Consider the following 1,153,433-nt stretch of genomic DNA (forward strand, 5'->3'; position numbering starts at 1 on the left):
AAACACCTTCATGTGGAAAAACTAGAAAATGAAAGTCAAGGAAGAAAATGCAAAATCCACCGTAATCCTGTAACCAGAGGTAATTATGTCTGACGTTCTGGGCATATTTCCTTGCTGTCCTTTTCCCCAGAATGTGCCTGTGTGGTGGAGTGTGTGTGTGTGTGTGTGTGTGTGTGTGTGTGTGTGTGAGAGAGAGAGAGAGTCCTGACTGCCTCCCTTGAACAATTAGAACATGTCAAAAAAGCCCAACGAGCAGTTTCCACGGCACCTCGTCAGCTCCATGGAAACTCAGTCGCTGGCATTTGGGTTGTCGGCAGGTCTTGGGTTTTAGGAATAATGCTGCATGAGAAACGTCCTTGCCTAAAGAGGGCATTCTCTCTGTCACCCCTTGTTAAGAGTGCTGAGGAATAGCCGGGCGTTGTGGCGGGCGCCTGTAGTCCCAGCTACTCGGGAGGCTGAGGCAAGAGAATCGCTTAAGCCCAGGAGTTGGAGGTTGCTGTAGCTGTGTGAGGCCACGGCACTCTACTGAGGGCCATAAAGTGACACTCTGTCTCTACAAAAAAAAAAAAAAAAAAAAAAAGAGTGTTGAGGAGTATACTCTTAGCCGTTCCATGAACTCTCCCCCATGGTGAGCTCCTCTTCTTCCCTGTGGGCTGAGAGGCAGGACACCAGAGGGGCTCAACCCAGAGCACCAGCCAAGGTGCAGCAGAGACAGTGGTGTGTGCCTTGGTGCTGGTGCTCACCAGTGGGAGCTCCCTCCATGCTACCATCTATAAAATGGGGCTGATAGTACTCACTCATTAGATAATAGGATAAGCGTGAGGTTTAAACAGGAAAACAATTATGTGTGTGTAAGTTCGCACACTTCCTAGCTAATAGGTAACATTTCTTGAGCATTTTCCCGATTATCTTTGCTTTAGAGCAAGTGCTGACATATCGTTAACGTTCAATAAATATTCAAATTAAAGGAAAAAATGCTCTTGCTATGCTGGAAACATGAAAATGATGTTTAGAGGAAGTGAGGATATTTCCCAACACTTCCAACACTTCCTAAGTACTCTGCTAGCCAGAGTACAGTTTTAGTCAGTGGTAACTTTATTTATTCATTTATTTATTTATTTTGGAGACAGAGTCTCACTTTATCGCCCTTGGTAGAGTGCGGTAGCGTCACAGCTCACAGCAACCTTCAACTCCCGGGCTTAGGGGATTCTCTTGCCTCAGCCTCCTGAGTAGCTGGGAATACAGGCGCCTGCCACAATGCCGCCTATTTTTTGGTTGCAGTTTGGCTGGGGCCAGGTTTAAACCCCCCACCCTTGGTATATGGGGCCAGCGCCCTACTCACTGAGCCACAGCGCTGCCCAGTGGTAACTTTTTTAAAAGTCATAGTCTCTGAAATAAGTGAACTGAGTCCAGTTACACTAAAATTGTAAAAAGTGCCTTTTAAACTCGACCTGCCTCAGAAAGACCGGTGGTGCGGATGTCTGGTTTGGGCACAGGTCCCTCTGGACATGTGGGGATCATGTGGACTCCTTGGTATTCCCCCAAGAGACCTTGGGGGATCTTTGTCCCTGTGTGGTTAAGGCAAGCTGATGTTTGCCATTTCCAAATTAAAACTTTAAAACAAAATGCTCCGAATCTTTTGGGCTAGTATCATATACACATTGGGGGCCAAAACCCCAAAGGGCTCAGCACCCATGATCAGTGGTTAGGGCACCAGCCACATGAACTGAGGCTGGTGGGTTTGAACCCAGCCGGGGCCTGCTAAACATAACAAAAAAATAACCAGGTGTTGCGGCCCGAGACTATGGTCCCAGTTACCGGGAAACTGAGGCAAGAGAATCACTTAAGCCCAAGAGTTTGAGGTTGCTGTGAGCTGTGATGCCATAGCACTCTACCCAAGGTGATATAGTAAGACTCTGTCTCAAAATAAATAAATAAACCCACTCCAAGGAATAGAGTGAATAAGTTAGGATGATTGTTCTTGTACATGACAGAAAACCAAACCAGAGACCTCAAAAAGAATGGTGGGGGAGTGATAAAGTCCACTCATTCCCAGACTCCACTGCAGCTCTGTGTGGCCGGATCTTCAACGGGACATGCACAGGAGTGTCACATGGCAGCTGCTGGGAACTTTCCTTGGGAGAAGGCGTCCCTGTGTCCCTTTTTCTTTGTTCTTTTCTCTGAGTTGTTGCTTCAAATCCAGCTGTAATGGGGGGGCAGGCATCTTAGTCATGACAAAGGCCATGTGCTTGCATATAGCAAATGTTGTATGAAATTCAGCTGTTACTTTTGTTTTTATTACTACACCCTAATCCTAATGACATCTTTTGGGCTTTCAGAAACATTTGCCTGGAGTTTAGTTTAATTGTGTCATCCTTGCTAGCTACAGTAATGTATCTTAATAAGTGTTGGTAATATTTGTAGACAGGCTAACGCTTCCTGTAATTCATTCATCAACACCTGCTAAGCACCTGTGTCCCAGGCACAGTGCTCAGTGCTGGGGGCAGCAGAGAACAAGTCGTTCCATGATGGATTTGTTTAATCATGCCACATGCCGGTAAAAGTGGGGAAGCCAGCACTGATTCACTGTCAGTATGGGTATGACTGTCCCATATGCAAAATTTTATTATATTTTATTTTTTTGTTTTTTGTTTTATAACTTTGATGTGACTGACACTCACTCGTTAGTTCCCATACACGTTGACCATAGATTTTTGAAAGTGGTAACAGGTACATGGGTAACCAAAATATAGAGCTTGTTTGGTGAATCTTCATTTTCATTATGTTTTCTGGACATCCGGTATGAGACATTCCTTATGCCTTTGGCCCAGGCAGATTTGTTGAGCTTGGTATCAATGCGCACATCTCTTTCATGGCAAATTTCCTGCTGTCTCTGGGCACCTGCCCCAGGGACACTCTTCTTGAAGTCCACTCCATGGATGCGCTTGTGAATGTCGATAGTGTATTTTCGAGTCACAACCTCATTCTGCCCTCATAAAGAGGGCACCCTTCTTTCAGGAGCCATTCTGCCAGGCCCAAGTTGGAAAGAAACCATGTGTAAAATTTTAGATGCATTTCATCTAAACATTTTTTTTTTCTGTTTTAAAACACCATCTATTTATTTATTTATGTTTAATTATTAAATCATAGCTGTGTACATTAATGCGATCATGGGGCACTATACACTGGTTTTATAGACCATTTGACATATTTTCATCACACTGCTTAACATAGCCTTCCTGGCATTTCCTTCGTTATTGTGTTAAGACATTTATATTCTACATTTACTAAGTTTCACATGTACCCTTGTAAGACGCACCGTAGGTGTAATCCCACCAATCACCCTCCCTCGGCCCATCATCACCCTCTCCCTCCCCCTTCCTCCTATTCTTAGGTTGCAACTGGGTTATAGCTTTCATGTGAAAGCCATAAATTAGATTCATAGTAGGGCTGAGTACATTGGATACGTTTTTCTTCCATTCTTGAGATACTTTACTAAGAAGAATATGTTCCAGCTCCATCCATGTAAACATGAAAGAGGTAAAGTCTCCATCTTTCTTTAAGGCTGCATAATATTCCATGGTGTACATATACCAAAATTTATTAATCCATTTGTGGATCTATGGGTACTTGGGCTTTTTCCATGACTTAGCAATTATGAATTGGGCTGCAATAAACATTCTGGTACAAATATCTTTGTTATAATGTGATTTTTTGGTCTTCTGGGTATATACCTAGTAGAGGAATTATAGGATTGAATGGCATATCTATTTTTACATCTCTAAGTGTTCCCCAAACATCTTTAGAAAAAGAATATATTAATTTGCATTCCCAACAGCAGTGTAGAAGTGTTCCCTTTTCTCCACATCCATGCCAACATCTCTGGTCTTGGGGTTTTGTGATATGGGATAATCTTACTGGAGTTAGATGATATCTCAAATTAGTTTTCATTTGCATTTCTCTGATGATTAAAGATGATGAGTATTTTTTTCATATGTCTGTAGGCCATGCGCCTGTCTTCTTCAGAGAAGTTTCTTTTCAAGTCCCTTGCCCAGCCTGCGATGGGATCACTTGTTCTTTTCTTGCTTATACGTTTGAGTTCTCTGTAGATTCTGGTTATTAAACCTTTATTGGAGACATAACCTGCAAATATCGTCTCCCATTCTGAGGGCTGTCTGCTTGCTTTACTTACTGTGTTCGTGGCTGTGCAGAAGCTTTTTAGTTTGATCAGGTCCCAGGAGTGTATTTTTGAAGCTGCTTCAATTGCCCAGGAAGTCCTCCTCATAAAATATTCGCCCAGACCAATTCCTTCAAGAGTTTTCCCTGCACTCTCTTCTAGTATTTTTATAGTTTCATGTCTTAAGTTTAAATCTTTAATCCAGTGAGAGTCTATCTTAGTCAATGGTGAAAGGTGTGGGTCCAGTTTCAGTCTTCTACTGGTTGCCAAACAGTTCACCCAGCACCATTTGTTCAATAGGGAATCTTTTCCCCACTCAATGTTTTTAATTGGCTTGTCACAGATCAAATAACGGTAAGTAGCTGGGTTCATCTCTTAGTTCTCTATTCTGTTCCAGACATCCACCTCTCCACTTTTGTGTCATGCTGTTTTGATCACTATCGACTTATACTATAGTCTGAGGTCCAGTAGCATGATTCCTCCTGCTTTGTTTTTATTTCTGAGTAATGTCTTGGCTATTCGAGGTTTTTTCTGATTCCATATAAAACTAAGTATTATTTTTTCTGAGATCTTTAAAGTATGACAGTGGAGCTTTAATAGAGATTGCATTAAAATTGTATATTGCTTTGGGTAGTATGGACATTTTAACAATTTGATTCTCCCCAGACATGAGCATGGTATGTTTTTCCATTTGTTAACATTTTCAGCTATTTCTTTTCTTAGAGTTTCATAGTTCTCTTTATAGAGATCTTTCACGTCCTTTGTTAGATAAACTCCCAAATATTTCATCTTTCTGGCACTACTGTGAACAGAATAGAGTCCTTGACTGTTTTTTCAGCTTGACTATTGTTGGTATATATAAAGGCTACTGATTTAGGAATGTTGATTTTGTAATCTGAGATGCTGCTGTATTCCTTGATCACTTCTAAGAGTTTTGAATCCCTGGTGTTTTCCAGATATACAATCATATCATTTGTGAAGAGCGAAAGTTTGATCTCTTCTGACCCTATGTGGATACCCTTGATCGCCTTTTCTTCCCTAATTGCAGTGGCTAAAACTTCCATTACAATGTTAAAGAGCAGTGGAACAATGGGCAACCTTGTCTGATTCCTGATCTGAGTGGAAATGATTTCAATTTAACTCCATTCAATATGATATTGGCTGTGGGTTTGCTGTAGATGGCCTCTATCAGTTTAAGAAATGTCCCTTCTATACCAATTTTCTTCAGTGTTCTGATCATGAAGGGATGGTTGATATTATCAAAGGCTTTTTCTGCATCAATTGAGAGAATCATATGGTCTTTGTTTTTTAATTTGTTTATGTGCTGAATTACATTTATAGATTTACATATATTGAACCAGCCTTGAGACCCTGGGATAAAACTGACTTGGTCATGATGTATAATTTGTTTGATGTGTTGCTGGATTCTGTTTGTTAGGATCTTGTTGAATATTTTTGCTTCTATATTCATTAGTGATATTGGTCTATAATTTTCTTATCTTGTTGGGTCTTTTCCTGGTTTGGGGATCAGGGTGATGTTTGCTTCACAGAACGTGTTGGGTAGTATTCCTTCTTTTTGTATACTTTGGAACAGGTTGAGTAATATAAGTACTAGTTCCTCTTTAAAGGAATTCTGACGTGAAGCCATCTGGTCCCAGGCTTTTCTTTTTAGGGAGATTTTGTATGGTTGATGCTATTTCAGAACTTGATATAGGCCTGTTCAACATGTCCACTTGATTCTGGCTAAGTCTTGGAAGGTGACGTGCTTCCAAGTATTGGTCAATTTCCTTCAGATTTTCATATTTCTGAGAATAAAGTTTCTTGTAATATTCATTAAGCACTTTTTGAATTTCTGAGGAGTCTGTTGTTATTTCGTCTTTGTCATTTCTGATTGATGAGATTAGAGATTTTACTCTTTTTTTCCTGGTTAGGTTGGCCAAAGGTTTATCTATTTTATTGACCTTTTCAAAAAACCAACTTTTTGATTTATTGATCTGTTGCATAATTCTTTTGTTTTCAATTTCATTTAATTCTGCTCTAATTTTGGTTATTTCTTTTCTTCGTCATTTAAAAAAGAATAGATAAAGCAAGTGTGGAAAAATATTAATAATTGATAATTTGGCAAATGGTATATAGAGCCTCCTTATATTATTCTCCTACTTTTGTTTATATTTTCATATTAAATTTTCATAGCAAAGTCATTTATTTTTAAACCCATCCTTCTCAAAAGTTGAAAATTATTTCAACTTTGTGCACATCTCAGACCAATCACACAAACATACATTTTAAAAACTACATTGTGGCTCAGTGCCATGGCACAGTGGTTACAGTGCCAGCCACATATACCAAGGCTGGCGGGTTCAAACCTGGCCCAGGCCAGCCAAACAAGGACAACTGCAGTACAAAACAGCCATAGTATGTAGTCATACTATGCATTGAATGGATATGACACAATTTAATGGAGGGATGTTCAGTTTATTTCTGAGTTTTTGCAATCATAAACAATCTTTCAATGACAAATTCCTGTGTTAAATATTGCTGCTCAGCCATAACGTCCCTAAGATAAAGGTCTAGAAAGAGAATTTCTGTAGCTGGGCATTGTGGCAGGCACCTGTAGTCCCAGCTACTCGGGAGGCTGAGGCAAGAGAATCGCTTAAGCCCAGGAGTTGGAGGTTGCTGTGAGCTGTGTGAGGCCACGGCACTTTACCCAGGGCTATAAAGTGAGACTCTGTCTCTACAAAAAAAAAAAAAAAGACAAAAATGTTTAAGCACCAGGGGGAGCTGATCACCTACAGGATTTCCGTGTATAGTGTTGTAGGATTTTAATGCAAACCCTCATCCTCTAACTTAGCAGTTTGGGCTTTGTAAGGTGAAAGTGCAGGACTTCTAGGGCACGCAACTTCTAGACAATGCCTGGCACCAAGGAGCCCCTAGTCTTTGGAACTCCACCTGCTCTTCTGCATTCTTTTTTTTTTTTTTTGTGGTTTTTGGCCGGGGCTGGGTTTGAACCCGCCACCTCCAGCACATGGGACCGGCGCCCCACTCCTTGAGCCACAGGCACCACCCAAACGAGGCTGGGGTTCCTTTTTTTTTTTTTGGATTTTGGCCAGGGCTAGGTTTGAACCCGCCACCTCTGGCATATGGGACCGGCACCCTATTCCTTGAGCCACAGGCGCCGCCCTCTTCTGCATTCTTTAATGTGGACAATCGATGTTTCTCAGAAGCATTTATTGTTACTTTCTATATGCACATGCTCCCTGCCACTGCCCGACCCTGTCATCCAGATGAGATTGGCCCCACTTCAGGCTGACAGTGGGCAAGTAACCCAGGCCTGGCCAACTGTGCACTGTGTGCATCTTGACCCCAGTGACTGGCTCAAGGATGGCATGTAAGCCACACCAGATCATCAGTGTCCCATCCAGGACTTTTGTTTGAAATGTGGAAAAGAGTTGCTGCTTTTTTCATGGTTGGTTAACTTAGTGTTGGAGAATGTGGGCTTTGGAGTTTAGACTTGAATTGGAATCCCTTGTTTGTTACTTACTAACCATGGGGACTTTTAGAAATTCCTTAATATCCCAGAGATTTGACTTCCTTGTCTGTACAGTAGGACAAAGATACTTCCTGCCTTATGTTGCTGGTGTGGGCTTAGCATGCCAGTGAGTGCTGAGATGGGCCGCTGTGACACAGCTCACACCCAGGCCTACACAGCTCACACCTGTGGCATAGCTCACACCCAGGCCTACACAGCTCACACCTGTGCCACAGTTTATACCCAGGCCTATTCGTTCTAGCACTGCTGCTCTCACCAAGTGTGCCCACCTGTCCTGTGTCAGTGCTTATATGTATATAAGTGAGACATCACCAGTTGGTGACCATCCATCCTGGATGAAAGAGTGAGTCCCTGTCTTTAAGGAAAAAAAAGTGGGCATGGTGGCTCACATCTGTAATTCTAGCTATTTGGGAGACTGAGGCAGGAGGATTACTTGAGGTAAGGAGTTTGAGACTAGCCTGGGTAAAAAACAGGATCCTGGGTAAAAAACCACATCCCTGTTGTTGAAAAAAAGTTTGTTATAAAACTAAAAAAAAAAAAAAAAAAGAAAGAAAAGAAAAAGAAAAAAAAGGGCTGATGGCAGAGCTGAGCTGGCCAGTGCAGCAGAGAGCCTGTGGCCTTGGGCCACATGCGGCCTTCTGGATCCATGAGTGTGGCCTTTTGACTGAATCCAATTTTTTTTCAGTCAAGGGGTATCACTTGGGGATCTGGAAGGTCATGTGTGGCCCAGAGGCCGTAGGCTCCCATCTCTTTGACAGAAGGATACTAAGCATTCAAAGCAGAAATTCCTGCAGTGGAGCTGTCACAAACGTCTCTAGACTGGCAGGAGACTGGGACATCCAGCACCGTCTCTCTCTTGTTGCTGGGATGATGACTCTGGGTGTCCAGAGAGGACCTAAGGAGTGTCAGGGGTAACACGTATCTGAACCAGTGGGGGAAAACCATGACTGGGTGTAGCCCTGGTGTCCTGTCATGCCCCTACTACCGTATTAACAGGCCTGTTTGGAGAGCCTGAGAACTGGGTGGTTGGGGACTACAGACCAGCTGTGTCTGCAGAGGGAATAGCTCAGCCCACCTCCACAAGCTCCGTAGAATCAACCTGTAGATGCCTGGGTGAGGCAGAAAGCTAGAGACTCAAGTCTAGCTGCAATCAGTACCCCACAGGGAAACCCAGTTCCCAGTACGGCAGGATTAGTACATAAGGCTGAGTACTGGGCTTCTTTAGGTGGATGTTTCACTGAAAAAAGGCCTGTATTTCCAGGAGGTGGTCTACCTAGGAAATTCTCCTTGATTGAATTTTGTGTCCTCTAGAGTCAAGTAGATACCTTTAAATACAGATCCCCTGGTTCAGTGCCTGTAGCTCAGTGGTTAGGGTGCTGGCCACATACACCCAGGGCTGGTGGGTTTGAACCCAGCCCAGGCCAGCTAAACAACAATGACAACAACAACAAAGAAATAGCCAGGAGGCTCGGCACCTGTGGCTCAAGTGGCTAAGGCTCCAGCCACATACACCTGAGCTGGTGGGTTCAAATCCAGCCCGGGCCTGCCAAACAACAATGACGCCTGCAACCAAAAAATAGCCGGGTGTTGCGGTGGGCCCCTGTAGTCCCAGCTACTTGGGAGGCTGAGGCAAGAGAATCACTTAAGCCCAAGTGTTTGAGGTTGCTATGAGCTGTGATGCTACAGCACTCTACTGAGGGCGACATAGTGAGACTCTGTCTCAAAAAAAAAAAAAAAAATATATATATATATATCACCATTTTAGAGGTTTAGTTCTACTGTGTGAATTACATCACAGCTTTCAAGACTTAAAATTGTGCCTTAATAAAGCAAAACTGTAAGTTCATTACTTGGTTGCTAGCAAACTATTTTAGCACAAGGTCCTTGGTGGTAAGAAATCACTCATGTACAATGCTATAGGACTATATTAATTTTACTTTTTATTATTAATAAATTTATTTCCAGATACAGGGCTTCATCATAACTCACTGTAACCTTGAACTCCTGAACTCAAAGGATCCTCCTGCCTCAGCTTCCTAAGTAGGTAGGACTGTAAGTTCATGCCACTGGAACTGGCTGCTTTTTAAAAATACTTTTTTTGTTTAAAAATAGGGTCTTCCTATGTTGCCTAAGCTGATTTTGAATTCCTGGGCTCAAGTAATCTTCCCACCTCAGACTCCCATGCTGGGATTACAGGCGTGAACCACTGGGCCCACCCAATATTCCTTTTAAACACATGACGGTTCTGTCCCCTCATCCTGATACGCTAAGATGGATATATTGTTTTTCTAGAGCTCCTTTTCAGAGATTTAGGTCATTATTTAAGATCCTTGAGCTCTTAGATTTGGTTGAAAAAATCCAGAGCTATTTCCTTCATTCATTAAATATTTATTTAGACACTACTCTGTGCCAGTGCTCTGTGCATTAGAACCTCCCTTTGTAACTGGATTTTGTGCATTGTGTATAAATGCACAAAAGTCATACACATGAAGATGTTATCAACACTGCTGTTTGTAATAAGAAATAAATGGATGGTATACACCTATAGTCCCAGCTACTCAGGAGGCTGAGGCAGAAGGACACTTGAGCCCAGGATTTTTTTTTTCCTTTTGAGCCCAGGATTTTGAGGTCACTGTGAGCTATGACACTATGTCACTCTACCCAGTATGACAGAGTAAGACTCTGTCTCAAAAAACAAAATGAAGGGCGGCGCCTGTGGCTCAGTGAGTAGGGCGCCGGCCCCATATGCCGAGGGTGGCGGGTTCAAACCCAGCCCCGGCCAAACTGCAACAAAAAAATAGCCGGGCATTGTGGCGGGCGCCTGTAGTCCCAGCTGCTCGGGAGGCTGAGGCAAGAGAATCGCGTAAGCCCAGGAGTTAGAGGTTGCTGTGAGCCGTGTGACGCCACGGCACTCTACCCGAGGGCGGTACAGTGAGACTCTGTCTCTACAAAAAAAAAAAAAAAAAAAAATGAAATAAAACCATAATGAGGTTTCTTCTAACCCCAGTGAAAATGGCTTTTATCAAATATCCCAAAACAACAGATGGTGGCTTGGATGACAAGAGAAAGGAACATTTGTACATTGTTGGTGGGACTCCAAACTAGTACACATACAACCTCTGTGGAGAGTTGTTTGCAGATAGCTCAAAGGTCTAAAAGACCTACCATTTGATCCAGTAATTCCATTATTGGTGTTTACCCTAAGGGAAAAAAAGTAATTTTATCAAAAAAATATGTGTCCTCGGCTATTTATTGCAGCATGATTTACAGTTGCAAAGATGTGGAACAAACCCACTGTCTCTCAGTGCATGCGTGGATTAACATAATGTGGTGTATGTCTACCATGGAGTACTACTCAGTCATAAAAATATGGTTAAATGTTTTCTGTTTATGTAAAAAGAGAAAGAAAAGAAAGGAAGGAAGGAAGAGAGGGAGGAAGGAAAGAAAAAAGAAAAATGGTGAACTAACACCTTTTGTAACACCCTGGATGGAAGTGAACACCATTCTTAAAAAGGAAGTTTTGCAAGAATAGAAAAAAAAAAAACCCACATATACTCACTATTAAATCGGAACTAGTTGATCAACACCCATCTGCACAATTGTAGTAAAACTCAACAGAAAGCAAGCAGGTGGGAAAGGGCAGGAGGGGAGGGGTAAATTCACACCTAGTGAGTACAACGAGACACTGTCAGGTGAAGGTCACACTTACGACTTTGACCCAAACTGTACAAAAGCAATTCATGTAAACAAAACATTTATACATCAATATTCTGAAATAAAAAAATAACAAATAATACTAGGTTCAGGTTATATTACAAGTCCATAGTGATCAAAAATAGCATGGTATTTGCGTAAAAATAGAGACATAGATCTATGGAAAAGAATAGAGAACCTAGAGGCTCAGTGCCTATAGCTCAGCGGCTAGGGCATCAGCCACATACACCAGAGCTGGTGAGTTCAAACCCAACACAGGCCTGCCAAACAACAACAACAATTACAACCAAAAACATAGCCAGGCATTGTGGTCCCAGCTACTTGGGAGGCTGAGGCGAGAGAATCACTTAAGCCCAGGAGTTGGAGGTTGCTATGAACTGTGATGCCACAGCACACCCAGGGCTTAAGGCTCTGTCTCAAAAAAAATTAGGAACATTTCTACACACCAATATCAATCTATCTAATAAAAAAATTTAAAATGTAATCCAATTTACAATATCTACAAAAAAAAAATTACCCAGGAATAAATTTAACCAAAGTGATGAAAGAGCTCTACAAGAAAAACTACGAAATACTTATGGGGTGAAATTTAGAGACGACACAAACAAGTGAAAAGACATCCCATGCTCATGGTCTATGAGAATTAATATCATTAAAATGAAGACACTGCTTAAAACAGTCTACAGGTTCAATCAGTCCCTATCAAAATACCAACATCATTTTTCACAGACTTAGAAAAAATAATTCTAAAGTTCATATGGAACCAAAAAGAGCCAAAATAGCCAAAGCAATCTGGAGGAAAAAGAACAAAGCTGGAGGCATCACGTTACTCAGCTTCAAATTATATTACAAGGGTATAATAAACAAAACTGTGTGGTACTAGTAAAAAAAAAGACTTATAGATCAATGGAACACAATAGAGATTATATAAATAAGGCCACATAATTATAGCAACTAATCTTTGACAAAATTGTCAAGTATATACCCTGGGGAAATTGGATTGCCATATTCAGAAGAATGAAACTGGACCCCCATCTCTTATAATATACAAAAATTGCCTCAAGATGGATTAAAGACTTGAATGTAAGACCCAAAATGAAAAATATTGAAAGAAAATTAAAAAAAACTCTTCTGGACATTGGTCTAGGCAAAGAATTCATGACTAAGACCTCAAAACTACAAGCAACAAAAATAAAAATAAATAGGACTTTAAATTAAGCTACAAAGCTTCCATACAGACCATCAACAGACAACCTGTGGAACTGGCAGAAACATTGGCCAGCCATAGAGGGCTTCCTAGACAGCCCTCAGATATCCAACAGAGAACTAATATCCAGAATATGTAAGGAACTCAAACAACAATAAAACAACCTACAAATAACCCCATTCACAAGTGGGCTAAGGACATAAATGCACATTTTTCACAAGATGACAACCAACAACCACATGAAAAAATGTCCAACATCACTAATTAGCCGAGAAATGCAAATTAAAACCTCAACGAGCTATCATCTTGTACCAGTCAGAATGGAATGGCTATTATTAAAAAGACAGAAATAATGGATGTTGGTGAGGTTGCAGAGAATAGAGAACTCATACACTGTTGATGGTAATGTGAATCAGTGCAGCCTCTGTGGAAAACTGTATAGAAATAGAACTGTGAAAAAAAAAAAAAAAAGAAATAGAACTGTGATTATTTTTTTTTAACATATATGAAAAAGGGGTAATGAGGAGGAGGGTTCAATTTCCTTGTTTTTTTCTTGAGACAAAGTCTCACTCTTTCACCTGGGTAGAGGGCAGTGGTGTCATTGTGGCTTACAGCAACTTCCAACTCCTGGGTTCAAGCGATGCTCCTGCCTCAACCACCCAACTACTTGGGACTACAGGCATGTGCCACAATACCCAGCTAATTTTTCTATTTTTTGTAGACATGATGTCTTGCTCTTGCTCAAGCACATCTTGAACTTCTGCGCTCAAGCAATCCTCCTGCCTCAGCCTCCCAGAGTGCTAGGATTTCAGGCATGAGCCACTGCTCCCAGCTCAGAACTGTAACTTGATTTAGCAATTGCGTTACTGGGTATCTACCCAGAGGAAAAGAAATCAATCTATCAAAAAAGATACCTGCACTCATATGCTTAGGGCAGCACTATTGAAAATAGCAAAGATGTGAAATCAACTTAGGTGTCCATCAATGGCTGAGTGCATAGAGAAAATGTGCTATATAGACACAATGGAATATAATTCAGTCACAAAAAAAGAATGAAATCATATCTTTTGCAGCAACATGGATGGCTGTGCAGGGTTTTTTTTTTTTTTTGAGACAGAGTCTCACTCTGTCACCCTAGCTTCATAGCTCACAGTAACCTCAAACTTCTGGGCCCAAGTGATCTTCTTGCCTCAGCCTCCCGAGTAGCTGGGACTGTAGGCACCCACCACAACACTCAGCTATTTTTTTTAGAGATGGGGTCCCTTGGGCTGTGCCTGTGGCTCAGTGGGAAGGGCGCCAGCCCCATATACCGACAGTAGTGGGTTCAAACCCGGCCCCGGCCAAACTGCAACAAAAAAATAGCTGGGCATCGTGGCAGGTGCCTGTAGTCCCAGCTACTCGGGAGGCTGAGGCAAGAAAATCACTTAAGCCCAAAAGTTTGAGGTTGCTGTGAGCTGACACCACAGCCCTCTACTGAGGGTGAAAAAGTGAGACTCTATTAAAAAAAAAAATAGAGATGGGGGTCTCATTCTTGCTCAGGCTGGTCTTGAACTCATGAGCTCAGGCAATCCACCTGCCTAGGCTTCCCAGAGGGCTAGGACTACAGGCGTGAGCCATTTCACCCTGCCTGGTAGAAGAAGTTTTATCTTAAGTGCAACAAGCCAGACACAGGAAGTCAACTGTGGCTCACGTGGATGTGGACAGAAACCAGAAACGCAGAAGGCAAGGCGGAGAGTGAGGGAGCAGCGATGAGACTCCCTCCATAATGGGTACAATGTATATTATTCAGGTAACGATACTTCAGAAACAGTGGCATGAGCACCATTGCATTTTACCCCATTTTTAAAATTTAAAAATGCTTAAAAACTTAACAAACAAAACTATTTGTCTTGATAGTTTCATGAGCATGTGCTTTGAGTGGAGGGGGATTCATTTTTCCAAGACACATAGTTCTGTAATGTTTATTTTTATTTATTTTTATTTTTTTTGTAGAGACAGAGTCTCACTGTACCGCCCTCGGGTAGAGTGCCATGGCATCACACAGCTCACAGCAACCTCTAACTCTTGAGCTTACGTGATTTTCTTGCCTCAGCCTCCCGAGCAGCTGGGACTACAGGTGCCCGCCACAACGCCCGGCTATTTTTTTGTTGCAGTTTGGCCGGGGCTGGGTTTGAACCTGCCACCCTCGGCATGTGGGGTCGGCACCCTACTCACTGAGCCACAGGCGCCGCCCATGTTTTTTTTTTTTTTTATTGTTAACTCATAGCTGTGTACATTAGTGCAATCAAGGGATACAATGTGCTGGTTTCATATACAATCTGAAATATTCTCATCAAACTGTTCAATGTAGCCTTCATGGCATTTTCTTAGTTATTGTATGTAGACATATGTATTCTGCCCTTAGTAAGTTTCGCCTGTACCCATTCTAAGATGCACCTTAGGTGTGGCTCCACCCTTTACCCTCCCTCCACCCTAACCTCCCCCCTCCCTTCCACTTCCTTGGCCCTTTCCCCATAGTCTTGTGCTATAGTTGGGTTATAGCCTTCATGTGAAAGCTATAATTTAGCTTCATAGTAGGGCTGAGTACATTGGATACTTTTTCTTCCATTTCTGAGATACTTTACTAAGAAGAATATGTTCCAGCTCCATCCATGTAAACATGAAGAGGTAAAGTCTCCACCTTTCTTTAAGGCTGCGTAATATTCCATGGTATACATGTACCACAATTTGCTAGTCCATTCGTGGGTCGATGGGCACTTGGGCTTCTTCCATGACTTAGCAATTATGAATTGGGCTGCAATAAACATTCTGGTACAGATGTCTTTATATATTGTGATTTTTGGTCTTCTGGGTATAAACCTAGTAAAGGAATTATAGGATTGAAGGCAGGTCTATTTTTAGGTCTCTAAGTATTCTCCAAACATCCTTCCAAAAGGGGTGTATTAGTGTGCATTCCCACCAGCAGTGTAGAAGTGTGCCCTTTTCTCCACATCCATGCCAACATCTCTGGTTTTGGGATTTTGTTATGTGGGCTACTCTTACTGGGGTTAGGTGATATTTCAAAGTAGTTTTGATTTGCATTTCTCTGATGATTAAGGATGATGAGCTTTTTTTCATGTGTTTGTAGATTGCGCATCTGTCTTCTTTAGAGAAGTTTCTCTTCAAGTCCCTTGCCCACCCTGAGATGGGATCACGTGTTCTTTTCTTGCTAATACATTTGAATTTTCTGTGGATTCTGGTTATTAGACCTTTATCGGAGGTATAACATGCAAATATTTTCTCCCATTCTGAGGGCTGTCTGCTTGCTTTACTTACTATGTTCTTGGCTGTGCAGAAGCTTTTTAGGTTGATTAGGTCCCAGTAGTGTATTTTTGATACTGCTTCAATTGCCTGGGGAGTCGTTCTCATAAAATATTCACCCAGGCCGATTCCTTCAAGAGTTTTCCCTGCACTTTCTTCAAGTATTTTTATGGTTTCATGTCTTAAGTTTAAATCTTTAATCCAGTGAGAGTCTATCTTAGTTAATGGTGAAAGGTGTGGGTCCAGTTTCAATCTTCTACAGGTTGCCAAGCCAGTTCACCCAGCACCATTTGTTAAATAGGGAATCTTTTCCCCACTGGATGTTTTTAATCGGCTTGTCAAAGATCAAATAACGGTAAGTAGCTGGATTCATCTCTTGGTTCTCTATTCTGTTCCAGACATCTACTTCTCTGTTTTTCTGCCAATACCATGCTGTTTTGATCACTATCGATTTATAGTATAGTCTCAGATCTGGTAGCATGATTCCTCCTACTGTGTTTTTATTAATGTTTTGGCTATTCGAGGTTTTTTCTGATTCCATATAAAACGAAGTATTATTTTTTCAAGATCTTTAAAATATGACAATAGAGCTGTAATCAGAATTGCATTAAAATTATATATTGCTTTGGGTAGTATAGACATTTTAACAATTGATTCTTCCCAGCCATGAGCATGGTATGTTTTTCCATTCGTTAACATCTTAGGCTATTTCTTTTCTTAAAGTTTCATAGTTCTCTTTGTAGAGATCTTTCACATCCTTTGTTAGGTATATTCCCAAATATTTCATCTTCTTTGGCACTACTGTGAAAGGAATAGAGTCCTCGACTGTTTTTTCGGCTTGGTTATTGTTGGTATATATAAAGGCTACAGATGTATGGGTGTTGATTTTGTAGCCTGAGACATTGCTGTATTCCTTGATCACTTCTAAAAGTTTTGTAGTAGAATCCCTAGTGTTTTCCAGATATACTATCATATCATCTGCGAAGAGTGAAAGTTTGATCTGTTCTGACCCTATGTGGATACCCTTGATCGCCTTTTCTTCCCTGATTGCAATGGCTAAAACCTCCATTACAATGTTAAAGAGCAGTGGAGACCATGGCAACCTTGCCTGATTCCTGATCTAAGTGGAAATGATTTCAATTTAACTCCATTCAGTATGATATTGGCTGTGGGTTTGCTGTAGATGGCCTCTATTAGTTTAAGAAATGTCCCTTCTATACCAATTTTCTTAAGTGTTCTGATCATGAAGGGATGCTGGATATTATCAAAAGCTTTTTCTGCATCAATTGATTTCTGAATCAATCATATGGTCCTTATTTTTTAGTTTGTTTATGTGCTGAATTACATTTATAGATTTACGTATATTGAACCAGCCTTGAGACCCTGGGATTAATCCCACTTGGTATGGTGTATAATTTTTTTGATGTGTTGTTGGGTTCTGTTTGTTAGGATCTTATTGAGTATTTTAGCATGAATATTCATTAGTGATACTGGTCTATAATTTTCTTTTCTTGTTGGGTCTTTCCCTGGTGTGGGGATCAAGGTGATATTTGCTTCGTAGAATGTGTTGGGTAATAGTCCTTCTTTTTCTATATTTTGGAAGAGGTTTAGTAATATAGGTACTAGTTCTTCTTTAAAGGTTTGGTAGAATTCTGACGTAAAGCCATCTGGTCCTGGGCTTTTCTTTTTAGGGAGATTTTGTATAGTTGATGCTATTTCAGAACTTGATATAGGCCTGTTCAACATTTCCACTTCGTTCTGGCTAAGTCTTGGTAGGTGTCGTACTTCCAGGTATTGGTCAATTTCTTTCAGATTTTCATATTTCTGAGAGTAGAGTTTCTTGTAGTATTCGTTAAGGGTTTTTTGAATTTCTGAAGGGTCTGTTGTTATTTCATCATTACCATTTCTGATTGATGAAATTAGAGATTTTACTCTTTTTTTCCTGGTTAGATTGGCCAAAGGTTTATCTATTTTATTGAACTTTTCAAAAAACCAACTTTTGGATTTATTGATCTGTTGTATAATTCTTTTGTTTTCAATTTCATTTAATTCTGCTCTGATTTTGTTTATTTCTTTTCTTCTGCTGGGTTTGGGGTTGGAGTGTTCTTCCTTCTCCAGTTGCTTGAGATGTCCCATTAAGTTTTTAACTTCCTCTCTTTCCGTTCTCTTGAGGAAGGCTTGCAGTGCTATAAAATTCCCTCTTAGGACTGCCTTTGCAGTATCCCAGAGGTTCTGGTAATTCGTGTCTTGATTGTTGTTTTGTTCCAAAAATTTGGTTGTTTTGTTCCAAAAATCTTAATCTCGTCTATAACCCATCTATCCTTCAGCATAAGGTTGTTTAGCTTCCGTATTTTTGTATGGGTATGCAGGTTCCTGTTGTTGTTGAATTCAACTTTTATTCCATGATGGTCTGAGAAGATGAAATGAATAATTTCTATTTTTTTAAAATTTGCTGAGGTTATATTTATGGCCTAGGATGTGGTCGATTTTGGAGTATGTTCCGTGGGCTGATGAGAAGAATGTGTATCAGTTTTTTTGGGATGAAATGTTCTGTAGATGTCCTTTAAGTCCAGATGTTGAATGGTTAAGTTTAAATCTAAAATTTCTTTGCTTAGCTTCTTTTTGGAGGATCTATCCAGCACTGGGAAAGGGTGTTAAAATCTCCAACTACTATGAAACTGGAGGAAATCAAGTTGCTCATGTCTGTTAGAGTTTCTCTTATAAAATAAGGTGCGTTCTGGTTGGGTGCATAAATATTAATAATTGAAATGTCATCATATCGAGTATTACCTTTAACAAATATGAAGTGTCCATTCTTATCTTTCCTTATTTCGGTTGGTTTAAAGCCTATTGTGTCTGCTAATAGGATTGCAACGCCTGCTTTTTTCTGCTTTCCATTTGCCTGGAGTATAGATGATCTTCCCTTCACCTTGAGTCTATATTTGTCTTTTAATGTAAGATGCGATTCTTGTATGCATGTAATGTTTTTTATTTTATCTTATTTTTTGAGACAGAGTCTCACTCTGTTGCCTTGGCTAGAGTGCCCTGGTGTCAGCCTAGCTCACAGCAACCTCAAACTCCTGGGCTCAAGCGTTCCTCCCACCTCAGCCTCCCAGAGTGTCCTGGCCAGTAAGGTTTGAGTTCCTAATGATCATGTGTTGCCTTCCTAACAGAAAAAATAATTTGTACACTATTCGTAGATCGCAAGAAGGGATTAGTTATTCACATACAGAATGGTAAAATATAGCATTGGTTTAAGGTTATTCACCAGTTTGGTCTTCTGGAGTCTTCAACCTGACTCATGGAGGTACTGGCATCGGTCCACCTTGACCAGAGCTCCAGCCAGACTTTCTGAAATTAAAACAAAACAAAACACTCACAACATTATCTGGAAGTTTGTGCCAGATGAGTTAGGCTTCAGATATTTATCAAATCTCTTGCAACTGAAGATGACTTAATTCCAAGGCTTTTAGAGTAAATATTAGATTTAGAGTAAATCTCTTCTGTGATTAAACTCCAAGGTACCAAGCCAAAAAAAGAAGTCTAAGTTTATGGACCTAATTTTGTGGCATATTAAGTAGTTGGCAGAGAGAGGCAAGAAAATAATGGGGGCATCATTAGGTCTTGGGGCAAAAAACCACAAGACCTAATTGATAAAATTATTGTATAGTAACATCTCATCAGTTTCCCCAGTAATTATCAGTTGCCAGAGAGGATCTGCAGTGCCCTACCTCCTCCTCAGAGCCAGATTTCAGTTGTATATAAATAAGGAGTTATGGCTCGGAATAGTGGTTACAGCGCCGGGCCACAGGCCCTGAGGCTGGTGGGTTTGAACCTGGCCCAGGGCCAGCTAAAACAACAATGACAACTGCAACAAAGAAATAGCCGGGCACTGTGGTGGGCGCCTGTAGTCTCAGCTTCTTGGGAGGCTGAGGCAGGAGAATCACTTAAGCCCAATAGTTAGAGGTTTCTGTGAGCTGTGATTGCACAGCACTCTACCCAGGGTGACAGAGTGAGACTTTGTCTCAGAAAACAAATAAAAAACTCATTTAGGAAGTGGGGAAAGGGGAGAATCCCAGGGTGGGATACAGAATGCAACAATGCAATTGTATTATAAATATGAAACAATCTCATGGAAAGGACTGGGGGGAATGGTGCTGAGTTAAGTAACTGTGGAAATAGAGTCTTCAAAATTAAAGAGAAAAGAAACTGTACATAGCTCTGTACTCCAGTTGATAAAGTTGCTTCTCATGCTGCTTCTCACAGGCTTAGGATTCTAGTAGTGCTATACGTCTATACTGGAGTGAACCATTAAGAAAGTGGTGGGGGCCAGGTTCCTCAAAGTCTCAGGGAAACAGCACCATACATTTGCTCAAGTGGCACTGCTACAAAGTTTTATACATGTGCCTTTACAAAGTTGTTTATCGCAACATGCAGGAGTGTGTCACTGAAATAGCACTATACTGATTGCATTTATAAAATTAGCATTGCTAGAAGTAACTTTACTCATGAATTTATTAATTAGAAAACACCACCTAAATTTTGAACAGGACATTCTACGAAACACCATTATTCCTCAAAATTGTTTGGGTCCTCAAAAATCAAGTCTGAGAACTGTCACAGAGTGAGAGGAGTGTATGCAGATATGTGATTAAATATATGGTATTCCAGAGCAAAAAACCCCAAAACTAAAAAACAACATCAGGTTAAAACAAACAAAAACTGCAAATAAGATAAACAGGCTGGGTGTGCTGACTCATGCTTGTAATCCCAGCACTTTGGAAGGCTGAGGCAGGACAGTCACTTGAAGCTAGGAGTTTGGAACCAGCTTGGGTGACGTGGCAAGACTCCATCTCTACAAAATAGAAAAGTTAGCCAGGTATGGTGGTACCTGCCCGTAGTCCCAGCTACTCAGGAGCAGTGGACTATAATGACACTCTAGCTGGGGCAACAGAGGGAGACCCTGTCTCAAAAAAATTAATTAATTAATTAAAAATAAATAAAAGGGGGCGGCGCCTGTGGCTCAGTGAGTAGGGCGCCGGCCCCATATGCCGAGGGTGGCGGGTTCAAACCTCAGCCCCGGCCAAACTGCAACCAAAAAATAGCCGGGCGTTGTGGCGGGCGCCTGTAGTCCCAGCTACTCCGGAGGCTGAGGCAAGAGAATCGCGTAAGCCCGGGAGTTGGAGGTTGCTGTGAGCCGTGTGACACCACGGTACTCTACCCGAGGGCGGTACAGTGAGACTCTATCTCTACAAAAAAAAAAAAAATAAATAAATAAATAAAAGGTTAAGTAGTGGCAAGGCTGTAGAAAATTGGAACACTCATTCATTGCTGGTAGGATTATAAAAAGATTCAGCCACTTTGGAAAAGGTTGGTAGTTCCTCCAAAGGGTAAATGTTGTTACCATATGACCCAATTCTATTTCTAGATATATATACAAACGAACTGAAAACATTATGTCCTGCTGGGGGCGGTGGCTCACACCTATAATCCTAGCACTTTGGGAGGCTGAGGCGGGTGGATTGCCTGAGCTCAGGAGTTCGAGACCAGCCTGAGCAAGAGTAAGACTCCATCTCTAAAAAAAATAGTTGGGCATTGTGGCGGGCACCCATAGTCCCAGCCACCAGGGAGGCTGAGGCAAGAGGTTCACTTAAGACCAAGAATTTGAGGTTGCTGTGAGCTATGAGGCCATAGCACTCAACCAAGGGCAGCAGAGTAAGACTGTCTCAAAAAAAACAAAACATTATGTCCATACAAAATCTTGTACATCAATGTTCACAGCAACATTACTAACAGCGCTCCAATAAAAAAATAGCACCTAAATTAAAAAAGTGTTTACTGACTGGTAAATGGGTAAAGAAAATGAAGATTTTAACAAGGTAGCTGATGACAACATTCTTGTCAACAGTTTGCACAGATGACTGCATGTGGGACTGTGGCCCTGTGTTCTGAGAGAGCTAAAACATTACTGCTGCCCAGGCGCGTCTCCATGATTTTTGTGTAGGACTAGATCAATGTGTGTCTTAGTTTTTGGCCAAAAAAACTTAAAACGTTAAAATTGTTTTTGAATAGAAAAAGCTTATGAAATAAGGGTATAAAGAAAGTATTTCGGGGCTGGCCTAGTGGCTCACACCTGTGATCCTAGCACTTTAGGAAGTCAAGGCAACTGTTTGGGCTGGGAAGCTCAAGAATAGCCTGGGCAACACAGTGAGACCCCATTTCCAAAAAAAATTTTAAAAATTACCCTGGCCTTCACATTCATTCACCATTCAATGACTGACCTAGAAGAGGACTTCCAATCCTGCAAACTCCACTCAGAGCAGCATCCTGTCTAGGTAGATACGAGTGTGTTACAGTTGCCTACATTACTCAGCATGGGGACCTGCACAGGCCACACCATGCCTACCTGCGGAAAGCCATCTTGGTTTGCGTAAGTTCACTGTTGATGTTTGCATGACAAAAATGCCTAATGATGCATTTCTCAGAATATATCCTTGATAACCAAGGCTGACACATGCTGTGGACAAGAATAAACCTTGAAAAAAAAAAAAGAATAAACCTTGAAAACGTGTTACACAAATGCATTGCAAAAGGCCGTATTACTCCACTTATATAAAACGTCCAAAAATAGATATGATCAATTAAAAACAGAAGTAGCCATTATTGATTGCAACAGGGGTTGGATAAAGAATGTGATGGGGGGCGGCACCTGTGGCTCAAAGGGGTAGGGCGCAGGCCCCATATGCCGGAGGTGGCAGGTTCAAACCCAGCCCCGGCCAAAAACTGCAAAAATAAATAAATTAAAATAAAATAAAATAAAATCTTAAAAAAAAAAAAAAAAAGAATGTGATGGGGAGTGACTGCTAATGGCTTCAAGGTTTTATCTTCGATGAATGTTTTGGAATTAGTGGTGATGTTTACATAAACGTGAATACACTGAAAACCACTAAATTGTACATCTTTTAAAAGGGTAAATTTTATGGCATATTAATCAATTTCAATAAAACTTACAAAAAATTGTGTCAGTGATAATATATGCTTATTCTCTAGACAGGAGCCAGCAGACCATGGAAAATAACAAATCTTAACAGGCTTTCCCCCCATTTCCAGATAGATTTCCTTGCTAGAGTCAAAACACCTAGACAGAAGAATTGAAAGAAAGACTACACTGCACAACTGTTTTATAAACCTTTATTAGAAAGGCCACAAATTTATATTGCCACTGCATTTCTTATGCTTAAAGCGGTTGTGTGGAAGTAACCTTGGATACGAAACTACTACACTGTGGAATCTTGCCCAGGCTTGTTGTAAGGTATTTTTTGTACAATGGAGGTAGATAGGGCAATAATTTAAACCTCACAGGCCTTGATTAATGTTAGGACACTTTTTTTCATTCAGGTTGTAACAGACCTTAGAAATAAGCTACAAGTGCTATGTTCAGGCTCAGGGACGGCATCACACCATTTTAGTTTTCTTCTTTGTTCCTTTACAGCTGTAAAAGTGCATCTGATGTCTCTTTTTCTCTCAAATAAGTGGGCTCTAAAAATATTCTGGTTGTGAAAAGGTAAAAATCAAAAGATGGGAAAAAACACAACATCCTTTTCATAGTTTCGCCTGATTTTTCTCATACCAGCCTGAATCTTACTCTCCTATAAAATATAGAAAATCAAAGTGGTGACCCTTCCCCAATCTCAGACATTCAACTTGATGGAGACAGAGCATCTTTAACTTAACATTGTATGAAAACAGCACTTTAATAGGTTCTATGCAGACATGGTTTTCTATTGACTTGTTGTTACCTTATTTTAAGAAAGGTAGAATGGGAGGGAAATACAAAGGCCTGGGATAGCCCCAACATTCAGGGTCAAAACTTTATATAACGTAGCTCTCCTTGACTCTAGGGAGGATCTACTGTAGCCATTAAAGTCTTGTTTCTACCAACCTTTTGTCTTTTAAAACTACAAAGTGGGCATGTGCCTGAGACATAAGCTTCAGGACAATGGGTTTTTAAGGGCCATTTAAGAACCTGAACAAAGGACACATTCTCCAGTGTAAGGATACATTTTACAATTCAAAATATGTTCTTCTAAAAATGTGACACCAAGAATAATTTACACCAACTTCTTTTTATTATCGAGCTTCAAAACCTTTCACAAGATGGTAAAAAAAAAAAAAAAAACCCAAAAAGTTTACAACCACAGCTAATGTAATTTTTCCCATTGTTCCCGGCCAGCTCCAAACCCACTGTGTGCCAAGCCCATGTGCCCCATGCATCTCAGTGGCAGACATAGGCCATGAAACTCTTTATTCTATTTGTAGCAGCTTATGCAGGTGCAGCCAGACACAAAGCTTCAGGACAAATTGTACAAACTTTACAATGTGGGATTTGAATTTAAAATAGGAAACATAAAATCTACACAGAACTGATAAAAATCAAGCACAGATATCAGGACTGAAACTTAAAACCCATGTGTGAAAGGGAGTCTTGTTTCCTTTCAAGTGCTTTATTCTGCTATGGGACAGTTGAAATGAAGATGTAAAGCTTTGTGGTTAGTTTAAATTATACACTCTGTAGATACTATACCAATTTTAAAAGTTACATATAGACCAAAAGATGTCCGTCAGTTCATCTGGATTGATCAGACACTCTAGTTGGATTGCTGAGAACAAGTCAGGCATCTGTGGAAGGACCCGCCTGTGCAGTCTGTCTGCAGAGTCTACTGATGGGCACACTGCACTCCAGGTCCGTGATGGCTGCTGTTCTCTTCATCAGAACTATCGTTATAGGCTTCACGCCTCTGGCCACCTCCTGAGCCTCGAGTGCTATCAAAATCTTGAAGCTCTACCTCCTCTGTTTCTCCAATTACATTAGGAACTTCTGGTCTAGATGGCAGAAGATCTTCTAGTTCCTTCATTAAAACAAACAAGTATCAGGTTAGTTCTAATATTTTCATTCACTTCTCTTTTTATACAACCTAGCTTCTCTGAGAGTTAAAATAGGGAAGCAGACTGGTCTCTGGACTATTAAGCCAGAGATTGCAAACTGATGACCCTCATGTCAAATCTACAGACATCTTTTGTGAAACTCATCTATTGCTTAAAAACAAACAACAAAAAAAGGGAATAACGTGCCAACATTAACACACTTAAAATTTTCTTGCCAGACGCACCTTCCCATAGGCTGCACCAACACCAGCCAAGTACAGAAGGCAGAAGGAGTGGGGGGGCCACTCCTTTGGGTAAGGGTCTGATCTGGACCCTTAGTCCTCTGCCTGCCTCCTCACACCCAGTCTGCTTCCCGCCTCTATGTTCCCTGATTGGCCCCACAAACACACTAGCAATCTTCGATGCCCTAATATCCAGGGAAACCTACCCATCATACAAATATCTAAAAGGTAAAATTTTAAGATGTATAATCTAATCTTAGCACCAAAATGGCAGGCAACAAAGTATTAAGAAATTTGGGGTCAGGCTCAGGGGCTCATGCCTGTAGTACGTTGGGAGGCCAGCCTGCACAAAAGCAAGAGCAAGACCCACTCCTCTCACCACATGAACACAAAATAGAAAAATTAGCTGGGTGTGGGGGCAGGTACCTGTACTCCTCAGGAGGCTGAGGTGGGTGGATCGCTTGAGTCTAATAATTCGAAGCTGCAGTGAGCTATGATGGCATCACTACATTCTAGCCTGGGCAATAGAGCAAGACTCTTAACTCTCAGAAACGTTAAAAAAACTAAACAAAACAAAAAAAACCAAAAAAAACCTTGAAATCATCTGTTGCTTAAATTTAAAAAAACAGGATTTAAAAATCCTAGCACTTTGGGAGGCTGAGGTGGGTGGATTGTTTCAGTACAGGAGTTGGAGATAGGACTAAGCAAGAGTAAAACTCCATCTCTAAAAACTAGCCAGGCATTGTGGCAGTTGCCTATAGTCCCAGCTACTTGGGAGGCTAAGCCAAGAGGATTGCCTGAACCCAAGAGTTTGAGATTGCTGTGAGCTATGAAGCCATGGCACTCTACTGAAGGCAACAAAGTGAGACTCTGGGGAAAAAAAATCAAAACAAACAAACAAAAAAACCAAAACACTTACAGAAAGCTTATCTGGGTTGATCCAGTTGTTTTCAGGAAACTGCACATCGAACTTTATGTAAAGATCACCTTTCTCAAAGGGATTACGATACTGCGGCATTCCTTCACCTCGAACTACACGAACACATCCTATTATGTAAGTAAAAAAAGAGATGATTATTTAAGAATTTTACCCAAGAAAAGTGTTCAATAATATTCTAAGAATTCTTTTCACTATAAAATTACAAACTGAAAGAACAAATGGAAACTTGGATTAGTTAAAATCCAGATTTACCTGGTTCAATTACTTTGCCAGGGGGGTATTTCACCACAATCTGACGTCCATCAAGGTGCTTAAATGTGAACTGAAATCCACAGAGAGCTTCAACAAGTCCTATTTTATATGTCATGTGCAAGTCATTCCCATCTCTCTGAAATATCTATAAATAAAGAAAAAAACCCACATTATTTCCCAAGAATTATGGAGCCATACCCTGTTGTATTATGTTCCCTGAGTCAATTTCAAAACCTTAATTCTACCATTCACTGTAAAAACCAAAGTGCCCCTGTACCTAATTCCCTCAATTTATACTAGGAAAGTTAGCTATTCCTAAGCAGTATGCTAGAAATTTCTAAAAGGAAGGTATACTGGAACTGGGTACAGTGGCAAATAAGAGAAACAGCTGAGGATCCAAAAACAGCACCAGGTATATTCTGCGTTTATGGCCCAGTTTCTGATCTGCCTCTGGGCAAAAAGACACAGAAAGCCCAGAGGGCTCCTATAGAACAGGTTCATCCTGGAGTGCTCCCCAGGTATGATCGGAACGGGGAAGGGCCCAAGTTCAACATAAAAAAGTTCAACCACTAATGCTAGGCCAGTAAAGAAAGGGAGTTCACTCCCATGCTTCATGCACATACAAACTAGTTTTACCTTGCCAAAATTTAAAACTTTTTTGTAGAGAAAGGGTTGTGCTATGTTGCTCAGACTGGTCTTGAACTCCTGGGCTCAAGTAATCCTCCCCACAGAAGAATATAATTTACCAGCAAATGCTAATTTGGCTCATTTAGTATTACGCTGTAAGCCTAGGTAATGCTAATGGTAGTGAATAAGCACAAAGAATATTTCTGAGTTTTCAATGTGTAGGAAAAATACATCCAATTTCATACACGTCCAACCTATATTTATTGCTTACAAATATCTATACTTAAATTTTTTGAAAACTGTTCAGTGTGGTGGCTCACGCCTATAATTCTGGCACTCCCGGAGGCCAAGGCAGGTAGATTGCTTGAGCTCATGAGTTCAAGACCAACCTAAGCAAGAGCAAGATCCTGTCTCTAAAAATAGCTGGGCATTGTGGCGGGTACCTGTAGTCCCAGCTACTTGGGAGGGTGAGATAAGAGAATCACTTGAGCCTAAGAATTTGAGGCTGCTGTGAGCTATGACACCATGGCACTCGACCCAAAGTGACACAGTGAGACTATCTCAAAAAAAAAAAAAAAAAAAAAAAAAAAAAAAAAAAATTTTTTTTTGGTATTTAAGATAAAACAAAATTAACTATAGTGAAAGGCCATGTCAATTTCTTTCAGTATAACAGTCTCTCTTCTATCTTGGTTGATTTAGTTAGAGGAAATTTAAAAGGTAGGCACTTTTCCTCTGTCTCTCAAGTTTACCCATTAAACAAAGTTAAACAATTATCTTATACCAACGACTCTAAGCGGGGTTTGGACCAGCAGCCTCAGCACACCAGGAAACTTACTAGGAGCATACAAGCTCAGCCCCCCATCCCCATCTGCTGCTGGAGACTGGAGGTGGAGCACAGCCACGTGTGATTTCCAGCAACCCCTCCAGGCAGGCCTAAGGCGTGGTGACATTTGAGAACAAATCAATGTACATTATCTACCTAAATGTGCAGATACTTTGGTGTTCCTCATGATGGATCAATAAGGTTTCTTTAATGCAGGACTTCTCAATCCTTTTAAAATGCTAATTACACTGTAAAATGCCAGTGTTTCTGAATGCCATTGACCAAGAACTATCCTGTACCAAGTATCCTCCAGTTAAATGAGACCTCCATGTCTACAAAAATTTAAAAATTAGCTGGGCATGGTAGTTTACTCCCGAAGTTCCAGCTACTCTAGAAGCTGAAGTAGAAAGATCACTTGAGCCCAGGAGTCAAGACCGCAGTGAGCTACAATGATGCCATAGCACTCTAGCCCAGGCATTAGACCAGGTGTCAGCTGGGCAAACAGCTGGGCATTACAGCTCTCATGCCTACAATCCTAGTACTCTGGGAAGCTAGGCGGGAGGATTACTCGTGCTCAGGAGTTGGAGCCCAGCTTGGCAAGAAAGAGAGACTCTGTCTCTATACCAAAAAAAGAAAAACTAGCCAGGTGTTGTGGCAGGTGCCTGTAGTCCCAGCTACTCAGGAGACCGAGGCAGGAGGATCACTTGAACCCAGAAGTTTGAGGTTGCTATGAGCTAGGATGATGTCACAGCACACTAGCCCAGGCAACACAGACTCTCTCTCTAAAAAAAAAAGTGACATCAATTAAAAAAAATTGCTTGTTAGGTGGAAGAACTAGACAATTTGATGCTACAAGTTTAAACAGAGAAATAAAAAAGCAAGAATGCCAAAAAGGTTTTGAAAAGTAAGCTTAATAAGGAAGGACTACATAGCACCAGGTAGTGATTTCTGAGAATTTCTGAGAAGCCAAGGTGCAGACTACAGGAGTGACCAATACCCCCAGACACCACGTGGGGGCTGCACAGAAGAACTGAAAACCACAAACGTAATTAGCTGAGCAAATTTTAAACTAATTACATAATTTTTTCTTCTTGAGACCTGTATTATATAGTGAATCATATTAATAAACGGTCTGTTACTGAAAAAATTAATTTACAGAAAAGTAAAAAAGACCAAAACCACAAACAGGCATACTGAACAGGCAAGAAGATGAACACTGAATGTTTTGGATCACAGTTGCCCTCTTCCAGCAACAGCACCACCTTCAATTCCTTCAGCATGGGTGTTGGCAGGGGGGAAATAAGCCAAACAAGTGAAGGACGGCCATGTTTGCATGAACAAAGAGCATGTTCTAGTTCACCCTAGTCTAGCTTTCTTAGTGACATTGAGAACGTTTTTAGTTGTAAAAATTAAACAAAATGCCTAAATCTTATCTTTGACTCAAATTAATTTGTCAGAATAAAACCACAAAAAAACTAGAACTTCCATTCTAACTTTTACCATCTTCCTTTTTCTACCACAGCAGGCCTGTTTTCCATTGGAAAATGCAATTCCACCACTGCCAACAATTCTAAGAGATGAATTACATCCAAACACCTCCCCACAGTCCCAAGAAAGCCACTTATTCATCATCTCATTTGATTCTGTACCTTTCCTGAGGAAGGATTGTTTTTGGTTAAGCCAAGCAAAGCCTAGGGAAGCAGGATGGGAAAGATGGGAGTCAGACTTTAAATCCCTTGCCTCCAAATCCCGTCATCCACTTTTTTTTTTTTGAGACAGAGTCTCACTATGTTGCCCTTCAGTAGAGTGCTGTGGCATCACAGCTTACAGCAATCTCAAACTCTTGGTCTTAAGCAATTCTCTTACCTCAGCCTCCCAAGTAGCTGGGACTCCAGTGTCTGCCACAATGCCCAGCTATTTTTGTTGGGAGTTGTCATTGCTGTTTAGCAGGCCTCGGCTGGTTTCGAACGCACCAGCCCAGGTGTATGTGGCTGGTGCCCTAGCTGCTGAGCTATAAGCGCTGAGCCCACTGCAGTGATTTTTATCAACGAAATTATCTAGGCATTATGGGTATCATTTAAACTATAGTTTAGGTGCCAGTTGTATAGTGGCTCATCCCTGTACCCCTAGCACTCTGGAAGGCCGAGATGGAAGGACTGCTTGGGGTCAAGACTTCAAGACCAGCCTGAGCAAGAGTAAGACCTGTCTCTATAAAAAAAGAAAACTGAAAAACCAGCTGGCCACAGTGGCAGAAACCTATATAGTCCTAGCTACCCAGCAGGATCATTTAAGCCTGAGGTTGCAATGAGCAGTGATGATGCCCCTGCACTCTAGCCTGAGTGACAGAGTAAGACCTTATCTCAAAAACAAAATAATAAAATAAATAAAAAATAAAATACAGCTTAACCTAAACAGAGACTTCTCAATTATTTACCTTTATGCCTCTTACTCCTTCTTATAATAGAATGAATGTGGCACAGTAGGCCAGATTGAACAAATGATGTAGATAAAACATTAAGATATAAACAATTTAATAAGAGTCACAAATATTTTAGCATATTAGGCCTTAATAAAGAATTCTAGAAATGATTTGGCCAGGGAAGGTAGCTCATGCCTATAATCCTAGCACTCTGGGAGGCCAAGACAGGAGGATTGGTTGAGCTTGGGAGTTTGAGATCAGCCTGAGGAACAGTGAGACCCTGCCTCTATTAAAAATAGAAAAATTAGCCAGTTATGGTGGCTTATGCCTACAGTCCCAGCTACCTATGAGGCTGTGACAGTTAGATTGCCTGAACCCCAGAGTTTGAAGCTGCTGTGAGCCATAGAACTCTAGCCTGGGCAACAGAATAATACCCTGTCCTAACAAAAAAAAAAAAAGAATTCTGAAATTACGTTTTTCCTAGCAATCTAGGACACCCTTGCCATTTGTAGCTTTGACAATACCCATGAACTATGACTGCTACGCTCCGACAGGGAGTCCAGGGAGCAAGTCACCACCTTGTGCTGAGATACAAGACTCCTGGTGTCTGCATCTCAATCTGGCTTTGTTGTTTTTTACTGGGTCTTGAAGTGATTTAAAAAATTCACTCGAATTGTAGAAATGACCATCAAATGGAAGATAATTTTAGTGTTAATTTACTAAAAAGTTAGTTAACCTGTGATGTAAACACCTTCAGAAGGCTGAATACAAGTGATTGAGTACATGCTAAAATCCTGTGATTACAGCAGGGGTGTTCCATGAACAGCTCCAGATATATTTTCTATGAATAAAAGCCTACAGCAAACAATATGGACATTAAAAAACCAAGTGCAATATTATAATAAGAATAATATATACTAGACCATATTTTTCAGAAACTATATATATATTTAAAATGCCAGAATATTTTTTTTCAAGGAAACCTCACCTGGTGTCCCAAAAAGTAAAATCCATCAATAGAGCAGCACTGAAGACTGAGGCTCTGTCCACTAACCACCCACCAAAGAGTTTCACAGTGAAAAAACAAACTGCTTTGGGTGGTGCTTGTGGCTCAGCGGGTAGGGCGCCAGCCCCACATACTGAGGGTGGCGGGTTTAAACCCAGGCCCGGCCAAAGTGCAACAAAATGAATAAAATAAAAAATAAAAACAAAACAAAAACACAAACTGCTTTACACCATCTGGTTTAATGCCCTTATTTTCATAAACAAGGAAATTGAGGTACACAGAGAACAGGATTACTTAGGTTACACTGCTAACTGATAGCAAAGCCAGGACTAAAACCAACTCCTATAGCACTTACCCCCCTTTTTTCTTTTTGGAGACTGAGTCTTACTTTGTCACCCTCAGTAGAGTGCTGTAACATCATAGCTCAGAGCAACCTCAAAGTCTTAGGCTTAAGCGATTCTCTTGCCTCAGCCTCACAAGTAGCTGAGACTACAGGTGCCCGTCACAACTCCCGGCTATTTTGAGAGAAGGGGTCTCAATCTGGCTCGGGTTGGTCTTAAACTTGTGAGCCCAAGCAATCTACCTGCCTCAGCCTCCCAGATTGTTAGGATTGCAGGCTCAAGTCACCACACCCAGCCTACCTATAGCACTTTGATTCTACCTGCCCTGTTAAGTTTTACAAAAGTCAGTCTTATGCTCTCTTAACAACTTTTGATTATTGTTGTTCCAGAGAACCCAAAAACATCTGACCTATTTCTCACAAGCATGACCCACTTCTGAATAAAACAAAGTAGAAAAACAAAACAAACTAAATAAAAGGGAAATTACCTCATGTTCCTTTTCTTGTAGCAAAAGAACAATGTCTCCTGGTTCCACTCCTGGGGCCTGGTCTGCTTCCCCAGTGAATGTAATTCTCTGCCCATGCTTCATGCCTTTGTCTACATGGACTTCAAGAATCTTGACTTCTTTAATCACCTTCTTCCCTTCGCATTTTTTACAGCGGTCCTTTTCATTAATTACCTCTCCTGGAAAGGGAGATGATTAAAACTTCCAGCAAGAGTACTACACATACTTTTAAGTAAGACAGGTCTTGATAATGCCCTGATTTGTTAAATATATTTTCTGAATTTCTTTTAATACCTAAATTTTTATTTAAAGTACGATACTGAATAAGAAAAACTCACATTTTACTGCAAGTTACATGAAGGAGCCAGCTACTGCTACTCCAGAACGTAACTTATCTCAACATTCTCTGACTCTACCCCTGATGCTAAAACAAAGCCTGAGAATAGAGGAAACAAACATGTGTGGCCAGATGCTGGGGCTCCCACAACTGTTTCTATAGGAAAAGGTTCCATTTTCAGATCTAATGGAAGTTTAACAAATGGACAGAGACAACCCAAATAAAAATTTAAATATCCCTTATAGCTCGTTATTGGGTTTTTTGTTGTCCCCCTGGGTAGACTGGTGTGGTGTTGCAGCTCACGGCAACCTCTAACTCTTGGGCTTAAGCGATTTTCTTGCCTCAGCCTCCCAAGTAGCTGGGACTACAGGTGCCTGCCACAACTCCCGGCTATTTTTTTTTTTTGTTGCAGTTGTCATTGTTGTTTAGCAGGCCACCCTCGGTGCATGCGGCTGGTGTAACCACTGTGTTAGGGGGGTGAGCCCTCATTATAAAATTGTACAGTTGATAACAATTTACTTATTTTGTGGACTACATGTTGTTCAACCTTCCTTCATTTAGGTATACTATTATTGAGAACTCCCCAAACCAATTAGAGATGGCTGAATTTTAGGGGGCATAAGTATGTTTATACCATGTTTAGGACAACATAGCTTTTCTCTTCTATGCATTTGTTTGAAATATTTTAATATGTTTAAAAAAAATAAAACTGAAGTTGTACTGGGTATGGAAAAAATACCATCTCTTTCTAATGGGTGGTTATCAGCACATTTCAGTGCTTAGAAGAGTGTTAGGACTGCAGGCTCGAGTCACCGATATTAGAAGATGTATATAATTGATGACAACGTATGTTCTGTACAACACCAGTTCTTCAAAACGGTAATGATACATGGGAAGACATTTCAGTTAATGTTGGTTTCCTGATGGCAGGAATTGTCAACAGCTTTAAAAAGGTAAAATATACAGAGATGTTTAACTTGAGAGGGTGTCCAGCCTGCTGCCCACGGACTGCATGGTGACTTTGTGAGGACTTTTTTTTGCTATTGGTGGTGTCAGTATGAATGGACCCTTTTTTGGCTAATGAGCTTTTGTTAGTGTTTATGTATTTAATGTGCGGCCCAAGACAACACTGATTTTTCCAATGTATAGTAGAGGAAGGAAAAAAAAAGTTTGGACATCTTTGGCTAAAGGAAGGGAATATACAGATTTTCAGAATTATCTCATCACTTCTAAGAGCAACTTGGAAAGTATACACTAGAACTGTACTGTCCACGATAGCCACTAGCCACCTGCAGCTATTTTTTAAGTTTAAAATTTAGAATTTGGTAACATTAGCCATAGTTTAAGTACTTAATAGCTACAAGTGGCAAGTGGCTACGATACTGGACACTGGTGATACAGAAGAACATTTCCATCACTGAAGAAAAAATTATTCCATAGATAGCACCACTGTAGAATAGGGGTTTCACACAGGTCAAACTGGGAAAGCTACTTTTGTATATAGGTTATTAGAGCACAGTCACATTTGTTTATAAATAGTGGCCATAAAAGCACTAAAAGGTAACTGTGACACAAACTATTTGGCCAACAAAGCCAGATCCCGTAGTGCAACTCTGCCGGCAAAAAATAAAATACTTGTGTGAAAAGAGCTTCAACCCCAATACCCAACTCCAAAAGTTAACTAAAGCAACTCGGCACCCATAGCTCAGTGAGTAGGGCGTCCATGCGGGTTGGAGCCCAGCCTGGGCCTGCTAAACAACAATGACAACTACAACCACAAAATAGCTGGGCGTTGTGGCAGGTGTCTGTAGTCCCAGTTCCTTGGGAGGCAGAGGCAAGAGAATTGCTTAAACTCAAGAGTTTGAGGTTGCTGTGAGCTGTGATGCCACAGCACTCTACTGAGGACAACATAGTAAGACTCTGTCTCAAAAAAAAAAAGTTAACTAAAGCATACAGTTAAATCCTCCACTTAATCAGAATAACTCAATAATTTGCTATCTCCTTTATTAAATATAACCTTTAAAACACAAAGGGGCAAATAATCACCTTGTTCATCTTTGTGGAATTAAAAAGACTAATCTTTCACTGAACGTACACAAATTTACTGTTTCTCTGTGCTCACTGGACCTACACACAATGGAATAATTATTTGCACACTTTTCTTTTAGAATTTTCTTTTATAAGATGAACAACAAACACCCATTTGAAAAAGAAAAATTATACACTGCTCCAATTTCTGAATTCCCAACCCACCCCAGCATAAAAACAGAGTACTAGCAAGGGTACCTTCTCCATTACAATCAGAGCACACAGACTGCATCTGCTGTACCATTCCTGGAGCCAGCTGTCTGATCATGATGCGGACACCTCGACCTCGACAAGCACTGCACTTCTGAACAGCTCCAGACTTTCCACCTTGCCTAAAGCAAGCAAAGTATAAATTAGGTTTTAGCCCATAGACCATTCCAGTAAGCCTGACAAACAAAAATTGTGTTTTTACCTTTGTCATGCCTTTCAGAAGCATTACAAAGTGTTCTATTGGGTACTAAGTTTTAAATTATGAAAAGTTTGTACCAGGTACAGACTTCCCGTGTGTCACTGAAAGAACACACTTACCCACTGCACGCGCTGCAGAGCACGTTCTTGCTGAGCTGTAGTTTGGTTGTCTTGCCATTGTACAGATCTTCTAAAGATACTCTGGAGAGAAAAGAATCAGGTTCCATCAAGTTTTGTCAAGCTTTCTTAAATACAAGCTATAAATGAAAACTGATACAGCAAATACTACTATATCATTCTAAAACAATTCAAAAACATCTCACATTAAATCAACTAAGTGAGGTTTTATTTTGTGGCTCAAGATTTTATTACCATAGACAGTATATCTACAGATAGTGCTCAAAGACAAAACTTACAGCAATAGACCAACAAGTTGCTGTGTTTATTTCTGATAAAGCTGATAACTACCCTCCACCTAAGTAACTCCTAATCACTACCCTCTGAAAGAGCTACAATTATTGTCCACATTTTACGTAATAAAACTGAGGCCGAAAGAGGTAACTTGCCCAAGATCATGTAAGTGGCTGCAGAGTTCATGCTCCACAAGGCTCTGCTCCATCCACAGACAATTTAGGAAGACTACAACTTAAGGGAAGTACCCAAATGGCATATGTCTCAAAAAAAAAAAAAAGAAAAAGAAAGAAAAAAAAAAAAAAGAAGGAAAAAAAGGAGAGGCCTTTATATATGGCCTCACAGAGAGCACGTGAGCTTTAGAGGTTCTCAAGAATCCAGCAAATCCTAAGCACGTATGTTTATGAACTTTTAAACAAATTTTCAAAGGCCTCCATAGTAGCTGGGATACAGGCATGCCCCAAGATGCTGGGCTAGTAAAGAGGAAAGCAAATTATTAAATGCATTGCTGCTAAACCCTGAATGAATAGTATTTGTGAGACTTTTGATATACACAGATTCTTTTTAACTTAGTTTAGAAATTAGTTCTGTAATTCCAATATGCTATGTATGAATAAAAGGAAATAGGGTTTATTAGCTGTGTATTTTTAATAAGCTTTTATTAGCTGTGTATTTTTAATAAGCTTTTCCCCGCTATGCTATATTGAGGTATGATTCACACACAAAAAACTGTACATATTTAATGTATACAATTTGATGAGTTTGGCTTTTTACTCCACCTTTTGGAGTGGAGTAAAAATAAAACTGATTTTCTCCTTGTGTGTGTGTGTGTTTTTGACAGAGTCTTACTCTGTCACCCTGAATAGAATGCCGTGGCATCACAGCTCATAGCAACCTAAAGAGATCAATCCCCAAGGAGCTGAGACTATAGGTACCCGCCACATGCCTGGCTAATTTTTCTGTTTTTAGCAAAGACCAGGTCTCACTCTTGCTTAGGCTGGTCTCGAACTCCTAAGCTCAAGCAATCCACCTGCCTTGGCCTCCCAGAGTGCTAGGATTACAGGTATGAGCCACCACCCCAGTCCTCTGCATTGTGTTTTAAATTTCTTTTAGCAGTACAGATTTTATATCACTTATCCAAAATGCTTGGGACTGGAGCTATTTCATAATTTTTCAAATTTTGAAACATCTGCATGTACATAATGAGGTATCTTTGGGATGGGATCCAAGTTTAACATTCATTTATGTTTCATATACACCTTATAAACATAGCCAGAAGGTTAATTCTATACTAAATTTTCAATGATTTTGTGCATGTAACAAAATTTGTGTTAGGTACTTATTTTTCTTTAGTGCCAGTTTTCAGAATCACGTGTTAAGTAGTTAAAAAAATTTTTTTTTTGTAGAGATAGGGGTCTTGCTATGTTGTTCAGGCTGAACTCCTGACCTCAAAGAAACCTCCCACCTTTGTCTCTCAAAGTGCTAGGATTATGCCTATAATCCCAGGACTTTGAACCATCGAGTCCAGACTCAAGTTTTAAGTATTTATGTGTGGAATTTTCCACTGGTGGCATCATGTCTGTGTTCAATCTGTAATGACTTATTTTAAAATCCTGAGAGTTGGAGAAACAAAAAAATAGCTAAGACTATTTTACAAAGTACCTGTAGTACTTTGTGGTATTCAAACTTTCTCAAAATTATTTTAAGCTAAAACATTTTTAGATTTTAGGCAGTGTAAGAATAACATGCTTATGGCAAAACATTACTAACAACACTTCCAAATGTTGTTCCATATCTACAGCTTGGTTTTAGACAAAAGCACTTATTCAATCTGTCCTTCAGACTCTTCAAGAACCTTTAACCAAATCATTTAAAAAAATAAAAGGTCCTGGGGCAGCATCTGTGGCTCAGTGAGTAGGGCGCCGGCCCCATATGCTGAGGGTGGTGGGTTCAAACCCAGCCCCGGCCAAACTGCAACAACAAAAAAAATAGCCGGGCGTTGTGGCGGGCGCCTGTAGTCCCAGCTGCTTGGGAGGCTGAGGCAAGAGAATCACATAAGCCCAAGAGCTGGAGGTTGCTATGAGCCGTGTGACGCCATGGCACTCTACCGAGGGCAGTAAAGTGAGACTCTGTCTCTACAAAAAAAATAAATAAATAAAAGGTCCTTCCTATTCAATAAGTAGAGGGATGGAAACAAACAAACAAAAAATTATAATTAACTATCTTAGAAGCCAGCAGGCAAGTCCACATTTCAACAGACACAGCCAAAGAAGGAAAAATGCAGGTATTAGTTCAGCAAAGCTGGCACTTGCAACCTATGGGATGTAAGCTGGCAGTCTCTAAAATTTAGTTGTATTTATTAGCCTTGAAACACTGATGCCTATCTGGGAATCTCTGCCACAGAGAGACAAAGCTGATGAAAGATACTCATAGCAACATTATTCATGATAGAAAAAAAACTGGCAACACCCTATTAATGTATAACAATGCTTTGACAGCAATGTAGTTAACAATTTGTTTCCCCCCTTCTTGTGTTTGAAAATCTCTTTTAGTAGCACAGGTTGCCTATCTCTTATCCAATATGCTTAGAACCAGAAGGATTTTGGATCTTTTCTAAATGATGAATGGTGGAATGATTAATTAAATAACAGAATACAGTATTAGAAAGCTACCCAAAATGAAGTATTTGTAATGACAGGAAAATCTTAATACCACAGAGTACTACTCAGCCATGAAAAGGCATGACAAGTCTTTTGCAACCACTTAGACAGGACTGGAGACCATTATCCTAAGTAAAGTATCTCAAAAACAGAAAAACAAATAACATATATACTCTAATAACTGGGAAATAATCTGTGGGCACATATGAGCATGAAGAGATATAAATAAAGGTCACTAGAAATCAAGAAGGCAGGAAAAAAGTTATCTACTGGGTATGACGAACATTATTTGGGTGATGGGAACAATAAAAGCCCTGACTTAAGCATTATAACTGGTATCTGCGTAACAAAAAAAAAATTGGTATCCCCTTAATATTTTGAAATTAAAAATAACTAAAACCTCCCCATCTCCTTATTCAGGAAACAAACAAACAAAAACCCCCTAACACCTTTTAAAATCTCTGGCAAAACACAAACATCCAGATTAAGGCAAATGAAAGATTTTTTTTTCTGATAAAGGATAGAACTTTTTTTTTTTTTTTTTTAAGAGACAGTCTGATTGTGTCGCCCTTGGTAGAGTGCTGTGGCATCACAGCTCACAGCAACCTCCAACTCCTGGGCTTAGGCGATTCTCTTGCCTCAACCTCCCGAGTAGCTGGGACTATAGGCGCCCACCACAATGCCCGGCTATTTTTTGTTGTTGCAGTTTGGCTGGGGCTGGGTTTGAACCTGCCACCCTCAATACATGGGGCCGGAGCCCCACCCACTGAGCCATAGGTGCCACCCAGGGTAGAACATTCTATGATATTTTTTCTCTCCTACTGAATATAACCACTTGAAAAAAAGTAATTAGTATGTTTCAAAAGAAAAAAGATACTCACTTTAGTGGATGCATCATGTCTTCTCCTCTTCTCCTGCCATTTCGACTTCTATTCTGATTGCCCATGAAGCCGAATAATCCCCCACCAAAAATGTGAGAGAATATATCATCCATGCCACCACCTCCACCACTACCTTCCCGAAGACCTTGTTCTCCATATCTGTCATATAACTCCCGCTTCTCAGGATTTGATAGTACTTCATATGCAAAACTTATTTCTTTAAACTATAAAGAAAAAGTAAAAATGAAAACAATTAGATTTTCAAATAGAAGAGTGGAAAAAGGCTACAAGATCTCAGAATCTACTTAATTCTAATAAAAGCTGTAAGTTAGTTTTGGCTTATTCTAGTCTTATTGCTCAGAATGTTAGTATTCTTATTACAAAGCTAAAATACTTTAAATAGGCTGGGCATGGTGGCTCACACTTGCAATGCTAGCACTCTGGGAGGCTGAGGAGGTGGACTGCTAGAGCTCAGGAGTTGGAGAGCAGCCTGAGCTAGAGTGAGACCTCATCTCTAAAAAACTACCCAGGTGGTGTGGGGCTTGCACCTGTAGTCCCAGCTACTTGGGAGGCTGAGGCACGAGAATCGCTTGAGCCCAACAGTTTGAGGTTGCTGTGAGCTGTGATGCCACAGCACTCTACCAACAGTGACAAAGTGAGACTGTCTCAAAATAAATAAATGAGATACTCTTAAATATGTGTGAAAATATGCCTTTATCAGGAAAGTTGGATTTTTCCTACAAAATTCCTTTTTTTAAGGAGGATAATTAAAGTTCAAAACTAAACCTCCAGAACAAAAAAGTTCCCAATAACTTAACTTACTTTGTCTCCAGCATTTGGGTTCTTATCAGGATGGTATTCCTTGGCTAACTTTCTGTATGCCTTTCAAAATGGATAAAAAAAAAAAAAAGTTACATATATACAAATACCAGTTTAAAGATATGTGATAATATCATTTTTCTAAGAAGTGATGTTTTAAAGTTGTAAGTTCCAATAAATACCTCCATCTGGATTGTTTGGCATTGTCCATCTCAATATCAATTTACTCACTAATGTAATACAACAATTTAGACAGTTAAGTATACTTGAAAATGGGTTATACTGAAATAAAAACCAGATACAAATGCTAATACAAGGCAGAACAAAATATTGAAATATTTTTCCACATCTTTGCTACTGCTCAGGTAAGAACCACAGTTTATGGTGGTGCCTGCCTTCTCTCCAACTGTAACATCTGGAAAAAACTAAGAAAGTCTAACTTGCAGCCCGCGGGCTACATGGAGGACTACGTGAGGACTTTTTTTGCTTATCTGTGGTATCAGATTATCATGAAAAGTATGCATGGACTTTCATTTTTGCTCGTGTATTTACTGTGTGGCCCAAGACCACACTTACTCTTTTTCAGTGTGCAGCACAGGGTGAAAAAAGGTTGGACACTCCCGTCCTGGCCAACGTCCTTGGGTGTTTTATTTGTACGCGGTGGTAGTGAAGCTGCACACATCCTCGACTAGGTGGTCGGGGCACACAGCATTCCAGCCCTCACCACACGGACCGTGGATTATATAACACACAGCGCGTTTCCGGTAAGGTACAGGAAGTCCCTCTTACTACCAACTGTCCTTGTCCTGCTGGCCTAAGGAGCATCCTCATTTCTCTCAGTTTACAATGCAGGACACCCTTAGCCCTGGGAGGATGTCGTAGGGTTTCACTAAATGCCTCAAGTGCTTTGAAATCGTGAAAGATTTCGCAGCACTGCAAAGAGCGACAACATGGCCTGCTGTTATTCCCGGCGCGCGCTCAAGTGTCTGGCCGAGACCACAGCTTATCCCCGAAGTGGGTGCAGGACGTCTGACCACCTGCCGGCAGAACAATGCGGCCGGCCGGCGAGGGAGGAAGCGAGGGCGGAGCTCCCGCAGCCGGCTCTCCAGGGCAACACCCCCAACTGCCCGAAGGCACCTGGCGGGGGCGGCCTGGGCCCTCCCAGCGCGGCCCTCCTACGGCGCAGCCCGCGGCGCGGACAGCTTCTCTCCCGAGGCCTGGATGCGCCGGGCACCTCGGTCCAACCCGTTTTTCCGGGGCGGTGACCTCAGCAAGAGGAGGGCCGGACGGGCTGTCGCCGGCCGGAGGGAGACAGGCAGGAAGGGCTTCCGTCGTGTTTGCGCAGGAGTGAGTTTTATTCGCTGCATCTGCGGGCGGGCGGGGCCGGCGGCCCAAGGTCAGCCGAGGCCGGGGAGCATGGCCCCGGGTAAAGCCAGTCTCACCCCTGCCGCCCCCCGGCCGGGCCCACCGAGGCTGGCGCCGGCTCGCGGACCGTCCCGTAGCGCGGCCTGGCCGCTCCCGAGTGCAGGCCCCGTGCCCCGGACTCCCTGCCTGGCCGGCCCGCTCCCCAATACCTTCTTCAGCTCGTTCTCGCTGGCGCCGGGCGGGACGCCCAGGATGTCGTACAGCTTCGTGTCGGCCACGTTTGCCATGGCGGCAGCCGGGCAGCACTCGAGGAGGGAGGCAGCGGAGCCGGGCCCACAAGCGGCGTCGGGAGCGGCGCAGGCCGAGGGAGACAGCGAGGGGAAAGCGGGGGCGGGGCCGAACTTTGACCCGACGCACAGCGCGCCGTGACGTCGCTGCGCGGAGCCTGCTTTCGACCGCTCTGGTTGGGACCCGGCTGTGAGGAACTGGCCTCGTGCTGTTTTTCTGTCCGGGCGGCCGTATGCCCTGCGCTGTCTAGGAACGCGGCTTTCCCGGGAAGATGGTCGCGGCGGGGGCCGCGCAGAGGCGGTGAGACGCCGAGGCCACCCGGTCTGTTAGCTTCGAGCCCAGCGGAGGCCCGGCCGGTGCGCAGAGCTCGTCCGCAGACGCCGAGGGCGCCGGGGGCCTGCGTCTGGGTCCCTCGGTGTGACAGCGGAAAACTGTACCGCGGGTGGGTGGGGTGTTCTCATATTATGGGAAATGGCAAACATTTAGCAAAATAGTGTATTACACCCCGAGTACGTCAGCTGCATTTTAGCCAGTTTTGTTTCATCAGTTTCCCGCCGCTCATGCTTCCTGACCCCAAGTATTTTTTTAATGGAAAACATTTCATTCATAAATATCCTTAAGTGTATATATGTAGCTGAAGACTTGACTAAGGTGTAATCACATCATCACGTTTAATGAAATTAACAATCCCACATTTAATGAAATCAACAATCTAGTTCGCTGTCCACTTTACATTTTCCCGTTTGTCGCAGTCCTCTTGGAATTGTTTGTGGCATCCAAATCCAAACCAGGGTCCACAAGCTGCAGCTGAATCGTGTTCATGTGGTTAAGTCTCTTGATTGCTTTGAAATTAGCCAGCGCCAGAGGTCTAGATGGTGCGAGGAAGCTCTGCAGAGTGCACAGTCATCTGGTGGTTGACGACAGTTGATTTACATTCGCTTTAGTTTAGCTCAGGAAATATTTGCTGTGTACCTGCCTCATGCCTGGGCTAGGGGAGAAGAGGGTTAGAAAAGTAAGTGCCTTCAGTCCAATTACTGCCTATCAAGTCAGAATTTTCTTATCTTTTGTAAGCTGAACTGGTAGTAAAGATTTGAGCATAAGTGTCTTGCTCAGGATACTCTTCCTTCCTTGGCCTCCCTGCCATCTAGTTGTGGAAGACCTTGAGTGCCAGGCCTCTGCCTTGGAAATGTAGCCTGAAAACCCTGATGAGAAGTCAGATAGTCCTTAAACCAAACTCTCCCCTGCCCTCAAACCCTCTCTGAAATACTGTTACCTCTAGGAAGTCTTCCTTGATTCTACAAGCTGATTGAACACAGCTGTCTGGTTTATGTTCCCCCTACCCTTGCTTTGTGTCCTTTGTGGACAGGTAGGATGTTGGCATGAATGGTATTTTGGTATGTGAGTTTGAACTTCATTCGCTCTTGTTTGTGTTCCCCTGAGTTTGGGTTTAAAGGCAGTCAAGCCCTCAGGAATTCAAATGTGTGAATGCCACTACCATTTGAATGCTGGCCACCATCTTTCCTCCTCCATTGCTGCAAAATACTATTTTTGTACTTCCTGAGATGTTCGTATGAGGCAGTGTGAAATAGTGTGAAGTCAGATCATGTGTGTTAGCCTTGCTCTGCCATCCATTCCCAGTGTGACCTTCAGCAAGTTGCCTAACTTTTTCTGAGGCTGTTTCCTCATGTGTAAAATGGAGGGTTCTTTTTTTTTGAGACAGTGTGTCACTATGTTACCCTCTGTAGAGTGCTATGGTGTCTTTTTTTTTGAGACAGAGTGTCACTATGTTACCCTCTGTAGAGTGTTGTGGTGTCACAGCTCACAGCAACCTCAAACTCTTGGGCGTAAGTGATTCTCTTGCCTTAGCCTCCCAAGTAGCTGGGACTACAGGTGCCTGCCACAATGCCCAGCTGTTTTTTTGGTTGCAGTTGTCATTGTTTAGCAGGCCTGGGCCAGGCTCAAACCTGCCAGCCTCAGTGTATTTGTCCACCGCCCTACTCACTGAGCTATGGGAGCCGAGCCTTAAATGGAGGTTTGATAATAGTCTTTATATCATTGGTATAGTAAGGGCTAATACATGTAGAGTACTTAGAACAGACACTAAAACCAATTAAATATTGGCTATTGTTTTGGCTTATTTACTTATAGTGGTCTCTACATCTATTTATTGTCTTCATTCATTTAAATTCTTGGCTTTTCCAGTGCGATTCCCAGAAGGCCCCCTTTTCTCTTTTCATTATCTTATTTCCCCTAATGTCCTTGCTTGCTAATTTCCATTTTCTCTTCTCTCATTTGTCTATCATTTTCTGGTACACAGAAGAATATGAACTGAAGGCTGGAGAACAGACACAGGGGCTCACACTATAATCCCAGCACTCTGAGATCCTTTGAGCTCTGGAGTTTGAGACCAGCCTGAGCAACAGTGAAACCTTGTCTCTACTAAAAATAGAAAAAATTAGCCAGACATTGTGGCATGTGCCTGTAGTCCCAGCTACTTAGGAGGCTTTGCCAGGAGGATCACCTGAGTCCAGGAGCTTGAGGTTGCTGTGAGTTACGATGCCACAGCACTAAACCCAGGGTGACAGATAGAGACTATCTCAGAAAAAAAAAATAATAGGGGCCAAAAACTTACCTTTATTGCAACCTTCATGTACAGGTATTTGTTTGATTTTTATCTTAATGTCTTTCTACCCATGAAGATTTTCTAAGAGCTAGACTTCCTATTTCTTTCAGTTTTGTTCAGTTTTTTGCAAGGGGAAAAAATATCCTCACTTGATTCCATTTTAGCTTCTGATATTCTAGTGAAGAGTAGCTGGGTAAACTCCCTTCCTGGCTCTAAGTTATGTTTTTACCTGACTGTCAGCCATTAATCACAGTTCCTGTTTTTTAAATTTGTTTTCATTTATTTATAACATTTCTCCATTTCTGAGTATTTTTGTAGTCAGCACTGTTACTTGCTGATTTATAGGGCAGCAGATTATTTCAGAACAGCTCCATGTGCTTCAACTCAGACATACTCTCCCTGCCATCATGACCCAGTTAGACCTGTGTCCCTGTGAGTGCGGTAACATTTCAGGCACTGACTTTGCATTTTTGAGGGAGTTCATTTATTTTGGCACCATGTTTAGCTAGTGCTATGGAGGGAAAAGATCTTTATCTCTTTTCATGGCTCAAATACCATAAATGCTGAATCATAGTGCATCTGAGGGCTTCTCTCACTAGGTAAATGATTAAAAGTTTGAGGCTGGCGTGATTTCAGATTTCTGACAGACTTAAATTCCTTGGTTTTGATTTGGTATGCTCCTATAACTGTGGGGTTGGTGTAGGGAGAAGGTAGGGAAGGGGCAGGGAGGGGGCATATGAAGTATTTTTGCCAGCTATTCTGTGAATGCTTCACTGAATTCTTCCTGTTCACAGGTATCTGAGTACAGAATAGTGTGATCCATTACTTAGACAACCCTATGTGTGTGCAACATAATATGTATACAACATAATATGTGTACATATTATATGTGTATATATATGTATAATATATATATGTGCATGATATAGGCAGTTCAAAAAGTACTTTTGCTCAGCCAGGAGTGGTGGTGCCAGCCCATAGTCCCAGCTACTTGGGAGGCTGAGGCAGGAGGATCCCCTGAGCCCAAGGGTTTGAGGTTCCAGTGAGCTATTGTGCCACTACACTCCAGCCTGGGTGATAGAATAAGACCCTATCTCTTAAAAAAAAAATTAGTTTAGTAATGCCTTCTGCCTTTAGTTTTCAATGTACAGAGTACATTCAAGTTAAAATAATCTTCAGGTTTATGGTTCTTGCTATCAAGGTGTCAGGACCATAAAACTGATGATTGTTAGTACTCTGGGAAGAAAAAATTGTGGGGTTTGGTTCGCTCGATAATCTCTAAATTTCTTGCAGTGCCAAAGTAGATAATTCAGTGATGGGACAATAGATTTGTGTGTGGTGTTGTAGCCCCACCAGTAGCCTTTCAAATCCTGTCATGCCAAACTATGCCATGAATCTATTTAATTATCAATTGTAGAGGTTCAGTTTGTATATATCTTTGAGTTTAGCTATCTCACCATTTGTGGGGGAAAAAATAGTGGTGAAGATATGTCAATTTTGACAGTATGTATATATATGTTTTTATCCACATTCCCTGGCTCATAAATCCCGTAGCTCTTGTTATTTCTTCCTGGGATAGGCCATAGAAACTAAAAATATCTTCACCTTTCTATCTTGGCACTTGCTGCAAAGAAATTCTCTGACCTATCTTGTCTGATTGTAGGTCATGAGACCCCGACACCCCCTCACCCATTGCGGAAGGGGGCCTGCCCCATGATGTGGAGGAAGGAATGCTACATAAGGAGGCGTGAAGAATCTAGACAGACAGATCTGGCAGTTTCCCCACTCAGTCGTTAGTATTAGATCATACCCTTTTTGTGATACACGTATACATGTGAGATGATTATATAAAGCTAATTTAACATATCCATCTCCTTGCATACATTTTTTGTAGTGAGAACATTTTAAATATGTTCTTTTAGACTGTGGTCCCTGTATTTCAATAGATCTTGAAATCTCACCTTTCTGTCTCACTGAAACTTCCTTTCAGTCATAGCTCCTGATTCTCCTCCTATCCCCAGCCTCTGATAACCACCATTCTACTCTATTTCAACTTTTGTTAGATTCCCGTAGATAAGTGAGATCATGTGGTATTTGTCTTTCTTTGCCTGGTTTATTTCACTTAGTGTAACGTCCTCCAGGTTCATCTGTTTTGTCACAAATGACAGAATTTCCTTCTTTTTAATGGCTGAATAGTATTCCATTGTGTGATATATATCTCATGTTTTCTTTCACCATCGTCCACTAATGGACACTTAGGTTAAATGCTTCGCTGAACACTGAGTGAAGAGTGTACACATCTCTTTGACATACTGATTTCAGTTTTTTGGTTTGTTTTTGTTCTTTAGAAATGAGACCTAAATCTGTTGCCCATTTAAGACTGGAGTGGTGCAATGGTGTGATCATAGCTCATTGCAACCTTAAACTGCCAGTCTCCCACCATGACCTCCCAAAGTCCTGGGATTACAGGCATTTGAGTCATGGTACCCAGCTTGATTTCAATTCTTTTGGATATATACCCAGAGCTGGGATTGCTGGGTCCTGTGATAATTCTGTTTTTAGTTTTTTGAGGAATATCCACACTTTTCCCTATAATGGGCTACACTAATTTACATTTCTACCAACAGTATGCAAGTGTTCCCTTTTCTCAACATTCTTGTTAATGCTTGTTATCTTTTGTCTTTTTGGTAATAGGTATTCAAACAGGTATGATGTGATATCTCATTGTGATTTTATTTTATTTTTTAATTAATTATTTATTTATTTTTTGTTTGAGACAGTCTCACTCCGTTGCCCTGAGTAGAGTGTTGTGACCTCACAGTTCACAGTGACCTCAAACTCCTGGGTTTGTGCAATGCTCTTGCCTTAGCCTCCCAAGTAGCTGGAACTACAGGTGCCTGCCACAAAACCAGGATAATTTTTCTATTTTTTTCATAGAGACACGGTGTCTATCTTGTTAGGCTGGTCTCAACTCCTTGAGTTCAGGCAAGGTACCCACTTTGTCTTGGCCTCCCAGAGTGCTGGGATTATAGGCGTGAGCCGGCACCCTGGCTTCTCATTGTGATTTTAATTTGCATTTCTCAAAGAGAAATATTGACTAAGGAGTTGGTTTTATAAGCATAGAGTTGGAAGGAACAGGAGTCCAGACTAAATTTGGGACCCTTTCAACATAATGGTGTACAAAGAGACAAGACCTAGGATAGTTCACTCTTGACTGCACATCAGAATCTCTAAAGAAACTCTTTACAAATATCAGTGCCTGGTTCTGTCCTTCCAGAGGTCCTGATTGAACTGATCTAAGGTAGGGTTAGGGTATTGTATTTCTTAAGACAGTCTAAAGTGATTGTATTATTGAACATTCAGCTTGTTTAAACTTTTTAACATTGTTTTTTTTTTTTTTTTGTAGAGACAGAGTCTCACTTTATGGCTCCCGGTAGAGTGCCGTGGCCTCACACAGCTCACAGCAACCTCCAACTCCTGGGCTTAAGCCATTCTCTTGCCTCAGCCTTCCGAGTAGCTGGGACTACAGGTGCCCGCCACAACGCCCGGCTATTTTTTGGTTGCAGTTTGGCCAGGGCCAGGTTTGAACCCGCCACCCTCGGTATATGGGGCCGGCGCCTTACCGCCTGAGCCACAGGCGCCGCCCCTAAACTTTTTAACATTGTAAACAGGGCTTCTACAAAGAGCCTTACAGTCTTTTTGTGTACATTTTTAGTTGCTTTCAGAGGATATATTTCTAGAATATTGCTAATATTTTTATTATGTGTCAGTTTCACACAAAAAGAACACATGAGTGCTCCAGTGGCACAATTGGTTAGCGCACGTGGTACTGACAAAGAACACATGATTTTGTTCTGGCATATAGTCCTTAAAGTATTTGTTTTTTTCTTCTTTTTTTGAGATAGTCTCACTGTGTTGCCCTCGGTAGAGTGTCGTGGCATCACGGCTCACAGCAACCTCAAACTCTTGGGCTTAAGCAATTCTCTTACCTCAGACTCCCAAGTAGCTGGGACTATAGGCACCTGCCACAACGCCCAGCTATTTTTTTTTTTTTTTTGTAGTTGTTGTTTGGCAGGCCTGGGCTGGATTCGAACCCACCAGTTTCAGTGTATATGGCTGGTGCCCTACCCACTGAGCTATAGGCGCCGAGCCCTTAAAGCAGTGGTTCTCAACCTTCCTAATGCTGCGAAGTATTTTTACTTTCTTTTTTTTTGTGTGTGTGTGGTTTTTCTATTTTTGGCCGGGGCTGGGTTTGAACCCGCCACCTCCGACATATGGGACTGGCGCCCTAGTCCTTGAGCCACAGGTGCCGCCCGTATTTTCATACTTTCAAAGGGGTTGTGAACCATAGGTTGAGAACCGCTGTCTTAAAGTGTTTGTTTTAAAGTCAGACTGAATTTGCTTAATAACGTTACCATGCCTTAAGCATTAGATCAATCATCCAGAATCTGCAGTGCCATCTTACATGCCAAGTCTTTCTCCCAGATGTAACACTAAGCAGTTTCAATATTGTTTATTCAAGGAAATAAAAAGAAGAAATGATAGCTGAGAAAGAGAAAAGACCAGACTACAGAAAGCTCGTTCAATTCTGATTTAGTCATCAAGGTGGTCACATTCTGGGGCAGTTTAATTTTATTAGGCACTTTCTTTCTCCTTAATTTCATCAGCTTAAAACAAATCACAATAGCAAAGACACATATAATAAAATGTTGGCAGATCCATAATCATGGAGACCAATTAGGAAGTTCAATTGCAGGGGGCCAGGAGAGACAGATAAAAATAGCGTGAGCTAGGATGGCAACAGTAAAAATGGTGAGAAGTGGATGGATTTGGACTATATTTTCCAAGTAAAATCTAGAGATGAGATTAACCTGATCCTTATTGCTGTTTCCACACCTTTCCCGCCCATATTCTTAAAAGCATAAAGCTTTTACTTTCAAGTCATCAGACTGTATCACCTACTACCCCTCATTGCACTATTTATTTTTCTCACTCAGTAAAGATTTATTTACTCTCTCTGTTGGATACTGTTAGAACACTTGGGAGATATTACTGAATAAAAGACCACCATCTAAGGAGCTTGTATTCCTGCAGTAGATATAGACAATAAACATAAGTAAATTAAACAGTTAGAAATTGACAATTCCCAGTGACTAACAAAAAAAGTAGAGAATATAAACCCTATTTGCTCATTCTTTATTAATTTAAGGAATATTTATTTAGTCTCTGCTATATGTTAGACACTGACACTAAACATTACAGATGCAAGGAAAAGGAAAGAATTTGCAATTTCTTGGGGAAGACAAATACAGAGTGTTAATTTTGATACAATGTAAATGTGATATAACAGAAGTCAGTTAGATGATAGGGTTCTGATAGCAAAGTCATATTTGTACATGACCTTTCAAAGTCCCTGTGAACCTTTAATCATTCAGGTAAATGTAACACATAGTAGTTTCTTAATAAGTGTTTAATGGAATTAAGTTGAATGTGTGGTTCAGGATGTTTCTGAAGTGCAGATGTTATTCTTTAGTTGTATAAAGGATATTTTCTCAGCATGCCAATTCTCAATACTCTCTTTTTTTTAAATGAGAGGCAAGGTCTTGCTCTGTTATCCCAGGCTGCTAGAGTGCTATGGTGCCATCACAACACTCTGTAACCCAAACTCCTGGGCTCAAGTGATCCTCCTGCCTGAGGTTCCCAAGTGCACACTACCATACCCTGCTAATTTTTTTTTTTTTTTTTTGTAGAGATGGGATCTTGCTATTGCACAGGCTGTTCTCTTAACTCCTGGCCTTAAGCAGTCCTCCCACAGTGGCCTACCAAAAGTGCTAGGATGACAGGTGTGAGCCACTGCACCCAGGCAGAGCACTTTGTACATGATTACTAAATATTTGTGTATCTTCTGTAAAAATTTTCTTAGTTTTTTTAATAGGAGAGATAACTTTTTAAATGATATGAAAGATACCTTATATATTACTAACATAACAATATTTTATCTCAATAACTTGTCTTTCAGCCTTAATTATTGTATAGCCATTTTATATTTTTACCAAACTGTCTTTTAATAGAAAATGATTTCCTAGTCTGGCAACCGAGTGCTGTCATTGCTTCATTTTGTGTTTTTTGATATACAGAGGCATTAAGAATTTCAGCAAATCAACAAGAAAAGGTTAATTAACCCCATTGAAAAATTGGGCAAGAGACATGAATAGAAACTTTTCTCATGAGGACAGAAGAATGGCCAAAAAATGCATGAAAAAATGCTCATCTCCCATAATCATCAGAGAAATAAAAATCAAAACCACTCTGAGATATCACCTAATCCTAATGAGAGTGGCCCACATCACAAGGTCCCAAAGCAACAGATACTGGCGTGGGTACAGAGAGAAGGGAACACTCCTGCACTCCTGGGACTGTAAACTAGTCCAGCCTCTGAGGAAAAAGGTATGGAGATTCCTCAAAGAGATAAAGGTAGACCTGCCTTTGACCCTGCAATCCCATTACTAGGTATCTGTGCAAAAGAAAAAAAATCATTTTAAGATAAGGACGTTTGCACTCAAATGTTTATAGCAGCTCAATTCACAATTGCAGGATGTGGAAACAACTCGGGTATTCTTAAACACATGAATGGATTAATAAACTGTGGCATATGTATATCCTAGAAATGATAGGCCATAGAAAGATGGAGATTTCATATCTTTTGTAACACAACCTGGGTAGAGTATCACAAGAATGGAGAAATAACCATCACATGCCCTCAGTACTTAATTAGAATCAGTAGATTAACGCAGGCTCATGTGAGAGAAAAACTCAAAAATTCAAGGAAGGGGAAGGAGGCAAAGGGGTTGGGTAAATTCTCACCCAGTGGGTATGTTGCATGGGTATAGTGCACATTTCCCGGGTGAAAGGCATCAGCACAACCCAGACTAACCTTACAAAAGCAAACTATGTAACTTAATCATATACATCCCCACATTAGTCTAAAAATACATTTTAAAAGATGATGTCTAGATTTTTGACTTGTACTGAGCTAGTGGTGGAGTCATTGACAGACGAAAAAGACTTGAGGGAAAGGGATTTGGAGGACTATATGAATTGAGAATTCTGTTTTGGCAGAGTTAATTTTAAAATGCCAATGTCTAAGTAGAGATGTAGATTAAATAATTGGACCTAACTGCTTGAAACTTGGGGAGAAGGTCGAATGGGAGTGGGTTTTGCAGCACAGACTCTGGTGGCTTTCAAAGTCTGGGGATTGGTGGAGCCCCCTCCTTTGGAGGGAAAAGGGCCACAATTTGAGAAGGCTGGCTGTTGGTTTCCATTAGAACAAGATGGCAAAAGGAACGTTCCGAGAGGTTTGAGGGTATGAGATTTTGAAGGAGAATGAATTCTAGAGAGTACGGAAGATGAATTTCAGGCTTATGATTTGGGAACTGGTCCACAGGAATTTTGAATTTCTGCAAGTACCAGCTAATATTGTTTTGAAACTGTCAAATCTGTTGTCTAGCTACACAAACCCTAAACATGATTTATTATAGAACTTTAATTATGCTAAAATATATCAGATATTTTTCCAATTGTAGCTTAATCAAGAGACCAAATGCTCTCTAAATTTCTGGATCTGAAGAATTTAGCAGTTTCTCTCTCTCTCCCCCTCCCTCCCTTCCTTCTTTCCCTCCCTTCTTTCCCTCCCTCCTTTCCTTTCTTTCCTTTTTAATTTGAGACAAAGTCTTACTCTCTTGCTAATCTAGCTCACAGCAACCTCAGACTCCTGGGCTCAGGTGATTCTTCTGTCTCAGTCTCTCAAGTAGCTGGGTCTACAGGCATCTGCTACAATGCCTGGCTAATTTTTCTATTTTTAGTAGAGACAGAGTCTCACTCTTCCTCAGGCTGGTCTCCAATTCCTGAGCTCAAGGGATCCTTCCATCTTAGCCTTCCAGAGTGCTAGGATTACAGGTGTGAATCACCGTGCCTGGCTTGATTTAGCAGTATTTTTTAAATTTAAATTTTATTATGTATTTTTTTTGAATTATTTTTTAAATTTCAGATCAATATGAGGATACAAAACATTAGATTATATAATTTACACTTTTCAAAGGTGGAAAGTCCAAGTTGTAGCTGTGTCCTACACCCATTGAGTGTGCCATATATCCATGCATTGTACCCACTGGGTGGGAGGCTACTGAGCTCCTTCCGCCTCCCCCTTCTCTTCTTCTCCTTTTTTTTTTTTTTTTTGAGACGGTCTCAAGCTGTCACCCTGGATAGGGTGCCATGGCGTCATAGTTCACAATAACCTCCAACTCTTGGGCTCAAGTTGCCGCGGACCACTCTGTCGGTGGGCTCTGTCGCTGCGCACACTGGGGGTGCTGGGGGCTTCGCTCCGGGGAGCACAGACCTCCTTTCCGTCGTTTTACAACGCGGACAGCGCCACCTCGCTGCGGCTTGGTGCCGAGGGTGCGGCATCAAGTGATCCTCTTGCTTCAGTTTTTCTATTTTTAGTAGAGACAAGGTCTTGCTCTAGCTTAGTTTGGTCTCGAACTCATGAGCTCAAGCAATCCACCTGTTTTGGCCTCCCAGAATGCTAGGATTACAGGTGTGAGCCACTGCACCTGGCTCCCCTTCCCCTTCTTGAATTAAATTCAGTTGAGATTTTTCTCTTGTGCAGGTCTGTGTTAATCTCCTAGTTTCAAATCAGTATTTAGTGTACGTGATGCTCATTTTTCTAGTCTTGTGGTATTTTACTTAGGAGAATATTCTCCAGATGCATCCAGGTTATTACAAAGGATGCTAAATCTCCATCTTTTTTATGGCTGAATAATATTCCATGGAATACATAGACCACAGTTTATTAATCCATTTGTGTGTTGACGGGCACTTGGGTTCTTTCCACATCTCTGCAATTGTGAACTAAGCTGCTATGAACATTCTAGGGCAAATGTCCTTGTGGTAAAATGTCTTTTTTTTTTTGACAGAGCCTCAAGCTGTTGCTCTGGGTAGAGTGCCATGGTGTCACAGCTCACAGCAACCTCAAACTCTTGGGTTTAAGCAATTGTCTTGCCTCAGTCTCCCAATTAGCTGGAACTACAGCTGCCTGCCATAATGCCTGGCTATTTTTTTGTTGCAGTTGTCATTGTTTTAGCTGGCCCAGGCCAGGATCAAATCTGCCAGCCCCAGTGTAATGGCTGGTGCCCAACCCACTGAGGTGCCACCTGTAATATGTCTTTTTTTCATTTGGGTAAATGGAAAAAATGGGTAAATGGAAGGTCTACTTTTCGCTTTTTGAGAAATCTCCATACTTCTTTCATAGAGGCTGAACTAGTTTGCAGTCATACCAACAGTGCATCAGTGTACCCTCTGTACTCACATATATGTTGCTTTGGGACCTTGTTGGCCGATGGGTTAGGTGATAGCCGGAGTGGTTTTGATTTTCTTTTCTCTACATTTAGGGATGATGAGCATTTTTTCAAGCTCTTTTCTTGTTGATACAGTTGAGATTCTGGTGATTAGCTTTTTGTTGGATTCTTGTAGATATCTTCTCCCATTCTGAAAGCTGTCTTTTTGCTTTTTGGAAGCAGTTTCTTAAATAAAAAAGGGAAACATGGAAACAATAGACCTTGATTTAATCTGCCTTACAAAAATGTTGCTAAATAACTTTCAGAGTCAACTTATTATTCATAGTTTTATCACAACTCGAATATTTCTTAGACCTATTAATGTATTAATCTAGTCCTCTTGCCTATAAGAAAATTAAGATTTTAAAAGTTATTTTTATTGGCTCAGCGTCTGTAGCCCAGTAGTTACGGCACCAGCCACATACACCGAGGGTGACAGGTTCAAGCCCAGCCCAGGCCAGCTAAACAACTGCCACAAAAAATAGCTGGGCAAAAAAAAAAAAAAAAAAAAAAAGCTGGGCATTGTAGCGGGTGCCTGTACTCCCAGCTACTTGGAAGGCTGAGGCAAGAGAATCACTTAAGCCCAAGAGTTGGAGGTTGCTGTGAGCTATCACACCACGTTACTCTACTGAGGGCGACATAGTGAAATACTGTCTCAAAAAAAAAGTTATTTTTATTGATACATTTATGTGATTCAAAAGTCTATATGCAATATAAAAATTATGCAAAACTTTGTTCCTAGCCCTATCTTCACCAATTTACCTCACCCTAATCCCTGTATTTCTTATTTATCTTTCTATTGTTCTTTTCCACAATTTCAAGCAAATAAAACATATTTATATGAAAAGCAGCATCTTATATATGCTGCTCTGTGCTGGCTTTGTTCACTTAATGAATCTTGAAAATCTTTCACAATATATAGAGATTTTTCTCATTCTTTATTTTGTTAATTTTTTACAGCAATAAACAATGTAAAGATGTACCATGATTTATTTAATTGGGTTTTTTATTGATAGACACTTAGCTTGTTATCTGATAATTAAGGTATATATGTCAGAGAGGAAAATGCTTTAGAAGTTGTTCTTTATCTTCCAACTTTTAGAAAATAGGGTCTAATTCTTCAGGGCATTCTACAGAGCCTGAATCAAGTTTTGAATTTATTTTTGATAGTTTTATTTTTAAAGGAAGTTGCTTTCATTAAAAAAAATTCAAATTTTTTAGAACAGAAGGAATTAATTTCAAAAAGTCCTAGATTTAAAGAGCTCCCAGGGACTGTCTGAAGCTAGGCGCTGTCAGCATCAGTATTTGCCATCTGAGCAAGAAGTCACTAGCTTTCTTCTATGATTCAGGGAAAGACGCCTGGAAAGTGTGAGAACAGTAGCTTTGCATTACAGTTTCTAGGTCAAATAATGGCGACATCACTGCAGTTGTGGTTTAGCTGTGAACTCTCCTGGCAGATTACCCTATCAAAGAAACAAGCTGCTCAGGTCCAACTGGAAAAATACGTACAAGAATCCACAAGACTAATTGGCTTTGGCAAGGAAGCTCTCTTTTCCTCTAAAAGAAAGAACAGTAAAATACTCTTTAGAGAAATTGTCACACACTGAAATGATGATAGTTGTAGTTTAAATCTGTCTGTCTTTGGAAAGAAGATCCTATTCTGAAATATTCTTTCAGCAAACTAAAAGTAAGCCATTTTAATACTCTTTTCTTGCCAGATTAGTGTGCTGACTAAAAAGGGTTAGGAATGAATATCTAGAAAGCTTTATCTAGAAAACTGTCATTTAATGGTGGTCTTAAGTGAAGTGCCATGCTTTAAACTTCTGCAAGAATTTTTTTTATTATTATTGTTTGGGATTCATTGAGGGTACAAAGAATTAGGTTGCACTGATTGCATTTTTTAGGTAAAGTCCCTCTTATAACTGCCCTGCCCCCGAGAGGTGTGCCACACACTGTGACCCCCCCATTCTCCTCTCTCCTCCCCTCTCCTGCCTCCTTCATTCCCCTGCCCTGCCCCTTGTATTAGCTCATCTACGGCCTTCATATTAGAATTGGAGTACATTGGATTCTTGCTTCTCCATTTTTGTGATGCTTTACTAAGAATAATGTGTTTCACCTCTATCTAGGTTAATCCAAAAGATGTAAAGTCTCCATCTTTTTTAATGGCTGAATAGTATTCCATGGTATATACCACAGCTTGTTAATCCATTCCTGGGTTGGTGGGCATTTAGGCTGTTTCCACATTTTGGCAATTGTAAATTGAGCTGTGATAAACAGTCTAGTGCAAAAGTCCTTATGATAAAAGGATTTTTTTTTTTCTTCTGGGTTGATTCCCAGCAATGGGACTGCATGATCAAATGGGAGGTCTAATGTGAGTTCTTTGAGGATTCTCCATACTTCCTTCCAAAATGGTTGTACTAGTTTGCAACCCTACCAGCAGTGTAAAAGTGTTCCCTTCTCTCCACATCCACGCCAGCATCTACAGCTTTGAGACTTTGTGATGTGGGCCATTCTCACTGGGGTTAGGTGATAGCTCAGGGTAGTTTTGATTTGCTTTTCTCTGATTAGGGATGATGATCATTTTTTCATATGTTTGTTGCCATTTGTCTTTAGAGAAGGTTCTATTCGTGTCTCTTGCCCAGTGATAAATGGGATTGTTGGGTCTTTTTTTGTTAATTAAGTTGAGTTCTCTATAGACCCGACTTATCAAGCTTTTGTATGATTCATAATATACACATATCTTTGGTTGTCAATTCCTTAGCTGTACAGAAGCTTTTCAGTTTAATTAACTCCTATTTGTTTATTCTTATTGTTGCAATTGCAATTTATGAAGTCTTATTTGTAAAATCTTTCCCAAAAGCGATATCTTCAAGTGTTTTCCCCACATTTTCTTTCTTTTCTTTTTTTCTTTTTTGTAGAGAGAGAGTCTTACTTTACCGCCTTCAGTAGAGTGTCATGATGTCACAGGACTCACAGCAACCTCTATCTCTTGGGCTTCAGTGATTCTCCTGCCTCAGCCTCCCAAGTAGCTAGGACTACAGGCGCCCGCCACAACACCCGGCTATTTTTTGGTTGCAGTTCGGCCGGGGCTGGGTTTGAACCTACGACCCTCGGTATATGGGGCCAGCGCCCCACTCACTGAGCCACAGGCACCACCCTTTCCTCACATTTTCTTTGAGGATTTTTATTGTTTCATGCCTTAGATTTAATCTTTTATCCATCTTGAATCAATTTTTGTAAGTGGTGAAAGGTGCGAGTCTAGTTTCAATCTTTTACATGTTGTTATACAGTTCTCCTAACACCATTTATTGAATAGGGATTCTTTTCCTCAGTGTATGTTCTTGTTTGGTTTATCAAAGATCAGGTGACTATAAGACGTTAGTTTCATCTCATGGTTTTCTATTTCATTCCAAATGTCAATGTCTCTATTTTTGTGCCAATACCATGCTGTTTTGATTTCTATGGCCTTGTAGTATAGCCAAAAGTCTGGTAGGGTGATACCCCTGCCTGGCTTTGTTTTTATTACTAAGAATTGCTGGATGGTGCCTGTGGCTCAGTGAGTAGGGCGCCGGCCCCATATACTGAGGGTGGCGGATTTGAACCTGGCCCCCGGCCAAAATGCAACAAAAAAATAGGTGGGCAATGTGGCTGGTGCCTGTAGCCCAGCTACTTGGGAGGCTGAGGCAAGAGAATCATCTCTGCCCAAGAGCTGGAGGTTGCTGTAGCTGTGATGTCACGGCACTCTACTGAGGGCGATAGAGTGAGACTCTGTCTCTAAAACAAACAAACAAAAAAAAAGAATTGCTTTGGCTGTATGGAATTTCTTCTGGTTCCAAAAAAATGAAGAATTATTGTTTCCAAATCTTGAAAGTATGATAGTGGTATTTTAATGGAGATGGCATTGAATCTGTAGATTGCTTTGGGAAGTAGGGACATTTTCACAATGTTGTTTCTTTCCAGCCATAAACATGGTATGTTCTAACATTTGTTAATATCTTTTGCTATTTCTTTTCTTAGGGTTTCATAATTTTCTTTGTAGAGGTCCTTCACCTCTTTTGTTATGTATATTCCTAGATATTTCTTTTTCTTTTTTTTTTTTCTTTGAGACAGAGTCTCATTATGTTGCCCTGGGTAGAGTGCTGTGGTGTCACAACTCACAGCAACCTCAAACTCTTGGGCTTAAGCAATTCTCTTGCCTTAGTCTCCCAAGTATCTAGGACTATAGGTGGTCTCCACAATGCCTGGCTATTTTTTTTGTTGCAGTTGCCATTGTTGTTTAGTTGACCCGGGCTGGGTTCGAACTTGCCAGCCTCAGTGTATGTGGCTGATGGCATAACCACTGTGCTACGGGTGCTGAGCCTATTCCTAGATATTTCATTTATTTTGAAGCTACTGTCAAGGGAATTGTGTCCTTCATTAGCTTCTCATCTTGGCTGTTATTGGCATATACAAGCCTACTGATTTGTGGACATTGATTTTATATCCTGAGATATTGCTGTTTTTTTTTTGTTTTTGTTTTTTTTTTTTTAATCACTTCCAGGAGTCTTGGGGTTGAGTCTTTGGGTTTCTCAATGTATAAGATGATATTGTAGGCAAAGAGCAAGAGTTTGATGTCCTCTGCTCCCATTTGGATGCCCTTTATTTCCTTCTCTTGCCTGATGAATAGTAGTGGCAATAGAGGACAACCTTGTCTGGTTCTAGTTCTAAGTGGAAAAGCTTTCAGTTTTACTCCATTCAGTATAATATTAGCTGTGGGTTTGTTATAGATGGCTTTAATCAGATTAAGAAATGTGCCACCTATATCTATATTCTTAAGTATTCTAATTAGAAAAGGATGCTGAGTGGAGAGCAAGATGGCAGCCGAGTAACAGCTTCCTTGCATCTGGGCACTGTGAGTCTGGGGAGATAAGACTCCAGGCATCTCTTGCTAGTGGAATTTGCCTATAATCATCCCTTTGAGGATACAGGGAGTCAGCGAGAGACTTCTGGACCCCAAGAGGAGGACAAAAACAGTGGAAAACTGGCAAGTAATTGCGTGTGTTCGATTGGTCTAATCCCCCTGACAGCTGTTAGTGCAGTAGCAGCGAAACTGCAAACCGGAAAGGCCTTACCTATGAATTGTTTTGGTGTTTTTGGACTTGGCACTCAGTTGAACTGCCTTGGGGAGAGCTTGAGCAGGAGTGCGGAGAACTTTGGGCGTTGTCTAGGACCCCAGACTGAGCCACTGAGCCCGAGGGACGGAGCTAATAGTGTTTGGCTGTGGGCCGCAGGGAGCCATTGTGAGAGAACTGCCCCAACAAGGTCCTCCCTAGGGGTTGCAGAGCAAGGATCGGGTGGGACCTAGTAACCTAGTGACTGAGCAGCCTAAAGGTGGGGTCTGAGCCGCCTTACAGCCCTAACCCTCCGGGACAGAGTGAGACCGGTTTTGGCACACTGGGTCAGTGGATAGCCACTTCACCAGTGATTCCAGCGACAAGCACTTTCCTGGGAAAGCTTCTGCTTAGCAAGTTTAGAAGCTTAAAGTGCCTTTTAAGAGGGCTGAAGAGAGACTTAGGGTGTCTACCCTGTGGAGTTTGAGAAATCAGCAGAGGCTGCCAGTTGTATCAGCATTGTAATTAACATCTTATATACCAGAAGACCACCTGTTGTCCAGACAATATTCAACAAGATATATATACTGCTTTGTTTTTGGTTGTTTTTTTTTGTTTGTTTGTTTTTTGTTAATTTTGATGTTGTTGTTTTGTTTTTTAATTTCAACCATTTCTGTACTGATTTTTTCTTTTCTTTCTCCAGTTTTCTAGTATAAATACAATTTCCCATTGCTGCCTTTTCCAATAACTAGAACTTCATTTTTGCTAGTGTTTCTACCCCTATTATTTGGTTTTTCACACAATTTTATCCCATAAAGTTTTCTGTTTGCTTGTTTTGGTTTGATTTATAGCATTTTTGTCTTTCCTCTCTACTTGGTGCAGGTTGGTACTGTGTCTGATCAGGTTAGCAAAGAGTCGCTGACCTCAAGGGAACCCCCAAATGGGCACCCCCGGAGGTTGGGGTTTTTTAAGGTTGTGTCAAAGTACCCTACTGTACCCCTATATTGCTCTGTCTCCCTTTTCTGTGCCTCTCTTCTTTTTGTCAATATTCCTTTTACCCACCCCCTCTCCTTTCTCTATTTTCTTTTCCTTCTTTCCTTCCTACTTTCATCCCTTCTTTTCAACCTTCTCATCCTTCTGGTCCTATACCAAAAGGACTCATTGAAACCTTAGTCCACAGGCACGGGAACTTAAAGAGCAAGAGGAAGTGAAAGGAAAATTAGAGCAAGGAAACAGATAAAAGAAATCACTCATGAGAAAGAACCAGCAGAGAACTCCAGGTAACATGAAGACCAGTCCAGAACAACCCCTCCAAGGGACCATGAGGTAGCTACTACAGAGGATTCCACCAATGAAGAAATGTTAGGAATGGCAGAAAGGGAATTTAGAATACGCATGATGAAAACAGTGAAGGAAACTGCTAATAAAGTAGAAAATAACCAAAAGGAAATCCAAAAACAGAATCAAATAAGAGATGAACAATATCAAAAATATAGAAAGGATATAGCAGAGCTGAAGGAACTGAAACAGTCAATTAGGGAACTTAAAGATGCAATGGAAAGTATCAGCAACAGGTTAGAGCACGCAGAAGAAAGAATTTCAGAAGTAGAAGACAAAGTTCTTGAGATAACTCAGATAGTAAAAGAGGCAGAAAAGAAGAGAGAGAAAGCAGAATGTTCACTGTCAGAATTATGGGACCTTATGGAGCATTCCAACATACGAGTTATAGGAATCCCAGAAGGGGAAGAAGAATGCCCAGAGGAATGGAAGCCATACTAGAGAATATTATAAAAGAAAATTTCCCAAATATCACCAAGGATTCTGACACACTGCTTTCAGAGGGATATCAGAACCCAGGTTGCCTCATAACTGAGCTTCTCCAAGACACATTGTGATGAACCTGTCCAAAGTCAAGAGAAAAGAAAAGATTCTTCAGGCTGCCAGAAGTAAGTGCCAGTTGACCTACAGGGGCAAATCCATCAGATTGACTCCAGACTTCTCTAATGAAACTTTCCAAGCAAGAAGACAATGGTCATCTACCTTTAATCTACTTAAACAGAACAATTTCCAGCCCAGAATTTTGTACCCTGCTAAGCTAAGCTTTAAAATTGACAGAGAAATCAAATCATTTACGGATATACAAACATTGAGGAAATTCGCGATAATAAGACCAGCTCTACAGGAAATACTTCAACCTGTTCTACACACTGACCATCACAATGGATCAGCAGCAAAGTAAAAACTCAGAAATTAAAGGACAGAACCTAACCTCCACACTGATGCAAAAGATAAAACTAAGCAATGGACTCTCACAAAATAAGACGAATAGAACACTACCACATTTATCAATTATCTCAATAAATGTTAATGGCTTGAATTCCCCACTAAAGAGACATAGATTGGCTGACTGGATTAAAAAACACATCCATTTGCTGTCGGCAAGAAACACACCTGGCTTCAAAAGACAAATTAAAGTTCCGAGTCAAGGGCTGGAAGAAAATTTTTCAGGCAAATGGAATTCAGAAGAAAAGAGGAGTTGCGATCTTATTTTCAGATACATGGGGACTTAAAACAACTAAAGTCAAAAAAGATGAAGATGGTCACTTTATATTGGTCAAGGGAAAAATACAATAAGAAGACGTTTCAATTCTAAATATTTATGCACCCAATTTAAATGCTCCCGGATTCTTGAAACAGACCTTACTCAGTCTGAGCAATATGATATCTGATAATACCATAATAACCGGGGACTTTAACACTCCTCTTAAAGAGCTGCACAGATCCTCTAAACAGAAATTAAACAAGGATATAAGAGATTTAAATGAGACCCTAGAACAACTATGCTTGATAGACGCATATAGAACACTCCATCCCAAAGATAAAGAATACACATTCTTCTCATCACCCCATGGAACATTCTCCAGAATTGATCATATCCTGGGACACAAAACAAATATCAACAGAATCAAAAGAATTGAAATTTTACCTTGTATCTTCTCAGATCATAAGGCACTAAGGGTGGAATTCAACTCTAACAAAAACATTCGACCCCACACAAAGACATGGAAACTAAACAATCTTCTGTTGAATAACAGATGGGTGCAGGAAGAAATAAAACAGGAAATTATTAACTTCCTTGAGCATAACAACAATGAAGACACAAGCTACCAAAGCCTGTGGGATACTGCAAAAGCAGTTTTGAGAGGAAAATTTATCACTTTAGATGTCTACATTTGAAAAACAGAAAGAGAACGCATCAACAAACTCACAAGCCATCTTATGGAGTTGGAAAAAGAAGAACAATCTAAGCCTAATGTCAATAGAAGAAAATAAATCTCCAAAATCAAATCAGAGATCAATGAAATTGAAAACAAAAGAATCATTCAGAAAATTAATGAAACAAGGAGTTGGTTTTTTGAAAAAAATAAATAAAATAGATAAACCATTGGCCAGACTAACGAGAAATAGAAAAGTAAAATCTCTAGTAACCTCAATCAGAAATGATAAAGGGGAAATAACAACTGATCCCACAGAGATACAAGAGATCATCTCTGAATACTACCAGAAACTCTATGCCCAGAAATTTGACAATGTGAAGGAAATGGATCAATATTTGGAATCACACCATCTCCCTAGACTTAGCCACGAGGAAATAGAGCTGCTGAACAGACCAATTTCATGCACTGAGATTAAAGAAACAATAAAAAATCTTTCAACCAAAAAATGCCCTGGTCCAGATAGCTTCAATCCAGAATTCTATCAAACCTTCAAGGAAGAGCTTATTCCTGTACTGCAGAAATTATTCCAAAAAATTGAGGAAGAAGGAATCTTCCCCAACACATTCTATGAAGCAAACATCACCCTGATACCAAAACCAGGAAAAGACCCAACCAAAAAGGAGAATTTCAGACCAATCTCACTCATGAATATAGAAGCAAAAATTCTCAACAAAATCCTAGCCAATAGATTACAGCTTATCATCAAAAAAGTCGTACATCATGATCAAGGAGGTTTCTTCCCAGGGATGCAAGGCTGGTTTAACATACGGAAGTCCATAAACGTTATCCACCATATTAACAGAGGCAAAAATAAAGATCATATGATCTTCTCAATAGATGCAGAAAAAGCATTTGATAAAATCCAGTATCCTTTTCTAATTAGAACACTGAAGAGTATAGGCATAGGTGGCACATTTCTAAAACTGATTGAAGCTATCTATGACAAACCCACAGCTAATATTTTACTGAATGGAGTAAAAGTGAAAGTTTTTCCTCTTAAAACTGGAACCAGACAAGATTGTCCTCTGTCACCTTTACTATTCAACATAGTGCTGGAAGTTCTAGCCAATACAATTAGGCAAGACAAGGAAATAAAGGGAATCCAAATGGGAGCAGAGGAGGTCAAACTCTCCCTCTTTGCTAATGACATGATCTTATACTTAGATAATCCCAAAGACTCAACCACAAGACTCCTAGAAGTCATCAAAAAACACAGTAATGTTTCAGGATATAAAATCAATGTCCACAAGTCAGTAGCCTTTGTGTACGCCAATAACAGTCAAGATGAGAAGCTAATTAAGGACACAACTCCCTTCACCGTAGTTTCAAATAAAATGAAATACCTAGGAATATACCTAACGAAGGAGGTGAAGGACCTCTATAAAGAAAATTATGAAATCCTCAGAAAGGAAATAGCAGAGGATTTTAACAAATGGAAGAACACACCTATTCAATGCCATTCCTATCAAAATACCAACATCATACTTTCAAGATTTGGAAAAAATGATTCTGTGTTTTGTATGGAACCAGAAAAAACCCTGTATAGCTAAGGCACTTCTTAGTAATAAAAATAAAGCTGGGGGCATCAGCATACCAGATTTTAGTCTGTACTACAAAGCCATAGTGGTCAAGACAGCATGGTACTGACACAAAAATAGAGACATAGACACTTGGAATCGAATAGAAAACCAAGAAATGAAACTAACATCTTACAACCACCTAATCTTCGATAAACCAAACAAGAACATACCTTGTGGGAAAGACTCCCTATTCAGTAAATGGTGTTGGGAGAACTGGATATCCGCATGTAAGATACTGAAACTGGACCCACATCTTTGCCCACTCACAAAAATTGATTCAAGATGAATAAAGGACTTAAATTTAAGGCATGAAACAATAAAAATCCTCCAAGAAAGCATAGGAAAAGCACTGGAAGATATTGGCCTCGGGAATGACTTCATGAAGAAGACTGCCGTGGCAATTGCAACAACAACAAAAATAAACAAATGGAACTTCATTAAACTGAAAAGCTTCTGTACAGCTAAGGAGACAATAACCAAAGCAAAGAGACAACCTACACAATGGGAAAGGATATTTGCATATTTTCAATCAGATAAAAGCTTGATAACTAGGATCTATAGAGAACTCAATCCACATGAAAAAGCCAACAATTCCATATATCAGTCAGCAAGAGACATGAATAGAACCTTCTCCAAAGAAGACAGATGAATGGCTAACAAACATGAAAAAATGTTCATCATCGTTATGTATTAGAGAACTGTAAATCAAAACCACCCTGAGATACCATCTAACCCCAGTGAGAATGGCCCATATCACAAAATCTCAAAAGTGCAGATGCTGGCGTGGATGTGGAGAGAAGGGAACACTTTTACACTGCTCGTGGGACTGCAAACTAGTACAACCTTTCCGGAAGGAAGTATGGAGAAACCTCAAAGCACTCAAGCTAGACCTCCCATTTGATCCTGCAATCCCATTATGGGGCATCTACCCAGAAGGAAAAAAAAATCCTTTTATCATAAGGACACTTGTACTAGACTGTTTATTGCAGCTCAATTTACAATCGCCAAAATGTGGAAACAGCCTAAATGCCCACCAACCCAGGAATGGATTAACAAGCTGTGGTATATGTACACCATGGAATTCTGTTCAGCTATTAAAAAAAAATGGAGACTTTACGTCCTTCGTATTAACCTGGATGGAAGTGGTAGACATTATTCTTAGTGAAGCATCACAAGACTGGAGAAGCATGAATCCTATGTACTCAATTTTGATATGAGGACAATTAATGACATTTAAGGTCATGGGGGGGAGGAAAAGCAGAGAGAGAGAGGGAAGGAGAGAGAGGGGTGGGGCCTTTGGTGTGTGCCACACCTTCTGCGGGTAAGACATGATTACAAGAGGGACTTTACCTAACAAATGCAATCAGTGTAACCTGGCTTGTTGTATCCTCAATGAATCCCCAACAATAAGAAAAAGAAAAGGATGCTGAATTTTATCGAATGCTTTTTCTGTATCTACTGAGAGGATCATATGGTCTTTGGTTTTTCTTCTGTTGATATGGTGAATTACATTTATGGGCTTGCATATGTTAAACCAGCCTTACATCCCTAGGATGAAACCTACTTGATCAGGATGAATGACTTTTTAAACTTGTAGCTATATTCTATTGGCTAGGATTTTTTGAGAATTTTTGCATCTGTGTTCATTAGTGAGATTGGCATGAAATTTTCCTTTCTAGTTGGGTCTTTTCCTGGTTTTGGTATCAGGGTGATGTTTGCTTTATAGAACGTGTTGGGGAAGATTCCTTCCTTCTCAAATTTTGGGAATAATTTCTGCAGTATGAGTATAAGCTCTTTTTTGAAGATTTGATAGAATTCTGGTGTCAAGCCATCTGGACCAGCGAATTTTTTTTTTTTTTTTTGAGACAGAGCCTTACTATGTCACCCTTGGTAGAGATCTGTGATGTCAAACCTCACAGTAACCTCATTGGGCTTTCCCCATTCTCTTGCTTCAGCCTCCCAAGTAGCTGGGAGTGTAGGCACCCATCACAAAGCCAGGCTATTTTTGTTGTTGTTGTTGCAGTTGTCATTGTTCTTTAGTTGGCCCAGGCCAGGTTTGAACCCACCAGCCTTGGTGCATGTGGCCAGCGGCATAACCACTGTGCTATGGGCACCAAGCCTAGTGCATTTCTTTGTTGGGAGACTTTTTATTGTTTCTTTAATCTCAGTTGCTGAAATAAGTCTGTTCAAGAGATACATTTCTTCTTGGTTAAGTGTAGGGAGAGGGTTTCATTTCATGCATTGATCCATTTCATTCACATTGTCAAATTTCTGGGCGTAGAGTTTCTTGTACTATTCAGAGATGATCTCTTCTATCTCTATGTCATGTATTGTTATTTCCCCTTTATTGTTTCTGATTGAGTTTATTAGAGATTTTACTTTTCTGTTTCTAGTTAATCTGGACAAAAGTTTATCAATTTTCCTAGCTACTCGGGAGGCTGAGGCAAGAGAATCGCTTAAGCCCAGGAGTTGGAGGTTGCTGTGAGCTGTGTGAGGCCACGGCACTCTACCGAGGGCCATAAAGTGAGACTCTGTCTCTACAAAAAAAAAAAAAAGTTTATCAATTTTTTTTTCAAAACCCCAACTTTTTGTTTCCTTTTTTTTTTAATGATTCTTTAGATTTCAATTTCATTAATCTCTGGTTTAATTTTGGTTATTTCATTTCTTCTGCTGTGTTTGGGATTACATTGTTCTTCTTTTTCCAATTTCATAAGATGGTTTGTGAGTTTGATGTGCTCTTTTTCTGTTTTTCAAATGTGGGCATCTAATGCAATAAATTTCCCTCTGAAGAATGCTTTTGCTGTATCCCACAAGTTTTGGTAACTTGTGTCTTCAATGTTGTTATGTTTGAGGAATTAACAATTTCCTCTTTTGTCTCTTCCTGAATCCAACTATCATGTAGCATAAGATTGTTTAATTTCCAAGTCTTTGTGTGGGGATGAATGTTTTTGTTCGCATTGAGATCCACCTTTATTGCCTTGTGCTCTGAGATGATACAAGGTATAATTTCTATTCTTTTGATTTTGCTGAGGTTTGATATGTATCCTAGGATGTGGTCTATTTTGGAGTACATACCATGCGCTGATGGGAAAATTGTATATTCTTTAGTCTTGGGGTGGTGTGTTCTGTATATGTCTATTAATCCTATTTGGTCTGGGGTCACATTTAAGTCCTTCATATCTTTGTTTAGTTTCTGTTTAGAGGATCTGTGCAATTCTGTCAGAGTTAAAGTACCGAGCTATTATAGTGTTGTGGGATATATTGCTCAGACCCATCAGAGTCTTTTTCATAAATATGGGATCATTTAGATTGGGTGCATAAGTATTTAAAATCAAAATGTCTTCCTACTCTATTTTTCCTTTGACCGGTATAAAGTATTCATCTTTGTCTTTCTTAACTTTAGTTGTTTTAAATCCACTTGTATATGAGAATAAGATTGCAACCCTTGGTTTCTTCTAATTTCCATTTGCTTGAAATACTGTTTTCCATTCCTTAACCCTGAGTCTTGAGTTGTCCTTCAAGGCTAGGTGTGTCTCCTGGTGACAGCATATAGATGGCTTGTGCTTTTTTATCCAATCAGCCAGCCTGTACCTCTTTAGTGAGGAATTTAATCCATTGACATTTATTGAGAGTATTGATGTGTGGTGGAATTTTATTCATCTTGTTATGAGAAAGTCCATGTGTAGTTTTATCCTTTGTGCCATTGTGGAAGCTAAGTTTTGACCTTTAGCTCCTGAATGTTTACTTTGCTGGTGGTCCATTGCAGTGGCCGCTGTTGAAAATAGGTCTAAGTATTTCCTGTAGAGCTGATCTTGTTGTGATGAATTTCTTCAGTATTTGTATATCCACAAAAGTTTTGATTTCTCCATCTATTTTGAAGCTTAGTTTAGAAGGATAGAGAATTCTGGGCTGAAAATTATTTTGTTTAAGAATGTTGAAGGAGGTGCTGTGGCTCATGTCTGTAATCCTAACACTATAGGAGGCCAAGGCAGGTGGATTGCCTGAACTCATGGGTTTGAGAGCAGCCTGAGCAAGAGCAAGACCCCATTTCTAAAAATAGTTGGGTATTGTTATGGGCAACTGTAGTCCCAGCCACTTGGGAGGCTGACGCAAGAGGATCACTTGAGCCCAAGAGTTTGAGGTTGCTGTTAGCAATAATGCCATGGCACTTTACCAAGGGTGACAAAGTGAGACTGTCTAAGAAAAAAAAAAAGAATGTTGAAGGTGGATTACCATGCTCTTCTGGCTTGGAAAGTTTCAGTTGCATAGTCTGCTGTCATCCTAATGGCTCTACCTCTGTAGGTCAGTTGGTGCTTACTCTTGGCTGCTTGAAGAAATTTTTCTTTCATGTTGACTTTAGATTCATTCATTATAATATATCTTGGAGAGGCTCTGTTTGAGTTGAGATGACCAGGGGTTCGATAGCCATCTGAAAGGAGTGTGTCAGAATCTTCAGTAAAACTTGCTAAGTTTTCATTTATGATGGTCTCCAGTAGGGCTTCCATTCCTTTGGGACAATCTTCTTCCCCTTCAGGAATCTCTATTATTCCTGTGTTTGAATGCTTCATGGAATCTCGTAGTTCTCTAAGCAACTGTTCTGCTTTCTTTCTCTTCTTTTCTGCCTCTTTACCTACCTGGGTTAACTAAAAAACTTTATCATCTAGCTCTGAGGTTCTTTCTTCTCCATAGTCTAACCTATTTTTGACACTTTGTACTGCATCTTTATATTCCCTGATTGTCTCCTTCATTTCCTTAAGCTCTACCATATCCTTTCTATATTCTACATATCTGTCATCTGACTTTTGGTTCTGTCTTTCCATTTTCTCATACATTCCTTTTATTGTCTTTATCATCTGTATTTTAAATTGCCTTTCTGTCAAGTCCATTCATTCTTTATAGGTGGAGTCTTCTGTCACAGGATTGGTAGCTGTGAGGCAGCTAGCTTCCAGCTAGCTTCTAGCTAGGACCAGTAGCTTCCTCATAGTCCCTTGGTGGAGTTGCTCTGTTTTGGTTTCTCATATTGCCTGAATTTTTCTGTTGGTTCCTCCTCATGTGTTCTTTCTTCATGTTCACTGCCTTGTCCTCCTTTTTCCTTCTCACTGTCTCCTTTGTTTCAAACACAAGTCCTTGCTCTTGATGACAGTATGTTGCAACACGTCACCAGGACATCAGGTGGTGCTGTGGATTCTTTATGAGACAGAGAGCACTGCTAGCACCTCTATGGTCCTTATTCCAAACTTAGTTGCCCTTGTTGATTGCCTGATTGTTTCTTCAGCATTTAGAGCTCCCTGGGTTGGCATCTTAAATTTCATAAGAATCCTTCAGGAGCAGGTCTCACAGTGCCCCTGACTCCAGTTCCTGTGGCATGGGGAAGTCTCTCAGCCTGCCCCAAGAGTGGAGTTCTGATCCTGGCAGGTGGAAGTAAGACAGCCGTGGTTTAGGCCCCTGTTGAGACCTTCCCACAATAGCTGCCCCCTGGCCACTGAGACCTTCTCAGTATGGCTGCCTCACAGCTACAGAAAATAACCTGTGGCAAATACTCTCCAACTGGCATTCAAATCTGGTTGCTATATACTGTTCGAGTCCACCCAGTCTTCCAAGCTTTCCACTCAACACACAGCTTCCCTAACAACTGACAACTCCAGAAAGGCTTCCTCTCATCTTGGACCTCTGTTGTATGGGGGGGCAGACCATCCCAGCCAGCATGATCACTTGTCTTATTTATTAGATTTCCACCTCTCTAGATCATAGGCTGTATCCAGCTCACCGCCTCCTTTCTGTGCTCTCTGAGCTATGACTCTAGGTAAGGTATGGCTTGGTTCTCTCTTTTTTCCCCAGTCATTCTAGGAGAGCTCAGCTGAATGATCCTACTGGTCCACGAGCTTGCTCAGCCCCCCTACCTTCTGTAAGAATTTTTTTTAATCGTTCTTTTATCTCTCTTCTTAGCAGCATTAATGAAGTTTTTGTTGTTGTTGGTTGTTTGTTTTGCAACAGAGCCTCTATTGCCCAGGCTGGAGTGCCCTGGCATCAGCCTAGTTCACAGCAACCTCAAACTCCTGGGTTCAGGTGATCCTCTTGCGTCAGCCTCCCAAGTAGCTGGGACAACAAGCGTTCCCTTCACGATGCCTAGCTCATTTTTTTTTTTTTTAAGTAGGGACAAGGTCTTGCTCTTGCTGGTCTGGAACTCCTCAGTTCAAGCAATTTTTCTGCCTCGGTCTCCCAGAGTGCTAGGATTACAAGTGTGAGCCAGTGCACTTGGCCAATTAATGAAGTTTTAAATGTTAGTTGTGACCACTCTGAAAGTTGCTCTGGGAGCAGCTATAGATTGCGGCTGTTCCTCTTAGGTGGTCAACAACTCACAGGCACAAAGAGGTCAACAATCCCTCTTTGCCAGGCACTGTGGAATGATCATGGCCTCTTTCCTCAAAGACTCATGTGCCATGAAGACAGCTTTAAAACTGTCTGTTTTCAGCAACTGGATTCCAGAACTGGATAGAGAAGTGAGTGTGGTTTACCACTGACACGAAAGATTTTGCTGGTCTTTGGAGATGGCAGATGAACAGTAGTATAATTGTTAAGTTCCAGCATGCTTTATGAGGGTAACCGACATGATATCTGTAGATTTTGACAGAATTAGTTTCTTATGTCCTGTTGTGCAATAAGTTTTCTGAGTGTGAAAATTGTTTAAAGTTTCTTTTTGTAAGTTTCCTGGAATCAGGAACTCTCTCTCTTGTTTTATTTCCTTCCTTTAAAAAGTCCTTTGTACAGGTGGCGCCTGTGGCTCAAAGGAGTAGGGCGCCGGCCCCATATGCCATTTTCATAACGCCCTGAAGAACATGAGGGAGGGAGCTATGAGATATTGGGGAAACAGTGTTCCTGTCCAAGCAGGAGGAATAGCAGGTATACAGACCTTGAAGCAGGAGTAGGCTACTTTGAGTAGAACAGCAGGTGGCATCAGAAAGATAACATTAAATAAGACAGGTTATGTAATAAAGCTTTATGTTCCTTGTACAGACTGACTTCTACCCAGGGGTGGATGAGAAGACTTGGAGGATTCTGAGCTGGGAAGCAGGGTGATGGATGGACGTTCTCAAAAAGGATACTCCTGGCTAGGCATGGTGGCTCATGCCTATAATCCTAGCACTCTGGGAGGCGAAGATGGTTAGATAGCTTGAGCTCACAGGTTCGAGACCAGCCTGACCCAGAGTGAGACCTTATCTTTAAAAATAGCTGAGTTTTGTGTTGGGCGCCTGTACAAGTCCCAGCTACTTGGGAGGCTGAGGCATGAGAATCACTGGAGCCTAAGAGTTAGAGGCTGCTGTGAGCTGTGACACCACAGCACACTACGGAGGGTAACAAAAAAAAAAATAAAAAAAGATACTCCTACTGCTTTGTCAGAATGGACAGAAGTGCAGTGAGTGTGGAAGCTCAGAAGCTATGGCAGCAATTCAGGCAAGAGGAATCCAGGGTGGTTGTGACAGTAGGGGTTCAGCAGTGGCTGGTTCTGGGTCTACTTTTCAAGGCAGCATAGAAAGTAACAGCTAATGGATCTCATGTGACATGTGAAAGAGGAGTTGGAGGATGAGAACCAATGTGGGCAAATGCGTGTATAGCTGATGTTGAGCTGTATCTGCAGACATATTCAGTACGTTACCTTAAAACATCGTTCCCATGTGTGAAGCAAAAAGGCTGTAGCAAACTCCCTGAAAAAAAGGTAATGGAAAGTAGCATGCCCCAACCAATTTCTTGATTTTTGTTTTTGCACCACTATGCCTATGTGCAACTTGAATGTCTAACCCAGAAAAGTTTAGGCTCCTTATGGGTAGAGTTTGTAGTTTTTGTCTCTGTTTCTCTATTTGCTAGAAATGTACCTGGTTACTGAATGTATGTTTGTTAAATACATGAATTTTTCTGAATATGTTATGTTCCCAAGCATTTTCCATGTCAGTTTATTTCAAATTCCTTTTTTTTTTTTTTTTAAATACAAAGGCTTTTTATGTTAAAAAACCACACACGTTGCAGATAATACTAGGGTTCTGCTCAGAAACATCTGCCCTTGTGCTTTTTCTGTCCATGTTATAATTCAGTAATGATTTCCTTAGGAGCTTCGAACTTATATTGTGAATTTTTTGCCTATCCATTATAAGTTGTGCATTTGAGGATTTATTCTATAATAAGTTCGATAGCTCAAACTTTCATATTCACTGAACACTCCTAGGTCTCCACTGCTCAATTGCCCTTCCATCTTCACATGGTAATGCCTGGCATCATAGTGCCATCACAAGCAGTTTCTCTTTTATTTCACCCTTAACTCCACTTTTCATTTCTATCCATTCATGTCATTTAGTACCTTTTTTTTGTGTGTGTGTGACTGAGTCTTACTCTGTTCCCCAGGCTAGAGTGCCATGGAATCAGAGCTCACAGCAACCTTAAACTCTTGGGTTCAAGTAATCCTCCTGCCTCAACCTCCCAAGTACTTGGGGCTATAGGCACCTACCACAACACCTGGCTAATTTTTCTATAGTAAGGCTGGTCTCAAGCTCAAGTGATCCTCCCACCTCAGCCTCCCAGAGTGCTAGGATTACAGGTGTAAGCCACTGCACCTGGCCTATTTTATTTTTTAAAAATGTGGTATTTTGGTCAGTTCTGGAGGTTCATTCTTTTAATGTCCATACTTTGGGAGGCTGAGGCAGGAAGCTTGCTTGAGACCAGCCTGGGCAATATGATAAGACTACATCTCTACAAAAAGTAAATTAAAAAACTATAGCCTCTGAGGTGGTATGCTCTTATAGTCCCAGCTACTCAGGAGGCTGAGGTAGGAGGATTGCTTGAAGGGGAATTTGAAGTTTCTGGGAGCTATGATTGGATTATCGAACCCCAGCCTAGGCAAAAGAGTGAGATGCTATCTCTAAAAAAAAAAAAAAAAAGTGGTTTTTTATTTGAAAGTTTTCAAGCAGACATATGAAAAGAGAATGCAAATTTGATTATTTAAGCCATCATAACAAGGTTATAATGGATCTTATTATGTTCAGATTAGATTGTTGTTCACTTTTGTGGCAATGCTGAAAGCTTTCAGTTCAGGTTTAATAATTGTGCTCATTTGTTTTTTTCCTAGACATGGGTCTGTCACTCAGGCTGGAGTACAATGGCATGATCACAGCTCACAGCAACCGCAAGCCCCTGGTGTAAGTGATCCTCCTGCCTCAGCCTTGGGAGTAGCTAAGACTATAGGTGTATTTCTATGCCTGGCTAATTTTTTTTTTTTTTTATTTCAGAGATGGGGATCTCAGGATGTTACCTATCCTGGTCTCAAACTCCTGGCCTCAAGCAGACCTACAACCTCAGCCCCCCAAAGTGCTAGGATTACAGGGATGAGCCACCATGCCCAGCCTAATTGTCACATTCTAATGCCTGTGTTATAAAGAGGTTCTTCTGATCTATGATTATAGAAAGTCACAATTTTTTTTACCTTATCAGAAAGCAATGTAGATTTGTTTGATCTACCCCATCCCTTTCCCAAGGCTCTTGATATTAGATCTCTTCCCATTTTAAAAGGGAAATGTCTGGTAGAGGACTTGCATTCAAATATGTAACAAATTCTTAAAACAAATAAGAACACAAATAATCGAGATTAAAATGGGTAAGAGGTTTGTATAGACCCTTAGCCAAAGAGAATATATAGATGTCCAATAAGTATATGAAAATATTCTTAATGTCATTAGTCATTAGAAAAATGCAAATTAGGCTGGGCATGAAAGTAGAAATGTTTTTATTTACTGAAAGAAGTTAGTCTCAAAGGTTTAAATTATGTATTGTGAACTAAACTAAAATCTTAAGCCCCCCAGCTGACTGAATGGACCCCCTGTTGGCCAAGGGGACCCCAGAAAAACCAGCTGAGCTGCTGGCCATGAGAAGGGAGTTAATTCTTATGCCCTTTCCCTTTTAGAGTTATTCTGTATAACAATAAGATACTAAATCAGTAACGGGCCTAAGCCCATACATTACAAACTTAAACTACAACTGCAGGCCATCAATTTATTTAACAGATCACTTAAGTTTTGGTTAATGTCTGCTGGTTTGTCTTTAATTAACAGACTTCCTTATCTTAAAACATACCAAGCCTTACCAGCAGTTCTGAACCTGTGGGTCATGACCCATAGGAACTGTATTAAAGGGTTGAGGCATTAGGAAGGTTGAGAACCACTGCCTTAGACAAAGCTTCATTTCTTTAATCAATTCCAAATCAAAGAATCTTAAACTCACCTATAACCTGTAACCATCCCCCCCTCATGTTTCAGGCCAAACCAATATTCATCTTCCATGTATTGACTTTTAATTTTACCTGTAATTCCTGTCTCTCTAAAATTTATAAAGCTGTGGGAGTGAGAGGAAACTTCTCCTTTCTCCCAAAAGTTCACTGAATGATTAACTCACAATTAAGGCAGATTAATACCAGAAAAAGGAAAGAGGTTTATCTGGCATGCTCAGGGGAAGAATCAGAGTGGTTAGCCAATATCCTGATGGGGGTTAGAAGTATGTATGTGTGTATAAACATACATACACTTTCTTTCTTTCTTTTTTTTTTTTATTGTTGGGAATTCATTGAATATACATACACTTTCTTTTTAAAGGGGAGAGGGAGTTGAAGAATATTGGTAATTCTGTTTAGGGGCAATAAATAGTTACTAGGGAAGAAGAAAGATGAATGGATGGGGGGAAAAATCAGCTTTGCAAATTAAATTAATCTGAGAGGCAGGTATTATACTATTTAAAATGATTTGAGATAGGTCAGGTTGCATCCTTCATCTTCTTTCCTGTAATATGTTTGAGATAACAGAGAAGGGAAGGGAAGTCTAGTGTTACTGTGGTGGGCCTGTCTGGTTTTATGCAGATAGAAAAACCTTTCCAATGCCTGTTGATCTCTAAGGGCCTCTAATTCAAAATACTCTTTAGACCAGCGGTTCTTAACCTGTGGGTGGCGTCCCCTTTTTAACAATGAAAATACATTGCGGCATTAGGAAGGTTGAGAAACACTGCTTTCGACCAAGGAGTCATATTTTGGGGTGAAATTTCCTAAGCTCCTTCACAACCAAACTGTAACGCAATCATAGTGGGATCGCTTGTGAAAGGCTTCAACTCAGAATAAACCTCTTTAAATTAGTTCCCAGAGTTTGACATTTGTCATCCTGTATATCACATCTTGTATCTTTTGTAATTGTAGGAGTCAAACGTGACTTTAGCATGACAGTGTTAATGGAGTTTTTTCCTTTCTTAAAATCTCTATACATTGTTTTGATACTCTGTATTTCAGTTGTTGTGGTGCTGGATGCGAATCTATGCCTGTGTCAGAATGCGTAGAACTGTACACTAAAAGAAAGTCAGTTGTACTATAGGTAATTTTTTTTTTTTTTTTTTTTGACATAGAGTCTCACTCTATTGCCCTGGACAGAGTGCTGTGGCTTCAGCCTAGCTTACAGCAGCCACAAACTCCTGGGTTCAAACAATCCTTTTGCCTCAACCTCCTGAGGATCTGGGACTACAGATGCCACCACAATACCCAGCTAACCTTTCTATTTTTAGTACAGATGGGGTCTTGAGCTTGCTGAAGCTGGTCTCTAACTCCTGAGCTCAAGGGATCCTCCTGCTTCAGCCTCCCAGAGTGGTAGGATTACAGTGTGAGCCATTCCACCTGGGAAATAGGTAATTTTTTTAAAAAACCTGCAATTCATGTGTGACATAATAAGAAGTACACATTTTGTCTCTGTCCTGTTTTGTAGTTGCTCCTAAAACCCTTGGAATCTCTAAAGTGATAAGTGTCTGTGCACAGTAATGAATGGCTGGTGGCTAGAAGTTTCTAGTGAACCTCAAAAATGGAGCTGGTTACCAGGGAATCAGCCCTGTTATGACAGGGTTGGAACTAGAGGGGCTGAAGGTTGGACTGATCACCCATGTCCAGTGATTTAATGAGTCAGCCTGTGCACTAGAGCTTCCTAACCCTCCAGAGGACAGGATTCAGAGAGCTTCCTGGGGGTGACACTCCTCCCTTCTGAGAGGGTGAGACAGCTCAGGTCCACAGGAACAGAAGCTCCTGACCTCACCCTGTGTACCTCTTCATCTGGCTGTTCACCTGTATCTTTTATCATATCCTTTTAACAAACCAATAAACATTAAGTAGGTATTTCCTTGAGTTCTATGAGTCGTCATAGCAAGTGATAAAACCTGAGGAGGGGTTTGGGCAATCCTTGAGTTGTAGCCAAATCAGAGAGACATGTGGATAACTGGAGACCCCCTCCCAGTGATTGGCTTCTGAGGCAGGAGGCAGTCTTGTGGAACTGGCCCCTTAACTGCTGGTGTGATCGAGTTGAAGGGTACCCAGTTGGTGCCCGGAGAGTTGGGGAATTGATTTGTATAGGGAAAACTTCCCTACATCTGGTGTTGTACAACAGTTCTGGACGTATTAAAAACCATAGTAGAACAAAGAGGAAATGAGGTGGTTTTTTCCTTTAGATTATTGGGAAATTGGCCTGAACATACATTGTGGCAGTCCAAAAAGGCAAAATGGATCCCTACCCAAAATTTGGCTTGGATATCATTACTGGTAAAATCTCTCTTTCTCTCCTTCTCTTACTTACACACACACACACACACACACACAGAGGTGTGAAAATTTTAGTGCATAATGTAATGAGTCTCTGGAGCAGACGTCCTCAAACTTTTTAAACAGGGGACCAGGTCACTGTCCCTCAGACTGTTGGAGGGCTGGACTATAGTTTAAAAAAAAAAAAAAACTATGAACAAATTCCTATGCACACTGCACATATCTTATTATTATTTTTTTTTATTAAATCATAGCTGTGTACATTGATATGATCATGGGGCATCATTCACTAGCTTCACAGACCGTTTACCAAGTTTCACATATACCCTTGTAAGATGCACTGCTGGTGTAATCCCACCAATCCCCTTCTCTCTACCCACCTCCCCCCTCCCTCTCCTCCCTTTTCCCCTTCCCCCTATTCTTAGGTTGTTACTGGGTTATAGCTTTCATGTGAAAACCCTAAATTAGTCTCATAGTAGGGCTGAGTACTTGGGTACTTTCCCTTCCGTTCTTGAGATACTTTACTAAGAAGAATATGTTCCAGCTGCATCCATGTAAACATGAAAGAGGTAAAGTCTCCATCTTTCTTTAAGGCTGCATAATATTCCATGGTGTACATATACCACAATTTATTAATCCATTCGTGGATCGATGGGCACTTGGGCTTCTTCCATGACTTAGCAATTATGAATTGGGCTGCAATAAACATTCTGGTACAAATATCTTTGTTATGACGGGATTTTTGGTCTTCTGGGTATATGCCCAGTAGAGGAATTACAGCATTGAATGGCAGATCTATTTTTAGATCTCTAAGTGTTCTCCATATCTCTTTCCAAAAGGAATGTATTAATTTGCATTCCCACCAGCAGTGCAAAAGTGTTCCCTTTTCTCCACATCCGCGCCAACATCTCTGGTCTTGGGATTTTGTGATATAGGCTAGTCTCACTGGAGTTAGATGGTATCTCAAAGTAGTTTTGATTTGCATTTCTCTGATGATTAAAGATGATGAGCATTTTTTCATATGTCTGAAGGCCGCGTGCGTGTCTTCTTCAGAGAAGGTTCTCTTCAAATCCCTTGCCCAGCCTGTGATAGCATCCCTTGTTCTATTCTTGCTAATACGTTTGAGTTCTCTGTGGATTCTGGTTATTAAACCTTTGTCGGAGACATAACCTGCAAATATCTTCTCCCATTCTGAGGGCTGTTTGCTTGCTTTACTTACTGTGTTCTTGGCTGTGCAGAAGCTTTTTAGTTTGATCAAGTCCCAGTAGTGTATTTTTGAAGCTGCTTCAATTGCCCGGGGGGTCCTCCTCATAAAATACTTGCCCAGACCGATTTCTTCAAGGGTTTTCCCTGCACTCTCCTCTAGTATTTTTATAGTTTCATGTCTTAAGTTTAAATCTTTGATCCAGTGAAAGTCTATCTTAGTTAATGGTGAAAGGTGTGGGTCCACTTTCAGTCTTTTATAGGTTGCCAGCCAGTTCACCCAGCACCATTTGTTAAATAGGGAATCTTTTCCCCACTGAATGTTTTTAATTGGCTTATCAAAGATTAAATAACGGTAAGTAGCTGGATTCATCTCTTGATTCTCTATTCTATTCCAGACATCTACCTCTCTGTTTTTGTGCCAGTACCATGCTGTTTTGATCACTACTGATTTGTAGTATAGTCTGAGTTCTGGTAGCATAATTCCTCCTGCTTTGTTTTTATTTCTGAGTAATGTCTTGGCTATTCGAGGTTTTTTCTGATTCCATATAAAACGAAGTATTGTTTTTTCCAGATCTTTAAAGTATGACAGTGGAGCTTTAATAGGGATTGCATTGAAATTATATATCGCTTTGGGTAGTATAGACAGTTTAACTATGTTGATTCTTCCCAGCCATGAGCATGGTATGTTTTTCCATTTGTTAATATTTTCAGCTATTTCTTTTCTTAGAGTTTCATAGTTCTCTTTATAGAGATCTTTCACGTCCTTTGTTAGGTAAATTCCCAAATATTTCATCTTCTTTGGCACTACTGTGAATGTGATAGAGTCCTTAACTGTTTTTTCAACTTGACTGTTGTTGGTATATATAAAGGCTACCGATTTATGAATGTTGATTTTGTAACCTGAGATGCTGCTGTATTCCTTGATCACTTCTAAGAGTTTTGTAGTAGAGTCCCTAGTGTTTTCCAGATATACTATCATATCATCCGCGAAGAGTGAAAGTTTGATCTCTTCTGACCCTATATGGATACCCTTGATCGCCTTTTCTTCCCTAATTGCAGTGGCTAAAACTTCCATTACAATGTTAAAAAGCAATGGAGACATTGGGCAGCCTTGTCTGGTTCCTGATCTGAGTGGAAATGATTCCAATTTAACTCCATTCAATATGATATTGGCTGTGGGTTTGCTGTAGATGGTCTCTATCAGTTTAAGAAATGTCCCTTCTATACCGATTTTCTTAAGTGTTCTGATCATGAAGGGATGCTGGATATTATCAAAAGCTTTTTCTGCATCGATTGAGAGAATCATATGGTCTTTGTTTTTTAATTTGTTTATGTGCTGGATTACATTTATAGATTTACGTATATTGAACCAGCCTTGAGACCCTGGGATAAAACCGACTTGGTCATGATGTATAATTTGTTTGATGTGTTGCTGGATTCTGTTAGGATCTTGTTGAATATTTTTGCATCTATATTCATTAGTGATATCGGTCTATAATTTTCTTTTCCAGTTGGGTCTTTCCCTGGTTTGGGGATCAGGGTGATGTTTGCTTCATAGAACGTGTTGGGTAGTCTTCCTTCTTTTTCTACCTTTTGGAACAGGTTAAGTAATATAGGTACTAATTCCTCTTTAAAGGTTTGGTAGAATTCAGACGTGAAACCATCTGGTCCTGGGCTTTTCTTTTTAGGGAAGTTTTGTATGGTTGATTCTATTTCCAAACTTGATATGGGCCTGTTCAACATTTCCACTTGATTCTGGCTAAGTCTTGGAAGGTGACGTGCTTCCAAGAATTGGTCAATTTCCTTCAGATTTTCATATTTCTGAGAATAAAGTTTCTTGTAATATTCATTAAGGATTTTTTTGATTTCTGAGGAGTCTGTTGTTATTTCGTCTTTGTTGTTTCTGATTGATGAGATTAGAGATTTTACTCTTTTTTTCCTGATTAGGTTGGCCAAAGGTTTATCTATTTTATTGACCTTTTCGAAAAACCAGCTTTTTGATTTATTGATCTGTTGTATTATTCTTTTGTTTTCAATTTCATTTAATTCTGCTCTAATTTTGGTTATTTCTTTTCTTCTACTGGGTTTGGGGTTGGAATATTCTTCCTTTTCCTGTTGCTTGAGATGTCCCATTAAGTTGTTAACTTCCTCTCTTTCCGTTCTCCTGAGGAAGGCTTGCAGTGCTATAAATTTCCCTCTTAGAACTGCCTTTGAGGTGTCCCAGAGGTTCTGATAGTTTGTGTCTTCATTGTTGTTTTGTTCCAAAAACTTGGCGATTTCTTTCTTAATCTCATCTCTGACCCAGCTATCATTCAGCATAAGGTTATTTAACTTCCATGTTTTTGTATGAGTATGCAGATTCCTGTTGTTACTCAGCTCAAGTTTTATTCCATGGTGGTCCGAGAAGATGCATGGAATAATTTCTATTCCTTTAAATTTACTGAGGTAAGACTTGTGACCTAAGATGTGATCGATTTTGGAGTAAGTTCCATGGGCTGATGAGAAGTATGTGTATTCAGTTTTGTTGGGATGAAATGTTCTGTAGATGTCTGCTAAATCCAAGTGTTGGATGGTTAGGTTTAAATCTAAGATTTCTTTGCTCAGCTTCTTGTTGGAGGATCCATCCAACACTGCCAAAGGAGTGTTGAAATCTCCGACGATTATGGAGCTGGAGGAAATCAAGTTGCTCATGTCTGTTAGAGTTTCTCTTATAAATTGAGGTGCATTCTGGTTGGGTGCATAGATATTAATAATTGAGATCTCATCATAGTGAGTATTACCCTTAACAAATATGAAGTGACCGTTCTTGTCCTTCCTTACTTTTGTTGGTTTAAAGCCTATTGTATCTGCAAATAAAATTGCAACACCTGCTTTTTTCTGATTGCCATTTGCCTGAAATATGGACGACCATCCTTTCACCCTGAGTCTGTATTTGTCTTTTAGGTTAAGATGTGACTCTTGTATGCAACAGATATCTGGCCTGAGTTTTTGTATCCAGTCAGCTAACCTATGCCTCTTTAGAGGACAGTTGAAGCCGTTCACTTTAATGGAGAATATTGATAAGTCTGGTGAAGTTTTGGGTATCGAGTTTTTCAAAAGTCCAGTGGCCATTTTTAATCCTTTCGCCAGTGTGGAAATTGGAGTTTGATCTGAAGTTTCTGAGTGAGTTTACGTTTATGGTACAGGATTGGGTTGGTCATTATGGAGGATAGGTCTGAGAATATCCTGAAGAGCTGGTTTGGTTATGGCAAATTTCTTCAACATATGAATGTCATTAAAGTATTTAATTTCTCCATCATAAATGAAGCTCAGTTTAGCTGGATACAAGATCCAGGGTTGAATGTTATTTTGCTTTAGGAGATTAAAAGTCGGTGACCACCCTTTTCTGGCTTGAAAAGTTTCAGCAGAGAGATCTGCAGTCATTCTAATATTCTTGCCTTTGAAGGTAATGGTTTTCTTTCTCCTGGCAGCTTTGAGGATTTTCTTCTTCATATTAACTTTAGTGAAGTTAATTATGATATGCCTTGGGGATGTCTTATTGGGGTTGAGTCATGCTGGGGTTCTGAAGCTGTCCGCTATCTGAATTTCGGAATCTCTAGGCATGTCTGGAAAATTCTCTTTCATAATTTCATGCAGAAGGGCCTCTGTGCCCAGCGAGGCCACTTCATCTGTTTCTGGAACTCCTATGATTCGGATATTTGCCTTCTTCGAATTATCCCAGAGCTCTCTGAGTGAGTGATCCGTTTTTGCTCTCCATTTCTCTTCCTCTTTGAGAGTTTGGGAGCGTTCAAAGGCTTTATCTTCGATGTCAGAAATCCTTTCTTCTGCTTGCTCCATTCTGTTACTGAGGGATTCTACTGTATTTTTCATATCTTCGAGGGCTGCAAATTCTTGCTTCAATGTGTCTAAGTCTTTGGTGGTTTTGTCTTTAAATTCGTTAAATTCTTGAGACAGCTTTTGAATTTCTCCTCGAATTCCTAATTCCACTTTGTTAATCTTGTCTGCAATCCAAATTCTGAATTCGTTTTCTGACATCTCAGCCAGTTGTTTATGAATGGGATCTTCAATTGCATCTGCCATATCTTTCCTTGGGGGGTTGATCTATTCTGGTTATTCATGTTACCAGAGTTTTTCCGCTGATTCCGCCCCATGGTTGTTTTACTCCCTCTGATTTTTTTTCCCCTGGGGCTTTGTCGAGGGCCCGTACAGTGTTGTGGACTGAGAAACTGGGGCCCTGTCTGGTGTGGTGGGGCTAAATGGTTCTGCCTTGTTTTCAGCTGGTTTCTGTTCCACCCTAGTGAAACATATACTTTGGATTGAAGTCTCAGCTGTGGAGAAATATCAGCAATTAAGTCACCCCACCCCCCACCGGCAAACAATTGGAAAAGAAAAATCAAAGCTTCCTACCACCGTGCACCTAGGGCACCACCTGATTTGTCCTCAGGTGATTGGTTCAGTTCAAAAAGGTCCAAATCAATTGTCTCAGTCTGCACCTGTCTCGGGTGAGAGAGTTTAAGAGGTCTCTGGGAACTGGATCACAGGGGTCTGGTAACTACTCTGGTGTGGCTTGCTCCAGTGCTGCATGGAGTCAGGAGAAGCCACCCAGCCAATAAATCAGTCTGGGAAGGTTGCTGCCTCCTTCCCCACCTTGCACCACTTCACACCCAGTCACTGATAGCCCTGCAGTTGGCTGACCCAGTTGCCTGTAGTGAATCGGTACTCTAGGAGTTTGTACCTGCCTGAATCACAAGGAAGTCTGCCAGGCCGCTGCGCTCTGCCTCTCTCCAGCAGGAGGAGGTGAGGCCTGACAACCTCGGGCGCTAGATGAAGGTTGAGGGGTTTTCACTCAGGTCCAGTCTCACCCCTGATTAATGTTACTGACAGAACAGAACAGAACAACTCTGCGTTTTCCCTGCAGAAGAGAAGCTGAATTGAGTTCCAAATCAGCTTGTCTTTGCTCTTATATTGTCTATAGGCTGACGATCCCCTGAGGGCCAAGTGCGTCTTGGGTTTAGTAAAGCGGACCTCTGGGTCAGCCCCGCCCTGGGAGTTTCCCTGGTTTGCAAGTTTATGTTGCCTCAGGCAAACTCAGAGTCTCTGGTTGCCCAGGGAGACAGGGGGTGTGGCTTCAGAATATTCTGTAGTGAGCCTATTGCTAGCAAAAGAGGGCTGCTGCCTTATGGCTCAGGCAACCGTTGCTCCGGTGTAGCTCCCCTCCGGCCAATCATCCTCTCTCCACTCCGTACCCCAGAGTCTGCACCGATAGTCTGCAGCCCAGCACTGTCTACACCCCTCGAGCAATCGCCCAAGAGTCTGGACCCCTGGGGGACAGGCCTCCAGACCTTGGAGCTAGAGCAGAGGGGAGTGCGGGGAGCGCTGGAAGCCTGGGGTTGCAGGCAGAGAACACACACAGCTTTACACAGTTTTATGCCTGGCCGTATTATCACCAAAAGACAGCTATCGCACTGTGCCTCAGGAAACTGCCACTCTGGTGCAGTCCCCTCTCCGCCGACCGACCGGGACTGGCCTCCAGACCCCAGTGTGAGCGAAGGAGAGCGCTGGGAGCTCAGAATTCCAGGTAGAGACCATATACAGTTTATACAGTTTTATGCCTGGCAGGAGGACGCCGTGGCACCCTAGTAGGGGAGGTAGGTCCAGTTTTTAGAGGATCTCTCCCGTGGAGTGTAGTGGGAGGACCTTTGAACTCTGCCCGGTTGTTTTTGGGGCACTCTGAGCCGTTCTCATGGGGGAAGGGGACTCCCGTCCGCTTGGTGATGGATTTTGTACCTTTTGTTTGTATCCTTGTAGTTGCAGCTCGCCTCAGCGGGGTTGAGGTGCGTTCTACAACCTTCTCTCTTAGTGCAGCTGAAATCCACCAGGTTACTTGCTGAATTTTTGTCCTTTAACTCTCCTTCTGAACGGGAGCCTCTGTGGAAAGCTGGCTTCAGTCAGCCATCTTGTCTCCTCCCCTCCACATATCTTATTTTGAAGTAAAAAAACAAAATGGGAACAAATACAATCACACTGCCCCATGTGGCCCACGGGCTGCAGTTTGAGGACCCCTGCAGAAAGCAGAGCAAGCTTCTCAAGCTGGTCTGAAGATGACGAAAGATCAGAGAAAGGAGATTGGTCTAGATTAGGGTTTAATGGTTGGGTGTGGGACCAGGGCAAAGGTTTCCCTGTCGTTTGAACCAAAAGAGTTAGCACCTCTTTTCTTACCAGCTTTTTCAGATGTGAAGCAGAAGGGGAAAAGCTTAAAAGATGTCAGCAGGCATGGTGCCTCACACCTGTAATCCCAGCACTCTGGGAGGCTGAAGTGGGAGGATCCCTTAAGCCCAGGAATTTAAGACCAGCCTGAGCAACGCGGCAAGACTCTGCCTCTATATATAAAAAAAAAAAAATTGAAAGGTACACAGTGCGGCCTCACTCTCTCCCTCCAGGTCCCCACTCTGCCCACTTCCATACACCATGTTCCCTCTGAGTTTCCCTTTTTTTTTTTAAGCATGAAGCAAAGTTCATTGAGGAAGAGAAAGATAGGTTTATAGAGCAAGAGCAAGGAATTGGTTTACAAAGCAAGAGACATTTGCCACTAACATTAAACATGTCCCCGTTGTCACGAAAAAGGCCTTCTGAGTTTCTTTATGGATATACAAGAAAATATAAACTTACATATTTTGATATTTCCTTTTGTTTCTGTGAAAGGCAAATGCCTTATGTCTTATTCTGCACTTTACTTTTTGTTTTCTTTAGAGACAGGGTCTCACTCTGTCTCCCGGGCTGGAGTGCATGGGCACATCAGAGCTCACTGCAGCATTGAACCCCTGGGCTCAAAGGATCCTCACATCTCCGCCTACTGAGTAGCTAGGACTACAGGTTATGGCCACACTTGGCTAATTTTTAAATAGAAAAGAGGTCTTTCAGTATTGCCCAGGTTGGTCTTAAACTCCCCTGAGTCGTCCTCCCACTTGGGCTTCCCAAAGTGCTGGAATTATAGGTTTGCATCACCATGCCTGGGCTGCACTTTGCTTTTTGAACTTAATATAATTTGGAGGACAGCATTTCCTCATTTATTTTTAGGTTGGATTATATTTCATTGTATGGATAACCTACCACTTATTTAACAAATCCCTGTTACATTTGGGTCTATTTTTGCCAGTATAACTATTACTACTATATACATCATTTTATGTAAGTATTTGTGTGTGTGTGTATCTATATGTAATTATTTCTTTAGGATAGATTTGTAGTAATGACACTAATAGTTGGAATACGTTCTAACTTTAAAAAGAATAGTATTGGCTAGGTGTGGTGGCTCAGCCTGTAATCCTAGCATTTTGGGAGGCCTAGGCAGGAGGATTGCTTGAGGCCAGGAGTTCGAAGCAGCCTGAGCAATAATGGCAACACACTGTTTCTTTAAAAAACAGAAGACTTTGCCAGGCATTGTGGCATGTGCCTGTAGTCCCAGCTACTAGAGAGCCTGAGGCAGGAGGATCACTTTAGCACTGGAGTTGGAGGTTCCAATGAGCAATTCCAGGTTGGGTGACAGAGCAAGAGCAAGATCCCATCTCATAAAACAAAACAAAACAAAACAAAAAAGAACCAATACCACTAGCAGCACAGAAAAGTGTAGTTTTCCACAAACTCAGGGACACGTGATAATATACATATTTTTAAAGTTTTTATTAATTTGGTGAAAGAGGCATTTCACTGTTTTAATATAACTTTAAAAAGGATTAGCTTTTTAAATTCCTTATCCATGTCTTTTGGCTATATTTTTATTTGGTTATTTATCTTTTCTTATAGATAAGTCTTTATGTATAATTAAAGACCTTACCCCTTTGTGTCATATATTCAGTTCTTTTCTGAGTTTATTACTAGACATTTTATTTTGTCTCTTTCATTTTTTTCATCTTCAGAAATTTTACGTTGTGAAATCGGTTTATCTTTTCCTTGATGGCTTTTGGCTTTGGCATCTCGCTGACACTATAGTGAATTTCAGGGACACCGGTAGAGTAAACTTGAGATCCCATTGTGTGTTACAAGCCTGTGAATCTGGATTTGATTGGCCAAACTAGAGAAGTCATCAAGACTTGAGTTTTGCTTTTATTTTGTCTGCTGTGGTCTAAGTTTTAATTTGGAGATAACTCAGCAGACTGTCTGAAAACAAAGTGATAAGTTGTCATTTAGCAGTGCTTTCCACAAAGGAGTTTTCCTGAGGCTTTTAAAAAGTTTCTGATTCAGTTTCAGTTCCTTATAGTTATTTGATAAATATCTAATGTGTAGTTAATGGATAAATACAGAGGAAGACAGGGAGGGGCCGGCCGGGGACAGAGGGTTCTAAGTCACCCAGTGATAACAGGTACAGAGAAAGACCAAGTTGTGTGCAGAGGCAGTGAATTCAACGGGATTTTCTAGACTTACAAGGGGTGCCTTACCTTGAAATTAGTCAATGACAACTATTATCAGAAAGATGTGTGTGGATTTCCTTAAGTTCAGCTGGCCTGTGGAGTCCTTTTCAAGGCTCCCCTGAATAGATCAGGCCTACCAGGATAATGTCAGGCACCAGTGAGCTCACAAAACCACCCATGTTATTTCATAACTGTTGGCACTTCAAGTAGGAACTCCGAATGTCCACACCTCTGTGCTCCCTCTTTGTCTTTCCTGCTTCCTCCACTTCCCAGTTGTTCCTGCCCTCTAAGACCTTCAGCTTTCTATGCCCATCCCCTAGGGATTTTCTGTTCAAGAGTATGCATTTCCAAAAGTATCCTTTATTTAAAAAAAAAAAAAATTAGATTGTATGTCTAGCTCTCTGGGTGGCTAAGGTGGGTGGATCGCCTGAGCTCAGGAGTTTGAGACCAGCCTGAGCAAGAGGGAGACCCTACTGTTAGTCTTTACTAAAAATAGAAAAACTAGCAAGGTTTTAGTTTTACTAGCAAGGTGGTAGTAGGCACCTGTAGTCCCAGTTTACCAGGGAGGCTGAGGCAAGAGGATTATTTGAGCCCGAGAGTTTGAGGTTGCTATAAGCTATGAAGCCACAGCACTCTACCCAGGGTGACAAGAGTGAGACTCTGTCTCAATAAATAAATAAATAAACAAACAAACAAACAAACAAGCTGGGCATGGTGGCTCACGCCTGTAATCCCAGCACATTGGGAGACTGAAGAAGATGGATCACCTGAGCTCTGGAGTTTGAGACCAACCTGAGCAAGAGACCACCCCATCTCTACTAAAAATAGAAAAACTAGCCAGGAATGTTGGCATGTGCCTATAGTCCCAGATACTAGGGAGGCTGAGGCAAGAGAATCACTTGAGCCTGAGAGTTTGAGGTTGCTGTGAGCTGTGATAACATGGCATTCTACCGAGAGGGACAAAATGAGACTGTCTCAAAAAAACAAACAAACAAAAAACAAAAAATAACCAACAAATAAATACAAAATAATCTTTAAAAATTTAAACCTAAAATTTCTACACGTCATCTTTTTTGTGAACTTAACATACGTGTTCATTTTCTGTTGCTCCATATCACAATTGTAGTGGTTTATTCTAGAGGTCAGAATTTTGAGTGCAGCGTGGCTGGGTTTTCTGCTCAGGATCTCAGGAAGCTGAAATCAGCCAGGCATGAGGACTCATGCTTGTAATCCTAGCACTTGGGAGGCTGAGGTGAGAGGATCAGTTGAGCCCAGAAGTTGGAGGCTGCTGTCAGTTGTGGTGCACACTATACAGCCTGGGAGCCAAAGCAAGACTCCATCTCTAAAAAAGAAGGCGGAAGGGGTATTTGCGAAACTTGGTAAATGTAGAATGTAAATGTTTTGGCACAGTAACTGAGATAACGCCGGAAAGGCTATGTTAACCACTGTGATAAAAATGTGTCAAATGGTTTATGAAGTGAGTGTATGATGCCCCATAATCATACCATTGTATACAGTTATGATTTAATAAAAAAAATTAAAAAAAAAAAAAAAAGAAGGCAGAAATCCAGGTCTCAGCCAGCTGCTTTCATCTGGAGCCTTGAATTGGGACAGTCATTCCCAAGTTCCCTCTGACTGTTGGCAGAACTCATATCCTTGCAAACTCTTGGACTGAGGTCCCCAACATCTTGCTAGCTATTGATTTGGGACCATTTGCTGCTCCTAGAGGTCACTGATGGTACTTGCAGTATGGCCCTCCCCTCACACTTTAAACCTCTGACTTTAGAAAGGATCCAGTCCTTTTAAGGGCTCATGTGATTAGGTCAGAACTGCCTAAGATAACTTTTCTTTTTTTTTGAGACAGAGCCTGAAGCTGTCACCCTGGGTAGAGTGCTGTGGCATCACAGCTCACAGCAACCTCCAACTCCTGGGCTCAGCGATTCTCCTGCCTCCACCTCCTAAGTTGCTGGGACTACAGGTGCCCCCTCCCCCCCACCCCACCCCCCCACAGCACCCAGCTATCTTTTGGTTGCAGCCGTCATTGTGGTTTGGCGGGCCCAGGCTGGATTCGAACTGGCCAGCTCAGGTGTATGTGGCTAGTGCCTTAGCTGCTTGAGCCACAGGTGCTGAGCCAGGTAACTTTTCTTTTGATGAACTCAAAGCCAACTGATTAGAGATTTATGAAACTTAATTATATTTGTGAAACTCTTCATGCTATATGGAGAAACAGAATCATGGCAATGCAGAGGCAGCAGACAAGAGTGGTGAGGCGTTCTGGGCTTGGCTGCCTGAGTTCACAGCACAGCACGGTTTGCTAGCCATTACCTAACCTCTCCATGGCTGGTTCCCCCACTTGTGAGTGTATAAATAAGACAGATCCTATCACTCAGGGTAAGTAGGTGCTGGCATTTCCCTTGGAACAATTTCTGATGCTTAACAAGTGTTGAGTATTATTTAAACAGTTTACAAAACACTTGTAAAAGTTATACATTCTGAATTGTTATTACTTCCTCAAAGATTTAAAGGTTTGAAGAAGCATAAAAATAGTAGAATGATATGTAATAACTCTGAGAAACCATGGAAGCAATGCTAATTAGAGGAGATATAAAATAGTCCGTAAGACTCCAGTGAAATACTGCAATGACAAAGAGAACCTCAAAGAGGGAGAAGAATGACTAGAAAAGGAAAAAGCGAAATGCAGATAATCCACCCACTATTGCTGACTTGGAAACAAGATACATACACCCCCAAATTTCTGTATAAATATATCCTTTTTTTTATATGAAAAGGCATTTTATTATTACTATTTTACTATATAACATATTAATGAATATACCACATTGCATTGTCTCAAATGCCATGAGGCACATTTCTCTCCGATTTCCTGGAAAACCTCAGTATCCTCTGTCCTTTGGAGGATTCAGTTTCTTACGACAAGTGTGATACTGTTCACGAGGATACCAACGGTGCTTAGTAGTAAAGAACATTTTGCTAAGTTGTTCTATCATGGGTCCTTGTTCAAGGCATTCACTTTTTTCTGCTAATCTGGTTTTCAGCACTTGATCATGTGTTTCTTCGTTATTACACACAGGATCTGGTAGAGGAATAGGTTTTGTGTGTTCATATGGAATGTCCACGGAAGGATGGTAGCATACTGTTGTCCTGCCATCAGATGTCAAAGCAAGCTCTACTTTGTTTGGATTGGAAATAAACATTTCAAGATACTTCTCTTTGATATCACCCATTTTACTGCTCCTCCAGCCATGGTGCATCAAGATACTTATGAAAAAAGATGTTTTGAAGAAACACTGCTTTTAAAATCTGCTTTAGGAAAAATCAATTTTCATCCCTTGACGGTGCCTCACTGTAAGCCCACCATCTTGTTTCCAACATATCCTTTTTTTTTTTTTGTAGAGACAGAGTCTCACTTTATGGCCCTCGGTAGAGTGCCATGGCATCACACAGCTCACAGCAACCTCCAACCCCTGGGCTTAAGCGATTCTCTTGCCTCAGCCTCCCAAGTAGCTGGGACTACAGGCGCCTGCCACAATGCCCAGCTATTTTTTGGTTGCAGTTCAGCCGGGGCTGGGTTTGAACCCGCCACCCTCGGTATATGGGGCCGGCGCCTTACCAACTGAGCCACAGGTGCCGCCCCCAATATATCCTTCTTAAAAAAAAAAATCTTTTGGTCAGGCATGGTGGCTCACACCTGTAATCCCAGCACTCTCAGAGGTCAAGGCAGGTGGATCTTTTGAGCTCAGGAGTTCAAGACCAGCCTGAGTAAGAGCAAGACCCCGTCTCTAAGAATAGCCGGGTGTTGTGGCAGGTGCCTGTAGTCCCAGTTACTTGGGAGGCTGAGGAGAATCACTCAAGCCCAAGTGTTGGAGGTTGCTGTGAACTATGATGCCACGGCACTCTACCCAGGACAACAGAGTAAGACTTTGTCTCAATAAAAAGAAAACACCCCAGCCCTGGTGAGAGCTGTCTTACTGGTAGTACTCTGCAGAGTCCCGGGGGGCACAGGGAATCACGTGGCAAGGGGGGGCGTCCCCATTAATCTATCAAACTATGAATGTATTACACTATTTATGCAGGTAGATCCCTCATGACCCAATGACCTGTTAAAGGCCCCTACCTCTTAACACACCACACTGGGGATTAAATTGCAATATGAATTTTGGAGGGGACAAGTATTCAAACCATAGCAATGACCTTCCAAAAATGTCCTGGATGTAGTTTTAAGAAAATGTGTTTACTTGGGAGGCTGAGGTAAGAGAATCACTTAAGCCCAAGAGTTTGAGGTTGCTGTGAGCTGTGATTCCACAACACTCTACAGAGGGTGACATAGTGATACTCTGTCTCAAAAAAGAAAAAAGAAAATTTGTTTTAATCTTTCAAACTCTACAATTTAGCCACTGACAATATACGTTGTTCTCTTGGGAATTAGATTCTTGCTCTCATTGTGGGAAATTTTTATTGTATTTACAATAAAATATATCAGATATCAACTAACTATAGTCTGTGGGCCAAATGCAGACTGCTGCCTATTTTCGTAAATAAAGTTTTATTGGAACATGGCCATGACTATTCATTTACACACTGGCTATGGTTGCTTACATGCTGCAACGGCAAAGCTGCGTAGTTACAACAGAGACCAAAGCCTAAACTATTTACTATTTTGGCCCTTTACAGAAAACATTTGCTGGCCCCTGAAACATTAATAGATAACATGTACCATTATATTAATGACTGTAAAGATGTGCTAGCACAGAGCGTCTGTTACAGCTGTGACCAAGAGAGGGCAGACTAGAGGCATCTTTGTTGTCCAGCCGTATAGGGTGAAAAACAAAGTAAGAAATGTGGGTCAAATTCCTTCCATTGCTCATGAGAGAAATTGATGAGCTAGAAGAGCCTGATCTAGCTATCTTGTTCTCAAATCAGTTTTCTTTCCCAAAAGATCAGTAATTTCAGTTAGGGTTCTTTGGGTGCCAAGGAATAAAGATCCCTCTTGGCTTAGGTACAAAAGGCTTTGTGGTAAGATTTACAGGGTTTAATCCCTTGGATCCAAAGTCTAGAAACCACCAAGTATGGCTTTAATGTTTGTGTACTCCCCAAATTCATATGTTGAAATTCCTACCCCCAAGGTGAGAATGTTAGGAGACGGGGCCTTCTGAAAGATAATAATTAGTGCCCTTATAAAACAGACCCATCTGGGCATGGTGGCTCACACCTGCAATCCCAGCACTGTGAGAAGCTGAGGTGAGAGGATCATTGGAGCACAGAATTCGAGACTGCAGTAGCTATGATTCCTCCAGTGTACTCCAGCTAGAACAGAGTGAGACTCCATCTCATAATAAATAAATAAATAAATGAATAAATAATAAAACAAAATAGGCCCAGCAGAGCTCATTCACCCCTTCCCCCATTTGAAGACACAGCAAGAAGGTACAATCCATGAAGCAGAAACAAGCCCTCACCAGACACTGAATCTGCCGACATCTTGGTCTTGGACTTCCAGCCTCCAGAACTGTGAGAAATGAATGTGGGTTGCTTATAAGCCACCCAGCTTATGGTAGTCTATTGCAGACACACCAGCAGACTAAGGCACACCATCAGGAGCCTGTCCCCAGGATGGTGGGTGCTGGATGTCGCACCCTCGCTTGTTCTTTCTGCTCATTAGCTTCCTCTATGTACTCTGATAGCTTGGCCTTACAAATGGCGTCAGCTTTTTTTTTTTTTTCTGAGACAGAGTCTTGCTTTGTTGTCCTGAGTAGAGTGCCATGGCTTCAGCCTAACTCACAGCAACCTCAAACTCCTGAGCTTGAGCAATCCTCCTGCCTCAAACTCCTGAGTAGCTGGGGCTACAGGCACCCACCACCATAGCCGGCTAAGTTTTCCATCTTTAGTAGAGACAGGGTCTCACTCTTGCTCAGGCTTGTCTTGAACTCCTGAGCTCACTTGGCCTCCCTGAGTGCTGGGAATACAGGTGTGAGCCACTATGCCTGGCCCAAGCTTTGGTTTTTAGCTTTGGCTAATTGCTGGTGGTGTTTTAAAATTAAAGCAATACATACATAAGTCAGAATTCTTTTCTCTCCTACTCCAGATACTCAGTTCCCTTCACTGGGAAAAAATTTCTGTTCATGATCTGTTACTAATAATAATCAGCTCAGATATTTTCTGTGTATAGATGAGCATGAGCATATGTATTCCCATGTTGTACAGAAATAAGGTACAGCATTCCATTTTCACCAAGTTTTAATAAAAATTGTATGCAGAAACAGACTGGCTTATTAACTTACCTTCTTTGGCAGAGTTATATGTTTGAAAAAATTATGTAACACTTTCTACTTTTTCTGTAGTCTCATTCATTCTTTAGTTTTCTAAATCAGATGACCCCCTTGGGTGACATATTAAAGGGTTTTAAATTTAGATAATATAAAAAAGAAAAAGAAAAAAATTAGATCTTAAAGTAAATCATTTTATTCCCAGTAAGTAGTACTGCACCATACACACTTCATTTCTAACACACTGACCAATGCTGTGTGTGTGCAGAGAATGGTTTAAGACTTAAGATTCAGTGCTGCTGTTCTTAGTCAAAACCAGATGAATGGGCGCACAACTGAGAGAAATAGAAGAAGAAATAGAACATTTCTGACCAGACGAGGTGGCTCACACCTGTAATCCAGCACTCTGGGAAGCTGAGGCACGTGGATCGCTTGAGCTCAGGAGTTTGAGACCAGCCTGAGCAAGAGTGAGACTCCATCTCTGCTAAAAATAGAAAAACTGGGTGGATGTGATGGTAGGCACCTGTAGTTCTAGTTAGTCAGGAGCCTGAGGCAGGAGGATCACTGGAGCCCAAGAGTTTGAGGTTGCTGAGAGAGAGAGAGAGACTGGGTCTTGTATATGGCCCAGGCTTGTCTCAAACTCCTGGCTTCAAGTGATTTTCCTCCTCAGCTTCTGGAGTAGCTGGAACTGCAGGCTGAGCCTCCATGCCTGGCTGGGAAGTAGAACATTTCCTGTTGTTCTGTAGCTCAGCTTCTGCCTATGACCCCACTGGAGACTGTGGAAATGTTGAGTTCATTCTTTCCCGAGGTTTTGTTGAGCTCCAGGGGCCTTCTGTGACACCAGTACATTGGGGTTCATTGTCTGTGCTGTGTCCCTTCTCTGCCTGGCCGGTCTGGTGATCCGTCTACACCATCAAGAATGGGGCCAGGCCAGCCTGCTGCTGTTCCCATTGCCACTCAGGCTTGGGAAGTTGCCCTCACTCTCTGTGGTCACATCGGTCTGACTCCCATTTGATCATTTCTTCTCTGGGGCTTTGCAGCTTTCCTGCACAGTAGGACACAGCCTTCTATGCTCTCAGACCCTTAATTTTAGCAAGTCTCCTTTCCACACTGTCCACAGGATGGCACTGGCTTTCTTTATCCACATTCACCGTTTCCCTTCCTCCTCCCATTTCTCCCCGTACCCAGTCTGCCAGCCCTCAATCAAGGCACCTTTTGGTTGAGTCTGGGACAACTGGAGGCAGGGGACAGTGAAGGGCAAAGGGGGACACTATTCTACAGTGTCATCATTATCTTGGCATTTCTTTTAACTTTCTGTTCTGGGAACTACCTGGCTGGTCCTCCTTTCTAGCTGTCTCTGGCGCTATCTGGCTCCAGCAAATCAGCCCCTTCCTCTACATTATGCAAAGAAAAATCCAATAGGAACACTCTACCTAGTCTGCATTTATTTTTCCTGAGGGCTCTATTACTAAAGTTTGATCTTGTTTCTATTCCACTTCACAGTGTGAGGGGACAGGATATTTGGCAACCCTGAGCAGAGGGCAGGAGATTCTTTTTTTTGTCTGCTCCTGAGGAGAGATGCCCAGAGGAGAACCGGACATGGACACTGAGCCTCCAGGTCTGGAAAGTGACCTGGATCAGGTCTTTGTCCTCAAAGATGAAATAGATTAAGGTTGGGAGCAGGGGATGTGGTCGCCTGTGTCTCCCCAGCTCATACTGGTCCTCTCTGCTTTCCGGACAACTGGTCTTTGTAGCTTCCTGTCTTCAACCGTGCTTTCCAGATATATCCATAACAACTCCTGCTGACTTTAGATGGATACAAAAGATCGTGAGTCTAAGCCATGTGTGTGGCTCTTGATTTAGGGCTCTACGATGTGGCAGATAATTTAGAAATACATGAGACAAAATGAATTTTATTAAAATAAAGCAGAAAAAGCAAGGTATTCAGTCTATTAGGCTGACAACATCAATCAGGTTCTTTTTTGCTGTTTAGTATGACTACAGATTAAGCTTTTAGGAAAAAAAATGAAAATCTGTACAATTTTGTTCACGGGACATTGACATTAAACGTCAACATCCAGCACAGTCTGAGCAGTTGGGGACGTGGACAACCATCAGAACTCTGAGCTGTCGGTGACAGGAATTCAGCCGAGCACACCTCGCTGTGTCCACTGCTCTGCCAAGTGTCACACCTCGCTGTGCTGTCACTGTGGTGAGGGAGCAGTGGGGCACTGGGCTGTCTCCCTCTCTGAACACCACTGATCAGGCTTCACTGTCTAAGGACTTGTGCTTTTTAGTCACCATTTCACTTCCTATTTAGAAAAGCACTCAGCATGGTATTTAAAGTCCGTAGGACGACAGGGACTGCCCAGCAACTGGGCGGGTGAGTACGCTGGAAAGTGACTTTGTTTCTTGCTGTGAGTAGTAGAACCTCAAATTGAGGCTGGCAGCTTTGAGCGTATTGATCCAATAGTAGTGCACTTCTAATAAAGTTAATTTATTATAGTTTATTCTCAAGATGTGTAAATTTGAGATGGTTTTATATGAGGTTTGTGCAAGGTTCATTTTGCTTCATCTCTGTATGATTATTTTCTCTTTCTCTTTATGATACTTTAAAGAAAATCATCTAGACCAAGAAAGTATTCGATATTCCAGGTCAGGACTTAGAAATTCTGTGATGCAGAGAGGTATGAAAGGAACAATCTGGGTGTCATACAGTTTGGAGTGAAGAGGACCCAGGTGTCAACTCAGTGAGGAAGCCCCTTTTCAGATAGAGCTAATTGTGGCCATATGAAAATGTGGCTCAAGGAGTAGGGTGCCAGCCCCATATACCAGGGATAGTGGGTTCAAGCCCGGCCCTGGCCAAAACTGCCAAAAAAAAAAAAAAAACCTGAATTTCTGTATTCTCTTAAAACAGCATTCTGGCCAGAATATACCAGGGATAGTGGGTTCAAGCCCGGCCCTGGCCAAAACTGCCAAAAAAAAAAAAAGAAAACCTGAATTTCTGTATTCTCTTAAAACAGCATTCTGGCCAGAATGCTGTTTTAAGAGAATACAGAAATTCAGGTTTTTATATAAAAAAATTTTTTTGAGACAGAGTCTCACTTGGTTGCCCAAGCTAGAGTGCTGTGGTATCAGCCTAGCTCACAGCAACATCAAACTCCTGGCAGTCCTCTTACCTCAGCCTCCCTGGTAGCTGGGACCATAGGCACATCCCTCCAGAACGCCCAGCTAGTTTTTTTATTTTTGATAGAGACAGAGTCTCACTCTTTCTCAAGCTGGTTTTGAACTCCTAAGCTCAGGCAATCTTCCTGCCTTGGTCTCCCAGAGTGCTAGGATTACAGGTGTGAGCCAAATAGACTACCCCATACAACATTAAGTTTTTAAAAAAATTATATGGGGGCTAACCACCTGTAGCTTAGTGGTTAGGGCACTGGCCACATACACCGAGGCAGGTGGGTTAGAACCCAGCCTGCGTGTGCTAAACAACAATGACAACTACAACAATAAAATAGCTGGGTGTTGTGGCAGGCACCTTTAGTCCCAGCTACCTGGGAAGCTGAGGCAAGAGAATTGCTTAAGCCCAAGACTTTGAGGTTGCTGTGAGCTGTGACACCATGGCATTCTATTGAGGGCAACATAGTGAGACTGTCTCAAAAAAAAAAAATAATAATTATATGGGGTCTTTCAAAATAAATTTGTGTGCCAGATTTGGGTAATGAGTTGCCAGGTTGTAACTTCTAGACTTTCTGGTTTATATTTCTTTTCTTATAAAAATGAAACTGTAAGGCAAATTTTGGCATCTTATGTCAAATAGATACAGTCTTTCCTAGATTAAAAATAATTATTTTTAATTTTTAATCTAGGAAAGAAAAGGAGAAATTAACATGCCTTCCAAATGGTGGCACTATTGGCACCTTTCTTCAGCAAATAAGGATAGAGCAGAAATTTATGCTAAAAGAATTTGCATATGGAGAAAATGCCTTTTATAAAAGGGTATGACAAAAGCTGGTAAAAGCATTCCAGTCACTGAGTGTAGAGGAAATCCCTCCATGGGTGTTAATGGGTTTTTAAAATTATTTTCTTTATAATTTCCATTTAATTAAAAAAATTCAGTCCAAATCTTGGCAAATTAGCCAATGACATATTGATTTATTATTAGTCTTTCTATCATAATTTAAACTTGCAGTTGCTTCACAATCATTTCTATTATTCTCTAAGAATTGATAAATAAGGGATTCCAGATTCTCCTTTTTGATTTCTAAAAATAAAATAATAAATTAAGTGCCAAAGGCTACAAGACAATGGGATTGTGAGTAACAAACATTGGTATGATGTGGCATTTAATCAGTTGAGAAGAATAGTAAAGTTATTCTCATTAAAATTAGAAAATTAATTTATAAGGGAGATAAAATAGTTTACTGTACTGAAACACTTGACAGATACCTCAAAAATTATTTAAAATTATTTTAATATAACATGGATAAAAATGCTTAGAGGAATTGAGAAATGGCTGAAAGGGTACAAATGGAAAAACAGTGATAAATGGTGAGAAACCAGGGAAGCTCAGGACTGATCCAGCAGACTGGACCCTTTCAGATCTACTGGTCTTACGAGCTCCTGCTGTGATCTTTGTTGGAGACCTAAACAGTCACATAAGGAGCAGGCTGTGTTGGATCTTTAATTGAACTAAGACCCAGAAGGAAACACATATCTGGCTGTCCTTTTGGGGGAGGAGGATGGGGTTAACAAACTTTGTGTTAGGCTTGGAGAGCTGTTACGAAGACAGCACAGAGAGTTGCCGTATAGCCCTCACCCGGTCACCCCTGATCTTACAGGCAAGAGACCAAGCTGGGGGCTCACTATTTACTGAACTCCAGACTTCATTCTTTTTTTTTTTTTTTGAGACAGTCTCACTTTGTCATCCTGGGTAGAGTGCTGTGGCGTCACAAGTCACAGCAACCTTAGACTCTTGGGCTCAAACAATGCTCTTGCCTCAGCCTCCCGAGTAGCTGGGACCACAGGTTACCACCACAATGCCCGGCTATTTAGAGACGGGGTCTGGCTGTTGATCAGGCTGGTCTGGAACCTGTGAACTCAGGCGATCCACCTGCCTCGGCCTCCCAAGTGCTGGGATTACAGGTGTGAGCCACCTTGCCTGCCCCTCCAGACTTCATTCTGACTTCACTTGTTTTCTCTGCGAATGTCCTTTTTCTGTTCCAGGGTAACATTGGGGTGCCATCTGTTACATTCAGTTGTCACGCCTCCTTCCTCTCCTCTGGTCTGTGACAGTTTCTCAGCCTCTCCTTGTTTCCCTGATGCTGATGCGGGTGATGTTTTGTATTCGGATGTTCGCTGGGTTCGTCTGATGCTGTCCTTGGCTGTGGAGGTACGGGTTTCCAGGACGATTGTTGCGCAGGTGAAACATCCATTCCATCACAGCCTGTCAAGATGCCTGCTGTCCCCTTATCACTGGTGTTCACCGTGGTCACCTGGCGCAGGTGGTGCCCGCAGGGTGTTTGCATTGAACAGTTACAGCCCCCTGGCTCATGCTCTAGTGTGGAGGAAAGTCATGGGCGCAGTCCCTCCAGGGGTGGGGCTCGAGCACCTCTCCTAGTGGAGTATCAACAGAAGTCCTTCCGCAAGGAAGACTCGTCTCTCCTGTCTAGTGGTATATTTTCAGTCATGAGTATGCACGCAAGTGTATTTATTTTATATTTTAGGATATAATCAGGCACTATCAGTGTGTTCAGGGTGTCCTCGCCTTGGCTACTGGAGCCCCTTCAGGCTGGCCCCTTGTGCCCTTGGCCTTTGATATTTTCCTTGTCATTTGAACACTTCCTTACTTTCTAGCATTATGCAAGGCTCCAGGCTTATATTTTATTTTCCCTGATGTAGCCCTAGAGTCAGCCTTGTCTCCGAGGAGACTTGGTTCTTCTCACTGAGAATGGTGTTCAGAAAACAAGGCCTGGGTGTTGCACGGCTTCATCACGACTGAAGCCTGCTCAGTGGGCAGAGCTGGGAGAACTGCATGCACACCAGCCAATGTGCGCACACAAGTCTGAGTCTATTCCTGCATCTATGTCTGTGTGGCCACTGAGCTGAACATGACTTCCGACTGGTGTTAACTGTCCAAGGGAGGCTGTGTCCTGCTTAATCAACTCTCCCAGATAAGTGAGTTACCAGATATGACTTTTGTGTATGATTAATCTGCCAAGAATTAAACCGTAACGTTACAGTGATCTCTATGAATAATGGCAAACCTTCATATGATGTACAGTATATACTTGGAACTCTACATTTATTAAATCACTTAAACATAATAGCCCTTCAGATTGATACTATTATTAACCCAGTTTTACAGATGAGGGAGCTGAGGAGCAAAGAGGCTGCCTAGTGTTATCCAGGGAGTGGCAGAGTAGCCTACTCGAGTCCACTTCACTCGACTTCCTGAGCAAGCTTTTGTCTTTCTGTGGGGTTTCACGTGACACTTTAGAGCCAGGAAGCTGTGCAGATGTGTGGTGTACCACTAACCAAGGTCACGATCCACTGGACTTGCAGTAACCACCATTTTACTTTCTTTTTGATTACCTGAAGTTGCCATATTTTCTATTTTCTACAGTGAGTATCTATTAATTTTATATTAAGAAAAAACCGTAAAGATTATACGCATGTTTAGAGTAACAGGTGTGGGGTATTTCTCCTCATCTAGAGATCCTCCCTCCATTTCTTTTTTTTTTTTTTTTTTTGTTGAGACAGGGTCCCACCCTATGCCCCTGAGCAGAGTGCAGTGAGCGTGGTAGCTCACCACAACCTCAGACTCGGGCTGCGGGCACCCTGCTGCCTCAGCCTCTGGAAGCCACTGGGATTACAGGCACTCGCCACGGCTCCTGGCTGGGTTTTTCCATTTTTTTCATGAGTCTGGGTCTCACTGTCGCTCAGGCGAGTCTCGAACTCCTGAGCTCAAGCGATTCTCCCTCCTCAGCCTCCCACAGTGCTGGGATTACAGGCGTGAGCCACCGCGCCCGGCCCTCCCTCCATTTCTAATATTGGAAGATCACGGTTTAAAAAATGAAATTTTTCTGATACCTAACAATATTTTCTTCTTTTTTGAGAAAAAGAAATTTGTATATCTCCCATCTCCTTGGCTGTTAGAAAGCTGCATATAACAATTAATTGCACGTTTTTATAGCCTATTTTATTTTATTTTTGGTCTTAATTTATTATACTTAAAAAAGTTATTAACTCTAGTTTGGGTTTCAAATATGACACAGTGAACTAGTGTCTAGAGTCACCACTGTGTCCAGGGAGCTGAAAACATCACCCTTCTGTCCAAGCATGGGGGTGACAGGGGAAGGCTTCCTTGAGAATCCAAACTCCAAACCTGTAGGAGTTGGCACAAGGACATGGCATCCATATTTATTCTTCCTGCTTGTTGTGGTAATGCAGAGCCAATAACTTAACACAAGAACCAACTGTAGGCTCGGCGCCTGTGGCTCAAGCAGCTAAGGTGCCAGCCACATACACCTGAGCTGGTGGGTTTAAATCCAGCCCAGGCCCGCCAAACAACAATGACAACTACAACCAAAAAATAGCTGGGTGTTGTGGTGGGCGCCTGTAGTCCCAGCTACTTGGGAGGTGGAGGCAGGAGAATTGCAGGAGTTGGAAGTTGCTGTGAGCTTGATGCCATGGCACTCTACCCAGGTGACAGCTTGAGGCTCTGTCTCAAAAAAAAGAAAAAAGAAATAAGAAATAACCGTAGTCAGGTGACATATTGGGGTTCTCAGCAGAAGCAAACTCAAAGCTGTTCTGTGGGGCTATTGCTACATGTCAGAGCTCCCAGGACATACCCTGGGTATACACGTGTGCACACACCTGCACACATGCCTGAGAAAGATGAACTCAGAAATGGACAGGATGTTAGAGGATATTAGCAGACGCCACATCAAAGAATAAGTGCTCCTAAGAATTTGAGAAAATTGAACACTGTGAATAATGACTATGGAGGAAGAATAGTCAGGTTTAATGAGACACGTGAATCTCCGGCATTCACCCTCAATACTGAGCAGGAGTAAAACTTGATGCCCCTTGCAGTATTTGCTTCATCAGATCAGATTTTCAGAAATTGAATGTTCCTCAACTGGGGCCCACCATACACAAAGAGTGCTATTTGGGGACAGGCATGATCACTTAGACCTGTCAAAGTAACACTTTGGAAGGCTGAGGTGGGAAGATCACTTGAGTCCAGGAGTTCAAGAGCATCCTGGGCAACATAGTAAGACCTGTCTCCACTCCACAGTGGCTTACACCTGAAATCTCAACTTTTTGGGAGGCGAAGGCAGAGTGATCCTTTGAGCCCAGGGATGAAGCTATACTGCACTCTAGTCTGTGTGCAAGAGTGAGACCTTGCATCTTTAAAAAAAAAAAAGGTGCTATTTGGAAGGCTTTGGGCAGCCTTGACAGAAGAGGGCACCACCTTCCAATCATGTGGACAAGGACTCAGGTCCCTGAAACTCCTTTATCAGAAATAGTTGCCCACAGCCTCTTTGTCCAGGACTTGGTGAGTCATCAAGCATTTTCTCTTCCGGTCTATGCAGGGTGCTGGATTGCAGGTTTGGTGGCTGACACAGGAGGAAAGATTAAAGGAGCTGAGTGACATATCCAAGCTGATAGGACAGCTTCTCACGAGGTTCTGCGGCTGACAGGGATGGATCAGCATGAGGAGGATGGAGGAGAGGGCTCCCTGTCACCACAGCTACCAACAGTCTGCCAGGTAGCAAAGGGGCCTGAGAAATGGACTGAGAAATGGAAAGCTGCAATGTGTGCCAGGGGACATGTCCTTCCAGAAACACTTTCCTCAAGAGGAGATGGCATGTGCAAGGCGAAGGGACCAGACCCCACACTGGCTGGGCAGCACCCAGGGAAGTGCTGTGTGGCACCTGGCTGGCTGATCCAGTCCCTGGAGACAATATTGACCTGCCACTTGTCTTATTCATCCTTCACCTTCAGGACGTGACTGTGAAGTCTGCTCTTGTGAAACCTCTCTGGCTTCCCCACCCCAGATTCAGGTGTGCCCCTTCCTCAGGGGGAATTTGATGCATATCTGTGTAGGATCTCTGTGGAGGAAAAGGCCACAGTGGTTAAATCCTCACACAGTGACCAGTATGTCTTTGGCCCCTGGGCCTGGCAGAGGGTGGCTCAAGAATGAGGTGTGGGGATGAGCAAGCCAAGCACAGCCCGCTGGTTATTCAGCCAGTGCTGCCATGTCTGCAAAGATTCAGTCAATCACACTAAGGGAAGGTTTTTGTTTTCTGAGACAGGGTCTCACTCTGCTGCCCTGGCTGGAGTGCGGTGGTGCAATCATAGGTCACTGCAGCCTAGAACTCCTGGGCTCAAGTGATCCTTGTACTTGAGAAGCTAGGACTACAGGTGCAAATCACCATGCCCAGATAATTATTATTTTTTTTAGAGATGGGATCTTGCATGTTGCGTTGTCTCAGTCTTCCGTGCTCAATTGATCCACACACCTCGGGCTCCCAAAGTGCTAAAATTACAGGCATGAGACACCTGGCCCAGCCAAGTTGATATACATACAGCACTGATGCCAATTGGGCAAATAAAATCAATTTATTAAGAAAAGCCACAATTCGGTAGGAAAAGATCAAACAAGTTTCTTGATGTAGTATAGACAAGAGTTAATTGACTGAAAGTTCTCTTCATTCAAATGTCTTGGCGCCATTTAGGCTGTTATTTTAATCTGCCTTTTCCAAGATTAAAAAAAACTTTCGTGAGACATTTTTTATATCTTTTTCAGCCAACTCTGAAGGAGAGAGACTGGCCTGGAGGCTCTGTGCAGTGTCATGTGTCACATGTTGGGGAAGCTGATCCTGCCTTTGGGCACCTAGAGCTGAGCTCTGCAAGCATACTTGGTGAAAGGGGTCAGGGGTCATCGGTGGCTGATTGAGGGCTCTTCCTGCAGCCTGGTACTTGCAGCTCACCTTGCCTAGGGAAAATGGCTTTCCCGGCTTCCTTTTGCAGATCCTGTGGTTGGAAGTGTCCCAGTGCCACAGCTGTAGTCAGTCCTGTGTGGACCTGGGCAGGACACCAGCAGCATCGGCTAGAGGGGCTGAGGGCAGGGAATTGTCTTAGAGCATCACAAGGTGACTTCCAGGTTCCTGGTTTCCACATGGGAAGATCCTTCCTTGAGACATGGAGCACTGGAAGGGGAGGTAGCAAGGGCAGGTGGGGACACAGCCGGGTTGGATGAGTGTGTTGGGTTTGACTCATCTACTCCTCCACATGGAGATGTCAAGAAGGAACTTAGGGTCTCAGGCTCAAAGGAAACATCTGCTATAGTGTACATGAAAGTGCCCATGGAGGGAGCCCAGAGCCTGGTATCCATGTGGGGTCCTCAGGGTGGGGCCATGCCACTGGCCAGCACTGAGGGCACTAAGTTAACCAAAGCAGAAAGACCTGGGTCCTCAGGTGGACACCCTGACCCTTAAGGTTCCCCTGTCCCATTACTCAGGAGGCTAGGGTCATCTCCTTCCCTGGGCTCTTCCCATAAATGGCCTCTGGGCCAATGCTGACCCCAATTCTTCCTTGGCCTTGGTAAGAGGAGAGGGCAGAGATTCTAAAGCCATCAGTGTCCTCCCCCAGGTAGGGGGGAAGCAGAAGCAGAGGGAGAGGGAGGCTGTGAGAATGTTGGAATGGTTTTTCCATTCTTACCTCTGGTTTCTGTTTCATGGGTTTTCTCTGTGCGAATAAAACTTGAAGTTTACCAGTGGATATTAAAACAATGCATTTTCCCCCAAAATAGAGACAAGTGAAATAGCTGGCGTTTTGCAGAGTCTAATTACCAGGAATGGCTAAAATAGCCAAAACTTAGGAAGTGAACAGCTAGATGACATGGGTGTCCTTGCATATTTCAGCATCTGTTTAAAGAAAGGGTGTCCAGGCTCCATTCATGTCTAGAGATGCTCCTGGGAGCCACTGTATTTCCCATCATTAAAGTCAATCCAGGTTTCCAAAGAGGAAGCTAAACAAATTGAATCGGACCTGCCAGGCCCAGGCAGCCCAGGGCTCTGGTCCAGTCATTGCTCCCAGTATAGTTCTTTCTCATTATAATTGAAGGTCAAAGAATCCCAGGGCAAGTCAATTTTAGGGAGTAATCTTCCCGGGGTCCCTGGAGAGGCTCCAGCTGCAGGTTAGCCTTGCACTTTCACAGCGTTACTTCAGTTCTTATTGGGCAGACTCTTTCTTTCCAATCTTTCTTGTGCTTGTAAAGAACAGACATATATCAAACTCTCTCCTTAGTTTTGTTGTGGGCAAATTGGAGCAATTTGGAAAAGAGCCAGAATGCATATCTATGTTACTCTAAAACATGTAGGTGGGAATGCAGGTAAATATATTCTGTTTGTCATTGTTGAAAATCAAACATCTGGGTTGTTAATTATTTCTTTTATGCTCTAATCCAGCCATTTTGGCAAGGCAGAGGCACAGATGGAGAGATTCTTATTTATTATTATTTCATGGTTGTTTACTCATGGGTGATATTCAATATTGAACATGAATATCGTGCATGAATACCAGCCCAAATCAGCCAACACGGTACACGTGTCATTGGCGTGTGCTGGGGAGCAGCTCATGGCGTTGGCGTGTGCCTGGGTGGCAGCCCCAGCTGTCTTATTCCCTGTGCAGAAGGGAGAAGAAGGGACACTGAGGCCGGACTTTCAAATGGCGTTTCTTGGGTGCAAGTGTCTTGCTGGTGAAAGAGCCCAGGGTGGCCTGTGCCCAGCGTCTCCTGGGAGTTCAATCACTGGGGGCTGGTAGCTACCTGGCTGCCCAGACGTAGGGTGGGCCTGCTGCTGGCTGGCTGTCCTCCTGAGACTGGAGCAGGAGAACACACACACCAAGGACTTGGAATCTGAAGATGGATAATCCATGATATCAAAAATGACATTCCAAATTGGTTCCGAATACAAGGATGTTTCATAACGGTGCTGGTGCTGACTGCCTCATATAGCTTCATGCTTCAAATGTTTTTCAGCCAAATTAAGAGGCCTAATAGCCATCACACTCTTGTCCAGTGCAATTACCATAAATCATTATAAATGAGCTCTAATATTGCCAGGAACAGAGAAGCACAGCCGTGGTCACGGGGAATGTGCCCAAGAGACCGGTTTGCTGCGGGAACGTGATGTCACGTGGCCTTCCCAGCCTGCACCTTTGCTGAGGATGTAAGAAAAATCTTCCCCAAATGTTAATGGTTGTTACAGTTTCCACTAAATCTGAGAAAGGACTGGAATGCAATATTGTCAGGAGAAAAACCAGTGGTGATACCTGTCACAGTTAGCACTGCTGAAGGCCGGAGCTAGAGTTTACAGAGCTCTCACCGGCACCTCACATCTGCTTACTACCTGCAAGGTGGGCTTGGTTATTACTTCATTTTACTGATGAGGAATCTGAGGCACAGAGACAGTTTGTCCAGATTTACACAGCAGGCAGTGGTACAAGCAGGTTCTATTATGAGGCTACAGTTTTTCCTCCTTAAATCCACTAATTTCACGCCAATTGTTGATACAATTTGCGTGTTTTGGGGAAGGAGACCCAACTTCTGCCCTTCTTGGCTGGGCTAGGTGATCAGCTTGGAGGGAGACTGTTCTGCTGTCTTGTGCTGCCCCCGTGGGCTCCAGGCTGCTGGAGAGAAGGCCAGCCAACGCCGGGAAAGGGGTGTGGGAGCCTGTCCTTGAAGGTCAGGTAATGCTCTCATTTTCATCCCCTCCCCCTAGACAAGGGGAGTGTAAATTCCAGGTAAACATGAGGTTCTCTTACCTCTACCGCGCCCAGGCTCCAAGCTGACCTGTACCGTACCCCTCTCCCCACCTGGCCCTGGGCTCCTTATGGCCACAATCTGCACCCAGGGTGGGCAGATTCAGCAAGCAAGACAGAGACTGTCAGTTAAATTCCAATTCCGGGTAGACAATGAAAAACATTTGGGACATACACTCAAAAACTTATTTGCTGTCTTTCTGAAATTCAAAATAAGTGGGTCACCCTCGCTCTATCTGGGAACCTTCCTCGGCACCCCCAGGCGTTCCCCGCCCCTCCCTTGGGCAGTTGGGAGAGTCTTCCTTCACCCTGCGAAGGCTCCCTGGTGGTGGACTCGGGATGAGACCCCGGAGGGACTTGCCCTGGAAGTCACCGGTGCCGTGGGACACAAGCGACCGGCCGGCGCCCAGGAGGTGTGCGGCACTGGGCGAGAAGCCCCCAGGGACGCCCCGGAAAGGGGTCCGCGGACGACCCGGCTCTGGCCTCCCCGGCAGGGCGGGTCGGACTGAGCCCGAGGAAACCGCGGGGCCTCCACAGCCCGAGTCTCCATGGAGATCCGCCCTCCCCAGAGCGAGGACGCGTCCTTTGGGACAGAGTCGCGTCGCCAGATCCAGCGCAAGGCCAGGCACTCAGGAAGGTGACACTCAACATGCAGAGGACACTTGGTAGGACAGCGGTCGGAAGAGAAGGAAGGGGCTGGGCGGCCCTCTCCTTCCAGGGAAGGCGGCGGAGGTTGGAGGGGGCTCAGCCGGGGAGAGACAGGGGCGCCGGGGGAACGCGCAGCGCAGCGCGGCGTGGGTCAGAAGCTGTGCGCTCTGCAGAATTGCAGGACTCCGTCCGAGCCCCAGTTTTTGCCTCTGTAAAAGGGGGGTGCGCATTCCTTCAGTGGTGGAATGAGACAACAGATGTGATCATGGGGCGGTACTGAAGTGTCCAAAACGAGGAGCCACTGTCAGTGTCGCCGTCGCTCTGCGTCCTCCCTCTCCCAGTGTCGCTGTTGCTCTCTGTCCTCCCTCTCTGTGCCTAGATCTCCCAGGAGTCTACTCAGGGATGAGGGCCGGGAAGTGGTCCCTGCCTTCCCACAGTGAGGACCCTCCAGCTCTGCTTTCTCCCTGACCAGCCCCAGTCACCTGACTCTGCAGACAGGGCTGGGAAGGGGGCTCCGCTGCGGCTGTGCCCGGGAAGCTCAGGCCCTGAGCGGCCCGCAGTGGTCCGGATTCTTCCTGTTGCCTTTCTCGGGGGGAAGAGAGTTCCCTCCAGAGGCCTTCCCTTCTCTGGAAGGGGGAGCTCAGGCTTTGTGGAATCTCGTTTTGGTGGTAAGCCTGTTGACATATGTGAATAAATTAGAGGAAACTAGGGGAATCTCTAGACCAAGACATTCACCATGGATATCTCTGGGTGGGGAACTGAGGGCAAGCGTCACTGTCTTCTTTTCTCACATTTGTTATTTGTGTTTGTTTAATTTTTTTTAAGGTGGCCTTAAGCCCCAGAGATAAAATCATCAAGAGAGGAAGAAAGAGAAGAACAATAAGTGAGCTACACAAAGAAGGAAAGAAGCAGCAGTGAGGAGAGACTAGAATAAAATGAGAAGGAGAAAGTGCCTGTAGAGGAGAGACAGGGAACACAGAGGAGGGGTGGGGGGAAGAAATACATGATGGGGGGAGAGGCAGGGAATGCAGGAGGAGGAGGGGGAGAGGCAGGGAAGACAGGAGGAGGAGGGAGGAGAGGCAGGGAAGACAGGAGGAGGAGGGGGGAGATGCAGGGAAGACAGGAGGAGGAGGGGGAAGATGCAGGGAAGACAGGAGGAGGGGGAGATGCAGGGAATGCAGGAGGAGGAGGGGGAGAGGCAGGGAAGACAGGAGGAGGAGGGGGGAGATGCAGGGAAGACAGGAGGAGGAGGGGGAAGATGCAGGGAAGACAGGAGGAGGGGGAGATGCAGGGAATGCAGGAGGAGGAGGGGGAGAGGCAGGGAAGACAGGAGGAGGAGGGAGGAGAGGCAGGGAAGACAGGAGGAGGAGGGGGGAGATGCAGGGAAGACAGGAGGAGGAGGGGGAAGATGCAGGGAAGACAGGAGGAGGGGGAGAGGCAGGGAAGACAGGAGGAGGAGGGAGGAGAGGCAGGGAAGACAAGAGGAGGAGGGGGGAGAGGCAGGGAAGACAGGAGGAGGAGGGGGAGATGCAGGGAAGACAGGAGGAGGAGGGAGGAGAGGCAGGAAAGACAGGAGGAGGAGGGGGAGATGCAGGGAAGACAGGAGGAGGGGGAGAGGCAGGGAAGACAGGAGGAGGAGGGAGGAGAGGCAGGGAAGACAAGAGGAGGAGGGGGAGAGGCAGGGAAGACAGGAGGAGGAGGGGGAAGATGCAGGGAAGACAGGAGGAGGGGGAGATGCAGGGAATGCAGGAGGAGGAGGGGGAGAGGCAGGGAAGACAGGAGGAGGAGGGAGGAGAGGCAGGGAAGACAAGAGGAGGAGGGGGGAGAGGCAGGGAAGACAGGAGGAGGGGGAGATGCAGGGAAGACAGGAGGAGGAGGGGGGAGAGGCAGGGAAGACAGGAGGAGGAGGGGGAGATGCAGGGAAGACAGGAGGAGGAGGGAGGAGAGGCAGGAAAGACAGGAGGAGGAGGGGGAGATGCAGGGAAGACAGGAGGAGGGGGAGATGCAGGGAATGCAGGAGGAGGAGGGGGAGAGGCAGGGAAGACAGGAGGAGGAGGGGGGAGAGGCAGGGAATGCAGGAGGAGGAGGGAGGAGAGGCAGGGAAGACAGGAGGAGGAGGGGGGAGAGGCAGGGAAGACAGGAGGAGGAGGGGGAGATGCAGGGAAGACAGGAGGAGGAGGGAGAGGCAGGGAAGACAGGAGGAGGAGGTTGAGAGGCAGGGAAGACAGGAGGAGGAGGGAGAGGAAGGGAAGACAGGAGGAGGAGGGGGGAGAGGCAGGGAAGACAGGAGGAGGAGGGAGGAAAGGCAGGGAAGACAGGAGGAGGAGGGGGGAGAGGCAGGGAAGACAGGAGGAGGAGGGAGAGGCAGGGAAGACAGGAGGAGGAGGGAGGAGAGGCAGGGAAGACAGGAGGAGGAGGGAGGAAAGGCAGGGAAGACAGGAGGAGGAGGGGGGAGAGGCAGGGAAGACAGGAGGAGGAGGGAGAGGCAGGGAAGACAGGAGGAGGAGGGAGGAGAGGCAGGGAAGACAGGAGGAGGAGGGTGGAGAGGCAGGGAAGACAGGAGGAGGAGGGAGGAGAGGCAGGGAAGACAGGAGGAGGAGGGGGAGAGGCAGGGAAGACAGGAGGAGGAGGGAGAGGCAGGGAAGACAGGAGGAGGAGGGAGAGGCAGGGAAGACAGGAGGAGGAGGGAGAGGCAGGGAAGACAGGAGAAGGAGGTTGAGAGGCAGGGAAGACAGGAGGAGGAGGGAGGAGAGGCAGGGAAGACAGGAGGAGGAGGGGGAGATGCAGGGAAGACAGGAGGGGGAGGGGAGAGGCAGGGAAGACAGGAGGATGGGGGAGAAGCAGGGAAGACAGGAGGAGGAGAGGGGAGAGGCAGTGAAGACAGGAGGAGGAGAGGGGAGAGGCAGGGAAGACAGGAGGAGGAGGGGGAGAGGCAGGGAAGACAGGAGGAGGAGGGAGAGGCAGGGAAGACAGGAGGAGGAGGGAGAGGCAGGGAAGACAGGAGGAGGAGGGAGAGGCAGGGAAGACAGGAGAAGGAGGTTGAGAGGCAGGGAAGACAGGAGGAGGAGGGGGAGAGGCAGGGAAGACAGGAGGAGGAGGGGGAGATGCAGGGAAGACAGTAGGGTGAGGGGAGAGGCAGGGAAGACAGGAGGATGGGGGAGAGGCAGGGAAGACAGGAGGAGGAGAGGGGAGAGGCAGTGAAGACAGGAGGAGGAGAGGGGAGAGGCAGGGAAGACAGGAGGAGGAGGGGGAGATGCAGGGAAGACAGGAGGAGGAGGGGAGAGGTATGGAAGACAGGAGGGGGAGGGGAGAGGCAGGGAAGACAGTAGGGGGAGGGGAGAGGCAGGGAAGACAGGAGGAGGAGGGGGAGAGGCAGGGAAGACAGGAGGAGGAGAGGGGAGAGGCAGGGACTGCAGGAGGAGGAGAGGGGAGAGGCAGGGAAGACAGGAGGAGGAGGGGAGAGGTATGGAAGACAGGAGGGGGAGTGGAGAGGCAGGGAAGACAGGAGGGGGAGGGGAGAGGCAGGGAAGACAGGAGGAGGAGCGGGAGAGGCAGGGAAGACAGGAGGGGGAGGGGAGAGGCAGGGAAGACAGGAGGTTGGGGGAGAGGCAGGGAAGACAGGAGGAGGAGAGGGGAGAGGCAGGGAAGACAGGAGGAGGAGGGGGAGAGGCAGGGAAGACAGGAGGAGGAGAGGGGAGAGGCAGGGACTGCAGGAGGAGGAGAGGGGAGAGGCAGGGAAGACAGGAGGAGGAGGGGAGAGGTATGGAAGACAGGAGGGGGAGTGGAGAGGCAGGGAAGACAGGAGGGGGAGGGGAGAGGCAGGGAAGACAGGAGGAGGAGGGGGAGAGGCAGGGATACAGGAGGGGGAGGGGAGAGGCAGGGAAGACAGGAGGTTGGGGGAGAGGCAGGGAAGACAGGAGGAGGAGAGGGGAGAGGCAGGGACGGCAGGAGGCTGAGGGCAGGGTGAGGGGAGAGGAGAGGTAAGGAATGTAGGAGGAGGAGCCCGAGGGTGGGGTCCTGTGGCCTCCAGAGTGGCAGCATCTGGTGTCCCTCGATCCCACAGTCTTGTCTGAGACCGGATGGCCTGGCAGATTGGCCTCACAGCCACCCCGGTCTGCCTCCAGACTGTGTGGCCATCTCCCTTCCCGGCCATCCTCCAGGCTCTCTGGCTCTGCTGGCAGCCCCAGCAGCTCTGCTGGTGATGGGCAGCAGATGTTGGACATGGCTGGAGCCCAGAGTCACTGTTAGAAGTCAGTCCTCCATGGGTCTCTGGCACATCTGCACTTCTCATGAGACTCTGATATCTTAGTTCCAGACAATCTTTTCTAAGATGTTTATATAGCAAACCAGAGATAGTGTTTCTTCCTGGAGCAAACATCAGACATGCCTCCTCTGCGGTGTAAAACACTGTGCCCAGTCAGGTCAGAGTTCCTTTCATGGAAGTTTCCACTGCACACTTTACGTGGCGCATTAGACCCCATTCTCAGAAACAGGAGGCAGTGTAGCCCTGTGGGTAAGAGCTCTGATTCTGCCAGGCTGCCTGTGCAGCTCCAATTCAAGCCCTACCCCTGATGAGCACAGGACCTGAACAGGCCACTAGTGTCACTTCCCTATGTGATCTGAGAGTGACATGCAGAAGAACAGTGGGAAGAAAATGGTTTGGCCTGTTCAACACGAACACCCCATGCACCAGCACCTTACTCCTGAGAAGAACTCGTCAGATACGTGTGCTGAAGGCATGTGGCAGAACATTCTGCAGTGACAGCCCAGGCAGGAACCCACGCCAGTGTTGGTAGGTAGTAGATGGGAACACGCTGGCATTCACAGGACACAGTACAGGGCAGCGAGAATGATATCCTACAACTGCAGTCATGTGGGTGAAGCCCACGGGCACAACCCAGGGCAAAAGAAGCCGGGCACAGAAAGTCCAGGATGGCACCCTTCTCACGAAGGCCGGAGGCAGGCCAAGAGGCCCGTTACCACGGTGCCCTTGTGAGAGGTCAGTCAACCAAGGGGTCAGTGACTGGAAGGGAAGCGTCTCAGAGCTGGTCATGAGTCATGAGCTTGGTGTAAAAGTTAATGAGATCCCTTTCTATATGGAATAATTTCCTGATAGAATATTTAAAAAGTAGACAGAGGTGGTTGGGAGGGATTTGTTTAATTCCCAATAATGAGACTGAGTCCTGAGTTCCTGAGCCTGAAAAGAATTGTGTCAGAAAAATCTGTAAGATCTTACAGTTTTCACAAGGTAAGTGATGCTTCGAGAGATGGACGTTGAAACACAAGCAAAGAGAAAAAAACACAAACCATGTTTGATCACCCTTTGCAACACTCCTCACAACATAGTTTTGAAAGCACTTTTGCACTTGCCTTCATGCCTTGAGTATGGAATAATTATTATTTTCATGCTGGCACTTCCAAAGAAGGACATCAAGATTAGGACACTCATAATGCCAGTTTGGAGGTGGAAAGTAATATTCATGCTTTGGATGGTGACAGTGAAGCAAAGAAATCATCTAATTTCTCAACATAAGGAATGAAAGAAGAGGTTGGGCACAATGGCTCTGTAATCCCAGCGGTTTGGGAGGCCAAGGCAGGAGGATTACTTGAGGCCAGAAGTTCAAGACCAGCCAGGGTGATGTAGTGGGCCCCATCTCTAAAAAAAATAATTAAAAAAAATGAGCTAGGTATAGTGGTGCAGGTCTATAGTCCCACCTACTGGAGGGGTTAAGACAGGAGATCACTTGAGCCCAGGAGTTTGAGGTTACCATGAGCTACGATGGCACCACTGTACTCCAGCCTGTGCAACAGTGAAAACTTGTCTCAAAAACAAAACAAAACAAAAGAAAAAACGAGAGAAAAGAAGAGGAAAACAAAGAAATGCAAGAAGATTTTAGGCGGAGGTGGGGCGGATCAGAGAAGAAAGGCTGGTGGGCAGGGTCCGGCTGGATGGCAGTCTGGAGCAGCCCTGCACAGGACTCGTTCTGTGGTCGGCAGTGTCTTACGCTCTCCCACCAGTGCAGCACACACCCCAAACGAAATTATAGAAGTCATGTTGAGTGCTGTTCCAGGTCCCATGCCCAATGTAAATGTGTTGTAGGACTGTTTATGCAGGAAAGTCAGGGAGGGAGGTGGGCTGCACATTTGGTCAGCCTGAGCAAAGACACCAGAACAGCCATAGAAGTGAGATGAGAATGAGCTGGGGACACCTGCAGGTGCCTCTAAGTGCACCCGCCTTCAAGGATTCAAGGAAAACTTGAGGGGGAATATTGGATTTCTATTGACAAGGGATCTGGAGGTCCCTGCCAATTTCATTTAAATTTCAAAGACCCCATGCCTGTAATCCCAGCACTTTGGGAGACCAAGGCAGGTGAATCACCTGAGCTCACCAGTTTGAGTTTGAGACCAGCCTGAGCCAGAGCAAGACCCTGTCTCTAAAAATAGCCGGGTGTCCTGGCAGGTGCCTATAGTCCCAGCTACTTGGGAGGCTGAGGCAAGAGGATCTCTCGAGCCCAAGAGTTTGAGGTTGCTGTGAGCTCTGATGCCACAGCATTCTACTGAGGGTGACAAAATGAGACCATGTCTCAAAAAGATTAATTAATTTCAAAAAATAAAATAAAATTTCAAAGACCAGCATGACTGCAATTGGCATCTGGGTTCTACTCACAGTAGGGTGTAGGGAGATGGGGGGAGGATTCGGATCCCTATTCCACAGAACGAATCTTCCCCAGAGAGATTGCACAGCAAGTGTGGTACTGAAGAATTTGAATCACTTGGCATAAAAACACCTGGGGAGGATTTGTTCCCTCCCAGCAGAGTTCTTGTCACCTGGTTCTTTGGGCTGCCCTGGTTCCTGCCCTCCTCGGAGCTGGGAAAGTTCATTCAGCCCTTTCTTTTCATCTCTGAGCTGCCTGGATCTTCCTGGTAAACCACCTTCTTTGGCATCTGTAAGCTAGAAGTGGTTTCTCAGCTGGTCATTGAAATGTGCCACCTAACAGACATGGGGACACCAGCCCTGTGCCCGGCCTTGGCCTGGCCCTGGACATGCAGAACTGTCTCTGCTCCTGGAGGGGAAGAAGGAAGCTGATGAGAGGTGTGGGGATGGACACGGCCGCCTGGTGTCTACCGTAGGATACTGAGCTCTCCAGACCACCATCCTCAAGGCACTGGCTCAGGGGCAGAGGAGGAGGGCGGAGGAGGAAAACATCCCTCACTTGCAGTGATGGGGAATCTCATCTATAAATAGCCGTCAGAAATAGAGCAGAGAGAGAGAGAAATAGAAGTCATTTGTAGGCTCAGTCAATTCAGTACTGGCCTTTTCTTTCCTTCTGAGACAGAGTCTATTTAAACAAACAAAAACCACTGAAAAGTACCTTGAATTGACCATCCAGCCGTCCTGCCGCCTCTTGGGCTGGTGATCACAGCTGGGTCAGGCAGCCTAGCCCTGGGGCGTGTGCAGGCAGGTGGGTTCTGGTGTGGAGGGACAGCGTACACCCAGGCCTCGCTCCACTTCCACCCAAGTGCCTGGAGAGCTGATGGTGGGAGAAGCTCCTCAGCGGATCTAGCTCTGTGAAATACAGTGGTTGGCGTCAGCAGGTCCAGTCTGTTTGGCATCTGCCATAGTGATGGCCAGTAGAGGTGAGAAAACACAGGCTGGCTAATAATGACAATAAACTGTTAATAAGACATCACAGTTTTGCCTTCTCATGTCTTTTTGTTGCTCCTCACCGCTGCAGATGAGGCGAGCAAGTGTAGTTTGTGCCCCATTCTGAGGGACAATGAAACTGAGGCTGGGGAGGTTCGCGTGCTGGAAAGAGGCCTCCCGGGAAGCTGCCTCCTGAGTGACATCCCTGCCGGTCTGGGCCCACCTGTGTGCGCACCCACCTCAGGATCTTGGCTCACTCAGGAGGTTGGTGAGTGACCTTGGGGAAGTAAGGACTCAGGCGGCACCAACCACCAAGGTCATGCTCTGCCCACAGCTTCTCCGTGGGAACCTTGATTTTCACTTGGTTCTGACCCTGTGCCAGACAAAACACTTTAATTATTTAAAATACCCTAAAATAGACATAATTATCAGGAGAGTTCATATTTATTTTTTTCTCTTTAAAACTATAGGATAATTACAGTTTTAATCCACTAACTTCTTTCCTGCCCAAAATAAGATCTGGGGAGTATGGGGGTGGCAGAAAAGTGGGATTGGGAAAGGTTAACAACAGCAATAACAACAAAAGCTCCTATTTGCCAAGTGGCTGCAGCCACCAGGCGCTCCTTACACATGCACTATCTTGTTGATAACTCATAGCCACCAGGTCGCCTCAGTTCCCAGTGAGGAAATGAAGGGCTCCTCAGGGGTGGATCAGGACATGGGAGCCCCAGTGCCTGTGCTTTTGTCACAGGGCTTTGTCCCCATGCCAGAGCTGGTTGGGCCTGGGCTACGGACCCCAGTTTGGCTAAACAAAGCCCAGCTTATATCTTAGCCTAGAACTAAGGCAAGGGAGGCAGTCCCCTCTGGTGATACCTGGTGCCACAACAGCCTTTTTTGGCCCATGTGTAAGAAGCCAGGGTGCAGCAGGAAGGCAGATATGGGGGAGGGCAGGAAGGAGTGGGCAGTATCCTGCAGTGTTGGGTCCTTTACTCTGGTGGTCCCTGAGGCATGTGGGTGGTGAGATGCCCCCAGCATCCTCCCAATGTGCCCGGTTTTCTTGAGTTGGTTGGGTTCAGGTTTCTGTTTCTTGGAACCATGCATAAATCTTAAGCTGAGACTTCAGCTTGGGTCTCCCAGGAAGTATGGTGTGACAGGGACTGGAGGCTTCCTCTCTTCACCAAGGCTTCCAGGCCTCTTGGGCCCTTCCTTCTCTCGACATATCTCAGAAGGGGGGCGGGGGTGGCCAAGGCAGGCCTCTAGGTCCTGAAGAGTAGCCCCAAGGAAGGGCTAGTGTGCTGAGACTGAGTCCTCATGTGAACCCCAAATCTCTGTACTAGTACACAGGGCTCATTTACTGCACTCCTGCATCCTGGGTGGGACTGGCAGAGCTGGTCAAAGTCCGGGGCTTTGAGTTTTTGAGGGAGAGAAGGCCATGGCCCCCTCAGGGTTGGAAAGATGGGGGAGGCAAGGTGTCCACAAAGCTGCCCCTGTCTGTGGTGGGTTCTGAACACCCCTGGGGCTCTCGGGTCATGAAAGGCACGGAGAGGTCCTCTGCCTTTTCCTTATTTCCGGGGCCTCCCTGAATGGTCAGGAATCCAGAAAGTGCTTTTCTGGATCCCCGTCTCTCTTCTATCCCTTGTAGAAAGGTCGCAGGCTCCCACTGTGCCAAAGTGTCTCCCAATCCAGCTTCTCGTGCGGGCATCTGGGTCTGGACCAGCGCTAATGTGCCGGGGCTGTGGTCAGACCACTGAGGCCCAGACCTTGGCTCTGCCCATTGCTGGCCTGGGACCTTTGGGTTGCTTTTTAACCTTTGCATGCCCCAGGCTTCTAACTACCATGATTGTTAGGATGCAGAGACTGGACAGAGTGCAGAGCTCAGTAAATGCTGCTCAGTGAGGATGAGGAAGCAGGGAAAGGAGAGGGAAGGTCGCAGAGCAGGGTGAGGGCCCAGAGGGTGGCATCCCAGAGCAGGGCCAGGGCCAGGGCCCAGAGGGGGTCCCAGGGCAGAGCCAGGGCCCAGAGGGGGTCCCAGAGGAGGGCTAGGGCCCAGAGGGGGTCACAGGGCAGGGCCAGGGCCGAGAGGAGGGGGTTCCAGAGCAGGACCAGGGCCCAGGGGGAGGGATCACAGAGCAGGTCCAGGGCCCAGAGGAGGTCACAGGGCAGGGCCAGGGCCTGGGATGGGGTGGAGGGGTCACATGGCAGGGCCAGGGCCCAGAGGGGGGGTCCCAGAGCAGGGCCAGGGCCCAGAAGGGGAGCCAGTGTAGGGCTGGGCATGCGAGGATGTGGGATGTGCCACCTAGGGAGAGCCTGGGAGTGGACTGTCCCCTAGGTACTACCCTGTGTCACCAGCCTGCAGCACACCTGCAAGGTGGGCCTCACACACACCTCCATAACTCCCGTTTACCACTGAAAAAACCAAGGGTTGTGGGCTTTCCCATACCCATGCAGGTGAGTGACGGCAGGGCCTCAAGTGATCCACCAGCCCGTGTGGCACCTCGGAATGGACTCAGTCCAGCAGATGCACAGCTGGAGCTGAGCCCTGGCTGCACAAGGCACACAGCTGTACTCAAGAGCCCTGGTGTGCCCATGAGCCAGGGCTTTGAACTGCCAAGGGCTTCCTCCTGACCCAGGACAGCCCCAGGGCAGTGGAGGCAAGGTGAGGAGGGTCAGGAACCTTGAAATGGGAAGGCCCCTGGTAGGTGTGAAGGTGAGCATGGTTTGAACAAACAACGGAAAGTCTTCTGAAACATTCCCATCTCCTGGTGTCACTCAGCCACAGACAGCACCAGAAGAGGGTGACGGGTGGCCTGTAGCCTGAGCCTCTGTCCTGGGAACTCGCCCCTTGCCCTCTTTCCTGCTCACTGATACTGAAAAGGGGTGAGGTGGGGTCCCCCCTGTCCTCGGCTCAGACAGGGGCTCCTTCCCTACAGCTGGAAGCTCTTGGGACCTGTCCCTGGTGCTGGGCTCTGGTTCAAATAGTGGATAAGCACTAGGGGTTGGCAGGCCAGCAGGCAGAGGGCAATGACAGAGGTCGGGAGATGAGGTTTGGTCTTGGAGTAAAATTTTTTTTCTTTTCTGTAAGCTAAAAAAAAAAAACACAGCATGTGATTAACTTTTGATCCAGCACTGGTAAACATTTCCTCCGTATTAACATTTTCCCTAAAGCATGGTTAAATTACAACATCATGTGACCAGAACTAGAAAACGCTTCTGTCCTCACCTCTCAGCGCTTGGGCAGGGAGGTGAGCACAGATATAGATGCTCTTGCTGAGTCAATGATAGACAATGATAACTCAGAAGGCAATCAAATCACATGTGCCCCAGGGTTAAATTACACGTGTTTTCACCCTGCTCACTTAGACCTAAAATTCTTGTATCAAATGCAGATTTGATGGATCATCTCTCCTGCCCACCAAAAATAAATATTAGGAACAAATTAAGGCTAAGAGCTGGGTTGTCAACTGGACTCCATTTATCAATATAACGTTCTCCTTATTTAGCTGATGCAGAAAATTCTCCGTGGAGTGGAACTGCTCCTGTAGCTGAGCACGGTGGTGTGTCCACAGGGGGAATCATCAGGGCCATTCAGTCTGGAGTTCTGTGTTATAGCACTTCTGAGTGGTGTGTATGTGTGTGGCATACACCACAGGGGTAGGAAAGACCATCTTTAATCAATTATCTTAATTGTAGAGAATTTCTGAACATAGAACTGACAGAGTGCTAAATCATGCCTTTGATGAGTCTCCACAGACCACAGACCTGTGGGCTCCATATGTGAAGAATTAATGCCCTGGAGAGCTCTAGCCTTCACAGGGCACCTGGCGACAAGATCCACCAGGGCTCAGAGCAATTGCAAAGAAAGCCTCCACCAGCCTCATGGTCAAACTTGGTGCCACTCAGTTCTGTGGGCAAACAGGGCAGTGCATGCGGGTCCCCCCACAAGGGCTGGTGGCCTTGTGGGAAGGACATGTACTTTCTCCCCTCACCACAACACAACCTGGTTTGTTTCAGCTTGACATCCAAGATGGACATCTGGACCTGCAGACAGTGCCTGAGCCCTGCACGCGGCTGCTCCATGTGGTCACCACATCACCTCCCAGAGAGAACATTTTGTTCCCCACCCCTGTCCCCGTCCTGACTCGGAGTACTCGGAGTGACAGATGACAGCCTGGGGCATAGGAACCCTCAGTGTCTTCCACACTCACCAGGATGTTCCAGCCAGGTGACGGGAGGCTGTGGCACCTTTGGGGGCCCTGCAGTGATGCTTCTGTTCATCTGTCTATCTGTCTCCTCATCCATCCAACACCTCCAAACCCTGTGGTTCAGGGATTTTTATGGAGAATTCATCATATAGACATGAATTATTTATTTATTTTTATTAAGGTTATTTATTTTTTATTGTCTGTGATTCATTGAGGGTACAAAGAATTACGTTACACTGACTGCATTTGTTAGATAAAGTCCCTCTTATAATTGTGTCCCACCCCCAAGAGGTGTGCCATACACCGTGACCCCCCTCCCCCCTTCACTCTCCTCCCTTCTTCATTCCCCTCACCACCCCCCCATATTAGAATTAAGTACATTGGATTCTTGCTTCTCCATTCTTGAGATGCTTTACTAAGAAGAATGTGTTCCACCTCCATGCAAGCTAATACAAAGATGTAAAGTCTTCATCTTTTTTAATAGTATTCCATGGCATACATATACCACAGCTTGTTAATCCTTTCTTGGATTGGTGGGCATTTAGGCTGTTTCCACATTTTGGCAATTGTAAATTGAGCTGTGATAAACAGCCTAGTGCAAATGTCCTTATGATAAAAGGATTTTTTTTTTCTTCTGAGTAGATGCCTAGTAATGGGATTGCAGGATCAAATAGGAGGTCTAATTTGAGTTCTTTGAGGATTCTCCATACTTCCTTCCAAAAATGTTGTATTAATTTGCAGGCTATTTATTTATTTTTGAGACAGAGTCTTACTCTGTCACCCTGGGTAGAGTGCCCATGGCATCAGCCTAGCTCAGAGCAACCTCAAACTCCTGGGCTCAAGTGGTCCTCCTGCCTCAGCCTCCTGAGTAGCTGTGACTACAAGTACCTGCCAGAATGCCTGGCTAATTTTTCTATTTTTTTTTTTTGTAGAGACAGAGTTTCACTTTATTGCCCTCGGTAGAGTGCTGTGGCGTCACACAGCTCACAGCAACCTCCAACTCCTGGGCTTAGGCGATTCTCCTGCCTCAGCCTCCCAAGTAGCTGGGACTACAGGCACCCGCCACAACGCCCGGCTATTTTTTTGTTGCAGTTTGGCCGGGGCTGGGTTTGAACCCGCCACCCTCGGCATATGGGGCTGGCGCCCTGCTCACTGAGCCACAGGCGCCGCCCTAATTTTTCTATTTTTAATAGAGGCAGAGTCTCACTCTTGCTCAGCTGGTCTCAAAATCTTGAGCTCAAGCAATCCACCTGCCTCAGACTCCCAGAGTGCTAGGAATATAGATGTGAGCCACTTGCCCAGCCCTCAAATATACTTTAAATCATCTGTAGATTTTTTGTAATATCTAATGGAATGTAAATGTATGTAAATAGCTGTTATACTATATTTTTTAGGGAATGATGACAAGAAAAAAAAAGACCTGTACAGTGTTCATTACAGATGCAACCATTCATTTTTTTCCAAATATTTTTCGATCTGAGATTGATTGACTCCACAGAGATGGAACCCACAGGTATGAAAAGCTGACTGTATACTCCTACCATTCCACTCAGGATAGTGCAAAGGTTTTAGGAACTGTGATCAGGACCTGGGGACAAAACCCAAAATATGTTACTCTTGTTTTATCACAACGAGCACACTCTGAGAAACGGTACATCTGATGAACTCTGTGTTTTTATGTATGTATGTAATTATTGAAACAAAATAGTTCATGTTGCATTTCACCGAAAATCATCCCATGTCTCACTAGTGGGAGCTGCCACCCTTTGAAAAATCTTATTAATAGCTTGAACTTTGGGAGAGGGAAGAGGGGCAAGAGGGTGCATGTGGGTACACACCAGCTCCTCTCACTGCCAGGCAGGGAGCTGGGCAGGGGCAGAGGCTGGCCTGGCACACGTTAGGTGTTCAGCGTGACGCTGTGTGGGCAGAGGAAGGAACACAGTTGCACATTCAGATCTGGATGCTTTACCATCTGTGCAATTTGAGGGACGCTAACTAATCCTGGTTTTCCAATCTGTACAATGGGGATACCCTCTACCTTACAGCTGTGTCAGGGAGGCTCGTTGGGTTGGTCTGTCCAGTACTTTACCCAGAGCAAATACTTAATAGTGCCAATTTACTTCCTTTCTCTCTCCTGATATTTAATTAACCAATTTGCACTGAACTGTTGGTGAGGTAATATGTCTTATCCTGTCCTAAAGAAATTTGTGTTTGATCTCAGTAGAGCTGAAAGGCTCAGGCTTAGTAGGCCTCCCTTGCTGGCAACCAGAGTCACACAGGGGCTGGACTCCTGTTGGCCTGAGACACGTGATCTGGCCCCCGAGGAAACTGAGCCAGGACTGACTGAGTTGAGATAGTTGAGACTGAGGGAGTGGCGGTGGGTGGCAGACCGGGGAGCGCTTGCCACCTGACATCTAACCCCACATGAAAGCAACAGCCATCCCTTAGGCTGGTCAGATGAGGTGTTAGGCAAGAGTGACATTCACAGTGTTTGAGCACCAGCAGGCCTCTGGGGGTAGAGACTTCAGTATGTCCCCAATTCAACCCTCTCCACCACCTCAAATATTTTCCCTGGACCCACCACCAAAGCTGCTACTTGCTGTCACACCTGGTCCCTACACATCTGCTTGCCCCATGGCACTCTGTCTGGGCTACTTTCGGGGCCACCTTCCCAGGCAGGGAGGTGGGGGCTTCTAGGCTGTATGGGACGCTTGGCACCTGAGTTGCTCCCTAGCACTGTCCAGCACAAGATGGCCTGGTCTGCCCGCAAATCCAGGCCACTCTGCCACTGCAGTTTCCAACCTGTTCCTGGCAATCCTTCTTGGGGGTGCTGAGGCCTTTCCATTTCTGCTCCTTGGGCTCACACCAGGGACTATAGGAGTCAAGTCCAGCAGGTGTGGCAGAAGCAGGCTGGCCGTGGGACCTTCTCTGAGACTCAGCTTCCTACTGAGATGCCGACCCTAACCCTAACCCAGCCTCCGGTGACAACTCCGTGTGACCAGCACAGTGCACGGTCTCAGCCTCCGGTGACATCTCCGTGTGACCAGCACAGTGCACGGTCTCAGCCTCCGGTGACATCTCCGTGTGACCAGCACAGTGCACGGTCTCAGCCTCCGGTGACATCTCCATGTGACCAGCACAGTGCATGGTCTCAGCCTCCAGTGACAACTCCGTGTGATGAGCACAGATGAGACTTGTGGGGGGGTGGGGGGAGAGAGATGGGGAAGGGGAGGGAGAGAAGGAGAAAAGGAGAGAAGGGGAGAGAGAGAGAGAGAGAGAAAAGGGGTGAAAGGGAAGGGGAGAGGGGGAGGGAGGGAGGAATTGGAGGGGCAAGTCACCTGGACACAGGGAGTGGCAGGAAAGACCAGCAAGCGACAGTGCGCTCAGGAAGGAGCAGACAGCGGCCCTGCGGCCCTTGGGTCTTCCCTGTCTTGCCTTGTTGCTCCCTAGGCCAGTGAGGGTGTTACCTCCTTAAGACTCCCAGAGCCCATTCTGGAGGGAGTGACTCACAGTGATGACCATAGCGGGGCCCACCCTCCCTGTGCTCTGGTGCCTCCCAGGGGCTTTCCCCGCAGCAAGGGGCCACAGCTTTGGTTCTGACCAGCTTTTGACCTAACACAAGTGCCCCTAACACGGCTGCCCCACCTGGCGCCTCCGCTGTGAGCCCCTACCTGGCTCCTGCCTTCGTGAGCACTCAGGTAAGGTTGGCAAGTGCTCAACCAGCACTGAGTTCTACCCACACTTGGGCAGTCTCTCTGCTGCGCGCCGCCTGTCCCAACTCTTTCTCTCAGCGACTTAGCTCAGCTCTGTCTGTTCTCCTCTGGTAACAGCGTCCTCACCCTTTCTTCCTGTGTGTTTATCCTTTCTCTTGTTTTTGTTGGTCAGGCCCAGGCAAGGTTCAAACTTAACCATCCCTGCTGTGTAGGGCCGGAGCACTGACCACTGAGTTTCTGTGGCCAGCGACTCTTTCTTTCTTTGGAATGACTGCTCCTGCTCTGGGTGACTTGAGTGGGGCTACCAATCACAGTATCTGGCCCTGTCTCTAACAAGCTGTCGGCGGGCAAGTGATCCAGGTCTAGCCAACCCATGTACCCCAATCCTATTGGCCTAAGAAAAGTGGTTTCAAAATGCACAAGTAGCCGGGTGGGGTGGCATGTGCCTGTAGTCCTATCTACTCCGGAGGCTGAGATAGGAGGATCACTTGAGTCCAGGAGTTCTGGGCTATAGTGCTTTATGCTGGTGTCCGCATTAAGTTCGGCATCAATATGGTGACCTCCTGGGAGTGGGGACCACCAGGTTGCCTAAGGAGGGGTAAACCGGCCCAGGTCAAAGCTTCCGAGCTGATCAGTAGTGAGATGGCGCCTGTGAATAGCCACTGCACTCCAGCCTGGGCAACTTAGTGAGACCCCATCTCTTAAAAAAAAAAAAAATACACAAGTAACCTCAGCCAGCTTAGCCCGTCAGATTTTTTTTGAGACAGAGTCTCATCACTCTTGTCACCCAGGCTAGAGTGCTGTGCTATCATCACAGCTCCAAGTAACCTCAAACTCCTGGGCTCAAGAGATCCTCCTGCCTGGCGAGGTGGCTCACACCTGTAATCCCAGCATTTGGGAGGCAGAATTGCCTGAGTCCATAGGTTGAGACCAGCCTGAACCAGAGTGAGACCCTGTCTCTAAAAAATAGATAGGCGTTGTGGAGGGTGCCTGTAGTCCTAGCTACCTAGGAGACTGAGGTAAAAGGATCAGTTGAACCCTAGAGTTTGAGGTTGCTGTGAGCTAAGATGCCATGGTACTCCAAGGGTGACCAGTGTGACTCTGTCTCAATAAAAAAAAAAAAGATCCGGGGCGGGGCCTGTGGCTCAGTGAGTAGGGCGCTGGCCCCATATGCCGAGGGTGGCGGGTTCAAACCCAGCCCCGGCCAAACTGCAACAAAAAAATAGCCGGGCGTTGTGGCGGGCGCCTGTAGTCCCAGCTGCTCGGGAGGCTGAGGCAAGAGAATTGCGTAAGCCCAAGAGTTAGAGGTTGCTGTGAGCCGTGTGACGCCACGGCACTCTACCCGAGGACGGTACAGTGAGACTCTGTCTCTACAAAAAAAAAAAAAAAAAGATCCTCCTGTCTCAGCCTCCCAGGTAGCTGGGACTACAGGTGCCCACCACACCTGGCTTAGTTTTCTACTTTTTTGTGTTAGATAGATAGTGAAAATCTCTAGCCCCGTCTGGGGACAAAGGCAGGAACCCTGAGCAACTGCCACCTGCAGGGGAGGAGGGGACACCCTACAGTCAGAACTCAGCTCCAACTGCAGAGGAACGCAGGTGACGCCCCAGCCCACCGCCAAGCAGCACAGGTACAATGGGGGCTGAAAGGTGACCTAGAATAACCTTACCTTGTCATTGGCTTAAACCTGCATTGCCGTCCACCCCTCTCCAACCACCGGCTTTCAGAGAGGCTCGTAGGAAACAGGACTCAGGTCATAGAACTACGTGGTCACATCTGAACCACGAGGAGGGCCCAATGCAGATAATATAAAACCAGAGCCCCGGCCCATATGTGGCATGGGCGAAGGCATGTTGCTCTTGTTCTGTAAACCCATCTTATCCTTCCTTGATAAACTTCACTTGTGCTTGCCTTACTTTGGTGTGTCTGGTCATTCTTTGGCCAAAAGCACACCAAGAACTGAGAACAAGACTGTCCAACTCAACATTTGTAGAGACAGGGTCTCCCTCTTGCTCAGGCTGGTCTCCAACTCCTGAGCTCAGGCAAGCCACCCGCCTCAGCCTCCTGGAGTGCTCTGGGAGGCTGAGATTACAGGCGTGAGCCACCAAGCCCAGCCCATCAGGTTTTTCCATGGGTCTTTTCTTTGGAGTGAAGGTGCTGAAGTGATGCACACAGGTTCTTGCTGTGTGCAGGAGCCTGTGCGGGGACAGGGAGAGCTCAGCCAGCCCCATCTCTACCCCAGCACAGCTCTGGCAGAGTTAACGCATTCCGTGTCTTCCCAGCCATCTTCCCATTCTGTCAGCCACGGACATTTCCACTTTTTGCTGAAAGTGAGTTGTGTTAGGCTGTGATTTTCAAGTCAAAGAGCCTTGACTAACACAGATGCTTTGTTTGAAAGGAGAGAAGGTGGTTGTGATTTTGTCAGTTTGCCTCTGATGAGAAGGCGCAGCACCCGCAGTGTGCAGCACTTCCAGCACCCTGACCAGGATGGAGTGGACCCCAGAGTCAGGAGGCCAGGGCTTGTGGCGTCTTCCCCCGGGGTCTCTGGAGCTGCTCTGTGCTGGCTGCTGATGTGATCCAGACCACTCATTCCATGAAGCAGAATTGGAATCTCTCAAGCCTTTGGAGTTATTTGACGAAAACTTGGCCTTTCGTCTCTTCCTGTTTCCTAGGAGTTTGTCCTTTTCCCATTCACGTGCACCTCAGGACAAAATGGCTCGGGGCGTCAGATCCTGGAGTCTGGCTGTGTGTGACAGAACGTACCATATTCTGAGCAATCTCGATCACGCAGCACCTTGTCCACAGGGAGTAGGACATCCCCGGGGAGATTCACACTGTCTGGGAGTCTGTTTAGTCAGAGGCCCCAATGCTCCTGACTCACAGCCCACGTGGGACACACGCCCTGGTCTGCCGGCTTGCTGGGGGCTCGGTCCCCCTCCCATCACCTGGGACTCGAGGAGGCTTCCCTGCTGAGCCCTCTCAGGGGCCTCTCAGTCCACCATTTGTGCCCTTTCATTTCTGTGAGTCGTCAATGAAGCATCTGTAACTTGAGGGCAAAAGCAGTTCTCTTTCTAATTTGTTTAGGTGTGAAGTCAGTCTTTGATGCATTGGTTAAGACTGTGTTGCTTAATTTCCACATATTCATATATTTTCCAGTTTTCCTCCTGCTTTTGATGTTTAGTTTCATTTCACTGTGGCTGGAAAAGATACTTTGTATGATTTCAATCCTCTTCAATTTGTGAAGACTTGTTTTGTGGTTTAGCAGTGGTGGGTCGTCTAGCCTAAAGGATATTCCAGGTGCACTCTGAGAAGAATGTGTATTTCACTGTTGTTAATGACAAAGACTGTCTCCTGGCTGAGTGTGGTGGCTAATGCCTGTAATCCCAGTACTTTTGGAGGCTGAGGTAGGAGTATAAGAGTTCAAGACCAGCCTGGAAGTATAGCAAGACCCTGTCTCTGTAAAAAAAATAAGAATAATTAGCCAAGTGTGGTGCAGGCACCCGTAGTCCCCACTATTCGGGAGTGTGAGGCAAAGGGTCGCCTGAGCCCAGGAGTCTGATGCTGCTGTGAGCTATGATCACACCACTCCACACCAGCCTGGGTGACAGAGTGAGCCCCCGTCCCTGAAAACAAACAAACAAACAGAAAAAGGACTCCCTCCTTGACTGAACTTTGGTCAGGCTCCACTAAGTCTTCTAGGCCTCAGCCTTGGGGTCTGTCCTCCTCTGGCCTACACTGCCCAGAGCAGCAAAAACCTGGCTAAGCCAGTGCAGAGAACACACCCCCCTTCACCCTCAGTACTGGATCACTCTGGTGGCTGATCACATTCCTCCTCCCTGACCACCTCCAGGTGCTATGGAATCACTCTGGCCTGCCTTCAGCAAGAATCCTGTGAAGTCTGCTCCTTCAAATCACAATTTGGTAACAGTTGAGAAAAAAAAAAAGAATGGCTCCTTACCCTATATTATGTTTCCTCTTTGTAATTTCCTATTCCCCGAGCCCACCCTGCTCCCTTGGGTATTAATCCTTGCTCATCTTGCTATATTTGGACGTAAGCCTAGTTCCATGTCAAGGTCCCTTCCCCCCTAATGCAGTCGTGTTTGAATAAAATCTGTTTTTATTGCTTGACTATCAGACTCTGGTTTTCTTTAAAATTGGGAAGAGTAAGTTTTTTGGTGTTCACATAGACACACACACACACACACACGTGCAAGTCCCCACACAGATTCCTCATAGTTCATGTGCTGGCATCTGCAAATATAACTGCACAATGAACTAGTCAGTCTCATATCTGAACCAAGATGTCCAGCGAAGGCTCTCCAGGCCTTTCTAGAGCTCCCGGAGGTCATCAGGGGGTGGCCCCACCAGGAGGCAGATCAAACAGGATCTTGACTACTCACTTGTATTTGTCGGTATATGTATCCTGAAATGACTTCCTGGGAAACCAAGAGACTCCTTGATTGATTCCTGATTTGATAAAAAATAAGCCAGAGAGATTTCAGGACAAATAATCTGAATAGACATTTCTCAAAAGAATACATTTCAAATGGCCAATAGATATAATCATCAGAGAAATGCAAATTAAAATTACAATGAAACATCATTTCACATATGTTAGAAAGACTATTATAAAAAAGACATGTCTCAGAGAAGATGTGGAGGAAAGGCAGCCCCACACACCGCTAGTAGGATGTAACAACACAGCCACTGTGGAGAACAGCCTAGAAGCTCCTCAAAAAAATAAAAATAGAACCACTCTGTGATTTAGTGACAGGGGATGAAGCCCATGTTGAAGAGATACCTGCATGCCTGTGACTACAGCTTACTTCACAGCAGCCAAGATACAGAATCAAACTAAGTGTCTAAGAATGGATGAGTGGAAAGAAAATGTCACATGCACACACACCCACACACATGTGCACACTAATGCACACTCACATGCGTGCATGCAAACATGCATGCACACACAGAATTCAGCCTCAAAACAGAAGAAAATCTTATCATATGACAACATGGATGAATCTGGAGGACATTATGTTAAATAAAATAAGCCAGGGACAGAAAGATAAATAATGCATGATCTTGAGAAGGGACACAAAGGAAGGAGCTTCAAAGACGGTGGGGAAACCTGGCTGCAGCCCCAGGAAGTCTGGAGGGCCCATAAGAATGTGGGTGTGAGGTGACATAGGTACCAAGTGACCAATAGAAAGAGACCATCGGTGACCAATAGACAAGGGCAATACCGCCTGGAGGTGCAGAGAGGCCAATGAGAGACTTGCAGCCAATTTCTTTTTTTTTGTAGAGACAGAGTCTCACTGTACCGCCCTCGGGTAGAGTGCCGTGGCGTCACACGGCTCACAGCAACCTCTAACTCTTGGGCTTACACGATTCTCTTGCCTCAGCCTCCCGAGCAGCTGGGACTACAGGCGCCCGCCACAACGCCCGGCTATTTTTCTGTTGCAGTTTGGCCGGGGCTGGGTTTGAACCCGCCACCCTCGGCATATGGGGCCGGAGCCCTACTCACTGAGCCATAGGCGCCGCCAATTTCAAACGGAGAGAAGAGGCTGTTTATTCTCCTGCAGGCCTCTGTCTCCAGCTCTCTCAACTTTTCTCCTCCAGGAAACGACCTGCTTCCAACTCTCTTTGGAAGTGCTCTAAACTTTCCCTTTGTTCTTTCCAAATAAAATCTCTTGGTTATCCTGAAACTTGGGTAGGTTATGTTTGTTCTCTATCCACATTGCCTGTGCCACTGGTTTTATTTTCAATTTATACTCACTTTTGCTTTTGATTACTGCTTGGCCCTAAAAGGTTGAACTTTTTAGCTCAATCTATCAATTGAACCAGGTCCACTGGGTTCTGGGAACAGGACCCCGACCCCTGACCCCCAACAGATTTCATATGTGGAATCTGAAAGAGCTGAACTCATCCCAGTGGCGATCCAATGGTGGCTACTGGGGACTGTTGTCAGGGCTGGGTAGGCAGGGGGTGAGGTGGGGAGATGCTGGTCAAAGGATACAAAATTTCAGTTAGGAGAAACAGGTTCATCTCTAAACGAAGTATTGTAATGTTGAAAGTTGCTAAAAGTAGATTTTAAGTGGATGCTGGATGAAGGACTCATGGACTTCTGTGAACAATTTTTGAAATTTCTTGTGAGTTTATAATTATTTCAAAATAAAATGGATTAAAGGAATTAAAGATCTCGCCAAACATGAAAAAGAAAAAAAAGGTAGGTTAAAAGTAAAAAGATGCATCCAGGTGTGGAGGCTCACACCCGTAATCCCAGCACTCTGGGAAGCCGAGGTGGGTGGATTGATTGAGGGCCCAGTTCGAGACCAGCCTAAGCAAGAGAAAGACCCCATTTCTAAAAATAGCCAGGCATTGTGGTGGGCACCTGTGGTCCTAGCTACTTGGGAGACTGAGGCAAGAGAATTGCTTGAACCCAAGAGTTTGAGGTTGCTATGAACTGTGTGCCACAACACTCTACCAAGGGTGACAAAGTGAAAAAAAAAAAGTAAAGATGAAAAGATATACCATGAAAACAAAACTTTAAGAAAGCTAGAGTGGCTATATTAATATCAAAGTAGATTCCAGAGCAAAGAACATGATCAGGAATAAGGGCAGTTAATCCATTATGTCATATCAAAGAACTTGTTAAAAAAGGGTTAATTCAATAAGATGAATTAGCAATCAGAATTATTAGCAATAATTCTTATTGCTTATTGAATTAGCAATTAGATGAATTAACAACTCAGCAATCTTAAGTGTATCTGCACGTAAGAGAGCTTCAAAACACACAAAGAAAAATGAACAAATAAAAGGAGAAACAAGGTGAGTCTAAAATCATAGTTTGAGGTCTTAAAACACCTCTCAAGAATTGACTGCATGGGTGGTGCCTGTGGCTCAGTGGGTAGGGCACCGGTCCCATATACTAGGGGTGGCGGGTTCAAACCTGGCCCCGGCCAAATTGCAACAAAAAAAATAGCTGGGCGTTGTGGCAGGGGCCTGTGGTCCCAGCTACTCAGGAGGCTGAGGCAAGAGAATCACCTAAGCCCAAGAGCTGGAGGTTGCTGTGAGTTGTGATACCACGATGATAAAGTGAGATGCTGTCTCTAAAAAAAAAAGAATTGACTGCAAAGCAGGGGAATTGTGAGAAGATGGCTGACTAGAAGCAGCTTTCTCCAGAGGCTCCTGCCCAAAGAGAGAGATATGGACTGAAGTGGATGGAAGCTGAACCAGAGGAGCTCTGCACTGAGAGGACTGCGTGAGGAACACATCAGCCGGTTGAACCAGGTGGCAGAAACAAGAAAGTAGAAGAAAAGCAGCAGGTATGAGACCAGCTCCCAGAGGAAGGGAGACCCTGCCCCCCAAATGGGAGCTCCATGGTGGACGACCAGTCAGCCAGTAAACTGGGTTCAAAAGTCTCCTGACCATATCTCACAGGAGAGCAGTTGCCAAGTCCCAGTCCTCCTGCATTATTGAGGTCCCACCACTGTGACTGAGCCCCATTCTGTCTGGCACAAAAGACCAAATATTTTTCCTGCAATCCTGGGCTTCCAGATCACCCTTCCCCCACCCTAGCTTTTGGAAGGACTGCCCCCTGTAGAGTCCGGAGTGTTTGATGAGCTCACTGGGAAGCTGGGGGAGTCTGCTGCCCACCGAGCTGCAGCATGAGAACAGTAGCACAGCAGTCCAAGCTTTCGTGGGGAGAGAGTGAACTGCCCATTTCCAGCTCCTCAGGAATTCTCAGGCAGCTCTGTTTTCTGCCCTTTAGGACAACCTCTGAGCTCCACTGGGTGGGCAGGGCCAGTGCTTAAATGACTTTGACTTTTAAAGAAGGAAGGAAGGAAGGAAGGAAGGATTGATTGGATGGGCAGGTGTGTGTCTAAATGACTCTGGGCTCATCTTTGGACCTCTGGCCTTCACCAGGGAAGGCTCCCTGAGCTCAATTGGATGGGCAGGGCTGAGGTTTAAGCATTTTTTTTTTTTTGTTTCCTTCCTTCCTTCCTTCCTTCCTTCCTTCCTTCCTTCCTTCCTTCCTTCCTTCCTCCCTCCCTCCCTCCCTCCCTCCCTCCCTCCCTCCCTCCCTCCCTCCCTCCCTCCCTTCCTTCCTTCCTTCCTTCCTTCCTTCCTTCCTTCCTTCCTTGTCATTTAAGCACTGGCCCTGCCCACCCAGTGGAGCTCAGAGGTTGTCCTAAAGGGCAGAAAACAGAGCTGCCTGAGAATTCCTGAGGAGCTGGAAATGGGCAGGATCTGGATGCCCAGGATTGCAGGAAAAATATTTGGTCTTTTGTGCCAGACAGAATGGGGAAGGAAGGAAGGAAGGAAGGAAGGAAGGAAGGAAGGAAGGAAGGAAGGAAGGAAGGAAGGAAGGAAGGAAGGAAGGAAGGATTGATTGGATGGGCAGGTGTGTGTCTAAATGACTCTGGGCTCATCTTTGGACCTCTGGCCTTCACCAGGGAAGGCTCCCTGAGCTCAATTGGATGGGCAGGGCTGAGGTTTAAGCTTTTTTTTTTTTTTGTTTCCTTCCTTCCTTCCTTCCTTCCTTCCTTCCTTCCTTCCTTCCTTCCTTCCTTCCTTCCTTCCTTCCTTCCTTCCTTCCTTCCTTCCTTCCTTCCTTCCCTCCTTCCCTCCCTCCCTCCCTCCCTCCCTCCCTCCCTCCCTCCCTCCCTCCCTCCCTCCCTCCCTCCCTCCTTCCCTCCTTCCCTCCCTCCCTCCCTTTTTTATTAAACCATAGCTGTGTACATTAGTATGATCGTGGGGCACCATACACTTGGTTCATAGATCGTTCGACACATTTTCATCACATTAGTTAACATAGCTTTTGTAGCATTTTCTTAGTTATTTTGCTAAGACCTTTACATTCCACATTTACTAGGATTCACATATACCCTTGTAAGATGCACTGCAGGGGTTTAAGCATCTTTGAACTGAACTTTGGATCTCTGGCCTCCACCAGGAGGGGCTCTCTGAACTCAATTGGGTGGGTGGGACTGGGGTTTAAGTGACTTTGGACTAAACTATGGGCATCAGGCCTCCACCAGGTGGGGCTCTCTGAGCTCAAGTGTGTGGGCTGTGCCTGGTGCCTGAATAACTTTTCTGAACTTTAGACCTGCACTCCCCCATCCCCACAGGGCGGCACCCCACTTAGCTTGACTAGGCAGGCAGTGCCCAGTATCTGAGTGACTTTGTCTGAGCTCTGAGGCCTACGCTGTCCACAGAGCTGCAGCCCTCAGCACTCAATTGGCTGGATGGTGCCCAGTGCATAAGCATCTCTCCTGAACGCTGGGCAGCCTTGTGAGCTTGATTTATTGGGCAGAGCCAGTGTTGGCAACTTTGACTGGAACTCTGGGCCAGTACTGCCTACTCATTCTTGTCCCCCTGAAGACACTGCCTGGGGCTATGGATTCACCACTTTTCTGCCTTTATTAGTACAGTGGTGGTGCTGCAATGATGAGGAGCGGACTCATCAGGGACCACCCATAAATCCAACTAAAAAAAGTATAATTAACATATTAAAAAAGAGGAAGAAGCTGAAAATATTCATGAGGAGGAATCAGCTGTATACAAGATTGCTAGAAAGAAATCAACACCTCCTAGGGACATCAAAGAAACAACAGAGAATCTCATCCATGGAGAAATTGATCAAATGTCAGAAATAGAATTTAGAATAGGGTTGGCAAATAAGAGAATAGCTCTGGAGGAAAAGAAGGAAACAGTGAACTGAAAAGCAGTTCAGAAGTTGTCTCAAGAAATTAATGAATTCAAAGACAAAGTCACCAAGGATATGGACATAATGAGGAGAGACACAGCACAGCTTAAGGAATGGAAAAGGTATTTGAGGAGCTTCAAAATATAGTAAAGTCCCTCAGAAGTAGAGTTGAGCAGTGTGAAGAAAGAATGTCAGATAAAGAAGACAAGACTTTTGAACTTGTCAAAAGGATTCAAAGAGGTAGAAAAATGTAGAAAAAGAACAAAACATTCCATGAAAGAGTATGGGATCATCCAAGAAATCAAACATCCAAATTAGGGATTATAGAGGATGGTCCCAAAGGCACAAATTCTCTATTCCAAGACATTGTAGTGGAGAATTTCTGAAGTGTTGCAAGAGACACAGAAATTCAGACAGTAGAGAGTTTCAGAACCTCAACATGACTCAATCCAAATGAAGTATCTCCTAGACACATTGTAATTAATGTTGTAAATGTTTTAATATGAAGGAGAAACTTCTGTAAGCAGCCAGGCCCAAGAAAAGTATTACAGAGGGAAACATATAAAGAGGCTGCAGATCTTTGAGCCAAAACTTTCTAAGCTAGAAAAGGATGGTCCTCGACCTTCGACATTCTTTAACAAAACAATTTCCAGCCCAGGATCCTATACCCTGTTAAACTAAGCTTCCTTTGTGGTGGAGAAATCAAATACTTCACTGACATCCACATGCTGAGGAAATTTGCCATGACTGCACCATCTCTACAGAAAATATTCAGACCCATTCTTCATAATAAGCAACAGGAGGGTACACCACCAAAGTAAATCTGCCCAGAAATTAAAGAACAAAGCCTAGCTTCCACAATGGTGAAATTTTCAGCTCCCGACTTATGAAAAATACGATGACCAAAACTCTGCCACATCTATCAGTTCTCTCAATCTATGTGAATGGTTTGAACTCTCCTTTAAAGAGGCATAGGCTGGCCAACTGTATATAAAACCTCAGGCCAGATATCTGTTGCCTACAAGAAACTCACCTTACCTTAAAAGATAAAACAAAATTCAGGGTGAAGGGATGGGCAGTGTTATTCCAGGCAAATGGAAAGCAAAAAAAAAAAAAAAAAAGTGGGGTTGCAATCTTGTATGCAGATACAATAGGATTCAAACCAACAAAAATAATGAAAGACAAAGATGGACATTTCATGGACAACATGAAGAGATCTCAATGCACCCTCACTGAATGCTCTTTGATATATAAAACAAACCCTAACTGATTTGAATGACATATATTCCCACACTATATTAGTTGGAGATTTTAATACCCCATTGGCAGTACTGGGCGGATCCTTCAAGCAGAAACTAAACAAAGAAATAATAGATTTAAACAAGACCCAGAACAAATGGACCTAACAGACATTTATAGAACACTTTATCCTAACAAAACCGAATACACATTTTTCTCATCATCTTCCAAAATTGATCCTATCTTAGGTCACAAGGCTAACCTCAACAAATTCAAAAGAATAGAAATCCCCTGTATCTTCTCAGACCATCATGGAATAAAAGTTGAGTTCAACAGCAACAGAAACCTTCATACTGAAATAAAATCATGGAAAGTAAATAACTTTATGCTGAATGATAGCTGGGTCCCAGATGAAATCAAGAAGGAGATCATTAGATTTCTGGAACAAAATGATAATGAAGACACAAACTATCAAAACTTATGGGATACTGCAAAGGCAGTCCTTTGAAGGAAATTAATAGCATTAGATGCCTTCATCAAGAAAACAGAAAGAGAGCCAGTCAGCAACCTAAGGGGCCATCTCAAGCAACTGGAAAAGGAAGAACAATCTAATCCCAAACCCAGCAGGGGAAAAGAAATAACCAAATTACAGCAGAACTAAATGAAATTGAAACCAAAAGAATTATTCAGAAAATCAGCAAAACAAAATGTTTGTTCTTTGAAAGATTAATACAATTGATAAACCCTGGGCTAGGTGAACTAGAAACAAAAATACAAGATCTATAATAACTACAGTCAGAAATGATAAAGGAGAAATAACAACAGATACCACAGAAATACAAAAGATTCTCAACAAGTACTACCAAAAACTCTATTCCTGGGTTGGAGGCAAGATGGCTGACTGGAGCCAGCTTTCCACAGAGGCTTCTGTCCAGAATGAGAGTTAAAGGACAGAAGTTTAGCAAGTAAGCCCATGGTTTGGAGCTGAGCCAAGAGAGAAGGTTGAAGAACGCACATCAACCCTGATGAGGTGAGCTGTGACCCAAGGATACAAACAAAAGGTATAAAATCCATCACCAAGTGGATGGGAGTCCTCACTCCCATGAGAACGGCTTGCAGTATACTTTCTACAAACAAGTGAGCAGAGTTCAAACATCCTCCCATTTTATCCCACAGGAGAGACCCTCTAAAAAATGAACCTCCTTCCCCTATTAGGGTGCCATGGCACTCTCCTGCCAGGCACAAAACTGTATATATTCTCTACCTGCAATTCTGAACTCCCAGCACTCCCCTCCACTCTCAACCCGAGGTCTGGAAGCCTGTCCCTGATGGAGTCCAGATTCTTCGGCATTTTCTCAAGAGGTATGGACAGGGCATGGGCTGTTGCTGGTCTTTGCTGATTCTGCAGCACGGGAGTAAGGACAAGATGGTCAACTGACAGGGAACCATACACAAAAGGCAGTGCCCTGAGGCATAGAGCAGCAGCCGCAGCAGTGGGAACAATAGGGCTCATACCCCTAGGGATATTCCAGAGAGACACTCTCTGTCTCTCTGGGAAACCAGAGGAAGCCGGATATCTTCTCTGGTGGCAGCCACTGGTGAAAAAGATCTGGCATGGGAATGCAGGCCCCGTGAGTAAAGGGGTATGCCTGAGGCAGTACCGGACTGGGTGGAGTGTGGGGACTAAAATACACACATGCAAAGACGGCATACCCCCAGGGTGGGGTTGATTGCTTTACTGAGCCTAAGATGCACCCAACCCTCAGGGGATCATAGCTGAGACAAAGGCGGGCAGGCAGAGACTGGAACTGACAGCAGACCATGAGCTCTAACTGCACCCACCTCAACAGATTGCAGCTGAGACTTGGCAGCAGCACAGACCTGGGCTGAGTTGCAGTTTTTGTGAACTCAAACAGTGTCTGATCCACAGGGCAAAATAGCTGGGACAGAAACAAATTCTGCGAAGTTGTTCTGTTCTGTCTGCAACATCAATCAGGGGCGGGCTGGAACTGAGTGAACAGCCCCAGCCTCCATTAAGCACCTGAGGTTGTTAGGCCTCACCTCCCCCTGCCGGATAGTGGCAGAGAGCAGCAGCCTGGCTGAGGAGACATAGATCTCCTTATGACTCAGGCAGGTGCAAACCCTTGGAGCATCTGCTCATTGGAGGCAACTGGGTCACAGCCCTGCAGGGTTACTAGTGACTGGGTGTGACAGAGGTGCAAGGTGGGGAAGGAGGCATCAACCTTCCCAGACTAATTTATTTGCTGGGTGGGTCTTTCTGACCTCATGGAGCACCGGAGTGAGTCATACTTGAGCTGCCAGCAGACCGCTGCTATCTACTTGCGGGAAACCTTTTGAACTCTCCCACCTGAGACAGGTGCTGTTTGGGACAATTGATTTTGACCTCTTGAACTGGACCAATCACCCAAGGACTATCCAAAGTAGTACCCTAGGTGTGTGGTTGTGGGGAAGTTTGATTTTCCTTTTTCAATTGTCTTTGGGGGTGGCAGGGGGACTTAATTGCTGGTATTTCTCCACAGCTGAGACTTCAACCCAGAGTAACTGATTAACTAGGTATGATAGAGACCAGCTGAAAACAAGACAGAGCCATTTAGCACTACCACACGAAGCATGTCCCAGTTTCTCAGGCCTATGCATAGCACTGTACAGGTCCTTGGCAAAGCTCTAGGGGAAAAGTTACAGACACCAGTCCCAGCTTTTGGGCAAAGAGCTGTTTAATAACTACTCCTGGAGCCCCCAACAGAACTTCTCTTTATCTGCTCATCTAGGCAAATGGTGTAAAATAATCATGGGGTGGAATCAGCGGAAAATATCCAGTAACATGAATAACCAGATTAGAGCACCCCTTGCACACCCCCAAGGAACCATATGGTGGACACAACTGAAGATCCCATTCATAAACAGATGGCTGAGATGTCAGAAATCGAATTCAGAATTTGGATTGCAAATAAGATTAATAGAATAGAGGTAAAGTTGTAATTAGAAATTCAAGGAGCATTTCAAAAGTTGTCTGAAGCATTCAACGACAAAATCACCAAAGATTTTGACACATTGAGACAAGAATTTGTAGCTCTCAAAGATCTGAGAAATACTGTAGAATCACTCAGTAATAGAATAGAGCAAGCAGAAGAAAGGATTTCTGACATTGAAGACAAAGATTTTGAACACTCCCAAACTTTCAAAGAGGAAGAGAAATGGAGAGCAAAAATGGATCATTCTCTCAGAGAGCTCTGAATAATTTGAAAAAAGTAATATTCACCTTATAGGAATCCCTGAAGGTGATGAAGTTGCTTTGCAAGGCAAAGAGGCTCTTCTTCATGAGATTATGAAAGCAAACTTTCCAGACATGCCAAGAGATTCTGAAATTCAGATAGCAGACAGTTTCAGAACCCCAGAATGACTCAACCTGAATAAGACATCCCCTAGGCACATCATAATTAACTTCACTAAAGTTAATATGAAGAAGAAAATTCTGAAGCAGCCAGATGTAAGAAAGCCACAATGTATAAAGGGAAGAACATTAGAGTGACTGCAGATCTCTCTGCTGAAACCTTTCAATCCAGAAGAGAGTGGTCATTGACTTTTAATCTCCTAAAACAAAATAACTCTCAACTCACGATCCTGTATCCAGCTAAACTGAGTATCATTTATGATGGAGAAACTAAATAATTCAATGACATACACATGTTGAAGAAATTTGCCATAACTAAACCAGCTCTCCAGGAATATTCTGAGACCTATCCTCCATAATGACCAGTGCAATCCTTCCTCACAAAAGTAAACTCACTTAGAAACTTTTGATCACATTCCAACTTCCACACTGGCAAAAGGATTAAAAATGTCCACTGGACTTTCAAAAACTCAATACCCCAAATTACACCAGGCTTATCAATATTCTCAGTTAATGTGAATGGCTTAAATTGTCCTCTACAAAGGCACAGGTTGGCTGACTGGATACAAAAACTCAGGCCAGATATCTGCTGCATACAAGAATCTCATCTTACATTAAAAGATAAATATAGACTCAGGGTGAAGAGATGGTCATATATATATTCCAGGCAAATGGTAATCAGAAAAAAGCAGGTGTTGCAATTTTATTCGCTGATACAATAGGCTTTTTTTTTTTTTTTTGTAGAGAGAGTCTCACTTTACTGCCCTCCATAGAGTGCTGTGGCATCACACAGCTCACAGCAACTTCCAGCTCTTGGGCTTACGTGATTCTCTTGCCTCAGCCTCCCGAGCAGCTGGGACTACAGGCACCCGCCACAACGCCCGGCTATTTTTTTGTTGTTGCAGTTTGGCCGGGGCTGGGTTTGAACCCACCACCCTCAGCATATGGGGCCGGCGCCCTACTCACTGAGCCACAGGCGCCACCCGATACAATAGGCTTTAAACCAACAAAAGTAAGGAAGGATAAGGATGGGCACTTCATATTTGTTAAGGGTAATACTCAATATGATGAGATTTCAATTATTAATATTTATGCACCCAACCAGAATGCGCCTCAATTTATAAGAGAAACTCTGACAGACATGAGCAACTTGATTTTCTCCAGCACCATAATAGTTGGAGATTTTAACACTCCTTTGGCAGTGTTGGATAGGTCTTCCAATAAGAAGCTAAGCAAAGAAATTTTAGATTTAAACTTAGCCATTCAATATTTGGATTTAATAGACATCTACAGAACATTTCATCCTAACAAAACTGAATACACATTCTTCTCATCAGCCCATGTAACATACTCCAAAACTTATCACATCTTAGGTCACAAGTCTAACCTCAGCAAATTGAAAAGAATAGAAATTATTCCCTGCAACTTCTCAGACCATATGGAATAAAATTTGAACTCAGTAACAACAGGAATCTGCACACTCATACAAAAACATGGAAGCTAAATAACCTTATGCAGAATGATAATGGGTCATAGATGAGATTAAGAAGAAAATTACCAAATTTTTGGAACAAAATGGCAATGAAGACATGAATTATCAAAACTTCTGGGATACTGCAAAGGCAGCCCTAAGAGGGAAATTTATAGCACTGCAAGCCTTCCTCAAGAGAACGGAAAAAGAGGAAGTTAACAACTTAATGGGACATGTCAAGCAGCTGGAAAAGGAAGAGTATTCCAATCCCAAACCCTGCAGAAGAAAAGAAATAACCAAAATTAGAGCAGAATTAAATGATATTGAAAACAAAAGGATTATATAACAGATAAATAAATCAAAACATTGGTTTTTTGAAAAGGTCAATGAAATAGATAAACCTTTGGCTTACCTAACCAGGAAAAAAGGGGTAAAATCTCTAATCTCATAAATCCAGAATGGTAAAGATGAAATAACAACAGATTCCTCAGAAATTCAAAATATCCTTAATGAATATTACAAGAAACTTTATTCTCAGAAATATGAAAATCTGAAGGAAATTGACCAATAGTTGGAAGCATGCCACCTTCCAAGACCTAGCCAGCATTAAGTGGAAATGTTGAACAGGCCTATATCAAGTTCTGAAATAGCATAAACTATACAAAATCACCCTAAAAAGAAAAGCCTGGGACCAGATGGCTTCATGTCAGAATGCTACCAAACCTTTAAAGAGGAACTAGTACCTATAGTACTCAAACTTTTCCAAAATATAGAAAAAGAAGGAATATTACCCAACACATTCTATGAAGCAAACATCACCTTGATCCCCAAACCAGGAAAAGACCCAACAAGAAAAGAAAATTATAGACCAATATCACTAACAAATATTGATGCAAAAATATTCAACAAACAGAATCCAGCAACACATCAAACAAATTATACACAATGACCAACTGGGTTTTATCCCAGGGTCTCAAGATTGGTTCAATATGTGTAAATCTATAAATATAATTCAGTACATAAACAAATTAAAAAACAAAGGCCATATGATTCTCTCATGATGCAGAAAACGTTTCTGATAATATCCAGCATCCCTTCATGATCAGAACATTTAAGAAAATTGGTATAGAAGGGACAATTTTTAAACAGATAGAGGCCATCTACAGCAAACCCACAGCCAATATTGTATTGAATGAAGTTAAATTGAAATAATTTCCACTCAGATCAGGAACCAGGCAAAGTTGCCCATTGTCTCCTCTGCTTTTTAACATTCTAATGAAAGTTTTAGCCATTGGAATTAGGGAAGAAAAGACGATCAAGGGTATCCATTATAGGGTCAGAAGAGATCAAACTTTCGCTCTTTGCAGACGATATGATTGTATATCTGGAAAAACCCAGGGATTCTACTACAAAACTGTTAGACGTGATCAAGGAATACAGCAGCATCTCAGGTTACAAAATCAACACTCAGAAATCTGTAGCCTTTATATATACCAACAATAGTCAAGCTGAAAAAATAGTCAAGAACTCTATTCCATTCACAGTGTGCCAAAGAAGATGAAATATTTGGGAGTTTACCTAACAAAGGATGTGAAAGATCTCTATAAAGAGAACTATGAAACTCTTAAGAAAAGAAATAGCTGAAAATGTTAACGAATGGAAAAACATACCATGATCATGGCTGGGAAGAATCAACATTGTTAAAATGTCCATACTACCCAAAGCAATATACAATTTTAATGTAATCCCTATTAAAGCTCCACTGTCATACTTTAAATATCTCAAAAAATAATACTTCATTTTATATGGAATCAGAACAAACCTTGAATAGCCAAGACATTATTCAGAAATAAAAACAAAGCAGGAGGAATCACCCTACCAGACCTTAGACTATACTATAAATCAATAGTTATCAAAACAGCCTGGTACTGGCACAAAAACAGAGAGGCAGATGTATGGAACAGAATAGAGAACCAAGAGATGAACCCATCTACTTATCATTATTTGATCTTTGACAAGCCAATTAAAAACATTAAGTGGGGGAATAGATTCCTTATTTAACAAGTGGTGCTGGGTGAACAAGCTGGCAATCTGTAGAAGACTGAAACTGGATCCATACCATTCATCATTAACTAAGATAGACTCTCATTGGATTAAAGATTTAAACTTACGGGTGGTGCCTGTGGCTCAAAGGAGTAGGGTGCTGGCCCCCTATACTGGATGTTCAAACCCAGCCTTTGCCAAAAAACTGCAAACAAACAAACAAACAAAAAAAGGATTTAAACTTAAGACATGAAACTATAAAAATACTATAAGAGAGTGCAGGGGAAACTCTTGAAGAAATCGGTCTGGGCAAATATTTTATGAGGAGGACCCCCCAGGCAATTGAAGCAGCATCAAAAATACACTACTGGGACCTGTTCAACTAAAAATCTGCACAGCCAAGAACACACTAAGTAAAGCAAGAAGACAGCCCTCAGAATGGGAGAAGGTATTTGCAGGTCATGTCTCCGACAAAGGTTTAATAACCAGAATCCACAGAGAACTCAGACGTAAGAACTCAAAGAAAAGAACAAGTAATCCCATCGCAGGGTGGGCAAGGGACTTGAAGAGAAACTTCTCTGAAGAAGACAGGTGCATGGCCTACAGACATATGAAAAAATGCTCATCATCCTTAATCATCAGAGAAATGCAAATGAAAACTACTTTGAGATATCATCTAACTCCAGTAAGATAGACCACATCACAAAATCCCCAAACCAGAGATGTTGGCGTGGATGGAGAAAAGGGAACACTTCTACACTGCTGGTGGGAATGCAAACTAATAAATTCCTTTTGGAAAGAATTTGGAGAACACTCAGAGATCTACAAATAGACCTGCCATTCGATCCTACAATTCATCTACTAGGTATATATCCAGAAGACTAAAAATCACATTATAACAAAGATATTTGTACCAGAATGTTTATTGTAGCCCAATTCATAATTGCTAAGTCATGGAAGAAGCCCAAGTGCCCATTGAACCCCGAATGGATTAATAAATTGTGGTATATGTACACCATGGAATATTATGTAGCCTTAAAGAAAGATGGAGACTTTACCTCTTTCATATGCATGGATGGAGCTGGAACATATTCTTCTTAGTAAAGTATCTCAAGAATGGAAGAAAAATTTTTTAATATACTCAGCCCTACTATGAAACTAATTTATAGCTTTCATATGAAAGCTATAACCCAATTACAGCCCAAGAATATGGGGAAAGGAGAAAGGGAGGGGACGTGGGAGGAAGGGTGGAGGGAGGGTAATTGGTGGGACCACATCTACGGTGCATCATACAAGGGTATATGTGAAACTTACTAAATGTAGAATATAAATGTCTTAACATAATAACTATAAAAATGCCATGAAGGCTACTTGATGAAAATATTTCAAATTGTATATAAAACCAGCACATTGTATCCCATTATTGCATTAATGTACACAGGTATGATTTAATAAAAAAAATGCAGATAACAGATAAGAAGGAAATAAAAAAGATATAGTAGAAGAAAATGTCCTAAGGTTAGAGAAAGATGGCAAATAGAAAAGGACCCTCTGAGAGCTGAACAAGAATACAAAGCAAGCTTCTAAAACTCATATTTTCAGAAGGGAAATAAATCTGATAGAAAAATGGACAAAAACACAGGCAAGTCACATTAGAGAATATGGATATAACTAACATATTGGTGAAAAAGAATTCAATCTCACACATCATTAAGGAAATGAAAATTGTCATGAATGAACTATACCTTAATATAGAGCAGTGGTTCCCAACCTTTCTAATGTCACAGCCCTTTAATACAGTTCCTGTGGGTCGCAACCCACAGGTTGAAAACCGCTGATACAGTGTTGATGGTGATATAATGAATCAGCAATTTAAAAAACATTATATGTGAGGTTATCTTGACAGCAGCTGTGAATAAAAAATTTAATTCAGCATTACTGTTTCTAGGAATCCAGTCTTCAGGAATACTTATCCATCTCCACAAAGATGTATGTACAATGATGTTTACTGAACAATTGCTTGTAATAGTGATTATTGGAAATTACATAAAGTGTTCAACAGAAAAATAATTACTTAAATTATGGAGTGTGTGTGTGTGTGTGTATGGGTACATGCACACATTATGAAATTCTATGGAAACATCAAAAATGATGAGGTGGATAAAGATCAAGTGACACTGAAGTGTTTAAAAAACAACCACCCCCAACTCTATTCCCAGAAATGTGAAAATGTAGAAGAGATGGACCAATAACTGGAAGCACAATATCTTCCAAAACTCCGCCAGAAAAATTTAGAAATCTTGAATAAACCAATATCAAGTACTGATATAGCATCAATTATACAAAATCTCCCACAAAAGAAAAACCCTGGACCAGATGGTTTCAGAGCACAATTCTATCAAACCTTCAAAGAGGAGCTAGTTTCAATACTGCATAAACTTTTCCAAAATATACAGAATGAAGGAATCTTCCTCACTGCATAAACTTTTCCAAAATATACAGAATGAAGAAATCTTCCTCAACACATTCTATGAAGGAAATATCACCCTGATCCCCAAACCAGGAAAGGACCCAACAAAAAAAGGAAACTATAGACAAATATCATTAATGGATATCAATGCAAAAATATTCAACAAGATATTAGCAAACAGAATACAGCAACATATTTAAAAGGTTATATACCATGATCAGTGGGTTTTATGCCAGAGACATAGGATTGGTTCAACATACACAAATCTATAAATATAATACACCACATAAATAGAATAAAAAACAAAGATTATATGATTCTTTCAATTGATGCAGAAAAGGCTTTTGACAATACCTAGCATCCTTTCATGATAAAAACACTCAAGAAAATAGGCTTAGAAGGAACATTCCGTAAGCTGATAGAGGCTATCTATAGCAAATCCATACCCAATATCATATTGAATGGAGTAAAACTGAAAGAATTCCCACTCAAATCTGGACTGTCTCTACTGCTATTTAACACAGTGTTGGAAGTCCTAGCCATTGCAATCAGGCAAGAAAAGCAGATCAAAGGAATCTAAATGTGGGCAGAGGAGATCAAAAACTCTCTCTTCGCAGATGACATGATCTTATAGCTGGAAAACCCCAGGAACTCAACTACAAAGCTCTTAGAAGTGATTGAGGAATACAGAGAGTCTCAGGTTACAAAATCAATACCCATAAATCAGTATCCTTTGTATATGCCAATAATTGTCAACTCGAGAACAAAATCAAAGACTATTCCTTTTACAATAGCGCCAAAGAAGATGAAATACTTGGGAATATATCTAACAAAAGAAGTGAAAGATCTCTATAAAGAGAACTATGAAACTTAGAGAAAGGAAATAGCCTTTCTCTAAGAAGATGTCAACAAATGGAAGAACATACCATGCTCATGGCTGGGAAGAATAAACATCATTGTTAAAATGTTCATGCTGCCCAGGGCAATCTATAGATTTAATGCAATCCCAACCAAGGCACCGATGTCATACTTTAAAGATCTTTAAAAAATGATACATTGATTCATATGGAATCAGAAAAAACTCAAGTAGAAAATACAGTTCTTAGAAATAAAACATTTCATATCATGTTGCCAGACTTCAGGTTATATTACAAGGCTATAGTGATCAAAACAGCATGGTACTGGCATAAAAATAGAGACACAGATCTATGGAATAGGACAGAGAATCTAGAGATGAACCCAGTCACATATCATCATTTAATCTTTGATAAGCCTAAGAAAAACATGCAATGGGGAAAAGAATCCTTATTTAACAAATGGTGCTGGGAGAACTGGTTATCCACATGCAGAAGACTGAAATTGGACCCATACCTCTCACCAGTGACAAAAATTGATTCTTGTTGGAGAAAAGATTTAAATTTAAGACGCAAAACAATAAAAATTCTAGAAGAGAGTGTGGGGAAAGATACTTGAAGATATTGGCCTGGAAAAAACTTTATGAGGAAGACCCCCACTAGCAATTGCAGCAACACCAAAAATGAATACCTGAGACTTGATCAAGCTAAAAAGCTTTTGCACAGCTAAAAGTACCACAAAGCAAACAGCCCTCAGAATGGGAGAATATTTTTGCATGCTATTAATCATACAAAGGCCCAGTAACTAGAAATCTAGAGAAATCTCAAATTAAACAATAAGAAAAGTGCAAACAACCCTCTCTATAAGTGGGCAAGTGATTTGAATAGAAACTTCTCTGAGTATGACAGACAAATGGCCAACAAACACATGAAAAAATGCTCATCATCTTTAATCATCAGAGAAATGCAAATGAAAACCACTCTAAGATATCACCTAACCCCAGCAAGATTAGCCCACATCACAGTCCCAAATCACCAGATGCTGGTGTGGATGTGGAGAGAAGGGAACACTTCTACACTGCTGGTGGGATTGCAAACTAATACAGCCCTTTGAAGAGAAGTATGGAGAATCCTCAAAGATCTAAATGTAGACCTTTCTGCCTTGGCACCTGTAGCTCAGAAGGTAGGGCTCCACATACACCAGAGCTGGTGGGTTCAAACCCAGCCTGGGCCTGCCAAATAACAACAACTCCAACCCCCAAATAGCTGGGTATTATGGTGGGCACCTGTAGTCCCACTTACTTGTGAGGCTGAGGCAAGAGAATCACTTAAGCCCAAGAGCTTGAGGTTGCTGTGAGCTGTGATGCCATGGCACTCTACCCAGGATGACAGAGTGAGAGTCTGTCTCAAAAAAAAAAAAATGTAGACCTTCATTTGACCCTGTAATCCCATTAATCCCCAAAGAACATAAATCATTTTACCACAAAGACATTTGCACTAGAATGTTTATTATAGCTCAATTCATAATTGCCAAGTTGTGAAAGCAACCTAAGTGCCCATCAACCCATGAATGGATCAACAAACTGTGGTATATGTACACCATGGAATATTAGGCAGCCATTAAAAAAGATGGAGACTTTATGTCTTTTACATTTACCTGGATGGAACTGAAATACATTCTTCTTAGTAAGGTATTGCAAGAATGGAAATATGAATATACAATGTACTCCATACTAATATAAAATCAATATGTAAACAATTCCATGTTCCTAAGAACAATAAAACACTATTATACTACAGTTCAGGGGTAGAGGGAAGCAGGAGGCAGGTAGGGAGAGGACGTATGGCAGAAGGGGGAAGGGCATGAGGCGGGGTCTCACCCAGTGTGTATATTGTGGGGGTGAGGGGCTCTTCTACAAATGGAACTTTACCCTGGAAGTGAGGACAATGGAACCTAAATATTGTACCCTCATATTAATTTGAATAAAATTAAAAAAAAAGAACTGACTGAAAAGCAATGGGTGTGCAGAAGACTGAATACTTGACCAACCAGCTGAACTACCTGCAGACACAGAGCACTATACCTAAAATCTGCAGGATACACATTTGTTTTTTTGCAGTTTTTGGCCGGGGCTGGGTTTGAACCCACCACCTTCGGCATATGGAGCTGGTGCCCTACTCCTTTGAACCACAGACACCGCCCAGGATACACATTCTTTTAAATTGCAGATGAGATGTTTACCAAGAAAGACCATGTGCTAGGCCATAAACAAAGTTTTACAAATTAAAAGGATGGAAATCATACAGAGTATGTTTTTTAACCACAAAACAATTAAATTAGAAATCTGTAACAGAAATATTGTTAATAATAAGCCAGGCGAGGTGACTCACACCTATAATCCTAACATGAGGGGAGGCCTAGGCAGGTAGATTGCTTGAGCTCAAGAGTTCGAGATCAGACTGAGTAAGAGTGAGATCTCATCTCTACTAAAAATATAAAAACTAGATAGGTGTGGTGGCAGGCATCTGTAGTCCCAGTTACTCTGGAGGCTGAGGCAAGAGGATCACTTGAGCCCAAGAGTTTGAGGTTGCTGTGAGCTATGTTGCCAGGGCACTCTACCACAGTAACAGAGTGAGACTCTGTCTTCCCCATTGTTAATAATAGAAAAGCCTAAAGCCAATAACCTAAGCTTCCATTTAAGAAGCTCAAAGAAGAACAAATTACATCAAATCAAAAGAGGAAAAGAACTATAGAAGTATAAAATGGACAAAAAAACAGAGGTATCAGTTAGGTTGAAGGTTAATCCTTGGGAAAAATCAATGAAGTTGCAAACTGCTAGCTGGACTGATACAAAAAAAGAAGAAAAGATAAAAATTGCTAATGTCAGGAATTAAAGAGGAGACACTATTACAGACTTTACAGATGGGAATAATATGATAAGTTTTATGCCAATAAAATCAACAGCTTTGATTAAGCTTGTGCATCAAGGAAATGCACAAATTCCTTGAAAGACATACATTATCAGACTGACTCAAGAAAAACCAGAAAATTAAATAGACTATATCAATTTTAAAAAGTGATGTTTCCATTAAAAACTTTTTTTTTTCTTTTGAGACACAGTCTTATTATGTTGCCCTTGGTTGAGTGCTGTGGTGTCACATCTCACAACAACCTCAAACTCTTGGGCTTAAGCGATTCTCTTGCCTTAGCCTTCCAAGTAGCTGGGACTACAGACGCCTGCCACAGCATCCAGCTATTTTTTTGTTGTAGTTGCCATTGTTATTCAGCAAGCCCTGGTCTGGGGTTGAATCTGCCAGCCCTGGTGCATGTGGCTGGCTCCCTAGCCACTGAGCTATAGGTACCAAGCCAAACTTTTCTTCTTTTTAGACACGGTTTCACTGTGTTGCTTGAGGTAGAGTGCAGTGGTGTGATCACTGGAACCACAAATGTCTGGGCTCAAGTGATCCTCATGACTCAGCCTCCTGAGTAGTCTCATTATACCCAGCTAAGTTTTCATAGAGATGGGGTTTGGCTATGTTGCTCAGGGTGGTCTTGAACTCCTGGCCTCAAGTAATCCTCCTACCTTTGCCTCCCAAGTGCTAGAGTTACAGTTGTGAGCCACCATGACCAACCTTCCATTACAAACCTTTACACAAACAAAACTGAAGGCTTAGATGGCTTTACTGGTGAATTCTATCAAACATTTAAGTATGCAGTAATACTAATCCTATATAAAATAAAAATATAGAGGAGGTAAAATATCTCCAAACTTGTTTCATGAGGTTAGCATTGCCTTCATACCAGGATCAAAGGAATCACAAAAAACTTCCAAACCACTAGGCATGGTGGCTCACATCTGAAATCCCAGCACTCTGGGAGGCCAAGGCCAGAGGATTACTTGAATCTGGGAGTTCAAGACCAGCCAGAGCAAGAGAATGACCCCATCTCTACAAAAAATAGAAAAAATTAGCCAGGTGCTGTGCTGGGCTCCTGTAGTCCCAGCTACTCAGCAGGCTGAGGCAGGAGGATCACTTTAGCCCAAGAGTTTGAGGTTGCCGTGAGCTATGACACCACTGCACTCTAGCCAGAGTGACAGAGTGAGACTCTGTCTTCAGAAAACCAAAAAGACAAAACAAAAAAACTTACCAATCAACATTCCTCACAAACATAGTTGCAAAAAAAAATCTTAACTAAGTATTAGTTAAGGAATTTAATCTTCCAGTATGGAGAAAGTAAAATATACCATGACCAAGTGTGTTTACCCCAAGAATGGTTTAATATTGCTTTAACATTTAAAAAATTAATCAACATAATTTATCATATAAAAGAAAAAAAACTGTAAGGTCACTTCAATAGGTGCCCAGAAACACTTGATAAAATCCAACACCTTTACATGACAAAATCTTTTGGCAAACTAGGACTAAATGGGAACTTCTTTGACCTGAAAAAAGTAATCTATGAAAAGTGCATAGATAACGTGATACTAAATGGCAAAAGACTAAATGTTTTCCTCTGAGATCAAGGACAATTAAAGGATATCCCACTTTCTTCAGTCCTATTCAACATTGTACTGATGGTCCTAGCCAATGCAATAAGGCAAGAAAAAAATAAAATGTATATGTAATGTAAAATCACCTTTATTTTCAGATGTCATGATCATATACATAGAAAATCCACAGAAATCTATAAAATACTACTAGAATAAGTGAGTTTAGGAAGCTTACAGATAAAGTCAGTCTATAAAAATCAACTGCATTTCTTTTTTTTTTTTTTTTTTGTAGAGACAGAGTGTCACTTTATGGCCCTGGGTAGAGTGCCGTGGCCTCACACAGCTCACAGCAACCTCCGACTCCTGGGCTTAAGCGATTCTCTTGCCTCAGCCTCCCGAGTAGCTGGGACTACAGGCGCCCGCCACAACGCCTGGCTATTTTTTTGTTACGGTTCGGCTGGGGCCGGGTTTGAACCCGCCACCCTCGGTATATGGGGCCGGCGCCTTACCGACTGAGCCACAGACGCCGCCCAATCAACTGCATTTCTATTTATCAGTAGCAAACAACTGGAAAGTAATTTTTTTTAAAGAAGTACTTAAAATAATGTTTAAAAAGCTTAAAAAATATTTACACAGGAATAAGTGTAATGAAAGTGCAAGAACTGTAGAGTAAACACTGTAACACATGACAGGGAGATAAGTAGATAAAGAGATATGCCATGCTGTGGTTTGAGTAGGTGTCCCTCCAAAATTCATGTTAGAACTTAAAGCCTAAGGTGAGGTGGGGTCATTGGGCGGTAGGCCACAAGGGTTCTGCCCTCATGAATGGTGTCTGTGTCTTCATAAAGGGGACTTCAGAATCTGCCCTACCCTTCCATCTCTTCATAGGAGGATGCAGGAGAAAGGCTCCACGTGAGGCAGAGAGTAGCCCTCGCCAGACTATGAATTTACCTGTGTCTTAATCCTGGACTTCCAAGTGTCCAGAATTGTAAGAAACAAAATTCTGTTGTTTGTAAGTTACCCAGTATGAGGCATTTTGTTATAGCAGCAGGAGCAGAATTACACATGATGGATCAGAAGACAATGTATCATCAAGATAGCAGTTCTTCCCACATTGATCCATAGATGCAAATCCAAACAAAATTCCCATAGCCTTTTTGGTAGATATTGACAAACTTTTTCTAAAGCTTATATGGCCATGCAAAGGACCTCAAATAGCCAAAACAATTTTGAAAAAAAGAAAACAAGTTTGGAAGAAATCACAATCTGATTTTGGGACTTATGGTAGCAGGGTCCAAAATACACCCACACATGTGATATTGACAGAGCTGCCAAAATAATTCAATGGGGAGAGTCTTCAACAAATGTGCTGGAACAAATGGATGTCCACATGGAGACTATAAATATTGACCTTTAATTCTTACTATACACAAAAAATGCTTTGAAATGGATCAATGACCTAAATGTAAAGGCTAAAACCACAAAATTTCTAGTGGAAACTTGGGAGAAAATCTTCTCATTCTTAGAATGAGCAAATATTTCATTCCCCAAAGGTGGTAACCATGAGAGGAAAAAGGAGTTGATAAATTTGACTTCATCTACTATATAAAAGACATAATTAAAAATAATGAAAAGGCAAGCTATATCGAATAAAACAAGCTACTATGTATAAGAGTCAACAGAAATAATAAGTAACATAATTATACCCTCAATAAATTTAAGTAATGGAATTATTTAATATATGAAATATGTTTAAAATAATTAATGCAAGAAAAGAGAGTAAAATACTTAAAATACTTAATATAAGAAAAGAGAGTAGAAACCAGGAAAAGCTCACAATAATCATATCTGATGTAGGACTCTTACTCAGAACATACAAGTCTTATTACTCAATAATACTTTAAAAATTTTTGTCAAAAATTTGTACATAAACTTGACCAAAGAAGATTTATAAAAACATATAAAGAGGTACTATATCAATAGTAATCAGGGGAATGCAAATTAAAACAATATGATATTACACTTATTAGCATGATTAAAATTAAAGAGATAAAATCAGACCAAGTGTTTGTATGCAGGCAGAGCAAATGGACCTCTCACACATGGCTGGAGGGACTGAAAAAGGTACAGCTTTGAGAAACAATGTGGCAGTTTCCTAAAATGTACACTATGCATCTAATAGCTCTGGTTTTCTGTATTTTCGTGAGCCATATAACATATCCACGCAGAGACTCATATGTTGATGTACACAAACACAGCAGTTTTCTTCTTAATTGTCAAAAACTGAAAATAATTCACATGTTCATTACTAGAAGAAAAGATAAACAGGAGTATACTGAACTATGGACTATGTGGGTCATTATGAAGTTTTGAGATACACAAAAATCAAACAACATAAAATGAAGCCCTCCCAGAAACACAAATAAACCTGGATGCAAGTTGAAACCTGGATGGGGTGAATCTGAAAGGACACTGTTGAGCGTGTTTCTTGGAAGTGAAATAAAGGACCATAATACAGTCTGTCTCAAAAGATTATTCAGTGATAAAAAACTATTAAATATTGATACACACAATATGGGTTAATGGAAATAATTCTGAGTCAAAGAAGCCAGACACAAAAGAGTAGGTGACATATAATTCCATCTGTAGAATTCTAGAAAACACAAACCCATTGTATGGTGACAGAGGCAACAGTGGTTCCTAGGCATTAGGGAAGGGCTCCGTGGGATCTTGTTGGGGTGCTGGAAAGGTTCTATATCTCAATTGTAATGGTGGCTACATATGTGCATAAATTTATCAAAACTTATCCAACTTGACACTTAATTTGTATGCATTTCATTATTTGTAAATTATATGTCAGTAAGGTTAATAAAGAATTTTTTATCTGTGGTTTCTGGAAAATTCAAGCATGAGAAATGGTTGAAGGTGCTCTGAGAGCATCTCACAGAAGCATATGCAAATCTTTTCTGAAAAGAATATGCTCACACCAGGCTTCCATAGATTCCCACAGATATAAAGCCTTTTCATAGATATTTTCACAATAAAAAGAAAATTAGTAACCACCAAAGAAAACCAGGCATTGTGAACATAGGTCAACAGAGACTACAAATTAAGTTTTCCAAAAAGTTAGGTAGTAGAATTATGGGTTAGAGAATATAAAATGTGTTTAAAATGGTTACAGAGAAAAAAGAGAATTAAAAACATAAGAAAAGAAACCATCAAAAAAGATCAGGCAGATTTGAAAAAGAACTAAGTAGAATTTCTGGATATAAGCAAAATAATGCCTAAGTTAGGCACTTGTTGATCAGTTAAATAGAAAACTAGACATGGCTAAGAGAATATGTATCACAATGAAAATAGGAGGAGATAGAAATACTTTAAACATTAAGATATGGCAGATAAAATTTTCCAGATTGCTAAAAGATATATATCTTTAGATTCAAGAAGCATGTGGAATCATAAGAATAATGTAAAAAGAAATCTACATGTAAACATATTGTACCAAAATGGCAAAACAATATTGTAAAATAAGTTAAGCGGGAAAAATAAATTATGAATACAAAGAACTTAAAAAGAAGCCAGATGATCATGAAATAAGCACGAAGGAAAAAGAACTATCAATGCAGGTTTTCATACCCAGGTAAACTATCACACCATAATGAGGAAATAGAGTTGTTCAGAAAAACGAAAGTTGAAGAGATCACCAGGCAGAGCATCAGTAAATAATTCCTAAAGGAAGTCAGAAGGGAATGATCTCACATGGAAGGGCTGGAATGCAAAAAGGTACGAAGAGCAAAATAACTGATAAGCATAGAGAAAAAGCTAAGCATTTATCATGACACAAAAATAGGGACCATTTGTAGGACATATAAAAAACAAGAAAACTGAGCAAAATTAACATACAAGGTGGAAGAGGGGTGAGTAGGGCTGAGGCATTATATATAATTCTTGTTTTGTTCAGAAAAGGGTAGAAATATTAATTTTAGACTTTACGTATATGTGAAAACTCTAAAGACATCCACAAAATTAAGAGAAATAGTATAGACCTTCTAATATACATATATATATATATATATGAATGATAAACACCAAAATCAGGATCTCTGGGGAGAAAGAGAAGGGAAGGCAGAAAATGAAAGAGGGAGGGGAGCACAGCAGATTTTCATTTACAGAATAAATTAATTCTTAAGGAGGGTTCTCGGTATGTGGGTGCTCATTGTGCTTAAGCCTTTTCATGAGTCTGAAATATTTCCTTTAAATAGAATTGAACAATGTTTAGTTTTGGTGGGTACGTGGAGGGACAGGGTGTCACTGTCACCAAGGCTAGAGTGTAGTGGCACTATCACAGCTTACCGCAGCCTCCAACTCCATCTGGGACTACAGGCATGAACCACCGCGCCCAGCTATTTATTTTTCTTTTTTGTAAAAGTGGGGTTCATGTTGACCAGGGTGTGCTCAAATTCTTGGCTTCCAACAATCCTTAGCTTCCCACAGTGCTGGGATTACAGGTGTGAACCACTGTCCCTGACCAGTTTAGTATTTTGAAGTGTTAAAAATCAAATTTGGGTTGATTGTTCAAGTGGCATGAACACAGCCACGGAGTACTGTCAGGTTGATTTTGACTGAAATTTCCTTACGGATGAGGCTTCCATGAAACAGTTAACTACTTTCAGTTCCTACATCTTCAATAAAGTGACAACAAGGTAGCTGAGAAGGAGGCTGTTTGTTTTCTTGCTAGTGGAACATTAGTATTCAACACTGGTTCTGTACCAAACTCTGAGGCTGCTGCTGGAATGTCATTGAATCCCAGCTTTACACCTCTGGTGGGCTGCCGAAATGCAGTGTAGTGTGACAGTGTCGACTGCAGTCCAACAAGTCAATGCTCTCCCAATGTGGGTTTATGTAAACCTGCAATTAAAAGCAGCATGCGATCACTTTCTTCGCCTACCTGATGAGGGAAAGAGAAGCAAGCTGTTTTCTCCAATGAAGAGGTGAGAAAGTCAGCTCAAAATAGACGTGCTTCTGGCACATCCTTTCAGGCATGGGTTTTGAGAAAGGTGGTTTCTCTGTCCATGTCTCAGCCTACCAATGATCTGTTCTCAGGGAAGTTCTTTCATTTTCATGGACAAACTTGGGAGTTTCTTCAGAGTACTTGGTTAGGTATGGTAGTATTTCCTTAAAAAATTCTGTGAGCATAGGATTAGTGTCCCTGTAAGAAAACACTCAAGAGAGGAGGCGGAGCAAGATTGCAGCCAAGTAACAGCTTCCTTGCATCTGGGCACCATGAGTCTGGGGATATAGGACTCCAGGCATCTCTGGCTGGTGGGATCTGCCTATCATCACCCCTGAGAGGATACAGGGAGTCAGCGAGAGACTTCTGGACCCCAAGAGGAGAACTAAAACAGTGGAAAACCAGCAAGTGGTTGCATGTGTTCAATCCGTCTAAACCCGCCCACAACTGTAAGTTCAGTAGCAGCCAGACTGCAAACCAGAAAGGCCTTACCTGTGAACTGTTTTGGTGTCTTTGGACTTGGCACTCAGCTGAACTTCCTTGGGGAGAGCCTGAGCGGGAGTGCGGAGAACTTTGGCCTTTGTCTAGGGCCCCAGTCTGAGCCGCTGAGCCAGACGGAGCTAATAGTGTTTGGCTCTGGGTCACAGGCAGACATTGTGAGCGATCTGCCCCGACAAGCTCCGCCCTCAGGGTCGCAGAGCTGGAATTGGGTGGGAGCTGGTAACCCAGCGAACAAGTAGCCTAAGAGCGGGGTTTGAGCCACCTTGCAGCCCTAACCCTCAGGGGCAGAGGGAGACCAGTTTTGACACACAGGGTAAGTGGATAGCCACTTAGCAGTGATTCCAGCGACAAGCACTTCCCTGAGAAAGCTTCTGCTCAGTAAGTGAACAAGTTCAAAGTGCCTTTTAAGTGGGCTGAAGAGAGATTTAGGGTGTCTACCTGCTGGGGTTTGAGAAACTAGCAGCCTCCAGTCGTATCAGAACTGTGATTAACATCTCATACCCCAGAAGACCACGTGTTGCCCAGACAATATTCAATAACATATACATACTGCTTTGTTTTTGGTTGTGTTTTTTTTTTTTTTTTTTTTGGTTTGGTTGTTTTGTTTATTTTGATGTTGTGGATTGTTGTTTTGTTTTTCAAGTTCAACCTTTTCCATACAGATCCTTTTTCTTTCTCAATTTCTCTAGTTTAAGTATAATTTCCCATTGCTGCCTATTTCAATAATTAGAACTTCATTTTTTAGTGTTTCTACTGCTATTATTTGGTTTTTCCGGCCAATTTTATCCCGTAAAGTTTTCTGTTTGCTTGTTTTGGTTTGATTTACAGCATTTTTGTCTTTCCTCTCTACTTGGTGGAGGTGGGGTACTGTGTCTGATCAGGTTAGCAAAGAGCTGCTGACCTCAAGGGAACCACTCCACTGGGCACCCCCAGAAGGTGGTTTTTTTTTTAAGGTTGTATCAAAGTACCCTACTGTACACCTATATTGCTCTGTCTCCCTCTTTCTGTGCCTCTCTTCTTTTTGTCAATATTCCTTTTACCCACCCCCTCTCCTTTCTCTATTTTTCTTTTTTTTTTTCTTATCACTCGGTACTCCTTTCTTTCAACCCTTTTTTGCTCTTCAACCTTCTCACCCTTCTGGTCCTGTAACCCTTAGTCCACAGGCACGAGAACTTAAAGAGCAAGAGGAAGTGAAAGGAAAATTAGGGCAAGGAAACAGATAAATCACTCATGAGCTCATGAGGAAGAATCAGCAGAAAACTCCAGACAACATGAAGAACCAGTCCAGAACAACCCCGCCAAGGGACCATGAGGTAGCTACTGCAGAGGATTCCACCTATAAAGAAATGTTAGGAATGACAGAAAGGGAATTTAGAATACACATGTTGAAAACAATGAAAGAAATGATGGAAACAATGAAGGAAACTGCTAATAAAGTGGAAAATAACCAAAAGGAAATCCAAAAACAGAATCAAATAAGAGATGAACGATATGAAGAATATAAAAAGGATATAGCAGAGCTGAAGGAACTGAAACAGTCAATCAGGGAACTTAAAGATGCAATGGAAAGTATCAGCAACAGGTTAGACCATGCAGAAGAAAGAATTTCAGAGGTAGAAGACAAAGTTTTTGAGATAACTCAGATAGTAAAAGAGGCAGAAAAGAAGAGAGAGAAAGCAGGACGTTCACTGTCAGAATTATGGGACTTTATGAAGCGTTTCAACATACAAGTTATAGGAAGTCCAGAGGGGAAGAAGAATGCCCCAGAGGAATGGAAGCCATACTAGAGAATATTATAAAAGAAAATTTCCCAAATACCACCAAAGATTCTGACATACTGCTTTCAGAGGGCTATCGGACCCCAGGTCGCCTCAACTCTAACCGAGCTTCTCCAAGACACATTGTGATGAACCTGTCCAAAGTCAAGACAAAAGAAAAGATTCTGCAAGCTGCCAGGAGTAAGCGCCAGTTGACCTACAGGGGCAAATCCATCAGATTGACCGCAGACTTCTCTAATGAAACTTTCCAAGCAAGAAGACAATGGTCATCTACCTTTAATCTACTTAAACAGAACAATTTCCAGCCCAGAATTCTGTACCCTGCTAAGCTAAGCTTAAAAATTGACGGAGAAATCAAATCATTTACGGATATACAAACATTGAGGAAATTCGCCACAACAAGACCAGCTCTACAGGAAATACTTCAACTTGTTCTGCACACTGACCACCACAATGGATCAGCAGCAAAGTAAAAACTCAGAAATTAAAGGACAGAACCAAACCTCCACACTGATGCAAAAGATAAAACTAAGCAATGGACTCTCACAAAATAAGACGAATAGAATACTACCACACTTATCAATTATCTCAATAAATGTTAATGGCTTGAATTCCCCACTGAAGAGACATAGATTGGTTGACTGGATTAAAAAACACAAGCCATCCATTTGCTGTCTGCAAGAAACACACCTGGCTTCAAAAGACAAACCAAAGCTCCGAGTCAAGGGTTGGAAGACAATTTTTCAGGCAAATGGAATTCAGAAGAAAAGAGGAGTTGCCATCTTATTTTCAGATACATGTGGATTTAAAGCAACTAAAGTCAAAAAAGACAAAGATGGTCACTTTATATTGGTCAAGGGAAAAATACAACAAGAAGACATTTCAATTCTAAATATCTATGCACCCAATTTAAATGCTCCCAGATTCTTGAAACAGACCTTACTCAGTCTGAACAATATGATATCTGATAATACCATAATAACAGGGGACTTTAACACTCCTCTTACAGAGTTGGACAGATCCTCTAAACAGAAATTAAACAAGGATATAAGAGATTTAAATGGGACCCTAGAACAACTGTGCTTGATAGACGCATATAGAACACTCCATCACAAAGATAAAGAATATACATTCTTCTCATCACCCCATGGAACATTCTCCAAAATTGATCATATCCTGGGACACAAAACAAATATCAACAGAATCAAAAGAATTGAAATTTTACCTTGTATCTTCTCAGACCATAAGGCACTAAAGGTGGAACTCAACTCTAACAAAAATGCTCAACCCCACCCAAAGGCATGGAAACTAAACAATCTTCTGTTGAATAACAGATGGGTGAAGGAAGAAATAAAACAGGAAATCATTAACTTCCTTGAGCATAACAACAATGAAGACACAAGCTACCAAAACCTGTGGGATACTGCAAAAGCAGTTTTGAGAGGAAAATTCATCGCTTTAGATGCCCACATTCGAAAAACAGAAAGAGAGCACATCAGCAATCTCACAAGAGATCTTATGGAATTGGAAAAAGAAGAACAATCTAAGCCTAAACTCAGTAGAAGAAAAGAAATATCCAAAATCAAATCAGAGATCAATGAAATTGAAAACAAAAGAATCATTCAGAAAATTAATGAATCTAGGAGTTGGTTTTTTGAAAAAATAAATAAAATAGATAAACCATTGGCCAGACTAACTAGAAATAGAAAAGTAAAATCTCTAGTAACCTCAATCAGAAATGATAAAGGGGAAATAACAACTGATCCCACAGAGAGACAAGAGATCATCTCTGAATACTACCAGAAACTGTATGCCCAGAAATTTGACAATGTGAAAGAAATGGATCAATATTTGGAATCACACCCTCTCCCTAGACTCAGCCAGGAAGAAATAGAGCTCCTGAACAGACCAATTTCAAGCACTGAGATCAAAGAAACAATAAAAAATCTTCCAACCAAAAAATGCCCTGGTCCAGATGGCTTCACTCCAGAATTCTATCAAACCTTCAAGGAAGAGCTTATTCCTGTACTGCAGAAATTATTCCAAAAAATTGAGGAAGAAGGAATCTTCACCAACACATTCTATGAAGCAAACATCACCCTGATACCAAAACCAGGAAAAGACCCAACCAAAAAGGAGAATTTCAGACCAATGTCACTCATGAACATAGACGCAAAAATTCTCAACAAAATCCTAGCCAATAGATTACAGCTTATCATCAAAAAAGTCTCTCATCATGATCAAGTAGGCTTCATCCCAGGGATGCAAGGCTGGTTTAACATACGCAAGTCCATAAACGTTATCCACCATATTAACAGAGACAAAAATAAAGATCACATGATCCTCTCAATAGATGCAGAAAAAGCATTTGATAAAATCCAGCATCCTTTTCTAATTAGAACACTGAAGAGTATAGGCATAGGTGGCACATTTCTAAAACTGATTGAAGCTATCTATGACAAACCCACAGCCAATATTTTACTGAATGGAGTAAAACTGAAAGCTTTTCCTCTTAGAACTGGAACCAGACAAGGTTGTCCTCTGTCACCTTTAGTATTCAACATAGTGCTGGAAGTTCTAGCCAATACAATTAGGCAAGACAAGGAAATAAAGGGAATCCAAATGGGAGCAGAGGAGGTCAAACTCTCCCTCTTTGCTGACGACATGATCTTATACTTAGAGAACCCCAAAGACTCAAGCACAAGACTCCTAGAAGTCATCAAAAAATACAGTAATGTTTCGGGATATAAAATCAATGTCCACAAGTCAGTAGCCTTTGTGTACACCAATAACAGTCAAGATGAGAAGCTAATTAAGGACACAACTCCCTTCACCATAGTCTCAAAGAAAATGAAATACCTAGGAATATACCTAACGAAGGAGGTGAAGGACCTCTATAAAGAAAACTATGAAATCCTCAGAAAGGAAATAGCAGAGGATATTAACAAATAGAAGAACGTACCATGCTCATGGATGGGAAGAATCAACATTGTTAAAATGTCTATACTTTCCAAAGCTATCTACCTATTCAATGCCATTCCTATCAAAATACCAACATCGTACTTTCAAGATTTGGAAAAAATGATTCTGCGTTTTGTATGGAACCGGAAAAAACCCCGTATAGCTAAGGCAGTTCTCTGTAACAAAAATAAAGCTGGGGGCATCAGCATACCAGATTTTAGTCTGTACTACAAAGCCATAGTGCTCAAGACAGCATGGTACTGGCACAAAAACAGACACATAGACACTTGGAATCGAATTGAAAACCAAGAAATGAAACTAACATTTTACAACCACCTAATCTTCGATAAACCAAACAAGAACATACCTTGGGGGAAAGACTCCCTATTCAATAAATGGTGTTGGGAGAACTGGATGTCTACATGTAAAAGACTGAAACTGGACCCACACCTTTCCCCACTCACAAAAATTGATTCAAGATGGATAAAGGACTTAAGGCATGAAACAATAAAAATCCTCAAAGAAAGCATAGGAAAAACACTGGAAGATATTGGCCTGGGGAAAGACTTCATGAAGAAGACTGCCATGGCAATTGCGACAACAACAAAAATAAACAAATGGGACTTCATTAAACTGAAAAGCTTCTGTACAGCTAAGGAGACAATAACCAAAGCAAAGAGACAACCTACACAATGGGAAAGGATATTTGCATATTTTCAATCAGACAAAAGCTTGATAACTAGGATCTATAGAGAACTCAAATTAATCCACATGAAAAAAGCCAACAATCCCATATATCAATGGGCAAGAGACATGAATAGAACTTTCTCTAAAGACGACAGATGAATGGCTAACAAACACATGAAGAAATGTTCATCATCTTTATATATTAGAGAAATGCAAATCAAAACAACCCTGAGATATCATCTAACCCCAGTGAGAATGGCCCACATCACAAAATCTCAAAACTGCAGATGCTGGCGTGGATGTGGAGAGAAGGGAACACTTTTACACTGCTGGTGGGACTGCAAACTAGTACAACCTTTCTGGAAGGAAGTATGGAGAAACCTTAAAGCACTCAAGCTAGACCTCCCATTTGATCCTGCAATCCCATTACTGGGCATCTACCCAGAAGGAAAGAAATCCTTTTATCATAAGGACACTTGTACTAGACTGTTTATTGCAGCTCAATTTACAATCGCCAAAATGTGGAAACAGCCTAAATGCCCACCAACCCAGGAATGGATTAACAAGCTGTGGTATATGTATACCATGGAATACTATTCAGCCATTAAAAAAAATGGAGACTTTACATTCCCGTGTTAACGTGGATGGACGTGGAAGACCTTATTCTTAGTAAAGCATCACAAGAATGGAGAAGCATGAATCCTATGTACTCAATTTTGATATGAGGACAATTAATGACAATTATGGTTATGGGGGGGAAACAGAAAGAGGGAAGGAGGGAGGTGGGTGGGGCCTTGGTGTGTGTCACACTTTATGGGGGCAAGACATGATTGCAAGAGGGACTTTACCTAACAATTGCAATCAGTGTAACCTGGCTTATTGTACCCTCAATGAATCCCCAACAATAAAAAAAAAAAAAAATTCTGTGAGTACTTGTGCGTAACAGGGGAGAAGCCAAAGTGGATGGACCAGAGAGGAGACTGAGACAGCAGGATGGGGGGCTGAGCCCAGGGCTACGCGGGCAGGCAGGCACCTGCCTCCCACAGGGCACTGGTGCTTGGCACAGGCCCTGAACAAGCATAGGCGCTGATTGCCACCCAGCAATTAAAAATGGCAGGGTGGGAGCGAGCCGTAGGCCGTCAGGTGCCTCTCCTGTGGAGATGGGAGTGTGGAGCGGAGCTTCCAGAGTGACAAGGCACAGTGCTAGTGGCAGTGGTGGAGATGGGAGGGATTCACATTAGAAAAGCATTCAGGGCACAGTGAAACGTGCAGGTGAAACAAGATCAGAGGCAGCAGCTTCAGGTTCAAAGGAAAACTCACACAGACACAATTAACGATGTGATTTTATCTTTTATAGCAGATAGCTATGGCTGTTCAGCCAGCTACTGAAAAGAAATTCAGTCAGAAAACTTTGATTTGGTCTGTGATCATTTGATCAAAACAAAGAAAAAAGCGTTCTTCCAGGAAATCTACCTATTTCTTCATCACAACAGAAAAATCTCCAGCATGTTTTCGGTCAGGACACGAGAGGCTTGTGTCTCTCACCCCCACATCCTGCTTCTCGTCCCATTGTTTCCTAAATCAGTTGTCCCAAGATTCTGTCCCGTAATGACAATGGTAACCCAGCCCTGCAGTCTAAGAAACCTCATTAATGTAGGTGGCAATAAGAAAGATGCTGACTAAATTATGGGGTAACACTATGGAATCAGAATTGTATCTTTTATCCATTCTTAGATAATTTCATCTTACTCAAAAGAGATTTGATGAGTGACTTAAAAGGGACCCTATTTAAGAGTTAGGATTTAATTGAAACCTCATTTATATTTCAAGTGCAGAATAATCAAATTTCAATGTATTTTGCTGTCCTTGAGAGCAAATGAATTTGGTTAAATGTTTTTATTTGCAGCTGGGGAGACTAAGATAGCTGCCAGGCGCTCATGCAGGAGGAAGGCCAATTCTTCCAATTCTTACTCCAGCTTTTCAGATGCTGCCAGATCCATCAACATGAGTCTTGCTTTGAATAGTATTTCTGCAAACATTAAACATCATGTTCGATCTTCCTCAACTGCTTTACCCCAGGAATACAGCTGGAATAGGCCTTTGTCTGCCTTTTCTAGCTTTGCATTAGTTATCTATGACTGAATAAAAAATTACCCCCAGTTAAGTGTTGGAATAACAAACAACTCAAACCTGGTTTCTTTGAGTCAGTCTCTACAGATAGTTACAGCAATTTTACTTCGTGTAACTTAGAGTCAAGGAACAGGTTTTATTTAACAGTGCTCTCACCTTCCAAGCTTGTACAGAGGGGCTGCCACAGCCAAGCTCTCACCTTCCACCTCTCCAAGCTGCAGAAACAGCCACTGGGCGTGGCTCAGTCTCTGACAGGCTACAGTCATCTTGAAGTCCCACTGAGAAGGACGGGCGTCCTTCCCACCTCACCTTGTTGGCATGTTTACTTCTTTACAGGCTGTTAAAGCACCGCCTCTGCTCCGTGTCAGCTGTTGGCTGGAAGTTTCCATTTCTTGTCACATGGGGCTTTCCACAGACCATCTCACTAAAAGAGCAGGCAAGCAAGAATGGGCAAGGCAAACAGAAGCCAGTGTCTGTCATCGATCTCAGGAGTGACACTCACCAGTGTTTGGGTGACTCTTTTTCACCATGATACTCACTAGGAGTGAGGGAGGATACCCGGAAAAGTCAAGTCTAAAAAACAAATGCTTCTTAGAGAAGCCAAGGACATTCCTGCAAGGTCCTCCCCAGGGTAACCCAGCCCGTAAGAATTGGTAGCACTCAGCTCCCTGGGCCCTTGAATGCTTTCTGCTTGCTTCCACGACTGTAAATCCTGCACATGATTTGACATCTCCAATGAGAGGTGTCAACTTGTGAGTCCTATAAAAGGACAGGGACAGAGCTGATGGGGAGCTTGGCCATTTCAGATTCTAATCCTAAGTGGCTCTCCGGCTAAAACAAACCCCCTCCGTCTTCTATCACCAGTGTTTGGGTGACTCTTTTTCTCCGCTGGGCCTAGATTACTGCAACAGAAGCAGGTCACTGGGTCCCACCTGCACTCCAGGACAGGAACATGCGTATCAGCAGACAGGAGTCACTGGGAACCATCTTAGAAGCTGCACACCACTCACTTTGTTTGAACATTAAAAGCTAATGACTAAGGAAGTGAAACCGCCTTAACACTTTGTATTTGAGACAGTTGCAGTAAATTCACTATTTGTTCCTAGTGCTCATTTTCAAAGTTAAATTGTCTTATGAGAGACGACAGATAACAGAGTGTAAAGTAACTCCAGGAAACAGAAGGGACTCCCCGACTACTCACATGACTATCAATTTCTCAGTTCAGCGTCTGTGAGTATGTCTCTAAAACACTATTTAATACAATAGGCCAATGCTACAATAGAACAATAAAAGTAGATTTGAAAAGCCCAGTTGAACACCTACATTTCTGATGAAAATTTCTTTTGGTAATCAGCAGCTATTCAAAATGTTTCAATGAATTACGTACTAGCTCAGAGGCCTAATGGCTTCAGATGTTGTGGAGCATGACAAAGCTTGGAAGGTGAGAGCACTGTTAAATAAAACCTGTTCCTTGACTCTAAGTTACATGAAGTAAAATTGCTCTGTAACTATCTGCAGAGACAGAGCAATGGGAACTATCATTTTCTTTCTTCCTCTTTTGCTTTCCCCTCAGTGGACACATTTCTAGAGGTCTACTCATCCATCTTTACTAAGCCATCCCTGTGACGGACGCTGTCTGCTTCTCAAGAGGAAATTGGCCGTGACAGCCCCTCTCCCTCTGTGTAAGTCTCTACTGCTCTTCAGGGACGGAGATAGTATAGTGGGTCCTGCAGGCAACCTAAGACAAAATGCCTTTTTTTTTTTAGGTTCATCTTCACTTGAAGATTAATCTGAAATCATAAAATGGTTCTAAGTGTAAAAACTCACTTTAATTTTTTATCATAACTGTGCTATGAATAACCCAACTATAGCACAAGACTATGGGGAAAAGGCCAAGGAAGGGGAAGGGAGGGGGGAGGTTTTGGTGGAGGGAGAGTAACGGGTAGGGCCACATCTATGGTGCATCTTAGAATGGGTACAGGCGATTGCACTAATGTACACAGCTATGATTTAACAATAAAAAAAAAAAAAAAGAAAATGTCTACTTTGTCCTGGAAAGAAATACAGATTCTACTGCCACAAGTGGTCTAAATTCTATGCAACTTCTAGGAACTTTAGAAATTAAGGCAAGCAAACAAATCAAAACACAAGTTTTTAATTCCAGTTCAAGGATCAAAATTCTTTCCCATAAAGTGTCCAATCCCATACTAAGCATGTGAGAGTTCTTGTCTGGCTTTTAAAGGACTTACTCGGACAGCAGATGTCAAACACAGACCCTGCTCACTAGCGTCCCAGGCTTTGTGGTCACTAAGTAAACTGCAGAAATACATGAAAAAAGTTAAAACAAATTCAGAACTTTAAGTTGTTATGAGTAGATGACTATAAAACATAGATAACTGATTTTGCAGGAGACTAAAAGGACAATCTGAGGTCAACTTGTCACTGATAGTGGCTCAGAACTCAAATCATTCTCTGAAACTCAAGAGATATAGCACACAAATGTTTAATTTCTAGAGTACACATTGTTCCTTTTAAATTTAGAAAGAATCACAAAAGCTAAAACACGAAGCTCTATTTGGCTTCCTATACATTGTTAACAAACACTGTTTATTAAGAATTCATAGCAATTGTCTTGCAGTTTTCAGATACTAAGGAATTATGGCAACAAAATTGTAAAATTAACACAGTATTATATAAAGAAAAAAGGTAAAAATAATGCTTTGAAAATAACTATTATAGAATAAATTAAATTTTAAATCAAAATGATTGACAAGCTTACACGAAACATCTGGGGTGCTGATTAGACGGCTTAAAACTCTCAGCTGGCCACAGCAAGAAGCCAGCACAAAGAGCATGTGAGTCCTCGGTGGGGTCTGAGGCCAGTGCTCACTTCACTTCTTTGGGTTCCAGTCTTCTCCCTCATGAAGCTGGACCAGATCACCTTTCTTGGATCTTTATAAACACCAAAAACTCAAGGCTTCTCTTTGGTCTAATCAGTGTGATTCAAGTCATTATTTTTATTACTTGCAATAAAGTAACATAAACAATACAGCAGACTCTACTTGCAATGACAGCATAATCTCCTTTGAGAGAATTATCCTGGAACCACAACCAGGCTTTTCCCATCCTGTCTTACCCATTAACACACTCCTGAAACAAGGAAACCTCCTCATCAGGCAACAGCAGCTCTATAAAAACGATCTGAGGCAGACATCCAGGAGGTTCTTTTAATACCTAATAATTATGAAACATGAAAAAGACATTGACATAGGTACTGTCAGAGGAGCCTTTTAAATCTCTTTTGTGACATGAAATGTGAAAATCTTTCACTTTTGGTTAAACCTTTAGATTGGATATTCCTCCTCCCGACTAAAGATGAGGACCACCACACTTTGCCCCTATACATTTCTGTTTGGGGCTTGCTGGATTCCCTGCAATTCAGTTGTGGGCACTTGGGGGTGTCATCTGGGATGAAGGATAATGACAACAGTGTCACAGGGCACTGTGTGCTGTCTCTGACCTGGAGACCTTCATCCCTCTAGATTTGCATTTTGTTAGATGTGTTTGATAACACTGGGGCATTGTGTGTTAATAATTTTCATAAGATGGCTAAATTTCATGTTTTCCATTATTAAAATTTGACTTTTTTTTTTTTTGAGAATCTCATTATGTCGCTCTCAGTAGAGTGCTGTGCTGTTATAGCTCACGGCAACCTCAAACTCTTAGGTTTAAGTGATTCTCTTGCCTCAGCCTCCCAGTAGCTGGGACTACAGGTGCCCACCACAATGCCTGCCTATTTTTTGTTATTGTTGTCATTGTTGTTTAGCAGCTCAGGCTGGGTTTGAACCTACCAGCCCCAGTGCATGTGGCTGGCACCCTAAGCAGAGCTATTGGGCACCGAGCCAAAAATTTAACTTTCACTTCAGCAATTTGTAATGTTTTCCCACTGATCTCCAACATTAAAGACTATATATATATAAATTAGCATTTTTCTGGTAAGAATGCCTAAAATTTATTAGTCCTAGTCTCCTTTCTTCACAAATATAGGCAAAATGTTTGGCTACAAAATAAATGAGATCTAATACCCATCTAAAGTTCAATGAAGGCATTTAACATCTGGCAGTCTAAGGCAGCTTAGCTATTTGATCATCTGGTTTAATTCCATCTCTGAAAACTGTCAGAGCCCAGCGTGCTGAGGATGCAGTAAGTCAGACTTCACTGAGCTCAGACGGACCTTTATGACCTTTCTCCGCTGCATTTGGCAACTTTTTAAATTCTGAGGAAATGTTGTCCTATATAAAAACCCTCATGCTTTTAGGGCAAGAGATAACTAGCTTCTGCAGGTAAGTCTGCTTTCTACCATGAAAAGCAAAAACTGTTTTTGTTTTAGAAGCCAGAAAATATAGAACCAAATTTATCGTCCAAGCTTTACTTGTTGAGTCGCATGACACTGTTTACTTCTGTGCTGTTTTACTGTTAAGTCTTACTCTTTAAAGGCTCTGTATTTTGAGTCTTTAACACCCTCTAAAAGAAAAGGAAACAAACTTCAAAAACAAAAATATAGTTACAAGTGGCTACAGAAAATGTAGTTAAGCATACTGTACTATTTTCTACTATAATCTCAATGTTAAAGAGGATTTAACAGCTTCTTTCATAATAAACATAACTTTACATTAAAAATATTTCCTTTTCATCATCATGAAGACTGAGATAAAAGTTGCTATATTATTTATTATACTGTGCACATGTTGGCTGGCATAAGTTTACCTACAAAAATGCCTACTCACAGCTATTAAAAAAACTTAGCTGCCTGTGGTATTACTTCACTGAATACTATATTCATAAAGAATTTTTACCTGTCCAAGTTGTATTTATATAACAGGAAACTATGCTAACTTTAAAAATTTAAATCATGAATATATTACGAAGTTTTCCTATTTCCCAATTACCTTTGTTAAAAATTAAAAAAAAATTGATACAAGAGCCATGTTGAGGCAGTGTTCTGTGTGTGCCGTGTTGAAGGCCACAGTCTCTGCTGATCTATGAGAACACAGCTACGCAGACAGTGAATGGCATCCAGTGCAACTTCAGTATCTCATCCCACTGGGAATTTACTACAGAAAATAGACTAAGTGAGAATTTATCTCTTTTAAATTGCATGTCTGTATTAGCAACAACTGAGTAAGTGAATTCCTTTCTATACATATTGTAAGAGTCAAATCTCAGTGCCATAAACAACATGATTGAGAATCATGTGCAACATGCATTTTAATACAGAATTTATGTCATGACTTAGAGCAATAAATATCACACAGAGAAAGATGTGTCACAAACTAAACACAGTAACAAAAGGAAAGTAAAAGCTTCTGTACACATTATCAGGGTCTTTACAATAAGTTATAGCGTATAGTTCCATCACTGCATATTGTATACAAAGCTGCTAACGTGAACACTGGAAGAAGTCTGTCATGTAGGTCTTAAATTTTGATTTAATAAAGTTTGTACAGTATAAAATAATATCAAAAGTCTAAAAAAACATGAGTTTTTATATTATGCTTATAAATTATTGTTTTATATACGATAAAAAATAAGGTCAAAAGTACAGTTTAAAAAAAAGTGGATGTTGTTATTCTTGATAAGCACTAGAAAAATGTACTATCCCAAGTAAGAAGCAATCTAAAGGCTGTAGTTTCTTAGAAATTTCCCTTTCCTCATATAACCTTGGTTGCCATGTGCTGTAAGATAAACCAATACGTGTACAAAGGGAGCTAAGTAATCGCTTTATAAAAATAATAGAAAACATAATCATGTGATGAGAAACATTGGAAATAAACATAATTACAGGCTTTGTCAAAAGCAAATTAGACAGCCCTGTTTACTGGAATGAATGGGCTGTCAATGAAGGTGACAAAACTTGGGAAATTTCAAAGGCCTGCCAGAAGTTTAAATCTTTCTCAAATTTTTAGTCATAAATGGCAAAGTTGCATACATATCAGGATTATGACATTTTCTAATATAACTAAGACAAAATATGATTTAAAGGTGATAAATCATATCATCTACTACTTCTCATAGAGAATGAAGACCAAGAATCCAGCAATTAAAATGCAGAAGTATGGAAAACAGTCCAGAGGAAACTGGTGGGCAAGCAGCAGTGAGTCTTGATTGGCACAGTAACTAGCTGTACTTTGACAAATTCAAGAACAAATGCCTACATTGAAGGATCTGGTACATTAACCACTTCGATTTATGTAAGAAACTGAAATAGTAAAACTACAGGCTTCTAAAACAGATTAAATTTAGAGAAAAGAAAGATAAAGGAAAACCTCATTTTTAAGTTTACTAGTAGGATCAAAATATTGACAGAGCTGGAGCAGGCAAGAGTGGTTTTCCTGATGCCTGGACCTTGAGCGTTCAGCACGGCCACTCCCTTCTCAGACACTTCTCACCGGTGGTGCTTTCTTTGCATGACGCCAGGCAACAGAGGATTCTTATGTTTTCTACTGAAGATGGTAAGTTCCTCGGCTGACTGAACACATAGAGACAACGGCCTGAGAGAACGAAAACATCACCATCTCAGCAAGTTAGAAGCAGACAAAAGTTTGACAGGAAAGGGCTGGCAGCTGGAGCTAGAGTGGGCGCTCTGCAGGCGGCACACATACACTCAACAAGAAGGTCACTGTTAGAAGTCAGAAGTCGATAGATATGGATGCTTGTGCAGAATCTTCTCGCCCTCTGACATAAATCTCACAGGGAATCTCCTCCATTACTCTGTCTTCTAGGGCCTGGTCAGGGCACTCATGTGCCTGTTTGAAGGTGTAGCTACTTTTCTTGAAAGTGCTATTAAACGTTTTCATTGGCTGTGGCTGTGCAAAGTCGTTCCGGAAGGGAAGCTCCATGGCACTGAGGTTGGTCCTGCTCTGTCTGACGCTGGACGCCTGTGACCCACAGTGGTGGTCGTGAACGCACCGGGAGGCTGAGGAGGGGCGCCGCACCTTCTGGTAGCCGTCCAGCTCCTCAGCCAGGTCTGCCAGGTCTGCAGACATCTCTTTGTTCCTTAGTGAAAACAGTTCGTAATGAGGAGGATCAAACACTTCTTGGAATCCAGTCTTACTAAAGGCAGTTTTGCAAGCCATGACCTTTTTTCGAGGTTGTTTCACTTGTACTAAAATAGAAATAATGAGAAGGACCAAGACAATCCCTGATGTAATGCCAATAATTGTTCCATGAGTTTTAGTGATTTGTTCAAACAGTCCTGATCTTTTCTTTTCTGTGGAAGAGAAATATTGAAGTTTTCAAAATTCATTATTAAGAATACTGGCACATATTGAAAGGTTTTTGTAGGTAAAGCAGAACACTTGGGTCAAATATACACAGTGAAATTTACAATTGGGGTTTGAAACAATTAAAGCAATTATTATGGCTTTATTATGACTTCTGGTTAAAGTACCCAATTATAACACAGAACCAGACAGATTACAGGGAAGACAAAGTTCCTGGTTTCTTCATTTAGAAGATACGTGACAGCATACAATTTGCAAGTCAAATTAAATACATAAATACAGAATGCCAAAATAAACACTGTTGTTCTATCAGGTCCAGATTGCTGCTCCACAGCGGGTTTGAGCAGCTGCCGGGTAAGTGCACGCAGGACATTCTACTGTGGACACGAGAGAGGACCAACATGGCAGACTGACCAGCCCAGGCCCAGCGTCACAGTCTATTGTTTTTGAATGATTACCCAAAATACTTCACATCAAGTTTTTAAGACAAACATATCAGGTTAGATCATCTTTTCTTACGAAGATATTTACTGAACTCTTAAGAGAATAAAAGGCAGACGAACTTTAGTTCTGAGACAGTGATTTGATGACATTCAACTATTGCCACGAGCTATACTTATCTTTCAGACAGTATATACTGGGAATACAGCACAGGTAACTTTTTAATGAAAATTTTTAATGAAAAAATTTTAAAGAGCAGTTCCTAGAATAAGTCTACTTTTATTTGGCAAGACTGTATCTGTCAGTTGATTTTTATTAGTTTCCATATAATTTAAAAGAGAGCAACACTCCAGGCTAACCTCTCAATTATTTTGAACTAAATAAGGTATCTAAAGATACAAATGACAAGCTTTAATAACAGGAAGAAAATAAGGGCAGGAAATACTATGATACATTTTTGAACAACTTAAGGTAAAAAAATTTGTAAGCAAAAAACGGTTTCACTTAGAACAAATATTTTTCCCTTGCTTTTACTGGATCCTAAGGGTTTTTGGTCCATTTAGAAGAACTATATATATGTTTCCATTTTTGCCAAAGCAGCTATGCTAAGCACAGTTACAAAAATTAACATTTTAAGTCTTTCTTAATGAAAGGCAACGGCCCCTCTATGGTCAAAAAGTTGCCCTGCACATTGGACTCACCTTTACAGTGATTCTCATCCCAAGGGTAGGCGCAGTTCTGAACACCGTTACAGACTAAGGAGCTGTTGATGCACATGTTGCTGTGGCAAAAGAAAGTGCTGCCAGTGCAGGGAGCTGCAGGAGAGAGAACCGTGGTGCTGAGCACAGAGGTGCAGACCATCAACCCGTCTTGATTTATTTTACACTTATGAACGTGACTTTACAAATACCACGCTGTGCTACAAACAAGGAGACAAGCACCCATGTGCTCTGATGTCAGCTCACGCAAACCTTTTCTTACACTAATCACTAAAAGGTCATTGTCAATGTAATGACGATATGAATTATTTCCATAGTTTTTATGGAACAGTATATAATTTGGTGAATGTTTTCAAAACTTTAAAAGACAGTCTTGGCAAGAAAGTGAAGACATGAACCCTCGTTCGTTGTTACTGGAAACGTAAAATGGTGTAGCTGTTGTGGAAACTGAAGACTTCTTAAAAAGTCAACAGCTAAAAGGTAGAAACAACCAAAATGCCCACGAATGAAGGAATGAATGAATGAATGAATAAACAAAATTTGGCATCTATAAGGCAAGGGGAAAGAAATGAAATTCTGCAAAACACAACACAGATGAAGTTTGAAAACATAATGCTAAATAAAATAAGACAAATATTTCACTTAGCATAATTGTTATGATTATGGATTGTTATGAGAAATATTACAAGAGACAGAAAGTAGAATACAGGTTACCAGAGTTGGAAGGAGCGGAGAGAGAAGAGTTGGTATTTAATAGATACTCAGTTTCAGTCTGGGATGATGAGAAATTCTGGATGGTGGTGATGGTTGCACAAAAGTATAATGCACTTAGGCTCGGCGCCTGTAGCTGAGCAGCTAGGGCACCAGCCATACACACCGGAACTGGTGGGTTCAAACCTGGCCCGGGCCTGCCAAACAACAATAACTACAACAACAACAACAACAACAACAACAACAACAACAAAATAGCCGGGTGCCTATAGTCCCAGCTACTTGGGAGGCTGAGGCAAGAGAATTGCTTAAGCCCAAGAGTTTGAGGTTGTTGTGAGCTGTGACGCCACAGCACTCTACCCAGGGAGACATAGTGAGACTATGTCTCAAAAAAACAAAACAAAACAAAAAAAATGTAATGTACTTAATGCCACTGAACTGTATACTTAAAATGGTGACCATTTATTTTACTATGATAAAAAAAAGAAAAAATGCACTTTTGCAAAAAAATAAGTTTGAAAGACAGTAAAGGTATATGGAGTATATACCACGTTTCATATTTTGTATGAACATATTTGTACCCTTTCAGCCTGGAGTGTCTCCTCCTTTCCTTTGCTGGTGGCCACCTAGTAGGCATCTTAGATGTAACATTTCAGTGCAAAGAAACAAACAAAAAAATCTGAAAGTCAAGTTAGGAAGCTTAATTTTTCCTCCCAGTAAATAAGATTGTGTAGGTATACTGGAAGCCCCAAACCTCTAAAATTATATCTGGGTAAAACGTATTTCCTGCCTAAAAGATACCATATTTTGTACTTACAGAAAATATGTGCTTCATCAAGGAAGGAGAAATGAGTATTGCTCTGTATTATACTGACATACCTCCATTATTTTTTGTATATTCTTTTAAAAACTTCTTTTCAAGTCACAATTAGTATCTAAAATATTAATGAACAGAGCCAGGAACAGTGGCTTGCAAGAGGCCAAGGAGGGAGGAGCATGTGAGCCTAGGAGCTCCAGGAAGCAGTGAGCTATCATCATGCCACAGTGCTCTAGCTGGTGATAGCAGAACTCTGTTTCTTAAAAAAAAATAAAAATAATATTTAAAAAAATTGGGAAATAATGCTGTGGTAGGTAAGCAAGAATAAAAAATACAATTGTGAACAAACAAGTGGGATTTTTAAAATATACTATCTTTCTCTTAATACACAGTGAGCCTCATTAAGAAAATAGCCATACACACTTACTTCCTGGGGGATGGATACAACTACAACTTGGGCTTTACTTTTACAAATGCAAACAATGTAACTGTGTGTGCATTCGTATTAATCTGAAATAAAGAAATAAAAAAATTAAAAAAGAAAATAGCCCCAAGTTTCATAATTTTTCCTGTTCAAAGAGAAGAAGTTCTGAAATAACTTGATCACCCAAGGGACTACACCAAATGGGCCAAGACGAGGGGCCCCACTGAGTCCACGTGGTGCACGTCTGGGCTGCAAGAATCAGGGCAGCGTAGGCATCAGCCACAGAGGTCCTCCTGTACGTGGCAACATTTGCCAACTGCAGAGCATTATTAGTAATAAAGCTGGTATTTTTCCATCTACCTGCCTTAGCCACTTTGTCTATTTCTCAACTGGCTCTAAACATGGGCAGGAAAAACAGGTCCCCAGAAAACCCTAAAATATAATCTAATAAATGTAGGTCAATAGAGCACATCCAAAATTGCTTTGCTATGAGAGTGAAAAAATAACCTCTCTTTAATACCCTGTGAGGTGTTATTTACCCAAGTTCCAGGGCAGCAGGTTAATAATCTAAAGTCATTATCAAGTAGGGTTTGTTCAGCCCTTTGTCCTCCTCAGCTATAATATCATGTAACATATAATATGTAATAATTACAATAGTAACATTATTTATAAGTTACAAACAACTGAACTTTTCAGCTGGTTTAACTGCTGAGTACTCAGCTACTATATAACTCCTCTGTGGCTTTCGTGACTGAAGAGTCTAAAACAGTGAGGAACTTGGGAAACAGTGCTATGCAGCAGAAAGAGAAGACACCCTGGACTAGTGATCAACACAAACTTTCTGCCACCATTCTTCTGTGTTAGTTATTTAACCTCTCTGGGCCCCAGCTTCCTATCTTAAAATGAATAGGATACAGTACAGTGTATCTCAGGTACTAAAGTTTGATGAAACTGTGAAATTAGTGGTCTCAATCATGTTGATACTCCTGTTCTTAATCTAAGTGCAAAATGATGTACATAACTATTATTTATTTTTATTATACTTTTTAAATTGAGAGAGTCTTGCTCTGTTGTCAGGGCTAGAGTACAGAAATGTCATCATAGCTCACTTAAACTTCAAACTCTTGGGCTCAACAAACCTCCTGCCTCAGCCTCCTGAGAAGCTGGGAGTATAAGGTACATATGCCATGCCTAGCTTATTTTTAAAAAATTTTTTTTGTAAAGGTGAGGTCTCACTGTTGCTCGGGCCTCAAACTCCTGATCTCAAGCAATCCTCCTACTTTAGTCTCCCAAACTGCTACTGTTTCAGGCGTGAGCCACCACACCCCAACGCTACTAAAGTAATTTATTCAGAGACTGTTAAACTATTCAAATAATTTACTTCACAATTTTTAAGAAACACTGATGGTTTCAAAGCTCATCATAGGGACAGTATGTATCAGTTTATGAACAAGCCATCATTCTGAAGGGAGGGAAGTCAATGGGGTGTGGTGGTTTCACTTACTTACAAAATTAACCAGTGAACCTACATCAGCTGTGTCACACGTGTCACGCAATGATGCAATACCGATAGAGGCACTTTAAAACATAAAAAACCAGGGTGGTGCCTGTGGCTCAGAGGGCAGGGTGCTGGCCCCATATACTGAGGGGCGGGGTTCGGCCCTGGCCAAACCGCAAGAACAACAAAAAGACCTAGAGAAGCACACAGCATTTCTGAGTTCCCCATTTCTATAAACTGCAGTTTTCTGTTTTTATTTATACACCATACCACAATTTTATTACATACAATATCATACTATATATTGTGTTCTAATTCTACTTCCTATTTTATCTAGTTTATACATGAGAATGTAGGAAATAATGAGTCATTTTGAAGACAAGTTGAATACGTTTATGATGCTCGGGATTCTGATTTTCTCAGTAGTTTTTAAAGCTCACTCACAGAACGTGATGTGACTGCATGCTGACAGCTTTGTGGCTTCAAAGTGACTAAGGCAGGTTTTCAGCTTTGAGTCACTGGTTGAAAGACCCCAGTTTTATTACAGATTCCTTATAACTGCTCTCCATGTTATTTAGGGCAGGTAGAAAGCAGCAAGGATATTTGGCTCCCAGGAATGTGAGATACATTCATAATTATGTGTGCAACTCTATCAAGACTAGAGCCTTTGCCTGGATAAGCATGGCTGTTTAACGAGAATCAAGGAGTCAGTTATTGACGGGGCATGTTAATGACACACTTCAATTCAGACTGTAACAAAATGACTCGAGTCTGAATCTTTATAAACAACAGACAAATAGCGGAAGTAGTGCCAGTTATGACCTGCTCTCCACTTACAGCCTGAGGTCTCCCTGCTTTCCGCCTTTACTCTCTCCAGGGTCACAGTGTGGATGGCAGGGCCGGGATTTAGCTTCTTCCTCTTTTGATGAGAAGTGGCAATGAATTTGGAAAATGGTTCTGCTTTCAAATAAGCCTACAGGGGCCCGCAGGCAGGATGCCACCGAGAATCACTTTATGGATACATCCTACCAAAAATACCTTCAGCTTTCACAGTTCTAGTCCTAGAAATTATTTTCCTAAAACCACACCCTTTCTTAAAGAGTGAGGTACATATATATCTTAGTATTTGGTGCCTGGGAAGAAGTTAAATGGTCTGATTGCCATTCTGTATAGTCCATTCTAGCAAAATTATACTATTTTAGCTACATCTGCAATATGGAATGGGTAAGCAGGGAATGAAGCTCTCATCCTATGAGCAGAATTAGCTCATTTATATAAACCTTTCTGAAATAGTAATTATTTTCATGGGTGGAATCATAACAGTTACAAATCATTAACAGCTTAGAGAAGAACCAAAGAAGTAGTTTAATAATTTGAATTAATAATAAGCACGTATAAATTTCCTGTTTTGAACTCTGAAACGGGCTTAGCAAATAGAGATTTTCAAACTGGGACTTTTTTTTAATAAATTCTTTGAAATCCTTTATTCTGATGACATACATTCTTTTCAGGAAGATTTTCCACCTGTTTATTAGACATACAATCTTAACTAGAACACATTAGAGAAGAATTTCTCATCCCAAATTTAGATCAGTGTTGCTTAAAATAAATAACGTGAGTCAAAAATGTGAGCAAGTAACTACATTAAAAAGTAAAAGGAGGCAAGTGGAACTAATTTTATTTATATAGTAGATTCAACCTCACTTATCTGTGTGGCAAAGAGTTAACATTATAGCAGGCCGGAGACAGCTACCTGTATAAGATTCTGCATGTCAGGCTGGCGTCTATGAACTCAGCTTTTCTCCATTCCTTAAGGTGGTTCATGGTACCTAGAGTTTGTGTAAACAATGCCATTATGCCAGATGCTTGCTTTCCTTTTGGGAGCCTGGAATTTTGATGCATGCAGGGAGGGGTGCCTATGTGACCAGTCCCCAGTAAAAACTTTGGATACTGTGTGTCTAACAGACTTCCTTGAGCAGAAACACTGCAGATAAACTACTGGATTTCTGGGTGAAGAAACGGATGGTGCTCGGCGTAAGGAAGCCTGCGCAGGGGTTTCTGCAGATTCTTACCGTCCTTCCCCTTGCTGGTCCCACCATGCTTCCTTTCACTGTGATCAACCTAAGCATGAGTTCAGTGCAGGGAAGTGCTGGACCCTGTGAGCCCCTCCAAGTCACCTAACATGTGGGTGGTACTGGGTAGCTTGGAAACAATATCCAAAATATTCTCATTTAAATAGACAATATAAAATACTATTAACATGCTATTTTACACTCTTTATTTCATACAAGCCTTTTAAGGCTGCATTACAAGTACTCTGTTGCCACATGGGCTGGTGGGCAGTGTGCTGAGTGGTGCAAGGACAGAGGCGGGGTGTAGACAAGCTGCAGAGGAAGCTGGAGGGTTTCCTGCTTATGTCTTTGCATAAAGCACTGATGTGCAGTTATTTGAAACACTAAAACAGTCTCTGTGCAGTTTTTTATTTGTTTGGTTTAAAAAGTTCTCAAATTAAACAAAAATTCAGAACAAAGTTCATCTAGTATAATGGTTTTGCTTACACAGACTCCAGGCCCAGCGTGCCCCTTCTGTTAGGGAACAGAGGAAAGCTGTGACAGCAGCCAGCACCTGCAGTCTGCTCAGGCAACGCCACTGGCTGCTCTTGACATTTCTAGCTGCCGAGAAGCTCTTGCCCCATCTAATCTGTTTGATTTCCATGTTCCAAGTCAGCCAGACTCAAACTTGTAGATACCTTTTAACTCAATTTCTCTTACCTTTCATTTTCCATTAGTCGCCAAACTGTCTCGATTGTATCTCCACAATTCTCTTCTATTCTCACTGTCACTGTTTCGGTTCATATCTTCCTATTTTCTCACCTTGACTTTAGAAGATACCTTAACCAGCCTCCATGTCCATTTAAGCACAGTTCTGACCGTGACTTTGTGGCATCAACCTCCCTGATGCCGACAGTCTAACTTTAGCCTTCCCTGACTCTACAACTTGCTCCATCCCTACTTTCTGTGGCTCACATTCACTCTAGATCAATGCGTTTGTTCATTCTGTTTCTTCTGTTTGGAATAACAACAAGAAACATTTGTACTTTTACCTGCTTGAAGTAACTTGGATATTTAACAGAAATGTATTTCTCAAATGGTCTTTGTCACAGTTAATCCTATGCTGTGTCTGTGGACCCTTTTGGGCAGGCACAGTTCCATGTGTTTCTGTATCTTGACAGCATCACACACAGTACCTCGTACACTAAATGTTAAATGAATGAATGGAAAGCAGGGAGGAGGGCTGATGGGTCGGACTGGCTTCATGACCTAATTGACCATCTGATAACTCGAAGTCTTTTAAAACTACAGATAAAAGAATTCCACTATAGGTTGGCACCTATGGTTCAGTGAGACTGTCTCTAAAAATAAATAAATAAATTCAACTATAACAAAGCCTGTATATGGTTATAGTCATGATTTTAATATAGAAGACACGAAATTATAATATATCTTAAAATTATAAGAAAAAACTTAATTTTCAAATGTGTCAAGAAAAGTATATAATATTTTACTGTTATACCATTATATTTATAAACTTTGGATTTGCACAAATCCTACAATTTACCTTTTTTTTTTTTATAGACAGAGTCTCACTTTGTTGCCCTTGGTAGAGTGCTGTGGGATCACAGCTCACAGCAACCCCCAACCCCTGGGCTTAGGCGATTCTCTTCCCTCAGCCTCCCAAGTAGTTGGGACTACAGGTGCCCACTACAACGTCTGGCTATTTTTTGGTTGCAGTTCTGCTGAGGCTGGGTTCAAACCTGCTACCCTTGATATATGGGGCCAGCGCCCTACACAATGAGCCACAGGCGCCGCCCAACAACTTACCATTTTAACATGTTCATCAGACACGATATAAAAGCCAAAATACTTATGTCTCATGAGGACATGAGATTAAGACGTGCCACTTATTTTTAGAATATACATGATGGGAACATATCTAGGAAGTTCAAATATGTCTGAAAGTGGTACTTTCTTTTCATATATGAGATGAATCTGAGGAAAGGGACTAGTTGAAGAAGCTAATCATCCTTTCCAAATACCAATTAAAGTTAAGAGCCATTCAAAATCAAGTAAAACAATGATGGTATTTTTGAAAGCAGATTTTGTCAAAGGCAATGTAATATGAACTCCACTTATGACAAGCAAAATAAATAAACACTGGAAGTACTGACATGTCACTTGGATTTTTAGGAGATAGAAAAGTAAAGAAATATGGCAGAGCTGATTTTTCGTTGTGGGAATTTATTCATTTGAATTTTCAAGAATCTTAGGGGAGAATCCTAGAACCTGCCCTTAAAGTTTCTCTTTTGTTTTCAGACAAAGTCTCACTCTGTGCCCAGGCCAGAGTGCCGTGGTGTCCTAGTACTTCACAGCAACCTCAGACTCCTGGGCTCAAGTGGTCCTCCTACCTCAGTCTCATGAATAGCTGGGACTCCAGCTGTGTACCATGACACCTGGCTAATTTTTCTATTTTTTTTGTAGAGATGGGGGCTTGTTCTTGCTCAGACTGGTCTCAAACTCCTGGCCTCAAGCAATCCTCCCTCCTTGGCCTCCCAAAGTACTAGATCACAGGCATGAGCCATGCCCAAGTTTTCTCCAGGTTTAAGCTGGGTCAACTGTATATGAGCTATAACATCTTTCAATATGAAAAAAATTCCTACATACTCACAAAATAGTAAAGATAACTTTTAAAGACTTAAGGAATTAATAAAAAGACACAATTTCCATGGTAAGTATAAAGAACATATCTATAAAGTCTATGTAAAAGGGGCTCAGTGCCCATAGCTCAGTGGTTAGGGTGCTGGCCACATGCACAGAGGCTGGTGGGTTTGAGCCTGGCCCAGGCCGGCTAAACAACAATTACAACAACAACAACAACAAAATAGCCAGGTGTTGGGGTGAGTGCCTGTAGTCCCAGCTACTTGGAAGGCTGAGGCAAGAGAATTGCTTAAGCCCAAGAGTTTGAGGTGCTGTGAGCTGTGATGCTACAGCACTCTACAGAGGATGACAGAGTGAGACTCTGTCTCTAAAAAAGAAAAGAAAAAGAAAAAAAGTATATATAAAAGGAAATGAGAAGGGAATCACAACTTGTCACTCCAAGAATTGACTCAACACAAAAGGCAGCAATAATGGAGGGAATGACGAACAGGAAAATTAGAAGAGAACCAGCAAAATGGCAGAAGTCCTCCTCATCTGTGACGACCTCATGTAAATAAACTCCACAATCAAAAGGGAGAGACTGGCAGATTTAAAAAAAGATCCAACTAACTTTGTCGGTGGTGTCTAAACATACAAAAGGTTCAAAGTGGAAAGGTGGGAAAACATATTTCATGCAAACATTTACTGAAAGAGAGCTGGGGTGGTGATGCTAATCTCAGACAAAAATGGACATGATATACTGATAAAGGGTCAATTCTTCAAAAAGAAAAAACTTAAGTAGAGCTCCAAAATACAAAAGCCCAAACTGACAGAATTGAGGGAGAAACAGACAGTTCTATAACAATAGAGACTTCAGCACACTACTTTCAAAAATGGATAGAATAACCAGACAGAAGATCAGTAAGGAAATTAAGGATGTAAACTTTAAAGTTTATATAAGCTTAACAGAAGTTTAACACTATAAACAAACTAGACCTAAAATATACATAGAAAACTCCACCTAACAACAGAATAACCATTTTTTTAAAGTGCACACTGAATAGTCACCAGATCATGTGTTCAGCCACAAAACTGGTGTTAATACATTTTATTTGATAAAGACTGAAATCATACAATATTTCTTTTATAATCACAATGGGACTAGAAATTAATAACTGAAGGAAGACAAAAACATTAAAAAATTTGTAGAACAAAGTTGTGATTTCAAAGAAAGAAATCACAAGGGAAATTAGAAAAGACCTTCAGACAAATAAAATGAAAAACATGACCTGCCAAAACTCATGGGAGATTCACCACTGTAGAAGCCTACACAAAAAAAGAAGAACCTGGACTGATCACTTTGCACCTTACAGAACTAGAAAAAGAAGAGCAAATCAAACCTGAAGGCAGCAGAAATAACTGAACAATAAAGACCAGAGTAGAGACGGAAGAAACAGAGAACAGAAAAACAGAGAAAATAAAAAACCCGAACATCGGTTCTTCAAAAAGAATAACAGAACTGACAAACCTTTAGCTAGAATGAGAATAAAAACTGAAATTATTAAAATCAGAAATGTAAGTAGAGACATTACTCTAGATCTTACATATATATAAAAGATTATAAGAAAATACTAAACCAAGTATATGGCAACAAATTGATAACCGAGGTGAAATTCCAAATTCCTAGAAACATACAATCTATCAAAACTTCATCACAAGGAAACAGAATCTGAATAGACCTATAATAGAACTGTATTAGCAAGGAGATTAAAGAAGCCATCAAAACCCTTTCCACAAAGGACAGCTTTCCTGGTGAATTCTACTAACACTTCATGCTCATTCTGCGAGGCCAGCATTATGACCCTGACACCAAAGTTAGAAAGAGATGTAAGAAGAGAAAACTGCAGACTAAAATCTTCTATGAATGTTGATAAAAAAAATCCCCAAGAAAATACCACTACAGAATTCAGTAACATATAAAGCAGTGGTTCTCAACCTTCCTAATACTGTGAACCTTTAATACAGGTCCTCATGTTGTGGTAACCTCCAACCATAAAATTATTTTCGTTGCTACTACTTCCTAACTGTAATTTTGCTACTGTTATGAATCATAATGTAAATATCTGATATGCAGGATGTATTTTCATTGCTACAAAGGGGTCGCGACCCACAGGTTGAGAACCGCTGATATAAAGGGATTGTACACCACAACCAAGTGGGATTTATTTCCAGAATGCTCAACATATGAAAATCAGTTTAACATATCACACATTAACAGAAAGAAAACAAATATGATCATCTCAACTGAATAAACAATTTGACAAAATTGAATACCATTTCTTGATAAAAACACTCCAAAAACTCGAAATAGAAGAAATTCCATAACATGATAAAGGCCATTTATGAAAAGTCCATGGCTAATATCAGTCAATGGTGGAGTGACAGCTTTTGCATTAAGAGGATGCCCCATCTCACTTCCATTCAACACAGTACTGGGAAGATCTAGTTAGAGCTATGAGGTATCCAAATTGGAAAGAAAATAAAAAACTTTCTCTGTTCACCAATGACATAATCTCACATGTAGGAAACTCTAAACCAGGAGGGCCCAAACTTTTTTTTTTTTGCCACACAATGGAAAAGTAAGAGTTGTCTTGGACCATATATTAAATATATAAACACTAACAAAAGCTGATGAGTAAAAAAAAAGGTCTGTACATGCTTTTTGTGATCTCCAACACCACAAATAAACAAAGAAGTCCTCCCCAGATGAGCACGTAGCCATGGGCCACAGTCGGGCATCCCTCTCCTAAAGACCACATACAGATACCCGGGAGGATTAATAAACTAATTCAGCAGAGCTGCAGGATGCAAAACCAAGACCTAAAAGTCATCTGCTTCCTATATAGTAATAACGAACAATCAGGAAAGGAAACTAAGAAAACAATTCCATTTACAACAGCATCAAAAGAAGAAAATACTAAGATACTCATAGTAAAATACTAAATTTAACCAAGAAGGCAAAAGATTGTATACTGAAAACCACAAAATATTGCTGAATGAAATTACAGATGAGAAATAAACAGGAACACATCCTGTGTCTATGGTTTCAGTGCAGTTAGGATGACAGTATTGCTGGAAGTGAACCACAGAGCTACAGTGACCCTGTCAAAATCCCAACAGTGTGATTCTGCAGAAACAGGAAAGCCTGTCCTAAAATTCATGGACGCTCAAGGGACACTGATGAATGGGAAAACCAACCTCGAGAAAGAAGAAAAAGTTGGGGGAGTCACATTTTGATTTCAAAACCTACTGCATATCTACAGTAATCAAAACAAGTATATGGCCTAAGAACAGACACACTGAACAATGGAAGAGTGCCCAGAAGTAAACCTTCACGGAAATGGCCAACTGACATTTTTTAGTTTGTTTTTAGAGATGGGGGTCTCTCCATGTTGTCAGGCTACACTACCCATTGAAGGGGCCACCAGAACACATTACAGCCTTGAAGTGGTTCCAGCGTTCCATAGAGCTGGGACTGCAGGCTGTGCACCATGTCCAGGCCCTCTGACTTGTGACAGGCCTGCCAAGACTCAGTGGGGAAAGGACAGTTTTTTCAACAAATGATCTGGGGAAAAACTGAATATCCAAATCAAAAAGAATGAAGTTGTGCCTCACACTTATACAAAACTTAACTCCAAATGGATGAAAGGCCTGAATGTTAAGTAAGAGCTAAAACTATAAAGTTCTCAGAAGAAAATGTGTGAGAAAAGCTTCACAAAACTGGTGTGGCAAGGATTTCTTAGTTATTATATCAGAAGTAAAGGTGATGAAAGAAAAAATAGATTGGGTTTCATAAAAATTAAAAAGTTTTGTATGTCAAACAACACTAGCAAGGGACTGAAAAGTCAACATAGAATAAGAAGAAGTCCGCTAATTGTTCATCTGATAGGGGATTACTACCTAGAGTATGTAAAGAACTTCCATGAGTTAAAAAAAAAACCTAATTCAAAAATGAGCAAAGGACTTGAATAGACAGGTCTCTATAACAGACCCAAAGGGCTAAGAAGCCCATGAAAAGATGCTCAGCATCACTCATTACCAGGCAACCAAAACCACAAAGAGGCACCACTTTATACAATTTGGATGGTTATTATTTCAAAAAATACAAAAAATAATAAGTGTTGGCAAGGGGGTGGAGAAACTGTATACTGCTGGTGGGAATGTGAAGGCTGCAGCTCGCTCTGGCGAGCAGCACAGCCTCAATTGAATCTAAACAGCTTGTTAGTTTCTCTAAAGCTTAAACAGCTTTGCTGCATGAGCCAGGAATTCTACTTTCAGGTGTATACTGGAAAGAACTGAGAAGGAAATCGAACAGATACTCATACACCAATGTTAATGGTGACATTATTCCCAACAGCCAAAAGGTGGAAACTATCAAAATGCCACCAGTGAAGGGACAGATGGAATGTGGCACACAAATGCGATTCAGCCTAAGAGTGAGTGAGATTCTGACACACAGCACAACATGGTCGGACCCTGACAGTACTGTCTGAGTGGAGGGAGTCAGACACAGAAGGACAGATGTCCTGTGACTCCACTTAGATGAGCAGTGCAGAGGGGAGGGGACGGGGAGTTACTGTCCAATGAGCTCAGAGTTTCACTCTGGGAGAGGGTGGCAGTGATGGCTGCATAACCGTGCAAATGCACTTCACGCTGCTGAGTCACACAGTGAGAACTGCTGAGGGCAAATTTTGTTAAGTCTATATTACCACGATTAAAAAAAATTGTAACTCCCCTGGGAAGATACTTGGCAATCGTAGCCCAACTCTTTATGATCCACCTTTTGACCTGACAATCCGTCACCTAGGAATCTACCCTGAGGATACGACTGCAACAATATGAAGATACAGAATATTAGTCAGGGTGGCCTTGTTTCTAACTGTAAAATATTTGAAATAATTGATAAGCCCTTGAATATTATAGAGGACCAAATAAAATTGGTATGTATAATACCACATATATAATAACGTACCTGTAAAAAAATAAGGATGCTCTCTATGAATTGATATGGTCTGACTTCCTGGATATACTTTTAAGTAAAAAATGCAAAGGGCCAAAGAATATAATGTTGCTCTTTATGTAAGAAAAAAAGGGACATAAGAAAAGATGTGAGTACTTGCTCATCTGAGCAAAGAGAAATCGGGGTATAGAAATGTAATGAAGAGAAATGGGCACAGGGCACTGAGTGTGGGTTTCCTTGTAAAGCTCTCAGAACAAAAGTCATGTTCCAAGTACCCCAAGATGAGAACAGTTTAAAAGTAACCATGATGTGGGGCAGCAGGGGAGGGGGGACAGTACAGCCGCAGTGAATCTAAGTGCAGGACCAATGAACGATGTAATCAACAAAGAAAGGGGAGAGGAGAACAGCAACTAACCCAGGTAACTGGGAACAGCATTGACAGTAAAGCTGAGGTCAGAACTGTTCAGAAAGTGCTGTGTCAAGAACCTCCTCATGGAGACTGCAGTTAAAAATCACAAAATTACTTTTGTGTGCATTAGGATTGAACAAATGTATTTTTGGTAACTGGAGTCAGGGTTCTTACTCTAAGATAAAGAAAGTGCTCCTTTGAAATATGGTTGGTTCTAAAGCTAGGGCTGGGGAAATATAAATTGAGCCTGGTTCATCGAGTGGTACCAGAAAGTAAGTGATTCAAAAAATTATAGTTGGGCACATCAAAAGGATACAAGAGGCAAACTGAAGGAGCTCCAATGGGAGCTTGGACTCTGGGCAAGAAAATATTGCTAGTATTAAAGAATAGTAACAGTACTTTGGTGTAATAGTTGAAAAGTAAATATTCATGAGCCCATACCAATATAAACAAACAACTGAATAAAGTCAGAAAATAAAGAATAGTTCTTCCTCATAGCAGAATTCTAATTTATATACATAGGAGGAACGATGGTAACTGAAAATCACCATTAGGTAAACACTATGGTAATGACTGTGATAGGCAGAAGCCACCAAAATTAGTGAGTGAATGGGTATTTGTATAGTCTCAAGGAGACTTCCTAAACAGAAAGGAAAAATACTTCTCAGTGGCCGGGAGCACCTGGATGACCTGCGCAGAGCTGACAGCAGCAGCAGGAGCCGAGCTGGCAGCACCAGCCCTCACTTCACTGATACACTTTTCTGAGAAAAGTACAATGTGATTTCAGTCTTAATAGAAACACACAGCCTCAACCGAATCCGTAAGAAAACATTATACATCTTTTCACCGAAGATCCACGAGTAGTTCCCAATGAGTCCAGCTCTCTCAAGGTCAAACGGTAAAAAGTGTGGGAATAGTGCAGACGGCCGCCTACAGTCGGAGACCCCACACCGCGGTCAGCGCAGGGTGCTGGGCTCTGGTCCTTGCACTGACCCTCAGCACAGCACTGCAATTATGCCTTCTAACTTGAATGGCACAGGCATAAGGCTCAATGGTTCTGTAGCAAAGCTTCTTGGAGGCCTGGCCCATTCTGAGTGAGCTGCAGACCTCTGCTTCTCCACAATTCTGACCGCTGGTCTTATCTCTGTGACTCCAGCCTGGACCGTTTACAGCAACAGTTTTGGGTTTGCTGATCTGGAATTTCTGGTTCCTGCTAATGAAGGAGATGCTTTTTTGATAAGCATGATTCAGCTTTCAACAGAAACCGAACTTTTGAATTTATCCTAAAAGGCAAATGAAGACACTGAAGTACGATAAAGGGAGACAAGTCAAATAACAAAAGAAGCAAGTCACCCTGAGTTTAAGCTTCAAGGAAATAACATTCTGCCAACAATCACTTAAGCTTGGAGAAGAACTCCAAGCCTTGGGTGAGGCTCAGCCCTGATGGACAGCTCAATGGCAGTCTGTGAGACCCTGATCTGAGATGTTCCTGGACTTCTGAAACCTGGAAAGTATAAGACACCAGGTGGTGGTGTAAGCTACTCCATTCATGGTGCCTTGTTATAAAAAATTAATATAGGAGGCGGAGCAAGATGGCGGCCGAGTAACAGCTTCTCTGCATCTGGGCACAGTGAGTCTCGGGAGAGAGGACTCCAGGCATCTCTGGCTGGTGGGATCTGCCTATCATCACCCCTGTGAGGGTACAGGGAGTCAGCGAGAGACTTCTGGACCCCAGGAGGAGGACTAAAACAGTGGAAAACCGGCAAGTGGTCGCGTGTGTTCAATCCGTCTAAACCCGCCCACAACTGTAAGTTCAGTAGCAGCGAGACTGCAAACCAGAAAGGCCTTACCTGTGAACTGTTTTGGTGTCTTTGGACTTGGCACTCAGTTGAACTGCCTTGGGGAGAGCCTGAGTGGGAGTGTGGAGAACTTTGGCCATTGTCTAGGGCCCCAGTCTGAGCCGCTGAGCCAGACGGAACTAATAGTGTTTGGCTGTGGGTCACAGGGAGCCATTGTGAGCGATCTGCCCCGCAAGCTCTGCCCTCAGGGTTGCAGAGCTAGAATCGGGTGGGAGCTGGTAATCCAGCAACCAAGTAGCCTAAGGGTGGGGTCTGAGCCGCCTTGCAGCCCTAACCCTCAGGGGCAGAGTGAGACCGGTTTTGGCACACTGGGTAAGTGGATAGCCACTTCAGCAGTGATTCCAGCGAGAAAGCTAGGAAAGCTTCTGCTCAGCAAGTTTACAAGTTCAAAGTGCCTTTTAAGTGGGCTGAAGAGAGATTTAGGGTGTCTACCTGCTGGGGTTTGAGAAATCAGCAGGCTCCAGTTGTATGTATCAGAACTGTGATTAACATCTCATACCCCAGAAGACCATGTGTTGCCCAGACAATATTCAGTAACATATACAAACGGCTTTGTTTTTGGTTCTGTATTTTTTTCTTTTTTTTTGTTTGGTTGTTTTTTTTGTTTATTTTGACATTGTTGATGTTCTTTTGTTTTTAATTTCAATCTTTTCCATACAGATCCTTTTTCTTTCTCAATTTTTCTAGTTTAATTATAATTTCCCATTGCTGCCTTTTTCAATAACTAGAACTTCATTTTTGCTAGTGTTTCTACCGCTATTATTTGGTTTTTCACCCAATTTTATCCCATAAAGTTTTCTGTTTGCTTGTTTTGGTTTGATTTATAGCATTTTTGTCTTTCCTCACTACTTGGTGGAGGTGGGGTACTGTGTCTGATCAGGTTAGCAAAGAGCTGCTGACCTCAAGGGAACCACCCCACTGGGCACCCCCAGAAGGTGGTTTTTTTTTTAAGGTTGTATCAAAGTACCCTACTGTACACCTATATTGCTCTGTCTCCCTCTTTCTGTGCCTCTCTTCTTTTTGTCAATATTCCTTTTAGCCACCCCCTCTCCTTTCTCTATTTTTCTTTTCTTTTTTCTTATCACTCGGTCCTCCTTTCTTTCAACCCTTTTTTGCTCTTCAATCTTCTCACCCTTCTGGTCCTGTAACCCTTAGTCCACAGGCACGAGAACTTAAAGAGCAAGAGGAAGTGAAAGGAAAATTAGGGCAAGGAAACAGATAAAAGAAATCACTCATGAGGAAGAATAAGAAGAAAACTCCAGGCAACATGAAGAACCAGTTCAGAACAACCCCGCCAAGGGACCATGAGGTAGCTACTGCAGAGGATTCCACCTATAAAGAAATGTTAGGAATGACAGAAAGGGAATACACATGTTGAAAACAATGAAAGAAATGATGGAAACAATGAAGGAAACTGCTAATAAAGTGGAAAATAACCAAAAGGAAATCCAAAAACAGAATCAAGAGATGAACGATATGAAGAATATAGCAGAGCTGAAGGAAATGAAACAGTCAATTAGGGAACTTAAAGATGCAATGGAAAGTATCAGCAACAGGTTAGACCATGCAGAAGATAGAATTTCAGAGGTAGAAGACAAAGTTCTTGAGATAACTCAGATAGTAAAAGAGGCAGAAAAGAAGAGAGAGAAAGCAGGACGTTCACTGTCAGAATTATGGGACTTTATGAAGCGTTCCAACATACGAGTTATAGAAATTCCAGAGGGGAAGAAGAATGCCCCAGAGGAATGGAAGCCATACTAGAGAGTATTATAAAAGAAAATTTCCCAAATATCACCAAAGATTCTGACATACTGCTTTCAGAGGGCTATCGGACCCCAGGTCGCCTCAACTCTAACCGAGCTTCTCCAAGACACATTGTGATGAACCTGTCCAAAGTCAAGACAAAAGAAAAGATTATTTAAGCTGCCAGGAGTAAGTGCCAGTTGACCTACAGGGGCAAATCCATCAGAGTGACCGCACAATTCTCTAATGAAACTTTCCAAGCAAGAAGACAATGGTCGTCTACCTTTAATCTACTTAAACAGAACAATTTCCAGCCCAGAATTCTGTACCCTGCTAAGCTAAGCTTCAAAATTGACAGAGAAATCAAATCATTTACGGATATACAAACATTGAGGAAATTCGCCACAACAAGACCAGCTCTACAGGAAATACTTCAACCTGTTCTGCACACTGACCACCACAATGGATCAGCAGCAAAGTAAGAACTCAGAAATCAAAGGACAGAACCTAACCTCCACACTGATGCAAAAGATAAAACTAAGCAATGGACTCTCACCAAATAAGACGAATAGAATACTACCACACTTATCAATTATCTCAATAAATGTTAATGGCTTGAATTCCCCACTGAAGAGACATACATTGGCTGACTGGATTAAAAAACACAAGCCATCCATTTGCTGTCTGCAAGAAACACACCTGGCTTCAAAAGACAAATTAAAACTCTGAGTCAAGGGTTGGAAGACAATTTTTCAGGCAAATGGAATTCAGAAGAAAAGAGGAGTTGCAGTCTTATTTTCAGATACATGTGGATTTAAAGCAACTAAAGTCAAAAAAGACAAAGATGGTCACTTTATATTGGTCAAGGGAAAAATACAACAAGATGTTTCAATTCTAAATATTTATGCACCCAATTTAAATGCTCCCAGATTCTTGAAACAGACCTTACTCAGTCTGAGCAATATGATATCTGATAATACCATCATAACAGGGGACTTTAACACTCCTCTTACAGAGTTGGACAGATCCTCTAAACAGAAATTAAATGAAGATATAAGAGATTTAAATGAGACCGTAGAACAACTGTGCTTGATAGACGCATATAGAACACTCCACCCCAAAGATAAAGAATATACATTCTTCTCATCACCCCATGGAACATTCTCCAAAATTGATCATATCCTGGGACACAAAACAAATATCAACAGAATCAAAAGAATTGAAATTTTACCTTGTATCTTCTCAGACCATAAGGCACTAAAGGTGGAACTCAACTCTAACAAAAATGCTCGACTCCACCCAAAGGCATGGAAATTAAACAATCTTCTGTTGAATAACAGATGGGTGCAGGAAGAAATAAAACAGGAAATCATTAACCTCCTTGAGCATAACAACAATGAAGACACAAGCTACCAAAACCTGTGGGATACTGCAAAAGCAGTTTTGAGAGGAAAATTCATCGCTTTAGATGCCTACATTCGAAAAACAGAAAGAGAGCGCATCAACAATCTCACAAGAGATCTTATGGAATTGGAAAAAGAAGAACAATCTAAGCCTTTTCAGTAGAAGAAAAGAAATATCCAAAATCAAATCAGAGATCAATGAAATTGAAAACAAAAGAATCATTCAGAAAATTAATGAAACAAGGAGTTGGTTTTTTGAAAAAATAAATAAAAGAGATAAACCATTGGCCAGACTAACGAGAAATAGAAAAGTAAGAAAAGTAAAATGTCTAGTAACCTCAATCAGAAATGATAAAGGGGAAATAACAACTGATCCCACAGAGATACAAGAAATCATCTCTGAATACTACCAGAAACTCTATGCCCAGAAATTTGACAATGTGAAGGAAATGGATCAATATTTGGAATCACACCCTCTCCCTAGACTCAGCCAGGAAGAAATAGACCTCCTGAACAGACCAATTTCAAGCACTGAGATCAAAGAAACAATAAAAAATCTTCCAACCAAAAAATTCCCTGGTCCAGATGGCTTTACTCCAGAATTCTATTAAACCGTCAAGGAAGAGCTTATTCCTGTACTGCAGAAATTATTCCAAAAAATTGAGGAAGAAGGAATCTTCCCCAAAACATTCTATGAAGCAAACATCACCCTGACACCAAAACCAGGAAAAGACCCAAACAAAAAGGAGAATTTCAGACCAATCTCACTCATGAATATAGATGCAAAAATTCTCAACAAAATCCTAGCCAATAGATTACAGCTTATCATCAAAAAAGTCATTCATCATGATCAAGTAGGCTTCATCCCAGGGATGCAAGGCTGGTTTAACATACGCAAGTCCATAAACGTTATCCACCATATTAACAGAGGCAAAAATAAAGATCACATGATCCTCTCAATAGATGCAGAAAAAGCATTTGATAAAATCCAGCATCCTTTTCTTTGGAACACTGAGGAGTATAGGCATAGGTGGCACATTTCTAAAACTGATTGAAGCTGTCTATGACAAACCCACAGCCAATATTTTACTGAATGGAGTAAAACTGAAAGCTTTTCCTCTTAGAACTGGAACCAGACAAGGTTGTCCTCTGTCACCTTTACTATTCAACATAGTGCTGGAAGTTCTAGCCAATACAATTAGGCAAGACAAGGAAATAAAGGGAATCCAAATGGGAGCAGAGGAGGTCAAACTCTCCCTCTTTGCTGACGACATGATCTTATACTTAGAGAACCTCAAAGACTCAACCACAAGACTCCTAGAAGTCATCAAAAAATACAGTAATGTTTCAGGATATAAAATCAATGTGTACAAGTCAGTAGCCTTTGTATACACCAATAACAGTCAAGATGAGAAGCTAATTAAGGACACAACTCCCTTCACCATAGTCTCAAAGAAAATGAAATACCTAGGAATATACCTAACGAAGGAGGTGAAGGACCTCTATAAAGAAAACTATGAAATCCTCAGAAAGGAAATAGCAGAGGATATTAACAAATGGAAGAACATACCATGCTCATGGATGGGAAGAATCAACATTGTTAAAATGTCTATACTTCCCAAAGCAATCTACCTATTCAATGCCATTCCTATCAAAATACCAACATCGTACTTTCAAGATTTGGAAAAAATGATTCTGCATTTTGTATGGAACCGGAAAAAACCCCGTATAGCTAAGGCAGTTCTTAGTCATAAAAATAAAGCTGGGGGCATCAGCATACCAGATTTTAGTCTGTACTACAAAGCCATAGTGGTCAAGAGAGCATGGTACTAGCACAAAAATAGAGACATAGACACTTGGAATTGAATAGAAAACCAAGAAATGAAACTAACATCTTACAACCACCTAATCTTCGATAAACCAAACAAGAACATACCTTGGGGGAAAGACTCCCTATTCAATAAATGGTGTGGGGAGAACTGGATGTCTACATGTAAAAGACTGAAACTGGACCCACACCTTTCCCCACTCACAAAAATTGATTCAAGATGCATAAAGGACTTAAACTTAAGGCATGAAACAATAAAAATCCTCAAAGAAAGCATAGGAAAAACACTGGAAGATATTGGCCTGGGGAAAGACTTCATGAAGAAGACTGCCATGGCAAGTTGCAACAACAACAAAAATAAACAAATGGGACTTCATTAAACTGAAAAGCTTCTGTACAGCTAAGGAGACAATAACCAAAGCAAAGAGACAACCTACACAATGGGAAAGGATATTTGCATATTTTCAATCAGACAAAAGCTTGATAACTAGGATCTATAGAGAACTCAAATTAATCCACATGAAAAAAGCCAACAATCCCTTATATCAATGGGCAAGAGACATGAATGGAACCTTCTCTAAAGATGACAGACGAATGGCTAACAAACACATGAAAAAATGTTCATCATCTCTATATATTAGAGAAATGCAAATCAAAACAACCCTGAGATATCATCTAACCCCAGTGAGAATGGCCCACATCACAAAATCTCAAAACTGCAGATGCTGGCGTGGATGTGGAGAGAAGGGAACACTTTTACACTGCTGGTGGGACTGCAAACTAGTACAACCTTTCCGGAAGGAAGTATGGAGAAACCTCAAAGCACTCAAGCTAGACCTCCCATTTGATCACGCAATCCGATTACTGGGCATCTACCCAGAAGGAAAAAAATCCTTTTATCATAAGGACACTTGTACTAGACTGTTTATTGCAGCTCAATTTACAATCGCCAAAATGTGGAAACAGCCTAAATGCCCACCAACCCAGGAATGGATTAACAAGCTGTGGTGTATACCATGGAATACTATTCAGCCATTAAAAAAAATGGAGACTTTACATCCTTCGTATTAACGTGGATGGAAGTGGAAGACATTATTCTTAGTAAAGCATCACAAGAATGGAGAAGCATGAATCCTATGTACTCAATTTTGATATGAGGACAATTAATGACAATTAAGGTTATGGGGGGAGAAGCAGAAAGAGGGACGAGGGAGGGGGTTGGGGCCTTGGTGTGTGTCACACTTTATGGGGGCAAGACATGATTGCAAGAGGGACTTTACCTAACAATTGCAATCAGTGTAACCTGGCTTATTGTACCCTCAATGAATCCACAACAATAAAAAAAAAAAAAAAGAAAACATTATACAAACCCAAACTGATGGATGTTCTACTAAACTGGCCAGCATTCTTTAAAACGTGTCCAGGGAAGATGAAGGCAGACTGTCACAGATGGAGAAGACTTAGGACAGGTGACAATAGCAATGCAGGAAACTGGATAAGACATTAGCAGCAAAACTACAGATATCTGAATAAGAGCTATGGATTTAATTAATAATATTATGTCAGTGTTAATTTTCAGTATGGCTTCGTAACATGTTAACATTAGGAAAATCTGAGTGAAGGGCATATGAAAACTCTACTATTTTTATAACTTCCTTTAAATGTAAATTTATTTAAAAAAAAAAGTTAAAAAAAGAAAACATCAAAATCTCAATCTTTGCTGACCATGCTTTGGTAGAATCATCATTGTTCACCAAGCTGAATGTGGCTCATAAGAAAACCTTGGGAGTATCAGCTTCCACACTCTGCAGTCCCAACCACTTGTTCACACCTCTATAATGAGGCAATGATATAGTTTTTTTCTTAACATGAATTTTTTGTTTCTTTTCTTTGTTTTTTTTTTTTCAGTTTCTGGCTGGGGCTGGGTTTGAACCCACCACCTCTGGCATATGGGGCCGGCGCCCTACTCCTTTGAGCCACAGGCGCCGCCCTTACCATGAATTTTTAAAACCCATAATAGTCAATTCTTTAAGAGCAGGGACCAAGATTTAGTTGTTTCTACATCCTCTGTGACGTGCAGCGCTTGTCAAAAGTAAATGCTGCCCAGTGTGGTGTCCTGCACCTGTAGTCTCAGCTACTCTGGAGGTTGAGGTGGGAGGACTGTTTGAGTACAGTTCAAGGCCAGCCTGGGCAACATGGCAAAACCCTGCCTCTAAAAATAAGTAAAATTTAAAAATGTTTTTAAAATTAAAAACCAATTTCTAAAAATTAAATGCTCAGTAAGTATGAATGAGTGAAGATTATGTAAACGTTCTCCTTGCTATAGGAATTATTTACTTACGCTCCACAAAGGAAGTAAAGAGCATTCTGAACCTGCTAAGCCGACTACCTTCATCTGCCCACATCCGTATCACTCCAATTCCTGTCTTCAGCATCACATCATTGGCCACAGTGCTGCAGAACTTGGCCTTCAGGTTTTCAATAGAACTGCTTCCATCATAGACTGCGACGAAGTTTCTCTTGCATTCATTTGAGTGCTCCATTTGATAATCTAGGAACCTCAAATAAATCTGTAACATCAACACAAAGAAAAACACACTGCTTTTATTTTTAATTTTTTTAGACTTTGGGTTAGGAAAGAATTTCTTTTTAAAAAAATTTTTCTCTATACATATACATGTGTTTATTTGTTTTCCACTTTTTGCCTTCACAAAATTAAAAAGGCTTAAAATTTAATAACAATAACAATGTTTAAGATAAGGACTAGAAACAAAAACTTTGTAAAGAATGAACGAAGATAAACACATTCAGAAATCAGATTGCTGCAATGAAATATTGAGCAATAATAATAATAATGCAAAAAAGTAACATTCACATTGTCATATAAGAGTATGTCCATTATAGAATGCTTTGACTCTGAGGTTCAGTATGGAGTCATCAGTTAACTTCTTTTTTTCCCCCAAAGTCTCAAAAAATAGACAATTAATATTTATAAATAAGAATAGAAGATAATTTCAAAAAACAGGTCACGCCAAATCTTATAGAGAATAGAAAAAGAAGAAATACTTCAAAATCATTCTACTTCATCTGGATATACCTGATATTAAATACACTGCTTTTAAAAAGACACATCTCAATTTTTCTATTATCCATAGCCAATAAAGTAGAATTACAATAGCTGACAAAAAGATAGAGCAGGTAGGCTCGGCGCTTTGTAGCTCAGCAGCTCGGGTGCCAGCCACATACACCGGAGCTGGCAGGTTCGAATCCAGCCTGGGCCTACCAAACAGCAATGATAACTACAACCCTAAGATAGCCAGGTGTAGTGGCAGGTGCCTGTAATCCCAGCTACTTGGGAGGCTGAGGCAAGAGAATTGCTTAAGCCCAAGAGTTGGAGGTTGTTGCAACACCACGGCACTCTACCCAGGGTGACAGCTTGAGATTCTGTCGCAAAAAATAAATAAATAAATAAGTAAGATAAAGCAGGTAAAAGGCTGATGCCTAAGTGGTTAAAAAAATCCAAAACTAACAGCATGTTCCTCTGGTTGTCTTAACAATAGAACCAAGCATTAAGGAGCCCATTTGTGTTTTGCCCATAAAGAGAAGAAACTTTTGGCTTCAGGAGGCATAACTGTCCTACATATTTTCATCAGTATAAAACAAAACAAACAGCACTGACATGGAAAGTGAAAATCATAATTCTATTCCTCTGACAATGAATATAATCCATTGGTTAGTTGTTCCGTTTTTCTGCATTTTTTTTTTTTTTTTTTTGAGACAGAGTCTCACTATGTTTCCCTTGGTAGAGTGCCGAGGCATCAAAGCTCACAGCAACCTCAAACTCTTGGGCTCAAGTGATTCTCTTGCCTCAGCCTCCTGAGTACCTGAGACTACAGGTGCCCACTAGAATGCTCAGCTATTTTTTGGTTGCAGTTGTCATTGTTCAAACTGGCCAGCCTTGGTGCATGTGGCCAGTGCCCTAACCCTGAGCATGGGCATTGAGCCTTTTCTGCACATTTTAAAACTAAAGTTTAACTGTAAGATACACATACCCTGCTTTTGCTCTCCACACCAAAAATATTTTTCTTTTACCTACACTCTTCGTAACCGTAACATTCCCATGCTGTGCTATTATTATTTATTTACCTCTTATCTCTCTTGTAAATGTAAGTTTTCACCCCTTTAACCATTTCTACATTTTTCAGATAGAAGCCATTGTATCTGTACCATCAGAGGAGCACTTCAGCATTTTCTTATTCAAATTTCATTGGCAGTTTCCTAACTGGCACCAAGTTATTTCTTAAAATACACATGGTCCATTATTATAAAGATTTCCTTTACATTGTAGGCTTAGACAAACTTTAAGCATTCATCTCCAAAAGAACTTAATGAAGCAGGTGTCACTTTATGGGTAGAGAGGTTCAGGAATGCGTTATGTGGGGCAAGGTGCATCTCTGAAGTCTGTGTTTTCCCCGCTCTGCAGGGTGCCCCCTACACACGGAGTTCCCTACTTTGGCTCTAGTTGCCCATATGACTCTACAATTAAAATTTTAGTGAGTGAAAAATAATGATTTCCTTTGACTGTCAGTGAAGACATCTCGTGAGCATTCTCTTTCACTGAGGTGCCCAGATGCCACCCAACTGCCTTCTGCTTTTCTGAGACAAGGTCTCACTGTGTTTCCCAGGCTAAAGCACTGTGGTATCATCATAGTCCACAGTAACCTCAGACTTCTGGGCTCAAGCGACCATCCTGCCTCAGCCTCCCAAAATGCTGGGATTATAGGCATGAGGTACCGTGCCCACCCCCTACTCTTTAATTTAAAGGGTTTAATAAAACAAAAAAAGTCATGTCATATGTTTCCCCTTTAAAGTACCTTAAGGGCATAAAACTAAGAGCAAACAATTAAAAAAGGAGCTCAAAGAGTTACATTTTGACCGAGTAATGATTTATCTGAAATGAAGAACCTGATGCTTCCATGAGAATCCTGGAATTAGCAATAAAATAGGATTTGTATTAAAAAACTTTAGAAAATCTGCATGCATGTATTTTAACATAGAAAAAACATTTTCTTAAATATGTCAGCAGTTGCCATTAATTTTCCCATCATTTCTATAACCCCAACATGGTTTGTGGTCGTGATTACCACTCATTCTGTAATTATCTGACTTCTCCATCAGACCGGGAGGACTTCCCGTGTGAAGTCTTATTGAGTCTGTTTTGCTCATGGTAGGTACCAAGTAAGTGACCAGGTCTGTAAAACTATGAATCGGTAAAGTAAGTATCACTACACGATGTCTAAAGTATTTACTCTCCTTTTTTCTTTTAATCCAAAGAAACATGGTATTATATGAGGCTATAGTAAATGTCTTTACAGAGATAAAGCAAGAGTTAAAGATAAATCATATGAAAAGATTATGACACTCTTTCCTATTGTTAACTGGAGCTTAATAGGTTAATTCTAATTCACAATATGAATCTGACAAAATGAGATGGAAGGGGAAGGGCATCAGTTACTCCTCTCTCACTCCAGACTGCATGAGAAGGTATCTTTTTCTAAACAAGAGGCCTCTTCTCAGACCCTATGTCCTGCTCAGGAACACATACTGAGTGACCTCAACGGAGGGAGCTTGGTCTTTTCCTTCCCTCTTGGCCCGGGTTAGTTTGCTCTGCAGAGGCAAACTTTCATCAGAGGAGGTTCTGCTCTGGACAGAGGTGGGAGGTGGAACTGGGGGGGAGGGAGTTAGCGAGATTGAGTGGACTGTCTCCCTCAGCTGTGTACCACGTCCTGGCCTTTATTGTAATAAAGAGGCTCCACACTGCACCGACACTTTGATTCCTCGATTGGTTCAGAGCTCCACTGAACAACAGGGGCTCTATTTACCCTCAAGACTCAACACAAATGAAGTGAAATCCCCAGAAAAGTCCACTGATAAAAATGGACCAAGACACTATTTGTATACTATTAAACACTGATGTCTTCTTTGTATATTTATAAGTGTATACCTTTCTTGAACATCATCCATTAACTAGTTCATCTCATTTTGAGCATGCAAGGATTATGGTGACCTTTAGCACTTTAAAATTTTAAATTTTTCTTTTTTTTTTTTTAGACAGAGTCTTACTATGTCACCTTTGGTAGAGTGCCGGTGCATGTGGCCAGTGCCCTAACTGCTGAGCTATGGGCACTGAACCTAAACTTTAAATTTCTTAAATAAAACTAAATATTTACTCATTTAGTTTAATATTCAAATTTTAAAATTCGATCCAATTCTTAGGTCAATTGTATATAACATTTTAAAAAACATTTTCAAAGTTGATTTACTTTTATTAAAAGTACCACATCCTCTCAAATCACAACCTGGTAACAGAAAAAACAAAAGCAGGAAAGTAACATACATTCTCCAGTAATCAATATTCTACATAATACTCCTAAAAAACTTGTGAATATGTAATTTTTCATGGAATATTTCAAAGAGTACTGTTTAATGTGCATCTCAACATTTTCATATTTATATATAAAAATACACAATATTGTTCCACATATTTTAAAACCCTATACCAGTTATAGAAATAAATCAATATTTATTCATTCTCCAGTTGGGGATTTAGCTGGCTTCTACTTTTATTATTTTTTTTTTTTTGTGGTTTTTGGCCGGGGCTGGGTTTGAACCTGCTACCTCCGGCATATGTGACCGGTGCCCTACTCCTTGAGCCACAGGCGCCACCCTGGCTTCTACTTTTATAATTATTAACTAATACTGCTATAAACATTTTTATTTGCATTTTGCACCTGGGGATAATTTCATTTGGGTATACATTTAGAAATGTACTTGCTATGTTGTAGAATGTGACCATTTTAGCTTTATCAAAGCACGCTTTTCACATTGCTGTAGCAATTTACAAGGTCTGACAATGAAGTTCATGAACTCATCCTAGAGAAAGTGCTGCCCACCTCACTGCTAAATTATCGCCACGGTCACCTGTGAGGTTTTCCCCTTGGAAGCTATGTGCCAAAACCAATTTCTAGTCTACCCTTCAAAGCAATTCTAGAACACCTTTTCTGGAATGACTATTAGGACTGTTATCACATGGTACAAAAAAACAAGCAACATCAATAATGAACACCGCTCAGCAAGACGTCGACATGAACACAGCTGTGAGTCACTGATATGCCAGGGCTGTGAAACTTTACTGAGCTGTCCACACAGTGCTGGCAATGCTAGTGCACGGCGGAAGGTCATGAACTGAACTGTCAGATCTTGTGTGACAACTGTGATGGTAGGTCCAGAAAGAGAGCTCCAAAACTGCTTTCAAGGGCAGGTAGTCTAGGTGCTGGCGCTGGTGCACAGCCTCCCCGGGGGGAGGACTTTGCAGGTGACCGTAGCGATACCCAGAGGGAGGTGTACAGACCTTTCAGGATGAAGTTGCAAACTTAATTATCAGACCTCGTATACTTTTTAAGCAAATTAAGAGGGTTTCCATAACTCAATCCTTGCTGACACTTCAAGAACTGTCATTACATTACAACTCTCCACCCTCTACCTCACGCTGCTACTTTGTAGTCAAAAACCATGTCCTATCTTAATCCCTCGTAAGCAACAATCTATTCTCTGATCAGTGGTTTCCCTGGAATTCACTTTGCCCAGAATTCCCTGTAAAGGACATGATGCAGCATCCGGCCTCTGGAGTCTGGGTTCTCTCACTCAAAACGATGCATCTGAAGTTATTGCATTTATCTAGGGTATGTCCTTTTTTTTTTTTTGCAGTTTTTGGCAGGGACTGGGTTTGAACCCGCCACCTCTGGCATATGTGGCCGGTGCCCTACTCCTTTGAGCCACAGACGCTGCCCGGGTATGTCCCTTTCTATTGCAGAATAGATTTTCCTATATGGATGTACCACAGTTTGTTATTTTAGTAGCTGAAGAATATTCAGGTCAGTTTTTGATTATTATGGATAAAGCTGCTATGAACATTCACAGTGCGATTGTCCAATCTTCTTTTTTTTATTGTTAAATCATAGCTGTGTACATTAGTGCAATCGAGGGGTACAATGTGCTGGTTTCATATACAATCTGAAATATTCTCAGCAAACTGTTCAACGTAGCCTTCATGGCATTTTCTTAGTTTCTGTATGTACATTTGTATTCTGCATTTAGTACGTTTTGCCTGTCCCCATTCTAAGATGCACCGTAGGTGTGGCTCCACCCTAACCTCCCCCCTCTCTTCCCCTTCCTTAGCCCATCCCCCATAGCCTTGTGCTATAGTTGGGTTATAGCCTTCATGTGAAAGCTATAAATTAGCTTCATAGAAGGGCTGAGTACATTGGATACTTTTTCTTCCATTCCTGAGATACTTTGCTAAGAAGAATATGTTCCAGCTCCATCCATGTAAACATGAAAGAGTTAAAGCCTCCATCTTTTTTTAAGGCTGCATAATATTCCATGGTATACATGTACCACAATTTGCTAGTCCATTCGTGGGTTGATGGGCACTTGGGCTTCGTCCATGACTTAGCAATTATGAATTGGGCTGCAATAAACATTCTGGTACAGATGTCTTTGTTATGTTGTGATTTTTGGTCTTCTGGGTATAAACCTAGTAAAGGAATTATAGGATCGAATGGCAGGTCTATTTTTAGGTCTCTAAGTATTCTCCAAACATCCTTCCAGAAGGAAAGTATTAGTGTGCATTCCCACCAGCAGTGTAGAAGTGTGCCCTTTTCTCCACATTCATGCCAAGATCTCTGGTTTTGGGATTTTGTTATGTGGGCTACTCTTACCGGGGCTAGGTGATATCTCAAAGTGCTTTTAAGCAAATTAAGAGGGTTTGATATATCAAAGCATTTCTCTGATGATTAAGGATGATGAGCTTTTTTTCATGTGTTTGTATATCGGGCGACTGTCTTCTTTAGAGAAGTTTCTCTTCAAGTCCCTTGCCCACCCTGCGATGAGATCACTTGTTCTTTTCTTGCTAATATGTTTGAGTTCTCTGTGGATTCTGGTTATTAGATCTTTATCAGAGGTATAACCTGCAACTATTTTCTCCCATTCTGTGGGCTGTCTGCTTGCTTTACTTACTGTGTTCTTGGCTGTGCAGAAGCTTTTTAGTTTGATTAGGTCCCAGTAGTGTATTTTTGATACTGCTTCAATTGCCTGGGGAGTCCTCCTCATAAAATATTCACCCAGGCCGATTCCTTCAAGAGTTTTCCCTGCACTTTCTTCAAGTATTTTTATAGGTTCATGTCTTAAGTTTAAATCTTTTATCCAGTGAGAGTCTTAGTTAATGGTGAAAGGTGTGGGTCCAGTTTCAATCTTCTACAGGTTGCCAGCCAGTTGACCCAGCACCATTTGTTAAATAGGGAGTCTTTTCCCCACTGAATGTTTTTAATTGGCTTGGCAAAGATCAAATAACGGTAAGTAGCTGGATTCATCTCTTGGTTCTCTATTCTGTTCCAGACATCTACTTCTCTGTTTTTGTGCCAGTACCATGCTGTTTTGATCACTATTGATTTATAGTACAGTCTCGGGTCTGGTAGCATGATTCCTCCTGCTTTGTTTTTATTGCTGAGTAATGTTTTGGCTATTCAAGGTTTTTTCTGATTCCATATAAAACGGAGTATTATTTTTTCAACATCTTTAAAGTATGACAATGGAGCCTTAATAGGAATTGTGTTAAAATTATATATTGCTTTGGGTAGTATAGACATTTTAACAATGTTGATTCTTCACAGCCATGAGCATGGTACGTTTTTCCATTTGTTAACATCTTCAGCTATTTCTTTTCTTAAAGTTTCATAGTTCTCTTTGTAGAGATCTTTCACGTCCTTTGTTAGGTATACTCCCAAATATTTCATCTTCTTTGGCACTACTATGAAAGTAATAGAGTCCTTGACTGTTTTTTCAGTTTGGTTATTGTTGGTATATATAAAGACTACAGATTTGTGGGTGTTGATTTTGTAGCCTGAGACATTGTATATTCCTTTATCACTTCTAAAAGTTTTGTAGTAGAATCTCTAGTGTTTTCCAGATATATAATCATATCATCTGCGAAGAGTGAAAGTTCAGTCTCTTCTGACCCTATGTGGATACCCTTGATCACCTTTTCTTCCCTAATTGCAATGGCTAAAACTTCCATTACAATGTTAAAGAGCAATGGAGACAATGGGCAACCTTGCCTAGTTCCGAGCTAAGTGGAAATGATTTCAATTTAACTCCATTCAATACGATATTGGCTGTGGGTTTGCTGTAGATGGCCTCTATTAGTTTAAGAAATGTCCCTTATATACCAATTTTCTTAAGTGTTCTGATCATGAAGGGATGCTGGATATTATCAAAAGCTTTTTCTGTATCAACTGAAAGAATCATATGGTCCTTTTTAGTTTATGTGCTGAATTACATTTATAGATTTACATATATTGAACCAGTCTTGAGACCCTGGGATAAATCCCACTTGGTCATGGTGTGTAATTTTTTTGATGTGCTGTTGGATTCTGTTTGTTAGGATCTTATTGAGTATTTTAGCATCAATATTCATTAGTGATATTGGTCTATAATTTTCTTTTCTTATTGGGTCTTTCCCTGGTTTGGGGATCAAGGTGATGTTTGCTTCGTAGAATGTGCTGGGTTACATTCCTTCTTCTTCTATATTTTGGAAGACGTTTAGTAATATTTAGTAATACTAGTTCTTCTTTAAAGGTTTGGTAGAATTCTGACGTAAAGCCATCTGGTCCTGGGCTTTTCTTTTTAGGGAGATTTTGTATAGTTGATGCTATTTCAGAACTTGATATAGGCCTGTTCAACATTTCCACTTCGTTCTGGCTAAGTCTTGGTGGGTGGCATAATTCCAGGTATTGGTCAATTTCTTTCAGATTTTCATATTTCTGAGAGTAGAGTTTCTTGTAGTATTCGTTAAGGATTTTTTGAATTTCTGAAGGGTCTGTTATTTCATCGTTACCATTTCTGATTGATGAAATTAGAGATTTTACTCTTTTTTTCCTGGTTAGGTTGGCCAAAGGTTTATCTATTTTATTGATCTTTTCAAAAAACCAACTTTTGGATTTATTGATCTGTTGTATAATTCTTTTGTTTTCAATTTTGTTTAATTCTGCTCTGATTTTAGTTATTTCTTTTCTTCTGCTGGGTTTGGGGTTGGAGTGTTCTTCCTTCTTCAGTTGTTTGAGATGTCCCATTAAGTTATTAACTTCCTCTCTTTCTGTTTTCTTGAGGAAGGCTTGCAGTGCTATTAATTTCCCTCTTAGGACTGCCTTTGCAGTATCCTAGAGGTTCTGATAATTCGTGTCTTGATTGTTGTTTTGTTCCAAAAATTTGGTGCTTTCTTTCTTAATCTCGTCTATGACCCATCTATCCTTCAGCATAAGGTTGTTTAGCTTCCGTGTTTTTATATGGGTATGCAGGTTCCTGTTGTTGTTGAGTTCAACTTTTATTCCATGATGGTCTGAGAAGATGCAAGGAATAATTTCTATTATTTTAAATTTGCTGAGGTTAGATTTGTGGCCTAGGATGTGATCGATTTTGGAGTATATTCCGTGGGCTGATGAGAAGAATGTGTATTCAGTTTTGTTGGGATGAAATGTTCTGTAGATGTCTGTTAAGTCCAGATGTTGAATGATTAAGTTTAAATCTAAAATTTCTTTGCTTAGCTTCTTTTTGGAGGATCTATCCAGCACTGCTAAAGGGGTGTTAAAATCTCCAACTACTATGTAACTGGAGGAAATCACGTTGGTCATGTCTGTTGGAGTTTCTCTTATAAATTGAGGTGTGTTCTAGTTGGGTGCATAAATATTAATAATTGAGATCTCATCATATTGAGTATTACCTTTAACAAATATGAAGTGTCCATCCTTATCCTTCTTTATTTTGTTTGGTTTAAAGCCTATTGTGTCTGCGAATAGGATTGCAATGCCTGCTTTTTTCTGCTTTCCATTTGCCTGGAGTATAGATGACCATCCCTTCACCTTGAGTCTATATTTGTCTTTTAATGTAAGATGCGATTCTTGCAGCAGATATCTGGCTTGAGTTTTTGTATCCAGTCAGCCAACCTGTGCCTCTTTAGAGGACAATTTAAACCATTCACATTAATTGAGAATATTGATAAGCCTTTCAAGAGACCGGTGGACATTTTTAATCCTTTTGCGACTGTGGAAGTTGGAATTTGATCAAAATTTCTGGGTGGGTTTACTTTTGTGGTGGAGGATTACACTGGTCTTTATAGAGGATAGGTCTGAGAATGTCCTGGAGAACTGGTTTAGTTATGGCAAATTTCTTCAACATGTGAATGTCATTGAAGTATTTAATTTCTCCGTCATAAATGAAACTCAGTTTAATCTCCTAAAACAAAATAACTTTCAACCCGGATCCTACAGGATCAATTCCTACAGGATCCTGGGTTGAAAGTTATTTTAGGAGATTAAAAGTCAATGACCATCTCTTCTAGCTTGAAAGGTTTCAGCAGAGAGATCTGCAGTTATTCTAATATTCTTGCCCTTGTAGGTAATGGTTTTCTTTTGTCTGGCTGCTTTTAGAATTTTCTCCTTCAGACTGTCCAATCTTTTGGCTTCTCTGGACCACAATGGAAGAAGAGTCATCTGGGGCTACACATTAAATACACAAAACACTAACTTATGATCAAAAAAATGGTCTGTGCATAATTTTCAAGATATCCACCACCACAAATAAGCAAAAAAGTTCTACATAATCATCCTAATTATGCAGTGGCCGGTTCAGAGTCTTTTAAAATTGCTGAGCGGACCCCAAATTTGCAATCACTAATATAGATAACATACATATCTAACTAATAAAATGTCATTGGGTTTTGGTTTTTTTTTGTTATAAAAGAAAAATGGGCAATATAAAACTAGTGGCACGTTTGATATTGTGTTTGAGAAACTAATGCATCAACATCTCCTTTGACAGAAGCAGCTGGATTTCTCAGTGAGTCCTCAGGGTGCTCCCCAGAGAGTTTGGTTCTAATTTTACTCTTCATGTGCTTCATTCTTAAAAATAACCGATTGCAAATGTGGGTGCTGCCAAAAAGCACTGACGCAAGTAAGGTGTTGACTGTAAAGTGAGGGAAATTCTTCTCTGGGAAGACCTGTAACAGTCCACTACAGAGACATGATCAAATTTCTCCTGGAGTTGGGGTGGTGCCTGTGGCTCAGTGAGGCGCCAGCCCCATATACCGAGGGTGGGGGGTTCAAACCCAGCTCCGGCTGAACTGCAGCCAAAATAATAGCTGGGCGTTGTGGCAGGCGCCTGTAATCCCAGCTGCTTGGGAGGCTGAGGCAGGAGAATCGCGGAAGCCCAAGAGCTAGAGGTTGCTGTGAGTCCTGTGTACATCATGGCACTCTACTGAAGGCGGTAAGGTGAGACTGTCTGTGCAAAAAAAAAAAAAAATTTCTCCTGGAGTTGAATGTCAGACTGCAGCTCTGTACGTTCCATTTGAACACTGGCAGGTAACATAATCATGTCAACTGGAAACAGAGTCATAAATGCCCCAAAATATTATTTTCCTGGAAATCTTGAAATCTGTTTTCAAATTCTTGTATTGTAAGTTAAAGAGCAAGGCTGCATATTTTGCACTGTTCTCTGCATGTTTTTAGTCAATGTGCTGAAATGCATAAAATGGTTTGCCTTGTGATTGCCATAATTTATTTTGTTTGGAATGGTGTTATGGTTTGAAACATTGCATTATAAGATAGTTTTTATCTTGTTTTCTTTTATTTATTTATTTATTTTTTTTTTTTGTAGAGACAAGAGTCTCACTTTATGGCCCTCGGTAGAGTGCCGTGGCCTCACACAGCTCACAGCAACCTCCAACTCATGGGCTTAAGCGATTCTCTTGCCTCAGCCTCCCGAGCAGCTGGGACTACAGGCGCCCGCCACAACGCCTGGCTATTTTTTTGTTGCAATTTGGCCGGGGCCGGGTTTGAACCCTCCGCCCTCGGCATATGGGGCCGGGGCCCTACTCACTGAGCCACAGGCGCTGCCCAAGATAGTTTTTATCTTGAAGATGCATGCTTTAATTCTTTTAAATGAGGGGTAAAATCCACTAAAAGTGCTAATCTCTACACCAGATTTTATAGTAAAGTTCTGGCACAAATTTGGTTTTTGATAACATGTCAACTTTTGCAATTTTAAAACATATTGCAAATCATAAAATCTTTTCAACACTTGGCTTCAACTTAGCCATCATTCTTCTGAAAAGTAAATGGTGTCACCAAAATTGGTATCAATACTTCCAATGAATTCATAAAATTGGAGATAATTCAATCCCTTGGTCCTTATGAAGTGTTGAGGATGATTTACATGTTACCCAATTGTAAAGCTTTTGCACAGAATTTTCCTGCTGTACTATGCAATGATACTTCATCAAATCAGAGTTGTGGGTGGCAACCGCATTGTTTTCTATTAATTTTCTGAGTCTCTCTCTTTTACCTACCATCGCCGGGGCACTATCAGTAACTATACCAGGTATGTTGACAGTGGACAAAGAAAATTGCTTTTTAACATATTTTTTACTGCTTCATATAAATCTCTTGGTTTAGCAGTGTTTTTTAATGGCACTGAAGAAGTCATGTCTTCCATGCCATTATATCCGTCATCAATGATATAATAAAAATGGCAGGTTGAACCACATTTGCAGCATCAGTGCTGTCATCCATCCTCAGAGCAGTTTAGAATTTGTGGCTGTGCTAACCAAACTTCAGATAGATTTCCAGTTTCTTCAATTTGCCTGGCTGCAGTCTGGTGAAACAAACTGATTTTAGAACAATTCCCCCTTTTCTTCAGGAGAAAATATACCCACCAGGCTTTCCACACACTGCTTAGTAAACTCACCATCACTGAACAGTTTTGATTTTTTGCTATTTAACAATATACTACCCGACAACTAGCTTTTACAATGGATTCCATCTGAGTTGTAACTTCTGAAAACATTTTTTTTGTTCAGAGGATAGACGTTTTTCAATTCCACTGTTTTGTCCTTACGACACAATCCTGCATAGGCATCAAATTTGGCAGCATGATTCTGCATATAATGCCTTTTCAAATCATAGTCTTTGAAAACTTGCACAAATTTCCTACAAATTAAGTAGGGTGCCTTATTATTTGCCTCTCCAAAAAAATGCAGTCATCTGTCTACTTTACACTGAACAATACTCCATCCATAGTTTTTCTTCTTTTGGATTCCATTTTCTTTTGAGACACAGGAGCCATGCTGTGATTAAAAAATAATAGATAAGCAACTATATTTACTTATTAAAAATTGACAGGAAAATAGCAAGGTTTGGGCCCTTCCACGTCTCAGCTGCCGAGGCAGAGCCAGGCAGAGGGCCAAGTGTGAGGTGTGGCGGGCACAGTTTTGGGCACCACTGAAGTGTGCTGGGGCCTCAGTAATCAAGTAAGAACCATGACTTGACTTCCAGATAACATTAAATGGTTAACACTGCAATTTTTCAATAATTGAAAAATTATTATAATCACTGCCTCGCCAAGCCATGACAAACACATAGAATGTCTGATGGTGTCGACTCCATGGTCTGTGTCTAGACATCACACACTAGAAGCCCCACACTGTGCAGAGCTGAAGCCACATGTGCACAAACAGTGAAGAGTGTACATGTGATTCCGTGACATTGTGACACGATGTTGTCATCTATAAAGTTCATGCTTGAGAACTGCCCAATGGAATTCTACCAAAAAAAAAATCATATAAAAAAATTCACAATGTTTTAAGTAGCTTACAATTTTGTGTTGGGCCATGTTCATAGCCATCCTGGGCTGGACACTTTTGATTTTCGTTAGTTTTTTCTATAACTTAAGTTTGAATTTCTCCTGGGTAGCTATCCAGAAGGCTGCTTTTTGGAGTGCCTATAGCATTTTGCATTCCTATAGGAATGCATCACTTTTACCTACTCAGCATCCAGCACTTAGCAATTGGTTTTAAAAAAATTATTATTGTTCTCTCTATCAAGGGTGACAGAGTCTCTCTCTCAAAAAAAAAAAAAAAAAATTATTGTTGTCTGGCCAGGCACGGAGACTCATGCCTATAATCCTAGCAGTCTGGGAGGCTGAGGCGGGTAGATTGCTTGAGCTCAGGAGTTCGAGACCAGCCTGAGCAAGAGCAAAATCCTGTCTCTACTAAAAATAGAAAAACTAGCCAGGCACTGTGGCAGGTGCCTGTAGTCCCAGCTGAGACTGGGAGGCTGTGGCAAGAGGGTCAGTCAACCCCAAGAGTTTAAGGTTGCTGCGAGTAAAAAAAAAAAACCCTAAACAATTACCGTTCTATTGGAGATAATAGTTGTTGCCTCACGGTAGTTTTTTTTTGAGACAGAATCTCACTATGTGTCCCTTGGTAGGGTGCTGTGGCATCACAGCTCATGGCAAACTCCAACTCTTGGGCTTAAGTGATTCTCTTGCCTCAGCCTCCCAGGTAGGTGGGACTATAGGCACCCACCACAATGCCCAGCTATTTTTCTGTCGCAATTGTCATTGTTGGTTAACTGGCCTGGGCTGGGTTCAAACCGGCCACCCCCAGTGTATGTAGTTGGCACTGTAACCACTGTGCTATGGGCGCTGAACCACCTCACTGTGGTTTTAATTTGTATTTTGGTAATGACTCAATCTCTGGCAAAGTTATCAGTTAAAATTTGGCCATTGTACAATTGGCTCATGTTCTTATTTTTAAGTTCTGGATAAAAGAAACCTGCAAGTGCCTTCTCCCAGTACCTGTTTTTCCTTTCCCTCAACAGTGTCTTTCTCACAAGTTTTTAAGAGTCCAATTTATAAATTTTTCTTTTATAAATATTCCTCTGGTATTGTATGTAAGAACTCTTTGTCTAACCCAGAGTCATTAAGATTTTCTCCTATATTTTCTTGTAGGTATAAGTGAAAGTTCATTTTATTTCTTGGAATATGAATATCCAGTTGTTCTAATACCATTTGTTGAAGAGTATCCTTTCTTTACTGAATTGCCTTTGTACGTCTTTCAAAAATTAACCATATTTGCATAACTATAATTGAATATCTAGGTTCTTTACTGACACTGTCTTAATCACTGAAGCTTTACTGCAAGTCTTTTTTTTTTTTTATTGTTGGGGATTCATTGAGGGTACAATAAGCCAGGTTACACTGATTGCAATTGTTAGGTAAAGTCCCTCTTGCTTTACTGCAAGTCTTAAAATCAGACCATGAGTCTTCCATCTTAGGTGTTCTTCAAAATAATTTTGGCTTTTGTAATTCTTTGCGTTTCCGTTAAGTCCTAGAATCAAGTCTGTAAGGCAGTCCCTGCTTATAAACATCCAAATTACTTACAACTTGCACTTAAGAATGGAGGCTGTTACAGGTAATGTACCTGTTTCAACTTATGTGCAAATCCAATTTAAGAGGAAACCTGAAGAACCTACCTCGTTTGTAACCCGGGCACTGCCTGTAAATATTTTAAAAACATACAGCTGAGTCTCTGATTAGAATTGTGTTCATCTATACACATCAGATTCAGAAGAACTGACATTTTAGCACTGGAGTCCGCCAACACATTTATGCAGTACATTTCTCCATTTATTTAGGTTTTCCAAAATCCTTTGAGTTTTTTCATTACTGTTCTATAAATTTTCAGTTTATAAATGCTACATGTAATTGTTTAGTGAGGTGGTGTCTTAAATGTTACTGTTTTCTTAATTTTGAACTCCAACTGTTCATTTCTAGCATATAAAAATACAACTGATTTTTTCATATTGGCCTTCTATTCTGCAATCCGATTTGTTTCCAGGAGCTTTTTTCTAGATTTTACTGAAATTTTAAAATAGATATCATGTTGTCTACAAAAAGACACTTTTCTTTCTTTTCAATCTGCATGGCTTTTTGGGTTGGCTACAACTTCTCGCACAGTACTGGATAGGCGTTAGCTTACTGATTGACTTTAAAGGGAAAAGAATTTAAGTTATCACCATTAAGTACAGTATCAGTTGTACCTCTCTATAGATGCCTTTTACCATGTTAGGGAAGTCCAGTATCTTTCTACTTTTCTGAGATTTTACCATGATACGTGTTAAACGAGGTGATCATGGTCCAATCTTTAGTCTATTGAGATGGTGAATTATACTAATTTTTCAAATGTTGAATAAGCCTTGCATTCCTAGGGTAAATCACACTTGGTTGTGACGTATACTTTTTTTATACTGCTGGATTAGATTTGCTAATGTTTTATTGAAAATTTCATATCCAGGGGAACTTCTTTCAAGAATGAGAGCAGACAGAGACATGCTCTAGTAAAAACAAAATAAGGGAATTTATCTGTTAAAGATCTGAAAAGAACCCACAATGGAAATTCTTTAGATAAAAAGAGAAATTCTAGAATCATGGAGCTTCACAAATGAAGGGAAACAAATGGTAAATATCTGGGTAAATATAAACCATGTACCAGTATCTCAAGCAAAAGAGACGTTGTTAGTACAGACCCAACCATTGTCAAAAAGAATAAGAAAATACAGTGAACAACCTTTTCATCATGGAGCATGGTTAGATTACTACTTTAAAGTTTTTGATAATTTCAAAATGTCTGTGTTTTGTTAGGGTTGGAATCTGTTGTTTTCATTCAGAACAAATTTTCCTGTTTTTTATAGGTAAATTTCTATTGTATCTTGGACATTTTCAATAATCATGTTGTGAGAGTCCGGATGTTGTTGAAAGTTCCTGGAGGATGTTGATTTTTGTTATTTCTTTTGTTTCAGTAGGAATCAACCAAGTTGTGTCTTGTTTTGTGTGGTTCAGTTTCAAAGCCTGTGCTGTGCAGGCTTGCCCAGGTGGGCCCCACCCCGGACCTGGATGGTGGTTTACGTTGTGCTGTGGTTCCCAACACAGCGGCCACATTTCCTCAGGGTTGTCCATGAGTCCATAGCTTGGCAGGAAAGCCAGAAGCAGTTCTCCTGTCCTCTGGTTCTCCCCTCTCCAAGACTTCCTTCATACTCTCCAGATGATAACTTGGTCTCCTTTACCCAGTTCTTCTGCCCAGAAAGACGACAAGTTTCTTTAGGGTTTTAGCCTCCTAACCTGTTGTGAGTTCTGAGAATATGAGGGAAGAAGAGAAAAAAACCCATCGGAATCCCCTCCATCTTCTCCAAACACCATTATACTGTGTACCAATTCATTAAAAAATAATTATTCACAATGTTTTTATGATAATCTATATCACTTTTATTTATTTTTATTACTTTTGCCCCCCCTAGGGTCTTGGTCTCTTGTCCAGGCTGGAGTGCAGTGATGCAATCACAGCTTACAGTAGCCCTGACTCCTCTGCCATTCGGCCTCCTCAGGTGCTAAGATAACTGCCACCATGCCAGGCTAACCATCAAATTCTTTTTTTTTGTAGAGATGGAGTCTCTGTTGCTCAAGCTGATCTTGAACACTTGGCCTTAAACAATCTTCTCACCTCAGCCTGCCAAAGGGCTGAAATTACAGGCATTAGCTTCCCCACCGGCCTCATTTCAAATGTGTAAAACTGTATCATACACCCATGTGCTCACCCCAAACTCAATACTTACCAATTTAGTCACCAATTTTATCTCTCTCTCTCTCTCATTTCTGCCCCTTACACATAGAGACAAATTCCAGATAGTTAATATTTTTATCTGTAAATAGTCCCATGTTATCACTAAACTTGCTTAAAAAATAACCTGTGTACTCTTATCAAACCAAAAAATAAGTAACTTCTTACTATCAAATGCCAGTGTTCAAACTTGTAACTGTCTGTTAACGTCCTTCATGGCCCCCATCTAATCCCTAAGTTCATCTCATTTTACCCCCTTTAAACTACAGGCTCTCCTCTTTTTCTTTTACCCTTAGTTATTTATTAAAGAAACACAGATTTTTGTTGGTTTCTCTCTTAATAGTTTTAATTTCTGCTATAGTTGATTTATAACCTTTCTCACCTCTAACATTGTGTCATTTTTTGCTGGTTTTCTAAGAAAATATTTTATCCTTTATTCTAGTTAAACCTTGGCAGAGGGTTACCTATTGTTACAAAGAGCCAGCTTTATGTCTGATTTGTTCTTTCTGTGTCTTTTATCCTTTACTTTCTTTGCATTTGTCATTCTTTTAACTTTTTGAATCGAATCTTAGCATATTCAATTTCAATCTATTTTCTTCTAAAGTAAGCATTTTTAGTTGTAAATTCTCACAAAGTAATGTTTTAGCTGCATTCTAGTTTCTTGATATATACTATTTCCATTATTACTGAGTTTTCTATGAATTCAAATTTTACCATAGTAGTATAGTAGTAAACTTCCAAACATAAGCAGCTTTAAAGTTATCTTCTGGTTGCTGGTCCCACTTTAATGATGCTTCAGTCAGAGGATGGTCCGCACGACACGAACACTGTCTCCAGGCAGACAGAGGATGGTCCGCACGTGAACACTGTCTCCATGCAGACAGAGGATGGTCCGCACGTGAACACTGTCTCCATGCAGACAGAGGATGGTCCGCACGTGAACACTGTCTCCAGGCAGACAGAGGATGGTCCACACGTGAACACTGTCTTCATGCAGACAGAGGATGGTCCGCACATGAACACTGTCTCCGTGCAGACAGAGGATGGTCCACACATGAATACTGTCTCTGTGCAGACTGAGGATGGTCCGCACATGAACACTGTCTCTGTGCAGACAGAGGATGGTCCACACATGAACACTGTCTCCAGGCAGACAGAGAATGGTCTGCAAGACACAAACACTGTCTCCAGGCAGAGGATGGTCCGCACACGGACACTGTCTCCAGGCAGACAGAGGATGGTCCACACATGAACACTGTCTCCGTGCAGACAGAGGATGGTCCGCACATGAACACTGTCTCCGTGCAGACAGAGGACGGTCCGCACATGAACACTGTCTCCGTGCAGACAGAGGACGGTCCGCACATGAACACTGTCTCCGTGCAGACAGAGGACGGTCCGCACACGAACACTGTCTCCGTGCAGAGGACGGTCCGCATGACATGAACACTGTCCCCGTGCAGACAGGATGGTCCGCACGACATGAACACCATCCCCGTGCAGACAGAGGACAGCCCGCACGACATGAACACTGTCCCTGTGCAGTCAGAGGATGGTCTGCACGACATGAACACGGTCTCCGTGCAGTCAGAGGATGGACACTGTCTCCATGCAAAGGACGGTCCGCACGACATGAACACTGTCTCTGTGCAGTCAGAGGACGGTCCGCACGACATGAACACTGTCCCCGTGCAGACAGAGGACAGACCGCACGACATGAACACTGTCTCCGTGCAGACAGAGGACGGTCCGCACGACATGAACACTGTCTCCGTGCAGACTCCCTGCTTTGCCTGGTGCAGTGTATCAGTTTGATAATCTTTCATGCATGCTTGTAGAGAATGCATATTCTCTGCATTTTGTGAGCAAGATACCATACCCAGTAGGCATATATTATGTATTTAAGTCTTTTGAGTCATACTATTTTGTATGCTTGGCCTATTAATTACTGAAAGAAAGGTGAAAAAATTACTGCAATTATGGATTTATCAATGTTCCCTGGCGGTCATCAACTTATGTCGGTACATTCTGCAGCTATACTATTAATGCCTAATATTTTAAATTATTACGTCTTCCTGTGAATTAGCAACTTTTTAATTTGAGACAGTCTCACTCTGTTGCCCTTGGTCGAGTGCCATGGCATCATAGCTCGCAACCTCAAACTTTTGGGCTCAAAGTGATTCTCTTGCCTCATCCTCCCTGGTAACTGTGACTATAAGCACCTGGCTATTTTTTAGAGATGAGGTCTCACTGTTGCTCAGGCTGGTCTTGAACTCCTGAGCTCAGACAATCCATCTGCCTCAGCCTCCCAGAGTGCTGGGATTATAGGTGTGAGCCACTGCAACGGCCTGGTTACATTCCTGGGATTACAGGAGTGAGCCATCACTCGGCCTGGTGACATTCTTGATTTCTATTTGTATAGTTATCTCAGCTTCCTTTTTGTAGGAATATTGCCTGGTAATATTTTCCTTTTTCTTTTTTTTTGAGACAGAGCCTCAAGTTGTCGCCCTGGGTAGAGTGTCACAGCTCATAGCAACCTCCAGCTCCTGGGCTCAAGCGATTCTCTTGCCTCCACCTCCCAACTGGCTGGGATTACAGGCACCCGCCGCCAACGCCCGGCTATTGTTTTTGGTTGCAGCTGTCATTGTTATTTGGCAGGCCTGGGATGGATTCGAACCCGCCAGCTCAGGTGTATGTGGCTGGTGCCTTAGCTGCTTGAGCCATAGGCGCTGAACCAATTTTTTCCCTTTTTTGTATTTTCTAATTTTCCTATAATATCTAATACTCCTATAAACAGGATATATTTGAATTTTAACTGTAGTATTTGGTTCATTTATTATTTTTGCCTAGAAATACCTGAGTTTTGCCCTCATTCTTGAATTACATTTAGTTGGATATGGAAATGTTGGTTACCAGTTATTAACTGTCTCCTGACAGTCTGAAGACATTACTTCATTGTTTTGTGGTTTCTTCTTTGCTATTAATAATTCTGGTGTCAATCTTACCAGTATCCCTCTATAGGCAATTTCTCTTCTCTGCAAAAGCTTAAAGGCTTTTCTTCTTGTCTGTCAGATACAAGTAGTTGACAAGTAGTTGTCACTTTAAAGTTTTTTTTCCCTATTTGGGAGTCACTGTGTCAGGACTTTCATCAAATTTGAAAAATTTCTTAAACAAACTGCTACTCCCCTAGCACTATATTCTGGGTAATTTCCTTATCTATCTTTTAATAACCATACATTTTACTTACAGCATTTGTATTTGGTTACTTTAAAAACATGCCTGGTCATTTTTCTTTCTCATCATTTTGCTTCCTTCTTGTAGGCCACTTAAGATGCTGATGCTCTTGGGGAGCCAGGAAACGTGAGCACAGGTGCTTCTGATTTGGGGCTGTGCCTTTATCTTCAACAGTGGGTTATTAATGGAAACCCAATAGCCTCCTTGGTAATTTTTTTTTTTTTTTGCAGTTTTTGGACAGGGCTGGGTTTGAACCTGTGGTATATGGGGCCAGCGCCCTACTCCTTTGAGCCACAGGTGCCGCCCTCCTCCTTGGTAGTTTTAGATTTATTTTTGCAAGCTGCCTTAAAGATTTTATACGCCAAGACTATTTTGTTATTATTTTTTTTTTTTTTTTGGAGATGAGAATCTTACTCTGTCACAAAGACTAGAGTACAGTGGTGTTGGCATAGCTCATGGCAATCTCAAATTCCTGGGCTCAAATGATTTTCCAACCTCAGCTTCCCAAGTAGCTGGGACTACAGGGCCCAACTAATTTTTCTATTTTTAGTAGAGACGGGGGTCTTACTCTTGCTCAGTCTGGTCTTTAACTCTTGGGCCTCAAGTGATCCTTCTGCTTCAGGATCCCTGAGTATGAGGATTAGAGGTGAGAACCATTGCTCCCAGCCATTTTGTTAATTTTTGAACTTAGTGATTCCTGGATTGAGCAGAGAATGTAAATTCATATAAAAAACCCTAATAAAGGCAGATTTCTAAATATAAAGTTCAGTGGTGACCCCAATCTCACCCCCAGCCCCACCTCGAGACCAAGCCCGGTTTCTCTGTCATCAACAAATACCATTAGAAACACCTTTCTAGTTCACCCTTTCACACCAATCAACTCCCTTTGAAGTTTCCAGCTTTAGGTGAAGGAATCCCACAAAGGTCACATGAACCCTAGGACTTTTTTCTTATCAGAGTAGGAATTACAACCAAGCTCCTGGCATATCAGCCTGTCAGTAGTAAGAGCTTACTGAGATCATCCAAGGACACTGTAATCTTAATTTCAATTTATTGCTTTAATGTACACTTATGTCTATTTTTTGTCCATAGAATTACCATCTTTTTTTGGAGCTTACATATGCTTTTAAAAGAATATTTGTTATGACCTACTCAATGTTTCCAGGTGTTTCTTACTAAGTGAGTTTTCAGGTTACCTGGTCCACAGCATGAGCATTTGTAACTGTCAATCTAATATTTTACAGAGACAGTGTCTTGCTCTGTCCTGTCTCCCAGGCCGGAGTGCAATGATGTCATCACCTCTCACTGCAGCCTCCAATTCCTCAGTGCAAGTGATCTTCCCCCTTGGCCTCCTGAGTTGCTGGGATCACAGGCACCTGTAGAATTTGGGAGCCACTACATCTGGCTAATTTTAGCAATTTTTCTAGAGACAAATTGGGGTCTTGCTATGTCGTCTAGGCTGGTTTTGAACTCTTGGCCTCAAGTGATCTTCATGCCCTGAACTCCCAAAGCACTGGGATTACAGGTATAAGCCACTGAGCTTAGCTGTGATTTTCACGATTTTTTAAAGGTATATTCTCTCCCCCATCATTCTCTCCTTTTCTCTCTTTTTAACATATGCATTAAATATAATTTTAACTCTGTTGATATTCCTAGAAGTATAAATTAAAAGCAAAAGCAGTTAGCAACCAATCTCAATCTGTCAAGAGTTATTTAAAAACATTCTTTCCCCACAGAACTTTCCAATAAAAGCTCTATATGATTAGCTGAGGACAGAAAACACAAAACTAAGATCTAACACATTTGCGGTTTGGGTTTTTAGGCTGCTATGACCCACTCTGTAACTCCTGAGAACACAATTCAATCTCTTGCAGTCTATTTTTCCTCCATAAAAATATTTATGATCATATTTACAACATAATGACTAATTAGAAACCTACAGTTTAAGCATCTTGATCTTTTCAAACTAAGGCTCCTAACGTATATGTAATATTCCTGAAATTTATGTTTCACTTCATTAGCTGTAACAATTCTGGGATCTTAATTGGTACCCAGTAAGGTGAATAAAACAAATTTTTTAAAAGTTGTAGTATCAGTGTAGATAGTCACTAGCTATTTGTACACAGAACACATCACGCACATCGGGCCCCACCACGCTCTGAAGGGACGGAGCACACAGCAGTACCTTAGCTCTGGGTGTGGCTTTGATTGTCCATATGCAATCAACTGCTTGGCCAGGTTTCGTTTTCTCCTCTTGTTCTACCTGACTAGAACGTACTATTCCATCAGCTCCTGAGAGCTCAAACTGGCAATCTAGAAAGAATAAATGAATGATGTTCAAAGGAAAATAAGATCGGTCAAAAATGCCATGAGGAAAAAGTGGTAATATACTAAACCTGGAATGGGATTTAAAATACCTCCTAGGTAAGTAAAGTCTGGATCTGTAACAGAAAAAAGAAGAAAATAATTGGTACTGAGATAGTTACTTTTTTAAGTTACATCTAATGCTACATTTAATAGGTATGAGAAACTGTCATTGGTGTAGGCTACACACCACTGGTCATTTATGAACTCACAGGATCAACACTTATTTAATAATGTTTATGCTTTTGATTATATCATGAATTAATGATTTTTTTTTTTTTGAGATGTAGTTTTACTTGTCACTCTTAGTAGAGTGCTATGGCATCATAGCTCGCAGCAACTTCAAACTCTTGGGCTCAAGCGATTCTCTTGCCTCAGCCTCCCAAGTAGCTGAGACTACAGGTGCCCACCACAACGCCAAGCTATTTTTAGAGACAAGGTGTCGCTCTGGCTCAGACTGGTCTCGAACCTGTGAGCTCAGGCAATTCACCCGCCTCAGCCTCCCAACTACTGGGATTACAGGCATGAGCCAAGGTGCTGGCTCAATTAGTGATTTATTTATGCTGCTTGAAAACGCATACCAACAGTCAAAAGTAGTAGGCAGTCCACTCACAGATGAATGAATCAACAAAATGTGGTGCATATGGTGTAATATATTCAATACTAAAAAGGAACGAAATTCCTCTTCGCTGAATCATACTAAAATTTATCTTCTAAATTTTTGCTTAAATGGATAGTGATGATGGTACATCGTGAATGTACTTACACTGAATTACACATTTAAAAATGGTTAAAGGGTAAATTCTATAGACAGACATTTTATGCCAAAATTAAAAACAATCACAAACATAGGTGTCTCAAAAAAGTTATAGGAAAGTTTGAATAGGAACTGTATATACCAAACTGCCTGATAGTCTGAAATGTCTCAGCTTCTTTACCCTGGAAAACCAATTTCAATACAGTTTATTGTTATGTAACTCGATGCGAAATTCTTCTTAAAACCATTGTCTTCATTTATTAATTTTATTTTTAAAGATGGGGTCTTGGCTCAGCACCTGTAGCACAGTGGTTATGGTGCCAGCCACATACACCAAGGGTGGCAGGTTCAAACCTGGCCTGGACCAGCTAAACAACAATGACAACTGCCAACAAAAAATAGCCAGGTGTAGTCCCAGCTACTTGGGAGGTCAAGGCAAGAGAATCACTTAAGCCCAAGAGTTTGAGGTTGCTGTGAACTGTAACTTCATGGCACTCTAATAGGGCAACATGGTGAGACTCTGTCTTAAAAAAAAAAAAAAATAAAATAAATAAAAAGATGGGGTCTTGCTCTTGTTCAGGCTGGTCTTGAACTCCTGAGCTCAAGAAATCCACCTGCCTCAGCCTCCCAGAGTGTTAAAACCAGTGCCTTCAAATTCAGACACTTCAGGAAGTTACCAAATTATATATTTTAAAAAGCAGAAAAAAATTATTAGTTTAACTTTGAGAACACCCCAGAGAGTTTTTTTTTTTTTTTTTTAATTTCAAGTGAATGTGAGGGTATAAAACAACCAGGTTATAATGTTTGTGTCTGTTAGGTGGGGCCCCTCTCGGGGTCATGTCCCGCAGTCGAGAGACGTGTCACATACCTCACATTGTTAAAAGGGGACAACTATTAGACATTTCAAGTCTTAGCAACAAGAAATGTACACCTCAACATCCCTGGGAGAAGAAAATTATAGGAACTATCTGGTAAATTAATCAGAACTTTTTCATATGTAGACAAGATTTCTAGGACATTGTCAGTACTGCATCAAAATTTCCGTGTCACCAGCAGTATAGAGAATGTGATTCTCTAATGTTTTACCACAGTTAACAGGTCTCTTCCAGATTTACCACCTCCTAGACAAAATTTATTTTACAAACAGAACTTGAAAGAATAGCAGATATGGCCATATTTAGCTAATTATATGCTGTTTATCTTGACATGTGCTGGCTTTTTTCCTTTTTGTGACAAAATCGTGCAATCCTCATCCACATTATAAAGGCAGCGTTGACAGAGCAGGAGGCGCTGCTGAATGATCTAAGTCACTTAATCTGACTCAGTTTCTTCATCTATAAAATACTCACAATCTTCCTGGCACTGTCATTAGCATAACATTATATGTAATGTATGCAGAAACTCTGAAGCACTATAAAATGCAGATGTGCCTATATTCTAAGTATAAGCCATATAAAGTTGCTCTCATGACATACAATAGAGGAAAAAGAGCTATTAGTCTCCAAAAAAGGATCTTTTCTTATAAAATTGTCTAAATTTGTTTTTTAATACTTAAAAACATTCAAGTAAGAGCACCATTTGACATCTTTTTTCTTTCGAGAAGCCTAAACTTATTTGCAAATATCTGACTCACTTGCATAAGATTTTGTGACCGTGTCTTTATTGATTTAGTTAATAAAAATCAAATACCTGACCCATTTAATCAAATGAGCTATTTTGACATAAATACTGGTTATCAAACTTCTATGAACTGCTTCGTAAGGCACAACATCCTATATGTCATATCCAGCCATCTGTCTTCTATTACGAAAAAACAATTCAGTAGCCATACATAAAATTTAATTGTAAACTATACATAAAATTTACTGTGTTAACTGTTTGCTTATTTATTTATTTGCAGTTTTTGGCCAGGGCTGGGTTTGAACACGCCACCTCTGGCATACGGGGCCAGTGCCCTACTCCTTTGAGCCACAGGCGCCGCTCACTGTTTATTTTTTTTTTGAGACAGAGTCTCACTATGTCACCCTTGGTAGAGTGCTGCGGCATCACAGCTTACAGCAACCTCAAATTACGTTAGCCTCCCACAACCATTTTAACTGTTTCTAAATGTACGACTGAGTCACATTAAGTACACTCACAATGTTGTACAACCATCACCACTATTTTCAGAACATTTTTATCATTCCCAGGCTGAAAATTTAAACCCATCAAACATGAACTATCCCTTCTCCCTTCCCCTAGCCCCTGAAATCCATCGCTGTATTTTCTGTTTCTATATATTCTATTCTATGAATAGATACCGTCTATAAGTCAAATGGTACAGTATTTGCCATTTTGTGTCAGTTTATTTCACTTGGCATAACGTTTCAAGGTTCATCCGTGTTGTTACATGTACACATATTAGAATTTAGCCTAGTTAACTCATGTCCACAAAAAAATCTGTACACAAATATTTATAGTAGCTTTATTCATAATCATTAAAATGTGGAAGCAACCAAGATGTTCTTCAGTAGAATGAATAAATTATGATATATCTAGACAATGAAATATTATTTAACACTAAAAATGAACAGACATGCAGGAAACTTGTGTGCATACTGCTATGTAAAAGATGCCAACTGAAGAGGCCACACAGTGTCCCAGTTTATGATTCCAGCTACGTGACATTCTGGCAAGAGCAAAATTATGGTGAAAGGAAGGAGATGAGTGGCTACCAGAGGATTTGGGGAGGGAGGGAGGGATATGGGGGCACAAGGGATGTTTAGGGCAGGGAAGCTGTTCTGCATGATACTGTAATGGTGAACCCTTAGAACACACAATATCCAGAGTGAACCCTAGTGTAGACTGTGCACTTCAGGTGACGACTCATCACCGTTGGGTCATCGCCTGCGACACATGTATCACTCTAGTAAAAGATGCTGGTGGGGGGAGGGTGTTCTGGGTCGGCATCTTACGCTCAGCAGTAAGTACACAGGTGTCCTCCACGCCTGCCATGATGCATGCTTTTTAGCACTGAATGACAACTCTACTTCTGTTCAATTTTGCTGTGAACCTGAAACTTTTCTAAAAAAGCAAAGTCTATTGAACAAATTTTACTTTTTGAAATGTTATCTTTTGGCATTGAGCAGATAAATACTGAAGCAAAAATTAAAAATTTCCACAAGGTTTACTGCATAAGAGAAGAAAGCTATTTAGGTTTTTCAGGCAAAAAGAGCAGGAAACAACACGATATATATAGCACAATCCTGGTTTTTTTCTTTTTTTTTGTACAGGGGAAAGCGTGAACACAGTCCCTCATTACCACAAATTATGCAGTGGAGTTTCCCACATTTGGGGAACTCACAGGGATCAGCACATGGAGAGCAATGGATGAGCCTCACCCTGGGAAAACCACCTTCGTGATCTTGGGGAACTTGCAGGGGTCAGCACATGGAGTGCAGGGGTCAGCACATGGAGTGCAATGGACGAGCCTTGCCCTGGAAAACCACCTTTGTGATCTGCGAACTCGCAGGAGTCAGCACGTGGAGTGCAGTGGATGAGCCTTACCCTGGGAAAAGCACCCTTGTGATCTTGGGGACCTCGCAGGGGTCAGCATGTGGAGTGCAGTGGATGAGCCTTGCCCTGGAAAACCACCTTCGTGATTGTGGGGAACTCACAGGGGTCAGCATGTGGAGTGCAATGGATGAGCCTCGCCCTGGGAAAACCACCTTCGTGACCTTTGGGAACTCACAGGGGTCAGCATGTGGAGTGCAATGGATGAGCCTCGCCCTGGGAAAACCACCTTCGTGATCTCGTGATCGTATCTCCCCTGCCACAATCCTGGTTTGTTTTTTTTTTTTAAAGCAAAAAAAAAAAAAATATAGGAAAACATCTTAAGGAACATACACCAAATTGTTAACACTGACTTTATATATAAGATTACAGGATTATGAATATTTTCTTTTCATTTGTATATTTAAAATTTTTTTCAATTAAATTTCTTGGAAGAAATAAAAGCAAAAAGGTCACATAGTTGTTTTACTAAGTTATTATTTCATCTTGTTTGTAAGCTCTTTGAAGACAGGGATAGCAACGTGCACAGTTCTGTGTCTCTGCACAGCGGTCTGTACACCTTTGCACTAAACAGGGCTTTACGGCTCTCACAGTGTTCTCACCTCCCGTGGGGCAGGGGAGACTATAGTAGGCCGAATAGTAGCTTTCTCCTCTAATACCTCCACATCTGAATTCTCATAGACTGTATATATTATCTCATATGATTTTCAAATAAGAGAAAATATTACGTGGCAAAAACTGGCATTAAGTAAAGGGTCCCGAGACGAATAGAAAGCGATATGGAGATGGGGGCAGAGGTTGGAGAGATGTGGCCCTGGACTGTGGGAGCCGCCACCGAGCCAGGACAGCCATGTCTTGGATTCTCCACTGGAGTCAGCAGGATGTGAGACTCGGCTGAATTGTGGACTTTTGCCCTGCCATGACTCTGAGCAGATACATTTCTACTGTTTTAAATGGCCAAGTCTGTGGTGATGAGTTTATGGCAGCTTCAGGAAACTACCACAGTAGGCATTACACCTTACTAATGACCAATCTCAGCCTCACTCTGTGCATAACATCTTTACCGCCATTATGTGGTAGAGAAATAACTCAAACTCAGGTCTCTTATACCTCAGTGCAGACAGTCTTTCCACTGCTCAATATTTTCTAAAATTTTATTCACATCAGCTGAACAGAGGAAAAACCTGTCAAAAAAATCTTGTGGGGATCATGAAGAAAAGACTGTTGAATTGTTTATAAAAACAGTATTTATTTTGATGTTATTGGTCTTGAGTACATGCTATAAAACAGAAATCTAAGAAAAAAAGGTGAAACCATCTATAATATACTTCAAATTCTACTTTTTATGAAGTTTTTATTTGTTCATGGACTATTTCCTTTTGACCTTGCTAATTTCTTTGAAGTCTTGACCAAATTAATCTCTTTCTCAACCATAATAAAAGATATTCAATACTAAAAAGATAAGTGATTCTTTACCTGGAATAAATGAGTATTTTGCTCGAAATCCCAGTCCTTCAAGCTCTTCATCAGAACTAAACTTAATCCACATGAATCTCCCTGTTGACCTAATTAACGGAGGGCTTTTCATGCCACAGTAACGATCGATCAGAGGAGAGAAACCAAACGGCCCATCTCGGACCTCCACGTGGTCAAAGCGGCACTCAAACGACGGCTCTATGTAGTAATGCTCATCAAAGGCCAGCTCTATTCTCTGACGCGGAGCAGCTAGGAAGTGAGAATAAGCAAATCAGGGCAACATAAACAACAACAGATATAAATGTACTGACACAGATGAGAGAAGCAAACATCACTCTTACTGCTTTGCAGAGGACCATAAAGAGAATTGTTATACCATGGATGGGAGAGTCACCATAAACGTCACACTATTTCATGCTAACAATGTTGCTCTGCAGAACTATAGTTAATCTTTCCCTTTGACATACACAATTTATTAATTAGTTGAATCTTCCTGATTAAAACGAAAGTCAGGAAACAAGTGCTTAGTTCATGAGATACATACAACATACCACAGTACAGAGCAAACAAACAGATCTGAAAGGAACTCAACGCTGTGGAGATCACTCTGCGTCAGGCCTAATAGAGAAGGCCAGTATGTTTAAGCTTCTCATCAAAGGGGTTTTTCATATATACTCATGTACCTAGTTGAATTATACCTAGGAGATCCAAAATTCCCATAAAACTTAAACAATTGTCCTGTTAATATATTCAATATTCAGAAATATCTATCCTTAATAGAGTTTAATACGTTTAAATTTTGTTCAAACTGGTTTAAACAGGAAATTTTACCAATGTATTTAATTTTATAATAAAGTAAAAATTCATCCAATGAAACACAGAAATTGGTTAAATACCTTCCAAAATGTAGATGCACTCTTTGTTTGGTGGGTAGGAGTCAGGATAATTGGGTGAAGCAAACTGACCTCCATTGCTGGTTCGAACCCAAATGCCACACTGGGTAGCAGGAATATGCTTGATTCCAATATTTTGTCCATCTTTGGGAAAAATAGCATTTAAAACATTAACTACACCAAGAGAGAGTATCACTCTTTTCCTTCTTCCACAGCTTTCCAAGCAATTGCCCACTCCATACTACATATGTAATGTCTGTAAGAACCACTGCCAAATTCAGAACCATAAACTGAGCACAGCACAAGTGAAGGTAAGACTGGGCGTGCTGCTGGGAAACGTGCAGCTGGAGCAGTTTGCCACATAAGAGAGTAAGAAAATTGCATATGTTAGAACCTGATGAATCAATAAAGTTCCATAAAATTCAGTTCAGACATAAAAACAAAAGGATGCCAGGAGTTAATGTCTGATCTGATGTCCTTATATTTAGTTTAACACAACAGTCAAACAAGATTCAAAGATTACAGAGGAGTTTTAGTTGAAGACTGTAGATTGAATAATGCACAAGCTCTGTTCCCGCCTTGAAACTCCACTTCATCATAGTAAAAGGAACTGTTCCAAGGGCATAAACCCCAAAGTATAAAGGGGCAGAGACGGCAGTAACAACTGCACTGCTAGGAAGTGGGGTGGGAAAGGGTGTGAAACTGGGCTTTCTAGAAACACAAGGTTGGTTAAAAGTCTGTTTAGACTCAGTCTGATTTCCAATACCACCTTTCCTATTCCACAAATCTGCTCTGTTAGTGTGTCAGTAAAATGAAGGTTATTTTTTTTGGAAAAGGCTAAATAACAGGGTTACTGTCCCAGGGGACACGAGGCACATCTGAAAATCAAGAAAGCAGCCTGAAAAGGGGCATGAGCGTCAGCACAGTGGACGGTGCTCTCCCCAAAGGCCCCCGTCAGAGAGAGAACTTAGAAGCAGGAAATGGAAAGATTCTTCTTTGGGGAATCTAAACAGCCCTAAGAAAGACTGAAGGATGCAGATCAGAGACTCTCAATGTCAGGCCAGTCCATACTGAGGGCCACAGTGTGCCATCCTTCCTACACCTGCGGACACTCAGGAGCAGAGTGTGAGCGCCCCTCTTAGAATATGAGCAGACATTCAAGATCACCAGACATTCAAGGAGGTCTCCAATATGAAAAATAGATCAAAACAAGAGCAAAGGCTATGTAAAATAAATATTATAAAACCAATAACACAAAACTATCATTTATTATCCTCAGAGAGATAGAAAAGCAAATTTATAAAACAAAAACAAAGATATTCTAAAAAATATATCCACAAAACAAACAAAAAGCTTCCAAAAACAGAAGAAATAAAAAACTTAGTACAATTTTAGAGCAGAAGTCAGCAAACTGTGGCCTTGGACCAAATCTGACCTGCTGCCTGTAGATGAGATAAAGTTTTGCCAAGATTTACTGACACTGATTATCTGCATACTGTCCACGGCTGCTTTCACACAACAGAAGAGCAGTTGCTCTAGAGACATGCCCTACAAAACTTTCCTAACTTACTGTTTGATCCCTTACAGAAAAAAAAATTCTAATTCCCGGTTTAGAGGATAAAGAATGTTGAACAGAAAGAGAGATAAAAACAGATTTCCAAAGGATCATAACCACATAATAGGAATTCCCAAAAACAGAACAGAGAAATGGAGGGAAAGAATTTTAAAAATTAAAAGAAAAAAATATTCTTCAACCTAAAGACAGAATTCATATTCAAAAAGTTTAATGAGTGATGATGTGAATACTGATTTTACCACAGGTATAACCATGGTGAGAGGGACAGTACAACTGGAGAGAGTTTGTGTCGACGGGGTGGATGGAAGGCTGGGGAGGAGCTAAACTCCATCTTGAATGGTGAAAAATAGGATTTAATGTCTAAAACTGAAATATGAACAGGACCAAAACACTTTGAATAAGATACTGTTGGAAATGTCTCATTTGTTTACATTGCAAAAAGGGATTTTTAAAAATTTTGGTTAGTAATAAAGTATAAATCTCATTTAATTTTTGGACATTTAATTCACAGTGTGCTAGGAGCTACTGGTGATGCCAATTTAAAAAATTTACCAGGGCAAGACTTTATGTTAAGGATTAACTCTAGTTATAGGCTGCAGAACCCAGCTACGTTGAAACTGACAGGTTGACAGAAAGCCTTAGGTCAATGGGACACCCCCAAGGGGTCATGGTGACAGTACTCAAAAGTAAAACCTCTAATACGAGCCAGCCCGCTCTTCTGAATATGCATTATGTAATCATTATATGTACTTTACCTTGGGTTTTTTGGGCTACAGCAATTCCTTCCACTACCAGTATTGTTATTAACAACACTAGAGAAATAACAGAAAAAGAAAAGTTACAAAATTGAATCTATAGTACATTTTACTAAGTCTATTAAGAAAAATTAGATGACAAAAAAGATTAAGTAAAATCACCATTTCTTTGTAACATTCACTCTTAATATTTTTGACCCTTAAGATAAGTCGAGAAAACACAATTTATTTTGTACTTACTTGTACAAGCACTTGTATGGCATTTAAAGCATTTTTCAACTTGATGGGTTTTTTTGGAAAACACTTTTTTTTTTGGCCACAGACTTTGTTTATCCTAATCATTCTCCCATCTTAGGAGTTTACATGCATCATAGGTGGCTTATGCCAGTGGAAGTTTCATGAGATCACCTGACTTGTGAGCACTTTAATAAAGCAGTGTGGGTGCAGCAGTCTCCAAGAAATCGGTTCAGACTGTTCAGAGCTGTGCAGTGCTGCTGTGCTCTGTTACAACAGAGGCTGAAGTCCTCCCCAGGCGGACCCTGCTAAGACTCACCAATAGCATCCTGCAGTGGTCACTCATTCAGGGAGGGAGCAGCGTACTGCACTGAGTCAGTGTGCCCTGTGAACTGCAGCGGTCACTCATTCAGGGAGGGAGCAGCGTACTGGACTGAGTCAGTGTGCCCTGTGAACTGCAGTCCTCACTCATTCAGGGAGGGAGCACCCGCTGCACAGCAGACGGTGAGGACACACTGGTGTGGCGCGGACAGCAAAATGATTGAGAGTATGGACTTGGAAGTGGAATGGAACTGGTCAGGGTTCAAGTTCTGCTTTGTGTCAGGCTGTGAGGCCTTTTCTGCATTTCACTTACAAAATAAGGAAGATATACTCATAGAACCAACCTCATCAGCTGTAGTGAATATTAAATGAGACATGCACAGTATTTTTTTGGGGGGAGGGACAGGGTCTCACTGTGCTGCCAGCACTTTAGAGTGCATTAGTGTCTCAGCTCACCACGACCTCTAACTCCTTGGGCTTCCCAAGCAGGTGGATCACAGGCCACACTACCACGCCTGGCTAATTCTTTTACTCTTAGTAGAGATGGGCTATCACTGTTGCTCAGGCTTGTCTTGAGCTTCTGGCCTCAAGGAATCAATCCTCCTCTCTTGGCTTCTCAAAGTTCTAAAATTATAGGCATGAGCCACCAAGGCCAGGCTGTAGAGTACTTTTTATGTGCCAAGTATTGTGCTAAATAAATGATAGCAATTATGACAAATCAGCACTGCAAGGAGTCAATCTATCCTCAGTGACGACCTACAACACAGGAGGTACACGGACAGCACAAGGTGAGCAGTCAAGTGAACTGCTCATCCTGCTGGGGCTCCAAGTGAGGAAAATCAGAAAAAGGGGTGTTCTGGCTGGAACTTAGAGGACTTCAGCCCAGGGGAGGGAGAAAGAAATACCTTATACAAAAACATGGATGCATGAGTGCTAACACATGGCGTCTTTTAGGGAGCTGAGCAGCGGGACTGCTGTTGGTGGAGGTGAACAGCAGGAGTGTCACACAGTAGGTTAGAAAGAGGAGGGCATGCTCTGACTGTAAGGTCTTCAATATCAGGCTACAGTCTGGACTTTTGGCTGCGATGGGAAACTCGTAGGTTTTTGGACTAGAGCAGTGGTTCTCAACCTTCCTAATGCTGCAACTTTTTAATACAGTTCCTGTGGGTTGAGGCCCCTAGGTTGAGAACCGCTGGACTGGAGAGTGACATCATCACATCTGTGTTTCAGACCAATAAAGCCGATGGTTGTGTGGGGTCTAAACTTTTAGTGAGAAGAGAGAAAATCACAAGGAAGTAAAGATAAGTATTTCTTTGTAGAAGGTAAAACAGAGCAGTGGTAGCGGAAAGAAAAAGGACCACAGATTAATGACAGGCCTCAGACACAGCCAAGTACCACTGGTGCCTGACAGGATGTTCAGGTGAGGGAGACGGGGGCACTGCAGAGCTGTTGGTGTGAGTGACTGGGGTGATGGCCTGCGCTCAGCACCTGCTACCAAAGTCACAGGTACAACAGAAGTAGAGCTCCTGCCACTTAGCTCACGTCTTGGAATCCGATTGCGTGGCCTCTTCATCTCCACTCTGCCTAGGTCTCCTCTCAGTAACTTCAACTTCCCTTTCTGTGGTTACTGAGAGTGGTGAAAATCTCACGTTATGGAGTAATATTCCTGCCTTCAAACTCTTCATATTTTTAAACTTTCTCTGAGTTATAGAAATGGAGTACTGAAACAAATTTTTTAAGCAGAAGAAAATCCAAGGTAATATTAGATATTTGATAATGTATCAGTTTATCTCATTAGAGGACCCACCTGCTAAGGCATATCCTTCAGATGACACATCACTGGTCAGAACTTAGTGTTCCATCTACCTTCCCACTCAAATCACAGGCAAAGCTACTTACTAATTTTCTTATTTACAATTCACAGGTTATTGAAACCAGGAAAGCAACAGTACAACTACAACAAAAAGATGAACCACGCCAGAAAAATTATAATATAAAATGACCAATAAAATTTGCCCATGTAAAATAACTGAGTAGCAAAATTTGCACAGAATCTACAAGGCACACCAATCATGAAAGTAAAGTTGCAGGGCTCAGTAAGCCTATTATACTAATTTCAACTTTATTTAGAGGGCCACTATTTTTTCCCCCAAGTAATTAACAGCTATTCACAACTCAAATCAAACAAATGAGCTGTGCTATGGAATAGCAAATGACATAATAAGTATGGGGCGAATCTCCTAACAATTGGAGTTAGAAGGATTTACTGATACACTTTTTGGTGATATAGTTATGACTCTTAATCGTTCTAAATTCTGTATCACTATAAACACCGTTTCCCAAGTTGTATAACAGGATCTTTGTACATTTCTTCAGCTGTATAATCAGGCTGATATATTAAAACAAATCGCATCAATGCTCAAGGCTGGGTCACTCGCACCCAAAGCACGTCTGTGGCCCTTTGCTGTCTGCAGTTCCCCTCCCTGCTCGCGGTCCCTCTTCCTCTTACCAAAAGGACTGGGAATTTCTCAATCCAGAAATACTTTACACTTAGAATTCAAAGAAGGCACTCAGGAAGGCACTAATTCTTCAAGGTAGAAACCCACACTAAAAATAAAAATGCTAAACTCCAAAGCCATACAATTTGATTGTGTAGAGTACTGCTTGTGATGATGACAGAAAAAGGTAGTTTTACACTCTTATTTCTGGTTCTGGGGTGAGAGTTAGGCCTTGTGATAACCTTATGTGCAGATATGACTTAAAACGAAGTCACTGAAATGACAGAGACAGGTGCAGTTCAGGTGTCTGACACAAACCCTCCCCTCTGCCTCTTCTCATCCTAAACCACTGCCCTTAATCACAGCCCTGAGAGGGTCAGCTTCCATCCAGGTGTTCAGTGTGAAGGCCCCACTGTAAAAAAATCAAGGTCACACTTAACAGCAGCAACTCTGGCCAATGAAATCAATAATGGAAAGAACATAAAATTATCATTTATAGATAGTGTATTAAAAACCTATAAACCCCAAGAGAATTATCTGAAAATCATTATACTCTTTAAAGGAAGAAAGTAAGACTAAAATAAAAATAAGTAAATAAATGAAATCAATAAAACAGAGAAGTAACATGTTTCTGGATAGCAAAACAATGTTATTAAAGGTTAACACTTCTTTCCAATTAAGAGACACATTTAATAATGCCTAATCAAAATATTAAGGATTTTTTTAGGACTAAAATATTTCTTATGCTTACCTAGAAGACTTTTCCACTCAGGGAAAATTCAGAAATAACATAAAACACATAAAGATAATAAATACGTGGTTTGACAAGTCTGTGAACGTGCCGCTGGCAGCACTGTCTAAACTGTGCAGTAAGGTCCATAACCTTGGATATGGGAATGCCTCTTAGCTGTGCTCAGTGGGCATGTGGCAGTCAGTGTCCTAAGGAGTGCTGTTATATACTGCTGTTGTGAGAATGCCAAAACTTGAATTAGAGCAATAAACAAACTTTCATGAATTTCTTGTTAAACTTGGCAAGAGTGAAAGTGAAATCAGGGACATGTTAGTCCACGTTTGCGGGGATAATGCCATGAAGTATACAAATGGATTGAGCATTTTTTTCTGAGGGGAGAGAAACTGTCCCTGAGGTAGAGGTCAGGGTGGTCAGTAATGAGCAGAACTGATGAAAATATTGCAAAAATTTATCACATTGTATGTCAAAATCATTAGCTGACCAAGTAAACATTGACAGAGAAAGTTAGGAAAATCTTAACTGAAAATCTTAGCCAACAACTCATGGCTCTTGCATCACAATACTGTACCAGCTTGCACAGCACCATCTGGTGAGGAAGTTTTTAGCTAGTGAACAAATAACAGTATTGAAGCACCCTGTCTAGTCCCCTGATCTGGCCCTCAGTGATTTTTTTTTCTTAACCCAAAGATAAAGGAAACATTGAAAGGAAGACATTTTGATGGTGTTCAGGACATCAAAGGCAATGCAATGACAGCTCTGATGGCCATTCCAGACAGTCCCAAACTGCTTCTCAGGGGGGACTCCGTGCTGGCGTCAGCTCCCAAGGGGAGCAATTTAAAGGGGATCCTAGTGGTATTCAGCAGTGAGGGTTACCCTGGCATATTCAGCAGTGAGGTCTGTAGCATTTTTGCTAGGATGAGTTCATGAACATAACTGTCACACTAATACTTACTGTAAAGCTACAGTAATATAAAATGTAGCAATGGTATAGGAAGAAACAGATCATCTGCTAGTCACATGCAGACCCCCAGTGTCATGAGTCAGTTCTGGGGGTCAAATAGACATGGGCCTATTCTCCAGGGAAGAAAATGCTCAGAAACATATATATGCAAGAATTTATTATAACATGCATGGTATTTGGAACCCTTGGTGAAAGGATAGATTTAATAAATGATTCTGTGATAATGTGTTAATTATATGGGAAAAAATTATATCCCTACTTGAAGCCAAACACAAAAACAAACATTAAATTGGGTAAAAAGGTGAATTATGTATTTACTTTTGGGGCAAGATCTTCATTTACTGAAGTTAGAAATGGGGAGAGGACACCAACGTGTCAAAATTCTCTCTCACCCACACACAAATTCAGCCTTACTGACGTAAAAAAAGAGATTTTAGCGTTGGTAAGGCTGTAGGAAACTGCCGTGCTCACATACTGCATTGGATTATTAACTGGCATAATGTTTTGGAGGTTAATCTAGTAATATGTAGTAAGGCATATACTGACTTACTGCAAATGTGCAGACTTCTCCCAGTAATTCTACTTCCAAGGGTGGGAGCCACGCTGAACAGTGGCACTCAAATTTCTGTGCGCATTCTAATCAGCTTGAGGGCTGAGTTGCAGACTCTGCTGCACGTCTGAGATTCTGATCTGTAGGGCTGAGGTGGGTCTTGAGCACCTGCATTTTAACAAGTTCTCTGGTGAGGCAGAAGCTGCTGGACTGGGAACACACTGCAGCAGAATGGTAGTTTGCCAAAAGAAACAAGCTGCCTCTTCCTTTTGTTGGTAGTAGGGACAAATCTGGACCAATATGGGTAGGGCAGGGTAGGGGACAAGAAAAAGAAGTTGAGTTGGTTTTGGAAATGTTGAACTTTGAGCTGAATGCTCTACTGTCTATTCTTATGATGCCTCTCCAAAGCTGCACTGGCCATGGCCTAGATCTCTCTGCTTCTGCGATGTTACACTGTCTAAAATGCACTTTCTCTAGGAACCCTTTCCAGATTAATTTTACTTGACAGCATCCAGTCTTTTCACTTCTGGGACTATTTAACAGCTTTTTATCTGCCTGGCTTTGTTGCTTACTCTGGATTTGCACTCTCCTATAAATGTTAACATTAGGTTTGACAGGAATAATAGAAAACCTAAACTAACAGTTTAAACAAGATGCCATTCTAACAAACTGGAGATAAGCAGTCAAGGGTCAGAGTGAAGGCCGTATCATTTACAGGGACCTAAGCTCCTTCTATTTCATACTCAGAGTTGTGTAACCTTCATTTTCAAGGTCACCTTATGGTCTAACATAAACGCTGGAGTGCCAGCTATTCTATCTTTTTCACAGCTATCACATCTGCAATCAAGGCAGCAGGAAGACATGCTGTAGGTATGCCCCTCCTGAAAATACTTGCCCAGAGTCTACAATTATCCCCAAATAAAACGTTCCAACAGCACACACAACGCTGCCCCTAAGCTGCACACATCATTTGCTGCTTACATCTGTTGGCTAGATGTAAAGTCACATGCTCACATCTACAGGAAGCCTGTAAATAGAGTCTCTACTTGGGGGGTACTGTGTGCTCAGTTACAATTCAAAGAATCATGGAAGAAGGGTAACTGCAAGTTTCCACCACAGTCCCCTACATAGCAGCCAGTGAAAATTTCAAAATATAAATGAGGTATCACTAAAGTCTTCCATAAAATCTTCCTGTTACATTTAGAATACACCCATACCGCTTACTCTGACTTCAGAGGCGTTTTGTGTCTGGCCCTGTTCCTCCCTGGCCTTCCGACCACTCTCGGTGGCTATTCAGCTCTTACTCATGTTAGTTCAACAAAGCAAGCTAATTCTTGACTTAGCTATGCCCTCTACCTAAACAGTGGTTTTCAACAGCATGCCATGAGAGGATCTTAGGTGTGTCATGAAAAAATTTTAAAGATCATTAATTAAACTATTTTTGAAAGAACTTCAAAGACATTAAGTATATTCTTTTCTTACTCTTGTTTTTGATCGTTATTTAAGTGTGCCCCAGAAGTTTAACTATAGGTGTTAGAATCTCTCTGGATGCCTGATTCCTTCCTGTCACTCATGTCTTGTGAGGTTCCCCGATTTCTAAATCGGCGCTACATTTTCTCCCTTTTCTTGCTTTATTTGCATTATGAATTTTGTTACCTGGTATTTTTTTACATTACTATCTACCTCTTCTTAATAGAAAGAGGGCCTTGTCTCTGATTCACTGATGCATCTCCAGTGCCTAGAGGACTGCCTGGACTACAGCAGACAAGATGGATACACACAATGACTAAGCAGGACCCCGAGAACATCTTCTTCATAACCACAACATGTAGTAGACAGCCCTGCACTCACTGACTAACAAACACACATCTTGGTTTAACAGTAGCCACACACGATTATGACTCAGCTTCTTTTTTATTTTTTTGAGACAGAGTCTCACTTTGTTGCCCAGGATAGAGTGCCATGATATCATCATTGCTCACTGCAGCCTCCATCTCCTGAGGTCAAGCAATCTTCCTGCCTCAGTCTCTTGAGTAGCTGGGACTACAGGTGCCTGGTACCATGTTTAAGTATTTAAAAAATTTCTTTTTGCAGAGATATGGTCTCACTATGTTGCCCAGGCTGGTCTCAAACTTCTGACCTCAAGCGATACTCCTGTCTTGGCCTCCCAAAGTGCTGGGATTACAGGCCAGAGCCACCTCACCAGCCCTCCAGCTTCTTTTTACTTATGTATGAACCAGGGTATGGAAAAAGAATTAAGTTTTTTTTTCCTTCTTCTGATACCCTTCCACTGCTCTTATTTTCTTTAAGCTGGCTGAGTTTGCCTTTGTGATAGGCTTTTAAAACAAGATGCCAGAATGCAGCAACCACCCAACTGGTCTTCCTGCTTATTTTCTATAACGGAAGCAGAATGAACTTCTGCTTCCATGTACGGTCCATGTACTACTTGACACAGCAGTAACTTGTTTTTGATAAACTCTGCTCCCGAGAACAAAAAAAAAAAATAGTATCCAAATTTAATCTAACTCAATCTTACTTTATTAGTTAAGAAAGAAGATGCTGAACCTCACTCCTGCCTACGTATGCCAATCTCACTGACAATCACTTTTATAAAAAAGAGCAACTCTCTTTCTTGCAGAATATGACAAACTCCTTCTGAGTCAAAGTTGATCTGAGATGACAGTTTTGTACCCTTGACTTTAATTACACAAGTCCTCCTTTGACATCCACAGCAACTGCCAGGTCATATCTGAAAGAATACTTAGCATCTTCTGGTGCAGTAATTTTCTAGGCATATTTAAACCAACACATTCTAATGTCATTTTGATTAGGAAGAATGGAACTTTCATATTAGAATACTCTGTAATTTTGTAAGCAATACAACAAAAATGCAAAATGTGTCCTGTCTGGGGGCGGGTCTGCCTCCCCCCATGTCAGAGCAGCCTTGCTCTGTTCTGTTGTTCTTGTTTTGTTTTAAAGTTATTTTCTCATAAGGACTCCTCTGAAGTTCTACTCTTAAGGAAAATTTGGAAACCACTGGATTAGATCACCTCTTAGGAGCCTCTTTCCCAGCTTTAAGACCGTAACAATTGGAATCTCAAGTGTCTTACCATTTTTTAATATTGATAATTACTTTGTAGGAGCATAAATAGAGAAATGATAGGAGACTGTGAATGGGCAGTAACTCACAAGCAGAATGTGGATTGTTTTTTCAAAATTTCAGGTATGAACTTTATTTTCTTTCATTTTCCTTTTTTTTTTTTTTTCCAAAAGGAAAAGTGGCTTTCATTTGAACTTTCTTTGTAATGCATGTGTTTTGCCAAATAGTGAGTATGGTTTCAAAATGTAGATAAAGTGAACTGTAGTTGAAGGTTTATTATAGCAAACCATTATTTAATAAGACTTTTTAATTAATAGTGGCAAAATAGTTTTTCCCCCTAAGCCCTAGGAGGAAAAGCCAAAGAGTTAGTTTTCTATAGGCTGTGATAAAAACCTCACTACTGAAGAAGCTTTTCAGTATCACATTACTGAAATTATTACTATAAAATTAGTTTGTTCTTTGATGACACTTAAGAATAATGAACAGAATACTTGCACTATCATATTTTTAAAATATATTACCAAGAGATACCTGTGCTGTTACATCACATTTAACACTTTACACAGCTTTAAACATCACAGTGTCAAACAGGATTCTCCTGAAACAAATGTGCAGAGTAGGTAAGAACAGAAATGATGTGGTATTTTCATTTTACTCTAATGTTTAGTTAACCTTGACAAAGGTTAACTCAAATTTTGTAAGACATAGTGTAATAATCATAATCAGGTAAAAGTGAACTATTCAGTTTCAACAACATACCAAAGGTTTAAAAAGCCTAATGAGGTAATAATTTGTCCTCATTGCTGCCTTAAAGTAAAACATAAAGAATCAATACTATATCAAAGAATTAACATTACTTCCTACTTAAAATCTCACTCACTAAGGGCTCATTTATTTTAGTACAAAGTGACCATAACATTCCAAAGAAGGGTTTGGTAGACAATATCTGTAATTACGTAAATGTTAAATAGCTGCTTCAGATAAGAATCTCTTCGATATTGAAGCAATTCATTTTATAGGCTACTTAATATTTTTTTCATATCTGGGACACGTAATTAATTGTAGCACTGGGAAAGGCCAATTTTTTAAAAAGATGACTTTTGAAAATTAAAAATATTAATTTTAATATTTGGTTTAAAAAAATCCAGTGATACAAATGTGTGTGCAGTAAAACAAAAATCACTTTTGTTTTTGTCTCCCAGATTCACTTATTAGAATCAACTTCTAAAAATTTCTTGAATCTGCAGATCAATTCACACCATTAACAAGCACATACCACAGGAGACTTAAAAATGGCTTGCTTTCTCTCTGTAAGCCTACAATTATTTAGCTTGAGCTTTAAAAATACTACAGCATGGAAAAGTAGTGTAGGCTGGGTAACGTTTAAACACAACACAACACAAAGCCGTACATAACTTTGCTCATGGCAGCCCTTGCAGCCCGAATCCTCAACTGGGCACTGGACGCTTCCGCGCGGCGGCCACAGAGGGCGGTGTGCGCCGCAGCAGAGCCGCGGACTCCCGCACGGCGGCAGGGCAGTGGACCGAGACTGCCCCGTCCAGCCCAGTTCTGTCCCGTTCTGCAGGTAGAGCGCGGAACAGACCGGCGAGATTTCCTTGCGGTAGCGGAGCAGCGGGGAGAGCTGCTCTCAGGGGCCGCTGCTGACCCCACCGCGAGCGCACAGTCAGAAACATGGATCCTACTGTGCACGCGATTCATGACAAAAGAGCAAAACAAAAAGCTTAACTTCCAAGGAAGTTTATATAAATTAGGATTTACATATATGAAAACTATGGGATTAATGAGTTGTTTTAGTTGTAATTTAAGGAAAGAATCACTATAAATTTTGCTGATTGACTGAAATATGCCAGTTAGAAAATCCTAGGTTACCTTAGTACCAGCTGTACGTAAGTAGAGTAGTTAAATGCTAGAAATTAAACTGCTGAAATATCAGTTATGAATTTAGGAATATTTAGAATAATTTGTTCCACTAAAGTTAAAAGCAAAATTACACTGAACTTTCTAATAAATCTGAAAAAAAGTGTTAAAATGGAGTCAGAAAAACACCAAAACCTGTCACTGTCCAAGTTACTAACGTACAGTAATTAGCTTCACACGACTCAACGCAATGTCTTAACTGCCCCCAAAATATAAAAAATCTTATGCTGCAGCAAATATACAGATAATCCAACTGTCAATTTAAATCAGCAGGAGAAAAAGGTATAAGTCTTTTATTGAGTGGTGGTGCTGTTTTCCCCCTGAGAATTGAAGACAGGATTTATTCCAGTCTGGCTTCAAACGCAACTTTGTATCTCAATCTCAATTACCCATGCATAAAAATTTTTATCGAAAATTAACACTTCCTGGGAAATGGAAAGCGGCTAGAGCGCGTTTTAATTCCTAGTACCACAAATTACACTCAGCCCCAGCGGCAGGGTATTCCGAGACCTACGGAGGTAGCGGAAGCGCGGTTCTGGGAAGCGTCCGGGGCACAGCCCGCGGCGGCCGCTCTCGCTCTCCGGGCCGGGGCCGCTCGCGCCGCCCCCGGAGCCCGCAGTGGTGCCGCAGCCTCGGCGACCGCAGCAGGTGGGACCCGGCCGGCCCGGCAGGCCCCGTTCCGCTGCCGGCCACCGCGAGGTGTGGGCTCCGCGACGTCTCGGCTAGAGCGTTTACGGTCTGCGTAGAATTACTTTCTGCCATTACGCTCCGGGCAAGCTCGGCCTTCGCTCCGCCGACAGGAAGCTCACAACTTTGCAGAGCGAGGTGTGGAATTGCAAGAGGCGCCAGGGCGCAGCGGGGCCTCCCCGCCGCCGCCTCCCGGCTCGACTCCCCTCCCCGACAGTCCCCCGCGAGAGCCGGCCGAACGTACAGAGCCGGAGGAGCAGCGTGGGGGAGCAAGTGGATTAGGGCCGGGCGCGGGCGCCAGAGCCCCGCGGTCCGCTCGGAGCTGCCGCGAGCCGGGCTAGACAAAGGCGCGTCGGCACCGGCGCGGAGAAGGGACGCGGAGGCGCGGAGGACGGCGAGCCGGCCTCGGTCCGCAGGGGGCGCCGTCCGCGGACCCGAGCGCTTACCTTTGAGGGCCGAGCACAGCCGTTCCAGGGCCATGTTCCCGAGCGGCCCAGCGCTTCGCGAGGGCTTGGGTAGCAGCGGCGGAGGCGCGTCGCTCACGGCCGGGCGCGGCAGCGGCCCCGCTCCGTACCCATCGCCCGCCACCAGGCTGCCTTCCCGCAGGGAAGGGCTCAGGTCCTGCGGTCCGCCATGCCCGAGCCCCCCGGCGGGCTGCCGCTTGGCCTGAGCCCCCCGACGGGCGCCGCCTCCTGCCCCGCGGCGCGCAGTCCCATCTACCGCCTGGGAGCCGAGGAGCGTTGGCGTGCCGCCGCGGACAGGTTGACAGCTCAGCTCGCGGCCGCGACGCGGGATCCGCTGAAGTGGCGGGCGCGGGGCGCCCAGGCTTATTTAAGCAGGGAGCGCGAGCGCCGCGTGCCGGTCGCGCCGTTTGCGCATGTGCGCGCCCTCGCCCCGCCCCGCCCCGCCCGCGTGCCCCTCGCGCCCCTCCCCGCCAGTGGCCTCGCTCCCGGGACCGCGGCCGTTGGGGCAGGGTCGCGCCGTGGGCTCGCGCTCGGGGAGGCGGGCCTGGGGTGGGGGGGACTGTGGCCAGTCCCCGCTGCCGCAGGGCGCCCGCCGTGAGCCGGGTGAGCCCTCGAACCTCCCGCCTGACAGCCGCCCAGTCCCAGCTGGGGCAGTCCTCGTCGCCTTCACAGACCGAGAGGGACACCGAGCCTTCGGTTCCCTGGGGCCTCAGTTCAAGGTCAAAAGTTTGCCCATCTCAGCCTCGCTCGACCTCTGGGCAGAGGGGGCGCGGACCTGGGTGGAGAGCCCGGGGCTTCCGCTGCCCTCTGGCCGGCGAGTGAGCCTGAGCGGGGCCGCCGGGCACAGCAGGCCCCGCACGCCCCGACTCCCAAAGCTCAGATTCACCCTCGGGAGGTAGGTAGTGGGCGTTTTAAGAGGAAGGGTAAATGGAGACCAGAGAGGTTAATTCATTCGCCTAGACCCACACAGGGGGAGCCAGGGTTGACGGGGAATCTGCTCCCGAGACTGCCTCGTACCCACTAAGCTGATGGGTAGCTTAATTCCACTGATAAAAATCGCCAAATTCATTAACAAGTGAGTAGTTTATGGTATTAATGATCTTGTTTTATTTTCTCAATAGCAGTTACTACGTTCTGAAATTACTTTGCTCATTTATGTAGTCATGCGCCCCATTAAACATTCACCCCATTAAAATATAAGTTACTGGGGGGGATAACACTACATTGATATTTTTCACTCAACATGTAAATGTTTGTCTTGCCAATTATGGCTAAGGATAATGTTAGGCAATGTTTTTCCCTGTATCCTTCCAAGAAAGGCAAAAATGAGTAAGTAATTGACAAGATCAACAAATGAAAAATGTATTTGTCATCAATTAACATCAAGGTGTTCAGCCCTTTGTTACCAGCTATGGAGTGGGTATAAAAAAAGAAATGTAAGTTTGAGTTCCTAAAAACAATCACAGTTAAATTAAGATTGTGCACAAGAACCAACCAGTAAATAAAACAATAAAGAACTACTGACTAGGACAGTACGAGGACTATTAAGTCTAAATCACAGACAAGGCTGGACAAAAAGAATTGAGAGGAAGGGGTCCTGTCAGCTTTTGGAACATAAATATGTTCTTAATGCATAATTGTTGACTGAAGGAAAAATCAGTGTGTATGATGTCATCAGAGAATGAAGGAGCTGGCGCAGAGTGTAAAGGTTTACCTGGCAGGCGGAGAATGCATCAGGCAAAGGGGAGCTTCTGATCAAATGTGGAGCAAAAGTTGGTTTTGGTATTAAAAATAAGGTTAAACATGATGGGCTTTGATTATGCAGATACTTGCCCGAATGCTAGGCCCAGGAATCTGCTCTTGATTCAGGAGGCTGGAGAAGTAGTTTTTAATGGTGGAGTAGTGAAGTTCTGGGAGAATAATTGTGGCAGATGAGTTGAGGCTATAATAAAAGGGGAGAGAGGGCGGCGCCTGTGGCTTAGTCGGTGGGGCGCCGGCCCCATGTACCAAGGGTGGCGGGTTCAGGCCTGGCCCCGGCCAAGCTGCAGCCAAAGGATGGCCGGGCGTTGTGGTGGGCGCCTGTGGTCCCAGCGCTTGAGATGTTGAGGCAGGAGAATCGCTTGGGCCCAGGAGTTGGAGGTTGCTGTGGGCTGTGTGAGGCCACGGCACTCTGTCAAGGGCCCTAAAGTGAGACTCTGTCTCTACAAATAAATAAATAAATAAATAAAAATAAAAGGGGAGAGATTAGCACAACCATGGTAATCCAAAAAGTACTTCTTCATTTAGCTTAGTAGCTCTCACTGATAGCATCATTTTTGTTAAAAAAAGGTGTTTTCTCCTCTAATATTTTGGCCTGGGAATAGATACCAATTGGGAATGTTCATTTTGTGGCTTCTGTTTAAGACACCTGTCTTTTAGATGTGCTGATGTAATTGTCTATAGTAGATTTTTCTAGGAATGTAGGAAAGCACAGATCATAGCTGAGACTACTGTGTGGCCTATGTTAGCTAAGTCAAAAGGAAAGCAGTTTGCATCTCTTTTATCTGGAGAGTTATGTATTTTTTAAATTAAAAATCATAGCTGTGTACATTAATGCGATCATGGGGCACAATACACTGGTTTTATAGACTGTTTGACACATTTTCATCACACTGGTTAACATAGCCTTCCTGGCATTTTCTTAGTTATGTGTTAAGACATTTACATTCTACATTTACTAAGTTTCACATATACCCTTGTAAGATGCACCGCAGGTGTAATCCCACCAATCACCATCCCTCCGCCCACCTCCCCTTCCTTTCCCCCTTCCCCCATTCTTAGGTTATAACTGGGTTATAGCTTTAATGTGAAAGCCATAAATTAGTTTCATAGTAGGGCTGAGTACATTGGATACTTTTTCCTCCATTTCTGATGCTTTACTAAGAAGAATATGTTCCAGCTCCATCCACGTAAACATGAAAGAGGTAAAGTCTCCATCTTTAAGGCTGCATAATATTCCATGGTGTACATATACCACAATTTATTAATCCGTTCGTGGATCAATGGGCACTTGGGCTTCTTCCATGACTTAGCAATTATGAATTGGGCTGCAATAAACATTCTGGTACAAATATCTTTGTTATGATGTGATTTTTGGTCTTCTGGGTATATGCCTAGTAGAGGAGTTATAGGATTGAATGGCAGATCTATTTTTAGATCTCTAGGTGTTCTCTAAACATCTTTCCAAAAGGGACGTATTAGTGTGCATTCCCACCAGCAGTGTAGAAGTGTTCCCTTTTCTCCACATCCATGCCAACATCTCTGGTCTTGGGATGTTGTGATATGGGCTAATCTTACTGGAGTTAGATGATATCTCAAAGTAGTTTTGATTTGCATTTCTCTGATGATTAAAGATGATAAGCATTTTTTCATATGTCTGTAGGCTGTGTGCCTGTCTTCTTCAGAGAAGTTTCTCTTCAAGTCCCTTGCCCAGCCTATGATGGGATCACTTGTTCTTTTCTTGCTTATATGTTTGAGTTCTCTGTGAATTATGGTTATTAAACCTTTGTTGGATAAATAACCTGCAAATATCTTCTCCCATTCTGATGGCTGTTTGCTTGCTTTACTTACTGTGTTCTTGGCTGTGCAGAAGCTTTTTAGTTTGATCAAGTCCCAGTAGTGTATTTTTGAAGCTGCTTCAATTGCCTGGGTGGTCCTCCTCATAAAATACCCGCCCAGACCGATTTCTTCAAGGGTTCTCCCTGCACTCTCTTCTAGTATTTTTATAGTTTCATGTCTTAAGTTTAAATCTTTTATCCAGTGAGAGTCTATCTTAGTTAATGGTGAAAGGTGTGGGTCCAGTTTCAGTCTTCTACAGGTTGCCAGCCAGTTCACCCAGCACCATTTGTTAAATAGGGAGTCTTCCCTAATGAATGTTTTTAATTGGCTTGTCAAAGATCAAATAACGGTAAGTAGCTGGATTCATCTCTTGTTTCTCTATTCTGTTCCGGACATCTACTTCTCTGTTTTTGTGCCAGTACCATGCTGTTGTTATCACTATCGATTTATAGTATAGTCTGACATCTGGTAGCGTGATTCCTCCTGCTTTGTTTTTATTTCTGAGTAATGTCTTGGCTATTTGAGGTTTTTTCTGGTTCCATATAAAATGAAGTCTTATTTTTTCAAGATCTTTAAAGTATGACAGTGAAGCTTTAATAGGGATTGCGTTGAAATTATATATTGCTTTGGGTAGTATGGACATTTTAACCATGTCGATTCTTCCCAGCCATGAGCATGGTATGTTTTCCATTTGTTAACATTTTCAACTATTTCTTTTCTTAGAGTTTCATAGTTCTCTTTATAGAGATCTTTCACGTCCTTTGTTAGGTAAGCTCCCAAATATTTCATCTTCTTTGGCACTACTGTGAATGGCATAGAGTCCTTAACTGTTTTTTCAGCTTGACTATGGTTGGTATATATATTAAGGCTACTGACTTAAGAGTGTTGATTTGTAACCTGAGATGCTGCTGTATTCCTTGATCACTTCTAAGAGTTTTGTAGTAGAATCCCTGGTGTTTTCCAGATATACAATCATATCATCTGCGAAGAGCGAAAGTTTGATCTCTTCTGAGCTTATGTGAATACTCTTGATCGCCTTTTCTTCCCCAATTGCAATGGCTAAAACTTCCATTACAATGTTAAAGAGCAGTGGAGACAATGGGCAGCCTTGTCTGGTTCCTGATCTGAGTGGAAATGATTTCAATTTAACTCCATTCAATATGATATTGGCTGTGGGTTTGCTATAGATGACATCTATCAGTTTAAGAAATGTCCCTTCTATACCAATTTTCTTAAGTGTTCTGATCATGAAGGGATGCTGGATATTATCAAAAGCTTTTTATGCATCAATTGAGAAAATAATATGGTCTTTGTTTTTTAATTTGTTTATGTGCTGAATTATACTTACAGATTTACGTATATTGAACCAGCCTTGAGACCCTGGGATAAAACCAACTTGGTCATGATGTATAATTTGTTTGATGTGTTGCTGGATTCTGTTTGTTAGGATCTTGTTGAATATTTTTGCATCTGTATTCATTAGTGATATTGGTCTATAATTTTCTTGTTTGGTCTTTTCCTGGTTTGGGGATCAGGGTGATGTTTGCTTCATAGAATGTGTTGGTAGTCTTCCTTCTTTTTCTGCATTTTGAAACAGGCTGAGTAATATAGGTACTAATTCCTCTTCAAAGGTTTGGTAGAATTCTGACGTGAGGCCATCTGGTCCAGGGCTTTTCTTTTTAGGGAGGTTTTGTATGGTTGATGCTATTTCAGAACTTGATATAGGCCTGTTCAACATTTCCACTTGATTCTGGCTAAGTCTTGGAAGGTGATGTGCTTCCAAGTATTGGTCAGTTTCCTTCAGATTTTCATATTTCTGAGAAGAAAGTTTCTTGTAATATTCATTAAAGATTTTTTGAATTTCCGAGGAGTCTGTTGTTATTTCGTCTTTGTCGTTTCTGATTGATGAGGTTAGAGATTTTACTCTTTTTTTCCTGGTTAGGTTAGCCAAAGGTTTATCTATTTTATTGACCTTTTCAAAAAACCAACTTTTTGATTTATTGATCTGTTGTATAATTCTTTTGTTTTCAATTTCATTTAATTCTGCTCTGATTTTGGTTATTTCTTTTCTTCTACTGGGTTTTGGGTTGGAATAGTCTTCCTTTTCCAGTTGCTTGAGATGTCCCATTAAGTTATTAACTTCCTCTCTTTCTGTTGTCTTGAGGAAGGCTTGCAGTGCTATAAATTTCCCTCTTAGGATTGCCTTTGTGGTATCCCAGAGGTTCTCGTAATTCATGTCTTCATTGTCGTTTCGTTCCAAAGATTTGCCAATTTCCTTCTTAATCTCATCTCTGACCCAGCTATCATTCAGCATAAGGTTATTTAACTTCCATGTTTTTGTGTGAGTATGTGGATTCCTGTTGTTATTGAGCTCAACTTTTATTCCATGGTGGTCCGAGAAGATGCAAGGAATAATTTATATTACTTGAAATTTACTGAGGTTAGACTTGTGACCTAAGATGTGATCGATTTTGGAGTATGTTCCGTGGGCTGATGAGAAGTATGTGTATTCAGTTTTGTTGGGATGAAATGTTCTGTAGATGTCTGCTAAATCCAAATGTTGAACGGTTAGGTTTAAATCTAAAATTTCTTTCCTCAGCTTCTTATTGGAGGATCTATCCAACACTGCCAAAGGAGTGTTGAAATCTCTAACAATTATGGAGCTGGAGGAAATCAAGTTTCTCATGTCTGTTAGAGTTTCTCTTATAAATTGAGGTGAATTCTGGTTGGGTGCATAGATATTAATAATTGAAATATCATCAGATTGAGTATTAGCCTTAACAGATATGAAGTGACCCCCTTATCCTTCCTTACTTTTGTTGGTTTAAAGCCTATTGTATCTGCAAATAAAATTGTAACACTTGCTTTTTTCTGATTACCATTTGCCTGAAATATGGATGACCATCCTTTCACCCTGAGTCTATATTTGTTTTTTAAGGTAAGATGTGACTCTTGTATGCAACAAATATCTGGCCTGAGTTTTTGTATCCAGTCTGCTAACCTATGCCTCTTTAGAGGACAGTTTAAGCCATTCACATTAATGGAGAATATTGATAAGTCTGGTAAAATTTTGTGTATTGAGTTTTTCAAAAGTCCAGTGGACATTTTTAATCCTTTCGCCAGTGTGGAAGTTGGAGTTTCATCAAAAGTTTCTGAGTGAGTTTACTTTTGTGGTAGAGGGTTGGATTGGTTGTTATGGAAGATAGGTCTGAGAATATCCTGAAGAGCTGGTTTGGTTATGGCAAATTTCTTCAACATATGAATGTCATTAAAGTATTTAATTTCTCCATCATAAATGAAACTCAGTTTAGCTGGATACAGGATCCAGGGTTGAAAGTTATTTAGTTTTAGGAGATTAAAAGTCGATGACCACTCTCTTCTGGCTTGAAAAGTTTCAGCAGAGAGATCTTAAGTCATTCTAATATTCTTCCCTTTGTAGGTAATGGCTTTCTTTTGGCTGGCTGCTTTGAGAATTTTCTCCTTCATATTAACTTTAGTGAAGTTAATTATGATATGCCTGGGTGATGGCTTATTGGGATTGAGTCATGCTGGGGTTCTGAAACTGTCTGCTATCTGAATTTCAGAATCTCTAGGCATGTCTGGAAAATTCTCTTTCATAATTTCATGGAGAAGTGCCTCTGTGCCTAGCGAGGCCACTTCATCACTTTCAGGGATTCCAGTGAGGTGGATATTAGCCTTCTTTCAATTATCCCCAAAGCTCTCTGAGAGAATGATCCTTTTTTGCTCTCCGTTTCTCTTCCTCTTTGAGAGTTTGGGAGCATTCAAAGGCTTTGTCTTCAAAGTCAGAAATCCTTTCTTCTGCTTGCTCCACTCTGTTACTGAGGGATTCTAGTGTATTTTTCAGATCTTTGAGGGCTTTAAATTCTTGCTTTAGTGTGTCAAAATCTTTGGTGGTTTTGTCTTTAAATTCGTTAAATTCTTGAGACAACTTTTGAATTTCTCCTTGAATTTCTAAATCCGACATTTGAATTGCTGCTCGAATTTCTAATTCCAGATTTTCCTCATTTTTATTAATCTTGTTTGCAATTCAAAATCTGAATTCAATTTCTGACATCTTGGCCAGCTGTTTATGAATGGGATCTTCAGTTACATCTGCCATATCTTTCCTTGGGGGTGAGGGAGTTGATCTATTCTGGTTATTCATATTACCAGTGTTTTTCCACTGATTCAGCCACATGATTGTTTTACACCATTTGATTTTTCCCCTGGAGCTTTGTCTAGGACCCGTACAGTGCTATGGCCTGAGAAACTGGCAACCTGTTTGGTGTGGTGGGGCTAAGTGGTTCTGTCTTGTTTGTAGCTGGTTTATGTTCAACGGTATTGAAACAGTTACTCTGGGTTGAAGTCTCATCTGTGTAGAAATACCAGCAATTAAGTCACCCCGCCCCCCACAGGCAACAATTGGAAAAGGAAAATCAAACCTTCCTACAACTACACAACCAAGGCACCACCTGAATAGTCCTCAGGCGATTGGCTCAGTTCAAAAGGTCCAAATCAGTTGTCTCAGTCAGTACTTGTCTCAGGTGGGAGAGTTTAAAAGGTCTCTGGCAACTGGATCACAGGGGTCTGGTCACTACTCTGATATGGCTCGCTCCATTGCTGCGCGGAGTCAGGAGGAGCCACCCAGCAAATAGGTCAGTCTGGGAATGTTCATGCCTCCTTCCCCACTTTGCACCTCTGTCACACCCAGTCACTGATAGCCCCACAGTTGGCTGACCCAGTTTCCTGTAGTGAACGGATATTCCAAGGGTTTGCACCTGCCTGAATCACAAGGAAATCTATTTCTGCTCAGCCAGGCCACTGTGCTCTGCCTCTATCTAGCAGGGGGAGGTGAGGCCTGACAACCTCGGGCACTTGATGGAGGCTGGGGCGTGTTCACTCAGTTCTAGCCCCGCCCCTGCTAGATGTTACTGACAGAATAGAACAGAACAACTTTGCAGGAATTTGTTTCTGTCCCTGTTAAATTCCTCTGCAGAAGAGAAGCTGTTTTGAGTTCCCAGAGCCTGCACCTCAGGCCCTGTCTTTGCTTCTGCAGGTTTGTATTCGGTTACCTGTCAGTTCTAGCCTCCTGTCTTCCTTTGTCTATAGGCTGATGATCCCCTGAGGGCCGGGTGCATCTTAGGTTCAGTAAAGTGGTCCTCTGGGTCAGCCCCACCCTGGGAACTTGCCGGCTCTGTGCATGTGTTTCCAGTCCCTACGCTCTAGCCTGGCTGGTACCACCTCAGCAAACCCTTTACTCACGGGGCCTGTGTTTCCGTCCCAGATCTGTTCCATGGTGTTTGCCACCTGAGTAGATGCCCGGCCTCCTCTGGTGTGGAGGAGACGGGGTGTGGCTTCAGAATATCCGGGAGTGAGCCCTATTGTTGCCAAAAATGGCTGCTGCTCTGCGCCTTGGGGCACCACCGCTCCGGTGTGGTTCCCTCTCAGCCGACCATCCTCTCTTCACTCCTGTGCCCAAGAGTCAGCACTGACCAGCTGCAGTTTAAGCCCTGTCCACACCCCTCGAGAAATCACCCAAGAATCTGGACTCCTTGGGGACAGGCCTCCAGACCTCAGTGGAGGGGAGTGCTGGGAGCTCAGAGTTGTAGGTAGAGAATATATACAGTTTTATGCCTGGCAGGAGAACACCGTGGCACCCTAGTAGGGGAGGTATGTCCAGTTTTTAGAGGGTCTCTCCCGTGGAGTGTAGTGGGAGGACCTTTGAACTCTGCTCATTTGTTTGTGGGGCACTCCGAGCCATTCTCATGGGAGAGGGGACTCCTGTCCGCTTGGTGATGGATTTTGTACCTTTTGTTTGTATCCTTGGGGGTCACAGGTCACCTCAGCAGGGTTGATGTGCATTCTTCAACCTTTTCTCTTGGTGCAGCTGAAATCCACCAGGTTACTTGCTAAATTTCTGTCCTTAACTCTCCTTCTGGATGGGAGCCTCTGTGGAAAGCTGGCTTCAGTCAGCCATCTTGTCTCTCCCTGAGAGTTATGTATTTGAATTATTATTTTCTTGGAAGACTGGTAGCACCCAGTCTCTTTCCAGATCAGGTGGCAGTTCCTGTGTGATTGAGGATTCTGCTGCCATTGCACTTTGCCCAGTCTTCCAGCCATAGTCTCTTGAAGTCCTCATGGAATTACTCCTATATTTGATTTTTCTCTGACCAAGTCTCATATAGCACTTGAATTGTGTTGCATGGTATCAATTTATTAGAATAAATCATTTTTAAAAATGAATTATTTTATCAATGTTTATATACTTAACAGATTTTTGTTATCTCTCTGTTTTGCTATAGTTTGGGAGTGCTAACATTTTATTAAACGATTATAGCCTAGGAAGAGTTTATGTTTAAAGATTGTTATTTGCTCAATGTTTGTGTGCCCTTAAAGTTCATATGTTGAAGCCCTAACCTGCTGTGTGGCTGTATTTGGAGAGGAGATCTTCTAAGGAAGTCATTAAGGTCACGTGAGGTCATAAGGATGGGGCCCTGATAGAATTAATGTCCTTGTAAGAGTAGAGCCTGAGGAGCTTGCTCTCTTTCTTTGTAAATAGGCACCAAGGAAAGGCCATTACAGGCAGGTTGCTGTCTACAAGCTAGGAAAAGAGCCCTCATCAGAAACTTAATTGGCCGGTCTTACAGTCTCCAGAGCTATGAGTAAAGACATCTGTCGTTTAAGCCACCAAGCCTGGTATTTTGTTGTGGCAGCCCAAGCCAGCTAATACAGAGATATAAGTATAGAAGAATTTAGAAATAACCAAACTTTTATGTAAAGAAAATCTATTTGTAATAAAATACAGGTCTCAAACAGCTTTACTTACATAGGCAGATATGGCTACAATAATGGTTAAACTTAGTGAAAAACAAAATTAGATTCTCAATTTGTATTATAAACAATAAAGACTTCCTTGTTTATTACACAACTGTGGAATGTTTTTAGGGAAGGAAGAGGAAAATTATAATTTTTTAATGCACTGTATTAGTTTGCTTAGGATGCTGAGACAGAATACTATTGACTGGGTGGCTTAAACAGAAATTTAGTTTCTCACATTTAAGAGGTTGGCTGGTTTTTGATGAGGCTTCTTTCCTGGCTTGCAGACTACCACTTTCTCACTGCCTTTTGGTGCGGACTCTTGGTGTCTCTTCCATTTCTTATATAAGGACACCAATTCTATTGGGTTAGGACCCCACTCTTATGACCTCATGTAACGTCACTTTAATCTCATTAAAGGCCCTGTCTACAAATACAGTCCCATGGGGAGCTGGGATTTCAACACATGAATCTGTGGAGGAAACAATTCAGACCATAAAATGCATGCACCAAAATTGTTCCTGTGCGAATGATACTGAAAACAAGGGGCCTCCAGGGAGTCAAAATAGTTCTTTTAGTAACACTATCTCCTAAACTTCTGAACTTCTGATTAGGGTAGGATTTTAAGAAATACTGCCTTAGCTGGGCATGGTGGCTCATGCCTGTAACCCTAGTAGGCTAGGAGGCAGAGGTGGGAGGATTGCTTGTGGTCAGGAGACTGAGGTTGCAGGGAACTGTGATGATGCCACTGTACTCTACCCAGGGTGACAAAGCAAGACTCTGCCTCTGCCTCAAAAAAAAAAAAAAAAAAAGAAAGTATTGGTCCTCTATTGATACCTTTGGGAATAATAGAAGCAAAAGTGAAAAAATAAACTTAAAACAATTGCCTCCTTGGTGGCACCTGTGGTTCAGTGAGTAGGGTACCAGCCCCATATACCAAGGGTGGCAGGTTCCAACCCAGCCCCAGCCAAACTGCAACAAAAGAAATAGCTGGGCATTGTGGTGGTTACCTGTAGTCACAGCTACTCGGGAGGCTGAGGCAAGAGAATCGCCTAAGCCCAAGAGCTAGAGGTTTCTATGAGCTGTGATGCCATGGCACTCTACTGAGGGCAACAAAGTGAGACTCTGTCTCAAAAAAAAAAAAAATTGCCTCCTTTCAGCTTTACCAGGAAAATTTCAAATTGTCAAAAAAATTTCTGGTCATCAGTTACTTTCATTTGATAGTGAAAAACTAAGAAAGGCCATAATTAGTCATCTGCTGCATAACGACGTTTTGGTCAGAGATGGATGGGGGAGGGTCCCATGAGACCATGGAGTCCCATGAGAGTCCAACACCACATATTTGCCATATCTTTTCTGTGCTTAGTTTTAGATGCACAAATATGTACCGTGTGCTGGGGCTGCTTGCAGTTTTCTGCACCGTAGCATGCTGTCCAGGTTGGCAGCCCAGGAGCAAAGGCCAACAGAGCATATCCTTGTTATTAAGGGATGCATGTTGTATATTTCTTAAAGTTGCTAACAAATAGGGGATCTTTTTCTTAAAAGCCAAATCTCATTTGAAAGGAGATTGTTTACTTCATGCTTAAACCTATTTACTACAAATGCTAGTTTATTGGTGCAATATGAAACCATAGTTTTAAAGTGCAAAATTCTTACTATAGTTAATTGGAAATGTTTGCTAGATATAAAAATTTCTTACAAGTTCATCTTATGGGCTAATGAACTGTGAATATCTATGCTGGTTGATATATGTGTGATTAGAATGCATATATATAACTATATACCAGTACTATTCAATTCTCATATTTGTAAGAAAGGTAAATCGAAATTATCGCAGTATTAATAACAAATCTCAAACTATTTTTGTGCGCGAACTATGTCATCTAAGATTTGTAATGAAACTCCTATTTATAGACATAATCTATAAAAAGATCTTTGGAGAAGTTTACAGGATTTTTAAATTGTGAAATATAATACATAATCAGAAAAGTACTTAAAAGTACAGAAAGTACTTAAAATATGTGTAGGAAGTTTAATTATAAATACTACCCCCATTAAAAAGTAAAACATCGCCTGTACTCGAAGCTGAGTGCCTCTGCCTGATCATAACCTCTCAGTTCCCTGGAGTGCAGAACTATTCTGGCTTCTATCATATCCTATCATTTCTTTATAGTTTTCTTCCTATAGCTGCATCCTTAGACAATATAGTTTAATTTTTCCTATTTCTGAACTTTGTATTTGTGAATAGAATGATGCTGAATTTATGCTTCTGTGTTTTGCTTTTTGACTTTATGAATTTGTGTTTTTGTGTGCAACTGCAAATGTCATGGCTTTTATAAGTATTTATAATTATATGTTTTGGTATGTTATTTAATTATGTAATAACCCATTAGATGGAGGTTTAGGAAGTTGATAGCTTTGGGCCATTGAGGACATAGTTGCTGTGAACATTTTTGTACCTATATCCTGGTGTACATGTGTGAGAATGTACGTGTGTAGAATTGGTGTGTGCATTTATAATATGCACATCTTCAGTCTAATAAGCAAAACTAAAAGCAACCATTGCCTATACTTTTTTTTAAAATTGGTTTCTTGAAAGTATGTAAGACTTCTGTCTGCTGCACATCCATACAAATGTGTGGTTATTGCCAGCCAGTAATACTGTCGGTCTTTTTGCCCAATTTTTTTATTGGGCTTTCTTTTTAAATCATTTTGTAGAATTCCTATATTTTGGATACAATCATTTATACTGTTCCTCATTCTTGGCAGCATTTTGAATTGTCATTACTGTTTTATCCATGAAAGCCTGATTTGTGTCTAAGAGGCGAGTGGCTCTCTTCCTGGCTTCAACGCCCCTGGGGGCTAATGTCAAGCCTCTTTCATGCGCTTAGTCACCAGCCCTGTAATCTCTTTGGTTAAGTGTCTGTTCAAGCTCTTGCCCACTCACATTGCCTCCTACACATTTGGCATGTTGTGTTTTTTATTTTCATTTGGTTCAAAATATTTCAAAATTTCCTTTGGGACATCCTCTTTGACTCTGTGTTAATTTCCAAATATTTGAGTATTTTCCAGGTATTTTTCTAGTTTTACTCTATTATAGTCTGAGACTCTGCTTTGTATTTCTATCCTTTTAGAATTGGCAGGGTTCATTTTATGGACCAGAATATGGTCTGTCTTGGTGAGCGTTGCATGAGCACTTGAAGACTGCATTTTGCTGCTGTTGGTCAGAGTGTTATGTAAACATCCACAGGTTGGGTTGGTTGATAGTGCTTTTCAGTGTATTTCTAAGCTTTCTGATTTTCTGCCTAGTTTTTCTTTCAGTTAGAGCAGCGGTTCTCAATCTGTGGGTCGTGACGCCTTTTAACTGTATTAAAGGTTGATGGCAGTAGGAAGGTTGAGAACCAGTGAGTTAGAGGAATGTTGATGTTTCCAGCTTCCATTGTGGATTTGTCTATTTTCTTTTAGATCTGTCAGTTTTTATATATTTAGTTTATGAACATTTAGGATTTTTATGTCAGGAAGGGGGGTGATCTTGGGTGAGTCTGCTGTCGTCAGATGAGGTGGATAAATGGATATTGATGGCACTCTCAGGAGTTAGATGGGGGTCTTGAGGCCACATCACAATGTCCACCAGAAGTACTCGGGCTTTCTGATGTTTTTTTTTTTTAGTATGCTTTGGTAATATTTCCTGGTCTATTTTGTATACACTTTCAAATTCATTGGTATATAATTATTCTTAAAGTCTTCCTATTTTAATGTATACATTACCTGTAGTTACATATTTATTTCTTCTATTGGTTGTTTGTGCTTGTTTTCTTTTTCTTGAAGCCTGAACCCAGTGGTTCATGAGTGTGGGGAATGGGCCTAGCTTTTTATGCCACCCTGGCACAGGTGTCCCTGGCACAGGTGTGGATTGTATTTATCTGACCTCATCATCTTGTTCTCTTCCACTACAGTATTCAAAATTAATGTTACGTAAAAGTTGTTACTGATTTTCAATGCTATGACACATTTTTTATTGCTGATCCTTAAAAAAGGTTATATTTGGAAATACAGAAATATTAATGTCACTATTTATATTTTTAATTATCAGTAACACTTTGTCTTTTAACATTATTCCTTATAGACCCTGACTGCATGTGAGTGTTAAGACTCATGCTCTATCAATCTATAGATACTAAGCCTGGTTGTCTTTGGGAAAACGTGGAACAGTAGATAACTGGTTAGAGAATTTAACTGAATATTACAGTCAGAGGAGTCCCGTCTTGCCCCTGACCTATAAAGAGACAATTGGCAAATCACCTGTCTCAGTCTCAGTTGAGATAAATGATTTATATCTTATAACCTCTAAGGCTTTTTTATGCTCCAAAATAATTATTTAAAAATGCAACCAAGGGCAGCGCCTGTGGCTCAGTGAGTAGGATGCCAGCCCCATATGCCGAGGGTGGCAGGTTCAAACCCAGCCCCAGCCAAACTGCAACAACAAAAAAATAGCCGGGTGTTGTGGCGGGCGCCTGTAGTCCCAGCTGCTTGGGAGGCTGAGGCAAGAGAATCGCGTAAGCCCAAGAGTTAGAGGTTGCTGTGAGCCATGTGACGTCATGGCACCCTATCCGAGGATGGTACAGTGAGACTCTTGTCTCTACAAAAAAAAAAAAAAAAAAGCAACCAAAATACTTTGTTTCAATAAGGGATATTTATTAAGAAGACATATTAACATGCTTAGATACAAAGTAAAAACACATGCCACTCTCAGTGAACTGTACAGAAAAAAATAACATGAAGAACAAAACTGTTTTCAGAGAAATTTTTGTGTTTTCTAGCCATCAACACCCATTTGCATATTAGAAAATTATTAGCATTGATATATAAATTTCCCCCCAGTCTCAGATTTAAGCCTTTCTCAAGCAAGTTTTGCAACATGAAGTTCACAATATAAAATTTGCATTGAGTTCTGAATGTAAATTATAGACTTCTTCAAGCCTTTGAGAATAGAAATGTGATTAAAGATTTGCATTTCCAGATGCTGTCTACAGCAGTTTCCTTTCAAGAAATCAAATGGTCTTCTTTATCACATGATAAGGATCAGTTTTCAAATGAAAAATTTTAGGACACATTAATTCTTGAAGAGTACTATTATATAATACAATTTTTAGTTAATATGAGCAAGTAATCTTTATATAAGATGTCAATCACCAGGAATTTGATTTCATGCCTGAAAATGAAATTCTGTTGAGTCTATATATTCTGATAATTAGTTGCAAAAGTCTAATAAAATCATCTGAAAATATTAATGAATGCTACCACTCACTGAGCACTTACTCTGTGCTAGGTTCCAAGCTGAGCACTTTACATGAGTCCTCCCATTTAATGTTTACAATAACTCAAGTGTATCAGCCCTGTTGTATAAATAAGAGAAATGAGGCTTGCAGAGATTAAGCAATAGTCGAGTTCAAATACTAACTTTGTATGTGGTGGAACCAGGAGTTTAAGGCAAGTCTGCCTTACTGAGATGCCATAGTATCTAATCACTATATTGTGTGTTGTTAGTGAGAGATCCTGACCTGCTGTGATGAAGGTGAACATTTTAATAACTCTGAGATACATTTGCTAAAGTATAATTTGCATTGTTAGAATAAGAAGACCAATTCGAGTGGAACACAAAATTGCTGCTTACTTAAATATTTTTATTTACACGTCTTTTTCCATCATCATTACTCTAATAAGATTATAAATACATAAACTTCGGAGTACATGCAATACATTCCACAAAGGAACAAAAATGTACATTACTGGATAGAGAACAAAATTTTTGTATACAAAGCGCTTACAAAAAAAAGACCTTGTGACACATTCCGACCATATTTATTTGAATACTTTCCAATAATCACCAAGGGATGCATCATTTATAAATAATACTCAAACTTCCCTATTTTCTTCTATAAGCCAGAATTTAGCTTTCCATTAATCAAGTGACCAGCCATTCCATCATGTGATAATGAAGGCAGGTCACATAGCATCAAAATGAAACCGGTGGGCTTCCTGTCGTTTTTCTCTGTCATCTGCTTTCTGAAAAAGAAATCGAGACTAGTTTATAAATGACAGGAAAATGCTTAAAGATTCATTTCAAGTATTTAAAAATACCCCTTAGCAATTATAGATAAGAGGTGTGAATGCAATAATCATATGAAATATTTTTGTAGTTTACAGTAGCTATTTTATCATTAATGATCTAATTGGATTTAAAAACCAATAAGAAATGATTCCTGAATATTTGTCCTGTTATTTAGATTCTGTAAGGATAGAATAAACTATTGCATTTTTCTCCTGTTCTTAACACTGATGTTAATAAATGAATGTAGACTAATTAGAGTACATTAATTATTCTTCGGTAAACCTACTATTTAGCAGGTATTTACTGACCCGCTGCTCCCAGGCAAGGTGCTGTGTTTGGTATTTTAAAGGTTAAACACTCCCTCACTTTTGAACCTTTCTCCTCTAGGCACTTTGAGCCCAGAAAGAAAAAAGCAAAAACAAACTGTATGAATTTACTTGAAGATGAAAAGTGAAAAGTGTTACCAGCAGTCTGAGAGAGGTGAGGAAAAGGAAAGCTTTGAAAAGACAGCATTTATAAAAGTGAGGGGAGGGCAGGCATGGGCAGTGCGGAAGGGGCTTGGATACGGAATGGGGCTGGGAAGGTGTCCTGCAGAGTCCCATGACGTCAGGTGGTGGCCGAGGAAGGAGCCTCCACATGGGACTGTGGGTTCTGAGCGAGGGGTGACCTTCCTAAGGGGAACTTGATGACGAGTGATGAGTGGAGGGCGAGGGAGAGGACGGGGTCACAGAGACCAAGTGGGATATAAAGGAAGGGCGGAACTGAACGCAGCCTTGTCCAACCTCTGGCCCGGGAGCCGCGCGTTAATTTGTGAGGACTGTTTTTGCTGTGGTGTCGGATATCACAAAACACGCACAGACCTTTTTTTTTAAAATTTTTTAAATTTCTGATTAGCTTTCATGAGTGTTTGTGTATTTAATATGTGGCCCGAAACAATTTTTATTCTTCCCATGTGTGGCTGAGGGAAGAAAAAGTGTTGGACGCCCCTGCTAGAGAGTGTTGAGAGTTGGGGATATTAGAGATAACAGAGGAAGCTATGATTTTAGATGAAATTGGCAGGGAAAATGTGGAAAGAGGCCTAGGGCTGAGGCTGTGGAAAGCCCGCCTTGGAGAAATGGCGGGAAGGCGGGAAGGCGCAGGCGGCCAGACCTGAGCGAGAGGCTCCGCCCTCGGCGGCCACGCGCGCGGCAAACGCACTCGCGTTACGTAACCAGGTGGTGTGAGAACTAAATGAGATTAATTTCCTCTCCTTAATAGGTCGAGACCTGAGTCATATTCTGGGCTATGTTCTGACAATTCTTGACAGAAGTATGATCTTACTCATAAGTTGCAATCTTAAAGCTAATCGAATGTGTAACTTTAGAAAGAGTGATTTCTTTTGAGAAAAACCTGTGAACTTTCTTTTTCTTTCCTTTTTTTTGTCTTAGGCAAGCATGAAACGAAGTTCACTGAGGAAGGTAAGATAGGCTTACAGAGTGAGAAAAAACAGAGCCGGGTATGTTTGCACAGGCAACGAATGGGCCTCCATTGCCTGGGCAAGTAGGCAAAGAGGCTTTTTTTTCCTCAAGAGATAGTTCTTGTCCTGTTTCCTTGGTAGAGTGCAGTGACACAGTCATAGCTCACTGCAGCGGCAAACTCCTGGGCTCCACTGATCTTCCTGCTTTAGCCTCCTAAATAGTGAGGGGTGTAGGCATGCACTACCATGCTCAGCTAATTGAAAATGTTTTGGGGGTTTTGCTATGTTGCCCAGGCTGGTCTTAGAACTCCTGGTGTCAAGCAATCCTCCCAACTGGGCTCCCCACAGTGCTACGATAACAGGCATGAACCACTGTGCACGACCAACTCATAAACATTTATGAAACAATTAACATGTTCTCCTTTTCATGAGTTAGGAAAGCAGCTAGGATAAAATAGGTAGTAATTTTATTACAGTTACCAAAAAATGACTATGGTGGGCATGACAATCCAAAGACAGTAGGTGAAAAAAAAAAAGAGAAACATCTTTACTTTATGGCACAGAAAATCCTTCTAAAGAGCATTACTGGAGCCTGCAAGTCATGTGTTTAATAGATATTCATAAACAAATAGAAATTAGCTTTTTCAGTTTATATCTAAACTGCTAATAAATTTATGATGATATCATCTTTTTTTTCACAGCTGTAATGCATGAAACTATTGGGAGTTGTGTTTTCAATTATTATTTAGAGTGTTAGACTAAGAAAAAGAAATCAGTTTAGTTTAATGTAAAGAATACTTGATGTTAGTAGATGTAAAAGATGTTTACTGCGTTAGTTGTTCTTTCCACCTATATCCTGAGAAAATCATTTAACTCTAATTCTTTAAAAGAGATAGCTGTGGGCGGTTCCGGTAGCTCAGTCGGTAGGGTGCCGGCCCCATATACCGAGGGTGGCGGGTTCAAACCCGGCCCCAGCCAAACTGCAACCAAAAAATGGCCGGGCGTTGTGGCGGGCGCCTGTAGTCCCAGCTACTTGGGAGGCTGAGGCAAGAGAATCGCGTAAGCCCAAGAGTTAGAGGTTGCTGTGAGCCGTGTGACGCCACGGCACTCTACCCGAGGGCCATAAAGTGAGACTCTGTCTCTACAAAAAAAAAAAAGCTGTTAATCCTGGCAAAAGAAGGGAACGTGGACTCATTTAAAAAAACAATTATTTTTCAGGCCATTATGAAATTATTTCCAGTGGAGTTTTTCTATATGCCTGATAATTTTGGGGTAGTCAAAAATCATTGGTTCTAAATTAAATTTAAATTTGATTTTAAATTAACTGAAGTTAATGTTTCATTTAAATGAACAAACCTTTTCCTGCCAATGTAAAATGCCGATTATCGCCAAGATGAAAACACAGACGCCGATGAGAGCTATAGCTGTGAGCAGAACAATGTTACTTGGTGTAAGGTACAGTTTGGCGCTCCAGCTACAGATAAAGACAGAAGAATTAAAATGATGAGACCAAGAAGCAAAATAGCTTATTAATTAATGAGTCAATTCATTCATTAATCATTCACTCATTTATCCATTCATTTAAATAAAACAAAAGCAATTAAATTTAGATAGTGCTAAGAATATTGATGATCTTACAGAGTTTATATGTATATTTTTTTGTAGAGACAGAGTCTCACTTTATTGCCCTTGGTAGAGTGCTGTGCCATCACAGCTCACAGCAACCTCCAGCTCCTGGGCTTAGGCTATTCTCTTGTCTCAGCCTCCCCAGTAGCTGGGACCACAGGCGCCCGCCAGAACAGCCCGACTTTTTTGTTGCAGTTTGGCCGGGGCCGGGTTTGAACCCATCACCCTTGGTATATGGGGTCGGCGCCCTACTCACTGAGCCACAGGTGCCGCCCTACAGAGTTTATATTTTACTCAGAGAACTGAAATAGAATTTTTTATGAGATATTTCAGTATGTCCCTATTTCTAAGTTTGATGTTATGAGAATTATTATTAATTAAATGTATCAATCTTAGACATCTTTTTTATATCTTGATTTACCTCCTGAATTGGAAACCTTGGACTCTAAGGCTGGCCACATGAACCCATAAGCCTTCTATAACTTCTAATTTTTGATCCCCGTCCACATATGTAGTATGACCAACTAAAACATAATTTTTTTTCATATAGATGACTTGTGTAAAACTCCTACCATTTCTTACTATAATGATATTTATTAATATGTTGAGATTCCTCAGAAAATCACCTTTAATACCTTACTGTTAAAGGCAATGTACAGACTAATGGTCTTTAGCCCAAACAGAATTAGCTTTTCCTTTTACAACAGTTCATACAATACAGCACTTGCAACCCCCAAGGAGCTTAATAACAAAGTCTGTATCCCTAACACTGCAGGTTATTACACAAATACAACTTTTCTTTCTTAGCTATATCTTTAGATAATAGATATATTACACAAATACCACTTTTCTTTCTTATCTATATCTTTAGATAACAGACATATTTTCACCTTAAAAGTTTAATAAAGGTGAGGTTGCTCTGGTATATAGCAAGTAGCTATGGATTTGTGCTGGGATAATTAAAATTTATTGATCTGTAAGTTAGCCTCTAGTCAATCTCAAAATATACTTCAAACTAAAATCAATTGGGTTTTTATGTACATAAATTTGGAGAGAATTTTTCTTTGGAAAGAGCAAAAGAAACATGTAAAATGTTAAGATTATGGAAGAAAGATATTGCAGAACATTCCAGAAATTCAGAAAAGTAAGTAAACCTCTAAGAAAACAATGTTAGTAAGTTGATGTTAGCTATTCTCAGTATCTTACTCAGACTTACAAAACCCCCTAGTTCTTTCATGAGATGTTTTTGGTAGTTTTACTTTTAAAACAGACTTAAAACAAATCAGGAACTCATAGGAATTTTGGTTAAAAAAAAAAAAGTAGGACAAAAAGCAAATCCCCAGTGGCCTACTCAAAGCCAGCCCCACGGACTGGCTTCCTGCAGATCCTTTCAGAGATACTGTGTATATGGAACATGGGGCCTGGGGCTCTGTGACCCTGATCCAGTGGGCACTCTGCAAAGGCTTCTCTGCGCTTGGCTGCTTTTTCTTCTTTATTTGCCTGCCACTCCATTTTAGGAGATTGTTCTACATCCGCAGCAATAAAAAAAACAAAGTCATGCACTCTATGTGATCATGGTCCACATTTTCTAGTTTTGGTACATACTTCATGTATAGAAAACTAACAAACACACAATACAGGCTTATTTTTAAAAATCTGAGCTAGGACTATAACTGTTTGTGGTGATGTTTTCTTATTCCAAGCATAATGCTGTGATGAAGTTTATTGTCCTGGGCAGTTTGGTTCTAAGGCCCATAAATATACCATAAAATATACCAGGGGTGTGTTGATAAAGTGGCTCACGGGGGGTGGGGTGGGGGCATCAGGGATGCCTGATTTAACGTACTTGCCAATTTTCATGGAGTAAATACTCCCACCATAACTAACTTTAATGTGACTTCACTAAAGATGGAAAGAGATGTACAGAGTTGGAGTGTGATGTGGCACCATAAACTGGTTCTAACACACTGAAGGCCTCACATCTAAAACCTTAATAAGAATAATAAAGCCTGTTTGAGAAGCAATTTAACAGGCAGAGGACCCTACTCACAGATACACTGCATCCTTTCTCTTTGGTTGTTTTCCCTCACTGAAACTTAAATGTTAGCGAATACCTTTATAACCACTTTAAAAAGAATAGAATCAATCTTGTAATTCAAAGGAAAATGAACAAAGATAAATTAAGGATTTAGAGTTAAATACTCTATTATGAAAAGAACCTGTTCTGTGGATAACAATACCTAGTCCACTCACTGCATGCTGGGCACTGTGTTAAGTGTTTCCATCCTCATCTTATTAGGTCTCCCATTCTAAAGACGGAGAGGTGAGCTCAGAGAGGACAAAAGACTAGCTCCAAATCTTGCAGTTAGTCAGTTTTTCTATCCTAGGTCTATTTGGGATATAACTATTTCTCAAAGAATTTATTGAAAAGATCAGTGCTTTATTAAAAAATTTAGTATCCTGAAATTTTGGAACATATAACCAGTAAACTGGGAAACAAGTTTATTTAAGCAGAATATGTATAAAGCCCTAGTTAGTTAGCCTGCTGTTTTTCTAATAGGATTGAATTTGTTCTTCATGAAAATTGTCAGGGACCTCTTGTATAAGTATGTTTAGTCATTTACAGTTTGATATAAGCAAATTAAGTGATAGGCACTCATGGGAATAAGCAGGAAGAAGTGAGTTTTTGAGAGATATAGCTGTATCTATTATTCAGAGTTCATAGTATCTTTATCAAATTCAGTTCGAACAAGGACATTACCTTCGAGGGACATTGTGAGGGTACGGAATGACAATGAGCTGGGAATTTGGAATGATTGCAGTCCACTCTTGTTTTCGTATAGACTGGAAAAAGAATTTAAGAACATTTAATATTTATTACATTTAAAAAACACAATTATTCCAAATAAATAAGGACAAATCTCAAGTACTTTGAGAAATTGAAATCCTAGGTATAGATTAAGCTATGTTTACATATAGTAAGCCAAAAAAGGCCTCCTGAATTGTCTGTTGGAAAAATGTTCTGATCTTTTCAGGGAAGGATTATATTTGTGTTTTAAGAATTCATCCAGTCAACAGATATTTGTTGGCATTGATGTAGCAAGTGCTGTATGCAAATGCTGCTCTGAACTGAAATTCAAGTTAAGCAGAGACTGACAATAAATAAAATACACTGTTGTTAAACATATATTTTATATTTGTGTAACAAGTAAAGTACCATTTTTCTTGCACATGTTAGTTGGCAAAAAATGTTAAGGAGAAAAAGCAAGAAAGAGGAATAGTAAGGTTTATGTAAAAGGAGATGGAAAAAAATTATCTGATTATCTTCAAAACCTGATGGGCGGCATGTAATATAAGCTGAGACAGACCACTACCAATCAGTTTTTCTTTATTCTTCAAAGGGAATAAAATATATTTGAATTATCTGAATTCAAATTCAGTTGGATCCAAAGTATTGACTTTAAATATTCAAATAGAGAGTAATGAGACACAGATCAATTGTAAAATAACTGAATTTTTACTCACCTTCTCTCCAGATGGGCGTGGAATACCAACGTAAAGGTGGTCAAGGAAGTTTGCACTTCGACCTAAGCCAAGTACACTATATGGTAGCTGGAGAGCCAAATGTGCAGACTGGCTGAGCTGGCCGGCTAGAATTATTAAAAACAAAGACAAGTAACTTTGGAATATTGTTCCAAATATCTTTGGAACACCCTGCATATTAAAATGATAAAATATTAAAAATTTAGGTTTAATATTAAATATTAAAATGTTAAAAATTTAGGTACTGAAATTATTCTTTAAGTATAAAAATGTGGAATGAAATGTCCAGTCATAGATATTAATGATTCACTTTTTAAAGAAAACAGCTTTATTGAGATATAATTCACATCCCATAAACATTGCCTAGTTAAGTAGTTTTGAATATATTCAAAGGATTGTTCTACTGTTCTGCAATCTAATCTTAGAACATTTTCACCACTTGAGCAGGTGCTCTTTCTCCAGTCCCTGAGCTTCCAGCCCCGCATGATCACTGATCTGCACTCTGGTTCTGAACAGTGTCCCGTTCTGAAGATTTCATGTGAGTGTAGCCCTGCAGTGTGTGGGTGTAGGGGTTGGCTCCTTTTGCCTGGCGTGTTTTCCTACGGTGTATCTCAAGACTTTGTTACTGAACTTGCCAAATAATATCCCACTGTGCATGTCTGACATACACTAGATGGCATTAGTGAAGAACACGGTGCTGCCATGACATCCACACACAAGGCCTGTGTGTGCACTCAGGTTTCCCGTCTCTGGGTTATATATCTTCTGTGCATGTTTAACATCTTTAGGATCTGTCCAACTGCTTCCAAAGTCCCTACACCATTTTTTTTTTTCTTTTTTTTTGTAGAGACAGAGTTTCACTTTATCGCCCTCAGTAGAGTGCCATGGCCTCACACAGCTCACAGCAACCTCCAACTCCTGGGTTTAAGCGATTCTCTTGCCTCAGCCTCCCAAGTAGCTGGGACTACAGGCGCCTGCCACAATGCCCGGCTATTTTTTGGTTGCAGTTTGGCCGGGGCTGGGTTTGAACCCGCCACCATCGGCATATGGGGCCGGGGCCTTACCGACTAAGCCACAGGCGCCGCCCCCTACACCATTTTTTAAGGTTAGTCATGGTCTCCTTTTTCATTCTGAATTTTAGTAATTTGAGTCTTTTTCTTGGTTAACCTAACTAAATATTTGTCAGTTTTGGTAATATTTAAAAATCCATCTTTTGCTTTGATTGGTTTTCTGTATGCTTCTCTGTTCCCTATTCCTCTCATTGTTTCCTATTTTCTGCTTGTTTGGGTTTAGTTTTGTTTTTCTAGTTTCTTAAAGTGGAAGATTAGGCTGATTTCAGGTTGTTCTCAAATTTTAATGCAGGCATTTCTGGCAATAAATTCTCCTAAGAAATGCTTTAGATGCATTCCATACATTTTGGTGTGTTATTTATTTTTTTTTTTTTTGTAGAGACAGAGTCTTACTTTATGGCCCTCAGTAGAGTGCCGTGGCATCACACAGCTCACAGCAACCTCCAACTCCTGGGCTTAAGCGATTCTCTTGCCTCAGCCTCCCGAGTAGCTGGGACTACAGGCGCCCGCCACAACGCCCAGCTATTTTTTTTTTTTTTTTTGTAGAGACAGAGTCTCACCTTATCGCCCTCGGTAGAGTGCCGTGGCATCACACAGCTCACAGCAACCTCTAAATCCTTGGGCTTAGGCAATTCTCTTGCCTCAGCCTCCCGAGTAGCCGACTACAGGCACCCGCCCAGCTATTTTTTGGTTGCAGTTCAGTTCAGCCGAGGCCGGGTTTGAACCCGCCACCCTCGGTATATGGGGCCGGTGCCTTACCGACTGAGCCACAGGTGCCGCCCCTATGTTTTTGTTTATATTCACCTCAAAGTGTTTTATAATTTTCCTTGTGATTTCTATTTTGAACCATTGTTTAGTTTGGAGTTTATTGTTTAATTTCATGTTTGAATTCCTAAATTTTGTTTGTGGCATTAATTTTTTTTTTTTTTTTGCAGTGTTTGACCGGGGCCGGGTTTGAACCTGCCACCTCTGGTATATGAGGCCGGGGCCTTACTCCTTTGAGCCACAGGCACCGCCTGCATTGAATTTTTTTTTTTTTTTAAAGGGCCTCATCCCACTGTGGCCTTAGCTTCCTTGGAAGGACTGAGCATTTTGGCAGCAGCTGAGGAAACGCTCTGCCAGTGAAACATACTGGGTATGATTTCAGTCCTTCACGGTTCACTGAGGTCTGTCAGACGGGTTTGTTCACAGTGCTGCTCAGATCTCCTCTTTCCTCACCAATCTTCTGCCTAGTTGTTTTATACACTTTGAAAAGTGGGGCATTGAAGTCTCTGATTGTTTATTGTTGAATTATCTATTTTTTTCTTCAATTATTCATGTATTTTGGGGCTCTGCTGTGAGGTGCATATACTTAGTTATGTTTTCTTATGGATTGAAATTTTTATTATCTTTATGAAATGTCCTTCTTTATCTCTACTAATTCTTTTTTTTTTTTTTTTGAGACAGGGGTTCACTCTGTTGCCTGGGCTAGTGGCATTATAGCTAGCTCACAGCATCCTAAAACTCCTGGGCTCAAGTGATCTTCATGCCTCAGTCTCCTGAGTCACTGGGACTGCAGGTGTGCACCACTGTGCTGGGATTAGTCATGAGCTACCATTTGGCACTACTCATATTTTTTATCTTAGGGTTTAGAAGGCAGCACCTAGTTGGATCATATTTTTCTTTATCCATTCTGCCAGTGTCTGTCTTTTGATAGGAGTATTTTATTCCATCTACATGTAATGTAATTACTGAAAAAGTAGTATTTATGTTATTTTTCATATGTCTTTTAAATTATACCATTTTAATTTCCTTGTTTCTTTTACTATAATTTCTTTGAGTTATTGTCTTAGTGGTTATCCTCAGGATTGCAGTTATCATCTTAACTTCAAAGAATCTAGTTGAGAAGTAGATACTCATATTTTGAACATATTTTCTAATACAGAACTCTAGGATTCACCAGAGAAGTAAAGGAAAGCACAAAAAGTATGTCAGGAGAAGGTTCAAGACAGATTGCCAGACTGGGGACTGGATAAAATCCTGGAAAAGCGGGGAAACAGTAAGAAGTCTCTAGGGCTCTGGACTCTGCAGTGGGCCTTTATGATCTTGGCTACATAAGAACCCCTCAACTCATGTGAGGCTTGGGCCTAATATAGGGAGTTCCCTAGACCCCCCATAGAGCGAGATGTTGTTGTAGACATGGAATCCCACAGGATCCACGGCTCGGACAGCTTCCTCTGGGTGCCAGGGAGCTGCAGATACAGCTGCTGCCACTGTACTGCTCCATGGAGGGCGGGGGACGGGCTGCTCCCATGCAGCCCTGGGCAGGCACCCCCACACTGCTGCTGTGGAGACTGAGATGGGGCTGGTGACCTGGGAGGGGCCCTGTCCTGTGTGGTGCAGGTCCCGGATTCCACTGTGAGAGTTCAAGGATGGGGTCTAGCCCAGCCTCAGACTGAGTTCAGACTGATTCTGCCGCTTTCACATAGCCAAGGAGGGACAGGGGAGTCCACACTGTCCTACACACACCTAGGATAGTGCCCACCACCCTGCTACAGGCTGCCATGAGACCTAGACTCCAGTGGCCCACACTACCATAGCTTCTTGCTATGCTGCTTGCCTGAGAGGGGCCATACCAGTCTGAATGCAGGTGCATAGCTGGAGCCCTTCTGAAAGTTTAATGCTGGGTTGTACCCCACCCTCAGGCTGAGTTCACAGCATCATGGCTGCAGATGCCACTACTCGGGAAGTAAAAGGGGAGCTCAGGTCTTCATAAGCACACTTAGGAGAATACCCACTACCCTTCTATGGGGTGAAGATATGGTGCCCAAACTCCTCACTGCTTTGTGCCCATGCTGCTTGTCTGAGAGGAGCCCCTGTTATCTTTGGTAATGGGCTGAAAGGTGCCCCCATCTTAGAGTTTCATATTAGCCTGTGTGCTGCTTTCAGGCTGACGCTACTGCAGCTGCAGCCCCCATGAGATGGGAAGAGGAGACTGAGCATGCCTTTGCAATCCTGGGACAATTTCCACCACCCTGCTGCGGGCTCCAGTGACACCAAGACTTGGTTACCACATTCGTTGAGGCTTCTTGCCCATTGCCAAGAGGGGCTGCCCTCTTTGGTTGTAGGCCCACAGCTGGCAACAATTTCCAGAGTTTAGTTATGGACTTTCCCTGCCCTTGGACCAGGTGTGGGCTGATGTGGCTCTAACTGCCTCCAGGTCCTGGAGAGAGAAGGGGGGGGACCAGACGTTCCCACCCACCCCTAAGACAATTCACTGTGTCCTCTTATAGATAGCTGTGGGACAAGGGACCAGCCTACCCAACCCATCACAGCTACCAGCAATATCAGCACAGACTGTTTGGGTCCCAATCAGTTGGTTGACCACCACGATTATCACCCATATCACATCAGCTTTCCACGGGCCTGAGAACCCACCCACATACTTGGCCCACTGTTCCTACTATAAGGCTCAGAACAAGCCACCTGGAGACCCAAGAATCCGCCCTCCAGGAGTCATTAACACTGGTGTAAACATAAGCTACCCTGGGCCCACAAACAGGCACGCTCAGCTCACTGTTGCCACTACAAGGATCCCAAAACTGGCTCAGCTGGCATTCAAGTTCCTGGCAAACCACCACAGCTTCAACTAATAACCATACCCTAATCCACCAAGGAAATTTCAGTTACTACTGATAATTGTGTACTGCTTAAGAAATCACACAAAGATCACACTACCACAGGTGTACCAACCCAAACCCAAAATTTCCTACTCCATCAACAAAATACACTGTATCTTCAGGAAAAATTCTTCCCTATGAAAGCAATTCAAAAACTGAAAAAGGTGACTGGTATATCAGATATACAGATATCAATAGAAGGTCACAGGAAGCATGAAAAAAACAAGGAAATAGGAGCTCACTGCAAGACCACAGTAATTGTGCCACAGTGGATCTCAAGCAAAAAAGATTCCTGATAAAGAAATTACAAATATTGATTATATAGAAGGTCAATGAGCTGCAAGAGAAACCTTAAATACATACAAAGAAATATAAAATATCAATTCAGGATATGAATGAGGAACCAAAGTGATACATAAAAAAAACCCCACAAAAAACAGATTCTGGAGTTGAAAAATTCATTGAAGAAAATACAAAATACTTTCAAAAGCTTCAATAACATATGAGACTAACATTTGAGAAGAATCTCAAAACATGAAGACAGGTCTTTTGAAATAATCCAGTCAGACAAAAATAAGGAAAAAAGATAAGGAATAAACAAAGGGGCTTTGAGACATCTGTGACTACATAAAGCACCCCAACTTATGAAATATCAGTATTCCCAAAGGAAAAATTTAAAGTATTTCCTATAAGAAATGGAGTAAGACAAGGATGCTTACTTCTACCACTCCGTTCAACATAGTCCTGCAAGTCCTAGCCTGAGCAGCCATGCAACAAAGAAAAAAAGGCATGCAGACTGGAAAAAAGGAAGTCAAATTATCCTAGTTCACTGACGACATGCCCTTTTATCTAGAAAGGCCTGAGATCATTAGAAACTTTGATTTATAAATGAATTTAGTAAAGTTTTAGGATATCATCAGAAAACTTTGATTTATAAATGAATTTAGTAAAGTTTTAGGGTACATAATCAACATATAGAAATCAGTAGCATTTCTAAATACCAGTAACAGTTTTGCTGAGGATGAAATCAAGAAGGCAATCCCGTGTACAGTACTTACAAAAAAATACCAGTAGGAATAAATTTAACCAAGGAGTTAAAATATCTCCATAAGGAAAACTATAAAATATTGATGAAGGAAACCGTAGATGATACAAATAGAAAAACATACTCTGATAATTAATTAGAAGAATTAATATTGTTAAAACAAGCATATTACCAAAAGCAACTGATGGGGGGTCACTGCAATTCTTATCGAAGGCCAATGTCATTTTTCATAGAATCATAAAAAATAATTTAATATTTCCTATGAAACCAATAGAAAAAAAGCCTCAATAGTCAAAGCAATTTTGAGCCAAAAGAACAAAGCTGGAGGCATCACATTGTGTGACCTCAGGTTATAGTACAAGGCCATAGTAAGGAAAGCAACCTGTTTGTTATTCAGAGACTCATAGATCAACAGATAGGAAACCTAGAAATAAGACCACATACTTATGGCCAGTTGATGCTTGACAATGTCAACAAGACACACATGGGAGAAAGGTCACCATTTTCAGTAAGTGGTTCTGGGAAAACAGGATTGCCACATGCAGAAGAATGAAACTGGATCCCTATCTCTCACTGTATGCAAAAAAATCCACGCAAGACCTGAATCCTTAAAAATACTGGAAGAATCGGGCGGCACCTGTGGCTCAGTGAGTAGGGTGCAGGCCCCATATGGCGAGGATGGCGGGTTCAAACCCAGCTCCGGCCAAACTGCAACAAAAAAATAGCCGGGCGTTGTGGCGGGTGCCTGTAGTCCCAGCTGCTCTGGAGGCTGAGGAAAGAGAATCGCGTAAGCCCATGAGTTAGAGGTTGCTGTGAGCCGTGTGACGCCATGGCACTCTACCCGAGGGTGGTACAGTGAGACTCTGTCTCTACAAAAAAAAAAAAAAAAAAAAAAAAATACTGGAAGAAAATCTAGGGAAAACTCTTCTGGACATGAGTGTAGGCAAAAATTTTGTGACTAATACCTCGAAACCATAGGCAGAAACACCCAAATATAAACAAATAGAACTTAAACTAAAAAGCTACTGCACAGCAAAAGAAACAATCAACAGGGCAAACAGAACAGATAACTTGTGAAATGGGAGAAGATTATTTGCAAACTAACAGGGGATAATATCCAGAATTTACCAGAACTCAGAATAACTCAGCAACAACAACAACCCTCTATCCTCAGTAATCCCATTAAAAAGTGGGCTGTGCTCCAGGCATGGTGGTTCACTCCTCTAATCTACTGTGGGAGGCTGAGACAGGATCACTTGTGGCCTGGAGTTTGAAATCACCTGGGCAAGAGTGTGACCTCATCTCTACCAAAAATAGAAAAATTTAACTGGGCTTGGTGGCTTGCACCTTGTAGTCCCAGCTACTCAGGAGGCTGAGGCAGGAGGATTGCTGGAACACAGGAGTTTAAGGTTGCTATAAGCTATGATGACACCACTGTACTCTAGCTTGGGCAACAGTGAGACTCTATGTCAGGAAAAAAAAAAGTAAAATAAAATATAAAGTGGGCTAAGGAAGCAGAAATTTTTCAAAAGACAAATAGCCAACAAACATGGGAAAAATATTCAATATCACTAATCAGCAGAGAAATGCAAATTAAAACCACAGTGAGCTGTTATCTTACTCCAATCATAATGGCTATTATTCAAAAGACAAAAAATAACAGATGTTGGTGTGGATGCAGAGAAAAGGGAACTCCCATGCACTATTGGTGGGAATGCATCATAGTTCAACCTCTATGAAAAACAGGTATAAATAAGAGGGAGCATGAAAGAAATCAATATATGAAAACCATATCTGCATTTGTATGTTGCAGTACAATTCACATCAGTAAAGATATGGAATAATACTCTCAGTAGAAATCTGGATAAGTAAAATGTGGTATATGTACACAATGGAATACTATTCAGCCACAAAAAGGAATGAAATCATGCCTTTTACAGCAAAATGAAGGTCACTATTGTAATTGATAGAACCCGGAAAGAGAAAAACTGCATTTTCCCACTTATAAATGGGAGCTAAATAATGGTACATGTGGCAACAGAGTGTAGAATGATGGCCAGTGGAGAGTTGGGTGGGTGTGTTGTGTGCTCTCACTGCTCTAGGGCTGGTGCACCGAGGGTACCTGCTTCACTATGGTGTAACACAGCAGGCTGTCACAAGTTCCCTGGTACCTTATGAATATATGCAAATAAATTTAAAAATCTAGTTCAGATTAATACCAACTTAATTCAAACTAAATATAAAAGCTTTGCTCTAATATAGCTCAGTTCCCTTTTCTCTCCTTTGTGCCATAATGGTTATACAGATCACATTTTTATACATTTTCCCTCCCTCAGTTCAGACCAAAGGGCTTCCTTTTGGTTTAGGGGCAGGTCTGCTAGCTTGGATTCTGTGTGTTTTTTTTTTTTTTTTTTTAATCTGGGAATGTCGAAGAGTGTGCAGTTTTGAAGGAGTCTACAATCTTTGTCTTTTGCCAGCTTAATGTGTCCGAGTATGGATTTGTTTGAATTTAGCCTAGAATTCCTTGAGCTTCAAAATATACATATTACTATTTAAATTTTTCACAGTTTTTAAAAACAGGGTCCTGCTCTGTTGTGCAGGCTGGAGAGCAGTGGTGCGTTCACAGCTAACTGTAACCTTGAATTCCTGGCTTCAAGCAATCCTGCCTCAGCCTCTTGAGTAGCTGGGACCACAGGTACATACCACTGCAGCTGACTAATTTTTTTCTTTTTTGTGGAGATGGGGTTTTACTATGCAGGCTGTTTTTGAACTCTTGGCCTTAAACAAGAGGCCTTCCAAAGTGCTGGAACTACCAGCATGAGCCACTGTGTCTAGCCTGTTTTTATGTTAGGCATCGTGCTCTGTCTGGCTTCCTAGGTGGCAAACCCAGATTAGTATTACTTAGTGGTCAATGATCGGTTATCAGATTTCCCTAAATATCTTGCCAGTATGTCTTCCAACCTCTGTGAGGGGACTGCCCTTTAAAGGCATGCCCTCAAAGTTCAGGCAGTTTACAGGACAGCCTGTTTCCATTTCTGGCTTCAGCAAGACCCGAAGTCAGATAGAAGGAAGCTGAGTAAATGTATTTAAATGCGGCGTTTTCCTTCTGGGCTCCTCGCATAGGCTCCTCTCCTCCATCTCTAGTCACAGAGTCCCCGCTGTTCTCAGTGTCCCTGAAGAGCTGAACTCTGAATGGATCAACCCAACAGTCCACATCCTGAGAGTGGAGATTCTCCAGGGAGTTGTGAGTTAAGACAGAACATGGACAGTGCTAGGGATGGAAGTTTTAATGGCGTTTCCAGGAGGATAGTATTATCCAAGGGCTGAGAAACTGCTGGCTTTGGTGGTGCCCCACTCAGTGGAGAAAAGAGGCAGGATGGGAGCAGCTTCCAAGTTCAACATCACAGACTGCTGCATTACCAAGGATCAGGAGTTCCCCTTGGACAGACAGCATGTAGTTTATTCTGTGGTTTTGGTTAATTTCCAGAATTCTGAAGTTGGCTAGGCACCATTTTTGTTGTTTTGTTGGGTGAAGGAAGAGCAGACTCATTACTGGAATGGCAATGTGAGGACCTAGTCAGTCTGTCCCTGCTGTGTTTAACTTTTATAGCATATGCCATGGCTGTCTAGTTTTCATAGTACATGGCTGGATACTTTCTGGACAGCCCTCGTAGGTATTTGCTAGGTATTTTTCTACATGCTTTAACTTAACACTTAACATTAATTAACATATAAATATGTGAGGATATTAATTTATATATTAATTAATATTGTAATATACTTCGGAGAATCATTGATGTTAACCAGAAATATGAAATCACTGGAAAGTGATGCATATACCAGATTGTTTATATTGTTCTTAAGTTGAAAACAGTACGATAGAAAAGTGTGGCATAGTACGATGGAAAGGAACGTGGGTGTAGGGATAGGTGATGTATACGATGTATGTGAGAACAGACAGCAATAGAGGGAACAGCATGGGCTGGTGCAATTTCTCCTTATGAAATTGTGCTGATTGTACAATAACGCTTACAAAAGATGAATGTCTCACACAGTAGATACTCAATACATGTTAGCTATTTTTATAAATAAAGTTTATTATTACAGAGTTGAATTAAAAATGAAACTATACTGATTTCATGACACTATTACAAAAGAGTGACTGAGACATCTAACTAGGCTTATAAACTTCTTTATAAAGCAAATCTTATGAAAATAAGCAAATTCAGGACTTTTATCATCAGTCCTGTATAAATCAGAATGTGGAACATAAATTTCAAATAAAATTGCCTATTCACTAAGAAAACTTGAAACTATTAAAAAGACTAATCAAAGTAGAATTATTCAAGATCTCAAAATGAAGAGATAGTTATTACATTTTAGTATTTTTCAGTCATGTATACTTCCTGGATTATAGTTTAGTATTATTTTCACTTCGTATTTTTCATGAGTATTTACTCATCATTAAAATTCTTTAAAAATAGGTAGAAGAGAAAAATTATTGAAATACCAAAATCCCACTAAGAGAAAACCAAATGAAACCACAGTGCAAAGCCACATATTATTATTATGAGTATCTTTAAAATATTTTTCTAAAATGATATTTACAGACATCACAAAAACATAATTTTCCTGCCCACATAATATCATCATATGATTTAAAAATTTCCTACTGTTGGAGAGTAATGAGTTTTCCCAATCTTTCACTATTATAAAGAATGCTTTAGTGAACATCTCTGCATATCAATATTGTTTGCACCCAGATTAGCTACTTATATTCCTTGAAGAAGTAGGAAGTTAAAAAAAATTTTAAAAAAAGAAGTAGGAAGTTAAAAACTTATTCTTGAATACATAAAACCTGTTTTCTAAAAAGAAGTTACATTTCCATTAGCTTTCAATGAAAGCACTCATTTCAATCCTTTCTTATTTTTTAAATTAAGATGAAATTCACATACATACAATTAAACATGTTAAAGTATAAAACTTTGTGGCCTTTAGTGTTGTGCACAATGTTGTGCAACCACCATCTCTCTCTATTTTCCAAACTTACACATCACCCCAGAAGACACCCCAAATCCATTAGTAACCAGTCTCCATTCCCTTTTGCCCATAACCTCTAATCTGCTTTCATTCTCTGTGGATTTGTCTATTCTAGATACATACACCATTTAAAAGGAATCATACGGGTGGCGCCTATAGCTTAAAGGAGTAGGGTGCCAGCACCATATACTGGAGGTAGCAGGTTCAAACCTGGCCCCGGTCAAAAACTGCAAAAAAAAAAAAATCCTAAAAGGAATTATGCATGTGACCATTGCTTCTGGCTTCTTCTACTTAGCATACTGTTTTGAAGGGTTATATAAAGTGTAGAAAGTATCAGCACTTCATTCATTTTTATGGTTCAGTAACATTCCATTATATGTATATATACTTTATTTATCCATTAAGTCAATTGTAAGTAATGCTGTCAGTGTGGAAATACAGTTATCTCTGAGACCCTCCTTTTGATTCTTTTGAATATAAACTCTGAAGTGGGACTGCTAGATCATATGGTAATTCCTTGCTTAATTTTTTGGAATTTCCATATTGTGTTTCACAGCAGCCATCCGGTTTGACGTTCCCGCCAGCAGTGTATGAAGGTTCCTATTCATCACAGCCTTACTGACAGACTTTTGTCACTTTGTCTTTTTAGTTAAAGTCATCCTGGTGGTTGTGAAGTAGTAACTCACTGTGGTTTTGATTTGCATGTCCTTCATGATCAATTATGTGGGACATCCTTTCTGTGCTTGTTGGCTATTTGTAGATCTTTTTGGATCTACAAGTTTGGAAAATAGAGAGAGATGGTGGTTGCACGTTGTTTCTCTAGTTGTTTGTCCATTTTTAAATTGTGTTTTGTTGTTGAGTTGTAGAAGTTCTTGGTGTGTTCTAGATGTTAGCATCCTATGACAGGTAAGATTTGCAAATAATTTCTTCTGTTCTTGAGGGGTTTCCTTTCCATTTTCTTGAAAATGTTCTTCAATGCACAAAAGCTTTACATTTTTACAAAACTCAGTAAAGTTTTTACAAAACTAATGGTTTTGGTGTCAAGTGTAAGAGTCCATTACTAAATCTGAGGAAATGCGGATTCACTGCCTTATTTTCTTATAAGAATTTTGTAATTTTAACTCTTACATTTAGATCACTGATTCATTTTCAGTTTATTTTTCAAGGTGGAGTCTAACTTCATTCTTTTGCATGTGGTTATACAGATGCCCCTACATGATTTGTTGGAGAGACTACTCTTTCCCTTTTGAATGGTCTTGGCACCCTTGTGCCAGTGCTACACTGTTCATTGCACTGTAGCTTTGTAGTAAGTTTTGACCTTGGAAAGAGTAAGTCCTCTTAACTGGGCTTTTATTTTTCAATATTGTTTTGGCTTTTTTGAGCTCCTTACAACTGTAATAAAGATTGGCTTTTCTATTTTCATAAAAATGACCACTGAAGGCTCCGTGCCTGTAGCTAAGTGAGTAGGGCGCCAGCCACATACACCAAAAGCTAGCAGGTTCGAGTCTGGCCCAGGCCTCCTGAACAACAATGACAACTGCAACCAAAAAATAGCTGGACGTTGTGGCGGGTGCCTGTAGTCTCAGCTTCTTGGGAGGCTGAGGCAAGAGAATCGCTTGAGCCCAAGAATTTGAGGTTGCTGTGAGCTGTGATGCCACAGCACTCTGAGGGTGACATAGTGAAACTATCTCAAAACAAACAAAACTGACCACTGAAAATTGATAGAGATTGCCTAGAATCTGTAGATCACTTGGGGAATGTTGTCATCTTCACTGTTGGCATCTGAAGTGGATTGCTGGCATCTTAATTGGAATATTTTAAGTGTTCCAATCCATAAACATGAGATGTCTTTCCATTTATTTGATCTTTAGTTTTTTTTCAGCAATGTTTTCTAGTTTTCAGGAGTAAGTCTTTCAGTTCCTTTGTTAAATATATTTTATTCTGGATGTTGTAAATAGAACTTTTTCTTTTTAAAAATAATTTCCTTTTTGGACTGTTCATTGCTGTTGTATGGAACCACAACTGATTTCTGGGTGTTCATCCTATACCCCGAAACTCTGCTGAATTCATTTATTAGCTCCAGTAGTATTTTCGTTGCTTTGGTGTGGATTGTATGAGATTTTCTATAGAATTATATCATTTCCAAATAAAAAGAGTTTTACATCTTCCTTTCCAATGTGGCAGCCTTTTATTTCTTTTTCTGGCCTAATTACTATGTCTAAGAAGTCAGGTATGAACCTGAGTATTAAGGAGCAAGTGAGCTCCCAGCTTTATTCTTGATTTTAGGAGGAGTTTTTTTAGTCCTTCACCATAAAGGATGATGTTAACTGGGGTTTGTTCTTTTCTTTTTTTCCAGTGGTAAGAAAAATAGCTGTGATTTTTTTTTTTTTCTTAAATGCCCTTTATGATGTTAAGGAAGTTCCCTTCTATTCCCAGCTTGCTGAGTATTTTTTAAAAATTAATTTGTTTGGAAACAGGGCTTTTGCTCTATGCCCTTAAATTCATGAGGTCAGGCAATCCTCTGCTTCATCTTCTGGAGTAGTTGGGATTACAGACATGCATCACAGTTTTTTTTTTTTTTTTAATTATAAAAGAATGTTGAGGGCGGCATCTGTGGCTCAAAGGAGTAGGGCGCCGGCCCCAAATACTGGAGGTGGCAGGCTCAAACAAAAAAAAGAATGTTGAATATTGTCAAATGGTTTCTTTGCATCTACTGAAATGATCATTTTGTTTTTTCCCTTAGTTCTATTAATGTCATGTCACTGATGGATTTTCTTATGCTGAATAAATGACCTTTGTATTCCTGGGATAAATATCACTTGGTCATAGTATATAAATCCTTTTAATGTGCTTTTGGATTTGGCTTGGTAGTATTTTGTTCAGGATTTTTGCATACATATTCACAAGGGATACTGGTTCATAGTTTTCTTTTCTTATGGCATCTTTGTTGGGGCTTGGTATTAGGATAAGGCAGACCTCACAGTATTATTAGCAAGCATTGCCCTCTTATTTTATTTTTTATAAGAGTTTGAGTAGGTTTGATGCTAATTCTTTAAGGCTTTGGTAGAATTTACCAGCAAAGCCATTTGGTCCTTGATTTTTGTTTTTGGGGAGGTTTTTGACTAATGATTCCAGCTCTTTACTTGTTAGGGGTTTGTTGAGATGGTCTGTTTTGGTCCTTGCTGTGTTTCTAAGAATTTGTTGATTCAAGATGATCTGATTTGTCACTGTGCCGTTTTCTGAGCATTCTCTCATAATACTTTTACTTTCTGTGAGGTCATCAGTGATGTCCCTGTGTTCATTTCTGATTTTAGTTTTGCCTCTTCCGTTTTTCTTATTCAGTCTAGTTAAAGGATTGCTTGTTTTATTGATCTTTTCAAAGAATGGATTTTGACTTCTGTGATGCTCTCCATTATTTTCTTTTCTATATTTCATTTCTCTGCTGAAATCTTTATTATTTTCCTCCTGTTTGCTTTTTTTTTGTGGGGGGGGAGGTTTCTCTTTCAAGTTTATGGTATAAAGTTAGGCTATTTGAGATTTTCCTTTTTTTTTTACCCTGGTGTTTAAGGCCATGAAATTCCCATACTGTGTTATCTGTATCCCATGTTGTTATGTTGTGTTTTTATTTTCATTTATTTCAAAGTATTTTCTAATTTCACTGATACTTAGTCTTATCTTCCTTAACTGAACCATTCAAGCAATGTAGTGGCGTAAACACTGAGGTGAGCATGTCAAACACATTATATGAATAGTCTTAAGTCTGCTTGATAATGAATGCTTATATTTGGTATGAGATTTTCTTTTGGGCTTACTGGTAACAAGGAGAGCAGCTACTGAGCCATGGAGTGATGTATGACTAAGCTGACTCAGATCAGTCCCTAACACACCCATATTTGTAACTCCAGCATAGAATTCCAATCCCTGGACCTAAGGTTCCTACATTCACCTGCATGCTAAACATCAATATTTCCATATCTAAAAGACATTACAAATTTAGCATATTCAAAGTGTAATCCCTGACTTTATTTCCCCTACCTGCTTCATCTCAGTCATGGCAATTCCATCTTTCCACTTGGTCACGCCAGTAACCTATAGTTACAGTTACAGTCCTCTCTTATTCTCATGCCTATATTCAATCTGCCAAAAAATAGAATATATGTCCACAGTTTAAAATAGATCCGCAATCCAAAATACTCATTTCTAACTCTCCTACTATCACCTGGGTCTGTGCTACCACCATCTTTTGCCTGCATGACTCTGAGGGCCTTTGAGGTGGTTCCCTGCTCTCACTGGCTGTGCTCAAAGTAAAAGCTTGTCCCTGATGTGCAGTCTCCACCATCCCCTCGAGTCTTGACTTCTTTAACACCTCCCTTTCATTCTGTTCCCACATACTGGCCTCTTCACTGCTCTTAGGAATTCTAGGAGTGCTTATATCCCAGGGCCTTTGCACTGGTTTTCCTCTTTGCCTGGAATATTCTTCCAAAGATAACTGCATGTCTCACTCCCTTACAGCCTTCAAATCCTCGACACTTTCTTAGGGCGGCCCACTCTGACCATCCTACATAAAACTGAAGACCCCTTCCCCTGGCGGTCTTATCCCCTTACCTGCATTATTCCCTCCTCCACACCCACAGTCCTTATCACTTGTTAAGTGATAAGTGATCATTGCCAGTTTCCCCCTACTTGAATGTAATCTCCATGGAGGTTGAGAATTTGGTCTCTTTTATTCATTTCTATATTTTAAGAATAGATGAAAGAAAAATTTTAACCCTTCAAATGTAATGTATTTGAGTTGAAATATGGTATTGGGTAACAAGAAATAGTGTATCAATTTATACTACAAAAATATTAGTCCTTAAAGATAGCCTACCTACAGGTACAACATCAGCGATGAGAATTCTGAACATTCTGTAATACATAATGGCATATGTGATATAAGACCACCAGACTCAAATGCCTGTGTTCTTTTGTATATGACTATATTATATAGTCTGACTTTCTGAAATAGTTCAAATATATCTTTTAAAGATATAATAGTTTTAAGTATTAATGTGTTCTTATTCTCCTGGAGAATACTATACTAACATGCAATTTGGACTGATTAATGCCATTCTAAAGCTGGTTATGTTGTAATTTAAAATGCTGAATTAAGTAAGGCAGAACAGGTAATGGGTTATGCTGCAGTAATTCCTATGTACTCTGTTTCTAGGCAGAAGTTTGGAGCCAACTTTACTGTCTATAAATACTAGATATAAGCCCTATCATAATTCTAGCTTTGATATGTTTTGTCAAAAATAATACTTCAAGAAATGTATAAATGCTGACATAAGAGATAGGAAGAACAGAAGGAGAAAACTCAGTAGCTGAAGAAAAAGTGCTGCTGAAATTTTACCTACCTTGGAATGTGAATGTGTGTGTGTGTGCTTCACTCTCAGTCAGAAGAACACTGGGGTGGCGCCTGCGGCTCAAAGGGGTAGGGCACTGGCCCCATATGCTGGAGGTGGGGGGTTCAAACCCAGCCCCAGCCAAAAAAACAAACAAAAAAAAAAACAAAAAAGAGAACACTGAATTCTATTTTCCCACAAGATTTTAAACCATAAGAAATTTTCTTCTAACAATAATATCTACAACTTTTCTGGCACAGCTGTCCTGAGGAAAAATAGTATCTTTATAAAAATAAGATAAAAGGAGACATTCTGGATGGTACCTGTGGCTCAGTGAGTAGGGCGCCGGCCCCATATACTGAGGGTAGCAGATTCGAACCTGGCCCCAGCCAAACTGCCACAAACAAAAATAGCCAGGTGTTGTGGCGGATGCCTATAGTCCCAGCTACTTGGGAGGCTGGAGCAAAAGAATTGACTAAGCCCACGAGCTGGAGGTTGCTGTAAGCTGTGATGCCACAGCCCTCTACCAAGGGCGACATAGTGAGAACCTATCTCAAAAAACAAAGGAACAAAAAAATTAATATTTCCAGGTCTTTAACGTATGACAGAGGTGCTTTAATAGGGATTGCATTAAATATGTAGATTGCTTTAGGTAGTATAGACATTTTAACATGTTGATGCCTCCCAGCCATGAGCATGATATATTTTTCCATTTGTTAACATCTTCAGCTATTTCTTTTTTCAGAGTTTCATAGTTCTCTTTATATAGATCTTTCATGTCCTTAGTTAGGTACAGTCCCAGATATTTCATCTTCTTTGGCACTATTGTAAAGGGAATAGAGTCCTTGATTGTTTTTTCCTCTTGACTGTTGTTGGTATATATAAAGGCTACAGATTTGTGAGTGTTAATTTTGTATCCTGAGATGTTACTATATTTCTTGATCAATTCTAGGAGTTTTGTAGTTGATTCCCTTGGATTTTCCAGATATATAATCATATCTGCAAAGAGTGACAGTTTGATCTCCTCTGGTCCTATTTGGATCCCCTTGATTGTCTTCTCTTGCCTGTTTGCGGTGGATAAGACTTCCATTACAATGTTAAAAAGCAGTGGAAACAGTGGGCATCCTTGCCTGATTCCTGATCTGAGTGGAAATGATTTCAATTTTACTCCATTCACTATGATATTGGCTGTGGGTTTGCTGTAGATGGCCTCTATCAGTTTAAGAAATGTTCCTTCTATACCTATTTTCTTAAGCATTCTGATCAAGAAAGGATGCTGGATATTGTCAAAAGCTTTTTCTGCATCAATTGAGAGAATCATATGGTCTTTGTTTTTTAATTTGTTTATGTGATGTATTATATTTATGGATTTACGTATATTGAATCATCCTTGGGACGCTGGAATGAAACCCACCTGGTCGTGGTTTATAATTTGTTTGATGTGTTGTTGGATTCTGTTTGCTAGGATCATATTGATTATTTTTGTATAAATATTCATTAGAGATACTGGTATATAATTTTCTTTTCTTGTTGGGTTTGGGTAGCAGGGTGATATTTACTTCACAGAAAGTGTTGGGAAGGATTCCTTCTTTTTCTATGTTTTGGAAAAGGTTAAGTAATATAGTTACTAGTTCCTCTTTAAAGGTCTGGTAGAATTCTGTGGTGAAGCCATCTGGTCCCAGGGCTTTTCTTTTTGGGAGATGTCGTATAGTTGATGATATTTCAGAACTTGTTATAGGCTTGTTCAACATTTCCACTTCTTTCTGGCTAAGTCTAGGAGGGTGGCATGTGTCCAAGTATTTATCTATTTCCTTCAGATTTTCATACTTCTGAGAGTAGAGTTTTATGTAGTATTCATTAAGGATTTGTTGAATTTCTGAGGAGTCTGTTGTTATTTGGCCTTTATCATTTCTGATTGATGAAATTAGGGATTTGACTCTTCTACTTCTGGTTAGGGTAGCCAAAGGTTTATCTATTTTATTGACCTTTTCAGACACAGTACCCCACCTCCACCAAGTAGAGAGGAAAGACAAAAATGCTATAAATCAAACCAAAACAAGCAAACAGAAAACTTTACAGGGATAAAATTGGGTGAAAAACCAAATTATATCGGTAGAAACACTAGCAAAAATGAAGTTGAAGTTATTAAAAAAGGCAGCAATGGGAAATTATAATTAAACTAGGAAAATTGAGAAAGAAAAAGGGATCTGTATGGAAAAGATTGAAATTAAAAAAACAAAAGAACATCAGCAATGTCAAAATAAACAAACAAAAAAAACAACCAAACAAAAAAAAAAAAAGAAAAAAATACACAACCAAAAACAAAGCAGTTTGTATATGTTATTGAATATTGTCTGGGCAACCCGTGGTCTTCTGGGGTATGAGATGTTAGTCACAGTTCTGATACGACTGGAGGCTGCTGATTTCTCAAACCCCAGCAGGTAGACACCCTAAATCTCTCTTCAGCCTACTTAAAAGGCACTTTGAACTTGTAAACTTGCTGAGCAGAAGCTTTCCCAGCTTTCTCGCTGGAATCGCTGCTGAAGTGGCTATCCACTTACCCAGTGTGCCAAAACTGGTCTCACTCTGCCCCTGAGGGTTAGGGCTGCAAGGCGGCTCAGACCCCACCCTTAGGCTACTTGGTTCTGGGTTACCAGCTCCCACCCTTTTCTAGCTCTGCGACCCTGAGGGCAGAGCTTGCCGGGGCAGATCACTGACAATGGATCCGTGTGACCCACCGCCAAACACTATTAGCTCTGTCTGGCTCAGCGGCTCAGACTGGGGCCCTAGACAAAGGCCAAAGTTCTCTGCACTCCCGCTCAGGCCTTCCCCAAGGCAGTTCAACTCAGTGCCAAGTCCAAGGACATCAAAACCGTTCACAGGTAAGGCCTTTCTGGTTTGCAGTCTCGCTGCTACTGAACTTACAGTTGTGGGCGGGTTTAGACGGATTGAACACACGTGACCACTTGCCGGTTTTCCACGGTTTTAGTCCTCCTCTTGGGGTCCAGAAGTCTCTCGCTGACTCCCTGTATCCTCATAGGAGTGATGATAGGCAGTTCCCACCAGCCAGAGATGCCTGGAGTCCTATCTCCCCAGACTCACGGTGCCCAGGTGCAAGGAAGCTGTTACTCGGCTGCCATCTTGCTCCGCCTCCTCTTTATTGACCTTTTCAAAAAACCAACTTTTTGGTTGATCTGTTGTATGATTCTTTTGTTTTCAATTTCATTTAGTTCTGCTCTAAATTTAGTTATTTCTTTTCTTCTACTGGGCTTAGGGTTGGAAAGTTCTTCCTTTTCCAGTTGCTTGAGATGTCCTATTAAGTTGTTGACTTCCTCTCTTTCCATTCTCTTAAGGAAGCCTTGCAACACTATAAATTTTCCTCTTAGGACTGCCTTTGCTGTATCCCAGAGGTTCTGATAGTTTGTGTCTTCATTATTGCTTTGTTCCAAAAATTTGGGAATTTCCTTATTGATCCAGCATGCAGTTATTTGATTCAGCATGAGGTTATTTAGTTTCCATGTTTTTGTATGTGTATGTAGAATCTTGTTGTTACTGAGTTCAACTTTTATTCCATGATGGTCTGAGAAAATACAAGGAATGATTTCTATTCTTTTAAATTTGCTGAGGTTAGACTTGTAACCTCAGATGTGTTCAATTTTGGAGGATGATCCATGGGCTGATAAGAAGAATGTGTATTCAGTTTTGTTAGGATGAAATGTTCTTCTGAATGGATGGCAGGTCGGATACCCTTTTATTGTTTGCAAGTGTTTTCCACTTGTATGATCCCTGAAGATGAGACTGAAGTTTACAGGTATGTCCCCATCCCACAGGATAGTAACATACCTTCATGCATTAGACAAATATCTATTGAACACAGTTTTGTTAGGATGCAAATGTTGAATGGTTAAGTTTATGTCTAAAATTTCTTTGTGTAGCTTCTTTTTGGAGGATCTATCTAACACTGCCAAAGGACTGTTAAAGTCTCTGACAATTATGGTGCTGGAGGAAATCAAGTTGCTCATGTCTGTTAGAGTTTCTCTTATAAATTGAGGTGCATTCTGGTTGGGTGCATAAATATTAATAATTGAAATCTCATTATGTTGGGTGTTGCCCTTAACAAACAAGAAGTAACCATCATTATCTTTCCCTACTTTTATTGGTTTAAAGCCTATTGCAGGCATCCTCAAACTTTTTAAACAGAGGGCCAATTCACTGTCCCTCAGACTGTTGAAGGGCTGGACTATAGTTAAAAAAAAAAACAAAACTGAACAAATTCCAATGCACACTGGCATCTTCAGTTGTATCTCCTTTGTCATTTCTTGGGGGGGGTGTGTGGGGAGGTTGATCTACTCTGCTTATTCATATTGCCAGAGTTCTTCATTTGGGTCTGCAGCATGTTAGTTTTCCATCATTTGGTTATTAGAACTGATAGGGTGAGATTGAATTGGGGTTTCCAGGTAGTAGAGATAGCCCCTTACCAAAGCACTAGGCCTTATAATTGTGGCTTGTCTACTACAACCTTACAAAGGCCCCTTTCAGAGTTTTGGCTGGAGACTCTGAGGACCTACTTGGTGAGATAGTGCAAGCTAGCTCTGTTGTGATATCAGCCAACCTCTACTCTGTTGTAAGAAATAACAGTATTAGGTTTACATCTTGACTGTGAAGAGATACAAACAGTTGTGGTGCCCAGCTCCCACCCTTCAGTTCTATTCTGCTACAGAACTTCAAAGGTCAACCTCAGAATGTCCCTGAGGGGACAGTCTCTGCTTGCCAGACCAGGTGGAGTCAGGGGACCACGTCCCCGCCTGCCAGTCTCAGTCCACTGCCTGGCAAGCCTCTGTTAGCAGGCTCTGTTAGAATTAGGGCACCACACTAGTCCCGCAGGTCTTAGTCTTCACCTGGTAAGCCTATGAGATAGGGGACTGCGCCCTAGCCTTCAGGTCTTATTTCACACCCAGTAAGCCACTGCTCAAGGGTTCTGTTGGAATCAGGAGGCCATGCCCTTGCTCTCAGGTCTCAGTTCACGCCTAGCAAGTCTTTGCTCACAGGCCCTGTCTGCTGAGCTATGGGTGCCATCAGTGCTGGGGATTCTGCACCCCGTCCCACTGGACACAGCCCAAATCGAGGGTCAACATCACCACTGGCCAGGCATAGTCATAACCAGAGGACTGCTTCTCCTCCCGCTGAGTGTCCCTTTCTTCCCACACCCTTTTCCTTTCCTGTTAGTCACAGATTCCATCCTGATGGTTGGCAGTCCACACTATGTCCAGATCTCTCAGGATAAGTCCAAACACTCTGTGCTCTGCAGGGGGCAGAAGTTCAGACCACCAGGCGAGGGGGAAGGGTGGTCTGGGAGTTTGGACTTTTGGGGGAAAAATAACCGTTCAATTTTATGCCTGGTGGGGTGGTGTCCCAGGTTCATAAGTGGGACTTCTCTGGTTGAAAGAGACCTGGAGTTTAGCGGCTCTCTCCAGCGAGGTAAAATGAGAGGTCTTTTATTCCCTGCTCGTTCCCAGATAGCCTGCTGCAGGCCTCCTGCTTGGAGGAGGGGTCTCCCATCCTCTAGGCAATAGGCTTTGTACCTGTAATTTGTTTTCTTGAATGCTCTTCCTTGGAGTTACAGCTTGTGTAACTTCTTTCTTGGCTCAGCTCCCCACCTCTGGCTTCATAGAGTCCAAATCCATCCAGTTTTTCTTCCTCTGCTCAGGAGCCTCTGCCAAGGGTTGCTACCAGTTACTACCAGTCGGCCATCTTCCCAGAATTAAGACTGGTTTAGTTTTAAGAATATGCAGATTTTGTTAAGAAAATAGCCCTGGGTATAAGTCTAGGTGTACTAGCTAACAGGGAGTGGCATAGATAAATTACTCAAGCTTTCAGAGCCTTTGTCTCCTAAGTTGTATAATGGCATTAGTAAGTGCTACCATGCAGAGATACTGTAAAATTCAATTAGATAACATGCAGAAGGGTCTGGAGAGTGCCCACACAAGTAGAAGCTTTATAGTCACAGCAAACGCTGAATAGGTCTATTAATGTACATTCAATTTTTATTAGGTTTTAAAAAGTGCTTATAGTCTGTTTAAGTTTTCTGTCTCAAGTTTTTTTTTGAAACAGAGTCTCACTCTGTCACCCAGGATAGAGTGCCCTAGCCTCAGCCTAGTTACAGTAACCTAGGTTCAGTTAATCTTCTTGCCTTAGTCACCCAAGTAGCAGAGACTATAGATGCCTCCCACAATGCCCAGGTAATTTTTGCATACTTTGAGTACAGATGGGGTCTCACTCTTGCTCAGCTGGTCTGGACCTCGTGAGCTCAAAGGATCCTTCTGCCTTGGCTTTCCAAAGTGCTACAATTACAGGTGTGAGCAAACATCCCCAGCCTTATATCTTATTATTTTTTTTTTTAAAATGGAAGCCTTTGTATTGATCTCATGCAAGTTTCATTCAACAAATACTTGGGTGTCCTAAAATGGGTAAGGCACATAAAGACAAACTTAGATAGAACTAGTCCTCAATTAATCTGTAGTCTATGAGAGATAAGATAGAGATATTGGTACAAGCTCTCTACCTTGTAATTGTCATAAGAGAGGTGCAAGATAAAGTTCTACTGAAATTTGGTGGAAAGAGAGTTTATTTCCAGTTTGGAAGATAAGGTTAGTGAAAGATTGAAGGGACAGTGTTAACACATTCAAATCTGAATACTGAGATAGAGGGATGGGGAAGAAGTAGAGATTGAAAGAGTAAGAAAGGGCATGAAGCATGGAGGTAGAAGAGCTAGATACACTAGAAACCAAGCTGAGTATGTGTAGGATACATAAAGGAAATAAGAAGAGAGAAGGCTAGTAAGTATTTAAGGTTTAAGGAAGCCACTTACGGATATAAACAGAGCCGTGATTTGGAAGGATGAACTTCTACAACTGTAGTAGATTTCTAAGACATCTTGACATTCTAGAAACTAAAACCTGACATTAAAGAGGACAAATGGACACATTTTAGAATGAGATGCCAGAGAAGGATGAGAAAATAGTCATCTGTAATTTAGGTATTTGTGGGAGTGGGTTGGAGGACTATGGGATGTTACGCTGAGCAGATGCAATCTACATTTATGCATTTGTACCATATACTTGTCTTTGGTGATCTCAACTTCTGTTGCTTTCATGGTCTGGGATTTCCAGGTGAATTATGGAAGAAGCACATTTTCCTCTTGAAGGGAAAAAATATTGGAATGTATTTTAGGGTAGAGCTAGCCTAAAGAAGCAGATACTGTACCTATGAGTAAGTTGCTAAAAAATATGATTTATAATTAAGTCAATGCATCTCATCTGTAAATACATTGATGGTATTTGATACTGTATTTTTAATAAATTTAAGATAAGGAGAGATGAAAAATTAAGTAAAATACTGTAGAGTAACCCCCTAAAAGATCATGAAGTAGCTGCCACAGAGGATTCCACCTATAATGAAATAATGGAAGTGACAGAAAGGGAATTTAAAATATAGATGGCAGAAACAATGGAGGGAATTGAAGAGAAAATAAAAAATAGTCAAAAGGAAATCCAAAAATAGAACTAAATAATGGATGAAAGACATGAAACATATTGAAAGGATATATTGGAGCTTAAGGGATTGAAGGAGTCAATTGGGGAACTTAAAGATGCAGTAAAAAGTATCAATAACATATCAGACCACGGAGCTGCAACAATCTCAGAACTAGAGGATAACATTCTTAAGCTAACTGGGGCAGTTAAAGAGGTAGAAAAGAAGGGAGAAAGAGCAGAGTGATCACTTAGAGTATAATGGGACTTCATAAAGTGTTGAAATTTACAAATTATTGGTATCCTAGAAAGTGAAGGAGAATAACACAAAGGAATGGAAATCCTACTGGAGGATAACATAAATGAATATTTCCCAAACATCACCAAAGATTCTGACAAGACACACTCCTTTCACAGGGATATTGAACCTTGGGTCACCTCAACACAGAGAATCTGTAGGACACATTGTAATAAGCCTGTCCAAAGTCAAGATGAAAGAAAACTCTACAAGGAGATTGACCAATTGACCTACAGGGGCAGATCCATCAGGAAGACAGCTTACTTTTCAGTGGAAACTTCTCAAGCCAGAAGAGAGTGATCATCTACTTTTAACCTTCTTAAACAAAACAATTTCAACCCAGAATTCTGTATCCTGCTAAACTAAGCTTAAAAATTGATAGAGATATCAAATCTTTTACTAACATGGAAACATTGAGGAAGTTTGCCACAACAAAGATGAGCTCTACAGGAAATACTTGGAACTATTCTCTACACTGACCATCTCAATGGACCACGAGCAAAGTAAACACCCCAAAACTAAAGACAAAACCCAGCTTCCACAATAGTGCAAAGGATAAAACTAAGCAATGGACATTCACAAAATAAGATCAATAGAACTCAACATGCATATTAGTTCTCTCAATAAATGTAAATGGTTTGAATTCCCTACTGAAGTGGCATAGATTGGCTGACTGAAATAAAAAGCCCCAAACAACCATGGCTGTCTTCAGAAAATATCTGTAAACTCTAAGGACAAAACAAAACTTAGGGTGAAGCATTTTGAAAACAATATTTCAGGCAAACGGAAATCAGAAGAAAGGAGGGGTTGCAATCTTATTTTCAGATACAAGTGAATTTAAAGCAACTTAAGTCAAAAAAGACAAAGATGGACACTTTGTACTGGTCAAGGGGACAATCTGACAAGAAGACTTTAAATTCTAAATATTTGTACACCCAACTTAAATGCTCCTAGATTTATAAAACAGACCATAATTGGTCTGGGCAATATGATATCCCATAACACCATAATAGTCGGAGACTTTAACACCCCTCTGACAGAACTGGTCAGATTCTGTAAATAGAAGTGAAGCAAAGATACAAGGAAGGAACTTAAATGCAACCCTAGAACAAATGGTATTAATAGACATATGCTGAACACACCATCCCAAAGCTAGCTAAAGGAACATACTCCAAAATACATCATATCCTAGGACAGAAATCAAACCTCAATAAAATGAAAAGAATTGACATTATACTTTGTTTCAAACCACAAGGTAATAAAGATAGAACTTGACTCCAATAAAAATTTTCATCCTGGGAAGCACCTGTGGCTCAAAGGAGTAGGGTGCGGGCCCCATATGCCGGAAGTAGCGGGTTCAAACCCAGCCCTGGCCAAAAACTGCAAAAAAGAAAAAAATTTTCATCTCTACCTCATGTTAAGGAAACTAAATAACCTCATGGTGAGTCACAGTTGGGTCAAATTCCTCAAGCATAATAACAATGAAGCTACAAGATACCAAAACCCATGGGACACTGCAAAAGCAGTCCTAAGAAGGGAATTTATTGCATTGGAGGCCTATGTCCAACAAATGGAAAGAGAGCACATCAACAACCTACTAAGTCATCTCAATGAAATGGAAAAGGAAGAGCAATCCAATCCCAAAGTTAGAAGAAAAGAAATGGCCAAAATTAAGAAATACATGAAATTGAAAACAAAAGAATCATTTAGAAAATTAATGAAACAAAAAGTTGGTTCTTTGAAAAGATAAATAAAATCAATAAACCTTTAGCCAGATTAACTAGAAACAGAAAAGTAATCTCAATCAGAAACGAAAAAAGGGAAATAACAACTGACACCACAGAGATACAAGAGATTATCTCTGACTACTACAAAAAGCTCTATGCCCAGAAATTTGACTATGTAGAGGAAATGGACCAATACCTGGAATCACACCATCTCCCTAGACTTAACCAGGAAGAAATAGATCTTGAACAGACCAATATCAAGCACTGCGATTGCAGAAACAATAAAAAAACTTTCAACAGCAAAAAGGCCAGATGGCTTCACATCAGAATTCTATCAAACCTTCAAAGATGAGCTTGTACCTCTACTGTAGAACCTTTTCCAAAACATTGAGAAGGAAGGAACTTTCCTCAATACGTTTTATGAAGCACATATCACCTTGATTCCCAAACCAGGAAAGGACCCAACTAAAAAGGAGAACTACAGACCAATTTCACTAATGAATATCGATACAAAAATACTCAACAAAATCTTAGTTAATAGATTGTAGCTACACATTAAAAAAATAATAAATCACGATCATGTAGGCTTCATCCCAGGGATGCAAGTCTGGTTTAATATATGCAAATCCATTAATGTTTCACCATATCAATAGAAATGAAAACAAAGACCATATGATTCTCTCATGAGATGCAGGAAAAGCATTTGACAAAATTCAGCATTCTTTTCTAACAAGAATACTTAAGAAAATAGGCCTGGGTGGCACATTTCTTAAGCTGTCTGAAGCTATCTATGACAAACCCGCAGCTACATCATACTGAATGGAGTAAAACTGAAAGCTTTTCCACTTAGAACTGGAAGCAGACAAGGATGTCCACTATCATTTAACATTGTGCTGGAAGTTCTAGCCAGTGAAATCAGGAAGAGAAGGATATTTAGGGCATCCAAATGAGGGAAGAGGAGGTCAAACCCTTGCTCTTTGCTGATAATATGATCTTATTATACTTAGAAAACCCCACAGACTTAACCAAAAGACTCTTGGAAGTGATCAAGAAATACAGTAACATCTTAGGGTATAAAATCAATGTCCACAAATCACTAGCCTTTGTATATGCCAGTAACAGCCAAGTTGAGAAGCAAATCAAGGATGTAATTTCTTTCACAGTAGCTTCAAAGAAAATGAAATATCTAAAAATATACCTAACAAAAGAGGTGAAGGATTTCTACAAAGAGAATTATGAAACTCTAAGAAAAGAAATAGCAGAAGACAATCACAAATAGAAGAACATGCTCTTGGCTGTGAAGAATCAACATTGTTAAAATGTTTCTATTACCCAAAGTAACCTACAGATTCAATACCATCCCCATTAAAATACCAACAGCATACTTTGACAAAGTGGAAAAAATATAGTTCTTTGTTTTGTATGGAACCAGAAACAATCCTGTACAGCCAAGGCAATTCTCAGTAATAAAAACAAAGCCGGAGGCATCACTCTACTAGACATTAGGTTATATTACAAGTCCATAGTGATCAAAACAGCATAGTATTGGCACAAAAATAGAGACACAGACATATGGAACTGAACAGAAAACCAAGTGAAGAAATCAGTCACTTATTGCCATCTGATATTTGATAACAAATAAAAGCATACAGTGGGGAAAATAATCCCTATTCGATAAATTGTGCTGGAAGAACTGGATAACCACATGCAAAAGACTCAAACTAGACCTGTACCTTTTACCACTTACAAAACTTGACTGAAGATAGATAAAAAATTTAAATCTAAGACAGTATAAAAACAGCATATACTTATATACTCAGTATCAAGTAAAATGCAAAAAAAAAAAAAATAATAATAATACAGAAAATCCTGCAACTGGGAGATAATATGTGTAAGGGTAACATTTCTTTACTTGTCATTTTGTTTATATATTCCTACAGTAAACACTTAAAAGCACATATATACAATTTGCCTTATACATACAGATGTGTCTCCCTCCTAAATATAATAACCATGTGCTCACTTCATCAAAAATTATTTTAAAATATTTTATGGGCTGAAGAGTATTATAAGATGACATAATGTATTACTTCACTATTTTTGGACACATTGAGTTTTTCCAGTTTGCTAATGTCTTTTATTTTTGTTTATGATGTTTTGCCATTAAAATTTATGCATTCACTTGATTTATACACTCAGCTACATTTCTCTTTACTTTTAGATAGTTCCTGCTTTGCTTTTATGCTTACAAATTCCTTCCCAATTTTTACTTCACTCTTGAGAATAATATAGTAAGAATAAACCCAGTATTCCATTATTGTTTGGGGTAGATTAAAAAAAAATCATCCTAAGTAAATATTCTTCCATTTACTTAAAAAGCAGTGATGGAGTGACTGTTACTGGGTGGTTTAGCAGCCAGATACTCTTTGAGGTGCCAGTGTCTAGTCTGTAGTAGGTGTTCAGCAAATTTTTATTAATGAATCAGTAATTACAGAATTAAAATATATTTTCTTCATGTATGTTTTAAATAGATTTTTATTTGCTATAAAATTTATCTTTTTAAAATTTAGGACTGAAAAATAGTCAATAATTACAGAAATATACAAAAGAGGAAGTGAATCTCTTGAAAATCTTGTTCCTCATGATAAATGTTTATTTGGTATATATTCTTCCCATTTTTTTGTATGAAGTCAGAATTATTCATTTAACTGCAAAAAAAATGCATATAGATATTTATTGTTGTATGATATATAGTGAAAAAATTAATCAGCTAGAGTAGTTATTGTATCTCTATACAAAATAACCCCTAAAAAAAATTAGTACTATCTGTATGAACAAACATGGAAAGATGCTATATCATTATACGAAAGAAAAAGGTCTGTTTTTTTTCTTTTTCTTTTTTTTTTTGAGACAGTCTCACTACATCACCCTTGGTAGAGTGCTGTGGCGTCACAGCTCACAGCAACCTCAAACTCTTGGGCTTAAGTGATTCTCTTGCCTCAGCCTCCCAAGTATGCCTGGCTAATTTTTGGTTGCAGTTGTCATTGTTGTTTGGCAGGCCTGGGCTGGGTCCAGACCTGCCAGCTCTGTTATATATGGCTGGTACCCTACCTGCTGAGCTACAGGCGTCGAGCTGAAAAACGTCTATTTTAAACCATCTATGTGTTCCTAAGATACTTATCTATTTGATGGTGTTCTTTTGGAATACAGATGAATTTTAAGTTGTTAGCTTTTAGACTGGATTTTCACTGATAATTCATCAGTTTGGGGTATACTCAAACTGAATCATACTACCTTCATGAAATAAAATGAGAAACTTCATCTTGTTTTCCTGCATTGTGTATGAATTCTAGAACATCTTACCTACCACTAAAATTATCTGTATCTTGAAAGTCCGAAAGAATTAACTGAAAAGGTAAAAATAGCTGATCCTGGAGCCTTTTTTGTACAATGTTTAATATGTACATGAATTAAAATACAAGTGATTTGTTGAAATTATCTATGTTCTTATTTTCAGTTTCTTTGACTAACTTTGGTATACTCAAGTATTTGGATTCAATCATGTTTGTCAGTTTCTCTTTGAATATTTAAAAAATACTTTGTTTTGTTCCTGTGTTGAAGCACCAGTATAACTGAGTTTCTCAAATGTGTGCATTAGCTAAAAAGTGAACTAATTCTGGTATATTTGACTTATGGAAGGACATTACATGTGTATCCTGTGAGGATGGCCATATAATGAGTCTGTCCTCTTTTTCTCACCAAAAGAGTAGTGGAGTGATGTCACCTCTGCTTATATTTCCTCCTCCTGGTTAAGGCTCTAGATGTCTCTAAGAAGCATATTATTATACTAAGATTCCTTTTTTAAATTTAGATAGTAGAAATCATAACAGTTATATTTATTGTAATGTGGATCTGACCTCAGTTAGCTATTTGTCAAAAGTAATCACTCTTTGCTAGGTCTTATTTCCTTTTGGTCTTGATTGAATTTCCGTTTATTATTTAGTTAAGTATATAACCAGATTTTTTCTTTACAATCATGCTTAAAAAATCTCTCTCTATATTCCAGCTTCTCTTCTGTATTTGGAAAAACCAGTATTAATTTACATTGTAGTATTAATTGGGTTCCTAATCTTTACTTCTGAAATGAGTTTAATTAACTCTTTGCCAGTTCACTTTTTGACCAAGTAATTTAAGTCATTGCTCCTAATCTCTCTTCAGCTGAAAAATAAGAATACTGTTACTTCAACTGAGACATAAGGATAAAGAGTAGGCTCCATTACAGTAGGGATATATCAGTCATTAAATGTTAATATTTTTGTCACATCGGTAGCTTTTACAACCTACCAATGTAAGTCTATAGAAAGATGAAGTATAATCAAAACGAAGACTATATTAAGAGGTATGAAAACATGATAATTCTTTTCACCAGATTATCTTGCCAACATATTGACCAAAGGTGCTTTTATACATCACGGAGATTGTGTCTGGTCTTACCTGAACCGTTTTTCAGATACCCATTTGCATCTACAGTTGTATACATGATATAGGGTCCAGGCTGATTTACTCCAAAGGGCTATAATTAAAAAAGGAATAGTTAAGGCTTAGAAAGCAACTGAATTATTTGAAGTTTTAGCAAATCTATTACAAGTAAAGTAAAAAATTCTTAGATATTATTCTTAAACAAATAATAGATAGTGAACAAGAAAATATAGTCAGAAAATTTCAAAAGAAAATGTAGTCAGAAAATTCTTAACACTTTAAATGATTTGATAGTTGAATCTAAATAGTTCAATAGCTGGGTGTTATGGCAGGTGCCTTTAATCCCAGCTACTGAGGAGGCTGAGGCAAGAGAATCACTTGAGCCCAAAAGCTAGAGGTTGCTGTGAGCTATGATGCCACGGTATTCTAAACCCAGGGTGACAAAGGGAGACTGTGTGTCAAAAAAAAAAAAAAAAAAAATTAAAAAAGATGAATATTTTAAGCAAATGTTATTGACTACTTTTGATTCCACCTAGGACAGAACTATTGCAGTTTTATTAATGACATTTCTGTTGAGGATAGCATTGCTTTTTCCCTACAGGAATAAATTGGACATATAGTTTTACATTTTTCCACTAAAATAACAAAATAAATAAAATATCAAACCTATCCATCATAGTTACAATAGAATGAAAAATACCAATCATTAGTTCCACCACATTTAATCACCCACACATTTACAGACTACATTAATTTCCCAGTTAAGAAAAACTTGATAGACAGAGACTAGTTACATTCCTTTTCTTTGAAAATCATGGCTAACTAAATAGCACATAAAGAAGCCATTTAGTGCAATGGACATCTTAAGATGAAATGGCAAAGTGTTCAAGAAATGTTTTAAACTCTATTGAATTCTTTTCATAGAACTGAATGAAATTCTACTAATCTTCCCAATGAAGTAGGCAAAAATTAATAATGACATTTAGTATACTAATGGTCTAAAAATCATTTCTTTCTCTGGGATGTCAGTAAAGAAATAATGTAATTTAATCAATACCACAGTTGCATGACTAATATTTTTAGAACTTTGTAAGTCCATATGTTTCCAATGGCCATGAGAAAAGATGTAAGAATGGAGGTACTTATAAGACTTTACTAATTGAATCAAAGATTCATGAAGAATATCACAAAAATACAAAAATCAAACTTGTTAAGGAAGTATTTTTATGTAGACAGATGAATTGCAGTTTGAATATTACTTTCACGGGAGAATTAAAATTCTATGCCTACATTCCTGTTTTGCCGGTGGGCAAGGGAAAGTATTGTTCTTTACATGTCCACAGTTCTAAAGCCAACCACAGACAGGTGACCAGAAGTTAAGATACAGAATTATCTTCTTCGTGCAGTTACCCTTTTTTTCTTTTTAGTGTTATCATTTACATTAATGTGTTAAATATATTTTGTTATTCTTGCTTTCATGTTTATGTCTTAGAATCAAACTATTGTATTTTTCTGTTACTTGCTTTTATAATACAATATTTTGAGACTTATCTATGAACAGGGATGTGGCGATAGTTCATTTTCCCTGCTGTAGAGTATTTTATTGTATGATTATAGAATAAATATTTTTCATTCAATTATTGACATTTGTTTCCATTTTTTTGTTATAACCAAGCTGTTCTTATATACATATCAACTGAAAGATGTCAGCAAGTGCAAAAGTTCGTAAGTGGTTATGAATCCAGAAGTCACAGGATGTATACATATTCAGCTGTACTAATTAGTGCCAATTATTTTCCTAAAGTGGCGCTACCTCTTTTTACTCCTGTCAGTAGTATATGAAAGATCCTAAGCTTCACATACTTAGAAATTGTCATTGCTAATTGTATTATCTTTCCTCGTTCTGTTTCTTTGGAAGAGGGTAGGCCTTTTCATGCTTTAAACTTGTCTAGGAAGGCTTAGAGATCATACTTATAAGACAACATTTATCATTTGAGGTGTTATTACCTCAAATTTACTTTGTTACCCTAAATCTAGTCTATACACAAGAAGAGAGGTATGTTGGGCTATAAGAATGATTTTCAATGAATATGCACAGCCATACTCTTGAATGTTCGTTTGAATTCACACTTGAAATGTTTCACATTACTATCAATGGTATCTTATTTTATAAAATTATTTAGGCATTTATTATTTCTCCCACCTATATTCAATTGATAAAAGTCAGGTCAGCATAAAGTTCTAAAGCTCAAGTTCACCTGTCACCACATGCCAGTCATTTTGATATTTGCAGATAAGCTCTAGAAATCTAGATTTGATTCTTCCACATACTGGTTCTCAAAGTATGTTACAAGGATTCCTAGGGGAGGTCACAAAATACCTTCAGAAGATCACATCAGATAAAAACTATTTTCATAATAATACTAAGATGCCACTTGTCTTTTACAATATGTTAATATTTGTGCTAACAGAGCAAAAGCAAGGATAGGTAATTAGCAATGGGGCCAAACAGTGGTTATTCAGACTTTTTCTTGAAAGTGGACAAAATGAGTCTGTCACATTTAGGAAAATGATTGACAGTATTTGTTACTAATGATAAAATTTGAATTTCCAAGTGAAAATTGGAATTTTGGAAAAATCCATGTCTCTGCCACTGTGAATCAATATTAAAAACTTCTGATGTAATCAGTGGTCATATTAACAAATACGATTTGAACATTAGGAAGATCTCCACAACTCAATAAACTAGTATTTTCCAAATGACCAATACATGACATTATAGAACCATACATAGATAAAAGATCAAAGTGCAAGTTGTACCAGTGGGTTTTAATGTAACAGTATAGCGTAGAATCACTATGGAGTGGTTTAGGAAGGACCTCAAAAAATCTCCTCTACAAAAGCACTGAGAACACTGGTGAAAAACTGCCGAAATAAACTTTTTCAGAATTTTTCAAGAATCCAAGGAGCATTCAGTTAAGAAAAATGGCTGAATCTTGGTAAGAACTGTGACATTTGTTGTGTTTTAATTTACTCCCTTTCCATACCCCTCTTTCTACCTCTGAAGTAGCCCTGAAAACCAACAGCTTTGCAACTAAGTTAGCTATAAAAATAAACTCCCCAGCAGTCACTGAAGGGGCAGATGATTTTAGATCTACCCAAAGCCCCACTCCCAGCCAATTATCACTATATGACCTATTTAGCAGCTTCCTAAAAAGCTCCACTGTCTTAACCAACTGAGAGCTTGTTCTGTGTGAACAGCTGTATTACTGAAGGATTCATTGAAAACTATCATGAGTAACTATTTTAAATTGCAGCTGCTTGAGGCAATGATACCAGTTTGTGCTAAAAAGATGTCCAGATCTTAAAAGGAAAAATAGAGCCTTGGCGCTTGTAGCTCAAGTGGCTAAGGCGCCAGCCACATACACCAGAGCTGGGAGGTTCGAATACAGCCCAGTCCTGCCAAACAACAATGAGAGCTACAGGCAAAAAGTAGCTGGGCATTGTGGTGGACGCCTGTAGTCCCAGCTACTTGGGAGGCTGAGGCAAGAGAATCACTTAAGCCCAGGAGTTGGAGGTTGCTGTGAGCTGTGATGCCAAAGCACTCCACCGAGGATGACAGCTTGAAGGTAAAAAAAAAAAGGAAAAATAGAAATGAGATGTCCAAAAGGAGACTCTGAAAAGCTCTGCTACTATCTCTGGGACTCCACAAGGCCACAGACATGTGCAGCATTCTGTCCATGCCCCAAATGGACCCGAGAAAGCTCTCATCTCCTTTAAGGGAACCCCTGAGCATCACAGCTGGCTAATAAGCTAAGGAGGAACTTCAGTGGCCACATACAACAAAAAGTACCTCATGGGATTAGTCCTGGAGAGTCACTGAACAAACAGTAGGAAAACAAAAACAAACCCAGGACAGTCTGATTTCTAGAATCAAAATATAGTTTAAAATGTCTAGTTTTCAACAACAAAAAAACAGGATAATACATATTTCCATACAGGGAAGTGTTCATACACTGGAGGAAAAAAGGTAGTCAACACAAGATGCCTTTGAGGTAGTGTTGGATTTACCAGGCAGACTTGAGGTCAGCCAGAATAAATGTGTTCAACGAACTAGAGGAAACCATTCTAAAGAACTGAAGACAATTCTGAGAACCATATCTCACAAAAGGAGAATAAATAAAGAGATAGAAATCAAACTGAAATACTGGAGTATAATAAATGAAATGAAAAACTAACCAGAGAGACTCAGGAATAATTAGTAAATGTGAAGATAATGACAATTCAGATTATCTAGTTTGAAGAACTGAAAGATAGGAATAAAGAACATGAACAGTGCCTGAGAGACGGTGGGGCACCATTCAGAACGTCAACAATGACGAGAGTCGCAGGAGAGAGGAGAGAGAGGGACAGGAGGACACGTGAAACAGTAATGGTGAAAACTGCCCAAATCAAGGGAAACATTAATTTGCATATCCAAAAAAGCTCAATGAGGATAAACTCAAGTAGGATAAACTCAAAAGAGATCCACACCAAGATACATCATAGCACAGTTGACCTTTTGAAAGCCAAGGAGAAAATCATGTACATGCAAGGGACTGCCAATAGGACTAACAGTTGGGCTGTAAATTTTACTTCTGTGTTTCAGTTTTCTCATCTTAAATTAGGGATAATCGTAACACCCACATCATAGGATTGTAGTGAGTATTAAGTGATTGGGTATGTGTAAGTAATTAGAACAGTTCCTGGCACATTGTAATTGCTCAGAATATGTGGGTTGCTTTTTTTTTTGGCCAAAAAGTTAATGTATTTTACTACAGTGAAGTGATAAAATCTCATGTTCAGTTAAATTGAACTATTAAGCGAGCATAAATTGTTCTGATCAAAACCAGAGAAACATTTGTCAAGTTTGCCTTTTAGTTTTCTTTAATACATTGCAGGATTCTAAAATTATAGGAATAATTTATTTGCAAAAATATATGCTTAGAAGGCTATTCCATTCTGATTATATATAATTGCTGGTGTAAGAACACAGGCTATTAGCTTACAATAAAACCTTTTTCTAAAAGTCCAGTATAGAGGTTCTCAAACTTTACATGCATCACATTACCTAAGGGCTGGCTAAAATATAGACGAGTTGGCTGTGCCCGTGATTAAGCTTCCTTGTCCTGTGAGTGTATGACTTGGTAGAGCTGGGCAGGCCTGAGCGCCTGCAGCCTCCATCTCAGGGGGTGCGGGTCTGATTAAGCTTCCTTGTCCCACGAGTGTCTGACTTGGTAGGGCTGGGCGGGCCTGAGCACCTGCAGCCTCCGGTCTCAGGAGGTGCAGACCTGACTAAGCTTCCTTGTACTGTGAGTGTCTGACTTGGTAGGGCTGGGCGGGCCTGAGCACCTGCAGCCTCTGGTCTCAGGAGGTGCAGACCTGACTAAGCTTCCTTGTCTGTGTGCTTCTCAGGCTATGAGTCAGCCAGGTAGATACACAGTCAAGTGCAGGATCTTGATAGGGTTCTTATGGGAACAGAATCGCCTTATAAACAAAGAAACAAATAAAATATGCCACAAAATATAGATATTTAGCATTAAATAATCTTTATTAAAAATTGTAATCAAATTTTAATTTGAGAGTGACTTAAATTTAAGTGAAAGAACATAACCAGGAAAAGGGGACCAGTCTTAGATTGAATAAGTGGTTCAAGTCAAGCAATTTTATAGTTTATGCAGTGTCACAAATGACAGAAAGAAAACATTTTCAAACCATGTTTTAAAATCATGTTAAGAGTTTAAAAATGTTTGGAAGGGAACATCTCAAAAATGGTAACTATCTGGTTAAATGTAATAGAGTCCTGGCTTAAAGAACTGAGGTGTACTAGTCAGAACACAGCAAATTAGAGAAAATGAGAATCATTTTTACTTTCCGTTACAGTTGTTATTCTAGTTGGCAATTTTTTTCTTTACCTAAACATGTACAAGTGGTAAAACATAACCATAGTTCAGAAAGAAGGAGGGAAGAGAAGGGGGGAAGCTGCAGGGAGGAGGGAGGGCATTTGGGGGGACCTTACCTAATGTGCATACTGCAATGGTACATTTCAAAACTATAAGAATAGAGTATAAATGTCTTACCACAACAAATAAGTAAGCGAGGAGATGGTTATGTTCATCAGGTAGATGTAGGCATTCCACATTGTATATCAAATCAGTACATTGTACCCCATAAATGCCTTAAAGTACACAGTTATGATTTAATAAAAAAATGCATGACACGAAAGTAAAAAAAAAAAAAAAGCAGGCTGGGTAGATATTTACAGTAAATATTTTAGGCTCTGTAGGCTATAAAGTCTGTGTTACAACCGCGTGTTGTAGCATGAAAGAAAGTGGCCAGAGATAATGTGTAGAGGAGTGTAGCTACGGGCCAATAATGTTTCATTCACAAATCGTGCATCAAGTTGGATTTGACCCATGGGCTGTAGTTTTTTTGGCTCCTCTTCTACCCAAGAAAAGAAACAACAGGTAGTGAAAATTAAGAAGTAATTTATCCAATATAGATTCACTCACTCTAACATAAATTTTTAGTGCCAAGGATATGTTTTATTGTGTAGAAGTACTTTCCATATATATAGATTAAGGAAAAGGTACTTACTATGCACTGGTTAATTGAATAATATATACAACAAACAGTCGTTTTTAATTTCTTATATTACATGAATAATTAGGAGTTCTTCAAAATTTCATGAGACAATTTCTTCTCTTGTACAGTGTGTTATCAAAGTTCCTGAGTTGAACAGAAAAAAGGCTCAGGGCTGGGAGTGGGTGGTTCACGCCTGTGATCCCAAGACTCTAGGAGGCCAAGGCAGATGGGTTGCTTCAGCTCAGGAGTTAGAGACCAGCCTAAACAAGAGTGAGACCCTGTCTGTACTAAAAACAGAAAAATTAGCCGGGCATGGTGGCGGGTGCTAGTAGTCCTAGCTACTTGGGAGGCTAAAGCAAGAGGATTGTTGGAGCCCCAGAGTTGGAGGTTTCAGAGAGCCACAATGATTCCATGGCACCCCACATAGGATGACAGAATAAGATTGTCTAGAAAAAAAAAAGGCTCAGGTTTTTTCCTTGTGTTTAAGTGGTTAGAGCAGTCTCTGAGACAAGGGGCCTGCACTGCGGCCTGGGGCTGCCTTTGCATGTTGTCAGTTCCCTGCATTTTCCAAGTGGTTTGAGGGTGTAGCCCATGGTTAGCAGATCTGTGCTAGCTCTACCTCCCTTCCTTTGGGTAATGCTTAGAGCAGTACATTCCTCTGCACTAAGTTTTGTTGTAGTTTCTGTGCTGCTATAGATTTTGACTCCATCTACCCTTGCTGGGAGTCCCTGGGTCTGTGTCTTGTTTTACAGCACAACGAGGAGACTCTTAAAGCTCGTCAGTCTCCTGTGTCTCCTCCTTCTGTAACTGAACTTATTGTTAGAGGAGACTGAGGACTACAAAAAAGGTAAAGGCCAATATAGTTCATATCCTAAGATCAAGACATAACCCCGATTTCCAGGAGAAAAAGAAGGGATGCTGGATTTCACCAACGAAAGGAGCAAAGTAGAGCAGAATGGTGCGAGGGGGCAAAAGCTCACCTATCAGGTACAACAAACACTGTGTGGGTGATGAGCACACTAACAGCCTTGACTTAAGCATTATAAAAGATATCCATGTAATAAAAACATTTGTACTGCCTTAATATTTTGAAATAGAAAAATGCAATGTTTTCACTTCCATAAAAAATTTATTTAGGAACAAGTCCTCACTTTGTTTTTTTGTTCATGCTACATGAATCTCACTTTTTAAAAGTGGTTTTATGGTTATGTTTTTAAAATGAAGTTTTAAACATATAACTCCATCTACATTTAAAAAAATTTTTGGGGCGGCGCCTGTGGCTCAAGGAGTAGGGCGCTGGTCCCATATGCTGGAGATGGCGGGTTCAAACCTAGCCCCGGCCAAAAACCAAAAAAAAAAAAAAACAAAAAAATTTTTAACTAAATTTAATAGTTGGGATGGGACATTTATTCAGGGCTTGTGAAATGCTAATGGTCAAAAGAAATAATCTAATCAAGTCATGAGTGTCTAACACTAAAAGAAGTGGTAATGGTAAAAAACAAAAAACAAAAAACCAGTAGAGGCTAATGTCAAGGGGTCCTATAGAACTGGCCTACGGGCGGCACCTATAGCTCAATGGGTAGGGCACTGGCCACATACACCGAAGCTGGTGGGGTTGAACCTAGCCTGGGCCAGCTAAAACAATGACAATTGCAAAAAAAAAAAAAAAAATAGCCAGGCGTTGTGGGGGGCACCTGTGGTCCCAGCTACTTGGGAAACTGAGGCAAGAGAATCATTTAAGCCTAAGAGTTTGAGGTTGCTGTGAGCTGTGACGCCACGGCACTCTACCCAGGGTGACAGCTTTTGAGACTCTGTCTCCAAAGGAAAAAAAAATAAAGAACTGAACTATGTTGTATCTTTTACACACACTTCATTCTTTGACTATATTCAGAACAAATACAACCACACATGTGCCTATAATAAAACAACAGCTTAAAACTATGGATAAATTTAAAATTGAGTGCTTGTAATACTGAATATGAAAACATAGCTACCATAAGGCACAACGGTAAATATTTTGGATTAATGTATTAAGTGTGAGCACCCTTACAAATTAAAACAAATTAAAATCTGAAGTGTAATTTTCAAAATGCGAGGGCCAAATTAAGGTTGGCAGTCTGAGACGTAATGATATATATTATGTATAGAACAGTTGGGCAATGAAAAATTGAGAAGGTTCTACTTAGGCAGAGTTGAAACAGTAAAACTATGCCAGGAATCAATAGTCCTCCTGGCTCCTGCACCCAGGGACCAATTCAGAATTCTGGGCTGTATGTGGTGAGACACTGCTTCAGTGAACAATTCAGAAAGCTTCCAAAGAACTAAGGGACAGGCAGAACTCACAAAAAATTAGCAAAAGACCTCAAAGAATACATGATATTATTATATTTTTTGACCATTACAGCTCACTTGGAGAGAGTAAAGTTTAAAGTCTGTTGGATGAATGTAGATAACCCCAATTGTCCTGGTTTGAAATCCATACCTATTTCACTAAGTACAAGGAGTTAACTGCTTAATAAAAAGGATACATACTACAGTTTCTATAAGATGAATTCTGTTTCTTTTTTGAATTTCTTCTTAATAAACCAGAAATATATTTTTTTATAGAAAATGTTCCATAAACTGACAATAAATTTTAGTAAGAAGAGAGTAAGCCGTGAGCTGTTCCTAAGGAATGCTGAGCACCTGAATCTAGTCATCCAGCAAGTTCACGTTAAGTATGAATCTCCCACACGTTGCCCTACTCTTCGTTTTAAAGGTCACGTTTAACACTTGCCTGAAAGAATTCAGAGAAGTTAAATTTAAAAATATCAGTGATGTTTCAATTTGTATGTAATAAAGGACCATCACTGCCTCCCTCTCCCTGGCTCTGGGATGTCCCTACTGATGATTGTTATTATGCAGATTCTTTTTAACTGACTGACAGAAAACTGGAGTTAGAATACCTTTATTTCCTTTACAGACTACGTTTCTTAGGAGCCTTGGTGGTTTCTATGTCAATGTCAGCTACCAAATTATCTAAGCATTTGTTTCAAGGTCTTGGACTCCTACAATGAATAATAAATAAGAAAAATAAATAAGATCCACTCCATTTTCTTTAAGGACTTAATACCGGTAACTCACCAACGACAAAATAACAAGTGATAAGGCTAAGTATAAGGTGCTGAAAAACAGTAGAAGGTGTGTCCAGCTCTCTGTCGAAGGGGAGCCAAGCAACTTCTCAGAGGAGATACTGTCTGAGAGGCAACTTGAACATCACGTGTCTGAAACTAGAAGGTCAAGAAGAGAAGGCCTTAATCCCAGCACTCTGGGAGGCTGAGGCAGGTGGATCGTCTGAGCAAAAGTGAGATCTCGTCTCTACTAAAAACAGAAAAAAATTAGCCAGGCATTGTGGTAGGCACCTGTCATTCTAGCTGCTCAGGAGGCTGAGGCTCAGGATCCTCAAGGAGAATCCCTTGAGCCCAAGAGTTAGAGGTTGCTGTGAGGTATGATGCCACAGCACTCCACCCAGGGTGACAGAGTAAGACTCTGTCCCAAATAAAAAAAAAAAAAAAAGAGAAAAGGCATCAGAACAGAATATGCCAGGGCCCAGAGTGAGATAGGATGGCAAAACATAAGAGTTGAGTCTGGCTGACATTGGGAGGGTGTGAGGAGGAACTCCAAAAGACAGGCTGACGGAGTAAACCTGGGCAGCTCTCAGGATGCCAGGGCTGGATCGTTTTTCAAGGGCAAAGGGAAGCCCTTGAAGGTTTGTGTTTTAGAAAGATCATGTGGTAGGGTTTTGAAGGATGACCCAAAAAGCTGCAGCAGTCAAGCAAACAATGATGGCCTAAAGCAAGAGGGTAGAGAAGGGGGGCAGTTAGGGGAAGAGAGTAATAATACAGATTGTAGGGAGCTGGAAAGGAAGCAAGACCGAGGCTGGAACATGGGAGGAGGAGTGAGTTTGGGTAGGGGAACAACTCGGAGAAGTAGGTGAGATCACTTGCAGGGGTGTCCACCTGGGGCCCATGGGCCACATGCAGATCATGTGAGGACATTTTGCTTATCCTCATCTGTGGTGGCAGATAAAATGAAAATTTTTTTTGCTCATCAGCTTTTGTTAATGCTTGTGTATTTAATGTGTGGCTGAAGAGAACCTTTTCTTCCAATGTGGTGCAGAGAAGCCAAAAGGCTGGACGCCCCGATGCAGTTTCACTTTCTGCAGTTTTAATTACTCAAAGTACAAAACAATAAGATATTTAGAGAGATAAACATTTACTTTTTCTTTTTTTATTTTTATAATTTTTTTTATTTTTATAAACATTTACTTTTAGATAAACATTTACTTTATATTTTTTTATTTTTATAAAATTTTATTTTTTTATTACGGTATATTGTTACAATTGTCCTATTAGTTATTGTTGTTAATCTCTTACTGTGCCTAATTCATAAATTAAACCTCATCATAGGTATGTCTGTATAGGACAAAACAAAGTGTACACATAGTTCATGATTATCTGGGTTTTAGACACCCACTGAGGGTCTCGGAGTGTATCCCTGGTAGGTAAGGGCGGCCACTGTGCACACTGAGACAAGAACCTAGAATGGAAACCCAAGAATCACCAGCATTGAAAGGATGGGCAGAAGGGATGTTCATAACGGAACCTGGAAGAATGGCCAGAGAGAACATAAAGGAAGCCCAGGACTTCTGTCCCTAGCAGCAGTCAGCAGTGTCAAGTGCAGCTTTAGCGTGAAGAGATCAAAGGCTACGTTATAACAACGGGTTAATGATACCCAGGTAAGGAATAGGAGATGAAAATGTAGACGACTTAGGAAGTTTAGCTGAGAAAAGGAAACAGAGCATCTAGAGTAGCTGGAGAGGACATGGGCTTCAGAAGGTACGTGTGTGTGCATTTACAGAGAAGAGGGATTTAGACTTTAGACACCCACAAATACTGCAGAGCAGACACCAGCTGAGAGGTGGAGTATGTGGACAAATGGAAGACACGTGTGACACACAGCCCAGTTGGTGCACTGGTTTTCAGTGGTGAGGAAAAGCAAAAGGGTGGGTGTGTAAGGAGGGGCAACGCTGAGAGCCGCCTGGGTCAACTGACAGATTGTTCTCTGCTGAGTTCTAGGATATGCTGGGAAGCAAAACATACTGTCTCTGACCCCACGGAGCTCTTCTGTCAAGGGAAAGTATACAGACTCTTTTTGTACACAGAGGACTCACAGACTACTTTTACACCAGTTTGCTGTTTAAGAGGAAAAGTTCTTTTAAAAGAAAAATTACCTGCCTGCTTCTATACTCATAACCTATCAAATAGGAAAAGTCACCAGGCTTTCAAGAAAAGAATAATCAAGTGACAGAAAAAGAAGTCATGACCTCCACTGACATAGTGAAGGGCCAAAATATGCCTTATACTGACAATAAAAGATTCCAAAAATAGCTGGATATTTAAAGGAAAAAAAATCAGGACTATGAATATTCTTTTGATTCTTGAACATCTATGGTGCGTTCCCTAAACATACTGATATCTTCCACTGATCTCTTATATGTGACAAACTTACAATATTAAAAAAGAGTCACACAATAAGAAAAGTCAAGAAAGCAAGTAGATTTCTCATCCTGTCTGAGAGGAACGGAATATCAGCATTTCTCAAATGATTGCAACTTACTAAACCTACCTATACAGGGATGTTACATAGGCAGAGTATAAATATTTACATTGACAAATGATATACTTTTAGAGTGTTGATTGTATATTCAGGCTCACTATGACTTATTGACATTAATTGCTCTAATTTTAACAGAAAACTCAGGAAGTAGTGTGATAAGAGTAATAGTCCCCCAAAGATGTTCAATAGCTGAGTGTGCAAAATCTAATCACAAGGGTCCCTATAAGTGAAAGAAGGCAGGATGAGTTTGCATCAGTCATCTGAAGAGGCTTTGGAGAGGGGGTAGGGGCTGTGAGCCAAAGAATACAGGTGGCTTGAAGAACCGGGAAAGGCAAGGGAACAGATTCTCCCCAAAGCCTCTGAAAGGTGTGGTCAACAACAGGCTTTTTGTTGCAGCCTGGCCAACAACTTCATTTTTTTGCTTAGTGAAACATAGTTCAGGCTTCTGACCTCCAAAAGGGTAAGAGAACAAATTTGTGTCATGTTAAGCTACAGAATTATGGTAGTTTGCTACAGCAGCAACAGGGAACTAATAACAGGCATGTACTATTCATTTTCTCATTTTATAGAAGTGGAGAAGGAGGCTTAACAGAAGTTAAATAACTCCCTCAAAGTTACTTCAGACAGTTGAAGAAATTCGTATTTTATCTATTATTCTCTTTTTGAAGTAGGACTCAGGGTCAACTACTGAGAACCAGAAGTTAGGGTTGCAGTTAGGGGAGAGTAGAAAGGATATTAAATAGTTCTTATGAAGAATGGGAATTTCAGGTCTGATGTGGAAAGTCCTTACCTTTTAGAAATATACACTGATATATTTAGAAATGATGAATTAGCCTTAAAATACTAAGGGGTGTGTGTGAAGTAAGATTGGGTCTATGAGGACATTGTTGAAGCTAGGTGGTAGTGTGGAGCAGGGGGTTTCATTACATTAGTCTATATTTTTATAGATGTTTAACATTTTAAAAACATTTAAAAATTCAAGATAAAAAACAATAAAGGACACAAAGGGAGAGATACTGAAAAAAAATCATGATGTACTGGGCGGTGCCTGTGGCTCAACGAGTAGGGCACCAGGAGTGGAAGTAGTGACGCCATGGTAGTTAAGTAGGAGAGAGGTAAAGGCAAGGATGGGCAGATACAGGCCAATAGGATAAACAGGTATGGTAAGAGTGACAGTGGGAGGGATGGAAAACAGGCTGTGGTCAGAATTGGATAAGTGAAATTGAAATTTCAGAAGTAGAACCATTTTGGTAGATAAGGTCCAAGTTATGGCCTTATGGGAGTGAGTAGTTAAAGCTGAATAAGAATGAAAGACTCTAGGGTCTTCAAAATGGAGATGAAGGAATTTGGGTGGACCCAGCGGATGAGCTGAAGAATTGTTTGCTCAATTGTCTACATGGGGGAGAACATAGGTACAGCCAGCATGACAGTTGTTGAACTCAAACCCTAGCTCAAGTGGCGAGGAGCAGGATGTGGTGTGCTCGCTTTCCCTCTGCCTCACTTGGGGTCATACCCAGTAAACACTTTCCACTATGATCTGGTGTCCAAGGAATATGGAGAAGGATCACTTTTCTAAGAAGTATCATAAATAATTTCACAAGTGGAAACTTGGAATGTGTAATACTTTGATACTTAAGATAATAGTTACTATCATCACTTTGATATGTGTAATACTCGAGAAGTACACTGTGTATTTGTTTCTTTTAAGCTGTGATAAAATTATGATCTACGATATTAGTAAGATATCACAAAGAAGGAAAATTATAGAAGTGAGGGGTGGTTTAATAGGATCTCAATTTCAAAGAAAGACATAAATGGATGAAATGGGGGGAGAGTGTATTAGCTGCAGAAGAGCCCAAGGTGCTGGATGGTCAGGGCAATCATTGTACAGACAGCTCTGCACGCTAGACTTAGGTGACAGATTCTGTCCAAATGATTGTTTGCTACACATGTGGTCCCCAATTCCCAGGCTATGGAGCAGTACCTGGTCCATGGCCTGTAAGAAACTGGGCCACACGGTGTCACCACCTGACCTCCTTCTCCTGTCCCTTCGCCTCCCTCCCATAACCCTCTGTGAAAAAACTGTCTTCCATGAAACTGGTCCCGGATGCCAAAAGGGTTGGTCTAGGAGGTGAGCGGCAGCCAGGAGTGAAGTTTCCTCTCTATTTACAGCTGCTCTGCACGGCCTGTATCACTGCCTTGGTTCCACCTCTGTTGCTCACCACCCCATTCTGTGAAAAACAGTCTTCCATGAAACCTGTCACTGGTGCCAAAAAGGTTGGGGACCACTGCTCTGTAATATAGTAGTGGCTTATATTTTAAATAAAGAGAAGAGAAGCAGAACTCTTACAAGTAAAACTTGCTTTAATAATAGAACCCTTCCTGTTAAACTTTCTACTAGAACTTCTGAGTAAAATGAGTGGGTTTAATTTCAAACTATTTTTTTTCTTTTTGAGACATAGTCTTACTTTGTCACCCTGGGTACAGTGGAGTTATGCTATAGCTCACAGCAACCTCAAACTCTTGAGCTCAAGTGATTCTCTTGCCTCAGCTTCCCAAGTAGCTGGAACTACAAGTGCCTGCCACATTGCCCGGTCATTTTTAGAGATGGAGCTCTTGCTCAGGCTGGTCTGGAACTCCTGAGCTCAGGTGATCCACTTGCCTCGGCCTCCCAGGGTGCTAGGATTATAGGCGTGAGCCACCGCACCCAGGCAGTTTCAACTTTTTAAAGTTCTTTGCATGACATGTAGTCAAAGAGCCACAGAGTAGGGATATTAGAGGAGGGAAGTTAGAGGAAGGAGGAGGAACGAAAGGTCTGTGTGTCATACCCACTGGGTAATAACAACCCAACAACTGACTGACTCTCTAGTTGATCAATCTCACCTACGGGGTTACAAGGAGGGAAGAGTGCAGGTCTTTGCATGTGTGCTGCAGTGGACATGGTGACGCAACATCCAGATCTTCCCTTCGAGACTGAGATGCTGGTCCCTGAGCCATCCCAAGTTCTGGCTGCTAAACATGCACAGCATACCCGGAAACTGTTCTTGGGGAAAGGAAGCTGCCTGGTTCAGATGCTGACACCTTCTTGGGGGCCGTGTGAATGTCAAATCTGAGAGAGACAGGAGTGCAAAGGCCTGGCCCTGTGCCTAGATTTGGGCCATCTCTGAAGGACACTCTGCCTTTGGAGCTCTCCACGTACCTTACCCTACCAACCCTGCTGTCCTCACTCCCTCAGACGTGTTGCTCCAAAGCAAGTCTAGGATTTATCTCTAGGTCAAGGTCTGTTTTCACATGTTTTAAATATGGGAACAACTACACATAAATACTATTATTGTGATGCTGTAAAGGGCAGTGAGAACATGAGACTGTAGTCAAAACGCCCAGCTCCACTGCTTCATAGATAGCTCTTTGACTTTGGATAATTTGACTTCTCTGAGTCTCAGTTCCTTTTCTTTAAGTGGGGGTTAATTTCTTTCTTTTTTTTTTTTTTTTAATTGTTCGGGATTCATTGAGGGTACAATAAGCCAGTTACACTGATTGCAATTGTTAGGTAAAGTCCCTCTTGCAATCATGTCTTGCCCCCATAAAGTGTGACACACACTAAGGCCCCACCCCCCTCCCTCCATCCCTCTTTCTGCTTCCCCCCCCATAACCTTAATTGTCATTAATTGTCCTCATATCAAGATTGAGTACATAGGATTCATGCTTCTCCATTCTTGTGATGCTTTACTAAGAATAATGTCTTCCACTTCCATCCAGGTTAATACGAAGGATGTAAAGTCTCCATTTTTTTTTAATGGCTGAATAGTATTCCATGGTATACATATACCACAGCTTGTTAATCCATTCCAGGGTTGGTGGGCATTTAGGCTGTTTCCACGTTTTGGCGATTGTAAATTGAGCTGCAATAAACAGTCAAGTACAAGTGTCCTTATCATAAAAGGATTTTTTGCCTTCTGGGTAGATGCCCAGTAATGGGATTGCAGGATCAAATGGGAGGTCTAGCTTGAGTGCTTTGAGGTTTCTCCATACTTCCTTCCAGAAAGGTTGTACTAGTTTGCAGTCCCACCAGCAGTGTAAAAGTGTTCCCTTCTCTCCACATCCACGCCAGCATCTGCACTTTTGAGATTTTGTGATGTGGGCCATTCTCACTGGGGTTAGATGATATCTCAGGGTTGTTTTGATTTGCATTTCTCTAATATATAGAGATGATGAACATTTTTTCATGTGTTTGTTAGCCATTCGTCTGTCATCTTTAGAGAAAGTCCTATTCCTGTTTCTTGCGCATTGATATATGGGATTGTTGGCTTTTTTCATGTGGATTAATTTGAGTTCTCTATAGATCCTAGTTATCAAGCTTTTGTCTGATTGAAAATATGCAAATATCCTTTCCCATTGTGTAGGTTGTCTCTTGTCTTTGGTTATTGTTTCCTTAGCTGTACAGAAGCTTTTCAGTTTAATGAAGTCCCATTTGTTTATTTTCGTTGTTGTTGCAATTGCCATGGCAGTCTTCTTCAGGAAGTCTTCCCCCAGGCCAATATCTTCCACTGTTTTTCCTATGCTTTCTTGGAGGATTTTTATTGTTTCATGCCTTAAATTTAAGTTCTTTATCCATCTTGAATCAATTTTTGTGAGTGGGGAAAGGTGTGGGTCCAGTTTCAGTCTTTTACATGTAGACATCCAGTTCTCCCAACACCATTTATTGAATAGGGAGCCTTTTCCCCAAGGTAAGTACTTGTTGGTTTATCGAAGATTAGGTGGTTGTAAGATGTTAGTTTCATTTCTTGGTTCAATTCGATTCCAAGTGTCTATGTCTCTGTTTTTGTGCCAGTCCCATGCTGTCTTGACCACTATGGCTTTGTAGTACAGACTAAAATCTGGTATGCTGATGCCCCCAGCTTTATTTTTATGACTAAGAACTGCCTTAGCTATACGGGTTTTTTTCCGGTTCCATACAAAACGCAGAATCATTTTTTCCAAATCTTGAAAGTACGATGTAGGTACTTTGAAAGGAATGGCATTGAATAGGTAGATTGCTTTGGGAAGTATACACATTTTAACAATGTTGATTCTTCCCATCCATAAGCATGGTATGTTCTTCCATTTGTTAATATCCTCTGCTATTTCCTTTCTGAGGATTTCATAGTTTTCTTTATAGGGGTCCTTCACCTCCTTCGTTAGGTATATTCCTAGGTATTTCATTTTCTTTGAAATTACGGTGAAGGGAGTTGTGTCCTTAATTAGCTTCTCATCTTGACTGTTATTGGTGTATACAAAGGCTAATGACTTGTGGACATTGATTTTATATCCTGAAACATTACTATATTTTTTGATGACTTCTAGGAGTCTTGTGGTTGAGTCTTTGGGGTTCTCTAAGTATAAGATCATGTCGTCAGCAAAGAGGGAGAGTTTGACCTTCTCTGCTCCCATTTGGATTCCCTTTATTTCCTTGTCTTGCCTAATTGTATTGGCTAGAACTTCCAGCACTATGTTGAATAGTAAAGGTGACAGAGGACAACCTTGTCTGGTTCCAGTTCTAAGAGGAAAAGCTTTCAGTTTTACTCCATTCAGTAAAATATGGGCTGTGGGTTTGTCATAGATAGCTTCAATCAGTTTTAGAAATGTGCCACCTATGCCTATACTCTTCAGTGTTCTAATTAGAAAAGGATGCTGGATTTTATCAAATGCTTTTTCTGCATCTATTGAGAGGATCATGTGATCTTTATTTTTGCCTCTGTTAATATGGTGGATAACGTTTATGGACTTGCGTATGTTAAACCAGCCTTGCATCCCTGGGATGAAGCCTACTTGATCATGATGAATGACTTTTTCGATGATAAGCTGTAATCTATTGGCTAGGATTTTGTTGAGAATTTTTGCATCTATATGTATGAGTGAGATTGGTCTGAAATTCTCCTTTTTGTTTGGGTCTTTTTCTGGTTTTGGTATTAGGGTGATGTTTGCTTCATAGAATGTGTTGGGGAAGATTCCTTCTTCCTCAATTTTTTGGAATAATTTCTGCAGTACAGGAATAAGCTCTTCCTTGAAGGTTTGATAGAATTCTGGAGTGAAGCCATCTGGACCAGGGCATTTTTTGGTTGGAAGCTTTTTTATTGTTTCTTTGATCTCAGTGCTTGAAATTGGTCTGTTCAGGAGGTCTATTTCTTCCTGGCTAAGTCTAGGGAGAGAGTGTGATTCCAAATATTGATCCATTTCCTTCACATTGTCAAATTTCTGGGCATAGAGTTTCTGGTAGTATTCAGAGATGATCTCTTGTATCTCTGTGGGATCAGTTGTTATTTCCCCTTTATCGTTTCTGATTGAGGTTACTAGAGATTTTACTTTTCTATTTCTAGTTAGTCTGGCCAATGGTTTATCTATTTTATTTATTTTTTCAAAAAACCAACTCCTTGTTTCATTAATTTTCTGAATGATTCTTTTGTTTTCAATTTCATTGATCTCTGATTTGATTTTGGATATTTCTTTCCTTCTACTGAGTTTAGGCTTAGATTGTTCTTCTTTTTCCAATTCCATAAGATCTCTTGTGAGATTGTTGATGTGCTCTCTTTCTGTTTTTCGAATGTAGGCATCTAAAGCGATGAACTTTCCTCTCAAAACTGCTTTTGCAGTACCCACAGGTTTTGGTAGCTTGTGTCTTCATTGTTGTTATGCTCAAGGAAGTTAATGATTTCCTGCTTTATTTCTTCCTGCACCCATCTGTTATTCAACAGAAGATTGTTTAATTTCCATGCCTTTGGGTGGGGTGGAGCATTTTTGTTAGAGTTGAGTTCCACCTTTAGTGCCTTATGGTCTGAAAAGATACAAGGTAAAATTCCAATTCTTTTGATTCTGTTGATATTTGTTTTGTGTCCCAGGATATGATCAATTTTGGAGAATGTTCCATGGGGTGATGAGAAGAATGTATATTCTTTATCTTTGGGGTGGAGTGTTCTATATGCGTCTATCAAGCATAGTTGTTCTAGGGTCTCATTTCTCTTATATCTTTGTTTAATTTCTGTTTAGAGGATCTGTCCAGCTCTGTAAGAGGAGTGTTAAAGTCCCCTGTTATGATGGTATTATCAGATATCATATTGCTCAGAGTGAGTAAGGTCTGCTTCAAGAATCTGGGAGCATTTAAATTGGGTGCATAAATATTTAGAATTGAAACGTCTTCTTGTTGTAGTTTTCCCTTGACCAATATAAAGTGACCATCTTTGTCTTTTTTGACTTTAGTTGCTTTAAATCCACATGTATCTGAAAATAAGATGGCAACTCCTCTTTTCTTCTGAATTCCATTTGCCTGAAAAATTGTCTTCCAACCCTTGACTTGGAGTTTTAATTTGTCTTTTGAAGCCAGGTGTTTCTTGCAGAAAGCAAATGGATGGCTTGTGTTTTTTAATCCAGTCAGCCAATCTGTGTCTCTTCAGTGGGGAATTCAAGCCATGAACATTTATTGAGATAATTGATAAGTGTGGTAGTATTCTATTCGTCTTATTTGGTGAGAGTCCATTGCTTAGTTTTATCTTTTGCATCAGTGTGGAGGTTAGGTTCTGTCCTTTGATTTCCGAGTTCTTACTTTGCTGCTGATCCATTGTGGTGGTCAGTGTGCAGAACAGGTTGAAGTATTTCCTGTAGAGCTGGTCTTGTTGTGGCGAATTTCCTCAATGTTTGTATATCCGTAAATGATTCGATTTCTCCATCAATTTTTAAGCTTAGCTTAGCAGGGTACAGAATTCTGGGCTGGAAATTGTTCTGTTTAAGTAGATTAAAGGTAGATGACCATTGTCTTGCTTGGAAAGTTTCATTAGAGAAGTCTGCGGTCCCTCTTATGGATTTGCCCCTGTAGGTCAACTGGCGCTTACTCCTGGCAGCTTGCAGAATCTTTTCTTTTGTCTTGACTTTGGACAGGTTCATCACAATGTGTGTTGGAGAAGCTCGGTTAGAGTTGAGGCAACCTGGGGTCCGATAGCCCTCTGAAAACAGTGTGTCAGAATCTTTGGTGATATTTGGGAAATTTTCTTTTATACTATTCTTTAGTATGGCTTCCATTCCTCTGGGGCATTCTTCTTCCCCTTCTGGAATTCCTATAACTCGTATGTTGGAACGCTTCATAAAGTCCCATAATTCTGACAGTGAACGTCCTGCTTTCTCTCTCTTCTTTTCTGCCTCTTTTACTATCTGAGTTATCTCAAAAACTTTGTCTTCTACCTCTGAAATTCTTTCTTCTGCATGGTGTAACCTGTTGCTGATACTTTCCATTGCATCTTTAAGTTCCCTAATTGACTGTTTCAGTTCCTTCAGCTCTGCTATATCCTTTTTATATTCTTCATATCGTTCATCTCTTATTTGATTCTGTTTTTGGATTTCCTTTTGGTTATTTTCCACTTTATTAGCAATTTCCTTCATTGTTTCCATCATTTCTTTCATTGTTTTCAACATGTGTATTCTAAATTCCCTTTCTGTCATTCCTAACATTTCTTTACAGGTGGAATCATCTGCAGTAGCTACCTCATGGTCCCTTGGTGGGGTTGTTCTAGACTGGTTCTTCATGTTGCCTGGAGTTTTCTGCTGATTCTTCCTCATGAGTGATTTCTTTTATCTGTTTCCTTGCCCTAATTTTCCTTTCACTTCCTCTTGCTCTTTAAGTTCTTGTGCCTGTGGACTAAGGGTTACAGGACCAGAAGGGTGAGAAGGTTGAAGAGTAAAAAAGGGATGAAAGAAAGGAGGACTGAGTGATAAGAAAAAAAAGAAAGATAGAGAAAGGAGAGGGGGTGGGTATAAGGAATATTGACAAAAAGAAGAGAGGCACAGAAAGAGGGAGTCAGGGCAATATAGGTGTACAGTAGAGTACTTTGACACAACCTTAAAAAAACCCCACCTTCTGGGGGTACCCAGTTGGGTGGTTCCCTCGAGGTCAGCAGCTCTTTGCTAACCTGATCAGACACAGTACCCCACCTCCACCAAGTAAAGAGGAAAGACAAAAATGCTATAAATCAAACCAAAACAAGCAAACAGAAAACTTTATGGGGATAAAATTGGGTGAAAAACCAAATGATAGCGGTAGAAACACTAGCAAAAATGAAGTTCTAGTTATTAAAAAAGGCAGCAATGGGAAATTATAATTAAACTAGAAAAATTGAGAAAGAAAAAGGGATCTGTATGGAAAAGATTGAAATTAAAAACAAAAGAACATCAACAATGTCAAAATAAACAAAAAAAACAACCAAACAAAAAAAAAGAAAAAAATACAGAACCAAAAACAAAGCCGTTTGTATATGTTACTGAATATTGTCTGGGCAACACGTGGTCTTCTGGGGTATGAGATGTTAATCACAGTTCTGATACATACAACTGGAGCCTGCTGATTTCTCAAACCCCAGCAGGTAGACACCCTAAATCTCTCTTCAGCCCACTTAAAAGGCACTTTGAACTTGTAAACTTGCTGAGCAGAAGCTTTCCCAGCTTTCTCGCTGGAATCACTGCTGAAGTGGCTATCCACTTACCCAGTGTGCCAAAACCGGTCTCACTGTGCCCCTGAGGGTTAGGGCTGCAAGGCAGCTCAGACCCCACCCTTAGGCTACTTGGTTGCTGGGTTACCAGCTCCCACCCGTTTCTAGCTCTGCGACCCTGAGGGCGGAGCTTGCCGGGGCAGATCACTGACAATGGTTCCGTGTGACCCACTGCCAAACACTATTAGCTCCGTCTGGCTCAGCAGCTCAGACTGGGGCCCTAGACAACCGCCAAAGTTCTCCGCACTCCCGCTCAGGCCCTCCCCAAGGCAGTTGAACTCAGTGCCAAGTCCAAGGACACCAAAACAGTTCACAGGTAAGGCCTTTCTGGTTTGCAGTCTCGCTGCTACTGAACTTACAGTTGTGGGTGGGTTTAGACGGATTGAACACACGCGACCACTTTCCAGTTTTCCACTGTTTTAGTCCTCCTCTTGGGGTCCAGAAGTCTCTTGCTGACTCCCTGTATCCTCATAGGAGTGATGATAGGCAGATCCCACCAGCCAGAGATGCCTGGAGTCCTATCTCCCCAGACTCACGGTGCCCAGATGCAAGGAAGCTGTTACTCGGCCGCCATCTTGCTCCGCCTCCCACACATAAAACTCTTGAGTAGACCTTAGGAAGAGGCCGGGGCGCTGGCACCCAGGGAGACCTGCAGCATCTCCCGGATGCCTCCACCGTCGGCGCCACCGCTGGAGGCTACTGCGCTGCGCCAAGCTTCCAAAACGCGGGCACCCGGTGCCGCCACCAACGCCGCCTGCGCAGCTCGCGCTCCCCGCCCGGGGTTAATTTATTATAAAAGGCAGATTACTACAAAGATCTCCAAACAGGTTCTTGATTACTCAGTCACGTGCTTTCAAATATAATATTCTGATTAGAATTTACATGAACTGGCTACTTCAAAACTAAGTCTAATTATTTTCACATTTTTTTCACTGAAATATTTAATTAAACAGCAAGTCAATATTAAGACTGTACAAAAATGGTTAATTGCCTCCTAAATGCTTGATTTTGTGCTCTGTTCCAGGCATTCAAAGGTAACATGGTTCTTTAAACAGATGAGATCAAATATTATAAATGCCAAATGTCCAGAAATGCTTGGAGTAGTAGTCATTCCTCCAAGAATATCAGAAAAGGGCTCATAAAGGAGGTGACCCTGTAGGTGAAAGGTTCTTAGCTTCCAGCAGTGTTTTCCTGATTAGTGAAGGATACTTCAATGACGGCTTAAGAGGAGTGACACGGGGATTGTCATCTGTAACGACTATTTTGTGTGTATCTATCATCATAGAGAATTTTCAGAGAAAAATTTATAAGCAAGAGTTAAGTTTACTTACTGTTATCTTACGAGGACAGTCATTAGAACACAGACCACTCAGAACTGTGGAAAAATAAAGCACAGGAAATTATTACTTTTGTAAGTTATTTTTAAAGTGAATTCTAATTTTCCTCCTAAATCATTAACACACTTTATGAAATAATGATCACAAGCAAAAATTCTTTTAGGTCTGAGCAAATTAAAGTTCTTTTGTTCACTTTATACCAATATTTCAAAAATCTCTTTTAAGCTGTCATTTGTGAACTGTAGATAGGATAAGAGAAATAATAAATTATGATTAATGTTGGTTTTCTTTTTCAACTGGTTAGCTAAATTCAAGGATGACTCAGAATCCAAGGGAGAGGCACTAAATACAAACAAGCTAAATGTATACTAAGAAAACCAAACAGACCGTTCAGGTAGTTATGTCTCCAATTAGAGTTTTCCCATTTATCTGGTTAAAAGATTCTGCATCAAAAATTTTGGGCACCCTTGATGACTGTTATGGAGAGCGTGACTATAAAATAATTGATGGGTCTACAACAAATGTACAGAAATAATTAAATGATATATTTATTCCATAATCATGAAAAAATAAAAAAAAAAGAAAAGGTGAGAGTATCTGAACAACCTTTATATAAATGAGTTTTGCAACATAACTATATTTGTACCTTTTCTGGTGAAGTGATTGATACCTTTGTTAAGAAAGCAGGTATTATATGCTCTTAAGACAGCTGACAGTTCTGCTCAGTAAGCACAAATTACTTCAAAAAATATGAATATCTATCCATGGATTAAAATATATCCATAGGAAAATGTTCCCTGTGTTTCTTCCCCCCCCTTTTTATTTATTTATTTTTAATTGAGACAGGGTTTCACTTGTGGCCCTCGGTAGAGTGCTGTGGCTCACAGCAACCTCCAACTCTTGGGCTTAACGCGATTCTCTTGCCTCACCCTCCTAAGTAATGGGACTACATGTGCTCGCCAAAACGCCTGGCTTTTTTTTTGTAGAGACGGGGTCTCTCTCTAGCTCAGGGCATTCCACCCACCCTCGGCCTCCCAGAGTGCTGGGATTACAGGCGTGAGCCACACATGAATACGAAATGACAATCATTCTAATAGATGCTGTACTTTTTCAGAGCGCTGTGATATGACTGTTATATGCCCCCAGATTTATATGTTGGAACCTAACACCCAAAGTAACAGTATTAGGAGGTGGGGGCTTTGGCAGTGACTGAATCTTGAAATCTCCACCCTCATAGACTGACGTACTGCCCTGTTACAAGAGGCTTGAGTGAGCTTCCTTGCCCCTTCTACTACTTGAAGACACAACAACAGGTGCTATCTTTGAAGCAGAGAGTAGTGTCAATTTGATGGTCTGTGTTTGGAAGACAATACACTGGAAGCCGTACACGACTGCAAAACTGAAGCCACATGTGTACAAATAGCAAAGGCGTCAGTCTGGTTATTCTACATAACCTTGCAGCAGGATGCGGCCACATTCAGGGTTCACGCTTGAGAACTACACAGTCAAGTTCTGGCAAAAAAAATACAAGAAAATCTCACAATGTTTTCAGTAAGTTTATGACTTTGTGTTGGGCTGCATTCATACCCATGGGAAGGACACCCCTGGTTTAATGGGCCCTTTGTATAAGTTTGCTCAGATATGACAAAATTATTTAGAGAATAAGGAACCTTGAAAGTTAGGGTCTGAACCAATGAGGCTGGATCCTGAGACATCTTCAAAGTCAGAAATGCAGAGCAAAACTAGGAGTGTGACACTTATTCTGTGAGCTAACCCAGGAGTGTGACTTCTTATTCTGTGATCAGGAGTGTGACTTCTTATTCTGCGAGCTAATTTTCTGCTTTCTCCTTATATAACATGATATTATTTTAAAAAGAAATATATTTTCAAGTCTTTTCATTTAAAATTATCATATGAAATAATATTACATCAGACAATCATGTGAAACACTGGAGAGAAGACACAGAACATGATAAACAATAACTATTAGCTATTGTTGTTTTCCTTTTAAAACAATTATAGACTTTATAATTCTGGGTTCCAGGATTTAAAAGTCTCGCCAGGAGAAAGCAGCAGGAAGGGGACGCTCCGTGTCCACAGTGGTGACACCTATTCAGTGTCAAAGAGCGCAGCTTTTATAAAATACTGTCACAGACTTTCCTTACAATAGACTATTTTATGTTTGTAATCAGAGAACAAAACAAGTATCAAACCAAAACCTTACCAATAAAAAAAGAAATAATGCTTTAGAGTTCTCCTACATAATTAGAAAAGTGAAAGGGTGGACTGGTGGCATTTCTGCAAATGACACCCTGAAATTACAATTTTAAGACTCCATAAGGTCAAACTTATCAACAAGTAACAAGCAGTCTATTAAATGAATGTAGGAGTTTCATTTCCCTAGTGACATCAGAATAAAAATTTCATCATCTGTGCTTTAGTTAGCAAAAAATAAACTCTAGATACATTTTCCAAGGCAGAATTTATTATTATTTCACTAAAAGCCCACTTTCAAAAATTGGGACACTGATATAAAAGTACATGTTTATGAGTGAAGTAAAACTTATTTCTTTAAGCAGCTGTAACAACTGGGAAGATACAATGCACCCAGAGCCCATCAGGGAAGAGGGAGATTCACAGGACAGAAGCCTGGGCATGATCCAGCCTCTGTAGTTGGTGCTATTGCTCCCTGTAAGCTTATTGAAGGCAAGGCCAAGTTTTGTTTGTTTTTTAAATATCTCTCTATGTTGCTTATTTGAACCTGCGGGCCCTGGTGTTTGTGGCCCGCATTAAATGTTTTCTAACTAACTAACTGATCTTGGCTAATCTATAGTTTAATCTAAAAGTTTAAGGATTTTTAACCATTTCATAAATTTTTATAATTATATATTATCTGTAATCATATTATAAATTCTTATATGCAATTATAACATGTTACATCCTTTTAAATAAACTGTTCCAGAAAGTAATTTATAATACTTCCAGAAGCTTTTAAAACAAAAGTTTTAGAAAGGATTAATATATTCTATTCACAGAATTAAATAAAAAAAAAAGTAATTAAAATACTTTATGAGCTATGTAAAGTACTACTTTTTAGTAGATTTAATTAATGTAAAACATGGCTAATGAGGTATGCAATTCCTAAGTTTCCTTTGAAATGACAATGGTAAGGCTCTTATTATTTCATGTTATACCACAACTATATGTTATAGCCCATAGCCCACGTATTCTTACAGATATTAAAAATGTAAACATTTGATTTCTAGCTTTGTGATTCATTTTATATTAGCTATCTCAGCTCGGCACCTGTAGCTCAGTGGTTAGGGTGCCGGCCACAAACACCAGGGCCCGCAGGTTCAAACCCGGCCCGAGCCTGCTAAACAATGACAACAATAACAAAAAAATAGCCAGGCGTTGTGGCGGGAGCCTATAGTCCCAGCTACTTGGGAGGCTGAGGCAATAGTATCATTTAAACCCAAGAGTTTGAGGTTGCTGTGAGCTATGATGCCACCGCACTCTACCGAGGGCAACCATAGTGAGACTCTGTCTAAAAAAAGAAAAAAAAATATATATATATGGGTGTGTGTATGTATATATGTATGTATGTGTGTGTGTGTATATATATGTACTATCTCACATAAATGCCAAACCAAAACCAAACTATGGCAATAATCACGCGTAATACTGCATCAACATGCAGGCTGGGAGAAGGACAAGTTGGATAAAGTCAAAGCTATAAAGGTCAATCCTGCGTAATGGTTTTACAGCATTTAAAGTAAAAAAAAAAACTCTTGCCTGGATTATGGGTGACTGTTCACAGTCCTCCTCTGAAAATGTCATTAGTTTTTGCTTCTTGAAGACATGAGTTCAAACTAACCTCTCTACCAGCTACTTGAACTATGTACACATGTGTGAAAGCGAGCACCCCCATCCTTCCCATCATCTGGATGTTACTTCAGACATTCTATGGAGAAGATTTTTTTGTCTGTTATCTTTCATTTGTTATTTTTTTAATGATGAAAATCATATGCTCTTTGTAGAAAACTCAAATGATGAACATATAAAGTGAAAAATCTTCTGAGTAATCTTGTTCTTTATATGTACAAATATATTAAATATGAGTTATGTTTTATACATGTATAAACATATGCATATACATATTTTATACACATATACATTTGCTAAAACTTTTGCTAAATTCAGGAGAAATCTGACCTTTAAAAACATACTGGACAGAAAATGATTTAAGTTTTGGGGGGCCTAATGCAGTCATACACAACCCCTCACCCCTAAGACAAAGGAGATGAAGAATTTGAGGAACCCTACCCCTCAGAAGTTCATGCCTAAGGACCCTAACTTTCTGGGCAAGAACAGAATTTCCCCACCCGGTAGGGACCCATATGAAAGGTTCTGATACCCTCAGGGCAGACGCCATCTTAGCACTGCCCAGGCAGGCTGCTGTCCCTTTGAACAAAGCTGACCTAAACCTCTCGGCTACCTTGTGGTCTCCTTTCTCCATAAGTATGGGAGATGACAAATGTGTTAATTAGCTTGATTTAATCATTTTACAATATACACATATATTAAAACATTACACTGTACACCATACATGCAAATGCAAAACATATTATCTCCCTTAATTCCCTAAAAATCAATGAAATGATTAAAAAATATATGAACAGCAGATATTTTGAGAACTTTTAAAAGGATACTCAACAGGTGAGGGGGACTAAGGAAAAAGCGAAATTGTCCTCACCAGCACGGAGAGCTACTGGGGCAGCAGTGGGCAGGCCCTGGCAGACCATTGAGGAACCTTTCACCTCTGAGCCTCAGCAGTGGAGAACAAAGGCACGCAGGGTGGGGCCAGGGGAAGGGCGAGCTGAAGGTCTCTGGGAACAGGGCCAGATGCTCACAAGAGGAGCTACATTTGTCATGAGGTGGTTCTTGCTGGAAAGTAAAGTGGAGATTTGCTGGTTCTTCTAGACAGTGCCCTAAGTAACATCAGAGTGTTGCCAGAATAACAAACTTCTGGCCTATGGAATGAGCTAACACAAAACAGTAAAGCAGCGATGGTCTCCCTACAGCTTTCCTTCTCTCTCGGGAAGCAAACTGTCCGCACCCAGACAGCCTGGCAATCCCCTGGTTGAGGACATGGGGTAAGGTCAGGACTTGCATGGTGTCCCTCACTGGTGACTCTCACAGAGGAGGTGGGTGCAGTGCACTTCTAAGGCATCAATTTTGCTGAGCTGTCTGAAAGCTCCACACTACTATTAAATTACACTTTGTTCAAGTCCAGTTGTACCTCTGGTTGGCTTGCAGCTTGTTGCTCCAAAACCAAGAAGGAACCCCTGCCTGGCGAGGAGAGATGGGGAGAAGGGCAGCAGCAGCAGTGGTCTGCTGGGCAGAGTTGCAGAGGGACATGATAGCTTTTGCCATTCACATTACCTACTAACCTGATTTTCGGACACATGAAGAAAAACAACATCTTTTAAGAAGGAAGACTAATGTGAACAATCATATAAATGATCCTCACCTAAACAGAACATTCAGGAAAAGAAGGAAATGCCAAAGACCACCATCCTACAGGGGATGCACTCCAAGATCCTCAGACAGGCCTGAAACCAGGGTAGCACCAAACCCTATGTACATGATGTTTTCCCCTATAAGTACACACCTATGATAATATTTAATTTATAAATCAGGCCCAGAAGAGATTAACAATAATAAAATACAAGGGTTATAATACGCTGTAATGAAAGTTATGTGCATGTGGTCTCTCTTGCTCTCAAGATCTCTTATTGTTCTGAACTCAGCTATTTCCAGACTATGGTTGACTGTTGGTAGCCGGAACCATAGAAAGCACAAATCCTGGATGAGAGAGGGCTACTGTGGGTGCAGGAGGAAAAGGGCAGCATTCATAAAACCCGAGACTGGCAAATCTAGTGTTAATATGTAAGGGCAAGAGAAAAATATTTTAAGACACACTGGCTCTCAGAAAATATATCAACCTAAGTATAATTTTTCTGAAAATCACTAAGAGGAAGTATGCTACCAAAAATGAACACGAACTGGAATGAAGAAAGGGAAAGATGTGGTATATACAAAAAGGAGAGGAATATGGTGAACTTTAATCATCGATACTGTGGTTGAAATCATTAAGGCAGCATAAAAGGTAAAATAAAATTATCTAGAAATTAAACTTCTTAATGCTAAAGGAAAGGTCTCATTTGATAACTAAAGGTGAAGATACTCTTAAAATTTTAAAAGTGTTAGGGGTCTTAGTAACAAAAATAAAGCTGGGGGCATCAGCATACCAGATTTTAGTCTGTACTACAAAGCCATAGTGCTCAAGACAGCATGGTACTGGCACAAAAACAGAGACATAGACACTTGGAATCGAATTGAACACCAAGAAATGAAACTAACATCTTACAACCACCTAATCTTTGATAAACCAAACAAGAACTTACCTTGGGGGAAAGACTCCCTATTCAATAAATGGTGTTGGGAGAACTGGATGTCTACATGTAAAAGACTGAAACTGGACCCACACCTTTCCCCACTCACAAAAATTGATTCAAGATGGATAAAGGACTTAAACTTAAGGCATGAAACAATAAAAATCCTCAAAGAAAGCATAGGAAAAACACTGGAAGATATTGGCCTGGGGGAAGACTTCATGAAGAAGACTGCCATGACAATGGCAACAACAACAAAAATAAACAAATGGGACTTCATTAAACTGAAAAGCTTCTGTACAGCTAAGGAGACAATAACCAAAGCAAAGAGACAACCTACACAATGGGAAAGGATATTTGCATATTTTCAATCAGACAAAAGCTTGATAACCAGGATCTATAGAGAACTCAAATTAATCCACATGAAAAAAGCCAACAATCCCTTATATCAATGGGCAAGAGACATGAATAGAACTTTCTCTAAAGACGACAGACGAATGGCTAACAAACACATGAAAAAATGTTCATCATCTCTATATATTAGAGAAATGCAAATCAAAACAACCCTGAGATATCATCTAACCCCAGTGAGAATGGCCCACATCACAAAATCTCAAAACTGCAGATGCTGGCGTGGATGTGGAGAGAAGGGAACACTTTTACACTGCTGGTGGGACTGCAAACTAGTACAACCTTTCTGGAAGGAAGTATGGAGAAACCTCAAAGCACTCAACCTAGACCTCCCATTCGATCCTGCAATCCCATTACTGGGCATCTACCCAGAAGGAAAAAAATCCTTTTATCATAAGGACACTTGTACTAGACTGTTTATTGCAGCTCAATTTACCATTGCCAAAATGTGGAAACAGCCTAAATGCCCACCAACCCAGGAATGGATTAACAAGCTGTGGTATATGTATACCATGGAATACTATTCAGCCATTAAAAAAAATGGAGACTTTACATCCTTCGTATTAACCTGGATGGAAGTGGAAGACATTATTCTTAGTAAAGCATCACAAAAATGGAGAAGCATGAATCCTATGTACTCAATCTTGATATGAGGACAATTAATGACAATTAAGGTTATGGGGGGGGAAGCAGAAAGAGGGATGGCGGGAGGAGGGTGGGGCCTTAGTGTGTGTCACATTTTATGGGGGCAAGACATGATTGCAAGAGGGACTTTACCTAACAATTGCAATCAGTGTAACTGGCTTATTGTACCCTCAATGAATCCCCAACAATAAAAAAAAAAAAAAAAAAAAAAATGTAAAAAAAAAAAAAAAAATAAAAGTGTTAGGGGAAATAAAGGTTCAAATATGTTTTTAGAAACTTGAGTTAAATTCTAGTAGAACAGAATTAGGATTGAGAACCTCCAAATGTATCTGATAGGAATAACAGAAAAGATTAGGGCTAGTAATCAATTTTGATTCGAGAGAGCACGAGAATCCCACAATTCTGTAACACATGTGGGCCCTGTCTTTATATAGTACTATGGATCTGTAGTAATGAGTGAAGGGGTGTGGGGGAGACAGGAAGGAGGATAGTTGTACTTTGCCATAACCACATATAAAAGCTTAGGTACCTAAATTTCCTTAACTGTAAAAATAGTGACATTTAACATAGGCTGGTTTGAGCAGAATAATTTAGAGCAAAATCAACTCTGGACATTGTAGGTGGCTTTGAAGGATAATTATATACTAGGAGCTGTTTGACTTAAGGCAAACAACTAATCATCAAAGGGAAGAGTAGAAGGGCATCTCAGAACAACCAGAAGGTTATTTTTCTTCTAAATGATTGCTTTAAATTGGCATCTAATTTCCTGTGACCTTTCTGTAAAGTATGTTATTAATATTTATGCTAATACCTTTAATGCAAAGTTATCTTGTTTTCTAAAACTGCAACCTCTTGCACCAAATTGGCTGGCTCTGGTTTTCAGCTTTGAGATGGGTGGAGAATCCTTTCCCCTTTCCTCTTGATAATGTTACTCAGACAGGGGGGCCACCTAATCAGACTTCTTGAAATCGAAGGCCAGAGGTTCGTGAACTCCCCAGACTATAGATTCTCAAGAGTCTCTTAGGTTTTTTTTTTTTAAATAAAATATCTACCCTGGAAATTTTCAAACAAAATTTCAAATACAGTAAAACCTGTGTAAGTTGACCACCCACAAGGCTGTAACAGACAGATTAACACACACAGGTGGTCAACACAGGGAGTCAGGCCTGTCGCACTGACACACAGGTGTGCTTTACTTTCCTGTACAACTGTTATTAGGGAATATCATGCAGAATTGTATATAATCAACACAGTGAAATCCTACATACGGCATCATGAAAAATCAGTGCATTTTCTCTTTTCTCATGGTTTAGTTGCTCTTTCTAAAAAGAGTCAATCTTTGTTTTCTTATTCTTAAGTGGAGACAGCCCTCTCCTGCTGGCTACACCACCCAGCACTCCCGGGCACTTTTCCTTCCACAGTGAACGACGTAAGCTGCATTGTCAGATGCCTGACATCTTCTTACTTTGGAGTCTCTGCAGTTTCTGTCCCTCACTTGCTTCTTCCACTTCCTCAGCTGCTTCTACTTCCTCTTTTATGCTGGTTTGTACCTGGGTCAATCGTGCTTAGAAAACTGGGTCAGGTTCGTTACAGGTTGCCACACTAAACTCCACTGCAACAAAACCTTCAAAATTTACTCATGTTGAGATCTGCCGTGGGAGATGGACTGTCTGATGGGACCAAAGCATCAGAGGGTTGTGACAAATCCAACTTAGCTGAAACACTTCTATTTCCAGCTGAACTTTATTTCAAGCAGAACCGACGGAGAGAACAGCACCCAGAGAGTTAACTGTCAGGGTGGATGAAGCTGTTTCTATGGCAGATAACAGGTTGTGTTTCAGTGATGACCCACTGTAGGAGCAGGGCTTGGTAGTGAATTTTAAATGTTTTGGTCCTGAGGCTGGACTTCTGAGATCATGTTTGGAGGCAGATATTTCAGGTCACACTGGTGAGATGATTCACTTGCGGATAGCCAGGAGAGTTGTCTATTGTCAGGAGAACAGACTGGTCAATAGCCCTTACCCATTCCTCAAATACAGCACCAATCATCCAAGCACGTTTGTTTGATATCAAAATGACTAGGGTGTTGGGGGATGGCGGGGGGGCTTCAGGCCTCAGGTTCTAGAATGTAAATGGATTTGCTCATTTACCAATCACCAAGGGCTTTAGTTTCTCTCCAGGTAAGTTGTACAAAGCAGAACTATGAGACGTTCTTTGGAAAATTCTCCACTCTTATATTTATCACCTTCATGACAAAGCTCCTGTCAGGCATCTCCTTTTTTTTTTTGCAGTTTTTTGCCAGGACCGGGTTTGAACCCACCATCTCCGGTATATGGGGCTGGTGCCCTACTCCTTGAGCCACAGGTGCCGTCCCCCAGGCATCTCCTTGAAAAAAGTGCCTGCACTTGTCAGCCTTAAAGATGTTGTCATCCCTGAAGCCTCTGCGGAAGCTGGGGCCTTCCTGGTGAACTCTTCCACAACCTCTACTGAAACTCACTGGATTCACTACATGAGACTTTCTGGAGATCTCAGGTCACAGTTTAAATTTCTTGAGCCAACCACTTGATGCTTGGAAATTTGCCAACTTGAATTCCTGTGAGAATTTTTTAGGGACTTCTTTGATCACTGACCATGGGATTCCGGTGTGAACTTCCCTGGTTGGTTTGAGCTTCCTGTGGCTTCACTGACTTGCCTGAGGGAAGTTTCCCTGCTGTTCTGCTGCAGGTCTCGACTTTCCTCACCGCATCCCTCCCAGTGCTCATGCTTACTTGTGTGGATGTTGCTAACTGTGGTCTCCCTAACACCAAAATGTTCCAACATCTTTCTTTGGCTGCTGCTTTCCAGAAAATGTAGATCAACGTTTTCCTTCAGTGTCAGCTCTTTGAGTTGTTCCTTTGTGTGATCATGTCTCCATTAACTGTAAAAATTTTCAGTAATTGTAGGATATACCTACAGTTCAAACACAGGCTTCATGTTGAAAAAAATCTTCTGCAACATGTGATGAACACCAGGATTTTAGGCCTAATCTAACATGTGGTAATAATAAAACATGAAAAAGCAACTTATACTAAAGAAAAAAATAATACAACTAAGGGGCAAGGGCCACCCTTCTGCTCCTTGGTGTACAACGGACTCCACTGGTCAAGTTGCAGCGGGTAAATTAATATTGTGTGTCACAGACCAAGTGCTTAAGATGCAACTTACAGAGGTCGTCAGTATGTAGAGGTCAGGCTTCCATTGAGCACACGTGATACGTGTTTGGTCTATGAAAATTAAGTCAATTTAAAGAGGTGGTCACCTACAGGGGGTTTCTACTAAGTATATAAAATTGACATAGCATAATAAACCTCAAATCTCTACACAAAATTTCAACAACTATCAACAACATGTGGCAGTCTTGTCTCATCTATACCCCACCTTCTATTTCTTTGGATTACTTTAAAGAACGTCAGACATGTCATTTTATTTTGAAGTAGTTCGTTATCTTACTATTAAATTCTTTCAGAAAGTCTCCTTTTTCCTAAACAGGACCATGATGCATTCTCAGTATTTTGCGACTACATTTAAAAGTCAGGGTTTGCCATAAGGTTAAAAACTGCAGTTATTTTATTATAATTGTTTTTTTTAACAGATACTAATCAAGAGTCTATTATATCATGAGCATGAATAGACAGAACTAAACATACACATTTTTACTTGATGTAGAATAAGTTTTCTAGCAACTAAAACTGATTCATAAAAGATGTCTGTGTTGTTTTATGGAGGTGGTTGAAATGTTGCATTAGGTTAGACTTGGTCAAGTTGCCTGATGCCTAACTTGTATTCTGACAAGGACTAATGTCAGCCCATGCAAGTGTACACAGTAATGCTTACACATCAACATGCCACACTCAGGTAAACTAAGGAATGCATCTATGTTTCTTTGAAGAAAAGTTCCTTTAAAGTATATCAGCAGAATTCAGATGAAGAACACAAATCCTACAGCTAGCTCACTAAACAGAAAGAAAACATTTTGAAAGAGAATTATCAATTTAAATTTAATATATATGTTTTGCATTTACATTTTTTAAACTTTTTTTGATTGACAAGTAATAACTATACATATTCATATGGTACACAGTAATGTCTTGATATTCATGGGATACAAAGTGATGTTTCAACACATATCATATATAGTGATCAGGTCAGGGTGTAGCCAGCAGCATTTATTCTAGGTTAAAGCAAAAGAGTTATTTTTATAGCATCTCATTCAGGTGACAAGAGAGAAATCTCCTATTGCTCATTGTGTGTTAGTCTTTCTGTTCATTTTTGGTGTAAGCTTGGTAAATCACATGTGTTAGAGTTTCTAGTCACAGGGAATCTAACAGAGATGGGTACACTTAAGAAGTTAAACTGGGAAAGGGTAACTCATGCACGGGGGCACTGTGATCTCTATTGACCAGCTGTATCTCTGATATGAGAAAATAAACAATCTGGGAGCTTCACGTTTTTAGGAGAATCCTTCTTAGATATACAAGATGGGGTTGGGGCACTGAGCGTTGCCTGAATACTAGAGAAGAAGGGAATATTCTTAAATCAAAGTAGCCAATCCTTGCCTTGAAAGAGAACTGACTGTTCATTTGGCATGTATTTCCCAAATGCCCCCAGGTCCTGCATTAGGCTTTGGTTATTTAAAGACGAGTAAGACAGATACTACCTTTAGGTTGCTTTTCCTATCACAGGATACTAGGAGAGAGAGATGCTACTACAAATGACACAAATAGATCTATATTTCTCAAATGTTCTGGAGTGGATGGAGGAAGGCCAGGAGATTATGTTACACTAAAATAATGGAGACTAAACGTGTGCTATATTTTACTAAGGAGGATCATCCTAGTGACCCAAGGTCACCAGACAGACACTCTGAGATGGCGATGTCTGCTGAGTCTCCCTTCGGACCAAAATCTGCATCAGTCAAATCTACCCTGGATTTAATAATTCATCCTCAAAAAATTAACTGAATTTGGTTATTCTAATTACATATACAATTAGGGCTAGCAAAAGTTTTAAGCATTGTCATATATCTTCTAGAGGTTTGAAGCTGAAGAAAAACCACTGAGATAGGAAAATACACTTCAAATTACGTAAGTTAGTAGCATACCAAATGAACAGTACACTTTAATCTTTTTAACTCTAAAACAGCCAAGTAATACCTCCTTGAAAATGGCAAAGGAGAGGAGATGATGAAGTGGATGATAAAAGCATAAAGATGGTTAGACTTATATATCAGTATTTTGTGGAGCGTTAAGTCTCAAAGGCCAGTCAACTGTGGGTGCTACTAAGTTGAAATAAAAGTGCATTTGCTGTGCAGGGAGGAAGGACATGTATTTTGTCAATTTCCTCTCTCAGAATTAACACTCATTCATTATTCTGTTGCTTTTCTGTGTTCAACTATTTATGCTCATTTCAATAAATTTCTACAAAGTACATATGCCATTGATGAATGTATTGACACAGCTATCTTGGTGTTGGCTGTAATAATAGTCACACACAAAAAGTCACCTTTCACACCAATTCATTATGAAATCTCAGCAAACTAGAAATAGTGGGAACTTCTTAATATGATACAGAGCATTTACCAAAAAAAAACCCTATAGCTAATATCAGGCTTAATGGTGAAAGATGGAATGTTCTCGCCTTAAGATTGGAAACATGGTAACGATGTTTGTTACTAAGAGTGGCTATCACTCTTACTCAACATAGTAATGAAAATTCTAGCAAGCACAAGAAAAGGAAATCAAAGGTAAACAGCTTAAAAAGGGAGAAAATTATTCCCCTTTGTAGATGACATGTTTGTCTATGTAGAAAATTCTAAGGAATCTACAAAAAAAAGTCCTAGGACCAATTAGTTGGTTGAGCAAGGTCACAATATATCAGATCAATACATAAAAGTCAATTTCATTTCTATATGAAGAAATGGAGGAAGGCCAGGAGATTATGTTACACTAAAATAAATGGAGACTAAACGTGTGCTGTATTTTACTAAGGAGGATCATCCTAGTGACCCAAGGTCACCAGACAGACACTCTGAGGAAAACATGTGGAAACAAAACTTAAAAACACAGTAATATTTACAAACATTCCAAAGAAAATAAAATAGGCATACACATAACAAAACATGTATAGGGTCTTTATGACAAAAGTGGGTATTGGGTAGAGGAGACAGCTGGCACAGCTGGGAGTTAGTTGTAGTGAATAAATAAGTAACATAATGAGGATAATGGAAGCCAAGTTTCTCACTGCCAGAGATTTACAAATATGGAAAAATTAGGAAGAACTCTGAAGTGCTATGATGGATTAGAAGTGGAATTATTGCATTTAAAGTGTTTATAATAGATGTAAAAATAGTTACAGATGTATAATATTTGTGTGTGAAGACATACCTGTATTTTTATAGCTTTGGGCATGAAGAGAACCTGGGAAAATGACAACCCACTAGCAACAAGCATACCGAGCATTCAGAACTGGGTCTTCAAATACTGCTCTCTTACTGAAGGAACCAGGCTCCTTGGAGAAAAGTCTGATTCCAGGCTCAAGGTGAGGGAGCTACACGATGAACAGTAGAATGCCAAGTTATAAATGTAAATGGAATGATGGGAATAGAAAATCTCTATTTGATAAATGTGGGGAGCAGGCTATGGGGCAGGGACAGGGCCCCCACAGCCTGGAGTAGCGCTCAGGGAATGACCACCAGCTGCTTCTCCTTTAACAACATTCTTTCCACCTGCCAGAAGTCATGTAGCCCATGCATACTTGTTATTGGCAAGCACAGTTTTTTCTCTTAAAGGATGATCTCTACCCCATGTGTTAAGATTTATGCAACCTTGTTAAGACACTGTACAAATAAAGCTGTTTGGACAGTTCAGGTGCTGGCTGCAGCCATCAGCTGCGTCAGTCCTCCCGACACTGTCCCATCTCTCGTCTCCTTTGTGTTCTGTTCTCATGTGTGTCCCTCTTCTTCATTTCCTACCTTTCCACTCAGGTCAATTTTCCCTCTCTTGGGCCTGTACGTGACAGATATTCAGGCAGGAGTTGTCAATGGATTCTTAACCCCTACAAAATACTAATCAATTACAAAGGAATAAATAGTGAATTTAAGGTGGAGAACCCTAGTAATCATCAACATGACCAGGTGAGCAAGGTTAACATCAAGGTGCTGGGACAGGTCGAGATTGTGTGCTCCCTGATACAGTACAATGAGAAGCAGCATCAATTCTGAAATTTCTTGCAGAGGAATTTCTGCAAAGAATTCATGACCTGAATCGGGTAATCAGAAAACAGGGTTACCTCACAGATGTAAAGATATATATTCTTTAAAACCGATTAGCACATAAAAAACAGAATTAAACAAAAATTTCAATGGAAGAGGTCTGAAAAGATGGGAAAATTAAATGCAACAGATATTTCTGGACAGAATCCTAGACCAGAAAGAAAAGAGTCACTGTTTGGACAACTGATGAAGTAGGAATGAGGTCTAAGGAATGTTGATTTCCTGATCTGAAGGCTGTACATGCGTCACATGGGAGTGTGCCCACGAAGGAGACAGTGAAACAGAGCAAACAAGACTGTTAATACTTAAAATACTCACCAATGACTTTAACAAAATAAGCATCTGCTTCAAAGTTATTTTTTAATGTATGGATAACATAATCATTCTTGGAGTGCCCTTTGCTTAGTACTACAATGTCCAAGATTCCCTGGAAAAACAAAAACAAAAGTGGTATGAGTAAGCTGCTGGACCCATTAAAACCCACAGCATGTTTATCATGTAGTTGTAAGCCTTATTTATTCAACCCATTTAAAATAAAATTACTATTAAAAATGTTTACAGGGCCGGGCATGGTGGCTCATGCCTGTAATCCCAGCACTCTGGGAGGTGGAGGTGGGTAGATTGTCTGAGCTCATAGGTACGAGACCAGCCTGAACTAGTGCCAGACCCCGTCTCTAAAAATAGCCGGCGTTGTGGTGGGTGCCTGTGGTCCCGGCTACTCGGGAGGCTGAGGCAAGAGAATCGCTTGAGCCCAAGAGATTGAGGTTGCTGTGAACTATGACGCCACGGCACTCTACCGACGGTGACAAAGTAAGACTCTGTCTCAAAAAAATAAAAAGTGCAGTTTGTGCATACAACATTGAATAATAAAATACAAATAAAATGAAAAACTCTAATTTTGGTCTCTAGAGATAATGCTAGCATTTTGGTGTGTCTTCTTCCACCCACGTGTACTCATGACATAGACTACCAGATCCTTCCCATCTTTCAGGGAGGGCGTCTTTCCATAGGCCCCTGTAACTACTGCATATTAGATTTGTTTTTCCTATAAAAGGCAGAAGGAAGCTTTGTTCACTTAATTGAAGAAAAAAAGGTTTGCTGATTTAAATTGTTATTCTTCTGACTCTTTGTGAGGTTGATATCATATATTTTTCACATGTTAGCAACTTGGGTCTTTCCTGTAAATTCACTATCTTCTATTTTTCCAGAGAATTTTTTGTGACTTATCAGGTGGTATGAACCATAAAAGATACTAATTTCAGAGTCATTCCCAGTAAATTTATTTCCCAGATTCTTTTGTTTTTTGAGACAGAGTCTTATTTTGTTGCCCTTGGTAGAGTGCGGTGGCATCACAGCTCACAGCAACCTCAAACTCTTGGGCTCAAGCAATTCTCTTGCCTCTACCTCCCAAGTAGCTGGGACTACAGGCACCTGCCACAATGCCTGGATATTTTGTTGTTGTCATTGTGTTTTGCACGCCTGGGCCAGGTTTGAACTCACCAGCCCAGGTGTATGTGGCCGGTGCCCTAACCGTGGAGCTACGGGAACCGATCCTATTTTCTAGATTTAAAAACAAATTTTTAGTTCTTTTATGATGTTTTCATATACAGAAATTAAAAACTGATAGTCAATTCTCTTGATTTTTCTCCTTGTCATATTTCTGCCAGTTACTTTATGCTTGGAATACTATTGAAAACTGAAATAACGTGAGATTTGATAGCAAGAGCAATACAGGGGAAAAGGACCTGAATAATTCATATAACTGAGAATAAGCCTCTTATAAAAAACAAAACAAAGTGAAACCACAAACAAGGTAAATGGAGACAACTTTTTAAAATAAATTATCCTACGAAGATTTATTGTGACATTAATTTAACATAGTTTTTTATTTTTTATTTTTTGAGTGGAAAACTGGCTTTTCACTTTAGAAAAGGGGAAATCAGAGCCCTGAAAGCCTTTCACAATGTCATTGAGCAGCTAAGGACAGAGTGGCAAGAACGTGTGCAAGCAGGTGCTGCTTCCAGTGCACGGAGATAGCATGAGGACTGGACGCATCCTTTTGTGATCTTGCCCAGGTTCAGGGTCTGTCACCTACTGGCAGTGCTGTTTACTGCTAAACATGATTTGCCAGACTCAGAGCAAGGTTCTTCAGTGGTCCAATCCCAATAAGCAAAAAATGAGATAAGGGAGCTTTCTTATTTGACCATACTGATCAGCCAGTGATGTCAATAAATTTGTGTCTCTGCCATTTGATATTAAAAGGGACTTTCCTTTATCAACTCATTTGCTTTCATTATGTCGTTTACATTTTCTGGGCAAACGGGATGAAGCTAAAGTGAGACGAGGTAGATTGCAGTCGGACTCCAAACACACAGCACAGCTCTGAACTCACATCTTCGTAGATGTCAAAGAAGGTGGCAGCCATGGCATCCTTGATCTGGTTTAGGCCCGCCAGCTCCCAGTAGACTTTAAACATGCGGTGTGCCTCCTCACAGCTTGCGTTGTTGCAAGGGACATTCTCCAGCAAGAAGGCCTGCTGACTGCTGTGTGACAAAGGAAAGGTAAGTAGTTAGCAAACACATCGATGCAGTGAGTGCCAGCTGCCTTGTACTTCCTGGCATCAAAGGAGATGGTAGATGGCACACAGTGAAAGTATATGATGAAGTCCCCACATCTTATGGAAAACCCCTGCTGGTTATCTTTTTTTGATCTTTAGCAGAAGTCCTCTGATTTTTGTCAGCTAGTCAGCTGCTGCCTTTGCAAGTCCGCCCTCCTTCCTCTGCTGCTCCAGTCACTGAGGTTGTGCTGCGCCACTGTCATTATCCATTCACATTCCATTCAAGAACATGCGCGTTTAACTGGAAACTCTGGGTATTCTTAAGACTTGTAAGCCTGAAGCAGTGAACCTACAAAGACTAAATTCCAGCTGCCACTATAGGCGGTAGATACCACACCTCTCACCTAACAGATACAGCCCTGCATAGCCACAAAGTTCTCCCTCTTGAATCCCACTTACAGGCAAAGTGTGGTTATGAGCTTGGATTCTGGAGCCAGATCAGCTGCAGTACGTCCTGGCTCTGGCATTTAGCAGCTATGGGATCTTGAGTGACTTTCTGAACCTCTCAGATACTCATTTGTAAACTGTGGAAGAAGTGTACTTATAGAATTGTTAAGATGACGTGAAATAGTAAATAGAAAATACTCAGAACAATTCCTGGCATCTGGTTAGTGAATGTGTTTATATTGTCATCTTCTTGTTAAGAAGTGCAACACAATGCCGTGTAAAAATATTTACTTAGATAGAGACTGAACATCTGTAAAGTGTAACTTTACACGCATGTTAAGGTACATACATAGGTATTTTCCTAATGTATTTAAATATTCCTTCACCTCTCTCTAAGCAAAATAATAGACTAGAGGGCTTAAATTCTATTACTGCTCAATTTTATCTCTAGTAATTCTTTTTTTTTTTTTTTTTTTTTTTGAGACAGAGTCTCACTATGTTGCCTTCGATAGAGTGCCATGGCGTCCAATGTAATTACAGCAACCTCAAACTCTTGGGCTCAAGCAATTCTCTTGCCTCTACCTCCCAAGTAGCTGGGACTACAGGCGTCCACGACAATGCCCAGCTATTTTTGTTGTTGTTGTTGTAGCTGTCATTGTTTTTAGCAGATCCTGGCTGGGCTCGAACCCGCCAGCCCCAGTGTACGTGACCGGCACCCTACCCACTGAGCTACAGGTGCTGAGCCTCTAGTAATTCTTTCAAATAAATCTGTAAAGACAGATTTTTTTTTCTTTATGTAAAGATATTACTTTGGGTCTGGGTGATTTGGAAAAGGGGAAAAAAGCCTCAATTATAAGAAAGGAAAATTTCTAAGTGTTTAACACAGCATAGAAACCTAAGCACAAAAATATTCTCTCTATATATATCTATATACACATACACACTAAACATTTGATTGGCCTTAAATTCTTTTTCTAGATAAAACAATCCCAAAAGAAATAGTTTTTCAGACCAATCCTTTTGCAAATGAAACAAATCTCTCAGATTATAACATTTACTTGGAGAACTTTAAGGTGACTTTGCTCAAGACCTAACATCTAACAGTAGCTCCCATGAGGAAGAATAAATGACTTGTCTCCTGTTTAAACTTAACTTTTAAATTCTCTTTTGTAACGTTTTTCCAGGTAACTTACCTGTCCTACTTTTTTAGCTAAACATTTTTACTAGATATTTTGCTGAGATGCAGCACGCTGTTTTGTTGTTAGATTACATGAAATCATGAGAATGGGTGCTAAAGGTCTTTCTGCAATAGCCTACAATCTATCTATTGGTCAACCTTCTGAGTAAGCCTGTGGGCCTCTATTTCCCTATTCAAAGCTACTGCATATTTTTTCATTATTTTAACTCTAGTCACAATTTCAAATATATAGCAACAACCTACAAGAAAAAAAACCTTTAACTTAAAATGTCATTTCTAATTTTTGATACTAATTTGTAAACATTATAATGGAGTTCACTAGCTTCTCTGCTTTTGTATTGTGGAACTCAAAGTGCAAAAAAGTTCAGTTTCTTTAAATTCTACTGAGCTGTAAGGGTAGAACCCAGCATCTTACCTTCAGAAATAAAATTCTATTTAAGCCCAGGAGAGATTCATTTGGTTTGGAACGCCATGGGAAGAAATGGTCTTGCTGCTTTTGAGTCAGTTTCTCTATGTGTTCTTTTACAAAAATGATTACAAAAGTTATAAATTAATAGAAACATTAAAAAAGTCATAACCCTTCCTGTCCAGGATAATCCCTGGTAACTTGGTGTGCACCTCTCCGAACAGTCTAAGCCTATACAAGTATGTACAAGCCTATATAGTCTAAGCCTTAAAAAATTCGACCGGGTGCTGCTACAGATAATTTTATGCACCTGTTTTACTTGCACTATATGATACAGTGTACACTATGTCAGCATCCTGTTAATCAGCCCTCACCACTGCCTGGGCCTTCACAGTGTCATTCTTTCCAATGGCTATTCCCTGATATGGCTGAGCCATCATTCACTATGGCTGAGCCATCATTCACTGTTGCCAACTGTTCTCCATTATACACGTGTGCGCACACACAGAGTTATATTTCTTTGGAAACTTGTACAAGTTGATAGTCTTTTGGTCAAAGAATATGAATGTTTTAAATATTGACAGATAAAGCTAAATGGCCCTCTAGAAATGTACCAACCTATATTTCTAATGGTGTATGAGTGTGTTTTTCATATTTTGTCAATATTACTTCTTAATCTTAACTGGTTGAACAGCTCAAAAATGATCTAATTCTCTCATTTCTTCCCAGCCTTTTATTTCATAAATTTTATTTATAGTATCCTTCACTAAAAAGTTGTTGTTTTTTTTTTTTAAATTATCTCCATTTTATTTATTTATTTATTGCACTTTTTGGCCAGGGCTGGGTTTGAACCCACCACCTCTGGCATATGGGACCAGCGCTCTACTCCTCTGAGCCACAGGCGCAGCCCACTAAAAAGTTTTTAATATGTCAACTTATGTCTATACTTTTATTTATGACACTATAAGAAATGGTAAAGAAAGTCCATCAGGCAAATGAAAAATGACACCAGATGACAATCTACAATTATACAAACAATAAAAGGCATTAACAAATGTCAAATATGCAGGCAAATACAAAAGGGTTTTTCTTATTATTTAAATTTCTTTAGAGAGAATTCATCATTTTAAACAAATAACCTCCCCCCAAAAAAGTATGGTATTAATAAGGTAGTAGTGTGATAAAAAATCTCCTGTACCAAGAGCAGGAGAAGAGGAAATACATTTTCCTAAAGTTCTTAAAGTACATGTGAAGTGATATAATATTGCTTGAAGATGGACTGACATAAGGTGAAGCTGGATAAACCCTAAAGAATTCACTAAATTAAAAGTTATAATAAGTCAACCAAAAAGATGAAACAGAATCACAAAAAAATCCAACTAATTTATATAAAAGCAGAAAAAGAAAACAAATAAGATGATAGATTTTAACACATTAATATCAACCTGATGTATAAAAATTAAAAGGCACACACTGTCAGATTGAACTAAAATACTATGATTCAACTATAGACTGTCTACAAAAATCTACCTTAAATATAAAAACACAAATAAGGAAGAGGTAAAAAGGACGGTAAGAGAGAAGTCACCATGAGGAAATCGAAAAGACAACCCAAAAAACAACCCACAGAAGGGGAGAAAGGAAATCATACAGTTGATAAAAGACTTGTATCTAGATTATACCTATAGAAAAACTCTCAAAACTCAACAAGATAACTCCATTTTAAAAGTGAATTAAGGATATGAACAGATATTTTCTCAAGGAAGATATTCAAATGGCCAAAATGCACATGAAAGTATGTTCAACAAAATTAGCCATTAGAGAAGTTTAAATTAAAATCACACTACTTTACACCAGTAGGATGGCTATAATAAAAAGGATAGATAATAACTAATGTTGGAGAGAAAGTGGAGAATTAGAACCTCATACATTGCTGGGAGGCATGTAAAATGATACAGCAACTTTGCAAAACAGCCTGGAAGCTACTCAAAACTTTCAAATGAGGTATCTTTTGACAGGGAATTGTGCTGGTAGATATATCCCAAGAAAAATGAAAACATATATCTACACAAACCTCATGTGGGTAAATGTTTATAGTTGCATTATTTACAGAGTTCAAAAGGTAGAATCCATCCAAATATAAACTATTGAATGGATAAACAAAATATGGTATATCTATATAAAGTAGTATTATGTTACTACTTTGGCCATGAAAAGAAATGTATTATATTCATGGTGGAATCTTTAAAAACATGCTAAGTGATAGCAGCCAATCACAAAGGACCACATATTACATGATTCCATTTACATAAAATGTCTATAGTGACATAAATTAAGTCAGTAGTTGCTCAGGGCTGAGGGGGTTAGGAGGAAATGGGGGGCTGACTGTTAAGTAGAGGCTTTGTTAGGGGTAATAAAAATGTTCTAAAATTGAAGATGATTAAATAATTCTGTATATACACTAAAAACCACCCAATCATTGAGTTATAGAGTTAAATGGGTAAACTGGATGGTAAGTAATTATATTTCAGTAAAGCTGTTATTAAAAACAGAGCCGTATAAGGCCAATTAAAAAGGCTGCTATATTAATAAAAGACAAGGTAGACTTCAGAACCAAGACTATCACTAGAATAAAGTTGTTTCATAACAACAAAGAATCAGTTTATCCACACAACGTAAGACTCCTAACAGTTCATACATCTACTAACACAGCATCAAATTACATAAAACAAAGATTGGGATAACTGCAAGGAGAAACAATATCATAACTATAATCAAAGACTCCAATACACTTAATAGCTGATACACTAAAAAGACATAAAACCAATGAGGATAGAGAAGATTTGAAAAATATTATCACCAATTTGACCTGATTGACATTTATAGAACATAACCCAATGATCCTCAAATAGACTTCCTTCCCTTCTCTTTCCTCCCCTTTCTTTCTTTTCGATAATCTTTTGAGGTACACAAGCAATATTTATCAAGATAGAGTATATTTTCTTATTTATTTTACTTATTTTTTTGGTAGAGCATATTTTGGATCATGAAATAAGCTTCAATAAACATAAAAGAATTCAATTATACAAGGTGTGTTTTCTGATCATCATGGAATTAAATTAGAAAGAAATAATAGATATCTGGAAAATCTTCAAATATTTGGAAATTAAATAAAACCCTACTAAATATACTATGAGTAAAAAGGAAAATGAGAAAGTACTTTGAATTTAATGAAAATGAGGATGGCATATCAAGATATGTGCTATGCCACTAAAGTAGTATCTGGAGAGATATTTATATAGCACTAAATCCCTGTATTTAGAAACGAAGAAAAGTTTCAAAGACGGAAGTCTCCATTTCTTATGTAAGAAACTAGAAAAAGAAGAGTAAATAAAATGTGAAGAGAGGAAATAACATAAAGGAAATAAATGAATGAAAAAAACAAGGAAAGAAAATAGACAAAACAAAAGCTGGTTCTTCGCAAAGAACAGTAAAACTGATAAATGGCCATTTGAAAAATAAAAAAGAGAAAAGACACGAAGTACCAATATAAGGAATGAAAGAGTTGTTGACATTATTACAGATTTCACAGATATTAAAAGGAGAACTAGGGAATGTTATGAAAAACTTTGTGCCAATACAACTAGCAAGTTAGATAAAATGAACAAAATTCCTTAGAAGTCATAACGTACCAAAGCTCACTCAAGAATAGAGAACAGATAATGAGGACTGGTAGCAACCCTGGGCAGAGGCTCCCGACCAGAGGGAGAAAAATTGGACGGAATCGGACTCTATGAAGCCAAAGGTGGGGCGCTGAGCCAAGAAAGAAGTTCTGTAAGCTGTAACTCCAAGGAAGAGAATCCAAGAAAACAAATTAGAGGTACAAAGCCTATTGACTAGAGGACAGGAAGCCCTCCCCCAAGCAGGAGGCCTGCTACAGGCTATCATGCTAAATGCCTGAAGTGGCAGACACCTCAGTTGACTTAATACACACTACACAGATATACAACTATTATGTACTCATAATAATTACGAATAAAAGTAAAAATAAATACAATGAGATAACACTTTACACCTACTAGATGGCCATAATAAAAAAGACAGGTCAAATGCTGATGAGGATATAGAGAAATTGCAGCCCTGTGCAGTGTACACAGGAATGTAAAATGGTGCAGCTGCTTTGGAAAGCAGTCTGGGAGTCTCTTAAACAGTTAAAAATAAGAATGCTATTCTTATTCGACTCTGAGGCATAGCTCAAGAGACATGATACATTCAAACAGCCACCTAAAACCTTGTGTATGAATGGTAAGAGTACTGTGTATCCATACAATGGTATATTATTTGACAACAGAGAGAAATAAAGGCCTGTAATCTTAGCACTTTCAGAGGCCAAGGCAGGAGGATCGTTTGAGGGCAGAAGTCTGAGACTAGGCAGGACAAAAAGCAACACCCTGTCTCTACAGAAAATCATTAGTCACGTGTGGTGGCACTCGTTGTCCCCACTGTGTGGGACAGACACAGAACATTTAGTGTGGCGGGACCTGTCATCCCTGTTGCGTGGGATAGACATGCAACACTGTATTTGTTCATCAGTTGATGGACACGTCGGTTGTTTCCACTTTTTGGCTGTTATAAATAATACTGCTGTCACCATTCAAATACAAAAAAGTACTTTAATATGCTACCACCATAGACAAACCTTGAAAACATTATATTTCACTCAAAGAAATCAGTCACAAAATACCACATGTTGTACCACTGCATTTATACGAACTGTTCAGAATCGGCAAAACCACAGAGATGAAGTAGATTAGTAGTTTCCTCAGGCTGCTGGGGGTGGAAGAGGTCACGGGAGGATTGGGAGTGACGGCCGAGGTGAGTGGGGAGTCTTTATGGCGATGTTTGAAAACTGGTTGGGATGATGGACGCACAACTCTGTGAATAAACTAAAAGCCCCTGAGTTTCATACAGTAAACTGGTGAACTGCACAGAATGTGAATTATATCTCATAAAGCAGTTAATAAAAAAATTTCAGAAAATTTTAACCCATTAAAAGTGCCATGGGGAATGTTAAAGTGGTACGATGATTCAATTCGCATGGTAAACGCTGCTTCTTAGAGCGGGCCAATTATTTATCTAGTGTGGTGGTTCTTGAAGTTGGTTTTAATTTCTCTTCAAAGCCCACAAAATTGGCATTGTTTCTCTACATACTATGAGTTGACAGAGTTGGGGTTAGTCTAGGTTGTGACTGTGCTGTGAACATCTGTCTTTTTCATCAAGAGAGGAAGCAGATGGATCATTACACCTGAAGTCTCATGTTCTCCCAGTCACTTTTGGAGCCTGTGCGTTCATGTCAGTGGTCCCTGTGTCCAGTGAGCTCTGGTCCTCTAGATTGTCTTTCACTCTTTTCCTCTAATCCCCCACTTCCCTTATCAGCCTCATCTCTCTCTTTTTTTTTTTTTTTGTAGAGACAGAGTTTCACTTTATTGTCCTTGGTAGAGCGTCACACAGCTCACAGCAACCTCCAACTCCTGGGCTTAGGCGATTCTCCTGCCTCAGCCTCCCGAGTAGCTGGGACTACAGGCGCCCGCCACAACGCCCGGCTATTTTTTTTGTTGTTGTTGCAGTTTGGCTGGGGCTGGGTTTGAACCCGCCACCCTCGGTATATGGGGCCGGCGCCCTGCTCACTGAGCCACAGGCGCCGCCCACCCTTCATACAAAGGAAAGAGCGTCAGTTGGGGATACGCCCATTTTACTGTGCCTTCAGAAAGGCCGTTCTACATGGAGAAGAAAACCAAACCGAGAAGAAACACTGTTGCTCCTCTAAAACCCAGGCTGCCAGGTATTGGTGAATGTAGAATGCTCAGCTAACATAAAACCCCCACTCTGAAATATAAAACTTATTGAAGTGTTTTGTAATACAAACTACTGGCAATTAGAAATGATCAAATAAAATGATTAACCTGATATACAGAATTAAGTTCACTCAAGTTGTAGTCAGAAGCAACAAATACTTTTATTCCCAAGAGTGTCTACAGGTGACTCCAGGGCAGATAGTGAATGTTTCCTGAATGAAACAAGGAAGGAAGCACCTTTTGTAGAGCAAGGCCAGATGAAAGGGAAAGTCTAAAAAGGTGTAAGACTGTGAATGCTGGAAGTGCCTGTCAAGGAAGTGGCTAGAAAACACAGAAGGTGCCAAAAAAAAAAAAATGTACGCCATTTTAAGAAAGAAAAAAACTGTATTAAAATTATAATACTTGAGTCATGGTTGACTTCTGCAATTATAAGAGATATACAATATTATAAACATTATTGGTCTATATTGAATATTACAATTTTAATAGTTTTTTCCTTTCTTAAAATGTTTATACTTTTTTTCACTGTATTTTGTCATGCTTTAATTTATCTTTATTGAAAAGTGTTCCTTATATTGGTTAATTTGGTCTCATTACAGTATTTTCCTTTCAGCATTATAATATTTGTGTTTACTACATAAAATGAAATATTATGGCATTTTATTTGTTAGCTGGAAGATAATTTACCATTACTGAGATAAACAGTGCACCAAGAACAGGTTTAGGAAGAAACAATACTCTTAGGTTTGAGGTACAAGGGCTGGGACATCCAGGATAAGAGTCCATTAGGCAATTCTATATGGTCCATGACTCATGAAGGTTTGCCTTACAAATGTTCAACTTTATTAGGTTTATTGGGGTATTAAATACATTTTCAATAGATAATATTTTCCACTTATGATGGGTTTATCAGGACTTAGCCCCATTATAAGTTGAGGATACCTGTACACAAGTATTAGGCACAGATGCAGAGATTAAAAGTCCTAAACTAAAATATAAGTGGTAATTAAAATGGCCAAAGTAGACAGAGGGCATGCGGAGTGAGCAGAAAGGGCTGGGAATGGAAACCTGGAAGCACCAGACCAGGAGTCCTCAGAAGAAACAGAGGAGCAGCTTGAGAGGATGCAAGAGAGTCAGAAGAGCTTCAGGAGTGACTCCTCCCCAACCCAGAGTAGGCCAGAATCTGGCAACTTAAAGACTATGCCGTTTCAGATGGATGTGTCAGAAGTAGCATCTCTAATCTCTACTAGAGATTGAATGAGATCTCTAGTACAGGGAAGGTGGCTGAAGCTTGACTGTAGCAGGTTAAGGGTAAATTGGAGCTGTTAAAAGACAAACTTTAGATGAATTAAACTTAATTGTATTAGTTAAGCAAAGAACAATCACAAATTGGGCAGTCCAGAAAATAAGGTGTGGTTCAGAAAGCTCTGCTCCACAACGCTGGCAGGCAACGTGTACTAAGAAAATGAAAGGGAGGTACAGAAATAGTGTGAGTGCTGGTGCGAATGTGGAGAAAAGGGAACACTTTTACACTGCTGGTGACACTGCAAACTAATAAAATCTCTTTGTAAAGAAGTATGGAGAAGAATCCCAAAGAACTCAAATAGGACTTCCTGTTTGATCCTGTTTTCCATTACTGGGCATCTACTTAGAAGAAAAAAATCATTTTATCATAAGGGCATTTGCACTAAATTGTTTATTGAGGCTCAATTTACAATCATCAAGATGTAATGCCCATCAACCCATGAGTGGATTAATTGTAGTATATGTATACCATGGAATGTTATTCAGCCATAAAAAGATGGAAACTTCATATTAACCTGGATGGAGATGAAACACATTCTTCTTAGTAAAGTATCACATGAATGGAGAAGCAACTATGCAATGTACTCAATACTAATATGAAGCCAGTAGATGATCTACTACATGCCCAAGTAAGAGAAAAACTCAATTCAAGTTGGCGGGGAGGGGGAAGAGGGTGAGGGGAGGAGGGAGGACGATGGTTGTGGTCCTACTTAATGGGTACAATGGAAGGGTATATGGCGTATCTCTTGGGTGTGGGACACAACTATAAGAGGCACTTTACCTAACAAATGCAAATACTGTAACCTATTGTCTGCCGCCTTACGTTAACGTGATAGATAGAAGGAAAGAAAGATGGTATATTTAAATGTTCCATTAAAAAAAAAAGAAATAGTTTGGTTACAGATGGATATCTTCCTTATTTGGGCACAGTCTGATTAGTTTTCAGCCTGTAACTGGTTGAAATTCGGTGGCTATGACTGGCTGAGACTCATTTATTTCTTACAAAAGGTCCTAAATTAGGTTTTTAGGTCACCTATGTACTAAGATTGCAGTTTGCTATGCAGGGACTCAAGGTATGGTAGGAACCCCAGGCAAAATTTAGTTTAACAGAGGTAATAAAGTAGAGAGGGCTATCCAGCATCCTCTCACCTCCCCCTTTTTAAGTTGGGAGAGACTTTTACATATGTAAATAAAGACTGGGGAAAAGCAAATGGAATGTGAAGATATTTAGGCAAAAAAAGAAGGGATAATTGATGCAATAAGATCTGGAGGGAATATGTGGGATTGAAATGAAGAAGGTATCAAACAGAGCAAGGCAATTGATGGGGAAACTGTTAAAATAATTCAAAGTAAAAAAAAAAGTGTCTTGAATTATGTAGGTGGCAGTAAAAATGGAAAAGAAAAGATACCTGAAAATCACATTATAAAAGAAGATTATACCTGTTTGGTATAGGAGAGTCAAGTTTCTAGACTAAAACGATTGGGGCCATGGTAACTTTGTGGTAAAGAGGGAAAGTATGAGGAAGAACTGGATTTAAAGAGAAGGTGAGGTATGATGATGTTTGGTTTTAGACAAGGTAGGTTAGTGGAGTTGGTTGGAAATCCACATGGCAAAGAAGACAAGGCATAAGGTGAAGTTCTAAGTATCACGAACCTAGAAGACAAGACAGCTCATAAATGTGGCGGAGGGAAAGAAAAAGCCAAGGTTGAAGATTCCACCTTCTGTAATAGCCTTAGGGAACAGATGGGAGACTAAACAACAAAACAAAACAATCCTGAAGTATGAGAAATATGTCTTACAGCAATGGAGAGAAACTTGTATCATTCAAGATAAAAAATGAATGATTTGATTGAACTTCAGCTAAATATGAAATCTTCTCATGTGATTTTTTAAAGAGTTATGCTATGAAACTATCCAAGCATTCAATAACTGAAGAATGATTGAATTAATACAAGGGACTATTTCCTAATTATTAAAATATTATGAAAGTAATATTCCTGACATGGGAAATTGCTCATAATATATTAAGTGAAAAAAACAGGCCACAATACCAATGGTATGATTTTATTTTACAATACAAATAAAACATTACATATGTCACTTAAACTCACACTCGTGAGCACGCAGGAGTAAAGCAGGAATATGCATCCAAGATTTAATGTTGGTTGTCATTAGTGGGCAGAATTTTAGGTATGCTTTATTTTCATCCTTTTAATTCGAAAGTATTTGTGTGAATTAAGCAGAAAACAGTACTTCCTTGAAGTCACCAGCTGCCTCTCCTCGCGCTTCTATTGACTGCATAGACTCAGCCATCACCTCATATTTTCCTTATTTGTGATTTGCTGTTTACTGTCTACTTTCTCCAACTTTCTGTCTTATTTAAACTTGTTTCCCTTATATGTCAGTTTTTCCAACAGAATAGACATTTAATAAATACTTTAAAAGTAAAGGTAAACATGTAATCCTTTCGTATATGAGCAGTAAATTCAGACTTAGGTTAAGGTCAATAAAGAGGATATATTAAAATAATTAATTGGGAAGCTACTAGAATGAAGTGGCTCCAGTGTCCCAGATTTCTACTTAAGCAAACAGAAACCCAACCCCAAACTGCCAACTAACCTTTAAATGGGAGCTTTCCATGGAAATAATCCAAATCAGGCTACTGCTCAGTTTTAACCAATTGAGTATTTTCTGTGACTTGATTCCAAGTTCTCCCTATAAATCTTCCCCTCACTTCCGGGGCCCGGAACCACCTGTGATCTGCAGCTGCCCAATTCACGAATAAATGAATTACATACCCTTATTGATCATTAGAAAATTAATAAAAACTTCTCATTCACAAAAATAATGAAATCTCTAAGTTATCATGAAGTAATCTAAAAAAAAGCTGTATAGGACTTTTATGAAGATAAAACATTATAAAAAAATTACTGAACGACATAAAAAGAAAATGTGAATAAATGTTACAGAAAGGAATAATCAAGATAACAAATATGACAGGCAGCACCTGTGGCTAAAGGAGTAGGGCGCCAGCCCCATATACCAGGGGTGGTGGGTTCAAACCCAGCCCCAGCCAAAAACTGCAAAAAAAAAGATAACAAATATGCCGGTTCTTCACAAATTAAACTCGCATAGAAACAAAAAAACACCCAAAGAGAAATTTGACTTATGACAAAGGTGGCATTATAAATCAGTGGAGACAAAACAAACTACTCATTAAATATCAGGCTAGCTAATATAAAATGAATAAAATTAGATCCTTTTGATGCAATACAAAAAAAAAAACTTAGCTAAATTAAAAGCCTATATGTGAACAGCAATATTTCTAAATTTTTAGGATTAAATTCAGAAAAATAGCTATATGACCACAAGGTATATTGTTATTAATTGAACAACATCAAGAAAATTTGGACTACATATAAAATAATTTGTATTCACTCTGTGCACATTTCTAATCCTAAACTAGATATAATTATACCTATTCACTGTCTTGTTTTTGTCAAATGAAAAGAGTTTACTGAGTGCTACTGGTTATCATTAACATTGTGGTAGGTGGCACACAAAGACAGAAAAATATACTAGATTGTGTAGTCAATTGAGCTGCACAGATCATGAAAGACTTAGTCTGCTTTATTAAAAATACAATCTACACATCATTTCCACAATTATGAAAATTAAAATTAAAAAAATTTATCCCTTGTAGAAACAATCTGGGGGAGTACTGTCACCCACACCAAAATTTTCTCATACTCCAGTCCACAGTCTGCCCTGGGGAACCCACCCGAGAGATACCATATGTGAGGGGGGAAAGAACCCAACAGCTAGAGTGGAGATATTGATTATTATCAGCTAATAGGAATTATCCCACACTAAATATTACTCATTGATAGTGTAGCTATATACAATTTATTTATAAGAGAATATTTAAGGAATGTTGAATATTTACAAAAGCCTTGAAATCCTCATATTTCTTTTTCAAAGTTTACACTCATGAAATATTAGGAACCAAAGTACATTCCGAATCTTCTTGAGTTTAGAGTTCTTTATACATTATGGCCAAAAATCCTTTTTAAATATGAAATTTGCAAATACTTTCTCCTAGTCTGTGGCTAAACAGTTAAGTTTTGTGGATAAAGACCAGCTTATGAATGTTTTTCTTTTACTGACTGTTTTGAGTTATGGCTAAAAGATCTTCAACCCCAAGTCACAAAGATCTGTATTTTTTTTTTTTTTTTTGAGATAAGAGTCTCACTATCTCACCCTCAGGAGAGTGCCCTGGTGTCACAGTCACAGCAACCTCAAACTCTTGGGCTTAAGCAATTCTCTTCCCTCAGACTCCCAAGAAGCTGGGATTATAGACACCTGCCACAATGCCTGGTTATTTTTTGTTGCAGTTGTCATTGTTGTTTAGCAGGCTGAAGCTGGGTTTGAACCTGGTGCCATAACCACTGTGCTACGGGCACTGAGGCTAGTTTCTGTTTTCTTGTAAAAGTTTTATATTTAAGTTTGTAATATATTAATATTTTAAGTTAATTTCTGTATAAGACGTAATGTTCATGTCAAGGTTCTTTTTGTCCCCCCTAGGGATATCCAGTGTTTCAAATACAATTTGCTAAAAAGACTACCTTTTGTCCACTGAATCACTACCACAGCATTGTCTCTCAAGAAACCAGTTAGCTGCTCTGTGTCACTGTCTAACTTGTTCTATTATTTGCCCACTGCTTTGTCAATACCTCATTATCTTGATTGTTGCAGCTATACAGTAAATTCTAGAATGAAATTCCACTTCCATCCTTCTTTTTCAAAATTGATTTAGCTCTTTTTTTGTTGTTGTTTTTCCACATAAATTGTAGAATCATTTGTATCTATAAAAAAATTCTACTGGGATTTTAACAGGAATAACAGTAGCTCACACATTAGAGAAATGATGTCTTTGCTATCTTTGCATGAATATGAATCTTATCATTTGGTCTTCTTTTGATTTTGGAATCAAAGGCATTCATTTGTTTCAAGAAACATTAAAAATTCCTTCTTAATTTCTTCATTGACTCATTAGCCATTCAGTAATATATTGTTTAATTTCCATATTTATACAATTTCAAAGGTTACCCTTGCTACTAAATTCTTATTACTATATTTTATCCCATTGTGGCTAGAAAAGATACTTCATATGATTTGAGTCTTTTAAATTGATCAAGACTTGTTTTCTGGCCTAACCATGTGGTCTATTCTGAAGAGTATTCTACATGCTCATAAAAAGAATGAGTAGTCTGTAGCTGTTGGATGAAATGTTCAGTAAATATCTGTTAGGTACATTTTGTCTAAAGTATATTTCAAATCCAATGTTTCTTTCTTGATTTTCTGTCTAGATGAAATCACATCATTGGCAATGGAGTGTTGAAGTCATTGCAATGGAGTGTGTCTCTCACTTCAGATGTAACACATGCTTTATACATCTGGGTGCTCAAGGATCAGGTGTGTATATATTTACAATCATTGTATCTTCATGCTGAATTGATTTATCATTATATTATGATTGTCTTTTTTTACAGTTCTGACTTAGTTTGTTTTATCTGACACAAGTATAAAACTATAGCTATTCCTGCTCACATTAAGTTTCTGTTTGTGTGGATTATCTTTTTTCTTTTTCTTTTGCAGTTTTTGGCCGGGACTGGGTTTGAACCCACCACCTCCAGCAAATGGGGCCGGCGCCCTACTCCTTTGAGCCACAGGTGCCGCCCTTTCTTTTTCTTTCTTTCTTTTTTTTTTGAGACAGAGCCTCAAGCTGTAGCCCTGGCTAGAGTGCCATAGAATCACAGCTCACAGCAACCTCCAACCCCTGAGCTTAAGTGATTCTCTTGCCTCAGCCTCCCAGGTAGCTGGGACTACAGGCGCCCACCACAATGCCTGGCTATTTTTTGGTTATAGTTGTCATTGTTGTTGGGCAGGCCCAGGCTGGATTCGAACCCACCAGCTCTGGTGTACGTGGCTGGTGCCTTTAGCTGCTTGAGTTACAGTCGCCAAGCCGGAGAATCTTTTTCAATCCTTCATTTTCAGTCTACACATGGCTTTACAGGGAAAATTTCCTATGGGCAGCACATAGTTTTTTTTTTTTAAATTCATCCAGCCAGGCTACATCTTTAAGTCCAAGTGCATTCAAGGTTCTTATGGCAGGTGAGTCACTTTGATATGTCTGTCTGTTCTGTGTATCTTATGTTTCTCTATTGACAGGTGAGTCACTTTGATGTCTGTCTGTCTGTTCTGTATATTTTATGTTTCTCTATTGACAGGTGAGTCACTTTGATATCTGTCTGTCTGTTCTGTGTATCTTATGTTTCTCTACTGACAGGTGAGTCACTTTGGTATCTGTCTGTTCTGTGTATCTTATGTTTCTCTACTGACAGGTGAGTCACTTTGGTATCTGTCTGTTCTGTGTATCTTATGTTTCTCTATTGGCAGGTGAGTCACTTTGATGTCTGTCTGTTCTGTGTATCTTATGTTTCTCTATTGGCAGGTGAGTCACTTTGATGTCTGTCTGTTCTGTGTATCTTATGTTTCTCTATTGACAGGTGAGTCACTTTGGTATCTGTCTGTTCTGTGTATCTTATGTTTCTCTATTGGCAGGTGAGTCACTTTGATGTCTGTCTGTTCTGTGTATCTTATGTTTCTCTATTGGCAGGTGAGTCACTTTGATGTCTGTCTGTTCTGTGTATCTTATGTTTCTCCATTGGCAGGTGAGTCACTTTGGTGTCTGTCTGTTCTGTGTATGTTATGTTTCTCTATTGACAGGTGAGTCACTTTGGTGTCTGTCTGTTCTGTGTATCTTATGTTTCTCTATTGGCAGGTGAGTCACTTTGATGTCTGTCTGTTCTGTGTATCTTATGTTTCTCTATTAGCAGGTGAGTCACTTTGATATCTGTCTGTTCTGTGTATCTTATGTTTCTCTATTGAAAGGTGAGTCACTTTGATATGTCTGTCTGTTCTCTGTATCTTATGTTTCTCTATTGACAGGTGAGTCACTTTGATGTCTGTCTGTCTGATCTGTGTATCTTATGTTTCTCTATTGACAGGAGAGTCACTTTGATGTCTGTCTGTTCTGTGTATCTTATGTTTCTCTATTGACAGGTGAGTCACTTTGGTGTCTGTCTGTTCTGTGTATCTTATGTTTCTCTATTGGCAGGTGAGTCACTTTGATGTCTGTCTGTTCTGTGTATCTTATGTTTCTCTATTGACAGGTGAGTCACTTTGATATCTGTCTGTTCTGTGTATCTTATGTTTCTCTATTGACAGGAGAGTCACTTTGATGTCTGTCTGTTCTGTGTATCTTATGTTTCTCTATTGGCAGGTGAGTCACTTTGATATCTGTCTGTTCTATGTATCTTATGTTTCTCTATTGACAGGAGAGTCACTTTGATGTCTGTCTGTTCTGTATATTTTATGTTTCTCTACTGACAGGAGAGTCACTTTGATATCTGTCTGTTCTGTATATCTTATGTTTCTCTATTTCTCTCTTATTATTTATCATTGCAGTTTGGTGGTTTTCAGTAGTAAAATGGATTGATTTATTTCTCTTTCTGTTTTTATATCTTCCCGTTAGTTTTACTCTTTCGCTATTATATATTTATTTCATTTACTGAATTTCTTAGCTGCAGGATTTGTTGGTTTCTTTCTTTCTTTCTTTTTTTGTGGTTTTTGGCCAGGGCTGGGCTTGCACCCACCACCTCTGGCATATGGGACAGGCACCCTACCCCGTTGAGCCACAGACACCGCCATTGTTGGTTTCTTTTTTTAATGGGTTTTATCGATTTGTTAATTTTCTCATTCATATTGTGAATTGTTTACCTCATTTCATGACAGTGATTGTCTTTTCTCTCAGATAAAAGAATCCTCCGATGGCACAGTAACTGAGATAACGCCGGAAAGGCTATGTTAACCACTGGGATAAAAATGTGTCAAATGGTTTATGAAGTGAGTGTATGATGCCCCATAATCATATCATTGTATACACTTATGATTTAATAAAAAAAAAATAAAATAAAAAAAAAAGAATCCTTTGAGCATTTCTTGTAAGGCTGCCTATCGGTAATGGATTCCCTCAGATTGTGCCTATCTGGGAAAGTCTTGCTCCTTCCTCTTTTCTGAAAGACAAGGATTAGTGGTTATAATGTTCTTGATTGGTAATTATCTTGAGCATTTTGAATATATCATCTCATTCTTTACTGGCCTGTTAAGTGTTCTGTGGAGAAATCTGTTGTTATACTAATGAGGGTTCCTTTATATGAAGCTTACTGTTTTTCTCTTGCTGTTTGTTGCATAGATGTCTGTGAATCTGGTGGAACAATCACCTCTTCAAAATTTTCTAGAGGACTGCAATACTGTTCCACCAGCCAGGCTCAGTGCACATTTGGACTTGTGAGGGACCCAGTGGTGAGGTCTGCAGTGTTCTGGTGCTTACTTTTCATCACTGTACAGAGAATTTCTTCCTGATTCTCAGCTGATCTCTGCTAAGGGATAGGGTGGTACAGGCTCAGTGTTTCCTTCTGTTCTTTCTGTGGCTGTCTTGAATTTCTGTGTTCACCAAGGGTTCTGTTACTCCTCTGATACACATCAGTGCTCTTCTCCAAGTTATTGTTTGCTAAAATGTAGCTGTTTATTTATTGTTCTGCCTGTATTTTGTGAGAGTGATGAGTGTTTGGATCTTCTTGTTGGCTATCTTGCTGGCGTCACTAAAGATTTAAGTGTTTTCAATTCCTTGGATAATGTTCTCTTTCAAGTGTAGGAAAACTACTTCTATTTCTCTATCTGAATAAACAAATAGTACAATAAAATGAAATGTACAACAAACTGAATACACTATTGAGTGATCCACTCAATTCTAGTACTAATTGAGTAGTCTTAGATAAATCTCAAAGTCCTTATTAATTCATAAAGTAGAAAATGATTTTAAATTTCCTTTCATCCCTAAAAACATATGAGTTTAATTTTAAAAGAATTATTAAAACACGGAACTCTATGTGGCTTTGTAAAAGTAAATAAAACCCATGATTTGAGGACTTTAAAAAAGACCTTTGAGAGTTTATCACACAGACCACTAAGCAAAACAAAACAATACCCATTAGACAACCTTTCTTTCCCTATCAACAAAGAATCCAATGATTCTTGGTGCAGATTTTTACTGAGAGAATGGAATAAAAACTGAAGACAGTAGGGGTTAATATATTTTAGCACAGTAACGTCAAATCTGTAAATGCCAGGGTGAATCTGTATTGATTTAAAGCAAAAATAAATTAATTTCGCTTCAAGCTAGTAATATCTCCAATTTTTCTAGCTAAATATTTCATGTGATTGGCAAATGATAAAATGATAATACAGGAAATGTGTGCTCTGACAGGGTATCAATTAGGAAACAATTTCATCTTTTTTTTTTTTTTAAAAGACAAAGACAGCACAAAAATAAATAAAATAAAAAGTAACCCCTGTTAAAACCAAGAGGATTAGTCGCTTGTAACAGTCAAAATTTATGCTCATATTTACAAGACTAGGGAAATATGTCTTTTAAAAGAAGTTATAAGCATGGCTTCCAAATACTTCTGTCGTAAGAAGTTCCGTCAGGAACTGACTTCTTCAGTTACGAACTTTCTGGTCTTGCTTCTTTTTAGCAATGTTAATCCCAGGTATATATAGCATTTAAAGGAGATTATACTGTACTCTATATAGGTAGGAAATTCAAATGTTGTGAAAACTTACTTTGTGGGATGAAAAACCGTGCCCAAGAAATTACTGATAACTGAAGCTTTAATTTAACACTTCGTAGTTTCCTCCTTCACGTGCGTGATCCTAATAGCTTCTCAGTAATGCAGCAGAAGTTTATGCTTCATTTCACAGACCCCAAGTCAGGATTTTAAGGCGTATCTTTTCATATCAAATCTAATTCTCACGCCACTGTGCCTGCTTCCTGGCTTACTTTTTTTTTTTTTTTAGAGACAGAGTCTCACTGTACCGCCCTCAGGTAGAGTGCCGTGGCGTCACACGGCTCACAGCAACCTCTAACTCTTGGGCTTACGCGATTCTCTTGCCTCAGCCTCCCGAGCAGCTGGGACTACAGGCGCCAGCCACAATGCCCGGCTACCTGGCTTACTTTTTGATATGTTTGCACACTGAGATGAAGGCTGAGGTTAGTATGAATCAACCCACTCTGCTACAAAAACAGAGTTGACTTCTTAAAATTTCTAAGTAGGTTTAATGAAAGAGATATGAAGAAAAATGGATAAAAAGCTGATTTATATTTTCATTATATATTCTTTACATATTTAAAAAATTTTGTATGTTTCCCTTTGTACACGAAAAGAAGTGAGAAAAGATGATGGACTTATTTAAAAAAATAAATCTTGCTACCAAAGAACTATTATGACTTTGTAAAGTTCACATATACAACATTGGAAGCAGTTTCCCACTATGGCATTTAATCCATTAGCCAAAGAGAGAACAAGTTTCAAAGTGAGGATCTGGAAGGAGTTGAAAATTTTAAGCTACTTCCTGAAAACAACAGAAACCTTTTAATTCTTCCTTGTAGTGTTACCTGTTTTCCTTTGCAAACTTTCAACTAATTCTACCTTAACTTAAAATACTTTGATGCACCTAACCACTCAGGTTTAAAGAAAATACTCAGATTGATATGTGTTTCGTTTTAAATTTTCTGCCTTGTAGATAAACTGCTCTTTGGGATTGAGAGTGTGGCACAGAAAGCACAGGGGTGAGCCAGTCATTCCTTCCCACACCAGCAGTCTGCACCCCACGGTTGGCAGGAGGCTACCTTCTTGCCACAGACCTGCTGGAGCTAGAGCGTGCTAGTCTCGTTTAAATATAGGTTTCTAAAGAGGATGAGCTTGACAGGGAGGATGATGGACTGAAACCTGAAGAAACCTTAAGGTCAGGTTTGGCCACCTTCATAGCTATGCATACAGGTTAAGTAAGTTGTTGAAGGAAACAAAGTTACTAAGGGGCAGCACTGGCATTTAAATGGAGGTTCAAAGTCTGTCTTTCTTTTCTATTGTAAATTAATTTAGAAGAGACTTTTCACAGAGCCTTAAGTGAGATGTAAGCAGTGCCAGACACAGTGCGTGTTTCACAACACACTCCCAACTCAATTCCTCTCAGGATAAATGTCTATAAATGTGCAAAAAAAAAATGCATTTATTCATTAATATATTTGACTACAAGTAGTCACTAAATGCCAACTCTATTTTATTCTCTTAAAAAAAGTTTATATGCAATTTAAAATATTGTACAAGTATACTGAAGGTATTTAGTGAGTTGAACAATGATATTTCTCCAGAATCCAGCACAAAAGGGTAAAAATATGAGGGGAGAGGCAAGGAGGCCAGATGTAACTTCCTTCATTTATTCTAACATGAGCTTTATAAAAATAAACTGAAAATAAACAAGCAAAAAAGAACGGAATAGAAGACTAAACAACAGGAGCCACGGTGAGATCCAACCTAGTGATATGTCAGAACACTATGGAGAAAGCACAAATTCCGCATCTCAGAGAGAACACAGAGATTATATGAAATGAACAATCAGATAGCACCAGACTTTCACTAGCAAAAGTGATTCGAATTTAATGGTGGAGTATCTTTAAAGATAGGACAAAAGGATTTTGAACTAGAATCCTAAATTCACATAAATTTGCATTGAGACGGGAGGAAAATAAAGAAAATCTGCAGACTTACAAGGTCTCAGAAAGAGGATGCAGCTTCTCCCCAATAGAATTAGTTGATAATGTATCCAGAAAAATAACATATAAATTGAAGAAAGAATGAAACACGTAGTGTTCCACTAGTAATCAAAGAAACTAGCAAACAATTGTAGATACATGTAAATAATTATTAACAATAAAATGTGACATTCAGCACATTGTACCCCATACATGCATTAATGTATACATGACCCATGTGTTTATGATTTAATAAAAAAAAGAAAGAAAAAAATGTGACATTCAACCAGTTGATGATATCACCAATTGGGTTGGAGGAAGAGAAATGAGTTTCCTAAAATTTTTGTGTTACTAACTCCAGTAGCTCATTAAAAGTAAATTTAAATATATACATTAAACATTTAAATCTAAACACTACAACAAAAATGAAATTTATAATATATAAACCACCTTAGGAACTATAAAAGGAAGAAAAATTTGAATGATCCAAGAGGAAGTAGGAGAGAAGAATAAAAAGAAAGCAGAAAAAGCATAATAAATACAAAACATGAAATGGCAAGAATAAATCAAATAATTTGTGACCACATTAACAACTGTATTATTAATGATTTAAATAACACTCTCTAATGGCAGAGTGCCCATGCTTTGTCCAGCAGTCCTTTAAGTCCAGTGCACACATTCATTTGATCCTCACAAAATCCTTACGAGATTATTCTCATTAATACATTTGTTATTCTCATTAACACATGTTAAAACTTAGACACAGAGAGGTTAAGTTTCTTGTCATGATTAGTTAGGTAATAAAGTACAGGGCCAGAATTTGAATCTAGGCTTCATAATCCAAGGTCTTCACCAATAAACCATACTGCCTCTTGAATGGGTTAAACTGTGAGAGGGAGATGATGGAATAGTCAAGAGAACCAACAGATACTTGGAAAGAGCGCAGGGAAAACACTTGAAGAAATTGGCCTGGGAGAATATTTAACTAGGAAGACTCCCCTGGCAACTGAAGCAATACCAAAAATACATTACCGGGATCTGATCAAACTAAAAAGCTTCTGCACAGCCAAGAACACAGTAAATAAAGCAAGTAAACAGCCCTCAGAAAGGGAGAGGATATTTGCAGGTTATGCTTCTGACAAAGGTTTGATAACCAGAATCCACAGAGAACTAAAACTAATAACAAGAACGAGTGATCCCATTTCACTGTGGGCAAGAGACTTGAACAGAAGCTTCTCTGAGGAAGACAGGCACACGGCCTACAGACACATGAAAAAATGCTCATCATCTTTAATCATCAGAGAAGTGCAAATCAAAACCATTTTAAGATATCATCTAACTCTAGTAAGAGTAGCCCACATCACAAAATCCCAAAATGACAGATGTTGGCGTGGATGTGGAGAGAAGGAAACACTTGTGCACTGCTGGTGGGAATGCAAACTAATCTGCCCCTTCTGGAAAGAGGTTTGGAGAACATTTAGGAAACTAAAAGTAGACCTGCCGTTCAACCCTGGATATAGGTATACATCCAGATGACCAAAAATCACATTATAACAAAGATATATGCACCAGAATGTTTACTGCAGCCCAATTCATAATTTCCAAGTCATGGTAGCAGCCCGAATGCCCATCTACCCATGAATGGATTAACAAACTGTGGTATATGTTTACCATGGAATACTATGCAGCCATAAAAGGATGGAGACTTTACTTCTTTTATGTTTACAGGGAGCTGGAAAATATTCTTCTTAGTAAAATATCTCAAGAATGGAAGAAAAAGTATCCAATGTACTCAGTACAATTATGAAACCAACATATAATCACTCACACTTTCATATGAAAGATAAAACACAACTATAACCCAGGATGGAGGAGGGGAGAAGAGGATGAAGGGAGGGGAGGTAATCAGTGGGACCTCACCCACTGTGCATATTACAAGGGTACATAAATATTATATATATATTAAGAGTATAAATGTCTTAACACAACAATTAAGTAGTGAGGTGAAGACTATGTTAACCACTTTGATGTAAGCGTTCCAAATTGTCTATAAAATCAGCACACTGTACCCCATAAATGCATTAATGTACACAGTTATAATTTAATAAAAGAGACAAAGACTCATATATTCAATTTTTTTAAATTCCCATCATGCACTCTTTTTTTCATCTGACCCATGGTTTTTGAGATTTATTCATGTTGCTGACTACCTTGAGTAACTTACTTATTATTTTATTGCAGAGTAGTAGTATATGAATACACCTAATGTGTTGATCTATTTTCCTGTTGGTTGATGTGTGTTTCCAATTTGTGGATAGTACGAATAAAGCTACTGTGAACATTCTTTTATAAGCTGTTCTTGTGAACTGATTTAATTTCTCCTGCATAAATGTCTAGGAATGGAACTGCTGAATCACATGAAGGTTTGTGTTTAGCTTTATGAGAAACTACAGAAATTTTCCAAAATGATTGTGTCATTTTATATACCTATCAAAAAAAGAGTTCCAGTAATTACATATCCTTACCAATTTTTGATGTTACTGGTCTTAATTACAATGGGTGTGACAAAGTATTGTAATGGCTTCAGTAGCACTTTTGCAATTACCAATGAAGTTGAATATCTTTCTGTATATTTATTGACCATTTATATAGCTTCCTTATTGAATTGCCATGCTACTTTTGAAAAAAATCACTTTATCATATATATGATATGTATATATATGGCAGGCAGAACTCTGCTTCTGGACTTACTTTCCTGCCCCACTGCTCTTCATAAGTTTCCTAATGCAAACACCACAGTGCCTTGATCACTGTAGCTTCACAGTGAGTCTTAAACTCAGGGAGCATGAATCTTCCATCTCTGTTCTTTCCTTCACAATAAATTTGCTGATCAAGGTCCTTGACTTTTTCATATAAATATTAGAATAAGCACACCAATTTTTATAAGTAATCTTCTTGGGATTTTGGTTACAATCACATTCCATCTATGGATAATGGTGGAAAGGACTGATATTTCAGAAGCACAAAATGTTCTGCAGCAGGAGCACTTCCATCTCTCCATTTTTTTAGGCCATCTTTAATTACTCTAAATCAGGCGTCCTCAAACTTTTTAAACAGGGGGTCAATTCACTGTCCCTCAGACCGTTGGAGGGCCGGACTATAGTTAAAAAAAAAAAAAAAAAAAACAACAACTATAAACAAATTCCTATGCACACTGAACATATCTTATTTTGAAATAAAAAACAAAATGGGAACAAATACAATTCATACTGCTTCATGTGACCCGTGGGCCGCAGTTTGAGGACGCCTGCTCTAAGTAATGTTCTGAGGTTCAAAACCAGGTAAAACCAATGAATGTGACAGAAATCAAATCACTGGTTCCCTGTGAGGCTAGAGATGACCTGGAAGGGAGGTGTGAGAGATCTTTGGATTTCACTGAAATTGAAATTTTTAAATTAATAAAGTACCACAAAACCAGCTGAAAATAAAACAACAGAAAAAAATGCCTGATACATTCCAAGTAAAAGAAATAGTGTAGGCGGCGCCTGTGGCTCAAGGAGTAGGGTGCTGGTCCCATATGCCGGAGGTGGCGGGTTCAAACCTAGCCCCGGCCAAAAACCACAAAAAAAAAAAAAAAAAAAAGAAATAGTGTAGGAATTATAATATTACTAAAACAAGAGTTCGTGGCAGGCTTAAATGAAAAAAAAGGGAAGTTTCATAATTAATACATGGAGTAAGGTGGACAAAACAGTTACAAAATTTATTCACAGCTGGATACGGTGACTTATGCCTATAGTCCTAGCACTCTGGGAGGCTGGGGAGAGTGGACTGCCTGAACTTGGGAGTTCAAGACCAGCCTGAGCAAGAATGAGACCTGTCTCTAATAAAAATAGAAAAATTAGCTGGGCATGGTGGCAGGTTCTGATAGTCCTAGCTACTAGGAAGGGTGAGACAGGAGGATTGTGTGAGCCCAGGAATTTCTAGTTGCTGTGAGCCAGGCTGATGCCACGGCACTGTAGCCTGGGCAACAAAGTGAGACTCTTCTCAAAAAAACAAGCAAACACCCAACAAAAAATAATCTTATTTAAATCATATAACAATCAAGGCAGCAAGCATATAATGAAAAATTGATAGAAGAGAAGCTATAGTGAAGGATTAATATACTTTCAAAAGTACACAATTAAGAAGATTGAAGTAACATTTAACATGAATGATATTTCACACGAATGTTCAACTACCAGATAAACCTCAACAAATTTCAAAAATTATTGCACATGCTACATTTATAATGCCACACAAGGTCTGACAATTAAGTTCATGAATGCATCCTAGAAAAAGTGCTATATACCTTATTACTAACATTTCTATAGTCACTTTCAAAGTCCTCCCCTTGGGAAGCTGTGCACTGATGCTAGCACCTAGTCCATTCCTCAAAGCAATTTTGGAACTCTTCCCTGAGATGACCATCAAAGGCATAGGAATTCTGACAATTAAGTCTGTGAACTTGCCATCACGTGCTTACGTTGGCAGCACTGCACAAACAACTTAGGCGGTTTCGTAACCTGGGTGTGTCAGGGTCTCATGGCTGTGTCTGTGCTGACACGTGGCTCTGTCTAGCTCAGCGGCATCATTATTGTCAGCATGTGTTTCTGTGTGCTCTCTGACGATAGTTCTGATGACCGTAGTGATATTCAGCAATGGAGGAATTATTTTAGAATGAGTTCATAAACTTAACTGCCAGACCTCAGAATTACAAAAATAAATAGTAAAAGAGATCCCGAGTCCCAAACAACAATATAAAACAATTCCCTAATCATATTTACAGGAACATTTTAAAACACCTTTTTACATAACTCTGTAGTTAAGAAAAATTTAAAATTAAAAAAGAAAGAACAATGATGAGTCACAGTCATCAGTGTAAAGTTAAATTATACCAGTAAGCTGAGAATGCAGATTATAACTGAACGGGGAATTAGCCAACACTGTCAATAGGAGTCCTCAGCACTGTGAATTCCTGACACAGCTCAGCTCCCATCTGCTTCTTGTTATTTTCCATTCTCTCCTAAGGGTACCTCGAATGCATAACCACCAACATATGCAAATACTACCTCTGATTTCTGAATTATTAACGCAAGAGACCTCAAGCTTGCACACAATTTCTTTTGACAATAAGCAGTTGAGAAACTACTGATACAGGACACACTGATAGATAACTGTTTCTTCTTCTGCAGGACTCAGAGAAATTCTGGATTTTATTTGTCTTAAGCTTGAAACCTTTTCTCTCTCAGTAGAGTGACTTTATTATCTGCCTAAATCATCACTTACAACTTCTCCCATAAATTTGTTATTTTTGCTTGTTTATTGCTTCTTTCTTTCCTACTAAGTATTTTCCTACAGGAAAAGGAAAAGATTTGGATTCTGAATACTAGTTGTGTGATACTGGAGAAGTTGTCTGATTTATCTGAGACCATTCATTAACTGATCTATAAAAAGTTATAGTGAAATAATATCAACTAAAATTACGTCATAAATTAAAGTAGCAGTTCTCAAACTGTGGGTCACGACCCACAGGAACAGTATTAAAGGGCTGCAGCATTAGGAAGGTTGAGAACCACTGAACTAAAGCCATTTCCTTCCTGTCATTAACTTTTAGGCAATATATTGCATTTGACCATTTATTGATTTACTTGCCATTTACCAGGTTTTAGATATTCTCCTGGCTGATACTCAGACTCTACTTCTTTGCTGCCAAAAACTTTTATTTTTTTAAGGCTGCTTCTAGGTTTGGATCTTTTATAAACCCTAATGGAAGCTGAGGGTTTGTTACACAGTTTCATCCACTGAGCTGCAATTAATAAATAACAATACAATTCTTCTTCATTACATGAATATTCTGGTTATAGCATATGAAGGTGATATGGAATAGAATAAAGACTAGAAGTAACATTCTTAAACACAGTAACTCAGTTAAATTCTCAAAACAAGAAAGAAATACACAGTGGCCATCAAGTTCATGTGCAACTGAAAACAGCATGACGAACTTTCTGGCTAGCCTGTATAACTACATATGAATGATAAGCGAATAAATCATTAACACAACTTCTAGATTATAGTATCAGTATTAAACAATTGTTTATTATGAGCAAATACCAATGAATTTTCTATTTTCTATCTTTATTTATTTATTTATTTATTTATTTAGAGACAGAATCTTACTTTGTTGCCCTCAGTAGAGTGTCATAGCTCACAGCAACCTCAAATTCTTGGGCTCAAGTGATCCCCTTCCCTCAGTCTCCCACGTAGCTGGGACTACAGGTGTCAGCCATAGCACCTGGCTATTTTTTAGAGAAGGGGTCTCACTCTTGATCAGGTTGGTCTTGAACTGGTGAGCTCAAGAAATCTACCAGCCTAGGCACCCCAGAGTGCTAGGATTATAGGTGTTAGCCGCTGCACCTGGCCTCATTTTCTTTCTTTCTTTCTTTTTTTTGGAGGGGGGGGACAGAGTTTCACTATGTTGCCCTTGGTAGAGTGCTGTGGTATCACAGCTCACAGTAACCTCAAACTCTTGGGCTTAAGCGATTCTCTTGCCTCAGCTTCCCAAGTAGCTGGGACTATAGGCACCCACAATAACGCCCAACTACTTTTTGGTTGTAGTTGTCATTGTCGTTTGGCAGGCCCAGGCTGGATTCGAACCAGCCAGCTCTGGTGTATGTAGCCACCACCCTAGCCACTGAGCTACAGGTGCTGAGCCCCCATTTTTTGTTTTTGAATGTCAGAAATGAGCTAACAACATCTAGAACATTAAATAAGGTTAGTCAAATTTTCTTATAGAACTCTAATAGCAATTCAGACTTACTATACCTGTAACATTAGGAACAGCTAGGACACCATGCAGGGAAAAATACTTCCTAATAAATGTGGAAATATAATCTCTAATACGTTAAATAGTAGGCAAAAATTATTTGCATTCAAACTTTTCTTTTTGTGTATTAATTTTTCTAGTAAGTCTTATTAAAGAGTGAATAGAAATTCATAAAGAATTTAATTAGATAAATGGTACCCAAATATTCTTTATTATAATTTATCCTTCAGTACCTTTTAAAAAACATTTTTCAGTAATATACTAAGGATTTAAGGAATAAAACATCTTTTAAGTTTAATAAATGAAATTTAAAAACAATTTCTAAAAATGGAATTATATTTAATTACTAACTTACGGGTATACTATTAGCACAATGCCATTTTACTTTCTTATCTAAAAAGAATAAAATTTAGAGACTTAAGATAAAGTATCTAAATACAAAACGTGACAGTAAACACAGGGAACTGAGAAGAAAATCCAGGTTTTTTAGTCTGCAGTGATAAATACATAAAGCAGTTGACCTCTGACTGTGTTGTATGGAATCACTCACTGCCTCTATAAAATGTCATCAGTAAAGAGCTTTTTCATGTAACATGATTTTAAAGGTTAACTTCCAATAAATTCAAGATCTTTAAAGTAAAAATCAAATAGAACTGAAGCAACTCTTATCTCAAAACAAAAACAGAAAACACGAAACAAATTAACAAGCCATGGCCTCAGAAATTCTTCTGATGAAGTTTATGTTGTGGATTATATTCTCATCTATATAATCCTTGCCTGATTTTGAAAATCTGCAGGAAAAAAGGCAGAATTCTCTTGGTACAATACCCTAAATTAGAAACATCAGTTGCCTTGTGTTAATTTTCAGCAACATAGCAATCTGGAAATCAATGAAAAATTATAAACTGCTTTTTCAACAAAAGAAGGTAGTAAAGGCTTATAATGTCCACCATATCTTTCCTAATTCTGTATGTCAAAGAATATGTTACGCTGGATTCTTCAGGACATACACAAACTTATCTCACCCAGTGATGGGATAAACACTGAGATGGACTGAAATCTATCTTTTAATTCATTTATCTCAGACAAACAGAAAGAAACCCTAAGTTTTAAACAGTTGCTTTTATAAAACCATCAAGACTTTCACAAGAATTCCAACTGCCTTGGGTACTTATGTTTCAAAGAGCTATAATGTTTACTGCTGAATTAGCTTCGATATCATCACTACTGCCAAATGCTAAGGGAATATAAGTTAAATATTTGTAGGTCTAAAAGATTAAGTGTTGATAAAAAACTGTTAGGGAAAAAATGTAAATTATTTGGACGTTCTCCCAGGGATGAGTGATCATAGGTTATCCTTTTCTTGAATAGAGCAAATATCCAAAATAAAATGTTTTTAGATTCCCCTGTTTTCATGTAACACTAGACTATGAAAAGGAATAACATTCACGTTCCATTCAGATCTGCTACACACCTAGGTTGTGAGTGTGTATGAACTCTGCGTGACAGAGCACCAGAACACGCCCCGGACAGACATAACTCAGGGCCATTCTAATTTGAAAACAAAGTTCTCAGAAAAGTACAGAGACTCTATAAATATTTTAGGGGCACTGACTAATGATACATGTTTTTCTAAAAGATTTCCAGTAACACTGTTTGATGTTAAAATCAGTAACAGGTCTAAGTTTTTCTGGGGAAGTTATATTGCACCATGAGTCTAATAATGAATTTAGAGCTACAAACTACTATAGCTTTTATGGAAAGAAATATGGAGATTCCTCAAAGAACTGCAGGTAGACCTTCCATTTGATCCTGTAATCCCATTACTAAGCATCCATGTTTTTTCCATTCTTAAAGGAGATGCTTTCAACTTTTCCCGGGTCAGTATTACGTTAACTGTGGGTCTGTAATCTATGGTCTTGGTTATTGTGAGGTGTGTTTCTTCTATGCCTAGTTTGTTAAGAGTTTTTACCATGAAGGAATGCTGTACTTTTATCATATGCTTTTCTATCCCTTTTGAGATGGTCGTATGGTTTGTGTCTTTCATTTTTTTTTTTTTTTTTGTAGAGACAGAGTCTCACTTTATCGCCCTCGGTAGAGTGCCGTAGCATCACAGCTCACAGCAACCTGCAGCTCCTGGGCTTAGGTGATTCTCTTGCCTCAGCCTCCCCAGTAGCTGGGACTACAGGCGCCCACAATGCCCGGCTATTTTTTGTTGCAGTTTGGCCGGGGCCGGGTTTGAACCCACCACCCTTGGTATATGGGGTCGGCGCCCTACTCACTGAGCCACAGGCACCGCCCCTGTCTTTCATTTTTTTTACATGATGAGTCACCCTTATTGATTTGTGTATGTTGAACCATCCTTGCATATCTGGGAAAAAATTACACACTTGTTAGTGGTATATTATCTTTTTAATGTGCTGTTGGATTTGATTGGATAGTATTTGGTTGGGTTCTCTTTTTTTTTTAAGTGTCCTGGTCTGGTTTGGTGTCTGGGTGATGCCGGCCACACAGAATGAGTTGGGAGAATTCCCTCCTCTCTGATTCTTTGGAATAACGTCAGGAGGAGCACTATTATTTCTTCTTTGAAGCTTGATAGACTACAGCTGTGAATCCGTTTAGTCTGAGCATTTTATTTGTTGAGAGACTTTTGTAATGTCTCCTTCATTTCTGATTTGGTTTATCTGCATTTTCACTTTTCTTGGTTACTCTGGCTAATGTTTTATCAATTTTGCTTATCTATCCAAATAAGCATTTTATTTTCTTGATCCTTTGTACCGGTTTTTAAATTCTCTACTTCATTTAGCTCTGCTCTGATCTTTATTATTTCTCATCTTCTGGTAATTTTGAGTTAGGTTTGTTCTTTTTTTGTTTGTTTGTTTTTAATTTCCTTGATGAGTACTGTGAGACTGTTAATTTGTGATGTATTTTTTTTTTTTTTTTTGACATAAGCATTTATAGCTATAAACTTCTCTTTAGATCTGCTTTTGCAGTACCTCACAGGTTTTTGGACATTGTTTTTCCATTTTCATCTGTTTAAAGAGATTGATTATTGCTGTGGTGATGGACGAAGCGAGGGAACAGCAGCCTTGCTGCGAATGCAAGCTTGCTCCTGTAATTGTTATGATAGCAAGAAGCAGACTACAGCTCAGAGTGGCACACAGTGATGAGCTTTATTCTTGACCACCTTATAAAGTCAAGCAGTCATGTACACACTATTAATCTATAATCTAAGAATTTTCCTTCTAAACAATTCTTAACTAATTTTAACTCTCCTTGGGGATATCAAATCTAGAAATCAATCATGTCTATTCTATACATCAACAATAAACATTCTATTATGTTTTATCTATGGACATGCTTCAGCTGTCTGTTACACAAAGCTATCAGAAAGTTTTTTGGGGAGATTACACTTAAGATTTTCATGTGCCCATTGAGATCTAAGAGACAAGCTTTATGATTCTGTTTATCTACAGTGCTTGAAGCCACATAGCTGTTTAAGACAATGTGTTCCCACATAGCCAACCTCTGAGTTGTGTCTCCAGCCGGCAGGCTCTTAACCTGTGACCTTGCTGGGCTTAACAACCGCATTAGAGACACTGCAAATGGAATTTAATCTTCCTACTTTGCAGGCCCTGTATATGTTGACCAAAGTAGCTACAGCTTCAGCTCCCTGTGATGGCAGAAATCATGTCAACCTGTCTTTCCCTGCCTCAATGGCGCACATGTGGGAATTTATCCCACAGATTATTATATTTACTTCTTTGACTCAATGATCATTCAGGAATGTGCTAATTTTTCTATATTTGTACAAGTTTCAAAGTTTCTTTTGGCATTGATTTCTAGTTTTATTCCATTGTGGTCTGGAAAAATACCTCATATTATTTCAATCTTTTAAAAAATATATATTTTTATTTTTTTTTGTGGCCTACCATGTCATCTATCTTGAATAATGTTCCATGTGCTGGTAAAAAGAATGTATATTTAGCAGTTGTTGGATAGAAGGTTGTTGTAAAGGTGTGGTGGTAGTTATGCGCCTGTCATACTAGCTCCTTGGACGCTGAGGTGCAAACACAGCTCAAGTCCAGTAGTTTGAGGTTGTAGTGAGCTATGTTTGCATCACTGCACTCTAGCCTGGACTTCAGAGCAAGCCCCTAACACTTAAAAAACTAAAAGTTTTATGAATGCCTGTTAGGTCCATTTGGTCTGAAGTAGTTTAAATGCAATAATTCTCGGTTGATTTTCTGTCTAGATAATCTGTATAATGCTCAGAGTGGACTATGAAATTCCCCACTTTTGATGTATTCCATTTCTCAAGTAATATTTGCATGTAAGAATATTGGGTACACATATTTTCAAAATTATTGTATTTGCTTGCGTAAGTTTTGCTTTTACCTCTTGTATTTATCATTATATAATGACGACCTTTGTTTTTTTTTTTTAAATTATCTAGATATAAAGTGTATCTGATGTAAGTACTCATCCTTGCTTTTGATTTCCATTTGTGAGAAATAACTTCTTCCATTCTTTGGATTTCCATTTGTGAGAAATAACTTCTTCCATTCTTTTACGTTAGTCTATATGTGTCCTTACTGGTAAGTTGAGTTTCTTGTCAGCAGAATATATTTGAACCATATTTTAAGAAGATTTTTAATCCATTTATAATCAGGTGATTATTGGTATGTAAGGCTTTGTTCCTGTCGTACTGGTAATTCTTTTCTTTCTTTTTTTTTTTTTTTAATATATTCATTGTTTCTTTCTTTTTCTCTGTCATTGTGGTTTGGTGGATTTCTGTAGTGGTAACTTTGATTCCTTTCTTTTCCTTCTTTATGTGATTGCTTTATCAGTGAGTGCTATACTTTTCTGTGTTTTCATGGTGTTAAATACTGCCCTATTGCTTCCAGATTTAGGACATTGTGGACCTTGTCTTATTGTAGGGTCTGTTCAGTGGTAACCAATGTTCTCAGGATTTGCTTCTCTAGAAAAGACTGTTTTTCTGTTACTTGAAGTATAATTTTGCTGGATGCAGTATTCTTAACTGAGGGTCTCTTAGACTTAGAATATATCACACTATTCTCTTCTGGCCTATAGGTTTCTGCTGAGAAATCCCTGTTAGTTTGATGGGATTTGCTGTATAGCTAGTTAATAGATGGTTTTCTCTTGCTATTTTTAGAATTTGCTGTGTGAGTTTAGACAGTCTGAATATAATGTTCTGTGGAAAAGACATGTTTGTGTTTTATCTCCTTGGAAATTAATGAGCCTCCTATGTCTAGATGTCTAAATCTGCTGTTAGATTTAGGAGGTTTTCATCTATTATTGAAGTAGGTTTTCTAATCCTTTTGTTGTCTCTTCACATCCTGGGGCACCAATATTCCCAATATTTGGTTGCTTTAAGTTGTCCAAATGTTATAAAGACTTTACTGATTCTTTTGTTATTTTGGTTTTTTAAAAATTTTTGTTTCAGTGAATTTTTTCAACAGACCTGTCTATAGGTTCTGAGATTCTTTTTTCTTACTAATCTAGTCTACTGTTGAACACAGCAAATGTATTTTGTATTTCATTCAATGAATCCTTCAATTCCGAAAATTTTTACTGGTTCTTTTAGAATACGTTTGATAATTTAAACAGTCATATACTGAATTATTTTTCTGATTTATCTTGTATCTCAATGAGATTCTTCTAAAGCATGATTCTGAATTTCTCATCTGAGGTTTTGGGAATTTCTTTTTGATTGGGATGTTGCACCACCTTTGGTGGCATCACCTTTACTTGCTTTGTCATATTTCCTATGTCCTTGTATTGCTGCCCATGCATCTGGTATTTGAGTCATTTCTTTCAATTTTTTGAAAATTGTTTTCATGGGGAGAATTTTTTTCCTAAAGATGTATATATGCTGTTGGTTGGGCAGGATGCTTTGGCTTTGATTTTGGTGGATGCGGTAGTATAACTTCTGTATGATTCTTGTCCTATACAGTGTCACTGCTACCTGTTATTACCTCAGGGGCTTAGGGTGCAGGTATTAGTGGAGTCTGTGGTGAAGTTCTGCTGGGGATTAGGATGGCAGGTGGGTCGGTCTTTGTCCCTAATGGTGGGCTAAGCATGCTTTTTTCTGAGACAGAGTCTCACTAGGTCACCCTTAGTAGGGTGCCATGGCGTCACAGCTCACAGCAACCTCTAACTCTTGGGCTCAAGCAATTCTGTTGCCTCAGCCTCCCAAGTAGCTGGGAATATAGGTGCCCGCCACAATGCCCGGCTATTCTTTGTTACAGTTGTCATTGTTGTTTTGCAGGCCTGAGCCGGGTTTGAACCCACCCACCTCAGTGTATGTGGCTGGCGCCCTACCCACTGAACTACGGGTGCAGCCCAGAATACCTGTTCATGGCCTCTAGAACAGCTTATGCTTTCACTGCATCCAGTGAAAGAAGGCTGATTCTTGGGCCTTCAAGAGGCTTGCTCCAATGTTGGTAGTGGCAGTGGTAGGCTGGGTATGTGGGTGCGTTCTGCATTCTTGAGTCCCTGAGTAGTGGTACAGCTACCCACTGGAAGCCAAGTGGTCCATGTTGGTATTGTCAATTACTGTAACAGGTTGGGCTGGCCAGTCCTTTGCTCTACTGGTGTGGGTAGGTGCTAGCTCTGGTTGCATTAGCAGGTTGAGTGGGCCCAATCATAGACCTCAGCAGGAAGGATCAAGTGCCAACCAAGATGGACGGGGCTGGATTTCCAGGCAATTATATGGCATGCTCGAGTACTGAGGGGATGGGACTGGCCTGGCAGACTCGAGCCTCCTGGTAGAGCATTCAGGTACTGGCTGTGCTGTAGGCCTGCAACCAAATGGAGGGCAGGATCCCTCTCAGCTGGGACCAGCACTGGCAGGAAGGTGTGAGGTGTTCAGTTTGCTTGCGCCTTGTTTCCACGACAGCACACAGCATCAACAGTGGGATTTTTCCTCCAAGTACAAGAAAGTGACAAGTCTTTCCTAACTTTCCATGACCTGGAGGTGATAGCACTTCAGTCCAACCCAAGGGCAAGACTCAGCCTTTGTAAGCTAGACTGTCAAAATGGTGTTGGATGTAAGCTTGCTACCCAGGAAGGTGGGGCTCTCTCTTAGCTGGAGCAGCAGAGGCAGGTAGCTGTGGAGAATGCAGTTTGCTCATGTCTTGGTCTCACATTAGCCTGCAGCAGCAGCGGTAGTCACTGTCCTTGGGGTTCATGGCAGTGTTAGGGCTCCCTTCTCCCTGCTTGGCCTAGAGGTGGCAATGGAAGCTTCAGCACAGCTTCAGGGCAGGGCACAGACTTTAGGCTAGATCTCAGAATGGCATTAAGCTACAGTTTCTCTGGATCCCTATAGGACCCTATCTTGGGCAATGTTTCTTTGCAATCTATAGGCATCTCTGTGTGTCTCAAGATGCAGGAGGGTTAAGGGATTCTCTTGTAGCTAAAATTTTAAAAGACCATGGCAAGACTGTAGAGTCCTAGGGCTTTCTCTTTTACCCTTTCCCTGCCTCAGGGAGCCCTTCGCAGCTCCAAAACTGACCCAAGTCAAGTAAGTTACCCTGCTTCCCTCTCCTTACCTGCTTTCGGGGCTTCCCAGCATTTCTAGAGTCCAGTGTCCTTGCTTAGACAATATATTTGAAGTATGAGTATCTGCTTGTGATTTTGGTTCCTCCCTGTGAAGGTGGCACATACTGGGTGTATATAGTCTTGAATTTCCCTCTCTAGGAACAGGTATTTGAGGCACTTGGGAAATTTCAGGGACCACATAAAGAAACAGGAACTGAGGTTATCATGCTCCTTATTTAAGGGACTATAGTCCCTTATTTGGGTGCTATTCAGTCACAAAGTGTCATACTAAAGACACTTTAAACATACAACTAATTCTCACTTGATGTGATTTCCTTACCTTCCAGATGTATTCTTCAGTATGGCAAGAGCATCTGGGTAGCCATCCATGTTGTAGTCTCCAATGTGAAGGGTAATAGGAACAGAAATTTCAAGCGGTGGCTGCTCATGTACAAATGGCACGAAGCCCCATAGGGTGCCCTTACTGCTGAAATCTTGTAGGACTGGAACCCACTACGGAAAACAAGGAAAAGATTAGATTTTAAAGTTCTTTTAGAAAAAACCCAGCATTTGCAAAACAAGCGACAGATTAAAATTCTCAAGATAAGCCTTATTTTACTTCTCTTTCTATACAATGTGGTATTCTAATTTATTTTAAGGATGCTCTGAGGAAAAAAAAATACTTAGTCTCCCTTAGAGCTTATCAGTAGTCATCTTTGACCACATAAAACCTTAGAAAGTTTCTCACCGTATCACACAATTTTTTTTTTTTTTTTCTTTTTGAGATTGGGTCTTGCTCTGCTCCTGAGGCTGAAGTGCAAGGGCACATTCAGCCTCACAGCAACCTCCAACTCTGGCACTAAAGTGACCCTCCTGTCTCAGCCTCTCAAGTAGCTGAGACTGTAGTCATGGACCACCACATCTGACTAACATTTAAAACCATCTGCACGGGTAGGATCTCACTATGTTGCCTAAACTAGATCTCACTTGAAATCCTGGCTTTAAGTTATCCTCCAGTCTTGGCCTCCCCAAATGCTAGGATTACAGACATGATCTACCACACCTGGCCTGTAGTATCACCCAAATCTTAGGGCTGAACTGATATAAATATCCATGCAGTTCAACTACTCAATTTGAAATTTGTGTTGAGTGAGAACATAACTGTAAACAAACACTTCACAAAACTAAAGCAAACTGCAACATCATCTAATACTGATGTCCTTTCAGAACCCTGCTCAGTGTCCCCTGTTCTCCTGCTGGGCCTCTCATATATGAAGATAACTTTGGTCTTCATCCTCCAAACACGCAGCTTGGGAGGCTTTTCAAACACCAGGCCCAGTAAGCTTTGTCTGCAACTGACAGGAACTTTTCTCCCAAGGAGAACAAGCTCTGTCTTTAAAACAGCTAGAAGCTCCATTTTTAGTAAATTCCTTTAATTCTATTTTGATTACAATGAAGAGAACAGAGAGAACAGGCTGATTCCAAAATGAGCTTTTGGAAATTTCATTTTCTTCTCATTGCACAAATCTTTGCTTTTTAATAACTAAAAGTCAGAAGAGCAGAAATCATGCCATTAAAATGACTGATGTGCTCACAATTAGCAAAGAGTCCAAATGCTGGCAGACAGCCTGGAGGTGTCCCAACAGAAGCAGGCATGAGGCCAAACATGCCCACAGATTTCCTTTTCTTCCATATAAACAGGAGACTTATTTTTACAGCTGTAAGCCAGACTATAATAAAAATGGCTTCTTATAAAGGATGTAGTAAGTGGGATATCTCCAACATTTCATATGTAATTTGCCATGAGAAAAGAAAAACACTTGAAAAAGACATAGTTAGAGATAATTAGTTTTTTTAAAAAAAGTGGCCTGCATTTTAAATAATTTTTCCATCTTTTTCAAGCAAAAAAGTATTATTTTATATATTACCAAAATGTTTCACTTGACTTTGAAAAATATTGTTGGCTTAGTTTTAGAAGATGGGAAATTCCACAAAATGCCAAGTTATAAGAAATTTCTGAAGAGGCTGACAGTTTATTTATAAGGATAAACTGTATCAGATAAAGTATTCCTGTTAAGATAAATGTAGTAAGGTCTAAAAAGTAAATAGATTTTTCACTTAATGTGGTTCATAGTAGCCAAAAAACTGTGACTTTTATCTTCTCAGAGAGCGCTGTCTGTTAATTTAAGGCATTCTCACGGGGGTGCGCCACTTGAAGCAAGACAACAGTCTCTAGGTTTACTCCTGAATCTGACTCAGTAATGAAGAGCTATAGAATTAATATTTAGAGCGATTCAAAACTAAAAAAAAATTCAAGATAAAACTTAATGAGGGTAAAAATGAAACTTTCATTTGTTGAAAACCTGTTTTAATCGAGTCCTGTGAAGCCCTGAGACTGGAGAATGAATAAACAATGTGTAAGTGGCTGGGACCAGGTGTGAGCACCACTGTCCTCAGACCACCCAGTCACATGTTAGTTGAATGTGGACTTCATGTTAAAGGGGATGTTCCCTATCCAAAAAGGCGGCTAAAGTCCAAGTGTTATCCTATCACTTACTACCCCTCTAGAAAGAAAACTGGTTAATTCAAATACTATTTGTTATAACTTATCATGTCCATATTAATCCTCCACTGTGACTATCACATTTTAAATTGCTTAATAAGTAAGCATGAGAAAATGAAATAGGTCTAGATGCCATAAATAAATATAAGATTAGTTTTGAAACCAGATACAGTCTACAGCCATACCACCCTGAATATGCTTGATGTCGTCTGAAAATAGGTAATAATGTTGTTCAATATAACCTTTTATTATAGCATGTTTTGCCATATAAAAAGCTAATAGGTCGTTTAGTAACAGGATCCAAAATGAGTTTTCTTTACCAGATATAATTATAATAGTACTTTCCTCCTCAATAAACAAAAATAGATCTAAATGTATTTTATATAGTTACAATGAGGATAGCAATAACTTAATTTTGAGTCTCTCTCTCTCTCCTGATTCTTCAGATACCTTCTCTAACCCTGGATGGTTCTTTCAAGCACAAAACTCTTCTATTTACATTAAAAACCAGCTGACACACCTGCACTGTCCCGGACCTCACTAAGTAGATGACGCTTTTCTGGCAGTTCTGGTCTTCACACCCTGGTAGCAAGTGGTCCATGTGTCCGTCTCCATCTGTCAAAAGAAACTTCAAAAGTCCATTAATAGCCACAAAATACAGTGCTCTTGTAAGGCAGATTCAATTCTGTGTTTGTTCAAAGTCTACATCAATCTAGATAAAACAGAGGAATTTGACACATGGCTTTATAATGAATGTGATTCAATTTAAAAAAATCACTCTGGCCCTTGCTACCTGTTATCTGAACTGTATCTTATTTTAAATTGCACATTCTTCTGTGGTTAAATATTTATCCAGTGATGGGAAAAGACCCAATTTCAGGCTTTAATGTTAAAATCATCAATTAAGAAAAATGTGACTGTGACTTATTCACATAATTATCATTGCTATCAGGAGAAAAATACACATGTCAATAGTAACCCATTACTACCCAGCATCTTGTGAAGGTGAGACTCTCAGCGTCACACATAACACCTTTTTATTCAGCATAAACTTCAGTCCAAGAGTTATAAAGCTCTCAGCACTCTGGCTTCTATAAAGTGCCAATAAATTTTTATCAATACAAAACCAAATGAAGGGAATAGAGCTGTCCTTTCCTGCGGACTTCTTACAAAGCTGCCCACTATTCTGCAACACCTGGAGGTGAGTCACTGTGGAGCCTGCAGGCGGCTCCTCCAAAGCTCCTTCCTGCCTGTAGTTACACACTCTGCCTGCCTATGGTTACATACTGCCTGCCTGTGGTTACACACTCTGCCTGCCTGTGGTTATACACTCTGCCTGCCTGTGGTTACACACTCTGCCTGCCTGTGGTTACACACTCTGCCTGCCTGTGGTTACACACTCTGCCTGCCTGTGGTTATACACTCTGCCTGCCTGTGGTTACATACTCTGAGGTACCCAGGCTAAATCCCTTTACGTGGACATTCACAATAGAAATATGACTTAGCTTTAACTTTGGGGGCTGATTTTGTGTTGATTTAATTATAGGTTTATTTGCTATGATTTATTAATATCATTTAATTTGTACATTTGGAAGAAAATCAATAAAAAACAACAACTAGTATTAGTCTCTGAATGGTGGCTCACACCTGCAATCCTAATACTTCAGGAGAGCGAGGTGAGAGGATTGCTTGAGGCCAGGAATTTTAGACTAGCCTAAGCCATATAGTGAGATCCCATCTCTACAAAACTAAAAAAATTAGCTCAGCTTGGTAGCTTCACCTATATTCCTGGATACTTGGGAGGCTAAAGCAGGCTGGGCTTGAGCCCAGGAGTTTGAGGTTGCAATGACCTGGGATGATATCACTGTATCTAGCCTGGGCAATAAAGTGTGACATCGTCTGAAGAAATAAAAAATTATTATTAAGGAAACATCCTTCACTGTATAGGTTTACACATTAAGAGAGCTATGTTACTATAAAAAGCCTATCACGTCTCCAATAGTGTATTCAAGAGGAACAAAACCAATTTAGGCAGTGGGATGTAAATCTGGCCAATGGAAGCTGACCTCTGCAAGGAAAAGTAAAACCACAGAAAAGTGAAGAATTAATTTCTCTCATTTAATTTCATGATTCAATTACTTATGATCATGATTAATATTTGTGATAATAAACACTTAGAGGAGTACAACATTAAATACAATAAAAGAGGACATCTGTGATTTGAGAGCATATAAATTTGCACTGCTGAGAACTGAAGTTGTGAGGAAGAGATGTAATTCTAGGCAGGAAAGTTCAAAAAGAGTAGGTTTTCTGGGTAGGTAAACATATATATATATCTTGGTTAAAAAAAATAAATAAAAGAGAGCTAGCCAAGTAAGAAAAAATAAATACAAAAATGTGATTTATAAACTTGCTCTAATAATATCTTAGACCTCATTAAAAACCAAACCACTCTACTGTAAACTAAAGAACCAATGCCAAGTCTTTGCCCTTCATTTTTACCCCAATAGCAAAATAACTCGAATTAGAATTTTATTTGTACTTTTATTTTCCTGTAATTTCTCTTTCTTACCAGTAGTTTCAGATTTCCCATGGATACATTAACCATGAACTAGCTGATATTTTACAAATGGATCTGGCAAATAACTATCAAATAAACATATATCTAACTAATGTGGTAATAGCAGAAGCATGGATTTTAGTATAAATAATCAGCAATATTATACAGACATGCTTACAGAAATCCAGAACTCACGCAGGGAATGTCTCCTTGTGCCAACTCTAAGTGTTACATATATGGCTTTTTGAAAGTTCAATTTTGAGCCCAAAGGAAATTTGCTGTCTTAAAGAATACAAATTTTAAAATTCTATGTTTTACTTTTTTGCTTTTCAAAAAGCTTTTTATTTGGTAGTAACTTAAAGATGCGATAACAGAAAGGGTAAGAGGAAGACCTGTTAAGCCTTTAACCAGATTTGTCTCCTGTTAACACTTTACTCCATTTTTAAAATCCTTTTTGCTCTTTTTCTCCCTGAAATAAATTCTTTTCTGAATCATGTATATTTGCATTTAGTAGATATGTTATGGCTCTTTCCTCTTTAATATGTCAGTGTGTATTCCTTTAGAATAGAGATACTCTCTTACTTAACTACAACAGAGTCAATTCAGAATGCACCCAGGTACAATGCTTTTATCTGATGCAACGGTTCTCAACCTCTCAACCTGTGGGTTGCGAGCCCTTTTAAAAGGTTGGTGGCATTAGGAAGGTTGAGAAGCCCTAATCTAATGCATTAACTACACTCTGATACTGCCCCCTGTGTAACATTTTTGTCCTTGTAGCACAGGGTCCAGTTGAGGAATAGCAATTGCATACAGTTGTTACTTATTAGCCTCCTTTATTTTGGAATCTTTCTATAGAATTTCTCTTTTCTAATCTGCATACCCTTTTTTTTTTCACAATACAAGAATCTTACATTTTAATATGCTACATTTATTATGTTTACTTTCAGAAAGCAGCTTTCACATGGGAAAAATCAGAGGCACAAGGCTAGGAACTAGATGGTAAGCATATTCTCAGAGAAATAATTTTTGAGGAGACTACAAAGAAAGTTATATTGGTGAAAGTATCTGTGAACCTGGTAACCCAGTCCTTAAAGAAGTCCCCTACATTCCTAACTTTGGTTGCCTTTTCCTTAGGACTTCAGTACAGGACATATTTTTTTGAAGTCTAAAACCCTTTCTTAAAGACTCAACAGAAATTCTAACAGTAGGAATGGCATTCTGGCTTACTCATATTTATGAAATCCAGGGTAAAAACTGACCTTTGTGTGACTGATAGCCCGAGACTAAAGAGCCAACACAGGCTAACTTCCCTTTGATGCTAACCTCAGCCAAATTTCAAACAAAATTCTTCTCTAAAACATACAAATAATTTTACAGAGATAAAAGACTTAACAATTCAAAACTGAGTTACAGAAAAGTCTTAATTTTAAAGTCAAGAAAACACTAAATTAGTATTATTGTTCTTAACTTAAAAATGGATATCAATTTTTGTTTTTAATTAAGTAGGGAATAAAAAAGAAGATACACATTTAAAAAAGGGTCACATATATCACTTATCCTTTTAATAATAGTTAAATGACCTGTGGCACTGTTAAAGCAAATTACAACTCCTGGTTCTGGCCCTGAGAGACAGGCCTCTGTATCACCTGGGAACTTGTTAGAAATGCAAATTCTTAGGCTTCTGCCCAGATCTAATCAATCAGAACCTCTGAAGGGGGAGGCCTGGCAGCATTCCTCAGTTCTCCAGCTGATCTGGACACATGGTCACCCACTGATGTGAGCGTAGGACGTGGATCCCTACTTCCAATGTCCTAATCATGTTTCTCTGTTTAGAAGAAATTCTTTTCCTTGCTAATCAAATCCTACCATCCTTTAGGACTCTGTATCTCTTCCTTAGGAACTTTGCTCCAGCCCCTTGGAACTTGAATTTCTCAGGCAGGTCAACTCACTACAGCCAAAAAACACAAAGCAACTATTTTCTGTGAATGTCTTCCAACTCCGTAAAAATGTGTAGAGATTTTAAAGTAATGGAAAGAAGGGAAAATCAGGATCAGATACATTTGGATTGTTAAGGTGGCTTTGCTGCCAACAATGAACAATTAGCCATGACATCTTAAGAGAAAAACTAAAAACTAATTTTTTAAAAACAGGAACAGGAATGGCCTTGCTTCTTCCTTTTTAAAGACCGTTGGAGAGGTATTAGGTTTGTAAAAAATGTCTTCTCCCTGCTCTTGTCCCCTTCCCCCCGTAGCAGTTTCTTATGTACCTCCCAAGACAGTTTTTGTGTAGAAATATTCTGTATACAATTTCGCATCAATTGTAGAGTACTCTGCCGACTTTTTGGCACCCTCAGTTTCTGATTTAACATTACCTTTAAGATAGTTTCATAACAGTAAATTTATATCTGCTACATGTATATTATAGTGTTACATTATAAGAATATATCTCAATATAATGTATTCTCCATTGATGTGCAAACACTGGGTTGTTCCCAATCTTTTGGTAATCCCAATAATCCAACAATGAGTAATTTTGTATAATCTCATCTTTGTGAGACTGTATCTATAGTACAGATTCCTAAAATGGAAATTACTACTTCAATTATTAAATGAAATTAAAACTTACTGTTTCAATCTCCATAGACAGGTAATGCTCAAAGTTTTAAGACTCTTAAAAACTTATGCCCCCCAAAAAGCTTTATGTGGGTTATATCAATGGCTATTTACTGTATTAAAAATTAAGGCTGAAAATAGTTAAATATTTAAGCTAAAATAACAACCACATGCACACCACACATGAGCACATTTTCATGACAAATAACTCTTTTCCAAAACAAAATGTTTTTGAAAAAAAGTAACTGTCAGGCTTGTCTTAACAGAAAATAGTTTCAAATTTTTATATTGATTTCATATGCAATCTGTTGTAATGTGTTTTTTGGTATAACGAATAAGAAAATATGTAGTTGGTTTTAATATCTTTTTCAGATAACTAGATGAACTTCCATACCATCACTAAACTCAACAAATATTAATTTCTTAAAGGTTACTACAACAAGGAATCTAAAATCTGTGTTGATAAACTTTCCAGACCCTGTTCATTAAAATTCATTGGTTAACCCTGGGGCACTTTGAGTGGAAGCTTTATCTCCCCCATGCATTCATGTAAAATGTAAAATCACACTTTGTAAAATCACACATTGATCATCTGAAAATAGTAAGTTATGTGGATCTTCTCAGTGTTAACACACTTCATTATATAGTATCAAAAACTCACAATTAGTTAATATCACTATAATCTTATAAGAGTCTTTAGCTACTGAGAAATTGTGAGCTAATTAACAGACAGAAGTTTGTCAAAATTCCAAGTTCTGCTTGAAAGCTCAAATTTTATCATTGTTCCCAAGTCTTGTCAATTGCTTCCTTGACGTGACAAGCTTACCTTGCTCATTTTAGAGAAAATGTCTACCAAATACTTATGTCTGACTAATCACAGCTTGTCAGTTGTTCTTCAAGTAAAAAATAGTATAAAATAAAACTGGCTAGTGTAACTTGCAGCTCAGCCAGACTAGGGCTTTTCACCAATGCAGTTGTGATATTTGGTGTACAGAAGTGTCTTCTTTTACAAAATTCCTATTCCCGACACAGAATAAAACCAAGAGTTGAGATTTAGTAAAATTATTATTTTTGCTGCTTCAAAAAAACATTAAGTGAAACAGACTGTCTCTCGTTCCTTCCTTCTCGTTGACTTTGAGAATGGAGGGTGGTGAGCAGCACAACAAGCGACGGTCAAGTTCGATGCTATTGTTTTGATTTGTGCTAAACTGCAAGTAGATTTACCTAAACACTGGTTTAGCTCATCAGTATGTGTCCACGCTGTGAAAAGGCAAATAAGATCTTAGAATTTTGTAAAAATAATTTTCACCTTGTATACTCATTGGAAAAGTTTAAGACATTCACCCTCCAAAGGTTCTTACTAACTTTGAGAATCATTGCCACGGAGGTTGCATTGACAACTGAATTAACAATTGCTTTAATTTTTGACAGTCTGGCATGTGAAAATGATAGCTGATTGCTGTTTTAAATTTTTAATTTTCTTATGAATGATGTTGGTATTTACCTACCAATTTGTAGGAGCCCTTTCAGTACAAAGAAAAATACTATTATTTTATTCATTTTTTTTGAGACAGAGTCTCAAGCTGTTGCCCTAAGTAGAATGCCCTGGCATCACAGCTCACAGCAACCTCAAACATTTGGGCTTAAGTGATTCTCTTGCCTCAGCCTCCCAAGTATCTGGGAGTACAGACGCCCACCACAACACCCGACTATATATATATATTCCTCTGTATTTTTTATACAAGGATATTCATTTGTTCCACACCAATTACAGAATGAGGTATCGTTTTTAGAAAAGAAACTCAAACGCTTTTGTATTAGAATCTCTACACCCCTCTATTATTGTGTACATAGTGTATTTGGTACAGTGATAAAGAGTGCTTACTAAGTAGGCCAGCGGTCCTCAAACTTTAAACAGGGGGCCAGTTCGCTGTCCCTCAGACTTTTGGAGGGCCAGACTATAGTTTTTTTTAAAAAAACTTTGAACAAATTCCTATGCGCACTGCACATATCCTACTTTTAAGTAAAAAAACAAAACGGGAACAAATACAATCACACTGCCTCATGTGGCCCACAGGCCGTAGTTTGAGGACCCCTGAAGTAGGCAATAAAGGTGAAAAAAAAAAAGATAACTCCTGAAAAGACGAAAATGTGCATGTGTGTCTGTTTTTCAGGGTTCTCATTTCAAAGACACATTGATCATCATCATGAAAAATGAAAGCAATAATTTAGAATTTGACAAATGTTATTACATAGATAGAGAAAAAAATGTAAGTAGATAGTTAAATATTTCTATCTATAACCTGGAACACTGAGTTTAATAACAAAAATAGATCAGGTTTTTATGATTACAAACAGGAACATGGCATACAGCTCAAATGGGGAATAAGTCAAAACGTCCGCCATCCAGAAAATTTACTCATGAATAACTAGAGCAGACACAAGCTATAAATACTACAAGTGACATGACTACTTAGTAAAATGTTTTAAATAAAATTCATGGCTTTAACATATGTGGGACCTAGAGCTGAAAGATTTCTATGCAGTTTCTAAAATTGGACCTCATGTTAAAACAGACCCAGAATACAGGTAGACATAATCACTTTTCTATCACAATTGTCAAGAGAGATATTAAATATATGACAGACTATTCACATTTTTAGTAATTCATTATTAACATAAAGCTGGAAATGTATATTTGGACACTAAAAGTATCAAGTATATCACTTTGTATTTTTTTAGAAGATCATTAACATAAGGGAAATTATTCACACAAAAATATGCTGATCTGGGTATGGTGGTGCACACCGACAGGCCCAGTCACTTGTGAGGCTGAGGTAGGAGGACTGCACTTTGCAATGACTGCATCTGTGAACAGCCACTGCACTCCAGCCTGGACAACAAGGCAAAAAATTCTCTCTCTCATTTCAGGAGTGTGTGTGTGTGTGTGTGTGTGTGTGTGTGTGTGGCAGAGTCTGATGTTTAGGCTAGAGTGCTGTGCTGTCAGCGCAGCTCACAGCAACCTCAAACTCTGGGGCTCAAGCGATCCTCCTGCCTCCGCCTCCTACGTATCTGGGATTACATGTGCCCACCACCAGGCCTCGCTAGTTTTTCTATTTTTAAAAGAGACGAGGTCTTGCTCTTGCTCAGGCTGGTCTCAAACTCCTAAGCTTATCCACCTGCCTCAGTCTCCCAGAGTGCTAGGATTAAAGATGTGAGCCACCAACGCCCTGACGCAAAAGCCTATCTCTTAAAAAAAATGCACTGAATATGATACAAAAATTAATAGGTTAACAGATTAGATATTAGGTATTTAGGCCAATAAATTAAGAATATTTAATAATTGATAAATAGCACAAAAATAGATGGCACCCATAAAAATATTTACATCACTTTATTTATTGTACTTATTTAAATATTTTTTATTGTTGGGGGTTCATTGAGGGTACAAGAAACCAGGTTACACTGATGGCATTTGTTAGCTAAGGTCCCTCTTGCAATCCTGTCTTGCCCCATAAAGGTGTGGCACAAACCAAGGCCCCACACCCCTCCCTCCTTCCCTCTCTCTGCTCTTCCTTTCCCCACCCCTCCCTCCTTCTTTCTCTCTCTGCTCTCCCCTTCCACCCCCCCCACGGTGTCCTTAATTGTCATTAATTGTCCTCATATCAAAATTGAGTACATAGGATTCATGCTTCTCCATTCTGGTGATGCTTTACTAGAATAATGTGTTCTACTTCTGTCCAGGTTAATACAAAGGCTGTAAAGTCTCCATTTTTTTTAATGGTTGAATAGTATTCCATGGTGTACATATACCACAGCTTGTTAATCCATTTGTTAAAGTCCTCTGCTATTTCCTTTCTGAGGATTTCATAATTTTCTTTATAGAGGTCCTTCACCTCTTTTTTTTAGGTATATTACTAGGTATTTCATTTTCTTTGAAACTATGGTGAAGGGAGTTGTGTCCTTAATTAGCCTCTCATCTCACCTGTTATTGGCGAATACAAAGGCAAGTGACTTGTGGACATTGATTTTATATCCGAGACATTACAGTATTTTTTGATGACTTCCAGGAGTCTTGTGGTTGAGTCTTTGGGGTTCTCTAAGTATAAGATCATGTCATCAGCAAAGAGGGAGAGTGTGACTTCCTCTGCTCCTATTTGGATTCCCTTTATTTCCTTGTCTTGCCTAATTGTATTGGCTAGAACTTCCAGCACTATGTTGAATAGTAACAGTGACAGAGGACAACCTTGTCTGGTTCCAGTTCTAAGAGGAACAGCTTTCAGTTTTACTTCATTCAGTAAAATATTAGCTGTGGGTTTGTCATAGATAGCCTCAATCAGCTTCAGAAATGTGCCACCTATGATGGCACAGTGGTCTGATTAGAAAAGGATACTGGATTTTATTGAATGCTTTTTCTGCATCTATTGAGAGGATCATATGGTCTTTATTTTTGCTTCTGTTAATATGGTGGATAACGCTTATGGACTTGCATATGTTAAACCAGCCTTGCATCCCTGGGATGAAACCTACTTGATCATGATGTATGACTTTTTTGATGATAAGCTGTAATCTATTGGCTAGGATTTTGTTCAGAATTTTTGCATCTATATTCATTAGTGAAATTGGTCTGAAATTCTCCTTTTTCAGTTGGGTCTTTTCCTGGTTTTGGTATCAGGATGATGTTTGCTTCATAGACTGTGTTGGGGAAGATTCCTTCCTCTTCGACATTTTGGAATAATTTCTGCAGTACAGGAATAAGCTCTTCCTTGAAGGTTTGATAGAATTCTGGTGTGAAGCCATCTGGACCAGCGCATTTTTTTGTTAGAAGCTTTTTAATTGTTTCTTTAATCTCAGTGCTTGTAATTGGTCTGTTCAGGAGCTCTATTTCTTCCTGGCTAAGTCTAGGGAGAGGGTGTGATTCCAAATATTGACCTATTTCCTTGACATTGTCAAATTTCTGGGCATAGTTTCTGGTAGTATTCAGAGATGATCTCTTGTATGTTGGTGGCATCAGTTATTTCCACTTTTATCATTTCTGATTGAGGTTACTAGAGACTTTACTCTTCTATTTCTAGTTAGTCCAGCCACAGGTTTATCTATTTTATTTATTCTTTTAAAAAACCAACACCTTGCTTCATTAATTTTCTTAATGATTCTTTTGTTTTCAATTTCATTGATCTCAGATTTAAGTTTGGATATTTCTTTTCTTCTACTGGGTTTAGGCTTAGATTGTTCTACTTTTTCCATAAGATGGCTTGTGAGTTTGTTGATGTGCTCTCTGTTTTTCGAATGTAGGCATCTAAAGCTATAAAATTTTCTCTCAAAACTGCTTTTTCAGTATCCCACAAGTTTTGGTAGCTTGTGTCTTCATTGTTGTTATGCTCGAAGAAGTTAATGATTTCCTGTTTTATTTCCTCATGCACCCATCTGTTATTCAACAGAAGGTTGTTTAATTTCCATGCTTTTGTGTGGGGCTGAACAATTTTCTTGGATTTGAGTTCCACCTTTAGTGCATTGTGGTCTGATAAGATACAAGGTAAAATTTCAATTCTTTTGATTCTGTTGAGGTTTGTTTTGTGTCATAGGGTATGATCAATTTTGGAGAATGTTCCATGGGGCAATGAGAAGAATGTATATTCTTTACCTTTGGGATGGAGTGTTCTATATGCGTCTATCAAGCACAGTTGTTCTAGCATCTCATTTAACTCCTTTATAGCTTTGTTTGATTTTTGTTTAGAGGATCTGTCCAGCTCTGTAAGAGAAGTGTTAAAGTCCCCTGTTATTATAGTATTATAGGATATCATATTGCTCAGGCTGAGTAAGGTCTGTTTCAAGAATCTGGGAGCATTTAAATTGGGTGCATAAATACTTAGAATTGAAATGTCTTCTTGTTGTATTTTTCCCTTGACCAATATAAAGTGACCATCTTTGTCTTTTTTGACTTTAGTTGCTTTAAATTCACATGTATCTGAAAATAAGATTACAACTCCTCTTTTCTTCTGAATTCTGTTGCTTGAAAAATTGTCTTCCAACCCTTAACTCGGAGTTTTAATTTGTCTTTTGAAGCTAGCTGTGTTTCCTGCAGACAGCAAATGGATGGCTTGTGTTTTTTAATCCAGTCAGCCAATGTATGTCTCTTCAGTGGGGAATTCAAGCCATTAACATTTATTGAGATAATTGATAAGTGTGGTAGTGTTCAAGTCATCTTATTTTGTAAGCGTCCATTGCTTAGTTTTACCCTTTTGCATCAGTGTTGAAGTAAGGTTCTGTCCATTAAGTGCTGAGTCTTACTTTGCTGTTGACCCATTGTGATGGTCAGTGTGTAGAACAGATTGAAGTATTACCTGTAGAACTGGTCTTTATGTGGTGAATTTCCTTAATGTTTGTGTATCAGTAAATGATTTGATATCTCCATCAATCTTAAAGCTTAGTTTAGCAGGATATAGAATTCCGGGCTGGAACTGTTCTGTTTAAGTAGATTATAGGTAGATGACCATTGTGTTCTTGCTTGGAAAGTTTCATTAGAGAAGTCTGCAGTCATCCTGATGGAATTGCCCCTGTAGGTCAATTGGTGTTTACTCCTGGCAGATTGCAAAATCTTTTCTTTGGTCTTGACTTTGGACAGGTTCATCACAATGTGTCTTGAAGAAGCTCTATTAGAGTTGAGGCAACCTGGGGTCCAACACCCCTCTGAAAGGAGTGTGTCAGAATCTTTGGTGATATTTGGGAAATTTTCATTTATAATATTCTCCAGTATGGCTTCCATTCCTCTGGGGCATTCTTCTTCTCCTTCTAGGATTCCTATAACTCGTAGGTTTGAATGCTTCATAAAGTCCCATTATTCTGTCAGTGAATGTTCTGCTTTCTCTCTCTTCTTTTCTGCCTCTTTAACTATCTGAGTTATCTGAAAATTTTGTCCTCTAACTCTGAGATTCTTTCTTCTGCACGGTCTAATCTGTTGTTAATACTTTCTATTGCATCTTTAATTGACTGCTTCAATTGCTTTAATTGACATCCTTAATTGACTGCTTCAGTTCCTTCAGTTCTGCTATATCCTTTCTATATTCTTCTGATATCCTTTCTATATTCTTCATATTGTTCATCTCTTATTTGATTCTGTTTTTTGATTTCCTTTTGGTTATTTTCCACTTTATGAGCAGTTTCCTTCATTGTTTCCATCATTTCCTTCATTGTTTTCATCATCTGTATTCTAAATTCTGTCATTTCTAACATTTCTTTATATAGGTAGAATCCTCTGCAGTAGCTACCTCACAGTCCCTTCGGGGGCTGCTCTGGGCTGGTTTTTCATGTTGCCAGGATTTTTTTGCTGATTCTTCTTCATGAGTGATTTCTTTAATCTGTTTCCTTGCCCTAATTTTTCTTTCACTTCCTCTTGATCTATAAGTTGCTGTGCCTCTGTACTAGGGTTTTGATGAGTCCTTTTGGCACAAGACCAGAAGTAAGAGAAGGTTGAAGAGGAAGAAGGGAAAAAAGAAAGAAGAAAAAAAGAAAGAAGAAGAAAAAAGAGAAAGGAGAGGGGGTGGGTAAAAGGGAATATTGACAAAAAGAAGAGAGGCACAGAAAGAGGGAGACAGAGCACTACAGGTGCACAGTAGGGTACTTTGACCCAACCTTAAAAAAAGCCCCAACCTCTGGGGGTGGTGGGTTGGGTGGTTCCCCCAAGGTCATCAGCTCTTTGCTAGCCTATTCGGACACAGTACCCCACCTCCACCAAGTAGTGAGGAAAGATGAAAATGCTATAAATCAAACCAAAACAAGCAAAAAGAAAACTTTACGGAATGATAAAATTTTGGGAAAAACCAAATAGGGATAGAAATACTAGCAAAAATGAAGATCTAATTGTTGAAAAAGGCAACAATGGGAAATTATATTTAAAGTAGAAAAACGAACAAAACAAAAGAAAAACTATAAGAAAACATTGAAATTAAAAACCAAACCAACCAAACAAACAAAAGCCCCAAAAAGAAAACCAAAAACAAAGCAGTATATATATCTTGCTAAATATTGTCTGGGCAACAGATGATCTCCTGGGGTATGATATATTAATTACAAACCTGAGACACCTGTATGAGATGGAGACTGGAAGCCTCCGCTGATTTCTCAAACCCTGCAGGATGGAGAACCTAAATCTCTCCTCAGCCCTCTTAAAAGGCACTTTAAACTTCTAAACTTGGGTAAGGATAAGCTTTCCTAGAAAGCGCTGGTTGCTGGGATCACTCCTGAAGTGGGTATCCACTTAACCAGTGTGCCAAAACCAGTCTCACTCTATGCCCCTGAGGGCTAAGGCTGTAAGGTGTCTCAGTCCCCACCTTTAGGCTGCTCAGTCACTAGATTACTCACTCCTGTCCAATCCTTGCTCAGCGACCCTAAGGGCAGAGCTTGCTGGGGCACTTCTCCCACAATGGCTCTGCATGGCCCACAGCTGAACACTATTACCTCTGTCTGACTCAGTGGCTCAGTTTGGGGCCCTAGCCAATGCTTAAAGTCCACCACACTCTTGCCTAAGTTCTCCCAAGGTAGTTCAACTGAGTGCCAAGTCCAAAAAAAACAAAACAACTCACAGGTAAGGCCCTTCCAGCCTGAAATCTCACTGCTGCTATACTTACAGCTGCTGGCGGGATTAGACCGAATGAATACACACAACCACTTGCCAATTTTCCACTGCTTTTTTCCTCCTCATGGGGTCCAGAAGTCTCTTGCTGACTCTCTCAAAGGGATGTTTATGGGCAGATCCCACCAGTCAGAGATGCCTGGAGTCTTTTCTCCCGGGACTCACTGTGCCCAGGTGCAAGGAAGCTGTTACTCAGCCACCATCTTGCTCCTCCTCCAAGTTTACATTTGTTTATTAAGTGCACATAAACCAAACTACAACAATGTCAAACAAGTGCTGTCTCAATGAGAACAAAAAAGGAGGATCATATTACCTATACTATTATGTATACACATAAACACAATTTCTCGAAAATGTTTTTAAATAACACAAATGAGAGAACTATAAATATATGCATGTGCTTACATACTTTGTTTCAGATATTAAATGGTATCCAGGTTGATTTTCATTTACGCTCACATACGTATAGTAGGACCTCCGTAGTTGGCCATCTCCCTACACTGACCATCTCTGTAAATTGACCTACTTTTCATAGACTGACATGTACCACATATATCTATCAGTACAGCAGGCCTAGTTCCTTATGTTGACCACCTCTATATGTTGACTGATTTGTTATAGTCCATTGGTTAGTCAATTTTCAGAGGTTCTACTGCATAGTGTTAAAAAATTTTTTAGAGCTAGGGTCTCACTCTATCACTGAGGCTGGAGTGCTCATAGCTCCCTGTGTCTGGAACTCCTGGGCTCAATTGATCCTCCCACCTAGCCTCCCAAACAGCTAGGACTACAGGCACACATCCCCAAGCTCAGCTAATTTTTGTATGTGTATATAAAGATGGGGTCTTGCTATGCTGCCCAGGTTGGCTGGCCTCAAGCGATCCTCCCACCTTGGCCTTTCCAAAGTGCTGGGATTTACAGGGGTGATCCACCATGTATGGCCTCAATATAGCACTAATGTACCTATGTGATTGAAGATAGTCTATGAAGTGCCGGGGGCCTCATGGAACTTCAATGGTCAGAAATACATATGTACTTTTAAACTCTGAGGAGTGTCCAATCTCCTTCTTTCTCTGCAGCACTCAGAAGAATAGTTGTCATGGGCCACACATTAAATACACAAACACTCACCAAAGCTGCTGAGCAAGGAAAAGGTCTGTGCATATTTTTTGTGAAATCCAACATCCAATGCCATAGATAAGTAAAACAGGCCTCAAACAATTTGTATGTGGCCCATAGGCTGTAGGTTGGACACCCCTGTAAGAATATGAACAGAAAAACTACTTCTGCAGATGCTGCTGGTCACCATCAACATGGCAATGCTGCAAAGTGTGACGTGGGACTAAAGATCAGAACATTAACAAAATTCGCTTTAGGGTAAGTTTTTTAAATTGTTTTAATTGATAAACATTTTATACAGTTTATGGTCTACAACCTATTTTGAAATATGTATATACACAGTGGAATGGCTAAATCAAGCTCATTAGCATTTGCATTACCTCACACACTTAACATTTTTTGTGTTGAGAACACAGAGTTTACTTGCTTATCTTCAGGAACACTACACATTGTTACTATTAAACTGCAGTCACCAGGTTGTGTCAGGTGTAATCCTGCCCTGGAGATAGGCCTTTCATGATGCACTTTTTTCTCCTGTCAAGATCGTTTTATTTATTGTTCTGATTGAAATGATAAAACATTTTTTCTTGTCATATAAATACCGTCAGGTTTCAATAATGTCTCATGGATACTCATTTGCTGATTCTTTTCTGTTTTGTTGAATATAGTGATTCTTTGACTACTGCTATTGTTTGAATATTTGTTTCCTCCAAAACTCATGTTGCAACATAATCCCCCATGTGGCAGTGTTGAGAGGTGAGGCCTTTAAAAGATGACTGTACCATGTGGAGTGTGCCCTCATAAATGCATCAATCCCATCATGATGGCATTAATCAATTATTATCCCATCAGTTAAAGGGACAATGAACTAATGAGTTATCCCGGGAGAGGAACTTATGGGTTTATAAGAAAAAAAGCAGAGAAAGGCTGGGCTCAGTGGCTCACACCTGTAATCCGAGCACTATGGGAGACTAAGGATGGTGGACTGCCTGAGCTCAGGAGTTTGAGACCAGCCTGAGCAAGAGCAAGACCCTGTCTTCAGGTGTTGTTGTGGTGGGCGCCTGTAGTCCCAGCTTCTTGGGAGGCTGAGGCAATAGAATTTGCTTGAGCCTAAGAGTTTGAGGTTACTGTGGGCAATGATGCCAGGACACCCTACCCTGGTTGACAAAGTGAGACTCTGTCTCAAAAAAAAAAAAAAAAGGGCAGAGAGCCCTGTACTATCATGAGTACACTCAGCCCCCCAACCATGCAATTCCTATGCCAGTACAGGACCCTGTGCCAGTGCAGAGGAGTAAGAAGTCTTTTACCAGCACAGCTGCCCAACCTTGTATTTCCCAGCCTTCATAACTGTAAGAAATAAATTTCTTTTCCTCATAAATTACCCAATTTCATGTATTCTGTTATAAGCAACAGAAAATGGAGTAGGACAACTACTGTGCCCTATTATGTTTTGTGTAGCTCAGAATTTTGAAAAGTCCCGACCTTTTATACTTCCAAGTTTCCTCTGTTGTCTCCAATATGTGAATGGAGGTGCAAACTGGCTATTTTGGTGAGTGGGGTTGTAATGGGCTGGACTGAACCCAATTCCAGCCCAGCAACCAGACTACACGGTGTCAGAAATGTTCCTAATTTTCTAAATGGCAATAACCTTATTAATTTTACTTTCTGAAGTTGGGCAGAGAATGGGGAGAGGAGGGTTGGATTAGAATATTAAAATTGTTATAATTAAATCTAAAACTCTATTATTATTTTACATGAATTATGAAATATGCCATCAAATTGCACTCTTTCAGCTTTTCTTACTAAAAGCAAACATGTTTATGCAAATATATAAATTTTTTTCTATAGTGTTCATGTACCATATAAAATGAAGAGTACTATTACTGTTAATAGTGTTTTTTAACATTTCGAGTATATCTTTAAAAGTCAAATCATCTATTATTTAAAACTTGGAGCAAAAGTGATCACTGAGGAGACTCACACATGTCCAGTCTCTTATGTACATTTATCTCTTGGTACAGGCAAAGACTTCAGTATATCCTCTTGTTCGATAACTGATCAGTGCACTTTAGAATAGTACATGGTCTATTTACTTCGGAGTCATCTCAATAGAAAAGGAATGGAATTCGGAGTGTGGGATTGCGGGGTTCATTTTAAGATTACCTCATTAAATGAAAGAGACTGTATCTTTATTTTTCAATGGTCTCTAATCCTGCTAATAAAGTAACCTATTGTGGTAAATTACCAGCTGGGTCAAATATGAAATCTGCATTCTAAAAATAAACACACATGAAACTGAAACAACATTCTATTTTGTGCTTCATGCGTTCATTTATAACTACTGTGCAGCATAAGGCAAGTGGCTGCTAATCTCTTTCCATCAGTACAACCTAGCATCTGAAATAAGGCCTCTTAGTTCAAAAGAACAGAAATGTATTTAACACAAAAATCTACATTTCAGCAGAAAGGGCAGCAAAATGGCTCAAACTCTTGTTATGATGAGCACAAGCACAAGCATAAAGTGCAGTATAAGTGAAATCAGTTTATTTAAAAAGGAAATCTTTACACTCATAACCTTTAATTAAATGCCAACAATCTAGTATTTTATACTTGGGTAAAAGATGAGATCAGAACGCATATGATTAAAGCTATTCCAAAGAACTGTCATGACAGGCAGCAGTGTTTGGGGGCAGGAGAAAGGACGCAGGGAAAGGCTCTGCTTTCAGGATTGTTCTGTTACTTAGGTGCCTGGTCGCTTCAGTTTTCTCAGCCCCCAAATGAAAAGGTTAGATTCCATTACGACACCCTAAAATGCCACTGGGAGTCCACTCCCACTAAGGCCACAGTCCAGTTTGAAAGTGTGGGCTTAGGTCCATCAGAAGGACCTGCGTCCACATCTCAGCCATCACTTGCTAGCAGTGCAACCCAGGCAAGTTATTTATCATTCTTAGCCTCAGTTTCTTTACATATAAAATGCAGAGTACCCCAATATTTTCACATAAAGATTAAATGATGATGATGTTAGCTAGCACTGAGTGTTTTCTAAGTGCAAAACACTATTATAAGCTCCATACATGCATGAACTCCTTTAATTTTCACAATTACTCCCATTATGTTATTATCCTACATTATTACCTCCATTTAACACAAGGAAGAATGGAGGTACCAAGAGGTACTTGGTCCATGACTGGAGAGCTAGTGAGAGGCAGAGCAAAGACTCAGACTCAGACTGCATCTCTAGACTGATGGCCACTGCCTGCTGCACAGTCTTTGGCATGTGAGAGCTTAATAATTTAGTAGTCACTGTCAGGGTGAGGAATATGCAAAGATTGCAAATGTTGACATCACAATGTGAAAGACAGTTACTTTTACAAGAGCTGAAAGTTACCACAGTGAAGAGCACAAATAAGAGTGAGATCTCCAGTGAAGGCTGAACATGGCTCCTATTCAAATGGACACTGATACTAATTACTAATGACAGCTATTCTAAAAATTCTGCCTATAACTTATCACTCATTGAAATATCCATCTTTGGGAGATTCACCTTTCAGATTCTTTTATAACTGGCAACACTCTAAATAAACATGGGCTAGCTTAAAAGATTAAAAAAAGAATGTATTTCAGAAATACATAGACTAATTTGATATATGCTTTTGAAAAATAAAGAGCAAAACTTCTGCTTTAAAGGAGTTTTCTTTTTTTTTCTTTTTTTTTGAGACAGAGCCTCAAGCTGTCACCGTGGGTACAGTGCTGTGGCATCACAGCTCACAGCAACCTCCAACTCCTGGATGATTCTCCTGCCTCTGCCTCCCAAGCAGCTGGGACTACAGGCGCCTGCCACTATGACCAGCTATTTTTTGGTTGCAGCCGTCATTGTTGTTTGGCAGGCCCGGGCTGGATTCGAACCCGCCAGCTCAGGTGTATGTGGCTGGCGCCTTAAAAGTAGTTTTCTTTACCTTGCTCCTCAAACAAGAACGCATACATAGTACAGTCTTCATCATTAAGTATTTACTAAGCAATATTATACCTTGAAAAGTACAAAAGTCTGAACTGAGATGTCAAAATTCAACAAATTGTGATGTCCACATCTACTTCACTTCACTATACATAATGTCATATTGATTTAGATATCCACAATACTATCTGACCCACATTTACTATACTGCTATATTGTTCCACCAGTTGGGGATATTGTCAAATAATAGTGTTAAAATAGTATGTCAAAAAGCTTTTAATCAATCATGTTCCACTTGATTTGATTAATCACTGGATTTTGCCAAGTATAATGAAACCCACTAATTTTACTCCCATCCAAAGAACCTCTCGTTAGCATATTATTTTTTCTTAATTCCTTGATAAATGATACTATTTCCTTGTTTGATAACTTATGGTTACAGAAGATACATTTTATCCTATATTAAACAAACAGTTACATCTATGAGGAATGAACCTGTGGAAATATTTCCTGAGATGTTTTGTTTTTGTTTTCATGGCTTGGTTGAAGTCCTGCATCTGGGCAAATTAAATACCTTTACATCGATGAGGAAGTGTCACCTGGATAATAACGCTGACCCTTGGCTCTATGCAATTTCAACTGTGACATCCAAGAAATTCCTACAGCTTTTTCTTCACTCTAAACTATAGCAAATAATCAACAACTAATATTAATATGCAGCTTATTACCAAAGTTTTGAGATACACAAAAATCAAAAAAGTAAAATCTGTACAGATGGAAACAAATTAATTCCTTCTAGCAACACAGATAAGCTCAGAAGCTGAACCTTGTATGGTGAATCACAAAGGATGCTGTTGAGTGTGTTTCTTGGGAGTGAACTAATGGACGAGATAGGCTGAAGGAGTTTCTTAATAGTAGACCTGCCCTTATGAGAAATGCCAAAGAGAATCTTTCAGGAAAAAAAGGGACACTGAAGCTGTATGAAGAAAAAAGATCATTAATGAAGGTACATAACCTGGGTAGATATAAAAACCAGTACTGTATTATTCGCTTGCAACTCCACTTTATACTTCCTACATGGTTTAAAGAACAAATGTATAAAATTATAAATTTATGTTATGGGCACAAACTATATAAAGTATTTGGGGACAACATTAAGGGCATATATGTATGTGTGTGTATATATACATAAAATAACATTAAGAGCTATACGGTAGCAGTGTTTTTGTATGGTATAAGGCTAAGCTGGTTTCAATTCAAATTAGAATCCTGTAACTTTAGGTTATTAAGTTTAACACCCACGGCAATCACACACAGACAAACTATACATTCTTGTGTATACAGAATATACACAAAAGGAAATGAGAAAAGAATCAAAATCATTCACTACCAATCAACTAAACATAAAAAAGAGGGAGAAATGAGGAACCAAAAAAGCTAAGAGACATATAGAAAACAAATAGCAAAATGGGGGCAGTGCCTGTGGCTCAAAGGAGAAGGGTGCGGGCCCCATACACAGGAGGTGGTGGGTTCAAACCTGACTCTGGCCAAAAACTACAAAAAAAAAAAAAAAAAACCCCAAAAAACAAAAAAAAAACAAAAACAAATAGCAAAATGGTGGAAGAAAATCTTTCCTTATTGAACACGTTCTCCTGAAAGCTGTGTGAAAAGGGGGATGGACAACGACAAGTTTCCTTGAAGACTCTCTGGATGGTGTCAGTGGACTGTGGCACCTCAAAAAGTGGCCCCCGTCCACCCCCAGAGATCTTCGGGGGTCTGAGCTGGGAGAGAGGAGAAGAGCACCGGGCAGGATCCCAAACCAATGAGGATGAGGCAGCGGAATGGGGAGTGGCAGGAATCCGAGAGCAATGGTCCGCGAAATTGAGAACACAACTGGTAACTCTCATGGTTGTTGTGATGACTCTGAGAGAATCCAGGAAACATTGGAAGCTCTCAAGGCACTTTCAACCTTTTTCATTGAAAATAGTTTGCGGACTTGAAGATATTTATGTGGAGATACTGAACATAGACGTTTAGCCATCATTGAAGAATTTGTAAGCATTTTTAAGGAAGTAAAGGGGGATTTTTTCAAGGCACTGGGAAGAGTAAAACAGATTCATAACGATGTCAAAGTTCTCCTGCCTACAAATTAGCAAACAGCTGGTTTAGAAATTATGGAAAAGATGGCCTTGCCTTAAGAAGCAGCTTATGTGTGTGGTGCTTATAGTTCAGCCGCTAGGGCACCAGCCACATACACTGCAGCTGGCAGGTTTGAACCCAGCCCAGGCCCATCAAACAATGACACCTACAACCAAAAAATAGCCAGGTGTTGTGGTGGGCACTTGTAGTCTCAACTACCTGGGAGGCTGAGGCAAGAGAATCGCTTAAGCCCAAGAGTTTGAGGTTGCTGTGAGCTGTGATGCCACAGCACTCTACTGAGGGTGACATAGTGAGACTCTGTCTCAAAAAAATAAAAAAAAAAGAAAGGAACAGCAGCTTATGAAAGACATTATCGGTCAGCTCAAAAAAATAGAGCACTTAGACTTCAGATTAGTGGAGAGGCAGATGCAGCTGGAAGAGTGGGTCTGGAAGAGCTAGTTCAATGTGCAGCTGGTCAAATGGAGCTTCATGAGAGATCTGACCTTTCTGAGACAGTTGGGGGAAATTGTGAAATTATAAATGAACTAGTTGCTGTCTCTACACAAAAAGGCCACATGAAGAAGAAAAGGCTGAGTGAGCTGGGGATCACACAGGCTGATGAGAACCTCATGTCACAGGAGATGTTCATCAGAATTGTGGAGAATCAGTTCAGGTGGAATGGGAAAGGAAGTTTTGGGACATTTCTTTTCTAATCACAATGATGTCAATGGACAGCAAAATACTGGATTTTGCACATGCTGCCCTGGGAATCACTGCTGCCATTGTAGTCTGCTTCATGTACTGATTGGGCTTGAGTAAATGTAGACTTATTGCTATTTGCAGGTGTTGCATACAAAGCACTTCTTTATCAGAAAGATCATAAAAATACATAAGATGGAAAATATTTGGAGATTTCTGGTCTGAAAGCCTTGCTTTCTTAAACACAGTTCTCTCATATTACACCTGTTAGTAACTTTCTAGTGTAATTACACTTCACTTCAGAGAGGAGGAAGCGAGGCAGAGAATGCAGGGCAGTGGGTACAAATGCAGCAGGCCTTATAGGTGCAGTGTTCCTTTTAGAGTTGTCTGTTTGTCCTGATTACAGCAGGTCTGGTCTCCGTGCTTGTTTGCACAATACTAACCTTAAGTTTTTGTGATAGAGAAGTTATCTGCCTCATCAGACTTATTATTGAGGATCCTAGAGGGATGCATTTGTATGGTGAACTGTGCAATCATCTAAATAGCAATAAATGGCATAGTGGCTTTGAAACAGACATGAAGGGAGTTGTTCAGAGCTGATGTGTATGGAGAGCATTTTCACTATTGCTGAATGTAAATGATCAGAAGGAGATACTTTTCTATTACTGTAACAGTATTCTGATATTTCTTACATAATTAAAATGATCACCTATATAAGCTATGTTTTCTTGGTATCATATCGTAAAACATAGCTTTTAAAAATGTTTATAACAGGGCGGCGCCTGTGGCTCAAGGAGTAGGGCGCTGGTCCCATACGCCGGAGGTGGCGGGTTCAAACCTAGCCCTGGCCAAAAAAAACCACAAAAAAAAAAAAATGTTTATAACAGAGCATATGTGACATTAATATGCCCAATGATTAAAACTTTAATGATAAAATAAAAAAAGAAAATCTTTCCTTATTGTAAACACTTTAAATGTACATAGGTCACTAAAAAAGTTTTGAGACAGACCGTGTTATGGTCCATTATTTCACTTCCCAGAATCACAGTCAAGAGCGTCCTTTCTGATTAATTTGTGCAAGTTTCAACTTGCTCAGCTTATTGGTGATGCTTGGAGGGCATTGTTTGTTTCCATCAGTGCAGATTTTACTTTCTTGATTTTTCTGTATCTCAAAATTTTCATATAGATTAAACTCTCCAGTCAAAAGGCAGAGACTGCTAGATTGAATTTTTTTTAAAAGGTCAACACTGTATGTTCTCTATGAGAGACTCTACATTCAAAATGACAAATAAGCTGAAAAAGAAAAGAATGAAAAAGAGATATTCCATGCAAAGAGTCAACATAGCAAATTAGAGAGGCTAAATAGACAAAATAAAGTTTGAGTCAAAAACTATTATGAGAGACAAAAAGGTAATTATATATTGATTAAAGGGACAATTAACTAAGAAGATGTAACAGTTGTAATCATACACACACCTAAAACCAGAGCACATTCTCTGATCACAATGGAATAAAGCTAGAAAAAAAGAAACCAGAAGGAAAATAGAAATATCTACAAATATATGAAAAGTAAGCAACACATTTTAAACAACCAATGGGTTAAAGAAGAATCACTAAAGAAATAAGAAAATACATAAAAGAAAAATGAAAATGAAAACACAATATACCCGGACTTAACAGGATGCAGCAAAGGCAGTACTCAGATTTGCAAATGCTTACAGCAGAAAGAACGTGCTCAGATCAAGGGCCTATTTATACCATGAAAAACAAACTAAGTTCAAAGCAAAAAAAGAAAAAAGAAATCAACAGAGGAAGATAAATATAGAATAGAAAAACAACTAGAAAATACTAAAAAAAATTGATAAACCTTTACCAAGACTGATAAAAAAAAAAAGAGATGTAAATAAATAAAACCAGAAATGGAAGTGGGTGCATTACGGATGACCTTAGAGAAATAAAAAGCATTCTAAGGGAAAAGTATGAACAATTGTGTGCGGATAAATTAGATAACCTAGATGAAATGAACAAATTCCTAGAAATGCAAATATTGCCTAAGCTGACTCAACAGGAAATTAAAAATCTCACTAAACCTCTAAGAGACTAAATCATGAATCAGAAATTTCCCAACTAAGAAAGTCCAACCAGATGGTTTCTTTGCTGAATCTTACCATTTGAAGAATACAAAACCATCACAAATTCTTCCAAAAAAGGACTACTTCCCAACTCATTTTATGAAGCCAGCATTACTCTCATGTCAGATAAAGGCATTATGTGAAAATTACAGATTGATAGCCTTATGATTACAGAGATGCAAAAATGATTATACACTACAACTAAGTGGAATTTATCTCAAGAATACAAGGGTAGTTCAACATAAAAAAAATTTGGTATAATTCAGCACAGTAATAGAATGAAGAAACAAACCTATTTGATCATTCCAAATGACACAGAAATGGCATATAACAAAATCCAACACCCTTCCATGAAAAAAATCTCTCAGAAAATCAGGAAGTTCCTGGACATGATGAAGGACACTAATAAGGATGCTGTGAACTGTCCACACTACCCCTAGTAACATCACTCTCAATGGTGAAAAACCAAACACGTTTCCCTTAAGTTCAGAAACTAAGGATGACCTGCTTTCACCAGCACTGAAAGTTTTAGCCAGAGCAATTAGACAGGAATAGAAATAAATGGCATCTAAAATGCCAATGAGGAAATAAAACTATTTCTATTTGGAGATGACATAAAACTATATTGAGAAAATCCTCAACACACACAAGAAAACTAATGGAGTTAAAATAAATGAATTCAGTAAAGTTTCAGGATACAAGATTCAATGTAGAAAAATCAGTTATGTATCTATAAACCACCAAAAACCAATATACAAAAGAAATTAAGAAAGCAGTTTTATTTACAATAACAATAGGAGTAAGATAGCTAGGAATGAATGTAAGAAAAGAGTCGAAATAACAAAACGGTTGGAATATTTGTACACTGAAAACTATAAAACATTACTAAAAAAATTAAAGGCCTAAATAAATGGAAAGATAGCCTACATCAGTGGTTCTCAATCTGTGGGTCGCGATCCCTTTGGGGCTCAAATGACCCTTTCACAGGGATCGCCTAAGACAACTGCAAAACACATATTTCCAATGGTCTTAGGAACAGAGTCACGACTCCTCTATCTGTCTCCAGGAGGGTCCCCCCAGATGCAGATACGCCCACATGTGAGTACCTGGCAGGATGACATCATAGAGCCAACCCCATCACATACACCTCGTGCAGATACAGGTGTATGTGACAGGCTTGGTGCTATAATTTGGACCAGTCACACATGTGTAGAGAGCAGCTGCTGTGTTGAAAGCAGCAGTATTGGAGGTAAAATGACACTTCATGAATTATAATTACTGGGTACATGTAAAATCATGTACTGTAAAATCATCAACTACTGCAAAAAAAAAAAAATATATATATATATATCTGTACCATGGGGACTTAATCTGGATGCTGATTGGTCTTTCTATATTCAGCTGTGGTTGATGTGAATACTGCCCCTTTGTGAAAGTAACAGGTATGTAAAAAAACAACACAGAATCATAGGAAACTTTAACGAACTGTACTGGTTGAACTATACCATGTGTCATCTTTTGTATTATTAAAGCTATTGTTATATTATTTTCATTAGCAAACCACCCCATGACAATGGATTGTGTAGAGAAGAACATTAAGAATAGAAAATATAGTGAGGATTTTTTATAGTATGTTTTTGGGTTTTTTTTTGTAGTTTTTGGCCGGGGAGTGGGTTTGAACCTGCCACCTCTAGCATATGGGGCTGGCGCCCTACCCCTTTGAGCCACAGGTGCTGCCCTCAATATAGTATGGTTTTACCTCAATAATACAGCAGGAATTGAGAAACTGCAATGTGTTATTTGTTATGAAGTTCTATCAGCTGAATCTATGAAGTCGAACAAACTAAAACACCATTTTGATAGCAAGCATCCGAACTTTGCCAGCAAGGATACAAACTATTTTAGAAGTAAAGCTGATGGACTCAAAAAAGTCAGACTTGACACTGGTGCAAGTACCACAAACAAAATGTAGCAGCCATTGAAGCTTCACATTTGGTGGCACTCAGAATCGCCAGAGCTATGAAACGTCACACCACTGGTGAGGATTTGCTGTTGCCAGCGGCCAAAGACATCGTTCAAGTTATGATTGGAGATGAATTTTTTACGAAATTAAGTGCAATTTCCTTATCTAACGACGCTGTCTGCAGAAAAATAGACGACATGTCTGCTGATATTCTTGATCAGGCAACCCAGGAAATTAAATCTGCTCCACTTCCAATATTTAGTATCCAGCTTGATGAATCTAGAGACGTTCCAAACTGTTCACAGTTACTGATTTACGTGAGGTATATTAATGATGGTGACTTTAAAGATGAGTTTCTTTTTTGCAAACCTCCTGAAAGAACAACTACTGTATGTGATGTATTGGACACGGTTCATTTCTGAAAGAGCATAAGATCTCTTGGGAAAAGGTTTGTGGTGTTTGCACAGATGGTGCTCTAGCTGTGCTAGGATGTCGATCTGGATTTCAACGTTTGGTACTGAATGAGTCACCAAAAGTCATTGGAACTCACTGTATGATTCACTGGCAAATATTAGCAACGAAGACACTGCCACAAGAGTTAAAAGAAGGAATGGAAAGCGTCATAAGTTCTGTCAATTTTGTAAGGCGAGCACTTTAAACAGTCGACTGTTTTTGCAACTATAAAACGAGTTGGACGTACCAAACAACACTCTGCTATTTTACACTGAAGTGAGATGGTTGAGGGGAAAAGTTTTAAAATGTGTTTTTGAGCTTCATGATGAACTCAAAATGTTTCAAAATCAGAAAGCAAGACCACAGTTCAAAGCACTTTTCAGCGATAAAAGTGAACTGCAGAAAAAAGCTTACTTGGTTGACATCTTTGCCATCTTGAATGAGTTAAATTTATCACTGCAAGGACCAAATGCAACATGCCTCAATTTGTCTGAAAAGGTCTGATTATTCCAAATGAAACTTCAGCTTTGGCAAAAAAATTGGATGAAAATAAAACTTACATGTTGCCTACCTTATCTGCTTTCTCTGAGTAACTTGACATCGAACCAGACAAAAGGATTATGATACCCTGTTTCCCCGAAAATAAGACAGTGTCATATTTTAAGGTGTGCTCCCAAAGATGCGCTAGGTCTTATTTTCAGGGGATGTCTTATCTTTCCTGTAAGTAGGTCTTATTTTCGGAGTATGTCTTATTGTCGAGGAAAGGGTAATTTCTGTGAAAGAACACCTGCACATGCTTGCAGACGAAATTCCATCGTACTTTCCAAATCTACATGACACCCCATTTGCACTTGCCAGAAGCCCATTCACAGTCAAAGTTGAAGATGTTCCTGAGACAGCACAAGAGGAGTTCATTGAACTTATTAACAGCAATGCAGCGAGAACTGATTTCTCCACAATGCCAGTTACAAAATTCTGGATAAAGTGTTTGCAGTCATATCCTTTTCTGTCTGAGACTGTGTTGCACCTTCTTCTTCTCTTTTCAACAACATATCTTTGTGAAACAGGGTTTTCCAGCTTGTTGGTTATCAAGTCTAAATACAGAAGTAGACTTGTTGTGGAAGATGACCTACGTTGTGCTCTTGCAAAGACTGCCCCGAGAATTTCTGACCTGGTGAGAAGGAAGCAATCTCAAGCTTCCCACTGAGGTTGGCTTTTTATGCATACTGTAATACTGTCGCCAAATGTAGCAATGTAGTTTACTGTTGCTATATTAAGACTGTTACCCATGCTACATCATGCTTCAAAACAAAATTTAATTTATTTGTAATTAGAACTAAATATTTCACAACATATAATTGCATATTGTTTCTGTGATTGATCACTATGCTTTAATTATGTTCAATTTGTAACAATGAAAATACATCCTGCATATCAGATAATTACATTATGATTCATAACAGTAGCAAGATTACAGTTATGAAGTAGCAATGAAAATAATTTTATGGTTGGAGGTCACCCCAACATGAACTGTATTAAAGGGTTGTGGCATTAGGAAGGTTGAGAACCACTGTCCTACATTCGTAAGTTGAAACTACAAAAAGACATTTGTATTCAAAGGTTGGATTTAACTAAATATTGTTAAATTGTCAATACTACCCAAAGCTACCACTTTCAACACAATTACTTTCCAAATTTCAACAGCCTTTTTTGCAGAACTAGAAAAGAAGATTGTCAAATTCCTATGGAATTGCAAGGGTATGTGAATAGGGAAAACAATCTTAAAGAAGAAAAATAAAGTCGGAGGATGCACACTTCTGAGATTTAATTCTACTGTTTTTAAAATAATATGGTATAGGCATAAGAATAGAAATATAGAATACTATCCAGAAAGAAACAGATTCATCTACAGCTACCTGACAAGGTTGCTAAGATCACTAACTGGGGAAAAAAACGGTCTCTTCGACAGATGGTACCAGAATAACTGCATTGCTATGTGCAGAAGAACCAAGCCTCCACTCACACAATCACTCACAAAAACTGCCTCATAACAGGTTAAAGATAAATTTAAGAGCTAAATTTTCTCCCAAAGAATGGGAGAAAGTATCTGCTAATCACATATGTTTAAATATATGTATAAAGGATTTAACATCTAGAATATACAAAAATAACTCACAGAATTCAACAGGAAAAAAAACAATTAAAAATGGGTAAAAAATTTACACTAATAATTCTTCAAAGAAGATATACAATGGCCAGTAAGAATACAAATGGATGATCAACATGATGAAATACTGGAGAAATGTGAATGAAAGTCACAACGAAATAATACTTTGTGCCTACCAGGAAGGCCATACATTTTTTTAGGGAAAATAACAAGCATAAATGATGACGTGGATAAATTGAAACTTGTGCACTGCTCTTAGGATGTAAAATGACTATGAAAAGTGGTTTTTAGATAATGAGAAAGATACACACATAACCTTATGCCCAACAATTTCCTAGGTATGTACTTAAAAGAAAGCAAAGATTCAAATAGATACATGAACACCAATGCTCACTGAAGCATTTTTCACAATAGGTAAAAGTTGGTAATAACTCGAGAGCTCATCAACAGATAAAGGAATAATCAAAAAGGAAATGAGTAGCCTGGTAGAATGTGGATGAACCTTGAAAACATAATATTAAATGAAATAAGTCAAACACAAAAATGTCACACATATTGTGTGACTCCATGAACATGAATTATCTAGAATAGGATTATCTATCTAAATAGAATTATCTATCTAACATGTAGACTAGATCAGAGGTTATCAGGGCTGGAAGAGGGAAGGACAAGGAATCATTGCTTAATGGTTGTTGAGATTCTGTATAGGAGGACAGAAAAAGTTTTGAAAAATAAATAGTGATGAAGTTTCAGTGACAATGTGAATGTGGATTTTAAGTTACATATATATAGTTATTTTTTATTAAATCATACTTTGTTCATTGATGCATTTATGAGGTTCAGTATACTGCTTTGATATACTATGTAAAATGCTTACATTGAGCTAAGGAACACATCACAATTATACTCATTTCTTAATAGTTTTGGAATGTACCATTGCGTCATGCACATTAGATGAGGTCCCTCCAAATACCCTCCCTCCTCCCATCTCCCCCCTCCTCGCTCTCTTCTTCTCTTCTCCTTTCTGGACTATAGTTATGTTTGCCGTTCATATGAGTGTGTAGGTGGTTATATATTGATTTCATAGTAGTATTGAGTACATGGGATACTTTCCCCCCCATTCTTGAGAAACTTTACTAAGAAGAATATGTTCAAGCTCTATCCAGGTAAAAATAAAAGATGTGAAGTCTCCCATCTTTTTTATGGCTGTATAGTATTCCATAGTGTACATATACCACAATTTGTTTATCCATTCATGGGTCGATGGGCACTTGGGGGTGTTACTGTGTCTTGGCAATTATGAATTGGGCTACAATAAACATTCTGGTGCAAATATCTTTGTTGTAAAATAATTTTTGAACCTCTGGGTATATACCTAACTAAAGGAGTTGCAGGATCGAATGGTAGGTCTACTTTTAGTTCCTTGAGTGTTCTCCAAAATTCTTTTCAAAAAGGTCGTATTAGCTTGCATTCCCACAGGCAGTGTATAAGTGTTCCCTTCTCTCTGCATCCATGCCAATGACTGTAGTTTTGGAATTTTGTGATGTGGGGTACTTTGACTGGAGTTAGATGACATCTCAAAGTGGTTCTGATTTGCCCTTCTCTGTTATTAAGGATGATGAGTATTTTTTCATGTGTGTGTAGGCCATGTACCTGTCTTCATGAGAGAAGTTTCTGTTCAAGTCTCTTGCCCACATAGAAATGGGGTTATTTGTTCTTTTCTTATTGATTAGTTTGAGTTCTCTTTAGATTCTGGTTATCAGACCTATGTGGGAAGCATAACCTGCAAAAATCCTCTCCCATTCTGAAGGTTGTCTGTTTGCTTTACTTACAGTGCTCTTGGCTGTGTAAAAGCTTTTTAGTTTGATCAGATCCCAGCAATGTATTTTTGGTGTTGCTGGGGAGTCCTCCTCATTAAATATTGTCCCAGGCCAATATCTTCAAGAGTTTTCCCTGCACTCACTTCTCATATTTTTATAATATAATGTTTTAAGTTTAAATTTTTTATCCAGTGAGAATCAATTTTTGTTAATGGTGAAAGGTAGGGGTCCAGTTTCAGTCTTCTACAGATCCCCAGCCAGTTCATCCAGCACCATTTGTTAAATAGGGAGTCTTCCCCCAAACAAATATTTTTGATAGGCTCAAAGATCAAATGATGTTAAGTAACTGGCTTCATCTCTTGGTAAATCTACCTTTCTGTTTTTGTGCCAGTACCAAACTGTTTTGATCACTATAGATTTATAGTATAGCCTGCAGTCTGGTAATGTGATCCCTCCTGATTCGCTCTTATTTCTGCATAATGTATTTGCTATTCGAGGTTTTTTTATTCCATATGAAACAAAGTACTATTTTTTAAAGTATGACAATGGTGCTTTAATAGGGATTGCATTAAATCTGTACATTGCTTTGGATAGTATGGGCATTTTAACAATAATGATTCCTCCCAGCTATTAGCATGGTATGTTTTTCCACTTGTTAGCATCTTTAGCGATTTGTTTTCCCAGAGTTTCATAGTTCTCTTTATAGAGATCTTTCATGCCCTTTGTTAGGTAAATTCCCAGATAGTTCATCTTTTTGGCACTATTGTAAAAGGAATAGAGTCCTTGACTCTATTTTCAGCTTGACTATTGTTGGCATGTATAAAAGCTACTGATTTGTAAGTATTGACTTTTTTTGGTAAAGACAGAGTCTCACTTTATCACCCTTGGTAGAGTACCGTGGTGTCATAGCTCACAGAAACCTCCAACTCTTAGGCTTAGGTGATTCTCTTGCCTCAGCTGTAAGTATTGATTTTGTATCCTGAGACACTGCTGTATCCCTTGATCATTTGTAAGAGTTTTTTTTTTTCTTTTTTTTTTTATTGTTGGGGATTCATTGAGGGTACAATAAGTCAGTTACACTGATTGCAATTGTTAGGTAAAGTCCCTCTTGCAATCATGTCTTGCCCCCATAAAGTGTGACACATACCAAGGCCCCACCCACCTCCCTCCTTCCCTCTTTCTGTCCCCCCCCCATCACCATAATTGTCATTAATTGTCCTCATATCAAAATTGAGTACATAGGATTCATGCTTCTCCATTCCTGTGATGCGTTACTAAGAATAATGTCTTCCACGTCTTCCAGGTTAATACGAAGGATGTAAAGTCTCCATTTTTTTTTAATAGCTGAATAGTATTCCATGGTATACATATACCACAGCTTGTATATCCATTCCTGGGTTGGTGGGCATTTAGGCTGTTTCCACATTTTGGCGATTGTAAATTGAGCTGCAATAAACAGTCTAGTACAAGTGTCCTTATGATAAAAGGATTTTTTTCCTTCTGGGTAGATGCCCAGTAATGGGATTGCAGGATCCAATGGGAGGTCTAGCTTGAGTGCTTTGAGGTTTCTCCATACTTCCTTCCAGAAAGGTTGTACTAGTTTGCAGTCCCACCAGCAGTGTAAAAGTGTTCCCTTCTCTCCACATCCACGCCAGCATCTGCAGTTTTGAGATTTTGTGATGTGGGCCATTCTCACTGGGGTTAAGAGTTTTTAATTTGAGTCTGAGGGATTTTCCGGGTATAGGATCATATTATCGGTGAAGAGTATCTCCTCTGACCCTATTTGTATACACTTGATCGCCTTCTCTTGCCTGACTGCGATGGCTAAGACTTTCCTTACTATGTTGAATAGCAGTGGAGATAGTAGGAATTTTTGCCTCGTTGCTGATCTGAGGGGAGATGTTTTCAAGTTTACACTATTCAATATGATATTGGTTGTGTGTTTGCTGTAGATGGCCTCTATCAGTTTAAGAAATGTCCCTTCCATGCCTATTTTCTATTTTCTTTGCAGTTTTTGGCCCGGGCTGGACTTGAACCTGCCACCTCCGGCATATGGGGCTAGCGACCTATTCCTTTGAGCCACAGGCGCCTCAATCTATGCCTATTTTCTTAAGTATTCTGTTCATGAAAAAATGCTAGATATTATCAAAAGCTTCTTCTGCGTCATTTGAAAGAATCATACGGTCTTTGTTTTTTATTTTAACGATGTGATGTATTATATTTATAGATTTGTATATGTTGAACTAACCCTCTAATCCTGGAATAAAAACAATTTGATTATGGTGTATAATTTTTTTGAGGTGTTGTTGAATTCTGTTTGCTAAGATCTTATTGAATGTTTTTGCATTGATATGCATTAATGATATTAGTCTATACTTTTCTTTCTTTGTTGGGTCCTTTTTTGGTTTGAAGATCAGGGTGATATTTGCTTCATAGAATGTGGTGGGAAGTATTCCTTCTTTTTCTATTTTTTGGAAAAGGTTGTATAATATAGGTACTAGTTCCTCTTGAAAGGTCTGATAGAATTCACATGTGAAGCCATCTGGTCCTGGAATTCTTTTTCCTTCAGATTTTCATATTTCTGGGAATAGAGATTTTTGTAGTAGTGATTGAGGATTTTTTTCAATTTTTTAGGTGTCTGATCTTATTTCTCCTTTATCGTTTCTGATAGACAATATTATAGATTTTACTTTTTTGTTTCTGGTTAGGGTAGCCAAAGGTTTGTCAATTTTATTAATCTTTTCAAAAGACCACCATTTTGTTTCATTGATCTTCTGAATGATTCCTTTGTTTTTAATTTCCTTTAATTTTGCCCTCATTTTGGTTATTTCTTTTCTTCTGCTGGGTTTGGGGTTGGCATGTTCTTCCTTTTCCAGGTGCTTGCAATGATGCATTAAGTTCTTGGCTTCCTCTCTTTCTGTTTTCTTGATGAAGGCTTCCAGTGCTATAAATTTCCCTTTTTAGGACTGCCTTTGCATTACCCTACAGGTTTTGATAATTTGTGTCTTCATTATCATTTTGTGTCAAAAATTTGGTGATTTCTGTCTTAAGCTCGTCTTTGACCCCAACTAAGCTTAAGGTTATTTAGTTTCCATGACTTTGAGTATGAAGATTCCTGTTGCTATTCAAATTTTATTCCATGGTGGTACAAGTAGGTACAAGAATTAATTTCTGAGGTTAGACTTGTGCCCTAGTATATTATCTATTTTGGAGGATAATCCATGGGCTGATGAGAAGAATGCATATTCAGTTTTATTAGGATGAAATGTTCTGTAGAGGTCTGTAAAGTCCATTTATTCTAGGGTGAGATTTAAGTCTAATATTTCTTTGTTTAGTTTCTTCTTGGAGGATCTATCCAAAACTGTCAAAGGGGTGTTAAAATCTCCAACTATTACAGTGCAGGAAGATACCAACTTGTTCATATTCATTAGGGTATGCTTTATAAATTGAGGAGCATTCTGGTAGGGTGCATAAATGTTAATTATCAAAATTTCTTCATGTTGGGTGCTTCTCTGGACAAATATGTAGTGACCATCCTTATCTTTCTTTATCTTTGTGGGTTTAAAGTCAACTGCATCTACAACTAAAATTACAACCCCTACTTTTTTCTGATTTCCATTTACCTATATTAGAGAAGTCTATTCATTCACCCAGAGTATATTTTTATCCTTTAAGGCAGTGGTTCTCAACTTTCCTAATGCTGCAAACCTTTAATACAGTCCAAAGGGGTCATGATCCACAGGTTGAGAACCGCTGCTTAAGCTAAGCTGAGATTCTTGTATACAGCAGATATCTGGTCTGAGTTTATGTATCTAGTCAGCCAGCCTGTGCCTCTTTAGACTAGGACAATTTAAACCATTCACATTAATTGAGAGAATTAAGAAGCCTGGTTGTGTTTTGGGTGTCATGATTTTCAGACGTCCAGTGGTCATTCTTAATCCATTCACCACTGCAGACGTTGGGTTTTGTTCACAAATTTCTGGGTGAGTTTACTTTGGAGGTAGAGCATTGTGCTGGTGATGGTGGAGGATGGATTTGAGAGTATCCTGGAGAGCCGATTTAGTTACGGCAAATTTTCAACATGTCTATGTCATTAAAAGTATTTGATTTCTCCATCACAAATGATACTCAGTTTAGCTGAATACAGGATCCTAGGCTGAAAGTTCTTTTGTTTTAGGAGACTGAAGCTCAATGACCATCCTCTTCCAGCTTGAAATGTTTCGGCTGAGAGATCACAGTCATTCTGATATTTCTCCATATGTCGGTGATGCTTTTCTTACATCTGGCTGCTTGTAGAATTTTCTCCTCATCTTAACCTTGGCTAAGTTAATCACAATGTGTCTAGTTGATATTTTATTAGAATTGAGTCTTGCTGAGGTTCTGAAACTGTCTACTATCTGAAATTCTGTATCTCTTACAATGTTTGGAAAATTCTCCTCCAAAATCTCTTGGAGTAGAGCTCTATACCTTTAGGACATCCTCTCCTAATTTCGGAATTCCTGTAAGATGAACGTTTGATCTTTTGGAGTGATCCCACACCACTATCAGGGAATGATCAGTTTTTGCTCTCCATTTGTCCACCTCTTTGAGTGTTTGGGAATGTTCAAAATCTTTGCCTTCAGTTTCAGAATCCTTTCTTCTGCCTGCTCAACTCCCTGCTCAATCACTTTACTGAGGAATTCTACAGCATTTTGGAGCTCCTCAAGAAACTTTTTTATTTCCATAAGCACTCTATCTCTTTTCTCATTATGTCCATATATTTGGTGATGTGGGCTTTGAATTAATTTCATGAGAAAACTTTGTTTCTTTATTATTATTATTGTTGTTAAATCATAGCTGTATACATTAATGCAATCGTGGGGCACAATACACTGGTTTTATATACCATATGACATATTTTCATCACACCGGTAAACATAGCCTTCCTGGCATTTTCTTATTATGTGAAGACATTTACATTCTACATTTAGTAAGTTTCACATGTACCCTTGTAAGATGCACTGTAGGCGTGGGCCCACCAATTACCCTCCCTCCACCCATCCTTCCCCTCCCTCTCCCCTTACCCATATTCTTAGGTTATAATTGGGTTATAGCTGTCACATGAAACATATAAATTAGTTTCTTAGTAGGGCTGAGTAATTGGATACATTTTCTTCCATTCTTGAGATACTTTACTAAGAATATGTACCAGCTCCATCCATGCAAACATGAAAGAGGTAAAGTCTCCATCTTTCTTTAAGGCTGCGTAACATTCCATGGTGTAGATATACCACAATTTATTAATCCTTTCGTGGGTCGATGAGCACTTGGTCTTCTTCCATGACTTAGCAATTATGAATTGGGCTGCAATAAACATTCTGGTATAAATATCTTTGTTGTAATATGATTTTTGGTCTTCTGGGTATATACCTAGTAGAGAAATTGTAGGATCGAAAGGCAGGTCTATTTTTAGATCTCTAAGTGTTCTCCAATCATCTATCCAAAAGGAACAAATTAGTTTGCATTCCTACCAGTAGTGTAGAAGTGTTCCCTTTTCACCACATCCACACCAACATCTCTGGTCTTGGGATTTTGTGATATGGATTAATCTTACTAGAGTTAGATGATAACTCAAAGTAGTTTTGATTTGCATTTCTTTGATGATTAAGGAGATGAGTATTTTTTCATATGTCCGTAGGCCATGCGCCTGTTGTAGTATCCCAGAGGTTCTGATAATTCGTGTCTTGTCGTTTTGTTACAAAAATGTGGTAATTTCCTTCTTAATCTTGCCAATGATCCAGCTATCATACAGCATAAGGTTATTTAACTTCCATGTTTTTGTAAGAGGATGCAGATTCCTGTTGTTACTGAGTTCAACTTTTATTCCATGGTGGTCTGAGAGGATGCAAGTAATAATTTCTATTCCTTTAAATTTACTGAGTTTAGACTTGTGACCTAAGATGTGATTGATTTTGGAGAATGTTCCGTCGGCTGATGAGAAGAATGTGTATTCAGTTGTTAGGATGAAATGTTCTGTAGATGTCTGTTAAATCCAAATGTTGAATGGTTAAGTTTAAATCTAAAATTTTTTTGCTCAGCTTCTTATTGGAGGATCTATCCAACACTGCCAAAGGAGTGTTAAAATCTCTGACTATAATGGAGCTGGAGGAAATCAAGTTGCTCATGTCTGTTAGAGTTTCTCTTATAAATTGAGGTGCATTCTGGTTGGGTGCATAAATAGAAATAATTGAAATCTCATCATATTGAGTATTACCCTTAACATACATGAAGTGAGCATTCTCATCCATCTGTACTTTTGTTGGTATAAAGCCTATTGTGTCTGCAAATGGAATTGCAATACCTGCTTTTTTCTGATTTCCATTTGCCTGAAATATAGACTATCCCTTCACCCTGAGTCTATATTTATTTTTTTAGTTAAGATGAGATTCTAGTATGCAGCAGATACCTGGCCTGAGTTTTTGTATCCAGTCAGCAACCTGTGCCTCTTTAGAGGATAAGTAAGCCATTCACATTAATGGAGACTATTGATAAGCCTGGTATAATTTTGGGTATCGAGTTTTTTGAAAGTCCAGTAGACATTTTTAATCCTTTCACCACTGTGGCAGTTGGAGTTTGATCAAAAGTTTTTGATTGAGTTTACTTTTGTGGTGGAGGATTACGCTGGTCATTATGAAGGATAGGTCTGAGAATATTCTGGAGAGCTGGTTTAGTTATGGCAAATTTCTTCAACTTGTGAATGTCATTAAAGTATTTAATTTCTCCGTCATAAATGAAACTCAGTTTAGCTGCATACAGGCTTCTGGGTTGAAAGTTATTTTGTGTTAGAGATTAAAAGTCGATGACCACCCTCTCCTAGCTTGAAAGGTTTCAGCAGAGAGATCTGCAGTCATTCTAATATTCTTCCCTTTTTAGGTTATGGTTTTCTTATGTCTGGCTGCTTTCAGAATTTTTTCCTTCAACTTAACTTTAGTGAAGTTAATTATGATGTGCCTGGGGGATGTCTTATTCGGGTTGAGTCGTACTGGGGTTCTGAAACTGTATGCTATCTGAATTTCAGAATCTCCTGGCATGTGTGGAAAATTCTCTTTCATAATTTCATGGAGAAGAGCCTCAGTGCTTTGAGAAGCCAATTCATCGACTTCAGGAATTCTTATGAGGCGAATATTAGTTTTCTTCGAATTATCCCAGAGCTCTCTGAGAGAATGATCCATTTTTGCTCTCCATTTCTCTTCCTCTTTGAGAGTTTGGGAGCATTCAACAGCTTCATCTTCAAAGTCAGAAATCCTTTCTTCTGCTTGTTCCACTCTGTTACTGAGGGATTCTACTATATTTTTCAGATCTTTGAGGGCTGTAAATTCTTGTCTCAATGTGTCAAAATCTTAAGTGATTTTTCTTTTTTAATTCATTGAATTTTTGAGACAACTTTTGAAATGCTCCTGGAATTTCTAATTCCAACTTTTCCTCCATTCTATTAATCTTGTTAGAAATCCAAATTCTGAATTTGATTCCTGACATTTCAGCCATCTGTTTATGAATGGGATCTTCAGTTTGTCTGCCATACTCTGGTTATTCATGTTACCAGAGTTTTTCTGCTGATTCCACCCCATGATTATTTTACACCATTTGACTAGATGAGCAGATAAAAGAAGTTGGATTGGGGGCTCCAGGAGTAGTGATTAACCAGGCCTTTGCCCAAAAGCTGGGATTGGTGTCTGTACCTTTTCCCCTGGAGCTTTGTCAAGGACCAGTACAGTGCTACGGCCTGAGAAACTGGGGACCTGCTTGGTGTGGTGAGGCTAGATGGCCCTGACTTGTTTTCAGCTGGTTTCTGTCCAACCCTAGTCAATCAGTTACTCTGGGTTGAAGTCTCAGCTGTGGAGAAATACCAGCACTTAAGTCACCCTGCCCCTCCCCCACCAGGCAACAACTGGAAAAGGAAAATCAAACCTTCCCACAACCATACACCCAGGGTACCACTTGGAGAGTCCTCGGGTGATTGGCCCAGTTCAAGAGGTCCAAATCAATTGTCTCAGTCAGCACCTGTCTCAGAGTTCAAAGGTCTCTGGCAACTAGATTGGCAGGGGTCTGCTGGCAAATCAAATATGATTCTCTCTGGTGCTCTGTGAGGTCGGGAGGACCCACCCAGTAAATAGATTAGTCTGGGAAGGTTAATGCCTCCTTCCCCACCTTGCCCTCTGTCACACCCAGTCACTGATAACCCTGCAGGGCTGTGACCCAGTTTCCTCCAATAAGCAGATGCTCCAGGGGGTTGCGCCTGCCTGAGTTACAGGGGATCTATGTCTCTTCAGCCAGGCCGCTGCTCTCTGCCACTATCCAGCAGGTGGAGGTGAGGCCTGACAACCTCGGGTGCTTAATGGAGCTGGGGTGGTTCACTCAGTTCCAACCCTGCCCCTGACTGATGTTGCTGACAGAAGAGAACAACTTTGCAGAATTTGTTTCTGTCTTGGCTATATTCCCCTGCAGAACAGATGCTGTTTGAGTCCACAGAACCTGAGACCCAGGCCTGGTCTGTGCTGCTGCCCGGTCTCGGCTGCAGATTGTATTGGGGCGGCACGGTTAGCTGTCAGTTCCAGCCTGTGCCTGTCCTCCTTTGTCTCAGCTAATGATCCCCTGAGGGCCGGGTATGTCTTAGGCTCAGTGAAGCGGCCCTCTGGGTCAGCCCTGCCCTGGGAATCTGCTGGCTCTGCGTGTGCATATTCCAGTTTCCGCGCTCTGCCTAGGCCTGTACCGCCTCAGGCGAACTGTTTACTCATGGGGTCTGCATTTCGATATCACATATTTCTGCCAGTGGCTGTCACCAGAGAATATGCCCAGCCTCCTGTGGTTGCCCAGAGAGACAGGGGGTATGACTCCGGAATATCCAGGGGTGAGCCCTATCGTTGGTGCTGCGGCTGCTGCTCTGTGCCTTGAGGCACCGCCACTCCTGTATGGTTCACTCTCAGCTGACCATCCTCTCCTTAACTCCTGTACTGCAGAATGAGCACGAACAGCAGCAGTCCATGCCCTGTCCACACCTCTCGAGAAAATACCCAAGAATCTGTACACCTGGGGGACAGGCCTTCAGACCTCAGAGTGAGAGTGGAGGGGAGTGCTCGGAGTGCAGTATTGTAGGTAGAGAATATATACAGTTGTATACAGTTTTATGCCTGGCAGGAGAGCGCCATGGTACTCTAGTAGGGGAAGTAGGTCCAGTTTTTAGAGGGTCTCTTCCATGGGATAACATGGGAGTACTTTTTAACTCTGCTTGCTTGATTGTATGGAGTACTACGAGCCGTTCTTATGGGGGAGAGGACTCCTGTCGCTTGGCGATGGATTTTGTACCTTTTGTTTGTATCCTTGGGGTCGCAGCTTGCCTCAGCAGGGTTGATGTGCATTCTTCAACCTTATCTCTTAGCTCACTCTAGTCTACCAGGTTACTCGCTAAACTTCTATCCTTTAACTCTCCTTCTGGATGGGAGCCTCTGTGGAAAGCTGGCTTCAGTCAGCCATCTTGCCTCAGCTCCTCTTGAGAAAACTTTAGAACTACTCTTTGGCATTCAATTTCTATCTTTTCTTCCATTCTATTTATCTCATCTGCCATCCATATTCTGAATTCAATTTCTGACATTGCTGCCATGTGTCTATGCATGACATCTTCAGTTGTATCCTCTTTGTCATTTCTTTGGGGGGTTGATCTACTCTAGTTATTCATGTCAGAGTTCTTCAGTTGGGTTCACACCATGTTTATTTTCCACCGTTTGGTTATTTGAACTGGTAGGGTGAGACTGAATTGGGGTTCCCAGGTAGTAGAGATAGCCCCTTACCAAAGCACTAGGCTTTGTAATTGTGGCTTATCTCCTACAACCTTACAAAAGCCCCTTTCAGAGTTTTGGCTGGAGACTCTGAGGACCTACTTGTTGAGACAGCACAAGCTAGCTTTGTTTTGATATCAGCCAACCTCTTCCCTATCTTAAGAAGCCATGGTATTAGGTTTAAATCTCAGCTGTGAAGAGATACAAACAGCTGCGACTCCCAGCCCCCATCCTTAAGTTCTTTTCCACTATACGACTTTGAAGGGCAACCTCAGAATGTCCCTAAGTGGACAGTCCCAGACACGAGTTCCAATTAAATTGTCTCATGTGGTACAAACACTACTGAACAGAGAGGGATTCAAGAGTCTCCAAAAGCACAATTAGAGCCAGGGATCCACACCCGTGCCCGCCAGACTCAGTTCACACTGCTGTCTGCTTCTCTGCTCACATGCCCATTGGAGCCAGGGGCCACACCCCTGCCCACTGGTCTCAGTCCATACCATGCAAGCCTCTGCTTGCCAGACCAGTTGGAGTCAGGGGACTATGCCCCTGCCTACCATTCTCAGTCCACTACCTGGTAAGCCTCTGCTCACTGCCCTGCTGGAGACAGGGGGACCACACCCTTGTGCTTAGGTCTTGGTTCACACCCAGGAAGCCTCTGCTTGAGGGTTCTGTTGGAATCAGGAGACCAGGCCCTTGCCCTCAGGTCTCAGTCCATGCCTAGCAAGTCTCTGCTCGCAGGCCCAGCAGGGGCTGGGGACCAGCCTTGCCTGCTGAACTCTGTCCACACAAGGCAGCCACTCTCCTGCTGTGGGTGCCGTCAGAGCTGGGGGTTCTGCACCCCGTCCTGCCAGACACAGCCCGATCCAAGGGCCAACATCACCACTGGGTGGGCATAGTCATAACCAGGGGACTAGTGTCCCTTTCCTCCCACACCCTCCTTCTTCCCCATTAGTCACAGATTCCATGCTGATGGTTGGCAGTCCACACTATGCCCAGATCTCTCAGGAAAAGACCAAACACTCTGCTATCTGCAGGGGGAAGAACTTCTGACTGCCATGTGATGGGGGAAGGGTAAAATGAGAGTTTGGAATTGTGGGGGAAAATATCTGTTCAATTTTGTGCCTTGTGGGGTGGTGTCTAGGTTCATAAGTGGGACCTCCCTGGAGAAAGAGACCTGGTGTTTAGTGGCTCTCTCCATTGAGGTAAAATGATAGGTTTTTTTGTTCCCTGTTTGCCTGTAGATAGCCTGTTGCAGGCCTCCTGCTTGGAGGAGGGGTCTCCCATCCTCTAGGCAATAGGCTTTGTACCTGTAATTTGTTTTCTTGAATGCTCTTCCTTGGAGTTACAGCTTGTGGAACTTTTTTCTTGGCTCAGCTCCTCACCTTTGCTTCATAGAGTCCGATTCCATCCAGTTTTTCTCCCTCTGGTCAGGAGCCTCTGCTGAGGGGTGCTAACCAATTGGCCACCTTCCCAGAATTCCCAAATGCTGTCTTTAACAACTCAGCAGCTAGCCCCCACCGACACCAGAGGAAATGCAGCCTCTGCCAGTGTACAAGCTTAGAGCAGATGACAGGAATCCCACCCCCCTTTTTCTTTTTGAGACAGTCTCACTATGTCGCCCTTGGGAGAGTGCCATGGTGTCACAGCCGACAGCAACCCCCAACTCTTTGGCTTAAGTAATTCTCTCGCCTCAGCTTCCCAAGTAGCTGGAACTATAGGCACCTGCCACAATGCTCAGCTATTTTTTGTTGCAGTTGTCATTGTTGTTTAGCTGGCCTCAGGTGGGTTAAAACCTGCCACCTTTGAGTGCCGAGCCCAGTTATATATATTTTAACCACAATTTGCTTTTTTAGAGGCAGGATCTTACTCTGTCACCCATGATGGAGTGTAGGGGTGCTATCATGGTGACTACAACCTCTAACTCCCTGGGCAACACAGTATAACCCTGACTCTACAAAAAAAGGAAAAAGTAGCCAGATGCGGTGGCACAGCTCAGAATCGTATCTACTTGGGAGGCTGAGGCAGGAGAATCACTTAGGCCCAGGAGTTTGAGGTGGCTGTGAGCTATGACGCTATGGTTACCCAGGGCTGTAACATGGTGAGACTCTATCTCAAAACAAACAAACAAAAAAAAATTAAGTAATTTACTTAACTAGATTTTTTGCAAAGGAATTATTCAGTAAACATTTACTAGGGTTGACTATGCTACCCACTGATTGAGACACTGGAAATAGAAATGTGAAGAGTCATGCTCTTTATCTCCAAGGAACTCTCAGTTAAATGGGGGTGAAAACAGAAGTAAATAATAGCTAAAACAAAGCAGATACAGCAGAAGTAAAAAGGAATTAGTAAGTCACTGTAACTTGAAATTCTGTCAGACATAATTATCTAACCAAACAGGTAAATAGCTTGACTAGTAAACACTTCCAGAGAGCCGACAAGGTATCAGGCACTACACTGGTGAAAACTACCACATAGACCAGAACAATAATAAAGACTAAGTGGGTGAAAGAGGAGGAAGGGGCTTACATATATAAAGGCCTGGAAGTAAGATAGCAAAAGGAGTATGACAAATCTGGAGAACTTTACATAATCAGCATGAACATAAAGTCTTATAGACTGATGCCAAATCTAAAAGGTATGCCCTAGTGACAACCTTGAATCTTAGCCTAAGTGCACAGGAGGCTAATAAGGATTCTGAGCATTTCAGATTTACCTTGTGCAGACACAGGACCACAGAGAGGAGACTGGATTAAAGGCAGGGTGGCCAAAAACCTTTCAGGAGCTGAGAGAGAAGAGTTCCAGAAGTGTACATGGGGAAGGACAGTTTTAGGAGATATGAAAGAGGCAAGACTCAACGAGCCATGGGAGCTTCAGGGGCAGGGAGCAGCAAAGAGGATGAAACATTGTAGGTAGATGTTCTGGGAAATAGAAAGCAGATAATGAAAGAACTTTATAGTTTGAACTCCTTCCCTCTCTGGTATCTTTTGAATAATATGTTAAACAAAGAGGACATTGTACTTGGGAGGCTGAGGCAAGAGAATCGCTTAAGCCCAAGAGTTTGAGGTTGCTGTGAGCTATGATGTCACAGCACGCTAATGAAGGTGACCAATAACAACAACAAAAAAAGAGGACACTAAACTATAAGTAAATGACCTAACATTTTCTATCATTATTACAGTTCTTTTCATTTCAGCATGTAGTATGTACAAGGTATTAAGCTGCCTAAAATGTACTTTTATACTCACCACAGACCTAGTTATAATCTCATTATTATACATGAGGAAATGGTTGCTTGCTGAATTTGAGTAATCACTCACAGCTAGAATTTGCATCTAGATCCATGTGACTCTAAAGCCTAAGATAAATTTTATCTTCACAAAATAATACTAATTGCTATAGGTAATGGCAATAAATTTAAATGAAATATATATTAAATTTAAACTATATAAGTTTACTCCTAAACCCTCAACTATTTTTAGTAGGGTGATTCCTTAATATTGACTTACTAAGTTTATATTCTGTTAACTTCACTTAGCATTATAAATTATGCCATTGCTTTAATGCCAGGAGCTCATTTGGAAAAGGCTACAAGAAATGTGTGAAGTAGGACACTTAATTGACATACATAATGGGCATTATTAGATATTTAAAAGGCAGAGTTCCAAATCACAAAAAAAATACAAAAAGAAATCACTCATATACCAGGAAGCAAAAGTATAAATAGGCCTGTGGGTTGTTTCCACATCTTTGTGATTTTGAATTGAGCTGCTATAAACATTCAAGTGAAAATGTCCTTATGGTAAAATGATTTTTTTTCTTCTGGGTAGATGCCTAGTAATAGGCTTGCAGGATCAAATGGGAGGTCTACTTTTAACTCTTTGAGGATTCTCCACACTTCTTTCCAAATAGGCTAGTTTAGTTCGCAGTCCCACCTGTAAAGTGTTCCCTTTTCTCCACATCCTCTCCAGCATTTGCAGCTCTGAGACCTTGTGATGTGGGCCCTTCTCACTAGGGTCAGGTGATGTCTCAGGGTGGCTTTGATTGGCATTTCTCTGATGATTCAGGATGCTGAGCATTCTTTCAGGTGTTTTTTAGCCATTCATCTGTCTTCTTGGGAGAAAGTTCTGTTCACGTCTCTTGCCCATTGATAAATGGGATCGTTTGCTCTTTTCTTGTTGATTAGTTTGGGTTTTCTGTAGCTTCTGGTTATTAGCCCTTTGTCAGATTCACATGCAGATATTGTCTCTCATTCTCACGGTTATCTGTTTGTTTTTATTGTTGTGTTCTTAGCGGTACAGAACCTTTTTAGCTTGATCAGGTCCATTTATTTATTTATTTTTTTGTTGTGGCAATTGCCAGTGGAGTCTTCTTCATAAAATCCTTCCCCAGGCTGATATCATCAAAGGAGTTTTCCCCACAATTTCTTCTAGAGTTTTTATCACAAATAGATAAACGATGTTATATGTATACCATAGAATGCTATTCAGCTATAAAGAAAGATGAAGACTTCACATCTTTTGTATATACCTGGATGGATTTGGAGAACATCCTAAGTAAAGTATCATAAGAACAGAAAAGCAGGGTAGTGCCTGTGGCTCAAAGGAGTAGGGCGCCGGCCCCATCTGCTGGAGGTGGCGGGTTCAAACCCAGCCCTGGCCAAAAACTGCAAAAAAAGAAAAAAGAATGGAAAAGCAAGCATGTGGTGTACTCAGTACTAATATGAAACTAGTAGATGAACAACTACATGCCACTCAAGAAAAACAGAATTAAATTAAAGAAGGGGGAGCATGGAGGGAGGATGCTTGGTTAGCTCTCATCCAACAGGCAAATGTAGGGTATGTGGCACATCTCCTGGGCCAAAGGCTCAGCTACAGCTTAGACTTTCCCTAATAAGCACAAACAATGTAACCTAATTGTTTGTATCCTTACATTAATCTGAAATTTTAAAAAATAAAAAAAAATTAATTTGGAGAAGACAAAGAATTTTTAAATATTTATTACTAAACGTTTAAGAAAGAATGTACTTAAATAAAGAGAGATAGATACAGATCCCACACAATGAATCACAATTTAGAAGTTAGAGCTTCAAAATAGATGGTAAATAGTGATATGTATCTGCAAAATTATACTAATTGGAGTAAGGGGAAAAAATGAAAATTAAAGGTAGATTAAGCTTATTTGTAGGCAATGCCCTATTATTTGTACTTAGAAGTTTACCTGTGGAATGACTTTATGCTAATAGCAAATAAAATAGACTTTAAGTAAAAAACCATCAAAAGAGATAAGAAGGTCATTATTTTATGTTAAAGGGTTCAATTCATCAAGAAGATATAACCATTGTAAATATAGTCATGCATCACTTCACGACAGGAGTATATTTTGAGGAATGTACTTAGGCAATTTTGTGACACCATGGAGTGTTTTCACATAGGCCTAGATTGTATAGCCTACGACTTATCTAGGTTACATGGCATAGCCTGTTGCTCCTGAGCTACAAATCTTTGCAGCATGTTGCTATGCTCAATATTGTAGGCAATAGTGACACAATGGTATTTGTGTATCTAAACATAGAAAAGATACAGTAAACTATGGTTTTATAATCTTTTAGGACCACCACTGCGCACGTGGTCCGCTGTGGACTGAACTGCACTCCGCAGTGTGTGACCACAGATCACCTGACACGGGAGGGAGACACTGACGGACCTTAAGGGACCCAAACAGCAGCACAGCTAAAGCAGGAGGCTTCAAGGACTCTACTTTCAACAACAGACAAATCAACAAGACAGACAATTACTAAGCTGCATTTCAGCCAAATGGACCTACCAGATACACACAGAACTTCCATCTAGTGCACACAGACCACCGTCCAGGACAGACCACATGGCAGGACACAAAAAATTCTCAGTCACATTAGATATTGGTTCTGACCACAATGACATCAAGCTATAGAAGAGTAACAGGAAGAACTTGGAAAACTATATAAATACCCAGAAATTAAACAACATGCTTCAGAGGAAGCAGTCACCAAAGAAAGTGAAAAGGGCATCGAATGACTTCCAGAGACAAACGAAAGCAGCAGCACACCACAGAACCCCGGTCTCGGCAACAGCAGGATCCTGCGGGACACTACAGTGAAGAGGAAAGATCACAAAGCACCTGACGTTCACTTGAAGATAACAAGAAGAAACTGAACCCAAAATTAGTAGAAGGAGAAAATAATGAAGATCCGAGCAGAAGCAAAGAAAAAGAGACAAAATGAAAAATTACCTGCTGGGTGTGATGTACACTGTTCAGGTGATGGGTGCACTAAACGTCTAGACTTCACCAATATACAACTCATCCGTGAAACATATAAAATCTATACCCCATAAATATATTAAAATAAAAAAATACAAAAGGTCAATGAAACTAGAATTAGTTTTTTTTAAGAGATAAAGAAAATTGACAAATGTTTAGTTAGAATAAGAGGAAAGAAATAAAACCAGAAATTAAAAAAGAGATGTTATCACAGAACTACAAAGGATCATAAAAGATTATGGACAACTATATGCCAACAAACTGGAAAATCCAGAAAAATGGATAAATTCTTGGATAAACATAATTTACCAAGATGAACTCAAAAAGAAATAGATCATTTGCACACACCAATAACGAGTTATGAGATTGAATCAGTGTTAAAAAGAAAAGCCTAGAGATCTTAATGGTTTCGCTGCTGAATTCTACTAAACATTTAAAGAAGAACTAATATTAATTCTTTTAAAACTATTCCAGAAAATTGAAGAGAGAATGCTTCTAAATTCATTCTACAAGGCCAGAATTACCCTAATATTGAAACCAGATAAGGACCTAACAAAGAAAGAAAATGATAGGCTGATGCCCCTGATGAACATAATTGCAAAAACGCTCAATAACATACTGGCAAACCCAATTCAGCGGCACATTAAAAAGATCACTCACCATTATAAAGTGGGATTCATCTCAGGAATGAAAAATTGTTCACCATATGAAAAGCAAATGAGACTCATCACATTAGTAGAATGAAGTACAAAAACCATATGATCAATAGATAAAGAAAATGTACTTGATAGAATTCAGCATCTTTTCATGCTAAAAAACTCTCAATAAATCAGGCACAAAAGGTATGTACCTAAACACAATAAAAGATAATGATTAAACCACAGCTAATATCATACTGAACGGGGAAAGGTGTTTTGGTTAAAATATGCAATAAGACAAAGATGACCAATTTCAAGACTTTTATTCAACATAGTACTGTAAGTCCCAGGCAGAGCAATTAGGAAAAATACAGAAATAAAAGGCATCTAGATTAGAAAGGAAGAAGTGAAGGCCGGGCACAGTGGCTCATCCTGTAATCCTGGCACTCTGGGAGGCTGAGGCAGATGGATTGCTTGAACTTAGGAGTTGAGACCAGCCTGTGCAAAGGGAGACCCTGACTCTACTAAACACAGAAAAAACTAGCCGAGTGTTGAGGTGGGCGCCTGTAGTCCCAGCTACTTTGGGTAGCTTGAACTCACGAGTTGGAGGTTGCTGTGAGCTGTGATGACACTATAGCACTGTTCCCAGGGTGACTGAGTGAGACTTTGTCTCAGATAAAAAAAAAAAAAAGTAAGAAGTGAAATTGTCCTTGTTTGCAGGAAAACATGATCTTATATACAGACAACCCCAAAGACGGCACCAAAAAACCTGTGAGAACTAATGAACAAATTCAGTAAAGGTGCAGGATATAAAATCAACATACAGTAAACTATCTAAAAAAAGAAATAAAGAAAATAATTTCATTTATAATAGATACAAAAAAATTAAGATACCTAGGAATAAATTTAACCAGGAGGGTAAAACGTGTTTACAAAAAAAAGTATGAAACATCAAAAGCATTAAAGTAACTGAAGAGAGCAAAAATAAATGTAGAGACATCCTGTGTTCATGGATTAGAAGAATTAATAATGTTAAATGCCCATACTATATAACCTTTTTTTTTTTTTTTTGAGATAGAGATTCACTGTCACCCTGGGTAGAGAGCCGTGGTGTCACAGCTCACAGCAACCTCAAACTCTTGGGATTAAGCGATTCTCTTGCCTCAGCTTCCCAAGTAGCTGGGACTATAGGTGCCCACCACAACAGCCGGATATTTTTTGATTGTAGTTGTCATTTTTGTTTGGCAGGCCCAGGCTGGGTTCGAACCTACCAGCCTCAGTGTATGTGGCTGGTGCCCAACTCACTGAGCTATGGGTGCTGAGCTGTATCCTATACAACTTGATCTACAAGTTCAAAGCAATCCCTATCAAAATACCATGGTAGAAAAAAAACAAAAAGACCAAAACCCTAAAATTTGATGGAACCACAAAAGGCCCTGAAAAGCCAAAGCCATCCTGAGCAAAAAGAACAAAGCTGGTGGGATCACACTGTTGATATCTGACTTCAAATTACACTACCAGGACTGCATGATAGTGACATAGAACAGACACGGAGGCTAATGAGGCAGAACAGAGAACCCAGATACAAATCCACATGCCAACTGATTTTTGAAAAAAGGTGCCAAGAACACACACTGAGGAAAGGACAGTCTCTTCAGTAAATGGTACTGAGGATACTGGATATTTCCATGTGGAAGATTCTTAACATACATAGATGTCAACTCAAAATAAATTAAAGGCTTATATTTAAGACCCCAAACTATGATACTACTAAAAGAATACACAGAAGAAATGCTATGTAACATTGGTCTGTGCGAAGATTTTTTGATAAGATCTTATAAGCACAGGCAACAAAAGCGTAAATAGGCAAATGGGCTCACAGGATTACATTCAAGTTAGCAGCCTCTGCACAGCCAAGAAGAGAGTCAACAGAGTAAGGAGGCAACTTACAGATGAGGAAAAGTATTTTCTAACTACACATTTGACAAAGAGTTAACACCCAGAATTCACAAGGAACTCAAACAACTGTAGAACAAAAAATAGTTCAATTAAAAACAGGGCAAAATCCTGGACAGACATTTCCCTTACATGAAGACATATACACAGCCAATAAATATGAAAAATTCTCAACATCACTAACCCTTAGGAAATTCAAATCACAATCACAATGAGATATTACCCCACTCTAGTTAGAACAGCCAGTAGGAAAAAGACAAAGGTTCTCATCTGTTAGTGAGGACGTGGAGAGTAAGGAGCCCCATTCACAGTGTTGGTGGGGGAGTAGATTAGCATAGCCATTGTGAAAAACAGTACAGAGGTTTCTCAAAAAATTACAATCTGAACTACCACATGATCCAGGAATCTCACTATTAGGTAAATCTCATTACTAGCAAAGGAAACAAAATCAGTATTACAAGAAACACTTGCACTGCCATGTTTAATCAGCACTATTCATGATAGCCAAGATATGGAAACGATCTAGTGGTCATCAATGTACAAAACAGATAAAGAAAATGTGGTATCTACACAATGGACTCTCATTCCGCCATAAAAAGGAATGAAATCCTGTTATTTAGGGTAATAAAAAGGAACATTATGTAAAGGGAAATTAGTCACAGAAAGACAAAAATACTGTGACTACCAGAGTCTGGGAAGGTGGCAGGGAGGACAGTGGGGAGGGGAGCTCAGGCACATGGTACACAGTTACAGCGAGGTGGCAGAGGGAGGTCTGCTATTCTACTGCACAGTAAGGTGGCTACAGCTGACAACAACACACTGCATATTGCAAAGTAGCTAAAAAAGGGAATTTCGATTGTTCTCACCACAAAGAAATAATAGATGTTTGAGGTGATGGGTTCGCTAATTACCCTGACTTAATCATTACATAATGTATACATGTATTGAAAACACCATATTGTAGTCCCTAAATATGTATAAATAGTATATGACAATTAATTTTTTTAAAAAACTACAAGAAATTTGTCTTTTGAAAAACTTGTTTTATTCCAAGAAAAATCAGCATTCACTGAATCAATCACTGATGCCTGGTCTTGTGTTTTCCTAGAGTCCGAAAGAATTATATTTTCCAGAGCAGCAGTTCTCAACCTGTGGGTCACGACCCCTTTGGGGGTCAAATGACCCTTCCCCTTTCACAGGGCTCGCCTAAGACCATCAGAAAACACATATTTCCAATGGTCTTAGGATCCGAGACACCACTCCTCATGTGTGGGGGTCACGACTGTATTAAAGGGTGGCAGCATTAGGAAGGTTGAGAACCACTGTTCTAGCATGATATGTAATTGCATTTTTGATATGAATAACTTAGAAGAATGACCAAGTAGTATAAAGATTCTAAAAAACAATAAGAGAAAAACTATTAGAAATGCAAGGAACAAAAGGTAAAGATTCATTATGAAAATATATGCTTCAGTGTACACCAGCAGGTCACTGTTGGTGGCCATCCATGAAGGTGAGTACATGTTTTTTTTTTGAGACAAAATCTAGAGTGTTGTGGCATCATAGCTCATAACAACCTCCAACTCAGACTCAAGCGATCCTCCTGTCTCAGTTTTTCTATTTGTAGTAGAGACGGGGCCTGGCTTTTGCTCAGAACTACTGCTGAGGTCCAGTAGTAGGACTCAGGCCTGCAATCCTAGGAGGCCCAGGCAGGTGATCTTTTGAACTCAGAAGTTTGAGGTTGCTGTGCACTATGACACTATGCCATTCTACTGGAGGTGACAAAGGGAGACTTGGAAAAAACAAAACAAAACAAAACAAAACAAAACAAAAAAAAAGAGAAGCAAAGCAAAGCAAAGCAAAAACTACTGCTGAAGAAAAAGAGTTGCATAGTTTTAAGGACATAGCTTGTGAGGCAGGGCCAAGGGTCATGTCCCAGCTCTGCTACTTCTTTCCTAGATGTGTGCCCTTCATCAAGTTTCTTAACTTCTCAAAACCCTATCACCACATTGTATTATGAGGATAAATAATAATTGTTCACCTCAGAGAGGTTTGGAAGGATTTTATATATATATATGAAACACTTCTATAAAAAAGTTTCTAACAAAAAATAACTATTCTTAGGTATTATGAAAAAGCAGTAAGCATTTGCAATATATGAAATTCTTCAATCCTTTTAATGTTACTAATGAACAAAAATTATAAGTCTTACTCTTGATCACATACACACACACTATACATACAGGTATCAGATGCAAGGTAATAGCAGCAGGAGGAGGTTAAGGACAGAGAATGTCTATTTGTCTCTATGTGTAACAGGGAATAAAAGGGAACTGTCTTGCTCTTGTGGAACAGAACCAACAGGAAAATGGAATTGCTTTGTGAAAGCTGCTAAGGCAATGAACTACTCTGAAAAAGAGACCAGTAGTAAAGGGCGCTTTCATCAATACATCCATTATCCACCCATCAATCAATCCATAACTAGCTCAGGTCTTTAGCAGGTTAAGTTTAAGAAGCTGCGTATTTACCAACATCCATAAAGTGCAACTGATTCTGCTTATCCATGGATGAGGCATTTATACAGAAAGAAAACTTTGAGTTGCAGATGGAAAAAAATGAGGTTGAAATGGAAGTCAGTGCTGTTATGACAATGGCAGGGGATGTGCAGGAAGAGGACGGCACCAGGCTCCACACTGCTCTGACAGCAGCCGGGGGCCCCCCTCTGGTGTAATAAAAAATAAATCTTTTTATCCTTTGAAGATATTATACATCTGTAAGGTCTAACTGTAGACAAGTTGTCTGCAGTAATCACTTTCACAGTACTACTGCCATCAGACCGCAGAGAGATGCACGCGGTCAAAAACAGGACGGTTTTGTGATTTGTTCCACCACCATCCTGTTAATTAGGGCTGGCTTCCAGTGACAAACGTTTGAATTCAGTTGTGGATCATATTAGAAAGTATTAAAAACTTCATCCATTTAATTACAGACTAGCAAAATAATAATGCAAACCATAACATTATCCTGTAGAATTTTTAAGAACTTCTATTTTTAAAGGGCTAAGTATACATTAATAATACTATGCATCATTAAAAAAATTAAATGCACAGAAGCTTTGAGTTAGGGTTATAGTTAGAGGCATAGCTTTAGGAAAAAACACTCTTAGAAAGTCTAGAGTTTATTAAATATAAACCTGTACAAAATAGCTTCAGGGATATAGGGTCCTAGTTGTTCCTCACATTTGTATCTCTTAGAAGAAACTAATACAGCCTAGTCTGCTTTAAATGCTGAGTATGTATCAAATCAAGAATATGAAGAAATAATTTTATAATTTTTATATAAATTTTCATTTCCAATCAAAAACCACTCAAAATATTTATCAGAATTATATCTGGTGTCTACGACCCACCAAGATGGAGCCTCACAGAAGTTCTGTTACACCATAGAAACTTAGGGACTAATTTCTCTCACTACAGCAACTACTGTACTATATCACCATGTGCCATGAGATGAAAAAGAAATATTAATGGGTTGAGTTTATTATTTGTTTGAAAGAGTGTAACAAACATTAGGATGCTCTAAGAACATTTAGCCATTTCAGGTCTTGAATGGCTATGTGTGCACATAGAACATTTCAGTTTTAACAGAAGTGCATGATGTGCCATCTGGTGTTGGTGGGAAGAGGCAAGGAGGCTGAGGGTGATGCGGGTCCAGCAAGTTAGAGGGAGAACTGTTTAAACCGGTTACTATGACTTCAACCATACGAGGGCAAAGTTGGCAAGATAAAAATACTAAGCTGTGTAAATACAGTTGTCTATTTAAAAGCCACTTAATAATAAATACTGCACATCATGCATGTTCGTCCACTGGTCAGAATTCAGTAATTTAAAAAATGTAAATATGAATATTGATAATTAGAATTTATAAGAATCTAGGATGTCACCTATTAAAATCAGCACCCATCTATTTTAGAGATTCAGAATTTTTATTTCAATCACTTAACTTTAATCAAAATTAGCAAAAGTAATGATGTATCAGTATTCATCATAAGAATAATGCTCAGAAGTTTTGAGTTAGGATTACAGTTGAAGGTACTTACGATGTCCTAAATTTGGACTCAACTCTCAAAAACTAATTATAATATTTTACAATTAAGTATTTAATGTTAACACTGAATACTTAATACCCAATTAAATCATTAGCATATTTTTCATTTAAATAATTCATTCAAAATTATTCATTAGTATTTAGAATGTGTCTGGCACTGCTAGGGGCTCAAGGAAGTGACAGTGAACCAACTGCACCAACAGAGCAGACTCCAGTGAGTGGATCAGACAGTGCGATGGAGAAAACAAAGTGGAAAGGGGCCTGGGGTGTGTGTGTGTGTTCACACTTTGTTAGGGATGCTTCCAGGAGAGGGTGACATTTTAGCAGACCACCAGGTACTGAGGAGAAAGCCATGGGGCATATCTGGAGGAAGAGACTCCCATGCAGAGCTATTAGCAGGGCAGAGGCCCTCAGGACAGACTTGGTGAGGAACACCAAGGAGTCCACCTGGCTGGAATGCAGTTTCATTTATTATGTTGGGAAGAGAGGAGGGATGCTTTGGACATGCATGCTTTCATTTATCCATCACCCATCCTCTAGAAGGCAGGTAAACAAAGATATATAAGACATGCTCATATCCAGCTCTGTCTTTCCAGAGTTTGTACTTCCCATTTGCATCTCGTTTTCGTTTCTAGTAGGCATCTCAAACTTAACACACACCCCCAAAGAACTATTAACCAACAGGATGATGAAGTTCCTCTTCCCACTCCTTTCCTATCTCATTGAATGGCACTGCCATCAAGACAGCTGTTCAGGGAATCAGAGCCATCAAAACCACCACCATGACCATGGGCAGGAGCAGCCAGACGCTGCAGCATGTTGACTAAAGGGTGAGGTGCATCCTGCAAGATGGCCCCACTTTTACTGGTACCTTCAAGGCTTTTGATAAGCACGTGAATTTGATTCTTTGTGACTGTGATGAGTTCAGAAAAATCAAGCCTAAGAACTCCAAACAAGCAGAGAGGGGAGAGAAGCGAGTCCTTGGCCTGGTCCTGCTAGGAGGGGGAGAACCTGGTCTCGATGACAGTGGAGGAATATCCTCCTAAGGACACTGGTATTGCCCGAGTGCCAGTTGCTGGGGCCGCTGGGGGAAGAATCCCAGCTGGGGTTCTCATGCCCCAGGCTCCTGCAGGACTTGCTGGGCCAGTCCGTGGGGTTGGTGGGCCATCCCAACAGGTGACCACCCCACAAGGAAGAGGAACTGTGGCAGCTGCTGCCACAGCTAGTATTGCAGGGGCCCCAACCCAGTACCCACATGCTGTGAGGGACCCCCCATGTATGGGCTGAGGGGCACCCCCTCCAGGCATGATGGGCCCGCCTCCTAGTATAAGGCCTCCCATAGGTTCCCCAATAGGGATTCTTCCTGGACGAAGGACTCCAGTAGGCATGCTCTCTCCAGGGATGCGGCCTCCTCCCCCGGGGATGCGAGGCCTTCTTTGACCCTTGGCCACAGACTTATAGAAGTAGCTCCACAGAGGTATGGGCTTGATTCCTCAGGAGCACATTACCACCTTATGCAGCTGTTCAGAAGTCTCACCAGATTGTCTGGTATCCCTTACAAGCCCCTCCCCAGGAATGCACCCACCGAGGCCCAGACTCAGCATGGCCTCCTCAGCTCCCTGCCTGTTTCCCATCGGCTGTACATAGTCCTTTCATTTCCTATTTGGCCTATGAAACTGGTTTATAATAAACTCTTAAGAGAATATGTATATAAAAAAAAGACAGTTGTTAAAGTCAAAAATCTTGAAATTTCTCTTCTTTTTTTTTCTTCCCGCCAACATATGACCTACAAGCATGTACTATTGACTTTGTCCTTAATATGTCCTGAACAGGACTACTTCTCTCCATTTCCTGGGGATTGCCTGGTCCAAGTCATCACAGCTTTAGCCTGCTTAACTGCATCCCCTCTTAACTAACCTCCTTGAAGCTTCCAATTAATTTAGAATAAGACTTGGACTCCTTACCTTGTGCACAGTCCCCAGTGAACCTGGATAAGCACCTGCCTCTTCTGGTCGCCTCACTTGGGGGTTCCCTCCCTCTGCACGGAGCCTCTCCTCCATGACCTCTACCAGAGTCTGGATTAAACGTGATCGCCAACCAGCTACTGAGAATAGCTTCCTCACCTCCTATCACAGTACTTTGTTTAGTCTTCTCAAAGCTCTTACCATTGTAGAAATTCCTTACTAATTTGCATGTTTTATCTTTCCACTCTCCATAGAATTTAAACTCCATGAGACCAGGGTTCTGGACGCGTCATGTTCGGCTGTATGCCAAGCATCTTGAGTAGAGCCAGTCCAAACAATAGGCACTCAAAAATTATTTTTTGAATACATTAATCAACACCTTATGCACAGTATAAATCATCATAAAACAGGAAGGAAAGTAAATGGAAGAAAAACTGATTGCTATACCTTGTAAAGAGTAAATATTCTGAACATTCTAATTGAACTGAGTCTGTACATTTTTCATTCAAATAATGTCAAATTCCTTAAATCCAGTACACACATCTAATTTGCCCATCTTAGGACAAACTGAAGTACTTGGTATTTGCACATGGGCTACTACCAATGTTTTGAGATACAAAAATCAAGAAATAAAAAAAATCTGCATGGGATGGCGCCTGTGGCTCAAGGAGTAGGGCGCCAGTCCCATATGCCAGAGGTGGTGGGTTCAAACCCAGCCCCGGCCAAAAACCACAAAAAAAAAAAAAAAAAAAAAAATCTGCATGAATGGAAACAAGTGAAGCCCTTCCAGCAACAAGGAGAAGGCAAACAAGCTGAAACTTGCACAGACAGACCTGAAAGGACGCTGTCAACCAGGTTTCTTAGAAGTGAAATGATGGACCATAACACATCTGTCTCAAGACATTCTCTGATAAGGACAATGATAGAGCAGTACACTTAAGACAGAATATCTGAAACCTCAAACATTTTTCTTTTTTATTGATGACTCAATTGGAGCTCAGAGTCTCTTTTTAATGAAAGTAGTAAGGCTATTTAATAAACAAGTGTCAATTTCCAACTGTAAGAAATAAACAAAAAAGTATATTATTAATGTAGACTCTGGAACAAAAGACAACCTTAAATGATGCATACAATAAGCCTGAGTTCAGAAGACATAACCTTCAGACGTTCTACACAAGCCTCTTTTGGATTATAAACATTAAATATTGGAGAGCATTATTTATTTATTTATTCATTAAGACAAAGTCTCACTTTGTTGCCCTTGGTAGAGTACCATGACATCATAGCTCACAGTGACCTCAACCTTCTGGGCTCAAGCTATGCTCTTGCCTCATTTTTTCTATTATTTAGTAGAAATGGGGTCTCACTCTTCCTCAGGCTGATCTCAAAGTCCTGAGCTCAAGCAATCCACCTGCCTTAACCACCCAGAGTGCTAGGATTACCAGCGTGAGCTACTGTGTCTGGCCAGTATTTGATTTTTAAAGTTCTTTTATAAGAGGGAATATGAACCTTTGATTATCAGTATAAAATTTAAATTTTCATACATGGCTCATATGATTTACAAGGTGAATTTGATTAACTGTGTAGAACCCTATGGAATACAGAAATTCATAATAGATGCTACCCTTCTTTGGAATTAAGACATAACTAAAAAATGCTTTTTAATATTGGTTTCAGGAGGTAAAACTATGTCAATTCTATTTGTTCAACAGACATGAAGAATTCGTGGTAACTAGCACTTGATATTCTCTGAGAACACGGGTTTTCTCAGCAGAAATCTTTGTTTTGCGTGTCCTGTAACAAGGTTAAGTTCAAACTGTTTTTAAACACACATGCCACCCATTCCTCCTTATTTTATTAAGGAGTTGAGCAGGTGTCTTGTACAGGCATCTTCTGAAGCAATAACAGTTCTCAAGACATCAAAGTTATTTTCTGCTATAATTTTATAATAACTAAGTCAGAACACGGGAGAATGTGAAAGGCAAAGGAATCTTACCAAAGTCTGCAAATGCTGATTGTCCGACCACCAACATATTTTGAGGTTTTTTCAATACACTATGGACAGAGAAGTTTCCATCCTGTTAAATGAAGAAGTCTTTGAATTAGACCATTATAATTCATTTATTTGTCAAGTGTGAAACAAAGCATTTTAACTGAACCAGGAAATAAATAATTCAAGGCTTTTGTTGTATTGCATAAAAATTATTACAATCCCCTCTTCCACTTTACTTTTTTACTCAAAAGTATATGGTTTGTATTGTTTATTTTTCATTTACATAAATGCAATTGTTTAAACAAAACAACAGGACTGGTTAAAAGTGACTGAACTAAATAAATAATGTATGAGAAGTATATAACAATTTTACGTACTTCTGTCCTCTGATACAGCAGTTAATTAACTTCTAAAATTTTATTAAATATTTACATTTTGTAACTTACATTGTCCTGTATTGACAAACAAAAAATAAAACTTTTAAAAGGATGGAAGTACAATAAAATCAACTAACCAGATATTGCATTTTATAAACAATGGAATGTTTCTTTCTGTCTCATCATATAGTAAAAAGAATATTTTCATTCTTTCTGTTTTCTTTTCCAATTATACTTCTCCAAACTTCCTGCAGCCTTTAGGATGGCCTGCTTTATTTTTAATGTAGTGGTAAAACTGAACACAGTCAACATAAAGCTCTCTTTGACTTGCAGCTATGGTCCTAATCAAGCCCTACTGACTTTACAGTGACTCCTGGTGTCAGTCCAGTGTGATGACATCAATCTAAATAGCCTCTCAACAAGAACATCTCAGCACGGCTTACATAGGATTTTTGCTTACCAGCAAGAGAAGGTTTTTCGACTTTTAGGAATTTGTTTCTAGCTCTCCAAAAACGTCCATTCCACTTTTTATCTACAGGCTTGTTTTGGTACACCAGCTGTTTATCAGTCAGGTGCTTTGTATCTAAACTCTTCATAGAAGCTATCCGTCGCTAAAGTATCATTTTTAAACAACCTGAAGCACAATGAATGTCACTGTATGTTAAACCTCTTTCAGGTAAACCTCTTTCAGGTTAAACCTCTTTTAAACCACAGAGGGAATTTGAACTTGTAAAATCAAAATTGGATTCCGGAAAAGTTATAGCTCTAACAAAGAAATTGAGAAAGTCCTGTTTAATGTAGCTGTCCTTTGCTAATGACATTTTTTGAGTTCTAGAGCAGCCTTCTTCCGAAACGATGAGTCATTTTCTTGCTGTGTGAGTTTTCAGTGCAACTTACACATAACATCAAATAATGCAGTGCAACTTACACATAACATCAAATAATGTAATTTATCCTTTTTTTTTTCTTCAGTTTCTGGCTGGGGCTGGGTTTGAACCCACCACCTCCGGCATATGAGACTGGTGCCCTACTCCTTTGAGCCACAGGTATCACCACAGTTTATCCTTTTGTATGTTCCTTATAGCTTCTTGAAAGATCAAGCAATTCTATATAAAAAGCATATATATATACATACACACATACATACATATATGCATATATATTTCTCTTGTACTGTAACCCTTTTGTTCCTTCCCATCCTCAATGTTTGTCCAAATTAGATTCAGATTCTTCTTTTTCCATACTTTGAAAACAGGACTTGACAGCAGGCCATCCTTTGGACACCTTCCTCTGGCTGCAGCACCGACAGCCGTCCTGTAGGCACATGTCCACGGAGTCTCTCTCCACAGCCACACATCTCACTAAACACCCCTGCAGGTGTTGAGGAAACCAAGAGCCTCACTTCACAGGGAAGCATATAACACTCCTCCATGTAAAGGTGTGCAGGGCATTAGCAGGTAAGATCTTTTCATTTTCTCTGCTAAGTTTATAGACAGAATGAAATTTGTTGTAATTTATATCTGGACTACCTGCTGAATATGCAGATAGGCTAGAAATGCCTAATTTGTATTTGGATAAGGTATCAACAAACTTTGGTTTTAAGTTTTCTGAGGTAGCAGCCCACACCAAGGAACTGACTCAACTCGCCTTGTGATCTCCAAATTCTTGATGAGGCAGATTTGATACATCCCCCTACTTCCCCCCTGAGAGCTATGTGGAATCATGCTCTCTCTCTCTCTGCTGAGAGTGCACTGGCTTCCTCTAGGGCAGCGGGCAGCTCTTTATTCAGACAGATTTCCTGCCATTATCATTGCTTGTTCTCCGTTTGGCAACACAAACCTCCATAACTTAATTTCCATTCAGATTTGTGTCACACGTTTAGCATTTGATGAAAATGATGCAATAAATTACATCAAATATGTTATTATTCTCATTAAATAACACATTTTAAAATAGTGCATGACTACATTTATTTTCAAAGAAGCTGTTGCTATGAACTAAAATATAATCTTAAGGCTCACCCAAACTGGCTGACTGAAGGGACCCCCTCTGACCAAATGAATACCCTGAAACAGCTGCCAGCCATTGGAAGAGAGGCTAGGCTCACCTCACTGCGGCCTCTTACCTTCTTGGAGACATCCTTTGTGAATCATTAACAGGCCTCAGGCTATGCAAAGCAAACCTGCAGGTCCTCAATTTATAGAGCAAATATATGGCCAGTAGCTTGTCTCTGATTAACTGACTTCCTGATCTTCACTTAAACAAAGCCCAAGTCTTTAGACAAAGCTTAATTTCTTTAACCAATTACAAATCGAAAAATCTTTAAACTTACAACCTGCAAGCCTGGCCCCCTTTGAGAGATTCCCCCATTTGGGTTCCAAATCAACACACCTGCCTTCCACATACTGATTCACAACTTTACATGTAATTCCTATCTCTCTGAAATGTGTAAAACAAAACTGTAACCCAACCATTGTGAGTCCACTTGCTCAAGGCTTCATGAACATGGCTCTGGGCTATGGTCCTCAAATTCAGCTCAGAATAAACCCAACCCCTGCAAGTTATTTTAGAGTTTGGCTCCCTTTCTGTTGACAACGCTCCATAGCTATTAATGTGTGAAGACTAACATGTTATCAATACTCCCTTTCACTCTGAACATACACTGAGAGAATGGTCTGGTGGAAAGGAGTCAGATGTGAGCTAAAATAAAAATCACAACCCCCAGCTGACTTCATGGAGCACCCTCTTGGTCAAGGGGACCCCAGAAAAACCCTGAGTTACTAGCCATAAGAAGGGAGGTCAGACACACCTTGTCATCCCCTCTCCTTTTTGGAGATAGTCTTTCAACATTGAGATACTAAACCATTAACAGACCTAAGGAAGGCAAAGCTTAAACCACAACTGCAGCCATCAATTTACTTAACAGATTGCTCAAGTTTTCATGAATGTCCTTTGGGTTTCTTTGATTAACAAACATCCTTATTTTAAGTTAAAACATTCCAAGCTCTTAAGACAAAGCTTCATTTCATCAATGAAAGGCAAAACAAAGATTCTTTAAACCCATTTTAAACCTATGAGCTCCCCTGCCATGACAAACCTTTTTGGGCCAAACCTCCATATTCTGACTTACAAACAATCTCATGTGAAACCCATTTGCATGAATGTATAAAGTCAACCTGTAACCTAGCTATACTGGTCACATTTTCTCAGGACCTCTCGAGGCCACGTGATCCAGGCTGGTCACACACATTTGCCTGAAAATAATCTTCTTTAAATTATTTTAGAGTTTAGGACTTTTTTTGTCAACACAGGGGCTCCATCCTTTCATCGATAAGTTGTGCCACTTTGGGACAGTCAATTATTGCTCTGGATTTCTGTTTCAGTTGTCAGAAGAAGTTAAATGTATTATCTCTCTGCAGGGTTCTAGAGAGGATCAAACAGAATGATATAAAATCAAGTTCTATGAAATGTGATGTATCGGGCACCCCGAGGCACCCCTAGACTGACCCCACACCGTCAGTCAGCGGTGTGTCCTCAGTCTCTCCATCTGCCTCAGTCGACTGAGGAGCTGGGACTAAGGAGCCTGCCACAACACCTGGCAATTTTTAGGGACTGGGTATCGCTCTTGCTCAGGCTGGTCTCAAACTCCTGAGTTGAGGCAATTCACCCATCTTGGCTTCCTAAAGTGCTGGGATTACAGGCGGGAGCTATAGCGCTCAGCAACACTGCACTTTTTTCTTTTCCCTTAGGGAAATTTATTGGTATCTTGTGATCAACACTGCACTTTTTTTTTTTTTTTTTTTGTAGAGACAGAGTCTCACTTTATGGCCCTCGGTAGAGTGCTGTGGCCTCACACAGCTCACAGCAACCTCCAGCTTCTGGGCTTAGGTGATTCTCTTGCCTCAGCCTCCCAAGCAGCTGGGACTACAGGCGCCCGCCACAATGCCCGGCTATTTTTTTTGTTGTTGCAGTTTGGCCGGGGCTGGGTCCGAACCTGCCACCCTCGACATATGGGGCCGGCGCCCTACCAACCGAGCCATAGGCGCCGCCCCAACACTGCACATTTTTAAAGTGACAAATATTAATTATGTATCATTGTGGGGCATGAAGTGATGTTTTGATGCATGTGCAATGTATGGTGATTAAGATCAAAGTAATCTGCATATCCATTATCTCATATTTATCATTTCCTTTTTTTTTTATTGTTGGGGATTAATTGAGGGTACAAGAAATTAGGTTACACTAACTGGATTTGTTAGGTAAAGTCCCTCTTACAATTGTGTCTTGCCCCCAAAAGGTGCGTCACATACCAAGACCCCACCCCCTCTCTATGCTCTTCCTTTCCCCCACTTCTCTACCATGTACTAGGTCAATAATTGTCCTCATATCAAAATTGAATACATAGGGTTCATGCTTCTCCATTCTTGTGACGTTTTACTAAGAATAATGTGTTGTACTTCCATCCAGATTAAATACAAAGGCTGTAAAGTCTCCATTTTTTAAATGGCTGAATAGTATTCCATGGTATACATATACCACAGCTTGTTAATCCATTCCTGTGTTGGCAGGTATTTAGGCTGTTTCTACATTTTGGCAATTGCAAATTAAGCTGCGATAAACAGTCTACTCCAAGTGTCCTGATGATAAAATGCCGCACCCACGGCACCACAGCCGTAGTGAGGCGGCGCTGTCCGCGTTCTAGAACGCCGGTAAGGAGGCTTGTGCTCCACGGAGCTTCGCCCCCAGCGACCCCTGCACAAACGGCATCAGAAACGGTGCTCTACGTGCCAAGTCACCCGCAGGAGCTTGAACGACCGTGGCAGTCTTTAAAATTTATCACTTTGTTTTTCTTTAACATAAGTCTGTGTGTTCTATTACTAATCACAATGTGCTTTCTCAGGGCCGGACCCATTGCACTGCAGGATGAGATAAGGCACGAGCTTGCTAGGCTCAATGCCGCCTATAAGTCAGGCACTAAGATGTTTAAGTAATAAATACCTTCACAGTAAATACCAATGATTTCAGACAATGTATAGATGTTTTGTTACAAGAAGAATCATTTATAATTAGAATAGACAATGATCATATACAAATCAAAATAGTACAATCACGCAAAGGCAGGGAAAGCAGGATAAACAGAAAAGTAAGAAATTATGCCAGCCTTCCCTTTGCCTTGAGCAGTTAGCAAAAAAATGCAAACCTTGTTATCTCTGGAAAGACGAAGAAGCAAACAACTTCACAACCATGCTGAAACCAGCTCTTTTATAATGAGTTAAACTTTGTACTGTTTAGTCTGGACATGCTTTTGACTATTATCAACAAAAGGCAGAGCAATTGAATTGTTGTTGAAAATGTCTCAAATAATCAGAACTTACCTAAGCATGAAAAACTGCAAACATAAAGAAAAGATCTGTACATCTAAGTAAATGATTGTAACTCTCCCACTAACTCAAAATAACTCTTGTGTATGACGCCCCCTGCCTGTAAGAAAAAATGTATAAATACCAACATGTGTACCCAGTAAATTTGCAGCTGCATACTTTAACCCGTAGTGTGTCAGTCTGTCATTCCTTCGCCGATCTCTCAACCTTCCTCGTTCCTTCTCCCTGCTTTCCCTCGGACTGAAGCCCACCGACAGGGCGGTCCGTGGCAATAAAAGAATTTTTTTCCTTCTGGGTAGATGCCCAGTAATGGGATTGCAGGATAAAATGGGAAGTCTAGCTTGAGTTCCTTGAGGGTTCGCCATACTTCCTTCCAAAAAGGTTGTGTTAGTTTGCAGTCCCACCAGCAGTCTAAAAGTGTTCCCTTCTCTCCACATCCACGCCAGCATCTGCAGTTTTGAGATTTTGTCATGTGGGCCACTCTTGCTGGGGTTAGATGGTATCTCAGGGTGGTTCTGATTTGCATTTCTCTAATAATTAGGGATGATAAGCAACTTTTCATATGTTTGTTAGCCATTCGTCTGTCTTCTTTAGAGAAGGTTCTATTCATCTCTCTTCCCCATTGATATATGGGATTGTTGGCTTTTTTCATGTGGATTGAGTTCTCTATAGATCCTAGTTATCAAGCTTTTGTCTGATTCAAAATATGCAAATATCCTTTCTCATTGTATAGGTTGTCTATTTGCTTTGGTTGTTGTCTTCTTAGCTGTACACAAGCTTTTCAGTTTAATTAAATCCCGTTTATTTTTGTTGTTGTTGCAATTGCCATGGCAGTCTTCTTCATAAAGTCTTTAGCCAGGCCAATATCTTCAGTGTTTTTCCTATGCTTTCTTTGAGGATTTTTATTGTTTCATGCCTTAAATTTAAGTCCTTTATCCATCTTGAATCAATTTTTGTGAGTGTAGAAAGGTGTGGGTCCAGTTTTAGTCTTTTACATGTGGATATCTAGTTCTCCCAGCACCAGTTATTGAATAGGGAGTTTTTCCCCCAGGGTATGTTCTTGTTTGGTTTATGGAAGATTAGGTGGTTGGAAGATGTTAGTTTCATTTCCCAGTTTTCTATTCAAATCCAAATGCCTGTGTCTCTATTTTTGTGCCAGTACCATGATATCTTGACCACTATGGCCTTGTAATAAAGCCTAAAATCTGGTATGCTGATGCCAGTGGCTTTGTTTATACTACTAAGAACTGCTTTAGCTATATGGGATTATTTCTGTACAAACCGTTTTTTCCATATAAATCAAAGAATCATCTTTTCTAAGTCTTGAAAGTACGATGTTGGTATTTTAATAGGAATGGTATTGAATTGTAGATTGCTTTGGGAAGTATAGACATTTTAACAATGTTGATTCTGCCCATCCATGAGCATGGTATGTTCTTCCATTTGTTAATATCCTCTGCTATTTCCTACCTTAGGGTTTCATAAGTTTCTTTATAGAGGTCCTTCACCTCTTTTGTTAGGTATATTACTAAGTATTTCATTTCTCTGAAGCTATGGTAAAGGGAGTTGTGACCTTAATTAGCCTCTCATCTTGGCTGTTGTTGGCTTATACAAAGGGCACTGGCTTATGGAAATTAATTTTATATCCTGAGACATTACTGTATTTTTTTATGACTTCCAGGAGTCTCGTGGTTGAGTCCTTGGGGTTCTCTAAGTATAAGATCATATTGTCAGCAAAAAGGGAGATTTTGACCTCGTCTACTCCCATTTGGATGCCCTTTATTTCTTTCTCCTGCCTAACTGTATTGGATTCAACTTCCAGCACTATGTTGGATAGTAATGGCAACAGAGTCCAGTTCTAGTCTGGTTCCAGCTCTAAGTGGAAAAGCTTCCAGTTTTAGTCCATTCAGTTAAATATTAGCTGTGGGTTTGTCATAGATAGCTTCAATCAGTTTCAGAAATGTGCCACCTATGCCAGTACTCTTCAGTGTTCCAGTTAGAAAAGGATGCTGAATGCTTTTTCTACATCTATTGAGAAGATCATGTGGTCTTTGTTTTTGCTTCTATAGTGAATAACGTTTATGGACTTGCATATGTTAAACCAGCCTTGCATCACTGGGATGAAACCTACTTGATCATGATGTATGACTTTTTTGATGATAAGCTATAATCTATTGGCTAGGATTTTGTTGAGAATTCATTCATTAGTGAAATTGGTCTGAAGTTCTCCTTTTCAGTTGTGTTTTTTCCTGGTTTTGGTATCAGGGTGATGTTTGTTTCATAGAACGTACTGAGAAAGATTCCTTGGTCCTCAATCTTTTGGAATAATTTCTGCAGTACGGGAATAAGTTTTTCCTTGAAGGTTTGATAGAATTCTGGTGTGAAGCCATCTGGACCAGGGCATATTTTTGTTGGGAGATTTTTTTTATTGTTTCTTTGATCTCGGTGCTTGAAATTGGTCTGTTCAGGAAGTCTATTTCTTACTGGCTAAGTGTAGGGAGAGGGTGTGATCCCCAATATTGATCCATTTCCTTCACATTATCAAATTTCTGGGCATAGAGTTTCTGGTAGTATTCAGAGACAATCTCTTATATCTCTTGTATCTCTGTGGCATCAGTTGTTATTTCCCCTTTATCATTTCTGATTGAGGTACTAGAGATTTTACTTTTCTATTTCCAGGTAGTCTGAAGAAAGGTTTGTCTATTTTATTTATTTTTTCAAAAAACCAACTCCTTGTTTCATTAATTTTCTGAATGATTCTTTTGTTTTCAACTTCATTACTGTCTGATTTAATTTGGGATATTTCTTTTCTTCTGCTGGGTTAGGCTTAGATTGTTCTTCTTTTTCCAATTGCAGCAGAAGACTTGTGAGTTTGTTGATGTGCTTCCTGTTTTCTGAATGTAGGCATCTAAAGCAATACATTTTCCTCTCAGGAGTGCTTTTGCTGTATCCCATACGTTTTGGTAGCTTGTGTCATCATTGTTGTTATGCTCAAGGAAGTTAATGATTTTCTCTTTCATTTCTTCCTGCACCCAACTGTCATTTAGCATAAGCAATTTCCATGCCTTTTTGTGGGGTTGAACTTTTATGTTTGGAGTTGAGGCACCTTTAGTGTCTTGTGGTCTGAGAAGATACAAGGTAAAATTTCAATTCTTTTGATGATTCTGTTGAGGTTTGTTTTGTGTCCTAGGATACAATAAATTTTGGAGAATGTTCCATGGGCCGATGAGTAGAATGCATATTCTTTGGCTTTGGGATGAAGTGTTCTATATAGGTTTACCAAGCACAGTTGTTCTAGGGTCTCATTGTTTAGTTTCTGTTTAGAGGATCTGTCCAGCTCTGTAAGAGGAGTGTTAAAGCCCCCTTTTATCATAGTGTCATAGGATACCAAATGCTCAGACTAATTAAGGTCTCAAGTATTTGGGAGCATTTAAGTTGGGTACATAAATATTTAGAATTGAAACGTCTTCTTGTATTTTTTCCTTGACCAATATGAAGTGACCATCTTTGTCTTTTTTGACTTTACTTGCTTTAAATCCACATGTACCTGAAAATAAGACTGAACCCCTCTTTTCTTCGAATTCAATTTGCCTGAAAAATTGTCTTCCAATCCTTAACTCAGAGTTTTAAATTGTCTTTTGAAGCTATGTGTGTTTCCGGCAGAGAGTAAATGGATGGCTTGTGTTTTATAAACCAATCAGGCAATCTATGCTTCTTCAGTGGAGAATGCAAGCCATTAACATTTATTGAGATAATAAGTGTGGTAGCATTCTATTCATCTTATTTTTTGAAAGTCCACTGCTTAGTTTTGTCTTTTTCATCATTGTGGAAGCTAGGTCTGTCCTTTAATTTATGGGTGCTCATTTTGCTGTTGGTCCATTGCGATTGTCAGTGTATAGAGAAGGTTGAAGTATTTCCTGTAGAGCTGGTCTTGTTGTGGTAAATTTCCTCAATGTTTGCATATCAGTTAGAGATTTGATTTCTCTGTCAATTTTAAAGCTTAGCTTAGCAGGATATAGAATTATGGTCTGGAAATTTTCTTGTTTAAGTAGACTAAAGGTAGATGACCATTGTCTTCTGGCTTGAAAAATTTCATTAGAGAAGTCTGCAGTCACTCTGATGGATTTGCCCCTGTAGGTCAAGTGGCGTTTACTCCTGGCAGCTTGCAAAATCTTTTCTTTGGTCTTGACTTTGGACTGGTTCATCACAATGTGTTTTGGAGAAGTTCTATTAGAGTTGAGGTGACCTGGGGTCCAATTAACCTCAGAAAGGAGTGTGTCAGAATCTTTGGTGATATTTGGGAAATTTTCTTTTATAATATTCTCTAGTATGGCTTCCATTCCTCTGGGGCATTCTTCTTCCCCTTTTGGGATACCTATGACTCGTATGTTTGAACTCTTCATAAAGTGCCATAATTCTGTCAGTGAACGTTTTGCTTTCTCTTTTGTCTTTTCTGCCTCTTTAACTGAGTTATTTCAAGAGCTCTGTCCTCTACGTCTGAGATTCTTTCATCTACATGGTCTAATCCAGGGGTTCTCAAACTATGGCCCATGGGCTACATGAGGCGGTCTGAATGTGTTTGTTCCCGTTTTGTTTTTTAACTTCAAAATAAGATATACGCAGTGTGCATAGGAATTTGTTAATAAGTTTTATTTCAAACTATAGTCCGGCTCTCCAACGGTCCGAGGGACAGTGAACTGGCTCCCTGTTTATAAAGTTTGAGGACCCCTGGTCTAATTTGTTGTTGATACTTTCTCTTGCATCTTTAAGTTCCCTGACTGCTTCAATTCCTTCAGCTCTGCTATATCCTTTCTATATTCTTCATATCGTTCACCTCTTCTTTGACTCTGTTTTGGGAATTCCTTTTGGTTATTTTGTACTTTCTTAGCAATTTCCTGCATTATTTTCATCACCTGTATTTTAAATTTCCCCTCTGTCACTTGTAACATTTCTTTATATATGGAATCCTCTGCAGTAGCTAACTCACAGTCCCTTGGGAGGTTGCTCTGGGAGGTTTTTCATGTTGACAGAATTTTTCTGCTGATTCTTCCTCATGAGTGTTTTCTTTTATTTGTTTCTTTGTCCTAATTTTCCTTTCACTTATTTTTGCTCTGTAAGTTACCGTGCCTCTGGCCTAAGGTTTTGATGAGTCATTTTGGTACAGAACCAAAAGGATAAGAAGACTGAAGAGGAGAGCGGAGAGCAAGATGGCGGCCGAGTAACAGCTTCCTAGCATCTAGGCACCGTGAGTCTGGGGAGATAGGATTCCAGGCATCTCTGGCTGGTGGGATCTGCCTATCATCACCCCTGTGAGGGTACAGGGAGTCAGCGAGACTTCTGGACCCCAAGAGGAGGACTAAAACAGTGGAAAACTGGCAAGTGGTCGCGTGTGTTCAATCCGTCTAAACCTGCCCGCAACTGTAAGTTTAGTAGCAGCCAGACTGCAAACCACAAAAGCCTTACCTGTGAACTGTTTTGGTGTCTTTGGACTTGGCACTCAGTTGAACTGCCTTGGGGACAGCCTGACCTGGAGTGTGGAGAACTTTGGCCATTGTGTAGGGCCCCAGTCTGAGCCGCTGAGCCAGACGGAGCTAATAGTGTTTGGCTGTGGGCCACAAGGAGCTATTGTGAGTGATATACCCCACCAAGCTCTGCCCTCAGGGTCACAGAGCTAGAATCCAGTGGGAGCTGGTAACCCAGAGACCAAGTAGCCTAAGGGTGGGGTCTAGGCCGCCCTGCAGCCCTAACACGTAGGAGCAGAGTGAGACTGGTTTTGGCACACTGGGTAAGTGGATAGCCACTTCAGCAGTGATTCCAGCGACAAGCACTTTCCTGGGAAAGCTTCTGCTCAGCAAGTGAACAAGTTCAAAGTGCCTTTTAAGTGGGCTGAAGAGAGATTTAGGGTGTCTACCTGCTGGGGTTTGAGAAATCAGCAGCCTCCAGTTGTATCAGAACTGTGATTAACATCTCATACGCCAGAAGACCACGTGTTGCCCAGACAATATTCAACAACATATACATACTGCTTTATCTTTTTTTTTTGGTTCGGTGGCTTTTTGTTTATTTTGATGTTGTTGATGTTTTGTTTTTTAATTTCAACCTTTTCCGTACAGATCTTTTGTCTTTCTAAATTTTTCTAGTTTAATTATAATTTCCCATTGCTGCCTTTTTCAATAACTAGAACTCCATTTTTGCTAGTGTTTCTACTGCTATTATTTGGTTTTTCACCCAATTTTATCCTGTAAAGTTGTCTGTTTACTTGTTTTGGTTTGATTTATAGCATTTTTGTTTTTCCTCTCTACTTGGTGGAGGTGGCGTACTGTGTCTGATCAGGTCAGCAAAGAGCTGCTGACCTCAAGGGAACCACCCAACTGGGCACCCCCAGAAGGCGGTATTTTTTTAAGGTTGGGTAAAAGTACCCTACTGTAAACCTATATTGCCCTGACTCCCTCTTTCTGTGCCTCTTTTCTGTTTGTCAATATTCCTTTTACCCACCCCCTCTCCTTTCTCTATTTTTTTTTTCTTTTCATTTGGTCCTCCTTTCTTTCATCCCTTTGTTGCTCTTCAACCTTCTCACCCTTCTGGTCCTGTACCAAAAGGACTCATCGAATCCTTAGTCCACAGGCACGAGAACTTAAAGAGCAAGAGCAAGGGAAAGGAAAATTCGGGCAAGGAAACAGATAAAAGAAATCACCCATGAGAAAGAATCAGCAGAAAACTCCAGGCAACATGAAGAACCAGTCCAGAACAACCCCGCCAAGGGACCATGAGGTAGCTACTGCAGAGGATTCCACCTATAAAGAAATGTTAGGAATGACAGAAAGGGAATTTAGAATACACATGTTGAAAATAATGAAATAAATGATGGAAACAATGAAGGAAACTGCTAATAAAGTGGAAAATCACCAAAAGGAAATTCAAAAACAGAATCAAATAAGAGATGAATGATAGGAAGAATATAAAAAGGATATAGCAGAGCTGAAGGAACTGAAACAGTCAATTAGGGAACTTAAAGATGCAATGGAAAGTATCAGCAACAGGTTAGACCATGCAGAAGAAAGAATTTCAGAGGTAGAAGACAAAGTTTTTGAGATAACTCAGATAGTAAAAGAGGCAGAAAAGAAGAGAGAGAAAGCAGAACGTTCACTGTCAGAATTATGGGACTTTATGAAGCGTACCAACATACGAGTTATAGGAATTCCAGAAGGGGAAGAAGAATGCCCCAGAGGAATGGAAGCCATACTAGAGAATATTATCAAAGAAAATTTCCCAAATATCACCAAAGATTCTGACACACTGCTTTCAGAGGGATAGCGGACCCAGGGTCACCTCAACTCTAACGGAGCTTCTCCAAGACACATGATGAACCTGTCCAAAGTCAAGACAAAAGAAAAGATTCTGCAAGCTGCCAGGAGTAAGAGCCAGTTGACCTACAGGGGCAAATCCATCAGCATGACTGCAGACTTCTCTAATGAAACTTTCCAAGCAAGATGACAATGGTCATCTACTTTTAATCTCCTTAAACAGAACAATTTCCAGCCCAGAATTCTGTACCCTGCTAAGCTAAGCTTAAAAATTGATGGAGAAATCAAATCACTTACGGATATACAATCATTGAGGAAATTCACCACAACAAGATCAGCTCTACAGGAAATACTTCAACCTGTTCTGCACACTGACCACCACAATGGATCAGCAACAAAGAAAGAACTCAGAAATTAAAGGACAGAACCTAACCTCCATACTGATGCAAAAGATAAAACTAAGCAACTATTTTGGACTCTCACAAAATAAGATGAATAGAATACTACCACACTTATCAATTATCTCAATAAATGTTAATGGCTTGAATTCCCCACTGAAGAGACATACATTGGCTGACTGGATTAAAAAATACAAGCCATCCATTTGCTGTCTGCAAGAAACACACCTGGCTTCAAAAGACAAATTAAAACTCCGAGTCAAGGGCTGGAAGACAATTTTTCAGGCAAATGGAATTCAGAAGAAGAGAGGAGTTGCAATCTTATTTTCAGATTCATGTGGATTTAAAGCAACTAAAGTCAAAAAAGACAAACATGGTCACTTTATATTGGTCAAGGGAAAAATACAACAAGAAGATGTTTCAATTCTAAATATTAATGCACCCAATTTAAATGCTCCCAGATTCTCGAAACAGACCTTACTCAGTCTGAGCAATATGATATTTGATAATACCATAATAACAGGGGACTTTAACACTCCTCTTACAGAGCTGGACAGATACTCTAAACAGAAATTAAACAAAGATAAAAGGGATTTAAATGAGACCCTAGAACAACTGTGATTGATAGAGGCATATAGAACACTCCATCCCAAAGATAAAGAATTTACATTCTTCTTATCACCCCATGGAACATTCTCCAAATTGATCACATCCTGGGACACAAAACAAATATCAACAGAATCAAAAGAATTGAAATTTTACCTGTATCTTCTCAGACCATAAGGCACTAAAGGTGGAATTCAACTCTAACAAAAATGCTAGACCCCACACAAAGGCATGGGAATTAAACAATCTTCCGTTGAATAATAGATGGGAGCAGGAAGAAATAAAACAGGAAATCATTAACTTCCTTGAGCATAACAACAATGAAGACACAAGCTACCAAAACCCGTGGGATACTGCTAAAGCACTTTTGAGAGGAAAATTCATCGCTTTAGATGCCAACATTGGAAAAAAAGAGAGTGCATCAACAATCTCACAAGCCATCTTACAGATTTGGAAAAAGAACAATGTAAGCCTAAACTCAGTAGAAGAAAAGAAATATCCAAAATCAAATCAGAGATCAATGAAATTGAAAATGAAAGAATTATTCAGAAAATTAAAGAAACAAGGAGTTGGTTTTTTGAAAAAATAAATAAAATAGATAAACCATTGGCCAGACTAATGAGAAATAGAAAAGTAAAATCTCTAGTAACCTCAATCAGAAATGATAAAGGGGAAATAACAACTGATCCCACAGAGATACAAGAGATCATCTCTGAATAGTACCAGAAACTCTATGCCCAGAAATTTGACAATGTGAAGGAAATGGATCAATATTTGGAATCACACCCTCTCCCTAGACTTAGCCAGGAAGAAATAGACCTCCTGAACAGACCAATTTCAACCACTGAGATCAAAGAAACTATAAAAAATCTTCCAACCAAAAAATGCCCTGGCCAGATGGCTTCATACCAGAATTCTATCAAACCTTCAAGGATGAGTTTATTCCTGTACTGAGGAATTATTCCAAAAAATTGAGGAAGAAGGAATCTTCCCCAACACATTCTATGAAGCAAACATCACCCTGATACCAAAACCAGGAAAAGACGCAGACAAAAAGAAGAATTTCAGACCAATCTCACTCATAATATAGATGCAAAAATTCTCAACAAAATCCTAGCCAATAGATTACAGCTTATCATTGAAAAAGTCATTCATCATGATCAAGTAGGCTTCATCCCAGGGATGCAAGGCTGGTTTAACATACGCAAGCCCATAAACGTTATCCACCATATTAACAGAGGCAAAAATAAAGATCATATGATCCTCTCAATAGATGCAGAAAAAGCATTTGATAAAATCCAGCATCCTTTTCTAATTAGGAGACTGAAGAGTATAGGCATAGGTGGCACATTTCTAAAATTGATTTAACCTATCTATGACAAACCCACAGCTAATATTTTACTGAATGGAGTAAAACTGAAAGCTTTTAATATTACTGAAGGGATATTACTGAAAGCTTTTCCTCTTAGAACTGGAACCAGACAAGGTTGTCCTCTGTCACCTTTACTATTCAACATAGTGCTGGAAGTTCTAGCCAAGACAATTAGGCAAGACAAGGAAATAAAGGGAATCCAAATGGGAGCACAGGAGGTCAAACTCTCCCTCTTTGCTGACGACATGATCTTATCCTTAGAGAACACCAAAGACTCAACCAGAAGACTCCTAGAAGTCATCAAAAAATACAGTAATGTTTCAGGATATAAAATCAATGTCCACAAGTCAGTAGCCTTTGTATACACCAATAACAGTCAAGATGAGAAGCTAATTCAGGACACAACTCCCTTCACCATAGTTTCAAAGAAAATGAAATACCTAGGAATATACCTAACGAAGGAGGTGAATAATTTCTATAATTATTATATAATAATTCATAATTTCTATAAAGAAAATTATGAAATCCTCAGAAAGGAAATAGCAGAGGATATTAACAAATGGAAGAACATACCATGCTCATGGATTGGAAGAATCAACATTGTTAAAATGTCTATACTTCCCAAAGCAATCTACCTGTTCGATGCCATTCCTATCAAAATACCAACATCGTACTTTCAAGATTTGGAAAAAATGATTCTGCGTTTTGTATGGAACAGGAAAAAACCCCGTATATCTAAGGCATTTCTTAGTAATAAAAATAAAGCTGGGGGCATCAGCATACTACATTTTAGCCTGTACTACAAAGCCATAGTGGTCAAGACAGCATGGTACTGGCACAAAAACAGAGACATAGACACTTGGAATGGAACTGAAAACCAAGAAATGAAACTAACATCTTACAACCACCTAATCTTCGATAAACCAAACAAGAACATACCTTGGGGGAAAGACTCCCTATTCAATAATGGTGTGGGGAGAACTGGATGTCTACATGTAAAAGACTGAAACTGGACCCACACCTTTCCCCACTCACAAAAATTGATTCGAGATGGATAAAGGACTTTATTAAATTTAAGGCATGAAACAATAAAAGTCCTCAAAGAAAGCATAGGAAAAACACTGGAAGATATTGGCCTGGGGAAAGACTTCATGAAGAAGATTGCCATGGCAATTGCAACAACAACAAAAATAAACAAATGGGACTTCATTAAACTGAAACGCTTCTGTACAGCTAAGGAGACAATAACCAAAGCAAAGAGACAACCTACACAATGGGAAAGGATATTTGCATATTTTCAATCAGACAAAAGCTTGATAACTAGGATCTATAGAGAACTCAAATTAATCCACATGAAAAAAGCCAACAATCCCATATATCAATGGGCGAGAGACATGATTAGAACCTTCTCTAAAGAAGACAGACGAATGGCTAACAAACACATGAAAAAATGTTTATCATCTCTATGTATTAGAGAACTGCAAATTAAAACAACCCTGAGATATCATCTAACCCCAGTGAGAATGGCCCACATCACAAAAATCTCAAAACTGCAGATGCTGTTGTGGATGTGGAGAGAAGGGAACACTTTTACACTGCTGGTGGGACTGCAAACTAGTATAACCTTTCTGGAAGGAAGTATGGAGAAACCTCAAAGCACTCAAGCTAGACCTCCCATTTGATCCTGCAATCCCATTACTGGGCATCTACCCAGAAGGAAAAAAGTCCTTTTATCATAAGGACACTTGTACTAGACTGTTTATTGCAGCTCAATTTACAATCGCCAAAATGTGGAAACAGCCTAAATGCCCACCAACCCAGGAATGGATTAACAAGCTGTGGTATATGTGTACCATGGAATACTATTCAGCTGTTAAAAAAAATGGAGACTTTACATCCTTCGTATTAACCTGGATGGACGTGGAAGACATTATTCTTAGTAAAGCATCACAAGAATGGAGAAGCATGAATCCTATGTACTCAATTTTGATATGAGGACAATTAGTGACAAGGTTATGGGGTAGGAGGAAAAGCAGAAAGAGGGACGGAGGAAGGGGGGTGGGGCCTTGGTGTGTGTCACACTTTATGGGGGCAAGACATGATTGCAAGAGGGACTTTGCCTAGCAATTGCAATCAGTGTAACCTGGCTTATTGTACCCTCAATGAATCCACAACGATAAAGAAAAAAAAAATTAAACTAATGAATTCACAGAAACTATTGAAAAAAAAAAAAAGACTGAAGAACAAGAATGGAAAAAAGATTTGTAAAAAGAGAAAAGAGAAAGGAGAGGGGGTGAGAAAAAGGGAATATTGCCAAAAAGAAGAGAGGGACAGAAAGAGGGAGACAGGAGTAATAATGATTTATAGTAGTTTTCTGTGACCCAACCTCTGGCAGTGCTGGGTTGGGTGGTTCCCTTGAAGACAGCAGCTCTTTGCCAGCCTGTTCAGACACAGTACCCCACCCTCCACCAAATAGAGAGGAAAGACAAAAAACAATGTAAATTGAATCAAATCAAACAAACAGAAAACCTTATGGAATAAGGTTGGGGGAAAAACTAATAATATGGGCAGAAAAAAAAGCAAAAATGAAGTTATTATTATTAAAGAAGAATGGAAAATTATATTTAAACTAGAAAAATGAAGAACAAAAACAAAAAAGAAAAATCTAGAGGGAACATGTTGAAATAAATTAAAAAAAATCAAAACCAAAAACAAAGCAGTATATCTATCTTGTTAAATATCATCTGGGCAACAGGTGGTCTTCTAGAGTATGAGATGTTAATCACAATGCTGATACAGGTGTATGAGATGGAGACTGGAGGCCTCTGATGATTTCTGAAGCCCCATGGGGTGGAAAGCCTACATCTCTCCTCAGCCCGCTTAAATGACACTTTGAACCATTAACTTTGGCTAATCAGAAGATTTCCCAGGAAAGCACTTGTCCCTGGGATCTCTCCTTATCCAGTGTACCAAAACTGGTCTCTCTGCAGGCCCCTGAGGGCTGAGGCTATAAGTCAGCGCTGCTATTACCAAACACTGAAATCTCTGCTCTTCCCCAGAGTCACAGTCCCAGCCTTTGGCATTGCTCAGTCACTAGAGCAGTTGCCCAAGGTCTCCAAGCCCGAGCTTACTCTGTGACCCTTAGGGCAGAGACTGCAGGGGCAGTTCTCCCACACTGGCTGTGCGTGGGGCCCACAACTGAACAGTATTAGCTCTGTTTTGGCTCAGCAGCTCAGTCTGGGGCCCTAGACAACACTTAAAGTCATCCACACTTTTGCCTAAGTTCTCCCAAGGTAGTTCAACCCAGTGCCCAAGTCCAAAAAAACAAAACAGCCCACAGGGAAGGCCTTCCTTGTTTGCAATCTTGCTGCTGTTGTAATTACAGCTGGGGCAGCCAAGACCTCAGATCGAACGAATGCAACCACTTGTCAGTTCTCCACTCTTCCTCCTGGGGTCCAGAAGTCTCTTGCTGTCTCCCTGTGTTCCCAAAGGGATGTTTCTGGGCAGAGACCACAAGCCAGAGATGCCTGGAGTCTTCTCTCCCCAGTCTCACCACACCTGGTTGCAAATAAGCTATTATTTGGCCACCATCTTGCTCCCTCTCCAACTATTTATCATTTGTTTGTGCTGAATGAAGTAGTTCAGGAAATTTTACCCCAAAATATGACTTCTTGATATAAAGACTATTTTGAATTAAAAGCCCTTAGAGATCAACAGGTATTAGAAGAAGGTTTCCCATTATCTTCATAAAAAAACCAAACCATCCAAAAACACTAATTGTTTTGCCTTCTTCTCCTTGTTATTGCAACACATTGCAGGAAAGAAGATCAAGAGTGCAACCAGACCCATTGTAAAGATAATACCTGTCTCTCATTGTAAAGAAAATAGGCCTTTGGAGTCTACCATGCAGGTGGCACAAATTGAAAACCTCATTTCTTAACTTTTGCTATAATATTGGATAGATTGTACAGACTCTCTGTGATTCCTTTTAACTTTTTTGATTTGCACTTATCGCCCATCAAATGGGACATACGTACAAATGGGGAATAATTAAGAATAGAAAAATATTCATACATGTACAGTTGGTATTGCCCCGGGATCTACAACATCCCTGACCACATTATTTCCCAGTGCACTGTTTGTAAATTTCTTTCAGTCTCTGGAGAAAACTGGTCCCTTTTTGGAGCTCCAAATTGATTTCACAGATGTACCTCCAGTTTTTCTCCCTGTTTGGCTATTGTTTGCGTTGACTAGTGGATGGGCTGAGTGCTGCCTACCGAGGCATACAGGTGCTACTATGGTGGTAAAGATATGAATAACCAAGACTATTCGCATTTTGGCATTCCTTTATATAACTGAGTCAGGTCAAGGGGCTCATTCCAAACCATTTGAGGCTCTGGGGTACTCATTAGAACTCCATACTCCATATCACCCCCGATAATCAGCGCAAAAGGAATCTAAAAATCTAGAAATAAAAATGATTTTGAAAAAGTCTGCCAAATTGGACTTAAATGGCCAGAAATATTACCTTTGGCCCTTATAAAAATCTGAAATGTTCCAAATTAGAAGAGATGGTTTAACCCCCTTTTGAAACAGTGTTTTGTCATCCCAGGCCTGCTGGCACCTTTAAACGTTCTATCCCTGGACTGACTGAACACCAGGAGGATTTAAATGAACAATCTGATACCATATTAGCCACAAAGAGATGCTAACTAACATGCCTGGAGCACACCTTCAAGAGATGTAAGGAGCCTGGCCTCAGGCCAGCTGACAGGCCTTGCCAGCCTGTCTGACCAAGGAAACACACACACTTCTCAGTGTTGGAAGAAGGGGTATGCAGTTACCTCATTGGGAAGGTCTCTGAGACCTACACTGCCATAAAAATAAAAGAAAAATCCTCCTGTATTCATGTAACCCACACCAAACTACACTGAGAAAAATTATAGAATGACCCCTACAGGTGACCAGAAAGTACGGATTTCCAGGGCCAAGTTCCAGACCCCTGATGTAAACATCTTCATGACGAAAACAGCTCTGTACAAGATCGGTGGTCAAGAAACCCCATTTTTCATCTATAATTCCTTTTTGTCTTTTAAGCTGCCCCAATGGCCCTTTCTAAACACTTCTTTTAAGCCTCCCCCTTTGAGAATTGCACACTGGAAGCTGAGTGGGCATGGCCTCAACCTTCCCGCCTTTCCCCACTGCAGCTCTTCCTTCAAGCTGCGTCTGCTCTCACTAACCCTGATTGCTCTTCTAGCAGATCAGCCACAGCCCAGGCATCCCTTTTGACTAATCTTTCAAACACTGGCTCCACTAACTAATCAATCGACTTGCTGGTTACACCAACATCTATACCACGCAAAGGAACACAAACTCATTTTGTTTTTGCCAACATGAGTGCCTGGGAGAACCAGTCCAGAGTTGGACGTATGACAAGTTGTGGTGTCCACACTGGAGAAGAAACACTGTGCCAATACTCCTGGTAGTGAGTCAACTGGACACAGAAAAACCTCTGTGAATGCTCAAGAACTATATTTTTTTCAGGTAAAGTCACTAAGAAGTTAAATTTGTCCTTTGCATTGAAAACAGGGATGATGCTGCATCTTTCCTGGGTGACATACTAGAGAAATAACATGATCAAATTCTACAGTTTGATGGTACAGATGGCATTCTTGCATGTCTTAGGTGGTTCTGAACTAACTCTTGTGATGTCAATGACTGTTAAATCATCAGGTGTTATGGATGGCTCATAAGTCAGTCCTGCGAGACCCGAGTGGGCACTTGCTGCCCTTGTTAAGTTACCAGAGAAAGTATGGGCAAGGAAAGTACATGGACAGGGCATGTGCATGGATAGGGTGAGTGCGTGGACAAGGCAAAAGACTGGACTGACTTGGTTAAGTGACAAGACCAAGCACTGGAAGTGTCAGAACTAGACCAAAGGCATTTATTTATTTCTTTATTTATACATACAGAATCTCACTCTGTCATCCTCAGTAGAGTGCTGAGGCATCACAGCTCACAGCAACCTCAAACTATTGGGCTTATGTGATTCTCTTGCCTCAGCCTCCCAAGGAGGACTACAGGTGCCTGCCATAATGCCCAGCTATTTTTAGAGACAGAGTCTGGCTCTTGCTCAGGCGGGTCTCGAACCTGCGAGCCAGGCAATCCACCCACCTTGGCCTTCCAGGTGTTGGGATTACAGGCACGAGCCACCATGCCTGGCCAAGACCAGAGGCCTTTAATATCAAATATTTCATAACCTGTGATGGAAAAGGACACATGGACACTGGAGATGTGGACATACCAGTGATGAAGAAGAGGCACAGTCAACTCCAAACTGGGAGGTCACTGGTTCCTACCTGACCCTATCTGTAAATAACACTGGTCCTTTTATTGTGTGTGGTGATAAAGTATACGTGTGGTTCCCACATAATGGTCAGGATGTTACGAACTTGATTAACTGACATCATTCGTTACCAAGCACTCCACTTTAAATGTTAGCAAAATTTCAAACTTGGGCTCTTTCATTCATATAGTGGTACCAAGCAAATATACTAGACACGATATTACTAAAAAAAAAAAAAAAAAGCATTTGTATATCACAATTTTAAGTTTTTGGTACTCATGAGATTGAAAAAATGGTTTTGAATTTCTACATAGTAAGAGAACAAGAGTTCAGCATCAGCATGCAAGCATTTGGAACACTTGAGTCAGGTAGCCTCTGTTGTAAAGAACAAGAGTTCAGCATCAGCATGCAAGCATTTGGAACACTTGAGTCAGGTAGCCTCTGTTGTAAAGAACAAGAGTTCAGCATCAGCATGCAAGCATTTGGAACACTTGAGTCAGGTAGCCTCTGTTGTAAAGAACAAGAGTTCAGCATCAGCATGCAAGCATTTGGAACACTTGAGTCAGGTAGCCTCTGTTGTAAAGAACAAGAGTTCAGCATCAGCATGCAAGCATTTGGAACACTTGAGTCAGGTAGCCTCTGTTGTGAAAAATGCTGCCTTTTGGATGCCCCGACATTCCAACAGGGAGGAGTTTGTGTGACTATTGGCAAAAGTACTGGCCACACTGAGCAAGCAGAGACCGTGATATACAATTCTTAGAAACAAGATAAATATTTTCCATCAGATTAATGAAGACCTATTTCCAAAAAGAGGAGACTGGTTTACTGGGGTATTGAGGTATGTCAGTGGTTCTCAACCTTCCTAATGCTGGGACCATTTTAATACAGTTCCTCATGTTGTGGTGACCCCCAACCATAAAATTATTTTCATTGCTACTTCATAATGCTCATCCCTTCATAATTTTGTTAGTTATGAATTGTAATGTAAATATCTGATATGCAGTGTGTATTTTCATTGTTTCCAAGGGGTCATGACCCACAGGTTGAGAACCACTGAGATATGTGCTTAATTTTCTATGTATTTATTCTTATTCTAATCTATGTTCTTGTTTCCCTTTTCAGCTCTTTTTTTAAATAGAACACTAACCTGATCTCTCTCTGAAGCTACTGACTCAGCTTTTAATGTTTGAAAATAATAGGTAAGTTTCAGACGAGAGGAACAAAGGAACTTAGGAAATTTCCCACCAAAATATGACTCCCTAGTATAAATAATATTTTGAATTAAAGGCCATTAAAGGTCAAGAAACACTGGCAGGGGCTTTTGAGTAGTTTCCTTTTCCTTCTTTCCTTTTATCTGCATAAGTTAGACTGACCTCATCAGAAGATCAAAGGGGCTTCTTTTCCCCTTCTTGTTATTTCAATATGTTGAAGAATGAAGGAAGAATGCAAGCAGATCTGGCCCAAATCATTTCAAACATAATAGCTGTCCCTCAGATTAATTTACAAGTCAACCTATTTCCCCCATCCCTAGCAACTTATTCTCAATTTCTCCCCTCCCACTAAAAGGCATGTACAAAAATATCTCAACACCATCAGGAAACTGGGGTAACATTTTGTGATTTCCCCCATACACATGGTAAATAAATCTTTTCTCTTACTAATCTACCTTAATTGTGAGTTGACCTTTCAGTCAACTTTTGGGGGAAAAGGGCAAGTTTCCCCTCACCCTTACACCACTGAACCTGTTTTGCCATAATCAGAGCCTCCATTCTTTATAAACTTCTAGACCACACTGGGAGGTCAAGTCTTTATTCTGAAGGATGCTGCGTATACATGTTAAATACATTTGTATGCCCTTTTCTCCTATTAAATCAATCTGCCTCATGTCAGTGATTTTTCAGCAAACTTCTAGGGGCTGAAGGTGTAGTTTCATACAGTGTAGGACACTGGAACTCATTACTCCTAGCTAACAATATGATTTATCATTCATCTGACTCATGTTTACTATGGTGAACTTCACTGCTTCCCCACCATTCAAAATTATAATGACTATCAGGGATTCTACTGCACCTGGGCCCTTAACTATTCTCTTTCACATGGTTTCTGTAATTACTGTGCAATGACTTCACTGACTTCAGGGTAGAAGTTTTGAAAGCACAGATAGTGAGAATAAGATGGAGTCATTCAGGCTGGGCCAACATGATGCAGCTGGTCTGGTCTGGTTAGGTCCTAACTGACCTGTACCACTTGTCTCCCATTCTCATTGTTCTGTAAATTTAGCTCCCACCCTAAAGGTGCCTATTTTGAGTAGTTTAGGTAGAAGATTCAGGAAATTAACTTTTGAATTGGAATGTTATAAGTCACTGGGTTACGCCAATAATTATTTGGAATGGGGTTGGTTCTTTGCTTTGAATTTTTATGTAGAAAACTATGATTTTGGAAATGATAGAACAGAACGGTCTTGGAGAGGCTTCTCTCACTGTTCCCCAGAATACGGGCCTTCTGACAAAGTTAGGGGGACCTATCCTCATCTTTGCATATTGGCTGACAGTGATAGGCAGCTGGACCCTCTTCGTGCAGTAACATTTCTATGATCAGATTTCCTAGTTCAACTCCCAGCCCTACTTTTTGCTAGCCCTTGAGGCCTGAAGGTGATAATTCTTCTCTGAATATCAATTGATTTATCTGCAAAATATATCTGCACAAGGTTTTTATGAGGATTACTGAGATGATCCACCTAATGTGCTAGCACAGAGTCGAACCCAGTATGTATGTGGTGATTAACTATCACTAGAGCAGGAACATGAGTAGTAAAGCTATTAATTCTGCAAGCACGACTACCACCATTACTGAAGTGACTCCAACAGGGAGACCTTCTGCTGTTTCCTGCTTAAATTCCAACCATGGTGCTGTGTTGGAGCAAGTAGCGTCTCATCGATGACTGTTAATGCTTCGGCTTGCATGTCTTAATATTTATTGTTAAAACTGTCATATTTATAATGTTAAAAAATGATCAGGAAAGAATACAGTGACTATTGTTTGCCCACATCCTTATTCATGTAAAGCCGTGGTTCTCAACTGGAGCAATTTTATCCCCGAGGGCAGCAGTCCCAACCTATTTGGCACATGGAAGACCATTTTTCCACAGATAGGGGAAGGAGAGGGCAAGGTGGTGGTGGATGGTCTGGGCATGATTCAAATGCATCACATTTATTGTGCACTTTATTTCTATTATTATTACATTGTAATATATAGAAGAACCTCTGGAAGTTGACCACTCAAGGGACTGTAATAAAGTGATCAACATACAAAGGTGGTCAACGTAAGGAGCAGGCCTCTGTGCGCACATGTGGTTCATGCCTGGTGTATGAAAATTAGACCAGCTTAAAGACGTGGTCACTGTAGGGGTGGCCAACTATGGAGTCACTATGTTATGAAATAATTAAACAACTCCACTGTAATGCAAGTGCAGTGGGAGCCCTGAGTTTGTTTTCCTACAACAGCACCACCTGGGGTGATGGGCCACAGCAGCAGGTGGAGTGGCTTGTATGCTGCTAACCTCTTGCTGGACAGCTGGGTTCCTAAGAGGCTGCTGACCACTACTGCAGCCCAGGGGCTGGGGACCTCAGCCCTCTGGAACATCTGACAATGTCTAGAGACGTTTTTGACAGTCACTATTGAGAGGTAGTTACGAGCACCTAGTAAGTAGGGGCCAGGGATACTGCTGAACAACCCATGACACACAGAACAGGTCTCCATAGGAAGAATTATCTGGCCTAAAAGGGCAAGAGTCCCACAGTTGGAACATTCTGACATAAAGAGTGTCCAAGAGTCTGGTTTGCCATTCCTAACTGCTTTTCTTCCTGACACTTATCTCCTCTCTCCCATGAGTTCTATTTTCTGTTTCCAACTACTTCCTTTACATGTCCCTATTTTAAAACATTTGTTTTCCAGCCTAAAATTCAATAGTTTTGTCTTTTCTACTTCTACTGGTCTCCAGAACAAAGCACAATTTAGTGCTGTGCTAGTGGCTATCCTGTCTTCTCATATCTGTCCCTCCTTGTTCATTCCCAAAGTTTACTTCTTTAATCGTTCACCTCTTTCTCAGGTTATTATAAATTCCACCTAATTTATCTCTCCACTTACAAATTTTCCATGCCAACCTATTTGGTATATAGTAGCCAGACTAACGGCAGATTTGAAAGCTCTGTTCACCTCATTCTCAGCCCCAAAACATTTATTGCTTCTCAATAGATTTTTAAAAACTAAATTTCTTAGTTTAGAAGTCAAGGCCTTTGCTGTTCTTGTCTAAACTGATTCTACTAATCTTACATTCTACATCTCTTTCATGTTCTGGCCTAAACCACCCATGTTTTACTCTCTAAATACGAACTCTGCCCACAGTGACCTTTCTTCCTGATCTGACTCTTCCCCTTCCTTTCTCACTTCCAATTACTAAAATCCCACTAATTTGTATTAGTACTGCCCATTTCAAATGTCCCATCTTTCTTGAAGCCGTCCTTCACAATCCTGCAGCCAGGCAGCAGCGACTGCTCACTGGGAACTTCTGCAGCTCAAGTCTGCATTGCCCGGAAGACCAGCAGGAATCTCCCACACTCCCAGCTGAGCCCTCCTGGCCTCCAAACTCTATTCACTTCTGTATCTCCTAGAGAACTACGAGGGGTCTGTGCATTTGTTTCAGTTCTTATTCTCCCACTAACTAATATAGTTTTATAGCTTTTGAGTTCTTTTTGTTTAGTCATCATGTTACTGAAAAGTATCTGCCCAATCTCTGAATGAAAATGAGCATCCACTTTATGAAAGCCGCACTTTATCTGAATTGATTTTTTTTTTTTTTCTTAAGACAGGGTCTTGCCCAGGCTGGAATTAACTTTGAATCTACATTACCTTAATTTGTATTGATGACTAACTTATTGTTAACATGGGTACTGACAAAGGTTATCTCTTCGAGTAAACTTTCCTTTGGCCCCTTGGAGACCTCTGCTTGACTAAGCCCAACCTTAGTCTTAATAATTTCCTGTCCACTGCCAACGCCCTGCTCTTTGGCTATCAAGTTCCAGTTTTCCTAGTGGTATATGGAGTTGAGCCCACTCCCTCCTCCATTGTTTTGGCCTTGCCATCTTTCACAGCAGCCTAATAATTTTTTCTTGAACAGTCACTCAAACACACTTTACAGCAAGATCACCTCTTAGTCCCTAATGTCCAATAGATGATTTATTGATTTTCGTTATTAAAGAAAATAGTGAAAGAAAAAAGATCCCAATGATAATTCATTCTCTTCGTGAAGATTTGTCTCCTGTGGAGTTGCTTCACTTCATTACCTTTCAGTGGGCCTAGGTTGAGAAGATAACACATATTTCAATGTTTCCTAAGGGTCCACCACATTCTACTTTCTTGTGAAGGAGGCTTCCCTGTCATCCCCCACCTCCATGTGGTATAAATTAATCAAATACATAGCTCATTTTCTAATACCTTAAGGCTCACTTCAAGCAGGAATGAAAGACCATCTGCAAACAGGTACCCTCCAGCAATCGGAGACTTAACACATAGCAGTCATAACGAATATATCAAACAGCTAAGGGCAGCGGCTCACTCCTGTAATCCCAGCACTTTGAGAGGCTGAAGTCGGAGGACTACTTGAGGCCAAGAGTTTGAGACCAGCCTGGGCAACATGGCAAGACCCTATTATACAAAAAGTAAAAAAACATGCACCTTTTGACCCCACTACTTGGGAGGCTGAGCCAGGAGGGTCACTTGAGCCCAGAGTCTGTACTTGCAATTACCTACTTGCAATCACACCACTGCACTCTAGCCCACACAAGAAGGACTCTGTGTCAACAATAACCTCCCCCATATTTCTGTCATTAGAAAATCAAATATAATTACATTTCTTTAAAAAAAAAGTAACGCATTAAACAAAGATAAGTTTTCTTTGTTCATTAAAAACTGTTCAGAAGCAGTTAGAGATTGTGATCTTGTGTAAGCAAAGCCCTTCCCCCATCTTAATTTCTGTCCCTGAAGAAGTCTGAGTATGACTAGCGTCACTGACCATGCGGTAAGAGATGGCCAATAGTAATCTTTTCCCCAAGTTTGTGCTTTATGTTTTTAAAACCTGCTTATTTTTCATCAGTATTTTAATAAAACTTATAGAAGATTATAGGTTAAATTTGGATTGAATAAAAGACAGGAGTAGATGGGAAATCAATAGATGTAAAAGTTTGATCAGGTATCTGCTATGCGTCAATTATTTTACACACATTGTTTTATTTAATCTTGACAAATAATTCTATGAAGTGGAGACACTTATACCCATTTTCCATAAGAGGAAAGTGAGCTTTAATACTTGACCCGTACTTGAATATCATTTAATTGGCCAGTTTTGCCTGGTGTCAAATCCTACCTTCTACAAAGAAGCCTAATTCAGGTGGTTTATTACCTGATAGTCAATGTTTCATATAACCTACATCAAGCTAAAAATAAAATCATGACATTAGCATGGGAATCATTTACTTACAATAAAAAAACCCATGCTGCGAAAAATTCATTAATCCTACTTGTCTTGGCAGTAAATTTAGGTTCTAGTTCTTATTTCTTTATATAAGCCTGAAGGCAAAGTGGAAAAATCAGTCTTTTAAAAAGGATTGTCTTCCATAAACCATCATGCTGACAAATTAAATGCCAGTAACCTCTCTTAACAGTTGACAGCTTAGCAGCGGTCCTGTTAACACGTGCATTAGGGCAGACTGATTGGTTTAATTGGCAGTCATGCCTAAAAACCTGCACTGGAATTGATGTTGAATGAATCATTTCCTTCAGCAATATTCACTGGTTTGAATGCAGCAATGCAACCAACGGCTCTTAAAATTGTTCTATTTATTGTTAAAACCAACCGAGCAAGTGATTACTTTCATTTTATTTTTGAAAATTGTATGTTTTTACGGAAAGCCATCATTTTAAAACTCTTCAAAGAAAAGGTTTCTTACCAGATTTTCCCATATCTCAAACTGGAAGGTACTAGAGTCAGACAACGTTGTGAGGAATAAATCTAGAAGGAAAATAATAGCAATGTAAGTTTTGTAGTCATTCTGATGTATACACTTAAAAACAGGAAAAATGCAACATATGAAAGAATCATGAATACAATTCTGCTTAAACTTATTTTAAATTACATTCTAACAAGTTTTATCCTGTCAAAAAAGAAAAAAAAGGAAAAAAATGGAAGGGCATAGACTCTCATGCCTATGATTCTAGCACTCTGGGAGGATGAGCTGGAGGACTGCTGAGGCCAGGAGTTCAAGACCACCCTGAGTAAGACTGAGACCCTGACTCTACAAAAACTGGGACTACAGGCGTACTACATGGTGGTGCGCCTGTAGTCCTAGCTACTTAGGATAGTAGGGTGAGGAAGGAAGATCATTTGAGCTGTGGAGTTTGAGGCTACAATGAGGTATGATGGTATGATGATGCTACTGCAATCTATCAGGGTTACAGAGAGAGAGACCTCCCCTCTCAAAAAAAAAAAAAAAAAGAACAAAACCTCCCCCAAAATAAACAAACAAACAAAAACCCAAACCAAAAACCAAAAAATAAGGAGATGACCTTTTATTAGTACAATTAAGGAAAATATATTTATAGGGCATGTTTGGCATCAGTCTGTCAAACTCACTCTCTATGTTTAAGAACCATTATGTACTTTTTTATTATATAATTTTTTTATTCTAAAGTACACTATATTAAAAAAGAGATATTCTGATTATAATCACATCTGCTTTTTCTTTTTTTGGTTTTTGGCCGGGGCTGGGTTTGAACCCACCACCTCCAGCATATGGGACCGGCGCCCTACTCCTTGAGCCACAGGCGCCGCCCCACATCTGCTTTTTCACCCTGCTTTATCTACATATCATAATCACGTTTCAGCATTATTTTAAATCATTGTTTTTTAACATCCAAAATGTTTAGCACTCATGTTAAATAAGCAATAAACTAATTTAAAAATTTTAAATTTTGAGTAACAGAAGAATTGTCTTCATAAATTACAGCTAAAGAAAGTTTGTTGTAATGCAAAATATAATAATTTTAATAAAATTTCTTTGAAAAACAATAGGTTGACAGTCAAATCAAACATCCTGTTAAAACAAAGGCAAACAGCAAATCTGTCAAAGCATCAACATTTACTATAATGTCTGCATAATGGTAATTCTACTTAGTGAATATACGAGGTTTTAACACAATAAGGTGACCCATAGGAATATTAAAATATTACTCTTTTATGGAAATTATTCAGAGTGATGTGAGGATCATACTATTTTAAAGAAAAGGTTTTCTTTCCCACATTAAATGTTTAGAAGACTATCATTTTTATGTGTTTTGTATAAGAGTTTCATATGAATTTAATGAAGCTAATTTATATAATAATTATAATAACAGTTTTCAAAGACGCCCAGAAAGCTAGGCAGTATCTTTACTTTCATAATTATTTGAACTCAAAACTCCTTGATTCCAAGTGGAATCATTCTATGTCCATGTATATGAATATTAATAGCTTTGCATATATTTCTACCACACTGAAGATACTTTGATAACAGATATAAAACTTTTGTCTTCTATACAGATAATGTTAGAAGTAACTTTAGTTTTCTATGAAGATGATTTTTTTTTTTTTGGCTGTCACACATTCACTTCCAAAGAAGTGCTTACTTCCATACTCATCTTGGAAAATTCCAAGCGATACCAGAGTTGTGTGTGATGCTACAATACCATCTACCTTCCTCCTCAGTCTGCGTAGCCTCCACTCTGCCCTGAGCCTGCCTAAGGAGCAAAGGGCAAATCTGATCTGGTTCCGTTTCTTTCAGGTTGTTGAACAAACTCCTCATCTGTTAGAACGAGAAGACTGCCTGACCTTACCTCTCCAGGCTCTTTTTGTTTTTCCCTTACAAGAAGGTTGTGTTTTAGATAGAGCAAAGTGATCACTAGATTTTATCAAGATTCTTGGACATCATTAGGCTTCTGTACATGTCATGTATTCCTTCTCTCTGTGGTGCCCTCTGCCTCACAGCCTCCCACTGAATTAATTCTTCACAGTTGGCTCAAATGTCCCCTTCCTTCCTGAGGTTCTCCCTTTCCCTAGGTATAGCATTCCTTCCACTGTCACTCTCTTATTGTATCTTGATTACGGTGGTTATTACAATGTATCATGATTTTCTGGTTTCACATCTGTCTTTCCAAGGCTTCTTGAGGGTTAGAATCATGCCTGATTTTTATATCCTGTGGTTCCTATGAGCTTGGAAATATTATGTGTTCAAATGACTGAAGGATAACTAAGGGACATCTGCTGTATGTATATTGTGGTTCTTGCAAATTTGCTTGGATCATCTAAAAATAATTACTTGATTACATTTTTAGAAGGAAAGTTGTAAGAAAAGAAGGGTCTATGCTGAAGCATTTCATTAAAAATAAATATTACCAATCATGGTGACTACTATACTAAGCATGTGTAAAAGCTATTATCTGAAAATGTGGATAATCAGAACAAGAAAGTGATTAGGGATTAATAGCCACAGATTTCTAACAATCACTAAGAGAGACATGTAGTGCAAGTTCTGAGCTATGGAGTAACAACCAGAAAAGGAGCAATCATATTATCACACAATATAACACGGGGGAATTGTTGAGTGAAAACATACTACCGTTGAACTCTTAACCCATTTGAAAATAAAATACATGAGGAATCTTTCCAACAAGGGAAGAAAGGCTCAGTGCCTTGATAAGGCAGTTAGTATCATGGGATTGGAAGAGCTTTTCTGTCACCACATATGACTCGACAGAGATAATTAGAGGGAGCAGTAAATGGCTTACCAGCATCTATTACTACTCCTGGAGAAAGAATTCAAAATTTGTTTCTACTGGTGTTGCATTAGTCTTAATATATATTTGCATAAAAGTGATAAATTATGAGATTGCTATTATTTCATGCATATTTAGAAAAATTTTTTTCTTTTTTTTTTATTAAATCATAGCTGTATACATTGATATGATCATGGGGCATCATACACTAGCTTCATAAACCGTTTGACACATTTTCATCACACTGGTTGACACAGCCTTTCTGGCGTTAAACACAATGGTTATTCTATTTATGAATTTTCACTAGCTATTTATAAAAGTCTGAAAACTAGTAAAGCCAGATGATAGGATGTGCTTTGTAAATTATATTTTAAAAATCTCTCATTTCACTATTCAATTATATAAAATGGTTATAGAAAAAAGAACGATTCATTACATAGAGAAATAAAAATGGAGAAAATAAATTATTAACAATAACAATATGAAAAATATGCCTCAGATTTTGAAGGAAATGAGAAGGAAAAAACTGCTAGAAAATATTTTTGGTCAACAAAAATAAAGTCCTCATCCTCCCACAAGGATAAGAATAATTCACAAAATAAAATTAAAGGAAATGTACTATAATGGATGCTATGACATGCTATCTAGATCCTCCTTTAGAAATAAAAGATTTAGTCCCGTAGCTGCTAGGGATATTGCTGGTAGACAGCCCTAAGCAGTCAGCCCTTTGAAATGGCTTTAACTAAAAAAGAGCTACTTTATGGATGGTCACATCCCTTTTTGGGCTAGCCTGCATCCAATAAGCGATCGATTTAGAGGTATAAAGGCTAGACCCACTCACTGCAACTCAGGACAACTCTACAGGGCCACTACATGTCCAGAGCGCCCCAGGGTCAACTGAGGTTTCTACTAACCACAGATCGTGGCCAGCCAACTCTGCTTCCTTCCCTCACCTCTTCCACTAGTACTGACTATAAGAACACACCCAAAATGAAACACCCCATACCTGAATCTCAGTCTCAAAGTCTGCTTCCCAGGGAACACAACCAACAACAGCTGATATCAAAAATGACCCAAGAAAGTAATGACCTAAGACAGTAAAATGAGCTTCTGGAGTTGGGTCACCTGTCACCGGCTGCAGCAGGATCCCTTCAGTGGGGCCAAACCGAGCACCTAGCGTTCACTCTGCTGGAAATGGAGAAGCTAATGTGCTCGTGAGGGGACATGTTGCCGGCTTCCTGCAGTCTACCCACCTTATCTCCTGGCCTCTAGGCCAAAAAGTGGGGTTAAGTTATAGGGTAACCTGGCCAGGAATGTGACAGAAATGTAAGGGGAAAAGGGACTAGATCCTCGACTAAGTTAAAGACCCTGTCAGCAAGTGCTGGGAGTTGACAGTGAGGATACACAGGAGTGCGTTCTTGAGTGTTTGATCAAGATGGGGTGGACAGCAGGGCAGAAGCGGGGGCAGAGGAGCACATGAGCTGAGCATCAGGGCAGACTAAAGAGCTGGTGGCATGGTGGGATCCTCCCGGCAGTGGCAGCAATTCAGTTTACAGGAACAGACACATATTCTGGATATGGGTTTGCCTTTCCTGTCTTGAAAACTAACTTTAAAAATGCTGGAAACAATCATGACAGATAACATCACTGGTATTCACTTGAAGAAATATCCAATAATAAAAGACTATATCATGATTTAGTGAAAAATTCAAGTTATAAACCTCAATCCCAATTAAGTCATTTTTCTATCTTTGTTTTTGAAGACAAAGTCTCACTATGTCATCCTTGGTAGAGTGCTGTGAAATCATAACTCACAGTACCCTCCAACTCTTAGGCTCAAATGATCCTTCTGCCTCAGTCTCCCAAGTAGCTGGGACTACAGGCGCCTGCCGCAACGCCCGGCTATTTTTTTTTAATTTATTTTTTATTTTTTTCTCTCTCTTTTTTTTTTTTTTTTTTATTAAATCATAGCTGTGTACATTGATATGATCATGGGGCATCATTCACTAGCTTCACAGACCATTTACCAAGTTTCACATATACCCTTTAAGATACACCGCTGGTGTAATCCCACCAATCCCCTTCCCTCTACCGACCTCCCCCCTCCCTCCCCTCCCTTTCCCCTTGCCCCCTATTCTTAGGTTGTAACTGGGTTATAGCTTTCATGTGAAAACCCTAAATTAGTCTCATAGTAGGGCTGAGTACATTGGGTACTTTCTCTTCCATTCTTGAGATACTTTACTAAGAAGAATATGTTCCAGCTGCATCCATGTAAACATGAAAGAGGTAAAGTCTCCATCTTTCTTCAAGGCTGCATAATATTCCATGGTGTACATATACCACAATCTATTAATCCATTCGTGGATCAAAAATATGGAATGCTTCACGAATTTGCGTGTCATCCTTGTGCAGCGCCCGGCTATTTTTAAAGATAGGGTCTCACTCTTGCTCAGGCTGGTCTCATACTCCTGCGCTCAAGCGATCCACCTGTCTCTCAGAGTGCCAGGATTTCAGGTATGAGCCACAGCACTTGGCCTTCATTTTTTATTGGATTCATCTAACAAGCAAAATAGTAAAAATGTTCAATGCACGAGCAGAGTCTTCCTCAGAAACTACAGACACATAGTCAAGTGTGTACAAACATTAAATAGTTTATGCTTCAATTATTTCCATTCACAGCTTGAAAGGAGTAAGCTACTGCATTTTAATATTTGTCAAGCGCAACACAGACTTCCTTTCAGATGAAGAGACCTCTGGTTAAACCTGGCATTAAAAGGAAGTCCTAGGAGTTTCAGAAACTTAAATGTGAAGTTTGACTAGGTGAACTAAATGAATCCTATGAAAAAAAGCCAAAGTTTGATGACTAAAAAGGAATACGATATACACAATAACCTTTGGATAATGCTATGGTATGAAGGAAGAGTTTAAAACCTGTGAATTCTAGCAGTATGTCCTTCAACGTATGTCCAATGTGATGTCTTCAATGTTTTAAAAAATATTACAGGGGAAAATTTTAAAAGTATTCATAATGTTAAGGTTACTCCATGAAGATGGAATCTTTGGATAACAATAATCACTGTATTCACAAAGAAACAATATCATGGTTGATTTTGGAAAAATACAGTTAATAAAACATTGTATTATTTCCTGGAAGCTTCTTTCTACAAACAATGGCTCAAAACCGTGTATCATCACCTGTACTGTTTCTATGCTCACGACAAGCTCATGTTCATACCTATTCTGCACTAAGACCCAGTTTTCTGAGGCCTGGTTCTATCAGTAGAAGGGCAGCAAGACAGTGGAGGGATAAGAACCTTCATCCCACCAGTTCATGCAAAAGTGCCCTGCAGGCCATATGGCTGCTGAGGCCCTTGCAACAAGCTGGGGAAGGCCGGCGACTCGCGTCCTTGAGATCAGAGGTTATCAGTTTAAATGCTGTTAGGCATGAGGTCGTCAATAGGAGGGCCTACCACAAACAAGATGCCCAAATAATAAAAAGACAAGGGCACATACGCTGCCTGAGGCTCTCAGGATGAGGGAACAAGCAGGTCACCCAACAGAGGGGACAGCAACTAATAAATTCCAGCCAATTATTGTTGTGATAAAAATAATTATTTTCAAAATATGAAAAGTCATATTTTACAATAGTAAAACTTAATTCAAAATATTATAAACATAGCATGGGTCAGAATGAATGAAAAACATGTCTGATTTTGGTCAAAGATACTGCCTTGAAGCTCTGATGAAGATTAACCTTTAGCACATATTCGTTTGCTGAGAATCCACCCTATTTCCTTTATTTTCCTGTATCAGGTAATTCTGCCAGGTAACAGGCTGTATAGCTGCACTAGTTTAGTGAAATGATAAGAAGAATCTGCAGACTATGTCCTCATTCACAAGTCTAAATTTCTAGGCATCATTTTAAAATTTTACTTAAATTCATAATCTTCAATCTAGACACCTGGGCCTCAAAATGAAGATTCACCATACTTAACAGACAGCTCAGTCTCTGACTTGAGAAGAAGACACACAGTACAAGGCACCAAACTCCAAAACACGGCACCCATTATTACAAGACTCAAGTCATTACTGCTGGGAGACCAATCAACATTTTCCTGCCCTCTCTTCCTTCATTTGTCAAATCATGATTGACTGATAGCTTTGTTTTAAGAAGAAAAAAAGACTGGATTTATTGATTTCAGATTGTATATAAACATAAAAATTTTAGGCAAAACCAATAAACTCCAAGCATCAGGCTGCTGGCAGCAAATAATGATACAGCCTGTTTGCTATTCAGAAATGGCATGTCTAACAGGGTTATAATTTTCACTTGATGAAGGTTATAAACAGGTGAGGAATGGAAATATTCTAATTACTACATTTTTATCATAGGCGACTTATTTTTTACCTTGTATTTGAACGGTTAAGAGAAATGTAATCAAGGTAATTACAGTACTTTTACGATCTTCACAGACTTAGCAATGTTTTGAATTCTAGGGTTAATATGTATATCTCAACTGAAGTTACATATTTCCTGTGAGGTCAGGGCCTTAACGAATTTGAAAAAGTTTTTGCAGTTTTAATATTTTCAATTTTCAAAAAACCTAATGTTTATATAGGTTAACAGAACCCAACAGCAATATTTAATGATGGGAATTTGGCATCAATCATCCCTAAGGTTTTCTGATTTTCAATCAACTCTCTTTTAGGTAAATTTACTTGAATGAAGGTTTCTTAAATACAAATTTTGGGATTGCATTTGATTTGATATTTTTTTCTTAGGCAATAAAATGCATCCTACTTCTCTGAGTCCCTTTTCCTCCAAAACCATGAGCATTTCTTATCAAGTCCACCCATGCCTCATTCACAAATTTATAAAGATGTTACACTTGCTAATTGCTCAATGGCTGCCTACAGAAGCACTATCATCCAAAAAATTATTTTTGTGGCACGTGAAACATGGCATGTTGGATTTGTGAATAGTTATTTTCTTCAAATGAAAAGACTGTTCATGCTGATGTTAAAGGACTTCCAAAATTGCATATCTTTATTCATTTCTGTCTTCTGAGTTGTTTCATTTTTAACAGAATTCTAAGCTTTCCTTCCATGATGGCTCCTATCCATAGGTTTGGGTTAGAAGAGAAACCTCAATTTTGTTCATAAAAATAGTGGCCAGACATTCAATCATTCATTCATTTTTGAGACAGAACCTCACTCTGTTGTCTCAGGCTAGAGTGCTATGGCATCATACTTCACAGCAACCTGAAACTCTTGGGCTCAAGTGACCTTCTTGCCTCAGCCTCCCAATTAACTGGGATTATAGGTATGTGCCACAACAACCAGCTAGTTTTTCTATTTGTAGTACAAACAGGGTCTTGCTCTTTGCTCGGGCTGGTCTTGAACTCCTGAGCTCAAGCAGTCCACCTGCCTCAGTCTCCCAGAGTGTGAGGTATATAGGCATGAGCCACTATAACCAGTGGTGGCCAGGCATTTAAAATCAAATTCAGACTGAACATTATTTATTTATCTCTCTCTCTCTTTTTTTTTTTTTTTTGAGACAGAGTCTCATCTTGTTGCCCTGGGTAAAGTGCTGTTGCATCACAGCTCACAGCAATTTCAAACTCTTGGGCTCAAGTGATCCTCTTGCCTCAACCTCCTGAGTAGTTGGGACTACAGGTTCCTGCCATGATGCCCAGCTATTTTTAGAGACGGGGGCTCACTCTAGTTCAGACTCAGCTCAGGCAATTCACCTGCCTCAGCCTCCCAGGTATGAGCCACCGTGATCAGCCTTAACGTAATTTATTTCTTAAGTATCACAATTCAATCAAGGTTATGAATGCTCAAAAATTTATGAATGAGAAACTGTTGGTCTCTCTAATAACTGCTATGTCAAGATGAACTGCAAAGCACACTAGCGATGAGAAGCTGAGTCCACTGTTTATTCTTCTTATAGATCCAAGGGCAGGACAGATAATAATTCAACCGAGTATTTAAAATGACTTAGCTCACAGTCACTAAAAACCAGCCTCTTAGAAGAGGCAGTTCTGCTTCACCCCATCTACAGACTGGATTGTCTTCTCTTTCTCACTGTTCTCAGTTCCCTGTCACACACCAGACAGGAATGACAGTGGCCTTAATGAGATAATCGGTCTGTATGTATTCTATGCATCATTTCTGGAATATGCTAGAGGGACTATTTTTACTGAATCTAGAACACAGTAGTGATAAAATGCTTGAAGTTATAAATTCTGTTAACTCTGAAAAAGTAAAAAGAAGTATTAACCTCTCTTGGACTTCATTTCCTTGCCTATAAAAAGATATGATTTGACTAAATGATCTTTAACTTTTTTTCACATTACATACATCCACTCATGCAAATATATTTTAAGTACCTCCGAGTGCTCGGCACTTCATTAGGTATTGGAGAGAGACACCAATCCAATGTGCGCCTTGGATTTGAGAAACTTGTTGGCCCTCAAGGAGACAGATGTGAGAAAAAATACCCCACGTTATGGGCTCTGCTAGAATTAAGAACATGTCTATAGGGACAGAGTTTACAGGGGTAGGGTAGTCACTGCTTAGACAAATGTGGGGAGGGCTTCATTGAGGAAATAATATTTGTGCTGGTAATTAGATTAGAAGCTATTTTACTCACATCATTTAAATGCTAACACTTCCAACACATGACATTTTATAGTTTATAAAGGTTTTTATATACAAATTAAGTTAAATCACACAATTAGATTAAGAAACTTCAGGTTAAAATAACTGTCTCATTAAAGATATGAGACATACTCATGGCCTCTAACACTTCAAAAATATTAAATAAAGCTTAGTAATGTAACACACACTAAGGACACTTGACAATTACAAAAACTGCTCTGCTATGAATTTCTGCTGTACACTATCTGAAGTTAATGATAATTCTGAGACGTAAATAATCTCTTCAGCATTACGGCATTTGATTAAGGTGGTCCCTAAACTTCACATGTGAAATTATCAAGAGATTTCTTTTGAAGCAGAAACAAGTGTAATAGTCATTAAACATGAAAATTAAGTGTATATACAAAAGAATTATTTTTTCCAATACTTTCCATACTTGAAAGTATGATGCTGGTATTTTAATGGGGATTGCATTGAATCTGTAGATTGCTTTGGGAAGTATAGACATTTTAACAATGTTTATACTTCCCAGCCATGAGCATGGTATGTTCTTCCATTTGTTAACATCTTCTGTTATTTCTTTTGTTAGGGTTTTGTAGTTTTCTCTATAGAGGTTCTTCACCCCTTTTGTTAGGTATATTCCTAAGAATTTTATTTTCTTTGAAGCTACTGAGAAAGGAACTGTATCCTTGATTAGCTTCTCATCTTGGCTGTTATTGGCATTTATACAAAGGCTACTCAATTGTGGACACTGATTTTATATCTTGAGACATTACTGTATTTTTTGATGACTTCCAGGAGTCTTATGGTGAGTCTTAGGGGTTCTCTAAAGTATAAGATCATATTGTCAGCAAAGAGGGAGAGTTTGACCTCCTCTGCTCCCATTTGGATGCCCTTTATTTCCTTCTCTTGCCTGACTGTTTGGCTAGAACAGACAGCACTATGTTGAATAGTAGTGGTGATAGAAGACCCTCTTGTCTTGTTCCAGTTCTGAATGGAAAAGCTTTCAGTTTTATTCCATTCAGCATAATATTAGCTGTATGTTTGTCATAGATGGCATGAATCAGTTTAAGAAATGTGCCCCTATGCCTATATTGAGAGTTCTAATTAAAAAAGGATGTTGAATTTTATTGAATGCTTTTTCTCCATCTGTTGAGAGGATCATGTGGTCTTTGCTTTTGCTTCTGTTGATATGGTAGATTACCTTTATGGACTTCTGTATATTAAACCACCCTTGCATCACTTGGATGAAACCTAACTGATTGTGATGTATGACTTTTTTAATGATAAATTGTAATCTATTGGCTAAGATTTTATTGAGAATTACTGCACCTATATTCATTAGTGAAATTGATCTGTAGTAATAAAAACATGGCCAGGGGCATTAGCCTACCAGACTTTAGGCTGTACTACAAGGCCACAATGATCAGAACAGCATGGTATCGGTGCAAAAATAGAGACACAGACATCTGGAATAAAATAGAACATCATAAGATAAAACTAAAATTTTACAGCAACCCATCTTTGATAAATCATACAAGAACACTCACTGGGAGAAAGAATCCCTATTGAATAAATGGTACAGGGAGAACTGGATATCTATATGTAAAAGACTGAAAATGGACCCATGCTTTTTTCCACACACTAAAACTGATTCAAGATGGATAAAAGGGGCTGTGGTTTTTGCACCAGCTGGTTGTTGGGACACGCTAAGGAGGACTTCTCTTGGAAGGAGAGTTGTGAGCCGTCAAGGACAGAGCTAGTGCCCACCACTCTTGTAGGTTGGTTGGAGAGATCCAGGAAATGGGACAGGTCCGAGGGACAGGCCTACAGGAGCGGCTTCCCTAGGGTTAGGTCTTCCGGCCTGGGCTTTGTCTCGAAGCAGTTTGGGGTCCGACACTCTGGATCTGAAGCTGGGAGAGGGGCTGAGGCCGGAGCATCTCGCTAAGCATTCTCCTGTCCCCAGGTGGTCGGGCATCTGGTCCTGGTGGCTGGGACTGATCTCAGCACTTGCTCCAGGTTCATCTGTCCTCCATTCTCAGCAAGGAAGGCAGCTAGCCAGAGGCTTCTTCTTGGTCTGCCCCTGTAAGCCTGTTTCACTGAGGGCATAGTCTACGGTGGGGCAGGCGGGAGAGAAGGGGACCCTAGTCTTTTTAGTGAAAGTCTTTCTAGGGCTGTTTGTCACCTATTAGGTCTTTTGCCTCCTCTAGCCACTTTTACTTGACCTCAGGATATGAAAGATGGTCAGATCGAGGCCGTTTTTCTGCAGTCAGGTGGGAAAAGTCCCTACTGCTGGAAGAGAAACTAAACCTGGTCTGGGAGCTCCAGATTCCTGAAATGGCTGCAGCTCCTCCCTCTGAGAGGCCTGGCAGGCCTGTCTGAGGTCGTGCAGGGGGTATGATGCTGTGCTGTTTTGATTCTATCAGGCCCTAGCCCCTAGGGTACTCATCTCCTAGCTATAGTTCTAGAAAAGGGAGTAACCAGATACTCAACATATCTCTCTGGGATGCTTCATGCCCACTCAGCATCCCCTTGTGCCGACTCCAGAAATTTTTCTGACTCCTTGGCAGGCTGGTAGCTGCACTGTAGCTGAAAGCAGTCAGGAAGGTCCCTGCTCTGCTTTATTTCCTTCTCTTGCCTGACTGTTTGGGGTCCACGAGGAGAAAGAAACAAGTAGTTTCTCTGTTTGGGGTGCTGGGCAGCTGCTTTGCCCACATGATACATATAGGTTGGCAGCAGAGTTGGGGCTAGCCTAGGGTGCAGATTCCTCGGGGGCCTTTGCCATGTGATTTACCTAGGCTGACAAGCTCTGGAGAGCCAGTGCCTTGTGTGTGTGTGTTCCATATCATCCTTGTTTAGGGCAGAGCCCACACCTAGAGCCAAATCACCAGAAACTGGAAGAGGCCAGGAGGGCAGTACTGGACAGGCAGCAGCCCAGCCCTGCAAGGATGGCTGACTGACCAGCACTCCTGGTGCATCAACTAGAGATGGCATGGTGAAGTTTTCTGCCAGCTTGCCCTGCCCTTAAGTCCACGCTATGGTTTGGATGTGGGTTTATTTTTGGCAAAACTCAGGTTGAAATTTAATCCCCTGCAGTGTTGGGAGGTGGCTAATGTGGCTGGAGCTCTCATGAACAGATTATTATCCTGTTGAGAGGGAGAGTGAGCTCCCTGGGAAGTGGTTTGCTGAAGAGCCTGGCTTCCTGGGTCTCTCACTCTGACTCCCTCTCTCACCACATGATCTCTGCACACAACTTCTGCTGTGCACTGAAGCAGCATGAGACCCTTATCAGATGAAACTGCCCAATATTGAACTTTGCCCCATAATCATAAGCCAAATAAACCTCTTTTCTACATAAAAAAAAAGAAGAAAAATAACAAGATGGATAAAAGATCTAAATTTAAGACATGAATCAATAAAAATCCTCAAAGAAAATGTGGGGAAAACACTTGAAGATATCAGCCTGGGAAAAGACTTTATGAAGAAGACTGCCGGGGCAATTGCAACAACAACAAAAATAAACAAATGGGACTTAACTAAAGTGAATAGCTTACATACAACTAAGGAAAAAAACAAAGCAAACAGACAACCTTCAGACTGAGAAAAGATATTTGCATATTATGAATCCGCAAAAGATTGATAACTACAATCTACAGAGAACTCAAATTAAGTAACAAAAAAAAAGCGCCAACAATCTTTTATATCAACGGGCAAGTGAAATGAATAGAACCTTCTCCAAAAAAGACAGATGAATGGCTAACAAGTATATGAAAAAATGCTCATTGTCCGAACAGTGCGGTGGCTCAGGGAGGCCAAGGTGGGTGGATAACTTGAGCTCACGAGTTTGAGACCAGCCTGAGCAAAGGCAAGACTCTCGATTAAAATAGATATACTGAGGCAAGAAGATCACTTGAGCCCAAGAGCTGGAAGTTGCTGGCATGGTACTCTACCCAGAAAAAAAACAAACAAAAAAAAAACCTCATCATTTCTAATTATCAGAGAAATGCAAATCAAAACCACCCATTGAGAATGGTCCACGTTACAAAGACTCAAAGCTGTAGATGCTGGCGTGGATGTGGAGAAAAGGGAACACTTTTTTTTTTTTTATTGTTGGGGATTCATTGAGGGTACAATAAGCCAGGTCACACCGATTGCATTTTTTAGGTAAAGTCCCTCTTGCAATTGCGTCTTGACCCCAAAAGCTGTGGCACACACCAAGGCCCCACCCACTCTGTCCATCTCTCTCTCTGCTATTCCTTTCCCCACCCCTCCCTCCTTCTTTCTCTCTCTGCTTTCCCCTTCCCCCACCCCCACCGTGACCTTAATTGTCATTAGTTGTCCTCATATCAAAATTGAGTACATAGGATTCATGCTTCTCCATTCTTGTGATGCTTTACTAAGAATAATGTCTTCCACTTCCATCCAGGTTAATACGAAGGATGTAAAGTATCCATTTTTTTTAATGGCTGAATAGTATTCCACGGTGTACATATACCAGAGCTTGTTAATCCATTCCTGGGTTGCTGGGCACGTAGGCTGTCTCCACATTTTGCAATCGTAAATTGAGCTGCAATAAACAGTCTAGTACAAGTGTCCTTATGATAAAAGGATTTTTTTTCCTTCTGGGTAGAAGGAATAATCCAGTAATATTGCAGGATCAAATGGGAGGTCTAGCTTTAGTGCTTTGAGGTTTCTCCATACTTCCTTCCAAAAGGGATGTACTAGTTTGCAGTCCAACGAGCAGTGTAAAAGTATTCCCTTCTCCCCACATCCATGCCAGCATCTGCAGTTTTGAGATTTTGTGATGTGGGCCATTCTTGCTGGGGTTAGATGGTATCTCAGGGTGGTCTTGATTTGCATTTCTCTGATAGGGATGATGAACATTTTTTTATGTTTCTTAGCCATTTGTCCGTCTTGAGAGAAGGTTCTATTCATGTCTCTTCCCCATTGCTATAGGGAATTGTTGGCTTTTTTCATGTGGATTAATTTGGATTCATAGATTCTAGGTATCAAGCTTTTGTCTGATTCAAAATATGCAAATATTCATTCCCATTGCGTAGGTTGTTGATTTGCTTGGGTTATTGTTTCCTTAGCTGTACAGAAGCTTTTCAGTTTAATTAAGACCCATTTGCTTATTTTTATTGTCGTTGTAATTGCCATGGTAGTCTTCTTCATGAAGTCTTTCCCAAAGCCAATATCTCCTAGTGTTTTCCCTATGCTTTCTTTGAGAATTTTTATTGTTTCATGCCACAAATTTAAGTACCTTAGCCATGTGGAATCAATTTTTGTGAGTGGAGAAATGTGTGGGTACAGTTTTAGTCTTTTACATGTGGCTATCGAGATCTCCCAACACCATTTATTGAATAGGGAATCTATCCCCCAAGGTGTGTTTTTGGTTTATCAAAGATTAGGTTGTTGTAAGATGTTACTTTCATTTCCTGGTTTTCTATCAATTCCAAGTGTCTATGTCTCTATTTTTGTGCCAGTACCATGCTGTCTTGACCACTATGGCTTTGTAGTACAGCCTAAAATCTAGTATGGTGATGCCTCCAGCTTTATTTTTGTTACTAAGAACTGCCTTAGCTATACAGGGTTTTTTTCAGTTCCACACAAAATGCACAATCATTTTTTCCAAATCTTGAAAGTACGATGTTGGTATTTTGATAGGAATGGCATTGAATAGGTGGATTGCTTTGGGAAGTATAGACATTTTAACAATGTTGATCTTCCCAGCCATGAGCATGGTATGTTCTTCCATTTGTCAAAGTCCTCTGCTATTTCCTTTCTGAGGATTTCATAATTTTCTTTATAGAGGTCCTTCACCTCCTTCGTTAGGTATATTCCTAGGTATTTCATTTTCTTTGAAACTATGGTGAAGGGAGTTATGTCCTTAATTAGCTTCTCATCTTGACTGTTACTGGCATATACAAAGTCTACTGACTTGTGGACATTGATTTTATATCCTGAGACATTACTGTATTTTTTGATGACTTCCAGGAGTCTTGTGGTTGAGTCTTTGGGGTTCTCTAAGTATAAGATCATGTCGTCAGCAAAGAGGGAGAGTTTGACCTCCTCTGCTCCCATTTGGATTCCCTTTATATCCTTGTCTTGCCTAATTGTATTCGCTAGAACTTCCAGCGCTATGTTGAATAGTAATAGTGACAGAGGACAACCTTGTCTGGTTCCAGTTCTAAGAGGAATAGCTTCCAGTTTTACTTCATTCAGTAAAATATTAGCTGTGGGTTTGTCATAGATACCTTCAATCAGCTTCAGAAATGTGCCACCTATGATGGCACAGTGTTCTGATTAGAAAAGGATGCTGGATTTTATTGAATGCTTTTTCTGCATCTATTGAGAGGATCATATGGTATTTATTTTTGCTTTTGTCAATATGGTGGATAACGCTTATAGACTTGTGTATGTTAAACCAGCCTTTCATCCCTGGGATGAAACCTAGTTGATCATGATGTACGACCTTTTTGACGATAAGCTATAATCTATTGGCTAGGATTTTGTTGAGAATTTTTGCATCTATATTCATTAGTGAAACTGGTCTGAAATTCTCCCTTTTAGTTGGGTCTTCCTGGTTTTGGTATCAGGGTGATGTTTGCTTCATAGAACGTGTTAGGGAAGATTCCTTACTCCTCAATTTTTTGAAATAATTTCTGCATTACAGGAATAAGCTGTTCCTTGAAAGTCTGATGGAATTCTGATGTGAAACCATCTGGACCAGGGCATTTTTTGGTTGGGAGACGTTTAATTGTTTCTTTAATCTCAGTGCTTGAAATTGGTCTGTTCAGGAGCTCTATTTCTTCCTGGCTAAGTCTAGGGAGAGGGTGTGATTCCAAATATTGATCCAATTCCTTCACATTGTCGAATTTCTGGGCATAGAGTTTCTGGTAGTATTCAGAGATGATCTCTTGTATCTCTGTGGCATCAGTTGTTATTTCCCCTTTATCATTTCTGATTGAGGTTATTAGAGATTTTACTTTTCTATTTCTCGTTAGTCTGGCCAATGGTTTATCTATTTTATTTATTTTTTCAAAAAACCAACTCCTTGTTTCATTAATTTTTCTGAATGATTCTTTTGTTTTCAATTTCATTGATCTCTGATTTGATTTTGGATATTTCTTTTCTTCCACTGGTTTTAGGCTTAGATTGTTCTTCTTTTCCCAATTCCATAAGATGGCTTGTAAGTTTGTTGATGTGCTCTGTTTTTCAAATGTGGGCATCTGAAGCAATAAATTTTTCCTCTCAAAACTGCTTTTGCAGTATCCCACAGGTTTTGGTAGCTTGTGTCTTCATTGTTGTTATGCTCAAGGAAGTTGATGATTTCCTCTTTTATTTCTTCCTGCACCCATCTGTCATGTTTAATTTCTATGCCTTTGTGTGGGGTTGAGTGTTTTTGTTAGAGTTGAGTTCCACCTTTAGTGCCTTATGGTCTGAGAAGATACAAAGTAAAATTTCAATTCTTTTCATTCAGCTGGTATTTGTTTGTGTCCCAGGATATGATCAAGTTTGGAGAATGTTCTATGGGGTGATGAGAAGAATGTGTACTCTTTAACTTTGGTATGGAGTGTTCTATGTGTGTCTATTAATCATAGTTGTTCTAGGGTCTCATTTAAATCTCTTGTATCTTTGTTTAATTTCTGTTTAGAGGATCTGTCCAGCTCTGAAAAAGGAGTGTTAAAGTCCCCTGTAATTATGGTATTATCAGGTATCATATTGCTCATACTGAGTGAGGTCTGTTTCAAGAATCTGGGTGCAGGGCGGCACCTGTGGCTCAGTGAGTAGGGCGCCGGCCCCATATGCCGAGGGTGGCGGGTTCGGACCCCGCCCTGGCCAAACTGCAACAAAAAAATAGCCAGGCGTTGTGGCGGGCGCCTGTAGTCCCAGCTGCTCGGGAGGCTGAGGCAGGAGAATCGCGTAAGTCCGAGAGCTGGAGGTTGCTGTGAGCCGTGTGACGCCACGGCACTCTACCTGAGGGCGGTACAGTGAGACTCTGTCTCTACAAAAAAAAAAAAAGAATCTGGGTGTATTTAAATTGGGGGCATAAATATTTAGAATTGAAACGTCTTCTTGTATTTTTCCCTTGACCAATATGAAGTGACCATCTTTGCCTTTTTTGACTTTACTTGCTTTAAATCCACATGTATCTGAAAATAAGATTGCAACCCCTCTTTTCTTCTGAATTCTGTTTGCCTGAAAAATTGTCTTCCAATCCTTAACTCAGAGTTTTAGTTTGTGTTTTGAAGCTAGGTGTGTTTCCTGTAGACAGCAAATGGAGGGCTTGTGTTTTTTAATCCAGTCAGCCAATCTATGTCTCTTCAGTGGGGAATTCAAGCCATTAACATTTACTGAGATAATTGATAAGTGAGGTAGCATTCTATTCGTCTTATTTTGTGAGCGTCCATTGGTTAGTTTTATCTTTTGCATCAGTGTGGAAGTTAGGTTCTGTCCTTTAATTTCTGAGTTCTTCTTTTGGTGCTGATCCATTGTAATGGTCATTGTGCAGAACAGGTTGAAGTATTTCCTGTAAAGCTGGTCATGTTGTGGCGAATTTCCGCAATGTTTGTATATCCATAAATGATTTGATTTCTCCGTCAATTTTAAAGCTTAGCTTAGCAGGATGTAGAATTCTGGGCTGGAAGTTGTTCTGTTTAAGTAGATTAAAGGTAGATGACCATTGTCTTCTTGCTTGGAAAGTTTCATTAGAGAAGTCTGCAGTCATCCTGATGGATTTGCCCCTGTAGGTCAACTGGCGCTTACTCCTGGCAGCTTGCAGAATCTTTTCTTTTGTCTTGACTTTGGACTGGTTCATCACAATCTGTCTTGGAGTAGCTTGGTTAGAGTTGAGGCAACCTGGGGTCTGACGCCCCTCTGAAAGCAGTGTGTCAGAATCTTTGGTGATATTTGGGAAATTTTCATTTATAATATTCTCTAGTATGGCTTCCATTCCTCTGGGGCATTCTTCTTCCCCTTCTGGGATTCCTATAACTCATAGGTTGGAACCCTTCAAAAAGTCCCATAATTCTGTCAGTGAATGTTCTGTTTTCTCTCTCTTCTTTTCTGCCTAACTATGTGAGTTATCTCCAGAACTTTGTCCTCTACCTCCGAAATTCTTTCTTCTGCATGGTCTAACCTGTTGCTGATACTATCTATTGCATCTTTAAGTTTCCTAATTGACTGCTTCAGTTCTTTTATCTCTGTTATGTTCTTTCTATATTCTTGAAATCGTTCATCTCTTATTTGATTCTGTTTTTGGATTTCCTTTTGGTTATTTTCCACCTTAATAGCAGTTTCCTTTATTGCTTCCATCATTTCCTTCATTGTTTTCATCATGTGTTCAAAATTCCCTTTCTGTCATTCCTAACATTTCTTTATAGGTGGAATCCTCTGCAGTAGCTACCTCATGGTCCCGAGGAAGGGGTGCTCTGGACTGGTTCTTCATGTTGCCAGGAGTTTTCTGCTGATTCCTCCTCATGAGTGATCTCTTTTATCTGTTTCCTTGCCCTAATTTTCCTTGCACTTCCTCTTGCTGTTTAAGTTCCTGTGCCTGTGGACTAAGGTTTCCATGAGTCCCTTTGGTACAGAACCAGAAGGATAAGAAGGTTGAAGAGAAAGAAGGGATAAAGGAAAGAAAATAAAATAAAGAAAGGAGAGGGGGTGGCTAAAAGGGAATATTGACAAAAAAAGGAGAGGCACAGAAAGCGGGAGACAGAGCAATATAGGTGTACAGTAGGGTACTCTGACACAACCTTAAAAAATCTCCAATCTATAGGTTGTGGCCACAGGGAGCCATTGTGAGAGAACTGCCCCAGCAAGTTCTGCCCTCAGGGTCACAGAGCAAGGATAGGACAGGAGCTAGTAATCTAGTGACTGAGCAGCCTAAAGGCAGGGACTGCAACACCTTACAGCCCTAACCCTCAGGGTTTTGGCACACTGGGTAAGTGGATAGCCACATCAACAGTGGTCACAGCGAAAAGCACGTTCCTGGGAAAGCTTCTGCTTAGCCAAGTTTATAAGTTTCAATTGCCTTGTAAGAGGGCTGAAGAGAGATTTAGGGTCTCTATCCTGTGGGGTTTGAGAAATCAGCAGAGGCCTCCAGTTGTATCAGCATTGTGATTAACATCTCATACCCCAGAAGACCACCTGTTGCCCAGACAATATTCAACAAGATGTGTGTATATATATATATATATATATATATTTTATTTTTTTAATTTCAATCTTTTCCCTACAGATTTTTTCTTTTCTTTTTCCTTTCTTTTCTTTCTCCATTTTTCTAGTTTAAAAACAATTTCCCATTGCTGTCTTTTTCAATAATTAGAACTTCATTTTTGCTAGTGTTTCTACCCCTATTATTTGGTTTTAAACCCAATTTTATCCCATGAAGTTTTCTGTTTGCTTGTTTTGGTTTAATTTATAGCATTTTTTTCTTTCCTCTTTACTTGGTGGAGGTGGGGTAACTGTGTCCGATCGGGTTAGCAAATAGCTGCTGACTTCAAGGGAACGACCCAACTGGGCACCCCCAGAGGTTCAGGTTTTTTTTTGTTTGTTTGGTTTTGTTTTAACGAAAAAGGAACACTTACACTGTTGGTGGGACTGTAAACTAAAATAGCCTCTTTGGAAAGAAATGTGGAGGATCCTCAAAGAGTTAAAAGTAGATCTCCCATTTGATCCTGCAAATCATTTGCACTAGACTGTTTACTGTCACTCACGTTACAATTGCCAAATTGTGGAATGCCAGGAATGGATTAAATGCCGGGAATGGATTACAAAGGTGTGGTATATGTATGCCATGGAATACATTCAGCCACTAAAAAGGACGGTGACTTTATATCTTTTCTATTAATTTTGAGTGAGTTGAAATATTCTTCTTAGTAAAGCATCACAAAAATGGAGAGCCAGGAATCCAGGTTATTAAGTTTTTGTTTGATTCAAAATATGCAAATATCGGCAGAGGATGTGCCGGACCAATGACAGCCCCCGAGAGTGTGATTCTTCTGGTCGCCGAGATGGGGGCTGGAACTTCCTCCGTTGTTGCCCAGCCAGTCATTGCTGTGTTCCTAATAGCTGGGGGAGACCCAAGGCTGAGCCAGCGCCGCTGCCCAGCCGGCTTTTTGGGGCCACGCAGGGAGGGATGGTGAGGCTAGGACCCACCTCCGTGCCTTTGTGTCACTGTGACTCCCATTGAACTGCGGGTGTCTTGCGGGACTGCGTACTGTCTGTGCCCCAGAGGCTACACCCTGATCCTCACATGCATTTTACATGGGGGGCTACTGAGGCTGGGAGTGGCATGCTCAACCCAGGGTCACACTTCGCCCAGGGCACGGCAAGGAAGGTGGTAGGCTGAGGCCGCAAGACCCACCTCGGTTACCTTTACTGTACCGCTGGGTCTACAGGCTCTGATGGCGGCTGCGATGCTGATGGATTCCACGCAGGGATGTGTGACTTTTGAGGACGTGACCATTTACTTCTCCCAGGAGTGGAGGCTCCTTGATGAAGCTCAGAAACTCCTGTACTGTGATGCAATGCTGGAGAACTTTGCCCTGATAGCCTCGTTGGGACTCACGTCTTTTAGGTCCCTTGTGGTTGCCCATCTGGAGATGGGGAGAGCGCCCTGGGTACCTGACTGTGTGGATATGACTTCGGCCATGGCAAGAAGGGCTTATGGCAGGTCTGGTTCTGATTTTCGTCATGAATAGAAGTTAAGGAGTTACCTTCTGAGCATAGTGTTTCTATAGAAGAAGTTTGTTGCCGGATGGGAATCTGGAGGAAGTTCTATCCACCCAGAAGACCTACACCTCTGGCATGCACGGTGTACACTTGAAAGACATTTTACACCTCACTGAACACCAGGCTGTACATCCCAGGCAGAAACCCTACACACGTCAGGCATATAGGAACAGATCTCAGCTCAAGGCAAACCTTCCCCAGCAACCCATGCAGCAGAATGTAGACAAGTCCATAGGAAGGGAGGAGGACAGGGCCTTGCCTGGGAAGACCTTCCAAGACTACCTGTCAGAGAAGCCTAATGCATGCAGGGAAGGCAGAGAGGACTTTATGGCCACATCAGGCTTTCCCCAGCATCAGATCACTCCCACCATGGAGGACCAATGTAAAAGCACTGCAGGTGTGGATTTTCACACTGTTCAAACACAGAACAAGTACAGTGAATTTAGGGATGCTTTCAGAGACAAATCCACACTTGCGCAGCACCAGAGCATTCTCACCAGAGAAAGGCCCTATGAATGCAGCAAATGTGGGATATTCTTTAGCTATGCTGCTGGCCTCACTCAACACCAGCAAGTTCACAATAGAGGAAAACCTTATGAGTGCTCTGAGTGTGGGAAATTCTTCAGCCAACATTCCAGTCTCATTAAACATCAGAGAGTTCACACTCCTGAAAGCCCTCACGTGTGCAATGACTGTGGGAAATTCTTCAGTCGAACCTCCAACCTCATTCAGCATAAGAGAGTTCACACTGGTGAAAAACCATATGAGTGCAGTGAACATGGGAAATTCTTCAGCCAGTGTTCTAACCTCATTCATCACAAGAGGGTTTACACTGGCAGAAATGCCCGTAAGTGTAGTGAACGTGGGAAATCCTTCAACTGCAACTCCAACCTAATTAAACATTGGAGAGTTCACACTGGAGAAAGACCCTGTAAGTGTGTTGAGTGTGGGAAATTCTTTAGGCACATTGCCAGTCTTATTCAACATCAGATAGTTGACACTGGTGAACGGCCTTACGGGTGCAGCGAAATGTGGGAAAGCCTTTAGCCTAATCTCCAATCTCATGAAACATCAGAGTTCATACTGGTGAATGGCCTTATGAATGCTATGAAAGTGGGAAACTGTTCAGCAAAAGCTCCAGCCTTAACAGCTATTGGAGGCTTCACACTGGTGAACGTCCTTATCAATGCAGTGACTGTGGGAAATTCTTTAATCAAAGCTCCAGCCTCAATAACCATTGGAAACTTCATACTGGTGAACGGCCTTACGAGTGCAGTGACTGTGGAAAAACCTTCAGACAGAGGACAATCTGAGGTAGCACCAGAAAGTTCACAAACCAGAGAGGCCTTATAAATGCAGTGAATGTGGGAAAGCCTTCAGCCAAAGGCTACCCTCATTCGACATCAGAAAATTCACACTAGAGAAAGCGGTGTAAATAATATGGTCCCCCCTTGTTCAAAAGAAAGGCAAACAACAGAGATTAAGTTCTGAGAGCAAACGTTGTAAGGAAGCTGTCAGCCAGAAGTTGAACTGTGTTCATCCAAGTATCCACACTGGTGAAATTCCCTATGTATGTTAGATACAATGGAAGCTCTCTGGAGCTAAGTTACATTTTCTTACCATGTACTGTATCGGAGTTTTGTCACTGTCAAGAGTTTGTGACAGAAGCCATCTCAGCTCTACACACTGCAGAGAGTGTGTTGGCCACTACAATGTGCTCAAGAAGGTGGGCCTCCTCTCTCTCTCCAGTCCCTGAAGGGAACAGGAAGTGGTCTGAGTCCATGAGAAGAAGTCATTCCCTCCCTGTGTGGCTGGTTTTGTGTGGGTGTGACCCATCTTTGGCTATGAAGACCTGAGTGGAGTTCTTGCTAGTGGCTTACAGAGAAGATTTCCCTTTTTCTGGGGATGTTGTTAGTCCCATGTCATGCTCATTGTGGATTTATCCAGCCTCCACATTACCTGACCTGACAACTACCTACTGTATGTTGGTAGTGATTGATAACCTACTGGTTCATGTGATAATAAGGACCTTACGATAAAGCCACCTTTAATCTTCCACATTCTGATCACTACATGGGGTGGGTTGAGAACAGAATTAAGGTTTGTCAAACTAAAGGTTTCTCTACAGTTTTTGCCTCAGAGGGGACAACAGGATGGCAGGGAACAACTCTCAGTCCACACTTGGTCTCTTTTGCATTGCTGCCCAAGGCCTCCAAAATTGTTGGGCTTTGTGGGCCTAATATTTTGGTCCAAGTGGCATGAATTTTTGTGTTACCCTGAGGAAAGAGGCAGTTGTGACAACCTCCACTGCCTCTGAGAGCAGCATGAGTTGGGTCTGTTATTCAGGAGGTTCCCCATATTCTCTAACACTGTTAAGCAGATGCTATTTAACTAGTACCTGCCAAGGAGCCATCTGCCCTGAAGTTCACCATTAGATAGGTGCATCTAACTACAAGACCTACTGGGCCCAGGTGGGACCATAATTTGTACATAATTTGGGTGTGATTAATAAGGAGTAGGGGAGACTTAGCAAACTAGAAGGAATGGACTTATTCTAAAGGTACATCCAAGAATTTTTCCTTGAATGTGGCTGTGCAAGATTTAGGGTTTGCAGAAATTGTCAGGACAATTCTGTCCTATGACCAAGGTTACTGGCAGAACAAATAACCCAGAGGTTTTGTGGATTGCTGTAAGCTTTCTGTACTCTACATCTCAAGGCCAGTGTTGTGCTGGCAAGAAAATAGTGACCAAGAGAAAGTAGATCCTGTACTCCAGGGATATAGCATCTGTGACACAGCCAGTCATTCTTTGTTGCCAAGGCACAGAGAAATGGCAAAATCAACATGAGGTTGCTATATTGTCTGGTTTTCTAAAATGAGCGTGAGGTCAGATTTGTATGAGCAACAGTTTCTTTTAATGCTTTGTTGAGATGTAATTGCCATGCAATAATTGACTGTACATATTTGATGCACACAATTTGATAAGTTTTAAAATATGTGTGCATTCAGGGCACCAACACTATAATGATGATAATGAACATACCCATCATCCACCAAGCTACCTCATGCCTCTTTACAATCACTCCTTATCTTCCGGAGGAAACAATTTACTTTTTTTCACTATGGATTTGTTTGCCTTTTCTAGAATTTCATACAATTCTACAATTTTATATAATTGGAATCATAAAGTATGTATACACTTTAAAAAAATATGCAAATATCCTTTCCCATTGTGTAGGTTGTCTATTTGCTTTGGTTGTTGTCTCCTTGCTATACAGAAGCTTTTCAGTTTAAATAAATCCCATTTGTTTATTATTGCTGTTGTTGCAATTGCCATGGTAGTCTTCCTCGTAAAGTCTTTCCCTGGGCCGATATCTCCTAGTGTTTTTCCTATTCTTTCTTGGAGGATTTTTATTGTTTCATGCCTTAAATTTAAGTCCTTTATCCATCTTGAATCAATTTTTGTGACTGGAAAAAGGTATGGGTCCAGTTTCAGTCTTTTACATGTGGATATCCAATTCTCCCAGAACGATTTATTGAATAGGGAGTCTTTTCCCCAGTGGACGCTCTTGTTTGGTTTATCGAAGATTAGGTGGCTATAAGTTGTTGCTTTCATTTCCTGGTTTTCTATTAGATTCCAAGTGTCTGTGCTTCTATTTTTGTGCCAGTACCATCCTGTCTTAACCACTATGGCCTTGTAATACAGCCTAAAATCTGGTATGGTGATACCCCCAGCTTTGTTTTTACTACTAAGAACTGCCTTAGCTATACGGGTTTTTTCCTGGTTCCATACAAAACGCAGAATCTTTTTTTCCAAATCTTGAAAGTAGGATGTTGGTATTCTAATAGGGGTGGTGTTGAAATCGCTAAATTGCTCCAGGAAGTACAGACATTTCAACAATGTTGATTTTTCCCAGCCATGAGCATGGTATGTTCTTCCATTTGTTAAAGTCCTCTGCTATTTCCTTTCTTACGGTTTCATAATTTTCTTTCTTTTTTTTTAATTTAAATTTTTACATATACACGTGTTAATTAGGTTTCCATTTTTATTGCCTTCACAAAATTAAAAAGACTTAAAATTTAATAACAATAACCATGTTTAAGATAAGGATTAGAAACAAAAACCTTGTAAAGAACGAACATATACATTCAGAAAAGGAATCAGACAATTGCTACTTCGAAATATTAAGCAATAATAATAATAATGCAACAAAAGTAACATTCACATTGTCAAATAAGAGTATGTCTATTATAGAATGCTTTGACTCTGAGATTCAGTATTGAGTCATCAGGTAACTTCTTATTTAAGTATCAAAAAATAGACAACTAATATTTATAAATAAAAGTAAAGATAATTTCAAAAAACAGGTCATGCTAAATTTTATAGACAATAGAAAAAGAAGAAATACATCAAAATCATTCTATTTGATCTGAGTACACCTGATTTTAAAGTTGGATAAAATATATTATTATAAAGGAGAAATTACAAACATATGTCACTTATAAATGAGGATACAATATCCTAAACAACATATCAACATGTTGAGTTAAAAATTAATGTTTAAGTAATATACTTTAGTCAAAATTAAAACCAATTTATGTGAAAATTAGTCACTATTTTCTTTTCTTGTTCTTTTTTTTTTTCTTCTTTTCCTTTCCCTCAGCCCTTCCCTCCTTCTCTGTCTGCTCTCCTCTTCCCCCATGTCCCACCATGTCATTGTCATTAACTGTTGTCAATCAAAATTGAGTACATAGGATTCTTACTTCTCCTCTCCTGTGATGCATAATGTGTTCCACCTCCATCCAGGTTAGTACAAATGCTGAAAAATCTCCATTTTTTATGGCTGAATAATATTCTATCGTATACATGTACCATAGGTTACTGATCCATTCCTGGGTTGAAGGACATTTAGATTGTTTCTACCTTTCGGCAATTGTAAATTGGGCTGTGATAAACAGCCTAGTACAGGTGTCTTTATAATAAAAAGGTTTGTTTTTTTTTCCTTCTGGATAGATGCCCAGTAATGGGATTGCAGGATCAAACGGGAGGTCTAGGTCGAATTTTTTGAGGTTTCTCCATACTTCCTTCCAAAAAATTTGCATTAGTTTGCAGTCCCACCAGCAGAGTAAAACTATTCCTTTCTCTCCACAACAGCGCCAGCATCTGCAGTTTTGAGATTTTGTGATATAGGCCATTCTCATTGAGGTTAGGCTGATATCTCAGGGTGGTTTTAATTTGCATTTCTCTAATAATTAGGGATGAAGAGCATTTTTTCATATGGTTACTGGCCAAACAGCTATGAAGCCTTCCCCTAAGGAACTGACTATTTAAAACAGAATGTATAGAAGTCCAAGCCTAAGGGCATGGTCAAAACAAATGGAAGTTTGATGGAAAGCTATAAAGAGGAGGCTGTCGGCTTCCTTAAAAAAACAACTCAGGTCATGGGAGAATTACTAGGGAAAGAACTATAAAGAGTCTTCCTGGGGTCCAAGCAAACCTACAAAACCAAAAAATTAACCTGCCAAGGCATTCAAGCTTTGTATCCAACCATAGAGGAATCTCTCTGTCTTGAAGGCTTTGAAATGAGAGAGCCCAACAGCTGGGTGTGATCAGGGAAGGAGACAAAGACTGCTGAAAACACTGCCCTCCCAAGGATGCTGGGGCACATCCAGATCTGAGGAGGAGGCCCGGGGCTGGGCTACAGGGACAATGCTCACCACTGAAACAGCCAGGACACTCAGTATCCAAAATTGCTATAATATATTATTATAATAAAGAATTTGGCTCTATTTTTTGATATTTAACTGTTGACAACTTTTAAATCTCATCTCTCCCTCCTTTGCTCATGTCCCACATCTGGGAAACCTGATAAGCCAGTCTGGGTGCTGTCTCACTCTATGCTGGCAGGAATTCACACCAGGTGTACACTGGAGTGGGTTCTCAAAGTTTTCAGATCCTCCTCTTTAAGGCAGTCTATATATGGGCAGCTATGATACATTTCACAAAAGTGGGAGATCCAAATAAAAACATACTTCTCTGTAGATAAATGTGGGTGCTTCATTCTGTGAGATAGCTAACTTTCCTTTTCATCTTAGCTACCGGGAAATTCAGGAAAAAAATTAGTGAACAAATGTTTTACATTTAAATGTCACTTTAAATCATATTTGATGCCCTGGGTCAAAGAATAATTTCCTTGGATCTTTTAGATTACCTTTAAGATGTTTTGTCCAAATTTCACAGCATATACAGATTTTAAAGTTCCTTTAAATTCTTTTAGTAGTACGTATGTACTATAACATTAATTAGATGTAATTCTGTTCAGCTAGTACATGGTAATCAGACCTACCTGTATGAATGGCTTCTGAAGATTCATTTTGAAAATAAGGATAAATATCAGAAATATACATGTGCATGAACCTTGGCAGACTGCAAAGGATTCAGTAATGGAATTGTTTTCTGTCTACTCTGACACTCTCATCTGAGCATCAGAACTGAGATATATTATATCTGATGCATTAATATCCTGGGAATTTTTTCACTATTGGGACCCATATGTATACATATACCCATCTATCCCTTCATCCATTTATTAAAGGAATATTTATTAAGTGCTTAATACATGCCAGGCCCTGTTCTCACTGGAACATTTGCTCCTTTATTTTTACATATAAATCAGTAAAATATGTCCTGCTAAAGAGAAAAATAAAGCAGGGGAAAAGGATAAGAAGTATCTGTTTGGGAGGGGTGTTGTGGTACTGATAAGATCTCAGGAAGTGGGGAGTGAGCCATGTAGAGCAAAACTGTGCAGTGTCTGGCAGAGTAAAGGTCAGAGGTGAGTGTCTGAGGGACACACGGCCCAGAGGTCTGTGTGGCTGAGGCAGGGTGATGGCACAGGGGAGACAATCAGACCTGAGGGGGGTAGGAGCTCAAGTCATATGGAACCCTGAAGTCCATCGTAAGGACTTGAGTTTTACACATTGTGGTATAAAGTGCAAAAAATACAAGTTTTGGAATCAGAAAGTCAGCTCTGCCAATTACTGGCTACGTGATTTATAGGCTTTTGGTCTCTTTACTTCTCAATCTGTAAAATGGGTATAACATAACCATTTGTAATAAGTCAATTTCAGGCATGAATAGAAAAAGGATAAAATGAAATAATGAAATGAAATAACGTATGAAGAGTGTCTAACACCATGCTCTGTGCTCAGTGTTATCTAACAAGTCTCAGTTTCCTTGACATGCTTCCCAGGTACAATGATGAACAACACTTGACCCTGGTCTGACAACATTTACAGGACCCTCGGGGGGTAAACATCTAACAACCCAAACCTAAATAATGAAAAAAATCACCCAGCCATAGAAGTCCCTGCTCAGCTCACAGGTGCCTTAATCCAAGGCACCCCGTTCACAACTGGCAGGTAATTCAAGAATAGACCAAGTATGAAAAGTGGTAGCCAAGATGGATAAAAAATGATCACTGGGCCAGAATTCTGAACTGGGAAACCAAATTCATCTGGCTAGTAGAGGGGATGAGAAGAAGAGCCAGAGAAGCAGCAGCACTGCCACTTTAGGGCAGCTGGAGCTTAGATATTTAGGAAGAGGCAAGGAAGGCCACATGGTCTCCAGATCCTGATCTCTTAACACGTCCTGTTAATGCGTCTACTTATTTTATGACTATATCATAACCCAGGGGACCTGAGTCTCTAGATACCTCCAGCGTAATTAGAGAAGCATCTGTGTAATGCAGAGCACGGTACCCTGTCCCAGGGACCGTACCTGTGCTCAGCCCTCCTGGGAATTCAGGAGAAGGTCCCTGGTAGACTAGAGAGATGCTTAATGAAGGAGCAGCAGGGAGATGACAGGCAAATTTAGCTTTTCTACACTGGTTATGGGATTGTTCTCTTCAAGTTTTCCATAGTTAAGAGTGACTTTATGTCATCCTAAATGCAAAGTTAGTTATTTAATACAAGTAATTATAACAGACATCATCAAGCATTTGGCTGTTTTATGTTTTGGGTATTAAGTAAAACTATAAGCACACGTGTCTATAATACAGAGGTTTTCATTTAAGTCTCTAAGTAAATTAAATTTTTGATCAATGGAATAGATTGAGATCATCCTTTGTGATATTAAATATTGTAAACACTTTAGTCTGTACACTGAAATTACCATTTATTTTAGGGTAACACTAGAAATGCTCTGTGAGCAATGGGAAAACTCGGCAGCAGCAGGTTTTGAGAACTCATTATTTAATGTTTAGCAGTTCATACTCTACATTTTTGGAAGAGACATCACTTATTTCTTTCATCTATCCAGTAGCAGTGCTCATAAAAATTAACTCTAGCCTAAGAGGACAGGGAAATTTAAAGCTACATCCAACTAAGCCATCTTGAAGATATACTCTGTGCTGCTTTTAAAGACAACACCTGTGTCTGTGTCTGTGTGTTTACACTTAGTGGACTGATCAGCATTATTAAATCCACGGGAAAACATTACATACTGTTAAGTCAGCTGATAGCTTGCAACTCTAAGGAATCCAAATGTACCTTCTACCTTCCCCTGCCCTGCCTTTCTGATAGATTTTGTTTTATAATCTGTCATGGCTCACAGACGCTATTCTATTTTAAAAGAAGTTTATTTCAGAAGCAAAATTCTATTTCATTTTAGGTAAAGGCCACAAAAAATACAAACACACATTGTCTTTGAGAATTCTGACAGCAGCACTGTGTCATGGGGAGTACATGTTTTCCTAGAGTAGAAAGGTTAAGGATTCATTACATGCCAGAAACACTGTAATTCTTCTAAAAATCCTAAAGAAGATGATTTCTAAAAAAAAAGATGATTTCTCAATTTGTGATAAGTCATCCCATATGATCTTAGTGCATTTTATTCCATATTTTAACTAACTTATATTTCTAGAAAATGGATACTAAAACCATTCTCAAATATAAGCCCCTGACTCCTGTGAGTGATGCTCTTGGTGCTAAGAGAGAAAAATGAGATCCCAGTAATTAAAACTAAAGTCTCACATTTCCACCTGATTTTGGCCAGTTCACAAAAACACTTCATGGAACACTCAGCTCTCTTGGTATTAGGGATTGGTGCAGCTAACATCCCTTTTAGACGCTGTTTTCCACGCCCACACATAACATGAAGAGCACATTATGATTCTGGACAGTTTCCAGGAGGAGAAATGTAAACATTTTGAACAAACAACATTTTAAGTAGCTTATTTAGTTGAATGCTAATTTTATATTATTCTTAACCACATCAATGTAAGAGTTTCAAAGTCCAGAATATTTAGTTTTAATAGGCTTTATTTCATAGTAAACCAACTATATTGATAGAAATGGATTTAGTTTATCTTAGATTAGACTAAGTAACAATTCAAACTACTTGTTATATATTCATTATATTTGGTATTAAAAATGACATTCTGTTCAATAATATATATAAATTGATTAAATGGTTTGATTAGATATAAAAAGATAAGATGAAAAACAAAACTATGTCCAGCCACACACTCATTCACGTCCACTGCTGCTTGAGAATATCACGAGTGGTTATTCTGAGTAAAAGACATGGCAGTCACACTTCCTAAGACAGGTGAAGTGCCCGCGCAAAAAGCTTGATTCAGAAGTCTACAGCAGGCTCGATGCCTATAGATCAGTGAGAAGGGCGCCAGATGTATACACTAAAGCTGGAGGGTTCGAGGCTGGCCCAGGCCTGCTAAGTAACAATGACAACTACAACTAAAAAACAGCCGGGTGTTGTGGCGGGCGCCTATACTCCCAGCTACTTGGAAGGCTGAGGCAATCACTTAAGCCCAAGAGTTGGAGGTTGCTAATGAGCTATGATGCCACGGCACTCTACCAAAGGGCAACAGCTTGGGACTCTGTCTCAAAAAAAAAAAAGAAGTCTACAGTATAGCCTAAACTCATGAAAAAGTAACTAGTGAAAATTAACATATCAGCATAAGTCTGTCAAATTACGATTGAAAACAATCCTTCAGTGATTAAGAATCACCATTTGGGATACACTAGCACAGGAAAACACATATAATAGAAGCAAAACATGTAATTGTATTTTAGAATTAAAAAAGGGAAAATTTCTCATTACTTTTTAGTCTGTAAGAGGTGTGTTTCTAAGGGCACCAAATGTTTTAAAGAGGTGTTTCTATTCTAGAGTTCCATTAATAATGAAAAGATGTGCTGTGAGCTATGATACCACAGCACTCTACACAGGGTGACAAAGTGAGACTCTGTCTCAATTTAAAAAAAAGGTTAAAAAGCTAGATTTCAAAAACTTCTACCCACTTATGCAAAAAATACAACATAGCCATATGTTCATCATCAGCAGTCTGCAATCCTAGATATCAGATTAAGAAACCTCCATATTCAGGAGGCAGGTGTGAAGAAACATCAAACCCGTGCAATGCGGTCTGGTTCAAAACGCCACACCAGTCTCTTCATAAAAGATCGTGTACATTTTTAGTTATCTAATGACTCAATTTACATCTGTTCTATTATCCAAAGGGTATTTCTTTACTTGATAATAGCAGAAAGCACTCAACCATCCCTTTTCGTTTTCGTTAAGTATATTGGGGAGGGAGAGCTCAGGTGAAGAAGGGAAAAGTTAGAACAAATACATTGTTATATGCCACAATGAAGCAAGCACAACTGTTAGATCTTGCTAAAATACCTGCACTGCTTTCTACTGCAAGGGTAACAAAAAGGAGAGACCAGGGGAAAAGGGAGAGAGAAGGAAGGCAGGAGGAGAGAAGAGGCAGACAGACCTCCAGTCTTATATAAAGAGAGAAGGGGCTTCAGATTCACACCAACAGCAGAAAAAGCTCAGAACAGGAGAAAGAATAAAATGAGGGCTTGAATTTAGAATATGTGATTGAGATAAAGGCCCGCCTCCCAACTCCATGACTATAATGTTTCTCTGTAGATGTCTGTAGACGTAGGGTTTACCTAGAATTAGGGTGTCAATGTGGCAGAATGAAGTTAGTTAAACGCACAGCAGAACCTGCATCAGCTGACCACCACCCTGGGCTGATGGCCTCCTTAAGCTGACCTGCTTTTCACAGACCCACACACACCACCCGTATGTCAGTACAGCAGGCCTAGATCCTTGTTTCGCCATCTACATATGTTGACCAGTTTGTTACAGTCCCTTAAGTGGTCAAATTACAAGAGTTCTACTGTGTTTGCAAGAAAGTGTTTACCTAAGTAATGATGGACCATTAATAAAGAGGAAAAAGGAGGCTTGAGAGGGGATGAATGGCTATGAAAAGCAGGAATCATCAGAAGCCTGGAACTCCCAATGAGGTCCAAAGAGTGTTGCAGGGAAGGCCCTTGGACAGGAGGTGAGGAGGGGAGAGTGGGATACTTAATTAGGGATTTTAGAAACAGTACATTTTCTGGTACCAACATGGTTGCAGGGAGGGACACAAAGTGGGGAGGTCATGGTGCTGGGCTGATCATCTCTGTGCACAATGAAATCACCTATAATGATGACAGGAGACTGATAGACAACTGTCCAGAGGTGTTACTTCTCCAATGAACTAAGAACTGGCAGAGGCCAGTAATAAGAAAATGAAGATGATGTTTGGTATGGCTGGGTGGCACAAGTCTCAGAGGAGGAAGAGCTTTAGAGAATGTAGCACAGAAATGACATCTAAGTGGTGGTGGGAAATAAAGATGCTAATCTACAAATAGCAGCATATGCGGCATGCGACATTTTCTATTTGAGACAGCTATGGGGATTAATTGTGACGGGAAGACTGTGTAAAGAAGCAAAAATGTAGGGGAGAGTGTTGATAGTACTCCACAAAACAGGGTAGAGGTGTTGGGCAGGGAGCCTGGGGGTAGAGATGCGTGAGACAGGGGATAACAAGACAAGTGAGTGAAGGGAGAACAGCAACAAGGGTCAAAGGAAACAGCATCTGAGATCAAGCTTGGAAGATAAGGTGCTATGATGTAGACAGGTTTAACTTGATAGTTTACAAAGTAGAGCAATGGTTTTCAACCAGGAGCTATTGTGCCTTTTACAAACTTGGTAATGTGTGAAGACATTCTGGTGCTACCAGTGTTTAGAGGGTAGAGGTGGGGGATGCCTACAATGTGCAGTGTGGCTCCCCCAACCACAGAATATTTATATAGCTCAGAATTTAACAGTGCCATGGCTGAGAAACCCTGAGGTAGAGGAAGCAGCAAAGGTACAGTTCAGTTCAGCTGAAGCACAGGATGCTGGCAGGTGAACAGGAGATAGACCAGGGTTGCAGTGCACAAAGTTAGAGGATGAGGAGGAGATGCTGAAATTCTTATAAATTCTTTATAAATGTTGGCAGGCTCTCTACATGATTGGAGCCTTATCAATAATTTGTCTTGTCTTGGCGCCCGTAGCTCAGTGGCTAGGGTGCCATTGGGAAGCATGAGATAGAAAAGAAAAAAGAAAGACTAGAATCAATATAAGAATTTTGGAAATCTCTAAGCTGACTACCCAAGGGACTAAAACCAACTGGTCAACATATGGAACCAGGCCTACTGTACTGATATGCATATGTGGTGCTTGTTTGGTCTATGTAAATTGGTCAACTTAAGGAGGTGGTCAATGAAGGAAGGTGGTTCTTCCTCGAAGTTCAAGGAGAAAATCAGTATTAACAAGGGAATATGTGAATCCTAGTAAATGTGGAATGTAAAGGTCTTAGCAAAATAACTAAGAAAATGCCACGAAAGCTATGTTAACTAGTGTGATGAAAATGTGTCAAACGGTCTATGAACCAAGTGTATGGTGCCCCATGATCATACTAATGTACACAGCTATGATTTAATAAAAAAATAAATATTAAAAAACAACAACAACAACAACAAAAAAAACACAACAACTTAAGCTTCTGAATTTGAACCATGATTTAGAGGTTCCAGTTTGTTTGGCTCATTTCAGTCAGCAGTTACCTTCCGTAATGATGGTAATTTATAAAGGCCTGAACATAACCAAGGCAATCTGTTTCTAAGAAGAAAATATTAAACTTAAGTTGCCTTTCCTATTCTTCTACCTGAAAATAAATTAGACACCAAACAAGGTCAGCAAGGCAATAATGGCCCCAAATGAATCAGATCCTTTTGGACAGGTAAAGAATTTTATCTGCTGGCAGGCATTCTATCCAGAATGATACTGTGCTGCCAGAGTCACTTATTCCTTCTGCAGTGCAGCAAATGGAACCCTAGTGACATTGACGAGCTAATACTATTTTCAGCGGTACTTTGTTTATGCTCTGGGAAAGCTTATTTATCAGACAACTTTTCAGAGAACATTTATCAGAAAGTGAAGCCCAGTTCTTGAGACCACATGCATCAATCAGGCTAGATAAAACTCATAATGGGAATGAAGAAAAAGGAATGGTGCACCTCCCCCAGTACTTTTAATCAGCTCAAAAAAGTGTGTTTCCTCTCTTTACACATCAAAACCTGAGGTTTGGGGTACTGAGACAAACTGCAGATTGCAGATGAGAAACGTTATAAGGTGCAAATAAATCAACTGGTATCTTCTATTAATAGAAAATAAAGTCAGTGAAAATGAGAAGAAAAGTAAATGATGCAATACTATTCAGTGAATTTAACAGAGATCTACATTTGATTTTCCTTCTTTAAGAAGAACACTTTATGAGACACACCTTTGCAGACAAAGTTCAGAAACCATAAATTCTTTCCCATCTGTTACCAGCTACAATAAAGTCTCCCTTCCATTTCATGCAGCACACATCTATAAAGTACATTTTTTAATACACTGCAGTTAGCCTGATGCTTCCCTACAATAGGCAAAGATTGATAATTGTATTTTTATACAGCTGAAAAATTAGCACCCTTTTCTAGTATTTTCAGGGGTTGAAGGCAACACAGAATAACATCCCTCATCTCTCAAGTGAAGCCATTCATTCCTCTACCATATGTGTACCTTTATTGTTAAAGAGTACAGTGATAGTCAAATGGCTTTTCTGTTCTATTTGTTCATATATCAAAATGGAATAAATAATAGCTAGCATTCACTGTATACTTATTATTCTCCAGGCACTGTGCTGGATACTCTGTATGTGTTCTGTCACTGCAGGAACCATCAACATCCATTAACATCCCCATCTTTACAATGAAGGCATCGGAAACTTAGGCTAAATGATTTGTGCAGCTGGTGAGTGGTTGAACCAGAATTGGAACCTGGGTTCACTGGACTCTGGCGCCTGCATTCTTAATCACAATGGTCCACTGTCCTCCTTTCCAGAGCTTCCCTTCCTTCTGATCTGTATCACTGGCACCAGCACTGTCAGGAGGTGGAATAAAACTGGTGAGCAGGGCAGACAGAAACACCCTTCTCAAGAGCTGACATTCCACCAGTGGACAAAGGCGAGTGCAAGGCAGCGCAACAGAACAGCAGCCAAAGCAGCCACTGCTGGGGGCAGAGCAGGCTTCCCAGAAAATAGGAGCCGCAGCTGAGACCTGAAGAGCACGTTACATTAAGAGTCAGACAGATGAAAATATTCTTCTTAGTAAAGTATCTCAAGAATGGAAAAAAAAGTACCCAATGTACTCACCCCTACTATGAAACTAATTTAGGGCTTTCACATGAAAACTATAACCCAGTTACAACCTAATAGGGGGAAGGGGGAAAGGGAGAGGAGGGAGGGGGGAGGGGGACAGGCGGGATCACACCTGGGTGCATCTTACAAGGATATATGTGAAACTTAGTAAATGTAGAATGCAAATGTCTTAGCACAATAACTAAAAAAACGCCAGGAAGGCTATGTCAACCAGTGTGATGAAAATGTGTCAAACGGTTTATGAAGCTAGTGTATGATGCCCCATGATCATATCAATGTACACAGCTATGATTTAATAACAAAAAAAAAAAAAAGAGTCAGACAGATGAGCGGAGGAGAGGAAACAGCCTGCGAGCTCCACGTGGCACAGAGAGAGAGACCGGGTCAGAGAGAGCTAAGGCTGGACCAGCGGGCAGGGACCAGAGCAGCAAGAGCCCCCGGACTATGATGAGGAACAAGGAATTATTTGTTGGTAATAAAAGCCACAAGAAATTTTAAGCAAGGATGTGATAAGAGGAGATTTCTACTTCAGATGTTAGGATGCTACCTGGAGACTGGGCTGGAAGGTTAGGAGAATAAGGGCCGTGAGACCAGTCTGGAGACTCTCACAGTAACATGAGCAAGAGGTAAATGCCTTCCAAAGTTGTGGGTGTAACATGATGCACAGAAGGCAAAGGTTTCAAAAGGCTTGTAGGAGGTGGAGTCAGGAAGACCTGGGAACTCCTGGGTATGAGGAGTGAGCAAGAGAGGGATCAGGAATGACTCTTGGGGCCGGGTGTGGTAGCTCACGTCTGTAGTCCTAGCGCTGTGGGAGGCTGAGGTGGGTGGATTGCCTGAGCTCAGAGGTTCGAGACCATCCTGAGCTGGAGTGAGCCAGAGTGAGACCCTGCTCTCTACCAAAAAAAAAAAAAAATAATAATAATCCAGGTGTTGTGGCGGGCACCTGTAGTCCCAGCTACTTGGGAGGCAAAGGGAAGAGAAATGCTAAAGTAAGAAAAGAAAAGAAGAAAAAAAACCCCTCCAAACTAAGATGAGTGAAAAGCCAGTTGAAATTGAAAGCAAAATTAAAAAAAACAAAAAATAAGAATGACTCTTGGAAGTGACCTGACATGTGGGGGATGGTAGAGTCATCTACTGAGATAAGAAACAAAGGAAGATGGGGAGGCTTGAGGGAAAAATAATGTGTTCCACTTGAAATGTGCTGAGTCTGAAATGCCCAAAGTTACAGGAGTCGTGAAATCCACAAGAGAGAGCTAAGACAGAAGACGCACACTTGGGGGCTGGTGGCGCAGCTCATGCAGCTGGTGTGAGGTGCAGAAACGAGCAAGTCTGTGAAGTGCTCCAAGTGAGAGAGGGCTGAGTACATGATCCTGAGCTTTGACCCCGAGGAACAGCAGAGACCACTGAGGGTTCTGAAAAGAAGGAAAACCAAGTTTCGCGGTGCTGGAAGGCAACATGTCTTGTGAGGACACAAAAGCTGTAAGCATGGGACGCTGTCCAAGGGTAAATCAGAGACAGGACAGGAGAGTGTAAAGAGTTCTGGGAACTGAGGGCGAGGAGGTGTCCAGGGAACTGGGCACTCGAAGTGAGGGGGCGGTGAGAGGTCACGGGGTGACCTAAATGGAACAGTAGATTAATGATTACAGTTATTTGGGAAAATGATCTATGCAAAGAATTCTTTATGTGGTTGATTACAATTAGTTCGTTAAGCAATTAGAGACCTCTGGAGGCGTGTTCTAAAGCACAAGTTGTCTGGCCACAAGATCCCACCAAACCTTGCCCCTGTTTCTTGCTCTGGTTGCATTGGTGCTTCTCATCTCTGTGTCAGCTCAATCCTCACTCCCAGCCTCCTGCTTACTGCTGACCCCTTTGGTATTCTCTGCCTATGTGTTTCCTCAAGGCTCAGATGACTCTTCATAAGGGCACATTTTCTTGTTTATTGTCTCTCTCCCTCAAGGAGCTACGAACTCTACAAGGGTCAGGATGACAACTTTTGTTCCCATAGGCACATAATAACTAACTGCTCAATAAATGACGGAATGATCAAAGGGCAGAATTATTTTTGTAGCAGGGTTTAAATGAAGCTAATTGAATTTTTAGGTAGTGCTGTCAAACTGAGGGTCATTTATCATGAAATAAAATTCAACATTTTAAAACAAAGTATACTACACTGTGTGAGTAAGCCTTGTTATGTGAAGATGTTTATATGTATGTCTACAAACATATGTGGTATAACCATGTATACAGGTTATGATATAAAATATATTCTCATTATAATTCTCTCAGAAACAATTTTAAAGCCACTGCATCAAGATATGTGACACCATCCGCATTTTAACAAATGAAACATTCCCAAAGAACAAAAGGACTTGCCCGCGAACCTGGCCTGATGGGATAAGCCGCGCCAGCCCTGTCTGGATGCACATCACTCCTCACAAGGCCCTGCCCAGAGTCACTGCATGCGGCTGTTAAACAATGTTCACTTATCCTTCTGAGATTACAAATATCTGAAAAATACTTGTTTGGTACCAAATGCCCAATAACTCCAACTATTTTGTTTTGATTTGACTCAGCAACTTTTATAGACTGAATTTACCAGTTAGTGATTTAAATGACTAAATTGATTATGCCCATAGGAGACCATCTTTTTACTTCTAAACCCATAAAATATAAATGCATGTCCAATATCTTTGCATAGAGCCAAAGAATACATGTAAAACATATTATTTTGTGTGCTGAAATATAGCTATGTTTTAAACACATGGCAAAGTATCATACTTCATGCAAAAAAAATACTACAAGTCATCTGAAACAACACAAGAAACTGTGGGATTGTTTCATCGCAATAACTAACATATTATACTACCAAAATAAGAAAAGTAACTTGAAATAATATTGATGCTTTTTAAAAAAATCACGAAGAGGCTGTATAACTGCTTATGATAAACATACTGCTCTCTGTAGAAATACAATATAATAAGCATTCATTATACTTACATTTCATTGTTCTTTAAAAATATATATATATTTATAAAAATATATTTATAGCATTTATAAATAAATACTAATTACATATTAGTATTAGTATATTTTAAATTATGTATAATTTGTGCCTACCCTTTCATCATAACAAAAAAAGTTGGTTCATCTACTTTGTCAAAATACACCAACAATACTAACCTTTAAAAATAGGTGCACCTTTTTAAAAAACCTGTAAGAAGTCAGTACTCAAAAATTAAATGCCATGTGGAAATAATCAGGTTAACTCAAACTCTTCAAAAAGTATCATTTAAAAAACTAAAATAGATGAGTTAATAGCTAGATTAAGAGAGAATGGAAAAACAACTACTACACGTAAGTTCTGATTAGAATTTTTAAACAAGGAAGAAAAACAGTTATGAAAGGTATTTTTAGGACAATTGCGAAAATGTGATTATATGTTAGTTACTAGATGACATTATGGAATTACTATTCATTTTCCTAGATGTGCTAATGGTATTGTGGTTGTGTAGGAGACACCTTTATTCTTCAGAGATTCATGTTCAAGTATTTAGATATGTCCACAACTCACTTTCAAACAGTGGAGAAGGGGAAAAAATAGATTTTGAGATTTTGATCTCTCTCTCACTGGGAACACACACAAACACACACACGCTTACTGAGGTGGTAACTATAGAGACAACACGCCCAATTTCCATGGACACACAGCACCTTCTCAAATCAAACTATGAAAAGTAATATTATTAGGGGCCTTTCAAATCTGCCGTTAATGGTAAGATTCAATATACATGGTAAAGGAAATGTACAGCCAAATATGAGAATATAATTCAACTACGATATAAATGAAGTAGATCAAAATACTGATATAGAATGATTTCTAAGAAATTAAGTGAAACTAAGGAAGTTAGAAAATGGTATGGAAAGCCCGATTTTTGGTAATCTTTTTTATAATTGTGAAATCATACGAAATAATTTATCAAAGATATAAAGAATAATAAACACACAAATACTCTTTGCACTCTATTACCCCTTAGCCACGCCACGGCAGTGTCTCTGATAGTTTTCCCTCCTTTACAAAGGTTCATTTCTGCTCATTTTCCCTACCCTTTGTTTGTTGTTTACTGTATACACACATCTACTACATATATTAGTTTTGTATGGTTATGAACTTGACCTTAATGTTATCATTCCTTTGAAACTTTTTCTTAAGCTCAAGATTCATCTATGCAAATGTGTATAAACTTAAGTTCTTTAATTTTTTTCACTGTGTAATCAGAGCAGCCTTTTCAACTACAATTTTTTGCAAATGCCATGGCTATAAAATGTCATCTTATGGTGCTTGCTCGACTTCTCTGATTCCAACAGATGCTGAATAAGGACGTTCACTTGGCTTTCCTATGTGTTGCTTGGGATATGTCTGTTCAAATTTTTTGCCCATTTTTCTGCTCGTTTGTTTTTTTTTCTTGATTTATAGGAGTTCTTTACCTTGAAACTCAATTCAAAGTTGATTATATGTCATAAATATCTTCTCCCAATTTGCAGCCTTTCATTTTACTGAAATGATATCTTCTGATAAATAGGTTTTACATTTTGAAACAGTCGTCACATCATTAAATATGCAAAATATAAAACCAAAAGCACATATACTTTCTTGTGTGCAGAAAATACGCTTAGAAAAACAATCTAGTGAATACTGACCAAAGCAATAACTATGTCAATATCTAAGTTGTTAACTGCATTAATAACTATGTTCATACCATTTCAGGTCATGTGGAACTTTTGCTTTTGGCAACACATACCTGTAACCTTTGAATATTTAATGTATGTGTTATTTCTTTTTTAACCAAATGATCTTTAGGGAGTTTAAGGTTAGGTTTCAGAGTATTTATGAGTATAAAATTTCAATTTTATGGGCATTTTTCTTGAGAGAGGTTCCATAACTTTCTCCAGATTCTCAAAGGGGCCTGGGAATATTAAAAATATAGCACTATGCAATTATCTAAAACATATATTAAATAAAAGTTTGGAGGTAAAAAGTCTCTTGGATTCCATAGAGTCGTCACTTAACCTCTGTATGTCAGCTTCACAATCTGTACAATGGGGTTAATAGAAGAACTTGTTCCATAAGGTTGCTGTGAGAATTAAGCAAATACATATGAAGGACTTAGAATGGGGCCAGGCTCATCTAAGTTGATGCAAAAGTAATTGATGGTTTTACATTGCTAAAAGTTGCTGTTTAATACTGAAATACATTCTTAAATGTGGTTATCTTAACCATTTTAATGTGTACTTCTCACATGACCTTTTTTTGCTGACTCATTGCTGTTTATTTTAAATTTAAATAAATGGTGTTAGACAAAAAGCAAATTTGATCAATTCTCTCATTATGTTCAAAATGGGTTGTAGATCAGCAGAGCCAACTTACAACCTCAACAACACGTTTGGCCCAGGAACTGCTACGGAGCGTGCTGCGCAGAGGGGGTTCCAGCAGCTGTGCAGAGGAGTGAGTGGGGAAGCTGAGGAGCGCAGTGGCCACTGAAGCTGACGATGGCTCATGGTGAGCAATGGTTGGATCCTCTGACAAGTGCACAGAAACACTGACCTTCAGCCTTCGGGTGCGTGAAGCAAGTTGGAAAGGTGGGGAAGCTCGAGAAGTGGGCGCCTCCTGAGCTGACCGAAAATCAGCGCAATCGTCATTGTCAAGTGTCATTTTCTCTTATTGCACGCGATGAACCATTTCTCAGATTGTGATATGATAAGTGGATTTGATACAACTGGCAATGCAGCTCAGTGGATGGACCCACAGGAACCTCCAAAGCACTTCCCAGACCCAAACTCACACCAAGAGGTCAAGGTCACTGTTTGGTGGTCTGCTGCTGGCCTGGCCCACCACAGCCTTCTGAATCCAGGCAAGACCATCACACCTGAGTGTCCGCTCAGCACATCCCTGACAGGTGCTGACAGCTGTGACACTAGCAGCTGGCATTGGTCACAGAAGGGGCCGATTCTTTTTCTTTGCAGTTTTTGGCCAGGGCTAGGTTTGAACCCGCCACCTCTGGCATATGGGGCTGGTGCCCTACCCCTGTGAGCCACAGGCGCTGCCCGAAGGGGCCGATTCTTCACCACAATCCCTGACCTCATGTCACACAACCAACGCTTCAAAAGTTGAAGGAATTGGGCTACAAAGTTTTGCTTCATCCACCACATTTGCCTGACCTCTCACCAACCAACTGCCATTTCTTCAAGCATCAAGATAGCTTCTTGCAGGGGAAATCCTTCCACAACCAGTAGGATGCAGAAAATGCTTTCCAGGAGCTTGTCAAATCCTGAAGCACAGACTTTTATGCCTCAGGGATAAGCAAACTTATTTCTCTTTGGCAACAATGTGTTGACTGTAATGGTGCCGATTCTGATTAAGATGCATTTGAGCCTAGTTATGATTTAAAATTCCTGGTCTAAAACTGCAATTATTTTTTTTTTGTTTGTTTTTAATTTTTTTTTTTTTTTGCAGTTTTTAGCCGGGGGTAGGTTTGAACCCACCACCTCCAGTATATGGGGCCAGTGCCCTACTTGTTTGAGCCATAGGCACTGCCCAAAACCGTAATTACTTTTGCACCAACCTAATAACTGCTCAATAAATAGTAATAGATATTTATTCCTGACAGTATTTTAGATAAAGACTAAAAAAATTATAACAGATTTAGTGTTTTTTTTTTTTTTTAAGATATTCTTACTCTGCTGCCCAGGCTAGAATGCTGTGACATCACCCTAGCTCACAGCAACCTTGGGTTCAAGCAATCCTCCTGCCTCAGCTTTCTGAGAAGGTGGGACTACAGGCACACCAGAATGCCAGGCTAATTTTTCTATTTTTAGTAGAGTAGATTCATTTTTCTAGATTCAGTAGAGACAGGGCCTTGCTCTTGCTCAGGCTGGTCTCAGACTCCTACGATTGAGCACTCCTCCCACCTCCCTCAGCCTCCAAGAGTGCTGGGATTACAGGTGTGAGCCACTGTGCCCAGCCCAGGTATGCTAGCCCAGATTTGATGTTTTGATAGATTTTTTTTTTATCTGGGAGGGGCCAAGGAAAGGAGTGGCTTCCCTGGATTAAGCCCTGGTCCTAAAAATAGGTATTCACAGCTAGGAAATAATCAAGTGTAATATTGCTACAATAGAATAATATCTTTGTGAAGTTTCTCTCAAAAGTATTTACTCTAGAAACAAAATGTAAATGTGTATCAGAGAAGTTATAGGATACTTACAATAAACATTTTTTATCATTTTGTCTCTCTAGTGCCCCTTCCTTATCAGAGAACATTATGGTAACAACTGCATTTTGTAGTGAACAGGTCTCTTCATCTTTGCTGATAAAGATCACATATTTTTTAGAACAGAATATGAATCAGACCAAACCGAATACATTTAGAAGTGATTCATTTGATAACCTTATGACTTCTTAAAGTTGGAGTGGTTTAATTTGTATTTGTAGAAAAATGAACAAAATTCTTGAAAAGTGTGTCCATTACATTCTACATTTGCTTAGCTAAAATTCCTATCACCAAAGTTCCTAAGCTTTGTATATAGTTCTGAGAAATTCCTTGTAGAGTTTTTAAAAGAAAGCCCATTCAATAATTTATGTTTGAACATGTACATACAAAAACCAATTTCATCAAACAGCCCCTTTGTTAGCTGTTAAATTTTTAGATGAAAGAGGTTTACCAATTGATCTCTGTCCTCATGGAGTTCATATTTTAGCATGGGAAGATATAATCAAAAGGTAAATAAGTGGCAGTGGCTGTGGCTCAAGGAGTAGGGTGCCAGCCCCATATACCAGAGGTGGTGGGTTCAAACCTGGCCCCGGCCAAAAAAGAAGTGTATAGTATTATCGCAGGTGAAAGGGGAGTACTTAGAAGTTGTAACTGTGAATACAGCAGCCCTCACTGAGAAATGAGGTGACGTTTAAATAACAATGTCAAGGTGCTGAAATAGCTGTAGAGGAGCAACTTGAAGGAGGCGTGTGACTTCTGGATATTCTGGGCAGAGCCAACAGCTTCTCAACCCAAGGCCGGGCCTCACCTGGAGTTTAAGAACAGCAAGGATGCTGGAGTGGCTCTGGCAAGACCTCTCAAGTGGGAAAACAGTAGACAAAGGCTAGAGAGGTGATGGTGGGCCAGAGCATGTGGGGCTCAGGAGGCCGTTGTAAGGACTTTGGCTAATTCTTTAAGGGTACTGAGTTGCTGCAAGATTTTGAGAAAAGCAATTTACATTTTTAAAGGAACACAATGGCTCACATATTAAAACTAACTTCAGGGCAGTGATTTGCAGCCATGAAAAATTTTCAAGATCATTAATTAAATTATTTTCAAAAGGAGTTCAAAGCACAGTTTGTGTGTGTGTGTGTGCGTGCGTTTTTTTTGAGACAGAGCCTCAAGCTGTCACCCTGGGTAGAGTGCTGTGGCATCACAGCTCACAGCAACCTCCAACTCCTGGGCTCAAGCGATTCTCCTGCCTCCGCCTCCCAAGTAGCTGGGACCACAGGCGTCCGCCACAACGCCCAGCTATTTTTTGGTTGCAGCCGTCATTGTTGTTTGGCAGGCCTGGGCTGGATTCGAACCCACCAGCTCAGATGTATGTGGCTGGCACCTTAGCCGCTTGAGCCACAGGCGCCGAGCCTGTTTTTTATTTTTTTAATAACATAATTTAAGTGTGCTGTGGAAGTTTAGCTATAGGTTCAAGTATGCCATGAGATTAAAAAGGTTGAAAAACACTGCTGTAGGGGGCAGGGTGGAGCAAGAAGCAGTAACTGTGATAATCAGAGAAGATGGTGTCTCGGATCAGGGTGATCACCATAGGGGTAAGAAGAAGTGATCAGGTTGTTGACGAACTGTGAAGGAACAATAAATAGGTTTTCCTAATAGATTTGATGGTGCGTATGAAGGGAAGAGGTGGCAAAGAGTACTCAGACATTTTGACAGAGGAAATGGAAGGATGGCTGCCACTCAGTGAGACGGGACAGTTACGGGTTGAGGTGATTCAGGAGGAAAGAGCAGGGATTCAGTTTGGGAAGCATGATCTGAAATGTTCACTAGACCTGGTGATACATACACAGAGATATCAGCATTCAGATGTGCGTAAAGCCGTGTGATTACCAACAGTGTGCAGGGAAAGAGAGATGAGAATCTCTACAGCTCCAGCAAACACACCAGGAACACTGATACTAAGTATGAACATGCACCTGGGTCTGAAATTCTGCATCTTAAATTATCTAAGACATAGATCAGTGTGTTTACAAATCAAGCTTCAACTTCTAAACATAGAATGGGAGGGTGATGACACCCTGAGGTTCCTGCCTCAGCAGTATTCAAGTCTAGTGGTCTTGTTCATCTTTGAACCCTTGATTCATAGCACAATGCTTGACAGAGTGAAGACTTAGTGAATAATTTTGAATTTGACGAATAAGTAAAAAGTATTTGTGATATTAAAGAAGTTTTCAGGTTATGTTTCCCTTGAGCAGTGATACAACATGTGCCTTTTAAATGCCTAATAGGCCCCATCCACTCTGTGCAAAGGGACTGGGAAGCCAGCCTGAGAATGAGCTTCCAAATTTCAAAAGTGAAACCTCATCAGCCTGATTGGTGAACACATAGCTGAAGGTCGCAAAAAGTGACATCTGCCCAGTTTTGCAAGAAGCAGACAAATGGCCTAGTAAAGAAAATGATAAAGAGTCCCTGGGGTCAAGGGCTATATATTTTTATAACATCTCACCAATAGAACAGCCTCTAAGTTCTTTTATTTGGCTACATATTAGGGCCAGATGTTAGAACCATGACAACTATTTGGCAGAAACAAGAAAGAAGGAACTGGGGTGGCGCTTAGGGAGATGGTTATAATCTATGTGACTTGTTACAGCCAAGATCTTATTTGGCTTGATGTACGTATATATCAAGGATATTACACTATTTGTTCTCATCAGTCAGCCAGAAGAATCTATTTGCCTAGGGCAGAAGTTCTCAAGCTTTTTGGTTTCTGGACCTATTTATACTCTTAGAAATTACCAAGGACCCCAATGAACTTTTATTTATATGAGTTATACCTATTGATTTTTACCACATTAAAAATTAATGCTGAGATGTTTTAAAAGAATACACATACATGAGCTGTCCCAGCAATATAGTCACTAAATATTATGAAGTATCCGTAAAACTCCATTGCATACTTGAGAGAAAAGAGTGAAAAGGCGACTAGTGCCTTACGGTCTTCATGAAAATCATTTTCTACTCTGAAAGGGTTTTTGGGATTCTGACAGACATAGGAAGCACACTTTGAGAACAGATGGCCTAAGGAAAGAACAGGATTATTACAACAGGACTGAAAAAGAGCCAACAGTTAGCTTTTACTTCCAGAATAGCAATTTTTGAGTCTCTAGAGGGAGATAAAAGTATAAAAAGTCAGGTTTTATTGAGAATGAAAAGATTCCTAAATTCCCACAATTCTATTTACATATTCCTTGGTGCCTGACCAAATTTTGCTTTAAATGACAAGCAGAAAGAACTCAAGTCAAGCTATCAAGCTCCCCAGAGAGGCGCTGAGAAGGCTCAGGGCAGAGAAGAGGAAGGAGAGAGCCAGGAGGAAGAGTTCCGGTGCCAGTTTCCTTGATGGTTTCACCCAGCTCAATCTTGGGGTCCACCCTGAAAGGAGACAGCACTGGAAGTACAGAACATGAAGAAGATGAAGGGAGAGCTGAGTCCAAGGAGATCTGGGCTGTGCTTCCTGGTGGAACTCAGGAGGCAGCCCTTCTTCTAAGTTGGTAAGTACCTACAAGGTCTCCTCAGCAACATACAAAAGAAAGTAGTAGAAGGTCTAATCTAGTATTCTTAAACATCTTAATGGCACTATGTATAACATGCTTTTTAAATAGGTCACTTAGATTCCGAATTTAATAAATTCCTTATTTAAATAACTAATGATTGGGACTGTTCTATTTGTGGCAAACCTATAAAAAAGGAAACTAAGCCTGAGCAAGATTCAGATCTACAAAAAAATAGAAAAGTCAACTGGGTGAGGAGGTGGCGCCTATAGTTTCAGCTACATGGGAGGCTGAGGCAGGAGAATTGGTTGAGCGTGATGTTGCAGTGATCTCTGATCATGCCACTGTATTCTATCCTGGGCAACAGAGTGAGACCCTGCCTCAGAAAAAGTTGACCAGCATAGTCTACAAGGGAGGTTACAGGTAACCAATAAATGTAGAATTAATTCCTCAATGAGCAGAAATTAGAAAGTCTTTGGTGCTTAACAAGGAATCCTCTGGGCCATCAAAACAGAGAGATGAATATTTATACAAAAACCAAAGGATAACAAAAAAATCCAACTGCATCAAAGATTTAAATGCAAAAACATAAAACCACCAATATATATTTTAAAACCTGTTTTAAAAATCTTACATACAAATAGCATTTTCTAAGCATTTACACAAAACACAGATACCATGAAAGAAAACATGAAGTTGGTTAGTAAATGAACTTAACAATTTTATATGATCCCACCAAAATACTTTTAAATAAAGTAAAAAGTAGGAGCAAGATGGCAGCCGAGTAACAGCTTCCTTGCATCTGGGCACCGTGAGTCTGGGGAGATAGGACTCCAGGCATCTCTGGCTGGTGGGAACTGCCTATCATCACTCCTATGAAGATACAGGGAGTCAGCAAGAGACTTCTGGACTCCAAGAGGAGGACTAAAACAGTGGAAAACCGGCAAGTGGTCGCGTGTGTTCAATCCGTCTAAACCCGCCCACAACTGTAAGTTCAGTAGCAGCGAGACTGCAAACCAGAAAGGCCTTACCTGTGAACTGTTTTGATGTCCTTGGACTTGGCACTGAGTTGAACTGCCTTGGGGAAGGCCTGAGCGGGAGTGCGGAGAACTTTGGCCGATGTCTAGGGCCCCAGTCTGAGCTGCTGAGCCAGACGGAGCTAATAGTGTTTGGCAGTGGGTCACACGGATCCATTGTCAGTGATCTGCCCCGGCAAGCTCCGCCCTCAGGGTCGCAGAGCTAGAAACCGGTGGGAGCTGGTAACCCAGCAACCAAGTAGCCTAAGGGTGGGGTTTGAGCCGCCTTGCAGCCCTAACCCTCAGGGGCAGAGTGAGACGGGTTTTGGCACACTGGGTAAGTGGATAGCCACTTCAGCAGCGATTCCAGCGAGAAAGCTGGGAAAGCTTCTGCTCAGCAAGTTTACAAGTTCAAAGTGCCTTTTAAGTAGGCTAAAGAGAGATTTAGGGTGTCTACCTGCTGGGGTTTGAGAAATCAGCAGCCTCCAGTCGTATCAGAACTGTGACTAACATCTCATACCCCAGAAGACCACGTGTTGCCCAGACAATATTCAATAACATATACAAACTGCTTTGTTTTTGGTTGTGTATTTTTTTCTTTTTTTTTTTGGTTTGGTTGTTTTTTTTGTATGTTTATTTTGACATTGCTGATGTTCCTTTGTCTTTTTAATTTCAATCTTTTCCACACAGATCCCTTTTTCTTTCTCAATTTTCCTAGTTTAATTATAATTTCCCATTGCTGCCTTTTTTAATAACTTCAACTTCATTTTTGCTAGTGTTTCTACCGATATAATTTGGTTTTTCACCCAATTTTATCCCCGTAAAGTTTTCTGTTTGCTTCCTTTGGTTTGATTTATAGCATTTTTGTCTTTCCTATCTACTTGGTGGAGGTGGAGTACTGTGTCTGATCAGGTTAGCAAAGAGCTGCTGACATCAAGGGAACCACGCAACTGGGCACCCTCAGAAGGTGGGGTTTTTTAAGGTTGTGTCAAAGTACCCTACTGTACACCTATATTGCCCTGTCTCCCTCTTTCTGTACCTCTCTTCTTTTTGTCAATATTACTTATACCCACCCCCTCTCCTTTCTCTTTCTTTTTTTCTTATCACTTGGTCCTCCTTTCTTTCATCCCCTTTTTTTGCTCTTCAACCTTCTCACCCTTCTGGTCCTGTACCCTTAGTCCACAGGCACAAGAACTTAAAGAGCAAGAAGAAGCAAAAGGAAAATTAGGGCAAGGAAACAGATAAAAGAAATCACTCATGAGGAAGAATCAGCAGAAAACTCCAGGCAACATGAAGAACCAGTCCAGAACAACCCCACCAAGGGACCATGAGGTAGCTACTGCAGATGATTCCACCTGTAAAGAAATCTTAGGAATGACAGAAAGGGAATTTAGAATACACATGTTGAAAACAATGAAAGAAATGATGGAAACAATGAAGGAAATTGCTAATAAAGTGGAAAATAACCAAAAGGAAATCCAAAAACAGAATCAAATAAGAGATGAACAATATGAAGAATATAAAAAGGATATAGCAGACCTGAAGGAACTGAAACAGTCAATTAGGGAACTTAAAGATACAATGGAAAGTATCAGCAACAGGTTAGACCATGCAGAAGAAAGAATTTCAGAGGTAGAAGACAAAGTTCTTGAGATAACTCAGACAGTAAAATAGGCAGAAAAGAAGAGAGAGAAAGCAGAACGTTCACTGTCAGAATTATGGGACTTTATGAAGCGTTCCAACATACGAGTTATAGGAATTCCAGAAGGGGAAGAAGAATGCCCCAGAGGAATGGAAGCCATACTAGAGAATATTATAAAAGAAAATTTCCCAAACATCACCAAAGAGTCTGACACACTGCTTTCAGAGGGATATCGGACCCCAGGTCACCTCAACTCTAACCGAGCTTCTCCAAGACACATTGTGATGAACCTGTCCAAAGTCAAGACAAAAGAAAAGATTCTGCAAACTGCCAGGAGTAAGCACCAGTTGACCTACAGGGGCAAATCCATCAGAGTTACCGCAGACTTCTCTAATGAAACTTTCCAAGCAAGAAGACAATGGTCATCTACCTTTAATCTCCTTAAACAGAACAATTTTCAGCCCAGAATTCTGTACCCTGCTAAGCTAAGCTTCAAAATTTACGGAGAAATCAAATCATTTATGGATATACAAACATTGAGGAAATTTGCCACAACAAGACCAGCTCTACAGGAAATACTTCAACCTGTTCTGCACACTGACCACCACAATGGATCAGCAGCAAAGTAAGAACTCAGAAATCAAAGGACAGAACCTAACCTCCACACTGATGCAAAAGATAAAACTAAGCAATGGACTCTCACCAAATAAGACGAATAGAATACTACCACACTTATTAATTATCTCAATAAATGTTAATGGCTTGAATTCCCCACTGAAGAGACATAGATTGGCTGACTGGATTAAAAAACACAAGCCATCCATTTGCTTTCTGCAAGAAACACACCTGGCTTCAAAAGACAAATTAAAGCTCCGAGTCAAGGGTTGGAAGACAATTTTTCAGGCAAATGGAATTCAGAAGAAAAGAGGAGTTACAATCTTATTTTCAGATACATGTGGATTTAAAGCAACTAAAGTCAAAAAAGACAAAGATGGTCACTTTATATTGGTCAAGGGAAAACTACAACAAGAAGACATTTCCATCTTAAATATTTATGCACCCAATTTAAATGCTCCCAGATTCTTGAAGCAGACCTTACTCAGTCTGAGCAATATGATATCTGATAATACCATCATAACAGGGGACTTTAACACACCTCTTACAGAGCTGGACAGATCCTCTAAACAGAAATTAAACAAAGATGTAAGAGATTTAAATGAGACCCTAGAACAACTATGCTTGATAGACGCATATAGAACACTCCACCCCAAAGATAAAGAATATACATTCTTCTCATCACCCCATGGAACATTCTCCATAATTGATCATATCCTGGGACACAAAACAAATATCAACACAATCGAAAGAATTGAAATTTTACCTTGTATCTTTTCAGACCATAAGGCACTAAAGGTGGAACTCAACTCTAACAAAAATGCTCAAGCCCACCCAAAGGCATGGAAATTAAACAATCTTCTGTTGAATAACAGATGGGTGAAGGAAGAAATAAAACAGGAAATCATTAACTTCCTTGAGCATAACAACAATGAAGACACAAGCTACCAAAACCTGTGGGATACTGCAAAAGCAGTTTTGAGAGGAAAATTCATCGCTTTAGATGCCTACATTCGAAAAACAGAAAGAGAGCACATCAACAATCTCACAAGAGATCTTATGGAATTGGAAAAAGAAGAACAATCTAAGCCTAAACTCAGTAGAAGAAAAGAAATATCCAAAATCAAATCAGAGATCAATGAAATTGAAAACAAAAGAATCATTCAGAAAATTAATGAAACAAGGAGTTGGGTTTTTGAAAAAATAAATAAAATAGATAAAATATTGGCCAGACTAACGAGAAATAGAAAAGTAAAATCTCTAATAACCTCAATCAGAAACGATAAAGGGGAAATAACAACTGATCCCACAGAGATACAAGAGATCATCTCTGAATACTACCAGAAACTCTATGCCCAGAAATTTGACAATGTGAAGGAAATGGATCAATATTTGGAATCACACCCTCTCCCTAGACTTAGCCAGGATGAAATAGACCTCCTGAACAGACCAATTTCAAGCACTGAGATCAAAGAAACAATAAAAAAGCTTCCAACTAAAAAATGCCCTGGTCCAGATGGCTTCACTCCAGAATTCTATCAAACCTTCAAGGAAGAGCTTAATCCTGTACTGCAGAAATTATTCCAAAAAACTGAGGAAGAAGGAATCTTCCCCAACACATTCTATGAAGCAAACATCACCCTGATACCAAAACCAGGAAAAGACTCAAACAAAAAGGAGAATTTCAGACCAATCTCACTCATGAACATAGACGCAAAAATTCTCAACAAAATCCTAGCCAAAAGACTACAGCTTATCATCAAAAAAGTCATTCATCATGATTAAGTAGGCTTCATCCCAGGGATGCAAGGCTGGTTTAACATACGCAAGTCTATAAACGTTATCCACCATATTAACAGAGGCAAAAATAAAGATCACATGATCCTCTCAATAGATGCAGAAAAAGCATTTGATAAAATCCAGCATCCTTTTCTAATTAGAACTCTGAAGAGTATAGGCATGGGTTGCACATTTCTAAAACTGATTGAAGCTATCTATGACAAACCCACAGCCAATATTTTACTGAATGGAGTAAAACTGAAAGCTTTTCCTCTTAGAACTGGAACCAGACAAGGTTGTCCTCTGTCACCTTTACTATTCAACGTAGTGCTGGAAGTTCTAGCCAATACAATTAGGCAAGACAAGGAAATCAAGGGAATCCAAATGGGAGCAGAGGAGGTCAAACTCTCCCTCTTTGCTGACGACATGATCTTATACTTAGAGAACCCTAAAGACTCAACGACAAGACTCCTAGAAGTCATCAAAAAATACAGTAATGTTTCAGGATATAAAATCAATGTCCACAAGTCAGTAGCCTTTGTATACACCAATAACAGTCAAGATGAGAAGCTAATTAAGGACACAACTCCCTTCACCGTAGTTTCAAAGAAAATGAAATACCTAGGAATATACCTAACGAAGGAGGTGAAGGACCTCTATAAAGAAAACTATGAAATCCTCAGAAAGGAAATAGCAGAGGATATTAACAAATGGAAGAACATACCATGCTCATGGATGGGAAGAATCAACATTGTTAAAATGTCTATACTTCCCAAAGCAATCTACCTATTCAATGCCATTCCTATCAAAGTACCTACATCGTACTTTCAAGATTTGGAAAAAATGATTCTGCGTTTTGTATGGAACCGGAAAAAACCCCGTATAGCTAAGGCAGTTCTCTGTAACAAAAATAAAGCTGGGGGCATCAGCATACCAGATTTTAGTCTGTACTACAAAGCCATAGTGCTCAAGACAGCATGGTACTGGCACAAAAACAGAGACATAGACACTTGGAATCGAATTGAACACCAAGAAATGAAACTAACATCTTACAACCACCTAATCTTTGATAAACCAAACAAGAACTTACCTTGGGGGAAAGACTCCCTATTCAATAAATGGTGTTGGGAGAACTGGATGTCTACATGTAAAAGACTGAAACTGGCCCACACCTTTCCCCACTCACAAAAATTGATTCAAGATGGATAAAGGACTTAAATTTAAGGCGTGAAACAATAAAAATCCTCAAAGAAAGCATAGGAAAAACACTGGAAGATATTGGCCTGGGGGAAGACTTCATGAAGAAGACTGCCATGGCAATTGCAACAACAACAAAAATAAACAAATGGGACTTCATTAAACTGAAAAGCTTCTGTACAGCTAAGGACACAATAACCAAAGCAAAGAGACAACCTACAGAATGGGAAAGGATATTTGCATATTTTCAATCAGACAAAAGCTTGATAACCAGGATCTATAGAGAACTCAAATTAATCCACATGAAAAAAGCCAACAATCCCTTATATCAATGGGCAAGAGACATGAATAGAACTTTCTCTAAAGATGACAGACGAATGGCTAACAAACATATGAAAAAATGTTCATCATCTCTATATATTAGAGAAATGCAAATCAAAACAACCCTGAGATATCATCTAACCCCAGTGAGAATGGCCCACATCACAAAATCTCAAAACTACAGATGCTGGCGTGGATGTGGAGAGAAGGGAACACTTTTACACTGCTGGTGGGACTGCAAACTAGTACAACCTTTCTGGAAGGAAGTATGGAGAAACCTCAAAGCACTCAACCTAGACCTCCCATTCGATCCTGCAATCCCATTACTGGGCATCTACCCAGAAGGAAAAAAATCCTTTTATCATAAGGACACTTGTACTAGACTGTTTATTGCAGCTCAATTTACCATTGCCAAAATGTGGAAACAGCCTAAATGCCCACCAACCCAGGAATGGATTAACAAGCTGTGGTATATGTATACCATGGAATACTATTCAGCTATTAAAAAAAATGGAGACTTTACATCCTTCGTATTAACCTGGATGGAAGTGGAAGACATTATTCTTAGTAAAGCATCACAAAAATGGAGAAGCATGAATCCTATGTACTCAATCTTAATATGAGGACATTTAATGACAATTAAGTTTATGGGGGGGGGAAGCAGAAAGAGGGATGGAGGGAGGAGGGTGGGGCCTTAGTGTGTGTCACACTTTATGGGGGCAAGACATGATTGCAAGAGGGACTTTACCTAACAATTGCAATCAGTGTAACTGGCTTATTGTACCCTCAATGAATCCCCAACAATAAAAAAAAATAAATAAATAAAAATAAATAAAGTAAAAAGTTATATAAGAAGTTGAAGATTGAAGTTGAAGATATATATATAACATATCACAAAGCAGGACTAATTTCCTTGAGGTACAGGAATCTTGATGAATAACTTTTTAAAAGAAAAAAATATTCTAACAGAAAAACATGCAAAGTATATAAATGGATAATTCCAAGAAAAAGAATTGTAAATGGCCATTGTACATAAGAAAAGCTATTTAATATTAATAATTCATGAAATTTAAGGCCAGGCACAGTGGCTCACATCTGTAATCCGAGCAGGTGGGTAGACTGCCTCACCTCAAAGGTTCAAGACCAGCCTGAGGAAGTGTGAGACCCTGTCTCCAAAAAACAGCCTGGTGTTGTGGTGGGTGCCTGTAGCCCCAGCTACTCATGAGGTTAAGACAAGAGAATTGCTTGAGCCCACGGTTTGAGATTGCTGTGAGCTATGATACCACGACAAAGGGTGACAAAGTAAGACTCTGTCTCAAAAAAAAAAAAAATTACAAATAAAAATGAGGGCTGATTTTCCACCTAGGAAACTGACAAAAATGTGAACACTGAAAATATGAAATGCTAAATCTATTTCTCTGTCTCAAATAACCCATAATTAATAAATATGTATATCAAAAAACAACTGTAAATATTGAATGTTGGCAAGAATAAGTACTTTCATACATTTTGTGGGAATGTAAATTGATATAGCCTCTGAAGAAAAACTGCCACATTTACCAGAATAAAAGTAATGTTGTAATTCCTTGCTATGTGTATAATTCTAGTTTATTCTTTATCTTCGTTAGTATGTTTGAAATATTCCATGATAAAAGATGTTTAAGGAAACAAATGCACACACAATCCTTAATTAAAGTGTTGAGAATATCTAATATACCAGAGATTGCACAATATAGAGATTTATGTACAAAAATGTTTGATGAAGCAATGCTAAGAGCAGAAAAGTGACATATACAAATGTATACCAAGAAATGCATATTTAATTATACTACTTCTGTTAATGAAACACCATGAATCTATTTAAAAAAGAAATGTCAATCTATATGTGCTGGTATGTTAACATATCTGAATATCCAAAAAGTTCCATTTGGACAAAAAGGAAAGTGTGTGTTTATTTGTAGAGCATATTCCAAGAAGACAAAACTGAAGACGGTAGTTGCCTCTCCTTTATAAACTAATGTACTGTTTCAATGTCTTGCCATAATTATATTACTTTTAAATAATTCAAAAGCAAACAAAATAAGCATTGACTTCACAGATCTCTGTTTTACCTTTATAAGTTCATTTTTCAAAGGTCAGCCTAGTTCATAGCCTCAACAATGCAGAAGACCCATAAATTTCAGGCTCTGACCTTGACCTGTGTTCTCCAGCTCTGGGGCCAATTTGACAATGGTCTCCTGCATGTGTATCCCGCCCATTTCTCCAAATACATTTGGATCAGGAATCACATTCTCCCAAATCAAGAATCATCAAGATCACAAGATCATCAAGAATGTGAAGATCACAAGATCATCGAGAATGTGGAGATCACAAGATCATCGAGAATGTGGAGATCACAAGATCATCGAGAATGTGAAGATCACAAGATCACAAGATCATTCAGAATGTGAAGATCACAAGATCATCGAGAATGTGAAGATCACAAGATCATCAAGAATGTGATCAAGGATCACATACTCTTGTTTATCTACGAGTATCTTCTCTCTCAACTGGACTTCTGACACCAGAATTCCACTGTCAAACAAGAATCCAGACTCTGATATTTTCTCTTTGTTTTTGAAAACAAATGCCTATTATTCTTTAGTTATCAAATAAGCTGAAAAGATGCAAACACTGATTTTTTGTGTGTAGTAGTAAAGGAATGTAACAGAATCTACTTTAGGTAATCAATGGCTACTGCTGCTGGGCATGGAGGGTTGGGCCAGACTTTATTTTCCTAAGACGGATTACTGAAAAGAATAAGACAGTCAGAATAATGTGCTGATACAGGCTGATATGGGCTATTCAAGAACTCAGATCACTGAAGACTATCTGGCAGGCTGCAGCAGATGTGAGTCAGAATTGCCAGTGGGTGGGTACAGCTCCCCTGATTGTCACAATAACAGAACTTTAAATCAAAGTAGAGAATTTAGGAAGAGCCAGCAATCCATAAAGGAAAACACAGGCAATGTCAACTCACGTATGAAAAAAAAATCCTAGTTCAATAATAATTTGAGACATGCTTATCAACAATAATGCAATATCTCTTTCCACCCATCAAGTTAGCAACAATTCAAAACAGGTAATACACAGTGCTGGCAACGGTGGGACTAACACTCTGGTAAGTCTTTCTTCAAGGCAACACAGCAATGTGTCCCCTTCTTCAAAACGTTTATACTTCTTTATTTCATTTTTAGAAACTCTCCTTGAGGAACTTATGAGAGCTGTGTGTAAAATCAGCCACCGCAATGGACAAGTATAACAAGTATACAGTAAATCAACTTTCTGCTGTTTTAAGCTGAAAAATCAAAAAAATAAAAAATTTAGGCACCACAGAAACAAAAAAAATTCACAGCTTACAGAAACCTCAAACTCCTGGGCTCCAGTGAACCTCCTGCCTCACCTCCTGAGTAGCTGGGACTACAGGGGCCCGCCATGATGCCCAGCTAGTTTTTCTATCTTTAATAGAGACAAGGTCTCCCTCTTGCTTAGGCTGGTCTCAAACTCCTGAGCACAGGCGATCCACCTGCATCAACCTCCCAGAGTGCTGGGATAGAGGCGTGAGCTGCCACGCCCAGCCTCTCTAACCTTTTCTGCACCCTGGGAAGGTTCTCCTGCCTCCCAGGCACTGGCTGGGGGGTCTGCAACAGCTCCCTCTCCTTCTTTGGCTCAAATTTCCCTGTCACTTCTCACTGTTCTCTCTTAGATGCTCTAGTCCATGTGTTATCTAATTGCAGTTTCTGTCCTTTTCTGTGGAGGAGGTGAATGCTATGAGCTTTTAATCAGCCATGTTAAAGCCCCTCATCACAAAATTTTATAAGTAGATCTTGCTGACTGTAGGACAAATTACAAAAAGACCCATAAATACTTTAAAAATTACTAAAATGTAAAACCAATATTGTTTAAGGGAGTCTAACAAAGGTTAATACTACTGCACCTGAAATTAAGTAAATTTCAATAACCTCATTAAGATAGGTTTTTCTGAAAAAGAAATAGCAAAAACCAAAAAAGTTTACATGCATCTGTGTGTGCGCATGAGTGTGTGTATTAACAGGAATGAGATAATAGTAAATATGCTTCTGTAACTATAGTTTCCTTTTCTTGAAAAACGAGTTTTTTAAATTCAATCAATAACTATTTATTGAGCAAATACTATGAAACCAGTTTTTATTATAATGTGAATATAATATGTAATAAGACAGTAGCTTCCTACATTTTGCCTACTTCCTGGGGCAGTAATTTTCTTTCTTTCTTTCTTTCTTTTTTTTTATTAAGTCATATACACATAGAGCACGAATACCTTTATGCCTATGGGCGGGTACAATGTTTTTTTTTACACAATCTGAAGTGCTTACATAAAACAAATCAACATAGCTTTCTCCTCATTTTCTTGGTCATTGTGTTAAGACATTTATGTTCTACACTTGACAGATTTGACTAGTACCCTTGCAAAAATGAGCTTTTAAGATAACTTCCATGGCAGTGTAGTCAACACTATTACTGTGGATTTCACATTATTTAGCATACCAGATAAACCACACTAAAAAGAACCTCTGTTTTCTTTTTGTAAAATCTTTTCTTTCTAACTGAAACATACACTCAAGAACCTAAAATCTTAAAAACAAAAAATTTACTAGGGTAACTTTCAAAAGGTTGAATTTGTCTGGTTTTATTATTTAAATAAGTAAAATCCAAAGTATATTGAACATCCAAATTTTTTAAACTTTGTAATTTGTATCTTAATAATAAAAATGTTCTGGTAAAATGCATAATCGGTCAACCCAGTATTACTAAGAAGTTAAAATTATACAATATTATTACTAATTTCTCAAAAAAATTTAGGTTTTATCATGAAATGCTTTTAAAGAAAATAAGTTTTATTACTTTTAGCAGTTGACAGGTCTCTTTTATTCAATTGCAATTAGTACATTGTATAAAGCTATCATTGCATAATCTGATAGGTAGTGTTTGAAAACTGCAAAATATGTTGCAAAGGCAGGAAAAAAAAAAATCAAGCCTGTATCATTCCTGTCTCATCTGTACTTCAGTTTACTAAAGAAATGATGATGGTAGATCCTTTTCTTTTTTTAATAAAATCTTGAGCTAATATCATATGCAGAGAAGTGATACATTTACAACACGATATTTTGTAATTCCTATTTGAATGATGCGCATGACAATGATTATCAATAGCTGCCAAAAGTGTTAGAGATGATTACAGTGGATGACACACTATTAGGAAAACGAATCCACTGATTAATTTTAAGATTATAAGAAAGAGAACTGAAATTATGTCTCCTAAAGAGCTGAAGCAGCACCACCTAGGAAATATCCTTAATACCCCATGGTCCACAAATGAACTCAGATTCTGATCAAGCTTCCCAATCTAGAGAACAGGTTGAAGGAAACACAGCAACAGAGTAACATGTTAACATCATGGGGATACAATCAGAAATATCCACCTCGAGAAATTCTAAAGCACAGATAATGTTTTATTCTACATCTGCATGGTCCTTGTTTAATTCCCGATTTGACACAACCAGGTAGGAGAAACCTGGGGCATTCTGAATAGTGACTAGATACTCAAAGATATTGAGAATTTATTATTAATTCTTTTTATGTTTCAAAATGACTTTGTGGTGGTTACAAATAAAATTATTTAATAAATTTTTAATTTATGTAATAATAAATGATTATTTGTAATTATTTATTATTAAGAGACATGTATTGAAATGTTTACAAACAAAATTTTATATTTGGAATTTTGTTCAAAATTATCAAAATTTTGGTGGAGGAGGAACTTATAGATGGGTTTATAAATGAAACAAGATTGTCCACATACTGAAATTATTGAAGGTAGGGGATGATTAAATATGTATTTATTATACTATTCTGTCAAGTTTTCTACGTTTAAAATTTTCCATAACAAGTCTTAAAAGCCTTTGAAATTCTTTTCATAATTGGACAAAGGACTAATGACCAGAATATACAAAGACCTCAAGCAAATCAACATGAAAAGAGCAAACAAGCCCATCAATCAATTGGCAAGTGACATGAACAGAACCTTTTCCCAAGAAGACTGAAGGACAGCAAACATACTCATCGTCCTTAACCATCAGCGAAATACAAATCAAAACCACTTTTAGATATCACCTAACAACAATGAGGAGAGCCCACACATCTAGGTTCCAAAGCTGCAGATGCTGGCACAGATGCAGAGAGGGCTACGCTTAAGCAGCATTGGCAGGATTGCAAACTAGTACAGCCCTTTTGAAAAGAAGCATGGAGAATCCTCAAAAAACTATGAAGTAGACCTCCCACTTGACCCTGCAATCCCATTAGTAGATATCTACCCAGAAGAAAAGAAATCATTTTACCATGAGGACATTTGCACCCAAATGTTTATAGCAGTTTGATTTGCAATTGCCAAGATGTAGAAACAACCCAAGTTCCAATGTAAACTGGGGTATATGTGGACCATGGACCATTATTATCCAGCCATATAGAAAGACAGAGACTTTACATCTTTGTAATTACCTGGAAGAATTTAGAGAACATCTGCCTAAGTATCACAAGAATAGATAAACAAGCATCCAACGTATTCAATACTATTATGAAACTAGTAAACAACCACACACTCACACCAGAGAAAAACACAATCGAGTTTCATAATGTGGGAGGAGGTTTTTTGATAAGCTTTCACCTACAGTACAATGCAGGGCTACACAGCACACCAGGACTCAGCTACAACTTGGGCTCCCCTTAACAAACACAAATAATATAACCTAATCGTATGCACCCTTACACTAACCTGAAATAAAAAATAACTGAAAAAAAAAAAATAAAAGCTCTGTACTCTATGACTCATCATGGGGTAGATAAAATGATACAAATTATGGAGAAAAAATTGATGGAGTAACTGTTCTGAAATGGCTATCATGGTTTATAACTAAAGTTTCATTTATCAAACCCACAATTACGATAAGACAATGAAAATCACAGGCGATACATTTCTAGCACCTGCCAGATCACTGGAACACTTAAAAAAATAAATAAATTCTTTTCATACCTAAGCTAAATATTTTTCTTATAATTAAATTCATTACATTTGTTAAGGATTTTTAAATCAAAAGGTAGAGATACATTAGGCAACATGTGTCTGTATTATGAGTTCATAAACAGTGGAGAATTTAGAAATGAATATTAACAAAAGTCAAAAACAACTTAAAACTTATTATAGTCAGTACTTTTTCCATGTTTCCAATATCACTTTCTTATATCCTTTTAACAGCTTCATTTAAAAATTCAGTTCATTTACAAATGAATACTAAGTAGAAAGTAAATAAAATTTCATTAATTCGTTGGTGGTCAAAACATACTCCACATTTAAGTGCAACTCACCTGCAGTGAAATCTTCAGTCAGATCAATAAATGCATGAGAATGTGGAATCCGCATTTTATTTGTGGTGGTCAGTGCAGGATGCCATGATAAATTCCTAAAAACAATTAAATAAAAATACTTGTAAAAAGATAAACATCAAATAAATATAGTTTTAAAAAAGAAAAAAAGTGTATGTTAAACATTTTAAAAACTTTTATTGCTATATTTTACATTCATTTTTGAAGTATACAAGTCACTGTTCATTCTTTTAAAGTATATAAGTCACTGTTTTTTAGAATGCTCATAGAGTACAATTATCACTTCTACTTAAATCCAAAACATTTTCAATACCGAAAACAAACAAACAAAAAAAAAAAACCCTCTGTACTCGTTAGTCACGTCTCATTTCCCTCCTTCTAGTCCCTGGTAACCCCTACTCTGCTTTCTGTTCCTATATCCATTTTTCTATTTATTTCATATACATGCAATCATACAACAGGTGGACTTTAGTGTCTAGATTTGTTCATTTAGAACATTTCCAAGTTCATCCATGTTGAAGCATGATTAGTCCTTGCGTCCTTTATATGCTAGAATGACATTCCACTATATAGCTATGCATTTTACCTATCCATTCATCTATGGAAAGGCACTTGGCTTGTTTCTACTCTTTGGCTACTATGAACATTTCTGTACAAGTTTTTATTTGGACAACTGTTTTCAATTTTTAGGTCAACACCTTCGCATGGAATTACTGGATCATAAGGTAAGCATACCGGTAGTTTCACTGAGAAACTGTCAAATAGTTTTACGAAACAACTTGATCATGTTACAGTCCACCAGCAATACAGGAGGATTTCAGTATCTCCATATCTTCGCCAAAACTTATTTTTGTCCATTTATTTTAACAGGCATCCTAGAGGGTGTGATGTAGAATTTAATTGTGGTTTAATTTGTATTTTTCTGATGACTAAAGATACTGAACATGTTTTCACGTGTTTATTGGTTATTTGTATGTCTTCTATGGAGAAATGTCTACTTAAATCCTTTACTCATCTTTAAAGTATATTATTTATTGCTTCATTTTTGAGCTGTAAGAGTTCTTTATATACTTTGGATACTAGACCTTTATTCATTATAATTTGTCATTATTTCTCCCAGTCTGTGTTATTTCAGGAGCTTCCTCTTTGAGCTGTAAATCTTCTCCAGAAACCCTACTCCTTGGCGTTTATTTCTACAATGCCAACCCAATACTTGGCTCCCATGAAATAGTCAGCAAATACCTGGTTGGAAGGAATCATAGTCCTAAGCAGCATTTCCTATTCCTCTCTAATTCAGTAGAATTTTCTGTCTTTCTCACAGTATTACATTCCAGTCTGATAGGGAACTATAGATATGCCATCTCCAAACAGCAATTTAAAACTATTTAAACACAACTTAACACAATACCCTACTGACTGGAGAGCAACCAGGTTTACCGTTGTGGGTTTGGTTTTGATGTCTATGGAAATCAGAGATACACAATGGACTAATTTGTCACTGGCAGGTGGACTCTAAGAAAAAGGATAAGCATTCATCGGGAAAAAAAGTTTTCTACTCAAGAGTAAGTTCTATAAATTGCAACCTCTTCCCAATAAACCTATTCATATTTTATACTCATTGGGCTTATATACACTTTAACCTAGACAAGAAAGTAAAATTAAAATCAAGCAGTATTCACATAAACTAATTTTATTATTTTCACCAAAACTCCATGATACACATGTATAAGATCATGGTTGTAAGAAAATATTAAAAATAGGCTCGGCACATAGCACAGTGGTTACGGTGCCAGCCACATACACTGAAGGTCGCAGGTTCAAATCCAGCCTGGGCCAGCTAAACAACAATAACAACTGCAACAAAAAAATAGCCGGGCATTGTGGCGGGCGCCTATAGTCCCAGCTACTTGGGAGGCTGAGACAAGAGAATTGCTTAAGCCCAAGAGCTGTTGGTTGCTGTGAGCTCTGTCTCAAAAAAAAAAAAAAGAAAATATTAAAATGATTAGAAATTACATTCAGCATTTGGTGTAATTCATACCAAACAATTCATTTGATTCTTTCATACTACACAAGACTGGAGAACAACTTTAGAACAACTCCAAGTAAGTCCAATTTTAAGATGATCAATTTATTTTAAGACAGACCATTTATATATCAATTGTATAATTTCTAAGGCTTGATTACTAAAAAAATATCAGACTTGGGCTAAAGACTCTCTGATAAATTTAACCCAAAGTCATTTCAGATGACTTTCCTAATATTCCAAACAAATTTTGTGATATGCCAAGAATGAATTAAAAGCATGATCTTTTAATAGGGTTGAATTCAATGAGGCTGATCATGTGGCTCTGTTTTTAATTACAACCTAAGCAGTTATTGATCTAATTCCCTATAAAATTTTTAATAGGTTTACCTTGAAATAAGGGACAGCTAGAATCCTGAAACACTTGAACTTGTGACATTTTATCTGAGGAGCTATTTAGCCAAATTCTTTTTTTTCTTTTAAGACAGAGTCTCACTTTGTTGACCTCTGTAGAGTGCTTTGATGTCACAGCTCACAGCAACCTCAAACTCTTGGGTTCAAGCAAGTCTCTTGTCTCAGCTGGGACTACAGGCACCTGCCACAACGCCTGGCTATTTTATAGAGATGGGAGTCTCACTCTTGCTCAAGCTGGTCTCGAAATCCTGAGCTCAAGCAATTCACCTGCCTCTGCCTCCCAAGCACTGGGATTATAGGCGTGAGCACTGGATCTGGCCCCCAAATGTACGTTTCAAAGGAAGAATTTAGAACAGTGATAAAGCAAAAGTCAAAGAGAAAGAGCGTGGGCCAAATTCAGCATGAAGATGTGTTTCATTTGACCTACATCTTCCTTTAAAGTCAGATTTCAATAAAACGTGTGATTTCCAGCTTTTTTTGAAACATCAGAAGATTGGCAACCTGTCCTGTTCAGACAAAGCTAGCTCTTGTAGGCAGCCAAAGTCTTCATCTTCCCAAACTGCTTCACTCACTCTGATATCCTTTTTGGCCCCTTATATACATTTGAATTTGGAACTCCGAATGACATGTTGATTATAATCTTGCTTTCTTAGGCATTTGAAATCAGTATTCTAGTTCTTCATAGTAGTTTAAGTTTTACACTTGTCTGTCATCTGCTATTCTATATTCACATCTTAGAAGTCAGTAGATGCCTTAGAATTTATTTCATATGGTGTCTATTTACCATTCTGATGTTTACCAAAGGTGGAGGGAGAATAAAAGAGCTGTTGTTTCTTTTTGTGGTCCATTTTAAGATGTTTGACAACTGAACACATTTGCAGGTATCTATCAGAATTAAAGTGTTTAAAAGTTTATCATTCAAAATAAAATTCACTTTTCCTTCTACCTTTAAAGTTGCTCTTTGTATACATCATAGTTTTTTAGCAATAAAAAACCGATATCATATTTTTTAAGCAGTAAACTCATATAAAATTATAATCCTCACATATATGTTTCCAACTCCATTTGAAAGCTAAGGTCATTAATATAAAATGCTCTGATTGATAAAGGAAGAAACAGCAGAGATGACAACGCAGGCGTTCCAATCCACAGGGAGGCTATTCAGGGACATTTTTTGACCTCTGTAGAAAATTTCAATTATTCGCTCTTCCTGCACAGGAAACTAAATTATGTCAAAGTGTTCTAATTTGTGGGCATCACCACCCTTAATCTCAAAGAACAACATTTATCAAGGGATGAATTTAAATGTAATAAATGTCAGGTGTAGCTTTTAGTTGCCTATGGTAACTGTTCTTTGAAAAGACTCTTAATCCACCCACTTTACAACAAACAGCTTATATCTAATTATTCCTATTTAAGATATCCAGGTAGAAGCATTTTACTAGGAGATGGGTCTGGCATGAAGAAAAATCTACTTCTCCAAGCTGTGTACTTCTTTAATCCAGTGGTCTTCAAACATTTTTGCTCAGATATGCTCTACAGGAATTTTTCAAACATATATATAACTTAACATTAAATTTCTATGAAAATACATAAAATTTTTTATCACCTTAAAAAAAGCAAAATAAATAATTTTTGGATCTGTTAGAATTAACTTAAAATTTGAAATAAAACTGTAAAAATATACCTACTGGAATATAAGTACAGTATGAATCCATCATCATCCACAAAAAAATAAAAAAGAAACCCCACACGAGGGAGGTCTTCTTTAATATTCAGAAACTATACATCTTTCCCACCTTTCATCCTTGAACTCGCTTTGCCATTTCATTTTTTACAGAACTCTATCATGATGTGTAATGTTTTTGTACCTGAAGTCTTTTTAGTGATGACTCTTGCTTAATTCTCCAAACAAAAAATATGTCTACAATCTGGTCTATAGAATAGAATTGGTATTTAATTGGTTTGTTCATGGATCTCTGCGTTTAAAAATCTCTAAGTTTGAATTATTTTAACTGTTAGCATACAAATGTTGACAAAACAAACTAAATGATAACTAATTAAGCGAAAGGGAAAATTCTATTAGACATGCATCTTAAAAGGAATGTACAAAGCTTTAAAATATTTTAGTTTATTTCCAATTAAAATAATGTCTTTGCTAGAACTAGGTACAATTCAATATAAAGTCTAATTTTATTTTTGATTTTTTATAGATCCACACACTAAGAAATCTTACTCACATAAATAGGTAGATTGGAATGAAAGGAGTTTCATTACAGAAATGATTCTCAATTCTTTAACTCCTCTGTAGTCATACATCAAAAATCAGCTATCTATCATCAGAAATAATGTTTAGTGCTCGATTAGATCTTCCTTTAAGTGCTAAAAGCAAAGAACTGAAAGACTCTGACTTGCAAAATTTTACAAAACCCATTCATTAGAGCCACGTACTTCCTCAATTTTTTATAAGTATTTCAAAGGCATTACCAAGATTTATCAAATAACTTTTAGCTATACCAATTATCTTTTTCTCAGGTAGTATTATAATTTTATTTATTTATTTGCTTATTTTGTTTCAGGTTAATTCAAGGGTACAAAAAAATTAGGATACAATTTTGCATTTGTTAGGTAGAGTCCCGCTAATAATTGTGCCCAACCCCTAAGAGGTGGACTATATACCCTAACATTGTGCCCTTTAAGTGCGACCTCCTCCTCAGGGTCCCACTTGGTCTAAGATGGTCCAATTCAGCCATCCTCCTCCCTCCTCCCCTCCCCTAGCTCCCTCGTTCCTCTGACCCCACATTGAATTAAGTGTTTTTCTTACATAGATATGTACTGGCTTCACATAAGTATTGACTACATTAGATTATTCCTTCTCTATTCTTACGACACTTTACTAAGTAGAATGTGTTTCAACTACATCCAGGTTAATACGAAAGATGTAAAGTTTCCATCTTTTTTAATGACTGAATAGTATGCCATGGTATACAAAACCACAGCTTGTTAATCCATTCCTGGGTTGGTGGGCACTTAGGTTGTTTCCAAATTTGGGTGATTGTAAATTGAGTTGCAATAAACAATCTAGTGCAATTGTCCTTAGGATATGATTTTTTTTTTCTTATGGGCAGATGGGTAGTAGTGGGATTGTGGGATCAAATGGAAGTCTAATTTGAGTTCTTGGAGGATTCTCCATACTTCCTTCTAAAGAGGCTGTATTAATTTGCAGTCCTACCAACAGTGTAAAATGTTTGCTTCTCTCCACATCCACACCAGCATCTGCAGCTTTGAGAGATTATGATATGGGTTATTCTCACTGGAGATAGGTGATATCTCAGGGTGGTTTTGATTTGCACTTATCTGATGATTAGAGATGATGAGCATTTTTTCAGATGTTTGTTAGACATTCATCTATCTTCATCGGAAAAGGTTCTTTTCATGTCACTTGCCCAGTGGTAGATGGGGATTGTTTGCTCTTTTTTTGTTGCTTAATTTGAGTTCTCTGTAGACTCTACTTATTAACCCTTTGTCAGATATTTGTGAGATGCAAATATCTTTTCCCATTCTGAAGATTGTCTTTTTGTTTTACTTGTTGTATCCCGTAACTGTGCAGCTATTCCCCTTAATTAAGTCCCATTTATTTTTGTTGTTACTGCAATTGTTGCTGAAATAGTCTTCACAAAATCTTTCTTCAAGCTGACATCCTCAAGAGGTTCTCCCACACTTTCTTCTACGACTTTTATCATTTCACATCTTAGATTTAGATCTTTTTTCCATTTTGAGTCAAATTTTTTAAGTGGTTAAAGGTATGGGTCCAAATTCAGTCTTTTACACGTGGTTCTCCAGTTCTCCCAGCACCATTTGTTGAATAGGAATTTTCTTCCCCACTTTTATGCTTTTGTTTGGTTTATCAAAGATCAGATGGCTGTAAGAGATTGATTTCATTTCTTGGTTTTCAGTTCCATATCTCTATGTCTCTATTTTAATGCCAGTATCATGCTGTTTTGATCAATGGGGACTTGTAATATAGCCAAAAGTCTGGTACGGTGATGCCTCTGGCTTTGTTTTTATTACAAAGCAAAGCTTGGCTATACGGGATTTTTTATGGTTCTATACAAAACGAAACACTATTTTTTTCAGGTTCTTCCAAGGATGTGTTGATATTTTAACGGGGATTGCACTGAATCTGTAGATTGTGTTGGGTAGACTAGACATTTTAACAATGTTTAAGATTGTTCCCGGCCAAGAGCATGGTATGTTCTTCCATTTGTTAGTATCTTCTGCTACTCCATTCATAGGGTTTCATAATTCTCTTGGTAAAGTTCCTTTACCTCTTTTCTTAGTTTCCAAATATTTAGTTCTGAAGTATTTCATTTTCTCTGAAGCTACTGTAAAGGGAATTGTCCTTGATTTCCTTCTAACTTGGTTGTTACTCGTATATACAAAGGCTCCTCATTTATGGACATTGATTTTATACCCTAAGATGTTACTGTATTTCTTGATCACTTGTTTTGTGGTTGATTCTGTGGGGTTTTCTAAGTATAAGATCATACCATCAGCAAGAGTGAGAGTATGAACTCCTCTGCTCCCATCTGGATGCCTATTATACCCTTTCCTACCCTAAACTAGGTAGAAACTAGAGCTATCCTGACCTAGTTGGCTAGAACTTACAGAACTATATTGAATAGTAGTGCGATGGAGGATATCCATATCTGGTTTCAATTCTAAGTGGAAAAGCTTTCAGTTTTACTATACAGTATGATATTAGCTGTGGGTTTGTCACAGATGGCATCAATCAGTTAAGAAATGTGCCACCTATGCCTATTATCTTAAGTGTTCATTAAAAAAGGATGCTGAAACGTGTCAAATGCTTTTTCTGCATCTATTGAGAATCTATGGTAATTGTTTTTATTTCTATTGATATGGTGGATTAAGTTTTGTGTATGTTAAATGAGCCTTGCATCCCTGGAATGAAACCTACTTGATTGTGATGTATGACTTTTTAAATAAGCTGTAATCTATTGGCTAGGATTTTATTGAGAATTTTTGCATCTATTCATTAGTGAAATTGGTCTGTAGTAATAAAAGCAAGGCCGGGGGCATTAGCCTACCAGACTTTAGGCTGTACTACAAGGCCATTGTGATCAAAACAGCATGGTATCGGTGCAAAAACAGAGACACAGACATCTGGAATTGAATAGAACATCATGAGATAAAAATAAAATTTTACAGCACCTGATCTTTGATAAATCATACAAGAACCCTAACTGGGAGAAAGAATCCCTGTTCAATAAATGGTGGATTCAATAAATCCACGTGTAAAAGACCAAAACTGGACCCATACCTTTTTCCACTCACAAAAATTGATTCAAGATGGATAAAAGATCTAAATCTAAGGCCTGAATCACTTATGAATTTGCCCATGTTAAAGAAGCCTGAATCCCTGGGATGAAGCCTACTTGATCCTGATGTATAATTTTTTTAATGTGTAGCTGCAATGTATTAGGTCAGATTTTTTGAGTATTTTTGCTTGATGTATTTTAGTGAAATTGGTCTTTGGTTCTCCATTTTAGTTGGGTCCTTTCCTGGTTTTGGAACCAGAGTGATGTTTGCTTCATAGAACGTGTTGGAGAAGTTTCCTTCTCAATGTTTTGGAATAGGTTCTGTAATAGATGTACAAAATCATCTTTGAAGGTTGAAGCCATCTTGTTCAGTGCTTTTACTGTTGAAAGCTTTTAATTGTTTCTGCAATCTTAGTGCTTGATATTGATCTGTTTAAGATAATGATTTCTTCTTCGTTAAGTCTAGGGAGATAGTGAGATTCCAGCTAGATATTTGTCCACTTCCTCCACATTGTCAAATTTCTAGGAATGGATTTTTTTTGTAGTATTCCAAGATAATCTCTTGTATCTCTGTGGTATCAGTTGTTATTTCCCTTTCTTCATTTCTGATTGAGGTTATCAGAGATTTTATTTTTCTGTTTAGTCTGGCCAATGGTTTATCAATTTAGTTTATCTTTTTGAAGAAACAACTTTTTGTTTCATTAATATTCTGAATGTTTTTGTTTTCAATTTCATTTACTTGTGACTTAATTTTGGTCATTTCTTTTCTTCTGCTAGGATTAGAAATTCCATTTGTATTTCTTTAAGATGATTCATTAGGTTGTTGATGTGTTTTCCTTTTCTTTTTGGATGTAGGCATCTAATGCGATATATTTCACTCCTAGGACTGCTTTTGGTAACTAATGTTTGAACTATTGTTATGTTTGAGAAAGTTAATGATTTCTTCCTTCATCTCCTCCTTGACTCAACTGTCATTTAGCATATGGTTTTTTAACTTCCATGGCTATGTGTGGGGATGAAAATTTTTGGAGTTCTACCTTTATTGCATTGTATTCTGAGAAGATACAAGATATATTTTCAATTATTTTAATACTGTTGAGGTTTGATTTATAACCTAGAGTATGATCTATTTTGGACAGTGTTCCATGGGCTGACTGAAAGAATGTATATTCCTTACCTATGGGATGGTGTGCTCTGTATATGTGTAGTAAGCTCTGTATATGTGTAGTAAGCCCATTTGTGCTAGGGTTGTGTCCAAGTCCTTTGTATCTTTTCTAATTTTCTATTTGGAGCCTCTGACCAGCTCTAAGAAGGTTGTCAGAGTCCCTATCTATTATATATAAGATATCATATTGTGCCGGGTGCGGTGGCTCACGCCTGTAATCCCAGCACTGTGGGAGGCTGAGGTGGGAGGATTGCTTGAGCTCAGGAGTTCAAGACTTGTCTGAGCAAGAGTGAGACCCCAACTCATGAAAAAAATGGAAAAACCCAGCTGGGCGCCGCAGCGAGCATCTGTAATCCCAGTGGCTTTGGAGGCTGAGGCAGCAGGATGCCCACAGCCAGAGTCTGAGGTCGCAGTGAGCTACGACGCCACCGCCCTCTGCCCAGGGCATAGGGTAGAACTGTGTCTCAACAGAAAAAAAAAAAAAAAAAAAATAGAGATATCATATTGCTCAGACTGATTAAGCTCAGTTTCATAAATCTGGGAGCATTTAAGTTGTGTGCATAAGTATTAAGAATGGAATTGTACTCATTTTATTGATCCATTGAACAGTATGAAGTGTGCATCTTTGCCTTTGAGTTTAGTTGCTTTAAATCCACTTGTATCTGAGAATAAGATTGAGATCCCTCCTTTCTTCTGATTTCCATTAGCCTGAAATATTATTTTCCATCCATTAACCCCAAGTCTTGTTTTATCCTTCAAGGATAGGTGTATTTCCTGGAGACAGCATATGGAAGGCTTCTGCCTTTTTATTCAGTCAGCCAGCCTGTGCCTCTACAGTGGGAAATTCAAACAATTTACATTATTGAGCAAAGTGATAAGTATGGTGGAGTTCTACTCATCTTATTTTGTGAAACTGCATTGCATAGTCTGATCCTTCGTGTCACTGAGGAAGCTAAGTTTTATCCTTTAGTTTCTGGGTGTTTACTTTGCTGGTGGTCCATTGTGATGGTCAGTGTGAACAACAGGTCTAAGTATTTCCTGCAGAGCTGGTCTTATGGCAAAAGTCCTCAATGTTTGCATACTGACTTTTTCATTATTTTTAAAGCTTAGCTTAGCAGGATACAGAATTCTGGGCTGAAAATTGTTTTGTTTCAGAAGCTTAAAGGTAGAGGACCACTCCTTTCTGGCTTGAGAAGTTTCAGATGAGAAGTCCACTGTCATCCTCATGGATCTGTCCCTGTAAGTCAACTGGTGCTTACTCCTGGCAGCTTGCAGAATTTTCTCTTTGGTCTTGACTTTGGACAGGTACATAACAATGTGTGTTGGAGAAGCTCTGGGATTCAATATCTCACTGAAAGGAGTGTGTCGGAATCTTGGGTGATACTTGGGGCATTTTCATTCATGATATCCTCCAGTAGGGCTTCCATTCCTCGAGGCGTTCTTCCCCTTCTCGAATACTTATAATTCATATGTTTGAACACTTCATGAAGTTCCATAATTCTCTGAGTGAACATTTTGCTTTCTCTCTATCCTTTTCTGTTTCATTAACTGCCTGTCATAGCTCATAAGCTTTATCCTCTAGCTCTGAGATTCTATCTTCTCATGGTGTAATCTGTTATTGATAGTTTCTAATGGATCTTTAAGTTCCCTGATTGACTCCTTTAATTCCTTAAGCTGTGATGTACACTTTCTATTTCTTCATATCTTTCATCCCTTATTTGGTTCTATTTATGGATTTCCTTTTTATTTTCCACTTTCCCAGCAATTTCCTCCACTGTTGCTTTCTTTATTTTTTTTTTTTAATTAGAGACAGAGTTCCACTTTGTCACCCTGAGTGCAGTGCTGAGTTATCACAGGTCACAGAAACCTCCAGCTCATGGGCTTAGGTAATTCTCTTGCCTCAGCCTCCCGAGTAGCTGGGACTAGAGGCATCCGCCACAATGCCTGGCTATTTTTTGTTGCAGTTTGGCCAAGGCTGGGGGGCCAGTGCCCTACCCACTGAGCCACAGGTGCCACCCTCCAGCACTGTTTCTACTGTCCATATTTTAAATTCCCTTTCTATCATTTCTAACATTTCTTTACAGGTGGAATCCTCTGCAGTAGCTACATCATGGTCACTTGAGAGGTTGCTCTGTTTTAGTTTTTCATGTTGCCAGGATTTTTGTATCCTAACCAGTGTTATTTTCTTGTCCTCTTCCTTCCCTTATGTTTCCCTTTCGTGTTCTCCTTCCCTATCATTACCTTATCTCTGTGATTACGTTTTGAAATGTCCTTTTGGTATAAAAACAAAAGGAAGAGTGAAGAGCAAGTAGAGGGAAAAGATAGAAAAAGATAAAAGGAAAAGGAAGAGTAAAAGGAAGGATTGACAAAAAGAAGAGAAGAACAAAAACAGAGAGATAGGAGAAATAATGGTGTTCAGCAGGGTGCTTAAACCCACACCCACAATTCCTGGCCTCTGTGGCGCTGGTTCAGTGATTCGCATGACATCAGTAGCTCCTGACCAACCTGAACAAAAACAAGACCCCACATCCATCAATTAGTGAAGAAAAATAAATAGCACTATGTCACAGTGGGGATGTACCAATCAGGTCCTTCCAAAGGCCAAAGTAGAAGGACCCCTTAGACCAGGAGATTAAGGTCTCCTTGAACGAGGCCAATGCTCTGGCACCCGAATCCATGCCTCAGAGTGAGGTTCTATCCTATAAGTCGAATATAACTTGGTAAAGAAGAAAACAGGTCAGAAAAACAGATAAAATAAGAACATATGCATATAAAAATTGAAAATAAAATTATATAACACATAAAAATGGGGATATATCTTACTTGTTTCAGACATTCTATTTCTTTATCTTTACAAAAAGATAAAGAAATAGAAAAATTTTTACAAAAAGAGAAAAGGAGAGAGCTAGAAAGGAAAGAAACAATAAAAGGGGCAGAATATTGTAGCAAAAGTAGAGAATCATTGAAGAATATAAAAATAGAAATAAAGGAGCCACTGCTACAGCTACCTCCCTGGTCATGGATGCTGCCTGGGAGCTGGGCAGGGACACTTCCCACGAAGATTCAGCAATAGTAGAGTGATCCTGCCAGGGTCTAATATTGCAGAGACACCTCCCCAACTCTGAAGACTGCCAGAAGAAGCCAGACCTTGCCCCATAGGGATAACAGTGTTGCAGAGTGGCTGGGGCAAAGGTGTGGTGGCTGAGGGAGAAAATCATTTGCTGACTTGTTATCCTCAGGTTTGGACTGAGCCAAGTGGAACACCCCACAGTTGCCATTGAGTACCCAAGGCAGGCAGGCCTCAGCTCCCCCATCTGGCTGGTGGCAAAGGGTGGTGGCTGGGCAGAGGGAGCATGGAATTTCCTTTGACTCTAGCAGATGCAAAGCACTGGCACATCTACTTATTGAAGGGAGAAGGACCACACCCCTGTGGGGTTACCAGTAACTGGTGTGAAAGAGGTGCAAGGTGGGGAAAGAGACACCAGCCACCAGCCCCCTGGTCGAACTCTGCTACTCAGCACACCTTTCTGACTCCAAAGAGCACCACAGCAAGCTACATTTGAGCAGCCAGTGGACTTCTGCTATCTTTCCCACTTGAGAATTGGTACTGACTGTGTCAATTGGTTTGGAACTCATGACTTGAGTCAATCACACAAGGACCCTCCTGTAACGGGAAGGGCTGATTTTCCTCTTCCAATTGTTGTTGGGGGGGTGGAGGGTGCGGGTGTCTTATGTACTGGTAATTCTCCACAGCTGAGACTTCCACTCAGAGTCACTGATCCACTAGGACCGGACAAAGACAAGCTGAATACAAGACAGACACACCTAACCACACCACACCAAGCAGGTCCCCAGAGCCCTAGACTGTAATACTGTACGGGTCCTTTGCAAAGCTGTAGGGGAAAAAGCTACAGTCACCAGTCCCAGATCCTTGGCAAAGGGCTAGTTAACCACAACTCCAGGAGCCCCTAATCTAATTTCACGTTACCTGCACATCTAGCCAAACTGAAAAATAATCATGGGGCAGAATCAGCAGAAAAACTGGCAACATGAATAATGAGAGTACATCAATTCCCCCAATGAATGACAAAACACAGACACACCAAATGATCACATTGATAAACAAATGGATGAGACATCATAAACCAAGTTCAGAATTTGGATGGCAAATAAGATAAAAAGAATGGAGGTAAGGATGGAATTAGAATTTCAAGGAGCAATTCAAAAGTTGTCTCAAGAATTCAATGAATTCAAAGACAAAATCACCAAAGATGTTGACATATTGAGACAAGAACTTGCAGTCCTCTAAGATCTGAGAAATACAGTAGAATCTCTCAGAAACAGAATGGAGCAGGGAGAAGAAAGGATCTCTGACATTGAAGACAAAGCTTTAGAACACTCCCAAATGCTCAAAGAGGAAGAGAAGTGGAGAGCAAAAACAGACCATTCCCTGAGAGAATTGTGAGACCATTCTGAAAGAGCAAACATTTGCTTGTAGGAATCCCTAAAGGAGAAGAGATTGCTTTGAAAGGCCCAGATGCTCTACTACAAAAGATAATAGGGGAGAACTTCCCAAACATGGCAAGAGATTCTGAAATTCAAATAGCAGACTTTCAGAACCCCAGCCTGACTCAATCTAAATAAAATATCTCCTAGGCACATAATAATTAAATTCGCCAATGTTAATATGAAGGAGAGAATTCTGCAAGCAGCCAGACGTAAGAAAACCATAATCTACAAGGGGAAGAATATTAGGATGACTGCAGATCTCTCTGCTGAAACTTTTCAAGCTAGAAGAGAATGTTCATTAATTTTTAACCTCCTAAAACAAAATGACTTTCAACCCAGGATCCTATATCAAGTTAAAGTGAGTTTCATTTATGATGAAGAAATTAAATACTTTAATGACATTTACACATTGAAGAAATTTGCCATAACTAAACAAGCTCTCCAAGATATTCTCAGACCCATCCTCCACAATGATAAGCACAATGCTCTACCACTGAAGTAAACTCACTCAGAAACTTTTGATCAAACTCCAACTTCCACAGCGGTGAAAGGATTAAAAATGTCCACTAGACTTTTGAAAAACTTGATACCCAAAATACTACCAGGCTTATCAATACTCTCAATTAATGTGAATGGCTTAAATTGTCCTCTGAAGAGGCACAGGTTGGCTGTCTGGATACAAAAACTCAGGCCAGATATCAGCTGCATACAAGAATCTCAACTTACCTGAAAAGATAAACATAAGACTCAGGGTAAAGCAATAGTCATGTACAATTCAGAGAAATGGAAATCAGAAAAATTAGGTGTCGCACTTTTATTCACAGGCTTTAAACGAACAAAAGTAAGGAAAGATAAAGATAAACACTTCATATTTGTTAAGGGTAACACTCATCATGACTTTTCAATTATGAACATTTATGCGCCCAACCAGAATGCACCTCAATTTATAAGAGAGACTCTGACATGAGCAACTTGACTTCCTCTAGCACCATAATAGTCAGAGACTTTAACACCCCTTTAGCAGAAACTAACCAATGAAATTATAGAGGTAAACTTAACCATCCAACATTTGGATTTAGCAGACATCTGCAGAACGTTCATCCTAACAAAACTGAATACACATTCTTCTCAGCCCATGAAACATCCTCCAAAATTGATCACATCTTAGGTCATAAGACTAACCTCACCAAATTTAAAAGAATAGAAATTATTCCTTGTATTTTCTCGGACCATCATGGAATAAAACTTGAACTCCATAATAGGAATCTGCATACTCATACAAAGACATGGAAACTAAATAACCTCATGCTAAATGATAGCTGGATCATAGATGAGATTAAGAAGGAAATTGCCAAATTTTTGGAACAAAACAATAATGGAGACACAAATTACCACAACCTCTGGGATACCACAAAGGCAGTCCGAAGAGAGAAATTTATAGCATTGCAAGCCTTCCTCAAAAGAACAGAAAGAAAGGAAGTCAACAACGTTAATGGGACATATTAAGCAACTGTAAAAGGAAGAATATTCCAACCCCAGACCCAGCAGAAGAAAAATAACTAAAATTAGAGCAGAATTAAATAAAATTGAAAACAAAAGGATCATACGACAGATCAATAAATCCAAAAGTTGCTTTTTTGAAAAGGTCAATAAAATAGATAATCCTTTGGCCAGCCTAACAAGAAATAAAAGAGTAAAATCCCTAATTTCATCAATTACAAATGATAAATGCCAAATAACGACAGACTCCTCACAAATTCAAAAAATCCTTAATGAATATTAGAAAAAACTCTATTCTCAGGAATATGAAAATCTGAAGGAAATAGACCAAGACTTGGAAACACAACACCTTCCTAGACTTAGCCAGAAAGTGGAAATGTTGAACAAGCCTATATCAACTTCTAAAATAGCATCAACTATATAATAAATTTCCCCCCAAAGAAAAGCCCCGGAAACAGATGGCTTCACATTACAATTCCACCAAACGTTTAAAGAGGAACTAGTACCTATATTAACCTTTTCCAAAACATAGAAAAAGAAGGAATACTTCCCAAAACATTCTATGAAGCAAATATCACCCTGATACCCAAACCAGGAAAAGACTCAACAAGAAAATTATAGACCAATATCACTAATGAATATTGATGCAAAAATAGTCAATAAGATCCTAGCAAACAGAATCCAGGAACACATCAAACAAATTATACATCATAACTAGGTGGGTTTCATCCCAGGGTCCCAAGGATGGGTCAATATACATAAATCCATAAATATAATACATCACATAAACAAAATAAAAAACCATATGATTCTCTCAATTGATGCAGAAAAAGCTTTTGATAATATGAAACATCCTTTCATGATCAGAGTATTTAAGAAAATAGGTATAGAAGGAACATTTCCTAAACCGATAGAGACCATCTATAACAAACCCACAGCCAATACAGTATTGAATGCAATAAAACTGTAATCATTTCCTCTCAGATCAGGAACAAGGCAAGGTTGCTCATTGTCTCTACTGCTTTTTAACATTGTAATGGTAGTCTTAGCCACTGCCATCAGGCAAAAGAAGGCAATCAAGGATATCCAAATACCCTTGGATCAGATGAGATCAAAATTGTCACTCTTCACAGATGAAATGATTGTATATCTGGAAAACCCAGGAACTACAAAACTCTGAGAAGTGATCAAGGAATATAGCAGCATCTCAAGATGCAAAATCAACACTCACAAGTCTGTAGACTTTATATATACCAACGATAGTCAAGGTGAAAAAACAATCAACTCCATTTCCTTTACAATAGTGCCAAAGATGATGAAATACCTGGGAGGGTACCTAACAAAGAACGTGAAAGATCTCTATAAATAGAACTACGAAACTCTGAATAAAGACATAGCTGAAGATGTTAACAAATGGAAAAGCATACCATGCTCGTTGCTGGGAAGAATCAACATTGTTAAAATGCCTATACTACCCAAAGCAATCTACAGATTTAATGCAATCCCTATTAAAGCACCTCTGTCATACTTTAAAGATCTGGAAAAATTAGTACTTTGTTTTATATGGAAACAGAAAAAAACGTCGAATACCTAAGACATTACTCAGAATTTAAAAACAAATCAGGAGGAATCAAGCTTCCAGACTTCAGACTATACTATAAATCTATAGTGATCAAAACAGCTTGGTATTGGTACAAAAATAGACAAGTAGATGTATGGACAGAATTGAAAACCAAGAGATGAACCCAGACACTTATCATCATTTGATCTTCGATAAACCTATCAAAAATATAAATTGAGGGAAAGATTACCTATTTAACAAAGGCTGCTGGGTGAATTGGCTGGCTACACGTAGAAGACTGAAATTGGACCCATACCTTTCTCCTCTAACAAAAATTGACTCTCACTGGTTAAAGGACTTACACCTAAGACTTGAAACTACAAAAATTCCTGGAGAGAGTACAGTGGAAACACTTGAAAAAATTGGCCTGGGAGAATACTTTATGAGGAGGACTCCCCAGGCAATTGAAGCAACATCAAAAATACATTACTGGGATCTGATCAAACTAAAAACCTTCTGCACTGCCAAGAACATAGTAGTAAGTAAAGCAAGTAGACTGCCCTCAGAATGGGAGAGGATTTTTGCAGGTTATATTTCTGACAAAGGTCTAATAACCAGAATCCAAGAGGACTAAAACTTATTAATAAGAAAAGTACATGAACTCCCATTTAATTGTGGGCAAGAGACATGAACAAAAGCTTCTCTGAAGAAGACAGGCGTGTGGTTTAGACACATGAAAAAATGCTCATCATCTTTACTCATCAGAGAAATGCAAACCTAAACCACTTGGAGATAACATCTAACTCTAGTAAGAATAGCCCACATCACAAAATCCCAAAACTACAGATGTCGGAGTGGATATGGAGAAAAGGGAACACTTCTGCATAGCTGGTGAGTATGCAAGCTGGTACGTTCTTTTTGGAAAGAAGTTTGGAGAACACTCAGGGATCTAAATGTAGACCTGCTGTTTGATCCTACAATTCCTCTACTAGGTATATATCCAAAAGACCAAATATCATTTGCCAACGATATTTGCACCAGATTGTTCATTGCAGCTTATTTCATAATTGCTAAGTCATGGAAGAAGCCCAAGTTCCCATCAATCATGAATGGATTAATATATTATGGTATATGTATACCATGGAATACTATACAGCATTAAAAATAAAAAAGAAGACTTTACCTCTTACATGTTTACATGGATGGAGCTGAAAATACTCTTCTTGTAAAGTGTCTCAGGAATGGAAAAAAAAATATCCAATGTACTCAGCCCTAGCATGAAACCAATTTATAGCTTTCTTATGAAAGCTATAACCCAATTATAGCCCAAGAAGTAGCAGAAAGGGGAGATGGAGGGGAGGGGAGCGGACAGACGGTAATTGGTGGGACCAGACCTACGGTGCATCTTACAAGGGTACTATCCTGTTCTCAATCACAGGTCTACTTGTACAGAGAAGAAAAGAAAGGACAGTGTTTCCTGAGCAACCCCAACTTGACATGGTAGGAGTGGCAGGGTCTGTGTGTTTTGCCAACCTAACTCACTCAGTTTCTCCCAAACATAGCCACAAGGTTATCAGGATTTCCCTGCTATTTGTCTCTACAGCAAGACTCTCTTTCAGATATTTTTCAAAGTTTCAGCAAACAAAACAAGTTTCACATTCAAGACTCGTAAAAATTCTTTCAAAGTTCATTATGACTAACATCAAAACACCCACATTCTTTATTGAACAAGTGATAGGAAATGTTTCCTTCAGAATACCTTAAATTTTGACAATTTACTCAACTGTATAACCATGAAGCACATTTCAAAACTAATTATAAAATGAAACTACTTCCATAAAACACAGAGAGATGATTCATTAGATTTCCTAGTAGCTGGGGAAAACACTTGATAAAGGTGGTTATCTGTACTTGGCGGAAGGTCAAAAAAGTAAATCAATAAAGTAGAAAAATAAACAAATGTGTTCTGTACATTTGAACTAATTCTGTCTTGTCAGATAAAGAAAACAATCAACCACCTAAGGTAGCTCATAAAAAGTACCTTATGCTCATGAATTCTTATGGTAGATGTTTTATGTAGATCCAGAGAAATTAAAATAGAGATCATTGAATTGTAAGATTTCAGGCAGTCTTTCCTAAGAATTGCATGCTTGGATAAGTAAGAGAGGCCCAGCATGCAAACTGCTCAAGGATAAAATATATACTGAAAGTTCCCAGAGGTTAGAGGAAGAATCTAATAATTTCAGGCAATCACTGATTGTGCACTAAAAAATGACCATAAGAAGAAACAAGGGAGGTCGGCACCTGTGGCTCAAAGGAGTAGGGTACCAGCCCCATATGCCAGAGGTGGTGGGTTCAAACCCAGCCCCGGCCAAAAACTGCAAAAAAAAAAAAAAAAAAAAAAAAGAAGAAACAAGGCTTATCAGTTAAAGTCTTGGAGCTAAAGTCAATCAGGTACAGGAGCCAGTCAGGACAGCAGCTACCTATCCTATTTAGATTAAACTCATCCATTTCTAAAACATCTAATGAATCCATATTTAAATGGACATCTGTAAAGTTTGAATGTATAATTTCCCCATCAAATAAAGGGAGTAATCTGGCTCTGAGAAAGCAGCTGCAGACTAAATCCCACTATTGGAAGAGCTTATATGTTGACCGAGTACCCTTTAAAAAATCTTTTAAGAGGGGCAGCACCTATGGCTCAGTGAGTAGGATGCCAGCCCCATATACCGAGGGTGGTAGGTTCGAACCCAGCCCCGGCCAAACTGCAACAACAAGAAAAAATAGCCGGGGGGGTGGAGGCAAGATGGGCAACTGGAGCCAGCTTTCCACAGAGGCTCCCATCCAGGAGGAGAGTTAAAGAACAGAAGTTTAGCAAGTAAGCTGATGATTTGGAGCTGACCCAAGAGAGAAGGTTGAAGAACACACATCAACCCAGCTGAGATGAGCTGCAATCCCAAGGATACAAACAATAGGTACAAAAATCCATTGCCAAGCAACATGAGTCCCCTCCCCCAAGAGAACAGCTTACAGTATACTTTCGACAAACAAGCAAGCTGAGTTTAAACATCCTCCCATTTTATCCCCTGGAAGAGACCCTCTATAAACCAGACCTCCTTTCCCTACAAGTGTGTCATGGCAGTCTCCCGCCAAGAATAAAACTATATAAAACTGTATATGTTCTCTACCTGTAGTTCTAAACTCCCAGCACGCCCCTCCATTTTCACTCCAAGGTCTGGAAGCCTGTCCCCCATGGAGTCCAGATGCTTGGGCATTTTCTCAAGAGGTGTGGTCAGGGCATGGGATATTGCAGGTCTGTGCCGATTCTGTAGTACAGGGGTAAGGAGAAGATAGTGGAATGAAGGAACAGGGAGAGGGATAGGCACTATCCCACAGCACAGAGCAGCAGTGGCAGCAGCGAGAACAATAGAGGTCATACCCCTGAAGATATATTTGAGAGACACTCCCTGTCTCTCTGGGCAACCAGTGAAACCGAGCATCTTCTCCGGAGGCAGACCCTGGATGGTAATGCAGGCCCCATGAGTAAAGGGTATGCCTGAAGTGGTACCTGCCTGAGCAGTGTGCAACGGGGACAGAAAAAAGAAGACACTTGCGCAGAGATGGCACACTCCCAAGGTGGGGCTGAGCCAGAGGATACATTTAGTGAGCCTAAGAAGCACCTGGCCCTTAAGGGAGCATAGCTGAGACAAAGGCAGGCAGGCAGAGGTGGGAACTCAGAGCCTAGTGTGAGCTCTAATCACACCCGCCCCTACACAGACTGTAGAGGAGATAGATTCACCAGCTCTGGGCAGCGGCACAGACTGGAGCTGAGTGGCAGTTTCTGTGAATGCAAACAGCACCTGGCCTGCAGGGGAATATAGCCAGGAGAGAATCACAAATTCTGTGAAAATAAAACTGTCAGCAACATCAATCAGGGGCGTGGCTGGAACTGAGTGAACCGCCCCAGCTTCCATTAACCACAAGTGGTTGTGAGGCCTCAACTCCCCCTGCCGGATGGTGGCAGAGTGTGGAGGCCTGGCAGAGGAAAGATAGATACCTGGGACTCAGGGAGGCACAAACTCCTGGAGGAACATCTGCTCACTGGAGGGAACTGGGTCACATCCCTGCGGAGATACCAGAGCCTGAGTGTAACAGAGGTGCAAGGTAAGGAAGGATGCATCAACCTTCCCAGACTAATTACATAATTGCTGGTATTTCGTCATAGCTGAGACTTCAACACAGAGTAACTGATCCAGTAGAGTAGGAAAGAGATCAGCTGAAAACATGACAGAGCCACTTAGCCCAACCAGACCAAGTAACTCTCCAGTGTCTCAGACTGTAGCACTGTACGAGTCCCTTGCAAAGAAATCTCTAGGCGAAAAGGTATAGACACCAGTCCCAGCTCCTAGGCAAAGTGCTGGTTAATCACTACTCCAGGAGCTTCCAAGCCCAACTTCTCCTTCCCTGCTCATCTAGTCAAATGGTGTAAAATAATCATGGGGAGGAATAAGTGGAAAATCTCCGGTAACATGAATAACCAGAGTAGAACAACTCACTCAAGGAAAGATATGGTGGACACAACTGAAGATCCTATTGATAAGTGAATGGCAGAGATGTCAGAAATGGAATTCAGAATTTGGATTGCAAATAAGATTAACAGAATGGAGGTAAAGTGGAAATTAGAAACTCAAGGAGCATTTCAAAAGTTGTCTCCGGAATTCAGTGAATTCAAAGAAAAAAAATCACCAAAGATTTTGACACACTGAGATAAGAATTTGCAGCCCTCAGAGATCTGAAAAAATACAGTAGAATCCTCCAGAAACACAATAAACCAAGCAGAAGAAAGGATTTATCACACTGAAGACAAACCTTTTGAATGCTCCCAAATTCTCAAAGCAGAAGAGAAATGGAGAGCAAAAATGGATCATTCTCTCAGAGAGCTCTGGGATAATTCGAAGAAAACTACTATTTGCCTTATAAGAATCCCAGACAGCTTGAGAACTCAAGCATGATTCAATGCCAATAACTCATCCCCCAGGCATATCATAGTTAACTTCATGAAAGTTAATATGAAGGAGAAAATCCTCAAAGTTACCAGGCAAAAGAAAGCCATTACGTACAAAGGGAGAAATATTAGAATGACTGCAGATCTCTCTGCTGAAACTTTTCAAGCCAGAAGAGGGTGGTCATTGACTTTTAATCTCCTAAAGCAAAATAACTTTCAACCCAGGATCTTGTATCCAGCTAAACTGAGTTTCATTTACGATGGAGAAATAAAAAACTTTAATGACATTCCTATGCTAAAGAAATTTGCCATAAGTAAACCAGCTCTTCAGGATATTCTCAGACCTATCCTCCATAATCACCCACCTAATCCTACACCACAAAAGTAAACTCACTCAGAAACATCGGATCAAACCCCAACTTTCGCACTGGCAAAAGGATTAAAAATGTCCACTGGACCTTTGAATAACTCGATACCCAAAATTTTACCAGACTTATCAATACTCTCCATTAATGTGAACAGCTTAAACTGTCCTCTACTGGATACAAAAACTCAGGCCAGATATTTGCTCCATACAAGAGTCACACCTTAACTTAAAAGACAAATACAGACTCAGGGTGAAAGGATGGTCATCCATATTTCAGGCAAATGGTAATCAGAAAAGTAGGTGTCGCAATTTTATATTCAGATACAATAGGCTTTAAACCAACAAAAGTAAGGAAGGACAAGAATGGTCACTTCATATTTGTTAAGGGTAATACTCAATATGATGAGATTTCAATTATTAATATTTATGCACCAAACCAGAATGCACCTCAATTTATAAGAGAAACTCGAACTGACATGAGCAACTTGATTTCCTCCACCTCCATAATAGCTAGAGATTTCAACACTCCTTTGGCAGTGTTGGATCAATCCTCCAACAAGAAGCTGAGCAAAGATATCTTAGATTTAAACCTAACCATCCAATATTTGTATTTAGCAGACATCTACAGAACATTTCATCCCCAAAAAACTGAATAGACATACGTCTCATCACTCCACAGAACTTAATCCAAAATCGACCACATCTTAGGTCACAAGTTTAACCTCAGTAAATTTAAAGGAATAGAAATTATTCCTTGCATCTTCTCGGACCACCATGGAATAAAAAACTTGAGATAAGTAACAACAGGAATCTGCATACCCATACAAAAACATGGAAGTTAAATAATCTTATGCTGAATGATAGCTGGGTCAGAGATGAGATTAACAAAGAATTCGCCAATTTTTTGGAACAAAATGACAATGAAGACACGAACTATCAGAATCTCTGGGACACCACAAAGGCAGTTCTAAGAGGGAAATTTATAGCACTGCAAGCCTTCCTCAAGAGAACGGAAAGAGAGGACGGTAACAACTTAATGGGGCATCTCAAGCAACTGGAAAAGGAAGAACATTCCAACCCCAAACCCAGTAGAAGAAAAGAAATAACCAAAATTAGAGCAGAATTAAACAAAACTGAAAACAAAAGAATAATACAAGAGATCAATAAATCTAAAAGCGGGTTTTTTGAAAAGATCAATAAAATACATAAACCTTTGGCCAACCCAATCAGGAAAAAAAAAACAGTAAAATCTCTAATCTCATCAATCAGAAATGACAAAGACGAAATAACAACAGACAGCTCAGAAATCCAAAAAATCCTTAATGAATATTACAAGAAACTTTATTCTCAGAAATATTAAAATCTGAAGGAAATTGACGGATATTTGGAAGCACGTCACCTTCCAAGACTTAGCCAGAATCAAGTGGAAATGCTGAACAGGCCCATATCAAGTTCGGAAAAAGCATCAACCATATAAAACCTCCCTAAAAAGAAAAGCCCGGGACCAGATAGTTTCACGTCAGAATTCTACCAAACCTTTAAAGAGGAGTTAGTACCTATATTACTCAACCTGTTCCAAAAGGTAGAAAAAGAGGGAAGACTACTCAACATGTTCTATGAAGCAAACATCACCCTGATCCCCAAACCAGGAAAAGACACAACAAGAAAATAACATTATAGACCAATATCACTAATGAATATAGATGCAAAAATATTCAACAAGATCCTAACAAACAGAATCCAGCAACACATCAAACAAATTATACATCATGACCAAGTTGGTTTTATCCCAGGCTCTCAAGGTTGGTTCAACATACGTAAATCTATAAATATAATTCAACACATAAACAAATTAGAGACGTTCTTCACGGAGAGTCGCCGCGGTTTCCTGCTTCAACAGTGCTTGGACGGAACCCGGCGCTCGACCCCCATCCCGGCCGGCCGCTCACAGCCAGCCTTCCGACACCTCCTCACCGCGCCCTCGGACCGTCCCAAGGCCCCCACCGCCGCTCCAGCGCCGCGCAGCCGCTGCCTCTCCTCAGCCGCCGCCATGACGACCGCATCCCCTTCGCAGGTGCACCAGAACTACCACCAGGACTCGGAGGCCGCCATCAACCGCCAGATCAACCTGGAGCTCTACGCCTCCTACGTCTACCTGTCCATGTCTTACTACTTTGACCGCGATGATGTGGCTTTGAAGAATTTTGCCAAATACTTTCTTCACCAATCTCACGAGGAGAGGGAACATGCTGAGAAACTGATGAAGCTGCAGAATCAACGAGGTGGCCGAATCTTCCTTCAGGATATCAAAAAACCAGACTGAGATGACTGGGAGAGCGGGCTGAATGCGATGGAGTGTGCGTTACACTTGGAAAAAAGTGTGAATCAGTCACTACTAGAACTGCACAAACTGGCCACTGACAAAAATGACCCCCACTTGTGTGACTTCATTGAGACACATTACCTGAATGAACAGGTGAAATCCATTGAAGAACTGGGTGACCACGTAACCAACCTGCGCAAGATGGGAGCCCCTGAATCTGGCATGGCAGAGTATCTCTTTGACAAGCACACCCTGGGAGACAGTGATAATGAGAACTAAGCCTTAGGCTAACTTCCCCATAGTCACGGGGTGACTTCTGTGATCACCAAGGCAGTGCATGCATGTCAGGGTTTCCTTTACCTTTTCTATAAGTTGTACCAAAACATCCACTTAAGTTCTTTTATTTGTACCATTCCTTCAAATAAAGAAATTTGGTACCCCAAAAAAAAAAAAAACACATACACAAATTAAAAAACAAAGATCATATGATTCTCTCAATCAATGCAGAAAAAGCTTTTGATAATAATATGCAGCATCCCTTCATGATCAGAACACTTAAGAAAATTGGTATAGAAGGGACAATTCTTAAACTGATAGAAGCCATCTACAGCAAACCCACAGCCAATATCATATTGATTGGAGTTAAATTGGAATCATTTCCACTCAGATCAGGAACCAGACAAGGCTGCCCATTGTCGCCATTGCTTTTTAACATTGTAATGGAAGTTTTAGCCACCGCAATTAGGGAAGAAAAGGCAATCAAGGGTATCCATATGGGGTCAGAAGAGACCAAACTTTCGCTCTTCGCAGATGATATGATTGTGTATCTGGAAAACACTAGGGACTCTACTACAAAACTCCTAAAAGTGATCAGGGAATACAGCAGTGTCTCAGGTTACAAATCAACATTAATAAATCGGTAGCCTTTATATATACTAATAATAGTCAAGTTGAAAAAAGAGATAAGGACTTCATCCCATTCACAATAGCATCAAAGAAGATGAAATATTTGGGAATTTATCTAACAAAGGACGTGAAAGATCTCAATAAAGAGAATTATGAAATTCTGAGAAATGAAGTAGCTGAAAATGTTAAAAAATGGAAAAACATACCATGCTCATGGCTGGGAAGAATCAACATTGTTAAAATGTCCATACTACCCAAAGCAATATATAATTTCAACGCAATCCCTTTTAAAGCTCCACTGTCATACTTTAAAGATCTTGAAAAAACAATACTTCGTTTTATATGGAATCAGAAAAAAACCTCGAATAGCCAAGACATTACTCAGAAATAAAAACAAAGCAGGAGGAATCACGCTACCAGACCTCAGACTTTACTACAAAACGATAGTGATCAAAACAGCATGGTATTGGCACAAAAACAGAGAAGTAGATGTCTGGAATAGAATAGAGAACCAAGAGATGAATCCAGCTACTTACCGTTATTTAATCTTTGACAAGCCAAATAAAAACATTCAGTGGGGAAAAGATTCCCTATTTAACAAATGGTGCTGATGAACTGGCTGGCAACCTGCAGTAGACTGAAACTGGACCCACACCTTTCACCATTAACTAAGATAGACTCTCACTGGATTAAAGATTTAAACTTAAGACATGAAACTATAAAAATACTAGAGGAGAGTGCAGGGAAAACCCTTGAAGAAATCGGTCTGGGCAAGTATTTTATGAGGAGGACCACCCCTCCCGGGCAATTGAAGCAGCTTCAAAAATACACTACTGGGACTTGATCAAACTAAAAAGCTTCTGCACAGCCAAGAACACAGTAAGTAAAGCAAATAAACCGCCCCTAGAATGGGAAAAGATATTTGCAGGTTATGTCTCTGACAAAGGTTTAATAACCAGAAACCACAGAGAATTCAAATGCATTAGCAAGAAAAGAACAAGGGATCCCATCGTAGGCTGGGCAAGGGATTTGAAGAAAAACTTCTCTGAAGAAGACAGGCGTGTGGCCTTCAGACATATGAAAAAATACTCATCATCTTTAATCATCAGAGAAATGCAAATCAAAACTACTTTGAGATACCATCTAACTCCAGTGAGACTAGCCTGTATCACAAAATCTCAAGACCATAGATGTTGGCGTAGATGTGGAGAAAAGGGAACACTTTTGTACTGCTAGTGGGAATGCAAATTAATACATTCCTTTTGGAAAGATATATGGAGAACACTTAGAGATCTAAAAATAGATCTGCCATTCAATCCTGTAATTCCTCTGCTGGGCATATAACCAGAAGACCAAAAATCACATCATAACAAAGATATTTGTACCAGAATGTTTATCGCAGCCCTATTCATAATTGCTAAGTCATGGAAAAAGCCCAAGTGCCCATTGTTTCACGAATGGATTAGTAAATTGTGGTATAATGTATACCATGGAATATTATGCAGCCTTAAAGAAAAATGGATTCTTTACCTCTTTCATGTTTACATGGATGGAGCTGGATACTTTTTCTTCTTAGTAAAGTATCTCAAGAATGGAAGAAAAATGTACTCAGCCCTACTATGAAACTAATTTAGGGCTTTCACATGAAAGCTATAACCCAGTTACAACCTAAGAATAGGGGGAAGAGGGAAAGGGAGGGGAGGGAGGGGGACTGGTGGGATTACACCTGTGGTGCATCTTACAAGGGTATATGCAAAACTTAGTAAATGTGGAATGTAAATGTCTTAGCACAATAATTAAGTAAATGCCAGGAAGGCTATGTTAACCATGGTGATAATAATGTGTCAAACGGTCTATGAAACTAGTGTATGATGCACCATGATCATATCAATGTACACAGATATGATTTAATAAAAAAAAAAAAAAGAATCCCTGAAAGCAACAAAGTTGCTTTGCAAGGCACAGAGGCTCTTCTTCATAAGATTATGAAGGAGAACTTTCCAGCTATGGCAATACATTCTGAAATTCGGATAGCAGACAATTTCAGAACCCCAGCATGACTCAACCCGAATAAGACATCCCCAGGCACATCATAATTGACTTCACTAAAGTTAAGATGAAGGAAAAAATTCTGAAAGCAGCAAGACGTAAGAAAACCATAACCTACAAAGTGAAGAATATTAGAATGACTGCAGATCTCTCTGCTGAAACCTTTCAAGCTAGAAGAGGGTGGTCATCGAATTTTAATCTCCTAAAACAAAATAACTTTCAACCCAGGATAAACTAAACTGAGTTTCATCTATGATGGAGAAATTAAATACTTTAATGAAATACACATTGAAGAAATTTGCCAAACCAGCTCTCCAGGATACTCTCAGATCTATCCTCCGTAATGACCAGCACAATCCTCTACCACAAAAGTAAACTCACTCAGAAACTTTTGATCAAACTGCAACTTCCACAGTGGCAAAAGGATTAAAAATGTCTACTGGACTTTTGAAAAACACAACACCCAAAAATTCTACAAGGCTTATCAATACTCTCAATTAATGTGAATGGCTTAAATTGTTCTCTGAAGAGGCACAGGTTAGCTGACTGGATACAAAACTCAGGCCAGTTATCTGCTCCGAAAAAGAATCTCATCTTACCCTTAGACTCAGAGTGAAGGGTTGGTCATCTATATTTCAGGCAAATGGAAATCAGAAAAAACCAGGAGTGGCAATTTTATTTGTACACAATAGGCTTTAAACCAACAAAAGTAAGGACAGATAACGATGGACACTTCTTATTTGTTAAGGGTAACACTCAACATGATGAGATTTCAATTATTAACATTTATGCACCCAACCAGAATGCACCTCAATTTATAAGAGAGACTCTAACAGACAAGAGTAACTTGATTTCCCCAAGATCCATAATACTCAGAGATTTTAACACCCCTTTGGCAGTGTTGGATAGATCCTTCATAGGAAGCTAAGGAAAAAAATTTTAGGCTTAAACTTAACCATTTAACATTTCGATATAACAGACATCTACAGAACATTTCATCCTAACAAAACTGAATACACATTCTTCTCATCAGCTCACGGAATATACTCTAAAATCGATCACATCTTAGGTCACAAGTCTAACCTAAGCAAATTTAAAAGAATACAAATTATTCCTTGCATCTTCTAGGACCACCATGGAATAAAAGTTGAACTCAGTAACAACAGGAATCTGCGTACTCATACAAAAACATGGAAGTTAAATAACCTTATGCTGAATGACAGCTAGGTCATAGAGGAGATTAAGAAGGAAATTACCAATTCTTTGGAACAAAACGATAATGAAGACACAAATTATCAGAACCTCTGGGATACCGCAAAGGCAGTCATAACAGGTAAATTTATAGCATTGCAAGTCTTCCTCAAGAGAATGGAAAGAGAGGAAGTTAACAACTTAATGGGACCTCTCAAGCAACTGGAAAAAGAAGAATATTATAATCCCAAACCCAGCAGAAAAAAAGAAATAATCAAAATTAGAGCAGAATTAAATAAAACTGAAAACAAAAGGACTGAGTATACAACAGATCAATAAATCCAAAATTTGGTTTTTAATCAAGATCAATAAAATAGATAAACCTTTGGCTAAACTAACCAGGAAAAAAGGAAGAAAATCTGTAATTTCATTAATCAGGAATGGTAAAGACGAAATAACAACAGACTCCTCAGAAATTCAAAAAATCCTTAATGAATGTTACAAGAAAGTTTATTCTCAGAAATACGAAAATCTGAAGGAAATTGACCAATACTTGGAAGCAAATAACCTTCCAAGACTTAGCAAGCATCAAGTGGAAATGTTGAACAGGCCTATATCAAGTTGTGAAATAGCAGCAACTATACAAAATCTCCACCACCCCCCCCCAAAAAAAAAAGCCCGGGATCAGATGGCTTCACATTAGAAGTCTACCAAACCATTAAAGAGGAACTAGTAACTATATTACTCAACTTTTTCCAAAATATATAAAAAGAAGGAATAATATTATCCAACACATTCTATGAAGTAGATATCACCTTGATCCCCAAACCAGGAAAAGACCCAACAAGAAAGAAAATTATAGACCAATATCACTAATGAATATTGATGCAAAAAATATTCAACAAGATCCTAGCAAACAGAATCCAGCAACACATCAAACAAATTATACAAAATGACCAAGCGGGTTTTAGCCCAGGGTCTCAAGGCTGGTTCAATATCTGTAAATCTATAAATATAATTCAGCACATAAACAAATTAAAAAACTAAGACCATACGATTCTCTCAATTGATGCAGAAAAAGCTTTTGATAATATCCAGCATTCTTTCATGATCAGAACACTTTATAAAATTGGTATAGAAGGGACATTGCTTAAACTGATAGAGGCCATCTACAGCAAACCCACAGCCAATGTCGTATTGAATGGAGCTAAATTGAAATCATTTCCACTCAGATCAGGAACCAGGCAAGGTTGCCCATTGTCTCCTCTGCTCTTTAACAACGTAATGGAAGTCTTAGCCATCGTAATTAGGGAAGAAAAGGCAATCAAGGGTATCTATATAGGGTCAGAAGAGATCAAACTTTCGCTCTCCGCAGACCATATGATTGTATATCTGGAAAACACTAGGGATTCCACTACAAAACTGTTAGAAGTGATCAAGGAATACAGCAGCATCTCAGGTTACTAAATCAACATTTATAAATCGGTAGCCTTTATATATACAAACAACAGTCAAGCTGAAAAAACAGTCAAGGACGCTATTCCATTCAGAGTAGTGCCAAAGAAGATGAAATATTTGGGAGTTTACCTAACAAAGGACGTGAAAGATCTCTATAAAGAGAACTATGAAATTCTAAGAAAAGAAATAGCTGAAGATGTTAACAAATGGAAAAACATACCATGCTCATGGCTGGGAAGAATCAACATTGCAAAAATCCCAAAACAAGAGATATTGGAGGGGATGTGGAGAAAAGGGAACACTTCTACACTGCTAGTGGGAATGCAAACTAATACGTTCCTTTTGGAAAGATGTTTGGAGAACATTTAGAGATCCAAAAATAGACCTGCCATTCGATCCTACAATTCCTCTACTAGGTATATATCCAGAAGACCGGAAATCACATTATAACAAAGGTATTTGTACCAGAATGTTTATTGCAGCCCAATTCATAATTGCTAAGTCATGGAAGAAGCCCAAGTGCCCACTGACCCATGAATGGATTAATAAATTGTGGAATATGTACACCATGAAATATTATGCAGCCTTAAAGAAAGGTGGAGACTTTACCCCTTACATGTTTACATGGATGGAGCTGGAACATATTCTTCTTAGCAAAGTATCTCAAGAATGGAAGAAAAAGTATCCAATGTACTCAGCCCTACTATGAAACTAATTTATAGCTTTCATATGAAGGCTATAACCCAATTATAGCCCAAGAAGAAGTGGAAAGGGGAGAGGGAGGAGACGGGAGGGTAATTGGTAGGACCACACCTACGGTGCACTTTACAAGGGTACATGTGAAATTTAGTAGGTGTGGAATACAAATGTCTTAACATAATAACTAAGAAAATGCCATGAAGGCTATGTTAACCAGTTTGATGAAAATATTTCAGATTGTATATAAAACCAGCACATTGTACCCCAGGATGGCATTAATGTACACAGCTATGATTTAATAAAAAAAAAGAAAAAAATAGCTGGGCGTTATGATGGGCGCCTGTAGTCCCTGGTACTTGGGATGCTGAAGTAAGAGACTTGCCTAAGCCCAAGAGCTGGAGGTTGCTGTGAGCTGTGATGCTATAGCACTCTACTGAGGGCGACAAAATGAGACTTTTGTCTGTTAAAAAGAAAACTTTTGAGAGCAATGATTTCCAATGAGCTCGCTTTTTGCCAATAGTTAAAACAACCCATTCATACAGACACATGGCCTCTGCAGTAGCAACAACACATACAATTAATTACATGGTTATAACCATATTTACTCACCCTCCTAATAATACCTGTGGCTGGTTGGATCCATTTGTCATGCCAAATATATCAGGAATTAAATCACCATTGAAGCTGAAAAGAAAACATTTCACCCAATAAGCAGCTATTTTATTAAATTATCATTTCTAATGTGATCTTAAAAGTAAAAATAACTCCGAGGAGGTGCAGTAGATGTTACAATGCTCACCAGTATCTATCTGTGGTCTGTGAAATGTCAGCACAAGTGCCATGTGTCACTTTCAGTATTTCATTTTGTTACTAGTCCCTGTCGCCCCCTCCAAGCCTGCAGTTTCAAGATGAGGAACGAATACTTCAGATGGCCTAGCTATAAAGATGGGGGGGCTGTGGATGGCCTGACTGAGTGAGGGGCAGAGCAGAGCCCATCCCCAGTCCACACCGGGCATTCAGTGTGAGCTTCTCTTAGGAGGTTCTAAGGTTTGTAATCTTTGCATCATCTTGCCTATCCTCGAGAATAAGGTAACAGCACTAATTTCTAGAAACTTACTTCAGGATCATAACCCAACTTGTTCATTTAGATGGGCTTAGGAGAATTAATCCACAAAAATTAGCCCGAGCTAGAATAAAAAAATTCATACTAGTCATTAAATATTAAAACAATGAAAAATATAAAATTATAAAAGATATCAAGTTATGCACTCTTAAGAAGATTTATCCATGAACTGAACGTTCAGACTTATAATGGCCAGCAACCTGTTGTATGACTACAATTTTAATAACCAGAAAAAAGGCTATGGCCATACGTTGCTTTAGTCCCCAAAATGATGTCTCCCTCATTACCAAAATACTGTCTGAAATTTGGATAAAATTATGCTAGAACATGAGTATATTTTGAGGAAATAAATGATAAGAAAAAGGAATAATTGTACAAAGAACAAAAGTTCCTCTTTTATATAGAAATCTTTTTAAACTTCTGGAAGAAATTCGGTATCCCTCATATCTGTCAATCAAGCATAACAGTTTTACTCAAGAACAGCTATCTTAATTCTTTAAGTGATGACACAGCTAGCATCAACATAGATCCATAATGGACGCATCCAAAGTAACCAAAACAAAAACATGAATCTCTTCCTTTTTCTAAAATAATGAATTTCATTTTTTCTTTTTCCCTCATCATGGCAAATAAATATCAAATTACGTCCCATCAGTTTTAAGAAAGAGTGGATTTACTGTCACTACTTAGCGAAGCAGTGTCCTATGTGAAAGATTTTATTTTAAGTTTAAAATTATCCCAAGAAAAGCATATACATACTTACTCCATAATTAGTGGCTCATCTTGAAAAGTCCTGTTGAGTATGGTCATATTATTAGGGTCTGGAAAGGGGAAAAACACATACATATATAAACTAATAGGCATTTGAGATATTTTTTATATTCCCACACAGGAAAAAATATTTTTTTATTCTTTTCAAGATTTGTCTTTTATTTATTCCAACTCTGTTAATAATATATTATAAATTTAATTTAAATGAACATCAAGGCTTATAAAGATAAAATATTTAAAGAGTACGTTTTATAACAAATGTACTTTAGAATAACTTCTTTTTGAGGCTCTTATCTAAATGTCTCTCAGCTCAGCCTTTACATACAAGTTAGTACCAGAGCAGTTGACAACTAACAAGGTTCTGGTACAGAGAAGTCAATGTGTGCAAAGCTTCCGGATTCTAAAGTGCTCATGACTAAATACAAGCAGTACTCTTTCTTTAAATACTTTCAGACAGAATGAATATTAAGTGTTGAGATTAATGCTTATGTTCCCAAATGTCACCCCCAAAACCACAATTATCTTTGTTCTTGAAATCTGGCTCCATGAGAAAAAATGTCTATTTAGCTGTAATTAATGGGCTTTTCAGGTAAGACTTGAAGGTTTCAGGGGTAGATATAGTAGACTGACGATCGATCTCTACTTCAAGTTTTTGGGCTTTCCCATTGGCAAATAAAACTAGTATTTCCGAGATACTTGCATTCAAGATGCTGTATAAAAGTTCAGTCCTGCCAATCAGGTACACTGTGAGTGTTGAAGACATGAGGAAGACAAACGCTGTGCTACTGCTGTTTCAACCTGAGGGTCTGCTCACTGAATGTGGGAGTGAAAACCATTCGGCAAGTGAAAACCCCAGCAGGCACAGCACCACACGAGCAGCTGCTGTGCAGCTGGCCACTTCTGATTAGTTAAAAGAAGCTTCTCTGATGTCACTGGGGATGGTCCCCGAAAGATCCACCAGAAGCAGGTTCTTTAGCCATCCCAATAATTCTGTCAGTCATTAAAACCTTTCATAAATCTCTCTTCTTAAAGCTAGCAAGAGTGGCTTTCGTTCCCTTGGAATTCAACACAGACCAGTTCTGAGTTGTAAAAAAGAAATTAGAAAATGAACTTCTAAAAATTTTGTTACAGGCCAGGTGTGGTGACTCAAGTGCTTGGGAAACTGAAGTAAGAGGATGGCTTGAGGCCAGGAGTTCTAGATCAGCCTGGGCAATACAGTGAAACTCTGTCTTTACAAAAATATTTTAAAATTAGCTGGTCTTGATGGCATATGGCCTGTGGATTGTCTAGTAGGAGTTCAAGGTTACAGTATGCTATGATCATGCTACTGCTCTCCAGCCTGGGCAACAGAACCAGACCCTGTCTCTTTAAAAAGAAAAAAAAAGTTTTCAAAAAAAAAAAGTTATGTACAATTATTGACAGCCAAGAATAGTATTTTTGAACTGATTTCAGCATAATACTTTGTTACATTTCCTTTTCATATCCAATGACAAATATTAAAAACTCTTAAGACAGATTCACCTAATGTCAGATTTTGTCCCCAGAAGATGACAGCTCCTAATTCACTGTGGGCACGATTTCTGGGAAAGTACGTCAGAAGGACATCCATTTGTGAATCTCCATCATAATCCCCAGGGACTACACTCGTTATCAATGCACTGTGATTCCTAAAAGAAATAAGCATTTAAAAATATCCAGACAATCATATTAGAAAAGAATATCTGTATATTTCTACCACACTAAAATATTTTAATGCAAAATTTAAAATTCTACGGAACTGATTAATTGGCTTCTTCTTTAATAGCTCATCCTCCCTCACACATTTAGACCTCTTTGGTCTAAAAGAGTTCAGAATAAACACAGAATAGTCTTAACAATCAAGAGAAATTGAGATTATATCAAGAGAAAACTCATCTGCCTGATATAGTACCAAGAAAGTTTGATGGTATTTAAAATAAATGCAGGCTCATCATAATTAAGGGCTAAAGTGAAAGGAATACCACTGTGATTTTATAAATTAAGATATCATTTATAAAATATTTAATTTGGACCTGAATATAACTTAAACATTTACAGAGAAAATTAACCAATCATTTTATTTCTGAAAGTAGAGATTCAAAATGAAAAACAAGTTTTTACCAAACTTGGCAATTAATATATTATTTATACATATATCTAACTCCATATTCTTAATAATTCTAAAATTATTAAAATTTACCTTAAAAACTTAACATCTTAGAGTTTTATCATAATGTTGTATAAGTGACCCAACCAAACAATAGGCCCTAAATTCATTTTATATTTAATTCTATAATACTTAGAGCAAATAGTCCCCAGCTCTGCTCTCTTCCTCTAATGCCTGCCAGGGGCACGCACACAGGCAGGACATGGTAGACAGGTCCAGCCAAAGCATTTTCAAGGAGCTCTTTAGTGCCTTCCTTGTAAATATGAATAGATAGCTGTCCCTTAAAGAAACTACAAATATTAAAGACAGCCAAAACAAGTAGTAATAAGGAACCTGAAGAGAAGAGAGAAAACAGAAGGAACAAAAAAACTTCAAAATTGTACTGGACGCAAAAGAAGAGAATATATCAATAAGAAAAAAAAGAACAGCAGCCAAAGAGAAAACAGAGAAGAAAAGTTTGCAAATTAAACAATAAAATGGCTAATATAGAAACTTTAATGGAAGGCTTAGAAGATAAACCTCCTGGAAAAGAAAAGAAAATGACAAAAAAACCCCACCAAAAATCCAGATAAAATAAAGGAATAAAGGATGAACCCAGCCAGACTGATAACCAACTGATAGAAATTCTTGAAAGGAAAAAGAAATTTAATAAAGAAATAAGGGTATTTGAAAAACCTCCCAAAGATAGAGGTCTCCCTGTGTGAAAGGGCCTACCTAATGTCCAGCAGAGTGGGTGAAAAATAATCTACGCCAGGGTATATCATGATGAAATCAAAGCAAAATTGATAAGAAAGAGACTCTTACAGCTTTCAAAATTAAAAAATAAAACAAGTTACAGTTAAGGAGGAGAAAAATAGATTGAATTTTATTTATTTATTTAATTAATTTTGAGACAGAGGCTCACTTTGTTGCCCTGGGTAGAATGCTGTGGCATCACAGCTCACAGCAACCTCAAATTCTTGGGTGCAAGTGATCCCATTGCGTTAATCTTTCATTTTTAGTAGAGACAGGGTCTTATTCTTGCTCTGGCTGGTCTTGAACTCAGGAGCTCAAGTGATCAACCTGCCTCAGCCTTCCAGAGTGCTGGGAGTACAGGCATGAGCCACTGCACCCGGCCAACATTGAATTTTAAACAGAAACCCATGAAACTAGAAGACAGCAGCCAACTAAAGTGTTAAGACTGGGTAGAAAAAGTTTTTGGAAATGCAAGGGTGTACCATGTATCCTTTCTCAGCAACTTCCCGAAGGATGCACTTTAGTGAAGTTAATGAGAAAATAAAGACAAAAATGGCAGATGCTCCAAGAAACAGGTTTTTAATAAAGAACAGCAAAGGAGAATTCCCCGAATAGTCTGTGAAGAAGGCCTGGAGAATGAAATCAAGATTGAGTGGGAAAGTAGAGGACTCAGTGCAGAAGACCAGCACACATGACAGGTGACAGGGCCTGTGATCCCTGTGCTTTGGGAGGCAAAGGCTGGGGATCCTTGAGCTCAAAAATTTGAGACCAGCCTGAGCAAGAGCAAGATCCTGTCTCTACTAAAAATCAGAAAATTAGCTGGGCATGGTCATGAGCACCTGTGGTCCCAGCTACTCAGTAGCATGAGCCACAAGAATCCTCTGAGCCCAGGAGTTATAGGTTGCTGTGAGCTAGGCTGAGACCATGGCACTCTACACAGGATGACAGAGTAAGACTCTGTCTCAAGAAAAAAAAAAAAAAAAATAGATTTATGGCCATTATGATGGAACACATGCAATGAAATTTAAGCATATGTACATAGAAAACTATGCAATCTTTTTTTTTAACTACTTAATACTTCCTATGGAATATGCAATCTATATTTTAAAAAGCAATCACTTACTTAAGTCAGTGATCATTGTTTACATTTCAACTATATAATTTCAACCATAACAGAAATTATATGGTTGAAATGTAAACAATGATTACTGACTTAACTAAAAATTATGATATAATTATAAAAATGTTAAATCCTCACCTACGCTATCAAAAAAAAAAGATGAATATTTAAAAATGCCTCAAGAAATTAAAGTATAAAAATTTATTTTCAGGGCGGGACCTGTGGCTCAAAGGAGTAGGGCGCCAGCCCCATATGCTGGAGGTGGCAGGTTCAAACCCAGCCCCAGCCAAAAACTGCAAAAAAAAAAAAAATATATATATATATATATAATTTGTAAATATGGGAATAAATGCTAGAAAAAACAGCTAGTACGTTATAAAAGTGGTTACAGCTGAGAACAAAACAGGACGGTAGGGGAGGAAAAGGGCGAAGGTTATTTTTACTTTGAAAAATACAGGCCAACCCTATGTTATAAACATTCAACCTGTGTACAACTCCCACTTAACAAACAGAGGCTATTACAGGAAATAGGCGAATGTACCTGTTCTAACTTATACACAAATTCAACTTAAGAATAAACCTACAGAACCTATGTCCTTTGTAACCCAGGGACTGCCTGGATTCTAAATTAAAATACAAACGAGAGTTTGTAAATTTTAAAAGTATAGCACATAAAAAAATTAATGTTGCATTACAAGAGAAATTAATTAGGATTTTTGTTTTAACTTGGCAGAATCAAAGCCCTTTCTAACAGCCTTTAAGATTCCTTCTAATCTTCTAAGAAAAATCACTTCTAGGCAGTTAGTTCATTTCTTGTATATATTTATCAATTCCTATTCCTTGGCCACTCCAAGCATCCTAACATCCATTACCCAAAAATATTTCTCAAAAGGGATAAGTTCCTGTTTATTCACTTACAACTTTCTCCTCAATCTTCTAATTCAAGGCCATTCTTTCATGAGTTTGAGTTTACATAAAATATTGCAGTTTGTGCACTAATTAGCCCATATAGTGATTTTTCAAAAACGGTTTCCTAAGTATTCTTCAATTTTCTACGTACCAATTCATTCTGCACATGATTAACAATTGGATCAATTTAAAATACTGTATTTTTCCAATGAATAAAATACTTATTAAGCATGTATGGTACTACTTATGTGCTGAGCACAAAGACCATAAAGAAGAACTGAGTTGCCCCCAGATTACCATTAGCTTGTGGGCACAGTCCAGACCGGAACCCAGGTCTCCTGAACTGCAGTCCTGGATTCTTTCAAAGGTATTAACAGACGTCCACAATCTGGCCCATCCCTACCTATACAACTTCCCACTATTATCTTAAAATACGGTTTTCATCATTTCTCCTTCGTACAAGGACCCATAATGATTCCTCTTTTCTCATCAGATTAAGTTCAAACTCCTTCTGATATTTATGAAGCTTCCCAGTCTGCCCTGATCTCATCTTCCTACTCCCCTAACTGTCCAAAATGTACTACTTTTGTCAGGCAGATCTTTCCTTCTCCTTTTCACAACATGCTGTTTTGACTCATCTCTTATAAATGCTGCATCCCCACTCTCTAACACCTTCACCCAAATTTTGCTCATACTAAAGTCAAGCTCAAGTGCTATGACTCTGGAAGCTGCTACTTTGGCCTGCACCAACCCCATCCTCCTTGAATTCCAACAGCATTCAATTCTTGCTTCTTGTAGTTTCAAAATTCTGTTGCCTCACTATCACTGGGGTGGGGGGAGGGTCACTCTTCCATGCAATTACAGCCGTATTAAAATAAAAAAACCTAGCACTATATTTGAATAATACTATAAAAAATTTAACAATTTCAAAAACTTGACTTGAATGCCTTCAATTATCAACCTTAACAACTCAGCAGCTATCAGTCAATAAACAAAAAAATTAGGACAGAGGTTACTCAAAGTTTCCCCACTGCAAACTAAGCCTCACTCTTCCCGAACAGATTGAAGAAAGCATATAAGATTACAAGGAAATAAAGTGTTTATACAGAACAGACCTGTATAAATAAATCAGATTTATTTTAAGTAAATAAATTTCAATATTTACTTATTCAAGTAAATATTTTTATTTACTTAAAAATAAATCATATTTCAGCTCTGGTACTCTCACTACTTTCCTAACAAATTACTTGCTACTTATACCTTATGACTAATAATTTTGTGTTACAACACCACAGGTAAGATTGAATTCAAAGACAAACCAATCAGCTATTGCATATCCATTATTACGTTTAATGACTAAGGTTTTACAAAAACAAACCTATGTCTACTTACTTCAAGGATAGCCTCACTTTAGGTTTAAAATAGGGTGCATTCTGGTCTGCCAAAAAGATGACTAAATCATTTCCTAAAAGAAATAAATATATGTTAGAAAAATGTTTCCTGGTAAAACATCCAATTGGTGGTTATGTGAAGATTTTTGGGCACTGTCCCAACAAGAGACTTTAATTCTACTTCAGTTCTTTTGTCTGCTCAAGAATAGTCCTTCTAGCCTACCAAGAATACCTAACAGAAGATCACAGGTTCAATTTTCAAAGCAGCAGAGAATTAGGAAGATCAACACGAAAACAGACTGAAGGTAATGTATGTGGATTCTGCCAGGAGTTAGGCAGACTAACTTAAAAGAACTATATAAAGAACACGCCTTACAACTATACTAATACCAAGTCTTGCCTTCCCTAAACTGAGCAACTCCACCCCTTATCAGGCTGTTTAGCTCATCACACAGGTGTCTATCACACCAAAGACGCAATAACTCCCACTGTATGCATCTAAGAAGGATATAGTTAAAGCATGCAAGCAGAAAATGCTGACTCCTCCAAGACACTTCTCTTGTGCCTTTTATGGAATCACACACACACACACCCCGCCCCCCGCCAGGTTGATACATTCTTGAACTTCAATTAGCACCATCGGACAAACTTTTGACATTGTTTAAGCAAACAGAGATCATCTTTAAAGTCAGAGAGATTCTCTGTACACAGTTTGGATGGAGTAGCTACAGGTTTGGTAGTATGTTGCAAATAGGGAGTCATACAAAGACTGGGAAAATATCCAGGGCCCACCACAGGGCCTAGGGTTCTGACAAGGGCCACAGAAGTCTTGTTCAGGATTCTGTCAGTCAAGCTCTAAGTCAGTTCTACACTTCCTCTTCTTTCCTTTGTGAGCTTGGCCTTTAAGCAGCACCTGCTTCTGTAGGTACTCAAGAATGCTAAGTACCCTACTGCTCACAATCGGCTTCAGGACCATTAGTTATGGTCGAAACAAACAACTTTTAAGAACCGTAATTGGCAAAGAAAGCACAGGTGCGTTCCAGTCTGCCGAAAAGGTGAGGAAGGTGTACACACACAACAAACAGGCAGTTCAGGAGGGAGGAGAGTCTGCTGTTGGGTAATTCTTCCCAACGGGAGCTCTAGGTTTTATCAGTGGTCTCTGCAAAATGCTTGTGTGAGCTGCTTAGTGCCTAGGGCCTTGGAAGGGCACACTAGCTTCAAAGAAAGCTGGTACCCTGACAAAGGAAGGGGCAGAAACATTAGGTAAATGGGGAGGCATGGAGAAATTCTCTATGAGAAAAAAAGGTCAAACTCCATCTTTTCCTGTTCATCAAAGGGGAAGGAAGATTGAAATAAAGCAGGAAAAAGGAGCTGGGGAGTGAACGTACAGGCAAGCTACAAAGACTCCTGCGAATCAGGAAGGATTGGGGAAGGCAGGTGATTCCATTGGGAGGAAGGGGGTGCGTGGGCGAAAGCAGAAAGCTTCTCTGGAAAAAAAGTGGGGCGCTGGCATGGCTTTTGATGGGGAACGGTCGGTCAAACTGTAAGGTGGCCAGGTCAGGACCTGAGGTTGGAAAAGGTGGAGCAACCTGTCAAGAATAATAGAGATAAAGGCCACAGGGCTGGGAGAGAAGGACCAGGAAATTCTGAAGGGCCGGCCATCTGGGCAAGGGGTGTGGGGAACAGCGGGAGAGGCACACGGACAGCGGACAGAGGGAGGGCCCGGCAAGCACTGACTTTCCCGCAGCACGAAGAGGTCCGTCTGCTTGTCGGAGTTGAGGTCCCCGAAGGCCGCCAATGTGCCCCAGGCCTCGGCCCCAAAGAGCTCGGCTGTGACGTTGTGCAGCGCCCGCGCCGGGACCGGCCCGACTCCTAGCACCGCGAGCCCGGCGAAGAGCGGCGCCAGCAGCGCCCAGGACCTCGGCAGCCGGCCCGCCGCCGCCATGGCAGCCCCTCGCCCCCGCCCTCCGGCCCAGCGCCGCGCTTGACGGCAGCCGCAAAGCACGGCGCTGCCGGCTGAGCCCGAAGGCGCTCAGCCCTGGTGCGCGTACGAGCCGCCGCCGGCCCCACTCTTACTCTGCCCTAGGCCCGCTCTTCTGACGCTAGATAGGAGGTGGGGACAGGGTCAAACTCACTCTCGCGCTCACTTCCGGCCGGCGCACCTTTCGACAGTGTCGCGCGGGGGGGCGGGGCCGGGCGGGCCGTGCTGACAGGCGGCCCCGGGAGTGGTGGCCGAGGCGGCGGCCGGAGTGCAATGGCGGGGGTTACGGGGCTTTTGACCGAAGTGAGCTGGAAGGTCTTGGAGCGAAGAGCTCGGACCAAGCGCTCAGGTTTGGCTGACTGGGGCGCCTCCCAGTACCTCTCAAGCAACTTGGGGGAGGCAGGTGGGGGTCGTGGGAATGAACTGCGCCCCCCATATATTCTCAGGGCGGCCGTCCCCGCCTCTTCCTGATGTCTCCACTTCTCTGAAAATTAGGTGGCTGTCCCAACTCCACTGTTCCGTGTGTTTTCCAACGCTATTTTGTTGTGTGTATCCCTCAGGAAGTAGGAGGGGGTCCCAGCTTCCCTCTGAGAAGTCAGGCGGCGACACGTTCCTGGGAAAGGGAGTCTGTACTCTCTGTACAAGACAGAGATGAAGTCTCTTCATCCGATGAAGTCAAATCTGACCCTATACAGCTGGCGGCTGCTCGTTTCATGTATCTACTTTTACACTCCCCAGTAGTTCTCTGCTGTCGCCGGTTTCCTGTGTGGCAGAAACAGACAAGGCCTTGGTCACGAAGTGGGTCACGTTGAGCAGAGTTAGCGCTCAGAAAGAAGCAGGCCCACTCCCTAGGCAAGTGGCCCCAGTTCGCTTAGTTTCCACCTGTGGCTGCCAAGTCCAAGGCCAAGAGGGTCAGAAGACTCCAGTGCAGGCGGTTATAACGGTTCAGGTGTCCTGACCTGACATTCAAATTGGCGCAGTCACGACTTTAAAGTTAATGCTTGTAGCTGAGTTAACTCCCAAAATTAACACTGTGGGAGCTGGAATTGAAACTTACTTTAATTTTGCCTGTCTGGGTATAATATTAACCCAAAAGTGTGACCATAAACAGGAAGAGTGGTAAAATGACAAGTCTTCAACTAAGGACTTTCCTTTTTAAAGAGATTGGAGAATTATATGTTACTATTGGAGGATGTAGAAGGCATTGCCTGGGAAAACCAGCTGATTTGTGTTGATATTAAGAGTTTTTTTTATCCTTAATGTGCCCCTATTATGTTTTGGGCTTCTCCCATTTATGAAGTTCTCAGTTGTCTGTTTGCATAATGACTGTTTTGTTAACTTGGAGATAGTATTTACTTTCATAAATCACATACCCCATCGTTGTTGCCAATTACATTTTTTTATACCTTAAAAATGTTCTGCATTTATTTACTTAGTGTGATAGTAAAACTACCACCTACAAGGTATGACAGAATTTTAACAAAAATAGTCCTTAGTATATGTTAGAACTAATAGTTACTTGAAATAGTCACATGTATATTAGTTTCACATTTTTTCTTAAATTTTGTGTCATATAGAAATATTGAGTTGCCTACTAACAATGTGGCTATTAGAGCTATAAAAGGTTATTATTGGATTGATTATGTCTGGGAAAGTAGAGTAACTCCAGTTTTCTTACAGGGCACTGAGGGCTGTCCCCCCTTGTGTATTTTTACACCATTTCTCTTTTCCTTTAATGAGCACCCAGAGTTTATTTTCTTCTCCAGTCTTTACTTTTTTTTCCTGAAATACATGTTGTGACAGTAACCTTTGAAAATCTCACTTCTCTTTTCTTAACCGAGAAAAAATTTTCTTCTATTAAATTTTATTTAACTTGTTGAATGTAGTTCTTAAATCTAGTTTCATTTGCAAAGTAGTTAAATGCACAGTATCCATGTTGGATGTTCCCTATATGTTTACATAGTAGTAGTAAAAAGAGATATCAGTTGAAGTCATTCTTCCAAATTAATAGTAATGTTTGAGGTTTTAGGGTGTTTTGATAACTCTATGAAGTGTAGGTGATAAAATTTCCTGAGTGAATCATTTACTTCCTGTATCATAAAAAACAATCAATTTAATTCCGTTTGTTACTTTTTAGAAGAATATGTTAACACAGGTTTGTTTGAAAGTGAGCTGACCTGACTGGGTAGAGACTCCTCTGCAGAGTTCTGAGCATTGTTACATAGTAGCATAATCACTTCACTGCCCATGACAGGATATTACTCTATATTTAATAAGTGGGTATTATATATTTCCTGCCTCGTCTTTATAGGCAAACGTAATTTATAAAAGCAAAGAAAATCAAATTTTCAAATCATAAAAGAGAAAATAAAATTATAATGATCCTCAATTACTGCCTTTGTTGCATACTGCATCGTGTTAATAACTGCTCGCACTGCTTTCAATAAATCTAACATTGATTGCTTCTAACCTTCACTAAACAGTTTTAAAATTGCTGTAGTTTAGCCTGCGACGCTTATGATTAGAGTCAACAGTTTGAAATGGCCAGCTCTCCTGATGCAGTCGTCTCCTCTACACCAGCTTTCTTAAGGTCTGGTAAGTGTGTAGACCCCCAAAGGGTCACTTGGTAATTTTAAATACCTATGTTTCTGAAGGTTGATGTCACCCATAAGATATGATGTTGGTTTCATTTCCTCTTTGGTGGGTCCAAACCTAAGCACCATTTCTGCTACTTTTAGTCTTGGGTTTGCATTGTATCTTAAACGTGGACTGTTACGTTTCATTGGATGGGCATGAGAAGGACAGAGAGGATATTGGTAAGCTGTTTGAGTAGTGGCAGTTCCTGAGTGTCTGGAAGCCTTGATTTTCAAACAGGTACATAAAGTACCTTTTTAAATGATTTTTGTCTTCTTGCATAATGGAAATAAGTTTTATATACATAGTATTAGAAATTTTAGGTCAACATCCCACTCATCTACTCTTCATATTCTACCTATGAAGCAGGTGTTATCTATGTGTTTTCACAGACAGGAAGCAACTTGCCCCAGGTCCTGAGACTGTTGTGTTTCAAGGCCATGTGCTTTGTGGTTTGTACTGTCGCTTCTTGGTTTAAGGGCCAGAGGACATGTTGGCACAGTGGCTTTTAGACTCTTGTGTTGATGCACCTCCCTTTGAGACCTAGATGAAAGCTATGGAATTGCTCCCCAAAAGAGCATATGTGGTTTTGAAGACAATTTCTGAGTAGTTCATGGACCCAGGAATGACCATGTATAATTCTCATTAGGAATCAGGTCTTTGATGTCTTTAGTTTTACCTTACAGAAGGAGAAACAGGTTTTGTTAAGTGGCTGCATAGCTGAAATGAAGACAAAGGGCCCTAGTAAGTTTTGACCTACCTTGGGCCATTTAAAACCTATTATATGTCAGAACAATGTTGGGAGAAGCCTGTTGGTAAGAGGCTGCTTTGTTCCTAAAGTATCTCAAGCAGGCTATTCAAGCCTCAGGTGTCACTAACAGTAAATGTGAAGAAGCATGCCCAAACAGAGCAAAAGCTCCTGGGCTTCATCAAAGCCATTCGGAAGTGGTTTCCCTTTCATTTCCATTTATACCTGTCTGGCAAGGTAGAGAAAGAAAATCTTCAAATAAAGAAATAGGAAACATGGAGGCGGAGCAAGATGGCAGCCGAGTAACAGCTTCCTTGCATCTGGGCACCGTGAGTCTGGGGAGATAGGACTCCAGGCATCTCTGGCTGGTGGGATCTGCCTATCATCACTCCTATGAGGATACAGGGAGTCAGCAAGAGACTTCTGGACCCCAAGAGGAGGACTAAAACAGTGGAAAACCGGCAAGTGGTCGCGTGTGTTCAATCCGTCTACACCCGCCCACAACTGTAAGTTCAGTAGCAGTGAGACTGCAAACCAGAAAGGCCTTACCTGTGAACTGTTTTGGTGTCCTTGGACATGGCACTGAGTTGAACTGCCTTGGGGAGGGCCTGAGCGGGAGTGCGGAGAACTTTGGCCGTTGTGTAGGGCCCCAGTCTGAGCCGCCGAGCCAGACGGAGCTAATAGTGTTTGGCGGTGGGTCACACGGAACCATTGTCAGTGATCTGCCCCGGCAAGCTCCGCTCTCAGGGTCGCAGAGCTACAAACGAGTGGGAGCTGGTAACCCAGCAACCAAGTAGCCTAAGGGTGGGGTCTGAGCCGCCTTGCAGCCCTAACCCTCAGGGGCAGAGTGAGACGGGTTTTGGCACACTGGGTAAGTGGATAGCCACTTCAGCAGTGATTCCAGCGAGACAGCTGGGAAAGCTTCTGCTCAGCAAGTTTACAAGTTCAAAGTGCCTTTTAAGTAGGCTGAAGAGAGATTTAGGGTGTCTACCTGCTGGGGTTTGAGAAATCAGCAGCCTCCAGTCTATCAGAACTGTGATTAACATCTCATACCCCAGAAGACCACGTGTTGCCCACACAATATTCAATAACATATACAAACAGCTTTGTTTTTGGTTGTGTATTTTTTTTTTCTTTTTTCTTTTTTTTGGTTTGGTTGGTTTTTTTTTCGTTTATTTTGACGTTGTTGATGTTCTTTTGTTTTTTAATATCAATCTTTTCCATACAGATCCCTTTTTCTTTCTCAATTTTACTAGTTTAATTATAATTTCCCATTGCTGCCTTTGTTAATAACTACAACTTCATTTTTGCTAGTGTTTCTACCGCTATCATTTGGTTTTTCACCCAACTTTATCCCTGTAAAGTTTTCTCTTTGCTTGTTTTGGTTTGATTTATAGCATTTTTGTCTTTCCTCTCTACTTGGTGGAGGTGGGGTACTGTGTCTGATCAGGTTAGCAAAGAGCTGCTGACCTCAAGGGAACCACCCTACTGGGCACCCACAGAAGGTGGGGTTTTTTAAGGTTGTATCAAAGTACCCTACTGTACACCTATATTGCCCTGTCTCCCTCTTTCTGTGTCTCTCTTCTTTTTGTCAATATTCCTTATCTCCACCCCTCTCCTTTCTCTATCTTTCTTTTTCTCTTATCACTCGGTCCTCCTTTCTTTCATCCCTTTTTTGCTCTTCAACCTTCTCACCCTTCTGGTCCTGTAACCCTTAGTCCACAGTCACAAGAACTTAAAGAACAAGAGGAAGTGAAAGGAAAATTAGGGCAAGGAAACAGATAAAAGAAATCGCTCATGAGGAAGAATCAGCAGAAAACTCCAGGCAACATGATGAACCAGTCTAGAATAACCCCACCAAGGGACCATGAGGTAGCTACTGCAGATGATTCCACCTGTAAAGAAATGTTAGGAATGACAGAAAGGGAATTTAGAATACACATGTTGAAAACAATGAAGGAAATGATGGAAACAATGAAGGAAATTGCTAATAAAGTGGAAAATAACCAAAAGGAAATCCAAAAACAGAATAAAATAAGAGATGAAGGATATGAAGAATATAAAAAGGATATAGCAGACCTGAAGGAACTGAAACAGTCAATTAGGGAACTTAAAGATACAATGGAAAGTATCAGCAACAGGTTAGACCATGCAGAAGAAAGAATTTCAGAGGTAGAAGACAAAGTTCTTGAGATAACTCAGACAGTAAAAGAGGCAGAAAAGAAGAGAGAGAAAGCAGAACGTTCACTGTCAGAATTATGGGACTTTATGAAGCGTTCCAACATACGAGTTATAGGAATTCCAGAAGGGGACGAAGAATGCCCGAGAGGAATGGAAGCCATACTAGAGAATATTATAAAAGAAAATTTCCCAAACATCACCAAAGATTCTGACACACTGCTTTCAGAGGGATATCGGACCCCAGGTCGCCTCAACTCTAACCGAGCTTCTCCAAGACATATTGTGATGTACCTGTCCAAAGTGAAGACAAAAGAAAAGATTCTGCAAGCTGCCAGGAGTAAGCGCCAGTTGACCTACAGGGGCAAATCCATCAGAGTGACTGCAGACTTCTCTAATGAAACTTTCCAAGCAAGAAGACAATGGTCATCTACCTTTAATCTACTTAAACAGAACAATTTTCAGCCCAGAATTGTGTACCCTGCTAAGCTAAGCTTCAAAATTGACGGAGAAATCAAATCATTTATGGATATACAAACATTGAGGAGATTCGCCACAACAAGACCAGCTCTACAGGAAATACTTCAACCTGTTCTGCACACTGACCACCACAATGGATCAGCAGCAAAGTAAGAACTCAGAAATCAAAGGACAGAACCTAACCTCCACACTGATGCAAAAGATAAAACTAAGCAATGGACTCTCACCAAATAAGACGAATAGAATACTACCACACTTGTCATTTATCTCAGTAAATGTTAATGGCTTGAATTCCCCACCGAAGAGACATAGATTGGCTGACTGGATTAAAAAACACAAGCCATCCATTTGCTGTCTGCAAGAAACACACGTGGCTTCAAAAGACAAATTAAAGCTCCAAGTCAAGGGTTGGAAGACAATTTTTCAGGCAAATGGAATTCAGAAGATAAGAGGAGTTGCAATCTTATTTTCAGATACATGTGGATTTAAATCAACTAAAGTCAAAAAAGACAACAATGGTCACTTTATATTGGTCAAGGGAAAACTACAACAAGAAGACATTTCAATTCTAAATATTTATGCACCCAATTTAAATGCTCCCAGATTCTTGAAGCAGACCTTACTCAGTCTGAGCAATAGGATATCTGATAATACCATCATAACAGGGGACTTTAACACTCCTCTTACAGAGCTGGACAGATCCTCTAAACAGAAATTAAACAAAGATATAAGAGATTTAAATGAGACCCTAGAACAACTATGCTTGATAGACGCATATAGAACACTCCACCCCAAAGATAAAGAATATACATTCTTCTCATCACCCCATGGAACATTCTCCAAAATTGATCATATCCTGGGACACAAAACAAATCTCAACAGAATCAAAAGAATTGAAATTTTACCTTGTATCTTCTCAGACCATAAGGCACTAAAGGTGGAACTCAACTCTAACAAGAATGCTCCACCCCACCCAAAGGCATGGAAATTAAACAATCTTCTGTTGAATAACAGATGGGTGCAGGAAGAAATAAAACAGGAAATCATTAACTTCCTTGAGCATAACAACAATGAAGACACAAGCTACCAAAACCTGTGGGATACTGCAAAAGCAGTTTTGAGAGGAAAATTCATCGCTTTAGATGCCTACATTGGAAAAACAGAAAGAGAGCACATCAACAATCTCACAAGAGATCTTACGGAATTGGAAAAAGAAGAACAATCTAAGCCTAAACTCAGTAGAAGAAAAGAAATATCCAAAATCAAATCAGAGATCAATGAAATTGAAAACAAAAGAATCATTCAGAAAATTAATGAAACAAGGAGTTGGTTTTTTGAAAAAATAAAATAGATAAACCATTGGCCAGACTAACGAGAAATAGAAAAGTAAAATATCTTATAACTTCAATCAGAAACGATAAAGGGGAAATAACTGATCCAACAGAGATGCAAGAGATCATCTCGGAATACTTCCAGAAACTCTATGCCCAGAAATTTGACAATGTGAAGGAAATGGATCAATATTTGGAATCACACCCTCTCCCTAGACTCAGCCAGGAAGAAATAGACCTCCTGAACAGACCAATTTGAAGCATTGAGATCAAAGAAACAATAAAAAAGCTTCCAACTATAAAATGCCCTCGTCCAGATGGCTTCACTCCAGAATTCTATCAAACCTTCAAGGAAGAGCTTATTCCTGTACTGCAGAAATTATTCCAAAAAATTGAGGAGGAAGGAATCTTCCCCAACACATTCTATGAAGCAAACATCACCCTGATACCAAAACCAGGAAAAGACCCAAACAAAAAGGAGAATTTCAGACCAATCTCACTCATGAATATAGATGAAAAAATTCTCAACAAAATCCTAGCCAGTAGAATACAGCTTATCATCAAAAAAGTCATTCATCATGATCAAGTAGGCTTCATCCCAGGGATGCAAGGCTGGTTTAACATACACAAGTGCATAAACGTTATCCACCATATAAACAGAGGTAAAAATAAAGATCACATGATCCTCTCAATAGATGCAGAAAAAGCATTTGATACAATCCAGCATCCTTTTCTAATTAGAACACTGAAGAGTATAGGCATAGGTGGCACATTTCTAAAACTGATTGAGGCTATCTATGACAAACCCACAGCCCATATTTTACTGAATGGAGTAAAACTGAAAGCTTTTCCTCTTAGAACTGGAACCAGACAAGGTTGTCCTCTGTCACCTTTAGTATTCAACATAGTGCTGGAAGTTCTAGCCAATACAATTAGGCAAGACAAGGAAATAAAGGGAATCCAAATGGGAGCAGAGGAGGTCAAACTCTCCCTCTTTGCTGACGACATGATCTTATACTTAGAGAACCCCAAAGACTCAACCACAAGACTCCTAGAAGTCATCAAAAAATACAGTAATGTTTCAGGATATAAAATCAATGTCCACAAGTCAGTAGCCTTTGTATACACCAATAACAGTCAAGATGAGAAGCTAATTAAGGACACAACTCCCTTCACCATAGTTTCAAAGAAAATGAAATACCTAGGAATATACCTAACGAAGGAGGTGAAGGACCTCTATAAAGAAAACTATGAAATCCTCAGAAAGGAAATAGCAGAGGATATTAACAAATGGAAGAACATACCATGCTCATGGATGGGAAGAATCAACATTGTTAAAATGTCTATACTTCCCAAAGCAATCTACCTGTTCAATGCCATTGCTATCAAAGTACCTACATCGTACTTTCAAGATTTGGAAAAAATGATTCTGCGTTTTGTATGGAACCGGAAGAAACCCCGTATAGCTAAGGTAGTTCTTAGTAAGAAAAATAAAGCTGGGGGCATTAGCATACCAGATTTTAGTCTGTACTACAAAGCCATAGTGGTCAAGACAGCATGGTACTGGCACAAAAACAGAGACATAGACACTTGGAATCGAATTGAACACCAAGAAATGAAACTAACATCTTACAACCACCTAATCTTCGATAAACCAAACAAGAACTTACCTTGGGGGAAAGACTCCCCATTCAATAAATGGTGTTGGGAGAACTGGATGTCTACATGTAAAAGACTGAAACTGGACCCACACCTTTCCCCACTCACAAAAATTGATTCAAGATGGATAAAGGACTTAAATTTAAGGCATGAAACAATAAAAGTCCTCAAAGAAAGCATAGGAAAAACACTGGAAGATATTGGCCTGGGGAAAGACTTCATGAAGAAGACTGCCATGGCAATTGCAACAACAACAAAAATAAACAAATGGGACTTCATTAAACTGAAAAGCTTCTGTACAGCTAAGGAGACAATAACCAAAGCAAAGAGACAACCTACACAATGGGAAAGGATATTTGCATATTTTCAATCAGACAAAAGCTTGATAACTAGGATCTATAGAGAACTCAAATTAATCCACATGAAAAAAGCCAACAATCCCATATATCAATGGGCAAGAGACATGAATAGAATTTTCTCTAAAGATGACAGACGAATGGCTAACAAACACGTGAAGAGTTCATCATCTCTATATATTGGAGAAATGCAAATCAAAACAACCCTGAGATATCATCTAACCCCAGTGAGAATGGCCCACATCACAAAATCTCAAAACTGCAGATGCTGTTGTGGATGTGGATAGAAGGGAACACTTTTGCACTGCTGGTGGGACTGCAAACTAGTACAACCTTCCTGGAAGGATGTATGGAGAAACCTCAAAGCACTCAACCTAGACCTCCCATTCGATCCTGCAATCCCATTACTGGGCATCTACCCAGAAGGAAAAAAATCCTTTTATCATAAGGACACTTGTACTAGACTGTTTATTGCAGCTCAATTTACAATCGCCAAAATGTGGAAACAGCCTAAATGCCCACCAACCCAGGAATGGATTAACAAGCTGTGGTATATGTATACCATGGAATACTATTCAGCCATTAAAAAAAATGGAGACTTTACATCCTTCGTATTAACCTTGATGGAAGTGGAAGACCTTATTCTTAGTAAAGCATCACAAGAATGGAGAAGCATGAATCCTATGTACTCAATCTTGATATGAGAACAATTAATGACAATTAAGGTTATGGGGGGGAAGCAGAAAGAGGGACGGAGGGAGGGGGGGGTCCTTAGTGTGTGTCACACTTTATGGAGGCAAGACATGATTGCAAGAGGGACTTTACCTGACAATTGCAATCAGTGTAACTGGCTTATTGTACCCTCAATGAATCCCCAACAATAAAAAAAAAAAAAGGAAAGAAAGAAAAAAAGTAATAAAAAAAAAAAAGAAATAGGAAACAGCATGAGGAAGAATCAAACAGGAGAAAACAAAACTTACACTTTGAGGAATGAAAATGATTCCTGTCTTTATTTGTCCTCTGCTAAATGACAAAGTAACATATGTAGCGATAAATATTGGTTCTTGATAGTGCCTGGGAACTGAAAGAACAGGAGGACATATATCACTGCACCGCATTTTCTTTCTTCCTGCTGTGTAAGCCCCAGGCTTTGTTTTCTATCTTAGCTTCCCTACTTAGAGTACTCTTACTTTTAAGATATACTTTTGTAGAGGAATGGACACCATTCTTGTAAAGCAATTACTGATTCTTATCAGATTAAAATGAAACGCTGAGAACAGGACAGTTTCGGGGCAAGCCTAGAGACGTTTTGTGACTTAGGGGCAGTCCTCCAAGTAACTGTTCTGGAATGGGGTAAGATCAGGCTCTCACTAGTAAGCATGTGTTAAACATTGATGCTGGGTACTTCTTCATGGGGGTTGTGAGGAAAGAACACGTGAGGAAAGAGCATGTGGCAGTCCTTACACATGCAGCCCTCTCCACACCTGTTGTGTATGTCATTACCTTAACTCTCCACACTTGTTGTGTATAACCTTAATAAATAGCCGTTGTGGAGGGGGCTCTGGGCTACCTGCACTTAAGTTTAGCCCGCCTCCCACCAGCTTATACTTCTAATCCTTGTCACGCCTGGTTCCTACATGCGGCGACCAAGACCAGGGCCATAGGGGTCGGGACATACTTTTTGCATCAACAGTCCTGAAAATTTTTAAACTCAAGAACTGTGCTTTAACATTACATACAGTTTTTAAAGGCATATGCAAGCAACTTTTCCAGTACCATATCATTAAATTGAAATTGAGTGAACCAAGAAACAAAGTAGAAAAAAATTGTAACTTCAGTGTTACAATTCATTTTAAAGAATGATTCCTTGTAAGTTCTAATATTTACACTTTTTGTGAAGTTTCTCTAAGCAAAACTTAGTAAGACTGAGAAGAAATATTTAGTACTTGATTTTAATACTTAAAATTCTTACCTGTTAAAATAATGAATAGCCCCATATGCCAGAGGTGGTGGGTTCAAACCCAGCCCTGGCCAGAGGTAAAAAAAAAATAATAATAATGAATAGCCCTAGTGGTTTGCATTTGTAATTTATTTACTAATTTAGAAATACTGAATTTATGTTGGAAACGATTTGCTTTCCTCTGTTGTAGTGCCTTGGATGTTGTTGTAGGAGAGTGTTTTATTGCAGGATTTCATTTAACAGTAAATTGAAAGCACGTCCTGTGTTCACAGCTGAGATTTTCACTGGCACTGTTGTCTAGCTAGTATCCACTAGTGCTAAAAATTAGTTTTCAATGTATCTGAATTGTTCATTCTGCCTAGATGTTTCTGCTTTTTACTTTTTCTTTGTTTCATCTCTTTATTGGATTTAGTGTGAGCCCTGTATTTCTGTGTGTGGTGTGGTTGATTGTAATATGTTTTGATTGCTTAAATTGAGAGGTCTAAGTAGCCATGGTTACTTACCTTCAAAGAACCTTGGACTAAAATGTATAAGGCTATAAATTTATGAAGAAACTAAACAATCAAAATAAATAATTATTAGGGAAGGAATGTAGCATTCATGATGTCAGAGTGCTTCTATTTCTCACGTGACCACTGTGATTATTCATGCGTTATATTAATTAGCAGAATTGATCAGCTGTAACAATCACCTGGGCTTTATAGTTCAGTTATTTGGAGTAATGGTTATAGCATATTGCGATGATGTAGGAAATGGTGTGGCATATTTGCTTTTATTCCTAAATAATAAGTATGTTAAGGAAATGTTCCTTCTTAAAGTGAGTCACCAGCTTATCTCTACCTTGACTTCCTACGTTTATCAGAATGTAGTAAAGTGTGTTTCAACGTTTGATTTGAGTTTTTCCCTTTACTTGTTTCTGTTTATATTCTTTGATTAATTTTCTTTTATTTATTTGATGTGATGAGTATGCTAGTGTCTGGTAAAGTTTTATTCTATATTGTGGTCAAAATTCAACTTTTTGTTTTAGATTATGTGACATTATCCTTTTTAGGCATTTATATGGTGGCCTTGTTTTTAGCTTTATTTAACTGTTAACTGACCAGAAAGGTTCTTGTGACCTGAGGAGACTGTAGGCCCTAGGCTGCTGGGCCCTTGTGGACTGTGGCCCTCTTGAAGAGCCTAATGGAAGGGTGTGCTCAGTTACACCCGATCCAGTCCTGGCGCTCTTGTTTACTACCTGTTTTATCCTGAGCAAGTTACTTTACATCTTTTTTTTTTGTTTTTTGTTACTTCACATCTTTTTAAGACTCTATAAAAATAAGGGTAATAAAGCCCACTTGGAAGAGATTATTGTGAGGATTAAACAAGATATTATATACAAAACATTTGGTATTTAGTAGTTGCTAAATAAAATTATTTCTTTCCTAGAATATGTCTTTTATAATATTGTTGATGTGTGTTAAAGAGTATGGACTTCTGTACATACAGACATGATTACTTTCTGTCTCATTTTGCTATCTAACATCAAAGTAGTCATTTGATTACTGACTACAATTAATCAGATTAATTAATCTGATTCTAGCTTGAATCAGATTACCCAGAATCAAATAGTAATAGAACTGTGCTATTTAATAGTCCATTCCAGTTTGTAAATTTAGCACTCATTTTACTCTGAATCCCTCTCATTTTTGTCAATAATCACTACAACTCTAAAGAAATTGTTTCTGACAGTTTCCCCCGTAACTCCTATTAGCCAACATGTAGAGCAGTTGTTATTTTATATACATATATTTAGAAGACATGTTTATCTTGTATTGGGTATGCAGTGGGTTCCCCTTGTGTATGCTGGAGATTTCAGAAGCACTCATAGATTGTATCCTGATGGAGCTCAGATCTCTTCTTGTTAGCTCTTCTCTGTAATCTTATAAGATTTAGGAAGGACAGGCCATGTGATGCTCCTTAGGTCTTTCAACATGAATGTTATTGACCTTAAACTTTACTCTCTTTCTGTCTTTATGCTCAGCAAAAGTGTAGCTTCAGATTTCATAAATGCAGTGGTTTCATGAAGAACACAACATCTATCTCCCTGCTTTAGATGATTACTGACTACTCACATTGTGTATTGTAAAAGGTATTTTCTTCTAGCTCTTTTATCTTCAGTTTTTTTGTGAAATTAGAAAGAGTAAGAATTCCCCAGGATGCCCGCTTCTGGTTCAAGTGCCTACTGAGAATTTCAAAATGTGTATATTTGTGTGTGGACATCTCAAATATAACCTGGCCAAAACAGAACTCTTATTTCCTATTCCTGTTGCTATCCCCAAAAGGTCTTCCTCCTTAAATGTTTTCCATCTTAGTACATTAAACCATTATTCGTCCAGGTTGCTCCAGCTAAAAATACAGGGGTTACTTCCTTCTTCCCCATTTCATTGAGTTAATCTGTAAATTCTTTCTACTTCATTTATCTAAAACACATATCACATCTGTTTTTCTCCAATTGTCCTCCTGCCTTCCTAGTCCAAGACATTTCTATCTCTTGTCTAGAGACTGAAATACCTGTTCCCACATGTAACAGCCCATGTAGCCTATGGCGAGGAGGAGTGAGAGTTACAAGAAACACCTGTACAGCTCAATAATGGAACACCTTGGTGGAAAGGGCATAGGGAGGGATTTAGCTCTCCTAACAAGCATGAGAGCTCGGGAGATGAGAGCAGTGGTGAATTGGCAGTCTCTACAACTGTGGTGTTGAGAGGCACAAGATCAGCCTTATATTAGTTAGGCTGGAGGAGAAGGCAGTTGGGAGCATGTGCATTCTATTACAGACTCGCTTACTCTGACTCTGTCTCCTGTCCTGCCTGCAGAACATCAGCACTGCATCTCTCTGCTTAAGATTACCAAGCTCTGCTAAAGACTAAGATCTATCTTTCTAAGAAGACTGCTTTACTCTCTCTAAGACTCTCTCTCTCTCTTTCTCTCTCTCTCTCTCCAGCTAAAGTAGGTAGCCCTTAGGCATCTAACAGACCTGAGCAAGGTAACTTAGCGGTCCGCATCTGGAACCTAGTTAAGTTGGGCCGAGACCTGGCCAGTCCTGGGCCCTGACAAGTGGTGTCAGAAGTGAGATGTGACACCCACATTCTTTCCTTATACAGTCTGTTCTCTTCCCAGCAGTGAGAAGACTCTTTAAAAAACTTAAGTCAACTTATGTCACTTTCCTGCTTAAAATCCTCCTGTGTATCCTTCATGGCATCAGCATAAAATCCACCTTGTCTTCTCTTGGGTGGCAGAGCCCAGGTGACCTGGTTTTGGCCTGCCTCTGACTTGCGCATGCTGCCTTGCCTTGGGTCCAGGAGACACATCTCATTTGCATGTTTTGCTCTCTGGAATCTCTGCTTCCTCTGCCTGGGAAGCCCTTGATGCTGCCGCTTGTTGCTTCTGGCTGTCTTTTAGGTTCTTGTCTTAGACTTAGCCCCCCTAGAAATGCTTTTTTTGCCCACCCAATGTCAGTAGCCTTCAGACCCATCATTCTTAATTTTAAGTCTCTGTAGTGGTCTTAACTATTTGATATTTTTGTCTTTCTTAACTTTCTTGTCTGTCTTCATCTACTAGAATATAAGCTATATGAGACCAGAGATTTAATCTGTTTTGTTCACTGCTGAATCCCAGAACCTGGAACAGTAGCTGGGATGTAATAGTCAGTAAATGATATTCCTTAGAAAATGCTGTTACTCACCACACCGAGTCTCTCCTGCCGCTTTTGAAAGGTGGTGTTGTAATGTGTTGGTTCTATAGTTTTGAACTCCTACAGCTGGGCTTCAGGGCCTATTGGCCCTTACTGGGGTGTGCACTTCTCTCTCCCCTGATCATGTGCTGGAGAAAATATATATATATATATATATTTTTTTTTTTTTTAATTGTTGTGGATTCATTGAGGGTACAATAAGCCAGGTTACACTGATTGCAATTGTTAGGTAAAGTCCCTCTTGCAATCATGTCTTGCCCCCATAAAGTGTGACACACACCCAGGCCCATAACCATAATTGTCATTAATTGTCCTCATATCAAAATTGAGTACATAGGATTCATGCTTCTCCATTCTTGTGATGCTTTACTAAGAATAATGTATCCACGTCCATCCACGTTAATACAAAGGATGTAAACTCTCCATTTTTTTTAATGGCTGAATAGTATTCCATGGTATACATATACCACACCTTGTTAATCCATTCCTGGGTTGGTGGGCATTTAGGCTGTTTCCACATTTTGGCGATTGTAAATTGAGCTGCAATAAACAGTCTAGTACAAGTGTCCTTATGATAAAAGGATTTTTTTCCTTCTGGGGAGGTGCCCAGTAATGGGATTGCAGGATCAAATGGGAGGTCTAGCTTGAGTGCTTTGAGGTTTCTCCATACTTCCTTCCAGAAAGGTTGTACTAGTTTGCAGACCCACCAGCAGTGTAAAAGTGTTCCCTTCTCTCCACATCCACGCCAGCATCTGCAGTTTTGAGATTTTGTGATGTGGGCCATTCTCACTGGGGTTACATGATATCTCAGGATTGTTTTGATTTGCATTTCTCTAATATATAGAGATGATGAACATTTTTTCACGTGTTTGTTAGCCATTTGTCTGTCGTCTTTAGAGAAAGTTCTGTTCATGTCTCTTACCCATTGATATATGGGATTGTTGGCTTTTTTCATGTGGATTAATTTGAGTTCTCTATAGATCCTAGTTATCAAGCTTTTGTCTGATTGAAAATATGCAAATATCCTTTCCCATTGTGTAGGTTGTCTCTTTGCTTTGGTTATTGTCTCCTTAGCTGTACAGAAGCTTTTCAGTTTAATGAAGTCCCATTTGTTTATTTTTGTTGTTGTTGCAATTGCCATGGCAGTCTTCTTCATGAAGTCTTTCCCCAGGCCAATATCTTCCAGTGTTTTTCCTATGCTTTGAGGATTTTTATTGTTTCATGCCTTAAATTTAAATCCTTTATCCATCTTGAATCAATTTTTGTGAGTGGGGAAAGGTGTGGGTCCAGTTTCAGTCTTTTACAAGTAGACATCCAGTTCTCCCAACACCATTTATTGAATAGGGAGTCTTTCCCCCAAGGTATGTTCTTGTTTGGTTTATCGAAGATTAGGTGGTTGTAAGATGTTAGTTTCATTTCTTGGTGTTCAATTCGATTCCAAGTGTCTATGTCTCTGTTTTTGTGCCAGTACCATGCTGTCTTGACCACTATGGCTTTGTAGTACAGACTAAAATCTGGTATGCTGATGCCCCCAGCTTTATTTTTGTTACAGAGAACTGCCTTAACTATATGGGTTTTTTTCCGGTTCCATACAAAACGCAGAATCATTTTTTCCAAATCTTGAAAGTACGATGTTGGTATTTTGATAGGAATGGCATTGAATAGGTAGATTGCTTTAGGAAGTATAGACATTTTAACAATGTTGATTCTTCCCATCCATGAGCATGGTATGTTCTTCCATTTGTTAATATCCTCTGCTATTTCCTTTCTGAGGATTTCATAGTTTTCTTTATAGAGGTCCTTCACCTCCTTTGTTAGGTATATTCCTAGGTATTTCATTTTCTTTGAAACTATGGTGAAGGGAATTGTGTCCTTAATTAGCTTCTCATCTTGACTGTTATTGGTGTATACAAAGGCTACTGACTTGTGGACATTGATTTTATATCCTGAAACATTACTGTATTTTTTGATGACTTCTAGGAGTCTTGTGGTTGAGTCTTTGGGGTTCTCTAAGTATAAGATCATGTCGTCAGCAAAGAGGGAGAGTTTGACCTCCTCTGCTCCCATTTGGATTCCCTTTATTTCCTTGTCTTGCCTAATTGGCTAGAACTTCCAGCACTACGTTGAATAGTAAAGGTGACAGAGGACAACCTGGTCTGGTTCCAGTTCTAAGAGGAAAAGCTTTCAGTTTTATTCCATTCAGTAAAATATTGGGTGTGGGTTTGTCATAGATAGCTTCAGTCAGTTTTAGAAATGTGCCACCTTTGCCTATACTCTTCAGTGTTCTAATTAGAAAAGGATGCTGGACTTTATCACATGCTTTTTCTGCATCTATTGAGAGGATCATGTGATCTTTATTTTTGCTTTTGTTAATATGGTGGATAACGTTTATGGACTTGCGTATGTTAAACCAGCCTTGCATCCCTGGGATGAAGCCTACTTGATCATGATGAATGACTTTTTTGATGATAAGCTGTAATCTATTGGCTAGGATTTTGTTGAGAATTTTTGCATCTGTATTCATGAGTGAAATTGGTCTGAAATTCTCCTTTTTGTTTGGGTCTTTTCCTGGTTTTGGTATCAGGGTGATGTTTGCTTCATAGAATGTGTTGGAGAAGATTCCTTCTTCCTCAATTTTTTGGAATAATTTCTGCAGTACAGGAATAAGCTCTTCCTTGAAGGTTTGATAGAATTCTGGAGTGAAGCCATCTGGACCAGGGCATTTTTTGGTTGGAAGATTTTTTATTGTTTCTTTGATCTCAGTGCTTTGAATTGGTCTGTTCAGGAGCTCTATTTCTCCCTGGCTGAGTCTAGGGAGAGGGTGTGATTCCAAATATTGATCCCTTTCTTTCACATTGTCAAATTTCTTGGCATAGAGTTTCTGGTAGTATTCCGAGATGATCTCTTGTATCTCTGTGGGATCAGTTGTTATTTCCCCTTTATCATTTCTGATTGAGGTTACTAGAGATTTTACTTTTCTATTCCTCGTTAGTCTGGCCAATGGTTTATCTATTTTATTTTTTCAAAAAACCAACTCCTCGTTTCATTAATTTTCTGAATGATTCTTTTGTTTACAATTTCATTGATCTCTGATTTGATTTTGAATATTTCTTTTCTTCTACTGAGTTTAGGCTTAGATTGTTCTTCTTTTTCCAATTCCATAAGATCTCTTGTGAGATTGTTGATGTGCTCTCTTTCTGTTTTTCGAATGTAGGCATCTAAAGCGATGAATTTTCCTCTCAAAACTGCTTTTGCAGTATCCCACAGGTTTTGGTAGCTTGTGTCTTCATTGTTGTTATGCTCAAGGAAGTTAATGATTTCCTGTTTTATTTCTTCCTGCACCCATCTGTTATTCAACAGAAGATTGTTTAATTTCCATGCCTTTGGGTGGGGTGGAGCATTTTTGTTAGAGTTGAGTTCCACCTTTAGTGCCTTATGGTCTAAAAAGATACAAGGTAAAATTTCAATTCTTTTGATTCTGTTGATATTTGTTTTGTGTCCCAGGATATGATCAATTTTGGAGAATGTTCCATGGGGTGATGAGAAGAATGTATATTCTTTATCTTTGGGGTGAAGTGTTCTATATGCGTCTATCAAGCATAGTTGTTCTAGGGTCTCATTTAAATCTTTTATATCTTTGTTTAATTTCTGTTTAGAGGATCTGTCCAGCTCTGTAAGAGGAGTGTTAAAGTCCCCTGTTATGATGGTATTATCAGATATCCTATTGCTCAGACTGAGTAAGGTCTGCTTCAAGAATCTGGGAGCATTTAAATTGGGTGCATAAATATTTAGAATTGAAATGTCTTCTTGTTGTAGTTTTCCCTTGACCAATATAAAGTGACCATCTTTGTCTTTTTTGACTTTAGTTGCTTTAAATCCACATGTATCTGAAAATAAGATTGCAACTCCTCTTTTCTTCTGAATTCCATTTGCCTGAAAAATTGTCTTCCAACCCTTGACTCGGAGCTTTAGTTTGTCTTTTGAAGCCAGGTGTGTTTCTTGCAGACAGCAAATGGATGGCTTGTGTTTTTTAATCCAGTCAACCAATCTATGTCTCTTCAGTGGGGAATTGAAGCCATTAACATTTATTGAGATAATTGATAAGTGTGGTAGTATTCTGTTCGTCTTATTTTGTGAGAGTCCATTGCTTAGTTTTATCTTTTGCATCAGTGTGGAGGTTAGGTTCTGTCCTTTGATTTCTGAGTTCTTACTTTGCTGCTGATCCATTGTGGTGGTCAGTGTGCAGAGCAGGTTGAAGTATTTCCTGTAGAGCTGGTCCTGTTGTGGCGAATTTCCTCAATGTCTGTATATCCATAAATGATTTGATTTCTCCGTCAATTTTGAAGCTTAGCTTAGCAGGGTACAGAATTCTGGGCTGGAAATTGTTCTGTTTAAGTAGATTAAAGGTAGATGACCATTGTCTTCTTGCTTGGAAAGTTTCATTAGAGAAGTCTGTTGTCATGCTGATGGTTTTGCCCCTGTAGGTCAACTGCCACTTACTCCTGGCAGCTTGCAGAATCTTTTCTTTTGTCTTGACTTTGGACAGGTTCATCACAATGTGTCTTGGAGAAGCTCGGTTAGAGTTGAGGTGACTTGGGGTCCGATAGCCCTCTGAAATGCAGTGTGTCAGAATCTTTGGTGATATTTGGGAAATTTTCTTTTATAATATTCTCTAGTATGGCTTCCATTCCTCTGGGGCATTCTTCTTCCCCTCTGGAATTCCTATAACTCGTATGTTGGAACGCTTCATAAAGTCCCATAATTCTGACAGTGAACGTTCTGCTTTCTCTCTCTTCTTTTCTGCCTCTTTTACTATCTGAGTTATCTCAAAAACTTTGTCTTCTACCTCTGAAATTCTTTCTTCTGCATGGTCTAACCTGTTGCTGATACTTTCCATTGCATCTTTAAATTCCCTAATTGACTGTTTCAGTTCCTTCAGGTCTGCTATATCCTTTTTATATTCTTTTTTTTTTTTTTAAGTTATATAATGAATTTATTTTATTTTTTTTTTTTGGTTTCTTTTTCCCAGAATTTTATTTTATTTTATTTTTTTGTTTTTTTTTTATTAAATCATAACTGTATACATTCCTTTTTATATTCTTCATATCGTTCATCTCTTATTTCATTCTGTTTTTGAATTTCCTTTTGGTTATTTTCCACTTTATTAGCAGTTTCCTTCATTGTTTCCATCATTTATTTCATTATTTTCAACATGCGTATTCTAAATTCCCTTTCTGTAATTCCTAACATTTCTTTATAGGTGGAATCCTCTGCAGTAGCTAACTCATGGTCCCTTGGCGGGGTTGTTCTGGACTGGTTCTTCATGTTGCCTGGAGTTTTCTGCTGATTCTTCCTCATGAATGATTTCTTTTATCTGTTTCCTTGCCCTAATTTTCCTTTCACTTCCTCTTGCTCTTTAAGTTCTCGTGCCTGTGGACTAAGGGTTACAGGACCAGAAGGGTGAGAAGGTTGAAGAGGTAAAAAGGGATGAAAGAAAGGAGGACCGCGAGATAAGAAAAAAAAAAAGAAAAGAAAAATAGAGAAAGGAGAGGGGGTGGGTAAAAGGAATATTGACAAAAAGAAGAGAGGCACAGAAAGACGGAGACAGAGCAATATAGGTGTACAGTAGGGTACTTTGATACAACCTTAAAAAAAAACCCACCTTCTGGGGGTGCCCAGTTGGGTGGTTCCCTTGAGGTCAGCAGCTCTTTGCTAACCTGATCAGACACAGTACCCCACCTCCACCAAGTAGAGAGGAAAGACAAAAATGCTATAAATCAAACCAAAACAAGCAAACAGAAAACTTTACGGGATAAAATTGGGTGGAAAACCAAATAATAGCGGTAGAAACACTAACAAAAATAAAGTTCTAATTATTGAAATAGGCAGCAATGGGAAATTATAATTAAACTAGAAAAATTGAGAAAGAAAAATGATCTGTATGGAAAAGGTTGAACTTAAAAAACAAAACAACAATCAACAACATCAAAATAAACAAAAAAACCAACCAAACCAAAAAAAAAAAAAACAAAACACACAACCAAAAACAAAGCAGTATGTATATGTTATTGAATATTGTCTAGGCAACACGTGGTCTTCTGGGGTATGAGATGTTAATCACAGTTCTGATACGACTGGAGGCTGCTAGTTTCTCAAAGCCCAGCAGGTAGACCCCCTAAATCTCTCTTCAGCCCACTTAAAAGGCACTTTGAACTTGTTCACTTGCTGAGCAGAAGCTTTTCCAGGGAAGTGCTCGTCGCTGGAATCACTGCTGAAGTGGCTATCCACTTACCCTGTGTGCCAAAACTGGTCTCCCTCTGCCCCCGAAGGTTATGTCTGCAAGGCGACTCAGACCCCGCCCTTAGGCTACGCGGTCACTGGGTTACCAGCTCCCACCCAATTCTAGCTCTGCTACCCTGAGGGCAGAGCTTGCTGGGGCAGATCGCTCACAATGGCTGCCTGTGACCCAGAGCCAAACACTATTAGCTCCGTCTGGCTTAGCGGCTCAGACTGGGGCCCTAGACAAAGGCCAAAGTTCTCTGCACTCCCGCTCAGGCTCTCCCCAAGGCAGTTCAGCTGAGTGCCAAGTCCAAAGACACCAAAACAGTTCACAGGTAAGGCCTTTCTGGTTTGCAGTCTCGCTGCTACTGAACTTACAGTTGCGGGCGGGTTTAGACGGATTGAACACACGCGACCACTTGCCGGTTTTCCACTGTTTTAGTCCTCCTCTTGGGGTCCAGAAGTCTCTCGCTGACTCCCTGTATCTTCTCAGGGGTGATGATAGGCAGATCCCACCAGCCAGAGATGCCTGGAGTCCTATCTCCCCAGACTCACGGTGCCCAGATGCAGGGAAGCTGTTACTCGGGTGCCATCTTGCTCCGACTCTGGAGGTTATATTAATAGTATGTCCCTGATAGGTTCCTTTTTGAAGATGAAATAATGTCTATGAAGTAGCTACTGGTACTAGTAGTAGTACTGATAATAATAATTATTTTTATGTAAATGATGATGGCAGTGACGACCTTTTAAGCAGCTAATCTTTGAGTACTTACATGTGACAAGCAGTATTCTGAGCATCCTACATCTAAATCACATAAGAATCTATTCTTTAGTTACTGTTATTGTACTTTTTTTGAAAAAAAGCAAAAACAGAAATGAAGTCACCTATTCAGAGTCACTCAGCTAGTGAGTAGTATAACCATTTAGGCAGTGCCTCTCTGCTCCTTACCACTGCTGTCTTCGCTCTGCGCATCACACCGTGCCTGGTGCTCACGGAGGAGCGGCAGTGACCACACCGTGCCTGGTGCTCACAGAGGGGCAGCAGTGACCACACGGTGCCTGGTGCTCACGGAGGAGCGGCAGTGACCACACCGTGCCTGGTGCTCACAGAGGGGCGGCAGTGACCACACGGTGCCTGGTGCTCACGGAGGAGCGGCAGTGACCACATGGTGCCTGGTGCTCACGGAGGGGCAGCAGTGACCACACCATGCCTGGTGCTCACAGAGGGGCGGCAGTGACCACACCATGCCTGGTACTCACGGAGGAGCGGCAGTGACCACACCATGCCTGGTGCTCACGGAGGGGCGGCAGTGACCACACCGTGCCTGGTGCTCACGGAGGGGCGGCAGTGACCACACCGTGCCTGGTGCTCACAGAGGGGCGGCAGTGACCACACCGTGTCTGGTGCTCACAGAGGAGCGGCAGCGACCACACCATGCCTGGTGCTCACAGAGGAACAGCAGTGATCACTGTTCGCGTCTTAGTGTGATGGTCACTGTCTCACTTATTTCAAACTGGTGTTTATATTACCTCCCGATGTCATAAGTTTGTAATATGTAATACTAGTCTCAGAAAGCTCATAGCCTGGTGGAACTGTGGAGCTGAAGTGACCAGTGCTGCTGCATGAGCAGAATCTCCTCTGCTGGACTCCTCAGTTGTCACCTGCTTATCTTGGCTCCCTGTGGTATCAACCCCTGTGATGCCATTCTGTAGCCAGTGTATACTACACACAAGCTGCTGCCTGGGGGATTTTTGCACATTGAAGAACTGGCCCTGCTGCTCCTTTTCTTACCACCACTTGTCAGCTCTCCATCTTCTGCAGGACTGGGGCTAGGGAGCTTCCAGGAAGCCCTCTTTGGAAATGACATTTAAACTGAAGGAGGAAATAGGAATCAAAGGTTGTGATGGGTGAGGAGCAGTTTCCAAGCTAAGGATGCGGGGGCTTGATGAAACTGGGTATTTGGAAGCACTGAGAGGCCATTGTGAACAAAGCCTTGTGCATGACAGGAACGAGGCAGAGGTGAGCCTAGGATGGGCAGGGTCTTGGATCCTTGAAGAGGTTTGGATTTAATTATAAATGGAGGGGAAAGCCATTGAAAGTATGCCCTAATGAAGTTATGAGACCTGATTTATGTTTTATCAACATCCTCTATCTATAAAATATGGAGTGGAAAGTCTTGAGAAGGCCCGGAGCAGATGCATGAAGTGTGCGTTATGTGGCTGCATTTAACCTAGTGCAGTGTAGGATGCCCGAGATAGTCAGTCCTTGGCTGTGAAGGAACAGATCCAGATTTAGTCTGGATTCAGAAAATGCTGCCACCTTCAATACACATTAGAACTGATCTACCGTTTACAACATATCTTTGACTCAACAAAATAACTTTTAGAATGTGGCCCATTTAACACAGGAAATTTTTCTGTGTGTTTACGTAGTAAAATAACATTACAATAATCTGTCCATAATTTGAAATGGCATATTGACTATTGTCTTTCTGAGGAATCATCTACAGGGCTGCACAAAGGCTTGATTCAGGCTGAAGGTTACTGTAGACACTTGATTTACCTGTTAAAAGGCAGTGTTTTTGTAAAAGGTACAAACACTTAGGCAATTAGGACATGTCTTATGGTTTGGGGTGGGGGAGCGTGTCTGTTTTCAGATCCCTGATTAGAAAATAAAAAAATTATAACTACATATGTTATAGACATAGTTTTGCAAATTGGTAAGTGTTTCGTGATACTTCATTGTAGCTTTCCATGATGTTTTTAATAAATTCATACTTGTTCTCATTTTTCTCACATTAGGCTTTGGCTGCCTTGATTAGAAATGGTTTTTAAAAGGTGAAGTTTTGTCACGTTTTATTTTAATATTTTCCCTTTTATCCTATATACTTTTAGTTTCTTTTTATCAACAAAAATATGATTGCTTCTTAGTCCTTTAAAAAATCATTCTGCACTTTTATCATAATTTCTTGATTTCATAGCTTTTTTTCTTTCAGTTAGTAGTCCACAAATTTTCTCAAGGTTTTTTGGTATAAGCAAATAGATGTGGTACCTAAACATTGAATGACTTCCAAAAACCTCAATGAGAATCTTCTTTTTTAAAAATGTTACTTTTGATTGACAAATAATAATTATGTATATTTATAGGATATAATATATTTTGATATGTTTGTAATGTGAGTTTATTAAATTATGCTGATTAACAAATTCATCACTATACATACTTACATTTTTGTGTGGTGAAAACATTTGAAATCTCTTTTAGCAATTTTGAAATAAACAGTGCAGTATTTACAATAGTAACCATTCTGTGTAGTATATCATTAAAGCTTATTCTTCCTGTCTAACTGAAGCTTTCTACCTTTTGATCAAAATCCAGGAATCTTAAGAGTATATTTGAAATTGGTCATTTCTGTGGGGGTTCTCATTTGCATTATACCACATGCATTATACATTATTAATTTTTAATTTGTTATATAAAATTTTTAAAAGATGATTATTTGGGCGGTGCCTGTGGCTCAAAGGAGTAGGGCACTGGCCCCATATACCGGAGGTGGTGGGTTCAAACCTGGCCCCAGCCAAAAACTGCAAAACAAAACAAAAAAACCTAAAAAAAAAAAAAAAGATGATTATTTTACTCCTTTAGTTATCAATAACTTGACACCATGTACATGGCTCTTCTTTTGAGCCATGTCAGATTATAGTCTTCTGGTTTGGGACTGAAATTTGTGGGTGCACAGGCTCTAGTAATGGAGACGAAGGCTCTTGATGTTACTCGTGTAACAGTAATGAACTGTTGGTTCTCCCTGCTAAAGCTATGACTAAAGCCTGACAAGTGCCGGCCTGAGGTTTGGGACTGGTGGTTGAGCTGTGCACAGTTCATCCTACATGTGCTGGTGTGTTCTGAAAACACACTCATATGAAGTCCTTCACTGTGTTCTTTTTTTTTTTTTTTTTTTAAATCAGAGCTGTGTACATTAATGTGATCATGGGGCACCATATACTGGTTTTATAGACCGTTTGACACATTTTCATCACACTGGTTAACATAGCCTTCCTGGCATTTTCTTAGTCATTGTGTTAAGACATTTACATTCTACATTCACTAAGTTTCACATATACCCTTGTAAGATGCACCGCAGGTGTAATCCCACCAATCACCCTGCCTCTGCCCACCTGCTCCCTTCCTCCCCTCCCTTTCCCCCTTCCCCCTATTCTTAGGTTGTAACTGGGTTATAGCTTTCATGTGAAAGCCATAAATTAGTTTCATAGTAGAGCTGAGTACATTGGATACTTTTTCTTCCATTCTTGGGATACTTTACTAAGAAGAATATGTTCCAGCTCCATCCATATAAACATGAAAGAGGTAAAGTCTCCATCTTTCTTTAGGGCTGCATAATATTCCATGGTATACATATACCACAATTTATTAATCCATTTGTGGATCAATGGGCACTTGGGCTTTTTCCATGACTTAGCAATTATGAATAGGGCTGCAATAAACATTCTGGTACAAATATCTTTGTTGTGATGTGATTTTTGGTCTTCTGGGTATATGCCTAGTAGAGGAATTATAGGATTGAATGGCAGATCTATTTTTAGATCTCTAAGTGTTCTCCATACATCTTTCCAAAAGGAATGTATTAATTTGCATTCCCACCAGCAGTGTAGAAGTGTTCCCTTTTCTTCACATCCGTGCCAACATCTCTGGTCTTGGGATTTCGTGATATAGGCTAGTCTTACTGGAGTTAGACACTATCTCAAAGTAGTTTTGATTTGCATTTCTCTGATGATTAAACATGAGCATTTTTTCATACGTCTATAGGCCGCGCGCCTGTCTTCTTCATGCCCAGCCTGCTATGCGATCACTTGTTCTTTTCTTGCTTATATGTTTGAGTTCTCTGTGGATTCTGGTTATTAAACCTTTGTTGGAGACATAACCTGCAAATATCTTCTCCCATTCCGAGGGCTGTTTGCTTGCTTTACTTACTGTGTTCTTGGCTGTGCAGAAGCTTTTTAGTTTGATCAAGTCCCAGTAGTGTATTTTTGAAGCTGCTTCAATTGCCCGGGGGGTCCTCCTCATAAAATACTCACCCAGGCCGATCTCTTCAAGGGTTTTCCCTGCACTCTCTTCTAGTATTTTTATTGTTTCATGTCTTAAGTTTAAATCTTTAATCCAGTGAGAGTCTATCTTAGTTAATGGTGAAAGGTGTGGGTCCAGTTTCAGTCTCTGCAGGTTGCAGCCAGTTTACCCAGCACCATTTGTTAAATAGGGAATCGTTTCCCCACTGAATGTTTTTAATTGGCTTGTCAAAGATCAAATAACAGGAAGTAGCTGGACTCATCTCTTGGTTCTCTATTCTGTTCCAGACATCTACTTCTCTGTTTTTGTGCTAGTACCATGCTCTTTTGACCACTATCGATTTGTAGTATAGTCTGAGGTCTGGTAGCATGATTCCTCCTGCTTTGTTTTTATTTCTGAGTAATGTCTTGGCTATTTGAGGTTTTCTCTGATTCCATATAAAACGAAATATTGTTTTTTCAATATCTTTAAAGAATGACAGTGGAGCTTTAATAGGGATTGTGTTAAAATTATATATTGCTTTGGGTAGTATGGACATTTTAACAATGTTGATTCTTCCCAGCCATGAGCATGGTATGTTTTTACATTTGTTAACATTTTTAGCTATTTCTTTTCTTAGAGTTTTATAGTTCTCTTTATATAGATCTTTCACGTCCTTTGTTAGATAAACTCCCAAATATTTCATCTTCTTTGGCACTACTGTGAATGGGAAAGAGTCCTTAACTGTTTTTTCAACTTGACTATTGTTAGTATATATAAAGGCTACCGATTTATGAATGTTGATTTTGTAACCTGAGATTCTGCTGTATTCCTTGATCACTTCTAACAGTTTTTGAGTAGAATCCCTAGTGTTTTCCAGATATACAATCATATCATCTGTGAAGAGCGAAAGTTTGATCTCTTCTCACCCTATATGGATACCCTTGATTGCCTATTCTTCCCTAATTGTGGTGGCTAAAACTTCCATTACAATGTTAAAGAGCAATGGAGATAATGGGCAGCCTTGCCTGGTTCCTGATCTGAGTGGAAATGATTTCAATTTAACTCCATTCAATATGATATTGTCTGTGGGTTTGCTGTAGATGGCCTCTATCAGTTTAAGAAATGTCCCTTCTATACCAATTTTTTAAAGTGTTCTGATCATGAAGGGATGCTGGATATTATCAAAAGCTTTTTCTACATCGATTAAGAGAATCATATGGTCTTTGTTTTTTAATTTATGTGCTGAATTACATTTATAGATTTACATATATTGAAACAGCCTTGAGACCCTGGGATAAAATCCACTTGGTCATGATATATAATTTGTTTGATGTGTTGCTGGATTCTCTTTGTTAGGATCTTGTTGAATATTTTTGCGTCAATATTCATTAGTGATATTGGTCTATAATTTTCTTTTTTTGTTGGGTCTTTTCCTTGTTTAAGGATCAGGGTGATGTTTGCTTCATAGAATGTGTTGGGTCGTATTCCTTCTTTTTCTATATTTTGGAAAAAGTTGAGTAATATAGGTACTGGTTCCTCTTTAAAGGTTTAGTAGAATTCTGATGTGAAGCCATCTGGTCCTGGGCTTTTCTTTTTAGAGAGATTTTGTATGATTGATGCTATTTCAGAACTTCTTATAGACATGTTTAACATTTCCACTTGATGCTGGCTAAGTCTTGGAAAGTTATGTGCTTCCAAGTATTGGTCAATTTCCTTCAGATTTTCATATTTGTGAGAATAATGTTTCTTTGTAGTATCATTAAAGATTTTTTGAATTTGTGAGGAGTCTGTTATTTCTTCTTTACCATTCCTGATTGATGAAATTAGAGATTTTACTCTTTTATTCCTGGTTAGGTTAGCCAAAGGTTTATCTATTTTATTGACCTTTTCAAAAAACCAACTTTTGGATTTATTGATCTGATGTATAATCCATCCTTTTGTTTTCAATTTTATTTAGTTTTGCTCTAATTTTGGTTATTTCTTTTCTTCTGCTGGATTTAGGGTTGGAATGTTCTTCCTTTTCCAGTTGCTTGATATATCCCATTAAGTTGTTAACTTCCTCTCTTTCCGTTCTGTTGAGGAAGGCTTGCAGTGCCACAGATTTCCATCTTAGGACTTCCTTTGCAATATCCCAGAGATTCTGATAATTTATGTCTTCATTATTGTTTTGTTCCAAAAATTTGGTAATTTCCTTCTTAATCTCGTCTATGACCCAGCCTTCATTCTACATAAGGTTATTTAGCTGCCATGTTTTTGTATGTGTATACAGATTCCTGTTGTTACTGACTTCAGTGTTCCACGATGGTCTGAGAAGATGGAAGGAATAATATGTGTTCTTTTAAATTTGCTGAGGTTAGACTTGTGACCTAAGATGTGATCGATTTTGGAGTATGTTCTTTGGGCTGATGGGAAGAATGTGTATTCAGTTTTGTTAGGATGAAATGTTGTGTAGATTTCTTTTAGATCCAAATGTTGAATGGTTAAGTTTAAATCTAAAATTTTTTTGCTTATCTTCTTATTGGAGGATCTATCCAACACTGCCAAAGGAGTGTTAAAATTTCTGAGTATTATGGATCTTGGGGAAATCAAGTTGCTCATGTCTGTTAGAGTCTCTCATAAATTGAGGTGCATTCTGGTTGGATGCAAAGATGTTAATAATCGAAATCTCATCATGTTGAGTGTTACCCTTAACAAATATGTAGTGACCATCCTTACCTTTCCTTACTTTTGTTGGTTTAAAGCCTACTGTATCTGCAAATAAAATTGCCACACCTGCTTATTTCTGATTTCCCTTTGTCTGAAATATAAATGACTATCCCTTCACCAAGAGTCTATATTTATCTTTCAAGGGAAAATGAGATTCTTGTGTGCAGCAGATATCTGGGATGTTAAATGTTTTCATATAAGTATTTACAGTTATATTTTGAGGACCAAAGTTTGGCACGTCTGAAGTTATAGTATATTATCTCTCTCTCTCTCTCTCTTTTTCTCTCTTTCTCTGTAACTTGTCCTCATATCAGTGTTTTTCAACATTTTTTCTTATCTCATGGCACACTAGAACATATAAACTTCCGTGGCATGCTTAAGTTGTGTTGATCAAAAGTAAAAAAAGAAAAGAGTAAAAGATCCTTTGTGGTGGCTCACACCTGTAATTCTAGCACTCTGGAAGGCCATGGCAGGTGGATTCCTTGAGCTCAGGATTTGGAGACTAGCCTAAACAAGAATGAGACCCCATCTCTACTAAAAGTAGAAAAATTAGCCAGATGTCATGGCACGCGCCTGTAGTCCCAGCTACTCGGGAGGCTGAGGCAAGAGTATCTCTGAGCCCAAGAGTTTGAGTTTGGTGTGAGCTATGATGATGCCGCAGCACTCTACCCAGGGCGACAAGAGTAAGACTGTCTCAAAAAAAAAAAAAAAAAAATGTTCTCACTATGTTTGAACGTCTTTCTAAAATAATTTAATTAATGATCTTTCCAAATTTTCATACAGACCTGAGATCCACTCATGGAACCATAGTGTGCTGTGCACACTGGTTGGAAACCACTGCCTTAGATCTTGCTATCTTGATATAGATGGCCTTATAGTTCTTTGCTCCTAAGCAAAGACAATATACTTAATAAGTTTTATACAGCAGAGTATCTTATAGTTAAATGATTCCAAAGTGGCAGCACTATTAGACTTTGACTGATTTGGTGCTGTAAATTTGGTTAGGTGACTCCGGGCCTCTGCACATTCATGGTGAGAGGCCGGGAGCTCTAGAGAAAACGCACAGCATAGTATCATGTGGCTTTGCTAAGCATAGGAAATGGAGCCATACACCACTGGGTGACATTTTTCTTAACTCAGCAAACTTTCATGCTTCCAAATAATGTTTAAAAGTGCATCTTATTTTAAAAGTAATTGTTTTTAAAATAATCTTATTTAAGTATCATTTCATTTGGTATTATGGTAGCATTGATAGATTTAATCGTTTCTATTGATGTTCTTTCTTCTTTGACAGTTATTTTCATTCAGATAGAGCCCCTTTTAAATATGCCTTATATAGACATGTTGATTTTAAATGCAAGTCCTTTACCTTTCTTTGTGTTAAACAGCTTTTACATAGTTGACTGATAACAAAGAAGTTTGCATGTTAAATATCATTAATATAGAAGTACTATTTTTTTACAAAAAAGCATGTTAATTTACATATTTCTGAGGGTTATTGTTTTGTAGAATCTTTTTATGTGAGCTTTTATTTGTGGTTTGTATTAGTTCAGAGATCCTCTTGTTTGATTATGTTATCTTGTTGTCATGGATATACAATGAAGCTCAGTTACTTTATTGCACCCACTTAATCCCAAATCTCAGTAGGCTTATAACTTTGATAGTAATCATTTTCTCAATGATCTCAAGGATAAAAAAAGATACTAGCAGTATATAAAGTTAATTATTGTAATTTAAAGGAATAAAAAACTATTTGAGGGTTAGAATTTATCAATGAAGTCGTTCTCGTACTCTGTCATTATATGGCATTGATATTTGTACCTAAGACCTATGCCCAGATTAAGTCTTTACTAAGTCTTTTTATATTCTGCCTTTTAAATGTTTCTTGACTATTTCCTCCCCTCTGTATCCTTGCTGTCACTGTCTTTAGTCAAGGCCTTAAGATGATTGTTGTGACCCAAACTAGACTTTTGTGCCTAGCACTCACCTCTTTCTCAACTTTGTATCATTTGATGCCACAGTGGCTCTCCATTATCCAAAGGATAAAGTGTAAACCTGGAATCTGCTGTTCACCATCTTCCACTGTTAGACTTCTGGATATCTCTCCAGCCCCTTTCTCTACTTCCATTCTCTACTGCAGCACTATTAATCTACCTGCAGCTCCCAGAAGGGTTACTCTTCCTGACTTCTGTGCTCTCATCGTGATGTTCCTTCTGGATTAATAGCCTTTCTCTGTGAGCTTGGGCACTCCATAGTCTTGTATTCTGCTCTAGTGATCTTTTGTCTTTGCATATTTTCTGACAACTTCTTTCTCTGCATGCCAGGTTTCAGTTAATCGCTCTATTGGTTCCCATGGCACTTTATACATGTTTCTGTTAGCTGTGATGTCACTGCATTGCTATTAAATAATTATACTGTATATCTTTCTCATTTACTAAGCTATGAAGCCTTCAAGTCAGGCCGTAGGTCTATTGCAGCTTTGTATGAACAGCCCCTGAACAAGGCTTGGAGCTGGGCAGCACAAAGTTGATTAAGAATAAAAATTGAACAAATTAATTCACCTTGCTAATAGTACAATTTTGGTACAGAATGAATGTCTTTATGTTAGAAAACAAAAAGTTCCTCTATTGATCAAATTCGAAAAAGAAAAGTAACAAATGAATCAGAATAGTGACCCAAATGTGTAATACAAGGTTGGACAATTAAGTTCACAAACTCATACCAGAAAAAGGGCTACACACCTCATTTCTGAATATCACTGTGGTCACTACCTTCGAAGTCCTCCCCTTGGGAAGCTATACACTGATGCCAGTGCCTAGTCTACCATCAAAGCAGTTTTGGAATTCTTTTCATGAAAAGGCTGTCAGAGCTTTTGTTGTACAAGATATGACAATTAAGTTCGATATCATTCTAGAAAATAGTGTTTTGAAGGGACTGGCATCAATATGTAGCTTCCCAACAGGAGTACTTTGAAGGTGACCTTGTTGATAGTAATGAGATATGTAGCACTTTTTCTAGAGTGAGTTCATGAAGTTAATTGTCCTAACTTGTACAACAATGGCTCTGATGGCCATTCCAGAAAAAGAGTTCCGAAATTGCTTTCGAGGGTGGAGTAGGCACTGGCATCGGTGCATAGCTTCCCAAGGGGAGGACTTTGAATGCGTCTAGTGATAACCAGCAAAGTAGTATGTAGGACAAGTTTGCAAACAGTTGTCTGGCCTTGTAACTTGATGACTTGGTGGGGGACTGTTAATTTTGTTCTTGAACTGTGGACTACATCTCCAAGGCTATACTGCATGGTTTGGACTACTTTTGCCCCTTGCTTAGAAACCTTGAGCAATTTCTGTGCACTGATCTTTTGCTTTACCTGAAGGGAAAACAGAAGAAAAAAATCACATAGATTATTAATTTACATTATTGGCAAGATATAAGCCATCAGTAGCATGTTTTTCTTTCACATGGATGGAAAGAGGTAGATAGACTGTGCAAGCAGACTCAGTGTAGCCACGTGGGTAGGTCAGTGCCATTTAACGGACTTGTCAGTTATAGCATTGACTTTACCTAAGATGCCAAGGAATTTGAGTCTGCCATTTAAATTTCAGTAATACAGTAATGAAAGAGGAAAATGATATACTTTTAGGTAAAATAGGGAAAAATTTGGGTTCGAAATCTTGCCATTTAAAGTAAGCTTCAGAGGAAGAAGTGATAAAAATCTATTTTTTAAGAAATCTTAAACATGCTAAGTAATGCACAAGAGGGGCCAGAATCAGTGACTCATGCCTGTAATCCCAGCACTCTGGGAGGCTGAAGTAGGCCGATCTCCTGAGCTCAGGAATTTGAGCCCAGCCTGAGCAAGAGTGAGACCCTGTCTCTACTAAAAATAGAAAAACTAGCCAGATGTTGTGGTGGGTACCTGTAGTCTCAGCTACTTGGGAGGCTGAGGCAGGAGGATCTCTTAAGCCCAAGAGTTTGAGGTTACTGTGAGCTGTGATGATGCCAGGGTACTCTACCCAGAGCAACAGAGTGAGTCTCTTTCTCCAAAAAAAAAGATAATGCACAAGAGAAAAAAACCTCTGTTTTTTGTATTAGACCTCTTCAGATCAGCATCTAGTAATTATTGTGCATGTAACTAACAAAAAAGAGCCCTTTTTGTTGTGAGTTGCAATTGTCTTAAACTAAGATATTATAGAAATGGAAATAAAAGGTAGTGAAATTTAGGTGAGAAGGGCAAGTGCATCAAGTGTTAATAATCTGACAAGTGAAACAGGCTGTTTACGAGGCTGAGATGGGCAGAGTACAGCAGTCAATACTAGAATTGCTTAGAAACACCTTAGTATTGGGGGAAAATTGTTATTAAAGCAATAAAGAAATGAAAATTTTAAGAAAAGACAAGAAAAAATGGCCATATACTCAACTTTTTGTTTTGCTTTACCTGAAACAAAGAAATGAAAGGCAGTTCTGTGTTTAACTCCTGCCTGGTCTACTTGCTAGAAATAAGACCTTGGGTCACTAAACCTCAATTTTTTAATCTTTAAAATGGGAGCAATAATAGTACTTATTAGAGTTATTGTGAGAGTTCAATAAAATTGTAAATATAAAGCTCTCAGCATAGTACTTTGCACATTCATTTGCACAGTAAATGCTCAAATACTGTTGCTTTTATTATTGGGTGCTAATGATAATGCTATTATGATATTTTTTACTTTTTTGAGCTCTTTGGTTAAAATTAATGTGTTCATACAGCTTCCACTAAGAGTGTATTCTGAGTTTGTTTTCTTTTTTGCTGCACTTTGGAAGAATCTTGGGGCACACATTAAATACACAAACACTAAGGATAGAGATATCTGACACCACAGATAAGTGAAACAGCCTTCAGGAATCTGCATGCAGCCCACAGACTGTGTGGTGGACACCTCCGCCACAATGTCCTTGTCAAGGACCAAGAGACAGAAATGATGAATGTAAACCAGAACACTATAACAGACCCTGGAATGGGGAGTTTTAAGATCTTGTTTCTGATGTTGGTTCTGCTCTTAACTAGTTCTGCTTTCTTAAGCAAGTTGTGAATCTCTTGTATAAACTAAGGGGCTTATATGAAATACTTGTTAATACTAATTTTTTTTTTCTGCTTTAAGATTGACTGTAAGGTGAGTTAAGGGAGAACACTCCCAGGGTTTTAGGCCTAAGCTGAATGATTTTAAGGCAGTCTTGCAAGGTGGAGAGCTGGTTGTGATTTTGCAGAGTTTAGTCAATGAGACAGTGGCTTTGGATTTGCCAGGGTCTCGAAATAATGTTTGAATATAAACAAAACGTTAGCCTTGACAGCTAAGCTTTTTTAGGTGAAAACCATGGTGTTTTTAGGGGTCGTGGAGTTAATTTTCCTAAGAGAACAAAATTGCTTTTTAATTTCAATTCGACTTCTTCAACATTTTATATCCTCTCTTCTTCCCTCTCTCCTTCTTTGTTTCTTGCAAGATACAAATACTGTCTCTGTAGAGCCCAGGATCTCCTTAAAAATGCAGTTTCTAATGCAGCACGTCTAGGATAGGGCCCAAGAATATGCAATTCTGGTAAATGTCTAGGCAAGATCCTTGCTGCCGGCAAATGGCCTGTACTTTGGGGAGTAAAAGTCTACCTATAGTACCGTACTTGAGTAACAAATTACAGCAACAGTCCTTTAAAATATCCTTGCCACTTCTCTGTCTTGTAATTTGAATTAAGCATCCTCGTATTCCAATCTTGAACTTCGTCTTGAATAAACATGTCATCATCATCTGATTCCCACTGGGCACAAGCCCACAGTCAATGTGTATGATCCATGGCTGCCTCTGCAGATTCCTTCAACTGCTGTGGTTCTCTGCATGTGCTGGTTGCTGGGCTACTGCAGCATCTGACATCTGGATTTACCTGGCCCAGATCTTGTACTTGGCTGAGTCCTTTTCAGGGCTTTTGAGTTTAGCCCACTGCTATATGTACATTAATAGCATAAGTTAAATTTTCCAATGGATGTTATCGGAAGTGACTGTCTATTCACGTCTCTTTGTAGTCTTTTTTTACCGTACATGATCACAGCAGTTATACTTGATCGCCCCTTCTAACTCCAGAGGATCATGTAGTCCTCCTGTCAGTGGGGAGCTTTGCTTCAGGATATAATGACACCCACCATTTTCAGGGACTTGCCCAACCAACTGAATGGAAATGAAGGCTTAACTGGTCAGTCTGAGAAGTTAAGGTGTTTTTCTCCCACTCCAACTTATTTTTCCATAAGTATTTCTTTGAGAAACTGAAGTGCTAATTGCTTGAAGGTCTGTGTAGAGACTCTTGGTAAGGGTAGGGGCGGGGCTGGGAGGTAGGGTTCCTTCTGGAGTCTTTTATATCTCATGCAGCTGGTCATTTAAAGCAGAATAATAGCAGTAAACACTGGTGTCCTTCTAAGATAAGACAATCTAATGGGATGAACATAAAATCAGGTGGGTGCTTCAAGTAATGGAATATAATTTTTTCTGAAAAGCAGACGAAACAGCAGTCTTCAAATTAACTACAAAAAACTAACAAGTTTAAGGCTGATTTCCATTATAGTTCCATGTTACAGAAGTAGTTTAGTTGCAGTTGCAGTAGTATAAACTGAGTACCTTAAATATCTATTGTCATGACTCCAGTTTTTATTTCAGTTTTTCACTACAATAATATCCTTATCACTAAATTATAATGTAAATTAAAGTACAGCAAAATTTTAATAGCCATAGTGTTCACCCAGAGTCACATTCTTTCAGGTTTTTATTACATAAAGAACTAATAGTTCATAAAAAATATGGCAAAGTTAAGTTACACTTAGAATAGATGTGAAAAACTTTAAGCCATACTAGCTGGTTTGAGTAGTGGATTGCATGATGGATGAGAACTTAAAGAATGCTTGTTAGGGTATTCTGGTTCTATTCTTTTAAATGTATATATTAGAATTTAGATTAGCTTACATTTTAATATCTTTATTATAGTGTGGGTGCGGAGGCCCAGTAATCATTCTGCACTTGTTAATAGGGTCTTGAGTTTGCTTTGTCTTTCACAGGGACAGCTTGCTTTTCTCGGGTACTCGACAGTTGGCTGTAGTTAGGCTTAAAGGTTGTTAGTGACTCATTAGTGCAATTAAGGTTAGCTCTGAATAGCCAAGCTTTAGTAGTGTTCATTTTGGTTATAAAAATGTTGCATCATTCCTGAGTAGCCTAGTGTTACATTTTAATGGACCTTTCCCCTTCTTCTGCCGTAAGTAATGCCGCTTCCTCTGCACGGTACCAGGAAGTAGCAGTCGTCCTCACGTGCCCATAGCTGTTTTGACATCACATTTACCCTTAATTGTATTTTTCTGTTTCTTAAAAATTATTGATTATTTTATCTGCTGACAGAACAATCACTGTTTGGGTTATCCGTTCTTGCATTGGTCCAGAGGGTCCCCATGCTGGCCTGTCAAGCCAGGTAATCTCCACCGCTTTAATGTCCTACTTTGTGTTTAGTGCCGTCCTAAGTGCTAGAGTAGATAATTCAAATTTAAGGTAGGGAAGAGAAGACAATTAGCATTTAATATGCATTGTGCTAGTTGCTTTACTTAAAATTTTTCATTTGACCAGGCACAATGGCTCACACCTATAATCCTAGCACATTGGGGAGCCATGGTGGGAGGATTGCTTGAGGCCAGGAGTTTAAGACCAGCCTGGGGGCGGTGGGGGGCTTGGTGTGTGTCACACTTTATGGGGGCAAGACATGATTGCAAGAGGGACTTTACCTAACAATTGCAATCAGTGTAACCTGGCTTATTGTACCCTCAATGAATCCCCAACAATAAAAAAAAAAGACCAGCCTGGGCAACATAGTAAGACTTCATCTCTACAAAAATATTAAAAGAAAAAATAACTAGCCAGCATAATGGGACGTGCCTGTAGTCCCATCTACTTGGGAGGCTTAGGCAGGTAGGTGGATTGCTTAAGCCTAGAAATTTGAGGTTGCAATGAGTTACTGCACTCTAACCAGGGTGACAGAGTGAGCCCTTGTCTCAAAAAAAAAAAAAAAAAAAAAGGAACGGAAACTTGAATTTCACAACCATGCTGTGAGGGTATATAATTCCCCACCACCACCACTTTGCAGTTAAGAAGACCTAGTTCAGAAGGAGTCTGAGTCCTAGAAATAGAGAGTGACACGGCTGTGACTGCGCAGCCCCGTTCTTTTTTGTGTGTATGTGTGTGAGACAGAGTCTCATTTTGTTGCCTTCTGTAGAGTGTGACGGCATCATAGCTCACAGCACCTCAAACTCTTGGGCTCAAGTGATTCTCTTGTCTCAGCCTCCCGAGTAGCTAGGACTACAGGTGCCTACCACAATACCCATCTATTTTTAAAGATGGGGTCTCGCTATTGCTCAGGCTAATCTCAAACCTGTGAGCTCAGGCAATTCACCCACCTCAGTGCAGCCCAGTTCTGTTCTCAAAACTCATGTTTGTTTGTTTGTTTTTAGAGACAGAGTCTCACTTTGTCACCTTTGGTATAGTGCTATGGGTGTCACAGCTCACAGCAACCTCCAACTCCTGGGCTTAGGCGATTCTCTTGCCTCAGCCTCCCAAGTAGCTGGGACCATAGGCACCAGCCACAATGCCCAGCTATTTTTATTTTTTTTGTTGAAGTTTGGCTGGGGTCGGGTTTAAACCCGCCACCCTCAGTATATGGGGCTGGCGCCCTACTCACGGAGCCACAGGTGCCGCCCAGAACTCATGTTCTTTTGACAGCCTCTTATGTATTAAGACAGTCTACTTCCAGGAGCTTGTCAGTACTCCAAAGACTAGGGTGGGGAGTAGGTTTCATGAGTGGGGAATGGAAGACCCCTCTTGGGTTTAACTTTATTCACTGAGAATAAAAGTTGGACGTCACTTGGATTCCATTCAAGAAAGTTCAGTTAGTTAATTATTATGTTGTAGGTGGTTCTTTGCAAAAGGCAGTTTCTTATTACCCACTCTTAGGACAGCACTGGAGCAAATCACTGAAGTCAAGTTTGTTGAGAAGTGTATTATAGGAAATGTTAATGCCATCTCTGCCCTGTTTAACTTAGCCAGTGATCCAAAACTTCACTACATTTTCAGGGGAAGAAAATTAACTAGCATTCATTACCTACAAACTTTACACTGTCTTTCAGAAGTATTTATACTTTTATTTTGCTTACGAATATTTCTATTTATAGTCAGCTTTGCTAACTCATAGTTTATTGTGATTTCTTTCTTTCTTTCTTTCTTTGCAATTTTTGGCTAGGGCCGGGTTTGAACCCCCCACCTCCAGTATATGGGGCCAGCACCCTACTCCTTTGAGCCACAGGCACCACCCTATTGTGATTTTTTTGATGAACTTTCAAGACTGCTATATTGATGTTTGCTATATAAAGTAATATCTATACAGTATTTCATTAGGGGTAATAACATTTATATTAAATATACTGCTGAACTTTGCTAAGATAGGAATATAGACCAGGCTTCATTCATGAAAGTGTGAATGATGAATGAAAATCATTCAAAATGCTGAATGGCTTGAAAGTGTTATTTCTGTAGGACTTGTATAAAGTAACATACAGCACAGAAAAATGCCGAAATATCACAATTTTGTCAGTGTAAAATAGAACATGTACTAAAATACTTTGCATAAAGATTAAAAATGGTGAATAGCTTTCATGTGAGAGCCCCAAATTAGTTTCATAGTAGGGCTGAGTACATTGGGTACTTTTTCTTCCATTCTTGAGATACTTTACTAAGAAGAATATGTTCCAGCTCCATCCATGTAAACATGAAAGAGGTAAAGACTCCATCTTTCTTTAAGGCTGCATAGTATTCCATGGTATACATATACCACAATTTATTAATCCATTCGTGGATCGACGGGCACTTGGACTTTTTCCATGACTTAGCTATTATGAATTGGGCTGCAATAAAGATTATGGTACAAATATCCTTGTTATGTTGTGATTTTTGGTGTATACAGTTATGATTTAATAAAAAAAAGAATGGTGAATAGTAAAATTCTTCCCACCCCCTGTGTAATTCAATTAATAATAAACTAAGGCTCTCTCATTTAAGTCTTAGAAGTTTTGAATTTAAAATTTTCACTTGTAGCATGAGTATGCAATAATGACCTTGAGCTTCTTTTGAGAAATCTTGTATGTTCAGGTTAGTATATGCTTCATAAAGCGAACTGCCTGCAAGAATACATACATATACTCTAGTCGTGTTGCCATTGCTCAAGTAATTTTTTAATCATTTCCTTTTATGATATCATTTACATCCCTTTTTTTTAATTTACGTCCCTTTTATAAGCAATAGAAGAACAGAATAGAGCAGAATAGAATAGAATAAATGGAATTACTTTATGGTCACAGTTTAGGTTATGAATAAGTAAGTTTTAATTTCATCTGCCTTGATGCATCATCTTATTCATTGTGGCTAATTCCAACTAACTTTTGGCAGGATTTAGACATTACAGGATAATGATGTATTTATTTATTTATTCATTTATTTTGTAGTTTTTGACTGGGGCTGGGTTTCAACCCACCACCTCCGGTATATGGGTCCAGCGCCTTACTCCTTTGAGCCACAGGCACTGCCCAGGATAGTGATTTCTTTGTTAAACATTTATTCATTTATTTATTTATTTAAACTGAGACTCACTCTGTCACCCTAAGTAGAGAGCCGTGGCATCAATTGTAGCTCACAGCAACCTCAGTTTCTTGAACTCAAGTGATCCTCCTGCCTCAGCCTCCCTAGTAGTTGAGACTATAGGCACCCAGTACAATGCCTGGATAGTTTTCTATTTTTAGTAGAGACAGGGTCTTGCTTTTGCTCAGAATGGTCGCTAATTTGTGAGCTCAAGCAATCCACTCACCTCGGCATCCCAGAGTGCTAGGATTACAGGCATGAGCCATTATGCCCAGCCTTCAATAAATATTTATTAAGCACTCACCACGTGCCAGGCAGTACTGTTGGCACTGAGTTACTGCAGTGAATACAAAAATAAAACAACCCCTGCTGAGAAGATTAACTTGTGCCACTTAAAAATGCATTTTTTAAAAAAAAGGAATCCTAAAAACTTTTCAAAGAGGTAAGAATTGTTAGAGTACAACTCTTGACCTCATAGAAATCATGCAAAATTGTAGTACATAAAGATACTCTACTGGACTATAAATAAATAAAAGAAGATAAAATAGCTAATTGAGTGATTGGTATGCGTAAGGTCAACACAAGAAACATGAACCAGATTTCATATCCTTAAGTAGATTTTATAGCCCGTGCTCCTTCTTTAAAGGTCACTGGATGAACTTAATACCTTTTTATTAAAAATAAAATAGAACTGGTGGAATGGCCTTTTCACATCTTATTTGGATAAGTTGAATAGACAAATTTTACTTCCTTTTTATAAAGTTGTGTTATTTCATATTTACCATTTCATATTTTACATTTAAAATGTTTCTTACCCAGCTTGTTACCTGCCAGGGAGAAACACATAGACTTAAAAACCTGAGGCGGTGGCACTGGTAGCTCAGAAGGTAGGGTGCCGGCCACATACACCAAGGCTGGCAGGTTTGAACCCGGCCTGGACCAGCTGAAATAACGATGACAACTGCAACAAAAAAAAATAGCTGAGTGTTGTGGCGGGCGCCTGTAGTCCTAGCTACTTGGGAGGCTGAGGCAAGAGAATCGCGTAAGCCCAACAGGTTGAGGTTGCTGTGAGCCGTGACACCAGAGTTACAGCTTAAGGCTCTGTCCCAAAAAAAAACAAAAAAAGAAAACCTTGAGGGTTCAAATGAACGGTAATAGTAAATAGGAGTCATTAAATAAGTAAAAGTGTTCATGTTTATGTATACATATATATATAGTCCACTATTTAAGGCAGAAAATGTAAGGATTAGGGCTTTTAACTCAGTGAAGCTTTTTTTTTTTTTTTGGTGAGGGTTTATGATATAAGGAAAAGCACACATATTCAGTTGGTCCTTGAGAGCCTTGTGTTCAAATTCAGACTTCCATTTAATAACTTTTCTGTGCTTCAGTTCAATACCAACCTTATGGTTTTGTCAGAGTGATGAAACCAGATAATATGTTATTAAACTATTTTATACAATGCATTCAAATTTTCTTTTCCCATTTTAAAATATTATGTGGGTGGGAAATGAATATCTTCTTAGGTAACACTTAGACTCTCAGAAGTATGTAGAGTAGAAGTCACTCGTTTTTACCAGTTTGGGGAGTACCCTTCCAGGCTCTTTTAAGTGTTACCTGTGTGTGCATCTTCAGACTTAACAGCTGCATAGAGGTTGGCCTTTAGTTTCGCAGCCCGAGGGTCATGCTGTACACATCTCGTCCTGTGATATTACATTTCTTACACTGTTTTTCTAGCCTTTCTTGATATTACAGATAGGTCCCCTTCATTCGTGGTATGTCCTTGAATGGCGTCATAATTCATTCCCCTATTGAGGGCACAGTCATCCCTGAGGTTTTACCCTTCTGTGCATGGTGGACCTGTACGCAGAAGTAAATCATAGTTTAAGTTTTATGCCTTTGTTTCTCAAGGAAAGTATTGTGATCTTGAAGACATTCAAAAGATGAGTCATGTATTCAAATTTTACAACTACAAAAGTTAGTATGTATTTACTCTACAGTAAGATAAATTTTCCAGTTTTATGGAAATCCTGGAGATCCTGCTGAGGTGGTACAATGCCATCGTTAAATCAGAGAATGTGGATGAGGCAGAGAATGTGGATGAAGCAGAGAATGTGGATGAGGCAGTAGCAGGAAATAAATTTGCAGACTGGCGATAATAAATTGTAACTCTGAGAATAAATTTGTAAGGAAAGCATCATCAAAAATTTCCTGAAACTAGGCCAGATGCAGTGACTCACGCTTGTAATCCCTGCACTTTGGGATGCCAAGGCAGGTGGATTTCTTGAGCTCACAAGTTGGAGACCAGCCTCAGCAAGAGCAAGACCCTGTCTCTATTAAAAATATAAAAAATGGCCGGGCATAGTGGTAGGTCCTAGCTTCTCTGGAGGCTGAGGCAAGAGAGTCACTTGAGCCCAAGAGTTTGAGGTTGCTGTGAGCTGACTGTCTCAGTCAAAAAATGTTCCTGAAACATTGCCCCTAGGTCAGGGTCTTATGCATAGCAGGGCAGCTTCTTTGCTACAGTTTATTGAAAGTCAATCCTTACCAAAAGATTAACAAAAAAAAAAGTATTTAAAAAAAAGGAAAATGTTTCCTGAAACGTATTTTGTCAGTTTCTCTCCTTTTTCCCTTCCTTCCTACCAAATATTTAATATCATCTATTATGTACTAGATATTGGTCCTATTATTGGTCAGCTTCGAATGTAATATGGGAGATAACAAGTAATCAAATAGTGAAAACATAATCTATTGTGATAGCAAGAGCGGTCATTAAGGTATTCACTAAAGGCTGCAAGAATGCCGAAGAAAACAGTTCACTCTGCCTGTGGAGTTCAAAAAGCCCAACCCCCCCCACCCTTTGTGCAGTTCACTCAGTTCAATTTAATCAATATTCATTGAAAACCTCTGATATGCCAGGGTAAAGGCAACAAAATTGAGAACATATTAGAAAGTATTGTTTCCCCTCCCCACCCCCCAGTAGCATCCTTCTAGTTTGTGTCAGTGGAGGAGAAAAAGGGATTTTAAAATGAAGAAATTATTGTCTAAAGTTGATGTGATTTTAATTTCAGACTTGCTGGAAAATACTGTTTATTGTATCTTATATAGAAGAATTACAGGATAAACATGTGGATTGTTTTCCTCTGGGAACCTTTACTATCTTGGCAGCTCAAAAAATCAATGTTTTAATAATTTCCTGATAAACCACAGATGTGGCTGCCTGTGTTCTGGTGTCCTCCTGCAAGCCTATCTCTGTCCTCTGACTCTGCCCCTTAATAGCAGAAGATCTTCAGATTCTGTTTCCTTCTTGATTATCTTGGGAACATCCTAGCCCTGAGATTTTGATGATTCACTGATTCTATGCACATTCTTTCTTCTTAGATTATTAACCTCTGCACTTCAGAGTCTTCAAAAAATACGCTCTTCGGCTTATAGAGACTTGTTCCTAACTCTCAAAAATCATAGCTCTTCACATGTCTTGTGTCCGTAATATAGTTATTCACTGCATCTATGGCAGTAGAAGGGTCTAAAAGTTACCGTCAGTAGAAGCGGTGAACTTCAACTTGCTGAATTCCCAAAGTTAGAAAATCATTAATAAAATGCAAGTGATAAATACTGCGAGTCTTGCCTCAGGCTAAGAATCTACTTTCACAGATTTTGTGTATTTTTCTGCTAGAACTAAAGACCCAAAGAAATATGAAAGAATGCTGCTTGTGTCTTTAACCTGGAGTGTCAATATCCAGTATTGATTGCCATACAAATTTTTTTAATAAATCACTATATATTGTTTTAGGCTGAGGATTTTTCCAGACATCAATGAAACTACAGCTAAAGCTCTATTATATAAGCTGTTTATAAGCATTATATGCCTGTGATGAGTTTGAAATCTTGCCCCAAAATATTATATCTGTGTGAAAACATAAGTAGGCCAAATGCTACAGTATTAGCGTTCTGATACAGCTTTTGAAAATTATTTTATTATTTCAAGAGGAAATGTTCTATTTGAATCCCATGACTTGGGAATGTCCTCTGCTTATGATTTACAATAAGTGAACCTTTTTATTCAATATTTTATAACAAAAAATTGGACTAGTATGATCTTTTTTAAAATTATGGAATCTACTCCTTACCTTAAAAGTGGTTTAGAAAACAAATTTCCAATAGATCAAATACCTAAATGCAAAATTTTAATTTTTTATGTAAAGAAGAACTTAAAAGAAAATTGAATTGACTATATATATATGATCTAGGAGTTCTCAAAAATCATTTTTTTTAATTTTTTTTTTTATTTTTAATTTCAGCTTGCTTGTTCATTCTTCATTTGAAGTACTTTTTTTTGGTTCATTTTCTTTCTTCTTTTTTTTTAGATGTTCTTTCTCTGGTGATGCTCTGTCCCCTTGCCTCCCCAGTAGCGGGGATTACAGACGCTCACCACAACGTCTGGCTGTTTTTGATGTTAGTAGAGACAGGGTCTTGCTCTGGCTCACTGCTGTTACATACGGGTCTCTAACCTGTGAGCTCAGGCAGTCCACCCGCCTCGGCCTCCTACAGCGCTGGGACTACAGGCGTGAGCCACTACGCCCGACCTCTCAAAAATCATTTTAAGAAAACTAGAAGCAAATGAAAAGAGATAGATATATTTTACTATTAAAATTTTTTATATTACAACATTGATATACTAATGAAAGCTCACGGGAAATATTTATAATAAAAATGTTTTTTATATATATACTTACAGTAAACATATACAAAGAGCTTTGTGAAACTGATAGCAAAAAGGCTTCACAAAGCCACAGCAAATGGCAAAGAATACAGACAATTCACAGGAGAGCAAATCCAAACGGCCAATTCGAAAAGATTCTCAAGGCTCAGTGCCCATAGCAGTGGTCATGGCGCCAGCCATATACACTGAAGTTGGCAGGTTCGAACCAGGTCTGGGCCAGGTAAACAACAAAGACAACTGCAACAAATAGCGGGGCATTGTGGCGGGTGCCTGCAGTCCCAGCACTTGGGAGGCTGAAGCTAGAGAATCATAGTTCGAGGTTGCTATGAGCTGTGACACCACAGCACTCTACTGAGGACAACAAAGTGAGACTCTGTCTCAAAAAAAGATTGTCAAACTCTCAGTATGGAAAAGAAAACTAGGAAAAAGTGTGATACTATTTTACTTAGATCAGATTAGAAAAACTGTTAAAAGAATGAGATATTTAAATTTCTGGTAGGAGTATGAATTATTTTAGCATTTTAAAAAATGCTATTTGCCATTCTTTTGTAAAAAGTACAATACCGCTTCTGGGAATTTAGACCAGGAGTGGGAAAACTTTTTCTATAAAAGACCAGATAGTAAATATCTTATGCTTTGAAGACCATATACTTTTTGTTGTTGTATCACTGACTGCAGAATTGAGAAGACATGTGTATGGTGTTTCTAATATTATATAAATGAAACTAAATTCAAGTGCATGCATGATAGTAAAATGTAGTAAAATTACTAGGAATTGATGAGCTTTGAGTATTTATTTTGTTTTCAATGATTAGTCATAAGTTTACAAAATTTAATTTTCAATAATGAATGTTGTACAGCCAGCTCCCATAATTCCTGAAAATTTGACCACGGGACTAACTGGCTCTAGCACTTTTCGCAGTGTTGTTCATGATGGCAAGAACAGGAAACAAATTATATACCCATTGATGGGGGAGTAAGTGGGTAAGTTGTGCTGTATCTGTACCACAGAGTATAAAACAGCTGTTAGAGCCATTGCCTTGAAGTGATTTCATGTTGTTGAACGAGAGGAGCAGGATGCAAGAATGGCTGTGTCATGGTCCCATTCTCATAAAACAGGCAATGATAGACTCTCCCCTCATTTATGCATATGAGAAAATCAGAATTACATGGCCCTTTCCAAGGATTTAAGGTTTGGGGTTTTTTTGTTTGTTTCTCTCGCTTTGTTGCCCAGGCTGGAGTGGTGAAGTGGTATAATCATAGCTTACTGTAGCCTTGAACTCCTGGGCTCAAGCCGCCATGTTGCCTCAGCCTTCCCAATATCTGGGACTGTAGGCCTGTGCCACCAAGCTTGACTATTTCATTTCATTTCATTTTTTGTAGAGATGGGGTCTATTTTTTTTTTTTTTTTGCAAGGGCTGGTCTTGAACTCCCAGCCTCAGGTGATCCCTTCTGCCTCCTAAAGTGCTAGGGTTACAGACATGAGCCCCAAGTTAGTTTCTAAATAAAATTTATCTCAGTAGTGATACACTGTCTTTGCACTAATCGTTTTCATGTGTATCACTTCAAAAAAAATTTTAGTATGTAGTATCCTTCTTGAGACACATGTACATTTTCCTGTGTTTACAGCTCTGAACATTAAGTATGTATGTCTATAATTTCATACCCTTGGGCAGTGCCCATGGCTCAGTGGGTAGGGTGCCAACCCCATATTCCGAGGGTGACGGGTTCAAACCCAGCCCCGGCCAAACTGCAACAAAAAAATATCTGGGCTTTGTGGCTGGCGCCTGTAGTCCCAACTACTTGAGAGGCTGAGGCAAGAGAATCCCCTGTGACCAAGAGCTGGAGGTTGCTGTGAGCTGTGATGCTACAGCACTCTATGAAGGCCACAAAATGAGACTGTCACTTTCTGGAATTTTCTTGTTTAATTTTATGTAGTTACTTTAGAAGCAACTCAGTGGTGATCATTAAAATGTTAACATTTATCTAAATAAGCTATTCCTAACCTTCCATGGGCTTTCTCTGAAGATGTAGCAACATATACAAAATATTGACTCTTACTGAATTAGGTAATGTTACTTTTTTTTTTTTTTTTTGCTTTTCTGCTGTCCTTTGAACATCTTTTGTTTTATTTTTTATTGAATAAGATATTTTCTTGAAGTCTGATTTTCCTTTTATTGTTGCTTCTAACAAATCTCCATTGGTGATTTTTTTGAGAAAAATTAGATGACAGAATCATTTTAGTTTATTTAGTCTTAAATGTAACAGCACTTTTAAAAATAAATATTTTTTAATATAAAAACCATGATATTTAAAACAAACTTTCAAAATCGACTCACCTCTCAGTATAATGCAGTTTGATTTTAGTTTTACATATTCTGTTCTTATCCATATGCATATGTATTATTTACCTAATTTTTTAGGTAAAAAAATATGTACATATTTTTTGCATGCAAAAGAAAATACCAGCTCTGCAATAGAGATCTAAATAAAAACAGAAACATCACTTACAATACTCCCTTTAATCTCTGTAGATACATACACGCAATTTATGACTTGGGATTATTTGTCTGTGATTTTATTTTCTTCACTGGAATTGTGTTGGCTTCCAGAGTTGAGTAGCGTCTGTGCTAGCAGTGGTTCCTAGTTGCCACCTCCCATGTACTTTACACCTGCCCGGACCCAACCGAGTGGAGGAGGCAGAGGCCACCACTCCTATGTAGGACGGGCAGGGGGTCCAGAGCGCTCTTGACTGGTGGTGGGGCTCTTTGTTCTTCACTGTGGAACCGTTATAGGGGATGCCATTGTGAAGACTTTCTTTTGGAAAATCTCTTCACTCAGAGCAGATTATTTCCTATATTATGGATATAACCTGTTTTTATCCATCATCTCTCTTTCCAACAGAAGGTAATGGGACTATTGCCTGACTATGTAGGTCCTTTCCTTACTTCACAATGTTGAGTATCTGCTAAACATAAAAGTGCTTTAAAATAGCACTACAGACATAGCAATTTCGTGAGCATAAATGCTTTAATTTTCTTTAAAAACTGGATCTTAATGCGTACCAACAGGCTTTCCCTGCGTAGGTAAATTGTAGGTTCGTTTTGTGCTGTGTTGTCAGACTGCGTGCCAGTAGGCATTACCTGAATCTAGAGGTGTGCTAATTGTGACCTTTGAGATGTTTGTGATTTCTCAGTGCTTTTAAGAAGAATAAGAGACAGTACTTAGTCTGATAGCTGAAGGTTCAGATGTCTTTCAGTCAGCAGTTGAAAGTGCACTAGTCAAGTGAACAATTTTCTGTATCCATTTTATGGTAAATTATCATGAATTGTGTATTCTGTAGCTTCTGAGCAGCTTCCTCTGCTAAGTTTTCACGGCTGAAAAGTAGAAATCGTACCTGCTTATAGTCCAGATAATAAGGCAAGAGTATTATCTATCTAGAAGAAAGTAAAGGCTTAATTTCAGAATGAAACCTAGCCGGATATTGGTAGAGTGAATGGCTTTGGAAAATGTGAACATTATCTTCTTTCCTTCAGATATTTGGGGTATGATTGTTTGAAAGAAAATTGCCGGATGAAGCACCAGCAAGAATTAAGGTTTAGATTTCAGGGCACATAAGTAGATACGTTTCTTAATAATTAGAAATTCTTTAGCTAGTGACTACTGTGTGACTGTTAGCAATATTTCAGCTGTTGGGACCAGAATACACATTGTGAGTCAGCTGGAGGGGTGGGTGTGGGTGGGATGCCCTCCTCTGTGCCGACTGTCACAGGCGCTCTCTTCCTCCCCTCCACAAAGGTTCTTCCAGTAGTGAAGTGTGGTAGTTCACCTATAAAGATAAAAATTAGATTGCTAAGCAGTGGCTCTTCATGTGCTTAGAATTTTTCTTTCTTTATTTGGCTAAAATGACTGAATTTGATAGGTTTTCATTTTTCTTTTAGGCTCAGTTTATGAACCTCTTAAAAGCATTAATCTTCCAAGACCTGATAATGAAACCCTGTGGGATAAATTGGATCATTATTACAGAATTGGTAAGCAAAATCTTAGGAGGCCCTGGCCTGGTCACGTGTGCATGGCGATGTTCTGTCATGTGGATATTGGGGCAGTTTCAGTGGTTAGCCAGCTGTGTGCTTCAGTCTCACATCAACACCAGACAGCACACGGAATCTGGCAGGTCTTATCTGGCCTTTGAATAATTTTAAAACTGTCACCAAAATTTTCTGGGTGTGTGGGGTTTCTTTTTTATTTTTTAATTTTAGCTTGATGAATTGTTTTTTATTTTATTTATTAATTTTTATTTTTACATATACATGTGTTACTCTGGTTGCTTTTTTTATTGCCTTCAAAAAATGAAAAAGACTTAAAATTTAATAACAATAACAATCTTTAAGATAAGGATTAGAAACAAAAACCTTATAAAGAATGAACTAATATAAATACATGCAGAAAAGGAATCAGACAATTGCTACATCGAAATATTAAGCAATAATAATAATAATAATGTAAAGAAAGTAACATTCACATTGTCAAATTCACATTATGTCTATTATAGAATGCTTTGAATTCTATATAATTTAATTCTATTATAGAATTATTATTTATAATTCTATATAATTTAATTCTACTATAGAATTAAAGAAAAGTCTCACTCTGTTACCCAGACTAGAGGGTAGTGGCCTGATCATAGCTCACAATAACCTCAAACTCCTGGGCTCACGTGATCCTCCTACCTCAGCCTTCAAATAACTAGGCTTACAGGCATATGCCACTACACTCAGCTACTGTTTTTATGGAGTCTCATGATATTGCCCAGGTTGGTCTTGAATTCCCAGCATCAAGCCATCATCCTGCCTTGGCCTCTGAAAGTGCTAGAATTACAGGCATGAGCCACCCAGGCCTGGCTGTTTCTGTGTTATTTTAACCTTCCTGTACATTATCAGACTTGACAATTTGAGAATGGTTTTTGATTAATAATACACAGATATTTCACAAAGTATTAACTTGCTCATTTACCTACACGACCTACATGTAGTTCCCAAGTGGTCCTGAACTATTTGTATTCAGGCTCCTGATTTTTATTTTGTTTTTCTAGCTCAGCCTGGCAAATTTTATGTAATAATGTAAGCACCTTTGAGATACCTGTGCATAGGACTTCTCTGTTCATCAGAACAAAGTTGGCATGCCTGTTTGATAGATAATAAAATAATTAAAAAATAAGATAATGAAAGAATATTTGACTTATTTAAGAGAAATAAATGTTCACAATTTATTTGCTATTGTTTTTATGTTATGTAAGGATGGGATTTAGTTTGAAATGTTAAGCATATCCTTAATATGTACAGTATTTTAAGTAGAATAAATACTGTACATTCCTCGCAGGGGTCCTCAAACTGTGGCCCACGGGCCACATAATGCAGTGTTATTGTATTTGTTCCCGTTTTGTTTTTTTACTTCAAAATAAGATATGTGCAGTGTGTGTAGGAATTTGTTCATAGCTTATTTTTTAGAAGTATAGTCTGGCCCTCCAATAGTCTGAGGGACAGTGAACTAGCCCCCTGTTTAAAAAGTTTGAGGACCCCTGCAGACTAGGCACAAATTAGTTATCAGTGAAATTCAGGATTTCTGTAATCTCTCCTCATCCTCCCTAAATTATTGATAATCTACTTATAGCAGTTGAAGTGAATTTGTGATGTAGCAAATATATGCTGCTCTTTATTGTATGTTAGAAATTTCCCTGTCGAACTCATTTTTCAATAATATTATGCTCAGCTTAGTGGTCAATCCTTTTTCTTTCCATACTTGGTGTTGTCATAATAAGACTTATAACATGTATTAACATTAAGTGGGGTGCTAGCTAATGTCTTTTAAAGTCCTAATTAGCCGAGTTCCTTCCTCAAAAGTGGAAAAACCCCTTCATACAGGGATGGATTTCCACTTAGAGCGATATGTCTTCAAAAGCTTTTTTATCATAGCTAGGTTCAGAAACATAATTGTCAGAAGTGGAATGAGGAAACCAAAGAGGACGGAGGGCGGCCTGGAGGAATTGGCCGGCTGCGTAACGCACTCTCTGTCGTCTTCTGCAGTTAAGTCCACGTTGCTCCTGTATCAAAGTCCAACCACAGGTCTCTTTCCCACGAAGACGTGCGGTGGGGATGTGAAGGCCAAGATCCAGGACAGCCTGTACTGCGCTGCGGGGGCCTGGGCGCTGGCCCTCGCATACCGGTGAGCGGCTGTGTGACCTCCTGCCTGTGGAACCAAGACAAACTGGGAGGCTGTCTTTCAGCTCTGCTGCTGACTTACTGCTTACATTCCTGTTTAGGCCTCTAAAGCTTTCATTTTCTAAGGGCTTACATGAGAATGGTTCTAACATTTTACGACATAAAATTAGATACCAAAATTTTTGTCTCAAAGTTTCTCAATGACCGTTAGTCTTTGATAGAATGAACCACCTACCTGTTCTCATTGAGTCGATGGCTCTGAGTCACAGAGGGGACTGGTAGTGATAAAGTAGAATCCAGAGTACTTAATATGATTTGTTCAAAATTATACAAGTAGTTAATGATAGAGCCAGGGCCAGGACTCCTTTTTATTTTTCTTCCCAGTTTTTTGGTTTTCCCACTGTTTTTCATTGAGGTATCTGTTATTAAATTTGGTTGTATGTCAAATAATTATTTTGTAAAGTAAAAATTTCACAATACAATATTTGTCATAATTTATTTCATTATACACAACATCTCTTGTGGACCCTGACACATGTTCAGTAGTAATACATTTTAACTACATTTAAAATTCTTAAGAATTAGTGTTTGAATAGTAACTTTCTGAAAGTGACCTCTGTGTATTTCAGATTTAAAAATAGTATCTTGCGTATGAACATGATCATCTGTTTTAATTTATCGATGTGCTAGATTTTGGAAAGAAAATCAAATAGCATAAAGTAATCATCTTTAGCACACTTGTGTGCTAATGTCACTAAAAGCATTTTCTTGCATATTCTCTGTAAGTCCAATAGAGCTTTATTAAAAGTGCTCCTGATTCTAGTGGCCTGGGGAACACTGAGTAGCTGGTCAAGCCGATTATGGACATTAATTGCCCCTTCTACCCCACACCTGTGCTGACTCCTTACCAGAATATCCTATTTGAGTCTTCTGTGAATGAGCAGTCAGACAAGGCGAGATTGTGGTGTGTATAAGACAACTCGCCTGGACTTGTAAAAAATGTAGTTATCATAGAAGATAAAGAGATAAGTATAACAATGTCTAGATTAAGAGAGATTAAAGAAATATGACCACCAATTGCAATACATAATCCTTAATTGGTTATGCATTAAAAATACTATAAAGAACATTTTGTGGATGATTTGAGTGTATATGATATATTTGGTAAAATAGTATCAGTAAAAATTCCTTATCTGTAAAATGGTATTATGGTTATATGAGATTTTCCTTGGCTTTTAGAGATATTTCTGAAGTGTGTAGCAGTGAAAGGTCATGATGTTTGTAGCTTGCTTTTTTTTTTCTTAAACAAAGTCTCACTGTGTTGCCCTAGGTAGAGTGCCGCGGCCTCATTATAACTCATAGCAACCTCAGTCCCTGGGGCTTAAGCAGTCCTCATGCCTCAGCCTCCCAAGTAGCTCACACTACAGGCACCTTCCACAACGCCCTGCTAGTTTTTTAATTTTTAGTAGATCCACTCACCTGAGCCTCATAGTGTGCTAGGATCACAGGCCCGAGGCACCACAACCCAGCATTGTAGCTTGTTTTTGAATAGTGAAGGAAAAACATAGAGAATGCAAACTAATGTTAACAACTGTTGAATCTAGGTGAAGAGTAAAAGGTTTATTCATTGTAGCATCTTTTTAGATTTTTTGAGGAATTGAAATTTTTCTAAATAATGTGATGATGGAAATTTGCTTTAATAACTACAAGCATATAGGCCTCAAGCATATGAGCAAAAGTGAGGAGGCCCTGACCTTTTCCCCAAACCTACAGACATCAGATGGAGACTTCACAGTCTTGACTTTCCTGGGCACTGTATCTACGTGGAATCTGCTTCTACTGAGGCACTTCTGACTGACTTCAGGGGGAAAATACTGCTGTATGGATCAAATTTATGCTAGTTTTACTGCAATGACTGTGTGAGAATGAAGGAATGAGGTGCTGACGCTGAATAACTTTTTACTGACATTTACCATATTAGCATCAAAATGCTAATCGTTCTTTCTAGTAGTTAAGTGGTATATGAGATCGATGATGGAAGTGGGAGGTAATTATAGTATACTTTTAAGGAGACAGGTGGTAACTTTATCAAGTGAGAATAATCCCCATGTGTTTTACTTAAACTTAAGCAAAGCAATGAATAAGTCAGTTTTATTTTTCATTAGTAGGTAATTTTCATCCACCTTTTAAAAAAGTTACTAATCTGTAATAAACAATTTATGGAAAGAAAGGATATCTTAACCTAGTTGATAGTTAGATTTTTATTGTATCTATTTTTAAAAGTAAGTGAAGCAAACTGTGATCAGTCGATTTTAAAGAGGCCTGAGAATATAAAACATTATGCCAAAATGCTTCATGTACCATCCTGGTTGTGTGTTTAATTGAAGGCATCCTTGACTGTTACTAAAGTGCCCACCTTGTCAGTATTAAATACATGTTGGAGCAAAGAAGGCAAGTGCCTCCCTTTACCTGTGGTTCTTTAAATCCCAGTGGTCATTGCCATAACCTAAAGGGATAGGTATAAAAACTGCCTCGGGCAGCACCTGTGGCTCAGTCGGTAAGGCGCCGGCCCCATATACCAAGGGTGGCGGGTTCAAACCCAGCCCCGGCCAAACTGCAACAAAAAAATAGCCGGGCACTGTGGCGGGCGCCTGTGGTCCCAGCTACTTGGGAGGCTGAGGCAAGAGAATCCCTTAAACCCAGGAGTTGGAGGTTGCTGTAAGCTGTGTGAGGCCACGGCACTCTACCGAGGGCCATAAAGTGAGACTCTGTCTCTACAAAAAGAAAAAAAAAACTGCCTGTACTCCATGAAAGTGAGTCTAAAAAATATTATATTGGCATATTTTTTCAATATGGAAATATCCTTTAAAGTTTTAGCCAAATCATCGTAGAAAATCTTGTATGCTATTTTTAAAGCATTTGCCTTACTTCCTTAAAAGAAGGAAAAATCTACACAAGTTTCATCATAGGATTTTTTTTTCTGCTATGTTTCTACTTCTGCTGGGAAAATGGAGTTTCACTGTGACAGCACATTAGTAGATATCACCAGAACACAGGATTAGCCAGATAGTTAAATACTTAATTATCAAAAGCTCTGCTCCCTTTTCAAATGCGTTTCCAATTTGTTTCATGAGTTATCTCTCTGGCACAGGCGCATTGATGATGACAAGGGAAGAACCCATGAGCTGGAGCACTCGGCGATAAAATGCATGCGAGGAATCCTCTACTGCTACATGCGTCAGGCAGATAAGGTAAAGCACTGTGGGGAGGACCAGAATGTTCACAGCATTCTGAAGGATTAATTTAACCAGTTGGGCAATAGCATCTTCTGGAATGTACTTTAAAAAGGTAAAGCCTCCATCTTTCTTTAAGGCTGCATAATATTTACCTCTTTTATGTTTACATGGATGGAACTGGAAAATATTCTTCTTAGTAAAGTATCTCAAGAATGGAAAAAAAAGTACCCAATGTACTCACCCCTACTATGAAACTAATTTAGGGCTCTCACATGAAAGCTATAACCCAGTTACAACCTAAGAATAGGGGGAAGGGGGAAAGGGAGGGGAGGGAGGGGGGATGTGGGTAGAGGGAGGGGGACCGGTGGGATCACACCTGCGGTGCATCGTACAAGGATATATGTGAAACTTAGTAAATGTAGAATGTAAGTATCTTAGCCCAATAACTGAAAAACGCCAGGAAGGCTATGTCAACCAGTGTGATGAAAATGTATCAAACGGTTTATGAAGCTGGTATGTGATGCCCCATGATCATATCAATGTACACAGCTATGATTTAATAAAAAAAAAAAAAAAAAAAAGGTAAAGCCACATCCTAGGGTGGTCTAGATAGGTAAAAACAGCCTCTGCCTTCTTAGCCCAGGACTTGGAAATCCTGAAATTGAAGGAATAACTTAAGCAAGAGGTGATTGAGAATTGTTATTTAAACTTGTATTTGTGTTTCACATCTGGTGTTTGCTTGCTAAAGACTCAGTTTCTCAGAAACTTCAGAAATACCACATGTCCGTCATTCTAACCAATATTTTATTACTTAAAGAAAATCCTTGTCAGATTTACTTTCGGACATGTGAACTGCTCTAGCTTAAGTGAATTTTAGTTTAAAAATATACTTCATTTGTATACAAAGAGGCTAAACTTTACAGGGTAATGGTAAAATGAAAGAAAATAATATATATGACAGTTTTAAACTGTAAACCTCTATACAAGTATAATGTCCTGTTCCCTCTGCTTACCTACATCTGTGTCCCCAGATGCCAACATAGCAAGTTTCCATGTACCACATCAGTGCACCGTGCACCCCTCTCACCACCCCAGGAGGTGACTCAACACATAGTCACAGTTGATGACTCATTACTGTGCCAGGAGACCACATAATCAGCCAAGGGAAAGAGTGCACGAGGAACGGGGAGGATGCAACCCCCTTGTGTGCCAGCTTCCAAGAGTCCTTTCCCAGTGAAGTCACAGAGATGTACTTAATTTCCCAGCAACTAATTATGACAACATATAAAATATCTACCAGGGAAGCTCTTCAGAAGCTCAAGGTTTTTATTGGTGGCTGGTTAAATAGGTGCCCCCTGTCTAGCACTTAACAAAATTCTAGACTTCAGGGGAATCCAGTTGAGAATAAACCACATTGTTCATTTAATCAGGTTAAGCCTAGTGTACCACTCTTATGAGGGAATGGTGGAACCCGCCACCCAAAATCCAAGTTTCCACCAACTCGACAAGGGCCAGCCTTCCAAGCAGTTTTTTCTAAGGTTGGTCATCTCAGGCCTTCTATTTTAACTCTTTTTCTGGAGAATCAGCATAAACTAATACACTGGTTTCTAGTCTATTACAAGCTATGTGATATTGGACAATTATTTCACTTCCTTTGCCTCAGTTTTTTTCAACTATGAAGTATGAGAAGTAACAGAACCTCCTGTAGGGTTCTTGTGAGAATTAAGAAATGTGTAGAAGCACCCAGTACGGGAGCTGCTACCAGGTGACTATACAGTGAGTATTTGTTGTTGTTAGTGGTATTGCCTCTCCTATCTGGACCACATGCTTCAGGTATGTTTCCAGTGTCTACATTTTAGCAAAAATGCACACCAGTAACTATATGTAGGCAATTTGATCACTTAATATTTACATATTTTTATCATGCTTGAAAAGTATTTTTAAAATATGATAACAAGTTTTCTCTGTAAGACCTATATGTAAAGTCAAACTTTTTCTGTTTTTATTTTTGGAGACAGAGTCTTATTCTCTCGCTCCGACTAGCGTCCAATGGCATCATCGTAGCTCATGGCAAACCCAAACTCCTTGGCTCAGGTGATTCTTTGGCCTCAGCCTCCCGGGTAGCTGGGACTGCAGTTGTGCCACAACTAGCTAACTTTTCTACTTTTTGGTCAAGACAGGGTCTCTTTCTTGCTCGAGCTGGTCTCAAATTCCTAACCCCAGAGGACCCTTCCGCCTTGAACTCCTAAAGGATTACAGGTGTGAACCACCATGCCCAGTTAGAAGTCAAAACTTAAAAACAACAGTCATTTACATTCTATCACCAGAATATAATAAGAAAATCACCAGAAAAAGTAGATTTATTTATAAGCCAATAATAGTAATATATGTAAAGTAATTTGGATGACTTGGCCTCAGGAGTTCAAGACCAGACAGAGCAATAGCAAGACCTTTTCTCTAAAAATAGCAGGGCCTTGTGGGTCCTATAGTCTCAGCTACTGGGAAGGCTGAGGCAGGAGGAAAGCTTGAACCCAGGAGTTTGAGGTTGCTGTGAGCTATAACACTACAGCACTCTAGCCTGGGGCAACAGAGTAAGATTTTGTCTCAAACAAACAAAAAAAACCCTGTAATTTGTCTACTAATTTTTTTCAGATACTGAAATAAAGTAGTATGTCATAGATTAACATACTGGAATTAAACTAGTATATCATGTTATATTGATGAAATTGTGATTCATTTTTTCCTGAGTGTGGGATTTTAATGTTTATTTCACATGTATCATTTCATGAATGCCTTATGAATTCAACTTTTCTCTCTAGGAAACATGGGAAGAACTACGTATTTCATGTGTTTGCTAACCAAGCTGACACACTTAAATTAGAATTTTACTTAAGCTTTTTTCTTTGTGGAGTAGTTAGCTAATTGTTAACAGCCTTTTCTAAATATATTTTCTTTTAAATACAGTTTGAATGTGACTTAAACTGTCTTAAATCCCATAATTTATAAATGATTAGCATTTCTTACATAGCCATTAATAGTAGACCATTAAAATAAATGTGAGTTGTAAGAAGGTGTGGATCACGTTGAGTGTTCATGCACACCACAAAACGCCATAACTTGATATTCTTAGAGCAAAAGATACTTTATTCATTTCAAAGAATTTTCATTTTTATAATGTCTTTTGATTCCTATAACCCAGTAGTTTTCCACCATTTTTATCTCATGGCACACTTTGAACCTATACTTAAACTTCCAAGCAATGCACTTAAATTATGTTGATCAGAATAAAAGAGTAAATTAAACAATATACTTACTGTTCTTCAAACTTCTCTTGAAAGTAATTTAATTAATGGTATTTAAAATTTTTCACAACAAATCTAAGATCCTCTCAAGGAATAGCAGTGTGCTGCAGCACATGCGTTGAAATTCACTGCCATACCTTGTAGAGGAGAGAAGGAGAGTGTTACCGTGATCCATGCTGGAGCCTGAACCACCCACCCAGCTCAGGCTTCTTACCACGTAGGCACGGCTCACTGGCACTCACGTTCTCTTTCTCTAGTCTTGGATGTTTCATGATATCATAGAGTAGAGAATATAAACATTTTACAGTGTGACGTCACCATCATTTGGCCTTTCCTTGAAGCCACAGTGACACGCCCTGCAGTGCTGCTCATTTGCTGTCTGACCTTCTGCTTCTGAAGCACATTCGTGACCTAGAAAGTCAAAGTCTTCTCCACTTTTATTCATTTCTCATTGTGAATCATGCTCCCTGATATATTTTCTAAAAATAGTAGTAGCTAAACAAAATATTTAAAATTTATTATGAATTTGAGTGAATAGAGTTGTCCTTGTTTCACAGAATAAAGCTGTCTGATTTCTGTGTACTATCATTTTGACACTTATCTTAATGCCTACTTATGAAATGTCAGGTATATTTTACCTCTAAACGTTCACATATCTTTTCTTTCGTTTACTTTCTTTGCTAATACTCCTTTAGGAGGAGCATTGATAGTTTTTCAAATTTCATTGAATCTGCAGTTAGTAAGTAGTTTAGACAGCAGAGATTTGCTTTGTAATAGACTGAATGTTGCTGGGCCTAAATGTCTACTTTAAAAGATGTGTTGAAAATGCTGCTAAGTAGTTATAATTAATGAGAAGTTATTAAGATTTTATAAAATGTATTCTTCCAGGATTCCCTTATGAGGTGATTTTTTCTCTGTAAGTGTGTATTTTAAGGCTATAAATTAAGAATGGATGACAAAATACTCAGCTATCTTTTCTCAAATGAGAAGAGGTTCATTCACACTGATAAAAGTTTTCAGGAAAAAAAATCTAAGTAAAATACAACTAGAAAAAACATTCTAGATTTATTGTAGCCTAGAAAATTTTGCTTTAATCATTATTTTACTTGCCAGATACCAGACATTGCATAAAATACTAACTAATGTCCTCTTGTTTTTGGCTGCTTTCAAGAGAACTTTTTATTTATAATTGACATACAGCATGCTGCATTAATCTTCAAAGCTTATAGAGTTTAGACTTTTTTTCTGAAATTTTAAATTACTTGTCTGTTAACAGCTTTAAAATTCCAAGTGCAGTTATGCAGTTTCCCGTTTGAGCGTCTTTTTTTTTTTTTTTTTATTGTTGGGGATTCATTGAGGGTACAATAAGCCAGTTACACTGATTGCAATTGTTAGGTAAAGTCCCTCTTGCAATCATGTCTTGCCCCCATAAAGTGTGACACACATAAGGCCCCACCCCCCTCCCTCCATCCCTCTTTCTCCTTCCCCCCCATAACCTTAATTGTCATTAATTGTCCTCATGTCAAGATTGAGTACATAGGATTCATGCTTCTCCATTCTTGTGATGCTTTACTAAGAATAATGTCTTCCACTTCCATCCAGGTTAATACGAAGGATGTAAAGTCTCCATTTTTTTTAATGGCTGAATAGTATTCCATGGTATACATATACCACAGCTTGTTAATCCATTCCTGGGTTGGTGGGCATTTAGGCTGTTTCCACATTTTGGCGATTGTAAATTGAGCTGCAATAAACAGTCTAGTACAAGTGTCCTTATGATAAAAGGATTTTTTTCCTTCCGCGTAGATGCCCAGTAATGGGATTGCAGGATCGAATGGGAGGTCTAGGTTGAGTGCTTTGAGGTTTCTCCATACTTCCTTCCAGAAAGGTTGTACTAGTTTGCAGTCCCACCAGCAGTGTAAAAGTGTTCCCTTCTCTCCACATCCACGCCAGTATCTGTAGTTTTGAGATTTTGTGATGTGGGCCATTCTCACTGGGGTTAGATGATATCTCAGGGTTGTTTTGATTTGCATTTCTCTAATATATAGAGATGATGAACATTTTTTCATGTGTTTGTTAGCCATTCATCTGTCGTCTTTAGAGAAAGTTCTATTCATGTCTCTTGCCCATTGATATAAGGGATTGTTGGCTTTTTTCATGTGGATTAATTTGAGTTCTCTATAGATCCTGGTTATCAAGCTTTTCTCTGATTGAAAATATGCAAATATCCTTTCCCATTGTGAGGGTTGTCTCTTTGCTTTGGTTATTGTCTCCTTAGCTGTACAGAAGCTTTTCAGTTTAATGAAGTCCCATTTGTTTATTTTTGTTATTGTTGCAATTGCCATGGCAGTCTTCTTCATGAAGTCTTCCCCCAGGCCAATATCTTCCAGTGTTTTTCCTATGCTTTCTTTGAGGATTTTTATTGTTTCATGCCTTAAATTTAAGTCCTTTATCCATCTTGAATCAATTTTTGTGAGTGGGGAAAGGTGTGGGTCCAGTTTCAGTCTTTTACATGTAGACATCCAATTCTCCCAACACCATTTATTGAATAGGGAGTCTTTCCCCCAAGGTAAGTTCTTGTTTGGTTTATCGAAGATTAGGTGGTTGTAAGATGTTAGTTTCATTTCTTGGTGTTCAATTCGATTCCAAGTGTCTATGTCTCTGTTTTTGTGCCAGTACCATGCTGTCTTGAGCACTATGGCTTTGTAGTACAGACTAAAATCTGGTATGCTGATGCCCCCAGCTTTATTTTTGTTACAGAGAACTGGCTTAGCTATACGGGGTTTTTTTCCGGTTCCATACAAAACGCAGAATCATTTTTTCCAAATCTTGAAAGTACAATGTAGGTACTTTGATAGGAAGGGCATTGAATAGGTAGATTGCTTTGGGAAGTATAGACATTTTAACAATGTTGATTCTTCCCATCCGTGAGCATGGTATGTTCTTCCATTTGTTAATATCCTCTGCTATTTCCTTTCTGAGGAGTTCATAGTTTTCTTTATAGAGGTCATTCACCTCCTTCGTTAGGTATATTCCTAGGTATTTCATTTTCTTTGAGACTATGGTGAAGGGAGTTGTGTCCTGAATTAGCTTCTCATCTTGACTGTTATTGGTGTATACAAAGGCTACTGACTTGTGGACATTGATTTTATATCCTGAAACATTACTGTATTTTTTGATGACTTCTAGGAGTCTTTGGTGGTTGAGTCTTTGGTGTACTCTAAGGATAAGATCATGTCGTCAGCAAAGAGGGAGAGTTTGACCTCCTCTGCTCCCGTTTGGATTCCCTTTATTTCCTTGTCTTGCCTAATTGTATTGGCTAGAACTTCCAGCACTATGTTGAATAGTAAAGGTGACAGAGGACAACCTTGTCTGGTTCCAGTTCTAAGAGGAAAAGCTTTCAGTTTTATTCCATTCAGTAAAATATTGGCTGTGGGTTTGTCATAGATAGCTTCAATCAGTTTTAGAAATGTGCCACCTATGCCTATACTCTTCAGTGTTCTAATTAGAAAAGGATGCTGGACTTTATCAAATGCTTTTTCTGCATCTATTGAGAAGATCATGTGATCTTTATTTTTGCCTCTGTTAATATGGTGGATAACGTTTATGGACTTGCGTATGTTAAACCAGCCTTGCATCCCTGGGATAAAGCCTACTTGATCATGATGAATGACTTTTTTGATGATAAGCTGTAATCTATTGGCTAGGATTTTGTTGAGAATTTTTCCGTCTATATTCATGAGTGAGATTGGTCTGAAATTCTCCTTTTTGTTTGGGTCTTTTCCTGGTTTTGGTATCAGGGTGATGTTTGCTTCATAGAATGTGTTGGGGAAGATTCCTTCTTCCTCAATTTTTTGGAATAATTTCTGCAGTACAGGAATAAGCTCTTCCTTGAAGGTTTGATAGAATTCTGGAGTGAAGCCATCTGGACCCAGAGCATTTTTTAGTTGGAAGCTTTTTTATTGTTTCTTTGATCTCAGTGCTTGAAATTGGTCTGTTCAGGAGGTCTATTTCTTCCTGGCTAAGTCTAGGAAGAGGGTGTGATTCCAAATATTGATCCATTTCCTTCACATTGTCAAATTTCTGGGCATAGAGTTTCTGGTAGTATTCAGAGATGATCTCTTGTATCTCTGTGGGATCAGTTGTTATTTCCCCTTTATCGTTTCTGATTGAGGTTATTAGAGATTTTACTTTTCTATTTCTCGTTAGTCTGGCCAATGGTTTATCTATTTTATTTATTTTTTCAACAAACCAACTCCTCGTTTCATTAATTTTCTGAATGATTCTTTTGTTTTCAATTTCATTGATCTCTGATTTGATTTTGGATATTTCTTTTCTTCTACTGAGTTTAGGCTTAGATTGTTCTTCTTTTTCCAATTCCATAAGATCTCTTGTGAGATTGTTGATGTGCTCTCTTTCTGTTTTTCGAATGTAGGCATCTAAAGTGATGAATTTTCCTCTCAAAACTGCTTTTGCAGTATCCCACATGTTTTGGTAGCTTGTGTCTTCATTGTTGTTATGCTCAAGGAAGTTAATGATTTCCTGTTTTATTTCTTCCTGCACCCGTCTGTTATTCAACAGAAGATTGTTTAATTTCCATGCCTTTGGGTGGGGTGGAGCATTTTTGTTAGAGTTGAGTTCCACCTTTAGTGCCTTATGGTCTGAAAAGATACAAGGTAAAATTTCAATTCTTTTGATTCTGTTGAGATTTGTTTTGTGTCCCAGGATATGATCAATTTTGGAGAATGTTCCATGGGGTGATGAGAAGAATGTATATTCTTTATCTTTGGGGTGGAGTGTTCTATATGCGTCTATCAAGCATAGCTGTTCTAGGGTCTCATTTAAATCTCTTATATCTTTGTTTAATTTCTGTTTAGAGGATCTGTCCAGCTCTGTAAGAGGTGTGTTAAAGTCCCCTGTTATGATGGTATTATCAGATATCATATTGCTCAGACTGAGTAAGGTCTGCTTCAAGAATCTGGGAGCATTTAAATTGGGTGCATAAATATTTAGAATTGAAATGTCTTCTTGTTGTAGTTTTCCCTTGACCAATATAAAGTGACCATCTTTGTCTTTTTTGACTTTAGTTGCTTTAAATCCACATGTATCTGAAAATAAGATTGCAACTCCTCTTTTCTTCTGAATTCCATTTCCCTGAAAAATTGTCTTCCAACCCTTGACTCGGAGTTTTAATTTGTCTTTTGAAGCCAGGTGTGTTTCTTGCAGACAGCAAATGGATCGCTTGTGTTTTTTAATCCAGTCAGCCAATCTATATCTCTTCAGTAGGGAATTCAAGCCATTAACATTTATGGAGATAATTGATAAGTGTGGTAGTATTCTATTCGTCTTATTTGGTGAGATTCCATTGCTTAGTTTTATCTTTTGCATCAGTGTGGAGGTTAGGTTCTGTCCTTTGATTTCTGAGTTCTTACTTTGCTGCTGATCCATTGTGGTGGTCAGTGTGCAGAACAGGTTGAAGTATTTCCTGTAGAGCTGGTCTTGTTGTGGCGAATCTCCTCAATGTTTGTATATCCGTAATGATTTGATTTCTCCGTCAATTTTTAAGCTTAGCTTAGCAGGGTACAGAATTCTGGGCTGAAAATTGTTCTGTTTAAGTAGATTAAAGGTAGATGACCATTGTCTTCTTGCTTGGAAAGTTTCATTAGAGAAGTCTGCAGTCACTCTGATGGATTTGCCCCTGTAGGTCAACTGGCGCTTACTCCTGGCAGCTTGCAGAATCTTTTCTTTTGTCTTGACTTTGGACAGGTTCATCACAATGTGTCTTGAAGATGCTCGGTTAGAGTTGAGGCGACCTGGGGTCCGATATCCCTCTGAAAGCAGTGTGTCAGAATCTTTGGTAATGTTTGGGAAATTTTCTTTTATAATATTCTCTAGTATGGCTTCCATTCCTCTGGGGCATTCTTCTTCCCCTTCTGGAATTCCTATAACTCGTATGTTGGAACGCTTCATAAAGTCCCATAATTCTGACAGTGAACGTTCTGCTTTCTCTCTCTTCTTTTCTGCCTCTTTTACTATCTGAGTTATCTCAAAAACTTTGTCTTCTACCTCTGAAATTCTTTCTTTTGCATGGTCTAACCTGTTGCTGATACTTTCCATTGCATCCTTAAGTTCCCTGATTGACTGTTTCATTTCCTTCAGCTCTGCTATATCCTTTATATATTCTTCATATCGTCCATCTCTGATTTGATTCTGTTTTTGGATTTCCTTTTGGTGATTTTCCACTTTATTAGCAGTTTCCTTCATTGTTTCCATCATTTCTTTCATTGTTTTCAACATACATGTGTATTCTAAATTCCCTTTCTGTCATTCCTAACATTTCTGTATAGGTGGTATCCTCTGCAGTAGCTACCTCATGGTCCCTTGGCGGGGTTGTTCTGCACTGGTTCTTCATGTTGCCTGGAGTTTTCTGCTGATTCTTCCTCATGTGTGATTTCTTTTATCTGTTTCCTTGCCCTAATTTTCCTTTCACTTCCTCTTGCTCTTTAAGTTCTTGTGCCTGTGGACTAAGGGTTACAGGACCAGAAGGGTGAGAAGGTTGAAGAGCAAAAAAGGGATGAAAGAAAGGAGGACCGAGTGATAAGAAAAATAAGAAAGATAGAGAAAGGAGAGTGGGTGGAGATAAGGAATATTGACAAAAAGAAGAGAGACACAGAAAGAGGGAGACAGGGCAATATAGGTGTACAGTAGGGTACTTTGACACAACCTTAAAAAACCCCACCTTCTGGGGGTGCCCAGTTGGGTGGTTCCCTTGAGGTCAGCAGCTCTTTGCTAACCTGATCAGACACAGTACCCCACCTCCACCAAGTAGAGAGGAAAGACAAAAATGCTATAAATCAAACCAAAACAAGCAAAGAGAAAACTTTACGGGGATAAAGTTGGGTGAATAACCAAATGATAGCGGTAGAAACACTAGCAAAAATGAATTTGTAGTTATTAAAAAAGGCAGCAATGGGAAATTATAATTAAACTAGAAAAATTGAGAAAGAAAAAGGGATCTGTATGGAAAAGATTGAAATTAAAAAACAAAAGAACATGAACAACGTCAAAATAAACAAACAAAAAAAAAGAAAAAAATACACAACCAAAAACAAAGCAGTTTGTATATGTTATTGAATATTGTCTGGGCAACACGTGGTCTTCTGGGGTATGAGATGTTAGTCACAGTTCTGATACGACTGGAGGCTGCTGATTTCTCAAACCCCAGCAGGTAGACACCCTAAATCTCTCTTCAGCCCACTTAAAAGGCACTTTGAACTTGTAAACTTGCTGAGCAGAAGCTTTGCCAGCTTTCTCGCTGGAATCACTGCTGAAGTGGCTATCCACTTACCCAGTGTGCCAAAACCCGTCTCACTCTGCCCCTGAGGGTTAGGGCTGCAAGGCGGCTCAGACCCCACCCTTAGGCTACTTGGTTGCTGGGTTACCAGCTCCCACCCATTTCTAGCTCTGCGACCCTGAGGGCGGAGCTTGCCGGGGCAGATCACTGACAATGGTTCCGTGTGACCCACCGCCAAACACTATTAGCTCCGTCTGGCTTAGCAGCTCAGACTGGGGCCCTAGACAATGGCCAAAGTTCTCCACACTCCCACTCAGGCCTTCCCCAAGGCAGTTCAACTCAGTGCCAAGTCCAAGGACATCAAAACAGTTTACAGGTAAGGCCTTTCTGGTTTGCAGTCTCGCTGCTACTGAACTTAACAGTTGTGGGCGGGTTTAGACGGATTGAACACACGCGACCACTTGCCGGTTTTCCACTGTTTTAGTCCTCCTCTTGGGGTCCAGAAGTCTCTCGCTGACTCCCTGTATCCTCATAGGAGTGATGATAGGCAGTTCCCACCAGCCAGAGATGCCTGGAGTCCTATCTCCCCAGACTCACGGTGCCCAGATGCGAGGAAGCTGTTACTCGGCTGCCATCTTGCTCCGCCTCCCGTTTGAGCGTCTTTAATGGTCGGCATCTGCTTTTTCTTTGCCGGGATTGGCTGTGCTGGGCTCCTGCCTGTCTTGCAGACAGATGACAGACAGCGCCCGCCAGCTGCAGCAGCCACTCACTCTTTAAAGTGATGAAACGCCGTCCTTTTAGATCTGTCTCCAGTGGGAACATGGATTAGTTTCAAACTAGCCATAGTTTTATATAGGAGCCCAGAATAATGTTCAGGAATGAGAGGTAATAATCAGGGCAGTGTGCAAGGAGTGACTACGTGAATTTCTTTTTGTGCATTTTCGGGCTATGTCTAGCAGTTTCAGACATTGTGAAGGGGCAGCCATGAGTTCTGCCCTTGAGTTCTGACTGAATGCCTCTGTCAGTTTATAAATAGAGAATGTACAACCCTGTGTCCACAACCACTTGGACCTGATCACCTACTGAAAGGCCTGACTTTTTGTTGATCAGATTTTTCAGTCATAGGCAGGGAGGGCCCTTGGAGATGGTAAATGTTGTCAGTGTGCCAGAACAGAGTTGCCCAGTAGAACTTTCTGTGGTGATGGAAGCATTCTTTGTTACTGCTGAGCTGGACTGCAGTAGCCGTGTCCCATGTGGCTATTGAGTATTTGAGATGTGGCCACTGTGTCTAAGGAGTTGAATTTTTAATTTAATTTTAATTAACTGTAATTTAATGTAATTAGTCTCATGTAACTAGTAGCTACCATACTGGACAGTGCAGCTTCTAGAAGCTGACAAGAATCTAAAAGAAATCTTTCTCTACTGACAATATTTCTGACACCAAATATGTAGCTTTTTCATACCAAGCAATTCCCAATTTGAGTTACCGACTGAGTATTCTACAATTTAATGCAATTTTGCCAGTAACCACCTGGGGTTAACATGTCCCAAGGTTAAAGGCTCAGTCCCAAGTTTTAAATCGTGGGTCCCTAGGATGCCCACTTTTCTCTCTCAAAAAGATTGGGGATTCCCATGGTCCCTTTCTCAGGTTCAGTAATTTATACTCACAGCCCATAGAACTCAGGGAAACGCTTCACTTACTGTTACCAACTTGCTATAAAGGATATCATAAAGGATACAAACAGCAGCCAGATGAAGGGGTGTGCTGGGCAGCATCCAGAAGGGTCTCAGGCACAGGGTGCTCTGTCCCTGGGAGTACAGGGTGCTCATTGCTCCAGAGATCTTCAAATTGTGTCATTTAGGGTTTTTATGGAGGCCCTATTATGTAGGCATGGTTGATTAAATCATTGGCTATTGGTGATGAGCTTAATCTCCATCCCCTTTCTCCCCCTCTGCTGAGGTGTTAAGGTAAATAGTGGGGGTAGGGTGCTGAGAGTTCAAGCCCTGTCCTCACTTGGCAGCTAGCCTCCCATCTGGAAGATATCTAGGGGCCAGTCGAGTGCCACATCATTCCCATAAACTCAGGCATGGTTGGAGGGGCTTACCATGAACAAAAGACACTCTTCTCCCCTCCCTACCCCCACAGCTCAGGAAATTTCCAGGGTTCTAGGATCTCAGTTTCAGGATGTGGCAGGGAAACCCTATCACAGGGAGATATAGCTAATGAAAGTACAAGACAGGAGAAATGACTGAGGGATGATCATCCTGATGTGGGAGCTGGAGGTACAAGGACTTGATCAAGGATGATTTTTTTGAGATAGAATTAATGGATGAAAAGAATTTTAGAAGATAGAGAAAAGAATATGGTTCTATATGTTTTTTTAACCATGTGAAAAAGGCAAGATCACAACCACCTAGGTATTATAATCACATCTCTTCACAAAAAGAAGAAATCATATGTCATTCTATTCCATTTTTATCCTCATTTATCTTGTACATCAAGGGATTAGTGCAGTACTTGCCATGTGTTTGGCATCCGTAATGATCGCCGGTGTGAAGCGAATAGGTCCAAAGAATGTGTGAACCTTGTTGTCCTTAGAGTTTGTTGGATAATTTAGTATTTACCTAGTATTCTAAAATAGTTAAATTTTACATCTAATATCAACAGTGTGGTCTGCATTCTTTTACAATTGGTGCCTTAGTAATGAGAGTATAGTATATATGGAAGAAATGAAAACGTTCACTTATTTTTTTTTTTTATTCAAGAAGCATAGGTTAAAATTTGTGAAGTTTAGAGAAAGAAATGGCAGTGTGATTATAGCACTTACTGAAGGTCAGAATGTAGTCTGAACTACCCTTCATTACAAGTGTCACATGAGTGTATCCAGGTGACAGTGCAGGGGAGGAGAGTCTCGGAAATCGTGCTGTTTTAGAGGAAAGCGATACTTTACCCTAATAGAAAGTAAGATGCAAAACATTGCAAAATCCCATTGATGCTAAATTGACATCTTCCCCACACTCTTGAGTTGCTATGCGTGTGAAATATCAGTTCACCCACTGTGTTAACACTGTTAAATTGTTATGAGCATTGTGTGGCTTTTTCTTTTTCTTTTTCTTTTTTTTTTTTTGTAGACAGGGTCTCACTTTATGGCCCTCGGTAGAGTGCCGTGGCCTCACACAGCTCACAGCAACCTCCAACTCCTGGGCTTAAGCGATTCTCCTGCCTCAGCCTCCCGAGTAGCTGGGACTACAGGCGCCCGCCACAACGCCCAGCTATTTTTTTGGTTGCAGTTTGGCTGGGGCCGGGTTTGAACCTGTCACCCTCGGTATATGGAGCCGGCGCCTTACCGACTGAGCCTGTGTGGCTTTTTCTAAGAAAAGATGACATTTCTGGCCCAGCGCCTGTAGCTCAAGTGGGTAAGGCTCCAGCCACATACACCAGAGCTGGCAGGTTCAAATCCAGCTTGGGCCTGCCAAACAACAATGACAACTAGAACCAAAAAATAGTTGAGCGTTGTGGTGGGCACCTGTGGTCCCAGCTACTTGGGAAACTGAGGCAAGAGAATCGTTTAAGCCTAAGAGTTGGGGGTTGCTGTGAGCTGTGACACCACGGCACTCTACCCAGGGCGATAGCTTGAGGCTCTGTCTCAAAAAAAAAGATGACATTTCTGCTTTGTTCAGTCCTATGCCTTTATGCCTTAGCTTTCTTCTTTAAAAAGGTTCATGAAAAAAACTTATATTTTGTAGTCTTGGATAAGTTTGTGAATTATGACTATTATTTAAGTTTTATGTTTGATTCTAGGTCCAGCGGTTTAAGCAGGACCCACGCCCAACAACGTGTCTTCATTCTGTTTTCAATGTGCACACAGGAGATGAGTTGCTCTCCTATGAGGAGTATGGTCATCTTCAGGTAAAAAGAGAATACTAGTTTTCTTATCTTTATTCTCTATACCATAGAAGATTTGAGACTTAAAAAAATTCAGCAGATCTCATAAATTGTTCAAAATCGAAATACAAAATCTACCCTGAAATGAGAAGAAGATGCCTTGCTCATCACCAGGACTGAGTTACTGTGATTGAACATTCAGTGTAACTGAATACTCTGTCCTTAAGCAAAAAGGGCAACTAAATGTATTGTAATATTTCTGTCTAGAAGAAGGAAGCCTACAGTTCTTCTAATGACAAAAGCTTTTACTCATTTTAAAGTTCAAAAGAATTTCAACATTTAGGAACTAGAGAGAAACAGACAATTGATAATGGTATAGCAGTAAATCGGCTTTTGTGACATGTTAGTTCATTTCTTAATATATCAACCTTCAGTAAAGCTAAACACATGCTATTGAAATGTAATTTCGAAGACATTTCTGAAGTCCATGAATTTTATTTTGCATAATAGAATAAAAGAATACACTAGAGGATTTTGTGTGTGGAGGGGGTTTCTCTTATATCTATGTGTGTTGGGTTGTTTTGTGGTTTTTTTTTTTTGCAGTTGTTGGCTGGAGCCGGGTTTGAACCCACCACCCCCAGTATATGGGGCCGGCCCCCTACTCCTTGAGCCACAGGCACTGCCCTCTATGTGGTTTTTTTGTTTGTTTGTTTGTTTACTTAATTTTTATTAAATCATAACTATATATTTATGGGATACAATGTGATGACTTGATATAAAATTTGGAATGTTTTAATCAAAGTAGTTAACATAACCATCACCTCACTTATTTTTGTGGTAAGACATTTATAATTTACTCTTAGTTGTTTTGAAATGTAGCCTTGCATTAGGTACCTTAGGTGAGATCTCACCAAATACCCTCTCTCCACTCTCCCTTTCCCCTCCCCTCCCTTCTTATCTCTTTCTATCTGAACTATCTTTGTATTTTATCATTCATATGAATGTGAAAGTGTTTACATAATGGTTTCATAATAGTATTGAATACATTGGATACTTTTTCCTCCATTCTTGAGATACTTTACTAAGAAGAATATGTTCCAGCTCCATCCAGATAAACATAAAAGATGTGAAGTCTCCATCTTTTTTATGGCTCCACATATTCCACAGTTTACATATGCCACAATTTGTTTATTCATTCATAGGTTGATGGAGGTTATGTTTCTGACAAAGGTCTGATAACTAGAATCCATAGAGAACACAAAGTAATCAATAAGGTTTATTCCTTCATAGTAATCAATCATAGGTTTATTCATTCATAGGTTGGCGTTTAGGCTGCTTCCACAACTTGGCTATTGTGAATTGGGCTGCAATAAACATTCTGGCCCAAATGTCGTTGTTGTAAAATGATTTTTGTTCATCTGGGTAGATGCCTAGTAATGATATTGCAGGATCAAACGGTAGGTCAACTTTTAGTTTCTTGAGACTTCTCCATACTTTTTTCCAAAAAGGCTGTATTAGTTTGCATTCCCACCAGCAGTGTAGAAGCATTCCCTTCTCTGGGAATTCACTTGGCTATTGTGAATTGGGCTGCAGTAAACATTCTGGTCCAAATGTCTTTGCTGTAAAATGCCAACAAAATGCAGTTTTGGGATTTTGTGATGTGGGCTAATCTCAGAGTGGTTTTCACCAGCATCGCTTTGATGACGAAAGATGATGAGCATTTTTTTCATGTGTTTGTAGGCCATGTGCCTGTCTTCATCAGAGAAGCTTCTCTTCACGTCTCTTGCCCACAAAGAAATGAGGTTGTTTGTTCTTTTCTTATTGATTACTTTGTGTTCTCTATGGATTCTGGTTACCAGACCTTTGTCAGAAACATAACCTGCAAAAACATAACCTCCCATTCTGAAGGCTGTCTGTTTGCTTTACTTACAGTGCCCTTAGCTATGCAGAAGCTTTTTAGTTTGATCAGATCCCAGTGAGAATCAGTTTTTGTTAGTGGTGAAAGGTGAGGGTCCAGTTTCAATCTTGTACAGGTTGCCAGCCAGTTCTACCAGTACCATTTGTTAAATAGGGAGACTTTTCCCCAATGTATATTTTTGATAGGCTTATCAAAGATCAAATGACAATATGTGGCTGGGTTCATCTCTTGGTTCTCTAATCTGTTCCATGCATCTACATCTCTGTTTTGTGCTGGTACCATGCTGTTTTGATCACTATTGATTTATAGTATGATCTGAAGTCTGGTAACATGATGCCTTCTGGTTTGTTTGTATTTCTAAGTAATGTATTGGCTATTCAGGTTTTTTCTGATTCCATATAAAACGAAGTACTATTTTTTTCAAGTTCTTTAAAGTATGACATTGGGGCTTTGATAGGGATTGCATTGAATCTATAGATTGCTTTGGGTAATATGGACATTTTAACAATGTTGATTCTTCCCAGTCACGAGCATGGTAAGTTTTTCCATTTGTTAACATCTTCAGCTATTTCTTTTCTCGAGGTTTCATAGTTCTCATTATAGAGATCTTTCACTTCCTTTGTTACATAAATTCCCAGGTATTTCATTTTCTTTGGTGCTACTGTGAAAGGAATAGAGTCCTTGACTATGTTTTCAGTTTGACTATTGTTGGCATATATAAAAGATACTTATTGGTAAGTATTGATTTTGTATTCTGAGACATTGCTATAGTCCTTGATCACATCTAAGAGCTTTGTAGTTGCGTCCCTGGGGTTTTCCAGGTATAAGATCATGTCATCTGTGAAAAGTGAGAGTTTGATCTCCTCTGACCCCATTTGAATACTGTTGATCCCCTTCTCTTGCCTGATTGGAGTGGCTAGGACTTCCATTACTATGTTGAATAGCATTGGTGACAATGGGTATCCTTGTCTTGTTCCAGATCTGAGTGAAAATGTTCTCAATTTTACTCTGTTCAATATGATCTTGGCTATGGATTTGCTGTAGATGGCCTCTATCAGGTTAAGAAATATCCCATTGGCTCAGCACCCGTAGCTCGGTGAGTACACTGAAGCTGCCAGTTTGAGCCCAGCCCTGGTCTGCTAAACAACAATGACAACTGCAACGAAAAAATCTCCGGGCATTGTGGCAGGCGCCTATAGTCCCAGCTACTTGGGGAGCTGAGGCAAAAGAATCTCTTGAGCCCAGTTGGAGGTTGCTGTAAGCTGTGACACCACGGCATTCTACCAAGGGCAACATAGTGAGACCCTGTCTCAAAAAAAAAAAGAAAAACAAATGTCCCATCTAAGCCTATTTTCTTAGGTGTTTTAATCATGAAAGGATACTAGATATTATCAAAAGCTTTTTCTGCATCTATTGATAGACTCATATGGTCTCTGTTGTTTATTTTATTTATGTGGTGTATTATATTTATAGATTTACAAATGTTGAACCAACCTTGTAACCCTGGGATAAAACCAGCTTGATCATGGTGTATAATTTTTTTGATGTATCATTGAATTCTGTTTGCTAGGATCTTATTCAATATTTTTGCATTGATATTCATTAATGATATTGGTCTGTAGTTTTCTTTCTTTGTTGGGTCCTTTCCTGGTTTCGGGATTAAGGTGACATTTGCTTCATAGAATGTGTTGGGAAGGATTCCTTCTTTTTCTATGTTTTGGAAAAGATTATGTGGTGTGGGTACTAGTTTTTCTTTGAAGGTTTGATAGAATGCTGATGTGAAACTATCTAGTCCTGGACTCTTCTTTTTTGGGAGATTTTGTATGGTCGATGCTTTGTGCTTAATATATTTCTATTCAAAATTTCTAATTCTTTCTGGTTGAGCCTAGGAAGGTGGCGTGCTTCCAGGTATTGGTCTGTTTCCTCCAGATTATCATATTTCTGAGAATAGAGTTTTTTGTAGTAATCATTGAGTTTTTGAATTTCTGTGGTATCTGTTATTATTTCTCCTTTACAGTTTCTGATAGACATTATTAAATACTTTACTTTCCTATTTCTGGTTAGGCTAGCCAGAGGTTTATCAATTTTATTAATCTTTTTAAAGAGCCAACTTTTTGTTTCATTGATCTTCTGAATGATTCTTTTGTTTTCAATTTCATTTAGTTCTGCTCTAATTTTGGTTATTTCTTTTCTTCTGCTGGGTTTGGGCTTGGAATGTTCTTCCTTATCCAATTGCTTGAGATATCCTATTAGGTTGTTGACTTCCTCTCTTTATGTTTTCTTGATGAAGACTTATAATGCTACAAATTTCCCTGTTAGGGCTGCCTTTGCAGTATCCCACAGGTTTTGATAATTTGTGTTTTAATTATCATTTTGTTCCAAAAATTTAATGATTTCCTTCTTAATCTTGTTTATAAACCAGCTATTACTCAGCCTAAGGTTATTTAGTTTCCATGAATTTGAGTATGAAGATTTCTGTTGCTGTTGAGTTCAACTTTTATTCCATGATGGTCTGAGAAGATACAAGGAATGATTTCTGTTCTTTTCAATTTGTTGAGATTAGATTTGTGTCCTAAGATATGATCAATTTTGGAAGATAATTCATGGGCTGATGAGAAGAATGTGTATTCAGTTTTATTGGGAAGAAATGTTGTGTATATTTCTGGTAGGTCCATTTGTTCTAGGGTCAAGTTTAAGTCTATTATTTCTTTGTTTAGTTCCTTCTTGGTGGATCTATCCAGAACTGACAGAGGAGTATTAAAATCTCCAACTGTTATAGTGCAGAAAGACATCATATTGTTCATATACATTATAGAGTTTTCTTTATAAATTGAGGAGCATTTAGGTAGGACACATAAATGTTAATATTGAAACCTCTTCATGTTGCGTGTTTCCCTTGACAAAGATGTAGTGTCTATCCTTGTCTTTGTTTAAATCCTATTGTATCTGCAAACAAAATTGCAACCCTGTCTTTTTTCTGGTTTCCATTTGCCTGTATTATAGATGTCCATCCCTTCACCCTGAGTCTTTTTTTCTTTTTTTATCTTTTTAGGTAAGATGAATCTCTTGTAGGCAGCACATACCTGGCCTGAGTTTTTGTATCCAGTCAACCAACCTGTGCATCTTTAGAAGACAATTTAAGCCATTCACATTAATTGAGATAATTGATAGGTATGGTAGTGTTTTGGCCATCATGTGTTTCAAAGGGCCAGTGGATATTTTTAATTCTTTTACCATTATGGAGGTTAGGTTTTGTTTCATAAATTCTGGGTGAGTTTACTTTGGTGGTAGATGATTGTGCTGGTCATTATGGAAAATGGGTTTGAGTATTTCCTGGATTGCTCGTTTAGTTATGGCACATTTCCTCAACGTGTGTATGTTGTCAGTAAAGTATTTGATTTCTCCATCACAAATGAAACTCCATTTAACTGGATATAGGATCCTGGGCTGAAAATTTGTTTGTTTTAGGAGATTAAAAGTTGGTGACCATCCTCTTCTGGCTTGAAAAGTTTCGGCTGAAAGATCTGCAGTCATTCTAGTATTTCTCCCTTTGTAGATAATGCTTTTCTTACATCTGCTTGCAGAATTTTCTCCATATTAACTTTGACAAATTTAATTACAATGTGTGTAAGACATGCTTTATTTGGATTGAGTCTTGCTGGGGTTCTGAAAGTCTCTACTATCTGAATTCTGTATCTCTTGCAATGCTTGGGAAATTCTTCTCCATAATCTTGGAGTAGAGCATCTGTGACTTTAGGACCATCCTCATCTTTAAGAATTCCTATAAGACATTTGATCTTTTGAGATGATCCCATAACACTCTCAGGGAATGATCGGTTTTTGCTCTCCATTTCTCTGCCTCTTTGAATGCTTGCAATGTTCAAAAGCCTTGTCTTCAATTTTAGAGAGCCTTCATTGTGCCTGCTCCACTCTATTATGAGGGATTCTACTGTATTTCAAAGCTCCTCAAATAACTTTCTCATTTCCTTGAGCTCTGCTATCTCTTTTCTTATTATGTCCATACCCTTGATGATTTTGTCTTTGAATCCATTAATTTCTTGAGACAACTTTTGAACAACTCTTTGGATTTCTATTTCCATCTTTTCCTCCATTCTATTCATTTTATTTGCCATCCTTATTCTGAATTCTATTTCTGATAATTTAGCCATTTGTCTATGAATGGTATCTTCTGATATGTCTCCTTTGTCATTCCTTGGGGGAATTGATCTACTCTGGTTATTCATGTTGCCAGAGTTTTTCTGCCAGTTTTGCCCTATGACTATTTTCTGCAGTTTAACTAGTAAAACTGATAGGGTGAGTTGGATTGAGGGCCCCAGAAGATGGAATTAACCAGTCCTTACCAGTGAGCTGGGGCTGGTGATTATGCTTTTCTCCTACAGCTTTACAAAGGTCCCTTTCAAAGCTGCAGCCAGAGACTCTGAGGATTTGCTTGGTGAAATAGCACTAGTTGACTCTGTCTTGTAGTCAGCCAGCCTCCATCCAGTCCTAATCATTTGTGGTATTAGGCTGAAATCTGAGTTGGGGAGAGATACAAGCAATTGTGGCATCCCACCCTCCACCAGCAACAGCTGGAGGAGGAGAATCAGTCCCTCCTGCTACAAGATGAGCACCACTCAACCTTGTAGGGTCCCCTGGTAGACAGCCTAGGTCAAAAGTTCTAATCTGATTGTCCTGGTCTGTATAATCACTGCTCAACAGGGAGAGTTCAGAGAGTCTCCAGCAACCTGATAGTAGGCATCCACAGGCAATTCTGTCCCCAAAACTGAAGGGATGGGGGTCTGTTTCCCTCCTGTGAGCAATGTGGTCTGGAAGAGGCACCCCACTGAAGAGTCAATCCTCACACCTTGCCTCCACACATCGCTGTCAGCAAACCTGCCAGGCCAGAGCCTGTTTCCCTCCAGTGAGCAACAAAGTCAGGAGGTATGCCCATCAGAGTCAGAGGGGAGCTGGTCTCCTCCGCCAAAGTACAACACCCTGGTAACCCCGAGGAGCTAAAGCCCAGATCCCTCCAGTGGGCAGTGGGATCAGTATATGCCTCCAAATTCAGACCAGAGGCTTTAGCACCTTGCCTCCGCTGCTCCCTGCCACTGGCAACTAGGAGGAGCTAATGCCCAGTTCCCTCGAGTAGGCAGCAGGCTCAGGGAATTGTGCCTCCAAAGTCAGACCAGCGGCATCCGCATGAGCCCACTGCCTCTGGTACATTTCTCTCTCCCAGACAGTGCCTCCCCTGGCTGCCTACTGCCACCGGCAACCTGGAGGGGCTGATCCCAAGTTCCCTCCATTGGATAATATTCTCAGGAGAGTGCCACCAATGTCTGATCCAGGGCATGAGCACCTCTACGGCATGGCACGTCTTTTTCGCCCACGTGTCCCTCTCTCCCCAAGCTCCCCAACTTCTTGAGTCACTATTTCTGCACTGCTATCCAGCAGCCCACACTATGTCCAGGCCTCTCATGGAATTGCCAGGCCTCTCTGGGCTCTGCAGGAGTCAGGCCTACAGTCTGCCAGGTGAGGGGGGAAGGGTGGACTGGGAGTTCAGAGTTGCAGGGAAAATATTTGTTTAATTTTATGCCAGGCAGGATGATGCCTCAGCTCACAAATGGGACCACTCCCCCGGCCCCCGCCAAAGAAGGTCGCCCGGTGTTTAGTGGCTTTCTCCCATGGGACAAAATAGAGGTCCTTTGTTCCTTGCTCACTTGCAGAGAGCACACAGCAAGCTTCTGTCTTGGGGGAGGGATTGCTCGTCTTCTTGGTGATGGGTTTTGTACCTGGAATTTGTTTTCTTGGAATCAACTTGCCTCTGCAGAGATGATGTGCACTTATCTATCTTCTTTCTTAGCTCTGCTCCCCACCTTCAGCTTCATTGAGTCCATTCTGTCAATTACCACTCCCTCTGGACAGGAGCCTCTGGCAAAAGCTGCCTTTAGTTGGCCATCTTACTTCTCTTCAATCAGAGCGTTTTTTTTGTTTTTGTTTTTGTTCTTTTGTTGCAGTTTTTGGCCGGGGCTGGGTTTGAACCCACCACCTCCAGTATATGGGGCCAGCGCCCTACTCCTTTGAGCCACAGGTACTGCCCCAGTCAGAGTTTTTTTGAAAGTGTGACAAACACATTAAATAATCCAAGCAAGAAGTCACAGAAGCCAGTGAAGGAAAACACTAGCTGTGATCGACGGATGCGCGAGGCTCAAAGTGGCCAAATCAGAGAAGGATTAAAAACTCTAGGAGGACCCATTCATAGAGAAGTTTTCCCACTTTTGTGAGTATTATCTCTAGGAGCTAGACCAGTTTCTCATAGTTAAAATCAGAGAAAAGTTCCTTCATGGACAGGGGAAGGTGCCATTTTTAAATACACCCGGGCATTCTGTTCTCCTTAACAAGGTCTCCCTTCAGGGGAAACTAACTACTATCTGTTGTTTTTAACTGGACGCCCTGTTGCCTTTTTTTTAGGATACAAGTATTCTCTATGCTATTCATCATTCATGGATTTTTTTTTCCTGCTCATCATTTTATTCTCTGGGAACAAGATACTCTGGGATAGAATACTTATTATTCATATATTCCATACTAAAATGACAGTATCTCCTTTTTTTATAGTTCTCTCTCTAGTGATCTGAAATGTCTTACTAGTGTGTCTCCTCCAAACAGAAAAGTAGAGTATCCTCATTTCTGTGCAGCAGAAAATCTTGTACTTATTTTTAGACATTTCCTTGGAGGATTAGCATTTTATGAATATGTAATTTCTCAACCTTAACCTTGTTACTATGAAATAGTTATGTTACTATAACATAATGAGATTTTATGTGCCTTTTACTTTGACAAATACATTTGCCATCTGAAATAGGGTTTTCAGAAGATAATAGGTTGTGCCTTTGTTTTTATGTCCCAGAATTTAAGCTCAGTGCCTTGCACATAAAAGTAAATGTTAGTCAACCTGTTATTTGACAATCCTATTACAACTTTCCAGTTACATTTTCTCACAGAAGCACCCAAAAATCAGAGCATAGGATCTTAGATGTGCTCCTATTATTGACTATTCATAGTATTGAACTTTTTGAAGTCATTTTTAATAGGCTAGTGCTATAAGAAAATATTTGGAGGAGCCTGGTGGTAGAGTGAAACTCTTTTCTACTATGTGTTAAGTAAAACTACTCAAAAGTTTATGTCAATCGATAAAACCTAAAACCAGAATGCTATATCTTTCTGTGTGGTCCACATGGACCTTGATAGGACCCTGACACTCACTGGACTCTGAGTGCTAGGAAGTCAAGAGACATCAGGGTAGGCCTGGCTCCTCAGGAGCCCACCAGCAGTGCCAGGAGATCTTTTTCTAAGTGAGGATTCAGAGCACCAGTAATCTACCCCAACTGTCCATCAGTCAGTAAGGGTTGGAGGAGGTCAAAGGTGACACAGGCCACCAAAGCTGTTAAAGGTTAATAATCTATATTAGAATTTCATGGGAGCAAAATTTTTTCTTGCTTTTTCTCTCTTAACTTACATTTGCAGTTTCCTGACTAAGGTAGAATTTTTCAGTGCCTTTTCTTCTTGACAAATAACAGTTTTATTGAGATATCAGTCCCATAACATGTAATTTACTTATTTAAAGTATACAATTCATTGGTTTATTATATTTACAGAGTTATACAGCCATTATCACATTTAATTCTGGAACATTATCATCGCCTCGTGCAAAATCCTTATTTCCATTAGCAGTCACACCTCATTTTCCCCAAAGCCTTCTAGCTTTGGGCAGCCAACCCCCAGTCTGCTTTCTGTCTCTGTGGAATTGCCTGTTCTTGGCATTTTATGTGAATGGAATCATACAATGTAAGATGTTTTGTGTGTCTAGCTCTTTCATTTAGCATGTTTTTAAGGTATATTAATCAATGTTCTCCAGAGAGAAGAACCAATAGGGTGGATGGATGGATGGTGGAGAGCAAGAAATGAAAAGAGAATCATTATTAGGGAAATTGGCTCACATGATGATGAACACTGAGAAGTCCCACAATAGGCCAATTGCAAGCTGAAGAACCAAGGATACCAGTAGTGTGGCTCAAACCAAGTCCAGAAACATCAGAACCACAGAACCCATGTTTTAACTTGATCAGAGGTTAAAGGCCCAAGATTGATTCCCAGAGCCACTGGTAGAAGTCCTGGAATCCAAAAGCTAAAGAACTGTAGTTCTGATGTTCAAGGATGGGAGAACATAGCTGACTCTGGAAGACAGAGCAAGAATTCATTGTTCCTGCTTTTTTGTTCCTTCTGGGCCCCTTGTTGATTGAATGGTACCCGCCCACCATCCAAAAGTAGACCTTTCCCATGCAGTCCACTGACTCACATGCTACATTCCTCCAGAAACATCCTCACAGGTGCACTCAGAAATAGTGCCTTACCAGCTATGTAGGTGTCCCTTTATCCAGTCAAATTAGCTATCACATGAGGTTTGTCCATGTTGTGGCATGTATGTTTCCTGCTTCTTTACCTAAAACACTTTACACATGCCATTCAGGATTCTTTGAGAATCTTTTTTTGTTAAAGTGAATATTACTGTCTTTTTATTTTGTTAAAATGTCTATTTTTAATGATAAACTAAAAGAACACCTCATTTCTTCTTAAATTATATGCTATGCCATTGTTTAAATTATGTTCTGCCGTTGTTTACATAGATTCTGTGTTCTCTGAAAATAATACTGTTCTCAAGACATACTGCTGTTCATGGTGCACTGGCATGGTTTTATGTCTTGCTTGCCAAATTGCTTTTTTGTTTGCACATGCTTGAGATGGATTGACATTACATAGCTGGCTATGGGGCAAAACTATTCCAAACTGGAAGTACAGCAAACCCAGACCTTGAAAGTAAACCTTAGAAAACAAATGATAAAGAAACAGTTGCTAACAATTCTGCTTGCTGCCATCCCCTTGGTCAAGTGTTACACATCACAGTGAATTCCAGGATTTTAGAATTTTACATATCAAGGTGCAGTTTTTTTTTTTCTTTGAGACAGAGTCTCACTCTGTCCCCCTGGGTAGAGGGCCATGGTGTCATAGCTCACAGCAACCTGAAACTCCTGGGCCCAAATGATACTCTTGCCTCAGCCTCTCCAAGTAGCTGGGACTACAGGTGCCCACCACAATGCCTGGCTGGTTTTTCTATTTTTCGTAGAGATAGGGTCATACTCAACCTCAAACTCTTGGGATCAAGCAATCTTCAGGCCTCAGCCTTCTGAGTAACTGGGACTACAGGAACCCACTACAGTGTCTGGGTAGTTTTTCTATTTTTAGTAGAGAGGGAGGTCTCTCTTGCTCAGGCATTTCTTAAACTCCTGAGCTCAAGCAATCCTCCTATCTTAGCCTCCCAGAGAGCTGGGATTGCAGGCGTGAGACGCTGGGCCCACCTAACCTGAGATTTTCATTTGAACTAAATCCACAATAGGAAAGGAAATAGCTTGTATATACTATTAGAACAAGTGACTTATAATTTGTTTCTTGTTGTTGTTTCTTTCAGATAAATGCAGTGTCACTATATCTCCTTTACCTTGTGGAGATGATTTCCTCAGGACTCCAGATTATCTACAACACTGATGAGGTATGATTTCTCAAATTGTTTACTACTAAATATCTCTGAGATGATCTCATTTTTTTTAGTTTTAATAATTTATTTTTAATTTAATAAAAGTAGATTATTCTTAAATCATTGGACTTTGGATGTTGAATCAAAAGTCTTTATATGTTCAGTGTATTGCACTAAAAATGAACACAATATATAACAGGTTGTAAAACTTTACTCCAATGAAGACTTTTTTTCTGGTGTTATGAAATAAAAACTAGTGACTTTCAGAAAATTTTAGTAACAATGAAAATGAAATAGCATTTGCAGATTATCTCAGAATTATTAGGTCTTTTTTCACATCATTGCTTTTTGTAACTTATCCTTTTAAAAATGAAAAGAAACTTTTGTCATTATCATTTTAATTTGTAGAGCCTCAGTAGGGTTCTTCATGTTTTTAAAAGAACAAATACTGTATTCTTATTAGAAAAATTATAAAGAATTCACATTTCAAGGTGAAAGCATTTCCTTTATAGGCACTAATGGTTGACCAAGCACAAGCTGTCGCACTGTGAAATGCTTTCATTATTGAGATGGAGCATACGATGAGAAATCCCAAGAAAGGCAAGTGTGTTGTTATTCCTCTCCTGTGATCCATGCAAAGAAGAGCAATTACATGTTGTATTCTCAACATGGAAATCACCATTGGGCTGTGCTGAAGTCCTGTCAGATAGTTGCATGTCATCCTGCCCTCTAGGAGTTTATAGTCACCCACATCGTTACACTGTGTAAGTTTATAGTTTCATAAAATAAATGAAGTCTCTCTCTATAGAAGAGAAGATAAACAGTGCTAGTAAAAAATTCATATCCAATTACAGTTTCTTCTAATTAATCAGTTCCATGTTTTTATTCATCCAAATAGTTCTTAGTTTTTATAGTTTTTTGAAATACTGGTATTCAACCATTTGGGGTTGGTGAGAAGCTGGGAACCTCCTATTTCAAACTAATATGCAGCCTGCTAGAATATAAAACCAAGAAAAGACCTGTTTATAAGTGGGCAAGAGGTTTGAATAGAAACTTCTCTGAAGATGACAGATGAATGGCCCACAAACACATGAGAAAATGCTCATCATCCCTGATCATCAGAGAAATGTGAATCAAAACCACCCTGAGATACCACCTGACCCCAGTGAGATTAGCCCACATCACATAGTCCCAAATGTGCAGATACTGATGTGAATGGGAAGAGAAGAAAACACTTCCACACTGCTGGTGAGACTGCAAACTAATACAGCCTTTATGGAAAGAAGTATGGAGAATTCTTTTTTTATTATTATTATTAAATCATAGCTGTGTACATTAATGCGATCATGGAGCACCATACACTAGTTTTATAGACCGTTTGACACATTTTCATCACACTGGTTAAAATAGCCTTCCTGGCATTTTCTTAATTCTTGTGTTAAGACATTTATATTCTACATTTACTAAGTTTCACATGTACCCTTGTAAGATGCACCGCAGCTGTAATCCCACCAATCACCTTCCCTCCACCCATACTCTCCCCTTCCTCCTGCCCCTCCCTCTAACCCTTCCCCATATTCTTAGGTTATAACTGGGTTATAGCTTTCATATGAAAGCCATAAATTAGTTTCATAGTAGGGCTGAGTACGTTGGATACTTTTTCTTCCATTCTTGAGATACTTTACTAAGAAGAATATGTTCCAGCTCCATCCATGTAAACATGAAAGAGGTAAAGTCTCCATCTTTCTTTAAGGCTGCATAATATTCCATGGTGTACATATACCACAATTTATTAATCCATTCATGGATCGATGGGCACTTGGGTTTTTTCCATGACTTAGCAATTATGAATTGGGCTGCAATAAACATTCTGGTACAAATATCTTTGTTATGATGTGATTTTTGGTCTTCTGGGTATATGCCTAGTAGAGGAATTATAGGATTGAATGGCAGATCTATTTTTAGATCTCTAAGTGTTCTCCAAACATCTTTCCAAAAGGAATGTATAAATTTGCACTCCCACTAGCAGTGTAGAACTGTTCCCTTTTCTCCACATCCATGCCAACATTTCTGGTCTTGGGATTTTGTGATATGGGCTAATCTTACTGGTGTTAGATCATCTCTCAAAGTAGTTTCGATTTGCATTTCTCTAATGATTAAGGATGATGAGCATTTATTCATATGTCTGTAGGCCGTGTGCCTATCTTCTTCAGAGAAGTTTCTCTTCAAGTCCCTTGCCCAGCCTGAGATGGGATCACTTGTTCTCTTCTTGCTAATACGTTTGAGTTCTTTGTGGATTCTAGTTGTTAAACCTTTGTCGGAGACATAACCTACAAATATCTTCTCCCATTCTGAGGGCTGTCTGCTTGGTTTACTTACTGTGTTCTTGGCTGTACAGCTTTTTAGTTTGATCAGGTCCCAGTAGTGTATTTTTGAAGCTGCTTCAATTGCCTGGGGGGGTCCTCCTCATAAAATATTCTCCCAGACCGATTTCTTCAAAAGTTTTCCCTGCACTCTCTTCTAGTATTTTTATAGTTTCATGTCTTAAGTTTAAATCTTTAATCCAGTGAGAGTCTATCTTAGTTAATGGTGAAAGGCATGGGTCCAGTTTCAGTCTTCTACAGGTTGCCAGCCAGTTCACCCAGTACCATTTGTTAAATAGGGAATCTTTTCCCCACTGAATGTTTTTAATTGGCTTCTCAAAGATCAAATAACAGTAAGTAACTGGACTCATCTCTTGGTTCTCTATTCTGTTCCAGACATCTACTTCTCTGTTTTTGTGCCAGTACAATGCTGTTTTGATCACTATCGATTTATAGTATAGTCTGAGGTCAGATAGCGTGATTCCTCCTGCTTTGTTTTTATTTCTGAGTAATGTCTTGGCTATTCTAGTTTTTTTCTGATTCCATATAAAACAAAGTATTATTTTTTTCAAGATCTTTAAAGTATGACAGTGGAGCTTTAATGGGGATTGCATTTAAATTGTATATTGCTTTGGGTAGTATGGACATTTTAACAATGTTGATTCTTCCCAGCCATGAGCATGGTATGTTTTTCCATTGATTAACATTTTCAGCTATTTATTTTCTTAGAGTTTCATAGTTCTCTTTATAGAGACCTTTCACATCCTTTGTTAGATAAACTCCCAAATATTTCATCTTCTTTGGCACTACTGTGAATGGCATAGAGTCCTTAACTGTTTTTCAGCTTGACTATTGTTGGTATATATAAAGGCTACCAATTTGTGAATGTTGATTTTGTAACCTGAGATGAGCTGCTGTATTCCTTGATCACTTCTAAGAGTTTTGTAGTAGAATCCCTGGTGTTTTCTAGATATACTATCATATCATCTGCGAAGAGCAGAAGTTTGATCTCTTCTGACCCTATATAGATACCCTTGATCGCCTTTTCTTCCCTCATTGTGGTGGCTAAAACTTCCATTACAATGTTAAAGAGCAGTGGAGACAATGGGCAGCCTTGCCTGGTTCCTGATCTGAGTGGAAATGATTTCAATTTAACTCCATTCAATACGATATTGGCTGTGGGTTTGCTATAGATGGCCTCTATCAGTTTAAGAAATGTCCCTTCTATACCAATTTTCTTAAGTGTTCTGATCATGACGGGATGCTGGATATTATCAAAAGCTTTTTCTGCATCAATTGAGAGAATCATGTGGTCTTTGTTTTTTAATTTGTTTATGTGCTGAATTATACTTATAGATTTACGTCTATTGAACCAACCTTGAGACCCTGGGATAAAACCGACTTGGTCATGATGTATAATTTGTTTGATGTGTTGCTGGATTCTGTTTGTTAGGATCTTGTTGAATATTTTTGCATCTATATTCATTAGTGATATTGGTCTGTAATTTTCTTTTCTTGTTGGGTCTTTTCCTGGTTTGGGGATCAGGGTGATATTTGCTTCATAGAACGTGTTGGGTAGTCTTCCTTCTTTTTGTACATTTTGGAACAGGTTGAGTAATATAGGTACTAGTTCCTCTTTGAAGGTTTGGTACAATTCTGACGTGAAGCCATCTGGTCCCGGGCTTCTCTTTTTAGGGAGATTTTGTATGGTTGATGCTATTTCAGAACTTGATATGGGCCTGTTCAACATTTCAAATTGATTCTGGCTAAGTCTTGGAAGATGATATGCTTCCAAGTATTGGTCAGTTTCCTTCAGATTTTTGTATTTCTGAGAATAAAGTTTCTTGTAATAGTCATTAAGGATTTTTTGAATTTCTGCGGAGTCTGTTGTTATTTCATCTTTGTCGTTTCTGATTGATGAGGTTAAAGCTTTTACTCTTTTTTCCCTGATTAGGTTGGCCAAAGGTTTATCTATTTTATTGACCTTTTCAAAAAACCAACTTTTTGATTTATTGATCTGTTGTATAATTCTTTTGTTTTCAATTTCATTTAATTCTGCTCTAATTTTGGTTATTTCTTTTCTTCTACTGGGTTTGGGGTTGGAATGTTCTTCCTTTTCCAGTTGCTTGAGATGTCCCATTAAGTTGTTAACTTACTCTCTTTCCATTGTCTTGAGGAAGTCTTGCAGTGCTATAAATTTCCCTCTTAGGACTGCCTTTGCGATATCCCAGATAATTCATGTCTCCATTGTCGTTTTGTTCCAAAAATTTGGTGATTTCCTTCTTAATCTCATCTCTGACCCAGCTATCATTCAGCATAAGGTTATTTAATGTCCATGTTTTTGTATGAGTATGCAGATTCCTGTTGTCACTGAGTTCAACTTTTATTCCATGGTGGTCCGAGAAGATGCAAGTAATAATTTCTATTCCTTGAAATTTACTGAGGTTAGACTTGTGACCTAAGATGTGATCAATTTTGGAGTATGTTCCGTGAGCTGATGAGAAGTATGTGTATTCAGTTTTTTTTGGATGAAATGTTCTGTATATGTCTGCTAAATCCAAATGTTGTATGGTTAGGTTTAAGTCTAAAATTTCTTTGCTCAGCTTCTTATTGGAGGATCGATCCAACACTGCAAAGGAGTATTGAAATCTCTGACTATTATGGAGCTGGAGGAAATCAAGTTGGTCATGTCTGTTAGAGTTTCTCTTATAAATTTTGAGGTGCATTCTGGTTGGGTGCATAGATATTAATAATTGAAATCTCATCATATTATTACCCTTAACAAACATGAAGTGATCATTCTTATCCTTCCTTACTTTTGTTGGTTTAAAGGCTATTGTGTCTGCAAATAGAATTGCAACACCTGCTTTTTTTTTGATTAGCATTTGCCTTAAATATGGACGACCACCCTTTCACCCTGAGTCGATATTTACCTTTTAAGGTAAGATGTGACTCTTCTTTGTAGCAAATATATGGCCTGAGTTTTTTTATCCCTTCAGCTAACCTGTGCCATTCACATTAATGGAGAATATTGCTAAGTCTGGTAAAATTTTGGGTATCGAGTTTTTCGAAAGTCTAGTGGATATTTTTAATCCTTTTGCCACTGTGGAAGTTGGAGTTTGATCAAAATTTTTTGAGAGAGTTCACTTTTGTGGTAGAGGATTGTGCTAGCCATTATGGAGGATAGGTCTGAGAATATCCTGAAGAGCTGGTTTAGTTATGGCAAATTTCTTCAACATCTGAATGTCATTAAAGTATTTAATTTCTCCATCATAAATGAAACTCAGTTTAGCTGGATACAGGATCCGGGGTTGAAAGTTATTTTGCTTTAGGAGATTAAAAGTCGATGACCACCCTCTTCTGGCTTGAAAAGTTTCAGCAGAGAGATCTGCAGTCATTCTAATATTCTTCCCTTTGTAGGTTATGGATTTCTTACGTCTGGCTGCTTTCAGAATTTTCTCCTTCATACTAACTTTAGTGAAGTTAATTATGATATGCCTGGGGGATTTCTTATTGGGATTGAGTCATGCTGGGGTTCTGAAACCGTCTGCTATCTGAATTTCAGAATCTCTTGGCATGTCTGGAGAATTCTCTTCCATAATTTCATGCAGAAGGGCCTCAGAGTCTTGCAAGGCCACTTCATCACTTTCAGGGATTCCAGTGATGCTGATATTTGTCTTCTTCAAATTATCCCAGAGCTGTCTGAGAGAATGATCTACTTTTGTTCTCCATTTTTCTTCGTCTTTGAGAGTTTGGGAGCATTCAAAAGCTTTGTCTTCAATGTCAGAAATCCTTTCTTCTGCTTGCTCCACTCTGTTACTCAGGGATTCTACTGTATTTTTCAGATCTTTGAGGGCTGCAGATTCTTGCTTCAGTGCATCAAAATCTTTGGTGGTTTTGTCTTTAAATTTGTTGAATTCTTGAGACAACTTTTGAATTTCTTCTCAAATTTTAATTCTGACTTTTGAATTGCTCTTCGAATTTCTAATCCCAAATTTTCCTCCATTCTATTAATCTTGTTTGCAATCCAAATTCTGAATTCAATTTCTGACATCTCGCCAGCTCTTTATGAATAGGATCTTCAGTTACATCTGCCATATCTTTCTTTGGGGGGTTGATCTATTCTGGTTATCCTTGTTACCAGAGTTTTTCTGCTGATTCCTCCCCTTGATTATTTTACACCATTTGACTTTTCCCCTGGCGCTTTGTGTAGGACCCGTACAGTACTACGGCCTGAGAAACTGGGGACCTGTTTGGTGTGGTTGGGCTAAGTGGTTCTGTCTTGTTTTCAGTTGGTCTCTGTTTCCACCCTAGTGAAACAGTTACTCTGGGTTGAAGTCCCAACTGTGGAGAAATACCAGCAATTAAGTCACCCTGCCCTCCGCAGGCAACAATTGGAAAAGGAAAATCAAACCTTTCTACAACCACACACCCAGGGCACCACTTGAATAGTCCTCGGGTGATTGCCTCAGAACAAAAGGTCCAATTCATTTGTCTCAGTCAGCACCTATCTCAAGTGGGAGAGCTTAAAAGATCTCTGGCAACTGGATCGCAGGGGTCTGTTGACAACTCAAATATTTTGAACTCTGCTTGTTTGTTTGTGGAGCACTCCGAGCCATTCTCATTTGTGGGGTGGTACTCCCATCTGCTTGGTGATGGATTTTGTACCTTTTGTTTGTATCTTTGGGGTCATAGCTCTTCTCAGAGGGGTTATGTGCATTCTTCAACCTTCTTTCTTGGTGCAGCTCCAGTCCACCAGGTTATTTGCTAAATTTCTGTCCTTTAGCTCTCCTTCTGTACACGAGCCTCTGTGGAAAGCTGGCTTCAGTTAGCCATCTTGTCTCCGCCTCTGAAAATAGTTTCTTTGGAGTCGATGCTTGCCTCAGCAAGGAAGACAAGCAATTATCTATTTTATCTCTCAGCTCAGCTCCCCTCCTGCAGCTTTGGTGGGTTCTTTCTGGTCGTTATCTCGCCCTCTGGACTGGGGGTTCTTTTGAGAGCTGGCTCAATTCAGCCGTTGTCCCCCATGCCCCCTATTTTTATTGAATGTTTAAATTGGTGTTTTGCTAAACCCGAGGATTTAGCAAAACACCAAACTCAGTGAGACCAAATGAGCAAATAAACAGATAAAAAGGCTTACCAGACACACAAGCCCACGGATGCACAAACAATCAGAAACACTTAGACATACAGACAACAACAAAAACTACAATAAAAGTAATAATAATCGTTAAATAATTGAAAAAAAAGATAAACGAACAAAATGAACAAACAAAAAAAAACTCTAAAAATCTGATGTAAGCACTCTCATAAACCATAAGAAGGGAAGAAGAGGAAAGGAGAAGGGAAAAAGGAGGAGAAAAAAGTGGTGTTCATAAAAAAGTTAAAAAATAGGAAAGAAAAAATTAAAAATTGAAAATGAAAATATACATATAGAAAAAATAGCAATAATCAATAAAATTAACAGTTCTTCCTCCAAGAAAATGATGAGGAAAAGAAAAAAAAAGGACACCAACCACAAAAATATTATTCTTGTATGTATTTAGAAAGGGATCAACTTTCGTAGGAATATATTTATAGTGCAGTATACTTTCTGGACACCAGGTCGCGCTGTCAGTGGTTCCCAGGTTTATACCTGATTCACAGTTTATAATGTTACCACGGTAACCACCCTACCTGGCCAATCACCATTTTGGAGTTCTGTAAAAGTTTATTACCTAATTGTTGTTCAACCTCAGCTGCTCTGTTCCAGACAGCACTCCTATCCAACCTCCCAACTTGGTGCAGGAGTCCATGCTTCACATATCTTTCCACTCTGCTGCCATGTTCTATAAACTGGCAACTGCAATTGGCTGTGGTGGAAGGTGCTGGCTGCTGCTGGTTTTAGCTGCTGCCGCCTCACGCGGCTGCAGCACACAGAGACATTATCCTCAGTTTTTGTGGCTCAGAGTCTCCGTTTTGAATCTGGACTTTTGAGTCTAGCTACCCGCTGGTTCACCGCACAGCGTGAACTGCTAGCCCATACCAATATTCTCCACCTGAAATGGTCCAGTCTATTTAATCACTCCTGTTGTTCTGGGGGAAGGTGTCCGCCATTTCGGACAATTCAAAATGTCTGTTTCCCAGGCGGGGCCCTTCCCTTCAATTTTCCATCAGGTTGCATAGCCCCTTCTGGCTCTGAGCCGGACCCCTTTCGGGGCACTAAACTCGGCTCAGGAATAAATTTTCCTCAATTGGGTTTTGCCAGGAATTACAAGTTGCTGTCCTCTGTGAGGGAGGGGCCTGCCAGCTAGCACGGCCAAGCAGAGAAAATCTCTACAACAGAGTCCATGGTTTTAAATTACACCTCATATACAGCAATCCACCAATTTGCTGCGCATCTCCTGCTGTCTGTCCACACCAATAATCCACGCGGGGAAAAGGTCCAGACCCCCCTTCCTCTCACCTGATGACTTGGGAGAGGTGGGCTACACATCCGTCCCACCCACCATCATGCTCTGCCTCCTAATTTTTCCATTTTCTCGAGAATTCTTAACTAAAAATTAACATTTCATTTGATCCCACCATTTCATTACTAGGTATCTAACCAGAAGAACAAAAATCATTTTATAAAAAAGACATTTGCACCAGAATTTTATTGCAGCTCAGTAATTGCCAAGTCGTGAAACCAACCCAAATGCCCATGAATCCATGAATGGATCAACAAATTGTGGCATATGTACACCATAGGATACTATTCAGCCATAACAAAAGATGGAGACTTTGCGTCTTTTATGTTTACCTGGACGGAGTTAGAACGAATTCTTCTTAGTAAAGTATCACAAGGATGGAAAAAAATATATATCCAGTATACTCAATACTAATGTGAAACCAATATATAAACAAGTACATACCCACATGAATGATAAAACACAAATATTGTCTAGCAGGGTGGGAGGAGAAAGAAGGGAGGGCGATTGCCAGGATCTCACCTAAAGTACACAACTGGGAGGGTGTTCAGCAGCCCCCTGGGTGAAGGCCTTTATAACTTGAACTTGACCTTAGAATTGAAAACAATATAACCTAAATATTTGTATACTATATTCAAAATTATAAAAAAATTGAACACAGTTCATAAAGCAAGCAGACAGCCCTCAGAATGGGAGAAGATATTTGCAGGTTATGTCTCCAACATAGGTTTAAAACCAGAATCCACAGAGAATTCAGACATATTCACAAGAAAAGAACAAGTGACCCCATCTCAGGGTGGGCAAGGGACTTCAAGAGAATCTTCTCTGAAGAAGACAGGCACATGGCCTACACACACATGAAAAAATGCTCATCATCCTTAATCATCATAGAAATGCAAATCACTTTTGAGATATCATCTAACTCCAGTAAAATTAGCCCACATCACAAAATCCCACAACCATAGATGTTGTCGTGATGTGGAGAAAAGGGAATACTTCTGCATTTCTGGTGGGAATGCAAACTAATACATTCCTTTTGGAAAGATGTTTGGAAATCACTCAGAGATCTAAAAATAGAACTGCCATTTCATCCTGCAATTCCTCTACTAAGCGTATATCCAGAAGACCAAAAATCATTTGGCAAGAAAGATATTTCCACCAGAATGTTCATTTCGGCCCAATTCATAATTGCTAAGTCATGAAAGAAGCCCAAGTGCCCATCGACCTGTGAATGGATCAATAAATTGTGATATATGTACACCACAGAATATTATGCAGACTTAAAGAAAGATGGAGACTTTACCTCTTTTATGTTTACATGGATGGAGCTGGAACATATTCTTCTTAGCAAAGTATCTCAAAAATGGAAGAAAAAGTATTCAATGTACTCAGCCCTACTATGAAACCAATTTATAAGCATCCACACTTCCATATGAATGCTATAACCCAATTACAGCCCAAGATGAAGGGAAAAGAGGAGGGGAGGGGGGGATAAGTGGAGGGAGGGTAATTGGTAGGACCACACTTACAGTGCATCTTACAAGGGTACATGTTAAATCTACTAAGTGTAGAATATAAATGTCTTAATACAATAACTAAGAAAATGCAGTGAAGGCTATGTTAAGCAGTTTGATGAAAGTATTTTAAACTGTACATAAAAGCAGCACATTGTACCCCATAATTGCATTAATGTACACAGCTATGATTTAATTTCACAAAAGAGAGAAAAATAAATAAATAGAAGAGGCATGACTGAGGAGAGGAAGGAGGGCTTGTAGAACCAGCCCATTTAGCTTGTCTTCTCTTTCCACTCATAAATGTTCCTGAATACTGGGGAAGGATCCCAGGTCCTGATGGAACACAATATGATCACCATTTCCAAATGTAGCACTGACATTATTAATTTCAAATCTTGCTCTAATGTCACTTGAGGTAAAATGGTTCGGTTGCCTTAGTGGTGACTTTGTTTTGTTTGGTATTTTGGTTTTAGTTTTTTAAATTTGTGTTTTGCTCTTGTGATAGGTGACATAATTTATTTTAAATCTTTATTTTTCAGCTACCATTTTTTCGAAATATATCACTTTAACCTTTCCATTCTGTTTACATGCCTTAAATATAGTTAAGCTATTTCTGACAGTTTCCTCCTTTCCCCTCCTTATTTATGTTTCTTCTTGGTCTTATAGTTTTTATTTGGTACATACAAAATCTTTATATAAAAACAAAATTTAGACAATTTAATTCTTCGAAATGTGATGTGACTTGGAACCATATTCTTTTATAACTGACAAGTTCATAACCCTGTCTCTTCTTCATCCTCTAGTTTCATCCACATTTTAAGGCATTATAAGAACCTGGGACCTTCTCTATTTACTGTCAGTTTTTTAATTTGCATAATCTTCATTTTTCTCAGGATTGAAGAATGCAGTGTTTGGAGATGTACATAAGTATGGTACATGTATAAATGTGTGTGTGATGTATGTACTGCGTTGTACTTTGGGATTATTTAATGGATCTTTCTTTTGCTGCTCATCATATCTTTTCTGATTCTCTTGTTCCTATAAACTTTGTGTTCACACTGTAGCTACTTAAGGAGTGGGCCATCATCTTACAGGGTCATGTGCACCCTTCCTCAGGTGCCGTGAATGTGCTGAGTGCCAGTATTTGTGGTGATGCACCGTGCTGGGGAATATATTTCCTAAGGGCAGGGACTATAGTGCATGCTAATTTTCTAACATCTTTCTTTGTTTACACAGAGGTAGCGTATTTTCTGGGTGCTCAGTCTTTATTAGTGTCTATAAAAGTCTTGCTGTGCACACTCATACACTGAGATTTTATTAAAGTAAAAACTAAACAAGGCAAAGTTCTGGAGTTCTGCCTGGCCCTCCTATTTGCTTTCCTTTCTTTATCTGGAGAGAAACCCATCGGGTATGTTAAACTTATACCAAATGCGAATTCCACCTAAGCTCATCTGTCTGTCCACTGATGAAGATAATCATTCCCATGTATTGGAACAGAGCTGGGAACTGCTGCGAGGTGCTCCACGTCCACCAGTTTTCTAAAAGTGGATTAATAGAAACAAGAAAGAAGTCATTTAGAAATGGATCCAAAGAATCTTACTTTGTTTAGTATCGAAGTACCTCCAAATTTGTATAACATTGAGATTTTGTTTTGCATTTAAGATAATTTTTTCTTCCTTTTTTATGAAAAAGCTCTGTTATAGGAAAAGACTCAATTCTTTCATAAAGAAGGAATTTTCTTTACTCTGGTGGCCCTGTAAGTATGTGTCTTAAAGAATACTTCGAAAGTGGCTAGGCATGGTGGCTCACATCTATAATCCCAGCACTCTGGGAAACTGAAACAGGTGGATTGCTTGCGCTCAGGAATTTAAGACCAAGCTGAGCAAGAGCAAGACCTTGTTTCTACTAAAAGTAGGGCAATTAGCAGGTCACCTATGTCCCAGCTACTCAGGAGGCTGAGGCAGGAGATTCACTGGAGCCCAGGAGTTTGAGGTTGCTGTGAGCTATAATGACACCACAGCACCCTACTCCAGGCAACAGAATGAGACTCTCCAAAAAAAAAAAAAAAAAAGAATACTTTGAAAGTGAAAATGTATAAGGTTAAAATTTTATCTTCCCTTCTTGGACTTGCTTTACTTTTAATTAAAATATTAACACCTATTATCATGTATCTCTGTGTTAAGTTCTGTCAGCTGATTCTGTCTACATGTAAGTGGAGAAGCTTCCTGCACAGCACAGCACATGTAGTTTCTGATGGGTCTTCTCTAGGTCATGCTGTTATGTGTCTCCAATTTTGGTGCTTTAATGATGAGTCACAATGTCATGTCATTGCAGAAAAACAACAACCTCAGATATTCTTCTTATAAATTTGGAATTTATATGCAAATAGCATTAATTAGGATTAGTCCTTGGGATAGACAGAAGTTTGTCACATGGTATTGCACGCTCCAGTTCTCTTAGGTAAATATGCTTAAGTGTTTCTTTCATGGATGAAATTTGGAGCATGATTAGGCCTTATAAGGAAAATACCACACAAAAGTATAGGTGCTTATTTGACGGAGGCCTGAGGAAGTCCCCTTTACTAATTGTGTCTCATCTGTTATTTACTTTTTGTTTTGCAAAGATATTTTCTACTCTCTGACCTAGAAGCTCTTTTTAAATGTACCATATTTCAGACTGGATGACACATAGAATTTCTTTCTTATTATATTAGCTATCTCTTGTTGTATAACAATTGCATTGGAATTTAATGGCTTAAAAGATAATATACATTTTAGTTTTTAGACTATGCATCGGGAATTTGAGAGGGACTATATTGGGTGGTACTGACTTGGGTTCTCTCATGAATTGGCACTCAAGATGTCAGCTGGGTCTTCATCATCAACGCGGGCTTGACTGCGGCTGGAAGACCCACTCTTGAGACAGCTCAGTCTTAGGACTGTTGCCAGGAGTTTTCAGTTTCTCCCTGGTTGTCAGCAAGAGGCGTCCACATAGAGCTGCTTTCATTGTCCTCACCACACGGCAGAAGTCCTCCAGGGCACGGGCTCCAGGAGAACAAGATGGAGTGCCCTGTTTTCTGTGCCTGAGCTCAGAAGTCACACATCATTGCTTTTCAGTATCCTGTTTATTACAGGTCAGCCCTACTCAGTGAAGAAGAGGCCTACCCAGGCTTAACTACTAGTAGTTAGGTAGAATCAGGAGCCAGCCTACTATACCTAGCATATTAATAGTGTCTAGGTGAACTTTGTTAGAGAGATTTTTTTACAATGTGATTTTACGCTCATGTACTGAGGGTACATACCCTGTTTCCCTGAAAATAAGACAGTGTCTTATTTTAAGGTGTGCTCCCAAAGATGCGCTAGGTCTTATTTTCAGGGGATGTCTTATCTTTCCTGTAAGTAGGTCTTATTTTCGGAGGATGTCTTATTTTCGGGGAAACGGTATGTATTTTAAACATACATATTTTATTTATCTCAGTATTATTAACTGAGTTTTGACTTTTGAATTGTCTGCATGTTCTATCATTAAATTATTATCAATTTTTTTCACTTCTATTTATTGTATGGATATTTTGGTGTTATAGACTCTACCTTGTGGTGTGAAGTGGTTAACATCAGGCTGAGCTTGGAGGGTTTCTGTCTTTTAAAAGTTGGAAAAATTCTCTTCTACACATAATTTTAGAGGTGTTACAAGGTATTCTTAACTCCTGCTTGCCAGCAATTTACACAGAAAAAAATGAGTAAGTTGCTTAAAACTATAGTTGTTTTTCACTAACAATAGAAAAATATAACTGTCCTTATTTCTAAAATTACATGTAGCAATAATAATTATAATAATGGCTAGCACTTATGTAGTGCTTATTATGTACTGCCATTTCTCAAAGGCTTTGCACACATATAAACTCACTGAACCTACATAGCAGCACTGTCAGGTGGGTACAGTCGTTATGTTGATCTCACAGGCAGAGAGCCAGTGAGTGGTGGAAGGTGTCATCGGTGACAGAGTCTGTCCTGCACACTGACTATGAATGTTATATCTTCGTTTAACCTGTACAGATAAGATGTCTAGTGTGATATCATGTTCAAGCCATAAATCAGGCCAAGGAGACATAAGGTTCACAGATTTATTCGTGTGTAGATGCCTGCCTTCATTCATGACTCCTTTCATGAATCAGACAATTAGTTGATGTGTACTTATTGAATTTCTACAATAGGCCTAAAGAGTATAGAAATGAAAAGAGATTTTTGTCTCTACCATCATAAAGTCTACATTATTGTGGGGAAGACAGAGAAAGATTGTTTTTTCATTTTCTTTTTTTTACAGAGTCTCACTGTACTGCCCTCGGGTAGAGTGCCGTGGCGTCACACAGCTCACAGCAACCTCTAACTCTTGGGCTTACGCGATTCTCTTGCCTCAGTCTCCCGAGCAGCTGGGACTACAGGCGCCCGCCACAACGCCCGGCTATTTTTTTGTTGTTGCAGTTTGGCCGGGGCTGGGTTTGAACCCGCCACCCTTGGCATATGGGGCCGGCGCCCCACCCACTGAGCCACAGGCGCCGCCCTGTTTTTTCATTTTCTTAATGGAATCCTTTGAAGCAAAAATTTGTTCTTTATTTTGATGAAATCCCTTTTATCTAATTTTCCTTTTGTTGCTTGTACTTTACATGTCAAAATCTTTTTTAATTTCCTCCAATAAGGTTTTACAGTTTATAATACATATCTTTCATTCTTTTTAAAAATTATTTGAGTATTTTATTTTGTATGCTATTATAAATGGAGCTTCCTAATTTCATTTTCAGATTGTTCATTGTTAGTAAATAGAAATTCAATTGATTTTTGTATATTGACCTGGCATTCTGCAACCTTGCTGAACCATTATGTTTATTATGTTTAATAGTTTTTATGAATTCCTTAGATTTTCTTTCTTTTTTTTTTTTTTTTTTTAATGTGACAGTACTTATGGTAAAGTTGTAGGACAAGCCATTTAGTATACTGGTCATTTTGGAAGTTGACTTTGTCGTTTTGCAAGAGGTTAGGTTCCTTTCCCATGTGAAGAAACCTTCAGTGAAACAGTTCTTTGCTGTAGGTCCATCAAGTGCAGGAAGTCCAGAGAACGGTTTTGTCCCCTGCTGCTTACCTGCTGTAGGGCTGTCCTCGGGGAAGGCTACACTGTTTATTTAATTCATCATCCAAATAGTTAAAAAGTAAAATTGTTGTTGTTAAGTAATTTGTGTGATTGATTGTTTAACAGTGGGTTATCTGAAGGTAACTTATGGGAATTTATGAACTAATAACCAGAATTCACATAAAACCACCATCACTTACAGTTTAAAGTGAATGTTTTTGTTATAAAAGAAGTCATTATGGACTTGTGGTGAAGATATTTACTTCTGTCTTCCATATACCTTGGATTGTCTATGTAGAATATTATATATTTTGTAAGTAGTGATAGTTTACTTCTTCATTTCCCTTATGCATTGCTGTTATGTCTTTTACTTGCCTGATTTCCTTGGCTAGACCCTCCAATGCAATGTTGAATGCAAGTGATGAGAGCGGACCTCCTTGTCTTGTTCTGATGTTAGGGGAAAACCTTTTGCTTTTTTCCCATTAAATATGTAACCCATGGGGGGTTTGTAAATGCTCTTCATCAGGTTGAGGAAGTTCCCTTTTACTCCTAGGTTCTTGACTGCCTTCATATACTTTTTCTATATCCATTGAGATGAACATAGAGCTTTTGTTTTTTATGCTATTGATAAATAGTGTTTTATTCACTGATTTTTAAATTTTGAATGAACTCAAAATATTTGGAATAAAACCTAGTCTATCGTCATGATGTATGATTCTTTTTATATTTTGCTGTAGTCAATTTGCTGAATTTTGCTGAGGATTTTTACATTGATGCTCATAATGTTTGTTGCTGTGTGTGTGTGGTATGTGAAAGAGAGTGAGAGAGAATATCTTTGTCTATCAGGGTAATAATGGCCTCCTAAAATGGGTTAGAATGTGTTCCTTCTTCTGATTTCTGGAAGAGTTTATGATAGACTGATACTATTTCTTTAAATGTTTGGTAGAATTCATCAATAAAGATAGCCAAGTCAGGGCTTTTCTGTATGGAACATTATTTGTTTTTGTTTTTATTTGAGACAGGGACTCACTCTGTCTTCCAAGCTGGAATGCAGTGGCACAATCACAGCTGACTGCAGACTCAAACTTATGCACTCAAGAAGTCCTCCCTGCTTGGCCTCCTGAAGTTCTGGGATTAGAGGTGTGTGTGAGCCACCACACCTGGCCTCTTCATGGGAGGGGTTTTGATTACCCTTTCGATCTCTTATATGTCTTTTTAGGTTTGCTATTTCTTCCTGAGTCAGTTTTGGTAGTTTGTGCTTTTCTAGGAATTTGTCTATTCCATCTAAGTTGTTTAATAATCTAATTTGTTAGCTAATATTTAAATATTCTATTTAAATCTCTTTCTCTCTAAGGTTGGATTTTTATTTCTTCATGTGTTCTTGATGTAAGTCTTAATCCTTTTTTTTCTTGATCAGCATATTTAAAGATATCAATTTTACAAATTTTTTCAAAGAATCGACTTTTGGTTTTTTTGACTTTCCTCTATTTTTTTTCTATTCTCAATTTTATTTTCTCTACTCTCTTATTATTTCCTTCCTTCCGCTTGATTTAGGTTTATGTTACTCTTATGTTTCTATTCAGGTAGAAATTTAGATTATTGATTTGAGATTGTTCTTTTAAAAACCGAAGTCTATAGTTAAAAATTTCTCTCTTCATACTCTTTGTCTACTGCGTTTTTTCTATTCATTTCTCTCAATGTATTTTCTAATTATCCCTTGGTTATTAGTGATGTTGTATTTAATTTTCACATATTTGTGAATTTCCTTCCATTGATGATTTATAATCTCATTCCATAACTATTGGAGAACATATGATTTCTGTCAAAGTATTGAATATGGTTATTTCTATTATTGCCCTTTTCAATTCAAATTTTGATGTTGATTTTTATTCCTTTTAGTAATTTCTATCTCTACTGATTTTGTCTATTTGGTAAGGTTCCTTTTGCTCTTTGAACATACTTAAAATCATTTTAAAGTCTTTGCCTAGGGCTAGGCACCTTAACTTATGCTTGTAATCCTAGGGTTTTGGGAGGTAAAGGCATGAGCATAGCTTGAGGTCAGGAGTTCAAGACCTACCTGTGTAACATAGTGAGACCCCATCTCTAAAAAAAAATATATATATATAAAGACATTAGCTGAGTGTGGTGGTACATATCTGTAGGAGACTGCTTGGGAGGCTGAAGCAGGAAGATCAATTTAGCCCAGAAGTTTGAGGTTGCAGTGAGCCAATACACTCTAGCCTGGGCACAAGTGGGAGGCCCTATTTGAAAAAAAGAAAGAGAGAGAAAGAAAGAGTGGGGGAAAAAAAGAAGAAAGGAAGAAAAAGTCTTTGGGTACATTCAACATTTGGACTTTATTAGGGAAATTTTTTATTAATTTTTTTCAGGCATATAGACCATAATTTATTATATCCTTGTATGTCTTGTTTTTTCATTGTTAAAACTGGACATTTAAAATTATATATCAACTCTGGGAATAAGCTCCCCTTCACACAAGATGTGTTGATAATATTTTTTTTGTTATAGATATTTTTATTTATGGGGTGTCTGTTTAGCATCTTTCCTGAGAAATTTCTGTGAATTCTGTATTCTTTGTCAAAGGTGGCTATTTCACATCTTTGCTCAGTTAGCTTACTGGTCAGTTAATAATTTATTTGCACTGATGCTTTGAACTATCACGTCTCCTAGGTTTGCAGAGGTCCTATGGTGTCTAGTCCATAACTTCACAGCTCTCACAGACAGTGCTTTCTCTTAGCTTTCTCTTCCTGCTTCTGCAAATTCAGCCAGAGACCTGAGATTAGTATCTTTGAGTCTTTTCTAATTATGGGCACAACTTCTTAGTTGGGAGTTTTTCATAGCACACACATACACACACATATGTCTTTCCCCTGTTTAAAAAAAAAAAAAAAATTGTTAGGCAGCCACAATTTTAAATGGTTACCACTAATTGTTTTCTGTGTATATCTAGGGAAAAGGCCATTTGCATTTGAGTGAGCTGAGGCAGGGCATTAAAAGGAAACTTCTGAATGTTTCTGTTCACAGAGCTGTTAGACAATTCAAATAGTAGAAATTCACTGAGATGGTGATTGGAGGCAGTTCCAAACAAGTTCTGTAGTTGCTAGTCTGCCGCTTTATGACTAGTAAATGCTAGTAATGGTCAGGGAAGACGAGGGCTATTTAATCCACACCAAAGTTCACTCCACTTACTAAGATTTTTTCTTGATTTAATGCTTGGGTTATTGCAAGCTCTTGTTTAATTTCCATAGTTCTGAAAAAGTTGATTTTAATGATTTTTGTCAATATTCTTTCAGCGTTGGTGAACTTAGATTTTTCTGCCATTCTGTGAATTGGATTCTTATTAGTAATTTTTTAAAAACACTTCAACTAACTCTTGGAGTTCTAATATATTTTTTGAATGCAATAATAAAAAAAACTTTATTATGCTGCAAACCTATGGCCACGTTTAAATATCTATATACAATACATTTAATGGCTGCCTGAGATCCTGTACCTTGTATCAGAAATCAACCAAATGCCTAAATTCTCAGATATTTAGTGAACTTCTGTTGTATTCCAGCATTTTGCTTGGAGATTTAGGCTTACTGCAGTCTGTTTCTTTTGTGGATGGGGGGTGGGGGGTGGGGGTGGTTCCCTGTTCTCTGAACCCAGTTGACCTGGTTTGATTACTTGCCTGAGCTAGAAAGTTCAACCAAGGCACAGCAGGCATCAAAAGCAAAGTGATTGAAAACTGAAAATAAAACTGGAGCAGCAAAGGCAGCATGAACAGAGAGCAAAGTAACCAGCACAACTTCCAGTATAACCAATAGAAATTTTATTTAAGAATAGAGAGAACATTTAGGGCACTTCCAAAGAGAGTTGGAACTGGGTCCCTCTTAGGGTGGACAAGAGGTAAGAGAGATGGAGACACAAAGGTGGTGCAGAGGTATAAACACCCTCTTTCTCTCCCTTTGAAATAGGTTGTAACTCTTTCATTGGCCTCTGTGCACCTCCAGGAAATATTGCCCTTTTCTACTGGTCACTGGTTATTATCTCTTTCTACTAGTCCTTGCTTACCTAGATTCTCTCATACATGTATGAGAATGCTGAGCGGTGGGTGTTTCGATGGGCCCTCCAGACTTCTGGTTTAGCAGGCCAGGCTTTCCTCCCGTCTTTGGGTCCCTTCTCAGCTTCTGTTACGAATGATTTTTGCTGAATATTTGTGTGTACTTTTGAACAGTATGTTTAATAAATTGTTAGAATTCATTTATTACCTTGAGAATGCTAGCACTTCATTGATTTCATAATCAGGCAGCCAATTTATACTTATATCTAAATGTCTTTGACTTTTTAAAACGAAAATCAAACTCTCAGATACTTACGTAGAAATGTTTAGTAATTTCTGTTGAATACATGACATTTATTGAATAAATTTAGAGTTATCATATTTAATAAAGCTTGTCATATAAATGACTAAAAATTTATTTTTCACCCTGGCCCTTCTAAATTATACTTCATTATGAAATGTTAAATTAATTCATTCTTTATCTGTTTGGCATGACTACCCTGGCTTAAATGAGAAAGTGCTTATTTTTGTCATGTAATGAGAGCTAACTGCTTCATTTGTCAGTTTCCCTTTCTTTAGTACCTCAAAGTGGCTGCTCTAAAAAAAAGGTAACAAGAAGATTAATAAAAGAGGTGTGTTAGCTACTTTTCATCAGAAGCAGCCCTTTTTATCAGAAATATCACAATCCTCAGCAGATTTATTATGTTTATGCCTTATTGGTCAGAACTATTAAAAGGCCATCTCCAGGTGAGCGGGGAGGCTGGGAAAGTACGTTTTTCTTCTCCAGCCTCTATAGATATACTGTCCAATAGAAATAGGATGCCAGCTACATGTGTAATTTAAAATTTTCTTAGGCCAAACACGATGGCTCACATCTGTAATCCCACCGTTCTAGGAGGCAGGTGGATTGCTTGAGCTCATACCAGCCTGAGCAAGACGAGACTGCATCTCCACCTGTAGTTTCAGCTACTCAGGAGGCTAAGACAGGAGGATCTCTTGAGCCCAAAAGTTTGAGGTTGCTGTGAGCTATGATGAAAACATGGCACTCTACCCAGGGCAACAGAGTGAGACTGTCTCCAAAATGAAAAAAAAAAAAAAAAAAAGAAATAATAAAATGAAATTTCTTAGTAGCCACATTTTAAAAGATTAAATTATTTTAGTACTATATTTATAATATTTCAACATGTAAATATAAAAAAATTATGAGGGAGGTATTTTACATTATTTCATTTGAGTCTTCAAGCATTTTAGAGTGAATGCTCCTCTTGTCTGACCAGCCGCGTGGGCACATGCAGCTACTGGCTACCCTTATTTACCACACTTGGCTGATTGTGTTCTTCACCTGTTGTTTATCCTATTTTGAGTTTTCATAAAGCAAATAGATGGGAATCAGAAAATTTTTGTTATATACATGGCTGTTATTGAATAAATATAAGGTTATTTAATAAATCTTAACATCGTGAATGATTGAAATTTATCTTTTCAACCTGGCTCTTCTGTATTGTACTTCATTATGAAAGGTTAGATTAACCCATCCTGTATCTGTTTGGGCTAACTATAAGGACATGTTGTCACTGAGATGTTTCTCTATCTTTCCTGAGTTATTTCCTACATTGTCTATTTTTAATTGTTCCTTAATCGTTTCTCTGCAGCATGTGTGTTTTGTTTTTTTTTTTTTTTGAGACGGAGTCTCACTTTGTTGCCCTCAGTAGAGTGCTGTGGCATCACAGCTCACAGCAACCTCCAGCTCTTGGGCTTAGGTGATTCTCTTGCCTCAGCCTCCCAAGTAGCTGGAACTACAGGTGCCTACCACAATGCCTGGCTTTTTTTTTGTCGTTGCAGTTTGGCCGGGGCTGACTTCAAACCCGCCACTCTCGGTATATGGGGCTGGCACCCTACTCACTGAGCCACAGGCGCCGCCCCCAGCATGTGTGTATTTTGAATCAATTGCTATTAGCTGCAGATTCTCCAATGCCATGAGCATGACACCACTGCTGGGAAGATTGGGTGCTAAAGTTAGTATTCAAATATTTTGATGTGCTAATGACATTGTTTAAGGATAGTGTTTCCTGATTTTGAAATTCATTTGTTATCATTCAGTGTCCCAGTGCTGCCTTACTGGGAAGTCTTAAAAGGAAATCTTTTCATGAAAATTCTACTTGACTCAAAATTTTGAAATTCCACTTAAAAAATTGAAAAGGACCTTCATTAGCATTTTATATCAAGTGATTTGGTATCTACTGGTATTGAAAAATGGGTATTATTTTTCAGTTGCTTTTAGTATTCTGGATCTGGCAAAAATTATGATTTTTCAGTAGGATTTGTATCAGGCTGCATTAATTATTCATTTTTTCCCCTGAAATCTTAAAATCCCTGGATGAAAGTTCTTTAGTATTGAATACACTTGCACTTGTCACCTGCAGTTAGAAAAATAACTCATCCCCAAGAACAAGCTATTTTAATATTTGAGAAGGCTGGGTACAGTTTGGCCAAGAAAACGTTTATTGTTTGGTTTTAATATTCTTGAAGTGTGTGGCCACAAATTATCACTGTTTTAGATTAGGTGAAAGCATTAAAAAGATAACTAGCTTTTCTGTCAGTGTTGGCAGATGAATAAATATGTACATGCCAATTTCAAAATAGGAGGAATTGGAAAGGGCTATTTGAAGAGATGATGACTGACAACCTAGGTGGAAGAAGGTGTGTCTTGTGCAAGTAGGTAACAATAACATCTCCCCAAGAAAGCCCTGGGGAGCAGGGGACAGAGGGACCTGGGCCCCAAATGACCTGTGATTGCCCCTCCAAATCGCGTGTTGAAATTGGTCTCCACTGTTGGAGATGGGGCCTGATGGAAGAAATCCGGGTCAAGGAGCCGATGCTTCATTAATGGCTTGGTGCCCTCCCCGCAGTAACGGGAGTTCTCATCCTGTTCGTTTGTGGGAGAGCTCTCTCTCGTTCCCTCTCTTGTCATGGGGCACACCTGATCCCCTTTGCCTTCTGCCATGATTAGAGGTTCTCTGAAGTCCTCACTAGAAGCAGAAGCAGGCACTATGCTTCTTGTACCGTCTGCAGAGCCAGGGCCAAATAAACCTCTTCTCTTTATAAATTACCCAGCCTTAGGTATTCACTTATAGGACCAAGACAAGTGAGTACAAAATGATCTGGAGCAGTGTTTTCCAACCTTTCTTATCTCATGGAATACTTGAACCTAACCTATACTTAAATTTTTGTAGCACACTTAAATTATGTTGATCAAAACAGAGTAAAAAAAAAAAAAGAATATACTTATTGCGCTTTGACTTTCAAAAATAATTTAATTAATGATCTTTTAAAATTGTCACTGCACACTAAGATCCTGTCCCAGCACACCAGTTGAAAATCACTGCTCTCTCAGAGTGTGGGAGCTTGTGTAGGAAGTGTTTGGTGTGTGAGTCTGCAGCATAAGCAGAGGGCCTCTGCAGCATAAGCAGAGGCCCTCTGACCAGGGCCTCAAAAGTGAAATAAGAGCAGTTTAGAAAATGGGCTGTACTATGCCTGGACCAACCATAGTGTAAAGGAATTAGATCATAAATGCCACTCCCTATAATTAAGGTAAAGGTATAAAGAGTGACATTATTTAATGATTAAAGTAACAGTTCATGGGAAAGATACAAAAATACTATATAAACCTAACAGTATAGCCTGACATACATACAGCAAAATTTAATGAAATAATCTAGGGGAAAAAAACACAGTTTCACCCTACTATACAGGGTGTCTATAAAGTTGACTGTTTAAAATTGCACATGAACTTTATGGACACTCTGTATTATCACAACATAGACCACGTCTGTGACCAGAAGTGTGAGGGTATTTTCCCCATACACTAAGCAATTCTCTGGCAGACACCAACTGGATTTCCTGTAATTTAACTCAATTCTTACCTGAGCTACCTGGAGATTCTGTCAGATCCTAAAGGTTAAGGGCTCAGTCCAAGAAGGAAATGCCAATCTCAAGTTCCAGACTGTGACCTCTACTTCTAACCCATCTGCTATAAGTTGGCTAATATTGGGGTTCCCACTACTCCATCCTCAGGTTCTGAAAATTTGCTGCGATAGCTCACATAACTCAGGGAAACACAGTATTTACTGGTTTATTATGAAGAATCTTGGGGTGCAGATGAACAGCCAGGTGAAGAGATGACAAGGGGAGGTGTGGGTCAGGCAGGGCACAGAGCTTCAGCGCCCTCACCTCTGGCCTTCCTGTGCTCAGCAACATGGAAGCTCCAAACCCCATTCTGGGTTTCTGTGGAGGCTTCATTACATATGCATTATTAATTAAACTATTCACTGTTATGATCAACTCAACTTTCAGCCTCCTCCCCTCCCTAGGGGTTGGGAGTCAATACAGTCGGCTTCCCTGGCAACCAGTCCCCATCCTCATTAGAACAAAAATGTTCTTATCACTCAGGAGATGCCAAGGTGGGTAGACATCCCTGTCATGTCCTCCTTTCACTCAGGAAATTACAAAGTTCTTAGGAACCAAGGTTAAAGACCAGATGGTAAAGCAAGAGATTCCCCAGCACTTCTGTCCACAGGGTTTTAGGGGTTCTTTCCAGAGACAAAATATGTATTTCTCATTACATCACAATATAACAAATATGTAAGAAATTTTTAAGACATTTCTCTTAGAAACTGATAAACCAAGGAGACCCTTAAAAGTAAAATGAAATAAAAGATATGAAACAGATCTGCAGTTCCCAACCCCTGGGTGGCACACTGGTACCACAGCCTGTTAGAAGCCAGGCAGCAAAGCTCTATCCACCTCCTGCGCCCTCCCCTCCTCTCTCTCACCCTCCCTCCACTCTTCCCCCTTCCCATCCATTGAAAAATTGTCTTCCATGAAAATTAGGAATGGACCTCATAGGAAGAGGTGAGTGGTGACCCAGCAAAAGGAGGCAGCGTCACGTGTGTTTCCAGCCCCTCCCCTCACTGGCATGATCATCTCACCACCCCACCACTCCTGGTCTGTGGAGAAAGTTCTTCCAGGAAGCCTGTCCCTGGTACTAGACAGGTTTGAGGCCAACTGATATTGACGATTTCAACAGTGGTTAATCTTAAGAGATACCTGTGAAACTGAGTGAATATCAAAGAACCAGTGGCTGGTTCTACTTAGTACTCTTTTTTTTACAATCTAAAAAAGGGGTCTGTTTTATGGATTTGAAGAAGAAATAAAAATGGAAATTGGAATTTGGAATAACAGTGTAGCTGCAGTGGACAGTTGTTAGCCTTGAAGGCACATTTTGTGATTTTGAAAGTTAGAAAACAAATTCCTTAGTAAACACAAAGCAAGTAGAAGAAAGTAATAAAGATAGGCAGAATATATGAAATATAAAGGTAGAACAGAGATTGTCAACAAAACCAACAGCTTAAAAAAAAACTTGGCTCAGCGCCCATAGCTCAGTGAGTAGGGTGCCAGCCTCATGCTCCGAGGCTGTCAGGTTCGAACCCTGCCTGGGCCAGCTAAAACAACAATGACAACTGCAACAACAAAATAGCTGGGAGTTGTGGTGGGCACCTATAGTCCCCCCTCGGGAAGCTAAAGCAGGAGAATCACTTGAGCCTAGGAGTTTGAGGTTGCTGTGAGCTATGATGCCACGGCACTCTACCCAGGGCAACATGGTGAGACTCTTGTCTCAAAAATAAAAAAAAAAGATTAACTGGATCCAAGAGTTGATCAGCAAAAAAAGTCCTCACAAAATCAGCGTGCAGCCCATGGTCACAAATTGGACATTGGTGTGGTATTTATTTTTATATTCTAGAAACCTCATATTTCCCCAAGAGCGCAGTCCTTACTACAGCATGTTATTTTTGTGGAAACCATAAGAAATTTACATTTCTGAGTTCAGAGAAAGTATATAGGTCCACAATTCCTTATCTGAAGAAATATTTGAAAACAAATGTGTTTCAGATTTCAGAACCTTTTGGATTTAAAAAAGGTAATGATGTTTTGATATCTTATGTAATCAACAGGGTTTAGGGCAGAACCCCATATTCAGCGCATTATATTTTTGCAATAAGACATATTCACAAAAATGGTATACATAAGGCATATAATCTCATCTCAGTTTGGGGTTTTGCTGACCAATGAGTTGAGAAAAACAATGGTGTTCAGAGTTTGTTTCATTTTAGAATTGCAAATAAGGATAATGGACCTGTATATGAACTAGAGCTGAGAAAAAAATTGAAAGGCACAGGAAACAAAAATTAGGAGCTGTGGTCTTGGCCCTAAGTCCAGTGAGAGTGAAGAGTCTTCACCAAGGAGGGAAGTTTTGAACTGGACTAAAGGAAGATTCGTAGAAAGGTGTTCCATTTGGAAATGAGTCAGATTGATGCCAACTAGCCCATAGTGAAATAAATAAAGGCCCATGGGAGCAGGCTGGCAAGGTGATGGAGGGTCTGAATGCCAAATGTGAGAGTTGTAAGACTGTGTCAAGAGTCACAAAACTTCAGCCAAAGAAGTGATGTAGAGAACAGCTGGCCTTGGTGGCAGAATGTGGGAAGATAAGAAGACATAGCATTGTCAAAAGACAAAATTACAACAAACTTAAAAGATCTAAGTGGCTTTTATTAGTGATTCTTGAATGATCCAGTGCAGAGGAGACTGGCTTTATAAAGAGAAGAGTTGAGGAAAGCAGAAACAGGAAATGAAAGGCCAGTTGGTCAGCCAGGCACAGTGCTCAGGCCTGGAATCCCAGCACTGTGAGGCCATGGCAGGAAGATTGCTGGAGCACAGGAGTCAAGACCAAGCTGAGCAAAAGTGAGACCTCATCTCTACCAAAACCAGAAAAAACAGCCAGGCATTTTGGCAAGTGCCTGTAGTCCCAGCTACTCTGGAAGTTGTGGGAGGCAGGAGGATAACTTAAACCCAGGAGTTTGACGTTTCTATGAGCTAGGCTGAGGCCACGGCACGCTAGCAGGGCAAAAGAGTAGAACTCTGTCTCAAAAAAAAAGAGAGAGAAGAAAAGAAAAAAGGCAGTTGGATATCTCAAAGTTACTTTTCTCACAGAGTTAGAACATCAGGCACTATCACACTGGCTCAGGTAAACTGGGCTCCTCCTGATTGGCTGCTATAAATCTGAATTTTTAGAAAACTAAACCTTTCAAAGTTTTGTCTGATTACATGTACCCTGGCACCAGTAACTCCATTCTGGTTTGGTCTGGTCTGTTGAGCCTCATGTGGGAGCTCAGTCCAAATCAGTGGCTTCTTATCAATTTCAAGCGTTCTAGACTGAGAGCCTGGAAAACCAGCAGTGTCATGGAGAAAAGCAGAAAGGACAGAGAAGTACTTCCAAGTGGAACAGTTTAGAACATGTTTAATAGGAAATCCAAGTGGAAATATTTCATGACTGGGTCATAAAAGCAAATGTATAGGTTAGAAATATTTGGGGCTAGAATGGAAAAATCACTGAATTGTAAGCATGTATTGTAAATATGCACAAACCAGATATAAATATAGAAATCAGACGTAGTGAGGCCTGTGTGCCACGTGTCACATTCCTAATTCATGATGCAGCTGAGAGCAGAACCAGGGCTTCCAAGCGCGACATTCCTGCCTTGGCATCTGCTGTACGCAGTCTTCACACTACTCTCTGGAGTGAAACCTTGATAGTGAGTGAGCTGGCTGGACTGATGAGGTACCAGTGGGGAGGAAAGAAGAAGACAAAGCTTTGAAGAACGCCTCCAGTAGGAGTAGAAGCCAGAAGAGGAATCAGGAAGATGAGAAACAAATAGAGGGTGTCATGTCAGTAGCCAAGGGAATGAATGGGAACTTTCAGAAAGAAACCAGTGGTCAGTTTTATGAAATATGAGAAGAGATGGATGAGTTGACTCCTTGCAATGTAGGCTGTGTAGTTGAGGGTGGTGATGGTGGAAGTCCAGCTGCAAATGCTGCCTGAGCATCTGTCTTATGTCAGGCACATTCTCTGGGGACACAGCACTGAACAGAGTAAGTCCTGGCCCTCATGGGGACCATTGACAAATATCTAAGTGGTACTTAAGTTTTCTCCACAGGACTTGTTAAATTACAAAAGCTTTTCCAGTCACTGCTCTACCACCTATTCAGCCAGACTAGAACCCTCTCCTGGTCCTGCCTGGCCCCAGGGAAGAGAGTAAATAGGGGTGTAGTCTCCACACTTGAGGAGCTCCTCATGAAAGAAAGGGACTTGGATGTTTTCAAAGCTTAAAACTTGAAGTCCTGACAAACTATAAAGTATTCTCTGTATTTGACATAAAATCTAAGTAGCTTTTGAGATCGTCGAAGGGCTGGCATCAGGAAAATGACCAGGCTTTTTATACTGGCAATAGGCAAGGTAGCAGGGCGTGGGGACAGCTGCACAGACCCCACCAAGACTCAGAGTCAGTAAGAAGTTCACTGTGAGTATGGACTGCTCTGCTCTTGAGTGGAGAGGTTGTGGGATAGGGGTCTATATGTTTTGTAGAAATGGAGTTAACGGGTCTCTTTCCATTTCTGTGAGGCCCTAACACCCAAGTACACTTTCACTTGAATTGAGAGCTGTCCTTGGCCCTGAGGCCAAAGGTCTCTCAGAGAGGAGAGTGGAAAAGAAGGGGATTCAGATGCCCTAGCCACTCGTCCTTGATGAGATCACCCTGATCCCTTATTGATCAATGTTTGTTGACTTTGAGCTTAGAGATTTTCTGAAGGCCTTAGAAAATAAGGAAGAACAATTTTGAGATGCTGTGGTTTCCTCTGCTCTGATTCTTTACCAATTCCTTCCCCTGTTTTCTCTCTTCCTGTGATTTCTCAGTTTCTGGACTACTGGTGGAAGCTTCCCTGAGCTTTCTTCCTGTGTTACTGTTGTTTAATTCTTTAAAGTCTGTACATTAGAGTAGAACTGCTGTAAGGTGACCACCCAGGTGGCAGTGTGAGGGACAAGGCTACTGTGCTAATGCAGAGTATACCTTTACTCCCCTGTGTGCTTTTATTAGAAGAGTACCATGTAAAATCATATATAAAACACAGTGAAAGCATGCATACAGTGTCATCAAAAATGAACACATTTACTGTTTTCTCATGGTTTAATCATTCTTTCTGGAAAAAAAAAAAAAAGAGTCAATCTTAGCCTGTTTCTTATTACAAATGTAAGTGGAGAAAGCACTCTCACGCTGGCTACACCACCCAGCACACCTGGGCGTTTTTCCACAGCAAACGACTGCAGCTGCATTATCAGATGCCCTGACATCCTCTTCTTTTGAAGTCTGCAGTTTCTGTGTTATCCTCACTTTTTCTGCTTCCTCAGCTGCTCCTTGCCCTTTATGCTGGTCTGTACCTGGGTCAATAGTGCTTAGAAAACTGCTTCTGGGTCAGGTTCGTTACATGTTGCCACACCAAACTCCACTGCAACAAAACCTTCAAAATGTACTCCTGTGAAATCTGCCACCGGAGATGGACTGTTCGATGGGGCCAAAGCATCAGAGGGTTGTGACAAACCTAGCTTTCTTAAAACTCTTCTGTATTGCTTCTGGCTGAGCTTTCTTTCAAGAAGAACCAACCCAAAGTACAGCACCCAGATGTCGTGGATGAAGTTGCTGCCACAGTTGGACCACGGTGTGTGTTTTAGTAATGGCCCACTGTAGGAGCTGGGCTTGGTTAGTGCATTTTAAATGTTTTGATGATGTTGGTCAAGAGGTTGGATTTTTGAAGTTGTGTTTGGAGGCAGAAATTTCAATGAGATGATTCACTTGTGGATGGCCAGGAGAGCTGTCTGCTGTCAGCAGAGGAGGATGTTTCTTCTTCATTTCTCAGTTGGCACCCCCCACTCCTCCCGTAGGGCACCAGTCAGCCAGGAGTATTTGTTTGATCTCCAAGTGACAGGGAGGTCTTCAGGCTCCAGGTTCTTGAATGTGTGGGGCTTTGCCTATTTACCAGTCAATCACCACCCACTGTAGTTTCTCTCTGGTTGAGCTAGCACAAAGAACTGTGAAACATTCTTTGGAAAGTTTTCTGGTCTTATATTTTCACCTTTCATGATGGGGTTTCTAACAGTCCACACTCTTGGACCTTGAAAAAAAGTCCACATTCTTCAGCATTATAGATGTCAGCATCTTTGAAACGTGGTGAAGTCTAAGATTTTTTCTACAACTTCATGTCACAGTTTACATTTCTTGAGCCAACCACTTGACTCTTGGAATTCTACCACTCCTAATTTCTGTGCAAAGGTTTTAGCAACTTCTTGGATCACTGGCCTAAGATTCCAATGTTAACCGTCCTCTTTTGTTTGAACCAGCTCAATGTGGCTTTGTTGACTTCATCAGGGGATGTTTTCCTCCTTTTCTGCTGTAGTCTCTGCTTTCCTTACCATATCTCTCCAAGTACTCATGTTTACATTTTTGGATATTGATAACTATGGTCTTGGTAATACCAAAATGTTCTACCTCTTTCTTTGGCTGCTGCTTTCTAGAAAATATAGGTCAACCTTTTCCTTCAGTGTCAAGTTTTTGAGTTCTTTCTTTTTTTGCGAACATGTCTCAATTAACTATATAAAATTTTTCAGTAATTGTAGGATGTACCTACAATACAATTCAGACCAGTCCTTCATGTTGAAAAAAATTTAGGCAGTAGGACATAAGCCTAATCCAAAATGTAGTAACAATACAATATGAAAAAAGAACCTATACTAAAGAAAAAATAATACTTAGAACTAAGGTGCAAAGCTCACACTTCCTATCCCTTTGGTGTAGAGTGGATTCAACTGGTGAAGTAATAGAGGGTGAATAAACATTGTGTGCCACAGTCCAAGGGGTCAAGATGCAACTTACGTTCTTGGTCAATCTATACAGTTCAATCTTACTTTGAGTATATATGTGTGGCATGTCTGGTCTATGAAAATTAGGTCAACTGAAGAATGAGGTCAGTGTAGGGAGGTGGTCAACTCTGGAGGTTCTTCTGTATATTAATTAAAGGGGAGAGGTGGGAAGTGTGCATTGCCTTTTCCAAAGGATTGTGTCATGAAGGGTAGGCAGGTGCATATATTCAGTTTGTCATATTGATCCTAACATGATGACTACATTTATTTTTTTTCAAGTCAAAAGTTTAATTATCACACAGGGAAATAGGCATTTAAGTTACCATATTGGTACTGTTATTTGTTACTTCAAATGACTTTGCATGTCAGCCACACGAGACTGAACCAAAAGGGATGACTACATCTAAAACCCTGTAATCAGGACTCACAGCCCACTTAAGAAACTGCTTTCATTAAAATAAAAAGAGACCCTTTTATTATATAAGAACTGGCTGTAGTATTTTTTGAGAGTATAAATTTCATCAAATATCTGAAATCTTTATTTGGAAGCTGTGACCCTTGGACTATTTGTCGGGGCCCTTCTAACTGTCAGCTTTGAGTTTATAACAAAAGGTAAATGTGCTTTAAAAGCAGAAGATTGGATTCCAGGAGAAAGAATGGACTCAAGACTCGGGGTGATCCAACATGGGTGGGGCCCCATAGACAGAGCATTGAGAGGATTTAAATTTTGTCTTGGTATTACACAATATTAGTGTTCACCTAAAGTGAGCTTTATATTGGAAAAGCCAAGCAAAAAAGACTATTCATAATAATGTAATAATCACATGAATTTCACCATCTTAAAAAATGTGCTTGGAGGCAACAGTGTATTTGGATTTCATATGGTATCATTTATTCTCTTCAGTAGCCAAAGATGTTTTCTCACATGTCCTTATGTTGTATTTCTTTTCTTTTAGGTCGCTTTTATTCAAAATCTTGTATTTTGCGTGGAAAGGGTTTACCGTGTTCCTGACTTTGGTGTCTGGGAAAGAGGAAGCAAATATAATAATGGCAGCACAGAGCTACATTCAAGGTAATTTGCTGATTTCTGAGTTTTTTAATTTAAATATATGGAATTTGAATATAAATAAAAAGCAAAGCATTAAACTGGAATAGTGCTATGTTAATTTTCAATGCTATTTTTTTGTTATCAGTGAAATGCACTTAAAATTAAAGTAAAAGAGGCAACTCTCAGTGCCTACGGGGTTCAGGAAAGGAGCTACCATCTGCCCAAAACTCCCAGGGTGTCAGTACCTGCCTATCTGCCTTCATCATTAATCCACAGCTTGATCTTTCTGCCCAGCCATGTTATTTTTTTTCCTTTTGCAGTGATGATGTTTGAAATGTGAAGTACATTAAAATTTCCAAACCCCAGTTGTACATGCATTGCTTGTAAAATTCCCTTCCCTAATGTAGGTGTGATTTTTATCCCAACTGGAAATTCTCACACTCTTCATATAAAACTTAAGGATTGGGGTCGTCTGTGAGAGCTGAGTCTTACGCTGTGGTTTAGTGCATATGAACAAGCAGTAGATGATGACTGATGTGAGTAGTTTACGAATTTCTTTAATTCCTTAGAGTTAAGGATTGTACCTTTCATATGTTCTAATTTTTGTGTCTAGAGGGTCATCATTTAATGAAAAAGGATAGCTCAAATAAGTCTTATCCATATTGCACTAAAACATGCAAGAGTTTAAGTCAAAAGTTACCACCTTCCATCAGTTTGGATCATTGAGACTTAAATGAGAGAAATAGTCTTGGAAACACCAATTAAGAGGCATCTGCGGCCTATACTTGTTTTTTTGGATAGAAGGGTTAATTACACACAAATAATTAAGCTGATAGAATACTGAATAAACTAAAAACTGGCTGTGTAACCCTGAGCAAGTTATGTAACCTCTCTTTGCCTCAGTGTCCTTATCTATAAAAGGAAGATAATAATAGTTTTGATTTTATAGCATCATTGAAATGATTTGGTTAATATATATAAAGCATTTGAATGCCTGGCATAAGAACTAGAACACTGGTGTAGTCACACATTTAAGAACTTTTTAATAACAAAGACTAAAATACAAAAGACTTTCAGATTAATCCCATTTAACTAATGTGCAAACCTTTTTTCCTAGGTCCTATGATTCATGTGAGGCATTTTCACTATATCCAGCAGAATGGTGGCAGTCAGTGAAGCTGTCAGGTGAAGAAGTAGTTTGCGGGAAAGCTCAGTTTAGACATTTAATGAATTCTGTCAGTGCCAGGCACAGTGGCTCATGCCTATAATCCCAGTACTCTGAGAGGCCAATGCAGATGGATTACTTGAGCTCAGGAGTTAGAGACCAGCCTGAACAAGAGCCAGACCCTGTCTCTACTAAAAATAGAAAAACTAGCCAAGTGTGGTGGCCAGTGCCTGTAGTCCCAGGTGCTTAGGAAGCTAAGGCAAGAGGATTGCTTGAGCCCAAGAGACTGAGGTTGACGTGAGCTGTGATGCCACCACACACTACCCAGGGTGACAGAGTAAGACTTGTCTCACAGAAAACAAAATGAAACAAAATCTGTCAAAACTAAAAGCAGAAGGATAGTATTATATTTCAGCCGTCATCCAAATTAAGTTCTCAACATTCCAAAGTATCAAATTATGAAAAAGAAAATGAGTCTGGTTAGAGAAGATTTTTTTTTTTAATTTTAGAATATTACAGGGAATTCAAATATTTTGGTTATGTGAATTGCTTTTGTACAGTTTGAATCAAAGTTACAAATGTGCCTATCACCAGATAGTGTGCACCGTACCCATTAGGTGTGCGTTTGACCCTCCCCTCCGACTCCCTTCCACCTGCTTGTTTTCCATTGAGTTTTACTGGCAAATGTGGATGTGGATGTTGATGGACTAGTTCCAGCTTAATAGTGAATACATCTGGTGTTTGTTTTTCCATTCTTGCAAAATTTCACTAAGAAGAATGGTCTCCAGTTCTATCCAGGTTGTTATAAAAGGTATTAGCTCCCCCTTTTTATGGCTGAGAAGTCCTCCAGGGTGCATTTTATCCACTCAGTGTATTGATGTGCAGTTGTGAATTGTTCTGTAGGAAACATTCGAGTGTCTTTTTGATAAAAATCACTTTCCTTTGGGTAAATACCCAGTACTGGAGTTGCAGGAACAAACGGCAGGCCTGCTTTCAGTTCTCTGAGGCATCTCCATGCTGCTTTCCATGGAGGCTGTGCTAGTTTGCAGTCACCCAACAGCGACTAAGCGTTTCTTTCTCTCTGCATCTGCACCAACATCTGTTGTTTTGGGATTTTTTTGATAAGAGTCATTCTCACTGGAGTTCTCTGATAACCTCCTTGAGGGTTTGAGTTGCATTTCCCTGATTATTAGAGACTCTGAGCATTTTTTGATATCTTTATTGGCCATTAGTGTATCTTCTTTTGAAAAGCTTCTGTTCATGCCTTTTGCTCACTTTCTTATGGGGTTATTTGATTTTTTTCTTGCTGATTTGCTTGAACTCTTTATAGATTCTGGTTGTCAGCCCTTTATCAGATATAGAGCATGCAAATATTTCCTCCCATTCTGTAGGTCAGGCGTCCTCAAACTGCGGCCTGTGGGCCACATGAAGCGGTGTGAATTGTATTTGTTCCCATTTTGTTTTTTACTTCAAAATAAGATATGTGCAGTGTGCATAGGAATTTGTTCATAGTTGTTTTTTTTTTTAAACTATAGTCCAGCCCTCCAGTGGTCTAAGGGACAATGAATTGGCCCCCTGTTTAAAAAGTTTGAGGATGCCTGCTGTAGGTTGTCTTAAAATTGATCTTTTCAGTATTATGATTATAAGGTCCGTTACTTCTTTCTTTTTTTCCCTCTAATTTTCTCCTCCTCCTCCTCCTCCTTATTTGTTTCGTATTTTGTTTGTTTGTTTATTTTGAGGCAGAGTCAGCATCATTGAAACTCCCTATAACCCTGAACTCCCAGGCTCAAGTGATCCTCCTGCTTCAGCCTCCTGTGTAGCTGGTACTACAGGCGCACTCCACCACACCCAGCTAATTTCTCTGTTTTTTTATAGAAATGGGGTCATGCTATTGCTTAGTCTGGTCTTAAACTCCTTACCTCAAGCTATCTTCCTGCCTTGGCCTCCCAAACTGCTAGGATTACAGGTGTGAACCATGGTACCTGGTCCCCTTCCTTTCTTTTTAATAACCATTTAATTCTTGTCAACCTGATCTCATTGCCACGATTTTCAGTATAAAATATTTAGACTAGAAGTTTTTCTGTTTGTAGAAACTGTAGTAAACTCCATAGGTACCTTGGGTGAAAGTTACCATTGACCCTAGAAAGTGAGGGTATTGAAAGGTCCCTAGAGGCAAAATAGAGGCTCCAGCTTGTTCTCCTGTAACTGCAGGGCCAGTTTTTAAATTGACTCATTAAGGTTTTATTTCAAGGCTTGGAAAATCATTACGAGATGTTCTTTGCCACCTTTTGCATGCAAAATTAATCTTAATTGTAGCAGGCTGATTTGATTCATATGGATGGGAAATGAAGTTTGCCATTTAGGTTTGGATGATGAGTTTTATACATTTAACATTGATCTTCTAATTGTCCATGGTGTAACACTTTACAATTCCCAAAAAGATCTTTACACTTTTTTTTTCTTTTTTCAAATATTTCTGAGCTCATGCCTCAACAATCTTGTTTTGGATATGTCACTCTGGTGCCAAAAGGGATATATTTTGAAACTGCAGGAGATCTGAGCCCCCTGGCACTCATGGTGCAGTGAGGGCAGTAGGGGCAGGAGGCCAGTGTCTTTCTGGACCTGGGCCTGGTTGCTGGAGCATAGAGCTGCAAACAGCCAGGGATCAAGTCACAACTCTAAGCCTCTCGGTGCTCTAGGACACAGCAGGACAAGCTGGGCCTGGTCAGACCTCTTCTTTACTGTAGTATCCTTGTTATGACCTCAAGCTGTTCTTGTAATTTCAGAGGTTATAATTTTCAGATTGAATTAATCAATAGTACTACTTGCTGTCAGTAGTTATAAATACTTGCTCTTTGCCTCTGACCTGCTCTGCCGCGCTTCCCCTGTCTAGGAGGTGTGGAGAGGACAGGGTGCTTCCCAGGCCCTTGGCCAGAGGTATGGGCCCTTTTTCCCTTTCCAAACTGGGTGCATCTCATCTAAATGTATCAAAGATATCGACCCTGGAGTCCCTAAAACACCGCACATGGTCATCTGCGACAGAGACTCCCTCATCAGCAGCTGTGCTCAGTGTTCCTTTAACAATTACAGTCTTGGCCTGAGCAGTTATAAAATGTGTCTAGGCAAGGAACATTACTGCCTTTTATACAGGGGGAAGCTAACATTTAGGTTTTGTCATTTTCTCCTTGCCCTTCCCCAACACCCCTTAAATCAGGCAGCTGGTTCACAGTAGGACCAGAATTGGATTCCAGGTAATTGGCCACTAAATCCAAAGTCGTTTTTGTTATATCATGTATTTTAAAGTCTTAAAATGTTTTTCTAAAGTGCAAAAGAACAGCAGGGTGTAACCTCTGTCAAATTGTTGAAGTTTCAGGGTGGTCTTCATCGTGGTCACTGTTGTCTGCTCAGCCTGACACTGTGGTCAGACCCTTCTTGATATGCCCTTCTCCATCTCCAGGTTTCCTGGTATCCCCTTAGTCCAAATTCTTGAGTTATTTAGTATTCTTAGATAACACCCAAACTTCTTTCTAAGCAGTACTCTTCTTACATTTATCAAAACTGCATTCTAGCAGTCACCTCACCCTTCCCAGGGTTTCAGGAAAAGGGTCTATTGCAGCAGTTCTCAACCTGTGGGTCGCGACCCCTTTGGACTGTATTAAAGGGTTGCGGCATTAGGAAGGTTGAGAACCACTGATCTATTGCATTAAGCTCATCATGATTGTCTTAAAATGTTCCCTCAACAACAACTATCTCTGGCTCTCCGGGCTTTTCTGGGGACCTGAGCTTATGAAGCAGCTCTCGCCCCTCTCAGTCCAGCTAGGGTATCTGGAGCTGACTCAGACAGTGTTCTTCTTTTCGCCTGTTCAGTTTCTGATCCCCTTATAATTTAAATCTTATACCATCATGTTTAATTACATTTTTCTCCATTTATTATTTTGCTACCTATTTATTGTAAGTTTCTGAACTTCAGAGTTACATAGCGAAGTAGTTTTCTCAGCCTCTCCCAAGTTTAATTCAAGTATTTTAATCTCTAAATTCCCCCCTCATTGATATAAAGATATTCCTACTCCTTGGAACTACCTTTATTCCCAACCTTTCCGTTTTGGGAAAGAGATGGGTTTGTCACTTTGAATTTTTTGCCTATTGGGAAACAAAAAGGGAAGACTGTACTTAATTTAGCAATGTGAACATGTGCCCAGACAGAGATTAACGCCCACGTAGAACTTAATATTTAACAACACAATTTATTTTCTTACTTTGCTAAATCTTGTTTGCAACACGAAGAAGGTTATAGAAGCAGAAAGAATTAAGATCTGACTTTTCATGTTTTTAAAAATAGTTGTATATTCTATTCTCTTGGCTTTTCTAATAAAGTCATTGCTAAAATAGCAGATAAGTAACCATCACAGGCCACTCATGCAGTTTAGGATGCTTTTAGTAGCCATTTTGTTCTATAGAGTGCTTATTATTTAAAGTGACTGCTGAGTCAGTCAATGAACTATATGGTAGAATCCACTGTCCATCCATTCTTCTTCATTTTATATATTTTTATGTATTTTTCCTATTACCCAATTCACGAACACCCATTAAAACCATAGTACTATGAAGTCCTTGTTTTTCTACTATTATGATTGGGTAGCTCAGAGAGCAGGAGGTTGTGAACCGAGTTCTCATGCCATGCCTGCTAGTTAGTTTGGCAGATTCCATGGTGGGCTTTAAATGACCGAGTCCAATCCATCTTTTCTAGAAAAGCTTTAATTTATGCAACAAATCACTTTATTACTATGTCCCAACCAAATGTCACTTTATTTTAGCTCTTTTAAGTCAAAGTTAGAATAAAAACTGTTGTGGTTACCACCTTACAAGAATCAATAAATGTTTTATTGTTAATAGTCACATATTAATATGTTAAGTAACATTTATAATAGAACCATTTAATTTTGTACCATTGAACTATTTAAAATTTTATATTTGAATGTCTTGTACCATTGAACTATTGAAAAATTTACATTTGTATGTCTTCTACCATTGAACTATTTAAAAATTTTTAACAACAGTATGTATTTGGTAGTAAAGTGTAAGATCACCCTAGGATTCTGTTTTCATTTCTAAATAGCTTACTGTTATCAGAGATTTAAGTAACCAGTGGTAATAAATTAATGTATTTACAAATTTCAATTAAATCTTAATTATTTAACCAATTTCATTGGCAAAGAAAGTGGAAAGAATTCAATAAACATTCACTCTAGTCCAGGTATAGTGTTTGTTTCTTTTGTAATACGATACTTAGAAGACCAGTTTCATCCCATATCTGTCTTTTACCACCATTGTTAAGGACAGAACCGTAGGCTGGATATATTGTTTTTCTCCTCCAGTGCCTAATTTCTTATGTATTTGCATTTTGAGTAAGTTATTTTCTCCCTACATTTTAAAATACTGTGAGCAGTCTTAATAAAACATGTAACTCACACTGTAAGTGTAGGTTTTCTGGCATTCCTAGGCTTACTGAATATAAATGTTTATACATTGTCTTCAGGAATACATCTTTCTTTTTTTGTTTTATTTTGATAGGTTTAGGGGTATAAATGGCTTTTTGCCACATGGATGAATTGCATAGTGGTAAAGTCTAGACTTTCAGTGTACCCATTACCCAAATGGTGCACCTTATACCCAGTAGATAATTTTTCAAACTGCACCCCTCACACCCTTTCCCTTCTGAGTCTCCAGTGTCCATTATGTCACTCTGTATGGCCCAGCATGTCTATTTTCTAGTTCCTACTCGTAAGTGACAAGATGCATTATTTGGATTTTTTGTTGTTGTTGCTTGTTTGTTTTAATTCCTGGGTTATTTCACTTAGGATAATCGCCACCAGTTCCGTGCAAGCTGCTACAAAAGACATTGTTTCGTTCTTTTTCATGGCTGAGTAGTTTTCTGGTGTGTGTGTGTGTGTATGGACACACACCACCTTTTCCTTGTCCACATATCATTTGACGGGCATTTGGTTCTGAATCTTTGCAATTGTAAATTGTGCTGCAAAAAAAATACTCTTTTTTAATAAAACATCTTCTTTTATTTGGGGTAGATACCCAGTAGTAGGATTGCTAGATCGAATGCTAAATGTGTATTTATTTCTTTGAGGAATCTCCATGCTGTTTTCGATAGAGGTTGTGCTAATAATTAACATTTCCACCAACGTTGTATAAGTATTCCTTTTTCACTGTATCCACACCAACATCTATTGTTTTTTGAAATTTTAATAATGGCCATTCTCATTGTGGCTTTAATAGGCATTTTCTTGAAGATTAGTGATGCTGGCCATTTTTTCTTGAGTTTGTTGGCCATTTGTTGCTGTCCTTTTGAAAAATGTCTATTCTTATCTTTTGTCCAATATTTAATTTTTTCTTGCTGATTTGTTTGAGTTTCTTATAAATTCTAGATTTTACTCCTTTGTGAGATGAATAGCTTGAAAATGTTCTCACATTCTGTAGTTAGTCTTTTTCCTCTGTTGCCTCTTTCATCTGCTGTGCAGAAGCTTTTTAGTTTACTTAAGTCTACCTATTTTTGTTTTTGTTGTATTTGCTTTTGGGGTCTTAGTCACAAATTCTTTACCTAGGATGATAGCAAGAACTTTTTTTTCTGTAGAATTTTCATGGTTTCAGGTCTTACATTTAAGTCTTCAGTCATCTTGAATTAATTTTTGTGTGTGGTGGGAGAAGGGGATCCAGTCTCATTCACCTGCATTATTACGTGGGCTGTGCTTCCCCAGTGTATGTTTTTGTTTGCTTTATCAAAGACTAAACAGGTGGGAGGTATTTGGCCTTACTTGTGGGTTCCCCGTTCTGCTCCATTGGTCTGTGTGTCAGTTTAAACCAGACATGCTGTGTGGTTACTGCCGCCTTGTAATTCACCTTGTAACGTGAACCCAGGCAACGTGTTACATCCAGATTTGCTCTTTTTGCTCAGATTGCTTTGGCTTATTGTATTCTTTTTTGGTTAGATACTAATTTTAGGATTGTTTTTTCTAATTCTGTGAAAAATGACATTGATAGGAATTGTATTGAATCTGTAGATTACTTTGTTTAATATGAGCATTTTAATATTTTTCTAATCCACGAGTATAGAATCCTTTCTGATTTGTTTGTATTATCTGTGATTTTCTTCATCATTGTTTTATTGTTCTCCTTGGTTAACTGTATTGCAGTGTATTTTTTTTTGTAGGTATTGTAAATGAGATTGAGTTCTTTGATTCTCAACTTTGTTAGTAGCATATAGAAATACTACTAATGTGCGTACATTGATTTTATAAGCTGTGAATTCATTTATCCATTCTAGAAGTCCTTTGGAGGAGTCTCTAGCATTTTCTAGGTATAAGATCATATCATTGGAAGATTCTTGAGTTCCTCTTTCCCAACGTGAATGCCCTTTATTTCTTCCTACTGTCTGATTGCTCTGCTTGGGAATTCTGGCACTGCTGTATTTTGCAGTGTACAGTGCACACCCATGTTTTTGGCCCAGACTTTCAGGAATAAAATCTTTCATTTTAATTTTTTATTTCAAAATTTTAATTGTTTATATATTCAGGTACTTGTTCTTTTGTATTATAAGGGAATTTTAGCTTTTTTTTTTTTTTTGAGACAGAGTTTTACTCTGTCCTTAGTAGAGTGCCGTGGTGTGATAGCTCACAGCAATCTCGAACTCTTGGGCTCAAGAGATTCTCTTGCCTCAGCCCCCTGAGTAGCTAGGACTACAGGTGCCCACCACAACGCCCAGCTATTTTTAGAGACAGGGTCTCACTCTTTCTCAGGTTGGTCTCGCACTCCTGAGCTCAGGCAATCCACCTGCCTCGGCCTCCCAGAGCACTGGGATGACAGGTGTGAGCCACTGCACCTAGCCTTAGCATTTATTTTTTAACATAAAATAAGAAATTTTATATAACAAATAATTACAAAACACAAGAAAAGATATAAGGTACCAGAAATTTAAGGTACTGGTAACAGATTTGTGGTATTTATGCATCATAGAAGGCCAAGAGCTCTTTCTCATGGTCAGTATCAGCAGTATCAAATAGTCATCTTCAATTTCTGCATTAGGGGTGGTCTTCTGAAGAGTCACTTTCCTCCTCCTGGTAAACTTCCTCATCTTCAGTTCCAGCCATAGCGTTGCTGATGCCACATTTTGTAAGCAATCTCACAACCACTTCCTTCTTGACACCATTTTACAATCTTAGGATCCGATCACAAACCCGAGGGATCATTTCTTGATTCTGCCTGTAGGTGTTAAATCATTACCAGCTAACAGTTTCCACGACATCTACTCTTTCTTCATTAGGGCCTTAAAGGGCTTGTTTACTGACACCTGAGAGGTTGCAGCTGGCTGGTTAGCCCACCAGGTACCTTAGCAAGTTGGGTTTTCGAGTCAGCTGGGATTGCTTTTGCACTTGTAATACCACCTGTAAAACCACAGCTGCAAGTAGTCACCATCTGGTCAAGTTTACAATAACCCACCACCATTCTCTGGGCTTGAAGTGACAGAAACCAGGCAAAGCTGGTTTTGTAAGTAACCCCCAGGCCTTCGTGACCAGACTTTGTTAAACCAGATTTTCATGCCTTCTTCATTCATCCATCCTTTTCATGCCCACGGACAACAAACCCACTTGGAATCTTTTCTTTCATAAACATTTTTCTATTAAGGATGGTCACAGGTAGTAGCTTTGTCCCATGTGCACAACAGTCTGGAACAACAGTGAAGTGTTTTCTCACGTCCACTGGCTCTAACAGCATGGTCTGTGCTCCTCTGACATCCTCAGTTCTGTTGGATGGCACATCGGTTGTGGGGAGGAGCTTATCCACGTTGTCAGTGTGGGACAGCTCAAAGTTGTGAGTCTTCAAAGATTCATAACTAAGAATGAAATTCCAAACCTTGACTCTCACAGACTGCTGGGAGATTGGGTCAACGTTTGTTCCTGTCTTCATGCTCAGACTTTCTCTGTTCAGAAACAGAAAGTACCATAGAGGTGTTCCTGAGAGCTGACCGGTAGTTTATCTCCTGTGACCCTTTTGCCCTCTTGTATCATATTGGTGGTACAGAGATCCCTGTTGGACGCTGGTCCAGAGTCCAGGTCTTCACCTCCTGTTCCACCCTGGGCCACTGTGGGAATCTCCGTGTCATTGGCTTCATCCCTCGGCATCTACTCTTGTGAGTGTGCACAGTGATGTTCATTGTAGTCTCAGGGGTCGTCTGATTCACCTGCCCCTTTAGGTCTGCTCGTGTGTGACTGTCCACAGTGGTGGTCATAGTAGTCTCAGGGGTCGTCTGATTCACCTGCCCCTTTAGGTCTGCTCCTGTGTATGTCCACAGTGGTGTTCATAGTAGTCTCAGGGGTCATCTGATTCACCTGCCTCTTTAGGTCTGCTCCTGTGTGAGTGTCCACAGTGGTGTTCATATTAGTCTCAGGGGTCGTCTGATTCACCTGCCCCTTTAGCTCTGCTCCTGTGTGAGTGTCCACAGTGGTGTTCATAGTAGTCTCAGGGGTCATCTGATTCACCTGCCCCTTTAGGTCTGCTCCTGTGTGTGTCCACAGTGGTGTTCATAGTAGTCTCAGGGGTCATCTGGTTCACCTGCCCCTTTAGGTCTGCTCCTGTGTGAGTGTCCACAGTGGTGTTCATAGTAGTCTCAGGGATCGTCTGATTCACCTGCCCCTTTAGCTCTGCTCCTGTGTGAGTGTCCACAGTGGTGTTCATAGTAGTCTCAGGGATCGTCTGATTCACCTGCCCCTTTAGCTCTGCTCCTGTGTGAGTGTCCACAGTGGTGTTCATAGTAGTCTCAGGGATCGTCTGATTGTGTGAGTGTCCACAGTGGTGTTCATAGTAGTCTCAGGGGTGGTCTATGTTTCTGTGGTGTGAGCTGTAATATCTTTTCTCTCATTTCTGATTGAGGTTATTTGTATCTTCTTGTTTTCAACTAGCTAGTGATATATTTATTTATTTTTAACTTTCTTTCTTTCTTTCTTTTTTTTTTTTTTTTGCAACAGAGTTTCACTTCATCACCTTTGGTAGAGTGTTGTGGCCTCAGCCTAGCTCACAGCAACACTTGAGTTCAAGTGATCCTCCTGCCTCAGTCTCCTGAGTAGCTGGGACTACAGACACTCTTCACAATACCTGGTTTTTCTGTTTTTTAGCAGAGACAGGGGTCTCACTCTTGCTCAGACTGGTTTCACACTCCTGAGGTCAAACGATCCTCCTGCCTCAGCGGCTCAGAGTGTTAGGATTGCAGAAAGGAGCCTCTCTAGTGATTTATTGATTTTGAAGAATCAACTCATCATTTCATTGATTCTTTGTACGTTATTTTGTTTAAATTTCATTTAATGTTACTCTAGTCTTTGATATTTCTTGTACTCTTTGGGTATGTTTTTTTCCTGGTTTTCTGGTTCTTTGAGGTGTGATGTCAGGTTGTTAATTTCTGCTCCTCGGTTTAGAGCTTCAGCCTCATGAACTTGTATCTTAGTACCGCTTTTGCTGTATTCCAGAGAATTTGATAGATTGTGTCATTTTGAAAAAATTTTAATTTCCATCTTAATTTTGTCATTGGCCTAAACATCATTCAGGAACATGTTTAATTTCCATGTATTTGTATAGATTTAAGCATCCCTCTTAGAGTTGATTTCTGGTTTTATTCCACTGTGGTCTGAGAAGATGCTTGATAATGTTTTCAGTGGGTTTTTTTATTATTATTATTCACTAAGACTTATTTTGTGATGTAAGTACAGTCTTTCTTGGAAAATGTTCCATGTGCTGATGAGAAAAATGTATATTCTGCAGTTTTTGCATACAGTGTTCTGTAAATGCTTGTCAAGTCCATTCATTCTAGAGTCCTGTGCAAATCCAACAGGAATATATTTGTAAGAAGAAAAAAATAACAGTTGACAATGGAATGTTTTTACTTGCGCACTCAAACTGTAGAACCCCTAGGGTGGTAATTTTCAACCTGTGTGCCCACAACACACTGTGAAACTTTTTAAAGATCATTAATTAAATTATTTTCAAAAGAAGTTCAAAGCACAGTAAGTATATTCTTTTTTACTTTTTTGTTTTTACCTTTTTTTTTCTGATCATCATAATTTAAGTGTGCTTTGGAAGTTTAAATATAGTTTCAAGTGTGCAGTGAGATAAGAAAGGTTGAAAAACACTGCCCTAGGCGCTCCTCTGATCCTTTGGTTCTAAGAGTCTGGAATGCTTGTGCTGGAATCATTTTGTTACCATTTTGCAGTATGCAAAACTAAGTATTATGGGCCTAATTATTCCAGGTGCATGGTAGAGTTAGGATCTGACTAAAGTCCTTTTCTGGTTCCCTACTGGCACAAATAAGCCACTCCAAACTTAGAGGCATAAAACAACAACAATATTTTGTTACTATTGTGTCTCATGGTTCTGATGGTCTGACTGGGTTAAGGTGGATAGTTTGTACTCAGGGTCTCTGACGCGTTTGTCCTCAGTGTAGCTGGTGCTGGAATTTTCTTGAAGGCTTCCTCACTTGAATATCTAAATATTGGTGGGGACCTTGGCAAGAGCCATCTGCAGGAGTGTATGTGAAGTTTTCAAATAGGCTTCATCACAGCATGGTGGCTGGTTCCAAAGTGTAGAATACCAAGACAGAGGATTAGACAAGAACTGTTTTGCTTTTTGTGACCTATCTTTAGAAATCGTACAGTACAAATTCCACCACGTTCCATTTGCTGGAGTCACTAAGACCAGACCATGTTCTGTGAGGGATGTTAGACTCTACCCCTTGATAGGGAGGAGTGGGAATCTGTGGCTGTGCTTCACCACACCATGTAAGACCAGACCATGTTCTGCGAGGGATGTTAGACTCTACCCCTTGATAGGGAGGAGTGGGAATCTGTGGCCGTGCTTCACCACACCATGTAAGACCAGACCATGTTCCGTGAGGGATGTTAGACTCTACCCCTTGATAGGGAGGCATGGAAATCTGTGGACGTGCTTCACAATACCATGAGTTCTTCACTTGGATTTTGCTCCTTCAGGTTCCAGTCCTTGCCATTTCCCTCTATAGCAACTTCCTCCATGTTCTTCTCTGACACCACCATGGCTGAAAGAGTTGGGGGTTGAGTGCTGCGCCTACTGGTAGCCTCGGGAATGTATAAGTCTTGCTTTTCTGCTTAGCCTTTGCTAGACAGAGTAGAGGAAGATCATAGTTTATTCTGAGTGATGATTGCCTAAAAGTTTTCTGTTTGCAAGGCTGTCCTTTCCTGGTCCCGTGGCTGGAGAGAGCAGACTCTCATCAGGTCACTCACCACCACACACCTGTTAGCCTTCTTCAACTCTAAGTCTGGTATAAAGGAGGCAAAAGGAAACCCAGGAACTTTCCACGGTGTTGTTCCTGAGTCCTAAAATCCGCACCTAGTCTGTCTGTCTTCTGTGTCTGCTTCTGAACCTTTTAATGTATATAATGTCCAAGATTTTCACTTGTACTTAGTGAGAGAGTAGGGAAAATCATGTCTACTTCACTTCCCAGCCACTTTTCTCTTTTATTTATTTATTTTTTTTGTAGACAGGATCACGAGTCATGGAATCCTCCAACTTCTGGGCTGAAGTGATCCTTCTGCCTTAGCCTTCTGAGTAGCTAGGAATATAGACATGAGTCACCACACCCAGTCGGGGTGTGTATGTGTGTGTGTGTGTGTGTGTTTATGTGTGTAGCAATGGTATCTCGATGTGTTTCCCAGGGTGATCCCGAACTCCTAGACTCAAGTGAATCTTCCACCTTAGCCTCCCAGAGTGCTGGGGTTACAGGTGCAAGCCACATTTATGTATATTTTTAAAATAAATGTCCAACCTGTTTATTACTCTGTAATAAAAGTAATGTTTGCTTGAGAACAGTTCATGTAGGGATCATATAAAAATGTAGATTATGATGACATAAATAGCTTAGAACAATAGTTCTCAAATTTAAAGCACATTCAGACACCTAGAGGCCTTTTTAACAGAGAGTGGTGAGGACTGGCATTTCTAACAAGTTCCCAGGTCATGTTGATGCTGCTGCTCTGGGGACCATACTTCAATCATCACTCTTCAGAAAAATGCTGAGTTAGATAGTCAACTTAAATGATATTAATAGCATATGCAGTTACTTTGAGTAAAACAAATACAAATTTGAAATTATTAAAATCAACCAGACATTATATCTGAAACAGTTAAAGGTAGATATTTGTAAGATGACAATGTCATATTTTTAATGAAATGTATCTTCCCTTTTTCAGCACTATTGCTGAGGACATTTGAGAGGCCAAAAGAGTGGGACACTGAGGGAAATAGCACTCATTTTATTATAAAGAGTAGTTTGTAGCAAAGAGTGAGAAGTTGTCGATCAGTTTCATGAGTATAAAATAATGCTAATTTTCTTGGGCCCTAGGCAAGGAGTGTTTGAATGGGTATCTTAACCATATTCTGATGTATGTGATATATGCAAGCTTTTTCAAGGCTGAGTTGACATCAGAAAAGCTCTGTTCCATTGAACTAATGATGACCAACCTGGTAATGACTGCACATATCATAATCTACCTTCCTCTAAAGTTCATCTTTTGGGTTGGTGAATAGAAACAATACTGGAATTAAAACTTTTCCCATCACTATGACCATTAGTCTAAATGAAGATGAACCTAGAAAAATTTTTCCCAAATGATCACTAACTATAAAAAAGAAAAATTAAAACAGTGAAATATCAGAATGAAGTCTCTTAGACATTATTCTTTATATGGAAATTGTTGTAAATGTTAATAAAGAAACTTGCTTGTGAATATTCATCAGGTAATGGCTCTTATTTTGTTGCCAGAAACATTAGAGTAATAACATTTTTCCTTTTTTCTTTTAGCTCTGTTGGCTTGGCAAAAGCAGCTCTAGAAGCCATTAATGGATTCAACCTCTTTGGCAATCAGGTAATAGGAAAAAAAAAAAAAATATATATATATATATATATTTAAATTTAATTAATTTGACTATTCATTTATAGCAGCAGTTCTCAACCTGTGGGTTGCGACCGCTTTGGGGATCAAACAACCCTTTCACAGGTGTTGCCCAAGACCATCGGAAAACACGTTTTTGAAAAACACATATTTATGCACACATGAAGTAGCAACGAAAATAATTTTATGATTGGGGGTCACCACAACATGAGGAACTGTATTAAAGGGTCTTGGCATTAGGAAGCTTGAGAACCACTGATTTATAGAGTCATTTCCTTACAATAAAAGAATGTCTGAAATTTATGGTATAGCCCACGGTTTGAACAACTTTTCCTTTGAAAATGATTTACCAGTTAAATCTTGGTTTTCTAACTGAAAACCATTGCTTACTTTCTTAAAAAAAGTCTTGATAAGTAATTCTAATTTTCTTGGTTCAGTAACTTTTCCTTCAAGTCTATCACTCATTTCTGAGAGAGTTGCACACTTTTTAATATTTCTGGAATTATATATCATATATTTTCCATGTCATTTCTCATGTTGGTTTTAATTTAATATAGAACAGCATATATCTTGTGCAGAAGGGAATGTGTGTAATGCATGTAGCCAGAGAATTGGAAGTTTTGATCCTAGCTTTACCTTCATCTGGCTATAATCAAGTGTATGAAATTGCATTTTCTCTGGGGATAAAAAAGAAACCGTAAAGTTTCCTTCAATTCTCATAAGATCTTTAATTAGTTTTTGTACCAAAAGAAACTAATCAAGTGGCCATGTTTAAGTTGTCAATGGAAGGAATAAAACATAGGAACAGAGGCTCCTGCTACTCTGGACAAACAAGTAGGCTGGTTTTCTTTAGCAGTTGCTCGAAGGATCGCTAAGATGGCAAGGCTGTGGGATGCTCCATCAGGGAGGGTGTGCTTTAGGAAGGCACGGTGCAGCTCCTGATGCTGTGGGATGCTATGTCAGGGAGGGTGTGCTTTAGGAAGGTATGGTGCAACTCCTGATGCTGTGGGATGCTCCGTCAGGGAGGGTGTGCTTTTAGCAAGGCACAGTGCAGCTCCTGATGCTGTGGGATGCTATGTCAGGGAGGGTGTGCTTTAGGAAGGTACGGTGCAATTCCTGATGCTGTGGGATGCTCCGTCAGGGAGGGTGTGCTTTTAGCAAGGCACGGTGCAACTCCTGATGCTGTGGGATGCTCCGTCAGGGAGGGTGTGCTTTTAGCAAGGCACGGTGCAGCTCCTGATGCTGTGGGATGCTCCGTCAGGGAGGGTGTGCTTTAGGAAGGCACGGTGCAGCTCCTGATGCTGTGGGATGCTCCCTCAGGGAGGGTGTGCTTTAGGAAGGCACGGTGTAGCTCCTGATGCTGTGGGATGCTCCGTCAGAGTGGGTGTGCTTTAGCAAGGCACAGTGCAGCTCCTGATGTTGTGGGATGCTCTGTCAGGGAGGGTGTACTTTAGGAAGGCATGGTGCAGCTCCTGATGCTATGGGATGCTCCATCAGGGAGGGTGTGCTTTAGGAAGGCATGGTGTAGCTCCTGATGCTGTGGGACGCTCCATCAGGGAGGGTGTGCTTTAGGAAGGCATGGTGTAGCTCCTGATGCTGTGGGACGCTCCAACAGGGAGGGTGTACTTTAGGAAGGCATGGTGCAGCTCCTGATGCTGTGGGATGCTCCATCAGGGAGGGTGTACTTTGGGAAGGCATGGTGCAGCTCCTGATGCTGTGGGATGCTCCGTAGAGTGGGTGTGCTTTAGCAAGGCACAGTGCAGCTCCTAATGTTGTGGGATGCTCTGTCAGGGAGGGTGTGCTTTAGGAAGGCATGGTGCAGCTCCTGATGCTGTGGGATGCTCCATCAGGGAGGGTGTACTTTGGGAAGGCATGGTGCAGCTCCTGATGCTGTGGGATGCTCCGTAGAGTGGGTGTGCTTTAGCAAGGCACAGTGCAGCTCCTAATGTTGTGGGATGCTCCGTCAGGGAGGGTGTGCTTTAGGAAGGCATGGTACAGCTCCTGATGCTGTGGGATGCTCCGTCAGGGAGGGTGTGCTTTAGCAAGGCACACATACGTGCAAATGGTGACATGATTATTGTCATGGCACTTATAATGCCTTGAAATTAAGAACGTTTCTTGTTGAAGTGTTGTTAACACAACCACCACATACACAAACTCCCTTCTGTCCTCACCCCAGCTTCCTCTGCAGGGTGGGCTCTGGCTATGTCCAGGACATGAGGGATGACCACCACCATGAAAGGATCGGGAAGAGAGAAGCATCTCATTCTGGGTGCCAGAGAGAGAGAAGGGGGGTGGCAGGAAGATAATTGGTATTAAAGAATAGGACCATTACATGCTCTGTACTCCCACCAGTCACTCATATGACGTTTCTAGTTATTTACCCACCTAAGGCTCAGCTTCCTCATCTAAAAGTACAGATAATGATCATAGGACCTACCTAACTCAGGAGGTTCTCATGTAAATAAAATTTAACTTGGTTAGCATAGTGCTTAGCAAAGACTAAACCTTTAATGAATGCTGTTTCTCATTGCTATTATTTATGAAGGACTGGTAGTACTAAAGATGGGAAATGAAGAAGTTGGAGTGAAAGCTTTCTAGAAAGTATCTCAGCAGGCTGAGACGGGACATGGATTAAACTGGAGCTGGGGTAGCTGTGGTAGCTGTGTATCATCAGTCTTGAAAATACGGGTCTTGTTTGCCTTCTGTGGTCTGCCAAACAGTGAGCTCAACAGAGGAGTCTCTCCAGGTTGGCCGTGTGCAGTGGTGTGTGCCGGTCTTCTCCGTCACTCCATCATCTCCTCTGCAGTACCCAGGTCTTCGTGTGTGTTGCTTACACCCCTCCTCTTTATGTGCCCACACACATACCTACAGGGTACTTTTCCTAATTTCATTTATCTTTCAGAGCTCTACTTTTCTTAGGAAATTCTCATAGATTGCTCAACTATAACTCTAAAAACACTGAATTGTTTCGGCATTCTGATTCTCAGTTATAAATGTATTGCTGGTATTCATCTCACTCTGCCAGTTTTTCTTTTTCTTTTTTTTTTCTCAGTTTTGGCCAGGGCTAGGCTTGAATCCACCACCCCCGGTATATGGGGCCAGTGCCCTGCTCCTTCAGCCACAGGCGCTGCCCTCTGCCAGTTTTTCAATAGTGATTGTACATTGGAATCATTTGAAGAATTAAAAAAAGAAAACATTGATGCCTAGCCTCTTCTCCCAGTGATTCCAGAGGTCTTGGCACTGAGATTTTTTTTCAGAGCCCCTCAGAAATTCTAATGTACATCGAAAGGTGAGAACAAGTGCTCTAAGCATAGTTTTTGGCTTTGTTTTTCCAGTGTAGCTATGCACCAAATGTTTACTGTATTGACTACCCCTTGATCATTTTAGATAGAAATACAGAGAAATAATGTCATTTATTTAGCTACAGAAATATATCACAAGTAAAGCCTGTTCATCTTTTGTTCTTACAGGGTAGTGTCAGTATCTTAGTTTTACAAATTTCCTTTCATTTTTTCTTCTGATGGGGAGGAGAGTCACAGAAACCTGACTTTTAAAATGTTAATATTCCCACCTCTACAGCAGTTAAGTTAATAATGTAGCTGACAGACAGTTGCACCTTTAAAAGTGCACATGGTCTTTGTGATGTTGGATGATTTCATAATGCTGCTCCAGGTACTTCAAAGAAGTGTGGCCTGATGAAAAGCCAGTGCCAGAAAAGACCTGACGCAAAGAAACTTCCTTAAGATTTCGAGGATTTCAGATTGTGTGAGTGTTAGAATTTGGGTGTTCTAATTATTTCTATAGACTGTTGGTATAGTGTTTTGGAAGACCTGATCATGTATCTTTAATTCATTTAGAGCTTTTGAAAAGCGGCAAAGCAAGAGTCATAGATCTTTGGAGACGGGTGCCCCTCTCTCAAGATGTATGATCAAAGAAGTTGGGGCACCTTTTCTCATATCACACAGCAGAGGAGCAGAGCCAGGAATTAAACCAAAATCACTCAGTAATGAACCTGGAACATCAACAATTGGCATGGGAAATCTCAGCGGTTGGGCGCTGTCTACCTATGTATTTTCTTTGAAAACTCTTCAGCTATTTTTGCATAATGATTACTGGGCATCTAAAGGAGGCTCTGTAAGAGGAAGGCTGCCTTTGCTCCTCTGTGCCTTGCTGTGTGAGGAGACAAATGCTGACTGCTTTGGGATGTGTTCCTTCACTTCCTTTCTTCTTATTTTTTTCTATAATCACTTTCCTTATTTTTCAAGAAAAAAACATTGTTTAAATTTTCACTCTGAAACTATTTTCAAAATTTATTTTGGGCCTGGCACCGTGGCACATGCCTGTAATCCCAGCACGCTAGGAGGCCAAGGCAGGTGGATTGCTTGAGCTCATCAGCTCGAGAACAGCCTGAGCCCATCTCTCCCAGCTGCTCTGGAGGCTGAGGCAAGAGAATGGCTTGAGCCCAAGAATTTGAGGTTGCTGTGACCTATGACACCACGGTACTCTACTGAGGGCAGATTCTGTCCCCCCAAAATTAAAAAATGTTCAAAATTTATTTATTCTTTAGGCTCTTAAGAATTAAATATGATTAAAGTGGCCTAATTCTGATCAATTTACTCTAAAGGCTAATTTGGGGCAGAGCCACATTTAGAAACATGCGTTATCCTTAATATAAAAATCGCATATTTCATCATGTTCTCAAATACATTCTGTACAAATGTCAGGATAAATGTGTTCACATATTGTTAAGGTAATATTTGACGGTACTTTGGATAGTGATATAAATCAGAATTTACTTTCATCAAATATCATAGGTATAATGAGCAACAATTGTGTGATTCCTGGGTTTGAATCTCAGCTCTACTATTCTGAGACCCTGAGAATTTATGTTTAGGTTCATCTTTCTGTGTAGCTTAAATTCTTTTTTTTTTTTTTTTTTGAGACAGAGTCTCACTTTGCCACCATTGGTAGAGTGCTGTGGTGTCACAGCTCACAGCAACCTCCAACTCTTAGGCTTAAGTGATTCTTTTGCCTCAGCCTCCCAAATAGCTGGGACTACAGGCACCCGCCACAGCGCCTGGCTATTTTTTTTATCATAGTTGTCGTTGTTTAGCTGGCCCAGGCCAGGTTCGAACCCGCCAAGCCCGGTGCATGTGGCTGGCACCCTAACCACTGAACTACAGGTGCTGAACCAGATTAAATTCTTTTAACAACATGTGAGCAGGAGAGAAGTCTGGACTGTGAGAGAGGCTGCTAGAAACAACTATCGGGTCAGTCAGCAAAATCTGGTCGTTCACCTGCTCATTGCTGCCACAGCTGCAGTGCAGGGTCCCGCCAGTAATGTCCTTTCTGGAGAAGGATGTTCCCGGGGCCATGCCTTAAAGCTAAGGGTTGGCCTAATAACTAAACTGAGGAACAAAATCTCCTACGTGGAGTGTTGCGGTATGGTTTTGCTTCCAGCTCAAGGATAGAAAAGATCATGCTCAGTAGATCCACTGACCAGTTTCGTCTGGTTTTATTTTTGATTCTCAATGAGGGTGGCAAGTCCCTCAGCTCAGGCTCTAAGAAGTGACTAATGGGGAAAGAGAGGCCCAGACAACCCTTCAAATTATTTCACTTTGAATTGAAACCAGTAATATCAGCAATGTCTGTGGTCACAGCTGGTCCCTCTGGTCTTAGGGACATTTCCAGAAGTGTATATTTCTGGTCATGGGGAACCAAGGAGGAGCCGATGGATCTGTGCAGCTCTTTCCCACCAGGGGAGCTCCAGTGCCCCAACAGTGGTCAAGTCCAGTCATCTTCTAGTGTATTCACTGCAACAAAAGGATGTGTAGAGACTCAGCTGGAGAGTAAAGTTTAAACTCTGGACCTTAGGAGCTGTTTAGGTGGAGTCGGGATATTATGACAGAGTTGTAAAGATTTCAGGAAATGAAAGGTGAAAATAAAATATACAAAGTTAATCAGATGCTCTGAATTTTCACATTATAAAACATCCTTTCATATTCCTTTCTGTAATTGGGGAAATCAAGATACTGACAAATGAGCTGAGGCCGGAATCTAAAAGGTAATGACTAAAGAGATTGCTCATGTTGTGCAGAGCCTTCAAAGCAGTGCAGACATCCAGCATCCTTTGAAATCTGCAGGCCTGAAATTAATGTGTTTGCTGATTTAAAGTAGGTGATAATTAATTCCACATGTGGGCTCTCCTTGATAGCTTTTTAAAAGACTTACTTCTGAATGGGAAATAGCATGACTTTGAGCCATTTCACCCTTCTGGAAATCTGGGCTATTAATGATTAAAGCATGGTATATTTTTATAAGAGGACAGACAAACAATATAGTTAACTAGCCTTTGATCTCCCTTTTAAAATATATGAGATCACTTTTTCCTTTAAAGGAATGTTATATAGAGGCTGGCAAAGGAAAATTGAGATCTGAACAAATACTTTAATGAATTTAAATTTTAAAAAATTATTTGTTACTAGAAAAGAGAAGCTGGCTGTTTACATTAACCAGATGATGGAGTGAATTACGAAATTCACCATTTCACTTCATTATTTGTAAAATTAACATACTTAGATTCTATCTTTTGAAAATTCAATTTGAGGCAGACAATTTGGCACCAATTAACTTTACTAATTCTTGGCCTAAAGGTAAAGCATAGCTTCAATTAGTGTATTTATAGGTGTCTAACATATAATACCCAATCATTTTCCTGCTATTTTGTTGTAACTACCCTACTTGGACCCCTTTCCCTGAAACTTCAGATCCCAACTGTGATCCTCACCTTCTCTGTGGAGTGCCCCAGCTTCCCTGGGGACTCACTGTAATTCTTACCCTTCTCTCTAAGCCGCTCACCGTGAGGAGACTGACACAGGAGACTGCCATGTGTCATTTGTTTTTTTAATAACCAATCACCTGGGTCGGCTCCTGGGAGCACAGGGCAAGTTCCTCGTTTGCTTCCCTCAAAGCAGAGTGCACTGTACTTTTGCCAGTGGCAGCTGCTGCGTGAGTGAGTGGAGATGTGAGGTTGGGACTCTCAATTGGTCGAAAGGACAGCCTTCGTCTGGGGTGGAGACAGAGCTTCACTCATTCCCAGTTCATATATTAATTCACTTGTCAGAGTTTTAAAAAATAAGCTGAAAAATGATAATCTGAATGAAAAATCACTGTAATTTGTGAGCTTATATTCCTATATGAAGGTGGATTAACAGGAAACACAGCTAGGTGAGTGTGATATTTGGATCTGGTGCTGCTTGTACTTGGAGTTTCGGTCTAGTTCGGTGATGGAGATATTTTAGTTTCAGAGTTAATACATCTGTGAAGTTGGTGAGAATTAGGATGAGAGTTAGAAAGTAATATTGAAGCAACATGCCGTCTATAATAGTTCTCTTCTCCTTTCCCCCAAATATTTTTCTGAATATTCTCTTACATTGAGAGTACAAAGCAGTCTTTGTATTTACATCTCATTCTGTATTTTCAAACATGTAGCTCCCCAGTAAGAGAACAAAGCCATATTTACTCAAAAGTACGTTGTTGAAAACGGAGTACATTAATGGCTAAATGTCAATTTTTTTAACTTGGTTAGCAGACCAATTGATGTTTTCTATTATACTTGTCCTTTTGTTCACATTTTTTTCTTCATACTTGAAAGTTCTTGTTTGTTCATTTTTGGTTTTTTAGTGTGGGAGATTGTCTAACCATGAGCTTCTGTGCAGGATTGATTTTTGAACCCTTGCTGTGTTAAACTAAGGCTTCATGTCCTTTTCAGTAAAAGGGGGATGATAGTAGCTACATATGGGGAGTGCACGGGGCGATCCCCAGGGAACGGAAAGCCAGTGTTGTTGGAGATTCTCTTGTCTTCGTATTTCAGTGCAGTATTGTTTTACATCCTTACTTCTAGATGACATCTGTCAGTGAGGAAACTGAGGCAAAATTAATATAAGTAGAGAGTGTATTTGGGCCAATCTTGAAGACTGAAGCCTAACAGCACAGATTCAAGTTGTACTGAATACGCACTCCAATTAGAAGCAATTTCAAGTGGATTTTTAAAGGTGAAAAGGAGATACAGGGAGTGGGCTGATACAAAATTGTTTATCAGGAATTCTCATTGATTTACAGAAATAACATTGATTAGTGATTGGCTATGCATTGTTAAGCCATAGGGTTGGGTTATAGTGTTTAGTGTGGCATTTTTAGGTTAATTTATAGCTTGTTTCAAGAGATGAATACGTAGCCACACAGCTCAGAGGGGAGGGCAAGACACAGTCACTGTCCCATCGTAAAGTCTCTAGGCCTGATAAAAAGACTTGCATTCCTGAGATAAAAGTTCTCTTCATTTCTCATGCCTACATTTTAATTTGATCCTATAGTCAACATTCTTTATGAGGAATATACAAATCAGATTCTATGAATCCAAATTAGTTTTTTATTCCTTGTCACGTTAGCTAAGCAAGTTGTATTTTCATTAAAGTAAATGTTATTAATTGGCTGTCAGTACATTTTTTGATTTATAAGAAAATTGAGGGAAAATAGGAAAATGTACAAATAACATTTTTATGATTATAAAATTAATGTGTATTTTAAAAATTGAGAATTAATGAACGTGTAAAAAATTAAAGTCCCATAATCAAATGTAGTCAATGTTAGTATTTTTGTGAAATTTCTCACAGTCAAGATCCATATAAGTCCTTTTTTTTCCCTAATTTACATAATGTTTTGCTTTTTCTCTCTCTAGGGCTGTTCTTGGTCAGTTATATTTGTGGATCTGGATGCTCACAATCGCAACAGGCAAACCTTGTGCTCGCTGTTACCCAGAGAGTCAAGATCACATGTGAGACATGTTTTGATAAACTAAAATGAACTGTCATTATTTATTTATTTATTTATTTTGAGACAGAGTCTCACTTTCTTGGCCCTGGTAGGGTGCGTGGCATCACAGCATACAGCAACCTCAAACAGTTGGGCTCAGGTGATTCTCTTGCCTCAGCCTCCCACGTAGCTGGGACTACAGGTACCCTTCCACGACACCTGGCTAGTTTTTAGAGACATGGTCTCAACTCTGGCTCAGGCTGGTCTCAAACTTGTGAGCTCAAGCGATCCATCTGTCTCGGCCTCCCAGAGTGCTAGGATTACAGACATGAGCCACTGCGCCCAGGTGAACTATCATTATTTTTATGTAGTTTTACCTTCTTTTCCAAGAAAGTGCCTAAAATGCTAGAGGTCATTCAGAAGAGATAAGACAGGACGGGTGTTATTCGTCATTCCTCCAGCCTATAGTGGTTTAGAAAGTGAATAGAGTTGTGGAAAATCTGCTTTCTCTTTTGAATCTTTTGTAGAACAATAGAAAAATAGACATAATTTGTCTTTTAAATGGGTAGCAACGTTATGCCAAAATGAATCATATTTTGTCACAGAATATTAGAAAAATAGTTTTCAGAATTTATATTTATTTCAAATAAAATTATCTTCTTTTCTTTGTATCTTTTCTTTTATTCACTTTTTTTCTTTGATGAACTTTTGTATGCTTATAGTAGCTGAATGCAGATTTTTCTATGGACTGTCTGTGGTCCTATTTTTAGAAAACTCCCAAAATGAAATAATTTAATTATTTAAAAATAACTGTTTTACCAAAGTAATATGATTATGATAAAAGAAAAGCAAAATCCAAAGTAAATAAATAATAACATAATATCAGTCATAATACCAGTCATTCCACCATTGCTATATAATCTTAGCATGAGAACATTTGGGTATGTACATTTCCACATATTTTTATGCACAAATATTTGTATTTTACAAGTCTAAAATCACATTGTTCCTAATGATTGATAGCCTAGTTCTATGAATGGACATGTTTCTGTATCAATAAGCAGATTTCTACAATAAAAACTTTAATGGCTGCTAATTTACTGAATTAATTGTTAATCATGTAGACTGTTTTCTTTTTCACTATTATGTGTATAAGCAAATTGTTGAGAAAGATTTAGTTACGATGAGTATCAGTATTAAATTTTTGCATATGGTTTTCATTAATATTTTGAATTTTGTGTCCAGTGTTGGACCTTAACACTTTATCTTAAAGCATAAAGCTGTGTCTCCTCTGTGAAGTTCACTGAAGCAGGACAAGCTTCAGTGAGTCCCTGGAAGCAGGGCAGCTTGATGACCCTGTGGCTTTTTATCTCCGCCCTTCTTCTCAGTCTGTGCTGACTGCACCATTGCAGACATCCCAGTCTCTTTTTCTCATTCTCCAGAACACAGATGCTGCCCTCCTGCCCTGCATCAGTTACCCTGCATTTGCCCTGGATGATGAAGTTCTGTTTAGCCAGACACTTGATAAAGTGGTTAGAAAATTAAAAGGAAAATATGGATTTAAGCGCTTCTTGAGAGACGGATATAGAACGTCTTTGGAAGATTCCAGTAGACGCTACTACAAACCAGCTGAAATTAAGGTATCAGAAAATACCCCACATTAGTAGCATATCAGAGTAGTCAAAAGCAGAGGTGCAGGAGAGTGACCCTTACTAGCTAAGTGACCTTGGACAAGTTAATTAACCTCTCTGTGTTTAATAATTCTTCATTACCTGAATAACGAGGTTATGTATATTAAATGACTTAACATGTAGAAAAGGCTTAAAACGGTACTTGACACATAGTAAATGCCCAGTAAGTACTAGCTCTTATTACCGAGGTATTTGCTTATCTTGGGCTGTGTTGATTCACTGGGCGAATAATTTTTCTACTGTGTTTTCAGTCCTTTGCCTGCGTGCTCCATACTGTTTGTTTTATATGATGTCAAAGATCTATTTCTAATGTGGCTTTCAATCTCTTAAACAAATGCTCTACTTAAAACTAATGCTCTTTCCCCTCTTTATCTCTTTAATTTAGACACTTCCCTTTGAAACACAGTCCTCTAAATATTTAGTTTTAAAATATTTTGTATTTTGAAAATATGCACACACAACTATATTGAAATTTACACTAGCTACTCTGAAGCCATCTGGAAAACTGTAACAATCCCGAAGTAAGCATTTCCAGCCCATTGCTGGCCACTTTGCTTAGTAGAGTAGATTAAAGTTAGTTTTGTAAACATGGGTATAACTTTGCCTTGCTCACTGAAGACAGTTAAGGTCCCCATAAATCTGCAGGTAGGAAACGTATAGTCAGTATTACATCCTTTAATTTGTTTAGCAATTAACATACTATTCTTTTAAAATTTATTATTCACTTCTGCAGGAAAATTAGGCAAGCTGTTCATCATTTTATTTAATTTCACAGTTGACTATCAATTGGGGAGCGTTTTATTATATGAATTTTTGAAATTTTAGAGCAGTGTTAGTAGAGTTACCATCTACTAGGTGGTTTGAGAAAATCCATTTATCTCTTAGAAGTCTTCAAATGTTTCTTTCCTAATTAATACATTTCCTAAGCCAGTGTGTAGCACTTACACTGGAACTGGACCCCCTACACGTTCTGTGCTGGAAACATCCAGCTCTGGGTCAGCCCAGCAAGCTCCCTCTGCTTCTGCACGTGCCGCTTGCGCTGGTGAGGAAAGCCACAGACGGTGCAGAGGCCGCCCGGTCAGTACTTCCTCTCTGCTCAGTCCTCACCTACCCTCAGGTCTTGCCAGTCCTGCTACACGATGCTGCCAGGAACTCCCCTGGAAGGCTTTTCCAGTTCTTTCTCATTTGTTCTCAAATTCTCAGACTTGACTTTTTCTTTCCTACTTGCGAGCCTTTGGTCTCTGGATGGCTTCCTCCACCACACTGTGTCTTCACCCGCGCTTCCCAGGTCAGGTCAGTCTCTGCCCTCTGAGGCCAGCTCCTCTCCAAGAGGCTCCACCTTGTTCTTTTTCACTTTTTCAGGACTCTCCTGAGACTGTTTTCTTTTCTGATGGAAGGAAAACATCTTCCCCACTCCTCTTCTCTGTCTTTTTTACCCAGCTTAAATCAATAGTCTTATCCTCAGCTTAAACACATTGATGTTCATTATTGAAAAACTAACAAAAGCCCTCCCTCAACCCTTATCCCTGCCCTCCCCTGCCACTCTTCTGAAGGGCATGGTCGTGGTGTGTCTCCTCCTTGGCACCAGCTCACTCTGCCTTATAACCGAGCTGTTTTTCCCACTCCCCAGGGGTTCTGTTAGCCTCAGGCAGTCAAGGTTGCTGTGCCACAGGGGATGCTTTTCTGACCATATTTCACAGACCTTCTTCTTAGCCGAGCCCTCTTTCTTCGGACACGCTGCATTGCCCTGGCCCCGTTCTCATTCCAGTTCTTTACTCGCTTCTCTCTCTGGCCTTCTCGGTCTCTTCTGCAGGTTCCTTTTCTCTCTGCCACCTCTTAACACTTCCCCTGGCGTCCATCCCGGCATACTCTCCTTTAATTCTACACATCCCCCGCACTCAGGCCGCTCCCAGAGTGCCCTTCCCACACAGGCCGCTGCCTTTTGGATGTCCTTGCTTAGATGGCTGCGGTCCTCTGCCCAAGCTCCAAACCTGAGAGCATTCTAGGCTCTTCCTTCCCACTCACCCAACTTTGTTAGTCACCACAGCTGGCAGATTCAGCTTCCTTAAGATCTTAAAATTCTGTTTCTTCCTCTCAGTTAACTCTTGGTTTAGGCTAATGGTATGTAACCTAGGGTGATTTTGCTCCTGACCCCAGGACACTTGACAATGGCTGTATGTATTTTGAGTTGTTGCAACTTGGTGGGTGCTACTGAAATCTGGAAGGTAGAGGCAGGGAAGGGCACTAAATGTCCTGCACTGCATAGGACTGCCCACAACAGAGTTAGCAGTAGCCCTGAGACTGGGACTCTAGGTCAGGCTGTCGTCTTGTCTTTGTGTTTCTCTAGCAGGCTCCTAGCTGGTCTAGTTAATGTTTCTTGCCCTGTAATGCTCTTCAATATTATCAACTGCCCAATCTAGCAAGGAAATAAAATAGGAACATCTGCTGCTGTTCAGTGTCCACTCGTGGCTCCCAGTCACCTCCAGTGTCTAGTCTCAATCTCTCAGCACGACCTGCAGGCCCTTCTTGATCCCCCTGGCCTGGGCCTCAGTTTTCACTGCTTATTTGCTTGTTCTAGAAGGACTGAATTGCTGGTAGTTTCCTTTACATACTTAGTTTCTATGAGTCTGTCATTTGTACTGTTGTTTCCTCTGCCTGGAGTTCCCTTAGCTTATCTCCCCCATGAAGTTCACCAGGCATTAGTTAAAACATCTCCTTCCCTACACACCCTCCCAGACCCAAGGCAGACTCAGGTGTCTGATTCTGTCTGTTACTGATACACCATGTGCAGACACTTCCTCCCTCACCACAGTTATTCATTCACCTGCCGGCCTCCCCACGAGGCCGTCAGTCCCAGAGGGGAGCTCTCTGTACCGTGCCTTCAGATTCACTGTCCAGTGTGTGGATGGCGCTGAAGCAGTCAAGGAGTATTCATGGAAGGAGCACTGTGGAAAGGATTGAGTAAATGAGATTTGGAATAACATGCACACTGAGAAAATTCTTCAAAAAGAACAATGAAACTATTTACAAAATTAGTTCAGCTTTGAGTTATTACTATAAATAAATCTTTTACATCTAGCCTAACTATAATTGTTCCAATTTAATTGTTGGTTTAAAATTTAATGTCTTATTTTATGTTTTAGCTATTTGATGGCATTGAATGTGAATTTCCCATATTTTTCCTTTACATGATGATTGATGGTAAGTGAGCTTTTTCCTGAAATTTAAACAATAGGATATAAGTGGTATAAAGAAGAACAGAAATGAAATATGACTTTTCAGCTAGTAAAATAATATGTACTTCAGTGATGTCTATTTTTTCCTTTCTAAGTGAATATTAAATTATTTCCAGAATTAAAAAATGCTTTGAAGAATTTTAAAAATAACTCTATTTTTTCATATTTATGAAGAAAAAATTTTTATTAATAGAAATAGTGAATACTATAATCCATGACACTGTGTGTGTATATATATGTAATATGTATACTTAAAAGTAGAGAAATTTTAATAATAGTCTTTTTTTTTAAGAAAAAGAACAGAGTTTATTGAAAGATAAGCAGATAAGAGTGGGGCAGAGCCTCTGGCAATGGGGCTGCGGGGTGGGAGTGGGGTGGGTGGATGGGGGGTTTGGGAAGAGTTTACATGATGATTGATGGTAAGTGAGCTTTTTCCTGAAATTTTAACAATAGGATATAAGTGGTATAAAGAAGAACAGAAATGTTCTGTTGCTATTCTGAATGCTAGCATGTTTTTCTAAAATCAATTTCTTGAAAAAATACCGCACGTTAGTATTACTTCTTTCAATTTTTATTATCATTTACGTAAAAATTACCAAAATAATTATAACTGGGATAAAGTTTTCGAGATGCTTGTTTTGCTCAGCTGCCATTGGATTTTGCGTTATTGGACTTTGCGTTTTAGGCGTTTTTAGAGGCAACCCCAAACAAGTAAAGGAATATCAGGATCTTCTGACTCCAGTGCTGCATCAGACCACAGAAGGTATACTTGTTTTTTTTCAAGAAATTCTTCCTACCAACATTTTCTTAATGTTATTTTGAAATATATGAGTTCTTTATAAATACAATTTATATTAAATTGAAAAACTGAATCAGGCCTCAAATGAAATTAGAAAGAATAACCTCTATTAATTGTTATAGTAAATCTGTTTTTATAAAAGAAGTTCATTAGATAAGGCAAGGATGTAGATGAATTTAGGTGGTCGTAGCTCTGATAATTCTGAAGTATCTGGTGAGTTAGGCAAAGTTTCTTCCTCTATTATGTAATGTGTTTGCTCTGTATAGTGTGACAGTAATATAAAGCAATGATTTTTTATTCAGGTCACTGGAAATGCTATAGTCAGGTGAATGCTGCCCCTGCAGAGGCTCCCTGGACAGGTCCGCCTTATCTAAAAGCACCTGCATGGTCGAGAACATTTTGGCCTCCTCTTTGGAGTTGTTTCTTGAGCACTTAGCGTTGTGCTTTAAATGTATGCCACAATGCTAAAATGTCATTATTTAAGGGTGGATTTAATATTTTATAAATGCTCAAAGGCCCCATCGTATAAGTAAGAGTATATTGGTTTCAATTAAACACCAGCAGGGACCATAAAAGAAACATAACTGGCTCTTCTTTATTACTAGAAAACTAACCGGCAAAGAATTCTGAAGGAGACATTCTAAGTATCTTTGGGGTTTGAAAGTATTAATAGAATATGAATATATTCTCATGAGTGAACAACTTTGAAAACATATTTTTATGGAAGTTAAAAGTTATGGTGCACTGTTAAGAAAAGAGAGAGCATGAGACCGCATAGATACAATGCCCAGACTGAAGTCTCAGCACAGGCCCGAAGCTCATGGTGTGCTTACCCTATGAATAAACATTGAATTTCAAATAGATATTAATGTTTAAAAGCAGTTATTTTTCTGGAATCTGAAAATTAAGCTGCTTTTTTCTTCTGGCAAAAAAAAAAAGTTATTTTTGTCTTTACGCTACAAATAATTACTGCCTAATGTGAGAAATAATGTAAAAAATATTGTAATGCATATAATATTTGCAAGCCATTGAATCAGATTTTTAGCATTTGGTGGTGGACTACTGATGTATGAGGTGGTAGCTTAATATACCTTACTGCAGGCTTACCATGTTCAGAGAGCGATTTTTGAAAGTATTCCCTGTATTTCATAGAACATTTTACTGGCTTTAGGCACAAATATCACTAATAGTTGATACATTAAGAAGCAAAATTTTAGCAAAATCTGTGCATTTTTATTAGGAAAATTAAGTTTATTGTGGACAAATATTGCAAAATGTCTTCTGCAGTGCCCTACTTAGAATGTTGATTATTTCACCCTTTATATCATCTATAAAGATGCTACTCTATAAAGAATAATTTTAGGCTTTACAATAAATATTTGTAAAAACAGGTTGTCGAGCGGCGCCTGTAGCTCAGTCGGTAAGGCGCCGGCCCCATATACCGAGGGTGGCGGGTTCAAACCCGGCCCCGGCCAAACTGCAACCAAAAAATAGCCGGGCGTTGTGGCGGGCGCCTGTAGTCCCAGCTATTCGGGAGGCTGAGGCAAGAGAATCGCGTAAGCCCAAGAGCTGGAGGTTGCTGTGAGCTGTGTGAGGCCACGGCACTCTACCGAGGGCCATAAAGTGAGACTCTGTCTCTACAAAAAATAAATAAATAAAAATAAAAACAGGTTGTCTCAGGGGAAGATGGCTTTCTCTCTTTAGTGATAGTGAGTAGTATAAAATGGGCTAATGGTTAAATGGGAATTCTTTGCTCTAAGCAATGGCTCAGGGTTATAATTCTTCATTTAAGATCATACAGTATCTCTGGGAGGCGCCTGTGGCTCAAAGGAGTAGGGCGCCGGCCCCATATGCCGGAGGTGGTGGGTTCAAGCCCAGCCCTGGCCAAACACTGCAAAAAAAAAAAAAAAGATCATACAGTATCTCATTTGTGAGCTTCTACAGACTAATCCTGTTAAAAATAGCTTCCTCTATGGCTCTAAAGATTTGCCTACTGTGTATTTGTTGATTCATTTAAAGGTGTTAAAAATTAAATGTTGTTAAAGGAGATTATATACACACTGTTAGCTGAAATATAGCAAAATGCTGTTGAATTAGTGTTTTAAAGTTAAGTGTTTCTCCATGTTTTTCCCTGGCAGTATCTGGAAGGAATAAGAATCCCAACTTTCTATAGCTATCAAATCTGTGCAATATTTCTCCCTGCCTCCTAATCATTACAGTTACTTGAAGGGAAAGTTGGAAGAGAACACTGATTTGTTATATTTTAAATACTTATTTTTAAATTCCGTAGGCTATCCTGTCGTACCAAAGTACTATTATGTGCCAGCTGATTTTGTAGAATATGAAAAAAAAAACCCAGGTAGTCAAAAGAGATTTCCTAGCAACTGTGGCCGTGATGGAAAACTGTTTCTTTGGGGACAAGCCCTTTATATCATCGCAAAACTCCTAGGTAAGTAGAGAAGGTTGGGAGCATTGTTCCCCCTGTTATCAAGATGTTAGAGATAAATCTCTTTGCTGGCATTTTTCTTGGATTTGGGTGGTGTCTCATGCGGTTAAAGAGGCCTTCAGGGAATTTCTTAGTACGTAAAGGAGTCTTAATATATCTATTTCACTGAATAATAGTGGACAATTTATGAAAAAAAAGTGGAACAGACGTGGGTACCATTATGATCATTTAGGGGGCTGCATTCAGCTTACTAGATAGGTTTCTAGCAGAAGGTTATAGAAACTTTCTGATTGACTAAAACAGTCATGTTTGGTCATTGCTTTGGTAAATCACTTGCCAAAAGGAATTGCTCATCTCAAAGTCCTCTTCCCACTAAATACATATTGTCAATTTTCTCAGTTAGTTGGAGGCTTCATAGACATATTATGTATAATTTTTTGAAGAATTATTTTTCATTTTCTCCTACAAATTCAGCCGGAGGTACTCTTGGGCATATTGAAATGAAGGAAAATTTAATAAACACAAAAAAACATTTTGTAAACCATTATGCATCTTCCTGTGCCAATCCTTGCTAAAATTCCAAACATTAGCATTTCCATCAAAAAGGTATCATTTTAGAGTCTGAATTCCTTTGTAAGAAACAGATGATAAAAATGGCTAATTGTAAACATTGCACCTGCAACTAAGAGAAAAACGCTCACTGTGTGGAGCACTCCTGCTGTCTTTGTCATCCCTAGCCTGATGGCATAGATGCTGATGCATTTGTTTGTGTTGTAAGAGCAATCATCTCGGTTTCTTTTTTTTTCACATTCCATTAGGGAAGAATATTTCAAAGGCCAGCTTTCCAAATCAAGCTTTACGTAAACGATATATAAGAGCAGAGAGAGCTAACCAAAGAAGCAAAAATTAAGTTAATGCTGTTTTTGATTTTCTCCTTTCCTAACTATATTTTCTGGATGTCTAAATATACCAATGTTAATTTAAAAACATGTAGAAAGATTTTCTTCCTTTAAAGTGACATATTTTTGATAAGCAGTTGATATTATTCATATAGGCTTTGCTTTTAGATTTTTCCAAAGGAGGAAAAAAATATATGTGAAGTAGATGTAGCCAAGTTTATCTCCATTCAAGACCTGTATTCAACACAGACACTTTGGACGGCCCAGGGCTTTCTGACTGACTCGTACTGTTAGCAATCTTTTTTCTTTTTTTAAATCTTAATTTACTCATGTAGAGTGTAGTTAATTCTGCACTCCTGATTTATTAGCCTTGTCAATTTTATCTAAAGGCTTTGCTCAGAGAATACTCTTTCCAGTTGTACCAAACCCAGATCAGGATTATCTTTGCTTAGAGTATTATTTTCATCTGTTGATATAGCTAAATAAAACATATTAGTAGAAGGATACTTAACCAGTGTAAAGATAAGAATTTTAACAGTAGAATCATAGGTTTCTATATATTACATTTGGAAGTTATAAATGAGCCTGATGAAATTTTTCTGTGATTCTGAGGCTGAATGCTGGCACCTTGGATCTGGAATTTGAAGTCTAAACCTTTTTCTTGCATTTTGCTGTGTGTCCAGCCTGGGTTTGATACAACTAGAAAGAGTGTTGTTTGAGCAGAGCCTCTTAGATAAAATTGACATGTCTAATGAATTGGGGGTGCAGAATTCACTACACTTTACATAAGCAAATTGAACCTAAAAAAAAAGAAAAAGATTGTTAACAGTACGAGTCAGTCAAAAAGTATGGAACTGCCCACTCTATCTTTGATGAATATAGACAGGTCTTAGGCAGACAGCATTTTCTCAAGTTACGACCAGTCAGCAGAAATAGTAAAGGTCATACCTCCTTTTCTGTTTCATAACCAAAGAGAACAAACAGAGCAGAGCTGCCTTGTAAGAAAGAGTCAGTTTCGCTTTTCCCTGCTGACCTTCTGAACAGGCCCATTGCATACCAGAAGCCACACCCATGTCTCCAGCTGGACAAGAGAGAGGTCACATATTCCTTAGCACTATGTGTCTTCTGCTTAACAACTCACTGGATAAGATGAGAAAGATCTCAAAAGATTGAATCATTTAGTGGCTCTTAACTATTGTAAAGTAGCCCCAAGAACTGTCACATTTCTAGGCATATTCATTATAATTTCCTCCAGTTTCTCCTCTACCACACTTACTAAAAATTTTTTATTTATTCATTAAAGGATCCTCAGTTGAATATCTGCTAGACAACATTTTGTGGGCAGTTAACTAGAGTTACTATTTTACATGAAAAAAATAAAACAGTGAATCTTTTAAAAGAGTCTATAATATGACTTTCACTTTGAATTCAAGCCAGCTCGTGTCCCATTTATATCCAATAAGAATATTTTTGCTTTGTGTGTGCCTAAGTGAATAATTATACACCAAAACTATATGACTTCTATTCCACCGTTAGAGAAAAAGGGCACAATATGCCGTTTCTTGAGCCAGGGCCTGAACTTCCTACCATGTTCTTAGAAAATAGTTCATTAGTTACAATGTTTCCTAAAAAAAAAAATTTAGGTTTTTAGAAAATCATTTTTTTGGTATGTAATAGATAAATAAATTATAAACATGCATATTTTAAACCACATAATATGTATTAAGATATAGTATTTGACTTCTTAGAATAAAAAGATCATTAGTTATACCTTTAATTGTTATTCATATTCAAAAGTTTAGCATGTGAAATCAGTCTGAAGAAAGCAGAATGCCATATAAATCTACGATTCTACTGTTAAATAAAATAACCTCGGGGCAGGCATTGTGGCTCATGCCTATAATTCTAGCACTCTGGGTGGCCAAGGTGGGTGGATTGCCTGAACTCAGAAGTTCAAGACCAGCCTGAGCAATATACTCTGAGCAAGACCCAGTCTCCAAAAGTAGCTGGGCGTTCTGATGGGCTCCTGAAGTCCCAGCTACTCAGGAGGCTGAGGCAGGAGGATTGCTCAAGCCCAAGAATTTGAGTTTGCTAGAGCTGTGACTCTAGCAAGAGCAGAGTGGTAAACTCTGTCTCTAAAAAATAAAAATAAATAACCTTAAGAGTCGGTCATGCGTTGCTTTAATGACAAGGATACATTCTGAAAAATGTGTTGTTAGGAGATTGTGTAAGCTACCGCACACCTAGACTGTCTGTAATATAGCCTGTTGCTCCTGGGCTCCAAACCTGTACAGGCTGATACTGTACTGAAGGCTGCAGGCTACTGTGACACAGTCGTGTTTGTGTATATAACATATCTAACCACAGAAAAGGCACAGTAAAAATATGGTACATGATTATATAGCACATGATTATATTGATCACATAAAAAGACTCCTGAATATTATGATCTTTTGCTGCACAGAAATCCCACCTTAGGTCACTACAGTCACATGGAAACCTGCAGAAAGGTAATGATTGTACTCAGAAATCCTTTTTTTGGATTGAAACTTTTTGAGATTCAGAAAACTAAAAAATATAATGGAAAGTTAAGTACAACTTTAAAATGTTCCCAAAGCTACTACTTAACTATAATAAATGTTCTTATTCAGTATGTTTTAAAAAGAGAACCATATCATGCATTTAGCTTTAAAAAATCTGACTGAAGTTTTCTGATCCTGTACATCAGACAGTCCCAGTGACCATCTTCATTCAGGCCCTGTTGTGTGATCCCAGGCTATTACAGGGTAGACGTGTACATGCTGTATAATTTATGGCAGTGAGTAGACACATTTTTTTAGGATAGATGTTTTGAAAACATTAATAAAACATCAAGGGTTAAAACAAGACATGATCTGTGATTAAGCTTGAATTATTGAACAATTTTAATTAACTAAAACTTTCTCTTCAATGCACACAAAATCCTAAAATATTGTAACGATGTGCAGTAGATTATTTCTCTGACAGTATGATCTTTTTCCTCCAGTTTCTCCTCTAGCTTCTTTTCCTTTTTTTTCCTTCTTTCTTTTTGTTTTTCACATACTATAATGGAAAGGTCAAGAGTTTCTGGATCACGAGCTTAGGAGTCAGACAGCTCAGGGTTGAATACAAGTTCTGCCACTTACAACCTCGTAAGGAAACACACGTAAGGCCTTTACTGTATAAGAAATGCACTTACGTGGTTCTTCTGTTAAATACTCTCTGTCTCCCTTCCCTGCCTCCCCGTGTCAGCTGCCTGGAGGAGACAGTGTCTGTGAGTGGACCTCCCAGTCCTGTCCAGGACTCACATGCTTGGCAGCCCCACAGCCACAAATTCATCACAGGAAGAAAACGCTTCCCCAGGTGTTACTTAACCGTTCACCTACTGGTTAATTCAACTTCTGTTTGTGGTGGCCTCTCTTTGGTAGTCACTGTGACGTCTGGTGCTTCTATAGCAAGAGTTTTTGGAAATATTTCTCTCTTGAGAGTAGCCTAATTATTCTGACATGCTATCTCCTAATTCCAGCTTTTGTAACTAAGACAAGTCCATTTGCATTTTATTTCATTCATGGCATTTCTTGCCCAGTTGATCTCAAATATGAAAGCCACTGATGAAGCCTAGAAATCTGATGCATTTCAAGGTAAAGCCACTGATCCACTGCTCCTAGTGAGAGTGAGGACATGAGAATTGAAAGGCTTGATTTTCATTGATCTGTTGACTTCAAATGCAGTTGACTCTCTGCGCTGTATGGCACATGGTTTTGTTACTGATCAGTTAAAGATAAAATGAATAGATAAGAGTATACAGATATATTTCCACATGGTTGTTGCTAGATTTGCCTGCTTTTACCCTTCAGGGAACTTCTAGCAGAAAGATAATGATTTCTGAGAACTTTCATTATCTTTCTCATGGTGTGTATGTGATCGCTAGTCACCTAAAGTGGGATTTCTTACGGCAGGCATTATAAACGTCTTGAGAGCACGTACAGTATTACTGCAAAGGCTTTACCTGGGGAGATTGTCTTTCTTTAGCTTATTCTGGCTGACTTCCTTTCTCTCTCTCTGTCTTTCTCTCTTTCTTTCTTGACAGTCTCCCTCTAACGCCTTGGGTAGAGTGCTATGGGCATCACAGCTCACAGCAACCTCAAACTCTTGGGCTTGAGCAATTCTCTTGCCTCAGCCTTTTGAGTAGCTGGGACTACAGCCATGTGCCACAATCCCTGGCTAGTTTTTCTATTTTTTTGTAGAGATGGGGTTCTTGCTCTTGCTCAGGCTGGTGTGGAACCCCTGAGCTCAAGCAGTCTACCCCACCTTGGCCTCCCGGAGCATTAGGATTCCAGGCTTGAGCTACCGCACACAGCCAATAACTGGGTTTCTTAAAACTAAAATGTTTTCATTGAATTGCTACTAGGGCTACAAAATTTGCATAAAAATTATGATCCCAATTCCTAATATATTTATGGAATTAAGTATGAAGGCAGGGATGCCTGGAGTCTGAGAAGGCTTTCATGCATATTCTCACACTGTTTCTCAGAAATATTAGTAATAGTGTACATACCTGCCTTAGACAAATACTACGTGTTCTTCACCCTTTACAAATACTGTCCTAAGTAATCCTAACATTTCAGTAAGATGTGTACTACATGGCATAGGCGAGGAAAGAAGAATGTAGCAACTCACCAAGGGTTACACAGCTCCTGACTTTATTGATTTATTCTGGAGGCTTCTGGGTGCTATGTCACCTGTAACTTCTGTAGCACTAAATATGCTCATTTAAAAAAAAAAAAAAATTGGGGCCAAGATGGGTGGATTGCTTCAGCTCAGGAGTTTAAGAGCAGACTGAGCAAGAGCGAGACTCTTTCTCTACTAAAAATAGAACAACTAACAGGCGTTGTGGTGGGCACCTGTAGTCCCAGCTACTCAGGAGGCTGAGGCAGGAGGATCGCTTGAGCCTAGGAGTTTAAGGTTGCTGTGAGCTGTGATGCCACAGCACTCTACCCAAGAGGACTTGAGTGAGACTCTGTCTCACCAAAAAAAAAAAAAACTTTGCTAACTTAGTAAAATGTTAAGTTATATCTTGTTTTTATTTATATGCTCACTATTAAAAAACATTTCTAAGTTATTATCTTTGTGAATTTTCCCATTTACTTTTAACCTTGTTTTTATGTTTTTTGCTTCTAAATGTTGTTTATGCGGAGGGGTGTGTGTGTGTGTGTGTGTGTTCTTTTGTTTTAGAGACAAGATCTTGCTCTGTTTGTCATCCAGGTTGAAGTGCAGTGGCACAATCATGGTCACTGCAGCCTTGAACTCCTGGGCTCCAGTGATCCTTCTACCTCTGCCTGTGCCCCCACACACAGTAGCTGGGACTACACGGGTGTGCACCACCACAGCCAGCTAATTTTTTTTTTTTTAAAAAGAGATGAGGTGTTGTTATGTTGGCCAGGATGGTCTCAACTCTTGGGCTCAAGTGATCCTCCTGTCTTGGCCTCCCAAAGTGCTGGATTCCTGGCATTAGCCACCAGGCCTAACCTATACTGATTTTTTGATGAATGAAATTTAAAATCTTTATGCACTCAGATCTATCAGTGTTTTCCTACTTAATTTATGCTGTGTAATTTGACATTCTAATCTTCAAAAGTCCATCCTTATTAATCAATTGACTAAAAAAATGATATATAAAAATGCGGAGGCTTGGCTCACACCACTCTGAGAGGCCAAGGTGGGTAGATGGCTTGAGCTCAGGAGTTCAAGACCAGCCTGAGCAAGAGCAAGACCACATTTCTACTAAAAATAAAAAATAAAAATTGAAAAACTAGCTAGTCGTTGTGGCAGGTGCCTATAGTCCCAGCTTTCTGGAGAAGCTGAGGCAAGAGAATCACTTGAGCCTGGGAGTTTGAGGTTACTCTGAGCTGTGATGCCATGGCACTCTATCCAGGGTGACAGAGTGAGACTCTGTCTCCAAAAATTTTTTTAAAAATTGGGTTTTTTGATATATATGAGGTTGAAGATCTACGTTTTTTCCTCTGAATAGCTTATTTCATAACACATGTGTTCCTTAGGTGTGTTGTTGCAGCTGAGAATCAAGCCGTGAGGTACAGAATTTTACCCTGTAAATTATGTGCTGAGCCTGTCTCAGGGTGTCCTGTGTAATTTTGGTGTCACAATAAAAATAATTACTTACTCTGATAAATTTCTTTTAAATTGTTATTAAAGAAACAAAACTTTTGGTGAATATTTCTTTTTACCCCAACCATTATCATTAGAGGTAAACCCAACACATATTTAACAAACCTTTCTGTGCATAAAATTTGCAAATGTTAGTGAATTTACATAATCACTGTTTTCTAAAGACTTAAAGGCAGCTATCCTTAATTACAGAAATACTTGACTATATTTAAGGTTCAGTGTTACACTGTAAATGTAGAAACTTAATGTTCTTTTATTGTTTTCTATTTTAATTTTAAATATCCTGTAGTTTATTCTGTGTAAGTTCTTTCAGGCTAGTCACTCTTCACCAAGAAACCCAGAGGTGGTGGCAGGAGGACCTCCTGCCTGATAAAAGTCAATGCAGGGAGAAAATGAGTGTACCTATTAATTTGACCTTTTAGGGATATTTGTCACTTTTACCATGTGAAAATTAATGATTATGATAGTAAATGTTTCCATATTTGTTAACCGACCAATTTATTCTTTTGTTGAGTAAATCTGTTGACTTCCTATGGTCACGCCAGCTGCTGTTCTGGGTACTGGAGTATAGCCATGAATGAGAGGCATCCAACACATGGTGTAAAGCAGAACACGAAGACAGATACAGGAAATACAGAGAGACAGGCTTTGAAAAGATTTGGTTCACCATTCAATTCATATTAATTTTAATAGGTTAGCATTTATGCCTTCCAAGGATGTAAGATTTCTTAAATTATTTGTCCCATTTATAAATAATAAAATATTGTAATAAAGATAGAATTTCTTTTCTATAGAATGACAGTGAAACATTAATTATGAGAAGTGCTGTTGGGTTTGGAAAATATTTCACATCTCGGTGATCATTCAAAAGATAGAAAATAATTTGCTACGTATTTAGAAAATCAGTGAAGTTATATGTAAACATCTGGTTATATTGGTGTGTTTTAGATTTTGCAAAAGTATAATTTTTTCTGAGAGATAAAACATTTGTATTGTGCAACTTAATTTGGTTAGGAAAAATGTTGTGTGTCAAGGTGTAAATTTTTTCTTTTCTTTTTTTTTGGGGACAGAGTCTCACTATGTTGCCCTCAGCAGAGTGCTGTGGCATCACAGCTCACAGCAACCTCCAACTCTTGGGCTTAAGCGATTCTCTTGCCTCAGCCTCCCAAGTAGCTGGGACTACTGGTGCCTGCCACAACAACCAGCTATTTTTTTGTTGGAGTTGTCATTGTTGTTTAGCAGGCCTGAGTTGGGTTCAAATGTGCCAGCCTCAGTGTATATGGCCAGCGCCCTGCTGCTGAGCTGCAGGTGCTGCCCCTCAATTTTTTTTTTATTGTTTTCATCTCCTGGTATCTTTTCCACCTGAGCTGTATAGAATGGTCATGTTCTTAAAAGGAGCTCTGACTCTGGAAATAGACTGTCTCTCTTCTGTCACATATTAGCCATGAGCAAGTTGCTTAAATTCTTAGTGCCCCTGTTTTGTCATCAGTAAATGATAAGATCTGTGTGAGGATTAGTGGTTTAATGTGTGAAATGATCAAACGAGGCAGGAGCCTCGTGAGCAAGTTCAGAGTGTGAAATGCTCAGACAGCCCAGGAGCCTCATGAACCCTCTGAATCGCTGCTGCAGAGCCGTGTGGCTGTGGCAGGCTATGGGGTAGCTCCTCCTCCTTCACTTTCCTGTTGTTCTGCTATTTGTGTTACTTTAATTATTATTGAGCAGGTTCTCCACCAGTTACTAAAAAATCCTTTGGTGATTCTGTTGAATCACATTGCAGATGACCCTAAAAGATACCCCAGAATAGATATAACGTATATTCCTAAAGCTCTGAGAAATTTACTCTTGACTCCCTGCTTTGGTTTTTTAAAAATTATTTTTGTACAGATTTATGGAGCACATGTACAGTTTTGTTTCATGCATGTTTTGCATAGTGATCAAGTCAGGGCCCTGAGGGTGGCCTGAGTAACGTACAGTGCACCCATTAACTAAGCTCACCGCCCACTCCCCTCTCACCCCCTCCTTCCAAGTCTACACTGTCCATCTTTCCAGGCTCTACGTCAAAGTGTATGTAATTTATAGGCCCGTGTGTGAGAGATTCCAAGTCTACACTGTCCATCTTTCCAGGCTCTACATCAAAGCATATGTAATTTATAGGTCCGTGTATGAGTGAACATGCGGCGGTGGACTTTTCTCTGCCTGGCTTGTTTCACTTAAGATGATGGCCTTTAGTCCACACGTGGTGCTGCAGAGACACGACTTCATTCTTTTTTACAGCTGAGGGGTTTTGTTGTTTACATAGTTTCTTTATCCCCCTCATCCACTGATGGACACTTAGGTTTATCCCATGTCTAGGCTGTGTGAATAGAGAGCTCCAGTAAACATGGGAATGCCACACTGTTTCCCTTTGCTTTGGACACACACCCAGCAGTGAGAGTGCAGGCTCATATGGCAGTTCTACTTTAGTTTTTCAAGGAACTTCCATACTGCCCTCCATAGTGGCTCTACTATTTTACATTTCTACCAACAGTTTATGAAGGTTTCCCTTTCTCCACATCCTCACTAACGTTCATTGTTGCCTATCTTTTGAATTAAAGCCATTTTAAGTGAGGCGAAGTGGTAATCTCATTGTAGTTTTAGATCGTATTTCTCGGCTGACTAATGTTTAGCATTTTTCATGTGCTTGTGTGTCCTCTTTTGAGAAATATCTATGAAGATCTTTTGCCCATTTTTAAATCAGATTATTTGAGGGTTTTGCTATTGAGTTGGTAATTAATCCCTTGTCATATAGCTAGTTTACAAATATTTTCTCCCATTCTGTGGGCTGTGCTGATTGTTTCCTTTGCTGGACAAAAGCATTTTAGTGTGATGTAATCCCATGTGTCCATTTTTGCTTTCTTTGTGCTTTTGAGGTCTTACTCAAGAAAATGTTGCCCAAACCAATGTCCTAGCAGGGGTCCTCAAACTTTTTAAACAGGGGCCCAGTTCACTGTCCCTCAGACCATTGGAGGGCCAGACTATAGTTTAAAAAAAAAACTATGAACCAATTCCTATGCACACTGCACATATCTTACTTTGAAGTAAAAAAACAAAACGGGAACAAATACAATCACACCGCCTCATGTGGCCCGCAGGCCGTAGTTTGAGGACTCCTGTAGAGGGTTTCCCCGGTGTTTTATTATAGTAGTTTCACACCTCTGGGTATATTTAAGTCTTTAATCCATTTTGATTTGATTTTTTTATAGGGTAAGAGGCAGGGATCTAATTTCATTAATTTCATTTAATTTAAGAGACATACTTTCCCCAATATATGTTCCTGGCACTTTAGTTGAAAAAGAGTTGACTGTAAATGCACTGATTTATTTCTGGGCTATTTTTAGACTTGGGTCTTGCTCTTGCTCTTGCTCAGGCTGCTCTCGAACTGTTGATCTTAGGCTCTCCTCCTGCCTAGGCCTCCCAGAGTGCTAGGGTTACAGCCATGGGCCACTGCACCCAGCCTTACTGTTATTATAAGTTCATTCCATTGTGGTCAGATAATATACTTTTTGTATACTTTTATATTTATTGTGGTTTATTTTATGGCCTAGTATCTGGTATGTCGCAGGGGTCCTCAAACTACGACCCGCAGGCCACATGAGGTGGTGTGATTGTATTTGTTCCCGTTTTGTTTTTTTACTTCAAAATAAGATACGTGCAGTGTGCATAGGAATTGGTTCATAGTTGTTTTTTTTTTTTTAAACCAGAGTCCAGCCCTCCAACGGTCTGAGGGACAGTGAACTGGCCCCCTGTTTAAAAAGTTTGAGGACCCCTGTGACCTAGATGATGTTCCATGTACATTAAGAAAAATGTATTTTTTATGCTCTTGTGTTCTCTATGTAGTGTTTTATGTATGTCTCTTAGGTCTAGTTGTTTATAGTGTTATTTATGCAAATGCATTTTTGGTAATGTCGCTTCCCCTTGTTTTTTTCAGCTGATGAACTAATCAGTCCTAAGGACATTGACCCTGGCCAGCGCTATGTCCCCCTGCAGAGTCAGCGGAACGTGAGCATGAGGTTTTCCAATCAGGTAAGGAGACACTGTATTTCTTCATTTGGACTCATCCAAGGACATTTAAAGCTTAATTGAAGAGGAAATTTTTATTCTGAATGGGTTTTTGTTGTTCCTTCTTGGGGAAAGGCTTCTACTTCTTCTGATTAGTTAAGATTTGCTTGTTACTGAGAGAGTAGGAGTCAGGTGTGTCCAACAAAGAGTCTTCACTTGAACGCTTTCATCTTCAGAATGGCGTCGAGTGTCTCTGACGTGTGGGCATCAGGAGGACAGGGGAGGTGGCCCTGTTACTGAAGGCAGTGGGATCTCTGAAAGATCTGTGCGTGACATCCCCCGTGCTTTGTCTTCCTGTCAGGGCTGAGTGACTGGCAGAGTTGTTCTCAGCACCTGGCAATGTGTTGGAGGAAGGAATAGTCTTTAAATTTTTACACCTACTAGCTATGGATTCAGACTGTGTTGTGTCCACCAAATAAGTGTTTGTAGGATCAGCAAGATTGATACTGACTTGAGCAGACCCTCAAGTACTAAATGATACCCATAAGCAGGACTGTTACAATGAAGATGTTGTGGATTGTGGAAACTGCCTGAGGAGAAAGGGAACGACCCTGGGTGTGTGCCTGGGGTTCCAAGCAGGCAGCTTGCATTTGTAAGAATGGCAGCAGCACTTATGAAAGATGCGTTTACACATTGAAGTGCTTCTTTTATTTAAAAAAATACAAATTCTCGTGCACACACACCGGTAAATGCTGTTTTAATGAAAGAAAGGGAGAAGCAACGGCTTCTTTAGGTTCTGTTTCTTTTACTCTTTTGCTGGGACATGAAATTACTCTGAGTGGTTTATAGATGAGAAGCTGTTTGAGAGACTAGCAAAGGTTTTCTCAGAAACAAAATCCTTGGGTTAAAATGTGATGGAAATTTCTCACGGGCTTTTCGCTCCTAGAAGGGGTGATGTGGTCTTTATCTCAGTCATCACTCGGGCCAATGTAATGCAAGTGTACAATCCATACAGATTTGAAAGATGCAGTTTTACTTGAAGAAATGGTAAAATGTGCCTCTAACTGCACATTCCCCAGTGCTGTGACTCTGAGCTATTTTAAGACTACCATGTATCATTTAAATAGTATTTCATGTCACTTCTCTTGAATGATGAAAACTCAAAGCCTTTTCTTAGAAAATAAATTAATAGGTCAAAGATTTGAGGCATGGGGCAGGAGCCAAAGAACATCAAAGCGTTTAACAGGCACATGGCTCACAAAATCAACAATTTAAACAGTTGTTTCACTTGTGACACACGGGGAAGGCTGTGCATCATTGTAATCGGCAACTGGCGTCCATTTCAGGGATCTCTCTCCTGATCAAGAACACTATCAGGGTGTCCAAAAGTGGGAGTGGATTTTAAAGAGATTCCACCCCATAGGTATTTTTAATATTAAAATTGTTTTCTGATGTTTCTACTAAGTTGTCTGTGGGGTTCCTCCCAGGTGGAGCCCCGTCCCCTGAGGACACACTCTGGTCCAGGGAGGCCTGGAGCTCTCTTCTCAGCACCTGGCAGGTGGCGTCTGTGCAGTGCTGTGTGCGGTTTCTGAGAGGTAGGCCGTAGGAGGGTTTGCAGCAGAAAATTTCTGGGAGCTGACGTGCCCCACCCCTCCGCAGCTTGGTTGTGGCCATATTCAACATCATGACGTTCCCTGGCTACTTCCTCAGCTACTTTCAGCAGCAAGAAAGACCTGCATGTCTGTTACTGGGGCGGGGTGAGGCACCAGACATGTCCTCAGGTGTGGAGCCCTCTGCTGCAAATGCCAGTGTCGTCAGCCACTTGGTCACGATTGCCCAGTCTGTGGGGATTGGTCACTGCCAAATGTTTGGAAAGTAATGTGGGGTATTAAAGTCCAGACAATTCCTGCAGATGGAATAAGTCCTGCCCCTGAAGGAGGGCGTGCCAGGGTCCCCATGACCACCCTCAGCCTTAGCAGTCCACCAGATGACTCATGGGATTCAGAAGCTTTTATACTTAGGATTTATTACAGTGAAAGTATACAGGAAAAAAAATCAGCAGAGGGAAAAGGGATGAGGAACATATTCTTAGAAAGCTGGGCACAAGCTTCCAGGGGTCCTCTTCCAGTGGAGTAAATACAGAATTACTCCAGCAAGGGTGTGTGAGGGTGCACGCAGAGTACCGCCCACCAGGGGCATGCACACAGGCAGAGCTGTCCCCAGCTTTCTTTAGGCTCCCTCATCTAGGCATGCAGCACCTGTGTATGGCTTCTGCTATTCACGCACCAGCCCCCCAGAGAGCAACCAGATGCTCACCGCAGGTCACTGTGAGCACAGACTCTCTGGGAAGACTGGTACCCTGTGTCCCAAGGCCCCAAGCCCTCTTATCCACTAAGTCTCTTACTTTTTCTCAAATGTTTTCTATTTCTTTATTTTTGGCTATAATTATATTTCATAAATTATATTTTTAATTAAAAATTTTATTATATTTTATATGTGGGGGTATCAAGTGGTACTTTAATGTGGTTTTGATTTGCATTTCCCTAGTTACTAAAATTAAGAACATTTTTATGTGTTTGTTGGCTATTTGTCTATGTGTATATCTTCTCTGGAGAAATAATCTGTTTAAATACTGTGGCCATTTTTAATTGATTTGTCTCTTTATTATTGAATTGTAAGAGTTCTTTATATGTTCTAGACCCTTCTATGATCGCACATATTTTCTCCCATTTGGTGATTTCTTTTTCTTTTTCTTCGTCTTTTTTTTTTAAAGACAGAATCTCACTTAGTTGCCCTGGGTACAGTGCAGTGTTGTCATAGCTCACAGCAACCTCAAATTCTTGGGCTCAAGTGATCCTCCTGAGTAGCTGGGACTACAGTCACCTGCTACAATGCCTGGCTATTTTTTTTTTTTTTTAAGAGATCAAGTGGTCTCACTGTTACTCAGGCTGGTGTGGAACTCCTGAGCTCAAGCAATCCACCCGCCTCAGCCTCCCTGAATGCTGGGATTACAGGTGTGAGCCACCATGCCCAGCCATTTGGTAGTTTCTTGATGGTGTCATTTGAAGTACTGGAGTGTTTAATTTTGATGAGACCTAATTTACCTATTTGGGGGTGGGCGGAGGGTTGCTTGTGTTTTGGTGTCTCATCTAAGAAATTTTTGCCTAATCCGAGGCCGTGAGGGTTTATGCCTGTGTTTTTCCCGAGCACTTTATAGTTTTTAGGTCTTACATTTGCGGCCCATTTTAAGTTCATTTTTATATATGGTGTGAGGTGAGATCTGACTTCATTCTGTGTGTGTGGATATACAGTTGTCACCATTTGTTGAATCTCCACAGTAAATTTTCTCTCTTTTATTAATGGAATAAAATAGATACAATATTTATTATTTTAATCATTCATAGGTATACAAGTCAGTGACATTAAATACACTTAGAATTTTGTGTAGCCATCACCACCTGGAACTTTTCTATTGTCTCCATCAGGAGTTCTGAACCTGTGAAGTGATGGCTCTCCCTTCCCTCCTCCCTTCTGCTCTGGTGGCCTCTGTTACGCTTCCTGTTTCTCAGAGTTTGACCTCAGATGGGTGGAATCATGCACTGTCCTGTGTCTGGCTTATTTCACTAAGTATAATTTCCGAAATAACTTTGTGTGTTTGTCTCTTTTCCGGCTGCTCATTTTGTCACATACCTGGTGACCCTCATTACCCATCATATATTAGCATGATGAATGAGCTGATTATCTTCCAAGTATTAAGTAGTCTCCTCCCTTCACCACCCCAGCAAGGGGAGGAAGGGAAATGTGGTTGGAGTTCTGGCTCTTGGCCAACTTCCCTGTGAGTCAGGGATCTGGCAGGAACAAACTAGAGTCTTGTCACACTTGCCAAATGCCAGAATTAGAAGGACTTTACTTTTAGGAAACTATTACATGTTTCGGGGTGGAGCAAGATGGCAGCCGAGTAACAGCTTCCTTGCATCTGGGCACCGTGAGTCTGGGGATATAGGACTCCAGGCATCTCTGGCTGGTGGGATCTGCCTATCATCACCCCTGAGAGGATACAGGGAGTCAGCGAGAGACTTCTGGACCCCAAGAGGAGGACTAAAACAGTGGAAACCGGCAAGTGGTCGCGTGTGTTCAATCCGCCTAAACCCGCCCGCAACTGTAAGTTCAGTAGCAGCGAGACTGCAAACCAGAAAGGCCTTACCTGTGAACTGTTTTGGTGTCTTTGGACTTGGCACTCAGCTGAACTACCTTGGGGAGAGCCTGAGCGGGAGTGCGGAGAACTCTGGCCTTTGTCTAGGGCCCCAGTCTGAGCCGCTGAGCCAGACGGAGCTAATAGAGTTTGGCTCTGGGTCACAGGCAGACATTGTGAGCGATCTGCCCTGGCAAGCTCCGCCCTCAGGGTCGCAGAGCTGGAATTGGGTGGGAGCTGGTAACCCAGCGACCAAGTAGCCTAAGGGCGGGGTCTGAGCCGCCTTGCAGCCCTAACCCTCGGGGGCAGAGGGAGACCAGTTTTGACACACAGGGTAAGTGGATAGCCACTTCAGCAGTGATTCCAGCAACAAGCACTTCCCTGAGAAAGCTTCTGCTCAGTAAGTGAACAAGTTCAAAGTGCCTTTTAAGTGGGCTGAAGAGAGATTTAGGGTGTCTACCTGCTGGGGTTCGAGAAACTAGCAGCCTCCAGTCGTATCAGAACTGTGATTAACATCTCATACCCCAGAAGACCACGTGTTGCCCAGACAATATTCAATTCCATATACATACTGCTTTGTTTTTGGTTGCGTGTGTGTTTTTTTTGTTTGTTTGTTTGTTTGGTTTTTTTTCTGGTTTGGTTTTTTTTTTTTGTTTATTTTGACGTTCTAGATTGTTGTTTTGTTTTTTAAGTTCAACCTTTTCCATACAGATCCTTTTTCTTTCTCAATTTTTCTAGTTTAATTATAATTTCCCATTGCTGCCTATTTCAATAATCAGAACTTCATTTTTGTTAGTGTTTCTACCACTATTATTTGGTTTTTCCAGCCAATTTTATCCCGTAAAGTTTTCTGTTTGCTTGTTTTGGTTTGATTTATAGCTTTTTTGTCTTTCCTCTCTACTTGGTGGAGGTGGGGTACTGTGTCTGATCAGGTTAGCAAAGAGCTGCTGACCTCAAGTGAACCACCCCACTTGGCACCCCCAGAAGGTGTTTTTTTTTTTTTAAGGTTGTATCAAAGTACCCTACTGTACACCTATATTGCTCTGTCTCCCTCTTTCTGTGCCTCTCTCCTTTTTGTCAATATTCCTTTCACCCAACCACTCTCCTTTCTCTATTTTTCTTTTTTTTCATTTTTTTTTTTTTTCTTATCACTCGGTCCTCATTTCTTTCATCGCTTTTTTGCTCTTAAACCTTCTCACCCTTCTGGTCCTGTAACCCTTAGTCCACAGGCACAAGAACTTAAAGAGCAAGAGGAATTGAAAGGAAAATTAGGGCAAGTAAACAGATAAAAGAAATCACCCATGAGGAAGAATCAGCAGAAAACTCCAGGCAACATGAAGAACCAGTCCAGAACTACCCCGCCAAGGGACCATGAGGTAGCTACTGCAGAGGATTCCACCTATACAGAAATGTTAGGAATGACAGAAAGGGAATTTAGAATACACATGTTGAAAACAATGAAGGAAATGATGGAAACAATGAAGGAAACTGTTAATAAAGTGGAAAATAACCAAAAGGAAATTCAAAAACAGAATCAAATAAGAGATGAACGATATGAAGAATATAAAAAGGATATAGCAGAGCTGAAGGAAATGAAACAGTCAATCAGGGAACTTAAAGATGCAATGGAAAGTATCAGCAACAGGTTAGACCATGCAGAAGAAAGAATTTCAGAGGTAGAAGACAAAGTTTTTGAGATAACTCAGATAGTAAAAGAGGCAGAAAAGAAGAGAGAGAAAGCAGAACGTTCACTGTCAGAATTATGGGACTTTATGAAGCGTTCCAACATACGAGTTATAGGAATTCCAGAAGGGGAAGAAGAATGCCCCAGAGGAATGGAAGCCATACTAGAGAATATTATAAAAGAAAATTTCCCAAATATCACCAAAGATTCTGACACACTGCTTTCAGAGGGATATCGGACCCCAGGTCGCCTCAACTCTAACCGAGCTTCTCCAAGACACATTGTGATGAACCTCTCCAAAGTCAAGACAAAAGAAAAGATTCTGCAAGCTGCCAGGAGTAAGCGCCAGTTGACCTACAGGGGCAAATCCATCAGATTGACCTCAGACTTCTCTAATGAAACTTTCCAAGCAAGAAGACAATGGTCATCTACCTTTAATCTACTTAAACAGAACAATTTTCAGCCCAGAATTCTGTACCCTGCTAAGCTAAGCTTCAAAATTGACGGAGAAATCAAATCATTTACGGATATACAAACATTGAGGAAATTCGCCACAACAAGACCAGCTCTACAGGAAATACTTCAACCTGTTCTGCACACTGACCACCACAATGGATCAGCAGCAAAGTAAGAACTCAGAAATTAAAGGACAGAACCTAACCTCCACACTGATGCAAAAGATAAAACTAAGCAATGGACTCTCACAAAATAAGACGAATAGAATACTACCACACTTGTCAATTATCTCCATAAATGTTAATGGCTTGAATTCCCCACTGAAGAGACATAGATTGGTTGACTGGATTAAAAAACACAAGCCATCCATTTGCTGTCTGCAAGAAACACACCTGGCTTCAAAAGACAAATTAAAGCTCCGAGTCAAGGGTTGGAAGACAATTTTTCAGGCAAATGGAATTCAGAAGAAAAGAGGAGTTGCAATCTTATTTTCAGACACATGTGGATTTAAAGCAACTAAAGTCAAAAAAGACAAAGATGGTCACTTTATATTGGTCAAGGGAAAAATACAACAAGAAGACATTTCAATTCTAAATATTTATGCACCCAATTTAAATGCTCCCAGATTCTTGAAGCAGACCTTACTCAGTCTGAGCAATATGATATCTGATAATACCATCATAACAGGGGACTTTAACACTCCTCTTACAGAGCTGGACAGATCCTCTAAACAGAAATTAAACAAGGATATAAGAGACTTAAATGAGACTCTAGAACAACTGTGCTTGATAGACGCATATAGAACACTCCACCCCAAAGACAAAGAATATACATTCTTCTCATCACCCCATGGAACATTCTCCAAAATTGATCATATCCTGGGACACAAAAATATCAACAGAATCAAAAGAATTGAAATTTTACCTTGTATCTTTTCAGACCATAAGGCACTAAAGGTGGAACTCAACTCTAACAAAAATGCTCGACCCCACCCAAAGGCATGGAAATTAAACAATCTTCTGTTGAATAACAGATGGGTGAAGGAAGAAATAAAACAGGAAATCATTAACTTCCTTGAGCATAACAACAATGAAGACACAAGCTACCAAAACCTGTGGGATACTGCAAAAGCAGTTTTGAGAGGAAAATTCATCGCTTTAGATGCCTACATTCGAAAAACTGAAAGAGAGCACATCAACAATCTCACAAGAGATCTTATGGAATTGGAAAAAGAAGAACAATCTAAGCCTAAACTCAGTAGAAGAAAAGAAATATCCAAAATCAAATCAGAGATCAATGAAATTGAAAACAAAAGAATCATTCAGAAAATTAATGAAACAAGGAGTTGGTTTTTTGAAAAAATAAATAAAATAGATAAACCATTGGCCAGACTAACGAGGAATAGAAAAGTAAAATCTCTAGTAACCTCAATCAGAAATGATAAAGGGGAAATAACAACTGATCCCACAGAGAGACAAGAGATCATCTCTGAATACTACCAGAAACTGTATGCCCAGAAATTTGACAATGTGAAAGAAATGGATCAATATTTGGAATCACACCCTCTCCCTAGACTCAGCCAGGAAGAAATAGAGCTCCTGAACAGACCAATTTCAAGCACTGAGATCAAAGAAACAATAAAAAAGCTTCCAACCAAAAAATGCCCTGGTCCAGATGGCTTCACTCCAGAATTCTATCAAACCTTCAAGGAAGAGCTTATTCCTGTACTGCAGAAATTATTCCAAAAAATTGAGGAAGAAGGAATCTTCCCCAACACATTCTATGAAGCAAACATCACCCTGATACCAAAACCAGGAAAAGACCCAAACAAAAAGGAGAATTTCAGACCAATCTCACTCATGAACATAGACGCAAAAATTCTCAACAAAATCCTAGCCAATAGATTACAGCTTATCATCAAAAAAGTCATTCATCATGATCAAGTAGGCTTCATCCCAGGGATGCAAGGCTGGTTTAACATACGCAAGTCTATAAACGTTATCCACCATATTAACAGAGGCAAAAATAAAGATCACATGATCCTCTCAATAGATGCAGAAAAAGCATTTGATAAAATCCAGCATCCTTTTCTAATTAGAACACTGAAGAGTATAGGCATAGGTGGCACATTTCTAAAACTGATTGAAGCTATCTATGACAAACCCACAGCCAATATTTTACTGAATGGAGTAAAACTGAAAGCTTTTCCTCTTAGAACTGGAACCAGACAAGGTTGTCCTCTGTCACCTTTACTATTCAACATAGTGCTGGAAGTTCTAGCCAATACAATTAGGCAAGACAAGGAAATAAAGGGAATCCAAATGGGAGCAGAGGAGGTCAAACTCTCCCTCTTTGCTGACGACATGATCTTATACTTAGAGAACCCCAAAGACTCAACCACAAGACTCCTAGAAGTCATCAAAAAATACAGTAATGTTTCAGGATATAAAATCAACGTCCACAAGTCAGTAGCCTTTGTGTACACCAATAACAGTCAAGATGAGAAGCTAATTAAGGACACAACTCCCTTCACCATAGTTTCAAAGAAAATCAAATACCTAGGAATATACCTAACGAAGGAGGTGAAGGACCTGTATAAAGAAAACTATGAAATCCTCAGAAAGGAAATAGCAGAGGATATTAACAAATGGAAGAACTTACCATGCTCATGGATGGGAAGAATCAACATTGTTAAAATGTCCATACTTCCCAAAGCAATCTACCTATTCAATGCCATTCCTATCAAAATACCAACATCATACTTTCAAGATTTGGAAAAAATGATTCTGCGTTTTGTATGGAACTGGAAAAAACCCCGTATAGCTAAGGCAGTTCTCTGTAACAAAAATAAAGCTGGGGGCATCAACATACCAGATTTTAGTCTGTACTACAAAGCCATAGTGCTCAAGACAGCATGGTACTGGCACAAAAACAGAGACATAGACACTTGGAATCGAATGGAAAACCAAGAAATGAAACTAACATCTTACAACCACCTAATCTTTGATAAACCAAACAAGAAAATACCTTGGGGAAAGACTCCCTATTCAATAAATGGTGTTGGGAGAACTGGATGTCTACATGTAAAAGACTGAAACTGGACCCACACCTTTCCCCACTCACAAAAATTGATTCAAGATGGATAAAGGACTTAAACTTAAGGCATGAAACAATAAAAACCCTCCAAGAAAGCATAGGAAAAACACTGGAAGATATTGGACTGGGGGAAGACTTCATGAAGAAGACTGCCATGGCAATTGCAACAACAACAAAAATAAACAAATGGGACTTCATTAAACTGAAAAGCTTCTGTACTGCTAAGGAGACAATAACCAAAGCAAAGAGACAACCTACACAATGGGAAAGGATATTTGCATATTTTCAATCAGACAAAAGCTTGATAACCAGGATCAATAGAGAACTCAAAGTAATCCACATGAAAAAAGCCAACAATCCCTTATATCAATGGGCAAGAGACATGAATAGAACTTTCTCTAAAGACGACAGACGAATGGCTAACAAACACATGAAAAAATGTTCATCATCTCTATATATTAGAGAAATGCAAATCAAAACAACCCTGAGATATCATCTAACCCCAGTGAGAATGGCCCACATCACAAAATCTCAAAACTGCAGATGCTGGCGTGGATGTGGAGAGAAGGGAACACTTTTACACTGCTGGTGGGACTGCGAACTAGTACAACCTTTCTGGAAGGAAGTATGGAGAATCCTCAAAGCACTCAAGCTAGACCTCCCATTTGATCCTGCAATCCCATTACTGGGCATCTACCCAGAAGGAAAAAAATCCTTTTATCATAAGGACACTTGTACTAGACTGTTTATTGCAGCTCAATTTACAGTCGCCAAAATGTGGAAACAGCCTAAATGCCCACCAACCCAGGAATGGATTAACAAGCTGTGGTATATGTATACCATGGAATACTATTCAGCCATTAAAAAAAATGGAGACTTTACATCCTTCGTATTAACCTGGATGGACGTGGAAGATATTATTCTTAGTAAAGCATCACAAGAATGGAGAAGCATGAATCCTATGTACTCAATTTTGATATGAGGACAATCAATGACAATTATGGTTATGGGGGGGGAAACAGAAAGAGGGAAGGAGGGAGGTGGGTGGGGCCTTGGTGTGTGTCACACTTTATGGGGGCAAGACATGATTGCAAGAGGGACTTTACCTAACAATTGCAATCAGTGTAACCTGGCTTATTGTACCCTCAATGAATCCCCAACAATAAAAAAAAAAAAAAAAAAGAAAAAAAAAAAAAGGAAACTATTACATGCACTAGAGGCATTATTTGGAGAAAAGCTTTGCTTCAGTGCTGACCATGGTTCCTTATGTGGGCCTTGGAGCTGGCTGCTGTGGGCTTTAGTCAGTCAGTCCCTCTGTGTCACCCGACTTCTCCCACCCGCCCCCACTGTACTTGCAAGCCAAGCACCCCTGTGGGGCCTGGTAACACTCTGAGCGTTTTATATAGGTTTCCTCTGCTCTGCCTCATTTGTTAGTGCATTTCCATTCTCCATCCCATACTCTCCAGGTATAGTGAAATATCTTACTTGATGACCTTCTTTCTTGTTTATTTTCAATATCTATTGTATATGATCATTTCCCTGGGGTATGAGGAGGGATGAGAATTTATTTTATTTTATTTTTATTATTTTTTTCATTAAATCATAGCTGTGTACATTAATGTGATCATGGGGCACCATACACTGGTTTTATATACCATTTGACACATTTTCATCACACTGGTTAACATAGCCTTCCTGGCATTTTCTTAGTTATTGTGTTAAGACATTTATATTCTACATTTACTAAGTTTCACATGTACCCTTGTAAGATGCACTGCAGGTGTAATCCCACCAATCACCCTCCCTCCGCCCATCCTTCCTCCTCCCCCTTCCCCATATTCTTAGGTTATAATTGGGTTATAGCTTTCATGTGAAAGCCATAAATTAGTTTCATAGTAAGGCTGAGAACATTGGATACTTTTTCTTCCATTCTTGAGATACTTTACTAAGAAGAATAGGCTCCAGCCCCATCCATGTAAGCATGAAAAAGGTAAAGTCTCCATCTTTCTTTAAGGCTGCATAATATTCCATGGTACATATACCACAATTTATTAATCCATTCGTGGATCAATGGGCACTTGGACTTTTTCCATGACTTAGCAATTATGAATTGGGCTGCAATAAACATTCTGGTACAAATATCTTTGTTATGATGTGATTTTTGGTCTTCTGGGTATATGCCTAGTAGAGGAATTACAGGATTGAATGGCAGATCTATTTTTAGATCTCTAAGTGTTCTCCAAACATCTTTCCAAAAGGAATGTATTAATGTATTATTCCCACCAGCAGTGTAGAAGTGTAGAAGTGTTCCCTTTTCTCCACATCCATGCCAACATCTCTGGACTTGGGAGGAGGTATGAGAATTGAGTGCCTGTGTGCACTCTGTTCTCTAGGACAGGAACCCTGCGCCTGGCCTCCTGTGTTACTTCCTACCTGTTTATTTCTGTTTAGACCTTTTCTTTTTCTCCTGCTATTCTCAGTGCTTCTTCAGATCCTGGCCAATAAACATAACACTGTGATACAGATAGATGTTCATTAAATAGTTGTGATGGCCCTGAATAATAGATGCAAATCAAGTAAATTAAACACTGTAATTATTTATGTTGTCTGGTAAAATAACATTTGAAAGAAAATGATTTACTGAAACTGTTAATTAATCTGTTCTTTATTCTTATAAATAGGGTAACAGGGCCTGCTTCTGTACCCTCACTTTCCTGTGTCACATTTGATTTAGGAAAAAATGAATTATGCAGAAGACTATCTTGTCCTTTCCTATGAATTACTCCCTGAAAACACGCCACGTGGGTTCAGACGCCCTGCTGTTGAGCCTGCTTTTCCCATAGCCTTTCCATGCTCCACCTGTTGGGCTGTACCTGTGGGTGCACCTGACTTCTTGGCAGAGGCCCCAGACTAGAGAATGTCTCCTTCTTCTTTGTCTTCTGTCAGTCCAGTTTAGTTTCCAACAGGACAAGTGAGTGGAAGTGAGAGACATCAGTGTTCCCCCTGTTGATGGCACTGTCCAAGCCATTTTACACTCTTATGTCTCATTTTATACTCGTCATCAACACTGTTCTGAGATAAATATTACATTCATTTTACAGATAGATAATGTCTCAGAGAGGTTTAATAATTTCTCCAAGGTCACAAGGTTGTCAAGTGGCAAAACCAGTGTTAGTGTCAGTTCTACAGTGTTAACTGAAGAAGGAAAGGAAAGAAAGAATATCAAGCATTTGGAAGCAATGATTTTTGTAATGGTGGGAAGGAGTTAATGGGAGAAAGAGCTTGTTTCCTGAACAGCCTGGCTCAACATCACATCGCAGGAACACAGTTGCACCTGTGCCCTAGGATGCTGCGAGGCCTGTGGAGGCCTGATCTGAAAAATTAAACACAGAGGTGTCACCTCAGTACAGACTCTAAGATGGGATTCATTTACATAACAGGGATCACAGTAAAGGACTGACTCTATCCTCCTTTCTTCTTCCCTGTGATGACAGGAGGAGACCAAGTCCACACATAAAAGTAATTTAATTGGGGATTTCCTTCTTCCTTAACCAGAAAAAAAACCCTTTCAGGATTTTCTCATTCGCCTTGACTTGTTACTGTAAGAGAGCCCATTGTTTTCTGTTGCTTAGATGACTCTGGGGCTGGGAACAGAGATCTTCACTGTTGGCTGCAGCGCCTCTGCCATGCTGATGTGCAACAATCGTCTCCTGGAGACTGCGGTTTGCAGCCCTTGCCGTCTGATCACAGCAGAGGGGGCAGTCATGACCATGAGCATTTTGGTGATTAATTGTGTTTAGTATCACACTTGTCCCCTGTGGCCCTGAAGAGGACATGCTTTTATGGGAGCTGGGTTGGGGTTTCTGGAGTTCTATCGCCCTTGAACTTTATTTTGAAGTGTGTTATTATACTAAGTGGAGTACGGAATATTCTTGGTTAAATAGGAAAACATGATCGATACCTTGTTAAATGTTTGTAGGAGTCTGTCTGAGACCATCATATTTAATAGGCACTACCACCAGGAGTTGTTTTTTCCTTCATTTTTTGTTTTCAACCCAATTTGAGAAAAATTGATCTTGTTTCTCAAAATAGGTGTTGTTGAATGCAACAGAATTTTTACATAAATAAGCTACTCTAATGTCAAAGGCAGAATCATAGAAAAAAATACTCGGATTTGAAAATGCTATTTTAATATTCAAGAATACAGATAGGAGGAGAGGTTTCATATTGTTGGATATTCTGCCTGGCAGAGTGCTCAGCCTCCACGTCACTTCATTTCCTCACATGTAAAATCAGAATATTTCCTAGAGCAGTAAGGACTAAATGAGTTATTATAGGTAAAGAGTCTAGAATAGCTCCTAGCTTGTAGTTACCATTCAGTAAATGTTAGCTGTTGTTATTATTTGTATTTTGCTAGTTTAATGCAGACATGACAACTAATTGAGGTACCCAGTAGTTAATTAAAAAAAAAAAAGAAAGAAAGAAAACAGGTGCAAGGTTGTAATGATATTGAGCATGGCTGATGGCAGAATTTAAACTATGAGAATAGATAATAATTGAAAGGCCAGGCTCCAGGCTTATTTCTTTGCCAGAATATAGTATATATAATGCAGATGGTAAAGACATGTGCTAGGAAAGGCAGGAAGAGGAATCTAGCAAGAAGGTTAAAACAGTGTCATAAGTAAGAAAGTGTGGAGAATTTGGTTTTGAGACAGTGTTGGAGGAGGAGGAAGAGGAGAGCACTGGCGGAAACCAGGTGCTAACCTGTAGACCTCTCTTGGTTCACCTGCAGCGTCGTCTGGGAAAGGTCTCCTGATGTCGCTGGAGTGTGGTTTTCTATTCTATAAAACTATTCATTTGGGTTTGATTCTTAAATCCCCTCCTAGCATTTCTGTTGCTGGCTTCAACCATGTAAGTTATTGGTAACCTCTGAGTAATGTTAGTGGTGTGGTGTGCCCAGAAGCCAGATTGAGGGGAGTTAAAGGGCAATTAAATAGTGGAAGACCATCTTCGCAGGAAGTTGAGCGTGCTGCAATCAAGAAAAGTTACAAGCCGTGCCTAATTTAGTAGCTCCTACAGTGTGGAACTACAGCCACTTTGCTCATTTTATTCTCGCATCAAATCTATTTCATTTTAAAAACACTTAAGGAAATTTAAAGTGATTTAAGGAGATTTTGCTTGCAGTTCAGTTTTATTTGGTTCAGTTCATTCTGATGCTCTCAAATAGTTTAGTTTGAGACATAGTTTCTACTTAAAGGATTATAAAAAATCACTAGGTTGACAAAGAAAGAGTTTGTGGGGACCAAAAATCCAAATTTATCTACAAGTATGGGAGTGAATTTGAGTGCTAAATAGAAGTTCTTATGATTATCATAACAAGACAGGAGAAAATAGTCAAGGCAGCAGAGGTGCTTCTGAAAGCCTCGCCCACATACGCCACCACTGCGCAGAGCTCCTCAGGGGCAGCTGTGTGCCGTGTTCAAGAGAAATGAGTCTCTTATGAAGCATTTGTGGCATTTGTGCCAGAACCAATTAAAATTAAATGCCTTGATGAGAAATATCCAGAGCTGAGAAAAGTTGATTTGGAAGTCAAAAAAAAAGGAGCTTAAACACATTTAGTAACATCATTCTAATTAACCCACTGAACTTATTAAAAGTTCTAATATAGGCAAGATGTATATTTCATCTACAGGATAAAGACTTCTTATATTCATGGCTAAGGGGAAAAATAGTTTTAAGTAAGAAAACAAGATTTATGGTCCAGAAAAAAAGATGTAAACGGAATGTTATAATCTGTTACTTATTTTAATGAATTTATATTCCTGGCATTGTAATCTGAGAAAAAAATCATATTTATTCATAAATATGGATAAATTTATGAACTCAACCTGAAACTCACTTCCCTTTCCTCATTGATCTTTGCAGAAGAACCATCAGTTACTCCATCTTGTTCCAGCCCCACCCTACTTAATAATTTATGTTATAACAAATTTCCTGCTTCTGAACCAGAGGACTGGGCTCTGGGAGCTCCTGTCTCCTTCTGGACGGGTTTTCTCTCATGAGGCCCTTGAAGAGCTCCATGCATTTTTTGCTATGATGACAGTAAATAAAATATGAGTATTTGTGGTCAGTTACTTGAGGCAGTATTTCACATTAATGGCATAATCATCATGATAGAGCCAATCCTGTGTGTTGATCCTCCCCCAAGAGAATTCAGCTTCTCATTCTGATACCGGAATTTCAGGTTCTTGGTCTCGGAGATTTGAAGAATAAATCGACAGACCACAGGATCAGTGGTAAGTCAGGATTTATTTACAGAAACCAAAAATTACAACAACTACAAAAACCAAACCTCCTGGCAGAGAGAACCCAGGAGGGGAACAAGCTCTCCTGCTCCCTCTTTGAGATCTGTCCTTGGGCTCTCTGCTCAGGGGTTTATATAGTGTCAGGGGGGTTGTTCTGCTAGGGTGTGAGTCCCGTCAGTTACAGCCAGCTGTCCAGTGAACTCTCAGGCCTTGGAAACTGACAGGAAATCCACCAGTCAGAAGTGCAAGTGGAAGAGACAGCAGGGCGCCAGCATCTCCCCCGCAGGTGTCCAGCCCTTGCAGCAAGCTGGTTCCTCCATCCCCAGGAGCGTCAACACCTCCAGGGCTAAGGCAGCAGGTCATGGTGCTGCCTTGTCCTGCATCAGTTCCGTGACTTCCGAGCTTGAACCTGAGGAGTAGAAACAGCCAAGTGAAAGGGGTCAGCCTACCCTGGAAAGTCTTTGGAGAAAAAGCCAATATGAAAATAATGCTTTTTAGTCAGGAGAGTTTATTTTCTGAGCTATAAGAGTCCAGATTTAGGATGAAAATCAATACTTATTTACTGAGTAATGTACATGTTTATATAGATCTGAACTAACAACGTGCAGTACAGTCTCTCATTTTTCAAATTAATAAGGAAGAGGAAATTCTTTACATTTTTTCTTTGCAAATACAAATGCATAAAATTTGCCTGAATTACTTTCCTAAAGATTAAAGAGCACATATGTGTAAGAAAGTTTTATTTTTAAGAAGCTGATCTAATGGCTTGGTACCGTACAGGCCTAGCTATAAAACCTGTGTCTTCCACATATTCCAGTGGTTCTCAACCCTCTAATGCCCCGGCCCTTTAATGCAGTTCCTGTGGGTTGTGACCCACAGATTGAGAACCGCTGACGCTGACGTATTCACTGTGTGACCTTGAACAATTTAATTAATCTTTCTAAGCCCCTCCTTCTTCATCTTTTAAATAGAGATGATAGTTCCTAACTCAAGGTAGTGTGCATGATTAAATGATAATTTATGTAAACCTCTTAACCAAATGTGGGCACACTGTAAGAGCTAAATAAATAAATATTATTGCTCTTTTTATTTTACTTCAAATAATTCATTATATAAATAAGATTACTTTCTCCTTAAAGAGATGAGAAAAATCCTAAAAGGCTAGAGCAGTGCTTTTCAACCTTTTTTACCTCATAGTTAAACCTATAATTAAACTCCAGCACACTTAAATTATGTTGATCAAAAAAAAAGAGTAAGAAAAATATACTTACTGTGCTTTGAACTTCTTTTGAAAATAATTTAATTAATCTTTAAAAATCTTTACAGCACACTAGTTAAAACTTGCTGGTCTAGAGCATGACTTTACACTGTATTTTCAGTACTTGGGCTGTTACTAGACATCTGCTTTCTTATGATCTGGCTTTAGCCCTATTGGGCATTCAGTTTTGTATTCACTAACATTCATACTCAGAGTTATTTTTCATAACGTTTCTATAAAATACTATTTTAGTTGTCTGTATAAGGCTTCGTGACTTGACTGTATCAAGGTTCCATATCCCTTAATGTAATAATTTTTATTCTAGAAGTTCACCCTAATAAAAGTTCACTAAAGATTTGATGTTTACTGCGGCAATGTAGTATTTTTCAAAATGTTGATGTGACTAAATTACTTCTCATGAAAAGATCTCTACTTACTTGATGCTTTTCTACTCCTAAATTAAATATCTTATATTCTATGGTGCTGGTTAGCTAAGAAAAATAAGGCAAGAGATTATAAGGTAAAACAATTTAAATTTATATTTACATAAAAAGCATAAAAATGAGTATCACTTTCTAAAAACTTTCTTCCCCCAAGACATACTCGACCCAATAACATCTTATAGACCTTAGCCTAGATTTGAGAGTGTTTTCTTTTTTGATGGAATGTGTTTGTGTCAGCCCTGGCTCTGTGAGGAGGAGGGGCCGCTTCCTGCAGGTCTCAGCTGGAGAGTTCAGACTCACTCCCGCCCTTGTTTTACTGCCTGCGCTTCCCACGCATAGTGGAATAGTGAGAGTATATCAAGAGGATGTTAAGATTACTTAAAACCATCTCGTTTAACTCCCCTTATTTTATTTTTTATTTTTATTTATTTGTCTATCTATCTACTTATTTATTTCTTTTTTTGAGACTGGGTCTCACTAAGTTCCCCAGGCTGGAGTAAAATAGCTATTCACAGGTTTGATCCTACCTCACTACATCCTTGAACTCCTGGCCCCAATCAGTCCTTGCGCCACTGTTCCCAGCTCCTCTTGTTTTACAGAAAACTGAGACTGGGAGAGAAATGACATGTCTGAGATCACACTAAGTGCAAATCCACGGCTGAAACCCAGATGTCCTAGTGTGTCCTGGCACATCTCAGATAAATACTTGCACCATCTCCACTGTAGCGTGTAGTCTGGCTGCTTAGACCTCCACTTTACCAAACTACACGCAGAAGGTGGTTAATGACCTTCTAATCAATAAATCCAATAATCTCTTTGCAGATTTTAGGCTGTTTGACCTGAAAGTCATTCAACACTACTTTACCTTCCCTCTTCCTTTAAACTCTATAAAAGGCCCAGAGCCTATCACTCTAGGAGGCAGTTGTCAGTGGATTGCAAGGACTTCCCCCACCCTTCCTTCCCGCCCACACTACAAATAGTCTAGTGTTGTGGCCCACGCCTGTGTAGTCCCACCTACTTGGGAGGCTGAGGCAAGAGAATCACTTACGCCCAAGAGTTTGAGGTTGTTGTGAGCTGTGACATCGCGGCACTCTACTGAGGGCGACGAAGTGAGACTCTGTCTCAAAAAAAACAACTCTGTAAAGCATAGAAGTAGCATTTGATTCTTCTCTGCCTGCTTCACTGTTTCTTCCCTTCTAAACCAAATACTCTCAATTCTATTCCTTAAATGTTACCCAAATCTTTTCACTTTTCTGTGTCTTCACTATAGTCCAGTCGCCATTATCTCTCAACTGCAGATTCCCACTATCCCCATATCCCATTCTGCCCTCTGGGAGCCACATCTAGATAGCAGCAAGAGCCACCAGTGTGAGCGTGTATAGACAGTGGGGCCTCTGTGAGGTGACCACCCAAGGGACTGTAACAAACTGCTCAAAGTGCATTGGTGGTCAGCACAAGGAACAAGGCCTCTTGTACCAATAAGCACATGTAGTGCACGTCTACTCAACTGAAGGAGGCCGTCAACCATGGAGGTTCCCCTGTATATATATGTGTGTGGGGGGGGGGGTATATAAAAATATGCTTAGGCAGCCCATTGCAACTACTATATGTGTTTATTGCTGTTGTTCTAGAAATATAAATCACATTTAGTCTTGTCCTGTTTGAAACCCTATTAGTAGCTTTTCATTCCACTTAAATGAAAGCCAAACGCCTTGTTTCCTTTTGGCCCTGTGAGGCCTTAGCTGTCTTCACTGCCATCTCTTGTAACATGCCTGCTGTGCTCCGTACACACTGGCCTCCTCTCAGTTCCTCCAGCACTTCAGCCTTCCCCTCCCCCCTGCCCCGGGGCTTCTGTACTCGCTAACCCCTCCGCACACGTGCTGACCCCTCTGCCCTCGCTGACTCTCCGCACTTGCTGACCCCTTTGCACTCACCCCTCTGCACTCACTGACTCCTCTGCACATGCGCTGACCCCTCTGCCCTTGCTGATCCTCTGCACTCACTGACCCTTCTGCGCTTGCTGACCCCTCTCCCCTCCCTGACCCCTCTGCACTCGCTGATCCTTCTGCACTTCCTGATCCCTCTGCCCTTACTTACCTGTCTGCCCTCGCTGACCCTTCTGCACTTGCTGACCCCTCTGCACTCGCTGACCCCACTGCCCCCCACTGCCCTCACTGTCCCACTGATCCCTCTGCACTCACTAATCCCTCTGCAATCACTGACCACTCTTCCCCTCCCTGACCCCTCTGCACTCGCTGACCCCACTGCCCCCCACTGCCTTCACTGTCTCACTGATCCCTCTGCACTCGCTAATCCCTCTGCAATCACTGACCCCTCTCCCCTCCCTGACCCCTCTGCATTCACTGACCCTCTGCCCTGACTGACCCCTCTGCCCTCCCTGATCCCTCTGCCCTTGCTGACCCCTCGGCCCTCCCTGACCCTTCTGCTTTCCCTGACCCCTCTGCCCTCACTGACCACTCTCCCCTCCCTGAGCCCTCTATCCTTGCTGACCACTCTCCCCTCCCTGACCCCTCTGCCCTTGCTGATCCTCTGCCCTCCCTGATCCCTTTCCCTTTCCTGACCCCTCGGCCCTCCCTAACCCTTCTGCTCTCTCTGATCCCTCTGCCCTCACTGACCCTCTGGCCCCTCTGCCCTGCTGACCCCTCTGCTCTCTCTGACCCTTCTGCCCTCGCTGACCCCTCTGCCCTCGCTGATCCTCTGCCCTCCCTGATCCCTTTCCCTTTCCTGACCCCTCTGCTCTCTCTGATCCCTTTGCCCTCGCTGACCCCTCTGCCCTCGCTGACCCTCTGCTCTCTCTGACCCTCTGCCCTGCTGACCCCTCTGCTCTCTCTGACCCCTCTGCCCTCTCTGACCCCTCTACCCTCACTAACCCTTCTGCCCTCGCTGACCCCTCTGCACTCACTGACCCCTCTGCCCTCGCTGACCCTCTGCCTGGTGTGCTCCTGAGGAGCTGGCTGCTTAGCTACCCCCTCTGTCCTAGAGGTCTCAGACATAGTAATGCTGCCACAAAGTTATTTTTTGCTCACCAGTCTACAGTAGCACTGTTTTTAACCACATGAATATAACCTTTTGCTTTTATTATTATACCACTAATTTTGCTTTTATTATAATACCACTAATTCAGATATTTAATCATCTGTCTCTCTCCCACCAAAATGTAAGTTTCAGAAAGGAAGGACTTTGTTTTATTGTCTTGTCTGGTATATAATAATAAATATTAACTGAATAAATTAATTAATGGCAAGTTTTCATCTTTCCAGAACAGCTCAGATACCTTCTCTGCAAAGTCCTCCTCAATTCCCCGAGGTTAGACCAAACGTTCTCTGCCTTATCCTCAGAGTAACTGTTGTGCCCAGATCTCAAAATCCCCCACAGAGACCACCAGGGAGCCGAGTCCGATGCAAAAGCAAAAGAGCCTTTTGTTGCAAGCTCGAGGTTGGGCTCCCTGGGGCTCCGCTGCAACGGATCCAAGCCAGGAGCCTCGAGCTCTGGAGCAGGGGGTTCTTATGGTCCGGCGCAGTGGGTGGACGTGCACAGCTGGAAACAAAGGGGGCGTTTCTGGATTGGTTAGGTGGGGGTCCCTGATTGGTGGGCGGTTGTCTCAAGATTTTGGGGAATTGCCTGGGCTTGTCTGGAAAGTGAAACTTACTGAGTGATATGGCAGGGAAAGCGAAGCTTAATTCCTAAGATGTTGCTGGTCTGGTTCTTTCATTACCCCCTCTACTTGTAAATCCAAGGGCCCAGTCATGGATCTGGAACCGTGTGTGTCATCTCTAGCTTTCTGTCTGAAAGGGGCTGATATTGGCCTCTTAAGACCAGCAGTTGTACAGTTCTTACACAGTCCTGTACAAAAGTGATGAGCCTATTGATAATGCAAGGGCCCACAGTCAGGAGTAGGAGTAATAACACTAGGGGACCAGCCAGGGCTGATAGCAGAGTTGTTAGCCAAGAGAGACTTATACCAGCTCTGATTATTTTCTCTTTCTAATTTACACTTGCGCAAGCTCTCCCACACAAGGGCCATTGATTCCTTCATTATTCCCGAGAGATAAGTGTAAAAACAGCATTTTTCACTGAGAGCAGCGCACAACTCTCTTTTTTTCCCAAAGTCCAAAGTTTAATTAAGGCAAGTTCCTCAAGGAGTTTCCTCAGGCTTCAGCCGTGCGTTGACCAACCAGCTCCCAGTATGTGGCTGGAGCAGGGCATGTTGGACATCTTAAAAGTTACCTTTACTTCTCAAGGGGCAGTGAAGCTCTATTCAGCCAACTGTGATGACTCCAGGCGAGGATTCTTCTCATCCTCACTGCTGTGCGTGTGGTCAGGATGATGGTGTAAAGTCCTTTCTATCTTGGTTTGAGGGGGACCAGGTTCTGATTCCAGACCTAAACTTGGTCCCTTGATCTTCCAGAGAGAAAGATATACAGACACAAAAAGACTAAACAGAACACGGTTAATTACCCCAGTGGAGATTTTTCTTGTTACTCTGTCTAGGGTTTTTTGTCTTTTCAGTTCAGTCTTTTCCAGTTTTTTTTTTTTTTTTGGAGTTCCTGCTAAATTGGAGAGAATTGACAGAGGCCTCTTTGAACAACACCAGTGGCAAGGCCTGCATCCAGTTAAGCTTTGCTTCCTGGCAGAGTTTACCAATTTCTGCTCTTATGGTCCTGTTCACGCACTTTACCCTGTCTAAGCTTTGAGGCCTATACTCTTTGGCCAGTCTTTTAGTCCCATTTAACAGATTAATTTAGTAAAACAGTTACATCTCGTTTTATGAGTAAAGACAAGGCTGGGGTCTAAATACAGGTGGGCTACGGCCTCTTTTTCTTTTTTTAAACTATTTTTCTCTCAAGGAGCCAATTTCTCTATTAAAGGTAAATTATAGTAGAACTAACTTATTTGCCAAAATAAACTGTACCTTCAGTATATGGGGTCTGATTATTTGCATAAAGTGCAGTAAGAATAATTATTTATTAGCCATCTGGGCTCTTTCTTTTAAAATTGGCTTTGCTGGAACCTTTTATAAGGAATCTTAGGCTAGACTTTTTTGAAAGCCATTCAGAGCCAGGTTTCATCTGTGCTATTAGATACCTGTATGCATTGGGTAAATCTCTCTTCTCTTGAGGTCCCCAAACACATGTCGATTCCTGGACCCATCAGCAAGTGACCTTCATTACTGACTACAGATCAGGAAATCTTACTGATGGGTATCTGGCTAGTTTTCCAAAGGGCTTTTATATTGGCCTTATAAAGTCAACCTTAATTCCTTAACGCAGTCTGGACATCTCTGGAAATGCTGTTCCAGCCAAAGTCTTGGTAAAATAACCAGTGCCTTCATCATGTCTTGTAGAACAAAACAGATTCTTATTGAACTTATGCAAATAACTGTATTGTCAGGAATTAAGAATACTTATAAATGGCTTTCAAATTCCGGAGAGAAAAATATATATACATTGCTTGAAAAGCTACAAATAGCTCAAAAGACAGAAAAGTATTTTCTTGACTTCTGGAAAACAGAACATAGAAAGAATCAATAATATTTGGAACAAAAAGCTATTATAAACTAGCCCAGTTCCATGTAACTGATTTTTGTTCTTTTGAAGTTAGGTTAGCAATACTCATAGACATGTTAACTTTTCAATGAAAGTTCTAAAAATCTGCTTTTTAGTCCAAAGGTATTAAATTTTTAAAGACATCAGAAATTTGAATTTGAGAGCATTTGGCAGCCTCTCTTAATATTTCTCTTTTTTTTTCTTCTCAGGTTCAGAACCTGTCAGCCTCGGTGCATGTGGCCAGCGTTGCAACCACTGCCCTATGGGCACTAGGCCCCAGACTTAGAGTTTTTATTTTGGAAGGTTTGTCAAATATTAAAGGCCTAAGACATTTGTTCAAACAAGATTACAAGTTCAAAGATTTTAAAGGCAATACATAGTTAACTGGATCACATGTAAAACTTTTTCACAAAATCTTTTATGAGCTTCATTTAACCTGCACAGACAATTTACAAACATTCTAAATTTTTTTTAACTTTTGCCCTGCCTTTCACTTTCTTACACAACTATTGTGTTTCAGGACAAAATTTATCACACAAGATTCTTTTTTTTATATAACGCCATTCTTTTTTCTGTCTAATTTCTCTTACTCTCAAAAACTCACTTCCCACAAAACAGGATATTCTTTGATAAAGATTCAGTTTCCCCAACAATTTAAATAACCAAATTATTACATTTTACAAATGAGAGACATTTATGAGATGTAACATTGATACAGGATTTTCTTACTCAAGGCTGGACAGGGAACCCCTATTTTTTAGGCTCAGGTGAGCTCAGACATCAAACTACCATCTCTAGGCACAAACATGTCACAAGCCACACTTTCTGAGGAATAAAGCAGTTCTGAATCTTTTGGATGACTCCACCTTCAGTAGGAAGCACACACCCTAATTTTCTCCCAGATAAAAACTGCAAAGACTTAATAATTTTGTCCAAGTGCAGGGCTGCATTCATTTATGTGCTAGAATACCTATTCATTTTTTAAAAATATTTTTCCATTTATACAAATCACTAGTGGCAAAGGGCCAATAATAAAGGTTCTGAGCCTCACCTGGGCCCTGGGATTCAGCAGCACTGCTGCTGGGGGGCTGTAACACTCGGGAGGCAGGCCCGCCCCAGGAAGGGTGGGGGGGCCAGAGCCACCTTCCTCGCTGGGCCTTCCCAGCCGTCCTGGAGCTGGTCACCTCGCACCGCCATGGTGGAAATGCCCCCACCACGGCTTTTGTGCAAGCCCCTGACTCGCACACGTGTTAGACTCCTTGGTCTATGTTTCAAGGCGGGTTGGGTGGGTGTAGCCGACGTCACCGCCAACCCTGTGCGCTTGCTTGGTTTTTTTCTCATGTGGCCCCTGGAGAGAAAAAAAACAGTCCCCTGGGCCAATGGCGCGACCCGCCCGTGGCACACTGGGGACAATCCGCCCGCCTTCGTTGCATCCCCGCCCCATCGCCAGGACGGAAGGCTAATGCAGAGGGGGTGGGGGAGGAGTGCACTGTGGGAGGGGTGGCCTGGCCCCCCCAGGAGCACACCGGTAACCCCCGCGTGGGGGAGAGCATTCCAGGGTCTCAGTTCCTAAGCCCCAGGGGGTCCATGGCCAGCAAGGGTAGAACAACAGTCAAGTCCGCTGCCACCTCTCCATGAGCTCCCTGCCTGGCCGCCGATGGCAGACTTGCAGCGACAGGCTCCCTCTCCGCCACTTCACCGGGAGGTGGGTGTTCGCTCTGTGGGGGTTTCAGCGAGGGGTGATATGGAGGAGGGTAAAGTAGATCTTGGTCTGTACTATCCTGCAAAACAGGATAAAGCGGCGGCGCGGTTTGTGGGTTTCTTGTTAGGGGTGTTAGGAGATTTCTCCTGTACCGTGAGAACCGAACTGCTCGGGAAGTGCTTTCAGCCAGGGAGGGGGGGATGAAAAGTTCCCTCTGGAGGCCAGCCAATGTTGAAGGTTGGCTACTCGCTCCTGCAAAAAGTAATCAGTTTAGGTTTTTTTCACCACAAGTCCCAAATTTTGAGCTCTGAGTTCAGCCACACTAAGATACCAACGTAACACAAAACAAACAACGCACACAACACACTGAGGACATACAAAATCGATGGTCCACAGAAACAATAGGACGATGGTCTCTGACCATGCTGCGGAGCGACCCGCTATGTCCACCCAGAAAAACCACAAGAGGGGCTGCGTCCACACCATGCTCTGAGGATTCCATGTCTCAGTTGGAGGGGCAAAGTCCCTTCCAGAAGGGGCCAGGACATTTCCTCGGCACCCCTGGCCGGCAGCCTCCAGCGCATCCACTTTGACTTCACATCGACCACCTTTACAGATTCCAGATTTCCAAAAACAAGCACGGCAGACGAGACAGACGGACACTTAACCACGTAGTGGCCCTTCGCGTCGGGGTCCTCAAGGGGTCTTGGGGGATTTCCCAGATGAGCCCCCAAATGTTGTGCCCAGATCTCAAAATCCCCCACAAAGACCACCAGGGAGCCAAGTCCAATGCAAAAGCAAAAGAGCCTTTTGTTGCAAGCTTGAGCTTGGGCTCCCAGGGGCTCTGCTGCAATGGATCCAAGCCAGGAGCCTCAAGCTCTGGACAGGGGGTTCTTATGGTCCCGCACAGCGGGTGGACATGCACAGCTTGAAACAAAGGGGGTGCTTCTGGATTGGTTAGGTGGGGGTCCCTGATTGGTGAGCAGTTGTCTCGTGATTTTGGGGAATTGCCTTGGCTTGCCTGGGCTTGTCTGGAAAGTGAAACTTACTGAGTGACATGGAGGGGAAAGCAAAACTTAACTCCTAAGATGGCGCTGGTCTGGTTCTTTCATAGCCATCAGGAGCATCGTTTGTCCTATCCTCTGAACTCTGTATGTGGCTGTGTTCTGTCTTACACAGTGAGTTCATGAAGAACAGGGCTATTCTTTCATTCCTCTTTCTGCCATCCTAATGCTTACCATGTGTCTGGAACAAACCCTGAAAGACAGAAGCATTTCTAGTATACTAAATTGTGACCTCATCAATACAGAAAGCCCTTAGGTACTGCTGAGAGTGACAGCAGGCTCTCTCCTTCACAGGCAGGTCCCCTTTGAGCAGCCACACCAGGAGTAGTTTAGCCTCGGCTCAGCAAAGGCAGCTCTACCCCGCTGCAGGCTGTTGGGTTCCAGAGCCCGCTGCTCTAACCCAGTGATTGTAAATCATGCCACGAGTTGGCCCTTGCTCAATCTTTTTGCCCTTGCAACGAGCATCTAGTGCCAAAAGGGAAAGTAGAATAGGATTTTATACTCTTTCCCCATCAGGACAGTGCTTCTTAGAGTTTCACGCTGTAATAACTGCAGGTGTGGCCTTTGCACTCCTTTCCACTCACTCATAAGTGGAGCGGCGTCCTTGGCGGTTCCCCAGAGAACTGCAAATTCACTCCAGGAAGACGTGGCAGTCGGACCCAGGGAAGGGTTGCTGGAACTTGCCCAGCTCCACCCAGAGACCTGGGTTCTGCTTCTGGATCTGCACTAGCTTGTTAGGGACCTGGGCCATTGGCTCTTACTGGGTTTCCAATCAATCCATCAAGGGGGTTACTGATTTTTCAGACAGAATTTTGGGTAGAATTTTAGTATATGAAATAATTCATAAATATTATTGATAACATGTAAAATAATGCTGCTCTGGCTGAAGTGGGGTCCAGACCCTCCCACCACTTCTATTGCCCTCCCACAACCAGATGATAAAAACGCCTCCTCCACCCTAACACCTTCTGCTCAGACCCTGGGGAAGTGATCCAGTCAGTACTCTGGAAGCATCCAGAGTGCCCTCAACCCCATCTGAGAACCGGCTGTCCTTTTGTCTTCGAGTGCATCCTACCCACTGAGGGCTTATTAAATGGCAAGAGTGTGAGACCACCTGCTCCTCCCTGCTTTATCCTCATTTTCCTAGTCTGTGCTGATGTCAGTCTTCCCTGTTGTGTTTCTTTAAACACAACTTGTTTAAGTTTGTGAGTGCACCTGTTCTCCCTCAGGGGAGCTCTGGTTAGAGCTCATGCACTGTAAGGACTGCACCTGTGGCAACCGTGTCATGAGAGCACCTCGTTGAGGGTTTCTCCACCGGGGCCCATGTGGCCATTGAGCATTGTTTCTGGGCAAGACTGCTTGCACTGTCCTTCCGTTAATATAAAAATCTGGAAACATCCAGTTACAGCAGGTACTTAGAAAGGGATGAAAACAGTTATATAAATCAATTGGTTGTGACAAAGCATTACGCATTCTCTTCCAAGATAATTGTAGTCACTGAAAGAACTGCTGTCAGGAAACATTGCCTGATTTATTAATCTGGGCATCTGAAACCGTGTGTCTTGAGTTCAGGAATAATCTTAAAAATGCATCTGTTTTTCGCTTAAAAAGAAAGCTTATGTAATCACTAATCCAGTACAAAAATGCACAGACCCTGAAGGGCCACTTTCTCCCTGGCCAGCTGTGCCCTTGAGCCAAGCTCAGCTTTTTGCCATGGGTGGTGTTGTTGCTCCTTTCATGTTTCTGCTTTACTTTCCTCTGCTTTCCTGTTGATTTTCTCCACGTTGCTTCTTTGACTTGGTGGGAGATGTCAGAACAAGATGCCAGTGGTCTCAGTCAGGACGCCTGTTACTTGGCTCCAGGGGAGAAATCCCAGGGGTGTGTTATGTCCAGTTGGAATTGAGATATAAAAAGCATCTGTCTGGTTTCTTCAGCTAATGAGGTTTTACTGAAAAATGAGTATAATGAAAAGATGCTGGACGTTGGCAGGACCTGCTGAGGAAGGTGATGGGCCCAGTGAGTGCTGGGAGGCCCGGAGCAGAGCGTGGATGAGCGTGGCCGTCCCCAAGGCACTGCCCTGCAGGCAAGACCAGCTTTGCAGGAGCTGTGACCCGTTTGTTTGTTGGCTGTTTGTTTTTCTCTCCCTCCTTCCTTGCTTTTCTTTCAGTAAAAGATGGAGTTAAGCCACCCAGAATAAATTATTTTCTGCTGCACCTATATAAAACTAGAACTCCTGAGAGCAGGACTCAATAAAATGTTATAAAAATAAGAATTATGAGTTTTACATACTATGTAGATAATTTAATGAAAGAGGTAGTAGTTTTTGGCTCGGCGCCTGTTGCTCAAGGCAACAGCCACACACACCTGAGCTGGCAGGTTCAAATCCAGCCTGGATCTGCCAAACAACAATGACAACTACAACCAAAAAATAGCCGGGCGTTGTAGAGGTACCTGTAGTCCCAGCTACTTGGGAGGCTGAGGCAAGAGAATCACTTAAGCCCAGGAGTTAGAGGTTGATGTGATGCCACAGCACTCTACCTAAGGTGACAGCTGGAGGCTCTGTCTCAAAAGAAAAAAAAAGGAGGTAATAGTTTTTAAATTTAATTGTCAAGAAATAAGAATTATAGTCTATTAAAAAGCAGATAAGAAAATAGGTGTTTTATAGACAACACGTGAAGTCGTTTTCTTAAAACGGGGCTTTGACATTATGGTCCCTGAACATGACATGCCCTGCGTCCCTGTGGTGGACAGTTTTAGACCATGACTGCCCTGCTATGTGGTGAGACATCATTTGGGGTGTTCCTGTGAGGGTTTTTCTGCATGAGACTGACACTTAATCAGTGCACTGAGCAAGCAACTCTCCCTCCCTAATGTGGATGAGCCTCGTCCAGTCGGTGGAAAGCCTGAACAGGACGAGGCTGCCCGTCGCCTGAGTGGGAGGAGGCCCTGTGAGGCTGCCTTCACCCGGGACAGCAGCTCCCTCCTGGCTCCCTCTTTCCAGCCTTCACACTGGACCTGTGCTGTCAGCCCTCCCCAGTCTCCAGCTTGCCCACTAAATGCAGATGTCAGGACTTGCCAGACCCCCTAATGTGTACAGAGTCCATCGTTCTAATAAATCTCTTTCTTCTCTCTCTCTCGATAGAGCTGTATCATTTCTATCACTGAGCTGTAAATGGACATCTGTTGCGTCCTTCAGTGCTAGCCTCCTAGAAAAGATCTTCTCACTGTCCCATCCCCAAATCCAAACCTGCCGGCCTTTTCTGTTAATCTAAGGACACACAGAATGCAGAGGTGGTAATGCCTCTGCTGGACCTAGCCCTGGTGCTCACTGCACTCTTTAAGCAAATTTGATGTTTAGTGGTGCCACAATATAAAAGGCTGACTAGTCTTAAATGATTAAGAATGTGAAAAGATGGCATTAATAAGTACGGTGTGCCTGTAAACTGGGACACGAAGCAGTTAGAGTGAGAATGCGGACATGTCCAATGAGCTGGCACTGCAAAGCAGCGCCGGGATGCGTGATCACTAAGTGGACAAGCCTCGCTGAGCGCACGCAGCCTGACCATGCAAATGTGAGAGAGTAATGACGTGTATTACTTGCTGCTGTTGGCATGAGGAGACTCTAGAACGGGGCATAAATGATCATAGCTGTTAGTTAATGCTTGGCTGTAAATGGAAGAGAAGTAGGTGGATGGGGGGGCAGGTGGAAAAGGCACATTACTAAGTACGTTTCCATAATTTTTAGATTTTTTTAACCTTATGAATGAATGAGCTATTGAAAAAAATTCATTAAAAAAAGAACAAAGAGAAGAAACACTGTTTGGACACACTCCCACAAAGGTCCCTCTGTATCACACTGTTTTATTTGTAGCTCCCAGCTGCACATATCCTGGCTTTCCTGGGAAAACACACCAAACGCGTCTGTCCAGTGCAGAGGCCTTGCCATGGGACACAGTGGCACATTCAAGGGACAGAGAGAGCCCAGCGTGGAGAAATGAGTGAGAGGTGGAGGGAGAATGAGAAAGAAGAGCTGGGCAGGAGCTGGACCCCTTGGGCCAGACAGGCCTGGCAGGCACTTGCCTTCTTACTCTGTGCGTGGTGGGAGCAGCACCACGTTCATGGATGAGTGGGTGGGAGGGAGTGGTGGTGAGAGGATCTGATTTACACTTTAAAAAAACTCTCATTGCAGGATGGACTGTTGTCAGTGGGTGGGGTTTAAGACTGAAGTAGGTAGACCAGTTGTTTGACCAGGTGAAAGGTCACAATGACTTTAAGTAGGGCGGTGTTTGGAGCGCCAGACGTGGTTTGGAGGTAGAGCCGGTGAGACTTGCTAGTGGATTAGTAGCACATCACAGAGGTAGACAGTGTGCTGTGATGGTCGGGAAGTGCGTCGGGTCCCCATGTTGGAGTCTTTAGCTTGCCACTTATTAGCTGTATGATATTGAATGAGTTTTTTAAACATTGTCAGTTTTCTCATAAGTAAATGAGAATAATGAAGTAACCTACCTAATAGGGCTGTTTTGATGAATAGATAATGTCATTACCTAGTACTTATAAGTGTTGTCAATTTTTATTTTATTTTAGCTTTTATTGGTTATGGAATTTGAGGGGAGAGGGGAATCAAGGATGACTTACACATTTGGGGGCCAGAACAAATGCGTTTATGGTGTAAGGCCTTATAGGTGGGAATGGACTTAAGGTTGGAAGTCAGTAGTTCAGTTTTGCCCATGGTAAGTTTGAGGCATCTAACAGAGGACCAGGGTCACTGCGGGAGGAAAATGACAGATGGGACTTGCGTGTAGGTCTCTCCACTCTCCGAGAGACTCGCTAAGTGAGGTGAAGAGCACAAACTGCAGTCAGGCCGCCAGGTCTGAGTTCCAGCTCTCCTGTTAGCGAGGTCCATGTCCTTGGATAAAATACTGAAGCTTTCTATGCCTCATTCTTTATCTATAAAATGGGGATAATAGTTTCACAAAGCACTTAAAACAGTTCCTGGTGTGTAGGTAGGGTATAGTTATGTAAAATGTTTGCTTGTGATCGAAAACAAGACTGGAGATGCTTTCCAGAGGCTGAGAGATGCATCGGAGATGGTGCTGAGGTTCTGAGCTACAAGGACCCCTTACATAAAGGGCAAGGAAAAAGAGCCTGTTCAGGGTGCATAGGGTTGATGAATTGAGTTTTAGAATTATTAACTTTGGAAATAGCCAAGAGAAAAAAAAAAAGTCTAGAAAACAGTTTAAAATGTGGGGACTAGAACATAAGAGAAACTTCAGGACTAGAAATGTAGATAAACATGAAATCCTCTGCTTAGATGTAATAATTTAAAGCTACAGGGTGGATGGGATTTCAGAGAGAGGAAGAGAGAATGAATTTATGACCAAGGAGTTAAGTATGAAGATTATTTGTAAAGACAAAGCTGATTAGAAAGAAGAGTTGCAAAGGCAAGAAAGATCAGGAAGGCTGAGTGCTGTGGCTCACATCTGTAATCCCAGCACTTTGGGAGGCCAAGGTGGGAGGATCCTTTGAGCTCAGGAGTTCCGACCAGCCTGAGCAAGAACAAGACCATATCTCTACTAAAAATAGAAAAAAAACTAGGCAGGCATGGTGGCTAGTACCTGTAGTCCCAGCTACCTAGGAGGCTGCAGCAGAAGGATCACTTGAGCCCAAGAGTTTGAGGTTGCTGTGAGCTGTGACACCTCAGCGGTCTACCCACGGTGACAGGGAGAGACTCTATCTCAACAAAAAGAAAGAGCGAGCATGGGGGTGGGTTGGGGAGGTAAGGTAAAGAAATAGTTATAGTTTTGTGTTTGAGAAATAAAAGAAGAAAAAGTTGGGTAGTAGTAAAGTACCTAAGTAATAAATTATTTTGGTGTGTTCACATTGTTGTAAATGTCACAAATTTGCTGGCTTATATAGAACAGAAACTTATTTCTCACTGTTCTGGAATTGGGGCCAGAGAGCGTCTTACGGTCAGGTGCCAGCCATCTAGGGTCAGGTGTCTGCTGAGGGGCAGCCTTCTGGTGCCTCTTGCTGTGTAGTGTGCTCTCACATGGTGGAAAGGGCAAGGGGTTTGTCTTGGGCCTCTTTTATAAAGATGCTAATCTTGTTCACAAAGGTTTCCACCCCCATGACCTAATCACCTCCCAAAGGCCTCCCCCATACCATCACCTCAGGGGTTAAAATTTTAACGTTTTAGGGGGACACAGACATTCAGATAGTAACATTAAGGAAGGTGGTTAAGTCATTGGAAAATCCTCTTTAAAATTTTTCGGAATTCTTTGGGAAATAACTAGCCATATAAAAATAGGATTGTGGCTTAGTGCCTATAGCTCAGTGCGTAAGGGTGCAGGCCACATACACTGGTTCGAACCCAGCCCAGGCTTGCTAAACAACAATGACAACTGCAACAACAACAACTACAAAATAGCTGGGCAGTGAGACGGGCACCTGTAGTCCCAGCTACTTAAGAGGCTGAGGCAAAAGAATAGCTTAAGCCTAAGAGTTTGAGGTTTCTGTGAGCTATGCTACCATGGTACTTTACAGAGGGTGACATAGTGAGACTGTCTCAAATAAAAAGGATAGTAGGTGCTCCAAATGTTAGAATGGTAGAAGCCAGTGGTATCTAGGGCTACATAGGTATGACAGCAAGTCTAGACAAAGAATAGAACAGTCGTCCTCGGGTAGTGTGGAGTGAGTAGGGAGTAACTACACAGCTGCACCATCCCCAAGAGTTTTGTGTGTCAAATCCTGTGCTCAGCACATCGTTTTCGCCCTCCATCTTCAGCAGAACTGAAAAATCGGAGCCCACCTAAATGTCCGTCAAAATAAACATTTTAAAAGTAAAGCATGGTATATCCATATGATGCAATGCCCTGCATTTATTTTTTAATGAGGGAAGAGCTGGTAAAGAAAGGTACCAGTGAAACACTTTTATAGATAATAAACACATGTGCAAAGGCTTACCTGTTATTCATGTCTCCCAGTAGACTCCGAATTCCTCACAGAAGAGACTAGGTCATTCTGGTAACTTCGCGGTGTGAAGTGAAGCCCTCTATGCAAGCTGGGCCCCTGGTTAGTGCTCTTTGGTCAGATGCATGAGTGATTGTGTGTAAAACGGAGACAACTCAGGGCTTGAGTACGTGCATGAGAGAGTGTGTATTACAGCCTGCAAGCAGAAATTATTACAAGGTTATTAGGGAAAGCCTACATTCAGGAAAGTAGATATTACCACTAGAAAACTGTCAAAGAAACTTCATGAGTTTTAGTCAACAATGGTGGTAACTAGAAAACAATACAAATTGTAAAAAAGATGGTTTCAGCTGTGGCAGTGAAAGGACTAGGAACTGCCCATGTCAGATTCTTTGTGTGAACAGGAGAGAATGGGATCCTATGTGGCAGGAGTTCGAAGTCCAAGCTCATTAGGGCAGATAGTCTGTGAATCAGGACTTTCTGAAATGCTGAGTTTCACAATGAAAGAACTCTTCTGCCACTTAAAAGCCCCCTAACGAGATGCTAACTGACTCAATGCCTGTGGTAGCCATTTTAGACCTGAGTACTTTGTCATACAAAAGGAAACAGTATTATGCTAAACAGACCTATGATTCAAAAAGGAGATTCCAATTCATAAATTGTGGTCTGTAAGCTGCCTTACTTATTGTTACTGAAATATCATCTGTATTCTAATGCATGTTTATTTAAGATTCTCACAATTGTACCAGAGATTGTAGATAATGGCCTACTCTAAGGTTACTCTTCCTTTTTATGAGGTAAACATTGATCTTATCCAAGAGAAATCAAGCTTAATTGTTTCATTTATTGTTAAAAATCTTGATGAGACTCTGAAAAATTAATTTTTTTCTCATCCTTGAAAAGCATTTAATTGTAAAGTCTTCATCAAATTCAAATAAAAATAGAATCTGTAACATTTTAAATGTATATTTGGGTGTGTTGGGTTGTTACATCATATTTTTCTTAGACATTCATTTAAATCACATGAAAGTCTGCCCGAAATGTCATTTTCATGATAATTCTGGGAACCATCCCTTTGATCGTATGAAATTTCTGCTGATAGATGTGTTCTGGTGTTTCTTGCCTTCTATCATAAATAAATTCTAGTGGCGTATTGAGTACCATAGAGAGGAACTGATTGATGGTAAATCAAACGTTTTACAACATACTATTGGGAATGTTGGATTCATTACTATACAGGAGTTATGTTTGATCAGTATTTTCAGAACTCTCTTAATACTATAATTTATTGGTACTTCCTAATGTTCTCTCTTAATTATATACAGCCTCAAAATTGGGTTCATTTTAACAATGTATAATATATGTTCTAGTGAATCTTTTCCACACAAAAGAGTAGCAAATATCCCACACTATCCTTGATTAGAACTGTTAAGTCCCACAGCTTGCACTTAATGAACGTAATGTTAATTATATAGTTCATTCTCTCTTATAGAAATTATATATTAGAATAAGGAAAGATATTTGATGTATAAGGTGCCAACGGAAAATTGGCTAACAAGAAAGGGAATAACCTTGCATGTGGTTAAGATGTCAAATGAACAATTTTTTTTGTGTGTGTGCTGTTCAATGTAGATAGATTTAATATTTTGGATATTCACATATACAAAGACACATAGTTTCCTCTTTTTTCAAATGAACAATTTTAACTCACAGTCTTTCTTTTTTAACAGAGAATATATAAATTGGGTTTTTATTTTTAGTTCCTCCTCTTCCCTTCAGAGTTAAATGATGGAAAATGACTCTGAGTCCCCAAATTGCTCTTATGCATCATTCAAAATAGCACTGACAGGCTGGCCCCTCTGGTGGCGATGAGATTTAATGACTTTCCATTCCTTGGTGTTCCATTACTCTGTCTACACCATCAAATTGATTAGTAGGCAGTAGCCAGCAGGAAAGAAAGGCAGCCATGCAGAGCCAGTTGGTGTCCATCATCTTAATGAACTGCTTAGCCGTGGTTAATACGTCCTCGATCCTCACTGTGGCTGACGATGACCGGGTCTTTCTAAATGTCCCCCTCTTTATTCTGTATTACAGGGCCCTCTGGAAAATGATTTGGTAGTTCACGTAGCACTTGTAGCAGAAAGCCAGCGGTAAGCATTCCAGACAAGTGATGTGTTGGTTTGTTGGGAGGGAGAGGGAAGTGCTCTGTGCCTCACGTCACATATAGGAGCAGATACTAATTTCATAAACTGCTTGGCAACGTTTCAAGTATATCATTAATGTCACTTGAAGTGCTAGCACATCATTCTTCTCACGTTTAAAAATAATTTGGTTTTAGTTGATGTGAATATTAAGGACTGTGATCAGTGCTAGTGTTGCCTGGGGGGTAGTTTTGAGAAATTATTACAAACACATTATGGGGATTCCCAAAGTTAGTGTTTACTCTCCTGCCAGCCCCCAAAGCTCCGAGCTGACACCTCATCAGAATCCAGGAGGGCCGCTGGAAGGCGTGCTCCGCGTTAATGCAGCCTGTTCCCTTTTACCCTCCTCTGTCATTTCCTAGACGTGAATGTATTGTCTAAAAGTGTCTTTTTCTCTTTTTCTCTGTGCACTTCAGCCTTCAAGTTTTTCTCAACACATATGGTATCCAGACTCAAACTCCTCAGCAAGTGGAGCCCATTCAGATATGGGCTCAGCAGGAGCTCGTGAAAGTGAGTGGTTTGGCCTCTGTGCTTTCTGCTGTGTGGAGGTGTGAGAGCCTGATGGTTGGACTTAGTTTATAGGCAAGTCACAAAGTTAAAATTCGATTCTGAGATAGGATCATTAATCTCAAGGTTTCTAATTAGGTTGAAAAGCTATGGCTCAGTCGGTAAGGTGCCGGCCCCATATACCGAGGGTGGCAGGTTCAAACCCGGCCCCGGCCAAACTGCAACCAAAAAATAGCTGGGCGTTGTGGCAGGTGCCTGTAGTCCCAGCTACTCGGGAGACTGAGGCAAGAAAATCGCTTAAGCCCAGGAGTTGGAGGTTGCTGGGAGTTGTGTGAGGCCACGGCACTCTACTGAGGGCCATAAAGTGAGACTCTGTCTCTACAAAAAAAAAAAAAAAAAGAAAAGAAAAGCCCACTTTAGAAGACATTGTTACAAAAAAAAAAAAAAAAAAACTGCATTGTGTGTGAGAGAGGCAGGGTGAGCACATTGTATTCACTGGTCTCACTGATTTCTGCTCCTTGCTGAAAACTAGGAAAGTAGGCTGAGCACTTGAATAGCAAATTAGTCTTAATTTTAGTAGTCATATTGAAAATTATTCTTTATATTTTTATTTCATATTTTCCATTTTTATTAAGTGTTAAAAAATCTTCTCATATCTAAATATTTTTTGGTAATCACTTTTATTTTTTGGTAGTTCCCTTTTTTCTCTCCCTTTAGTATTCAGAGTCTGAAGTAATTCTACCCCTTTTGTTTGCTGGGTCTCAAAGTAATTGTAAAGTAACTTCTATGCTTATCCTAAATGTATTAATACTACTAGCTGATTATCTGGCTGGACCTTGCCCATAGTCAACACAAACCAGAACCTGGATGTCAGTCCCAAACCTTCTCTAATATATTCAGAGCCCCTCCCCAGAGGTAACGCTGAAAATACAAGGATTCGTGGAGAGTAGGCAACAGCCCGAAGTCCCACCAAGAAGGGAATGATGCACAAGGCAAGGAGAAGAGTCCACAGGGAAGGGGAGAAAAGGGCACCAGACTCCAGGCCTCTCGCACCGTGCTCTTACTGCACACAGGCCGCTCACGGGGTCCTGCACCAGTGTGTTCTGTCTCACCACGTGCTTGAGCCTGGAGTTGAACTTCCGCAGCACACTTAAATTATGTTGATCAAATAAAAATGAGTTAAAAAAAAGAATATACTTACTGTGCTTTGAACTTCTTTCAAAAATAATTTAATTAATGATCTTTAAAATTTTTCATGGCACACCCGTGTGCTACAGCACACCGGTTAAAAATCACTGCCCTAGAAAATGGTTATCAAAGGTCATTCTTTGACAAACATACTCTTAAAACAAATTAACCCAAAATCTGTTTTTTCAAGTCTATTAGCAACTTCTTTTTCATAGTGGGTGAGTTTGTATTCTAACAGACAACATGCAGTTGAGATTTAAAAGGCCAACATGACTGGCATGTGGCACTTCATTCATTCTCTGAGCACCAGACTCATGCTATGGGCAGCACCGTGTGGGCAGTTTGCAGAGTCCTCACAGACTTGCTTTGCGTGGCTCAGAAAGTTGAGAATCGTTTTACGGTAATAGAGTAGAAAAAGGAAACTCACCTAGGTTGCTACATTTTAATTTGTGCATGGTTGATTAATACAACCACTTGTGTGGTAGAGAAATCTAAAGTCTTTAGACATACATTTATTTCTGAAAAATTAACAATATTTGAGGGAAAGGGGCTCCATCTGGTGTCACGTGCTATAGTTTCAGTGGCCCTGTAACATAACGCTCATATAGAGTGCTGTTTCTGGCCATGTGACTTTGTCTAAAACCACTGCTATTCCAGAATTGGTATTTGCAGCACATGTGGCTCTGGAGAACACTTGTTTACTCTCTCTTTCATCTATCAAGTATTTCCTGAGCACCAGCTATATCTGAGACACAGTACCAACCCAGGATGCTATTTACAGAATGTACAGTTCAGAAGGTGAAAGGCACAAAGCAGGTCTGACACAGCTGTGTCAGAACAGACAGAAAGCTCCAGAAACAACATGGAAGTTGTTACTTGAAATCAGTTCAAACCATCATCAGTAGATTGTATAGAGATGGTTTGATTTTGCATTTAGCAAAATTTAGGTTAGATTTATACTTCTCATTAAATGCAAAAGTACATTTTACACAGATTAAAAATTTTAAATTTTTCAAACAGTTTAAATACAAAATCACTAGAAGCAAAAGTAGGAGAGTATTTTTATAGCTATTGGGAGGCAAAGCCCATTCTTAGATTGATACCAGTGCTAAAAGCCATAGATTGATACCAGTGCTAAAAGCCATTAAAAACATGATTGACAGATACCATATAAATAAATACAGTTTATACAACCCGGCATTCCAAAGGTGCTTGTGAAATTTTCTAATAGAAAAATGTTCGTATTGAAACAGCTCATGCTGAGTTGGCATTTGACCTCCTGTGCAGCCATACTCACATTTCATAATAACAACACGGAAAAGGAGCAAGCTGGGTGAGATATTGGATCCAAAGGGTAATATTTATAATATACAAAGATCTCTTACAAATAAAAAAAAATAATAAATGCCCAGTATGAAAGGGAACGAATGAAACAATTTACAGACCATACAAAGAGTCATCAAAATACTTGGAAATGCCCAACCACAAAAATAAGCTCCTGTGGCTCAGTTGGTAAGGCGCTGGCCCCATATACCGAGGATGGTGGGTTCAAACCCGGCCCCGGCCAAACTGCAACCAAAAAAATAGCCTGGCGTTGTGGCGGGTGCCTGTAGTCCCAGCTACTCGGGAGGCTGAGGCAAGAGAATCGCTTAAGCCCAGGAGTTGGAGGTTGGCTGTGAGCTGTGTGAGGCCACAGCACTCTACCGAGGGCCATAAAGTGAGACTCTGTCTCTACAAAAAAAAAAAAAGAATACAATAAATTAAAAGTGGAACAAAATATCTTGACCCAAGAGAATGACGGAAAAGGGCTCCACACTTAAAGGGCTCCTGTTAATACCCCAGTAAACTGCTACATTGTTTCCAACCTGGCATTGTATTTCAAAAGAATACATGTTCTCTTTGATCCAGGAAGTTGCCCTGTAGATATAACAACACATTGTCCAAAGATATTTGTTGAATTATTTTTAAAATAATGAAAAATGGGGAGCTGCCTCTATCAGGGAGAGCTGTTGGAGAGGGTAAAAGCTCTTGGTGATCGGATTAGAGCCCAACAGGGGTATTAGCTCCCGCCTTATTCATTCCAAGACCTGGTCGAAATTCTAGAAGTTTCTGCCCCACTGTAGCACCTTTCCCTGTTTTCTAATACTTCTACAGGCATTCTCCTCCAGTTTGTATATTTCTTCAATCATTTCAACATTGAAATGTAGAAAAAATACATAGGTTCATTTTAACATCTTAAAACTAGGACATCATGATATTAAGTTTTAAAAAAAGGAACACAGTATAGATCATATATTATGGGACCTCAGCTATGTAAATATACACAGATTTTGATGCATGTGTGTAACATGGGTATGTATTTATCTATATACTTTTTTAAAATCTATTACCCTCCCTAAACTTCTCGCGCTCCTTATGATCACATAATAAAAGGAGGGTATGTTCACTTTTAGCATAAGCTTTGAATTTTTCAGAAAATTCATATAATCAAAAAAACCAATAAAGACATTTCCATTTTGGTGGGAAATACTTGAAGGTAGAAGTTTAGTAGGAGATAATAATCAATAGCACTATTTTTGGAAATTTTAAAAGCTGGGCTGTTTAATGACGGGAACCATTTGTGTCTTTTATGAATCCTACTGAGCCGTGCGGGCTGTGCACTCCTGAATGTTGCCCAGTGGATCTGCAGAAGATGCTCTCAAATCTCTCGGTGACCCAAAATATAAGTTGACATCTTTGGCTAGATTTTGTATAAGGTTTCCCTACTCACTTTTTCTCTGGAAATAAATTAACAAGGTAGCAATCAGGGGGACGAAAACAGCAAAACACAAAAGGAAAAGCCTGGATTCTTGCCTGATTCTAATTTATAAACTTGTGTCTTACAGGCTTATTTTCATCTAGGTATCAATGAAAAGTTAGGACTCTCTGGAAGGCCAGACAGGCCCATTGGCTGCCTGGGTACATCAAAGGTACTGATGAAATGTCCTCAGAGTCGTGTCTGGGTCATGCCTCCACCTGCTGAGACAGTGTGACTGCTGAGCACTCAGCTGTCGTCACGTCATTCATCTGTTTCATTATGTGCTTGGGCTACTTACCTGAGCTCCTATTTTCTGCAAGTAAACCTTACTTTGCATCACGTCATAGACGTCTGCTGGCAATGAATGAACATCTCACTGCTATGTTATTTCTAAGCTTTGTAAAATACCTACTAGATGTGGACTATTTTAAATTTATTAGCATAATGATTTAATCAAGAAACTTTAAAATATTTTAATATATGGATTTCATAAGCTGTTAATTTATTTGCTTATTCAGAATTAAGTATCAATTTTCATTTTTATTGGCACTTATAGTACTACACCCTTGCCTTTGGTATGTTTTGTATTTATTTTTTTTCATTTTTTTTAATTTTCTTTCATAGATTTATCGCATTCTAGGAAAGACTGTGGTTTGTTACCCTATTATCTTCGACCTTAGTGATTTCTACATGTCTCAAGATGTTTTGCTGATGATAGATGACATAAAGGTAGCTTCAGAACATCTTTTTTTTTTTTTTAAATAAGATGACTTTGTTTCCGCTGCTTTTATCTTATATTATTTTGTTTTTTTTGTTTTGTTTTTTTTTTGTGGTTTTTTTTGGCCAGGGCTGGGTTTGAACCTGCCACCTCCGGCATATGGGACCAGTGCTCTACTCCTTGAGCCACAGGCACCGCCCTTTTATCTTATATTATTAAGCTGAATGTCTAGGACGTGGCTTGACACAGCATAAAACAACAAAGTAAAATAACACCTTTGTAGCTTTGGAGAAGGAGTTTAAATCTCTTGCAGCCTCAGCCTCATAGGTGGAGTCTAACTTGTCTACAGTGGTGTGACTGCTTGTTACACCTCTGTACACACGGCGTACAGAGAAGGCACAGTTCATGAAGCAGAGGGGAATCATCTGGAAAACTGTGTTCATGTGGCAGCAATAGTTGATCTCTTTTTGAACAAAAGTTGAGTTGTCAAAAGAAATTTTATTTGTGAAGAATGTCCAGTAAAACCTCAAATAACTCATAACTCTGTGAATTAAAATCTCCTCCACTCCTTTTTATGCTTGTGGACAATCTTAAAATCATGGTTCAGAGTGTCTTACAGCCAGATTTCACTTATTTAAAATCTTGGCTCTGCTGCTTACCAGCTGTGTGTTTTTAGGCAAATTACTTAACTCCTATAAGCTTCTGTTTTTTCATCTGTAAAACTGAATAAAAATAATAGAGCTATTTCTTTTAAGTGACTCAATATACAGAGGGTGCAAAAAAAATGTGTACAGATTGTAAGAGAAAAAGCTGCCTTGGTCACTCCTGTTGTGTGGTGACACACGTTCACTTGACTACTGCCATCTTTTGAGCAAAGGTCATGCTACACATTGCTACCATAATTCAATTCAACTTCAGAAGGTAACACACAACACACAGATGACAGGTCTTAAAATGTGTATACATTTTTTGTCACCCCAGTATGTAAAGCACTCAGAATAGGATGAGAGATGGATAATTTAGTCAAATAAAGAACTTTCTTCACATTGCTAATAGCCTGTATAGATGCAGTCAAATTTCTTCTACCTACTGTAATTATAAATCCACAGAAACATAGAGTGAGAATTAATCGTCTGGATAACAAAATGGGATGGTTTTTCCCCCAGGACCATTCTTGAATTGTATTTTTTAAGCCAAAAATAAAAGGGGGTGGGGGGAAGCCTTAAAACATGTGTGATATGAATACTTTTAAGAACTAATTTTGAATTCAAAATGATTTTCAGCTTAATTTACATGTACCCAGATAAACTGTTAGAATACTCCTACCCCTAAATAGTCTCAATTATCCAAAGTGTGATTTTGAGCTGTCTTGCTATGTAAGAATACTGCTGGGTCTTTACTACTCGTGATTAAGTATCCTGGTCATTTCAAATAGATCCTACCTCATTCTTATGTTTCCATAGAATGCACTGCAGTTCATTAAGCAGTATTGGAAAATGCATGGACGTCCACTTTTCCTTGTTCTCATCCGGGAAGACAATATCAGGTAGGTTGATAAAAGAAGTAGAGTGCCTATGCCTCCTGCATCAACATTGTGAACCCTTGAGAAGCAAGCAGGGCCTCCTGGGTGGTTGTGGTCTCTCTCACCACGTGATCAAGGGTGTTGCGCATGTAAAAGACATTTAGAGTTAATTTCACATTCTGTTGTTAACGTGCACATCTTGTTTATCTGTTTGTATTTTTTAGAGGTAGCCGGTTCAACCCCATATTAGATATGCTGGCAGCCTTTAAAAAAGGAATGATTGGTGGAGTCAAAGTCCATGTTGACCGTCTCCAGGTAGTCCTCTGGATTTCTCTGTTTCTATTCTTAGGACAATTCATACCACAGCTGTTCTGTTTAAGCTTTTGTCTTCAGGTCTTATTCGGCCTGTCTCCCTGCTCCCGCTGTTGCCATTGCAGGCTGTCTGGTCCACTAACAGATGTCTGAATAGTCACAGTGTTTCCTAAGCAGAATTTTAGATTTTCATAGCACATCTTGAACCCCATTTTTGCATTTGAGGAAGCTGGGTCCTTAGTGTGAAGTGACCTGAGATACAGTCTTGGGCCTCTAGTCCAGGTTGGCTGGCTCTTGGTTCAGTGCTCTTTCCCAGGCTCTGCAGCAGTGTCCAACCCAGAGATAATCCTTATTCTGTTCAGAATCTCACAGCATTATTTTCACAGCTCCTAAATTACAGAAGCCCTCTCTGGTTCCCTGTTAAGTCGTAACAGCCACTCTATCCACAGTTATCTCCTAGTAAACACTCGTTATGCTTAAGCCAATACAAATTAATTACTGTTTCATGGACTTTGTGGGGTTCTACCTGTCTGCCCGCACCATTTTCTTTGCCTGGAATACCCTTCTTTCTTTCAAGGTCACTGGGGTTTGACGTGACCTTGAAAGTCACCTTGAAGTCTTACCAGGCTTTAAAGGCAGCACTGCAAGACCCCAGACTGGAAATGGCACTTCCAGGCCTTTGTGGCCTTTGGCTTAGCCCCTCAGGTTGTAGAGTCCATCATGGACTGATGTGTCTTGTTTACTATAAAATAAGTTTGGTTGTCCCCTGGGGGCCTTGCACATGTAGGTGCTCAGTCCTAAGTAGGAAGGAGGAGGTCTGTGAAGAAGGATCTGTGTGTGCAGAGGGTTGGAGACAGCAAAGTTCACACTGTGTTTTCCATACTTGATTGATTTTTACCTAAATTTTAATCTTTCCCCCTTATTATTACTGCTTTCTCTTCTTGTAATGCTTCCTGAAGTAATTTCTTTGATTTTTATCTTGCAGTTCTTCTATTAAGTTTGCATTTTTGGCTATCATGTTTTAATTTTTCCTTTTTCATAATATTATTTCTTTGTGGATGTTTTGTTTTATTTTTCTGAGGATATTAACTAGCAAGTTTTTTTTTAATTTCTCTTTTGAGACAGAGTCTCACTTGTCGCCCTGGGTAGAGTGCCCTGGTATCACAGCTCAAAGTAACCTCAGACTCGTGGGCTCAAGCAATTCTTTTGCCTCAGCCTCCCAAGTAGCTGAAACTACAGGCACTTGCCACAACACCCAGCTATTTTTAGAGACGGGGTCTCCCTCTAGCTGAAGCTGTTCTCGAACTCGTGAGGTTAGGCAATCCCCCCACTTTGGCCTCCCAGAGTGTTAGGATTACAGGCATGAGCCACCACGCCCGGCCCTAACTAGAGGTTTTTAAATATTTTTCTCTCCTTGGAATTATCTCTCTCTTTTTTTAATCCTCAATCTTTCATGTTGGAGGCATTTGTCAGATGTCTGGTGATCTTTAGCTATCCATTCATTCTTAAGAAAAGAGTAAAAAGTTTATAGGAAGCTGTGTGTTTGGGGACAAAGATTCTTGATGATTCACTAACGAGGTATTCTGTGGCAAAGGCCCTTTTTGTTGGGAAGCCTCAGAATATAATATCTGGAGGTCTTTTCTCTGGGACTCTTCAGTTTCCCCGGAAAATAAACATCTTCTCATGCCCAAAGGCCATGTACTTTGTGCCCGTGTCCTGAGAAGGGAGGAAGGGTCCTGCTGTAAAGTGCCGTCTTCCACTGTGTTTAATCCTGAATTTCCTGCTCTGTGCTGTGCCCTTTACTCCTCAGCACGGAGTTTTTAATCAGAGAAAAAGCCTCTTATCTCTCCAAAATTAGGGAGACAGAAGAAGAGAGTAACTTCCTAGCTGTCTGGGGAGGGGAAGGGACGTCTGGACCTACTCTTTTCACGTGCAGAGGGCCAGTGGGTCCAGTGCGTTTGTCCCTCTTCCCTGCATCCAGCAGCGTCTGGGCCTCAGCTCCTGAGGCTCCTTCCTCTTCTCTTTGTCCCAGTGGGTTTGTTCTTGGTGGGTTTATGCCTTAAACTATTTTTTTCTACTATCATTTTAGTAGGATTTTAGGAAGAATAGTAGTTTAAGATATGTGATGTTAACCAGAAACCGACTTTTGCTTTTATACTTAAATGTGCCTACCACTCCAAGATCTTCTTAGACTTTTTTCTAATCCTTATAAAAAATATGTGGACCTACGTGAAAAAAACCAAGGTAATCTTGATGAGAAATAAAAGGTAATAGTTGAATAAATGGTAGGTTATATCATATTCTTGGATAGAAAGACAATTAGAAAGATGTGAGTGCCCCCTAAATTACTATATTGTTTTTTTATTACAATCCTGGTTATTTCAGTGTGACTCAAGCCTAGTTTTTGTGGTCTTATATGGCCAAAGGAACAGAAATTAGAGTTGAGGGCCCACCAAGGAGGAAGGATTTTAATAAATACCCCAAACTTGCTGATAACCCTCTTGAAAAGCTATACTTTAAGAGTAATAGGAAATCAGAAGAGTTCACTTCTCATGGGAGTGGGAAATAACGTCATCCAGAAGATCACAGTATTTCTACAATGATTTATATGCAATATCCGGCTTTCAGTCTGAAGTTACCAGGCTTGCTCGGAGAGAAGATCAAAGAACAGAGAACCAAGAGGAAACACAGACAATAGAAATAGACCTGCATTTGGTTCAGATACTGGAGTTATCAGACCTAGGCTTTATGATAACTATGATCAATATATTTAAGAAATTAAATTAAAAGTTGGAGAATTCTGGGCGGTACCTGTGGCTCAAAGGAGTAGGGCACCGGCCCCATATGCCGGAGGTGGTGGGTTCAAACCCAGCCCTGGCCAAAAACTGCAAAAAAAAAAAAAGTTGGAGAATTCTATTAAAGGCTTTATAAGTATAAGAAAAAAGTTAATTGAAAAATTCAGCTACTGAAATTGAAAACTAAGTGAAAAAATGTGGTGCTTATCTAGTATAACAATGGCAGGGTAAAGGTAACTCAGAAAAAGACCTCACCATATACATAAGAACTTTAAAATAATGTAATCAAGGAAACGTCATGAACTTGTGATGTGTATATTATTTACAAAAAATAATACTTAGAGAAAAATTAATGAAGTGAGAGCATCACTTCATATCACACACCAAAATATATTTCAGGTAGATTAGATGACTCAATGCAAAAAGCAAAGCCATAGAAATTTTTATCATAATTTTTTAGGCTGTCATTTTTGGCATATGATAAGCTGTCAGTTTTAGCTTCTGGTGATGACAAATTCTTAGTTTTGTGCTGAATTTGAGTTTAAAATAATTTTACTTTACTTTAACATTTAATATCCTGCCATGTTGTAGAGCGTTTCCATTCCTTCTGGAGAGTCACAGAGAAACTATAAACAACACAAAGTTCACGTTTTCTTTCGAGGCAGTAAACTGGAAGTTTCTCATTTTCTTTTAAAGTCAAACATAGCTTAAAGATGGAATGAGATCCTTTTTATCCTTCATCAACTGAAATCAGGAAACTCTTCACCTGTGTATCCTTATACACAAAGTTCAAGTTGGTTGAGACCTTGAGATTATTCTTCTAATGCAGCAAACTGAGCCCTTTGTGAAACATGACTGTCTGTAGGACTAATACTAGTAACTGTGGAGAAGGGGATGGAGCCCAGGACCGCATGCTCCTCTTCACAGCTGTTCATACTCAAGCACCTGGACGTTCATCACTGTCCTTTTAGTGGCATAGTTTAATGTTTACTTTCACACAACTCATTTTTTCCATTTCTACTTGTGTTTCAGAACTTAAGAGGAAGAGAGGCCTGTAGTTTTATTTGTCATGATCTGAAGAGTTTTATATTTTAAAAAAAATGTAAATACAAGTTTGCTTTCCTATTTTTCCTTTTTGCCTTCTCTTTTTTATTTAAAAGTATTTTATTAAAAACAAAATATAAATACGTAACTGTTCTCTTCTAGACTTCTAATCACCATTCATCCAAAATGTCACAATATTTTGAAAATTCTTTGCCAACTTTTTAAAATTTGGTCAAGTATAAGTGAGGTTTACCATCTCCACCACTCTAAGTGGGATTAAGTATGTTCACATTGTTATGCAACCAATCTCTGTACTTAAACTCTGTACTTATAAACAACTCCTATTCCCCCACACTACAGCCTGTATCTTCTCATGGATGTAAGTGAGAATGGCAATTGTGTGCTCCTCTTGGAGTCTATTTTATGCCCTTTCAACTTTCCTAGCCCAGATCCACAGTTTCTCAACTCCCTTCCCAGCTGCATCACCAGGCACCTCTGTCCTTGCAGTCTGTTTACAGCCATGCTTTCCATCCCCGAGTGGACTAGTGCTTCCATAGTCGCTAAGTGTTACTGGAGGTTTTTTCCCCCCTCATAGTGTATTTTAGAGTTGCCTTCTTCCTTTTTTCTTTCTTTGTACATCATACTTTAATTTTACAACTTAGGTCAATGTATCCTCTTTAGTTGAAGCTCCAGGACTGGAATTAACTTCTCCTCCCAATGTAGTTCCGTGTTGTTTTGCTCAAACCTTTGCTTTAACTCTTACTTCATTTTGTGTATAGCTAGATTCTTGTGCCTGCTTCTCTCTGTGTGTTTGTAAACTTTTTGAGGCCAAGCTTCACTCGTCTCTGGATTCCCAAAGAATTCTCCTCACTATTGCTTTCTGTGGGGAGTATGTAAATATTCCTTCCTTTATTCAACAAGTATTTATTGAGCTCCTACTCTAGGAACTGAGGGCATCATGGAAAATAAGACACACAGGCCTCTGACCATGCTGGACTCACTCTAGTGGGGGAGCCCAACAAAAAACAGAGCCAGCTGGGGAGAGTGATGGGCAGGAGTGCAGGCTTAGTTGGACGTCCAGCTGGAAAGGCCCTGGGAGGACATAACTGAGGGTCTTAGAGCAGGACACCTTTTTCAATATTATATTGCATTTGACATACACAAAGTAATATAAGTTATTTACTGTCAGAACTAGGGTATTAATGCCTGACAAATTAATTATATGTTTCATAAAACTAATTTAGGAGCTTCTACAACCACTGAATTTTTTTTTATCAAAAGCTCTAGAAACTATTAGTGGAATTTAGCATTTGCCTATTTACTCAGAGTAAACATTTATTTTATGGTAAAAGGTAGAATATAAGGGCCAGAAAGCTAATAAAAATGGGAATTGTTGAAGAAAAATTTTCTATGTTTTCAGCATTAGCTATGAGCTTTAAGAATTAAGTAATGTTTGACTCCTTTCTCTCATAACCTAACACTACAATTTATTATTAAGTCCCTCTGTCTCTATCCTCAGACCATACCCACAGTCCGACCATTTCCCGTCACCTATGCACTGGCTTCATGAGAGAAGCTACTGCTATCCTCACGTGGATGTTCACAGTCCTTCTTTGAGTCTGAGTACATGTTAGTTCATTAGAAGAGTCTTTTCTGGTCACCTGCCACCTCCTATTCCCCTGCCCTGGCACTCCCTATCCCCTGCCTTCATTATTTCTACTTGGTACCTCTCACCATCTGACCTCATACATACATGTGCGTGTGTGTACATATACGTGTCATATATAATAGTGTTGTCATTTCACGTGTTCATATGCAGTCGTGTGCCAGATGACAGTCTAGTCAATGACAGACCATATATACAGTGTATTTTTGCTGTACCTTTTCTGTGTTTAGATACACAAATACTTACCATAGTGCTAAAGTTGCCTATAGTATTCAGTACATGTGCAGGTCTGCAGCCCAGGGACACTACTCTGCACCACATGGCCCAGGTGTGCAGTAGCCTGTACCATCGAGGGGTGTGTGTCACTCTGTGATGCCTTTCTCAGAATGGATCTCAGTTGTAAAGCACTGCATGACTGTGTGCGTGTGTGTGTGTGTACGTGACCATGCATGTGTGACCATGCATGTGTGTTCATGACCGTGTGTGTACACGTGACTGAGTGTGTGTGTGTGTGCGTGTGTGTGTATGCACAATGTTATTTGTTTATTGCCTACCTCTTACACATACCTATAAGGTCAATTTCAAGGTGGCAAACATTTTGTGTAATTTTTTCATGCTATATCCTCAGTACCTAGCACAGTCCCTGCATGTGGTAGGTATTCAGTAAGTATTTGTCTAATAAATAATGTGTAGCTATGTGTAGCTGTGAACCTGTATGTTAGGAAATATCATTCCACAACCCTTGTGCTTGGCGCTGCTTTCTGCCCAGGCACAGAACCTGCACTCAGGGCATTTACAGTCCGGGAGAGACCTGACTAGAGCTGAGCCCACAGAGCTGTGTGGACCAAGTGCCTGTTTGGCCTTACTCGCTCAGCTCCACCAGGAGCTGTTAGCATGACTGCTATGAAAGTGTCCATCCTGCCATCTCTGAAAGGGTGTTTGTTGATGATGCGCTTGTTAGTGAGTGTCCACTCACGGAGAAGGCAGCACTGCTCTGGGTGGTCAGCAAGAGCAACATACCCTGGGTCCCATTTCTTCACTATTAAAATGAACAGTGAGAAAATAGAGAAAATAACGTATGTTAGACAGTCATAGTTAAAGCATTGCCTTGTTTTTTCAATAATAATTTACGACTTATTGTTATGCGGTACATTTCTCAATTTTCTCTACAATTCATCAGCTAATTAGAAGTGACACATCATGTTACCAATCATCGTAGGTGTCATACATCTAGACTGTGGCCCAGGAACCACAAACAGAAACTGTGTTTGAGTTTGAACTCGTTTAATTTATTCAACCTGTAATCGGGACTAATGGGAAATAAAATGACCAAACATGGGTTGCCGTCTGCCGGGATGCTAGGAGCCCTGGCCTGGGCGGTCAGCACCTCAGGGTCCTAAGAGACAGAGAACTGGGCGGTCAGCACCTCAGGGTCCTGAGAGACGGAGAGCTGGGCGATCAGCACCTCAGGGTCCTGAGAGACAGAGAGCTGGGCAGTCAGCACCTCAGGGTCCTGAGAGATGGAGAGCTGGCAGCATCCTCTCGTCATATGACTCTGAAATGCCTTATAGTAGCAGGATCTAAAGTACAATTTCATATCGTCTTCTCTCAAAATAATTTTAGTCTTTTATGTTTATTTCAAAATTTTATTTTTTAACATTTTAATAGGTACTAAATTATTTTAAATTCAACTTAAAATAAATGCCAGAAATTCTAAGACTTTCCTATTTAGTATGACTCATAAACTTATAACTTGATGTATATATTCTATTTTAGGAGGTGGGTTATATGTGGAAAACTTTCTGACTTTAGAATGTTCATTTAAGAAATTACTTCTGGGGCGGCGCCTGTGGCTCAGTGAATAGGGCACCAACCCCATATACTGAGGGTGGCAGGTTCGAACCTGGCCTCAGCCAAACTGCAGTAACAACAAAAAATAGCCAGGGGTTATGGCGGGCACCTGTAGTCCCAGCTCCTTGGGAGGCTGAGGCAGGAGAATCACCTAAGCCCAGGAGTTGGAGGTTGCTGTGAGCTGTGATGTCACAGTACTATACCGAGGGTGATAAAGTGAGACTCTGTCTCAAAAAAAAAAAGAAGAAAGAAAGAAATTACTTCAGAATTGCATATATTTCTAAGTAAGCTTTTTAAAAAGTATTACTTAAATACTCTATGGTTTGTGTGCATAGTAGTTTGATAAATCTAAGACAGTCAAATCCTTTCTCACGTTTCAGACACTGGTATCTGGGGCTGTGGTAGAGCAGTTGGACTTCCTACGGATCAGCGACACGGAAGAGTGAGTCCCGTTGCATCCCTTAGTTATTATGTTTCTTACAATTACATTAGAGGAACAGGAAATCTGAGGCCTTTCCTTTTTATTTCCAGGCTTCCAGAATTTAAGAGTTTTGAGGAACTAGAACTTCCCAAACATTCGAAAGTCAAACGTCAAAGCAGCACCTCTGATGCTCCTCAGCTGGAGCAGCACCCAGATGTCAGCGTGACCGAGTGGAAAGACAAACCCACCCACGAGGTTCTTCAGAAGCTGAGTGTGAGGAACTTACAGCTCCCACATGTCCCTAAGTGAGGTTGCCAGAGCAGGACTTCCAGAGTCAGACCACATGTCCTTTAGTCTTCTCAGAGAAGGCAGCAATCAATCTGGAGGCAGATGGTCTGTCTGCACCAGGGCCATGGCGAGAGGCTGTTCTCTTGGTCTGATGCCCATGTGGATGTCTGGTGGGTGCTGTGGGGTGAGGGTGAGTGGGGTTCTCTCCCGCCCACTGTTCACCTCTAATACTCGCTCTAAGTATCTCCTGTCATTGAGGAAAACAGTCCCCTGACTACATCCTTATGAATATGTTAGCACCCTCATATTTTACCTTTCCTAAAATTATTTACATTTTAAAAGAAGAGCAGGGCTAGGATGTATACTGATTAGTAAAATGAAGCTGCAGCCACTGTGCCACCTCATTTGGGCCCCACGAATTTGAGCATGTAGACCAGTGTTTTTCAACTTTTTTTATCTCATGGCACATTTGAACCTACAGTTAAACTTCCACAGCACACTTAAATTATGTTGATTAATAAATATAGTAAAAGAAAGAATATACTCACTATGCTTTGAAATAATTTTGAAAACAATTTAATTAATGAATTTAAAAGCTTTGGCGCCACACCTCAGTTCGTGCAGCACACCAGTTGAAAACCACTTGATGTGGACCAAACATATAGCTTTCCAGGCATCATTCATCTCTGTTATTGGTCAATATTATATAGATCCCTATAGGCTTGAAATATGATATAACAGGCTTAAGCCCATAGTACAAGACCCAAAATAGAATCAACACTCTGCACATTTTCTGTCCAATTATCCATCTCTCCACAGCTGGCTGATAGCAACATGGCCTTCCATTAACAAGTCAGTAGAACAAGGCTCAGGTCACATGAACTGGCCAAGTCTCTCATGCAGCAGCAGAGTCAATGCTTGTAGACTGTGTATTTTCTATCCATTGCTTATCTTGTTTTTTGGGAAATGTGATTATTAAATCCTGTCTCCAAGACGTGTGGGCTAAATAGCTATACAAAGCCACCTTATGCGTGGTGTTATTTTGTCATTCCTTAATTCTATAGCAGAGTGTTTCTTCTCTGTATCCTGTGTCTACTTTCTAAGGATGTAGCACGTCTCCCCCCGCTACCCCGAGAGTCTAGGTTCTGTGATCAGTTGCCCCTGTAGTAACTCTCACATCTGTTTCACTCCAGCTCCTCACAGTGATTTACATTTTCAGGACTGCAGTAGTCTTGCCAGCCAAGCCGTCCTTCTGGGTATACTGCTCAAAAGAGAAGGCCCCAACTTCATCACACAGAAAGGTAAGATTACATATCTAGAAGAACATTTTAAATGATAGGACCTCTCTATTCTTGAAGATGTATCACATATGCATTAAAAAGATTCATTAAGATGTTACAAGTATTTCCTCCTTCATTAAACCTTTTTCTTCCACTTTTGAATGGAAAGTGTTCATTCATGCCCCTACAGTGGGCACGACTGATGGGTGAACGCGTAAGTGGCCCTCATGCAGAAATGCCTGACCACTTCTCTGATTGTGGACAGTTTGGAGTGTGGATTCTTCTGCCTGTGATTGTTTGCCTCGGATGAATTCCAGATCGTTTATTGACAGTTTGTGTTTCCAGCTTTATTTTCTATACTTTTTCAAGAATAATACTGAATTGTTATGTTTATAAAAATTAGCTTCTGTATAATCTGCAGCAGCCATTTGGAATGGAACAGGCATTTGATAGAATTGTGCTCTGAAGATGGTTAATAAAAATACATGGTTTCTAATCATGTCTATGTCCCTCTCCATTAAAGATGAAGCCTTTATCCCCCAAATTCACACTTTTATGTTGACTCAGAACTTTAAGGAATCCTTGAGTTCTACATCGTGGTCTGCTTCTGGCATTTTGTAACACATAATGCATACAGTATTATGCCCACGTGTATACACCACATACGTATGTAATACAGAGTGCGTAAAGTCAAGCTACTCCAAGTAGCTTTCAGAGCTGCATGTGGACTTGGTTAGAATTGAAAATAAAATCAGAACCCTAAACAGCAGTGTAATTCATAATATTGATACTGAATGATAACGAACTGACATAATTGTGTATTCAATGAGGGCTACTTAGTTTTTGTATTATTGTAGCTGAGAGATAACTTTCTTAAGTATTATACATGTAAATTGAATAATCCTAAATTCTTAGCTTGTTAAAGGCAGAAGAACTTAAAGCAAATTTCAAACAGAATCCCTTATGTTTTTAAATAGTCTCAGAACCATAAGTATAAGCAGAATCTCAGATTTGAACTTTGGTTAAAATAATAGGATTTCTAAAAATTGAAAATTTCATTAGAAGCCTATTGTAGACTCCAGAATGGCTATTTTAGTAGTGCTTTTAAATAAAACAAAATTTATATGAAATAGTTTAAAATGAAAATGTTGAAGCTTGGCACCCATAGCACAGTGGTTACAGTGCCAGCCACGTACATGAAGGGTGGTGGGTTTGAACCCAGCCCTGGGCCGGCGAAACAACTGCAACAAAAAAATAGCCAGACGTGGTGGCGGGCACCTGTAGTTCCAGCTACTTGGGAGGCTAAGGCAAGAGATCGCTTAAGCCCAAGAGTTGGAGGTTGCTGTAGGCTGTGACGCCTGGGCCCTCCACAGAGGGTAACACAGTGAGACTCTATCTCCAAAAAAAAGAAAAAGAAAATGTTGAGGGAATTATATTTAAAACTAGTTTTGTGAACTTGAGAATTCTCAATATTCATCTTTTACTTATGTATTTATTTTAAAAATATATTGACTTATGTATTTTACATATATATACTTTGAATATTTTGAATCTATAAAACTTTATGCTACATTGAAGATTATAAACATCTACAGAATCTGAATATAATATTGCCTAATTTGTTGTAAGGCCATAAAAGTAAGTTCAGGGTGAAACGTTATTGTTCTTTTATCTCTATTTCCTTTTTGGTCCTCTTTCATGTCACATTGTTGATTTACTAACAAAACCAGTTATACGGCCAGACCATAAATAATTTGTAGCCAAAGAATGTAGACTGGTGGTATCTTCTGAGCTTTCGCCTGTGTCAGAACAGTAATAGTCATGTGCACACAAAGGGGCCCTCAATAAGGTTTTTTTGACCAAATCAGTTCAAAGTGTACAGTATTTGTTCAGTTTGCTAATGATTTCACTATATTCTGGTTTTTCTGTTTTCTACGGTAGATTAAAATAACATTTGTACTTGTAAAAGCTCAGATTGCATGTTAATTAAGAAAACAGTTGAATTTCAAGAAATAAAATACCAAACTCATATACTCAGACTAAATAATAACAAGTGCTAGAGACGTTCATACTGTGTATATGGGTTATGTATCAGATAGTTCAGAACATTAATGGGTCAATCAATTCTACTGGAACACAATGAAAATTCAAGAGTGTTTTTTTAAAACAATAAATGTTATGCATTTAATTAAAAGCTTTCTTCAACAAAGACTCTATTATCCAATGTCTAGGTACCGTTTCTGATCACATTGAGAGAGTCTATAGAAGAGCTGGCAGCAAAAAACTTTGGTTTGTATTAGTGTCCTTGTCATTATGTTTTATTTTTATGTTATCATGTATTTTGGTTTAAAGATGATGGCCCAGTCTTAAAGATGGTTCTTCATTCTAAATTTTACTTTTGAACTCTGAGGTTACAGCATCGTGACTCTTTCTAAGGATGTAGCATGTCTTCCCCCAGAAGAGTCTAGGAATGATATGCCAAAGGCTCGCACCTCCTCTGTCCCAGCAAGATGTGGAGGCTCGAGTTTGTATTTAGGAAACCTTTTCTGTATAAGCAAAAATAATATACATATAAGGTTGTTCTCTTACCACTTAAGTTGAATGAATCACAATGATTATAGTTGTTTCGTAAGAAAAAAAAATTACTTTGTTATATATAGGTAGTCTTTTCCCAGCATTTTAAAAAGTGAATAAGTTTAGATAAAATTGTTTAAACTCATAATGGGTTTTTCCATTTTTTTCATGAGTCAGGGTCTCAGTGTCGCTCAGGCAAGTCTCGAACTCCTGAGCTCAAGCAATTCTACCTCCTCAGCCTCCCACAGTGCTGGGATTACAGGCGTGAGCCACCGCGCCCAGCTTCCAGAGGCTGAGGCAGCGGGGTGCCAGCAGACCGAGTCTGAGGTTGTGGTGAGCTACCACGCCCACTGCACTCTGCTCAGGGGCATAGGGTGGGACCCTGTTTCAACTAAAAAAAAAAAGTAAAGAAATAAAAAATAAGCAACGAAATAAAAAGAAAAGCCAAAAAATAAAATAAAATAAAAAAACTAAAAAAAAAAAAATCACAATGGGATAGCAAAGCCTAAATGCATGGCCCTCTGTATTCTGATATGATTCTAACAGATTTACTAACAAAATCTAAAAGATTTTGAAAGTAAGTGTGTTTTTAAGTGACTTGTTACCTAATTTTTTTTAAGAGTCTCAAGCAATATCGTAAGATACTCCCTTAACCTCAGTAAGCCTCCATCTAATCCCTAAAGTAGGGGTATTAGACAAAATGAACTCTATTTTTGTGGTAAATATACCATTCCTGCCCAGAAGAAATAATGAAATAATCATATGGTTAAATCTCTCAAATTTTCATTGTAAAGTCTCAAGACAGTAACGCATGCAAGCTTTTTAAAAACGTGTTGCTTTTTAGCCAGTAAATTTCAAATGTAGTCTGTAGGCTTACTTTTGGCTAAACAAACCTGTTCTTGCCTTATTTATTATACTTGCATTTTAGATAATTCATTAACTAGCGAACTGTTATATTTAAAAGTACAAATTCCTGGAAGTTTTATTTACTCATTTTCCCTTCTATGGCTTTTCTACTGACACACCCAGGTTGGCGGTGCGCTACGGGGCTGCATTTTCCCAGAAATTTTCTTCCTCTATAGCCCCACACATTACTACTTTTCTGGTACATGGGAAACAGGTAACATGCACAGAATTTGGAAACTCAAGCTGCTTGAAACGTGTGGGCTTATTTGCACTCTGAGGGTTAAACATGTCTTTTTGTCTTCCAGCGTGTGGGTGAAATTTGCTTTAGAAGTAGGAAGTGTTGGTTCCACTAACTTTATCAGTTATCGACTTAATTTTCTTCTAGTTCATCTATGTTGAGAGTAAGGAATATAAATGCATTTTATAGGTCAGTGTCTATGGACGTCTTAAAATACAAAATAAAACAGCCAGTATCAAACCTACATTTTTATTTATTTTCTGCTTATAGAAGTTCCACATGAATTTTTACTTTTGAGGGAAAAACTGTCTTCAGCATTGCCTGTGCCGAGCTTACAAAGATCAGTTCTCTACATTCTGAAGCTTCCTCAGTGATGTAGAAATAGCCGTGTGGATTCCTCCCCCAACATTCTGGTTTATCAAGAAAAAAAGAGTGCTGGTATTTCATTGTAGCACTTTCTAAAATTCAGTGCAGAGTAAATTCTCTAATCCAAGAATTTGGTTCTCTAGGCACCAAAGAAAGATGATTTAAAGTGGTTATAAGAATGGGTCACATGTAACCTTAATAATGAATTTGTTAATGCAAAATCAGAATAACCCCCCCCCATTTTCTCCCCATACATCCCCCTCCTCAATCAAAGGGCCAGTGAGGCTCCCTTTTCTTTCTTTTTCAATTGACAGTGGTACCAACAACGCTGTGGCACAGCCTTGCAGCAGAGGTGGGGATGAGGGTTTCCTCTCTACCTTTGAATGGTCCTGCAGTCTGGGAAATTTTAGCTGTAGGCTCAGTGTTGCCTCCAGACACTTGGGTGGAGACCCACTGTGTATATTTCTAAAGCTCCCCAGTCAGGGCCCCATTGATTCTTCATCTTCTAGTGTTGTGAACATCTGGCCTGCTCTCTTCTTTGCCCCCAGGTCGGTTGTGCGCCGTGCAGCGAGTCTTTTAACTAAAGTAGTGGACAGCCTCGCCCCATCCATTACTAATGTTTTAGTGCAGGGCAAACAGGTAAGTCTCTGCTTTTCAGATACTTATTTAGTCACAGCTGCAATGTTTTCTGGGTAGATCCTTACTTTCCCATCTGGGGGGCCTCAGTGCTATAGGCCCTTCACAACAGAATAGTGGCCCAGGCACCCCACAAAAGGCTCCTTCTCCAGGCAAAATCTAGTCTGAGAGATGCACAGTATTAAATGGTCATCCCTTTTTCCTACTGCCCCTCAGACTATATTTTCCAACTCCTGTGTTAACTTGTGATTAGTGTAGATGCTGGTGTAGAGAATGGGATGGTAACTACTGAAGCATCCAGACAGGTTCAGGACAGACAAGGGCAGGTGAATAGCAAAGGGCGCTTTCCCCTCTTGCCCCGCAGAGTGGCACTGGTGTTCAGGCGGGCTGGGGTCTGCATGCCAGGGCCGCTCCCTAGACCCTCCCCATTCACCGGGGCCAGTCACCAGCTCCTCACAGGGCCGTCTCCAGTTAGCAGGGGGCTCTCCTGATGGGCTGTGATACTTCACTCAGTCTGCCCAGGATCCCAGCTCATCTGAAAGTGCGTCTCTCACCTCGTGGTAGGCTGTGAGCCCCCAGAGGTCAGAGCCTGAGTCTTGCTCAGTTTGCGTCCCAGTGTGCCCAGCGTGGAGCCCGACTTGGACACTCGGTGGGTGTGGGTTGAACTGAGCTAGTGCATGTGGGCGTGTGCAGTGGGATGTGGCTGTTTTGTGTTCTATAAGTTTTAATTATATGGCTGAATCATTCTTTGATTAAGAGTGAAAACCCAGGTTTTTTCCTTTCTCTTCTTTGGGAATATATGTGCTTTCTTATGTTTTCCTGGTAGTTGATGTAGGGATATAATAAACCTTCATAAGGTGAAGTACTTTAACTTGCTTTAATAGGATCAACCCATTGTTCAGATTTCAGGGCTCTTAATCCATTAAGATTCAAATTATTCTATCCTGACCACTAGCTTTTGAAATGAAAAATAAGCTATTTTTTCTGTAATATTTAAAAACAATTAAAAATAATTAATAATAAACTCCAGAGAAAAGGTTAAGTCATTTTCATATATGTTATTTTCTCTGCTTTCTCCAAATTGTTGAGAAGTAGAATTTTCATCCTTATTTATTAGCTAAAAACAGACCAAAAAACAGGAAGTAACTTACCTGGTGCTTTTCCTCACTAAAATTCTCACCTCTAGCCATGGAGTCTTATATTTTTGCCCTGGACCAAGCTACCTCTAAAAGAAAGTTAAATAGGCTTTGGGAAGCTATTTTTCTTTGGATTTTATGTCCCAGGCAGGGGTGTCCAAGCTGTGACCCACAGGCCACATGCTGATTTTCTAAGGACTTTTTCTGCTTATCTATACACATCATGAAATATGTGCACATTTCATGAAATCAGCTTTCATTCATATTTGTGTATTTAATGTTGGCCCAAGACAATTCTTATTCTTCTAATATGCAGCAGAGAAAAAAAAGGTTGGACTCCCCTTTGTTGTGTTTCTGAAATACAGTTAATTCTACTGTGTATGAAAATTGAAAAGGTTTTGGAGACCTTCAAGGTCACTGGCACCCGACACTAGGAGCAAAGGTGGTTTAGGGTTGGTCACATCCTTTCTGTACAGTATCTAGAGGGGGCCAGCAGCCTGTGGGCCTGAGACCCTGCTCCCACATCCTGGAAGCTTCAGAGCCTGTTCTGAGGCTGTGCTTGAACCATTGCCCTTCAGACTAGCATGTCTCCTAGGGTGCTCATCACGGACAGAGCTGGGTAAGCCTGGGAGGCCAGGAGCTCAGCTTTGTGACCAAGTGCACAAAGTCCATTCATTGGCAGCATCTTACCTTTTTACAAAAAAGAAATGAAAATGGAGCATTCAGAGTTTGCATTTGCACATTTATGAAAAGCTGCCCTGGGAACTCAAGTGATACTGTTTCTGCAAAGTACACTCAAACCTACCTCAAGCTCTCTGGACGGAAAGAGTGGTTTAGTCATCATAGATTTCAGAAGCAAGGATGTACCTTCTGTTTGTTTTCTTCTTTACATGGTGACATTTTAATAAAAGTAGCCACACTCATGCTAACTGCTCGGTGCCACTTGTGATCCAATAAGCCAGCAGTTTTCAGTTTTCACCCCATGTTCGTTCTTTCCCCTCATTTCTGAAAACACAAGCCCTTTTCTATGCTGTTCTTTTTCCTGCCACTTCATTAGGCACATAGAAAAGAGAAGGAAATGGGGAGTGAAGAGGTAGGATGGGCTGCAGAGCCCTTGAGGAAGCAGAACTCGAGGGATCCAGCGGACAGAGAAACCAGAGAACTTCTCTTGCCAGCTGCAGCCGCCTTCGGCTTCAGCGCCATCTCCCTTGTGCTCCGTGCTCTCCCCGCTCACGGGCAGCCTTGTACACTCTCCTCGGCAGTGAGAGATCTTCCCCATGTAGTTTAACCCTCACTAGGTGCCTCACATCATGCCAGGAAAAGTGAGGGCCGCACAAGAACTAAGGGACCTCACCTTTAAAAAGGTTACCACATTGCTAAAGAGCAAAATGTTCTGCCTGAGAAACTATAAAAAACCAAAAAGTATCTCTCAGATACAAAATTGTGTAGATTGTGCAGTAAAGTAAAGCTATTCAGAGTATTCTGGTTTCTCTGGGGAGTTTCCAGGACTAAAGTAATTCAGAATAATTTTATCTTAATTGTTGTTTATAGTCCTTCCCTACTTTTATCCACTCACCCCCACTCCCCTGACTGGGACCTTATATCTTAGACTAGACTTTGAACCATCACAAATTCCAGTGGGAGTCGTGCTATGAAAGCCATTTTAATAAATAGCAGGAAAGTTATCCTACCTAATTCCCTAGCTTGTGTAGAGTAATTTCAGCCTGCCAGTCATCCTGAGCCTTGGTTTTTTTTTTTTTTTGTTTGTTTTTTATCTTTTAGTAGCTAGATTTTTACAATAAAATTCTGCCACTCATAGGTAACTCTGGGTGCCTTTGGCCATGAAGAAGAGGTTATCTCTAACCCTTTGTCTCCAAGTGTGATTAAGAACATCATCTATTACAAGTGTAATATCCATGATGAGAGGGAGGCAGTCCTCCAGCAGGAGCTGGTCATCCACATCGGCTGGATCATCTCCAACAGCCCGGAGCTGTTCAGGGGCATGCTGAAAATACGCATCGGGTGAGTAGAGGACTTTGCATTTGCACACAGGAAATTAAGTTTGAGTTATCCCCTAGCAGAGTCTGGGCCTCTCCAAGCAAGGCGATGCTCCAGGTGTCTGATGTGCATTTAGAAAACGCATATCCCCTGAGCCACGGAGGCCACACCTGATGGTGTGAAGAAGTAAATGGCAGTGGCGTGAAAGAGTCCTCATGCTCAAGCTGCCAAGTACTGTAACCCTGTTCTCTGTAAAATCAGACTCAATAGCTGGATCATGCACAATGCTTGCACAAGTTCCTGAATAAACCTTAAGAAGAACTTTCAGGAAAACTGAGAGTCAAGTGGATACACTCAGATGAAAGCGTAGTCTTTTTAAGAATATTCTGCATCCATTTTCTACCAAATTCTAATTTTTGACATTATAAGGGTTCTTTTGGAGGAAGAGATTAAATGTAAGGCTCTTGTGACCTTGAGTCTTCTTGAGGAAGAGTGTTATGAGACAGCCTGGTATAGTGAGAACTGACCAGGCTTTGGCATGTAACAGGACGGAGCCCCTTTGCTGACTGCCGTATATCATCCTGGTGACCTTGGATAGGTGACTGAGGCTGCCTCACCTCACTTTACTGCCAGCCTCTCTGTTTTACACTGAAATGAAATGAGATAGGTCTTAAAAGCCTATGACAAGCTAATTAGATAAATGTATCTTTCATAGTGCAAGTATCATGTGACTATGCCCTAATTGAAAAGATAATTATAAATGATACCTGAGCATAACAAATTTGCAGGGTGTTCCTCAAGTGTTTGAAAAGAATATATTTTCTCTGATGAGTGGAAATATGTGTGCATGTGAGAAATAAATGGCAGTGGCCATTTGTTGCTAACTATCTAACTGGATTTTCTGTTCTACTTGATACTTACTTGATTGATAAAAGCCTTAAGAAGTTTTCATTATAATTATGGATGTGTCAGTTTCTTTCTTTTTTTTGTGTGTGTGTATCAGTTTCTTTTTGCATTTTTTTGGTTTTATTTTACATACCAGTATTTTAAAACTTTGTTTTGTCCATGTTACTTTATAGCTTTTATTGATATAGCTTTGTGTCAACTTTTTAAAAAATTTCAAACATCTGGTGGGTCATGTTTGTAATCCCAGCACTCTGGGAGGCCAAGTTGGGAGGATCCCTTGAGCTCAGGAGTTAAAGATCAGCCTGAGCAAGAGCTAGACCCCATCTCTACTAAAAATGAAAAACTAGGCAGGAGTTATGGTGGGCACCTGTAGTCCCAGCTTCTTGGGAGGTTGAGGCAGTTTTATGGCTTGAACCCGGAAGTTTGAGTTGCTGTGAACTAGGCTGATGCCACAACACTCTAGTCTGGGGCAAGAAAAAGAAAAATGTTTCAAACATCTAAGTGGGGGAGGTCCAGAGCCCTGTATGCAGATAATTTGAGGACTGTTTTGCTTATATGTGGTATCTGCCAGATATCATGAAAAGTATGCATGGACCATTTGTTGCTCATCAACTTTTGTTAGTGTTTTTGTATTTAACGTGTGACCCAAGACAGCTCTTAGTCTTCCAGGGTGCAGCAGAAGGAAAAAAGGTTGGACACCCCGATGGAGACCTAGTGCTGGTGCTGTCAGCAGCTTCGGGAGTGTCAGCCAGAGCCACTCTCGTTTCACCTACACCCTCATCCACACCCGTCCCAGCCACACCCCTCGCAATCCTTTCAGGCAGAACTGTCATATCATCTAATCTATAGATACTTCAATGTGTATCCCTAGAAGATAAGGACATTTTAAACACAACCAGGATACCATTAGCATGCATCGAAACAAACAGTTGAGTTACCTTTTGTCTAATGTATCACCACGCCTGCACGGTGTACTGTCTTCCACCTCTTCACGCTCAGTATTCTTCTATAATTTTGTCTGTATATTGTATATGTACATATATTTCTATAATCAGCATGTATGCTGAATTTATTTTTAGTCTGAAATTGCCATTTTTATTTTGATAAGAAGTACATGTAAAATGTATCATCTTAACCATTTTTAAGTGTATAGTACGGTAGTGTTAGCTATATGCATATTATCTTTCATAGAAAGATATATTTCATATTTGTGGTATTTCTTTTACATTTTGATGTATTCCTGCATTTTATTTTATGTTTTCTGTTTGCCATGCTTTTTGGTTACTTTTTTCCTTTTCTGTTTATTGTTGCCTTAATTTCTCATTCATTTCTTAGTTTTAATTTTATGTGTGACTATAAAGCACTTTATGAAAAATGATTACACTTTTTTTCTTCAAAATTACATGTAAAAAATCTCATTGCTTATTTGGCAACATTGATGTCCCTCTTGATGTGTCAGTTCCCATGCTGGGAATCTGCAGTAATACAAGTACATGAGGATGGGTTTCACAGCAGTCTCCATGTCAGCATTGTTCAAAATAGTGAAACACTGGGAAAACCCAGGCATTCATCAGCAGGAATTAGTTTGCATAAATTCTGTCATAGCCACATGGTAAAATGCTATGCAGCCATTACAGTGAACAAGATGACATTTGGCATACTGGTGTTTGTAATGTATAAGATAAATTAATGAAAAAATCACAAATGTATTCCTCTGTTCCTAAAGGAACAATAATCATACCCTATCTATAAATGGGCAGTGATGTGTGGGGAATATCTGAGGAGTATATGTCACATTGGTGTTGGGTCTCTTCTTTAAGAGATTTCCACTTTCTAAGTTATATTTTTCAGTATAACTTAAAAATTGTATTTTAGCTTATTATTTTCTAAATGATTTGCCTTATAGCAACTATGGCATTTTCAAGTGAATTTCCCATTCTTTGTATTCTCTTTCTTTTGACTGAAAGTAAATTACTGTGCTTCATAGAACTGGGGCTGAATCTTCACCCCTTAAAATTGTTTCTTTCAAAGGTTTAGAGGTATTCCAAATGAATTACAAGAACTGTGGATTGTATCCTGATTTGTGTGTTCTTGGTTCACTTTAAAATTTCAACTCCAACCTCCTGGTGGCTTTTGGGGAAACCGAGCTTGTCTTTGATGTGAGTTGACTCTGAATGAACAGAATCGTGATTCCCTCATACGTGGTGGGAAGAGCCCTGTTGCCACAGACTCAGGTATTTCTCTGAGGCAGAATGAAAAGTGTGGATTCTAACCTCTTGGAAGCACAATCTTTGTAAGAAATATTCAAGTTGCGAGAGCTTCTCCTGGTGACAGTCATCCTGGCAAAGGCGTCACAGCCTGCCAGGGAAGGTAAGCAGTCCCCAAGATTGTACAGTGCTGAGATTTTCAGTCTCCATGAGCTTTCCCTTTACTGCTCATGTAGCACTGGGGGCTCGTTTATGTCTTCTCACAAATCCCAGAGGAATCCTTTTCTTGAATTGAAATCTGACCTGAAGTGTCCTTCTATTAGTGGAGTGTTTAGCTTATTATTCCTGTTCTTATCTTCTATTCTATATTAGTGCCTTTCATGAGAAATAACTTATGCTTTTTCCTTAAACTGTGTGTCACCCAAAATAAAAATGTCAGGAGACAGCGTATAACTTCATGTTTAACAATAGCAGAAGATGTAAGAAGCCACCATTTAGAAAGAGGACCAAAGAAAGACAGTTAATCAAACACATTTTCAAAACCATGTTGAGAGAGTAATCTGAAAAGTGGGTAGAGAGTGATTGGGTGGAAAGTCTGCCAAATGGAATGACAGAAGTTCTTGTTCACCTGATCACCATTCATTAGCTGTGTGACCCTAAACAAGTCACCCAACTCAGTCTGTAGCAGTCCTTGGTGCTTAGTAGGAACCAGTAAATATGGTTAGATTGAATTAATGAATAATCCTAATTTCCAGGATAGCAGTTATCTCAACTGTAAGGTGAATAGGTTGAATAAGATTGGAATTAATTAACCTCTAGCCCAAACTGCTCATAAAAACTCTTCATGGGTTGCTCAACATCCTACGGCCATTTCTCACAACTGTGTTGGCCAGAGGGAACATGACGAAAAATAACCCAGGTTCACCACCTGCCATTCTACAAACATTTTTTGTCTTTGTGTTTTTTGTAAACACTAAAGATGGCTTGCTACTTTTTTATCTTCTCAGGCATACCTGTGTGAGGGCAGTGGTAATGCCTCAATTGCATAATTTTGAAATGTAGAGACTCAGGAGCATTCCTTCAATAAAATATGAGGAAAAGAAAAACAATAATAGCAGAAGAAATTTGCTTTGAAATCTTAATTATTTACTATCCTAAAATTTAGTCTGGAATTGTGGCATTATAAATGCACTCATTGTACTAATAATGATCCTGCCCAACTCATTATGACCATTTCCTTCTTATGCAGGTCTCATCACTGGGACACTTTCAGTTGGGGAGCAGTTGAATATTTTTTTATTTTTATTTTTATTTTTTTTTTTTTTGTAGAGACAGGGTCTCACTTTACCGCCCTCGGTAGAGTGCTGTGGCGTCACACGGCTCACAGCAACCTCCAACTCCTGGGCTAAAGCGATTCTCTTGCCTCAGCCTCCCGAGCAGCTGGGACTACAGGCGCCCGCCACAACGCCCGGCTATTTTTTGGTTGCAGTTTGGCCGGGGCTGGGTTTGAACCCGCCACCCTCGGCATATGGGGCCGGCGCCCTACTCACTGAGCCACAGGCGCCGCCCCAGTTGAATATTTTTTAATGAGGAGTGATTTATTTAAGAAATTTACTTCTGGGGGGAGGATGGGTGGAAGGTGGGTAATTGGTGGGACCACATCTATGGTGCATCTTACAAGGGTACATGTGAAACTTACTAAATGTAGAATATAAATGTCTTAACACAATAACTAAGAAAATGCCGTGAAGGCTATGTTAACCAGTTTGATGAAAATATTTCAAATTGTACATAAAACCAGCACATTGTACCCCATGATTGCATTAATGTACACAGCTATAATTTAATTAAAAAAAAAAAAGAAAGAAAGAAAGAAAAGAAAAGAAATTTACTTCTGCCAAGGACAGGGACTCAATCTTATATTACTTCCTGTCTACATCACAGTGTAGCTCATTCAAGACGCTCAGTAAACATCTTATTGTTTAATTAATAAATGTATAGGATATAACCAGAGTCAGGTGATTTGCTTTGGGCTAGTGATGGGGAAGTCAGGAGAAACAAGGGTCTGTGTGTCTCTGTGCTCTTAGAGAAATACAGGACTCTTGATTTTGATAAATACACTTGGTTTGTGCCACATGATATTGGAATTAAATGTGAAAGAAGATTTAAGTCAGAACCTTCAGGAAATGACCAAATTAAATAAGGTCTTGTTTTGTGTGAAAGTCTAGTCATGTACACAGTATGTCGATGACAATTGGGACGCAGCACACCTCCCCATTCATTTACTAATGGGATCCCCTCGGAGCACAGTGCAGGCTGCCTTAGTACAGTAAGAGCTGAGAGGATACAGTGTGAGTAGCATGTGGTCATTGCACTCAAAGATGGCTCTAGTAAACCACCCTCCTCCTCCTGCTGCATCATCAACAGATGTCATTTATTGAACATCTGTTTATATGCTAGGCAATGTGTAAAAACTTCTTTACATACATTGTCTAATTTAATCCCTACAACAACTTCGACATAGGCACTACGACCCAGAGGGCATAGATGGCTTCTTAAACCGTAAGTGGAAATAAAGGGACTACACCCAGGTCTTCCCCACTCTGAGTGGAAATAAGGGGACTTACGCCCAGGTCTTCCTGACTCCTTGCTCTTCAGTCTGAACTCCTTTCAGCATGGTTCTCCCCTGTACACATTGCCATCGCCTCACAGAAACAGGCTGTCATGTCTATTTCTAGAACCTTATGACCTTTATGGTCTCTTTTGACTTAGGAACTGGGTTACAGTCCAGTATTCACATAGCAACTGTTATGCCGCAGATTCCAGATGATTTTTGTCTTTTGTCTGTCTCCCTCCAATCTAGGATCAGCAGTGTTAGGCATTTTACAGTGTAAGGCAAACCAAGGAACTTGAATAGCTACAAGTTAACAAGCCTAATAGATGAGCCTTTACACCATTATTAATCACAGAGCCAAGGAAATAAGGATGATTCTAAGTTGGCCCCTTGTACAATACAAAGATTATTAAGATGCTGTGAAAAGTTGGGAGGTTTAGAACAAGCTTTTCATTCCCTTGTAATGTTACAGGCCACCTCTGACAAATGGAGAGTTTCATCATATTGACCACACCAAAACCAACTTTTTAAAATATAGATCTACCTGCCTACTGTGGGATCAAAATTGGCTTAAGAAACAAAGTGTACGAACAGTTTAAAATTGTTTGTTGTATTTTCAAGATCAGTATTTACAGAGGAAGCAAGATTTTCCTGAAGATGAGTCTTCTATGTAGCTACCTGGTGGATGCCTGTGTCCCAAGCTCGCAGCCAGTCTAACACGTTGTTAATGAGCACACGCAGGGACCACGGTGGTGTTTATTTGGTTCAGCCAAGGAAAAGAAAATGAGATAAGGGGAGAGAGTTGCCATTTAATTCCTCTAAGGAAAATTTTCCAGCTCTCCTAAGGCAAAGCCACCCCTGTCACCTAATTCAGCTCTCTGGAAATCACCAATATGAGGTTATAAGTAGAAAGATATGAATTTTATTTCCATTTCTTCCACAAACTTAAGTGACCGTCTTGGGCAAATGAATTGTCCTTTCTTATCCTCCGAGGAAGAGATCTAATGTTACTGCACTCCAGTATTCCAGGTAGCTTACATAATCTTCACAAAAACCCTGTGCATTTATAGATAAGCACTTGGAAATTCTGCACAGTAACTTGCCCAAGGTCGTGGAACCAAGAACCAGGATTTGAAACCAGCATGAATGACTCCAAAGCTCACGCTCCCTCATCCAATTCCAGCTCCCTGGTCTGTAAAACTGTTAAGCTGTCCCTGCTGTGGCTTTCTCCTTGTGTTGTGAGTCTGGGTAAGGGATGTGAAGATGCTTACAAATAAATGGTAAAGCTTCAAAATTATTGCTGTGACATTTGATAATTTGAGGTCTTCTCTTTTACTTATGGCTTTTGGAGAGCAGGTATCTCTGGGGAGTCCTTTTTACATACCACAAATCTCAAGAATCCATAGTAGGACACCTCCCCCAGGCACACAAACCCCAATAAACACACATGCTCAGTCCTGTCTTCTGGTCCAAGGTTTGCAAAGGCCCTGTGCTCCCACAGAGACATTCACTGGAGGAGGTGACCTTTTCAGCCATGGTTGGTTTTCCTTTAGAGCCTAGTGGAATTTTCGAAAGCACTTCATATAGAAACCCTGACTCGGAACTTCTTTGGGAGTCTCTCCTGCCATGTGACATGGTGTCACCTCTCCATCACCTGAGAGGGCCTCCTGAAACCTGTGACAAGCAGTGTTCCAAAAGTCCCTTTACCCTTGTGACCTGCAGTGTTCTTCCTCTACATTAGCAGCAAGGGTTTAGAATGCTATTTCTGCACAAGGGTGTCAGGCAGCTGCAGGAATTATAATTATCTGTCTGGGGCTTGTGATAGTGCCCCTCTGAAGAAGAAGATACTTCTCTGTGTTTTGTATGTTTTTACTGCCCCTTCATCCCTAATTAATTTTTCTAAGGCCTCGGCTCCTTTAAGTGAATGGGCCCCTTGCATGTTTGTTGGCAGCAGCAAATACAAAGTCAGTATATTTCTTTTCAAAATTTGCCTTGATACGTACCTAGTAAAGGAATTGCAGGATCGAATAGCAGGTCTACTTTTAGTTCCCTAAGTGTTCTCCAAACTGCTTTCCAAAAGGAACATATTAGCTTGCATTCCCACCAGCAGAATAGAAGTGTTCCCTTCTTTCCACATCCATGCCAACATCTATAGTTTTGGGATTTTGTTATGTGGGTTACTCTTACTGGAGTTAGATGGTATCTCAAAGTTTTTTTGATTTGCATTTCTCTGATGATTAAAGATGATGAGCATGTTTTCATGTGTCTGTGCATAAGGCAAGGGTACATGTCAAATATTAAGAGTAGAGTATATATGTCTTAACACAGCAAGTAAATGAGATAAAGGCTATGTTAACCAGTTTGATGTAAGCATTCCAAGTTGTGTATAAAATCAGCACAGTGTACCCCATAAATGCATTAATGGTCACAGTTATGATTTAATAAAAAAAATTTACCTTGAATTAGTCCCTGGAAGGTTTTTAGTTTGCTTAAAATTGGTGATCAAATTATTCATTTATAGGGTCTTTGAATGTCAAGTTTCTTAGAAGTTGTTGAACACATAACAGCTTCTGAGTTAGTCCTTTGTGTCTTGTAGTGGTTACAGCACGACTTTAAAAGAAAAATGGGAAGAAATTTATGGCATTCATTCTTTTTTTTTTTTTTTTACTCCATTATGGGATGAAAAAGCATTTCAGACTCATTCTTTTCATTTATTCATTTATTTTTTTTGAGGCAGAATCTCACTCTGTCGCCCTGGGTACAGTGTTGTGTCACAGCTCACAGCAACCTCAAACTCTTGGGCTCAAGCTTCCTCCTGCCTCAGCCTCCTGATGGGACTACAGGTGCCCAACACAACACCCCAGCTAGTTTTTCTATTTTTAGTAAAGATGAGGTCTCACTCTTGCTCAGGCTGGTCTGAAACTCCCGAGCTCAGGTGATACTCCTGCCTGGGTATCACAGAGTGCTGGGATTACTGGTGTGAGCCACGGCTCTGCTGAGACTCATTCTTATCTGGCCTGTTACTGTTTCCTCTCTCTTTTAAATGTTAATTATGATTAAAGAGATTGCTCAGTCAGATTTTGAAACCATTTTCTTCTTGGAATGCCAACATTCACAGGGCCAAACGGACATAAGAAGTACGTCTTACCCGGAATTCCCCTGTACTGCGTATACTGTTCTCTCTTGGTTAACCTCCCTCTCTCCCTGAGTTAACCTCTCTTTCTCAGTTAACCTCTCTCCCTGAAGTAACCCCTCTCTCCCTGAGTTAACCTCTCTCCCTGAAGTAACCCCTCTCTCCCTGAGTTAACCTCTCTCCCTGAAGTAACCCCTCTCTCCCTGAGTTAACTTCTCTCCCTGAGGTAACCTCTCTCTCCCTGAGTTAACCTCTGTCTCTGAGTTAACCTCTCTCCCTGAGGTAACCTTTCTCCCTGAGGTAACCTTTCTCCCTGAGGTAACCTCTCTCTCCCTGAGTTAACCTCTCTCCCTGAAGTAACCTCTCTCCCTGAGGTAACCTCTCTCTCCCTGAGTTAACCTCTGTCTCTGAGTTAACCTCTCTCCCTGAGGTAACCTTTCTCCCTGAGGTAACCTCTCTCTCCCTGAGTTAACCTCTCTCCCTGAAGTAACCTCTCTCCCTGAGGTAACCTCTCTCTCCCTGAGGTAACTTCTCTCTTTCGGTTAACCTCTCTCCCTGAGGTAACCTCTCTCTCCCTGAGTTAACCTCTCTCCCTGAGTTAACCTCTCTCCCTGAAGTAACCTCTCTCCCTGAGGTAACCTCTCTCTCCCTGAGGTAACTTCTCTCTTTCGGTTAACCTCTCTCCCTAAATTAACCTCTCTTTCTCAGTTAACCTCTCTCCTTGAGTTAACCTCTCTTTCTCAGTTAACCTCTCTCCCTGAGTTAACCTCTCTTTCTCAGTTAACCTCTCTCCCTGAGTTAACCTCTCTTTCTCAGTTAACCTCTCTCCCTGAGTTAACCTCTCTTTCTCAGTTAACCTCTCTCCTTGAGTTAACCTCTCTTTCTCAGTTAACCTCTCTCCCTGAGTTAATCTCTCTTTCTCAGTTAACCTCTCTCCCTGAGTTAATCTCTCTCCCTGAGTTAACCTCTCTCTCTCAGTTAACCTCTCTCCTTCAGGCTTTTTAAAAATATATTTATGTACGTCACCCATTGCCTCACTTGATTTTAAATCAATAGCACCATGTTTCTTTTTTTCCCCCAAGGTTGATCCTCTAATACAATTTCTTCAACTTTACTGCTATCAGGCACTCCAGTGAAGAAAATTAACCTGCTCACAAGAATGGCTTTCTAGTCTGATAATGATTTGATTTGCTGTCTCATTATTGATTTGTGTTCCAGCTTCTCTGTTGAGATAGATCAAGTTCCTGACAGGCACATTACTGTGAAGCCCTCCAGTCAGCTGCTTTCTACTGCAGGCCTGTCAGTCAGGCTGCAGTGGGAGACGCCCTGGAGGATGTGTGCCGTCCAGCCTTTCTCATCTCTGCTTTGCATACTGCCAGGACAGCTTCTGTAGGAATTATGATCCAGACGCATCTTGTCCTGTGATGCACCAAACTGCATCTGTGGATCATAGGTCTTGTGCTCACAGAAGGCCACTGGTATCACTGGCACCAGGCTATGACATTGCTCCTGCAGCACAGAGAAGACAATTAAAACCTCGAGTTCATTAGCATGTTCCTGGTACTCATTCGAAGGTCTTTGCTTTTGACATTTGATATGAGGTAAGGAAGTGAGCTGGTGGAGCTCTCCAGCCTCTATCCTATCATGACTGGATTGGGGTAGGCTGAGTCAGTGTTCTTCAGTCCCCAGACAGGAAGCTCAGTTTGCCTCATCAAATCGTCACCCTGTCCATGTTAATATCAGTCAAGCAGAAAACTCTCTTCTTCCCCTTTCCTGTCTTCTGTTATATGGTCTGTCAATTTGGGCTGCCGTAAAAAAATACCCTAGATGGGGGCGGCTTAAACAGCAGAAATTCATTTTCTCACAGTCTGGATGCTGGAAGTCCCAGCCACAAGGCGCCAGCTAGTTCAGTTTCTGGTGAGGGCTCTCTCCTCAGCTGCTTTCTCCGTGTCCTCACATGGGAGAGAAAGAGAGAACTTTCTGGTGTCTGTGGTGCTAATTCCATCATAAGCGTCCCGCCTTCCTGACCTCATCTAAACCTAATTACTTCTAAAGACCCCCATCACATTGGGGTTAGGGCTTCAGCAGATGAATTGAGGGGAAAGAGGAGAATACAGTTCAGTTCACAGCACATGGTTTAGTAAAATGTTTGCGCAGAGAATCCTTCATTCCCTTGTTTAGTAGCAAATTTAGCTAATCCTTATTATCTTGAAATAATTTCAAAATGGTCATTAAAACATTATTTCTTACCAAGGAGCAGTGCAATGTTTATGGATTTTTTTTCCCAGAAAATGTTAGCCTTTCTGGTGGTGTTAGATTTCTGTATACTTTATTTCATTCTTTGATTGGGGCATATTAGAAAGAAAAATGCCATTATACACACAGTATCCCTACTAACCTCAAAACGAGAGTTTTTAGAAGAATAAGCTTATTTCCAAGACTGTAGAGGAAGACTAATCTGTCCCTTTGCATTTTTTCAGTATTCCTAAGGAATTCATTGTCCTCAAGTCAAACCCTGATACATATGAAGGTTGATTTGATCCGTCAGGTATAACTGTCAGTTTGCCATTGGTTATTGGCAAGTAGAGCATGTCTCTGGATCTGTAGTAAGGCCTGAATTTACAAAGATTTGGTCCATGTGTAATGTTTATTCTTTCAACTTTCCACATTTGCTTTCCTTCTTTCGCATGTAAGTGCTTTTACACTGAAAATGTCAAATCAGCTTTGTGGTCTTGTCAGTGGGAATGGGATATCTGTCTTGATTAGTAGTCCTAAAAAACAGAAGAAATGCCCTTGATTTTCTTAGTTTATGTCTAAGGCTGTTTTACTATTTTTGTTTCAGTCTTTTGAAGAATTCCAAGATGGAAAAATATTAGTGTGGACAATATTTTTAAGTGAAACAATATGTTAATAATATGACATATTCATTTGTGCTCCATTGAATGAAAAACAGGGATCTTTTCCTTTAGTGATTGTTGAGTATAATGTTTTCTATAATTTGCTCGCAGAACTGCTGAGATTTTGTAAATAGAAGGAAGAAGCCCAAGGGAAACTTTTAGGTCTCCTGCTATCCTTGTGTCTGGTACTAGGGGTTTTGAAAGATAAATGTGATAGATTATGTTTACTTTTACTAACCCAAGTTATTGGAGGACCTTAAAAAGTAAGCCTTTTCAAAATAAAATAATATTTATTTTAGAAGAAAATACCTCTTTAATTTAATTGAATGTGGCATTTGCTTAAGTAACTCCTAAGACTTAAAGTAAAAGTTTCCTCTGTTGCAAGAGGGACTTTGCCTAACAATTGCAATCAATGTAACCTGGCTTATTGTACCCTCAATGAATCCCCAATAATAAAAAGGAAAAAAAAAAAGTTTCCTCTGAGCTGACTTTGCAAAGTCACATCGTTTTTGTGTGCCAAAGTCACAGAACAGTTGTCTGACATTTTTATGACTTTTTAGAATTGCAAAAGCTTATATATTGTTTTATTTGTTCCTCAAAATAATTTTATGAACTAAGTTTGACAGATAATAGTAATATTCCCCTTTGAAAAATAACTTGCCAATTTTAAATGTATAGTAACAGAATTATTTGGTAAATTCCTCACAAGCAGTTGTTGTTATTTACATTTGCTGTATTTGTTTTATCTTTTTTTTCTGTAGTATTTTATAAAGCAATCCTAGACACTTGACTTATACCCTTGAATGTTTTAGTGAGTATATTTGTATTTCTAAAAATGGACATTCATAATCACATTACCATAATCACACCCAACAAAATTAGCAATAATTGCTTAATTTCAACAAATACCCAGTTCTTATTCAGATTTCTCTGATGTCCCTCAAAATTATGTTTTACAGTTGGTCTGTTTTTGAGTCAGATCTGCAGTAAGACCCACCCATGACATCCATGGTTGTGCTCTTAAGTCATTTGAATTCCAGAACAGTTCCTCCTGTCCCCACCTTTCATTCCATTGACTTGTTGAGGAGACCAAAAGGGAAGACTTTACATTTCTCACAGAGTTCCTTCCATTATTCTAGGCTGCCTCACATGTGAATTTAAATCTAAATAAATAAAATAGAATCAAATAAATTAAATAATAGAAGATGATTCTATTTTATAAAAATAGAATTTCTTTATTTAAAAAAGAGGTCCACTGAATAGTTTATTGCAATTGAAATAATAGCTGTAGTATTAGTTGTAATAACTAATTCCATAAATGGCAGCATCAAAGCATCCAAAATAATTGTTTTTGTTATTTTTATGCTTGTATAACAGTTTAGTTGAATGCAGTCAATGATAATTAGGATGACCAAGTAAAGAAATCCTAGTCTTGGCTGGTAACATTGGTTTAGTTTAGTTTTTCTCTTCAGCTTATTAGAGATATACAAATGGTAAATCTTAATTCTGTTACATGCTTTGTTGTTATTTATATACAAGGTCTGACAATTAAATTCATGAATTCACCACCATGCGCATATGTGGTCGGCACTATACAAACAACTCAGTAAGGTTTCATAACACTGTTATATCTGTGAGCTATGTTTGTGTCAGAATGTGACAGTGTTTTGCTGAGTGGCATTCATTGTTGTTGTGTGTTTTTGTGTGCCATTGTGAGAATATCAGAGGTTGAATTAGAGCAATGGATAAACATTTATAAATTTTTTATTAAACTTAGCTAGAGTGCAAGTGAAATCAGGGACATGTTAATCAAGTTTATGGGGATAATGCCAGGAAGAAAATGGTAGTGTACAAATGGATTAAATGTTTTTCTGAGAGGAGAGAAAGTGTCATCAGTGAAGCCAATTAAGAGCAGAATTGTCAAAAATATTGCAAAAATTAATTAAATATTGCATCAAAATCATCAGTTGACTGTGAGAAGCATATCAGACCAAGTAAACATTGGTAAAGAATTAGTTTCTTAGCTGGAAATCTCAACCAACAACTCATAACTTTTGCATCACAACAGTGTGCCAGCTCACACAGCACTGTCTGTGAAGGAGTTTTTAGCCAGCAAACAACTAACTGTATTGGAACACCCTCCCTAGTCACCTGGTCTTGTCCCCAATTACTTTTTCTTTTCTTTTCTTTTCTTTTTTTTTTTTTTTTTTTTTTTTTTTTGCAGTTTTTGGCCAGGGCTAGGTTTGAACCCACCACCACCGGTATATGGGGCTGGCGCCCTACCCTACTCCTGGAGCCACAGGTGCTGCCCCAATTACTTTTTTCTTTACCTAATGATAAAGGAAATACTGAGGGGAAGATATTCTCGTGGCATTCAGGACACCAAGGATAGTAGGACAACAGCTCTGATGGCCATTCCAGAGAAAGAGTTCCAAAATTATTTTGAAGGGAACAAGATGGTGGACCAGAAGGATCATTCAGCTGAGCTCTCCTAAAAGGACTGGGTAAAAAGGGAGAACCCAGCCATACGTGGCATGGGGATATTACCCAGAGAGGGAGCACTCAGGGAGCATAGCGAGGAGATGGTAAGCTGGATACAGCATATGATCTGGAGCAGTGGAAATGTGATGAATTAGACAAGTGATCATGACCGGCTGTGATTGGCTGAGCCTCCACAGAGGTCCTAGACAGGAGGAAGCCTTTCAGGAGTTTTCAGATGTTGGGGACAGTACATGTTGAGTGGAAAGCTTGGAAGAGTGGGCAGACTCAGGAATGCATTAACAAGCTGTGGTATGTGTATACATGGAATACTATCTTTCATACTAACCTGGATGGAGGTGGAACACATTTTTCTTATAAAGCATCACAAGAATGGAGAAGCAAGAATCCAGTGTACTCAATTATAATGTGAAGGCAGCAGATAAGCTAATACAAGGTGGAGGGAAGGGGAATGAGGGAGCAAGGAGAAGAGAGGAGGGAGGGGGATGGGGTATTACAGTGTATGGCAGGACAAAATTACAAGAGGGACTTTATCTAACAAATACAGTCAATGTGACCTAACTCTTTGTACCCTCAATGAATCCCCATCAATTAAAAAAACAATTATTTTGAAGGATGGACTATGTGCTACCATCAATGCATAGCTTCTCAAGGGGAGTACTTCAAAAGTGACTGTTGTGATGTTCATCAATGAGTGTGTAGCACTCACTTTTTCTAAGATGAGTTTCCAAATTTAATTGTCAAACCTTGTGTTGTCAAGAAACCCTGAAATCTTTGTTGTTCGTAAATACTTCATTATCTTTATTGCTCTTATCAAGGAACAACTATAAAGTATTTGTTGCATAGTTTTGTCAATAATGGTAATGATTTCTTTAAAAACTTCCACTCTACCTTTGTGTATCTCTTATTCCTCTATAATTTATCTCAGTGTTTTGCAGCACATACTCTGCAGGGGACAGCTAGACTAGTTAAATTCTTAACTTTAAGAAATGGCAACAACAAAAGAATAGGGGAGAAAATAGGAAGAGCTGGGAGTTGTCTTAGCCCTGGGCAGTGGAGACTGTGGGCCTTGGCCTGGCCTAGCTGGAAGGGAGATTTGCCTGGTCGATACCACCTCTGGCTCAACTGGGAAGGATTAGCATTTTTTCTTACCTTTTCCACTGAAAGACATTAGTCATCCCATGAGGGTATGTCCCTGATGTTTTACAAACCAGTCTTGGCAGAAAGAAAGAATTTAATCTTTGAATACATCTAACTTAACTTTTTCATCTCTGAACCTACAATAGCCTTGTGAGTTGTCTTTCAGAAAAGTGTATCAAGAGAAAGGTAATGATATATCTGGTACAGTGACTTAGCCCTTTTAGATCTTATTCTAGATGTTTCCCTCCATAGGCTGGTGGTGACACAGCCTCCCTTGGGGGAGGAAGGCAGCATGGGTGAGTGACAGCAGAATCTTTCCTGACACTGCATCACACCATCTCTGTTGTTCAGAGTTCACCAAGGATGTAAGGATGACGCAAGGGAGTCTGAGGGGTGCAAGCAATTCCTTGGCTTTCCTAGTGGTGTGTAGAGTTCTGGTTCCCTAAGATACAGTATTACTTCCATAGTTTTTTTGTTTTGTTTTCTTTTCGTAACTACTTTATCTGAGCTCTTCCCTGGTTATACAGTAAATGAAAGATAAAACTGTGAAAATGCTTTCTAAAAGCTTCTCGAAAGCCTCAGTGCCCCATAGCACAGTGGTTATGGCGCTGGCCATATACACTGAGGATGGCGGGTTCAAACCCGGCCCAGGCCAGCTAAACAACAATGACAACTGCAACAACAACAACAACAAATATAGCCGGGCGTTGTGGAGGGCACCTGTAATCCCAGCTACTTGGGAGTCTGAGGCAAGAGAATTGCTTAAGCCCAAGAGTTTGAGGTTGCTGTGAGCTGTGACCCCCCATAGCACTCTACTGAGGGTGACAAAATGAGACTCTGTCTCAAAAAAAAAAAAAGCTTCTTGAAAACTAAAATTACTTACACATAAAATAATGAAATATTTTGGCTCCTAAGGAATGACTACAAAGTAAAGACAATTGATAAAAGATTTGTGTCATTCCTGGGAGAGGAGTATTTACATAATAGCATCTCTCAGACCATTTTTGAAAGGCGTGTTTGTGTCCCCCTCCCCTTTTTTTTGGCATGTATCTAGTATTAAGACAGTACAGTGTGGCCGCTATTTGTATGCAGAATACTATGATACTGCATTGGAAGGCTCTCACTTGATGAGAACCTAAGTACTTGCCTGTTTTTATGTTTTGCAGCCTTACCACCTGTGCAAGAGTGGGCCTCATTTTTAAGAGTCTAATTTTGTCACACAATCTTGATGGAAGTAATTACATGCACAGTACAGGAAATTCAAATGGCTCTTTCTTTATTCCCCTTTGGTTGGTCAGTGCTGTTAAGATGTGCAAGGTGATTTTATTTCGAGAGTCATCAATTCTGTTTCCCCTGTTTTGTTTCAGATGGATCATCCATGCTATGGAGTATGAGCTGCGGACCCGGGGTAGGGACCAGCCAGCCACGGACTTGTATCAGCTGTCACCCAGTGAAGTCAAGCAACTTCTGCTGGATATTCTCCAGCCACAGCAGAATGGAAGGTAATGGGAGTCCTCCATTCCCTCCACTGCACTCTGGATTCATAGAGCATCAGAGTGTTTAGTTTACTACATCTGTGAAGTTTATAAGTTATTAATAAGAAGTAAAAAGGAGCAGAGTATCAGAGGCCACCCTAATAGATGGGAGGTATAAACAGGAAGACTAATTAAAATGTCTGTCTTCTTGTGTGTGGAGTTGAATTTTATACTGTTTACCAGTATAGTTTATAAGCATTTCTTCATTTTTATTCTGTGCAAAACACAGCAGTTGATCCCAAGTTAGCCAGTTCCCTTTATGTACCTCTGTGCACTCACCATCTCTTCTCAACATTTTGGCAGAGGGCACTGGGTTTGGTAATGCTATTAGATATATTGCCTGTGACGTTGTTTCCCTTATCAGACTTTAAAGCTAAACCTTTCACAGATTTAATTTATGCTAACCGTAGACTAATTGCAAAATAAATACTTGCAGATGGCACTGAGTTGAAGAATGTTTTTCATTATAGAAAGAGCTTTAATACAAGTATTTAGGCAAATATTCATTGACATATTTATGCCTGCCATCTTCCAAGGTGGTGTAATTATATGCCTAGATAATTCTGCATATGCCTTCTAAACTGAAGGTGTCTTTGTTCTTCCACAGGAACACTCCATGTTATCAAGATGCCAATTATAATTTTTTTTAGAGAGAGACAGAGTCTCACTTAGTCACCCTCGGTAGAGGGCCGTGGCATCACAGCTCACAGCAACCTTCAGCTCTTGGGCTTAGGCGATTCTCTTGCCTCAGCCTCCCAAGTAGCTGGGACTATAGGTACCCGCCACAATGCCCGGCTATTTTTTTGTTGTAGTTTGTCTGGGGCTGGGTTCAAACCCGCCAACCTCGGTATATGGGGCCAGTGCCCTACTCACTGAGCCACAGGCACTGCCCGATGCCAATTATAAGTTTAAAGCAATTCCACTAACATTTCAACAAGCTGTTATATTAACACAAGGTAATACTAAACTTCATATGGAAAAACAAACGTGCAAGAATAACCAGAAAAACATAAAAGATGGACTTGCCCTAATAGATGTTAAAATGTAGTGTAAATCCTCTACCATTTGAACAGAGTGATATTGGTGTACAGACAGAGACAGACCAGTGGAACAGATTAGAAAGTCCAAAAGTAGACCCCCAAGTACACGGGAGTTTAGTGCATGATAAAGATCCAGTGTGGGCTTTTTTTTAAATTTATTTTTATTTTTATTATTATTATTTTTTTATTTTTTGCAGTTTTTGGCTGGGGCTGGGTTTGAACCCGCCACCTCCGGCATATGGGGCCAGCGCCTTACTCCTTTTAGCCACAGGCGCTGCCCAAAGTGTGGGCTTTTTAAATAAATTGTGAAAGAACATCTGGATAGCTATTTGGAAAAAGCTAAAAACCAAATCTATACTTTTCCACCATACGCAAGAACAAACTCCAAATTGAGATCTAAGTGAAAAATTAAATCATATAAGAAGAGAAGACACGAATAAGTTACTTTTTACCTTTAGTGTAGGAATGGCTTTCTAACCATGACTCTACCCAGGGGCAACAAAAGAAAACATTAATAGGATTATATAAAAATTAAAACAACATTTTGCATGGAAGAAAATGGATAACCAGTGTCAAAGAACACTGAGAAACTGGAATAAAACATGCCCCGCACAGGGAAACAGCCCCACCCAGGGGTGACAGACCCATCCAGGGATGACAGTCCCACGCAGGGGTAGCAGCCCCACCCAGGGGAACAGCCCCACCCAAGGGTGACAGCCCCACGCAGAGGAACAGCCCCACACAGGGGTGCTAGCCCCACGCAGGGGAACACCACATCCAGGAGTGACAGCCCCACACAGGGAACAGTCCCACCCAGGGATGACAGTCCCACACAGGAGAACAGCCCCACAAAGGGAAATAGCCCCACCCAGGGGTAGCAGCCCCACCCAGGGGTGACAGCCCCATGCAGGGAACAGCCCCACCCAGGGGTGACAGCCTGTGACAGCCCCATGCAGGGGTGACGGCCCCACGCAGGGGAACAGCCCCACCCATGGGTGACAGCCCCATGCAGTGGTAACAGCCCCACTCAGTGGTGACAGCCCCACGCAGGGAACAGCCCCACCCAGGGGTGACAGCCCCACACAGGGATAGCAGCACCATACAGGGGTAACAGCCAGGAATTCTTAGAAATTGAGGGACAGAACTAAAAACCCAAGTGGAGAAGGATCTTGATTAATCAGCTTATTTAAAACATATAAAAAAGACCTTTAGATATGTTAAAAATGTTCAGAGTAACTCATAATTAGAGAAATGTCAATTAAAACATGTTGAACTATTTCTCCTTTAGACTAGGAAAGTTAAAAAGTATAACAAACATTATATGAGGCTGTGATCACCACTCCGCTGTGTGGCTGGTAAGCAGAGCCCTGCTGGTTGGAAGTTAGACAAGGTTTAAAGAAGATCCACATCTGTGCTTATCCTCTGGCCCAGCACTCCTGGTTTTAGGAGTCTACTCTGAAGATATGCTTCCAACAACACAAAAATACATATGCACAAGGTTACTTATTACACCATTGTTTATTTTTGAGAATTTTGGAATTCCCATAACCTAAATGCACATACACGGGAGACTGTTTGAACAAACTGCAGTATAGCCACACAGCAGAGTACTATGCAGCAGGGAAAAAGGAGCATGACCCCTGTGAACTGATGGAGTGGTTCCCGGGATGTACTGTGAAACGTAAACAGCAAAGAGCATCTATAGTATGGTATTTTCTATGTAAAGCAGGAAAGGATATAAAAAAACAGATATATGCTCATTTGTTCAGAAGAAATACAGGAAGGATAAATCAGACACTAATAGGGTTGGGCGGGGACAGGGCGGAAGGATGGAAAGAGGTGCGGCTGGCAGGGCTGAGAGAGCAGAGCCCGACACGCACATTATGTGGCTCTGACACTAACACGTGGTGATATCTCCATGTCCAAACAATGTGGAGGGAACACAAAGTAGAATACAAACAGTGGAGGATGAAGCTGCTGTCCAAGCAAGTACTGTGGCCACATTGCGAGCGAGAGAGGAGAGTTCGCTGGAGCCCCTGGGGGGGGCACGTCTTTGGCTGGGTACTGTCAGGCGAAAGGGAAGAAGGACTGCACAGAATACTGCACTCTAGCTAATCATTTTTTTCTCCCAGATGTATGGATTCGCAATTCTGAAATATATATCAACTAGGACTAAGCAAAAAACTAAATCTGTTGTGCATGATGAGAGCCAGATTTTGTGGGAGAAGGTGGGTACAAGTAAGGACAGGGATGCGCCTGTTGCTGTAGGTTGGAAGTGACTCGGCATAAGACATGTCAACACATGTATTCCCTGATATGATACATTGAAAAGGGCACATGACTTCTGGATATTCGTGCCCTGAAAATGCATAATCACTGTTTATCAGAAAAAGTCAGATAAACCCAAACTGAGGTGCACCCTATAAAACAGCTGACATTTCTAAAGTGTTGAAGTTATCCAAGACAAAGGAAGGCAGAGGAACTGTCCCAGATTAGAGGTGCCTCGGGAGACATGGAATAAGTACCATGTGGATCCTGGACTGTATCCTGGATCAGAACAAGAACTTTAGAGTGGTCAAAATTTGAATAAGGTCCATAGGTTAGCAGATGGCGTGGTGTCACTCTTAATGTCCTGGTTTTGATCATTATACTGTGGTTATGTGAGATAACAAGAGCAGGGACAACAAAGAGAATGTAAGAACTTTGTGAATTATTTTTGTGACTTTTCTATAAGCCTAAATGTTCACTTATTTCTACTTTTTCTTGTGGTTCTAAGCAAACATCTCTTTAATGTATTAACCATGACTTCATAGAACTTGAAATATCCTTTGCTAAACAAAGGGAAGGGAGGAAAAATGCAGTGTAGATTGTGAGGTATACACTTATCCATGCTAAAACATCACCAAGGAGCCCCTTGGCCTTGGAGCTGCCTCGCTTTAGTCAGACCCTGCACTCAGCAGTGCAAGGCTACATCTATTAAAAGAAATTTAGCACATCCAAAAAAGATGGCTTTCTCACTTAAAACCTCACTGGTTCTCTTTCACCAGAACAGAAATGTCTTTCTCTGATGACTGTGCCCTTCAGTCTTTGTCACGTGGAGAAATGATCTGCCTCCTTGTGACTGAGTGCACATTTCCCTCTCTGCCTCTGTAAGCACCAAGAGTAAAAAGTGTGTATCTTCAGCTTCTACAAGAATATACTACTATGTTACTGTGTGTTTTTCTAAATCAGACAAATTCTACACCATTCTAGCAGTTTGTGAATGATGTATCTTTATAGTTTAAGCATTAATCTGTGAAAATGGGCAATCTAGAATTTTGGCTTATCATTACATTATGTTATTATGACATGTAAGATTTCGTGTCTAGTTTTTCAGCTATATTCAAATAGCAAACTTCTATAAAGTTTAAAATAAGGTAATTTTAATATGAATAATTTTTCAAATATCCACTTGCTCATTTATCAAATGTTTATAAAGCACCTTTATGGGACAGAACTATAGGAGTGATCAAATATGATTTCTATCTCTCCATAGAGCTTACATTTTGTCCAGTGTAAAAACTACCTAAAGTGGGGGGGCGGAGCAAGATGGCAGCCGAGTAACAGCTTCCTTGCATCTGGGCACCGTGAGTCTGGGGAGATAGGACTCCAGGCATCTCTGGCTGGTGGGATCTGCCTATCATCACCCCTGAGAGGATACAGGGAGTCAGCGAGAGACTTCTGGACCCCCAGAGGAGGACTAAAACAGTGGAAAACCGGCAAGTGGTCGTGTGTGTTCAATCCATCTAAACCCACCCGCAACTGTAAGTTCAGTAGCAGTGAGACTGCAAACCAGAAAGACCTTACCTGTGAACTGTTTTGGTGTCTTTGGACTTGGCACTCAGCTGAACTGCCTTGGGAAGAGCCTGAGCAGGAGTGCGGAGAACTTTGGCCTTTGTCTAGGGCCCCAGTCTGAGCCGCTGAGCCAGACGGAGCTAATAGTGTTTGGCTCTGGGTCACAGGCAGACATTGTGAGCGATCTGCCCCGGCAAGCTCCGCCCTCAGGGTCGCAGAGCTGGAATTGGGTGGGAGCTGGTAACCCAGCGACCAAGTAGACTAAGGGCAGGGTCTGAGCCGCCTTGCAGCCCTAACCCTCGGGGGCAGAGGGAGACCAGTTTTGACACACAGGTCCACAGGCACGAGAACTTAAAGAGCAAGAGTAAGTGAAAGGAAAATTAGGGCAAGGAAACAGATAAAAGAAATCACCCATGAGGAAGAATCAGCAGAAAACTCCAGGCAACATGAAGAACCAGTCCAGAACAACCCCGCCAAGGGACCATGAGGTAGCTACTGCAGAGGATTCCACCTATACAAAAATGTTAGGAATGACAGAAAGGGAATTTAGAATACACATGTTGAAAACAATGAAAGAAATGATGGAAACAATGAAGGAAACTGCTAATAAAGTGGAAAATAACCAAAAGGAAATCCAAAAACAGAATCAAATAAGAGATGAACAATATGAAGAATATAAAAAGGATATAGCAGAGCTGAAGGAACTGAAGCAGTCAATTAGAGAACTTAAAGATACAATGGAAAGTATCAGCAACAGGTTAGACCATGCAGAAGAAAGAATTTCAGAGGTAGAAGACAAAGTTTTTGAGATAACTCAGATAGTAAAAGAGGCAGAAAAGAAGAGAGGGAAAGCAGAACGTTCACTGTCAGAATTATGGGACTTTATGAAGTGTTCCAACATACGAGTTATAGGAATTCCAGAAGGGGAAGAAGAATGCCCTAGAGGAATGGAAGCCATACTAGAGAATATTATAAAAGAAAATTTCCCAAATATCACCAAAGATTCTGACACACTGCTTTCAGAGGGCTATCGGACCCCAGGTCGCCTCAACTCTAACCGAGCTTCTCCAAGACACATTGTGATGAACCTGTCCAAAGTCAAGACAAAAGAAAAGATTCTGCAAGCTGCCAGGAGTAAGCGCCAGTTGACCTACAGGGGCAAATCCATCAGATTGACCGCAGACTTCTCTAATGAAACTTTCCAAGCAAGAAGACAATGGTCATCTACCTTTAATCTACTTAAACAGAACAATTTCCAGCCCAGAATTCTGTATCCTGCTAAGCTAAGCTTCAAAATTGACGGAGAAATCAAATCATTTACGGATATACAAACATTGAGGAAATTCGCCACAACAAGACCAGCTCTACAGGAAATACTTCAACCTGTTCTGCACACTGACCACCACAATGCATCAGCAGAAAGTAAGAACTCAGAAATTAAAGGACAGAACCAAACATCCACACTGATGCAAAAGATAAAACTAAGCAATGGACTCTCACCAAATAAGACGAATAGAATACTACCACACTTATCAGTTATCTCCATAAATGTTAATGGCTTGAATTCCCCACTGAAGAGACATCGATTGGTTGACTGGATTAAAAAACACAAGCCATCCATTTGCTGTGTGCAAGAAACACACCTGGCTTCAAAAGACAAATTAAAGCTCCGAGTCAAGGGTTGGAAGACAATTTTTCAGGCAAATGGAATTCAGAAGAAAAGAGGAGTTGCAGTCTTATTTTCAGATACATGTGGATTTAAAGCAACTAAAGTCAAAAAAGACAAAGATGGTCACTTTATTTTGGTCAAGGGAAAAATACAACAAGAAGACATTTCAATTCTAAATATTTATGCACCCAATTTAAATGCTCCCAGATTCTTGAAACAGACCTTACTCAGTCTGAGCAATATGATATCTGATAATACCATAATAACAGGGGACCTTAACACTCCTCTTACAGAGCTGGACAGATCCTCTAAACAGAAATTAAACAAGGATATAAGAGATTTAAATGAGACCCTAGAACAACTGTGCTTGATAGACGCATATAGAACACTCCATCCCAAAGATAAACAATATACATTCTTCTCATCACCCCATGGAACATTCTCCAAAATTGATCATATCCTGGGACACAAAACAAATATCAACAGAATCAAAATAATTGAAATTTTACCTTGTATCTTCTCAGACCATATGGCACTGAAGGTGGAACTCAACTCTAACAAAAATGCTCGACCCCACCCAAAGGCATGGAAACTAAACAATCTTCTGTTGAATAACAGATGGGTGAAGGAAGAAATAAAACAGGAAATCATTAACTTCCTTGAGCATAACAACAATGAAGACACAAGCTACCAAAACCTGTGGAATACTGCAAAAGCAGTTTTGACAGGAAAATTCATCGCTTTAGATGCCTACACTCGAAAAACAGAAAGAGAGCACATCAACAATCTCACAAGAGATCTTATGGAATTGGAAAATGAAGAACAATCTAGGCCTAAACTCAGTAGAAGAAAAGAAATATCCAAAATCAAATCAGAGATCAATGAAATTGAAAACAAAAGAATCATTCAGAAAATTAATGAAACAAGGAGTTGGTTTTTTGAAAAAATAAATAAAATAGATAAACCATTGGCCAGACTAACGAGAAATAGAAAAGTAAAATCTCTAGTAACCTCAATCAGAAATGATAAAGGGGAAATAACAACTGATCCCACAGAGATACAAGAGATCATCTCTGAATACTACCAGAAACTCTATGCCCAGAAATTTGACAATGTGAAAGAAATGGACCAATATTTGGAATCACACCCTCTCCCTAGACTCAGCCAGGAAGAAATAGAGCTCCTGAACAGACCAATTTCAAGCACTGAGATCAAAGAAACAATAAAAAAGCTTCCAACCAAAAAATTCCCTGGTCCAGATGGCTTCACTCCAGAATTCTATCAAACCTTCAAGGAAGAGCTTATTCCTGTACTGCAGAAATTATTCCAAAAAATTGAGGAAGAAGGAATCTTCCCCAACACATTCTATGAAGCAAACATCACCCTGATACCAAAACCAGGAAAAGACCCAAACAAAAAGGAGAATTTCAGACCAATCTCACTCATGAACATAGACGCAAAAATTCTCAACAAAATCCTAGCCAATAGATTACAGCTTATCATCAAAAAAGTCATTCATCATGATCAAGTAGGCTTCATCCCAGGGATGCAAGGCTGGTTTAACATACGCAAGTCTATAAACATTATCCACCATATTAACAGAGGCAAAAATAAAGATCACATGATCCTCTCAATAGATGCAGAAAAAGCATTTGATAAAATCCAGCATCCTTTTCTAATTAGAACACTGAAGAGTATAGGCATAGGTGGCACATTTCTAAAACTGATTGAAGCTATCTATGACAAACCCACAGCCCATATTTTACTGAATGGAGTAAAACTCAAAGCTTTTCCTCTTAGAAGTGGAACCAGACAAGGTTGTCCTCTGTCACCTTTACTGTTCAACGTAGTGCTGGAAGTTCTAGCCAATACAATTAGGCAAGACAAGGAAATAAAGGGAATCCAAATGGGAGCAGAGGAGGTCAAACTCTCCCTCTTTGCTGACGACATGATCTTATACTTAGAGAACCCCAAAGACTCAAGCACAAGACTCCTAGAAGTCATCAAAAAATACAGTAATGTTTCAGGATATAAAATCAATGTCCACAAGTCAGTAGCCTTTGTGTACACCAATAACAGTCAAGATGAGAAGCTAATTAAGGACACAACTCCCTTCACCATAGTCTCAAAGAAAATGAAATACCTAGGAATATACCTAACGAAGGAGGTGAAGGACCTCTATAAAGAAAACTATGAAATCCTCAGAAAGGAAATAGCAGAGGATATTAACAAATGGAAGAACATACCATGCTCATGGATTGGAAGAATCAACATTGTTAAAATGTCTATACTTCCCAAAGCAATCTACCTATTCAATGCCATTCCTATCAAAATACCAACATCGTACTTTCAAGATTTGGAAAAAATGATTCTGCATTTTGTATGGAACCGGAAAAAACCCCGTATAGGTAAGGCAGTTCTCTGTAACAAAAATAAAGCTGGGGGCATCAGCATACCAGATTTTAGTCTGTACTACAAAGCCATAGTGCTCAAGACAGCATGGTACTGGCACAAAAACAGACACATAGACACTTCGAATCGAATTGAAAACCAAGAAGTGAAACTAACATTTTGCAACCACCTAATCTTTGATAAACCAAACAAGAACATACCTTGGGGGAAAGACTCCCTATTCAATAAATGGTGTTGGGAGAACTGGATGTCTACATGTAAAAGACTGAAACTGGACCCACACCTTTCCCCACTCACAAAAATTGATTCAAGATGGATAAAGGACTTAAACTTAAGGCATGAAACAATAAAAATCCTCAAAGAAAGCATAGGAAAAACACTGGAAGATATTGGCCTGGGGAAAGACTTCATGAAGAAGACTGCCATGGCAATTGCAACAACAACAAAAATAAACAAATGGGACTTCATTAAACTGAAAAGCTTCTGTACAGCTAAGGAGACAATAACCAAAGCAAAGAGACAACCTACACAATGGGAAAGGATATTTGCATATTTTCAATCAGACAAAAGCTTGATAACTAGGATCTATAGAGAACTCAAATTAATCCACATGAAAAAAGCCAACAATCCCTTATATCAATGGGCAAGAGACATGAATAGAACTTTCTCTAAAGACGACAGACGAATGGCTAACAAACACATGAAAAAATGTTCATCATCTCTATATATTAGAGAAATGCAAATCAAAACAACCCTGAGATATCATCTAACCCCAGTGAGAATGGCCCACATCACAAAATCTCAAAACTGCAGGTGCTGGCGTGGATGTGGAGAGAAGGGAACACTTTTACACTGCTGGTGGGACTGCAAACTAGTACAACCTTTCTGGAAGGACGTATGGAGAAACCTCAAAGCACTCAAGCTAGACCTCCCATTTGATCCTGCAATCCCATTACTGGGCATCTACCCAGAAGGAAAATCCTTTTATCATAAGGACACTTGTACTAGACTGTTTATTGCAGCTCAATTTACAATCGCCAAAATGTGGAAACAGCCTAAATGCCCACCAACCCAGGAATGGATTAACAAGCTGTGGTATATGTATACCATGGAATACTATTCAGCCATTAAAAAAAATGGAGACTTTACATCCTTCGTATTAACCTGGATGGAAGTGGAAGACATTATTCTTAGTAAAGCATCACAAGAATGGAGAAGCATGAATCCTATGTACTCAATTTTGATATGAGGACAATTAATGACAATTATGGTTATCGGGGGGAAACAGAAAGAGGAAAGGAGGGAGGTGGGTGGGGCCTTGGTATGTGTCACACTTTATGGGGCAAGACATGATTGCAAGAGGGACTTTGCCTAACAATTGCAATCAGTGTAACCTGGCTTATTGTACCCTCAATGCATCCCCAACAATTAAAAAAAAAAAAAAAACTACCTAAAGTGATTACGAAATTGGCTACATGTTTAAATGAAGCTGCTTTGTGTTAGAAAATCATTAGATCGTGTAGTGAGCAATTCTGGCTTACTAGAGAACAATGTTTTGCCTTTTAAATTTTTTAATATCTTTGGGACCTCCTCCTGGTCTGCGAGCTCTGCTTTCCTTGTGAAACATTTACTGGCCTCTGTAACACACAGCAGACACGGGCCATTTACACGCTTTGGCTTTTATTGTTACCCTATGGGAACAATTAATCCGTATTGAAAGCCCTGCTTTCTACCAGAACAAGCTTGTTTTTCAACTCTGGGGCATTCTCCTTTGGTCTACAGATGCTGGCTGAACAGGCGGCAGATCGATGGATCTCTGAACAGAACACCCCCTGGGTTCTACGACCGAGTGTGGCAAATCCTGGAGCGCACGCCCAACGGCATCATGGTGGCTGGGAAGCATCTGCCCCAGGTAGGGACACTCTGTTTATATAAGGAAGGGGACTGCTAAGGGGCCGCAGGACAGAGGAGTCTTTTCCTCTCTGCACTGCAGTAACTTTCTGCTTTTCAGTATTCTAAGGATATGTTTAAAGGAGAGGTATTCAGATGCCAGAAGAGATGAGATACTAGAAAATAAGAGGTCTAATCAGTTAAGTTGGAAATGTTTTTACCCAATCTGAGTTACTTTCATTTTTCAATTTTAATGTCCCTTTGTGTAATAAAAAAAGAGCTTTCTCTACCAAATGGATATATTGCTAAGAAGTTGTGTTTAATCTTTTTTTTTTTTTTTGTATTGTCATATTTCAGATGTTTTAAGGAAGCTTCTTTAAAGGAACTACATGGCCAAACCTCTTGCTAAACAAACTGCCCTTCCTTTGTTTCCTTATAATGAACATAGGGTCTCTCAGACTGGCTTTCCCTTAGTTGGGGTATCCCTTCACCACCCCAAGCGGTAGTGAGCCAGTGCTGGGGAACCCCACAAACAATGGAATGGACCTTGAAAAGACAGAACCTGGTCAGATCTAACAAGCAAGGTGGCCAAGGAATGCTTCAGAGAAGGAAATCACTACTTAGGAATTGCATTAAAGGTGAAAAATGCAATAACTTTTTAGCTCATTAAACAGATAATCACTTAATTTACTCAAGATATAATTTAGCTATGGTTCATATGAGCTAGTGTCCTCCCCTTCAGATGGTTTCCTATGTTAGGTATTTTATTTATTTAATCCTGGCATCTGAATCATTCTGCTTATACCCCAGAATGAAGAATTAGCCCTTTGGAAATAGAGCACTGTGTTTGTTTTCAGTGTTGAAACTCCAGCTGAATTAATTGTGATGTAGCTCTTTGTGCAGATAAAGTATTCCCAAATACACACACTCATTTTGCTTCTGTATTCATTAGAGTATCTCTGGAAGGAGCCACAAGAAATTGGTAGTGTTCTTTTCTTTGCCTTTGGGAAAAGGAACTTTGTGGCTGGGGGGTGGGGCCACGGGTATCATTTTTCACTGGAATCATTTTTAACCTTTCAAAATTTGAACTGTGTGAATACATTACTCAAAAAAAAAAAAATAGAAACTTCTGAATAGTATTTTTGTACTGTTGACAGACTGTGAGTGGTTTGACTTGGGTGCCAGGACAGGTCGTGGAGCCCTCCTGGTGCCCTTGCTGTCTGGAGCAGCAATGTCTCCTGGCAGGACACAGCCTGTCCTGCAGGGCTCCTTCTACGCACCTTGGCCCTGCACCCAGGCCATTGTGTTAGCTTCCTTCTCAGCCCTGCCAACACTTCCCTGGGATACTCACTGTTAGTGTCTTCTCTATGCTAATATCCTCTTGCTGGTGAAGCTATTAGTAACAATAAACACAGGTAAGGATTTTTATGCAGCAAACACTTTTCTAAATGCTCATCTAATCCTTAAAACAATCTTGGGAGAAAGGCACTTTATTATTCCAGTTGATGAGGAAACTGAAGCACAGCCAGATGATTTCCTCAAGGTCAGTCCTCTAGTAAGTAGCTGACCCAAAGCATGACCCCTGGCAGTTTGGCTTCTGAGCCTTTCTCATAACTTTTCTGCTACACCGTGTACTCTGACTCCTCTGATAAGAGCAGGAAGTAAGGCACCGTGTTATCTCCTCTGTAGTGCACAGTCGCTGGGTTGACTTTTAAATGACCTATAATAAAAGTGATGTGAAGCCATGAAAGGGTTTTCCTTTCCTTCTGTGACACTGTTAGTCCTATTGCTAGATGTCTGAACAATTATAACTATTTAGCATTTGGGCTTCGTTTTCTCCAAATTAGGTAGTACTTATAAACATTAACAACATCTCAGATTGTATTTCCAGGGTTTCTCATGTTGACTTTTCCTTAAGTAGGTTTTCCTGCTGGGTCCCCTTTTGAGTAGCAGGTGGATACTGGTGGTCTAGAGCCATGAGGAGGTTCACCGCAGTCGTCACTGCGGGAGCAACAGCAGGCGTGTCTCGCCACCTCTGCGTCTCTGGTGATCGTTCTGGGAACTCCACCTGCTTTCCACTAGACAGCCCCACACTCAGAGTCTTCCCTCCATCCTTTGAGAGTTCTCCACCCGCCCAGATCTGGATTTGGATTCAGATTTTAGTTTATTTCCTGCTTTCATTTGATTTGTGGAGAATGAATGGAAGACTGCAGTGCTCTCAGCTTAGATGAAAGATGAACGGCAGAGTAGAGAAAATTCTTTCCGTTTCGCCTTTTTTCTATTTCCTTGTCATTTCTTCATATAATGCTGTTTTTGCTATGAATTTTTATGCTGCCAGCTCAGAAAGGACTTGCCACAGAAATGATGTAAGTTCAATAGCAGGCAACTTACACGCTGACGTCTGACAGCTACATAACTTCTCACGTTAATCCTGAGAGCATCGTGGGCTCTAGTTGTCTCAACTTTTGGCTGTTCCTTTTGTGTATTTGAGGGGCTTTCCATTAGACTTCTTTCCCCCCAAATGTTAGTACAGTGAAGACAATTACTAAAAATGAAAGTTTTTGACATATACAAAATCCAGTTGAGTAGCGGAAGGTGCTTTGTAAGGTTTTGTAGAAACTGGAAAAGATGATCGATTAGGAATGAGATTCCTCTACTGAGAACTAGAGAGCAGGGCAGCATGTTAACATGAAGCCATTTTTTTTCAGCAACCAACACTGTCAGATATGACCATGTATGAGATGAATTTCTCTCTCCTCGTTGAAGACACTTTGGGAAATATTGACCAGCCGAAGTACAGACAGATTGTTGTGGAGGTTTGTATTAAGAAATGTGGATTGCTAAAGAGTGCTTTCTATTTGCTGCCTGAAAAGTAGTACAAGGGAAACTGCCTAAGAGACCAAAAATTCTATTCCTCACCAACCACGATTTCCGCCAGTTGAGTCCTCAAGAACATGGCCGTTCTTGGCCTGAGACACATGAACAGACCCTAAACTCCTCCAGGGGGACACCGACATCCCAGCTTCCCAGCTACCTGTCCACCCTCAACAGCAAGTGGATCAGCAGCAACATAGAAATAGGGGGGTGACCTTTTCCTGTTCATTTTGTTTTTAGTTTGTTCTGTTCAATAATGAAATAATGCACAACTATTGTATAAAATTTCAAGAATTCAGGAAATTATAGAAAAGAAAACAAAAATTCCTCCCACACCCACTGGCAAAGGATCATCACTATTAATAATTTGAGGGCCATCTTTCCAAACTTCTGTGTATGAAGAGAAGATGTGCAATTGTGTTATGTGGTCATCACTTCATTTAAATGAAATGCTGAAGAGAAATGCACGCACGGAAACCTCCTGCCCAACCCAGAGAACCCTCCACATGACGGCTTTGATCTGTAGCTCATCCTCCCTTGGTCTCTTTCTCTGAGAGTGTCCATCAGACTTTGTGTTTCTGGAGGCGAGGTCATGTGTCTTACCCAGACAGGAGCTATCAATGAGACAGGAGCTATCAATGAGAGGCCAGGAGCTACCCAGGCCTCTCAAGTCCCAGCTGATGAACAGTCCCAGACAGTTAGTTCTGTAGCATGTGGGGGTGAGGTGCAGACTAGGTTTCAGGAAATCGGGGGTTATTAGATGGGTGAATGCCCTCTGGTTAAACTTCCATGTCTGGTGCCCAGATCTGGGACACACAGTAGACACAGAGGTCTTTCTTTTTGACTACCATGAGGTTGTTCCCTTTGCAGAAGAAATTTGCCTTTACAACTACAGCAGAACTTTCTATTCTCCTGGCGAAAGTCTTGGCCCTAGGTCTCACACATTGTAACCTCTGGATTTTACTGAAAGTATTTCCTTTTGGTTCTTTCAGGTTCTGTTTTAGAAGCCTTCAAATAAAGCACAGTGAACAAGACCCCCAAATTGGGAAGTGCGAGGTCCATTTTCTAGTCAGTGCACTACATAGGAGCCATGAGCACCCACAGAAAGCCTTCACCAGGCATTGTAGACTGGGACACAATTTTTGCATCTGAAATGAATTTGGCATCTGAAATGAACATTGCCACTTAGGATAAGTGTGCGGGATGGTCATACAATAGAGTGATGCATTAAACTAAGATAGTTTATATAGACAAATAGCATGTCATAGAGGTCAAAATTAAGTGTATTTTTTTTTTTTTTTTTTGAGACAAAGTCACAGCAACCTCCAACTCTTGGGCTTAAGCCATTCTCTTGGCTCAGCCTCCCAAGTAGCTGGGACTACAGGCGCCCACCACAACCAACTATTTTTTGTTATTGTTGCAGTTGTCATTGTTGTTTAGTAGGCCTGGGCTGGTTCGAACCTGCCAGCCCCAGTGTATGTGGCCAGTGCCCTAACCATTGAGCTACAGGCGCTGAGCCAAGTATATCTATTTAAAACATAGCCATCGCCTGAGCAATTTCTGCGGCACTACAGATGTACCCTCATTTGGGGGGATGGGCTCCAAGTTGTTTGATCATGAATCTAGTTCTAGGATCTCTAGTTGTGGTCCCTGCCCCACTGCACACTGGTTTTGGTGTCTTGCCAATAAGGACTGATGCCCAAGGATGAATTTGGGTGAATAAGGTGTGGTGTACTATCCACAGGGTGAAGAAAATCATTTCTCTAAGTTGTCAGTTTTCTTTAAGTGACTAAAACGCGTTTCTATACAACTACAGGGTTATGCACAATGATAAAAGCATGCAGCTTCTAAACAGAACTTATGTGGCTAATTTGCAAAATTAGGTAGTTTCCCTCCATATGTGATATTCAAGTTCCTCATACAGAATGCACTGTGGATGATGAGGCTCATCCGTCCGTCTGATTAGAGAATAAAAACGTGTCCAGACGTGACGCTATTATGGTTCATGTAATTGGCTCTCAACGTCTGTCTCTTCTAGTTACTGATGGTTGTATCCATCGTGCTGGAAAGAAACCCTGAGCTAGAATTTCAAGACAAAGTAGATCTAGACAGACTGGTGAAAGAAGCTTTTCATGAATTTCAAAGAGATGAGAGTCGGCTAAAGGAAATTGAAAAACAAGTAAGTAGAAAAAACAGCTTTTTGTAGCAAGGTCTTCATAGTCTCAGTTGTTCAAAATCTCCCTAATCTCTTGTCATTTAATTTACAAGACAGATTCACAGAGTACAGAATAATACTTGAGAGGCAGGCTGAAATTTGAAGAATTAATGTTACTTCTTAGTTAATTACTAGTCAGTTTAGCTACGAAGTACTGACAAAGAAAGAAATCTAGGAAGAGATAAATTTGCTTTATTCAGTTAGCAGTTATAGATTCCAGAGGTCTATAAAATTAGATTCCGGGGAACCGGGAAAGCAGTAGCAGGCGACCTGGTGCCGTATACTGCCTTACATTCCCTTCCAGGTTCTTGGTTTAATATTCTGTGCTCATCTGAAAAAAGGTTCTCTAAGTAAATAAAAATTATCAGCAAAGAGGAGAACATTAAAAATGCCTTTTTTGTTTTATATGTAAGAATATGCCTCAGGAAAATGAAAGAAAAGCTCAGGAAACTCATGTTTTCCAGGGGGGAATCTTCTGTGAATTTATTTTCCCCCTAAGGTGGCACTGATTTTACCTGAGTCAATCTTTATAAATACAGAGCCATGTGACTTGCTGATTGTTTCCTCTGCAGGATGACATGACTTCCTTTTACAACACTCCCCCACTGGGGAAAAGAGGGACATGCAGCTACTTGACCAAGGTCGTGATGAACCTGCTGCTGGAAGGAGAGGTCAGGCCAGGCAGTGATGACCCGTGTCTGGTCAGCTAGTGAGGAAGGCGAGAGGCTCCGTGGAGATGCGTTTTCTAGAAGTGTGTGATGTTTTGTGCTGAAGCTTAATCAAAGCAGCCAGTAATACATGAACCAATGGTGCTGGTGAGGTGATCGCCCTACTCTTAGCAGAGCTACTGGACCTCTTGCATCCCAGCGCTGATCTGTTGGTAATCGTAAATGCTTTTAATCAGGTGGAAAAATTTCTCATGATTATGCCAGCTACAATAATAATCTTCACTGAATGATAGAAATAGTTTATGAATTGAAAATTCACCGCTGCATGTTTTATGATAAAACAGCTCATCAAAACGAATCCGGGCTTTTTGGACTCTGAATTTTTACCTTATTGCCACTAAAATGAATTTGCCAACTGGTAAGCATGCTGGGAATCAAAGGTATTGGAAGAATGGTGGTCGTTTTGTTAGTGTCTTGTCATGCTAGAAAAACATACTAATATACATCATGAAAGCAAAATCAGCCAGCTGATACGTTGGTTCTCAGAAACAACATCATTAATAATATTTTAGTATGCAGAACTGTTGTACAGTTTTTACCTTTAATCATGACTATGCTTTAGTATTTGTGCATACTATAGGAGTGAATAAATCTGGACCTTATCAAACATTTTCTTTGAGCTTCTGCTAAAAATAGGACCTGTGTAGCATTGTCCAGAAGAATATTTAATATAAAACTGTTAACCTAGTTTGTACTAGTAAGAACAAAATTAAGTCATTAAATTTTATTTCTGAAGTAACGAATGTATCTGGAAACAGTCTCTGTTCCAAGCTTACAAGACTGAGTTTAGTATTTTCACTTAATCGATTTGGAGCTAGTGTGGAAGAGAATCTACAGTACCTACCATTACACATATTTTGCTTCCAAATTTACTTAAACTTCAATAAAATAGAAAGTAGACTAAACATTTTGATTTTGTGAATTTATTTCTTTCCTGAATGTTACACTGCAGCCGACTGGTTTGAGCCCTGGCTCCAAAGAGAGTTATTTTTTAGATCAGACTTATTGGAATTTCACCTGAGAGGACAGATTTGTCACATGAAAATATAGCCTGTTTAGAGTCTTGAAAGGATCTAAGAGCAGATAGGTGGCTTCAGTAACAAGTCAATTGATATTAAATAAGTGGATGCGTGAGCACAAGGAAACAGTGCTGTGGGTCACATTCCTCATAATTTTGAGGTACCAGATCTTGCATAAGCAATCGTGTGTGTATTAGTTAACAAGGCTGAGGGGAGTGAGATGGAATCTGACCTGCGGAGCATCTGAGGAAGAGGACAAAGAGGGGCAGTAAAGGAATAGACTTTACTCATGTATCAGGAGAGTTTATGGAAAAGCAGTCCTGAGTGATGAAGCTAGTTTATAAAACCTAAGAGTGAAAATAACTTAAGCACAAAGCCTATGGAGAGAGAACTGACGACTAATACTTCACAGCTGAGGAAACTGGAAGTTAGAGAAAGGGAAAAAACTTGAAATATTTAATGTTTGCTGAAATTTGAAGAAAAGTAAGCAGTGTTATATTTTTAAGAATTAAATCTGATTAGCTGAGCAAAGTTGCCAGAAAACCGCTGCTTCAGTTGAAATCAAAAATCATTTGCAAATGTGCGTTTCTTGAGTGAGTGCTAGCTTCCTGCTTAGACGTTACATACGCAGAATCTTCACGTGTTTCTGTGCTACTGAAAGCATTTAGAATCATGTCACGTGTATCGACTTTATGCTTGAAGAGATTCAAAATGTATTGTTCTGAAAGATATATTTGGAATCAGCCAATACCTGTTTTCAAATTAGAAGAGCAAAAAGTAATAAGAATTAGAACACAGCACTCATGAAATTTAGAACTCTCATTTGGTCTACAGAACCCAAATGTTTTAACAGCTGCACTAGAGACTGACAGAAAATATTAGCACATTTATTTAGGCATGACAAGATTTAAATCTGATTTAAAAGCCTTCTCTATCACAATGGCAGATTCACTGTGTAAGTTTATTGTATGAGCAACGTCTGTTGGAAACTCCTGCCTGAATATCAAATTCAACTCTATTTCCAGCTCATCGTTTTAAGAAAATGGGGTATTTTCCAGATTCCCTGCCATTTTATTTAAGTCTGAAAAAAATCATATTTTAGTTTTAAAAGACCAGAGTATGGGATCATCTTGGTATTATCCTCAATATGCAATAGGTTAGCAGTGCCTATGGACACCAGCTCATGTTTACTGAACACCGGAGTGCATTTAACTTTTCACCAGACTCTTTCTGCCCGTCACTAGCATGCATATTAAATAGGTGGCATGAAAAGGGGCGAGGGCAATGCAGTGTGAAATAGAGGAGTGGTGGGAAGCAGCGCCAAGCAGGGGGCGGATAGAACAGTCCCTCTCTCAGAGGCTCAAAACAGGACTGGAAACCGGGGAAGGATCGCAGAGCAGCAGCCCATTCAAACAGAGGAAGTAGTGGAGCCTATACCATAACCGTGAAAAACATCACGAAGATAAAAGCCCTAGTGGAACTAATGTTGGAATCTGGACTCTGCCTCCAGAAACTGCACAAGGGCTAGGACGAGATTGGCAGGTGATTCATGAAAAGCCAAATGCATTGGAGGGAATAAGATGAGTGCTGAGTCAACATCCGGGAAGGTTCTTCCCACACCACACCTGCCACCATCTTGTATTACTCTCCAGCAGGGCCACTGCCAGCCCACTGCTGGGGAAAGGCACTCTTTCTGGGTACACTCAGCCCTGTGGACACAAAGTTTAGTTTCTATGTGCTATGAAAAAGGCCTTTTCTCTAAGCAGATGCAACTCCCCCATAGCTCAGAGGACCCATGGCTCAGAGTAAACTGGATTAGGCACCTTTGTGCAGTGTCCACATCATTGCTACAGTCCTGCTCCCTGAGAAAGGGGAGAGATAGCAGAGTGAGTATCTTGACTTTTCAACTAGGAGGGAAACCAACAATGAGAAGAGTGACTAATTCCCCAGAATTATGGTCTGAGAGCTGATACCTTGGACAATTATTACCTGAGAAGAATATACCTGGGTTATATGGTTAGTGGTGACTGGATTTGAGGACAGAGCCCTCTTATTTTTTTTCTATGAATGTTGTCTAAAACTATTAGACTTGAATTTACTCTGTCTAGTCAAGGACATCTCCTGTTTCCATATGGATTGTTCCATCAGATGGTAAACTTAGGTTTTTCACTAGGGCAGAGATGGTCAGCCATGGGAGTAGCCCACACTCCCCCACTTCCATCTCCCTGGAAGTACCCTACTCTCTTCTTAGCCAGAAAGGAAAAGTGGGTGAGACAAATCAGCCCACTTCCCTTCTACCAGTCCTTGTACTAGTCCTTTTCTATCTGATCTTCTCTGCCTTTCTGAGGGTAGCACATCCCTGACTATGTCCAACTGCCAAGGAGGAGCACTCAGCTGGAAGATGCAGGGAGGGGTTCAGAAGACCTATGCTGGACGGCCACACTGTGCCAGTCCCAAGAAGAGGGGAAGGAACTGCCCGAAAACTGTGTAACAAATGCTACAGACAGAAAAGGAAACAGACAGGACTCCCTCAGGAAGGAAAGTTACTCTGGGGAATAGCACGTCCTCCACATCCATGTCCTGTACTCCAAAAGTAAGTAAAGAGAAAAGGAATTGATGAAAACAGAAGTCAAAGACAAAATAAAACAATTCGATAAAATAGAAAAGAAACTTAGAGCTAAGGAAACAAGTTTCATAAATTAGAAACAGCAAAGAACACTATCTACACAGCTAAAAACTGAACTGACACACACAAGGCTTGAGATAATTTGGTCCAGAGCTTAATGAGTGCCAACTATGTGGGCAGGACAGGGTCGTGAGGATAACTTCCCTGTCCTTGGGCAGCTGATGTTCTCACTGGGGGTAGGGACATGGGACAACATGCAGGGATGCTGTGAAGCGCTGTGAAGAAAAGGCAGGAGGAGGCTCAGCATGATGAAGGCGATCAGATTTGCTAAGGTTGTAGGGAGGCCTCTGGCAAGGGGACATTTGGTCAGAGAGAGAATCACAATGAATGCAAATGGCAAAGAATGGGGTGTACGAGGTTGATCCAACATAAAGAAAACTGGTATATAGAGAAGGGTATGATTGCCACAGGAAAAAATTCAAAGTTATGATAAAGTCTTCCCTAAACAGGTAGGACTCAGAGGCTCCTGTAATCCAAGCACTCTGGAGGCCAAGGCAGGAGGATCCCTTGAGCCTAGGAGTTGGAGACCAGCCTGAGCAAGAGCAAGACCCCATCTCTACTAAAAACAGAAAAAATTAGCGAGGTGTGATACAGGCACCTGTAGTCCCAGCTACTCAGGAGGCTGAGGCAGGAGGATCCCTGGAGCCCAGGAGTTTGAAGTTGCTATGAGCGAGGCTGTGGCCATGGGTACACATAACTTCACATCAGTTCAATGTCATACATGTGTGACCTGAGATTTTTTTTTCCAAACATGCGAGGAATCAGGAATCATTACAGCTGTGAGTGTTTCCTGAAAATAATACTTGACTAAATCCAGTCATCCAAGAGAACCAGTGTGAAGAGTGAAGTAACAGAGAAGATATAATACATAAAAAATATTTATGAACCATGAGTCCCTTGAAATATAAAATTAATAGTAAACAACAAGACTTACAGTGACTGCAAAGAACGTGAAAATGACTTGAAAGGTTAAGTGTCACAATTTAAAATAACATGACTCACTCACTGGGACAAAAATCCTAGCACTTGTTGATAACACAGTAGGGGCCGAGAAGAAAGGATAAGTGAGCTAATTTTCTTGTCTTTCACAGCAAGAAGTCAATATTCACTTCTTTTTTTTTTTTTTTTTTTTGGAGACAGAGCCTCAAGCTGTGGCCCAGGGTAGAGTGCTGTGGCATCACAGCTCACAGCAACCTCCAACTCCTGGGCTCAAGTGAATTCTCTTGCCTCCACCCTCCAAGTAACTGGGACTACAGGCACCCGCCACAATGCCCAGCTATTTTTTTTTTTTTTGGTTGCAGCCATTATTGTTGTTCGGCGGGCCCAGGCTGGATTCGAACCCACCAGCTCAGGTGTATGTGGCTGGCGCCTTAGCCACTTTGAGCCACAGGAACTGAGCCTCACTTCATTTTTTAAGTTAATAAATCAAGAAATAAGAAAAATTTTAAAGTTTACCATTTAAAATACAAAAACAGCCAGGCAAAGTTTTGAGCACCTTCATTGCTTTGGATGCTGAGGTGGGAGGATTGCTTGAGCCCAGGAATTTGAGGTCAGCCTCTAAGAACATTTTTAAATTAAAATTTAAAAAAAAATACAAAGATAAGTTTAAACTACCAGAATGGGGGGAGAGTGTTGAGGTGAACCGGAAACCTGACCATATAGTCTCCAGATCCAATATACTGGGATTCCCCACCTTAATGTCAGACAACATTGAATCAAAGGTGAAAGAATGTTAATCTAGAACTAGAATTCAATTCTGCCACAGCATTGTGGCAGGCATCCATGTCCGTCCACCAAAATCTATTCTCTACTTGCATGCCCCAGAATTACAGATGGGCACATGGCTGCTCACATGTACAATACCACACCTTCCTCGTGATTTCAATGGAATGTTCTCAATGACAGTGAGCAAAGTGGTGGTGTTGAAGACAGTCAAACCACCTCAGCCTGGTCTCTTAACTCAAGGCAGTCCCCCTCATCCCCACACCCCTCTGCCTACTAGAATAGCTCTCATTGACAACAGACTCAGGATTCTGTCAGGAGATAAAAGAAAGTATCTCAGTTATTTAGAAAGAATTCAAAGAATTGTTTAACCTGATACAAAATAGGAAACTAAAATGGTGTATATGTGTGAATCATTATATTTATGTAGGGGCAGAGAGGCAAGTGTCATTTGTCCTAGCAGTTTGCTCCAGTGGTGTAAGTATCCGAATATATAAAGCAAGTGCCTGGAAATGCAAAAACCATAAGCCAAGAGGCTTCACCTGACTTTCACATGACAAGTGAAATCTGCAAACATAAACATGATATAGGGCATGGGAATAGCATATATATATATGATTATAAATGTTTAATTATTATAACTGTTTAATTCCATGTTCAAATAGATTATACCTCCTATTGTCTCTGAAACATTTCTTGAAACTGACTATATTTTGAGTGCAAAAAAAGCCTCCATTCATTTCAAAATCAGAAATAGTGCAGATTACATTCTCTATGCCAAACAAAAGAAAAAACCTCAGAACTATTACGCTCATTTTACATGTGAGGAAACCAAATAGAAAAAGAAAAAACCAAAATAGAAAAAGAAAAAAAAGCCCAACTTCTTTGAACTTCCTTTTTAAAGGAAACCAAAACTCAAATGTTAGAATATCTGTATTATAATCAAATTACTACTATAAGATGGTTAAAAACATATTCAGATTAAAATGTATAGCTTTAAATATGCCACTCAAAAAGACAGAATAGAAATAAATGTATTAAATATTAATTTCAAGAAATTTTAAAATTCCAAGAAAACATAAGGAAAGCACAAGGACAATGACCAAGTGAAGCAGAATTTAATCAATTTAATAGCAGACAAACAGAACAAAGCCAGGATCTGAGTTTTTTTTTCTCCAGCTTTATCAAGGTACATAGTATAACTGACAAATAAAAATTACATACATTTATGGCGAACAACCTGATATTTTGATATACATGTTTTGAAATGATTAAATTAATCTAATTAATGTATCTATCACCTCACATACTGTTTTTGGAGATGAGAACATTTAAGACCTACTCCCTTAGCAATTTTCAAGTGTACAATACATGATTATCAACTATAGAGCTGGCTTTTGGAAGAAAACATGAGGTGGCTGCACCACCTGTCATCCCAACTGAGTAAGGACGCTGACCAATGCTAGCTCACCATCACAGGACGCTGACCAATGGGAGCTCACCGTTACAGGGCGCTGACCAGTGCGAGCTCACCGTTACAGGGCACTGACCATGCTGAGCACTGGGCTTGGGGCCTGATATGCAACAGCCCTGCTTTATGAGGTCAGAACTATTACACTCATTTTACATGTGAGGAAACTAAGGCTTGGCGTTTAAGCCTTTTTCCCAAGGTCCTACAAATAGTACATGACTGATTCCAGTATCAAATATCACATTCTAGATCACAAAATTAGAACTCAAAAAGATGTGGGGGAAATTTTAAATTTGGTTCAGCCCTGTAACCCTGGCTCTTTGGAAGGATGAGGCAGGAGGAGTGCTTGAGACGTGGAGTTTGAGACCAGCCTAGGCAATACCAAGACCTTCTCTCTGCAAAAAATGAAAAAGGGAGGGAGGGAGAAAGGAAGGAAGGAAATTCTCAAACTTGTAAAATGACTGATTCAAAGATGCTTCCTAAAGAAGCAAGCTTATGTTTTTTAAGATCTGAGTTGTCTGGGTAGAGTTACCTGGCTCCTGCTCTCTGGACAGCAGCCTTGACTCCCCTGTGCCTGGGAACACAGGGAGCAGTTTCCCTAGATGAGGGCTCTGGAAAGCTTGCAGCTGTGAGAGGTGTAAATTCACTCTGGAATCTGGCTTAACCCTCCTCCTTCCTTGCAAACATATTACCCGAGGCATATCTCATAGAAAGGAAGGCCCCAGTCCCATCTTGTGGAAATCCCTGACGGTACCCAGTTCACAGCACAAGTGTATTTTCCTCTTTTTCTGAGCCCACAGTGAAACGAGAATGGAGAAAATAAACATCAGTCATTCCTCATCAGGTGCCCTTCCTACCGTGTCCTCGAGTTTGGTAGAGAAATACAATGCCAAGGAGCTACTTAACTGTACCCACCTTGGGTGATCACTAAAGTGCACTAAAGGGGCATGTTTAAGTGGCAATCTTGGTTCAAATACTGGCTGAGCCACCAGGAAAAATGATGAGTTCAGAAGGAATTTGGATCATTTAGAGAAGTGTTTGTTTTCTGAGCCTGGCAGTGAGTAGAGTCCTTGGGAATCTTTCATGCAACACGCGTTTCTGGTTCCTCAGATTCGATTGTTTTTTGATGGAAACATTGCAAATGATAGAAGCACAGCTCATGACCTAGCAGTTTGGCAGCACCGTCCTTTCCCTTCTGGTCAACTTCATGTAACACTCTGGTTTGAAAAGAGCAGGATGGATCCAAGCAAAAATGAAATGTTTGGTTTTTTCAGGTACTTCCTTATCCTAAAAGAAAGAAAGGAAGAGAGAGAGAGAGAAAAGAAAAGAAAGAAAAGAAAAGAGTTCTCCAGCCTTTGAAAGCATTAATCTGCCCTCACTTGAAGTGATTCATTTTAATTTTCTGGTCTTTTTCTGGTTTTGCTTCTTGTTTGTTTATTGACCTGTTAAAGAAGACTAGTCACAATTTCTTGATCACCAATTTCATTCTGGTGGTCAACATTAACTAAAATACACCTTGCACATAGCCACTTTCAGCTGTCCAGCTTAGAACTGTGGGACAGGCTTACGCTCGTACAAATGGCTCTTTTGAACCCAGAACTCTGGTGCCTAATAACACAGGCTGGCCTGGAAGTGCACATCTTTGTGGGAGGGGGCAACTTAATGTCCACAGTTCACTGTACACCTCCCTTTCTCCTCCCTCCCCAGGCCCCGTTAAAAAGAACAGTGACCCAGACCAGAATGTCAAGGTATTTTTCTTGCTTCTTTAGGAGAGAAACAATTCTATCCCAGGGAGTCTAGAACCCTCAAAGGAGTCATAACAAGCCTTGGGACTGTTTCCTCCTGATACTGCCACCATGCACTGCTTCCCATTCCCCCTCATAACCTAAGTGTCCCTTTAGGTTCTTTTCTGCTTCCAGGGTTCCTCTCCCGACAGAGAATGAGGTCACTTTCCATTGCTAAGAGAATCTATTCTACTGCCAGAGACTATGCTCTCTGCCCAGCCATTGTTGGGACTCAAGTTTTGCTTTCTGTTCCCTTCCACTCACTACAGCAGGACTGAGTGTCTGATATCACCCTGATCATCGTGTAATTAAATAATTAAACCTGTGGCTCCCTAGAGCCTGTTCCACAAGTCACTCCAGCTGGTCACAGTCTTCACATAGATGTCATCCTCTTATCTGAAACTTCCCTCCCTCTGTCTTATTCAGTCACTCCTTCCTTGTGCCCCCTTGTCTTCCAGAACTCCTGAAGTTCTGCTGGCTCTATCTTGCAATGCCCAAGAATGACACAGTTCAGTACAATTGTAGACTGCAGATGAGCCACTGGGAATCTGTTCTCTCAGAAGGTCAGTGCTTTCTTGGCAAGTATGAGCCTTTATACGTGAAGGCCCGGCACCCAGTGAAGGCTGGTGTCTTCACACAGTCCCCACCACAGTGCTGAGCACGTGGCAGGAGCTAAATAAATGCTTACTAATTAGAAAGTGTGGGAAATAAATATTCAACACAAATGGGGATTTGCTCAAAAGGAGGTACAATTATCTGATTGTCTGAAAATAGGAAAGGGACTAGGGCTATCTTGGTGGTTTTACATGTGACTGCCGTGAGAGAAAAATTTAGGAAACTTGTACATGTTTATTTCATCTAAAAATTGGAAGGCAAAAAAATTCTAAGCTTGATGTTTATGAGAACAGCTGATGAATGACTTTAGTAATTTGTGAGCAAAAAGCTGAGAATTCCAATTTCGCTTTGTAAAAATAGCTTTAGAGACACATTCTGAAGTTGGAAGTCTTTACGCAAATTAATAATACAGGTGATTTTTCAACTTCTATTGAGTGGGAAGTAAATAAGTTGAACTAGCAGCGTCAGCAGGCTGTTAAGTGGTTCTCTCCAACGCCCTGAGGACCGGGCTATCAATCCTCTCCTTAGGGAGGCGGGGGACAGTCTGGACACGATTCCTTCTTTGGCCCAGTGCCTCGTAGCCTTGGTAGGAGTGCAGTTGGCAGCTGCTTAGTTAAAATACATTAGACTAGTGAAATTTTCCTCAGATTCTTTAATTGAGAGGAGACCCTAGGTACCAGTGTGCAGTATTATTTGAGTTAGAGCAAAAAGTCTACCTTTACTCGCCATGCTCTGCTGTTGACTGGTCTCTGGGTCCCCCTCTCCTCAGCAGATGCATGAGGAAAACCAGTTACCGCAGCACACCCCAGAGGGCCGCTGTGAAGAGGAGGGGAATGAATGAGAATGAGCCCTGGGAAGTAGCACAGCACTTTACCCTGCAGTACAAAATTGTCAAATGCCGCTCGGGGCAGGGATTATCCCAGCACACGCTGTATAAGGTGAACCTTTAACTTGTTAAAACTTTACTAGGCAGCATATTATTGTGCGTGTGGGAACCTGACTTGAATATGTTCCGTGTCAGTAACAGGAAGAGTGACTGCAGAGCCTTGGGCCCACCTCAGTGCTCCCAGAGACCAAGGGTCTAATGTGAATCTTGGCCAGAGGCTTCCAACATTTGTAATTCACCACAGCATCAGTCCCTGTTCAAGGATCTTTCACTAGTGCTGTCCCCTTTTGTCCTCACAGCTGCTGGGTTCCTGCTCTGGGGTCTGGGCAGTTTTCTCCTCCTAGACCTGTGGCCCAGTACGCAGTTCAGGCCTCACCCTGGCCTGACCCAGAGGCCTTGCACCTGGACTCTGGCCAGTGCTGGGCCACAATGCTTAGTGGAGGGTGAGGGGCAGCTGCCTTCCTCACAGCTCAGCCTGGAAGCTGTGAGAACTCTGCAGGCCAGAGGACCCCCACCCTACCACGGCCACTGCTCCTGTCGAGGCCTCTCTCGCTGCCTTCAGGGCGACGAAGTCTCTCTTGGGACATGACACTTCTGCCCTGCCTTTGGCTGCTTATGGTGTCTTTGTTGGCCTGTCTGTGGAGCTTGGCCTTTTATTTTTTCGTCCTGAGCAGGTGAAGGATAGATCTGGATTCTGAGGAGCAGGGGGTCTCAGCCGTGCAAGCAAAGGTTTTAGGCAGGAAGTAGATGAAGGTTCTCCATGTATGAGGGTCCTGGATGCCTGTGACTTCCTGCTTACAAAATATGCATTTGATGTGCGGGAGACAGAGTTGTGTTTGGAGGGAGCAAAGAGAAGACCTCTCATCGCAAGCCCAGTAGGAGAGTCAAAAGCAGATGATGTCCCGTGAGGCTCTTAGAGAGTGTCCCTGCTCCCAGCGGCGTGGGTTCACTCCTGCCTAAAGCTCAAACAAAGTTTGCTTCCGGCTCCAGAGGCGGAAGCAGGTTTCGTTCCAGCAAGGCCAGCCCCTGTGAGTAGCTGTGCTGGGCCTCACCGCCCACACGCTCTGCTGTCTTCTGTGACCATAGTCTCTTTTCTGCTCTTCATTAGTCCCTTCCTGTTAGCATTAATGTTGCCTTGTATCTCTCCCATCTGAAAACAAACCTTCCTCCTGACCCCATAAGGCCCATCCTCCAGACCCTCCATCTCCTCCCATGTGTAGCCATGCTTCCCACAAGACCGCACCTGGTCTCGCCACCTCTCACCACCTGCTCTGTCACTGAAGTGACTCTCGCTAAGGTCACCAACCCTAAAAGACATTCTTTAAGGCCTCATCTCTCAGCAATGTTTAAACAGATAGCCCTTCCCTCCTTACAATGTCGCGTCCTTTGGCTCCCAGGTCACCACATCCTCCTGGTCCGCCTCCTCCTCCCTGGCAGCTCTTCCTCAGCATTTTTCACCAGCTCAGCTTCTTCTACCCACCATTAAACACTGGAGTCCCCTTGGCTTGGCCCAAGGCCCCTCTTCTGCCCTGTAGTCTTCCCCTTGTGGGTCTCACCTCCCTGCAGAACGTCAACGGCCAATAGCAAAGTCTCCTCCTTGGCTTTGAGCCCAGACCTTGGCTCTGACAGCAGATTTATGCTCAGCACCAGCCTGACAGCTCAGGTAGCAACCCTTCTCTGTCCACATTCCCAACGTCAACCCATGATGCCCTCACTCTCGACTGTGGAATCTTAGTTTTCCTTTCACAGCCCATGTAGCTCTGCCTGTAGAGACGCTGAATGTTACCAAGGTCTTTCAATGCTGTGCCTAATAAACCTTGAACCAGCTCTCTGCTCCCCTTTCCACTGCTGCTGCCCTGATGTCGGCCACTGGCCTGTCCTTGCTGGATTTTCCATGATGGGCCCCTAACTCACCCCTCCTTTCCCCCAGCCCTCACTCCGGCTATCAGCAGGAAGACATGCTTTCAAAATGAAAATTGGAGCATGACGATTGGGGATACACAGGAAGACTTAAAACTCTCAGAAAACATATTGTTCTAAGATAAGACTCCTTCTCTCAGTCCTGCAGATTCACCACAAGCCTTTGCCCTGTGCTTTCTCTACTTCCTCCTGCTCACTTCCCTCCTCCACCTGCTTCCTCCCACTCACCCGTCGGCTCCCAGCACACACATCACTTCTCTGGGAGCTTTCTTGGAGCCCCAAGATCAGAGAGCTCCTTGTGTTATGTCTTGGCTCTTTCAGAGAAGTGTAAGCAATGATCACAGTTGCAACGTAGTATCGGAGTAAGTGATTGGCTCCTTAAACCTTACATGACCTTTTAGGTAATGAAAATGCCCTAAAATTGATTATGGTGACAGATGAACAAATACATGAAAAGAAGCTGTTGAAATGGGTGAGTTACATGGTTATAGATTATATCTCAATAACACTGTCCTGAAAAAAAAAAAAAAAAAGAGCCTAACCTGGGAGGAAAAGTCTGGAGGAGGCAGGAAGCTTGTCTGTTGGGGTTTCGTGGAGTCAAGGAAAGGTCTGGAGGAGGCAGGAAGCATCGAGTGCCCAGCACACAGCAGGGTGCCGTGTATGTGTCCTGTGCTTAAATGACAAGGCTGACCTTCTGACTGGGTCTGACCTTGTAAATGTTTTGTTGTTCTTAGATTTGGGAAAGAAAAGTTGTCTTTCATGTATTCCACCCTATTATTTTAGTGCTCTTTATGTAAATGCCCTTAGACCTCTGTCACGCTGCAAGGGGAAACAGTGACCCAGAATCTAACAGTTGCACGCCCTGGAATTTTATGGTTTCCCTGCTGAAAGCCATCCTCTTGCAGCACCAAGTGAGCTCCAAGCTGCAGATATAGCCAGGTGATACCAGGTGTCACAGTCCTCACACTGCAGTGACAGCTCCGAGCCATAGACGTGCTGCCTGTAGTTTCTAAGGAAAGCCAGTGAGCAGTGGACAGTGGGCAGCGCCAGCGCCTCGTCATTCCTGTCGCTGTCTTTCTTTAGGTGTTATAAACAGTTTCCTTGTTGTTCAGCTCAGAGGTACCACTCCCACCCATCTGTGTCACCACTGATGAAACTCTGTACCCCATAGAAATCAGTTCATCATGGAGGGAGCCGGAGAGAGTTCAGCCTGACCGTTCTCCTTCTTTCTGCAAAGATGGACCTTTATTTATTTTAGAATTGCTCTAAAGGGAACCAAACACAATCGCTGTGTTTGGCCCTACTTGGTTTTATCTCATTCTACTTTCCTTTCCAGTTGAATGGCTCGAGATAAAGCAAAGTGTGCTCCAGTAAGCATCATAACTGGAGATGTGGCCTTCTTTTTGTGTTTCCTCACCTGAATAGGTGTGTAGGAATGGGCCACCTCATGGACTTCAGAAGGAGAGTGCAGTCCCATTCTCTCTTTTACAGCAGATCCCTCTTTCCCGAGCAGAGACAAACCTCTGACTATGAGATTACTTCCTGCACACAGGCTGCTTGAAACATTATTTTAAAGATCAGCTGAAGCCCCTGGTTGCCTGTTTGTGTAAGACATTAATGGGCCAGCTGCAAGACACATCTCGGGTAAAAAAAAACCCATGAATGCGTGTAAGTTTGTCTGGGATGCGAAAACTAGAACCTCTGGTTTTGCTATGAAGCAGCTTCCTACAAATTGCTTCTGGAAAGTGCCAGCCAGGGGCACAGGGCTGCTTGGAGCACCAGTGGTGCCTCTGATCCAAATGCCTGTGGAATCCTCTGGACGGCACTGCCAGGTGGGCCTCCACCTGCACTTGTCTGATTGCTGCAGGATTTCTAAAGGCTTATTTCTAGGTTTTTTGTTATTTGTGACAGGGCGTCTACTAAGACATTTATTCATTCACTTGTTTTCACTTCTTCATGCAAAAATAATCGGTTGAGAACTGTTACAGGTGCTGGGGACTAGTAGTGAGCAAGACCAGCAAGGCTCCACCGTCTAGCAGCTTGTACTCAATGTAGAGAGACAGAACAAAAACTAGTCAAGACATACAGCGCAGCAGAGACTGAGGACCAAGCAAAAAGTAAAAAATGGTTAGAGGGTTAGGGATGAAGTAAGGGGTATTTTACATGGAGTGGGTCAGGAAAGCATCTGTGAGCAGGGAGCACTGGGAGAGTGGTGGGAGGAGCCTTGCTCTGACAGGGGAGACTTGCATGTGCAGAGGCTCTGAGGCAGGAGCAACTCAGCTGTGCTCAGAGAACAGACACAGGCCCAGAGGTGTGAGGCTGGCAGGCACAGGGCACTGGGAGGACATGAGTGTGGAGGGTGGGGCAGGACCCCTACAGGTGTCTGAACTTTAAGTACCGTGCAAGACGCTGGTGGGTTTTAAGCTCTTGGAGGTGAGGATGAATGCCTCCATGAATGCCTTGGCGTGTGGAAGAAGAACTTGGGGGATCCCTAGCAGGGTTGCAAACAGAGGGCAGTGGGGTGTGTGCAACATCTAAGCCAGTGATTTTTAGCTGGTATGCCATGAGAGGATCTTAGGTATGCTACGGAGATTTTTAAGGATCATTGATCAAACTATTTTCAAAAGAAGTTCAAAGCACAGTAAGTATATTCTTATATTTACTCTTTTTTTTTTTTGATCAACATACTTTAAGTGTGCCTCAGAAGTTGAGCTATAGGTTTAATTGTGCCATGAGATAAAAAATGTTGAAAAACACTGCTCTAAGCCAAGCCCCGAAGTCACTCGTTCTCATTGGACTGCCTCCCTGGGCCTGGTTGGCCACGTAGCCTTTAATGTGAGACTTGCTTTATAAAAGGCCCCCCGCAGGCTCCAGCCACACATTCAGGGAGGTGCCCTCCATCCCCTCCAACACACTGTGGCAGCTCACACTGGGTTTCTGAACTCAAGTCCCATTTCTTTTTAATGAAGAGACTCTGGCCTTAATTAAGATGACTTGGCCACATTTGCTGCTGTTGCCAAAATGCAGGGTTCCTGAAGCCAGTCAGCCACCCCCACCCCCCCTCCCCACCCCCATACAGGGCACACGCAGGGCCCCGCGGGCTTCCAAGGCACCTCTCTCTGCAGTGTTTGTCACGGTCCTTAGTGGCAGAGTCGCCAATTACTCATGTCATCAGCTTTTAGAATCCAGTCCGAATGTTCAGCCGCTCAAAGTGAGCTAAATTATACACTTTTCCCCCTGCTGATTGTAGATAAGAGATCAGAGCATTTCTAAAACACATTGCTTTTGTGTAGAGAAGGAGTGAAAATTCTGACACTTAAGCAGAGAACGCAGCAAGCAAGCGTCAGGATGCTGTCCGTGATGTGGGGGGGGCTGGTCTTTATGCTCTTCACAAATGAGGGTCATTGTCAGGGTCACGGTGGGGAGTGGGAGGCGAAAATGACTTTGTGATGCATTTGGATTCTCCTTTATTCTCTGCCTACCTGTGATTCTGGCTCCCACGAGTGTTTTCTGGAAGGCTGATGCTGAGTTACAGCATTCTTTTCCTTAGCAAGGTCTCTTGACAGCTAGAACAATGGTAATAATGATGGGGCAGGAGGAGAAAATGGGTCTTTAAACAGCTTTTATGTCAGTGATAGATGGAGGAAGTAGGTCACGGGGTTACCCAGGGGTCAGGCTGGGCAATGGGATGGGCGATTTTAAAATCCATTCTGCACATTAAAAGGGGGAATCATCAAAGTGCTTTCCTAACAGTCCCTCAGGGGTTACGTATTTTGCGGGGAAATAGTGAGGTGGACGTGGTGGCCGAAGGACACTTCTGGATTAGAGTGTGGGGAAAAGGGCAGTGGAGGGATGAGGGGCCAGAGGAACAGCAGGAAGGCCCCTCTCCTTTCATTTCCCGGGGATCTTTGGTTGATGTGGTTGAAAAAAGGCTTTACCAGGGTTCCTTAGTGCCTCTCTTCCCAGAAAGATTTCCTTGCCCAGTGCCCTCTGGGACCCCTCTCCCATCTTGGCAGGCCCACGGCTTGAAGCTGTCCTGGCGAGGAGACTAGGGCTGAACGGTGCACGACGGGTGGCTCACGCTGGCCCAGTAAAGGCAGGCCCTGATGTGATTCCCCTCGCTTTCCGCTTTCCACTTTCCTCTCCCCTGTCTCTTCCATTCCTCTCAGCTTGCCGGCTCCGAGTCCACCTTCCCACCGGCTCCCCTGGAAGGCTTGTACCCAGTCCAGTTCCTCCTCTGCACTGCTGACAGATTAAAGTCCAGACTTCTTGAGGGGGGGGTCTCACACCGACACCCTACCTCTGACCAGGGCTCTGTGAACAGCAAGATCCCGCAGCCTCTTTGGCCTGGAAGCAGAGCACAGGGGCTTTGGGGGTGATACCTCCCGGTGCCAATGGAGCCGGCAGGGCTGCTGCACTGGGCACGCGGATTCCCTTTGTCCCTGCTAGTCTTCAGCTTTGCTGAATCACGGACACACCCTGGCTTCCCTGTGCATTTTTATTTAAATTCCGTCTAAATTCTGTACTCGCATGGAAGGGATCTCACAAACATGTTGCCTTGACTCTCTTTCTGCTGCTGTTTGATGCTCCTCTCTGCAAACGGAGACAGGAGGGAGCTCAGTGACTTGCCATGAGTAGCGTGTGCGAGACTGACTCTGGTCACCGTGTCCCCACCGCTGCTCCTCTCTCTGCCCTCCGCTGGGTGTTTCCTGCGTTTCTGTGCTCAATGCCTCGCACACTGGAAACTCTGTTTCTCCTCTTGAGGCCACACCAGTAACATTTCCACTCCGCCAGTATCCCCGAGGACATGCCCACCAGTCGTATCTGACTTCTGACTTTCCCTTAGTTGCTGTTACTGCTGCTTTGCATTTATTTTTTAAATTAAAAAATTAATTGTTATGGGTATGTAATAGTTGTATATGTTTATAGGTCCACGTGATGTTTTGATACAGGCATATAATGTGAATTAATCGAATCAGAGGAATTGAGCTATCCATCATCTCAGACATTTGTCATTTCTTTGGGTTAGGAACATTCCAATTCCATTCTTTTGATTATTTGAAAGTATACCCTCCCTGTTTTTGATGATGATCCTATCTAACTGCATTTTTGCACCCATTGACCATCGCAGTTTATCCACCCCTCCCCATTACCCTTCCCAGCCTCTGATCACCACCACCTCACACGCTGTGTCCACAAGGTCGATTGTTTTAATATTTATCTCCCTCATAGGAGGGAGAACATGCAAGATTTGTCTCTCTGTGCTTGGCTGTTTCTCTTAACATAAAGTTCTTCAGTTCCTTCGTGTTGTTGCAAATGGCAGGATCTCATTCTTACTTGTGGCTGTGTAACATTCCATCGTACACGTACCACAATTTCTTTAACCACTCATCTGTTAATGAACACTTAGGTCGGCTCCAAATCTGGGAACTGGATACCCAATTTTCCCAGCACTCTTATTGACGAGACTATCTTTTCCCCAGTGTGTGTTCCTGGCACCTTTTTTGAAGGTTAAGTTCACTGTAGATATGTTATTGTAGACCCTTAAGCTTGGGGAAGACTTTCAAAGATTCTTATAAGCCATCACAATTGTAAGAAAATCAGTCCTATTTTCCATGCCATCAATAAAAGAGATTCCTGTTAATTTTGGCACACTCTTTTTTTTTTGTTGTTGTTGGGGATTCATTGAGGGTACAATAAGCCAGGTTACACTGATTGCAATTGTTAGGTAAAGTCCCTCTTGCAATCATGTCTTGCCCCCATAAAGTGTGACACACACCAAGGCCCCACCCCCCTCCCTCCTTCCCTCTTTCTGTTCCCCCCCATAACCATAATTGTCATTAATTGTCCTCATATCAAAATTGAGTACATAGCATTCATGCTTCTCCATTCTTGTGATGCTTTACTAAGAATAATGTCTTCCACGTCCATCCAGGTTAATACGAAGGATGTAAAGTCTCCATTTTTTTTAATGGCTGAATAGTATTCCATGGTATACTTATACCACAGCTTGTTAATCCATTCCTGGGTTGGTGGGCATTTAGGCTGTTTCCACATTTCGGCGATTGTAAATTGAGCTGCAATAAACAGTCTAGTACAAGTGTCCTTATGATAAAAGGATTTTCCTTCTGGGTAGATGCCCAGTAATGGGATTGCAGGATCAAATGGGAGGTCTAGCTTGAGTGCTTTGAGGTTTCTCCATACTTCCTTCCAAAAAGGTTGTACTAGTTTGCAGTCCCACCAGCAGTGTAAAAGTGTTCCCTTCTCTCCACATCTACACCAGCATCTGCAGTTTTGAGATTTTGTGATGTGAGCCATTCTCACTGGGGTTAGATAATATCTCAGGGTTGTTTTGATTTGCATTTCTCTAATATATAGAGATGATGAACATTTTTTCATGTGTTTGTTAGCCATTCGTCTGTCGTCTTTAGCGAAAGTTCTATTCATCTCTCTTGCCCATTGATATATGGGATTGTTGGCTTTTTTCATGTGGATTAATTTGAGTTCTCTATAGATCCTAGTTATCAAGCTTTTGTCTGATTGAAAATATGCAAATATCCTTTCCCATTGTGTAGGTTGTCTCTTTGCTTTGGTTATTGTCTCCTTAGCTGTACACAAGCTTTTCAGTTTAATGAAGTCCCATTTGTTTATTTTTGCTGTTGTTGCAATTGCCATGGCAGTCTTCTTCATGAAGTCTTTCCCCAGGCCACTATCTTCTGGTGTTTTTCCTATGCTTTCTTGGAGGATTTTTATTGTTTCATGCCTTAAATTTAAGTCCTTTATCCATCTTGAATCAATTTTTGTGAGTGGGGAAAGGTGTGGGTCCAGTTTCAGTCTTTTACATGTAGACATTCAATTCTCCCAACACCATTTATTGAACAGGGAGTCTTTCCCCCAAGGTATGTTCTTGTTTGGTTTATCAAAGATTAGGTGGTTGCAAAATGTTAGTTTCACTTCTTGGTTTTCAATTCGATTCGAAGTGTCTATGTGTCTGTTTTTGTGCCAGTACCATGCTGTCTTGAGCACTATGGCTTTGTAGTACAGACTAAAATCTGGTATGCTGATGCCCCCAGCTTTATTTTTGTTACAGAGAACTGCCTTGGCTATACGGGGTTTTTTCCGGTTCCATACAAAACGCAGAATCATTTTTTCCAAATCTTGAAAGTACGATGTTGGTATTTTGATAGGAATGGCATTGAATAGGTAGATTGCTTTGGGAAGTATAGACATTTTAACAATGTTGATTCTTCCCATCCATGAGCATGGTATGTTCTTCCATTTGTTAATATCCTCTGCTATTTCCTTTCTGAGGATTTCATAGTTTTCTTTATAGAAGTCCTTCACCTCCTTCGTTAGGTATATTCCTAGGTATTTCATTTTCTTTGAAACTATGGTGAAGAGAGTTGTGTCCTTAATTAGCTTCTCATCTTCACTGTTATTGGTGTATACAAAGGCTACTGACTTATGGACATTAATTTTATATCCTGAAACATTACTGTATTTTTTGATGACTTCTAGGAGTCTTGTGGTTGAGTCTTTGGGGTTCTCTAAGTATAAGATCATGTCGTCAGCAAAGAGGGAGAGTTTGACCTCCTCTGCTCCCATTTGGATTCCCTTTATTTCCTTGTCTTGCCTAATTGTATTGGCTAGAACTTCCAGCACTATGTTGAATAGTAAAGGTGACAGAGGACAACCTTGTCTGGTTCCAGTTCTAAGAGGAAAAGCTTTCAGTTTTACTCCATTCAGTAAAATATTGGCTGTGGGTTTGTCATAGATAGCTTCAATCAGTTTTAGAAATGTGCCACCTATGCCTATACTCTTCAGTGTTCTAATTAGAAAAGGATGCTGGATTTTATCAAATGCTTTTTCTGCATCTATTGAGAGGATCATGTGATCTTTATTTTTGCCTCTGTTAATATGGTGGATAACGTTTATAGACTTGCATATGTTACACCAGCCTTGCATCCCTGGGATGAAGCCTACTTGATCATGATGAATGACTTTTTTGATGATAAGCTGTAATCTATTGGCTAGGATTTTGTTGAGAATTTTTGCATCTATATTCATGAGTGAGATTGGTCTGAAATTCTCCTTTTTCTTTGGGTCTTTTCCTGGTTTTGGTATCAGGGTGATGTTTGCTTCATAGAATGTGTTGGGGAAGATTCCTTCTTCCTCATTTTTTTGGAATAATTTCTGCAGTACAGGAATAAGCTCTTCCTTGAAGGTTTGATAGAATTCTGGAGTGAAGCCATCTGGACCAGGGCATTTTTTGGTTGGAAGATTTTTTATTGTTTCTTTGATCTCGGTGCTTGAAATTGGTCTGTTCAGGAGCTCTATTTCTTCCTGGCTGAGTCTAGGGAGAGGGTGTGATTCCAAATATTGATCCATTTCTTTCACATTGTCAAATTTCTGGGCATACAGTTTCTGGTAATATTCAGAGATGATCTCTTGTATCTCTGTGCGATCAGTTCTTATTTCCCCTTTATCATTTCTGATTGAGGTTACTGGAGATTTTACTTTTCTATTCCTCGTTAGTCTGGCCAATGGTTTATCTATTTTATTTATTTTTTCAAAAAAACCAACTCCTTGTTTCATTAATTTTCTGAATGATTCTTTTGTTTTCAATTTCATTGATCTCTGATTTGATTTTGGATATTTCTTTTCTTCTACTGAGTTTAGGCTTAGATTGTTCTTCATTTTCCAATTCCATAAGATCTCTTGTGAGATTGTTGATGTGCTCTCTTTCTGTTTTTCGAATGTAGGCATCTAAAGCGATGAATTTTCCTGTCAAAACTGCTTTTGCAGTATTCCACAGGTTTTGGTAGCTTGTGTCTTCATTGTTGTTATGCTCAAGGAAGTTAATGATTTCCTGTTTTATTTCTTCCTGCACCCGTCTGTTATTCAACAGAAGATTGTTTAATTTCCATGCCTTTGGGTGGGGTGGAGCATTTTTGTTAGAGTTGAGTTCCACCTCTAGTGCCTTATGGTCTGAGAAGATACAAGGTAAAATTTCCATTCTTTTGATTCTGTTGATATTTGTTTTGTGTCCCAGGATTTGATCAATTTTGGAGAATGTTTCATGGGGTGATGAGAAGAATGTATATTCTTTATCTTTGGGATGGAGTGTTCTATATGCGTCTATCAAGCACAGTTGTTCTAGGGTCTCATTTAAATCTCTTATATCCTTGTTTAATTTCTGTTTAGAGGATCTGTCCAGCTCTGTAAGAGGAGTGTTAAAGTCCCCTGTTATTATGGTATTATCAGATATCATATTGCTCAGACTGAGTAAGGTCTGTTTCAAGAACCTGGGAGCATTTAAATTGGGTGCATTAATATTTAGAATTGAAATGTCTTCTTGTTGTATTTTTCCCTTGACCAATATAAAGTGACCATCTTTGTCTTTTTTGACTTTAGTTGCTTTAAATCCACATGTATCTGAAAATAAGACTGCAACTCCTCTTTTCTTCTGAATTCCATTTGCCTGAAAAATTGTCTTCCAACCCTTGACTCGGAACTTTAATTTGTCTTTTGAAGCCAGGTGTGTTTCTTGCAGACAGCAAATGGATGGCTTGTGTTTTTTAATCCAGTCAGCCAATCTATGTCTCTTCAGTGGGGAATTCAAGCCATTAACATTTATTGAGATAATTGATAAGTGTGGTAGTATTCTATTCGTCTTATTTGGTGAGAGTCCATTGCTTAGTTTTATCTTTTGCATCAGTGTGGAGGTTAGGTTCTGTCCTTTAATTTCTGAGTTCTTACTTTGTTGCTGATCCATTGTGGTGGTCAGTGTGCAGAACAGGTTGAAGTATTTCCTGTAGAGCTCGTCTTGTTGTGGTGAATCTCCTCAATGTTTGTATATCCGTAAATGATTTGATTTCTCTGTCAATTTTGAAGCTTAGCTTAGCAGGGTACAGAATTCTGGGCGGGAAATTGTTCTGTTTAAGTAGATTAAAGGTAGATGACCATTGTCTTCTTGCTTGGAAAGTTTCATTAGAGAAGTCTGTGGTCACTCTGATGGATTTGGCCCTGTAGGTCAACTGGCGCTTACTCCTGGCAGCTTGCAGAATCTTTTCTTTTGTCTTGACTTGGACAGGTTCATCACAATGTGTCTTGGAGAAGCTCAGTTAGAGTTGAGGCGACCTGGGGTCTGATAGCCCTCTGAAAGCAGTGTGTCAGAATCTTTGGTGATATTTGGGAAATTTTCTTTTATAATATTCTCTAGTATGGCTTCCATTCCTCTGGGGCATTCTTCTTCCCCTTCTGGAATTCCTATAACTCGTATGTTGGAACGCTTCATAAAGTCCCATAATTCTGACAGTGAACGTTCTGCTTTCTCTCTCTTCTTTTCTGCCTCTTTTACTATCTGAGTTATCTCAAAAACTTTGTCTTCTACCTCTGAAATTCTTTCTTCTGAATGGTCTAACCTGTTTGCTGATACTTTCCATTGCATCTTTAAGTTCCCTAATTGACTGTTTCAGTTCCTTCAGCTCTGCTATATCCTTTTTATATTCTTCATATCATTCGTCTCTTATTTGATTCTGTTTTTGAATTTCCTTTTGGTTATTTTCCACTTTATTAGCAGTTTCCTTTATTGTTTCTATCATTTCTTTCATTGTTTTCAACATGTGTATTCTAAATTCCCTTTCTGTCATTCCTAACATTTCTGTATAGGTGGAATCCTCTGCAGTAGCTACCTCATGGTCCCTTGGCGGGGTTGTTCTGGACTGGTTCTTCATGTTTCCTGGAGTTTTCTGCTGATTCTTCCTCATGAGTGATTTCTTTTATCTGTTTCCTTGCCCTAATTTTCCTTTCGCTTCCTCTTGCTCTTTAAGTTCTCATGCCTGTGGACTAAGGGTTACAGGACCAGAAGGGTGAGAAGGTTGAAGAGCAAAAAAGGGATGAAAGAAAGGAGGACCGAGTGATAAGAAAAAAAAGAAAAATATAGAAAGGAGAGAGGGTGGGTAAAAGGAATATTGTCAAGAAGAAGAGAGGCACAGAAAGAGGGAGACAGAGCAATATAGGTGTACAGTAGGGTACTTTGATATAACCTTAAAAAGAAAACCACCTTCTGGGGGTACCCAGTTGGGTGGTTCCCTTCAGGTCGGCAGCTCTTTGCTAACCTGATCAGACACAGTACCCCACCTCCACCAAGTAGAGAGGAAAGACAAAAATGCTATAAATCAAACCAAAACAAGCAAACAGAAAACTTTACAGGATAAAATTGGGTGGAAAACCAAATAATAGCGGTAGAAACACTAACAAAAATGAAGTTCTAATTATTGAAATAGGCAGCAATGGGAAATTATAATTAAACTAGAAAAATTGAGAAAGAAAAAGGATCTGTATGGAGAAGGTTCAACTTAAAAAACAAAACAACAATCAACAACATCAAAATAAACAAAAAAACCCAACCAAACCAAAAAAAAAAAAAAACACACAACCAAAAACAAAGCAGTATGTATATGTTATTGAATATTGTCTGGGCAACACGTGGTCTTCTGGGGTATGAGATGTTAATCACAGTTCTGATACGACTAGAGACTGCTAGTTTCTCAAACCGCAGCAGGTATACACCCTAAATCTCTCTTCAGCCCACTTAAAAGGCACTTTGAACTTGTTCACTTGCTGAGCAGAAGCTTTCCCAGGGAAGTGCTTATCGCTGGAATCACTGCTGAAGTGGCTATCTACTTAACCTGTGTGCCAAAACTGGTCTCACTCTGCCCCTGAGGGTTAGGGCTGCAAGCCAGCTCAGACCCCGCCCTTAGGCTACTTGGTCGCTGGGTTACCAGCTCCCACCCAATTCTAGCTCTGCGACCCTGAGGGCGGAGCTTACCGGGGCAGATCACTCATAATGGCTGCCTGTGACCCAGAGCCAAACACTATTAGCTCCGTCTGGCTCAGCGGCTCAGACTGGGGCCCTAGACAAAGGCCAAAGTTCTCCGCACTCCTGCTCAGGCTCTCCCCAAGGCAGTTCAGCTGAGTGCCAAGTCCAAAGACACCAAAACAGTTCACAGGTAAGGTCTTTCTGGTTTGCAGTCTCTCTGCTACTGAACTTACAGTTGCGGGCGGGTTTAGACGGATTGAACACACGCGACCACTTGCCGGTTTTCCACTGTTTTAGTCCTCCTCTTGGGGTCCAGAAGTCTCTCGCTGACTCCCTGTATCCTCATAGGGGTGACGATAGGCAGATCCCACCAGCCAGAGATGCCTGGAGTCCTATCTCCCCAGACTCACGGTGCCCAGATGCAAGGAAGCTGTTACTCGGCTGCCATCTTGCTCCGCCTCCTAATTTTGGCACACTCTTAATGACAAAGAGTTCTGTTTCTCTAAACCTGGGTAGATTCTAGCCCTTGTTCACCTCTCACCTTGGTGTATATCCTCATGGAAATCATTTCACTTTCCCCAGCCTCAGAGTCTCATGTATAGAACCAGGGGGAGAAGGGAGGTGACTCCCAGTCCCCCTTCCCACCCCTGGGCTTCTGTGCTCCCTCCTCTGTGCTTCAGTGGGGATGAGCAGCACACTCACAACTTGCTTTCTGCACAAGCCCTAAAGTCTCTACCACGTGGCGTTTCCTAGAGGAACAATGGGCAGCCGCATGCCCCCACTAGCTGAACTGGATCTCTGCATCCGTGGCTGGCTACCCACAGAGGCAGGGTGCAGGTGCAAGTGAGCAGGGAACCACCTGGCTCCCGTCTTTGTAGGGGGGAGGGCGCCACCTCCTGGCTGTTCTCTGTGCCTCTCGAGGTCCTGTGTCACACCAAGGTTTCTGATGTCTTCCCCTCTGTGTCAACTGAATCACAGAATGTGGAACAACAACAACAAAACTCTGGAAAGCCCCTTTTGTAGAGCACTCTCCCTCCCTTCCTCCTCCTCCACTCTCTGCTATGCTTCTGAATGGGACTAGACAGCTCCTCTGCCCTGGTCCAGCTAAGCCTTTCAGGCAGGTGTTCAGGCCCGTGGGACCCTCTTGCCCCCACACTGTGGGTGCACCGTGCTGCTTTTATGTTTTGGCCCCTGGTGTCACATACTGTTCTTTGTTCTTATTCCTACTTGTTCTTCTCCTAATCTTTGGAAAGTTTTCATGCTGCTCATGATTCGGGAAGCTTTGAACTGACTAAGGCACTTTGCTGTAGGATGTTGTCTTTCCTGCATCACTGCCCTGCTGTCCTGCTTGTTTCTGCTCCATTGACACAGAATGGGCTGCTCTGCAGGCTGGCCACGCTGGCCAGCCTGCCATTCTCCACCCATCTCCTAAAAAGCAGAGGAGCAATTCTGCAGCAATTTGATTTCACGTCTTTGTCCCACTTGGATATGGCAGACAGCTGGCCTGGGAGCCAGCGGACGGAAATGGGTTTCGTGCAGCAGACCCTGTGTTCAAGGTTCGTCTTGTTGAGGGTGCAGTGCAAAGAACAGAGTCTTAATGAAAGTGGAAGTCCTGGGTGATAAGGGCTCCCCACTTCTACTTAGCTCCACAGTCCTCTGTTTCCAGCTCCAGTCTTACCCTGAGCACAGCTCTTTCTCTGCTAAGAAACCAATAGACCAGATTTCCTACTGGATCCCTCCTGCCCAGTTCAGTTTAGGTGGCAATTCCATTTTAATTAGTGTTTCATCCCACTGTGGCAAATGACCTCCAGTTGCTTCCTAGGTCCACCTGCTTCTTAGGTTGCTTTCTCTACAGCCCTCAAGCTGCGTCAATAAGGAGTTGAAAGGAGAGTGAGCCAAGGAAAGTTGTGTCATAAATAATGACAGCCGGCGTGATTGGACACTCTCCTGTGTCGGACGCCACACGTCACCGTTGCAGCATTAACCCTTGTTGTGATTGGGAAAGGTAGAGGGGCATGGGTCCGTCCTAACAGATGGGGAAACTGAGGCTCTGGAGGTTCAGTAGTTTTGTCAAGGTCATACAGCTAGAAAGTGATAAGACTAGAATTCAAATCCCAGTCAGTCTTTTTCCCAGAGTCCGTGCTCCCAACCATGTGTCTCTGTCCTCTGGGGGAAATGGGTGGAACCTGCCTTGTTTGCTCAAAGTCCCATCAGCATTTTCTCATTCCGCATCTCACCTCCTGCCTGTCTGTAGGCAGACTATTTATTTACCACTCTGAACTTGGAGGTGCCTGTGTGGGGTGGTTAAAACTGCAGGACATCACATGCACTGAGTGATTTGCGTTGTGTCAGAAAGCCAAGGTCACATTTCTCAAGAGGAATCTAGACATAGCTGCTTGGGCTTCATTTGTAATGAGGCATTTTGAACACACATTCTGCAAAATCCCTTCTGCAGGTTACTTCGTCGAATTTAAGGAATGGCTGTGCTAGTAAATGAGATAGCCAGTTAGGTGAGCTGATTCCTCCCAAGATTTATGTTTTAGGAGCCCAGGTAAAGCTACCCGCTTGGGCAGCCTCGAGGGAAACCCTTGGAGACACTGTGTGATGTAATAATGAGGCACAGGTGACAGCTTCAGGGGAGCTGTGTCTCCTTGCTGTAGGAGACCACAAGGGAGGTTAGGAATCTTGTTTCATTTCTATTCATTATATACCTATGAGCAAATTGAAGCTTTGTGGTTAGAACCTATTGAAATCCTGGGGCTTCCTTCTTGGGTTTGATTTTTCCTTCTGGTTTCCTTGGGGCCTGTTTTGAGAGAGGCTTGAGGAGCCACACAGGGTAATTGGATGATCAGTGCACTTTAATTAAGGCAGTGGGATGCAGCGAGTGGCACATTTCAGGTTGATGGTGGTATGCGGCTGGGTGGGTGGTTGTCCAAGGGACAAAGCAAGACAGAGAGGCACATTTTAAAGACCCTCAAGGTGCAGTTGCCATCTGGGGGTTGGTCTGCACTGGTACGACAATGGGCTCACATTCGTATGTAAAAACTAGCAAGGCCCCTACATGATCACCCCGTATCAAGTTCCAGGTGAGTTGTGTCCTAATGACTAATGACGGCCAGTCCAGAATTAAATGATCTCTTGATGCATTTCCACTCTGGCTGGCCTCCTGCTAGCCCTCTCAGCTATCTTCTCCACTCATGCAGTTTGTTCCTAGTTGAAGACTTACCTAATTTTACTACTGAATTAGTCAGAACACAATTTTGGAAGCAGAAAAACATCCTAAGAACCTGACATCTTCCCAGTGCAGATATAAATTACTTTGAGACCACTTGGTGTTTTGGAAAATGTGGTATAATTGTATCAAAAACCAACTGTGCAAAGAGAAAGGTTTTTTTTTTTTTTAATTTTTAAAAATAAAGGCTCAGAAAACTTGGGAGTATAGATAATTATAAGATGTAAGCACGGCTAGGGTGGAGGCAAGTGCTGTGTGATGAGACCGGTAGTTAGGCATCCAGATGGAAGCCACAGAAAGCTTTCTAGGAATTGCTGGTCACAGGGACTTATCCAAAGATGCTTTTGTGGTGTGTCCCTGACTCGCCCGCCTGGGTTGCTGTTGCCCTGCTGGGGATACCTGGGACTTAGGAGCTTTTCTGCTCCAGGTGGTGTCCAGCTCAGGATAACGTGCAGAAATGACCACCATGACCTACCACAAAGCCATCTCTCCTGAGACTGTCAGAAGACAGGGGTGGTTTAATGAGACAAAAATAGCATTATCACTCTGTCTGTGTGTGTGTGTGTGCAGGCGCGTGTGTGTACAGTGTGAACAAAGAGCCAGCCAGCCAGGCCATACTTTTAGAGGAGTATTTAAGAAACAGGTTCAGTCTCTCCATTGACATTGATTCTTTCTCTCACCTCCCCGCATGGCCTTTCCTGACTTCCCAGCTCCCAGCAAAAGCTCAAATTCTCTGGCTCTGGTGACTCTGGCGCCACTTACCATCTGAATGACACCTCTTGGCAATGTGTCCCACCTCAGCCAAACTGTTAGCTCCCTGAAAACAGTAACCATGCGGGAGACGATTTCTTCATCCCTGATAATGCCCAGGAGAAACACCCGTAAACATGCCGTGTCATTTCTGCACATTATCCTGAGCTGGACACCACCTGGAGCAGTTCACTGACCACATTATTAAGAGGAAAAAGTAGATTCCTTAATTAGTCTTCTACTTAACGAGAAGTGAGACTTCTACAGGCCAGACATAAAGATCGTGTTAAATTGCACAAGGACTTTCTGTCCACCCTATATTTACCTGGAAGACCTGGTTTCTCCATGTGAATTTCGTTTATCTGTGAGTCTTTCCTTTATCACGTGTAATAGATGGCCTTAATTACGTGGCTGGTTTTGTTCACTTCTTGGCAAACTCGAGCTGGCTTTGAAGGAAGCCAAGGAGGAATGTGCGGAAATCCAGCTTCCATTCTGCGTGACAGGGACCTACAAGCAGATACATTTCCTCTCCTACTAAGCATTGCAGGGATTGAACACCACCACTGATTTGTCAGAACTGAGCCTCTGACACAGATGTATCTTATGCGTGCTGATTTTCTTTTGCTATTTGAGTGAAATTCTAAACTGATTTTCAGAACGAGCAAGAATATTGAAGGCAGATTCTTCTGAAACAGTTTTCTTAGGAAGTTTGCAAAAAAAAACCCTGGGACACATAATGCTTGCTATCTTTGGGGGAATGATGCCAAGTCATAAGAATTATCTAAGAAATCCATGAACTTGACTTGCTATTATTCAGAACGTGAGCATTGTTCATGTTTAAATTTGTCCTTCGAATTAAGATGCTCAATAACTCTAAGAGAGAAATGTAAAAGGAGCAATAGGGGAGACAGAGTTTGCGAAGTGGACTGCAAATCACTGTCAGATTTGGGCACGCGGGGCAGACTCTGAATGTGATCACTTCCCACAGGCCAGCCCCGATTTTGTTCAGCTCCTTGACCTAACAAAGGAACACAGCAGTCCCAAAATGGCCCAATGGAGGAACAAAACTGACAAAAGACCCTCATCATCCTGTCCTTGGTGCTCCCTAATGCAGCTTAACTCGTTTCCAGTTAAACCTTGGACTCCATTTCTTTAGGACATTAATATCTAAATTGAAATTCCCTAGGCTGGGCATGTCAGTTAACCATTGCTATGTAACACATCACTCCAAGGATTTGTGCATTGCAGCTCATTACGTACTGTGGGCCAGCGGGCGATGCCCCTGGTCTTGACTGGGCTCGTTCAGCTCTGGGCTATGTGGGTGACTCTGCTGGCAGAGATGTGGAGGGGAAGGTGCTATTAGGTGGTCTAGCAGGCATCAGGGCCTCTCCAAGTCCAGCTAATCAAGCTTGCTCATGTTACAGCACCTGCACTCTCAGAGAAGCACCATGCAGGGGTCCTGCAGCGTAGGCTCAGACCTGGCACATCATCTTGGGCCATTCTATTGGCTAAAGGAAGCCACTGGGCAATAAACTTTTCCTCTTGAGGGTGGGGGTGGAAAGTCACACTGCACAGGACGTGGATACAGAAAGGATAGAGAATTATGGGTTTGGGTTTTACTTGAAGTTTCTCGTACTGAGAGATTTTATATAATACACACACAGAATGAAACAAAAAGCTTGGTTTAGCTTCTGGAATGTGGGAGCAATGATCAGAGTGATGAGATTAGGTGTCAAAATTTAAAAGATGTTTCCTCAGTGCTCTAATTTTAGGTGTCCTTTCTCTCAGGGCTCAGCCTCGGGGTTTTGCTATTGTTACTCTTTCCTTTCTCATTTGGCCAATTTTCAAAGAACTGAGATGTTCAAATGCCTGAGATCATCTAAGAAGCAGGTCTTGGCTATCCTGGTGTGCTTGGAATCTTCGTATTGTGTAACTGAGTACTTTTGGCTCTAATAGTTTATTTTTCTAAAGTGTCCATACTCCATTTCTTTATGGCATTTGAGAAAGTCCTGTTTTAAAATTTAGGACAAAATTTAAAAAAATGTTGAAATACCCTTCCCCTTCCTGTCCCCCAGATTATCTTGTGGCAGTATTTGTGGACCCACAGCTGGAACTCCCGTGGAAGGCTTGACGCTGAGACCAGGAGCTGCCAATTCAGGGATTGAGGAAGATGTGTTCTGAAGGAGCTGTTGGTGTGTGGGTGTTGCAGGCGGCTAGTGGGTCCTATATGCCAAAATCACCCAGGGAGCTTAAAAAAAAAAAGCCCAGACTACATTCCAGACTAATTAAAACGAAATCTCTGGGAGTGGGTCCCAGATATCAGTATTTCTTTTTTATTTTTTTTAGTTCCTTGGGTAATTTCAATATGAAGGCATATTTATGAACACGTGAACTCAGCCAGGACTTCTCAGTCTTCAACGTGCAGACAAATGACTTGGGGACCTGTTACAATACAGGTTCTGTTTTATCGGCTCTGGGCTGGACCTACGAGTCTAAGTTTTTCACAGGTTGCTGAGGGTGCTGGCGTTCTTGGCCCTCCCCTCATAGGTCACTCCTATGAACAGCAGGACCTGGAGTGGAGACCTTAAGCAGCCCACAGACGTTGTTGGTTGCGGGGAGAGGAGTTCTACATATATAAACACAACTTGAGTCAATAACTCAAAATCAAGAGATTTCTTTTTTTTTTTTTTTTTGTAGAGACAGAGTCTCACTGTACTGCCCTCAAGTAGAGTGCCGTGGCGTCACACGGCTCACAGCAACCTCTTAACTCTTGGGCTTACGCGATTCTCTTGCCTCAGCCTCCCGAGCAGCTGGGACTACAGGCGCCCGCCACAACGCCCGGCTATTTTTTTGTTGCAGTTTGGCCGGGGCTGGGTTTGAACCCGCCACCCTTGGCATATGGGGCTGGCGCCCTACTCACTGAGCCACAGGCGCCGCCCCAAGAGATTTCTTATAGAAAATTCTATTTCTGGTTTCTTAAAAAATGAAAGATTCTACGACCTCAGCTCTGTGAGGGGCTGGAGGTGACTCACCTGGGTCATGCATAGGATAAATATATCCTTTACTTTTTTCATATGGACTGGCAAATCTACATATAACACACACATGTACGTGTGTCCTTAAAGGCAAAAACCAATCAGGAAGTGAGAAAGAAGAGGAGAAAGACCCACTACTGGGCATCTACCAAAGGGAATCATTTTATCAAAAGACGCCTGTACTTGAATGTTTACTGCAGCACAATTTATAATCACAAAGATGTGGAATCAACCCAAGTGCCCATGAATCCCTGAGTAGGTTGACAAAATGTATGTGTGTGTGTGTGTGCGTGTGTGTATAATTTGGAAGCGATTATAATGGCCTGCTGGAGGTCACTGCAGTCACCACCTGACTGGGAGAATGGGATGATAACCCAATAGGTTTCTGCTATGCTAAGGAAACTTACTGCAATTGAGTGTAGATAAGGGTGATGTTTGGCCCCTCCAAATCTCATGTTGAAATTTGATTCCTGGTGTTGGAGGAGGGGCTGGTGGGAGGTGTTTTGGCCTTGGGGGACGGCTCCCTCCTGAATGCCCTCCCTTTGTAATGAGTGAGCTCTCACTTCATTAGTTCAGTGAAAGCTGGTTGTTAAAAAAAGCCCAGCTGAGGGTGGCACCTGTGGCTCAAAGGAATAGGGTGCCGGCCCCATATGCTGGAGGTGGTGGGTTCAAACCCAGCCCCGGCCAGAAACTGTAAAAAAAAAAAAAAAAAAAAAGCCCAGCTGCCCCTCTTCCCTCTCTGGTCTCTTCATTTGCTGGTGACACAGCCATCCTGCTTTGCTCTCCACCTTTAACTGGAAGGCTCTGAAGCAGAGGCTGGACCATGCTGGCACAGTCTGCCCAACTGTGAGCCAAACCTCTTTTCTTTATAAAGTGCCCAGTCTCGGGCATTCCCTTTATGGCAGCACAGAAGGGCTAAGACAAGCTCAGAAGGTGAGCTCTTTCACTGACGCTCCAGAGATTGAGGATGCCCTCAAGCCTTCTCCAAGATGGGTAGGAACCAGGTCTCTGGACTCCTCCACTCGAGACATCTTTGCTCTTTGAATGAAGAGAGTCTACCCAATCACAGACTCCCACTGTTTCTCAATAATGATGATGATGATGATGATGATGAAGCAAGGGCAGCAGGAACTGGTCCCTTTGGTCTCTTTTCTCTCAAAGACTATGCAAAGCATGGTAATCACAGAAAAACACCAACTACTGACAGCTCACTACAGGCCAACTTCTGTGTTGCGGGTGGCCTTAAATAACCCATGAGAATCATTTCTGGATTTGAGGTCAAGAGAACACAAGGCAGAGATGCTCCTGCTGAATTTCAAAAGGAGAGGAAACTGGGTTGAATGTGAAAATGGAGGAAGGATGAGGGAGAGCTCCCCAGCCAGGACATGAAGAACGACGGTCCATGCGTGTGCATTGACTCCCCAGTAGCGACGTCTTGGGGTTATATGTGAAAACATTTAACAGATTGTTCTAAAGAGAAGAGATGAATGTTTCATATGTGGCACCCTGGAGTACCCTTTTTGTGTCTTTCAAGTGATGATCCTAATGAAACACCAATCATGTGTTATGCACATTATGTGAGTCACACATCTTCCCATCAGAGTGCAATTCAGAACAACGGTACAGATGTTGCATATTCCTGTGATGATAAGAGGAACTGAGGTGCCATACAGATTGTGTCATGGCTCTACCTGGTCCCAGGACTCAGCTGTCTGGCTTAGGCCAAGGTGTGTCATAATTTCTTAGTGCTGAATGCTAAAATTACCTTGTAATTAAAATTATACTCTAGGGCTCTTCCTGGAGATCTTAGAAAATGTGATTGTACTGAAAATTATAAGTCTCTGGGGCCCAGACAAGTGGTCCTAGAATGTCGCCTTGGAAGGCAGAGAGTGCACGTGACATGACCCCCCGTGTCTGGGGCTGAACACTTCAGGCGAGTTTGTCAGGGTCTTGATGTTAATCTCTTCCTCTTTCTCTGGGTCTATTAAATCTATAGGTATTGACCATTCTTTTGGAAAACAAAGTGGTACATTCTTCTAAATAATCTCAGGTTAAGTGTGATTTTTACAAAGGCCTAGTGGATTCACATGCAGACAGATAAGGAAACTTCTGGGTTCTTTTCACCCCTTCCTTCCTCTCCTTTGCTTGGAACGATGCATTAAAATAAGTCTGAGTGGTATCAGAACAAGAATTCATTTTTATTAAGGCATGGATTTTATCTCTAAGGAAGGCTATTTGGAAAACCACACTTTGCTTGGTGAGAACTCAGATGAGAGCAAAAAAAGGAAAGGGCCACCTCTTGTCAGCCGCCTCTCATCACTGGGCTGGCTCTGCCGGCTCCTGTCCTGGCCAGAGCTCTAGACTCTCTGCTCTATTTCTCCTTTGGCTTGTTGTTCAGCCTGACTGTGGTCCAGCCTGACCATGGCCCAGCATCGCATGGCAGGTAGCAGCCCCCTAACTCAAGTGTTCCTCCCCACTGACTCCAGATCTCTAGATAGAGCTCAACTCTTTCAACCAACTTCCAACTAAAGAATCCCTAAAACCCTCACTTGTCAGCCCTCACTTTTGTATGTCCAGACTGTCAACAGAAAAGAAGCCACACTTTGTAAAGTAATCTGAGGAGGTCATTCTGAGCCATCACCAAGAAGCTTTGAGCAAGTGGACTCACGGCGGTGCCGATACAGTTTGATTTTATACATTTCAGGGAGACAGGAATTACAGATAAATTCATAAATCGATACGTGGAAGGTGTACATTTTTTTGGCCCGAAAAGGTGGGACATCTCAAAGCAGTAGTTTATAGGTTGTATGCGGGTTTAAAGATTCTTTAGTTGTCATTTGGGTGATGGAGTTAGGCTCTGTCTAATAGACCAGGAGTCAGCGAAAAAGAATGCTGAATTAAGATAAGGGTCTAGGAGCAAACTACCCCTCACATGCCCAGACTCAAGCAGTTTGTTTTGTATATTGACGACCTGCAGGTATGTTAATGAGTCTCAAAGGACATCTCTAAGAAGAAAGGGGGCATGATGAGGCATGTGTGATCTCCTTACTCATGGCTAGCAACTCAGTTTTAGGGGAGCCCCTTTGCTAAGAGAGTGTCCAGTCAGTCAGCTGCTAGGGGGAGCCTAAGATTTTTAGGTTTTTTTTTTTTTTATTGTTGGGGATTCATTGAGGGTACAATAAGCCAGGTTACACTGGTTGCATTTGGTAGGTAAAGTTCCTCTTGCAATCATATCTTGCCCCCAGAAGACAGAGTCTCACTTGATCACCCTTGGTAGAGTGCTGAGTGCTGTGGCATCTTAGGTCACAACAACCTCAAATTCTTGAGTTCAAGTAATTCTCTTGCCTCAGCCTCTCAGGTAACTGGGACTACAGGTGACTGCCACAGCGGCCGGCTATGAAGATTTTATTTTAGTTCACAAGCATTTTTGGGGAAAACCATTGTATACCTTCCAAGTATTAATTTATGGTTTTATCTAGTCTTGTCTCCATGAGTGTATAAAACCAAAGTGTAACCTGGCCACTTGAGGCACATTTTCTTAGGAGAGACTATGTGCCCTTGGCCAATGCTCACACATATTGAGCTCAAAATAAACCTCTTTAAATTACTTAACAGAGTTTAGGTTTTTTTCCGGCGACATGACTAAGTTCCCCCAAAGAACAGAGAACTCAAGTTAGAGAAAACCAGAAAAATGAGGTAACAAAATATCTGTGGATGGATATGGGTAGATTCACACTGTGAAATAAGAGAGAATAAAAATAAAAATTCTTGAAACTAAAGGGGTATGGAAGAGATTCTAATAAGTTATTAGGAAATTTATGAACTGGGAGGTGGGAACACAGGTGAAGCAAAAAAGTCCTAGAAGTCTTAAAGTGGTGTTGACTATGAAGTGGTCTAACGAAGAGGGCATGAAGGTGATGGTAAAAGCAGGCCACGACCCCACTGCACTGTACTCATGCAGAGGAAACCCCTGCTGGGCTCCCCCAAATGGCCCTGTTAAGACTGAGGTGGGATTTGGGGGTAAAAGCACTAAACAGGATTCCAGGGAATGATAAAAGCCACAGTTTACGAAGAACATAAGCCAAGTCTGTGGGTACCAAAAATAAGGAAGAATTGATAACAATGTAATTCAAGTGGACATCTCATTACCCCCTCAGAACTATAAAGATATCTTTTTCTAAAATATGGTTTTAGATAAAAGAAAAATTGAAAGATAGCACAGAATTCCCATATAACCCACATGCAGTTTCTCACATTGTTAACATCTTACAATAATGGAGTAGTGTTAGTGTATTATTATGCTTTACTTTTATTTCTGTAATTTTTACCTAATGTTCTTTTTCAGTCCAGGATCCCATCCAGGATGCCACATTAGAACAGGTCATTAGGTCTTCTCAGGCTCCTTGTGGCTGTGACGGCTTCTCAGGCTTTCCCTGTTTTTGATGACCTGGATAGTGGTTATTTTGTGGTAATAGCCTTACTGAGATATGAGTCACATACCATACAATTCACCTATTTGAAGTGTGAAGTTTCACAGAGTTGTAAAACCATCATCACTATCAATTTAAAAACATTTAAACCACCCTAGAAAGAAACACTGGAAAGAAACCGAGTACTCTTTATCATCCTCAACCTCGTCCTCTCAGCCCTACACAATCACCAATTTTCTTTCTGTCTCTCTGTATCTGCCGGATCTAGATTTTTCATATTGATTGAACCAGATGATATGGGACCTTTTATGATCGGCTTTCTTCACTTAGCACAATGGTTTCAGAGGTCAGAGAATTTCTTCATGGTTATCTCTTATACAAAAAGGTGTTTGTGTGTGTGTGGGGGGGTGTTGGAGTACTGTTTTTAGGTTCTACAGCTGCCTATGGGAAAACGTTCTGGTTATGTTAACTGCATTGAAGAAGAGGGATTTTGGTTTCTGTGGCTTGCCTTGGGGAAGAATGAGTTTTGAGAGACAGGAGTACAGGAGAAGGTCATAGAGAAACTTTCCTTCTGAGGCTGCATGAAAGTGAGTCCCATATTTTGGGGTATCATTCTCTAAGCCCCAACACTATTTTATTCTATTGAGGTAATGTATTATGTTGATTAATTTTTGGATATTAAGCCAACCTTGAATTCCTGGGATAAATCCTAGTTGGCATCATGTATACGCCTTTTCGTATGCTGCTGGATTCAGTTTGCTAGTTCTCTGTTGAGGATTTTTGTGTTTATTTCCATATAGTTTCCTTTTCTTGTGATCATCTAGTTTTGATATTAGAATATCTTTCTCTTCTTTTTTCTTTTGGAAGATTGGTGTAAATTCAATTCTTTAAATGTTTAGTAGAATTCACTTATGAAACATCTGATTCTAAGCTTTTCTTGAGTGATAAGAGTTTTGAATTTTTTTATTCGCTATAGGTCTATTCAATTTTTTTTACTTCTTTTTGTGTCAGTTTTGATAATTTGTCTCTTTCTAGAAATTTGTCTACTTCTCCTAAGTTATATAATTTATTTCGGTACAACTATTCACAGTATTCCCTTTTAATACTTTATTTCTGTGAGGGTGATAGTAATGTCCACTCTCTCATTCCTCATTTTAGTAATTTGAATCTTCTCTCTTTTTCTTGGTCAGTCCAGCTCAATGTTTTCAAGTGTGTTCATCTTTTTGAAAAACCTTTTGTTTCATAAATTTTTTCTTATTTTTTAAATTTGTAATTTAGTTTCACTTTAATATTTATTTCCTTTCTTCTGCATACTTTGGGTTTAGTTTGCTCTTTTTCTCCTGGTTTCTAATGGTCAAAGTTTAAGTTATTGATATAAGATTTTCTTTTTAAGGCAGGTGTTGAATTTTTGTACACTGTTTTTCTATTCATTTACCTCCAAGTATTTTCTAATTTCTTTATGATTTTTTTTACATTGGCTCATATTAACGAGTGTGTTAATATCCACATATTTGTGAATTTCTCAAATTTCCTTCTGTTATTGATTTCTAATTTCATTCCACTGTGGTCAGAAGACATAAGTTACCTGATTTAAATTCTTTTAAATTTACTAAAACTTGTTTTATGGCCCAACATGCATTCTATCCTGGACAGTGTTCCATGTACACTTGAGAAGTTGTGTCTTTTTCTGTGTTTGGGTGGAGCTGTGTCATTGTTTGTGAGGTCCACTTGGTTTATAATGGTGTTCAAACCTTCTGTTCCTTTGTCAGTCATTTGTTTGGTTGTTCTGTTCATTATTGAAAATGGGGTATTGAAATCTTCAGTTATTGTAGAACTGCCTATTTCTACCATCAATTCTGTAATTTGTTTGTGCTTCTTGTATTTGGGGACTCTATTGTTAGGTATATACACATTTATAATTATTATATCTCCTTGGTGGATTGACACTTCTATAATTATATAATGTTCTTATTTATCCCTAATAACAATTTTGTCTTAAAGTATGTTTTGTCTCACATTAGCATAGCAATTCTAGCTCTTTCTTTGTTACTGTTTTATCATATATCTTTCCCTAACTTTTACTTTCAACCTATTTGTTTCTTTAAATGTAAAATGTGTTTTCTTACAGGCAACATATAGTTGAATCATCTATTTTTATTAATTATGCCAATCTCTGTCTTCAGTTGGAGATTTTAGTTCATATATATTTAATGTAATTACCCATGAGGTAAGGTTTATGTCTGCCATTTTGCTCTTTGTATTCTATAAGTCGTCTTTTTCTTTTTTGTAGTTTTCTTTTGGCAGGGGCTGGGTTTGAACCCGCCACCTCTGGTATATGGGGCTGGCACCCTACTCCTTGAGCCACAGGTGCCACCCAGTCATGTCTTTCTTGTTTCTCGTTTCTTTCATTACTGCTTTCTTTTGTGTTAAATAGGGTTTTTCTTTTTTTAAGTGTATTATTTAAATGTCCTTATCATTTCTTTGCCACATATTTTGAGTTATTTTCTTAGTGGTTGTCCTGAAAATTACCATTTAAATTTTGTTTTATAATGGTCTAATTCGAATTAGTATCAACTTAACTTCAATAATATGCACAAACTTTGCTCCTGTATAGCGCTATTTCTTTTGCTGTGAAGAAGAACTTTAGTTTAATTACATCCATTTATTATTTTTTTTGTTTGTTTTTGCTTTTGGGGTCTTAGACATAAATTCTTTACATAGGCCAATATTGAAGGTTTTCTTCTAGGTTTTCTCCTAATATTTTTATGGTTTCAGGTCTTACATTTATGTCTTAATCCATCTTGACTTAATTTTTGTGTGTGGTGAGAGTTAGGGATTCATTTTCATCTTCTGCAAGTGAATATCAATTTTTCCCAGCACCATTTTCTTGTCTGATTTGTTGAAGATTAGTTGGTGGTAGGTATATGGCTTTGTGTATAGGTTCTCTATCATGTTCCGCTGATCTGTGTCAGTACATAGATATAGCAGTACATGATATTTGGTTAATATATACATAGTAAAATTTGAAGTTGGGCACTGTGAGGCCTCTTTTTTCCTCTTTGCTTAGGATTGCCTTGGCTATTCAAACTATTTTTTGCTCCATATGAAGTTTAGGATTGTGTTTTCTAATTCTGTGAAGAATGATTTTGTTATATTTTTATTGTAATTCCAATGAATCTGAAGATTTCTTTGGAAAATTTAGTCATTGTAACAATATCGATTATTCCAGTCAGTGAGTATGGGATGTTTTTCCATTGTTCATGTCATCTGGCATGTTTTTATCAATGTTTTGTGGTTTTTCTTATAGAGATCTTTCACCTCCTTGGTTAATTATATCCCAAGGCATTTGGTGGGGGGGGCAGGTATTTTAAATGGGATTGAGTTCTTCATTTGATTCTCAGGTTGGTGATAATTGAAAACTGTATGTTTCCATGAATTTGTCCATTTTGTCTAGATTTTCTACTTTGTGGGCATAGAGATGGTCATAGTGGTCATGGATGATCTTTTGTATTTCTGTAGTATCAGTTGTAATGACAATTGTAATGGTTTCAGGTCTTACATTTATGTCTTAATCCATCTTGACTTAATTTTTGTGTATGGTGAGAGTTAGGGATTCATTTTTATCTTCTGCAAGTGAATATCAAATTTTCATTTCTGATTGAATGTATTTTGAATCCTCTCTTCTTGGTGTATCTACCTGGTGGTCTATCAATTTTGTTTATCTTCTCAAAGAACTAACTTTTTGTTTCATTGAGTGTAATTTTTTTTTTTTTTTTTTTTAGTTTCAACTTCATTTAGTTGCTCTATCTTTTTTATTTTTTGTGTTCTGCTGCTATCTTTGGGTTTGGTTAATTGTTTTTCTAGTTCCTTGAGGTTTGAAGTTAGGATATTAATTTTGCATCTTTCTTTCTTTTTGATGTAGGCATTTAGTACTATAGATTTTCATCTTAGCACTACTTTTACTGAATCCCAGGGGTTTTGATAAATTTTGTTCTTATTATCATTCATTTAAAAAAATTTAAATTTCTGTCTTGAGCTTATCATTGACCCAAACATCATTCAGGAGCAGGTTATTTTATTTCCATATATTTGTATAATTTTGAGAGTTTCTCTTAGAATTGATTTCTACTTTTACTTCATTGTAGTCTGAGAGGATACTTGATATTCTTTCAATTTTTAAAAATTTACTGAGACTTGTTTCATGGCTTACCATATGGTCTATGCTGTTGTTGGGTAGAATGTTCTGCAAATGTCTGTTAGGTCTATTTGTTCTAGTTCCTAGTTTAAGTGTTTGTTCATTAACTTTCTTTTTCTTTTTTCTTTTCTTTTTTTTTATTGTTGGGGATTCATTGAGGGTACAATAAGCCAGTTACACTGATTGCAATTGTTAGGTAAAGTCCCTCTTGCAATCATGTCTTGCCCCCATAAAGTGTGACACACACTAAGGCCCCACCCTCCTCCCTCCATCCCTCTTTCTGCTTCCCCCCCCATAACCTTAATTGTCATTAATTGTCCTCATATCAAGATTGAGTACATAGGATTCATGCTTCTCCATTTTTGTGATGCTTTACTAAGAATAATGTCTTCCACTTCCATCCAGGTTAATACGAAGGATGTAAAGTCTCCATTTTTTTTAATGGCTGAATAGTATTCCATGGTATACATATACCACAGCTTGTTAATCCATTCCTGGGTTGGTGGGCATTTAGGCTGTTTCCACATTTTGGTGATTGTAAATTGAGCTGCAATAAACAGTCTAGTACAAGTGTCCTTATGATAAAAGGATTTTTTTCCTTCTGGGTAGATGCCTAGTAATGGGATTGCAGGATCGAATGGGAGGTCTAGGTTGAGTGCTTTGAGGTTTCTCCATACTTTCTTCCAGAAAGGTTGTACTAGTTTGCAGTCCCACCAGCAGTGTAAAAGTGTTCCCTTCTCTCCACATCCACAACAGCATCTGCAGTTTTGAGATTTTGTGATGTGGGCCATTCTCACTGGGGTTAGATGATATCTCAGGGTTGTTTTGATTTGCATTTCTCTAATATATAGAGATGATGAACATTTTTTCATGTGTTTGTTAGCCATTCGTCTGTCGTCTTTAGAGAAAGTTCTATTCATGTCTCTTGCCCATTGATATAAGGGATTGTTGGCTTTTTTCATGTGGATTAATTTAAGTTCTCTATAGATCCTGGTTATCAAGCTTTTGTCTGATCGAAAATATGCAAATATCCTTTCCCATTGTGTAGGTTGTCTCTTTGCTTTGGTTATTGTGTCCTTAGCTGTACAGAAGCTTTTCAGTTTAATGAAGTCCCATTTGTTTATTTTTGTTGTTGTTGCAATTGCCATGGCAGTCATGTTCATTAACTTTCTTCCTTGATGATCTATTTGTGTTGAAGTCCCCCACTATTATTGCATTACTGTCTGTCTCTTTTCTTAGGTCTAATAGTATTTGTTTTATGAATCTGGGTACTCTGGTATTAGAGTCATATTTAGGATTGTTATATCATCTTGTTAAATTGCTCCCTTTACCATTATATAATGGCCTTTTTTGTCTTTTTTTTTTTTTTTTTTTTTTACTGCTGTTGATTTAAGGTCTGTTTTATCTGATATTTGCAGTTTCTCCCACTTGGTTTTGATTTTGATTTATGTAGAATATGCTTTATTCACCCTTTACCTTGAATTTATAGAGATTTTTTCCCCCAGTTACACAGGTCTCTTAAAGACAGAAGATATTTAGATTCTGCATTTTTACCTTTTTCACCAATCTATGCCTTTCAAGTGAGGCATTCAGCCTGCTTATGTTCAGAGTTGACATTTGATTTTCTGTTCCTGTCATAATGGCTTGTAAGTTTCTACTGAGTAATCTGCTGTTAGTCTGATGGACTTTCCTTTAAAGGTAATCGGGAAGTTTTAGAAAATTTTGTCTTACAACTTGTTCTCCTTCAAGTTGACTTTAGATTGCCTGATAACAAAATACCTTGGTGAAGACCTTTTTATAATGTATCACCTTGGAATTCACCGAAATCTCTTGTATTTGGATGTCTAATTTCCTTATAACACCAGGGAACTTTTCCTCAATAGGTTTTATACACTTTTTACTTTCCCTTTTTCTTTCTCAGTAATACCTATGACTTGTAAATTTGAACATTTTGCATAGTCCCATAATTCTTGATCCTTCCTTCCTTCCTTCCCTCCTTTCTTCTTCTCTCCCTCCCTCCCTCCTTCCTTCCTTTCTTTCATCTCACTTTGTTGCCCCAGGTTAGAATGCCACGGCATCAGCCTATCTCACAGCAACCTCAGACTCCTGGGTTCAAGCTATCCTCCTGCCTCAGCCTCCCAAATAGCTGTGACTACAGGCAGCCACCACAATGCCTGGCTAATTTTTCTATGTTTAGTAGAGATGATGTCTCACTCTTTCTCAGGGTGGTCTCAAACTCCTGAGCTCTAGTGATCTTTCTGCCTTGACCTCTCAGAGCACTAGGGTTACAGGTGTGAGCCATTTTTCACCTGACCAATTTTGTTCATTTTTATAAATTCCTTAAAATATTATTATTTTTTTTAAAGACAGAGCCTCATTCTATCACCCAAGCTAGATAGCCCACTGCAACTTCAAAGTTCTGGGACTCAAGTGATCCTCTTGCCTCAGCCCCCTGAATACCTGGGACTGTAGTCATGCAGGCTAATTTTTTTTTTTTTTTTGTAGAGATAGTTGTCACTATATTGCCCAGGCTGGTCTTGAACTCCTGGCATTAAACAATTCTCCTGCATCAGCCTCCCAAAGTGCTCAGATTTCAGGTGTGAGCTACCATGCCTAGCCTTTAAATTCTTCGTCTTTACTTTTGTCTAACGAGGTTAATTAAAAGGACCTATCTTAATTACTTGGAAATTAAAAACACATTTTTAGAAAATCCTTGGATTAGACAGAAAAAATGAAAATAAATCACAAATGAAATAAAGTAACCTTCAAAGGTGAACTTTCTAAATCCTAGAGCTTTAAATACCTTTATTTTTAAAAAGGCAAAAATATTAAAGTCACAATATATTCATTAGAGCATAAATTTAGAAAAAGTAAGTGAATAAAGTAAATAACTAAGGAGATGGAATTACTAGAGATAAGAATTGAAATAATAAAACAGAAAAGGATAAATCCAGAAATTGGTTTCTTTGAAAAAACCATAAAGCAGAAATACTTGCAAACTGAATTAAGGCTATAAAGAGAGAACAAAAATAGGCAATATTTGTAGTGAGCTAGGGGGAATAACCACTTAAAAGTCACAAAAGAATACTGTATGCAGCTCTATGACTTCTAGATTTAAAACCTAAAGAAAATAATAATTCCTAGCAAAACAAAAATAACTAAATTTTACCCAGGAATTGGAAAAGTTGAGTAAACCAATGACCACAGGAAAACCTCAAAGTTGACTCAATTCTGCTCTTGCTAAGGCACCACTGTCATGCCTTTAGAGAATAGATTATTCCGATGTTATTTAGATATTTCCGGCCATGGAAAATGCAAACCTCTCACATTTACTTAATGAAATCACTGTAATTTTAACACCAATTCATGATAATTCTTGTACAAAATTTACTATAAGCCAATATTTCTTATAAATATAGAAGCATTGCTGAACTCTATTTGATAATACTTTTAGAATTTTTATATCAAAACAATAACTGAAGTATTATTTATTCAAAGAATATAAGGTCAATATTGTGATTCTCAATGTAATCCTTTGTTTAGGATTATGTGGTAAAGGGAATAATGCAGTAAAGGGGAAGGTCATATTATGTTAATTGATACAGAAAGATATTTGATAAAATCATATTATATTAATAGATACAGAAAGATATTTGATAACATTCAGTAGCTATTAAAATTGTGAGTAAAATAGCCATGAAAGGAAACTACTTGAATTATGACTATAAATCATGATTTTAAAATAGCAATAGCAAAAATGAACTTAAGCAGCAAATAAACCAATTTCAGTTAATCTGACAATAGGTCAGGGATGTCTTCAGTATTTGTAACTCAGTATTGAGTCTCTAAAAATGGCAGCAATACAAACCATGAAATAAAACTGTTATAAATATTGGGAAAAGAAGGAGTAACAAGCCCTACTATGAAATTAATTTATGGCTTTCACATGAAAGCTATAACCCAGTATAACCTAAGAATAGGGGGAAGGGGGAGAGGGAGAGGAGGGAGAGGGGAGATGGGTTGAGGGAGGGGGATTGGTGGGATTATACCTGCGGTGCATCTTACAAGGGTACATGTGAAACTTAGTAAATGTAGAATATAAATGTCTTAACACAATAACTAAGAAAATGCCAGGAAAATGCCAGTGTGATGAAAATGTGTCAAACAGTCTATAAAACCAGTGTATGGTGCCCCATGATTGCATTAATGTACACAGCTATGACTTAGTAATAAAAAAAAATTTAGAGAATAAAAAAAAAGGAGTAACAACTATGTTTTCACTAAAGTTTATCTATAAACTTAGAAAATTAAAAGGTTAGGCTGGGTGTTTTTTTTTTGTTTGTTTGTTTGTTTTTGTAGAGACAGAGTCTCACTGTACCGCCCTCGGGTAGAGTGCCATGACATCACATGGCTCACAGCAACCTCTAACTCTTAACTCTTGGGCTTACTCGATTCTCTTCCCTCAGCCTCCCAAGCAGCTGGGACTACAAGTGCCCGCCACAACACCCAGCTATTTTTGTGTTGCAGTTTGGCCGGGGCTGGGTTTGAACCCGCCACCCTCGGTATATGGGGCCAGCGCCCTATTCAATGAGCCACAGGCTGGGTGGGGTTTTTTAAATTTTTTTTAAAGCTATCAAAATTTGGAAATGTGGCTGAATGTAAATAATGTAAGAAATGACATAACTGTAGAAATCATTACATAAAACGTGAAAGCATTATTTATGAAAGACAGGTTTATAGTGTTTAGAATAAAATTTACATTTATTTTAAGGGTACAGGACTTATTTGAAGATAATTATAAAATGTTACCGAAAATAGAAAGGCCTCCCCAAAAACTTCTTCTTGAATAATATGACTTACTTTTAAGTGTCAGTACTCTAAACAAATATATAAGCTTTGTGCAGTTTGAAGTAGTAATACAGATGTTTTAAAATCTGAATGAATAATCCTAGAATATAGATAGTAAAAATAAGTACGTAGGAATAACCTAAAAAACTATGAAGAATAACTATGATGGAGAACTTGATCATGAGATACCAGGGCAGGAGGTGACTGGCAGGAGGATCCAGAGACACGTCCACAGTGAGAAGTGAGCATGAGTTTGAGAGGGGATTGCTGCCTGGGCAGTCCCGGCACATGTTTAAAATTGGGGTATTGAAACAAATTTAAAAAAAGAAAAGATTATACCATGATAGCACTGTTCTTATTTTACTTTTTATTTATTTATTTTTTTGAGGCAGAGTCTCACTCTGTTGCCCAGGCTAGAGTACGCTGGTGTCATAGCTCACAGAAACTTCAAACTCCTGGGCTCAAGGGATCCTCTTGGCTCAGCTTTCTGAGTAGCTGGGAGTATAGCCTCCTACCACAATGCCTGGCTAATTTTTCTATTTTTAGCTAATTTTTCTATTTTTAGTAGAGACGGGGTCTCCCTGTTGCTCAGGCTGGTCTCAAACTCCTGAGCTCAAGTGATCCTCCTGCCTCAGCCTCCCAGAGTAGTAGAATTATAGGTGTGAAGCGCTGCACCAGCCTGAAGAAACTTTTTAAATCAATGTCATACTTAGATGGGCATTGAGAAAAAAGTGACTTCAAAATAACTATTAATATTGAGAATTTGACATGTGAACAGCAATTGTTAATTTTATGTGAACAAATGGGTTAGTCAATAATGTTCTGGAATAAATTTCCATCCAGCTATAACCGACTCCCATTTTATAGCTTTTCCAAAACTAAGTTTCTCCTAGGCTTCCAGTTTCATTGGAACAAACCCATACTTGATAAACCACTCACCCTTCCCACCATACAGAAACAAATATAAAATGTGGACATGATACAAAAGAAAACAACTAAGAAACCTGGACATAATACAAAAGTAATTGCCTGAAGGCTGGGAGGAGAAGGGAAGCACAGATCGTAGTGGGAAGGTCTGGAGGGAGAGAGGCGCACCTGTCCCTGCAGCTGCACATGTGCTCCCGGCAGCTGTGTGGCGCACACAGACAATCCTGCCTTCTTTCTGGCCTGGGCAACTAGAAAATGGAAGCTGGACCACTGCCAATGATGAAGAGAATGGGGAAAGTGCTTGAGGACCCACATCTGACTTACTGTCAAACCAGGCATACACAAAACTCAAAGCAAGTCAGTTAAAGATAAAAGATCTGAACCAAGACCAGAACCATTACTTGAGAAACAGAGTTTGAAGTTGAAGCCCAGGCCAGAAAATTATCTGTTAAATCAGAGTTAAAAAAAAAAAACAACTCAGGCCAAGTGGTGGTTCACGCCTGTAATCCTGGCACTCTGGAAGGCTGAGGCAGGTGAGGTGGATTGTTTGAGGTCAGGAGTTCCAGACCAGCTTGAGCAAGAGTGAGACTTGGTCTACTAAAAATAGAAACATTAGCTGGGTGTTGTGGCAGGCACCTGAGGTCCCAGCTACTGGGAAGGCTGAGGCAAGAGGATGGCTTGAGCTCAAGAGTGTGAGGTTGCTGTGAGCTAAGATGACACCATGGCACTCTACCGAGGGTGTTAGAGTAAGACTCTGTCTCAAATAGTAATAAAAAATATATACTCGTAAGAGAAAAATAACAGAATTCACAATTTTCACTTAACATTCATAATATCCAGGATACAATCCAAAATGAATGATCTAACATACAAAGAAACAAGAAAATGGAGCATTTTCTCAAGAGACTAAGACTATTCAAGTATTCTTTTTTAAAACAAAAATTTCAGACTATTATGGGGTACACCTATTTGGTTACATACTTTGCTTTTGTACATTTTAAGTCTAAGTTAAAAGTGTGCCCTTTGCTTGGAATATGTGCATTGCACCAGTTAGGCGTGAATTTACCCTGCCCCTTCTCCCCCCTTCCACCTACTTGATTTCTGTTGAGTTTTACTTCTGTATGTGCACAAAAGTGTTGATCAACTCATTCTAATTCAGTATGGAGTGCATGTTGTATTTGTTTTCCCAGTCTTGTGATACTTTGCTTAGAAAAATGGTCTCCAGTTCCATCTGGGTTGTTACAAGCGATACTGATCACCATTTTTCATGGCTGAGTAGTGCTCCACACACCACGTTCTATCAATCCACTCAGGTACTGAGGGACACTTGTGTTGCTTCCACATCTTTGCAATTGTGAATTGTGCTACTAGAGACATACAAGAGTTTCTCCTTTTCTTTTCTTTTTTTGATATAAATGCCTTTTTTTCCTTTGGGCAAATACCTGGTCGTGAGATTGCTGGATCAAAAGGTAGATCTCCTTTTAGTTCTTTTATTTTTAATAAATGACTTTGTCACTCTATCTTCAGGGTCATTTCTGGTTCAGTTTGACTGTCTTTTCTCTGGATTATGGATTGTATCTGTCCTGTTTCTTCGCATGCTTCATTATTCCTGAGCATTGCCGAGCTTTGTGAAACTGTCTTTGTTGTGGGCTGTGTACTGTTAGTAGTCCTGTAAATACACCGGAGCTTCATTCTAGGGCACAGTTAAATTACTTGCAAACAATTTTACCCTGTTGGGCCTTGCTTTAAGCTTTGTTAGAGAGAATGGAGCAACATTTAGTTTGCGGTAAAATTTTCTGTCAATGAGGCAAAAGTCTTTTGAATATTCTATCAATCCCTGCAATTAGGAGGATTTTTCTCTGCGGATGGTGTGAATTTGGCCCAATTTTGGTCCTCTGCAGGGATTTTCTCCTGATCTTTTGATAGTTCTCTCACACACATGTGCTGAAGAGTTCCAGGACCCTTGCAGATCTCAAGAGTTCTCTTTCTTTGCAACTTTGATTTCTTTTTCTTTCTTTCTTTCTTTTTTTTTTTTTGGTAGAGACAGAATCTCACTTTATCACCCTCAGGAGAGTGCTGTGGCGTCACACAGCTCACAGCAACCTCCAACTCCTGGGCTCAGGAGTTTCTCTTCCCTCAGCCTCTGGAGTAGCTGGGACTACAGGCACCCACCACAATGCCCGGCTATTTTTTTGTTGCAGTTTGGTCTGGGCTGGGTTTGAACCTGTCACCCTCAGTATATGGGGTCAGTGTCCTACCCACTGAGCCACCAGCACTGCCCCATAGCTTTGTTTTCTTTATTTGTCCCTGTGCATAGCAGCCCCTGAGCCCCCAACCCCATCCTAGCCAAGCTTAGGGAGGTGCTGTGCTGCCCCAACTTGCCTCTCTCTGTGCCGTGCCTGGAAATTCATTCCAGTCCGTAGCTAATGCAACCGGAGGGTTTACCTCCTTTGTAGACTATATCCTGGGAACCACTGTCCTTTGCCTAGTGTCCCATGTCTTGAAAAACTTCATTTAATACATTGTGTCCAATTTGTTAATTGCTTCAGGCAGGAAGGCAAGCCTACTCCCTGGGCTGCCTCAGTGACCACACCACCTGGTGCTGTGCTCTGCATCTAAGATGGGTCTGGGAAGATGAAAACCCAGAGACCTTTTGAAGAAATTGACAAGCAATATAGAAAGGCCTTAGAATAACTAATACAATTTTGAAAAGGAAGAATCAGTTTGGAAGGCATACTATCTGATTTCAATCTACAGCAATCAAAATTGGCACAAGGACAGTCACATAGACCAATGGAATGGACCAGAGTGCAGAACAGACCCATACCTATAGATATGAGCCGCTGAGCACAAAGCAAGTCAGTGGGGAAAGGACAGTCTTTCAACAAATGATGCTGGTATGATTCACATGCCAAGAAGATGAGCTAATACCCTGGCCTAACTCTACACATGCACATACAAATTAACTCCAAGTGGATCACAGACATAAATGTAAAAACTATGAAGCTTCTGGAAGAAAACAGGAGAGAAATCTTTGTGAATAGATGATAAAAACATAAAATGTGAATTAAAAATGGATAAAATGAACTTCATTCAGACTAAAAGCTTTTAGATTTTAAAAAAACACAAAAAGCAAGACATAGACGGGGAGAAATTTTTTTCATAAAACGTACAGTAGACATAGGACTTGAACCTAGAATATATAAGGAACTCTTGAGTTATAAGGCTCAAGAATAAGAAATCAAACAATCCGGCTGGCACTTGTGGCTCAGTGAGTAGGGCATTGGCCCCATATACCGAGGGTGGTGGGTTCAAACCCGGCCCTGGCCAAATTGCAACAAAAAAATAGCTGGGCGTTGTGGCAGGTGCCTGTAGTCGCAGGTACTTGGGAGGCTGAAAAAGGGAATTGCTTGAGCCCAGGAGTTGGAGGTTGCTGTGAGCTGTGACGTCATGGCACTCTACCGAGGGCAATAAAGTGAGACTCTGTCTCAAAAAAAAACCCAAAGAATTCACCCTTGAAAACCAGACAGGTGCAATGAGATAAATATTAAGAAATGTTCACTGCAAAGTAATAAAAGGGACAACAGTAAAAAAGCACAGCTTTAGGTATGAGTTAATTTATATCTAATAAATGCATAAAATGGAACACAATGAGAGCCATAAAAAGAGATGAGGTGGGTTCAGTTTTTTTTAACATAAAAAAATGTTCAAAGTGTGAGTTTTGGTTATTTGTTGTTAATGTTATAAACAATGCCAGAACTTAGGGGGTTAAAGCAACTATTTTATTCTGCTTCCAGTTTTATAGAACAGAAATCAAGGAGGTTGGATGGTTTGTCTTATAGTCAGCTGGGTCAGCTTGAATGGAAGGATCCACTTCAGAGATGTCTTCCCTCGAATGTTTGGTACTTTGGTGCACTTTGCTTTCTTTACCTCTCAATAAGAAATCCAGGCCTTCTGAGGCCTCCTCACAGCACAGTGGTCTCAGGAAAGCCCTATTTCTTACATAATGGCTGGTTTCCAAGAAGCAGGGAGTGGAAGTTGCCTGGACAGTTAAGGGCTATGCACAAAATTATTATAACATTATGTCAGCTCTATTCTGTTGACTGAAGCAATCCAAAGTCCTGCTCAGATTCAAACGGGTGAAGACAAATTATAGTGGCAGGGAGGAGGGAGGAGAAAGGAGGGAGAGGTCTTGCTAAGACTCACCCAATGGGCACAGTGTAGGGGTATAGGGCATACTTCCTGGGTAAAGGATCAGCTGTAACTTGCACTTTACCTGACAAACGCAAACAATCGCAAGGAATTCAACCTAATTGTATGCTCATATTCTGAAATTTAAAAAAGGGGGGTGAAGAAATAACATTTCTTGGTGAGGGTAGAATTTTGGGTACTGACTTTCTACTTTTAGATTTTTCCAGTGTTTGATTTTCATTTTTACAGTAAACATGAATTTCTTTTATAATCAGCAAAATTATTTAAAATTCCAATTTTGATATTAAAAATGTCATTTCTTAGAACAGTAGAAATGAGTTGTTTAAAGTTGCATTCTTGCAGAATTTGCTGTGCCCAAAGCATGCCTTTGAATGGATGATTTTTTTTTTTAACCTGTGGAAAATTTCAGGAGGGACCTCTGCATTTAAGTTTCCATATTTGCAGATGCAGTAGGAGTGACAGATTTTTAGCGGAATTGAATGTGAATAATGGATTTAAATAACAGATGCCATTATTCAGGATGAGCTTAATGTAGTCCTCGCCCTGATGAAAGATTTAGGACAGGCAATGAGTAGATAATGAGTTGCCTAATACAAATTATGTTGTATTAAAAACTAAAACAAACAATTTAAAGTGAAATAGACCAAAAGCTTCAGAAAGGAAAGGCTTCGGGGGTAAGTGCCCCTTTCAACAATCAGAAAAAACGACCTCAGACTTCAGTGGGCATCTGTCTGGTCCCTGCTCTGTCTTCGACAGCATCATTCCTGTAGCTGCTGGTTATCAGAACAACAACAGATAGTGTGCATTTGAAGGATTTGCATTGCTTGAGCCATCTTCTCAAACACACCCAGAAGTCATAATGCTGGAATTGCCGCTGGACGATCGTCCCCATGGAAACAGAGCCCCGGCGTTATGACTGCTCAGCAGGAGGAGGCAGATGGAATTGTGGCACTAAACGTGTAAGAACTTATTTAAAAACACAAACGTCTTGGTGAACATTCCAAGGCAAAATAGATGAATAAATAAATAAAAGTGCTTGGAATTGTCCCGGTAACACTGTCGCCGTAACAAATGTTTTTCTTTTACATTCTCCATGAATTTGCGTACCCCCGGCAGGGCTTGATTGTAGCTGTTGCATTTCTTTTCTTTGCCGTGCGGGGCCTGCACGCTCCCAGCTTCACTGGGGGTTCGGGTCAGAGGCGGGGGCTGCGGCACAGGGGGCGGCGCTGGACGGTCCCCCTCCAGGCCAGGCCTTCGCACCGTGCTCTGAGCTTCTCTTCTGGCGTCTCAGCTCTACTTGCAGGACACGCGCACGCCCCGGTTCTGGCTGGTTTAGTAAGACACCCCCCACCCGGGACGTTTTCTCTGCTCCGCCCTCCGCGCCCCGCCGTGCACCCGGACCAGCTGGTGTCCAGCGGGCAGAGCGAGCGGGGTCGTGCCCGCCTTTTGAGGGTGTGATCTGAAAGCTGAACGGATCACTTCTGTTTACTTTTCATTAGCCAGGAGTTAGCCACTGCTGACGCTCTAGGGAAGCTGGATAGCCACGCTAAAAGTGGCTAAAAGTGGGTGACCTGCAATTAGGCGGGAGGGGCGACCGGCCTGGCGACACCCCGGCCCCGCTCGGCTCCGCGGAAGGGTCGCGACACAGACGGGGAGGCGCTGCCTGCGCGCGGGGCTGCCAGTTGAACCAGCCTGACACCGCGTTAGAACCACCTTAGCTGACCCCTGGTCCCCTTCGGCAGGTTGTGACACTAAAATCTCCGCCTCGTGGGAAATGGTAACACCACTAACGTGCTTGGGTGGCATAAAGACACGCGATGGGGCGGCCCTTGCTTGATTTGTTGCGATGTAGAAGTGCGCGAGGATACGAGGTTGGACCTCTGTGTCCTCTCTGGAGAGGGTTTCGAGGTGACGTTGCAGGCAGGTGGTGCGTTTTACTCTCAGCAGAACTCCTGCCACACCCAGGAGAACTGTGCCAGGATGAGCTTCCTACCTCAATGTCGCAAATAAACTTAGCGACTCACCGAGTGGGCACTGCCTGACGCGTTCTCTGGTCCTTCTCAGTTGGGGACAAAGTTTTTCCATAGTCTCCTGGAGTTTCCTCCAAAACACTTATATCCCTTTTCCTCCATAATTGCTTTTTCAGGAGATTGTCAACTGACTTCCTCTCAACTAATGCAATGGCTGAAGGCTGATTCTGGATTTTATTCACCAAAGGGCATTTAGAACTGCAGTTACTTTGTTGGCTGTAGTGATCACTGAACTGACAGAAAGGGTGGACCCAGACCCCAGATCAAGACAAAAATTAATTGTCAGAGACTTTCGAGTTCAGAGGCTATGAGAACAAACTCACCGGAGCTGGGCCGGGGTGTGGCCAGGCCGGTCGCCCCTCCCGCCTAATTGCAGGTCACCCACTTTCTTTTTCACCTCATAGTCCAACTTGCAGGGCTCAGCGTTGTGAAGCTTTGAGACGGGGCCATGGGTATTACTGGACAGCTAGTGTTTTCCTGTCTGGGGTAGTGCAGCCGGAGTGACTGAGTTCTAACCATTTCTTTCATCTGGTATCTTTTAAAAGAAAAGATAGTTTTCTGATCAGTTAGATGTCATCCATGTGCACTTCCTTGGTAGCTGTTGGGGGTCGGGGTGTTAAAAAAAGAACGATGGAACCTTTTTGTGCACTTGTATTTACATTTCTACCAAGACTGTTCACAGCACAATGTCCATCAGGAGTTTCTTTAACTGTCTTCTGTGTCCAGAAACATTCCTTCTTTTTTTTTTTTTTTTTTTTACCGTGTGATCTCATTTATTTGAGGCACTTAAGTCAAATCATAGATGGAAGTAGAATGGTGGTTGCCAGAAGCTTATGGAGGGAGAGATGGGAAGTTAGCATTTAATGGGTATAGACTTTCAATTTTACAAGATTAAAGAGTTCTGGAGATGGGTGGTGTTGATGGTTGTACAACATTGTGATTTTATTTAATACCACTGAATTATACACTTAAAAATGGTTGAGATAATAAATTTTATATTATATGTATTTTACCCCCAATAAAAAATAGGGGAAATATTTCATATCATATGCTATCACTCCCTCTAGTAATATACTATCCCACTCAGAATAAAATCTTTGCCATGGCTTGTAACAGCTATGTGATCTGACCCCTGGTTCACTATGTTCTAATTAGTCTAGGTCACTAGTTAGTTTAAACATGCCAACACATTCCAGCTTGTGGTTTTTTTCTTTGCTGTTTTCCATCTTGAGAGGCTCTTACGTCTTTGCCTGACTTATGTCTTGAGAGGCTCTTATGTCTTCTCCCTTAGGTTTCAGCTCAGAAAGGTTTTATCTGTCTACTGCATCTAAAAGCTCACCTTACCTACATTCCCCAGCACACATCGTGTACCCAGTTATTTTGTCTTATTCATGGCATTTTTTACTCAAAATATTTATTTAGATTGGGGTTTTTTTGTTAGTTTCTTTTGTTTGTTTTTTTGTTTTTTATTTTATTTTATTTTTGTGTGGAGAAAGTTATAAACTTTTATTGAAGCATTTTTTTTTATTTTTTTATTTTATTTTTTTTTATTAAATCATAACTGTATACATTGATATGATCATGGGGCATCATACACTCGCTTCATAAACCATTTGACAGATTTTTATCACAGTGGTTAACATAGCCTTCTTATCTCTATGTAGCAGCATCCCTGATGCTGAAAATGAGGATCAGTCTCCTCCACCAATATGGCCATATTTTGGTCATTTATACAGTGGCAAGAAGAGTTCAAAATGATGTTATGAAGTTTTCTCCAACTCCTGAGTTCAAGTGATCCTCTTGCCTCAGCCTCCCAGAGGGCTAGGATTACAGGCCTGAGCCTCCAGTTGGGGATCATATGAAGTTTTCAACTTTCAAATCAATATAAACATTGTTGCAATCCATGGTAGGAGTTTTTTTGTCTTGGATTCTAAAACCTCTAAATCAAGCCAGTCCAAAGTTATTGGGATGGAGAAAATGTTCCAAGCCCACACTCTTGACCAGTGCCACTCTGGAATTCTCCAGGAGTTAATGCTGACTCACAGGTAGCATCTGGTAATTTCCTGAATGGTGCTGGTATTTCCATTTCCTTGATGATCAGTTACCTTGGTTGCTAGTTCCATTGGCAAGGAAAAGAGATTTCTGGAACCCATTCACATTATCTTAATGTCCTTATTCAGTGTTTACCTGGCCCCCTCTTGTTCCAGGAACTCAGGGTCTATGAATTGACTCAGGCCTTGGGATGGAGTAATGGACTGTGATTTCTTTTTTTTGTAGTGACTCAAACAAGTCCTATCTGTCAGCCCACAGTGTGATCAATCATACAGAGCAAATGGGACCAAAGAGTTGGTCAGTGTTCTGGTCTTAGAGACCCCAGTGAGCAAGCGACTTCCCTCAGATGTCAGTTCACATTTCTAATCACTGCTCAGGCTCCACTGCCAATCACAGAATCCACGCTCAGCCGGTTTCAGGGCCTGGACATGCGGCCGGTGTCTGCCGCCACTTCTAGATAACATCAACCTAATTGAAAAAGGAAGACCTTTTACAGGTGGCCTTAATCCCCTGACTATAAAAGATGCTTCTATATTTCTCTTCAAAAATAATACAAATATTCATTGAACATCAAATAGAGTAATTCGCCTTACTAACAGAGAAAGAGCAACCACATCATCAATGAATATTTAAAAAACATTTGAAAAAATCCAACATTTTATTATGATTAAAAACAAACTTCTCAACAAATTTGTAATAAGGGGAATTTTCTCAACCTGAGAAAGCACAGCTATAAAAAATACAGCTAAAATCATACTTAATGGTGAAAGAAGACTTTATCACCTGGTTTTCTGACTTATTAAATAGCTGCAGGAATCAAAACAACGTGGTTCTGAACTTAAGACTATTATGTAAACCAGCGGGATAGACTAGACTCCAGAAATAGACCCACATATATATGGCCATTTAGTTTTTGACAAATGGTATTGGAAGAATTAAATATCCTCAGGGAGCAGGGCACTTGACCCTTCCCTCATATATAAATGTACAATGGCTCATGACACAAAACGGACTATAGACCTACAATAATAAAGCTAGAAAACACTGGAGAAAATCTTAATTATTTGTGTTTGGAAACATGTATTTAATATGACACAAAAAGTACACTGAATTTGTAAACTGAACTTCATCAAAATAAAACCATTCATTCACTCTTCAAAAGACATTCCTGAAAAAACAAAAGGGGAAGCAAAAATTAACAGAAAAGATGTAGTAAAAATATGAAAAAAGAACTCATAGCTAGAAAACACAGAGAACTCTTAGAACTCAATAACACAAATCTAATTTTGAGAAAGCACAAAAGCTGTTCCTCCACTTCTGGGATGAGGGAGTAGACGCGCTTTCCTCTGTTCCTCTTTCTAAGCACAGTTAAAATCCCTGGCACTACGTCAAACCACACAGGAACACAAACGCCAAGAGATGGCAGGGCAGCTAAGGACCTCTGGAAGTGAGGGCAACATGATACTGAGTTCTTTGGGTTTTCTTTTCACCCAATATATCCCAGATTTGGAGCTCAAGAAGCTGGCAACCTGAAAATAATAATGAGTATAAGCAAACAAACAAAACCCTCCAGGCACAGTGGCTTATTCCTGTCACCTAGGGACTTGGCGAGACAAGACGACTGCTCAAGCCAGGAGTCTGAGACCAGCTAGAGCAGTAGGATCTGGCAGTAGATCCTAGTAGGTCCTCTAAAAAAATGTTTTTTAAAATATGTAATTACTGTGGTACATACCTGAAGTCCCAGCTACTTGGTAGGCTGAGGTGGAATATTGTTTAAGGGCAGCAGTTTGAGGCTGCAGTGAGCTACGATTGTGCCACTGCATTCCAGCCTAGGTAACAGAGAAAGACCCTGTATCTTAAGAAAAAAGGAAAAAGAAAGAAAAGGGTCTCCACAAAACTTCAGGAAAGGGGCAGCCTAGCAAGACAGAAAAGATTTAGGCAACAATCTTACCACTGCAGCCAAACACCATGGAAAAAATTGTGGTCCCCATCCACACCGATGCCATCAAAGGCCAAGCGGTGAGTCTCAACTTCCACTCTTGTATGGCTATAAAAAGGCAGCCCAACACAGCCCCCAAAAGGTGTGTCAGAGCAGGCTAAGCGGGGAGCAGGGGCTTCATGCCCTGGGATACCAGGGGGCCATGCAGAGCCTAGACTCTCCATGCATTCTTCGCGGTGCCCCTGGGGAGGCATGAAAGCAGGACTAGTGGAGGGTCAGTGAAAACTATGTGGAGACCTGGAAATCCCACCCCTGCTTACTGTCCACACACAGGTGTCAGTGGAGGCTGAGCGGGGAGCCTGAACTTCTACTCCCACCTGGCAGTAACAAGGCAGTGCCCCAACTTCCCATTCCAGAGCAGCATCAAAAATCACAGCTTAAAAAGTTTAAAATTAGTTGTAACATAATATGAAAATGTCTAATTTTCTTTTCTTTTCTTTTTTTTTTTTTTGAGACAGAGCCTCAAGCTGTCCCCCTGGGTAGAGTGCCATGGCATCACAGCTTACAGCAATCTCCAACTCCTGGGCTCAAGCGATTCTCCTGCCTCTGCCTCACAAGTATCTGGGGCTACAGGCACTGGCCACAATGCCTGGATATTTTTTGGTTGCAGCCATCAACCATCATTGTTTGCAGCCAACAGCCATCATTGTTGTTTGGTGGGTCCAGGCTGGATTTGAACCTGCCAGCTCAGGTGTATGTGGCTGGCGCCTTAGCCGCTTGAGCCACAGGCGCCGAGCCTGAAAGTTTTTAAAAGCCTTTAATTTTCAATAAAATCACTTATCACAACAGGAACAACCAGAAATAGTTCAAACTAAATGAAAAAGTTGATCAGTACATGTCAACACCAAGATGACAGAAATTTTAGAATTACATGAGAAAATCTTTAAAGCAGTCATGGTAAAAATTCTCCAGTGAGCATTATGAATACGCTTGTAGGTTAGAATTGATTGTATTAAAGAAACTTTAGTAAGAGATATACTTAAAATCACTATAGATTAATCAAAATGGAACTGTGAAAAAAAAAACAACCAAAGTTCATGTAACCCACAATTAGGTAGGGAGAAAAAACACAGAGAGATACAAAGAATGGAGAGGACAAACAAAAAAACAAAGTAAACAGAATTAAGTTCTAACATACAAATAATTACATTACATGTAAATGGTCCATATAGCCAATTGAAAGAGAAACTGGCAGAATAGATAGAGGAAGTGACTTAAGTATATAAAATCTATTAGAAACTCACTTCAAGTGTAATAGCATTGGCAGGTTGAAAGTAAAAAGATGAAAAAAATACATCATGCAACTATTAATCAAAAGAAAGTTAGATTGACCATATTAATATCAGACAAAATAGACTTCAGGGCAAATAAAATTACCAAAGATAGAGAGGAACACTGTATAGTTATAAAAGTGTCAATCTACTAACAAAACACAACCATCCTAACTGTATGTAAACAAAGCAACAGGATTGCAAAGGACGTGCAGCAAAACCTGATAGAACTGAGAGGCGAAATATACAAATTACCACAGAACATCTAGACTGAAAAGCAGCAACCAATAAAAGAACTGAACAACACTGTCAACTAACTGGACCTAAAAATATTTATAGTAGACTCTATCCACAAAAGCAGACTACACATTCTTTTCAATGGAATATGCCAAAACAGACCATGTTCTGAGCCATAAAACAAACTCCAGCAAAATTAACAGAACTGAAGTCAGACAGAATGTTTTCTGAACACAACAAAATCAAAGTAGAAATCAGTAAAAGAATGATAACAGGAAAATCTCCAGGCAGTTGGCAACTAAAGAATGTACTTCTAAGTAATTCATGCATCACAGAAGAAGTCCATAGGCAAATCAAAAATACATTGAACTAAATGAAAATGAAAATAAGTGGCATATAAAAATTTGTGTAACAAAGCTAAATAAATTCTGAAAGGGAAATTTATAGCAATAAATACCATTAGGAAAAATGAAAAATCTGAAATCAATAATTTAAGCTCCCACTTCAGGAGCCTAAATGAAGAAAGAAAAACATATGCCAATAGAAACTGTGTGAATTGAAATGCAAAGGAAAATGTGGAATGTAAGTGTCTTGGCACAGTAACTGAGAGAATGCCAGGAAGGCTATGTTAACCAGTGTGATGAAAGTGTGTCAAATGGTCTGTGAAGCTAGTGAATGATGCCCCATGATCATATCAATGTACACAGCTATGATTTAATTAAAAAAAAAGATATGAAATGCAAATGAAACAAAAATAAAAGAGATGAAGTAGAATATCTAACAATTGTAGAACAAGTAGAAAAGGTGTGGCATTTATATAATGTGAATACCAGAAGGAGAAAAAAAAACCAGAAAAACTATTTAAAGCAATAATGGGTAAAAATTTTCCAAAATTAATGACAGGTTCCAAACCATACATCCAGGAAGGTCAGGCAGGTCATATGACAAAAAAGTTTACATCTAGGGATAGTGTATTCAAACTGCAGAAAAACTAACTCAAAGAGAAAATCTTGAAAAACTCCAGAGAGGAGGAAAACAAAACAAAACAAAACTTACCCAATTTCAAGAAAGATAAGAATTGCATGGAACTTCTCTTTAGAAGCAATGCAAACAAAAATAGAGTGGACCAAAATGTTTAAGGCAATGTAAGAAATACCATCACCTTAGAATTCCCTATCAAGCAAAATTATCCTTCAGAATTAAAGGAGAAATAAAAAGCTTTTGAGACAATAAATATTGAGGAAATTTGTTGTTAGCTGACCCATCTTGCAAAAAATGTTAAAAGGGAGAAAAAAATATATAGGTCAAAAACTTAGATATACATAAAGAAGAGCACTAGAAAAGGAAAAATGAAGGTAAAATATTTTTTTATTCTTAATTGATTTAACTGATAATACTTTGTTCAAAATAATAATAGCAGCAACACATTTAGTTATTATAATTCATAGATAAAATGAATGGAGGGGAGAATCAAGAATACTTTATTAAAAGACACTTGCACTGCCTGTGAAGTGGTTGTAGTGTTATTTGAAAGTGGAATTGGATTAGTCATAAATTTGTATCGCAAACTGTAGAGAACCCTCTATACTGTAAAATGAAGTTTAATTGATATACTGACATAGGAGCAAAAATGGAATTATTAATATATAAAATGCTCAATTAAAACCACAAAAGGCAGAAAAAGAGTGGATGACAAAAAGAAAGAAAAAGAAAAAGAAATGAAGGAGAGAAGAAAGAAAGAAAGAACAGAACAAGGGTAGTAAATGAAAACAGTGAAAAACAATTATAAATATGGTAGATAATCAAACTATCTCAACCATTTTCAATATACATTCTATACATTCTAATTAAAAGGCAGACTATCAGAATAGAAAAAAAAAAAAGACTTGCTGTATGTTTGTTTTCCATAAGAAGTCCACTTTAACTATAAAGGCCACAACAACAAAAATAAACAAATGGGACTTCATTAAACTGAAAAGATTCTGTACAGCTAAGGAGACAACAACCAAAGCAAAGAGACAACCTACACAATGGGAAAGGATATTTGCATATTTTCAATCAGACAAAAGCTTGATAACTAGGATCTATAGAGAACTCAAATTAATCCACATGAAAAAAGCCAACAATTCCATATATCAATGGGCAAGAGACATGAATAGAACCTTCTCTAAAAAGACAGATGAATGGCTAATAAACATGAAAAAATGTTCATCATCCCTATCTGTTAGAGAAATGCAAATCAAAACAACCCTGGGATATCATCTAACCCCAGTGAGAATGGCCCACATCACAAAATCTCAAAACTGCAGATGCTGGCATGGATGTGGAGAGAAGGGAACACTTTTACACTGCTGGTGGGACTGCAAACTAGTACAACCTTTCTGGAAGGAAGTATGGAGAAACCTCAAAGCACTCAAGCTAGACCTCCCATTTGATCCTGCAATCCCATTACCGGGCATCTACCCAGAAGGGAAAAAATCCTTTTATCATAAGGACACTTGTACTAGACTCAATTTACAATCGCCAAAATGTGGAAACAGCCTAAATGCCCACCAACCCAGGAATGGATTAACAAGCTGTGGTATATGTATACCATGGAATACTATTCAGCCATTAAAAAAAATGGAGACTTTACATCCTTCGTATTAACCTGGATGGAAGTGGAAGACATTATTCTTAGTAAAGCATCACAAGAATGGAGAAGCATGAATCCTATGTACTCAGTTTTGATATGACAGTTACGGTCATGGTGGGGTTAAGGGAAGGGGAGAGCAGAGAGAGAAAGAAGGAGGGAGGTGTGGGGAAAGGACGATCAGAGAGAGGGAAAGCAGGAGGGAGGCGGGGCCTTGTGCGTGCCACACCTTCTGGGAGCAAGACACAATTGTAAGAGGGACTTTACCTAAAAAATGCAATCAGTGTAACCTGGCTTATTGTACCCTCAATGAATCCCCAACAATAAAAAGTAAATAAATAAAAGAAAAAGAAGTAAAAGGATAGACAATATACAAAAATCCCACAGCTAACATTGTGTTCAGTGATGAAAGATTGAATGCTTTTCCTCCAATATTAGGAGTAAGACAAGGATACTTGCCCTTGCCTGTTTATTAAATACAGTATTAGTTCTTGCATAAGCAATTAAGCAAGAAAATGGGGGGAGGATTATCCAAATTGGAAACCAAGAAGTAAAACTGTCTCTGTTCACACATGGCATGATCTTACATGTAGACAACCCTAAAGATTCCACAAAATCTTCTTAGAACCATCAAACAAATTCAGCAAAGTTATAGGACACACAGTTAACACCCAAGTCAGCTGCATTTCTACACACTAATAGTGAATGGACAATCAGAAAAGGAAATTAAGAAAATAATTCTAATTACAATAGTGTCAAGAAGAATAAAATATGTAGGAATAAACCTAACCAAGGAGCTGAATCACCTTGACACCGAAAGGTACAAAACATTGCTGAAAGAAATAAAAGAAGACAAAAATGAATGGAAAGATTGCCATGTTCCATGGATTAGAACACTTAATATTGTGAATACGCCAATACTACCCAAAGCAATCTATAGATTCAGCACAATCTCTAGCAAAATCTCAATGATAATTTTTGTGAAATAAAAAAAAATCCCCAAATTCTACATAGATTCTTAAGGGACCTCAAATAGCCTAAACAATCTTGAAAAAGAACAAAGCTGAAGGACTCAAGCATCTTGATTTTAAAACATACAACCAAGCGTTCAAAGTAATCAAAACCTAGGGGAAAATCTTCCTGACATTGTATTTGGCAATGATTTCTTGAATACTACACCAAAAGCACAGGCAATGAAAATAAAAATAGACAAATGAGACATCAAACTCAAAAACTTCTCCCCACTAAAGGACACAATCAACAGAGTGAAAAGGCAATCTACACCATGGAAGAAGATATTTGTAAATCATATATCTGATAAGAGATCCTAAATATGTGGAGAACTCCTAAAATTCAACAATACAAAAACAGGAAACCCAATTAAAATACAGGCAAAAAATTTGAACAGACCTTCCTCCAAACATACAAATACACAAATTACATAAAAAGATTTTCAATATCACTAATAGAGAAAAGCAAATCAAAAGTACAATGAACACAACACCATTTAAGATGGTTATAAAAAAACCCCCATAAGGGCGGCGCCTGTGGCTCAGTGAGTAGGGCACCGGCCCCATATGCCGAGGGTGGTGGGTTCAAACCCAGCCCCGGCCAAACTGCAACAAAAAATAGCCGGGGGTTGTGGCGGGCGCCTGTAGTCCCAGCTGCTTGGGAGGCTGAGGCAAGAGAATCGCGTAAGCCCAAGATTTAGAGGTTGCTGTGAGCCGTGTGACGCCACGGCACTCTACCCGAGGGTGGTACAGTGAGACTCTGTCTCTACAAAAAAAAAAAAAAAAAAAAACCCATAAAATAACAACTGTTGGTGAGGATGTAGAGAAGTTGGAACCCTTATGTTTTGATTGGGATTATAAAATGGTCTACTAGGGGTCCTCAAACTACGGCCCGTGGGACACATGAGGCAGTGTGATTGTATTTGTTCCCATTTTGTTTTTTTACTTCAAAATAAGATATGTGCAGTATGCATAGGAATTTGTTCATAGTTTTTTTCTTTTTTTTTTTTTAAACTATAGTCTGGCCCTCCAACAGTCTGAGGGACAGTGAACTGGCCCCCTGTTTAAAAAGTTTGAGGACCTCTGGGACTCTAGCCACTATAGAAAACAGTATGGTAGTTCCTTGGAAAATTAAAAATAGAACTACCACATGATCCAGCAATCCCACTCCCAGTTATATATGTAGAATAATTGAAAGCAGGATCTCAAACAGATATTTGCACTCCCATGTTCAAAGCAGTACCATTCACAACAACCAAGAGGTGGAAGCAGACTGAATGTCTACTAATGGATGAATGGATAAACAAAACATAAAATATATATATAATGGAATATTTTTTAGCCTTAAAAAGGAAGAAAATCTTGTCATGAATGGATGACATCCATGCCTACAAAGAAGCACAAATCTTTTTTTTTTTCTTTTTTGAGACAGAGTCTCATTTTGTCACCCTTGGTAGAGTGCCATGGCTGTGGCAGCACAGCTCCCAGCAACCTCAAACTCTTGGGTTCAAGCGATTCTTTTCGAGTAGGTGAGACTACAGACACCTGCCACAATGCCTGGCTATTTTTAGAGATGAGGTCTTGCTCTGGCTCAGGCTGGTCTCAAACTCCTGAGCTCAGGTGATCTACCCACCTCAGCCTCCCAGAGTGCTAAGATGACAGGTGTGAGTCACTGTACCTGGCCTAGAAATCTTATTTGGAATAATAACAGACACTTCCAAACCTGGAGAAAGATATAGACATGGGAAGATCAGAGGTCACAAATCAGATTCAACACAAATAAGAGTCCCCAGAGACATATAATCAAACTCTCAAAGGTCAAAGGCAAAGAGATGATTCTAATAGAAACAAATAACACGAAAGAAGGATCCAATGCACTTAGCAGCAGACTTCTCAGTGGAAACCTTACAGGCTAGGAGTGGGTGAAGGAAATATTCAGAGTGCTGAAGGAAAACAATTGCAGCCAAGAATACTGTACCCAGAATACTGCTTTAGAAATGAAGGTGAGATGAAGATGTTCTCAAACAAACAAAAGCTGCAGGAATTTAGTGCTACCAAACCTGTCCTAAAAGAAATGCTAAAGGATGTCCTTTACACTAAAAGAAAAGGATGCTGTGTTTGTTATAATAATATTGTAATCATAGTTTATAAACCACTTATGTTGACTAAGAGGACTAAAAGAAAACTATCAAAAATAACTATAATAAATTTTTAAGAGAGATAATATAAGAAATACAAATTGTGACATCAAAAAGCCAAATTGTGGGGGAGAAGAACATGGATTGTTTGTTTCTGTTTTCTTTATTTTTTTTGGATCAAAGTTAAGTTGATATCAGTTTCAAATAATTTGTAATTATAGATTTTTTTGCAAGCCTTATGGTAACTATCAAATAAAAATCTATAATGGGTACATTAAAAATAAAAAGCAACAAACTAAAAACATACTACTGGAGAAAATCACTTAACCACGAAGGAAGAAAGGAGGAAAGAGTAGTTATAAAACAACCAGAGAACAAGCAACAGAATGTCAGTGGTAAGTCCTTACTCTAATGATAGCATTGAATGTAAATAGATAAAATTTGCAATTAAAGGGAAAGAGTGGCTAAATGGATCAATAAAAAAAGTCCAACTAAAAGTGAAATGGGTTATCAAGCATCTCCCTTCACCGATAACGACAGACACATACTGAAAGGGAAGGGTTTAAAAAGATAATTCCATGCAACTGGAATAAAAAAGAAAATAAATAGTTATTATGGGAAAAAATAGACTACAAATCAGAAACTATAAAAAGAGACAAAGACGTTTACTTATATAATGATAACGAAATGGTCAATTCAGCAAAAGGATATAACAATTACAAATATTTATACACTTAACACTGGAACATCCAAGTGTATAAAGAAAACTTTAAAGAGAAAGATAGATTGCAATACAATAATAATAGGGAATTTTGGCCCCCATTCTCAGTAACGAGCAGATCCTCCAGATATGAAAGTAACGCAGAGCTGTGCTGTGCATAGATCAAACAGGCCTGGCGTTTATGGATGGCTGCACCCAGATGTCACAGAGTACATTTTCTTTTCATCAGCACATGGAACGTGCTGTAGAATAGACCATTTCTTAAGCCACAAAACAAGTCTCAACAAATTCACAAAAGTACAAATTACATCAGGTATTTTTTCTGATCACAAGGCAATAAAATTAGAAGTCAATGACAGGAAGCCCCATGAAAACTGCACAAACGCATATTAATTGAACAACCTGTTCCTGAGTATCGAGGGGTCACTGGAGACAGTGAAAAGGGAATTCTCAACATGGAAATACAACATATCAAAATCTGTGGGATACACTGAAAGCAGTAAAATAACAGGAAAGTTTACAGGAATAATTGCCTACATCAAAAATGTAGAAAGACTTCAAATAAACAACCTAAAGATATCCCTCAAGGAACCAGAAAAGCAAGAACAAACCAGACTCAAAAGTAATAAAAGGAAAGAAATAATAAATATCAGAGCAGAAATAAGTGAAAACAAGACTAAAAACATACAGAAAATCAGGGGAAAATATTTTTTTTTAAAAGATAAACAACTGAAAAAACTTTAGCTAGGCTAACTAAGAAAAAAATAAAGACTCATATAAATAAAATCAAAAACTATAAGGGTCACATTACAACTGAGACGATAGAAATACGAAGAATCATTGATAACTATTATGAACAAGCATATAACTCAAAATTGAAAAACCTAGAAGAAATGGATAAATTCCCAGACACATACAACCTACCAAGATTAAACCATGAAGAGACAGAAACCTCAAACAAACCAATAATGAGCAGTTAGATTGAAGCCATAATAAATATTTCCCATCAAGGAAAAACCCAGGACCCGACGGCTTCCCTGCTCAATTCTACCAAACATTTAAAATACTAATACAAATTCTGCTCACTCATCAAATAAATTAAAGAGGGCACAATATCTCTCAACTAATTCAACAAGATCAGCCTTACTCTGACACCAAAACCGAAGACACAACAAAAAAGAAAACTATGGGCCAATATACCTGACGTATACTGATACAAAAATTCTCAACAAACCAAATCCAACAATATGATAAAAAGATCATTCACCATGATCAAGTAGGACTTATCCTTGGGATGCAAGAAGGGTTCATCATACACAAATCATTAAATGCGATGCATCACACGGATAGCATCAAGTACAAAAGCTGTGTGCTAATATTGATACATGTGGAAAAAGCGTTCTTAAAATTCAATACCTGTGCATGAAAACAATTCTCAAATAATTGGGTAATAGAGGCAATATGCCTCAGCACAATAAAGGCAAAATATGACAAACCTACAGCTAATATCTCCTTTGAATGAGAAATAATCAAAAAGCTTTCCACTAAGATCTGGAACAAGACAAGAACGCCCACTTTCACCACTTTTACGCAGCATAGTACTGGAAGTCCCAACTAGCCCAAGTAGAAATGGAGAAAAATAAAACATACCCACATAGGGAAGGAAGAAAAAATCAAATTGTATTTGTCTATAGATGGTATGATCTTACAAAGATCATAAGCAAAAACCTGAAGGCACTACCAAAAAAACTACTAGAACTGATCATTTAATGTTACAGGACACAAAGTCAACAAAACTAGAGGCATCATAAAACCTGATTCCAAACTGTATGATAGTGTAGTACTGGCATAAAAACAGACAGACAAAACAACGGAACAGAATAGAAAACCCAGAAATAAATCCATATTTACAGCCACCTAATTTTCAACAAAGGTTCTAAGACTATATCTTGGGGAAAGGAGAGTCTCTAATAACTTTTGCCAGGAAAACTGGATATCCATATGCAGAAGAATGAAACTAGATTCTCATCTTTCAACTCAAATGCATTTAAGCAAGACCTAAAACTAAAAGAAAACACTAGGGAAATGGTATAGGACTTTTGCCCAGGCAAAGATTTTTTTGGTAAGACCTCAAAAACACTGATGACAATAGCAAAAATAGATAATTGGGATTATATCAAGTTTAAAAGCTTCTGCATAGCAAAGGAAACAATCAACAAAGTGAAAAGACATCCTAAGAATGGGGAAAAAAGTGTTCAAGTTATCTGTCTGACATGGCATTCTAACCAGGATATATGAGGAACTCAACCAAGTCACTAGCAAAAAACCCCCAAATAACCCAGTTGAAAAACAGGCAAAAGATTTGAATATGTATTTCTCAAAAGAAGACATACAAATTGCCAGCAGGTATATGAGAAAATGCTCAACATCACTAATCATCAGGGAGATGTAAATTAAAACCACAAAGAGATATCATCTCAACCTCAGCATGACTGTTATAAAAAAATCAAAAAATAACCACTGTTGGAGATGACACAGAGAAAGGGAACATCCATGCGCCACTAACGGGAAAGGATAGCCACCATGGAAAACCACATGGAAGGTCCTTAGACTGTGAAAATAAAACTGCCATGTGACCCAGCAGTCCCCTTGCTGGCTGGATGTCCAGGAGGAAGGACATTGGTATGCTGAAGAGACATCTGACTCCCATGATCATTGGCCAGGGAGTGTCCATCAATGGAGAAACAAATAAGGAAAATGTGCTATAGACATGCACACAGTGGAATATTATTCAGCCATAAAAAAGAATGAAATTCTGTCATTTGTAGCCAAGTGAATGGAACTGGAGGTCATTGTTTTAAATGAAATAAGCCAGGCACACAAAGACAAACACTGCATGTTCTCGCCACACGCGATAGCTGAGAACATTAATCTCATGGAAGCAGAGAGTAGAGTGGTGGTTACCAGAGGCTGGGAGAGCAGGGCGGGGGATTCAGAGAAGGCGACTAAGGGGTACAAAGCTCCACTTGGAAGGAATAAATTCTAGCAATCTAGAAATTATAGTTACCAATAATTCATTGTGTATTTCAACATAGGTAGAAGAGAAGAACTGTAAGCAAAGTTAAATGTTTGAGGTGATGGATATCACAATTACTCTGATTTTATCATTACAATTTATGTACAGGTATCAAAGTATCACATGTTCCCCCCCAAATACGTACAACTATTATATTTCAATATATGGAGTAGTCAGATAATAAACAAATTAGGACATAGTGTGCAAGTTGGTAATGTGCTCTGGAGGAAAATACAACAGGGAAGAAAACTGTGGTGTGTTAGGAGAGAGTCACAGTTTAAATAGGGAGGTTGAGGAAGGCTCTCAGCTCAGGTGATCTTTGAGAAGAGGAGGGAGAGGAGGTGCCAGCTTGCCTTCCTGGGCCAGCATCTGGTTGGAGGAGACAATGGCCGTGCAGGAGGCTGTGGTGGGGAACTGTCTAGATGATTCAGGGCCTTTATGGCTGGAGGGGAGTTAGTTACGGGAGGGGAATTGGGGCAAGATGTATTGTTTCGTGGGCCATTGTGGAAACCTGGGCTTTTATTCTGAAAGAAATGAGGATTTTGAACAGAGTGGTGACATGACCTGATGTGCCTTGTGATTTAGCAGAATATGGTATAATAAATAAAAATGTGGTCTGCATGCCCAGTTCCTAGCATACAACTCCTGAAACTCTTGGGATTTGCTAAGTGATAGGATGGTCTTTTGTATGGTGATGAGATGATCCGTGGGGGTGGGCTGGAGTGAGGAAGCCTGGAGAATTTCAGGATGGGGGCTGGACATCAGAAAAAACAACCTTGTGATAAAAAGGTTAGAACTTCCAGCCTCATCTCCAACCTCTGGGGAAGAGAGCTGGGCTGGAGATTGAGTCCATTCTCCACTGGGCCAATGATTTAATCAACTGTGGCTGTGAATGAGACCTCCATTAAAACTCTGGGAGGGGAGCTTCCAGGTCAGGAACATACTCATGTACTGGAAAGGCAGATTGCCTGCAGGAGGCATGGAAGCTCTGGCCACCCTGCCCCCAAAACCACAAACCTTGCCCTATGCATTTCTTCCATTTGGCTGTGCCTGAGTTTTATCCCTTATAATCAAATTATAATGGCTAGTTATTTTATCAAAAAGACACCTGCACACGAATGGTCACTGCAGCACAATTCACGGCTGCAAAGATGTGGAATCAACCCAAGTACCCATCAATTCATGATGGATTAACAAAATGTTGTACATGAATGCAATGGAATATTACACAGCCATGGAAAAGGATGAATTAAGGCCTTTTGCAACAATTTGGATGGAACTGGAGACAATTATCCTATGTGAATTATCTAAAGAATGAAAAAGCAAACACCACGTGTATCACTGGTAAAGTGGAGAACACGTGTGCCCAAAGGGCAGTGAACTCCGTGGAAATCAAGCAGGGGTAAGGGGGTGAAAACCTTCCTAAGGGGTACAGATGAACACTGTCTGGGTGATGGGCACTCTTACAACCCTGACTCAAACATAACAAAATTGATACATGTAACCAAAAACATTTGTACCCCACTAATATTTTGAAATTAAAAAAATTTCAGATGTCAAAAAATTATAATGGCAAGTGTAGCACTTTCCTGAGTTCTGTGAGTCACTGTAGAGAATTATCCAACCTAAGGCAGGGACGTTGGGTCATGGAAACCCTTGTATTTGTAGCTGGCTAGGTGGGAGTGCAGGTATCCTGGGGGCCCCATTTGTGGCTGGGTCCTGTCTTATGGAGGTCTGTTCAACTCTGGGGAGTTAATGTCAGAATTGAATTGGTGAATTGTAGGAAACTCAGTTGGTATCAGAGAATTGAAAAATTGGTGATGGGAAAAAAGGTACAACACAAGGTCACCCTGGCTGTTGTCTGGAGGGAGGCACGCAGGAGAGCAGCAGCAGGTGCAAAGGACAGCCGGGCGCTGGTGAGAAACCCAGCAGAGACAGCAGTGGTGGTGGAGAGCTGTGTTTGGATTACGGATGTATTCTGAAAGCAGAGTCATGACCTACTGATGGATTAGATATGGGACGGGAGAGAGGCAAGAGCTCAGCTTGGGTTTGCACACCCAGAAGTGCAATGCTATTTCTCAGTGCCCTGGTGGAGAAGGGGTCCCCTGGGCCCTCTAGGAAAATACAGTTAAAGGTTGGGCGAGCAGGTCACATATGATTGTCAAAAGACAAAATTACATCAAATTTCGTTTTAAAGATCTTAATTGGCTTTTATCTGCAAGTCTAGAGCCCAGTAAAGACTTATTCTATAAAATAGAATGATTGTTCCATTGAGCCAAGCAGAGGAGCTTGGTTTTACAGACTACAAAGGGCTGAGGAAAGCAGAAACAGAACGAAGAGTGGACGGTTGTTTCAAAGCTACTTTTCTTAGAGACTATAAAGCAGAGGGGACTTTTTAAAGTCATGCTGGCTAAAACTAGCCTGTTCGGGGATTGGCTGTTAATCTCTTTCTCTCCTGATTTCTGAGAAGCTCAGACAAACAACTTCCTTTCAGCGTGGTGGCGTGGAGCTCTGGACAGGCTGCTTGAATGTGGTTTGTCTGTTGGACCTATTGCGGGAGCTGAGTCCAAGCCAGCAGCCTCCTGCACCTTTTATCTGACATGAGGCATCTGGTCCAACATTCCCATCTTGCTGTGTCTGTGAATTTCTTCTCCTATATCGCAATGCCAAGGAGTTTCTGGGATTTGCACTACATTCCCTGATAGTCACCATGTAGTCCAGTTTCACTCAACCAAATAAGCGGACACCAGAACCACAATTAGCTGTGTCCAGCACACTGAATCCAGCCCCTGGGAGCGCTGCCTGTGGACAGATGTGGCTGCAGCTGAAACTGTGTCTGGCCCCTGCACTGCACCCTCAGGACTCAGCTACTCACCCCCAGGTCTCACTGATAAATCTGCAAACCCTGCAACTATCTGTAGTGTTCTGGCCTTCACCTGTGGGTTTGACGTGGAGTTTGATCTGACATTTAGACTGGAGTGCAGCCTAAAGGCAGTGGAAGGTCTGGGAAATGAGGGACTAATGTCCCCTTGCAGTGCAAGCACCTCAGGTGAGATCCTTAGGGGCTCCGTGACAGAAGAGCATCGCACGCTCTGGACAGCTGCTGAAGGGTTGCCAGTGGGGGTTGGGTATTTAGGGAACTCAGATTCAGCAAACACCTGCCTGATATCACCACTCCAGTTCTCAAGGTACCATTTCTTACCCATCTAATGCTCTAATTCCTAAATTCTAAAGCTTCAGAAAAGAGTGAATGAATTCAGCAGTCCCTACGGTCAGATTTTTATTTTTATTTTTACTTCTGTCTAACCAGTGGCTCATGATCGTAATCCTGGCACTCTGGGAGGCCAAGGAAGGTGGATTGGTTGAGCTCAGGGTTTGGAGACCAGCCTGAGCCAGAGACCCTGTCCCTAAAAAATAGCCAGGTGCTGAGGCAGATAGTCCCAGCTATAGTCCCAGCTACTTGGGAAGGATCACTTGAGTCTAAGAGTTTGCAGCTGCTATGAGCTATGATTCCACCAAACTCTACTGAGGGTGAAAAAGTGAGACTTGTCTCAAAAACAAAAAAAAAAAAAAAAAAAAGAAAGAAAGAAAGAAAAAAGACTCTTTTGTACTAGTTACAGAATCTCCCTGGCTCTTCTGTTATGCCTTGAACGGAAGACATGCATCCTGGGCCTGGAGTCTTCCCTTTACACTTTTTGAGATGGTGAAAAGGACTTTGTATCATGCATGCTTCATGAACCCACAGGGACCTGTCTATCCCGTTAGCCATTCTGTACACCCCGCATGCTTCATGAACCCTCAGGGACCTGTCTATCCCGTTAGTCATTCTGTGCACCCCGCATGATTCATGAACCCACAGGGACCTGTCTATCCCATTAGCCATTCTGTGCACCCCACATGCTTCATGAACCCACAGGGACCTGTCTATCCCGTTAGCCATTCTGTGCACCCCGCATGATTCACAAACCCACCAGGGACCTGTCTATCCCATTAGCCATTCTGTGCACCCCGCATGCTTCATGAACCCATAGGGACCTGTCTATCCCGTTAGCCATTCTGTGCACCCCACATGATTCACGAACCCGCAGGGACCTGTCTATCCCATTTGCCATTCTGTGCACCCCGCATGCTTCATGAACCCGCAGGGACCTGTCTATCCCATTAGCCATTCTGTGCACCCCGCATGATTCACGAACCCACAGGGACCTGTCTATCCCATTAGCCATTCTGTGCACCCCACATGATTCATGAACCCACAGGGACCTGTCTATCCCGTTAGCCATTCTGTGCAACCCGCATGCTTCATGAACCCCCTGGGACCTGTCTATCCCGTTAGCCATTCTGTGCACCCCTCATGCTTCATGAACCCGCAGGGACCTGTCTATCCCATTAGCCATTCTGTGCACCCCACATGGTTCATGAACCCCCTGGGACCTGTCTATCCCGTTAGCCATTCTGTGCACCCCACATGATTCATGAACCAGCAGGGACCTGTCTATCCCGTTAGCCATTCTGTGCACCCCGCATGCTTCATGAACCCGCAGGGACCTGTCTATCCCATTAGCCATTCTGTGCACCCCTCATGCTTCATGAACCCACAGGGACCTGTCTATCCCATTAGCCACTCTGTGCACCTCAGACTTCGTTTCAATAGGTTTTTGATTCCAAAAGGCCACACGGCTTTTCATACAGGAGCCAAGGGCCACGAGGTGTGATCTTCCGCTGGTCATTAGATCTTCACTAACTCAAACCCGGTCATGGAGCCAGTCCATTCTACATTCTCAATCCCTGGAGGTCTTTTGGTCTTAAAGCAACTGCTTTTGTGGGTTTTCCTATTGGTTGAAATTTTTAGTTACACTAAGCTAGTGTAAGGAAAAGGCCTTTATTAAGAGCCATAGGTAAATCACAGAATTATTTAGAAGGCTAGGCGACAGGGACCCAGACACTTGGCCAAACATTATTCTGGGAATTTCTTGAGGTGCTTGTAACCAGTCGACTGAGGGAAACAGATAATCCTCCACCTGTGTGGGCCTTATCCAGTCAGCCAGAGGCCTTCCCTGCATAAGAGAGAGTTATCCTGCCTCACTGTCTTCTCACTGAGTCACTGCCTTTTCTGCCCTTAGAGTCTAACTGAACCATCAGTGCTTCCTGGGCCTCGAGCCTGCCCACCTCTGAACACACCGCACCATTGGCCTCCAGCTTCTCAAAGCCTTGGACTCACCTGGAACTAAACCATCAGCTTCCCTGGGCCTCAAGTTTGCCTTCTTGCTCTGAAGATCTTGGGGTTTGTAAGCCAATTCCTTTTTTTTTTAAAAAAAATCCCCTTTTCTCTCTCTCTACTATGTATGTATATATCTTGCTGGTTCTGTTCTCCGGAGCATCCTAACATGAGAGCTTAGGTTGGTCTTCCCGTCTGAAAGTAGACTGTAGCCCCGAGAACCCGCAGGAGCAGACACTTCACCGCAGACAGGAAGCTGCTGCGCCATGACAGGCTGCTGTGCCCACATCTGTGTGGATGACATGGGGGCCTTAGCTCTGCAAATGCTGTCTGCACACAACCCTGCTCTGGGTGGTCTCAGGAATATGTGACTAACCGACAGAACCTAGGTCACATCTAGAACACTACACTGCAAAGAACAGATTTGGTCTCTTCAACCTCTGCCGTGTAGGGAACTGAGACAGCATGTGCAGATGTGGCCTCAGCAAGCCACAGTGCCCTGGAGGCCGCTGGTGGGAAGTTGCAAAGGGAGACTGCCCTTGACATGCCAAAGCACAACAGATGTCTAATGCACGTCCTTAATGTTTAAGTGGCAAAAAGAATTCCTAAATGTGTGCTAATAAAAAATTCAAACACAAATATTTGTCAAAAAGAGTTTATCATCACATTTCCCTAGTTAACTGTCACTAGTTTCTAATGTTTTAAAAGCCTTCCAAGTAATTTCAAGTGCATTTGTAAAAGTGTGTGGATACTAGTTTTTATATAAAATTAGACAACTGGATCATGGGTTACCTCAATTCATCCCTCCCTCTGCACCACTGGATGAAAGGATGTGGACACCAGTTAATGTGGCCACAGGGAAGCTTCCTACCCCAGCAAACAGAGTAGGGAGAAGACCTGGAAAAGGTAACGCAGATACCCAGCCCTGACAATGAGAGGAGGGGAGCAGGGCTACTCACGGTGAGACTGAGAGGAGGGGAGCAGGGCTGCTCACGGTGAGACTGAGAGGAGGGGAGCAGGGCTGCTCACGGTGAGACTGAGAGGAGGGGAGCAGGGCTGCTCACGGTGAGACTGAGAGGAGGGGAGCAGGGCTGCTCACGGTGAGACTGAGAGGAGGGGAGCAGGGCTGCTCACGGTGAGACTGAGAGGAGGGGAGCAGGGCTGCTCACGGTGAGACTGAGAGGAGGGGAGCAGGGCTGCTCACGGTGAGACTGAGAGGAGGGGAGCAGGGCTGCTCACGGTGAGACTGAGAGGAGGGGAGCAGGGCTGCTCACGGTGAGACTGAGAGGAGGGGAGCAGGGCTGCTCACGGTGAGACTGAGAGGAGGTGAGCAGGGCTGCTCACGGTGAGACTGAGAGGAGGGGAGCAGGGCTGCTCACGGTGAGACTGAGAGGAGGTGAGCAGGGCTGCTCACGGTGAGACTGAGAGGAGGGGAGCAGGGCTACTCACGGTGAGACTGAGAGGAGGTGAGCAGGGCTACTCACTAGGGCAAGACTGAGAGAGGAGGCGAGCAGGGCTTCTCACAGTGAGACTGAGAGGAGGTGAGCAGGGCTGCTCACAGTGAGACTGAGAGTGGAGGTGAGCAGGGCTGCTCACTGTGAGACTGAGAGAGGAGGTGAGCAGGGCTGCTCACAGTGAGACTGAGAGTGGAGGTGAGCAGGGCTGCTCACTGTGAGACTGAGAGTGGAGGTGAGCAGGGCTGCTCACTGTGAGACTGAGAGAGGAGGTGAGCAGGGCTGCTCACAGTGAGACTGAGAGTGGAGGTGAGCAGGGCTGCTCACTGTGAGACTGAGAGAGGAGGTGAGCAGGGCTGCTCACAGTGAGACTGAGAGGAGGTGAGCAGGGCTGCTCACAGTGAGACTGAGAGTGGAGGTGAGCAGGGCTGCTCACAGTGAGACTGAGAGTGGAGGTGAGCAGGGCTGCTCACTGTGAGACTGAGAGAGGAGGTGAGCAGTGCTGCTCACAGTGAGACTGAGAGGGGACGTGAGCAGGGGTACTTACAGTGAGACTGGGAGAGGAGGTGAGCAGGGCTACTCATGACAATGGGTGAAGGATGAATGTACACCAGGGTGATCCCACAGCCATGTGCTCCTGCTTGGTCAGTAGCTGCATCAGCACCACTGGAGTGGAGAGAGTGGTGGAAGCTTCCCCACACTGTCCGCTAACTATGGCAGCTCCTTGCTGTTCTGAATGAGGTATGCTAACCCTGTCCTTGCCCAAGGCTGGGCTGGGTGACTCAGCTGTCAGCCTCCGGCTCCTGGAGCCAGCCCTCTCTGTATCCCCAGTCACCTGGAGGACACGGGAGTGTCACCCTCCTCCCTGAGACCACCTGACTGATCGTTTATTTTTCCCCTGCTGTAGCAGCTGTATGATGGATACAACCCACGTTCATTTTCCTGACTCAGACTAACACGCGGGCCAAGCTGCTATCTGGCTTAGGTGTGGCTTGAGCATTGGTGTCCTTGGGTGGAACCATTTTCCAAACTAGATTCACCTCAAAACTTCCCAACCAATGTCCACCAGCACCTCCGAGAAGCCTGTCTCCCTGAAGCCTTTGTCTTCCCTTGTCTGTCCCACAGGATTAATTAGGCAATAACGTGTTTTCAGGTTTCTCTTTTGATGATTTTTACCTTTACTCTTAGCTTCTTTAGTCAAATGCCTCACAGTCATCTGTTTTAGTTATATTTTCTTTGACAAATGTAATTATTCTCTATCCATCAAAATGCAGCTGAGGCCTCATGTCCGATGAGAGAGGCTTCCTTGGGCCACCCTCATTCCTACTTCTTTTCTGGGTGGGTGCATCGGAGCCCAGTCTTCTGTCAGTCCTCATTTGTGGATATAAGAGCAGCTGTGGGGTGTTAAGGAAAGACCTTCGCCTCCCCCCACCCTGGTGTCAAAGGGCCCAGGTGTGGTACCGCCACCAGCTGCCTTCTCTTTGTTGGTTGTGTTTGCAAATTAGTGACCAGCAGGCCAAATGTAGCCTGGCATTCACAGCCGGTTTAGTGTGTCCTAAAGAGCGTTTCCACTATATACGTTTTAAATGTGCGTGTGCGTCCCAGCTCTCCATGTCTCTCCTAGTCCCTTCCACCCCATTCAGCCTACTTGACACTGATAGTGGCTTTGTGGTTTCTGTGGATATGTGCTCTGGACTCCTGATTCTTCTTCATTTTTTCTTAATATTTTGAGGGGTGTAGGTCCTCCTGAGAATAAATGATGGATAAAGGCTTATAAACGATCTCAGGGTACTTAGAAACACTATAGGCCCATCTGTGGATAATCCCTGCCATCTCAATCAGTGATCTTCAACTGGTGTGCTGTAAGAGGGTCTTAGGTGTGCTGAGAACATTTTTAAAGATTTTTTGAAAGAAGTTTCTTACTCCTTTTTTTCTTGATTAACATAATTAAGTGTGCTGTAGTAGTTAACTATAGGTTCAAGTGTGCCATGAAATAAAAAAGGTTGAAAAGCAGATCTAAATGATTAGCAGGCTGGGGTTGGGAGGTTCTTTGCCATCCTCTACTTCTTTGGGGTGGACCCATTCAGCTACTTGGAGTTGTCATGCCCAAGGCCTTGTGCTGACCCAGCCAGACAGAGCAGGATCAAGGGTAGTCAAGTTGATTATCTGGGCCAGACTTAAAATCCTTGACAAATTTTTTTCCAGAGACCTGGAAAGAGATTTACTTCTATCAGATCCTGGATAAATATTGGATGCAGGCACCACTACTGAGCTGTTTCCTATTTTCATTAAAAAAAAAAAAAAAAAGACATTTCCCAAGGGACAAGCCTCTTCCCCACCATGTTCAGTGTCAGGAGGGAAAGGGGTTCTTCCAGGAGGCTGGGGTCAAGGGACGTTGCTCAGCACGTGGCTACTCACCTTACGAACCATGAAGATTTCTATTAAAAATCACCTCTGTGTGGGTGGCGCCTGTGGCTCAGTTGGTAAGGTGCTGACCCCATATGCCGAGGGTGGTGGGTTCAAGCCCGGCCCCGGCTGAACTGTAACCAAAAAATAGCTGGGCGTTGTGGCGGGCACCTGTAGTCCCAGCTACTCTGGAGGCTGAGGCAAGAGAATCGCTCAGGCCCAGGAGTTGGAGGTTGCTGTGAGCTGTGTGATGCCATGGCACTCTACCCAGGGCCATAAAGTGAGACTCTGTCTCTACAAAAAAAAAAATATATATATATATAAATCACCTCTGTGACATGGGGGAAGGTGGGCTTTGGGCAGTTTCCTCCCTGGGGAAGGGTGGTGAGCTAGTTTCCATGAGAGCCACCCCTGAGGGAGGGTAGAGAATGTGTGCCACAGAGCCAGGGATGCAGTGAGCCTGGTCACCAGGTGCTGCATAACTGCCACAATCCTGTCATTCCTGGGGCTCACAGAGGTAAGGTGACATACGCAGGTCACACAGTTTGGAGGCAGTGGGTCATGTCAACCTGACTCTGTCAAGGAAGCTCCTATCTGAGGTACTGGGAGTTGCTGGGCATTTGGGTGAGTGCCTCAGGCCCTCCATCCTGTCCCTGAGGAGGAGAGGGCAACATGTTCCCCAACTCCCACAGAATCTCCCCTACACCACCCTTAACCCAGCTCTGCAGAGCAGCAAGTGAGGCTGGAAAGCCGAAAGCGTCACTCCTGTCACTGCTGGCCCCCCCCCCCAACCTCCCATCCACTCCTGACTGCCCCAAATGCCACTTGATCAGGTCAGTACTAGAGCTTAGCTCTGGGCCTCCACTGTTGCCCACCTTAAAAGCCACATAAGTCCCTTAAGAGGGCCCAAAAGGGACACAGATGCTCAACCTAGACCCTCCCTCTGAAGGTGTGAAAACCTCTGGCTGCAACTCTGGGACTAGTCAGGTGGATTCAGCGCCTTTGACCCCAAGGTCCCTTCTCTGGCATTATTTCATTTTCTCCTGAAACATCCCTGGGACCTTGTTTCATCCACTTTTCTCTTTGTACATCTTATTTCTCAATAATAATAGAAAAGAATACATAAATACAACTCAAGCAAGGGAGCTGGTATTATTCCGGTTTTTGGCAGATTGGAAACAGGCACAAATGTTCTGTGGTTTGATGGGACAGCGCTGCCACTGGAAGGCATGCGGGCTCTTCCTGCACAAGGAGCCCACGGGGACGAGCAGAGGACAGCCTGGGGGGTTTGCCCACCTGTCCCCGCATCGCCTCTGCCTGGAGGGAGCCTGGGGGCTGGGAGGGGAGGTGGCGGGCCAGGTCCCCAACCCTGGCGGCTCTCTGTCCTCCCGCGGCCTCCGTCCCCACCCACCGCCGGTCACGTTCAGTCTCTGACTGCTGCCACTCTCCTCCCCAGTCTAAATCCAACAGCCTTGGAGAGAGAGAAAAAAAATTAAGGTAAAAAAGGAGGTAGAACGGAAGTGAACACGGAACCGTAATGAGCTTGGGGAACCGCGACAGCTCCCGGGGACTCGCTCTCCTCGCGAGGGTCTCTCTAACGGTGATTTGGTGTCTTCTTTTCACGCCTGTCCCTTGAGCAGGTTTATTCATCCCGCCTTGGTGAACCCTCCTTGGGCCCCTGCTGACCTGCGGGCAGCTTCCCTGGACTGGTCTCTGGGTCCTGGCTTCCACCCGCCAGCCCCGTGTGCCCTGGCGGGGTGGCGGCTGGTCACCTGCGTCCTGGAGGCGCGGGGGACCTGGCGGGAGCCGGGGGTCCTTGGCAGAGGAGGGCGGGGGGCACAGGCTTGTCCGGCCCAGGACCCCCGGGCTCGGGCTCGCGCGTTCCCACCGTGGCCGGCCCGGACCCGCTCCCCGCCGGCAGCACCGGGGTCCCCTGGGCAGTTTTCCCTCCCCAGGGTTTGCGGCCACAGGGGCGGCCCGCTCCAGTCCAGCCGCACCGAGACCCGGGGCCCAGGGTGGGGCAGCCGGTGCCCTGCGGGTCAGGCCGCGCGCAGAGGGGCCACCCGGGACTGATCCGACCCAAACTCCCATCGCGTTTTCTGCCGCTTCCAAGTGGCAGCAGCGTCGCCACACCTGCTGTCTCCCAGGACCGATACCCACGCTCGGTTATTGGGAAAGCTCAGGCAGGAGGGGCAACAAGGATGAGATACTCGCGTCCCTTCTGAAAGGGTGAAACTCAAGTTCTTTCAGATCCCGCAGGAACCACCTGGCCGGGATGTCTTGGCTGACTACCTGCGGGCCTCCCGGTCCCCTCCAGAACACAGGGCACTATCCACACCTTGGGAATCAGGGAAGATTAAGTGCAGTAACTGCGTGGGGATGCCTGCATGGCGTCACATGAGTAGTTTAAGCCTTTAACAGCGGAGCTGTCATATTACTGTCATGTTTAATAGTGTTTGCAGTTATGGGGTCTTTCCACTCACTCCTTACCCATAATCTTTGAGATTTAGGGAGGTCTCTGTCCAGCCCTCTCCCACCCACAGCCTGATCCTTGGGGGATGTGCCTGGGTCTTCACCCTTCACTTGGGAATCACTTCCCTGTCTGGTGCTGAGCGTCCCCCTCTGCGGGCCCAGCTCATTTGGAGTGCCCTGCCCATTGGTGTGGGGTGCCATGACCCTAGGGGTCTCCCCTACACCTGGTGTCTAGCCTCTCTACTTTCTGTGGGCACAGTTCCCTCCCCTAAGACCCTGAGGGGCTGAGGCTCTTGGCTTTGTTCTTAAGAAGAGTTTCACACTGATTACTCCTGCAACTCACCCCCTCCTGGGGATGTTTCCTGAGTCCCTGACAGCAGAGTGAGGCATCTCCCCAGAGGTACAGCCTACTCACAAGCCCAACTCACTCTCATCTTCCTGCTCTGGAAAGGAAACTGCTTCTAGCTCTAGAACTCCCAGGGCCTGTAGGGTTACTGCCCTGGGGGTGGGGAGGGAGCACCCAGGCCCCTTCCTACTGGAGCCTTCTACTACCCCCAAGTAAACTCCTGGAATCTTAGAACTCAGAGTTCCAGGGAGCAAAACTCATCATCTGCCTTCACTTCCTTGTTGAGATCGTATGACTGTCAAAGGCCCCATGGCTGGGGCAAGACGGGGAGCAAGACTTGGCTCTCCTTCCTAGGTGTTAGTGGGCTGTTCAGTAAAAGATGAGGAAAAGTGATGAAGAGAGATTTAAAAAAAAAATTCAGTTAAGGAACTTGGAATTCTGTACATTTCCATGTGCAATTCAGCTGCAGCATATCTGGATATAAATAACACATTGAAATTTTTATGCAGTTAAGTTTTACAGAGTCAGATGAGCTCTGCAAGATTAGCATTTAATTCTAGTTTTTTAAATGTGTTAACTAAAAATAAAATAATTTCAGGCATAACAAAGACAGTAGGAGCATTTGCAATAGAAAATAATCCATTAATTATGGATTAAGATACACTAAGAATGTATCTTAAACCATTCAAGGGATTAATTTACAGGAAAAGGTCACCCTGGGGGTGAGCGAGGGAAGAGGCTGCTCTGCATTACAAACCAGGACATTGGTTTTGGCCTTCAGGTATTCCCCATGCCCATTTTACTCCCTTCTGGCTCTTCATAGAACCTGCTCTCCTGCTTATTTAAACAATACCTGAGAAATGTTTCTAAAGCTAGAGCAGGTGTGAGCAAAGAAAGACAAGAGGCAGAGGAAAGAAAGGAGACGGCTGCTGCGCCTTCACCACTCACTTTTGCCCATCCATCACTTGGGGCTTCTTTCTTGTGGGTGAGGCAATTCTGAGCAGGCATCCAACATCCTCCTGGTGATTGTGTGAGTCTACCTGGCTACTGTTAACAAAATACCACACACTGATGTTGCAGCGGGAATGGCCTAAAAAAAAAAAAATGGCAAAAAATTTTTCTGTCTCCCCACCTTTTGGGGAACTGAAACCTGCATTCCTGCCTCAGGCCAGTGGTCAGCAGGGGCAGGGAAACTCTCTCCTCCTTTGTGCCCCAGGGAACCATCTGGGCAGAGCTCACAAGGTCTTCTTAGCTAAAGAGAAGACAGGCAGAGATGTGTGACCATCTTAGCTGAAGATGGGATGAATCCAGGTGGAAGCCACCAGCCTGATTTAGCTGAAGATGGGATGAGTCTGGGTGGAGATCACCAGAGCCTCTTAGCTAGAGACGGGATGAATCCAGGTGGAGGTCACCAGAGCCTTTAGCTAGAGATGGGATGAATCCAGGTGGAGGTCACCAGAGCCTCTTAGCTGAAGATGGGATAGATTCAGGCATAGGCCACAAGACTGTCGTGGACCAACATGGGATTATGAGACCAGAACCTTTAAAAGCTCAACGTTTCTGCTTATGTCCAGGAACAACAAGTATTTTGAGATTAACAGTCTCCTGTTTTTTCCTCCTTTGCTGGCAAAGTAATTTCCCTTCCCTTCTTCTCAAAAACCACTTCTTCATGTTTTTTCTGATGCAGCCTCAAGAAAGAGTACTGAAATATCAGTAACAATGGGTGACTTACACAACAGGAGCTTATTTCTCATAGTTCTGGAGGTTAGCTATCCAAGGTAAGGTGCTGGCCTGTTCAGTGCCTGAGGAGGGCACATCTCCTGGCTCTCAGGTGGCACCTTTTTGCCTTTTTGCTGTGTCCTCCCATGGTGGAAGGATGGACGGGGCTAGCTAGGCACCCTGGGATCTCTTGAAAGGGCACTGGTCCCAATAATGACTTAATCACCTCCCAAAGGGCCCACCTTAGGGTTGGGTTTCAACATATGATTTTCAATATATGATTTGGGCACAAACGTTGAACGCTTTAGCAGTAAGTTTTCAGTTCGAAGAGTGGAATTTCTGGGTTGTGTGGTAATTCTTGTGGTTTCACATTTTGGGAAATCACTTTTATTCCATTTAACAGATGAGGAAATGGAGGCTAAGATAGTTAAGGCCAATCAGCAAAAGCAGCTAGTAAACGAGAGCCTCTTGCCCAGAGCCTACCCACTGAGCCCCTCCATCCTGATGGCTGAGACATGAGGCTCGAGGTGTGTCCTGATGGACTGGAAGTTATTTTGGTAGACGAAGACAGGAGGGCAAATGTGCTAAGTCCTAGAGGTGTGAGAGGTTGACAGAGGAGAGGCTGAAGGCATCAGACTCTGAAGAGCCTGCATGCCATGTTCAGGAGCTGAATGTGGAGAAGATTTTAAGCAAAAGGACAAATAAAAGAAAAAGAAAGAAAGGAAGAAGGAAAGAAAAGAAAGAAAGATGAAAAATGTGTGTAAAACAAAAATGAAACTCCAATAAAAAGGCAAACACATTGAGGAAAAATATTTGCAGCCACATGACATTGGGTTAATAGCTTTGTTAGATAAAGGACTCCTAAAACTGGTTATGGAAACATTTAAACCACACTAGATGAATGGGCAAAGGACATGAACAGATGATTCACAAAATAAGAAATGCAAAGCAGTAAACAAGCATATGGAAAAATGTTCAGCTTCCAGTATAATCAGAGACATGCAGATTTAAACAACAGTAAGAGGAGCATCTTTGCCTATCAGATTAGCAAATGTTTGTCAAAATGATAATAGACAATGCTGGTGAGAGTGAGAATTGGGAGGAGGAATTCCCATACATCTTTGGTCTGTTCAAATCCTGGATACCAAATGCTCTTTTCCCTGTATCTCCACAGTTCCAGTACCGGCAATCAGTTCCTTTAGAAGCTACGTTCTGTGTAGTTTCCAATAAGGACAGAAATCAAAAACAAGGCCAGAGTTTGTGGGTGACAAGGCTCAGAACCCGTCCGTGTGTGACACCCCCTTCCTTCACAGAGCTCCAAAATGCTCAGATCAGACTCTCCATTGTTTCCCCCAAGTTTCCTTTGCCACACCCATTTTGATCTTTCCTTCCTGGCCTCAGTAACTGAATTGCAATCCAAGCAAAAAGCCTGGGAGTTGCCCCAAACTTACTCTTTTCTTTCTCTTTTCCTTCACTTAGTCTATTCCCCTCAAACCTTGTCAGTTACAATTCAGAAAGTCCCTGGAATCTGTTCTCTCATTTTGTTTCTAATTGACATTGCCTTCAACTGCCCCTTATTTTCTCACACCTGGATTGTTTCCAGAACCTTCCATCATAGGCTGCATGTATCCCCTGTCTCCTATCCTGTCTCCTATCCCTATCCTGTCTGAGAGGGAAAGGGAGGTATTAAGGAGTAGAGAAAAACAGATGCACGAGGGGCTTCAACAGTGTCTATGAGCTTTTGTTTCTCATTTTAAAAGAAGAGCTGAAGCAAATATTCTCAAAGGTTAAGATTTATTGAATCTGTGTAGTGTGAACCAGTGTTCATTACATTCTCTACATTTGGAATATTTAATAACAAAAATGTTTTGTGTCTCTGATCTCCATTCTGGAAGTTCCTCTTCATTTCTGGTCTTTTTCCATAATTCTACTAAATATTTTGATAAGAAACAAACTTGAGTCTGTCAGGGTTTACTTGAAAACCTCCATTAGGTTAGTTTCCCATTCCTTACAGAATAAAATCCAAATTTATCAGCCTAACAGGTCCACGCCCTAGGCCATGCCACACTTCCTGGCTCCCTAACCCCAACCTAAAGGCCTCCAGCCCTAACCCCCTGCACACGCTGCATGTCGCCCTCCATTTCCCCACCTGGCAGCTCTTAACTCACCTTTCAAAGTGCAGAGTGACAATCTTTTCTGGAAGAGAGCTTTCTCTGATGTTCCCCATGCAGAGATTGCTCATTTAGTTTCTCAAAAAATTTCTTCAAACACTTTGTTCTTACTGTATTGTTTTGAAATTTGTCTCCGTTATTTCCTCTAAGAGACTGTGAGTTCCTTAATGAAAGGTGTAAATGATGGCACCCAGAGAGGACGCCACAGTGGAGATGTTCAGGTAGGTTTATTGAAAGGGGAGGGTGACCCACCTGGGCAGGGCAAAGGTCGCATCTGTGCCCAGGGTTAAGTTAAAGACCCCTTTTAAGTGGGACTGTAGGGCAGTGGGCAAATTCCACAGCTGGCCTGGAAAGTTAAGGTGTTTTGGTGTGTCAACTTCTCAAGGAGTGGGTGAGCCACATCTTTGTGTCTTTGTCATAGGAGAGAAGGAGGACGGGGAGGGGTAAGGGTTTGTGTTGGCTGCATTAGACCTCCCAACATTTAAGGACAAGACTGATGTCTTATTTATCTTTGCAAGTTCCAGGCTGAGTGCAGTGCCCAGAACATCAGGAGCCCTGTGAGTGCTACCAATTAGAGCAGAGAGGAGAAGCAGAGGGATGAGAACCAGGGAACCAGTATACAGTGGATCAGGAGGCCTTACCTCCACAAAGGGCACTTGAGGTAATGCTGTCAGAAGTGAACATAAAAGAGTCACTTTGGATATCAGCTAGAGTCAGGGGTCAGAGAACATTGTTAGAATAGAGAATCTAAGCCAATGGCAGATGGCAGGATGGAAATGTCAAAGGTTGGTAGGCATTCTGTGAGGGCACAGTCCCAGCCTGGACCAACTGGCTGCATGGCTGGCTTTCAGTGACATAAGTGGCGTGGCTTGCCACACATATTTGCTTTAGGCTTGAAGCTTCTATTCCCTCAGCTGTGGGGAGCATGGCAACCAATGGTTCTTAAGTGAGTTGCTTTGTAGGAATTGCCCTCAGCCAAAGAAAACCATCTCATCCAAGTTCGTGCCCCTTCGTCAGGTCAGTGACCACTCAGAGAGGGAGTGTGAGGTCCAGCCTGCTTCCCTTCAGGCTGGATGACTAAAGGGCCACCTGAATGGAGCTCCACAAGGGGTCAGTTGAGGCCTTTTGGTGCCTGCAGTAAAGTTCTGATTTTTCTCCTTACCCCGTCCACTTCCTTCTTTCCCAAATGGGTGCTGATTCCTAAATCACACTTTAATAAACACTGGCCTGCAAACCTCCATGTCAGAGTCTTTTTCCCAAAGGCACAAGACAAATATTTCTTTCTCAATCTTTTTCATTTCATGCTTACTTACTGTTCTCAACTACCAAGATCGACTCTTGAGATTTTTGAAGATCTTTTTGTCATTTGGGAATTTTGTTTAGGGTCAGTGCCTAATGATCCCATCTCTCCATTTAAGGCTTAATGACTACACACAATTCACTTCTCAGTAGCTCCAAAGAAAATGAAATACCTAGGAATATACCTAACAAAAGAGGTGAAGGACCTCTATAAAGAAAACTACAAAACCCCAAGAAAAGAAATAGCAGGAGATGTTAATAAATAGAAGAACATACCATGCTCATGGCTGGGAATAATCAACGTTGTTAAAATGTCTATACTTCCCAAAGCAATCTACAGATTCAATATAATCCCCATTAAAAAACCAACATCATATTTTCAAGATTTGGAAAAAATAATGCTTCATTTTGTATGAAACCAAAAAATACCCCATATAGCAAGGGAATTCTTAGCAATAAAAAAACAGTCCAGGGTCATTAGCCTTCCAGACTTTAGGCTGTACTACAAAGCCATTGTGATCAAAACAGCATGGTATTGGCACAAAATAGAGACATAGATATTTGAAATCACATAGAAAACCATGAAATGAAACTAAAGTTTTACAGCCACCTGATCTTTGATAAACCAAACAAGAACATTCACTGGGGAAAAGGTTCCCTATTCAATAAATGGTGCTGGGAGAACTGGATAATCACAAAAGACTGAAACTGGACCCACAACTTTCTCCACTCACTAAAATTGATTCAAGATGGATAAAATATCTAAATCTAAGGCATGAAACAATAAAAATCCTCAAAGAAAGTGTAGGGAAAACACTTGAATATACCAGTCTTGGGAAAGACTTTATGAAGAAGACTCCAGTGGCAATTGCAACAACAACAAAAATAAAGAAATGGTACGTAATTAAACTGAAAAACTTTTATACAGCTAAGGAAACAACAACCAAAGCAAATAGATAACCTTCAGAATGGCAAAAGATATTTGCAATCAGACAAAAGCTTGATAACTATAATCTACAGAGAACTAAAATTAAGCAACAACAACAAAAAAATCCAACAGTCTCTTATATCAACGGGCAAGTGAGATGAATAGAACCTTCTCTAAAGAAGACAGATGAATGGGTAACAAGTATATGAAAAAATGCTCATTATCCCTGATTATCAGAGAAATACAAATTGAAACCACTCTGAGATATCCAAACCCAGTGAGAATGGCCCACATCACAATGACGCAAAGCTGCAGACTCTGGTGTGGTTGCAGAGAGAAGGGAACACTTTTACACTGCTGGTGGGACTGCAAACTAATACAACCTTTCTGGAAGGAAGTATCGGGAACCCTCAAAGAACTCAAGCTAGACCTCCCATTTGATCCTGCAGTCCCATTATTGGGCACCTACCCAGAAGGAAAAAAAACCCTTTTATCACAAGGACATTTGCCCTAAACTGTTTATTGCAGCTCAATGTACAATTGCCAGGTTGTGGAAACAACCTAAATAGCCACCAATCCAGGAATGGATTAAGAAGCTGCAGTATATGTACATCATGGAATACTATACAGCTACTAAAAAGGAAGGTGACTTTACATCTTTGGATGGAGTTGAAATACATTCTTCTTAGTAAAGCATCACAAGAATGGACTAGCAAGAATCCAATGTACTCAATTCTGATACGAGGGCAATTGATGCTAGTACATGGTGGAGGGGGTATTGGAGGAGTGGAGAGAAGGAGGGAGGGAGGGGGTGTGGGGTCACGGTGTGTGACACACCTCTTGGGGGCAGGACACTATTAATAGAGGGACTTCACCCAGCAAACACAAGCAGTGTAACCTGGCTCATTATATCCTCAGTGATGCCCAATAATTAAAAAAAAAAAACTTAAGTGATCACAAAAAAATTTTTTTTGATAATTATTGCTAAGATATCATTTATTTACTCATTTGAATTATATTTCATTATACAAAATATATAATTTGAATTATATATATTCAAATATATAATTGAACTATATTTCAATTATACATTTGACAGTGAACTAAGAGGGTACAGAAAACTTTGACATTTTGGTTCTCCCCTCTCATACCTGACTTTTAAAGGAAAACTTAAACTTTCAAAACTTCTAAGGAATCTTCCATCTTTTAAAAGAAAGATAACTATGACCAGAAGTATTTTTATTCCTAGTTAGTTGAGTTAGAGGGATGAAAGTCTGTTTATTTCAGATCTGTGAAAGACTGTGGTTTGGAAGAGGTGACCAAAGTGTGTTTGAGACGGAAAACTGATTGTTTGGAACAGCAAAGGCTTAGATGTTCGGACAGCTGAACAGCATAGGGTTTGCCTCTGAATGGTTCCTCCCAACAAACTGCTTTCCTTGCTATGCGGATGTCCATGGCTGTGGTGTTGCCTTGGAAGAGAGACAGGATCTGTGGGAGGGAAAGTGATTAGAAGGCAAGGGCTTCCCTCCTCCGTTCCTTTTCTCTTTATAATTAATTTCAGCCCCTTTGTCTCCATCCTTCCCAGGGCTTGGTCCTCATTTAGACCCTGGGGGCCGGGGGGGTCCTCTCTTTCTGGTAGTCTCTGCAATTTCTGCCTCTTCACCCACATTCCTGTTCATTTTTGTGAAAGATTTCTCCATGTTCCTCAATTGATTGTTTTGTAGACTTGTTTTTTCATAATATTTGTGAATTCATTTGGCAGGTAGACATTGTAATCATGGATAAAACTGATTATTAGGAGAAATGCTCCTTTCTCTTCTCCCCCAGAGCAGCTGAACAGCCCACCACACATTAATCAAATGCACAGGCATTCACATCAGTAGTAAACAATTTACACCGAGGAACTACTGCCATCCTGCCAGATCTAAGAATTATATGAGGACTCCAATTCATCTTGCTAATTAATTCAGAAAAAGGAGATATTGCAAAAAGTAGAATATAAACTTATTATACTTGTGGAGAGTCACACAGACATTTAAAAATACTTGAAAACTGAGGTGGGGTGGGACATCCATCCTGCCTATTATTTTTAGCTTCAGAAGATTTCTTTGCCAAAATCTGTTTCCAAAATTTCATCACCTTCTGAGAAAAATACTGTGTATAAAAGAATGTGGATATTATTGCTGTCTGATTCATCTTTGAAACTCTTGCACCTGGCATAGTTCTGGGCATATTGTAAACACTCAGTGGTGATATCGATCAAATCCTATCATGCTTCTATAGTGTGGAGCGAATCTAGGAATTCACAGGGATAACTGAGATGAATTTCCATAAATGTCCAAGTAATGCTTAATCAGTATGCCTTTGTAACCAATTTTCTAGGAATGGAATTTACCCAAGGTCACACTGTTAGTAGCCATATTTTCAATATAGCACTGTTCCAAAGCTTACAGTCTCTTCTCACCCTGCTGGAGGGTCTGTTTTTAAGATGTGCCTTTGTTGATTTCATTTGGTCCCAGGTGTGTGCTCTTGCTGTATTTTCCCTGCACTCAGAGCTCCTACCCAGACAGCCAGTGCTTTCACCCTGACAGGAATGGGAATGGGAAAAGAGGGTGTGATCAATAGATTCTGGTTAAGATGCTACTTCCCTTGAGGATATTTGCATTTTAAAATGCAAACCTGGAAAAGTCAACTGTAAAGTTACTGAAATATGTTTACTCAACACTCTCAGTGTGGAAACATACATAAAATCATGCCACTTCCTTTCTTCAGATCCCCCAATTGGCTTCCCCACTGCACACAGAACACAATTCAAATTCTGTGTCATGGCTTACAAAGCCCAACATGACCTGGCCTCTGCTCACTTCCTGGGGCTGTCTCATTCATTTTTGCCTTGATTCTAAACTCTTTGGTTCCCTGAACATGCCGAGCTCATCCATAGAAGAACTCAGACCTTCTATAACTTACCATTCCCTCCCACTGGAAAATTTTTCCCTCAGATATTTTCCTGGTCTCTCTTCTTACTTTCAGGTCTCTTTAGATAAGCTTTCCTTTATCACCCAATCCAAAGTTGCCTCCCCTCCCCCCACACCTGTCACTTTCTCCCATGGTCTTCTTCTAATTTCTTTATAGCAACTATCATTATCTTTTTTTATCTGTCTGTCTCCTCCATTAGGATGTCAACCCTTTGATTGCAAAAACCTCATCAGCCTTGTTCACTGCCTATATCCTGCATCCCTAGAGTAGTGCCTGGCACCATCCTCTTCATTAACTACTGTAAAATGAATGAATGTCTTCAAAGGTAAAATTCAGGTCTTGGTAGAAGTAGAATGGAAGAGAGGGGGCTTTGAAGGTCAGAGAACATCTCTGGAGGCAGCTCGTCCCCTCTCTCCCTCTCTAAATAACCTGGCCCTCTCTCACCCCTTGCTGACCTGGAGTGGTGACGTGGGTGTGTCTTTTCCCTGCAAGGTGCTTGGGTGGGGGGCTTGGCGGGCTAGGCTGTACAATTCCAGTGGCTGCCTTGCACTCTAGAGGCCTTTACTGTGTCATGTACACGTGAAGCAATGCACTCAATTTGAAGAAGAGTTGAAGTTTAGGAAGGCAGGAAGGGTGGTTGTGCTGCTGTTGAGAGGACGTGTTCCTTGTGTGCATCCTGTTCTCTGTGACTGTGATGCTTCCGGCAAGCCGTGTGAGTGGAGAGGAGTGCGCAGCAGCAGAATAGCACAGCTGTCAGCTACTCTCACCAGAGGGTGTGGGGGGGGGGCAGATATCTGCAGGGAGGAGTATTTTAGTAACTAAACGATTGCTAACTCTGCAGTCACTTTAATGAAACACGTTCTTGCCTTGATCGGCACATTTCTTAAAAGCTGGTTTAAAACTTTGTTCCTCTCACTTGCCTTTGATGGGACAAGTTTTCCAAAACTACTAGGTGGCTTTGCTGTCATGGTACTGAAGCAATTTTTCTTTCGGTAAGCAACTGAGGGGAAATAACACTTTCATGGTCTTCCACTTCTTAAAAGCTACAGGGAGATTTATGGATTTCAAACTCTTTACACACATATCTTATGCTTTCTTCCCTGGGAGTATTGTAGACTGTGTAGGGAAGGTAATCCCTCCCCCAATTTACGGATTAAAAATCCTTGGTTCAAATCCAAAAAGCACTACTCTTTTTGGAATTTCTCTCATCTCCATGGATATCTCTTGAAACAAATATTTTTATATATGCAAACAAAGTTAATTGTGGGAATTTTTAAAAAGAGATAAACAAAGAATAAAATGAAAATACTTGATGGTTCCAAATTCATAGAGAACTACTAACAACATTTTGATAAATATCCCTTCACATAGATAGATAGAAGATACGTAATATAATACATATGCTGTTTTTTCCAGCTACAATACCCTTTTATTTTTTCCAAATATGATTTTATTAATCACAGTCCTCATGCTGTGCATTAATTTCTGCACTTGTTCATTCTACATATCTGCTACTTGGTGTCTTTTGACACACATCTCCCTATTTTTCTTCCCTGTCCCTGCTCCTTGTAACTGCAGTTTTATTCTTATCTTTGAAAATTTGACCTTTTCTTAAGATTGCACGTATAAGTGAGATAATGCAATATTTTTCTTTCTGTGTCTGGCGTATTTCATTTTTTTTCTTTTTTTTTTTTAGAGACAGAGTCTCACTTTGTCACCCTCAGTAGAGTGCCCTGGCATCTGTATTTCACTTTTTATAATGTCCTTTGGGTCTATTCATGTTGAGCGAATGGCAGGACCTCCTTTTGTAAAGCTCAGAAACACTCCAGGCCATGTACAGGCACATATGCTGCGTATCTATGTACCTCTCACGTGTCCTGTTAATTCACCCACTGACGACACTCAGGCCGCTTCCATGCCTTGGCTATTGTGAAGAATACCGCAGTGAATGCGGCCAGGCTGACTGACGTCTTAACCAGGTGGTGATCTTACCTCCTTTGGTTATACTCAGAAGAGAGACTGATGGGTCCTTTTATGTTGAATTCTTTAGGAACCTCCAAACTGTTTTCCATAACGGTTGCACCAATCTATATATCCTGCCAATAGTACACCAGGTTTCTCACCAACTTTTGTTGTCCCTTGTCTTTCTGAGGTGGCCATCCTAAAGCGTGTGACATGACATCCCTTTGTCATCCCTTGTCTTTCTGAGGGTGGCCATTCAAAAGTGTGCGAGACGACATCCCTTTGTCGTCCCTTGTCTTTTTGAGGGTGGCCATCCTGAAGCTTGTGAGATGACGTCCCTTTGTCATCCCTTGTCTTTCTGAGGTGGCCATCCTAAAGCGTGTGAGATGACATCCCTTTGTCATCCCTTGTCTTTCTGAGGGTGGCCATCCTAAAGCATGTGAGATGACGTCCCTTTGTCATCCCTTGTCTGAGGTGGCCATCCTAAAGCGTGTGAGATGACGTCCCTTTGTCATCCCTTGTCTTTCTGAGGTGGCCATCCTAAAGCATGTGAGATGACGTCCCTTTGCTGTCCCTTGTCTTTCTGAGGTGGCCATCCTAAAGCGTGTGAGATGACGTCCCTTTGTCGTCCCTTGTCTTTCTGAGGTGGTCATCCTAAAGCATGTGAGATGATGTCCCTTTGCTGTTCCTCGTCTTTCTGAGGTGACCATCCTAAAGCGTGTGAGATGATGCCCCATAGTGGTTTTCATTTGCATTTGATGATTAGTGATGTCGAGAACCTTTCCATGCACCCTTTGGTCATTTTTATCTCTTCTTGGCACAAATGTGTGTATTTCACGTCCTTTGCCCATTTTAATTTTCCTTTTCTCTTTTTATTTTATTTACATACATCCACAGGGTACACAACGTTTATTTATTTATTTATTTATTTTTTTGTAGAGACAGAGTCTCACTTTATGGCCCTCGGTAGAGTGCCATGGCCTCACACAGCTCACAGCAACCTCCAACTCTTGGGCTTAAGCGATTCTCTTGCCTCAGCCTCCCGAGTAGCTGGGACTACAGGTGCCCGCCACAACGCCCGGCTACTTTTTGGTTGCAGTTTGGCCAGGGCCGGGTTTGAACCCGCCACCCTCGGTATATGGGGCCAGCGCCCCACCGACTGAGCCATAGGCGCCGCCCCACAACGTTTATTTTATTTACATACATCCACAGGGTACACACTGAGACATCCTGTCAGTGCCTGTGTCACTGACCCAGTGCTCCTTGTACCTACCAAACCTTTTTCCTTTTAAAAATTGGACTATTTGTTTTTTTTTTGCTATTGATTCCTAAGAGTGCTCAATAAATTTTCAATCTGAACCCCTTATCAGATATGCGATTTGCAAGTATTTTTTTCAAGTTTGTGGTTTGCCTTTCCTTTTTGTCCGTTTCTGCCACTGTGCAGAAGCTTTTTAGTTCAGTGGAGGGACATTTGTTTGCTTTTGTAGACTGAGGGATATCCCAAAAATCACTGCCAAGACCGACGTCAAGGCGCTTTTCTTTTGCTCTTCCAGGAGTTTTATGGTTTCAGGTCGTACATTTAGCCCTTTCATCCACTTTGAGTTGCTTGTGTGTGGCATAAATCTTATTTTTGTGAGTGGAAATCCAATTTTCCCAGCACCATTTATTTTTTTTTTTATTTTTTTTTATTTTTTAATTTTTTTATTAAATCATAAGTGTATACAATGATATGATTATGGGGCATCATACACTCACTTCATAAACCATTTGACACATTTTTATCCCAGTGGTTAACATAGCCTTTCCGGCGTTATCTCAGTTACTGTGCCAAAACATTTATATTCTACATTTACCAAGTTTCGCAAATACCCCTGTAATATGCATCACAGGTGTGATCCCACCGATTCCCCTCCCTCTACCCACCCCCCCCTTTCCCACTTCCCCCTATTGTTAAGTTGTAGCTGGGTTATAGCTTTCATGTGAGAGTCCCAAATTAGTTTCATAGTAGGGCTGTGTACATTGGATATTTTTTCTTCCATTCTTGGGATACTTTACTAAGAAGAATATGTTCCAGCTCCATCCATGTAAACATGAAAGAGGTAAAGTCTCCATCTTTCTTTAAGGCTGCATAGTATTCCATGGTATACATATACCACAATTTATTAATCCATTCGTGGATCGATGGGCACTTCGGCTTTTTCCATGACTTAGCAATTATGAATTGGGCTGCAATAAACATTCTGGTACAAATATCTTTGTTATGTTGTGATTTTTGGTCTTCTGGGTATATGCCCAGCAGAGGAATTACAGGATTGAATGGCAGATCTATTTTTAGATCTCTGAGTGTTCTCCATATATCCCTCCAAAAGGAATGTATTAATTTGCATTCCCACCAGCAGTGCAGAAGTGTTCCCTTTTCTCCGCATCCACGCCAACATCTCTGGTCTTGAGATTTTGTGATATAGGCTAGTCTCATTGGAGTTAGATGATATCTCAAAGTAGTTTTGATTTGCATTTCTCTGATGATTAAAGATGATGAGCATTTTTTCATATGTCTGAAGGTCGTGCGCCTGTCTTCTTCAGAGAAGTTTCTCTTCAAGTCCCTTGCCCAGCCTGCGATGGGATCCCTTGTTTTTTTCTTGCTGATGCGTTTGAGTTCTCTGTGGATTCTGGTTATTAAACCTTTGTCAGAGTTATACCCTGCAAATATCTTCTCCCATTCTGAGGGCTGTCTGCTTGCTCTGCTTACTGTGTTCTTAGCTGTGCAGAAGCTTTTTAGTTTGATCAAGTCCCAGTAGTGTATTTTTGAAGCTGCTTCAATTGCCCGGGGGGTTCTCCTCATGAAATACTCACCCAGACCAATTTCTTCAAGGGTTTTCCCTGCATTCTCCTCTAGTATTTTTATAGTTTCATGTCTTAAGTTTAAATCTTTAATCCAATGAGAGTCTATCTTAGTTAATGGTGAAAGGTGTGGGTCTAATTTCAGTCTTCTGCAGGTTGCCAGCCAGTTCACCCAGCACCATTTGTTAAATAGGGAATCTTTTCCCCACTGAATGTTTTTAATTGGCTTGTCAAAAATCAAATAGCGGTAAGTAGCTGGATTCATCTCTTGGTTCTCTATTCTATTCCAGATATCTACTTCTCTGTTTTTGTGCCAATACCATGCTGTTTTGATCACTATCGATTTGTAGTAAAGTCTGAGGTCTGGTAGTGTGATTCCTCCTGTTTTGTTTTTATTTCTGAGTAATGTCTTGGCTATTCGAGGTTTTTTCTGATTCCATATAAAACGAAGTAATGTTTTTTCAAGATCTTTAAAATATGACAGTGGAGCTTTAATAGGGAGTGCGTTGAAAGTATATATTGCTTTGGGTAGTATGGACATTTTGATAATGTTGATTCTTCCTAACCATGAGCATGGTATGTTTTTCCATTTGTTAACATTTTCAGCTATTTCTTTTCTTAGAGTTTCATAGTTCTCTTTATAGAGATCTTTCACGTCTTTTGTTAGGTAAATTCCCAAATATTTCATCTTCTTTGGCACTACTGTGAATGGGATAGAGTCCTTAACTGCTTTTTCAATTTGACTGTTGTTGGTGTATATAAAGGCTACCGATTTATGAATGTTGATTTTGTAACCTGAGACGCTGCTGTATTCCTTGATCACTTCTAGGAGTTTTGTAGTAGAGTCCCTAGTGTTTTCCAGATACACAATCATATCATCTGCGAAGAGCGAGAGTTTGATCTCTTCTGACCCTATATGGATACCCTTGATCCCCTTTTCTTCCCTAATTGCGGTGGCTAAAACTTCCATTACAATGTTGAAAAGCAATGGAGACAATGGGCAGCCTTGTCTGGTTCCTGATCTGAGTGGAAATGATTCCAATTTAACTCCATTCAATATGATATTGGCTGTGGGTTTGCTGTAGATAGCCTCTATCAGTTTAAGAAAAGTCCCTTCTAGACCAATTTTCTTGAGTGTTCTGATCATGAAGGGATGCTGGATATTATCAAAAGCTTTTTCTGCATCAATTGAGAGAATCATATGGTCTTTGTTTTTTAATTTGTTTATGTGCTGAATTACATTTATAGATTTACGTATATTGAACCAGCCTTGAGACCCTGGGATAAAACCAACTTGGTCATGATGTATAATTTGTTTGATGTGTTGCTGGATTCTGTTTGTTAGGATCTTGTTGAATATTTTTGCATCTATATTCATTAGTGATATTGGTCTATAATTTTCTTTTCTTGTTGGGTCTTTTCCTGGTTTGGGGATCAGGGTGATATTTGCTTCATAGAACGTGTTGGGTAGTCTTCCTTCTTTTTCTACATTTTGGAACAGGTTGAGTAATATAGGTACTAATTCCTCTTTAAAGGTTTGGTAGAATTCTGACGTGAAACCATCTGGTCCCGGGCTTTTCTTTTTAGGGAGGTTTTGTATAGTTGATGCTATTTCTGAACTTGATATGGGTCTGTTCAACATTTCCACTTGATTCTGGTTAAGTCTTGGAAGGTGGCGTGCTTCCAAGTATCGGTCTATTTCCTTCAGATTTTCATATTTCTGAGAATAAAGTTTCTTGTAATATTCATTAAGGATTTTTTGGATTTCTGATGAGTCTGTGGTTATTTTGTCTTTGTTGTTTCTGATTGATGATATTAGAGATTTTACTCTTTTTTTCCTGATTAGGTTGGCCAGAGGTTTATCTATTTTATTGACCTTTTCAAAAAACCAGCTTTTTGATTTATTGATCTGTTGTATTATTCTTTTGTTTTCAATTTCATTTAATTCTGCTCTAATTTTGGTTATTTCTTTTCTTCTACTGGGTTTGGGGTTGGAATGTTCTTCCTTTTCCAGTTGTGTGAGATGTCCCATTAAGTTGTTAACTTCCTCTCTTTCCGTTCTCTTGAGGAAGGCTTGCAGTGCTATAAATTTCCCTCTTAGAACTGCCTTTGCAGTGTCCCAGAGGTTCTGATAGCTTGTGTCTTCATTGTCATTTTGTTCCAAAAAATTGGTGATTTCTTTCTTAATCTCATCTCTGACCCAGCTATCATTCAGCATAAGGTTATTTAACTTCCATGTTTTTGTATGGGTATGCAGATTCCTGTTGTTACTCAATTCAAGTTTTATTCCATGATGGTCCGAGAAGATGCATGGAATAATTTCTATTCCTTTAAATTGACTGAGGTTAGACTTGTGACCTAAAATGTGATCAATTTTGGAGTAAGTTCCGTGGGCTGATGACCCAGCACCATTTATTACCCTTTCCCATCCTCTCGGTGTCTTTGTTGAAAATGGGTTGACCTGGAGAAGGAAGTAAGATGGCTGTTGGGAGAGCCGCTGCTTCTGAGAACGTCCTGGCTGGATGTGGAATTTGGTCCTAAGCAGAACGAAGCACAGTCATAGCTCAGGGAGAGATAACAAAGACGCCTGGGAACCCTCCCGAGAAAAACTGCAAGATGAGAGAGAAAAAGGAGAAGTCTGCGGTGTGGACCAAGCGCAGAGAGGCTCACAGCCCACGGTGAGGAGAGAGGTTCCCCTCCTCCACGTGGGTGCCCTCGGTCACCAGCCCGCAGAAAATGCCTTGGAGGTGCTACCACCCTCAATGGCTGAATAGAAAACAGGGGGGCGACCAGTGAACCCCACGGGTTTGGGCATCCAAAAGGAGAGCCGGACAGGAGAGGGCCGCCAGAGCCACAAGGCCAGGGGTCTTTCACCGAGACACCTCCTCGCCTGCTCTATGCACAACACCAGGTCAGCAGCCAGCAGCCGTGGGCAGGTGCAACTGGAGGGTACTCGGAATGGAGAAGCTCGGAGCGCGGGCTCTCCAGGGCGGAGGCACTCTGGCTGCTGGAGAGTGGGACCTCCGGAGCTCGAGAGCCTCCCAGCTGCGGGCCCTTGACCCTACTGTGTGCTGGGGGCTTCCACTGTGGGCTGGACCTGGTGCCCCAGGACGTGAGATGGTGCGGGGAGAAGCAGGGAAGAGGTTGTGGTCCCCGACTTGGGTGGTTAGGAAGGCCCTGTGGAAAGAGCCAACGGGAGGGTGTGGAGGGGTGCTAAGGAAAGGGGGTCCGTGGGCTCGCGTGTCCCGAGGGCCACCACACTGGACAGGAGGGTGGCCCTCCAGTGAGTTGGCAACCAAGTGCCTTGGGTCTGGGGCACAGCGGGCTCAGCAGACCCCTCCCCCACCTCCTCGGGGAGTGCAGCTGGAGCCTGGGACCTCTAAAGTCGCTGCTTGGGGGTGGGGGGCTTGTTGAGGCTCCTGCAGGCAGAGCCTGCTTCCCTTCTGGTGGCGTCTTGTACACAATTGGAGAATCACCTACCCCCGCCCTAGTGTTCCACAGGTGGTCTCTGCGGTGAGGGACTTACGGGCTGACCTGATGGCAGAGCTGTGAAGCTCCCGGGAGCGACGACTGGGCAGGGCGCCCACCCAGTCAGCAGAGAAACTGCAGTAGTGGACACCGGGAGAAAGACCCTGGCCCAGGGCCCAGCGCTGAAGTTTATTTCCTCCCTCAGGAACAGCTTTCTGCTTTGACCTTTATAACAGTGGCCCCCTCTGCTTGCAGCAGAAAGGCAACCTCTGAGCCCACACAGGCCTTGCAAAGCCTCGTCCCAGTCCATTCCCGAGTTGCCTTGCTCCCCCACTACCTGCCAGGAGTAGAGGAGGGGATAGGTAAACTCACACCTCGCAGGTACACTGCACACTCTCTGAGTGATGCCACACTTACAACTTTGCCTCTAAGTGTATGGAAGCAATTCATATAACCAAAGCATTTGCACCCCATAATATTCTGAAATTTAAAAAAGATCAGTTGACCTGAAATGTTTGGATTTATTTCTGGGCTCCATTCTGTTGCACTGGGCTGCATTTCTCTTTTCCTGCCAATGCCACACTGTTTTGATTATTATAGCTCTAACATGTGTGCAGCTTTAAATCAGGAGGTGTGGTGCCTTCAGCTTTGTTCTTTCTGTTGCCTCGAGTATCCAGGGTTTTCTGTTGTTCTTTATACATTTTAGGATTATTTTCTTCTATTTCTGTGAAGAATACCACTAGAATTTTAATTGCGATTACACTAAGACTGTATATTGTTTTGGGTAGTATGGACATTTCAATAATATTAATTATTCTGATGCATACACATGGGATATCTTTCTATTTATTTCTGTCTTCTTCAATCTTTTTCATCAATGTTTTATAGTTTTCAGTATTCTTTTTATTTTTTTTGTAGAGACAGAGTCTTCTTCAATCTTTTTCATCAATGTTTTATAGTTTTCAGTATTTTTTTTTTTTTTTTTGTAGAGACAGGGCCACTTTATGGCCCTCGGTAGAGTGCCATGGCATCACACAGCTCACAGCAACCTCCAACTCCTGGGCTTAAACGATTCTCTTGCCTCAGCCTTCCGAGTAGCTGGGACTACAGGCGCCGGCCACAACACCCAGCTATTTTTTTCTTGCAGTTCAGCCGGGACGGGTTTGAACCTGCCACCCTCGGTATATGGGGCTGGCGCTTTACCGACTGAGCCACAGGTGCCACCCAGGTTTCAGTATTCTAATCTTCCATCTCCTTTGTTAAATTTACTTTTAAGTATTTTATTTTTTCAATGCTACCATAAATGGGATTGTTTTATTGATTTTTTCTTTTAGCTAGGCTATTATTTGTGTATAGAAATGTTACTGATATATATATATATATATATGTTGATTTTTTTGTTCTGCAACTTTACTGAGTTAACCTACTTGTTTTAACAGGTTTTTTTTTGTAAGATCTTTGGGGTTTTCTACATGAAGGATCATGCTGTCTGCAAATAGAGATTTTACTATTTACTTCCCAGGTTGGATGCCTGTTTTTTTTTTTTTTCTCTTCTCTGATTGCTCTCACTACTATTTCCAATGCTATGTTGAACAGAAATGGCAAGAGTGGGCATCCTTGCCTTGCAGTGAATCTTAGTGAGAAAACTTTCAGTTGTCCATTGATTATGATATTAGTCATGTGTTTTTTACAAACTACCTTTGCTATGTTGAGAAACTTTCTTTCTATACCTAAACTGTTGAGAATTTCTATCAATAAAGTATGCTGAACTTTATTATATGCATTTTTCTGCATCAGTTCAGATGATCATGTGGTTTTATCATTCATGCTGTTACTGTGATGTGTGCCATTGACTGATTTGCATATGTTAAACCAGGGAAAAATCCCATTTGGTTATAGGATGTCTTGTTGAACTCAGTTTGCTAATATTCTATTGAGCATTTTTATATCAATATTCTCTATTGTTTTCTTGTGGTATCTTTATGTGGTTTAGGTATCAGGGTGATACTGGCCTTATAAAGTGTGTTTAAGAAGTATTTGTTTCTAGCTCTATTTTTTAGAAGAGTTTAAGATGTAGTGGTAATAATTCTTCCTTAGATATTTGGTAGAATTCAGCTGTGAAGTCATCTGGTCTTGGCTTTTTCTTTATGGGAAGATTTTTAATTACTTTTAAATCTCTTTGTTCAGGCTTTCTATTTCTTCCTGTCATTTGTAAATCTTGGGAGATCACATTTTTCTAGGAATTTACCCATTTCCTCTAAATTATACAATTTTTTGGCATATAATTGTTCATAATGGTCCTTTATGATCCTTTTTACTTCTGAGATGACTGTTTTATAATAATATGTCCATCTGGATTTCTCATTTTATTTATTTATTTAAGTCTTCTCTTTTGAGAAGTTTTGTTCAAATTCTTGATTATTATCGGTGCATAATAGTTGTATGCATTTATAGGGTACGTGTGATGTTTTGATACCAGTATACAATGTTTAATTATCAAAGCAGGGTAACTGGAGTATTCATCGCCTCAAACACTTGTCATTTCTTTGTGTGGGAATATCCCAATTCTATTCTTTTGCTTATTTTACAGTATACTGTAACTTATTATTGATTATAGCCACTTTGTTGTGCTATCAAATATTGTTCATTCTATCTAATTACCTAGCTATATTTTGCATCTATTAACCAGCCCCACTTTATTCACCCTCTTCCCTGCTACTTTTCCCAGCTTCTGGTAACTATCATTCTACTCTCTGTCAATTATTTTAATATTTAGTCTTCAAGTTTAAGTGAGAACATGAATCTCTTTCTGGTACTCTCTCTTTCTTTTGCTTTCTCTCTCTCTCTCTGAGTACAGCTAGGGGTTGTCAACTTTGCTTATTTTTTTTTCAAAGCACCAACTCTTGGTTTTATTAATTTTTCTATGTTTTTTCTCTTTTTTTTATTTGCTTAATCTCTATTTGGTCTTTATTATTTCCTTCCTTCTGCTAAGTTGGTTAATCAGCTTTACGTTTTCTAGTTCCTTGTGACATAGTGTTAGGCTATTTCTTTGGAATCTTTCTTCCTTTTACTTATAGGCATTTATTGCTATAAACTTCTTGCTTATAACTGCTTTTCCTGCATCCCATAGGTTTTGATATGTTGTGTTTCAATTGTCATTTGTATTAAGATATTATTTAATTTCCCTTTCGATTTCTTCTTTGACACATTGGCTGTTTAGAAGCATATTGTTTACACATAATTGTAAATTTTCCAAGATTCCTCCTGTTATTGATTTATAGTTTCATATTATGTGGGTACAAACAATATTAGATATAATTTCAGTCTTTTAAAAATGTGTTTAGACTTGTTTTGTGGCCTAATACATAGTGAATTCCTGTTAAATGTCCCATGGCCACTGGAGAAGAATGTATACTCTGCTGCTGTTGGATGGAAAATGCTATATGTCTGTTAGGTCCATTTGGTCTAAAATGCAGCTCAAGTCCAGCATTTTCTTATTAATTTTCTGTCTTGTTGATGTATTCATGTTTAAAGTAGCATATAAAAGTCCCCTACTATTATTGTATGGCAGTCTATTTATTCCTCCTTGTCCTTTAATATTTGCCTTATTCACTTGGGGACTTAGATGTTGGGTGGTGTATAATATATCTACAATTCTTAAGTCCTCTTAATCATTTGACCCTTTTATCATTAATTAACGACCTCGTTTGTTTCTTTCATTCAGATTATGAATGGTTTTTCTGATTTCATTTAATTGTCTAATATTCAGTTTTTGACTTGCAATCTATTTTATCTCATATAAGTATAGCCACTCCTGCTCTGTTTTGTTATTATTTTCATGGAATATCTTTTTCTAACCTTTTACTTTTAGACCAGTGGTTCTCAACCTGTGGGTCACGACCCCTTTGAGGGTTGAACAACCCTTTCACAGTGGTCACCTAAATAGATCCTGCATATCAGATATTTACATTACAATTCATAACAGTAGCAAAATTACAGTTATGAAGTAGCAATGAAAATAATTTTATGGTTGGGGGCTCACCACAACAAGAGGAACTTTATTGAAGGGTTGCGGCATTAGGAAGGTTGAAAACCACTGTTTTAAACTAAGTATGTCCTTAAAACTAAAATGGGTCTCTTGTAGGTAGCATACAGTTAGATATTTTCTTTTTTTTTTTTAATGAAATCATAGCTGTGTACATTAATGCGATCATGGGGCACAATACACTAATTTTATAGACCGTTTGACACATTTTCATCACACTGGTTAACATAGCCTTCCTGGCATTTTCTTAGTTACTGTGTTGAGACATTTATATTCTACATTTACTAACTTTCACATGTACCCTTGTAAGATGCACTGCAGGTGTAATCCCACCAATCACACTGCCTCCAACAATCCTCCCCTCTTACTCCCCTCCCTCTCCTCCTTCCTCCTATTCTTAGGTTATAACTGGGTTATAGCTTTCATATGAAAGCCATAAATTAGTTTCATAGTAAGGGTGAGTACATTGGATACTTTTTCTTCCATTCTTGAGATACTTTACTAAGAAGAATATGTTCCAGCTCCATCCATGTGAACATGAAAGAGGTAAAGTCTCCATCTTTCTTTAAGGCTGCATTATATTCCATGGTGTACATATACCACAATAGGGCTGCATTATATTCCATGGTGTACATATACCACAATTTATTAATCAATTCATGGATTCATGGGCACTTGGGCTTTTTCCATGACTTAGCAATTATGAATTGGGTTGCAATAAACATTCTGGTAAAAATATCTTTGTTATAATGTGCTTTTTGGTCTTCTGGGTATATACCTAGTAGAGGAATTAAAGGATTGAATGGACATGGGGAGACAAGATGGCGGACTGAAGCCAGCTTTCAACAAAGGCTCCCGTCCAGAAGGAGAGTTAAGGGACAGGAATTTAGTAAGTATCCTGGTGGACTTGAGCCTCACCAAGAGAGAAGGCTGAAGAACGCACATCAACACCGCTGAGGCAAGTTGTGATCACAAGGACGTAAACAAAAGGTACAAAATCCACCACCAAGCGGACGGGAGTCCCCCTCCCCCATGAGACCGGCTCTGGAGCCCCACAATTGAACAAGCGGGCAGAAATTAAAGGCCCTCCCACTACACTCCACGGGAGAGACCTTCTAAAAACTGGACCTACCTCCCCTACTGGGGTGCCGTGGCGTTCTCCTGCCGGTCATAGGGCTGAATAAAACTTTGGGAATCCTTTGCCGGCAACCCTGAATCCCCGGCGCTCCCCTCCCGCCCACTGAGGTCTGGAGGCCTGTCCCCCAGGACTTCAGATTCTTGGGTGATTTCTCAAGGGGAGTGGACAGTCCCCGAGTTGCGACTGGTCAGCATTGACTCTGAGGCGCGCCGAGTGAGGAGAGGGCACCGGGCTGAGGGGGAGTCACGCCTCGCGGCACTTCCCTGCGGTGCAGTGCACCAACCCTCCCCGGGCATACGGGGCCCAAGACTGAATCAGACTCTGGCCTCCCCGCTGAGAGCTGAGAACCCCTACTCTCACTCGGGGTCTGAGGGCCTATCCCCCAGGAGTTCGGCTCCTTGGGTGATTACTCAAGGGGAGTGCACAGTGCCTGAGCTGCGTCAGGTCAGCGCTGACTCTGGGACACGTGAGCGAGGAGAGGGCACTCCGCTGAGGGGAAATCAAGCCTTGGCGGCACTTCCCTGCGGTGCAGTGCAGGAGCCCTCCCCGACCGTAGTATTGCGTGAAACTGAATGAAACTCTAGCTTCCCCCCGCCCCACTCCCAATCAGGGTCTGGGGGCTCATCCCCCAAGAGTTCTGATTCTTGGGGGATCTCTTAAGGGGTGTGGACCCAGCACAAACTGCGGCCGCTCAGTGCTGACTCTGGGGCGCGGGACAGAGGAGAAAAGGGTCGCCTGAGTGCCCACACCAGAGCAGCAGTTCCCTGGAGGTAGATCAACAGCCGTTTTTGCTTTAACGGCAGAACGCTCACTTCTGGATATTCTGAGGCCACACCCCCTGTCTCCCTGGGCAACCAGAGGAGGCCACCGGTGACACGGCTCACAAACCCGGAAGCCTCCAGGGCGGGGCCGACCCAGAGAGGTGTTCAGACGCAATTCTCCAGCAGCAAAGACGTTTGAACTCAAAACAGCCCGTCTCCTGTAGGCGACGACAGGAACAGAGACAGAACCTCACAAAGTTGTCTGTTCTGTTCTGTTCTGTTCTGTTAGCAGCATGCATCAGGGACGGGGCTAAGCCTGAGTGAACACCTCCTTCCCATCACCTGCATCAAACACTCAAAGATGTCAGGCCCCATCTCCTCCTGCTAGATAGCGGCAGTCTGCGGGGGCCTGGCAGACTTCCTCGCGATTCAGGCAGGTGCAAACCCCTGGAGTGTCTGTTCACTGCAGGCAACTGGGTTAGCCATCTGCAGAGATACCAGTGACTGGGTCCGACGGAGGGGCAAAGTGGGGAAGGAGACGTCGACCTTCCCAGAATGCTCTGTTTGCGGGGTGGCTCCTCCTGACTCCACGCTGCACTGGGGTGAGCTGTGTCAGAGGAGTCACCAGGCCCCTGTGATCCAGTTCCCAGAGACCTCTTGAACCCTTCCACCTGAGACAAGTGCCGATTGAGACAGTTGATTCGGACCTTTTGAACTGGGCTAATAGACTGAGGACTTTTCAGGTGGTGCCCTGGGTGTGCGATTGCAGGAAGGTTTGATTCTCCTTTTCCAACTGGGGCCAGAGGTGGGCAGGCGGGGTGACTTAATTGCTGATTTTTCCACACAGCTGAGACTTCAAGCCAGAGTAGAAGTTGCAATAGGATCGAACAGAAACCAGCTGAAAACAAGACAGAACCACTTTGCTCCACCACACCAGACAGGGCCCCAGTTTCTCAGGCCACAACACTGTACGGGCCCTCGATAAAACCCCAGGGGAAAAACCAAAGGGAGTAAACCATGGGGCGGAATCAGCGGAAAAACTCTGGTAACATGAATAACCAGAATAGATCAACCCCCCCAAGAAAAAATACGGCAGATGTGATTGAAGATCCCATTCATAAACAACTGGCTGAGATGTCAGAAGTCGAATTCAGAATTTGGTTTGCAGACAAGATTAATAAAATGGAATTAGGAATTCGAGGAGAAATTCAAAAACTGTCTCAAGAATTTAATGAATTTAAAGACAAAACTACCAAAGACTTAGACACACTGAAACAAGAACTTACAGCCCTCAAAGATATGAAAAATACAGTAGAATCCCTCAGTAACAGAATGGAGCAAGCAGAAGAAAGGATTTCTGACATTGAAGATAAAGTCTTCGAACGCTCCCAATCTCTCAAAGAGGAAGAGAAATGGAGAGCAAAAACGGATCACTCACTCAGGGAGCTCTCAGATAATTCGAAAAAAAATAACATAAGGGTTATAGGAATTTCGGAGACTGATGAAGTTGCAGCCAAGGGCACAGAGGCCCTTCTACATGAAATTATGAAAGAAAATTTTCCAGACATGCCTAGAGAATCTGAAATTCAGATAGCAGACAGCTTCAGAACCCCAGCACGATTCAACCCCAATAAGCCATCTCCCAGACATATCATAATTAGCTTCACTAAAGTTAACATGAAAGAGAAGATTCTCAAAGCAGCCCGGCGAAAGAAAACTATAACGTACAAAGGTAAGAATATTAGAATAACTGCAGATCTCTCTGCTGAAACTTTTCAAGCAAGAAGAGGCTGGTCATCAACTTTTAATCTCCTAAAGCAAAAAAACTTTCAACCCAGGATCTTGTATCCAGCTAAACTGAGTTTCATCTATGATGGAGAAATTAAATACTTCAATGACATTCATATGTTGAAAAAATTTGCCATAAGTAAACCAGCTCTTCAGGATGTTCTCAGACCTATCCTCCACAATGACCAACCCAATCGTATACCACAAAAGTAAACTCACTCAGAAACTTCGGATCAAACTCCAACTTCCACACTGGCGAAAGGATTAAAAATGTCCACTGGACCTTTGAAAAACTCGATACCCAAAATTCCACCAGACTTATCCTTACTCTCCATCAATGTGAATGGCTTAAACTGTCCTCTAAAGAGGCATAGGTTAGCTGACTGGATACAAAAACTTAAGCCAGATATTTGTTGCATACAAGAGTCACATCTCAACTTAAAAGACAAATACAGACTCAGGGTGAAAGGATGGTCATCCATATTTCAGGCAAATGGTAATCAGAAAAAAGCAGGTGTTGCAATTTTATTTGCAGATACAGTAGGCTTTAAACCATCAAAAGTAAGGAAGGACAAGAATGGTCACTTCATATTTGTTAAGGGTAATACTCAATATGACGAGATCTCAATTATTAATATCTATGCACCCAACCAGAATGCACCTCAATTTATAAGAGAAACTCTAACAGACATGAGTAACTTGATTTCCTCCAGCTCCATAATCGTTGGAGATTTCAACACTCCCTTGGCAGTGTTGGATCGATCCTCCAGAAAGAAGCTGAGCAAAGAAATCTTAGATTTAAACCTAACCATCCAATATTTAGATTTAGCAGACATCTACAGAACATTTCATCCCAACAAAACTGAATACACATACTTCTCATCAGCCCACGGAACTTACTCCAAAATTGATCACATTTTAGGTCACAAGTCTAACCTCAGTAAATTTAAAGGAATAGAAATTATTCCATGCATCTTCTCGGACCATCATGGAATAAAACTTGAATTAAATAACAACAGGAATCTGCATACCCATACAAAAACATGGAAGTTAAATAACCTTATGCTGAATGATAGCTGGGTCAGAGATGAGATTAAGAAAGAAATCACCAATTTTTTGGAACAAAATGACAATGAAGACACAAGCTATCAGAACCTCTGGGACACTGCAAAGGCAGTTCTAAGAGGGAAATTTATAGCACTGCAAGCCTTCCTCAAGAGAACGGAAAGAGAGGAAGTTAACAACTTAATGGGACATCTCACACAACTGGAAAAGGAAGAACATTCCAACCCCAAACCCAGTAGAAGAAAAGAAATAACCAAAATTAGAGCAGAATTAAATGAAATTGAAAACAAAAGAATAATACAACAGATCAATAAATCAAAAAGCTGGTTTTTTGAAAAGGTCAATAAAATAGATAAACCTCTGGCCAACCTAATCAGGAAAAAAAGAGTAAAATCTCTAATATCATCAATCAGAAACAACAAAGACAAAATAACCACAGACTCATCAGAAATCCAAAAAATCCTTAATGAATATTACAAGAAACTTTATTCTCAGAAATATGAAAATCTGAAGGAAATAGACCGATACTTGGAAGCACGCCACCTTCCAAGACTTAACCAGAATCAAGTGGAAATGTTGAACAGACCCATATCAAGTTCAGAAATAGCATCAACTATACAAAACCTCCCTAAAAAGAAAAGCCCGGGACCAGATGGTTTCACGTCAGAATTCTACCAAACCTTTAAAGAGGAATTAGTACCTATATTACTCAACCTGTTCCAAAATGTAGAAAAAGAAGGAAGACTACCCAACACGTTCTATGAAGCAAATATCATCCTGATCCCCAAACCAGGAAAAGACCCAACAAGAAAAGAAAATTATAGACCAATATCACTAATGAATATAGATGCAAAAATATTCAACAAGATCCTAACAAACAGAATCCAGCAACACATCAAACAAATTATACATCATGACCAAGTTGGTTTTATCCCAGGGTCTCAAGGCTGGTTCAATATACGTAAATCTATAAATGTAATTCAGCACATAAACAAATTAAAAAACAAAGACCATATGATTCTCTCAATTGATGCAGAAAAAGCTTTTGATAATATCCAGCATCCCTTCATGATCAGAACACTCAAGAAAATTGGTCTAGAAGGGACTTTTCTTAAACTGATAGAGGCTATCTACAGCAAACCCACAGCCAATATCATATTGAATGGAGTTAAATTGGAATCATTTCCACTCAGATCAGGAACCAGACAAGGCTGCCCATTGTCTCCATTGCTTTTCAACATTGTAATGGAAGTTTTAGCCACCGCAATTAGGGAAGAAAAGGCGATCAAGGGTATCCATATAGGGTCAGAAGAGATCAAACTCTCGCTCTTCGCAGATGATATGATTGTGTATCTGGAAAACACTAGGGACTCTACTACAAAACTCCTAGAAGTGATCAAGGAATACAGCAGCGTCTCAGGTTACAAAATCAACATTCATAAATCGGTAGCCTTTATATACACCAACAACAGTCAAATTGAAAAAGCAGTTAAGGACTCTATCCCATTCACAGTAGTGCCAAAGAAGATGAAATATTTGGGAATTTATCTAACAAAAGACGTGAAAGATCTCTATAAAGAGAACTATGAAACTCTAAGAAAAGAAATAGCTGAAAATGTTAACAAATGGAAAAACATACCATGCTCATGGCTAGGAAGAATCAACATTATCAAAATGTCCATACTACCCAAAGCAATATATAATTTCAACGCACTCCCTATTAAAGCTCCACTGTCATATTTTAAAGATCTTGAAAAAACATTACTTCGTTTTATATGGAATCAGAAAAAACCTCGAATAGCCAAGACATTACTCAGAAATAAAAACAAAACAGGAGGAATCACACTACCAGACCTCAGACTTTACTACAAATCGATAGTGATCAAAACAGCATGGTATTGGCACAAAAACAGAGAAGTAGGTATCTGGAATAGAATAGAGAACCAAGAGATGAATCCAGCTACTTACCGCTATTTGATTTTTGACAAGCCAATTAAAAACATTCAGTGGGGAAAAGATTCCCTATTTAACAAATGGTGCTGGGTGAACTGGCTGGCAACCTGCAGAAGACTGAAATTGGACCCACACCTTTCACCATTAACTAAGATAGACTCTCATTGGATTAAAGATTTAAACTTAAGACATGAAACTATAAAAATACTAGAGGAGAATGCAGGGAAAACCCTTGAAGAAATTGGTCTGGGTGAGTATTTCATGAGGAGAACCCCCCGGGCAATTGAAGCAGCTTCAAAAATACACTACTGGGACTTGATCAAACTAAAAAGCTTCTGCACAGCTAAGAACACAGTAAGCAGAGCAAGCAGACAGCCCTCAGAATGGGAGAAAATATTTGCAGGGTATAACTCTGACAAAGGTTTAATAACCAGAATCCACAGAGAACTCAAACGCATCAGCAAGAAAAAAACAAGGGATCCCATCGCAGGCTGGGCAAGGGATTTGAAGAGAAACTTCTCTGAAGAAGACAGGCGCACGGCCTTCAGACATATGAAAAAATGCTCATCATCTTTAATCATCAGAGAAATGCAAATCAAAACTACTTTGAGATATCATCTAACTCCAATGAGACTAGCCTATATCACAAAATCTCAAGACCAGAGATGTTGGCGTGGATGCGGAGAAAAGGGAACACTTCTGCACTGCTGGTGGGAATGCAAATTAATACATTCCTTTTGGAGGGATATATGGAGAACACTCAGAGATCTAAAAACAGATCTGCCATTCAATCCTGTAATTCCTCTGCTGGGCATATACCCAGAAGACCAAAAATCACAACATAACAAAGATATTTGTACCAGAATGTTTATTGCAGCCCAATTCATAATTGCTAAGTCATGGAAAAAGCCGAAGTGCCCATCGATCCACGAATGGATTAATAAATTGTGGTATATGTATACCATGGAATACTATGCAGCCTTAAAGAAAGATGGAGACTTTACCTCTTTCATGTTTACATGGATGGAGCTGGAACATATTCTTCTTAGTAAAGTATCCCAGGAATGGAAGAAAAAATATCCAATGTATACAGCCCTACTATGAAACTAATTTGGGACTCTCACATGAAAGCTATAACCCAACTACAACTTAACAATAGGGGGAAGTGGGAAAGGGGGGGGTGGGTAGAGGGAGGGGAATCGGTGGGATCACACCTGTGGTGCATATTACAGGGGTATTTGCGAAACTTGGTAAATGTAGAATATAAATGTTTTGGCACAGTAACTGAGATAACGCCGGAAAGGCTATGTTAACCACTGGGATAAAAATGTGTCAAATGGTTTATGAAGTGAGTGTATGATGCCCCATAATCATATCATTGTATACACTTATGATTTAATAAAAAAATTAAAAAAAAAAAAAAAAAAAAAAAAAAAAAAAAAAAAAAAAAAAAATACTAGAGGAGAATGCAGGGAAAACCCTTGAAGAAATTGGTCTGGGTGAGTATTTCATGAGGAGAACCCCCCGGGCAATTGAAGCAGCTTCAAAAATACACTACTGGGACTTGATCAAACTAAAAAGCTTCTGCACAGCTAAGAACACAGTAAGCAGAGCAAGCAGACAGCCCTCAGAATGGGAGAAGATATTTGCAGGGTATAACTCTGACAAAGGTTTAATAACCAGAATCCACAGAGAACTCAAACGCATCAGCAAGAAAAAAACAAGGGATCCCATTGCAGGCTGGGCAAGGGATTTGAAGAGAAACTTCTCTGAAGAAGACAGGCGCACGGCCTTCAGACATATGAAAAAATGCTCATCATCTTTAATCATCAGAGAAATGCAAATCAAAACTACTTTGAGATATCATCTAACTCCAATGAGACTAGCCTATATCACAAAATCTCAAGACCAGAGATGTTGGCGTGGATGCGGAGAAAAGGGAACACTTCTGCACTGCTGGTGGGAATGCAAATTAATACATTCCTTTTGGAAAGATATATGGAGAACACTCAGAGATCTAAAAATAGATCTGCCATTCAATCCTGTAATTCCTCTGCTGGGCATATACCCAGAAGACCAAAAATCACAACATAACAAAGATATTTGTACCAGAATGTTTATTGCAGCCCAATTCATAATTGCTAAGTCATGGAAAAAGCCCAAGTGCCCATCGATCCACGAATGGATTAATAAATTGTGGTATATGTATACCATGGAATACTATGCAGCCTTAAAGAAAGACGGAGACTTTACCTCTTTCATGTTTACATGGATGGAGCTGGAACATATTCTTCTTAGTAAAGTATCCCAAGAATGGAAGAAAAAATACCCAATGTACACAGCCCTACTATGAAACTAATTTGGGACTCTCACATGAAAGCTATAACCCAGCTACAACTTAACAATAGGGGGAAGTGGGAAAGGGGGGGGTGGGTAGAGGGAGGGGAATCCGTGGGATCACACCCGTGGTGCATATTACAGGGGTATTTGCGAAACTTGGTAAATGTAGAATATAAATGTTTTGGCACAGTAACTGAGATAACGCCGGAAAGGCTATGTTAACCACTGTGATAAAAATGTGTCAAATGGTTTATGAAGTGAGTGTATGATGCCCCATAATCATATCATTGTATACAGTTATGATTTAATAAAAAAATTAAAAAAAAAAAAAAAGGATTGAATGGAAGATCTATTTTTAGATCTCTAAGTGTTCTCCAAACATCTTTCCAAAAGGAATATATTAATTTTCATTCCCACCAGCAGTGTAGAAGTGTTCCCTTTTCTCCACATCCACGCCAACATCTCTGGTCTTGGGATTTTGTGATATGGAGTTAGATGATATCTCAAAGTAGTTTTGATTTGCATTTCTCTGACGATTAAGGATGATGAGCATTTTTTCATATGTCTGTAGGCCGCGCACCTGTCTTTTTCAGAGAAGTTTCTCTTCAAGTCCCTTGCCCAGCCTAAGATGGGATCACGTGTTCTTTTCTTGTTAATACGTTTGAGTTCTCTGTGGATTCTGGTTATTAGACTTTCATCGGACGTATAACCTGCAAATATTTTCTCCCATTCTGAGGGCTGTTTGCTTGCTTTACTTACTGTGTTCTTGGCTGTGCAGAAGCTTTTTAGTTTGATCAGGTCCCAGTAGTGTATTTTTGAAGCTGCTTCAATTGCCCGGGGGGTCCTCCTCATAAAATACTCACCCAGACCGATTTCTTCAAGGGTTTTCGCTGCATTCTCTTCTAGTATTTTTATAGTTTCATGTCTTAAGTTTAAATCTTTAATCCAGTGAGAGTCTATCTTAGTTAATGGTGAAAGGTGTGGGTGCAGTTTCAGTCTTCTACAGGTTGCCAGCCAGTTCATCCAGCACCATTTGTTAAATAGGGAATCTTTTCCCCACTGAATGTTTTTAATTGGCTTGTCAAAGATCAAATAATGGTAAGTAGCTGGGTTTATCTCTCGGTTCTCTATTCTGTTCCATACATCTACCTCTCTGTTTTTGTGCCAGTATCATGCTGTTTTGATCACTATTGATTTATAGTATAGTCTGAGGTCTAGTAGCGTGATTCCTCCTGCTTTGCTTTTATTTCTGAGTAATGTGTTGGCTATTCGAGGTTTTTTCTGATTCTTATAAAATGAAGTCATTTTTTTTAAGACAGTGGAGCTTGAACAGAGATTGCATGAAAATTGTATATTGCTTTGGGTACTATGGACATTTTAACAATGTTGATTCTTCCAGCCATGAGCATGGTATGTTTTTCCATTTGTTAACATTTTTAGCAATTTCATTTCTTAGAGTTTCATAGTTCTCTTTATAGAGATCTTTCACGTCCTTTGTTAGATAAACTCCCAAATATTTCATCTTTTTGGCACTACTGTGAATGGAATAGAGTCCTTAACTGTTTTTCAGCTTGACTATTGTTGGTATATATAAAGGCTACCGATTTATGAATGTTGATTTTGTAACCTGAGACGCTGCTGTATTCCTTGATCACTTCTAAGAGTTTTGTAGTAGAATCCCTGGTATTTTCCAGATATACAATCATATCATCTGCAAAGAGCGAAAGTTTGATCTCTTCTGACCCTATATGGATACCCTTGATCACCTTTTCTTCCCTAACTGTGATGGCTAAAACTTCCCTTACAATGTTAAAGAGCAGTGGAGACAATGGGTGGCCTTGTCTGGTTCCCGATCTGAGTGGAAATGATTTCAATTTAACTCCATTCAATATGATATTGGCTGTGGGTTTGCTGTAGATGGCCTCTATCAGTTTAAGAAATGTCCCTTCTATACCAATTTTCTTAAGTGTTCTGATCATGAAGGGATGCTGGATATTATCAAAAGCTTTTTCTGCATCAATTGAGAGAATCGTATGGTCTTTGTTTTTAAATTTGTTTATTTGCTGAATTATGCTTATAGATTTATGTATATTGAACCAGCCTTGAGACCCTGGGATAAAACTGTCTTGGTCATGATGTATAATTTTTTTGATGTGTTGTTGGATTCTGTTTGTTAGGATCTTGTTGAATATTTTTGCATCCATATTCATTAGTGATATTGGTCTATAATTTTCTTTTCTTGTTGGGTATTTTCCTGGTTTGGGGATCAGGGTGATGTTTGCTTCATAGAATGTGTTGGGTAGTCTTCCTTCTTTTTCTATATTTTGGAACAGGTTGAGTAATATAGGTAGTAGTTCTTCTTTAAAGGTTTGGTAGAATTCTGACATGAAGCCATGTGGTCCTGAGCTTTTCTTTTTAGGGAGATTTTGTATGGTTGATGCTATTTCAGAACTTGATATTGACCTGTTCAACATTTCCACTTGATTCTGGCTAAGTCTTGGAAGGTGATGTGCTTCCAAGTATTGGTCAATTTCCTTTAGATTTTCATATTTCTAAGAATTAAGTTTCTTGTAATATTTATTAAGGATTTTTTGAATTTCAGAGGAGTCTGTTGTTATTTCATCTTTGTCATTTCTGATTAATGAGATTAGAGATTTTACTCTTTTTTTCCTGGTTAGGTTAGCCAAAGGTTTATCTATTTTATTGACCTTTTCAAAAAACCAACTTTCTGATTTATTGATCTGTTGTATAATTCTTTTGTTTTCAATTTCATTTAATTCTGCTCTAATTTTGGTTATTTCTTTTCTTCTACTGGATTTGGGGTTGGAATGTTCTTCCTTTTCCAGTTGCTTGAGATGTCCCATTAAGTAGTTAACTTCCTCTCTTTCTGTTCTCTTGAGGAAGGCTTGCAGTGCTATAAATTTCCCTCTTAGGACTGCCTTTATGGTATCCCAGAGATTCTGATAATTCATGTCTTCATTGTCATTTTGTTCCAAAAATTCGGCAATTTCCGTCTTAATCTCATCTCTGACCAGCCATCATTCAGCATAAGGTTATTTAACTTCCATGTTCTTGTATGAGTATGCAGATTCCTGTTGTTACTGAGTTTGACTTTTATTCCATGGTGGTCCGAGAAGATGCAAGTAATAATTTCTATTCCTTTAAATTTACTGAGGTTAGACTTGTGACCTAAGATGCGATCGATTTTGGAGTATGTTCCGTGGGCTGATGAGAAGTATGTGTATTCAGTTTTGTTGGGATGAAATGTTCTGTGGATGTCTATTAAATCCAAATGTTGGATGGTAGGTTTAAACCTAAAATTTCTTTGCTCAGCTTCTTATTGGAGGATCTATCCAATGCTGCCAAAGGAGTGTTGAAATCTCTAACTATTATGGTGCTGGAGGAAATCAAGTTGCCAATGTCTGTTAGAGTTTCTCTTATAAATTGAGGCACATTCTGGTCGGTGTATGAATATTAATAATTAAAATCTCATCATATTGAGTATTACCCTTAACAAATATGAAGTGACCATTCTTATCCTTCCTTACTTTTGTCGGTTTAAAGTCTATTGTATCTGCAAATAGAATTGCAACACCTGCTTTTTTTCTGATTTTCATTTGCCAGAAATATGGACGACCATCCTTTCACCCTGAGTCTATATTTATATTTTAAGATAAGATGAGATTCTTGTATGCAGCAAATATCTGGCCTGAGTTTTTGTATCCAGTCAGCCAACTTGTGCCTCTTTAGAGGACAGTTTAAGCCATTCACATTAAGGGAGAATATTGATAAGTTTGGTAACATTTTGGGTATAGAGTTTTTCAAAAGTCCAGTGGACATTTTTAATCCTTTTGCCACTGTGGAATTTGGAGTTTGATCAAAACTGTGGTAGAGGATTGGGCTGGTCATTATGCAGGATAGGTCTGAGAATATCCTGAAAAGCTGGTTTGGTTATGGCAAATTTCTTCAACATATGAGTGTCATTAAAGTATTTAATTTCTCCATCATAAATGTAACTCAGTTTAGCTGGATACAGGATTTGGGGTTGAAAGTTTTTTTGTTTTAGGAGATTAAAAGTTGATGACCACCCTCTTCTGGCTTGAAAAGTTTCAGCAAAGAGATCTGCAGTCATTTTAATATTATTCCCTTTGTAGGTAATGGATTTCTTACATCTGGCTGCTTTTAGAATTTTCTCCTTCATATTAACTTTAGTGAAATTAATTATGATATGCCTGGGGGATGTCTTATTCAGGTTGAGTCATGCTAGGGTTCTGAAACTGTCTGCTATCTGAATTTCAGAATCTCTTGGCATGTCTGGAAAATTCTCTTTCATAATTTCATGGAGAAGAGCCTCTGTGCCTTGCAAAGCCAGTTCAACACTTTCAGGGATTTCAATGAGGCGGATATTAGCCTTCTTCAAATTATCCCAGAGCTCTCTGAGATAATGATCCACTTTTGCTCTCCATCTCTCTTCCTCTTTGAGAGTTTGGGAGCATTCAAAAGCTTTGTCTTCAATGTCAGAAATCCTTTCTTCTGCTTGCTCTACTCTGTTACTGAAGGATTCTACTGTATTTTTCAGATCTTTGAGGGCTGCAAATTCTTGCTTCATTGTGTGAAAATCTTAGGTGGTTTTGTCTTTAAATTCGTTTAATTCTTGAGACAATTTTTGAATTTCTCTTCCAATTTCTAATTCCGACTTTTGAATTACTCCTTGAATTTCTAATTCCAAATTTTTCTCCATTCTATTAATCTTGTTTGCAATCCAAATTCTGAAATTAATTTCTGACATCTCGACCAGCTGTTTATGAACGGAATCTTCAGTTACATCTGCCATATCTTTCCTTGAGGGGGTTGATCTATTCTGGTTATATATGTTACCAGAGTTTTTCCGCTGATTCCGCCCCATGATTATTTTATACCATTTGACTTTCCCCTGGAGCTTTGTCGAGGATCTGTGCAGTGCTACGGCCTGAGAAACTGGGGACCTGTTTGGTGGGGTGGGGCTAAGTGGCTCTGTCTTGTTTTCAGCTGGTCTCTGTCCAACCCTAGTGAAACAGTTACTCTCAGTTGAAGTCTCAGCTTTTGTTTGTATCCTTGGGGTCGCAGCTCACCTCAGTGGGGTTGATGTGCATTCTTCAACCTTCTCTCTTGGTGCAGATCTAATCCACCAGGTGACTTGCTAAATTTCTGTCCTTTAACTCTCCTTCTGGATGGGAGTCTCTGTGGAAAGCTGGCTTCAGTCAGCCATCTTGTCTCTGCCCCCTAGATGTTCTTTTCTTCTTAAAAAAAATCTTTTCAGTCACCCTAGGCCTTTTGTTTGGAGAATTTAATCCATTCAAATTCATGGTTATTATTGACAGGTAAGAATTTATGCCTGGTTTTTTGTTAATTGTTTTCTGGTTATTTTATAGCTCTTTTATTCCTTTCTTCCTCTTTCATTGTCTACCTTTGTGATTTGGTGATTTTCTATTGTGTTAAAGTTTGATTCCTTTCTCTTTCTTATTTGCGTATTTGCTGTAATTTTTGCTTTGTGGTTGCCATTAGGCTTACATAGAACATAGTTACAGTAGACCATAGTAAGGTTATAACAACTTAACTTTGTTTGCATACAAATACTCTGGAATTTTACTGCCCCATTTATATTTTTGTGTGTCAATTTACATCTTTTTATATTGTGTATTTCTTAATAACTTATTGTCATTATAGTTATTTTTGATCATTTTCATTTTTTTCCTTTATACTAGAGATTTGAAAGAATTACACATCACTATTAAAGTAATAGAGCATTCTGAATTTGACTATGAATTTAACCGCTACTCATGACTTTTATACTTCCATCTGTTTTGATGATAGTAATTATTTTCTTTTTAGTTCTGGTTGAAGAACTTAAGCATTTCTTGTAAAGCTAGCGGAATAGTGATGAATTCTGTCATCTTCTGCTTGTCTGGGAGAGATTGTATTTCTCTTTAATTTTCTGCTGGATGACAGGGTTCCCCTCCCCAGCAGTTTGAATATATTATCCCATTCTCATATGGCTTACAAGATTTCTAAGAAATCCACTGGAAGTCTAATGGAGATTCCTTTGTATATCACTTAACACTTTTCTCTTGCTGCTTTTATAGTTCTCTCTTTTATATTTGACTTTCAATATGTTGATACAAAGTTCCTTGGTGAGGACCTCTTTGGGTTGAACCTGTTTGGGAATCTTTGAGCTTTGTGGATCTGAATGTCAATGTCTCTCCCAAGATATGGGTAGTTTTCACCAATTATTTTATTAAATAAACTTTCTGTGCTTTACTCCTTCTCTTCTCCCTCTGAAACTCCCATAATAGAAACAAGTTCTTGCTTTGTGGGCCCCACAGGTCTTATAAGCATTCTTTTCTCTTTGTCATTCTGTTTTCTATTTGTCCTGTGACTGGGTTCTTTCAAAAGACCTGTTTTCAAGTTCAGAGATTCTTTCTTTTTGCTAATCTTTTGTTGAAGTTCTCAATTGTATTTTTTATTTCATTCATTTAATTATTCAACTCTGGGCTTTGTACTTGTTTCTTTTTTATGGTATTAATCTTTTCCTTGAATCTTTCATTCAGATTATGAATTGTTTTTCTGATTTCATTTAATTGGCTACCTGTATTCTCTTGTACCTCAGTGAGTTTCCTTAAGATTCTTAGTTGAATTCCATTTCAAGCAGTTTATAAATTTATATTTCTTTGAGATTAGTTATTGGACAATTATTATGTTCCTTTGGTGGTTTCATTTTCTTTTTCTTTCTTTCTTTCTTTTCTTTTCTTTCTTTCTTTTTTTTTTTTGACACAGAGTCTCACTGTGTCACCTTTGGTAGAGTGCCGTATGGTGTCATAGCTCATAGCAACCTCAAACTCTTGGGCTCAAAGCAATTCTCTTTCCTCAGCCTCCTGGATAGCTGGGACTATAGGCACCTACTGCATCACTCAGATATTCTTTTAGAGACATGGCCTTGCCTTTACTCAGGCTGGTCTCAAATTCCTGAGCTCAGGAGATGTACCCACCTCAGAGACCCAGAGTGCTAGCACTACAGGCATGAGCCACTGTGCCTGGCCTTCATGTTTTTTTGAATGTCCATGTGTTGAAGTCTGTACATCTGCTGAACCTGTCACCTCTTCCAAACTTTACAGAGTGGCTTTTGTAGGGAAATACTTTCACCTGAAAAAAGGTCTAGAGCACTAGTTGGGAAGAATGCAATGGCTCTGGTTTTAAATGAATGCAGTAGTATAGCTTCCATACAGGTTCTTCAGCTGAGATCAGTGTCAGTCCTGACCATGGATGTCAAAGTGGCTTGGGCTGCAGAAATTTGATGAGAGGATTGCTCTTGGTGTCAAGTCAGTAATGTCTCACATAGCCACAGTGGTGGTGGGTTCCAGGGCACAGGTGGTTCAAAGCAGATGTAAAAATGGGGTACTGGGTTTAGAGTTTCACCAGTCTACTTTGATGCCTGGTACCTTTGGGTACAGGTTCACTCTCCCAGGTATAAGTAGATGCAGATTGCTCACAAAGGTAGAGTCTGTGACTCTGAGACACACTCCAGCCACTTGGACTTGGGGGGATGAATTATAGCTGTGATGACAGGTCACAACTCTGGCTCTTCTCTGGGGAAAAGTGGGGTTCTCCAGAGGTTTGGGTTCCAAGGAGCAGGATGCAGGTACAATTTGGGAAGCAAAGCCAGTAGAGCACAGCATCAACTCCCATCCCTGGAGCATGAGCACCATATAGTAGTGATTCTGAGCCCTGGGATGGTGGGACGCAGCACTATCCCAGGCTCTGTGAAGTCAAGTGCAGTAATTGTAAGGAATGGTGTAATGCAGCTGTATCTTTGGTCCTGGGGGGCAGGAAGCAGTGTGGCAATGACCCTACACCCTGGGAGGTAGCATACCTCAGCAGCTTGTACTCTGGGGGCCTACTCCAGTTCCAGGGAAGCAAGGTACTACAGTTTGGCCTGGAATATGAGGTGTTCCAGTTCAGTTAATGCTATTTCTTTGGGACGTGAGGTACTGCATTGTCTTAGCCCTGGGATGTGTGGCTTCTTGGCTCGGCCAAAGCACCAATAAGCCCATGTAGTAGGGTACTGCTTCAGCTGTAGCAGTGGGTGGTGTGTGATTGTTTTCTTGGGAGGTGAGCACTATTTCAGCACAAGTGTCTAGAGGGCAGGGTGCAGCAGCAGCAGGGAGGGGTAGGGCACAGCAGTTCTGCTTGGCTCATGTACGGTGAGGCACAAGACAGGGGTGGGGCAGTGGTGACAAAGCCTAAGGGAGGGAAGCGTGCAACAGCTACTTGCTCTCAAGAAGAACATACTCTATCAGTGAGTCTGAGTCCCAGATGGGCAGTGCAGTAGCCATATGGGCCATGGGAAGTGGAGCATAGTGTTGGCTCCTCTGGTGGGAGCAGAGCTGTGTGGACTCCAGGAAGCTCCCTCATCAGGCTTAGCACATGAGAAGACTACAGGAGACGCAGTGGTGAAGACTGCAGGTGACCTCAGTGTGATGGGGCTACTGGGCTCCCTCCTTTCGCGTTCCTTTTCCCTGCAGGTCCTGAGTGTAGAGTGTAGTTTTTCCTTCCCTTACTTACACAGCTGTCCTGGGTTTCGATGTCCTACAGGATCTCTGCTGCTCCTTTAGTGTACTTTGGCACTCTCCTGAAGTTATTTTCACCAAAATACAATTGTTTATTTATTGCTTTGTCTGTCTTTGTTGGGGGGTGGTGAAGGCAAGGGTCTTCTAGCTGGTCGTCTGGCTGATGTTGCTCTCCCTGAATACACTGTTAATAATTTATTTTTTTTTCACTTAGAAAGTTTTTATGTACCTTTTTCAGTGTTAATAAACATACTTTCTACAGAACTTTAAAATAGGAATGTCATATAATCGCTGGTTTATATCATGATTCATGGCCAATCCTTTTGTTGGACATTTAGACCATTTCTATTGCCTTTGTAATTGTAATTACAAACAAAAGTGTGATAAGAAATCTTTTAGCTAAATGTTCATATGTGTTCTTATTATTTTATTAAGATAGCTCACAGAATTGGGATTTCTGGGTCACACAATTTAAGGTCTTTTGACCCATGTTGTTAAATAGTCCAATTTGCATTCCCACCAGCAACCCCTTTTTCTTTATACCCATACAGTGTGCGTATTATTTATTTAAACACACTGTTTCATTTTGTGGATATAAATGGAATCTTGCTGTTTTATTTGCCTTTCTTATATTAAGAGTGAGATTGAATCTTTTTTTCAAAGTATTTTTGGACATTTGAATATATATATACATATATATATATATATATATTTTTTTTTTTTTTGAGACAGAGCCTCAAGCTGTCGCCCTGGGTAGAGTGCTGTGGCATCACAGCTCACAGCAACCTCAAACTCCTGGGCTCAAGCAATTCTCCTGCCTCAGCCTCCCAAGTAGCTGGGACTGCAGGCTCCCGCCACAACGCCCGGCTATTTTTTGGTTGTAGCCGTCCTTGTTGTCTGGTGGGCCAGGGCCCACCAGCTCAGGTGTATGTGGCTGGCACCTTAGCCGCTTGAGCCACAGGCACCGAGACAGACATTTTAATATTTTTAAATTCCTTCTCATAATCTGTTTCTCTATTCAAGAATTTTGAAATTCAGATCTTCTGACCCTAAATTCAATGTTCTTTTTTTGAGACAGTCTCACTATGTTGCCCTTGGTAGAGTGCTGTGGCATCACAGCTCACAGCAATCTCTAACTCTTAGGCTTAAGCAATTCTCTTGCCTCAGCCTCCAAGTAGCAGGGACTACAGGCTCTTGTAGTTGTCATTGTTTGGCAGGCCTGGGCTGGGTTCAAACCCACCAGCTCCAGTATCTGTGGCTGGCACCCTGGCCACTGAGCTACAGGCTCCAAGCCTAAATTCAATGTTCTGTCTTTGAACTACCAGTGTACGTCTGTTATGAAAGCATGTATGTGTGCAAGACTGATCCTAAGGCTGGTTCTTGCCTTTTCCCACTCTTGTTCTTCAGGGTCCCAGCTGGTTCTAACTGATGACTTGATAATGTCTATGTTGCTTAGTGACTTATGTTATATCTTAAGTATTCTGGGAGGCAGATGCGTAAACTACAGTGTCTGTGTAGCAGAGGAAACTGAGGCACATTGAGGTAAATATAGGGACTTATCCACGATCACAAACCATTGGTAAATCTTAAAGCAGTCTCACTCAGGAGCCTAATGGAAAGTTTATCTGATCAGCTAATCACACTGACGGTTAATGGTTCTCATAATGTATTGCCTTTTCCTGAGTTATTTGCATTTAAATAGAGGAACTTGAGGCAATCTCTGTTTAATATGCTCTGTAAGCTGGGAGAGAACTGCTTCAGGGTCTGGAGCAGGCCACTCCCTAAGTCACACTATGGTGCCCACCTGCTACAGCCGGTGGGGTCCTGGCACTTCTTCAGTGTGGGTGGACGGGAAACACGGGCCATGAATGTCTAACTGTACCATAGAGGCCAAACCCAGAAAGAAGATAGAGGCAGTTCCTCTCTCCTTCCCCCCACCCTCTCTCTCTCTCACTGTTAAATTTTTAATTGTTTTCTGTGCTCAGAAACCTGTTTTTCCATTTTCTTTCCAAAATTACTCAGAGGCCCTCTTCCCTTTTCTCTGAGGTGAGGAAGTTACTAAGCACTTCTCAGAAATATTCTGTACATACCCAGAACAATAATCAGCTAGAAAGAGGTGGCTCCCTGCAGCTGACCCAGAGTCGGATAATTCAGCTTCAGTTTGACTCAGCTCCCCTGGCCCACTGACCTTGGGTTGTGGACACACCACAGACCCACATTGGACATGCTTGGACCCACAGTGGACACACTTAGACCCACAGTGCACACACCACGAACCTACAGTGGACACGCTTGGACCACAATAGACACACCGCAGACTCACAGTGGACACGCTGCGACCCACAGTGCACATGCCACGGACCTGCAGTGGACACACTTGGACCACAATAGACATGCCGTGGACCCACAGTGAACACACCACGGACCCACAGTGCACATGCCGTGGACCCACAGTGGACACACTCAGACCCACAGTGGACATGCCACAGACCTACAGTGCACATGCTCAGACCCACAGTGGACCTGCCGTGGACCCACAGTGCACATGCCACGGATCCACAGTGGACACACTCGGACCCTCAGTGGACATGCTGCGGACCCCCAGTGGACACGCTCAGACCCACAGTGGACATGCTCAGACCCACAGTGGACGTGCTGCGGACCCCCAGTGGACACACTCAGACCCACAGTGGACACATTCAGACCCCCAGTGGACATGCTGCAGACCCCCAGTGGACACGCTCAGACCCACAGTGGACATGCTCAGACCCACAGTGGACACGCTCAGACCCACAGTGGACATGCTGCGGACCCCCAGTGGACACGCTCAGACCCACAGTGGACATGCTGCGGACCCCCAGTGGACACGCTCAGACCCACAGTGGACACTCCGTAGACCCACAGTGGACACAGGCCTCACCCCAGCAGTCACAAGTCTCTGAGCACCACCTCTCTGCTGCTCTTTACATGTGGTGATGCTTCACGTTGTACAGAGTCACAAGGACACATCAGGATCCTGCCAGGGCATTCTCCTTCCTCACCTTGGATGCCGGCCTTCCTTTCCTTCACTGCCTCAGCTCCCCCTGGTAGATTTCACCTCTAATGACTTTAAACATTGCAATATTTTATGTGACCTTGTCTGCTGTTTTTTTTTGCAATTTTTCACTGGTGTTCTTTTAATGACTGAAGAGAATTGCTTATGTCAACAACCATCCAGGGCTATGCCTATATTCCCTTTGTCTATTTCTGAATCATCTTTTAAGGAATTTCTAAAAGTCTTTGTTGGCACTTTAATTGGTGTGGAATTAACACACTAGGCTAGGAATCCTGAACAGCATTATTTTTTCTTGGAAAAATGTGAGAATTGACACACAGTTGACTTGAAATTGTCTGGTGATAGCAGGAGGGAGGGACCTCACAGACCCATACTTTGATTAACACAGTTAACACTTTTATCCAGAGGTGGATTAAGCATAGCCAAGGTAAGAGAGGTCAGACTGTCTGTGTGAGGTGGGACCAGTCCCAACTCACCTTGGAGCTCTGCATGGCCCACAGGCTTTTCTCTCATCAAATGTTGATAATAATCCTGCCTTATAAGCCTAAGGAGGAAGTCAAGTTTAAAATGGAGGGGTGCGGCGGAGCAAGATGGCGGCCGAGTAACAGCTTCCTTGCATCTGGGTACCGTGAGTCTGGGGAGACAGGACACCAGGCATCTCTGGCTGGTGGGATCTGCCTATCATCACTCCTATGAGGATACAGGGAGTCAGCGAGAGACTTCTGGACACCAAGAGGAGGACTGAAACAGTGGAAAACCGGCAAGTAGTCGCATGTGTTCAATCCGTCTAAACCCGCCCACAACTTCCACAGGCACAAGAACTTAAAGAACAAGAGGAAGTGAAAGGAAAATTAGGGCAAGGAAACAGATAAAAGAAATCACTCATGAGGAAGAATCAGCAGAAAACTCCAGGCAACATGAACAACCAGTCTAGAACAACCCCACCAAGGGACCATGAGGTAGCTACTGCAGATGATTCCACCTGTAAAGAAATGTTAGGAATGACAGAAAGGGAATTTAGAATACACATGTTGAAAACAATGAAAGAAATGATGGAAACAATGAAGGAAACTGCTAATAAAGTGGAAAATAACCAAAAGGAAATCCAAAAACAGAATCAAATAAGAGATGAACGATATGAAGAATATAAAAAGGATATAGCAGACCTGAAGGAACTGAAACAGTCAATTAGGGAACTTAAAGAGGCAATGGAAAGTATCAGCAACAGGTTAGACCAAGCAGAAGAAAGAATTTCAGAGGTAGAAGACAAAGTTCTTGAGATAACTCAGACAGTAAAAGAGGCAGAAAAAAAGAGAGAGAAAGCAGAACGTTCACTGTCAGAATTATGGGACTTTATGAAGCATTCCAACATACGAGTTATAGGAATTCCAGAAGGGGAAGAAGAATGCCCCAGAGGAATGGAAGCCATACTAGAGAATATTATAAAAGAAAATTTCCCAAACATCACCAAAGATTCTGACACACTGCTTTCAGAGGGATATCAGACCCTAGGCCGCCTCAACTCTAACCGAGCTTCTCCAAGACACATTGTGATGAACCTGTCCAAAGTCAAGACAAAAGAAAAGATTCTGCAAGCTGCCAGGAGTAAGCGCCAGTTGACCTACAGGGGCAAATCCATCAGAGTGACCGCAGACTTCTCTAATGAAACTTTCCAAGCAAGAAGACAATGGTCATCTACCTTTAATCTACTTAAACAGAACAATTTCCAGCCCAGAATTCTGTACCCTGCTAAGCTAAGCTTCAAAATTGACGGAGAAATCGAATCATTTACGGATATACAAACATTGAGGAAATTTGCCACAACAAGACCAGCTCTACAGGAAATACTTCAACCTGTTCTGCACACTGACCACCACAATGGATCAGCAGCAAAGTAAGAACTCAGAAATCAAAGGACAGACCCTAACCTCCACACTGATGCAAAAGATAAAACTAAGCAATGGACTCTCACCAAATAAGACGAATAGAATACTACCACACTTATCAATTATCTCAATAAATGTTAATGGCTTGAACTCCCCACTGAAGAGACATGGATTGGCTGACTGGATTAAAAAACACAAGCCATCCATTTGCTGTCTGCAAGAAACACACCTGGCTTCAAAAGACAAATTAAAGCTCCGAGTCAAGGGTTGGAAGACAATTTTTAAGGCAAATGGAATTCAGAAGAAAAGGGGAGTTGCAATCTTATTTTCAGATACATGTGGATTTAAAGCAACTAAAGTCAAAAAGGACAAAGATGGTCACTTTATATTGGTCAAGGGAAAACTACAACAAGAAGACATTTCAATTCTAAATATTTATGCACCCAATTTAAATGCTCCCAGATTCTTGAAGCAGACCTTACTCAGTCTGAGCAATATGATATCTGATAATACCATCATAACAGGGGACTTTAACACACCTCTTACAGAGCTGGACTGATCCTCTAAACAGAAATTAAACAAAGATATAAGAGATTTAAATGAGACCCTAGAACAACTATGCTTGATAGACGCATATAGAACACTCCATCCCAAAGATAAAGAATATACATTCTTCTCATCACCCCATGGAACATTCTCCAAAATTGATCATACCCTGGGACACAAAACAAATGTCAACAGAATCAAAAGAATTGAAATTTTACCGTGTATCTTCTCAGACCATAAGGCACTAAAGGTGGAACTCAACTCTAACAAAAATGCTCGACTCCACCCAAAGGCATGGAAATTAAACAATCTTCTGTTAAATAACAGATGGGTGCAGGAAGAAATAAAACAGGAAATCATTAACTTCCTTGAGCATAACAACAATGAAGACACAAGCTATCAAAACCTGTGGGATACTGCAAAAGCAGTTTTGACAGGAAAATTCATCACTTTAGATGCCTACATTTGAAAAACAGAAAGAGAGCACATCAACAATCTCACAAGAGATCTTATGGAATTGGAAAAAGAAGAACAATCTAAGCCTAAACTCAGTAGAAGAAAAGAAATATCCAAAATCAAATCAGAGATCAATGAAATTGAAAACAAAAGAATCATTCAGAAAATTAATGAAACAAGGAGTTGGTTTTTTGAAAAAATAAATAAAATAGATAAACCATTGGCCAGACTAACGAGAAATAGAAAAGTAAAATCTCTAGTAACCTCAATCAGAAATGATAAAGGGGAAATAAGAACTGATCGCACAGAGATACAAGAGATCATCTCTGAATACTACCAGAAACTCTATGCCCAGAAATTTGACAATGTGAAGGAAATGGATAAATATTTGGAATCACACCCTCTCCCTAGACTTACCCAGGAAGAAATAGACCTCCTGAACAGACCAATTTCAAGCACTGAGATCAAAAAAACAATAAAAAAGCTTCCAACCAAAAAATGCCCTGGTCCAGATGGCTTCACTCCAGAATTCTATCAAACCTTCAAGGAAGAGCTTATTCCTGTACTGCAGAAATTATTCCAAAAAATTGAGGAAGAAGGAATCTTCCCCAACACATTCTATGAAGCAAACATCACCCTGATACCAAAACCAGGAAAAGACCCAAACAAAAAGGAGAATTTCAGACCAATCTCACTCATGAATATAGATGCAAAAATTCTCAACAAAATCCTAGCCAATAGATTACAGCTTATCATCAAAAAAGTCATTCATCATGATCAAGTAGGCTTCATCCCAGGGATGCAAGGCTGGTTTAACTTACGCAAGTCCATAAACGTTATCCACCACATTAACAGAGGCAAAAATAAAGATCACATGATCCTCTCAATAGATGCAGAAAAAGCATTTGATAAAATCCAGCATCCTTTTCTTGTTAGAACACTGAAGAGTATAGGCATAGGTGGCACATTTCCAAAACTGATTGAAGCTATCTATGACAAACCCACAGCCAATATTTTACTGAATGGAGTAAAACTGAAAGCTTTTCCTCTTAGAACTGGAACCAGACAAGGTTGTCCTCTGTCACCTTTACTATTCAACGTAGTGCTGGAAGTTCTAGCCAATACAATTAGGCAAGACAAGGAAATAAAGAGAATCCAAATGGGAGCAGAGGAGGTCAAACTCTCCCTCTTTGCTGACGACATGATCTTATCCTTAGAGAACACCAAAGACTCAACCACCAAAGACTCCTAGAAGTCATCAAAAAATACAGTAATGTTTCAGGATATAAAATCAATGTCCACAAGTCAGTAGCCTTTGTATACACCAATAACAGTGAAGATGAGAAGCTAATTAAGGACACAACTCCCTTCACCATAGTTTCAAAGAAAATGAAATACCTAGGAATATACCTAATGAAGCAGGTGAAGGACCTCTATAAAGAAAACTATGAAATCCTCAGAAAGGAAATTGCAGAGAATATTAACAAATGGAAGAACATATCATGCTCATGGATGGGAAGAATCAACATTGTTAAAATGTCTATACTTCCCAAAGCAATCTACCTGTTCAATGCCATTCCTATCAAAGTACCTACATTGTACTTTGAAGATTTGTAAAAAATGATTCTGCGTTTTGTATGGAACCGGAAAAAACCCCGTATAGCTAAGGCAGTTCTTAGTAATAAAAATAAAGCTGGGGGCATCAGCATACCAGATTTTAGTCTGTACTACAAAACCATAGTGTTCAAGACAGCATGGTACTGGCACAAAAACAGAGACATAGACACTTGGAATCGAATTGAAAACGAAGAAATGAAACTAACATCTTACAACCACCTAATCTTTGATAAACCAAACAAGAACATACCTTGGGGGAAAGACTCCCTATTCAATAAATGGTGTTGGGAGAACTGGATGTCTACATGTAAAAGACTGAAACTGGACCCACACCTTTCCCCACTCACAAAAATTGATTCAAGATGGATAAAGGACTTAAATTTAAGGCATGAAACAATAAAAATCCTCCAAGAAAGCATAGGAAAAACACTGGAAGATATTGGCCTGGGGAAAGACTTCATGAAGAAGACTGCCATGGCAATTGCAACAACAACAAAAATAAACAAATGGGACTTCATTAAACTGAAAAGCTTGTGTACAGCTAAGGAGACAATAACCAAAGCAAAGAGACAACCTACACAATGGGAAAGGATATTTGCATATTTTCAATCAGACAAAAGCTTGATAACTAGGATCTATAGAGAACTCAAATTAATCCACATGAAAAACCCAACAATCCCATATATCAATGGGCAAGAGACATGAATAGAAAACTCTCTAAAGATGACAGACGAATGGCTAACAAACACATGAAAAAATGTTCATCATCTCTATATATTAGAGAAATGCAAATCAAAACAACCCTGAGATATCATCTAACCCCAGTGAGAATGGCCCACATCACAAAATCTCAAAACTACAGATGCTGGCGTGGATGTGGAGAGAAGGGAACACTTTTACACTGCTGGTGGGACTGCAAACTAGTACAACCTTTCTGGAAGGAAATATGGAGAAACCTCAAAGCACTCAAGCTAGACCTCCCATTTGATCCTGCAATCCCATTACTGGGCATCTACCCAGAAGGAAAAAAATCCTTTTATCATAAGGACACTTGTACTAGACTGTTTATTGCAGCTCAATTTACAATCACCAAAATGTGGAAACAGCCTAAATGCCCACCAACCCAGGAATGGATTAACAAGCTGTGGTATATGTATACCATGGAATACTATTCAGCCATTAAAAAAAATGGAGACTTTATATCCTTCGTATTAACCTGGATGGAAGTGGAAGACATTATTCTTAGTAAAGCATCACAAGAATGGAGAAGCATGAATCCTATGTACTCAATCTTGATATGAGGACAATTAATGACAATTAAGGTTATGGTTGGGGGAAAGCAGAAAGAGGGATGGAGGGAGGGGGGTGGGGCCTTAGTGTGTGTCACACTTTATGGGGGCAAGACATGATTGAAGAGGGACTTTGCTTAACAATTGCAATCAGTGTAACTGGCTTATTGTACCCTCAATGAATCCCCAACAATAAAAAATAAAATAAAATAAATAAAATGGAGGGGCTTTGGGAAGAAGATAATGTTATATAAATGCGAAGGATTTTTATTTCCTGCTGTTTATTGGAGTAAATGGCCTCTCAGAAGGATACAAAGAGCATGGTTGGCAGCCTGGCCAGAGCTGGGTAGTGAGACATCAGGATGAGAAGTGAGAGGCCCAAATAAATGCCGACATCTTTGAAGAAAATATTTCAGAAGCTAGAGTGACAGGTGCCTGAGAATTGATCTTTGAAACAGTCCTTTTCAAGTCCAAATAATTTGTTTTGGAGAAAGACATGACCTAACGACAAGAGCCAGCCCCTCGGAAGGTCTTGGGCTATTTTACATCCAAGGACAGGGGTGTTGGAACTGCCCAGGTGAGTGGGCAGGGCAGGTCCTCACAGCAGACAGCTGTCCCTGCTGGAGTCGCAACTATACTTTCCTTTCATCTTGATCTGAAACAATGTGTTATTTTGGTAACTATTTTCCACACTGCAGCTTCCCTTGTAATTACTGAATGCAAGTAGGAGTTCCATGCCGCATAAGGACTCAACTGGCTTATTGTACCCTGTTTCCTCTCAAACAGGAAAATAAATGATCATGAAGATCGTGGCTGAAAAGCCTCCATCCAAAGAGTAAGCCCAGGCATTCAGGGTAAGTACCTGACAATGTGTCTGAATCAGACAGAACAAAATCTGAAGACTTTGTTTTTTCCTCCATCTGGTATATGCATGAACGAAATCTGACGGCAGCAAGCAGAGACAACTGGCTCGGTTGATGTTTATTTGTCATTTTAAGCTATGATTTCTTATTCTGCTTTGTGCAGACATCTAAATAAAATTCTCTATGACATTAAAAGAGAAGTGATGGCTGGATCAGGTCCAAAGGTGATCCGTAAATCTAGGTTAACTACCTCATGTACAGGGTAACTAGAAGACCCTGCTGTATCTCCACCTCAAATCCACCCTTTTGCACAGAGAAGTAGCCAGCAAGGCATATTAAAGTAGATCATAGGTTTTGCTCTTAATATGTATCTATATTAACCAGAATTGTTTTGATTGCAAGTGACAGAAACCCAATTCCAGCCAGCTTAAGCAAAATGGGGTATCTCAGAGAATAAAAGTGAGCTGCAGGAATATGTGAAGCCCAAGACTAGAGCTGGTGACTTTCACCTTTGCTTTTCTTGCTATCTTAGCTTCATTCTCTTATATAGCAGACAACTTTCTCAAAAGAAAAGAGTGTCTTCCACATTGGTGTTTCCCTCATTAGGGAAAAACCACAACAGTGAGAGCCTGTGGGTGACGGAGTGTGGGCCAAGTACCCACCCCCAGCCCCCAGCCTGCCCAGACTAGCTGCTGGCTTGAGGGGTGGGTAAAGGTGCTAGATTGGTCTAGCCCGGGTCAAAGCTCTGCACAGGGAGGAAAGTTTGTAACCAGAAGGAGGAGGGGGCTGGGGAAGAACGCCAGGCAGATGGCAATCACAGCACCAGAGCATCCCAATATGACTTCGTGAAGATTTGAAGAGCATCTCCAAGGGCCAGGAGAACAGCTCACAGTGTACTGTGGAGAGACTATTTTATTCAGACTCTGTTATTCAGTTTTCTGTCCTTGGAACTTGTATTTTCTCTCATGATGTAGAAATGCGTAAGAATTTCCCCATGAATTACTTTCAGAAGAGAACCAGTATCAAAATCTTAGACAGATGTGTGTCAATGAATGGTGATAGTGAGGACTGTCAAAGCTTGCGGAGCCAGTGGTGAGAGCTGATGCCTGTTGTGTTCAAGCCAGGCCAGGCTGCCAGGAAGGAGACAGTGCTGGTTATCTCCCCACTTACACATCCCAGTGGCAGGACATCCATGTCTAACCTTTCCTTTACTTAACTTGAAGAACATTTTTGAAAAGGACTATCTCTTCCTCTAGGTATATAGACAGATATACAAAAATAAACGCCCGCAAATCAAATCTAAAAGCAGTCACAAATCAAGTTTAGTACTTTGGATGTTTCTAATGGCCACTACATTTCACTTTGTCTAATTTGATCCATGGATATCCTCGATGTCTTAGCTCAGTTTCCCCAGAAAGCAAAGCCTGAGGTAAAGCTCATGTGCTAACTCTTTTTAGGGAATAAAATCTCAGGGACAAGGGGACTGAGGTAGGGAAGGAGCAGAGCTATAAGTTGGCCACCAGTTGCTAAGTGTAACTATTGCTCTCACTCATGGGAACATCTTCTTTAAGGCTAAATAAAAAGATGATCTGGACTTGAGTAAGGGAAAAGGATTTCTTTCAAATCCCCTTTCCCCACTGGCCAAACATTTGACCTATAGGGCACGAATGCCCTTGAACTTTCAGATTATGCCCCCTGGGAGTTCATGCCTCAGTGTCAAAGGGGACACCCAGGATGAGAGGGGAGGTGGGTGCTGCGGGCCCAAGGCAAAGCGCCGTCTGCTGTGTCCACACGAGGCAGAGGCTGAGTCAGGTGCTCTGGTCACCACAGTGCTGGCCAGGGAGGAACAAGTGGCCCGAGGCTCTGAGACAGGTGAGGCCAGGAGGGCTGATACCACATCGGGAAAGCTTCTATTTTCTTCAGAATCAGAATTTCAAACCTAAGTGGTATCTTTGAGGTACTTTTCAGATAATCTAATTAAAACCCAGACTTTAAGAAAATCTTTAAAGGACTCACAGCCAGTCAGCTCAGTCAGCAGCAGAGCATAAGCCATGCCCCACTCCCAACTCTTTCCATTCATTGCTTCTCCATGGTCCCTCCAATATCAGACCTCTCATCTGTGAACATTTTTGGCAAAATTTCCCCCAAAGCCTTGTGAGGTGAGGAGCAAGTCAACACCTCCTAAATATTCATGAGCTGTTTAACGGTTTCTTCTCGGCGAGTAGCAGTGTGTCTATCAGGATCTATTTATTCTCATTACTCCAGTGCTGTTCTGGAGCGATGTGTTATGAACAATTTATGATGTGTTGACAGGACAGATGAATGCTGGAGTAATAGGCTGAGGAGGAGAAAAATCTCACCCTGGCAAACAGGATGCAGAGGCACAACCCTGAGGAGGCTGACGTGGAGTCTGACAGTTTGCTTAACCGTCTGTGCGCTGCCTGCAGCCCTGCGCCACAGCGGGGATGTGTTCCTCTCAGACTCTGCCTGTATCTTCATGATGGGACTTTCAGTATTGCTGCTTCCCCAAAGGAGGGCACGTGGCTGAGGGACACATGGTCAATAGCCCATGAGCATGAATAGCCTGACTTCCTAATGCCTTAGTGACTTTGGGATGAAGTTGTCACTTTATTCACTAAACCCAAATGTCATCTCACTCAAGTTTTGGGTGAAGGTGAAGTAGCCGAAAGTCAGGCTAAAAGCTCCAGCTAAGTAGTTTCATCATTTAGAGCTGCTATTTTGAAAAGGGTGCCTGAGGTCAGCACAGCAGGTGCCCTGCGTTCTCAAATGCTGAGGCCTGTTCTCTGCCATTCATGATGATGGAATCAGGGCAGGATGCTGCTGTTCTCTTACCCCTATGGACCTCTGCTGTAAATGCCCCCAACAAGTTAACAAAAACCATGTTTGGCTTTTATTCTCCCTCAGGTACACATTATGGGGAAAAAGTACTTGTTAGGTGCCTATTAGATGTACTCTGCATCATACAAAAGAGAAAAAAATAGTCAAAAAGGGGGTTTAGGAGTTTGCTGAAGGAGATAGAGAGGGTGTGTATTAGAATCTGGAATCTAAGCCGGATGGGTTAGGTCCCACGGTCTGTCCGGCTCTGAGCATTGTCAGGCCTCCACGTGGCCTCGAGAAATGGCCTTTATCTCCCAGTGCCTTGTATTTCTTATCTATAAAATATGGATTTAGATAAATTGACTGCACACCTGAAAGGCAGGTTCTGAGGATAAAATAAATGGATAAATCTGAAAACACGTTGAAAAATGTCAAAAGATGTGGGGAAAAGGAAAGAAGGATTTCCCTTCCTTGCTATCAATTTGCTTCACTTCACGTTCAGTGAGTGTCAGTGGGTAACCCACAGTGACCCAGAGGAGAGCATTCACGGCGTATTGGGCTCCTTGCGGTAGCTGAGCTAGGTGAGACCGGGAAGATGCCCTTTCCCTTCAGGGCAACCTGAGCTGGCTGTGGACTCTTTGCCCAGAGCCGCGGACGGGCTGCCCAGTACTGCAGAGTAGTAGTGGCTGAGCTGAGCCCTCTGCCGGCTCCACAGCCTTTTCTACCTTCCACACGGTCTCACTGTGCCTTAACTAAGTTTTATATAAGGAAATACTGAAATCAGTGCTGGTGATGTGTGTGCTGGGCAGGGTCTGGGGGGGTTGAAGGAAGTGGGAGAGGATTCTGGCAATTTCCTGGTTAGTTGTCCCTCATTCCTTCACTTCTGAGCGGCCACCCACCTCTCTGAATCCTCCCTTTTGTTTTCCCCACCTTGGCTTCTGCTTCCTTTTCTTTTTCCTCATTTCCAACGCCAGAGTGATACAAGTCAAGAGAGGAAGGAAGAAATAACAGCAATTCCATTTGTTATCGAAACATTTTCTTGATTTAGTTATCACACATGCAGTTAGGACAACTCTTTACTGTTGATATTTATGTCACATCAATCACTGAGGGGCGTCTGAGGGGCACAAGGGGAATCACAGGGGTAATTCCACCTGCTGCTCATTTGCACCTCTCGTGAGCAAGTGGAGGGCATGTGGGGGCTCCTTAGATCAGCGGCTGGTACCCTATTTTTTGAAGGTCCAGATAGTAAATATTTTAGGTCTCGCAGGCCATGTGGTCCTTGCTGCAGCTATTCAACTCAGCCATGGTAGCATGGAAGCTGCTGGGGACAGTATGTGAATGAATAAATGTGGCTGTGTTCCACTAAAACTTTATTTACAGAAACAGGTGGCAGGCTAGATTTAGCCCATAGGACAAAATTTTCCAACTGTGCTTTATTTTATCTAGTTTCTATAGTAAAAGTTTAAACCATTTGCTTGTGAAGTTTTATGTGATAATTTCTTAAGGAGTGAGACTGTAATTATAAAATTCTTACCCTGCACTGCTATGCACAGAGCAAACAGCCATTCGACAAAAACGATTACTTTGTGGCAAAGGGAAGCTTTTTCATATGAACTAAGTAGAATATTTAGCAATTGTCTAAAAAGTGATGGAGACTATAAGACAGTGCAAACTTGGGTTAAAAGAAAATCTAATTTTGCCTGAATTATTTAAACTGACTGGTGAGGTTTAGCTGGAGAGTTAGGTGTCAAATCTGGCAGAACTCTTCTTTTTTCTTTCCAAAGTCGGCAATCTAGAAATTGCAGCCACGAATCTGCCTTGGGCTGGGCAGGTGCGGCTCAGGCAGAATTGTTCCTGGCGCTCACCAAAGCCAATTCCCACTGTCTGCTGCCGCATCTGTTTCCATGGAAATGGCACCAACTCGGTTAAAACAAGGTAACCCAAGTTTTAAAACAGAGACTATTTGGACTCTTTTTCAGTGTTTGTGAAAGTCACAGCTAGCAATCAAGGAGGGTGGCTTAGATTAAGATTTTTTTTTCATCCCTGAGGTAAGATACCAGACTTCATGCAACTATCTTATCTGCGGGTTAAATGAAGTTAACACGGGCTCTGACATTTGACTCTCCAGGCAGGAGGCAACTAGTAATTATAGTATATTGTGCAGATATTAAATATATTATTATAGCAAGTGATGTTAAAATGCTTACATTAAAAAGTTAAGTGAAAAACAAAATAAAAATAATCTATATGCTATTATCTCAATAACTTAAAATATGTATAGAGAAAAACAGGAGGTGATATTGTAAATGGGATTCTCACTAGTGAACTTATAAATTATTTTCATCTTTGCAAAGTAGGTCTATGTTCAGTGTTTAGCTTCTAGCATTAGGAACTGGTTTAAGTGACTATATTTGCGTGTATTTGTTTCATAATTAGAATGTTTCCAAGAGAATCTGTAAGGGTTAGCTGGCCTGGGCTGGGTTTGAACCTGGCAACTTTGGTGTTTGAGTTTGTGTCTTATTCTTATTACGAACATAAATGGAGACAGCACTCTCACACTGGCCATACCACTCAGCACAGCTGGGCATTTTTGCACAGGAAATGACTCCACTGCACTGTCAGATGCCTGGCATCCTCTTCTTGTGGGGTCGGTCTCTACAGTTTATGTGTCATCCTCACTTCCTTCTTCCACTTCATCAGCTGCTTCATGCGCTTTTACACTGGTCTGTACTTTGGTCAATATTTCTTGGGAAATTGCTTCTGGGTCAGGTTAGCTACAGGTTGCCATCCCATCCTCCATTGCAACAAAACCTTTGAATCTATTCATTTGAATTTTGCTATCGGAGATGGACAGTCTGATTGGACCAAAACATCATGCTCGTGGGTTGTGACAAATCCAGCTTCCTTGAAACACTTCTGTATTGTTTCTGGCTAAGCTTTAATTCAAGCAGAACTGACCCAGAGGACAGTACACAGAGCATTTTCTATCAAGGAGAAAATTAATTTTGTTCTATTTGCCCTTCTTGGAAGCTGATGCAGCAGAAGAAATTGCTCCCACAGGAGGACCTCGGGTTTGTGTGTTAGTGATGACCACAGGAGCTGGGCGTGGTTAGTGCATTTCAAATGTTTCGATGATCCCTTGGTCGAGAGGTTGGATTTTTGAGGTCATGTCTGAAGTGTTTGATCTCCCAGGTGACAGGGAGGTCTTCAGGCCTCAGATTCTTGAATATACATGGCTTTGCTGTAGTTTCTCTCTGGTGAGCTAAGATGTTCTTTGGAAAGTTCTCCACTCTTACATTTATCACCTTCATGACAAGGCTCCTGTCAGGCATCTCCTTGAAAAAGCGCCTGCACTTGTCAGCCTTAAAAATGTTGTCATCCCTGAAGCCTCTGCGGAAGCTGGGGCCTTCCTGGTGAACTCTTCCACAACCTCTTCTGAAACTCACTGGATTCACCACCTGAGACTTTATGGAGATCTCAGGTCACAGTTTAAATTTCTTGAGCCAACCACTTGATGCTTGGAAATTTGCCAACTTGAATTCCTGTGAGAATTTTTTAGGGACTTCTTTGATCACTGACCATGGGATTCCGGTGTGAACTTCCCTGGTTGGTTTGAGCTTCCTGTGGCTTCACTGACTTGCCTGAGGGAAGTTTCCCTGCTGTTCTGCTGCAGGTCTCGACTTTCCTCACCGCATCCCTCCCAGTGCTCATGCTTACTTGTGTGGATGTTGCTAACTGTGGTCTCCCTAACACCAAAATGTTCCAACATCTTTCTTTGGCTGCTGCTTTCCAGAAAATGTAGATCAATCTTTTCCTTCAATGTCAGCTCTTTGAGTTCTTTCCTTTGGGCCACCATGTCCAGTAATTGTAGGCTATACCTACAATTCAGACTAGTCCTTCATGTTGAAAAAATTTTCTTCAACGTGTGATAAACAATAGGGTGTTAGGCCTAATCCAAAATATGGTAATAATAAAAGATGAAAAAATAACTTATACCGGGAGGTGGAGCAAGATGGCAGCCGAGTAACAGCTTTCTTGCATCTGGGCACCATGAGTCTGGGGAGATAGAACTCCAGGCATCTCTGGATGGTGGGATCTGCCTATCATCACCCCTGCGTGGATACAGGGAGTCAGTGAGAAACGTCTGGACCCCAAGAGGAGGACTGAAACAGTGGAAAACCGGCAAGTGGTCGTGTGTGTTGAATCGGTCTAAACCCACCCGCAACTGTAAGTACAGTAGCAGCGAGACTGCAAACCAGAAACGCCTTACCTGTGCACTGTTTTGGTGTTTTTGGACTTGGCACGCAGTTGAACTGCCTTGGGGAGAGCCTGAGCGGGAGTGCGGAGAACTTTAGCCATTGTCTAGGGCACCAGTCTGAGCTGCTGAGCCAGGCGGAGCTAATGGTGTTTGGCGGTGGGTCACAGGGAGCCATTGTGAGCAATCTGCCCCGGCAAGCTCCGCCCTCAGGGTCCCAGAGCTAGAATTGGGTGGGAGCTGGTAACCCAGCGACCAAGTAGCCTAAGGGCGGGGTCTGAGCCGCCTTGCAGCCCTAACCCTCAGGGGCAGAGAGAGACCAGTTTTGGCACACTGGGTAAGTGGATAGCCACTTCAGCAGTGATTCCAGTGACAAGCACTTTCCTGGGAAAGCTTCTGCTCAACAAGTGAACAAGTTCAAAGTGCCTTTTAAGTGGGCTGAAGAGAGATTTAGGATGTCTACCTGCTGGGGGTTGAGAAATCAGCACCCTCCAGTCGTATCAGAACTGTGATTAATATCTCATACCCCAGAAGACCACGTGTTGCCCAGACAATATTCAATAACATATACATACTGCTTTGTTTTTGGTTGTGTTTTTGTTTGTTTTTTCTTTGGTTTGTTTGTTTTTTTTTTTTTGTTTATTTGATGTTGTTGATGTTGTTTTGTATTATAAGTTCAACCTTTTCCATACAGATCCTTTTTCTTTCTCAATTTTTCTAGTTTAATTATACTTTCCCATTGCTGTCTTTTTCAATAATTAGAACTTCATTTTTGCTAGTGTTTCTACTGCTATTATTTGGTTTTTCACCCAATTTTATCCCGTATAGTTTTCTGTTTGCTTGTTTTGGTTTGATTTATAGCATTTTTGTCTTTCCTCTTTACTTGGTAGAGGTGGGGTACTGTGTCTGATCAGGATAGCAAAGAGCTGCTGACCTCAAGGGAACCACCCAACTGGGGACCCCCAGAAAGTGGGTTTTTTAAAGGTTGTGTCAAAGTACCCTACTATACACCTATATTGCTCTGTCTCCCTCTTTCTGTGCCTCTCTTCTTTTTGTCAATATTCCTTTTACCCACCCCCTCTCCTTTCTCTATTTTTCTTATCACTCGTTCCTCCTTTCTTTCAACCCTTTTTTGCTCTTCAACCTTCTCACCCCTCTGGTCCTGTAACCCTTAGTCCACAGGCACAAGAACTTAAAGAGCAAGAGGAAGTGAAAGGAAAATTAGGGCAAGGAAACAGATAAAAGAAACCACTCATGAGGAACAATCAGCAGAAAATTCCAGGCAACATGAAGAACCAGTCCAGAACAACCCCACCAAGGGACCATGAGGTAGCTACTGCAGAGGATTCCACCTATGAAGAAATGTTAGGAATGACACAAAGGGAATTTAGAATACACATGTTGAAAATAATGAAAGAAATGATGGAAACAATGAAGGAAACTGCTAATAAAGTGGAAAATCACCAAAAGGAAATCCAAAAACAGAATCAAATAAGGGATGAATGATGTGAAGAATATAAAAAGGATATAGCAGAGCTGAAGGAACTGACACAGTCAATCAGGGAACTTAAAGATGCAATGGAAAGTATCAGCAACAGGTTAGACCATGCAGAAGAAAGAATTTCAGAGGTAGAAGACAAAGTTCTTGAGATAACTCAGATAGTAAAAGAGGCAGAAAAGAAGAGAGAGAAAGCAGAACGTTCACTGTCAGAATTATGGGACTTTATGAAGCATTCCAACATACAAATTATAGGAATTCCAGAAGGGGAAGAAGAATGCCCCAGAGGAATGGAAGCCATACTAGAGAATATTATAAAAGAAAATTTCCCAATTATCACCAAAGATTCTGACACACTGCTTTCAGGGGGATATCGGACCCCAGGTTGCCTCAACTCTAACCGAGCTTCTCCAAGACACATTGTGATGAACCTGTCCAAAGTCAAGACAAAAGAAAAGATTCTGCAAGCTGCCAGGAGTAAACGCCAGTTGACCTACAGGGGTAAATCTATCAGAGTGACCACAGACTTCTCTAATGAAAATTTCCAAGCAAGAAGACAATGGTCATCTAACTTTAATCTACTTAAACAGAACAATTTCCCGCCCAGAATTCTGTACCCTGCTAAGCTAAGCTTCAAAATTGACGGAGAAATCAAATCATTTACAGATATACAAACATTGAGGAGATTCGCCACAACAAGACCAGCTCTACAGGAAATACTTCAACCTGTTCTGCACACTGACCACCACAATGGATCAGCAGCAAAGTAAGAACTCAGAAATTAAAGGACAGAACCTAACCTCCACACTGATGCAAAAGATAAAACTAAGCAATGGACTCTCACAAAATAAGATGAATAGAATACTACCATGCTTATCAATTATCTCAATAAATGTTAATGGCTTGAATTCCCCACTGAAGAGACATAGATTGGTTGACCTGATTAAAAAACACAAGCCATCCATTTGCTGTCTGCAAGAAACACACCTGGCTTCAAAAGACAAATTAAAGTTCCGAGTCAAGGGTTGGAAGACAATTTTTAAGGCAAATGGAATTCAGAAGAAAAGAGGAGTTGCAATCTTATTTTCAGATACATGTGGATTTAAAGCAACTAAAGTCAAAAAACACAAAGATGGTCACTTTATATTGGTCAAGGGAAAACTACAACAAGAAGACATTTCAATTCTAAATATCTATGCACCCAATTTAAATGCTCCCAGATTCTTGAAATAGACCTTACTCAGTCTGAGCAATATGATATCTGATAATACCATAATAACAGGGGACCTTAACACTCCTCTTACAGAGCTGGACAGACACTCTAAACAGAAATTAAACAAAGATATAAGAGATTTAAATGAGACCCTAGAGCAACTGTACTTGATAGACGCATATAGAACACTCCATCCCAAAGATAAAGAATATACATTCTTCTCATCAACCCATGGACCATTCTCCAAAATTGATCATATCCTGGAACACAAAACAAATATCAACAGAATGAAAAGAATTGAAATTTTACCTTGTATCTTCTCAGACCATAAGGCACTGAAGGTGGAACTCAACTCTAACAAAAATGCTCAACCCCACCCAAAGACATGGAAATTAAACAATCTTCTGTTGAATAACAGATGGGTGCAGGAAGAAATAAAACAGGAAATCATTAACTTCCTTGAGCATAACAACAATGAAGACACAAGCTACCAAAATCTGTGGGATACTGCAAAAGCAGTTTTGAGAGGAAAATTCATCGCTTTAGATGCCTACATTTGAAAAACAGAAAGAGAGCACATCAACAATCTCACAAGAGATCTTATGGAATTGGAAAAAGAAGAACAATCTAAGCCTAAACTCAGTAGAAGAAAAGAAATAACCAAAATCAAATCAGAGATCAATGAAATTGAAAACAAAAGAATCATTCAGAAAATTAATGAAACAAGGAGTGGTTTTTTGAAAAAATAAATAAAATAGATAAACCATTGGCCAGACTAACGAGGAATAGAAAAGTAAAATCTCTAGTAGCCTCAATCAGAAATGATAAAGGGGAAATAAGAACTGATCCCACAGAGATACAAGAGATCATCTCTGAATACTACCAGAAAATCTATGCCCAGAAATTTGACAATGTGAAGGAAATGGATAACTATTTGGAATCACACCCTCTCCCTAGACTTACCCAGGAAGAAATAGACCTCCTGAACAGACCAATTTCAAGCACTGAGATCAAAGAAACAATAAAAAATCTTCCAACCAAAAAATGCCCTGGTCCAGATGGCTTCACATCAGAATTCTATCAAACCTTGAAGGAAGAGCTTATTCCTGTACTGCAGCAATTATTCCAAAAAATTGAGGAAGAAGGAATCTTCCCCAACACATTCTATGAAGCAAACATCACCCTGATACCAAAACCAGGAAAAGACCCAAACAAAAAGGAGAATTTCAGACCAATCTCACTCATGAACATAGACGCAAAAATTCTCAACAAAATCCTAGCCAATAGATAACAGCTTATCATCAAAAAACTCATTCATCATGATCAAGTAGGCTTCATCCCAGGGATGCAAGGCTGGTTTAAGATACGCAAGTCCATAAACGTTATCCACCATATTAACAGAGGCCAAAATAAAGATCACATGATCCTCTCAATAGATACAGAAAAAGCATTTGATAAAATCCAGCATCCTTTTCTAATTAGAACACTGAAGAGTATAGGCATAGGTAGCACATTTCCAAAACTGATTGAAGCTATCTATGACAAACCCACAGCCAATATTTTACTGAATGGAGTAAAACTGAAAGCTTTTCCTCTTAGAACTGGAACCAGCCAAGGTTGTCCTCTGTCACCTTTACTATTCAATGTAGTGCTGGAAGTTCTAGCCAATACAATTAGGCAAGACAAGGAAATAAAGGGAATCCAAATGGGAGCAGAGGAGTTCAAACTCTCCCTCTTTGCTGACGACATGATCTTATACTTAGAGAACCCCAAAGACTCAAGCACAAGACTCCTAGAAGTCATCAAAAAATACAGTAATGTTTCAGGATATAAAATCAATGTCCACAAGTCAGTAGCCTTTGTATACACCAATAACAGTCAAGATGAGAAGCTAATTAAGGACACAACTCCCTTCACCATAGTTTCAAAGAAAATGAAATACCTAGGAGTATACCTAACAAAGGAGGTGAAGGACCTCTATAAAGAAAACTATGAAATCCTCAGAAAGGAAATAGCAGAGGATATTAACAAATAGAAGAACGTACCATGCTCATGGATGGGAAGAATCAACATTGTTAAAATGTCTATACTTCCCAAAGCAATCTACCTATTCAATGCCATTCCTATCAAAATACCAACATCGTACTTTCAAGATTTGGAAAAAATGATTCTGCGTTTTGTATGGAACCGGAAAAAACCCCGTATAGCTAAGGCAGTTCTCTGTAACAAAAATAAAGCTGGGGGCATCAGCATGCCAGATTTTAGTCTGTACTACAAAGCCATAGTGCTCAAGACAGCATGGTACTGGCACAAAAACAGAGACATAGACACTTGGAATCGAATTGAAAACCAAGAAATGAAACTAACATTTTACAACCACCTAATCTTTGATAAACCAAACAAGAACATGCCTTGGGGGAAAGACTCCCTATTCAATAAATGGTGTTGGGAGAACTGGATGTCTACATGTAAAAGACTGAAACTGGACCCACACCTTTCCCCACTCACAAAAATTGATTCAAGATGGATAAAGGACTTAAATTTAAGGCATGAAACAATAAAAATCCTCCAAGAAAGCATAGGAAAAACACTGGAAGATATTGGCCTGGGGAAAGACTTCATGAAGAAGAACGCCATGGCAATTGCAACAACAACAAAAATAAACAAATGGGACTTCATTAAACTGAAAAGCTTGTGTACAGCTAAGGAGACAATAACCAAAGCAAAGAGACAACCTACACAATGGGAAAGGATATTTGCATATTTTCAATCAGACAAAAGCTTGATAACTAGGATCTATAGAGAACTCAAATTAATCCACATGAAAAAAGCCAATAATCCCATATATCAATGGGCAAGAGACATGAATAGAACTTTCTCTAAAGACGGCAGACGGATGGCTAACAAACACATGAAAAAATGTTCATCATCTCTATATATTAGAGAAATGCAAATCAAAACAACCCTGAGATATCATCTAACCCCAGTGAGAATGGCTCACATCACAAAATCTCAAAACTGCAGATGCTGGCGTGGATGTGGAGAGAAGGGAACACTTTTACACTGCTGGTGGGACTGCAAACTAATACAACCTTTTTGGAAGGAAATATGGAGAAACCTCAAAGCACTCAAGCTAGACCTCCCATTTGATCCTGCAATCCCATTACTGGGCATCTACCCAGAAGGAAAAAAATCCTTTTATCATAAGGACACTTGTACTAGACTGTTTATTGCAGCTCAATTTACAATCGCCAAAATGTGGAAACAGCCTAAATGCCCACCAACCCAGGAATGGATTAACAAGCTGTGGTATATGTATACCATGGAATACTATTCAGCCATTAAAAAAAATGGGGACTTTACATCCTTAGTATTAACCTGGATGGAAGTGGAAGACATTATTCTTAGCAAGGCATCACAAGACTGGAGAAGCATGAATCCTATGTACTCAATTTTGATATGAGGACAATTAATGACAATAAAGGTTATGGGCGGGGAAGCAGAAAGAGGGATGGAGGGAGGGGGGTGGGGCTTTGGTGTCTGTCACACTTTATGGGGGTAAGACATGATTGCAAGAGGGACTTTACATAACAATTGCAATCAGCATAACCTGGCTTTTTGTACCCTCTATGAATCCTCAACAATAAAAATAAATAAATAAATAAATAAAAAGAAAACGAAAAAAATAAATAAATAACTTATACCAAAGAAAAAATAATTGAACTAAGGGGCAAAGCCCACACCTCCTACCACTGATGGTGGAGTATACTCAACAGGTCAATTACAAAAGGTAAATTAATATTGTGTGTCACAGTCCATGTGGTCAGAATGTAACTCACATAGGTGGTCAGTATATATATGTCAGTCTTCCAATGAGTACATGTGGTGCATGTCTGGTCTATGAAAATCATGTCAAGGTAAAAGGTGGGAATGTAGGGCAGTGGTCTACTATGGAGGCTGCACTACAGTTGTATACATTTTAGGGTGTATGTGATGCTTTGATAAAAGGCATAAATTTGAATTCATCAAATCAGGGCCCTTGATTTGGGTATCTGTCACTTTGGGCATTTAACATTTTTTTGTGTTAGGATGATAATACTTTTCCCATACAAGGAGAGAAGAATGCTAAACCATTTCCAGCAGAAGTGTTAATTGATGCAGCTACTTTGGAGTGCAACTAGATAACATGGAGGTTTATCTTTTCTTTCTTTTTTTTTTTTTTATTGTTGGGGATTCATTGAGGGTACAATAAGCCAGGTTACACTGATTGCAATTGTTAGGTAAAGTCCCTCTTGCAATCATGTCTTGCCCCCATAAACTGTGACACACACCAAGGCCCCACCCCCCTCCCTCCTTCCCTCTTTCTGTCCCCCCCCAATAACCATAATTGTCATTAATTGTCCTCATATCAAAATTGAGTACATAGGATTCATGCTTCTCCAGTCTTGTGATGCTTTACTAAGAATAATGTCTTCCACGTCCATCCAGGTTAATATGAAGGATGTAAAGTCTCCATTTTTTTTAAAGGCTGAATAGTATTCCATGGTATACATATACCACAGCTTGTTAATCCATTCCTGGGTTGGTGGGCATTTAGGCTGTTTCCACATTTTGGCGATTGTAAATTGAGCTGCAATAAACAGTCTAGTACAAGTGTCCTTATGATAAAAGGATTTCTTTCCTTCTGGGTAGAGGCCCAGTAATGGGATTACAGGATCAAATGGGAGGTCTAGCTTGAGTGCTTTGAGGTTTCTCCATACTTCCTTCCAGGAAGGTTGTACTAGTTTGCAGTCCCACCAGCAGTGTAAAAGTGTTCCCTTCTCTCCACATCCATGCCAGCATCTGCAGTTTTGAGATTTTGTGATATGAGCCATTCTCACAGGGGTTACATGATATCTCAGGGTTGTTTTGATTTGCATTTCTCTAATATATAGAGATGATGAACATTTTTTCATGTGTTTGTTAGCCATTCGTCTGTCATCTTTAGAGAGTTTTCTATTCATGTCTCTTGCCCATTGATATATGGGATTGTTGGCTTTTTTCATGTCGATTAATTTGAGTTCTCTATAGATCCTAGTTATCAAGCTTTTGTCTGATTGAAAATATGCAAATATCCTTTCCCATTGTGTAGGTTGTCTCTTTGCTTTGGTTATTGTCTCCTTAGCTGTACACAAGCTTTTCAGTTTAATGAAGTCCCATTTGTTTATTTTTGTTGTTGTTGCAATTGCCATGGCGTTCTTCTTCATGAAGTCTTTCCCCAGGCCAATATCTTCCAGTGTTTTTCCTATGCTTTCTTGGAGGATTTTTATTGTTTCATGCCTTAAATTTAAGTCCTTTATCCATCTTGAATCAATTTTTGTGAGTGGGGAAAGGTGTGGGTCCAGTTTCAGTCTTTTACATGTAGACATCCAGTTCTCCCAACACCATTTATTGAATAGGGAGTCTTTCCCCCAAGGCATGTTCTTGTTTGGTTTATCAAAGATTAGGTGGTTGTAAAATGTTAGTTTCATTTCTTAGTTTTCAATTTGATTCCAAGTGTCTATGTCTCTGTTTTTGTGCCAGTACCATGCTGTCTTGAGCACTATGGCTTTGTAGTACAGTCTGAAATCTGGTATGCTGATGCCCCCAGCTTTATTTTTGTTACAGAGAACTGCCTTAGCTATACGGGTTTTTTTCCGGTTCCATACAAAATGCAGAATCATTTTTTCCAAATCTTGAAAGTACGATGTTGGTATTTTGATAGGAATGGCATTGAATAGGTAGATTGCTTTGGGAAGTATAGACATTTTAACAATGTTGATTCTTCCCATCCATGAGCTTGGTATGTTCTTCCATTTGTTAATATCCTCTGCTATTTCCTTTCTGAGGATTTCATAGTTTTCTTTATAGAGGTCCTTCACCTCCTTCGTTAGGTATACTCCTAGGTATTTCATTTTCTTTGAAACTATGGTGAAGGGAGTTGTGTCCTTAATTAGCTTCTCATCTTGACTGTTATTGGTGTACACAAAGGTTACTGACTTGTGGACATTGATTTTATATCCTGAAACATTACTGTATTTTTTGATGACTTCTAGGAGTCTTGTGCTTGAGTCTTTGGGGTTCTCTAAGTATAAGATCATGTCGTCAGCAAAGAGGGAGAGTTTGACCTCCTCTGCTCCCATTTGGATTCCCTTTATTTCCTTGTCTTGCCTAATTGTATTGGCTAGAACTTCCAGCACTACATTGAATAGTAAAGGTGACAGAGGACAACCTTGGCTGGTTCCAGTTCTAAGAGGAAAAGCTTTCAGTTTTACTCCATTCAGTAAAATATTGGCTGTGGGTTTGTCATAGATAGCTTCAATCAGTTTTGGAAATGTGCCACCTATGCCTATACTCTTCAGTGTTCTAATTAGAAAAGGATGCTGAATTTTATCAAATGATTTTTCTGCATCTATTGAGAGGATGATCTTATCTTTATTTTTGCCTCTGTTAATATGGTGGATAAGGTTTATGGACTTGCGTATGTTAAACGAGCCTTGCATCCCTGGGATGAAGCCTACTTGATCATGATGAATGAGTTTTTTGATTATGAGCTGCAATCTATTGGCTAGGATTTTGTTGAGAATTTTTCCGTCTATATTCATGAGTGAGATTGGTCTGAAATTCTCCTTTTTGTTTGGGTCTTTTCCTGATTTTGGTATCAGGGTGATGTCTGCTTCATAGAATGTGTTGGGGAAGATTCCTTCTTCCTCAATTTTTTGGAATAATTTCTGCAGTACAGGAATAAGCTCTTCCTTGAAGTTTTGATAGAATTCTGGAGTGAAGCCATCTGGACCAGGGCATTTTTTGGTTGGAAGATTTTTTATTGTTTCTTTGATCTCGGTGCTTGAAATTGGTCTGTTCAGGAGCTCTATTTCTTCCTGGCTGAGTCTCGGGAGAGGGTGTTATTGCAAATATTGATCCATTTCTTTCACATTGTCAAATTTCTGGGCATAGAGTTTCTGGTAGTATTCAGAGATGATCTCTTGTCTCTCTGTGGGAGCAGTTGTTATTTCCCCTTTATCATTTCTGATTGAGGTTACTAGAGATTTTACTTTTCTATTCCTCGTTAGTCTGGCCAATGTTTTATCTATTTTATTAATTTTTTCAAAAAACCAACTCCTTGTTTCATTAATTTTCTGAATGATTCTTTTGTTTTCAATTTCATTGATCTCTGATTTGATTTTGGATATTTCTTTTCTTCTACTGAGTTTAGGCTTAGATTGTTCTTCTTTTTCCAATTCCATAAGATCTCTTGTGAGATTGTTGATGTGCTCTCTTTCTGTTTTTCGAATGTAGGCATCTAAAGCGATGAATTTTCCTCTCAAAACTGCTTTTGCAGTATCCCACAGGTTTTGGTAGCTTGTGTCTTCATTGTTGTTATGCTCAAGGAAGTTAATGATTTCCTGTTTTATTTCTTCCTGCACCCATCTGTTATTCAACAGAAGATTGTTTAATTTCCATGTCTTTGGGTGGGGTCGAGCATTTTTGTTAGAGTTGAGTTCCACCTTTATTGCCTTATGGTCTGAGAAGATACAAGGTAAAATTTCAATTCTTTTCATTCTGTTGATATTTGTTTTGTGTCCCAGCATGTGATCAATTTTGGAGAATGTTCCATGGGTTGATGAGAAGAATGTATATTCTTTATCTTTGGGATGGAGTGTTCTATATGCGTCTATCAAGTACAGTTGCTCTAGGGTCTCATTTAAATCTCTTATATCTTTGTTTAATTTCTGTTTAGAGTGTCTGTCCAGCTCTGTAAGAGGAGTGTTAAGGTCCCCTGTTATTATGGTATTATCAGATATCATATTGCTCAGACTTAGTAAGGTCTGTTTCAAGAATCTGGGAGCATTCAAATTTGGTGCATAGATATTTAGAATTGAAATGTCTTCTTGTTGTAGTTTTCCCTTGACCAATATAAAGTGACCATCTTTGTCTTTTTTGACTTTAGTTGCTTTAAATCCACATGTATCTGAAAATAAGATTGCAACTCCTCTTTTCTTCTGAATTCCATTTGCCTGAAAAATTGTCTTCCAACCCTTGACTCAGAGCTTTAATTTGTCTTTTGAAGCCAGGTGTGTTTCTTGCAGACAGCAAATGGATGGCTTGTGTTTTTTAATCAGGTCAACCAATCCATGTCTCTTCAGTGGGGAATTCAAGCCATTAACATTTACTGAGATAATTGATAAGTGTGGTAGTATTCTATTCGTCTTATTTTGTGACAGTCCATTGCTTACTTTTATCTCTTGCAACAGTGTGGAGGTTAGGTTCTGTCCTTTAATTTCTGAGTTCTTACTTTGCTGCTGATCCATTGTGGTGGTCAGTGTGCAGAACAGGTTGAAGTATTTCCTGTAGAGCTGGTCTTGTTGTTGTGAATTTCCTCAATGTTTGTATATCCGTAAATGATTTGATTTCTCTGTCAATTTTGAAGCTTAGCTTAGCAGGGTACAGAATTCTGGGCTAGAAATTGTTCTGTTTAAGTAGGTTAAAGGTAGATGACCATTGTCTTCTTGCTTGAAAAGTTTCATTATAGATGTTTGTGGTCACTCTGATGGATTTGCCTCTGTAGGTCAACTGGCGTTTACTCCTGGCAGCTTGCAGAATCTTTTCTTTTGTCTTGACTTTGGACAGGCTTGTCACAGTGTGTCTTGGAGAAGCTCGGTTAGAGTTGAGGTGACCTGGGGTCCGATATCCCCCTGAAAGCAGAGTGTCAGAATCTTTGGTGATATTTGGGAAATTTTCTTTTATAATATTCTCTAGTATGGCTTCCATTCCTCTGGGGCATTCTTCTTCCCCTTCTGGAATTCCTATAACTCGTATGTTGGAACGCTTCATAAAGTCCCATATTTCTGACAGTGAATGTTCTGCTTTCTCTCTCTTCTTTTCTGCTTCTTTTACTATCTGAGTTATCTCAAAAACTTTGTCGTCTACCTCTGAAATTCTTTCTTGTGCATGGTCTAACCTGTTGCTGATACTTTCCATTGCGTCTTTAAGTTCCCTGATTGACTGTTTCATTTCCTTCAGCTCTGCTATATCCTTTTCATATTCTTCATATCGTTCATCTCTGATTCTGTTTTTGAATTTTCTTTTGGTTAATTTCTACTTTATTAGCAGTTTCCTTCATTATTTCCATCATTTCTTTCATTGTTTTCAACATGTGTATTGTAAATTCCCTTTCTGTCATTCCTAACATTTCTGTATAGGTGGAATCCTCTGCAGTAGCTACCTCATGGTCCCTTGGCGGAGTTGTTCTGGACTGGTTCTTCATGTTGTCTGGAGTTTTCTGGTGATTCTTCCTCATGGGTGATTTCTTTTATCTGTTTCCTTGCCCTAATTTTCCTTTCGCTTCCTCTTGCTCTTTAAGTTCTCGTGCCTGTGGACTAAGGCTTACAGGACCAGAAGGATGAGAAAGTTGAAGAGCAAAAAAGTGTTGAAAGAAAGGAGGACCGAGTGATAAGAAAAAAAAAAAGAAAAATAGAGAAAGGAGAGGGGGTGGGTAAAAGGAATATTGACAAAAAGAAGAGAGGCACAGAAAGAGGGATACAGAGCAATATAGGTGTATAGTAGGGTACTTTGATACCACCTTAAAAAAAAAAAACCACCTTCTGGGGGTGCCCAGTTGGGTGGTTCTCTTGAGGTCAGCAGTCTTTGCTAACCTGATCAGACACAGTACCCCACCTCCACCAAGTAGAGAGGAAAGACAAAAATGCTATAAATTAAACCAAAACAAGCAAACAGAAAACTTTACGGGATAAAATTGGCTGGAAAAACCAAATAATAGCGGTAGAAACACTAACAAAAATGAAGTTCTAATTATTGAAATAGGCAGCAATGGGAAATTATAATTAAACTAGAAAAATTGAGAAAGAAAAAGGATCTGTATGGAGAAGGTTGAACTTAAAAAACAAAACAACAATCAACAACATCAAAATAAACAAAAAAAACAACCAAACCAAAAAAAAAAAAAAAAAACACAACCAAAAACAAAGCAGTATGTATATGTTATTGAATATTGTCCTGGCAACACGTGGTCTTCTGGGGAATGAGATGTTAATTACAGTTCTGATACGACTGGAGGCTGCTAGTTTCTCAAACCCCAGCATGTAGACACCCTATATCTCTCTTCAGCCCACTTAAAAGGCACTTTGAACTTGTTCACTTGCTGAGCAGAAGCTTTCCCAGGGGAAGTGCTTGTTGCTGGAATCACTGCTGAAGTGGCTATCCACTTACCCAGTGTGCCAAAACTGGTCTCCCTCTGCCCCCGAGGGTTAGGGCTGCAAGGCGGCTCAGACCCCGCCCTTAGGCTACTTGGTCGCTGGGTTACCAGCTCCCACCCAATTCTAGCTCTGGGACCCTGAGGGCGGAGCTTGCCGGGGCAGATTGCTCACAATGGCTGCCTGTGACCCAGAGCCAAACACTATTAGCTCCGTCTGGCTCAGCGGCTCAGACTGGGGCCCTAGACAACTGCCAAAGTTCTCCGCACTCCCGCTCAGGCTCTCCCCAAGGTAGTTCAGCTGAGTGCCAAGTCCAAAGACACCAAAACAGTTCACAGGTAAGGCCTTTCTGGTTTGCAGTCTCGCTGCTACTGAACTTACAGTTGCGGGCGGGTTTAGACGGATTGAACACACGCGACCACTTGCCGGTTTTCCACTGTTTTAGTCCTCCTCTTGGGGTCCAGAAGTCTCTCGCTGACTCCCTGTATCCTCTCAGGGGTGATGATAGGCAGATCCCACCAGCCAGAGATGCCTGGAGTCCTATCTCCCCAGACTCACGGTGCCCAGATGCAAGGAAGCTGTTACTCGGCTGCCGTCTTGCTCTGCCTCTGATGAATCTCCGGAGCTTTATCTTTTCAATTCACGTGACACTTCTAGGTCCTGGAGAAATCCTCACACCTGGAGATAGGGAAACATACACAATGATGTTCCATTACAGCATCACTTGTAACAGTAAAAATATGGAAATATATTAAATATTTATCAGTAGGAGAATAGCTATAACAGTTAACATAATATGTATGTTTTAGACCTATGTGATGACATAAAATTAAATGGAATATTAAGTGAATGATGCAGTCTGATACAATTTATATAAAAGTTAGAAATACACAGAGCAATTCCTACTAAGATGGCACACTCTGTTCTGTGTCTCCCACTGAATGCAACTAAAGCCTTGAACAGAGTGCAAGGACTGAAAAGAAAATGGCATTGGGCAGACGGGGAAGGAAATCTAAACTCGAAGAATGGCTGTGATGGCAGTGAGTTTCTGCCTCTTTCTCCCTCTGTATATTCTGGTGTGAGCTCACTGGGATCCTGAACAGCTCTTTGGATGTGGTTCGAAGGAATGACAGGAGAAGCCCTTCCAGTCAGAGGAACAGGAAGAGGGGCCCTTGTCAGATACATAGAAGGGGGAGACTTTCTGTTTTTCCTTTCTCTGCCCAGTCCTGAAGGTGAAATCTGACAGCGGCAATGATGGCAGCAGAGGTCAGGTGAGCATCTAAAATTCTGAGGAACAGAATTACTTCTCTCTGACTACTGTCTGAAGAGTGCGGAGGAGATCCCCATTGATACTTTTTTCTCTATTGTCAAACCACTTGTTCCATAAGATGAACCCAATGGCAGGATGTGCACAGCACTTTAGTGAAACTAAAGCCCTGAATTTCTAGGCAGAGAACAGGGACGGGGCCCTTAGGAGAGAGTGTGGGCACTGTGGGGAGGGGAAAGCTTCAGAATGTGATCAGAGGAGTTGTGGATGAACACACTGGCTCAATCCCTGAGAGCCGCACGTGTGTGGACCAGATTCTGAACACGATGTGATTTTGAGAACTGAACTGTGGGGGTAGACCACCACCTAGGTCCCCACACTGGCCCCAGGGGAGCAGACACAGATGATACATTTGAATAGTACTGCAAAGCATCTGAAAGCAGAGCTGACACAGAAACCATAGCCTACGGAAGGTAAGGCAGAATGTATGGCCTGATCCTAACAAGCCTATTGTCTCTTGAATACAAAGAAACAAATACTCTTTAGTAGGATTTAAACAAAACTGAGAAACTCAACATAATATTCAAAATCTCCAGGATAAAATCTCAAAGCATTCAACATACAAAATACCTGAAAAACTAAAACCAAATGCAAGGGGAAAGTCAATCAATAGACACCCTCTCCACAAAGATCCTGAGGTGGAATTATTGGACAAAGTCACTAACGATGCTGTTAAAACTATGCTCCATGAAATAAGTGTGAACACACTCAAAACAAATGAAAAGTTTCCGCAAAGAAATAGAACTACACTAAAAAAAAAAAAAAAAAAAAAAAATGCCAGGGAAGTTTTAAAACTATTTAGAATGTATCTATGTCTAGGTAATAGGTATGTATATATATATGTGTGTGTGTGTGTATATATATATATATAACTGAAATAAAACACTAACTTAATATCCTCAGTAACAGAATGGGGATTACAAAGAATACTAATCTGAAAAAAAAGGAGGAAAAGATTGAAAAATAAAATTATTTATAAGAAAATGCCAAAAGATCTAACATTTATGTCATTAGAATTTCTAAAAAAGAGAAGTAAACTTATGCATAAGATGTATTTGAGGAAATAATGGCTGACAGCTTCCAAATTTGGTAAAGGATACAACTTACAGATTCAAGGACCTCAGCAAAAGTTATACATGATAAATAAAAGAAATTTATACACAAACACATCATAAAGAGACTATTGAAACCCAAAACAAACAACTGTCAAAGCAGGCAGAGAAAAATATGTATTATGGGCAGCGCCTGTGGCTCAGTGGGTAGGGCGCGGGCCCCATATACCAAGGGTGGTGGGTTCAAACCGGCCACAGTCAAAATGCAACAAAAAGTAGCTGGGCGTTGTGGCGGGCGCCTGCAGTCCCAGCTACTCAGGAGGCTGAGGCAAGAGAATCTCCTAAGCCCAGGAATTGGAGGTTGCTGTGAGCTGTGTGACATCACGGCACTTTACCGAGGGTTATAAGTGCGACTCTGTCACTACAAAAAAAAAAAAGAAAGAAAAACATATATTTATTACATTCAAATCAACAAGTTGGCTGACTGTAGATTTATTATTGGACACCATGGAGGCCAAAAAGCAGTGTAATAATTATTTAAAAGTGCACCAGGACCCAGAATTCCATATTCAGTGAAAATATCTTTCAAGAATAAAAATGGAAAAGAGACATTTTTAGGTGAAGGAAAATTAAGGTCATTGTCAATATGTCTGCTCTAAAAGATATGCTAAAATAAGTTTCTCAGGAGGAAGAGAAGTGATACCAGAGGGTTGAAAGAGGAGCAATGAACAGGTATATATGGCAAATATAATAGATGGCTGAAAGTAAGATTGTAATATTGTCTAGTATCATTTTCAATTATCTATAGACATACTGCTTATGATAATTGTAGGATAAAGAGGGGAGGGTAAAAGTCTGGCAATTAAGTTCATGAACTTGCCACCACGTGCTTACATTGGCAGCACTGTGCAAACAACATGATGAGGGTTCACAGCCGAGGTGTGTGAGGGTCTCGCAGCTGTGTTCCTGTGGGGGTCTCATGGTGTTTTGCTGAGTGGTGTTCATTGTTGTTGCTGCATGTTTTTGTGTGCCATCAAAAGAATATTGGAGCTTGAATCAGAGCAATAAACAAACATTAAATTTCTTGTTAAACTTGGCAAGAGTAGATGTGAAATTAGGGACATGTTAGCCCAAGTTTATGATGATAACGCCATGAAGAAAATGGCACTGTACAAATGGATTAAATGTTTTTTTTTTATTAAAAATATGGAACGCTTCACGAATTTGCGTGTCATCCTTGCGCAGGGGCCATGCTAATCTTCTCTGTATCGTTCCAATTTTAGTATATGTGCTGCCGAAGCGAGCACAGATTAAATGTTTTTCTGAGGGGAGAGGACACATCATTGCTGAAGAGAGGTCAGGGCAGCCAGTAATGAGCAGCAGTGAGGAAAGTATTGGAAAAATTCATTGCATTGTGAACCAAGATTGTCATCTGATGGTGAGAAGCACAGCAGACCAAGTGAACATCAAGAGAGAAATGGGAAAATCTTTTTTTCTTGAGACAGAGTCTTATTTTGTCACCCTCAGTAGAGTGCTGTGGTGTCATAGCTCACAGAAACCACTAACTCTTGGGCTCAAGCTATTCTCTTGCCTCAGCCTGCTGAGTAGCTAGGACTACAGGCTCCTGCCACAATGCCTGGCTATTTTTAGAGACAGGGTCTCACTCTTGCTCAGGCTGGTCTAGAACCTGTGAGCTCAGGGTAATCCACCTGCCTCGGCCTCCCAAGTGCTGGGATTACAGGCGTGAGCCACTGCATCTGGCCCAGAAATAGGGAAATCTTAACTAAAAATCTTGGCATGAGAAATATATGTGCAAAAATGATCCTGAAGAAGCTCACTAGTGAACAAAAACAAAGGAGAGTCAAAGTTTGCCAAGACCTTCTGGAGAGGCCAGATGGTGTTGTGGGCATGTTATCACTGAGATGAAACCTGGGTGTACCAGTATGACCCTGAAACAAAGCGTTAAAGTACACCATGGAGGTCAGCCAATTCTCCATAACAAAGAAAGTTCTGTCCAAATCCAGAGTCAAAACAATGTTGCCAACCTTACTTGACAACAGAGGGATCGTTCAGATGAATTTGTACCAACTGGACAAACCGCTGACCAAGTTTACTATTTGGAAGTGCTGCAAGGCTTTGTGAAAAAGTCAGATGAAAATGACCTGAGTTGTTTGTTAACAATTCATGGATCTGCATCACAGTAATGCAGGGAGGGAGTTCTTAGCCAGTAAACAAATAACTGTATTGGAACACCCTCCCTCCTCACCTCATCTGGACCTTAATGACTTTTTTCTTTACCCAAAGATAAAGAAAGTATCGAAAGTAAGACATTTTGATGAAATCCAAGACATCAGAGGTAATACAGCAAGAGCTGTGATGACCATTCCAGGAAAAGAGTTCCAAAGTTGCTTTGAAGGGTGGACTGGGTGCTGGCACTGTGCACAGCTTCCCAAGTGGGGTGCTTAGAAGGTGACTGTAGTGATATTCAGCAATGAGGTCTGTAGCACTTTTTCTAGGATGAGTTCCCAAACTTAATTTTCAGACTTGCGTAATGATAAAATTTCTACTTTCCCCATAATGGTAAAATTTCTACTTTCCAAATGAGATGCTAAGTGTTAGTTCTAAGTAGTCTGTGAAAAGTTAAGTAGGGTATCAACCATACGTAATCATCTTGCTGTTTATAATAGTTATGTTCTACAAAATCTCCATAAACACTGAATTAGCAAACAGTGAACCATCGTTCCTAGTGTTAGGTTATTGAATATAGTTTTTTAAAATCTATAGAAGTCAAGGATAATTCAAATATTTTATATTCTTATTTATTTTTACCTGCCGCTTCAAGCGGTTATAGAAGGGATGATATTTTAAAATTCCCCATGATCATTGTAGGTTCACATTTCTCATTGTAGCTCTCTGATTTGTGATTTATACATTGTGGGGCCATGTTTCGTATGACTTGGGAACTGTGGCATCTTTCTGGAGATTTGAAAATATTATCACTTTGAGGAGTCTAGTGCCTCCTCTGTGTCCCACTGTGCAGTGTTTTCAGTGGCGGCTTCAGGGATCCCAATGTGTGTCCATCTGATCATCATTATCTGTGAATTCTGTATGTGTGAATTCACCTGCACACTGGAATTTAACCACAAAGCCAGTCCTTGGGGACTTTGCAGTCGTCACCAGACATGTGCAGAAAGGTTGGAGTCACACAGTGGGGACAGTCCTGGCTAAGGCTGAATAAGGTAACGTGTACTTTACTGTTCCAGCTTTCAAAATGTAATTGATGTCCACATTTTTCACTTTTGGGGGGTAAATCCAATGTTTAAAATGACCTGCAAGTATAGTCCCGAGGGCTGTCTAATATCCCCAAGCACAAAAAGGCTGTGACATGCCTTACAGAGAAAATATGTGCTATAATTTCAGCTGCTTTCAGGGACAAGTTAAAGTGCTGTGCACTAAGAATTCAATGATAATAAAACAACAATATATGTTAAGGTGTCTTTAAACAAACACACAGCAAATAAGTCTGTGTATTGACCAGTTGATGAAAACATTATGACCAAAGGCTTCCTAACCCTAGGAAGACTCAGCCACAAGACTCCTGGAAGTGATTAAAAAATACAGCAATCTCTCAGGATATAAAAAGAATAGAACCTTCTCTAAAGACAGACGAATGGCTAACAAGCGTATGAAAAAATGCTCATTGTCACTAATCACCAGAGAAATGCAAACTGAAACCACCCTGAGATATCACCTAACCCCAGTGAGAATAGCCCACGTCACAAAATCTCAAAGCTGCAGATGCTGGTGTGGATGTGGAGAGAAGGGAACACTTTTACACTGCTGGTGGGAGTGCAAACTTCTTGGAACGAAGTATGGAGAATCCTCAAAAAAATCAAACTAGACCTCCAGTTTGATCCTGCAAGCCCACCACTAGGCATCTACCCAGAAGAAAAAAAATCCTTTTATCATAAGGACATTTGGGGGGTGGGACACGATTGTAAGAGGGACTTCATCTAACAAATGAAATCAGTGTAAGCTAATTCTTCGTACCCTCAATGAATCCCCAAACAATAAAATTTTTTTTATCAACTGATCAATATACTGTATATATTGCTTGCCGTGTTTTATGTGTCTGTTCAAAGACATCAAAAAACACAAAATCACTGACCATGGGATTGAACTTAATCTCCAACCCTCCTTCACCCCCTGGAGGTTGCTCTGGCTCAAAGTCTAATGCTTAATATTCCAAGGTGTACATATACCACAGTTTATTAATCCATTCATGGATCGATGGGCACTTGGGGCTTTTTCCATGAATTAGCAATTGTGAATTGGGCAGCAATAATATTCTGGTGCAAACATCTTTGTTGTAATATGATTTTTGGTCTTCTGGGTATATACCTAGTAGAGGAATTATAGGATTGAATGGCAGGTCTATTTTTAGATCTCTAACAGCCTTAAAGAAAGATGGAGACTTTACCTCGTTCATGTTTACATGGATGGAGCTGGAACATATTCTTCTTAGTAAATTATCTCAAGAATGGAAGAAAAAGTATCCAATGTAATCAGCCCTACTATGAAACTAATTTTTGGCTTTCACATGAAAGCTATAACCCAGTTATAACCTAAGAATATCGGGAAGGGGGAGAGGTAGGAAAGGGAGGGGGGAGGATGGGCGGAGGGAGGGTGATTGGTGAGATTATACCTGTGGTGCATCTTACAAGGGTACATGTGAAACTTAGTAAATGTAGAATATAATTGTCTTAACACAATAGCTAAGAAAATGCCAGGAAGGACATATTAACCAGGGTGATGAAAATGTGTCAAACTGTTTATAAAACCAATGTATGGTGCCCCATGATCGCATAAATGTACACAGCTATGATTTAAAATTAATTTTTTAAAAAGTTCCAATGCTTTGTGTCACCTGGCTAATCTTTCTCATGTCGCAGAACTCTCTGTGAAGCTGTCTAAGGGATCACAGCATAACGAAGACACTCCTATCACTTAAGAGATTCCCAGACAAATTCTTTATAATTCCATGGCATTTAGTAAGCACTGTTCAATTAGGATGAGAGATTCTATTCTCCCCAGAAGATAAAAGACATATTCCAAAGCCAGAAGGTGTGACACATCGGAAGCTAGGAGGCAGGCATTTCTTGATACATTTTGTTCTTGAACTTAATTCAACTCATGGTACAAATAGCTAAGCAATTTGTGGTTGCCCTTTTAAAATGAGAGTTTTCCAAGTAGAATTTTTTTGACTTCTCAAGTATGAGTTTTATAGGGATTTTGGTAGCATGTATAATAGGAATTCTTTCCCACTGCCTAAAGACAACAGTTTGGGGATCTTTACTTTCCAAATGATGCTCTTGTCCCACAGGGAGATCTCCAGTGCCAGTGGCTGTTTGGGCGACTTTTCAATGGGAGCAAATATTGTTCCGTAAGGGAGTGAAACAAGAAAAGGAACAGCCATGCTGAAGCCTGGCTTAGTCAAGTCCTCAGAGTTCTTCTAGTTCTATTGCTGGATATGCTGCCTGGATTATTTTACAATATTTATAATAAATGTTCATCCAACTTTGACCTGAATATCTCATGTGATGGGTCGTTCACTGCCTCTAGAGCAGCCTGTCTCATGTTTAGAGAAAGTTCTAGCACGATGAATTGAAACCCTCACCATATTTTCCGTCTCAGGTTCCTGGACTCTAAAAAGAAAGATCTGGGTGAGGACTGACAAAAAATATGAGGTACATCCTTCCGAAGATGTGTGAGAGCAGACATGATGTGCAGGCAGAAAAGGGTCTCAATATCCGATGAGTGTTTTAGCCCCAGGAAAGATGGTAGGCAACAGTCTACCCTGTGGGTCCTCTTAACTCTTTATCTGGGACTTTTATTACTTGAAATTACATTAATAATGAATCTGAAGTCAGTAAGATGGCAGCTAACATTTCTGAAGAGTATGCTATGCCAGGAGTTTTCCCTGCATGATCTCGCTTAATTTTCTTTTCTTTCTTTTTCTTTTTTTAGAGACAAGAGTCTCACTTTGTCGCCCTCAGTAGAGTGCTGTGCATCACAGCTCACAGCAACCTCCAACTCCTGGGCTTAGACGATTCTCTTGCCTCAGCCTCCCGAGTAGCTGGTACTACAGGCGCCCGGTACAATGCCCAGCTATTTTTTGTTGCAGTTTGGCCCGGGGCTGGGTTCAAAACTTCCACCCTTGGTATATGGGGCTGGCGCCCTACCTACTGAACCACAGGCACCACCTGATCTCACTTAATTTTCAAAGCAATCTTATGTGCCAGAAATTACTGCTTTCATTACTTTATGGATGAAATTTCAGTGAGGCTCAGATGACTTGCTTGAGATTCCCTAGACTAAGGGAGCCAGTTTCAAGCCTTGGATCTTAAACCTAGCACTCATGTTCTTAGTGGTTAAAACAACCTGCTTTTTTTTCCACTTTGTTTTTAATAACACACATGAGTTGTGAAGTTTTGTCTTAAGAGTCTTCTGTCTTTGGATCTTCCTGTGTGCCACTGACTTCTGGAAGGTTCTTTGTCACCTTTCCCAGGGGTAGGGCAGTTTGGGCAGCCTGAAGTCCCAGGGCAAGATGGTAGAGACAGCACAGGGGGAAAAAAATAACAAAAATGGTTCTTAGTATCAGACTCTAATTCTGTAACTGGTGGCCTCAGAGTCTATTTTTGTAATCTAGACAATTTTCCTGGGGATGTCTCACCCCAGGGCATCTTACTAGCTGGCTGTCACCTCACAAATGCTGTTAGAGATGATCAGTGCCACCAAGAATGCTGGTCTGAAATTTGCTCACAGATTAGTAACTGCCCAGGGTCACAGTAATTCAGAAAGTGAAGGTTCCTCTGGGCTGGGAGTGACAAATAGCCTCCACTGTGCGAGGCTCAGGGACAAGACAGTACAAGAAGATTCAGCAGAGATGAGTCCAGGGGCTCTTCCCATTTTCTTTTCCCGAAAGCCTTCATGATATATCCGACTATACTTGTTAAAGGTGCCACAGTTAAGAAAATGCACACAGTTCCTGCTCTGCAAATTTTGTCCTACAAATCCACCCAAGATAGGCATCAAGGGACTGCAGACATCAATCACTTGTGCTTTCTGCCTTGGAAATCCAGAGACACATGAAAGAGAAGATGATGCAGGAATCATAGGGACACAGGCAGGACAGGCAGCGAGTAGTCTAAGGCACAGAGAACGTGATGACGCGGTGTCTGCAGGAGAGAGCAGTCATTTTTCCTTGCTGAGACTCAAGGAAGAAGGTGACATTTGAATATAGAGGTCCTAATCTGGAGGCCACCACCTGAATCTCGCCCATAGATGTGTGGGAAGGCCAAGGATACAACCTGGGTAAAGCAGCACACCCAACAAGCATGAACACTGTTTGGAAAACTCTTTGGTCCAGGTCTGCCGAGACAGGGACTGGACAGGACCAATGAGAAGCTGAGTTTATGAGGTGGACCAGAGCGAGCTCACAAGAACTTTGCCCAGGAATTTGAATTTTCTGTCTTATGGAGGCCGTGTCATCAAGGGCCCTCACAGGACAGAAATGTCCTGTAATTCTCCATCCTTCTCTCCAGGAGCACGTTTAAAAGGATGGAGAAGAAACTGTTCAAATACTCATGAGTCATTCCTGTTTATTTGGTAACAGTGTTATGAGCCAAGAGGAGTCATTGTGATGGGACAAGGATCAGCAGATGAGAATTGTTTGTATGGTTAAAATGAGAAACAAGCACATATAAAGCAGCACGTTATTAGGAAGGGAGTGTATTCTGTATGAGCTCTGTTTTTAATCCAATACACAGATAAAGATTCCTGAAGAAGCCAGTTCTAAGCCCCGGCTCCCTTGGAATCGGCAACACCTGCCATCTTCTGCTGGGCTGTGGCCATCTCCGCGTCGCTCTGAGTGCTGCGGGTGGGAAGAGCTCCACCTTGAGTCCTCATTTTATTTTCACTTAATATGCCAGTTAGGGGTCGTGCTGATCTGTTCTTGGGCAGTTTTCCAGAAGACCTGTCTCATTCTGCATAGATTAAATCAATTATGCTGATTCTTTTCCACTGGCAGCAGCGGCACATTACGCTGCAGGTCCCCTGCTTCTCCTTCCTGATCTGGATCTACACTTGCCCCGTGCCCCCCTCTCCTCTTCTTGTGCCCCTTCTGTATCTGGACACAGATTCTGGACTATTCCTCTCTCCCCGATGGAGGAAGTGGGGATTTAGGACTTCCATTCTAGAGTCAATACAGAATTGTTTGAATACAAAGCTCTATCGACTACATCTTGGTGCAACAGAACCTTAGGTGGCTTTTCGAGAATGTAGTGAAACCATGAACCAGAACCAGGGACGTGAACTTGCAGTAACTTTCTGGGGTGGACGCCTGTGGATTGTATCCTCAGCACCTATTCTCCTTTCTCCTTTGCAATAGCATTCGGCAGTTTCTATCTCTGAGATTTTGGTAAACTGATCTTATCTCCAGCTCTGAGGTGAAGTCCTGTTTTGCTTAGTCTAGTCTGTAGATCCCATTCAAATGGCTACACTGATGGACTTAGAGAAGAGACAGGAAGTAAGAAAAGGGGGATGGGAAAAGGAGAGGGGGTGGGAGAGAGAGAGGGGAGAGAGAGTGAGGTGGGGGAGAGGAAGGGGGAGTGGGGAGAGGGAGAGAGGCTGAGAGAGAGGGGGGAACATGAGTGTTGTGGGGGGAAAGGAAGGGGGAGTGGAGAGAGGGAGAGAGGCTGAGAGAGAGAGGAGAGAGAGTGAGGGGGGAGAGGAAGGGGGACTGGGGGGAGGGAGAGAGGCTGAGAGAGAGAGGGGAGAGAGAGTGAGGTGGGGGAGAGGAAGGGGGAGTGGGGATTGGGAGAGAGAGTGAGGTGGGAGGAGAGGAAGGGGGTCTGAGGGGAGGGAGAGAGGCTGAGAGAGAGAGGAGAGAGAGTGAGGGAGGACAGGAAGGGGGTCTGGGGGGAGGGAGAGAGGCTGAGAGAGAGAGGGGAGAGAGAGTGAGGTGGGAGGAGAGGAAGGGGGAGTGGAGAGAGGGAGAGAGGCTGAGAGAGAGAGGGGAGAGAGAGTGAGGGAGGAGAGGAAGGGGGTCTGGGGGGAGGGAGAGAGGCTGAGAGAGAGAGGGGAGAGAGAGTGAGGTGGGAGGAGAGGAAGGGGGAGTGGAGAGAGGGAGAGAGGCTGAGAGAGAGAGGGGAGAGAGAGTGAGGTGGGGGGAGAGGAAGGGGGAGTGGGGGGAGGGAGAGAGGCTGACATAATCCCCATCTCAATCTCATCTCTGGGGTCCTTGGTCAAGTCTGACCTAAACACAGGTATAGCTCTGGACTGTTTAATTACATGAACTAATCAATTCCTCCTGTATAAGCCAGTTTTGATTGAGATTTCATTTTCTTGCACCCAGAGCATCTGAACTATGTGGTTTTGTTGAGTACCTTTCCCTGTCTGAAGTTCAGTTTCCTCATCTGCTACCTCAGGGGCTGGGCAGGCCGGGGTCCATTCCAGCTCTGAGGATCTGAGACTCTTTGATTTTTGCTTCTAGTTCTTTAGGGTACCCGCCCCCTCCCTGGCTGTTTTCCCTGAAGAGAAATAGCGGACGTGCGAGTGTTGCTGCACTGTAGATGGTGGTAAGAGCTGGTCAGGAAAGGCCACCCTGACAGAAACGTTATTTTGAATTGAGGCCTCATGAGTGAGGTAAAGAGAGGATGGAAAATCATGGTGCATACTTTCCAGGCAGTGGGAGCAGCCAGTTGTAAATCAAAGTTTTGGGAGCAGGTTGGCCTGATGCCTTCACGCTGTAACAATAGAAACATCTGTCCAGCCCAAGGTGCAGTGCCCATTCCTGTCCAATGTCTGCCTTCATGAAGAAGGTCCCCTTCCTTCACATGGGCGACTTCCATTTCTGTTGTGACTGCACTATTGTCCCTCGAGCATGGACAATGTGTCCTCACTCAGTGCCTCTGCAGTGCCTGGTGTGGTGCTCTCTGCACACAGGTGGCTGAATTCCAAGTGGCAGAAGAAGATGGGTGAAGTCTCCAAGGTGTGAATGAGCCCGAGGAGCTCTGAAGACAAAATGGAGTCAAGTTGGCTGCAGTGAGGGGCTCAGGGGCAACACAGGACATGAAGCTACGGAAGTGTGTTTGGAGAGCGCCTTGAACACCCAGATAAGGTCCTTGGGCTGTAAGTTACCTTGATAGAGGCATTAAATAATAAGGTATCAGAGGACACATATGTGCAGCCTAAATGCTTCACTCTCTTTAATGACCCAGGCCATTGACAGGCCATTTGGGAATGGGGGATTGTGTGAGCTGAAAATACATCATGCTCTGGAGACAGCCTGCAAAGTTTCTGGCTTTTGCTTTTGGCAATCTTCCAAGAATAATCAATTATATATTTAGGCACATTCCCCACAGGTGTGGAAAATCAGAGTTCTGGTAAAAAGACTAAGACTAATGGATGGTAGAAATGTAGCACATTTAGTTACTGGGGTGGATGCAGAGCAAGCCAAACTTTGCTTGGCTGTCCCCACAAAAGACATGCAGGTGCACACACACACACACAGAAATGCACACCCTGTGTCTGACACCTCTTCCTGTGCATCCAAATCCATACAGGGACCTGGGATCTGAACGGGCCATGAACACTCTTTCAACTCAATGTATCCGATACATCTAAAAAGCAAACTCCTCCTTGTTGCTCCTCAGCCTGAATTTTCTTCATTAAGGTTGGCTCTATTCCAGTAGGGTGCCAATATCTTCTCAATCTCCCAGGCTCAAAAATTATCATCATCTTAGAATCTGTTCCCCATCACTGTGTCCTCAGTCAAACAGTCTCCAAGTCTTGCAAATTTCATGCTCATCATTTTGCCCTTATCCTTATAAGGGCTCCAGTAACCCCACATTTGTATTTTCTTTGGGCTCATCTGAGCAATTGTTATAATCATTAAAGTAAAGCGGCCTTCATTTCTGAAACAACCTCAAACTTACAGAAAGTTGTAAAGACCACATAAAAACTTTTCCCCCTTGAACCATTTGAGAATAAGTTGTCAATATGATGCCCCGTTAGCATCAAATAATTTAGTAACCACTATAACCACACCATAAACATCAAGCTCAGGAGATTAAAATTAATACATTATACAATCTAACCCACACTCTCCCAGTCCATGGTTTAATGTTTCCTTCATTCTCCAATTATTTTTATTGTGATAAAATACACAAAACATAAAACTTACCATCTTAAATATCTTTTCCTTTTAACCGAATGCCTTTGAAGAACAGAAATTTTAAATTTTGATGAAGCCCAATTTATCAAATCTTTTTATGAGTCATGCTTTTGGTATCATATAGAAAAATCTTTGCCCAACCCAAAAGCACAAAAGTTTTCTCCTATGATTTCTCCCAGAAGTTTCATAGTTTTAGGTTTCACGGGTTGGCCTATAATCCAATTTGCACATCTGTGTATGAGGTGTGAAGTGGGAGTAATGTTTTATAATTTTTTTGCGGATGTATATCTAGTCATTCTAGACCAGGGTTTTTCAACCTTTTTTATCTCACAGCATACTTGAACCTATAGTTAACCTTCCATGGTAAACTTAAATTGCATTGATCAATAAAAGAGTTAAAAAAAAAAGAATATTCTTACTGTCCTTTGAACTTCTCCCGAAAATAATTTAATTAATGATCTTTAAAGATTTTCATGGCACACCTAAGATCTTCTCATGGCACAGTGGCTGAAAATCATTGTCGTAGATCTTTTCATGAAAACGGCTAAGCTTTGTCCATTGACTTGCCTTTTTATTACTGTCAAAAATCAGTTGGTGGGGGTGACATCAGCAGAACAGCAGACTCGGAAGGTCCAGGCCCTCAGTCCCTGCAGAGACCCTGAAATAATAGCACTAAAAATACCTAGGGAGCATTCTGGAAATCAATTGGAAAGCTGCAGAACCCAGGCAAACACATAGCCAAGAAAAAAATCACCGAAAAGTACAGAAGAACGTATGGCATTTTGCTCAGCCTACCCTCTGTCCTTACTCAGTTCAGTTCAGCCCCACTGGTAGGAAACCTCCCAATTCCTGGCTCCTGCGTGGGGACAGAGAGAAAAGGGTGGAACTTGCATCCATCATTCTGGCTTGTCTGGGGGCTGCCTGGGAGATGGGGCTCTTCTTCCCCTGAGTTGGGGTGCTAATACAGTGGTGGCCTAGACCCCAGGTTGGAGGTGAGCACTGCAGCATTTAGCCTGCAGCTCCACAGAGAGAGAGGAAGCTTCTCCTCTAAGATCAGGAGCAAGTCAAAGGTGCCCACTTGCCACTTCTGCTCAACACAGAGTTCCAGCCAGAGGGGTGGGCGAGAAGACAAAAAAGGCATCCAAAACGGAAAGGAAGAAGTAAAAGTATCTCTGTTCACATGTGACCTGATCGTGTGTCTAAACAAAAAGCTAAACATTCCACAAAAAGTCCCATTAGAACTAATTAATAAATTCAGCCAAGTAGCAGGATTCAAAGTCAACACACAAAAATCAACTGCATCTCTGTATAATAATGAACAATGTGAAAAGGAAATTACAAGAATAATTCTATTTACAACGGCATAATAAAGAATAAACTATTAGAGATTAATTTTCCCACAGAGGTGTAAAATGTGCACCCTGGAAGCTACAGAGCATTGCTGAGAGAAATCCAAAGAGACAGAATTAAGTGGAAATAGATCACAGGCTCATGGGTTGGAAGGCTTAATATTATTAAGATGTCAGTATTACCCACAAATGATCTACAGGGGCAATGCAATCCCCAAGAAAATCTCAACAAAATGTTTTGCAGAAATAGAAAAACACATTCTAAAAGTTACATGGGATCTGAAGGTACTCTAAATGACCAAAACGATCGTGAAAAAGAACACAGCTGGAGGGCTCATACTTCCTGATTTAATAACTTACTATGAAACTATGGTAATCAAACTAGTGGTACTGGCGTAAGACAGACACATAAACCAATGGAATAAAATAGAGATCCCCAAATAAACCCTCGTATATAGGCCAAGTGACTTCTGAGAAGGATGCTAAGACCATTAGCATAATGTCCCCAATGTGGGGACATTCTTTTCAACAAATGGTGCTGAGAAAATGGGATGTCCTCATGGGAAAAAATGAAGTTGCAGTCTTACGTATCACCATATACACAAATTAACACAGAAGGGAAGAAAGGCCTAAACTTGACATCTAAAACTATCAAACTCCTAGAAGAAAATATTGGGCAAATCTTCAGACATTGGATTTGTCAATGATTTCTTAAATATAACACCAAAGGCACAAGTAATAAAAGAAAAAATAAAAAAATTGGACTTCATAAACATTAAAAAAATTATATTGTCAAAAGATAATATAAACAGAGTAAAAAGACAACCAACAGAATGGAAGAATATATTTATAAATCATACATCTGATAGCAGATAACTATCTAGAATATATGAACTCCTAACGGTCAACAACAAAAAAGCAAACAATACAATCCAAAAAAATGCGCAAAGGACCTAAAGAGACGATGACCATATAAAGACTTACAGGTGGCTAATAAGCAGGTGAAAAGATGCTAAATACCTCTGATCATTAGGGAAATGCAAATAAAATCTCCAGTGAGACAACACCTCACACCTGTTAGAAGGGCTGTTCTCAAAGCTCAGGAAATAGTAAGTGCTGGTGAGGATGTGGAGAAACAGGAACCGTTGTGTACTGTTTTGGGGGATGTATAATGGTGCAGCTGCTGTAGAAAACAGTATGAAATGTTCTCCAAAAAATTAAAAATAGAATTACCATGTGATGTAGCAATTCCACTTCTGAATATACACTATATTCAAAAAAATTGAAATCAGGATCTTGAAGATATCTTTGCAGTGTTCACAACAGCCTAGAGAGGCAAGCAACCCAACCAATTTGTCTATAAATGGATAAACAAAATGTCATATAAACATACTTATTAATTTGTTAGTGTTGGGTGGCTTAAGCAACAGAATTTATTTTCTCACAGCTTTGGAGGCTGGAAGTCCAAGATGAAGGTGCCGGCAGGCTGTCTGCTCCTGAGGCCCCTCCCTGGGACCTGCTGAGGGCCGTCTTGCCTCTGTGGCCTCAGAAAGTTCCTTGTCCTATAAAGACACAAGTCCTGTGGGATTAGGGCTCTGCCTTTATGACCTCATTTAACCTTTAATTACCTTTTTGAAGGCTCCATCTCCAAATATAGTCACATTAGGGGTTAAAGCTCATATGAATTTTTGGGGGAGAAGATAACGATTCAATCTATAAAAACATATATTGGAATATTATTCAGCCTTAAAAAGGAAAGAAATCCTGTTACATGCTGTAATATGGGTGATCCTTAAGGGTATTATCACCAAGTCTACAAGAAAGACCTCTATAATTTGATTTTAAAAGTTGCCCCTCTCCGCCTGTAGTCCCAGCTACTCGGGAGGCTAAGGCAAGAGAATCGCTGAAGCCCAGGAGTTGGAGGTTGCTGTGAGCTGTGTGAGGCCACGGCACTCTACCGAGGGCCATAAAGTGAGACTCTGTCTCTACAAAAAAAAAAAAAAGTTGCCCCTCTCCTGCCACCCTGAGTACTCACCCCACTGTCTCCATGCCACCATTGCACATCCCACCCCCCTTCCTTTGCACAGGAAGGCCTTTTCTGGCCTTTCCCCTTCCTTCCAAGCACAGCTGAAGTGCTGTCTTTGAGGCTCCTTTCCCTAGGGAGAGCTCATTTCTCTTCTGTGCTCCTCCAGTGCTGACACAACACACTAGGTTCCAGCTCTCTTTCTTCCACTTGCCCTCTCCACTAAACTTTAAGCTCCCAAAGGCACATACTCGTTCTTGCTCCCCACACCTCACCCAAGGCCTACGCAGAGGAGGTGCCCGAGGTGTTTGTTGAATGAACGCAGGCCCAGGCAGGCAAGCAGTGGTCCGGGAGCTGGGACTCTCGGGGCTCAGTCAGATTTGGTGAGGTCATCTTGTCCAGTCTTGGCAAAGTGCCCTGTATCTCTCAATAGTGGCCCACAGGATGACGTTAGGTGGCACTTGGATGAACCCACTTTTTGGATAGTTATAAACTTACTTCAATGTGTTTAGAAAAAATAGAACTATATCTAAAACCTGTGATTTCATAGATCTCATTGCTTCTCATGAGAAAAGTAAAAGGAAATGAGTCAATTTACCTAAAACTAAGTAAACAATGCTCCAGGTGGCACACGGGCATGGCAAAAGTCTCAAATAACTGGAGGAGAAATGCAGGGCCAGTCTTTGGTCTCACTTTTAGGCAAAATTATAAGCTGATGTTCCCAGTGAAATCTAGAGAATATTTTCCATGATTCATTTTACTTTTCAGTCTTCACTAGCGGGAAGGGGGGTGGTGCTGGGGAGGGAAAAGAAAGATGCCCTTAATCGTGTCTCCGCCTGCCTTCCGGGATGCTGTCTTCAGTTCATTCTGAGTGAAAGATGATGAGCCATTCTCCCAGAGAACATCGGCTTGCTCCTTTCACAGCCAAGCTCATCAGCATTTCTGGTGATTGTGCATTGTGTACCGCAAATAAGTGATGTATATTCTGCAGCCTGCTCAGACAGGATGTTTGTAAGATACACGTTAAAAAGATAGGTCTTTGATTTGCTTCTAAGTCATAAACATGCGAGTCCTCTTTAAAAAATGTTGTTTATGCCTGAAGCTGACCTTATAGAGTGGGTTGGGGGGCAGGAGGAATGGGATGGCGGGGGAGGAAGATGGGATGGGGGCAGGTGGCAGTGGTGCTTCTGTATTACAGAAAGATTCTTTGCCTTACAAAAGGACTAATCACAGGGTTCCTTTGAAACAGAAAGTTTCATGCATTTTAAAAGAGAATTTGATTTACAAGAAACTTTTCAGGAACACAGCTGCTGGGCAAAGCAAGCCAATTACACTGACTTGAAATCCATTTTATGCACAGAAGTCTGGGGTGTGGGTGGAGTGATAAAATTCCTTCAGCTTTTAATTGACGAGTGATATTGACTAGCACAGTTAGGAGTCCAGGTGTTGGGCCGGGGCCAGCGTGTTTCTGTAGTAAATACGTGTGGATGTGCCGAGTGCTTGAGTATTGATTCATTTATGTGCCTGTTTGGCTGTTGCTGCAAAGGGCTTTGTACTGTGCCGCCAAGCTGTCTTTAACTGAAGCCTGCATCTCTAGTTCAGCGGCTCTCAACCTGTGGGTCGCGACCCCTTTGCACAATGAAAATACATCCTGAATATCAGATATTTACATTACGATTCATAACAGTAGCAAAATTACAGTTATGAAGTAGCAATGAAAATAATTGTATGGTTGGGGATCACCACAACATGAGGAACTGTATTAGAGGGTCATGGCATTAGGAGGCATTGGGAAGGTTGAGAACTACCGCTCTAGTTCGATGGCCTCTGGGGAGAGGGCGTGGCCTCATACATCACTGTAGAAGGTAGACTCAGATTTCTGTGGGGGCCAAGAGTACAGCAGGTAAGGAATCAAGAGATGAGACCTTTGTCTTGAAAACAAGCTCCAGAATTTCTCTTAATCTCCTCTCCCCCTTCCATTCGGACTGCTAATAGCTGTCCTTCCCAACTGTCCTGCTTCGTTGAGTCTTTATTATCACCTCTGTCTCTAGGAAATTCCACAGGAGACTCAGGGTCCTTAAATGATCCCTCTTTCCCTGCTCCCTGCTGCACAGACACAATAGCAAAGTGTCAGGTGGGAACTTCCAGAAGGAAAAACTGTCATACTGCAGAGCCTCAAAACTCCACCGGACAGAGAAAATAACAAAAGGCATTTGTTTCACCACTTCTAAGACCCACCTTGTACACCATCCATGAGATTTCATCCTGGAGCTGGCAAAATAAGGGTAGAAAAGACCTACTCTCCTCAGTGGGTAAAGGTGCTAGAAATTCAATCCTTCTTACTAAAAGCAGATGCTCACGTGGTGTCACAAAGGCAGGTAGAAATTTTTGAGCATTGTAGTTTGCATGATTCAGGGAAAAACCCACAGGCCCTGACCTTGGGTGGCTAATGATCAAAAAGAGGGGTATGAACGCCACTGTGCCCGAGGACTGTAGAACTGCCCTAGCAACCCCTGCCTCCCCTCTGTGGCCCATGTGACTTGCTTTAACTCAGTGACATGTGAAAATACCTGAGATAGGCTGTGCACTTTGCTGGGCTCTCTTCCTTCCCTTGGGCAATGTTCAGGGGCTCACTGTCAACCGCCCGAGAGAGAACAGCCAAGATGACGATGTCAACAGTGTAGCTGGCACAACCCCCCAGCAAACCCGTGGGCACACGGTGTAGGCAGGACACGAGCCTTCATGGTGTAAGCCCTGAGGTTCAGGTAACATTTGCTGTGACAGCACACACTAGCCCTGACTGATACACTTTGGCTCCATTCCAAGTAACTGCAAAGCTTAACCTTAGATTGATGTTAGCTGACTAAGGGTGATGTATCTTCATTTTATAGTATGTGTCTGATAAATACTTGGAGAATCAATACAGAAACACAGAATCTGAGGGAGTGAAAGGCCAGCTGGAATCTGTCCAGCCCGGGCATTGTTACTGCTGACCCTCCATTACACTTGCTTGGTCACATCATTTCACCATCCTTCCGTCCCTCCTTCAATCTACCTTGGATTGTCCATTTCAATTAAGTTTCCAGTGTAACACTTTTAAATGAGTACCATTTACATTGATAATTCTGGCCTGGGTTGGACAGTCATTACTTACTGCTGATTTCACGTGGTTTGGGGGCTCATGGGTAAGTTTTTGAACAGTTTAAAGCAGCACTCAGATATGCTTATATGATAAATGTCTACTGAGAATGATAGTGACAGGCACGGGTTTTTTGCGAGGGCGTGGGAGATCAATCACTGTCCTTGCATTGCAGGAACATGGGGATGAAGTTTGGGTTCATTTTGCTGTACTAATATCTGTAATTTTAACGCAGCTCTCATGGTCACCAATGACCACCCTGATAATACCCAGATACACAACTTGTTAATTTGCTTATTAATTCCCCCGTTTAAATCTCTAGGGTGTTTAACTTCACTTGTACCATAGGGACATACTTTCCAAGAACAAACTGTACTCACACACATAAGCTTGTGTGATACACAAGGGAGTTTGAGAGAAATCAGTCATTTAAAAAATGGCATGTAAAGGAAAGAGCTCTCCTGAGCTCTGAGCTGCCACCTTTGCATTTAGGACCTGTTTGGAGAGTGAGGAGAAAAGGGGCAGAAGGGCCAAGTAGTCTGGGAACCCGGGGCAGAAACGCTTTGGGCTGGGTATCCATGGCAACTCAAGACCTGCTGGGGTTAGCAGCCTGTTTTTCAGACCCCACTGTCTCCTTCAGTGGAGAAGGGCCCAGGTTTGGCTCTGTTTTAATTTTTATGAATTCCCCATGTAATGCCTCACATTGGGGGCTCTGGCCGCCACCTGTTCCATATTTCAGTGGGGCCTGCCAGGCCTGGTTGGGGACCAGCGGCTGGAAGGGCTCAGGCAGCTTTGTGGGTTCCCTGCTGTTTACAGCAAACAGTTCTATCCTGACAGACAGAAAGAAAAGTGTCCTCCTTTGTCCCACCCTCAAATCAAGTTTCCCCCAGGATGTTGCACCCACCAGCACTGTCCTCCCTGCTCTACCTCTGAATCCAGACGTGCTGGGCCCCTGAGAGCTTGTGCCTGGAGCTGGGACATCTGTGTTCAAGTCTCAGAGCAGCTACTCAAAAGTCACCTAGCCGCCTAGACTCAGCTTCCTCATCTTTGAATCACAGGGATGCTGATTAGGTAAGATAACCTGTGTCAGTGTGAGAACAGAGTCCAGCATGTTACTCTGGTATTACTAGAGCTGCCACTGAGGGCTGAGAACACAGCCGACTCTGTTACTCTGGTCTTACTACAGCCGTCACTGAGGGCTGAGAACAGAGCCCAGTCTGTTACTTTGGTATTACTAGAGTTGCCACTGAGGGCTGAGAACAGAGCCCAGTCTGTTACTCTGGCATTACTAGAGCTGCCACTGAGGGCTGAGAACAGAGCCCAGGCTGTTACTCTGGCATTACTAGAGCTGCCACTGAGGGCTGAGAACAGAAACCAGCCTGTTACTCTGGTATTACTAGAGCTGCCACTGAGGGCTGAGAACAGAAACCAGCCTGTTACTCTGGTATTACTAGAGCTGCCACTGAGGGCTGAGAACAGAGCCCAGCCTGTTACTCTGGCATTACTAGAGCTGCCACTGAGGGCTGAGAACAGAGCCCAGCCTGTTACTCTGGTATTACTAGAGCTGCCACTGAGGGCTGAGAACAGAAACCAGCCTGTTACTCTGGTATTACTAGAGCTGCCACTGAGGGCCGAGAAAAGAGCCCAGCCTTTAATCTGGTATTACTAGAGCTGCCACTGAGGCCTGAGAATAGAAACCTGCATGCTACTCTGGTCTTACTAGAGCCGTCACTGAGGGCTGAGAACAGAGCCCAGTCTGTTACTCTGGCATTACTAGAGCTGCCACTGAGAGCTGAGAACAGAGCCCAGCCTGTTACTCTGGTATTACTAGAGCTGCCACTGAGGGCTGAGAATAGAAACCTGCATGTTACTCTGGTATTACTAGAGCTGCCACTGAGGGCTGAGAACAGAAACCAGCCTGTTACTCTGGTATTACTAGCGCTGCCACCGAGGGCTGAGAACAGAGCCCAGCCTGTTACTCTGGTATTACTAGAGCTGCCACTGAGGGCTGAGAACAGAGCCCAGTCTGTTACTCTGGTATTACTACAGCTGCCACCGAGGGCTGAGAACAGAGCCCAGCCTGTTACTCTGGTATTACTAGAGCTGCCACTGAGGGCTGAGAACAGAAACCAGTCTGTTACTCTGGTATTACTAGAGCTGCCACTGAGGGCTGAGAACAGAAACCTGCATGCTACTCTGGTATTACTAGAGCTGCCACTGAGGGCTGAGAACAGAAACCTGCATGCTACTCTGGTATTACTAGAGCTGCCACTGAGGGCTGAGAACAGAAACCTGCATGCTACTCTGGTATTACTAGAGCTGCCACTGAGGGCTGAGAACAGAAACCTGCATGCTACTCTGGTATTACTAGAGCTGCCACTGAGGGCTGAGAACAGAAACCTGCATGCTACTCTGGTATTACTAGAGCTGCCACTGAGGGCTGAGAACAGAAACCTGCATGCTACTCTGGTATTACTAGAGCTGCCACTGAGGGCTGAGAACAGAAACCTGCATGCTACTCTGGTATTACTAGAGCTGCCACTGAGGGCTGAGAACCGAGCCCAGTCTCTTACTCTGGTATTACTAGAGCTGCCACCGAGGGCTGAGAACAGAGCCCAGCCTGTTACTCTGGTATTACTAGAGCTGCCACTGTGGGCTGAGAACAGAAACCAGCCTGTTACTCTGGTATCACTAGTGCTGCTGCTGAGGACTGAGGTGTGCTCAGTGCTCAGGGCAGGCTGCGGGAGGCAGGCGGGGTGGGGTTGTGATCCCCAGGGGAGGGTTAGGCAGACGTGGGCAGAGAACCAGTAATGACAGTGATGGAAATAGCTCAACCTTATCCACGCCTCCCCAGCTCCCCCCACCCTGCATCTGCTGCTTCTCAGCTTCCCCATTTCAGCCAAGTACACAGCACCCAACCTTATGAAGGGTGGTGTCTGCTGGTCACCTATAACTCCTCCTTCCCCACCTGTCCGCTCAGCAAGTGGATTTATGAAGCAGTTCCTCCAGTACCTGCAAGTTCGGCATCTACAGCGCCTTGGATGTTGGTTGGGCACTTGCATTTTTCAGTTGACAGAGCAGTCTAAACACACCTACCTCCAGGGAATAGAGGGGAGGTGACACAGAAAATGAACAAAGAAGTGATTACACAGGGTTCTTGAAAGCCAGCCAGGAGCACCGGTACAGGTGTCACTACATCCAGGGAGAAGGCCTGGGCCCTGCTCTGTCACCTCCCTCCTGGTGACCATGATCAACTGGACGTGTCCAGCTGCGCATGGGCTCCTGGCAGGCTTTGGCCTCAGGACATGGACAGTATGTGAGAGGATAAGTGGTATTGGAGAAGCAAAGCAAGGTGTGATAGGGGCGCCTGTTAGGGGTACTGCAGGGCGATTTTGGTATTAACTGGGCGGTCGTGGGAGGTCTCACTGGGAAGGTGAAATCACAGCCAAGATGTGGAGGAGTGCAGGCAGCCAGAGCGCGCGTCCGGTAGAGGCACCGCCAGAGGATCAGCGAGGCCGGGGGCTGGGGTCGCTGGAAATGAGTCCCGCAGGGTCTGGCGTAGACTTCCGGTTTTGCACAGAGGTGAATGGGAAGCCGTGGTGGCTCCCAGAGCAGAGGCCGCGCGGTCTGCCTGACGTTTTAACTGGGTGGCTGTGGAGCGCGGAAGGGGCAGCGGGAAGGTTGTCACACAGTGCCCCACTTCCCTCCGGCTTCTCCCCCACGTTAGTTCCCAGGGCTTTGGAGGACATACAACTCCTGCCGTATCGGTCCCACCCAACATGGCCTCCCCTCAGCCCACGCTCCTGCTCTGCCTTCTCCTCTCTCACCTCCCTCTTAGGCATGGTTTTTGGAACAGTCACCCTGAATTTCCGTTTGTTTTAAGCCTCACGCTGAGACCACACAGCCTCCCACAGCTCCTGATCCACCATCCCCACAATGTGCCGCCCTCCTGAATGCCTCCCCATCGCCCACTCACCCACTGCGACGTGTGTAGTTACTTAGTGTCTTCGCTCCAGGGCCCAACACATGCGTGCACAGTCACACAAACGTGTATGCACACACGCACACACGTACGCACACACATGCACACAAACGTGCACACACACTCGTACGCAAGCATGCACACGCATGCACACACGCACATGCACACGCACACACACACGCACATGCACACAAACGTGCACACACACGCATGCACATGTACACAAACATGCACATGCACACAAACGTGCACACACATGCACATGCACACAACCGTGCATACACACACACCCCTATGACCCTCCACGGGCTGGAACTGCCTCTGCTTCTTCCTTGCTGAGTCTGTAACTTGAGCCAAGTGTTGTGCTTGGGGCACAGTAGATGGTCACTGATTATTTTAAACAAGTGATGCGGACAAAGCACTAGGCCAACACTTAATATGCTACTTTTAAATTTCACAAAAATCTTGGGAGACTTGTAAATTATCCTTATTCTACAGAGGATAGTAGAAGCTGAGAGGCCTGGCCCAGAGGTCACAGTCATTAATCTCAGTGAGCTGAAGTTTCCTCCTTGGAAAATTGGGATGATAATATTAACCTTCAAGGATGGCAGGAGCAAGGCCCCAGGGGGCTGGGCTCCTTGTGCTTGCTTCCTGTCCCTCAGCCCGGGCGGGGGGCGTGTAACCAGGGACTTCCTCCCTGTTCTGTGTGCAGGTGAGCTTTGGGGGTTTAGAAGCAGCCTGGGTGGCAGGGAAGAAGCTGGAGAAGCAGCAGAGGGCCATGGTCTTAGCAGGTGGTGGGTTGAGATGCCCCTCAGCCTGTGAGGGTACACTCATGCTTCTGGGGGGTAGGGGATGCTGAGTTGGGAATGCAGCTCCTTATCTGTAGGCCCAAACTAAGGTCCATATGGCCAGGGGGCTTTATTGCCTCTGGACCTATGAGCTCCTGTCCTGAGGCCTCAGTGAGGTGGGGTGGGGACTGCACAGTTCCACCCAGATGGTCTTGTGTCCCACTGGTACCGTATCTGTCCCCAGGCCCTTCATTCATCTTGGCCAGCCCCCTCCCCACGCTGTCCCACTCTAAAATTTTACTCTACCTTACTGGTGAAGAGGGTATTTGCGTTTAAAATCCTACTCATCCCTTAAGAGGATTCCCTTAAGGCTGGATTCTCTCTTTCTGAGTGCTCCACTCAGGGGATTTCACTGCTCTCTTATGTGCTCTCGGGCTCTGGTTTGTGCTCTTTTGCACTTGTTCACTCAGCAGCTAAAGTCAACGAGTGAGGCACACGGAGTGTGAGACGACAGGGAATGAGCAGGGTCCGTCAGGGCCATCAGAACCCAAGGCCGCACTCTTCTGAGATTTTCCCTCTGTCTCCTGGGGATGCTAACCTGACAGGGTGTAGGCTTGGAGCTGAAGCTGCTGCGAGCCCATCCTTGCAGCTGTGAGGGTGCCCTATGGGAAAGATGTGGGCTTGAAGCAAAGCAGAGCCTGAATAGAGACGCTAACGCCTGCAGTGTTCTGACATTTGCATCCTGAGGCTCCTGAGGCTGAACCGCCCCAGCTTCTCAGGCCTGGGGACCAGAGGGCCTTTCTCGCTTAGGTCAATTTCAGGTGGGAGTCTTCCAGTTGCATCTGAGTCCTAGCCAATGTAAACCTCTCTAAAGTGAAAAAGGTGACCACAAGAGCACAAAGAGTGGTTTCTAAATGTCTGTTCTTGGAAGAAACTCGGATACGTGATTTCTGTATTGATTGGAGGTTTGTGAGTGCACAGCTGATTTGTGGATGGAACACGGTACTTTCAAAGAGGTCAAATTTAACCCCCAAGGAGGGTTAACCTTATGGGAGTCCAGCCTTCCTGGTCACACAGGGGAACACACGCAGGGGAAAGGGTGTGTTCATGTGACTTAGGGTAAAATTGCTTTTATAGATCCCTGACTCCAAGATCTTGGGAAGCGGGAGTCTCTTCTGTAGGGTTCTTATCAAAAGCACAAGTGGCAAAGGAGCTATGATGATTCTGCTGCAAGGTTTGGGAGCCGCCTGCCCCACCCTGGCACCTGAGATCACCCTGAAAGACCCGAGTCTATCTGCTGTTCTCAACCTGTGGGTCGCAACCCCTTTGGGTATCACCAAAGACCATTGGAAAACACATATTTCCATTGGTCTTAGGATAACAGTAGTAAAATTACAGTTATGAAGTAGCAATGAAAATAATTTATGGTTGGGGGTCACCACAACAGGAGGAACTGTATTAAAGGGTAGCGGCATTAGGAAGGTTGAGAACCACCAAGGTTCTCAAGGTGGACAGGTACCCTTGCCTGTCCTTAGCTGCTCCAAGTCCTGCCACACGTGCAAGGATTCCTAAGTCAGGACTTGAAGTCAACCCCAGGGCACAGCAGCCGTCCCCTTGCCCCCAGCACCCCAGCAGTCTGACGGCATCTTCCAGGTGTTTCTGAACCACTTCCACCTACATGCCTCTGTCTTCAGGCTCCTCCAGACACCACCCTGTGCTCTGCTGAAGGCAGCTGAAACGAGCCCTTGTTTTAGCAAGCCAGTCGAAGTCGCTCCTCTCCAGAGGGCTTGGCAGAAAGCCTGTGTTTTACACTTATTTTGGCAGTTGTGGGCCAGGAGTCATAGGACTGTAGCTTTAGAAAGAAACCTTTTTCTTTTATCCCATCAAAATATTCCTGGGGAGTTAGGTTATTTGGGGAAAGTTATATGTCATGATTGGCTCAAAAGAGAAAAAGAAAGAAACAGTCTGGTTCAGGTGCCGATCACAAGAAGGAACAGGACATTTACTGAGTCCAGCAAGAGCAACAACGAGCACTTTGCACGTGCAGGCACTGTGCTCATGCAGGCGTGGTCCTGTGCTCGTCCTCTGATGCGGGCTGCTCTAATTAGCCCCATTTTACAGACAAGGTAATGGTGGCTCAGAGGGCCCAAGTGACATGCCCAGGGCTGCAGACTGTGAGTGGTGAAGGTGGGATTGAACTGGTTTCGGTGTCCTAGAGCTCACACCCTCTTGCTTGAGATGCTAAGCTGCTCTGGCTGCACAGAGCGAGGCCTCTGTGCTGGGTGAGTTACACTTGCGATCTCATTTTCATTAATCTTCACAACCACACAGAGGCATAGGGACTATTAGACGTGCTTTATAGATGAGAATACTGAGGTCTGGGGAGCTTCAATGATGCCCAAGGCCATGAGTGTCCTGGCTCTGAGTCCATTGAATTTTCTACTGATTTTTATCAAGTTGGGTGGCAGAAAGGACCAGCTGCTCAGTCAGAGCAGAGTTCAATGTAGAGACAATTAGAAAGTCTGTGTCTTTTCTTTGTGATTTTTTTAAATGCAGGTTGTGCTCTGTAGCCATAGTGTGCTACAGCGGAGAGGGGAGACTTGCGTTGGTGAGGGGTCAGTCACCCAGTCCTCTGAGGAGCAGCCTTATCACCAGGCTCCTGATGGCGGTGTCCTAGAAGGATGGCAGTGTGGCGCAGAGTGAGCTGGGGAGCACAGAGCTAATCAGGAAGAGGGGCCCAAGTAACATGGGTTCTTGCAGGCTGCGGCTGGGACTCTGGGTTAAAAAGAGTTCACTCTGAGTTGAATAAGGAGCCTGGGGAGTCTACACAGAGGAGTGGCAGGACCTCATTTTTACTTTGGAAGACACAGTCTGGCTGCGGGGTGGAGCCAGGAGGCCAATCATGATGTGGTTGCAGTGAATTCTGCGAGAGACAACATGATGGGGCCAGGAGTGGGGAGAAGCTGGATTCTGAACCTACTTGGAAGAGAGAGCCTGCAGAATTTCCTGGAAGGTTGCATACGGAACATGAGAGAAAGACAAGAGTCTGCAGTGACTCCAAGGCAGAGTAAGTGGAAGAACAGATCACTGTCCAGTGAGGGGAAGAGCTGTAGTGGGAACAAGTTTGCGGGGAAGATGAGGGCTTAGGAGTTTGGGGTGTCCACTAAATATTTATTTTCATTTTATTTTGTTTTATAAATAAGGTCCCACTTTGTCACCCAGATGGAGTGCAGTGGCACAATCACAGCTCACAGCAGCTGTTACTGGAACAAGGGGCCTGTCCATCTGTCACCCAAGCCAATCAGCAGAGAAGCAGATGAGAAATCACTTTATGTGCAGAAAAGCCAGCAATTCCAGAGAACAGGGAGGATGTGTCCTCAAAGAGCTCCTCTGCCCTCCTGTTTCCTTTTGTTACTTTCTATTCTCTCAGTAAAAGTAAAGTCAGCAATGTTATCACTCATCATAGTATAAGTCAAACACATTCCCTCTCATAGATTACAAGGTTACACAATATCTTTCTATCTTAAAGTGGTTCTATCTTCAAAGCATTTCTACTCAGACTAAATTTATAGTTGTCAACACTTCACTGGCTGCAGAGTGCCCTGGGTCCTTGACCAGCACCATGGAGTCCAGTTCCCAACTTATCTGTGACAGTAGCCTTGAAACTGGGTAAGATGTCAGCACGCAGGCTCGTCTGGTCTTGTTAGGGCTGGCCAGTAGTGCCCTACAGAAAATGGCCATTCATGTTAACGTGGCTGGCGACATAACCTCAGACTCCTTAAGGAATCCTCTGACTTCCGCCTCGAAAGGGGCTTAGCCTAGAGATACACACCACCATGTCTGGTTAATTTTTAATTTTTTTTCTGTAGAGAAGAAGTTTCATTACATTGCCCAGCCTGGTCTCAAACTCCTGGGTTCAAGCAATTCTCCTACCTCAGTACCCCAAAATGCTGCAATTACAGATGTGAGCCAATGCCCCTGGCCTCTTCACTAACCATCTAAATGGTCTCGAATAGACAGTTGAATGTGAGTCAAGTCTGAGATAGAAGTCAGGGCAGGAGATATAACTAGTTCACAGAATCAAAGGTAATTCTGGGGGTGGTGGTCGGGGGAGACCCAACGATATTGTAAAAGACAGGAACCATGGCAATTTCTCAGAAGCAAGAACATCAGGGATTTTCCCCCAAGGGAAATCAGAATGTTCTGGGTGAAACAAGGAGAAAAATGAGTCAGGGCATAGGAAACAGCCAGAGGTCGGCTGCCGGGTATGACCAGAGAGGTCCACTGCTGGGCCCTGTCCTAGGTGTGACCAGAGAGGTCCACTGCCTGGCCCTGTCCTAGGTATAACCAGAGAGGTCCTCTGCTGGGCCCTGTCCTGGGTGTGACCAGAGAGGTCCACTGCCTGGGCCCTGTGCTGGGTGTGACCAGAGAGGTCCACTGGTGGGCCCTGTCCTAGATATGACCAGAGAAGTCCACTGCCCGGGCCCTATCCTGGGTGTGATCAGAGAGATCCACTGCCAGGTCCTGTCCTAGGTGTGACCAGAGAGGTCCACTGCTGGGCCCTGTCCTGGGTGTGACCAGAGAAGTCCACTGCCAGGCCCTGTGCTGGGTGTGACCAGAGAGGTCCACTGCCTGACCCTGTCCCGGGTATGACCAGAGAGGTCCATTTCTGGGCCCTGTCATAGTTATACCCAGAGAGTCCACTGCCGGGCCCTGTCCTGGGTGTGACCAGAGAGTCCACTGCCTGGCCCTGTCCTGGGTGTGACCAGAGAGGTCCACTGTCTGGCCCTGTCCTGAGTATGACCAGAGGGGTTGGCTTCCAGGCCCTGAGCTGGGCACTTCTGACGTTTCTTCCTAAGACTTCCTGCTGTTGCCAAAGGAGGGTTAAGTGATGTTCCTGGCAGCCTGCTTTCCCATCTTCTCAGAAAAATCTTCATGTTTAGGTGAAGACTGATGGTATGCTTAGGCCATCTAATCAAACATATTTACCTGCTAAGAGCAGGCAGCGGCAAGCTGGAGCAGAGTCAGGGCAGACGTGGTTTGCAGCATCTCGGAGTTGCTTTGCCTTCTCTCCTTTAGCAAGGAGAAGCTCTCACCATCAGCCTAAATTCTGGAGGAAAGTGATGTAATAATGATGGGGAAGGAACAGGGAGGACCCATCCCTCCCCGTCCCTGACAACTCCAACCCTTGTCCTCATCTCCAGGTGCTTCAGAAATGGAAGGGGAGCAACCAGAATAGAAGTCCAAGAAAGTCTAGGCTTATCTCATTCCTACTCCTATGGGAAGGAGAGAATTTAAACCATAGAAAAGTCAAATCACTGCTCTTCCCGTCTCCGGAATTCCCACTCCCATCATCCCGTGATAGACAGACAGGTTCCATTTCTCTTGGGTTTTCTTTTTTTTGAGACAGAGTCTCAAGCTGTCACCCTGGGTAGAGGGCCATGGCATCAAAGCTGACAGCAACTTGAAACTGTTGGGCTTAAGCGATTCTCTTGCCTCGGCTATTTTTTGGTTGTAGTTTTCTTTGCTGTTTGGCAGGCCCGAGCTGGATTCAAACACACAGATCCAGTGTATGTGGCTGGCGCCCTCGCCCCTGAGCTACAGGCGCCAAGCCATTCTCTTGGGTTTTCACTCATGAAGAAAAGTAGCCCATGAGGCTATGACCTTGGGTCTTCCATTTCTGCCCACAAATAACTGAGGAAATGAACTGATTCTGATCTTATGTGCTGCCCCCCACCCCCAATTCACATGTTGAAGTCCTAACCCCAATGTCTCAGAATGTGACTGTATTTGGAGACGGGGCTTTAAAGAGGCGATTGAGTTACAGCAAGGTCATTAAAGTGGGTCCATCCAATATGACTGGTGTCCTCATAAGAAAAGGAGATTTGGACACAGATGTGGATGAGGGGAGCCAGGTGAAGACACAGGGAGAGGGTGGCCATCTACAGGCCAAGGAGAGAAGCCTCCGGAGAAACTGACCCCGCAGACACCTCCATCCCAGACTTCAGCCTCCAGAACAGAGAGAATAAATGCTGTTTCTTAAGCCACTTGGTCTGTGGCAGGAGCCCTAGAAAATTAAAACTCCTAGTTTAAGGATTAAAGATTCTTTTAACCAAACTATGAAATTTAACTATTTTACCTTTCCTTACCAGAAATGGAAAGGAAGGCCACAAATTTCAGATGTAGCCCTAAAATGAAGAACATCCTTCATAAGGAAAGGGAAGAAGGGAGCACTTACACTGCTGCTGGGACTGCAAACTAGTACAGCCTCTCTGGAAGGAAGTATGCAGAACCCTCAAAGAACTCAAGCTAGACCTTCCGTTGGACCCTTAGCAATCTCACTGCTAAGCTTCTACTCAAAGGAAAAAAATCATTTTACCATAAGGACATTTCCACTAGATTGTTTATTGCAGCTGCATTCATAATCGCCAAGATGTGGAATCAACCCAAGTGCCCATCAACTCAGGAATGGATTAATAAACTGTGGCATATGTAGACCATAAAATACTATTCAGCCATAGAAAAGATAGAGACTTTATGTCTTTTGTATTAACCCGGACAGAGTTTGAGAACATACTCTTTAGTAAAGTATCACAAGAATGGAAAAACAAGTATCCAACATAGTCAGTACAAACATGAAGCCAGTAGATGAACTAATACACCCACATAAGAGAAAAACTCAATTCAAGTTAGGAAAGGAGAGGGGAGGAGGGCTGGGGATTGGTGAGCTCCCGTGTACTGGGCACAATGTAAGGGTGCATGGCATCTCCTGGGGGAGGGGCCTTACCTAGCAAACGCAGACATCGTAAGCTAATCATTTGTACCCTCATATTAATCTGAAATTTTTAAAAAAGGAAAGGGAAGTAAGGGTAGAAGATTATTAGCAAACATTTGTGACTTAATGCTTAGGAAGTGCTTTCAAGGTAATTTTGTCCTAATGGCCCAACTGAGGAAAACGTTGTGATGTCCCCTGAGTGGGCAAACCCTGTGGGCTTCTCTACAGCCCCCGTGATGTTTTACTTCCTTGCCACAGTTGCCTCAACCACTTTTCTTTAGGAAATGTTTGTCATTCTTTCTCCTGAAACAAAATGATTTGGGAAGAAGGCTAATGAAATTAGTGTTTGGGAAGAAGGCTAATGAAATGGCTCCAAGGACATATTTACCCTTGAAAATGCTCACATTTCAAACCAAAATGCAGCCCCAGGGCAAGACGGTGACTTCCTGCCCCTGGAAATGCTGTGTTTGCCTACATCCATTCATTCAGCAAATGTTTACTGAGCTTACTGAGTTTTTACAGATGCCAGGTACACCTCAGGCGAGCAGTATTCAGTGCCAGCGGACATGAATTCTAGAGGGAAAGAACGGACCACTAAATGGACAATTAAAACCTGGTATGACAGGGGTGGTGCAGAGACATCCCCAGGGTCTGGAAGAGGAGGAGAGAATTCTCTGAGGTTGGGACTTCTCGGCTGACTTTAAGGACTCACAGAAGTTAGCAGGTTGAGAACGGGAGACCATGACAGGCAGGGACCTGGCTACCAGTCACCTTGCTGGGGCGATACAGCTGAGTGGGCCATTGCCCAGGAAGTCCCCATCCAGGTGCCTATTGGTGAAAGTCTCCTGTTCAAGGCCAAATATGAGCTCCTGCTGAGAAGTCTTATGTGCCTAAGAGAACATTTGAGGGACTGGTTTTCCTTTCTTCTCTCTGACATTTTCTGCTACTTTTTGCTGTTTTCACCATCCTGATTCGGGTATGAACAGTTGGAGTCACCATCAAGCAATATCAGGAACTAAGCCTATCTCAGAAAGATAGACTTTTCCAAGATGAATTTGAGGTTTATTTCATTGTCTTCGGTTCATCCTTCACTTTGTAAGATTCTTAAATATGAATTTTCCTTGCCAAGGAATAGCCTGTTGTTAAGAATTCTCATCATTTCCCTTCTTCCTTTCTATGCCTGAGGCAGCTTCCTGTGAACGTGTGCACACAAAGGAAAATGGACTTTTTTTTTTTTTTTTGCCTAACTCAGAGGCTATGGGTTTTATTCCTAACATTCAAAAAGAGCCATGCACAGCAGGGTTCCCAAGAGCCAGCTCTGCATCTCCAAAAGCGTTCTGGGTAGAGGCGCCTGGCGTTAATATTAATAGGCTGTGGCTGACTCTCCAGAGGAATTTTTCAAAGGGCTCATTTCTTGCCTCCTTTCTCCTCCCCAGACCTCATTGATTTTTTTTTTTTAAGTTCAGGTTGCTTAAATCAAATATAGAATATATTTATATTCTATATATAGAATCAAATATAGAAAAGGCAAATTTGTTTCTGGGAGGACCGTTTGCATTTCTCAAAACTTTTGAGTCCTCCTGGGTAAACTGTGGGAGTTTCAGCTTTTCCTTCTCTCCTCATTCTCTGTGGGAGAGTCTGGATGTAGGACCTCGTGGAGCCAAAATGTCAGTCTGTGCTTAGAGAGTAAGGCCAGGTGTTGCTCCAACAGGCCCTTCTGCATAGTGCGAGGACAGGGCCACCCTCACTCATGGTGCTCAGATGTGACGTGGAAGGCCTGAGGAATGTGAGCACATCGGCCAGTGAGGCCCTAAACATTAGTGAGAATGCTATGTTCAAATTGTTTACATTCTGATTCTTCTAAATTATTTAAAACTACAACATGACTTACATGTTGTGGCAAAATAAGTCCCACAGGTACTGAGTAAGTTCCATACTCTACTCAGAAAAGCTGAGAGGTCTCTGTAGGGCAAGGCTTTTGGGGACTGTCTATGCTTTCTGGAGGATAAGTGCAGAAATTCAACAAATATTAATTTAACAAATATATTACGGAGCACCTATTTTGTGCAGTAATTTTCAGATGATTTGATTATTGACCTAAAAAACCCAAGAGAATAAGCCAAACAACTATTAATTCTGAGAGGAGTTTAGTGATCTAGTCAAATACAAAAGTCACAAATGAAAATTGTTAGTTATCCTAGATATGAATAACAACCAATTAAAAACATAAAGGGATAAGGATCTCAAACTTAATAAGATACCAAAGACTTATGTAAAAACAACATTAAAATTTTACTGATGGACATAGAAAGATACTAAAACAAGTAAAAATACATACCAGATTCCTAGAAATTATAATATTAATTCTTCCCAATTAGTGAGAATGCTATTAAGTCTTTCAATGACAAAATCTCTATTAAAATCATAATAGGACACTTAAAGTCAGTTAAACTATTTTGTTTATTGTACAGGTTGAGCATCCCTGATCGAAAATCTGAAATCATTTTGAGTGTTCACATGATATCAGAAGTGGGAAATTCCATGTGATGGTTTGCAGTTAAAACACAGTCAAAACTTTGTCTCATTCACAAAATTATTAAAAATATTATTTAAAATTACCTTCAGATTTTTATGATTAAGTTTGGATCTTATTCCCCCAAATATCTCATTATGTATATGCAAATTTCCCAAAATTTGAAAATAATACAAAATCCAGAACACTTCCAGTCTCAAAAATTTTGGATAAGAGATACTTAAACAGGTAGAAGACAAAAATGTCAAAAACTAGCCCAAAAAAGATATGAAATAACTTGCTATTTAAGACAGCCAAACTGATGTTACAAACCACTTTTAATAAATGCCATAAAAGCACCACAAATCAAAACTAATGGGAAATGGTCAAAGTGGTACTTGGAGGAAAATTCATAGCTTCATAGGCACACACTGGAAAACAAGAAATGCTGAAAATGAATGAACTCATCTTTGACTTGGGAAACCAGAAATGATAACATGTTAAATAAATTAATGAAGCAGAAAACAAAGCAATTAAATTTGATTAATAATGCCAAATTGACTAGAGTTTAAGAAACAACCTGAAAACAATAATCACACCAGATTATTGAAAAGGTAATTCAAGGTGTAATCCTAAAAGTATACCAGGCCCAGTTAGCTAATTAGTTGAATGATTAGTTAACTTTTAGAGATCGGATCTCACTCCATCACCCAGGCTAGAATGCAATGGTGCCATCGTAGCTCACCGTAACCTCAAACTCCTGGGCTAAAGTGATCCTCCCACCTCACCCTTCCCAGAAACTAGGACTATAGGCTTATGCCACTGCACTCAGCTAATCTTTTAATTTTTTTTTTGTAGAGATGAGGTCTCACTATGTTGCCCAGGCTAGTCACAAACTCCTGGTCTCAAGTGATCCTCCCACCTTAGCCTCCCAAGTGTTGGGATTACAGGTGTCATCCACCATGCCTGCCCTAGGTGTAGCTAAATGAATAAATGCATTCTAGCAAACCACCAAGGAATGGAGAATTTCCACACTCTAAACCTATTTATCTATCTATATGTACATATACACTTTCCAGGATTACAGAAAAAGATTAAAAGATTCTAACCAATTGTAGGAGTTTATCATAGTATTACTAAAAATATTTCATATAATATTATATCATATCGCAAAGGAAAAAAGCTATGTCAACTCTCATTCCTGAAGATGGATGCAGGAAGCTGAGCTGGAACTGCTGGCAGGGCTGAGCCCACATGAGAGCGATGCCATGAAATCGGACATTTGCCTCCCCCTCCCCCCATGAAACTGGACATTTGATTCAGAGAATACTGCATCAGGACCAAGTGTGGCTCATGAATTCCTCAGGATATCTATTCAATTAACACAATGTGATCACTTTGATTAACACCCATTTTGCATTTAAAAAACTCAGTAATCTGGGAATAGAAGGAAAATCGGCTGATGAAGTCCTGGTGAGCAGACAAACACGCATCCTGCCTAACCCAGTGGTGACAGGTCAGAGGATTTCCACCAAAATCAGGAACAAGCTCAAGATGTCCAACACTCTGGCTATTTGCAGTGGAAGGAGGTGTGGAGAGTTGGGAGTAAAATTTGGGAAGTAAGGAGATGGATAAGACAGAAGCTAAGGCTGTGGGACTAAAGGAAAGCTAAGTAACTCTAAGATGAGGCCACGGCTGTCCCAGACACTGCTGGGACAGGGCATGGGGCTGTCTGTGAGTTCAGGGGCACCATCAGAGCAGGTGTGAGGGTGCAACATGGACAGGGCAGCTTTTCAAGCCCCGCTGAGATGGCACAGAACAGAGACCCTGGAGCTGGAGAGAAGTCTGAGCTGGAGATGGACTCTAAGAGAAGTCAGCACGAAGGCAGCTGCAGGAGGAGCAGAGGTGGCCCTGAGACGCATAGGAACAAGAGGGTCAAGCTGGAGCAGCTGTGCCCAGCGGGTGATTCCTCCCTCCCTGCAGCCCCATGCCCTGCCCTCGGTCCACCCTTGCTCGGCCTACTCTTACTTGCCCTTTATGACACTCCTTCCCTGAATACCATTTCTTTCCCTTTCTCTGACACACAGACACTCAATGTGGAGTTCATCCTGTGAGCCTAACCTTCCACTTCCCCCACTTGGCTCATTCAGTTTTGCAAAAACATAAATCTCAGCTGGGCTGAGTGCGGTTCTTACCACCCCTTTCCAAATTCTTTGTTTGTTGCAGGACACTAGGCCACTGTTGTCTCTGTGCTGGGGTAACACCAGCACCAGGCGTTCAGAATCCACTGAACTGGCTGATAACACTCATCGCCTGCTCCAAATGAAAGTAAGGCTTCAAGCCCAGCCCTGCCACTGCCTCCCAGGCCACTTCTAACCTCAGGTTTCTCTCTATTACAAAGATAAAAAACTATCTTAATTTGCTTTTTCTCCATTATAAAGATAAGAAACTATCTTAATTTCCAAGCTCACAGGGTTGTGGTGAAGACCAAGCAGGCAAAGAGCAGGAGAGAGGGAGAGGGCCGCTCCGCCCACACCGCTTTTCCAGCCCAGCTGTGGCAACCAGGCAGTGTTTGCTGGGTGCTGCTGAGCTCTTCCTAAGGGGCTGGGTGGTTTCCTTAGGAAACTGTTTTAAAAATTGGCTGAATTGGGCAGTGCCTGTGGCTCAAAGGAGTAGGGCATCGGCCCATATGCCGGAGGTAGCGGGTTCAAACCCAGTCCCGGCCAAAAACTGCAAAAAAAAAAAAAATTGGCTGAATTCTTCCCTCTTCCCAGACCTCCAACTGCCAGTAAGTGATTTTGTGGAGGTGATAGGTAAAGAAATGTTTATGCAAATTTGGTCCTGATTAGATGCAAAAAAAAGAAAATGTCAACTGCTTTTTGAGGTTGTTCATTTTTATCTGAGGGTTTGTTTGCACATTAGATGCACACAATGAGATTTCCATCATTGGACTTGCCCCGTCTTATTTGCCTTAATGTAATTGTCTGTTCAGATCCACTGATGGTGAAAATTGCATTTGTCCTTATCAGTGGAGATATTCTAAAAATGAGAAGTTCAAAGAAGGCAGAGGCTTTAATGCAGGGGAAATGTGTTTATTTTCTTAGCTCCTTTGAAATAGTCTTATCCCCGGGAATAGGATAATCTCTTTGCAGAACACCAAAATTGATGGCTCACAGTCACCTTTAATCAGGGAAGTTACTAAAAAAGTAGTGGCCTGATTCAGAATATCTCTGTCACTTCAATAATGTTCTTGGGTAACCTTGGAAGATTTGGGGATTTTCCGAGGATCCACAATGTGTGCTTTGGTTGCAAAGGCAACTCTAGGCTCTTCCTTTACTGACTGCTGCTTGTGCCAAGAAATGCCCGGGGGTGAGAGGGAGATAGGAGCACACATAGCTTAGAGGAGGAGGAGGGAGTGACGTTTTCACAATGAGGAACATTCAGTGTCAAAATCACCCATGTTAGGGTTGTGACTTTTGTTTTCTGCCTAGTACAAATGTTTGGTGACATGCTCTCATCCAACCTTATAAATGCCTTCACTAGGCTGTGCGTTTATGTGGAGTTTTAGACTGTTAGACTAGTGTGGGTTTGCCAGACTCCATACAATGAAAACAATAGCTAATGTGCGTTGCGTGTCCATGAGGTAGGCACTGTGTTGGAGTCAGCACGGATCATGTCATTTAATCTTCACAACAGCCTCTGGGGTAGCTTCTATTGTCATTCTCTCCTGTGGTTGAAGTTCTTCTAAGTAAGTCTAACCATCCCTTTCTTGGGGCCGTGCTGCTGTTCACCACTAACTCCTGCACAGCACGCTCAAGTCAACGTCAGCTTTGCTTTACCTTGGTGAAATTTTGGGGAAAAAGAGGGGAAAAGATAAATAACTTCTCTCTGGATGACACAGTTGGTAGTTCAGGAGCTGGGACTCAACCTGGGTGTGTCCTGGCATCTGTGCCAGTGAGCTTACGACGAGGCCAGGAATGGCTGAGCACATGGTGGGCGTCAGGCCACCCGGGAACAGTTTGGGAAATACAGCAGCTCGTTTCATTGTAACATCAGTGAGAAAAGAATTGATTCTTTGCCTGGCCCGCGCGTCTCCACATCCTCCTCAAGCCCATGGGTTCTCTTCAGATGCCCCAGTTTCCTCCCACATCCCAAAGCTGTGTACACTAGGTGACTCGGCTGTGTGGTCCCCGCATGCCTGTGATTGTGCACAGCAATGCAATGGCGCCCTGTCCAGGTTGGCCACCACCGTGCTTCCTGAGCTGCTGTGATGGTCTCTGACCACCTGAGACGCTGAACTGGAATAATTGGGTAAGTAATTATCTTCCTTGTTTAATTAATCATTCTATAGCTCATATTTATTTCAGTATTTAATATTAGAAGATTGTCGGAGGCGGAGCAAGATGGCAGCCGAGTAACAGCTTCCTTGCATCTGGGCACCGTGAGTCTGGGGAGATAGGACTCCAGGCATCTCTGGCTGGTGGGATCTGCCTATCATCACCCCTGAGAGGATACAGGGAGTCAGCGAGAGACTTCTGGACCCCAAGAGGAGGACTAAAACAGTGGAAAACCGGCAAGTGGTCGCGTGTGTTCAATCCGTCTAAACCCGCCCGCAACTGTAAGTTCAGTAGCAGCGAGACTGCAAACCAGAAAGGCCTTACCTGTGAACTGTTTTGGTGTCTTTGGACTTGGCACTCAGCTGAACTGCCTTGGGGAGAGCCTGAGCGGGAGTGCGGAGAACTTTGGCCATTGTTTAGGGCCCCAGTCTGAGCCGCTGAGCCAGATGGAGCTAATAGTGTTTGGCTCTGGGTCACAGGCAGCCATTGTGAGCGATCTGCCCCGGCAAGCTCCGCTCTCAGGGTTGCAGAGCTAGAATTGGGTGGGAGCTGGTAACCCAGCGACCAAGTAGCCTAAGGGAGGGGTCTGAGCCGCCTTGCAGCCCTAACCCTCGGGGGCAGAGGGAGACCAGTTTTGACACACAAGGTAAGTGGATAGCCACTTCAGCAGTGATTCCAGCGACAAGCACTTCCCTGGGAAAGCTTCTGCTCAGCAAGTGAACAAGTTCAAAGTGCCTTTTAAGTGGGCTGAAGAGAGATTTAGGGTGTCTACCTGCTGGGGTTTGAGAAACTAGCAGCCTCCAGTCGTATCAGAACTGTGATTAACATCTCATACCCCAGAAGACCATGTGTTGCCCAGACAATATTCAATAACATATACATACTGCTTTGTTTTTGGTTGTGTTTTTTTTTTTTGGTTTGGTTGTTTTTTTTGTTTATTTTGATGTTGCTGATGTTGTATTCTATAAGTTCAACCTTTTCCATACAGAGCCTTTCTCTTTCTCAATTTTTCTAGTTTAATTATAATTTCCCATTGCTGCCTATTTCAATAATTAGAACTTCATTTTTATTAGTGTTTCTACTGCTATTATTTGGTTTTCCACCCAATTTTATCCCGTAAAGTTTTCTGTTTGCTTGTTTTGGTTTGATTTATAGCATTTTTGTCTTTCCTCTCTACTTGGTGGAGGTGGGGTACTGTGTCTGATCAGGTTAGCAAAGAGCTGCTGACCTCAAGGGAACCACCCAACTGGGCACCCCCAGAAGGTGGGTTTTTTTTAAGGTTGTATCAAAGTACCCTACTGTACACCTATATTGCTCTGTCTCCCTCTTTCTGTGCCTCTCTTCTTTTTGTCAATATTCCTTTTACCCACCCCCCTCTCCTTTCTCTATTTTTCTCTTTTTTTCTTAACACTCGGTCCTCCTTCCTTTCATCCCTTTTTTGCTCTTCAACCTACTCACCCTTCTGGTCCTGTAACCCTTAGTCCACAGGCACGAGAACGTAAAGAGCAAGAGGAAGTGAAAGGAAAATTAGGGCAAGGAAACAGATAAAAGAAATCACTCATGAGGAACAATCAGCAGAAAACTCCAAGCAACATGAAGAACCAGTCCAGAACAACCCCGCCAAGGGACCATGAGGTAGCTACTGCAGAGGATTCCACCTATAAAGGAATGTTAGGAATGACAGAAAGGGAATTTAGAATACACATGTTGAAAACAATGAAAGAAATGATGGAAACAATGAAGGAAACTGCTAATGAAGTGGAAAATAACCAAAAGGAAATTCAAAAACAGAATCAAATAAGAGATGAACGATATGAAGAATATAAAAAGGATATAGCAGAGCTGAAGGAACTGAAACAGTCAATTAGGGAACTTAAAGATGCAATGGAAAGTATCAGCAACAGGTTAGACCATGCAGAAGAAAGAATTTCAGAGGTAGAAGACAAAGTTCTTGAGATAACTCAGATAGTAAAAGAGGCAGAAAAGAAGAGAGAGAAAGCAGAATGTTCACTGTCAGAATTATGGGACTTTATGAAGCATTCCAACATCGAGTTATAGGAATTCCAGAAAGGGAAGAAGAATGCCCCAGAGGAATGGAAGCCATACTAGAGAATATTATAAAAGAAAATTTCCCAAATATCACCAAAGATTCTGACACACTGCTTTCAGAGGGATATCAGACCCCAGGTTGCCTCAACTCTAACCGAGCTACTCCAAGACACATTGTGATGAACCTGTCCAAACTCAAGACAAAAGAAAAGATTCTGCAAGCTACCAGGAGTAAGCGCCAGTTGACCTACCGGGGCAAATCCATCAGAGTGACTGCAGACTTCTCTAATGAAACTTTCCAAGCAAGAAGACAATGGTCATCTACCTTTAATCTACTTAAACAGAACAATTTCCCGCCCAGAATTCTGTACCCTGCTAAGCTAAGCTTCAAAATTGATGGAGAAATCAAATCATTTACGGATATACAAACATTGAGGAGATTCGCCACAACAAGACCAGCTCTACAGGAAATACTTCAACCTGTTCTGCACACTGACCACCACAATGGATCAGCAGCAAAGTAAGAACTCAGAAATCAAAGGACAGAACCTAACCTCCACACTGATGCAAAAGATAAAACTAAGCAATGGACTCTCACCAAATAAGACGAATAGAATACTACCACACTTATCAATTATCTCAATAAATGTTAATGGCTTGAATTCCCCACTGAAGAGACATCGATTGGTTGACTGGATTAAAAAACATAAGCCATCCATTTGCTGTCTGCAAGAAACACACCTGGCTTCAAAAGACAAATTAAAACTCTGAGTCAAGGGTTGGAAGACAATTTTTCAGGCAAATGGAATTCAGAAGAAAAGAGGAGTTGCAGTCTTATTTTCAGATACATGTGGATTTAAAGCAACTAAAGTCAAAAAAGACAAAGATGGTCACTTTATATTGGTCAAGGGAAAACTACAACAAGAAGACATTTCAATTCTAAATATTTATGCACCCAATTTAAATGCTCCCAGATTCTTGAAGCAGACCTTACTCAGTCTGAGCAATATGATATCTGATAATACCATCATAACAGGGGACCTTAACACTCCTCTTACAGAGCTGGACAGATCCTCTAAACAGAAATTAAACAAGGATATAAGAGATTTAAATGAGACCCTAGAACAACTGTGCTTGATAGACGCATATAGAACACTCCATCCCAAAGATAAACAATATACATTCTTCTCATCACCCCATGGAACATTCTCCAAAATTGATCATATCCTGGGACACAAAACAAATATCAACAGAATCAAAAGAATTGAAATTTTACCTTGTATCTTCTCAGACCATAAGGCACTGAAGGTGGAACTCAACTCTAACAAAAATGCTCAACCCCACCCAAAGGCATGGAAATTAAACAATCTTCTGTTGAATAACAGATGGGTGCAGGAAGAAATAAAACAGGAAATCATTAACTTCCTTGAGCATAACAACAATGAAGATACAAGCTATCAAAACCTGTGGGATACTGCAAAAGCAGTTTTGAGAGGAAAATTCATCGCTTTAGATGCCTATATTCGAAAAACAGAAAGGGAGCACATCAACAATCTCACAAGAGATCTTATGGAATTGGAAAAAGAAGAACAATCTAAGCCTAAACTCAGTAGAAGAAAAGAAATAACCAAAATCAAATCAGAGATCAATGACATTGAAAACAAAAGAATCATTCAGAAAATTAATGAAACAAGGAGTTGGTTTTTTAAAAAAATAAATAAAATAGATAAACCATTGGCCAGACTAACGAGGAATAGAAAAGTAAAATCTCTAGTAACCTCAATCAGAAATGATAAAGGGGAAATAACAACTGATCCCATAGAGAGACAAGAGATCATCTCTGAATACTACCAGAAATGCTATGCCCAGAAATTTGACAATGTGAAAGAAATGGATCCATATTTGGAATCACACCCTCTCCCTAGACTCAGCCAGGAAGAAATAGAGCTCCTGAACAGACCAATTTCAAGCACCGAGATCAAAGAAACAATAAAAAATCTTCCAACCAAAAAATGCCCTGGTCCAGATAGCTTCACACCAGAATTCTATCAAACCTTCAAGGAAGAGCTTATTCCTGTACTGCAGAAATTATTCCAAAAAATTGAGGAAGAAGGAATCTTCCCCAACACATTCTATGAAGCAAACATCACCCTGATACCAAAACCAGGAAAAGACCCAAAGAAAAAGGAGAATTTCAGACCAATCTCACTCATGAATATAGATGCAAAAATTCTCAACAAAATCCTAGCCAATAGATTACAGCTTATCATCAAAAAAGTCATTCATCATGATCAAGTAGGCTTCATCCCAGGGATGCAAGGCTGGTTTAACATACGCAAGTCCATAAACGTTATCCACCATATTAACAGAGGCCAAAATAAAGATCACATGATCCTCTCAATAGATGCAGAAAAAGCATTTGATAAAATCCAGCATCCTTTTCTAATTAGAACACTGAAGAGTATAGGCATAGGTGGCACATTTCCAAAACTGATTGAAGCTATCTATGACAAACCCACAGCCAATATTTTACTGAATGGAGTAAAACTGAAAGCTTTTCCTCTTAGAACTGGAACCAGACAAGGTTGTCCTCTGTCACCTTTACTATTCAACGTAGTGCTGGAAGTTCTAGCCAATACAATTAGGCAAGACAAGGAAATAAAGGGAATCCAAATGGGAGCAGAGGAGGTCAAACTCTCCCTCTTTGCTGACGACATGATCTTATACTTAGAGAACCCCAAAGACTCAAGCACAAGACTCCTAGAAGTCATCAAAAAATACAGTAATGTTTCAGGATATAAAATCAATGTCCACAAGTCAGTAGCCTTTGTGTACACCAATAACAGTCAAGATGAGAAGCTAATTAAGGACACAACTCCCTTCACCATAGTTTCAAAGAAAATGAAATACCTAGGAATATACCTAACAAAGGAGGTGAAGGACCTCTATAAAGAAAACTATGAAATCCTCAGAAAGGAAATAGCAGATGATATTAACAAATAGAAGAACGTACCATGCTCATGGATGGGAAGAATCAACATTGTTAAAACGTCTATACTTCCCAAAGCAATCTACCTATTCAATGCCATTCCTATCAAAATACCAACATCGTACTTTCAAGATTTGGAAAAAATGATTCTGCGTTTTGTATGGAACTGGAAACAACCCCGTATAGCTAAGGCAGTTCTCTGTAACAAAAATAAAGCTGGGGGCATCAGCATACCAGATTTTAGTCTGTACTACAAAGCCATAGTGCTCAAGACAGCATGGTACTGGCACAAAAACAGAGACATAGACACTTGGAATCGAATTGAAAACCAAGAAATGAAACTAACATTTTACAACCACCTAATCTTTGATAAACCAAACAAGAACATACCTTGGGGGAAAGACTCCCTATTCAATAAATGGTGTTGGGAGAACTGGATGTCTACATGTAAAAGACTGAAACTGGACCCACACCTTTCCCCACTCACAAAAATTGATTCAAGATGGATAAAGGACTTAAATTTAAGGCATGAAACAATAAAAATCCTCCAAGAAAGCATAGGAAAAACACTGGAAGATATTGGCCTGGGGAAAGACTTCATGAAGAAGACTGCCATGGCAATTGCAACAACAAAAATAAACAAATGGGACTTCATTAAACTGAAAAGCTTGTGTACAGCTAAGGAGACAATAACCAAAGCAAAGAGACAACCTACACAATGGGAAAGGATATTTGCATATTTTCAATCAGACAAAAGCTTGATAACTAGGATCTATAGAGAACTCAAATTAATCCACATGAAAAAAGCCAACAATCCCTTGTATCAATGGGCAAGAGACATGAATAGAACTTTCTCTAAAGACGACAGACGAGTGGCTAACAAACACATGAAAAAATGTTCATCATCTCTATATATTAGAGAAATGCAAATCAAAACAACCCTAGATATCATCTAACCCCAGTGAGAATGGCCCACATCACAAAATCTCAAAACTGCAGATGCTGGCATGGATGTGGAGAGAAGGGAACACTTTTACACTGCTGGTGGGACTGCAAACTAGTACAACCTTTCTGGAAGGAAGTATGGAGAAACCTCAAAGCACTCAAGCTAGACCTCCCATTTGATCCTGCAATTCCATTACTGGGCATCTACCCAGAAGGAAAAAAATCCTTTTATCATTAGGACACTTGTACTAGACTGTTTATTGCAGCTCAATTTACAATCGCCGAAATGTGGAAACAGCCTAAACGCCCACCAACCCAGGGATGGATTAACAAGCGTGGTATATGTATACCATGGAATACTATTCAGCCATTAAAAAAAATGGAGACTTTACATCCTTCGTATTAACCTGGATGGATGTGAAAGACATTATTCTTAGTAAAGCATCACAAGAATGGAGAAGCATGAATCCTATGTACTCAATTTTGATATGAGGACAATTAATGACAATTATGGTTATGGGAGGGAGCAGAAAGAGGGAAGGTGGGAGGGGAGTGGGGCCTTGGTGTGTTTGTTTTTATGATTCCTTGTAGAGAGTGCTTTGGACTAAAGCTCAGATCCCCTTTCTGCTCTGCCCTCGTCGGCTAAGCACCCTCTGAAAAGTCACACCCTCTCTTTGGACCTCAGTCTTCCTAGTGGTGAAGTGAGGAGTGGCTGAGATGGCCCTTTCTGGCTCTTGTATCTTTGAATGGTGCGTGTATCCATTAAGTGCACCTTTACAAGAAATTCCACACATGGGGTTGCAGGCTTTGATTTGGATAGTCCAATCCTAATTTTTAAGGTAAAACACCTCGGTTTTCTGTGGATGAAGTCCTCTCGCTCTAACGACCACTAAGGCTGTCATCTCATCCAGTTTTAACTTCTGGGCCAACACTGCAGACTTTACCCAACTGCTTATTCCTCTGTGACCAGGAGATGCCATTGTTCTTCTGCACCTGGGGGAGGCTGAGGAGATGGACAAGCAAGTGATAAACACACCTCACCTTGAAGCCCCAACCCTTCCACACCACGGCCTCATCCAACCCGTGAGCGTGGGGCAGACTTCACCCTCGTTTGGTCAAGCTGGGGCGCAGCTGTTCATGCTGAGCTGGAGCTGCATTCTCAGCTTCTCCAAAGTGCATTGAGTTTCTTTGGATAGGATGGTTATGCACGGAAGAAGACAGCTTGTCTGCTTTGCTCACCCCCAGCACCTGGAGTGTGCCTGGTGTGATTAGTGCTCACCTGCTGGATGAGCCTGATCCTCATTCTCTGACCTCTCTGGACATTTAAAGAGGTGGAAGGCAATTTGTGAGTGTTTGGAGACACACTTTTAGCACCATAATCATTTTTATTCATATGTCCACTGTTAAATCCTCCTTTTAAGAATGCTGTGAAGAGGCTATGGGAACAGATTTTTCTAGTGTGAGGGTGATCAGAGAAGCATTGAATAATGCTGTCGTCCATCTTTGAGAAATCTCCATGTCTGCACGGGGGGTGGAAAAAGAGGAGAAAACTGTCTCTGCAGAAGCTCTGGGTTGAAGACAGCCAGCTCTGCTGAGGACTCAGCTGTGGGAGGTGGTACGGTCACAAACTGTTAGTTGGCTTGTGGGAGAAGAGGATGGAGCTGAAAGAACTCACAAACTAGCTGTGAGACTGCAGCAAAATCCTTCACCCTGAGCCTCGCCTCTCAGATGGGACAACTCTGGGACGTGTTCTATCCAGGAAGCTCTCTCAGAAAATCACTTCTCCCCACTATGTGACAAAGCCTTGTGAGGCGACAGAGGGAGGGTCTTTGAAGAGGGGAGCAAGTTGCTTTACCAACACCAAGCAATGGCTTTGGGATTCTAATAACCAGAGATTACAAACCAGGACCAGCACGTGAGCTTTGTTTATCCTTCACAATGTCTTTCAATTTCTCAGTTTGCTACCAATACATTTGAAAATATAGGGATTTCAAGTAAAAATTAGACGTGTGATTTCCCCTGAATACTGGCCCACATTCTTGCATGACCAACAATTCTCCATGTTTCTCACAGGCATGGAGACTCCTGACTTTCGCCCGGTGCTCATGGCAGGCAGAGTTGGTGCCCAACCCATCTCCCCTGGGCGCACCCAGTCCTGCGCACACCTGCTGCTGTTGCCATCACCTGTACTTCTTTCCTGTCTCGGCCTACCCCCAGGACAGGCCAGAGGTGTTAGGGAGCTGCCCATGAGACCAGATCTCAAAAAGGGGCGGACAGGAGTGTGTGGATAAACACCTGGGCTCTGACGCAGTCTCGGGGTCTCCTGGGGGTCCTCAGTGGGGCCGAGTGCTCATGAGCCCTGGGTGGGCTCTGACGCAGTCTCGGAGTCTCCTGGGGGTCCTCAGTGGGCTCTGATGCAATCTCTGGGTCTCCTGGGGGTCCTCAGTGGGGCCGAGTGCTCACGAGCCCTGGGTGGGCTCTGATGCAGTCTCTGGGTCTCCTGGGGGTCCTCAGTGGGGCCGAGTGCTCACGAGCCCTGGGTGGGCTCCAACGCAGTCTCGGGGTCTCCTGGGGGTCCTCAGTGGGGCCGAGTGCTCACGAGCCCTGGGTGGGCTCTGACGCAGTCTCAGAGTCTCCTGGGGGTCCTCAGTGGGGCTGAGTGCTCACAAGCTTTGGGTGGGCTCTGACACAGTCTCGGAGTCTCCTGGGGGTCTTCAGTGGGGCTGAGTGCTCAAGGGCCCTGGGTGGACTCTGATGCAGTCTCAGGGTCTCCTGGGGGTCCTCAGTGCCGCTGAGTGCTCACCAGCCCCAGGTGGACTCTGATGCAGTCTCTGGGTCTCTTGGGGGTTCTCAGTGGGGCCGAGTGCTCACAAGCCCTGGGTAGCCCCTTCCCTTTCTTCCTGGTTCTCTGGAATCACCTCCTAAATAACTGACATGCACTAACTTGTTGTCCCAGGACTTGTTTCTGGGGAACCCAAACTAAGACAGCGTTTTTACTCCATCCAGAAAGAGAAAGGGAAGGGTGCTCTGCCTGCAGGTGAAGGCCTGCCCAGTGCCTCCTACTCTGAGATCACGTCTCTGGTGATGCCCATGAGGCAGGTGACCAGCCACTCTTCCCAGAGTGGAAGTGACCTGGGGCCTCCCTGGGCAGCATGTGGCTGGTCTTCAGGACCCTTGTGCCTTGAGGTGCCACCTCCTCATCCCAGGACCCACAGGCCATCACATCAGGACAGGGTCCTTGTCCTGCCTGTCAGTCTCCTGTCATCTCAGCGCTGGCTGTGAAGATGAAAGTGACCTGCTTAGAGAAATCTGTGCCACTGTAAATGACAGTGCTGGGTCACAGCTGTCCCTTCTCTCACAATTTTGTCTACCGATCAAAGAGCTTATACTTCTTCATTTTGAGGAATCATTTCTCAACCGGCCTCATCCTATGAAGTATAGAGGTAACATTTGAACCCAGCTTTGTCTAAAGTCACAGCTAACCCCAAAGGTTTCCTAACCGCTGCTGTGGGGTGGCTGATGACATGTCTGACTTGGGCTCTGGAGTGGGAGCTGCCCCAGTTCAAGTCTCAGCCACACCCCTTACCTGGTCATTCTGAGCCCTGGTCTTCCTCTCTCACATGGACTGTCAAGAATTTAAATGATGTGATAAGCAGCTGGGTGTGGTGGTCACGCCTGTGATCTCAGCACTTTGGGAGGCTGAGGTAGGAGGATCACTGGAGCCAGGAGTTGGAGGCTGCCGTGAGCTCTGATTGTGCTGCTCCATGTCAGCCTGGGAGACAGAGTGGTACCCAAGTTCTAAAAAAATTAAAATAAAAATAAAAGATATAATAAGCAGAAAGGACTTAGCATAGTTCTGGACTTGTTGAAAGTGCTTGACAAATAATATTTATTAATATTTAAATTATTAAGATTTTACTTGGCTAAAAAAAACTGACAGGGGCACCAACAGAGCTGGAGCCTCTGATTCTTACCCTGGGTGCTGCTGAAGAATTCAGACGCTTTTGGTTATTTCCTTCCCAGCCCTGCACCCCACCAGGGAAGGAGAGTGTGTGTAGAATTCATAGCCCATTGAACGCACTTCCTGAAGCTTCCTAAGTGAGACCCTGTCAGGAACTTATGTGCGGCCAACCAGGAATTATGGCATCAAATAATATTTAATTTCACTTCTCCTTAAATATTATTGAATTCCATTCCCAACAACTTTTCCTTTTGACTCACTCTTTTTGAGGTAGCTCAAGTGGAAAAAGAAATAGCTTAGACATGAGTATAAGAGCTTATTCAACAGAAGAATCCGTTAGCTAAACGCAAGAAACTGGGCAATTTTTTGTTTCTTCATGTACATTATTTAGCATAGTGATTATCCAACATGTCCCTTTTTATTTTAGAGACTACTTCCCTCCCCCTTGGGAGGATGTTTTTAGCTCCATAAAGTGTGAATTTTTCACTTATCTAGTGATTATTAGGTACAAAAATCATCTTTGGTGAGAGGTTCCTCCTTTAATGGTCTCTTCCAGGGGCCATTTTCTGTGAATATGACATAAGCTTCTTCAGAGAAAAGTAATGCTCTGGGTTCTTTGTCATCCCCTGTGGTGGCAGCAGCTACTGAGTTCCAGGTTGTAGATCTGAAAAGCTGAGGTGGATTCTGGTCCTGATCGCCTCTCCTGTGTGGGCTTCTGTCTTTTTTGTTTGTTTGTTTTGTTTTGCTTTGCTTTGGTGGCATTTCTGGTCCTGGAGCCAGACTCTGGGCACTTAGTAGCCGTGTGACTTTGAACAAGTCACCTAACTTCCCTCGGCTCATTCTCCTTTGCTGTAGACTGAGCATGACGTCAGTATTTACCTTGCAGAGCTGTGGTGAGGATTACATGAGGCAGCACAGGTCAGGTGTTTAGCAGAGGGCCGCCGCAGGCACGTTGAGTGCCAGATCACCGCCAAGCCGTCACCACTGTCATCCTTGAGGGGCTGCTTCACCTTTGGTACAGACCGGCTGCCCAGATGCTCCTTGACGTACCCAGATCCCCTCAGGTTGAAGCCTCTCTTACAACCCAAGGCACCCAGGTGGACTTCATTAGTTTGCTCACCTAGAAAAGGGGACTAACTTTATTCACAGTGTGGTGAGGAGGAGATGAAGTAATGAACGTAGGTGAGTCACACAATGCCTCACAGGGAGTGGGTGTTCCATAAGCGATAACTATAAGCCTTGGTAAAGCTCTCGATTTCAGCTTAGCTCTTTGAGGGAGTTTATACGTGCAAGCAAAATCCCAATAAATCCATTCCTTCATTCCTTAAAGAAACGTTGAGTATCTCCCTAGCCCCGGGCAAAAAAAGTAGTGACCGTGAATATAGTTGACCAGTGACCAGGTCTCGCCTGTTCTTCCTCCTGGGTGACGACTGATACCTGTGTCACGTGGTAATAAACGCTAATGGAAAGATAAAGCAGGGGGTGGAGGGCCGAGGAGGTCAGATTAGCAGAGGGGATGCTGAAACAGGAGGGTGACGCTGAGCAGGGGCCTGAGGGAGATGAGGAGGGGCAGGCAGGTAGCACCCCCGTGGGCAGAGCCTTCTGAGTGCAGAGGGTGGGGTGGGAGCAGCCAGTGCAACGTCCCTGAGGCCAGCGGGGCTCCTGGGAACTATCACATGTCTCTCTTTCTCCATTAACTCCTCTGTTTTATCTCTAGGCTTAGAGTCCCCAAAGGTATAGTCACAGAACTGATGGACTTTGGGGAAGGCAGAGGTTTAGTTAACCCAGCAAGAAAAAGTCTCTAGCAGACTCCATGGATCACCCACTGCCCGGGACAGCTGGCCTCTGTGAGGCTCGGAGCGTGGTCAACTGCAGCCACTAAACTGCTGACACAAGATCAGCTAATTAAATTACTACACTTTGCTGGTTGCAAGGCTAAAGCCAGGGGAGTGATTTGTTATTATCCTCTCGAAGAACAATCCGTGGGCAAAATATTATTAGATTTGATTTTTCTAAAAAGCTGGGAGTAAAGTCATTTAATTATGGTGGTGTCGGAGCCTGGCTCTGTTTCCCCGTTAGCCCTTTCCTTTTCATTTCAGATTTGAAAGGGTTCTTCTTAGAATAATGTAAAGAAACTAGCTTGTCTCCATTATTGCCAAAGTGGCAGTTTTCTTTCACCAGCCTCCTTCTGACACACTGTGAACTTGTATCCAGGGCTCTTGGAACAGGAAAAGTCGAATCCAGTCCTAGCCAGGCTGGAGAGCAGCTGAGCTTCACTTTATGCTGAGAATCCAAGGAGGGGTCCCAGCGTCTGGGAGGTACCTTAGGTACAGCCTCATTGTTTGTTCAACTCATTCTTCCCTGTGTCCACTGAGCTCCTCATTTCTGCACGACACTGGGTGGGGCCGAATGTACAACTGAGACCAGGCTCTGAGGCCTGTCGCTGAAAGCCCTGGAACCATGGAAGACTGTCAGTCAAACCCAAGTGACATGTTACCACTGGACTTTGTCTGTTATTTCCTAGACTCCTTCCCATTTGTCCAAAACTAATGTGTCCTTTAAACTCCTGCTCAGGTGAGGTATGTTCCGTGAGGCCTTCCCTGAATATTCCATTCCTTACTTTAAATTCCTCTTTTGTTTTTCCCTCTTGCGTTTCCTCTGAACATTCTGTATGTTGGGCCCTAAGGCAGCCTCATGAGAACCTTCTCTCTCCTCCTCCTATTCCATCCCCTACTCCTGCTCCTCCCCTCCGAGGACAAATGAGCCTCTCCCTCCAAACCTTCCAGAAAGCTGTCCCCCTACACCCAGTATAAAAACAGGCTTCCCACTGCCCTTAGGAAGATGCCATCTTTGCCCTGCCCAGGCAGGTCCCCATCTCTTGTCAATAAACCTGACCTGAAGCTCTCCTGGTCTTGTGTCTGGGCGTTCCCACTACACCTTTCACTGTACCATTTAATTGTATGTTTAATCAATTGTGTATTGTTATTTTTATATTGTCTTTTTCCAAATTAGATGGCAACTTTTTCGAGGACACGAGTCTCATCTTGTACTTCTTTATCTCAAAACGTCCATCGTGTGTGTGTTTTGTATACAATAGACGCTCATTTAACTGGAAATATCTCAGAATATCCTCAGATTACCTGACTTGAATCTAAGATTCCGCTCACATTTGCTCACTGTGCGTGGACCCCACTTCCTGACGCTGTTCACCTTGTCCTCAGCCAGCCAGCCATGGTCCAGGCATCGCCCCGTTCACCTTGTGCTCAGCCAGCCGTCCATGGTCCAGGCATCAACCCATCTGCCATCCACTTCATTCACCCAGTAAAGAGCATTGAACTGTGGCAAAATTTATGGTTTAAAATCCTTTTATCATATGACTACTATTAATTGCTGTATCAGAAATGTGAAGAGACAGCTGGTGTAGGCAGTGTCTGCATTGAGGGCAGGGGGGGTGACCAGCCTTGATACCAGAGCAGAGACCAGCTCCTTCCTCCCGCCCCACATCCTTGTTCTTGGAAGCCAGAAGTCATTGAAGAAGCATTCAGGCAACAGAAATAGCACAGCATTTTGAACCCAGAATTACCAGCCTCTACTTTCTAATGGTTTAGTAGTCAACAGAGATTGATAATTTAAGCCATTTAATTTACTTTCACACGCTGTGTTTTAGAAGCAAACAATTTAGGATAATACGATTGTTACATTAACAATGGTATGAATTTAAGTTTTCTAAGGATACAAATGTGCTGTTCATAACTGTTCTGTTATCATCACTCACCCACAGGAGAACATCACACAAAGTAGGTATTTTGCCTCTTGGAAACAAAAACAGCTTGAAAGAACAAAGGAATGTGCTTCACTTCCCTAGAGGGATAGAGGGGCGGTCAAGTGGAATGTATCCTACAAAACATCAGTGACAAAAGGAGGATAGGAGAGAGAGACACACAGAGAGAGAGGAGGGAGTGAGGAGGCAGTGGAGGAGAAGGCTTTCTGCAAGGTGAAACAGAAGAGGAAGAGAGAGAGGGGAGAGAAAGAGCAAGCCTGTGAGGGGAGAGACAGCTGACCTCACAGGGGAGGCCTGGGCTGCTGGCAGGGAGGATAAGGATGCAGCCCGCAGCCAAGTCTGCTGGTTTGGGCAGGCATGCTTCCTCCACAAAAGAACTAGGCTCACACCTGGGCCATGTGGGCCGGGGGCTCTTTCAGTGCCTTCCCTATAAAACCATCTAATCCTCTTTCCCACTCTCTGAGAACCTTTCTTCAGAGCCAAGCTGGCAATCTTCTGTTGGCTCACAAAATTCAAGGCCTACATCATCCAAACACAATTAATTGACTTAATACTCTCATCTACTGCCAAGCAGGTCTGGATAACAAAAGAGCTATAAAAAAGCAATGTGGCTACTAAGTACACAGAAAATAGGACCCTTGGCATCTACTGGTAGAAGCCATGGGCTTGAATTCTATCAATAATCACTGCAGACCTTCCTTCTAAAATAAAACAAGAACATGATTCATTTGTTGCTTGGAAAGAGACTTTTATTCACATATTTATTTGGGAGGAAAAAGAAGATATAGGTGGTATAAGACCGCAAGCCAAAAAGAAAAAAAAAAAAAGCTCTGTTTTATTCTTGAAGGATTTGATTACCAGCCTTTGCAATGTTTGAGGAAAATATTTTAGGAGACATTGATAATTTGCATGAGCTTGGGAGGTGTTTGTGCGGCTCTTCCAAAGCAGAAAAGAATAGAAACAGAAAATGGTTTGTTATTCCGAGAGGTAGAAATTCAAAAGAAGTCGGAATATCATGGAAAAGGAGAGAATACTCTGCCTTTCAGAGTGTTGCTGTGTAATTATTTTTAAACCTTTCGAATGACCACCTTGCCAAAGTTCCTCTTCCTATAGCAGCTTGAGAAAAACACATGAAATTAATTGTTCTCTCTCTTGGGCCCCCATTTATGTTTATTTATTTTGTTCAGCATATCTGTATTTAGAGAAAACCCAGGATTCTCTTTGAAGTTCCAGCCAGAAGCCTGAAACTTCTGCAATAGCATCGAGGGGAAAGAAAGCAGGTTTGCTGATGCCCACACCATCTTGTCTTCTCTTTTTGCAGTGAATAACTGTGGCTCAAGGAGTAGGGCGCTGGCTCCATATGCCGTGGGTAGTCAGTTCAAGCCCAGTCCCGGCCAAAAAAAACCACACATACAAAAAAAAAAAAAAAATATATATATATATATATATATTCAACCATTTCTTTTTTGTTCTAGCCAAATGGATACATAGTTATGAAAAGCAGTATCAAATAGGTACAGCTCTGGGACTGCGACAGGAATCTAGGCTCTGATTTGCTGTGTGACTTTGGATAGGACAGTTAGCCTCCCCATACTGCTGTTTTCTCCTACAAAACGAGGATTATAATCTCCATACTTCATAGAGATCACTGAGGGTTCACAAAAACCCCACCTCTTCACAAAGAAACCCACTGAACTACAGGACTTGGCACGTGATTAGTACCACTAATATTAACAATTATTAATTACCATACAGCAGTCCCTTAGCCCCAAATACACCACCTCTTCCAGGATACAGATTTTGTGCTAAAGCTCTCGGTAAATTTCCCACTTCCAGCGTTGTCCATATGTTTTCTTTATTATTCGCAGCACAAATATTTTCTTTATTATCACTTCAAAAATTTTTTTGCAACCATTGCTATAGTGGAAGTCAATTGATTCTTGATAAACTTAATTTAATTTTTATTTTTTTGAGACAGAGTCTCACTATGTCACCCTTGGTAGAGTGCTGTGGCTTCACAGCTCACAGCAGCCTCAAACTCTTTTTTTTTTTTTTTTTGGCCTGGGATGGGTTTGAACCCACCACCTCTGGCATATGGGACCGGCGCCCTACTCATTGAGCCACAGGCGCCGCCCAGCAGCCTCAAACTCTTAAGCGATTCTCCTGCCTCAGGCTCCCAAGTAGATGGGACTGCTGGTGCCCACCACAATGCCTGACTATGATAACCTTATTTCTTATTATCAGTAGTCCTTGATGAAATCTGATTTTTTTAAAAAGAAAAATTTTAACATCTCTAGCTCCCTGGGTTGGCTTAGCTGTTTAGGCAGCCTCTCTAGCCTGGCATCTATCACCTTTTGCTTAGGTATTTTTCTCTCTGGAGATCAACATCTTCGCATCCTTCTGTCGATACTTTGAATCTTGTTTTTCACATAAATGTCCACCCTGGCGCCCACGAGGAGATATTGATTTCTTCTTCTTGTCATTTAACACTCTCATGGAGACCCTGGCAGGCCAATTTACAAATGATTGCAAAAGTGCTTTGGCAAATGGAGGTGTTTCTGACTGAGAAAGAAACACACAGACTATGAAAATTCTGCACCCTTCCACTGACTCCTCAGTGCCCCACCAGTCACTGCTGCAAGTGCGGCCTGTCTTCTCAGCCCTGCAATCCCTCTGCTCGGACATGATGGCTGGGGTGGATTCTTTCCTGCCCTGGCTTCTCCTCCAGGCCTGTTCCTTTCTTGGAGGCTTAGTTTTGCCTGAGCAGACTCGTTCTGAAACCACAGACACAGGGTCAGCATGCATGTGCGCAGCCCCCCAGGCAGACAGCACAGGCCTGACCCATCTGTCAGCCCTGCGATTCACAGGCCTTCCTAAGGCAGGAGACGGAGCCGCAGAGCAAACCCACATCAGATCGTGTACTGCAGGGCTATCTATAAGTACTCAGATTGAGTACTGCAAGTTGATCTATTAGTCGTCAGATCGTGTACTGCAGGGTTATCTATTGTCCTCAGATGGTGTCCTGCAGGGTTATCTATTAGTCCTCTGATGGTATACTTCAGGGTTATCTATTAGTCCTCAGATGGTGTCCTGCAGGGTTATCTATGAGTCATCAGATGGTGTACTGCAGGGTTATCTATTAGTCTTCAGATTGTGTACTGCAGGGTTATCTATTAGTCCTCAGATCGTGTACTGCAGGGTTATCTATTAGTCCTCAGATCGTGTACTGCAGGGTTATCTATTAGTCCTCAGATCGTGTACTTAAGGGTTATCTATTAGTCTTCAGATCGTGTACTTCAGGGTTATCTATTAGTCCTCAGATGATGTACTTCAGGGTTATCTATTAGTCCTCAGATTGTGTCCTGCGGGGTTATCTATTAGTCCTCAGATGGTGTACTTCAGGGTTTTCTGTTAGTCCTCAGGTGGTGTACTGCGGGGTTATCTATTAGTCCTCAGATGGTGTCCTGCAGGGTTATCTATTAGTCCTCAGATGGTGTACTGCAGGGTTATCTATTAGTCCTCTGATTGTGTACTGCGGGGTTATCTATTAGTCCTCAGATCGTGTACTTCAGGGTTATCTATTAGTCCTCTGATTGTGTACTGTGGGGTTATCTATTAGTCCTCAGATTGTGTACTTCAGGGTTATCTATTAGTCCTCAGATCGTGTACTTCAGGGTTATCTATTAGTCCTCAGATCGTGTACTTCAGGGTTATCTATTAGTCCTCTGATCGTGTACTGCAGGGTTATCTATTAGTCCTCAGATTGTGTACTGTGGGATTATCTATTAGTCCTCTGATTGTGTACTGTGGGGTTATCTATTAGTCCTCAGATCGTGTACTTCAGGGTTATCTATTAGTCCTCAGATCGTATACTTCAGGGTTATCTATTAGTCCTCTGCGGGGTTATCTATTAGTCCTCAGATTGTGTACTGCAGGGTTATCTATTAGTCCTCTGATCGTGTACTGCGGGGTTATCTATTAGTCCTCAGATTGTGTACTGTGGGGTTATCTATTAGTCCTCAGATTGTGTACTGTGGGGTTATCTATTAGTCCTCTGATTGTGTACTGTGGGGTTATCTATTAGTCCTCAGATCTTGTACTTCAGGGTTATCTATTAGTCCTCTGATTGTGTACTGTGGGGTTATCTATTAGTCCTCAGATGGTGTACTTCAGGGTTATCTATTAGTCCTCAGATCGTGTACTTCAGGGTTATCTATTAGTGTTGTGATCATGTACTGCAGGGTTATCTATTAGTCCTCTGATCGTGTACTGCAGGGTTATCTATTAGTCCTCAGATTGTGTACTGTGGGGTTATCTATTAGTCCTCAGATTGTGTACTGTGGGGTTATCTATTAGTCCTCAGATCGTGTACTGTGGGGTTATCTATTAGTCCTCAGATCGTGTACTTCAGGGTTATCCATTAGTCCTCTGATCGTGTACTGCGGGGTTATCTATTAGTCCTCAGATCGTGTACTTCAGGGTTATCTATTAGTCCTCTGATCATGTACTGCAGGGTTATCTATTAGTCCTCTGATCGTGTACTGCGGGGTTATCTATTAGTCCTCAGATCGTGTACTTCAGGGTTATCTATTAGTCCTCTGATCGTGTACTGCGGGGTTATCTATTAGTCCTCAGATTGTGTACTGTGGGGTTATCTATTAGTCCTCAGATCATGTACTTCAGGGTTATCCATTAGTCCTCTGATCGTGTACTGCGGGGTTATCTATTAGTCCTCAGATCGTGTACTTCAGGGTTATCTATTAGTCCTCTGATCGTGTACTTCAGGGTTATCTATTAGTCCTCAGATCGTGTACTTCAGGTTTATCTATTAGTCCTCTGATCGTGTACTGCGGGGTTATCTATTAGTCCTCAGATTGTGTACTGTGGGGTTATCTATTAGTCCTCAGATCATGTACTTCAGGGTTATCCATTAGTCCTCTGATGGTGTACTGCGGGGTTATCTATTAGTCCTCAGATCGTGTACTTCAGGGTTATCTATTAGTCCTCTGATCGTGTACTTCAGGGTTATCTATTAGTCCTCAGATCGTGTACTTCAGGTTTATCTATTAGTCCTCAGATCGTGTACTGCAGGGTTATCTATGAGTCCTCAGATCTTGTACTGCAGGGTTATCTATTAGTCCCTGGCTGGGATGTCTGGCCAGCAGGTTTCCCTGAGGACTGTTTGCTTCACATGGTCTGTCTCTGAAGTGCAATTTGGAGACATAGAGACGTCAGGGTGATGTTCAGTCCTCTGGTGACAGTGGTTATTATCCAGACGCAAAGCTGAAGGCAGCTTGCTGCGTTCATGACTGCTTCTCATGTCAAAGGCTCCGGGATCCTCTAGGAAACCACCATTCACCCCCCATTACCCCCCACGTTCCCCCAGTGCCTCACCTGTAGCCCCCCCCAGGTGATGTTAAGTTTTTCTTTGCAAATCCCTCCCATCCCATGTCCTTGCAGTCTGATGGAATCGCTGTGTCTAAACAGACACCTGGGAGGAGTGGTAGGATTTCCTGAGCTCATGTGGCTGATTTTTCATGGTGTCTCATGTCGAGACGTAGGCAGGGCTGACACTCCATCTGAATGTTGCTGGTGAAGCACATGCCAATTTCATTCCCTGGACATCCTGGCCTCCGCCCACAACTCGCCCCTTGTGCCCCCATCGCATTCACCTCCACAGGTCCCCGCACCCCGGGGTTCTGCCCCCAGAGGGCTCCTTCTTTCCCGGCTTCATCTGCTCAGCCGTGTCAGTGGTCAGGTGCTCTGGGTCTCCTGCCAGACCAGGTTAGGCGACTGCTGGAAGCAGTGCCCTTCCACCATCTCCATGCAAGAACGTGCTCAGCCTCATCAGCAGTCCAGCCCCACCCCCACCCCCACCCCCGCACCCTGAGACTCCAGGCGGCCTTGCTGTTCTGCCCACTTCGGCCTCCAACAGAGGAGGCAGCATGCGGGACTCTCACCGACTGACTGGCTGCCCCTCGCCTCCTGATGGGCTGCCCCCCTCACCTCCTGACAGCTGACCCTGGCTGCCTGACCGGCTGCCCCCTCACCTCCTGACTGGCTGCCCCTCGCCTTCTGACCAGCTGCCCCCTTGCCACCTGACCGGCTGCCCCCCTCACCTCCTGATGGCTGCCCCTCGCCTCCTGACCGGCAGCCCCCCTCACCTCCTGACAGCTGACCCTCACCTCCTGACCAGCTGCCCCCCAGGCCTCCTGACCGGCTGCCCCTCACCTCCTGACCGGCTGCCCCTCTAGCCCCCTGACTGGCTGCCCCCTCGCTTCCTGACCGGCTGCCCCCCCCCCCCCCCGCCTCCTGACTGGCTGCGCGGGACCGTGGGGGTCAATGGGGGGATCCTGAGTCAGCAGTTGGGCAGACACGTACTCACCTGAAAATCGTCTTTTGTCTGTCAGTTAACTCTCAGAAAGGCTGAAAAAAATACCTGCTCCATGGCGGGTCACATGGGTGCAGGACGAGAAAGGGTGAGACCGCCCCTGGTTGACTCTGCTGGACGCAACACGCGTGGGAGCAGCCAAATTTCACCGGATGTCCTTTCTGGTGGGTCCTGCACTGTTGGAAACAGCAAGATGCTCCTCTGTTTCAAAGCTGATATGTGGGAGTGGACACTCAGGACTCTCCATGTACAAGATATAAGTAAAGTATCAAATGGAGTAAAATGTATCAAAAGATGTAAAAATGGAGGCGCTGGGGGGAAAGTCATGTATTTCCGTGGAAGGATGTTGCCCCAAATAGAGTACAGATGGAAGCATTTTAATTTTTTGTTCCCTTTTTGATTGTTAAAAATCTCGTTATTCTCTGTACCTGCCTCCTTGATGAACTAAACACCCAGGCACCCCAGGAACTGGCAGAAGCTGAGTCTTAACTCTTCACCTAGAAAACACCTGCCCCGTGCTGGCCATGTACTGGGTACAGTGAGTGAGTTTCAGGGTCGTGGGGGACACAGCTCCCGTCCTCAGTTGGTGCAGGGTGGGGTGTGAAGAGACCAGGATGTGGACTCATGCTGTCTGGGTTGGAATCCTGAACCCACCATTTACAAGCAGCCTTGACCTGGACGTGGCTTTTCATCTCTCTCACCCCCCAAGTCCTACATCTGTAGCCTGAGGTTAATGCTGATTATCTTTAAGGTGGTTTTGAAGATTAAATAATGCGCAGCCATAAGAAACTCAGATCATGGCCCTCACTCAAAACCCTCCAACGTGTTGTTATGAAATTTGGAATGGAGTTCAAAGTTCTTAATGTGGCTACAGGATCATGCATGAGGCCATCTACCTCTCTGCCCACACCCCCTACCCCCTGTCCCCTCACTCCTTGCATGCCCAGACTCTGACCTCCCCCTCTTTCTCCAGCATCCCAGACATCTTTCTACCCCAAGGCCTTTGCATTGGCTGTTGTCCTCCCAACAGTCACAAGTGTTTTGCTCACGTTATTTTGGTCCCTTTTCCAGGGACACCTTCTCAAAGAGTCCTTTTTTGTCCTTCAGTCTAAAATATCATCCACCACTCACATTTCTTTAAACTACTTTATTTCATAAATAGGAAATATTCAGCCATAATTTCTGTCCAACCTGGTGTGATATGTCTATTTGCTTCCTGTCTGCTGTCACTGGAAGGAAAACTGCACAATGACAAGGCCTTTTTATTTATTTATTTTTCATTGCTGGATACCTTCTTTTTTTTTATTGTTGGGGATTCATTGAGGGTACAAGAAACCAGGTTACACTGATTGCATATGTTAGGTAAAGTCCTTCTTACAATCGTGTCTTGCCCCCAAAAGGTGTGGCACACCCCAGAACCCACCCCCTTCGCTCTTTCCCTCTCTCTGTTCTTCCTTTCCCCACCCCTCCCTCCTTCTTTCTCTCTCTGCTCTTCCCTTCCCCACCCCCACTGTGTCATTAATTGTCATTAATTGTCCTCAGATCAAAATTGAGTACATAGGATTCATGCTTTTCCATTCTTGTGATGCTTTACCAAGAATAATGTCTTCCACTTCCATCCAGGTTAATACGAAGGATGTAAAGTCTCCATTTTTTTTAATGGCTGAATAGTATTCCATGGTATACATATACCACAGCTTGTTAATCCATTCCTGGGTTGGTGGGCATTTAGGCTGTTTCCACATTTTGGCGATTGTAAATTGAGCTGCAATAAACAGTCTAGTACAAGTGTACTTATGATAAAAGGATTTTTTTCCTTCTGGGTAGATGCCCAGTAATGGGATTGCAGGATCAAATGGGAGGTCTGGCTTGAGTGCTTTGAGGTTTCTCCATACTTAAAAGGTTGTATTAGTTTGTGGTCTCACCAGCAGTGTAAAAGTGTTCCCTTCTCTCCACATCCACGCCAGCATCTGCAGTTTTGAGATTTTGTGATGGGGCCATTCTCGCTGGGGTGAGATGGTATCTCAGAGTGGTTTTGATTTGCCTTTCTCTAATAATTAGGGATTATGAACATTTTTTCATATGTTTATTAGCCATTCATCTGCCTTCTTTAGAGAAGGTTCTATTCATGTCTCTTGCCCATTGATATATGGGATTGTTGGCTTTTTTCATGTGGGTTAATTTGAGTTCTCTATAGATCCTAATTATCAAACTTCCGTCTGATTCAAAATATCCAAATATCCTTTCCCATTGTGTAGGTTGTCTCTTTGCTTTGGTTGATGTCTCCTTAGCTGTACAGAAGCTTTTCAGTTTAATTAAGTCCCATTTGTTTATTTCTGTTGTTGTTGCAATTGCCACGGCAGTCTTCTTCATGAAGTCTTTCCCCAGGCCAATATCTTCCAGTGTTATTCCTAAGCTTTCTTTGAGGATTTTTATTGTTTTATGCCCTAAATTTAAGTCCTTTATCCATCTTGAATCAATTTTTGTGAGTGGGGAAAGGTGTGGGTCCAGTTTCAGTCTTTTACATGTGGATATCCAGTTCTCCCAACACCATTTATTGAATAGGGAGTCTTTCTCCCAAGGTATGTTCTTGTTTGGTTTATCAAAGATTGGGTGGTTGTAAGATGTTAGTTTCATTTCTTGGTTTTCTATTCGATTCCAAATGTCTATGTCTCTATTTTTGTGCCAGTACCATGCTGTCTTGACCATTATGGCTTTGTAGTACAGCCTAAAATCTGGTATGGTGATGCCCCTGGCTTTGTTTTTATTACTAAGAACTGCCTTAGGTCTCATTCATTCTTGGAGCAGTGCCTGTGACTCAAACATCTGCTGAATGAGAAGTGATGAAAGTTTCCTCACTCCGTGCTCGGCATACAGTAGGAACTCAATAAATGTCAGTTCTCTTTCTTCACCAATGAACTTAAACTTCAGAGCTGAAGATCAGGCAGTATGAGATGGATTTTTTGGGGGTGGGAGGATTTAGTTAAGTCACTTGGATCTTTTTACATCCCAGTAACTGTACAATGCATAGCCCAAAAGAAAGTGAATTCTTGTTTTATGTTTTAATCAACTTGTTCCACATAAAGTATGTCTAGGGTGATAAGAGCAAGTGTTAGAAAAAAATAAAGCACTAGAACAATTCACAGAATTTGCTTATGAGTTCTTGCCTTGCTGGTGTGGCTTGCCTTTAAAGGAGGCACTGACTGGAAAGAAAGAGCCAGGTTTTCTCTGCAGGAGTGGGCATCGCAGTTAACAAAGTTTTCTTGAATGAATCCTACGCGAACCCCTCCTGAGGACGCACAAATGGAAACTGTGTTGTGAATGAGTTGTATGGAGATGTCCCTTTGCTATAAGGAGAAGAATCCCACACAGAGCACAAGCCCCAGGTTTGCTCCTCCAAACTGGTATGCTTAGGGAATGGGTGACATGCCCTGCGTGGCAGGTGGAGGGTGGGGATGAATCACGCTGATGGGTGCCCTGAGCGTGCATCTGGGGAACATGGATCAAGTGGGAAGGAGTGGGGGAAAGGTGCTTGCCACAAGGAGTGTTGGAACTGAGATCTCAAAATTAATAGACGTTGACTAAGCAAGAGGGTAGTATGGGAAGGGTGGTGCAGAATTTAAAGTGTTGTGGGCAGAGGGAAAGGCAGTTTGGAAAAGTCATCCTCGGTTCATAACTTTTCTCTATCATTATGGAGACCCATCATCTCCACGTCCCCAAATATACTAAGGGTGGGATTAGATAATTCTTTGAAGTTCTATCCAGGTAGAAATTCAGTGTGATCTCACAGAGCCCTCTTTTTCTTTCCCTCTCCCTTCCCAACCCCTTCCTTTCCCACCCAGTTCCTTTTCCTTTCTTCTGTGAACCTTCCCTGCCTCCTTCCCTTTTTGTAAATTTATGTGTCACCAAGGGCAACGGGGAGCATTATTTAATGTCTCTGAGAATATTCAGGGCAGAAGGAATGGCAGATTTCTGCCCCAGTATTTATTCTCAAGTTAATATAGGGAGAACACAAATTTTACAGACAGAATAGGAAGTGGGCACACTGAATCTCCTGGTGGTAAAAAAGGAAAACCCAGTATGACAGTAGCAACATTTGTGTGAAGAGAACTGTTTTCACTGGGTGGACAGGCCCTCGGAAATCAATCACTCTGTTAGTGTAATCACACCCTGCAAAGGGCATCAGAGTATGCCACCCCAAAATGTGCCAGTTTCTGGGGCAATTCAGAAACAGCAGAAGTAAGAAAAGCTCTTTGCCCTCCCTGTTCTGCCTGCATGCAGGGCGTACGTTCCGCTCTGTGAAAGTGTCTCTCTCCCTCCCCCACACCAGAAAGAGGAGAAGACTCTTGTTGCTAGAGATGGTGCTGACGAATCGCATAAATACACCTTGCTGAAATGACCCTCACTTCCCATTGGTTTTCCTGTGTACACTTATTTACCTTGCTACAATTTACCACCCGCAATGCCCAAACCCTTTTCCTTCATCTGTCACTTCTCTGCAAATTCATTGGTTTTTGTTAAAGTGATATGTAAGCTCTCAGGCCAGACCGCTGTTTGGGTTTCCACTCCCTTCTCTGTGAGACACCTAGAGGCATGTAAAAGTAAAAATATTAACATCAATATAATTTGTATGCCTTTTCTCCTATTAATCTCTCTTCTATCACTTTAATTTGCATGACCTCAGTCACAGAACTTAAGAGGATAAAGGAAAAAGGTTTTCTTCCTTTCCTATAACTGGTTGGGCTCTTCCTATATTCCTATGTCATCCTCCATAATTCCCACAACAGGTGTCAGTTTGTAGGTGGGAAACCTGAGGTTCCAAGAGGACACCAGCTAGCGAGCCGCACTGGGCTGAACGCCTGGGGGCTGCACTGGGCTGGGTGCCTGGGAACAGACCCCAGAGCTCGAGCCTCCTCAATGTCCTGGAAGAGCCCAGTCTGTTGCAGGCTGACTCTGTGACCTTGGCTCAGGAATTTCTCAGGCCTCCATTTCCCCATCTGATTTCTGCATTGCCTCCACCAGCTCTTTCTCATCTGGTCACAAGCCCCTGTTATTTTCCTGCATCTGAAGTCACCAAGGAGGAGAGAACAGGAGGAGACACGCAGGCTCTGTGGGAAATGGTGGGAAACGTTCTGAACTGTGTCACTGAAGGGAGAGGTACCTAACTCAAGGGCAAAGTGAAGGACATGTTGAGTTTTCATGTGCTGGGATAGATGAAAGTAAATTTGGAATGTATGGCAATTTGTAGATTTGCAAAGAGAACAATAAAAATCAGATGTTGTAGTGGGGGAAAGAAACCTCCCATTCTGTCTGGGCTTGATTTACATCTGGGGAGTAGTTTTGGCAAAGGGAGGGCCTGGGTTGTTAAATATTAAACAAAAAAATATGAATAATTTGGCTCACTCTTCACATCTGTCTCTGGTGGTACAACTCCTAATTCACTTTACCTCTTTATTCTCTCTTAGGTAAGCTCATATTTGATGCTAGAAGAATTTATTTCACAGATAACCATAAGCCTCCTATGAGGGACACTATGAAAGTTTTGAGATACATGAAAATTCCCCAAATAATCACCACAACATTCTAGGCACCTTCACATTCTTGAGAACTGTTTTTGAAAACATTCTTTCTACCAATTTTCTTCAAGAGTAGCTCATTTTCCTAAACATGAACAGCTTCTTCAGGACCAGAGAACTTTTTCTGCACAGGGAATTTTTCTCTAAGGAAAACAGGAAATATGCTTTCATGGGGCTAGGTCAGGCCTATAGGGTGAGTGAGTCCTACATTTGACCTCTGTGGACTCCTAGAACTGGATGCTGATGTTGGCTGTGTGGGCAGACGCATTCTCACGTACAGGATGGTCCCCCAAAGTCCTGTCCTTGGCCGCTGCCATGTTGTAGCTTCCTGAAAACTCCTGGTAGGCACATTGTTGTGTCCCACTGAGCAGTGACAGTCCTGTGTTCCTCCAGAGGAATGGTTGCAATATGACCACTTTTGGAGAAGAAAGTTTACACCATTTTACTTCTGACCCTTCAGGACCATTTCACTTTTGCTGGTGGATTTTTCCTGATGTTTATTCTCTGGATCAGCTTGGTAAATCTGGTGTCATCAGCAGTAACAATGTCAGAACCACACATGTAGATTTGCCTCTGATGAATCTGGCCAGCGCTTCCTCACACTATTCAACACAGATGCCCCTCTGCTCATCTGTCAAAGTGTGAGGCACCATCACAATGGAACTTTCCTGACTCAGAGACAATCATCTGGGATTTTGGACCCTGCTGGCGATCTGGTCTGTAGCGCCCCTTCAGTGTCCTCAAACGCCTCCGGGTGGTTTTCACGCCCCATGGCAATGTCTTTCTCAGTCACTGTGGCCGCTGGATGCCCCCTCCCCTCCTCCTCTTTCAGTGAAATTGGACTCTTCTCAATTCTTTAAACCACCAAAAAATTGTCATGTGAAGAAGAAAGAAATAAGGCTCCCAAAAACCTGTTGCAAGCGCTCAGGCTTTGAGACTCTTTTAACCCACTTTTAAACTCATAAAAATGATCTTGCGAAAGCGCTCTCTTCCCAGCTTCCTCCTGACACGACTGAGTGCCACATGGAGGGAAACAGATGAAGCCTCCCAGCAACACCCGTGAGCCGCGTGAGCTGAAACTTGCACAGGTGGATCAGAAAGGACAGTCAACTGTGTTTCTTAGAAGTGAAATAATGGGCCATAACACAGTCTGTCTCAAAACGCCCGTACTGACCTTTGTAAAGGTTTGCCAAAAGATAGACTTAGAAGAACTGCCTCTCCTCTCCTTGAGAGTGCAAGAGTGGGGGGTGGGGAGGGCACAGAGGTGCCTGAATTTCTTGGCCATAAGAGCAGAATCTGCATACAGACCTCCTCTCTCCTGGCTTTGGTTTTCCCCCATTAAAAGGAACATGTGCTTAGAAGGGAAGGCCAGATGCAAGAGTTTAATTGTATGTATCAAATTCAAATATTTTAAGGCTGGCTCCTCAGAAGAAGTAGGCTGCCTTACCCTGGGTCTTGTAAGATCAGAGTGAGGGGTGCAGAGGTAATGGCAGGCATTTGAATCTGCCTGAGGAGACAAAGGCATGAGAAAACTCACTCGGAGGACAGACCTGAAAGAAAATGGAGTTTACCGTGAATAATGGCATGAGAGTGTGGCTCCCAATTCCTGAGAGCGTGGGCTGAGGGCTCTGTAAATAATCTGTGACTGTATCATGGCATGTCTTACTCACTTGTCGTTCATATTTAAAATAGCAGACCACCTTCATTGTTTCATGTAGTGAAGGAAAATACTACCAAATCGGGGTGGGGGAGGGGACCAGCCATGTAGCAGCACCTCTCGCCCCCTACCATAAGAATGTGACCTTTTGTAACTGTTCCAGGAAATAGCCCGGAGCTGAAGCAGATAACCGGTAACCAGTTCTTCTTATCTGGAAAGCCCCTGCTATGTCTGCTACCCCTCCCTACCTTGTGGTTTTTGCCTTTATAAGCTTGTAAAACCTGCTGTTCGGGGCTTGACTCCTCTGCTCCACAAAGAGTTACGAGTTAAGCCCCAGCATGCTGGAATAAAATCCTCTTGCTGATTGCATCAAGTATCGTCTCTTGTGGTTGATTGAGGTCGTCGTCGTTCAGGACAGAGTGGGGGTTCCTGTCCCAGGTCTTTCAGTAGCACCATTTTTGAAATGGGTAAAGCACAGACCCAGAGGTCAGTGTCCCTCCAGATGTAATGTGACTGAATTAACAGTCATATTTTGTTTCCTATTTATTACAGAAATACTTGGAAAATGTCCCTAAACAAAGAAATACTTAACTGGTATTTTAAAACATAAACTGCATGCCAAATAAAAGGGCAGGATGTTAGGGCTCTTGACTAAATGCACACATTTTAAAGGTCTAAATGTGCACACTCATTTCAAGTACATTTTATAAAATAATTTACTCACAGTCTGTTTTGAATAATTGTACAGAACTAGTTCATAGGCATAATAAATCTTTAACATATCCTCTCCTAGCATGCTGTTCCTGAAAGTCTCAATTTGAAGATTATACTTAATGGAATTGTCTGTCAATTTCAATCATTATCATCTGGGGCAGATGGCTCTTTGTGCATTTCATATGCAGAAAACCCTGCGCCTCTTCTGCTTGGGAGTTTGTCTCCTGGCACCTCACATTCTGATAGGTGCCTTTCTTGTTAGAGAATTATTTCTCTTAAACAGCAGACTTCATGTTTCATTGCAAACAAATACATTCAGAGATAAATTTTTCATCTTTAATTTGTTCACCTCACATACTCACAATTGAAACAGAGCTCACTCGAAGTTTTATTACAAGGATACTGGTTCTGAGAGGAACGTGTCAGAGCTGCACTGAAGCCAGAACCACCAATGCAGCCAGTGGCTTGAGGAGGAGACTTGTCCATGGCAGGGACGTGTGCACTGTGCCTAAGTTCAGACAGCCACCTAGTTTCTCTAGCTTTGCCCCTGGGGTATGGGATTCTCTCCAAGAAAGCGGTGTCTCCAGTGGGTCAAAGTTTTGTTATATGCCCCACCTTGTGTGGACTGGGGCTTTTCCTCCGAATCTGCCTTGGTCATTTTCAGTTTGATGTAGCATGCCTCCAGTGTGACTGGAAGGAAGGAACATGGTCATAATTCTCACTTGCGATGGGCCCTGGGTCATATAGAAGACTTCACTGCGGGAAAACCTGCTACTATTTTAATGTGTCCTGGTCACCCACTAATTCAGCCACTACGGTATACAGCAGACCCCCATCCACAGGGAGGTATGTTCTGAGACTCTCAGCAGATGCCTGATAATACCAAACCCTGTATACACGATTTTTTCACCTACACAATCACACTGTATAGAGTGGACAACAGTTATTCACATCCTGGGCTGGATGGAGTGGAATGGTTGCAGATTTCATTGCACTACTCAGAATGAAATTAAAACTTATGAATTATTTATCCCCAGAAATTGCCATTGAGTATTTCTGGACTGCTGTTGACCATAAGTAACGGAAACTACAGGAAACAAAACGGGGGCTGATGGAGGGCCTTTGTTTATCAGTGTAAGCAGATGTAAGTGTATAATGTCATAGGAATCTTGTGTGACAGAGTGACACAGTACCAAACACATAATTTTTGGACTCACAGGCCTTAAGTTTAGATTTTAAGAGTACAGAGCTAAGGCAAAGAAGTTAGCCCTGGGGTCTGCTGGGCTGGATTTAAGCTCCACCTCATCAGCAACTAGCTGTGTGACCTGCTTATGAATTTAGCTTCTCTACACCTGTCTCTTAATCTGTGGAGCAGTGATGAGAATAAGGTTATTGTGGGGATAAAATGAGATAAAGCATTTAATAAATAGAAGAACCTCAAGAATGTTGGGTGAAGGTAACAATTACGCACCAGGCCTTACCTAGCACCTGGCATTTCATAGTTGTTCAAAACATAATTGGTGAATAAATTAATTAATGTGAAATATAAGACAAACACCATAAACTCTTCACACTCTCAGTTGTACAGTGGAGTGTGTGGTTCCTCTGCTGAATTTATGCTTAGCTGTGCTGTGTGACCCTGGGTGATGTACTTAGCCTCTCAGCCTTGGGTTGCCCAATTATAAAAGTGAAAATAATGATATTGCCGACCTCACGTGAGTACTGTGATGAGATTCTATTTTGTAGCACATAGGCTACCTGTGAGTATGATTAAATTTAGTGATTATTTACGTGCTTCCAGACATTCTGTGGGTCCCCTTCACACAGGACTCTCCTTGTACACGTGTTTACTTACGAGCCGGCAGCCACCTGGCCGTGAGCAGAGGAGGAGTGTGGGGGAATCGTCTGCTGAGGCCCTGCTAGACAGAAACTATGATTCTTAAACAATTGTGTGAGTCCAGAGGAGAACAGGATTTGATTTACAAAAATTTAATTTGCATGCAATGTTTTCTTCTTGCGTGGAGCCATCTGCACATGGCTCACTCGAGTGGCAATGCCCTGTGTGTGAGCCACACGTTATGTGGCCGATGCATCTTCATTAGTGACCAGGGGAGTATTAGAAACGAGTAAATTGGATCATTTAATATCGTTGCTCTTACCTCCAGAAAAAAATAAATTGAGGTATTTTTTCCCTATTAGAGTTAATAAGACTTGAAAGGCTAGATTTTCATTAGGAAGGCTTCCTCATAAATCCTGTCTCTGCAAAAAGGAGCTGAGGATGGATGAGCAAGAAGCCTGGCGGCCATGGCCACCATCCCCCAGGGTGAAGCTGGCTTCCTGGTCTCTGGAAGTTGAAACCTCCCAGCCCAGGAGGACATTTCTGAGTTGCCAATCCACATACCTCTCTTCTGAAATGCAAGCAAGGGCTCATTTCTTGCAGGAAGCCTCTGGGCTTGTCCACCACAGGCTGCTCTCACTATGCCCCCATCCCCAGGATGCTTTTGAACTCAACTTCCAGTGTTTTCTCCAAAGCAGAGACTATGTGGGAAGGGCTTCATTTGGGAGGTGATCCAAGGGAGTAGACATGAGGGGTGTAGAGGGTGAGAGTGGCACTGAGGTCGCTGTCCGGTGCATTAGGACCTGGACACCCCAGGACCTTGGAGCAGGCTGCAGGCCTTCAGAGCAGGGGTTGGGGGTGGCTGCCTGAAGTGTGGTGGGAAGAAGTGCCTCCTGCCTCCATTGTTTGTAGGCTTGCTTCTCTAGGAACCTTAATCTCACACTCCGGATGCCACTTGCATTTTGATCCAGTGGAAACCTAGAGCATCAGCGAAGACCCTGGGGCAGAAAGAAAATCTGGGAGTACTTGAGGTCAGAGCCGGTCGGCAAGAGGTGAATAGGGGCTGCGGGGGATCTTCCTCCCAGCCGAGGCTGACATCATGGGGGGCAGGCAAGGGGAAGAGGAGCACCCAGGCACCTGCCACATGGTAACCGCCCACCATACAGAGACGGGAGACCCGGCGACAACACAGGACGAGGCACTGCTGGGGACGGACTGGGCTGGAGGCCAAACTGTGTTCTGAAGAGAAGGGGGGAGTTTGGTTTTTTAAAAAGGAAGCTGAGGATGATTACACAAGTTGTTTTGAAAGAATTCTCATTTTGGAGGCAGCTGGCTTCATATACAAGCCTATAGTTCATTAGCAGCCAACACTTTATTGGTTGCAGAGGGTTGTAGAGCTCTGGAAGTGCTGCTGATTCCTGGCGTGTTTCCATCCAGGCAGTTTATCCCTGTTCAAAGGTTCAGGGCAAGTTCCTGATATTGTTGAGAGGACGTCAGGCCTGCACACGTCCTTCTTAGAACGGCCTCCAAACTCCGTTTCAGGGCTCTGAGGCAGAATGGTGCAAGTCTGTATATCCCATTTCTTATAATGAAGGAGGTTCAACATTCCCTGAATAACCATATATCACTCATTCATTATAAAAAAATAAATAATACAATGTCAGGTAAAGGTACTCTACCAAAAATAAATAAATTAAGCACGGTAGGGGGAGAGAGCGACAAAGATGGTGTGTTTAAATAAATAAATTAAGCCTGGTAGGGGAAGAGAGTGACAAAGATGGTGTGTTTAAATAAATAAATTAAGCCTGGTGGGGGAAGAGAGTGACAAAGATGGTGTGTTTAAATAAATAAATTAAGCCTGGTAGGGGAAGAGAGTGACAAAGATGGTGTGTTTAAATAAATAAATTAAGCCTGGTAGGGAAGAGAGTGACAAAGATGGTGTGTTTTTATTTTAGGCAGAAGGGTCAGGGAAGAGACAGAATTGAATAAAGTTAAGAAACAAGCCAGGGGAGTGGTGGTTTGGGTGGTGAGTGAGAGTGTTACAGCTGGAGGAGCAGCAAGAGCTGCAGCTCCAAGGTGAGAGGAGGGGTATTTGAATAAAAAGGCCAGCGTGACAGCTGAGTGAGCAAGGGAGAGAGTGTGGGAGACTGAGGCTGCAGAGGCCGGCTGGGTGAGGGGTGCAGCCCTGGGAGGGGTCTGGGGCCAGCTGGGTGAGGGGTGCAGCCCTGGGAGGGGTCTGGGGCCGGCTGGGTGAATGGTGCAGCCCTGGGAGGGGTCTGGGGCCAGCTGAGTGAGGGGTGCAGCCCTGGGAGGGGGCCGGGGCCGCCTGGGTTAGGCATGCAACCGTGGGAGGGGGCCACGGCTGCCTGGGTGACGGGTGCAGCCCTGGGAGGTGTCTGGGGCCGGCTGGGTGAGGGGTGCAGCCCTGGGAGGGGTCTGGGCTCGGCTGAGTGAGGGGTGCAGCCCTGGGAGGGGTCTGGGTCCGGCTGAGTGAGGGGTGCAGCCCTGGGAGGGGGCCGGGGCCGGCTGGGTTAGGCGTGCAGCCCTGGGAGGGGGCCACGGCTGCCTGGGTGAGGGGTGCAGCCCTGGGAGGTGTCTGGGGCCGGCTGGGTGAGGGGTGCAGCCCTGGGAGGGGTCTGTGGCTGGCTGAGTGAGGGGTGCAGCCCTGGGAGAGGTCTGGGGCCGGCTGAGTGAGGGGTGCATCCCTGGGAGGGGGCCGGGGCTGGCTGGGTGAGGGGTGCACCCCTGGTAGGGGGCTGGGGCTGGCTGAGTGATGGGTGCAGACCTGGGAGGTGTCTGGGGCCTGCTGGGTGAGTGGTGCAGCCCTGGGAGGGGTCTTGGGCCACTGGGTGAGGGGTGCAGCCCTGGGAGGTGGCCAGGGCCGGCTAGGTGAGGGGTACAGCCCTGGGAGGGGGCCACGGCTGCCTGGGTGAGGGTTGCAGACCTGGCAGGGGGCTGGGGCTTTTGGCATTAGCAAGCTACTGGTGGGAAGTGAGTTTTTCAATCAAGCTTGTACTGAATATTTTTCTCGTTCAGACTGTCAGTCCTAATAACTGCCCCATGAGGTTTTAGGGATGGGGAATGTGTTCATGTAAGTTCCCCAAAGTCACACAATTATCATACAGACACAGGACTCAAACCAAGAGTTCTCATGTTATTTTGCCTTGGATGTTCTAGCGCTGTTTCATTATGACTGTGCCCTGGAACCCCACCCTCCCCTCAAGAGCGCACTCTTCCAGGTCAGAGGTGTCCCCCTCCCACTGCACCCAGGATGCTCACATTTGCCATTAGCTGAGTGACAGGCCTGGCCCAGGTGAGTGCACAGCCTGGGGCCAGGGAGGCCCAGGTGTTGGTGGAAGACAGCAGTGACATTTGTCCCCACTTTGTCACTGTGGGCTGAGGTTTCTGAAGGAGTGTAGGTTTTCTAAATTGGCACAGCCAGACCAGGTCTGCCCAGGGGGGAAGACAGTCATCCCAGAAGTTCCTGAGGCCCGGAGCATGTCCCCTTGATGGATGAGCAGATGCCAAGGCAGAGGAAGGGGACACGGCACTGACACTTTTTGCTTTTCCCATTTATAAAAATAAACTTCAACAATTTGATTTGAGCCAATATTCTGGCCTATCAGTGGCCTTTTTCATCCAGTTTCTGAAAAGGAAGGTGTTAATTTTTCTTCTGCACTTGGAAGAAGTTTCTCTGACCAGCAAGGACACAGGGTCAGCTTACCCTTTAAAGGTGGCAACTCCAATTTAGAAGATTTAAGTGTGAGAAAATGTGCTTTCTACTAAGAGCCCAGGAGCAGAGTCATAAAGAACTCGCTCACCCGTTCTGTAAGCAGTGGTTTATGTGGGTTCACTCCAGAAGCTCTTAGAAGGTGCAACAAGGGCAGGAGGGACCCTGCCGCTCACTAACAGTGCGGGATTGGGGGCCACACAGGTCGCTGGACAGCTTGCTCTGCCCCTCCATTGAGGAAGAACAGCACCTGTTCAGAGAGGCCACCTGCTCAGGTACAAGACAGGCAGCCACTAAACAGCCCCAGAAAAGCTTATTAATCAAAGCTTTGAGGTCAGAGTTGCCACAGCTTGGTGTCTTCAGAGGTCAGTGTTGGGGAGACAATTAGAATGAAAGCACAGAGGCCAGATCTGATTCCCTGTGGTCCAGGCCCTAGCAGCGGGAAGACAGGCAGATGAGTCTTGCCAATTTTCAGAATACACATAGCAGAAGGGGCACGGTGGCTCACAACTGCAATCCTAGTATTTTTGAGAGGCTGAGATGGGAGGATTGCTTGAGGCCGGGAGTCTGAAGTTGCACAGAGCTGTAGCAGACACCCTTGACACAACCTTAAAGCTAACACCAGCCTCGCCCAGGGTTATTAGTAAGGAATACAGTGTCCGCAGTAGGAAATTCTGACTAAAAACACAAATAGCCTTCGGGAGAACTGAAATAAAGTAGCAGGGAGAAGCTCCCTCTGGGTCTGTCTTCCAGGAGGAGCGCCGTCCTGGCACTCACCCCTTGGAAACCTCAGCAGGAGGACAGTTTGGCAGGCGACAGCACCAGGGAGCTGTTGGATCTCCTTAACCCTGTCAGCTTCTGCCGCTTGAGTGGGAGGCCGCTTTCTGCCTCTCTGGTGCATTGGTGAGGAAGCAGGTGTGAATCGGGACAAATTCTGGAGACCCGAAGGTTTCTCTGACTGGCAGCAGAGTGGCAGCGGTTGTCACCAGTAGTGACGCTCAGTGTTTCCCGAGAGCCAGGCCCGAGTCGAGCCGAGCCGAGCGCTTCCACACTTTCTCACATCCATCTTCACAGTGACCCTATGAAGTAGGTTTGGATCGTCAGCCCCATTTTACAAATGAGGAAACTGAGGCACAAGTTAGCTTGATCAAGTTTGCCCCAGTATGTGGAGGCAGAGCTGGGGTTTGACTGCAAGAGTCTGAGTCCAGAGCAGCTCCCTGTCTCCGGGGTGCACGTGACCTGCTGAATGTGGCCTGAGGTTTACTGCGCCAGATCCCGCTTGACCCGAGAAGCTGGAAAACACCTGGGGGTGACTGCACTAATTACACGCAGAACAGGTGACACCACCACACACAAGCTGCTTTCCCAGCTGCTTTGTTGGGGCCAGAAATGTCAGAAATCCTGGCCTGCTTGAACAAGGACTGGACAACAGGGAAGGCTAGCAGTTTGTCTTCGAGTCACTACGAGCTCTTTTTACAATATTTTCTTCAGTCTTTACTGTCTCTGAGGCTTAGGGGTTTCATAGAGAGACTACCTGTATCCATGACATTCGTTTTGAGAATAAATTTTTAAAAGCGTTGGTGGGTGGGGGATGCAGACAGCTACTGATCTGGCTAATAGTGAACTGGCCAAGGGAAAGTCCCTTAGAACCAGAAGGAAATGACTCCCATCTCCTTTTCCTGAAAGCCCTGGTCAAGAGCTGGTCCCCACCGTCTGCAGAATCTATCCTTCAAGTCAGATCTGCTTTGGGGGAACAGAAGGGCCCAGATAATTTCTTACCATTTGAGAAAAATTATAATTTGATTAAGACATTTTATATGACTGGAAGCAGCAGTTCATCTGTAGAAATGATTTGAGGTCTGGGGAAAATAGCTACATTGAAAAAAAAGTTTCTTAGATGTTGAAAAGGACAACGAGAACAAAATCTAATTAGGAATGCGGGTTAATGGAATCGGGAGGGAGGCAAGATGAATTCATTATATTAATAATAAACCTGAACTTGGGGAAGGGGAAGCAGATGGGAAGATGAGAGCGCATAACGCATTATGTTTCATTTCTTCTGAATAAAGTGTAGTGTGCTGAAATGTAACGAGATTATCCATCCTCTCCATCTGCTTTTGTCTAAATAAATTCAGGGTTTTCACAAATGTAATGAATTTTCGGCTTGTAATTTGCTGTCTCTAGTGTGCATGGTGCTGAGAAGACCCGAGATGCTCTGTTTGAAACCCATTTATGGCAGGCCCCAGGCCTAGGAACGCTGCTGAGTGCCAGGGCCTCGCTAAGCCCCAGCAAGAACGATTGAAGTCCTTGGGCTCTCTGCAGGGTGGGCTGCTCCATCTTGGCAGCTGCCCAGAGCGCTGCATGGCACAGGCTAGCAGAGGATGGTGGTCTGGATTTAGGTGAGGCTGGGTTTGCAGGATAGCTGTGTTTCCATCCGCGTACTCTGGGGGTGGCAAAAATCTTCCCACCTCACTTGCCACTCATTTGCCTCCATGCCTTTATGCCTGAAGTTTTCCCTACCATCCCTCTTGTACTCCTCGGTGGCTTTAGAACACAGATTTATTTATTTTCTTCCTGAACTGTTGCCCTTTTGCTTGGTAGATTCAACTCTGCACTTAGTTCATTTAATTTTCTGCATAATTTCTTCGTGTTTGATGCGGGTAAGCTTTGTGTCCTTGAATGAGTTCCTCCTTGCCCCCTTTGCCAGATCTCCATTGGGTACTTTCCATCTACTAAATGCTGTGCCCCCAGAGCGCTGGGGATTCAACATGACCATCTCCAGCCTGAGCCAAATGAGGAAGATTCATTAAATAGCATTCCCCAAATAAAATGGTAATCACAAAGTTTCTGAGAAGGGACACAAAAAAAAGGGCTTCAAGGTGGACAGGAGGAAAGCCTGCTGCACCAGGAAGTCTGCAGGGCCCACAGGAAGCTCTGGCACTCAGCGTTCTCACAGTGTGGGAGGTCACCTGGGCAACCAAGGACCAGTGGAAAGAGAATGATCAAAGGCCAGTAGAAAAGGGCGACCCTTCCTGGAGGTGCAGAGCGGCCAATGCAAGAGTTACAGCCAATTTCACATGGAGAGAAAGGGTGTTTGTGCCTCTGCACCTCCGTCTCTCTCACCTCTTCTCCATCATGAGAGGGACCCACTTCCAACTCTCTTTGAAGTGCCCTAAGCTTTCTCTTTGTTCTTAAATAAAATTTCTCTTGCTTCTACTGGAGCTTGTGCTCTCTGTTCACACTGCCTGTGCTGCTCCAGTTTTATTCTGTTTCCATTTGGTTTTGCTTTCAAGTCCCAGCGTGCCTGGATTGAAGTTTGTAGCTCAGCTGAGTAATCGAACCAGGTCGACTGGGTTTGGGGAAAGGGAACCCCTGACCCCCAATAATTTCATTTATCAAATTTAAGCCAATGCTACTGAGATATAATTATCTACCATAAAATCCACACATTTCAAGTGTATAGGTCAGTGGCTTTTAACAAATGTCACTACTTAATGGAACCACCTTCCCAAGTGAGCAGCAGAGCATTTTGTCTAGCAGGGGTCCTCAAACTATGGCCCATGGGCCACATGCGGCAGCGGTGTGATTGTATTTGTTCCCGTTTGTTTTTTTACTTCCAAATAAGATATGTGCAGTGTGCATAGGAATTTGTTCATAGTTTATTTTTTTAAACTATAGTCCGGCCATCCAACCGTCTGAGGGACAGTTAACTGGCCCCCTGTTTAAAAAGTTTGAGGACCCCTGGGAGGGTTCTCCATGCATCTCTCCACCTTCCACACACCGACCTCTGACCCCTGCTCACCACTGCTGGTCACCTCTGCCTGCTCTGGGATTTCACAGGAATGAAGGAACGCAGTGTGGACTCCTGCGTGTGGCTTCTGTCACTCAGGTTGTATCTGTGAGATTGCTCCATGTTCCTATGTGTATTTTGTTCTTTTACAAGAGGACACACCACGGTTTGTTTACCAATTTGCTTATTGATTGACATTTGGGTTGGTTATAGCTTTGGGCTACTATGAATAAAGATGCTATATACATTCGTGTTCAAGTCTTTTTGTGGCACATATTTTTATTTTTATTGAAGAAGTATGCAGGAGTGGGATGGATGGGTCATAGAGTAAGTGCATGTTTAACTTTTATTTTTTTCTTTTGAGACAGAGTCTCACTTTGTTGCCCTTGGGTAGAGTGTCATGGCGTTGTAGCTCACAGCAACCTCAAACTCTTGGGCTCAACTGATTCTCCTGCCTCAGTCTCCGAAGTAGCTGGAACTACAGGCACCTGCCACAATGGCCGGCTATTTGTAGAGATGGGGTCTCACTCTGGCTCAGGCTGGTCTTGAACCTGTGAGCTCAGGCAATCCACCCACCTTGGCCTCCCAGAGTGCTGGGATCATAGGCGTGAGCCCCTGCACCCGGCCTGTGCATGTTTAGCTTTATAAGAACCCCCGAGAGTGCTGCCCGGGGCTCGCTGTGCTCTTGCAGTCCAGCAGCTCTGTGGTGTTGCGGTGCCATGGCTCTGCGTCCTGCCAACACCGTGTATATTCACTCTCATGCTGGTTTAAATTTGCATCTCCTTGAGGAATAATGGTGTTGAGTGTCTTTTCAGGTGATTATTGGCTATTCTATATCAGTTTTTATGAAGTATTTGTTCAATACAGTAACATTTTAAAAAGATAATACATGATGACCAGGTGGGGTCTGTCCTTGGGATGCAAGGCTGGCTTTACACCCACAGTCAGTCACTGCAATTCACTATGTCAACAGAATAAAGAAGCAAAATCTGTTAAAATAGATGCATAAAAACATTTGATAAAATTCAACATTATTCATGATAAAAATTCTCATCAATTCTAGGAAGAACTGATAGCTTAAAAATATTGATTCTTCTAATCTATTAGCCTCACACGTTCATATCTCTTTAAGTTTTACATCCCAAAGTTTCATAGTTGTATAAAGACCTATAGTTGTATAGGTCTTGTGCATATTTTGTCAAATTTACCCCTAATTATTTCATACTTTTGATGCTACTGGAGATTGGTTTATTGATTTCAATTTTTTATTAAATGAACAAAGTTGGAAGACTCATATAATGTGACTTGAAGACTTTCATAAGGCTACAATAATTACAACAATGTGTCATTGGCATAAATTTAAACAGAATAGAGTAAAAAAAAAAATCCCACACATATGTGGTCAATTGATTTTTGACAAAGATGCCAAGAAAATTCAATGAGAAAAGTATAGTCTTTTTGATAAATTGTGCTGGAATCCAGGATAACTGAAACAAAAATAAACTTTTATTCTTATTTTACATTGTGACCAAAAAATAATTCCAAATGCATCATAAACTTAAATACAAGAGCTAAAACTATAAAGCTTCTGTATGAAAACACAGCAGAAAGGTTTCATGACTTTGGGGTACATAAAGGTCTTTAGAGCTATTTTGCTCTTACACAAAATGCATTTTAAAAATTTGTTCAATTGGATTTCATCACGAATAAAAATGTCTGAGCCTAAAAAACAAAACCAAAATATGCCATTAAGAATGTGAAAGGGCAAGTCACCCAGAATACACATATACACACTCAGTACAAAGGAGGCGTAACTCAGTAAAAAGTGCAAAAGGTGGGCAAAGGATTTGAATGAACACTGTATAGAGATAACAAAAAAGCTCATGAAAAGGTGCTCAACATCAGGACTCTTCAGGGAAATGCAAATTAAAACCACAGTGAGATACCTTTTCATATCCAATAGAATATGCTAAAAATAATGAAAATTCCAAGGGTTGGTGAGGCTGTGGAACAACAGAGTGGTGCAACCATTTTCAAAAATGGACAAGTTTGGAAAGTGAAACATATGCTTGTAATATGACTCAGCAATTCTACTCTCCAATAATCACCCAAGAGAAATGAAAATGTGCTTTCTCACAAAGAGTTGTACACAAGTGTTCGCAGCAGCTTTATTCATAATTGCCCAAACTGGAAAAAATCCAAATGTCCCTCACCCAATGAATGGATAACCAAAGTGTGGTGCTTCTGTGCTATGGAATATACTCACAATAAATGGGAACAAACTCTGGGTAGACCCAGCAACCTGGACGAACTTCACAAGACATGCTGAGAGAAAAAGACAGACACCAAAGACCACACGTGATGCAGTCTCATTTCTGTAAAACCACCAAAAAGGGGAATCTAATTCACAACGACAGAAGCAAAGCAGTGATTTTCTAGGGGTGTGGCTTGGGGAGAAGTTAACTGAAAATAAGCAGAAGGGAACTTTCTGAGGTGACCATAACATTCTATTTCTGATTGCTTTGCTTATCGGGATGTACACATTTGTCCACGTTACTGACTTGAGCCCTCAAAACATATGTGATATTTTGAAAGTGCAGAATGACTCAATAAAGTTGCACAAACAGGCACGGACCCAGCAGAGAGGCTGCCGTGAGCACCTCCTCTGTCCCTCCACTGCCTTCCCAGTGAGGAAATGGAATGGGCCCGGGCACGCGTCCCTCTCAGAGAGTCTGCTTGTCCTGTTAGATGTCTGCCTGGGGCTGGGGCTTTAACTGTGCATTATGCCGCAGAAAATTAAACAAGAAGTGGATTCCATGTGACACTTGCATTTATTAGCAGAGAAAGAATGGATTCACCAGGAAGAGTGACAACCCATTGTGTGACTGTCACTTCTGATTGTTTAGTTGCAGAAAATATTCAGCTAAGCCCTCAGCTGAAAGAGCTGTTTACAGGCTCTGTATTTTCCTCATGTGAACAATTAAGCATTCCATTTAATTTGCAAAGGCAGAACAGGTTTTCTTGATGGCTGGGCTCCTTTGGGATGACTGCTGAGAACGGTGCTCATCATTAGTGCCCGGGATCTGGTCCTGTCTATTAAGACAGTCTGAAATTGGGGGCACGCAGAGTGCTGAGAGTCCAGCACCTCTAACCAACAGTGATACCCACACTCTTCTAAGAGGGGTAGAGAGAGCTCAGCACAACTCCCCTTCCTTACAGCAGATGCTCAGTTGCGAGCAACTCTGTTTCCATGACTACACATTCATGTTTGCCAGTTCAGGGGTAGCATAACCATTTCTACACAGAAGGGAAAAATGGCTTGAAATTTCACAGAAAATGGCAGCCACGGTATCAGTGATGGAAAGTTGTATGACTTTGTTTGGATAGAGTCACAGATAGCGCAATACCCACCGAATGTCTCAGGTCTCCTGGAGTCCAGAAATTTCCACCCATAGCTAATTTTAATGAATAAAACATTAGACCTTGCGTACAGAAGGGTCAGCTCCTGTTCCTGGAAGGAGCCCAAGGCACAGAGCAGAAAGGAGTCCAGGAGATGAGCCCTGTCGCTGGGTTCAGACACAGTGCTCCGTGTCAGTCGAACCACTGAGCCCTTCCCTCCTGAATCAGGTTCAAACCTGATACTAAGAATCAGTTTGCAGCTGTTTCCTCATCCTTCGGTTGCCCCAGCTGGAGATTTCTCTATCATTGGGTATTATTACTAAAGTGGAAATAAAACCCATGTACTCCTAAAGAGCCCACTCACGAAGACTATGATGGCCAGTGACGACCTTACTCTTTATCTGTTAAAGAGAAGAAGAAAGGGGCTTTGATCATTTCCTACACTTAAAGAATATTCCAAAGGGACTGTGCATGAGTGTGTGTGTGTGTGAGTCTGAGTGTGTGCATGTGCACATTGTGGGTGTGTGTGTACATGCATGTGTGAGTATGTGCATTGTTATTGTGTGCATATGCATGAGTGTGTGCATGTGTGTTTTTATGAATGTATGAGTGTATTGTGTGCATGTGTGTGAATCTGTGCAGATGAGTGTGCATGTGCATGTGTGTGCACATGCATGTGTATGTGAATGTGTGCATGTGTGAGTGTGTGAATGTATGTGTATATGTGTATATGAGTGGGTATGTGCATGTGTGAGTGTGTATGTGTGAATGTGAATGTGCACATGTGAGTGGTTGTGTGCATGTGTGAGTGTGTGAATGTGGATGTGAATGTATGTGTATGTGTGTGCATGTGAGTGGGTGTGTGCATGTGTGAGTGTGTGCCCGTGAGTGGGTGTGTGCATGTGTGAATGTGTGTGTATGAGTGGGTGTGTGCATGTGTGAGTGTGTATACGAATGGGTATGTGCATGTGTGAGTGTGTATGAGTGGGTGTGTGCTTGTGAGTGTGTATATGAGTGGGTGTGTATAAGAATGGGCATGTGCATGTGTGAATGTGTATGCGAGTGGGTGTGTGCATGTGAGTGTGTATACGAATGGGTGTGTATGTGTGAGTGTGTGCACATGAGTGTGTGCATGTGTGGGTGTGTGCATGCGAGTGTGTATATGAGTGGGTGTTTGCATGTGTGAATGTGTGCATGCGGGTGTGTACATGAGTGGGTGTGTGCATGTGTGAACGTCTGTGTTTACAAGCTTTTGCTCTTCTTTCCTGTAGTATTCAGAATCCTCCCTTCCCTCCCTCTTCCAGGTATTCCTCCCAGGACTTCATACACCTCTATCCTTGATTAAGCACACAATTATGCCTGCCCCCCACCCCCACCTCACACACGCAGACTCATTTGTGCACTCAGCAAATCAATCACCTCCAGGCAACAAGACTCCTCCTTTAGAGGATGGCTTGGAGATCATCTTTTTGTAGCTGGACGTGGTTTGGTCTTTCCCTCTTTGCCTGTTGAATAACTTACACAAATTTCTGTATTTCATCAATTCTAAGACAGATTTTCTCACATTTTACCATCTCTGAAATTAGAATGCAACTTATAATAGAAGATATCTTACAATTGTAAGTGACAGCATTTTTATTTTTTAGCATCTTAGATTTGGTTAAATTTGGCATTTCCTCAGCTGAAGACAGGGTTATTTCTCTCCAAGAGCAATCATTATTGTCATAAATTTGTTAAGTAAAATTTCCTCTGTCTGAAGACAAAAAGTATCTCAAAGTCCATGGAGTTCAAAGGGCCAGCCAACAAATGACATACACACATACATCCGTGCCTCATCCTAACTCATTCATTCACTGTCACGCTGCAGTGGGCAGAGATGAACAGCTGGGAGTAAGGTTAGGATTTTGTTCATCCACATTAAGTGGGATCCATTCGGCAGGAAAGAGTCATTGGTGCAACTAGGAGTTAGTAAAGGGTGATTCTCAAAGTGTGTCCCCAAAACTAACCACACCAGAGTCTCCTGGCAGGATTGTTAGAAAGTGTAACATTCGGGGACATATTTCAGATCAGCCAAGTCACATCTCTGGAGATGGTGCCCTATAATTCATACTGCAAACAGGAGATTTTTGTTTGCACTAAAGTTTTTAAAACTAGATTACTGCTTTATGGGAGAGTTGGATACCTGACATGGACCAGTCACTTGCATTTTTTTTTTTTTTTTTTTGGAATTTTTGGCTGGGGCTGGGTTGGAATCCACCACCTCTGGCATATGGGTCTGGCGCCCTACTCCTTTGAGCCACAGGCACTGCCTCCCAGTCACTTGCATTTTAATTCACTGTGATTTGAAACTCTCAAGACCAGTTAAAGATCTGTGTTAGTCCCATGTTTGCAATGGGGGAAATCAAGGCAGAGAGTGCCTGAGTGACTTCCCTAGTCATTGCCTGGGAAGGGCTGGAGGCTGGGTGTGAACTCTGTCTGTGTGACCCCTCCTGGTTTACACTGAACACAAAACATGACTTGTGTGGTCTTCTTGGAACACGACTGGACAAAGCCTTTTGAAATTTAGTATATTTATTCCTTTACCCAGCAATTCCATTTCGAGGAGTGCTACTACAGACTAAAACATTGGCACACACACAATACCCAGTGTAGCATTACTTGTAATAATAAAAAATAATTAGAAATAATCCTCATGAACAGGGGAGAGTCAAATTATGATACTTTTTTACTATAAAAAATGCTGTGTAGCAGTAAAAAAAAAATAATGTGCATCCGTATGTGACAGCATGGAAAGATCTTTGAGACATATGATTAAATATAAAAAGCGAATTCAAGCACAAAATGTAGAGAAGAATGCCATTGATATAAAAATTTAAAAACCTTTATGTGTTTATGTTATAAATGAGAAGTCCTAGAAAAGTATCTTGGAAGCTGCATCCCAAATCTCCAGCCTCTGAGGGGAGGTTTTCGCTGATTCTTGTTGATCATCTGGAAAAGGATTTCAGGACATGCCACGTAAGCCATGCTGGTGACAGACTTTTACTGAAAGTAAAAGTACTCTCAGGGGAGAGCGGGCGGGGGGGCAAAGAGAGCAGCTGTCCTTGGGAGGAAGTGGTTTTAGATCTTTCATAATCAAGGAGAGGAATTCTCAAGACCAAGGAGTTGGCTTTTACTATGAATTTAGGTGGTAATACCTAGAATTGTGTTTCCTCCCATTTTCATACTTTAGATGGCTGCCTCAGAATTGTCATGGTGATTTCAAGAAGGGAGAAATCCTAAAATTGTCAATGTAAATGATACTGTAATCAGCCAAAGTTCAGGGAAGGTGATGGAGATGGCTGACAAGGCATTAAAGCTGGTTCTTCCCTGAGCGTGGTTATCAGCTTCAGCTTGCAGTTTATTTACTTTACCAGCTGGGCCCACTCTGCAGCTCCGGCCTGGGGTCTCAGCCCTGCCTCTGGGTCTCCTGCTCTCCCAAAATTGCAAATGGTGACTGGGTCTTGGGAGGCGAGTGGCACAGGAGGTGGATGGGGGTGGGAATTGCAGGGGTGGAGGTTACTTACAATAGTTATTCTTGCTTTGGTATTATATTAATTTTTACCCATGAGAATTCAAGTGGCAGCTAAAATTTTAAATTAAAAAAATGCAAAACATGCACTGCACGTTGCTCACACACTCCTTTTCGACCCTGGGGTTAGGTACAGACAGTGGCTAAGGACTGCAGAGAACAGAATAGCATGTAGAAAGATCCTGTTGTTTCCTGTCATGAATTATAAACTCTGCCTAATGAGTAGCTTGCTTGTTCAAAATCCCAAATCAGAACTGTGAAGTATAAAAATATAACACAGCAAAATGTACAAGTGTTGGTGAAATATTCCTATTAATGGTAATTCCAGGCTTGTTGGAAAATAGTCATATTTCACTGTATGCTCAGTTGCTCCCAAGTTTTAATAAAGCCCATAATAAATGCCATTTATCAAGGGAATTTAAGAAAGCTTATCAAAATGTATACAAAAGAACAAAGATAAATTGCATGCATTGAACAGCCACATTCTTCTTAGTATGTTACTAAAAATGACAACTGTACTGAATATTTCTGTCCTTATGTACTTTTTCTGTTTTGAAAAACTCAAATAGCTCAAGGCAGAGTATTTCAATACCTGTGCTATTTGTCTTGAAGAGGTTTTAAAATATGTCTATAATTATAGGGTTTGTGCCATAAATTATTTAATTCTCAATAAAGAACAGGTGTACTGACAGAATGTTGAAATCCTGTGGCTTAAATTTTGGGCTGGGAAGTTCTTCATGACTTACCCTAAACAAGCAGATGAAACAAATTTGCATTATCTTCTGCACAAATGACTCACAGACCCCTGGATGGGTGGTCTCCTGAGTTTCCTTCCTCTACTGTCTTGTCTAGCTGCATTAGTCCACCTCAGGGAATGAGGCATACCCACCAACAACCAGTGGGGAGTGAGGCGTACCCGCCAACAACCAGTGGGGAGTGAGGCGTACCCACCAACAACCAGTGGGGAGTGAGGCATACCCGCCAACAACCAGTGGGGAGTGAGGCATACCCACCAACAACCTGTGGGGAGTGAGGCATACCCACCAACAACATGGGGGGAGTGAGGCATACCCACCAACAACATGGGGGGAGTGAGGCATACCCACCAACAACATGGGGGGAGTGAGGCGCAACCAACAACCAGTGGGGAGTGAGGCGTACCCACCAACAACATGGGGGGAGTGAGGCATACCCACCAACAACATGGGGGGAGTGAGGCGTATGCACCAACAACCTGTGGGGAGTGAGGCGTACCCATCAACAAAATGGGGGGAGTGAGGCATACCCACCAACAACCTGTGGGGAGTGAGGCGTACCCACCAAAAACATACGGGGAGTGAGGTGTACCCACCAACAACATGGGGGGAGTGAGGGGTACCCACAAACAACCTGTGGGGAGTGAGGCGTACCCACAAACAACCTGTGGGGAGTGAGGCATACCCACCAACAACATGGGGGGAGTGAGGCATACCCACCAACAACCTGTGGGGAAGGAGGCGTACCCACCAACAACCTGTGGGGAAGGAGGCGTACCCACCAACACTGTGGGGAGGCATGCACACCAACAACTTGCGTGACCTTGACTAAATTATCTATCCACTCTGAATCTCACTTCCTCATTTATAAAATGAAGGAAGCCCACAAGATAAGCATGCATGTCTTAATTCTCACGTTCTGAGTGTGTACCTGCTCTGTGGAAAGGTTTCCTGCTATTCCTTAAGTGTGGGCTGACCTTTGGACTTGCTTTGACCAACAGAATGTGGGGAAGTAACATTTGTCAGTTCTAAGCATAAGAGGTCTCACATGCTTCCATGAGAACAAACCCAGGCTGGTCTGCTGGAGGACAAGAGGCCTTTTGCAGCAGAGATGAGCTGATCCAGGACGACCGGCATCAGTGACCTCAAAGATAGAAGAACCACCCAGCTGAGCCCCTCTCCAATGGTCAGCCTGCAGAGTTGTGAGCTAAATGGATAGTGGTTGTTCTTAGACAGCATGATGCTTAAATTTTGTGATAGTTTTGGCTCATGGATACCAGAGAGGTGGTAAAATATTTCTGGGAAAAAATTAGAACTTGTATCAGTAGACTAACAGATGGGTGGACATCATCTAATCTGATGAGGGACTTGGGATAGCCTTTAACATGTAAGTCTAAGGCTCCATTGACCTATGTCATTCATCCTGGACTTATGGAGCTTCTTATTAATAGCTAATTACTGGATTATGTAGCATATCTCAAAAGAGTTGACATTGTGATTTATAAAAAATATATACACTTTGATCTTCATCCCTAGTTCCTGTCACAAGAGTTCCTAAAACCCTTATAATTCATAAGCAGATGGGGGTGCAAAGTATACCTTTTGATCTAATATTTGGTCTTTCATTCTAGTTCCTGATATCGCACTCCTAATCTCTTGGAATTTCCTGAGTGATAAGAACATGTTTTGGGGGCAGCACCTGTGACTCAAAGGAGTAGGGCACCAGCCCCATATGCTGGAGGTGGTGGGTTGAAACCCAGCCCTGGCCAAAAAAAAAAAAAGAAGGACATGTTTTGTTCTAATGAGGTGATTGTTAATGGGGTCCTGGATGACCAGGCCACTACAGAAACTTGGAACTTTCAGCCCCATCCTGCATCTTCTGGGAAAGAGACAGGGACTAGACATTGCCTATGTGATGAAACTCCCTTAAGTCTGTGGAAAACACGTGGAAGGTGGCATAGCTAGAGAGGGCTTGGAAGCTATTCTTCTCTTCTTATATACCTTGCCTGTGCACCTCCTCATCTGCCTGGCCATCCCCAGCCACTGTGACATCCTGTGTGGCACACTGGTAAACATAAGCAGATGCCTCTCTGAGTTCTTTGATCCATTCTGCCAAATGATCATGAACCCAAGGTGGGGGTTGTGGGAACCCCCAACTTAAAACCAGTAGGTCGCCAGTATTGGAGGCTCAGACTGGCATTGTGACTGGCATTCCCAATGAGGGGTGGTCTAGGGACTTGGCTCTGACTCTAACTCCACACAGATAGTATCAGAATTGAATTACAGGACACATAGCTGGTGCTGGATGATTGGTCAGTGTGGGAAAAACACACACAACGGGTCACAAAAGTGTTCTGGGTTAAGAGTATACAGAAACCAAGAAAATTTGTTTTTCTTACTAGACACTTGGTTTGTTGTTTCTCTTGTACAGCCTGCATGTGAGTGGAGAGAGGGCCTCAGTCTTGTGAGGGATGTGTGCCAGGAAAGCCCCAGATTAAAGTTCAGCTGTCTGAGTGCACAGAATTGTCCTCCGTGGCTACTGATCTGTATGCAGAGAACTGTCCTCCATGGCTACTGCTGTCTGAGTGCACAGAACTGTCCTCCATTGCTACTGATCTGTATGCAGAGAACTGTCCTCTGTGGCTACTGCCGTCAGTGTGCAGAGAACTGTCCTCCGTGGCTACTGCTGTCTGAGTGCACAGAACTGTCCTCCATTGCTACTGATCTGTATGCAGAGAACTGTCCTCCATGGCTACTGCTGTCTGAGTGCACAGAACTGTCCTCCATTGCTACTGATCTGTATGCAGAGAACTGTCCTCTGTGGCTACTGCCGTCAGTGTGCAGAGAACTGTCCTCCGTGGCTACTGCTGTCTGAGTGCACAGAACTGTCCTCCGTGGCTACTGATCTGTATGCAGAGGACTGTCCTCCGTGGCTACTGCTGTCGGTGTGCAGAGGACTGTCCTCCGTGCCTACCGCCGTCTGTGTGCAGAGGACTGTCCTCCGTGGCTACCGCCGTCTGTGTGCAGAGGACTGTCCTCCGTGCTTACCACCGTCTGTGTGCAGAGGACTGTCCTCCGTGCCTACCGCTGTCTGTGTGCAGAGGACTGTCCTCCATGCCTACCACCATCTATGCAGAGGACTGTCCTCTGTGCCTACTGCTATCTGTGCGCAGAGGACTGTCCTCCGTCCTTACCGCTGTCTGTGTGCAGAGGACTGTCCTCCGTGCCTACCGCCGTCTGTGTGCAGAGGACTGTCCTCCGTGGCTACTGCTGTCGGTGTGCAGAGGACTGTCCTCCGTGCCTACCGCCATCTGTGCGCAGAGGACTGTCCTCCGTGGCTACTGCCGTCTGTGTGCAGAGGACTGTCCTCCGTGCCTACCGCCGTCTGTGCGCAGAGGACTGTCCTCCGTGCCTACCGCCGTCTGTGCGCAGAGGACTGTCCTCCGTGCCTACCCATCTGTGTGCAGAGGACTGTCCTCCGTGGCTACCACCGTCTGTGTGCAGAGGACTGTCCTCCATGGCTACCGCTGTCTGTGTGCAGAGGACTGTCCTCCGTGCCTACCGCTGTCTGTGTGCAGAGAACTGTCCTCTGTGCCTACTGCTATCTCTGTGCAGAGAACTGTCCTTCGTGGCTACTTCTATATGCGTGAGCGGGACTGTCCTCCATGGCTACTGCTATCTGTGTGCCCAGGACTGTCCTCCGTGGCTACTGCTGTCTGTGTGCATGGAGCTGACCTCCGTGGCTAGCTCAGGTGTCTGTGTGTACAAGACTGTCCTCCGTGGCTAGCTCAGCTGTCTGTGTGCATGGAACTGTCCTCTGCGGCTAGCTCAGCTCTCTGTGTGCATGGGACTGTCCTCCGTGGCTACTGCTGGCCGTGTGCATGGAACACTCGTCGTGGTTAACTCAGCTTTCTGTGTGCACAGTGCTGTCCTCCATGGCTAGTGCTAAGATCACAGTGGGTTCTGTGATGCCAAACCACAGAAACCGTGGTAGGGTGGCATGCTCAACTTTTCCCTCTGTGTCACGTTATTCTCCTAGCACTGGGCATCCCCAGCGTCAGGACACACTGGCTTCCTTGTATGTGTCCTCTAGCCCCATGTGGCATGTCCTTCCTTTCTTTCAGAAATGTGTCAAGGTTTAGTTGAGACCACTCAACAATTTCCCTGTGCCAGGAGTTCTTATGTTTTAAGTAAGGACTTTGGAGAAAATTACAAGGGTTTCAGCAGCTTAGTGCCAAGAATCAGGAATGAAGACTAAAATATATTTCTCATTATAAATCATAATGTCGCCCAGATGTGCTGGGGCCTGGGGCCTGGACTCTTGCCCGTTGAAGGGGCAGTTCTGAGGTGCATCCTACACAGTTCCCTTTAAGTGTCCCGTAGGGTTGAGCCCGGTCTCCACAGTGACAAGCAGCTGAGTGGCGTGCTGTGTGTGGGCGCGTCCCTGCCTCCTGTACCATTCTCCCTTCCCTCACTCCTGCTCACTGGGGTCTCCCTCAAGTCCTTGCCTTCAAGTCTGTGTCTCAGCTCTGTTTTGGGGCCAAACCAGTAAACTAACTTAATTTTTCTGAGCTTTGATTTTTTCATCAGTAGGGGAAAGATATGCTGTATTTGCATGTAGATATATACATATACATTACTGTAGGAAACTATCTATCTATCTATCTCTCCATCCATCCGTCTATCTCTGGCACATTGTAGATACTCAAGAAACAGCAACTAGTTCCCTACTAGGGAACATATCTTTCTCTCGATCCTGACCCAAATTCTCCAGCTTTTTGTGAGTCTGGGAATCTCTGCTCTCCGCTGCTGGAGCTTAGGCTCCTATAAGCAGAGGCTCAGTGAAATACGGAAGTTTAGTTAGTAATGCACGTCTTAGCACTGAGAATGTATCATTTGACCTTCAGCCTTCTGTCTGCTGTGCCTGGCAAGTTTTATTTATGTGAAGAAAAGCAAGCTTTCCACAAGAATGCTGGGATGGGGGCAGCAGCAATATGCCCCAGTTTCACGTCATCTTGACTTTTAGAAAAAAAGAAATCTGCTCAGTTCTTCAATTAGCAGCCCTGCTGGTGGCCCAGGCAGTAGTTTTCAGAAGCCAACAGCAGGCAGTCTAGCAGGAAGCCACTGTTGGTGTGGCAGAATGAAGGTTCTAGTCGTCTGCCTCAAACTTGTGACCTTGGCAGGTGGAACTGAATTCACGTTGACGTCTCTATTCCTCCGAATGGCCTATGCATCCTAATGTATTTCTTTGGGGAATTGTTACATTTCGTTGTTAGTGCAGCCCTTCCCTAAGTTTTAGTGTACTAGGAGAACAACAGAGTGGGGGCAAGGGGAGACAGAGAGGGAAGGAAAGAACCAGAGACAGTGGTTCACCGGTGACCTCCCACCTCTGCACACGCTGGCATGGGGTCCTTTTCTCAGGGACTGATTTGACCCTGATTCCCAAATCATATTTTGTTACTCTCTGACTTCAGTAATTCTCTGTGCTGTTATTAGCACTATTTGCAGACTGAATGAGATCTCGGTCTCATAATTATTCTAATTTTTAGAATAATTTTTATTTCCCCAGGCTCCAGCCACGCCCTTCCCCTGCTACAGTGCCCAACTCAGTAGCCCAGGGAGAGGACAAAAACGTGAGGACCTTTCTGTGCTCTCCTGCCCCGGGGGAGGCCGGGCACATCCACTCATCCAGGTGAGAGCGCGTCACTATCCGCCCTGGGCCCTGACTCAAGTCAGGTCGTGAGGACGTAGAGGAAAGGAGTTGGTCTGTGTGCCAAATGCAAATGGGTATGTCATGATGGCGGAGATTTGTGACCAGATAGAGAGCCAATGCCCGCACTCATCGAATGGAAACAGGCAGTCCAGGAGTCTGAGACAGGCTGCGCCGACTCAGGGCCCCGTGGGTGTGCGGTTGAGACAGGAGCACCCCCAGCTCTCTAATCATGGGTGCAACTGGGTTGAGGCTTCCCCTGGACGTGCGGATGGCAGCATCGTGCTCACACTCGCTTCACCTGTCACTCCTGGGGGGCCTCGGTTGTGGGAGGCAACGAGGAAACTCACCCCGAGAAAGCTCTGACCACGTGGGTGGGGGGGGACTGGGCAGCTCAGCACTGTGTGCATGCAGTCCTGGGGGCAGGGAGGTGGGGGGCCTCTGCTCCTGCACTGGAGGGCAGCTGGTGCCGCCGGCCCTGCTCTGTACTGTGAGGGGGGGGCCTCTGCTCCTGCACTCGAGGGCAGCTGGTGCCCCAGGCCCTGCTCTGTACTGTGAGGGGGGGCCTCTGCTCCTGCACTGGAGGGCAGCTGGTGCCCCTGGCCCTGCTCTGTACTGTGAGGGGGGGCCTCTGCTCCTGCACTGGAGGGCAGCTGGTGCCCCCGGCCCTGCTCTGTACTGTGAGGGGGGCCTCTGCTCCTGCACTCGAGGGCAGCTAGCACCCCCGGCCCTGCTCTGCGCTGCTCCCACTCCCCTGGCGGTGGAGTCGCAGCAGGAGAGCGGATCACTTCTCTCCTGGCCTGCAGCCATGGCCACGTCACTGCCCACTCTCCGGGCAGCACCAACGCTCCCCTTTTCTCAGCGAGTGAGCTGGACACGGGTAATGAGTGTTTTAGGTATTAGCTTTCTTGTTGTTTTCCTTCCTTCTTGATGCTTTTAGAACATTTTTAACATGACAGCTTAATAGAAGAAACATGAGATGAAAGAAATAAAGAATGGTGATGGCCTGTAGGTTACATTTCCTGTGCAATTAACCTCTGTAGTAGACTACCTAGTTTCAAATTTGCCATTAGGGGGGAAGCAGCCTTCTAGACAGAGAATCTTGCCAGGATCTGCTGGGGCAGGAATGGTTCTCAGAGGGCCACCAGCCCCAGGCGGGAGGCGAGAAGACGGGCTCCCACCTCACAGGTGTGGAGCCCCACGTTGGATTAGGAAGTCAAGGGAACAAAGTGCCTTTTCTAGAATTGCCTCAATAGAAAAGATTTGTCTCAAATACAAAAACTCTTACTCAGGAAGTAATAAGGTAAAAAAGATGAATCGGAAATTGTGCTTTCCCTGATTTTTGCTACCCACACTATGCATAGCCTAACTCCTGAAAACATTTGTACATTTTAGTCTTACATTGCTATTAATAATCTTTTTCATTCATTAAATAGTCTTAAAGTGTATTTTATGCCAGGCACTATACAAGGCAATAGAGAAACAAAATACCAGGGTCTCTCTCCTAACAGTGATAGGGAGATAGAGATTAAACAAACCAAATAAAAATATCTTCATTTAGGGTATGTTAAGGTAGATAACATACAAGAAGAAAAATAGGGTGAAAAAACAGTGTATAATAATAGGTTTAATTATTTTACTGGGGAGTGAAGAAAGGCCTCTCTGTGGGAGAGATGTTTAAGCTAAAGTATGCAGGGTGCGGAGGAGTCAGTGAGACAGAGAAGGGGGGATGTTGTAGGCCGGGGCGACCACAGGGAAGGTCCTGAGAAAATCCAGGGCTTGGTCTGTTTGAGGAAATGAGAAGGAGCCCAGTGTAGCTGGAGTGTGGGGACTGGGGAAGGAGAGGCAGGTGAGAGCGGAAAGGGCACTGGAGGCCCTTGGCACGGAGGGTGGTGGGGCCCCATAGCTTGCACTTTGTCCAGAGGCAGTGGGAAGCTTCTCAAACAGCACTGTCTGGTCTAAAGTTCCAGTGTTCTGTCATCTGTGCTGTCCACTGTCGGCCACGTGACTGCTAAGCAATTGAAATGTGACTATTGAGATAGAGGAACTGAATGTTTAATTTTACCTCATTTTAATTAATTTAAATTTAAATGGCCCCACATGGCTAATGACTACTGCTTTAGACAGCACAGTTTGAAGGTTTCTATGGAAGAGAATTACAGAATTAGATTTATCTTTTGAAAACAATCACTCTGGCTGCAGCTTGGAGAATGAATTGGAGAGGGCAAGGGTGGAAGTGGGGTGGCCAGTTAGGAGGGGGCTGGAATGGAGGGAGTGGTGGGTGTAGGGAGACAAAGATGCATCTGTGATACATTCCAGGGTAGACTCACAAGATCTGGAGGGCAAAGAGACAGGGAGAGGGAGAAGGGGAGAATGATGCCCAAGGCCTGGCTTGAAAACCTGATGGAAGAGGGTATTACCTCTCCCCGGGACGGCGTGGGGGATGAGGAGCAGGTTAGAAAGTTGGGAAAGAGGAGACAAAATGTTTAGCTTTGACCCTGGTCAAGGTGTGTGTACACAGAAGTGTGAAGGAATCTGAGATAAATAGTTAGGGTCAAGTCTAGAGATAAATTGGGGCTTTCAATTAACCACATTTTCTCCACTGTGTTCCTCTATGACAAGCAACCAGTGGGACATTAGAGAAGCAGGTTATCTTTACCCATCTATGTAGGCACAGACTTTATTAAATAGGGACTTGGGTAACTGTTTCCCGGGTTTTCTAAAGTGTAGACAATGGTATAGGGGACAGTGGTATAGGGGATGATTTTAGATAAGCACACAGAAAAGCATCAAAAAACATAAAAATATCATTAAGAAAGGTACCTTCTTTAAAAATTTCTTTCCCTTTCTGCTGACAGACAGAAGTCTCAGTGTGCTGTAAGCGTACCCTGAGCACTGAACACTTACTAATCTCCATTTCTTTCTTTCTTTCTTTTTTTGTAGAGACAGAGTTTCACTTTATTGCCCTTGGTAGAGTGCCGTGGCATTACACAGCTCACAGCAACCTCCAACTCCTGGGCTTAGGCGATTCTCTTGCCTCAGCTTCCCAAGTAGCTGGGACTACAGGCACCCGCCACAACGCCTGGCTATGTTTTTGTTGCAGTTAGACAGGGGTCGGGTTTGAACCCACCCACCCTCGGTATATGGGGCCGGCGCCCTGCCCACTGAGCCACAGGCACCGCCCACTAATCTCCATTTCAAAGGGAGAGCCAGCGCCAGGCTCCCAGGCTTTGGCAGGCAGTGGAATCTACCCAGTTAAGTAACATTACTTTGTTTTCATTGTATTTATTTTAGAGTTATTTTCTTTTTAAATACTAAAGATATTTTTTAAATTCAGAAACAACTTCAAGTCTCACAGAATATTTTAAGGGTCTCACAGAATATTTTTCCTTAACCATTGGAGAGTAAATTGCTGACAAGATCACGCCTGAATAATTGACTGCGTAATGCCTTCAAACAAGGACATTCTCCTAGTAACCACAGCACAACCATCAAAATAAGGAAGTGACCAGTCAAGCCACAGACCCCATTCAAGTTTCACTATTGCACCAAATGTCCTCACAAAGCAACCCAGGATCACTAGATTAGTTCATCTCTTTGGTTTTCTTCAGTCTTCCAGTTTCTCTGTGTTTCCTTGACCCTCACAGCGTGGACACTTGTAAAGGTCACAGGTCAGTTATTTTGTGGAACATTCTACAGTTTGCATTTGTCTGACAAATAGCGCAGAAGGAATGCTGTGTTCCTCTCACTAACCCCACTGAATGGCACAGGGCACTGATTTGTCCCCTTACTGTTAACGTTAACTCTGATTACTTAATTGAGATGGTGCCTGCCGGGTTTTTCTGCTATAAGAAAAGCTACTTTTTTATTCTTTGTAAACTTATGAGCATTTCACAGGAAGGTATTTTGATACCATGTACGTATTTTGTTCCTTGTCAAATTCTAAGTACTAGTTTTAGCATCCATTGGGGTTTCTGGGATGAATTAATTACTACTTTGATGGCTGCCAGTGAATTTCTGATTCTATAATTCTCTCATTTCTCTGCTGGGAAGAAGCTTTCTCTTCCCCCATTTACCCATTCACATCTGTATGTATGATGATTCCTATTGTATTCGGTTGGTTGTGACCTCTTGCTGCCATTATTTTTATAATGTGCAAATTGGCTAGATTTGACGAGTGAGAGCCTTCCTCGACTGTCCTCTCTCCTTTCAACAAGTCTCACTGTTTTTCTGAGCACTTCCTTGCTCTCTGCCTCAAGGAACTCCTGGCTTTTCAGCTCTAGCCCTGCTGCTGGCCATTTCTGTAAGGACTCCTAGTTACTTTAGTTGAGAATGGTATTTAGACACCAAGACATGGATGTTGAATGTGCTCGTTCAGTGCTCCTGGACCCTCTCTCTGTCTCAGTCTCTTTGTCCACACACACATTTATAAATATAGATACATATAAATATAAATTTCTGTATTTATTTTTAAATCTAGATCTCTCTCTACCTATCATGAGTTCATACTAATTCCAACCAAGTGCCACAGATTTCATTCTAATTTTCACCCTTTCCATATTTGTTTTTGTTTTTCATTTTTGAGACAGAGTCTCACTATGTGGCCCTCCGTAGAGTGCTATGGCATCACAGCTCACAGCAACCTCAAACTCTTGGGCTTAAGCGGTTCTCTTGCCTTAGCCTCCCAAGTAGCTGGGATTATAGGCACCAGCCACAACACCCAGCTTTTTGTTGTTGTTGTTGCAGTTGTCATTGTTGTTTAGCTGGCCCCAGCTGAGTTTGAACCCACCAGCCTGGGTGTACGTGGCCAGCACCCTACCCACGGAGCTATGGGCGCCACCCTCCTTTCCATATTTTTAACTTCCTTCACCAACCATTAGAACCTGGCTTTCATTAGCTCCTATATATTTACAGCCAGGAGCACCCCCACCCCCATGACTGCCCCTCTCAGAGCTACCCCTCTCACCCTTCTTGGGCTAACGCCTTGCACTGGGTCATCTCTCCTCTGTCCCCTTGTGGTTTTGTTCCTTGCCCTCTCAGGCCCCAACACGTCCTGTCAGTTGCTGCTGCAGTCACCCCTCAGTATATATGGGAGACCCCCCACCCTGACCTGGCACCCTGTGCTGGCTGCTGCCACTGCTTCCCACGGATGCTCTCTCTACCCAGATGGGACTCCAAAACACCACCCTGGCTTACATGGTTGCTCTCTCGGGGTACACCCAGGACCCCTGCATTATGGCCCTCCCAGAAGCATGGGTGTGTTTCATACTTCTCAAGCTTCTACACCTTGCACTGGGCATCACCACCATGGCCCACCCCCTGCACTAACTCTGACACTTTGCCCCACACGCTGTGGGGTGCTCCCTCCCCACTCCTGGTTGCTCACACTGGGCCACCTCACAACCTCACAACATAGACCTACCTTGCTTTTGGACTGAATTTTTCAGGAAGAAAGGAAGGAAAGAAAGTAATTTTTTCCTCACCACCATCTATGTTCCATTTATAGAATATATAGAACAACATTTTTTTCTTTAAAAAGTAGAATATTTTTAGGTTTGCAGCAAAATTGAGAGTAAGACACAGGGATATCCCTCATGAACATCTCCCTTCCCCCATGCATGCAGAGTCTTGTCCACTGATGACACTTGTACACCTGTTACTGCTAGTGAGCTCACGCCATTATCTCCCAAAGCCACAGCCCACGTCAGGGTCCACTCTTGGTGACGCACATTCTGTTGGTTTGGAGAAATATATAATGATGTGGGCGGCGCCTGTGGCTCAGCAAGTAGGGCGCCGGCCCCATATACTGAGGGTGGCGGGTTCAAACCTGGCCCCGGCCAAACTGCAAAAAAAAAAAAAAGTGTATAAAGTGAGACTCTGTCTCTACAAAAAAAAAAAAAAAAAAAGTGTATAATGACGTGTATTCACCATCACATTTTCATGCAGCGCTGTTTCACTGCCCTCACTCATAAAATCCTCTGTGTTTTGCCTGTGTATCCCTTCCTATCTCCAACCCACGGAAACGTAAAAACAGTAAAAGTTTTTATTTTCCCAGATTGTCTTATGGTTGGAGTCTCACAGTACGCAGCTTTGTAAGACTGGCTTCTTTCACTTAGTGACATGCATTGGAGTGTTTCCGTTTCTGTGTGTCCTCCATAGCCCATTTCTTTTCAGAGCTGTGTAATACCCCATTGTCTGGCTGCTGCACCAGTTTGTTTATCCATTCACCTATGGAAGGGCGTCCTGATTGCTTCAAAGTTTTGATGAGAAATTGTGGAGAACTGGTAAAATTTCTTCCTTAAATGTTCTGTGGAATTCCTCAGTGAAATTATGTAGACCTGGTGTGTCCTGTGTTGGAAGGTTATTAATAACTGATTTAATTTCTTTAGCAGTTATATACATCTATCTATTCAGATTGTCTAGTTCTTCTTGGGGGAGTTTTTGAAAATTATATCTTTTAAGGAATTGGTCCATTTCATTTAAGATAACAAATTTGTGGGCATAGAGTTACTCATAGTATCTCTCTAGTTATCCTTTTACTGGCCATGAAATCTGTAGTGCTGTCTCTTATTTCTGATATTAGTTCTCCAGTTTTTGTTTCTACTTAGCCTTGACAGAGGCTTATAGATTGTAATAATCTGTTCAAAGAACCTGCTTTTCATTTTGTTGATTTTCTCTATTGAGTTCCTATTTTCATTTCATTGATAATTTGCCTGACTTTTTATTATTTCTTTTCTTCCACTTACTTTGGATTTAATTTCCTTTTCTTTTTGTAATTTCTTAAGGTGGAAGCTTGGATTACTGGTTTTAGGTCTTTCTTCTTTTCTAATGTGTGCATTTAATTCTATAAAGTCAACCCTTACTGGTTTTGCTGCATTCCACTAATTTCAATGATTTTTAATTTTTATTTAGTTCAAAATATTTTAAAATTTCTCTTGAGATTTATTCCTTGACAAATGTGTTGTTTATAAGTATATTGTTTAATAATCTAAGTATTTGGGGGATTTTCCAGCCATCTTTCTGTTGATTTCTAGTTTAATTACATTGTGCTCTGAGAGCAGATATTTGTATAATTTCTATTTTTTTACATACATTAAAGTGTGTTTTATGCTTTGGAATGTGGTGTATGTTGGTGAATTTTCCACGTGAACTTGAACTTGAGAAGAATATGCATTCTGCAATTGCTGGATGAAGTTGTTTGTCAGTCATATCCAGTTGACTGATGGGTGTTGACCTTAGCTACGTCCTTACTGAGCTTCTGCTGGCTGGACCTGTCCATTTTCTGATAGAGGGGCAGGAAATTTACATAATGGTGAATTATATATTCTCTGCACTTCTATCTGGATTTGCCTCACATGTTTTGATCTCTGTTGCTGTGCAAGTACACATTAGGGGTCCCATCTTAGAGAATGGCCTCTCTGTCACTGTGTGACACCCTCTTTGCTCTGGATGGTTCTTTTTGCGCTGACGTCTTCTACTTCTGAAATTCGTATTGTGACTTCTACTTTCTTTTGATTAGTGTCAGTACGGTATCTTTCTGTATCACTTTACTTTTAATCTAATGCATCTTTATATTTAATATCTTTCTTTCCCTAGGCAGCTAATAGTTAGGTCTTGTTTTCTGATCTACTCTGACAAGCTACAGAGGATGCCAAAATGTGTACACATTTAAGAAGAGGAAAAAAACTGTATTAAATTCACACCCTCCGTATTTCAGTTGGTATTTTAGAACTATTGATGTTTAAAGTGATTATTTTTTATTTTAAAATATTCATTAAGGGGGTACAAGTGTTTTGGTTACATGGATATCTTGGTATAATGCTTAAGTCAGGGCTCGTGCTGTGCCCACCAGAATGGTGTTCACTGTGCGCCGTCCCGCCTGCCCCCATTCATGTCCCTTACATCACTTTGTGCCACGTGTACTATCTAGGGGCTCCCACTTGTTAGTGAGAACATACACAGTTTGGTTCTCTGTTCCTGAGATACTTCACTTAGGATCATGGTCTCCAGTCCCCTCCATGTTGCTGTGATATTATATCACTTACATCACTATTGTATAACAGTGTAATACCAGTGTGTAAACAGGGTGCCAAAATGTGTATACATTTTAAGAGATCTTGTTGGAAGTCAAACCAGTTATTCCCCAAAAGTACATGAATTGCAGGTAAAATGGACGTGTGCAGTGCGTCTAGGTACACTTGACCAGTCAGGGGACCTTCAATTCAACTTCAAAAAGTAGTACATAGACAGCATCTCTTAAAATGTGTATACATTTTCTGGCACCCTCTCTCTCTTTGTGTTTTACTTTTTGAAGTCCTATGTATACATCCACACACATCAGTATTTCTTGAGGAATCTCTGTACTGTTTTCCACAGAGGCTGTACTAATTTGGACTTTTACCAACAGGGCATAAGCCTTCCTTTCTGTCTGCATTCACCCTGGCATCTGTTGTTTTTTGTCTTTTTGATGATGGGCATTCAGACAGGGGTAAGGTGGTACCTCACTGTAGCTTTAATTTGCACTTCTCTGATGATTAGTGATGTTGAGCATTTTTAGATGTTTGTTGCCATTTGTCTATTGTCTTTCAAAAAGCTTCCCTTCATGTCTTTTGCCCACTTTTTGATGTTTTTTTTTCCTGATTTGTTTCAGTTGTCAATTCTGATATCAGTCTTTTGTTAGTTCATGAATATTTTCTCCCATTCTGTAGGTAGTATATTTGTTGATTATTTCCTTTGCTATGCAGAAGACATAATTTAATTAAGTTCCATTAATTTATTTTTATTGTTGCTGTATTTGCCTTTGGGGTCTTAGTCATAAATCCTTTGCCTAGGCTAATGTCTAAAAGAGTTTTTCCTACATTTTCTTCTGGAATTTTTATGGTTTCATGCCTTACATTTAAGTCTTTAATCCATCTTGAATTAATTTTTACATATGATGAGAGATAGGGATCCTGTTTCATTCTTCTGCATGTAACTATCTAATATTCCCAGAACCATTTATTGAATAGTGTTTCCTTTCTCCACTGTATGTTGTCTGCTTTGGTAGATGTTTTTTTTTGGGTTCTCTACTTTTATACTAGTACCATACTGTTTTGGTTACTGAAGCATTATAGAATAATTTGAAGTCAGGTAATGTGATGCCTCCAGGTTTTTTCTTCTTATGTATGTTTGTTTTCTTCTTATGTATAAGATTGCTTTGGCTGTTCAGGCTCTTTTTTGGTTCCAAATGAAGCTTAGGATTATTTTTTCTAGATCTTTGAAATATGACACTGGAATTTTCATGGGGATTGCACTGAATCTGTAAATCGCTTTGGGAAGTATGGACATTTTAATGTTGACTCTACCAATCTATGAGTAGGGGATGTTTTTCCATTTGTTTGTGTCATCTGCTATTTTTTTAAATTAGTTTTTAGTAGTTCTCCTTGTTAAGGAGAACCTCCTTTGTTAAGTATATTCCTGAGAACTTTATTTCCTTTGTAGCTATTGTGAATAGTATTGAGTCCCTGATCTGTCAGGTTGACTGCTATTAGAATACAAAAATGCTACTGATATGTGTACATTGATTTTGTAACCTAAGACTTTGCTGAATTTATCAATTCTAGGAGTCTTTTGGTGAAATACTTAGACTTTCTAGATACGAGATCATATTGTCAGCAGAAGGGGATGTTTGGGTTTTTCCTTTCCCAGTTTGCATGCCCTTTATTTCCTTCTCTTCCCTAATTGCTCTGGCTAGGACTTCTAATACTATGTTGAATAGAAGAAGTGACAGTGGGCACCCTTGTTCCAGTTTTTAGGGGGAACTTTTCCCATTCAGAATGATATTGGCTGTTGGTTGCTCACATATGGCCTTTATACTCTTGAGATACATTTTTTTCTATACCTAGTTTGTTGAGGGTGCTGGATTTTATCAAATGCTTTTTCTGCACCTATTGAGATGATCATGTGGTCTTTGTTTTGTTTTATTCATGCGGTGAATCATGTTTATTTATTTGCATATGTTAAACCATCTTTGCTTCCTTGAGATGAAACCCAGTTGATCATTGTGGATTATCTTTTGATGTGCTGTTGAGTTTGGTTTGCTAGTATTTTGTTGTGGATTTTTGCATCTTTGTTTATGAGGGATATTGGTGTGTGGTTTCTTGTTGGTGTGTCCTTTCCTGGCTTTGGTATCAGGGTGATACTGGGTCATAGGATGAGTTAGGAAAGATGCCCTCCTTCTTGATCTTACGGAATAGTTTCTGTAGAATAGGTTTCAGTTCTTTGTAGACCTGGTAGAATTTGGCTGTGAATCCATCTGGTCTGGGGCTTTACTTTATTGGGAGATGTGTTATCACAGCTTCTATTTCTTCCTGATTCAGGCTTGGAAAGTTGTTTGTTTCCAAGAATTTATCCATTTCCCCTAGGTTTTCCATTTTTTGTGTGTAGAGGTTTTCATAATATCCGCAGATGATATTTTGTACTTCTGTGGTAATAGGTGTAAAGTCTTTTTTTTTTTCACTTCTGAATGAAGTGGTTTGAGTTCTTTCTCTCCTATTTCTATCAATTTTGTTTATCTTTTCAAAGAACCAACTTTTTGTTTCATTGATCCTTTGAATTTGGTTTGCTCTGGACTTTGTTATTTCTTTTCTTCTGCTGGCTTTGGATTGGGTTTGATCTTTTTCCAGTTCCTTAACATGTGATATTAGGTTGTTAATTAGAGATCTTTCTTTCTGATGTAGGCATTTAAGGCTCCGAACTTTAACCTTAGGATGGCTTTATCTGTATTCCTTAAATTTTGATAGTTTGTTCCCCCTTTATTATTCAGTTAAGGATGTATTAATTTCCATCTTAATTTCATCACTGAACCAAGAATAATTCATCAGCAGTTATTTAATTGCCATGACTTTGTGTATATTTGAGTGTTTCTCTTGGAATTGATTTTTTATTCCACTGTGCTCTAGGAAGGTACATGGTGTGATTTTTATTTTTTAAATTTAATGAAACTTGTTTTGTGGCCTAAGATGTAACCAATATTGGAGAATGTCCCATATGCTGATGAGAAGAATGTATTTTTGGTAATTTGGGGGAAGAATGTTCTATAAATGTCTGTTAGGTACATTTGCTCTAGAGTTCCATTTAAATGCAGGGTTTCTTTATTGATTTTCTGCTTCAATGATCTGTCCAGCTCTGGGGATGTTAAAGTTCCCCATAATTGTGATGCTACTTTTTATTTCTTTATTTAGATTTGGTAGAATTTGCTTTATAAATCTGGGAGCTCCCTATATATTTAGAATTGTTATGTCTTCTTGTTTAGTTGCTATCTTAACCACTATATAATGACCATCTTTGTCTTTTTTATACCATTGTTGATTTTTTTTTTTTTTTAGACAGAGCCTCAAGCTATGGGCCCTGGATAGAATGCCATGGTGTCACAGCTCACGGCAACCTCCAACTCCTGAGCTTAAGCGATTCTCTTGCCTCAGCCTCCCAAGTAGCTGGGACTACAGGCACCCGCCACAATGCCCAGCTATTTTTTTGTTGCAGTTTGGCTGGGGCAGGCGCCCTACTCACTGAGCCACAGGTGCTGCCCAAACCATTGTTGATTTAAAGTCTATTTTATCTGATATGAGAATGGCTACACTTGCTTACTTTTGGTTTTCATTTGCATGAAATATTTTTTCCATCCCTTATATCTTGAGTCTGTACAAGTCCTTGTAAGTTAGATGTGTTTCTTAGAGATAACATACATTTGAGATGTGCTTTTTTATCCATTCAGCCAATCTGTGTCTTTTAAGTGGGGACTACATACTCAATGTTCATATTGATATGTGGAATACTATTCTGTTCATCATGTTGGATGATACTTGGTTGTTGTTTTTCCCCTTGTGCTATTGTTTTATAAGAGCTATGAGTTTTAACTTTCAGATGTTTTTATACTAGTGGTCATTTATTGTGATGTTCCGTGCGTAATGTAGTTCTGAGTATTTCCTGTGGGGCGGGTCTATTTAGTGACAAATTCCCATAGTGTTTGCTTGTCTAGAAAAGTTCTTATTTCTCCATCATTTATGAATCTTAGTTTTGCAGGATATAAAATTCTTGGCTAGTAGTTCTTATGTTTAATAAGGGAAAAACATGGAGCCCTACTCCCTTCTGGCTTGTAAGGTCTCTCTTGAGAAGTCTGCTGTTAGCCTGATGGTTTTCCTTTGTAGATTAGTGATACTTTTATTTTGTAGGTTGTAGAATTTTCTCCTTCATTTTTACTTTGGCAAGGTTAATGACTATGTGTACTGGGGATATCCTATTTGCTATGAATCTTCAATGACCTTCTTGGATCTGGATATGTGAATCTCTGGCAATCCCAGGGAAATTTTCCTCAATAAGTGCCTTGAATGGATCTCCCATGCTTACTGGGTTTTCTTCTCTCTCGGAGATACCTATTATTTGTATATCTCTATCCTTCACACAGTCCCATATTCCTCTGATTGCTCATTACTCTTTACTCTTCTTTTCTGCATCTTTGACTGAATGGGTTAGTTCAAGAGCCTTGTCTTTAAGCTCTGAGATTCTTCTGCTTGGTCTAGCCTACTGTTGAAGCTGTGTGCTATATTTTGAAATTCCCTAAATGATTCCTTTTTATGTTGTTAGATTTTTTTCTTATGTTGCCTAGCTCTTTAGTGACTTTTTCATGTTTTTCATTGATGTCCTGAGTTTTCTTTCTTTCTTTTTTTTTTTCAGAGACAGAGTCTCACTTTATTGCCCTTGGTAGAGTGCTGTGACATCACAGCTCACAGCAACCTCTAACTCCTGGGCTTAGGCAATTCTCTTGCCCCAGCCTCCTGAGTAGCTGGAACTATAGGCGCCTGCCACAATGCCCGGGTATTTTTTTGTTGCAGTTTGGCCAGGGCTGGGTTTGAACCCGCCATCCTCCATATATGGGGCTGGGGCCCTACCCACTCAGCCACGGGTGCTTCCCATTTATTATTATCATTATTATTATTATTTTTTGAGATAGAGTCTCACTATGTCACCCTCAGTAGAGTGCTGTGTTGTCACAGGTCACAGCAACCTCAAACTCATGGGCTCAAGCGATTCTCTTGCTCAGCCTCCCAAGTAGCTGGAACTATAGGCACCCACCACAATGCCCGGCTATTTTTTGTTGCAGTTGTCATCATTGTTTAGCTGGCTTAGGCCAGGTTTGCACCCACCACCCTTGGTGTATGTGGCTGGCACCATAACCACTGTGCTACAGGTGCTGAGCCCTGAGTTTTTTTTTAATTGCATCTTTGTGTTGGTTTTCAATTTCTTCAATACCATCCATCCTATGTGCCAGCTATATTCAGAATGTCATTTCTGACATTTCAACAATTTCCTTTTAATAGGGGCACATTGCTGTAGATATACTGTGATCCTTGGGGTGTTGAACTAGCCTGGTTTGTCATGTTACCACAGTTCTTTTACTGGTTTCTTCTCATGTGAAACCTCTTCTCTTAGGTGAGGGAAGACAGGTCTGTAGCTCACTGGTTCTCCTTTGCTGTGAACTCTTCTATTTAATGAAAAGAAGGAGAGGTTCTTAGATCAGTTACCTTCAACTGGTGTGCCATGACATACTGGTGTGCCATGAGAGGATCTTAGGGGTGCTGTGAAAAATTTTAAAGATCATTAAGATTATCTTTGTAGCCGGGCGTTGTGGCGGGAGCCTGTAGTCCCAGCTGCTCGGGAGGCTGAGGCAAGAGAATCGCTTAAGCCCAGGAGTTGGAGGTTGTTGTGAGCTGTGTGAGGCCACGGCACTCTACTGAGGGCCATAAAGTGAGACTCTGTCTCTACAAAAAAAAAAAAGATTATCTTTGGAAGAAGTTCAAAACACAGAAGTAGGTTCTTTTTGTAACTTTTTTTTTTTGATCAACATAATTTAAGTGTGCCATAAAAGTTTAACTATAGGTTCAAGTATGAGATAAAAAAGCTTAAGAAACATTGCCTTAAGAAACAAGCCCTAGATGGTGCTTTTGTGGCCTACTCCGGAAGATGGTCATAGCAGGGGAGGGGCAGAAGCACAAGGAGCCTATAATGCAGCTGTTCTGTGTTGACCCATTCATTCTTCTGTTGTTGCCATAGTCCCAGCCAGTGCTGGATGAGCTTCATGTAGAGTGTGCATCATTCCCAAGGCTATGTTAGAAACTCAGGTGAGTCCCTCTCCATGGAAGCTGATGTTGTAGGAGATTCCCAGGTTCCCTGCAGTTGTGACAGTGGCAGCTGGGCAAGGCTATTTAGGCAGTGTTTGTGGTTGCCAGAGCTGTAGGCATTCACTCCAGCCAGGTCCAGGTGGAATGGTGGCTCAAGGCTAGTGGGTCCCTGGTGGAGTATTGAGCCATGGGGGAGGGTAGTTCCTGCCAGGCAGAGGGTAAGGGCCACAGGGCAAGACCATGGGTTCCGGTGGCAGTACAGGAGCCTCAGGGATGGAGCCAACGGGCCTGGAAGCAGCATGTGAGTTGTGGGGATGGGGCTATGAGGTTGGGCTGCTGTGAAGTCAGAGCTCTCCCCTGCCTGGGTGCCATGAAGGCAGTTGCTGCAGGGCTTCTCAGGTGGAATCTGTGGTGTTTGTTCCACTCAAATCCCCTGTAGAGTATAGGGGTGCGTGTCTCCCAGTCATGGCGTATGTAAGAATTTCTACTCTCTCTGCTCCCTCCCCAACCTGGTTGGAGGGGATGTGGAGATGACTGCAGCAAAACCAAGCCCTGTGCAGACCTCGTGTTGTGCGCCTGAGTGTTCAGAATGAGGCCAGTCACAGCAACCTAGGCACAGAAGCTACTAGTTTCTTGCTGTGCCCACCTTCTGGTGCACAGACTCCACACTGCTTCCTTGTCAGTCTGGAGATCTGTGGAGGGCTGTGGTGGTTGTGGTGGTGGGGCGCCTCACAGCTCAGGCCACAATGTCCATGGTGGGGGTCATGGAGCCCCAGGTTCTTTCCTCCTGTCCCTTCCACATGTGGACGCCTTTCCCAGGTTAACTTCTGATCATGTTAAGCAGATCACTCTTGTCTCCCTCTCCTTCACTCTGAATGACCCCTATTGCTTCTCCAATGATTCACAATGAGTTTTTCAAGATCACCCATCTGCAGGTGGGCATGCACCTGCAAATTTTGACCCTCTCCTCGGAAGCTGCATATGCAAACTGCTTCTAGCCCACCATCTTGCTGCTCCTTTCTTCTTTTCTTTATATAGATCTGACTTTCCTTCTCTCTGAAGAACTTATGTTAACATTTTTTGCAAGGCAGGTCTATTGACAACAAATCTCTTCAATTATTTTTGGAGAAAGCTTTTATTTCTCTTTCAGCTTTTGGAAGGATAATTTTGCAGGGTCAGAGTTCCAGGTTAGTAGGTTGTTTTTTTGTTTTTTGAGTTTTTTTTCTCTCTTAACACTTTAAATATTTCACTCTACCTTCTTCTTGTTTGCATGGCTTCTATGGAGAATTTCCTTGTAGTTCTTATATTTGCTTCTCTATAGGTAAAGTGTTTTTTTTTCCCTTTGTAGTTTCTTTCAAAATGCTTTTATCTTCTACTTTCTGCATTTAAGTATGTTATGCCTAAGTGCAGTTATTTTATTGATTGATTGATTGATTGATTTTTACTTATCCTGGTTGGTGTTTTCTGAGCTTGGTGCATAATGGGAATGTCAGCAAAAGAAGAAAGAGGAAAAGAAACAGAAGTATTTGAAGTAATAGTTACTGAGAATTTCCCCCAAATCACAGAAAATTCTCAGTAACTATTATTTCAAATATTTATTCTATTTCTTTTCCTCTCTCTTCTTCTGATGACATTCCCATTTTGCACCTCCTCTACCTTTTGTGGTTGTGCCACCATTCTTGAATATTCTGTTCTATTTTTTTTTTTCAATATTTTTCTCCCTTTGCCTTTCAGTTTTGGAAGTTTGCGTTTGGGATTTCCTCAAGCTTAGAGAGTCTTTCCTCCATGATGTCCCATCTTTCAATGAGCCCATCAGAGGAGTCTTCATTTCTGTTACAATGTTTTTATCTCTAGCATTGCTTTTTCTTTCATTCTTAGAATTTCCACCACTCCGCTTACATTACCCATTTGTTCTTGAATGCTGTCTACTTTATCCATTAGAGCCTTTAGTGAATTAGTCAGTTATTTTAAATTCCTAATCTGTTAATGTCAACATTCCTGCCATATCCGAGTCTGATTCTGATACTCACTCTGTCTCTTACAACTGTTTTTTTGTCTTTCAATATGCCTTATAGTTTTTTCTTGATGGCCATACATGTAGTAGGTAAAAGGAATTGTGATAAATAGGCCTTTGGTAATATGTTGGTAAGGACTTGGGGCCAGGCAGTATCTTAAAATAATATGATTAAGTCTAAGTCTTTTGGTAGTCTGTACCCCTGGACTGTGGACTTTGCAAGTGATTCTCAGTTCCCTTTACCCCATCCTTAGGACAGAATGGTTAGAGTGGCATAGGTTGACTATTTTCCTTCCTCAGTCAGTTATACTCTGATAAAACTCCAAAAGTTTAGGCTGTGATGAAATAGCTTCTCTGAGGGCAGGCCTTGTTAAGAATTGAATGCTCTGGCATATTTCAAAATGTTTCTCTTTTTTTTCCACTTACAAATTATTTTTATTTCAAATTAATATGAGGCAACAAATTTTTAGGTTCCATTGTTCTCACTTCCAAGGTAAAATTCAAGTTATAGGATAGTCTCTCACCCAGAGGTGTGTGCGGAATACCCTCCCATTTGTGCACATTAGGATAAAGCCCACCAAACGCCCTCCCTCCTCCCACTAATGGCCCTCATCCTTCCCTCTCCCTCCTCACCCTTCCCCCTTGCTAGACTATATTTGTGTTTATATCAAGATGTTTATATATTGGTTTCATATTAGTATTGAGTACATTGGATACTTTTTTTTACCATTCTTGATGTACTTTACTAGGAAGAATGTGTTCCAACTACATTCGGGTAAACATAAAAGATGTAAAATCTCCATCTTTTTATGGCTGAATGGTATTCTATGGTACACATATACATATATAATCACAATTTGTTAATCCATTCGTGGGTTGATGGACATTTGGGTTGCTTCCATGAGTTAGCAATCATGAATTGAGCCACAATAAACATTCTGATGCAAATGTATTTATGGTAAAATGATTTTTGTTCTTCTGGGTAGATACCTAGTAATGGAATTGCAGGATCAAATGGAAGGTCTACTTTTAGATCTTTGAAGATTCTCCATACTTTGTTATTAGATTGCAATCCCACCAGCAGTGTGGAAATGTTCCCTTCTGTCCACATTCATGCCAACATCTGCAGTTCAGGGACTTTGTGATGTGGGCTAATATTACTGGGGTTAGGCGATATCTCAGAGTGGTTTTGATTTGCATTTCTCTAATAATTACCAAAAATGTTCCTCTTCTCTTTTCCTCTGTTGGAATCACAGGGATTTTTCTCTAATATTCATGGAGTTTCTGGAGGTAAAACTTACAAAAGTAGGGGGGCCTCCTATGGCAAAGTCCTTCTGGAGTTTTAACTTTCATACTTGTTCACAATGAGCCTCCAGCAGTTTATCAGTTATAGTTCAAGTTTTCCTATACCAGTCGGTTCCTGTGGCGGTTTCGGCTGAAGAGTTTCTGCTCTGGTGGGTTTTGATCCTCTGTATTTAACTGACTGTCTCTCTAGTTTTGATGGCAAAAGTTTGCCCAGTGGCCATACTTCTCTTATGTATCTAAGAAGTTGTTGTTGTTGTTGTTTTAGTTTGTTAAGTTTTTTACTTGTTGGGACAGAGTGATAAATTCCAAGGTCCTCATATGCCAGATCAGTAATGGAAAGCCTAAAAGACATTTTAAAAATATATTTATTTGGATTGAAAAGTTAGTCTGAATAAAAGGATGACTTTCTTAAATAATAGTACTACTGGTATTCTAATAGCTGAAGTTGAGGAAACATTGCTGTGGTCCAAGGGGCCTGGGGGCAGAAATAATCTCTTTCTTTGTTGACTTCAGCTCTCTGGCTTAACAACCACTCTGCCAGGCACATGCAGCTCCCTTACCACACAGAGGCTGCCTGCATGAATATCCAGATGGCCGTCTGTCCCTGAAACAAAAGGTGTGCGCAACAGAGAGCCCTGGCCTGTCAGCTGTGATTTATGAGCTCCTGTGTCTGGAGCAGGGGCTGCACCAGGCCACACTGACTCGGTACTCCCAGAGCAGCCCGTCTGGACATTCTGGCCCTTCCCAGGGACACATGACTGTGAAGTCTCTGTCCAGACCCAGTGTCCTTTGCTGCTTGGTCCATGCCCACTTCACCTCCAGCATTTCTCTCCTTCTTCCTACTCTGTTTGAAGGAGATGCCCTCCCCTCCCAGCCAGTCCCAGATACCTTTCCTACCTGTCAGCTGCGTTGCTTTGATCAGCCTTAAGTCTCCCTCAGTAAAATTCTGAGGCTTCTCTGGACACTCTAGTCAATATCTACTTCCCTATTTGTGCCTCTATCCATCATACCTCCATTCACTTTGCAGGAGTCTGTCCTAGAAGAGCAGAAAAAGAAAGGATCAGATGTCAAAAGGTGTAGGTTCAAGTCTGTTATCAATGTGTGTGTGGGGGGGAAGGGGTGGTGGTGGAAGGAAGATTTTTAATGAGCAAGTTGTTGAACATCTCTGAGTCTGTTTCCTCTGGACTTCTAAGCTGTCCTGAATCAAATGCCCTTTCTCCTGCCACCAGCCTGATGTCAATTTGAGAAATACCCCACATCGTGCACTTTTGAAGAAGGATAGCTCCTGTGCCCACCTCTTACCATGGAAGCTGAGGGTCCCAAATCCTTCTTACACCTTCCCTCCATGCCCCCTTCCAGCCAGAGGACAGGAATGTGATGTAATTCAGTCAATCAGCCGCTCTCTTCTGTGACCTTGACTGTTGGTGAAAGCAGGAAAAACCATCTTGGGTGGGAGGGGCGGTGGAGCCTTACCAGAAGGGTGCTGCTGCCCCCACCCAGGCCAGCGGCTCCGCCAGCCTCCCACTCACTCTGTGAACCCTTAATATCCTTTTGTCACATTCCACCTTTGCCTAAGAAAGTCAATCTATTTCTGTTTTTCACAACCAAGAGTCTGTGACACAGACACAGACCTTGTCTATAAGACAAGAGTAATAATCTCTAGCTAGCGGGGATTTTTGTTGGCTACATGAGAAGCCACGCTGCCCTTCCAGTGGTGCCTGGAAGATGACAACATACCGAAAGCTTTGCACGTGCCAGACCCTGAGGAAAGTAGCAGCAGCCTTAGCTCTTGGAATCCACCCGATGCACCTTCACCACCAGCAGGACCACTGCGCAGGTGCGGAAGCTGAGGCGTGGGAAGCTGGTAAGGGGCCAAGGCCCTGCTGCTGAAAGACAGAATTGGGCTTTGTTTCCAGGTAGACCCAATATTAGAAGTCATTGTCAACTCTCCTCCTTTTTCAGTTCTATGTCTTGCTGCTCAGCTCAGCTTTGAGGGCTGTTGGTGTGCGTTTGGAATGAAATCCAGGCAGTCATAAGGACTAGAAACAGGACAGCCCTGGTGAGGTGTCACGGGGTCCCCTCTATGATTATGTCGAATAACCGCGTTTGCCTCCTTCTCCCACTCTGGAATATCTCCTGGATGCTGGTACAAAACCCAGCCAAGGCAGGCGGCCAGTGTTGCTTCAGGACACGCAGGCTGTGAGCTTTGACAGGGGGACTCGACTGTGAGTGTGCGGGCCAGAGGGGAACACGCGGTGTGTACCCGCCCGAGCAGGTTCCCGTACCAGTTCTGAAGGGTGTGGGGAAATACCGATGGCACAGAGCTGGGGGACAGGAAGGAGGAGGCGCGGAGTGGGGTTACGAGGCCCCCTGACAGGAGTATCCCGCTGGCCGCCGAGAGGCTCCTGCTCGAAGACATCCCTGGGGTCCGTGCAAGTCCCTTAAACAGCTCCGGGCCCTGTTAATTCTGGTACTTCTACCACATTAAATATTTGCCTTGGTACCAACCAGAACTTCTTTAGCTGCGAGTTGCTAATGTAAAACTAGCTTTCAAAAGCTCAGTTTCACAAGCCTGGCAAGTGGGCAGTCAAGAGATAAATTGCCTTCAGGCACAGCTGGATCTAGCCGTTCAACCGGGGGCTTGGGCGCTTTCCTCTGCTGGCTTCTTTCTCAGCAGGATCCTCTGAGACTGCAAACGTCCCCCACCCCAGCTCCAGCCACACCTTCTCCAGCCCCAGAAGCCCACAGAGCCAGTCCCGGACCGGATTCTCACTGGTCTGACTTCATCACGTGTACATCGCTAAGCCAATCACTAGGATAAGAGGTAGGACCTGCCCTGATTGGCCACACCGGTGAAGGGGCGGGGCTAGGGTGAGTCAGTCTTGTGCACACGGAGAGGGCTGAGCCTAGAAGGAAATCCGCCTTGGGCTTGTGGATTTGGGGTGCTTGTCTTCACACTGCTGAAAGAAAAGACAAACTAGCATTCCCTCACCACTTCTCTCCTGGGATTTGGAGCAAGGGAGGAGGAGCCTTGTTCTGAGAGCAGAAGGCCCGTTAGATTTTGCATACTGCCCAACCTTTACTCTTGAAGGCTCTTCTGCTTCCTGAGGACAGTGCTGTTTTTCTCTGCGCATCCTTTCCTCTCCCCCCAGGGACTGGCACACAGTAGATGCTCCGAAGCATTGTTGAATTTGATGGTAGAACAATGAGAGAAGGAAGCAAAACAACGCATTCCCTGCCAACCAGCTGGCAGCCCCTTCCAGCCCTTGCCAAGCACACGCCCCGTGGTGCTCTGGTTTCCCGGGACAGGACTGCTATCACGACACCTTCTCTTCCTGACCCCTGATGCTGGACTCTACGGGATGGAGGGAAGTAAAAGGTGGGGGGATGTGTGCGGCCCTGTCCCAGGGAACAAAGAGCAGAGCCAGTACGCACTCAGGGAGGAGTCAAGTCCAAAGCCTTTCCACTGCCTCTTCTCAGAGAAGCTCTGGGCTATAGAGCTGGCTGCAAATGTTAATTGGGCACAACTTAACTTTATTTGCTGCATTAGCTCCGCTGTAATAATCCATAAAACACAGAATGTACATCAGATGCAAGTTTATTGTGTAAAAGCTATATCTTAATCATATTAATTGAAGTTTCAGAGCAGATGGGTTTCCTTTGGAAGCCACATTTCATTAGCATCATGTTAATGGCAGCACAATAGCAGAAACTCTGGGCATTAAAACAATTCTCTGATAGCTCAACTATATTTTCTGTGCCGTTAACTCAAATACTCTTCTGGTTAGTCGGGATTTCTCTGCTGGTAGAAATAGAACTTCTTCCTTTGTAGCAAATTCCTCAAGCATGGGACAAACCCAGTTTACAACACTTAGACTGATTTTTACCAACTTAATCATTTGGCCTCCGAAGAATCTTGGTCTAGAGACAAGGGTGGTCCTGGGCTCAAAACTGTGCTAGCACTTGCCCGCCTTCCTTCCTTCCCTCCCTCCTTTCTTTTCTTCCTTTCTTTCCCTCCCTCCCTCCTTCTCTTCCTTTCCTTCTTACTTGCTTTCCTGCCTTACTTCCTTCCCTCCTTCCTCCCCTCCCTCTCTCCCACTTCCTAACTCTGTGACCTCAGACAAGTTACTGTGTGTCTCCAGGCTGTCTCCTGTCTTGTGGAATGACCTCAGAGTCCACCTCAGAGTCCAGAGAACTAGGGCTCCTGTGAGGGCTGAATGGAAAATCGCTGGTGTGGCATAGCCAGGGTGCATGAAAGTGGAGGTGACTGGGTGGATCAGACAAGCCCCTTATGTCTGCAGCGGATGCAGCTTTCATCCACAGGGCAGTAGAGGGCCACTGGAGGCTAAGGGGCCAGGTAGGGGTCCTGGCCTGATTGATGTATGTTGTGCAAAATGACTCTGGTTGTTTCATAGAGAATAGACCTCGGGGCTGAGGGGGATGCAGGACTAAGGAGACTGCCACGAAAGACAATGCAGTCTTGGGGCAGGTGTGGAGGGGGCTGAGGGACATTTTGAAGGGGAAGTTGACAAGTTTTGTGACAGCCTGGGTGGGAATGGGAGAGGAGGAGAGTCGAGTGTGAGTACCGTCTTGAGCCTAGGGCTCAACCCCTCCCCTGCTGGCCTCTTGTTACTGGGAGGGAGGTGGTGTGCTAGGACTTCTGAGGAGCAGGGCCCCCCAGATAACTAGATGACAGGAGACCCAGGGAACTCGCAGATGAGATGAGAGGTGCACTGTGCATTGCTTCTTGTACACCGTTTTCTTTTCTTTTTTTTTTTTTGTGGTTTTTGGCCGAGGCTGGGTTAGAACCGACCACCTCCAGCATATGGGACTGGTGCCCTATCCCTTTGAGCCACAGGCGCCGCCCTGGTAAAGAACTTTCAAGGAGTTGACCACACCTCTCTTCCCCTGTCAGTCCCTTGGGTCCCATTCCACTATCCCATTTGACAGATGACCAAGATAAAGCAACAGAACAGGGAGAAGGACACACCTGGTGGGGGGCACTATGAGTTACTGTGTGAGAGGGAAGGAATGACACACCTGGGGGTGGCACTGTGAGTTACTCTGTGAGGGGGAAGGAATGACACACCTGGGGGGTGGCACTGTGAGTTACTGTGTGAGTGGGAAGGAATGACACACCTGGGGGTGGCACTGTGAGTTACTGTGTGAGTGGGAAGGAATGACACACCTGGGGGGGCACTGTGAGTTACTGTGTGAGTGGGAAGGAATGACACACCTGGGGGGGACACTGTGAGTTACTGTGTGAGGGGGAGGGAATGACACACCTGGGGGGGCACTGTGAGTTACTGTGTGAGTGGGAAGGAATGACACACCTGTGGGGGGGAACTGTGAGTTACTGTGTGAGGGGGAGGGAATGACACACCTGGGGGGGCACTGTGAGTTACTGTGTGAGTGGGAAGGAATGACACACCTGTGGGGGGGAACTGTGAGTTATTGTGTGATTAGGGAGGAATGACACACCTGGGGGGGCACTGTGAGTTACTGTGGGGGGGGAAGGAATGACACACAGGGGGGTGGCACTGTGAGTTGCTGTTTGATGGGGAAGGAATGACACCTCTGGGGGGGGCACTGTAAGTTACTGTGTGGTGGTGGTGGAATGACAGACCTCGGGGGTGGCAGTGTGAGTTACAGTGTGAGGGGGAAGGAATAACACACCTGGGGGTGGGTGCTGTTTGAGTTACTGTGTGATGGGTGAGCAATGACAGACTTGGGGGGTGGGCGCTGTGAGTTACTCTGTGAGGGGGAAGGAATGACACTCCTCAGGGGGTGGCGCTGTGAGTTACTGTGTGATGGGGGAGGAATGACACACCTGCGGGGTGGCAGTGTGAGTTACTGTGTGATGGGAAGGAATGACACAACTAGGGGGGGCACTGTGAGTTACTGTGTGATGGGGGAGGAATGACACACCTGGGGGGTGGCAGTGTGAGTTATTGTGTGATGGGAAGGAATGACACACCTTGGGGGGGCACTGTGAGTTACTGTGTGAGGGGGAAGGAATGACACACCTTGGGGGGGCACTGTGAGTTACTGTGTGAGGAGGAAGGAATGTCACACCTGGGGGGTGGCAGTGTGAATTACTGTGTGATGGGAAGGAATGACACACCTGGGGGGGGGCGCTGTGAGTTACTGTGTGAGGGGGAAGGAATGACACAACTGGGGAGGGCACTGCGAGTTACTGTGTGAGGGGGAAGGAATGACACATCGGGGGGGCGCTGTGTGTTACTGTGCGGGGGGGAAGAAATGACACAACTTGGGGGGCACTGTGAGTTACTGAGTGAAGGGGAAGAAAGGACACACCTGGGGGGTGGCGATGTGAGTTACTATGTGAGGGGGGACGAATGACACACCTGGGGGGGTAGTGTGAGTTGATGTGTGATGGAGAAGGAATGAAACCCCTGGGGGGGGAACTTTTAGTTACTGTGTGCTGGGAGAGGAATGACACTCCTGGGGGGGCACTGTTAGTTACTGTGTGAGGGGGAAGGAATGACACACCTGGGGGGCACTGTGACTTGCTGTGTGCGGGGAAGGAATGACACACCTGGGTGGGGCACTGTGAGTTACTGTGTGATGGAGAAGGAATGACACACCTGGGGGGGCACTGTGAGTTTACTGTGTGGTGGGGGAGGAATGACACACCTGGGGGGGCACTGTGAGTTACTGTGTGAGGGGGAAGGAATGACACACCTGGGGGGGGGCCCTGTGAGTTACTGTGTGAGGGGGAATGAATGACACACCTTGGGGTGGGGCACTGTGAGTTACTGTGTGAGGGGGAAGGAATGACACACCTGGGGGGGGGCCCTGTGAGTTACTGTGTGGTGGGGGAGGAATGACACACCTGGGGGTGCACTGTGAGTTACTGTGTGAGGGGGAAGGAATGACACAACTGGGGAGGGCACTGTGAGTTCCTGCGTGAGGGGGAGGGAATGACACACCTGGGGGTGCACTGTGAGTTACTGTGTGAGGGGGAAGGAATGACACAACTGGGGAGGGCACTGTGAGTTCCTGCGTGAGGGGGAGGGAATGACACACCTGGGGGTGCACTGTGAGTTACTGTGTGAGGGGGAAGGAATGACACAACTGGGGAGGGCACTGTGAGTTCCTGCGTGATGGGGAAGGAATGACACACCTGGGGGTGCACTGTGAGTTACTGTGTGAGGGGGAGGAATGACACACCTTGGTGGGGCACTGTGAGTTACTGTGTGAGGGGGAGGAATGACACACCTTGGTGGGGCACTGTGAGTTACTGTGTGATGGGGAGGAATGACACACCTTGGTGGGGCACTGTGAGTTACTGTGTGATGGGGAGGAATGACACACCTGGGGGGGCGCTGTGAGTTACTGTGTGATGGGAAGGAATGACACATCAGGGGGGGCACTGTGAGTTACTGTGTGAGGGGGAAGGAATGACACACATGGGGGGACACTGTGAGTTACTGTGTGAGGGGGAGGGAGTGACACACCTGGGGGGGCACTGTGAGTTACTGTGTGATGGGGAAGGAATGACACACCTTGGTGGGGCAGTGTGAGTTACTGTGTGAGGGGGAAGGAATGACACACCTGGGGGGCCTTGTGAGTTACTGTGTGGTGGGGGAGGAATGGCCCACCTGGGGGGTCACTGTGAGTTACTGTGTGAGTGGGAAGGAATGACACACCTGGGGGTGGGGGCACTGTGAGTTTCTGTGTGATGGGGAAGGAATGACACACCTTTGGGGGGCACTGTGAGATACTGTGTGCTGGGGGAGGAATGACACACCTGTGGGGGGGCACTGTGAGTTATTGTGTGATTGGGGAGGAATGACACACCTGTGGTGGGGAACTGTGAGTTATTGTGTGATTGGGGAGGAATGACACACCTGTGGGGGGGCACTGTGAGTTATTGTGTGATTGGGGAGGAATGACACACCTGGGGGGGGCACTGTGAGTTATTGTGTGATTGGGGAGGAATGACACACCTGGGGGGGCACTGTAAGTTACTGTGGGGGGGGGAAGGAATGACACACGGGGGGGTGGCACTGTGAGTTGCTGTTTGATGGGGAAGGAATGACACCTCTGGGGGGGCACTGTAAGTTACTGTGTGGTGGTGGTGGAATGACAGACCTCGGGGGTAGCAGTGTGAGTTACTGTGTGAGGGGGAAGGAATGACACACCTGGGGGGTGGTGCTGTTTGAGTTACTGTGTGATGGGTGAGCAATGACAGACTTGGGGGGCGGGCGCTGTGAGTTACTCTGTGAGGGGGAAGGAATGACACTCCTCAGGGGGTGGCGCTGTGAGTTACTGTGTGATGGGGGAGGAATGACACACCTGCGGGGTGGCAGTGTGAGTTACTGTGTGATAGGAAGGAATGACATACCTGGGGGGCGGGCGCTGTCAGTTACTGTGTGATTGGGGAAGGAATGACACATGGGGTGCACTGTGAGTTACTGTGTGAGGGGGAAGGAATGACGCACCTTGGGGGGGGCACCGTGAGTTACTGTGTGGTGGGAAGGAATGACACACCTTGGGGGGGCACTGTGAGTTACTGTGTGAGGGGGAAGGAATGACTCACCTTGGGGGGGGCACTGTGAGTTACTGTGTGGTGGGAAGGAATGACACTACTGGGGTGGCACTGTGAGTTACTGTGTGATGGGAAGGAATGACACACCTTGGGGGGGCACTGTGAGTTACTGTGTGATGGGAAGGAATGACATTACTGGGGGGGCGCTGTGAGTTACTGTGTGATTGGGGAAGGAATGACACTTCTCGGGGGTGGCACTGTGAGTTACTGTGTGAGCGGGAGGGAATGACACACCTCGGGGGGGGCACTGTGAGTTACTCTGTGAGGGGGAAGGAATGACACACCTGGGGGGGGCACTGTGAGTTACTGTGTGAGCGGGAGGGAATGACACACCTCAAGGGGGCACTGTGAGTTACTGTGTGAGGGGGAAGGAATGACACTTCTCGGGGGTGGCACTGTGAGTTACTGTGTGAGCGGGAGGGAATGACACACCTCGGGGGGGCACTGTGAGTTACTCTGTGAGGGAGAAGGAATGACACACCTCGGGGGGGCACTGTGAGTTACTCTGTGAGGGGAAGGAATGACACACATGGGGGGTCACTGTGAGTTACTTACTGTGTGAGGGGGAAGGAATGACACTCCTCGGGGGGGCACTGTGAGTTACTGTGTGAGCGGGAGGGAATGACACACCTTGGGGGGGCACTGTGAGTTACTGTGTGAGCGGGAGGGAATGACACACCTTGGGGGGGCACTGTGAGTTATTCTGTGAGTGGGAAGGAATGACACTCCTCGGGTGGGGCACTGTGAGTTACTGTGTGACCAGGAAGGAAACAACTTCGTGGAACCTTTGAGATCCTAACACAGAAATGGAATCAATAAATGCAAGGTTGTCTAACTGCAGAAAAGAGAGTGCCCCAAGGAACTATGATGTGTGCCCACAGTTCCTAGCCAACTGTCTGGTAATAAAGTTTAAAATGTAATATATAGAATCCTTTTCTCCCCAGTGATGTCTTGATTTGGGGATAAAATTTTCTACATAAGAAACAATGTGGTATGATGATGGAAATCTTTTTGTAATGCGTACTTTATATATATATATATCTTTTTCTCAGTTTATACAGTAGAGACCCCAAGGACACACATCATTATCCCCATTTTACAGATTAGTTTTACTAAGGCAGTTTTGGTCCTCAAATCGTCTACTCTGTAAGCTGCTTGAGTCTCACATGCAGTGGAATAATCTTCCCAAAAAGCTAAGCCAAAATTTCAGTTAGGACAAATAAGTTCAGGAGATGTCTTGTATGACATGGTGATCGTAGTTAATAACGATGTATTACATGCCTGAAAATTGCTAAGAGAGTAGATTTAAGTATTCCCAGCATGGAAAAATTAAGTATGTGAGGTAATGCTGATGTTAATTATCTTGATTTAGACATTCTGCAATGCATGTGCATATATATATTTAAACATCAGGTTGTATAACATAAATATATACACTTTTTGTCAATTAAAAAAATAGTTGAGCCAGCAGGCTGTGTGTGAACCCTGTGCCATCCACTCCAAGGGATTTCATGTCAGGGCTTACAGCACCAGGAGCTGTCTCTGTCAGCTCTAAATATGGTCGTCAAAACACAGCACCCTCCAGGGAGGTGCAAGCCATCTCAAGATTGCATGTTTAAGTGACTAAAACAGAGAAATACAGCTCTTGGGTTTACATCAAAAAGCTGAAAGGTTTCATTTCGGGCAGGGCTGTGTATCAGGTGAGCAGTGAGCAGCTGGAGAGGCAGCACTGCTCCTGGGGTCCCCAGGGGGTGCTGTAGGTAGTGGTGGGCCAGGCCTGCAGCAGGAGCCTGTCCGAAATGTCACACCCCTGTCTCATCTTTTGTCAAGTAAACAGGCGATGTCACAGCAGATTATGCTGGTGTCAAAGGGAAGATGCTGGCTAAAAACTCAGCTGAGACTAAAAAATGTTTCTCCTCAAAAAATGGAGCAGTTTTGAGGAAACATGTTCCAAAGGGCTGGTGGGCTGATGTGGAGGCAGACTTCCCTGTAATGACCCAGGAGGGTGTCGCTCAGGGCTGTGCGTGTGGGTCACAGAGCATGCTATGGCCCTGTGCGAGCAGGACAGTATGAACCACCTGGTGAGTGACCAGGAAGGACAAAAGGGTTAAATCAGAGGGTGCAGATTGGCTTCCTCAGATCAAATGTGGCTCCCAGTTAACGTTTTTGGAGGCTGGCTGAGTGTTTAAAAAAAAAAATATGTAAAGGGCGGCGCCTGTAGCTCAAGGAGTAGGGCGCCGGTCCCATATGCCGGAGGTGCCAGGTTCAAACCCAGCCCCGGCCAAAAACCACAAAAAAAAAAAAAAAAAAAAATATATATATATATATGTAAATAGGGCGGCACCTGTAGCTCAGTGGGTAGGGTGCTGGCCCCATATACCGAGGGTGATGGGTTCAAACCCAGCCCTGGCAAGCTAAAACAGCAGTGGCTATGCAACAAAAAATAGCCCGGCATTGTGGCAGAAGCCTGTAGTCCCAGCTACTAGGGAGGCTGAGGCAAGAGAATTGCTTAAGCCCAAGAGTTGGAGGTTGCTGTGAGCTGTGACACCACAGCACTCTATCGAGGGTGACAGAGTGAAACTCTGTCTCAAAAAAAAAAAAGAAAAAAAACCCCAAAACCAATGTAAATAATGAACAAAGAAGATATTGCAAATAAAAATCCAGATTTTTGCCTTTTCTGGAAAGACTGGGTGATCTGGTGATCCTGGGCAGTTCTTGCCTAAGCTGGTACCAGCCCCCCCTCTCAGACAGAGCGGGACCTCTCCAAGGCTGTGCCCTTCACTCATTCAGATTACTGTGAGCCCAGCTGGCATTTGGGTTTGCTGTGTAGATCCAAACATGGGGCCCTAATCTTGTGTTCTTTAGGGGATCCTCCATCCTGCTCCCCATCTGCTCCCCCAGGAGACCCTTCCTTTTGGGATTTCTCCCCCCTCTTCTTGTACCCAAGCCAAATCCATGAGGGTCAGCTTTGCATCTTGGCAGAAAAGCAGTCTCCCAGCCTTTCTCTGCATTCCTCTGTGGCTTTATAAGTAATAATAATAATAAAAAAAGGGTCCCTACATTTAGATCAGAGCCCTCCTATCTCTTTTTCTTCTTATCTGCTCCCGATTGAGAAGAGACACAGGGTCAAAATTTAGAGAAACCATTCCACATTTATTTCAAAGCTGCTGAACCCTCTTCCTCCTCCCCCAGTTCTTTCTACCTATTTTGTTCTTCTAATAGCAAGAAAGGGCAGAATTTTAATAATATCTCCCTGGAATGACTTTCTTCATGCATGAATTATTTCTCATTTACAAAGGTTTGGGAGAAGCTCCCCCCCCCCTTCCTTTCTTGCTGTGGAAAGTGATGACTGTTTTCATTGCTAGACACATTACTGTCAAAACTCATGAAGCTGATGGCCAGGCCTGTTTTCCCGCAGAGTCCCTCTCCAGCAGCCAGCTCAGCTTGGCGAGTCCCTGAAATAGTGGCTCTTGTCAAGGGATGTACAAGAATGTCACATTCATGGTGGCTAATGGCAGGTGACTGCTGTGGCGATGCTGCTGGCATAGAACAAAGGCAGATGAAAGGTGTGGAGGTGCAGCTCCTTTCATTTCATTTTCACAAAAGCCGTTTGGGAGTAGGTAGTATTGTTATTATTGTTACAGTTGAAGAAACAGAAGTGCAGAGAAGGTAAGCCACATTCCCAAGGTCACCCAGCCAGGAAATGGCAGACTTGGTATTTAAACCTGGCTCTGCCAACTCCCAACACTTTGACTATTGTGCTGGACAGCTATCCCCCTGTTCTCTTGGGACAATGGTTTCTCCAGGAGCCTGGCTTACTCTGAAGGATGGGGGGATGGCTTCTACGGTGTGTGGGAAGCAAGGGGAATCTTTTGGGGACTGTACATGCCTTTGAAAACATCTGAGGGTTTGAATTGCAAACCCCATTTCATTTTACCCTCAAAACACACCTTTAAGGTAAATGTGGTTCACCCCCACTTCATGAATGCAAAACCTGAAGCTTACAGAGTTTTTGTGACTTGCCAAAGGCTGAATGGCCTAGAAAAAGAATTTGGACTTGGTGAGCCTCACTGCTCTCTTTCCTGAGGCCTCTCGGGGCAGAGCCCCAAAGTGCAGTGCTCACTTCACTGGGGGACGTGAAACCATGTCAGGAGTTGTAGTTTTATGGTGTGTGCACTTCTTACCATTTGAGCTAGAAAAACTATTCTAAACGCTCATCAAACCTACAATTGGTTAGGCCAAAGCCAAATTTTACTTAAATAAAACAAGTCGATTTGTTAAAAATAACGTAGATAATTGAAGAGGGGGTCCTGAAAGATGGCAAGAATTGTCTAGATGATTTGTGAAAGACCGAAGCTTGGGTAGCAGAGGCTAATCATAGTGACGTCACAGAATGGGATTCTGTGGGTGACAGCCTGGTGAGGATGGTCTCAGGCTTGTCTCCCCGCTGCCTTGTGATCACTCGTCTCTCTTGACTGGCCCTGTCGGCCCCCAGCTTCCCTCTGCAGTGGAGGGGCTGTGTTCACACAGCCATGCCCACGGGCCAGCTGGTGGTTGGTCCACGCTGGCTGATGCTGGCTGGGCCAATTAGTCACTTCCTGTTAAACCCAGATCGAACAAAGAGAGGGCAGGCTCGGTCTGGCTGCTCTGTGGAAGGGAGACCATGTGAGCCAGAAGATGGGGCGGCCACCATGCTCTCTCATTGACAGGGGGGTGCAGTGGAAATGGAACGACGTGTGTGTGCCGCCAAGAGACTGGAGAGTGGGTGCAGATGGAGGGCCCTGGAGCTCCCTGCAGGACTTCAGTCCTTGGCTTTTTGCCAACTCCAGAGAAGGCCGGTCCGTTACAACCACAAGAGTTGTGACCTGCACTCCACGGTGGACGTGGCCACTGAACTCTCCCCCTGGCCAGCTCCCCTTCCTGGGCGCTGTGTTAATGCTCTGTCACCAGGAGAGCAGCTGGGGCACCTCCCTCTCCCTTCAGAGGAGACTGGTCTGTCCACTTTTCACAATAGTGATTAGGGCGGTCCGTGCAGCCCCATCTGGAGCCCTGGAAATCTCCACGCACACCTGCCACGGCAGCCAGGAGACATGAAGACCTCTGCTCCTCTGGGTTGTGAGGAAGGGTGACTGCTGTAATGAGAGGAGGCGGGTCATTAAGCTGCTCAAACCAGCTTTTTAGGGGGGAATGGGAAAAGGAACTGTGGCTGAGCCCTGCGCTGCTTTGAGCTTGCTCTGTCTGGTCCTCATCCTTGGGAAGGCATTTCTAAGAAGAGTGAGGGATATGCCCCAGCAGCAAAGAAGTTCTACAGCACAACCCCTCTCTCACCTGAAAGATCCTGTGTGGGGCCCTTCAGTCCTCTTCAATACAAACCCTCTGCTGTGGCCAACTGGTCTTCTCAGCGTGCTCTGAGGCTCACATCCCGTGGGGGCTCCTGCCAGCCCAGGCCCCTTCTCTGAAGTCTGTCCCCCTCCACCACCACACAGCCTTTCCTGCAGCCTTAGACCTCCTCTTCTCACTGCACAACTGGTGGGACCAGGTTGAGGATCACAGCATGTCACAGAGCACTGGTCAGCAGCAGGGTGAGGCCAGCAGATCTTATGGACTTGGGTGGGGTGTGAGGGTGTGCTGGGGGCACCTGGGCTGAATTGTGTGTGTGTTTGTGGAACAAGTGGGCCTGCTCTGAGAGCCACTGGGCCTGGTGAGTTGCACCATAAGATGCGATTTGTCTGGCACCTTCCTGGCTTTCCAGGTCCTTGTCCTTGTTTTTCTTAACAATCTGCCAAGTTTCCTTACCTGGGAGGTCAGGAGATGGATTTATAATAAGCCCACTTTTTAACTGAGTTATGCTTTGTAGGATGATATAGTCCTCAAATCCTGAGGAGGCTGCTGTTTCTAGACCCCAGATGATACCGCCTGCTGAGTCCTTTCCCTGCATGATAACTAGTTCATGGTTATCACGTGTTCCATGGTGTTCTCCTGCTGTTCCCTGGTCTTCAGAGCCCTTCTTATCCTCCACAAAGCCCTCCCTGACCCCCTGTGCAGTACAGCAGTGCAGGTAAATAGCCTTGAGGTGAGCGCCCCCACCAGGCTCTGCTGGGTGTGGGGGACACAGAGGCCACATGGTCTGTCCTCCAGGAGCCTGCGGCAGTGGGGCCATCAGGTGCAAACACGGCCCCTGAGGCCGTGAGACAGGCACTGACACGGGAGCCTTTCCTGCTTTGGGAGAGGGGTATGAGGGTCCTCAGGGAAAGACGGAGAACAGGGTGACGCTGGCATTTAAGGATGGACAGAACTTTGCCAGGTACGCTCTGAATGTGTACTTGTTAAAGAAAAAAATTGCAGACACTTATTAAAATAGTAAGGAAGACTTTATTAAAGACCATTGCAATAGGGCTGTTGTAACAGGGGAGAGAAGGTGACATTAAGGACAAGTGGGGATTTATAGGCAAGGAGCAAGGTGACAGGGTGAGCAGATGAAAGTTTCTAGGAGAAGACACCAAGGGAAGGGGATTCTAGCTAGACTGGCAGTCTGAGCATAGGCCACTGTGGCAAAATCCCACAAAGCGTCTGTTTAAACAATAGAAATTTCTTTTCTCACAGTTCTGGAGGCTGAAAGTCTGAGATGAGGGTGCCAGCAGGGGCAGGGAGGGCAGGGCTGTCCTCCTGGGTCACTGCTTTCTTGCTTTGTCTTCACATGTCCTCTCCTTGGTGTGCACCTGTGAAAGGAGAGAGGGAGAGGGGGAGGGAGAGGGAGGGAGAGGGAGGGCAGGAGAGAGAGGGACAGAGAGGGAGTGAGAGAGAGGGAAGGGGAGGGAGAGGGAAAGAGGGGGAGGGGGAGAGAGAGGGGGAGGGAGAGAGAGGAAAAGGGAGAAAGAGGAAGAGCCTCTGTCTCTTGTCTTACAAGGCCACTAATATCATCATGAGAACCAGTCTCATGACCTGACCTGACCTGTGTCACCTCTCAAAGGCTCTGTCTCCTAACCCATCACAGAGGGGGTCAGGGCTTCAACATGAATTTGGGGAGAGGGGCACAAATATTTAGCCCATGGCACTGGCCTACAGGATTCTTGCCAAAGGAAGGCCCACCTGGATGTGGAGGTGAGGAACCTGATCCGGAATCAAGAGGGATCAGATGTCAAGAGTGGGACAGCTCAGCCAGACTCTGCTAAGACTGGGCTGGGCTGGCCCAGGGCAAGATGAGGCAGATTGAGGCCTGGATGAAAGAGGTTTAGAGCTGGTGGGGGATCAAGGGGGCGTGACGGAAGTCTGGTCAAGGAGAGTCTTTGTCACGTTGCAGGTTCTATGACATCATCTAATTGTTTCATGCAGAAAACACATCTCTCCTCAGCTGTCACTGGCTCAGCTGTCATGGGCTGGGAGTGAGGAACTGTCTACTCCCCAACATGGGACACTGCTCTTTGCTCCACTCCACTCTGCCCCAGCCCAACTTCACCCTTTTCCTTTCTCCAACTTTGTCAACTTCCAGTTTTCTTGCAGAGATCTAGGAGTCTCACGGCTGGAAGTAACACACGTGCACCCCACACACAATATGATCTTGGAACCACCCTGGACATGTGCTGAGATGTAAAGAAGGAAGGTTTTAAAACCCTCCTTCCTGCAAATTTGTATTATAAAGCAGCCAAGAATTGAAGGGGCAGTCTCTTCAAACAGACAGAGGCTGGTATATAAAGAAACTCGCATGCAGCCATGCCCCAGCTCCAGGATCAAAGTGCTGAGGCAAAGTTGGGCTTCACCAATCTTGCAGAGAAGAGGAAGCAGGCCTGACTTACTTATGAGACACTGGAGACTTTGCTTTGCTCCAGTCCCAGCTATCCCTACGGCCCCTCCGTGCTTTGCACAGAGTAGCATGTCAGCAAGTATTTCATTTATACAAATCTAATTAGAAGCCCCACTTACCCCTGTCATAAATGTTACCATGATTTGTCACCAGGACCCACAATAAATTGAGTGACAAGCCAAAGATAGATTTAGGTGTTAAAAGGAATTCTGAACAGCCTGCCCTCCTTTTCAAATACATTTTCTTCTATTCTTTTTTCTTGGCAAGAGTTTTGAAATCATGAATGTGAGTAGGTGATATATAAGAGCCCTTTATTTCTTATAGCTATGAAAAATATAAGAAGCTTGACTAAAAAAATCCATCCTTAATGTCATCCACCCCTGGTGGATATGTGCCTTGGCATCACTTCCAGGGAAAAGAATTTGACAGTGTCTCTCAGAATTGTGAGAGCACTGTTCCTTCCATCCTGCAATCCTAATTTTAGGTGACCTCTTCTGGTTGTAACAAACCACCTCAAAATAACAACTTATTATTATTGCTCACACTTCTGGAGGTAGACTGGGAGGTTCTCACTTAGGGTCTCATGCAGACCACAGTCAGATGGGGCCAGGTGTCCAGGACTCGGCACTCCCATTTGGTTCTGGCTGGTGGCTGAGGGCTCAGTGGGGTCTGCTGACAGGATTACCTTCCCATGGTCTCTCCGGGTGACTGGGTTCCCAGAGAGAATGTCTCATGAGTGAGTGTTCCAAAAGGGAAAGAGCTGGTGAGGAGTAGTTGAGGGATCGGGCTGCAGCAGATGAGATGTGCTCAGCAGCCTCTCCTGGGTTCTTCTGCAGGAACAAAAGGGTGTCATGGTCTATCCTGTCCTTGCTCCTCTGCTCTGGAACCACATCCCGGCACAGAGACCAGCTTGGCTGAGCTGAGGTTGGAAGGTGAACCCCTGTCTGTGGGGATCAAAGGAGAGAGCCAGCAGCAGAAGCGTCCACTGCGCAGGGCGGCCACTAGGCTTCCATACCGTCATGGTTTAATATCCTAAGAGGGACAGTGGATGCTGGATGAACAGATAATAAGTCTGGGGCACAATGCAAGGAAAGCGGGCTTTGGGAGCAGACACGCCTGGGCAGCTCGCTGCTGGTTGGGTGATCTGAGAACAATCAGGTCTGGACTCAGTTTCCTTATCTGTAAAATGGAGGGAAAGATCACCTACTGTTCCGTGCTCTTGGGAGGATCAGAGATAAACTACGTAAAGTGCTCTGCAAACTCTTGGGCCTGCAGGATCCCTTAATAAATGACAGTCTTTCCAGCAACACACCTGTCCCTCCCTGTTCCCCCCACCATCATGGAACTTCTGTTCTTTCTCCTCCATCAGGAATGATGAACTTACTAGCCATCCACAGGCAAGAGGCACTGTTAGGCCTAATCATGGTGTAAATTGGCTGTGAACTGCAGAGCCTCAGAATGTGCTGGGAAGGGGGCTGGGAAGGCTGACAGAGGGCCTCCTCTCCACTCCAGCATGGGGGAGCCACCTGCACCCACAGCTTTGGAAGGGCTTAAGCCTCACATCTATGTGGTGGTGTGTGGGAGCCAGACACCCTCATATCGTTTGTTCGCTGGTTCGCGGATGCTGGGCACACTGCACTATTTTAAGCTGAGATCCCACATGCGGTTATATTCTTCCTCTTTCATCCCTGGGTTTTTCTGTTCTTGAAACAGACCTTTGTTGTTGTTCTTCTTCTCTTCTTTTTTTTTTTTTTTAACATTTTCTGTCGCTCTAAAAGTAATGGGATGAGTTCATGACTCCTGCCATCCTCAGAATTGCCTGGCTTTGAGAGTGTATTCAGAATCCTTTAATGGTGCTTTAATGTCAGGAGCAAAATGAAGCCTTTCTCGAGTCTTTATAACATGCTTGAAAGGACAAAGTGGTCTTGTCAGAGGCTGCTGCTGTGTTCTCGGAGCTTTGCCGAGATTCACCTTGTAACAGATGGGCTCTTCATTAGGTGTGCTGCGTCCACCTGAGAATTCACCGCCTTTGGTTGAGAGAAAGATTTGATTTCAGCAGAAGATAATGACTCGCTTTTCTCGTTTTGACCCATGGATCAAAGATTATCAGCAAATTCAAATTCTTCTTTTTCTCTTCTGCTGGGCTAGAATACTAGAATAGGTTGGGTGAATGACCAGCTTTTTCTTTTTAAAACAGCATGGCTTGAGATCAAATACCAAAACCAAGGTTGTGAGTGTTTGGTGGAGGCTGCAACATGGGGTTTCTGGTGTTCATGTCCATGAAACTCACTGATGGCAACAGATTCCATTTTTATTGCTCTTAGCACCCCCCACTGTACAGCTCAGGGTAGGGCCCCAAGCGACCTCATTGTTGCAAAATCATCCTTAAATTGCTCTCTTCCTTGCCTCCTACTATTCTGAACATTATGTCTCTTTTTATGGGTGTTTCATGGCCATTAAGTATTGAAGAAGCTCAAGACTCTGCTGTTCTCTATTTGACCCCACTCTTCACTCTGAGGGATTCTGTGTCCACAACTTCACTTACCTCCTGCAGGCAGATTACTCACAAGCCTCAAGTTAGAAGACCCCCCCAAAGTCCTCAGAATCCCAATCCACATACCCAGATGCCTTCCTGACTCAGCTCAGCCTGTTAAAATCTGAGATTTCCTCTCAGAAACTGTCCTCTCCCTAGGCGCCCATCTCTGTGATTGGTGGCCTCATGCCCACCCTTCCAGCAAGATGGTGACTTCCTGCCTTCCTCATGTCTTTCTCTCTCCCTCTCGCGTCTGATCCACAGCTAATCACTGCAAATGTATCGCGTGAGCGCCTTGCATGGGTCCGCTTGTCAGAGCCCCACCACCAGCGCTCTGGCCCGCAGCAGCTTTCTGGCTCAGACTACTGGTCTACTTTGTCCATAGCTCCAGTTTATTTCCTGCGATGTGAGCTAATTGTGTTAGTTTCCGCCTAAAAACCTTCAGGGTTTTCTAACTGATTTTGAGATAAGAACCTCATTTCTTCCTTTCTTCACAAGCTCACAAGGCCCTCCCCCTTCCCTCCAGCCGCACCTCCCTCTTACCTTCCCCTGACCCTTTACGTGACCCCAGGAAGGCTTCAGAACACTCCACATTCACCTTTTGTAGATTGTATTTGCTCGTAAGATCTCTGCTCAATTGTCACTTCTCAAGGAGCTTCACTTGCCCCTCACTATACCAGATCCCTGGGATCCTTTGGTTACTTGGCTGTGTTCCATGCAGGCAGGGACCAAATCTCTTTTTGCTCATCTTTACTTTGCTGCACCAAGCACAGGACCATGCACATAGTAGCTGCTTAATATATATATTATTTTGTTTGTTTGTTTGTTTGTTTTTTTGTTTGGGGGGGTTTTTTTGCAGTTTTTGGCCGGGGCTCGGTTTGAACCCGTCATCTCCAGCATATGGGGCCAGCACCCTACTCCATTGAGCCACAGGCGCCACCCTTTAATAAATATTTTTAAATGAATAAATAAGTCCAGAAGAAACTCATGCCATTTGAGAGTTGAACCAGGTAAGTTTTCATGAGCTCTCAGGTTCTGGATAGAAGTAGAAAGGGGACATCTTACTGAGAAGCCTGCTTTGAGGTTGAGAACATTGTGGTCTTTGCAGTATCCACACTGCCAGTCTGCTGCCCAGTGGGGTCCTTCCATGGTACAAGCCAGGTTTGTGATGGGCAGGAAGCCACTGGAGCAGGGTGTTCTGTCAGAAGGACTGTCCTGTTAGTCGCTAAATGTTCAGTTCTACGCTATCTGGTTCCTGTGCTCCTGGAGTTCAAGGAGCTGGCAGCCTGGCGGGAGGCCGCTGCCCCTGGTGTGAACTGGGAATCTCCTTGAGGACCAGGTCTGGTGTGGGCCCTTCCGCTCTCCTGACGTCGGGGCCTTTAGCACATTTCTTAGCCTCTCTAACCCTCGGTTTCGTCATCTTTAGAGTGAGAATTATAAAATGAAGATGGTTTTGAGGATTCAGCAAAGTGGCACAGGTGGCTGCTGAATGCAATGAGCAGAGACTCGCTGCTGTTCCAGGCGCTGGGCAGGGCTGCAGGGCAATGGACAGGAGGGAGCAGGGAGGGGATGGAGCCCGAGGCGGGCTCGGTGGGTCTTGGGAATACAGGAAGGTAAAGTACAGGAAGGGGGGAACCAGAGGAGAGAGGCAGGCTGGAAGGGAGCTTGCCTTGACGGGGCGGAGAGGGACTCAGAGGCCCACTGAGGACACGCGCCCACATTTCATGCCATGGGAGCCTCAGGTAAGTCTGTCAGCCGAGGAGGAACTTAGTTCCTATAACATATCTCTTTACTAGAGACCAAGGGGTAAATAAAGCCGGCGTTGGGGGGTTTCAGCCTCGGTTTATTGAGTATTTGTAGAATGCAAACAATGTAGTGACTCACTTGGGGTCTCTGTTAAATATTTCAGCACTTAATTTACAAGCAAAGAGAAAAAAACACAAGGGTTTTTGCATGTACCTGTCATAACTTTCTCTCTCAACCTCAGTTTTCTTACCTTCTAAATTAAATGGCCAGGTGTAGTTACTCTCACCTGTAATCCCAGCAGTCTGGGAGGCTGAGGCAGGTGAATCACCTGAGCTCAGAGTTTGAGACCAGCCTGAGGGAAAAGTGATGCCCTGTCTGTACTAAAAATAGAAAAACCAGCTGGGTGTGGTGGTGGGCACTTGTATTCCCAGCTACTTGGGAGGCTGAGGCGAGAGGATCATTTGAGCCCAAGAGTTTGAGGTTGCTGTGAGCTATGACGCCAGGGCACTCTACCCAAGGCGACAGAATGAGACTCTGTCTTAAAAAAAAAAAAAAAGGAATTAAAATGCTGTGTAACAATGACAGAAAGCCACAGAAATATGTTAGGTAATTAGGACAAATCAACACTGTGCTATATGCTCTACACCACAGCGCCTCGAGCTGGGCTGTGATTATGTCTGATCTTCTCTCAGGGCTTGGAGACGTGAAGTAAATCACCAGGCAGCGTCCGAGCCTGTTACAGTCCACCCTCCGCGCACTTGAGCTCCCTGTCCTAGTTTAGCTCAGGAATTTAACACATACCGTTCTTTATTTGTTTCAGGTGTTTCTCTTTTATCTACTAAATGTGGTAAATAAATTTCTTAAAGAAAGGAAAGCATGAAAACTTGAGTTCTTCGACAGTGTTCACAGTGCACCTAGAGGTTCCCAAGAGAAATGTCTTCAAATGAACTGAATAAATGGTTACTGATTGAATAAAAGAAGGATTCAATAAAAAAGCAAGTACAGACTCTGACTGGTTGGCTTTTATAGCTTCTTATTTATTTTACCCCACTGAATTCTAAAACAGGATTTGGGGAAGATTATAAAAATATGCTAAGCCTCAACAGGATAAAAACAAACAAGGGAGAAAATTGAAGTGAAGGGAAAATAAAATCAAGCCAGAGGTGTTTATTTCTTTTTTTTTCTTGTTATTTTTTGGCAGAGAAAATTGGTCAGCCAATTGCCAAAATGAAATCCAAAAAATTTGCCAAGAGTGAAACTTATTCCTGTAGGGTGTTCTCTGACCTCTTCCACGGGACACAGCACAAATCTCAAAGGGAAAGGAGGCCTGAGCAGAAAGCTGAGGGTCTGGAACTGCCAAGACAACGCCAGGTTTCCCTGCAACCCGTGAATGGAGACCTCCCCTTAAAAGAGGTAGCCACAAATACCCTACACCCCTGAATCTCCTGAAATAAAGGGGAGGGAGGGCAGCACTGTGGTTCAAAGGAGTAGGGCGCCGGCCTCATATGCTGGAGGTGGTGGGTTCAAACCCAGCCCCAGCCAAAAACTGCAAAAATAAAAATAAAATAAAATAACAAAGGAGAGGGAATTGTCCTGCTGCTCGGCTCCTGTTAGCACATCAACCTCCCTCACTTCTGTTTCTACCTAATGTCCCAGATCTGGGAGGAATCGTCCCTCTTCTCCTGGTCATAGAAGCAATTAAGAACAGGATCGAGGGAGTCCTGTGGAAACCAGGGGTTGGTGAAGTAAGGTTACAAGTTTGCCCGTGAGGCTGTCCTCCCTCCCGCTGACGTGGCCTCTCCTCCACGTGATAATCTCCTCAGGCCAGGGGTTCTCCGTCTGGGCTGCAGGTTTGAATCACCTTATAGCTTTTTATAATGATCAGTGTCTGAGCACCATTCCTGGTGGCAACCCTGATTTAATTGACCTGGGTGGAGACAGGCATTTTTTTTTTTTTTTTTACCTTTTTAAGTTCCTGAAATGATTTCGATGTGCAGCCAGGACCGAGAACCATTTAGTATGGCTCAGAATCCCCTGAAGGGCTTGTTGAAACACAGATTGCTAGACCCTGCCCCAGAGTTCCTGATGCAAAAGGTCTGCTGGGACCTGAGAATCTGCATTTCTGACTATTGTGGAGGTAATGCTGCTTCTGCTGGTCCTGGACTCCCACTTTGAGAACCACTACTCTAAACCAACAATTGAGCCACAGGATTTCAGCACTCTCAAGCATTCCATTATAATGTGAATATTTCTTTATTGTTTTGGAGGTAATTGTTTGTGTGCCTTGATTTTTATTTATTGAACAAGTACCACTAGAAAAAGAAATATGAGAGTGGAACCCCCAGAATCCCACAGGCTTCACACATACACCCTTGCACAGTGTCACAACAGCAGCTGCTAACACTTCCTGCAGCCTGGCCAGGTGTCAGGCACAGGCTAAAACTTTAGGGTCATCCTTTTCCTTTCCCCTTCAGGACAACACTATGAAGTAGTGACTTTACTGTCCCATATACAGATGGAGAATTTGCAACAGCAACACAAAGGTCATAATGGGGATTTTATACACTCATAAGGAGAGAGTGAGGTCAACTTTGTCCTCCGCCTCTCCCCCCTAGTGCAATGGCACGTTCCACATTAAACAGATCATTGCATTGTATTCATATCTCGGTTTTTTTCTCATTAAGACATTTACATTGTTTCTGTTTTTCACAAGTATCCTTAACATAGCAGTGATCAATGTCATGCTTATCTTGTAGTTATTTGTGGTAGTTTTTTGAGATGTTGACAATTAACAGTTATTTTATTTCAGGAGATTCAGGGGTGTAGGTTATTTGTGGCTACCGGGATGCCTTGCACAGTGGTGTCATCTGGGTGTTTGGTGTACCTGTCACCCAAGAGTGCACATTGCACCAAGTAAGTTACCTTCCCTTGCCTTCCCAGCCTCCCCCCTCCTGAGTGTCCAGTGCTCCTTGTACCCTCTGTACCCGTCACTCAGCTCCCACGTGTAAGTGAGAACATTCAGCATTTGGTTCTCCATTTCTTCATTACTCCATTTAGATTATGGCCTCCAGTTCCATCCAAGCTGCTGTGAAAGACAAGATTTCATTCGTTTTTCAGGCTGAGTGGTGTCCATGGTATATATATATGTCTACACCAAAGTTTCTTTATCTGCTTCTTGGTTCGATGACACTTAGGTTGTGTCCATGTCTTTGCAGTTGTGAATTGTGCTGTCATCAACATACATGTGCAAGTGCCTTGGATGTAATGATTTCTCTCCGTTTGGATAGATACCCAGCAGTGGGATTGCTGGATCAAATAGTAGTTGTGCTTTAGTTCTTTAAGAAATTTCCATACTGTTTTCCATAGTGGTTGCACTAATGTACATCAATATTCATTTTTTACTGCATCCTCGCTGACATCTCTTGGTTTTTGACCTTTTAATAATGACTGTTTTGACTGGGTAAGGTAATATCTCATTGTGGTTTTAATTTGCAATTCTCTGATGACTGGTAATGTTGAACAGTTTTTCATGCGTTTGGTGGCCTTTTTTTATCTCTTCCTTGTCTTCGTTGACTTTTTATTTTGTTTTTTCTTGCTGATTTGTTTGCGTTCCTTGTAGATTCTGGATGTTATTCCTTAGGATAGAGCTTCAAAAGTGAGGTTGCTCAGTCAAAAGGTGAAAACCACGTATCTTCAATTATAATGCACTAAACAAAAAAACCCTTAAAAAAAAACAAATTATGTCAATTATTTTCAAACCAAATCATTCTCTGAATGGATTTAGATAGTCATACATTTAAAAATTATGAAGATATTTCACATAATTTAGCCCCATTGAAACATCACTCCAGTGGCAGCTTCTAGGAGTCAAGCTCTTTAAAGAAACTTTCAGATTTATGGAGGCAAAAGAAATCACCCCCCAAATGCTGAGGGAGTAAGAACCAGAATTCCATTTTGGACAACTCCAGAAGACCTTCAAACTCCTTTGTACAAGCCCAGGGCAGTGGGAGAAGCGTCAAGCCAAAGGGCCTGGGGAAAGGGTTAGGAAGCCTCGCACCGGCTACTGCGGAGGTCAGCACAGGGAGGTCAGCACGGGGACGTCAGTACAAGGAGGTCAGCACAGGGAGGTCAACACAGGGAGGTCAGCATGGGGAGGTCAACACAGGGAGGTCAGCACAGGAGGTCAGCACGGGAGTTCAGCACGGGGAGGTCAACACGGGGAGGTCAGCACAGGGAGGTCAACACAAGGAGGTCAGCATGGGGAGGTCAACATGGGGACATCAGCATGGGACATCAGCACAGGGAGGTCAGCATAGGGAGGTCAGCACGGGGAGGTCAGTAAGGGAAGGTCAGCACGGGGAGGTCGGCACAAGGAGGTCAGCATGGGGAGGTCAGCATGGTGACGTCAGCACAGGGAGCTCAGCACAGGGAGGTCAGCACAAGGAGGTCAGCACGGGGAGGTCAGCACAAGGAGGTCAGCATGGGGAGGGCAGCACAAGGAGGTCAGCACAAGGATGTCAGCACAGGGAGGTCTGCATGGGGAAGTCAGCCTGAGGCAGCAGCTGCGACAAAGTCAGGGCAGTCTAGGGAAAGGGCAGGCAGAGTCCCCTGATCTGGTCCTACTGCCAGGCAGTGGGAGATACGGGGAGTTCCGGCACAGAGGAGGACAGGGGGTACCAGAGAGGAGCCAGGGGACCCAAGGAGAGCACCCTGCCCAGGTTAATCCTGTCCTTCCTAACTGACCTGGCCAATATTTGTGCATCCTTAATGTTGAAGACATTATGACCCATGAATAGGGGCCTATTCAAAACTCGTGACATGTAGCCCTATACTGCATAACAAAGTCTTGGTCAATGACAGACCACATATGTGACACTGGGCCCATGAAACTGTAACGGAACTGAAGTTTTCCTGCCACCTAGTGACATCTTGATGATTGAGGCCCTGTTTAGGCCTAAGATCAAGTGTTTGTTTGGTCTTAGATTTTAACGAAAGTTTTAAAAAAGGTTTAGCATTTTTTTAAATAGAATAAGGATTTTAAGAAAAAATAGTTTTATACAGCTGTACAATGTGTTTGTGTTTTAAGCTAAGTCTTATTGCAAAAGTCAAAAAGTTTAAAAATATTCAAAATAAATAACATAGTTAAGCTAAAGTTCATTTATTATTGAACAAAGAAAAATTTAAAAGAAAATTTTAAAAGAAATTCAGTGCAGCCTAAGTGTGCAGTGTGTATAAAGCCTACCGTAGGCATCTTCAGCCTTCACATGCACTCACCTGTCTCTCACTCAGAGCAACTTCCAGTCCTGCCAGTCCATTCAGGCCAGGGCCCTGTACAGGGGTACAATTTCTATCTTTTATACCATATTTTTACTGTACCTTTTCCATGTTTAGAACGTGGTATAATTGCCTATAGCATTCAGTACAGTAACAGGCTGTACAGGTTTGCAGCGTAAAAGTAGTGGGTGGTGCTATGTCCACACGGCGGCCCAGGGTGCAGGGGGCGGTGCCACGTCCACACGGCGCAGCCTAGTGTGCAGGGGGCTGTACCATCTGCACAATCTATGCCATTCTCACAATGAAATCTCCTAATAACACATTTCTCAGAATGTATCTCCATTGTTAAGTGACACAATGATATTAGGAGGCTGTGTTTAAGGGAGGTGGAGTATGAAGAGCTTTACGTACCCATTTTAATAGCAAATTGTGTTCAATGCAGAAATATTTTAAAATCTGAAGGTAAATAGAGGATATACTGGTAAAGTCGCAAAGGGGTTGCCTGTAGGGAGCAGGAAGAGGGAGGATGCTGTATGTGTCGGGACTGATGTTTTATGTTATGAGCTTTTAAGCACTAATTAATTTTTTGATGATATGAGTGTATTTCTTTGATAAAACTGAGGAAAAAGGAAAAACAATGCTTGGGTAGTTCTCTACTACTTAATTTCTGTACCTTAAAAGTTAGATTTCCATAAATGAATTTTTTTCAAGGAGCAAACTTCTGGAGATTACAGGTTAAAAATAAGAATTGATGATATTGGGGTGGTAGTTAATTGGTCAGTAGCCAAAGAGAAAACCCTGATTCCTAATAGAGGAGTCTGAGCTTTAGCTCAGAGAGTTGGGGTCCCACTGTGGGCTTCATTCTGCCCAGATTCTGAGAGGGCTCTTTGTAATCCACCATTGCAACGCAGTCCACCCAATGAGTCACCAGCACTGCCGGCGACAGTCTGAGTAACCATCATTCCAGCCACAGATGTTAGTGCCTGCTCTCTGTTGCCATGGAAACCATGCAGCTCGAGTTTCTTGTTGCTCTGGTAACCCACCCCCATTTCCTCACATCACTACTGCTGGGGTATTTTGCTGCCAAGATAATGGTCTCTGTTATAGATTGAATGTTAATGGGGCAGTGCTCTCCCCCAGCCTACGCCCAGCCGCTTTGCAGCTCCACGTTTGAAGGCCTTGTCTAAGTGGCATCTCAATGAGATGTAATAGATACTCAAATCAGATGAGTGGTGCCATAGTGAGGATGTGAGGCAGGGAGGGCTGGTGCAAGAAGGGCTCAGCTTCTAATCTCAAAGGGGGAGGCCTGGTGTCCAAGCACTCAGAGCGGCAGGAATGAACTGTCGTCCATGAGAGGGCCTGTGTGTCAGGCCCGGAAGCTCTCTCTTCCAGTCAGTAAGGGATAATGATAAATAAGGCTTACTGAGTAATAAGTACATGCCAGGTACTGGGTTAAGTACTTTGTGCCCATTTAATCTCTATTTCACAAAGAAAAGGGTAAGTAACCTATTCAATATTACCCAGATTCAGAATCCAACCTCAAATCATAATCATTGCACTAAGCTACTGCTCACTCGAGACCCGGGGAGAACAAGAGAAGCATCAGAGAGCATCCTCGCAGAGCTTATGCTTCAAATGGAAAAGGACAATTAACACAAAGGGAAAATGATGATGTGTGAAGTGCAGAGGCCATGTTCCTGGAGAGGGGAGAGCAGGTGCGGAGACTATAACAGACCCTCCACGGGAACAAAGAAAGCGGGTGGCTTCTGCAGGCCCCGCGGGACCCAGGAGACAGTAGCTGCCTAGTTTAGGCTCCAACCGTACAGCAAGAACCAGGGACAGGTGCTGGCCTAAGTCAGCTCCCAGTGCTGGAGGGTTTTCAGAGGCTCAGCAAAGGGAAACTTGTGCTTGTCTTGTCCTCGTTTGAGATTCAAATTTGCTTGATACTATCTGACTCTTTTACTTTGAAATACAAAAAAAGTTGAAGTTTCATGTAAAATTGTTTTCAATTTTATGGCCCTCAATTTCACAACCCAATAATCCTATTTGCTTTACAAGTAGATTTTTTTTTAGCCACCCCGGGTCCTCATGGCATTAAGTGGCGTATAAATCTTCAGAAATAGAATTTTTATGGTGTCTTGATTTTGTTTTTTTTCAGAATTACAATGCTTTGACTTGTCTTCCTGTATCATTTAATTCTGCCCCCGTAACACTCCAGGGCAGGAGAGCCATCCGTGGAGTTTTAATGGAGATGCTGAATCCTCTGGGGGATGGAGGGTGAAGCATCCCCACGTTCCCATCTTCCTAAGCCCTGAGCTGTGGTTCTCAATCCTGAGCTTTCTCCAGTCTTCTCCAAGAACATAAAAAATGTTCAATTGTAAAACCAAATGAATATATAGTGGTTTAAAATTTTTATAATATATATGTATTTTGTCAGGAAATCTTAGAGGGAATTGAAGGCACCAGTTTACCCAAGATTAGTATCGATTGTTGGCTAAGAGGCTGGCCTGTGAGGGAGACTGCTTACATTCAAATGCAGCTCAGCTTCTCCTCCATATGTCTCCATAGCTGTGTAACCTTGGACAAGTCATTCCATTTTCTTCTGTCTCAGTTTTTCCATCTGCAAAATGGGAATGATGGTGGTAAGTCATGTTTTCTGTGCAGATTAAATGAGACTGTGCATGTGGTCCCTGGAGGATGATGCTCAGTAGATGTTAACAATTTTTATTCTTGATAAAACAAACCGACTAGGTGTTTAAAGTCTTCAGAAAGACTCTTCTGTCTTAGGCGTCAGCCTCTTTCTGTCAGTCTTACCCTCTTCCAGCATGTGAACTTAGCTCCTACCTGAGTTTTGTCATTGAGACTCTGGAGGCTCAAAGTTTTTACCTTACTTCATCCTTGCATCCTCCCACACAGCATCCTACATCCTGATTTCTATAGCTCTGCTTCCAGGTCCAGGAGTAGATCCTGAATCCTAGCTATTCCCTTGATCAGCAATAAGTCCCTTGATGGTTGACTATGTCTAGAAAGATGATTAACAACATCTAGGAAGAAGCCAGGTGTCTTAGTATCAGGTGAACTGGGGACTGCTGCCCCAGAAAGCAGAGGAAAATTTATTAATCAACTATTCTGTCTCAGATGTCAGGGATTATAATTTCAACAGCCCTAGTGGGAGTACGAGCTAGTCTTGCACGGTTTTGTCTGAATAACAGTCCCCTCATATGTGAGAAAATCTTTAACAGGGCATGCAGCCTTCAGCAGTCAGAAGGGGGCACCCTCTAGAACAGCAAGTGGCAAAAACCAGATAGTTGGAAAATGCTTGTTGACAAAACACATGCTTAAGTGCATAAATTGAATGAATAAATTTAGTGTAGGAATCTGCATGGAACCAGCATTTGTTTACAAGAGCCACTGCTGTCTTAGCCTCTTCCTGTCCCAAGAGCCGCCGTGTTCCCATGCATCGGCCTCGGAACGTCAGATCGCTGCTGACGCTCTGCTGTCCGAGTCCTGTCCCTAAGAAGTCCACAACTGTGCCAGGGCTCTAAGTCATGCTCAGGACACCTTGATGTCAGCGTAGCTCCTGGAGCTCAGAGGCTCCCCTCACTGTGGCCAGTGCATGCCTGGCGCTGGCTCCCTCTCTCTGAGGTGCTGGACCTTGCTTTGTGTTTGTTTCCCCCACCTTGGTGTGTGAGTCTGTGGAGGGATAATTTGGCAGAGTCTGTTGCTGCAGCCTGAGATGACATTTCTGCTTTGACCTGTGCAGTCCTCTTATTTTACAAATGAGTAACTAAATAATCATGCAAGTAAGAAAATATAATGTCCTGTCCAGACATTTCTGCTTGTGACTTTCCAGAAATGGATTTGGGTAATGACTTGTCATTAAGAGTGATTAGTGTTTGTGGAAGTCTGAGAAATCCTGCCCTTTTGTTTAAGCTTTGAAAACGTTACTACCCTTTTGACACTTCCATGGAAGTTGTACATTGGTAAGGGGTGAGATAAAATAAATCATGGAAATAAAAGGTCATCCATGGATGCTTGTAATTAACCCTCACCATCCTGAGAGAAATGGAAGTGTTTCTATTTCTGTTAATAGATGTAGCTAGATGTTCCAGACTAAACCAGATTCCCACCAACACTTCAAGTTAAAGTTAAAATTTGTTAAGTTGATATTTAAATCAATGAAGAAAGCCACAGTTCTCACTCAGTACCCTGGACCAGGCACCAGAGGGTCTGCGACTGCTCCCTGTCCCTAGGTATTCTTGTTGATGTATGAGATGTTGGAACTGGAGCTGGAATAAACCTGTCCAGTCCTCTTGTTTTACAAATGAGGAAACCAAAGTCCCCTCAAAGATAAAGTAAGTTTGTATTTTAGCACTTACTTCGTTAGGTTGGAGATTAAACTATACGTGATAAAGAGCAATATATTGTAAGCAGTTTCAGCACTTGTAGAGAGTCTCTGGATTTGGAATTGTATTGACTGTATTTGGGTCGACTGAGACAGATTTTAGCATGTGCACAAAGGGATTCTTTCAGTTCAAACATCTTCCTATTGTCAGATGTGTGTTCTGCCCGAGTCTCAATCAGTCGTCTGGAAACTGGATGGTGACAAGTGAATGACGTTGCAGGAGGGACATTGGCTATAAACGCATTCTTGGGCCAGAGTGAGGGGCGCGGTTACTCTCATCCTACTAACACTGCTAAACTGTAAACTGGAATGAGAAAAGTATGGGAAATAGAAAATCTGATCCTTATGTCCCTTGGACTAATCCAAGCTTGTTGCTTGCAAGTTAAAATAACAATGTTATAAAAACAGGGCAGTGAACTCCCCTAACCTTCTGTTGGCAACTTGGGATCTCTCTTCTCTCCTTGTTTCTTTTTTCCTCCCTTTCCTCTTTTCTTTCCTTTCTGTTTCTTTCTTCTTTCCCTTCCAGTCTCTCCTTCCCTCCTGGCTTTTCCCTTCTCCATCTCTCTCTTTTTTATCTTTCCGTTTTTATTCCTATGTATCAGGCTGAACTTCCTTCCCTTTGACTCCAAAATTAGATTTTTTTGTTGTTTCAATGAATAACACTGATTCAACCCAGGAGTTCTGAAAATGGGGTGGTTGAAGATGACCTATTGCCATGCAAAATCAGAAATTCTATTCATTGCATCTACAATATGGAAAATTAGGCTCTTGCTAATAGATGTTTTTACTGATAGTGGTAGAAGATCAAAGACATTTGGATTCCTTAGATTTGGTCAGAGCAATAAGGAGTTAATAGAATAAACAAATTAATAGCTCTTGTCCTAAATCATCAGCTTGCTCTGTGATCTTCACCCAAACGCTAAACTTGACTGCCTCAGGTCTCACACCCTTACCTGCTGGAAGGGCGTGGCAGTGGGTCAGGAGGTCAGCCCTCTCTTGCACTGTACCTCTGTGCTTTCCTCCTGCGGTCACGTCAACTGTGGCTTTCTGGAGCCTTCCCTCCGAGGCTGTCACAAGTGCAGGTATTTGTCCCGGCACTCAGGGGTGGGCAGAGCCAGGACCAGCTTGTCCCAAGTGACCACAGTGGAGGTTGCTGCTGAGGGTGATGTTGGTGATGGTGACGACGTGTGAGGCTCATGTGGAGTGGGAACCAACTTAATATATTTGCCACACATTTATCTAGCGTCCCTGGAGAGGGTCCTGTGTGGAAGGACATGTGCACACAGAGAGGAATAGGAGTGGGCTCCACTGTCTGGTGCCCATCACTGCAGTAGAGTGTGACAGAGCTTCAACTGAAGTGTCGCAAGTGTGGCTGTGACATGGGTGCCTGGAGTACTCAGCACACTGCCTCCAAGACACCAATACTTTTCAAAAAATGTATATTCACAGAAAAAGTGACCCTTCCACCCGTCAAAACAAACAAAAAATGTAGGTGGACCTTTGAGACGTGAATGCTCAGATTCCTGCCTGTTGCCCCAGGACTGTAGAGTATCTGAGGCTGGAGCCTGGGAGTGTGTGTTTACAGAAATCTCCCAGATAATTTATAAATGGTCCAATGGGATGATAAGGTTCATAAAGATCCACTATTTGAGATGCATTTTTTAGCATCTTTTTGTGCTTGACAAATCTCAGCTTCAAGTGCAAATACAGGCCCCTGGAGGGAAAAAGCTGGTGTCTCAAGCTCTCTAAACAGACCTCCCCATGCTCACCACCGTGCACAGCACGGAATCAATGATCGATGGCTGTGTAGAAAGGACCTGCCAAGTGTTAATGACACCTACACACTAGGGTAGTAGCAGAGGCGAATGACAGACAGATAGTTGTGTTTAAATAATTGAGGTTGAGTTGAGAACTACAGGTGACAAATTAGGGCTATCAGCTGTAGGCGGAAGGACCCTGAACGGGATAATGGGGGTGAGGTAAGGAAAACCTGGGTCTGTTTCAGGATGTCCCACAGCCTTTACCAAGTGACACTGGGGACAATGGAGGACTTGTCCCAGGGTCATAACAATGAAAGGCATTCATTTCTATGTTCTACACTCCCGTGATTTGCTCTTAGGATGTAATCCAGTTTTAAAATATATGTATATTTTAAAGGTAAAGATGAGACTTAGTGGCCTGTCAGATTTGATATTGCAACCCCATCACCCAATAGCTACACAACTCAGGTAAATCTTCAACTTCTCTCAGGTTTAGGTGGCTAATCCATAAAGCAGAGGTAGCAGTTCCTGCCTTCCTCAGTGTTAAAAGGATCCAATAATATATTGATAAACATATTTTGAAGCGGTGTTGAGCCCATTTCCAAAGTACCAGCTCCAGGAGAGCAGGGGGTTTCGTTTTGCATTCACTGCCTTGTTCATGGCCAGCACGTCAGAGACCTGCAGATAAGGGCGGGGGTAAGGCTCCCATGCCTCGTCTGATGAGGAAGTGGAGTGTGGGAGGGCAGGCGTGGACACTTGGGCCCACACAGACCTGGCTTCAGACTGCCAGCTCTGCCTCTGATTGTGTGGCCCTGGGCAGTGACTGAGCATGCCTGACCTTCATTTCTCCTTTGTAACGTGGAAACAACAAGGACCACCTTGTGAGGTTGAGTCAAGGACCACAAGATAGTGCATAGGAAGTGCCTGGCACAGCGCCTGGCACTTACTTGACAATCAAGAGCAGCTAAATGATTAGCCAGAAGCTTAAAAACTGAAGGCCAGAGCAATGTACATAACAAGAACTGCATTTGCAGGTTATAAACACTTCTGACAACCCAAAGAAAATATGAAAAGAATGCACACAGATACACACAAAACATTACAGTTACTTTCAGAATTCATTGTAAAGCTATCCCTAGACCCCTAGGCATTGAATTTTTTTCAGTTTTATTTTTTTAATATAAATATAGTCCATGGTCATGGTAAAAATGCAAACAAGGTAGGAAAATACAAAGATTGAAACAGCAAATTACAGTACCACCATCTACATGTAACCAGTATTGGTGCCTGGTACGTGTGTCTATATATATATATAGAGAGAGAGAGAGAGAGAGAGAGCAAGAGTGAGAGTGAAATTACACTATATATGCTTTTCTTTCTTTTCTTAAAAATTCTAATTAAAAAAATATGGAACGCTTCACAGATTTGCTTATCATCCTTGCACAGAGCCACTGATCTCTGTATTGTTCCAATTTTAGCGTATGAGCTGCCACAGTGAGCACCTATATATGCTTCCTTAAATATAAAAATATTTACATTTAATTTTACATAAATTCAACAGATGGGAAAGTACCAATGAAAAACTAAACAACTTTCCAACCTTCTATCAAACGCTTTCTGTTACACACATCATTAGTTCCCCCAAAAGTTTCCTCTGTAGTCAAGAAAATATATCAGACAACCGTTTGAGTTGGCTCTGCTGTGAATTCTATTTCAGTTCTAAAAGTAAAGCTTGATTCTTATTTGGGGGATGAGTCTATTATCCTGCTTATGTTTTGTCTCCTTCTTCCTCTCACCTCTCAATTGTTCTGTTTTTTAGGAAAACAGTTTTTTTGGTGAGGAGAGGCATAGTAGGTAAGGGTGTCAAGATATCAACTATCTTATTTTCAAATGGTCCAGGAAATACAAATTATTAATACAGAAATCTTTGGCATGAGATTAGGATGGAATTATTTGAGGAATGGGGGTGAAAAGCTGGAGCACAGACCTGCAGGTCCAGGGAGAAGCCTCTGGCTGCCAAATTCCTTGGAGAGGACCATTCGGTCAACTCCATCCTTGACCTGTTCACCAAGTCCTGTGGACATGACCACCCTCCAAGGCCATCTAAGTAGTTCTTGATCTAGTTTACTCCTAGATCTATTCCTTGCCCTATACTTGTTATCCTTTTTTATTTATTTTTTTTATTTTTTGCAGTTTTTGGCCGGGGCTGGGTTTGAACCTGCCACCTTTGGTATATGGGGCCGGCGCCCTACTCCTTGAGCCACAGGCGCTGCCCTACTTGTTATTTTTTTAGTGGTGGTAGTCAGTGGGGAAGGGAATATCCATCTCTTCTTTTCTACAAATGACCGTAAAATACAGTGGAACCTCTGTAAATTCACCAGCCGAGAGCCTGTAACAAGCTGGTCAACACACAGACAAGGTGGTCAGCATAAGGCTCCAGGCCTCCTGTACTGACATGTACATGTGGGGCATGTCCCGTCTATGAAAACCAGGTCAACTTAAGGAGGTGGTCAGTGATGGAGGGTCCACTGTATTTAGAATAAGGCAGTAAGCATAACCTATCCTCTGCCACAGAGGTGCTAAATTAGTGCTTACTCAATATGAAAGCTGAAGTGACAATTTAGTGTTTTATTCATGTTTTGTCAGAGAGTGGCAAAGCTCAAGTGGCATCAGCTCCTTCTCAGCATCTATTGGGGAAGGATCTGGAGTGTGAAGTGAGGTAGGAGGGCCACGTGGGGAAAGGAGGCAGCCAGAAGGGTAGCCTGAGGTCATCAGTGATGCAGCTCATTCTCTGTGTTAGAAGGGCCTGCGAGTCATCAACAGGGGGAGATAGACGCCTTGCACTGAGGTATTTTTGTTACACAGCTGCATAAGCAGACAGCTCATTTTGCATGATTTATAAAGACCTTTCTGGCGTGTTCTTTTTAACCTAGCTGACTCTGTAAGAAAGAGCTGCATGCCCAGGGGAATCATTAATTGAGGAATTCCTCAAAATAGAACCATCTCCAGGAAGCCTGGATCCAGGGAGGTCTCAAGGTGACCATCCCATGCAGTGGTCTCAGCTTTGTGGGTTTGCGAGTCTGCTGAAATGTTTCCAACCATGCTGATGCCTGGGCTTCACCCCAAGGAAACTGCAGATTTTAGTCTGTGGACAGGCCAGGCATGTGAGTCTCTCCCCTAGAAAGCAACAGGAAATGACATGCCATTATTCTGTCTGTGAAAGGGTCAGGTGTGTGTATGTTTAAAGCTTCCCTCCTTTCTCCTAAGGTGCAGACAGAATTGAGTATCCTTGACTGATTTCAACCCCCTCATGGTACAGAGGGGGAAAGTGCAGCTCAGAGAGGGGCAGGAACTTGCCCAAAGCCACACCGTTAGGTTGGTGTTCAGCTGGAACATAGCCACTCGGGGCTCTCTGGAGACAGTCATATCCTTCTGTGGCCCGGGGCCTCACTCCTCTGTACAGGGCTCAGGGGAGTGGGCCTTGGCTGCTGCTCCCACACAACTGTTTCTCTGCTCCTGCGGAAGTATTTTAATGAAATTAATTTCATTTCAGAGTCCTACCAAAAGTTTATCAAGAAGTGAGCAAACACGCCCTGTTTCTCATAAGACAAAGGACCAGGGGATGTCATTGTTGGAGAAAGAATATTATTGTGGCAACATCAAGTTTTGTTTAAGGCAGGAGGTTTTACTTAACCCTTTTCCAAAGGTCTCATTGTGTCTGGGGTGGGGTGGGGACATGAAGCCCATGTCAGTGTCTCTCCCAATCTGGGTGACAGCACTTCTTTGGTGAGGAAACAACAGCTCTCCCCCCTCCTCCTAGCTCATGGATCATCTCTGTAAAGGTCCTAAGAGCAATTAAGAGTTAATGCCCACGGATGGATATGTTAGCAGATATACATGTACAAGGACAGTGCTCTGTTAACTAAAGATATATCAGATTCCCAGAACCTCAACAAAAGTGAGTTCTATGTTAACATTCTTAGGGTGATGAGAGTGAGGGTTTAGGAGGCAGACAGATCTAGATTCAAATCCCTCCCTCCCCAACTCACACACCGTCACTACCAGCGTGGTCTCCAATTAATGACATTTCTCCTCAGTGTCTCTGCTATGGTGGCTCCTCTGCCTTGCTGGGTAGCAATAGTAATGGATTAGAGGAAAGTGACATGTGAAAGCCTTTGCAAGTGCTGACACACAGTAAGTGCTCCATAAAGGGTAGTGGTTATTTCCTAGTATAGGTGGTGACAATGCCCAAGGCACTTCTTCGGAAAGTGCTCCTGAGAACAGGAGTGAATTTCAGCAAACCGGGGGACTTTGCAAGCGCTGTCCTCAGCCCTCCAAGTTCTGCAGAATAGCAGTTCTGAAAACTCCCATCTGATCTGCTGTGCTCGTGCAGCTCAGCTGAAGACAACACGCAGCCTTAAATAGACCTAAGGAAAACTGGAAAGGGCATTAAAATTGGCCACAGAAACAAGCAGAAATCAAGCTCTATAATTAATGCTCAGCCATTTATAGACTGTGAAGTTTAACAAGATGGTCTAAAGGTTAGGAGTGGGACTTACCCAGCTAAACCAGAGAGAGAGAGAGAGGGAAGCATGTTTGCTTGCACGTTCTTTAACACGAGACTTCGTGTTGGGAAATTAGAGGAATTCCAATTAAGCCCTTTCATTTTGATTTCTCATTAGATCCTTAGAATATCTGCAGAAAATTAAATCGAACAAGAGACCTCCAGCTGGGAGATTTATCCGATTTAATGTTTTGAAAGAGACTTATTATCTTGTCAGGAATAATTTGAATATTCAAATAAGAGCAATTGAATCAGCAGAATTTAGGCCTCGAGATAACAATCCTTTTGTACAACCAGCCGTAGCATTTCAACAACTCTGCTCTTCCCAGACCATACTCTCTCCCTGGCCTGCCATCTTGCACAATGTTTTGAAGATCACAAGAAATTGTGGCAAAAAGTGTGAAAACGAATCCTGTATCTGCACTCCTTAGACTTGCTTACTCATCTTTACTCAATGTCATCTTGTAAGTCACGTGCAGAAAGGATACAGCCTAATGGCCTTTTGAAATATTCATCCTGTCCCATGGGGTGTCTTTAGCTGGCTGCACTGTCACATGAAATAGCAGCTGACTGCTTTCCCCATCATCTCCTGGGCTGGGGGCTCCTGGCTAGAAAGAGTCATATGGATTTCAGAATACAGTTGGGCTTTTTAAAATAGCCTTCCAGCTGGGCAGCTTCTGTGGCTCAAAAGAGTAGGGCGCCAGCCCCATATGCAGGAGGTGGCAGGTTCAAACCCAACCCCAGCCAAAAACTGCAAAAAAAAAAAAAATAGCCTTCCAACTCTGGGCAGCCACTATCTTCGAAGCTATCAATTCTGAGATAACAACCACAACATCAGGTCAAACCAGGAGTGTGCTCCCTCCTGGCCTCAGAATCCCTGCCGGGTCTCTGTGGGTACTGGGATTTGGCCCAGTGACTTAGGCCTTGGTCCTGAAGGGCTGAGTCTCTCAGCATCTCCAGTCCCCACAGGCCTCCCGCCTTCTCCACTGGACATGGGCTAGATATTAGGGAGAAGAAAAGGGGCGATTAACAATTTAACCTTGCCAAATAATGGTTGCCTCAACCTAGTCATTTAAGAATCTCTTTTAGTTTAGAATAGTCTCTATTGGGTAAATATTTGGTTAATTCAAAGCCATCAATTCCTTTCTCCTCCTCTTGCCTTACTAGTGGATACAGAGCAAGCTTTGGTCCTCCTGGTATGGAGGTCCTGATGCCTGGCCCACAGGCTGTCCTTCCCTCCAGTCTCTGTGGTTGGTGGCTGAGTGGTCTGACGGCTGCAGTGGCAAGTGCTTAGGCACCACGGTCATTGCTGTGGTTGTTGTGGCTCCACCCTTCATGGTGCCTGCTCATGACTCCGGCCTGGGCCACCTATCTCTGCCCCCATCTTCTTCATGGGGACACATAGGAGCTTCTGATCCCCTAAAGTCTCTGTACAGGGCCAAGAGGGCAATAAAAGCCTACAGAAGGTCTCCCTCCTGTCCTTTCATTCTGAGATGCTAATGGTGGTGGCACCGTTACTCTCAGGGCTGCTGTTGGAATGGCCCTGGCACGGCCAGGTGAACCCCACGTGCTGCTGTTTATTCATGTGCAAGGCCTTCTGTCCCAGATAAAGCTAAGGGCCTGGACGCTACCAGGACCACAGCGCTGGTCAAGGACCCAGTGGACTTCGTGCCCTTAGTAAAGTAGTGACTAGCTATGAGCTTAGTCTAGAGCAGGAACGCTTTGACCATTAACCACTTTAAGATAGAGGGATATTCTGTAGCCTTGTGACCGATGAGTGGTCTGTTTAAGGTGTGCTATGATGATCAGTAATGTTGGCTGCTGGGGCTTTTTCACTGTACAGCGCAGAAGTAAGCAGGTGAAGCAGTGGGGGGGGGGGGTGCAGCGTCTCAGCTCTCTGGCATTACTGACTTTTCTGTGAATAAAGTGAAGTTGTTGATCTCTGATCTGCTTCTCTAGGATTGGCTGGGGACCCATCGCCCGGGGTCACATTGGGTGTGGCTGTATAAGAGTCGTTTTTTTCAGGCCCTCTCAGTCCCAGCCCCGGAACATACTGGCTGTGCTTTACCTGTCAGAGAACTTCTACAAACCCCAACAACGTTTCCACCCAATGAGGGTGAACATGGGGACAGGTATCCGACATCTTCACCTGGCTTCTGCCCACACTTCATTATGGTAGAAGGGGTGTTGTATCTCAATTTTTCTCTTTTGAAGTGTAGCTCAGCATTAAAAGCAGACAGGGTGGGGAAAGAAGCTCTGATCTGATACTCACATGGTTCTTAATGTAGGGCTTCACAATGACTAGGAATGGAGGATTATCAGGGACAAAATTACACTGGCTGAATATCCCCCAAATATCTCCACTACTTTTACAATCTATTCTGCCTCCCAGGGGGAGTGGATCTCAAGGAGGAGACTTTATTTTCAAGCAGAGTGAAAGTGAACCACACTAATCTGGGGCTCAGAAACTGATGCCCCAAAATGTGGCTCTTTGTACATGCGAGCTGGAAAAAAAGGCCCCAAGATGTCTCTGAGCTCCCCAGACTCATCTCTCCCAAAGCATAGGCTGACAGTGTTCTCTGAAGTTCCCTTATCTGTATAAGTTTGGACCTACCAAAGAAGAAACAATTACCTCTAGTCTCTTTGCCTGGTTTTCATCAGCTTAACCCGGATCACAGAAAGGAAGGCTAAGTGTGTCAACAAACCTGGATGGACTTTTGTCATAAACCATCGTGTGTTCTTTGAGCCCACTGAATTCTCCCTAGTAATCACGTATTGCCCCTCAACAGAACTCCTGTTCTCCCCTCTTCCATAACCCATTTTGCTACGATCTAAGCCCCTATTCTTTCTGGAACCTCAGGGTGGTCTGTAAGCTTCTGTACCTCATGCAGGGGTTGGGTCTTTATTTGAAGGCTCTGATCAATTCTGATTGTGAATTGAGTTTTCAGTGAAACTTCAGAGGGCAAAGGGGAAGTTTTCCCCCTTGTCCCTACACGACGTACCTCAAGATAGAAAGACAGGACACAGACACAGGTAGGCTTTGGGGGTCCAGTTCCATCAAGGTTGAGGAGGATGTGGAAGGGCTGCTGTGGAGGAGGAGGAAGAGATTAGCTGGCTGGCACCAGGAGAGAACTTTGGGGACGCAACAGTGACGTTCAGAGAGAATATTTATAAAATGTCTGGTGTGAAATATAAATTTCTGACTTCCTGAAAGTATAAGTATTAAGGATTTGGAACTAATTCTTGAGCGTATGGGATAGCTGAGCCCTGTCAAGGAGGGCACGAGGCGAGAACCAGGGCTACACGCCGGCTCCCGTCATGCTGACATCCTAGCTCTGTCTGCCTTGCGTCCTGAACTCAGGTGAACTCAACCTTCCTCACTTGCTGTGGTCATTCTTTGTTTTTTCAAGGGGAGTTTGTCCACACTCTTTGTTGTTGAGGGTTTTTTTGTTACTCTATTTCAATGATGAGCTGTTAAAACGTCTGTCCCTTACTAGGGAGTCATTTGATGCGTGCCATTCTGCAGCCGGCAAAATTCTAGGCACCTGGGGGAGAGTGACAAGCACATCAGGCTCAGCAGCTGCCACCGTGCTGCCATGTGGGGAGGACAAATATTAAGGCTCAGTTAGATAATTTCGTGGGTAATTCCACGTGTGAAATGGTGCAGGAGAGTAGGTGTGGGGGCGGGTACCCCTAAATGGCACATCAGACACGCAGCCTCCTCCAAGGTGCCAGGAGAGCTTTCCTGGAGAAAGAGGATGTGGTGTCATCATCCTGAAGGATGAGAAGACATGAGCTAGGAAAAAAGAGGAAGAACAATATTCCAGAAAAGGGAACAAGTATGTGCAAAAGTTTGGAGACAAGTGGAAGCACATCTGGGTCTGAGGGTGGCCAGTGTGGGCAGAGCACAGAGTGTGGGGCAGGGGTGAGGGTCAGACAGTCCAGCCCTGCACAGCGCTCAGTGTGCGGGCTGTGGACTCAGGAGGTTGACTGCCTGGGAGAACTTGATGAGTCCCTTCACCTTCCTCAATCGCAGTCAGCTCATCTGTAACACTGGGATAACGTACCTGACTGGCAGGGGATCTTGCAAAAGCCCCTCACACAATGCCAGACCCGCCGTGGGAGCACGAGATGCCCTGCTTGCGGGCTGTAATCAGAAACTCACATTGTATTTTTAGAGCAATGGGAAACCACCATGAGTTTTAAGGAGGACTTCATGATCTCTCTCAGGCTTTTCAGAGCACTGTTCAGGAAGGGCAGTGTCCCCTGCTGGGTCTGTCCTGGGTGTCCTGGGAGCTTTTCCAGGAAGCTCAGCCCAGGGCCTCTCAGCTCCTCCAGTACTGTGCAAGCTCCTGATTTTTCACACTAAATCCCTTCACACTTAAAAGATAAAGTGATTTCCACTTCCCACAGCGAGCTCCCAATAGATGCAAAGATTGTGGAAAGCTTCAGACAAGAAATAATGACGGCCTGAGCCAACCACAGTCACTGGGATGAATAGAAGGGAACATATCTGAGAGATATTTAAGAGATTGGATTAATAGGACTTGGTAATTGATTGAATACGAGGTTGGGAAGAAATAACAACTGACTCATAACTTATCAACTTGAGAAATTGTGTGTGTGGTGGTGCAGTATCTTAAGGCTATAAGATTGAATTAGAACTGTTTTAGTAGAAAACGTATGCATTTAATTCTGGGCATATTCTACTGAAGGCAGATTTGAAGTACCTGCATGTGGCAAAGGCTGTTGAAAATATATGAGTCTGGAGCTCAGAGGAAGGGCCAGCCTGGGCATTTGGGAATCTATGGTGCAGATGTGGCTAAAGCCTCAGAAATACATAAGGTTGAAAAATCTGAGGTTCCAGACAGAACTCAAAGATACCAACATTCAGTGTGTGTTTAAAGGCAGGAGGAACACATTGGATGGGTATTCAACATTCCTGAAAAGGGAGCCAAAAAGGAGCAGGTTGGCCAGCAGGGGGGCTGTGAAGACAGAGCCACCAGGAAAGGAGAGTGCGCCAGAGGCTGGAGGCGCGAGGTGAAGTGGGATGGGGTCTGCAAGACATCCAGCAGATTCAGGACATGGAGGTCGGGGTGAAGCGACAGGGAGGAGGCAGGTCACAGGGGCCCAGGCAAAGGGCAGCGGGAGGGCGTGGAGAGGACAGGTAAATAGCACCCACTCATTCGCCAGCGAAGCCCAAAATAAAATCCGAGGGGTGGCCGCATCCTTACAGGGCTCCCGTCTGGCCACATCTTGAGTCTTCCTACAGTCTCTGATCCTCCCACAGTGTGGTCCCTTCACATCCTGCACATGAGGGAGAAACACAAGCACGCCTAAAGTTATTTAAAAACTTCAACCACTTGTGCTGAAGTTTGTGGAAGAGAAGAGAGAGAATGGGTGGCAGCCGAAAAGGAGCCGGGAGGGGGGAAGGTTTGTTTTCTAGGATGGAAGAGGCCTGAGTGTATTTTAATCCTGATGAGAAGGAGCCAGTGAAAGAAAGAGGATTATGATTGTGCATGATGCCTGGGAAGACGGAACCCGAGGGGCCCAGAGCACCAGAGGAGGCACTGGCCTTGAACAGGCTCACTCAGTGGGGGCTGGAGGGAAGGAAGAGAAAAGCAGGAGGTTATGCTGGGTGGGTCATGTTTCCTAAGCAGACCCTGATGTGGAGATCTTGGTGCAAGGGATGTATTGAGGCTTGTTCTCAAAAAAATCTTGTGAGGGAGTGTGGGGAAACAGGACTTTCACAAAGCTAGCTTCAGCCTGGTCCCTCAGGGGGTTCAGGGTGTGAATTACCTCCCCAGAGTTTGTCCTTGTGGTGAAGGGGCTGGGCTTCTAGATCTTTACATCAGTCAATCATTGGCCACTGGGTGCCCTCTTGAAAGTGGGTTGGGATGCACAACCTCTCAGGAATCTCTGGCTGAGGTGGCTTCTATAATCCAAGGACAATCCTTCAGAGCACCCCAGGAGCTCCAGCAGCTGGGGAAAGGGTGCCCTCTGCCCCCAAAATGACGTCTGAGTGGAGCCAAAACAGCAGGTGCCTTGTGCTACTGCAGGGACATTTGCATATTTGGTTTCATGAATAAACAGTAAGTGAAGAGGCCAGGAAATCTAAGATTTAAGAGGATGAGAAAAGTTTTAAAACAGTAGCAATATGAACCAATCAGAAAACTATGGCAGGCTTCCTACGTAGTTAATGTTAAACCATGAGTTTTTAGTGGTACCAATGAGCCCACACATGTAATTTTCTCCAGCGGGGTTTAACAGTCCTGATACGGCAGGGAGGGAGCAGGTGGGTAGATTCGGCTAAGGCTGGAGTCAGGGTAGTTGCTTCGAAAGGACAGAAGGGAAGAGTGGTGGAGGCACTAGGATGGCCCTTTGGGTCCAGCTGGCATAGAGAGAGGAATGAGAAGAGGAGAATGCTGAAGAGGGAGAAGGATGACTAGAGTCCAGGGCCAGAGGTCTCCATGAGGGCAGTGGATAGGTGTGGTAGGGACTTGTTGAGCGAACCAGCTTAAAAGATGGAATTTCATGAGCAGATAGAGACTTCTTTGAACCATTGATCTGAAGGGCTATGAAAGGACCAAGCTAACTCCATTTTGTTAAAACTAACTCCATTTTGTCTCATAGCCTTCACTGACCCCACTTTGCCCCACAGCCTTCAATTTGCAGCTGCATACCAAAGGTGATAGGCAACCTGCTTCCTCCCCCACCCCCAGCTCCAGTATGTCTGCCCCGAGCAATAACAGCACCCACCTTCAGCCCCAGTAGTAGTAAATCCTTCGCCAGGCTAATGAGCCCAGATCAAACATTGTCCAGTTCCCTAAGCCCATATCCCCTCTACATTTTTCCTTTCTGAATCCTTAAAACTGCTCTTCCCTCTGTGGTTGGGGCTTCTCTGCTCTCCTTCTGTGTCAAGAATGGAGAAGCCCAAGCCCGAGCTTGTGAATAAACTACCTCTTGCTTTTGCATTGGACTTGGTCTTCAGGTGATTTATGAGGGGTACCCCGCGACCTGGGCACAACAGCTGGACCACAGGAAAGGGTGGCTGCCCTGAGGCATAAACAGAGTCATCAGGAACAGGATGGTCACCTTGGGCTCGGTCGTGTCTTTTAGCAGCCCTCGCTGTTCCAGACTGCATAGGTCTCCTCACACCTGGCTGCTTCAATAAGCTGTAATCATTTGTGTTTCCATTTCTCCTGCTCTCTAGAACTTCTCAAACTCCATTATGGCTTTTTCCTTTGTCCTTGAGTTATGGTGAACTCAGCTGTGGGCTGGAGGCTACAGGAGTCCCAGAGCCGTGGTGCATTGTGGGTGTTTCTGCCTTGTGTGTTCTCAAGGCTGGTGTTGAGCCCGTGTTCTTGGGCTTAAGCCTTGGGTTCTCAAGATCAGCATCAAAGTAACATTGCTTTAGGAAGCTGTCAGAGCAAAGCCAGTTTTCTCTATATGATAATTTAATAAAAAACACTAAGCCTTCTGGTGCTTTAGAGAGCAGATAACGCTGCCATCTTGCTCTTCCCCTGTGAAAGGCGACAGCGTGACTCAGTAGTTCAGTAGCTGGACTTTCATCCACATCACTGGAAGTTAGTTATTACAGGAGCAGGAGACAAAAGGCTTCCAAATAGGAAAAGAAGAAGTGAAATCATCTCTGTTGGCCCAAGGGTGGGAAACAATTATTAAAAAAAAAAAAATCTTAGAAACTCCAGCAAAAAACTTTTAGAAGCAGATTGGATTAAAGATGGCGGCCGAGTAACAGCTTCCCTGCAACTAGGCACAGTGAGTCTGGGGAGATAAGACTCCAGACATCTCTAGCTGGTGGGATCTGCCAAAATCATCCCCTTGAGGATACAGGGAGTCAGCAAGGGACTTCTGGACCCCAAGAGGAGGACAAAAACAGTGGGAAACTGGCAAGTGCTTACTTGTGTTCAATCGACCTAATCACGCCGGCAACTGTAAGTACAAGCAGCAGTGAGACTGCAAACTGGAAAGGCCTTACCTGTGAACTGTTTCAGTGTTTTTGGACTTGGCACTCAGTTGAACTGCCTTGGGGAGAGCTTGAGCAGGAGTGCGGAGAACTTTGGGCATTGTCTGGGGCCCATTGTCTGGGGCCCATTGTCTTAGGGGCAGAGTGAGACGGTTTTGGCACACTGGAGGCTCGGGCAGTTGCCCTGGGTAGAGTGCCGTGGTGTCACAGCTCATAGCAACATCAAATTCCTGGGCTTAGTGCTGCCCGGACCTCCATAAGATCTGTGCCGCGACCCTGCACCAACTGGGCCTCCACATGCCCTGACCAGGAACTGCGGGAGCCGTGCAACCCTGTGTCCTCCCAGCCTCCACACTGGCCCGCTCGTCTGGCCAGGAATACAGGTAGCCATGTGCGCATTGGAGCCCTCCCTGCCTCTGCACAGAGCCCTTCTCCTGGCCAGAGACTGCTGGAGCCTAGGGCTCTCTGTGCCAAAGTCACTGGGTGCCAGGCACTCCCAGAACCATACAAACCACCTCCTGCCCTATCGCTGGATCCAGGTGTGTCACATGCTGGAGCTGCTTCCACAACCAGAACTCCCTAGCTGGAGCAGCCCCAGAGGAACTACACAGGGTCACTCCCTACAAAGATCAAGCAACAATAGAGTGATCCCGCTGGGATCTAATCTTGGAGAGACACCTCCCCAACTCTGAGGATGACCAGAAACAATGCTGAAAAACAATCCTGAGGAGAAATCAACAGAAAAACTCTGGCAATATGAATAATCAGAATAGATCAACTCCCCCAAGGATCAATGGGGAACACACAGCACAAATCCCATGCACAAACAAATAGCTGAGATGTCAGAAATCGAATTCAGAATGTGGATAGCAAATAAGATTGAACTAGAACTCCAAACAGTAACCCAAAAGATATCTCAAGAATTCAACAAATTCAAACACCAAATGACCAAAGATTTTGACACATTGAGACAAGAAGTTGCATCCCTCAAAGATCTGAGAAACACAGTAGAATCCCTCAGTAACACAATGGTGCAAACAGAAGAAAGGATTTCTGACATTGAAGACGAAGTTTTTGAACACTCCTAAACTCTCAAAGAGGATGAGAAATGGAGGGCAAAAACAGTTCACTCTCTCAGAGAGCTCTGGGATAATTTGAAGAAAACCAATATTCGTCTTATAGGGGTCCCCGAAAGTGATGAAGTGGCTTCACAAGGCACAGAGTCTCTTCTCCATGAGATTATGAAAGAGAACTTTCCAGACATGCCAAGAGATTCTGAAATTCAGATATCAGACAGTTTCAGAACTCCAGCACGACTCAACCCGAATAAGACATCCCCCAGACACATCATAATCAATTTCACTAAAGTTAATATGAGGGAGAAAATTCTGAAAGCTGCCAGACGAAAGAAAACCATTACCTACAAGGGGAAGAATATTAGAATAACTGCAGATCTCTCTGCTGAAACCTTTCAAGCTAGAAGAGGATGGTCCTCGACTTTTAATCTCCTAAAACAAAATAACTTTCAACCCAGGATCCTATACCCAGCTAAACTGAGTTTCATTTATGATGGAGAAATTAAATACTTCAATGACATTCACATGTTGAAGAAATTTGCCATAACTAAACCAGCTCTCCAGGATATTCTCAGACCTATCCTCCATAAAGACCAGCGTAACCCTCCACCACAAAAGTAAACTCACCCATAAAATTTTGATCAAATTACAACTTCCACAGTCGCAAAAGGATTAAAAATGTCCACTGGACTCTCGAAAGGCTTATCAATATTCTCAATTAATGTGAATGGTTTAAACTGTCCTCTAAAGAGGCACAGGTTGGCTGACTGGATATAAAAACTCAAGCCAGATATCTGCCGCATACAAGAATCACATCTTACATTAAAAGACAAATATAGACTCAAGGTGAAGGGATGGTCATCTATATTCCAAGCAAATGGAAAGCAGAAAAAAGCAGGCGTTGCAATCCTGTTCACAGACGCAATAGGCTTTAACCAACCAAAATAATTAAGGATAAGGATGGACACTTCATATTTGTTAAAGGTAATAATATGATGAGATCTCTATTATTAATATTTATGCATCCAACCACAACGCACCTCAATTTATAAGAGAAACTCTAACAGACATGAGCAACTTCATTTCCTCAACTTCCATAGTAGTTGGAGATTTTAACACCCCTTTAGCAGTGCTGGATAGATCCTCCAAAAAGAAGCTAAGCAAAGAAATTTTAGATTTAAACTCACCCATTCAACATCTGGACTTAACAGACATCTACAGAACATTTCATCCCAACAAAACTGAATACACATTCTTCTCCTCAGCCCACAGAACATACTCCAAAATCGACCACATCCTAGGCCACAAATCTAACCTCAGCAAATTTAAAATAATAGAAATTATTCCTTGCATCTTCTCAGACCATCATGGAATAGAAGTTAAACTCAATAACAACAGGAACCTGCATATCCATACAAGAACATGGAAGCTAAACAACCTTATGCTGAAGGATAGATGGGTTATAGATGAGATTAAGAAGGAAATCACCAAATTTTTGGAACAAAACAATAATCAAGACACGAATTATCAGAACCTCTGGGATACTGCAAAGGCAGTCCTAAGAGGGAAATTAATAGCATTGCAAGCCTTCCTCAAGAAAACGGAAAGAGAGGAAGTTAATAACTTAATGGGACATCTCAACCAACCCAGCAGAAGAAAAGAAAGAACTAAAATCAGAGCAAATTTCAATGAAATTAAAAACAAAAGAATTATACAACAGATAAATAAATCCAAAGGTTGGTTTTTTGAAAAGTTCAATAAAAGAGATAAACCTTTGGCTAACCTAACCAGGAAAAAAAGAGTAAAATCTCTAATTTCATCAACCAGAAATGGTAACAATGAAATAACAACAGACCCCTCAGAAATTCAAAAAATCCTTAACGAATACTACAAGAAACTCTACTCTCAGAAATATGAAAATCTGAAAGAAATTGACCAATACCTGGAAGTACGCCACCTACCAAGACTTAGCCAGAACGAAGTGGAAATGTTGAACAGGCCTATATCAAGTTCTGAAATAGCATCAACTACACAAAATCTCCCTAAAAAAGAAAAGCCCAGGACCAGATGGCTTTATGTCAGAATTCTACCAAACCTTTAAAGAAGAACTAGTACCTATACTACTAAACCTTTTCCAAAATATAGAAAAAGAAGGAATATTACCCAACACATTCTCCGAAGCAGACATCACCTTGATCCCCAAACCAGGGAAAGACCAAACAAGGAAAGAAAATTATAGACCAATATCACTAATGAATATTGATGCTAAAATACTCAATAAGATCCTAACAAACAGAATCCAACAACACATCAAAAAAATATATACCATGACCAAGTGGGATTTATCCTAGGCTCTCAAGGCTGGTTCAATATACGTAAATCTATAAATGTAATTCAACACATAAACAAACTAAAAAATAAGGAACATATGCTTCTTTCAATTGATGCAGAAAAAGCTTTTGATTATATCCAGCATACCTTCATGATCAGAACACTTAAGAGAATTGGTATAGAAGGGACATTTCTTAAACTAATAGAGGCCATCTACAGCAAACCCACAGCCAATATCGTATTGAATGGAGTTAAATTGAAATCATTTCCACTTAGATCAGGAACCAGGCAAGGTTGCCCATTGTCTCCACTGCTCTTTAACATTGTAATGGAGGTGTTAGCCATTGCAATTAGGGAAGAAAAGGCGATCAAGGGTATCCACATAGGGTCAGAAGAGATCAAACTTTCACTCTTCACAGATGATATGATCGTATATCTGGAAAACACTAGGGATTCTACTACAAAACTTTTAGAAGTGATCAAGGAATACAGCAATGTCTCAGGCTACAAAATCAACACCCATAAATCTGTAGCCTTTATATATACCAACAATAACCAAGCTGAAAAAACAGTCATGGACTCTGTTCCTTTCACAGTAGTGCCAAAGAAGATGATATATTTGGGAGTATACCTAGCAAAGGATGTGAAAGATCTCCACAAACAGAACTATGAAACTTTAAGAAAAGCAATAGCTGAAGATGTTAACAGATGGAAAAACATACCATGCTCATGGCTGGGAAGAATCAACATTGTTAAAATGTCCATACTACCCAAAGCAATATATAATTTTAATGTAATTCCTATTAAAGCTACATTGTCATATTTTAACGATCTTGGAAAAATAATATTTCATTTTATATGGAATCGAAAAAACCTCAAATAGCCAAAACATTACTCAGCAATAAAAACAAAGCAGGAGGAATCATGCTACCAGACCTGAGACTGTACTATAAATCGATAGTGATCAAAACAGCATGGTACTGGCACAAAAACAGAGAAGTAGATGTCTGGAACAGAATAGAGAACCAAGAGATGAATCCAGCTACTTACCGTTATTTGATCTTTGACAAGTCAATTAAAAACATTCAGTGGGGAAAAGATTCCCTATTTAACAAATGGTGCTGGGTGAACTGGCTGGCAAACTGTAGAAGACTGAAACTGGACCCACACCTTTCACCATTAACTAAGATAGACTCTCACTGGATAAAAGATTTAAACTTAAGACATGAAACTATAAAAATACTTGAAGAAAGTGCAGGGAAAACTCTTGAAGGAATCGGCCTGGGTGAATATTTTATGAGGAGGACTCCCCAGGCAATTGAAGCAGTATCAAAAATACACTACTGGGACCTGATCAAACTAAAAAGCTTCTGTACAGCCAAGAACACAGTAAGTAAAGCAAGCAGACAGCCCTCAGAATGGGAGAAAATATTTGCAGGTTATACGTCCGATGAAAGTCTAATAACCAGAATCCACAGAGAACTCAAACGTATTAACAAGAAAAGAACACGTGATCCCATCTCAGGGTGGGCAAGGGACTTGAAGAGAAACTTCTCTAAAGAAGACAGATGCACAATCTACAAACACATGAAAAAAAGCTCATCATCCTTAATCATCAGAGAAATGCAAATCAAAACTACTTTGAGGTATCACCTAACCCCAGTAAGAGTAGCCCACGTAACAAAATCCCCAAACCAGAGATGTTGGCATGGATGTGGAGAAAAGGGTACACTTCTACACTGCTGGTGGGAATGCACACTAATATGTTCCTTCTGGAAGGATGTTTGGAGAATACTTAGAGACCTAAAAATAGACCTGCCATTCTATCCTATAATTCCTTTACTAGGTTTATACCCAAAAGACCAAAAGTCACAATATAACAAAGATATCTGTACCAGAATGTTTATTGCAGCCCAATTCATAATTGCTAAGTCATGAAAGAAGCCCAAGTGCCCACTGACCCACGAATGGACTATCAAATTGTGGTACGTGTATACCATGGAATATTATGCAGCCTTAAAGAAAGATGGAGACTTTACCTCTTTCATGTTTACATGGATGGAGCTGAAACATATTCTTCTTAGCAAAGTGTCTCAGGAGTGGAAGAAAAAGTATCCAATGTACTCAGCTCTACTATGAAGCTAAATTATAGCTTTCACATGAAGGCTATAACCCAACTATAGCACAAGACTATGGGGAAAGGGCCAAGGAAGGGGGAGGGAGGGGGGAGGTTTGGTGAAGGGAGGATAATGTGTGGGGCCATATCTATGGTGCATCTTAGAATGGGTACAGGCGAAACTTACTAAAGGCAGAATACAAATGCCTACATACAGTAATTAAGAAAATGCCATGAAGGCTACGTTGAACAGTTTGATGAGAATATTTCAGATTGTATATGAAACTAGCACATTGTACCCCTTGATTGCACTAATGTACACAGCTATGACTTAACAATAAAAATAAATAAATAAATAAAAACTTTTAGAAGCGATAAAGTCAGTAAATCTGCAGGATGCAAACTGAACATGCAAAACTCAGTAGAGTTTCTAGATCCTAATCATAAATGATCCAAAAAATAAAGGAATTTTAAATAATATCATTTATGTTAGCAAAAACAGAAACTTTAATACATAGGTATAAATTTAAGTAAAGAGGTAAAGTCTACATACTGAAAACTATGAGACACTGATGAAATAAATCGAATAAAACACAAATAAAAGGAAAGCTATCCATGTTCAGGGACTGAAAGAATTATTGATAATATTGTAAAATGTCCATACTACTCATAGCAATCTATAGATTCAATGTAATTTGTATTCAAAATTTTAGTGTCATTTTCACAGAAATTTAAAAAAAAATCCTTAAATTAGAATGGAACAACAAAATACCCCAAGCATTCAAAACAAATTTAAACAAAAAGAACAAAGCTATGAACAAATCACACTCCCTGATTTCAAAATATAATACGAAGTGATTGTAATTGAAACAGCATGATATTGACATAAAAACGGACACATTGGCCAATTGAACAGAACAGAAAAGTCAGAAATAAACCTATGTGTTTACAGACAACTGATTTTTGAAAAAGTAATGAGAACACACAATTGGTAAAGTACAGTCTCTTCAAAAAATGATGCTGGATATCCACAGGCAGCAGAATGTGCAGTGACTATATCATGTGTATCTATATGGTGTATAGAAGCTTTATGGTGTATATCTTACACTATATAGAAAAATCAACTCAAAAAGGATCAAAGGATTAAATACAAAACCTGAAACTATAAAACTACTAAAATAAATTATAGGGGAAAGCTTCATGATATTGGTCTGGGCAATGATTTTTTAGATAATAATCCCAAAAGCACAGGCAGCAAAGCAAATATAGAGCAACGGGATGGTGCCAAAGTAAAAGTCTTCTGCAAAGGAAACAAATTAACAAAGTGAAGAGAAAATCCACAAAATGTGAGAAAATATTTGCAGTCCATACAACTGAGAAGGGGTTAATACCCAAAATACATGAGGAACTCATACAACCCAACATAGCAAGAAAACAACACAATGAAAAATGGCAAGGGACTAGAACAGTCATTTCTCAAACAAGATGTACAAATGGCCAACAGGTACATGAGAGGATATTTAGCATCACTAATCATTAAGGAAATGCAAATTAAAACCATGATGAGATGTCACCTCATGCCAATTAGAACTGCTTTTTTCAAAAAGATGAAAGCCAAGTGTTGGACAGGGTGTCGGGAAAGGAACTCTTACAGCTGGTAGAAATGTAAATTATAAAGCCATTATGTAAAGCAGCATGGAGGTTCCTCAAAACACTAAAAATAGAGTTACCCTCAGACCCAGGAAACTCACTTCTGGGTCTATATGCAAGGGAACCGACATGGACACATTAGAGGGACAGCTGCGCTCCCATCCTCACGGCAGCCTCTCTCACAATAGCCAAGATATGGAACAACCTAGATGTCCGCCAATAGGTACAGAAAATGTGCTGTGTGTGTGGACCATGTTATGGTCCAGTCTCACTGCCTAGAAACACAGTCAACAGCGTCCTTTCTGAGCCCACCCATGCAAGTTTCCACTTGCTCGGCTTTTCGGTGTTGCCAGGAGGGCTTCATTAGTTTCCAGTACTGCGTGATCAAAATGATATATGGAATCTAATAAAGTTGATCTCAGAAGCAGTGAGCAGAGTGATGATCACTAGGAGCTGGGAGGAAGGGTGGGGAGGGAGAGAATGGGAGTTACTGAACAAAGAGTACAAAGTTTCAGACAGAGGACAGGATGGGGAGTCAAAGAGTTTCAGATAGACAGGAGGAACAGGTTTTGAGATGTATTGCACACCAGGGTAACTATAGTCAATAATAATGTATTACATATTTCAAAATAACTAAGAGTAAATTTCAAGTGTCTCACTGTAAAAAGTGATAGGTAAGATAAGCAATGAATGTGGTTGGTCTGCTTGATTTAATCACACTGCATTGTATGTGTCTCAGAACATCACCCCATGAAGGTGTACAGCAAGGATTTGTTAATTTAAAAGTTAGCCATCAGTGGTGACAACAGTTCACCACCCTTTATAAGTCATGAGGTATTATAAAAACACACATACAAAGCTTTGGAATCTAATATGGGTTCAAACTGGCTTCTCCACTTGGCTCTGTGACCTTGGACAAATTACTACCTCTTGGAGCCATCATTTCCTCATCTATAGAATGGGGATAGGGGAGGTGGAGCAAGATGGCAGCCGAGTAACAGCTTCCTTGCATCTGGGCACCGTGAGTCGGGGGAGATAGGACTCCAGGCATCTCTGGCTGGTGGGAACTGCCTATCATCACTCCTATGAGGCTACAGGGAGTCAGCGAGAGACTTCTGGACCCCAAGAGGAGGACTAAAACAGTGGAAAACCGGCAAGTGGTCGCGTGTGTTCAATCCGTCTAAACCCACCCACAACTGTAAGTTCAGTAGCAGCGAGACTGCAAACCAGAAAGGCCTTACCTGTGAACTGTTTTGATGTCCTTGGACTTGGCACTGAGTTGAACTGCCTTGGGGAAGGCCTGAGCGGGAGTGCGGAGAACTTTGGCCGTTGTCTAGGGCCCCAGTCTGAGCCGCTGAGCCAGACGGAGCTAATAGTGTTTGGCGGAGGGTCACACGGATCCATTGTCAGTGATCTGCCCCGGCAAGCTCCGCCCTCAGGGTCGCAGAGCTAGAAATGGGTGGGAGCTGGTAACCCAGCAACCAAGTAGCCTAAGGGTGGGGTCTGAGCCGCCTTGCAGCCCTAACCCTCAGGGGCAGAGTGAGACCGGTTTTGGCACCCTGGGTAAGTGGATAGCCACTTCAGCAGTGATTCCAGCAAGAAAGCTGGGAAAGCTTCTGCTCAGCAAGTTTACAAGTTCAAAGTGCCTTTTAAGTGGGCTGAAGAGAGATTTAGGGTGTCTACCTGCTGGGGTTTGAGAAATCAGCTGCCTCCAGTCGTATCAGAACTGTGAAACATCTCATACGCCATAAGACCACGTGTTGCCCAGACAATATTCAATAACCTATACAAACTGCTTTGTTTTTGGTTGTGTATTTTTTTCTTTTTTTTTGTTTGTTTGTTTGTTTATTTTGACGTTGTTGATGTTCCTTTGTTTTTTAATTTCAATCTTTTCCATACAGATCCCTTTTTCTTTCTCAATTTTTCTAGTTTAATTATAATTTCCCATTGCTGCCTTTTTTAATAACTACAACTTCATTTTTGCTAGTGTTTCTACCGCTATCATTTGGTTTTTCACCCCATTGTATCACCGTAAAGTTTTCTGTTTGCTTGTTTTGGTTTGATTTATAGCATTTTTGTCTTTCCTCTCTACTTGGTGGAGGTGGGGTACTGTGTCTGATCAGGTTAGCAAAGAGCTGCTGACCTCAAGGGAACCACCCAACTGGGGCACCCCCAGAAGGTGGGGTTTTTTAAGGTTGTGTCAAAGTACCCTACTGTACACCTATATTGCCCTGTCTCCCTCATTCTGTGCCTCTCTTCTTTTTGTCAATATTCCTTATCCCCACCCCCTCTCCTTTCTCTATCTTTCTTTTTTTTTTTTTTTCTTATCACTCGGTCCTCCTTTCTTTCATCCCTTTTTTGCTCTTCAATCTTCTCACCCTTCTAGTCCTGTAACCCTTAGTCCACAGGCACAAGATCTTAAAGAGCAAGAGGAAGTGAAAGGAAAATTAGGGCAAGGAAACAGATAAAAGAAATCACCCATGAGGAAGAATCAGCAGAAAACTCCAGGCAACATGAAGAACCAGTCCAGAACGACCCCGCCAAGGGTCCACGAGGTAGCTACTGCAGAGGATTCCACCTATACAGAAATGTTAGGAATGACAGAAAGGTAATTTAGAATACACATGTTGAAAACAATGAAAGAAATGATGGAAACAATGAAGGAAACTGCTAATAAAGTGGAAAATAACCAAAAGGAAATCCAAAAACAGAATCAAATCAGAGATGAACGATATGAAGAATATAAAAAGGATATAGCAGAGCTGAAGGACATGAAACAGTCAATCAGGGAACTTAAAGATGCAATGGAAAGTATCAGCAACAGGTTAGACCATGCAGAAGAAAGAATTTCAGAGGTAGAAGACAAAGTTTTTGAGATAACTCAGATAGTAAAAGAGGCAGAAAAGAAGAGAGAGAAAGCAGAACGTTCACTGTCAGAATTATGGGACTTTATGAAGCGTTCCAACATACGAGTTATAGGAATTCCAGAAGGGGAAGAAGAATGCCCCAGAGGAATGGAAGCCATACTAGAGAATATTATAAAAGAAAATTTCCCAAACATCACCAAAGATTCTGACACACTGCTTTCAGAGGGATATCGGACCCCAGGTCGCCTCAACTCTAACCGAGCTTCTCCAAGACACATTGTGATGAACCTGTCCAAAGTCAAGACAAAAGAAAAGATTCTGCAAGCTGCCAGGAGTAAGCGCCAGTTGACCTACAGGGGCAAATCCATCAGAGTGACCGCAGACTTCTCTAATGAAAGTTTCCAAGCAAGAAGACAATGGTCATCTACCTTTAATCTACTTAAACAGAACAATTTTCAGCCCAGAATTCTGTACCCTGCTAAGCTAAGCTTCAAAATTGATGGAGAAATCAAATCATTTACGGATATACAAACATTGAGGAAATTCGCCACAACAAGACCAGCTCTACAGGAAATACTTCAACCTGTTCTGCACACTGACCACCACAATGGATCAGCAGCAAAGTAAGAACTCAGAAATCAAAGGACAGAGCCTAACCTCCACACTGATGCAAAAGATAAAACTAAGCAATGGACTCTCACCAAATAAGACGAATAGAATACTACCACACTTATCAATTATCTCAATAAATGTTAATGGCTTGAATTCCCCACTGAAGAGACATAGATTGGCTGACTGGATTAAAAAACACAAGCCATCCATTTGCTGTCTGCAAGAAACACACCTGGCTTCAAAAGACAAATTAAAGCTCCTAGTCAAGGGATGGAAGACAATTTTTCAGGCAAATGGAATTCAGAAGAAAAGAGGAGTTGCAATCTTATTTTCAGATACATGTGGATTTAAAGCAACTAAAGTCAAAAAAGACAAAGATGGTCACTTTATATTGGTCAAGGGAAAACTACAACAAGAAGACATTTCAATTCTAAATATTTATGCACCCAATTTAAATGCTCCCAGATTCTTGAAGCAGACCTTACTCAGTCTGAGCAATATGATATCTGATAATACCATCATAACAGGGGACTTTAACACACCTCTTACAGAGTTGGACAGATCCTCTAAACAGAAATTAAACAAAGATATAAGAGATTTAAATGAGACCCTAGAACAACTGTCCTTGATAGACGCATATAGAACACTCCATCCCAAAGATAAAGAATATACATTCTTCTCATCACCCCATGGAACATTCTCCAAAATTGATCATATCCTGGGACACAAAACAAATATCAACAGAATCAAAAGAATTGAAATTTTACCTTGTATCTTTTCAGACCATAAGGCACTAAAGGTGGAACTCAACTCTAACAAAAATGCTCGACCCCACACAAAGGCATGGAAATTAAACAATCTTCTGTTGAATAACAGATGGGTGCAGGAAGAAATAAAACAGGAAATCATTAACTTCCTTGAGCATAACAACAATGAAGACACAAGCTACCAAAACCTGTGGGATACTGCAAAAGCAGTTTTGAGAGGAAAATTCATCGCTTTAGATGCCTACATTCGAAAAACTGAAAGAGAGCACATCAACAGTCTCACAAGAGATCTTATGGAATTGGAAAAAGAAGAACAATCTAAGCCTAAACTCAGTAGAAGAAAAGAAATATCCAAAATCAAATCAGAGATCAATGAAATTGAAAACAAAAGAATCATTCAGAAAATTAATGAAACAAGGAGTTGGTTTTTTGAAAAAATAAATAAAATAGATAAACCATTGGCCAGACTTACTAGAAATAGAAAAGTAAAATCTCTAGTAACCTCAATCAGAAACGATAAAGGGGAAATAACAACTGATCCCACAGAGATACAAGAGATCATCTCTGAATACTACCAGAAACTCTATGCCCAGAAATTTGACAATGTGAAGGAAATGGATCAATATTTGGAATCACACCCTCTCCCTAGACTTAGCCAGGAAGAAATAGACCTCCTGAACAGACCAATTTCAAGCACCGAGATCAAAGAAACAATAAAAAAGCTTCCAACTAAAAAATGCCCTGGTCCAGATGGCTTCACTCCAGAATTCTATCAAACCTTCAAGGAAGAGCTTATTCCTGTACTGCAGAAATTATTCCAAAAAATTGAGGAAGAAGGAATCTTCCCCAACACATTCTATGAAGCAAACATCACCCTGATACCAAAACCAGGAAAAGACCCAAACAAAAAGGAGAATTTCAGACCAATCTCACTCATGAACATAGACGCAAAAATTCTCAACAAAATCCTAGCCAATAGATTACAGCTTATCATCAAAAAAGTCATTCATCATGATCAAGTAGGCTTCATCCCAGGGATGCAAGGCTGGTTTAACATACGCAAGTCCATAAACGTTATCCACCGTATTAACAGAGGCAAAAATAAAGATCACATGATCCTCTCAATAGATGCAGAAAAAGCATTTGATAAAATCCAGCATCCTTTTCTAATTAGAACACTGAAGAGTATAGGGATAGGTGGCACATTTCTAAAACTGATTGAAGCTATCTATGACAAACCCACAGCCAATATTTTACTGAATGGAGTTAAACTGAAAGCTTTTCCTCTTAGAACTGGAACCAGACAAGGTTGTCCTCTGTCACCTTTACTATTCAACATAGTGCTGGAAGTTCTAGCCAATACAATTAGGCAAGACAAGGAAATAAAGGGAATCCAAATGGGAGCAGAGGAGGTCAAACTCTCCCTCTTTGCTGACGACATGATCTTATACTTAGAGAACCCCAAAGACTCAACCACAAGACTCCTAGAAGTCATCAAAAAATACAGTAATGTTTCTGGATATAAAATCAATGTCCACAAGTCAGTAGCCTTTGTATACACCAATAACAATCAAGATGAGAAGCTAATTAAGGACACAACTCCCTTCACCATAGTTTCAAAGAAAATGAAATACCTAGGAATATACCTAACGAAGGAGGTGAAGGACCTCTATAAAGAAAACTATGAAATCCTCAGAAAGGAAATAGCAGAGGATATTAACAAATGGAAGAACGTACCATGCTCATGGATGGGAAAAATCAACATTGTTAAAATGTCTATACTTCCCAAAGCAATCTACCTATTCAATGCCATTCCTATCAAAGTACCTACATCGTACTTTCAAGATTTGGAAAAAATGATTCTGCATTTTGTATGGAACCAGAAAAAACCCCGTATAGCTAAGGCAGTTCTTAGTAACAGAAATAAAGCTGGGGGCCTCAGCATACCAGATTTTAGTCTGTACTACAAAGCCATAGTGCTCAAGACAGCATGGTACTGGCACAAAAACAGAGACATAGACACTTGGAATCGAATTGAACACCAAGAAATGAAACTAACATCTTACAACCACCTAATCTTCGATAAACCAAACAAGAACTTACCTTGGGGGAAAAACTCCCTATTCAATAAATGGTGTTGGGAGAACTGGATGTCTACATGTAAAAGACTGAAACTGGACCCACACCTTTCCCCACTCACAAAAATTGATTCAAGATGGATAAAGGACTTAAATTTAAGGCATGAAACAATAAAAATCCTCCAAGAAAGCATAGGCAAAACACTGGAAGATATTGGCCTGGGGGAAGACTTCATGAAGAGGACTGCCATGGCAATTGCAACAACAACAAAAATAAACAAATGGGACTTCATTAAACTGAAAAGCTTCTGTACAGCTAAGGAGACAATAACCAAAGCAAAGAGACAACCCACACAATGGGAAAGGATATTTGCATATTTTCAGTCAGACAAAAGCTTTATAACCAAGATCTATAGTGAACTCAAATTAATCCACATGAAAAAAGCCAACAATCCCTTATATCAATGGGCAAGAGACATGAATAGAACTTTCTCTAAAGACGACAGACGAATGGCTAACAAACACATGAAAAAATGTTCATCATCTCTATATATTAGAGAAATGCAAATCAAAACATCCCTGAGATATCATCTAACCCCAGTGAGAATGGCCCATATCACAAAATCTCAAAACTGCAGATGCTGGCGTGGATGTGGAGAGAAGGGAATACTTTTACATTGCTGGTGGGACTGCAAACTAGTACAACCTTTCTGGAAGGAAGTATGGAGAAACCTCAAAGCACTCAACCTAGACCTCCCATTCGATCCTGCAATCCCATTACTGGGCATCTACCCAGAAGGAAAGAAATCCTTTTATCATAAGGACACTTGTACTAGACTGTTTATTGCAGCTCAATTTACAATCGCCAAAATGTGGAAACAGCCTAAATGCCCACCAACCCAGGAATGGATTAACAAGCTGTGGTATATGTATACCATCGAATACTATTCAGCCATTAAAAAAAATGGAGACTTTACATCCTTCGTATTAACCTGGATGAAAGTGGAAGACATTATTCTTAGTAAAGCATCACAAGAATGGAGAAGCATGAATCCTATGTACTCAATCTTGATATGAGGACAATTAATGACAATTAAGGTCATGGGGGGGAAGCAGAAAGAGGGATGGAGGGAGGGGGGTGGGGCCTTAGTGTGTGTCACACTTTATGGGGGCAAGACATGATTGCAAGAGGGACGTTACCTAACAATTGTAATCAGTGTAACTGGCTTATTGTACCCTCAATGAATCCCCAACAATAAAAAAAAAAAAAAAAAAAGAATGGGGATAAAAGTAGCTACTTTTTTTCTTAATTAAATCATAGCCATGTACATTAATGTGATCATGGGGAACCATACACTGGTTTTATGTGTCATTTGACATATTTTCATCACACTGGTTAACATAGCCTTCCTGGCATTTTTTTAGTTATTGTGTTAAGACATTTATATTCTACATTTAGTAAGTTTCACGCATACCCTTGTAAGATGCACCATAGGTGTAATCCCACCAATCACCCTCCCTCTGCCCATCGTCCCCCCTCCCTCCACTCCCTCTCCCCCTTCCCCATATTCTTAGGTTATAACCAGGTTATACCTTTCATATGAAAGCCATAAATTAGTTTCATAGTAGGGCTGAGTACATTGGACACTTTTTCTTCCATTCTTGAGATACTTTACTAAGAAGAATATGTTCCAGCTCCATCCATGTAAACATGAAAGAAGTAAAGTCTCCATCTTTCTTTAAGGCTGCATAATATGATGTACATATACCAGTTTATTGATCCATTCGTGGATCAATGGGCACTTGGGCTTTTTCCATGACTTAGCAATTATGAATTGGCCTGCAATAAACATTCTAGTACAAATATCTTTGTTATAATGTGATTTTTGGTCTTCTGGGCATATACCTAGTAGAGGAATTATAGGATTGAATGGCAGATCTATTTTTAGATCTCTAAGTGTTCTCCAAACATCTTTCCAAAAGGAACGTATAAATTTGCACTCCCACCAGCAGTGTAGAAGTGTTCCCTTTTCTCCACATCCACACCAACATTTCTGGTCTTGGGATTTTGTGATATGGGCTAATCTCACTGGAGTTAGATGATATCTGAAAGTAGTTTTGATTTGCATTTCTCTGATGATTAAGGATGATGAGCATTTTTTCATATGTCTGTGGGCCGTGTTCCTGTCTTCTTCAGAGAAGTTTCTCTTCAAGTCCCTTGCACAGCCTGAGATGGGATCACTTGTTCTTTTCTTGCTAATACGTTTGAGTTCTCTGTGGATTCTAGTTATTAAACCTTTGTCAGAGACATAACCTACAAATATCTTCTCCCATTCTGAGGGCTGTATGCTTGGTTTACTTACTGTGTTCTTGGCTGTGCAGAAGCTTTTTAGTTTGATCAGGTCCAAGCAGTGTATTTTTGAAGCTGCTTCAATTGCCCAGGGGGTCCTCCTCATAAAATATTCTCCCAAACCAATTTCTTCAAGAGTTTTCCCTGCACTCTCTTCTAGTACTTTTATAGTTTCATGTCTTAAGTTTCAATCTTTAATACAGTGACAGTCTGTCTTAGTTAATGGTGAAAGGTGTGGGTCCAGTTTCAGTCTTCTACAGGTTGCCAGCCAGTTCACCCAGCACCATTTGTTAAATAGGGAATCTTTTCCCCACTGAATGTTTTTAATTGACTTGTCAAAGATCAAATAATGGTAAGTAGCTGGGTTCATCTCTTGGTTCTCTATTCTGTTTCATACATCTACCTCTCTGTTTTTGTGCCAGTACCATGCTGTTTTGATCACTATCGATTTATAGTATAGTCTGAGGTCCAGTAGCATATTCCTCCTGCTTTGTTTTTATTTCTGAGTAATGTCTTGGCTATTCTAGGCTTTTTCAGATTCCATATAAAACAAAGTATTATTTTTTAAAGATCTTTAAAGTATGACAGTGGAGCTTTAATAGGGGTTGCATTAAAATTGTATATTGTTGGGGGAGGAGACAAGATGGCTGACTGAAGCCAGCTTTCCACAGAGGCTCCCATCCAGAAGGAGAGTTAAAGGACAAAAATTCAGCAAGTAACCTGGTGGATTTGAGCTGCACTAAGAGAGAAGGTTGTAGAACGCACATCAACCCTGTTGAGGCGAGCTACAACCACAAGGATACAAACAAAAGGTACAAAATCCATCACCAAGCGGACGGGAGTCCCCTCCCCCATGAGAACGGCTCAGAGTGCCCCACAAACAACCGGTCAGAGTTCAAAGGTCCTCCCACTATACTCCACGGGAGAGACCCCCTAAAAACTGGACCTACCTCCCCTACTAGGGTGCCATGGTGTCCTCCTGCCAGGCATAAAACTATATAAACTGTATATAGTCTCTACCTGGAATTCTGAGCTCCCAGCACTCCCCTTCGCTCACACTGGGGTCGGTCGGCGGAGAGGGGACTACACCGGAGTGGCAGTTCCCTGAGGCACAGTGTGACAGGTGTCTTTTGGTGACAATACGGCCAGGCATAAAACTGTGTAAAGCTCTGTGTGTTCTCTGCCCGCAACTCCAGGCTCCCAGTGCTCCCCGCACTCCCCTCTGCTGTCGCTCTAAGGTCTGGAGGCCTGTCCCCCAGGGGTCCAGACTCTTGGGCGATTGCTCGAGGGGTGTAGACAGTGCTGGGCTGCAGCCTGTCAGTGCAGACTCTGGGGTACGGGAGCAGAGAGAGGACGGTTCGCCGGAGGGGAGCTACTCTGGAACAGCCGTTGCCTGAGCAATAAAGCAGCGGCCCTCTTTTGCTAGCAATACGGCTCACTACCGAATATTCTGAAGCCACACCCCCTGTCTCCCTGGGTAACCAGAGACTCTGAGTTTGCCTGAGGCAACTCCACCTGGCAAACCAAGGAAACTCCCAGGGTGGGGCTGACCCAGAGGTCTTCCCCTGAGACGCACCTGGCCCTCAGGGGATCGTCAGCCTATAGACAATACAGGAGCAAAGACAAGCTGATTTGGAGCTCAATTCAGCTTCTCTTCTGCAGGGGAACCACAGAGTTGTTCTGTTCTGTTCTGTCAGTAACATTAATCAGGGGCGAAACTGGACCTGAGTGAAAACCCCTCAACCTTCATCAAGTGCCCAATGTTGTCAGGCCTCACCTCCTCCTGCTGGAGAGAGGCAGAGCGCAGCGGCCTGGCAGACTTCCTTGTGATTCAGGCAGGTACAAACTCTTGGAGTACCGATTCACTACAGGCAACTGGGTCAGCCAACTGCAGGGCTATCAGTGACTGGATGTGAAGTGGTGCAAGGTGGGGAAGGAGGTAGAAACCTTCCCAGACTGATTTATTGGCTGGGTAGCTTCTCCTGACTCCACACAGCACTGGAGCAAGCCACACCAGAGTAGTCACCAGACCCCTGTGATCCAGTTCCCAGAGACCTCTTAAACTCTCTCACCCGAGACAGGTGCAGACTGAGACAATTGATTTGGACCTTTTTGAACTGAACCAATCACCTGAGGACAAATCAGGCGGTGCCCTGGGTGCACGGTGGTAGGAAGGTTTGATTTTTCTTTTCCAATTGTTTGCCGGTGGGGGGCGGGGTGACTTAATTGCTGATATTTCTCCACAGCTGAGACTTCAATCCAAAGTATCTGTTTCACTAGGGTGGAACAGAAACCAGCTAAAAATAGACAGAAACACTTAGCCCCACCACACCAGACGGGGCCCCAGTTTCTCAGGCCACAACACTGTACAGGCCCTCGACAAAGCCCCAGGGGAAAAAATCAGAAGGAGTAAAACAACCATGGGGCAGAATCAGCAGAAAAACTCTGGTAACATGAATAACCAGAATAGATCAACCCCCCCCAAGGAAAGATATGGCAGATGCAATTGAAGATCCCATTCATAAACAACTGGCTGAGATGTCAGAAATCGGATTCAGAATTTGGATTGCAGACAAGATTAACAAAGTGGAATTAGGAATTTGAGGAGAAATTCAAAAGTTGTCTCAAGAATTTAACGAATTTAAAGACAAAACCACCAAAGACTTAGACACACTGAAGCAAGAATTTGCAGCCCTCAAAGATATGAAAAATACAGTAGAATCCCTCAGCAACAGAATGGAGCAAGTAGAAGAAAGGATTTCTGACATCGAAGATAAAGACTTTGAATGCTCCCAAACTCTCAAAGAGGAAGAGAAATGGAGAGCAAAAATGGATCATTCTCTCCGAGAGCTCTGGGATAATTCAAAGAAGGTGAATATCCGAATGATAGGGGTTCCAGAAACAGATGAAGTGGCCTCGCTGGGCACAGAGGCCCTTCTGCATGAAATTATGAAAGAGAATTTTCCAGACATGCCTAGAGATTCTGAAATTCAGATAGCAGACAGCTTCAGAACCCCAGCATGTCTCAACCCCAATAAGACATCCCCCAGGCATATCATAATTAACTTCACTAAAGTTAACATGAAAGAGAAAATCCTCAAAGCTGCCAAGAGAAAGAAAACCATTACCTTCAAAGGGAAGAATATTAGAATGACTGCAGATCTCTCTGCTGAAACTTTTCAAGCCAGAAGAGGGTGGTCACCGACTTTTAATCTCCTAAAGCAAAATAACTTTCAACCCCGGATCTTGTATCCAGCTAAACTGAGTTTCATTTATGATGGAGAAATTAAATACTTTAATGACATTCATATGTTGAAGAAATTTGCCATAACAAAACCAGCTCTTCAGGATATTCTCAGACCTATCCTCCATAATGACCAACCCAATCCTATACCACAAAAGTAAACTCACTCAGAAACTTCAGATCAAACTCCAACTTCCACAGTGGCAAAAGGATTAAAAATGCCCACTGGACTTTTGAAAAACTCAATACCCAAAACTTCACCAGACTTATCAATATTCTCCATTAATGTGAATGGCTTAAACTGTCCTCTAAAGAGGCATAGGTTAGCTGATTGGATACAAAAACTCGTACCAGATATTTGTTGCATACAAGAGTCACATCTTAACTTAAAAGACAAATACAGACTCAGGGTGAAAGGATGGTCGTCCATATTTCAGGCAAATGGTAATCAGAAAAAAGCAGGTGTTGCAATTTTATTTGCAGATACAATAGGCTTTAAACCAACAAAAGTAAGGAAGGACAAGAATGGTCACTTCATATTTGTTAAGGGTAATACTCAATATGACGAGATCTCAATTATTAATATCTATGCACCCAACCAGAATGCACCTCAATTTATAAGAGAAACTCTAACGGACATGAGCAACTTGATTTCCTCCAGCTCCATAATCGTCGGAGATTTCAAAATTCCTTTGGCAGTGTTGAATCGATCCTCCAACAAGAAGCTGAGCAAAGAAATTTTAGATTTAAACCTAACCATCCAACATTTGGATTGAGCAGACATCTATAGAACATTTCATCCCAACAAAACTGAATACACATACTTCTCATCAGCCCATGGAACTTACTCCAAAATTGATCACATCTTAGGTCACAAGTCTAACCTCAGTACATTTAAAGGAATAGAAATTATTCCATGCATCTTCTCGGACCACCATGGAATAAAACTTGAGCTGAGTAACAACAGGAATCTGCATACTCATACAAAAACATGGAAGTTTAATAACCTTACGCTGAATGATAGCTGGGTCAGAGATGAGATTAAGAAAGAAATTGCCAATTTTTTGGAACAAAACAACAATGAAGACACGAACTATCAGAACCTCTGGGACACCGCAAAGGCAGTTCTAAGAGGGAAATTTATAGCACTACACACCTTCCTCAAGGGAATGAAAAGAGAGGAAGTTAACAACTTAATGGGACATCTCAAGAAACTGTAAAAGGAAGAACCCCAAACCCAGTAGAAGAAAAGAAATAACCAAAATTAGAGCAGAATTAAATGAAATTGAAAACAAAAGAATAATACAACAGATCAATAAATCAAAAAGCTGGTTTTTCGAAAAGGTCAATAAAATAGATAAACATTTGGCCAACCTAATCAGGAAAAAAAGAGTAAAATCTCTAATCTCATCAATCAGAAACAACAAAGATGAAATAACAACAGACTCCTCATAAATCAAAAAAATCCTTAATGAATATTACAAGAAACTTTATTCTCAGAAATATGAAAATCTGAAGGAAATTGACCAATACTTGGAAGCACGTCGCCTTCCAAGACTTAGCCAGAATCAAGTGGAAATGTTGAACAGGCCCATATCAAGTTCAGAAATAGCATCAACCATCCAAAACCTCCCTAAAAAGAAAAGCCCGAGACCAGACGGTTTCACGTCAGAATTCTACCAAACCTTTAAAGAGGAATTAGTACCTGTATTACTCAACCTGTTCCAAAAGGTAGAAAAAGAAGGAAGACTACCCAACACGTTCTATGAAGCAAACATCACCCTGATCCCCAAACCAGGAAAAGACCCAACAAGAAAAGAAAATTATAGACGGATATCACTAATGAATATAGATGCAAAAATATTCAACAAGATCCTAACAAACAGAATCCAGCAACACATCAAACAAATTATACATCATGACCAAGTCAGTTTTATCCCAGGATCTCAAGGCTGGTTCAATATACGTAAATCTATAAATGTAATCCAGCACATAAACAAATTAAAAAACAAAGACCATATGATTCTCTCAATCGATGCAGAAAAAGCTTTTGATAATATCCAGCATCGCTTCATGATCAGAACACTTAAGAAAATCAGTATAGAAGGGACATTTCTTAAACTGATAGAGGCCATCTACAGCAAACCCACAGCCAATATCATATTGAATGGAGTTAAATTGGAATCATTTCCACTCAGATCAGGAACCAGACAAGGCTGCCCATTGTCTCCATTGCTTTTTAACATTGTAATGGAAGTTTTAGCCACCGCAATTAGGGAAGAAAAGGCGATCAAGGGTATCCATATAGGGTCAAAAGAGATCAAACTTTCGCTCTTCGCAGATGATGTGATAGTATATCTGGAAAACACTAGGGACTCTACTACAAAACTTTTAGAAGTGATCAAGGAATACAGCAGCGTCTCAGGTTACAAAATCAACATTCATAAATCAGTAGCCTTTATATATACCAACAACAGTCAAGTTGAAAAAACAGTTAAGGACTCTATCCCATTCACAGTAGTGCCGAAGAAGATGAAATATTTGGGAATTTATCTAACAAAGGACGTGAAAGATCTCTATAAAGGGAGCTATGAAACTCTAAGAAAAGAAATAGCTGAAAATATTAACAAATGGAAAAACATACCATGCTCATGGCTGGGAAGAATCAATATTGTTAAAATGTCCATACTACCCAAAGCAATATATAATTTCAATGCAATCCCTATTAAAGCTCCACTGTCATACTTTAAAGATCTTAAAAAAACAATACTTTGTTTTATATGGAATCAGAAAAAACCTCGAATAGTCAAGACATTACTCGGAAATAAAAACAAAGCAGGACGAATTACGCTACGAGACCTCAGACTACACTACAAATCAATAGTGATCAAAACAGCATGGTATTGGCACAAAAACAGAGAAGTAGATGTCTGGAACAGAATAGAGAACCAAGAGATGAATCTAGCTACTTACCGTTATTTAATCTTTGACAAGCCAATTAAAAACATTCAGTGGGGAAAAGATTCCCTATTTACAAATGGTGCTGGGTGAACTGGCTGGCAACCTGTAGAAGACTGAAACTGGACCCACACCTTTCACCATGAACTAAGATAGACTTTCACTGGATTAAAGATTTAAACTTAAGACGTGAAACTATAAAAATACTAGAAGAGAGTGCAGGGAAAACCCTTGAAGAAATCGGTCTGGGCGAGTATTTTATGACAAGGACCCCCTGGGCAATTGAAGCAGCTTCAAAAATACACTACTGGGACTTGATCAAACTAAAAAGCTTCTGCACAGCCAAGAACACAGTAAGTAAAGCAAGCAAACAGCCCTCAGAATGGGAGAAGATATTTGCAGGTTATGTCTCCGACAAAGGTTTAATAACCAGAATCCACAGAGAACTCAAACGCATTAGCAAGAATAGAACAAGGGATCCCATCGCAGGCTGTGCAAGGGATTTGAAGAGAAACTTCTCTGAAGAAGACATGCACGCGGCCTTCAGACATATGAAAAAATGCTCATCATCTTTAATCATCAGAGAAATGCAAATCAAAACTACTTTGAGATACCATCTAACTCCAGTGAGACTAGCCTATATCACAAAATCCCAAGACCAGAGATGTTGGCGCAGATGTGGAGAAAAGAAACACTTTTGCACTGCTTGTGGGAATGCAAATTAATACATTCCTTTTGGAAAGAGATGTGGAGAACACTTAGAGATCTAAAAATAGATCTGCCATTCAATCCTGTAATCCCTCTACTGGGCATATACCCAGAAGACCAAAAAGCACATCGTAACAAAGATATTTGTACCAGAATGTTTATTGCAGCTCAATTCATAATTGCTAAGTCATGGAAGAAGTCCAAGTGCCCATTGATCCATGAATGGATTAATAAATTGTGGTACATGTACACCATGGAATATTATGCAGCCTTAAAGAAAGATGGAGACTTTACCTCTTTCATGTTTACATGGATGGAGCTGGAACATATTCTTCTTAGTGAAGTATCTCAAGAATGGAAGAAAAAGTACCCAATGTACTCAGCCCTACTATGAAACTAATTTAGGGTTTTCACATGAAAACTATAACCCAGTTACAACCTAAGAATAGGGGGAAGGGGGAAAGGGAGGGGAGGGAGGGGGGAGGTGGGTAGAGGGAAGGGGATTGGTGGGATTATACCAGCGGTGCTTCTTACAAGGGTATATGTGAAACTTGGTAAACTGTCTGTAAAGCTAGTGAATGATGCCCCATGATCATATCAATGTACACAGCTATGATTTAATAAAAAAAAAAAAAAAAGAATTGTATATTGCTTTGGGTAGTATGGACATTTTAACACTGTTGATTTTTTCCTGCCATGAGCATGGTATATTTTTCCATTTGTTAACATTTTCAGCTATTTCTTTTCTTAGAGTTTCATAGTTCTCTTTATAGAGATCTTTCATGTCCTTTGTTAGATAAACTCCCAAATATTTCATCTTCTTTGGCACTACTGTGAATGGAATATAGTCCTTAACTGTTTTTTCAGCTCGACTATTGTTGGTATATATAAAGGCTACCGATTTGTGAATGTCAATTTTGTAACCTGAGATGCTGCTGTATTCCTTGATGACTTCTAAGAGTTTTGTAGTAGAATCCCTGGTGTTTTTAGATATACAAACATATCATCTGTCAAGAGTGAAAGTTTGATCTCTTCTCACCTTATATGGATACCCTTGATCGCCTTTTCTTCCTTAATTGTGATAGCTAAAACTTCCATTACAGTGTTAAGAGCAGTGGAGACAATGGGCAGCCTTGCCTGGTTCCTGATCTGAGTGGAAATGATTTCAATTTAACTCCATTCAATACGATATTGGCTGTGGGTTTGCTATAGATGGCCTCTATCAGTTTAAGAAATGTCCTTTCTATACCAATTTTCTTAAGTGTTCTGATCATGAAGGGATGCTGGATATTATCAAAAGCTTTTTCTGCATCGATTGAGAGAATCATATGGTCTTTGTTTTTTAATTTGTTTATGTGCTGAATTATATTTATAGATTTATGTATATTGAACCAGCCTTGAGACCCTGGGATAAAACTGACTTGGTCATGATGTATAATTTGTTTGATGTGTTGCTGGATTCTGTTTGTTAGATCTTGTTGAATATTTTTGCATCTATATTCATTAGTAGTATTGGTCTATAATTTTCTTTTCTTTTTGGGTCCTTTCCTTTTTGGGGATCAGGGTGATGTTTGCTTCATAGAACATGTTGGATTGTCTTCCTTCTTTTCTACCTGTTGGAACAGGTTGAGTAATATGGGTACTAATTCCTCTTTAAAGGTTTGGTACAATTCTGACGTGAAGCTATCTGGTCCTGGGCTTTTCCTTTTATGGAGATTTTGTATGGTTGATGCTATTTCAGTACTTGATATGGACCTGTTCAACATTTCCACTTGATTCTGGCTAACTCTTGGAAGTTGACGTGCTTCCAGGTATTGGTCAATTTCCTTCAGATTTTCATATTTCTGAGAATAAAGTTTCTTGTAATATTCATTAAGGATTATTTTAATTTCTGAGGAGTCTATTCTTATTTCATCTTTGTCATTTCTGATTGATGAGATTAGAGATTTTACTCTTTTTTTCCTGGTTAGGTTAGCCAAAGGTTTATCTATTTTATTGACCTTTTCAAAAAACCAACTTTCTGATTTATTGATCTGTTGTATAATTCTTTTGTTTTCAATTTCATTTAATTCTGCTCTAATTTTGGTTATTTCTTTTCTTCTACTGTGTTTGGGGTTGGAATATTCTTCCATTTCAAGTTTCTTGAGATGTCCCATTAAGTTGTTAACTTCCTTTCTTTCTGATCTCTTGAAGAGGGCTTGCAGTGCTATAAATTTCCCTCTTAGGACTGCCTTTGTGGTATCCCAGAGGTTCTGATAATTCATGTCTTCATTGTCATTTTATTCCAAAATTTGGCAATTTCCTTCTTAATGTCATCTCTGACCAAGCTATCATTCAGCATAAGGTTATTTAACTTCCTTGTTTTTGTATGAGTATGCAGATTCCTTTTGTTACTGAGTTGGACTTTTATTCCATGGTGGTCTGAGAAGATGCAAGGAATAATTTCTATTTCTTTAAATTTACTAAGGTTAGACTTGTGACCTAAATGTGATCAATTTTGGAGTATGTTCTGTGGGCTATGAGAAGTATGTGTATTCAGTTTTGTTGGGATGAAATTTCTGTGGATGTCTGTTAAATCCAAATGTTGGATGGTTAGGTTTAAATCTAAAATTTCTTTGTTCAGCTTCTTATCGGAGGATCTATCCAACACTGCCAAAGGAGTGTTGAAATCTCTAACTATTATGGAGCTGGAGGAAATCAAGTTGCTCGTGTCTGTTAGAGTTTCTCTTATAAATTGAGGTGCATTCTGGTTGGGTGCATAAATATTAATAATTGAAATCTCTTCATATTGAGTATTACCCTTAACAAATATGAAGTGACCATTCTTATCCTTCCTTACTTTTGTTGGTTTAAAGTCTATTGTATCTGCAAATAGAATCACAATACCTGCTTTTTTTCTGATTTTCATTTGCCTGAAATATGGATGACCATCCTTTCACTCTGAGTCTACATTTATATTTTAAGGTAAGATGAGATTCTTGTATGCAGCAAATATCTGGCCTGAGTTTTTGTATCCAGTCAGCCAACTTGTGCCTCTTTAGAGGACAGTTTAAGCCATTCACATTAAGGGAGAATATTGATAAGTTTGGTAAAATTTTGGGTATCGAGTTTTTCAAAAGTCCAGTGGACATTTTTAATCCTTTCACCACTGTGGAAGTTGGAGTTTGATCAAAAGTTTCTGAGTTAGTTTACTTTTGTGGTATAGGATTGGGTTGGTCATTATGGAGGATAGGTCTGAGAATATCCTGATGAACTGGTTTTGTTACGGCAAATTTCTTCAACATGTGAATGTCATTAAAGTATTTAATTTCTCCATCATAAATGAAACTCAGTTTAGCTGGATACAGGGTCCAGGGTTGAAAGTTATTTTGTTTTAGGAGATTGAAAGTCAATGACCACCCTCTTCTGGCTTGAAAGGTTTCAGCAGAGAGATCTACAGTCATTCTTATATTCTTCCCTTCATAGGTTATGGATTTCTTATGTCTGGCTGCTTTCATAATTTTCTCCTTCATATTAACTTTAGTGAAGTTAATTATGATGTGCCTGGGGGATGTCTTATTCAGGTTGAGTCATGCTGGGGTTCTGAAACTGTCTCCTATCTAAATTTCAGAATCTCTTGGCATGTCTGGAAATTTTTCTTTCATAATTTCATGATGAAGGGCCTCTGTGCCTTGCGAAGCCACTTCATCGCTTTCAGGGATTCCAGTGAGGTGGATATTAGCCTTCTTCGAATAATCCCAGAGCTCTCTGAGAGAATGATCCATTTTTGCTCTCCATTTCTCTTCCTCTTTGAGAGTTTGGGAACGTTCAAAAGCTTTGTCTTTAATGTCAGAAATCCTTTCTTCTGCTTGCTCCACTCTGTTACTGAGGGATTCTACTGTATTTTTCAGATTTTTGATGGCTGCAAATTCTTGCTTCAATGTGTCAAAATCTTTGGTGGTTTTGTCTTTAAATTCGTTGAATTCTTGAGACAACTTTTGAATTGCTCCTCGAATTTCTAATTCTAACTTTCCTCCGTTCTATTAATCTTGTTTGCAATCCAAATTCTGAATTCAATTTCTGACAACTCGGCCATCTGTTTATGAATGGGATCTTCAGTTACATCTGCCATATCTTTCCTGTGGGGGCAGGTGGGGGATTGATCTACTCTGATTATTCATGTTACCAGAGTTTTTCTGCTGATTCCACCCCATGATTATTTTACACCATTTGACTAGATGAGTGGATAAAGAAAAGTTGGGTTCAGGGCTCCAGGAGTAGTGATTACCCAGCCCTTTGCCCCAATGCTGGGACTGATGTCTGTACGTTTTCCCCTGGAGCTTTGCTGAGGACCCGTACAGCGCTATGGCCTGAGAAACGGGGGACCTGCTTGGTGTGGTGGAACTAAGTGGCTCTGTTTTGTTTTCAGCTGGTCTCTGTCCGACCCTAGTGAAACAGTTACTCTGGATTGAAGTCTCAGCTGTGGAGAAAAACCAGCAATTAAGTCACCCCGCCCCCCACAGGCAACAATTGGAAAGGGAAAATCAAACCTTCCCACAACCACACACCCAGGACACCACTTGGATAGTTCTCCAGCAATTGGCTCAGTTCAAATCAATTGTCTCAGTCAGTACCTGTCTCAGGTGGGAGACTTTAAAAGGTCTCTGGCAACTGGATCGCAGGGGTCTGCTGACAACTCAAATATGACTTGCTCTGGTGCTCTGTGAGGTCAGGAGGACCCACCCAGAAAATAGATTAGTCTGGGAAGGTTGATGCCTCCTTCCCCACCTTGCACCTCTTTCACACCCAGTCACTGATAACCCCGCAGGGCTGTGACCCAGTTGCCTCCAATGAGCAGATATTCCAGGGGTTTGCACCTGCCTGAATCACAAGGAGATCTATGTCTCCTCAGCCAGGTTGCTGTTCTCTGCCACTATCCAGCAGGGGGAGGTGAGGCCTGACAACCTTGGGCGCTTGAAGGAGGCTGGGGCTGTTCACTCAGTTCCAGCCCCACCCCTGATTGATGTTACTGACAGAACAGAACAACTTTGCAGAATTTGTTTCTGTCCCTGCTAAATTTCCCTGCAGAAGAGAAGCTGTTTTGAGTTCACAGAACCTGTGCCTCAGGCCCTGTTTTTGCTGCTGCCCAGTAGTTTACTGTCAGTTCTAGCCTCCTGCCCTCCTTTGTCTAGGCTGATGATCACCTGAGGGCCAGGTGTGTCTTAGGCTCAGTAAAGCGGTCCTCTGGGTCAGCCACACCCTCAGAGTCTGCCAGCACTGCACGTGCATTTTCTAGTCCCCGTGCTCCACCCAGGCTGGTACCACCTCAGGCAAACCCTTTACTCATGGGGCCTGAGTTTTCATCCCAGATCTGTTCTGCTGGTGGTTGCCACCTGAGAAGATGCCTGGCCTCCTCTGGTTGCCCAGAGAGACAGGGGGTGTGACTCTGGAATATCCATGGGTGAGCCCTATTGTTGCCAAAAACGGCTGCTGCTCTGCATCTCAGGGCACTGCCACTCCTGTGTGGTTCTCTCTCAGCCGACTGTCCTCTTCTCACTCCTGTGCTGCAGAATCAGCACTGACCAGCAGCAATCCAGGCCTTGTCCACACCTCTTGAGAAAACACCCAAGAATCTGGACTCCTGGAGGGACAGGTTCCAGACCTCAGAGTGAGAGTGGAGGGGAGTGCTGGGAGCTCAGAATTGTTGGTAGAGAATATATACAGTTTTACACAGTTTTATGCCTGGCAGGAGAGTGCCATGGCACCCTAGTAGGGGAAGTAGGTCCAGTTTCTAGAGGGCCTCTCCCATGGAGTATAATGGGAGGACTTTTGAACTCTGCTTGTTTGTTTATGGGGTACTCTGAGCTGTTCTCATGGGGGAAGGGACTCCCGTCTGCTTGGTGATGGATTTTGTACCTTTTGTTTGTATCCTTGGGGGTCTCAGCTGGCCTCAGCGGGGTTGATGTGCGTTCTTCAACCTTCTCTCTTGGCGCAGCTCTAATCCACCAGGTTACTTGCTAAATTTCTGTCCTTTAACTCTCCTTCTGGACGGGAGCCTCCGTGGAAAGCTGGCTTCAGTCAGCCATCTTGTCTCCACCCCTATCGTAAAAGGAGCTTCAGAAGAATCTCATGGGAAGATGCGTATGTGAGAATGGGGCAACTACTGTTCACACTGTTTTTATTATTTGTTTGGAAATGTAACAGTGTCGACACAGGTTAACTGCAGACTTGGAAGGACATCCTATGCTTGTTGACCAAAGTAGCTTAAGATTTTTCAATATTGAGAGTAGATGGAGGAAAAAGAGCTTTTCACTCATGTTCACGATGTCAGAGGAAATCAATGTTTGTACAGTGTGAGCCTCTTATTAGGGTTGAGCAGAGAAGCACAAGAGCCTTGGAATTCCCTCTGGCTGCCCGTCCTTTACACGCGGGGGCTGCGGCCTAGGAAGACGGTAGCACTGCCTCTGTATCCAAGTGATATGTGCATGGTGACAGGTCTCGGTTTAAAGGTGTATCACCACCACCCAGGCCTTGCCAATAAATGACCCCCGAATCAACTGTGCAAGGAAGAGAGGTGATTTACATTCACTGAGGAGAAAACAGCATGCGTTTCACTAGCCCAGAGAAATCTTCTGACCAAAAGTACTGGACACTGAACAGTTTGACAGCATGTGAGTTTTAGTGTGTGTTTCTCACAAGATCTTTGAGACCATTCCTCATAGGGTGCTACAGGCATGCAGCCCTTAGGCTTGGAGGCCCAGGGAGATGCCTGATCCCAGGGGAGAGTCTAATGGAATTTTATCCTGGAGTGTAGGAATGGGAGATTAACTTCTCTGGAATCATTTCCATTCTCATCTTGAATCTTTATTGACCTGCGTTGCATCTCAAAGGTGGAATCACGATTTAAAAAGTCATGTTTTAAAAAAAAATCTTACTTATAGATTCCCTGGCAGGAAATATTCTCTTTGAAACCTATGATGTTTTATTTTTCTTCACCCAAAATGGGCTGTCACTCAAATCTGTCCACACTTGCTACGTGTCCAAATCTCCTCACACCTTATTGTGTCTGTCACTGAGATGTTTTATTCATCAACACCTGCTTCTCTGGGTGTCACTGACACTTTTTTTCATTCCAAGTAGCTCCCTGTCAGCCTTTTATCAAATAATCTCCAATTCTCCATTAATAATTTGATGGGGAAAGGCTGGAGATGGCATTCTCCGCGTGTGACAAACATTCCGGTCATTGTATTGGAATTATAGCAACGTGTAGCCAGTTCCACGAATGCCTGTGTGACTTTTGTAATCCTCTCCCTTAAATAACTACTCAACCCTTTATTTCCCAGAAATTATAGACTCGAACTCCTGGCTTCAAGAGCTCCTCCTGCCTCAGTCTCTCAAAGTGCTCAGATTATAGGCATGAGCCACCATACCAGGCTTGAAAGGATGGATTTTCTACAAGAGAGAGGAATTTAGATTCTGAAGGCTGCAGGGCCAATTTCCTGATGTCAAGACTGAGGTGTAGCCCTCTGTGAGATAAACTTCCACCTACCCCAAGCCTTGTACCCACACCCCCTAAAAGCCCATTGTATCCCTTAGTCAGGAGACTGATTTGAGGCAGCTTCTCCCATTGCCTCGACAAGATGTCGGTCATATTAAAATCCCTTTTTTCCTTGGCACTTATCATCATCGCAATAACTGGACTTTAATATGATGAGCAGCTGGACCTCAACTGAAACCCCCTTGTGGTTTTGACAAGGAATGACACCGCAACAAATGGAGTGTCTACCTTTGCAATCATAACGTTTCGTCCTTCCTCAGATGATGATGATTTTTTATTATAAGTGCTGTTCAACAAACTCGATAACAGTCTGCAGTGCTTTTCTGTAATAGCAGTCATATGGAACTGTAATTTCAAAGTCCCTCTGATCTCATTCAGTTTTATGCTGTTGGATTAAATGTCAGAGTTGCCTTTGTGCCATCTGCAGGATTTCTTCTATTCTGAACACTCCTACTTTGTGCTCAGTTATCTGGTGCTCGTTCCGCACATCCATCACTAGTATTAAATTCCTCACTTAAAGGCAACTGCTCAGTGTAATTTATTTTGTGGCCTGCAGTTTTGACAGTGTGGTAGTAGAAGTGATTCCCAGTGTCGGCAACTATAAAAGTGTATCAACAAGGGATAAAGTTTAATTTTAAAAAGCATCACACTTATCTCTTGGGGTCCTGACTGATAAAAGCATCTCATAATGTCCTAAAACACAGTTGGTTCATAGTTTCTTTTTCTTCATCAACACAACAGGATTGCAAGTATTATAATACACCTAAGGGGGCTTGAAATAAAGAGCATTGTAGAAGACAGCAAAAATTGGAAACAATTCAAATATTTATGGAGGAAAGGTTAAACAAATATATAATGTTCCATGCTATGAATATGCAGTCATTAGAGAGAATTCAACAGTCCAAAGCCATTACAAGGAACTGTGGCCAATAGGAAATGTATGTGGTCTCCGTCCCCACTTCCTGGCACAGAGCTCTAAAGCCCTTGGAATGTCCTGAGTTATAAGAACATCTTTTGTTATTCATAAGGAGCCCCTTGTGATCACCTCTGAGTTTATGCTAATGAGGGACTTTGGTTGGGTCCCTCAAGCGTTTTCTGGGAAGGGGGTGAGCAGGAGATCCAGCTCCATGAAAAGTCCTGAACAGCCACTGATCAGCTTCCAGGATGGTGAGCAGCACCTGAGGAGGGGCTGGGCAGGCACGACACCTCCTCAGCACTGAACCCCCACACTTACCCTACACAGCTCTTCCTTTTGGCTGGTCAGTGTTGTATCAAGTAACATAAGTAAAGTGACGTCCTGAGCACTGTGAGCCTTTCTAGCAAATTACAGGACCCAAGAAAGGGGTTGTGGTAACTTCTGATTCAGAGCTGGTTGGTCAGTACAGGAGGCTGAGACTCGTGAATGGCATCTGAATGGGGACAGTTCTGTGGGACTGAGCAGTTACACTGTGGGGCCCACCCTGATTTCAGGTGGTCGGTGTTATCAGGTAGGTCGTTAGGAATGAGGACAGGGGGGCGGATGGGAGGCCCAGGCCTCCATCTCAGTACCCCTCACCTTAATTCAGTCTCAAGTGATTGCTCACACCTGGGGAGGAGGGACTGTCCTACCGATCTACCAAGCAGAACCTAGCTGCCAACTTCAAAAGGATGTAGGAAACACTCTAGCCTAACAACCGGTGCAACAGAGTCTGCAAAGTGACCTACAACAGACTCATGGCTAATTAGATCTACATGGTGGTGCACACGCCCTGGTGGGCTATCAGAGAGGCTTGTAGGGAGTCCACATGTGCAGTGAGGTAACCTCTGAACCACAAGGCAGGGCTGACCCAGGCAGTATAAAAGAGAACTGCCAGCCATACCCCTGGCCTCCTCACCTGTTTTCGTGACAGTGGTGGCCCATTTGCTGTCTATGGTGACTGTATCTTGCTCTGTAAGCTGGCATCTTGCCCTTACTCTGTAAGCCTATCTTTTTCTTTCTCAATAAACTTTGTTTCATGCTTGCCTTACTTTGGGTTTGGGGTGTCTAGTCATTTTTCTACCAAGAGCACTCCAGGAACTGAGGACACAGGCAGCAGCCTGCAACCCAACAGTGTTAGAACTGAATTAAACTGCAGGACACGCACTTAGTGTCTGCTAAGAGTTAAAGGGTTGCGTGGTGCGGGGGGACAAAACCACACCTTTGGTGTCAGAAGTATTGTGAGTAAAGGCACAATTTTCTTTTAAGAACAGAAGAAATTTTTGTAAGCAGAAAACATAAAGAAGAAGAAAATGATAGATACTGACCTTCATGTAACAAACAGCTGGAAAAATATGTATGGCAGAAATCCTTAGAAATACATGAAGAGGCTGAAAGAACCAGATTAGTGCTGGGAGATAGCTTGATATAGCTCTTTTGGAATTTGACAGATCAAGGGAACAAAACATAAAAAGGATATAAATAATAAGAGTAACACAATTAACAACTTTGAAATATATTTGGTATTCTATGAATAGAGAATTTAAAAAGTCCTGCATTTTCTTTTCTGCTTATGCCCACAAATTTTGTTAATGGGGAAAATATGCAAACTCTGTAAGATAATTTGAAGAGGTTTATTCTCAGCCAAGTGTGTGTAACTGATGGCCAGAGGACATGTTTTCAAAAGGTTTGAGAAAATGTTCCATGTGGCTGGGTTACAGTTTGGCCTTGAACAACCATGGAAACAGGAATTATACATGAGATCTTATGTATAAGATCAATATTTTATGTAGGTGTGTATTGGTTTTGCCTGAAGTTGGGGTTATAGGTGGTTTAAAGATTCTTTGATTTGTAATAGGCTAAAGAAATGAAGCTTTGTCTAAAGGCTTGAAACTTAACCTCTTTGAAGTTAAGGATGTCTGTTAATCAGAGACAGAAACTCTGTTCAACCTTATCTCACAGCCCCCTTGAAACTACAGTTAAACTTCCGTGGTACACTTGAATTATGTTTCTCAAATAAAGGGTAAAAAAAAAAAAAAAGAATATACTAACTGTGCTTTGAACTTCTTTAAAAAATAATTTTATTAATTATCTTTAACAATTTTCACAGCAGGCCTAAGATCCTCTCATGGCACGCCAGGGTTGCCACACAGTGGCGGACATCACTGTGTTTGGTAAATTGATGCTCCGCAGGTACGGTTTAACCTCTGTCTTGCGTTGCTTTAGGCCTGTCAGTGAATATACTAAATTGTATTACACAGAGTAGCTCTAAAAGGGAGGGGCCTTCCTTAATGAGGTGTTTCTGAACCCCCTTCTCCTCCCGGCTCAGCTGTGAGGTTTTCCTGAGGTCCCTTTGGCCAAGAGAGTGTCTATTCCGTTGGCCCCAGGACTAAAGATGTTATTTAGTTCATACCATTTGTAAAAATTGGCCCTTTACTTGGTTACAAACCAAAAACAAAATAGCCTTAAGTAACTCTCCAAGCCATAAAATTTTTAAGCCACATTTTCAAAACTTATTTGAGGTTAAAGACATGTAAATTCTTTATCTCAAAACCTTTAGAATGACCTTTCTTAAGTAGAATCCGAATACATCACCTCTCCCTGAAACACCTCGTGAATTTCCATAGCCACCAGCATAAAGATTCCTGGTGGTCAGGGCCCCACAGGCGTGTTCCTGCCTGACTCCCCAGCATCCTCACTGAGCTCTCTCCCCTGTTCTGTCCCTTTCAGCCACATGGCTTTTCTCTTCATCCAACAGAGTGCCAAGGTAACTCCCATCTCAGCCTTTGCTCTCACCTTTTCTCATGCCCAAACATTGCTGCTTTAGACCAATAGAACCAGTAGACCTGCTGAACCAACAGTGTTGTCCGGTAGAACCTTCTGTGCTGATGGAAATATTATTACTGTATAACAACAGTTAATTCAATTAATTTAATTTGGTTATCTAGAGGCTACCATTTTGGACAGTGCGGTTCTAAACATTTGCCTGGCTGTCTCCTTCCATTAGCATTGTGTTCATTCTTATTTCAATACAAACATCTGCTCCTCAAAGAAGCCTTATTTGATCATCTGCCTGAAGCAGGTTCCCAGATCAATTTCATTACCCTGTTCTATTTCCTTAGCAGCCCTTGTCAGACCTGTTTATTATCTCGCTCTCATTCCCTGTGGAATGGAAGCTCTTTCAGGGTAAGAAAATTGTCTTTCTTACAATTGTATTTTAACAAATAATAGACGCTTACTTGGTAAGCATTGGCTGACTGACCCATGAGACAAAATTAATAATTCATAGGAAAATTCAAAGCTTTTGTTTACATAGTGTAATATGAGATTTATTTTTAAAAAAACACACATTAAAATGAAGAAAAATACTATGAGGAACCCTATGAAAAAGTAAAATTTTCTTTTTCATAGTATGCAACATAGTATGCTGACAGAATTTCACAATTTACAGAACACTGCTGCACTGCTGTGGATAAGTAGTATCTTAGGACAAGTATCTATTTGATTAACAGGTTCTAGTTGTATATTTGGTACTTTATACATTTACCAGACAGTATCCTTATCACTACCTTTAGGAAGCTGAAGTTGACAGCCATGTTGCAAAGCAAAGACTAACATTCTTACTGTAATTTAACAGGTTACACAGTGTGGCAGGAAGGTCATGACTGTAGGGGACACACTCTTCTGTGGTAGAATTCCAGGCTCTTCACTTCTCAGCTGTGAGGCTTTATGCAGATTCATGCATTTTGGCCTCTCTAAGCCTCTATTTTCTTGAATTCTCTGGGAGTTGGAGTGAAGGCTTTTTCTAACATGAAAAGAATTTTTTGTTGAATTTGGTTTGATAGGTTTGAAATTATAGTTCTTGCTCAGTGGCTTCTGAGGGATATGTCTGGATAACAAGAGACAATGGATTATAAAAATATTCAAATTGGCATAAACAGAAATAGAACTAGGGTCCAGGTGTGGTGGCTCATGCCTGTAATCACAACACCCTGGGAGGCGGAGGCAAGAGGATCACTTGAGGTCAGGAGTTTGAGGCCAGCTTGTGCAAGAGTGAGACCCCATCTCTATTAAAAATAGAAAAATTAGCTGAGCCTTGTAGTAGAAGCCTATTGTCCCAGGTCTACTCAGGAGGCTGAGGCAGCAGGATCACTTGAATCTAGGAGTCTGAGGTTGCTGTGAACTAGGATGAGGCCACAGCATTCTACCCAAGGTGGCAGAGTGAGACTCTGCCTCAGAAAGAAAAAAAAAGCATAAGGCTTTGGAGGATTGAGGAGATAACACTAGCTGAGTGGTTGCCTACCAGGTTGGCAAATATAAAACTTTTGATGACACCCACTGTTATCAAGGCTCTGGGTGAACAGTGCTTGAACGTGATCTTGATGGGAATGTACAATAGTAAACTTCTTCGAGAGACAATTTGGCCATGCCTGGCAAATAATTTACATACCGTTTGGCTTAGCAATTCTTCTAGGAATTTACTGAACTTGTTAATGTGCATGGATGGTTTAGAATGACAAAATACACAGGACAACCTAAATGTCTATCAATAGGGTCCAGACAAGGAGATCACAGGTGGCCATGAGAAAGGCTGAATTAGGTAGACAGACATTGTGTGTGTCTGAATGTGTGTATGGTGAAGAAAGCCTCCAAAATATATTATCAAATGGAAGCAGAAAGTTACACAACTATGTGTGTAGTATGTCCCCATCATTAAAAACATGTAGCACATGGCCATGTACAGACATGCGTGGTATTATCGACTCTGGCTTACTCTAGATAGAGGGCTAAGTATTTAGAATGAGAAGGAAAATTTCTTTCCACTATTCATTATTTTATACTACTGAAATGGTACCTTTGCAAACTCTACTTCTTTTTCAAATTAAGAAATATTATCAAAATAAGTGAATATAAACATTGTCTATTATGGGAGGTCAGAGAAGAGAGTGTTCCTCTGTTTCCATCAGGAAAAATGGGCCACACCAGGAGGACAAATCAGGGGACATTGTTATGGGGTGCTCATCACAAAGGTATGGGGGTATTGGGAGGCCTGGGAAGCCAGACACGGTGAGGCAGCCCAGGGGTCAGAAATAGCAAAGGCTATCATCAGAGCTCAGAAGCTAGAGCTGACCTAAACAGAGACTGGTCACCAGCACAGAGACCACTCCTCAGGGACGTCTTCTGGCCGCTCCCCTCTTGTGAGATGGAAGCCAGTCAGCACAAAGGCCTGGGCCGTGGAGTCTGCAGGACCACCTGCCTTTACATAGAGCAGAGCAGGGGACCGGTGGTAATGAACTGGGGAGCAAATGGTAAGTGGCCTGGTAGTCCTCCACAAAGATGAAAATCAAACTGGACTTTGAACAGCGGAGGGAATTGGGGTAGGTTAAAAGAAGGCTATGAGGATTTCAGAACTGAAAATAAGCGTGAAGCTTTGGAGGACTGAGGGGCAACCCCCGGCGGAGCAGCTGAAGATGAGACCGATTTGTGGAGGTGGACCCCCATTATGCTCTGAACACTGGAAATTTCAGGAGAATCATGATGAAGTGCTGTTTCAGGCAAATTAGCCTGGCATCTCTGCAAAGAACAGACTGAAAGGGGCTTGAGTCGGACTTGGGGATGCTTTTAGACAGCCTTCTTGAGTATTTCCTAACTATTTTACCCAATTAATACCCAAGAGTCTGCACAAGAGCAATCTGACCTAATGTGTTTTATTTCTCCTTTAAAATTTGGAAACGAAGAATCTTCATGCTAACAGAAGACTATGTTTCCCAACAGGAAATCCGTGTCTTATTTTTATTTGCTAAAGTAACGTTTCCTTTGGGCATGTGCTACTAATTCTTAGCCAGAGGTGGGGGACAGAATTTGGAGGTTCTGAATAATCTTGGTGAAAATGTTCCCCTTGAACTACTTAGACATTTGAGCCTGAGGTCGGTATTTTTCTGAATTCACCATATAATATCCTCAGTTTTCTACTTTATTTTTTTGACACTGTTTGAGTCTCTAGACCCAGGGTCCTACCTGGGTTTTTGATAGGGTGATGTTTGTTTCATCTTCCCCATGTCTTCTCCTGAGGATACCAGCTTCCTCCTGGGGTGACAACTGTTGCTAATCTCAGTTCTCTGCTCCTGTGGCCACAGGTGTAGGCCCACAACCCACACCAATTAGTGTCTCTTGGACACTTTTGATCTGAGGCAAGGATGTGGCTTTTTTTTTTTTCTTTTTTCCGCAGTTTTTTGGCTGGGGCTGGGTTTGAAGCTGCCAACTCCAGTATATGGGGCCGGTGCCCTACTCCTTTGAGTCACAGGCACTGCCTGGGATGTGGCTTCTTGACGTGAAGTGCGACTCAATTTCAGCCATGTTGCTTATCATGGGTTGGAAAGAACAAAGCCCACATGTTGGAAGAGGCAGAGAAAAAACAAAAGGCCTTTTCTCTGGTTGCAGTTGTCTCTGAGGCCTGGCTGCATCCTTGCTCAGCACAGTTATGTGAGCCAATCCTTTCTACCTTTCTGAGCAAGTGACTTGGACTGCGTTTCTGTCACCTGCAATCATAAGAACCTTGTTATCCATAACCCCACAAGTATATACCTGTTTTTTGAGGGAGTGGTTCCACAGCCTTCATTAAGTACTCACAGGGGCTAGAGACCCAAGGCAGACCAAGATTTCTTTTTTTAGGCACTCCAGCGGGCTGTTGGCCTTTTTCTTTTTCTGGTGGTCTGTGGGCTCTTCACTCATAGATCAGCTGGTTAACCCAATGTGTGCTCCGAAGCTGGAGATCATCACTTCTGGTATATATGAGAGAACTTTCCCTGTAAGGATGAGCTATGGGAGTGTAGAGTCCCTGCCTGGTGGTGAGAGCAGCATGGAGTGTGTGCGGCTGCAGGGAGCCGGCTGTTTGGGTTTGCACCCCGGGCCTCCTCCAGCTGACTCTGTCACATTGGACAAGTCCCTTGACTTCCCTGCGCTTTAGCTCTCTAATTGGCAAAATGGAACCACAAGATACTCCAGGCCACCAACTCCCCGGCTCGAGCCAGAAAGCACAAGGCTATTTCCCAACAGTTCCAGCAAAAGTTCCAGAAATGAGTCTCACTGGCCAGCCTTGGGGCAGATGCCCAGTTACCGACCTGTGGGCCGGGGCGTCGGATTGTACAGTTCCGAGTCACCTGAACATCTGTGGCATTTAGGAAGGGGCAGCATTACACAGCCACGTGATGTGAGAGTGACGGAGGAACAATTCTCCACAGGAATCAGCTGTCTCTGAGCAGCATGAAGGAAAGTGGCGCTTGGGCAGATACAGATAGTCGCTGTCTCCTGCTAGCTCCACGCAGAGGAGCCTCCCGCAGTGGAGGTCACATGTGAGTGTGCAGCGAGTGCTCGGTAAATGAGTCTTCCTTCACCCTGGTTATTTCAGAGCCTGGTTCCTGTTAAAAACTCCTTGACTCTAGATGCTGTGATTTCATCTTACTCTTTTAGGCAGGAAAGCCTGGGGCAATACTGATGGCCAGAAATATAGCGTTTCTAAAACCCTTTCTCTCACTTTGTTCAAAGTTGCAAGTGGCATTTCGGCAGCCTCAGACTGAGCCGCAGACCTCGAAAGCGTCTTTGGAAACTCTCAGTTGGAACTAATTGTCTTTACAGCACCCAAGGGACTGACCGGCCCAGCAGTGTTACTTTAAATAGGCCCTGGTGTGGGCACCATGGAGGCCTCACAAACCTTGGCAGGCTGGGGAGTGCTAAGCTTCACACCCGATCTCTGCGGGGACAATGCTACAGAGGATTTATGGCCCTGGCCTGCCTGGGGTGGAGGCTTCCCAGGACCCAGCTGGGCTTTGCTCTTCTGCTAATATGTGTCTGCTTGGTCCAAATGTGGAGACAGTTCTTTACAGGCAAGAATAATCTGAGCAGTATAAAAACACAGATGGAGCCTGTCTTGTTAAATGTCACAAAGTAAGGGAATTAGGATAATAACAAGAACAAGGAGAAAAGCTCCCTCTATCTTCTTGCCAGCAGCTCAGAAATGTTGCCGAGCAGGCTCAGGAACAGGAGATTAGGGGACCAGAGGATGCGAATTTGGGGTAATAGCCCAATGCAAGGTTTTGGTTCTCAGTCTTTTTTGTAAGGTAAAAAAAAAAGTAACATTGGGGGGAAAATCACATTTTAAGATCCTAACCGGTAATATTTTTTTGGAGAGAGAGAGAGAGGAAGGAGGGGAAAGAGAGGAGAGAAAGAGGAAGAGGGAGAGAATGTGGTGCTGGGCACCGAGCAGATGGTCGCCTCGTTTTTCTTGTCACTAGTAAGACAGGAAGACCTAGAGAAGGGGGCACGTCCTGGAGAAGGCTTGTCCCAGTGAGGGTCTGGGAGCAAATCAGGCATAAGTGGCTTCAAAATACAGGCACCAAGAGGACGTGCAGGGCGTGATGGTGAGTGCCCTGGTTGGCACCTGCCAGGTAGCCAGCACACTCGGCAGGGAACTCCTTCACTCCCAGATGGGTTCGTGCCCCGCCCCTGGCCATAGTTGATTGATTGGTTGTAGTTGATTGGTCATAGTTGATTGGCACCTAACTTTAGCTAGGCCAATGATTGTATCCCTACCATCCCAGCCACGGCTGATTGGTACAGGTATGGATCCCTGACCCATTTGAACCAGTAACCTCCTTCCTTGGGAATTTATACTGGGCCCAAAGAGCTTGTCAATTCAGTCCCTTGGGTGGATGTAATTAATAAGGAGATACTGGCAGCCATATCCTCTGCCATGAAGAGAAATCCCCTCTGCAGAGAGTGGGAAATGAAGCCCACATGGGGAAAGAAGCAGGGAAGCAGGATGAGGCAGGCGTTCGACACTTTTGAGGCCTGCCTGCCTTTGTTCCTAAGGCTGGTAGCTGCCTTTCTTCCGACTGACTACTCAACCCTCTTTGGGCTCTCTGAAGCCTTTATTAGGTTAGTAGACTTCAGTGCTTCTGTTACTTGTGGCTAGCTGAACTTAGGGCTCTCTGCACAGGCACTTAAAATGGCCCTGGGAAGACAGGAAGTAGACGGTGGACCTGGGCTGGGCAGGGGCCCTAGGGGATTGTTCTTTAACGAGGGCAGAATTTTAGTCCTGCAAGATGAAGGGCTCTGAAGGTGGGTGGTACACCACTTAGCTGTACATTCAAAAATGGTTAAGATGGTAAATTTTATGTGTATTTTATCCTGATTTTTAAAAAATGGTCCCGAGAAGCACAAAACAAAAACGTACCTCCCCAGATCTCTGAATCGAGGTCACCTTTGCTATAGGTTCACCAGCAGTTGTTTTCATGATGTCAGCTTCGTGTGTGACCTGACATCATCTCTGTGTCTAACCCCGGTCTGCCTCTCCCCTGACCTTTTCCATGCAGTCACTGGCTGCCCCTGCCTGTGTGACCTCCTTTTAATAGCATGGACTCTCTCAGGCCAAGCTGTAACAAGTCACCCAGAAAATAAATGGGCTAACTCAGTCAGCTCCTTTCAGAGTCATGTGTAAATGATGTGGGTTCCTCAGCCCTGTGCCCCTGGGCACAACTGGCGGTTGTCTGAGAGGACGCACATGCGTAGGAGGGAGGCTTCAGTCTGGATGTGAGTCTCACCAAGAGCAAGACAAAGGGGCTTTGAGCACAGTTCAATTTAAAAATCACTTTGTGTGGCTGAAATTGGGGGAAGTGGCTTCTAATGGACACCATCTGGTCCTGATGCCTTGGCGTTCTCTCCAGACTGCAACCCCCTGAACACGCTGGTGAAGGAGGATGGTGAGGAAGCCAGGACAGCCCATCCTCCTGCCTTGGGAGGATGGTGAGGGAGCCGGGACAGCCCATCTTCCTGCCTTGGGGAGCTTGTCATCCTGGGCTGCGCCAGAGGCAAAGCGGTGAACAAAGATGGGATTTCAACAAAGAAAACTCAAGAGCTGAATCCTGTTGAAAAGACCTAGCAAGCTTTGTCTTCTAGACCCCAAAATACTTTGTGTCCGTGTATGTAATATTCTAATCCACACACTGGCAAATTCCTTTCTTTTCCAAATATGCTATTAAAAATATACAAGTCTTCAAAACTCATTTAAAGGGAATTGACTTGTTCAGGTGAAAATCCCCAAAAAGAGATGACTAGAAAAGATTTCTATAAAATATTGTGGAGAAGCTGAGTTTGAGATTTAAAAGATGAGGAAGAAGCAAGGAGGTAGGGAGGGAACACTGGAACAGCCCAATGAAACATTTCTTTTTCTGAGCTAAATGCAGGAGGCATTTTAAAGTGCACAGTATAAATTTTATAAAGTCCTTTGGCTTTAAATATATGCATGTGTGTATCTGTGAGAATGCCCTAGCAAGCCAGCTCCTCTGCCTGTGCCTCGCATTAACATTCTGGGCAGCCGCAAAATGATTTGATTTTCCCAAACATGAGAAGCTATTAATAAAAACAGAATTGCAATAAATCACCATCATGAGAATGCTGGCTGCTGGACTTTGAGGGAAGGTGAGATTCATGAAACTGTGCAGCCTGAAGAGAAATTATACCAGTTCCCTTCTGAACATTCCAATGTGGACGCCAGAGTAAGAACCACCAGCTCTCTCTGTTGGAGCCACCTGCCCTGCCTGTCATCTCTGTTCAGCTCTCAGTGCTGGGGTGTCCGTGGGAAACCCTTCCCTACTCTTGTTTTTTGTATGTTCTGTTTCAGAGATACATACGTGTGCTGGAGTGCATCTATGACTGCCTGGGGGAAAACATAATTTGTTGGTTCAAGATGGCCAATAGTTCTGGAAGTTGTTTCAGGCTCAGAATAATTGACAGAAATATGTATTTTGCTCTTTACAAATTCTTTAGAAATGGACTTAGACAAAGCTGTGAAATAGATGAGGTTTGCCCCAGTCACATCCCGTGGCCTGGCTCTGTGTGATCACCCTGGTGCACCTCCGTACCGTGCCCTCCAGCACTCTGCAAGCTGCGGGCCTTCTCCCCACCTCCACTCCCTTCCAAAGATGCTTCTCCTCTCTAGGGAATAACAGGTGACTCTGGTGTGGTCACCACACAGTGAACCCTACGCGGTTATATTTCAAGAGAAGAAACTCATAATTTAGTTAAACCATATTTTTATTTTGAGACAGATTCTCACTCTGTGCCCTACATAGAGTGTCATGCCATCGCCATAGCTCATAGAAACTTCAAATTCTTGGGCTTGAACAATCCTCTTGCCTCAGCCTCCCAAATAGCTAGGCCTACAGGCGCCTGCCACCATGCCCGGCTATTTTTCTGTTTTTAGTAGAAACAGGGTCTCACTCTTGCTCAAGCAGGTCTTGAACTCCTGAACTCCTGAGCTCAAGTGATCCTCCCACCTGGGCCTCTCAGAGTTCTAGGGTTACAGGCATGAGCCACCGTGCCCAACTGCATTTTTCTTTTGTAGCAACATGAATGGAGCAGAAGGCTATTACCTTGAATGAAACAACTCAGACCCAGGAGAAACCCTGAATGTCTCACGTGCAAGTGGGAGCTCCCTCATGTCACACTGGAGCCGAGTGTGGAAGGATGAGCCAGGGAGCCTGGGGGATGGGGCGTGGCTGCAGGAGGCTGCCTGGTGGTGACACACTGCCGACAGCACACCGCACTATGTCAGTGCAGGCAGATTGTGCTTTCTCCCATGAATATACACAAATAAAAAATTTAAGAAAAAAGGAGAAAAAAGAAAACACATTTTTAGTAAGTCCTTATATCCAATTGGTCATGTTGGTAGATATTTAAAACACAGCAGGAATCCAGTGATAGAAGGAAACTGGGAGGCCGTTGAGTGTCGTGGCACTGTCTCTGTTGGTGGACTGCCACTAGATTTGAAGCTTGGTATTTGACTAACCCGCCCTTCTCCAGAACATACTGATTGGCTGTTTTTGCTCAAGGGTTTGTTGAATACAAAAATAACCACCTGTGACCAAAATAGCGGCACTGTAGCAGGAGCATCAGGCCCATCACCTGGAACGGTGCCCAGCGTGGGGGCTCACCGTTGTCCCCCCACTTTATACCTCCTGACGATGCCACTGTGGTCAGATGCACGCAGGGCCACTACATGAAGCTGAGGGAAAGGATTTCTGCCTGAGGTTTGATGCCCACATGGCAAACCGACCTGTACGCTTACCCTGACGATTCTAACCCTTATGGCAAGCTGTAAAGCCTTTATTCAAAATGACCCCTGATCATTCAGGCATTGGCTGGTTAAGGGTATATGATGATGGTTCTTGCAATTGCTAAAGCTAACTCTAGCTGGGAAGGGTAGGACTGGCTGAGCCGCCATTGCTACATTACTTGGGATAACAGAGAAATGCAGAGGTGAGCAGGGTGTTAAATTTAACAAACAAACAAACACCCAAAGGTTATTCAGAGAATTACATACCTGCCATGTTTGTTAAGATACTTTCCCAGTATTTCTCTGGGCCAGGGTCCAGGTCGACTTCCTTTATCATACGGGCAGAGTGGACGTGCCGGCTTAGGCAGTGGAGGGTCACACGCTGGGCTTGCGTGTGTGTGAATTGCATGGCGAATCCTGAGCCTTTGAAATGACTCCGTGGGCCATGAGGAGCACATGCCGTCTGCTGTGTCTGTGTGTGTGTTTGTGTAAGTGCATACGTGTACATGTGCACCTGCTGCTAAATGTGGGAAGCTCCTGGAAACTGACGGAAAGCAGACTGAAGGCCGGTCGGATGTGCCCTGTCCCCCAGCAATGCTGTATCACCTGCTGTTCCCCAAAGGCGCCGTGCAGTTCCACATTCCTGTTTTGCAATCATGTCTTGAGTCTCTGAAACATCCTCTCCTGTTTGTCATTTAAGGCTGAGTCTAGGCAGCCCTTTGGAAGCCATCCTTGACTGTGCCAGGCAGGCAAGCATTTTCTCCTTGGAGCCCACGTGCCTTGCACTCCAGTGCACTTGGAGGTTGCTTTCTCCTTGGAGTGCACTGTCCCTTCTCTGACAGAACATAGGCTTCGTGACCAGTACTCACTTGGGTGCTCCTCTCCCTCACTGGCTCAGTGAGAGAAGGGATTACACCAGACCGGAGAGCCACCCATGGCCACAAGTCTGCGCCGTGCAGAGCACGGAGGCGCTCAGCTGTGAGGAGGACACGCTGCAGGTTGTCACTGCCCCCGCCCCCAGGCACCCTCTGTGGACAGCCATTTGTGGGTACTGAGCATTTGACTGTGAGGCATGACAGAAGTATGCAAGGTCTTTCTGGATCTTATGAGAATTTCTAAGGGCTGCACAGCAAGATCTCAAACTAAAGGAAGGAATGACTTTGTGCAAGACACGATTGTAAGAGGGACATTACCTCACAAATGCAATCAGTGTAACCTGGTTTCTTGTACCCTCAGTGAATCTCCAACAATTAAAAAAAAAAAAAAAAGATCCACTTGAAGAATATTTTGACGTTCCACAAGAGTTTTAGAAAATAAAAAGATTCTATTCCAGGTAGAATTGATTTTCTTGATGCCATTTGCTTATCAGATCGAAAGTTTTCATTCTGAAGCTCATTTGAGCTTTTGCCTTCCTCTGGTTACCCATTTGGCTCATGGTTATTGGGCATCTGAACTTCAACTCCAAAATTACCTGGTACCTGAATATGACCCAATAATCTTTATTCAGATAGAGTGTTGTAATGTGGGGTCTAGAATTTCAGAAATGAGTTCACTCTATTATCTGTATATGGTAACTTTCAGCCTCAACTTAATTTTTTCTCTAAGAAACCCTGAGGCTCATTCCCGGGGTGACCAGCTCGCCGCCAGTTCCTGTCAGAAAGAGTGAAACACGGTGGGTGCCGACAACAAGGAGACAAAGGAAATGGGTCTGTCATCGTTGACATTTACCACACAGTGGGCGCAAGGAAGACGAGAGGAGAGGACCTGGGCCTGCCCTTCAGCAACCCAACTCCAATGTCACTGGAGTGACTGGAGTGCACATGGAAGGTGACCACAGGTGACAGAAGACAGTTCACCCACAAGCATCTCCTAAACTCTCTCTACAGGATGGGGTCTGAGGGAGCCCCTGAAAATGTGGATATAAAGATTCAGCCCCTGTCCTCAAGGGGCTCGTGGCCGAAGGACCACACACAACTCACCACACAGCACAATAGACAGTGGAGCAGGGGAGACTCGCGGCTGCCCAGGGAGGCAGATGCCGAGCCCACTGGAGTCAGGTGCCCTTTCAGAGGGGATGGTGGAAGGAGCTGCAGGAATTAGCTGCTCTGGAGACATGACAGTCTACCCATGTTGAGGCCCGATATCAAAATGGCACTTACAGTGGGTTGAAGGAAGGAGAAGAGTGTCAAGCTTTGCCACCCCCCCACCGCACCCCAGTGAGTTTTAGGATGCATTTTCAGTCAGAATGGGCCTGGGTGGGCACATATACATACAAAGCTTTTTCCTCATTGCTTTTCCCCCATTCACTCAACAAACTTTGTTGAAGTCTCAGGTGCCAGGCGGGATTCCAAGTCCTGAGCATCAGAGGTGCACAAGATGAAGTCCTGGCTTCCAGGGAGCTTTTACTCTAAGAAAGAAGCAGAGTCACAGATTGTTCCAGACACTGACAAGAGCTATGAAGGTGTAATGTGATGCTGAACACATCTGGTCAGGGAAGTCTTCTGGGAAAAGTGATATTTGAGCTGAGACCAGGAAGATAAGGACTAAACCATAGGAGGAGTCACCTGGAGGTGGAGAAGAGGATCTTCCAGGCTAATGGAGTTGGGAAATCTTCACTCAGCAAATGTGCCTCAGGCCTCAGTCCACTCACAGCACTTTGTAGACAGGACCTGACCAAAAGTCTGGATAGGCTGGGTTATGGCGCGGTGATGTGCACCCCCACATCTCCATGGCTTATCACATTCATGGCATGGGGAGATCAAGGCTGGGCCGTGTTGGGGTGAGGGGGGCTCTGCTTCATGTCTCCCCACTCAGGACATAGGCTGACAGAGTGGCTGTTATCTTAATGCTGTTTCTTATGGCAGAGGGGAAGAGAGGAGGAGAATACATGCTGGTCACACACACCTGCTCTTGCCCTCCCCCGGAAGAGACCCTCCACCTTTCACTGGCTGGAGAGTGTCACCTGCGCACACCTAACTCCAAGGAGGGAGCGGAATGCGGTCCTGCCCTGTACCAGGAGAACGTTACCTATTCTGTGAATAGTGCTAGTGACCAGCTGGTGGGGAAAGGAAAGAATGGGTGTTTCTCCCCCTAGTACAGGAAACCAAGAATTTAAGGTGTGGAAGTCTGGCACCAAGCTCCCAGAGGTTTTGTCATAGCCCATCTGAGCTCTCCGAACAAAGGAGATAGGTGAGTTTCAGCTGGTAATGTCTCTGCCTCAGTCTTTTAGGGCTACTGTAGCAGAAGAGCATGGACTGTGTGGTTTAGACCACAGAAATTTATTCCCCATGGTTCTGGAAGTGCCTGCACACCCTGTACCTGGCGAGGGCTGCCGCCTGCTCTCCTGCAGTGCTCAGCTGGCCTTTCTATATTGTGTGCTCGGGAAGAGAGGAAGCTCTTTCTCTTCTTACAAGAGGAACAGATCCCATCATAAGGGCGCTACCCTCACATCTAAACCTAATTCCCTCCTAAAGCCCCACCTCCAAATACCATGACATTGGGGGTCATTGCTTCAGCACATGAATTTGGAGGGGACACAAACATTCCGTCTACAGCAGTCCCCTGCTGTCCTGGGGCCTTCACAGCCAGCCCTATTTCCGAACATTCCCTAGTTCCCCTAAAGTGAAAGAAACAGTAGACAATAAAATCTCCAATGATTCTGCCAGTTGACCAACTGCAGCTAAATCCCTTCACTCAGAGCCCGGGCAGCCACAAGGCAGATGGGTCCTCAGAACCAAAGTGACCGTGACATTGTCTGGAACTTCAGAGAGACAAAAGATCAGCAAGAATTGTATATCTGGAAAACACTAGGGACTCTACTACAAAACTCTTAGAAGTGATCAAGGAATACAGCAGCATCTCAGGTTACAAAATCAACATCCATAAATCGGTAGCCTTTATATATATCAACAATAATCAAGTTGAAAAAACAATTAAGGACTCTATCCCATTCACAATAGTGCCAAAGAAGATGAAATATTTGGGAGTTTATCTAACAAAGGACATAAAAGATCTCTATAAAGAGAACTATGAAACTCTTAAGAAAAGAGATAGCTGAGAATGTTAACAAATGGAAAAACATACCATGCTCATGGCTGGGAAGAATCAACATTGTTAAAATGTCCATACTACCCAAAGCAATATATAATTTCAACACAATCCCCATTAAAGCTCCACTGTCATACTTTAAAGATCTTGAAAAAAACAATACTTCGTTTTATATGGAATCAGAAAAAAACCTCAAATAGCCAAGGCATTACTCAAAAATAAAAACAAAGTAGGAGGAATCACGCTACCAGACCTCAGACTATACTGCAAAATGATAGTGATCAAAACAGCATGGTATTGGCACAAAAACAGAGAAGTAGATGTCTGGAACAGAATAGAGAACCAAGAGATGAATCCAGCTACTTACCATTATTTAATCTTTGACAAGCCAATTAAAAACATTCAATGGGGAAAAGATTCCCTATTTAACAAATGGTGCTGGGTGAACTGGCTGGCAACCTGTAGAAGACTGAAACTGGACCCACACCTTTCACCATTAACTAAGATAGACTCTCACTGGATTAAAGATTTAAACTTAAGACATGAAACTATAAAAATACTAGAAGAGAGTGCAGGGAAAACCCTTGAAGCAATTGGGTTGGGCGAGTTTTTTATGAGGAAGACCCCCCCCCACCCCGGGCAATTGAAGCAGCTTCAAAAATACACTATTGGGACTTGATCAAACTAAGGAGCTTCTGCACAGCCAAGAACACAGTAAGTAAAGCAAGCAAACAGCCCTCAGAATGGGAAAAGATATTTGCAGGTTATGTCTCCAACAAAGGTTTAATAACTAGAATCCACAGAGAAATCAAACGCATTAGCAAGAAAAAAAACAAGGGATTCCATCACTGGGCAAGGGACTTGAAGAGAAACTTCTCTGAAGAAGACAGGCATGTGGCCTTCAGACACATGAAAAAATGCTCATCATCTTTAATCATCAGAGAAATGCAAATCAAAACTACTTTCAGATATCATCTAACTCCAGTGAGACTAGCCTATACCACAAAATCCCAAGACCAGAGACGTTGGCATGGATGTGGAGAAAAGGGAACTCTTTTACACTGTTGGTGGGAATGCAAATTAATACATTCCTTTTGGAAAGATGTTTGGAGAACACTTAGAGATCTAAAAATAGACCTGCCATTCAATCCTGTAATTCCTCTACTGGGCATATGCCCAGAAGACCAAAAATCAAATCATAACAAAGATATTTGTACCAGAATGTTTATTGCAGCCCTATTCATAATTCCTAAGTGATGGAAAAAGCCCAAATGCCCATCGATCCACAAATGGATTAATAAATTGTGGTATATGTACACCATGGAATACTATGCAGCCTTAAAGAAAGATGGAGACTTTACCTCTTTCATGTTTACATGGATGGAGCTGGAACATATTCTTCTTAGTAAAGTGTCTCAAGAATGGAAGAAAAAGTACCCAATGTACTCACCCCTACTATGAAACTAATTTAGGACCTTCACATGAAAGCTATAATCCAGTTACAACCTAAGAATAGGGGTAAGGGGGTAAGGGTGGGTAGAGGGAGGGGAATTGATAGGATTACACCTGCAGTGCATCTTACAAGGGTATATGTGAAACTTAGTAAATGTGGAATCTAAATGTCTTAGCAAAATAACTAAGAAAATGCTAGGAAGGCTATGTTAACTAGTGTGATGAAAATGTGTCAAACAGTCTATGAACCAAGTGTATGGTGCTCTGTGATCATATTAATGTACACAGCTATGATTTAATAAAAATAAATAAATAAAATAAAAATAAGTCTTCCAAAATTATCATGAATGCTTAAAATAAAGGGCATATTAGTACAAATAAAAAAAAAAAAAAGATCAGCAAGAGGTAGAGTAAATCTACACTGAGGGATGGCTTAGCCTGGAGGAAATGTTTGGAGAAGGACAGGAAAGAGACGGACATGGCATCAGAGACCACTCATATACCATCAGAGACCACCGTGCACCCGCAGCAATGAAACCACAGAGTGAGGCTCAACCTCCCCGATCGCAGGGCCTTACAGCCCATCCTTGGATAGGCTCATCGAGGAAAGCAGCTGGGCTCCTGTAAGCCCACACCAGGCCACAGAAAGCTTTTTTTAAATGATGGTGAGGAAATGCCAGGGGAAGGATGGGCAGAAAGAGGAAGGCAAAAGTTCCGAAGTGTCTCTGATGAAAGAGCCAAGTGAGGTGAACATGGAAAGAGGTGGTGAGAGATACCTCCTCACCAGGGCAGTGCAAGTGTCAGAAGAGGAGGGGTCCCATGGAGCGCAGTGTCCCATGGCGGGTAGAGAACCATGTGGCACAGCTCCCATTGGCTGGCCGCTCCTCCTCAGAGAGAAGAGAGATTGGGTCACACCTGTGCCTTAGGAAGCTGGGGACCTGGAGTGGGCAGAAGCAACAATGGGGCCTTGGCAGCCAGTGTCTGGTCCTTACCATTTCTCTGTAGACACCAGAGAACAAGGGCTAAGGAGAACAGCTGGTTTTGTCCACCCAGCAGCCATCCCTTCCTCTTCTGTTCATAGCACCTTCATCTCCACTGGGGGCTCCCCTTTCCAATACTTAGCTTCCTCCTCCCTCCATCTTCCCAACGTTGGGCAAGTGACCCAGGTTTAGCTGATGAGAATATGGGATCAACAAAATGGTCAGTGTGGGAGCTGGCATTTGACCCAAAATACAACAATCACACAAACTTCATCAAGTCCAAGATTTGGCTGTAATAATTGGGGGAGAGGTCCTCTTTTTCCCTTGGGGACAAGCTGAGGATGTCTGAAGGGGCCACCGCCTGGAGAGAGTGTGAGAACAAAGTTGCGGGAGGAACCTGGCTGTGCTGAGCCAAGGGCCGATTACCTGGGTTCAGTCGTCACTGAAGGTCCCTGTGCCATGAGATTTGTTCCTTGAGACTGCCAGAGTTGGGTTTCTGTCTCTGAAAGACCCTCACGTGGCGCCCCCTTCTGGTCATGCTCACTTTCTGCCCAGCTTTCTTTGAGGATCCTAGCTTGACTTTTTCCCATTGTTACAACTCAAACCTAGAGTCTTTATGTGTGGTTTAAATCCCAGCTCTGCTATTTATTAATTACAAGACTTTGGATAAATTACTGAAGTTCTCTCCACCTTCATCTCCTCAGTTGTGGGGAAAATTGAGGCAATCAATGTCAACTGCTCACGAATGTGTCTGCACATAGCTAGCTCTCTATGGGCACAAGCTGGCTGGCCCCACATCTTACCCCGTGTGCTGACCCAGGAGCTCAGGCAAAGCAGTCACCACTGCCAAGTGCGCCCTCCCTCCCTCCTGCTGGGCCTGCTCTTAGAATACTGGGCTGACATGGACTTGGCTTTCCTCCCGCACCTCCTGTTACCTTTCAAGCAGGCAGAGGGCAAAGCGAGTGAGTGTTGATATGTGGGCTTGGATCCCAGGGTGCAGCCAGCTGTGGCCACAGAGAGGGCAAGGATGGCACAGGCTTTCTGGCAGCAGGGAAGGCGTGGGCTCTGAAGGGGCGCAGCAACCTGCAGGCAGAGGCTGTCAGTCAGTGGAGGGTTTTCTGAGCAGCTTCAAATAGGACAGAACCTTGGCCCCTTCATCCTTGGAAACTTCTCTGAGACCGAGAGCCATGTTTAAGAGTTATTTGTGAGTCTGCTGCTTACATATAGCGATTGACGTGTGCACCCTGGAGAATTCTCCCTCGCTATGGTTTCCACCTCCTCCTCTTATTTCTGAAGTCTTAAATTGTCCTTATTTAAAGAAAAGATAAAAGATGAACTTTGGGGGAGAACAAGCTAGAACCTCTGTTATTTCTAACACTCTGCTTACCGGGGCTATTCCTGCAATGACGAAATCATCTCTTAGACATATGGCAGAGGAGCCCTCCAGATGCCCAAGGTTCATTTCAGTTCCACCCCCCAAGGTCAGAACACACACAAGTCCTTTCTTCATGGACCCTCACTTGCCCTGTTACCATAGAAACCACTGCCTATGTCATAGCACCTCAGAGAGGGTAGGAAGGAGGCAGGAGCTGCTGCCGTGGCAACACGCATCCCACAGCAGCACCCCACGCTCTGTGTCATCTTGTTTCCAAAGAGGGGGGTGGTTATTGGGAAGACCTGAATGGCTTCCCCAGGCTGGATAGAGGAAACTCAATAACTTGACCCTTATCAGCAATTCCAGTCCAGAAAAGAAGAATCAAACAATTCATTTCAAAGTCCTAAGATGACCACATTTGACGCTATAGTCCTAAGATGACCACATTTGATGCCGTAGTACCAGCAAGAATATCTGTCATTGCTGAACGGGGCTGAAGTATCAATACTGATGTTCATACTAACATTATGTTTATGCGACTAGTACACAGGGTGTCATGCTTACGAGTCTAAGCCCAGGAACCTGACTCCTGGATTCAAATTCTGGCTATGTCTTCTGGCTGTGTCACCTTGGCTAGGTCGACCATCAGCACCCCAGTTTTCTCATCTGTAAAATGACAATAGTAATAATAGCTCCCACCTCAGAAGGTTGTTATGAGAACTAAGTCATTGATTTTATGAAAATCTCTAAATCCCATCATACAGTCACGTCCCGGTAAGTGTTAATGTTATGACCATTCCTGGTGGTGACGAGCACCTGTGGATGGCTGGTATGGCTGAGCACTGTGCTAGGCACCCTCCTTGCATGTGTTCTCAGAACTTCCACCAACCCCGTGGGGAGGCGCTCCTGCCGCCTGTGCTGGTGTGCAGAGGAGGGACCGCGTGGAATCACCCCTACAGTAGCAAATCTTGGGTCTGGGGCAAGGTTTGTGCAAAACATTACCCTTTTTATGAAGCACAGAGAAACATATAACATAGAAGCAGGCACACAGTATATCTATGCTAGTAACATTTCATGGGCTGGGGGAGTGTGGATGGCAGTTAGGGAAAAGGAACAAAGGCCCTTTAGGGAGATAACAAGGGAAATATGGCTGAGAAATCAGAAATCGGACGTGAAGGTTTGGGAAACCAAAAGGAGGCTGATCCCACCCCAGCTCTCACCCTCTGCAGGTGATCAAGTACAGAACTTCCAAACCGTCACCCTTTCAGTCCACCTCAATATCAAGAACTGGCAGGGAAAACCACACTCCACAATGACCCTAGAAGAAATGAGCCCAACAGCCAAGAAATCGCTTTGAACTTGTTAGAAGAAGGGCCCTGTGCAAACCTAGACCCTGCTGGGTTTTCTTAGCACTGAAGGTGCAGTCCCAGCTTGTCTTGGGAATTGAGTACCAAAGCTCTTCTTTGGACTGTGAAAGGACAAGCCAGGACAGCCCTCAGGGGGCAGGGAGCATAGCCCTGGGGGGAAGAGAGAGAGCACAGTGGTGGTGGTGGGGGGGGGGGGGCAGCAGGAAGCACAGGCCTGGGGGGGGCAGGAAAAACAGTCCTCAGGAGGCAGAGAGAGAACACAGCTCTCAGAGGGGCTGGGAGCACAGGCCTTGGGGGCAGAGTGCATAGCCCTGGGGGGGCAGGGAGCATAGTCCTGGAGGGTCAGGGAGCACAGCCAGCCCCTGGGGGGTAGAGAGCACAGCCCTCAGGCTGGGGCAGGGAGCACAGCCCTTGTGGGCAGGGAGCATATCCCTAGGGGGCAGAGCCACACACTACTGCCCCGTCCCATCCCAGGAAGCTAAGAGCCAGCCAATGGGATCAGGGAATTCAGGCCCTGGCTGCCCTCAGATGTCTAGAGAAAGGCTGACGGGGGCTAAATCCTCCCAGAAACACTCCCCAAAGGACAGGAAGTGCTTCTCTCCCTGTCGCCTGAGCACTAACCTCTGCGCATCAAGTTTCTAATGAGAAAAATGGTGCCCTGTGAGCTGGCAGGCTGCAGCAGCCACCACCGGGAAGTGAGGGGAAACTCCACTGAAGCCCCCACAATGACAATGACAACAACCAGCACCTACCCTACCCCTATATGTGTGAACAAAACCATTCAGCAGAGGTAAAAATTAACCTGGAAATTAACTTACGGGCACCTTTTTATGATTTGCTAAGCAATTTCACATCCATCACAGCCAAGAGACATCATTGCTGTCAATATCATCATAATTAGTAAAGGCGGGGATGAAGCAGAATAGAGCCTCAACTAGAAACAACCAGCATATTCCCTAGAGGGACCCCATAGCCCAGAGACTTGTGGAGTTTTTGGCTGTGACTAAACTTGTAAACAGGTACAAGCACAAACGTGAATGTCAAACTGAAATAAAACTTGTCCTTAATACAGACCATGGCCTTCGATATTTCCTACTGTCATCTTGTGTCTACAATTTGCAAGGGTGCTCAGGAAAGCCAAGCTCTGAAAGATGCTGTCAAAGGCCTCATTACTCTTTAGGACCATGAGACATCAGAATAAGGCTCTGGATTCTGGAGTCAGGCTCTGTGGTTCCAAGCTCCGACAATCACTGCTGTGCAGATTTTAGCCAACTTGCTTCACTTCTCTAATCCTGATTTTCCTCAGCAGCAAGGTGGGAATAATGTCTTTAGTGCCTGGCCCCAAAGACTCTTTGAACATTAAATGAAATAATGCTTATCTTTTTTCTTTTTCTTGGCACACACTTGGCAAGCACATCACCACGTGATAATTGTCATCACTATTACTGTTGCTACTGTG

General features: G+C 41.1%; 6 protein-coding genes, 2 non-coding genes and 2 pseudogenes across 20 annotated transcripts; 4 read left to right on the forward strand and 6 right to left on the reverse strand.

The window, feature by feature from the left end:
• Positions 1 to 24,237: 24,237 nt before the first annotated feature.
• DNAJA2 (DnaJ heat shock protein family (Hsp40) member A2) lies at positions 24,238 to 41,453 on the reverse strand. Its single transcript, XM_053582086.1, has 9 exons — positions 41,207 to 41,453; positions 39,636 to 39,695; positions 38,814 to 39,037; positions 34,982 to 35,062; positions 34,652 to 34,785; positions 32,011 to 32,207; positions 26,308 to 26,452; positions 26,035 to 26,162; positions 24,238 to 24,857 (listed from the first exon to the last, which is right to left on the reverse strand). Exons 1-9 carry the CDS (start codon positions 41,282 to 41,284, stop codon positions 24,666 to 24,668), a joined length of 1,239 nt encoding a protein of 412 aa, XP_053438061.1. The 5' UTR covers positions 41,285 to 41,453; the 3' UTR covers positions 24,238 to 24,665.
• Positions 39,702 to 118,804, forward strand: LOC128579869 (collagen alpha-1(I) chain-like). 6 transcript variants are annotated; one of them, XR_008378289.1, is made up of 4 exons: positions 41,615 to 41,727; positions 72,364 to 72,433; positions 100,342 to 100,812; positions 116,880 to 118,804. XR_008378289.1 is itself a non-coding variant. In XM_053582090.1 (3 exons), exons 1-3 carry the CDS (start codon positions 40,684 to 40,686, stop codon positions 117,030 to 117,032), a joined length of 519 nt encoding a protein of 172 aa, XP_053438065.1. In that variant the 5' UTR covers positions 39,702 to 40,683; the 3' UTR covers positions 117,033 to 118,804. The 6 variants fall into 6 exon arrangements, 1 of the variants encoding a protein (XP_053438065.1); XR_008378291.1 differs by lacking the exons at positions 41,615 to 41,727; positions 116,880 to 118,804 and adding an exon at positions 39,702 to 40,979 and having other exon boundaries at positions 100,342 to 104,988; XM_053582090.1 differs by lacking the exons at positions 41,615 to 41,727; positions 100,342 to 100,812 and adding an exon at positions 39,702 to 40,979.
• Positions 118,805 to 161,711: 42,907 nt separating this feature from the next.
• NETO2 (neuropilin and tolloid like 2) lies at positions 161,712 to 234,457 on the reverse strand. 4 transcript variants are annotated; one of them, XM_053582081.1, is made up of 9 exons: positions 234,046 to 234,457; positions 222,560 to 222,616; positions 220,232 to 220,372; positions 219,336 to 219,584; positions 213,583 to 213,627; positions 213,372 to 213,499; positions 190,730 to 190,958; positions 167,965 to 168,078; positions 161,712 to 166,809 (listed from the first exon to the last, which is right to left on the reverse strand). In XM_053582081.1, the coding sequence occupies exons 1-9, from the start codon at positions 234,077 to 234,079 to the stop codon at positions 166,229 to 166,231; spliced, it is 1,578 nt and encodes a 525-aa protein (XP_053438056.1). In that variant the 5' UTR covers positions 234,080 to 234,457; the 3' UTR covers positions 161,712 to 166,228. The 4 variants fall into 4 exon arrangements, with proteins under 4 accessions (XP_053438056.1, XP_053438057.1, XP_053438059.1 ...); XM_053582082.1 differs by having other exon boundaries at positions 213,604 to 213,627; positions 234,046 to 234,451; XM_053582084.1 differs by lacking the exon at positions 167,965 to 168,078 and having other exon boundaries at positions 213,604 to 213,627; positions 234,046 to 234,451.
• LOC128580348 (U1 spliceosomal RNA) lies at positions 217,577 to 217,736 on the reverse strand. Its single transcript, XR_008378641.1, has one exon. It is a non-coding gene; the product is annotated as a U1 spliceosomal RNA (small nuclear RNA).
• Positions 234,458 to 250,142: 15,685 nt separating the features above from the next.
• On the reverse strand, positions 250,143 to 553,064 carry ITFG1 (integrin alpha FG-GAP repeat containing 1). 2 transcript variants are annotated; one of them, XM_053582100.1, is made up of 18 exons: positions 552,848 to 553,064; positions 551,112 to 551,184; positions 546,292 to 546,437; positions 544,763 to 544,820; positions 543,486 to 543,560; positions 512,350 to 512,444; positions 451,675 to 451,736; positions 422,890 to 422,971; positions 366,386 to 366,480; positions 363,643 to 363,815; positions 327,788 to 327,938; positions 325,714 to 325,822; positions 310,567 to 310,610; positions 287,460 to 287,538; positions 257,196 to 257,320; positions 256,432 to 256,514; positions 253,401 to 253,518; positions 250,143 to 250,542 (listed from the first exon to the last, which is right to left on the reverse strand). In XM_053582100.1, the coding sequence occupies exons 1-18, from the start codon at positions 553,053 to 553,055 to the stop codon at positions 250,483 to 250,485; spliced, it is 1,836 nt and encodes a 611-aa protein (XP_053438075.1). In that variant the 5' UTR covers positions 553,056 to 553,064; the 3' UTR covers positions 250,143 to 250,482. The 2 variants fall into 2 exon arrangements, with proteins under 2 accessions (XP_053438075.1, XP_053438076.1); XM_053582101.1 differs by lacking the exon at positions 253,401 to 253,518 and having other exon boundaries at positions 552,848 to 553,060.
• Positions 419,712 to 420,369, forward strand: LOC128579876 (small nuclear ribonucleoprotein-associated protein B-like; annotated as a pseudogene).
• Positions 536,109 to 537,013, forward strand: LOC128579877 (ferritin heavy chain-like). The gene has a single exon (XM_053582102.1). It carries the CDS (start codon positions 536,301 to 536,303, stop codon positions 536,571 to 536,573), a length of 273 nt encoding a protein of 90 aa, XP_053438077.1. The 5' UTR covers positions 536,109 to 536,300; the 3' UTR covers positions 536,574 to 537,013.
• Positions 553,065 to 553,230: 166 nt separating the features above from the next.
• Positions 553,231 to 800,828, forward strand: PHKB (phosphorylase kinase regulatory subunit beta). Of its 4 annotated transcripts, XM_053582097.1 has the most exons (32): positions 553,329 to 553,440; positions 555,575 to 555,686; positions 601,558 to 601,647; positions 603,700 to 603,838; positions 606,986 to 607,085; positions 621,469 to 621,576; positions 632,994 to 633,074; positions 664,336 to 664,451; positions 679,481 to 679,544; positions 688,312 to 688,407; positions 689,828 to 690,025; positions 693,220 to 693,277; positions 693,998 to 694,075; positions 696,402 to 696,560; positions 707,628 to 707,722; positions 742,529 to 742,584; positions 743,052 to 743,145; positions 747,216 to 747,299; positions 747,752 to 747,856; positions 749,309 to 749,391; positions 749,592 to 749,682; positions 757,416 to 757,477; positions 757,567 to 757,729; positions 758,964 to 759,045; positions 761,256 to 761,313; positions 763,657 to 763,747; positions 766,700 to 766,902; positions 783,642 to 783,776; positions 794,547 to 794,676; positions 797,363 to 797,470; positions 799,567 to 799,707; positions 800,316 to 800,828. In XM_053582097.1, the coding sequence occupies exons 2-32, from the start codon at positions 555,632 to 555,634 to the stop codon at positions 800,451 to 800,453; spliced, it is 3,261 nt and encodes a 1,086-aa protein (XP_053438072.1). In that variant the 5' UTR covers positions 553,329 to 553,440; positions 555,575 to 555,631; the 3' UTR covers positions 800,454 to 800,828. The 4 variants fall into 4 exon arrangements, with proteins under 4 accessions (XP_053438071.1, XP_053438070.1, XP_053438073.1 ...); XM_053582096.1 differs by lacking the exons at positions 555,575 to 555,686; positions 763,657 to 763,747 and adding an exon at positions 762,628 to 762,718 and having other exon boundaries at positions 553,231 to 553,440; XM_053582095.1 differs by lacking the exon at positions 555,575 to 555,686 and having other exon boundaries at positions 553,231 to 553,440.
• Positions 800,829 to 951,476: 150,648 nt separating this feature from the next.
• Positions 951,477 to 951,583, reverse strand: LOC128579951 (U6 spliceosomal RNA). The gene has a single exon (XR_008378319.1). It is a non-coding gene; the product is annotated as a U6 spliceosomal RNA (small nuclear RNA).
• Positions 951,584 to 1,088,242: 136,659 nt separating this feature from the next.
• Positions 1,088,243 to 1,088,343, reverse strand: LOC128580096 (uncharacterized; annotated as a pseudogene).
• Positions 1,088,344 to 1,153,433: the final 65,090 nt, after the last annotated feature.

This window comes from Nycticebus coucang, chromosome 2 (genome assembly GCF_027406575.1).
Source record: "Nycticebus coucang isolate mNycCou1 chromosome 2, mNycCou1.pri, whole genome shotgun sequence".
NCBI lineage: Eukaryota > Metazoa > Chordata > Mammalia > Primates > Lorisidae > Nycticebus > Nycticebus coucang.

What these genes read in the sequence shown, in the direction of transcription:
- LOC128579869 (XM_053582090.1), top strand. Translation starts at nt 40,684, where the DNA reads ATGCGGCCGGCCGGCGAGGGAGGAAGCGAGGGCGGAGCTCCCGCAGCC. An exon ending in TCCGTCGTGTTTGCGCAGGA is followed by an intron (nt 40,980 to 72,363) that starts GTGAGTTTTATT and finishes TTTTTTTCCTAG; the next exon opens with ACATGGGTCTGTCACTCAGG. An exon ending in AGCAACCGCAAGCCCCTGGT is followed by an intron (nt 72,434 to 116,879) that starts GTAAGTGATCCT and finishes GGTTTGTTTCAG; the next exon opens with CTTGACATCCAAGATGGACA.
- DNAJA2 (XM_053582086.1), bottom strand. Translation starts at nt 41,284, where the DNA reads ATGGCAAACGTGGCCGACACGAAGCTGTACGACATCCTGGGCGTCCCG. An exon ending in ACCCAAATGCTGGAGACAAA is followed by an intron (nt 39,038 to 39,635) that starts GTAAGTTAAGTT and finishes TTTTCTTTATAG; the next exon opens with TTTAAAGAAATAAGTTTTGC. An exon ending in CTCTGATTGTAATGGAGAAG is followed by an intron (nt 32,208 to 34,651) that starts GTACCCTTGCTA and finishes CTCCCTTTCCAG; the next exon opens with GAGAGGTAATTAATGAAAAG.
- NETO2 (XM_053582081.1), bottom strand. Translation starts at nt 234,079, where the DNA reads ATGGCCCTGGAACGGCTGTGCTCGGCCCTCAAAG. An exon ending in TGTAGCCCAAAAAACCCAAG is followed by an intron (nt 220,373 to 222,559) that starts GTAAAGTACATA and finishes TTTTTCCCAAAG; the next exon opens with ATGGACAAAATATTGGAATC. An exon ending in AAAATACTCATTTATTCCAG is followed by an intron (nt 213,628 to 219,335) that starts GTAAAGAATCAC and finishes TTTCTGTTACAG; the next exon opens with ATCCAGACTTTACTTACCTA.
- LOC128579877 (XM_053582102.1), top strand. Translation starts at nt 536,301, where the DNA reads ATGACGACCGCATCCCCTTCGCAGGTGCACCAGAACTACCACCAGGAC.
- ITFG1 (XM_053582100.1), bottom strand. Translation starts at nt 553,055, where the DNA reads ATGGCGGCGGCGGGCCGGCTGCCGAGGTCCTGGGCGCTGCTGGCGCCG. An exon ending in CCACAGGTATTATTAGGAGG is followed by an intron (nt 512,445 to 543,485) that starts GTGAGTAAATAT and finishes AATTGTTTTTAG; the next exon opens with GAATTTATCATGGCATCCTG. An exon ending in GACTGAAGATTTCACTGCAG is followed by an intron (nt 451,737 to 512,349) that starts GTGAGTTGCACT and finishes TTTTCCTTCTAG; the next exon opens with ATTTATTCCTCACAACGTTG.
- PHKB (XM_053582096.1), top strand. Translation starts at nt 553,365, where the DNA reads ATGGCGGGGGTTACGGGGCTTTTGACCGAAGTGAGCTGGAAGGTCTTG. An exon ending in TATCATCGCAAAACTCCTAG is followed by an intron (nt 696,561 to 707,627) that starts GTAAGTAGAGAA and finishes TGTTTTTTTCAG; the next exon opens with CTGATGAACTAATCAGTCCT. An exon ending in GCATGAGGTTTTCCAATCAG is followed by an intron (nt 707,723 to 742,528) that starts GTAAGGAGACAC and finishes TCTGTATTACAG; the next exon opens with GGCCCTCTGGAAAATGATTT.